General features: G+C 46.9%; 3 protein-coding genes and 1 long non-coding RNA gene across 5 annotated transcripts; 2 read left to right on the top strand and 2 right to left on the bottom strand.

The window, feature by feature from the left end:
* Window positions 1-96,395: 96,395 nt before the first annotated feature.
* On the bottom strand, window positions 96,396-203,959 carry LOC138530377 (tapasin-related protein-like). Its single transcript, XM_069640907.1, has 3 exons — window positions 203,836-203,959; window positions 98,853-99,194; window positions 96,396-96,742 (listed from the first exon to the last, which is right to left on the bottom strand). The coding sequence occupies exons 1-3, from the start codon at window positions 203,957-203,959 to the stop codon at window positions 96,396-96,398; spliced, it is 813 nt and encodes a 270-aa protein (XP_069497008.1).
* A 94,812-nt stretch (window positions 203,960-298,771) lies between these two features.
* C1PH8orf90 (chromosome 1p C8orf90 homolog) lies at window positions 298,772-369,593 on the top strand. Its single transcript, XM_069648449.1, has 2 exons — window positions 298,772-298,862; window positions 368,466-369,593. The coding sequence occupies exons 1-2, from the start codon at window positions 298,805-298,807 to the stop codon at window positions 369,371-369,373; spliced, it is 966 nt and encodes a 321-aa protein (XP_069504550.1). The 5' UTR covers window positions 298,772-298,804; the 3' UTR covers window positions 369,374-369,593.
* A 115,881-nt stretch (window positions 369,594-485,474) lies between these two features.
* On the bottom strand, window positions 485,475-568,550 carry LOC138450226 (uncharacterized). The gene is made up of 2 exons (XR_011260182.1): window positions 568,421-568,550; window positions 485,475-486,219 (listed from the first exon to the last, which is right to left on the bottom strand). It is a non-coding gene; the product is annotated as an uncharacterized lncRNA (long non-coding RNA).
* Window positions 568,551-568,566: 16 nt separating this feature from the next.
* USF2 (upstream transcription factor 2, c-fos interacting) lies at window positions 568,567-979,857 on the top strand. Of its 2 annotated transcripts, none has more exons than XM_069604824.1 (10): window positions 568,567-568,864; window positions 609,193-609,239; window positions 624,092-624,207; window positions 673,471-673,590; window positions 723,039-723,192; window positions 769,736-769,823; window positions 854,887-854,945; window positions 901,937-902,031; window positions 946,670-946,798; window positions 969,571-979,857. In XM_069604824.1, the coding sequence occupies exons 1-10, from the start codon at window positions 568,827-568,829 to the stop codon at window positions 969,658-969,660; spliced, it is 936 nt and encodes a 311-aa protein (XP_069460925.1). In that variant the 5' UTR covers window positions 568,567-568,826; the 3' UTR covers window positions 969,661-979,857. The 2 variants fall into 2 exon arrangements, with proteins under 2 accessions (XP_069460925.1, XP_069460924.1); XM_069604823.1 differs by having other exon boundaries at window positions 673,471-673,593.
* Window positions 979,858-1,153,433: the final 173,576 nt, after the last annotated feature.

Raw genomic sequence — 1,153,433 nt, 5'->3', positions numbered from 1 at the left:
GCAAACATTGAGTGATCAGTTATACGGTTGAAAAGGGACATAGTACAGGGATTACAGGTAGGGAGGGATCTGGCACAGGCGTTGGTGTCCCATCAAGAAGTGCAGGAATCTCTTCATCAAAAAAACAAGTCCAGACTAGCATTTTGTGTTTTTGGTTCGGGCATTGCCCAATTGCCCTATAGGCCAGTCCGAGCCTGTCCCTGACTGGGGAGTGCATTGGGAATTGGAGTTATTCCAATACTTTGACATTGAAATCTTTCATGATATTTTCAGAGACCTATGTATATAATACAGGACGGGCATTGTCGGGGATAGGGGAAGCAGTCCAATTTTGGCAAACACTACCCTTATCAGTTATGGGAAGAGTGGCATTGTGTAAAATGGTGGTACTTCCCCGATTGTTATCAGTTTTCACCAAAATCCCATACGTGATAAAAAAGATTTTCTTTAAAATGTTAGATGAAAAAATTGGTAAAATATCATGGAACACAGGTAGATGGTGTGTAGAGGTGGCAACACTGAGACGATCATCTCATAAAGGGGATTGAATTAGCCAGATTATGAATTATATTTTATGGCTGCACAATTACAGGAAATCATTGATTGGAATGATGTGATAACTGGACTATAGGGAGTCATTGCTAGATACAGGCAGGGGGTTGACTTACTGTGGAATCTTATAGGAGGGAAAGGTACCACGAATGTGTTTCAGGTTGTAAGAGTAGTATGGAAAAAACATTTGGCCAAATTGCATGTGAAGGGTTTGTATAGTCAGGATGTGCCATGGGTGGTAGATGCAACTATCCAAAGAATTGGTCTAGCCACACTTAGTGAAATGAATTGTAAAGGTGTTGGGGGACCTGTTTGAAGATGGGAAATTAATGACCTTTGAACATTTGAAAACAGTATATGGCCACTTGTATATGCGAAAGTGATTAACAAATATCTGGGATGCTATTCCAGAGGAACCAGCGGGGAGTCCGGTGATGCAGGTGTTAGAGGGAGAGAAGGGGAGCATTTTGAGGATTTATAGGGCGTTCCAGGGTACGACAACTCACTGAACCCTGGCAATAAAGGAAAAATGGGAAGGAGATATTGATTCTCAGATCTCGGAGGGTAAGTGGGTTAAAGTGTGGGAATAGGGAAAGAAAATAGTATCCCAAAATTCGAGATTTCAGCTCATCCAGTTTTACATTTTGCACACAGTGTACATAAGTCCTGCAGAATTAAGGCTTCGATAACCCATTATTGTGCACACTGTGGGAATGGCCCTGCAGGATTTTGGCATATGGTGTGGGGTTGCCCAACTATAGTGATTTACTGGAAGAAGGTGTTTCCCGGATTAATGGGTTGCTACAATCCACTACATGTGTACCCCAAGAGTATGTTTCTGGGGGGGTAGTCTTGGGGAAGAAAAGAAACAGAACTAGAAAGAGAATAGCACAATTTATGTTAATCATAACAAAAAGGCAGATGGCGATTTCCTGAAAATGCCCCAAGGAACCATTGCTGAGGCAGTGAATTGAAGATATGGAAAAATGAGGATTAGCGGAGGTAGAGCTATTGAGGAAAAATGGTGACCCTGATTCGGAGGATGGGGTGGAATTGGATTGGGATCAAGTACTGAATGAGTGTACTTCTTCCCCAGATATGAAACCTCCTTGAACGAGAAAAATGGATGAACAGAGATGGGATGAATTGGAGTGCTGGGAAACTGAGTGGGACGGGCTCTGGAGGGCTGGGAAAGAAGTAGGATGTATCTATGTGAGGGATCACTGGTGTATGTTAATTGGGTCTGGATGTGTTTTTCATTGGACACATTGATAGTTTGATGAGTAATGCTGTAAAGACCTGGCTTGTTTTTGATTGAAAAAACAGAATTAAAATAAGTTAAAAAAAAGGGTTTCTAGCCTGTTCCTACTTCCATTTGTTTTATGTTTGGTATAATATGAATCACCTGCAGGCGCCAGAATTTCTGTAACCAATGTTGCATTAGTAAAAGCTTCAACTACACTGTGTAACCCAGCTGTACACAAATCTCTGATACCGACTGCAAATAAGCAGACTACTTGGACGTTTAACCTCATTGCATTCGTCCTATTACTTGTATGTATGCCACACCTTTATATTGTACTCAGGGTTCTGTTTTGTTTGTCCCAGGTGCTTTGAAGCAGCACACCCACAAGTTAGAGCATCCTAAAGCTCAAAAATACGTGAATAAATAAATGTAATGAAAGAGAGGAAAAGAGGATATCCTTAGGGAGAGGATGGTAATAAGGGGGACATGAGGTTGCCCACTGTGCAGGGTTGAGCTATCAGTGGTAGGGGGATCAAATCGGTGCCTGGCAGTCAGTACTGGCATCACACGCTGGACTCAATGCAATGAAGGTAAATGCTGGGCACTCATCAATCATTGCACATTCACTGCCTACAGTGGGCCACGCTAACTGTAGCAGAAATTGACTCGTTTATGGAAAAATCACATTCTTCCATTGGGCAGGTGCCCATACCAGCTTGGTCAACTGACCCTGAACTAATCAAACAACTGTTTTTTGTTGCGTTGCTTTGAAGTTGCAGTTAATGAATCGACTCAGTCTTTTTGATTGTAACTCTAACTAAGATGCTTTTGCAATACACATGCTGTAAACAAATTTGATTGCGAAAGTAAAATACATGAATATAAATAAATGCAAGATTACTTCTCTGTCTCTCTTTGGGGAAAATTCAAATAAACTGAAAAACACAACCAAAGGAAAAATGGCGTCCAAAAATAATGTGAGTAAAAAAGCAATAGGCACAATAGACAAGACAGTGAACCCGATAATACCAACAAAGGGTGGGTCATAGCAAACTCAGAAGATGAGAATTTATATTTTTATTTAGCATGTATAGCAATTGTGCCATTACATAGAAAAAAAGCAGAACTTAATGAAAATGTAAAACTTAATGAACAATTATATGAGATTACTGTTTAGGTGCTGGCTAATTATTATATACTTCCTGTATGACCGTAATAGCTGTATAAAAACCAACACATGCGCCCGAATTGTGAAATCACTGATCACCTGTAATTGCATCCGTATTAAAATATAAAGACTTATTAGATTTAAGTTTGGACTAACAATGTCTACTATCAAAGTCAGCCCAGTGTCGGCTGCCAGCACCTGTCAGAGTGTTGTTTGTTCTTAATTATCTTTACTTAAGGAAGGGGTAGGAGCCTTGGAAAAACAAGCACTGGCTAAGCCAGTAGCTATAGGTTTGTAAATGTAGATGGTAAGATATGTTTATAGCCGCCACAGAAGGAAAACATCTTACCCTCTACATTTGCAAAGCTAGAGCTATTGGATTCAATATTGTGAATCATTATTAATGTACCATTAAGTAGATATCTCAATGCTCCCACTTCATAATACCTACCGGATTGTCAACCTTTATGCTTGTTTAGCAGAATTGTTGTGTATTCATTTCTCTGTTCAGAAATGATCACACACATGGTTCAGAAATTAGCCAGCTCCCATATCCATACCCATGAAGCCCTCCTGTTTGTATTACACAGTACTGATGTCTTCCTGTGCATGTTGTTACATCTTCAAAGAAGATGGATTACAAAGGATTATGCGGATAAGGTAGGAGGATGGTCAATGGTGTACGAATAAGCAAGGTCACCCTAACTCTCAAATATTTCAGAAATAACGATATCTTTGTGTATATAAAGAACAACATCGGTTAGTTTGTTACTTATACAATTCCACACCCTTTCAACAATCTGCACCAGTTTTGGCATAGTTACGTGTTATGACCCTCTGGACATTACTGGCTACATGACATCTGGACACCCCAGCCCTTTCCCACTATTTCAGCCCCTTCACTCATGAGATGGTTGCCTGAAATCAGCAAAACATCAATGTAGTTCTAGAAGGACCAGACAAAGCTCGTTGCAAAGCCCTAGAGTGGACCATTTCTGATATATTTGCACTGCACCACAGAAGACGAATTTTTATTTTCTGTAATTTCTATGCTTTTCTCTTTCCAGGTGCCTCCCAAAAAGTGAAAATCTGTTGGACAAAATAATCCAAAATAAAAGAAAGTAAGATCATGAAGGGCCTGTCTATAGAACCCTTGCGGAGTACTGGTATTTTTTGTTAGCTATATGTATATATTTATATGTCTATTTTCGAAACAATGAAACAGATAATCAATACAATACACTGACAAGACATATCACAAGCTGCTTCAACAAAAACAATGTATCCCAACCCCCACATCACTCAATGGCAGCATTTTAAAATGTCAAGGAAACAACTACACTAAATGGCAAACACACAAATCTGTAAATAAAATGTAGACATTAGTTCACAAAAAAGACAAAAGGAAAATGCACACACTTGTAATCTTCCACGAAAATATTAAACAGGGTTCATTTTCTATAGCGTCTCTTTATATGCCGCAGCTCAAAGGTTCCCCATCTCTATTTATTCCTGGGACACAAGGCAGGTACCTACAAGTATCTAGTAGAACAACTGAAAAAGAATTTAGACACCATACTATTGCTAGTATCTGCACTTGCTCAACCTCAATGGTGTATGAGCACAAAAGTCATTGAGTATGTGTTGGGATCTTGCGGGACGCATAGTCTTGCGAGACTTCGTGCCGAACCCGGAAGTGCCGGGAGAGAAGAGTGTGATTGAGACTGCGCAGAGGACACGGAGCAGGTCATTCTCCCGGCGCTCCTCATAAGGAGAGTTTAAAGAGACTTTTGGGACTTTAACCATAATACCTCCCAACACTGTTATGGCCTGCAGCCTAGGGACTCAAGCTGCACCATTCTACATGGTTTGTACTGCTGATGTTGTTGCAGTAATAAAGATATAAAGTTACAAACGTAGAAGCCAACTCACTGTTTATTTACAACATATTTGGCAATGAGGATCAGGACTTGAACCCGCACACCATCATGCAATGAGCGCCGCCGCCGCCGCCATTTCTACAAACGCCAGGTAGGCACACAATTCCATGACCACAATGGCATCCCCTGTTTAATACTTACCTGGAGACACTGGGAGGTGCAGGGTACACAGCGGCAAGGCGCAGAGCCATGTTATTGAATGTGCTGGGAGTGGATGGCCAGAGGATTTTTGCAGGCCTTACGCCCGAGGTGGTGGCTGATGATAATGATGATGTGTATAAGGAGGCAGTCAGGAGAATAATAAAGCAATTTGCCAGCAACAAAAATACAGTATTGCACAGGATTCGGTTCTACAGTCACAAACAATAGGCATCTGAACCTGTAGACGACTACGTGACTAAGCTGCATGAACTAGCCGCATTGTGCAACTTTGGAAACAACGCAGAGGATTGATCTGCGACATGCTGACAGTCCACACCAACAGCAGAAAAATGGCGTACACATTTTTTTTGGAGAAGGAACTCTAGCTGGAAAAGGCTATTGAGATTGCAAGAGCAGTTGAGGAAACTGCAGGATGACGGAAAGAATATGCTAGTGGCCCCGGCCCAGCAGAGGTCCAAGCTATCGCCTTTAGGAATAAGAAGGAGAAATAAGGGACTGACACAAGAGAAGGGAAGTGGAGAAAGAAAGAACCATTGAAATGCCACAGATGCACCAGTACTAAACACTAAGCCAACAACATGGAATGTCCCGCAATAGACAAGGAGTGCTCGGTGAGCAAAATAATTGGACACTTCTCGTTGGTATGCAGGTGGTGAAATAAAAAGGTTATGAACATCAATGCGGAGTTCAACGTGGAGGGAGAGTCCTCATCCGAAGAAGAAGAAGAAGAAGAAGGGAGACCCACAGTGTTAATGGTAGACAGCCCACGACCCAGAAGGGAAAAGCCCCACTGTGCAATTAGATTGAACGGCATGGAGACAAGAGTCATGGCAGATTCGGGTTACGATTTGACCATACTGCCGCTCCTCACATACAAAGAAATGATGGCCACTGAAACGGTTGAAGTCCTCAGCAGACACCACAAGCCCACAATATTTAAATGGGCGTCAGTTGACCTATTAGGATACATCAAAGGGAAGGTGGAGTTCAAGGGGAGAGAAACCACCACAAGAATATATTTCAGCCAGGAAGGCCTTGCAGTCCTAGGATGGGATGACCAAGCCACACTCAAAAGCAAATTGGATCCCAGCTCGGAAGATCAAGCGTTAACAGCCAGTACAAGAGGACCACTGGTCGTTAAAGAAGATTTTCCCAAGCTATTTTCGGAAGGGCCAGGAAAAATCAAGAACTTTGTACATAAAATATTACTCAGGGCCAATGCAGTCCCTGTAAAGCATAAAGTAAGGCCTGTGCCAGCAACAGCCAGAGACATACTTAGGACCCAGCTCAACAAAATGGTGAAGGAGGGCACCATTGAAGAAGTAGAAGCCTCAGAGTGGTTGAGTCCCATCGTTCTTACCAAGAAACAAAACTCACAAGACTTGAGAGTGTGCATTGACCTCGCAGCCTCAACCTGGAAGTCATTTCAGATAGCTACCCCCTCCCAAGCATAAATGAACGTATCGTCATGATGAAAGAAGCCAGAGTGTTCTCCAAGTTGGATATGAAGGATGCGTATCATCAAATTCACCTGCACAAAGAATCCAAGCCACTCACTGCGTTCATCACCCCGTTTGGCGGTATTACCCAAATTTACCTTTTACCGTTGACCTTTTGCACAATTGACCTAATTATAGTGGTCCTAATTGACCTTCTGGGCAATTGACCTTTATATTATTTTAGTTATTTTATATATATATTCGGTTGGTTTTGGATTATAAATAATATAAGGGGATTGGGTGGGGGTTTGTAGGGGTTTTTGGATTGGGTGGGAGCTTGCAGGGGGGTTTCCCTATAGTTGAGTATTTGGGGCGCAAGATTTCCACCAGGGGCATAAGCCCCAAACAAGACCTGGTGCACGCCATCGTCAAGGCTCTGGAAACCAACTAAAAAGGAAGAAGTGAGGTTGTTTCTGGAACTCGTAGAATATTATGCCAAATTCATCCCCAAATTTTCAGAAAATATGACGCCGCTGACAAACCTACTAAAAAAGACACAGATTTCACATGGCTGGAAGCCCAGAAAAGGGGCCGTAGAAAATTTAAAAGGCCGAACAGTGGAATCACTGTGCCTACAACCGTTCATTCCGGAGTGGAGCACAGTCATCACCACGGATGCGAGTGCAGGCGAGCTAGGCGTCGTACTCACCCAGAAGAAAGGGGACACTGAACACGTTGTGGCATTTGCCTCTAAAGCCCTGTCCACGGCCGAGAAGAATTACTCCACAGTGGAGAAAGAGATACTGGCCTGCGCATGGGCCGTGGAACATTTCAGAACTTACGCGTCGGGCACCAAATTCAAACTGGTCACCAACCATAAGCCCTGCATTCATATGCACAGTCTGGGAGGGACAAAATCGTCCACACCCCGGTTGGCACGCATTGTGGCCATACTGCAGGAATACACTATTGAAATTAACCACATAGCTGGGTGGAGAACTGCCCAGGCGCACTGCATGTCAAGGTTACCGGAGGACAAAGACAAGGCCACCACCTTCCTGCAGGATGAATGTATTGTAGCATCGATCCAAGATCTCAGGGGCCCAGATTTCCTAGAATTAAGCAAAGGACATTGGTACGAAGAGGACAGCAAATACCCCCCACTATGGTGAGACTCAAGGAGCGAGTTAGAAATGGATGGCCTGAAGAAAGGGCTATGCCAGAAGGCATGAGGCCGTATTGGAAAGTGGCAGAAGAAATCTCCGATGTGGACGGATTGATCATGAAGGGCGATCAAGTGACACCACTGATGGGGATGAGAAAAGTCGTCCAGTGCAGAGCCCACTCAGGGCATTTAGGAAACACCATGACGCGGCGAAGGGTGAGGGATGTGTACTGGTGGCTGCCATGGACCAAGAAATTTGCTCAATGATTGAGAGATGCCACGAGTGTCTCAACAGGGACAAACACTTGAAGACCAGACACGCGCTGATGATTCCCATGGAGATCCCTGAAGCAGTGTGGTTAGATTTTTATTGGACCATTCGGGGCAATGGCTCCCGCGCATTGGTATGGCATAATTCTGGTAGATTACCTGTCAAAATGGGTAGAAGCAGAATTTGTCCCCAACATTACAACGGCTACTGTCATAGAGGTCCTCAAATCCATATTTCAGAGGGAAGGTCTCCCCAAAGAGCTAGTCACGGACAATGGAGTACAGCTAGTGTCAAGGGATATGGAGTCATTTCTGCACAAACATAACATAAATCAGAGAAAAGCCGCACTGTACCATCCCCAAGCGAATGGACTAAAGAGAGAGGGCTAATAGGTTCATTAAAGATGCCATCCAGCTAGCAACCACTTCAGAGATGGATCCCCTCAAAACTGTCAAGGAGGCGATTGCAGCCCACAGGTTAACTCCCAACAGCATCATCCAAATTTCGCCATTTCGATTGCTGAGGGGGAGGAGAGCAGCGTCCACACTGGTGCCACCATGGTTGACCAGAGTAAGAGAAGATGACGAAGTAGATATGGCTGAAGTGGTGTGGAGGCTGGAAAACAGTAAAGCGTGCATGAAGAAATGGAGCGACCGAAGAAGAATGACCCAAGGCTGCAAAGTCAAGGAAGGCGATTGGAAAATACGACTACCAAGCAAGGACCAAATGACAGGGTAAAAGTTTGGGGATGCTTGTGGTCTCGTGCAGAAGGGATGTGACCTAGCAGTTCGGGCTGGACTGCCCCTTTTGGGGTGGGGCCATGCCTCATTTGCATATGGTCTTTCCCCTTCTGTAATGACTTGGCAGGCGAAGAACGATGGTCTGGAGGGTTGCCCCGAGCAATGCCAGTGGTTAAAATTCAGTCTAAACCTTCCAGCCATCACCCCTTTGTTTTTACAACGGTACAAACCACGTCCATACAGAGTATGGCTGCACATGGAACATGGAGCGAGTAGCAATGTTTGAGAAGCATTGCGAAGCAGAAAGGACACAAGATGAACCCACCCCCTGTAAAAGCCCTGTCAGAAAGGCTATCCGAGAGCAAGAACTAGAAGCCACTGTGAGAGAAACTACAGGGGGAGCAACAGAAGGAGATGCATCAGAAATATCCGATGAAGCGAGTCAAACACACAACACAAGTGGCTGGAAGGAAGATTGGCCGAGAAGTCAGCACAGAAGACTGGTGAAGTATGATGACTTTGTAATGCAATAAGCTTTGCTGTGGTATCAAACGGAGGTGTGTTGGGATTTCGCGGGATGCATAGTCTCGCGAGACTTTGTACCAAACCCGGAAAAGCTGGGACAAAGAGCGCGAGAGCTCGATTGAGACCGCACAGAGGACACGGAGCAGGTCATGCTCCCGGTGCTCCACATAAGGAGAGTTTTAAGAGGCTTTTGGAAATTTAACCATAATACCTCCCAGCACGGTTTATGGCCTTCAGCCTAGGGACTCAAGCTGCACCATTCTACATGGTTTGTACTGCTGATGTTCTTGCAGTAATAAAGATATAAAGTTACAAACCTAGAAGCCATCTCACTGTTTATTTGCAACAGTATGATCTTGATTATTCATGTGTTTTAAGAGTCGCTTCAGATAGGAGGCTCACATGCTCTTCAGCCCAGGCTAGATGTACCCAGAAATAGGATGAATTAGTTGTACCTAAGGTTACCAAATAGGAGTAGTTGAGGGTTTATAAGGGACCAACCGGATGGCAACCTCAAGCTCCCTGCAATATTGGACTGACAAGTGGGGCAACTTGAAAAGTTTCTTGATGACTTTGCTTTGTAAATAAAGCCACCCATTGACAGTGGGGCATGTTTCATTAGTGATTCAACAGAAGATAGACCACCACAACAGTACAAGCTGGTCTTCTTGAAGTAAAACAAGAGATATTTGAAAATTACTGAGAGTGACCCAACAGGAAAGCCTAACTCAATTCTATTATCAGTCAGAAGGGCCCCGTGATTTACGAGCGGCAAAGTCAAGTGTGAGGCAATTTGTGGAGTGCACTTTATACATTGTAAGTTTTATTACTGCAAATGAAACAACACACTAATCTACTGAATCACATATAATTGTTGCCACTTCTTCGTAGTGCTCACCATGAATTGTAGGTCCTCCTAATTTTGTCACACAAGCAAAATAAGTCAGAGTGCGGCAAAATGAAGTACATGTTCAGAAAATCAGAGAATTCAGGAAAAAGAGGCCGTTCTGGATTGGGGTCCAGGTCTACTTGCCTGAGAGTCAGCAATTTAGCCAACCACCCACATCACTGTGTGCAGACTAGAGCAGCAATTACATGATAAATCCACCTAAATAGGAAATCTGTACACCAATATATGAGGCAAACGAATATGATTCATTTCCAAAAAGGGCAACAGCACAAAAGCGAATGCAAAATATTTATAAGGCAATCAAGACAACAACACCATATATTAACAGTGCTTCTGTATTGTTCTCACCAGAATAAAGATATTTGTATGACGGGCACAATATTCAGAAAACCTGTGGTCTCCTCTGACTTAACATACATCATTATTTCAGAAAAGTGGAGAAACACGGTCAAGAGGCCTACACGTTCACTTCTCAATACAGTCAATAGAATAGATCAGTAAAGCATTTGAGTCACAGAGTTATCACTGATCCAAAGAGATATCCTCCAGGTTATACACTTTCACAGCAGCAAAGCTGCATAGTTCAGTGCGGCCTCAATAGCGACACCTGATTTCACTTGTTCTTATAGATACCTGTTGTCTGAGTTGCAGCTCTAAACCAGGGACTCTAAACAGGAATGGTGGGCCAAGATCACTAAGGAGTGGGTCTGAGTAGCAACAAACAACTCATGCCATTCTATAATAGCTACCCTCAGAGATGTCTATGAATTGCTCCACAAGCCCATCCAAGATTTATATTAAGTGTCTCCATGAGCACGCAACATACAATGAGTACTACGTACATTAGGTCTACGATCTCTAGGAGTCAGATCCTAGACTAGGACTGAGGCCTTCATGGGATTGCAATCCTAAGTAGCTTAGAGTTTCATAGAGCCAGCTCCCTACCTTGGTTTCAATGTGTCAAGGAGACATGCCAATGCTACATCTAAAATCCCCAAATCCACACCAATATAATGATGAATGTAGCCTGAAGGTAGTCCACTGCATTATTCATAATGTTTCTGGGGTGACATAGATTGGATGAGTCTCTAGGGGCATGCCCCTGCATTAACTATTATATTTGACCAACATCATATAGCCTCTTTTACATAATTCCTGCTTTGAGTATTCATGTAAGGAGTGCAATGTGCGGGACCATGGTGTTGAGAATCTCTGACACTTCAAAATATAGAGCTTTCAGAGGAGATCAGCCACAACTATCACTTTTGAGATGACATTCCCTTTTGATGATGGTAACACATGAAATGATACATTAGAAGTTACCTCTAAAATCACCAGGACGCACACCCTGCATTATGTTAAATATCCCCAGGAACCCACTCTATGTGTTAGGTTACTATACCCTGAAGCGGATCATACGTTAAGTTTAATATCTCTGGAGACTCCCCCATCAATGATATTTAATGTCTCCTGCAGCCTGCTCAATATGTTATATCTCAGATGTCCCAGAGCATCACCACAATAGGCCTAACAACTTCAGGAGTTGCTCGCATTAATAGGTGTAATGTCCCTAGGAGAACATCTAGTGCCTTCATCCTAATTTTTTAAGCACCCTGACCCGTTCATCAGGTCCAATATCCGCAGAAAACACCTGGTACACTAGGACGCATTTTAAAGGTGACGTTGCCAGGCAGCAGCTGGATGATATCCAGGATCCCACTCCCAGGAGTTAGATGTAATATGTGCTCATGAAACCTCTTGCAAAGGTTTCCAGCTCTGGGACCCGTAGAGGAAGTCACACCCAAGGCGCATGGAACTCGAAGTTCTGGTGGACTTCTCAGGGTCTAAAAGAAATTACATTGTTGGGGAGGTCTGTAATTCCAACTAAAGCCAGCACTTTGGGATGAATGGACCTTTTAATGAGAGATTTGCTGCACTTCAGCTGACATTCCAAGGGAATGGAGTAATTATTGTCATATCTGTTTGTGTTTTGCCAGGAAGTCAAACAGGTGTTGCGATTTCCATTCCACAGTCAAAGGCTTGTCAAAGCGGTGGATGGTGCATTCTACAGCCATAGACTTCTCTTCGGGGGCCCAAGAGTCTGCTGCTTGAACGTGGAATCCTCCAATGCGATACCTGGATACTTCCCCCCTGGTGTGCTCCACACGGTGCTAGCTTTCGAATGCACATTCTTCGTTGTCTTCCTGGTCCTTTTTCCTTTACATATCCCTAGTATGGGAAAGCATATGGACAGCATTAAAAGTCAAATTGCAAGTAATCCATCAATTGAACACACAATGAAATATATGGATCACACCCTAAGGACTCCCTTATCAGTGCAATTACAATGATCTTCGTGCTTGGGTGTGCAAGACTATCCTCTGCATTATCATTAGACTGGCCACTTGGGAGAAACTCAGCCCTTAGTTGGAATCCATAAGCAAGGTGTGACTGTTTCCATAGACGGATTCATGTATAGAAAAGTCAGGCGACTTGACGATAGCTTCTTGCTTCTATATGTCTGATAGGACTGCAGCAGAGACATTTGGGTGTCAGAACATCTTCTGCAGGTCTTCTAATTTCAGACTGAAAAGAAACATTGAGGGGAAACCCTGGATCCACTGATATTTCATTGTTCGTCGCTGCTTCCCGTGTGAAGTTGAGGGACACATCTTGCTTCCTGAGTCACTATTGCACCTGTGATCAAAGGAGTGTGTATAGAGAGAGAGCCTGCGTGTGTATGAGACAGACTTTTGGGGTGAAAGTGGTAAAGGTTTTAATATGCCTAAGCTCGAGTTTTAGTATCGGGGGATGCAGTGCATAAGATCACCCTATTCATTTATGTATTTGTGTATTTATTAGTTATTTCTTTGCGGCCATATGCTACATGACAGCTGTTATCGAAAACAAAAGGCAGGAAGGCAACAGGAGCAAGTTAGGAAATATTAGCAGAAGTGGTAATTAGTAGAGCCAGGGACGTGAACAGTTCCTCTAGTCATATGCAAGTTCTTTTATATTAGGCGCGGTCCTGCAGGTAGAGTGGTCTTGTTCCACTCTTCAGTGCAGTATGGTCAGGCCCCTGTCTGTAGCTCTTGATGGATTTGCTGTATTTATCAGTTAAGTCAAATATTTTCATTAGGATTAAGAAATCCATACAAGAATGTTAAGAGACATTCCTAAATATAAATAACACATAAGATTAAACAGTGAACGTTAGACCCATGCACATTTCAGGTTTGTGGTAAATGATGGCGACAATCTTTTGTATATGTAAGGTCATCAGTGTTTGTGAAGTTTGCAGACATAATTAATAGCCCTCTCTCTAGCTATCTAAATACCCATAGAGGCAACTACCAGGGGGGTTAAATGTGCCCTGACACACTTAAAATAAAGAACATGACATTTGCCACCCTACCCTCACATATCCCACCACATCATTTCACTCATTGCAAGGAAAAGCTCCTCAAACAGGATAGAGGAAGGGCTGCAAATGGGCATATTTGTCTCATGATTTGCAGACATTTCACTCTTAGGGTGAGTGTTGTGACAAATGAAATGAGCACCAAGCCCAGTGTGCATTATTTGCTCAGAGGGTTTCAAATTAAAGCACGGATATATTTGTTATATATAAAAACCTCTTGTCATTCTTATGATCACAAAGTGCTCTTGGATTTATGCAAAGCAGCCAGACAATTCTTATTCCCCTCTCCTTTTCCATTGCTTTTTATTTACACAGAATGTGGGCAATTTCCTCACTGAAACGCGTATTTAAAGCTGCAAAGCAGTAAAATAAGTGTAAAAACAGCATAAAAGTCGTACACCAGTTATTACATGTTTGTACTGCCCCAAGGCATCTTTAAATTGATTTGCAGGCGGAATGGGAGATAGGACGGGAATACATTTCCTTCCCCTCATTCCTGCTCAGCCTGCCAAACCATCTATTTTCATGGCTACATGAGATAGTCATGCACGGATAAACTAAAGGCTTCATGAGGAACCTGCCTGCATTTAACACGTGCTGAAAGCAGATGGACTACATTGGAATCCATTGTAAATGCTGTCTCTGCCTCGCAGCTGTTAAATTGTTTACAAAATGGACAGTAAAATGAAAGAGGAAAAGTGATTTCTTCTGTATGTTCTCTTTCCTTTTGCACTCCATTTTGTAAATATGGAATATTGTGTGAAGGGGACTCACCAGCAGATAAGTGTTAATGTTGGTGGTTGTCTGCATGCAATTACAAAATGAGCCCGTCTGAATAAATTGTTTATATACTGAGTGAGAGAATATTTTATTAAAGACAGTGGCCCTCATTACGACCCTGGCGGAGAGGGGTTTACGCCAGCGTAATGCATGGCGTACCTCTCCGCCAGATTAGGACTTTCCGTAGCGCCATGGCGATTTTTACGCCCGGATTTTCCGGGCGGAAAAATCCATGGCGCTACGGGACCCCTCGTTAATTACGCCACCGTATTCTACGGTGGCGTAATTAACGCCTTCCCCACTCCCATTATACCCTATGGGGCAAAAATGGGGATGGGGAAGGGTAAATGGGGATTGGGGACTTACCGCCCCGCCAAGGTCGGAATGGGGCGGTAAGTCCGCCAACCCCCATGGCGGAGTTGGCAGTTTAGCGCCATGGACCATGGTGCAAATTGCACCATGGTTCTCCGCCAGGGTCGTAATGAGGGCCAGTGATTTATTTACCAACTGAGGTGCAGACATTTAGTTACAATATGCAAACCGGATATCAACAAGGCCAACGGAGGTCATGCTGCATGACCCTAAATACATGTTTGTAGGGTCTCTTTATTTGTTAGGGGCAAGCACCTTCCTTCCTTTTATCAGTGCCCATCACTCTTTCGCCATCCCTCGTTCTAAGCAACCCCCATCAATTTTGCATTTAGCATTTTTTTCTGTGTTACCCTAGATAACCACTTGGAAATTGTACTGCCTTTTACCCAATTCTTCTAAGAAATAATAGTGTAAAATGCACCCTTTAAACATATTATTTCAAACATTTTTCCAGGGGGAGAACCCTGAAGAACCTCCATGAATTACTTAAGGCTAACTTGCTACGCTCAGTCGCTTGCGCTAATTTGCAGAAAAAGTTGACACCCCTACACTAAAAGATATTCACCTCCTGCCTGTGATATTGAATCATTGACAATGCCAGTACCCCTCATGATCCCCCACCCACAGAACCAAAAGCCAAAAGCTGTCCCCGCCACTGACAGGCACGTAATAATGTTACTAGTCACTCACACTGGTGGATGGTACGTCTGGGCACCTGGGGTAAGGAACCTCCTTGTTTCTACGCTCAGTGAAACATGTATGGTTTGATAAAAAAATATACTTTCATCTAGTTAAGTGTGTGGGGTGCCCTAAGGCAGCATAAACGCCAGGTGTATTGCACATGCGTGATGGCCTTGGTTGGCCTGGCAGTCTGTAGCATGGTGTGGACTTCTTTGGGGAGCAAAGGGAGCATCTCAGGAGTCCCCTCATTTTGTGCCTCTGATATGCATTAATCTGGCCTGGTGATAACACAGTCATATGATGAGATTGTCCAAAACTGCTTATCCAGCTTTTAACGTACTGCTGCCTATATTTGACATAGGGTGACTGTTTTATTGCTTGGTTCTCATCTGCTGCAGATGATTATTATGTGCTCTAGCACCTTAAACCATCTCATGTGCTAGATGGAATTACCAATAATGAGCTCTGACCTAAATAACTGGACACACTCAAGGAATATGGTAAAGTACTACTTTATTATCAACATAAAATAAAGTAGGGTAATCTGGCAAATAACAGGCAGCAATTCAGACACCCTCACCCAAATGTGATTACACACAGGTTTTACAGCTCGATGTGCGTAATTTATGATGTCATTTTACGTGGAAAACTAAAACATTTTGAAGGCAAAGATTGGTTAGGGGAACATATGTACCTATAGTATACAAAAGTGTCAATAACTTAATTGGCGGATCCTTATCTGATGGGCATGCCTCGAACTACCTCTAAATAAGTATAATATTGATTATAGTGGAAAAAATGGCGCTAGGTTGGTCTCTGCAACATTGTATAGCATGTTGCTAAAAAGACCCTCTGATTGGTTGGCATGCTTTCCCAACCTTGTACTTGTGGCTATTTAGGAACAAACGAAACTCAGGCAGTGCAAGCAACGTCAGACTACTCCCCACTTTCCCAATTTGTCCGTTGTCTCTCATCAGTCAGATCCCAAGCAAAGACTTCTCTTTTGTAGTTGACCTCGAAGCCTGCTCTCTATTCTGGAACATTCAAAGGAGTGTAGGCACACTATTATTTTCATTTGGACTTAATGAATAGCCCTTGTTTTCAACTTCTGAATCACATTTGAGGAGACCACAAATGTGTCCATCTGGACCTAGTATTTACTGCTATTTGATTCAATTGTGCTGTGTGTCATTATAATCCTTGGCCTCTGCAGACTTGCTCACTTCATCTTACATAGGTTTTCTGCATCTTTAATTGCCTAATACTTGGCTCTTGCAGATGTGTCCTTCTTCGCTTAATCTAATCGAAATATGTCTTAGGTACATGGCTTATCATTTTGACTCCCCTTGTGTTTTGCAATTATTCCCTGAAATAGCATCCTTGATCCCAAGCCATAGATTCCTCTTTTTCCTCACACAAAGCTGTTTTTCCAGCGTCTCCCTACTTTGCAGCCCTAGTCTGTCTCTGAGGTAGCTTGAATGGTTTTAATAAGAGTCTGACATACATCTTTTCCATCATGGCTGCTGAAGCCATGTTATGCTTTCCTTTGCATGAGAAAACTAGGAGGAGATCCCAAAGGTCCACTCGCGTGGACTCCTAACTTAAGTATGGGAAAAACTGAAAATTTGCAATATAGGGAAGGTAGGAAAAAGGAATGTCAACAGTTACTACCTCTCTTAGTGATAAATTCGCATTTTGAAGAAATATATAAACTTTAATATGAAGTAATTTTTAAGATAGACATGGTACATATATTAATACATATAAAATTCATTTTCAGGCACTCTAAAATGTATACACAATTGAGACATTGACAAAAACTGTTTCAGACATAGTAGTTCTAAAAAATTAGAAGCATATATTAATATAGCCGTTTGCATTTAACCTTTGCTGTGAGTCCTTAATTTATGTAAGGTTTTCGATCTTTCTAGATCTCTAGATATTTTAATGCAATCTATTTAAACTTTTAGATTGCCAACTCGACATGTTTCAGTCCTCTATAACAAGTGCTGGGACTTTCTTCAGGAGTGGTCATAGACATCAAAATAGAGTGGTCAAGCAAATGGTCTGCGATCTTCCTTAGGTGAAGAATCTTTGGTTAAAAAAGATGTTTTTTGTAGTAACTGTTGACAAAACCGAAAACCAGAATCAGTATCATATTTAATATTCTGGCAACACAATTTAAGGTGTTGAGGAACAGGACAAGATAGATAAATTACCTGTCCGTTCTAGTGTAGGAACTCCCTTGGCGGGTAGAGACAAATCCACATTAGTTGGGCATGTTCTCTTGCGGGAAGTATGTATTCTTCCTTTAATACCTACAATTGGTAAAGTGAGGGAGTATTTAGATCTGCCTTTCCTCTGTTAGTCGGGGCTAAACAAAGCCATATAGATTAGTCTTCATTATGGTTTAAGAGTTTGTTAGAACTTGGATATTCTGCCTTATTTTAAAATGTAACGCCTACCTTTGAAAAAGGTTGGTAGGAGGCTAAACTCTGATCCTTGCCAGTCGGGTGATTCCTCATGGCTGGGATGTAGAATATGCGAACCTTCTATTTTTCAAAATGCGTGCCGGTACGTGTTCTGTGCAGCGTCTAGAGGGTGAGAAATCCAAATTAGTTATGCAATTATATTGGGTATCGAGATAAGGGAATTTCCTATTAATGTGGGACTATTTACCTTTTTGGCGAAACAGGTAGATGCGCGTGTGTCCTTTCTTAGCAGATTCTTTGTTCTTAACGCGAGGTAAGAGTCCTTCTGTATGCCCTGGCTGCAATTGTCAGTACGTAGGGCCGTTTTAGTGGAGCCGAATGACGCCTGGTAATGCCGGAAGAACGCCGGTGTTGGCCGCCATATTGGGTGTATAAATTCGGAAATAACCGAAAGAGCTTGATTTTCTCTGTTGTCCCTCTTTTGTGTTGTTAAGACTTATCAGGAAATAAAGTTGTTTACAACTTAAATGAGAGGCTTTTATCCTATAGTATTCTGCTGACATAGAGAGTAGTTTCACTGTCATGAAAAACAGTTACTGGCCTGAAACAATTCAATTTTTCGTTGCATTTTTCGTAATTCAGATTATCACCGTTTCATCGTATTTTTCGTAGTTCAGATTTTTAGCCATTCAATGGACTCATTGAGCCCTTTCTTGTCACTCTGTGTTAGAAAAAATAACCTTTGTTCTTTTTTGAGGAGAATTCTACTTTTAGTGAAGTGGTCGTTCCCTTGTACCATTAGGAGTATACTCCATTTGAAATCTTCATGTCCGTGTTTGACTTCAGAAAAGTGTTTTACTAAAGGAGCATTTGGTGTTTTATTCTTAAGGCAGCTTTTATGTTCCTGCATTCTAACTTTTACTCTTCTGTTTTTTTTTCTTATGTAATGTTTGTTACAGGGACAGGTAATCATGTAGAGGACATATTCCGAATTACAGTTTGTGAACTGTTTTTGTTGCCACATTTTGGGTAGTCCAATATCAACTTCTTTGGTTTTTTGAGTTTGTTTACACATCATGCAATTGCCACATGGATAATGGCCCACAATTGGGTTAAGGGCCCAGGTTTGTGTAAGGCTTAACGTTTTGGTTCGGTTGACCTTCAGTTTGCTGCTACTAACTCTATTGCCTATCGTTGCTGATTTTTTCTATGCAAACATAGGTGTTGATATTAGTGGATTTCCCTTTTCGAAAATTTTCCATTGCTTCTTGATTATTTGATTGATCTTTAGACTAAGATTTGTGAATGTATTCACACATACAAGGCGATCATTAGCAGGTTGTTTAAACCTGTCTTCCAACAGGGCATCACGATTATTATTAAATGCCCTCTTTGCAGATTTTCTCACTAGTTTACTAGGGTATCCTCTTTGTCTCAGTTTGGCAGTTAAGTTTTCAGCTTCTTCTTCGAAAGCTGGTTTTTGGCCGCTATTCCTTTTAAGGCGTAAAAATTGGCCGTTTCACAGAGAAGAAATATCCCTGCATATCAGTCTTTGTCTTGCCCCCGACTAGGCCGAAACACGTGTCTGTGGTTGCTATTGGTACTCTTGTTCAGAGTAGAATTGCCTAGCATTTCGGTGCTGGACCTCCCCGGGCAAGACAAAGACTGTCCATACAAATATACTTCTGAATAAAAAGGGACTCCTTATATTTGCTTTCTGACGGTTTATGGTCATTGCATCAAATTATTACCATCGAGGGACCATTCCATCGAAAACTTTGCATCGAATAAATGTGCATCGAATACATTCCCCCAATCCCCTTTTTTTTACCCTTTAAAACCCATTAAATTAAACCCTTTACCTTTACAGAACATGCATGTGATGCATATTTTTTCAATGCAAATGCCTTGATGGAAAGGCATTCGATGGTAATGCATTAGATGTAAAGAACAGATACCCTTTCTGACCTCTGAAGGCTAATATAAATGTGTTCACATTCATATAATGTATCCCTGGAGTTGAACACACTATCACATCATCAGTAAAAGATGTTGTCATGTTAAATTGTGTCATCCAGTCTTGTCCTACTATGTTAACTGGTGTCTGCAGAGAATATAATGAGGGCATAGACACATCATGTTCTCCTATAGATATTGGTAATTCATCTGTAAAAAGAACTAAACTCATCACCACAGATAATCCCTGTGCATTCATGGCAATGCCTGACATTGGGTATTTCCCTCCCAGCTCCAGGAACGAGTTGCTCCAGTGTCTAGAAAGAAAGAAAATGTCTTGCCTCCTGTCGTTACCTTGACCCTTGGTTCCTCTTGGGGGTCTGGTGTCACTGATATTATTGAAAACATCAGGTCACTCTGTGGGCTGTACTATTGTGGATATAAATTCATCCCTTTACCTCTGAAAGTATTTCCCCCTATCATGGTCACCCTCCCTAGTTTTGGTGCGGGTGTTTGCTGTATTCCTACATTTGTGTTCCATTGTCGTACCATGGCCTGTGTGTCTGTGCTTGCAGGGTGTGTATCTTTTGGGCTTGCATAGGCACTTGCTGTGGTTTCCCTTGTGGCAAATGTATTTTTAGTAGCGCTTGCTGTGTTTGCTGTGATTGTGGTGCACGTGCCTGATTCTGCGTGGATCTTGGGCATATTATTCCTCTGGTTCTGTATTGTATTATGGAACATAGACTGCCCCCCCATCTTGGAGTGCTTGCCAATTCTGCTGCATCCCCCCTCTACTTCTACATGTTCTGGCAATATGTCCCATCTTCCTTCAATTCCCGCATTGTTGCTGCTGTCCGCCATTAAATCCTTCTCCTCCCTGAAGGTTCTGAAATCCACCTCGTCCTCCTTCCCTGGGTCTATTCCCTCTTCCTCTTGGCCAAACACTGTACCCACTCTGATCAATAGGGTATACTACATTACTTTGCTACATTGGTCGCATCGCTTGTGTCGCTATACACTTATTACTTGTCAATACCATTCCTTATATGGCTAATTTTGAAAAAGAATTTTGAACTAACATCGCTTCCTCCTGCTTTCTACTTTTCTTCTAACAATCGGCAATGGTGCCCAATTGTCAATTGTATTTCTGGACATGCCTTTGCTTCCATCCCTACCTGTTTCTTCATCTGCCTTGCACTGGCTCGGGCAGTACCTGACATAAAATGTGATAAAATAATGCCACTGTTTTGTCCCAAAGTTCCCTCGTCTTGTGACACCATCTCTTTTGAATATCTTGAATAAAAGCAACAGGATCTTCATTCTCACCCATCTTCTTTGTCATGATCACACCCATATCTGAAGTATCGGGATATTGTACTCTGAGTGCTTGCTATACTTCTGCTCTGCAATTATTAAATGGTGATCCATCATGTGTCATGTTTTGTGCAGTCTCATCCGCATATCCTGCTCCCTTCCAAATGTTTTCAGCCCTCTCCCCTAAGATGGCTGCTAGCAGGCCTTTTAAGTCACCTATAGCAAACATCATTCCTGGAGTCATCCATTTTCACGCACCTGAACTCAAACAAGCTAATTTATATTTCAAATTATCCTTGTCCATTTGTGGCCACGGAATATATTGTGGTCATCCTCTCCCTTTCTCTAATAATGGGAATTGTGAAAACCCTGATCCATAATCATACCCACTTACGCTTCGTGTCTTAAAGGTGCAGCCAGTCTCGCCCATTTGTCTGCATCCTGGTGGTAATCTGCTTACATAAGGCAGGGATACATCCCGTGCACTGTGCAACTGTGCTTGCGGTCTCTCAGTGTATGTTTTGAACCTTGAAAATAGTGGGATGTTGAGTTAGATTGCAATTCTTATTGCAATTCCAATAAGAGCATCCATTTTTAATTAAGGGAGCTGTTAAAATGGAGGTAAATCCATGTTCTAATTTCCAAAGGCCCATGTTCCTGGTAACCGCTCTGAATCCATCAAGTCTGAGAGATAGGTTATGTTTCTATGTCAAATCTTTTGCTCTTTTCCATTCTTATTATAACTATGCACCATATAAGGATTACAACATTGTATGCCTGCTCTGATCCAATGACATCATCCTGTACTGCAGATGAAAGGCTCTGCATTCCTGGGATAACCATGTCAGCCCATTATGTCTTGGAGGGGGATCCCTGTGACAGTCCTATTGGCCATCCAGCTTGAGAGGTGTGAAGCTCTGTATCGATGTGCTATAGTAATTCCTTTTGTCGAGCCTCTAACCCCTCTAATGATAGGTATTGTTATTAACCATTGTAATGGTACTTAGTTTTTATACCTCTGACTGTAGAAGGACTGTGGTAGCCTTCCCAGGCTTTCAACCTGTGCCCTCTAGAGTAAAAATAAAAATGTCTGAGGCGAGTGCTTAACTCATCAAGCTACCGTATATGCTTAATCACCAGAAAATATCCTTTCTGCATGTGACTGGTTCTATTTGCCCTGAGTCAATCCTCAGACACCCATCTTTTCTACAGGTAAAGATTCCAGTCCCTGGAGAAAATGCCCAGACCCATTTGTTCTGCAGATAGCATATTATCCTTCCCTGCATGGACCCATCCTTTCTATGGTTAACAGTTTCCCCATCTATATGAATCCATAGAACCCACCTTTGCTACATTTCAGCAGTGTTATATGATTGGGTGACTGCTCCGAACCTGTGCTTACTAAAGGTGACAAGTTGTATGTCCTAAATCGAAAACACAGACTGATTGTTCATATGACTGATAGGTTTAATATCCCTGGGTAAGTGAATCCCATACTTTAACCTTCCTACGGGTAACAGAATCAATTCCCTGTGTTAATTTAATTTCTTAATTTCATTGTATTTGAGTGTCAGTAATCATCTGGCAGGGATAACACTGAGGTTGGCCTATGCTGCCAATGTGGGTACATTGCAGAGGAACCTGGCCTGTCTCTGACTGGTTGACGGCGGTGTTGTGGGAGCTCGCCGTGAGTATTTATGCCACTCTGTTTGTTCCTCACTCGTTCCTGATCACTGTCTAATTTTCTTATTTTCCAAAACCATCCTTCCTTCAGGTGACCAATGTCTCTGTTGAATTACCCAAAACCAATCCCACCTACAAGTAACTAGATTATTATCCTGGGGTCACTCCCCAGAAACAATCCTTCCTATAGGAAACTGGCTCACCACCTCTTTGCTAATTATCATAACCCATTTTTACAACATAATAATAACTTATGTTCATTTAGCATTTACTGGCGCAATTTCAACATGTAATGGTAGGTTCTCTCCTCATGCTAATCCCCAAAGCCCATTCTTTCTAGCTGGAGCAAGTTCTTTGTCCATGGGTGAATCCCCCAACTGCATCCTTCCTATAGTTGGCAGGTTCTTTCTCCATGTGTAAAGTCCCAGAAACCCTGATTCATAAAAGGGAAATATTATTTTGGTCCTCAAGCAAATTCCCTGAATCCACCATCCCTACAGTTGACATTATTTCAATGGGTAAATGTGTGTTACCCATCTTTCCTATCAGTGAGACAATGCCCAGCATCTAACAGGTGAAATTAAATATGATGTCCCTGGAACAATCGGCAGAACCTATACTTCTTAGAAGGGAAATGTGGTGTTTATTTTCCTGGTGGCAACACCCAGAATCCATCTGCCACTATGGGTGAAAGGTAGTTTGTCAATTAACAAAACTCTACACTCCATCCACTGCACGTGATGATTTGCTATCCATAGGCAAACTCTTAAAGACCATCAAACTTTGGGGTGACAGCACATGGGAATTTGCGTATCCTCTTAGCTCATGCTTTTCACAGGTAAAACCTTATCTCAAAAACTCATACTTCCTAAGCGAAAGGCAGACCTCCCTCAGTGAATGAATTCTTCCCACAGGTCCTAGGTCCTTCGTTCCTTCCTGCAGGCTTCAACCATATTGTCACAGTATTTAGCAATGTTACTTTGTGACCGAGATTACCAAGTGATTTTGTGCAAAAAGTGCTACTAAATCGCTCCCAAGGTCACAATCATAAATGTATATTTGGTAATATCTGACCCCCAACCTCAAATGTAAACTGTACCTCTCTCTCTCTCTCTCTCTCTCTCTCTCTCTCTCTCTCTCTCTCTATATATATATATATATATACATACATATATATATATATATATTCAGTGAAAAACTTTGTTAAAGGGACGTTATGGTTAAGTTGCGCTACTAAAAACCTATGAAATTCAGTGAAAAAACGTTGTCAAAGGGACATTATGGTTCCAAGTAAAACCGAAAAACCCTTGAAATTCACCAAGCTAAGCAACCATAACTCGCGCCAACACCGTGCACTGCTAAGACTAACACCCAGGACATCAAAGATGACAACACAAATGTCATTGATGACATCACTGATGACATCACATGTGTATGTATTTTTCATGAAATATGTGTACAAGGGATTCTTATAATGTTGCGAAAAAAGTGTCAAGGATCATTGCAATAAATATCATACCCTAATTAGTGCATTGAACGATGCATTGATATAAATAGCATTCTATTATCGGTTTCTATCTAGTATACTAAGCTACTCATGCAGAAACATAGCATTGTGTGCAGTGTACAAGATGAAGGTATAATATTTGTAATGTTAATATGTTGAATAATGAAATGATTATTGTTTTCTTAATAGATTTTTGTGTACTGTGAAATATGTAATAAGTAGCTAATAAAACACATGTATTACATAATTGCATTACTATAGACAAAACACAAAGACACAAGAACACATACCAATATGGGTATATACAGGGAAAGTGAAGTTAGTAAAAAAGCACAAGTAGTAGCAGAAACAATTAATAATTTAACTGATTATTTTCATGCAAATAAATGATTGTTCTGTTTCAAAGCTGATATTTACCCTAGGTATATGTATCACTTGATGTGATTGGACCCTAAGGAAAGTAGTGTGAGTACAATGTATACAAATATGACCATATACAGGGAAAGTACAGCCATAAAAAAAACAACAGAACTATCAGAAAGTGCTCATAAGTCTATTGATTATCTTTATGCACAAAAAGGATTGCTGTCTTTCAAGCTTGTGTCTTCCCGTATGTATATGTTTCATATGATGTGACTGGACTCTAAGGGAATTACTGTAGGAACCTACTTGAAGGATATGTCTACAAATAAAATAAAATATTTAGTTTCTGACTATTACTGAAGAAAACCATGTGGCCTAGATATGTCAGCAAAAGAAAAAAGAGTGAGCCAGACGTGTGATGTCATCAGTGATGTCATCAATGACATTTGTGATGTCATCTTTGATGTCCTGGGTGTTAGTCTTAGCAGTGCACGGTGGTGGCGCGAGTTATGGTTGCTTAGCTTACCATAACTGGCGAATTTCAAGGGTTTTTCGGTTTTACTTGGAACCATAACGTCCCTTTGACAAAGTTTTTCCACTGAATTTCATAGGTTTTTAGTAGCGCAACTTAACCATAACGTCCTTTTAACAAAGTTTTTTCACAGAATTTCATAGGTTTTTAGTAGCGCAACTTAACCATAACGTCCTTTTAACAAAGTTTTTTCACAGAATTTCATAGGTTTTTAGTAGCGCAACTTAACCATAACGTCCCTTTAACAAAGTTTTTTCATTGAATTTCATAGGTTTTTATTAGTGCAACTTAACCATAACGTCCCTGTAACATTTTTTTTTTACTAAATTTTAAAGGTTTTTATTAGTGCAACGTCACCATAACATCCTTTTCAATAGATGAAGACCACTAAAATCTTATGTCCTCAAAGTGGGAACGCCGGGTGGTAAAAAAACCAAAAAGATTTTCCTTCCTACTGTTAAGATAGGCGTCTCGTGGGCGCTGAATACCTGAACTTCCAGTTGATGGTCGTGGTGAAGTAGCCAGGCTGTCCGACTGATGGTTGCTGAATGTGTAACGCGAGGAACCAGCTCAACTCCCACCCTGAATTCAAACAAGGTCAGTGGTGAACCAGCTCCCAACGCCACGGATGCGCACTTCCCTGATTTGCGTGACGTTGGGACAGTGCAAGCACTGACAGGGAAGGCGGATCTTGACTGGATGGAAAATCCACAGCAGGATACAACAGCTAGGCTCCAGAAGTAACGGTAGACTGATGAAGAGAGCTGAAGATGGCAGATCCAGTGGATGGACAAGTAGGCAAAGAACTCCAGAGAAGGCAGGAGGCCAGGCACAGAACCAACAGGCAAGGAGGCAGGGGGGACTAGGAACCCTGGGGCAGAACAAGGAAAAGAGCTGGAAGGCAGAAAGGGAGCGGGAAGAAGGAGGCCCAGGGAATCTACTGTCAAGAAAGGAAGGAGGCAAGAACTACCAGAGGCAGACAAGGTAAGGAACACCAGCAGGGAAGGACAAGGAACACCAGCAGGGAAGGACAAGGAACAAGAGGCTGGCAAGGCTGAACAGGTGCTACTCTAGAGTAACACAGGCGAGGACGCGATCAGGAAACAAACCGCGTTGAGACGCGGTTTGTTCAAACAAACTGGCCCTTAATATAGGGCAGGCAGCACCCGGGAGGCTTGGAACGCAATCCGTGCTGTCCCCGGGTGCTGACGCGCCCAAAACGAGGTTTGGGAAGCAAGCTCCCAACTTTTAGAGCGCTCTGTGGACGGCGCATGCGCGGAGGGCAAAACACGGCCTTCCGCGCCTGCGCGAACCACGCGAACGGGAAAACCCGGAAGCGGCATGAGCCGCAGATGACCGAGGTCTCCCCAACCTGTATCGCGGGTAGATGCGCCAAGACGGGAAGCGCCGGGACCTGCAGATGCGCTCCGCACCCCAGGTAAGTGGCATGACACCTACACCGGGACGCCTGCGGCGTCACGGTGTAGGAAGGAAAATCTTTTACCAAGATGGCCACCATGGAAAGGGAAGGCTGGGTGTATAAAGAACACAACAGGGCATGAGCGGGGGTGGGGGGGAAAGGAGAGAGACAAGGGGCATGAGCGGGGGGTGAGCGGGAACAGGGTACAAACGGGGCATGAGCAGGGGGTGGGGGGAAAAGGAAGGAAACACGGGACATGAGCAGTGGTGGGGGGAACACGGGAGAGGCACGGGGCATGAGCAGCGGGTGGGGAGGAACATGAGGGAGACACGTGGTATGAGCGGGGGGTGGGGAGGAACACGAGGGAGACACGGGGCATGAACGGGGGGACAGGGCACACACGGGACATGAGCGGGGGTGGGGGGGAAAGGAGAGAGACAAGGGGCATGAGCGGGGGGTGGGGGGAACACGAGGGAGACAAGGGGCATGAGCGGGGGTGTGGGGGGTAACACGAGGGAAACACGGGGCATGAGCGGGGTGTGGGGGGAACACGAGGGAGACACGGGGCATGAGCGGGGTGTGGGGGGCAACAGGAGACAGACACGGGGCATGAGCGGGGGGTGGGTCCAACAGGAGAGAGACACGGGGCATAGCGGGGGGTGGGGAGAACAAGAGACAGACACAGGCATGAGCGGGGCGTGGGGAGAACAGGAGACAGACACGGGGCATGAGCGGGGGATGGGAGAACAGGAGACAGATACGGGGCATAAGCAGGGGTGGGGAGAACAGGAGACAGACACGGGGCATGAGCGGAGGAGTGGGGGGTACAGGAGACAGACACGGGCATAGGCAGGATCAACAGGAGACAGACACGGGGCATGAGCGGAGGGTGGGGGGAACAGGAGACAGACACGGGGCATGAGCGGGGGGTGGGAGGAACAGAAGAAAGACACGGGGCATGAGGGGAGGTGGGGGGCAACAGGAGAGAGACACGGGGTATGAGCAGGTGGGGGAACAGAAGACAGACACAGGGCATGAGCGGGGGGTGAGGGGGTACAGGAGACAGACACGGGGCATGAGCGGGGGGATGGGGGGCAACAGGAGAGAGACACGGGGAAGGGGGTGGGGGAACAGGAGACAGACACGGGGCTTGAGCGGGGGTGGAGGGAACAACAGAGACAGACACGGGGCATGAGCGGGGGGTGGGGGGATACAGGAGACAGACACAGGGCATGAGCAGGGGGTGGGGGGCAACAGAAGACAGCCACGGGGCATGAACGGGGGTGGGGGAACAGGAGACAGACACGGAGCATGAGCGGGGGGTGGGGAGAACAGGAGACAGACATGGGGCATGAGCAGGGGGTGGGGGGCAACAGGAGACAGACACGGGGCATGAGCAGGGGGTGGGGGGCAACAGGAGACAGACACGGGGCATGAGCGGGGGGTGGGAGGAACAAGAGACAGACACGGGGCATGAGCAGGGGGTGGGGAGAACAGGAGACAGACACGGGGCATGAGCCTGGGGGGTGGGGAGCAACAAGAGAGAGACACGGGGCATGAGCAGGTGGGGGGAAAAGGAGACAGACATGAGGCATGAGCGGGTGGGGGGAACAGGAGACAGACAAGGGGCATGAGCGGGAGGTGGGGGGCAACAGGAGATAGACATGGGGCATGAGCCAGGGGTGGGGGGAACAGGACACAGACACGGGGCATGAGCGGGGGTGGGGAGAACAGGAGACAGACACGGGGCATGAGCAGGGGTGTGGGGGGCAACAGGAGACAAACACGGCATATGAGGGGAACAGGAGACAGATACGGCGCATGAGCGGGGGGTGGGGAGAACAGGAGACAGACACGGGGCATGAGCGGGGGGAACAGAAGACAGACACGGGGCATGAGCGGGGGTGGGGGGAAGGGGAGAGAGACACATGGGGCATGAGCGGGGGTGAGGGGAGGGAGAGAGACACACGGGGCATGAGCGGGGGGTGGGGGGAGGGAGAGAGACACACGGGGCATGAGCGGGGAGTAGGCGGGAGGGGGAGAGACACACGGGGCATGAGCGGGGGTGGGCGGGAGGGGGAGAGCCACACGGGGTGTGAGCGGGGGTGGGGGGGCGGTTGAGAGAAACACGGAGCATGAGTGGGGGGTGGGGGGAAGGGGAGAGAGACACACGGGGCATGAGCGGGGGGTGAGGGAGAGAGACACACGGGGCATGAGCGGGGGGTGGGGGGCAGGGAGAGAGACACACGGGGCATGGGCGGGGGGTGGATGGGAGGGGGAGAGACACACGGGGCGTGCGCGGGGGTGGGTGGGAGGGGGAGAGACACACGGGGCATGAGCGGGGGTGGGCGGGAGGGGGAGAGACACACTGGGCATGAGCGGGGGGTGGGGGGGAGGGGGAGAGACACACAGAGTATGAGCGGGGGGTGGGCGGGAGGGGGAGAGACACACGGGCATGAGCGGGAGTGGGGGGAGGGAGAGAGACACACGGGGCATGAGCGGGATTGGGGGGAGGGAGAGAGACACATGGGGCATGAGCGGGGGTGGGGGGAAGGGGAGAGACACACGGGGCATGAGCGGGGGGCGGGCGGGAGGGGGAGAGACACACGGGGCATGAGCGGTGGTGGGGGGGAAGACACACAGGGCAAGAGCGGGGGTGGGCGGGAGGGGGAGAGACACACGGAGCATTAGTGGGGTTCGGGGGAGGGAGAGAGACACACGAGGCATGAGCGGGGGTGGGGGAAGTGGAGAGAGACATGGGTATGAGTGGGGGTGGAGGGGAGGGAGAGAGACACGGGGCATGAGCGGGGGTGGGGGGAGGGAGTGAGACACACAGGGCATGAGTGGGGGGAGGGAGAGAGACACACGGGGCATGAGCGGGGGTGGGGGGGACGGAGAGAGACACACGGGGCATGAGCGGGGGGTGGGGGGAAGGGGAGAGAGACACGGGGCATGAGCGGGGGGTTGGCGGGAGGAGAAGAGACACGCGGGGGTGGGGGGGAGAGAGACACGGAGCATGAGCGGGCGGTGGTCGGGAGGGGGAGAGACACATGGGGCATGAGCGGGGGGAGGGCGGGAGGGGGAGAGACACATGGGGCATGAGCGGGGGGTGGACGGGAGGGGGAGAGACACATGGGGCATGAGCGGGGGTGGGCGGGAGGGGGAGAGACACACGGGGCATGAGCAGGGGTGGGGGGGAGAGAGACACACAGGGCATGAGCGGGGGTGGACGGGAACTGGAGAGACACACGGGGCATGAGCGGGGGGTGGGCGGGAGGGGGAGAGACACACGGGGCATGAGCGGGGGTGGGGAGAGGGAGAGAGACACACGGGGCATGAGCGGGGATGGGGGGAAGGGGAAGAGACACGGGACATGAGCGGGGGGTGGGGAGAAGGGGAGAGAGACACACGGGGCATGAGCGGGGGTGGGGGGAGGGAGAGAGACACACGGGGCATGAGCGGGGATGGGGGGAGAGAGACACACGGGGCATGAGCAGGGGGTGGGTGGGAGGGGGAGAGACACACAGGGCATGAGCGGGGGGTGGGCGGAAGGGGGAGAGACACACGGGGCATGAGCAGGGGTGGGTGGGAGGGAGAGAGACACACAGGGCATGAGCAGGGGGTGGGGGGAAGGGGAGAGAGACAGGGGACATGAGTGGGGGTTGGGGAGAAGGGGAGAGAGACACACGGGGCATGAGCGGGGGTGGGGGGGAGGGAGAGAGACACACGGGGCATGAGCGGGGGCGGGGGGGAGGGAGAGAGACACACGGGGCATGAGCAGGGGGTGGGGGAAGGGGAGAGAGACACGGGGCATGAGCGGGGGTGGGCGGGAGGGGGAGAGACACACGGGGCATGAGCGGCGGTGGGGGGAGGGAGACAGACACACAGGGCATGAGCGGGGGGTGGGCAGGAGGGGGAGAGACACACGGGGCATGAGCGGGGGGTGGGCGGGAGGAGGAGAGACACACGGGGCGTGAGCGGGGGTTGGGCGGGAGGGGGAGAGACACACAGGGCATGAGCGGGGGTGGGCGGGAGGGGGAGAGACACACGGGGCATGAGCAGGGGGTGGGCGGGAGGTGGAGAGACACACGGGGCATGAGTGGGGGTGGGGAGGAGGGAGAGAGACACACGGGGCATGAGCGGGGGGTGGGGGGAAGGGGAGAGAGACAGGGGACATGAGCGGGGGGTAGGAAGAAGGGGAGAGAGACACACGGGGCATGAGCGGGGGTGGGGGGGGAAGGAGAGAGACACACGGGGCATGAGCATGGGTGGGGGGGAGGCCGAGAGACACACGGGGCATGAGCAGGGGTGGGGGAAGGGGAGAGAGACACGGGGCATGAGCGGGGGTGGGCGGGAGGAGGAGAGACACATGGGGCATCAGCGGGGGTGGGGGGAGGGAGACAGACACACGGGGCATGAGCGGGGGGTGGGCCCGAGTATGAGAGACACACAGGGCATGAGCGGGGGGTGGGCGGGAGGGGGAGAGACACACGGGGCGTGAGCGGGGGTTCGGCGGGAGGGGGAGAGACACACGGCATGAGCGGGGGTGGGCGGGAGGGGGAGAGACACACGGGGCATGAGCGGGGGTGGGGGGAGGGAGAGAGACACACAGGACATGAGAGGGGGTGGAGGGGAGGGAGAGAGACACACGGGGCATGAGCGGGGAGTGGAGGGGAGGGAGAGAGACACACGGGGCATGAGCGGGGAGTGGGCGGGAGGGGGAGAGACACACGGTGCATAAGCGGGAGGTGGGCAGGAGGGGGAGAGACAAACGGGGCATGAGCGGGGGTGTGGGGAGGGGGAGAGACTCATGGGGCATGAGCGGGGGTGGGGGGGAGGGAGAGAGATACACGGGGCATGAGCGGGGGTGGGGGGGAGGCAGAGAGACACACGGGGCATGAGCGGGGGGTGGGCGGGAGGGGGAGAGACACACGGGGCATGAGCGGGGGGTGGGCGGGAGGGAGAGAGACACACGGGGCATGAGCGGGGGTGGGGGGAGGCAGAGAGACACACGGGGCATGAGCGCGGGGTGGGCGGGAGGGGGAGAGACACACGGGGCATGAGCGGGGGGTGGGCGGGAGGGGGAGAGACACACGGGGCATGAGCGGCGGGTGGACGGGAGGGGGAGAGACACACGGGGCATGAGCGGGTGTGGGCGGGAGGGAGAGAGACACACGGGGCATGAGCAGGGGGTGGGCGGGAAGGGGAGAGAGACAGGGGACATGAGCGGGGGTGGGGAGAAGGGGAGAGAGACACACGGGGCATGAGCGGGGGTGGGGGGGAGGGAGAGAGACACACAGGGCATGAGCGGGGTGGTGGGAGGGAGAGAGACACACGGGGCATGAGCGGGGGGTGGGGGAAGGGGAGAGAGACACGGGCCATGAGCAGGGGTGGGCGGGAGGGGGAGAGACACACAGGGCATGAGCGGGGGTGGGGGGAGGGAGAGAGACACATGGGGCATGAGCGGGGGGTGGGCGGGAGGGGAAGAGACACACGGGGCATGAGCGGGGGGTGGGCGGGAGGGGGAGAGGCACACAGGGCATGAGCGGGAGGGGGGAGATACACGGGGCATGAGTGGGGGTGGGCGGGAGGGGGAGAGACACACGGGGCATGAGCGGGGGTGGGGGGGAGGGAGAGAGACACACAGGACATGAGAGGGGGTGGGAGGAGGGAGAGAGACACACGGGGCATGAGCGGGGAGTGGCGGGAGGGGGAGAGACACAAGGGGATAAGCGGGAGGTGGGCAGGAGGGGGAGAGACAAACAGGGCATGAGCGGGGGGGGAGAGAGACACACGGGGCATGAGCGGGGGGTGGGGGGAAGGGGAGAGAGACAGGGGACATGAGCGGGGGGTGGGGAGAAGGGGAGAGAGACACACGGGGCATGAGCGGGGGTGGGGGAAGGGGAGAGAGACACAGGGCATGAGCGGGGGTGGGCTGGAGGGGGAGAGACACACGGGGAATGCACGGGGGTGGGGGGAGGGAGGGAGACACACAGGGCATGAGCGGGGGGTGGGCGGGAGGGGGAGAGACACACGGGGCATGAGCGTGGGTGGGCGGGAGGGGGAGAGACATACGGGGCATGAGCGGGGGTGGGGGGGAGATAGACACACAGGACATGGGAGGGGGTGGAGGGGAGGGAGAGAGACACACGGGGCATGAGCGGGGAGTGGGCGGGAGGGGGTGAGACACACGGGGCATAAGCTGGAGGTGGCAGGAGGGGGAGAGACAAACGGGGCATGAGCGGGGGTGGTGGGAGGGGGAGAAACACACAGGGCATGAGCGGGGGTGGGGGGAGGGAGAGAGACACACGGGGCATGAGCGGGGGTGGGGGGAGGGGGAGAGACAAACGGGGCATGAGCGGGAGGAGGGCGGGAGGGGGAGAGACACACGGGGCATGAGCGGGGGTGGGCAGGAGGGGGAGAGACACACCGGCATGAGCGGGGGGTGGGCCGGAGGGTGAGAGACACACGGGGCATGAGCGGGGGTGGGTGGGGAGGTAGAGAGACACACAGGGCATGAGCGGGGGGTGGGCGGGAGGGGGAGAGACACACGGGGCATGAGCGGGGGGTGGGCGGGAGGGGGAGAGACACACGGGGCATGAGCGAGGGGTGGGCGGGAGGGGGAGAGACACACGGGGAATGAGCGGGGGTGGGTGCGAGGGGGAGAGACACACGGGGCATGAGCGGGGGTGGAGGGGAGGGAGAGAGACACACGGGGCATGAGCGGGGGGTGGGCGGAAGGGGAGAGAGACACGGGACATGAGCGGGGTGGGGAAAAGGGGAGAGAGACACACAGGGCATGAGCGGGGGTGGGGGGAGGGAGAGAGACACACGGGGCATGAGCGGGGGTGAGGGGGGAGAGAGACACGCGGGGGGTGGGTGGGAGGGGGAGAGACACACGGGGCATGAGCGGGGGGTGGGCGGGAGGGGGAGAGACACACGAGGCATGAGCGGGAGTGGGGGGAGGGAGAGAGACACACGGGGCATGAGCGGGGGTGGGGGGAAGGGGAGAGAGACAGGGGACATGAGCGGGGGGTGGGGAGAAGGGGAGAGACACACGGGGCATGAGCGGGGTTGGGGGGAGGGAGAGAGACACACAGGGCATGAGCGGGGTAGACACACGGGGCATGAGCGGGGGGTGGGGGGAAGGGGAGAGAGACAGCGGACATGAGCGGGGGGTGGGGAGAAGGGGAGAGAGACACACGGGGCATGAGCGGGGGTGGGGGGGAGGGAGAGAGACACACGGGGCATGAGCGGGGGTGGGGGAGAGGGAGAGAGACACACGGGGCATGAGCGGGGGGTGGGGGAAGGGGAGAGAGACACGGGGCATGAGCAGGGGTGGGTGGGAGGGGGAGAGACACATGGGGCATGAGCAGGGTTGGGGGGAGGGAGAGAGACACACGGGGCATGAGCGGGGGGTGGGCGGGAGGGGGAGAGACACACGGGGCATGAGCGGGGGTGACGGGAGGGGGAGAGACACACAGGGCATGAGCGGCGGTGGGCGGGAGGGAGAGAGACACACAGGGCATGAGCGGGGGGTGGGCGGGAAGGGGAGAGAGACAGGGGACATGAGCGGGGGGTGGGGAGAAGGGGAGAGAGACATACGGGGCATGAGCGGGGAGTGGGCGGGAGGGGGAGAGACACACGGGGCATGAGCGGGGGTTGGGCGGGAGGGGGAGAGACACACGGGGCATGAATGGGGGTGGGCGGGAGGGGGAGAGACACACGGGGCACGAGCGGGGGTGGGGGGAGGGTGAGAGACACACAGGACATGAGAGGGGGTGGAGGGGAGGGAGAGAGACACACGGGGCATGAGCGGGGAGTTGCGGGAGGGGGAGAGACACACGGGGCATAAGCGGGAGGTGGGCAGGAGGGGGAGAGACAAACGGGGCATGAGCGGGGGAGGGGGGAGGGAGAGAGACACACGGGGCATGAGCGGGGGGTGGGGTGAAGGGGAGAGAGACAGGGGACATGAGCGGGGGGTGGGGAGAAGGGGAGAGAGACACACAGGGCATTAGCGGGGGTGGGGGGGAGTATGAGAGACACACGGGGCATGAGCGGGGGTGGGGGGGAGGGAGAGAGACACACGGGTCATGAGCGGGGGTGGGCTGGAGGGGGAGAGACACACGGGGCATGCACGGGGGTGGGGGGAGGGAGAGAGACACACGGGGAATGAGCGGGGGGGGCGGGAGGGGGAGAGACACACGGGGCATGAGCGGGGGGTGGGCGGGAGGGTGAGAGACACACGGGGCATGAGCGGGGTTTGGGCGGGAGGGGGAGAGACACACAGGGCATGAGCGGGAGTGGGCAGGAGGGAGAGAGACACACGGGGCATGAGCGGGGGTGAGGGGGGAGAGAGACACGCGGGGGGTGGGTGGGAGGGGGAGAGACACACGGGGCATGAGCGGGGGGTGGGCGGGAGGGGGAGAGACACACGAGGCATGAGCGGGAGTGGGGGGAGGGAGAGAGACACACGGGGCATGAGCGGGGGTGGGGGGAAGGGGAGAGAGACAGGGGACATGAGCGGGGGGTGGGGAGAAGGGGAGAGACACACGGGGCATGAGCGGGGGTGGGGGGAGGGAGAGAGACACACGGGGCATGAGCGGGGTAGACACACAGGGCATGAGCGGGGGGTGGGGGGAAGGGGAGAGAGACAGCGGACATGAGCGGGGGGTGGGGAGAAGGGGAGAGAGACACACGGGGCATGAGCGGGGGTGGGGGGGAGGGAGAGAGACACACGGGGCATGAGCGGGGGTGGGGGAGAGGGAGAGAGACACACGGGGCATGAGCGGGGGGTGGGGGAAGGGGAGAGAGACACGGGGCATGAGCGGGGGTGGGTGGGAGGGGGAGAGACACACGGGGCATGAGCAGGGGTGGGGGGAGGGAGAGAGACACACGGGGCATGAGCGGGAGGGGGAGAGACACACGGGGCATGAGCGGGGGTGACGGGAGGGGGAGAGACACACAGGGCATGAGCGGGGGTGGGCGGGAGGGAGAGAGACACACAGGGCATGAGCGGGGGGTGGGCGGGAAGGGGAGAGAGACAGGGGACATGAGCGGGGGGTGGGGAGAAGGGGAGAGAGACATACGGGGCATGAGCGGGGGGTGGGCGGGAGGGGGAGAGACACACGGGGCATGAGCGGGGGTTGGGCGGGAGGGGGAGAGACACACGGAGCATGAATGGGGGTGGGCGGGAGGGGGAGAGACACACGGGGCACGCGCGGGGGTGGGGGGAGGGAGAGAGACACACAGGACATGAGAGGGGGTGGAGGGGAGGGAGAGAGACACACGGGGCATGAGCGGGGAGTTGCGGGAGGGGGAGAGACACACGGGGCATAAGCGGGAGGTGGGCAGGAGGGGGAGAGACAAACGGGGCATGAGCGGGGGAGGGGGGAGGGAGAGAGACACACGGGGCATGAGCGGGGGGTGGGGTGAAGGGGAGAGAGACAGGGGACATGAGCGGGGGGTGGGGAGAAGGGGAGAGAGACACACAGGGCATTAGCGGGGGTGGGGGGGAGTATGAGAGACACACGGGGCATGAGCGGGGGTGGGGGGGAGGGAGAGAGACACACGGGTCATGAGCGGGGGTGGGCTGGAGGGGGAGAGACACACGGGGCATGCACGGGGGTGGGGGGAGGGAGAGAGACACACGGGGAATGAGCGGGGGGGGCGGGAGGGGGAGAGACACACGGGGCATGAGCGGGGGGTGGGCGGGAGGGTGAGAGACACACGGGGCATGAGCGGGGTTTGGGCGGGAGGGGGAGAGACACACAGGGCATGAGCGGGAGTGGGCGGGAGGGGGAGAGACACACGGGGCATGAGCGGGGGTGGGGGGGAGGGAGACACACAGGACATGAGAGGGGGTGGAGGGGAGGGAGAGAGACACACAGGGCATGAGCGGGGAGTGGGCGGGAGGGGGAGAGACACACGGGGCATAAGCTGGAGGTGGGCAGGAGGGGGAGAGACAAACGGGGCATGAGCGGGGGTGTTGGGAGGGGGAGAAACACACGGGGCATGAGCGGGGGTGGGGGGGAAGGAGAGAGACACACGGGGCATGAGCGGGGGTGGGGGGAGGGGGAGAGACAAACGGGGCATGAGCGGGAGGAGGGCGGGAGGGGGAGAGACACACGGGGCATGAGCCGGGGTGGGATGGAGGGGGAGAGACACACGGGCATGAGCGGGGGGTGGGCGGGAGGGGGAGAGACACACAAGGCATGAGCGGGGGAGGGGGGGTGGTAGAGTGACACACAGGGCATGAGCAGGGGGTGGGCGGGCCCGTTGAGAGACACACGGGGCATGAGCGGGTGGTGGGCGGGAGGGGGAGAGACACACGGGGCATGAGCGAGGGGTGGGCGGGAGGGGGAGAGACACACGGGGCATGAGCGGGGGTGGGCGCGAGGGGGAGAGACACACGGGGCATGAGCAGGGGTGGGTGGGAGGGAGACACACGGGGCATGAGCGGGGGGTGGGCGGAAGGGGAGAGAGACATGGGACATGAGCGGGGGGTGGGGAGAAGGGGAGAGAGACACACGGGGCATAAGCGGGGGTGGGGGGAGGGAGAGAGACACACGGGGCATGAGCGGGGGTGAGGGGGGAGAGAGACACGCGGGGGGCGGGTGGGAGGGTGAAAGACACACGGGGCATGAGCGGGGGGTGGGCGGGAGGGGGAGAGACACACGGGGCATGAGCGGGGGTGGGGGGAGGGAGATAGACACACGGGGCATGAGCGGGGGGTGGGGGAAGGGGAGAGAGACAGGGGACATGAGCGGGGGGTGGGGAGAAGGGGAGAGAGACACACGGGGCATGAGCGGGTGTGGGGGCGAGGGAGAGAGACACACTGGGCATGAACGCGGTGGGGGAGAGGGAGAGAGACACACAGGGCATGAGCGGGGGGTGGGGGAAGGGGAGAGAGACAGGGGGCATGAGCGGGGGTGGGTGGGAGAGGGAGAGACACACGGGGCATGAGCGGGGGTGGGGGGAGGGAGAGAGACACACGGGGCATGAGCGGGGGGTGGGCGGGAGGGGGAGAGACACACGGGGCATGAGCGGGGGTGACGGGAGGGGGAGAGACACACAGGGCATGAGCGGGGGTGGAGGGGAGGGAGAGAGACACACAGGACATGAGAGGGTGTGGAGGGGAGGGAGAGAGACACATGGGGCATGAGCGGGGAGTGGGCGGGAGGGGGAGAGACACACGGGGCATAAGCGGGAGGTGGGCAGGAGGGGAAGAGACAAACGGGGCATGAGCGGGGTGGGGGGAGGGGGAGAGACACACGGGGCATGAGCGGGGGTGGGGGGGAGGGTTTTAGAGACACACAGGCATGAGCGGGGGTGGGGGAGAGACAAACGGGGCATGAGCGAGAGGAGGGCGGGAGGGGGAGAGACAAACGGGGCATGAGCGAGAGGAGGGCGGGAGGGGGAGAGACACACGGGGGGTGGGCAGGAGGGGAGAGACACACGGGGCATGAGCGGGGGGTGGGCGGGAGGGGAAGAGACACACGGGGCATGAGCGGGGGTGGGGAAGAGGGAGAGAGACACACGGGGCATGAGCGGGGGGTGGGCGGGAGGGGGAGAGACACACGGGGCATGAGCGGGGGGTGGGCGGGAGGGGGAGAGACACACGGGGCATGAGCGGGGGGTGGGAGGGAGGGGGAGAGACACACGGGGCATGAGCGGGGGTGGGGGGAAGGGAGCGAGACACCGGGCATGAGCGGGGGTGGGGGGTAGGGAGAGAGACACACAGGGCATGAGCGGGGGTGGCGGGGAGGGAGAGAGACACACGGGGCATGAGCAGGGGTGGGGGGAGGGAGAGAGACACACGGGGCATGAGCGGGGGGTGGGGGGAAGGGGAGAGAGACACGGGGCATGAGCGGGGGTGGGCGGGATGGGGAGTGACACACGGGGCATGAGCGGGGTGGGGGGAGGTAGAGAGACACACGGGACATGAGCGGGGGGTGGGCGGGAGGGGGAGAGACACATGGAGCATGAGCGGGGGGTGGGCGGGAGGGAGAGAGGCACACGGGGCATGAGCGGGGGGTGTGTGGGAGGGGGAGAGACACACGGGGCATGAGCGGTGGTGGGGGGAGGGGGAGAGACACGCGGGGGGTGGGGAGAAGGGGAGAGAGACACAACGGGCATGAGCGGGGGGTGGGCGGGAGGGGGAGAGACACACGGGGCATGAGCGGAGGGGGAGAGACACACGGGGCATGAGCGGGGGCAGGGGGGAGGGAGAGAGACACACGGGGCATGAGCGGGGTGGAGGGGAGGGAGAGAGACACACGAGTCATGAGCGGGGAGTGGGCGGGAGGGGGAGAGACACGCGGGGGGTGGGCAGGAGGGGGAGAGACACATGGGGCATGAGCAGGGGTGGGGCGGCGGTATGAGAGACACACGGGGCATGAGCGGGGGTAGGAGGAGAGAGAGAGACACACGGGGCATGAGCGGGGTGGGGGAGAGGGAGAGAGACACACGGGGCATGAGCGGGGGTGGGGGGGAGGGAGAGAGACACACGGGGCATGAGCGGGGGTGGGGGAGGGAGAGAGACACACGGGGCATGAGCGGGGGGTGGGGAGGAGGGAGAGAGACACACAGAGTTTGTGTGCAGGCGGCAGATCCCGCTCCTCGGCCCTCCGCTGGCCACCGTGTGCCGATGGCGTGAGCGGGGGGCTTGAGGAACAGGGGAGACACGGAGCATGAGTGGGGGTGGGGGGGACAAGGAGGACACACGGGGCATGAGCGGGGATGGGAGGAACAGGAGACAGACACAAGACTCACTGTGCAGGCGGCAAGGAACAAAGATGGCGGACGTCTCTGAAGCCAGACGCACTGCACGCTTTCACCACATCCAATGAGAGAGCACGTCAGATGTCCGCGGACATCACGCAAGCTGCTTGCCCAATCACCGTCCTGTCCGCGGAGCTAACAGGGAAGTGTGTCCGCGAAGCGAACACAGATATCACTAATTTTTTTCACCTGGGGGCACCAGGATCCCAGGCAGCAGAAACGGTGTTACGGGTTGGTGGACTGCCACCGGTGGCATCGACAGGTTACCGCCAACCTCATAATGATGCCCATACTTCTGAACAGGAAGGTACCTAAGGGATAGGCACATTGTTGCAGCAGCGTGAACAAAAACACAATGCAAAACTTCACATATGCCTGAACCGTCCTAACACCCACCCACTCTAAGAAGGGAGTATGTCGGTCCACATGCCTTTACCTCTCCTCCTCCACCACATAGAGGATTTTAGTGCATCTCACTTCTTCACTTTACACCCCCGCAACACCAGCAATACAGGGCTCACTATCTTTCTCTCCAGACTGAAGAGTGATCTCATCTCTCGCACCGTTCCTATCGATGGAAACTAGCCTACAGTGTAATGGAGAGATTTCCCAACAATCAAATTCTTCTAAGATGACAATAGGGGTGAGAAAATGTCTGCCACATCTTGCACTACTTGACATGCAACTGGGGGCCCGATTCTCATCCAGGTGTTAAGTACCGAAAAGGATGTTAAATGGCTTAACAACCTTTTCGGTACTTAAGACCTATTCTGAAGGTGGCACATTCCTCCGAAGTCAGAAGGAATGCGCCACTTTCGGAATACATGTGGCTGGAAACCAACCTAGCAATGGCCACATTCGTAAAATGGCTTTTTGGAAGCCTATTCTTGTGGCACTCCGCCAGTTTAATATGTGCGCTAAACTAGCGCACATATACGGTACCCTTTTGGTGACCTTAAACTGGAGGAGTGCCACAAGAAGCCTTGTTTGGTGTAAATGAAAGTGTTCATATACACCCGTGTGTTGAATATGGACACTTTCATGTACACCAAAGCAAGCAGCTTCAACGTTGTAGGATGCAACGTTGAAGCTGCTTGCTTTTGTGTACATGAAAGTGTTCATATACAACCCACGGGTGTATATGAACACTTTCATTTACACAAAACCTAGCAGCTTCTGCTTGCTTTGGTGTAAATTAAAGTGTTCATATACACTGTACGGGTGTATATGAACACTTTCATTTACACCAAAGCAAGCAGCTTCAAAGTTGCATCCTACAACGTTGAAGCTGCTCACTTTAAATGAAAGTGTTCATATACAGTGCATGGGTGTATATCAACACTTTCTTTTACAGGTGTATATGAACACTTTCCGATACACCAAAGTAAGCAGCTTCAACATCCCGCAATGTTGAAGCTGGTCGCTTTGGTGTATAGGAACGTGTTCATCTGTGTTCTCGGCAGCATTTTTGTAAAATAACGAATATGTCATTATTTTACAAAAATGCTGCCGGGATTGGATTGCGCCCGTTAGAACTAAAAACAGCCACAATCATCACAGATCACTGTCATGCTCTACGAGGACGCCCAGGCCCACTTCAGAATAGTAGTGGAGCCTGGGCGTCATCTTTTGGCGCAGTGAATCGTGCTGTTTAGCACCTCCACTGCGCCAAGTTGAGAATAGGGCCCTGACCTTTCCAGAGCGCTGCAAAGCTAGAAGAGGCACCTCTCTGTTGGGAAGTCTTCCAATTTCATCTCCTACCAATTTCACCAGCACAGCATGGCTCCCTCATTATGTCCCATGCCCAGTCCACAAACCAATTACTCCCTCAGGCAGACAGGTCCAAAGGGAAATACAAGAGATTTCACAACTCCCCCTGAGAGAGGGGACATGCCACTCTGCCTGACATAACTCACTTTACGCTGTGCACTACTTTTTTGCTCTGTTGTCAATTCTTCAGTGTTACTCATGGATCATTCCCAAAGCTACTCTTCTCCAACACATATTTTAGGATGATATTTAATCAAGGAAGCCGTTAGACAATATTTCACTTGTCGCTTTGGCAATATGCAATCTATCTTTGCCTCACTGAGTTAGTTTATTGAATTCAAATAAGATAAATTATTAGGCCGAATTCCAAAATCAAGAAAGTATTTGGCTGGAGCATGGAGACAAGGACAGAACATTTTAAAAATGAGGCATGCACTTCCTAGACATATTGAGCTGTGGGACTGGCTGGAAAATTATGCTCATCTGAACACCTTAAAAAAGTACCAGTCGGGATGCCACTTGTTATATACGTTTAAGAAACCTCAGCAGTACATGAATCTTTCGCCTTCCCCAAGACTCAGACGTTTTATACTGTTATTAAGACTGAACCATCTGCCAATACTGTCAGTAACTGGGTAATTTACCAACATACCATGGTGCGACTGATGGTGCAGGATGTGTAAGGATAAGGACGCTATAGAAATGGTCAAGCATGTATTGTCAGAATGCTCTAGTCTCACTGAGACATATACCAGACTTTATGGGAGATACGTATACAATCTTGATACCATAAAAGATATGGCCTTTTGGGCACAATGTATTAATACAAGGAACATGAAGGTCTACATCTCGATGTATAATGTCTGACAAAAGGCAGAAAAACTCATGGAAATAATTATATAATAGTGACTTGACATACCCTTTATCTACATACATACACCCTATTGAAAGTTCAAGCTAGATTGGAAATAGATGTTACTTTGGAATTCATATATTTTAAATTGGTTAATTGAAATTGTTATGGATTTATGCATTTTATTTTGTCAGAAATTATATTTTCGTTTTTTATGTAGTATATCTACAAATATATTCGAAATCGTAGCTATATAATATGCATTATAGATGCACTGCATTGCTGTGATAATAGTGAATAATGTAGAAATGATTGAGTTGAAATGTATGTACTTATTGAATGTGAAATGTTTACTTGTAAACTATAACACATTAAATACATTATTTAATATAATTTTTGGTCAGAATTTAGCTGAATACCTACTCATAGCCGAAGTTCAGAATATCCCTACCGACTGGCAAAAAAGCACATTTTAACTTCTTTTGAATATTGTCTTTTCATTTCGCAATAGAATTGACCAACAACACAAAGAATGCTAATTTTGCAAGCCTAATTTCTTACTTTCTTTTACTGACAGCTTGGAGTAGTATTTGCTACTGCTGCACAGTGTGAAACTTGAAAGATATGCATAGTATAATTCTCTGTAGTTGGCCTGCCTCAGGTCTGTGTCACCTTCCTCAGGATTGGATTTTCTTTTGTGGCTGACCCGCCACCCATTATTGAGAAGCCATAGGTGGCCCATAAATACTTAAATGCTTTCTCAGTTGCATGCAGCTGCATAAACACTCCTAGGTCAGCTGTGTTGTTAGGGAAACTAGGTTTCCATTTGTGTGGAGTACCCCCAATGAGCCACGCAAGGTTTGGAGCATTTTGCTTCCTCTGCCGTGCATGGTCATTGGCCATACAAGCTGGGGTACTCCCGACTTAAAAATGCTTAGGGCACACTCATATGCCTCAACACAGTTTAGTTGTGCCTGGGATGATGAATGCCTGCTACTCTGTGCTTACTTCAGGAGCCAGGACTAATGAGAGGTGTATGATTGATTCCTTCCACAGCTTCAGGAAATCCGTCTTCAAGCTGCATGAGGTGGGCCATCTGAAGCAGCTCCAGGTGGCGCCATTAAGTCCGAAGCAGCAGATACATGAGGTCAGCCAAACAACTGTGTATCTATGATGGAGGAGGTGCAGGGGAATGGTATTTATGCATACCTGCCCATGTGAATGTGTGTCTTGTTTGCAAGTGCTGTATGTATGTGCTTGTGGGTTTATTTAGTATGGAGATGAGGGAGAGCCCTTGTAAGTATGAGTGAACGAGTTAGAATGAATGTGTGTGTGAACGTGACGGGGAAAGGGACAGGTGAATGCAAGTGAGAATGAATGCATGTGAATTGAATGCATTGCATGTATAGGAATGTTTGTGAATACAGCAAGGGGGCAGGGTTGATGTTGGAGGAGGCATTGCACAGCCACAGGGGGAGGTCCTACACTGGTGCAGCTACTACGGACATGCTTTCTCACAGGGGCATAGTATTTCTACTGGCATTATAAGCAAAGACAACATGATGAGTGTTCTCATGGGATGAGGCCTACATTGGGGCAGCCAGTATTGTCATACTTTCTTACAGTGGACATTATATTTTCACTGTCAATGTAGACAGAAAAACCATGAGTGTGCTTTTGTCAGGGGCTTCATTGGGCAAGCAAGTATGTACTTGTTTTCTAACATTGGGCATGGCATTTGTACTTGCATTGTAAGCAAAGACATCATGGTGAGTGTTCTTACATTGATGTAAATACGATCAGCCAGTATGGAATGGTTTTTGTACACGTGGTGTTTTTACTGATGTTATATGCAAAGACAACATGAGTGTTCTTACATGGGAAGGGCTATGACATTGGGGCAGCCAGTATGGACATGTTTTCTTACAGTGGGCACATCATTTTTACTGCCATTAAAGGCAAATGCAACATGAGGAGTGTTCTTACATGGGGAGCTTCTTTGGGAAGTCGGTATGGGCATGGTTTATCAAAGTGGTCATGGCATTTTTACTGGCCTTTTAGGCAAAGACAACATACAACATGATGTGTGTTCTTACTTGGCGGAGGCTACATTGGGGTGGCCAGCATGGATATGTGTTCTTACAGTGTGAGTGGCACTTTTACTGCTGTAATATGCAAAAACAACATGAGTGTTCTTACGTGGGGGGAAATTGAGTCCGCCAGTATGGACATGCATTCTTACAGTGAGCATGCCATTTTCTACTGGCATAATAGGCAAATACAGCATTATGAGTGTTCTTACCTCAGGGGAGCACATTGGGGCAGCCACACTTGGCATGTTTATTTTACAGTGAGCATGGCATTTTTACTGACATTATAGACAAAGGTAACATAATGAGTGTTCTTACAAGGAGGGCTGCATTGGAACATCCTGTATAGCTATATTTACCTATAGTGGCCGTGGCATTTTTGCTGGCATGATAGGCAAAGACAATGGGCCTCATTACACGGTAGGCAGTGGACCAATACCGGCACCGCCTTGGAGGAAAGGGGAATTACCGCCCTATTCCAAGGTTGGCGGGGCGGTAATTCCCCCTTTCCCCCATTGCCCTTCCCCATTCCCATTTTTGCCCCATAGGGCATAATGGGAATGGGGAAGGTGCTAATTACGGTACCGCAAATTGTGGTACCGTAATTAGCACCCTGGTCCCTTTGCGGGTTGGTTTTTAACGCCTGCCAAAAAAGCAGGCGTTAAAGTACCAACCCGCAAAGGGACCTCGTAGTAAGGCGGTAAGGGTTTACCGGTACCGGTAAACCCTTACCGCACTACGTGTAATGAGGCCCAATATGAGTGTTCTTATGTGCGGGGGCTACATTTGGTGACCCAATATGAACATGATTTCTTACAATGGGCATGGCATTTTCACTGGCATCACAGCCAGAGACAACATGAATTTTCTTATATGGGGGCAACAATAAGGTAATTAGTATCGACATGTCTTCATACAGTGAACATCACTTTTATTACTGGCATCATACGCCAGGACAACATGATGGCTGTTCTTATCTGAGGATACTGGCCTGTATTGCTGCAGTAATTATGGACATGCTTCCTTACCATAACATGGCATTTTATTGTCAGAATTGGCAAAGCCAACCTAGGTGTTCTTATATGAAGATACCGACCTGTGTTGGTGCAGCCAACATGGTAATGTTTTATTATAGTAGAATTACTGGCCAAACAAACATGTATATGTTCTTATGCTAGGATGCTGATATATATTGTTTCAGCCAGTATGGACATGTTGGGGACAGCCAGCATTAACACCGTTTTTGCACTGTTAAAATACCAGCATACATTGAGGGCTAAGGAATCCTGAAAAGATGTTTGAATATGCTCGTGTGCACTGTTGGTGACCTGGCATCTTTTCGAATTTGATATGTGTTACCAAACAAAACCTTTTGAAAATTGTGTGGTTATACGGTGGTTTTAACCCATTATTTAAATGTACAATGCATTGACATTATTCTTATGCTTTCCCACTGCCCGAAACCCCTTTTTGTTGGCTGTGCCTTCCTTTGTTATGCTCGGTTACTCATGCACTTTCATGGAAAGTTTTTACAACATGCATCAGCCGCCACTAGCACCTGCTCTTTCTTAAGGCAATTTCAACTGGTCTGTGACTAAGCACACAAAGGTATCCTGCAGGAGACTCGCAGCTATATCATGAGCTGCATAATACAAGATGCATTTAAAAGGAAATCAGTCCTAGGATAGTACTATAACCAAAATAAATACTTTTATATTGGCATAATGGCTGTATGCCTAAATTCAGGACAGTCTTTGGCTGTCTTCAGGAACTTACAGCAGTAGTTCGTTTTTGGGTGATAGTAGCTTTTCTGTAGGTGGCATAGTTTCTTTGAAATACTTCAACCTTTAACCTCTCTGGAGACTTCTTTCCGTTTTTTCCTGGATGTCACCGGTTACACACAGCACATTGCTCTCTCCAACAAATGATTAGGAGATATTTACGTATGCAGCACAAGAACAAAAAAAGCTAATTAAATCATGATTTAAATGTGCTACTACTTTAAAATAGCAAGTAGATGGCAGCCTATGGGGGTTGATCAAGACTTATTCATTACAGACATTGGGCCTCTTTACGACCCTGGCGCTAAGTGAAAAACGATGGCGGTAAATGCTTACCGCCATCGTTTTCCGCCAGGTCCGATCATGACTCCTGACCGTAAACTACGATGCCAATAGCGGCATCGTAGTTAACGCTGCCGCTAACTGCGCTAAGGGTGCGCGCACGCGACCGCCCACACCGTACTTAGCGCCATGACGGAAAGGCACGCAAATGCCGACCCAAGCGGACATGCACCTAACGCCATCACCGAGGCCGCTAAGTACCTTACCGCCATGGTGCAAATAACGCCATCGCGAACCAACCGTAAAGGGCCAATTCAAGTGAATGCAGCTGCCACAGGTGCACAGAAACAGCACAGGTGAAGGCAATACAGACTCAGGGGAGTACAAAAAGAGCACACCACACCCCTACCCACACCCAGTCACACTCCACAATGATGCCAATACGACTAGCAATGTTGGGGCTGGAGGACCTGATAGCAATGCATGTGCTACTACAACAGCAACAACAACAACAACAACAGGCAGCACAGAGGAGACGCAGGAGGAGAAGGAGGGCAAGGCAGGCCCAGCAAGCCCCACCAGCACAGCCAGTGCCACCACGCAGGCAGCCCCCAATCCCACGCATCAGAGCCAATCCAAACAACCTCACTGCTGAGCAGATCCACACCCTGTACCGTTTGGACCGGGACACCATCACCGCCATCGTAGACATGACACACGACGACATCGTCAGCATGATAGAAAGTCCAACCGCCATCCCCCCCCTACTGAAGATAGTGGCTGTACTCCACTTCCTGGCCACAGGCACCTACCAGCACACAGTGGGGCACCTGCATGGCCTTTCACAACCATTATTCTCACGAACACTCATCCAAGTGCTCGATGCCCTCCTCAAGCACACAGACGACCACATCTCATTACCACGGACTGCCCAGGAGATTGCAAACACCAAAGTGGGTTTCCATGCACTAGCCAGCATACCCGGTTGCATTGGTGCCATCGACTGCACCCATGTGGAATTGGTGGTTCCACGTGCCATGGAGGTACCGTACCGCAACCGGAAACAGTTCCACTCTATCAACGTGCAAATGGTCTGTGATTCCAACAAGATCATCACACATTGTTGTGCCCGATTCCCCGGATCAACCCATGATTCCATGGTCCTGAGGAACTCCACAATACCACGCTACATGGAGCGACATGCAGGCCCAAGATCCTGGCTACTCGGTGAGTGCAATGTCATGGAAGTGGGCATGGGAATGACGTACCAGTGCATACTCCACCTGGCAGAAAGGGGGGGGGGGATGATGCATACTCCACCTGGCAGAAAGGGGGGGGGGGGATGATGCATACTCCACCTGGCAGAAAGGGGGGGGGATGATGCATACTCCACCTGGCAGAAAGGGGGGGGGGATGATGCATACTCCACCTGGCAGAAAGGGGGGGGGATGATGCATACTCCACCTGGCAGAAAGGGGGGGGGGATGATGCATACTCCACCTGGCAGAAAGGGGGGGGGATGATGCATACTCCACCTGGCAGAAAGGGGGGGAGGATGATGCATACTCCACCTGGCAGAAAGGGGGGGGATGATGCATACTCCACCTGGCAGAAAGGGGGGGGATGATGCATACTCCACCTGGCAGAAAGGGGGGGGTGATGCATACTCCACCTGGCAGAAAGGGGGGGGGGGTGATGCATACTCCACCTGGCAGAAAGGGGGGGGGATGATGCATACTCCACCTGGCAGAAAGGGGGGGGGTGATGCATACTCCACCTGGCTGTGAGTAACACAGAGAACGGATACAGAGGAAGGGCACTCACAATGCACAAAACCCCTCTGCATACATAGGGTGATGGCATGCAAAACAGGCCATGGCAGCAATGAGCATATACTGGTTGCATAGTGTGAATCAATTAGTGCATGTAGAAGTGAGCCAAGGTAACAGTTCCATGCCAGCCATGGTGGAACATCATGTTCCTGATCAGACAACATGACTGACACATACATTCTCGCCTACATACAGGTGATGCAGCCTATCCCCTGAAGAGGTGGCTCCTCACGCCAGTCCGGAACCCGCAGAACCAGCACGAGGAGGACTTCAACCGTGCACATACACGTACTCGTGTGGTCATAGAGCAGACATTCGGCCTCCTGAAGGCACGGTTCCGAAGCCTCAGCAGGTCTGGTGGGGCACTCCTGTATGGCCATGAGAAGGTGGCAAAGATCGTCATGGCATGTGTCATGCTGCACAATATGTGCGTCAGACGGAATGTGCCCCTGCCCCCTGACGCAGAACTGCAACCACCTGACGATGAGGATGAGGAGGGTGCAGATGGGGCGCCACCACATGGAGGAGGCGATGCACAGGAGGGGCGTGCCATGCGCCAAAGCATCATCGACCACTGCTTCTAGCACACACGGCTGGTGTTCATCGCATGGAGACTGCACTTGGGGCACTGTGTGTCTCTGGGACATGCACACTGTGGACTGTACACCAATAAAGCACACATACGCAATGAAAATGTCCACACATTACCTTTTTTTGAAAGAAAAAAGTGTATTGGAACTATGAACTGTCGTGTCACACCCCCTCCCACCTCCCCCCTGCACACCCCAACACACCCCCTCCCACCTCCCACCTCCCCCTGCACACCCCAACACACCCCCTCCCACCTCCCCCCTGCACACCCCAACACACCCCCTCCCACCTCCCACCTCCCCCCTGCACACCCCAACACACCCCATGTAGCTGTCAACAGATGCCTGTGACAGTGTCCACAGGCCGTCACAAGCCCCCTCTCCCGGCACCCGGGGCACCCCTGGCTGTGGAGCGCAGGTTGCGTCCGGAACGGCGCACGGGGCTGCTCTGCGCAGAACTGGCAGTGGAGGATGTCCCTGGCTGCTCCTGTGCATGCACGTCCTGTCGTGTGTGGGTGAGGCCAGTGACCGCACGACGCAAGGCCGCAAGTTCTGCACAGATGTCCCTGGACATGGCCTGCATGGCATCCCTCAGGGTGGCAGTGCTCTGCGCCACTTCCGCCCTTAGTGTCTCCGTGGCCTGTTCAATGCTAAACCTAGCCCCCACACATTCCGCGGCATGCTCATCCAGCATTGCGGACAGTTGATGCTGCCGTTGAGTGATGTCCTCGAGGGACGGCTGGCCGTGCTGGCCCATGGCCAGTGCAGGTGGAGTGATGGAGGGGCTGGTCCCCTCCTGTGGAGTGTGGACAGGGCATGGGATGGAAGGCCACTCCTCTGCCTCAGTGTGCCCCTGTGTGTCGCCCTCATGGGGGCTGGCGTCTGAGAAACAGGGGGAATGTAGTTGGTCAGTGGGGCTTCTGACCTCCTGCTCCATGTCCGAGTCAGAACATGCAGCTGTTGCAGCTGTCTCCCCGATGTTGCTGCTGGCCGCTGACCCCCTGCCTTCTGTGGCAGGCAATGTCGGTGGAGGTGGAGCAGCTGCTGCTGGGCTGCTGCCAACAGGGGTGCTTGCCGGAGGGACCTCCGGTATGCCTGCAGTGGGACCTGCTTGTCGTGGGGTCTGCCTCACTGCAGCTGAGGTTGAGGGTGCAGGGAGGTTGTTGTTGGACTTCGCTCTCTTCGGCGCAGGGGTGTCCTGGTCCTCTGGGTGTGATTCTGTGCCTGTGGTGGAGGAAAGGTGGGAGGGCGTTATTGATAGGTATACAGACTTTTGAATGACAATGGTTGACATTATTTTGGCCAGTGGATGAGGCAGATTTCAGGCAGTGCCATGCAGGTTGTCTCCTTTTGGTGTGGTATGTGGATGCAGGTATGCGGGTGCCAGCAGTGTATGCAGGGTGGTGCTCGCATGTGGCTATGGGCAGTATTGATTTGTGTTGCATTTACACTCTAGGGCACCCTTGTGCTACACATGATTGGACTGCTGTGACTATGGCATGTCTTGTATGAGGCACCTACCTTCATCGCCTGATGTCGGGGCTCCCCTTTCCATCCCTCCAACGCCTTCGATGGATTCCATGCCGATGGTGGTAGCACAGATCTCCTCCCACGGTTGGAGTTTCAGGGGGGATTCCGACCCTCCACCGGTTCCCTGGGCAAGGTTGCGGTTTGCCGAGATGACGGCTCTGACCCGTATGCGCAGGTCATCCCAGCGCTTCCGGCACTGCTGTGGGGTGCGGGGTACGGTCCCCACCGCGCTGACGCGCTCAGCCACCAGGGCCCAGATGGCCTTCTTCTTCCCGATTGCTGTCCTGGTCATTTCAGGGGAGAAAACAACACCTGCGTTGTCCTGCAGGGTCTCCGCTAGCATGCAGAGTTCCTCCCGGCTGAATCGCTCCTGGCGCTGGCGGTCACATGCCTTTTTCACGGATTTTAGCATTTTCGGGAACTTGGATGGGTGGGTGTTTGGTTGGGACAGGTGTCAGGGTTGGGTCTGGTGTTGTTTGGTAGGATGGCGATGGATTGTGTTTTTAAAGATGGCCGACGGGCTGCTTCCCGTTCCGGCGCGATGACGCTATTTCCGGTTTGGCCTTTTACGGCCGCCGCTAATTACGGTGGCCGTAAATTACGGTGGCCGCTACTTACGCTGGCGGAAGGGCACCTTGCTCGCTTAGCGATGCCGGTAGGGGCCTTTTCCGCCATGGCGTTATTTGCATTACCGCCATGGCGTAATGCTCGTGCGCGATGGGTCGTGATGTGGCGCTCTTTACGCCATCGTCCCACGGCGTAAACGCTCATTACGCCATGGCGGTAATGACGGGCGATTACCGCCAGGGTCGTAATGAGGCCCATTGGTAGAAAGACTTCCTTTGGCTACAATCACTGGCCCAAAGCCCTTCAAATGTAAATCTCTGATGCCATCTGTAGATAAATCAAGCACAAATCAGCTCTTCCTGCATTCATTCCCGATAACGATACAGCAAAATCACAGAACATGCAAGAAAAGACAAACTGCCTCATTATGAGTTAAGCAGTAAGTGGCATTATTGGAGGTAATTGACGTACCGCCAATTTAAGCAGTATGGCAAATTATGAGTTTTGGTTTTGTGTGGAGGATTTACGCTCAACGCCCAAAAATCAGCAGAATTGGTGGAATTACTGCAGCAGTAATTCTGCCACGGTAAATCCACAAAAAAAGCCCCATTGGGTCCAATGGACCCAAAATAAATGGGGAATTACACCACCCCCACCACCACTTGTGATAAGGGAGAAATTCCGTCTATCCAAGTGGCTGTAACGGTAATTCCTCAGGGCTAATTTTGGGAGGATTTACCTCTGAATTTCCGCCTAGCTCGTAATGAGACCCAAACATTTTAGGTTAGACAATATTCAACTAATTCTGCCTCAGCACCTGCCTTTCAGTCACCACACTGCCTGAAAGACTCCTGATTCTCTATAGACCAGCAGGCCTATGAGAATAAAAAAGGTTTTTTGGGGTCGTCCTCGTTAGCATAGCTCACGGGTTAAGTACATACCTCCAACAGCAAACTCAAATCACGGTAGCAAATTCAGCCCTTTATCCTGCCATGGTTGATAAATTGAGTACCATTAAATTGGGAACTAAGAACACCCATTTTTACAGCGCCTACGCATTAGGGGCTCGGCATAAAGCGCTATGCAAAAGCCTTATTTTATGAGCCTGTTTATAATGGGCGATCCTATGGGGCCCGCGTAAATTCAGGGAAAACATAAGAGGGGGCTAGAAACCGCCCCACAAAGGTCTGACCCATTGAGACTAAGGCTGAGGGGGAAGTTCATGGGAGCTAGATGCTAGCCTGGAGCTCCATTGCTCTTTCCCTGGCTCCTCTTCAGAGGAACCATCCATCGAGCAGTATTCTCCCCTGCCATGGGGCTCAAGCCAGTCCACGAAGCCAGCCAAAAAAAGCAGGATGTTTGCGTGTCCTCTACTGTTCAAAGACAACACTCATTAAAAACTTAACTGGGGACACTTAGTGACAGGTTTCAAATTCATTCAGGGAACGCGTCCCATTTCTGCTGGTTGTTTTCCAGACGCAGATGTGGGATTTCTCCTCAGCCGAGCAAAATGTTTTAAAGAAATAATCAATGTCGCACTTCATTTTCCCCCCAGCTATGTTAATGTCAGGGTTAAGTATTTTTGTCTAACGGTTCTCCGTGTACTGTGTTTATACTGATTTTCTCTAAACCTGGTAATATAGCTTTGGGTTCCTCTGCACTGCCTACCAGTCACAGGTTTGAATTTACGGATGGTATCTGTCCAGGTTTTTTGCTGAGCAGTTCGGCACTGGGGCGATTTGTTTGGGATATCTTGGATCGCGTTTCACCACAGGAGCCTATGGCGTGTTGTCACAGTAGCGTATAGTATTTATATGCGTCATAGAGAGCTTTTGACCCAGACAAGAGAGAGTTTGGGAAACAAACTATAGCATCACTCGAGTGGGACTCGAACAAAAGGTAGGGCCCTGCCTTGCAACGTCACCAAGTTAAGTACATGATTAAAACGGAGCTGTCCGATAACAATAGCTGCCATTAGCCAAAAGGCCTGCTGTCTTCTTTGTGTTTTATGTTATGTAAATTCTATTGGGAGGCCATTGCTACTATGCTACTGTCGTTACATGATGGGAAAGCCGATTCATTAATGCGCAATGATCAGGAACTGAGATGGGTTTTCTTTTTTCCGACTCGCAGTCTGTCAGATGTGGCTCTGATCATGTAAAGCAGAAGAGAATTCCACCGAGAAGCAACTGGGCAGCCTCCCATATGCCCGGGCTCTATAAAACAGGAGACTGGGGGAGGGGAGAATTCTCAGGAGTCTTGCAGAGGTAAAAACAAAAAAACAAGCATTGATGCGTGGAATGCAAAGTGTGGCAAATTCTCTTCTGGGATGAGTAGAGGCTAAAGCGCCTACTCAGCGCTCACACTTCTACAAACCCAATCATACAGGTGAAACAGGCTCAGCTAAGAGATTTACCGCCTTTGCCTTTTGTGGTAACGTGGGCAGAGGGATGGCTATATTCCCAAGAGGGGTGCGAATGTCATTCAGTAGCAACTCAAAGAGCAAAGTATAACAGTCCAAAATAAAGTGGATGTCCAATAAAAGTCCTACACACAAAAAATAATGTAATTAAATACACCATCTGCAACAATAATATAGTAGAAAACACTACAGAAACGTACTGCTGTAGAAAGTAAACACAATATCCAAAGGTAGCAGGATCCAAAGGGAATTATTGTAAACTTGCAGGTCCCTTCTGGAGTGGAAATGCTGATCTCACCTTTGCTTTTGTCAGTTTGACCTCACGCCTATACTGACAGGTTGGCCTAAGGTACTTCTAAATGTGGCAGTGCCAAATCTGACAATACATTAATCTGCACTGGGTATGTTTTGTGTGTCTGTCTTGATGACAGAATCGAGCCCTCTGTAGGCCACACAAAAGCAGACTTCATTCTTCCCACTACTGGACGTTTTAGTACCAGAGGACTACCCCATAGGCTGTAGGCAGGCTGAATCACCCCTAATTCCATCATCGTGGAGATCTCCTCCTTGATGGTGTCCTTTACCTTATCAGACATATGGTGAATTCTGTTTTTCACTGGCTTGCTGTCTCCAGTGTCAATATCATGGTTGAACCAAACATTTGCCTATGGAGTCAGTGAGAACAGACTTGTGAACTGACCCAGCAGTTGCTAGCAGTCCTGCCACTGCTGTATGCCTAGGTCTGGGGAAATGTGGACCACCTCCAGAGACCCATCAGTGAGCTCTGCTTGTAACAAATATGGGAGGGAATCAATCTCCTCCTCAGTCTCATCTGTCACGAGAGGAATCACCAGGCCATCCCGGCTGTAGTGAGGCTTCAGTGGGTTGACATGAAGGACCTGGTGCAAATGCCTCAATTGTATTAGTTAACCTCACTGATCTTTTCTAGTACCACCTTGGGCCCAGCACACTTGTCATGAAGGGGGCTGGCTTTGACAGACTTCCTAATCCAGACCATCTGTCCTGGAGTATACTCTGTCACTGTGGACTTCTGGTCATGCCAGTGCTTCATGAGCTCCTGACTGACCTTCACATCCATTGTGCTTTGTTCTCTATAGGCGGCCATCTTGGTTCTGAGGCCAAGTACATAATCCACTATAGACTGCCCTCCCACCCTCATTTAGTGGACTCCTAACAGGATGTCCAAAGAGAAGCTCAAAGGGACAGAACCCTACACCGCTCTGTGGCACCTCCCACCAAGCAAACCGATTGCATGACAGGAGATTGTCCCATTGTCTCCACAGATGCTTATCCAAGCCACCTAGCATTCCTTTCAGAGTCTTCTTGAAGTTCTCAACAAGCCCAATGGTATGTGGGTGAAATGGTGTGGAGAATTCATAAATAATTCCACACTCATCCCACATAGCCTTCATATACACAGATATAAAGTGGGATACCTTATCAGAAATAATTTCTTTAGGGATCCCTACGCAAGATAATATTCCTATCAAAGCCTTTGCTACCATGGGGGCTTTGATGCTTTTTAAGGGTACATCCTCTGGGTACCGGATGGCATGTTCTACCGCAACGAAGATATACCGGTTTCCTGAGGTGGTATGAGGAACCAAAGGGCCCAAAATGTCCATGCCTATTCTGTCAAAAGGCCGTCCAACCACAGGTGGCGGAATTAAGGGAGCTTCTGTCTCTTTGCCAGACTTAACTATGAGAGACTTTATGAGAGTGAATGGGGTTTCCTCAAAAACATTCCATCTATGGAGGGGGACTTGGTAGGAATGCACCTTATCCCCCTTATTTGTGTTCAACAAAGAAGCATTGTCAGCTCAAATTAGACTGTACCCATGTATACAAGAGATCAAGGTGCATACAGAGGAATATAAAATAGAACTATTCCCAGATGATATCTTACTCCAACTTCCAAACCAATCATCCACTATTCCTGTTCTATTGGAAGATCACTGTATGTAGGAGTTTATGTCAGACAATAACTTTAATATATCTCAAGATTTTGCAAAAGAATTTAAAAATGTTCACTGAATAAAATGAAATATATTATTTTTATCCACTTTGTATCAATTGAATTATGCTCCACTTTGGGAGCAGATTCAACAAGGAATAATTAGACAGGAAACCCTGGATGTATCTTGGCTGGATTGATTGACCTCCCTGAATAAGAATCTGCTTCAGAGGATTTTATTTCTGCTTAAAATGCTCCAAATAGCTCTCTTGAGACACTTTTTTTGGGAAATGAAGTTTATTTTTTACTGATTTCTGCAGATTTAATAACACTCTAGAATCTCATTTGATTCCCTCTCATTGCCTTCTCCTGACAAGGGGCTGGGTATTCCGAATTTGGATGTATTTTCTAGAGCTGCAGAGTTGAGAGTCATTCTAGATTTTATTCAGAATAATGTAACAAAACAATGACTGAATGGTTTTGGGTCCCGAGAACAGCAATTACTTGGACACTAAGTGACCACCTGATACTTAATATCCCTGTGGAGAATTTGGAAGGATAAAAGATAAACAGGGTCACTTACAACTCGGACCTCTCTATTTAGTTGTTTTATGTCTCCAACTATTTATTTCCAATATGGAGCATGCAAAGTGATGATAGGTCTGGTGTCAATTGGGAATGGAAAGGGCGGGGCAACTTTGGGTTCAAGGGAGGGCAATTAAAATTAATTCCTAAGAAAAGCAATTGGGAATATCTCAGCTTTCATTATTCCCAGAAAGGAAGTTAATTAATAAATAGATGAATACATGGAAGGAAAAATGTCCTGAAAACGCACCAATTTTAAACTACTCATTGATAAGCAAGCGATACCGGCTATCTGACCGCACCAAGAAGAGAGCCCACATCCAAGCCTGCATCTCTGCTGCCGAACTCTTTAAAATCTGCAAGGAACTGGCCAATCCTGCTGCAGCCTCTACTTCTCCTCTCCCCTCCCATGCCCTCTGCACGGCCCTGGCTTCTCATTTAATCTCTAAAACTCAGGACATCTTGTCATCTCTCTCTTCCTCTCCCCCTCCTCTCTCTCTACTCTCTGCTCTTTCTCTGACCCTTTTTCGGCCACCTTTTGACTCCACACTCTCTTTCTCTCCTTCCCCTAGAAGCTCACTGTATCCAGAGCTCTGCTTCTCTCTCTTTCTATATCTGTATGCCTCTACTGTCCGCCCTCTGCAACTCATCCAAAATAGGACTGCAAGACTTGTCCTTGGCCTCAAGCCCAGGGATCGTATCTCTCCAGGACTGACATCTCTGCACTGGCTGCCAGTGGCAGCGAGGATTACGTTCAAAACCCTCTGCATTGTCCACATGGCCTTCTGGGGTCTGGGACCTCAAAAGCTTCATCTCTCTATTCCTAAATATCTTCCTTCTCTAGCTCTTCGCTCCTCCACCTCCACCTCAGGGTCAGTCGCTTCTCCAAGCAATAAATTGGTGGCAGACCTCTTTCGACTGCTGGGGCCTCCCTCTGGAACAGCCTCGCTGCCTCTCTGAAACTTGGGGAGAATCATCTCTGGTTCCGGAAGCACCTCAAGACCTTCCTCTTTGCTTCTGCTTTCTCTCCTCCTCTCCCCTGCTGATCTCTTGTCTGAAACGGAGAGTGCACTGGTTACCTGGCTACCCTTTGATTTTGGGCCCATGTCAGTTGCCACCTAAATGGACAATGGAAAAACCATCAGTAGTGGCCCCTACCCAGGTAGTAATACCCCGAGAGGACAAGGTACAAGCCATTTAACAATTTTGCAGTTTGGTTCCCTATTCTCATCAAAAATGTCCTATTGTTAACCATATGTTGCTGTGTATCTCAAGTGCATAATTCATTTCACTATTTCTGAAGCTGCATGTGGCCAATGGTAATGGATCTTCAAAGCCACAATTTCTCTTGGCAGTATACTGAGCAGCTTTTATATATCATCATGTATTAGCAGAGTGATCATAAAAAGGGCAACATATGCGTCCACACCCTGCATAATGTTAGCAGTACCCGAACATTCAATGGAGCTCATTTGTCAAGACCAGGTGAGCAGAGTGCTCTATAATACATGGGCCATCATTAACAAACCATATTTTGTTTAATGGACAGATCCAGAAGTATTTAACAACGTCCTCCTCCTTAACCATTTAGTGCGTATTATTAGACTCCATGGGGGCCAACATCTCCTTCATGTGAATGCCACAATATATAATCATAAATGTGGCTTTCATGAGCTATCAATTTGCATATGCGCGCTCCATTTAAGGATACGTTATTTAATGGGCAGATATATTTTGAGATGTCTGACCACCATAGAACAATGACAGGCACTGATTGAAAATATAGCTGTACTGCAGGTACAATATCAGTAGACTATCTGTGTTTCTGTGCAGGGCTCATCTCACAGGATAGCCAGGTCCATGTGTCTGTGACAACTGAAGCCAATATTTCTGTGGGCCACAGGTTCAGTGAGCTGGTTGAGGCCATCGCTGCATTTGCAGAACACATGTAGAGCACCAGGCTCCTGACCCTCTAGCCCATCCCGGGCTAGGAGTTGGAAACCAGGAGTCGGAAGTTTCCACCTCTGTCACGCTGACATGCACAAGAGGGCACAGAAATTACACTTATTCAGATTGTACATGTATAACGGGCACAAGAGAGGTGGGAGGCTATGGGTGTCGGGGATTGAGAGAGGTGGGAGGACATGGGTTTTGGGTATTGATATTGATTTTATTTTTATCGCGCTCATCCACATGTATTTCAGAGTGCGAAATATTGAGGGAGGTGGGAGGTAATGGGTGTTGGAGATTGAGGTAGGAGGGAGGTAATGGGTGCTGGGGATTGAGGGCGGTGGGCGGTAATGGGGGCTGGGGATTGAGGGAGGTGGTAGGGCATGGGGTTGGGGATTGAGGCAGGTGGGAGGGTATGGGTGTTTTCTGCAGTACAAATTAAATCTAATGTAAACTCAAACACAAGCAAGGGCAATGCTTTCTGAGTGAGAATGAACTATTTAATACGTGGCTATATACAAAACAGTGACGTTGATGCAATAAAATGTATGTAAATGAAATTGTCTATGAGTTCTTGCCACACCAGACTGCCGTCCCTCCTTCAACATGCTCACTGCTTGGCAGCAAGTGTGTTGTTGTCCTTGGGGGAGGCATGTCGACAACAGGGGGCAGGGGAAAATGTTGCCTGATGCACATGTTGTGCAGTATGGTACAGACTACAAAGATTTTCACAACCTTCGCTGGCCTATACATCTGGGACCCTCCGGTCAGGTGATGACACTAGAAACGTCCCTTAAGTAGGCTGAAGCTCCTCTCAATGCACAGCCTGGTCCTGATGTGTGCCTCATTCTAGGCCTCCTCCTGTGGTGTATGTGGATGGTATAGAGGTGTCATCAGCCAAGGAAGCTGTGGGTATCCAGATTTATCAGCAAGGGCAAATGTCATAGGTTTCAGTAACAGCAACATGAGGATGTATGGCATTTTTCATGGCATGATGATGATCACCATCTTGATGAAGTTAGGATGCATTGGTGAAGGACATGGTTGTACATTCATGCATATATTTATGTGTCATGTACTAAGGGGGATACATATGCATTCTCACTTTGGGATACCCCATGCACAACTCTCTCAACCACCAGTTGTAACATTCTTGCCACGTGACAAGATTAGCAATGTACATGTTTTCTGTGGTGGTCCTGTGCTGTGCCGTTATACGTGTGCCCAGATGGGCGTTCGGTTGTCATTGTGCCTTTGTATGGGCTCTACATTCCTGCTCTTATGGAATGGCATTCATGGTTTGCAGCGTACATCCCATCACTGCCTGGCAGTGTTGTGTTATCATGCAGTGGTAAACTGTGTTATTGCATGTTTAGGTTTGGTTTCATTATGCAATTTGGTACCTGTAGCCTTCTCTTAGTGGATTACTAACTTGCTAGCGCAATATACCTTGATGTCATGCTTCATGCATATGTGCTCTCTGCTTTATGTACTACGATGGCATATGTAAGTACACTATTATTTATATGTGTATCTTACTGATTAGTTTCATGATCATAAATTGTTGCTTTGGTCAGGAGAATCTAAGTTGTATTACTTGGTGTGATACTTTTGAATTGTCCTGCAGGGGCTAGTCCTGTGGGTTGGTGGATGTAATGTGTGGGGTGAGAGGGCAAGTCCTGCATGCACAGGACTTAGACAGGGCATGCATTGATTAGTTATCGTAATGTCCCCCTTTCAGGAACCATTTTGCTTGTGATGCAAGTTTGTAATGTGTGATGGCATTCGTACTTGCCCAGTATCCATGTCCGTTGCCCTCTGTGGCTCTCTACATAGGCAGGCAGTGTGCTGATACGCAGGGCCATGGCATTGTGGGTGGAACCTGGGAAGCAGGTGCAGCAGTTTGTGATGGTGAGGGCAGCATCATAGGTCAACTGTACATTAAGTGAATGGTACTTCTCTCTGTTGCAGTATACCTCTTCTGCTGCCTGGGCCCCCTTTATCACCAGACAAATTAACTACCACCGGATATCTTTTCTCCCCAGGGAATAGTTTTCATTTGATAAACAAGATGGGTGTGTCTTCCTTTTTGCGCATCTGCAACAGGACTGCTCTCAACCCCACTAAGGAGGCATCAATCTGTAGCAAACATTATTTGGAGAATCCCAACACAGCCAGCACTGAGCACTTTCATTAGTAGTAGCCTACGAGTCCCAGGAGATTGTATATCATACTTTGTTAGGGGCTGTGGGGCACTTTGAACATCCTCCACTTTACTGTGCTGGGGCAACACCAATCCATTCCCCATTGAAATCCGAGGTATCTGACAGATAACTGTGAGAGTTGAGACTTCACTGGATTGTCCATGAGCTGCGCCTTTCTGAGTTGATCAGAAACTGCTGTCAGGTGCCTCAACTGATTTTCCCATATCCTACTGCCTACGACAATGTCATCTACGTAGACCACATCTAAGACCCGACAGGAGGTCAGGATGTGATCCATCAATTGCGGGCATGTATGGGGTGAGCCATGGAGACCAACCAGTTTGTCTATCCAGGGCATAGGTATACATCAAACTTAGATATCTTTTTCAATCTTTGAAAGACAATGGAAAACCTCCAACTGTTATCCAGCTTGGGTACGAGCATGATTAGAGAGGACCGCTCACTGTAGGATCTGTTGATTACACCTAGATCCAGCATTTTCATTAGCTCTTCCTTGATGCTTTTCATCCTGGCCTCCAGCAGCCGGTAAGGTTTCAGTTTGGTAATTCTTCCGGGTGGCATTTGGATCTTGTGTAACACCCCTAGTATCAGTGGTGTTCAGTACCCAGGTACTCCTGAGCCTGGGCACCCCCCGTGAAAAGCCATCTGCATGCAAAGTCCCCAAACTTTCAATGGGACATCCTTAAAGTCTGTCCGCTAGCACCCCCTGGGAAATGCCAGGTCTCCTGCCTCCTACTCATCACTGAATTTGGGAACAACCCATTCAGGTATTTTCCTAGCAATTCTGCAATTCTTTGGAGTTCAGTGTGGGGAGACATGTTGCAGGGTGACACTATGGACCCGAGTTGGTAAGCTAGTCTCCCAGGTTATATTTTCGTAGAGCGCTAGGAGATGTTGGTTGTTAATCTGTCAACAATCTTTCAGTTTATTGAGAAGATAGAGCTGATATGGTTTTCTTCTATCAGCCTGCTGGACTTCACAGGTGAGGTGAGACATCACCTCAGTTGTGTACCATCTCGCGACAGGCTTGTTTTGAGTAGTGGATACAAGGACCATGACTTTATCTCCAACTTCATATGTGCATAGCTTGGCATCTTTGTTCCATGCTTTCTCTTTGCAGGATCGGGCTGCTAAAAGGTGAGCCTTGGCCAGGCTTTATACTTTGTCAATGTATTCCCTGGTGTTCTGTACCCTGGGTTGATCAATGATCTGTCGACTTCCCACTCTTCTTTCATAATATCCAACGCATCTCTTGGGTGTCAGCCATACAGCAGATCAATAGGAGAGAAGCCTGAGGATGCTAGTGGTGTCTTTCTCAAAGCAAAGAGAGCCCACAGAATTAAATTGTCCTAGTTCTTCTCATCTTCGGTGACCAACTTTCTTAAGATGTGCTTGAGTTCTGATTAACATCCCCACCAGCCCATCGATATGGAGGTGTATACCATCGTACTCAAGGTGTTAAGTTTTGTGCGGTCTTTCATTTACACCATCAATTTAGACATGAAACTGCTGCCTGGGTCCATGAGTATTTCTGCCGGGAAGTCAACCCGAGTGAAGAATGTCATGAGCACTTTGCAAATCGTCTTGATGTTTTTGCAGCTCAAGGGAAAAACCTTTCAGATACCTGGTGGCCTAGTCTAATATGAGGATCATGAAGATGTAGGTTTTTCCTGCTCTGGATAGCTCCAGTGGCCTCACAATGTCCATCACAATCCTGTAGAAAGTGATTTGGATGACAGGCAAGGGATGGTGGGGAGCCCTGTGTACATCATTTCACAAGCTTTGTTTGGCAGAGGGGGCAAGCTCCACAAAAATGTTTGACCTGGGCATACACGCCGGCTGGTAGAATTTGCTGAGGATGGTATTCTGTGTCTTTTCTGGGGCCAGGTGCCTCGTCTACAAGTAGGTGTTGGCTAATTATACCATCACCTTCCAGAATTGCTTCTGGACCTGGAGCTGGTAATGGTTCATACCTCCCCTCTTGGATTTAAGTCCACTCAATACAGGTGCCTCTACTGATCAATGTAAAGGCTGGTCTTCAGGGTTCGACTCCAATATTCAGAGATTACATTCTTACAAGCTTGTTCCACAAGAGGATTCATTCTCTGGGATTCAGCAAACTCTACTGAAGCAAGGCCTGGACCTCTGTGGGGACAGTAGTCTTCTCTCTGTGCCTCAGTCATTTCCCCAAATCTGGCTTTGGCTTTCTCAGTGGCATCAAGATCTTCCACTTCTTCAATCTCTGGGATGAAGACCTTCTACCCACCAAATGAGCTATAGCATGGCCTGGTTTTAAGACATAGACAATGTTTGAAGAGTTGAAGAGGAATACCTTCACCTCCCCTCAATGTACTCTGACTTGGGTACAATCAACCCATAGGTGTTTTTGGGAACCTCCATCTTTAGGCAACTCTTGTCCTGGGGTGGCAATATCACCTCCTTGTCTCTGTGCAGGTCACATCCAGTAGCCCTAGGTTGGGACTTGGGCAGTCTTGATCAGTCGCACTAACCTGAACATTTCTCTTGACTGTGGGCATCCTCTGTATTGGGGTCTGGTTAATCTCACGATGACAGGATGTGTCACATGTGGCCAAAAGAATGCAAAAACACTTGAAGACAGGTTTTTATTTAAAGTATTTTGAAGAGACTCCTATGGGCCATCCCTCTGTCTCTCGTGTGTCCCCTGAGTGGTCTAATAACTGGCTGGCTTATCATAATGGCCTAAAAGCAACTGCCTTTTCTCTCTCCCCCTCAGACTTCCTAGATGGCTCCTAACCTGGTACGCCACAATTCCAAAGGTTTTAATAACTAGAGCTTTCCAGTCACCCAGGTCTTACTCTGTCTACCTTGTACACTTGTGTACTCACCTACCACTTTGTATTATAATCTTCTCCTGTCTCTTCCTCCCACTCCTCTTGCATTCCCTCTCTCACTCCTTCTTTCTGTTCCTCTAATGGTACTACTCTTCTGCTTTCTTCTACTCTCTACAACTACACTACACCAACAACTTCTTCTGTAATCACCCTCCTTTCACTCGGCTAATCATCTTGTCATTTAGTCTCATTCACCCATTACCTGGCCTCTGTTATTCTCACCCAAATACCACTTTCTCCCCCTCCAATACCTCACCTGGCACACACTTTCAGCAGTCCTCCTCTACACTCCTCTGCACCATTCTTGCTCCTCTTGGTCTTTTGGCCCTCCTTGTCCTACCTTGACCTCACCAGAACAAACCACACTTCTATGGTTTGCATGTCCCTTTTTATCCTCCCACTTACCCTTTAATTAGTTCTCTTCCTCTGCTGTTCCCCCCTGCGAACCGCTAGCTTCCTTCTCCACAGGGGCTAAGTTACAGTTATAAAAGCACATGTAAGGTGCTTTAAGCCACACCCGCTTTTGAATGAAAATGGCAGCCCACTCAAAGTATAGTCAATTGCATGTCTGCTGCAATTTTATCCAGCAATTAAGAAATTATGTCACACAGAGAGACCGAGATCTCACTACACTGAAGGTTAGTGTTTATTAGCCCTGCCCCTTCCAATTCACCTTGGTTTCAGTAGTAGTCACTACTTTTTAAACATCATGTAGGTACTTAACCAGCACAGCAAAGTACATCCTCACTAACGGGAGCCTCCTTATATGTTCCTACTTTAGGGAGACCTTCCTCAGTCCACAGAAGAAGGCCCATCAAGTAAAATCTGCCGGAACGTCGGGGACCTATTACTGTTTTGATATAGGCTGCCCTTTGTATATGTGACTGACGGATTAAAATCCTGACATTGACCTACCAATAGGTCACCCTTATGTGTCCGGCATTGCAACCATGTACCCCGATAGATTGCTAGAATGTGATTAAAAATTGAATTTGTATAATTTGACGTACTTTTCACAAGTCACTGGAGGTGAAGGCACACCATCACTTTGCACAACTAAGTCCATGTTATTTAGGGTAAAAGGATCCAAATTGAATATGGACTTTACCACCAAGATCGTTGTTTTTTAAAGATATGAAAATAAGGAAAACAAGATTAGAAGGAAGCAAACTGATAAATGATATCCCTCTTTTGAATGAACATACAGTCTTTGTATTTTTGTTTGTTGTTCTTTGATTAAATATTGATGGAAATTATATACTTGGTAAACTGAAATTTGGAAAGTGGTTGCCACACATTACAAAGCCATAAGCCTGTTTGCCTAAATAAAAAACAAACAGCAAAATTCCAAGGGAAGGACGCCCCCACACCCCCGTGTTGATATTTAGATAAGCCCATAGTCCTTTCTCCCTTTGTAGGGCTTTCCCTTTTGTTTCTAAATGTCTGCTGCAATTTGACAATGACTGCTTACAAAAGATGAAGTCAATCTCAGAGTTCATATCAAGACTACACGGAATGTCTGAATTGCGGTTTAATATGGAGACCCTTCCGTTTTCCTGCTGAAGGTACATTCAATGTCCATGTCACTTAGAGCATCTGAATTGCTGGTTTTATGTATGTATTTCTCAGTGGTCCCTCTCCATCTCTCCTCTGGTTGGGTTGCTTGCTCTTTTCTCCAACACTGTGCCTTCTGGGTAATGTAGTTCTATGGGACAAGAAGAAAGAGACTGACGAACATTGTGCATAACAGGTATGGGGCAAGTAAAGGTGGCACTTAGTTCACTTAGTGTGAGGAACCTGAGAGTGTCTGCACTTCTTTTCCCCCGTATTCCCCTTTTGCGTGGCTAGGAAAGGCCATCGCTTTTGGATCCTGACCCTGGGGGTGGATGTGCGAGGGAGGATCACCTGGGTGGAGGAGACATGTGGAGTGGGGAGAGGATGTCCTTAGGTGAGACATTAGGTGAGACATGGTTTCCGCCATTTCCTTTTCATCATGAACCCTCTGTCCCTAACGCCTTTGTAGGCTATTGTCAGTGCTTTCCCTGTTCTTCTCAAAACATTCCCCAAAAAGCACCATCTCAACACAGGGACGAGGAAGAGACCAACTAGGAAGACACATCCTCATTTTGTTGAGCCAAAAACATATCAGCCTCATTTTGTTACTACAGACACATATCAGCTTCAGCTTTGTACTAGGACGAGGAACAGGACAGCACAAGTAAGTCATAATTGCTGTTCTAACGGTGAACTGTCTAGTCTTTCCTCGACTCATTATGATAGCGGGAACTTTAAAAGCTGACATCCTTTTAGAAATGGAGTCAGCTGTGATGGCAGAGGCCGCAGCTGGAAAAGCAACTCCAGATCAGCAGTGTGGCAAGCGGAGCATTTGAGACCCATTTACATATGCAGAGTTTATGCAGCAGAAAGCAAAGCAAAGGAATCCTGGAGGCTGGTAGCAGACCACGAGAAGAAGACCGGCATGACCGAGCGAAGCGGTTGCAAGAATCCTGACTGCTGATGGAGCATTGCTAGGGAAGCACCACCATGAAGAACCACTGGGAGAGGAAGCAAGCACTGCATGGGAAGGCGAGAACTTGTGGCGCCAGAGACCTTGCAGCGCCGTAAACTCTGCCTGCTGAGTGTGGGAAACACCAGGCTTGCAAGCAAATATGCAAGGAGCATTGTTTTGAATACAGGATGAAATGAAAGTTATTATAAGTACTTTGAATACTGAACAGAGCAATTGCAAGTACTTTTGAATACTGAATGAACTGAAAGTCAGTGTAAGCACTTTTTGTTACGCTCACCTGGACCCCACAGGGGTGTCGATCGGACCCGGACAGCTGCGGTCTCTTCAACGTGATGCGTAGTGCAGAGATGACTGTCTGGACTGGCCCGCCTAGTCTTGTCTGCTGGACATGAAGAAGTATTTTTCTGCAAGTGGAGACAGGGATTAACCACCTGTGGGTTTTAGTGATGGCCTCCCAACTGTTCTCGCTCTCCCCCACTAATCACCTCCGATATCCCCTTAGTAACCTCACCTTATATTCGTAAAAGATGAGCTCTCCATCCTGTGTGTCTTGCAGGGGCGCGTAGATACCAGTTACTTCAATGGTTTGAAGGCGTTGGGAGAGTTCCGGTAAGTATTGACTCTGAAGTCCCTGGCGGGATTGGTAAGTATCAAGTTCAAAGAGTTCAATGTGCCCAATGTTCACTCTTGTCCCCTTCCTTCCTTAAGTCGCAACTGAGTTTGTGAGAAGAAGGTCTCGTAGCTGCTGCTGGCGTTCAGGTAAGAGTCTGTGTTACCCAACGCTGTCCGGTAACTATTGCATGCGTTAACGTGTTGTTTTTCTCCCTCTTTACAGATGCGGCATATGAAAATGTGGAGAGCTATGGAATAATACCGCCGGTGGTAAATCAGGTAAGTCCATGGTGGTAAGAGGTTGTATTTGTTGATTCCCTTGGCTCACCTTGTTTTTTCTTGTGTCCCCTAGGTGCCGGATTACGGCGAAGAAATTATGGAGACAGTGCTGGATCGAAAGATGCTGTGAGAACTGGTGAGTATGGCGCCGTGCTGGAGCCGGCGACGCGTGCAGGACTGATGTACTTTCCAGGTCCGGAAATGAAATGGTTCCGGAATTAGGTAAGGAATTTGCAATAAGGTTGTTTTCTAACCTTGTCCTTTTCCTCTTCTTTATTCTAGGAGCTCCGGATTCGAGGCAGGAGTGGCAGAAGACTGGATGCTGGCTGCAGGCACGCGGGCGTGGCAGAAGACTGGATGCTGGCTGCAGGCACGGTGAGCATCACGCTGCTGGATGCAGAATAATGCGAAGCATGTGCTGCTGTTCGGGTGTGGTTTAGATAGCCTCCAAAGTAGTTCCAGGTAAGAAGTTCCCTAGAGCCACGCGCGAGTAAAAAATAGTCCCTGTAACAAAATAGTCCCATCCAGGCCTCATGTAGGCTTGGACTCTTTTGCAGCATGGTCTGCATCAGGTAAATAAAGTCTATGAGCCTGGCACCTACGGCGCCAGGACTGATTTCTATGATGAGCCTGGCGCCTAAGACGCCAGGACTGAACCCAGACAGCCCCTAGCCGGGGCTGCTGAGGTTTAAACAAAGGTCTGGATGCCTGCTCCTAGAGCTGAGGGCCTTGGTCCTGATGCCCGGGGGTAGGCATCATGAGAGCACTGCCCCACAAGGCCCCTCCTAAAGTTGTTCTTCCCCCTGGCCCCGGTTTGTCTTGGAAGTTCCGATGGAATCTTTTCACCAACCGAGGTGCATGAACGTGGTCGCTAGGCCCCCATGATCTTTCTTGTGGTCCGTAGCCCTTCCAATCGATCAAATAAAAAAGTTTTGATTTAATCATCTTGGAGTCCAGGATATTTTTTTACCTCGAATTCAGGTTCTCCATCTATCAAGATGGGGTCAGGTGGTTTGTTTAATCGTGTCCCTGGTTGAACTGGTTTTAGAAGTGAAACATGAAAGACAGGATGAATTTGCATATTAGAGGGTAATTCCAATTTGACGGCCACCGGGTTGATAATGGCCTTAATGGTGTAAGGTCCCAAATATCTAGGATTAAAAGTCTGAGTTCCCTTCAGAGGTATATGTTTTGTAGCCAGCCAAACTTGATCCCCAATCTGGTATTGTGGAGTTTCACTTCTATGTGGATCAGCATTTTTCTTGTATTTCTCTTTTGCTTGTTTCAAATGTTCTGTGGCTTCCTTAAAAGCTTGTGTAATAGTAGAGTGCAAATGACTAACTGCGGGCATTTCTAAGTGCTGAGGCGAATCGAATTCTGAGGTTCGAGGGTGATGTCCATATATGGTATGAAAAGGGCTTTGTCTGGTTCCTGAATGTACAGAGTTATTGTATGCGTACTCGGAAATCCATAAAATATCTTTCCAATTGCTTTCGGTCTGGTGTAGCATGCAGCGTAGGTACTGTTCAAGGGTCTGGTTGGTCCTTTCCGTCTGACCATCGGTCTGGGGATGGTGACTTGTTGATAGCTTGAACATCAAAGACCATAGAACTTGTGAGTCTCTGTTGGAGAGTTCAAGTGTGCAGTTGGTTAACAAAGCTTCATTTCTTACCTATATCTAAATGAAAAGACCAAGTGTCCATATTTCACAACAATGTGTGAGGAGAAAAAATTCAATTCTACTCACTAGGACACAATACAATCATAAATATTTTTTATTCACATATCAACAATGTATAAAAAACTATATAAAAATGAATTATATAGTTCTAAAATTCAAAAATTCATCAGAAGTACCTCAAACTGTGCAAATCTAGAATCGGTTAGTGATCGAATAACCTATCTGATTAGGTACCACACAAATATCATATCTCAAAGCAAGGATACCTCAGACATACTTCATTCATACACACTCAAACATTCTAACCTTCTCATTTTTAATACATTCAAATTTAAACAATTATATCAAAAATATAAAACAAGTGTCTAAAATACAATCACAATTCAATATCATTCAGAATAGTGAAATATTGACATATCAGCAACCTTCTGAGGTTTAAATCATTACTACTGTTGTGATATGATCTGATTAACAATGATGTACAAAACAGGATTGTTTTCCCCAACCCGACATGTTTCTTTCTGTACTCAGATTATATGTGTCCTAGTGAGTAGAATTGAATTTTTTCTCCTCACACATTGTTGTGAAATATGGACACTTGGTCTTTTCATTTAGATATAGGTAAGAAATGAAGTTTTGTTAACCAACTGCACACTTGAACTCTCCAACACAGACTCACGAGTTCTATGGTCTTTGATGTTCAAGTTAGTATAAGGTCATATACAGGCTAGACCATAGTACTGAGATATGCCTGTTATCCCCTGTTTCTCCTGTTAGTTGTTGTTTTATGCACGGCCTTCATCCGTGGGATCAAGTATCGTCTTTTTTTGATTTTCAGAAATCACGATTGGGTTGATATCGCTTGACTTTTTCATACTTATTCCAGAACTATTGAAACACACGTATGTGAATACCAAAATATCAGGGTTGTGAGACTTACTTTGGTTTAAATATGGCTGCCAACAAAACGTGCAGTTATGATGACAAATACGTGGCGGATTTACTGGCCCAATCCTCACTTTTTTCTCAGGACGGGGATAGTTCCCCCCTTACGAACATTAGCAATTGGGATGAATTATTCCAACTAAGAAAGAGGTCAATACGTACCGAACTCCACGGGACAATAATGTTGCAATATTTACGTAATGGTGTCCTACCACAGGGTCTAGTTGTTTGGAATGAACCAAGACTATTCCTAGATAATAAAGATTTCATTATAAGGTGGAGTTACATTGCTAATAAATGTGGACGTGACTGGCTCATCCTGATAATAGACACTGCGAAAGAAATGTCAGTTAAACAATTGGAGGAACTAAAGAAATTGGAAGAAGCTATTAAAAAACTAGTCCCCCTTGAAGTATATACCAAAAGATTGGACGAAATCATAAAAGAGATGAACGATTTCAAGGAATCTACAGTTTCTGACCGTATTAGGCGCTTGAAGACAGACATTAATGATTTCTCCCATGAAAAAGCTTTTCATTACACCCAGGAAGGGTACGTGCCCGATCAACATTATGATGGGGCACAGAAACAACAGCAACAAAAAAAGAACGTAAGGTTTACAAATACATCGTTTAGTTCACATAGTTCAGACGATGACATCCAGACCAACCACTTGGGAGGTAGATATCAGAGACGTGGCAACGCCCGTGGCCATGGTAATTCTAATAGACGCAGGCCACAGAATTCCCACCCCTTCCAAAGAGGGAGAGGAAAACAGTAGGTTTTTTAGACCAGGACCTACAGAACTGGGACTATGAACCTCCAGTGACAAGAAGCAGCAGAGCTTACTAATCAACTTGTCGAATTTTACACCTTCAGACATTGAGATGACAGTCATTGAAAAGGGGTTTGGATTTGTCCCTACGGTCCCATATGATCGGTTTAACTCAAGAGTTGAGATCGAGGGTTTGTTTAGAAAGATTCATTTAAGACAGTTTTTTCATGAGAATCCGTTCGAGGTAGAAGAAACTAACAGCGGTCTACATAACCCTTCATCTTTCTCGCCTCCCATTACGAGCCATAGTCCAGAATCTGTGGTTTTCGCAAGAAGGGTGCTGGCTGATTTAGCAGATCTAGAAAAGACCCAGTCCCTGCATACATTTCAAAATTGTTCTGCAGCTCAGAAGAAAGCCTTCGAATCACTTAAAAATAATAAATCTATAGTCATTCGAAGAGCTGATAAAGGCGGTGCCATTGTTCTCCTGAATCGCATAGATTATGTGAATGAATGTCTACGACAATTGGCAGATACTACATTCTATAAGCCTATTACATTGGATCCTACCACCCGACTGAAGAGTCTAATATCCCTTAAAGTAGAGAAAGCTCGAGACAGAGGGTGGATCACACGCAAAGAAGCAGATTTTCTTGTTAAACATGATCCCAGTATTCCCTGTTTTATATTCTGCCGAAAGTCCACAAAACACTGACAAATCCCCGGGTGAGACCGATTGTTTCTGGAACTAATTCTATTCTGGAACCTCTAGCTAAATTTGCAGATTTTTTTCTTAAGGGATTTGTAGAGGAGATGCCATCTTATATTCAATACTCGATGTCAGTAATTAATTTAATCGAGAATTTTCCTTTCAACTTAAATGAAGATTTCATGGTGACTTTAGATATCGTCTCACTGTACACGAAGATTCCCCAAACTGCAACACTTGATGTAATAGAGGAATTGATTTATACCAAGTAAGCTACAGGTATGACGCCTAACTCGTTTACTCTATGGTGCACTATGCTCTCACTGACAGAGAACTATTTTCAGTTCGATGGACTCTTTTTCCAACAGGTCCATGGGACTGCTATGGGGTCGGCTGTAGCTCCTTCCCTGGCCAACCTATATGTAGATTTTGTAGAGCAAATGAGTATTTACAGTGACAACAATATCTATAAACATCATATCACGGTATGGAAGAGATACATCGATGATGTGCTATTAATTTGGCATGGAGATGAAGTGACCATTCTAGCTTTTTTTCAGTGGCTAAATGGAGTTAATCCCTTTCTTAAATTTACTATCAATTATCAAAGGAATTCGATAGACTTTCTGGATCTGACAATCATCTCTGATCAGTCCACTTGACGATTAACTCTCAAACCATATCATAAGGCTACAGACCGGAACTCATTATTGAGATATGATAGCTTCCACCCCAAAGCATTGAGAGACAACTTACCGTTTGGCCAATTTCTCAGACTCAAACGGAATAGTAGTAGTAAGGAAATATTCCAGTCTGAAGCACTTAGTCTGAGCCAGAATCTGATCCACCGAGGCCATCCAGCCAAAATTGTAAGGAGGTCCTTTAGAAGTGCATCGAACAACCATCGCGATGCTCTTTTGGAATATCGGTCCAAGGCTGTTTCCAATAAAACTGACCCTCTAGTTTTTGTTAGTACATTCAATCATTTATCTAACCATGTGGTTAAGATAATAAAAAAACATTGGCATTTACTAGCACAGGCCAAAATACCTATTCCAGTCCCCCGTTGTGCCTTTAAACAGGGTCGTAATATCAAAGAACTGGTCAGTAGGAATGATATTAGCATTAGAGACAATGACCAAATGACCATCACTCAACAATGGGGTATGTCTAAACCTAAAGGGCATGCACCTTGCGGGGCTTGTGTATGCTGTCAGTTCACCAGTCGAACCACATAAGTTGACATTGGGTTACCTAGACCATGGGAACAGAAGATGCTTTCCAATTGCAATTCCCAAAATGTAATATATGCTATATGGTGCCCATGCCCTAAATTATACATCGGCAAAACAGAGCGAAAAATTAAGATTCGTATCAATGAGCATAGGAGCTGTATCAGGACTAAGAACCTTACGGCTCCTATGGTTGGCCATTTCATGATGCGTGATCACAACTGTAATGACCTAAAGTGGACTGTGCTAAAGAAATTTCCTATTACCAATAACAGATCGGCTGATAAACAAACCTTGTCCAGAGAGGAACATGTGGTTGGCCTCAATGAATTAATCAATTGGAATATTTAATATACACTATTTGAATATATCTCTTTATTTCCCTCTGAACGTGAATGATTAGATTACTGTTCTCAATATGAATATCAGTTCGATATATACTGGGTTATGACACTCACCAGTTATGATATAAGGGGCTGTATATTTATGGAACGTTATGGTCCCGCTGCATTGCTCGTCCGTGCCTTTGTTACACATACAATGATCAGAGTACGGTTCGGGCCGTTTAATGATAACATTATATAAGGGCTCATCAATGCTCTGTTGATAATGCTAAATAACAAAATTAGTCTGACACCGATGTCGGAAACGCACGAATTACTATGCATTTGTTGCCGATCCCTTATAATAAACTACGTTTAATACGCGATGGTCACATGACTATACGCAAGACCATAGAGCGTATTTATAGTCCTAGAACTGACTTGCAGATGGAGCCGGCGATCCATAGAGCCACCGACTAGAGACACAATGGACGCTCATTATCGGTAAGTTAACTTACAGATTGTGGAATTATTGATACCTCTGGACCGAGAATGTATGTTTATCCAGACCGATCCACAATACTTATAGTTTTAACGTTACCTGGTAATAAGTATGTCTTATAATGGAATCTAAATGTAAAATAGTTGGAGTTTGAACTTTCCAAACTAAAATACAATTCCCGCTTTTTTTTATATACAGATTGGGCGCATACTGTTGAACGTGACATGAGGAGAATACGTCCCTTTGTTTGGTCACGACACCTATTTGTTGCGTCGACGCTCTACACAATGATGACTGCTAGTACGGATTACTGTCAGTGATAAGGTGGGTACCTTTACGGCCACCTTGTTAAGATTGAGAGAGAGATTGTATTAAGAGTACACCTTTGTTGTACACCCTTTGAAAATGAAACTCGACACCATAAAAGGGTTCCAATGGCTTTCATGTCATTTCATTGTTATTTCTTCTTTGTTATAGAGTTTGTCCATAGTAAACTGGACTCTCGAGACCTCCCATCACGAGGGGCCTGATAGCAGCTACATGTATTTATAAAATAGTAGACTGCGACTGACTGGTGCTCAGAGACGAAATGAAAACTTGATAGAATCGGAATTGCTTTTAAGCTGTGAGTTCCCTATGCTTTCGAAGTGTGTTACACATTTTGCTTCACAATCCACCTTTTGGTTTTTTCCTATTATATAGCCACATCCGGTGACTGGGCTATAAGATAGTCGTCTTTCCTCTCTTTCCCTAGTCTAGGTTACAACAGTGGTTATGAATAATTATTGACATTTTTGCAGTGTGTTTAATCGAACCATATAGTCTTGGTTGTATGGTTAAGTCTTGCGGTGATCACAATTGTGGTGGTATGTTAGGATTAGACCAATTGAGTTGGTCTCCTAGTCACTTTACTGTCTGGTAATAGTGACCTCTTTTGTTCAGAAGACGATATTAGAGAGGTTTGAATTACCTCTTTAGTTGTGCACTTCGCCCATTAATAGTACGAAGTTAGCATATATCAATCAGTATACTATTGCATTTTGAGCCTGATTGAGCGAGTTTTTGTGTTTGTTTTCCACAGGAGAGTTCTTGGTGTTGTCCGTTGGTCTACATTGAAAAATATCTCTGTTTTGAATACACTGGATATACTTAACCCCTGATGAATTTCTGCTTAATAATCCGAGTACAGAAAGAAACATGTCGGGTTGGGGAAAACAATCCTGTTTTGTATATCATTGTTAATCAGATCATATCACAACGGTAGTAATGATTTGAACCTCAGAAGGTTGCTGATATGTCAATATTTCACTATTCTGAATGATATTGAATTGTGATTGTATTTTAGACACTTGTTTCATATTTTTGATATAATTGTTTAAATTTGAATGTATTAAAAATGAGAAGGTTAGAATGTTTGAGTGTGTATGAATGAAGTATGTCTGAGGTATTCTTTGAGATATGATATTTATGTGGTACCTAATCAGATAGGTTATTCGATCACTAACCGATTCTAGATTTGCACAGTTTGAGGTACTTCTGATGAATTTTTGAATTTTAGAACTATATAATTGATTTTTATATAGTTTTTTTATATATTGTTGAAATGTGAATAAAAAATATTTATGATTGTATTGTGTCCTAGTGAGTAGAATTGAATTTTTTCTCCTCACACATTGTTGTGAAATATGGACACTTGGTCTTTTCATTTAGATATAGGTAAGAAATGAAGTTTTGTTAACCAATTGCACACTTGAACTCTCCAACACAGACTCACGAGATCTATGGTCTTTGATGTTCAAGTTAGTATAAGGTCATATACAGGCTAGACCATAGTACTGAGATAAGTCCCCTGTTACTCCTTATAGTTCTTGATTTGTTGATAGCCTCACGTCGATTTGTGCCAGTTGACAACATTTCTTCCAAAAATGCGAGATAAATTGACTACCTCGGTCAGAAACCAATACGGAAGGGAATCCGTGTAATCGAACAATGTTTTCGAGGAACTCCTTGGCAAGAATCGAAGCAGAAGGTAACCCCTTTAAAGGAATAAAGTGGGCCATCTTGGAAAAAAGATCCACAATAACTAGGATGGTGTTAAATCCATTACATGGAGGTAGATCTGTAATAAAGTCTAAAGACAAGGTGTGCCATGGTGTAGGTGGAATATCCAAAGGTTGTAAAAGGCCAGCAGGTTTTTTCTTCTGGCTTTTGTTTTGGGCGCAAATGCCACAAGACATCACAAATGACTTTACATCTTTTCGCCAAGTGGGCCACCAGAACTGTCTCTTAATTTTCGCTTCAGTTTTTGCAATACCTGGGTGCCCTTCCATCAGGGTGTCATGGTAATTGTAGATGACTAGTTCTTGTATTTCCTTGTGTGGTAGAAATAGTTGTCCTTGATAGTAAGGTAGGTCATTGACGACTGAGTAGTCCGGGACTTTCTTTACCCAGTCCTGCAGAGTTTCTGGATCGAAGAGTTGTTGGATTTTTGAATTAATATCTTCTAGTGTCTATAGAGTAGTTATGCCAAGAATTCTTTGCTGCGGAATTATTGGCACCGGTTCCGGGTTTGCATATGCTTCTCCCATCCCTATTCGGGATAAGGCATCTGCTTTGCCATTTTTGCAGCCTGGTCGATAAGTGATCACGAAATCGAATTCGGCAAAGAACAATGCCCATTGAAGTTGTCGCGATGATTGGGCTTTGGCTGTTTTTAAATACTGCAGGTTCCGGTGATCGGTGATTACGGTAATAGTATGCCTGGCACCAAGAAGATAGTTCCGCCAAGCCTTAAAGGCGGATTTGATGGCTAATAGCTCTTTATCGGTAACCGCATAGTTTAACTCAGGTGCTGAGAACTTTCTGGACCAAAACGCTACTGGGTGAAGTTGACCGGTTTCAGGATCCTTCTGGGACAGGACAGCTCCCATGGCTAAACTGGATGCATCAGTTTCTACTATGTATGGAAGCTCAGGGCATGGATGCTTTAAGACAGGTGCTGATGTGAATTTCGCTTTCAGCTCTTGGAAGGCCTTTTCAGCCTCTTCGGTCCACATGAAGCGTTTGTTTTTTCGCAAAAGTGCTGTGATGGGGTGTACAACATGGGAGAAATCAGGAATGAATCTGCGGTAGAAATTAGCAAATCCGAGCATGCTTTGTACCCCGTTGACTGAACTGGGTGATGGCCACTTGAGAATTGCATCCACCTTTCGAGAGTCCATTCGGACTCCTTTTGGAGTCAGGATAAATCCAAGAAATTCAACTTCCGTAGCATGAAAAACACATTTTTCCAATTTTGCATATAATTTGTGCTGACTTAGTTTCTCAAGGACTGGTCTGATTCTGAGAAGGAGTACACTAGAATATCATCTATGTATACGACGACACAGATGTCAATGAGTTCACGAAGGACATCGTACATAAAATACTGGAAGGCTGCCGGTGCATTGTACAACCTGAAGGGCATCACCTGATATTCGAATAATCCGTACTTGGTGCAAAAGGCAGTCTTCCATTTGTCGCCTTTCTTGACACATACCAGATGATATGCCCCTCGGAGATCTAACTTAGTGTAGATACAAGCATCCTTTACTTGGTCTAGTAATTCAGGGATCAGAGGCAATGGGTATCAGTTTTGTACCGTAATCTGGTTTAATGCGCGGTAATCTATGCACGTTCTAAGGTCACCTTCCTTTTTTGGCACGAAGAATAAAGCTGAGGATGCAGGAGACTTTGAAGGACAAATAAAGCCATTAGCAAGGTATTGGTCCAAGTATTGCCGTAGGTGACGATTTTCAGGTTCCGTGAGGGCGTAGATTCTACTGCATGGGGGTTGTGCACTGGGTAGGAGGTCGATTTGACCTCCTACCTGTATGATCTGTGAGGAGGTAATGTATTGGCCTGTTCTTTTTGAAAAACATCCTGAAATTCTTGGTATTCCTGAGGTAACTGCACGATTGGGTTAACGACTGTAGCCAGGCCTTTGTTCAAAGTTTTCTCCGGGTAACAGGTGTGTGCACAATCCGGGAGGGTTATTCTCTTCTCTCGCCAATCTATACAAGGATTATGTGTTTCCAACCATGGCCTCCCCAGTATTATCTGGAACTGTGGGGCTTTGATTAGATCAAACACAATAGTCTCTCGATGGCCATCTTGACTCAACAGTGTCATCTCTGTAGTGGAATGAGTTACAGGCCCTGAGGCAATCTCAGTTCCATCAACTGTGGTGATGACATCCGAAGTGGTCTTTTTGCAAAGAGGTAGATTCATCCTTGACACCAATTCGTGGTCCATATATTTTCCTGCGGCCCCCCTATCTATGTATGCCCTTACTGCGTGCATACGTGATGGCTGCCTGGGATCAAGTAGGACCATTGGGATGATCAGATGCGTGGTCTGAGTGTCCTTCTTTAAGATCGGCAAGCGGACCTCTATGCTTGTCGGGCGTGGTCGTTTTCTGAATCAGGCTCTATGTGGCTTTTATCAGCAACTCCTACCACCTTCTTGGGTGGTTTTGTAGGGCAATCCCGTAGAAAATGTCCTGAGGTTCCACAGTACAGACACAACTGCATCTGTCGTCTTCTTTCTCTTTTCTTTTGAGTTAAGGGTCCTTTAACCCCCCCGATTTGCATAGGTTCAGATGCATCTGTTCCTTTGGGGGCAAGGTTGGGTTTAACCAATACCCGTTTCTCAAATTTAGCTCGATCAGTCTTTCGGTTCTGAAGTCAGTGCTCTAGCTGGACCACTAAGTCTATACTTTCTGTGCAATCCTGGGGTGGGTTCACAACTTGAGCCAAGACATCATTGAGTTCTCCCAGAAGTCCACGATGAAACAATGTAATTCATTTTTCCTCCGGCCACCCGGTTTCCACCACCAACCTATTGAAGGTTGCAATATAGGTTAGCAGATCCTGGTTACCTTGTCATAAGGATAAAAGTTTGTTGTCCATGGCTTGACCCTGTGAGTGTCTGGCGAATAGTTTTTCCATGCTCCTTTGAAAACCCTGAAAATCCCAGAGAAGAGGATCATCCTGGTTGACTAATGGAATGGACCAATCCGCTGCGATGCCACTAAGATATGACAATACAAAGGCTACTTTGGCTTGAACATTTGGAAAGGCTCCCGGTCTGCATAAAAAGTGCAAGCGGCATTGGTTCATAAACACGGCGAACCTTTTGGGGTCCCCAGCAAAGCGTTCGGGTGGAGCTAACGGAATATTTCCTGGTAAAACCACTTGCGCAGGATTGCTTGATGAAACGGGGGTTGGGTTTCCCCCATATCCAGGTAGGGGCGTTTGCCCAGCTTGGTTTTGCAGTAGTTGCCTAGTCAGATCATCCGTGCGCTCCTTTGAGACAATCAATTCTCTCCTGAGGGCATTAGTCTCATGGCGAGCGGCATGTACTTCCGCCCTAAGTATCCCCAATAATTGGGCCAGTTGGTCGGTTTCCGAGGTTTCCATAACACCCGGGTGGGTATTTGTAGAGAGGCGTCGCGTTCTGTTATGCTCACCTGGACCCCACAGGTTGTCGATCGGACCCGGACAGCTGCGGTCTCCTTCAACGTGATGCGTAGTGCAGAGATGACTGTCTGGTCTGGCCCGCCTAGTCTTGTCTGCTGGACCCAAAGAAGTATTTTCCTGCAAGTGGAGACAGGGATTAACCACCTGTGGGTTTTAGTGATGGCCTCCCAACTGTTCGCGCTCTCCCCCACTAATCACCTCCGATATCCCCTTAGTAACCTCACCTTATGTTTGTAAAGGATGAGCTCTCCATCCTGCGTGTCTTGCAGGGGCGCGTAGATACCAGTTACTTCACTGGTTTGAAGGCGTTGGGAGAGTTCCGGTAAGTATTGACTCTGAAGTCCCTGGCGGGATTGGTAAGTATCAAGTTCAAAGAGTTCAATGTGCCTGATGTTCACTCTTGTCCCCTTCTTTCCTTAAGTTGCAACTGAGTTTGTGAGAAGAAGGTCTCATAGCTGCTGCTGGCGTTCAGGTAAGAGTCTGTGTTACCCAACGCTGTCCGGTAACTATTGCATGTGTTAACGTGTTGTTTTTCTCCCTCTTTACAGATGCGGCATATGAAAATGTGGAGAGTTATGGAATAATACCGCCGGTGGTAAATCAGGTAAGACTATGGTGGTAAGAGGTTGTATTTGTTGATTCCCTTGGCTCACCTTGTTTTTTCTTGTGTCCCCTAGGTGCCGGATTACGGTGAAGAAATGATGAAGACAGTGCCGGATCGAAAGATGCTGTGAGAACTGGTGAGTATGGAGCCGTGCTGGAGCTGGCGAAGCGACGCGTGCAGGACTGATGTACTTTCCAGGTCCGGAGATGAAATGGTTCCGGAATTAGTTGAGGAATTTGAAATAAGTTAGTTTTCTAACCTTGTCCTTTTCCTCTTCTTTATTCTAGGAGCTCTGGATTCGACCCACGCCCGAGTAAAAAATAGTCCCTGTAACAAAATAGTCCCATCCAGACCTCATTTAGCCTTGGACTCTTTTGCAGCATGGTCTGCATCAGGTAAGTAAAGTCTATGAGCCTGTCCCCTATGGCGCCAGGACTGATTTCTATGATGAGCCTGGCGCCTAAGGCGCCAGGACTGAACCCAGACAGCCCCTAGCCGGGGCTGCTGAGGTTTAAACAAATGTCTGGATGCCTGCTCCCGGAGCTGAGGGCCTTGGTCCTGATGCCCGGGGGTAGGCATCATGACACTTTTGAACACTGAACAGAGTAAAAAGCAAGTATAAAGCACTTGTGAGTGGAGTGAAAGAAAGGTGGTGAAATTTGCCAATACCACAATTGCATTATCGGAAAAAAGGTATTGGCAAAGTCAAAAGAATACCAAGAAGGGTATGATATGAGAAAACAAATAAAGGCAACAGCCAACGGAGTTCAAGAAACTGATGAAGAAACCTACATTTGCAAGAGCAAGAATAATATAAGAAAGTGTAGAAAGTAATTAACGGAATTGCAGAATATGAGAAAACAAACACTGGCAAAAGCTAAAAGAGTTCAAGGAACTGCATGTTATGAGGAAACCTGCATTGGCAAGAGCCAGAATAATACAGCAAAGTGTAACTAGTGAATAGTGGCCACCCCAGCCACGGTACAGTGTCAGGAGAGTGTGACACTGGCGAATGAATCAAGCATCAATGTCAAATTGAAACAGTGGTATATTGTTGATGGGAAGTAGCCAAGAAGGGTTATCAGTTGACAGAACAGAACTGCCTATGTGTTTTTGAAAAGCTGAAAAATGTGAACTCTTGGAGAAGGGAAAACTGAATCCCTGTGAAGTGTTTTGAACTTGGGGAAGGGGACCTGATTAAAAGGCAGGATATGGAAGAAGCTCAGAACTGTATTTTGAACACTTATTTATTTTGATGCTGACATCCCTAGACATTGTATACAATTAGTTGTGAGGGCAAGTATAGGTTTTGGACACAGACAGACATTTGATTTGGACTTCCTGACACAGACTAGCGCCAGTTTGCTTTAGGTAGGGAAATCCTACCTTAGCATAGGGCAAGTTAGGCCTTACTCCATCCCATCTTTTTAAGTCAATATAACTAGTGTGAACCAAACGTGAACATGTTGTCTGTGTCTGCTTCATGATGCCTTCACATTAGACAGACACTGATCGTAGGTCCAGGTTAAGAGGGGTCCCCTGCCCCCCTGACATGGTCAGCTCCCTGACCCTGTCACAGCAACCAGAAGTGGAATGTGTGCCTTCTAAGAAACAATGAGAGATTTTTAACAGAGGTTGTCTAAAAACAGCATAGGGAGTTGGTTCAAGCATCTGGTCAAGTGAAAACTGGCGGGGGAATGCCAGCGCTATTTACACTGATCTCACCTGCATATCTTTAGCCAACATCTCAGTGCTGATGCGCCTCCACTTCACACCCTACCCATAACTTCAACTGTACCTCAGCATCCACTACATATAATGTCTTTAACCCCATCACACCCAAATATCAAGGATGATTTTCATGTTGTGGCAATTTACTTATGTTCAAATATGTTCATAAAACATAAAACAAAATAAACTGTGCATGTGTGTGTATCTCGCCATCTGTGTCTTTTCCAAAGAATCAGACCTCTGTAATGTTGTTGTTATTTATCATACACTGGTTAGTATTATTACTACCATTACCCCTATTTTACCTCCCTACCTGACCCCACCACTCCCTAGAGCTATGCCTAATAATACAACTTTTATATATATATTTTTTTTCACTGAAAAAACATTGTTAAAGGGATGTTATGGTTAAGTTGCACTAATAAAAACCTATAAAATTCAATGAAAAAACTTTGTTTAATGGACGTTATGGTTACAAGTAAAACAGATAGCCATTAGAAATTCACCAGTTATGGCAAGCTAAGCAATCATTTTATTTATTTATTTATTTGAATTTGTAAAGCGCACAAACAGCCCGCAGACATCGAGGCGCTGGAGCAGAGGTTAAGAATGCTTACTTGAGGGTTAGAGTGAAGCCGCCCTAGAAAAATACTTGAAAACATTACGGTAGTTACATGTTACAGTGCGTTGCAGGTAGGTTTTGAGAACTCAAACAAAGAGGTTAGTCTTGATGGCTTTGCGGAATACAGTGTGGGATTCAATGGCTCTGAGGTGCGGAGGGAGCGCATTCCAAAGGGTAGGGGCAACTGAAGGGAAGCTGGAGCCGCCCGCACGTGCTTTGTGAGTCCTAGGGACAGACAGGAGGTTAGAGTATTGTAATCTAGATGGTTTTTGAGAGACGGGTTTGGTGATCCTGCGGCTTAGGTAAGGAGGAGCAAGGTCATGGAGACATTTGTGAGTCAAGGCCAAGGCTTTGAAGATAATTCTTTGCTTGACAGGAAGCCAATGGACTTGTCTTCTGAGTTCAGAGATATGGTCTTTGGGCGAGAGGCCTGTGGCGGCTCTAAGCGCGTTATTCTGAACAGTTTGGAGTTTGGCTATATTCATGGCAGTGGTACCAATGAATAGGGCATTACAGTAGTCGAGTCTCGAACCAATGATGGCTCTAGCGATGGTGAGACAGTTTTGTTGGGACAGGAATGGTCGGGTCGCATTGATGAGTTTGGAGTAGTAGGCGGATGTGGAGGTTATGGCATTGACCTGTTTGTTCATGGACATGTCAGGTTCAAGGTACACTCCAAGGGTATTGATGGACTAGGAAACAGTGATGGGGATACTGTCAATGACGAAGGAGGACCCTAAATAAATTGAACTGTTTGTTCAATTTATTTAGGGTGGATGGTGAGCCAACCAGCAGGAGCTCAGTTTTGTCACTATTAAGACAGAGCCAGTTTTCTGCCATCCAAATTTGAATTGTTGAGTAGATTGAGTTTAAGGTATTTTGGTCAGATGCGTAATCACCTGAGAGGGGGATAAGTACCTGGGTGTCATCCGCATAATTTGTATACGAGATGCCCATGGAGTCAAGGATTTTGAACAGGGGCCTTGTAAAGAGGTTGTAAAGGGTGGGGGCCGTGCAGGAGCCTAGCGGGACGCCACACTTGATGGTGCTGGGGTCGGCAGAAGAGGTGTCTGAGAAGACCTTCATAGATCTGTCTTTTAAGAATTATTCTATCCATTTGCAGGCATTGTCTGAGAAGTTAGCTATTGAGGATAGATGCTGGCAGAGAGTTTTGTGGTTGACTAAGTCAAATGCTGCCGACAGGTCGAGGAGCAAGAGGAGTGCAGGCTTGCCTGAGTCTCTGAGGTCATCAATTTGATTCTTCAAGTCAAGGAGAGCTGTTTCGGTTCCATGCCGTGGCCTGAACCCTGATTGCCTAAGGCCAAGGAGATGGTTGTCCTCTAGAAATTTCTGTATTTGCAGGTAGGCTGCTTTATCCAGAATTTTCAGTAGGAAGGGGACAGTGGTGATTGGCCTGTAGTTTGTCGGGATGGCTGGATCAAGTGAGGGTTTTTTGAGGAGCGGGCAGACCCAGGCTTCCTTTAGATTTGGTGGGACTTCGCCAGAGTGAAAGGAGGTATTGATGAATGCGGTTATGATAGGGGCTAGTGAGGGGGCACAGTCTTTAATTACTTGCGCTGGGCATACATCCCCCATAGCAATTGGACGGTTTGATGGTATGGAGGAGAGAGATTACCTCTGAGACACTTACGTCTCTGAAATCAAACTGGGGGGAGGGGTTAGGAAGCTTGGTCGGTGGAATGTATTGACTGCTGGTTATTAGCTTGGAGATCTCCTTTTGGTGATTGAGTATTTTGGTTTGTAAGGTTTCAAGTTTATTAAGCATTGCAGATTGGATCGCATTGCACCAGGATCCATCCTTCACTTTTGGAGAGGGTGGGGAAGGGGGTGTCTCCAGTTTTCTGAATATGGAGAAGATTCTGCGGCTTCCTGATTTAGCAGAGGAGATTCTGGCATTAAATGACGTTGCCTTAGCTTCAGTAATGGCAGCTTTGTAGAGTTTAGAAGAGGTTTTGAATGCTAGATGGGTGGCTTCTGTTGGGTTATTGCGCCAGGTGGTCAGTGCCGCTCGTTTTTTCCCTCGCATCTGTAGAGGTCCTGGGTGAACCAGGCATTGCAGTGTTTAGTTTTCTTTTCTTTCTTAAGAGTGAGGGGAGCTACCACATTAACGGCCTGGGAGAGGACCCTTCTGAAGTCATTGGCGAGGATAACTGGGTCATTCGCGAAAGAGGGGAGCAGTGCAGGTACATTGAGGTGCTGAGAGAGGTTGTCGTGGGTGAGAAGTTTGGCGCTGCGCGTGAGGGCAGCTGGAAGAGGTGTAGTGGGAGGTTGAGAGTCCCTAGAAGTGTTGATGTTGAAGGAAATGAGATGGTGATCGGTCCATGGCAGAGGCGTGATTAGGGTGGGGCTGATCGGGCAGTTGTGTTGAGCGACCCAATCAAGGGTACGGCCTTTTGAGTGGTTGGGGCTCGAGATGGTCTGTGTGAACCCAAGGGTGGATAGCGTTTTTTTAAGGCTTTGGCGTGGGTGTCTTTGGGGTCGTTAAGGCCCAAGTTGAAGTCACCGAGGAGCAGGATTTTAGATGATTTCTTGAGGTTGTTTGTGATTGAATGGGTGAGGGCTTCTTGGAATTCATAGGAGATGCCTGGAGGGCAATAAATGAGGTGGATTGCTATGGTGCAGTTATGGGAGAGCTTAAGTTTTAAGAGGAGGTAGTCGGAGCTATCGTCAAGGTTTCTTTGGATTGTCCCAATAGAGAGGGAATCTTTGGCAATGACGGCAACCCCTCCACCTCTGTGGGAGGAGCGGTCTCGTCTGTAGATGAGGTATCCTGGCGGGATAGCTAGGGCGAGGGCAGGTCCTGAGACATCGGAAAGCCAGGTTTCACTGAGGAATAGTAGGTCCAGGTTGTTGTGAATTATGAGATCATTGATATCAAGGGAATGGGCAGTCAATCAGGGTGCATTTGAGGGGGGCTGCAGGAAGGGGGTTGGCAGTGGGCGCAGGCACAGTGCAGGGCATGTTAACAGTAGGTACAGGTGCAGCACAGGGCATATGAACAGTGGGCACAGGCACATCAGCAGTGCAGGGCATGTCAACAGTGGGTACAGGCGAAGCACAGGGCATATCAACAGTGGGTGCAGACACAACAGCAGTGCAGGGCATATCAACAATAGGCGCAGACACATCAGTAGTGCAGGGCATAAGAGCAGTGGGCGCAGGCACATCAGCAGTGCAGGGTATATCAACAGTAGGCACAGGCACATCAGCAGTGCAGGGCATGTCAACAGTAGGCGCAGGCACAACAGCAGTGCAGGGCATGTCAACAGTAGGCGCAGGCACAACAGCAGTGCAGGGCATATCAACAATAGGCGCAGACACATCAGCAGTGCAGGGCATATCAAAAGTAGGTACAGGTGCAGCACAGGGCATATCAACAATAGGTACAGGCACAACAGCAGTGCAGTGCATATCAACAGTAGTAGGTGCAGACCTAGCTGTGGCTACAGACCTGAAAGTGGGCTTAGATGCGCTGGTGGTGGATTTTATCATCATTGAGTGATCCATGGAGGCTTGCGGCGGTGATGCGCAGCTCTGTTTTTTCTCTGAACATAAAGGAAGTGGACTTGTCCATGACCGGAAGTGAAGGGATGTTACATTGCTGGTGGGCACGGCGGGAGCACAAGTATGCGTCCATGAGGTGGCCAGGGATGGGTGAGTACAGGCTTTTTGTGGACAAGGTGGGGGGGTAGCGGGGGGGGCTAGGGACAAGGTCCGGTGTTGCGGGCGGTAGTCTTGCCCGAGGCGGCGTAGCCTTGAGGTGAGGCTGCGTTGGACGGAGTGATGAGTGTCCTTTAGCGTACGTGCACAGAGGCGGGAATTTCTGTCAGAAGGGCTGCAGATTTCGGTGAGTACGAATTGGTATACTGGAACAGGGGTCTTACCTCCCTGCGGCATCGTCGAGCAGCGAAGAGCTGCAAAGAGAGGAGCGGGCCTTTTCGCACAGCCTTCGCTCTGCGGCTTCGCCTCGCGGCGCGCCTCCCCTCCATTTAAAGCAGGAGGGGAGGGCCTGCAGAGGTGTGGGAGCCTATGAGGGCGCTGTGGGGCTCTTTGTTGTTCGGTTTCCTTGGTGATGGTGGCGACGGCCATCTTGTCGTCATACAGGGCCTCATGGGCAGGGGGGTCGCTCCGACTGCTGATTCCTGCACAGGGAGGCAGATCAGCTGGATCCTGGTGCGGCGGAGGTCTCCTGATGCCAGCTTGCAGCAGAGCTGCAAAGAGAGGAGCGGGCCTTTTCTCACGGCCTTCGCTCTCATAACTCGTGCCACCACCGTGCACTGCTAATAAAAACACCCAGTACATGAAAGATGGCATCGTCCCTTTAACAATGTTGTTTTCATTGAATTTCAAGGGTTTTTATTAGCGCAACTTAACGATAACTTCCCTTTAACAAAGTGTTTTCAGTGAATTTCATGAGTTTTTACCAGTGCACCCTAAATTCCTACAACTTACTAATGTCATACTTACCCCAATTTAGCAAAATGTCCAATTTAGAAAGTCTCAACTTAAAACTCTGCCTTTGCCCACCTTCTAGCATCATTTTTAACACTTCTATACACTTTTTGCAACTTTTTCCACTCATTTTGTGTGCACCGATGTTGGCACGTGATGTCTGACGTCACTACAGACTTTCCGACCATGTCACGTGAGCACATGCGCACACGCGGCATGAAGAGGTGTTTGTGAACCAACCATCGCAATGCTCTCAGAAAGGCTGTTCCTTTCCTAGGAAGTAGTAGGCTGTCTTCCTCTACCTCATCTTCCTCAACCAATGCTGTAACTACACATCTTACTTCTGTGGGACACAAAATCCCACTAGCTACCTTACAAGCGATAAAGGAGGCTGTTCATCCATATCATTCGAAAACGACAGTACTCTGTATATTCTGCAGCACACCACTCTGCAGGGGGAGCAATTTCAAAGTGCTTTTGAAGCTGTAATCAAGGAGAATGAGAAACACTGCCCTCTACCTTAGATTTAACACATGCAACATCTTCCCCTGTCCACCTGCCCCACCATTTCTGTGGTTGGTGCTCCTTCCTCCATATCTCTCCCCACCGTACTTTCTGGCCTCTCCTTGAAAAAAAATGTTGCTTTTTTTTTAAAAAAAAGTTCCTTTAGGAACCACCATTCACAGTTAAAAAATAGAACAAAACAAAAAAAATAAGCTTATAGACCATCTATTTTACATTTTTCAGTAAAGTAGTTAGATTCAAAAGATTCTCCAACATTCCCATTAGCATTTTCTATGCTAATAGGAATAATGGACAATTGTATACTAGAGAAAAAGAAAAAAGCACAGAAACAAATTTCTGTCTGAAATTCCTCTCTCTAGTGTACAATAAATGCCATAATCTACTCCCTTTATGACTATCCACAGTTTCTGCATTCCCCTGTCTAGCCCATGACTTATTAGAAAACCCGGATTGTGCATGCACACCATCAAACAAGACAGCCCTTTTATTCTTTTTACTGTTAAGTTTGTAACCCTCCCTCATTGCCTGCTTTAAATCATTCTCACATATATCCACCAATCACTTAAAAAACTCTACATGTAGCCTATCAACATATGGTACTTCCACCCACCACTGCTACTTAACAATGTTTAAACACATCTTTTGCATCTACATGTCCCTTACTTATACCAACCAAAAATGTACATACTGCTCCTATAAAGGCACATATGCATTGTGCAGTGACATAAGTGCATAAATAAAAAAGGGCACTACAGATGGACAAGTGTTTATGGGAGCCCAAGAGGGAAGTGCCAAGGGATGCCAAGGTGGAATATACATTATTAATAATTTATCTTTTAACAAATCGAAAATAACTATAAACCTCCTTTAACAAATATATTTTTGCAACACATTCTTATGTGAGTCGTTATCAGCAGCACCTAACCTAATAGGCAAATCAGAGTAGACATGTATCCTTGCCAAAGGCCAAGCCCTCTTCCCACAGCAGAAAAGTTATATCACATTTTGTCGTACTTCCGTTTTGACAATTTTCAAAAAGTAATACACAGAACAAATTTCCAAAAGCATCCATTCAAGTCCTTGTTCATGCTCCTCGCTCAACTTTGCTGCAATCCCGTCCAGCAAAGCGGGCTGGAGCCACAAGCATAATTTATTTTCCCATTTCAATCTAGAGCTTCGACCATGCCGCATGCCCCAACATGTAAATCAGAGTAAGCGTTCGTCCTTGCTGAGGGACAGGCCCATTGTCCATGCACCAAACTTATATCACAATTTTTTGTGCTTACATTTGGACACTTTGGAAAAATAATACACAAAACAGATTTGCAAAAGCATGCTTTCATGTCCTTGCTGATGCTTCTTAGGCAGGTTTGTTGTAATTCAGTACAGCACTTCAGGCTGTAGTCAGAAGCAGAATATGTCTTCCCATTCACACCTAAAGTTCGGCCATGCTGCATACCCCAATTATAAAATCAGAGTACACGATTATCAAATAATTGCAGGGTGGCAGAATCGGTAGATCACTGCACTTCATCTAGTACTTTAAACAGATTACCCTGCTGCTGTTGATGGGGTTCTTTTGTGAAGGTGCCCTTCCTTCTTCAAGTGTTAGGTATACGAATAGGACACTGAGTCCTGTTCACCTCAGCGCTGGGTTATTCAATAAGTAACTGTTGTCATAATGAAGCAGTCTTCAAAACCATTCTTGATGCTATATTTATTGGTAGAAGTCAGCCAACATGTTATTCGACTCTCTAAGGTATTTCTCAAGGCATGTGGCTTGTCGGCCAGTCATTGCTGCAAAGTTGTGGAAATGAGTCCGGCATCAAATTCCAATATCTTGTCTAACTATGGTCACAAATAAGGGTAGTTTATGATTTTAATTGGTGGTCTGGTGACCACATGGGCACCTGGTTCAGTGTGCCTGGTAATTATCTGTTCATTAGCATTATCTCGGAGTGTATGCAGCAATAGTCACAGTGATCTGTTGCTGCAATCCTATGCAGCACTTCGGGTTGTAGCCACGGACAGAATTTTAGCCATGGACAGATTTTTTTTCCCATTCAAACCTATTCAGATTTTCAAATACTTCCCCACATAGGCAGTCCCTGGTGGCCATGCCCATTTTAACCCCATTGCCAGTCCCTCATGGTCTTGGCTAGTAGCCAGATTATCCGAGTCATGGGCCTCATTACGACCCCGGTCCATGCCAGGGTCCGCCATGGTGAATGGTGGAATTACCGCCCCATTCCAAGATTGGCGGGGCAGTAATTCCCCATTCACCATGGGCCCTTCCCCATTCCCATTTTTGCCCCATAGGGCTCAATGGAAATGGGGAAGGCGCTTAGTACGGTGCCGCAAATTGCGACACCGTACTTAGCATAAAAGGTTCCTTTGCGGCACCCTACTTTAACGGCTGGAAAAACCAGCCGTTAAAGTCGGGTCCCGCAAAGGGACCTCGTAATCAGGCGTTAAGGGTTTAACGGCACCAACACCTTTTACGGCGCCGTTAAACCCTTAACGCCAGGGTCGTAATGAGGCCCATGGTCTTTGGCCATGACACAGACATTCTTGCCACTGCCCATGACTCGGACAATCTGGCCACTGCCCATGGCCTTCGGCTATACCTCAGTCACCAAAGGTTTATCACTATTTTATGTACGTACATTATGACACTTTAAAAAAAAGAACTTTCCTGCCAATCCATCCATGTTTTCTTTTTAAAAAAGTGTCAAAATGTGCATAGATACAATAATCATATAACTTAGCTGCCAGTTGACAAAATCCAAAGTATGGAGCTTTTTTGCCGAGAGGGAGCTAAATTAGAGGGGGGGGTCCTAAAATACTTGAAAGGCTTATACATTTGGTGCTGTTTCACGAATCTGAAACACAAGTTTTGAAAAAGATTTAAGACCGAGATTTGAATGTTTTTGCATTGGTTGGTGGGATTTTACGAAGAGGGGGCAAAATAAGGGGGCGGGTTTCACTATTTTTAGATGTGTTATAACTTTGCTGCCATTTGACAAATGTGCACAAAAGATTTTAGAAAGATTATAGACCAAACCTTGAATTTTTCTGCAAAGTCTGAATGGATTTTGTCAACTGGCAGCTAAGTTATATGATTATTTTATCTATGTACATTTTCAACCCTCACCCCCCACAGATTGTTTCATTAGTTTGACAAGTGCAATGTTGTGTTTTTAATATGTTTTTACTGCGACGTTCACGGACAACGGGTGCTGTTTGCAAATCAAACATGGTGGGCGTTTCCAAAAAATATGACACACCTCATGCTTTTCACCATCCAATCAGCAGGCGTGTTCGATGTCTGCGGACATCACGCCGCCCCCTGGACCAAACGGAGTGCTGTCCACAGACCGAACATGGAATTGAGTCCATGGACCAAACCCAGATATCAGTAACTCTTTCTGACCTACTTCTTGGCCATTTCGAAACAAACAACTGGACGGATTTACACCAAATTTAAGAAAGCACACTCTCGGGATGACGCCGCTGCTCCTGCTGCAAAATTAGTGAAAATCCGTCCAGCGGTTTCGGCTGTAGGCATAAGCAAAAATGTTTTGCTTTTGCGTCAATGGGAAAAAATACACATTTTGGGACGCTAGTATAACTTTTCCTCCCTGGACAAAACCTCACCAAATTTCGCAGAATCAATCAGATGGGGCCATATACTTTATCTGCAAAGTTTTATGAGTATTGGTCTGGCGGGGGTGAAGTTATAAGCCGCCCAAAAAGTGTTCTTCCTATGGGTTGAGCAACTTAACATTAACTACAGGGCTACTACCGAAGGCCTTGTAATATATGTTGAAAGAGTACCCTGAGACCCACTTTGAGGTGTCCAAGAGCCAAGTTGGGCCTGCAGTTCCAGAGAGGCCCAGTCCACCTGTCAATTGGGAGTCAGGTTCCGTATTCGGGAACAGTTGGAGAGTGAGAAGCCTTGTGTTCCCATCAGAGCGAAGTCTAAGTCAGGGGTGCACATGAATGAGAGAGACTGAGGGAGTTTGTGACGTGAGCAGCTGTGCTGTGCTCACCTGCACCTGGGCTCATCCACAAGAAGGAAAACCAAAATGGCCATGCAAGCATTTTTTTTTCGGTAAGAAGATCGTGTAAGAAGTGTGGGGATCCCTCAATCCTGAGACTGTGAGTGACCCAGAAGAACTTTTGTGTGAACAATTCTGAGAGATATTTCTTTTTACTTTGATGCAACTCTTGTGGTGCTCAGAACATTCGCCCCTGATAAAAAGGTAATAACAGTGGTTGCTGAAAGGAATCGGGCATTGGCGAATATGTGATTTGTGTATCTACCACATGTTTAAATAATGTGTTAAAATGTTACAGGCATCCTACATTGAAGAAATAAAGCACATGTGTGTTTCTAATCTTAACTGTGTGTTGTTCTTGCTTTGGATCCATTTTGGGGCTTAGGGGTGTTGCAGGGACATAGTGCAGCAGGGTGTTGAGTGGTTACCCTAGTGGTGGCAAGGGGTAGGTGTAGATGGGACAGGGGAGAGATTGCTGTGAAACATTTTGGACAATATTTGTATTTATCTGAAGAACAGTGATGTCAAATTTGATCAGACATTATTTACAATAAGACATTTACAAATGGTGCAAGCATTCCACCAAAGGGTTCCTGTATAATGGCACGAATATGTGAACAAGTGGTAAGACTATTTATGAGGGTGTAAAGAAAGTGGGACATATGCAGTGGCAAGATAAAATAGAAAAACATATATTCAAGAAACAGCTGCCTTACTCTAAGGTGCAGGTGCATTAACCAAAAGACGAATCCTGTAAGGGAACATTATTTTGTAACAGTATGTGGCCTGCCCCTGCCTCCCGATCCAGGCATGGTAAGGTTGGTCAGTGGAATCTTTGCTCGCCATTCCTAGGACTGATTTCCCACTGCATGTGGTGGCCACCGGCCTCCTTGGCCACCCCAACCATCACCCGAAGGGACATGCAGGAGACCATGTCACACTCTCCAGATATCGGCTTTCCCTGGGTGCTTCTACTTCGTGTGGCCTCTCCTCCAAAACACCTATGTTCAGCACCCAGGCATCCTGTATTGGTTCTGCTAATAAGAGACAAATGACCAGGCAGCAAAGCCCATTCAGTTCAAGCCACACAGCTATGGAATGTCCTGACTGACCGCACCTGTGCAAATGAGAACCATCTGCACCCCTGCAAAATCAACAAGCCTGGCTTTTCCGCAATCATTGTCATTCACCTCGCAGCCAATAGGCATACAGGTAGCAGTCTCATCACTGCGATACTTATTTGCAGAAAACTGTGTTAAAAACAATGACAATACCAAGATGCTGGGGGATTCTTACCATACACAACAACTTGCAAAGTCAAGCCAATCAGCAAACCTATCTTCAGGATGTTTAGATACTGCAGAATTGGCGCTGCTGTCTTGTTCTTCTGCAGGTGAACTGGAAGAAAGGGAAAGTGTTTGCTTTTAATATTCAGGACAAACTCTATCAGGGCGACCAGTTTTACCTGCCTCTTTTTTTACACTCATCGCTGATTTAAACAGAAAAATTAGAATCAAACATAGCACCTGCACATGGGAACAACATACTTACACATGAACATCAGGTATGCATTCCCCTCCATATTTCACCCTGTTTTATAGAACTGTTTATTTAATCTGCACACCATTTATTTAATGTTGTTTGGTATAATGGTCCTCATTACAAGTGTGGTGGTCTGGAAACAAGGGTGCCGGTGCTTCCGAGTTCTGAGGACTCCATGGGAATAGGGACTTACAAAATCCAGCACCTGACTTCCTGCGCTGCCCGGACTTGTAATGTCCCAGTGGCACCGGGAAGTTAGGCGCTGAATTCGGTGTTACGTGGTTACCATCAGCCTCGTAAAGAGGCCCAATGTCCTTTGTTTCTTCATCCTGTCTTTACTTAGACATTAACAGGCATCATTTTTCATTATTGAATTTATGTCATGATGTTGACGGTTTTGTTCGATTAACTTAGGCTAGTGGGTTCTGTATTCCTAGTCAATCTCCCACTTTCCTTTATATTCACGACCGAGTGTCCTCCACCAATTGCAACAGGACTGAAAGCACCTGCCAAAGCTATGACCGAAATCAGAAACCAGAGGACACGTGCAATCTCGCCTCATGCCCAGGCATCACCCCAGATATGGCCTCCCCTTGTTGCGTCCTTTACTTGGTGTCTATTAGAATGGAACAAGAGTGGATGAGCGCTTGCAGCAGGGGCACAGATAAACCGGTACTCGAGTGCTCACTTTGTAGCATTTTAGTCTGAACCTGCACCCTCAGCCCCTCTTCCTTGGTGCACATAAGGCAATACTCAAACCTTAGATTAAAGAGGAGATGGCAGAAGTAGGGATCCGGTGGGTTACATTGAAAGATGATTATCTGCCTAACCTGAGCACCAACTTTAGAGCTTCCAATCAGAAATTAAGGTCTGAAGCCCAAGCACAAAAAATGGCAAAAAGTATTTATACCCCAAGCCCCACAGTACTTTAAAGATGAAGCAGAATGTGTAGCTGTCTTCCTGGCTGATGCAGTGATTCAGACCCTGATTCCTGCTCCTTGGTCCTGGTGACTAAAGGGGGGACCATTGGCAGGCTCCTATGGCAGCACCCTGCAGAGGGACTCTACAGCAATGGATTCCACTTGCTTCAGCGGCTCTAAGTGGTTTTTGCACCTTTTTCTCAGCGCAAAGAAGGAATGAATATCCCCGGTTGGATTGTCCTGTCAATCGGTCCTGAACTCTGGTGAGGGAACATTTGATGAAGAATTCCTGCTTTTGTAGGACCCCAGAGATGTCTGGGAAGTTTCAGCCAGATTAGTTTTTTGGAAGACAAGGCACTCGATGATGGTACAGGTACCCCGGGTTTTGGGATAATGCAGCCCAGGAAGGTCGCAGCAAGTCAGGGGTTGGTCCAGAATTAAGCAGGTCTTGAGGCTAGTTGGCCCCACCAGTCTATCCTTAGCAGGTCTTCCCATTCAATGTGAAAACGGGTAATGTGAATACCTTTTGCCAGCTTTTGTGCTTCCTGGCTTGGGAAGTGCTACATTCTCCAATTTAGAGTTGACCTTAACTCCTTTGTGCAGGCCTTGCAGCTTGTGCACTATCAGGCAGGCTCCTCGTGAGGTCCTGTGTTTCCTAAAGAACTACTGACTGGTGAACATTTTCTTTGAAGAACTGCATCAGAACTACAATTATCCACTTGGCTTTGGTTATCCTGGTTTATTTGTGTATTTGTGTATTTTATTTATTTGTCTAGCGCTCCAGGTCCGAAGGCATCCGGGCGCGTATCTTAGAACAACAATGTATAGATAAGGGAATGGTTACAGTTACATTAGAATTCAGGCAGTATACATGACTGTAGTGCCAAGTTCAAGGTACATAGTGAGCAGGACAAACAAAGTACATGGAAGTGCAATAAACAGGTAGTTGTTGTCAAGGAGTAGGAAGAAGAATGTAAAGTAGCTAGGTAAATGGCAGTTAGTCAATTACAGTTAGTCAAGTGTGGAGGATAGCCATAGCTTGGCTTTTTGTTTCAATCGTTTACTAAAGGTTTCTCTTCTCAACCCTCGTTGCTTTGGCAGGGCTGGTTCCTCCATAGGTTTTAAATTGTATGACACTTTTTATTGCTAGGAAACAGACTACCTACATCCCTCTGGGAGAAACGACTGCTATAACAGTTGCTAAAGTGTGTTCTATCTAACTCTGAAACTTTCCCTCCCAAACACAATTTTGTAAAGACGATATAGATAAGTGCTGACACTGACCTTTATTTATGTCACTCTGTGTGCTGGACATGTAAAGCATAGAAACGTTACTCACGTGCATTATTATTGCTGATATAATTGTATTCCATGTTCTTTTGAATGTTATTATTAGTGACTGTGTTTTTAGATTACCTAAAGTGCCTTGTTTATATACAAATAAATACATTTGATATAACTTTAAGTGTGTAAGAGTTTACATGGATCTTTGTGTTTACTGATTTCAAGGTACTGCTCTACAGCTCACATTACCCCTCCTAAAATAAGCCAGGTTGCTCACTTGACTTGTGTAGCACAGGCCTATACTAAGTGTTGGGTCCCTAAAACCAAGGGATAAGTCTTTTGAAGTCCCACACCAGTTGGACTTTAGAAAATGCACCTAACCAAGGGCAGGATAACTGGAAAGCAGCCATCGTCTGGAGGAAGAGGAGGGAGTACCGAGCTGCTGTTCTGAGATGCTGATGAAGACAGCTCGCAGCTCCCAGGTTGCCACCCAGTGAGGCTGGTGTTTGAGTATGATCTCAGGGGTAGTGTGAGAAGCTCCTAAAGCTTTAGGGTGGTGAAAAACCTCAGAGGTTTTTTTAAAGCGACCCGATACTGGGAGGACCGTTGAGAAGTGTGAAAGACACTTCGTTATAGAGGGGGTTCTTGAGAAGTTCAGAAAGTGTCTTGTGCATGAGAGGGGTACTGAGGGGCCTGGCAAAGTGTCCAGTGCTGTAGAAGGGTGCTGAGAAGTCTATCTACGTGGGACATTGAGAAGTATAAACAGATTCCAGAGTCTCAGAGAAGCGGGGAGAAATCTGAAAGTACATGCAGCTGAGAAGGCCAAAGAATTGTTAAAGAAACTGGGAAAGCACCTAGAGACTGGCAACACCAAGAAAGGTGAAAAGAGGTGAAATGTCAGACTCTGAGAGACTAAGTAATCCTGACAGGGCAAGAAGACGCCTAAATATGCACGAATAACACAGATCTATAAACAAATTAAATAGAACCCTTTCAAACAAAGTAACAATGTCCTTGTTTTGTCTGATTCACTTTGCCATACATGTTTCAATGAACACAAAAAAACCTTTGAAATAAATCACTCAATCCATCTTTTCAAGACCTCTATTTACTTTCCTTACTCTTCTGACTTTCCTGGAGTCCCATACCAGGGGGCAAAAGATACTTCTTTCTTTTATGGGAACTTCAGCGACTTGTCCATTATGGCCCAGATTTTGAGCGGGGTGTAACACCGAAATCAGTACCTTTTGTAACCTTGGTGGGTTTTCATCATCACGGATTATAACTAATTACGTGAATGACGCTCTATGTAACAAAATTCTATTGACGCATTCACGTGACAGTGCTGGAAATCCCAATGCGCTTGGTAACCAGCTAAAGGTGCCCTAGGCAAAATCAGCTTTGCACTAGAGTTTGAGGAGGAACTTGTGTTGAATGTGAGTCATTTTGTGTCAGATGTGAATGGACCTATGCTCTTTCCGCGCACGAGATTTCAACGAATCCCGATTGCCCTGCCCGATATTGACGCAGCAGAGAAACAGCTGTCCCTTTCCGCGCCCCCTTCCTGCTCCGTTCCCAATGCAATCACTTGTCCCTCCCACGTCCTCCTCTCCCAAGGCCCAGTCATCTGCTCTGAAACTCCAGCCACCACCGTCCCCGTCCTTGCCGACAAAGTTGCATACATACCCCACACCTACAGGCACATCCCTACCCCTCCCCAAAGGCCCTCCTTACCTCACAGTCCGTGCCACCAACAACGGGTGGTTTCCCTTAATCGCAAAGAAATTACCTGCGAGCAGGTGGAATGCCCTCAACTACGCAGCTGTTGTGATATGGTGAGTTTGCTGAAAGCAAAGAGGCTAGTTGGCTGTGAATTCAACCAGATGGGTAGTGCATATATTAAGAAATCATTGGTGACATTCACAGTATTCCCTTTGCTCCCCACACTTCCGCCACGATGGAGAAGATCTAGAACATTGCCTATGCAGCACGAAATGGGCCAGGCCATGTCCTGTGCTGCAAGGAGACGGGTCCCCTCCTTCTGCTAAAATGGGGTCAGAATGAACACTTATCCCCGTACCACAGCAATTTCCCCAGGTGAGTGTGTTCAGCGTGATTGTGGCTGTCGTATGTTTGTCTGCAACCGTTTGTATATGCCATGGTAGAAATGCCTCTAGTTTCGTGCCTACCTATTCGATTTCCGCTGTGTCTTTCTACCTCTGCCCGTAAAGCAAGAGGGCCCTATGCAGACTCGCTGCACTTGCGGCAATGTGGGCCTGACTGTGCCACACTCAAAATTAGCCTCTACAGGTTCTGTGAGTTCCACCTGTGCAATTTCAGCACAGAAGATCTGATGTCATGTGAATCGAGTTCAAGGAGAGAAAAACACTAGCCTGGCTGAGAATCACACACAAATGCAAGCTGGGAAACCTTTTGGACTGACAATGTTATGCTGCGATAGATGGTACAATGGGTTTGTGTTCAACGTCCCATAGACCTCTTACTCTGGGGTCTAACTCTGCCACGGTAAATCTGATCTGATGATTGTTGGGGGTAAAGTGGAGGGTTTGCTTCCAGCTGTATCATGGAGGTAAATCCTACACTTCACCTCCAACTTCAGAATTCAGCAGCGTGGTAAAACTGGAGGTAATTCTGGTCCCACCCAAAAAAAGGGATGGTAAATGAATTACCCCCAGAAAATGACTGCAGCGCCGAACTTGTGTTGGGGATTGGTGGGTTACTGGTCCAATAATATAGAACGTGTATCTATTCCCTAATGTGAGATGTATACACCGATATAGAAAACCGGTAAAGGCATAATGTAGACTCTGTTTAGTCTTTAGCTCTGTCTCTGCTCCTGAATAGCAGTGGCGATATACTCACAGTAGGTGTAGTTAGTCAGCAGTGGATGCTGGAGCGATGGGTGAGTCACAATGCAGGTGAACGTGGTGATCCCGCCGTTGGTCAGCACTTCCGGCAGAGTCAAGGAGCTGGTCAGCTTGCCAAGTCCGTCTTCCGCCACACAGTACTGGGGAGCAGGCACTGGGTCGGCAAGTGGAACGCCCCGAATGCTCCAGGTGAGTTGCGCTTCTGAAGGGTAGAAGCCCTCGGTCTTGCAGAGCAGGGCTGTCTTCTCCCCTGGCCTCGTCGCTTGTAGGAGTGAGAGAGCCGGCTGGGAAGGTGGGGCTAAGAGCGGGGAAATAAAAAAAGGACAGGCATCGGATACTGACCGTAACTCTGAGCTTTTTAAAACTGAATAAATGATATGCAAGTTAGCCGCTGCATGAATCTGACTGTGGGCAGACTGGCCCATAGGACAATTCTGAAAATGTCCCAAAGGGCCAGTGTCTCTGAACGCCCAATACAGTCCAGTGAGAATGAGTCTCAGGCCAGGTGATATTTCACTACAGGCCAGCCTCTCTGTGGCATTCAATAACCTCATACCATACCATTGCTTTAAACCCCGGTGTCTATGTTTCAATGTTGAATATACATTTGGGCCCAGAAGTGAAACTCGTTGTCCAATGGGAAATAGTAAAAGGGGCCCAGATACCTAATTTCACTGGGAGAGTGTTGAGAGTGTTTTGCATTGTGAACACGGGACTTGGTCAGAGACTCAGAGGTGGGTGGGTTCCCCAAATTGATCAGGGACAGGATTACTCTGCCAAGTTACCCGGACAGTGGGCTTGATGAGGGCTAGGGGAGCCCTAGAGCCCCAAATGGGAAAGCGGATTTAGGCAGAAACACAGCGGCATGTAGACATAGATTTAGGCAGAAACGCTACGCGGTTGTTTTCGGCAATGCTAAATGCTGCAGTGTTTCTGCCTAAATCTGCTTTCCCATTTGGGGCTCTAGGGCTCTCCGTGGGGAGATAGGTCATACACAATTCTCTTGTTTTTATCCAGTCTAACTGATAGATCTTTAATTTGGCTTTATCAGGATTGCCTAGCAGTAGCTCGATCGATATCTCTGCTTCGGCTAATATATGATATATCTTTTCTAGCCAATTAGTTATAAATGGATGTTTTGCCATGAACATATACTGAGAAACCACCTTCAGCAAAACATTTAGCTCAGTCGACACTAAACATTTATTAAAGAGAGAGCACACTCGCCAATTATAGTGAGCCTGGAGTGAAACTAGCCTGAGCTCATACCTAATCCAAGCCGCCGGAATACATTGAGGGAGATGTAATACCGCTCTCTAGAATTTAGCTTCCCATTTTGTAAATTGGAAAGGTGAGTCGCAAGGGACGGTTTCCAATCCATACAATAAAGTTGAAATGGTTTTCATCCTCCAATAGTGCCAGGCCGGCCTGATTGAAAATTTCCCGTATCTATACAGAATAATGTGAGCTTGGGAGCAGGGGTGGACTGGCCTATAGGGAACTCTGAAGATTTCCCGGTGGGCCTCTGCACCCTGGGCCTCTTTTGTGTAGTATTTCCAAATTTTCTCATAGGAAAAGCATTGGGCTTGCTGAAAATGTGTCATATGGGACTACTTTGAACATTATTTCCAGGGCCTCTTTTGGTCCCCAGTATTTATTTCCAGGGCCTCTTTCAGTTCCCAGTCCACCCCTGCTTGGGAGATGGCTGTAGCTAGTTTGTCGCCCACACGCTCCAAATGACCTTGCGCCTTCCCTTTCTCTTCAAAAAGCATTCCTAAATAATTATAGTGTTGTACCACCAGACATGCGCAAGTGGGCCGTTCCGCCTAGGTGAATATTGCACAATTTCCGTCTTTGTGATATTGATTTTTAGTTCATTTAACTGAATATAAGACAGAAAGGCATCAAGTAACCGCTGAAGCCCCATCTGGGTTTTCGATATTAACACGAGTTCTCTGCATACATTAGTGTGTGTATTTGATGGGTATTAAATTTAGGTGAATCGGGTGTTACTTTGGACAATGGAATTCTGACATCATGTATGTAGTAATTAAAAATGGCAGATGCCAAGGAACATCCTTGCTTCAGGCCTCGAAACGTATCAATCTTCTTAGAAAGTAAGCCATCAATGGTGATACGTACCCGAATAGTTGTATTCGAGTGTAGCGAATGTATGATGTCATATAGGGAGCTTGTACAATGGTCTCTCTTTAACTTAGACATCAGGATTAGGCGACTAACAGAATCAAATGTGGCATTAAAATCTATAAATGCAAAAAATACTTGTTGTTTCTGTGCATGGCATTGGGCTTTAATGGCGTTTAAGGCTAGTAAATGAATGTTGGTGCCCATTCCTGCCAGATGGAGCTTATTGGAAGCCTAGCTGCTTCGTAACTGCCTTTACCTACCATACACAAGGAGGGGAGTCCCGTTCCCCTGGCCCCATGTCGTGCTCTCCCACAGCATGACATGGCAGAAATAGATCCCTTCATCCTCCAGGCTGGCATTGGTGATAAGCAGGGAGGCATCCCCTTGCTGCAAGAAGGAGTCCGGGAAGACCAACGAGAGCCGCTGCTTAAGTTCTACCGGTTGACGGAAGGAGCTGTTTCCGTTGGTCGGGATACGGTGCCAGGACACTGCCCCTTTAGCTGTTGAGCCTGGTGAAAATGTGCACTCCAGCCTCCCTGTGTGGCCTCGCATCACCACAATGGAAGCTGGTGGCTGCATCACAGAGAAGCCTGCACCACTGTCTGTTGTGAAAAAAGAACAAAGTTGATGCCATTAGCCAGGGAAAAGGGCGCGGAACAAGGCCTACATTTTGGGGGGCTATAGGAGGTTGGAGGGGTATCCCATCAAATGCAGGAAGAGGCGCCAACTTCCAAGAGAGTGGGGGAAGGGCAAACCTATTTGTGTGGGGGCATATAAGCTCTTTACACATTCTAATGAGACTATTCTAGTGCAGCTTCAATGTTACAAGCAGTTAACTATCTCCTTTTAGTCTGAAAGCAACCACTTAAGGACTGCTGTGAGAATGGGCAGTCTCCTGCCCCCTCACTAGCTCTCTGCCCTTCCAATCACTCCCCTGGAATGCAAGTACTAACGCCACAGCACAATTTCAGTTACCTAAAAATGTATGAAGATGAATGCAGGTGTTAACTGTGATATGATTTACATTAGTAATTGCCGGGCATTTGTTAACAGCGAAACCCAGGCGCCGACAATGTCTGTGTCCTGTTCTGTCCAGGCATGGCTCTGTCGGTCAGCTGGTCGAGTCAACATAGCACAACATTTCGTGGGGTGTGTGGGGGGGCTGAAGCCTCATGACCTCACTGGTGTTGTGCCACTCTGCAGAGTACACATTTTAGGAAGGAAAAATACATTGTAATACCAATGAATGTGGCAAAACATCCCACAATCTTATTTGTTAGCAGTCATTGGTTTCACAGGCTCCACCTGCTGGACAACTTGCTTCTTGCAACAAATCAGATTTGGGACCAATACTTGCCTTCAGTAACTTGTTTACGTCCTCAAGGCATGGATTTCAAAACCAAGAAGTTAGGGCCTACATACAGAGATGGACTGGACAGACCACCTAAGTCCACTGTCTGGCAAAGGCTTCCTGTGCCCCAGCACTGTCACCTTCCAGAGGATAACCTTCCAATTTCCCTGTATAATTGTTTTCTAGTGGCAGCATTGCATTAGCAAACTGGGTTTCTATCACTGTTAAGATTACCGTGTACTAAAATGCATGGGGCACAGCTGTTCTCGTAGTTACTCAAACTAACGCCATATTGTCAGCACTGTGCACTGACGGCGTTATTTACACATCTTTTTATTAGCACTAGGGAACCTGGAGAGCGATAACAGTTTGCAATTACCACTCTTGATGTTTGCTATAGGCGATAGCCTCTTGGGGATTTCCGGTTGCATTTTGAGTTATCTGTGGTAATATTGCTTTATAATTTCAACACTAGCTGCATTTACACGTTGACTAGTGGGATATTTTGCCGTTGGTGAATGAGTGGCTGATGTTGGCTACAAGTAATCCACACACATACTATATTTAATTATTTATTTTTGTGAATTGGTTTTAAATTAAACCCTTACACAAACCATATCAAATACAAAATTAAACAAAATGATGCCCCCCCCCCATGAAAGGGTACAGATCACTGCTATGCATACCATTTTACCAATACATTAACATTTTAAATCATGTACCATGCAGCAGACAATGGGCCTTATTACACGGATGGCGGTAAGGATTTACCGGTACCGGTAAAATACCGTACCGGTAAATCCTTACCGCCTTACTACGAGGTCCCTTTGCGGGTTGGGGGATTTAACGCCTGCTTTTTGCAGGCGTTAAAAACCAACCTGCAAAGGGACCCAGGGAGCTAATTACGCTACCGCAATTTGCGGTACCGCAATTAGCGCCTTCCCCATTCCCATTATGCCCTATGGGGCAAAAATGGGAATGGGGAAGGGCAATGGTGGAAGGGGGAATTACCGCCCCGCCAACCTTGGAATGGGGCGGTAATTCCCCTTTCCGCCAAGGCGGTGCCGGTATTTTACCGGCATGAACCATGGCGCTAATAGCTCCATGGTTCTCCACCATCCGTGTAATGAGGCCCAATGACTTTACAACTCCAGCAATTCATACAGTGTTTAAAAAGAACCTAATTAATGCAAGTATCAGAGAAATATTCTCACCCTCCATGAATCTTATCCATAGGCATTCACCAGCATGAATAAAGTTAAAATCCAAGAATCTTTTGAGCCACAGTGTTGTATTCGGACTGTCTAAATGTATGGGTGCATGGAGGTGATGCATGCGTGGCATGTTGGTGCGTGAGCCTGAGTGAGGGTTCCATGTAGTGGCAGTCAGAAGATAGCTGGCTCGGATGCTGGATGCCAGTGGTTGTCTCTCTCTATGTTACACTGGAATAAAGGCACTTACCTAAATCACCTGGCGTGGTACTTGCAGAAGGGAAGGACCCTACAAAATAAATACTATAATATTTGTTTACCCTGCTTTCAAGCCTTCACCAAAGTCCTCTATGATATCATTGTTTTAAGTCTAGAAATAGTTGAAATACCTACAATAACGGAGGTAAGCATCCTCCGAAGGGAGCGGGGACCAGGTTGGGCAGGTGGGGTAGCAGGAGAGGAGAGTCAAGGACGTCCCTGGCCCCCCGGGCCCAGCTGCCTTCCCTGCCTTCCACTCATGGTGCACAATTGTATTCATTTGGATTTGTATAGCGCACTGCAGCTCAAAGGCATTGAGGCGATGTTATATAGAAATGCGACTAGGCTAAGTTCAGGGTTGGATTGAAGGCAGCCCAATAAAGAAAATGCTTAGTTACAAGTTGCAGGAGGTTCATGGGTTAGACAAAACGTACATATAGTTGCTTGCATTTTTAAATATAATGCATTACATAGACGTTTCATACTGGCTAATGCTAATATCAAGCCATATGGGCCAGACGTAAGGAGAGATACCAGAGGAGCTGTGTCATACAAATAACATTGTTTTGATAGCTTTGAGGAAGGCTAAATGAGAATCAATCTTCCTAATGTGGCTGAGTAGAGTTCCAGTGCGATGGTGGGGAAACTAGTACCACCTGCACGGGCTCTCTGAGTTTTGGGAACAGAGATCCTATTGGTGTAGGCCAATCTATTAGGTCTGGCTGCATTAGATTTTGCTATTCTTTGGACAAGGTAGGGAAGACCACGTTTTGGACACATTTGTGCGCGATGGAGAGGGTTTGGAAAATAATTCACTCTTTAACGGGAAGCCAGTGAACTTTCCTCCTGGTCTCCGAGATATGATCCCTTGTTGAGATACCAGTGGCGGCCCAAAGGGCATTATTTTGTACCATTTGGAGTTTAGAGATATGTTTTCGAGATGTCCCTACAAAGAGGGCATTGCAGTAATCCAATCACAAACCAATTATTGCTCTGGCAATGGTAAGGCAGATATGTAGAGTTAGAAAGGGTCTGGCTGCATTAAGTAATTTGAAGTGGTATGCTGAGGAAGAGGCAATGGCATTGACCTGTCTGTCCTTGGTGAGGTTAGACTACAGATAGACACCCAAAGTCTTGACTGTTTTAGAAACAGTGATGGTTTATTGTCAATAGTGAAGGTGCTATATTGCTTGTCCAGTTTACCTAAAGTGGCTGGGGACCCAATTAACAGATGTTCGGTTTTCTCACCGTTGAGGCACAACCAGTTTTCGGGCATCCAGGTTTGGATGGTTGAGTAAATGGAGTTGAGGGTGTTCAGGTCGAACTTGTAATCACCAGTTAGTGGGATAAGCACCTGAGTGTCATTAGCATAATTAGTATATGAGTTGTCCAGAGCGTCAAGTATATTAAACAATGGCCTGGTGAATAGGTTGTATAAGGTAGGCGTAATGCACGAACCCTGTGGGACTCCATATTTAATGTGACTTGGATGGGCACAGGCTGAGTCAGAAAAGACTTTCATAACCCTTTCCTGAAGAAACGAGGTGATCCAAGCAAAGGCCTTCGGGCAGAAGTTCAGCATCATGATGCCAGGTCCTATGTGGTTGGGAGTGCTGTCGGTGGAGGCAGGCCGGGCGTGGTTGGAGGGGGCAGGTACCGAGTTTTGCAGGCTTTGCAGGGGCCGGTTAGGGGACCGACAAGCATGTATCCACCATTTAGGGAGCCCGAGGATGGTGAGAGCATGGATTGCTTCCTCCTCCTCCTCGGGATCCTGCCACTGGTCCCGCTTCCCGCCACACATGCCCTGGCCTGGAGGATCACTTTTTTCATCCCACCGTCCCTTCTTTTGTAGGATTCTAGGTTGGGGCTGCGGATGGTGGAGGTTCAGGAGGACAGTGATTTACCCCTTTGGGGAGGCCCCAGTGCCCAGGATCAGCCAGTGGTGAAGGCAGGTGCCTATCACTGGGGGGATTTCAGGCTGGTAGGGGTCATGGGGAAAGGGGGCGGGGATCTGAAAGCAGAAGGGTACAGGTACAGTTTATGGTATGGGCCTCCTGGCACGGCCCCCAAAATAGGGCATGGCAGAGAGACCAGCAGAGTGCCTCACTGCCAAGCACCGCCCAGGTGGGACGGAAGTGCCACTCGCTGCAGGGAGACAAAATTCACGCCAATGTTGCAATGTTATTTTGCTGGGGTTTTGTTGTTTTAAGCGAAATGATGATGTCATTGTATAAACTGTTTTTCTGGATATCATTTGGGGGTTTGCGTTTACTGTGAATAAATGTGGCCTTTTCCTTTCAGAAACGAGTGCACCCTGCTCAGCCCAGAGGAGCCAGGAGGTTACTGACCTAAATAGATGTGACTGTGTTTATAGTATGACTTCAGGTTGTTCTCGCTCCCTCAGTCTCCTTCCTGCTCTTCCCATCGGAGCAGCAGTGGTACTAACATGGAGCATCAGGAGCACCCACAACCTCCATAGCCGCACAGGGCAGAAGCACCCCGGACACCTCAGCATCACACAGCAAAAGGCTTCTTTGGGTCCCAGCCAACCCACATGACACTTACCCCTCATCAAAGAATTTCCATCAAGGAGTCCAGACCGTGGGGCAGCCTGAGTAAAGGGGACTTGGCTAAGGGCAACTGCTGCTTTCCATTTCAACTGGATCGCCCTCCTCCAGTTACTTTGCTACTTCTGCCCTCAACTTCTCTGCTCACCCACCCCCATCCAGAGTCATTTTACAATATTGTGGTTGCTACCAGTCTACTACTGCCGTGTTGGTTGCTATTGGCCTATTGTATTGCCCTGGTGGTCACTACCGCCCACTGTTAGTAAACTATTAGTTGCTACTTGTTTAGTTACAGTTCGTTTGTTAATGGCCTAGTGTACTGTTTTGTTGGTCGCTACCAGCCTGTTTACTTAATTTAATTTGGTTGCTTGGTCAAGGCCAACCTATTGTACTGCCTTGTAGTTTTCTACTGCCCTACACTCCTGCACTACTGGAATATCCACTTTATTCTTTTTTGGTTACTGCTATTGTACAGCTTTGTTGGTCAACACCGGCCTGTTGTACTGCCCTGCTCGTCGCTGCTAACCCTACACCTGCGCTGCCAACTGAGCTGCCTGGAAAATATGGCTTTACGTGCCCACTCTTTTCCTCAGTGCAAACTTTCCACCTCCAGAATCCCATTCCAATCTTTCTAAGAACTCACAAAAGCATGTCTGCCCACTTTACCCGCGTAAGCCCATTCTACCCCACTCTTATCCACTTAGGAGGTTCTATTCCACTACCACTCTGCCAGAAGTACCCAATTTGATCGTTTAGAAATGATCGTATGGTACATCTGTCCGAATTCAGTCAGTACCATTCAATCAATTCTAAACGATCAAATGCGATAATCACTACCAAACAAAACATGGGGAGTGAGGGTTGCAGAGGTGTTCAGTACCATTCAATCGATTCTAAACGATCAAATGCGATAATCACTACCAAACAAAACATGGGGAGCGAGGGTTGCAGAGGTGTCCCCCGCTGCCCATGTTTGGTAGTGATGGCCTTTGGAGGTAGTGGGGTGTCCCCCGCTTCCGGAGGTTTGCAGGTGGGAAAAACTAAAAGAAAAATGGGGCCCCTGCGGCGTCGGATCCGACGTGCGCAGGAGGGACGGAACTGACGCTGCAGGGTGAGAAGAAAACCAGACGTGAAAAGTAAAGTAAGGGGTGCATTTGGCCGGATTTGGCTGCAGTAAAATTGTCTTTGCGGCCGAATCGACCAAGTGCAATTCGGCCATGAACAATTCTGCCACAGCCAAATTGTATACATCCATCCTGCCTGCAGTACCCTCTGTACTAATCTAATGCTTTGACTAGAGAATTCCCAATCGCTCTATAATAAAGACTCTTTCCTCATTGACTACTTTGTCTCATACCATCCATGTCACGCCATAATGACTAACACACAAACATAGAACACCATCCATGACACTGCCACCCTCCAAATTGTCTCAAATGCTCTCTCCTACACTCCACAACTAGCAAAGAAAGGCCTAACGGCCAACAGGGTTTTCCCACCCACCCAAATTCACCTATCCTGCTTGTTCTCCCTGGCCTTCAATCAACCACACCTCCAGCCCTGGTTCTCCTCGCTGTTCTGGCAGCTGAGGACAACCATGCAACTCCACCTGCAGGCTAGAATAAGTTAATCTACCCTACTCTCATGGACTCCTAAAGGAAGGCATTTCTGGTCTCTCTGCCTTAGACTGAATGAAGCCCAGTTACTATACCAACCTATGCCCTTGCCCCGAAAAACAGTCATCTACGCTGCAAGCCAAGCTAACCCCTCCTTGCTCCTGATTCATCCTCTACCCCCCCCATCCACCAGCTTTGCCTCTACATCACTTCTCAAATTCCCAGAAAAGGCGATGATCTGAACCTCCACCTTGCTTGCCCTCTACGCCCACTTCCCCTCTAACTCTTACATCCATGCTTTCCTGCCTGCTATTATTCCCTTCTAGTAGCCCTAGTGAACCACCAATCCTGCAGGCTGCTAACCCATCCTGTGCTACTGTGGGAGAATGGGACAATTTGCATCAGAGAATAAAGGACTTGTCGCCCTCTGGCAGCAGTCACTCCACTGATGCAGCCATCACATCTTCAACTTCCATACCACTGTTCACCGCTCTAAACTCTGCATGATTCGCACCCTCCTTGATCTGTCTACTATCAGCCACCCCTCTCCCCACATGATCCGCTCTAACAGTGGCATCCAGGACTCTGGCCATGACTTAATCATCTCCTACCTGATGGGCCTGCTCTTACCCTCTCACACTGGCACATCCGTTCCAATCCCACTCCCATTGTTGGCGACCATGCCTTAAAATGGAGAGCCACAATCATGGCTTTCCCCCTTGCCCTCTCCGGATTAAAATTTCTGCTCTGAAGGGAGTTGTTTCCAGTCACCTGCAAGAGAAATTAAATGCGAAAAATACAAGTACCAGAATCCTTAGAGACACTAAAGTCAATTAACTTGCTACACCTGAAAAGGAAATGAAGACACGCCTGAAAAGCAAAAGAAACACAGCCTCCCTGAAGATTGATGGAGTCATGAAAACGTGCGTTTGGAGGAGAAGTCAATGCAGGAAAACTTGACTGGCAACAGAGTGTGTGGCCTGTCACTATTTCTTAACAGTAGTGTTATAGGGGTCTGTTCTTGGACCACTCCCCTTATCACTGCACGTCCCATGTATATGTTGGAATAACTGACATTGGATGGCATTTGTGGGGCATTTGCGGCTATATTTGCCATGTGATAGAAATAACCGGACAGGTGGGGCTGTATCCTACACGTAGAGACTACATAACACAAATGAAGCATGAAATATTTTGGATGGCAATCCTGGAGCATTGCATTTGAGGCCGCGCTTGGCATTTGATCGCAGAAACTGAACATGTGAGACTGCACGTTATATGCATAAGCGTTGCACATACATATGTCTCTATGCATATGCCTTGCATGTGAGGCGCTACCCTGGCATTAGATGGCATTTATGAGGTATGTGAGACTGCACTTTGCATATAACGCCTGCACATGCCTGTATGTGGCTGCACATTAAATATGTTAACTACACTAGGGTTATGAGTCATTGGCTGACGTTTCTTAGTAAATGGAGGCTTCCTTTGGCATGTAATGGCAGCACCGGCCTGTGTCATGCTGCACCTTATATATTACAATTATAACCCGAATCTGATGCTATGGCAAGTGTAAGATAACACTATTAGCCTATAGAAGGCTACACTTGGCATATTATGACAGCATGTTCAGCATAGAATGGCTGTCAGTGTGTGTGACACTATGACTGCGACAATATAGCACTAACTGCCTTTATGCAGATCTCTTGGGAGGATAGGTCAGGGGCAACGTGCTCGTCTAGAAAACAAGACGACACGAAACACTGAAGGTTCGATCCCAAGGTCCGCAATTAGAAACCTCTGGGTATTAAGCACGTTCTAAACAACCTCTCATATCAGTTCCCCTTACCTGTGTTGGTTCTGGGTGTACCGCTATCATATTATGTTGTCACTCATGGCTTATCAAGGGAGCGTTGTAGGTAAAATAGGGTTGATAATTAAAGTGGTGGCCTTGTGTCTGCTTTTCATCTAATTGTTATTTGTTCTAATCTCAATCTTATTTTATTTTTGTTTTTCCCGGAACACTTTCTGTGGTGATATTGCGGTGAAAGGTCATGAAGCATCACTTCCTGCAATGTGAGCAATGTGATTGGGTGTGTGATGTTCCATCCACTATCCGCATTGCTGATACCCACCATCTTCTCGAAGGATGGCTCTCGATGCAGCACAGGCCTCTTTGCAAATTCCACCAGCTTCAATTAAAATCCATTCCTGGGCTCCTCCTGTGGTTAACTCGGTCTCCATTTACTCCTCAATTTCCGGGTACCGACCACAAGCCCTGATGAATTTGCCAGTTCCCCCTTTGCTGTCTCCCACATCCGCTTCTTTGCCCCTTAGTTCACTGTTCCCGTCACGGTCCAGGAGTTCAACATGGCTCGCAAGAGTCACCATCTCCCCGCGTGGGAGCACATAGGCTGTGCATCAGCATCATCCATCATCCGATGCCCAGCCCTATCTTCACCACTAAAAACTGTGATTATCGTATTGTAAGTTCCAATTCATTTCTCCTGCACCCAGAGGCGTTGCTAGGGGTGGGCTAAGGGGGCTATAGCCCCTGGTCTTTTGATTGTAGCCCCGGACAGAATCTCAGGAGCTACAAGCAAAAGGCTAGCTAGCCCCCAATCCCTACAGTTCCGACATCAGCCTAGCCCCGGGTCTTTTTTAGACCTAGCAACACCCCTGCCCCAGCTTATCCTCACCTGCTCAAAGCTCTAAGTAATGCTTATTGATATATTATGATATGGCATTTATAACGCGCCTTTACACAAGTGTTTCAAAGCAAGGGAGGGGAAACAGAGGGAGGACAAAAAACAACGATTTTACTAGGTCTGGTGACATTGAGATCGTGCAAGTGCAGGGGTGCTGGGAGGGGAGAAGTGCCGGAGGGGGAGGGGGGTAGGTGGGAGGATGGACAAGTGCAGGACAATAAATTGACACAAGTAGTGCAGCCAGCAGGTGGCAAGTGTGAGTGTTAAAAGTGCAGACAACATGTATCTAATAAGTGCCGGAAAGCGGACTGTAGCATAGAACATATGACCCCATTCTTAAAGCACAGTACAAAATACGTTTGGCAACCTATTCGGCCAAAATTAAAGCTGCTAAAATGCTATATTTCACCACTAACATTGAGTCCTCTTTATCTCAGCCAAGGGCTCTGTTTTCTGCAGTTAAGGCCCTTACCTCGGTGAGAGACTTACCCCTACTGTCATGCCCACTCAAGAACTCTGCGATGCACTATCTCAATTCTTTATTACAAAGATCGACATTATTAGGCAAAATATTGCTTCTACTGCGACAGGGGCTGTACCATTAGATCGCTCCTTCTCTTCTCCCGTCAATGATGATCTTAATACAGTTAACATCTGGTCTATCTTCCCGGTTTTTTCAGAGGAAACTGTTCTGACGGCTATTGAGAAAATTAAGCCGTGCTCCCCTTCGGATGCCACCCCTTTACGGGTAATGAAAGAGATTGCTCCTAATCTGTTATCGGAGATCACAAATGCTATTAATGATTCTTTCCTCATGGGGTCTATCCCACTGGAACTGAAGTCAGCTAGGGTGATTCCTCTCTTGAAGAAACCCACCCTGGACCCTGCCACCCCATCTAACTTTCGCCCCATTTCTCTTCTCCCTTTCTTGGCTAAGCTCTTAGAGTCACTGTTGTCTCCTTTGCTCTCTACTTTTCTCAAATCTACTAATCTTCTGGACCCGGTTCAGTCTGGGTTCCATCCTGGTCTAGGCATGGAGAGTGTTGTTTTTGCCATTTTGAATGACATGACCAGGCTGGTGGATGCTGGTGGAGTGGGGGCCCTGATCTTGCTGGATCTATCAGCTGCTTTTGACACGGTCGACCACTCCATCCTGTTATTCGGTCTTGTCCAGTTTGGTATCTCAGGACAGGTGCTAGCATGGTTTAAGTCGTTCCTTGCGGATCGTACACAGACCCTCGCAATGCCCCGTTTTCTTTCCACTCCTTGTCACCTCAGCTGTGGGGTGCCACAGGGCTCCTCCTTGTGGCCTATATTGTTCAACATTTACATTTGTGCCCTTGTGTGTCTCATCCGCTCCTTCGGCGTCAGATGCAACTCGTACGCCGACGACACTCAGATACTGATCCGATTAGACCTTGATCAGTCTGAAGTGTTGTTGTGCCTACGGGGGTGTCTGACTGCTGTTGAAGACTGGATGAACCACAATTGGCTCAAGTTGAATGGTGATAAGACTGAGGTGATGGTGGTGGGCTATCATCCTAATCCTACACATTGGGTGTCCTCCTTCTGGCCCCCCTCTCTGGGACCCTTGCCGTCCCCGGTTAGGAAAGTTAAAAACCTGGGTGTCCTGTTATCAGCCTCACTGTCTATGGACCAACAAGTCACTGGAGTATGTCAGGCTGGTCACTGCCAACTGAAAACGCTGAGGAAGGTACTGCACCTGATTCCAGCCCCACTGTGTCGCCTGGTGGTAGCAGCTTTGGTACTATCACGGATAGACTATAGTAATTCGCTGTATCTGGCACAACCCAAGAGCTTGATTAAATGGCTGCAGCGGCTACAAAACTTGGCCGCTCGGGTAACCACTGATACTCCTTATGGAGCTCACATGTGTCCGGTGCTTTGGACTCCCCACTGGCTCCCAGTGGCCCAGAGGTTAGAGTTTAAGACTCTGTGTATTGTCCATCATGCCCTTTATAATCAGGGAGCGGAATACCTCCAAGCCAAGTTCACCCGCTACCATTCCACCCGCAACCTCCGCTCTGCCACGGCCAAACAGCTTTTTGTGCCAAGACACAATTGTGGCCGGGTTGGAGGCCAGGCCTTCTCCATCGCTGCAGCAGCTCTGTGGAATAATCTCCCACTTGCCATAAAAAAACCCTCTAACTATCTGGAGTTTAGAAATAGGGTTAAAACCCACTTATTCAGATTCACCTAGGCGTCTGCTCCCTCTCTCCTCAGCGCCATGATGCCTTCGGGCGACCGTGCGCTTTATAAGACAAGATAACAACATAACATAACTGTAGGGTTACAGATACAGGCCACAAGTGCAGTGGGTGCCAGGAGGCAATGCGGGTGTGCAGCCAACTGGCAGAGACCTAGGCCCGAATTCAGAGGGGAGCCAGGTGACTAGTGCAAGTATCAGAAAGGAGATCAGCAGGGGAGAGGAAGAGAGAAGGCAGAAGCAAAGAGGAAGGTCTTGAGGTGCTTCCGGAACCAGGAGATGGTTCTGCTCAAGTTTCAGAGAGGCATGCAGGCTGTTCCACAGGGACACGAAAGCCGAAATAAAGAGATCTGCCCCAACTCGTTGCTTGGAGAAGCGACTGACCCTCAGGAAGTTGGAGGGGGAGGAGCAAAATAGGTTGGGTAGGAAGATATTTCCGTAGAGAGAGTTGGAGGTAATGCAGTCCCAGGGCCCAGAAGGCCTTGTGGACAATGCACAGGGTCTTACATTTTAACCAGCCAATGGGGAGATTTCAGAGCTGGAGAGATATGATCCCTGGGCTTGAGGCCAAGGACAAGGCTCGCAGTCCTGTTCTGGATGAGTTGTAGACGACAGAGAGATAGATTTAGGAAGAGGCTGTTGCAGTAGTCCAGCCTAGAGAGAACCAGAGCTCTGGAGACAGTGAGCTTCTGGGGCAAAGTGAGGAATGGAAGAATACCTCTGAGGAGGTGCAGCTGGTAGTTTGAGATGTCAGATATGTGAGGAGAGAAGGAGAGTGTAGAGTCGAAGATGACCCTGAGGTTCTTAGCCTCAAAGGTGGGAGCAGGAAGAGGGCCCAGAGTGGGCGACCAGAGAGTGACAGGAAAGGAAGGAGCTGGTGAGCCGATGAGGAGGATCTCTGTTTTACTGGCATTAAGGCAGAGATCATTGGCGGCACACCTCTCCTGGATTGCGGAAAGACAATCCGGGATTAGAGAGGGAAAAGAGGCGGCTGAGGGGAGCCTGAGAGCGAGGGTAGTGTCATTCGCATAGCACTGAAAGTTCAAGCAGAGAGCAGCTATGTGGTGGGTGGGAGGTGCCAGGTATTGGTTGAACAGCCAGGGAGAAAGATTAGACCCTTGGGGAACACCACGTGTAGAGAGAGATATAGAGGAGAGGATGGACCCAAGTTGAACCTGGGAGGGACAGTCAGAGAGAAAGAATGTTAACCAGGCCAAGGCCTGATCAGTGATACCCAGCAGGATGGCATGGTTGACAGTATCAAAAGTAGAACAGAGATTGAGTAGGATAAGGACAGAGGGGTGGTTAGTGCGCAGGTTGGAGAACAGGTCTTCATGGATGTTCAGGAGAGCAGTTTCCGTGCTTCTGGCCACTTTGAAGCCAGACTGTTGGTCATGAAGACAACCAGCAGATTTGGTGTGAAGGTTAAGCTAGAGGATGGCCAGCTTTTCCAAGAGTATGCCTAGAAAAGAAGTAATGGAGATCAGGCGATAGTTAGCTGGACCGGAAGGGTCAGCTGAGGGTTTCTTAAGAAGAGGGTGTACAAGAGAGTGCTTCAGGGGGAAAGGGAAGGTTCCAGTGCCGAAAGAGTGGCTACAAAAGTCGGCCAAGGCTGGAGCGAGGATGTCAATGTGGTCCTTGTTGGTTTTGGATGAACGGGGAAGAACCTGTTTTGATGAGACTATCATTGATCGGACTTGTCTAGAAACTTTGTCAGGGGTGAACAAAGGAAAGAAAGAGAAGGGAGGAGGAGAGGTGGCTGGAAATAATGGAAAAAGAAGGAGGAGAGGAAGAGAGGGTGGACAGGATGTCCCGGGTTTTCGAGATAAAATGTGAAGCCAAGGCTGTGCAGAGGGCCTGGGAGGGAACAGGAGAGGTAAAGACTGCTGCAGGATTGGCCAGCTCCTTGCAGATTTTAAATAGTTCGGCCAAATTGTTAGATGCCGCAGAGACGCAGGCTTGGACGTGAGCTCTCTTCTCAGTGTGGGCAGAGAGTCAGTACTGCTTTTGGAGCAGGCAGCAGGCCAGTTTCTCAGAGGGTGCACTAGATGCCCTCCGTTTCCTCTCAGCCACCCTACACTTGCATTTACCGATTCATACCAAGAGTTGCACTTGGCTTTGGGCTTAAGGCGGATCCTCATGACAGGGGCAATTATTATTTACAATTGCTGTCTCTATGGTCCCCATTTCCTGTTTGCAGTGTCTGTCTCCAACAACCAGCGCATACGGCTCATCCATTGTAAAGCACCCAGGAGATGGAATGATACGTTACCCTTGTACACCCTGTGGTAGTGTTTCTGTTAGAGGCACTATGTGTAGACCATGTTATTTTTTACCTGGCCAGCTGAAGGACCTTCGACCACCAGGTCAGGGAGGCGGATATTGTCTCCCCCCCACCCCTCCAGTCCAGCTGCAAGGGAGAAAGCACACATTAGACAACCTGTAAAAAACGTTGTGACAGGAGTAAGCTCAGTTCCAAGGGATGATGTTGAATTGAATGGCCAACACTTGATTGAACGAATGTTGACCCCACACGGATTTCTAATAACTTATTCACGATATCTGAAACATGGATTGGTAACCATGAGCCTGGTGCAGTAGTGCTCTGTCCTCCACCCTTCTCCAAACATCACTCAGTTCATGGCCCATTATCTTGAGCTAGGAGGCAGCTCCTAGAGTGGTCTGGCACTGCAGATGGTGCACTGGGACCACCACTGCAATCCTAGCCAAGCAGGCTTCCTTGCTGCTCCCAATCCTTTACCAGTGGCTCTGCTGTTTGCTCCGGTTCATGCACTGTTCCTTGTCCACCCTCACTATGGCACAAGACACTGCCTCGATCTCAACCCACAGAGCACCCAGCTCTGTGCACATAGCTTTAAGTGGGCCGGGGCTGGCCGGGCAGGGCACAGGCAGTCTCCCAAAACGTTGGTCTAGGGGTGGCTCCCTCCCCAACAGCAACAAACTATACTATTTTAAAAGCAACATTTTTAAATTGCTGCAGCCTCAGGATTCATCACTCCTGCCGCTATCGAGCCATTGTCACAGCCGCTGTGCTATTCCGGATTTGCTGGAATTCCTTTTAATTTATTTAATATACTGTTTGAGGCGACAGGCTTCATGTTTCAAACAGTCTATTGAATGAAACAAAAAAGAGTCCAGCACCTACGAAAGAGTACAGTGCCATTTCGTAGGTGCTCGATAGCTTTTGTTTCATTTAAGACTGCTTGACATATGAAGCCAGTAGGTCTCAAACAGTCCATTGAATGAAACAAATGAAGCTCGGTATATATAAAATAGCACAGTGCAATGCAATACTGATTTGTGAGCAGTAGGCCTCGGGGTTCGAATCCTCAACAGGAGACAGTAAAAAGTATTTTTTAAAAATGGCCCGTGCTGGGGATTCAAACCCAAGCCCCAGTGATGACAAGGCTGTGTCACGTGGCACTTTGCTATTTGGGAGAAGCTGCGTTTTTTTCATTCATTGGACTGCGTGACACATAAAGCTTGTCTCAAGCAGGTTCTTTAACGAAACAGGGCTCTGGTTTGAATCCTCAGCACTAGACAATACAAAAATGGCAGTGAGGAAAGCAGGCCACTTTTTTTAATTGCCCCGTGTTCAGGACAGTTCAGGCCACACCGATCATGTAGGCCACGTTCATCATTTAGGCTACACCCCCTCGTTGCCGCTCCCCTTCGATTTCTCACCTCACTTAAAGCACTGGCTGTGCTCCGCACACAGCCCGGTCCTGCTTGACTTCACCCGTGCCGCCCCTATAGACTGAGGCAGCAGCCCCCGGAAAAGCACACAGTACCATTTTCTGTTAGCTCCCTTCTTTTTTCTCAACCATCCTAACGGTTCTCTTTGGGCTGACTGCTTTAATGTGACAGATTGTGGCTTACAAAAAAACGCTAATCTGGCTCCCAGGCCTTACAGCCTAACAGATCAATTAACAATCGCCAAAACAACTAAATAAATAAACAATTCAATACATCACTTCCTGTCCCTTGCTCCCTCCCCTCAATTCCTCTCAACCTTCATTCCCGCTTTCTCCCATCTTCTCCCTGAGGCCTCGCCCCTCCTTCTTCAATACCTCTTCCCCCTCTTTGTACCCCCGGGATAGCCTGTTTGTTCAAACAGCACTACCCACCCTCCTTACCGCGATAATAATCCTTCAGGTTCAACCAACCATCATTTAACCATGGCCAACTCACTTCTCTACATCACGCTAATAACGCTCATGCCCTTAATCCCCACCATCAAAACATTATCTTGGGAGAAAGCACTGTACCCAACGGCCGTAAACTTTATACTGCTACATTAACAGACACCCTGCATACATTGACCAGTCCTTTATAATCGTCTTCAAAACATCTCTCCAGCCGCATCTATGAAAGAAAAGACAAGATAAACACCATGCATAATTGAACTCAATCCACCTTACTGCACCCTGCTGCTAATCCTCCCTCATATCCAAGACCTGACACTGTAAACCTCAATATTCCTTTCGCCCCCAATAATTCCTTGCCCTACAGAAACCTTTCTCCTCTTCACTCACCACCTATCCTTTCTGGCCAATCCCTCACCCCGTACCTTTCCCTGTACTGCTCATACTCTCCAACCCGAAACCCCTTACCACTTATCCTGGCATCCAAGTTCTCCCCCTGACCAGATACCGAAAAACCTGTTCTCATTCTCTACATGTCTGCCCCATGTTCTGTTTCCTAAACCGAGCACCAATGCACCTCCATTCCCCTAGCAGCCACATACCTTCCTTTCCCCCTATCTATTGAGTTCATTACTAATTATTATAGTCATGACCACTTCTATGCCCCAAACCTCCTTAATTAAACCTTTGTCAATCTGCACCAGTACCCTTATTATGCACCCAGTCTTTTTGGACCCCACGCCACCCAACTTTGTTCATCCCACCACATCCAAACTCTCCCCCCAACCTGCTACACCCACCGCCATTTTTCCCCAACGCCTTTTCATCTACTTTGAAACCCTCTAGCACATTCTCTTCCCTGCCAACACTTCCGCAGAGCCCTAACAGGTACTTGTCAACTTCTAGGCCCCTTTGACCCTTCTTTCCTATTTCCCCCATTTATGTAATTATTTCCTTATTCATTATTCTTTTTCTTTTGAAACACCCTCTTGTCCTTATACCCCATGCCCGCCTGCCCACTGCACTCCGAAACCACCTGCCCACTGCTGCCCCCGCCATTTTGTTCTGAAAACCTGAAACTCCTCTGATGCTCCCCTTGTCATTATTTCTCTTATTTATTTAATTTCCTTACCCACTAAAGCCCTAACCTGTGTGGTATACCAGCCTTAAGTATTCTTGCGGACAGCGCCCTGGCCTCCTCTCTCCATCATATGCTCTCCCATCAAGTACCCACAACCAATGTTGCAACTAACCCTTTTCTTCCCAATATTCCTCACTCCAACCTCAAACTTTCTCCTCTCCTCTGCCAGGCCATGTGATACCCTGTAACCATAACCCAAACCCAACCTCCCCCTTATGGGGCTGGCATATAGAACAGCATCTCATGGCTATCCACCCTTGTATGGGTAGTCCCCTGCCCCCGCCACAACCATACCAACTGATCCCCGCTCCTACCCTGCAACCTTCCTTCTCACTCCCCACTGCACCGGGGGCTGTGCCTGCTCCCTCCGTCCAAGCAGTTCCCTGTTCACCCCTGCAAATGTTCCATTATCATTGATGTTTCCCCCACTGCACCGGGGGCCGTACCTGCTCCCTCCGTCCATGCAGCTCCATGTTTACCCTTGCAAATGTTCCATTATCATTGATGTTTCCCCCACTGCACCAGGGGCCGTCCGTGTACCCCCGTCCATGCAGTTCCATCTCCACGCCGTTCCCCCCCACTGCACCGGTACCCATCTGTGTACCCCCATCCATGCAGTTCCATCTCAACTCGCTCCCCCCACTGCACCAGGGGCCGTCTGTGTACCCCCGTCCATGCAGTTCCATCTCAACTCTCTCCCCCCACTGCACCAGGGGCCGTCTGTGTACCCCCGTCCATGCAGGGCCATCTCAACGCCATTCCCCCCGCTGCACCAGGGGCCATCCGTGTACCCCCATCCATGCAGTTCCATTTCAGACTCGTTCCCCCCACTGCACCAGGGGCCATCTGCGCACCCCCGTCCATTCAGTTCCATCTCAATGGCATTCCCCCACTGTACCAGGGGCCATCCATGTACCCCTGTCCATGCAGGGGACGTCCGTGTATCCCCGTCCATGCGGTTCTATCTCACTACCGTTCCCCTCCACAGCACCAGGGGCCAACCCTGCACCGCCGTCCATGCCGTTCAAACCACCCCTCTGCTACTTCACTTAGCATCACTGCCCACTTGTGTGTCGCCCTAACTCCACTCCTCAACACGAGCACAAAACCTGTTATAGCCCTTTTGCACCAACCTGTCTAGTTCTTTTAATTTTGTAGATCTTCACTTCCTTTCCCTTCTTTCTTTTACCTTTTCCCCTTTTAATATTTCTTTGTTTCCCCCAAACCATCCTCTGTCCCTGTGTTGAAAAAGTATAACTCCCCACTGCACAATGTTCATCTCCTTCCATTCCACTCTCCTTAACCTCCTCCAAACTTCCCCCCTAAACTGACATTTTCTCCCAGACTTGGACCCTGCCAGTTCCCCCATTAGTCTAAAACTTTTTATTGACCTGTATTCACCCATCTTAACTGTCACCAAACTCCGCTGACGCCCCCACCCACTTCCCCTTAAGCCCACAAACTAACGATGTACGATAACTTATTACTGTGATGCTGTTCACGCAAACCCACCCACTTCTTGCCCCAATAATGTTCTCTTCCCCCTATTCCTTCATATAGGAACCCTTTCCACCTGGTCATCTCTACCCCTCCCGCGGGATCCCTTCTCCCAGAAAAATTGCTGGGTCCATCCTTCCTCTTGTCCCTCCCCCCAGCCCTGTGCCGGGTGGGACAGTCGATAACTGAGGCAGTAAAAAAAAGGGGCACCTGCCATCCTACCCTTTCGTCGAGCTCCTAAACACAAGGCCCAGAAGGGCCATACAACCACTCCATCCCTGCCTTGCTCTGTGCCGGGTCTTACACCTCATGCCCCGGATAGGCTGACCCCCATTTCCCTTTAGGCCCTACACTCTTCTCTCACTTAACCAATCACCTCTTACCCTACTCACAAAAACCCTATATTCACTTTAAAATAGAAACCCCACTTATCCTTGTCTTCCCTCCATCTTGGGCCCTCCGCTCGGTCACGGCCAATTTTTGATGGTCATGCTCTTTGCCAGGCAGATATTGGGAGTAGCGCTCCACCCTTCTGCAGTTAGCTCTCTCTGGGATGACCTCCCTGCCCCCTCAAACTTGCTGTGCCACCCACCCCCGTCCCGGAGTTCGAAGCAGCCCCAAAACCACCCTCTTCCCTTCAACTATCTCTCTCGCTCTCCCCTGCTAACCATCAATATACTGCACTGACTGGCTACCCTCAGAGTGTCACGGGTACCAGGCCCGCCCCCCTTTTCCCTGCATGCTCCTGTTGTAAAGGGGGGGAGGGGTCCTAGCCCCTCCCCCTGCATCCAGGGATGATGGCGTTCGCCAACCCCCTACACACGAATGGATCAGCTGTGGCTGTACTGACCCCATAAACACCCCCCCTAAGGTGACCCTGTGGCCCTCCTCATGTGGTGCCTCCCCACCCTGGCATATCCCCCCTGGCCTATGCCCCCTGCCTCCCTTACACCCCCTCCCTATCCTAACTAGCCCACAAGCCCTTTTTACTTAACGTTATCCACCCCCCTCCTCCGACCACACTGCCAGAGGCACTGGCCTTTACCCCTGATGCTCCTCTCAGGCTGCGGCCCCCCTAGCCCTGCCCGCTAGCTGCTCCCTCCCCACTCCCAACCCACTGTAGCCCTCCCTTCTTAACTGATCATCCAAAACTGGGGGAAGGGCCAATCTGACCCCCCACCCTATGGATGACCCCCCCAAACTGCCCCTCCAGGACCCCCAACTCCATACACGCTCCCAGGATCACCCCCACCAACTGTCCCTGAAAAACCTGGGGGGAAAGGTGCCCATACCGGGACGAGGTAGGGCCCTGTGATGCAGATCCCCTGACACACCTAAATGCCACCTGCCCATTTTACACCATGTCCGTGACCTTATAGGTGTTTCTCTTGTTTTTTTTTTTGTTTTTTTTAAACCCCTCTCACCCCCCTACCGAAAACACCCACATCCATATGGACTGTTCCCCTGCCTGCTGGGAAACGGGAGGGCAGCACACCACACTGCCACCTGGTGGTGAGCAATGGGTAGCGCAGTGTGTTCTCTAGAGAGACAGCAGCCGGCTCCCAACTCCCACCTAATCTCTGCAAGTGCATCTCAGGACAACATGCAGCAGCCAGGAGACCAGACAGGAAGGTAAGTAACAGTATGCCCAGTGGTGGAAATGGAAAAAATGTGGTGGGGGATCCCACAACACTAGGGCCAGGGTTGGGGAGGGGGCGGTGCCCGAGGGCATGGTCTTGAGGGGACGGGTCTCGTAGTGGACATCCAGCAATGCTGGAATACTTTTTTTAAAAAAATAAGAAAAAAAGCGCAAGCGACGGCAGCATTGCCTTTTACCTCCGGCTTTGCCACTGATGCGTAATGCACAATGCTTGCTACATGAACAACTGCAAGGAATCAGTTGTACATGTAGCGAGCATTGTGCATTACACACCAGTGCCAAAGCCGCGCTAAACGGCAATGCTGCCGTCGCGGGCGTTTTTGTCTTTTTCTTTTTTGTTTTAGTAGGTTTGGGCGGCTGGCGCTGGTCGGATCCCGAGATTCAGCTCCATATCTGGTGCCGGATCTCGGATCCGCCGAGAGCCGGCCCAAAGACCAGCACTGAGGATGCCCCTCAATCCCCACAAGTGATAACCTCCACCCCTCCGTCTACCGTATTATATAATAATAACATTTTTTTTGTTTGTTTGTTTTTTTGTTTTTAATACTGCCACCCCTCCTTTCGCCCAACTCGCCGTACCTCCAAGTGCTCCTTAGGCCGCCCACGTGACCCACAGCAGCGGGTGCCGGCGAAGGCCCATGCAACACAAATGGTGCTAACCGCCAAAAGTTCCTGCACCTTTGCCGGCACCAGTGCTTAAAGTGAGCCGGGGCCTGCCAGGGCTGTGCCCCGGCAGTCTCCAAAAAGTGGGACTGAGCCGGGGCCCTGCCGGGGCCCCCCATCCCACACAACATTGGCGGGATGCATTATCCCGCCGCGGCCGCAGCCGCGACGGGAGATGCGCCCGCCAGTTTAATTTCAGGCGAGCTGACAGAAGTGCCAGCCAGGCACATCATCGCTGAGGCTGGCTGGCACTTCTGTCAGTCACTGTAACTTCCCTGATGACCCCTCATCTGAGGGGTCATCAGGGAAGTTACAGTTCTTTTGTTTGCCCTCGCCAGGTCACTGACCCTCAGTGAACCTGTGGGCTCCATGATCTAATATGTAGATTAGATCACGGAGCCCGAGGGTTCGCAGAGGGTGAAAGGCGTCTCGGGCTCAGTGATCTCTGCTCAGAGCAGATAGATCACAGAGCCAGAGGCGTCTATCTCCGTTGGCAAAGCTTTATAAAAGATGCCTTGAATTGTATACGTTTCAAGCCATCTTTTATAAACGTAGAAATATTTCTATGTTTATAAAAGACCGCTTGAAACGTGCACAATTCAAGGCATCTTTTATAAAGCTTTGTCGATGGACAAAGCCACCTCGGGTTTTGTCCGTCCTCAACGCTTTATAAAAGATGCCTTGAATTGTTTACGTTTCAAGCCGTCTTTTATAAACATAGAAATATGTTCTAAATGTCTATGCTTATAAAAGGTGGCTTGAAAAGTGCACAAACCATAGTAAGGTAAGCACACAAGTGTGCGTAAATTACTATGGTTTGTGCACTTTTCAAGCCACCTTTTTATAAACCTAGAAATACGTAACATTGGTATGTTTATAAGGCTTGAAAAGTACACAAACCATAGTAGTGCGCATACAAATATATAAATGCTCACATACATTTATATATTTGTTTGCGCACCTTACAATGATTTGGGCACGTTTTAGACCACGCCCACAATGGAAGCCACGCCCCCAAACGAGGCCCCCCCCCCTCAATTTCTTACCCCACTTAAAGCACTGGCCGGCACCCGAATATATCAGTGAAGGGGGACAATCTTTGCCCCGCCCGACTCGCCGGTCGGGTGCAGCGCCCGAAACGTCCCCAGCGTGCTCCCGGGGCCCCCCTTCTCCCCAGTGCAAGCAGAGTCCATTCGGTCTCCTGAGGGGTGACCATTCTTTTCTTTCAGCTTGAGAGTTCTGAATGCCCCCTATAGGATGGCGCACTGGTTCAGCTGGTCTCTAGACTGCAGTGACAAGCAACCTCCAGTCATGACGGCGCGTAAACCTATAGACAGACACAGACACCCTACCTCAAAAAAATAGCATTCATACAATCCAGGCTGAATGTGTGTGCTTTATTTTGGTATCCTCGCCATACGCGTGGAATAAGGGTCGCGTATGCCTACCTCAAAGAAATACAAGCATTCGTGCACATGCTAATGGCCTGTTCCCTACCCTTAAACGCCTCCCTCCGGCCACCTGCTGCGACTGAGACCATTGCACATCCAGTTAACTGGCCCAACTCACCCGCTTTCACAAAGAGTTAGTTCCCTCACCCTCCAATCCCCTTGCTCGTCCCATAGGCGTCAATGGAGCTCACAACCACAGAAACAAAATCCTTTTTTTTCACCCGCCTCCCCATCTCATAAGGTTGTTGTCTGGTGTGTCTGACTCAGACTTGAACAGAAGACGTCATTAGGTGTCTACATGACCCCTTAACCAACTACTGACTTCCATTCTTGCCATGGAAGTCATTGACTCCTCAAAAATTTAAGCATATAAAACGATGAAATGAAATGAACCTAGTTTCAAAGGATTATCCTTGTGTCACTTGAAAGGGATGTTGCCAAAACGTCGTTAAAAGGAGCTGCACCGCCATCTAGTGGTTAACAGAGGGATTTTAGATTTCGCTCGGAGCACGTTACTCAAGTGCGCCTGTTTTTTGGCAAGAGAAATACAGAAGATTCGTTGGGTTGTTTTACGGTGATTAACTTGGGCCTAATTCTAATATGTCGAAAAGGTGCCTATTTGACACCACACATTAAATTGTCTCTTACTGCCAGGAATGATAGTTGTTATAACTCATTTTCCTGGACGTAAAAAAGCTCTAAGAAGACAGACCCTGCTGCAATGCAATAAAGCCCAATAATAGAGCATTACACATAATACCAGAACATTCGACAACTTATCATACTATTTGTACAATATATCCCCCACTGATTTATTTTGTATCCAGCATTACGTTTTTTCGTGTTCTGGCCAATTGTGTTTCCCACATCTGCAGTTAGTGCGTCACTGTGGCACGTTGTTTGGCGTAGCAGGGCCTCCCTGGCCACCGTAGGGTCTGATAGAGCACAGCCTGCGTGCCTGGTTGTAAGGGTGCTGGGGCGATCCGAGTGTGCTGCGTGCTGGTGTGCAATGATTCGTGGACTCAGCAGCTATGCACCGACTCGCTGCCTTAAATGTGCCCACATGTACTTGAAGCGAATGTTTGCCACAGCAATGCAGCTCATGGAGGCCATCGTCGTCTAGAGGCCCATTAAGGAGGCTGGGATGGAAAGTATAGATTTCCTTAGCAATGATCTGCAATGTGCCAGGGTTGTGCTACTGCGTAGCGTGTCACTGAGTTAAGTTAGGGACTGTGCAGTAGGAGTTTCATTTTCAGCAATGATTGTTCTAACAGCTAAGCAGAGCACAGAGGATGCAAGATGCAATGTGTGTCGAAGAACATCCTCATTTTTTGTTTGCTTCGTTGTACGCTCTGGTGGGAGCAAAACCTGAAAACTAATGTAGGGTATGACAGGGTGCAAAAGGAAACGATAAGAGCAGGAACTGTTCGCATGGCCGCTCTCTGAGAGGGGCATTGCCGTCTCTGGGCACTGAACATCCACGTTTCATAGAAAAGTTCCAGGAACAAAGTGACTCTGAGTTTTGCCGAGTATACTTTCTTGTGATCTCAGTCTTTTGTGTTTTCCCTGTTCATTGGGCTTGTACTCCCCTAAAACCCGCTATACCAGTGCGAAGCCTGGGAAGGTGGGGTGGCTGCCCGTGCCTTGATCTCCCCCTGGTGCCCAGTGTGCCCCCCAGCCTCCTGCTGGCGCCCTATTACCCCCCTCCACCCAACGCACCAAAAGCTGCCTTCGCTCCTGCGCTATACATAAGAAAAACAAAAGCATCTCCTCCGTTTTCCGAATACTCTGGTGAAAAGTCCTCCTTACCAACTCTCTAAGGGCCCCTCAAGTTGTTTGGTGGGGCTAATCCTCCTGGACTGCACTTGATCCTCTGCGTTGGCACTCGGTTTCTTCCCGGCTGGTGTGGGTTAATTTTCAGGCTGGCGTCATTATAGACCAATGCCGAGGGCACTCGCTCGTTACTCCTCCCGATTCTTGCGGAAGCCTGTCGCCGGCTCAGTTCCTCTTCCTACCCTTCACACTGAGCTCAACTGCTGAGCCCCTCTTGAGTCCAGCAGTTAGGGAGCCCCCAGATCACCAATCCTCAGATCTGCACTTGCCTCTTTGGTGGCACCAGATCTAGTTCAATTGGCCACCATCTGGCTTGCTTCTATATCTTGGATTCAATCTCCCTTCATCTTTTTGGTTTGGCAAGAGTTCTTTTAGTGTCCTTGGTGGTCCTTCCTGTTCCACCAGATCTGGTCTTTCCCTGGCTACCCTCAATTTGTTTTCTTAATTGGTGGTGAGCAAGGTGGGGGTCCAGCTTCTGCCCCGGGTGAGACAAGTAACTAAAAGGGCCCAACCAACTACCTTGACTCAGGTCCACTTTAGACTCCGTTGGCTCTGCCTACCACCTCCAGGCTGCTTCCTTCCCTTGGCACTCTTGACTTTGGTCAACTGTGGAGGGTCTTTTGTTCCTTCAGTTCCCTTCTTGTTTCCTCCACTAGAAGCTTTTCCTCTGTCCTTCTCTCTTTCCCCCGCTTCTCTCCTGCAGCCTCCTTTGTCCCTCTGAATCAGGTCCATTCCCCTTGCCTCTGGTGTCTTTTTCTCCACTCTCTTCCCACAAGTGCCTCTCTACATCCAACATCCACAACCACTCCCCAGTCTCTGAGGCTCCCCTACCTCGTCTCTCCACTTCCTTCCCCAGCCTCCTCTCTCCCTCCTCATGTTTCCCACTCTGTCTGCACGATCTAGTCGCTTCCAAACTCCAACAGGACTGCCAGATGTGCGTCCCGTTTATAGCCAGGCTTGCAGGCAATAGCACTCATCGTGTGTTTCACCTGTAGGTTTTCATTGTATGTGTTTAGTGATTGGTATTCCTAAGAGGTCCTGCCCCCATTCCCAGTGCATCCATTTTGCATGTAGGTAATGGCTTGTATAGTCTGTGGGCAGAATGCATACAGACTGATGAGCCTGACTGACATGGCAAACCTCTGCTTCCATTTCTGTCACACTTCTAGAATCCAGGAAGATGGAACCGACCCTGGCGGATCCAACATATACCCCCAAACAGTGGGTGGTCTTGCTGGCCACCATGGTCTCGAAGGCTTTTTCTTCCCACCCTACCCATGTGACTCCATCATACAGTGCTCCCATAACTGGTAGTGTTTTACATTTCTTATGTGGATCTTGGTAGTCTCACAATGACCACCTCAAAGCCAGTAAGGCTCTAGCAATGTAACATCAATACATTGTCATGCCAGTTATCAAAGCTAGGCTTCCAATGCCATGGGAGTATCATATCATATCATTTAATTAAGAGCCCCTCTTGCTCAAATGTTTGGCCCGGTTATGACTGTTAGCTGAAGTTCCCACCCAACCACCAGGCACACCTGCATTAAAGATTGTGCTTCCATGTCTCATGGTATTGTGTAACAGAGGTTGCGTTAATTATGGCCTACTAAAAGTACCAGCATGCAAAGTGATCTAGGTTAAAAACAGCAACTTCAGAAATAACTTTATAGTCGAGAACTATCTGTGTTTCGATGTCTCTAAATCAGAAATCCTCTCCATAGGAGCACCCACTCCATTAAGCCTCCACTGTATATGGCTCAGTAGAAAGGGTGCTGCCTCTCAAACCTATGAACTTGTATTGTGTTACAGTGGTGAAGAAAACACACTAGCAACTTCACCTTTTCAGAAGCACCCTGCTTCCCTGCCTGGGAATGCCACTCAAAGTGGAGTTAAGAAGGCACTGGTACTATCAGGAATGGGTAACTACAAGTGCACTTATCTGGGCCCGCCCAAAATATGTAACCAACCAACACCTGCCCTGGATCCTGGAATGAAAACATTACATTGGCACCCCTGTGAGCAAAGGCCCAGTTGCGAAAACTCTGTGATTATTGCATAGGCATAGTGGGCCAAAGACCTGAACTACTTATCAGATAGGATTAAGAATTCCCGCTTGAGCCCTGCCAAGTACAAAATAAATAATGATTCAACAAGCCCCTTTAGCCGCACTCGTATCCCCACAGGAACTCATTACGCGCCCTAAACTCAACAACGCCCTTCGAATAGGAAGGGGGAACCAATACCATCAGAAATTCTAGAGAGCACTGAAAACGGAACTATTCATGCAAGCTTTTGATAACTATAGTGTACGCTTGCCTACGACCAGGCCTCTGAAAAGCAATCTTATGATGGCTCTTATTACAGCAATGTGATTACATTTTTACCTGATAATATGTTCCTGTTATATCCCTTCCCTTTTTAACTACTTCTCTGTCCTCCGACTTATCTCCTACACACCACCCAGCCTACATGAAAGGGCCACGAAGCAGCTGGACGGCAAGCAATCAGGCACTTACAATAAATCTCTAGTAAAATAAAAAAAAGAGAGACTTTGAGATGGAATGGTGGCTAGTTAGCATCTACCAATTGATACAAACATATCGCCTTAGACCGTGATACTTGATCGTTCTCTCGTCTTGACATCCCAGCTGGCCAATTATATTACGTTTAGGAAGCAAAGTCCAGGTGAGAAGGCTACCTCGCAGGCCCATCCTTTAGACTGAGGAAAACCATGTACTTATGGACAGCTGCATTTTAAAACTAATATTGACTAAGCCATTATTTTTGGCGTTGCAATTTTACATTCATATGTGAGAATACAATACATTATTGGGACCTACGTAACCAGTAATTTCAAATGTGTCTGCAGCTTAGTGTTTGCAGACACCTAGCATTGGTAACAGACATAGAAAAAAAGCAACTATTGACTGCAGTGTATGGAAGTCTTTTTACTATGTCTATTATAGAGGGAAACTGACAGGGTTGAACAAGGAGGTGGGGTTTCAAGCAGGGATTTATGTGCCCGGACCCTTGTGTTTTAAGTGGGGACCACCCACCGCTGAGACCCCTCATGGAGCCAATTAAAAGGCCACTTAATTAAGGCACGGACAGCCGGGCTCATAGGAACATCTTTATTCCTCCAAACTCCATTCCACCCTAGCTCCTCCAATTCCGCCCACCCCGCTGCTGTGCCTTCCTGCTCACTCCCTGCACACGTGATGATCTCCCCAACTTCACAACGTCACCACTTCCCCCCTTTTTATATGTAATGTTAACAATTAGTCCATCACCTCAATTAGTCTCTAGGGTCTATTGCGGGCTCTGTGATGCCGTCCAGGTCCGCTCCCCTGCCCACGGCATGGGCTTGGTCCGTCAAGAGCTGCAGCAAGATCTATGCCTTTACATAATGGGAAACCCTTTGTTGGGTATAATGGGTTACAAAAAGTATTTTTACAAAAGCATCCTCAACATTCTTCTTATTTTATTCCTTTTTACTCACATTTTTTTACTAGTTTCAATGAATGAAAATCAAAGTTCATGGAACTTAGTGTTCAAAACCAATTTCAATATTTATCAGTATATAATTTAGATTTTTCTCAATATTCTTTTATTTTATTTCATATCTATTTGTCATACACATACCTTTGCTGGTAGTTCAATTATTTTGAGAAATGTTCAGCATTACAATATATATTCTTGAAAACAAGAAAAACATAGGTCAACACTAATCATCCTACAAGACATATACTTAAACATTACAGAACAATTATTCCTCATCTGTGTCTCAAGTGTGTGTGTGTCTTCTAAATACCCAGGTGCTTCTATACAAAAAATCCACTTTACAGACATTCTATAAAACGGGGTCCCTGTTTAATAGAATGTCTGTACAGTGGACACTTGGGACACAGATGAGGAATTAATTTTCTGTAATGTTTAAGTAAAATAAAATAGAATAAGATGAAAATCAGCAAGATCTTCCCCCAACTCCACACCATCTCTTTCGTACAGGCGTCCCACGGATCAGGATCGGTTTCCTCATCTCCAACTTCTTTTGTAACGGCCCCTGACATCTTCTTGAAATGTGATGAGTTGTGGGTACCCTTCCTTGTTGCACTCTTGGCAGTGATGCGAGATCCCTTCAGCTTGATGACTGTTAAAGGACCACTGCTGAATGCCAACGTGTGCTTGTGAGTCGGGGATTGCCGGATGATCACAGTGTCTCCTGGCAACAGGTTACTCTTCAAGCTTTTCTGGCTACGTGGGCCTGTTGCTTCATGTTCTCCTTCACCAGGCCATCTTGCTCTCTCATGATCTTGTCACCTGCATAGCTGTCTTCCTTGAGAGTGATGTGAGGTAGTCATGTCCTCATGTTGCAGCCAAGCATGACCACCGATTGAGCTTTTCCCGTAGTGCTTTGAGGGGTGTTCCGGTAGTCATGAAGCAGTTGATATAACATCTTTTCAATGGCTCCCCAATTAGATGGGCAATCTGGACATTTTGCTTTATGTTGCTCATAAAGCGTTCCACGGTCCTATTTGCTTGCGGCCATGGGGGCTTGACCCTCTGGTATTTGAACCCCATGTACTCTGCAAATGTTTTAAAGACCTGTCCTGTGAACAGGGGTCCGTTGTCCGATTTGACCGCTCTTTGTACCGCATATGTGGTGAACATTCTGTCCAGCGCTGATATGGTTTGATAGGCAGCTGTCGAGCCCAACAACCGGACCTCTGGAAAATGTGAGTATTCGTCCATTGCTACTAATATGTATTCCCCCCACTGATGGGGCCAAAGAAGTCAATGGCAATCTCGTCCCATGCTTTTTCTGTTTCTGTTCACTGATGCACAATGGTTCCAGCCTGGTGTGAGGGTTTATTACAGCACATGTGGGGAAGTTCTTGAGGAGGGCTTCCACTTGTGCATCCAATTGGGGAAACCACACCTTTTGCCTCAATAGTCTCTTGGTGGATACAATCCCACTGTGACCTTCATGGGCTACAGCTAGTATCCTTCCTTGCAGTGTTCGTGAAATGACAATCCTGTTTCCTTTTAGCAACAGGCCTTCCTCCGACCGGGTTAGTTCTTCTTTAACTAGAGTCAAACCTCTGATATCCCTTTGTACCTCGGGATTAGCACCCTCTCCCACCTGTTTAGCTTGTTTAGCCTGTTTTCAGTGGCCCGATGCAAAGCACCTGAGGATGATCTGAATCGCCTGGTTATTTTCCGTCTTCTGCACAACGTTCGGGAGGTCAATCCCCATCGGGGTCGCTGCTTGCACGATGTAGTGTATGTACTGATCAGCTATTGATGAGCAAGGCTCAACTGAGGCAATCGGATGACGGGACAGGAAGTCTGCCGGGGTTTTCCTCCTTCCTAGGTCGATTAACAATCCAGAAGTTATAGTCTTGAAGCCGCAGGCCCCATCTTGTGATTTAGGAAGGCATTTTCACCTGCAGATTTCCATATTTGAACAACAATGCTTAATGGTCAGTGACCACTGTGAAAGGCTTGCCATACACAAAACAAGGAAAATGTTTGCAGGTCCATGCTATGGGCAAACCCTCCTTCTCGGCCTGTGAGTATGCCTGCTCTGTTTTTGAGAGACTCCTGCTGGCATATGATACTGTGTGTTGTTTTCGTGCACAGGACTGGCATCCACAATGAGCTCTATCTCCCTCGCGGGGTTGAAGTATGCCATGTTATCTGTGGAAGAAATGCATTGTCGTATGGTCTCAACTGCTTGCTGGCATGCCCCGACCACACAAAACAGGGCTTTTTTTTTCGTGAGAGCCCTCAGTGGTTCACTCACTGATGCGTACAGTAGCTGAAAAGCCGCAGAAAGGAGTGCAGGTCCAACACATTGGATGGTGGTTTTGAATTTTGTAGTGCATCCACCTTTTTTGGGTCTGGTGTCATGCCCTGGGCTGAGAACATGTGTCCAAAGAAGCCGAGTGTCCCTTGCCTGAATTCACACTACTCTCAGTTGAGTATGAGATGGGCCGCTTCCAGTGCCACACACAATCTTGTCAGCGTATTGTTGTGCTGATCCTGGTTTTTCCCAAATACCAGGATGTTGTCACTGTAGTTGAGACAGTGGGGAATGTGCTTTATGAGATTGTGTTTTTCCGCCTGAAAGATTTCAACCACAGAGGACACCCTGAAGCTGAGTCGCTTGCATCTGTACAAGCCCAGGTTTGTGACAAAGGTGGTTATGTAACTGGACTGTTCACTGCGTTCGAGCTGGTGATACCCTTTGTTCAGGTCCAGCTTGGAGAAAACAGTGGCTCCATTGACCAGATGGATCATGTCAGTGATCCTCAGGGCTTGGTGTCTCTCTCTCAATATGGCTTCATTGGGGCCACACATGTCTTAGCATAGTATGATGGTGTTCGAATCCTTCTTGGGAACCATTACTATTAGTGAGACCCACAGGGTAGGCCCTGTTGCAGGCTCTATGATGTCCTGCTCCAGGTGTTTGTGCAGTTAATCTTCCACCTGTCTTTGGATGTTCACAGGGATTCCTCGATAGTGCTGTGCCATGGGGCGCACCTCTGAGTTGATGTGGAGGGTGATCTGTCTGTCCTTTAGTTTTCCTAGCCCTTTCAATAGGGTGGGGAACAGTTGTTCTATTTTTACAGACGTGTCAATGTACTTGTGAGCCATGAGTCGGTATAGTAAATTTATCAATCCCATGTCTAACACTGCTTTAAAGCTTAGGATACATCCACTGTCTGTGGCAGCCTCTAGTATGTGCATGGGAATCTTCCTTGAAAGGGTCTTATATTTACATTCGGCCATGAAATACCCTTTACATGGTAGCAGGGTCTTTGATCCATAGGGATATTTGTTCAATTCCGCTGGTCTGAGTTTTGGAGCCTTTGGAATCTTGGCATAGACCTCCTTGCTAACGATGTCAATGATTGCTCCTGTGTCAAATAGGAATTCAGCCGATGGGACATTGACCTGTATTTGTAGCATCGGGCTCTGCTTTTTTGCGGAAGGGGGGGTCTGTACTTCTGCTCTCTATATGGTAGAGGAGAGGCACAGAGGACCCCAGCCAAGATTCTCTATTATGGTAGCAATGGACAAGCAATCAAGGCCTAGCTTCTCAGGAGGTGCTGTGGGCTGGTTCTTAAGTACAGTGTAGTCCCCAAGCACCCACAAAGGAATGTCCACATACTGTATTAGTTAAAACACAATCTTTATATAATTAATATTCAAGGTTATGTACAATATCACGATAACTCACTTTGTACTCAGTTATCTATAATGGCAAATATATAGTTCTACGTAGTACCACAATTACTATTAGATCTCTTTAAAGTCCATCAACTGCATGATTAAATGGCACACAAATAAGTTTGTAACGGAAACCAACAATAGATATAAGAGGAAAGCAGTTGATTAGAACAATTGGCAGAATACTGGCCCCGATACCTAGACACAGTTCTGTGTGGAGATACCCCCACCTGGGCAACCTGTAGAATAAAGATATATCACAATCCCAGTCCATATATTGTTCACAAGAGACTTTCCAATAGTTCTACAACCCCAAAGTACCTGGTGTTGTAGCGTTCCTCGTCGGGGAATTGACGGCCCTTCTTGAGTGCCCTCCCTTTAAGGCAGGAGTCACGGGGCGTCGAACGTCCGACGGAGAACAGGGTGAGCCACGACGGTGAAGTGGCAGCTTCTTTCCTAGCGGTGCTCGTCGATTGGGAAGCGTAAACGTCCTGCGAGGCACCTCGGTGTCAATAGTTCAGGACCACAAAGATTTTGAAGAACTGTGGCCCATGAAGGGCGTTGAGTCGTCGGTGTCTCTGTGGTCTTTGGGAGGCGGGAAACCCACCGGCGGATGATCATCGGTGCGTCGACAGCCTGGCCTTCTCTGGCGGGATAAGGCGGGTGGCGGTGCGATGAGCGCATCTGTGAATTGAAAGTTTTTAGGCAACGGCAGTCGTCGACAGTGGCAGACAACAGTCCTGGCGCTTCTGTTCAGGATTCCGCAGCAGTCCCCGTCTCCGGTCGGCAGCCTGTCGTAGGTCTGTCCACCAGGGAGCTTTGGCAAAGATCAGCTGGTGCACGATGGTCCCTCGTAGCTCAGGAAGAGGGCGCCTTACCAGGTCCTCTCTGGGTCAGTCCTTGGAGACACAACGTCAGATTGATGAAGAAGAGCAACGGCAGTTCTTCTCTTCCAGCAGGGCTTCAAGGTCAAGCTTCAGGTTTACTCCAGTTACTCGTTCTAGTGGACTTCAGCTTCTGAACACGAATTCTAGCAGTGAGAGGCCCCCAGATATAATAATTGATCTCCCATTCATTCTGCTGGGTCACACTCAGGCAACCAATCGGTCAGAAGGGCATTCATGCAGGCAGGCAGCCAATCAGGTGCATAGTGCATTCAGGCCATTCACTTTTCTCCAGACACTCACAACAAGTTTTGTGTATTGGGACAAGTACCCAGCCATTCAACACTCCACACTGCATTCATACCAGATTCGGGCAGGGCTGTCTCAGTCATTGTGTCAAACACCAGAAACTAGACATCCACAACAAGAAGTGCATATTCGTCACACACTCCATTCACCCAGGTCCCACCCACAGGGCGTACCCACAACATACAGTCGTTGGGAAGGCTGCAGCCAGTCTGGTCGGCACTTCCCCACACTACCATATATGGAACTTCCACCCAACAGCCAGTTAGGGAGAAGGGACAGAGTCAGGGCTTCTCAGGACTTCAGGAAGATCAAGGTAACAGGCGATAGAAGGCAAGAGGCCACAGGGGCCATCTTGTCTCCATCAGGAATCTACCAATTCCAATGACAGGGCCTGGGCATCCCAAAATGGAGGACACTCAGGGCACCAGTCAATTCAGCACAGAGCTGCCACCAACCCGGACCCTGCTCTGTGGGACACACACAGGTGCCCAAAAACATACACTGAGGCCACAGGGTTGTACCCACCACCCATGGGTGCCATACAGGTATCCCATGGGTCTGTTCACCAAAACCAAAAGAGAGAGCTGCACCGGCAGGAGTCCCACATGAACTCCTGCACAGAAAACACAACAGAATACACAATAAAAAGCAGTAAAGGACAAGGATACGGAGGCCCTGTCCCTCCAATGCATTTCCAGCATCACAGGGAGACCCCTAGCTTCTCTTTGGTGTGCACTGCCACTGCACCATTTCCTTCTGATTGTGCCTGGCTGTGAGCCATTCGACAGACAGCTTTGAAGTGGTTGTCTCCCCCAGATGCCGAGCACTGTTGTCCTATGGAAGGACATGTACCCTTGTGCGGGAATTCATAACCACAGCGATATCAAAGCGGTTCTCCATTGCCCTTGTTTGACAGGAAAGATTCCATCCTGTTCACCATCTCTGACTGCCCTCCACTTACTTTGCCTTTGCTCATGGCTTCAACCTGTCAGGCCAATGCCACATCCGACCTTGCCAGGCACAAAATATACTGTCAGAAATTCATCTACAATGTCTCTCACATTGGGACCAATGGCCAACATCAGTAGGGCTTGCTTCTTTTAGTCATCTAGAGGCCCTATGATCCTGATATACACCTCAAAGTCTCGATCCCACTGTGTCCATCTGGCACCAGGTTGCTGGCTTCCACGAGGTCAAAGTGGGTTGGCAGTTGCATGGTCAGCGAGTCCTGCAGTCTTGAGGGTGAAATCCCTTGTGGCGTGACAGGTACAGTGAGGTTTTCCTGGACCGACATGACTTGCTAATGACTTGTGTTGCTTTGTTCTTTATCTGAGGAAAGTTCCTTCTATGGAATTGCGCACCAAATGCTGGGTCTGTGTTTCCTTATTGCCTCTGATCAGTGATGGTAGTCGTGAGGTTGATGTTATGGTGTGCCATTGCCTGCTTGTGCAGCGCTTGCTCTCCTGTCCTCTTATTTTCTTTTTTTCTTCAATTGCGGTACTTGTAAGGGCGATGCAACCCAAATGTTATTCCTGAAACTGCCAGTACATATTTTTATTTGCCACCCTCTCTGGTGAAGGTTCAATTGTTTCTGGTGTGTCCCTCTTAGTTGGACCGGAGCTTGTCAAGCGCCGCTTCTGCATGTGAGCAGACACTGGATGTCCCCCCTCTGGTTCGCTCACCTGCCCCGTTGATTTCCTGGCAAGCGCAGCCTCCACGCTCTGCAGGGCATCTTGCAGGCTTCCACCGCCTCCTCGATTCTTCCGGTGCAGGCTTCGCATGCTTGAGTATCTACTTTGCTCTCCTTCAGCTGGCATTGCTGAAGTCACTGCACCATCCTTCTCTGCAATGCACCACGCGCACAGTAACTCTCTCAGCCTTCCTCTCGAACAAGCGATGGCATGAGCGGGAACAAACTCCTATTCATCGCCAATGTTGTATTTTAGGTGGGGACCACCCACCGCTGATACTGGGACCCCTCACAACGCCAATTAAGAGGCCACTCAATTAAGGCACAGACAGCCGGGCTCATGGGAACATCTTTATTCCTCCAAGCTCCATTCCACACTAATTCCTCCGATTTTGCCCACCCTTCTCCCAGTGCCTTCTGGCTCCCTCCCTGCAGTGGCGTCGCTAGGAGGGAAGCTGGGGGGACCAGTGCCCCCCTCTGAAATCCTGTGCTCCCCTTGTTCCCCTCTACCTAAGGCGAGCAGTGACCATGTTCTCTGTGCGTGGTGTTATTTGTGACACTCACTGGGGCAAATGTCTGCAGAGCACACGGCAATACTCCTTTTGTCTCAAAGCAAGCAGTGATTGAGCAGCTAGCAGCTCCTCCCATCAGAATGTAGCCACGAAACTGCTAATGGTGGGACATTAGTCACTGAATAGTTTCCTGCCTGCATTCTGATGGGAGGGGAGGTGCAGTGGGGTGTGGGTAGTTGGTGTGTACAAAAGCCTCTCTGCAGGAGTGCCTGTGACATCACACAATACCCTTCATAGGCGGCCCCCCCTTACTTTTGTCTGTGCCCCCCTACTTTTGTCTTTGGCCTCCTCTGTGCCCCTCCTAAATTTAATTCCTGGCGACGCCACTGCCTCCCTGCACACGTGATGATCTCCCCAACTTCATGATGTCACAACCCTGCTCCTGTATTTCGGTATTCAAGGGAATTCCAATGAAAAAACAGCACTGGCGCTACAAAGTTCTGCATGCGCATTATTTGGCGTGCTCAGAGATGATGGAGTGTGGGGGCATGGGGAATCGGGTGCACAGCGGGGGCTCGTGCTCGGCAACATGAAGATCATTATAATAATTGTTATTTTTTTATACCAGTGGCTGCAGTGATGAATAGAGAGGTGAAGCAGCAGGGATGAATCTGGAACCAGTCGAGGACTGTTGGGTACTGTGAGAATTTTAGAAGGTGCAGGGATTGATTGATTGATATTTTATTTCTATCACACTCGTACACAAGTGTTTCTGAGCATGACAAGGCAAGGGAGGGCAACAGGGGAGAACAAAAACAACGATCTTACTAGGCCCAATGACATTGAGAGCACGCAAATGCATGGAAGAGGGAAAGGGGAAAAGTGCATGCAAGGGGAGGAGAAGTGGAAAGTGCAGAGCAAAGGAAAAACAGATAAATAATAAAAAATAAATAAATAATAAAGGCAACAGACAGCGGTGGAGCAGCCAGCAAGTGGCAAGTGATGGGTTTAAGGCAGCAGACAGGGTAGTGTCTGATAAGTGCTGAAGAGAGAAGGGGGGGGGGGCTGTATGGGTAAAGATACAGACCCCAGTGCAGGGGTGGCCCAAAGGCAGTGCGGGTGGGTGGCAGGCTGAGCAGGTACCTGGGTCAGGAAGACAGAGGGTAGGCCAGGTGCATGATGCTGAGAGAGAACAGATCAGCAGGGGAGAGGAGGGGCAAAGGCAGAAGCAAAGAGGAAGGTATTGAGGTGCATCCGGAACAGAAGATGGTTCTCCTCGATTATCAGAGAGGCAGGGAGACAGTTCCAGTGGGAGGCCCCAGCCGAAGAAAGGGATCTTCCCCCAGCTCGTTTCTTTGAAAAACGACTAACCATGAGGGAGTTAGGGGTAGAGGATCAAAGAGCTCGAGGGGGAAGATATTTGCAGAGGGATAGCTGAAGCTTGTGGACAATGCAGAGGGTTTTGAATGTAATCCTTGCATCCACAGGGAGCCAACTGAGAGATTTCAGGGCTGCAGAGATGCGATGCCAGGGCTTGAGGCCAAGGACAAGTCTTGCAGTCCTGTTCTGGATTAGTTGCAAAGAGCAGAGAGTAAAGGCAGATAGATTTAGAAAGAGGCTGTTACAATAATCCAACCTAGAGAGAACTAGAGCTTGGGAGACATTGAGCTTCTGGGGGAAGGAGAGGAAAGGCAGAGTACCTCTGAGGAGGAGGTGCAGTAGGAAGTTTGACTTTTTAGAGACATCAGAGATATGGGCAGAGAAGGAAAGTGTGGAAGTTCTTGGCCTCACAGGCCAGAGAATGAGGGGAAAGGAAGGTGAAGGTGTGCAATGAGCATCTAGGTCTTGGTGGCATTCAGGCAGAGATCATTGGTGGCACACAAGTCTTGAATGGCAGTTAGGCAATCAGAGATGAGAGAAGGAGAGGAGGGGGCTGAGGAAAGTCTGAAAATGAGTTGAGTGTCGTCAGCATAGCACTGGAAATTGGAGCAGAATGTGTCAATGCAGTGGGCAAGAGTTGCCAGGTATTGGTTGAAAAGCCGGGCCGAGAGGTTAGACCCTTGGGGAACACCACAGGTAGAAAGGGAGATAGAAGATGGGAAGGACCCAATTTGGACCTGGGAGGGTCGTTAAGAGAGGAAAGAGGTCAGCCAGGCCAGATCCTGATTGGTGATACCTAGGTTGTCACGGAGACGGTTGAGCACAATGGTATGGTATGATTGACCATGTTGGAGGCAGAAGAGAGATCAAGTAAGATGAGGACAGAGGGAATGTTTGAATCAAGGTTGGAGAGCAGATCTTCATGGATGTTCAGTAGTGCAATTTCTGTGTTTCTGGAAGCTCTAAAGACAGATTGATGGTTATGGAGACAGCCAACAGAGTCGGAGTGAAGGTTAAGCTGAGAGATGGCCAGCTTCTCCAGGAGTTTGCCAAGAAAAGGAGTAATGGAAATTGGGCAATAGTTAGCCGGGCAAGAAGGATCAGCTGTAGGTTTCTTGAGAAGAGGATGAACAAGGGAGTGCTTCAGAGGGCAGGCGAAGGCTCCTGAGGCAAAGGAGCGGTTGCAGAAATCGGCAAGGGCCGGAGCAAGGGTATCAATGTGGTCCTTGATGGTTTTAGAGGAACAGGGATGAACCTGTTTTGACGAGGCTTTCATAGATCGGAATTGTCTAGCAACCTTTTCAGGGGAGGAAAGAGGAAAGGATGAGAAAGAGGGTGGGCAGGGTGGCTGAAGGGGGGTCAAAATGCACAGAAGGAGAGGGGAGAGGAGGGGCAGGAGAGCATGCACAAGTCTTACCCCTTTATTAACACCCCACCCCTCTTTAGCTGCATGAGACATTTCCTTTGCATAGGTTATCCCAGGCACAGCATCCCTACCAACCTTTAATAAACGTTTAACAATAATATCAATAATACACCAAAGGCCTCTCATGTCTCCTGTCTCCAGTACATAGTCCCTCAACTTGGTTGGCATTCCCCCGGGTTTCTATGCAGAAAGGTCAAGGACCTCTTTTGGGGATCGCAGACATTGGCCTCAGACCTCACACAGTACCTCCTGTGTCTTCCCCATTAGCCTTGCACTTGTGTGTCTACAACATTTAGCAATTCAGGGGTCATTCAGGTGCCATTCTGATATGTCTTCTTCTTGCTCAAATTCTGGTTGGTTCTATGATAGCAGGCCATGAAACATGCAGAACTAGCTGCAGTTCTCGTTTATCGATAAGTCACAATGGACCACGTGCAGGCCGTGACCATCCAAGTAGATTCTTCACATGGGAAGGAGAGCTTATGCCATGGCTGTTGCGTACAAATGAGCACGGTGTGTCTTGCGCTTATGGGGGATTATTGAAGGGACCTCGTCTCATTCTCCCTTTCATTAGCTTGCACTTGCATCAGGAGCCTAGGTCCTGGTCAATCCCTCTTAGCTCTTGGGAGTAGCACAGATGAGTACAACATCACTAACATTGAGAACTTCAGGGCATCACAGCAAAATTCCTCTGATGGTATGCTGGAATACCTCAGCATCTGACAAGGCATCGAAGCCCAATCTCTTATATTTAAAGAGACCAACATGGGGATGAAAAATGTCATTTTGGCTCTTGAGGCCACGTGAAGGGACTGTGGGTGGTAACTTGCATTCATGTCAATGGTTGAAAATAATACATTTTATTTCTTATATAGAAGAAGGTGAAGCCCTGAAGGTCGGACACCATATCATCAAGTGTAAGGGTTGGTTGTCTCTCCTGGCATATCGCTCTGTTTTTTAGCCTCATGTCCACGCACATTCTAACTTCTTCAATTTGTTTTTGGCTTCTATGCCACCATGATTGCTGATACACATGGTTTGGGGCCTGCAACCTTCTCAATTATGTTCACGTTCTCCAGTTTGTCCAGCTCGGCTACCACCTTTTTCTGCATGTGAAAAGGGATCTGACAGTGTCTCAGGGCCAGGTGTTGGACTGTGGGGTCAATTTGCAATCTTGCTTCCTGGCCATGAATACACCCAATGGTGTTGAAGACGTCTTGGTATGCCATAGGATGGCATTGGTATCTTCTTGGTACACCTGAATTGCCAAATGCACCAACACCAAATCTTCTAATGTGTTGCAGATTAGCAGGGTGTAGTAGAGGAGGAGCCAAATGCCTCTACCGGAAGTCCTGCCCCTATTTTGCCTATATGTTGGAAGCCGGAAGTTGCAACATGCTCAATGCCCATAATGGTACTGTTAGGGAAAATTCTCTTATAAGGCTAATTTCCCAAACCTAGTGAGTCGCCCAGCAGCTTTGCTGGATTTTTGGGGTTTGTTTTTTTCTCCTGCTAAGTGTGAGACTCTTTTCCTCCCACTCTTAGGCATGATTTGAGGTATGTCCTTGACTTATTGTGTGCTTATGTCACGATGCCCGCTCCCGGGGAGCCGGCTCAGGCCCTGCGTCCTCGAAAGCGGACATCAAGTCCCCGGGGAAGGTCCCAGCAACCCCTTATAGGGGCCCTTTGGACAGCGTCCTGGCACCTATGGCGCCAGGCTCATAGAAAACGTCAATCGTGGCGCCATAGGCGCCAGGCTCATTATGAAAGTGTTTGGGTGCACTTACCTGATGCAGACCATGCTGCAGAACCCCGGCCTCCTTGAGGCCTGAAAGGAACTACTTTACCTGTGGGACTCATTTACCACCCGGGCGTGGTCGGGGAAGGATACATACCTGATTGGAGGAAGGACACATTCTAGGAACTTCTTCCAAGGCTATTTAAACCACACCCGATCAGCCACACGTGCTTCGCGTTGTTCTGCATCTAGCAGCTGGACGCTCACCGTGTCTGCTCCTGCATCCTGACGTCTGCCACACCTGCCAGCATCCTGAATCGCCTGCAAAGGAAGGGAACAAGAGAACAGAAGAAGGAAAAGGCCTCACCTGCTTAATCTGCATCCCAGAGACATTTCGCCGACAATCCTGAAAAGGAAGACATTTATTTTTAAAAGCACATCGCATCGATCGCTGCAGCGCCGCATTCTACTCACCTTTACAGGGCGCCTCCATGTTCAGCAGCAACCATCCGGATTCGCAGTCGCGCCCCCGCGCCTAGGGAGAAAAAGACAAGAACAAAGGTGAGAGAAAGAAGGGAAAAGGGAAGCTAAAACTCCATGTCAAGACTTACCTGTTGGGTCATTCCCTTTTCATTTCGGGTCCGCGCCGCATCCAGGCATTTTCGGACCCCGGCCCCTAAGGGGAAAAAGACATCAGCGTTAATGAGTGAATGAAAAGACATTACCAAAACACTCATTAAAGACTTACCTGATTTCCAAAAGGATTTCACCGCTCACCTCGGGTCGGTGCCTGTTCCCCGGCATTCCGTACCCCGGCCCCTATGGGGAAAAAGACACTAGCATTAGAACATTAATGCATGGACACAAGGGGAACCACTTATAGAAAAAATTACCTGGAAGCCAAGCAAGTTTGGTTCTCACCCATCCGAAAATCCAGTAACGTAACTGGATACCAACGCGCCCCTGCATCAGAAGCAGGATGGAGAGCTCGTCTTTCCAGACCCTAAGGTGAGACGCTACGGGGAAGCACAGCAGGGTTTTGAGGAGGGTGAGAGGGGTAAATGGGAGGCCGATTGCATTACCCTGCAGACAGTTAACCCCCTATTCTCACCTACAGAAGGATACTTCTGCGAGTCAGACAAGCCAGATCTGGGGCCCGTCCAGTCCGTCTTCCGAACCCTGCGCATCACCTTAGACGAGGTCACAGCAGCGCGAACCAGGTCAGCGCCCCCGTGGGAGTCAGGTGAGCGTTACAGAACGCGAAGCCTTCCTACAAATTCCCACCCAGGCGCTATGGAAACTTCTGAGACTGATCAGTTGGCCCAATTACTGGGGGCATTACAGGCCGAAGTACATGCTGCTCGTCAAGAGACTAATGCCCTCAAGAAGGAATTAATAATATCAAAGGAAAGAACTGATGACCTGGCCAGACAGCTTTTGCAAGGTCAAGCTGGACAAACTCCTCTACCCTGTTCCGGAGGGAACCCCGCTCCTGTGGTTCCCAGTAACCCTGTGCAGATTAATCTACCTGGAAACATGCCGCTGGCCCCACCTGAACGCTTTGCTGGGGACCCCAAACGATTCGCCGTATTCAGGAATCAGTGTCGTTTGCACTTCCTATGCAGACCTGGGGCCTTCCCTAATGATCAGACCAAAGTAGCCTTTGTATTGTCAGATCTCAGCGGCTGCGCTGCCGATTGGTCAGTTCCACTGGTTACTCAAGATGACCCGATTCTCTGTGATTTTCAAGGATTTCAAGCAAGCATGGAAAGGTTATTTGCTCGACACTCTCAGGGGCAGTCTCTGGATGACGAACTTCTATCCCTGTGACAGGGCAATCAGGACCTCCTATCCTATATTGCAACCTTTAATAGACTAATTGTGGAAACGGGATGGCCAGAGGATAAAAGAGTCACGTTATTTTATCGAGGTCTACGCGGAGAACTTAAAGATGTCTTGGCCCAAGTTGTAAATCCGCCCCAAGAATGCACAGAATATATAGACTTAGTGGTCCAATTGGATCACAGACTTCAAAACAGAAAAACAGATCGGTCCAGGTTTGAGACCCGGGTGTTGGTCAAGACCCACGCTAACCCCAAGGGAGTTGATGTCTCTGAGCCTATGCAAATTGGAGGGGTTAAAGAACCCTTAACTCAAAAGGAACATGAAAGGAGGCGGCAGTTAAAATTATGTCTTTATTGTGGGAACTCTGGACACTTTCTACGAGATTGCCCGGCAAAACCGCCCCGAAAAGCGGTAGGAGCCGCTGATAAAAACTATGAAGACTCTGTTTCGGGAAACGACTCAGCCCGACAAGCGTAGGGGTCCGCTTGCCGAGCTTGAAAACTAACTCTCAGACCTCGCATTTCATTGTGCCAATGGTTCTCGTAGATCCAGAAAAGCCTAAGCGGTTGCATGCAATAAAGGCATACATAGATAGTGGGGCTATTGGAAACTATGTGGATCGTGAATTTGCCTCTAGGATTAACCTCCCTCTCCGTCCTAAAACCAGCAAAGATGTCATCACCACAGTCGATGGAACTGAAATTGCCTCTGGACCGGTAACACATTCCACTACTGGGGTGACTCTTATTGGTCCTGACGGCAATCGGGAGGCAGTTGTTTTTGATGTAATCAAGGCTCCACAGTTTCAGGTTATTCTTGGAATTCCTTGGTTAGAGACACATAATCCTCGAATTGATTGGCGAGCTAAGAGAATAACCTTCCCGGATTGTGCACAAACATGCTACCTAGAAAACCTGAAGATTAATCTAGCGTCTGTAACCTCTGCCTCCATGCAAGTACCTCCGGAATACCAGGACTTTCAGGACGTCTTCCAAAAGGAACAGGCCAACATGTTACCTCCTCACCGATCGTACGATTGCCAAATCGATCTGGTGCCCGGTGCACAACCCCCTTGTAGCAGGATTTATGCCCTTACCGAACCTGAGAACCTGCATTTGAGACAATATTTGGATCAATACCTCGCCAATGGTTTTATTCGCCCGTCAAAGTCCCCGGCATCCTCGGCTTTGTTCTTCGTGCCTAAAAAAGAAGGCGACCGTAGAACTTGTATCGATTACCGCGCATTGAACCAGATAACGGTTAAAAACCGTTATCCTCTGCCTCTGATTCCTGAACTCCTTGACCAGGTGAAGGACGCTTGCATATACACAAAGTTAGATCTCCGGGAGGCATATCATCTGGTGCGAGTAAAAGAAGGCGACGAATGGAAAACAGCCTTCCGTACAAAATATGGATTATTCCAATACCAGGTAATGCCTTTCGGGTTGTGCAATGCGCCTGCTGCCTTCCAATTCTTCATGAATGATGTCCTTCGGGAACTCATCGATGTTTGTGTTGTCGTCTATATCGATGACATTCTAGTGTACTCCTCTTCGGAATCTGATCACAGAAAACACGTTAGGGCAGTTCTGGAAAAACTGCGCCAACACAAACTATTTGCTAAACTGGAGAAATGTGTTTTCCATACCACAGAAGTTGAGTTTCTCGGTTTCATCCTGACACCCAAAGGAGTCCGAATGGACCAAAGAAAAGTGGATGCCATCCTCAAATGGCCATCACCTAGCTCTGTAAAAGGGGTTCAAAGCATGCTCGGCTTTGCCAATTTCTATCGCAGGTTTATCCCGGAATTTTCACGCATAGTACAACACATTACTGCACTCTTGAGGAAAAATAAATGTTTTGAATGGTCTGAAGAAGCCGAGCAGGCCTTCCAGGATTTAAAAGCTAAGTTTACCTCTGCACCTATATTGAAACACCCACGTCCAGATCTCCCGTATGTCGTCGAAACTGACGCATCCAGCCTAGCCATGGGAGCAGTTCTGTCTCAAAGAGATCCTGAAACCAACCAACTGCAATCCGTAGCATTTTGGTCCAGAAAATTCTCGGCACCAGAGATTAATTACGCAATCACTGACAAAGAACTGTTAGCCATAAAGTCCGCTTTTAAAGCCTGGCGGCATTACCTGCTTGGCGCTCGACATACCATCACGGTGATCACATCACCGGAATTTACAGTATTTGAAAACCGCCAAGGCTCAGTCATCACGGCAGCTCTGATGGGCTTTGTTTTTTACTGAATTTGATTTCGTGATTACCTATCGACCTGGCTGCAAGAACGGCAAAGCAGACGCCTTATCCCGAATTGGAATGGGAGAATCTGATACAAACTCAGAACCAGTACCAATAATTCCCGAACAGAGAATTCTAGGCATGACTTCGTTACAGACGCTTGAAGACATTCAAGTCAGAGTGAAACAACTCCTGGACCCTACAGTCCTACAGGATTGGATACAAAAGGGATCAGACTTTACCATAGATAATGGTTTACCTTATTACCAAGGACGCTTATTCCTGCTGCACAAGGATTTACACGAACTAGTTATTTCAGGTTATCATGATACATTAATAGAGGGACACCCCGGTATTGCCAAGACAATGGAAAAGGTGAAACGACAATTCTGGTGGCCCTCTTGGCGAAAAGATGTTAAATCTTTTGTGATGTCCTGTGGTGTTTGCACCCAAAATAAAGGTCAAAAGAAAAGACTAGCCGGTCTCCTTCAACCTCTAGACATACCGCCAGCACCCTGGCACACCCTATCAATGGATTTTATTACGGACTTGCCTCCTTGTTCGGGATACAATACCATTCTGGTAATTGTGGATTTGTTTTCCAAATTGGCCCACTTCATTCCTTTGAAAGGTTTACCTTCAGCTTCTGTCCTAGCCAAAGAATTCCTCGAAAATATTGTTCGGCTACATGGATTCCCATCTATACTAATCTCTGACCGGGAAGCCAATTCATTTCCCACTTCTGGCTCAAATGTTGTCAAATGGCACAAATCGACGTAAGATTATCGACCAGTCACCACCCTCAGACCGATGGTCAGACCGAGAGGACAAATCAGACCCTTGAGCAGTACTTACGGTGTATGTTACAGCAATCTGAAAGCAACTGGAAAGACATTCTTTGGGTAGCCGAATACGCATATAATAATTCGGTACACTCTGGAACTGGCCATAGTCCTTTTTATACCTTGTTTGGACATCACCCTCGAACCTCAAACCTCGACTCACCTCAGAACCTCGGAGTGCCCGCAGTAGAACATCTACATTCTACCATTACCCGAGCCTTCAAAGAGGCAACCATGCATTTACAACAAGCCAAGAGAAAATACAAGGAAAATGCTGACCTACATCGGAGTGAAGCACCTCCGTATCAGATTGGGGATCAATTGTGGTTAGCTACCAGACATTTACCGCTCAAAGGGCCTCGAACTTTTAACCCAAAATATCTGGGACCTTATTCTATTACGGCAATAATTAACCCAGTAGCGGTTAAACTTGATTTACCAGCTAATATGCGAATTCACCCTGTTTTTCATGTGTCACTTCTGAAACCAGTGGTCCCCGGAACCCGACTACTCAAACCTCCAGAACCTATTCAAATAGATGGGGAACCCGAATTCGAAGTGAAGAACATTTTAGATTAAAAAATGTTTAGGTCAAAGCTTTTCTACCTAATTGATTGGAAGGGGTACGGACCTCAGAAGAGGTCGTGGGAACCCAGTGACCATGTGCATGCACCTCGATTAGTCAGGAAATTCCACCGACTCTTCCCAAACAAACCAAAACCCCCGGAGGGAACAACCTTGGGAGGGGCCTTGGGGGGGAGTGCTGTCACGATGCCTGCTCCCGGGGAGCCGGCTCAGGCCCTGCGTCCTCGAAAGCGGACATCAAGTCCCCGGGGAAGGCCCCAGCAACCCCTTATAGGGGCCCTTTGGACAGCGTCCTGGCGCCAGGCTCATAGAAAACGTCAATCCTGGCGCCATAGGCGCCAGGCTCATTATGAAAGTGTTTGGGTGCACTTACCTGATGCAGACCATGCTGCAGAACCTCAGCCTCCTTGAGGCCTGAAAGGAACTACTTTACCTGTGGGACTCATTTACCACCCGGGCGTGGTCGGGGAAGGATACATACCTGATTGGAGGAAGGACACATTCTAGGAACTTCTTCCAAGGCTATTTAAACCACACCCGATCAGCCACACGTGCTTCGCGTTGTTCTGCATCTAGCAGCTGGACGCTCACCGTGTCTGCTCCTGCATCCTGACTTCTGCCACACCTGCCAGCATCCTGAATCGCCTGCAAAGGAAGGGAACAAGAGAACAGAAGAAGGAAAAGGCCTCACCTGCTAAATCTGCATCCCAGAGACATTTCGCCGACAATCCTGAAAAGGAAGACATTTATTTTTAAAAGCACATCGCATCGATCGCTGCAGCGCCGCATTCTACTCACCTTTACAGGGCGTCTCCATGTTCAGCAGCGACCATCCGGATTCGCAGTCGCGCCCCCGCGCCTAGGGAGAAAAAGACAAGAACAAAGGTGAGAGAAAGAAGGGAAAAGGGAAGCTAAAACTCCATGTCAAGACTTACCTGTTGGGTCATTCCCTTTTCATTTCGGGTCCGCGCCGCATCCAGGCATTTTCGGACCCCGGCCCCTAAGGGGAAAAAGACATCAGCGTTAATGAGTGAATGAAAAGACATTACCAAAACACTCATTAAAGACTTACCTGATTTCCACAAGGATTTCACCGCTCACCTCGGGTCGGTGCCTGTACCCCGGCATTCCGTACCCCGGCCCCTATGGGGAAAAAGACACTAGCATTAGAACATTAATGCATGGACACAAGAGGAACCACTTATAGAAAAAATTACCTGGAAGCCAAGCAAGTTTGGTTCTCACCCATCCGAAAATCCAGTGACGTAACTGGATACCAACGCGCCCCTGCATCAGAAGCAGGATGGAGAGCTCGTCCTTCCAGACCCTAAGGTGAGACGCTACGGGGAAGCACAGCAGGGTTTTGAGGAGGGTGAGAGGGGTAAATGGGAGGCCGATTGCATTACCCCGCAGACAGTTAACCCCCTATTCTCACCTACAGAAGGATACTTCTGCGAGTCAGACAAGCCAGATCTGGGGCCCGGTCCAGTCCGTCTTCCGAACCCTGCGCATCACCTTAGACGAGGTCACAGCAGCGCGAACCAGGTCAGCGCCCCCGTGGGAGTCAGGTGAGCGTTACAGCTTATGGGCTATGGGGTCTTTTTACTCCATAGGGTGTCATCTGTTTTAGTGTATGTGTTACACAGCACCCTCAGTGCTGTAACACAGGGGTGGCATAGTGACCCCCAAACATAGACTCCATACCCTGGGACTGACTACTGTCTCCCAGGGCATGTAAAGTCAACATTGACTTTACTAGTCCAAAATTGTGAACAGAACCAGTACAAACCATCATATTGTGGAAGTACTGGAAGGGGTTAACTAGATTGCCCCAGGGTCTGTTTCCAAGGGGGCACTATCCAGTCCCCCCTTGTCGAGTTTCTGGCTGGTGCATATATTCCACCAGAATATTTCCTATGGGATTTTCCCATTGATTTTAAACGCACCACTTTTTGGTGCAATGTTAAAGATACCGCTGGTTTATTTATTTAATATAAAATCACCGGTTGGGTCTTTTCGGCAGAACTCTTTTCTAAAATGGCGTTTGTGTCCGTCTCTGTAACTCCAACCAAGGTCGGGCCCTTTGTTCCACTTTTTGGCGGGCTTCTCCACAGAAGCCCTCCAACTGGTGGCACTCTGTCTGGGTTCCACAGGATGTGTGGGTGCGGGAATTGGTACCCTGGACTGCGTTGCCTTAGCAACCCAAGTCGCACTCTGTTCTGATTGGCCCAGTGGAGAGCCGCCCGGCTCACTACTTAGCATGTATGAGTGACAGCTAGGCTGTTGAATGGGGGGTTTTCTGCATAAAAGCAGGGCTTTGGGGACTGGAACTTCAGAAGTCACCACAGGACCTAAGAAATCCTAAGAGGGGAGAAGCTGAGCCATCTGCAACGACGACACTACTGGTGGAGCCCTGCTGCAATGACCTCACCACTTTCCCGGCGACAAGAGAAGATCTTCTGCTGAAAGAGTCTTCTTCCTCTGAGCTGGTGGGATCAACCATTTCGCCATTTGCCTTCCAGGACGTCTCTTGGTCGAATCGTCAGTGCCAAGCACCCCGACGGCCGGATAGCCAAGCTTCACCACTGTGACCTCCCTTTCTACGGTTTGCTAAAGGTGACCCTTAAATCCTTGGCTTTCCAACTGGGTTGGCCCCCAGACCTTCTAACTTTACCTTCTGAATCAACCCAACCTCTTTTGAACATTTTTACAAAGACTTGAATGCATTTCTAAACTGTGTGATCTTGGGCACATTTCACCTTGCTCCATTTAAAGTGGGCCTGGCCTATGAACTTTGGCTTTACAGTAGACTCTGCCTTCACTAACTTGTTTTGGTCTTAGAAAAATGTTGGGAACTGTTTTATTTTTATGACCTCCCTTTTTTTTCTTCTCCCTTTTACTTAATTATTGGAGTGCCATCTAAGTTACGCGCTCAAATCTGTTTTCACAAATAGTAGTGTTTTGACTTAGACTTGTCTAATAATTCTTAAGGGAGGTGTGTATACTTTTCTGATTGTGTTGGAACTTGCTTTGATTTATAGTGCTAGTGTATTTCCTTAAGTGTGTGTTAAATAAATAATTATATGCTTTTGATACCAAGCTTTGGTCATCGTTTGCTTGCTCTACTGTCTTTTTAGCCCTATTGTGTATCCTCTGTATACTGTCCTACTCTTCTTGAGAGAAGTCTGACTGCTTAGCCACAGCTACAAGGTAAACCTGGGTGGTGCAGACTGCTACCAATTGGGTTTACTGCTTACTCCTGTAGTCTTAATCTTCTTGCAGTGGTCCCCAAGGGAACTGCACAGGATTCTGCCTAACAGGTACCTATACCGTGAAGAATCCCCGAAGCAAGGTATCCATTGAGAAAGCCCTACATGATGTACCAACAGAGAAATGACAGTCTCTTAAAGGTGGTTCTTGAAGAAGTGTGAAGCGGTGAAGGCAAGAGACTGGTGACATCACATGAAGTAGAGATGACGCACCAAGAAGAGATGCCAAGGAAAAAGGTAAATAGACCTTATGGAAGTTGATGGCGAAGTAAAGAATCAAGTAACATTTCATGTGCGGAATGAAGATTGCACGTGCGGAGAGCACTGAAAAAAATGCAAGCCATTTTATAAATGTACAAATGCTAAAACTGTCATGATTCACCATTTACGCCCCTTTTGGACCTCCTGGTCCATGGTGCACCGCAACATTGGAGCCGCTATCCTCCCAACATGGCCGCCGGCTCAGACACGTAGCGGTTCAGTGTTTACCCAGGAACTCTGGCTTCCTAGAAAACGGGCATGCCCCCGCGGCGCTGCGTGTCTCAACGCTCCCTTTCAAGTTCGCGGCTAGTGTGCTCGGTGTTTCCTTCCCTCTCTGAGAACCAACCATTCAATATTCTTTCCCTTCCTCTGCCTTCCTGAAGTGCTAGTACGGCCTAAGCCTCCGCCTGAGGCCGCTCATTCCATCCTTCCTGGAAACCAACCAGTTTCTTCCACGTTTGCTGCAATCCCCCTGTCCTCTGCGAGCTGTGCTGCTCCTTTCCTGGTTCCGCGCATCATCCTGGACATAGTCTACCTGATTCTTACCTTCCTGGAATCCTGATCTCCTGTATCCTTCCGAGACTGCCTACAGTCCCCACACTGGATATGGAAGATCATCGCCCTTACCTGTATAAATCCCAGACGTCCTGGAACACTGAAAGACCTCCAAAGAAGAAGGCGACCAAGGGCAAACAGGTGAGAACAGGGGCTGAGTGTGACAGAAACGCAAGTAGACTAAGTAACCATGAAGGCTGGCTATGCGTAAAGAATATACTGCAGGTGGTGCCACAATTACATATATAAGTGTATAGAATGTGGATGTTCCATGTCGCATTTTAGCAAACTAGGACCTCAGTTGGAAAAAGGCTGAAAGTGTGGCGCAGTAGAAAAAGCCAGCTGACAATGAAGGAAGATTCGTGAAGGATTGTCTGGCCCAGTGTCAAGGGTTGGGGCAGCCAAGAAACTGGTTATCTATTCGAGAAGATACAATGAACGTGAGAAGCAAGGCAAGCTCGTGTTGAGGTGCAATGGAAAAACACTATGAGTGGCAAGTTTTATTGATTTAATAGGCAATTAAAGGCAAAGAAGAGGCTAAAAACACAGTCTCGTGTCACATGGAGTAGATGAAAATACACTTTGGGCAAGCTACATCGAGACTCAAGATAAGGCTGTGCTCACACTCCCTTCTATTCTCAGGTGCAGTGATACTTTGCAAGGCCGAGTTCAAAGACAATTCGAATGGCAGACAGCAGGAGTGATGATGGATGATGGGCTAATTGAGTGGGAAGGCATGATCAAGTCCACCCAAAAGCACCTGGGTACCATCTTGCATGCTGCAAGCGAGTGGAATATTCCAGAAGGATACAAGCGTGCCAACCAATCATGGAGGGCCACATAGCAAAGAGCCCTATAGTTTGAAAGCCAATGAAACATTGTGTATTTTATGACAATGAAAATGACTTGTACTAGAAGTGGGCATAGTTGTCCACCTGACATTAGAGATCCAATTACAATCCTATCCCTCATAGAAAGTATACCTAGATGTTCCCCATAGACCAACCACAATCCAACGTGGGTTTTCTTATTTTGCATGTAACACGTTGAGAGAAATACTGTGAGACGTCCGTTGATGTCTGTTGTACTCCCTGTTTTAGATAATTGTTAATAAAACAGCTAAAGTTTGCCAACTTCCTGAGTTTGTCTTACTATTGGTGTAAGAGTAAGTTCTGCATCCCCATCCATCCCATATAACGCTACCTCGCTTAAATGTGGTAGCAGAGGGAGGATGATTAAAAGACCCATCGGCCAGTAGGTCTCCAGTATTTCAGACAATAGGACACCCTCCCCATCTAGCCAGAAGATCGCAAGGTTTCCTGTGGAGAGCGGCAGATATAGAAAACTTAGCAAGAAGATTGATATAGGTGTGACGTGTCCCTCTTTGGTGAAATCCCTCCTGGTTTCCACAGGCACTGAGCGGACGGAAGTCGACAGTGGTCGATTGGAGGCGGGGAGACGATACCGAAGGTCTTGAGCTGAAGAGCAAATGGTGAGTAGGCTAAGTGACGGGCAAAATAAGGGAATGGGATTGTGGTAACATAGAAAATGAACGGGGGGTTGGTTAAAATATGTTTGTTTGTCTGTCGGCAGAGCAGGTGAGTATTTGAAATTGTAGACCCCCTGGGCCTTTGAATTTTCAACTTGCGTCCTTTTTAGAGCCCACTGCCCCATTGTGCCACTGTTTCATTCCCGATCCTTCCCAATTCCCACTTCTTCATTCCGCCATCATCTCGCTTCCCATCCTGCGCCCAGCTCTAATTGGCTTCCCTGGCCATGTTCATCCGTACTACTGCACGGCTCCACTCCCTGCTCACCTCTTTGCTTGTCAGTAAAGCAGGTGAGTGTTTGAAATTGTAGACCCTCCTGGGTCCAATTTTCAACTAGCCCTCTTTTTGAGCCCCCTGCCCTGCTGTGCCACCATTAGGTCCCCGATCCCTCCCGACTCTCACTTCCTCATTCCTCCCACCTCCCATCCCACCCCACTCCCCTGATTGGTCAGATTACTGGTCATAACTGACCTTCCCAGGGCGGCCCCTGTGGCTAAGGGCCCCAAGGCAAAGGGTGGCTCCCACTGAGGCGGCTCCATATCGTATCTGCAGGTGTCTGCAGGGGAAGCCAGTGGCCAGCCGTCAACCAACAGTGACTAAGTAAGGTAGGAGTGGCCCGGGTGAGGAATAGAGCCTTCACTCTACCTTGAAAACCCTGCCACCACTCAGACTTAGGTGTGTTTTTCTCCGGTATTTAAAGTGCATTGTGAAAGTATTTAAAAATATCATTGTGAAAGTATTTAAATTGCATAGTGAAACCTAGGCCTTTTTTCCCAGTATACAGGACTCTCTGACTTAGGTGTGTTTTTCTATGGTTTTACCTTCTTAGCAAAGCTCTCATCTAGCAAACCTTTCTACCATTGTCTGAGCTCCTGTCGTCTTGTCCAACTGTCTACTATTGTCTCGTCTCTCTTTGTCTCCCCTCCCTGTGTCCTTCCCTAGTGTTCTCCCCGCCTCTCCACCTCCCCCCTCACCTCATTCCTCTTCTATCCTCTCCCTACCTACTCTATGGTGCCCTCTGTCTCTCCTATCTTTTCTAACTGCTTCTCTAGCGACTATCCTGCTCTCCTCACTAAATCTGGTAGGAAGAAGTTTAAAAAGGACATCCTGGTCTCCAACCCAGGCCTGCCTATCGCTGACACCTGTACCAGTGCTTCCTCCAGGCAAACCCTCACCAACATCCTCTTTGTCGTCCCCTTGCAAGACCTATGGACTCTCCATATGGTTTTTGTGCTTTCTCCTTTCTCTTCTTCACCCGTTAATAGTGGCACCAGGTAGGAGGCACTCCTGGCCTCCTTCCACTCCTCTAAGGTCATCATTAATGTTTACCTGAATGGTACCGTCTTGGTCCAAGGCACTCAGGCCAACCTTCTCCTCTTTGATAGATGCTTACCGTGCCTCATCAATTTCCTTTCTTCTCCTGCTGTCCCCTCTCCTCCCGCCAAGGCTTCCTTGCCTCCCCCTGCTGTTTCCTCCTTGGCTACCTTGCCCTCTCCTCCTTCCTCTTCTGACCCCCCTCGGGCTGCTTCTACACCTACACAGGGTGTACCTCTGATTTGTACCCCTCCCCAGAAGTCTTTCAAGGATGGCAACCTTCTCCATAATGCCACTCTAAACTCTCGCTCAGCTGTCAAACACTCATCTGACATCTGCTGCCTCCTTGAGGAACTTGACCTCGATGTCCTCGGTCTCACTGAGACATGGTTCACGGCAAGGTCTGTCACAAGCTTTTACACTCTCCTCCCAGACGGCTACAAGATTCTCTCTGTACCCAGGTGTTAGGAAAGATTTCATAATTGTAGGTAATTTTCCTTCCATGTGGCAAACCCCAAACTTTTTGCTGTTGTTTTACACCCTGATCTAGACTTTGCCAGAGAAGCGCAGCCTTACGCCGCACTCCTCTGGGCTTTCGCTCAATTCTTACGGGGAAACTGACATGCCCTTAAGACAGTCAGTACCGGGAGATGCCGTTTTCCGTAGTTCTTTCCTCATGTTGCAGCTTTCGTGCAACATGTCACAAGAGGGCACTGTAACCTAATTTACTGCACTCTTGGGTCTCTAGTCATTCAAAAGGCCCTAGAAATCTCGATGGATCTATAACGAACTGTGCAAGTGTGTCACGGACGGGACTGGTGGCAGCTATCGTTTCTTTGTGTTTTGAACCTCTTTTTGCCTTGTTAACCGCGCTTCCCGCGTTTGGCCCAAATAGGTGGCCTGGCCTCCAAAATGGCCATGCCACGAGGTTCTTTGTCCTGTCCGCTGACCGTCTTGCCCCTTCACCTTCCCCCAGGTCGAGCCGACCCGGGGCAGTCCTTATTTGGTCATGCACTTTCCCACGAAACACAACGCTTTCGCGGGCTTCTGCATGCCTTGTGTGAGCCTCCAGGATGTGGACTGGGATGTCTGTTCCCAATACACATCCTGGGTTCCAGAGAGTCTAGTATGTCTTGAATGCCTGGGACCACCGTGGTCCGGGATTGGTCCACGTATGGTGTGAGTGTTTTACGAGCAGATCTCCCATTGGGCCCTCTCCGTTTTGGCGCGAAGCGAACTCTGGATAAGAGGAGGCTGAAAACCCCACTACCAGGTCGATCTCCTGAGTTCTCACGAACGAAGGATAAGGAGCCAAGTATCCTGCAACTAAGAAGCTGAGTCGAGGAATCGCTGGTGACCCGCTGAAGGTTTTGGCACCCTGCACTGCTGTCGTCCTGCGAGACCACTCAGCCTCTGATCGTACGAGAAGGTCTGCAAAGGCGCTTCGACCCTTTAGAATAGTGGGAACAACTATTCTTGGCATCTTCACCAAATCCTGTACGTAAGCCTTCGGAAACGTCACTGGGCCATCCAGTGGACTGACCAGTCTACACAGGAATCTTGCACTGTCACCGCCGTCTGGCTGCTGCTAAATTCCGAGTCCTCGACACTCTCACACGATTCGTACACTTGGCGTTCCCAGGTCTGAAGTGAGACGTGTGCTTTGGGACTGGAATACAAGCGGCTGCCGAGTTGCCCTGCTGTGGTAACAATCTGTGTGTGTTTGCTGCATTTGGGACACCGTCGACCCTGACTCCTGCTATCGTGGAATCTACACGGCGTCAAGACATCCTCCTGATAGCATCTGAATCTGCCAATACCGAAACTGAACCGGAGAATCCTGGGTCTGCCTGCATCGGGGACCGGTGAGTAGTCAATACCCTAAACCGGTCACCCTGCCGCAGGAGCCTGTGGCTTTCCATCGCTGGTGTAAACCGCAACCCTTTCCCGTGCTCACGCCCTGCTTCTGCCCACAAGTGGAGGCCTCGCTTGAGTAGCAGGGATTTGTTCATCATCGTTTCGTTCACCTCTCTGAACTGTCTGATTTCCCTGAAGAGACTCTCCTTTGCCCGTTGGCACCAGCGTGTGCAGGAACTTTTGAGCACAAGGCTCCACTCTTCGTAGGGCTCGGACTTCCTTCTAGTTAGGTGGCCTCTGATGTCCCACTGGGTATAACGATTACTTGCACTGCCTGTTTCCCCCCCATCTAGGTGGTCTGCATATTTCGTGCTTCTAATTCCTTAGACCCCTTGGTCTTGTAAATATATTGTATTGATTGTGATGTGTTGGTTTACTGGAGTTTTATCGTGATTCTTTACTTTGGTCGATGTTACAAAGGCCTTGTAATAAATGTGTCTATATTTTTAATATAACACCTGCCTGGAGTAATTTGTAAGCGTCCTTGCTTTGTGTGCTCATTGCGGGCTTTCAGTCACCCTCACCCCTCTTGAGACCTAGTCTTGACCGCCGCCATCGCTACCCTGATTGGTCTGGCTTGTCCAGAGGTTACCCTGTTCCAAGAAATTAGGCTGGCCTTCTGAACCTCTGCCCCTCCAGGACAGAGTTCAGAAATCCATTTTAACACCAAGTCCAATCTTTCTGGAGGGGAAGTAGCCCTGATCTTCCCTGAGTGGATTCCTGCCTCTGTCATTCCTACGTAGGCCTACTTCTCTTTCGAATGCCTCGTCTGCAGGCTGTCTCTCTCCTAGCCATTCCCTTACTGTGGCTACCATCTATCGGCCACCTGGTCAGATCTCCTCCTTCCTCTCTGAGTGGGCAGACCTCTCCTCTTGCCTCCTGGTCTCGACCACTGAACTCCTACTTCTAGCAGACTTTAACATCCACCTGGATGCTTCACGTCCTTCCTCTGGACTCTTTTGCAACCTCTGCAACTCTCTTTAACTCTCTATCCTCCTCTCAGGCCCGACACACTCTGCAAGGCACACTCTGGATGTTCTAATCCCTACAGACCTTCTCCTTTCTATCCCTCTCACCACTCCTCTCTCTTGGAGTAATCACCTTCTCCTTTCCTACCAGCTCACTCTCTCCACCCCTCAGGCCAAGCCAACTCCAGCACTGCCACCTACCTTCTCGGTTATTCGACCCATGAAACATGTGTCAGTTGGGGCTTTCACTGCCACTTTCTCACCCACCATCCCCCTTCGGCTGACCCATACCCTCACACAGCCCTTTCTATGCTCCGCTCTTCTATATCTGATACTCTTGATGTTCTTGCCCCTGTCATGAGTATCAGCTTGAAGCCCAAAGCCAAGTACAATTCCTGGTACGACTCAGACCTCATCACCCTTAAACGCAAGTGCAGGGTGGATGAGAGAAAATGGCATGTTTCCTGTACATCCTCTGACAAACTGACCTGTTGCCTCCTCCAAAGGCAATGCCGGCTCTCTGTCCACATCAAGAAGAGAGCCCTCATCCAAGCTCGTGTCTCTGCGTCATCCAACAATTCAGCCGAACTCTTTAAAATCTGCAACGAGCTGGCCAATCATGCTGTAGTCTCTACCTTGCCTGTTCCCTCCCAGGCCCTCTGTATGGCCCTGGCTTCCCATTTCACCTCTAAAACTCAGGACATCCTGTCCTCTCTCTATTCCTCTCCTCCTCCTACCTCTACTCCCCTCTCTACCTCAGGCCCTTCTGTGGCCACCTCTCCTCCCTCCTTCTCCGACTTTCCCCTGTTCTCCCCAGATGAGGTTTCTAGACAAGTCTGATCTATGAATGTCTCATCGAAATAGGCAAAAACTAAAACCATCAAGGACCACATTGACAGCCTTGCTTCTGCTTTGGCTGACTTCTGCAACCACTCCTTCGCCACTGGAATCTTGCCTTCCCCCTGAAGCACTCCCTTATGCACCCACTTCTTAAGAAACCCTCAGCCGACCCCTTCTGCCCTGCTAACTACCGCCCAATCTCCATCACTCCCTTCCTGGGCAATCTCCTGGAAAAGCTGGCCATCTCCCAGCTTAATTTTCAAACTGAATTGTTTGGTTGTCTCAATGACCATCAGTCTGGCTTCAGAGCTGCCAGAAGCACGGAAACTACTCTCCTGAACATCCGTGAAGACCTGCTCTCCAACCTTGATTCCAATACCCCCTGTGTCCTTATCTTACTTGATCTCTCTTCTGCCTTTGACACGGTCAACCATGCCATTCTGCTCAACCGTCTCCGTGATAACCTGGGTATCACCGATCAGGCCCTGGTATGGCAGACCTCTTTCCTCTCTGATCGACCCTCCCAGGTCCATCGTTGGTCCTTGCTCTTGCTCTCCTCTATCCATATCTCTACCAGTGGTGGTCTAACCTCTCTTCCTGGCTGTTCAACCAATAGCTGACACTTCTTGGCCACCGCATTGCCGCTCTTTGCTCCAACTTTCAGTGTTATGCGGATGACACTCAGCTCATTTTCAGGCTCCTTTGCCTCACCTCCTCTCCTTCATTCATCTCTGACTGTCTGTCTGCAATGCAGTGGTGTGCCGCCAATGACCTCTGCCTTAATGCCAGTAAGACTGAAATTCTCCTCATCGGCACACCCACTCCTCCTTTCCTGTCGCTCTCTGGCTAGCCTCTCTTGGCCCTCTTCCTGCTCCCACCTACAAGGCAAAAAACCTCTGGGTCATCTTCAACTCCACACTCTCCTTCTTTCCTCACATCTCTGATGTCTCTAATAAGTCATACTACCAGCTGCACCTGAGGTATTCTCTGTTTCCTCTCCTTCCCCCAGAAGCTCACTGTCTCCAGAGCTCTGGTTCTTTCTAGGCTGGACTTATGCAACAGCCTGTTTCTAAATCTGCCTGCTTCTACTCGCCACCCTCTGCAACTCATCCAGAACAGGACTGCAAGAATTATCCTTGGCCTCAAGCCCAGGGATCGTATCTCTCCAAGACTGAAATCTCTGCACTGGCTCCTAGTGGCTGCAAGGATTAAGTTTGAAACCCTCTGCATTGTCCACAAGGCCTTCTGGGGCCTGGGGCCTAAATACCTCCAACTCTCTCTTCCTAAATAACTTCCTTCCCAGGGTCCTCGCTCATCCTCCTCCAATTTCCTCAGGGTCAGTCGCTTCTCCAAGCAACTAGTTGGTTGTAGATCTCTTTCTTTGGCAGGGGCCTCCCTCTGGAACAGCCTCCCTGCCTCCCTGAAACTTGAGGAGAACCATCTGTGGTTCCAATGCACCTCAAGACTTTCCTTCTAGATTCTGCTTTCTCTCCTCCTCTCCCCTGCTGAACTCCTGACTGAAACTGCACTGTTCACCTGGCTACCCTCTAATCTCAGGCCAAGACCCCTCCCCCACCAGCTGCACACCTGCACTGCCTGACGGACAACCCCTGCACTTGGGGGCTGTTTTCTGTATGCTTACAGTCCCCACTAGCTCATGCCATTTGATGTCTGCACTTACCTACTGTTTTTATTTATTTTATTTATTTTTTGCTGTTGATCCTATGTATTGCACTGCCCCCTCTGCCTTTCCCTGAAATTTCCCTTTCCCCCCTCTCCTGCACTTGCACAATCTCAATGTCACTTGGCCTACTAAGATCGTTTTCTCTGTCTTCCCTCTGTTCCCCCTCCCTTGCCCCGTCGCGCTTTGGAACACTATGTATAGGCGCGGTATAAATGCCATATCATATCATATAGAAAAACGAGGAGCGGTTATAGAGCCTGGTTTCCTACCTCAAGGCAGGTCTAGAATGAGTCATTTCAAACCCCAATCAGGGATAAGTAGGCTGCACATAAACAGGTTTATGATATGGAATGACTCAAACTCCAATCAGAGTATTTTAGGGGCTAGGTGAAAAGGAGTACCATGGTATATATGTGAAAAGTTGTCTAGTCTGTTTGTCTGTATGTAGTGTATTATGTAAATGAAAAGAGGCTTTGAAGAGCGACAGGAATAAGCCGTGTAAAGTTGAAGTAGTGATAAAAAGTTACTGCCTATTTTAGGTCATTGTCGGCGCCAACTGAAAAGGTAGATTGAGATCATTGAGAATTAGAGGCTTTGAGCGGCAAAGGTTGGAGCGTACTCATATTTGTTGTTTTTCTGAAACGTATTTGTTTAACCAACGGAAAGTATTGACAGTCGATTGAGACTTGTCACAATGGGGGATATTACTCCACTGATGCATTTGTGTAAAACTCTGCCAAAACATATGCCTAAGCTCAAACAGTACAGTACAGAGTGGGTAAAGGGCACAGAAGACAAGATGTTCATGCCATGGCCACAATGGGGATCGCTGTTAAAAGCGGTATTGCAACAGTTGACCACTTACTTGCATGCTGCGTAAACAGGGAAGAAATTGGAGAAGAGGTTTGCTATTTTAGAGCTCTGGAAAATGTACCAGGAGGAGCGGGAGGACCCACTGCCTGAGGACTGGACGCTTACGCAGTGTAGGGAGGAAGGTGTTGAGCCTTCTGCTCCCCTTACCTCGCCTGAAGTGAATGATGGCAGTATAGAATATGTAGGACTGTACCCTTTAAAGGACCTAAAAGCGGCGATAGGGAATAGTAATCCAATATATGAACCGCCTGCTTATAGCAGTGACGATAGTGCAGAAGAGACTAGAAGAAAGGAGGAGATCTTTACGATCTCACAGAACAAGGAGGAGAAAAGCAAACGATCGAATGTAACCACAGACATAGAATGAGAGATTAAGAGTTTGAAAAGAGAAAAGGATAATGCTGACGAAGTAACGCTGTACAGAAAGAATGGATGGGTGGACAGATATTACTCAAGCTCGATGGGAAAAATATTGAGGAAGTCAGGCAAAGGAAGATCAAGACGAGCAGGACAGAGAAGACAGGGAATGAGAAAAGCGAAAGAAAGAGGATGAGCATTAGAGAAAGAGTAGGCAGAGACGAGAACAGATGTATCAGGAAGAACAGCAGAGGACAGAAGAAAGGGCAGAGGAGCAAAGGAAGTATGACAACACCCAGAGAGCAATCGAGGAATGAGATAGGCAAGAAAAGAAGACAGAAGAGGAGGTAGCACAAAAAATGAGAGGTAAAAGAATGCAGAGAAAAAGGGAAGAAGAGGAGCGTTGAGCAAATGAAAGAAGGGAGGAAAAAAGACAAGAAGAGGAAACGGTTAGATGGTAAGTGAGAAAACAAAGAGAATTAGACAAAGAAGTGGAGCAAGAAAGGAGACAGAGGGAGCGCAATATTGATCACATTCAGAAGGAGTTAATGGAACCGAGTCCAGTAATATCATGGGAGAAAATAGGGGAGTTCCTCCTGTCACATGGAGCATCATCAGGGCCATCTAGGGTAGCCCTAGAGGAGCATTTTGACATAGGGAGCATCAGTGATAGGATTGATAATGTTACTCACCGGACGGGAAGTAAACCAATCGGTGGCCGGAAGACACAGGACTGCACTATTGATTGAAGAGCTAGGTCGGGGCCTCCAACCTAGCCTCCTCTCTGTGAGGGCACAAGACCTTTTTAACGATATGACCCTCTGCTGGGTAGGACCAGGCAGATGGACTGATCGCTCAAAAGGGCGGGGAGGACACGCCGCCAAGAACCCAGCTGTAAAGGAAAAAACAAGAGGTGAGCAATTGGAACTTTAAGAAGAATCCTTTCCCTTGATACTTCTTTCTAGTAGTACCTGAGCTATGCCCTCCCCTTGTTTAAGGCAACCGGAACCACCTATAAGTAAGAAAGGAGAATGTAACCTATACTAATGATAGTTGTCGCTAGGCTACGAGGTATAGAATCATAAATTAGAGAACCCTTACCACGGATGTTGTTGTTGAGTCTGAGTTATCCCAAAGGAGTCCAAAACGGAAGTGCAAAATAATAAACGGGGAAGGTTAGTTAGGGAACTAAACCCGGGCGGAACGAGGGCCGCGCTAGAGTCGAGTGGGTGCACTCTCTGCAAGGCGTCCCTGTGCACTACTGGAGGATGTCCAATGGAAGTCTGATTGTGGAGCTGATGGGAACAACAACCATAAGAATTGTAGGTGATGGTTTCGGTGACAGGCAAAGGCAGTCCGTGAGGGAGAAAAAGAGGCCTGGTACACAGGTGAGTAGTTTACCAAATCGGCATGCAGAGGCAGTCCGTGAGGGAGAAAATAGGTCTGGTCCACGGTTCAGTAGTTTTTCCAAATCGGCAGGCAGAGGCAGTCCGTGAAGGAGGAATTAGGTCTGGTACATGGGTGATTATAGCAGGATCGAAGACGGAACTTCTAAACACCGGGATGCAACTTTAATCAGAAGCAGCGATTTTCCCGGTTGTGCGGTTTAAATCGGGAAGGGGAAAGGCGGAACCGGACGAAACCGAGGTTCACGCATCATCGCCCATCTGCTGAGAGCGGGAGGCGGAATGCTGGGAATCGTAGTTCAACTCGCCGCAGGGCGCCGCGGAGTGAGCCGAGGCCACTATTTTCCAGGGCAGTTGCCAGTGGGCGTAGAATGGATTTGCAATGTGACGCATGCCCTTCCGAAGGGCTATAATCCTCCTCCGTGCCTGCCGAGGCGTAACAGCATCCACCCCCAAAGGCGGCACCACCCCCCTACGGGCATGAAAGCGGCGAAGCAGGGCCGGAGCATGTATGTTAGATAAAGGCTCCCAAGATCTATCCTCAGGGCCAAATCCTTTCCAGTCAACCAGGTAAAAAGGACGACCCCTCCGAAGTCGGAAATCCAGGATATCTGCCACTTCGTACTCATCATTACCATCCACCCGCACCGGGGCCGGGCGTATTGGCAATCGCATGTTGGCCGGACAAGGCTTCAGCAAGCTGACATGAAACACAGGATGCTGTTTCCAGGACGAGGGCAATGAAAGACGTACAGCAACTGGATTCAAAACCTTAGTGACAGTGAAAGGTCCCACGAATTTGGGTAAGAGCATCCGTTTTCCAGGCATTCTCAGGTTGCGTGATGACAGCCAAACCTTCATACCTACACGGTAGTCGGGTGCCGGTGCCCGGTGTTTGTCAGCGAATTTCTTAGGTTTGGCCTGAGCATGCAGCAGGTGTTGACGAACGACCTCATGAATGGACTTGAGGTCCCGAACACACGCATGAGCCGCTGGATTGTCAATTGGAAGATCAGGATCCAGGGGTAAGGACCGTGGATGGTGTCCGTATAGTGCAAAAAAGGGTGATACACCAGAAGCGGCATGCAGAGAATTGTTATAAGCAAATTCAGCAGGTGGTAACAACGCCAACCAAGATGACTGGAAACGAAGTGTGAGGCAGCGCAGATATTGCTCGAGAGTGGCGTTGAGCCGTTCAGTCTGCCCATCAGTTTGTGGATGGAAGGCCGAGCTGAACCTGTCATCAATGCCCAAGGATGCCGTCAGAGCCCTCCAGAAACGTGATGTAAACTGCGGTCCGCGATCTGAAACCACAATAGAGGGCAGACCAAAGAAACGAAATACGTTCCTAAGGAACAACGAGGCCAGAGTTGGAGCAGAGGGCAAACCCATACAAGGAACGAAGAGTGCCATTTTTGTAAAATAATCAATTACCACCCATATGGTATCAAAACCGTCCACAGGCGGCAGGTCCACGATGAAATCCATAGAGACCATGTACCATGGTTTGTGAGGAACCGGGAGTGACTGTAACAAACCCATAGGTTTAGACCGGGAGACCTTACATTGAGCACACACAGAACAGGAGGCCAGATAACGAACCACGTCCTGTGACATAGACGGCCACCAGGCCCAACGCCGAAGCAAGTCCAGAGTCTTCTTTTGACCTGGATGAGCCGCCATCAAAGAGTCATGGGATAAAGCAAGGGCTTGGAGACGTGCTTTCCCCGGAGGCACAAACAGGCGGCCCTGAATATAAGGAAGTCCTTGTACCACATCAAGGTTTAGGACTACGCATTCTTCTTTATGTGTATTCACCCAATCCGAGATTAAAGAACGGAGCAAAGGGCGTGGAGTACATGCACATACGACCCTAGAAGGCAGCAGAAGAGGGCATTCGGGTTTGCTTTGCTCCGAGTGAGAGGGTAGACGAGACAAGGCGTCGGCACAAACATTGAGACGGGCTGGCCTATATGTGATGGTGAAATTAAACTGGGAAAAGAAGAGGTGCCAACGGGCCTGTCGGGCAGTGAGACACTTCATTGATTTGAATGCCAATAGACTCCGGTGGTCAGAGAAGACAGTAACCGGATGACGGGCCCCCAATAGATGATGTCGCCATTCGGCGAAAGCGTCCTTGACTGCCAGCAATTCTCTTTCCGTGATAGGATAGTTGCGCTCGTAAGGTGTCAGTTTCCTCGAAAAGAACGCCACCGGATGGATCTCACCCGAATCCTGACAGGTTTGCGACAGAATAGCCCCGATGGCCGTCCCAGAAGCATCAGCTTCCACAAAAAATGGCAGGAGCAGATCGGGATGTTGTAGCACTGGCGCTGAAGAAAAGGCCGCTTTTAAGGTCTCGAAGGCAGATTGCGCTTCTGGTGTCCATCGGTATGGCTTTGTTGAGCTAGTTAAAGCCGTCAAAGGAGCTGAGATGGTAGAAAATGAAAAGATAAAGCGCCTGTAAAAGTTCGCGAACCCCAGGAATGACTGTAGGGCTTTGGTTGTAGTAGGGACAGGCCATTCCAAAACGGCCTTAACCTTAGACTGGCTCATCCGGATACCCCGGTTGGTAAGGTCATAACCTAGAAACTCAACCTCCGATGAATTGAAGATACACTTCTCGGCTTTGACAAAGAGATGGTTCTCTCTCAGCCTTTGTAAGACGGAACTCACATGTCGGGTGTGTTCACTCTTGGATGAGGAGTAAATCAGTATATCGTCTAGATAGACCACAACAAACCGGTCCAGACAATCGTGAAATACATCATTCATGAAGGCTTGAAAGGTGGCCCGGGCGTTGCACAACCCGAAGGGCATCACTAGGTATTCGAATAACCCATACCGGGTCTTGAAGGCGGTTTTCCACTCGTCCCCTTCTCTTATGCGGACTAGGTTGTAAGCACCCCGCAGATCAAGTTTGGTAAAGATCACGGAGGAACCCAGCTGATCCAAGAGTACTGAGATCAGGGGAAGAGGGTACTGGTTCTTGACTGTGATGGCGTTTAATGCCCTATAATCAATACAAGCGCGAAGGTCACCCTCTTTTTTAGGAACAAAAAACAGTGGAGACGCTGCCGGTGATCTCGATGGTCTGATGAACCCCGTAGCCAATGCCTTGTCAATATACTCTTTTAGCACTTTGTCTTCTGGCAGTGTGAGCGAATAAACCCTGCCGGCAGGTATTTTAGCCCCCGGTACCAGGTCGATAGGACAATCATACGGCCTATGTGGGGGCAACTGTTCTGCTCCACCTTTATCGAAGACGTCCCGAAAAGAAGCGTATTCCACAGGGATGCTAGGTTCAAGGGCATTGGTAATTGCACCAATCAAGGCCATTGAGGCCACCAGGGCTTGACAGGAAGTGCCGGAAATGCTACTAGTCTGAAAACAGCTCTCGTTACAGACAGAGGAAGGAAACTGTACCACCTTCCTGGCCCAGTCAATGTCAGGATTGTGATGTTGTAACCACGGAATGCCCAAAATTACTCGAAGCTGGGGGGCCTTAATTAGGTCAAATGTGAGTGTTTCGGTATGTCCATCGTTCGTTTGCATACGGACGAGGGACGTACTTTGAGTAACCAGACCCGAGACCAGAGAAGAGCCGTCTACCGCATGTACGGCTTCAGGTTGTGGTTTGGAAACCACAGGAACGTTATTGCTCAGGGCATAATCATAATCCATATAATTCCCAGTAGCACCGGAATCAATTATAGCCCGAGAAGAGAAAGAACAGTCAGGTGAAGTGGTAAATACCACTGGCAGACTGACAGGCACAGTAACTGCCATATTTGAGTCCAAAGATAATACCCCCGGCATAGGGACTCCTGCTATCGCCGGGTTCTGGCGTTTCCCGCCTTCTTAACGGGTCTCTTTGGACAATCCTTGAGGTGGTGCTCCGACGAACCACAGTACATGCATAAATTGTTGGATCGACGGTGTTCACGTTGTGCAGGAGACAACGGACCACGTACCGCCCCAATCTGCATAGGCTCAGAAGAAGCAGAGGAAGGAGGGTTAACAGAATCAAGGGGAAGGGGAACTGGAGTCATATTTTTCCGTTCTCCCTTCCGTTCGGATCTTCTAGCATCTATTTGTAGTACTAACTCAAGTAACTCCCCGAATGTAGTAGGAATCACCGGCACCGTAGCAAGGATGTCTTTTAGCTCCTCAGACAATCCTTTGTAAAATACCGCAGATTTCTTTTCTTCCGGCCAATCCATCTCGGCTGCCAGCTGATTGAACCTAGTGAGGTATGTAAACAGGGAAGACGTACCCTGGCGTAAATTCAAGAATTCTAGATCCGTGGCTTGTGACTTGTACCGGGTATCAAATACCCTATTCATGGCTGTAATAAGAGCATTGCAGTCATACAAAACATAGCTATTGGATTCAAGCAAGGGATTAGCCCAAGCTGCCGCCGTCCCTCCAAGGTGCGAAAGGATAAAGGCCGCCTTTGTGGTGGGGTTGGGAAAGGCCGAGGGGCGGCAAAGAAAATGCAATTTGCATTGGTTGATAAATGTCCGGTACTGCTTTGGGTCACCCGTAAAGCGTTCCGGAGGAGCCAACGGGAATTGGGTGGCCATCAGAACAGGGCCTGAGGAAAACCCCGAGGCGGAGGCCGAATGGGTTCCGGAACCTGAGGCAGTAGCACCAGACGGATCAATTCCCAGTGTCTGGGGTGCAGGAAAGGGCCTTATGTTGTCAATCCGTTGGTGTAAGGCATCATGTGCGGCAGACATGTCTGCCCGTAGTTCGGATACCAAATGAACTAAAGTGGCCAACGGATCCGCTTCTTCCATGGCTTCTGATTTTGTTACTCACCGGACGGGAAGTAAACCAATCGGTGGCCGGAAGACACAGGACTGCACTATTGATTGAAGAGCTAGGTCGGGGCCTCCAACCTAGCCTCCTCTCTGTGAGGGCACAAGACCTTTTTAACGATATGACCCTCTGCTGGGTGCGGGAGGCGGAATGCTGGGAATCGTAGTTCAACTCGCCGCAGGGCGCCGCGGAGTGAGCCGAGGCCACTATTTTCCAGGGCAGTTGCCAGTGGGCGTAGAATGGATTTGCAATGTGACGCATGCCCTTCCGAAGGGCTATAATCCTCCTCCGTGCCTGCCGAGGCGTAACAGATAAGGACTATCAAGACTTAAGGGAAAGCAGCAAACCAGGAAGCCAAGGGAAGGGAGAACAGTCCCTGGTCTTCCAATCACAAAGCTAAGAAAGAGACCCATTCAGTCTCGAGCATAGAGCCTTGTCCTTAGATAGGCTGACTTTAAATAAGGGTCAAGGGGACGAAAGCCACACTAGCAGGGGGCTAGATATGTCAGACGAAGAGAGAGAAATCTTCTGTGGGGAAGATGGAGGAAGTGCATGCAGCCCAGAGGGATGTCTGCAGACAGACAAGTAAGTAAGGTGGTCTGATCTAGAACAGCCTAAAGATAGGACGCCAGATCCTATAGCGTATCCAGAGCATCCTAAAGGACGATTGCATAGCGAGAATGGAGAGTCATCACCATATGTGTGCAGGCTGAGGTCATTGCCAGGTAGAAGGAGATCAAGAACCATTATTCCCACTATGAATAGGCATAGAATGGGAGCCGATTGTGGATTTGGATTCACGCAGTTCCCTTTATTGGAGAAAGGAGGTGCCAGACTGCAGCATATTCCGTTGACACAAATGTATAAGGATAATTTAAGGTGAAACTTCCCATTTTAATGGCGGGTGTGGGAAAATGGATCTATGAGCTAGAGAAGATGACAGGGGGAAATACATTAGCAATAGGGGACATTGCGGGTCTCCTAGCAGCTATTCTTAGGGATAGGGCTGGTGACATTTGGACGAGAGCAGGATATTCACATGTCAGGGCACAGAACAGAGCGCATGATGGGTCGCCATTTAACTATTGTAGAGCTGATATCTGGAGAGCACTTAGGGTTCAGTATCCTGATACATCAGATATGGATGAATTATGGCACGTACGATGAGAGAAGATGAAGATCTGCTTGCTTACATTCAAAGTATTCAGGAACGGTGGACTCTCGTTGGGGAAGACGGTGGAAGTATTTTACCACATTTTAAGGCGAAACTTCACATTTTAATGGCAGGTGTGGGAAAATGGATCTATGAGCTAGAGAAGATGACAGGGGGAAATACATTAGCAATAGGGGACATTGCGGGTCTCCTAGCAGCCATTCTTAGGGATAGGGCTGGTGACATTTGGACGAGAGCAGGATATTCATATGTCACGGCACAGAACACAGCGCATGATGGGGCGCCATTTAACAATTGTAGAGCTGATATCTGGAGAGCACTTAGGGTTCAGTATCCTGATACATCAGATATGGATGAATTATGGCACGTACGATGAGAAAAGATGAAGATCCGCTTGCTTACATTCAAAGTATTCAGGAACGGTGGACTCTCGTTGGGGAAGACAGTGGAAGTATTTTACCACATTTTATGTCAAGGATTGCCAGAAGAGGTACAGAGACAGCGCAAGAAACTAGTGGGAATGTAAGCGAAGCCATGGGCAGAAATACAGTTGACCATAGTGCCACCCTGTCGGTTGTTGCAAGAGAAAAATAAGAAGAAGGAAGATGCTAGAAAACTTGAGGAAGCCAAGTTAGTTCAAAATAAATTGTCAAATACGCCATAAAAGGGGTGGTGTTGACAAGCGCAGAAGGATTGGGAATGCAGCAAGCAGTGGGTGCATCACAGGTGGATAGTCAGCGCCAAATGGATCAAAGAGGGAATGGGTTTTTGCACGAAACAGAGGAATGAGCTATAGATGAAGGGGTGGTTTTCAGAATAATCAAGTTTTTCAGAATATGCAGAATGATAATCTAAATGTACAAGGAGGATTTAATCAAGGGGGACAAATCAGAAGAGCTCCTCCTGTATGTTGGACATGTGGGATGACAGGGCACATTGCGCACATGTGTGGAAGCCAAGGGTATTTACAGAATGAGCAATTTTCAAGAGGGGGACAGCTTATCCTCCAGCATATAGCTCAAAGGCTAGGGACGGGTTTGCCCAATATCAGACAGTGTATCAAGCACAAGCGGCGCAAACACAACAGGCATTGCAACAACAGCAAACACCATTGAATCTGCTGCAAGGGCAGTCACAGCATGCACCCATGCAGATACAGCAGAATGCAAACACGGGACAGCTACTGACATCTAGAGTAGGGGGTGTCACAGTGGTGGGAGGAAGTCCTTTTACAGGTACAGGGATATGCACGAACCCAAAATGGACAGCTCACAGGGCGACTCGATGTGTTCAGTACAATCAGTGACACCAGACCCCCAAGAGGAACCAAGGTTTGATGTGACAATAGGAGGAACATCTTTTTCTTTTCTAGTAGACACTGGGGCTACTCATTCATGTATACGAGAGGGAAAATACCCAATGTTGGGAAATGCCATGAATGCTCATGGTTTCTCTGGAGCTACGAGTCGAGTTCCTTTTACTGATGAATTACCAGTCTCCATAGGAGAGTGTGAAATGTCTGTTCCATTATTGTATTCAAACAGACACCAGTTAACATCCTAGGATGAGATTTAATTAATGACCAAGCTTAATATGACGATTTCTTTTACTGATAATGGCATAGTGGCCCTCATTACAACACCAGCACTAAACCATGGCGCTATTAGCACCATGGTTGGTGCCAGTATTGTAACGAGTCCACCATGGTGAAATGGGGAAGTACCACCCCATTCCAAGGTTGGCGGGGCGGTACTTCCCCATTTCACCATGGCCCTTCGCCATTCCCATTTTCACCCCATAGGGCATAATGGGAATGGGGAAGGCGGTAAGTACGGTACCGCAAATTGCGGTACCGTACTTACCTCGGAAGTCCCTTTGCGGGGCCCTACTTTACTGCTGGTCTAGACCAGCCTTTAAGGTCGGGTCCCGCAAAGGGACCTCGTAATTAGGCGCTAAGGGGTTAACGGCGCCGCAGCCTTTTACGGCGCCGTTAACCCCTTAGCGCCAGGGTCGTAATGACCCCCAGTGTGTTCTACTCCAGGGATACATTATATGAATATGGGTGAATTTACATATGCGTTTACAGAGCAAATGGTTATGCGAGGAATACCTCTAGAGCCAGAACATTTTCTTTATGGGTACGCATTCTGCTGACATGGCTAACCGGCATAGTAGGAAAGATTATGAGAATACCTGATGAATTTTTGTTCATGCCACCGATACCTATGGATGAAGAGGGGAGATAGACTATTCCCCTAGAGTTAAATGCAGACATAGTGCGAGGGGAGATGGCCATGCTCAAAGGAACAGATGATGAGGGCAGACCATGGAGGACAGAGATTGCCATTGCGGGAGGGTATAGATTGACTGACATCACTGACGAGGATATGTTTAGAGATGATCCATCAGATGATGAGGTAATATTCGAGATGAGTATTACATATTGGATCAGAATAGAAAAAAGGGAGATCCCACAGTGAACAGTGATAATGCAGCAGCATCCAGCATTTTTTGATGAAGATTTGGAAAAGGTCCCAAACTCTTTATGGACCACAGGCTCTTATGACAGAGGCCTATTGAATGGGAGTAGGGGAGGTTAAGATTAAGCTGAAGCCAGGAGCAATTTTACCTCGAGCAAGACAGTACCCCGTGTCTCGAGAGGCGGATGAGGGTATTTTGAAGACTATTTCAGCCCTGATGGAAGAAGGTATTTTAGTGACGTCTGAGTCACTGTGTAATACCGCGGTGTATCTGATTAAAAAATCAAAGGGAGGGTCTTGGAGAGTCATAAAAGATATGAGACCGATAAACCCGATTGTAGAGGCAGAGTTTCCTTTAGTTCCGAATCCAGCGACAATACTACATAGTATCCGAGAAGAAGCACGATATATCACAGTGATTGACTTGAAAAATGTGTTTTTTATGAATCCCGCTGCATAAGGACTGCCAAAACTTTGCGTCATTTATGTTTTGCCAAACTAAACTGAAGAGTACTTGTTTGCCCCAAGGGCACTGTGAGACTCCATCAATCTTTAATAGGGTCCTCCAGATGGATTTAGGCTATATTGATTTGAAAAGCGTTGTGCTACAATACGTAGATGATATTTTGGTTTGTAGTACGACAGAAGACGAGTGCAGACAAGACTCAATTCAGCTAACGACTATCCTGGCAGACAAGGGATATAAAGTAGACAAAGAGAAGTTGCAATATTGTCAAGACGAAGAGTAATATATAGGCCAGTTGATTTCACGTGAGGGAAAGAGAGTCACACCTGAAAGAGCTGAGGCGATTATGTAAACAGCAAAACCACACACAATAAAGCAAATGCAGCAGTTTATGGGATTATGCAACTATGTTACAGCGTGGGTGTTTAATTATAGTTCATACACCAGACCCCTTTTGCAGGCTCTGAAGAAAGCAAAAGTGAATAAGGAACAAATAGAATGGACTGAGGAAATGGAGGGAGGGTTTCAAGAACTGAAGAAATCAATTTGTACAGCTCCAGTTTTAGGAATTCCCAAGTATGACGAGGAGTTATTTTTATTTTCACACACGAATGGGACAGTCATGACAGGGGTACTTACAGAGAAAACTACATTGGGGTACAAACTCCTGGCATGCCACAGTGGGATTTCAGATCCAGTTATGAGAGGACACTTTCCTTGTGAACAATCGCTGGCAGCAGCCGCATTCGCAATAGAGAAGTCTACCAGTAACGTGATGAGGTGTTCCATTACATTGTTTGTTGAGCATGCTTTGTTTGCCGTTTTGGAAAAACCTATGGTATATTGACAACTAAGAGAACTTCTGCATATGAGGTGTTTATATCAAATGCAGCAATCAAAATATGTGTAAAATAGTGACCCCTGCCACGTTTGTAGCTGAGCCTGTGATAGAGGGTGAGCATGTGCATGATTGTGCTAACTATGAGGAATTCTATGATGAAATCCCACATGTAAAGGAAAATACGTTAGCAGTGGGTTGATTCTCTTTATTGATGGTTCTTCGAAAATCAATCAAACTAGTGGGGAAAGGCATCTGGTGCAGCCGTGGTGAGGCATAGAGCAAACGGGGAATTTGAGGTTGTAGCAAGTGCAAGACTGCCAACTCACTTTTCAGCGCAAGCAGCAGAATTGGTGGGGCTTTTTATTACACTCGAAAATCATGCAGGGCAGGAAGTAACGGTGTACAGTGACTTCGCCTGTGTGAAGTCAACCGTGCACGCAGGGCTGGTGCGTTGGAAAAGGAGGGGCTACCTTTGAGTGGATGGCACTCCAGTGCAACATGTAGCATTATTGGATAGGCTTACTAAGGCACTACAACTCCCAGAAGCCATAGCGATAGTTAAATGTGCAGCACATATTAAACAAACTGGGCCTCATTACGACCCTGGCGGAAATCGAAAAACGATGGCGGAAATGCAATACCGCCATCGAATAGCGCTCGGTGCGATTATGACCCGTCACCGCAAAGTACGATGCCATTAGCGACACCGTAGTGAACGCCAACGCTAACTGCACCAAGTACGCGCACGCGCGCCATGCCAAACCGTAATTACCACCATGGCGCAACGGTACGCGAATTCTGACCCTAGCGGACATGCACCTAACGCCATCAAGCACGGCGGAAAGTACCATTCCGCCATGGTGAGAAGTACGGCATCGCGAACCAACCGTAAACGGCCCCACTGAGTGCCTGTACACCGCTCCCTGGCCACATTGTACAACTCCCCGTAGGTGCAATGAAGTCACACAATGCAACCAGTGAAATGTACTAGTCATCCATGCCTGCCAACGAACAAATGAATCTCAAGAGGGGCCAATGGGAGCTGCAGGGCACAGATGGCACGAATACAGAAGCCATCCCAATGGACATGACCTCAGTCTCCCACCAAGAAACGCACGCAAACACAGGCACCTGTGACCAGCAATATTCCGAAAATCACATCATTCCACCAATCCACCTGGCTGACCGGCATCTGTTACACAAAAGCTAATCCCCTGCCCCTGAGCATGACATCATTAAAACAGTCATATTGGCAGCCCTCATCCCTGACCTCACTGGGCTTCGTAGGCAAACGCGCCCAGCACAGTACCACGCAACTATACTCCGAAGCTGGAACCCAATGCAGATCTCCTCACAATACATCGCTCCCCAAATAGGAATATGCCACATCACTTGCAAAGAAGAACGCTACACGGTCCATATCAGAATAGAAATTTAATGCACAACAAATTCACCAAGCCCATACAGCCATTAGGCCATGAACTCCAAAACACATTTCACCATTGTGGGCTGCATCCGCAATAAATGACCAGCTACTTCTTGTGTGACGCCCTGTTCCTTCATGGTACACAGGGGCTACATTCTCGTACGAAAAGACAACATGGAAGCGCCTAGAACCGCAGGGCCGTCCCAATAGGGAGGCACTAGTCCAGCTGAAAGGCCGAAATGTTGCTCCTAGCCACTAGTACTGCGTAAGGGCATGTGGCCCATTGGCGATCGTCCCATAAGATCGAAATGCTGCTCCACTTATTAACACGAAGCAGCAGGTGTCGGGAGTAAAATCCATCTGCAGGAGTGGCATACAGATGGCAGTGGCAAAAGGGGAGGAGATACCTGTCAACCAAATGAAATGAAAAAGAATAGTATGGCCATCAGAACTACATTTGAATTACTCACTTCAATGATCACACCAAATCCACAGCCATATGCATGCTAGCCCACTCCAAAGGATCATCACCACCCAAAAACCACTTGCGAATCATAACTATCTATATCGAGGTGAAAACACCATCACAAACGAGTGTACCTGTGCATGCGTCTGTTAAAACAGAATCCATCAGATGGGATTGGTAACGTGCATAGACACAAGTGTCTGAAGGCGCGTCGAGACAGGGAGGGCTCAACAAGGCCAGATAGACGATGGTCCCACTATGGCAGCCCTGCATCACATAGCGCAGGGGAGGCGGACAGATTCCAAGAAGCCCTGTACATGGCAAACTCTGTATCAATTCATCTGTCCATGCATCCATTCATCATTCCCTCATCCCGTAATGAAAACGCCTGTTTCCATACTCACATAACATGTGAAATTTCCATTGAGTCTGTGCGTTATGCAGCCTGCAAAATCCACTGTGCCCCAGCCCGTAATTCCAGTGTTGTGAAGTAACATGTATTTGGGAACGTCCGGCCTCATCGTCCACTTCGCCATTGCGCATCCCAAACTATTCATATCAATCATTGCATCCTCGCCATGGCCCCTGTCCCAAGGACATTGAACAATAGAACGTTATATTTGCAGTCAGACCTGTGGGCATCTCCTCGCCACTAGCTGAAAACCGAAAGCGCCGCCCTTCGAATTCCTCATTTGCAACATCACGTCGAAAAGGCATCTGTGGCCGCTTGAAATCACAAATTAATCCATCTAGTGCGGCTGTGTGTGAAAATGGCAACTGCCTTCACTCACAAATGGGACGCCCCGCCCGTCGTTGAACCTCGGTACAGTGATGCATGAGGGTCCACCGTTACTCGAGTACTACGTTCCACTGACCCTTCACAAGTCTGTTCGCGACTGCAAAGATAGTATGTGAAACAATGGGACCATAGCCGAATGAACATATCAACCAATGTTACACTGCCATCGGGTACAAATACATGATTGTAATAGCAAGATGCCATTCGTCGAATTGCAGCGTTGTGTGCGGGACGTGCTCGCCCAAAGGGGAGAGCAGCTTGCACAGGTGGAATGAATAACCACAGGTGGAGGCCATACAGCCTGAAAACACATAAATTGCACACCCAGTCTCCTCCCACAACCACTCCGAAATGCTACCGGCAGGACTAGCTATGTTGGCCCTGGGGGACCTGATAGCACTGCAAGTACTCCAACTTCAAGAAGAAGACGAACACCAACTACAACCGGCCGCACGGAGGAGACGCAGGAGGAGGAGGAGGGCAAGGCAGGGCCAGCAAGGGCCGCCAGCACAGCCACTACCACCACGCAGGCAGCCCGCAATCCCACGCCTCCGAGCACATCCGTTCAACCTCACTGATGAGCAGATCCACACCCTCTACCGTTTGGACCGGGACACCATAACCGCCATTGTGGACATGACACAGGCTGACCTTGTCAGCATGATAGATAGCCCAACCGCCATCCCACCCCTACTGAAGGTGGTGTCTGTACTCCACTTCCTGGCCACAGGCACCTACCAGCACACAGTCGGACAGTTGCATGGCATTTCACAGCCACTGTTCTCACGGACACTATTGCAAGTGCTCGATGCCCTCCTGAAGCACGCAGACGACTACATCTCTCTACCACGCTCGGAGCAGGAAATTACGAACACAAAAGTGGGATTCCATGCACTTGCCGGCATACCGGGTTGCATTGGTGCCATCGACTGCACCCATGTGGAATTGGTCGTCCCACATGCCATGGAGGCCCAGTACCGCAACCGGAAACAATTTCATTCTCTGAATGTACAAATGGTGTGTGACTCCAACAGGATCATTACACATTGTTGTGCCCGATTCCCTGGATCAACCCATGATTCTATGATCTTGAGGAACTCTACAATACCACGCTACATGGAGCGACACGCAGGGAACAGATCCTGGCTACTCGGTGAGTCTCATTTCATGCATGATGATGTGGGGTATGTGATGCGGCAATGACCTGGCAGGAAGGGGGGGGGGTGCGTACGTAGCAATGGCATTCCACATAATTCGTTTATCGTCCACATACAGGTGATGCCGGATATCCACTGAAGAGATGGCTCCTCACACCAGTCCGGAACCCACGGGACCAGCATGAGGAGGACTACAACCATGCCCACTCACGTACCCGTGTAGTCATAGAACAGGCATTCGGCCTACTGAAGACTCGTTTCCGGTGCCTCAGCAGGTCTGGCGGGGCACTCCTGTACCGCCATGTGAAGGTTGCGAAGATGGTGATGGCATGTGTCATGCTACACAACATGTGCGTACGTAGAAATGTGCCCATGCCCCCTGACGCAGAACTGCAAGCACCTGAAGATGGTCATGATGAGGGTGGGGATGTGGCAGCACCTCAAGGAGTCTGCGAGGCACAGGAGGGCCGTGACATTCGTCAGCATCTCATAGATGCATGCTTCTAGCACTCACGCCTGGTGGCTGATACATGGACACGGGACTCGTGGCACTGTGTGTGTCTGGTACATGCACAATATGGACTGTACGCCTATAATGGCCTCGTACACAAAGATCAATGTCCACACATCTCATTGGTTGATCGTGCATTGTTTATGGCATATGTGATATCATGTTAAACACCCTATCGACCCGCCACCCAAGTGAGCCCAACACCCCCCCTCCACCCTCCTACCTCCCCCCCGAACACCAGTGTCCAGAGATGCTCATTGTCAGTGGGCAGTCGCTATTGCAAGCCCCCTCTGCGGGTATCAGGGGCATCCCTGCCTGTGGAGCGCAGGTTCCTCCCAGATCTACGTTGGGGGCTGCCCTGGACGGAACTTGCAACGGATGATGTCTCTGCCTGCTCACGTCCATGCATGTCCCTAAGGGTTTGTGAGAGCTCAGTGAGCACACGGCGCACTGCGGCAAGTTCGGCACATACGTCTTTGGACGTCGCATGCAGTTCCCCCCTCAGGCTCTCGGTGCTTCTCTCCATTTGGACTCTCAGGCTCTCGGTGCTACTCTCCATTTGGACTCTCAGGCACTCGGTGCTACTCTCCATTTGTGCCCTTAGTGTCTCTGTACTTCTCTCCATTTCTGCCCTAAGTGTCTCAGTTGATGTTTCTATGTCTGCCTTAGTGCCCCCACATTCATCGGCATGGTCCTTGAGGAGCGTGGCCAGTTGCTGCTGTTGCACGATTAACTGGTCGAGGGACTGTTGCCTCTGCTGGGCCATGGCCATTTGCGGTGGTGTCACAGAGTGGCTGTTCGCCTCATGTTGCCCTGCCACAGGGCTTGTGGGGGATGGCCAGTCGTCGTCTTGTGGGTGCCCCTGCGTGGTATCCTCATGGTGTACGGGATGGAACAGACAGGGGGATTGGGACAGGTCATGGATGGATCTGACTTCGACATCCCCGTTTTCTGTGTCGGAGCATGCTGCCATTAATGCAGTGTCACCTATGGTGCTGCTGCCACCAGAAGCAGTGCCTACTGTGGCATCCATTGGGGGGACCTGTGGTGGTGGTGGTGTGGGCATGCTGGCTGCTGGGGTGCCTGTTGGAGTTCCCTCCTCTGTGCTGCCACTTGATTTGTGCTGCTGCCGTGTCTTGATGCGTGCAGCTGAGGTGGAGGGTCTTTGGCCGTTGGTCTTGGCCCTCTTTGCAGGTGTGCTGGTAGGGGTGTCCTGGAGCACGTCGTTTGGATCGGACCCTGTGGTGGAGTAAGGGAGGGCGTGCGTTATTAATGGGTCTGTGGGAATTGGAATGGCAATGTATCACATGCATTGGGGTGGTACCTGAGGGTGATTTGGGTCGGGGCCTTGGAGGTGGTTTCATTTGTGTGTGGAGTGAGGGTGCAGTTGTTTGGCAGCCTGCAGTTAGGGTGTGCCTGCTGCACGTGTAGAGGGTGTTTTTAGGATTTTTAATTATTTATGTATTTGATGTGAGTTTTGAAGTGTGCTATCAGGCCTATGTATGTGGACGTTCTCCTGGACATGTGTTACTGTTGCACTATGTGGGCACGTGGTACTTCACATGATTGGACATTGTGGTTTTGGCATTGTTTTATTTGGGCCACCTACCTGATTCTTCGGATGTCTGCACTCCTTTCTCCATCCCTCCGACTCCCTCTATGCTCTCCATTCCTATGGTGGAGGCACAGATTTCTTCCCAGGGGGTCAACTTGATGGGTGATTCCGATCCTCCCCCGGTGGCTGTGGCAATGTTGTGGTTGGCAGAAAGTATGCTACGGACGCGTATCCGCAGGTCGTCCCATCGCTTTCTGCATTGCTGTGGGTTGCGGGGTGCGGTCCCCACCGCACTTACCCGCTGTGCCACCAGGGCCCATATGGCCTTCTTGTTCGCAAGTGCCGTCCTGGTCATTTGCGTGGAGAAGACGGCGGCTGCATTCTCCTGGAGGGTCTCTGTGAGTACGGTGAGTTCCTCACGGGAGAAGTGGACCTGCCGCTTGCGGTCGCACGCTTTCTTCGCTACTTTTCCCATTTTTCTTGGTTTCACTAGGGTGGATGACGGGTTGGGATGTGTCTCAGGGTAGTATTTTTAATGGTTGTGTGGATTTAGTGGTTTTATAGGTGTACGGCGTGATGTTTCCCGTTCCGGGACCATGCTTTTACTTCCGTTTCCGTATATTTACGGTCACCGTACTTTCCGGTTGGCGCTCACTGCGGTGTCCGCTGAGATGGGTGGCGGTATTGCACCTAGGGTGCCGTACGGTGGCGGTGTGGGCCGTTTTGGGGTCATTTCCGCCATCGCGGACTTTGCACTTCCGCCATGGCGTGGTGCTCGTGCCCGATGGGTCGGAATGAGCCGCACTTTGCTCCATCGTGCAATGGCGGAAACGCTATTTACGCTGCGGCGGTCCGGTCAGTCACTTTCCGCCAGGGTCGTAATGAGGGCCACTGACTTTATCTCTCGCGGGAACAAAGTCGCAGACAAACAGTCCAAGAGGGTTTCATATTCACCAGGTATTTCAAGTTTTAATACTCCAGATGTAAAAGAAAAAGTAGTCACGATTATGACAGAAAATTAAGGGTTTAATCATTTATCAAGAGCACAGTTGATAGAGAGGCAGTGCGCCACGTGAAGAGCAGGAATTGTGGAAACAAAGGGGGTGTTCTTTATCACCCTCTGAAGCATTATGGTGACAGGACAGCACTGGAAAGCCAGTGATGCCTTTAGCATTGTTAAGGGAAGCGCCTGAACAGCTGCACTACCCTGTGCATGTAACTAAGGAACGCCTTGCAGCAGCTATTGCGAAGGACTGATTTGTATCGAACCTGTTAGAACATGTTGCATTTAATGTGGTAAATTGCATCATATGTCAAAAGTTTACTGATGGGCATACATGTGAACGATCAGGAAGTGATTCCTCGACTGAACGGTCCTTTTCAGCATTTACATATCGATTTTGTTGATATGTTGCAAGTACGTATTGGATACAGATATATGATAGTGGTGGTGTGTCCCTTTTTGAGGTGGATCGAAGCAGGTCCTTGCATTAACCCTGATGCCACTTGCGCAGCAAAGTTTTTAGTCTGAGAAATCTTTCCCAGATGGGGAGTGTGTGAGGTGTTCAGTTCCGACAATGGGACCCATTTTGTTAATGAAGTATTTGAACAGATTAGCCTATTATTAAGTATAATTTACAAGCTTTCTTCTGCTTTTCACCTGCAAGAGAACGGAATATGTGAGAGACTCAATGGCCTCCTTAAAGAGAGAATTGTGAAATTTAAATAGACACTGAAGAAGGGATGGCTGTACTGCCTGCCCCTTGCATTATATGCACTAAGGAATCAGCCTGGGTCGGACCACCATCTCACACCCCATGAGCTAGAAACAGGGAGGTGAATTAGAACACCTTTGTCTCCTCCATCGAGGAGCAGAAGTGATGCCCAGAAGACTGCAGAAATGTTAGGAAATGAGTTACATGCTTATTTGACATCTATGAATGCTAGTATCTCTGTCATTTCAGATCAATTCAAACACAAGGGGGGGGGGTCTCAGCACACAGATGAAGACCATTCAGCAACCAGAATTCAAGAACTACTTCCTGTACCTAGACTTTTTATTGGAGACCCAGTCCTAGTGCGTAACTTCACCCAGAAGTGACATGAGCCACGCTTTAGTGGTCCCTACATTGCAGAAAACATTACTCCCTCAGCAGTAAAAGTCCAAGAGAGATGTGCCTGGATCCACTTGAGTGATGTAAAGCCATATGCTGGTGAGACCGACGCACCCCCAACCATCGATTCAGAAGCAAGACAAGGAGAAGAAGTTCAGCATGTGCAGACCCGATTGATGACGAGGAAGAAGGATGCTAAAGTTGCTGAAAAAATAAATGCAAGTGTGCATTTGGACTGTGGCTCATCCCAGACACTCTTTATAGATATTATAGCAGGAGTGCAAACTCAGTACTTGAGTCACAGGAATCTTTTGAATTGGAATTTAGAAAGTATTGACGTACTAAACATGCCAAACCTGGAGTTTGAATCTGACGACTGGAAACGTGAGCATTTTCCAGACTCGTTCCTCACTGAGTTTCTGTTCAGTTAAATCAATGGTCCTATCCAATGTCGATGTCCATAGGCTCCTTCTCGCTGTTTTAGTTTTTGTTCTTAGAGCTTATCCTGCTCTTGTTGGGTGCAGTAATAATAAACAATTTTTTCTGCACAATGCTAAAAATGGCCCTGTAATCAGGAGGCTGCTTGTGGCAATAGTTAAACAGATTCTGCAGTTAGCTGATCATTTAACAGAGTTTCCTGATTAAAAAGGTTTTTTCCTTCCTTAAAGCAGTATGCAGGCATAATGAGGACTGTCGGGAATGGTACAGTTTTGGAAAGTGAGCCAACTCAACAACGTGTGGAAAATCATTGATGGTGGGGATTGATGTATTGGTGCATAATATATGCATGCTCAGCGTTTATCATTGTTTTCCTGATTTTACTAATCCATACTGTTTACTTTGTTGGTCCAAGTAAATTGGAAGCCCCTTCGATTATTCCCACTCCAGTGACCCATGCAGAATTATCTGATACAGAAAAGCCAATGCCATTTGTGATTATCCCTAGACCAGTGGCGCGTGTGAGGCCACCCATTTCTATGACAAGTGTTCCTATGATTCCCCCTGTAGGAAGGACCCTAATAGATATACTTCACAAGCATTATGCATGAACCCTCCTTATGAGAGGGATATACAAGAGAAGAACAAGGGAAGACGATTCTGAATTAAACAATTATTTAGACAGCACAGCGCACTTGGGTAATAACATGTGGTATCAGCACATGAAAAAGGTAGGAGAGAGAACCTCTAAGGAGAGTTGCTATGTTTGTGCTTTCACACTTATGCCATGGGGAATTCCAAGATATTCATAGCTATAGAAGTAGCAGTCCAGAAAGCTCACTGCCTGACGCACCTTGTACTCTGCCATACGAGAGGTCAGTTCCAGGGTCAAACAGCATCCTTGGTATGGGTGACCGAGAAGACAGCTCCAGAAGAAGATGATTATGTGCAAGATTTAAAGACAAAAGAGAGACCCCACACCAGACATCACGTTATAACATATGAAAAGTCTGGAATGAATGGAGCAAGAATCAGATGGAAAGTAAATAAAAATCTCAATTGGCATAGAAAGCACCCTAAAGAAATATAAAGATGCAGGGAGAGTGGTCAGCTGCAAATCAAGGGAACAGTGCTTACTCCGTATGGATGGACTGAAGGCCTGATTGTGTGTAAAGCTCCAGCTCTAACCCAATGACATGAAGCAATTGTGTGGCATGCAGAAAATGAATGCAAGCATCATTGGCCGAACATTGCAAAGTTGCTGACATGGGTCGATGATAAAGGAAGATCTTCAGGGTCGGACTGGGACATGAAATAGGCCCGAACACCCAAAAAAAAGTGTCCACCCCTCTGCTCAAAAAAGTGGCCCACCCTGCACCTCAAAAAAAGTGGCCCTCAAACCATCATCCATGAATCGCGTCAATTCACGACTTTACAGAAAATGCTACTTAGGGTTAATGTGCCTGTTACATTACAACACAACTCATAAAATAACATACCTTTGCATACAGTTCTGTCACAATCAATCAAACAATCAATAAGGATATTGTCACAAGCCACGGGAAGTTCACGGTGTGACACTGGGTAAGCTTGCAGTGTGACACTGGGGAAGCTTGCAAGGTGATAAAGGTCAGTGTTGTAATATTGGCGTCACTGAGCAGAGAAGATGCTTGCAAGGGGTGCGTGTTAATATTGTAAGGATGTGGTCGCAGGGAACTGGGAAAGCTGGGGAGTTGTTGCAATACTGCATTGAGTCAAGGGTCCTGTGAATGCATTAGTCACTGCCCTTATATTGGGGTCGCTGGGGCCTATCGTTGCAGGATGGTTATCGTGACACTCGTTCTCACCCCCACCTGGTTCTGCGCTCAGTGCATGTTCGATGTGCCCTGGAAAGGGTCTGTCGTGTGTTTGTGAGGGGTCGGGGTCCTGGTGCAAGTGGTCCCTTGTATTTTATGCGAGTGTGAGGGGTGGAGGGGGTAGCTGAAAACCAAGTAACGACGGACAGACTTGGCTTTCTCTAATTCACGGGGGTGGCCGGGCCCCATAACAGAACGTTTTGTAGTGGTGAGATTGAGAAGTGAGACACGTTGGCGCTAGGTTGCGTTTTCTCTGTGCTGAATACGGAAATGCTCGAAGTGAAGGCGCTACTTTGGATAAACGGTGTTAGCAGACGTGCTGCGACCAGTGTAGGTGCCGGAGGACTGGACCAGGGAGGTCACGAGCGACCTGGAGGTGCCAGGGCACTGGCAGGACTAGTGAGCCCACTACTGGCCATGGCTGAGCACAGAAGCCCGGCAAACAAGCCTGGTCCTGGCCACTGGCAATGGTTATGCTCGATTCCATGAACACCGCATCTAGGCACTATAAAGCCACATAGGAGTCACTGCACGTATATTAGTGTAGATTGGGGCTGATAGCATCACACATGTATTCCTAATCTTGCGAAAATTCCTGGTGTGCCGACCTGGTGTTGAGCTCAGTGCGCCCGCGAGGCGCCTTGGAAAGGATCTGTCGCAGGGGTCGCATGGGGGGGTCTGTGGCAGTCACATGTTACCTGCAGGTGCGATCGGCGGAGGGGGCTGAAATCCGTGTAGTGATGGATAGAGCGGGTATACTCCATTTCTCAATAACGAATGGAGGACACTTCAAAGAACGTTTTGTAGCGGGTAGAAATGGGGCATGTTGGTGCTAGGTGGTGGATTCCTCTGTAGTGAATACAGCGGATTGAAAGTGGTGGGTGCGCAGGAGAAATCATTGGCGCTAGGTTGCGATTTCCATGCGGTGAATACGGACATTTTGGAAGTGAAGGCGCCACTTTGGATAAATTGTGTTGGTCACTATGGATGGTGCAGGTGCAAGCACCGGGGGATGGGGCTAGGGAGGCCAACAGCGGCCTGGTGGCGCCCGGGCTCTGCTGTGACTAGTGAGCCCACTACTAGCCACGTCAGAGCCTAGGGACCAAACCTGGTCGGGCCACTGGCAACGTGTGTTCTCGGTTCCACGAACACTGCATTTAGGTACTATGAAGCCACACAGGTGTCGCTGCTCTTACATTAGCGTCGAGGTGCCACTCAGGACACATGGTGGCGTTAACGGGCATGGGACGGCGCAGCTGTGAGCACCGGAGGATGGAGGCTAATGTGCACAGAAACCAGGAGTCCGGGGGGCCATGCATGGTGGTCACTGGCCACGGTTGTCAGCGGTTCCATGAGCACCGCTTCTAGGTGCTATAAAACGATCAAAATCACGCACGAGGATGAGTAACAGTGCACTTATCAGTGAAACTTAACCAAACCAACTTTAAGGAAAGCTTCTCACTTTTGGCGGGGTGGGGGGCGTGAAGATTGCATATTATCATGCATTTAGGATCTGCCATTACGCTATAATTAGCAGGCGGCTTCTCCTTAACTCAAGGCCGGGGCTGCGACCTTGGGTTTCGGGTTCAGACACTCCTGGGTCCTGGGGTGGTTGGTGGGCCTCGGATGTCTGGGGGTGCTCAGCGCCTGGGTGTCCTCTCTAAGCGGGGTTTCTCTCCTATATAAAACACCAACCTGTGAGCCTTCACATCCATTCTGCTTACGGTTTCCATTCTGTGCCAGTTTCAGCCAGGGTAATTGGGTCCATCCTTTTCAACCAGTAGAGGGTTTCTAAGTCAAAGACCTGGAGTGGTCTTTGTGCAGTTAACTGAAGCTGTGCCGTAGAGTACTCTAGTGGGGCCACAAATCCCATCTGAAGGGCGCTGAATTGCACCACAAAAGACGAGCTCCTGTTGTGGTGCTATGGAAAAACACTATGAGTCCAAGTTTTATTCATTTAATATTATTAAAGGCAAAGAAGGAGCTAAAAACACGTTCTCCTGTCACATGAGGTAGATGAAAACAGACTTTGGACAAGCTACATCGAGACTGAGGATAAGGCCGTGCTCACACTCCCTTCTATTCTCAGGCGCAGCGATACTTTGCAAGGCCGAGTTCAAAGACAATTCGAATGGCAGACACCAGGAGTGATGATGGATGATAGGCTAATTGGGTGGGAAGGCATGGTCAAGTCCACCCACAAGCACCTGGGGTAGCAGGCTGTGTGCTGCTAGCAAGTGAAATAGTCCAGAAGGGTACAAGCATACCAACCAATCATAGAGGGCCACATAGCAAAGAGCCCTATAGTTTGAAAGTTAATGAAACGTTGTGTATTTTATGACACTGAAGGTGGCTTGCACTAGGGATGGGCATAGTTGTCCACCTGACTTGAGAGATCCAATCACAATCTTATCCCCCATCGAAAGTATTTCTAGATGTTCCCTGTAGACCAACCACAATCCAATGTAGGTTTTCTAATTTTACCGGCTAGTATGACGTCAGTGATGACAAGATTTTACTATATAACTGTGTTTTTTCATGTAACATGTTGAGAGAAATACTGTGAGATGTCCGTTGTTGTCCGTTGTACTCCCTGTTTTAGATAATTGTTAATGAAACAGCAAAAGTTTGCCAACTTCCTGAGTCGGTCTTAGTGTTGGTGTAAGAGTAAGTTCTGCATCCCATCCATCCCATATAGCGCTACTTTGCTTAAAAGGCCGACGGGTTCAGTGTCATTAATGGCTGTGGTCACATAAAATGAGGCTGGGTTAACCAGCGATCATGCTCTGCACTGGTTTGGAATGCTCCTTTGAGGGAATGGTGAGTCAATCTACGATAAGTGAAGAATCTGATTTTTGGTTTTGTACAGTTGAGTGTCAGCTGTAGCAGCTGAAATCGGGCCGCCTGCATTACATTGACAAAAGCCTATCTGACGATCAGCATGGGTACCTGTTCTGATAGGATTTGCACAAAGCAATGCCCTTTTCCCTTTGAATGACTGCAGATAAACAGAAAATATCCTCTATCCCATTCTTGCCCTTCTGTCTTGGGTCTGAGTGCATATTGTTGTTTATCACAGCTGCCACTTTTGTATGATTCATGTGAACGGGTCTGGTTGTTGGCTGACTGGACTATTGCACCCAGCATACTTAGGCACATTTTTGCATGCCATGCCTCCCCCACATGTATGGCCAGCTGCTGGGCTCTTTACGTATGTCCAAAGGACCCACCAGAGGAGTCACAAGTTGTACATATCTCCTTCGCTTTGTAACATTACTGGTGTTTGGGAGCAGGCACTCCCCTTTGTGTGAGGCCATGATTGAGGTTTGGCATTCACTGCACGGTCTTCTTCTACTTGAGGGTTTTGAAGATTTCTTTCATGTGGGTTGCCCGTATTGGCGTGAGTTCCAGCTGCACATAGCCTGGCATTACAGGTGTCCAACAATTTGATTGTGCCTTGGAAAGCCTGACAGAGGCAAAACCTCTAATAATCTTTATTCACTAATTGGCGGATGTAGATTTCTAAAGCCTCCTTTGTTACCCTGTACAAGCCTTCACCCCCTGGCAATGTCTTAAAAATCTGGTGCACCTCACCACCAGCATAAAACAGAAGACTAGATCTGTTGGATGCATCCTAATCTTTGCAGGCTGCCATTAAAAAGTTCTACAGGCACTCCACCCAGAGGTCCCAGCGTGGCCCCCAATGTTACTGGGGCACAAATGATGTCAAATTTTGGTACAGGGTAGCCTGCAAATGCGCAGTGACCACTGGCACCCGATATGGAGGCCGTACTATCCAAAGCTTGAGGACACCCATCTAGTGAGGCAGCTGATCAAGAGGACACTGTGTCACCATCATAAAATATGTCCATTTTGAGGGTCACAGCAAGCCAACACGCTGCTCTTCACCATGTTGCTGCAGTCGCACCTCCCCATTCCCCTTTTTTAGCCCAAGGTGCAGCACATTTTTGAGGACTCCACACCCCTTCATCCATCATTTCTGCTCCGCGTTTCATCATGACGTATCCCATGCAGGGTTTGGCATCACTCTGATACCGAAGGCCTGATGCCATGTCACAACCTGGTGAGTTTGTATCTGTTGGGGCGGCGGAAGGGAGATTTTCATGTTGAATTTTGTGAGAAGAGCTTAGGGCTTGAGGGAGACAGCAAAGTAGACCTCTCAACGAAATGAGCAGGGAATCTAGCCCTTTTATCCCCTTGCCCATCAAATGACTGACGAACGACTGACAAACACATTCTTGCCCTGCCCAAGATGGGCCTTATTCCCAGAAGGCCACTGAGCACAGCACCTGAACATGAAAGACTGAGCTTTGAGGCATATCTCAGAGTGCCTACCAAAATGGGGGATTGCAGCCCCAAACTTCAAGTAGTCTTTTCTAAGGTTCTAGCCTCCCATAACCCTTAGGTGCATTTTATGGTAATTGGCTGGAGTTTACAGACTGCCCCTAGCCCCTGAACTGTCAACTCACAGGTGCTTGTTTTTGCTTGTTTTGTTACAGATGAGATACAATGTATTGATGTGTGGGAGAGAAAAATTGACATGGGCAGAGTAAGCTAGTGAATTGGGATGTATCTGCAAGATGCCAGTGGTTGGAGTGAAGGGATGCAGTTTGATTTGCCTTGGAAGGCCTACTCCCCCACTCTCCCAACTGTCCCCTTCTAAGATGTCCTACCACCTTATATTACACACACACTCCCAGTACAGACAGCCACCATAGGCCTAGTTGTGAGTACAGCAACACTAATCAAGCCACAACTAAACTCTCCACTTTAGCGCTGTTGCACTTTCCTACATCAGCGGCTAGCCAACCCAAAGTGCTGTAGTCTATAAGTCTATAGTCTATCAGACCTTGGGCTCTTCCTGATGGACAACATACTCCCATAGTCCACCAAAACCACGGAAATAGATTGGCACTCAGGAACTGGGTCCAGCCCTGCACCCATCTACACCACACATTTCGCATCCTCCGCCTTTGCCACTGTCCCATTAATGAAGCCCACCCCCTTTTGTCTTATGGAACCAAGCACAGCAAGGCCACCAATGGTGGCAGAGGGGTGCTATACAGGACCAATTACATTACATAATACTTATACAAAATGACTTTGTTAATATTTATTTTTAACAAGACTTAAGTGCAAGGAACTGGTGCAAGAAACACACAGGTGCCTTATTCTAATTACAACAGAAACTCATTTAGATGCAAATTGAGGCATTACATGAATATCAGAAGACTGCTCAAAAGCAACACTAGCAGGCCCTATACAACACACACTTTGAAGTTTCTTTATGACAGAAGCAGGTAGAAACCAAGGAATAGAAATTTCCCAAGCACTATCATAATGGACCTGGCCATGATATGGCATCAGTGGTAAAATGTGCACTTTTCCAATCATATGATGTCAGTGCCTCAAAGATGTCTATTACCTATACAAAATACTAAATTATAGCCTTTGCTAGTGCTTATTTATTAACTGAACCTAAGTGCAAGGAACAAATGCAAGGGCACACTACTGTTTTATTTTAAATACAACAGGAGCTCATGCACAAACGAGGCATTCAATCTCAGAAAACGTCTTAAAAATTAAACTGGCAAGCCCTGTACAACACAAACTTTGATGTTACTACATGATATGCTATGATTTGCACTGATGAGCTCATCGCCCATATATCCAAATTCATGTGTTAGACTTTGATTTGTAAGTAAGAGATGGTCTTCATACAATATGTTTTAAGATATGTATTTCAGGATTCTGTTACTTTGTCATTCCCACTGATCTATTGCCATTCATACAAATCCTCATATGAAAATGATTTGTCTACTGGATATACCCAAAGGTCCACCCAATGGGTGGATGTGAGTTGAAATGTGTTGCAGATGTGGGTGCCAAATGTGCATGTTGATTTCATGTTGTCATTGTACTTGTGGTTTGGTGTTGGGCTTGAGAGGCTTCAAGGGGGTTTGCATCGTCCCAACGGGGTTTGCAGCATCCCAACAGGAGCATGATACTTCCCTACACTTCTGTCAGGGCTTAGCTGTGCATGCTGGTTGCGTATGGAGAGAGGAGGATCGGGCTACGTATGAGTTGGGTATGAATTGTGCTTAAAATGAAGACATCTATACAGTGGAGTTTGGTTGGGGTTTGCCTTAACTACCTTACTTACAGAAGGAGTGTTTCCCAAACCAACACTGTGGTGAATGTTCTAGCAGTTTATTGGAGAAGGTAGATTCAGGCAGCTGATTGGTGGAATTAGAGAGCTTTGTCACTGAGCTAACATTCCCAACTGCCTTTCATCATTCATCTTTTGGCAGGAAGGTCCTGTTTGTGTAGAGTCCAGGTTTCAGGGCTAAGTTCAGGAAAAGTTGGGTAATTAGTCAGTTAAGAGATCTACAGAGAATCTTCAGCTTCGTGGGAGAAGGAAAACGATTTCTTTGGTGGGTGCACAGCGAGTCATTTTATTTTGATAAAGACAAAAATAGTTTCGAGGTATTTGATGATAAATGGAACAGCAACTTGATGACTTTAACCATATCGGTAGGCATTTAGTGAGGAATTTAGTAAAGCTGTAGTTACTTTAAATTTACTAAAGACACTATTGTTCTTTGTACTGAATTTATGTGGAACAAGCAGCGCTTTCTAAAATAAGGAAGTCATTGCGAACGCTGAGAAAGCTTTCATTTGTGCCTTGAATATAATGAAAAGGTATCTTAAATGAGCTACCTTATAACACGACTGCCGAAGCCAGCCATGTCTCTTTGACAGTTGCGCACTAACACGCCTGACGGTGAACAGTGTCTCTGTTCTTGTTGCGCCTCTCCGCATCTGTGGGGAGCAGCATCTCATTTTAATACTCCTTTATGCCTTGCAGGGAGTCATATATATTTTTAGCTGAGTTCCATCAGGCCTTGCGTGGAATATCTTGTTTTCCTTTTTTTCTAATTAATTTTGCTAGTTCCTTCAGTAGTGTGATACAGCGCCGGGGTGAGAGTTGAGTCTCAGCAATCAATCTCGATCCCAGTAGGCCAAGTTTGTGCATGCGCGCAGAGTGCAGTGCCGGCTGGAAACAGTTCATTAAAGCTTAAAGAAGCAAGACTCAGAGAACACCTGAAAAGAAAGCCCATCTGATTCTTTCTCCATCCTAGAAACTGAAAGAAGGACTGAATAGAAAGTTTTTGATTTATGCATAAGAAATAGGAGAACAGTTGTAGAAACATTTTATAAACGTCTTCAGAAGTAGCTGAATGAAAATTGTTCCTAAATTAATTTTACAAGTCAAAGCAAGTAAGGAGACACATTTCTAGAAGTGATATTAACTGATGTTTCCACTGTATTCAAGGAACCTTTCAACTTAATAGAGTTTTATTCCTCCCAGCAATTTTAGGAGGAAAAACAGGTATGGATTGAGATTTAGGAGAGTGAAAGGGGGGATTTGAGTGTTGCGTTATTGTAAATAATAATTATGCTTTTTCGCCCTGTGCAGATATCCATCTAACCAGAAGAAAGGAATCTGTTGTTTGTTATTTTCTCCACTTCCCCTTTCCCCTGTGGTTGTTTGGATTTCAGCTGTTTCAATGTAATTGTTGACCAAACATCCTAAGGGATCTTTGGGATTCAGCAGCTTCCATGGACAGGAGCATTCGGGACCTGACAGACTTTCCACAAGCCCAAGGTCAGGTACACAGGACTCCTCTGGGTGGTGAAATTAATATTCAGGGACTCAGGTGTAGGGGAGTGAGAGGGCAGAGTGTTTTTTTTTATAGAGAGCACTGGGAGTCTCGTAGATCGGTCATGTCATGAGGATGAGGCTGTATTTTTCTCTACTGATGACTATGTATTTCCATAATCACATTTGTATCTAATATAAAACACTAACGGTACAACCCAGCTTTTAATGGGTCTGTAGCTGACATGCACGTGGGAGTCTGATATAGCCTTGTGTATGTTTTATAGTGTCATAACTTCCTATTTTTGAAAGATCGCAAAATCGTCAATACCCCGAAATCGCCTACTGTGATAGCACAGGGCCAGACCCCGCTCCACCCCTGTGCAATGCGAGTGGGGGGGGGGGGGTTGGTCAAATTTCACTATTGCCAGTACATCCCAGACTGGTATGCCAACCTTGTGTCCCAACTTCCTGTTTTTGTTCAGTCGCAAAGTCGTCAATCTCTCAAAATTGCCTATACTGATAGAACAGGGCCAGACCCCACCTGTGTAGGGCCAGTACACCCCAGACTGTTATGCTGACCTTGGGCCAAAATTTCAGCCCACCAACTGTTGTGGGGCTGGAGCCAACAAACGCAAAATCGGCAAGCTCTCGAAATTACCTATACCTTTAGCACAGGGCCAGACCCGGACCTGTGCACGGCAAATGGGTGGGGTTGGTCCAATTTCACTATAGCCAGTACACCCCAGACTGGTATGCCGACCTTGGCCCAAAATGTCAGCCCACCAACTGTTATGGAGCTGGAGCCAACCCCGAACATACAAACACACTTTCACAAATAAATATATAGATTTGTTTGGCAATAACTCAATGATACAGACAAGAGGACATGCTTTGAATGTATTTATAATAGGCCCTGGGCTCAGCAAGTTTTGTCCAACATAGAAGATCTCCAAACTTGAAATTGTAACCAGGTTTGACCCTTTCCCTGTAAAAGGGAAATATATTATTGTTGCAGGGGATTTTAATCTTCAGTTGGAACCGCTAAGAGAGCTGAACAGACAATGGGACGACCACATATTGCCTGGGACATTCCATCTCTGGTGGCAGCCCCGCCCACTAGAACCCACCATTTGGCTGTAGAGTCCATGTGTATCCTGTCAGATGTGTGCCTGAGGGTGTGTAATTCGAGATTTGTTAGTAACTCCCCCGCATTGGTACGATGAAGAGGGCTGTTTGGCAAAAAGGGAAGTTGAAAATTGTATTACCGCGGAACATGGTGTGGACAGGGTCAAGCTCAAAACAATGAGAACTAGTTATGAAAGCTTGACCAAGTCAAAAAAGAAGGAATTAATCGAAGATAAATGGAATGCCCTACAATATGAGTTTAAATCTGAGGATAATTTCCTTTTCTGAAAGCTAGTGCATGATAGGGACCCGAGTGATGATCGGCCTGTCCAAAGCTGCATTAGCAGTGAAGTCTGGGAGTTGCATTTTTCTAGGCTCTACTTTGATTCCTCATCTCCCCCTGCCTTCTGCACATTACCAAGTGCTCTGGCTTCACACCCTATGAAAAATCTCGGTAACAGATGTAGAAACAGCCATGGATTCATTTAAGAGGGCTAAGGCTGCTGGCCCTGACCTAGTGCCATTCAACCTTTTCAAAGACGTGATTTTAGCCCAGGGACTCATTCCAAGCTCCTGGCTTAATGCTATGATCGTGCCAATCTATAAAAAAGGGTGCAGGGATAATCCCACAAATGATCACCCGATCCCTCTTTTAGATGGGGCAGGAAAGCTTTTTGGCAAGATTATATTGCACCACCAACAGGAATGGGTGCATGACAATAATATAATTAGCGATCTACAGAGGTACAATTGATCAGTGCCTAATATTTTATATGTTGATTTTAAAGTATAGAGTATTGTGGAAAATTAATTTATATGTGGTGTTTTTAGATTTAAAAACTGATTTTGATTCAGTTTCAAGGATGATTGTATGGAAGATTTTACTGTCCCGCAAGGTTCCCACTAGCGTAATTTCTATAATTATCCAATTACATTCTGGGACTAATGACTGTGTTTGATTTGATCTGGGTGGTGCGTCTACCCCACAGTTTGCAGCAAATAGCAAATACGGGAGTAAAACAGGGGTGTGTCTTGGCCTCACCTCTTCTTAATATATATATATATATATAACATATATATATATAACATATATATATATATATATATATATATATATATATATATATATATATATATATATATATATATCCAAGAAATCATTGATGTACTTTTAACAAGACCCCCCAAAAATGTCAGCTGATAAATATCCTGCACTCTTTTATACGGACAGTGCAGTTTTAGTATCAACAACTCCTAAGGGTCTAGAGAATTCTCTATCCATTTTTTCAGGCGAAATGCAAGGAGCTTCAATTAAATCTTAATATTACCAAGACTAAATCAATTTTATTCAACCCCCACTATCAAAAACCGGAAAACTTAGAAATAAAACCGCAGCTTTAAAAACCTTGTATTTATGTTTGCGGTAGCTTTTCAAGCGACCGCAAACATAAATACAACGTTATTGTGTTTGAAAACGCTGCGGTTTTTCTTTCTAAGTTTCTCAGGCTCCTCCGGCTCGGAGGAGCCTGAGAAACTCAGAAAGAAAAACCGCAGTGTTTTCAAACACAACCGCGTTGTGTTTCTGCCTGCCGTGGCTATCACTTTGGGTCTCCGGTGCACCGGAGACCCAAAGTGAAAGCCAAGGCAGGCAGAAACACAACACGGTTGTGTTTACATGCCGCGGTGTTTCTGCCTAAATCTGCTTTCCCATTTGGGGCTCTAGGGCTCCCTAGAGCCCCAAATGGGAAAGCAGATTTAGGCAGAAACACTACGCGGTTGTTTTCCGCAATGCTAAATGCTGCAGTGTTTCTGCCTAAATCTGCTTTCCCATTTGGGGCTCTAAAGCCCCAAATGGGAAAGCAGATTTAGGCAGAAACAGAATGTGGTTGTGTTTGAAAATGCTGCAGTTTTTCTTTCTAAGTTTCTCAGGCTCAGAGGAGCCTGAGAAACTTAGAAAGAAAAACCGCAGCGTTTTCAAACACAATAACGTTGTATTTATGTTTGCGGTCGCTTCAAAAGCTACCGCAAACATAAATACAACGTTTTTAAAGCTGCGGTTTTATTTCTAAGTTTTCCGGGCTCCTCCAGCCTGGAAAACTTAGAAAAAAAAACGCAGCTAGTGCTTATTTTTTATAAAAAATAAATAGCACTTACCGAGATGCAGCTGCAGCTTTTCTGCCTGTAGTCTCCGGTCCGCGTCCTCCGAGTCCCGGCACCAATGAAGGAAAAGCCACCCAGTGGTAGCTTTTGTTTACTACAGCTGGCTGGCTTTTCCTTCATTAGTGCCGCAAAAGCAAAAGCCAGCACAGGCGGGCATCCATTTCACAAAATGGATGCGCCCGTGTGCTTGCTTTTTCAATTTTTGAGCTTGAATTGCTCAAAATTTTACAAAGGGACTTCGAGAAAAAAAAAATGCCAATCGTTTTTTTTTATATTGCCTATCTATTTTTTAAATAACATTTTTTGGGGGAACCATTCCTTTAAGGACCCTTGCCTTATCTTGCCATCCCACTTCCCTGCCTTCCTGCATCTACCCTCTATGGAACCCTGGGCACAAACCCTGGTTGGTCTGTGAACATCAAGACCATCGGGAACCAGTATTGACAGTTAATGAACAGGCTAAGTGTCATATAGTGATAAAGGTAATGAAGTGTTTACCGTAAACATTATCAGCCTTTGCATGTCTCTACTTCATACCATTCTCTTCTATATTTATTGGAGGAACTGTTGAGATCACCATGTGGCTTTATCTACCATCTGACACCCCTCCCATATGCCACTTGCCTTTTAACCTTGCGGGTTGTGCAGTCTTTATTAGTGAGCGGTAATTCCAGTTTTAGATTCACACTTTTTGTGCAATTTCTATTTACAACATGATAGCGCGATTGCCACAATTTTATTACTACACTTGTAATAATTAGCTGTTACTCTTAAAAGATTGATTTTATTCAGATATGCATGTTGTGCTTTAATAGCCGACACGTGTTTCAACCGATTACAGGTCTACTTCAGGGCTGTATTGTATCCCATATTTATATCAAAGTAAGATATGTCAACATTACAATACGCATATAATCACATTAATTGTTTCATTTCACATCATAGTGTACAATTGGCAAATGTCGGTCATAATCAAGAAAGACAAAATGGGAGGGGAGAACTAGGGAAGCATGGGGAGAAGGAGAAGATAAAAGCAGCATCCCCGTTTTTCCATTATTATCTTTTCACAAAGCTCTATTCTTCAGATATATACTAAGTATTATCACCACTTAACCATCATACAATTAAGTATTCGACATTTAATTATTCAAACACCACCTCAATTAAGTGAAAGCACCAAATGCCATTCTTGCACAGGATACTTTCGTTTTTTGCTACCCTATCTTTACCAAATTATTTCCATGCTTATTAGATTAAAATATATTCTATTTTTCGTACTCAATTCTATTTTTCGTACTCATTTGTTAAATTTCACCTCTATACATAGTTATTAATGTACATTACTCGCCGTAGTGCAAACCTATTTCACCAAACACCATCAAGCGGATAGAAAAATAATGTATATTCACCGATTGATTAATATTTCTCACACCATATTGGCCTATCGGCAAATCAGGCATTTATCGTGAGGTTTACTCAAACCTGAATCTGAAATATGATGAGTAAATTGATAAGCACAATCCTAAATGAGCAAACATTTCTTTAAACCACATACATTATTTCAATAGTTGTTTTGCTTAGTTTCTCTGTTGTCATAAGTTAATACAGGTTTATCCATATTCTTCAACCAATGTAGTCTCTCGAATACGTTCTGCTGCAGACTAATATCTATGGCAAAAATGAAAATATCACCATTATTCTTAGGACTACTAGTCTTAGACCTTCTTTTCTACTTTATTAGGAATGTCTATTGTAATAACATATATGTCTATTTTCTCTTACAAACCTTCAACATTCCCTATTGCTTAATGTGTACTCTTTTTAAGCCAATTTCTTGATTGTTGTGGCATTCCTTGATCTCAAAGCCATTCAGATATGGCCATAAATTCCCGTAATAGAGGGGGTAAAAGGACTAATACAAAACGTGTGATCAGATATCTTATAATATCCTTGATATTCCACTAGAAATGTTAACCTTCATAAAATTAGGTACTCACAAGTTATTAAGTTGAAGAATCCTCAACCTGTTTCAATTCCTAAACCGCAGTATTCCACGTGGCTAATTGCAGTCACCATTTTGAAAAAAATGCTTTTTAATCTGCCTCGTGACATCATACGTTGCGCCAGGTGACGTCACATGTCCGTTTTCATAAAACAACGAACTAGTTTTACAATACTTGCGCTCATCATTACACACATCCTCGTGCGTGTTCTAAGACAGGGGGAAAACACTATTTTGCTCACAACCTCCTGGGACCATTGTGCGCACTGCTCTTGTATATACTCTGAAACCTCAAAGATGACCATTTTAATGTAACAATGATTATTATTTGTCCATGTTCGTGTTCACCAAAATTGAATTGGATTGATGCCATTTATCAATCTCACCTTTTCTTTCAAATCTAAGCCTCCACTTACTATTTTGGATTACCCAGCATATCTTCACAGCTTACCCGTCTCATTAATCACCATATGCCCTCACATTCATAGTTTAACCATTGTGGGGCAGAGACTGTGATCTATCCGTTCATCCTCATGTTTTGTCATATCCTGTATCCAATGTGTGTTTATTAGGCTTTGTATTTTAACAAATTAATTGCACAAAGTTAGCACTTTAGCATCTGAAACTAGGGGGTTGTCCTACCCTCTATGGATCTTAGGGGTGCGCAGGGTAGGTTCAGTGCACACTGGTTTTAGACCCTTACGGGTGCCCATGCAGTTTGGACAACCGTTGAAAGAAACAGCATGCTTGCTGATGTCAAACAGATATCTCTAATACAATATTCATGTACAAAATTCCAATTATTTTATGCAAAATTGCAGCTTTTTATTAATTAGCTGATGCTTATTTTCTTTGTGCAAAGCATTTTAGTAGACATTTATATATGACAATCTATAATGTCCATTGTGGAACACAAAAGCATAGTTAAACATTCACTATGGCATAAATGTAAAGGTCAAGGGCATGGTAAATAAAGCATTCATTTGTACATGTTAACTGGCAGTTTGTTTATAAGAAAAAATGTTCCATGCCAATGAATGTGGAAAACACAGGATGAAAGTGCAGATGAAGGAGACGTTGGAAATCGGTCTCCTATGCCCAGCTAAAGTCTGACCTCATATTTGGTCTACGTCTGCGTGTGATGTTAGGAAATGAAAACGCAGGAAAAGAGCATGATAGTATTTTGGGGAAGTGTGCTGCTGACGTTTGGTAGCCTTCTTCTGGGGCCAAAGAAAGTCAGGAGACTCTGTGTTAAGAAAAACAGAAAAGGTAGAGAAAGTATATAAGAGAGTACAGTTAAAACAGCTACAGGTTGCTGATGAGGGTCAATGTGGAGCATTAAATGCTAAAAACAAATCCTAAAATTGGTTCCAGAGACAAACTCCACTCACCACTGGTCGTGCGTCCAGTTGGAGCGGATGAACGCGAGGGGTTTCATCATAGGGCAGTTGGAGAGGGGGAAGTAGCCTGTGTGGGCGTAGGTGGAGTGGATGGCCGGGATGCGGGCAGGCGGCCTGTGGACAAACAATGCCGGACCCTCGGGGTGGATAGCGGGGTAGGTAGTAGGTCCGCGAGAGTAGAACCTGTGAGGTATGGGAGAGAAGAAGGGGGGGAAGGGAGGAGGAGGGATGGGAAAAAGGAGGAGGGAATGATGCATAGGTCATTGGAAGCGAGTGGGGGCGCAGAACAAACAAGCAAAAATATGCAGAAAAGTGCGTTATGATGTGGAAAAAGGACGAGGCAAATAGTACCTGAAACTGATAGGTGGGATCCCACCAGGATGGAGCGGGGGACCGTCTCACGAGCAGTCCGGGAGCGAAGTCATCGGGGCTGGATGGCTCTGAGGAGAAAGAGCGTCTGGTGCGCCCTGTGGGGTGAATGTGAAGAGAAAATGAGGGTCGAGTAAGGATCTGTGTGTGGGCGTGTAGGGCCGAGAAGGAGCGACGCTCTCAAGAGGAGGGTGAAGCGACTGACAGCCTAGCCGTATTCAAGTGTAGATGGGCATACCTGCAGTCAGTCGAAGTGAGCAGAACTTGGACTGGCATCTCGAAATGGCGCCTGTGCTGGCTCTGGAAAGGAGAGCTGTGAATATGTGCGATCGGGCAGGATGGTGCTGCGCGTGCGCACAAGATAAGTGTCTCGTGTGCACGTAGCCGTAGCTGCGCAGTGTCCCACGGGTAGTGTCTCCGGCTAGACTCACTGCTGCGGGAGCAATGCGGGATGGTGCAAGGGTCTCACCCGTAGCGTCGGAGAAGAGCTGCCCCGGGATCAGCTGATCCGTGTGAAAGACACAAGGGGGTGATGTGCGCCAGGTATGTGTTCTGGGCACAGGGGAGGTTGTGGGAGGGTAGGTGTGGAACGGGAAAAGAATACGGCATGGGTAGAAGGGCTGGAATTAGATGAGCCACGCACTCGAGGGAGAGAGGAGATGGAAAACGGCATGTCATTGGCCATGCGGCTGGAAGTTAAAAGTGGAAAGTACGGCTGGTGTGTGAGAGAAATAAACACACCACGGGAGATAAAATGTGAAAGAATGACAAACCAGTGGCCGGGCTGAGTGCGAGATCAGTGCTTTTAAAAGGGTATTCACGTCCTGTATGGCGGGAGGAGGGAAATCCTTGGCCCCAGGGGTGGTGCCGGAGTGGGGACTGCCAGTCATCAAAAGACACATATGAAGACACAAGATCTGAAAATGCCAGAAAGTATAAACATGTCTGTGAAAAGCCAATCAGTTGAAAAAAGGTTCTTGGATATGCATGCACAGTGATCTGCGTCAGATGGTAAGAGCAGAGGGTACATCATATACAGTACAGAGTTATAACAAAAGGTCATACATGTAACACAAGAATACATCATATAAAATGCAGAGTTATACTTCAAGTCACGCCTCATAGAAGGAAACTGGTGGTGGATGACACCATAAATATGTGCATATGTACAGGCACACAAGGGCGTGTAACAATGTCTAGAAGCATGGTAGAAAATGGTCTCTGTTTCATGTAAGTGCAACGGATATGACAGAGAGGAGAGCAGAGAAGGGGCTCAGTTATGTAGTCACTGGAAAGGGAATATCAGATGCTGAACGGTCCTGGTTGGGCATTGTTGAGGCCGGTGGTAATGGATTTTAGTTTATGCATCCACCATGCCTCTTTGAAATTGAGGGTATTGGCGATGTTGGTTTTGTTCTGGACTTTATCCACCACCCACCAGGAGAAGGAGTCAAAATCATGATGAAATTCAACAAAATGGTGGACGAAAGGAGCAGTAAGGGATTTGCAGCGTATCCTTGATCTGTGTTCACAGATGAGTTTGTGAACGGGTCTTGAAGTTTGGCCCACGTACCGTAGTGCACAAGGACATTGAATTACATATATAACGTTGGTGGATTTACAATTAGAGAAGTGTCTAATTTCCACTCTTTTCCCTCAATCATAAATGAGTTGAGTTTCTTGGTTTGTTTGCAAACCGTGCATTGGCCGCACGGCTGGTGTCCAGTGATCTCTCTCATGTTCCATAAGGTGGAACGGGCTGGAGTTTTGTTAGATTTGGAACTTGTTAGGAATTCTTTCAGATTTCTGGACCTCTTGAGAGCCATACGTGGTTTAGGTTCATCTGGAAGATTGAGTTGAACAAGAGGCCAGAATTTTCTGATGAGGGATTTGAGTTTGGAAGTGGTTGGGCTGAAGGTGGTGACACAAGTAAGGATGTTCTCAGGAGTAGCAGTTCAGTCTTTGGGTGTCAGAAGGGCCTCTCTCGGTGTGTATCTTGCTCTCTTCTGGGTGTTTTTTATAAATTTCTTGGGGTAACCTCTTGACAACAGTTTTGTCTGAAGGTCGCTTAAATGTTTCTGAAAATCGTCCATTTGCGTGCAATTGCGACGAATCCTCAAGAACTCTCCGTACGGGAGGTTATCTCGTAGGCTCTTGGGGTTGTGGCTGTTGTAATGTAGGACCGTGTTGCGGTCTGTAGTTTTTATTAATGTAACAATGAGTATTATTTGTCCAGGTTCGTGTGCACCAAAATTGAATTGGATTGATGCCATTTATCAATCTCACCTTTTATTTCAAATCTAAGCCTCCACTTACTATTTTGGATTCCCCAGCATATCTTCACAGCTTACCCGTCTCATTAATCACCATATGGCCTCACATTCATAGTTTAACCATTGTGGGGCAGAGACTGTGATCTATCCGTTCATCCTCATGTTTTGTCATATCCTGTATCCAATGTGTGTTTATTAGGCTTTGTATTTTAACAAATTAATTGCACAAAGTTAGCACTTTAGCATCTAACATACTGGGCCTCATTACATAGTAGGCGGCCGCAAAATGAACGGTGCCGGTGAGGGACCAGCACCATTCATTCCGGGCTGCCACATTACGAGGTCTGCAGCGGGTCCTGCTCTGGACGCCTGGCCAGAGCAGACGTGCAGAGTGGGACCCGCTAGCAGACCAGGTTGCTAACAACGGGCCCGTCATTAACGGGCCCGTTGTTAGCATCCTCCCCATTCCCATTGAGCCCTATGGGGGCTCAAGTGGGAATGGGGATGTACCGGGTCCAGGTCCAGAGAATGGGAATTACCAGGCCTGCTAAAGTTGGCATGGCCCGGTAATTCCCTATTTCTGGAACCCAGACCCGGTACCCGGTTTGGGGGTAGCCATGCCACTAAAAACTCCTAATGAGGACCACTGTTTCTACTTGTGAGATATGACCCTGTTCAAAGGCTTTTCACGTGATGCATGTTCAAGTCCTCTATGTTACTTAATCTATTGCAAGGTTGAACAAACCCAAACTATTCTGGTTCTCATTGCTCCATATTGTTTGCCATTCCACGTGTGTTGCATAGTGACATTCATGATATTAACATTCTTCATACCTCTAATGTCATCCTATGCTGTGATCATGTGAATTCCTCTTGACTGCTGAAACCTCTACTAGAGTAAAGTTTGCAACGCCCATGGTCTGTTACCTTTTCAGAGGTCATTCTATTTTTCTAGGCACACAAATCATAGAAATATACCCATTTCGTGGTCTGAATTCAGACCCTTTGCAATTGTCCGATGTTGACAGATCATCCTTGCTTCAGTTTGTCTTAAACGTCTCTCCCTGTCCCCTCCTCGAGGGATGGGATGGGCTAGTTTCAGACCAACAAATTGTATTCCAGCTTGGTCGTCAGGCTGATTTTTTTCTTGCCAATGTGTTGAAAGTGGCAGTCTTGGGTCATTATTCTGCAATGCATATGGATGCTCTCTGATCTTATTCGCATTTCCCGAATGGTGCTGCCAATATATATAAGTTCACAAACACAAATGATGGCATATGCTGCAAACTTAGACTTACAATTTATAAAGTCCCTGATTAAAAAAGGCTCTTTCACGTTCATACATATATTTGTCATCTCTTTTCCAAGCTGGCACATACTGCACGTGCCACATTTGAAACAAAACCTGTGACGTTTTTATTTAACCATTTTTTTTTCTGGGATTCAACTCAGGTATTTGGTAATGCTTTCAAAACAGCTGGTAATTCCGTTATCGCCTCAGCCAAAAACTCCAAAAAATCAAAGCAATGCCGGCATTTTCTCCTAGCAAATGGAAATCCATCACACTGACCCTTCACTCTAATTCTTATTTAACCGCAAAGTCCCCATGACGCCCTGTGCAGGATATCGCTTATGCCTATTCTCTATTCTTGCCCCCTACCTCTGGAACACCCTCCCTCCAAGCATCCTAATTAAAATCTGCCGTCAGATTACATCTCCTCTGCCTCCAACTACAAGTAAAGGTTACCTATCAGCTCCACTTTATGAACACCCCTTTACCTTCCTAGTAAGGACGCATTGCCACTAACCACTTAACAAACAGCCTGACTACATATGTACTATTTATAATGGTGCTCAGTTTCATTATATCAACCCCATTGCACTCTGGGTGGAAACTCTATTATAAAGCACCCTTTTGTGGGACTGCTCCACACTCTGCTGTGAAGTGCTGTATCTGTATCAAATGTCATGTCTTTGCTCAATACATAAATGCAAATACAAATCAATACAAATACCTGTTGTTTGTGAGTTAATGGAGGTGCACTGCTGCTGGCTGTGCTTTGCTGTAAACCACCTTTGCAGTTCTGCACCTGTGTATCGTCTGTGAAGCTTGAAGCAATGTGTGGAGAGCTTGCACTGGCCATGCCATAGGTGCTGTCATTCAATGGCACTCTCAGAGGTCAAACTCTTTTATTTCCATCTTTTAGGGTTATTGTGCGGGGATTGTCAGGTTTAGCTTAAGTGTACATTTCTTGAGGACTAGTATTCAGAAGGGTACCTGGTTACTGCCTTGCTCTGCCCAGGTCAGTACAATAATATCAACAAACGAATGAGCAAGGTCAGGTCGATCTCTGCTGAAGAGTAACCACTGCTACACCCTGAGTGGGTAACCCCTTGTGTGGGTGGTCACAGAATTCTCATGAAACTGTTCTTCTGCACAAAAGGGTTTTATTTTGAAGTGCAGTGGTGTAGTAATCCTCGACATCCGAGACGACACACTGCTGCTTCAACGATCTTGGCAGCTGTATTCACTGGCAATTGGCGTGACCACGCCTGTTGACAAGATGACGACTGCATCCTAAAGAAGTGGATCCTTCCACCTCTTAATCTGAGCCACTAAGCTCCTCGGATTCAACCACATAGGACCCTCCACTCGTAAGGACACTCCTGTCCTGATGAAGGCCTACACCATTAGAGCTCACCTAGCTCCACGCAAAATGGCCGAAACACTGTCGTGTTGACATGTATTATATGTTATTGTTCAACTCTTGATTGTGCCCACACTCTATGGGCCCCCTACCTGTCTATGATTCCACTGAATTCTCTAAGCTTCCTTCCCAAGGAACCTATAGAGAATGAACAAACTGTACAAGTAGATGTCTCAAATATTGACTACTTGATCATTTGTACTTAGGTACTAGACTTTGTATGTCCTCAAATGTGAATGTCCTATCTTTTTGAAAAATACCAGTGTATTACTACACCACTGCACTTCAAAGTAAAACCCTTTTGTGCAGAAGAACAGTTTCATGAGAATTCTGTGACCACCCACACAAGGGGTCACCCACTCAGGGTGTAGCAGTGCTTACTCTTCAGCAGAGATTGACCTGACCTTGCTCATTCGTTTGTTGACATTTCTTGAGGACGACTGGTCTGCATGTTTCATTGTGGGTAAGATTAAGGGCCTGATTTACAAAAAAATGTTTAAATGGCAAAGTTCCATTGAAAACATTTTTGTAAATCAGGCCCAAGTGTTTATGTGGTAGCTAGCATAATGTCCAGCTACTTGGTACCTCCAGGACCATGTCACTTCACATTACATCCTGATTCATGGAAGTGTTTTATAATGGCACAATCCCATAGGAAAACGTTCTGTGAATCAGGCCCTAGATATTTTTGGGAGGCCGATATAGCTGAGAGACAGGCACGTTTGCTATGGGTGAAGATAGATATGAAATGTGTCATGTGTACACACAGAGAATCCAACCCATTGAGGGAAGTCCATTTGGAGTTCAGACTCTGCTCATTCAGAGGTTGGTCTCGCTACTGAGACGTTCAACGAGTGATATAACTATACGTCTGTAATACTGTATGCCGTCCAGACGAGGTCTCGTGGTACTGTTCCAGGAAATGTCTACAAGATCTGCTGAGCGTAGGCTGCACCGTCCCACCAAAGGTACAGCAGCCTTGCGCAGATGTTCTGGTGCTGTCCCATTAAAAATTGCCTAATTGTGATGAAAGGTTTTGTATATCCCCCTCTAGCGCCCCATCCGCGAAGGCGTGATAAAACATTCGGAGATATTTCCATGTTTTGGGAAGTGAGCATATTCCCATGCTTCTAAGTTTGGGAGTAAATTGCTTCCATGGAAAATCAATGGAAGTCAATTGTTCAGTAGAAACAACAGGCAACATGCTGCTGACTTCTTTTATGGAAGTCTGATATTTACACAGTAACCACTGGATCTACGAAAGACTTATACTGGCCCACTTTGGGAGCTGTTCATGGGAAAAAACATACCTTCAGAGGCTGCACAACGGGAAGTCTCATTTTGAACATTGTGCAATCTATGCAAGTCTTTGACTTCCTGGCACCTATTTTTTTGTAGTGTTTTGTGCTTTTTCTGGACTTGAATTCAAACATCCATAAAAGCATTAACTTAAGCACAGCCCATAATTATAGCTGTTCACAAAAGGGTCCGTGAGCCCTTCCATCGAGAACAAACATGGTCAAATAACCTGTTCTCTAGGAAGGTGCCCACCCGGCAGAGTCTACAACCACTTTTTAGTTCACTGCACCCTTCACAGAGGAGAAATATCCATCTGCATATCAGTCTTTGTCCCGCCCACATGGGCAGTTCAGCACCCAAATGCTAGGCAAACCCCTTCTAATCAAGAGTACCAACAGCGACCCCAGACACGGGTTTCGGCCTAGTTGGGCCTCATCAGTGAGGTGACGCTGTAACTCTCTAAGCACAGTGAGCAAGGTGTCCACATCTGGATTACCCTGGGTAATTGAGGATGAGACCAGACTGATATGCAGATGGATATTTTTCCTCTGTGAAGGGTACAGTGAGCTAAAACGTGGTTGTAGACCCTCCCGAGTGGGCACCTTCCCATAGAAGAGGTTATTTGGCCGTGTCCGTTCTCGGTAGAGGGGCTGGCAGAAATGTTTTTGCACAATTATAGCCGCCCTGCTGACAAGTGTTTGTTTGTACCTACTCACACATCCTTTAGTCCAGGTGCACATTATAACAGCTGTTGCGGGGGGAGGGCAAAAGGAAGTGGCACCTTCGTAAGCAGACACTGCGTGTCTAGGCGTGTGAAAGTCAGAACGCTGACACCAGCAAAAACAACCAGCAAAAAACGAGCACAGAAATAATTAACAATCCACAGGATTGAGTGTTCAAAAAAAGCCTCAACACACATTGTATGTGTTCAATAAAAATCTTCTTGTATACTTCCCTTTTATACAAATTCACAGACGAAACAAGAGACTTTTTCTCTGCCGTGAGTTGCACAAATAAAACATGACACATATTCATGTGGACAAAAATATCATGTGGGGTTCCCAGCAGCCCGAGCTCTGGCTGTGCGCAATCTGTGTGTCCTAGACATTTGCTTGGTGAAGGAAGAGAGCGTGCTTTTATTGCATCTCCCTTATATTCAATGTTACAACAATAGCAGTGCAAAATTCTAAAAAAAAATAAAAATGTTTCTAAATTATGTTCACTTGGCTCTCGGTGCACTGGCTGGGGTGCTGACTATAGACATACTGCGTAGATGATTGGAACCCATTAGCACCTAGCATGGGGCAGTCAGCCAATCAGCTCCCTCCAACCCCAGGCCTGATCCGTGACTGTAAGTCGAGTTTGGAGGGAACAAGGTACTGCTTCCCTACACACCAGGTTGAGTCAGGCTGTGCCACCTCCTGCTGCATTCCCTCTGCTACCGCGCACCCAGCATCCTCTGCCAGCACATTTTACCTGATCGAGCAGCACCTACACATCCCAGCTATAACGCCTTCTCCACCGGGCAGTGCCATAGAATGCAAGTAGGGGCTGACTCCAAGTGGCACTCTGGTACATTTATGGCAGCCATCTTTGTATGGAGTCAGCTTCCCTTTGAAAATGAGGCACACCGAAGCATGTCTGCTTTCTTCAGAGGTAACGGTTTTGAGGGCAGACAGCACTCTTTTTGCACCCTGAGCATTATGCTTGTTTTCTAATAGTTTCAATGCCTGCATTCAGGGACAGGAGCAGTGGGAAACAGCCCTGAGCTCTCATGGAGCCATTACTGGCCCAGTCTCTCCCAAAGGCAGCTGTCAACACTACACTAACAAAGCACTAATGGCCAATTTGGCTTGTAATGGATGATCTATGCATTCTCAACCTCATTATGTTACTAGGCAAATGGGTGACAGCATTTGAGAAAGAAATGGACCGCACAAGCGACCAACCACGGAATCGGAAAAGCCTGAAGCTGGATGGCTTCCTTATTACACTATGGTCTTCATTTCAGAAAAGGAGATTTATACGCAGTCCAATGTCACTGGTGATTCATACATTTTTATGAATAATGCCATCAACCTCGGAAGGGCGAGAAACTAGATGAGATTCGAACCTGTGACCTGAAAGATGAAGTTGGGTTGTACCAAACTTCAGTTTCGATTGAGTATTCTGCCAAAGATCGGCTGAAATCCAAATATCGGATTTTATCTACTGGGTATTTATAATGCCCCTATACACAATGTGTTTCAAGGTACAAAGTTCAGTCGAATACTTTCTGGAACACTCACTCGAAGCCCAAGTCCACTTTCTATGATTAGCTATCTTGTCTCTGTTTGAGAACTGATATCCGATTACATAGAGTGGAACTGCCAAGTTAAGGCTGCAGCAGCCAATAAGCTATTTGTTTGCTGACTGCTGCAAATGCTACCTTCACTGATGTGCAGAATGTAATTTGCTCCGTGAGTAAATTACATCCCAAACGCCAGCGAGGGTGGCATTTGCAGCAGCCAATAAGCAAGTAGCTTATTGACTGCTGAAGCCTTCCCCAATAGTATCTTTCAGGCAGTGTTTTGCACACAGAGCGTCTCCAAAGGAAATCCTTGGAGGCTCTCTGAGAGCAAAATACATTCTGCACATCAGTGAAGTTGGTCCCTCCTTCACTGATATGCAGAATGTATTTTGCTTATCGAGGGTCTCCAAGGATTTCCTTTGGAGACGCTCTGTGAACAAAACACCTCCAGGAGAAGGCGGTAGCAGCCAATAAGCTCCTTGGAGGCAATGTGCCTCTAGCAGTGACTAATAAACTGCTGGAAGCACATTATGGAAATGGTGCAGCATTTTCCGATGGGTCCATGCACATTCTCTGATCATTTTCATAATTATACCGATCACAAAACGTGCATGCAAGCATAGGAAAATGTTGCGCCAGCAGTATCTAATATAGTGCTTGAGGCATGTTATGGAAATGGCACTGTGTTTCCCTATGGAAACATGTACATTTTCTGATCAGTTTAATTAACGTGCCTCCAGCAACAGATTAAACATTAAAATACTGCATACTTACATGCCAAGGTCTGGAATACCTTCCTGAATATGTACTAGTTCTTCAATATGGATACAATATGTATTTTTTTTCTCTCTGTCTCTCTCTTTCTCTACTTTTCTTGACTGTTTCTACTATATATGCCAAGCTATGTATTTTCATTTGTTCATGTGTTGTTTGGTAAAATGTAAATAAAAAAAAAATAAAAAAAATACGGCTGGAGGCAGCGTGCTTTCAGCAGACTACACTAATCTGCTTGAGGCACGCTATACAATAGCGTAGCATTGTCCCATGGACACGGGCACATTTTCGGCTCGTTTTCATTATTCAACCGATCAGAAAATGTGTGCCCGTTCCATAACTTGCCTCAAGCATTATACTAAACTGTCTTTTGTAGCCATGGGGGCAGGAACCATACTATAGTGAACTTTTCGGCTCTCTATTCGGCTTTGGTCAAAGAACGTTGGCCAACTATGGGGTATTGGGCAGGATGGTAATGTCGCCATTCGGTACACCCCTACATTCAAGACATTATTTGCAGCATTACTCTAGCAATGGATTCACTGCCTGCTCAGCTCACAAGCAGGAAACACGTTTTAAAAAATGAAGTTCTATTCCCCCAAAAGAGACGCAATTGCTCAGAGAGACTCCGGACGGAGAGTTCTAGATTCGGGGCTATTGCCAAAATGAGGGCATTGCTAGCCGATACTTAGAAACACCTGCGCGGATCCATTGAGGACATGCCATCTAGAGGTGTCTTGTTTTAATGTAAAGAACCAAGAGACTCCAATGCTTATCCCGTCTTTCCCATGTGATCATTTGAAAATAACTTAATCACCCAGTCCCCTCTTTTTGTTATCACCCCAAATTGTAAGCATTTAGAAACAGGATATTGCGCGTTGTAGAGAAACAGGTCATTTAGATGTGTTTTTTCTGAGGTAAAGAAAAAGCTGGACTTGCATTCCAGCCCACAACCTCACAGACACGTAAGTCAAAGGCAGCAGAGCTCAGGACGCAGGACACCCACCTGCAATTAGAGACACCAGCATGAAGAGGAGGAGGCACGGGGCCCGGCGGGGGGCCTCTCTTGGGGTGTTCATCCTGGAGGTCTGCGCGTCCACGACTGGCTCTGCTGTGGAGGCCGGGGGCATAATGTCTAAAACCTCTTTGCTGATGGGAAAGAGGACGGAGGGGAGGCGGGGGAGGAGACTTCCTGAATCTGCAGTCTCTTTTCTCAAACTCTAATCTGAGTAAAGAGCGACAGGGACCTTTCATTGAAATGACCCTGCCCTCTTTTGGAGCAAGACTCTTATAATGCTGCAGCAGGAGCACATTTTAATGTTTGGTACCTGTAACGTAGGATCCCAGTGTTAAAGACAACTGGCAGAGAGCTGAAGAGCGAGGAAGCGATGCTTCTGCACAGGCCAAGCAGGAGATCTTTGGGTCACTCTGGGTGCAGCCAGAGTAATGGCGGCTGTCAGTGTTACTGTCACCCTAAGTACGATGATTGTAGGTAAAGCCCTTCCATTATGTTGCTATTAATGCGCATCTTTCAGGCACTGCGGACCCAATAACTCCAAATGTCCCGATATTTGCTGGGCATTGGCAATTAGGTACTCCTGCAACAAGCTCCTTTTCTTCCAGGCGGGGATGGGACGAGACCATTTTGACATACATTCAGCCTTTTTAAAAACAAACGACGGGAGCAAAGTTACATGTAATTATTCCACACACCAATCCCTTTCCAGCCTTGGCCTGTCTACTGGATTTGCCCAACATGTCCTTTTCTCTTCCCCACACGGACTGGATTTTTTATTTTTTACACAATCCACCCCATTGCTCGCCTTCATTTGGTTTAACCTTGGCATTTGTTCGTGACAGTAATGGATCCCTCTGCTAATGTCACGTAATGGAGGTTTCTCTACTTGCAGGTTGTGCATCAGATCTGCATTGCATTCTCTCTGGAGTAGTTGGGGACGAACCACACCTGGCACATGTGTGTGGCCTGTGACACGCTTATGGTGCAGCCGCATTTGGAAGCTAGCGAGGTGCTGGGAAGATATCTTCAAGAGACATTGGGCCTCATTACGGGGTTGGCGGCAGAACCCGCCGGTAGGCAGCGGACTACCGCCGACCCCGTAACACTGTTTCCGCCACTGGGATATCATGGCAGGCGGCGGAACGGTTAATCCTGATTCCCGTGGAGTGCCATTGGAGTCCATGGGAATGGGGTCACTGAAGCAATGCGCTGTTGCTAACGGTGCCGGTGCTTCAGTGAAAACACTGCCGGTAGGGGCCTGAACTCCCAGAAGGTCAGGCCTGCTGGAAGTTCTGTGCCCCTAGCGGCAAACTCGCAGTTTGGCGGTTCAGAAAGGGCTCCGGTACGTTGCTACCGGCACCCTTGTTTCCACCCGATCAAACATGTAATGGGGCACATCTGAAATAAGCAAGAGCCCTTTTCAGGGCTAAGAAAGGTACGTTACCACTTTTTTCAAAACTACACTCTCCCAGTGATGTATTCCATCGTCAAACCAAACCAGGAGGTAGCATACAGGTTCTAGCCATACTGGGGAGACAGGTGCACCCAGCAATGGCCTTGCAAGGTCTAGCACAAGATTGAGTCTGAGGTGATGACGCATCACCCCAAATTACAAGTTCATTCAGAGACTGAAACCAGAGAGACTCTTTTTGATGACTTTTCAAGTGGAGTCCAGCATAGAAAAGACATGAAAGCCTCCCGAGGCCCCTCAGAGATCTATGGGCAGTGCTATAAGTGCAGAAACCCCTCACCCTGCGTGCAGCCGTTGTCCAGTCACTGTACAGCAAATCAGACTGGTTCATCATGGCAGTTCTCAAAATGGCCTCCATCTCTGGTGTGTTGGAGGATTCCTTACAGTGTTGCTAGTTCCCAAGCATCCAAAGAGTTGGCCTCTTAGGCCCCTCTAACATGCCCACACAGGAGGATCCGCTAGAAGGACCTTCACTCCAGAAACTCACTGAAATCAGGGGAGCGGCAGGTTTAAGTCTCCAGATGGTTCACAGTTCCCCCCAGAAGGCTTCAGATGGGAAGGGTCTGCTCAGTTACAAATGACTCCTTATGTAGATGGTAGATCACTGGGTTTTCCTTTTCAATTTCCCTCTCATCCCTCTCTGGTGAAACCTACACAGTAGTGGATATATTTTAGGAGTAAGGGTCAGCCTTGTCAACCTATACCTCGCCCGTTTAACCAAGGTGCTCTAAGCCAATGCCAACATCCTTTTGGGAAGGCCATTTTCCAACATCATTCCAGAACCTGCTGCCGTCTCCAGCCATGAAGGAATACCTTATTGGACTTATGGCAGAGGTACAGGTAATTCTTTATGGGATCGTCTCACGGTCTTTACTACACTCCAAGTGATCTCTCGTGTGCCTACATTGACTTTGAAAGAAACATTACCTGAGACTTCTTCAAAGGTGAAGATCGCCCTGACTCCTCCCACCCCACACCCCCCCCACCCGGTGGCATCAGAAAGATCATCAACTGCATCCTTTACAGTCAGCTCATCTGTGTATCCTGCCTGGACACGTCATGTGCTGGACCCTGTAATATGTCACCAAGTGACCCAATGCAGATCTGGATGAGGGCGAAAAGGATTGCCTCTTCTGTTAAGGTATCCAGTGACTGCTGTCTGACTCTAATGGAGTGCCTGGACATCTCAACAGTCTCCCAGCAGATGTGAGAGTGGCGTTAGGCATCCTTGTCACCAATGAGTATGGCAAATAGAGCAGATGACAGCAGAAGAAGCTGAGGTAGCTGGAGTATGGCAAAGGCCTCACTCTGCCCTCGAGCCCAGCAAGCAACCATGCGGGAGCTAGATATTGCCCACTTCCATTGGAGAGCTTCCTAGCTTTGCACACGCATCAGTCACACACATGCGATGCACTAGCCACTGATATGAAGCTCGCCAGCTACTCTAGCTCTCCTAAACACATCAACTAGTGCTTCCAGTCATGCCAACCCACTTTGCATGTGTTTACTGTTTACACCAAATCCTCCTCCTTTGTCCATGTGAAACATTACCTGAATTGTCCCCCCGATCATATCTTATAAAACGCCTGATGTCAGCTAAGGGTATGTTACTTGTATCTACGTGTATATCTTTCACTGTCACTAAACTCCGATCGCCTACTTTAGGAACGAACATCAGCCGATTCTATAGGTTTTGTGCATGCGTTTATATGCTGGGCTTGTAACCCTAATCCCAGCATCGTTATCCCTGTTATTTGTGTATGTTGCTTTACTTCTTAGCACTTTAAAGCAACAAACCTGTGAGGTGACACTCTACAAAACTAACCATCAAATCAAATTAAATTGTATAATATTATCTCATTTTCCCATTTTCAATAGACGTTTCTAGGACTGCACGTTAACGCTGCTATCCTAGATGCCATGTGCACATTTCACTTCTAATGTAGCTGTATTTCTGAAAGGCGGCCATCTTGCTTAACATCCAGTGATCTGTCAACAGATTGGGCAGAGCAGAACGCATGATCCAGTCACCTCTCCTATTGGCTGTCCCACCTAGATAGAAGCACTAAATCCACTTTTTAGGCATAGAGCATTTTAACGAAATGAATGTGTATGTCAAAATTATTTTCAAGTACAATCTATTCAGCCACACGCTCCTAATACATGAACACAAAATCTGTGCACTTGTACCTAGCAAATGGAAATCCATCACAATTATCCTTCCTTCTAATTTCCTACTTTTGCTGAAAGTCTCACCCAGACCGTTTGCAACATTTTGCTCGCGCTTCTTGGCTGTTTGAGTACACTACCACTGCAATACTATCCCTCCGACATCTAGAACATCCCCTCCTTGCCAGCATTTAAATGCACTCCCAGAAGAAGTCTCCCTCCAATGTATACCTGAACTGGCCCATCTCATTGTCACTCCCCAACAACCTCCCTTATCTGTTGCAATGTAAACAGGATTAAAGATTGACTAAACCAAGTCAATTGTACCTATCAGCTCCACTACACGAACACTCCCTCTTCCCTCCCTAGCATGTACATATTGTCAATAACGTCTCAGCAACCTAACGATGAACATATCATCCCCATGTCACACAGGTCCTATCACCGACTGGACCTCAATCTACTAGGAGAACTGTAGTACAAAGCCCACATTCGTGGTTGCACTCCAACCTCTGTTGTGATGTACTGTTGCCAGGGGCGTTGCCAAGGTTGGAAAAGATGCAAGGCTATGCTAATGTCGGCACTGCCGGATTCGGGGCCAAGCTAGTTTTTTGGTGGTAGCCCCTGATATTCTATCTGGGCCAAAAGATCCAGGGCTGTAGGCCACCCAGCCCTCCCCTAGCAACGCATCTTTACTGTTCCGTGTTTCTCTTTCAATTGGCATGTCTTCAATTAATAAATACATGGAAATACAAGTGTGCGTGGGCCCTCTACTGTTGATGTACTTGTTCGGGATGTGTGTGAGGGAAGCTTGTACTGCACCCTGCACTGCTGCTGTCTGCACTATACTTGTCCTTTTAGTGAGGAAAGCGTCCATTGCCCGTGCCCATGACCGTGCCCGTGCCGAGTTTGTTCTGTGGGCCTCTCAAGGAAGAAACTCATTCATTTATAAATGTGTCCTCACATTTTATGGTTCTTGTTTGAGGACTTTCAGTTTTATTTCAGATCCACGTCTATTTGGTTCAGGGCATGTTCCTTGGAGATGACTGTTGGGTACGTTCCATTGTGGGTAAGATTAAGGGCCTGATTTACAAAGGCGTTTTTGAATGGGAAATCCCCATTAGAAAATAACTTTGTAAATCAAGCCCTAAGTGTTTTGCCGCAGGGTGCAGGATATGCCACTACTCAGTACCTCCAAGGCCACTCCACTCGATGCAAGATACTTTGGGAAGGTTGGTATGGCTTTGAGTGTCAGTCAAGTTAAGCATTGAAGAAGATATGAAATGTCATTGTTCACACACACACAAATCCCCCCACCCCACCTAACCCAGCCAAAACCTTGAAAGTCCTGTGGAGTGACAAATGAGCTAAAATAGTATGCATAAATGTGGTACACATGGTGTTTACTCTTCATTTGCTCCTTTGGGAGATTGGAAAACGCCCCCCTAAATCTGGCTCAATGTTAGGGAGGATTTTATTTTCAGAGCTCCCATTTTTTGCAGATAAAGCACAGTGACAATAAGGATTTGCCCTGGAGCACACACTTTGCTTACGTTTGTGAAAACAGGATTTGAGCCCAGTTGGTGATGTAAGCAGTTGGCCACATATACTTCCCATCTATATTTAATTTAAGTATTTGTTAAGGTTTGGGTTTTGAAAGGTTTTAATAGTTGTATAGCAATGCCTTGACAAGTACACAACGTCCATAAAACACTCACCTGCCATTAAATACATCATTTTATAACATGTCGAGCAAAAAGTAGGATCATAGCTTTATTTTACCCATCCTGACTAGAAGATCACAATAAAAGCCTACAAAAGTGTGTACTTTTTAAAAACTGTATTCACAGTGAAAGAAAATGCAATGCACTGTAATGTCATCTGCTAGTCTTTATTTCACACAGCGTGTGTTGGTATGCTTCCCTCCCATTTATTATCACCCCACCACCCCATTCATATCTCTTCATGGACAATAGTCCTTCCCCAGGCACCCCTTTGCCTGGGCTATCAGCCTGAAATTGGCCCTGCTGTCATGCTTGGGTGACACAAAGCAGGGGAGCCACTGTGCTTTCCTGCACTTTGACGTTTCACAGGGCAATGTGTGAATGTCGAACCGGGAAGGCTTCAGACAGTTTATGTGTGTCAGACGTTTGCTTTGTGATGTTACGTTATTGGTATTTATATCGTGCACCGCTGCTATTTTCATGGTCTCCAGGTGCTCTGGTGGATCTGAAAAGGTAGGAGGGCCGGGAGGGTTTAGTTATTGGAATAGAGAGGGAAAACACTAGAGAGCTTTGATTTTCTGTTGGCAGCTTACGTTTGGAAAAACCAGTCACTGTGTGCTGGGTTTGTTTTAAGTTGCTTAGAGTGAGCTGGTGGCTGTTGTATTGGGGTGTGTGATGATGTATGTGTAATTGGTTCATTTTGTCTCTAGTATGTTGTTTTTGGTTGGAGGTTGCTGAGTGTGTGCATTTTGTGGTGGTTTTAGGTTTTTGCTGTGGTAGAGGTTTGTGTCTGTTTTGTTTGGTGTTTGAGGGTGAGCATGTAGGATATCGGAAAGCTTTTAGTAGGGTTAGTTAGTGATGTTAGTAGTCTGTGCCCTTCTATGCGATGGTTATGTTGGTCTGTCAGAGTTCATATTCTTCTATGGTAGTTTGTGCTAAAATGCTTTATTTCATTGTGGTATGCATGTTTCGGTTCATTGGGTTTAGTTTCTTAGGGGTGTTTCTCTTGACTTGTGTTGGTTGTTTTCCTTTAACAGTGTTTACTGTTTAGCTCAGTGAGTAAAAGAGCCATGATTTTAGCAATTTTCAGAATGTTTTGGTGGCCTCCTGTTGTTTGTATTTCCTTCAGGAGTGAGTTCCAATGCTTTGCTGGGATGCAGGAGAATGCTGGTCCAGCAAATTTTCATTTTGTATACTGTTTTGGTTCGAGGCGAATGTCGTTGCTTGGCGTTAGTGTCCGGTTTGCTTTGTAGAGGAAGATTGTTCCCTGTTTGCATTCTGCTCCTTGGCCATGGATTGCTCTGTGGGTTATGCAGAGTGTAATGAAGAAAATAATGTTTTCGAAAGTTAGGCAATGTAGGGCTCTCGGTGCTTGTGCAACGTATTCTTTGTTAGTGAGTCTGAGAAGTGGTCTTGCTGCTGCATTCGGTATTCAAGGTAGTTCTTTAGCAAAGTAGTCTGGCATTCCGAGATAGATGCTGTTTGCGTAGTCTATTCTTGACATGACAAGGGAGATGATGGAGAGTGTTCTATGTAGGAAGATGAAGAAAGGTAGTATCCACTTGATTCTGGTTAGGTGGAAGAAGCACTTCATTACTGCTGTGTTGAATTGCTGTTCGAGTGTTAAGTCATTGGGCCTCATTACACGGTAGGCGGTAACCATGGCGCTATTAGCGCCATGGTTGCCGCCGGTACCGTACCGAGTCCGCCTTGGTGGATGGCGGAATTACCGCCCTACTCCAAGGTGAGCGGGGGCGGTAATTCCCCATTCACCAAGGCCCTTCCCCATTCCCATTTTTGCCCCCATAGGGCATAATGGGAATGGGGAAGGTACTAATTACGGTACCGCAAATTGCGGTACCGTAATTAGCTACGAGGTCCCTTTGCGGGTCCCGTCCTTAACGCCTGGAAAAACCAGGCGTTAAGAGAGGACCCGCAAAGGGACCTCGTAGTAAGGCGGTAAGGGTTTACCGGTACCGGTGCCCTTACCGGTACCGGTAAACCCTTACCGCCTACCGTGTAATGAGGCCCATTGTCCATTAATAAGCTGAGGTTTTAAACCAATTTGGAAGGTTCCGGTCAATTTCGCATTTAATTAGGCCATGGAATGTGGTGTTGGTCCAATGGGTCATTGGGCGTTTTTGTGATTTCTGTTTTGCCCAGGTTGAGTTTAAGGCTGTTGGTACTCATCCAATGATTTATTTCTGTGAGGCAATTGATAAGGATTGGGTCTTGTTCTCCACTAGTGTTGATTTGGTAGATGATTTGTGTGCCATCTGTCTAGTTGTAGCAAGTGAGACCATGGGCCTCATTGCAAGTTTGGAGGTCAGGAAACTACGGGTTTGACGGTAGGGGCACGGAACTCCTAGCAGGCCTGACCTGCATGGGGGAGAGGAGGCCCCAGGGTTGAGCACTGGCCACGCACTGCCCCAGGGTTGAGGCAGGGCAAGTGCCAGAGGAGACCATGGAGGGCAGTGCGCAGGGAGGCAAGGGTACGAGTAAAAGTGCGAGGAGCATGGGTGGACCAGACTCATTAGGCTAGTCCGGGAGAGCTGCCCGAAGGCAAGTGCTAGCAGTGTGGTACTGTGGAAGACTGGTAGGGGAATGGCCTGGGACCAATAAGACACAGAAGGGACCATGCAGCCAGTCAATGGAATAGGGGAATAATTAGCAGGGGAGAGGGAAGGAGGAGGAGAAGAGGAAACTCTTGAGGAGTTTCTGTAACTTTAGGAGACCCGGCTCAATCTAAGAAGGGCAGGGAAGCCACTCCAGAGAGAGGCTCCAGCTGAGGAAAGAGATCTACCCCACACTCTCTGCTTGGAGAATCGTTTGACCTGCAGAGAGTTAGAGCTAGAGGACCGAAGGACTCTAGCAGGGAGGTATTTAGGGAGGGCAAGTTGGATGTGCATGGTCCCAGGCCCCAGAAAGCCTTGTGGATGATGCAGAGGGTCTTGAATTTGACCCTTGTAGTCAAAGGGAGCCAGTGGAGAGTTTTTAGGCCTGGATAGATGCAGTCCCTGGGCTCATAAATGGAGGTGTAAAAGAAAATCATAATGATTTCACAGCTCCATTTAATGATCTGTCCCATTTTTGTGTCGTTATAACGCATAGGATGGCAGCAAGGTGAAGTTTGTATCTCAGCGTTGCTTTCCTCTTCCACCTGGGAGGAAGACCTGGTTTTATGGCTGCATGAAATGTTCATGCAGGTGGAAAACCAGAGGATTCCAATGGAATACGCCTTGCAGTTACACCTGGTAAATAGCAGGCAGATTTAGTTGGAATCCATTACAAAACAATGCCTGCAACGCATAATCTGCAGGCAGGGCATTCCTTTATCAAAGCAGAGAAGAGTAAAGGCAATTTCGCCTTGCTTTCTCTTGACTTTACATTCCGCTTTGAGAGTGATGAAAATTGCAAATAGGGGCAAACAGCATGTAAGTGCAAACATTGGTGGGACCCTGCGTCCAACTACTACTTGAAACGGCTGCCAATGTTTATAACCATATTGCTGATAGGGGACAGGAAGGTGGGGAGGAGCCTTTCTGAATCCGCAGTCACTAGTCTCTAAATTCTAAATTGAGGAAGGAGCAATACCAACCATTCACTGAAATGAGCATCGCCCTAGTTGGAGACTGGTTGTTATGATGCTACAGCAGGTAAACATTTTATTGTTTGGTACCTGTCCCAAAGGATCCCAACATTGTGGCAACTGTTATAGAGCTGAAGAGTGAGGAAGAGATGCTTCTGTAGAGGCCAAGCAAGATTTCTTTGGGTCAATATGGGTACTGAATATGCTTTTACTGAGGCCACCATGTTGGGTCTTTAGTCTGTAAAGGACAGAATAATAGTGGCTGTCAATGTTAGGGACACCTTAATGTGCATGTGCCCATTGTGCAAAACCGTGGCCATTATGTGGCATGGGATTTCCCCATTTAAAACAAACATTGACCACTAAGTAACTCTTGATGCGCTCACATAAGATGAGCATTTGCCATTAGGTATTCCTGTGTCTATTATTATTTATTTATCTATTACATTTGCTGATAGCACCCAGACCCGGAAGTATCTCAGCGTTAGTAAAGTTTGGGAAGGATCATCAGTAGGAAGCAAAACAGTTCCAAGGAAAAACAAGCAGGGTGAGATGGAGTCATCCACTTGAAGTCTCAGTCATATTTATTGAAAAGCCAGGATTTTAGACTTTTTCTGAAGGTTAGGTAAGATTGTTCTTCTTGGATGTAGTGGGGCAGAGAGTTCCACATGGTGGGAGCAGTGACAGTGAAGCGGGCTCCCCCCACCCTCTTTCTGGGGTATCTTGGTGTATCTTTGTGTGACTAAGGCCAGGTTGGAGGATGATTGCAAGCAGCAAGGTTTGTGTCTTTTGGAGATTAGCTGGTGGAAGATGGCAGGAGCAGCATTGTGAACGCATCTGTGGGGTATCAATAAGATCTTAAACTCAATGAAAGCTTTGTTTGGTAGCCAAAGGGCCTCTCCTCTGGCTTGAGAGATGTGGTCTGTTCACTTTAGGCCCCAGGCAGCTGGGAGGGCATTGTTTTGGATCAGTTGGAGCTTAGTTACGTTTTCTGTGGATGTGCCTGAGAGGATGGCGTTATAAAATGCCAACTTGCTGCCAATGATCAATGATGGCCCTGGTGAGGGTGAGGCAGTAATCGGAGGATAGACATTTTCTGCTTAGGTTAATAAGCTTGGTGGTATAGACAGCTGAACAGGCGAGGGCCATCACATGAGACTGCAGTTATGTTGCCATTGATCGAGAAGGATGCAAATACGGGTCCAGGCATTCAAGCCGATGTGGGGAATCCCACAACGAGGAGCTAAATCTTGTCATCGTTCAGGCAAAGATGGTGTTCAGCTATCCATGTCTGAATGATGTGATAAACATGGTTGATGTTGATGGAGTCCAGGGAGTAGTTTCCAGTGAGTTTCAGCAAGATCTGAGTGTCGTCTGTAAAGTGTGTATATGGAATCCGAAAATTGTGAAGGTGGTCAAACAGGGCCTGAGATGCTGAGTTTCTCTGTGAGGTAGTTGGGTGAGCTCTCACCTGCAAGCAGCTCTCGCTTGCTTCAGAAGACTCGGTACAAGAGACGGAAAACAGAAACAGCAAAGGCCTTTTGTTGTTTATTAGCTGTCCAAATAGATATATATGCCTTGCAAAATAGATATATATGTCTTGCAAATTACAGAAATTCTTTTGTTAGGGTAAGTATTGCGACCAATGAAAAGAGCAGAGTCCAACTTAAATTACTGGCTCAAAAGGGTTTCTTGCTGAATTGCTATCACACACATGGTTTAACATTTACAATTGTTGGCATTCTTATGTTCCCACAATACTCTTTGTTTGTATGCACATCAACAGGCGTGGATTCCCAGAGTAAATTGTTTTCCATTTCCATCACTGCAGGGGCATACCCCTCTCCAGGGGTGGACTGGCCTATAGGGAACTCTAGAGATTTACCAGTAGGCCTCTGCACCCTGGGCCTCTTAGGTGTGGAAGCCTATTTTAGGTCCTCATTTTTTCATGGGAAAAGGGTTTGGCTAGCTGAAAATGTGTAATATGGGGCTACCTTGAAAATCATTTCCATGGCCTCTTTGGGTTCCCAGTCCACCCTGTCTGGATCAAGGGATGCATGCAGTCCAGGATGCAACGTCTACTCCGCGGCTTGTGTCCCCCACACCACAGAGATGCACAGTTTTTGGTTCAAGATCTTTTGAGAATGAGCTCTTTCTTTCTCAATTTGGTGCGCGCTTGACACAAATGCATGAGAACCTGGCTTAATGGACGGGGGCTTACAACTACAGGGGCACCGGGAATCTTTAAATGTGCGAAAGAAAGAAAAGGTTGAGGGAGATCTCTTGATATAAACATAAAAAGACTCTACAGCACAGTCAATATTCCTGATGAAGCCCCTTGACTTATGAACCTCATTACGAGTTTGGCGGTGTAGTAAAAAGCAGCAGCAAAGTAGTGTTACTCCACTGCCAAACCCCAGCAAAAGGATGTGAAGAGGAGGATTCGCTTCCAACATATAGCTTGAGGTGAATCATCCACTTTACCTGCAAAAATAATTGATTTATTGCAGCGCATTTACCACCTGCAGTAAAAAATCAAAACTCCCATGGAGTCATGCGGCCTTCACAAGTAGGGACTAACTCTGTTTTAGCCACACTAATACACTCCAAGAAAATACACTGGACTGAATGATGGTAACAGTGAATGAGTTTGGCAATAATTCCAAATAATCTACTGCCAAACTCGTAATGAGGTCCTGATTATCAGTTTCAAACCCAACAAGAGGCAGAACTTCCAGCATATGCAAAGAGCTACTAGCTCCAAAACTATTTATACTTTTCCCCCAGTAGAATTGCCCCCAGAGGTAATTCCTCCATTTCCAAATTAAGTCACATGGAAGTTCAGAATGGGATCTAATGCATGGTTCCATGTCATTTCATCGCGGGATGTTTTTTTGATGGGGTTTTTCGCGTACATCGTACCCACAGCACAGGGGGGGGCTCATTATGAGTATGGCGAAATACCAGAGGTAATTCCACCCTATTCGATTATTCGTACCGCCATAATGCCATCTGAGAACGAAGTAAATCCTCCATGTTTTTAGATGGTCCCATAGAACTCCATTGAGGGTTTGGAGAAATTAGATGGTCTCATAGAACGCCATTGAGGGTTTGGAGAAATTACCGCTGGTGATAGTTTTTCCATTTTTTGAGGTAATTTGGATGAAACTGCCCCTGCCAAATGCTCAAGATTTTTCCTTCAAAGGCGAAGTATGGCAGTGCAGAAGCAGTGGTGGTAATTTTCCTTTTTATGATATCCTCTCAAGTAAATAGGATACATACACTGCAAAAACGAACACTGAGCATTATAGATCATGCTCCTACCGCAAGATATTTTTAAACACCCACTGGAACCCAACACACATGCTCCAAAAACATATTGCTTTGTTGGTGAAAAAGCAAGGGCAACACTAGCCTTATAAGAAATTCCTCTCAGTAATGTTTGGTGCATGAGAAAGCTGAGACAATGATGCTCTCTTTCCTGCATGGTTTACCATCAATGTGGGTTTTTAGGTCAATGATATATATGCCAGATTTACAGCATATTGTAGAGTAAGGACAGATTTCTTGATAGGACAGCTCAGGGGCAACGTGCTCACCTTGGAAGCAAGACAACGCGGAGCACCACAAGTTCGATCCCCGGGGCCACGCTTAGAAACCTCTGGGTATTAAAATAACCAATTACAATTCCCCCCTCTTTTCTTTTGGCTAGGCGTGCATCACTGTAATCCTAGGGACAGCACCCCATGACAGGGACAGGGTGTGCTTCTACATAGGGATCGTTTTTAGTACTTTTCATGATTCATATTTGTTCAATTTGCTGTACACAATTTAGTGCTCCAAAACCCGTTCGTTGTGTGTTAAAAACGTATGAAATATAACGGTGGAAAGAAGTAGTTGTAAATAATAAACCCAGTCCCTGCCTGTTATTGTGGCAATTCCGTTACTGAAAGTTATTTACTGAATCACCACACTCGTAAAAAAGTGCCCCTAATCAGGTGGAAATCCCACAGTTACCAGTGCAGTCTGTCTTAGAACACCAGTATATTGGCCTCACAGTCAGCAACTTAAGCAAGAGACCACATCCCCTGCCTCCTCCACTAGCTACGTGCCTAAAGTCAACACCAGAGGTATGTCTTTCCTTCTTCAGTGACCTAAAACCTAAAAAGTTTACTGGTATCAGCTCTATTGTGCTTGTAAATTCTTGATGTTATCAGGTCCTCTGATGTTGCTAAATCAACTTTGTTGGTGATGTATAGAGGTGAACAGCGCATGGCTGGTTAGACCACAGGAGTAAGGCAAGCGGCCTAGATTTCCAGACGAGGAACTGGAACTGTGTCAGACCGCCTGTAACGGCGGCCCGGAGGGGTTCACAGAGGACAACGCGTGCTTAATAGCTGTAAGGCCTAGCCGTGGCACCCGACTGAAAATAAAATGCACGGCTTGCTCTGATGAGGAAACACGTGTTGCGGTGAACGTGGGTTATGCTGTTTATGGACCCAAAGATTGAAGTTCTACATAGTGGACAAGGAATTGGTAACACAGGTGGCAGATATTTTTTATTTAATATGTGTGATCATTTTATACCTGTTTCAAGAGCATAATACATGAGGAGGGATGTTGAGTGCAGAATCCACTGGGAACACAAAGTGGTAGCAAGCTCTGAGTTACATAGGTGTGGTTATAGCTTGCGCCTAGGCTATGCGTCATTGTACTTCCGTGTTTAGAGGTGGTGTCAAAGTTTCACATTCATGGGACTTACGAGATTGTGGTTGTCATCCTACGTTTGCAGATATAAAAACAATAAAAAGGCAGTATTTGGAAGACCACTTGTGTTTAATAACCACATGATTATAAATGGCCACCACCTGCAATATTTTCTGCATGCCACATTACGGACATTCTGCACATGTCATTCCAAAATACTGCATGCGACAATCATAACCTTCAATACTTACCTCGGCTCAAGAGGTGGAGGTTATGGGGACAAGGTCATGCTAAATCAGGCACATGTGCATGACCATCACCTGTTAAATGTATAAAACTGGCAGAAAAAAGTGGAGCCACAACCCGGATCTCCATGCTGGACATTGGTTCTCTGAACCTGCTTGTGCAAGCTGATGACTGCAACGGATGCAGCCACGCTGCTGGGGGTACAGGAAGAGAGCGGCCACTGGGGCGGGATGAGGAGAAAGAGGAGACCCCCTGTGCGGAGAGTTTGACTATCACCCTGGATCCTCAGCCTTTACTGGCTGGGCTTTCGCACCATCACCCCCATCCTCCAGCAGATAGGAGGAGCCCTACCATGAGAAGGGTGGGGGCATCACCCCGGATCCGTCATCAGCCCGAAAACACTGACCATTTACTAGCTGGACAGAAGCAGCACCACCAGCAGATAGAGGGTGATATTGAAGGCAGTACAGATGAAAGGTCTGCCATACCACCTCTCATCAAGGTGGCCGCTGTTCTGCATTTATGTTCCCGGGCACCTTCCAACACATGGCAGAACCATTTTTCTGGAGCCCACCCTCTTGGCTGTCGAGAACCAGGTATTGGATGTCCGCTAACCATAAGCACATCATCCCCACCTCCCAGAGTGGGGGCAATCTGAATGCCACGAAAGCCAGCGTTTACACCACAGCTGTGTTTCATTTCCCTTCTGCCACCCCCCTCCGCCTTGGGTAAGTAATCAGATCTTCCTGAAGCACCAGCACTCTGCAATGCCGGGTTTCTAGGATCTACCCAGGCCCCCATAGCTGTCTGGAATTGCACTCTTTCTAGATGCATGGAGTTGCACAGGGCAACACAGGCATAGCTGCTACGCTATGTATGTCACATCATTTCCTCACTTTGGCGAACATCTCCCGTACCCTTGTCCCCCACAAGCCAACACTCGTTCCTTCCAACCCTCCATTCGACCCCCCTCACGCACACTCCCATTCTTCCACCATCCTCGTGTCCACAGGTGGAAGAAGTGAAATTCACGTGCAGAAGGATGAAGATGTGACGTGATGAGGAAATAACAGTCTTACATGGCTCATGTGGCTCTAATACTGTAGCACATGGAGGTGACCCTCCTGAAATCCATTCCCCACTGGCATTTTGCATGTGAAACGTGGAAACCCCTGCCAGCCAATCGCCAATGTCACACCCGAATAATGCAACCAAGATGCATTTCAATAATGTGCAAATCAGGACTCGTGACACTACAGAGTAAGCATTTGGCCTCCTACTGGCCAGGTGCTGGTGCCTGCATTGAACAGATGATGGAAGGCGTGCAGCCCAGAGAAGGCATGGCAGATTGTAGCTTTTTGCCACATGTTGTATGACCACTAAGCATCGAGTGCCCATGTCAAATCACAACAATCTTCATTAGGGCTGTGACAATGGGGAGTGGTGACCACTTTGACAGCCTGATGAACACAATGGAGGATTTATCCAACAGTATGTAGTAGTCATTTGTTCTTGAAGCCGTTTGTGTTATCATACTATGTCGCTTTTTGCATTTTTCACCTCCCATAATTGAATTGTACCAAAACAATACAACATCCAATTTCATTCCCGTCATACAAAACAACATCCGTTATGATTATGTCAGCCCTAATATTTATTTACACAACTGTGAGTAAGCAAAGGTGGGAGTTAGGTCTCAGAGAAGATGCTTTCGGGGTCGACCGGGATATAGCTGTTGCTCCCCTTTCCTTTCGGCAAGGTGGTCTCCCAACATCAGAGAAAGTGAGTTGGTGTTAGGGTTTTAGTGGGGTTTTACTGAACGTTATCTGTGCTTTTGGAGCTGTTCTGATACTTCTTACAGGCTGCGTAGATGTTGCAAAGGAGGCTCCTCAATCCACGGCTTTCACCGCCGCGATCCGTGACTGCCAAAACCTCACTGGGAATAGTTGTGGAGAGACAGTTGTTTCACAAGTACATTGACCGAGCAGCACACTCCAAAATGCTGGGATCCAGATTAAATTTTTGCCAGGTGGACTAAGCAATTGTATGCAGCATTATCGCCATCATCCCAGGACCAAAACCAATGATGGCCAATCACCAGTTCTTCTTTGCAAAGGTTCAGTGAGGACTCAGCATCCATCTCTGCGGCAGTTCCCTGTGACAGCACTGCTATTGAGCGCTTCACAAGGTCTGGAACACTGAGAAAGAAAAGGATGTGCACACCCTTGAGAGGACAGGTCAATACAAAGGGCTGCGTAAATTCAATGCATATGATCTAGAAAATAATGCCATGGCTACTCGTGAGACACAAAGTGAATCACATTGCAAACCATGAGAGCCAATCACGTTTCTGACAAAGCAGAAGCACCTTAACAAGTCTACATGAGAGGCAAACAGCTAGAGTCTCTGAACAGGAATATACCAATTGCATTGATCCTATTAACCTTCTAAGCTGTGATTAGCACTGTCAACTCTGCACAGCTCACGCAAAGGCTCCAAGAAACCATGGGCCTCAGCGATGCTGCTCTCAGATGTTTCTCTGATTACCAACAGAAGGATACATCCTAAGTTCAAATTGGCCATTTCACATTTACTATTTACCAGTTGAGCAGTTCAGTGCCCCAAGACTCTATTCTCTTTACTTGACTCTTCAGCAACTCTGTCAGACTGATGGCAGACCTGATTGTGTCCATCACCCCCACTTTTGAAATGTACACTGATGTTGCGCTGATTCTACTCAAATTATCTACAATGGAAGATGAGAACCATTCCATCACCATATGTATCCAAAGTTTTTAGGACTGTTCAATTGACAACAAATCTACACCTGGATACAGCAAAAACGAAAATCCTCTTCCGCCGGCATTCCCGGGAAACAAAAGTTTTTCCCTTTTTGTGGTCCATCACCTTTGGCTTGCCTACTAGGCCATATAAAAAGCAAACAAATTAGAATTGATGGTTGACAAAACTCTATCCCGCATCCCTCAAATGTATCAGGTTGCATGCAAATAAAAAACATTCTGTATCTTGAGGTGTCCCCAAACATTTAAGTGGCCCAAGCCATGATCCTAACAAGACAGGAATACTGCAATTTCTCCAATATGGGCTTGAAAAATGACCTGATCCACCACATGCTACTACTTCTAACAAAGGGATCAGGTTAATAATTGCACTGAAACCATAGGAACTATCATTCCTGCCTTTCCAACCATGCATTGTCCCCTTATGGAACAAAGAACTATCCTTTATTGACCATAAAAGCCTTAGACTTTCTGGTCCCAACTTCTTCTCACCAAGCATCAGGAAATGTGCATTTAATGGGCACCTCAGATCCGCTTCAATACAACCGCTACCCATGTCCACATTCAAGAGTATTCTACATGGTGGGGGAAGAGTTGTGGCTTTTGAATCTACATATTGGAATAATTGATCATTGATCAAAAGATGTGACTCGTCCTTGAGGAGATTCTACAGAAAACGTAGAGGCTGACCACCGGCGCTTGGGAAAAATGGACACAGAAATATTGCTCCTTAATCTGTCTCTTTGTTCAGATTTAGTTATATACGGTATCATCTCGCATGGGCAGGCTTGCTTTAAGACTATGGTGTGTGTCCCCAGACCGTCTTTAAAATTGAACCCAGCTACTACCGACACCTCCCAGGGTTGCCGGCCTTCTGATCTGGGTACAAGGGATGTTGTCAGTAGCCCTACTAATGAGGATAATCACTGGGAGTGGCTTGCGGGGTTGGTCCGACAGTGAAACTTGAGGCATCCCTAACCACTCCTTCTCCCTCATAAACTGGAACACTAGGGTGTAAAAACACTTGTATGAAGATGATGTCTCTTTGGCCATGTTGATTGTTTCGGTATTATCGCACTGCAGGAGACTTGGCTGGTGAATCGAGTGGTGCTTGATGGGTGGGAGATAGTTCACAAATCTGCAGTCAAAGGGAATATTGGCAGGCTGAGGGTTGGACTGGTTTTGGGTGCAAAAAAAAACACTGCGGTTGACCAAGGTTGTCCGAGATCCCATGCCACCCACCCAACATCTTGATCGGATGACTGTCCCCAAATGATTGGACGACTGTCCCTAAATGATCTGCCCGTAACACAGGACATTATACTTGTTAACATTAATGATCCCCCCTATGCTGCCCCTGATAGCGCAGTCATGAAAGAGCTGGTGGGATGTCTTGACCTCAAGACCAATGCCATGACAACTATATTAGTTGGGGACTTTAATTCCAGGATTCCCAGTAACCAAGCCTCTGAGGCCAGAAGCATGGATGCACATCATTCTGGTTCTAGGCACGAGTCTTGACTTGACCATCACTGTCCTAGGGGCCTGAGTTGGGCGACCATCTGTTATACACAAGGCTTTGTCATGATGAACGGGGCACACCCTTCAGACTGCCCAACACAGTTTTCACGGTCCTCTTCCTCCAGTTCTAGTATTATTGACTATGTATTTGTGGCTAACAGACCATCTGTTGTGATTGACATGGGTATTCTCCAGCGTTCGGTGAGTGATCACTTTACTGTCACCCTTGCACTTGATGTGCAGTGCCCCAGTTATGGCGACCGCAACACCGGGTCATTAGCTCTGAATAGAGCACTGACTAGAGTAGGATGGAACTCCACCAGAGGTGAGGCTGCCCTGGTAACAGCTCTCAGAGTCTTCTCTGATTTCCCTTCAAAAGAGCAGGTTCCAACTCCTGTGGGTAATGTTTGTTGGGGTCTAGAGAAATTATTACAAAATGAGGGGCGTATCGCCCAGGTCTCTGAGAGTGTTACAAAGGTAAACAAGGGGAACAGCCGGAGCTCTATAGACATAGCTTCGACAAAGTAATCCGTGATAAAAAGAGATCTACTCATGCAGAACTGCGAAAGTTATCACGTGTGGCTGAAGATCCAGCCATGCATTAAGAAGACAAGAGGCTGATTAAGGCTAACTACACTAAGTGGCTTAGAGACCACAGGCTTAGTAGTGGCTTAGTGACTGGACACTAAGGGAATTACTGTAAGAACCTACTTGAAGGATAGTCTACAAATAAAATAAAATTTTTAGTTTCTGACTGTTACTGAAGAAAACCATGTGGCCTAGATATGTCAGCAAAAGAAAAAATAGTGAGCCAGACATGTTATGTCATCAGTGATGTCATCAATGACATTAGTGATGTCATCTTTGATGTCCTGGGTGTTAGTCTTAGCAGTGCACGGTGATGGCACGAGTTATGGTTGCTTAGCTTACCATAACTGGCGAATTTCAAGGGTTTTTCGGTTTTACTTGGAACCATAACGTCCCTTTAACAAAGTTTTTTCACTGAATTTCATAGGTTTTTAGTAGTGCAACTTAACCATAACGTCCCTTTAACAAAGTTTTTTTCACTGAATTTCATAGGTTTTTAGTAGCGCAACTTAACCATAACGTCCCTTTAACAAAGTTTTTTCACTGAATTTCATAGTTTTTTAGTAGCGCAACTTAACAATAATGACTTTGACTTTATATACATGTCATATGGAACTGACTAGATCTCTTCTTATGAACTTGATGTCCGCGCACTTATTTAATGTTCGCGGACATGTTCGGAGAACAGTACCACTACCTAAAAACTGTGGGGTTATGTTTGTTTGTTATATCATAATATAGGAACATTTAACAAATTCAAAAAGCAGCACACAAACACATCATATATAGTAATACATAAGAAATGTAACCCATATATGTAACACACTAACCATTCATTTAAATACAATATGTTCTGAAATGGAATATACCACAAGAAGATAAATTGGCTTCCAACATAATTACCTCACAGACACAACAGAACTGAGAACAAGACCAGACCCACTGAATACATAGGACTTATCTTACCAGAAATAGTAAGTGTACTTCATTTTACTCATATATTTATAAACTTTCTGTATTAGATTAAAAAATATATTATCTTTTTTTTTTCTCACAGAAATGTCTAGTACTCTGGAATGGCTAGAGGACAATTTCCCACATGAAGAAATGTCACAAGATAGTGAAACTAATGGTAAACACTTTATAATATAAACCATTTATTTATTATTTTTTTTATATACATTTAACATATATATTATTTTTTTGTACAGAGCATACCAAAATAGAAAAAACTTCAGAAAACCCTGTTATGGATAAAAGTCTTCACAATATAGAAGAAAAAATGGATGTATTGTTGGCTAATTTTAATAATTTAAAAACTTTTGTAGAAAATCATTTCAAACCAAAAACCTCGTACCATTGCCCCACATGTACTTGTCCCTCCTCACCATATCCCAGTCAATTATCCCCAAACCCTCTCAATAATCCAAAACGTTTTGATGAGACTTCCATCCCTTCTTCACCTAATACCAATCATGTTGAAACCCCAAATTCTCCTGTTTTTGTTTCTGTTTCTGCCTCACCTTCTCTGTCATAAATTATTAAAAAATATATGTTAAATAAAGTTTACTTTTTATATTGTATTGGGAATAGTTTCCGTTTTTTTTATTAAAAACAATAAAAGTGTCCGCGGACAATGCGAGTGTTCTGAAATGTTCGTACATAAACGAAAATGGATGTGTCCTGAAGAACACCACACCTGTTCGTACTGTTCGCTAGCAAGTTCAAACTGTTCTAAGAACACACGTGGTGTCCTGAAATGTTCGTAAAGAAACAAAAATTAAAGTGTTCTAAAGAACACTATCTGTCTGTAATGTTCGCTATCAACTTAAAACTGTCCTGAGAACACAATTGGTGTCCTGAAATGTTCGTAAATAAACGAAAATGATGTGTCCTGAACAACAGTACAACTGTTCGTAGTGTTCGCTAGCAACATGAAACTGTACTAAGAACACACGCGGTGTCCTGAATTGTTCGTAAACAAACAAAAATTAAAAGTGTCCTAAAGAACACTATACCTGTCCGGTACTGTTCGCTAGCAAGTTCAAACTGTTCTAAGAACGCTATTGGTGTCCTGAAATGTTCGTACGTAAACGAAAATGGAGGTGTCCTGAAGAACACTATACCTGTTCGTAGTGTTCGCTACCCAATTGAAACTGTTCTAAGAACACAATTGGTGTCCTGAAATGTCCGTACATAAACGAAATTACACGTGTCCTGAAGAACACTATATCTGTCCTTACAGTTTGCTACCAAGTTTAAACTGTTCTAAGAACACACGCGGTGTCCTGAAATGTTCGTTTCACGTGTGACGCACTTTTAATTACTTCAGAACCCGAACAGTGTCCGTAGGACATCAATGCGCATGCGCTAACCAATCTCCGTGCACTTGGTGTCCTGCGGACAGGCACTTCCTTCGCGGACTAGTTCGCGAACGGATCATATGACCGCGCCCACGCTCATCGTGTGTCCTGAAATGCGGACACTGTTCGTGTCCCCGAACAATTTAAAAGTACATTTTCAGTTAATCCATAATATTTTTCAATAAAATCTCACCATGGCACAAGTCCCACATAGAAATCTTGAGTTTCTATATACCTTTTGAAACTTTCTGATCCTTTTTTTGTGTTCGATCTGTCCACGGACAGTGCGCATGTCCGCGAACCGCGCACAAGCACCCCTATAAAAGACCACGCCCAAGAGCTTATTCCCATTGTGTTTCTGGCTATTCTTCAGAACACAGTGATTTTTGCTGCCACCTGCAGACTACACCATCATCGAGATGGCATCCTTGGCTGCTGAACTGCCACTTGGTGCTGCACCTGCTTCAGCACCACCCCCACCCCCTCCACCACCACCACCTCCCCAATGGCCTGAAGAGGGGAACAGGAGTGAGGATGCGGAGGAGGAAGAAGAGGATGATGAGAATGAGGTAGAGGAAAACCCTACTACCCGCACTAGGCGTGAGTCTTGGGTGTGGCAGTTATTTACCATTCATGGTAATGTTCCCAAGGCTCGTGCGAACCGTGTTACCTGCAATGAGTGCAAAATGATACTCAGTCATGGGAAGCACGGTAAGTACAGCTTTGGGACCACTACTATGAAGCGACACCTGAGGTCATTTCACTCTGGGGCTATTCGCAGGGTTGTACCTTGCGAAGAACGTAGCAGGTTGATTTCCTCTACTTCATCCTCTGTTTCTGATCCTGTCACCACAAGGACCACCTCTGTGGGACAGCGTCTTCCTCAAGCTGCCTCACAGGCCATACAGAATGCTGATGACCCTTACCTTTCGAGGATCACAGTTGTATGTATGTACTGTGACACAGTACTCTGCAGGGGGGAGCGACTTCGGAGTGCTTTTGAGACTATCGTCTCAGAGCACGAGAAGACCTGCTCACTACCCAAATAAAACCCACTCTACATCTTCCTCTCTCAGCTCGCCCTTTCTTATCCCTGTGGTTGGTGTCCCCCCTTTACCCTCCTTTACCCTCCTCTCCTAGTGTGTCGTGTCTGAAAAACCAAAAAAAATACAAAATTACAAAAATCAAAAACAAAATAAGGCTCTTTTCAGAGCCGCCTTTCCCAGTTAAAAAATAGAAGTGAAAATAAATGAAGCAGGGCTCTTTGTATTTTTTAGAAGTCCGTGGACAGTTTGCGAACATTAAAAAAATTGGGTTGCTACTCCATCACAAACATTGTAATTTTCTCTGGAAAGAAGTGGTGGCTCTGAAAAGAGCCTTTGGGTGGTGTTTGTAAGTCAAAAATTGTAAATGCTTAACATCTACTTCAAAATCGTTGTTGTAATTCCAAAAAAGGTCGCAATGCATTTTGTACATTTCTCAGAAAAATCTGATTGCCAGCATAAGTAAGATGGACTCCATCTCTGCGAAAAATGTATGTACTACAAAACATAATATTTTCATTGTGAAAAGAAGACATGCCAAAATCTCTTAGAAAGGCACAAACACCCTTATTAACATTGCGCCTTGCTTTTTCCATTTGTGGACCAAATGAAGAAGAACGAAGCCACATTTGTCTCTGCGCAATCCGTGAAAATATCACTTGAGAATTAGGAAACATGTCCATAACCTTCCGAAGTCCTTCTTTCATAGCAAATTGCAAAAAAATTCCAGTCACATGTCCTAAACTGTTCCCTCCACAATGAATTACAATTATGTCTGGATGTTGCTCTGTCTCCAAAGTAGCACAGAGAGGTAGCAAGTCCAACCACTTCATTCCACGTACTCCATGCCAGTGTACTTCCACATGTGGGAATCCAAGATCTACAGCTACTCCACAGCTTTCTGCATGCACCTTCAACCAATGTATCCACGAAACTCCCAAAATCCAAACAATCTGTTTTCTGAAACACACAGCCATAGCTATCTTTTGTTCTCTCAGCAAAAAGAGTATCTGAGAAAATCTCTCCTGGCACAACACATCCACCAAACTTTCCTGACCAATCCCTTTCAGTGCTTATTCTCATTTGCATGACTTCTGAACCCAAAAATCCCCGGATGTAACTCCCGATGTCCGCGAACTACGGCCATGTCCGCGGATATATCGTAACATGAACAGCCCTTCTACCATTTCCACTACACTCTCTCTGCCATTCCCTCATTGGATGTACCTTAAAAATCACATGACCATGCACCAATCACATTCAAGACCTCTACATCTAACTGCATCATCATAGATCAGCACTACAAATGTACTCTGAATCTCTCTGAGTACAAGTGTCATATCATTGGCAAGCAGCATCTACCAGAAATACTGTACAAGTCTTCAAGATTTCTACTTGCAGCTCCATGCATATCCATATGCATGAACACAAACTTCAGGTATGCATATTTTCTGTATAGTAGATGAACACATTTTCAAACAGACTTTTGCCTTGTAAAATCTGTAAAATGAATTTACTGTACTTTTTTCAATTTCCTAAAATCAACTATCACTTATAAACCTTTATACTATTTACTTTCTTTATACACACACACTCAAATCATGTTAAACTAACATTTTTTAAATGAAATATATAGACTACATATATTCAAACACAATTGCATGCAAACACAATCTATGTTTAAACCTTTATAAAAATACTCATACAATTTCATATTTTTTGTTTTTATTTATTTATTTACTTAATTACTTTAAATTAGACATGACATTGAGGCGCTATTACCTAGAACAGTTTACTTACAGAAATAGTGGTATTCACTAATATATTATAAATTTCACAAGACATAGTAAAGATATTTTTTTTGCTACAGTTAGTCATTCAATACAATTTGTTCATTAAGAACATATCATATGTACTGAACTGATGCAATGTATCTTATGTAAATAAATTAGTTTAATGGTTTTAAAGAAGGCACTGAGGATTTCAATTAAAAAAATCAATATCTAAATTAAAAACAGTGCTATATACAAACAAAGTTACTAATTTGAAGCTTTTACAATTGCAGTGAAGACCAGTTTCCTGAAAAGAAGCAGCCGAATTCGAAGAAGAAAGAAAAACTAAGAAGTTACCTGTTAATTTAAAAAAAAAGTAAGTAAAATATCACCATAATATTTGTATTATTAATCAAATATACTATAACGTTAATACGAGCTATTTCAGTTTCTAAAAATAGAGATTTTGTCCCATTTTGTCCAAAAATGTCCATGTCTTAAACAGCGATTTACAGCCAGAATGTCCCACACATTTCTATTTTTGGACACACAAATTACCCAACTGAACCACTACAATTTTCATATTATAGAACAAACAACTGTTTTAATTGTATACATTAGATTTACTATTTGTACTTTTCCACACCACTAGCTTACTTTGTCATCTGAACCCCAGTTTAGTAACACATAAATTCAAGAATACCTATCCCTACTAGTTTTAGTTCCCAATGCACAATCACACACCCTTACATACATCTTTATCATCTTACTCAAACACTCATGCACACAGCACACGTACATTCCAGAACACCCCAACCCATATCTTCTTTATTTTTTTCAACAGACCCTAAAGAATGCCTACCAAAAGTCAAGTCCGTAGAAAGCAACGCAAAAGTAGAGCAAATGAAAATAAAGGTGTCCAACATAAGCATCCATCTCTAGCAGAATTTGTAAAAAAAAGTTGAAACAAAACAGCTAATACAATCATTTAGTGAAACACAAGAAGTTTCAAGTACAACAACTTTGCTTCCTCTATCAAAATGTAAAACAAACCAAAAAACAATTAACAGAAAATCAGCTATCAGTACAGATAAAACTACTTATTCAAATTTTAATATAGTGCAGAGTAAGCATACCAAGAAAAGTATTTTAGCCAAAATATACCATCACAAAGTCCTTCAAAATCTTATAAAAACAGGAGAGAAATCAGGTTCAAAGCTTAAAACCTATCGTATGAAATTAATCTTAGAAGCATTGATGGACAGTGCAATTCTTCTCAAAAGAAATGTATTTATTTTACTGTTAAACAAAATGAAACCACTAACAAAACTAATAACTAAATTACAAAAAAGACTTCTCAATAAGCGAAATATCAACAGAAAGAACTTCTTAAGTATCAGCGGAGGTGAATGGAATCACACTACAAGAACAGAACCATATTTTAATGAAGAAGCGTACAAACAAAAGCAAATGAATACAATTGCCATACATAGCAGTGGTCGAGGTTATGAAAAAGTGAATAATACCATAATGGAACAAGAAGTACTTCTTACAAAAATATGCTCTGAAAACTTAGAATTACCCCTCCATTCAACTGAATCAGAACGTCTAGTGTACAAATGGCCATGCACGTCAATGTGTAACATTCCCAAACAATGTTTCAAATCTTTACGCCAATTCCTCAATAAATATGTAAAAAGCAAAGACAAAATCAAAATTAAATTACTGCAAAATATAGATACCTGTCCAGTGCGCAAGTACACAGGACTACAAGGACATTCATTGGCCTGCAAGGACCTACTTGTAAAACCACTTTCCATGATATCAAAAGGATATCAACACATCATTCAACTATAAGAAATCTAGTCTATAAACTGTACTATGCTAAAAGTCCTGCTTTAGCACTAGCAAAGTTAAATATCATCCTTTTACATGGTACAGCAAAAGACCTACTTGAAGAAATTCACTATATCCAGAAAAAATATTTTGGAAGTGAAAGCCATTTACAGAATGAAATATCTTTAAACCAATTAAGCAACAATTCTACACATGGCAAACTTTTGCTAAACACATACAAAAAAGAAATACTAAAATTTAAAAGTACATCAGCTGAAGTACCAAACCATGTATGTGTATGTTGCCTTAGAATTTTTTATAAAAGTAACACAAAAACTGTGGACCTATCATACAAAATAGAAGACAATGAAGATTCTAAATGGTTTGAATTAGCTCTCTACCTTGTAGCAGAAAACAAATATGAAATAACTGAGCCCTTAATACTTTGCAGTTATTGCACTACAAAACTTGAGAACAACCAAACTCCTTCACGTTCTATCACAAATAATTTGGAATTATACCCAGTACCAAAACCTCTACAACAACTTAATTTATATGAGAGCATCATAATTCAAACAGTACACCCATTTCAAGCAATAATACTCCTTCAACCAAAAACAGCAAAACTACTTCCCTCTGAATTGGTAAAAGGCATTTGTGGAAAAGTAGTTTATTTACCATTAAATCTAAAAGAAAATGTGCATACTCTAGGAGTGCAACGTCCAATGCAGCAATCTTTAATTATATTAGTAAATGGAGTACCTACAAAAGACAAAAAAATATGGCAACAGCTGGTAGATTTATATAAAGTTAGACAAGCCTTCCAATATCTTAAAGAGAATAATGAATATTACAAAGAAATTAATATTGAAGAAAACTTGAAAGATACAACTGAAATAATTCAAGAAACACAAGAAGCTGGTCAATTTGAGCTACTAGATCCTGCTACAATATCAAATACTTTAGACCATTATACAATTCATCCTTTGCACTGTAATGACACCGTACAAGATGTACTGGAAACATACCAAATGCGTCAAACAAAAGGATCGCCAATCAGTATATGGGAAAAAAGTATAGAAGCACGTGCTTTTCCTCTACTCTTTCCTACTGGCAAAGGAGGAAGGTATGATGATAGACCTATTCAAATATCAGCTTCAGAATACCGCTCATTACGGATGTATTCTGAAGATCCCAGATTTAGACAAAATGTGGAATACATATTCCACCTACTCTTTGAAAGTGAACTAGCAACTTTATTTTACGGAGTTGCACACATATTAAAATCAGGATCACACTTTCAAAATATGACAGCTACACAATTATTAGAGAAAGTGCAACAAAAGGATGAGGTTTTACAATCAAATATTACAAATCTATTAGCAAATATGCGTGGTACTAAAGAGTACTGGTTTCGACGTCATGGAGATGTACGTTGTATAATCAGAAACCTTGGACCACCCACTTGGTTTGTTACATTAAGTTGTGCAGAATATGCATGGGAAGATTTACATGATTTCCTACGCATATCAAATAAAAACAAAATAAACATAGATATTCTAACACCTGGAGAACTTTGTTCTTTGGATCCTGTTAATGTTTCAAGATATGTTCACCATCGCTTCATTGCTATGCTACATTTTATTTGTAATAAAACTGTTCCTCCCCTTGGAGAAGTGCAACACTTCTTTTGGAGAAAAGAATACCAAGCCAGAGGAGCACCACATATCCACATGCTTTTATGGATTAAAGATGCTCCTATATTTGGTCAAGACAGTGATGCCACTGTTTTACAGTTTATTGAAAAATATGTCACTTGTGAAATTCCATCAGAAGCCACAAATAGTGATCTTCACGCACAAATTTTACAATTTCAAAGACACAAATGTGGAAAATATTGTCGTCGCAAATACAAAAACAAAGGCAAATACTACACCAAATGCCGATTTGGTTTCCCTAGACCAGTTACAAATACAGGTCAAGTAAACAACCTCATGTCTTCAGTTAGACATAGTGTTAAAGGTAAGTCACCTAAAAATACATATTACATAAAAAGAAAAGAAGAAGAAAAATATATCAATGATTATAATGCAATCATGGCCCACTTATGGAATGCAAACATAGATGTGCAGTACATTGCAGACAATTCTACTGCAGTTGCACGATATGTCACAGCATACTTAACCAAAGCAGAAAAGACAGAGCTCCAAGACCTCTGGAATGACCTGTCATCAGATAAAACAGTATCTCAGAAATTATACAGCTTGGGCATAAAAATGCTCACCCATAGAGAATGTGGATCTTATGAAGCAGCTGATCGTTTAACTAGTACTTCATTGTATGGTAAATCTGAAAATATAGTATGGCTAAGTCTTGGTCCAGCTAAATCTAGAAAAAGAGTTCTAAAATCATATGAAGATGTAGAAACAATAGCCAAACATGATCCCAACAGCCAAGACATTTTAAAAAACAATTTATTGGACACATACTACCCAAACAGAAGTAATACTTTGGAAAACATGTGTCTATACCAAATAGCCCAAAACTACACATACAAAAATAATATGAAACCTGATGAAAAAAAAGGTAAATATAGAGTGACAGATTGTGAAGGCAGCTTAGTTAAACTCACTAAACCAAATTTAATTAATCACATCAAATTGTCATTGAAGACTCCTCCACATAAAGAAGTATATTACATGTCCCTGCTACAACTCTTCAAACCATGGAGAAAAGAAGAACAATTACTAGATAACTATGACTCATATGAGGATGCTTTCAAAGCAAATGAAAGCACTATAACTGATGTAAACTTTATACAGTACAAAACAATGTTGCACAATGAACAGCAACATGAAGAAGAACTCCAAGCCCAACTAGATAAGGATACTCCTGACAGTAGTCAACCTTCTGTAACAGGAAGCCAAGAACAACTGGGAGAACCACTAATAACAAATGAGGCAGAATTAGCTATGATAGAAGTAGAAAACACCATGTGTCAGTATGAAGATAAGGAAGACTTAACTATACTACAATCAAAACTAAACAATGAGCAAAGTAGCATTTTTCAAGAAGTAACAAAACAAATTGCACATGGTGTAAAACATGAAAATAAAGAATGTGCCTGCCATAATTATAAACCTATACTACTGTACGTCAGTGGTGAAGCTGGTTCTGGCAAAACATTCCTAATCAAAATCATTAGTAAGTTCCTTCAACAATTGACAAACAACAAACTGTCAGCTGTTGTCACTGCCCCCACAGGTTTAGCTGCCTACAACATAGGTGGTGTTACATTACACCGATTACTACTATTACCAGTAGAACACCAGAACAAATTAGACTATTACAAACTTTCTGCAGAAGCTGCAATGGAATTACGCAGAGTATTGAAACAAATAAAAATGCCACTAATAGATGAAGTGAACATGGTCTCCAACCTGATGTTAGCTTTGATTCACCTCAGATTACAAGAAGTACTCAAAACAGACTATGAAGAGCTCTTTGCAGGAAAACACATTATTGTTTTTGGAGATCTGCTTCAATTAACATCAGTAAAAGGTGAACCTATTTTTAAAACATTAGGGCACAAACTCTGCCGTAAAACTGTTGGCAGCATTGGAAATGTCAACCTTTGGCAACATTTCCAATACAGAGAATTAACAGAAAACATGCGCCAATCTGCAGATCTAACTTATGCCAACATTTTAAAAAGTTTGAGAGTTGGTATACTTTCTAAAGAAGCAGAAGCAACATTGAAAACCCGGCACATTAATGCACTTTATGGCGATAATGCATGTGCTACAGATGTTATGGAACAATTAGCCCACAAAAATGTCAATTGTATGGCCTTAATGCCAACTCTTGCATGCTGTCTCAAATTCAATGAAATAATGTTAAGTAAAGAAATGCAACCAATAATGGAAATTAGCGCCACAGACAAACTAGATGTACATGGAATGACACTACCCATGTGTGACCAAGCCACAACAAGACTAAATAATTTAGAAAAATCAATCTCAAACACAGCAGGCTTAGAAAAGATGTTAAAATTATCCTTAAATTGCAGAGTAATGCTTAAACGTTACCTTGACGTGGACCAAGGACTAGTTAATGGAGCACTGGGTACCGTTGTTGGCTTTCAAACATACCCACGTGACAACAAAATTCAGTTTGTCAATATACTCTTTGACAAACTTTCAGAAGTAAAACGGATAGGACGCTCAACAGCTAGATTCCTTCTCTTCAAAGATATGTATGTACGCAGAGAACAATTTTCTCTAACTCTTGCATATGCAGTCACGATTCATAAATCACAAGGTCTTACCCTAGACAAAGCAATGATCGATATTGGTAACACAGTCTTTAAAGAAGGCATGAGCTACGTAGCACTATCACGCTTACGTACACTTGACGGTCTATTTCTAATCAACTTTGATGCAAGTAAAGTAAACGCTGATATTCCTTGCATTTTAGAATATAATAGACTTCGCTCACTATACACTCCCCATCTAAACACATATTCTGTTCCACAAAAACTAAAACGTTGTAAAAGAAAACTAAATCAAACAGAAATGCAACAGGACGTCACTGCAAATCTTCCAAAGAGAGTAAAAGAAACTAATACTTCATCAAGTACCACAAACAAAAAAGAATCAATTAGAGAAAGTAAACCAGGTACTTCTTTAAAGAAGGAAGACAAACTCCAAAAAAAGCAGTTAGATACAGAACTACCTGGACCATTTAAATTCTCAAATATAGTTGGTGTAAGTTGCTATACAAATGTAGCAATGAATATTCTATTTCAATTACCACCAATTGTTGACAACATTTACTTACACTTTAGAGACCCATTGTGTATGCAAATGTTAGTACTTCATAGAAACGCAAAAAACAATCCTGACAACATATATAGTGTTTATGGAATAAGACAAGAATTGGACTACTGTGCTGGAATGGTGAAATTCACTATAAACGCACAGGAAGATCCACAAGAATTTTTAATGTACTTACTACAAGTACTGGAAAACAAAAACATACCTATAAAGGAAATCTTCCAGATTTCATACATGTGGAAACATACATGCACACTGTGCAAAAATGTGACACAAGAAGAAATTCCCAATGAACGCTTCATATATATATATATCAATACCAAATTGTGAATCCATTCCATTTCAGCAACTTGTACAAAATGCAAACCATGGTAGATTATGCTCTACCTGCAATTCAGATAATCGCTCCACGTTAGTAATACAAACACATAGTAAATACGTAATACTAAGGCTTCTACGTTACACTGCAGATGGTACCAAAAACAACTGCAAGCTGATTGGATTCACACATAGTCAAATATCACTTGGTAAGAAAACCTTCACAACAATAGGTATAATCTACCACGCAGGAGCCACAACCAATTCAGGGCACTACACGGCATATATAAAAAAGAAATGTGGATGGTTTGAATGTAATGATAGTACCATTACTCTAAAGCAGAGATTACCAGCAAATCTTACAAACGCGTATTTGATGTTCTTGAAACCAAAATTTGATAAATAAACTGTATTTAAACCTTTAAGTAAATTTGTGTTAAAAAAATATAAACTGTTAGAATACTCCAAAAGCTATCTAACTGCTCAAAGATTCTACAACAACTAATCAGATAAATGAATACCACTAAATTAGACCAAAAAATACACAGTTAGAATACGCCAATTGGTATCTAACTGTCCCAAAATTAAAAATGTGTGTTAAAATAATATAAACTGTTAGAATACTCCAAAAGCTATCTAACAGCTCAAAGATTCTACAACAACTAATCAGATAAATGAATACCACTAAATTAGGCCAAAAAATACACAGTTAGAAGACGCCAATTGGTATCTAACTGTCCCAAACTTTAACAATATCCAAATAGATAAATCAAAACCACTAAAATATATTAAAAAAATAGACAGTTAGAATACGCCAATTGGTATCTAACTGCTCCAAAATTTTATAATATCAAAACAAATGAAGAATCTGTTACTGCTCCAAAAAAATACAACAAAGCAAAGTATAAAGCATTAGCCAGAAACAACAAGTGAACACTGAAAACAAACAAACAAATAAACTGTAGCATAACAGAAAAAGGTTTTTTTTTTAATCCAACATGGATTTTTTTTTCTCCCACAGACCCAATGATTTTAGCAACAAATACAGAAACTGAGCAAATTGCACATTACTCTGATTTGTACTCTACTAAATATGAGGATCGAAAAAAAATAAAAGTATATTGCTTATACAATGTAATAAGTCATTACAAAATACTAATACTAACATGCTATTTTCTTTTATCACAGAAATGAAGAAGAAAAACATGGACTCCCATTACTAGACCAAACAGTAAGTATACAATAATAAGGACAACCATAGCAGCATATCACATCCATAGTATCTAATACCTTTGTTCCTTATACATTTGCTTTTCACCCAAAGTTATAAGCAAATATGAATGTGATATGCTACGGTGGTTGTTGCCAGGGCATACAGTCTTGGCCAATTCCTCAATAAATATGTAAAAAGCAAAGACAAAATCAAAATTAAATTACTGCAAAATATAGATACCTGTCCAGTGCGCAAGTACACAGGACTACAAGGACATTCATTGGCCTGCAAGGACCTACTTGTAAAACCACTTTCCATGATATCAAAAGGATATCAACACATCATTCAACTATAAGAAATCTAGTCTATAAACTGTACTATGCTAAAAGTCCTGCTTTAGCACTAGCAAAGTTAAATATCATCCTTTTACATGGTACAGCAAAAGACCTACTTGAAGAAATTCACTATATCCAGAAAAAATATTTTGGAAGTGAAAGCCATTTACAGAATGAAATATCTTTAAACCAATTAAGCAACAATTCTACACATGGAAAACTTTTGCTAAACACATACAAAAAAGAAATACTAAAATTTAAAAGTACATCAGCTGAAGTACCAAACCATGTATGTGTATGTTGCCTTAGAATTTTTTATAAAAGTAACACAAAAACTGTGGACCTATCATACAAAATAGAAGACAATGAAGATTCTAAATGGTTTGAATTAGCTCTCTACCTTGTAGCAGAAAACAAATATGAAATAACTGAGCCCTTAATACTTTGCAGTTATTGCACTACAAAACTTGACAACAACCAAACTCCTTCACGTTCTATCACAAATGGCCATGCACCCAAGACTGTATGCCCTGGCAACAACCACCGTAGCATATCACATCCATAGAGTCAAAATTTCAACTATGATCTATGGGAAACTTTTAATGTCTGCGAACATTGTGAGTGTTCTTAGAACACTTTGAACTTGCCAGCAAACAATACGGACACCGTTTTCAGGACACCCCCTACGAACATTTCAGAACAACGCGATAGTTCTTAGAACACTTTCAACTTAACAACGAACAATACGGACAGCGTCCTAAGGACACCCCCTACGAACATTCCAGGACACCGGGAGTGTTCTCAAAAACGTCTTCAGAACACCCCCATTTTGTTTATTTGCGAACATTTCATGACACCGCGGGTGTTCTTAGAACACATTCAACTTGACAGAGAACAATACGGACAGCGTCCTCAGGACACCCCCTACGAACACTCCCCGGACACCGCAAGTGTTCTTAGAAGCTTCTTCAGAACACCACCATCTTGTTTATTTGCGAACATTTCAGGACACCGCGAGTGTTCTTAGGACACATTCAACTTGACAGAGAACAATACGGACAGCGTCCTCAGGAAACCCCCTACGAACACTCCCCGGACACCGCGAGTGTTCTTAGAAGCGTCTTCAGAACACCCCCATTTTGTTTATTTGCGAACATTTCAGGACACCGTGGGTGTTCTTAGAACACATTCAACTTGACAGAGAACAATACGGACAGCGTCCTCAGGACACCCCCCACGAACATTCCAGGACACCGGGAGTGTTCTTAGAAGCGTCTTCAGAACACCACCATCTTGTTTATTTGCGAACATTTCAGGACACCGCGAGTGTTCTTAGGACACATTCAACTTGATAGAGAACAATACAGACAGCGTCCTCAGGACACCCCCTACGAACACTCCCCGGACACCGCGAGTGTTCTTAGAAGCGTCTTCAGAACACCCCCATTTTGTTTATTTGCGAACATTTCAGGACACCGCGAGTGTTCTTAGGACACATTCAACTTGACAGAGAACAATACGGACAGCGTCCTCAGGACACCCCCTCCGAACACTCCCCGGACACCGCAAGTGTTTTTAGAAGCGTCTTCAGAACACCCCCATTTTGTTTATTTGCGAACATTTCAGGACACCGCGGGTGTTCTTAGAACACATTCAACTTGACAGAGAACGATACGGACAGCGTCCTCAGGACACCCCCTACGAACATTTCAGGACACCGGGAGTGTTCTCAAAAATGTCTTCAGAACACCCCCATTTTGTTTATTTGCGAACATTTCAGGACACCGCGAGTGTTCTTAGAACACATTCAACTTAACAGAGAACAATACGGACAGCGTCCTCAGGACACCCCCTACGAACACTCCCCGGACACCGCGAGTGTTCTTAGAACAGTTTCACTTTGCTTGCGAACAAAACGGACACATATTGAGTCCTTAGAACACCCCCCAGTCAGTTTATTTAGAACATTTCAGAACACCCGTGATGTCTGCAAACAAATCGAACCCAAAAAGAACGTCTAACACATAAAAAACACAACTTTCATCCTATCTCATACACTTCCACCCTCCCCAAACACTCCTACACACCAACACACTCTACTAAATACACATTTTGAACAAAGTTTCACTGCGCTGTCCGCGGACGTCCGCGAATCCAAGATGGCGGGCGCTACCGAAAAATCTGACGCGCTTCACGCTCCACGCCATCCAATCAGCGAACACGTTGCATGTCCGCGAACATCACGCAAGATGATTGGCCAATCAGGACACTGTCCGCGGAGCGAACAGGGAAGTGTGTCCGCGAACCGAACACAGATATCACTAATTTTGTTTTACCTACTTTTTGGTCATTTTAAAAAAAACTACTGGACGGATTTTCACCAAATTTGCAAAAGCAAGCTTTCGGGACCAAGCCGCTGCTCCTGGTCCAAATTTGGTGGAAATCCGTCCAGCGGTTTGGGCTGTAGGCACGAGCAACATTTTTTTCCCATTCAGTCTATGGGAAAAAAAAAAGTTTTGGGACCCCCCCTATAACTAACTTTGCCCCCCCTGGACGAATCCTCACCAAACGTTGCAAAACAATTCAGAGTGACCCAAATACTTTTTTTGCAAAGTTTGGTGAGGATCCGTCCAGGGAGAGCAAAGTTATAAGCCACCCAAAAAGTGCTCTTCCTATGGAAACAGCAACTTAACCATAACTACATGGCCACTACTGTGGCCATGTTATATATATATATATATATGAGGTTTGACTTCCTCTCTAAAGATTGGCACAGAGGGAGCATTGACTGACCTCATCTACCATGTATTCAACTTGCAAGCCATGCTACTGACAGTGAAGCAGGTAGCTGCCCTATATTTTTTCATGCAGGTTTGTTTCATTGGCAGTGCAGCAAGAATATTAGAGGCCCCAGTTACAGGCCTTACACCAGGCCCTAAATATTATCCTATCATCTGTTTCCCAACACATTACCATGTCCTACGATTCCTGTGAAGGAGGAAGAGCAGTCATTTTAAGAATTATACTTCACAGGATTCCTTGGTGTCTGCCACTTAGTCAACCACTAGCCACATAACACCTACTTTAGAACAGTAGACATTGGACTTTGGTCAATGTCAAATGATCTGCTATGCCCACAACAATAAATGGCAACCATCACAATTCCATAATTAACACTGACACTACTATATTGTGCGGGACTCCCCACATAATAAAGGAATGTAACGATTATACCATGCACAGTTTCAGCTAGCTTCCAAATGAGGAGCAATTCAATCATATATTATTTGGTTTGCAGTGGATGTGTGTCATCCAAAACCACAATAATGTGTGTTTCATCCTAAAGTACGCAATGCGCTTCTTCAGGTGTGATGACCCTCTCCAAACATTCTCTCTCACTAAATGCTTTAAAAATCAAAATGGCATTTTCCTACCAGTAGAAATCCTTGTAACACCACCTCTCTCGTTACCTCCTGTAGGATGTTTCAATTGGTAGACAACTAGTTTGGGGGACTTTTTCCACCCAGCCCAAATCAGGTGCGCACAATTGGTTTTATTTATTGAATAAAGTTATTAATACAAACCTTTGACCCCAATTTAACAACATTGTTTCCCTACACCTCCCTCAGCTTTTGATACAAGAAACACACTCTGTTGCACAGAAGGTCTATTTATTAATTAATAGAAATAATGTAATCAATTTTAATATAAAACATTATTCATCTATGAAATTACAACTTCAATGAAGGATTATCAATGCAGTAGTTGCATCATTTTCCAATGTTACAGGCTTTCATAAAAACAGAGACCTTTATCTGGATAAAGTACCAATTCTGCCCTAGATATGTGTATGTATGCCTAAATGATACACTCTGCATCACTAAACCTAACCAGGTCTTAGTCTTTCTTAACCAGATCCTCATGCACTGCATCCCAGGATTACAGCTGTGTCCCTCCAGGTGTTTGCGCTGCACAGCCACATACTTCTGTGATACACAATGCCTGACTATGCCCACCTTAAACATACACCTCCAATAGAATACAGCTGAGTCCCATGCAAAATTCGGTCCAGCTGTTCACATAGCTTGACTCCTATGACTCTTCTGACTCCTTCGATAATTTTCTTAGCATCCGTCCCCTCTTCAGATAATTACAGGTTGCTCTTAGGGACCTGACCACTCCCTTCCAACCTACCTTTGTAATTGGCTATAAATGCACACATGCATTTTACAACTATATTTATCACTTTGCAATCCTCTGACTACAGGCTTCCAAAGGGTGTACAATATCACAGCACTTCGAGGCCATACTAATGGCTGTAGGACCTATTTGAATAATAAATCACAAAAATGGACCAGTAGGATAGGGAATGGTACATATTCTACATTTACCTTTTTACAAATAACAATAAATGTCACTCTTTAGATTCAAATTAAATTGTATTTATCATACAGAAATATAAAATGTCAATTCATAAAATGTATATCAAAAACATTTCTCAAAATTCAACTCACATACATTCAATCCTACCATTCATTCACTTACTTAAAAAGTATATAAATCACACCTATCTCGTTGACCACTTGGTCAACACTCAATCTATTTCACTGTGAACATGCCCTCCACCTGACTCTCAGATGGTACTATCTGTATTTAAACTATTACACAGATTCAAATGTCTACACATGTTTCGGTTGACTAGTTGGACTTCCACAAATTCGTCCACTTGATAATGCAACCTTCGTCAGGACCACAATGGGGAATTGCATCATTCCCATTTAACCGCGTAGGGTAAGTTACACCACTCAAAAACGCGAAATACAACGTTTCTGATATCACTATCCAATAGTTAGGACATATCTTTAATTCGTTGAGAGGGATTCTTCATAGCCCAGTTGAATCTCTGCACTCTATATGGATACAGCATCTCTCATGATGTCCCAGTTGGTATCATCTGCAATCACCTTCGTAGGTTCAGTTAATTGAAAGTGTCCCCAGTTGGTTCTACTTTCAAAACAACCTCTGTATCACTATGCCGCTCCAATCTCCCTTAGATAGCGCAAGGACTGTCGACATCCAACTGGGGACACTTTCAACTAACTGAACCTATGAAGATGATTGCAGATGATACCAACTGGGACTGTCACGCCGCCTGTCCAGGGGTCTCCTTACCCGCTACGGCGCTCCCCGTCTTGGAGATTGTATCCCCGCTTTCGGCTTCGGGGTCCGGGGTTGTCCTGGGTCTCGGGCGCTTCCGGGTCTCCTGTGCGCATTGCTTTGCGCATGCACGGGCGTCCGCTCTCTGCTCTCCACGCATGCGCGGCGCGCAGGATGCTCGATTCAGGGAGATATGCGGCTCAAGCCTCGTTGTGGGGTATTCAATGCCTGGGAGACGGCACGGCTTGCGTTGCAAGCCTCCCAGGTGCTGGTGGGACTATTTAAGGAGCCCTGATCCTCAACACGGTTTGTTCGGATCGTGTCTTCGCTGCCTTGTGTTGCCTTCCCGTTATCCTGTTACCTTCACCTGCCCTTGTTCTGCCTGGGGCACCCTGCCCTCCTACCTGTTCTGCCTCGCTCCCTTCCTCCTGCTTCCTCCCTGATTCTGAGTTCCCGCTGGCCTACCTTGGTTCTGGTCCTTGTCCTACTTTCCCGCCTGTCCGGCTCAGTCCTCCCTGATTCCATCCGGCTCTGAGTTCCCACTGCTCCTTCTGGTTCCCGTTCTCATCTCGTTGTCCGGCCTGCTCCTCTTGCTGCCTAGTCTTCGCTCCTGGAGGTACTGTTCAGCTTCTGGTCTCCTGATCTTCATCAGCTTCCGCCGAGATCACACTGCCTCCTGTGGACCTTGAACCTTCTATTCAGAGGCTCCCCCTGCCAGTGCTTGCACTGTCCTGACGCCACGCAAATCAGGGGTGAGCCAACCCGTGGCGTTGGGAACCGGTTCACCTCCAATCCGGTTCCATTCGGGCTGGTGTTGGGCTGGTTCCCCGCGCCATCGTTCACGTCCCCTCGGATCATCTGACAGCCTGGCCTCATCACCAAGGAACCCAACCGGACGAACAGGTACGCAGCGTTCTCGTGACGCTATTTACAACAGGACATCATCAGATGCTGTATCCATATAGAGTGCAGAGATTCAACTGGGCTATGAAGAATCCCTCTCAACAAATTAACGATACGTCCTAACTATCGGATAGTGATATCAGAAACGTTGTGTTTCACGTTTTTGAGTGGTGTAACTCACCCTACTCGGTTAAATGGGAATGATCCAATTCCCCATTGTGGTCTTGACGAAGGTTGCATTATCAAGTGGACGAATTTGTGGAAGTCCAACTAGTCAACCAAAACATGTGCAGACATTTGAATCTATGTAATTGTTTAAACACAGATAGTACTATATGAGAGTCAGGTGGAGGGCATTTTCACAGTGAAAGAGATTGAGTGTTGATCAAGTGGTTAACGAGATAGGTGTGATTTATATACTTTTTAAGTAAGTGAATGGATGGTAGGATTGAATGTATGTGAGTTGAATTTTGAGAAATGTTTTTGATATATGTTTTATGAATTGACATTTTATATTTGTGTATGATAAATAAATTATTATTTGAATCCAAAGAGTGACATTTATTGTTATTTGTATAAAGGTAAATATTGAATATGTACCCTTCCCTATCCTACTGGTCCATTTTTGTGATTTATTATAGTTATTAGCCTGGAGGACCAGGGATTTTGACCAGACACCCCTTTGTTTATAAATATATTGGACCTATTCGAATACCATATAATATAACATAAATACATTTTGTTTACCCTGGATGCACATTCACCATGGTTTGAAAACAAAATGGATGAGGGTCTAAGATAAAGCTTTCATCTGTAAAAAAAAAAAAAGAAAAATTTAAATCAGAATTTACCTCCCTAGCTACATCTCTCTACTTCTTTGTAATAAACACAAACACCTACCCTCTACTCAGTAGACATGTGAGCATCGCAAAACGCATTCCAGAAACTCTATTTAAAACACAGGCTTCTTAACAATCCTGCATGTAAATTGCTTGCAAAAAGAAAAATGCATTTTCAACATATATGTTTGATAAATTCCCTTCAGTGGTGTTTCTATTGCATTACTTTGTAAAAGCTTACATTTATCATTTCTAAAAGGAAAATATTAAAGCCAGGAAAATGCGTAGCAGTAAATAACCCTTTCCCCTTTGTCCTGAGGGTATTAGTACTAATAGCAGGATTCTGCTTCATATTATCACCAATGAATGACTTTTTGTTTAAAAACTTTTTTTAATTTACTTGACTCAACTGTTAAAATAATTTTCGCAAGTCTGTGAAGGTAATTCTGCTTTCATCCTTCTTCAATATTAAAATTGAAAATGACCATAAAAAATGTAGAGTGTCTTCACTTTCTTTCATTTCCTTGCACACAATTTCTTGATAAAAAAAATAAATCCTCGTTGCTAGTTGCTGTTGGTTTCCTTCAAATATGTGTATTTTCGGGCACTCTAACCACCTCCAGGTCGATGTTCTGCAGGAATTGTGCTACTGCTATTACAAATTTTGTACTTTTGCTGCTCATTAAACGGCTCCACCACAGATCCTCGTCGTAAGACATGAGATCTTTTAAAAGATGTCACATATGTATAGATCTCTGCCTAGCGGTGCCCAAACATGACAGGAGCTGAGGTCTTATTGATTCCAGGTTATCCTTGGTTTCGCAATATCGACAGATGTTGTTGTTTAAAATTCTTCTTATTGCATCAGTTGCATTATGCACCCAGTTAGATATCCTTTTGAGTCCCTAAATACTTCTTCAGTTCTTGATCAGCACACAGAGAACGAAGCAGGGGATCTGCCAGTATACACATCATGAACCCTATTATATTAAATTTATGATTCCAGAAGAACATACTCTTCTAAAATATTTATTAATTTCTCATGATGTCTTGTCAATTTATATACCCCATCCTCTCAGTATTTTTCATTAATAAAAAGGGTTTAATATATTTCCCTTCAGAATATAGTACCCCTCAGAATTATATTTTCCCTTGGCATTATACTAACTTGAACATCTTTCAGCTGTGTCACAGACAGGTGGGCATACCCTCTTAAGGGCTAGTCCCACCCCCTCAAGGAACAGGTGGGTATCAGCCAGCAAGATTTGAGTCTCTTTTTTGTCTTTTCCACTGAGGAAGGCCTGGGAGTTTAGAAGGCCTCTTTTGCAGTGCTTTGCTAATAATCCAAAATGGGTCCAAAGGAAATCAATCTTTTCCATTCTCCTTCTGTGGTTGGCAATTCTCCTTTCTCTCCTTCTTTGCTTCCATCAGCCACTCAGTCAGTGGGTGACCAAGTGAGTGGCCACATAATCCAAGGGTTTGGACTTTTATTGATCAGAAACCACTCTCTTAAGTGGTGTGTATAACTTCTCTAATCTAACTGGTCAGTGTGGGTGATTGGGCAGTTTTCCACAAGTGGCATCAGAATAAACCATCCACTCCATGCTCATCGGGCATATTAATGGAGAAGCCAGTCTAGTGGGAGTGACTTCTACATGCAGTTTCCCTCCCACTTGATGTGATGCCATCTTGAAGATTTCTACATTAAACTATTGTGACCTAATAACACATCATATTCCTCACATGTGAGCATGTTACTAATCAGTTCATCAGATTACTCTGACTCAGGTGAATCAAATGATGCTAGTCTGATCTTGGCACAGTCTGTGATTAATTGTGGCTTTTTACACACTGATACTTTTATACAAATTGTTTTTTCCATCTTAGAGCACCAGGCTCACCGGCTCGGACGCTAGCATATATGAATAATTGGCAAACACTGTGTCAGTGCACAAATATACACATCTGCCTAGTTCACATAATTAACATAATGTTAAAAAATATTGTTTTACATTCAGCTGATAGGGCTTTTCACCGTGAACAATTAAAACAGAAATTAGGTCTACAGGACATGTCTTTCAAATGTTGCAAGCAATATTGTGATTCTAAATGGAAAATTCACATATGCATATTTTATTGAGTTTTCAAAATATTAAGTGGTGTAACCAGTACCTCAGCCTTTCACAGAACATCTGTATGATATAATGAGTGTTCCTTTGCACCTGCAAGCTGGGCCTTTTATTACTCCCAAGAAAGCTGGTCGTCATGGTGCAAGCTCTTTGAAGTTAGACTGCTAGCATGGGCCATTTATGACCCAGTCACGCCCCCTTGAGTTACACCAGCATCTGCCTGTCCCTTTGTCAGACATATATTTTCTAAAGGTGTGGGTGCTTCCTTTTGGGAAGCCATGGCTGATTAAAAGATCATATTAATTGGGAAGAGACCGGTACAGACCACTTTCCAAAGCAAATTCATTGAAATGTTATAGTCCTTAGCTCCGAAATGCCCTAACATCTAACTCTGAACAATCTCTATGTGAATGGGAAGGGGCATGTATTCTAGATCTTGAAGAAATTGGTGAAACTGTTACTAACCTACTATGCAACCCGGATAGAGTAAAATTGAAATTATGCAGAAGGGATTGGATCCAGACACACAGTGAGAGGGGGACTTACAAACTGTACGGTAAATCCTGAGGAGAGGAGAAGTTGAACTATCTGCCAAAGTATCTACAGCTTTTCCTGAATTGGTATCTCAGATTGCAAATTCTGATAATACGACTGAACTTGTTCCCGGCAAGGGTGATTCTGAGACCAAGGGATGAGGAAGATGGTTGGGATGTCGTCTGTGCAAAGAATCTAACTCAGTGGAAACCCTGTATCACATGGTTACGATATGTCCGCCTGTAATTGATCTAAGGGTACGGTTGATGTCAGAATCAATCCAGAAATATGGAAATCATACAAAAAAGGAAAGGTGGAAAATGTTATTATTAGGAGGGCGGGTTTCTATCACATTGGCTTTTGTAAAATTGGTACTTGCAATTTTTTAAAAAAATGAGGAGGATGTATGTAACTAACACATGTTAAGACTGGATGGTAAAGTCATATTGATGTGAAGGGATAAAGTTTTTCTTTTTCTCTTTTTATGGATAAAAGATGTGGTATAAAAGTTTAATTTGTTTAACCATGAAATGCCAATTAAAAAGATTAAAAAAATAAGAGAAAATAGTCCTTAGCACATGCTCTGAGACAGATGGTAGTTGCAAATCGGGAGCATTTGTTTTGTTTGCAAGGCCTGAATCGTGAGAACCAACACCAGGAAAGTCATGCATTTTTATGGTGAGCGTCAAAGCCTGAGTTTTTGCACGGCAAAGCAGGCCAGTCCACTTTTTCTTACTGTGGGCCTGTGGCTGGAAGGGGGAGTGCCATTTGGCTGTCTAGGCCATGTTGCTGACTTTATTCACAAATGCTGCTTTGACAGTCATGTTTTCCCATTTTTTACATTTCTTCAAAATGTCAACATCATAAATTTCTTTGCAATCAACCCCCTGTCAAAATTAAAAATTTCAGTATCTGTAGGTCTTATAATACTAATTCTTAATCATGTAAGGAAATTAAAACAAACACCATCAGGACCTTTGGTTTTGGCTCTGCTATGAAATGTTATGCTTGTCGTCCCAGAGTGGATTATTTTTCCATTTTAATAACAGTTTTCTAGATACCTTCTGGTAACTGAAACATTTATTTTTTGGGCCTAGTCAGTGCATTGGACAAATACTCTTGTTGTAGATGGGCTGCTAACTTCACACATTTCCTTGCACATTTCTTTTTCAAATGCTATGTGCAGGCTACAGCTCACATGTTTTATTTCTTTGCATACTTTTCTGTGGTATAGATTTCCATACACACAGCGAAGACGCTTGCCTCGCCTATCTTTGAAGTAATATGCATGTGAGGAAATCAATGTTTTTCTTTTTCTGAACCCAAACCCTATTTTTTCTATAGATCCACATCCATTTTCTATGACCAGGGAACCAGCCACCTTACTCTGACTCTCACAGTTACTCTGACCATCCGCACTGAGCCCTTGCTAACTTCCCTCCTGGATGGAGTGCAAATGGCAATGTTGTTGATGGGGGTGGCCCCTTTAGTTATATTAAATCCTTCTGTGACGTTTGACAATGCTAACCAGCCCACATCAATGCCTCGCTTCTGAACGGTCGGTATAGCACACAATTTAGATTGGGTGTTGGCCTGCTGCAATAAAAGAAACAAATGGTCTTTCTCTTACTTAGCTCTCGCAACCCGACCCCTTAGTGGAGGTGTTCTGCAAGGTGCCTCTCTCCACTCCATCCTTTACAATTTGTATTCGTATATCTCCTTGTATTCATCTTTCTTTCAGATTCCAGTTTTACAAATATGCAGACAACACAAATTGTACAAGGCTAGAGTGCACCCCATTTTCAAGTGTACCTACCTGGTGTCTTTGAGTGGGCCCAACAGAGATCCAAGAAAGACTGACTTCATTCTTATCGGGTATCGCCCGGTGCTTTGGACGACTGAGTGTTTTGTTAGAAGGCTGGTATGCCTACCCTCTCCTGAAATTCTCAGTCAAATGTTTGTGGTTGAATTTAGAATATTTGCTGTGTCTACTCATCCAGAACAACAGAATACTTGTCTTTCTTTTACGCACTACTTTCCGGTGCTCATACCCATTGTGTCTTGGTGGTAAATACTGTAGGCCTCCCTGCCTGCCTGTTAAAGAGAATGGCATGTGTATACAATGTGATTGTATGGGCCATCACCTAAGCCAGCAAGTGGACGAATAACCAGAAGAGCCCTTAAGTATTACCAATAATTGTCGGTGCACCAGAGGAAGGTGATGAAATCCATCAGTATGTATAATGAACAAGCCTCTGCATTTTAGGTCTGGTTGTAGTGAGCTTTGCTGGCTGCCAGAGAGCACCAATGATGATACATAATAAAGATAGGCTCTGATCTGAGTCAGCTGCTCGGTCATGCTTTACCAGGGCATCTTGCGCAGAGCTTTGTTACAATAGCTGCCATTCTGTAAGGGCCAGTTGAGGCGTTTAAGCTTTTGATCGATTTTCGGAATCTTGCTTGAAGGGCTTAAGTTCTGTTTTCATGCTCCCTGGTACATTGATGTTTTTCACCTTTGTGCTTCTAGTAAAACTGTCTACATTGGAGAGAGATTTGTTGAATGATGCTTTTAAGTGCATGTTTTGTTTCTGTGCTGCGTGTACAGTGTAGGTGCAGTGCAATCTGGCATAAGTAACACATTGCTAAACAGTGACAAATGTGTTTTTGTCCAGAAAACGATGCAAACTTGCCAACCCTTTTTCCCAGGCTAAAACACCAGATAAAGTTAAATAGAGAGCAAGGAGTGGGGAATCACTGCGCAATCACCACAAGTACACTGGGTACAATCCAGAGGCAGAAGAGACAAAGGGCAATGCGAGGCCAGAGATGACGCAGCAGGAAAACGCGAACCGTTGAAGTGCCAGAGATGCTCCAGTACCAGCCACCTAGTCAACACCAGAGAATGCCCGGAAAGGAATAAAGAATGTTCAAAATGCAGAAGGTATGGACAGTTTGCGTCGGTGTGCACGTGGAAAGGGAGGAAGACTGTGGCAGCAATCCAGAGTGAAGAGGGCAGAGATGAGGCCTACTCAGATGAAGAAGCATGCGCCACAGTTTTCATGATGAACAGCTGCACGATTCAGAGAGAATAGCCCCATTGTACCATTAACCTTTTAAATGCTAAGGACGAGGTATCTCGTCCTTGATATTACGTTTGTAGTGGCAAGGACGAGATAGCTCATTCTTTTTGGCATTCTGTTTTGTGCGATCCCTGCAAAGCAGGGATCGCACAAAACTTAAATCCAACCCCCAGGCTATATGAGTGGGAGGTTCCAGCTCACAGCCCAGGGGTTGGATTAATTTCAGCTTCACATCGGCGTGTAACGCATGGCGATATGACACTAAAAGTAATTTCACTGCAGCAGCCATTTTCGGCTGCCACAGTGAACAGAGAAGTTGAGTGCCCTTCCCCCTCTCCCTCGATCTCCAGCTTTATGGAGCCGTTGAGATCGAGGGAGGTGTCGTTGGAAAGGGGAGACTCTCCCCTTTCCAACAAGACCTTTTTTGAGGCATTGCTTGGTGCGGATCGGGCACTGAGCGCTCAATCCGCGGCCAGCAATGCCTCTGCATCGCAATGGATGTGTTTGTGATGTGTGGGTGTGAGGGGGCTGCTCCGCAGCCCTCTCCCGCCGAGGCCTCCAATACATGGGGCTGCAGGTTTGGTGCCCAACTGCCCCTAGGGAAGGGCCCAAACCAAAAAATAAAAATAGAATGGGTGGTTTTGGAGGTATCGGGGGGGGCCACTAGACCACCAGGTGAATTCTCTATTGAAAGGGTGGTGGCCCTCTCCCCCCACCCCAAGTGGATGGGGAGGCACCTCATGTGGCCCTCCCTGGGGGCAGATTTCTGCCCCTAGGGAGGGGCATCTGCCCCAGGTATGACTACATGAGATGCCCCCCATCCATTTGGGGTGGGGGGGAGGGCCTCCAGAAAAGTGTGGGCAGGCCCCCCAAAGGATGGGGCCTGCAGGTTAGGGCACCCTGGTGCAGATGGCTGCCCATCTGCCCCTAGGGAAGGCAAAACAAATAAAACAAATAAAAATAAAACATGGCTGGTTTGGGGGGTGGGGGAGGGCCCACTAGACGACCAGGTGAATTTGCAATGAAAGGGGGTGGCCCTCTCCCCCCACCCCAAGTGGATGGGGGGGCACCTCGTGTAACCCTCCATTGGGGCAGATTTCTGCCCCTAGGAAGGGGCATCTGCACCGAGAGAGGATTACATGAAATGCCCCCATCCATTTGGGGTGGGGGGGCAGCAGAAAAGTGTGGGCAGGCCCCACAAAGGATGAGGCCTGCAGGTTAGCCCCCCTGAGGCAGATGGGTGCCCATCTGCCCCCAGGGAAGGGAAAAAAATAACAAACAAAAAAACATGGGTGGTTTTGGGGGGCTGGGGACCCACTAGACCACCAGGTGAATTTTTAATGAAAGGGGGTGGCCTTCTCCCCCCACCCCAAGTGGATGGTGTGCACCTCATGTAGCTCTCCATGAGGGCAGATGTCTGCTCCTAGGAAGGGCAAGAGATGCCCCCCATCCATTTGGGGTGGGAGGAGAGGGCCACTAGAACACTACAAAAGTGTGGACAGGCCCCACCAAAGGATGTGGCCTGCGGGTTTGGGCCCCCCTGAGGCAGATGGGTGCCCATCTGCCCCTAGAGGAGGGCAAAAAAAAATAATAAACATAAAACATGGGTGGTTTTGGAGGTTTGGGGGGACCACTAGGCCACCAGGTGAATTTTCAATGGAAGGGTGGTGGCCCCTCTCCATAGGAAGGGGCATCTGCCCCCAGGGAGTATTACATGAGATGCCCCTCATCCATTTGAGGTGGGGGGCACCAGATAATGTGGGACAGGCCCCCCAATGGATTGGGCAGTAGGCTTTGGGCACCCTGGGTGCAGATAGGCACACTAATGTGCCCATCTGCCCCATGGTGAAGGGGCAAAACAAACAAAGAACATGGGAAAGTAGAAGCAGGTTTTGGGGGGTTTAGGGGGCACCCTAAACCACCAGTCTTTCATGTAATGAAAAGGAGGGCCCTTCTCCACCTACCTAAAATGGAGGGGAGCATCTCATATAGCCCTCCAAGGGGGCAGATTTATTCCCCTACATGGCCCCAAGGAGGGCTACATGTGATGCCCCCCATCCATTTGTGGTGGGGAGGAGAGGGCCAGCAAAAAACGTGGGACACAGACCCCCAATGGATGGGGCAGTAGGCGGAAAAGAATAAAGGTGTCAGTGTAAACAAGCAATGAGATTTAGAAAGGATTAACTAGTCCCAAACGCACATCCAGAGAGGCGCAGCCGTGTACACTGTATCATAATGAGGGGAGTTGCTAGGTCTGGAAAAGACCCGGGGCTAAGCTGATGTCAGAACTGTTGGGACTGGGGGCTAGCTAGTCTTTTGGCTGTAGCTCCTGAGATTCTATCCGGGGCTACAACCAAAAGATCAGGGGCTATAGCCCCCTTAGCCTCCCCCTAGCAACGCCCCTGATCATAATAACCAGTCCTTAGATAGCGTTCATATCAATCGGATCATTACCTAGAAATCATTCTTTTAGTGGCAGACTCACAACTTAATTCTACTGTAAAAGTGGCTGCCTCACAGAGCAGCCAGCATCTAAAACAACGATGAGAGATTGGCTGGCCGACTGTGATGTGCGGGCCAAGACAGAAGTTGTCCACAAGAAGCTGGTCGGAGCAGTGACAATGGAAGAGGGCCCCAGTTCCCAGTTGGGTGAGTATTTCTTTAAAGCACTGGGTCAAGGCCTCACCTTGGCCCGTTGTTTCAAATAAATACTTTCTTATTAGCACCCCGGCACGTTAAACCGGGGTGCTAATATGCATAATCACGTTACTACCCCTGTATGGCCTTCCTGTGGGGTTTCCAGTCGTTATTTATATGGAGTTCTCTGTGAGAAGGTAAAAAGAAGGTGCTCTTAATTGGAAGAAGTATCACATGATCCCTTGATAACCACTGACGGACATGGCTGCCCTACATCTGCTTCTGTGTGGTGACAAGGCGTGCCGGTGTGAACTGTTGTCAGACTATTTTCCGGCTTCCTTTTGCGCAAACGTGCCCCAAATTTTATGAATCTTTCTTAACAGCAAAGTAACTTTTTTTTAAAGTGAAAGAAACGTTTTATTCAGGATTTCTAAAACAGGACCATGTTTATGTCACATATGTATCTAGAGTTTATTTCACTAGAAAAATCGTTAAACACATCTAATAAAAAGCAGTAGAAATGATTTTTTTTTATTATACATGAACCGGAATTAGAAGTTGATGGACGCCCCTTTTACCTACCCCAGATATACAGGACTTTTCACCATAGTCCAGCAATTCAACGTTTACACGAGAAGGGCATTGGTGCCACAAGGCTGTCTAAATGGTACTTGACTGCTGTGAGCACGTGTGAGTGTCATGCTGCATAGCGCCACCTATTAATGGCCTATAGTACTGCCACTTTGTACATCCATTATTGCTGCCCATTTGCAGAATGCTGCATATTAAAGCATGCTATAACGCGCTTCTGTACAACAATTGTGGGTGACCGGCTCCACAGTACTGTCAGATGCCATGGTACATGGATTAAAATGGTGGCATACCCATGCCTTTCAGATTTTCCCCCTCGTTAGATAAAGGAATGCAATTTCACCAAAATGCTTGGGGTGGTGGAAGTGACATCACACAACCCTTGACCTCTTACGACATCACATGCAGGGAAGACATTTGACACCACCTGAAGTGACATCACAGGAAGCGATGGAACATGACCTTTCACCCTTGACAAAACAGGAAGTGGCATGACATAGCATTGTTCCTAAATACACTACAAAAAATATGGTTACGATATCACTGTAATGTGATATACATTTCATACAAGAATGGATCAGAATATGTATCGCTAATATCAGTGTGTATAGACCCATACAACCAAATAACTCTGAATGCAAGCAGACATCAAAGGCCAAATGATAATGACAAATTATCTAGCACTTAGGTTTATATAGAACAAATATACATACAATATCACCCAACCTGTGTTGGTACTCTTTTATCAACCTCAGAAAGATGAAAGGCTAAGTTGGCTCTGCCGGGATTCGAACCTGCAACCTGCAGATCACACACACACTTCGCAGTAGCAAGTGCTCAACCCACTGAGCTATCTTACCAGCTGTAGCTAGCTTACCGGCTATAGTAAAATGAGCAACTGCATGTCTGAATGTTCTCAAAGTCAGAAAGCAAATAACACTCTGTAGTGGATACCATTAAACTGGTAACTGAGATTTATCATCAGGCCAGTTCATCTGCAGGTCTGGTGCAGAGCTGACCACATGTCAAGCCTGCATGTATCTACTTTTCAGCCTTCAGAGGGTGACAAAATACCGTTTGGAGGGTTCATAACTGGGTATTAAAGAATTTAGAGTAGCGCAGGGAAAGGCACACACTCACACGGCATCCTGTACTCTGGGCACTCCTTACCTCGTACATGCAAACAAACATCCTGAACAGCATACCATGGAGATAGGAAAAATAGACACATTACAACAAAGCATGAATTCATTTTGGTGTCTTATTTGCGCGCTCTGAGGCCAACGGGCGTGTAGTGCTCTACAAAAATCTAAATAACTAAATAAATGGTCAAACATTTCTACACTGTACACAAGCTTTTAGACACAAGGATTTTGTCAAGTGACCGAGAACACCGAGATGGAACGTCTCGTGATGATCATAACAGAGACACTGGCAAAAAAAACATGCTATAACTGCAACTTGTGAAAAGCAAAATACATAGTCCGAAATTCATACTTAGTCTACTCTAAATACTTTTTGCAAGTTTTTGGGCCTCATTACAAGGTTGGAGGTAGCCATGGCGCTAATACCGCATACCGGGTCCGGGTTCCCTGAATGGGGAATTACCGGGCCATTCCAACCTTGGAGGACCCGGTATTTTCCCATTCAGGGAACCCATCCCCATTCTCATTCGAGCCCCCATAAGGCTCAATGGGAATGGGGACCATGCTAACAACTGGCCCGTTATTTGGGTAAAAGGTTTAGAGTAAAGGACTTCCAGAAAGTCATGTGTCAAGTCTCGTGGGAGTACCCACGAAATTATGAGCAGAGCTTCCCGCAAATTACATTACGAGCGTGGCAAGCCAGGGGAAGGAAGGCTGCCCACCGCTCTCCCCTGCATCCTCCATACCATAGGCTCACTCCCTCACCTTAAATGCAGCAGAAGCCAGCAGGACATTTATCATTATAAATAGTTACTGCACTGTACAATGAGAGTGCACTTTAGAGGAGAAGTCAGAGTTGCATGTTCTGCATAAATAAAAGAGCAGTACTTCAGCCTCCGGCCTGTGTGTAGTCATTGACCAGAGCACAACATAATTGGCAACAAGCATCCAAGCAACCCAATTGCCCCAAGATGCAAGGAGCAACGCCACCACCACCGTTTCTGAAAATCCCAGGCAAGCCAGCCATTCCATGGCACCAATGGGAGCCTTTGTTTCAAACTTACCTAGAACTTACGGGGAACAGGCTATCCGGCTGCATGCAAGAAGGCCATGTTACTGAATGCACTCAGCGTGGAAGGACAAAGAACATTTGCAAGCCTGAACCCAGAAGCCCCGGCAGGAGAAGGCGATGATGCTTACCAAGAAGCAAAAAGGGGAATAGCCAAGACATTTTCCTGTAAAGAAAACGTTGTACACAGAATCAGATTCTATAGCAGAAAGCAAGAACCAGTGGAACCCACGGACGATTATGTGGTCAAGCTGAGAGATCTGCAACATGCTCATAGTGCACACGAACAGAAAGGTACAAGATAAATGTATTCTTGAGAAGGAAATAGTGTAAGACAAAGAAATTCAAATTGTGTAGGCGGTGGAACAGACGTCCTGTAGGCGCAAGGAGTGGGGAATCACTGCGCAATCACCACAAGTACACTGGGTACAATCCAGAGGCAGTAGAGACAGAGGACAATGCGAGGCCAGAGATGACGCAGCAGGAAAACGCGAACCGTTGAAGTGCCAGAGATGCCCCAGTACCAGCCACCTAGCCAACAGCAGAGAATGCCCGGCAAGGAATAAAGAATGTTCACAATGCAGAAGGTATGGACATTTTGCATCGGTGTGCACGTGGAAAGGGAGGAAGACTGTGGCAGCAATCCAGAGTGAAGAGGGCAGAGATGAGGCCTACTCAGATGAAGAAGCATGGACAACAGTTTTCATGATGGACAACTGCACGATTCAGAAAGAATAGCCCCATTGTACCATTAAGCGTTTAAATGCCAAGGTATCTCGTCCTTGATATTACGTTTGTAGTGGCAAGGACGAGATAGCTCATCCTTTTTGGCATTCTGTTTTGTGCGATCCCTGCAGAGCAGGGATCGCACAAAACTTAAATCCAACCCCCGGGCTATGTGAGTGGGAGGTTCCTCCTCACAGCCCAGGGGTTGGATTACTTTCAGCTTCACATAGTCGTGTAACGCACGCCGATATGACACTAAAAGTAATTTCACTGCAGCAGCCATTTTCGGCTGCCGCGGTGAACAGAGAAGGTGAGTACCCTTCCCCTCTCCCTCGATCTCCAGTTTTATGGAGCTGTTGAGATTGAGGGAGGTGTCCTTGGAAAGGGGAGATGCTCCCCTTTCCAACAAGACCTTTTTTGAGGCATTGCTGGGTGCGGATCGGGCGCAGAGTGCTCAATCCGCGGCCAGCAATTCCTCTGCATCGCAATGGATGTATTTGTGATGCGGGGGTGTGAGGGGCTACTGCGCAGCCCTCTCCCACCGAGGCCCCCAAATACATGGGGCTGTGGGTTTGCGGCCCCCTGGGGCAGATGGGTGCCCAACTGCCCCTAGGGAAGGGCCCAAACCAAAAAATAAAAATAAAATGGGTGGTTTTGGGGGCATCGGGGGGCCCACTAGACCACCAGGTGAATTTTCTATTGAAAGGGTGGTGGCCCGCTCCCTCCACCCCAAGTGGATGGGGGTGCACCTCATGTAGCCCTCCCTGGGGGCAGATTTCTGCCCCTAGGAAGGGGCATCTGCACTGAGAGAGGATTACATGAGAAGTCCCCATCCATTTGGGGTGGGGGGCACCAGAAAAGTGTGGGCAGGCCCCCCAAAGGATGAGGCCTGCAGCTTAGCCCCCTTGAGGCAGATGGGTGCCCATCTGCCCCTAGAGAAAGGGGAAAAAAATAACAAACAAAAAAAAAAAACATGGGTGGTTTTAGGGGGCTGGAAACCCACTAGACCACCAGGTGAATTTTCAATGAAAGAGGGGTGGCCCACTACCACCACCCTAAGTGGGTGGGGGGCACCTCATGTAGCTCTCCATGGGGGTAGATTTCTGCTCCTAGGAAGGGCAAGAGATGCCCCCCATCCATTTGGGGTCGGGGGAGAGGGCCACTAGAAAAGTGTGGACAGGCCCCACCAAAGGATGTGACCTGCAGGGTTGGGCCCATCTGCCCCCAGAGAAGGGCAAAACAAAAAAAATAATAAACATAAAACATGGGTGGTTTTGGAGGTTTGGGGGGCCACTAGACCACCAGGTGAATTTTCAATGAAAGGGTGGTGGCCCCTCTCCATAGGAAGGGGCATCTGCCCTCATGGAGGATTACATGAGATGCCTGCCATCCATTTGGGGTGGGGGCCCCAGAAAACGTGGGACAGGCCCCCCAATGGATGGGGCAGTAGGTTTTGGGCACCCTGGGTGCAGATAGTCACACTAATGTGCCCATCTGCCCCATGGCGAAGGGGCAAAACAAACAAAGAACCTGGGAAAGTAGAAGCAGGTTTTGGGGAGTTTGGGGGGCACCCTAAACCACCAGTCTTTCATGTAATGAAAAGGGGGCCCCCTCTCCCCCTACCCAAAATGGAGGGGGCATCTCATACAGCCCTCCCAGGGGGCAGATTTATGCCCCTATGTGGCCCAAGGAGGGCTACATGAGATGCCCCTCATCCATTTGGGGTGGGGGGGAGAGGGCCACCAGAAAACGTGGGACAGACCCCCCAATGGATGGGGCAGTAGGTTTTGGGCACCCTGGGTGCAGAAAGGCACACTAATGTGCCCATCTGCCCCATGGCGATTGGGCAAAACAGAAAGAAGAAAACTCTAGTTTTTTTCTGTTGGTGTTTTGGGGGTTTGGGGTGTGCACTAGACACCAGGGATTATGATGAATGGAAGGGGCTGGCAGCTTTGCAAGGAAAACAAGCACTGGGTGTGTATTGCTGGATCTGCGCCTTGCAGTGGCACAGCACATTGGTGTGGTGCTTACTTCGTGTGCACAGTATTCAGACAGGGGAAGTGAGCATCATAGTAAGTGGGCATTGGGCGTTTCGAATGAATGAATGTTGTGAGTACCCCCCGGTGCTCAGTAGCAGAAGTTGATGATGGGAGCATGGCAGTGTGGGTTGGTTTTTGCTGGGCTCACACAGATAATATATGTTTTTTTCTTTCTTCCGTTTACATGTCTTGTACAGTTCAAGCTTCTCCTTTGTTATGTAATTATGGAATTTGTGTTTTTTCCACATTATATATTACGTGGGGTGTGAATTTTTCATCTGGTGGCTGGCAACTGGGGCTGGAGTGTTGGTGGTGTGAGCAGGAGTGGGTGCTTTGGGGAGATATTGTGGTGGCCTGGGACACACTTGCAGGGGCAGGCTACGAATTGCCCCCCAGACCAGCTAACAGTGCTGTTCCCGTGGGAGGGCAGTTTGCCAATATGCCATCTGCACAATGTTTATGTAGTGGTTGGGGTTTCCATACGCCCATTGGTCTAAGTCCCATTTCCTATCAGTGTGCAGTTCACCCTTCCGTGGTGGTAGATGACTGGGATTCGCCATGTATCTGGTTGAAGGAATTGAAAAGTTTGCAGATAGCAGCCTAACGGTTTGCATGTATTATTGGTGGGCTGAGTACAGATTGTAATTCTTTTTGTTTCCTTTGAAGTTGTGGCTAATCAAAAGCTTCTGCTGACTTATGTAAGTAGTACAAAATGTCCTTTTGTTAGTATGCATTGTAATGTGGGGGAGGATGGTTACTGTGGTGGGAGGGACTGTGGCTGCAGTGTCAGTGGTATGGGTGGGAACGGGTAGTGGGGAGGTCATTTGTGTGCCTAAATAGAGGAAGTTGGCTGCTTTGTAGGAAAAAAATGTAGTAAACATAATTACCGGCACTTTCTGAAATATGTTTGCGCTAGTAATGCAGATGGTCAATTCTTCTGAGCATGCAATGCACACTTGGTATGGAGCTCTTTCCTTTTATTGGAACGGTCATCATTTGTGTCGTCCAAGTCCAGCAGTAGTCCCAGTGAGCCCTGCCAGGGTCCTCATCCTTTCGCATTGGGGCAAAGCTGCAACGCAGGCCAGCCAGAGGGTCAGGACAATTAGGTCTTTCGTCTCCCAAGTTCAGCAGTGGTTGCAGGGAGCCCCGGCAGGGTCCCCATCCCTTCCTGGAGTGGAAAGCAGTAGTGCTGGCCAGCCAGAGATCTAGGATGTTCAGGGTTGATGTGTGTGACCTTGGCCGCCTCTCTGCCTTGTTGGTTGACTGCCCCCTAGTTCACCAGTGGACCTGGAGCTTTGGCCGAAGCTCTCACAATGAAACTGTCCAAAATTGTATCCATTTGTGATGATTGGCGCACATTCTTTCAGCGTGCCTATATTCAAAGAGCATACAATGCACACTTGCTGTGGAGTTCATTTCCTCTGTCAGAATAGTCACCCTGCCAAAGTATCACAGTGCAGTACATGCAACTCACCTTACCACCGTGCAGTAGAATTAGTGGGCCACAGGAACAGAAACCCTTACTGATTACAATTGCGCCAGCACAACTGTGCCTTTGGCACAAGGTGAGATAGTGTGTCCTTCACCTCTTTCCCAGAAACGTATGGTGCAATTACGTATTGATCTACTTTTCACTCACATGTGAAGTGCATGTGAGATTGGGGGAAGTGTGCGTCTGGGATTGTTTCAAGACACATGTGTTGAATCAATAGTTGTGCTAATTTATAAACTGTATGTCTGGCCATATTCATGGGGGTTTTCCTGTTTCCATTTCCTAGTGAGGATGAGAGTTGTGTGGATTGTCGGCCACTCTTTCATCCAAAGGGCTGTAGGATATTTCAGAGGGGCAACCGCATTTGGGTCTCGAGGGATGCTCTCTCTGCCCACTGGTTTGTTGTCATGGGAATGCGTCTTCAGCAGCTCAGAGGAGCCATCAGTGATGCCCAGACAAAAGATGTCCACCCTTCCTCCGACCTTATAGTGGTGCACCTGGGAGGAAATGATTTGGCTTCTATGGGACGGAAAGGGGTACGGGAGCTATTGATGACGGAACTGCAATGGATATCACAGAGGTTTCCAAACACTGTGGTGGCCTGGTCCCATATGATTCCCAGGAGGGATTGGAGAACTTCAGGGAAGGAAAGGGCCATCAACGCCTCGGTGAGGAAACTGAATGGGGAGCTGGCAAGATTGGCAAAGGGCAATGATAGAATTCGGACAATTCACCATGGCTTCATCAAAGGTGAACTGATGTTTCACTGAGATGGGGTGCACCTTTCAAAAAGAGGCATGGACATTTTCATTGCAGACATTTTGACATTTGCCCATACGCTAGGTTGTGGGTGGGGGAGCCCAGTAACTGATGGACTTACTGCATTGTGTTGGCATGATAATAAAATTGTGAGTAAATATGTTGACAGTGAAACTGCAACTTCCTAGCAATTGATTAGTGTTTATGGCATGTCAATGTATTCAATATGTAGGTGCTGCTGATTTCTTTGCAAACCATCACCACTTTCAGCAGCCTAATTCCACTTGCTGGCCCTTGCAGTAGTTCTTTCCTTGTGGCTTTCCCCCTTCAAACACAGAACCCTATGTAAATGAGCAGGGGGTTTTGTCGAAAGTGTGCCAGCAATTGTCTGGAAGGACCTGCCATGTCCTTTCCTTATCTTCACTCTGTGCGTCTTGATTGCCTCTGCCTTTTCAACTCACCCAATCACTAATACGTTAGGTGGTTGCTTCTCACCTCCATTTCCCATCCACTAGCACCCCATGGGGGAGGGTGAAACGCATGTTGGCTGTCCCTGAATTGGTACTGTGGGTTCAATCCTCGTTCCCACACTTGTATTTGTGTAATGTATAGCGGAAGAGGACATCTTTCTTAGATTTCTTGTTGTCTTTGTTGTAGGTGCAGGTGTGTTGTAGCTGTCTACATGGTTGTATACTAATTGACCTTTTCACAATTGACACAGGGGAAATTGACCTCAGGAGAATTGACCTAATTTAGAAGGTCAATTAGGAAATATATACGGGGGAAACCCCCTGGAACCCCTCACCCAATCCAAAACCCTCTGCAACCCCCCACCCCATACCCTTATATTATTTATAATCCAAAACAAACCCAATACATTCAAAATAACTAAAATAATATAAAGCTCAATTGTGCAGAAGGTCAATTAGGACCACTATAATTAGGTCAATTGTGCAAAAGGTCAATTGTAAAAGGCCAATTTGGGTAATACCATCTACCCACTTGTAAGAAAGCAGTGAGCTGGTCCTTAGCATTTCACGTGAGTGTTTGCAAAATAGTACTCCGTTTTTTGGAGCATGCTGAGAGTACATCATATTGCAGAGGGCTGCTACAGTTTGTGAGCAGCGTCTGGACATTTTGGCGTACCTGTGTGGTGTGGGTCTGTGGCATTGCATACCACTTACTCTACTAGGTTCCATACTTTGAGAAGCACACATACTTATCGTTTCAGTCTTTATCTGTTCTTTGGGCAGTGAAGGGTTCCATAGAGACAGTAGTCATGGCTTCTCGTCGAACAATGTCTGGAGCAGAGGCTTACACTGCAGTGATGGTGTCCGGCGCGGAGCAAGGCACAGAGCCGGATATGCAATCTGAAACAGATATTGCTTCTGAGGGTGAGCAGGAAGGTGATTGGGGAAGCGATTTTTCAATGGATGCTAGTTCCTCATCCTCCTTCTCCTCCTCCTCGTCCTCCACCGCATCATCTGATGATGAAGAGGATGAAAGAGTACATGCATCTTTTCCCACACTTCCCACAAGCAGGGGACCTGTAAGGGTGAGAGGACATGCAGGACGTGCAAGGAATGTGACAGATCCTGACATGGCTGATGAGTCGCAGTGAGTGCCTCCAGCAATAGCTCAATCTATTGTGCCCCCTTTCACTGGTATATCAGGGTGCACAGTGAATACAGATGGGTTTCAGCATATTGACTTTTTCAACATTTTTGTTGATGATGGGTTCATTGCAGATGTGGTTGAGCAAATCAGTTTGTACGCTGCACAGTTCTTGAGGTCACAGGGTCCCACTCTCAAACCCCATTCCAGAGCACAATCATGGGTTCCAACGACCAATGTTGAGATGAGAAAATGTTGGGTTCTCATTCTGCTGATGGGAATATCGCTGAAGCCATCTCTCTCAATGTACTGGTCTACTGAAGCGGTATTTTCAACCCCTTTTTTTCCAGCAACAATTAATAGAAATCACTTTCAAGCACTGCAACGTAGGTTGCATTTCAATGACAACTTAGCAGCATTACCCAGAGCTGACCCAAATTGTGATAGGCTATTCAAACTTCAGCCATTTCTGAAACACTTTACTCAGCGATTTTCAGAGCTGTATGTTCCTAGCCAGAACATATTCATTGATGAATCATTGATGTTGTACAAAGGTCGGCTAGTGTTCAAGCAGTACCTTCCGAGCAAGAGAGCACAATACGGGATCAAGTTGTACATGTGCGAAAGTACCACTGGGTATGCCTACAGCTTGAGAATCTACACTGGAAAAGACTCCACCCTAAACCCTCCGGGCTGCCCAGCCAAGGGGGGACAAGTGAGAAGTTTGTTTGGGATCTTGTTCCACAAGGGTCACCATTTGTATGTGGACAATTTCTACACAGGAATTCCATTCTACAAGGAACTGTACAATGTGGGCACACTGGCATGCGGTACAATCCGCAGTAACCGCAAAGGCTTCCCCAGACAGCCTGTGTGTAAGAAGTTGGTCAAGGGAGCATGTATGGCATTGCAGCGAGATGAACTGTTGGCTGTAGAATTCTGCAACAAAAGGTTTGTGTACATCCTAAGTACTATTCATGATGAAAGTACTTCAACGGTCACTATGCGCGGGCAGGCTCAGCAAGTGCGGAAGCCCAACTACATTCTGGACTACAATAAGAAGATTGGTGGAGTAGATAAAGCAGACCAAGTGCTTCAACCATAACATGCTGAATGCAAGTCGTGCATGTGGTACAAAAGGTTGTCCATACACATTATGCATGTAGCTACACACAATGCTTATGTGGTGTACCGTTCAGCTGCTCCACAAAACAACCACTCGTTTCTGAACTTTGAAAAAGAAGTTGTACAATCTCTGACTATGATCCATGTACAAACTCCCTCCTTTCCGGAGGTAGAAGATGTGGCCAGATTGAAAGATCAACAATTTGCTGATTATGTTTCTACCACACCCATGAAGACACAACCTTACAGAAAATGTGCTGTCCCCAATGTCCTTCCAAGCCAGCCCTCTGCCTACAGTCTTGTTTCCTTTTGTATCATACAAAGGAAAAGTATTGGGAGATCGACTGATTTCCGGGAATGCGCATCATTCCTTGAAAGGGACCACAAGGCTCTGAATTCGGGCATGCCTTACAAAGGAATGGCACTCCTGCTCTCTGCACTGGAGGTGTACCTTCAATAAAAATGCAACAGCATTTCAACTCACTTCACTTTACTTAGTGTGCCTTCATGAGCATTGCTAATCCTGCTCCCTCCACTTGAGGACTGCCTTCCAAATAAACATCAGTCTAGCTCCCTCAGCTCGAGGCGTGACTTGCAAAGGAACACGATTCAGGCACCTTCCACTTGAGGCGTGCCTGTGAAAGAAAATTCACTCCAGCTCCCTCTCTCGAGGCGTGCCTTGCACAAGAAAGGAACTCCATTGTGGTTAACTCCCCTTTGGCGTGCTTTGGCAAGCAATGCTAGTCCTGCTCCCTCTGCTTGAGGCCTGCCTTGGAAAGGTACACCACACCGGTACCTTTCACTTGAGGCCTGCCTTTGAAGGAAAGGTCAGTCTAGCTCCCTATGCGCGAGGTGTGACTTGCAAAGGAACGCAATTTAGGCTCTTTACACTTCAGTCGTATCTTGGAAAGGAATGCCACTCCAGCTCCCTCCACTTGAGGCGTGCCTTGGAGAAGAAGGGAACACCAGTCTGGTTCACTCCCCTTTGGAGTGTCTTGACAAGGCATGCTAGAGCAGCTTGCTCCACTTGAGGCCTGCCTTAGAAAGTAAAGTCAGTGAGGCTCCCTCTGCTTCAGGCGTACATTGGAAAGGAATGCGATTCTGGCTCCTTCTTTCTGAGGCTTGCCTTATCTAATCCATTCCACATTCTCCTCCACCACTCGTCTGCACATGCAGACTGATTTTCGTGATACCACCAGCCCAGATGAATTGATCTTGCATCTTTCAACACTGAGCAAAAGAGGACTAAGTGTTTAAGGGACTCCAACTCCTTATTACAAAAGCGACAGATAGAATTTAGTCCCACGTTACACGCCCAGTGGCCGGTTCGCTCTTTCGTTTTCATTGCATTCAGCCGAAATAGCATGTATAGTCTTCTGGCTTTCGAATTCGGGAATCGAGTCAGATATTTTTGAAGGATGTTGTAACCCCTTGATTCAGCAGGAGAATTTTTCATCGCACTGGCGGCTAAACGCTCGTTACAAGTATTTATCCAGTCAGCGCGCCATAGGGTCACTTTAGCAGCCGTAGGATTTGTGTGAAGAGATTTCAAGCTAATGTTGTTAAATGCTAAAAGATCTTCACATCTTTTTATCCATTGAGAGAGAATATCTGAGCCTCCCGATGGAGCATTGTGGAATATCTGGAATTGGAATATTCCTGCCTCTGCTCTTCTTTTTCGAAGCAGTGCTAGTTGGTTCCAGCATATCCTAGCGTGCAGTGAAATTATGAAATTAAAGCTAATTCGTATCGTATGCAGGCTGATGCAATTCCAGGTGGTAAATTTAAGGTTTTGGTCCAGAACATATGTTCTAATGAGTTCCAGTGTGTCGCCGGGCAACCAAAGGCATTTTCCGCGCCGTAAACCAGAATCGGCACAACTTTTTGTTCATAGAAATTACGCAGCGGTTGCAATGAAAATCGCCCATATTTTCTATGTATCACCGAGCCCTGGCAGGCCAGCTGACCACATTTTCGCTTTGAATCGACCACCCAAGGGTCATCACATATGCTGGAATTTAGATTCATGCCGAGGTATTTTACGCTTTTTGAGAGCTGCAATTTCATTTGATTTAGAGATCATACATATTTTAAGTCTCTTGAGTTACGACGTGTTTTTAAATTTTCAAACACCAGTATTTCTGTCTTGGTTATATTGATCTTCAATTTATTCTGGCAAACATATTTCTGAACAGCTTCGAGTTTGCGTTGAAGACCAATCGGTGTTAAATCTAGAATTACCAAGTCGTCAGCATACAACAACCAGCTTACCTTTGATGAATTGAGTTTTGGTGGAAAAGATCGCACCGATTGAATTGCGTCCCCAATATCAGAGATAAACAGGCTGAAGATTGCAGCTGCTAACGGGCAACCTTGCTTGACTCCTTTGCATGTCTTGATTTGAGCTGACAACGTCCCCGATGTGTCCAGCCGAACGGCAATTGAAGTATTAGAGTGAAGCTCTTGAATTGCTGCAAGTATGCCAACCGGACAGCCCCACAGTTCCAACTTTTGCCAGAATAGTTCACGATCAATCATGTCAAAGGCCATGGAGAAGTCAACGAAAGCAAGATACACTCTCGTGTTAGTTCTCAAAGCTTCCATTTTCAGCAGATTTAGAACCAGCAGGTTTAGTGAATACCCCACAAATTTCACAAAACCCGCCTGTCTTTCATCTACTCTTTTCGCTGATTTAGCCCAAGTGATCAGTTTTACTTGCAACAGGGATGAGAAAATCTTGCCCAGAACGTCGAGCAGGGCCACCGGACGATAATTTTCTGGTGATGCTCTGTTTCCTTTCTTAAATATTGGCAAGATTATCCCAGTCTTCCATGAGGCTGGCACTTGCTTTTGCAAGTTGATTTTCGTAAATAGATCAAAACACAAGTCTGTCCATAGATCAGGAAACTGTTTGATCATATAGTTAGACAACCCATCGGGGCAGGGGGCCCGCGAGTTTTTTGCTCTCATGATTATATCTCGGATATCGTCCTTTGTGAAATGTAAATTCCATGATGTTAGATTGGTAGTTGACATATTTGGAGCAAGATCTTTGAAGTATAGGGCTGTGAAGTGGTTAACCCACTCTATTTCAGGAATAGGGCAAGCTTGTAGGGCCACTTGCGAGGTTTCCATGGAGTTGATAGTTCGATGGCTTTTGATCCAATTTTTATAGGCTTGTTTGACTACTTTGTTTTTTACTGCTATTTCACTCTTTGGGCCTTTATTATTTTTTCGAATTTCAGCTCGCATTGTTCTTTTTTGTTGTTTTACCATAAGATCAAAACTATGTTTGTTCACGAAAGACCTGTTTTTCAGACCAATATTTTTGATTTTAAATTGAGATAAAATTGGCATATATTCAATCTCGTCTGGCTTCGACTTGAGTTGTTTACATATCTTAGCCATGTCGTGTTCTTCCAATTTTAGACGAAGACGATTTGTTTCCACTGTGAATTTAGTTTTCCACTTTTTGATTTGCGGACTTTTTGTGAGTCTTGAAATCGTAATTCTAGCATTTCATGATCGCTGTTCTTCGTGGAACGAACTTTCATGGTCTTAATTTTTCCATGCAGCGTGCCAGAAACAAAAATATAATCAATGATGGAACTTTGACCTTCCCGCTGCCACGTGGGCTTAGCCGGTATGTCACCTTGCATTCGACCATTTAGCATTGAGAGTCCTCTTACTTCCATTTCTTCTAACCATAATTTTGACAAATGACCTTTGGCGGGACACTGGGGATTAAAGAAATCAATGTTTAAGTCGCCACAAACTATCAAATCATTTCCACTGTTTGATTCCAACAAATTATCGAGAATTGCGGTAACCTGATCAATAAATGGAAGTGACCCAGTCCGTTGGTGATTCCAATATAAGTTGATAATATAGATCATGTCGGAAAGTTTGAAGGGAGCGGCAGTTTTGCGTAACTCACAGACTTGGATGTAGGGCGTATAGTTTGTCGAGTTCTGCAACCGGTATCCCGATGACCTTTTAATCAATGTCAGGAGACCTGCTACTGGGCGGCCCTTTTCTGCCTTTATGGCTGGATTGATTGCACATTCATAGTCTATGATTGTTGGTAATTCACAGATCCAGGTTTCTTGTAAACAGATTAGTTGTAACTCGTGTGCCCAGTTATTATTTAAGAGATGTGAAAAACCACGCGTATTCCATGAGGCAAAAGAGCATTCTTGATCCACATTAAGCTTCGGGCATTAGCTGTTCAAATTTGCAATTAGTGACGAGGCCATCCAGTTCCAGTCGTCTACGGGGACATGTTCTCTTTGAGTGCTTGTTTTTATCAAGGAGGATTTTTCAGTTTGTCTCTCATTATCTATAGTAATCTTAATTCTTTCCATTGAACTTCTTCTGAAGCTCATGACCTCTTCAACCGCCACAAAACTTTGGGGAGGCGAAGCGGCTGAATGCTCACTGCTAGTTAGACCATTCAGGTCGGACGAGGATCACCAGGTTTTCTCACTTTGATCCAACTTTCTCGCAACTTCAAAAGGTTTAGAGGTACACTTATAAGAGGGCCAAGCTTCTCGTGGCTGATTTAACATCTCTTCTTTTTCGCGTCGTTCCGGGTCCCTCACTTCATAAGTGTCGAAGCCCATTGATGACAGCTCTTCATTTGCATCCAAAATTACATTTGCGATTAGATTAGAGTTTAGATGTAAAATCACCTTATCGGTGCACCTTTGCTCTGGGAATTCAATAATTTTCAGATCTTTCGACTCCAAAGTGCGAAGACGGGGTACATGATGAAGCAGTCGTAGCACATTAGTTCTGTTCAGAATAAGTTTATCCGAGCCCTCCAGTCGCTTTAACATTAATTTAATCAGCAACGATGTCTCTGCCGTTTGTCCGGCAGGCATCCTGTTCTTGTTTTTCAAATTTTGCTCTAACATTTTGGGCTTAAATAAGTCTGATTTCTGAAACATTTCTACTTTGGCATCAAGAGGTGTTTTCGCATCTGATCCCAATTCTTTCTCAAGGTACCCCTCATATAAGTTGCACTGACTTGATTTGACAGTATTTTGTGCTTTCAACTGGCCTTGCATCCTTTGTCTTTCTCTTTTAGCTTGTAGTGTCATGAATTCCGGACTCCTTGGCACTCTACCCTCTTCCTTCTCCTCTATAACTAGCGGAATGATCTTGCACAGTCTATCTCTCACTACACGTCTTGGACAGGTTAATGGAGCTTCGCCCTTCTGAGACTCATTCGGGGTGCAATTTTGTTTCTCGAATGATGTGATCTTATTATCGCTGCTCGATTTTGTTTCCAATGCAGATACTACAGCTTCTTGAATGACGCGTACTTCCGCAACAGTTTTAACCGGTTCAACATCGAGTTCAATCTTGTCTACATAAACTGATAGATCCATTAATTCCGCTTGTATTGCCAAGTCCTCTTCGTTGGGCAAACTCTCCATCGCATTAGATTTTGAGTCTCCTTTATTGTGTCCGCTAATTTCAAACTGGTCGAAAAAGCCTTGTCAACTATTTGAAACATATTTAAATTCCGTAAGAATTTTCAGGCTCCTTTTTGTTGCGATTTGTTTCGAGCAGGCATGTTCTTTTGCTTTTTCATTAGAGGATGATTTTTCTTTGAACCCACAGTTGAAGTCGGTTGCACTTCTAGATCTAAACTTTGAAAAATAGGAAACAGACCTGCAGACTTCGCTGTTGTCACCGACACATTCTGCGGGTCAGAAACCCCTTCTATAATTTTCTGAAGTGGAGATGAACCGGATGCCATTTGAGGGTCCACTAAGGCTGGATTAGATGCATTTTTTGCTTGCATGAAAGGTGTATTAAACGAAATATCCAGAGCTTTTCCTAAGCAATCGTTTTTGGAATGTGATTCATCAACAAGCTTTTGCTTGCGCACCTCAATTTCCAACAGAGCAGCGCTTTCTTTAGGTCCCTCATTCGCGATGTCAATCACTTCTATTATTGAACTTCCTGGTGACTTACTATGCAGGAGAAATTGCGTGTCTGGTTGGACGGGCTGTAAATGTGGATCAGGCATCTTGGCCAGTTTTGAAGAGTTTACACAAACATTCGAATTGGCAGCTAAAGCTTTACTTCCCAAGTCTTTCAGGTTACCGTCGTCCCGTAGTTCATCTTTTCTTTTTACTATGGCTGTGTGTGATTTATGAAATAAGGACAAGGCTTCTTTTGCAACCTCTGCAAACAGCTTTTTGTCAATCATATCATTCTTTTTAGCCTCATTTGTTGCTAGGATGCCCGCCATAATTTGATGAGTCATCTCTTCTTGTTTGTGTCTATCTCTACCCTGCATTGATTCTAGGTGAACCAATTTTGAATTCATCAGAGCTAGTAGAGTTGTGACATCCTTCACGTTATCATTTAAGGTTTCATATAACTTCGTGAAGGGTGTGAGAGAAATTGACATTGCCGATGTAAGAGCTATTAAAAGATCATTAGAGGGCACATGAACACAAGGAGCTGGCCGATCACATTCCACTCTCCCCTCTAACTTACGTGGAATGCGTCTAGAGCATGTCCCTTCCCTCCTAATCTTAGGAAACGGACGGTCACCAATTGAAGAGTCCGACGTATCAGAATCGTCAGATGTCTCTTCACAAATTGAGCTTTCACTTCCAATGATGTAACGTCTCTTGTTGCTGGACTGGCCAGTCTTGGGTGGAATAGGCAATCTTTTCTGCGAATCGGCCACATTTCCCTCTTGTGACGGTTCAAAACTATCAGAAGACTCTGTCACGCATGGTTTACTTCTTTTATAATGACCAATTCCCCATATATCTGGATTTGAGTTAGTGACACTCATTCAAGTCCTTTTCTGTGGGGCTTTGGATAATAACTCATGAGGTAGATTAGATACATCCGACCGGTTACAAGATCTGGATTTGTTTAAACTTATTAGGTTCTGTAGGACTGCAGAGACTACCTCTAACGAGTTTCTTTTGTCATTGATTAGTAAACCATTTCCTGTAGCATTTTGAATAATCTGTGTATTTTCACTATGCGATGTTGTCTTCAGGCTAGAATCCTTAAGGGGGGTCTCTGTGGGCTGTGAAGCATAAATGGGGCTCCTAGCGTTTTGAGGGGCGGCAAAAGAATCACACAGCGAGGCATTTACAGGATTGCTCAGTGACATGAGAGAATCGGTAGTTGTACTTACAGTGGTTCCGTGTCCATCGCCCGCGCCACCTGTCCCGCTGGGCGAAGCGGTTAGCCTCATATTACACTCAGGGGGAGGAAGCGAAGCAGAGCCCACTGCAGCATCTGCCAAATCCACCAGGCGCCGCACGTTCCCCACCTCACTCACGATCCCCACAGCGGCGCCGGGCTCGCCCGCGACCTCCGGCCACGCCCCCTGGCTCAGCCCGCCAACGTCATCAACGGCCGCCACGACAGGGGATTTTGTGGCATCCTCCATTCTCGACTCCTCGGTAGCGTCCTCGCATACCGGCACGACACCCGTCGAGGCGGCAGTCTCCGCTCCACTCGGCGACAGCGGCACATCGGCCCGGCCAATCCGAGAATCAAGGTCGATATTACTGTTCTCTTCTATCTCGATACCACTTGACTTTATGTTCTTCATATTATTCATATTGGTTTTTTTGTTGGTCCTCTTCACTTGGTTTGAGAACGTTGAGACCAAGCCCCGTCCCCCTCTACTTGTTTTACTTGCAACGGAAAGGGAGAGGGCAGTGGGGACGGAGGGCTTGAAATAGCATGCACATGTAAGCTAAGGGGCATGAACGTGCCACAAATAGGTGATAGGCCAACATCCAGTGTTTTCAGGGGTTCAAACACATCTTCCAGCGGCGTTACAGATGCATCTTCAGCTAAGTCAATATTGTCAGTTGCTGACCCACAGGAAAAGTATTGACTTACTTTTTTGGTTTTCGATTTTTTCACCTGCAGAACTTCTAAGTTTGCTGTTTGTCTTACTTGAGCTCTAGTTCTTAGCAGCACATTAGATGTACTGAGATTAGATAGATCCATTTCTTACAGACTAATATCGTCCAATTATTTGCCTTGCGCTTTGCGCCACTCGCCAAACAGCAAACAGCGATATCCTCAGCCCTTTGGTCCTCAGGGCTTAGCGCAACAAGGGCGGAAGAGGCGGCCTTAAGTACCTGTTTGACCAAGGTAAGGTGACCAGGTCAGTTGGTGAATTAAAGGTACAGGCACACGCACCTCAGTTTTCCTCTCCTCTCCACCTGGTTGAAAATAACACTCGCCACAGCAAACAGCGATATCCTCAGCCCTTTGGTCCTCAGGGTACCTTTCACTTGAGGCCTGCCTTAGAAGGAAAGGTCAGTCTAGTTCCCTCTGCGCGAGGTGTGACTTGCAAAGGAACGCAATTTAGGCTCCTTTCACTTGAGACGTATCTTGGAAAGGAATGCAACTCCAGCTCCCTCCAGTTGAGGCATGCTTTGGAGAAGAAGGGAACACCATCTGGTTCACTCCCCTTTGGGGTGTCTTGACAAGGCATGCTAGTGCAGCTCGCTCCATTTCAGGCCTGCCTTAGAAAAAATCTTCAGTGAAGCTCCCTCCTCTTCAGGCATAGATTGGAAAGGAATGCGATTCTGGCTCCTTCCCCTTGAGGCTTGCCATGCAAAGAAACGCCAGTCCCGCTCCCTCTACTCGAGGGGTGCATTGGAGAAGACAGGAACACCATTCTGGTTCCCTCCACTCAAGGGGTGTCTTTCGAAAATAGTACACACCACTTTGGCTCCCTGCCTTGAGGTCTAAGTGTCATGAAAGTGGTACTTGGACACCATCTATATGGCGGCGGTGTCTTGCGTACCTTGTACCACCCTGCCTTCTTTATTGTTTTACCTAAACTAATGTTATGTGTGGTGTGACTGACATGTCTTCTGTAGGAATGGCTTGGACACGATTGGTGTGTGAGTGAGGTAAAGCTACGTAGTACATGCAGATATCATTTCTGTGAATGCACTTTCCCAGCACTGCAGAAATGATAAGCATGTTAGAGGGTGTGTGTTTAGTGTGGGTAAGGTTGCACATATGAATGTTTTAACATGAACAGTGAATGCAGGCATACTTGCTATGGGCGTACCCGAAGTTGGTGTGAAAGACAGCGCCTGTAGGCAAGGTAGCCAAGTGAGCCAATGTTCACTTGCTATCAGTGTGCATAGACGGTTGGAGCCACATGACATTTGAATGCAGACACAGTTGCTATACAAGAGCTGGAAAATGCTGTGAAAAATATTGCCTGGAGACACGGTTGCAATGTGTGCAGATGTCGACTTGCTGTGCATGTGCAGATACGGTTGGTGCCACATGACATTTGAATGCAGACACAGTTGATATGCAAATACTAGAAAATGGTGTGAAAGATATCGCTAGAGGCACAGTTGCATTGTGAGCAGATGTCCACATGCTATAAGTGTGCATATATGGTTGCTGTGGCTCAAGTGATTTGGTAGAGGTGCGAAATGGATGCCTACTGACTGCAGACACGAAAGGAGTATGAATGGCCAGTGAAATGGTGGGTGCCTTGACATGGCTTCACTGCTCACAAGGACTTTCCTCCTTGTGCTAAACCCCACCCAACCTGTCTGATTGCATTGTGAACTGTATGTATGAGAAGTTTGAGCAAAGCTGCATGTGAATGGGCTTCAAGGGGAGAAACAGGTTGGCAGTTGGTGCTACTCAGTGGTTCTTGTATTACCTGAGCACTTACTGTACGAGTTACTTACCCATTCCTACCCAGGTGACGACACCCACACATACGAGGTCTGCCTCTCATTGGGACATCTGTGGGAACGTGGGAAGGTAGGCAATGTGTTGTTGCTGGCGTGTTTTGGTCGGTTGGCAGTGGGATATGTCAGAAATGTGAGTTTTCCCCCCCAAATGTCCGACTTTGCCGGGGCTTGTGGCTAATACACCATTGTGGCGCAAGTCACATCTCTGTGGATTTCCACATGTGTCCTCTTTTCGGAAATGCATGGGGTTCCCTGTTTTCCTTGGTGGCTTTGACACCCCAGGCCCAAATGTGTAGGTTGTCCACAAGAACAGAATTCCTCAAAATCTGCTCTGCCGAAAGACTTGGGATTACCAGTGGTTTAGCCTTTTCGCTTTGCGCTCAGGTAGGTGCCCCCACACATGTGAGGTACCGTTTTAGTCGGGACACCTGGGTGACAGTGTCAGTGGAATTCAAAGGCAGAGTCACCAAATCCAAAGTGTATTTTGCAGAAAACGAACAACCAGTATTAGGTTGGGATGACCAGGGCCAAATTACAAATTAGGCTCGACCCCAGTGTGGAAGGACAAGTGCTGGCAATAAACAAAAATGGTGCATCAATCACTAAAGAAGAATGCCCAGAATTATTTTCAGACACGCCTGGCCGCCTCAAGAACTATGTGCACAAGATAAAATTAAAACAGGGAGTAGTACCAGTCAAGCACAGGGTGAGGCCGGTGCCAGCGAGAGCCGCACTACAACAAAAGCTCAACAAGATGCTATCCGAAGGAACCATCAGAATGGCTCAGCCCTGTGGTTCTCATAAAGAAAGAGAACACTGGTGACTTATCCATCTGCATTGACTTACGCAGCCTAAATCTGGAGGTAGTGGTGGACAGTTACCCCTTACCGAGCATAAATGCAATGATTGTGCTGATGAAGGAGGCAAAAGTCTTTTTCGAAACGAGACATGTGAGACGCCTACTACCAGAGCACAATGCATCGGGAGTCCAGACCCCTCACTGCGTTCATAATGCCATTTGGAACATATCAATTCACCAGAATGCCTTTTGGGTTGTCCTCAGTGGCCTCTGCATTCCAGCGCATGATGGACTCCCTTTTGAAAAACTTTGGAAATGTCTCATACTTTCAAGATGACATATTAATCTACGTGTAGGATAAGGAGACACATGATACAGCTCTCCGCAAAGTGTTGGCAAAACTACAAGAAGCAGGAGTGCGGCTAGGCTATAACAAATGTGTACTACAGGCGGACGAAGTAGAATATCTGGGATACACCATATCCAAGGCAAGTATTGGCCCCAAGAAGGATTTACTGCAAGCCATTGTAAAAGTGCCTCCCCCAACTAGCAAAGAAGAGCTGAGATCATTTTTAGGGACTTTCCGAATACTACGGAAAGTTTGTGCCACATTTTTCAGAGACTACCGCTCCAATGAGAGAATTACTCAAGAAAGGTGCAGAGTACCAGTGGAAGGCAGAGCAAGCAAAGTCATTTGAAGAAGTCAATGAGGGCATAATGCATGGTCCCTGTCTACAGCCCTTCAATCCTCAATGGAAAACCATGATCACCATGGATGCCAGCGCGTGTGGTAGAGGGGCAACCCTCACCCAAAAGAAAGGCAATGATGAACATATTGTTGCTTTCACATCCAAGGCGCTGTCACAAGCAGAAATAAATTACTCCATAGAAAAGGAGATGTTAGCACGTGCGTGGGCTGCGGATTACTTTCGAACATACGTCTGGGGTACAACATCGTTGCTGGTTACCGACCACAAACCCCTAGTGCACCTACTGAGCCCGGGAGGGACTTGCACAGCGACACCTCGCCTTGCTCGCATCGCAGTTAAGCTGCAAGAATATACGTATGAAATATGGCACATTGCGGGGTGGAAAAATGCCCAGGCGGACTGTATGTCCAGACTCCCACTGCGCAAAGACACAGAAACCAGTTTTCTACAAGACACTGACTTGAGGAGTGGGGAATTCCTCAAAATTAGCAAAGGGCATTGGAAAGAAGAAGCAGCCAAGGATGCCACCACAACACAAATCACAGAATGGGTCAGGAAAGGGTGGCCCGATGAGAGGTCCATTCCAGAGGGGTTGGGTCCCTATTGGAAAGTGGCCGATGAAATCTTCGAAAACGAGGTGATGCTCATGAGAGGCAACCAAGTAATCCCTTGAGTCTCTGGCGGTTCATCGTGTCTCAGTGGTGATCCTGCGGCCTGCTCTGGGTCTTGGGAGACGGTCTCTTCCGAGCTCGCAGCTCCGATGCGCTTGACGAATGAGACGTTCCTAGTGCCTGTTCCTCGTGCATTGGCGGCGGTGACCATATATCCTTTGACATGTGTCACTCCCAGTGGCTGCGTTTCGTATGGTAGCGACAACTTTCCTTCCGGTCTCCTGTTTCGCACCAGCACGGTGTCTCCCACGGCAATCTCCTTCTCTGGGAGTCCCCTCCGGGTGGTCTCTCTCTCATTCTGGGTGGCTCTCTCCGCTTGTACCTGTTCGTCATCGATTTCTCCTGGATGTCGACCTTCAATTTCCGGTAGCAACCCCCTTGGCACCCGTTTGAAAAGCGCCTCCACCAGAGCGACCCCGATGGACCGATGCGGGGTCGAGTGGTACTCTCGAAGAAAGTCAGTAGGTTGCGTCGGAGATCTTCAGCCCCATTGATTGATATGCGGAACACTTTGTTGAGCGTTTGCACAAAGCGCTCTACTTCACCATTTGCTCTTGGCCAGAGGGGGGTGACTTTTTGATGTTTTATCCCTCTTTCCTCACAATAGCGCGCAAATTGTTGCCCTTGGAACGGGGCACCATTGTCTGAGCATATCTCCAGGGGAAACCCATGTGTGGCGAACATTTTCTCCAAAGCCATGATGGTGTGGTCACTGGCATTGGACTCAACTAGCTCCACTTCTGGATAGCGTGACCACTGGTCTGTCACCACCAGAAAGTATATTCCACGGCCTGTGGACCCGAAGTCGGCATGTACCGTCCCCCATGGCTGATCACTTCTTACCATGGTCTGGATCGGCGGTCCTCTCTCCACCGGACTTGCAGCTTGGCAGGGAACACAGTTTGTTACAAACTCCTCCACTCTTCTTTCCAACTCCGGGAACCAGACTTTCAATCTCAGACGTGCTTTCATCTTGGCCATCCCCTGGTGCCCATTATGGGCGAGATGTAAGACCTTGTCAACCAATGTTCTTGGAATCACGATCTGGTGACCCCTCAGCAGGAGGCCGTCTTCAGCTACAGTCAACTCATGACGCGCTTTCCAGAGAGCTTGCAGGTCTTTTTGAGCCCCCATGTTCCTCCGGGAGTTGTCTTGAAGGACCTCACGCCACTCACCACTAGCTATCGCCTGTCTGATCTTGATGAATGTCTCATCCATGTTGGATTCCTCCGCGATCACCTGGCGGGCCAGGGCGACGGGCAGTGCTGATTCGACTGCCAGGTGTACGGCCTCCATGCAGTCTGCCACCTCTGAAGAGTCTTTGGGCCTCCCAGCACCCGGGTGGCGGGACAGATAGTCCACAGGGTTAAGTGTTCCTGGCCGATACAGTAGTTTGACACCGTACTCCATTAGTGAAAGCATCCATCTTTCTATGCGAGGTGTTGGTTTGGACGAGGTCCCCGATAAAATCGGGATGAGTGGTTTGTGGTCCGTCACTACGACGACTGGTTTCCCCAGAATGTAAATCCGGAAGTGCTTGCACCCCCATAGTATGGCCAAGGCTTCTCGCTCAATCTGGGAGTATCGCCTCTCTGTCTCGGTGAGGGCTTTACTTGCATAGGCAATGGGTCTCATGGTCCCTTGATTGTCCGCCTGCATGAGGACCGCTCCCAGGCCTACTGGGCTGGCGTCGACCACAATTTCTGACTCACGGTCAGGGTTAAAATATGCCATGGTCTCCTGTCCTGATAGGGCGTTCTTGATGTCGTCGAACGCCCTCTGTTCTTTTCCGCTCCAGTTCCATGCAACATCGTTCCTGGTGAGCGCTCTTAAGGGTTCCGATACCGAAGCTAGGTCGCGGATGAAGCGACCACAATAATTTACCATCCCCAGGAAACTTCTAATTTCCGCTTGAGATGTCGGTGGGGTGGCTTCTCGGATGTCTTTCACTTTTTCTGGATCGGGGGAGATACCCCCAGCATGGAAAACAAATCCAAAAAATTCCAATCTGTCCTTCAGGAACTCACACTTTTCTTTGTGTAGTGTTAGACCGAGATTGCGCAGCCTTTCTAGGGTGTTCTCTAGGCGCTTTAAATGTTCCACCTCTGATCTGGCAAAGACCAGGATGTCGTCCGACATGTTGATCACCCCCTTGAGTCCTGACAGGGCCCCTCTGATGGCATTTTAGAAGACCTCTGCCGCGGATGAGACCCCAAAACTGAGCCTTTTGTATTGATATAACCCCTCATGAGTCGTAAAAGTCGTAATGTATCTTGACTCGGGGTGGAGCTCTAACTGGTGATATCCAGATCTCAAGTCCAGTTTTGAGAACACTTTTGCTCCCTGGAGTTCCCCAACAATATCATCCAAGGTGGGCGTGATGTGGTGTTCCCTCTTGATTGCCACATTGGGTAGCCTCATGTCCACGCAGATACGTACAGCACCTGGCTGTTTAGGCTTTGGGGCCACTACAATAGGGGAGACCCACGGGGTGGGGCCTTCCACCCTTTCAATGATGTCTCGGTCAATCAAGGACTGCAACTCTTTCTCCACCTGTGCTCTCAGATGGAACGGGATGCAGCGGTGTTTGAGCGCTGTCGGTCTCACCGACCCGTCTATGTGAAGACGTATCGGATCAGCTTTCAGTTTTCCTATGCCTCTAAAGATGGTCTCGAACCGTTGTAGTAGACTCTCCAGGTCAGCGCAGTAGATCACAAATGAGCAAATGAGAAGTGCACGAGGCTTAGCGCTTCAGCTGCAGCGCAACTTAGAAGGGAGTGCGGGCTCACGCTTGTTACAAAGAATCTTGCTTTGATTTTGTTCTGTCCATGAGTCACTGGGGCTACGAACACATCTTGGATGGGGAGAGGTGTGTGTCCTCCAAAAGCGTATATACGTGCCGTGGATTCTGCCAATCCTGGTGGACCAGGCAGTGCATTGTAGTGTTCAGTTGCTAGCACGCAGACGGATGCTCCAGTGTCTATTAGAACTGGCGTGGGTGTTTCCCCAATGTTTACTGTGCACGTGGGCTGTCGTCTTTTCCCTGGGCCCTTTGCGATGCTGGAAATGAAGAAGATTTCGTCTTGCTCTTCCTCTTCTTCCGCGATGTTTAAATCTTGCATGCCTTGTTCGATGGACGACACTCCCCTTATTCTCCGAGTGTTACCTCTGCCAACCCTCTCAGGTCCTCTCGATGCCGCAACTGGTGTCGTTGCTCTGCACACCCTAGCATAATGTCCCAGTGTGCCACACCGGCCACAGACTCTTGATTTGGCGGGACACTCGCCCACGTGAGGCAGGTCATACCTGCAGTACTGGCATGATGGAGCATCACTGCGCACTGTGGGGTTGTCTCCACTTCTTGGCACCCATCTTGCCTTCCCTGTTGCAGAGCGTCCAACTGCGAAAGCCTCTTCCTCCTTTTTCACATGCGTGGCCGTGTCCATTTTCACCCCCCTGGCATCAGCCAGTTCGTATGCTCTTCCCGTGTCCAAGATTTCTTGCAGGGTCAGTCCAGGTTCTCTCAGGACCTGTCTCCGCAGTTTCCCGGAGCTACACCCTTGCAACAACTGGTTTCGAACCATCTCCTCTTCGTTTCCCCATCTACAGGAGCTTGCTAGATGTCGGAGTCGCGCACAAAACTTGTCCAGTGACTCGTCTTCACGTTGCTTCTCCGTGCATATGACAAACATGTCAAAGTCTACATTTGCCATGGGAAGAAAATAGTCCCTGAGCGCTTGTTTCACTGCGTCATATGTGGCAACTGGGATGTTCAGAGAGTCATAGATCTTGTGGACCTCCACTCCTGCCGAGTATACCATGATGGCGATCTTCTGTGCATCATCCGTGACTCCCGAGGCCATGAAGAACATTTCTAGCCTTTTCACCCACAGGAGCCATTTGGGTCCCAACTTAGATGGAGGGCCCGTGGTATCAAATTCGGGCATGGGAGCTAGTGTACTGTTCATCCTGCGTGGGATAGGGGCAATGGTGCCTTCTAGTTCATCCTCCTCCCCCATCCTGGCGTATGGTACTCACAGGAGACCGCTGGACACCTTATGCAGCGGGTGATCTGGTCTGCCGGGTCTACTTGTGATGTGGTGCTTTCTCCCTGCACCTCTTCTCTTCTTGCTTCATGTGCCACAGTCCTGCGGCTGCAAGGGCTGTGGGGGGTCCAAAAATTGATGTCAGGCTATGCAAGTGGCGCACGAGCACCCTCACGGGCCGCTACCACTGCACTTCACGTGCAACCTAAAATGGCCGCCGGCCACACGCGTATGTCTGTGTCGACACGGAGCAAAGTTCGCCTCCTCGCACGCTGTCGGAGCAGAGGAGTGCTCTCGCGCCGTCCTCGTCGACAGTATTGGGAGGCGTGGGGGCGTTGGTGGGCCCCACGCTGTCACACGTATTTATTTTCTAAAGCGCATGCGCGAGCCTCGTTCCCGCTCGCACATGCGCACACTGGGGTATTACTACGCAACAAATTGGTTCACTCAATGTAAACGGTCTGAACTCCCCAGCAAAGCGCTCCCTCTTGGGGAGGGAAATGAAAAATGCTAAAATAGATGTCCTCTTCGTCCAGGAAACTAGAACGGTCATGGGAGAGGAGAGGGCCATCCCGGGAGCACACGTGGGTCAGACCTTCTGGGCATCCGCTCCCACAAAACGGAGTGGAGTCGGGATCATCCTGCAGAGAAACCAGAGACTCATAGAGGTAACCAGGTGGGGGAGGTAGGACGGTAGAGCCATGATTATCTCGGGTGACTTGCACAACTCCAGGGTCTCCCTAGCAGCTATCTATTGTCCTAATGTGGGCAAGGTTGAATTTCTCAAAGAGGCAATGGGAGAGATAATGGCCAGGGCAGAGGGGCTCCTTATACTGGGTGGAGACTTTAACATGTGGGCAAATCGGGAATTAGATCATAGTGGAGGGGCCATCTCGCTAGGCAGCCGAGGGGGTAGACCCCAGGGGAAATTCCAGGAGCTGATGTGGGGCTATGGGCTTGTGGACACATGGAGGGAATTGCATCCGGAGGGAAAGGGATATACCTTTTACTCAGCGGTCCATGGCACCAGAACGAGAATAGATTACCTTTTCATGGGGCACCAGAACACGAGCCGAGTGGAGTCCTGCATCATCCGCCCGGTCAGCTGGTTGGACCACGATATGGTCTGGGCAGATATTAGTGTATCGGGTCTGAAGGCCAGAGAATCCATGTGGAAATGCAATGACCTCCTACTAAGGGATGTGGTTTTTAAGGAGGAGATGGAGAAGGCGATCAATGAATATTTCGTACTGAACAACACGGGCGAAGTCAACATAGAGACAGTTTGGGAGGCAGCAAAAGTGACCTGGAGGGGTGTTCTGATTAGAGAGGGGCTTCCAAAAAAAGGACCAGGACCCTCCTGGCTCTTAGGCTACGGGCAGAGATAATAGCATTGGAGGGATCTGAAGGGAAGAGTGATAAGGAGAGGGCCAGGGACTTGGGGGATGCAAGAGAGAAAAGGCAAGAGCTGAGAGCATTGGAGATGGGGAAAATTGTAGCGGGCCTCCAACACTTGCGTCAAAGGTATTACAAAAAAGGAGATAAGGCCAACGCCATGCTGACGGCCAAACTCCGGGGCCAACGGAGAGATAGATGGGTGTCAAGGATCTCAAGCAGGGATGAGGGGGCAAAAACGGATCTCGAGGGAATAGTGGAGGAATTCACAGGGTTTTATAAGACTCTCTACGGGCGGGAAGGAGACGTGTAGGTGGAGGCACTGGGAGCATACCTCGGAGGAGTAACAATACCTGTGATGGACCCCCCAGAGGCATTAGCTTTAGACGCCCCAATAACGAGCGAGGAGGTACTCAAGGCAATATCGGGTCTGAAGCTGGGCAGGGCCCCAGGGGAGGACGGATTCACTGCAGGCTTCTATAAGGCCTTTGGAGGCCTACTAGCGGGGTTCTTGGCGGGCCTATTCACAAATATCATAAGGACTGGGAGTGCACCCCCGTCCTTTGGCAAAGCACTGATAACAGTGATCCCGAAGGAGGGCAAAGATCCAGCAGACTGCCGGTCATATAGATCAATTTCCCCCCTGAATGTGGACGCTAAACTGTTCACCAGGATCATAGCCACGAGACTAGACAGCCATATGCCGGTACTCATCCATTCCGACCAGGTGAGCTTCATACAGGGGAGACAGGGGGCGGACACCCTCTGAAAAACCCTGCACCTCATGAGGGAAGCGGCCCCGAAGGGAGACAACCCTGTCCTGGTGGCCATCGACGCCGAAAAGGCATTCAACAGGGTGGATTGGGAGTTTCTACACAGAGTTCTTGTCAAACTGGGCTTCGGCGAGGGAATCAGGCGAGCTATTAAGGCCCTATACACAGACCCCTCTGCTAGAGTCACGGTAAATGGTCGCCTGTCACAAACATTCAGCCTTCAAAGGGGGACGAGGCAGGGCTGCCCCCTCTCCCCAATCCTGTTCGCCATGACCATGGAAATACTCACGGAGTACATCAGATGTGCCCCGATGGTTCGCGGTATTGACGTTGGAGGTCGGACCTTCAAGCTCGGCCTCTATGCAGACGACATACTGCTCCACCTGAGGGAACCTACTAGTTCTGTCCCGGCTGCCGTCCGGGTTATTGAACGGTTTGGCCAATTCTCGGGCTTCAGGATAAACATAGGGAAGTCTATGATCTTCCCCTTTGCCCCAGATGCAGACAGGGACCTGACGGAATTGTCCCCCCTGGGTTTTCAAATTTGTACCGAAGGGATCAAATACCTGGGGATCAACATCGTCCGGCCCCACGAAGATCTAAGCCAGGCAAATTACCCCCCGCTGTTCGACAACTTATTCAAAGATATGGAGACATGGGGTAGGGGGCAAATCTCGTGGATGGGAAGGATAAACGCCGTAAAGATGAACCTCCTCCCCAGGGTCCTGTACGTTTTCCAGATGCTCCCTTTAGAAGCCCCAGAAGCACTCCTTAAAGAAGCCAAAAAATGCATAAAGAAATTCGTATGGCAAGGCCAGAAACCCAGAATAGGTTATGAAACACTCACCCTCCCCAAGCATAGAGGGGGGGTCGGCCTTCCAGATTTACGAACTTACCACAGAGCAGCCCAGCTCAGAACCCTGGCCCCCCACCTCAGAGAGGACCCCAACAAACAATGGGTCTTTCTTGAAAACTCCCTCCTGAGCCCTGTCACAGTGGGTGAGTGGTTGTGGGCCCCGATGAAAAAGCTCCCAAGGAGAATTAGGGAACACCCAATATTAGTAACAATGTGGAAGGCGCTGGAGGGTAAGGGACACGGTGAGAAGGTGACCACTTGGCCCTCCCCCATGAGTCACATCTGGTCCACACCAGTTCTAGAGGAAATCCCAGGCCACGAACATTATCAGCCCTGGTTTGACGCGGGCCTATGCAGAGTTGGTCAGTTGGTCAGGGAGGAGTCCTTTATAAGTATCTAAGAGCTTTAAGAATCCTTGGGAATAGGCAGGCTCTCCCCACTCCTCTACCTGAGACTTAAGGGAATCTTAATGAAACCAAAACTAAAGCCCAAATTGCAAAGAAAACTCACCCCAGTTGAGAAAATCTTAGACACCCATGTAGTAATGCTCCTTTACTCTGCCCTTTTAACCCCCCCGGGAGGGAACCACCAAAAGCCTCAGAGGCAAATGGGAAAGAGACTTGGGTTGTAGGATCGGAGACGGTCTCTGGGGGCGACTCTGTAGTAGATCATTTAAGACCTCGATTTCCTGCCAATACAAAACCATTGCTGTTAAACTCTTGCACAGATGGCAGTATGACCCGATCACACTTTCTAGGATGTTCCCAGATGTAATCCCCCTTTGCTGGCACGGGTGTGTGGAAAGGGCAAACTATTGGCACATGTGGTGGACATGTGGGAAGGTCCAAACCTATTGGGCCGAAGTCCTCAGCTGGCTGAAAGAGGCGGGAGAAGGTGTGCTCCCACTGGACCCGATGTTGATACTGTTTGGCCTGCAGCATAGGGATGACCACTGGGAAAAATTACCGGACCTCTCACACTCCCTACTGTTGGCAGCCAGAGCGGCTCGCACTAGAACATGGAAGAGACCCGCCCTCCCCATGAAGAAAGAATGGGTGATGATAGCCAAAGACATATTCCTTATGGAAAGACTTACAGCGGCCTTACATGGTTCAAGCACCCAAATAGAGACTGGCTGCAATTTCAAGAGGTGTTTGGCAATACAGAGGCCACATCCTGAGACCCTCAAGCGTCCTTGGCCCGGCCCAAAAACATGCCCTGACATGGAACGAATGGCCCTAGAACTTGGAAAGCCGGTTGACCACTGACGGAGAAAACCCGGATCGACGCGGCCCTATGCCACATCACTTCTATAAACAGACTGCATCGCTTGAGATACTGTATGGGGTGGGTGGGAGGGGGTGGGGGGGAATAAACGCAGGGAATAATGGCTTATAGTTTGATTTGTTGAGGGCGATTGCCCAAATCTTATGATTTGAGTACCTATGCTCTTGTTTTCTAAAAATCAATAAAAATTGAATTAAAAAAAAAGAAAACAGTCCTTAGTCCAAATACTATTCTGCTAACTGGCCGTGCCACTTTAAGAAAACAACAAAAAGTGGCCCACTCAGTGGAGTTCCGGTGGCTTATGTACAAACATTCATCAGTATTTCAAAAGACAGTTCCTAACCTTCTGTAGGATCTGTTGTCAAAAGTAAAGGTCTTTCATACAGATTTGCTTCCTACAAGTTTCCCAGTCTGTACTAGGTGCTTGAAAACCTCCCAATTCTGTTTTTCTATAATTGTTAAGTTTCGTAGTTCTCAGTCTCTTCACAAACCCCTGGTCTTCTTTTGTCTTTGTTGCCACTTATCTTGAATCAGGCGTCTATCTCCTCTGATTTGTCAGGCTCCCACAGGATTGCTTTCTCTATGCTTAGGTTTATCAGGCTACCGTAACGTGGTAGGCTTCCACAGCCCTGGCAGTCTCTTAGTTTCTCCGGCTCTCCGAAGCCCTATGGCCTCTTGATAGGCTTGCTTTCATTATGCTCGGGTTTGTCAGGTTGCCATAGCCTCAGCTTCTCCAGACTTGAATGTCTCTTAAGTTCTCTGTGCTCTCTGTATCCCTATGGCCCTCTGGCAGGTTAACTCTCTATATGCTTGTGTTTATTATCAAGCTCTGTAACCTCCGCTTCCCTTCTGTGATAGTCAAAGTTCGTACCTCTTAGGTAGAATCCTGTGCAGTTCCCTTGGGGAACACTGCAAAAAGATTAAGACTACAGGAGTAAGCAGTAAACCCAATTGGTAGCAGTCTGCACCACCCAGATTTACCTGGTAGCTGTGGCTAAGCAGTCAGACCTCTCTGAAGAAGAGTAGGGCAGTATATAGAGTATACACAATAGGGCTAAAAACACAGTAGAGCAAACAAACACTGACCAGAGCTTTGTATAAAAAGTATATAATTATTTATTTAAAACACACTTTAGGTAATATACTAGCACTCTAAATCAAAAGCAAGTTAAAACACAGGCAGGCAAAGTATACACACCTCCCTTGATAACTATCAGACAAGTCAGAGTTAAAACACCACGATTTGCTAAACAGATGTGAGCGCATAACCTGATGGCACTCCAATAGTTCAGTTAAAGGGAGAGAAAAAGGCAAAGCATAGAAATAAAACAGGTCCCAACACTTTTAGGAGTTCTCAGCAAGGGAATAAAGGCAGTATATACTGTAGAGCCAAAGTTCATAGGCCAGGCCCGCTTTAACGGGAGCAAAGCGAAATGTGCCCAGGATCACACGGTTTAAAAGGCACTAAAAGTCTTTGCAGAATGTTCAAAAGAGGTTGGGGTGATTCAAGAAGGTAAAGTTAGAAGGTCTGGGGCCAACCCAGTTGGCAAGCCAAGGATTTAACGGTCACCTTGGGCAAACCGAAGAAAGGGAGGCCAGGCAGGACACAGTACCTCAAGAGAGAGGAAACTCCAGCGGTGGCAGTTGTTCCTGGCAGTGGTTGTAGTTTGTTGTTTCGACCAGGGGAAGAGAGGATCTCGTCGAGGAGGAACTGTGGAGTCGTTGCACTGCACAGGGATGAAACCAGCCGCAGAGTTCGTCGATAAAAGGTGCGTTCCTTTTATTCGCGGTCAAAGTGGTGAAGCTTGGCTATCCGGCTGCCGGGGTGCTTGGCACGGGTGATTCGACCAAGAGACGTTTTTGGAAGGCGAAAGGGGTGCACTTGTTGTTCCCACCAGATCAGAAAAAGAAGACTTGTCCAGCAGAAGATCGTCGGGAAAGTGGTGAGGTAGTTGCAGCAGGGCTTCACCGGTGATGTCGTCGTTGCAGATGGCTCAGCTTCTTCCCTCTTCGGATTCTTAGGTCCTGTGGCGACTTCTAAAGTTCCAGTCCCAAAGGCCCTGCTTTTATACAGAAAAACCCCCATTCAACAGCCTAGCTGTCACTCAAACATGCTAAGTGGTGAGCCGGGCGGTTCACCACTGGCCCAATCAGAACAGAGTGCAACTTGAGTTGCTAAGGCAACGCAGTCCAGGGTGCCAATTCCCCTCCCCACCCATCCTGTGGAACCCAGACCGAGTGGCACCATTTGGAGGGCTTCTGTGGAGAAGCCCGCCAAAAAGTGGAACAAAGGGCTCGACCTTGGTCAGAGTTACAGAAACGGACACGAACAACATTTTAGAAAAGAGTACTGGCAAAAAGACCCAACCGTTAATTTCATATTAAATAAATAAAACGGCGGTATCTTTAACATTGCACCAAAAAGTGGTGCGTTTAAAATCAATGGGAAATTCCTATAGAGAATATTCTGGTGGAATATTTCGCGTGGTAACCACTGCCACCAGTCAAAAACTCGACAAGGGGGGACTGGACAGTGCCCCCTTGAAAACAGACCCAGAGGCAATATAATTAACCCCTTCCAGTACTTCCACAATATGATGGTTTGTACTGGTTCTGTTCACAATTTAGGACTAGTAAAGTCAATGGTGACTTTACATGCCCTGGGAGACAGTAGTCAGTCCCAGGGTATGGAGTCTATGTTTGGGGGTCACTATGACACCCCTGTGTTACTGCACTGAGGGTGCTGTGTAACACATACACAAAACAGATGATACCCTATGGAGTAAAAAGAAAACCCCACAGCCCATAAGCACACAAAGAGTCAAAGACATACCTCAAATCATGCCTAAGAGTGGGAGGAAAAGAGTATTTCTCTTAGCAGGAGATAAAAAACAAACCCCAAAAATCCAGCAAAGCTGCTGGGGGACTCACTAGGTTTGGGAAATTAGCCTTATAAGAGAATTCTCCCTAACAGTACCTCTGACTTCTCATCAGGAGCTTTCGCGTCCCTGCTGCTGCGTGTCTCAGCGGCAATACACTTCTCCTGAAGGGTACCTGGATCTGGGCTCCCCTCTGCACTTTGGTCTCATCATCAGTTACCAGGCTCTAAGCCCACCATGGCTCACTTGTGGTTGCACCACCACATGATACAGTCACTCTTCCATCTGTGCTTTGTTCCCAAGCTGGACTCCCCAGTCAGTCAGCACACCAGCCTTCAAGCGCCCGGCTAGCGGTTTCCTCGCCAACCACGCCACCGCTGGTTCCCTGGACTTGCGTGGCTCCACAACTCCAGGATAGCTACACTGAAGATCACCTAAAATTCAGGAAATCACTAAAAACCTGGCTCTTCAACACCACAGACTAAATCTGGAAACCAAAACCGGAAAAAGGACGACTAAGCCGGAGAGGACACGGACATCCCCAACCCGAGAGGGTAGCTCCCTCGGCATCTGGACGGGTGACGCCAGATAGATTGGAACACAGGCGGCATGCACAGAGACTGAGTCAACTACCCCAGACAATCCCACCAACACTATCGCCCCCGCCCCTTAGTTACCGCCAGGTACCACAGTAGCGTGGAATTGTCGAGATATTGGCTATCACCATACTACCTGAGAGGTTGACATAAGCAGGTGCACTGGCCACAGGAGTAGGAAGGGAGGATAAGGGGAGCTATGAGAGAGCATGTTAAAGGTGGGTGCCAGAGGAGTAAGAAACCCTGTCTACCAGTCGGACCCAGATCAGGACAGAGCGCATCATGGGAGACTATGCAAGCCGAGCGCCTCAATTCAGGATAGAGATGCAAACTAACCAACCCTATAAACAATTTCCCTTTCTACATACACCTCTCAAACTCCAAACCAAACACAACCAAAACCTACAGCACAACAAACCGCACAAACCTCACTACATTGCAACAACAAAACAAAAACACACATAGCCTTGCACAACAGTACACGACGACTACCGGCCGCAAACACCCCAAGCCCAGCCAACGGACCCACCGGGCTGAGGCCGCCAACAGCACATCACTGCTCTCTTGCACTTTCCCTGCTCCCTCCCACTACCTCAATCTCCCCTCCTCTTTCAGAGCCACCAGAGCGCCAGGGGACCACTCTGGTGGTGATAGTGCGCGGTACAAATGTCCTTTAACATTAACATTAACATAGAGGCTCACCTCTAGGTTTGAGTCACTCTCCTCCCTGCGTAAGAGTTTCCCCCTTTTTTTAAACTTGTTTTTTTGGTTTTTACATGGTAAAATACAGTCAACAATCCCCCAGTCCAACCCCACTCCCCCTCCAAATGTCCAAGGGTGGCATCACATGGATTTACCACTTGACTCATCAAGCTTGTTAACAAATTGTTCTTCAGTTATTCAAGTTCTTATGCCGTGCGGGAAGCCATATATCACAGTTTCACCTCAGGTGGCCCAAACAAGTCCCTCTCCCATGATAGGGCGGCAAGTCTGCCAGTTTTGTCGAGACCTCTCAGGATATTTACACAGCAACCTGTACCTGGATACCCCGACATATCGGCCGTGGTTCCCTTTATTCTCTCAATCTCCCCAGTGCATTACTTTCAGCACATCCGGCATTTTCCACTAAGGGCATCAACTAGACAATCTACCATTTCCATCCCCATGTTGGTCAATTGGGCAGTGAGACCCCCCTTCACGCACACCATGTTCCAGTGGGTTACCAAACATCACCTGTATTCCAGGACATCACATCTTCACTCCCGTCTCTCAAGCCTCTGAGCACAGCCCTGTGCTATACGATTATCTCCGCCATTGCCCATCTTAGTAGGTCTCCCCACCATGCATTCATGTTAGGACCATCCTCCAGTTTCCAGGCCATGGCTATCCTGCGCTTTGCCAGTATACAAATTAAATCCTTCATTCTTGCCAAGTGCGCAGTGCCCTTTTCTCGTTCACTCCTTTTCCTCCCCCGGGAAAACAAGCCCAGCAAGCAGGTCTCAGGTGACCACTCATGCATCTCAACTCCTCTGTCCCCCAGAATGTTCTGATCACAGGGCAAGTCCAGAACATGTGTAGCTTTCCCGCCTCCTCTCCATCATATCTGGGGCAGCCCTGTCTACTCACTCCTGGGAGCAGAGATATACTATATGGGGTTGGATGTGTTAATATCCCCGCAAAAATATTGCCATATTTGTGGTGTCATGTGGGCACAGTGTTTTAGATACAGCTGCACAAACTTGAACCTAGCGTTCCTCGAGACCCTCTTTGTGTAAAGAAGAACCCTCGTCCACTCTGCATCAGTAAACATCCTGCCCAGGTCTGTTTTCCATCCCATGTGTGCTCATAAGGCTGCTGTCCCCACTGGCCTAGCAATAACTCATACAGTGGGGACACTACATAACCCTTTTCTGACATATCGACATATCGTATATAGTCTCCAGGGTCCTGTCATTGTCCATACCAGTTCGCACCTCTGGCCATTTCCTCAAGACTCTCTGAGCCAACCACATGCCAGAAATTGCCCTGTGTGAAGCATCTCAAAGTCCATTAGCTTCTCTTCATGCAGCAGGTCTCCTATCGTGGCCACCTCTCTGTCCTCCCATTGCATCCTGATGGCCTTCCTCACCTCTCGGTCTCGACCCGATATCGCTAACAACGGAATTTGTGGGGAGTAAGGTGATGCCTATTCATTTCCAAGCTCTTCTCCACAGCTTCCTAACATGGGTTAGTAAGTGCGGTTCCTGCAGTTAATTCCCTTTCTCTACCCGAAGTGCTGCTTTTAAGTAATAGGGTTCCACCAAAGGCTGCAGGAGATGCGTGTCCAGCAATGTCTTGTCTGCCAGCCAATCGATAACAAATTGCAGCTGTGCGGATACAACATATAGCTCAAAATCAGGCACCATAATCCCTCTGGAGCGTGCTCAGTGCAATCCTGTTTCCCCCCCCCCCATAAGAATTCACTAGTGACACTCTCTATTCTTCAGAAGAACTTACTAGTAATGTCGTATGGGACATTCACCAGGTTGTACAGTATGTGGGCGAGTGCCACCATCTTCATCAGGGCAGCTCTACCTGCCATTGACAGCAGCAATTTCTTCCAGAATTGCATGATCCTCTGGAGACTCTCCAATGCCCTCTGCATGTTTTGCTCATGGGCATCTACCATTTTATGCCAGATTTTTACCCCTAGGTACTAAAATGTCCGTAGTGACCACCTCAACCCCGATACCGGCAACTGCCCTTCATCAAGGTCCCTCAGGCCGCCCATCGGGAACAGGCAAGATTTTTCACAGCTGATCCGTATTCCAGAGAGCATTGCACATCTATCTAGGATGTCTAACACCAAAGGGAGATTGTCCTCCGGCCTACTCAGATAAAGCAACATGTCATCTGCATACAGCGATATGACATGTTGCACACCCTTGACTGTGATGCCCGTCTCTGCATATTCCGCCCTCAGAAACACTGCCAGCGTCTCTAGAACCAAGATGAACAGCATGGGAGACAAAGGGCACCCCTGTCTTGTACCCTCTCTCAATGCCCAGCTTTCAGAGAAATGTTTCCCTGTCCGTACCTTCGCCGTTGGCATTGTATAGACCACTCGTACCCGTCTTGGGAAACCCAGACCTACGCCAAAATGCCTCAGCGTTGCGTACAGCCAGTCCCACCTGACAGAGTCGAATGCTTTCACAGCATCCAGGGAGGCCACTGCACAATCCTTGCCCATTCGATTTGTGAAGATATTGGGTGATGCAGTCTCCTCAGGATCCAAGACGTGCTCCTGCCCGGGACATATCTCGTTTGAACTGGGTGCACCAGCGCCCCTATCACCTTCTGAAGTCTATTCGTTAAGACCGCCATAAGGATTTTGCAATCTGAATTTATCATAGAGAGCGGTCTATAAGAGCCACATTTCAGAGTGGCCGCCCCATATTTTGGGATTGTACAATTATAGGTTCCTGTAAACTTTGCAGCAATTCTCCCTTCTCGTAGGGTTCACCAAACATCTCCAGCAGTCTGGGCACCAATGCCTCTGAGTGTTCTTTATAAAATCCCCCCGGAAGCCTCTCTGCCCCTGGTGTTTTGCCGGTGGGTAGCGCCCTAATGACCTCTTGCATTTCCTCCGCTGTCAGTGGAGCATCTAGTGTTTCCGCTTGCACCACATCGAGGTGCGGCAGTGCGATTTGTGACAGTGCTTCCTCCATTTCATCACAATTACCCCCCTCCTCCTGACGATACAGAGTCTTGTTTTACTTGGCAAACACTGCATTTATGTCTAATTGCATCCTCCGCGTAATCCCGTTGTCATCCTCAATCGCGCAGCACATTATCCTTTCCTCCTGTCCTCGACGCAATTAACCTCCCTGGTTTATTGCCCCCTCATGTAGTTTCTCTGTATATCTTGTGTAATCAAACTTGCCTACCCTATCCCAGTGCGCCATGCAATGCTGTCTAAGCTGTATCAGCATCTCCCCATGTCCTCCTTCCTCCATCTGCCTCTGTTCCGCTATCGCTATCTCCTTCTCGGTGTAAGTGAGATCCCTCAGTAAGCTTTTCCTGATGCCATCCATCCTTCCTATTGCCTCTCCCCTTACCAGCATCTTGAAAGCATCCCATTGTATACCCACACTATTCACGCTTCCCATATTATTTTCAAAAAAACTGTTTATGCTGTCTGCAATGTGTTCTCTAAATGTGTCATCGAGCAGTGCTTCAGCGTGCAATCTACATATGGGATTCGGTAGCCTATGTGTAGTCCTTTGACATACAGTCACCAGTAGGACATGGTCCGAAAGTACCCTCGACAAGTATTCTGTGCCTTCAAACTCCCCTTGAGTCTCTGCCCCAGTGGATAAATAATCAACACGTGTGTGCACATCCTACGGTGCTGAGTAATGTGAGTAACGTCATGCCTGTCCGTGCTCTAGCCTCCATATATCTATTAACCTCAGGTGTCCCAATAGCCCTGTCAGGGTCCTAGTCGGAGGTGCCGGTTTTCTATATTCCCCATCAGACCTATGAACGGAGGGGTTCAGCGTGCAGTTAAAGTCCCCCTCAAATTCAAAGGGCCCCTCTATATGCATACAAACGTGGGTACAGGGAACTGAAAAGGGAACCAGCATCGTGGTTGGGTGCATATGTGTTGACAATGCATACTATGCGATTTTCCAAACAACCGTGCATCATTACCATCCATCCCTCATCGTCTTGCTTTGTCTCCAAAACTCTAAAGGGGACAATAGGCACCACCCAGAACAGGACCCCTCTAGCAAATGCTGAGTAAGATGAGCCCACCAACTTCCTGCCCCACTTTTAAAGTAACGTGTTATGTCTGTCTGCAGTGAGGTGAGTTTATTGCACAAGCACTATTCCAATTCCCTTCCTGTGCAAATATGTAGGCACTCTTAGTCTTTTATGTAGCTATTGAGGCCTGTTATATTCCAGGTGACTATTTTTACCTAGCTAGCCATCCTTCTCACTTGTCTGGCCCTCTAGTTCCCCACAGGCCACACTCTACCCCAAAGAACCATATCCACCCTCTCTCTATCGCTTCTCGGGCTTCATCCCGGTGTGGATGCTTTCCAAATTTCCAATAGTGTACCAATAGACACCCCCCTTTCAACTTTGTAAAAGAAAACAACTTAAAACTAGAAACACTGTAGAAGACCAACTTGCCTACCCCAAAACCATAAAACAATGGCCCAATATCTCCAGGCATATCCAGGTCCATTTGCTTCCCCTGCCTCCACCCTCTCCCTACTCTGGTGATGTGCAGCAGCAAGTACCTCCTAATGAACTGTCAATTCGGGCGTTGGCACTGCCAGGTGTCAGAACTGCCAATCTGCCGATCTTCACCCTGGCGCCAGGTGAGTCTGGTTTAATTCACCGCCACTTGTCCATCTCTGAAGTTCTTGCCTCTACTTGTCATAAACCTATGTCAGTCGCCTATACCGGCCTACCTCAGGAAGCAGATTCTTGTGTCCCACGTAGCAGAGACACGCAGATCGAGTCCATCCACGCCTGAGCTCTACTAATACTGTCAAAGAAGTGTGAGGTGCCATTGTGGAGCACTTTTAACTTGGCCGGGATTATCAACATGTATTTCATGTTCGCCTGTTGCAGTCATTCTTTCATGGGACCAAAGGCTACCCTTTGCTTCTGTACTTTTATGGTCTAATCAGGGTTCACTGCTATTTTGGCCGAGTCCCTCTCTTTCAAACCTTCTTGCCTTGAGAACGCCAGGATCCCACCCTGTCTCAGTAATTTAGAAGCTTTGCTATCAAGGGTCTTGGTAGCGTGCCTGGGGAGCGCTCTCCTGGCAAAGGAACAATGGGCTTGATCCACCTTTAAGCCCTGAAACAGATTCCCCACCCCAACTCCCTGTAGGAGCATGTTTTCCACATATGTCGTGGGGTTCCTCCCTTCTGCCCACTCGGGTAAGCTCAGTATTCGAATACTGTTGCGCCAGGCCCTCCCTTCTGCGTCCTCTGCCCTGCCTTCCAGTGCTGCCACCTTCATCTTCAATTTCTGGACCTCTGACTGGGTTACAACCACTTCCTGCTTGTTCTCCTCCACTTGAGTTTCCAATGACTGCACTCTCTCCGCCAGCCCCCTTATGTCTTGTCTCAGGAATCCCACATCTATTCTAACTTCATCAATCCCCCTCTCTACAGTCGTTTGGAGTGTGGCTATAGCCTTAAGGATCTGGTTTTTGTCCGTTTTCCCTTCCAGCTGCACAGACATACTGCCATGTGAAGTCTCGCCGCATATGTCCCCTTTGTGAGTGAAGTCATCTTGGTCTGGTTGGCCTTGCCCTTATGCTCCCAGTCCGGCATCTGCACAGCCCCTTCTCTCCGCGTGGCCGCTGGGTACCTATATCTGTTTCTTCAATGAGTACTGGCAGTCCGGGGTGGGTGCTGTGCCATCCTCCAATCAGCCTGCGTATAGGGATTACAAGGGGGGGTCTGCAAACAGTGCTACATGCCCACAGCTACCTTCCACTATAACAGCACTCTTTTGTTGTCCTCACCGTGGATTAGGCACCCCTCCTGTCTGTTCAGATCTGTCCAGTATGCACTAAGTGGCAAGAGATATCCCCTGGACCGGGCACCCCCTGTGTGTGCCATTCCCACCTTTTAGGTGCTCCCTGGGGCCTACAGTTTATCAGCTACCTCCTCTTCACAGGTGCTTTCATCCAGGGACACTGCTCCAGTCAGTGCCCTGTCACAACTACCTCTCTCTGGTTCTATGGTGGGCTCACCTGGGACAGGCCTTCCCAGCTCGCCTCCGCTGTGATTTGAGCCCGCTGGCAGTGTTCTGGGGCGTACCTCCTTATATGTCGGCTGTTGAGGCTTTGCAGACCTTGCAGATCAGGTGCTCAGTGCAGGGCTCATGTGGTCGCTGCAACTCCGGAGTGGGCCCAGCAGCCAGACCCCCTAGGCCAATTGACTAACCTTGCCTTATGCTGTATACTGGTCCCAGGGGCTGTTCACCGCCGTGGCCCGGGCGCCAACGCTCCTCTGCTAAATGTATTATACTTGCCTTCCCCTCCAGGCCAGGGCTAGCAGCAGTTCTTGTTGCTACCAACCACCCTGATTGCCCCCAGTGTGTTGCAGGCTACTGCGCCTTTAATTAGAGCCCAAGACACAAGGCGAGAAGAGGGTGTAACGCTCACCTTGTATCCACGTGGACGCCTTCTCGACTGGCCGGAATACTCTTCAGTCCCTTCCCCTTCCCTGGAGTTTGTGATGTCAAGGGTTGGCTCTAGGAGACAGGAGATGGAGCTTAACAGTTGCTCTTTCCCTGGCAACCCGCCTCCCAGGCTCCCGATTCCCTTGCAGTTCCTCTGGGACGTCTCTCACCTTGGTTTCTATAAAGGTGCGCTATCCATCCTGCCGCGCTGGGCAGGGGCGCGTCGTCAATGGCACCGTACCGTTGAGTTTCTTCACTGGGGAGGGCCGGAGTCCAGACCGGCTGCGACTCCGCACTTTCAGGTAAGTCTTTGTAGATGAAGTTGAGAGAATGTCTTTGGAGATGTAAGCACAAATAACCTTCTCCCCTTTTCTTGCAGGTGTTGGAGGCCGAAGCGGAGGCCACAGCTGGGAGTGAAAAGGTAAGATGAAACACCAAGCGGCGCAGAGAGCGTCCTTGCAAATGGCTAACCTGTGCTATTGTTGTCTTGCAGGTCGAGAAGAATAAACGAGGAGTGGTTCTCCAGAAACCACGGGGGCGGAAAATGTCTCAGAGAAGATGGCCCTCCTGGCGGACTGGAAAGATGCTCACACGATAACAGGAATGGAGCCGGAGGAAGATGGTGAGGGTTGGATGGTCTCAGCAGCCGGAGGATGCTCTGGAACAGGTAAGTTGGGGATGCTTCTTGCCCTTTTCTTGCCCTTGTAGGCCAGGATGCTGAGCAGGACCCAGTGAACGTCACGCTGCAAAAGCAGAATAACGCGAAGCGCGTGCCTTCAATCGGGCGTGGTTTAAATAGCCAGCAGGTATCCCAGATGCCTTCGGGCGAGCCCCGCCCTAGATGCTAGACCACCGAATGCAGTTCCCCAGTGTTCCGCATGGGGGCGTCCATGCTTGTCCATTGCCCATGGAAACCACATCCTAGCATGTGTCTCCGATGCCAACAGTGCCAGGACTGGCTCCAAGGGATTTGAGGGGGGCCGAACAGAGTATTTAGGGCCCCGTGGACACTCAGTGGGGACAAGGTCGTGACAGAGGGAGGAGGAACAACAACTGGCTACAAGGATTTCTCCCACCGCGCACCCAACATCCTGCTGGCGATTCTGCCAGCATATCCACACGCAGTGATCGTACTGTGTCCCTCACAGCAGTCTACCGTCTCCAGCAGCTTAGGACAGCGCATCCACATGCCATGATCCCACTGTGTCCCTCACGGCAGTCTAGAACAACAGAAAAAGATTGTTCTGAGAAACAAATCAATTTGAAAAAATGTGTATCAAAATTTATTGAAAAGTGATACCAACAATTTAAACAATGGTGAGTCAATCACAAATAATTAAACATTGATCACTTTAATACAGCAAAACAGCAGCAACCGGATGCCTAAAGTCGGCTCAAACATTGTCACAAATACTTGCCATTCATAGTGCACTCATTCAAACCCAACTCAACATACCGTGACATACATCCAAAAGCTTAAAGGACAAAAGATTCATGCTAAAAACCTGTGGGAAGAAGGAATTCATGACTGTCCCCATCAAACAGACATAATTTTTATATTCATAATCAATAGAATTAATTAATAAATAATATGGGACAATTACGACGCATGCAAGCGCACAATGGTCAGGTGGTCAACACCACCATTCACGTGATCCGCAGGCCCGCAAAAGGTCTCTGCCTACTGAGCTAACACACCACAAGTGGTTTGGGGCTGATCGACATCCACTACCAAAACTGCAAAGTGATCCAATCAACGAGACACCAGCAGACAACCTAAAGATAGTGTGCACAATGGACAGTGCCAACAGCAAAAGCATCCCGATCTCAAGAGAGGTCATCCAGGCAGAATTCCTGGCCCTATGCAAAGGACTTGGGAAAATGAAAGACATGCTGATCAAGCTACACGTCAATGAAACAGTACGACCTGTCCACCAGCACCCCAGAAGGGTTGGATTCCATCTCCAAGTCCAGCACCGAAATGCTAAGCAATTCTCCTCAGAACAAGAGTACCAACAGCAATATGAGGGTAGCCAATACCACCATTCAACGGGAACGTCACCCAGGTCATGCATCAAGGACATGATTGTACAGTTGAACAGGGCAACTACATTCTCAAAACTAGATCTAGTCCAAGGATACCACGAATTGGAACTGCACCCAGAGTTGAGAATCATTACCAGGTTCTCAACACACAAAGGCCTTTTCCGATACCACCGCTTGAATTTCGGCATCTCTTCGACAGTGGAAATATTTCAAGAGGCCATCAGACAAGTTATCCGCCCAATCAAGTTCGCACTGAACTACAGTGATGACATTCTGGTGTATGAGGCGACATAGAATGAGCAGCATACCCATCTGCCGCAAACATGCAACACGTTGCAAAATGCAGGCCTCCCACTAAACCTGGAGAAATGTAGATTCAACAAGAGGAAACTCACATTTTTCGGGCATATCTTTTCAGATGCAGGGATGACACCTGGCCCAGACAAAGTCAGTACCATCACAAACCTCCAGGCGCTTCACCAGATAGCTGATGTGCGATCCTTCCTTGGCATGGCGGACTACTGTGCCAGATACATTCCCCACTACGTGACCCACACAGAACCACTGTGCCGACTCCTGCAGAAGGACACAACGTTCCAACAGACTAAGGAATGCCAGAAAGCATTGGAAAACCTCAAGCAGGCACTAGCTGAAGCCAACAGTCTCGCCTACTTTGAGCCCACCTGGCACACGCAGATCCCGGTGGATGCCAGTCCAGTTGTGCTCGGCCCATCTTTTCCCAAACAAGCAGGGTGGACACACACCCCAGACACATTGTGGCATATGCGAGCAGGGCGCTCTCGCCCATGTGAAAAGTATGCTTGTAGGCCAAAAAAGAAAGCCTTGCGGCAGTGTGGGCATGTGAACATTTCCACGATTTCATTATAGGAACCCCCGAACCAAAATGCTGCCAAGTATTCAGAGGTGGAGCATGCGCCTCCAAGAATATGATTGCACTATCATCCACAGACCTGGAGGTGACCAAAACCCTGTGGACTAGATCTCACATCATCCCATGTGAAGCCAAATGATAAGGAAGGGCGAAATAGAATATCTCAATTACGTCACAGCAAATGCACTACCGCCCGCACTCTCACTGGAGACAGACGCCTCCACATCCACAGCCGATGCATCAATAGCCCTGGCCATAGCACTGACCACCAACAACAAGTTGAAGGATTACCACCGACAGCTCGCAAGCCACCCAGGGGAAAACAAACAGGAAATTGAACGATTGCCCAAAATAAACAAGGAACTCGCAGTCAGGGACCATTCAATATAACTGCAGGGATGCAAGTTGGTAATCCCCTCCGCACTCAGGGTGGACGTCATAAAGGCGACCCATGAAGGATACAGAGGGGCTGACAACACAAAAAGCAACTGAGGTGCCACATCTGGTTCCCTTTCATGGACACCCGCACAGAGGAATGGGTAAAGAACTGCCTGCCCAGCCAATGCACTGTGAGAGCAGAAGCTCCAATACCGCTACAACACACACAAATCCTGGACAGGTCCTGGGACCACGTGCCAGTTGGTTTCTACGGCCCAATGGACACAGTCAAATACCTATTAGTATTCATTGATGAATATTCGCATTTCCCCATCATCATGAAAGTGATCACGACGGCGTACCGAGAGGTCGCTGCCACCTTTGACAAAGTCTTGAGCGAAAGGAGCAAACCCTGCATAATCAAATCGGACAACAGACCACCATTCACCGGCCATGACTTTGCCACATTTGCAAAACACATGGGGTCCAACCACCAAAAGATCACACCGTGATGGCCCCAGGTAAATGGTATAGCCAAGCAAGTCATGGCAACCATGGAGTCTCCTGTAGTAGGTCGGGCTGTACAAGCAGAGGCAAATGGTAGAGCTCGGTGGGTGAGTCTTTATCGGAAGGTCCTCGGCCACCTCCTAAACTGGCTGCTCCACTGGTCCCCTCTATGCTTAAGGATATCCGACAGAGAAAGGGATCTATGGCCAGGATATTGGACCCAGACTTAAGCAGTTTTGCTATGGATTCTAGGAACTTGATCATTACCAACGTGGCCAAGTCGAGCTTTGCAGAATCCAGGGCATCTTTAAAGAATAAAGTGTTATTCTGGCTTAATTCTAAATTAGGGCCCAACTGTGCTAGAACCAAGGACCTGAAAGTCTTGCGTAGAATCACGATTGACAATTGGTGCTGCATTGATAACACTGACTGTATTATTATCAGCTGTGGGGCTAGCAATCTCCCCATGTTCTTGAACAAGGTTGCAAAAATGCAAGACTCGTCCTCATCTAACAATCTAAGAATTGTTCTGAACTGATCTCCTGATCTAGTAGCAATTTTGACTAATGCCTGGCCCCTTTGTAAGTTTTATCTGTTAATTTTATTTTTATTTTTTTATTTTTTTGACTCTTTGTAAATTGTTTTCTTATTTGTTGGTATGTCGGCGCCCTTAAGCCCTAGGTCAGTGGTGCGCGGTATAAATTAATAAATAAATAAATAAACCATCAAATTGATCATTCAAAGGGCTCACGTCGAAGCCGTAAACCCCCACCAGGCACTGTGCAGGATGCTCAGGGACTACCAGAATACCCCCCACGAAGCTACCAGAAAAACGCCAGCTGAAATCATAATGCACCACCAAGTACAGACCAGACTGGTGAGGAACCCAGATGACCAGGAGGAACAAAATGAGGACATAGTGACCAGGGATGCAGAGAAGAAAGAGAGGATAAAAAAAGACATACACAACAGGCGGAAAGCAGTGGCCAAAGACTTTGCAGTCAGCGAGGAAGTCCTAGTAAGACAGCTGATGAACAAGAAATCAGACATGATATTCTCACTGAGACCCCTCACAGTGGTGGCCCTACAAGGGACTATGGTGACAGCGCAGAACGCAAGGCAGGAAATAACAAGGAATACCTAGCAGTTTAAACCGCTCATCAAGAGGGAAGAAGTGGACACCCCATATTGGACCAAGAGCCAGAGGTGGCAGAACCACAGGTGACCCATGACTGGCCCCAGAAAGAGAGGAAGACAATGAAGGTGAACAAATAAGAGAACTGACAAGTGGAGGAAGTGAGGGTGGAGGACCCCGCCCCCAAAGGGTCAACAGGCGACCCACACGACTAGTGGAAGAATGCTGAGCCAGATTTTCAAACACATGGTGGTGCTGCAGGCTAGAGCCCAAAACTCCGGTTTCACGTCCATTTGTTATAAAGAGGTGCAACACAGTGCATCGTAGTGGCTGACTTAAGATACTTTAGGCTACTCTTATATACAGCCAAAACCCATAGTTAGTTGCATCTAAGGTATCTTCAGGGCCACAGAGAAGATAGTATGTGAGAAGGGAAAGTCAGTCTGATAAATAACTAGAGAGCCAACATTCTCTACCTGACTGCAGCACAAAGTGAAGAGCATGCTGGTGGAATAGAAGCTGTAGAATTCAGGACTAGAAGTCCCAGAATGCAAATATTAGAATGCTATGGGAAAGTATGCATCTGGAATTGTGTGGTCATAGCACACTCTAGAACTATTCTGGTTTCCAAGGAAGCAATAACAAACAAAACTGAGCAGAACGTGGGAGTGATTAGGGGCTCAGAAATGTCCTCCAGCAGAGATGTGAATACTTCGAGTCACTCTTTTCAGAAGCCACCCCAAGGTAAGGATGACAAGGAAGGGCATTACATCACGAGGGCCAATTGCCATAAAATGAAGCATTTGGCAAAACCAATAGTTTTCGCGTTTGCAGATGTTTATTGCATTTTACATTTAGTGGTGAGAATGCAGTAAATATTAGACTGTAGCAAACTCACTGATTCCAAACACCTCTGCAAGTTAGTGTTTTCTCTTCACTATAGGGAACTATAAATTCTAAAGCAAACATGGTGATTTCATGGGAAAGCTAGTTTGGTGGGGCTTTGGGGGAGGAGCTGTGGTATACTAAAGTGTGGGGCAGGGGTGAGCATGTTAGGCATGGGAAGCTAGGGTGGGTGGAGTAGCAAATGATGATCTAGAGTGTGTGGTTAGGTGTGAGGATGGGTGGGGAGGCAGGGGTGAGCTTGGGTGTTGGGTGATGATAGGTTTAGGTTGAGTGTAGGGTGTGTGGCAGGAGGAGTATGGTAGAGGTGGTGAGAGTAGACTGTCATGGGTAGATAAGTGTGAGGTGTAGTAGAGTGGGTGAGTGGGGCTAGAGAGGGGTGAGGTCGAGTGTGAGGGATAGAAAGAGGTAAGGTATGGTGGGTGCAGTTTTGGGGTAGACAGGAGTGATCTATGTTACATGGTGGTAGGGAGGGGGAGGGGTGAGGTAGTCTGTGATGTCATAGAGTGTTGATGTAGGGTGGGTAGGATAAAGATAGGTGAGGTAGAGTGGGTAAGCAGGATTGGGATAGAGAGGGGTGAGGTAGCGTGGGTGGAGAGTAGAGAGGGATGCAGTTAAATGGGTAGAGGTGGGGTTGGTAGGGTGGCTGATCAAGAGGGAGCTGAGGGAGGATGGTTGAGGGAGAGGGTTTAAGAAGAGTGGGTGGGCTCAGGTCGAGCAGGTGAGGTATGGAGAGTGGCTGGGGTAGTGTGGGATGGGGCATAGTGTAGAGTAGAAAGGGGTGCAGTAGGGCGGGTGGGTGATTGGTAGTAGAAAGTGATGCGGTAGGGTGGGTGGGGGATAAAGGAGAAGGAGGTGGGAAGGTAGTTTGGGTAGAAAGGGGTGAGGTAGGGTGGGTAGTTGGGGGTACAGAGAGATGAGAGAGGGTGGTGGGGGGTAGAGAAGTTGTGAGGAATGGAGTATAGGAAAGGGTGAAGGAAGGTGGTTGGGTGCCAGTAGAGGAGATGATATAGGGAGAATCACTGGGGGAGAGAGGGGTGAGTTAGGGTGGTGGGTGAGGGTGAGAGGGTTGAGGTAGGACAGTTGGATGGAGGTAGAAAGGGATGAGGTAGGGTTGGCTGAGGTAGGGTGGGTGGAGATAGGGTTGAAGAAGGAATCATGGGGTAGAGAGGGGTGCTGGAGGGTGTGGAAGAGAGTAGTGTGGATGGTTGTCTTGGAGGTGGTGTAAAGGAGGAGATAGTGTGATGTAAGATAGGGTGGTGATAGCTGTGAGGTTGAGGTCGTTTAGGGAGGGATGGGGTACAATGGATGAGGATAGAGTAGTGAGGATAGTAAGGGATGGGATAAATTGGGTGGGTTAGGGAAGGATGGAATAGATAAAGGTGAAGATAAAGGAGGAGTGGGCGAGGAATGTGGGATAGGTTGGGTAAAGAGCGTAAGGTAAGGTGATTTTGGTACAGTGGTTGGGAGAGAAGACCGACAAGGTAAGCCAGGTCGGTGGGGGTAGAAAAGAATGAGGTAGGGTAGGTGGATGGAGGGATGATGTAAGGTGATCTAGTGTGGATAGAGAGTGTTGAGTTTGAGTTCGTGACTGAAGCGAACACTGAGGTAGGGTGGATGGGTCGGGGTAGAAAACGATGGGCATAAAGAGTGGTGAGGGGGCTATATGGAGGGGGAGGTAGGGCGGGGGTAGAGAGGAGTGAGGTAGGGTGGATGGGCATAGAGGGGGTTATAGAGGCGGGATAGAGGGGTAGGGAGTGGGGTAAAGAAGGGTTGGGCAGTAGCGCTGGTAGTAGGGATGGGCATAGAGGGGGTTATAGAGGCGGGATACAGGGGTAGGAAGTGGGGTAAAGAAGGGTTGGCCAGTGGCGCTGGTAGTGGAGAGGGGTTTGGTGGGGTGGGTGGGAATGGAGAGTGTTTGGGTAGTGTAGGTAGCTTGTGGTAGACCGTTGCGAGGTAGAGTGTGTGGTTGGACCAGAGACAGATCAGATAGGGCGGGTGGCCTTAAGTAGAGAGGGGTAAGAGAGGGTGTGTGTGCACATAAGAGGAGAGGATGTCTAGCTGTGGAAGTGAGTGGTGAGGGAGAATAGATGAGCGTGGGTCAATAGGGATCAGGTAGAGTTATTGGGTAATGTTAGATAGGAGTGAGGTGGGGTGGGTGGGAGTGGTATATGGGGTGAGGTAGGGTGGATTGGAGGGATAGAGAGGGGTTAGGAAGTGTGGATGAGGTAGAGAGAATGAGGTAGGGTGATTGGGCAGAGTGAATGGGGAGGATAGGTACGAAGTAGGCTGGGTGGGAGCCGGTGCAGAGGGATGAAATAGGGTAGGTGCATGGGGTAAAGAGAGATATGGTAGGGTGTTCTAGTGGGGATAGAGAGGGTTCCGGTAGGGTGGATGGATGAGGGTCAAGAGGGTTGGTGTTAAAGAGGTGTGAGCTGAGGCTATGCAGGGATAGAGTTGGGAAAGGTGGGGTGGGTGACTTGGGAAGAGATGAGTGAGGTAGGGTGGGATGCTCTGGGAAGAGAGAGGAGATGGTGGGTGCCTGGGAGGGGGAGTGAGAGTGGATGGTCCTGGGTCGATAGGGGTGAGGTAGGGTCAGTGGGAGACAGAAGATTGGGGGAGGTAGGGTGGGTGTGGGGTATGGCAAGGCGGGCTAGGGGGTGGGAGGGTGTATGATAGGATGGGAGTGTATGGGTAGAGAGGGTGGAGTTAAAGTGGGTGGGTGTAGAGAGGGGTGATGAAGGATTGGCAAGGTAGAGAGGGCTGCAGGTGGGTGCAGGTGGTATAGATTGGTGAAGGAGGGTGAGCGGGTGGGGTATAAAGATTTGAGGAAGGGTAGTGTAGTTGTCAGTAAAGAGGGGTGAGGTATGGTGTGTGTGTGTGAGTGTGGTCTAGAGTAGGGTGTGTAACAGAGGGCTGAGGTAGGATGGGGATTAAGAGGGTGAAGTATGGTGTGTGGTGGTAGAGAGGGTTGAGGTATCATGTGGGTTAGGTAAAGATGGGTCAAGTATAGTGCTGTGATGCAAGGTGAGAGTGGACTGGGTGGGGTGGTACGTGTGGCAAAGAGTGGGTAGGGCTATGTGCAACGTGGGCAAGAGTAACAAGGGGTTAGCTGGCATAGGTGGGGTAGAGTGGGTGTGGTTAAGAAGGGTAGGGTGGAGAAGGGTGGTGGTAGGTAATGGTGGGGTAGAGAAGGCTGGAATGGAGAAAGGTGAGGTAGAGTTGGTGAGATATATAGGGGTGTGGGAGGGGTGAGGTAGATTGGTTTAGATGGGTATAGATGGTTAAGGTGCTGTGGGTGGGGGTAGAGTGCAGTGAGGTATAATAGTTGGAGGTAGATGGGGGAGGAATTGGGTGCAATGGAAGGTTCTCTCATATCTGCAAGTGTCATTCACCCCGCTGTCTCAGCACAACCCTTCTCCTCTTCTTTCCCGTCATTAGGGTGAGATTAACATAGGCTATCCCTGTGATGAAACCCGTTATTACCATTCAGGGGAGAGGCTCCGACCAATCACATGGGCCAGTAACATGGATGGAATGCGCAAGTACCCACCAACATTCTTTCCCAGCTGCCTGTGCTTCTCCCCCAGGTCAGCCATGTTCTTTTTGTCAGCTGAAGCCCCAGGTCCCTTTCTTTCGCCGCCACCGGACCTCTGCCAGAGTCCCAAACCCCTGGCCCAAACCCTTACACTCCAGTAAGCCCCCTCCCGCCTTTTACCTTCATACCTCTGTCTCCAGCCCTCATTTCCTCGTCCTGGCTGTCCAACTCCTTCAAGGTAGAACAGAATGCATATGCTTGTTAAGACCTTTATTCAGTGGTAGAATTTGTTACACTGCGAGATGTTTCCGAAGAGTGGCATTTTAAATCTTGATAGTGCTCTGAAAACCCCTACCTCAGGTGTCGATGCCACAATCTAGGTAATTCTCACATAATATAAGCATCAGTTATTCCCAAAATGCCAACAGTCCCTCTTAATAAAAGAATCTACCCCGAGACAACTATGCAAAGTCAAACCTTTGTATTGCCCCTGGCACATCTGGTAGCCTCCTTTGGCCTATATTTATATAGGTATGTGTTGTGTTTTAGGTCCGGCCACAAATGACTCCGACTACTTCAAGTGAACTGTTAACTCTTTACTTGGTTTAGGCTTATTAAGTACAGGTCTTAGAGTCTGGTAAGTCATGGGGAATATAGGGCACCCACCGGCATCCTCTCTCAGGACTTACATCTTTACAACTGACAACCCTGGAACACTCTCTCATGGGTAAACATTCTCTGCTCTGCCTTCCATCTCAACATTCCACTCACCTGCACCAGATGCAGGCAGAGCTCATCACAACACATCTTCCCCCTATAGGGACAACCAATCACTTTATACACCGAGATGTAACCAGTAGGAAATATCAGAAAAGGGAGAACTCAAAGAGCATGCATAATAAAATTATTAACTGAGCTTCCAAAACCCCTACTCCCAAGCTAGCGCTCCGAGCAAAAAACTCTCCCTTCACTGAACCATAAACTAGCTAACACATAGCTACACCCCCACCAAATCAAACAACTTCTTCCATAGCTGAACTACCACGGAACTCGACACCAGGAAGCCAGCCCACAATCCGACAAACATCCAAAACAAACCAAACCACACACAGAACGATCTTCCTCCAACCACCATCGACAAAATGTGTACAAAAAAAATCACCATTCAGGTTTCCTAACCCCACACACGACATAAAGCCATACTACCAGTACCCACAATCTTGCACCACTAATGCCAGGGATATCCATCCCCACCATCATTTGACACCACTAATGTCAGTAATCTCCATCCGCTCACAATATTTGACAGCACTAATGTCGGGAATATCCATCCCCCACCTTATTCGACACCACCAGTGTCGGGAATCTCCATCCCCCCTTTCATTTGCACACATCCACTCTCACACAGCAACACATCACCACACTTAGGCAATTTGTGCATAAAATATTTGGCAAACAAGAGTATGCACTTCATTTGAGTCTAACATATGTAGCTTACAAAGTCCTTTGTGATGTTACCTGTGGATATCTAAATCGTTAGCAAAACAGTGCAAATTAGTAAGTTCTCACAAAACTTCACTATATTTCCTTATCAACAGAGGCCAGAACATCCACTTGTACTGCTCACACCAAACCTCAAACAGAGGCCAGTAACTACACATACAGACCAGTGCACACCAGTACTCATCATACACTTTGATCCAATTCAATGTAAAGTCAAACAGGCATCACATAACAGCTACGTTTTGCCAAACGTTCCTTTTAATACATCAGTACAACTACAGTACATTACATTAAAATGTGCTTCATTACATGAAAAATATTTCATCACTTCTGCTGCAAAAAAAATATAATAATCCTCTTTGCTCATTGCTCCTCCTCCGTGCCTGCATCAACATTAACAAAGTACCCTGTATGGGAAACACGAGGTAACACGGCCCCTTCATCACCGGCAACGACCAAAGTCACTTCCCCTTTTTGCTGCTCTTTTCACTGCGACTCACTTTAGCGCAGCGCATGGTAAACCGGAAAAGCGCCGAAACACTTCTGTGCGTTGCCTCCCTCATTTTCTCTTATTTTATTTTTTTTGGCCTCCAACGAATATATCAACAAGGCAGCACCATGCCTCCCACGCATTACTCCCGGCCCTATTTTCTCTTCAAATAAACAGCTCCTTAGCAGTATGCTGCTCAACAAACATCATAGAAGAAAGAACCTATTCACATACGGATGCTACGCCCTTGCATATTGGCACGTATCTGGGTACTTTCTTCTTTCCTCAACCTCACTACAACGTTACACAAGAGTGAACGTTACTGATAGTGACAACTTCACAACAGCAGGGCCTTCACCATCTACCACTGCATTCCATGACACGTCATCATTCTAGCCGGGACACCCAGGAGAGCGGAGCTCTTAGCACCAACAAACTTTCTTGGAATTCGCTCCATGAATAGCTCTGGACTCACGCCCAGACTGCTCTCTGTCCCTCCTCTGTGCTCGCAGCCACCAGCAGCAGAAACGCTATCACATCCGGCAATACTACGCCTCATGGGAGGCACACAAGACCTCACAGGACGCTGCAGCCCTTCTTTCACAAGCTGCATCCTGTTATAATGAGAGTCTTCTCTCATGTTGTTTTCCCTGCTATGATGATGTCAGTGGAATGTGGTGAGGTCACTGTGCTTGGAATGTTGTTATCTGAATGTGTGTTCCATGGGGGACAGTTGGAGATAGAGAGCTGGCTGGCAAGGATGTGCCGGTGCTTTCCTGCTGTACTTATGAACTAATAAACCCATATAACTTACCTGCTGGCTCAGGTGTGTTGATGACTATGCCACATTGTTACACTGGCGACGAGGATGGGATTTTGTCATGGAGGGGACAGCAGTTAAACAGGACACCGCCCTCCAAGTGTCCACATCCTGTGTAGCAGTCAGCTGTGCAGCCTTTGGAGTCCGGACCCAGGTTGCAGCCCAGCAGGCCGGGTGGCGCTGGAGCAAGAAGCTCCTTAACAGTTGGAGCCGTGACCCTGGAGGCGTAGGGTCAGGGAGGCTTTCTGGGTGCCTCTGGTGGTCTGCAGCGGGGGGGGATGTACCCCTGGGTCCAGAGTCAGAGTGCCTAGTTCCAAGGAAGCCGTCCTGAGAGTTCTGGTGGTCTGCAAGGGGGAGAGTACCCCTGACTTCAAAGCCGGAGGTCTGCTGTGGGGGAGCGTACCCCTGACTTCCGAGCCTGAGTGTAGGACGTCGCCAAGATGCCCCGAGTGTTTCCGGAGCAGGCCGCCTGTGCTCCCCATTGCAGTAAGGAGTTGAGTGCGCCGGCAGTCCCCATTAAGAAGAGTTGTGCTCTGTTGCCTGCCAGGCGCCGGATGGTCCGGTGTTGTTGCTGCCTTTACTGGCTGCGTTCGGATGGATGGCGTGGTGTCCGGGGGAGATCCGAACGGCGCGATGGCAGGAGCGAAATGATGACGTGTGTTTGCCATCGCGGAATGCTCCATTGCAAGGTTCGGGATTTTTGCAGACATTCGCAATGCGTGTGTGGAGCGCATGGAACGCATTGTCTGTGCAGTTTCTATTTCCGGAAGGAAGTTGGAAGTTCCTGTTCCACGACAATGAAGAGTTGTCTTACGGCAGGCGGGCTTTGGCGCAGGGACTATAACAACAGGAGTTACATTCCTTCTTTTGGAAGTGTATCAAGTTTCCCAGTTTCTATGACAACCAGGGATTATGTTACGGCAGGCATGTGCCGGACTGGTGGTGAGAGCCCTGCGTTGCGAAGCGCTGCGGATCATTATGTCAACATGGATATGTTCCACAAGTGCGGCGAGTTGCGAGGATTGATTTCGCCGGGCGGAGGGAGGAAATGATCCGTCTTGGGAACAGATGATGTAGCACATGTTGATCCTGTGAACATTTATCAGATAAGGCCTGTGTGTAGCATGTCGCGTGTACATGTTGTGGCCTACTGTTGTGTTTGTGGCATGTGTTGGCCAGTATGGGTGTGAATATGGGAATGGACGTTCATGTGGTGGCCTTGTATATGTATTGTTAAATGCTGAATTATGATGCAGTTTTTGGTGTTTAACATGTTTCTTACAGGTGGGGTTGGTCGGATCTGGGTACGTCTATTCTACTTCTCTCCCTTTGGATGAAATGTATTTTGTTCCGGATTACGGGTTTCAATGCTGGGACTTGGGGGAGGGAAGTGTCCGTGACTTCCATATTCTGGAATTCCAGATTCTGCCCACCTTGCGATTTCGTTGCAAACATGCCATGAACTATCAAAAAACTGTCACACTGCAGCTTATGCCAGTGTGTGAAGAATCCTACAATTATGGTGTCATGTCCTTTTGAGCATTTGCCATACATTAAGAGTTCCATTGTTATTTCATTGTGTGTCTTTTGTTGTGGTGTGAGTGTGGGAGTGAGTGCGCATGTTGGTTGTGCGCGTGTTGTGATGCCAGTGTGTGGTAACCACTGTGGTAGCCTAGTAGGTGCTAGGGGTCCCATTTAAGGTGGTGTATGTGCCAATTTGGACGTTTTGGTGAGTGACCACTGTGGTAGCCTAGTAGGTGCTAGGGGTCCCATTTAAGGTTGTGTGTGCCACTTTAGTGTGCCATTTTGGACATTTTTGGTTAGTGTGACTCTGTGGTAGCCTGGTCAGTTCTGGGGGTCCCACGTTAGGAGGTGGTGTACTATATTTGTATTTGGCAGGGACTTGGGGTCCCATTGGTGTAGAGGTGTTTTGGCATGGACTAGGGGTCCTGTAGGTGTAGCTGTGTTGCGGCAGGGACTAGTGGTCCCAGGGTGCAGAGGTGTTTGTTGGCAGGGACTTGGGGTCCCATGGGTGTAGCAGTGTTTTGGTAGAAACTAAGATCCCTGTGTGCTAGGTGTGTGCTCACAGGGATTTGATTTGCATATTATCTTGAGGTTGGATTGTGTGTGGAGGTAAAGCTGTTCTCTATATTTTAGAGTGTTGGAGCTGATGTGGTCAGTTGTGCTTGTTGTTGCTCATTATAGTTGGGTTAGTGCCCGGTGGTTTCTCTTTTGAGTTGGGTTAGTGCCCGGGGGTGGCAGCCCTGGTACCCTGGGGTAGCGGACCAGGGTGGAAGGCTGTAGGTGCACTGAGGGGTTCCGGTTGTCAGTGGTGTATCCGTTCTAAGGGACGCTGGGGTGTGGCAGGCCCTAGGCTTCAAGGGGCAGCTTGAGGCAGGTGGAGTTCTTGTTTTTGTTTTGTTCCTCGATATGTATTCCAGTTCAGTTGAGGGGAGGTGCAGCCCTTTATCCATGTCGGTGGGTTCCTCTTTTGTGAGTTTTTGGTGGACAGTGGGTAGTTAGGCTGTTGTAGGTTGGATCTTTGTTCCTTTTAGTATGAGTAGTGTGCAGGATTATATTTCCATTGTGCAGGATTATATTTCCACCTGTTTTTCTGCTTAGGGTTTTATGAGTGGGGAGCTAGTTCGAGTTGTGTCAGTGCACTTTTACCTTTATGGAGGGGTGAATGTTTGTACTCCATTGTTGGCCTTGGTGTGTGAATGGGCTCATGTGGACCGTTTCCTGGGGTTTGAGGTATCGTATTTATATGAGTTTGACTATTGATGGGCAGATACGTGGTGGCCACGCATATTTGTATTGGTTTGTGTAGGATGGTGGTTTGTGTATGAGGATGACTAGGACTTTTCAATGTGGGTGTGTCCTTTATTAAATTAAGGGAGGGATAAGTTTTATAATGAGAGTCTTCTCTCGTATTGTTTCCCCTGCTATGATGATGTCAGTGGAATGTGGTGAGGTCACTTTGCTTGGAGTGTTGTTATCTGAATATGTGTTCCATGGGAGACAGTTGGAGATAGAGAGCTGGCTGGCAAGGATGTGCCGGTGCTTTCCTGCTGTACTTATGAACTAATAAACCCATATAACTTACCTGCTGGCTCAGGTGTGTTGATGACTATGTCACATTGTTACACATCCCCATAAGGTAAGACTCCCTCTTGACCCTATAACAAAGTCACTTGAGCAGAACTTTGGCCATATGACAAAGTCACTTGAGCAGCTCCTCAACAACAGCCTGACTGCCTGCTGTTGCCTGTGCAATAATCTTCACTTTTGCCAGGCCTCGCTGCCCTCGCAGCACCACTTCACAGCCTCATGCAACACTTCTCGTTGTGGCTCCATTACCTCTACTGATAGAGGCATCCCCCAGTTCTGCAGCACTTCCTCACTGTAATTTCCAGCGCAACTTTAACACAGCCTCTGCAGCTCTACATCCATAGCTGCTCTGTCTCCTCTGCCTCTATAGCACCTCTGTCTGCGCTACGCTTGCCCTCCTGCACCTGCAGCGCCTCACTGCCATTCAGCGCTCTTACCTGAGGGAGGATTACTTCTCTTGGGGGTGCCGGTGGGTGTTCTTCCTTGGCGCTGCTGTCCCCCCAGCACAGCCAGCTTCATCCTCGTCGCCAGTGTTGTGTTTTAAGTCCGACTACAAATGACACCGACAACTTCAAGTGAACTGTTAACTCTTTACTTGGTTTAGGCTTATTAAGTACAGGTCTTAGAGTCAGGTAAGTCATGGGGAATATAGGGCACCCACCGGCATCCTCTCTCAGGACTTACATCTTTACAACTGACAACCCTGGACCACTCTCTCATGGGTAAACATTCTCTGCTCTGCCTTCCATCTCAACATTCCACTCACTTGAACCAGATGCAGGCAGAGCTCATCACAACAGTATGCAGATGACACTCGTGTCCTCCTTCAAACGGATGGAATGTTGAGTTGGACTGCAACCAATTTCTATGATAGTCTCACTGCAATAAACTGCCGGATGGATGTGCCATGATCGTTTGTAATTGAATAGCAATACAAATGAGATATTGATGCTTATAGCTGACCCTCAAATTGTACCTCGATTTACAAGCCTTCTTGCATGGTAGCTTTACTTTTCATCATTACTGTAGTGAATTATCCTGATATAATCATTGATGTTGACATGTGTGACAAGGCCTGTCCCCAAACCTTGTCAAAGGAGAGAAGGGGGATCCCAACCCCTAGATCCTCTCCATGTGCCGCATGATTGATGGCAGGGCCCCAAACCTACATCTGATGGTGACAGCTGGCCGTTGCTCAGTCCCAGTTAGCCGAGTGACATGGGGAAGAAAGTGTGACCCAGGTGCACTAACAGTAGGCCGGCGCTGACCCCTTACACGCAGTGGGCCGACGAGTGGCGCCGGAGAAAGAGAAAACCCCTTCCTCATAAACATCACCCCAGGTATAAATTCCCCATCTCTCCCAGTGTCTCACCACCAGTAGACCCATCGTGCTTCTGCATACATCCGCAGCAACTGGAGTTTCAGGAGAATAGGGACGCCCCAGTCTTAACAATCTCGTGGTCCTATGCCAAACCTACCTCCCCAGTGTCACAAGCATGGGGGCGCTCCCCAGGCAGCCCAATGGCGCCCACAGTATTTCCTTCAAGCATGCCGGCGCCACCAGGCGCTAGCCCTGTTTCAGGGGTAGCCTCATCCGAGAGCCATTTAGCCACAAAGCTGAGCTTATGCTGCAAGATAGTATTTTTCCAGATCCAGTAGTTGTATCCCCCCTTCCCTATAGGGCAAACATAATGTTGTGAGTGTCAATTGGTGTCTGGCCGCCCCCCACAGAAAGTCTCGTAGAAGCACCTCCAGTAAACGGAAGAAGGAGGCTTTGATATAGTAGTGGACGTTGTTGAAGTAGTGTAGGAATCGCAGCAAGATTATCATTTTGGTGATGGCTGCCCTGCCCATCAGTGATAACGACAACCTGGCCCAGAACGTCATGGATTTCCTTAAGCCTTTCGCCACAGCTGCCGTGTTACTCTCGTGCATTTGCTCAGGTGTGTGTCTAATGTTCACCCCCAGGTACTTGAATGATTTGAGCTGTCATTGAAGCCCCACCTCCGGTAATGCTGCCACACCTTTACCCCTCAGACCCGCTAGCGGGAAAATACAAGATTTTACTCTACTGAAAAAGATCCCCGATACTTTTGCATAATTGTCTAGCACCTCCATTATCACAGGGACATTATGTTCGGGGTCTCCATGGTATAGCAGCACATCATCCGCATATGTCGATACCAGGTGGGTGATCCCCCCCCACCCAGACACCCCCTTCCAGGAACTGCTTCCGGAGGTAAATTGCAATCGGTTCCAGCCCAAGCACATATAGCATGGGCGAAAGGGATCACCCCTGTCTGGTGCCCCTCTGTATGTCCCAGGCCGATGATACTACCCTCCCGGATTTGACCCTTGCCACAGGTATATTGTATAGTACCTCCACCCACTTGATAAACTGTTCACCTATCCCAAACTCCCTCAGCACAGCGATCAGCCACAGGGCAATCTAATATTAAAAGGGCCCGTATAGAAACCATAACAGCAGGGGAGCACAATCGCCAAGAGCTGTTCGGTTTGCCCACCCTGAATGCAGCGAATCATGCGGGGCTTAAGGCCCTTTTAAAGTTTTCTTCTCTGCCTTTCCCACACACGCCCTCAGAATAAGGTACGTGGATTGGCCAGAAGATAGCCAATCATAGGAGGGAGAGAGAAACTTAAGGAAGTGGAAAGAGCTTAGTGGTGGGGGTTACAATGGTGAGGTGGTATACAGTGAACATAACGAGAAAAAAAAAATAACGAATGACAATTTTAAAGAAACGAAAATAACCAAAAAATAGCCATTTGAAAAAATATATATATGCGGGGGTGAGGTAAAAAGGTAAATCTTGTGGGGAGGGGGTTGGGTGGATTTTTTTAAGCACAGGCAAAAGGGGGTTTCGTTATTTTCTCTTTGTTAAATTTTGATTAGTTATCTTTTAATTCGTTTATATCACATGGAACATTGGCGGAGGTACTGCGGAGTGGATGTGAGGGTGTAAACAGAGAGAGTGGAGTAGTGTTAGTAGGAGGTAATGTAGTGAGTGGTAGTGGGGGAGAGAGGTACTAGAGCGATGGAGAGGTAGTAAGAAGAGAGGTAGTGGGATGTAGCAGGAGTAGGAGTTAGTTATGCTAGCTGCAGAGAGCTAGTGGAAGCAGTGAGAGGGAGAAGTAGCAGAGAAGTGTTAGAGGTGGAGCAGCAGTAGAAGGATAGTGGGAGAAAAAAGGTAACATCTAAGGGTGGAGGTAGGAAGGCGGAGTGAAAGATGGGAGGGACGGGACAGAAAATTGGAGGAGGGGTGAAGGGTGAGGTAAGACTGTGCGTGGGAAGGGGTGATTCCAACACAACGCGTGCAAGGCCCTATTCCCTAACTCCCAATAGATCAGCAAGAGGCATTAGGAAGTTAGATGGCCACTAGGGATTCAGCGAACATAACGAAAACAAAAATAACGAATGACAATTTTTACGAAACGAAAATAACGAAAGAATAGCCATTTTAAACAAATATATATATGTGGGGGTGGGATAAAGGGTCAAATCTTGTGGGAGGGGATTGGTTGGGTTTTAAGCACAGGGAAATTGGGGTTTCGTTATTTTATCTTTGTTTCAAATTGAAACCACTACAGTCTTAGTCCAAATGGGGGAGAAAGTAGAGGTTACAGAGCCCTAATGTTAAGAGGGGTTTCCGACACCTGGGCTAGGGTGGGTGTATCCCAAGGGATATGAGAGAGAGAGGGACAGCCCTAGCGCTAAATCAACAGGCCCCTTGAATAAATAGAGGTATTGCGATTTCAACCCACCCTGTAAAACAGACATCAACAAACCTTCTGCTGAGGTCTCAGAGGAGTTCTTTCGTGACGCCCTGTCACACATGCTCTGTCTGCAACGTGTATGGGCATCTTGGGCTGAAATTTGTTTTGTGTGCATGCAGGTTTCCATTATTGCCTGAACGTTTTAGGATCATGGGTTAGGACATACCCCTACCACAGCACAAACCGGAGTTCACACAGCAAAGGAGATATGGCAGGGGAACATGGGCACATTACAACACTACATTGAAGAGCGTGTAGTGCTGCGTGGGTCGGGCTACCCGAAGTCTGGAGGTGAGGATAGGTCTTGTATAGTGAAAGAGGGTGTGGGAAACACAGTGAAGCACTTTGATAGTACTGAGTTGTGCTCATCATGAAGATTCCGTTGCAGTAGTTTTGCATTCCACGAGCTAATGCATTACTTGGGACCTTGACAGCATCCAATGATATGTGGTGTGAATGTTTGCATGATGCATTGAGAAGAAATTACCCCAGACATTTTAATCTTTGATAGAAAGGAGAAATGAGCAATAATAATAAGAAATGGAAATGAAGGGGTTTGAGGTCTGATGGAGGTGCAGTAGTGCATTATTAGGCATGGTTGGGCATTAAGCAGTATATGGCCCTCTATTAGTGGATGGCAGGGAGGCACCTAGTAATACTCTCTCACAAGCAAGATGCGAGTCAGTGAGTGAGTTAATTTGACTCAGACGCTTTCACAATGCATGTTCTGGGTAATTCTTTGTGTGGGGTGACGAATCGCAGAATTTCATCACTTCCCCACAGGGGGGAGCCTTTCTGTGTCAGGCTAGAGAGGTGAGCCCGCTACGCAATACCCTCCCTAGCACTAGAGGCAAGCAGGACCTCACCGGGAGAGACTCACCCCATGGGGACCACGACTCCTGTTCCGATGAAGAACTCCCTGCCCAACTCAAGCAACAACCCTACTTAATAAATCATGTTGGGAGAAGACAAGAAGAAACACTATACATCTGCTACTGTGATGTGCCATATGAGAAAAAGTACCTTCCTGGTACCGTGAAAAAGAAAACCAATGGAATCATAATGATACCAGGGGGAATGACTCCCTTCCCCTGATCTTTGCGCAGTTCCAGAAGTGGCCAGGAGGAATGACTCCCTTCCTCTGGATATTAGTATCAACAAAGTTCCCAATGTGCCCAGGGGAATTACTCCATTTCCCTGGGTATTAGTTTCAACAAAGTTCCAGTTGAGGTCAGGGGGAATGGCTTCCTTCCCCTCTCTTCTTAGATAACTTTCATAATGATGCCCGGCCCTCCTTAGCCCGTCAGTGGTCTTTTCTTTACCACTGTTTGGAGGGTCCCACCCTCCGATATTCACCTTGTACTTTAGTTTCAACAAAGTTCCAGTTGAGGTCAGGGGGAATGTCTTCTGCCCCGTCTTTTTATATAACTGTCACAACAGTCCCAGGCTCTCCTTAGCCCATCAATGGTCTTTTCTTTATCACTGTTTGGATGGTTCTTCCTTCCATTTTTCACCTTGTACTTATTTGGGTCCCAGGCACTATTCTCTCCCCCTTTCTTTTCAGGCCCTCTAGGATCACACTCCTGCCAAGTATTGCCACAAGGAAGATGACTTGTATTAACGGAGGCTTCACCACAGTTTGGATCACAGACCTCTTCCCTTCTCTCTAGGCCCACTTGGTTGACTCTCTTCCCAAGTACTGCCATGAGGAAGATGCTTCATAAAGTTATTCCTGTGCAGTTTCTCTCTCTCCCGCGCCATCAAGCCCCAAACCCGTAAGGTGCCTGTTACCTGCATTGGCTCCCGGACTCTGGCCTCTGCTGCTCTGCTTACCTTCTTCCTGGTCTCTTCACTGACATGGTAGGCACTGTTACTGGACCGCTCAATCCACATCCCTGAGATCGCACCACCATCTTCTAGGCTTCAGTCATACCCTTGACCAGCTCCACAACACCGGCCAAAGGACTCTCGTCATCCGCCTCTTTCCTTTGGAAGCAGACTGCTCTCGGCTTTCCCACTGCTTACTCCACGTCTCCTTTGAACTTCCTGGGCTGGACTGTCAATTGTGTTGTTATGCAGGTCTTTTTCTCAAAGTCTTTTGTCAGATTGTATGCGTTTCTCAGGGCGACTCACCCGTGGAAGTCTATACCGTTCCTGTATGCTCTCTGTGCCATTCTTCATGGCTCCTGGTGGCCACCTCATCTCAGTTCTGGCCCTGTTAGTAATCTTCATACTTTGGGTGATCTTTTTCGCACCAGTAGTGGAGTCAGTCATACTATCTGTATTGTTAGCAATCGTCTTCATCTCAGTAGAAGTAACTGGTATATTATTGCAATAACAAATAGAAGTGCTATCCGAGGGGTTGGTGGAAAGGTTATAACAGGCTTTAGAGGGTTAGGTTTGGTGTGTTGAGGCAACCTTTACCCAGGTGGTCGTTCTTATCCCCAGGAGGAGAGTCCCTCCCCATGAGGTTCTCCTGCATTAAACCACCCCCAGGGGGGATTTTGAGTAGCAGCCTCACCTCCCTAGCCTCATGAGTACCCCCCCCCCCCCCAGGGGAGAAGTGACAATACCTAGTAAATCATTACAGTGCACTACATAATCCCAACCTACAACTCTCTAATGAGACCCAGGGATTTGTAATGTTCGTACCTGTTTTACCAAACCTTTCCCCTGATAACTCCTCATCTAAGCCCTTGACAGATGCAAAAACACAGCATGAGGCTCCAAGAGGAACGTAAGTTTGTTGGAGTCAAGGTGCACTATGTACCCTGTCTTACCTTTGCACATCTTCTGGAATGGCCGGCTGTGTATGCCCCACTGTTTGGTGGCAGCCTCTTTATTTATTTTATTTATTTTTTATTTATTGGACATTTGTATGGCGCTTATACACAAGTGTTTCCAGGCACCACAAACAAGATGGGGGGGGACATGGGAACAAAAGTAAAACAACAAAAAACAGTTATATTGGCCTTCTGACAATCCTGCCATACAGTGCATGACAAGGTGGTAAGTGCAGGGGGGGTGCTGGAGTGAGATGCACACAAGGGTGGGGGCGGACAAGTGCTGGGCGGGCCAAGTTGGCAATTTCCTGGGGACGAGGGGGGGAGGGAGAATGAGTGTAGTGGACAGGGCGGAGCAGATTGGGCTAGTCCGGGCAAGGGAGCCTGAGGACAAGGCCTGGCAGGAGATGCTGGGGGGACTGGTAGGGGGTTTGGTCTGGCCCCTGTATGACTCTGAAGGGACCAGGCCCCAGTTGTAGAAGGAGAGTTAGCACGGGAGGGGGAGTGGGAAATAAGAGGAGAAAAGGAAAGTCTTAAGAAGTTTCCAGAACTTAAGAAGATTCGGCTCAAGTTTGAGGGGGGCAGGGAGACCGTTCCAGAGGGAGGAACCAGCCAAGGAAAGGGATCTACCACCCGCTCTCTGCTTGGAGAAATGTTTCACCTGCAGAGAGTTTGAGCCAGAGGACCGAAGGACTCTGGTCGAGAGGTATTTAGGGAGGGAGTGCTGGATGTAGAGCGGTCCAGGCCCCAGACAGCCTTGTGAATGATGCAAAGGGTCTTGACTTTGATCCTTGCAGCCACTGGGATCCAGTGAAGAGATTTCAGAGCTGGAGAGATGTGGTCCCTGGAATTGAGGCCAAGGATAAGTCTTGCAGTCCTATTCTGGATTAGTTAAAGTGGGTGAAGAGAGGAAAGAGGCAGATTGAGGAAGAGGCTGTTGCAATAGTCCAGCCCAGAGAGAACAAGGGATCTGGAGACGTCAAGCTTCTGGGGAAGGTGAGGAAAGGTAGAATGCCCCTATTGAGGTGCAGCTGAAAGTTGAACTTCTTGGCAAGGTCCGTGATGTGTGGAGAGAAAGAGAGAGAAGAGTCAAAGATGATTCCAAGGTTTTTTGCCTCACAAGTGGGTGAGAGGAGAGGATCCAGGGAGTCAAGCTAGAGTGTGGGGGGGGGGCAAGGAGCAGGCGTCCCAATGAGAAGGATCTTTGTCTTACTGGCATTTAGGCAGAGATCATTGGCAGAGCACCGTGCCTGAATAGCAGTGAGGCAGTCAGGTATGAGGGAGGAGTAGGAGGAGGTAGAGGAAGGCAGCTTGAAAGAGAGCTGTGTGTCATCTGCATAACACTGGAAATGAGGGGAGAAAGTGGAGATCAGGTGGGCCAGGTAGGTGTTGAAGAGCCAAGGCGATAGGATAGAGCCCTGAGGGACGCCACAGGTAGAGATTGAGGCGGAGGAGAGAAAAGGGCCCATTTGCACTTGTGAATGTCTGTTTCAAAGGAAGGACATCAGCCACTCCAGTGCCCAGTCTGTGATGCCAAGGGTATCATTGAGACGGTTTATGAGGATTGGGTGGTTGACACTGTCAAAGGCAAAAGAGAGATCGAGGAGGATCAAAACAGAGGAAGTGTTAGCGTTCAGGTTAGAGAGTAGGTCTTCACCAGTATTCAGAAGAGCAGTTTTCATGCCTCTGGCAGCCCTCAAACGGAGCTGATGGTCATTGGGGCAGACAGACATTTCGACGTGGAGGGTCAGTTGGGGGATGACCACCTTCTCCATGAGTTTAGCCAGAATGGGGGTGATAAATATGTGGCAATAGTTAGCTGGGCAAGAAGGGTCAGTAGATGGCCTTTTAGGATAGGGTGTACAAGAGAGTGCTTGTGGGTTGAGGGAAGGAGCCAGTGGCAAATGAGTGGTTGCAGAGGTCAGTCAACGCTGGAGCGAGAGAGGCGATGTTGTCCTTGATTGTTCTAGAGGAGCAGTGGAGCACCTGTTTAGAGAAGACTTTCATAGAGCGGTCAACTCTAGAGATCTCATCTGATTAAATGGGAGAGAAAGAGGAGAGTAAAGGGGAGGGTGGGCCAAAGGCGGTGTGAGAAAGGGGTGGTGAGACCACTCATTCACCTGTAGGGCTGGGGCAATGCCAGTCACAAGTTAGGCAAGTGGTGCTAATATTGCTCCAGTTGTATAGGCCTTCCTCGGTCACCAGCCTGGTGTGAACCATACCTTACTCCTTGATTGCTCCTGCTACAGGCATCTAGACTTAACCTGTAGAAACCAGGTTCCAATCATGATGAGTTCGCTTTATGGGATAATATGTCTGGTCCAGAAATAGGTTTTTGAAAAGCAGCTCACGGGTTTGAAATCAAGATGTGTTAACATTAAGTACCATTTATCAACAGAGCTGCTATGTCTCTAATGTGCCAGAGCCACACTTCGCAGCAGGGCTGCTATAGTTTTAATGGCACATTATGGTACTTTTTAGAACGACTACAATACTTTAAAGGGGGACTCCGAGGTGTGTCTAAACAGACAGTACTCTCACTTATTAGCATGGCTAACCCAGGGCTCAAGTCGAGGGTACACGCGGGCGGACGGAGTCCACCCACTTTATTCAGAGGGTGGACTCAGTCCCCCCCCAGCTAAAATGAGAAACATTGAATGTCCTCTTTAAATTAAAGCCAACCCCAGTATCGAACCACAGTTGTCAGGTTTGCAGGCAGGACACTTCACCAATGCACTTTATAACCTGATAAAAAATTAGAACTAAAGTTGAAATGTCCCATTTCAGTACTGCAAGTTCCAGGAAAAACATTTGAATTGGTTGTTGGCGTTAAAACCTTTTAACGTTTTCAAAAACCCTATTAGAAGAAAATATCCTCTCTTGGTTTTGTGTGTGTGCTGATGTTATGAAAGCAAATGCCATTCATCCTGTGCAATGTGGGTGGTTATGCAAAGGCAATTGAATGAAATGTGCATATTTCACCTTGATATGCTAATTTCTGGCGACGTCACGTCCCATTGCGTATGTTGATGAGTCCCCCCACTTTTATTTTTAGGACTTGACCCCTGGGCTAAACCATTCTTCATAGGATATTAGGGGTGCAAAGTGTGGTGTCAGGACATACAACTCTGCATCCCCTTTCTCTACCATTCCAGAATAGAATACATCACTTGCTGTACTTGCATTCACCTGGGGACGGCCGCTTAAGCCCATCGGATGTCACCATTTGTAAAATATTTCGACCAATCAGATTGCTTCGAACACCTGAGCTGTCATGTGCAGTTTTTAGAGAGATGGCACCTGGATTTGAAATCACCAAAAGTGTCAGTATGCCTTATTTCACCATTCCGCTGCACAAAATGGCAATGTCCACCCCTTCCCAGGGAGCAGAACAGCATTTTTCAACTGGTCTGCTGCACTTTTCATAGGACGGGCCTCTACTTTTTAAATGGCTGTTACTCTCTAAAAGGGTTAGAAGGACTTCTGAGCATTTGCCTTGGGAGGATAGCTCAGGGGCAACATGTTCGCCTTGGAATCATGACGACACTGAGCACCACAGGTTCTATCCCCCCCAGCCCCCGCCCCGTCCACGCTTAGAAACCTCTGGGTATTAAGCATAACACATCATATCATGGCTGCTATCCCTTTCACCCACAATTGATGGAGTTGTGCTTTCGTGAGAGCTGCTTTACTTTCAATCGTGCGTCACTGGGCCTTTTCCATGTGCAGCATAAAGTCCAAATACAAGGAAGACCATGAACTCCTTCCCACCCTCCTGAGCTGACATAGGTTTCTCATTCTCTGCCATGTCCGATATGTGCCTGGTACTGGCTCAGCTGTACAGACCTTTAAGAAATATACCTATTGTTACAGCATAATACAGCTGTTAATGTTGTGTCTCATGTGCCTGTAGTGGGAGAGATGACTGCCCACTCGGCTGGGTCAACATTCCTGGTTGTTTCCTGTTCTTTCATCACGTGCCAAATCTCTGCAATTAATAGACAATCATATTGCATAACACAGGGACCATGACAGTGACAAACACCTCTTCATGGATGGACATAGGTTTAACGCCAATACAATTTCAGGCAGTAATCAGTAGACATATGTTACTAGCATGACTGATGGCAATTGCTGGCATAGGTGCACAGAGTATCCCTTAACTCTCAACTCTTTTACTCAGTGCCGGATTATCCATTAGGCCAATTAGGCACCAGCATATGGGGCCTACTCCTTTTAGGGGCCCCGGGAAGGGAGAGGCCCTGATGCGCTGCTGTGCTGCGCAACAGCCTGCGCCACTTAAGCATTCTTATAATTTATGAGGGGGTGACATTTCGACCGCCTAGGGGCCTCCGCAGGGTTTAATCCGGCACTGCTTTCACTCTAGCGTTTGCTTCTTCAGAGTTATAATCTTTTCAGCATGCCTGGAATATTTCATAGCTTTCATTTCATTAGAAGAGCGCCACCTAGTGACTTTAATATTACCAGGAGCAAGACACACAATGAGCATGGGATGCACGTGATATCTGCAAAACAAAATGTATTTTATTTATTTTTATTTTTTATTTGTGACAGTCAAAATTTGAATTTTTCCAAAAACGGCGAGACACAAAAAAATCATCAATTTATAAAACAAACAAGAAAAAAAGAAAAAAAAGGAGTACAACAAAATCAGTTAATATAATCTTACAAAAAATCAATCATAAAGTACAGCTCTAAAATCAACGACGTTCATTATCTAATAAAAATGTAGAATTTCATAAAGGAAAGCAAGGGATAGGACTAAGGAAATGTCAACATGTTTCTCAGTATACACCCCCGCTACATTGATTTAGTAACTCGTATCTCTGCAAATGGATAGTTCCAGTTTTTCTGTGCAAGAAAATGGTGCGTGCAATTTTTGCATTTACAAAGATGAGATCCTAGCAGAATGCTTGCCCTGTACATATGCACATGCTTGAGCTCACCCAAAATTCACTGCATTCATGCAATGACTCACTGCTTGTCTCCACCATGTCCAGAGTTGGACACATTGGGCCGAAAAAGCCTGGCCACTCAGTCACTGTACTGGTTTGGTTGTTTACCACAGCCATTTTACCACAACCCAATGAGGTGCGTACGTGCCCATGTTAGTGGTGAACCTGTACTCAAAAAGACACAACCCCAGGCAACCATATATTGATCATATATGTGCACCATATAAAAGACATACGTTATAAAGTATATTTGGTGGTAATAAAGCTGGGACTCGAGACACAGACCTGCTGTGGAGTCATTGTGGAGTCATTGGGTTTGTTCCAGGTAACTTTATTTACATAGGTACAAATGTACATATCATACATCATCCAGTTTCTCTTGCAGGTATAAACAGTAGACAGGAGACAGGACATAGTTACAGAACAGAAACACACCGGCCATCTTTCACACTCCAGCTCAGGCCCTCAACTCACACACTCAGAACATTCACTCACAGATCCACCCAACATTCTCCTAAGCTGCATTCATGTATCAACATTCTGACATCAAGCACTCCATGCCAGTGACATACAGACAAGACTACATTACATCTCCCTTTCATACCCTAACACAATCATCACAACATCTCCCTTTCATACCAGACTCAACCGCAAAATCTCCCTTTCTCACACAGAAACCTTCTAAAAGAAAAACTCCTTTTTCGCCACATACAGACACCAAGCCTGACACACTCAGTCACAAACCAAACCAATTGAAAGAACATCACTCATACGCACAGGTGGGGAAAAGGAGGGGGGATCACAGGTTGACACACAACGGACCCGGGTGCTACGCATACAACGCAGCAGAGCCAACCGGAACTCATCCGTAAGAGTCCAAACAAACTAACATGCAGGGAGAGTGGTGTTGCCCATGCCAGGAACAAGTACAGAAGGGGTACGTAATCCACACTTCTTCCCCTCTCACAACCAAAACACACTCAAATTCAACCAGTTCCCACTTGCTGCCCAACACACATCCCACAGATCATGACCAGAATCAAAAGCAAACCAACTTCCGACCAATCCAGTATCAGACACATGCACACTGCTTCATTCACTCAGTGCAGACATACGTATACGGGGATGGTGGAACGAAGCACACATATACAGGGGTAACCTCTCAACAACAGGCGAGCACATACATCTCACCCGCGCCACGTACATCCTTAAACCAGTATACTCATGCATGCGTCAACCAAACCACAACCAACTCACAACACTACCAGACTCACTCACAATGAAACAACATTAAAACATATATTGTGCTCCTGGTAGCACTGCAATTCTAACCTAAGCATAACCTTAACTAAGAAAAAAAAAGTCAACAAAAAGGTACCATAAACATTTCTGTGCACATTTCAAATTTACATTAGTCAATACGCTAGCTGATTTCACAATTCTCTCGTCTATAAATAACATTCTTTGTATGCACGTGTAAACTTTATACTTTTTTCCAACATTAACCGTTTTCTTTTCAGTAGACTCACTTTCCAAAAACCTAACCATTGTTGGTTGGTAAATCTCCACTCATGTACCCCCTTTATGAGCATACGTGGTGCACAACTATGTATCTGTTTGTGCACACTCTTAAATCATTTATATTGGAATCACTTACCTAGATTCCAATGTATAACCCTTTGCTCTGCTGACTGCACAACTAACTTCTGGCAAACAGGTGATTGAACGCATGGTCCAATCTTTAGCCTCAACAATACAGTAAATACCCTACACCCCAACCAGCCTACAACACATGCGGTATGGCTGAATGATAACAACACTAGGGGCCACAACACTAATGATACTGTCACGTAACAACGGCCCACACCACGATTCCAGGGTATGCATTACAAGCATCACAACCCATTTTTTGAATATCAGATTCACATACTGAAACAGTTCTACTCCTTAATCAATTAGAAGCTCAGTCTTCATTTACTTTCACTTTATATAAGCAGTCAGATTCTAATATGCAAAATAGTTCACATGTGATTTTTCATTTACACGTAGTCACATTGCCATAGAACTCTTTATCTTTTTGTTCAGGCATGAGACGTACCCTGCCCACGTCCTACATTGATTCAATACTTCAATTGTATGTGAGTCATAATTTCCATCACCTGCAAAAATAAAAGGTTAATCCCAAAATTCGATGCACATTCTAAAATTAAAATCTGTGAAAACCAAAATCCGTGTGCTTTCAATATACATCATGTGCGTGATGCACTGTGCTTTCAATGTACATCATGTGCGTGATGCACTGTGCTTTCAATGTACATCATGTGCGTGATGCACTGTGCTTTCAATGTACATCATGTGCGTGATGCACTGTGCTTTCAATATACATCATGTGCGTGATGCACTGTGCTTTCAATATACATCATGTGCGTGATGCACTGTGCTTTCAATATACATCATGTGCGTGATGCACTGTTCTTTCAATATACATCATGTGCGTGATGCACTGTGCTTTCAATATAAATATGTGTGCGTGATGCACTTCAATGACTTCCATCATAAACACATGTCCGCTTCATTGCATTCCAAAAGAAATATGTATATTTCCAGCTTGCCCATTTTCCTACTTATCGCTTCATTCTACTGTTATATCGCCAAACATGTTTGCACTGACACCCGGATGCATTAACAGTCATTTCAGAAAGTAAAATCATCACGGTCTCATACGCACCCTGGCTCTTCACTGTAAAGGCATTATAGGAAGCCGCCAAACCTCGCTGTGCAACGTCTCCAAGCGTTTCCAATAGTGCGCGGAGTAATCAAAACGTACATTCCTTCATTGTGTACGTGAACATCATTCACCAGAGGTGCTGCTCTTTTTTGTTTTCTCGTGCATTGCAAAACACACGCAGTGACGTTCCTTGGACTTTCCAACATTCTTTTGCATCTCCGTTGCCCAGAGGATGTTCGACAACGTCCTCATTCACTCTCTGGCTTTGAAAAGGAAAGACCCCGCTGGGCCTCCTCACAGCAACCGTCACTCCACGCACAGCAATATTCAAACAACAAGTTCCATGATGTATTGTACCAAATACCGACCTGTTTGCCAAAAACATCCCATTTATAAAACTTCACGGGAAACTGAATACATTAATTGGTCTCCCGTAAACGATTTCCAGACATCACTGATCAAAGTTGATATTACACAAACACAAGGCACTTTTCCTCCATAGACACACTGGCAATTATTTCCATTATTGTTACCCATGTTTCTTGAAAATTACATGGAGCACTGGCGTCACTTGCGGGATGTTTGCGGGATCTATGCCCAAAGTCATTGCAAGTCTATTAGCATTTCCAGCTCTTGTTCATTCATACTTCAGCTGGGCTTGAGACAATCACAGCCACCCCAAGTTTCATTTTAATACGTATTCCTGGGCATAGCCTTGCCCACTAGGTCTCTGGGGAATTTCCTGTTGTTGGGGCCTCCCGCCCAGAGCCCAAATGTCATTTTAATGTTTATAGCTGAGCAGGATGGATTCTCATAACATCACAGCGCAGGGGGAACGGTGGGTCACTATAGCTGCTTCCCCTCCCACAGCTCTCCTTACTGTCATTAGCGTTGATGAAGCTCCTCCTGCAGTCTTTCTGTCCTTTATCTCTGCTTCTTTACTTCTTTATCCCCTCTTCCTTTTGATACATGGTTCTTTTAACCTCGTTGCCATTGTTATGAAGCATATTTGGTGGTAATAAAGCTGTGACTCAAGAAAGAGACCTGCTATGGAGTCATTGGGTTTGTTCCAGGTAGCTTTATTTACATAGGTGCAAATGTACATCATCCAATTTCTCTTGTAGGTATGTACAGGAGACAGGAGACAGGACATAGTTACAGAGCAGACACACACTGGCCATCCTTCACACTCCAGCTCAGGCCCTCAACTCAGACACTCAGAACATTCACTCACAGATCCACCCAACATTCTCCTGAGCTGCATTCATGCATCAACATTCTGACATCAAGCACTCCAGGCCAGTGACATACAAGACTACATTACAACAATACATTAAAAATTACATTGAAAAGATTGCCCCAACTCACTCAAAGTTTCTCTGAAAGGAGTTAGCATGTTTGCTACACCCGCTGGCTCATTAGGATAAGGATTGTTCATGCCCTCATGATTGACATTACATAAGTGGGCAGCAACCTCACGCTCAACATTGTTCCAGCACCCCTTCATGCCTATCTTAATGCCTCTGTTGATTCTGCCAAAAACAAACTAAAAATAAACAATGTGGAGACCAGGCATTCAAATTTTGCAACTCAGAACTGTGTAACTCTCTTCTTGTGGACCTTAGATGCACTGAATAATATCTTCGCTTCAAAAAATTACTAAATGCCTTTAGTTTTCAAAACCTGTCTCAATGATAATGCGCGTCTGTGGCTTAGTTAGTAGAACGTGTGTCAGTTCAGCCCCCGGAAGCAATACGGATGGTTTCAGTGTGCTTTATAAATCCCTCCTCTAACATTAACATGTCAGAAGGGACTCAGTAAAGGTAAGACACTTTAAAAAAATAAAAGGTTTGTAACAAAATAGAGACCTCAGTTAAGTGAGGAGTGTGAAGAGGTGGATGACAGAAACATAATGAAGCGAAGCATCGAATAAAAGTGAATATTATTTCACAAAAAGAAAAATTGCAACCAGAACTCCTAGCCTCCGCTAACCAGACTGCATTGGCCTGTGCTAAAAAGCCTTAATTTCTACCCTGTCAAGTACAAGAGTAAAATAGACATTACCAATTTTGCAAAATGACCAGAAGAGGACACAATTGGCTAAATAAAAAACATGTCCTTATAATAGGAGGAGGAATATTCCAGATGACAACACAAGAATGGATACACTGAAACGAGAGGAACTCAACATTATGAATGGAAATTATTGATGTAATTCACTTGAAGAAAAAAAGTGCCTGAAAGGATTACCCAGCAGGCTTATTTTAGGGCCATTTTAAAAATTGTTGGGTTCAGGGGTATAGAAAAATGGTGGCCCCTAAACCAAAGAAATTACGCTATCCACTAACCGTTGATCCCTGCCAAACGCTCTTCTACTTATCACACTCCATGTTGCATTCCAGCAGGGCCCATTCATGCAAGAACACACAGACTCCGGTAGTACGTCTTTCCCCTTTATTCATCCATCTCTCACTGCCTTTTCCTCGGGCCTTTCCTCCCCCTCCCCCTTCCTACTGCTCCCTCCTCCCTCCCCCCAGTCTCTAGTTTCAATTTCCCTTAAAGGGAACAGCGCCCCGTTGCACATAACACCCAGCCCTTACTTATCACAGGAATTTGTGGCCTACATATGTTTGATCAGACAGGGGGGTTTACGTATGGACCAAAGTGGGTGGCCGTGCGGTTCATCCGCGCCCTCATCAGGTGCATTTGGCAGAGGGTCCTCAGGCGGCTCCACCTGGGGTTCTTCTTCCGCTGAGTCCTCTTCCGCCACAGGCATATGGCCTTTGTGATCTTCTTGGAACTGCTTGCGGAAGAACGAGGCGTTCCTTGTTATCTCCCCATCGTCTCCTGAGGCCGTGATCATTGGCCCTTTCACTTCAGTGACCACAAGGGGCTCGGCCTATATCTGGGGTCCGTTTTCCATTGCTGTGTCTGTCTGACTAGTACAACCTCGCCTACCGGGATCTGAAGATCTTTGGCTTTCCATTTCTGATCAGTCCATTCTTTGGACTTTCTCCTCTTCTCAGCTTCTCATTTCCTGATTTCATCATCTTCGGTCACAGTGTAGTCCTCCAGCTGTGGTAGCCTTGTTTGTGGCTTGTACTTTATCATGAGCTCTGCAGGGGTCCAGCCAGTTGTCTCATGAGGTGTATTTTGGTAACTCCTCAGCATCTGGGAGATGGCTTGGGGCCTGGAGGCCTGGTCGGCCGCAGCTTTCTGGAGTGTCCTCTTTATGGTTGCCATCAAGCGTTCCACCATGCCGTTGGCTTGGGGCCACAGGGACGAGTGATCCTTTGGTGGTGGAAACCTAGGTGTGCTGCAAACCTCCCGAACTCTTGTCCCTGGACGGGTAGATCATTGTCTGTCTTCACAACATTGGGGACACCCCATTCGCTGAATAGTTCATCTACCACGGCCACCACCTGGTGGATTTCAAAACCTGGCTCAATGATAGTGCTTGTCTATGGCTTAGTTAGTAGAACGTGTGTCAGTTCAGCTCCCGGAAGCAGCATGGATGGTTTCAGTGTGCTTTAGAAATCCCTCCTTTAACATTAACATGTCAGAAGGGACTCAGCAAAGGTAAGACACTTTTAAAAAATAAAAGGTATGTAACAAAATAGAGACCTCAGTTAAGTGAGAAGGGTGAAGAGGTAGATGACAGAAACATAATGAAGCATCGAATAAAAGTGAATATTATTTCAAAAAAAGAAACATTACAACCAGAACTCCTAGCCTCCGCTAACCAGACTGCATTGGCCTGTGCTAAAAAGCCTTAATTTCAGACATTTCAAAATTACCAATTTTTCAAGATGACCAGAAGAGGGCACAATTGGCTAAATAAAAACCATGTCCTTCTAATAAGAGGAGGAATATTCCAGATGACAACACAAGAATGGATATACTGAAACGAGAGAAACTCAACATTATGAATGGAAATTATTGACATAATTCACTTGAAGGAAAAACGTGCCTGAAAGAATTACACAGCAGGCTTAATTTAGGGCCATTTTAAGAATTGTTGGGTTCAGGGGTATAGAAAAATGATGGCCCCTAAAGCAAAGCAATTACGCTACCTACTAACCATTGATCCCTGCTAAACGCCCTTCTACTTATTACACTCCATGTTGCATTCCAACAGGGCCCATTCATTCAAGAACACACAGACTCCAGTAGTTTGTCTTTCCCCTTTATTCATCTATCCCTCACTGCCTTTTCCTCCCACTTCCCACTCCTCTCTCATCCCTCCCCCCAGTCTCTAGTGTCGCTTTCCCTTAAAGGAAACAGCGTCCCGTTGCTCGTAACACACCCCGCTTACTTTTCTCGGGAGTCCGTGGCCTACATATGTTCAATGAGACGAGAGGGGTTTACGTATGGTCCGCCGTGGGCGGTCGTGCGGGTCATCCGCGTCCTCATCAGGTGCCTTTGGCAGAGGGTCCTCAGGCGGCTCCGCCTGGAGTTCTTCTTCCTCTGCGTCCTCTTCCGCACAGACATCTCGCCTTCGTGGTCTTCTTAGAACTGCTTGCGGAAGAACGAGTCGTTCCTTGGATTCTCCCCTTGGTCTCCCGAGGCCGTGATCACCGGCCCTTTCACTTCAGTGGCCACAAAGGGCTGGGGTCTATATCTGGGATCCGTTTTCCGTTGCTGCATCTGTCTAACTAGTACAACCTTGCCTTCTGGGATCTGAGGCTCTTTGCTTTCTGTTTCTGATCAGTCCATTCTTTGCCCTTTCTCCTCTTCTCGGCCTTTCCCTTCTTCTCAGCCTCTCATTTCCTGATTTCAGCGTCTTCAGCCGGAGTGTAGTCCTCCAGCTGTGGTAGCCTTGTTCGTGGCTTGTACTTTATCATGAGCTCTGCTGGGGTCCGGCCGGTTGTCTCATGAGCTGTATTTTGGTAACTCCTCAGCATCTGGGAGATGGCTTGGGGCATGGAGGCCTGGTTGACCTCAGCTTTCTGGCGTGTCCTCTTTATGGGAGCCATGAAGCGTTCCACCATGCGGTTGGCTTGGGGCCACGGAGGGTGGGTGATCCTTTGTTGGTGGAACCCTAGGTGTGCTGCAAACCTCCCAAACTCTTGTCCCTGGAAGGGTGGATCATTGTCTGTCTTCACAATATTGGGGACACCCCATTCACTGAATAGTTAATCTACCACAGCCACCACCTGGTGGAATGCCATGGACGTGACGTGCTTCACAAAGGAAATCAGGAGAATTCATCGATCACCACCAGGAGATGGCCTCCCTCATCCAGTGGACCGTAGAAGTCTAATGTCACCCTTTGCCAGGGTCCATCTGATACTGGAACTGTTTGGAGCGGGCATGGGGGTGTGATTGCTGCTGTCACCTGACATGGTGTGCAATGCTTCAGTGTGTCTTCTTGGTATTCACTATGCCCCTGTGTGTTTCATGCACAATTATGACAAGGGCTTTCCTGAGGGTTTTGGGAGCCACTAGCTGGTTTCCTCTCAGGAGTGTCCCTTACTCCGTTGTGGCCAGTTCTCTCTGTACCCTTGCCATTCTCTGAAAGTCTCTCCTGTACACCTCCCTGTGTCAAAGTGTTCCATGGTCACGTGTCGCCACCTGTTGGTGTTCGTGAGTTGGACGACCGCTCGTATGGTGGGGTCGGTCCTACACTGTTCTGCGAACAGCTCCTTCATGATGGCTGGGGGAAGGACGTTCAAGGATAGGTAGGCGATGTATGCTTCCGCCTCCAGCTGCATGTTGGTGTCTGGGGCACTGTCCGGGTGTCTTGACGAGTAGTCTGCGGGTGGCTTCCCCCACAGGCCTATGGACAGTGGTGTAGTCATACTCCTGGAGGCAGATGCCACAACGTTCAATGCATGGCAGCATTTTGATTTTGGGATTCCTGAATAGGGACAGGAGTGCTTGGTGGTCCGTTATGAGTATGAACGTTCTCCCAATGATGAAGTGGTGAAAGTTGTCGCATGTCCAGACTGCAGCTAGGCTCTCACGTTCTGCCTGGGAATAGGTCTGTTCAACGGAGGTGAGCGCTCTGCTGGCATATGCCACTATGTGTGTCTCAGTATTTTGCTGTGGGTTGGTCTGGGCTAGAATGGAACCCAGCCTCAACGGGGCTTGCGTCCACCGTAATTTCTGTGTCCCACTGCGGAATTGAAATATGCCAGCTGGCGATTGTTTGCCAGTTCCTGTTTGATCGTGGTGAAGGCGCCCTGGCATTGTTCGTCCTATGCAAAGGGGAGGTCCTTCTTGAGAAGTTGTCTCAGTGGGCTGGTGAGTGTCGCGTAATGTGGGGAAGATATCGCGCACAGTATCCTGCCATGCCAAGAAATGATCGCAGCTCAGACACATCCTTTGGGGATTCCAAGTTAACAATGGCACTGATTTTGTCAGGGTCTGCCCTGATACCTTTGTCATAGAAGATATGTCCAAAGAAGCACAGGCTGTGCTTGTTGAAGGTGCACTTCAGGCCATTAAGAGTGAGGCCGGCTTCTTGAAGGACGTTACATACCTGCCGCAGTGCCTCGTCATGGTGGTCTTGAGTGGCTCCAAAGACTAAGATATCGTCACTGTAGTTGAAAGCGTTGGTGACTGACGCTATCAACCTGTGTATTGCCTCCTGGAATATCTCAGCTGCCGAAGATATTCCGAAGTTCTGCCATTTGTAACGGAACTGGCCTTCGTGCGACGTGAAAGTTGTTATGGGTCTTGATTCGGGGTCGATGACCAGCTGGTGATAGCTTTGGTTCAAATCCAGTTTTGAGAATCTGGTGGCCTGGTTAAGTCTTACCAGCATAACCTCAATGTTTGGCCCCAGATGTCTCTCTCTTTGGATAGCAGTGTTGGCAATTCTCATGTCGATGCAAAGACTGAGGCGTCCATCCGACTTGGGGACTACCACCAAGGGGGACACCCAGGGAGTGGGCCCTTCCACTCTTTCGATGAGGTCATTGTCCAGTTATAGCCGTAGCTCATGTGTCACCTTGGCCTGTAGGTGGAATCCTATCCTCCTGGGGTGCTGCTGTACGGACCGTACCAAAGGGTTGATGTGGAGCCTGATGACTGTATCCTTCAGCATGCCTACGTCCGTGAATAGGTTGGGGAACATTGTCTTCAGTTCCTCCATGTCCAGCGCCTTCTGGGACAGGGTACGTATGGAGTGGGCATGTGGTGGGAAGCCTTGGATCATCTCAAATTGATCATACTGCATATCGATGAGTTGTAAAGCGGCGGCCGTTTTGTAATTGAGAAGGCACCTTCGAGTCACTGGGCTATGAATGACAATGACATGAATTGTGACTGGGACTCATTGTCCCCTGTGCACTAGGTCACACAGGAATGGTCCTTTGGATTTCAGCAGCAGGGTTGCTCCCCACTGGAAAATGCGCACTTGAGATGGGTGAAGGAAATACGTGCCTGTCAATGCCTCATATGTTTTCTCGTTCATCACGTTGACAGTGGCACCTGTATCGATGAGGAATGGTGTTTTAAGTCCTCCGATATGCACTGTCACACTTGGTGCAGTTCTGTCATCGGATGTGTTGTATACGAGCCGGACATATTCTCTGCTGTACCGGTCATATTCTTGGTAGAGTTCTGTCCTCTGTGGTTCTTCTTCAATGGGTGGATTCTCGTATGGGTCTCCCATGGTGAATTCCCTTCTTTGTTCTTCCCCATGGTCGGGTTGTATATAGTAGGGATGCTCTGGACTATCGTATGCTCCACTCATCGTGTCGACTTGTAGGTTCTCCACAGCCCGAATGAATCCGGGATGTGTTGTGTATGCAGTACTTCTGTTGAGGCTGTTCCTGACATTGTCCCTCTACAGGTACGGCCATGGGTTAGTTGCCTCGTCGTGTCGTATCTCCTGCAGAGAGTCGACTGTGGTGGCGGTCTGTACGCCGGCAGTAGTGGGGTTCTTTCTCGACACATGCTCTGGAAATTGTTTTCCCCGCCACACCTCATGCACATTTGCCCAACAGCGGGAAACTTTCCTTTGTGAGGGAATTCGAACCCGGAGCGATAGCATTGTCACTCGGGTTGAGTTCGGTGGACAGTGTTCCAGGTGTCCTGGCGGGACGATGTGCCAAGAGAGTGTGTCTGCCCTTGTGGGCTATTGCTCATGTCGGCGACTGTGTCCAGCTTCTTTGTGTTTTCGATGTTGGCTGCTTGTGCGTCAACCCGTTTGTAGACCCTTGCCAGTTCGGCAATCTCCTGTAGTGACAGAGGTTTCTTCAACAGGTGCTTCCTGAATTGGGATGACAAACACCTTTCGAACACTTGTAGATGGATGGCTTCATCATCACAAAGTTTGCAAAGTCAAAATGTGTTATCTTCCTTTGAATACGTATTATGTACTGTCCAATTGTCTCATGGGGTGCCTGGGTGCACTGGTTGAACGTATATCATTCATAGTCTCTGTTGGGCTGCACCACTAGGCGTCCATTGATAGCAGTGATGCGGAGTGGGTAGGTCGATTTTTCTTGAGCGGGGATGGTCTTGATGATGCTTTTGATTTCTTTTCCTACCAGGATAGTAAAGATGTCCAGTTTGTTGGGTGCGTCTTGATTTCCTACCGCCCTCATAAATTCCTCAAATTCATCTTATCCATTCCTGCCATCTCTGACCCTGATTTTCTTGTGGCTCCAGCGTGAAGGGGTTGGGGTGGCATAGAAAAGAAACTGGGTTGATGGGGCTTACTCCTGCTAGAGCCGGTGCAGCACTACCCACTGCTCCGACTCCTGCTTGTGACATTCTTGCCTTGTCATAAGTGCTGGTAGCTGCATCTGCTTTATCTCCTCAGGTTTCACTCTGTGTCTGGGCACGTGCAACTGTGGTGTCCATGCCACTATATAGGCTGTGTTTTCTGGGCCACTTGATGTGGGTGTGTGGCGTCCTGGTAGGGTCTGGTGTTTGAGGAGGCATTGTTTGTGCCCCTTTTGTGGTTGTTGCAGCTTGCGCCTCGGTTGCTACGCTCCTCGCTTTCAAGTGGCTTTCTGGATGTATAGCAGGTCACACTTTGTTGTTTTGATGTGTGATCCTCACTTTCTAGTGGGTAGATGCTGATATTCTGCACGTGATCCTCGCTTTCTAGTGCTGATAATCTGCATGTGATCCCTGCTTTCTAGTGGGTAGATGCTGATATTCTGCACATGCGGCCTGTTTATAGTGAGCCAATCCTCGCTTTCTAGTGGACTTGTGTGCCATTTTTGTGTTTGCGTTATTAATTACCAGTCCTCGCTTTCTAGTGGACTTGTGTGCTGTTTTTGTGTCGCTGTTATTAATTACCAGTCCTCGCTTTCTAGTGGACTTATGTGCTTCCTGGGTCAGGCAGCGTTGCTTTATGCGGCGTGTCTTACCGCTGTCTCTGCCTCCCTGGGACTCCTTTGTACCTGGTAGCACGCGATGCTGCTCCTTCCTGCAGGTCCGACGCCGTTCACAGCGCTGCTTCACCTCACGAACGGCTCCTCTGCTGTCGGTCTCCTTCCAGCAGCCTCCGCCCACGGTCCTCCTCATTGCTGTTCTCTCTATAGCAGCACCTGGGTCTTACTTGGGCCACCTCCACCGGCCACGCAGCTATCCTCGGCCACCTCGGCAGGCCTCACATGTAACTCCTCCTCCGTATTCCACTGTCGTCTCGGGGCAACCATTCCCCGACAGGCTGCGTCCCCCTCCTCACCGGGACAATGGGTGGGCCGACTGCTCGTCGCCAGTTGTTGTATTCCAGCAGGGCCCATTCATGAAAGAACACACAGACTCCGGTAGTACATCTTTCCCCTTTTTTTCATATTTCTCTCAATGCCTTTTCCTCGTGCCTTTCCGCCCCCTTCCCACTCCTCCTTCCCCTCTCCCCCCAGTCTCCAGTTTGGCTTTCCCTTAAAGGGAACAGCGCCCCGTTGCTCGTAAAACTCCACAGCTTGTTATGCTGCCCTAGCAGGGATCAAAATAAGCATGGGAACTCCTTTGAAATTCCTTGTGCCCTTCCCCCTCCTGGAGTCGGAATAATAAACAAGGGGCATTTTAAGGGCACATTAGCAGTAGGAAATGAGTGCACTTGTGTTCTAGCATAGAAACCGACAAGGTGCAGTTTAACAAGAGAAGCAACGAGGAAGGTATGCAGGTTGCAGTATAGATAGAAGCCACACAGATCAGCAGCTGAATGGAGAAGATACCCATACCACGTAATAGATGCAGAACCCAGAAGGTCAGCCTCATGGAATGCACACATTTTCCAGGATGGATACAGGACACAGGTAGAAAGCAACATAGAATGAACACACACCATCGAATAGCTAGAGGATCCGAATTTAAACCAGGAAGGTGCAAATACCTGAACATACAGTGTTGTTAAACAGGGCCATGGTTTTCAAGTGATTTGGTCATGAAGTAACCAAAAAATAAATGACTTTGCGGTGTGCAATATATGAATGTTGAGTATTATTACATATGAAGCAACAGTATAGCCAGTAAAAGCATGAATTAAGCTTTTTTGAAGCGTGTACCACGAGGAAAATAATCACTCTTACGGGCTAACAATTTTGGGATATTTTAGGGACTGGCAATTTCGACAGTTTATGCATTATGAGATTAAAAAGTTCGCCTCGAATCACACACTTTGGTTAAGTGAGGAAATTGGGATTTGAACTCAGTCTACAACCTCAGCACTTGACTACATGGTTTCCCAGTTTTCGCCGTAGAGCACATTGCAATTATTTGTGAATGTCTGACTTTCAATAATGCAAAAACGAGCATTTTGCAGGTTTGTCTTTGAAAGTACACAAATGACAGATGTATTTTTTTAAAAAAACGTATCGAAACAGGTTATACAAAAGCAGCATGATTGTATAGCTTTAGTTTTGTCATCATAACTGGAAGTACCACAATTAGTCTCATGGATGACACCAAAACATTTTGAACAAAATAAATGAAGTGATACTTTTGGATGCTTGAAAATACATTTCCATCGATGTACATGTTCGGAACAGGATTACGAAGGAATCATCCAATTACCTGTTACTCACACCCTACCAGACACAACAGAGGGCAGGACGGCTGCCATGCCGAAAGGAATTAGTGGCAGTGCGCGGCATACTGGTACTCCTGAGCACGCAGGAGGACAGATGGCAAGAAAGAATGATGAAGCTGGAACACAGTATCTCGGATTGCAAGGGAAAGGCGTTGTGGGGTGAGAGTTATCTGTCGTCCAGGCAACAGCTAAAGGGGCTCATGCTGAGAGCTCAGAAAATCCGACCATGTTCGTTTACTCAGAAGCTGCCCTGTTTTCAAAATACATGCATTGTCAACAGCATGCATGGCTACTGTTTGTCTATTGGACACCACAGGGAGGAAGATATACTGTTCCCAGGTGGTATTGAGCCTTTGCAGGTGATCTCAAGAGGAGAGGCCCGGTCCAGGAGTGAGAAAGAATGAGACTGTACCAAGGACTGATATTAGGTAGCTGGACAGAGTATAGCTCGGTAAAGTGCTCAGTGAGTGAATAAAGTGAGATCAGTTGAGACTATAGAATAGGGGTGAGCAAAATGTCCGTCCGCAAATCAAAACGTGCAGAATCCGCACTGGAGTCCACTTCTGCCCATTCTGCAAAATCAGCATTATGGTTCTGCAGCCACTGAAATGGTGCCTGGTTGTGTGCGGTTTCGCATGGAGCATGGTGTTTCGTTCCCATGTTAGTTTCATGTAGCACAACGAGTAACTTGACACATGTCTTTTTTTTCGATCGGTGCTAGTTTTGTGCAGCGGCACGAGAAACTTTGCAGAGGCTTATTTTACATCCATCATAGTTTCATGTTGCTGCATGAGAAACTTTGCATGTTTTTTTTCAAATTGTGCTAGGTTTGCGCAGCAGCACAAGAAGCTTTGTGCTGCTCTTTTCGATCCAGGCTAGGTTCTTGCAGCGGCATGAGAAACTTTGCACAGCTTGTTTCGGGTTGCGAGATGGCACAAGAAACTTTGCACGGCTCATTTCGATAAGCTGGGGTGGTGGCATGGCGGAATACAGTGAAACGGTTGATATCTTACAGATTTTGCTTCCGTGGCTAGCCAAACAGAATTAAACAATTTCACCTAGAGTTACTCTACAATGTGATAGCTTTGTTTAAGGTTCATTATGGACTCAGAAAACAGGTTGCTAAGCGCTCTTAGTTTAGCAGACCTGACAAGGGGCCTTAGTTGTGCTTACCTGCCGGTTTGGTAGAGGGGCTATGTCTTTTTTGTTTCCAGACTGGTAGAAATAATCTAAGTGTTGGCAAGACCTCATGCAGCCCCAGGACATCTAATCTTAGATGTAGAGAAAGCGCTATAGGGACATATAGAAGAACACAGTTGACGGCCTATAGGACTAGTTGTGCACAAGCAGTTATGAATTTCACACTAAGAAAATAAACCAAATATCTTGAAACAGGTATGGTAAGGCACAACTACATGTTTTTTTAATCAACCCTCCCCATGTAGACGTTTCTAAAACACACTTTCATGTTCCCACAGCTTCTCTGGCCCCATGAACAACATGAGGAAGATTAATCTACAAAGTTCTGTCTAAACAGTCCTGAGGAAAGCTATAGGACATTACTGCATCAACATCTGTTTTTTGTTCATAGCTGGAAACACAACTTTGAGTGTCGACTCGATAGGTGAATGTCTAGGAACATTGCACTCTCAGTCATTATGTACTAATCCTCACATGGCTTATGTCAATGAAACAGCCACATTATATGATGACACAATATAATGTCAACATGGACTTGTGTACTATGTTTGTATGTTAAGAAAAGGAAATTGTTCCTTGTGTGTAAATAAATAAGTTTGTGTACGTTTAATTCTGTGTTCTACTACAATAAAAACACATATCTCAAGTAATAGGATCTGTTTACATGTATTTTTGTGCCACACCTGTAAATATCTCAGAGGAAGAGGTAGCCTGAACCCACTCCTTTTCCCTATAGTATAATTTCTCCTCCAGATTCAGGCCCCTCTATAAAAATAAAAGAGGATACCTCTTTTCCCTCCCATTACAAACCTTGTTAAGGAGCTGTACAAGAGGGAACATTTGACCCTGGGGTCACATATCTACCTGATTTAACAGCTTAGATGTGGGATGAGGTAGTGAACTCATACAGTTATACCTTATTGTATTGGGGTATTGTGGAGTGTTTTAGGTGCTTGATTGACCAAAGAGTCTGCTCCGCAGCTGTGGATGCCCCAGTTTCCTGTCAGAACTGTGTGGGTGGCTATGGGATAGTTGCGCTAGACCAACAGTGTGCCTTAACCTAGATCTGTTTTTGTATGCTGCTACCATTTACCTTTGCAGTTGTCTCTCAGCCCGACCCACAAGTAGAGGTCGAAGAGCCAATGAGGTTTTCAGCCTGGGCCAAGCCAAACATCTGGCTCAGCTGTAGGCACCCTGAAAATCAAGAGCCAAACAAGATTGAGACAGATATTAAGTGCACTGTTCTTGCTAGAGTTGAGAGCTGGTAGAAGGCAAATGGGAGACAATAGAGAAAGAAAAGGAGGTTTGGAGTCCAGTGAGGGAAAGACAAGGAGGGAGAACAGACAAGGTAGTGAAAGGGTGCAGAAGTAAGACTCTGACATGGAGAGCTCATGGTGCTTAGCAGAAACCTTTATTCAAGTAAGACAAGGAAAGGAAAACCCAACCTTGCCCTTACTCTAAGAGGGGTTTCCCAACTGGTGTCAGTGTCAGAATGTCCAAAACCAAAAGTCCCAATGTCAGACTCCTACCTCTGTCGCTCACACTCTTAAGTTTAAACTAAATGAAAAGAAGGTATTTCTAGCCCAAAGGGAGTGGTTCGCTTCCCCTGGACAAAAGACCGTTCTGGAATATTCTGTTCTTTAAGTGTTGAGGAATAACTCCCTTCCCCGGCCTTGTTCAGGCTTCTTGTAAGTTCATCAACTGCTGAGGAGGGTGGCAGGGGTTATCCCTGCCCCAGCCTCCTTTAGACTTGAAATACAGATCCACAATTGTTGGGGAAATCTCCATTCCCAGGTTGGCCTTTCTCTGGCTTACCCACCGTTTCTGGGTCCCCGACCCCGATTAGCAGTCCTCGTGCATTCTCACCAGACACGGCGCCGAAGAAGAATAGCTTGGACGTAATTCCAAGCTGTACTAGGTCCTTGACCTTGTTTGGCAAACTTGGTCTACTCCCACCAGGTACTGCGATGAAGAAGAATAGCAGGAGCACTCTCCCAACCTTTGATGTCAGATGCAGACTTTGTTTACTCCCCTACCAAGTACTGCCTTCATACATATCATTCTTACAGTGTTTGCAATCTCCTGGTTTCACATGCAGAGTTGGTTTACTCGCCTGCCAAGTACTGCTTCTCACACAAAGTTCATCAGTAGTTTCAGAATCATTAGTTTCTGAATCTGGGTCTTCAACCCTTCTCTCAGACTCACATTGTAACTTGATTGACCCCTGTTCACTCTTGGGGGACTTCTCAAAAAGTTTCTCTTCTTGTTAATGAAAGGGGTTTCTTTCTGTATCCCATCTCAAAGGGGTGTGGGTCTTCCACACACTATTTGTCCCCCAACTACTGTCTTGGCCACCCAGGTACCTGTATGGTCTTAGTACAGCAGCTACTCACAGGGTCTCTGGTACCTTTCCCCTCTCACTTGATAACTTTGAGGTATTTCGGGTCTCCCAAAGTGGTTCTGCAATGTTTCTCCCTCTGTGTTGCAAGCGACTTGCCTGGACCACACAGTCCCGTGTTGTGGCTCCATTTGTCCCCCTCCAGTTCTCTCATTGATTTCACTTGGCATCTGCACCCGGGTTTGCCAGCGCCTCCACGCCCGGTTCTGCCACAGCAACTTTCTTTCTGGATTCGACTTCCCCTGCGGCGCTTCATAACCAGGAAGCACGATCTCACCCACGGACTGCTTGCTTCTCTTTGGTTTGTCTTCTATTGCGGAATTTACGCAAATGGGAAGTGTGATTCTCTGTCCCTCTTACCTGTTTGCCGTTTGCAGACAGTCCTTGGTCCTCTCAGCCCTCTAAACATGACGGTTTGCTGGGATATCGTCCCTCTGTGGAGCATCTTTATCCTTTACTGAACGTTCTCCGTCTCACAGTTCCTCCAAGGAGAGTTTGACACTTTGTCAAGCACTTCCTTGCTTTTAAATTGGTTGTTTCCAATTGGCTGTCGAGAACCACTAGAATGGGGAAAGTGGTTCTGGTAGGTACTCTGTACTGCTCTGCGCTTCCCCCCTCATCACAGGACTGATTGGGTTATGATGTTGTGACTCACTCGAGATCTTTCACATCTCAGTGCTTTTTATTTCTGATCTACTACAAAAGTACATTGAATAGGAGGATAGTGGAAAAGAGGGAGGTGGTGAAGGAGAGGTGGGAGTGTTATGGGAATACAGCATTCTCCCAATATGGTTGCCACTGGTCCCATAGTAGGATTCTCCTCCTATGAGATCCACCCGCTGAGTACCAACCGCGGGGGGACTATCGGGTAGTGGCCTCACCTGCTGGTCTCATGGAAAAGGGCTCCCCCTATGGAAGCAGTGATGACTTTCTGGGATTCATCACAGTAGATACAAATATGGCATATCAGCAGACACTAGGAAGAAAATGCAGTCAATGTGAAGGATGCATGTAAATACTAGAGTGGGGTATCTTCAGCCCTCTATATGGTAAAGTAAAGGCGCAGAACACCTGGGCCAGTTCTCTGAATTCGGTAGCAATGGACAAGCAGCCAGGAGCCAGGCTTCAGCTTTCTGGAGGTGATGCAGGCTGGTTCTTAAGTACAGTGTTTCCCCAAAAACCCCCACAAAGTAATGCCCACACACTATGTTAGATGATAACACAGCTTCTTTGAATTAAAATAAGGTTGCTACCCAAGCATATATCCATATAAATAATAACACTTTGTACTTGGAAATACTTATTCAATGAATGGCAAATATATAACCTCTATGTGGTACCACACAATACTTAAATTCAGTAATAGATGCACTATCTGCAGACAGTTTTAAATAGGCATGTGCATTCTTAAGTGAGCTGTATCAGCAAAGAATAGGGAAGAAAGGCAGGTAAGTTGTGAACAGTAGCAGAATGCTTTCTTCAGACTAGATATTCAATTCTGTGTGAAGACCCCCCCACCCGGGCAACCTGTAATGGCAAAGTTAGGGAGTAACGTATCTTGTCTTTTACAGCCCAGTCTAATAATCTTTAATAACCTTCTGCTTTCTTTAAAATGTTATACCACAAAGTACCCGAGAGGCCACATGAGAACAGGATCCAAGATGAATCTGGGACCGCTGGATGACTCCTGAGGCTAGAAGATGCTCTTCCTCGTCACAGTACCTTAGGTTCCTCGGCAGGTGAAATGGCAGAGTTTCTCAGTTTCACTTGATGAATCCATCCGAGGATGGACCCCCTTGGAAGAAGGTGCCATTGGGATGCTCAGTCCAAGACGAAAAATGGAACAAAAATCTTTCTGAAGTGCAGCTGTTTTGCTCTTCACAGTACTCTCCTTTGGTCGGCGAGTTCTACGACTGTAGAAGTCCTGTGGTGAAGAGGAATCTTGCTGTAGGCTCGTTAAAGGCTTGGCAGAGGAGAGTAAGACCCCTGGGACCCTTCGATGACTTCTGGCAGTGATGGGTGCATAGGTCACTTTTGGAGTCGGGTTTTGGAAAATCGTGGTTTTCCACTTTTCAGTTCTTGGGTGCTGCAGCCGCAGCCCAGACCTCTAAGGGCATCTTGGCAACCTGAACTCAACCACTGGAGTGGACCACGGACCCTCACCAAGACTGGACCTGTGAGACTTCTTCATTAGCTTCTGGTGGTGGGAAACCCACCGACGGACCTTCCATTCCACTCAGCGACTCTGTACATTCTCCAGCTGGAAAAAGTGGTCAGTGATGATGGCAAGGATGTCTATTGAAATCTTCTTAGGCAGTTGGGAACTTTGGCAGCTCTAGGTGTCCAGCAGCAGTATGCCAGGGTACCCCGTCTTCTGGATGGTAGACAGCAACACTTCCAGCGGTGATGAACTGTACCTGCGGACCCTGGGTGACACCAATGGATGTCTGCAACTCGAGTTGTCCGGACCCTCCTCTTCAGGACTCATGAAGATCCCTTCTCCGGAAGGCAAGCACACAGGACTGACTTAAAGGGAATTTCGGATGAAGAGTAGCAGGTTGGACGATGGTCCTTCATAGCTCGTGGGAGGTCTCCTTCGCAGGTCCTCTCTGGATCAGTCCTTGGAAGAACACGACAGCTTTGGATTACACGAAGAAAATGCAGCAGCAGACATCTCCTCCAGCTGGGCTTCAAGGAACAGCTTCTTCTTGCTTCAGCTTCGACTTCAGCTTCTGAACAAATTGGTAAGTGAGAAGTCCCCAGATATACACATCTGTTCCCCATTCACTCTGGCTTGTCAATCACACAGAAGGGAATTCATGCAGAAAGGCAGTCAATCCGGCTCACAGGCATTCATGCATTCCCTCCACCCTGACACCCATAACAATGAATGTGGATTGGGGTAAGCACCCAGCCTTTCACCACACCACACTGCATTCATGTCAGTTTCAGTCAGGACTGTCTCATTCATTGTGTAACACACACACACACACCCATACTCCATTTATACAGGTCCAAACCCTAGGGTGTACCCACAACACACAGCCTCTGGGAAGGCTCCACCCAACAGCCAGTCAGGAGGAAGGGGCAGAGTCAGGGGTTCCCAGGATTTTGGGAAACAAAGTAAAAGGCAATAGAAACCAAGAGGCCACAGGGGCCATCTTGCCTTCCTGCGGGAATCCATGTATTCCTATGGCAGGGCCTGGGTGTCCCAAAAATGGAGGACACTCAGAGCCACTGCCAAGTCAGCATGTAGCTGCCACCAGCCCATATCTTGTACTGTGGGGTAAAAGGGTATCCCCCAACCCATGGATGCAATAAGGGTATCCCATGGGTGTTGTTCACAAAAAAGGAATCCATGAAGAGCTGCACTGCCAGAAGTCCAAGCTGGACTGTCATGATTCCTGCCCCTCATTCCCCAGCCCTCCAAGATGTCAGGCTGGAGCCAGGCCACGATCACCTACATGGCCCTCAAGGGCCTCTTCATCCCTCCAAAGACCCACTTGGAGTCAGACTTGGCGCTGTGGCACCAGACTCACTCACTCCCATAGGATAACATTGGGGATTGGACTTGTAGTGCATTGATGGGGACAAGATGGATGCCCCCACATATTTCGGTTCCCAGAACTGCATGTGCAGTCTAATCTTTTGGGTGTGGTTCAGCCCAGAGACACTTGGGATACCCAGAGACTATTTAAGCCTAGCCCTGGCTGAGAAACATGCTTTGTGTTTTCTGCACCTGCAGCGTGACACTCGCTGTGTTCGGATCGGTCTCCAGTAGGACTGCATCTTTCTTCTGCGCTCAGTTCCTGCAAGAACAAGAACACCGTTAGGAACAGCCTTACCTTGAGGCGCTTCTGCCCATCATTCATCACTCCTTCTTTTCTGCGGGCATCTTCGGCAGTGTCATTCCCATCCCGGCACACCGCTTCCTAAGGAAAAGGGAAAAGAACAGAAAAAGGCATTAGTAAGCATTCTGCAAATCTTCGCTTATTTTTAAATACTGTACGAGCTTCAAACGCTTACCTGAATCCCAGCCACTCTGGGGGAACTCTGTCTCTGGAACTTCTCATCCATCTGCAAGAGGGAAAAGACACTCCAGGTTAGCGTGGAAACATCTAGAGGCACTGCATACCGCGCTTACTCACCGCATTTGTTCTTCATAACCGGCATCCACGCTGAAAACGTCACGGCACCTAAAAGACACACGAAAAGAACTCAGTTCAATACAAATACGAAAGGGGTGCATCGCGCATCTCACTCACCTTCAGCGCTACTCATCTCATCAGCACACCGCCATCCCCGGACGCCGGCCATCATCTAAGGAAGGAAAGGAACGAAGTTAGAGAACTGTTCAAAAGACTCATTATACTTACCTGTCGGACTATTGCCAGTGAAGTAACTAGGCAGCAATGAGCCCGCATGAATCAACGTGCCCCTGCGCTGAAAGCAGGACAGAAAGCACACTATCCAAGAAAACAAGGTGAGCTGTAGATCAAAGGGAAGGGTTGGACCCGGGGAAGAAGGGTTTCAAGCACACAGAGACAATAGGGAGTTAAACTCTACCAATCCTGTGTTTCAGGCCCAGTCTCCAGTCGAATAGCCTCCAGGGAAGGGTTCGAGGTCGTAGGAGGTCAGAACAGGCTGAGTGACGTCCCCGTGGATACCAGGTGAGCGTTACATGTACCTCAGTATCAGAAAACAGAGAAAACACACACAGAGAAGTGGTAGGACAAGGACCAGGAGGCCCTGTCCCTCCATAAGGCATTTCCAGCATCTCAATACGTATAGGTTGAGATGAGAATATGTAAGGGATGTAGAAAAAACAATTTAGAACTTTGGGAAAATAGGTTGTTTAACATATGGGTTTTGTATCTAAATTGATTATTAACACATGTGTATGCATTATAATATTGTTGTATAAAGAGGAAATGTTTTGTAATATTTATGGATGTGTTATGTAATTAGGTATGTTTAATTGAAAGCACATTTCTATGTGTGTAATTTGTGGATTAGAAATGAAATTTTGAGTGACCTATTTCTATGCATATTTTTTCACGTCACCTCGAGCTGTCTGCATGCTGGTGCGTCTGCTTGATTCTCTTCAAGGGGGACCGGGCCATCCTTCACCTGTGGTTCAAAATGCTCCCAAATCATCACTGAGATGTCTTCTGTATTACAAGCTTTTTGGCCTTCTCTTGCCCCTAATGATCTTCCCAATGTAGGAGCATTCCAGGACTGTGTTATACTGGGTTCCCCCAATTATTAATCGCTGTCTCCACCAAAAACAGTTTATCTAGGATATTGGCACAGAACTCCTTTTTGCTGGCCTTTTCCACATTTGCCTTATTAATAGGTATATTTTCTCTTATTTGACCCAAGGCCTGTACAGATTCCATTCAGTGTGTACACCCGCTTTGTTACTGGAGCCCAATCCCCTACACTGTATCAACATTTATCACTTCATCCTTTTTACTACTAGTCTGCTCATCACTACGGAAATAATCAGTGATATGCTTTGTCTTTGCTGGGTGGTAATGTTCTTCCGCAAAATCATCAAGATCTGTCCGTACCAAATCGTGTTCTTTGACAATCCTTCTACGAGATGTTTTATTCTGTATGAAATGTAACTAGGGAGTCATCAGCTTCTATAGAGTCCGAGCTTGGTGTTGGTGTTGCAGCAGATTCATGAAAGATGGTAAGTGAGGCTGACGGGTGCAGATTTGGGGATTCATTCTGTTGGGCTGTGTGATGATTCGCAGGGTGTTGTCATTTGTCCCCAAAGGGGAATCCTTTCCCATGAGGCTAGGGAGGCACGGTTGCTACCTAATAGTCCCCCTAGAGGTGGTTTAATACAGGAGGACCTCATGCAGAGGGACTCCCCATCTGGGGAAAAGGCTGACCGCCTAGGGAACAGTCCATTGAGCAATGTCACTCCCCAACATTTCCTAGCCCTCCCATCCATTCTAAGCCATTTCATTGAGAGTAAACCCATGTATTTCTGTAGTACATGGGATGTACCCATGATAGAACATACTGAGATGGGGAAGAACACAGGATGAACGAAGAATAACCAACTCTTAAGTACCTGCACAAGGTGGCTCATCGAGGGGCATGAAGAATGCCTAAGAGACATTGACTACCAGTGCAGACGCTGCGCCGGGTCAAAGTCCCGGGGATAAAAAGGAAAGATAAAATGGACTAAAGTGTGTCTGATTGCAAGGAAATCAGGACGCAGCTGGAGCCGGGGAGTTTCGAACTCTGAGTGAGGTCCGGAAGAAAGGCTGTGCAGAGGACTCCGGTGGTAGGCTGCGAAAGTTCATTGTGTCTCTGACGGGAGCAGACCCAGCTGCAAGGATGAACGGAAGAAGAGTGGTGTGACTGCGACAAAGTGGACCATCGGGTCCAAGAGTGACGCCAAGACCCAGGGCTGGACTTCCCCACCAGGACACTGGGACATCCCCCGGTAGGCCTCGGGTTAAAGGGCCTCTTTTCCCAGAACTCGGAAGAATACATAAAAAGAATGAATGACATCGATCCGACTGGGTTGTTCGCAAGAAACTGGCTGCCGGTGCTGCACATGTCTTTTCTCAACCGTCCAGCGATGACAAGCCAGACTGCGTCTGCGCATGAGCCCTGGCACTGCCTGGATAACTTCACGTGCCCTGCCCTGCAGCTTGTCTCTGCACAGTGCACACATGCGCAGGAGCCAGGCAAGTGCCAGGGGCAGGCTGCGTGCAGCGAGTGACCTGGCTGGCTGGCTGGCTGCTCTGCTCCGACGAGTGAGCTAGGGAGGCCACGCTGGGGAAGGTTGCTGAACTGCGAGGGAGGTATGTGCATGTAAACATGGTGTTTGAGACAAGTTCATTTCTGTCGGTCATGCTATTGAACTCGAAATAAAAGATGATTGCCACAAGAGGCCTAGGTTTCGAATCCATCTTGCAAAGCAGTTTGTGACTAAGGCAGCAATGTTCTGTGTCCATTGTTACATCCCCATGCCGCTAATTAGAGCTAGTAATCACATAATACAGTAATGACCCGTGTACCGAGGCAGTGAATCTCCGCCAGCCCATCAGGTGGAGCCGGGCTTCTCCAGTGCTGGTGTTTGGGGGGGCGGATCCCTCTGTAAAGGGCTGCCTGTGACAGCGCAGTGCGTGGGGAGCAGAGGAAAATCCACTGTATGCAGCTGGGCCCCTGTGCTGCGTTCAGCAGTCTTACGGGCAGGATGGGCATGAGGGGTCAGGGAGGGCACATTCTACACCTAACAATTACACCACATCCTAGCATAGATTATACCACACAAAAGAACACCCACACACCCCATACTATGTCGATAAATATATAATACACTACAGCCTATTATCGCCATTCCACACACTATAACAGACATGCAACAGCCCACATTACACTCAACACATACAACGTACCATAACCTTCAATTCACTAGATATAGCCACACTATACTAACCAACATACTCATACTTTTGAAGTGGGAAAAGTGAACAAAAGGCTCCCACCAATCCCCTCTCACCTCTGGCCTAGAGGATCACGGCCCAGACACCCGCCACGAGAGGAGTTTGCCCATCTACCAGACGACCAAATACCCTGGTACAGGAACATACGGATGTGCCCACTCGCGTGCCCACCCGCCTGCCCACCAGCCTGCCCTGCACATGCCGACACCTGCGGCATGGATGGACTCGACTGAACCATCCAGCACTAAATCAACACATCGTTAGAGATGCCATGACGACCTAGCCAACGGTCAGCACACCCGTGCAAACATGCACACTGGACACTCCCACACCAATCCACACGAAGAACATACTCAGTGCTATGACGTAGGCGACGGACACACCCACGGACGTGCATCTTTATTATTTTTCACATAGGCTTTTCAAAATGCAGAAACGCAAGACGCATAATGAACTCATCTAAAAAGCTTGCTCACGCTCCATAACGAGAAATATAATGAAGACACGATACTGGGGATGAAGCAATATGATACCATAACCTAAAGAGCATGTGTATTAAATAGCTCCACTTATGCACCAGACCCAAGTAGGCCGCAAGCAAAAGCTTCCATGAACATTGAATGAGCAAGAGTTCGGTTGCTGACCCTGCAGAATGAGCCCAGCGAAAGCAGACAGTCAAGGGCACAACGTTGCAAACTCGCATACCGCAAGCCAAAGCCAAGGTCACACCTGCAAGATAAGCCAGGCACACAGTGAGAAATGCAATATTAATTGTGCAGAATTCTGCCTCAACCACGGTCCCACCTCACGTGACCAAGCCGAACCTGATAGGGTGCCAAGCCTAGGAGGAAGGAGGTGCCTGGATCCCCCGTCTCAAGGCACAGGCAGATACAATTAAGCGACTCAATGGACATCTGCGGCGGTGGGAGTAGTCGGCCTTCCAGCATATGAATAAATCCTCACATTGTCTGCACATACCCATAGTGAAACATTGTTGCAAATGACAGGTGCACCGCGAGCTGGGAAAAGCGATGGTCCCAGACTGGGGGGCTCGCGGGTGGACCAATCAGAACATTGGGCTCTTATCACTGACGCCATTTACATTGACCAATCCTCAGGGGTCTTCATGTAACAATTTTTATGTATCAAATTGAAGGGACAACCCAAGTATACCACCTGACTGACCCTTAACCACTAACAACGTTCTCTATACGTATGCTATACTAACCCTACCACTCGGGGAACCAATCCAGAGTGGCGATAGGTTTTTTGCTAACTTTCTCAGGTGACGCAAGTAGCGCGTCATACTAAGGTAAAAAGGGCCTGCGAGCCCCACGATGTTGAGAGAGTGTCAGGACGGACGCGTACGATCCTTGACCCATCCCTGCCGTTTTGTTTAATAAACAGCAGAATCACCTTGCTTCTTGCGTGTGTCTCATACTCTATCTCTTTTTGGGATATACGGGAGGAGTTGGGGCCTCCCTGCCCGGAGGTCCACGGACGGCCCAGCCGACCCCGGGAGAATTTCCCCCCGACAAGTTGGAGGCACTGCTGAGATCTGTTTAAGATCTGCTTTTATTTTATTTTTCCGAGTGCTCCCGTTGGGAGGAGGCCCGGCGGCGCAGCCCCCTCTGCCGCTGCCCCCTTTTGAGGACTACAGGACCATCGCGGAACTGCGAGACGACCGGACAGCGCAATCCGGATATTGGCCCTCGGGAGCCGGTTGAGAAGTATCCCGCCCGCGGTTGGCGAGTGTCCAGACATAGTCCAGACGAGGGGAGGTGGCGAGCCGCTTGGAGGGGTGCACACAGTCGAGCGGCCCGCATCAAGAGAACTTGGTGAGTATGCCACGCCCAACAAGCAATGTGAAATTGTGAGGGAGGGGGGAGGAATTAAATACGGGAGGTGGGAGGTGTTGCACAGGTACGCGGCCAAGGTTTGATAATTTAGTGTTGGCAATGAAATGAATGGTAGCCGGACGAGTGCGAGAGCAGTCCGCTACGTTACGGGAGAGAAGGGGGCGGAGCACGAAAACATCACGTGCGGCCGCTCGTAGACACTGATTGGCCTAGGTCGCGACCATGTGTAAGGGTGTGTGTGTGCACGGTTTCCTACGATTTGGCAATTATTGATCAATGAGTATGTGAGGATCCCTATTGATCGAGTAGGAAACTCGATAGATAGATGACGTTTCCCTGTAGGCGGTAGCTAGCTAGTTGCCCAATACGGAAGATAATTGGCTGGTTAAGCCCTCCTGTCGAGGGGCGTACCACACGCGAGGCGACGCAGTGTGCGCAGTCCGATTATATTGTTGATTACCTTGTTCCAGGAGTGACAGGAAGACAGCTGTGGGGTTAACGGGGGTAGATTGCAAGTGTATTTTGGACTTAAAGAATATATGAAGAACTTACCAGTAGTTTGGAGAGATCGGTGACGTCACCAGTAGGGCTTTCACAGGACATCTCGAGCACCAGGCATCTTTATTTTTGAGAGTGGTGGGGAGGAGAGAGGTGGCAAGGGTGTGGAAACGGAGGTAAACGGTAATGAGCTGATCGGGGGGAAGGCGAAAAGGGGGACGTGGCTGCGCACGGAGAACGCCGGCCACGGCAAGTGTAGAAGAGGGAGGAGGAGCAAATGAAAGTAGGACGGCTGTATAAGAACATCACAAGGGGCACGCAGCCACAGGGGGCTACGTGCGCCTCGGCCGCAGGGGGCCGTAAGGGTGTTGTATAAAGGAAAAAAAGAAAGAAAAGAATAAACAAATGTAAATACTATATTTTACTAATTTTCCTTAGCGGACTATCGCAAGTCCCCAAACTTACGGGGCCAGGTAAAGATATAAGGCTGTATATTGTAAACTGTTAGTAAGATAACCACTACCAAATAGGGGAAGGATAACAAGTGGAGCACTACTATGTCATACGGGGCAGGATTGGGAGGGTGGGGGAACACCCTCACTACCCCGCTGCAACACATATGTAAAACACTGTCACCCCATAGGGAGAAACTGATCAAATATAGCATAGAATGGACACAGGGGACGGACAACAAAATGACGACACCATGGCCGCCTAATGGTAGCTTCGATCCATATACCCAACATTCACTATTAAACCACCTGCATAATACATACAAGGGGAAGAAGTTGACACACCACGTGGAGGTGTTCAACTTATGGAGGATGTTCCAACGGTCCCGACCAGGACCAAACGGAATGTTCATTGTGGGGGAAACAACGGGAGATAAGGAGATTAAGGAGGAGGGAGAGAATGGGGAAAAAGAGAGTGAAGGCACACAGAACACGGGGAACGGACAAGAGGGAGGAGAAAAGAGTGACAATTCCAACGAAAATGAAATAAAAAAGGAACAGAGCGACGATATACCCCTAGCGAAGGTAGTGAAAACAGAGGGAGGGGGGTTGTATCCTTTAAGAGAACTAGGAGAAATAGCAAGAGAACAATTAAGGGCGGCTGAGGGGTACTCGAACCCGGCATACAGCCCGCCACCATATACAGCTACAGGTGGCCACACGGGAGGGGAGCGGACTAGTACGACGGGATCAGCTCATAGGAAGATGCTAGCAGGGGAGGGGAGGACTGGAGAAGAGCAGACTACGGACGTAGGACATGATGAGTGGGTAGCTGCACAGGTACTGTTAAAATTACGAGGTTCATTAACAGGAGAAGAGAAGGAGGTAGTAAGGAAAACGGACGAGGATAATAAAAGGGAGAGTGAAATGAAAGGGGAAGAGGGGAAAAGAAAGGGGGAAGAGCTGTTACGACAAAAGGAAGAGATTTTGGAGGAACGATTAGCAGAATTAAGGGATGAGCAGAATGCACTGATCAAGCAGCTCGAGAGGGGGGAAAGAGAGAGAGCACGGGAAAGGAAAGAAGGTAAGAATGAGTTGGGAAAAATGAGAGAACGAACTGAGGAGCAAAGGAGAGAAGCAGAAAGGGTAAAGGCAGTAGCAGAAAGGGTATCAAGAGCAGCACTGCGTGAAAGGAAAAGAGAGGAAGAGGAGAAAGAAAAAGAAATGGCAATATGGAAGAAGAGACTACTATCAGAAACGACAAGGAAATACGAAGAAGGGAGGATGATAGAGAGTATATTAGAACGGGAGAGGGAGTGATGGGAAAGGAAGAAAGAAGATGAAAGGATATTGGAAAAGATGAGTAGTGAAGGAATGGAAGAATTAAAAAAGAAAAGAGAGGAAATTGGTAGAGAAATAGCGGAGAGAAATGAAGGGGAAAGAGAAGATAGGAGAGGGGAGAGTGAAGTAAGGAGGCATGTATATAGAGGTACAGAAGTAGCAACAGCATCGGCACAAAGGGGAGCGATTGGTAAAGAAGAAAAGGGAGGAACGGACCTAATAGACTTAAGAACAGTAACGATTAGGGGGAAAAAGACAGATTGGGGGTTGCCATTTATGAGTGACTTTTGTAGTGAGGAAGAAGAAGGAATGGAGAAGGAAGGAAGAAATAGTGAAAGGGAAAGCCTAGATAAATTATACACCACCCGGACAAATAGAGACTCACCATGGATCTGTAGGAGAAAGGAAGAACTGGAGAGAAGTGAGGAGGAAGAGCAAGGAATAGCGGAAAGGGAGACACGTGAAGCCACACCGTCACCATCCCGTCCTACATGCTCTACCACCTCACGCACATTACGTGCAACATGCCCATCTAAACTCGCGCCCTTCACAAACGAACTGACACCCTATGCAGGAAGGCTTAGAGACCTCCCTGGACGCAGGCAGGGAGAACGAATACACACGCCCACATTAAATAAAGGAAATGATGAAAGAAGGGGAAGTGATGGAGGAGAAAGAGTTCAGAGCAGGAGAAATATGGACGAAATTGACGATGTAGAAGAGACGGAAGAAGAGGAGGGGTGTGCAGACTCGATTTTGTGGAACCCAGGGGGTCAAACGGGACACAACTTAATGCCACTTCTGGAGAGGGGAGGGGTTAGACCACAATACGTCCCTTGGAAGCATGCAGACAAGGAAAATATAAAGTGCAGACTCCCATCATTAAGTGGAGGTGCGGGTAAATGGATATATGAAATGGAAAAACACACCGCAGGACAGAAATTGGCAGTGGGAGATGTAAAGGGCCTCCTGATATCAATATTAGGGGATGCAGCGGATGACATCTGGAAGAGAGCAGGCTTCCCCGGGGTCACAATAACAAACACATCACACGATGGGGCACCATTCGCAAACTGCAGACATGCATTATGGCAGGCACTGAGGGTACAGTATCCAGACACATCAGACATAGGAGCAATTACCTCGCGCAAGATGCGTGAGAACGAAGATCCTGTTGATTATATCCAGGAAATTCAAGAGAAGTGGCGTATGGAAACTAGAGAACAATGGGACAAAACACCAGCGATATTCTATCATATACTAGTACAGGGGCTCCCAGAAGCAGTTCAGAAACAACGGAAGAAAGTAGTGGGGATGGAAGCAAAAGCATGGCCAGAAATACAACTGACAATAGTACATCATTGTAGGACATGGCAAGAAAAAATGAAAAAAAAGGAAGAGGACAGGAAAACGGGAGAGGCTAAACTAGTACAGAAAAAACTTACTAAATACACGATGGAAGGCGCACTAATAACTACACCTACAACAATGACTCAAAGCCCCACACAAGTAGTGGCTGCACAAGATCCCTCCCAAATACAATCATCGCAGACTGTAACACAACAGATGCCGCCACTCCAACCATACACGACTAACATGGGAGGAGGATACTCAACGCCAGGAGCTGGGTATTATAATTACAACAGGGGAAGGGGAGGAATAATGAGAGGGAGAGGATACGGATATAACACACAACAGCAGGTGGGGGGACTTAGAAATTCCTACCCCACCGGGCAACCAGTATACCAGGACAACACGGGAAGCTTTCCATGGCAGAACAGGGAACCACTGGTGTGTTGGATTTGTGGATTAGTAGGACACATGTCACGCACGTGTAGAGTGAGACCAGGCACACCATCATGGAGTGAACAGGGACAACAAGAGCCCACACAGGAACAGCAGGGCATCCAGCAACAGCAGACATTGCAACAGGGAAATGGACAGCAACAACTAGTAACAAAACAACAGCCACGGACATATTCACCGCCTCAACAACAGGTAGCGATAACACAACAACCCCAAGCACAGCAAGTACAGCAACACAAGTCCAAGACCATAACATTACCTCTACCAATACCCAACTACAGCAAACACAACTGGGTAGGGTGACGGTCCTGGGACACAACCCTTACACAGGAAGTGGTCAATCATTATACCCTCAATAGGACAGCCCACAGACGGCCTTGGTGTGTCCCATCCTGTCGGTAACACCTAATAGTGCGGAGGAACCACGCATAGAGGTAACGATAGGTGACAAAAAATGATCATTCCTTGTTGACACCGGGGCGACCCGGTCTTGCATAAGGGAAGGTAAATTTAAGATGTCAGGTGAAGCCATGAACACCCAAGGATTCTCTGGGGCTAGGGGGTTGGTTCCCTTTACTCATAACATTCCCTTATCAATAGAGGATTATGACATGTCAGTTCCACTTTTATATTCTAGGGCCTCACCAGTCAATATACTGGGGAGAGACATAATGAGCAGGTTGAATATGACGATCTCCTTTACGGAGGACGGCATAATTTGCTCCACTCCAGGAATTAACATGCTCACTGCACGACAGATTATGCAGGCATACTGTGGACAGACAGTGATTAGGGCTGAGCCAGTAGATGGTGAACTGTTCCAGTACGGGACAGACATGGCATTTGCATGGATGCCAGGGATAGAAGGAAAGATCTGGAGGAGGCCAGCAGCCTATTTGTTTAGACCAGAAACACCAGCCAATGAACCAGAAGGAAAGGTGATTTCAGTGGACATAGAGAGCATTATAGCAACCGCTGAATACATTGCAGTACATGCCCAAGACAGAGAAGGAAGAGCATGGAGGGCAGTGATAGCACTAGCAGAGGGATGTAGACTCACCCAGGTGTCAGATCAGGAGCTCTTCTCAGGAGGAAAGGAAGAAGGTGAAATGGTATTCATGATGAGTGTGGAAATATGGCTAAGGGTGACGTACAAACAAGTGGCACAGAAAATTGCTATGGCACTTGAGGCACCCACGTCCACCCCAGTTCCCTTCTTTGAGGAGGATATGGCAAAAGTACCCACATCATTATGGACTACTAGCCCCTATGACGTGGGGTGCATAAAAAGCATAGGGGGAGTAAGAATAAAATTGAAAAAGGGTGCAATACTCCCCAGAGTGAAACAGTACCCACTATCAAAAGAGGCAGATGAGGGCATATATGAAACAATAACGGCCCTTATAAATAATGGCATATTGGTCCCATCAGAATCACCATGCAACACAGCTGTATACCCAGTGTGCAAGGCTAAAGGGGGGTCTTGGCGCTTCATACAGGACCTCAGGCCTTTGAACAACATAGTGGAAGCAGAATACCCCATAGCAGCAATACCGGCCACAATATTGTGCGGCATTCCAGCAGAGGCATCACGGTTTACAGTGATCGACCTTAAAAATGCCTTTTTCTCAATACCACTGCACCCAGACTCACAAGATCTGACAAGCTTCACTTACAGAAACACAAAGTGGAAACACACCAGATTGCCACAAGGGTACTGCGAGTCACCCTCAATATTCAACAGAGTAATACAGATGGATTTGGGTAACATTGAAGTGGAAAGCACAGTGTTGCAGTATGTTGACGACATAATAATTTGCAGCACAAAAGAAAGAAAATGCAGGGAGGACTCATTAAAGATGCTGACAATATTGGCTGAAAAAGGTTACAAGGTAGACAAGGAAAAGTTACAGTACTGTCAGGAACAGGTACTTTACATTGGTCAGCTCATATCCCAATATGGAAGAAATATTGCACCACAAAGAGCACAGGCCATTTCAAAAACGCCATTGCCACAAACAGTGAGAGAATTACAGCAGTTTCTGGGTCTGTGCAACTACTGTAGAGCATGGGTATTTGATTACAGCTCATACATAGGACCCCTACTTGAGGCGTTAAAAGAAGCTAACAAAGGGGAGAAAAAGTTGGGGTGGACAATGGAAATGAAAGAGGCTTTTGATGAACTGAAAGATGCAATATCAACCGCTCCGGTACTGGCCACCCCAGATTATGAACGACAATTCTTTATTTTTTCACATTGCGACTCAGCAGTAATGAAAGCAGTGTTGGCTCAAAAAACAAGCATGGGCTACAAACCAGTAGCGTTTTACAGCGGCCACTTGGATCCTGTGATGTTAGGTCATTTCCCTTGCGAACAAGGTCTCGCCGCAGCTGCCTTTGCGGTAGAGAAAGCATCAGCAATCACCATGGGGTGCCCAACCACACTATTTGTGGAACATGCACTATTTGCAATATTGAACAAGCCTAAGTCCACACTAACCAGGCAGAGGGCGTCAGGTTATGAGATAATCTTATCTAGAGCTGAACTATCAATTGTTAGATGCAGCACGGTCAACCCTGCAAGGTTTATAGCAGAAGCAATTCAGGAAGGAGACTATGCACATGATTGTACAAAGACTACTGAAATGTACTCATGTACTAGAAAGGTCGAAGAGAACGCACTAGACGGCGGTGAGCTCTTGTTCATTGATGGGTCATCAACAATTGACCAAAGTGATGGAATAAGGAGAACTGGGGCAGCAGTGGTAAAAATGACGGAGGTACCGGTGTGTGTGGCGATGAAATGCGTACAGCTACCACAGCATTACTCTGCTCAAGCAGCTGCATTAGTTGCACTGATCTTGGCGTTGAAGGAAAGCTTTGACAAACGAGTGACCATATATTCCGACAGTGCATATGTCACGTCTACTGTCCACTCAGGTTTGTCCAAATGGAGGAGAAGAGGGTTTAGGAGAGCTGACGGCACTCCAGTGCAACATGCTCTCTTATTGGCTGAACTAATTGAAGTAATAAATGACCCCCAAGAATTAGCCTTGGTCAAATGCACCGCACACACTAATGGAGAAGATCATATCTCAAAAGGGAATGCAGCAGCAGACGCACACGCGAAGTATGCTGCATATTTTGGCGAGATATGGAACCCCCCAGAGTCAGAGAGAGGGAGAGGGAGGGGAATAGCTAAGGAGATGTTGATAAGAGAAGGGTACACCCATCTCCCAGCCACACAGATAATGGAGCTACAAGCGGCTGCACCAATGGCAGAAAAAGAAATATGGGTAAAAAGAGGATGTACAATGTCACCAACTGACTCACTATGGCGCCAGGGTAGCACTGGAAAGATGGTAATGCCACTGGCACTATTGAACACCGCCCTGAGCCAACTACACCACCTAGCCCACACAGGCAAGGAAGTCATTGCAGCACGAATTAGGGAAGATTGGTTCTGCCCCGAGTTAAATTCCCATGTGTCAAATTTTATCAGCAATTGTCTCACATGTCAACAGTTCACGGCCGGTCACACGCTGAAGGTGATAAAAGGTACTATACCCCGGCCAGAGGGACCCTTCCGACACATCCATATTGACTATGTTGATATGATCAACGTATGTCAAGGAAATAGGTATATGATTGTAGTTGTATGCCCATTCTCGAGGTGGATTGAGGCAGGGCCCTGCTCACACCCAGATACATTCAGAGCAGATAAATTCCTAGTGAGGGAGGTCTTCCCCAGGTGGGGAGTGTGCGAAATACTGTGATCAGATAATGGCCCGCATTTCGCCAATGAAATGTTCCAGCACATCACATCCTTACTGAACATCAAGCATAAATTTGCATGTGCATATCACCCGCAGGCCAACGGTTTATGCGAACGCCTGAATGGCCTATTAAAGGAGGCAATTGCAAAAATACGGCAAACAACAAAGAAGAGTTGGCTGTATTGCCTTCCGCTAGCCCTATTTGAGCTAAGGAATAGACCAGGCTCCGACCACCACCTCACCCCTCACGAGGTGGTGACCGGACGCCAAATGCGCCTTCCTCCGACACCAACATCAAGAGCATTTACTGACTATGAGAGCACTGCAACTGTCCTTGGTGATGAAATGTACCAATATGTGTCTTCTTTGATTACTAGTGTAGTGTTTGTGTCTCAACAGCTCGAGCGCACGCGGGGCGGGTCTAAGAGTGATCAACAAGAAGACGCGGATGAAGAATTGGAAAAGGGAAAACTGTGCAAAATTGCTAAAGGTGACCACGTACTACTCCGCAATTTCAACAGAAAGTGGAACAGCCCACGCTTCACTGGCCCCCACCTGGTAGAGGAAGTATCAACGAGAGCAGTAAAGCTACAGGACAAACGTGCCTGGAATCACCTACACGACGTAAAGATCTGCAAACTCCAGACCCGCCCTAGCGTCACCGACAGGGCCGTTGGAAGAACAGCAACAGCGTCACCAACGGAGGAAGGGACTTCTACCGCAGCTAACGGCCAAAGTGTCCCCAAACCCTGCCACCCCCCTGATTCCCCAGAGACAACTACTGAAATAGAAAGGGGTAATTACCATACCGCCCACCCCATGGTCACATGATCAAAGAGTAAAGAGACCTCTACCAGTTGAGCCCCAAACCCTCTGCCCATCGACCCCCTACCCACTGCAGTAATAACCCAACTGAAGGACATTGTTTTGCACATACACAGGTAAACACTTGAATGTTCTGTTTTTTTTCTCTCGCACATGCAGGTACGGTGTATCATTGTACTGCTAAGAAAACAGATAACTAACAAAGTTCACTGCCCAGGAGTAGATGATACCCTCAGACAATAACTACCCTGAAAAATTATCACACCAATTTGTCTATTACATAAAAAGGCCAAAGTACCTGAAAAGGAGGAGGGGCGTTGTCTACTACTCAGCACTTCTCTTGGCCATAGAACAATCAATGCCCCACCTCTACCCATACTTGCCTGTCCTAAGAGATAGATCGCTTAGTTTGGCGTGGGAACAGCTCTTCGCCTGGCCACTGAACGACTACTTGATAGGGAGAGCTTGAAAACAACAACTAACACTAATAACAAGCATATTGAGAATTTTCAGGCGGGCAACTTTAACGTCGCAAGAATTAGCTGCCGGACTGCAGCAAGGTAAGAGCAAAATGCCGGTGAGACTAGCCTCTGTAATAAAGATGATAGGGATTTTGATGATCACCGGGTTCGTGGCTGCCTCTGTATGGCAGAACAGTTATGCTATCAATATTTTTGCTGTACCCAAACCTAATATACCCCCACCCCCAGCTGCAACAGGTGTTACGTCAGGTGGTACTAGCAAAATTCCACACAAGGGAAATAGAGTAAAACGCAGCACATACTCAGACAATAAAGATATTGACAACTACATACAAAATTCAGCACACATCTCGAACAACATGTGGTACCAATACATGACCCAAAAAGGTAAACAAACAACAGAAGACAGCTGCTACGTCTGCTCATTGATCCCATACGCCATGAGCACTTCCCGAACTTTCGTTGCCATGGAAATAGATGAAAAAACAGCACGGTGTATAATATACCTGGCACTGTTCCAAACGAAAGGGAGATTTCAAGGGAACACGGTGCACCTGGTATGGAAAACACGAGACACATACCCGTACGGAAATAACTTCCTCAAGAGTTATTTGAGTTACCACAAGGTCAGTTTACATGCTGAAGCATTCAGATACATAACAAGTGGCCCTGAAAAAGGAGAAACAAAGAAAGTAACACTACAGTACCTACCATGTGATTGGTACGCCACTGAAGTTCCTGGTAAACAAGGATGTTGGGAAAGACCACTGATAATAATAACAGGGATGGTGTACCTGGGTGACAAATGGGACACAGGAGTGGTTGGCAGCAACATGGTAATGAGAGAGGATACTACAACTATTGCTGAACACAACAACAGATGTTGGATGACTTGGGTCAAGTACGTACCCATGCTAACTGGATAGAGAAGGGTGAAGACCCAATAACAATACTGCCGATGACTGCACCTAAGGTATGCTACCAACATAAAGGAGAAGTGGACGTGGGATACAACACCAACTGTGCAAGCGTGACAGAGTTACCTGAGGGGGGAGCAGGTACAGCAGTAGTAATGGACCATTACTGGGCCTGTGCAGACAAGGCATACCACACACTGCCCCCTCTGTGGAATGGTATATGCACAATGGTACACGTTAATGTACCATCACTAGTGGTGCCCCAGAAACATGCGAATGTGGCGAACTTCCCCAAAATGGATGAAGGAAACAAGAGGAAGAAGAGATCTGTACAGCTTCAGAAGGGGCCAGAGAACCAAAACAACGGCAACAACACTGTCCTGAATAGAAAGAAAAGACAAGGAGAACCTCTGACAGGAAACTACCTATGGGGAAGGTCGGAAACAGCACTCACTTCAATTCCGCCAGAACACAGACTATTCAGCAGAGCAGCAATGTTCTTCTCCTCAATAATACATCCGGGACTACAGGCTTACGCAAACGCAAAATGGCTCCAGATAACTAGATGGGAACTAATGATGACAATTAACTCTACAGTAAATGGATTCAACGCAATAAAAGTGGAACTGCGAGCAGTGAGGATGGTAGCACTACAGAACAGATATGTACTGGACCTCCTCACAGCAATGGAAGGAGGGGTTTGCGCAAAGATAGGTCAATCATGCTGCACATTCATCCCTGCTAATGACGCTGACAATGGTACACTAACAGAAGCAGTATCACAATTGGCCCAGATGCACTCCAAAATGATGGATGAAAGTAAAGGTGTGAAAAAGGATGAGAGCTGGTTTTCGATGCTATGGTCATGGATGCCATCTTGGCTGTCAGATGGACTGAAGATTATAGTTGGATGCATTATTTTGGCTGGAGCTGCACTTATCATAATAAGATTTTGGAAGGCCCAGAAGGCACGCACCACAGACGAGATGATCGAAATGGTCGGTATGCACCCCTTGATGCCAGCAGATGACGGCCAACACACAGGCACAATAATAAAAGAGAGAGAGAGGTTGCGCAACCAGATCATCACCAACCACCTGGACCCACCATCTGTGAAGCTCGAAAACCCAAGAAACCCAAGGAGCTACATAGGGAAATGGGTATACTGCACACCTGGAGGAACCTGTGTATATATGTATTGGTCATTTGAAGACCATGTTAACCACTATGGGCATTTGGGAGGAGTAACTAAAATATGGAGAGTGAGAGGAGATAAGGAAAAGGATATGTTTGTGGTCGACAAGTCGACCAGAGGGGGGACTGAAGTGGGAAAAGTGAACAAAAGGCTCCCACCAATCCCCTCTCACCCCTGGCCTAGAGGATCACGGCCCAGACACCCGCCACAAGAGGAGTTTGCCCATCTACCAGACGACCAAATACCCTGGTACAGGAACATACGGATGTGCCCACTCGCGTGCCCACCCGCCTGCCCACCAGCCTGCCCTGCACATGCCGACACCTGCGGCATTGATGGACTCGACTGAACCATCCAGCACTAAATCAACACATTGTTAGAGATGCCATGACGACCTAGCCAACGGTCAGCACACCCGTGCAAACATGCACACTGGACACTCCCACACCAATCCACACGAAGAACATACTCAGTGCTATGACGTAGGCGACGGACACACCCACGGACGTGCATCTTTATTATTTTTCACATAGGCTTTTCAAAATGCAGAAACGCAAGACGCATAATGAACTCATCTAAAAAGCTTGCTAACGAGAAATATAACGAAGACACGATACTGGGGATGAAGCAATATGATACCATAACCTAAAGAGCCTGTGTATTAAATAGCTCCACTTATGCACCAGACCCAAGTAGGCCGCAAGCAAAAGCTTCCATGAACATTGAATGAGCAAGAGTTCGGTTGCTGATCCTGCAGAATGAGCCCAGCGAAAGCAGACAGTCAAGGGCACAACGTTGCAAACTCGCATACCGCAAGCCGACGCCAAGGTCACACCTGCAAGATAAGCCAGGCACACAGTGAGAAATGCAATATTAATTGTGCAGAATTCTGCCTCAACCACGGTCCCACCTCACGTGACCAAGCCGAACCTGATAGGGTGCCAAGCCTAGGAGGAAGGAGGCGCCTGGATCCCCCGTCTCAAGACACAGGCAGATACAATTAAGCGACTCAATGGACATCTGCGGTGGTGGGAGTAGTCGGCCTTCCAGCATATGAATAAATCCTCACATTGTCTGCACATACCCATAGTGAAACATTGTTGCAAATGACAGGTGCACCGCGAGCTGGGAACAGCGATGGTCCCAGACTGGGGGGCTCGCGGGTGGACCAATCAGAACATGGGGCTCTTATCACTGACGCCATTAACATTGACCAATCCTCAGGGGTCTTCATGTAACAATTTTTATGTATCAAATGGAAGGGACAACCCAAGTATACCACCTGACTGACCCTTAACCACTAACAACGTTCTCTATACGTATGCTATACTAACCATACCACTCGGGGAACCAATCCAGAGTGGCGATAGGTTTTTTGCTAACTTTCTCAGGTGACGCAAGTAGCGCGTCATACTAAGGTAAAAAGGGCCTGCGAGCCCCACGATGTTGAGAGAGTGTCAGGACGGACGCGTACGATCCTTGACCCATCCCTGCCGTTTTGTTTAATAAACAGCAGAATCACCTTGCTTCTTGCGTGTGTCTCATACTCTATCTCTTTTTGGGATATACAGGAGGAGTTGGGGCCTCCCTGCACGGAGGTCCGCGGACGGCCCAGCCGACCCCGGGAGAATTTCCCACCGACACTTTTATCCCATATTACATGATATCCTAGACCACTTAGAAGCACCCACACATAGCATTCGAAATCCCAGCACACCTCATGCAAGTACCTCACATGCCTTAGCACTCCCCGTAGCACACACCATACAGAAGCCCTGCCCTTTTAAGAAACCCCCATAGATGTAGTGTGCCTAGTTCATCCTCATCCGACCTCGACATGCCACTACCAGGTCCTCCATATACACTGCGGAGCATTAACGCTCAAGGGGATCACTGTCTCACCACCAAGGCATGCAACTGCCAGGTCCCACATAGCCTGCACAGTATCACTGCCCCTCTCCCCCACCACAGCCCGAGGTGCTGACTGGGCTCACACCGGCGCAGCCTGAATCTGTGCCCCTTCCGATGCTTCACAGCACTGTGCCAATACCCACTTAAGGGAGCGCACATGTAAGCCTGCACTGACCTTCTCATGCCACTCTACAAGCTTGACCACAGTCTCCATGCCCAGCAGCAGGGCCATCCTGGGTTAATAGGACTTTCCCTCCTATTACAGCACCATATTCTTTTCTATAGCGCTTCGTACCAACCGGGTTGCTCCTTGTCAGACCCTCTCCTGACAGTGGCACTGTCACTGGGAGTGGGAGTCATCGTGATTTGACCAGGATCACATAGTATTTAATGAAGTGATGGAAGCTGGGATTAATTCGTACTGGCCAGTTTACTATCCGCTGCTGAAGACCGAAGTTCTACTTCCACATGACTTGTATTTTGATAGTGATGCAGGACCCGAGACAAAAGCAAGTCAACTTCTTGATAGGAAATGGCCCACTATTACCAATCAAAGCTATCAATTATTATTAATGGCAGTGCATGTAGCGTGGTTTATTTCCTTCTATGATAGTGGTGCATTTCAAGGTAAATGTCTATGGAAGAATGAGGGAAAAACACTGAATGTCGGATAATATGGATAGAAATAAGATCAAATAAACCCAGAACGAAAAGTCGCAAAGTACTGGCTCTCTTAATTAAAATAAGTAAAAACAAAAAAAAAAGGGGGGGATTGGGGGGGAACCCCCCCATTTCGAACAAAAAAGTCATAAAAAAAATTCGATATTTTTTTTTTCGGCATTTTTTATTCAAGATTTTTTTTTCAGGATTTCTAAATTCGGGATTATGACTATAAACAGTTTAAGTTACATTGAATAAAACAGACAAATAAAATGCAATTCTGGTTCTTACATCAACATTCAGTTATTAGCTCAACTCTGGGATTCATTCAGAGGATTTAGGTTTCTTACTACTTCAATGAATAATGCTACCGGGAAACACAGAGAAGGGGATTTTGAATGATGTTTGCTGGCGCGTCACAACAAGGTCCGTTGAAGCCTCTTTGTTTAGTGATGTGCTCACTGACTAATTTCTACGGCGAAATATTGAAATACAGCTTTCAGCTGCAAAGATTCAGGGAGGCCTCTTCATGCAAACGGACACCATTCAAGTGTGACCTACCGCAGGTATTAACTCTGCCAGATGGAGCCATTCTGGTTTAAGGCCATACTGTGCTCTACCGGCTGTCTGTATTCACCCATAGATGATTGTTAAAATGTGGATGTTCTTCTGATTTTTAAAATAAATAGCTGTAATAGGTGACGCTTAAACAGCAGAAACCCTGCAAGAACCCTATTTTGTACACAATGGCCCTCATTACAACACTGGCGGTAACCCATGGCGCTATTAGCACCATGGTTGCTGCCGGTGTTGTAACGAGTCTGCCAATGTTCAATGGGGAATTACCACCCCATTTCAAGGTTGGCGGGGCGGTAATTCCCCATTGAACATTGGCCCTTCCCCATTCCCATTTTTGCCCCGTAGGGCTCAATGGGACTGGGGAAGGCGGTAATTATGGTACCGCAAATTGCGGTACCGTAATTACCTCGAAGGTCCCTTTGCGGGTCCCTACTTTACGGCTGGTCCAGACCAGCCGTTCAGGTTGGGTCCCACAAAGGGACCTCGTGATTAGGCGCTAAGGGGTTAACGGCGCCGCAGCCTTTTACGGCGCCGTTAACCCCTTAGTACCAGGGTCGTAATGACCCCCAATATAACAATGCAACTGGCATTCGGCTGCTCTTAAGAGCAGGGACACATGTTTGCAATGAGCTTCGCGCCATTAGGGTGAGTTACATTAATTTCTCACACCTACATTTTCTTAACCGTTTACTAAAATACTTGACTAGGATATTAGACAATGGAAATGTAATCTTAGCACCTATAAACCATTTAAAAATGATCATCTATGTCTACTGGCCTTAATACCACCAGTGTAACACCAATGAGCGGTCTATAACAGACCGATGATTTTGAGCAGCCTGACTTATTTTGAGAAATGCAGTATCAGGAAACATCCAGGCGAAATGACTTTTGCCAAGATATTTCTCACTCCCACACAATCCAGCCATTACAGCAATGCTTTAAATGGATCGGTCCTATCAGTCTCTCAGTACCGACACTTTTATTTTTTGACCGATTTGAGTATTGGCAGTTCTCCAAGCGAAAGAATAATACCTGTGCCCAACTGTATTGTGAGGCACAACATGTAATCATTTCTTAATTGCAATGAGGGAGGAAGCCCTAGTAGCTGTCACTGCGAGAAGCCTTCATGAGTGGGAGATTTGGGAAGGGGCTGGGAGTCAGATGCTACCCCCCTTGTGGTTTCATCTCACCAAGGCCACCCAAGCTCTTTTGGGGACACCTTTCCCATTCGGCACATCAATGAGGGTGCCCAACGGGAAAGGTGTCCCGCTGGCAGGACAATGTGTGCTGAGCAATTCCTGCTCAGCACGCTCATTGTCCTGGCAGCAGGACACCGTACCCTTTCCTGACGGGAGAGGTGCCCTGCTGCCAGGACAATGTCCCAAGGAGCACAGGGCATCAGAGTGGCTCTCGCATAGCTCTGTGTCAACAGAGCCTTTCCATGTGAGCCATTAGGCACTGATGGGATGGGGGGCTATTAGCAAGGACGTTTGTCCCTTTAGAAATGTGAGGGAGTGATTAGAAGTGAAAGGGGTGCATAATGCTGCATGCTTTATGAAATAATGACTATGGTTTTAAAACCTAATGGGCATTTGTTAGGCTCACATTAATCTGCATGATGCTATTGTGGCTTTGCATGCACGATGGGAAGAATAAAACTAAAGCCATACGCTTATTGCTCAACATATTTCTATGACAATGTATAAACTGTATAGTTAGTTTACTATGAAAGGCTAGTTTATTATGTAATGTGCTTTGCTTCCAAGGCATTGCTATAAATAAAGTATTATTTAAGCACATGAAATGCAAAGCAAAACCTTAATACATATCTAGATCAACTAAACATGGGAAGATGTGCTCAGTTGCTTAAATTGTCCACATCCTGGTTTCACCATTTAACAATAGTGTGTGAAATTGGGCAAATCACTTAATCACACTGCGTGTTATCTGCAGTTCTGTTAGTGATTCACTTCACGGCTTATGTTAATATATCATGCTGTTATTTAAACAAGCCTAAAGACTATACAGTAGCTCCATGTATAATAATAGTGCAATTTAGTTATTTTGCACCCCAAAGTTATTTTCCACTTGGCTTACTTATGGCAACTTATTCTAAAGTCACTTACATGGTGCCTCCAATTATCAAAGACTGATGATGCTCCTTGCAATGTTCTTTTCTGTGAAATAATTTCTGTTGGTGCAATCCATATGCAAATTTGGAGGTTTGCATGTATTTTGCTCGAGAGCCCCTGGATAGAGCTCTAATAGATGAGTTTCCTGCATCTGTACTGATTCTGCAGTTTTATTATTTGTTGTGTTAAAATGCCATCTGCCACTAATGTTACCAAAAAGGTAGATTGGGGCGGGGGTGGGCAGTTTGGGAGAGCGAATGAGACAATATCGAAGTACGTGCACTGTATTTGGGGGGCAGAAAGTAGTAGGACATTTTTCGTGGCTCGGCCCCCTCACTCTTGCAGTGCTGGATACTCCCCTGTATATAATAAGTGCTGTCAGTAATTTATATTTAAAGATGCTGTATGTTTGCTGCTCAGCTGGGCCGAGTGTGCGAGAGGTGCCATTCGGGTTCTTTGTATTCTGAAACCGAGGCCTTGGAAAGGCATGGGTAGGTTGGGGTGTTTTCAAAGTGCCGGGGTGATCTATCTCTCTACTCACGAAAAGACATGTTTTTATTTTTTGCCTCGAGTTCGAGTGGTTATTTTGCATGTTTATATCCTCTTTCACTGTGCAGGTTTTCCCACGTAAAATGTTTCACATCTGTCAACTGAGAGCTTGATGTACAGTTAACAAATGAGAGTTCTTAGCTGATTTACTGCATGTATATCAGTTTATGCATAGGTTTGTTCCTTTACAGAGTAAGCTGTCAACACCCTCTTTCAGCACTGCTGCAGGGTCTGCAAGCACAAAGCCACTCCTGTACTGAGTGATGTTAAATTGGATAATCATGGTTATTTGATATGTTTCTTTCTGTGATATTGCACTCTATCATTGAAGATCTACTTTGATAGATCATGAATTTATTTAAAACATAACTTTGTAATCCATATATATGTTTAAAACAAGCTTTAAATGCACTAATATTGAATGATTTTAGTGAACATTTTCTTGGGGGATACTCCGAAACCCTTCATAGAAGGCTTGGGCTCACTCGCCGTGCTTGCTTGTTCGGCGAAATATGGGGCCACTTTGAATTTTTTTCCAGGGCCTGTTTTGGTTCCCTGTCTGGCCCTGCCAAGACCATAAGAAGCAGAGGACCGTGGAGGTTTGCCGGGACCATCAACTCAGACAGGAAGAGCAGAGGAAGGACTGGTGATGTGTCGCATCCCACGAGAAGGTAATGGGATGCGCGCGAGACCCGGTAGCGATATGGGGGCAGAGGGAGGGAGACACAGCATCATGTTCCTCGCCCCAGTGGCAGCTATAGGACTATTGGGGAATAGATCTGTGTAGAGTGCATCGAGGAGGATGTCCCTCATCCCAGTAGTAATGAAGTAGCTACTGGACCCTGGGAGAGTGAAAAGTGCATCAGGGAGGATCTCCCTCATACCAGTAGTAATGAAGAAACTACTGGACAACGTAAGACCACTGACCATCAGATATGGGTTTGGGTACCCTAACAATTGTGAACCAAGCATCCGAGGAAAACTTCATTGTCGCAGTGGCAACAATAAGCCCACTGACCACCAGAGAAGGGTCAGGGACCATAACAACAGTGAACCAAGTATTGAGGAGAACTTCCTCATCGCAGTGGCAGCAATAAGCCAACTGACTACCAGAGAAAGGCCTGGGACCCCCCAAAAAAGGAACCAAGCATCCAAGGAGAACTTCCTCATCGCAGTGGCAACAATAAGCCCACTGACCACCAGGGAAGGGACAGGGACCATAACAATAGTGAACCAAGTATTGAGGAGAACTTCCTCATTGCAGTGGCAGCAATAACTCCACTGACCACAAGAGAAGGGTCTGGGACCCCAACATAAGTGAATTGTGCATCAGAGTAGGGCTTCCTCGCCAGAGTAACAAAGATAAATCCCTTGATCACCAGAGAAGGGTTTGGGGCTTTGCTAATACTGAGAGAGAGTAGCAGAACATACAGCAAATGGAAAAACATGAAAAAAAAAACGTTCCGAACACCAGGAGAAGGGAGTCATTCTCCAGGCCTTACTGTGAACTGTCCAGACCAATACCAGGAGAAGGGTGTCATTCTCCTGGTCCAGAATGTGGAGTTGTGCATAGATTGTGGGGAACCAGCAAGCCAGGGTAAGGGAGTCATTCTTCGAACACTACCAGAATATCAGCAGAAGGGAGAAGAAACTTTATGTTGGAGTATTCTTTAGTTGTAGTGTAAGGGATAGAAATAGGTTGTGACACAGGACGGTGGAATTTGATTTTGATGGACATTCTGACTGATCCTTTAGTGTTACTTTGAGACAGGGAACCCCTCTTAGAACATAAGAATAGTGTTTTTTTCCATAAATAAAAGTTTATGAGCACCACTATACCACTTTTGGGTCAGCTTCCTTCTTCAACGCCCTTAAAGCTGATTGAATGATGTCCATGCTACACTTTGGGGGCTTTGTGTCAATGGTATAACAGTTAGATTATTTTCTGATGGCCCATCCAACACAATAAGAGCCCTATGGGGCAAAAATGGAAATGGGGAATGGGCAATGGTGAATGGGGAATTACCGCCCCTCCAACCTTGGAATGGGGCGGTAATTCCGCCATTCACCATGGCGGATTACGGCGTCAACCATGGCGCTAATGGCGCCATTGGTTAACACCTGGGTCGTAATGACCCCGAATGTCTGCATACGAGTTCTTATGTGGGAAGATGTGTGTAATTTTCCTTTTCAAATATAAACACGTACTGGTTGCAGGGTTCTTGATAGCACAGGAATTTTGTAGAGATTTTAAATTAATTAAAGATTTTTAATTCATTGCGGCTGCGTGTAAGGGTTTGGTTTGCAAGACTGGTAGCCATGACAAGAATTGACTGCGTCGCAGCTGGGACTTGCTACGCAGATTATACATGACGGCATAAGCAACAGGGGAGGTATGCGGATGACACCAGGAAGGGGGATGTCTTGTAGCGAGGTTGACGTACAGTTCAGGCGGACTAACTCCTACAGAATTAAGATCACAAAGTCTAGCAACCGCTTACCCACCTGTGCTTACCTTGTCAGACATGCCACTTGTAGCTGCCAGCTGCTTCCAACTGCATTCCATTTGTGGCTCTCTGCAACAGTGGACTCTGTTTAATGGCACAGCAAGGGCATGATATCCAGGCAGTTCTGCCTTCAAACTCACTCAGCAGTGCACTCCACTTTTCTAAACTTTTTCAACATTGCCTGTCGAAAAAGAGAAGCTAATTCTAGTTCAATTTGAATCACCTTTGCACACGTTTGCTTCCTCCCCCTCACCGCTCTCCCCCATTACTGTCTGTGTGTGTGTGTGTGTGTGTGTGTGTCTCTCTCTTCTCTCTCTCTCTCTCCTTCTCACACCTCCACTCACACCTTCACCCTTCACCCACTGCATCAGTCCATTCCTCATCTTTTCTCTTGCCCAATAAAATCTGTTTCTCTGTGGTCTCCCCCTCCACTCTACACCTCCTTTTTATCTTCCTTCCTCACTTGTCTGTCTCTTTCTCCATCACTCTCTCATAAACTAGCATTTTTGGGGCATATGAAACCATGCTTGGTATATTATGACAGCAAATGGGCATATGAGGCTTCATATCATCTGTTACAGTGGCCTACCACTCCTGCCTTTCCTGATGTTTTAAACTACATCTCCCATCAGCCTTCTACAGCATAGTCAATTGTGAGAAATCATGGGAGCCATAGGTAAAGACATCTGATTACCCCTATGCTGCAGACCCCTCGTGCTAAGGATGTCATGCACATAAGGAAGTAAGTGGTGTTCCATTGCTATTTGAGGCTGCATTTGGCATACGACGGCAGCAACTGGGCTTCAGGGTGCATATTGCATATAATGACATACAATTTTCATGAGCCATTCCTTGGCATTTCCTGGGACCTTTGAGGCTAGATATCACCCATTGTAAAGATACTATGCATGTTAAGACCTAAGTGGTGTTTATGGATCATTTAATGCTGAACGTGGAACACGAATCAATCACATTTGAGGAATAAAAGGGATTGAATTTCATTATTGGGGCATTTGAGGCTGCACTTCACAATTGATGGCAGCAATTAGACATATGAGGTTCTCCCTTACATATTGGGACCATACCAGTCCTATGAGGAATTAACTGATATTTGGTGGCAATGCAGGATATTTGACATAAGATGCAAGAAACTGGACATATAAGGACATATAATTCTTTAACTAAAATATGTTGACTGTGCCTAGGCTGGAAGGGTATAACAGACATAAAATAGCAGTATCCTCAAATAAATACTGCATTTGGCATACTTCAATATGGCAGCAGTTGGGAATGTGGGACTTTACTTGGCACATGATTACTAGACCTGACATGTGTAACTGTAATTGGTATAAGATGGCAGTAAATAGCCATATGAGGCTGTAGTGGCATAAGCATGGCATTGGCCCTGGCCTATGTTGCTTTTACCCATGTCATAACATGAACCCAACCATGGCCTTTAAAGGCAGCACACTAGTGAAAATGTGCTTGGTATCTAAAATTGTCGTATGCCTGCTTCAGTACCCGTCTGGTGTTTTATGAAATGTAAGCTCATGTATGTTTTGTCGACTCGTCAGTCACTTCAGGTGATGTTATCGGGGTTAAATGTCATGCGATACTATTTCATGTCATATCATCAGGGTCAAAGCTCATATGACATCACTTCCTGTGGTGTCATCTGGGATGTGATGCCACTCGCACTACCCCTGGAATTTGAGTGAATTAACATCCCTGCCTTGAAGGTCCCAATTATTGTGTTCACCTAGTATGGAAGATGCCATGAACATAATATAGTTGGTGCCCATTGCTTTTGCTGAGTAGGAGTGTGTCCACTCAGGAACAGGAACGCTTGCCCTTGACATGCTTTATTTATCAGCCACGAGATCGGGTTTATGCAATGGACACTGGGCAGGGCCCTAGGGGGTGGTTATAGCTCTTTACTGGCCACTATGCACAGCTTAATGTAATGGTATGAAGCCTTCATGTTTCACTGGTATGCACAATCTGCGCCATCACAGATTCATATGTGCAAAGGCATTTTGGATCATGTTGGCTCAGATAGAGAAGTGAGGGTACCGATGACACTGGTGTCGCAGATGAATACTGGTGTAGCCACTCACCCTTGCTGTTTTGATTCAACAGGTGAAGAAGGGAATGTGACATCATTGGGTCTGCAGGTTTCCACGCCTCATGCAGCGCCATCAAAGCAAGAACGCAGCCCAGCATTCCCCTCCACGTCCAACAGTTCCACAACATCTGGGAAGCATCCGGAGTTGCTGATCCCCTGCGGGAGGGAGAATTTCATCACACCAGTGGAGATTCCTGGGACCTTGACTTCCCCTTTCCCCATGCCAACTAGAAGCCAGCCGATGCTGTCGAATTCTGGCAGCACCCCCACATGTGTCTACAGCTTTATGGAGGGAGCCCCAGCACAGGGACTGCCGCATACACCAGTCCTATTTCAAAACTTTGGAGGTTCAGTCTCCTTCCCAGATATCTACGAAGGTGATGCCAAGAAGTGGGATGAGCATTTCCGCACCATCCAAAGGGCCTACAAGGAGTTTGGCAAGGATGCAGACTTCGCTATCCGCGTGCTGACAGAGGATTTCACTCTTCCGTTCCCGTATGCATGGCCACCTGAAGACGAGCAGGCCGAGAAAAGATCTTACTACGACACATCCGACTGTGAGAATTATGATTTCTTCTTGCATCCTGGAAAGTCAGTTCCTCGGATCCTCCAACCTCTGCATGCCACTACTCAGGCATATTTCAAGAAGAGGCGGCTGGAGCAGCTTGCCCTCACCTACGCCTCCAGGGCCACCCCACTTGCCAACAATCAGAAAGTAGGGCATGTGTCACCTCATGAGGTTGGCTCCAAGGCTCAGTCTGGCTTTGTTCTTATCACTGGCAAGACCCCATTGGCCCTCCCTTCTCCCACTGCCCCGCCAGCCTCCTATGTTCTGCAGGACAGCAAAAGCACCAGAGCTGCTCAAGCTTCTGCCAGCTCTGTATCCTCCCCTGCGCTTTCCCAGAAGGGGCACCTTCCATAGACATACATTCTGCACTGACATTAAAATAGATCTGCCCTACCATGCAGGGCACTGTGTAGGCCTTACGGTTCAGCTGATGGCCACACACGCTACACCCTGCAGAAGGATATTGTGTGACACCGTCATCCTATTGTCCCATATCACATACTTTCGAGCTACTTATGTTAATTACCCAGCGAACCATTTTTAAGAAACATAGATCTCCCATGTTTTAACAACATTGGCTTGATTCGTGTCTTCTTTGATTTTATTTGCAGCACACAGATGACAAACATATGCTTCTAAACTCGACAGAAGCCAGTTATGCCACTTACTTTCAATAATGACACATTATATGACAGAAGGTTCCATGTCATAAATGGGGATTATGGAACAAGACTAATGGAGCATTTCCCATACTACACCTGCAAAACTAACCTTGGATATCAGAGAATCCCCGAGTTAGTTAGGCACAGGATGTCAGCCTATTTGCCAGGAAAAAAAGGCATGCCACCAGTCTCTAACCTTACCATTGCAATGTAAAGGGTACCATGCTGTGGTGTTGTGCCGAGTCAGCTTGCTCCTGCAAGGAAATGGAATTACAAATGTTGGTGTATGGTGCACGCACCAGATATGTGAAGGATCTAGAGAGAAGGTTTATGGTTGGAAGAAGCAGGCCTCTGCGAAGATGGGCCAGTAGACCTGATTGCAGGTGCTTGCCTATAAAATAGGAGACAATGAGAGCAAACCCAAAACTACACCCTGGGATTTGCTACCATGTGGTAATTCCCAAGAAGATCACAACAATACACCCATTAAACACATTGATCTGAGAGGTGAGGTGCAAAGCAAAAGACGCTGCCGAAATTGCCCTTTCCTCGACAGCTGGAAGTAGGCAAAACCCAGTTCCTATGACAAACAGGTGGGGGCGTTGGCTGGTAAACTGGAAATGATTGATTTTTCTTGTTGTCAGTATCTATGATTCTGTAGCCTTTCACAAAAAAAGGGACTCCCCGTTGGGTTTCGTAGGTTGTAAAACAACATTTCAGAGGTTATATTATCACCTGACATATCCCAGTTTACTATGTACAGCTGCATATTTGCAGAGAAACAGTGTGAACAACTTTGTTCAGGAGCGGGTGCAGGCAACTTGCAGATTCAGGAAACAGTATCACCCATTACTTCGATTCATTTGTCTCTCCACACTATAATTTCAACCTTATAACCTTGCAAAACGTCACGGCTGCCTTACATATACTTGGACACGGCTACTGTACCCAAGTTGGCTAGAAGTAGAATAAAAATAACAAATCGGCCCTGTTGAGCAAGGGACAATACGAGGTCAAGCATGATAAATTGGAAGTGTGAAAGTAACAGCTTTACAAAGTAAATATGTATTCCATTAAACACATGAGCATGCCTTCGACCTTGTATGCTGCTCTGTAACACGGGACAAGTGACCAGTGGTGGCACTAAATATTCTGTACAGTGGGGCTCAACTTAATGTCTGCGTGTAGTGCCAAAATATTGTATTCTAGGGGCCTCATCATAACTAACAGTAAACACATGGTATTTTAACTGCCCCTTGTTTTTAGTATACCACCTAATTATGAATTGTGATCAAATGGGATATCTATGCCAATGGGTACTGTAAGGGTGCAGAAGTAAGACTCTGACACAGAGTGCTCCCGGTGGTTGGCATAAACTTTTATTCAAGTGAGAAAATGAAAAGAAACCCCTATCTTGTCCTAACTCTAAAAAGGGGTTTCCCTGCCTCAACCAAAATAACTAATGTCAAAGTCAGGATCTCCAAAGCAAAAAGTCCAATGTCCAGTATCAGAATCCTACCTCTGTCCCTCACACTCTAAGTTAAACTAAATAAAAGGAAGTCTTACTAGCCCAGAGGAGTGATTCCCTTCCCCTGGCTTCCCCTGGACAAAAAGAAAGTTCTGGGTTTATCATTTTCTCAACTGTTGGGAAAATGTATCCCTTCCCCAGCCTTCCTCAGGCTTCTGGTACAGTTCATCAACTGCTTGGGGATGTCTTCCTTCCTCAGCCTCGTTCAGGCTTATCAAGCAGTTCCACAATTGGTGGGCAATGTATTTGTTCCCCAACTGTCCCTTCTCAGGCTTCTTTTTTGTTCCTGGGGTCCCCGACCCTGGTTGGCAGACCTGGTTTCCTAATACCAGGCACTGTGACGAAGAAGAATTGCTTGGATGCTCCTCTAAGCTGTGGTGGGTTCCTAACCCAGTTTGTCAGACCTGGTTTCATCCTCTATCCAGTCTCCTAGTCCCAAACACAGACTTCATTTGTATTTCTCTGGCAGATCTCGTTATAGTTCACAAGCAGACTTGGTTTACTCCCCTGGCAAATACTGTCTTCATATGTATTTACCTCACAGCACATCACAGCTCTTTTGTGTTTTTTTTCCCCACTCAGTCCTACTAACTTACCTTACCTTCTTGCTTTTCAGATCCAACAGAGCGTCAAGGGACCACTTAGGTGGTGATAGTGCACAGTATGAATATTCTTTAACATAACATAACAGTTCTCTTTATGGTTCACAAACAGACTTGGTTTACTGCCCTGCCAAGTACTGTCTTCATATGTATTTCTCTCAAAGTTCTCTTTATGGTTTGTCTGGGTCACCTTCCCTCCAACTACCTCCACGGAGAAGATTAGACCTTCTTGTTACTTGATATATCTTTTTCTTGTAAGGGTCTCAAACTCTATTTCCCTTGTTACTGTATCTTGGTGAAAGTGCTCTTAGTATCGCATAGGGGATACTTCTGTGATGAATCCAATGGAGTCATCATAGGTTCCCCAGCAGTGACCTCCTCCCGTGTGTCCAGGGGACGGCAGCCACTACCCAATCCTAACCCTCTGGTGGCTTTATGAGGGAGGATCACATGGGAAGAGACAACTACTGGGGAGGTGTTATGACTTCATTGGATGGGTCAAAGTATTTTCCCCTTTCCCATGAGGAAGACCCTATGATACTCGAGTTCTTAATGGCTCATTGTCATGCTAGTCAGGCCCCCACCTGTGACCCAAACACCCACAACTCTGATGTGCCTTTATGGGAAATACATGAGAAAAACCATCTAAGAATTAAAAGTTCAAAGACAACCAATGACTCTATCTCCCATAAACACCCAGGTACTGCAAAGAGGGTGACAAGGGAGTTTGTGCAAAGTGACAGGAGCTCGAAGCACTATATGCAGGCTAGATATTTTTCCAAAAACTTCAATGCGTGAAACATTTAACGATATCAATCACATTACTGGATCGAGCAGGGTGGGAGGAGACGTTGCCACCAATGCTGAGGCTCACCAGGGACGTCATTTACCAAAATGCCAGGGGCAGCGGAAGTGACATCACACGACCCTTGACCTCCTGATGACATCACAGGAAATTATGTCATTTGACCCCGCCGTGAAGTGATATCGCGGGAAGCGATGGAACACGACCTTTCGCCCGTTGACAAAACAGGAAGTGGCATCACATAGCGTTTTACACTACGAAAAATATGGTTACGATATCACTATAATGTGATGTACATTTCATACAAGAATGGATCGCCATATGTATAGTTAAGATCAGTTTGTAGAGGCCCATGCTACCAAATTACTGTGAATGCAAGCAGACATCCATGACCAAATGATAATGATGTGTTATTATATAGCACTAACACTTAAGCGCTTTATATAGAAAAAATATACACCCAATATCACCCAACCTCTGTTGGTACTCACGTATCGACCTCAGAAGGATAAAAGGCTGAGTTGAGGCATTTAGGAACAGACTAAATCAGTGACTCACCCCCTGAAGTGTGCCTTAAATAAACCTTTAATGAGTCTAGCAGTTATTGTATAGAATTCCAGAAAGACACATTATTTGGTATTCCTATTCTTTCTTATTTAGGGTCAGTGCTGAAAGTGTTAGACTTGTGGCACTCCTGTTCTTATTTTTCTTCTTTTTTTAAGGGGCCTGAACAAGAAAGCCAGCCACTCCAGAAGTAAAGAGCCACATGGTGCTGGCCACAACTGGCCATAGCCCAGGAGCTTACATTACAAAAAGAAAAAAGTATTATTTTTTTTTTTTAAGATGTCCCAAGGTAGACCTCAGAGGTCGCAAGGGTGACCGGAGAGGTTGCAGTTGCGACCTCTGGTGAACCCTAAATGACGTCCCTGAGACTCACGAACGCGAGGCACACTGACAGAGCTAGCGAAACAGGGAAGACCTCTGGGCTAGGAGGAGAAGCGCTGCGTGCAAGCAAGAAGGTCTGTGGAGACGCAGGGAGCTGCACAGGAGCTCAAGGAGGATGGGCCGCTCAACGCAACATTGTTCTCCAGACCTGGCCAAGAAGGAAAGCTGGTGTGTGACCATGGAGCCGTGCAGGACGCTGAAAGAATGTCTGCACACTCCAAACTGGAAAGCGGGTGAAGGAACCACACAGTGTTACTCACCGGTGAGGGGAGCACGTGACAACAGACCAGGACTTCTACAGAGTATTTGCTTGAAGAGCTCAGGTTGGAGCCCCCACCCGAGCCTCCTCTCTGTGAGGGTAAATAGCTCTTTACAATGATATGACCCTCCGCTGTATGAGACAAAGGGACCGATCACTCAAAAGAGCGGGGAGAATGCACCGCCACGGACCCAGCTGCAAAGAAAGGACAAGAGGTGAATTTTCAAATAGGATAGACCCCCTCCCCCCGAAGTTCCTATTCTCTAATGGAATACCTTAGCAGTTCTCCCCTTAAGCAATGAGACTGGAAGCAACCTACAGAACAGAAGAAAAGATTAGGTACTCATCTAATGAGGAAAACCAATAAGGATGTTAGACTTGAAATAAGGTCTTACCACTGGTGGAGGAAATAATGGTTGAATGAGTCCTGAACACAATGACAGTACAACACAAAAAATGGGATTGGTTAGTAATGTAACTATGCCCGGGTGGCACGAGGGTCGTGCTATTTTCGAGGTGGTGCATAAACAGCAGGGCGTCCCAAAATGCACTTATCACTGGAGGCTCAATTCAGGAAGAGTTAACAGTCTGTGAGGCAGTAATCAGGAAATATGCAGTTTAGTCTTACCAGCGTTGCTAGATGAAATGCAAGGGTTATAGCAAATCCAGGAGGCGAAGTGCACACCAGTGCTTCAGGCTTGAGTATGGTAGTCTGCGAGCAGGTATGTGCAATTGATACACAGGTGGGCAGAAAACAAGAGCACAATCAATAGCAGGAAGTCCTTCAACAAGCCAGAAGGTCTAGTACACGGGCGGGCGGTATCCAAAGCAAAATCGAATGGTATTTTGATAGAAGTCCGTGAGCAATCAGGAGGGTCTGGTACACGAGAAAAGTAAGAGTAAGCGAAGGGACACAGAAGTAGTAACTTCAAACAGTGCCGGCTGTAACTACAAACAGAAGCGGCGTTCCAGGGATCGTTGAAGATTAAATGAAGAAGGAGGCGGAACCATAGTAAAACGAGGCTCCCATGCTAACGCCTCTGAACTACACAAAATGACAGGTTTTCTGGGTAGTGTAGCTTACGCAGCTAATTTCCAGGGCAGTTGTCATTGTGCATAGAAAGGTGCAGAAAAGCGCCACACACCCTTGTGGAGAGCTATAACTCATGTTTTTCTTGTTATGTGTGCTTGGGGGGTCCCCATTATTCGTACTAGAAAGGGAGTCCAGGGGGGCCCGAGGCAAATGCTGGAGTAGGTGACGAGGTGAACGTCAGGGTGTAACACACAGCAGAGGCATCAGCAGCATTGGAGACTCTGGAAGGAACCAGTGCGTCTCTCCAAAGTAGCTGTGGACCCCAGGGCGTTCCGACAAGTGTGCAACAAATGTTTGAATGGCACAAGATTGCTGATGCAGAAAATACATAAAGTTTGTTTGAATGCAAAGTACATATTCAGCACTCAATGAGAGGAATGTTTGAATGCAGACAAGGCAAAGAACAAAGGCAAAGTTTGCTTGAATGCAGACAAGACAAAGTATAAATTCAACACCCAATAAGGAGAATGTTTGAATGGAGACAAGGCAAAATATGAAGGCAACCCCCAATCAAGTGTAAATGCATGAGATGCCAATGTAGGGAATAGATTGAGTAAATGTTGCCATACACATATATACCAAGCACCTCACGGTATATGCTGTTGTGGTATAACCAAAGAACTGTGAAAAGCATAAAAAGTCCTGGCAGGCGAGTACACCAGGCAGCTGAAATTGTATAAAGATTGCTGGCAGGGGAGTGTACCAGGTGAACTGTAAAGTTAAAAGAGAATCTACAGAAAGACTGTTACAGAACTCTGTTCTTGAACAAGAACTTTGTGAGTCCGGTGAAGACACAAAGGAACTGTTAGCTAAAGACACATTTTGGCATCCTGTTTAAAAATTCAGGGGAAGGGGATCACCCCTGGATCCAAGGGTTTTTACCTTGGAGAACATTTTAGTTGGAGTTATTCTTATACATTTGATTTTTAACACTTTCGCCAGCATCAAGTTAAAGACATTTCCTTGCACCCTTTGTTGTTTTGTTTATAGTGTGAGGGTCAGGATATGACGTTCTGACACAATGTCAACTTTTCAGTTACTGGCATCCTGACATAGACAGAGCCTTAGTTTTAGTTTCTAGGTAGGGAAGTTCCTCTTTAGAACAGGATTAGCAAGATATTTTCCCAACCCCTTTTTGTTTACTAAAGGATCTTATCTTTGTTTACTAAAGGATCTTATCTAGAACATGACACCTTTGTGTCAGGCTTTCATATCTAACCCCACACATATGGTGTCAGTCCTGGGATCAGGCCCAGTTAACATAAACTGGGGAACCCTTAAGTTTGAGAAACTCAGTAACCGAGCTCCCGATCCATCCATTGCCACTGCACACTCTATCGGATTTGACTTGTGCAGTAGCAGAGGGGAACTGATTCAACCTGGGGACTGAGTTTTAATACCTACAGACTTAGTTCTCATTCCCCTTCCTGGAACCTACATTAGACTTGCCTCTAAGTCGGGTTAAGCCTGGTGTTATGGCCTAGACAGATTAGCAGGCATCACAGACCCTTACTCCAGGGGAAATGTAAAGATACTAATGCAAAATAATAGCAAAGAGGCCTATCAAATCAAGGCAGGGGAGAGAGTACCACAATGGATTTTGGAGAAGGCATTGTTCCCTAAACCCCAGGAGGTTAAGACCTCTAGTGAAACTGAAAGAGGAACCAAGGATTTTGGGGAGGCAGACATAGAGCCTCACATTATACCTGAGGCAGCTGCATCTCCTATGGCAGAGGAAGAACCTGAAGTCAACCCCGATTTAGCCTTTGCCCAAAGGAATGATCCTTTGCTTGTCAAGCCTTTTCTTCAAGTATCACCTGAAGAGGAGGGATGCAAGAAAGGTGGACCATTTCTTTTCTTGAAGACCGAGCTATTATATAGGGGTGATAATGGACCTGATGCTATCCCTCGGTTCCATGCTGTGGTACCCAAAAGCCATAAGAAAAATGGAGATCGCCCATTCTCACCTGACAGATGGACATCTAGGGACAGCTAAAGCCGGGTAGGGGTTCTGAACCGGTTCTATTGGCCCTGGAAACACGCAGATGTAAGTAGCTTTGTGGTCACTTGTTCCCTATACCAGAAGATCAGAAGCCCAATTCACCCTCCACCTCCCTTGCAGCCTTTACCCATCATAGACATACCTTTTTCACGTATAGATATGGATATAGTTGGGCCCCTCTAACCATCAAAGTTGGGACACCGATAAATACTGGTGATATGTTGATATGCAACTTGTTACCCTGAGGCCTTTCCTTTACGCAATAACACGACACAACAGATTCATAAGCATTTAATTCAATTTCTTTTTAGATTTGGGTTGCCAAAGGAGATATTAACAGACCAAGAATCTACCTTTATGAGTAAACTCATGTCAGAGGTAAAGGAAATTCACCAGATTAGAATTGTGCGTACTTATATATCACCCTCAAACTGATGGTTTTCTTGAACAATTCAACAAGACTTTAAAGCATACTTTAAAGAAACTGGTTGAAGTTGATCAAAAGAATTGGGATGTTATGACACCATGGGCCCCTTTTGCCATCAGAAAAAGTCACAATCCTTAACAGGATTTTCCCCATTTGAACTTTTATATGGGAGAGAACCATGAGATGTCTTAGATATGTTGCATGAAACCTGGGAGGAACTAGAGAAAGCTATTTTACCTCTATCCCAAACTGCCCAGTGACTAAAAGAGCACATGGCAGCCGTTAGAGCTATAGTACAAACTAGCATGATTAAGACCCAGGAATATCAGAATGGCTATTGTGATAGAAAAGCGGTATTAGGACCCTTTTATATTGGACAAATAGTCCTAGTTCTCCTCCCCTCTTCTGAAAACAGAATGATCTCTAGGTAGCATGGTCCATACAAGATAATAGATCAGACAGGGCCTTACAATCACTGAGTTTTGCAACCAGATAGAAAAATCAAGACGTGCATTTATCATGTGAATCTTCTTAAGGAATGGAAAGAAAACCCCATTGAAGGCACTAGAATGGTATTAACAAGTTCATTATCTGATGAAACCAGCATGAATACTCTGATTACTTCCGATTTAGCTCAGAATCAAAAGGAGGACGTAATGGACCTATTAGAACAGTTCCCTGATGTTATTAGAGCAGATCCTGGGAAAGTAAAAGGGATATATCATTGCATCCATACCAGTGCTTTAAGTGGGGTAAGAAATTGAGGGGTGCCCTCGTTTGGGGGCGAGGCATCCGCTGTGGGCGTGGCCTAAAAGTGCACAAATCATAGTAGGGTGCGCAAACAAATATATAAATGTAGTAGAGCATTTATATATTTGTATGCGTACTAGTATGGTTTGTGTATTTTTCAAGCCTTCTTTTATAAACATAGCAATGTTACATATTTCTATGTTTATAAAAGGTGGCTTGAAAGTATACAAACCATAGAAAGTTACGCACACTTGTGTGCTTACCTTACTATGGTTTGTGTACTTTTCAAGCCACCTTTTATAAACATAGACATTTGTAACATATTTCTATGTTCATAAAAGACGGCTCGAAACGTACAAGCCATCTTTTATAAAGCGTTGAGGACGGACAAAATCCAAGGTGGTTTTGTCCGTCGACAAAGCTTTATAAAAAATGCCTTAAATTGTGTACGTTTCAAGCCGTCTGTTATAAACGTAGAAATATTTCTACGTTTATAAAAGACGGCTTGAAACGTACACATTTCAAGACATCTTTTATAAAGATTTGCCAAAGGAGACAGGCACCTCGGGCTCAGTGATCGCTGCTCTGAGCAGAGATCACAGAGCCCGAGGCGTCTTTCACCCTCTGGGAACCCGCGGGCTCCGTGATATAATCTACATATTAGATCATGGAGCCTGCAGGTTCACAGAGGGTCAGTGACCTGGCGAGGGCAAACAAAGGAACTGTAACTTCCCTGATGACCCCTCAGATGGGGGGTCATCAGGGAAGTTACAGTGACTGACAGACGTGCCAGCCAGCCTCAGCGACGCTGTGGCTGGCTGGCACTTCTGTCCACTTGCCCAACGTTACACTGGCGGGCGCATCTCCCGTCGCAGCTGCGGCCGTGGTGGGATAATGCGTCCTGCCATGGCGTGGTGGGACGGGGGGCCCCGGCAGGGCCCCGGCTCAGCCCCACTTTTTGGAGACTGGTGGGGCCCGGCCCCGGCAGGCCCCGGCCCACTTAAAGCACTGTCCATACCTCACCAGGAAAAGTTGTCCATCTGAAACCCTATCGGATACCTGAGACTAGAAAAAGCATAATTGAGGAGGAATTCAAAAATATGTTAAGGGCTGATATTTTCAAGCCCTCCCAAAGCCCATGGTCATTCCCGATTGTGTTAGTAGCTAAGCCAAAACAATCATGAAGGTTCTACATTGATTTCAGAAAGGTAAACACAGTATCCCAATTTGATAGCTCCCCCATGCCCAGGATTGATGATCTTATTGATCGATTAGGGTCTGCCGTTTACACCTCCATGATTGATCTGATGCAGGAGTACTGGCAAGTCCCTGATAATCCAGAAGATAAACAAAAAAACTGCTTTTCCAATTCAAAGTATTGTCTTTCTGCTTGCACGGGGCACCAGCTACCTTTCAAATGTTAATGGATCAAATCCTATAGCCCAATGCTTATTTCTGTGGAGCATACATCAATGATAGCCTCCAAAGTAAATCCTGGAAGGAACATGTTTACCAGCTGTATTTGGTTAACAGGGTCCTACAAAAAGCAGGGCTCACAGCAAACCCAAAGAAATGCCATTTGGCTTGATCAGCAGTCAAGTAACTTGAGTTTTCATGGGAAACGGGCTGGTTCAGCTCCATTTGGAAAAGATCAGAGCGGTTAAAGAAACCCCCACGCCTAAAACGAAGAAAGATCTGATAGCCTTTTTGAGTTCAGTAGGATATTACATAAGTTTTATCCCTAACTTCTCATCTATAACGTCTCCTCTTACTAAAAGGCTAAAAAATGCTGAGCCCCAGAAAGTTAAATGGCATAACAAAGATCAATTGTGTTTTGACAAACTCAAACACACTTTGTTTAGCGAGCCTATGTTGAAGGTGCCATAGTTCAACCAGGAATTCATCCTACAAACAGTTGCTTCACATATTGGCCTGGGTGTAGTTCTTTCACAAGATCATGACCGTATAGATCATCCCATTCTCTATATAAGTGGAAAGTTATTCCCAAGAGAGAAAAAGTATGCGATTCTTGAACTGGAAGCTTTGGCAATTAAGTGGGACATAACCTACCTCAAATACTATCTCGCAGGGAGGAAATTCTAACTTGTCACAGACCATGCCCTATTAACATCGATGAGCCTCTGCAAAGACACTAATGCAAGAGTCATACGCTGGTTCTTAGATTTACAGCCCTATTTCTTTACTGTGGAGCAAGGAAAGGAACAGGGTAAGTGAACTTCCCTTCCCGTTTTCCAATAGGTGCTGAGAGAACCAGCGACATATGGGGAAGGGTAGTGATGAATCCAATGGAGTCATCACGGATTCCCTGGTGGTAACCTCCACCCATGTGACCAGGGGACGACAGCCGTAACCTGATACTGACCCCGGGGGCGGATTTATGAGGGAGAATCACATAGGAGGAGACAACTACCAGGGAGATGTTATGACTATGGGTCAAAATATTCCCCTCTTTCCCATGAGAAAAACCCTCTGATACCCACATTTTTAATGGCCTATTGTCATTCTAGTCAGGCCCCCACATTTGACCCAAACACACACAACGCACATATAACACCTTTTGTTTTGGATGTGCCTCTATGTGAAATCCATGAGAACCTTTATGTGAAATCCATGAGAAAAACCATCTAAGAGCTAAAAGTCCAAAGACAACCATGGACTCCATCTCCCAGAACCACCCAGGTACTGAGACGAGGAGGAGGACAAGGGAGTTTGTGTAAAGTGATAGGAGCTCGAAGTACAACATGCAGGCTAGTTATTTTTCCAAACCTTCAATGTGCAGGACATTTAAAGATGGCAACCGCACTATTGAATTGAGCAGTGTAGGAGGAGACGTTTCCATCCATGCTAAGGCTCAAGGTAGTGAGGCACCTCTACAAAGCTGGCAAAATGGAGAAGACCACTGGGCCAGGAGGAGAAGCGCTGCATCTGAGCAAGAAGGTCTGTGGAGCTGCTGGGAGCCACACAGGATCTCCTGGAGATTGCCCCGGCCAAAGCAACAACGTTCTCCAGTATGGGCCAAGAAGGAAGGCTGGTGTGTGACAGTGAAGCCGCGCAGGATGGTGGAAGAACATCTGCACACTCCAAACTGGAAAGCGAGTGAAGGTACCACACGGCTGAGGCGCGAGCAGCATCAGAGACGCTGGAAGGAACCAGTGAGTCTGCCCAAAGTAGCTGGGGACCATAGGCATTCCGACAAGCGCACCAACAAGTGTTTGAATAGTACAAGATTTCTGATGCAGAAAATACAAAGTTTCTTTGAATGCAGTCAAGGCAAAGTACAAATTCAGCACCCAATAAGAAGAATGTTTGAATGCAGACAAGGCAACATACAAAGGCAACCCCCAATCAAGTATAGATGCAGGAGATGCCAATATGGGGAGAAGATTGACTAAATATTACCATAGGAAGATATACCAAGCATGTCACAGTATATGCTGTTGTGGTATAACTAAAGAACTGTGAAACACATAAGACGTCCTGGCAGGCGAGTACACCAGGCAATTGAAATTGTATAAACATTCCTGCAGGAGAGTATACTAGGCGAACTGTAAAGTTAAAAGTGAATCTACAGAAAGACTGTTACAGAACGTTTTGATTGAACAAGAACTTTGTGAGTCCTGTGAGGTACCTGAGGTCGTACTCACTTCTTTTCCCCCTGGGGCCTCCTCTTGGGTGGCCAGGGATAGGCCATCGCGTTTGAATCCCGACCCTGGGGGTGTATATATTTGAGGGAGTATCACCTTGGGGGAGGAGACTTGGGGAGTGGGAAAAGGACGTCCTTAGGTGAGACATGGTATCCCCAATTTCCCTTTTACAATGAACTCTCTGTCCCCCAAGTCTGTATAGGCTTTTGTCAACCCTTTTCCTGTTATTCCACTAAAGCCTTCCCCAAAAGACACCAGTATGGTACTGGGATGAAGAAGAGGATAACCAGACCAACACATCCTCATTTGGTTAATGTAGACACATATTGACCTCAGCCAGGTACTGAGATGAGGAGAAGGACAGCAAGAGTAAAGCAGGACTACCGCTTTAATGGTGAGCAGTCTAGTGCTTTCGGAATAATCATGAAGGCAGGAACTTTAAAAGCCGGAATCAAGAGAAGAATGGGGTCAGCTGTGGAGGCAGAGGTGGCAGCTGGGAAAGCAACTCCAGGTCAGCAGTGTGGCAAGAGGAGCATTCGAGACCTGTGTGCCGATGCAGAGTTTATGCAGCAGGAAGCGAAGCCAAAGTGTGCTGGAAGCCGGTAGCAGTCCGCAACCAAGAGACCGGTGTGGCCGAGCGAAGTGGTCACAAGGATCCTGAGGTGGAGCATCGCTGGGGAGCTATGTCACAAAGAGCCACTGGGAGAGGAAGGCGAGTTAACGCACAGGAAAGCAGAGACCTGTGGAGGCAGAGACCTCGCAACACTGTAAGCTCTAACTGTTGAGCGAGGGAAACAATGAGCTGGCAGGCAAATATGCGATGAGCATGCTTTTGAATGCCAAACAAAATGAAAACCTTTAAAAGTGCATTTGAATATCCCATAGAGCAATTACAAGTTCTTTTTGATAACAAATAAACTAACAGTCATTATTGAATGCAGCACAGAACCATTAAAAGTACTTTGGAATAACGAACAAACTGAGAATCATTATAAATACGTTTGAATTTCAAGCAGAGCAAAATAAACTTTTGAGCACTCGTGAGTGGAGTGAAAGAAAGGTGGTGAAATTAACAGATACCATATACTGTATTTTCTGAAACACAAGTTTTGGTAAAGTCAAGATAAAACCCACAAGGGTATAAGGGTATGTTATGAGAAACCAAACATTGGCCATAGCCAAATTACAAGGAGCTCTATTACTTGAGAAACAAGTGCTAGAAAAGCCAAGAGAACACAAAGAGCTGTATGCATGTTATGAGGAAGCATTGGCAAGAACCAAGAGAAGCCAATAAAGGGGACTCGGTTGCGTGACCTCTAATGGGTGGACCATGTGGTCCAGCAACTTCACCTTGACAGAGAGGGCCCCTGCATGTAAATAGTGTTGATGAACAACAGCCAGGAAAGGGGTAGCAGTTGCGTGACCTGTGATGGGTGTACGGACTGTGTGGTACAACAACTGCACCTAGATCGAGGACCCTATATGAAGAAGCCATTGAAAGTATCCATCAAGAAGTATATGTTTTACAACAACCTTTTATGTGCTTTTGAAATCAAGATATGGAACTCTCTATGTGAACTAGTGAAAGAAACCAATATCAAAAGAGCTGCGAAGAGTCCCAAGGAACTGTATTGTTTTGAGAAAGCTGGAAGTTTTGAACTCTTGGGGAAGGGAACCCCAGTATCTTGTGAACTTTATTTTGAACTCTTGTGGAAGGAAACCACAGTATCATGTGAACTAGTTTGCACTTGGGGAAGGGGAAGTTGATTACAAGCTAAGAGCTGGAAGAAGCTCTGAACTTTATTTAAAACACTATTCATTTTGATGCCGACATCCCTACACATTGTATACATTAGTTGTGAGGGCAAGTATAGGTTTTGGACACAGACAGACATTTAATTTGGACTTCCTGACAAAGACTATCCTTAGTTTTCTCTAGGCAGGGAAATACCACCTTAACATAGGGCAAGTTAGGTCTTACTCCATCCTGATTTTTAAGTTAATAAAGCCTTTTGTGGACCAAACTTGAACCTGCTGTCTGTGTTTACTTCATGATGCCTTCACAGTCCGGTGAAGACACACCTCTGGATCCAATGGTCTTTACCTTGGAGAATATTTTCTTTGGAGTTATTCTCATACTTTTGGTTTTGAAAACATTTTCCAACATCAAGTTAAAAACATTTTCTTGAACCCTTTGTTGTTTTGCTTATAGTGTGAGGTTCAGGATAGGACGTTTTGCACATAAGGACGGCTTTTCAGTTACTGACAACCTGACACAGACAGAGCCTTAGTTTTAGTTTCTACGTAGGGAATTTCCTCTTTAGAATAGGGTTATCAAGGTATTTCCCAACCCCTTGTTGTATAATAAAACGTCTTATCGTGAGAACATGACAACTTTGTGTCTCGCTTTCATTTCTGACCCCTCACACTTCTTTCCCCCCTACTTTTCATCCACTATGATTCTCAGTAGCACTCAGCCACCCAAATACCTTTAGGGGCTTGGCTGCAGCTCTGCGGTGGGTCGAGGGCTTTCCTGTGTACGTCTTTGCTTTGCCCGTGCTCTGTAACTCATCTCGGCTTGCAGCAGCAGCTCTGCAGTTTCACACCCTCTTCAGCATCTCCCTTCTCTCAAGACTATGTGTTCCTGCAGTGCTGGGCTATGGGCACTTTCTGCAGTCAGCCTCTCAGTTTTCTCACAGGTTCCGGTGGAGACCACCCCTTCAGCGTCTCTGCAATTGGGTCTGCTCTTGCAGCCCCCATCTGCGATCCTCAGTCCCCCTCACAGTTCCTCTCCGAAGCATCTGACATTTGGGTAAGTCCGTTGTCATTTTTTATGTGCGTTCCCATCAAGGTCTGCAGTTGAAAGCTAGACCATTCAGGTAAATTCTTCTGAGTGATCCTGCAGACCCTCACCTCTTCCGCATCTCATTCCTATCCTGTTTTGGATCTTCGCGATAGTTACACCTATTTTAGCTCATCTCAGTCCTTTCCTGTTCCTTTATGTTACAGAAGTATATGGGATAGGAGGACTGGGGTGGAGAGAGTGGGGGTGAAGGAAAGGTGTAAGGATCGGGTGAATACCGCATTCTACCACAATAGTCATCACTGGTCCCACAGGGGGCTTCCCCTCCTATGAGATCCACCCACTAAGTACCACCCCCAGGGGGACTGTAGGAAAGGTTATGAGCTAAAGAATTTGTGCAGTATATTTTAGTATTTTTTTAATTTTTATTGGTATGGTTGAAAGAAAATCAACCTTGCAATATATACATACAAGTACAGAATTTAAGAATTAATATTAATATCAAAAGATAAAAGATGAAGAGAAAAGAAATGTCATCATTGCAAGAGAAATTTGAATTTAAAACATATCATACTTGAAAGTCCAGAGGAAAAAAACAATAGGAAGAGAGAAAAAAAAAGAAAAAGCAGAGAAAAGAAATAATGCAATATGAAACATTAGAGCATCAATTAAAAAAAAGGCATTCAATCATTAAAACAAGCTCTTGATTACCTTGGCGGACAATCGACTTTGACATTTGTTCGGTTCAATATGGTATGTCAGAAGCCGAGAGGCAAAAAAGAAAGATAAAAGAGAATTGAGATCGGTTGTTTAAGTCCAAATTTAGGGACACCAGACAATTGATAGTTGCAATTCTGACACATGTACATTGACAATTGAAAATTCTATCCCATAGAGACTTGCATGTCAAAATTAGATAGTGTTGAAAGAAATGCTGAAAGTAGAGTATACGTCTCTCTATTAGCGCGGGGCAACAGGCAAGCAGATACTTCAAAGTTTCATGTTTCTTTAAATTATGACAGAATCTGCATAGTTTATCAGATTTAGGAATGATTCTACGATTTGCTAGAATGTCCTTTGTTGACCACAAGTTCAGCCGGAATCGTGTGAACAAATTTCTATAACTGGCGCTTGGAAATTTGACTAGATACGATTCTGGAGAGTGAAATCTTTTTGAATCAAATTGTCCAGTTTGGAAGTGGCGGTGGGTCATGCACGATTGTCTCGTACAAATCCAATCATATTGCCATCATTTTTGCTTGGCTCGGGTTGGATTGGCCACTAATAACTCGGTTGATATATCAGCCGCCGCCATGATATCCATTTTTTTCCATCTCCAAATTGCCATAGAGAGGTTTTCAGTGGAGTTCACATATGTGGATACGGCATGCAGCAGAGAGCCTGGGTTTGAAATTGACAGACACTTCCTATTTAAAGAGCTCACTTTCCAAGCATATGAGATGTTTAAAGATAGCAGGCCCAATTCGTGCCTCACTATACACATTGGTTGGCTCTGAGGCAGCGATAGAACTCAATTTCAGAATAAACCTTCCATTCGCAACCAAAAAGATTCAAGTCTCCAGGCTCTGGTCTGAGCGCCATATGTAACTATGGGGACTACCTTTTGGTTGTAATATGTGAGTAGTGGGACAATAGAGAATCTTCAATATTTTGTGTGTATAATGCAAGAATGGGACGCAGCTGTCTGCATTTTATTTCTTTAGTTCTAATAGGTAGGAAAGATCAGAGGCACGATTGTTGGTATTTAAACCCAAGTAACAATATTCATCAACCACTTGTAAATGGTTGCCATGTAAGGACCTGGTGTAAGAACATCAACTGATATATTAAGACTTTTGTCTTTTCGAGATGGATTGCGAGTAGGTTTGAAACAACATATTTTTCTAATGCAGTGAGTCGATTCTGTAGCCCCTTAGGGGTTTTGGCCAAAAGGACATGATCATCTGCATAGAATAAGCAGGGCACAGTTTGTTGTCCTAGTTTTGGGAAGTCAGAAATAATTTTGGTTAAGTGGTATCTCATGTCAGATATAAAGAAATTGAACAATGCGGGTGCTAATATGCAGCCTTGCTTGAGGCCTCTGAAGGTAGAAATAGGGGCCGAAAGTTTACAATCTAAAGTCAAACGTATTTGGATTGTTGTGTCTTTGCCAGCATTGATGAACTTTGTTCTTAACAGATCTCTGGAGACAAATTCAAAGGCGGTCTTAAAATCAATGAAAGCCGTTCCTGAAGTGGCGGGGAAGACGGAGTGAGTTTGGGTGACAAAATGGCGGACGCTCCCACAGCTTGAAGGCGGGCACCCTACGCAGAGTCAACCGCTTGATAACATGTAGCTATGGACCCCTGCTATCCCATCCCTTTCTGAGGCTGTCTGACATCCCGTTCTGCCGGTGGGACGAGGTGACTGCGGAGCGGCCGACACGGAGCTCGCTTGCCGCCCGCGATTTGCCTCCTCTCTCGCAGCTACACCAAGGCGCCAACGGCAGAGCCGGCAAAGTTACGGAGCTCCCCAAGCCGCACGTCGCATCATGCAGCAATCAAGCAGCCTCGGCAGCAACATGCCAGCGTAATGTAGCGGAGGTCCCCTTCATCTCCACCCCTTCCCAAAGCGACCCTATTCTCATTCACTCTGGCGTGGGGGACCCACTGAAGGCAACCAGATCAACCCCCTGGGGCTCTGGCGAGCTCTACACTTGGAATCTCCTTTTCTCTCTGCATCTTCGCCCCTCCAGCAGCGGCAGCTGCAGTAAAAGAAAAGCCGCCCGCGGGCCGAGCCTTCCATGCCGAGCAGGGCATCAGCCTGCAGCGCGTGATCTCTGGAGGTCCAGCGGGCTGCAGGGCTTGTGGGGCCGTGCAGCAGAGCTACAGCGAGGTGAGGGCCCCCTCGCCCACACAGGAGAAACGCCTGCTGTCCTCCCTGCACCCACCCCCATAATTCAGCTGACATCCAGCAGGCCGGGGGCTCCGAGTCCGGTCTCCCTAACGTGCTGTCCTACAACGCTCCATAAGCGGGCCTGGAAAACAACTGCATGAACTGAAAGGCCCCCTCTCCCCCTCCATACTTACGGCTGGACCAAGTTTCTGTCTGGGTGGCGCCCTCTCACCAATCTCCCCACAACCCAACAGCGGGCCTTGCCGCATTATAAGCATACCTCAGCGGATGGAGAGCTAAGGCTTCTACGCTTCTCCCAGCAGTACAACAAGTGAAAACTGTGCAGGGCCTCAAACAAATCGGTGGACAGGGGCCAGCCCCTGGGGAGGGTCTGGCTCCCCCCATCAGCCCAGTGCAAGGTAAGGCCGCACCCGCTTGGGGGCTGCCACGGGTGATCGGGAGTTCTTGGGCCCCCTGCATACCCTCCTCTCCAGGGCCAGAGAGACTCTCGTGACGTTGTCCGGAGCACCCTAGCAACCTAGACCAAGGCTGCAAACTCCAGCTGCCGGCTCGCCCGGGTCCCGAGGGGCTACCAGCAACCTCCGGGGGGTCACCTAAGCTTGAAGCTCCCGGTGTTTGTCCTCTCTCCCATTAAGAACTCTCAGGTATCCCCAGGCACCACCATCACTAGCTCGGAGGAGGCCCTGCCCCTAAGGAAGCAGAATATACCTGCTACCCTATAGAGCTCTGGACTGTCGGAGCCCCACGATCAAGCTGCACCTCCTAAGAACTACCCGCTATAAACAAGGAGGGAGCCGGCACTAACTGCTACAATCAGAGGCCTGTGCTATGAAGGAGGGTCCGGATCCCCACATCGCGCTACCTGGTTCTTCCTGGACTGTGTGTGCCAACTGCCACTACAGCCCGTCTTGTGGCGGCGAGCCAATAACTTGAGGGGCCCACGAGATTCTCCTTCTATGTTCAGCGAGGGGTGCAGCACCACGTGAGCACCGGGGAGAGCCTCAACTGCGCATTCCTTTCCCTCCTATTTGACCCGGATTAGGGTAGACTGAATTAGTATGGCCAAGACCACCAAGGCGACAAAGGAAACAGACATAACAGCGCTATTAACAACACCTATGGGGGGAAAAAAGCAAGAGAAGCGAGCGCACCAAGAGTAGGACAGGAAATAACCTGCCCGAGAGCCAGGCAGCCATAGCGGCCCAAACGGTCACAAAATCGAACTTGCAAGAACTCCTATCGGCTCTCACCAAAGAATTTCAGAAAGGAACTGAAGAAGTAAAGAGTCAAATTGCAAGGCTAGACAAGCGAGTGGGAGGGTCGAATCAAGAAAGGAAGAAATCGAGACCACATTGTATGAACAGAACTTTGAGATCAGAGAAGGGGCAGATAGAATCGGAGCCCTTGAAGCCAGGTGAAAGACACTATAGGCCAAGAAGATGCAGAAAACCACTCTAGGCGTAATAATATCCTCCTACGGGGAATTCCAATGTCGATCTCGGAGAAAGACCTCCCAGCCTACGTAAATGACCTCTTCCGCTTCATTATCACCCTCCCAGATGACTCCCCATTGGAGCTCGACCGAGTGCACAGGGCAAGACCTAGACAAAGTTCCATCGCCGCAGCAGACGTACTAGTGAGAGTCCACTTCTACAGACTCAAAGAGGAGATAATGCATGAAACCAGGGCCATGGAGCGCATCCACTTTCAAGATGCATCAATCGCCCTCTTCCAGGACTTAGCAGCATCCACCCTGGCAAAACGAAAAGCTCTCAGGCCCATGACTGATTGACTACATGAGCGGAAAATCACTTACCGCTGGAATTTCCCCAATGACCTTGCCTTCACATTGGAAGGTAAACCACAACAGATCCTCTCCCCGAAAAAAGCCGAATGTTTCATGAACCCTGGCACAGAGGAGGAGCTCTCCAGGAGCTCAGACCCAATCCTTGAGGGGGCTGAGAGGGAACCCCTTTGCGCCTGGTCCCGGGTGGAGGGTTGCCGAAGAAATGCGTGGCCAGTCGGCCATAAGAAAAAAACAGAATAACCGTTGAAGCTTCCCTCCAGCGCTGAGGTATCCTCGCCGTAAGTTGTATTTGTCGAACTGGGCTGCTTGGAGCTCCCTGGGTGGGAGCCTCTGCAATTCTACATCATCCCCCAAGAATCCATGGGATCGAGGCCAGAACTGCACAACAGACTAGCCCCCTGGGGCCCACTGGAGTCAGCCACTGGCAACAACACCAGTCGTCGGAGGAACAAATGAATCTCAAACCCACATTGCAGCAACTTCACCGACACAGCGGGAGACGCACGGGTCTCTTACTGAACTGGTAGCTGTGACCCAGCCGACTGCCCCGTTGATATAAGGCTGGTCCGGAAAACCTGTTTTTGTTTCCGTTTATGTTCTTGTTCTTTTCTCCTCTTTATTACGGTTGGGGGAATGGGGGAGGGGGGAACCAAGGGGACAGCAAGAAGAGGAGGGGAGACATTCAGCAAGACACATATCTCGAGGGAGAATGTTCTTCAGAGCAATACTACTCCAACAATGGCCGATCCTCCCACTGGGGAGGGGGAGACTGCGGATCCGCAATCGAACGGGGGCAGGACAAATCCTTTAATCATCTTAAACACAAATGGTCAGGCCTGATAGCGAACTTTCAGTGTCGACCTGGAACGCCCAGGGTCTAAATGCCCCTCGTAAAAGGAAATCCGTGGAGCACAGACTCTCCCAGCAGGCGTCCAACATCGTCTGCTTACAGGAAACGCACCTCCTTGCGACAGATGAAAAGCGCATTGCCGTTCAACGCTACCCAAGACGCTATTTTGCCTCTGCGGGAAGAAAGAAGAGAGGGGTAACCATATTACTAAGGCGAGACCTGCGCTAGCACAAATCACTGTCAAAAGAGATCAAGAGGGGCGATGTTTACTATTGAAAGGCCTCCTAGTAGAGCTTCCCATCACTCTAGCTGTAATATACTGCCCGAATGTTGCGCAAAGCCTATTCCTCCGCAATCTCCTTCCCATTCTCATGGCCTTTACTGAGGGCCATTTAATAATGGGTGGCGATTTCAACTTAACACCAGACCCGAGCTTGGACAAAACTCTCCCTCCAACAAAGGAGGACTTGGGCAAGGCTCTCGCCATGGCAGAATTTCTGAGGGAAACCGATACCATAGACGTATCGAGACTTTCCAACACAGGGTGAAAGATTACACATTCTTCTCTCAGGTCCACCTGGGGCACTCAAGGATCGACCTGCTGCTCCTTTCCAGTGTCTCATCCCTTGCGTTGAATCCATTCAAATAGGACACAGAGCTCTATCGGAGCACGCCCATGTCCCGATGAAACTAAGGGTACAAGGCTTGCCCGAGCTGGCTCGGCGATCCTGGAGGCTACAAGACCACATCCTGACAGACAGAGCTATCAGAACCGAAATCGCGGAAGCCCTCAAGAACTATTTCAAGGAGAACACCACTAGGTACACGCCAGAATCGATCATCTGGGACGCAATGAAGTCAGTCATTAGGGGTGTCGCAGGCGACTGCACAGCACGGCTCTGACGACTGAAGAAGTTACAGCAGGACAAGCTTGAGTCGGATGTAGCAGAGGGGGAACGCATCCTCAAACAAGGCTAAAACAAGAAAGCGAGCCGCGTATTCCAAAAAGCGAAAAGAACGCTAGAAATAGCGGTCAAGGCAGCCAGAGCATTAACCTACACCAAGCAATTCTACTATTTGAACAGTAATAAAGCAAACCGGCTCCTGGCCCACAAAGTTAAAAAGCTGCACTCGAGAAATAAGATTCAATGTCTCATGGATTGCCAAGAGACTCTTCGCCACTCCAACGCAGAGAAATTGGAAATCATGACAGCACACCATAAGGGAATCATGACAGGGCCACCAACGACAAAATCTGCACAGTCCCAATATCTAGCGGGAGTCGAGTCGGACCCTCCGTATCCTCAACTGAAAGTTCTAGAAGACCGTATCTCCACGGAAGAGGTGAGCAAAGTTATCTCAACACTGAAAAACTCGACCCCTGGACCAGACGGGCTCACGGCCCAATGCTATAAGAAGTTCTCCTACATACACGCACCCCAGCTGGCGGCCCTGTTCAACTCATTCCTATCTTCGGGAACCAGCACTCCCTCCATGGAGGAATCATTAACTGTGCTCATACTGAAGCCAGGAAGGGCTTGTAGCCACTGCGCCTCTTACAGGCCCATCACCCTATTGAAAAATGACACAAAAGTATTTGTGAAAATTCTAGCGAACAGACTGGCGCCTCTACTCTCAGACATTATCTACCCGGACCAGACCGGATTAATTCCTGGCCATAGCACCCACGACAACATAAGGAGAACCATAATTATTATCGAATCCGCCAACAAGAAGGGTTTGGAAATGATGGTCCTATCTCTAGACGCGCATAAGGCCTTTGATATGCTAGATTGGGGCTATATCCAAGAAACGTTAAAGCACTACGGATTCAGCCCTAATTTCATAAAATGGACACTAGCCAATTACCAACACCCATCCACCAGGCTCAGAATGAATGGGACTAGATCTGACATAATTAAGATAACAAGAGGCACGAGGCAAGGATGCCCCCTTTCCGCCCTCAACTTTGCCCTCTCCACGGAGCCATTTGCGAATAGAATTTGCCACAACACGGCAATCCACGGCCTGTAAATCAAAGACCAAGTCTATAAAGCCACCCTAAACGCCAACGATGCCCTCTTAACACTGATCCAACCCAAGGAGTCCATGAAAGCTCTGTGGACGGAACTGAAGGAATTCGGGGAGGCATCAGGATTCCAGGTTAATCTCTCCAAGTTCACAGCGATGAGTGTCAACCTGCCTCGGACGCTGACAGTAGCGCTGGAAAGCGACTATCGAATTACTTGGGAGAAAAGACAATTGCCCTATCTGGGGGTCCAGCTACCAGTCATACCCAATAGAATATACAAAGCAAACTTCCCGCCACTCCTCAAAGAACTCAGAAGTGCCCTGATACGCTAGAAGAAACAGGAAATCTCCTGGTTTGGGAGAATCACGGCTCTAAAGATGAACCTAATTCCCAGACTGCTTTATCACTGCTCAGCCTTGCCAGTTACCATTCCAAAACAAGCCGTACAGAAGCTGCAAAGGAGCATCATGAGATATGTATGGGAAGGTAAGCAGCCATGAATTCCGAGGAGGATTATGCTTCGAGGACAGGCGGTGGGAGGCCTAGGAGCACCAGATGTAGCTAGATATATCCTTGCAGCACAGCTTTCCCAGGCCTTCGCCTGGACCTCCGCCACTCCGAAACCCCGTTGGCTGGAGCTGGAGGAGGCTTGGAGGCCAGTTCCGATAGACTCACTGTAGCATAGGAAAAGACCCAGCGATCAAACTGGCATGGGGCCTCTTTCAGCTACCGAAAACACAGTTATGAACTGGAGGAAAGCGGCGTGTCTGTGGAAATGCCAAAGCACAACAGGCACGCTCAAACCGATCTGGATGAACCCGGAATTCTCGCCAGGCACTAGCCCTAAGAATTTTCACAGATGGAAAGGAGGAGGACTGGAGAAGGTGCAAGACTTTTTCGAAGAGGGAAACCCCCTGGACTTCGAAGCCTGCAAGGCTAAATTCAAAATTCCGGAGACTAAGAGATTTAGATATTCACAGCTTAGACACTGGCTTTCAAGCAGTGTCATGAAAAAACATGGAAGCAGAGACCTTACAGCCCTGGGACATACCCTCACAGTGACACCCCCCAAGGGAAGAATATCAACCCTCTATAAGATTCTCGACAGAACCGATCCAGCCTGCAAGGAACCATACATGCACCGATGGGAGAGGGATATAGGGAGGCCAATTGAACCTGAGGAGTGGGACCACATCTGGATCAGAGCACACAGAAGTTCTAAATGCGTATCTAACGTGGAGGGGGCATTCAAGGTATGCTATAGGTGGTATCGAACCCCCAGAGACGCTCAATAAATGTAACCCCGCGCTCCCCCCCTCGTGCTGGAGCGGATGTCCGGACAAAGGTACGCTGTACCACCTACTAAGGACATGCCCTAAGGCTACCCAATTCTGGAAAGTGGTGCTAGATCAGGTCAACAAGATCACGGGCCTCGCAATCCCATGGGACCCTAGTATTGTCCTACTGGGAGCAATCTGCGAGGGCCAATTCCCCCCGTCGGGCCACTGAGCAGTGTTATGCGCCCACCTGCTAACGGCAGCTAAAAGCTCAGTGGCCAGGCTCTGGAGAAACCCAGAAGGATCGGCAGTCCAGATGTGGTGGGCAAAGTGTTGGGACATAATAGCGGGCAAGAAAATAACAGCCCTTCGATTTGGAAACATAGACACATTTTACCACACCTGGACCCCATTCCTGAACTACACACAGCAATACCCAGGCCTGGCCAGACAGCCTCCCATCTCCGATGGATGGACAAGCAAGATTAAAGAGGAGGTTGGAAGAACAAGACTAAATTCATAGCCAGGGGAAGCCGGCGGGAACAACACAAGGGACTGGGACTACTTCTGCCCTCCCCACCCCCCCGTCCCGCTCGCGAGAGCTTATACGAACCACTGAAGGCTCAGTGCCATACAGATCCAGTCCCCTCCCAATTTAAACTCGAACTGCAAACAGCGACCTCCGGCTCCTGCCCCTGTTGCGGGAACCTTCCTCTCCCCTCCCCCCCTTCGTCCCCACTGAGACTTTGCGGACTTGTAGTTTCTGTTTATGTTTATTGTTCCCTGTAATAGCAAGCAACGGAGCACTGTTCTCGGCGCATGTAATATAATGCCACAATGTCTTATTGCTTGTATAAAACCAATAAAAAGATGGTTGAAAAAAAAAATCAATGAAAGCCATATAAATCGGTTGCTTCATTTGATGCTCATGCATTTTTATTGCGTTGATGGTTTGCAAATTGACCACTGTGCCCAAACCCGGAACAAAACCCATTAGAAACGGGTCATGAAGTTTTTGAGAGGACATCCAATGGTTGAAATCTCTCAGAATTAGACGGGCAAACAATTTACCTGGCGCATCAAATAAAGCAATGGGACAGTAGTTCTCTGGTGATTGGCAATATCCCTGCTTAAAAATCACAAACAATAATTGATTTACGCCACAAAGGTGGAATTTGTTGACATTTCAGAACATGGGCGAAGATGGTATAGAGAATTCTGGCCCAAGCTTCAGGGTGCAATTGAAGCATAGCATTACTGAGCCTGTCAGGCCGCGGAGCTCTAGAAAAGATTAGCTTTGAGATATAGAAAATCTCTTCTAGATCGAATGCAATATTATTGTCATTGGGAGTTACTCGCTTTGGATGCTGACTACAAAGGGGAGCAGAGGCATATAAGGTCCAATATTAGTGGGCCCAGACTTCTTCTGGGACCACATTAATTTGCGTGGGAGTTTGAGTGATGTGATTAGCCCAATTTAATAGGACCCAAATGAAGGCTGAGTGTTTGGAGGCTAAGGCCTGCAGCATCAGTTCAGCATCTTTCTGCATAATTAAAGCTTTCCGCAACTTAATCCAGTTTTTGTACTGAGTTTTGAGTTGTCTCAATTTTATGGATCTGGTCATCAGAGGTAAATTTGAAAGCTTTCTTTTGGAAAGACGAAAGGCAATTTTCCCATCGTGCAGCTCAAGATCATAAGCGTGCCTGTGTTGTGGCTACATTCGGAAAAGGATGATGGTTGTAATTTGAACATCTGCAGGGCCACAATGTAGAGGCCATCGGTGGATATTAGCTCCGGATGCAGTATATCGGTTGGGTACTCAATTTGCATGTTTAAATCACATAATAGGTTTGGAGTCCACCTAAATCGATTTCTGCCACCAGGGACGGCAAGTGCAGGAGTATAAAATTCCAGCCGAAGAAGAGTCGCATAATGAGACCAGGACCACGTTAAAGATAGCAACTCATAATCAGTTTGTTTTTGGGGCTTTACTTGAAAATCATTGATGACTGCAAATAGATTGCAATCTATGTAAATATAATCAATGATCGCCTTTTGCTCATTTCTTCTACAGGTATTTCGAGAAGGAATGTCGCTAGGAGTCATTCCATTGACCATGATTAGTTGTCTGTCATTCATCAATGATAACCAGCAGTGTACAAGGGCTGCATTCGGAGCACAGTCTTCGGGCAGACAATGCACATTAAGATCATCAGCTAAAATTGTATGTTCTACCGAGGAATCATTGATAATCAGATCCAATACATGTTCTGAATCGTGCAAGAACGTATCAGCATTTATACCAGTATGGTTCCAGTATATGTTGATTAAGGCTAAGGTTTTAGTAGCAGTCTTGATTCTTACTAACTGTATGAACACGTTTGGAGAAGTCCACGGTTCAAGCAGGAGGCTTGATGCAGCTTTCACTGCTACAAGAAGGCCGGCCATCAGCCTGCCTCTGGCTAAAGATTTAGCTGCAAGTAAAGAGAGGCTATAGTTGTCCCAGATAGTACGTTCAGTTAGCCAAACCTCTTTTAAAGCAATGATGTCATAGGTGTTCAGCAGGTTTGAGGCAGTTGTCAAAAGATGCTTATAGCCTCTTGTTTTCAAGCAGGCATAATTGTAGGCATAAATGTTTTCATCCTTGGGTTGTTAATTTTGAGTATAAGGAGGATTTAAGACAGGTTTAACTTAACAGAACGTCTCAAAATCTCCTTGAGTGCAAGTTATCTTTAAGGGTAAAGGATGAGAGTTCATGTTCATCAGCAAGGCACTCTCATCCGAGATACCGGCCACTAAGGATTGATTTGACAAAGGTTAGTGGGTGAGTAAAAAGCCCAGACTAAAAAGTGCAGCTCTGGCTTGCCAGATGGTGTTGAGTACTATGCCTGATTGCATCCAGAGTCTAAAAATCTATAGATCATTCTCTTTTCAGAACTCTGCCTGTGCTATATCAGAGGAGCAAAGATCTTCCAGCAGTCGAATGCCACTGAAGATGTTCAAGGTGCTGGTTCTATTGAGACCACAAATGGAAAAGGGGCCACCTCTGTATTGGAGTGTTAAATGATGATAGCTGGACGGAGTACGTGAGACGTCCTTCGGTTCTGAGACAGGTTCATGCAAAAGTCTCTGGGTTAAGATAGGAGCACTATTGTTGTTGATGGAGACTGGGGCCACATCACAGGTTCAACTGGGGATAGCAAAGCCAGTGAGTTGTTTGCTGCGGCATGCTTCTGTATTGTTTTTTTGGAATTCCAAACATGTGTAGTTGAGTTATTTTGTCTGACCTGTGGCAGAGCAGTGAATAGAGCAATTGACTTTGCAATTTGGAACTGCCTTTCTTCTAAAGTTAGGAAGTCATTACTGCAGGGAGGCAGGAGGACATGAGAGGGATGAATGGGTGCAGAGGCGAGGGCTATTTGAGGGGTCGGGATGGAATTGGAAATCTTTTTGTCCTGAAGTTCTACCACTTGTAGGAGAGCATCTAATGGTTTATATTGTAAGTTATCAGCCGCAGCCTTAGGCGATGTAAGGTTAGGTGACTTTTTCTGCGTATCTCTCTTTGACCAGGCTAAGTTTACATATTTTCTAGTAATGGCAGTCTTTGCTATCCGAGTTTGTTTGCTCGGTACAGTTAGAGAGTGAATCAAATGCTGTGAGCCTGATCGATTTGCAGCTGTAGATGATTTCATTTAGTTTTTTTTCGAGAGCTCTTGAGGTTTGGGGAGCTTCTTTGTCATGGGAAAAATGGTGAAAGCTGGTTTGATTGGAGATATTGCCAGCAAAGGCTCATTGTAGGATTGAGTGTCAGGGACTATGATGACATTGTCAGTCAGGGCTGATGCTGGGTCACTAGATCTTTTAGAGGTTAGAGTCTCACCTTCTAAAGGAGCCCCGCTGGGATTATCATCAGCGGGTAAGACTCTATTGATCTTCTTTCGATGAGGAGTATTTTGTAACAGCGTGTGAGTCATGTTGCAGTAATTGCATTATCATGGAGGTCTGCAAATTCATTTTCGTGTCTAGATTTTCAAAGAACTTGGTCAGGAACAGAAGAGCTGTGTTCAAAGCACTGAGAGTGAATTCGATTAAAAGGAGTAGTGAAAGCTCGAAGAGACACGGATTGATTGGTTTGCAAGAAGACTGGTCTTCTGGGGGTAGGGTTTGGGAGAGTGAAATAACTGATGAATTGTGCGTAGAATTTGTAAACATGACTGGGGATTGAGATAGATTGGTAGTCCAAGGGTTGGGCAGTGAAGCAAGGGGTGACAAAGAGGGAATATCTACATGTGAAGGGGGAGGAGCACGTGAAACGTTATTAGAAAGATTGGCAGCAAAATGATTGAAGAGACATTCTGCCTCTATGTTTTGAACAGTGATAGTTAGGTTATATGCAGCAGATTCTAAATCTAAGGCTCGAGAAGATTGTGAGGGACAATTATGCACCTGGGCAACAGTAACAGTTTCAATTCAAACATCAGCGATTAAGGCACTCAAATTTATGGAGGCTTGGGGAGTTATAGTCGGCAGGGATACAGATGGAGGAAGCTAGGGTAAGGGCACTGTTGACAAGGCAAAGCCAGCCGCCAGGTAGGAGTCAGGCGGGGTGCAGAAATCAACCAACGGCAAGTTAATACTAGGAAAGTCTGCATGGGGCTGGATGGTGGATTCAAGAACAGAATCATTGTTCTGAGATTTAGGAATTGCCTTGGCAAAGGGCTCAGAACCAAATAAATCACGGATGTCTGATTTTAAGGACTGCGAACGAAATCGTGCGGAGTAGTTGCAGCTACGAGTAAGATTTAAGGTGTGTGTCACTCACTTTGGAGTTTGTTTAGACTGGTCTATTAGTTTGGAGATCTCCTTTGCTTGAGGCATCGCTGTTTTCAGCAAGTAGACATCAGACATGAAAATACACCTTGCAAAAATATAAAATCACTAACGAATAGCAGTGATTTAACACATTTTAAAAATAATGAAAAAGGTAAATGAAAATGAAGGGCTCACTAGCAAACAGCTAAAACAGCACTTGTCACAAGCACTTCAAACATATGCACGCTCTCTGTTAATATAGGGCCTCTGGGACAAGTGGGTGGAGCCAAGATTTACTTAAACAAAAATGCTTCAAAAGGAGCATTATGTTGCCTAAAGAATAAAGGAAAACAACGTCCAATTAGAGTATTGCAGCCAGTAGTAAATATGTAGAGTCCACAAACGTTCAAGAGGAAGAAGTGTTCAAAGTTTCATTGCTGTACCAAATCGTTTTCTTTAAAGGAGCACTGGAGCCTGGACAGCCAAGGACAGCAAAACAGTACTTGTCACAAGCACTTCCCGCAAACGCTCATGCTCTCCGTTAATATAGGGCTAATGGGACAAGTGGGCAGAGCCAAGATTTTATTAAACACAAATGCTTCAAAAGGAGCAGTATGTTGCCAAATCGTTTTCTTTAAAGGAGCACTGGAGCCTGGACAGCAAAACAGCACTTGTCACAAGCACTTCCCACAAATGCGCAGTATATTCTGTGTGTAGCTTAGTACATCGATACTAACACTTAGTTTTGGAGGATAGAGTGGTTTAGGTTTTGTAGGCCACAAAAGTGCTGGCACAGCAGTAGGTGCATGAACACGCAGCTTTAAAAAATAAAGCTGAATTTAAAAGCTGAATGTGGAGGAAAGATTCAGAGCACGCACTGCAACAGCAGGATGGTCCTTGAAAAGAGCATGCTTATTGTTCATACAAAGGCAAATGGAGGAAGGATAGAAGGAAGTACACATTTTGCACATTCCTCCAGGTCGCAGGATGGGGTGAGGAACAAAAATGCTACTCAGAGGTCACCAGAGTAAAGGATGGAAAATTATGAGGGGTGGTGACAGGTGATATCACGGAGAAGAAGGGAAAATGTTAAAGAATACATTCAGAGCCATATGAAGGGGGCGGTGTTGGTTGAAACAGGTTTAAAATGTGCAAGGAGAAGATAGGAAGGAAAAAGGATTTTGACTTTGGTTTGGGCTAAGTTGGCTGGGCCTTTTGCTGGAGTGAGTTGAAAACCTTTGGGTTTTATAGCAGAATTGCTCTGCTGCCTCCGATCGAATCGAGTGAGAAACCTTGGGACTGGCTCGTTAATTTTGCTACTCCTGAATATAAAGTCGTTGGTTTTCTTGCTATTCCTGGTTGAAACTGTGAGGTTGTGAAAGGCTGGGGCCTTGGGCTGGTGGGGGATGCAACTACTCACTATCTTTTGGAAGCTGGCAGAGAGAGCATACTTGCCAACCCTACTGATTTAGGCAGGACTTTTTAAGCAGTCCTACAACCTACAGATTTGGGCGACAGATCCTACTGCTTTTTACAGTGGCAGGTAATTTATGTGACTCTAAAGCAATAAATCTGTCTGTGAGGTAGGCGGGTAAGTGATACATTAGAATGATGGGCTCAGAACATTCCACTAACCTGAGGGCTACATGACTCTGCCCTGCACTCTGGCCGGGATAGACCTTAGGTGAACCACCAGTGAAGGCAAGTGGCAGAGCGTGTCACCATCACACAGCATTTGCATATCAGACCGAGGAGGGTATCAGTCTCCACGTTGTTCATTGTTCAACGTGCACTGCAGGAATAAATATGTACTCGCAAATGTTGCCTACCAGCTTTGTGTGATTACCTTCTGTGAAATTAGGTAATTGAATTTGGTGTTAATTTACCGTTCAGGATTATACAATTTAAACATTTGAACATCTTTCCATATTGTGCTATTTGATGGGTTGTGCATTTTAGAATGCTCAGTGGCGCCAGCAATATATGTTTTGTAATTTCCTGCAATGTCATTGTTATGCTAAGTATTATTTTTGAAACTTGAAAAATCCTACAATATTTTGGTCAAAGAATGTTGGCAAGTATGAGAGTGGTGCTGGAAATTCATTGAAGGCAATGTCTGAACTCGACGACGGTGACCTAACAAGAACAAGTCCTGAAGACTGCAGGAGAGACCCTGGGCAGAGTTTGGCCATCGAGGGATGTGTCGTGCATAGCTGAGAAGAAGGCAGGTCGTGCCCTGTGGGGCGATAGCAGAGGCAGGCCCATCTAAAAGGCACAGTTTGCATTGGCGAGTATGGTTTTTCAGCCAAGAGGAGTCATAATTTAATAAACCATGCAATGGGGAGTGAGAAGGGAGAAATATAACATACCCGAGGAAATAACTGAATCCATAATGCTTTTATAGGGCTTGCATAACAGCTGAATATTTGGGGTTCTTTTAAACAAAGGAGAAGATTTTCTTATTCTAAAGTGGTCATGATAATGTAAGGTGTACCTTGCGCATGCACCTTATGATAAAGGTTTTCTTTTTTTGTGATTATGCTCATGCATGCAAATGCTAGAATGACAGTGCTTCTTTCTTGCTGATGAAATTGAGTATGCCTTACTTTAGAAGTGTGCAGTTTTTTTTTTTGCCTCTAAAGCTCGTCCTTTTTCTTGCATTTAGAGGGCAAGATGAATGAAAGGCACAGTATGAAGCCTGAAGATGACTCGTTAAGATCCCGAGGTATATAAAAAAGTAAGAGGCAGGCTAATTCTTCCTACAGGCCTATCGGGTAACGGTCTCACCTCCCTGTCCTCATGGGAAGGGGCTCCACATATGCAGCCTTAACTTCAATAAAGCAAAGACACACATAAGAATGTTGTTTCATGTTTCTGTTGGTCTAACCTAATGATACATTCTAAAACTTGCAGCAAATTCTTGGGGGAAGATGGATCCAGTCCATATCATTGTACTATACAAGAATTATTGAACACTTCACTTCAGAAAATACCCTGCTACATGGCATGCTTCATATCATACAAAAGCCCAAAGCTCCTAAAGCCAAAGTACAGTTTTTAAGGAATCTGATATTACCAGAAGAGCTAAAGAAGATCTGAGCACTGGACCTGGCATGGTTTTCTCTGTAAACCTGGAGTACAGAAAATTCTACTACTTTGAGACATGTCGAGAGCACAGAATCTTCATGCAGGACGGATGATCATGCAAGGGTTTCAGTCACCCAAAATGAACCTCGGAAAACAAATGCTTAACCTTGGTATGCCATTACCTGTTTTCAATGCAACAATGCAAGAAATGCTTACGCAAATCATTAGCATATGTGTTCTGCCAATCATGACAGCTACCCCAACAGATTATTTAGTGCATTTGAATTTCTTCACCTGTCTGGACAGAATAGACTCAAAATGTTTTGGGACATTAGATTTGGGCCCTTACTGTCCTGTACAGTAACTCATTTTGTCTTGGCTGTGTCTTCGTAATAGATTTGTCTTACAGACGGGCGAGCTGCACATTTGTATATCATGATTATGCTATTGCCTCATTTATTGCTGAATTCGGAATTCCTGAAATGGGGGATTCCGTTACAGTGAGAACCCTGTACAACAAAATCAAGTGCAAACATATTTGGCGTGCCAAAGAAGCACACACACATGTGTTGCAATGTGTTCCTGCTACCTGGAAGTGCTCTTCAAGAAACATCCATGTATAGAAATTAATAGTAAGGTAGAATTACAAACCAAATGTATCAAGAGTTGTGATATTCTAAACTTGCTAGCAACCATGGAGAAATGTCATATGTCTAAAAGCGAGTTTGTATTTGCTTGTGTTACCCAACATTTACAATCATACAGGATTACATGGCAATGGTTGAATCTTTGTTGAAAGTAACAAGATCTAGATGTGATGACTGGAACGTACGCATTTCATCAATGGAAGCAATTGTTGGGTATTTCTTTGCATTAAATCTTCAGAATTACTCCTGGTTGTTGGCATACATGTTGCAGAAATGTGTGTTTTGAAAGACCTGCAATATGGGAAGAGTTTAAAAAGAAAACTGGTGTTTGGGGAAAAGTAACATTCCTTTCCATGCTCTTGGAGACGATGAAGCACTTGAACATCAAAACAGGGCTTAGAAGGTTACTGGTAGTTTAGTAGGGTTCTTGCACTCAGAGGAACCAGTGGGGGAAGATAGCACCAAAAGCTTGGAGAGGTGGCAGGGATGGCCAGCGGACCACAGCCGGCAGTGTTGGAGGATGAGTGCTGAGGACACATTTTGGAAGTTTTGTTGAGATTAACCAATCTACTAACCAACACCTCACTCCTGCTCCTGCTCCTCCAACACAATCCACAACCACTATACGCGACCATTGGCTAGCCAAACTGCACATACTCACGACAACAATGAATTAACTTTCGCAATCAACAAACTTCAGAGACACTGGACCTAACCTCAGACGGAACGTACCAGTGCACACAAGCCACAACACCCCCACTTTAACACAAACTAACACACACCAGCACAACTCCCTCATGCATACAACAAACAACCACAACGCCTGACCCCCACGACACTGGACTCCTCTTATGGATACAAAAAACTAGTGCACACGATTATACTTCCACCCTAACCGCACATGACACTCACACCCAACAAAAACACTAGTACACAACCAAGACACTCAGTCTTACTCTTACAGGTACAACAAACTGCGCCGCACAACTAGCCCGCACGCAATACAACGCACACATATGCCAGTTCCTCCTGGTTCTGAACCTATCCTATCATTCTATCCTCATTAACATACCCTGCCCTCTTTTCATTTCTTGCAGTGCCACGTGAGCACCAGGATAATGCCCCTAGGTGGTAGTGGTGCAAGGCATAAATCAACTTAACATAACAACGCCCTAGGACAAATGCCCATAATTTTTTAGCAGCACCAGTAAACAAATATTCGAGCAGGCTACCAGTGCAAGCAGCATCACATAAACATCATTATGACTCTAAAGAACAGGGAGAATATTGCAAAAGGAAATTTGCTTATTGAACTTAAACAGATTGGAAATCCATTTTTATATGATGGACCTGAATGTCTAAACATTACAAACAAGGCAGTGTTTAGTGAGAGTATTACACAAGATGTTGGTTAGTTCCATGCTCTTGGTATTATATTGTATGATGAATTTAAAACACAGTCATCTCTGAAACTAGGGCCATGACTTTCTGGGATCTGGGACAGGGTAGCCAGGTAGGAGGCACAAAGGAGCTGACACAAATGTAGGTTTCAGCAACAGGAGAAGGCTTATTTTGATTATCGTAACACCAAAGCAATGGTAAAAAAATGTTTTTACCATAAACTATAAAGAAAGCCTCTGACTGATAACTCTGATCTCTGCCTTTAGGCTGTGAGTGTCCTACATTCCTGAGCCCTCATTGGTTAAGTACAGTGTTAAGCCTTTTTCAGCCACTTTGCGGTACGCTTGTAGAAGGCCGAAGATCTTCAGCAGGCCAAGACACTGGATCAGTCTTCTGAAGACTGATCCACTATGCCAATCTCTTGGGGTGGGGTCAGAGATAGTATTCGTCGGTTGACCACCTCATTGCTCTAAAGTCCTGATCCCTGAGACATCCCCCACACTACTCCACTAGCGTAAGCTGCCTGGCCCTCACTGAGATTGCACCATTTTGTACCTCTTTCCATGTCCTCTAGTTTCTGCCCTGGGCAGCATGCTCTTCTGGAACCTGCCTGGGCACTCTTGAAAGGATACCTTTTCTCTTCTGATCTTTTCAGGTCTATTAATGGTTTCTCCTCTTATAGCTCCACTCTCTCCAACAACGAAGTTAAGGGTTTCTTCCCCGCCCTCCTGTGACATGGGTTACTAATGGTATTTCTTCTACAACCTCCTCTCACATTTCTCCCCTCTTCTAATGGTCCATGCCCTCCACTCTGCAAGAACTAACAACCCTCTGATGACACCTCACTTATTCTCTAACTTCCTCCAGACTCTCCCTCCAGCTCTAAATCTCTCCTTATATTCTCTTCTCAGTACTAGTCTATGTTCACACTCTCCACCAAACTTGTTCCTCCAACTCCTAAACAAACTGTTAGTGCTCAGGTTGATTAGAAGGGTGCAGAGGTTGCATACTGTAAGAGGATTCAATCCCGCACTACAGCTAAGTCAACGCCTAGTCTAGAATACTGAATGAAAACCCTTATTGATATATCTTTATGTCCAGTTCATGCTTTCTGGATGACTACCCCTATATGACACCCCTCTCTTGGAATCCTCCTGACCCCACTGAGCCAAGAAGTAGTTCTGTTTTGCAAGTTTAAAAGGTTTATTTGATAATTTAAACAATATATATATATATCACACTTATAATAAATTAATAATTGAATATCACACTTAATCTGATATGATAAATATTAACAACGGAGAATCTGGCACTAGCACACTTCTTTATAATCACTAAGGAGTTGACATGAAATGGATAAGATAGCAACAATACTTTTATGGTTTCCAATGGATGCAATGTGGAATGAAATGCAGTAAAGAAAATAACTTGATAGGATTTCAGCAAAGACAATGTAATCACTTTCTTGGACAATTCACCCCCCCTTTTTATGCAATGCAAGGAAATAGAAGGACGGCACACAATTCTCAGAAATGCAATTCAAATGTAATTCAGTTCACCCCAGCAAGCTTAGACTACAGAAGTTTAGAACACAGGCAAAATGCTTTTATATGTGCTGGCAATGGAGTGAAAAATATGCATGCTAAATTTGCTTTTAATTCCCTCTAGAAGTTCAGGGTGAGTGGTATCTCGTTAATATTAGTCCAGGCTCACACTAGCAATGATTCAGGGATGATTAGCAGGTTAAACGAATTTCTGGCAAATGGAAGGCAAGCAGCAGCAGATTTTTACACGTGAAGAAATTTGCAAATCGCAGCAAAAACTATAAGGGGTAGGAATGTGGTTCTTGGTGCGATTAAAAGCTAAGATTCTAAGCTTTCAGATGAAAGATACTGCAAGTCTCTAAGACAAACGGTCGCGGAGATATGAGCGATTTAGTGAAGGTCGTTTTTGGTTTTGCAAATTTTAAACGCAACACTTTTTCAGCTTTAAAAATGATGGCAGAATAACACAATTGCTAAGCTGCAGTTCTACTTAGATTAAAAATGGATTGAATTATATGATTTTAACTAAGAGATGTGTTCTGAGTTTTGCTGAGTACTCACAAGAGATTTTGAACCGGAAAGCGACTTGGTCACGGACTTCAGTCTAGTCAGGTCTTCCCGAGTTCCGCTCACAGCGCCTGGCCTCTGGACCTGCTCACAGCATCGGGGTCAGCACTCTGGATACAATGGCCTGGTCTCTGCTAGGCACCGGTTCTCTGGGTCGGGTCCTGCCTTCTCTTTGGATATTTCTGTCACCGGGTTCTTGCAAAAGTTCTTGGCAAAATTCAGACAGCGTCAGCCGGCTGTCTGAAGAGTTCAGTTGCAAAAAGATTTTCAGGCCTGTTGACAAATACTCTTGCTGGCAGTGGCCTTTTTGGTTAAGGTTCTGTAGTCTCTGTTTATCTTGGAGTCTAAGTGTTGGCTCCTTGAAGGTTGATGGAGGTAAGTATGGATTTTTCCGGCAGAGCGTCCCGCTGCAGATGGAAATGAATGTCTCTACCTAAGTTTCAGTGGTCCATTTATATGTTCTGCAAGTGGGTGTGTGTGTTGGTCATAACTAAACTTGCCCCTCTCACTTGTCATTGGTCCAGCTTTCATTTCTTCCCTGGTTGGGGGAGCTAAGTTGTGTCAGAGTGATGTCAGCCATTTATGATCTCTTGAAAAAACTCCCCTGTCATCTGTGCACCCAACTCTATATATGATCAAAATACATATTTCACAGTTACACTGTTGTTTGAAATTACATACCCATGTCACATATCACATGAGGTATACTCTGTCCCAAATCTGCTGTTTCTAAGAGCTTGCATTCAAAAATGGCAACTTTTAGCACTTTTTAATGTGCTAAACAACATTGGATCTTCATTAAATTTTATACAACTGTTCCTCACATATCTACCCACATACCAATGCATTTTCGTTTGTCTAGCTGAAACAGGGAGTCTGTAATATTAATAAACAGCAGGGTTTTTTCCCAGAATATCCCACAATTTGGAGTTTGGGCTTGAATTAAAGGTACATTTTTTAAATTAAGTCTCTCAAAGTTATACATTTCTGTCATTTGATTACAAAGAGTTATCAGTGTTTTTGTAAAATATATATTTTACTTTCAATTCAGTCCTCAGAGTGTTGGAGTCCGCCTCCAAGACTTGGGTGGGTCAGTCACATGTCTTCTGGCAGGCAGGCCTTTGTTGACAGTAAAACAGTAAAAATCAACATATTCCTTTCAGAGGAGAGGGGCCATTGTGTGGTCTCTGGGAAGCTGACATCAGGAGGCCAGGGAGCCACTTTGCATTTAATTAACAGAACCCTGTGATTTCCTGGCTTCTTGTGTTGAGTTCTGAAGTGTCAAGAGTTCTCAGGACAGGCAACCCCTTTGAACTTTTGATGAAATGAGACCCCTTTCTTTGCACTCGACAGTTTTGCAAGACAGCTCTCCTGTCAGAGTTTAGACCGCCAGCGCCACCCTCAGGATTTTGCGGTTACTGCATCCCTCCTTGGGATTTTTTTTAGATTGATTCATTTCAGCAAGTGATATTACATGGAGTATATTGTCCATGTTCAGGACATGGCATTGGTGTGTTTCTGAAGTAAAGTAATTCTGTGCCCATGATTTTGCCATATTTGACATTCAAGAAAAATGAATTCCCCACAATTCTAGGTGGCTTTTGGCAATCAGCATTGCCATTCCCAATGGTTTCAGACTACTGTGCGGGTAGTCCAATGGTGGTTTTAGGCAGTGCCCTTCTGTGCCCATAACATCGGCAAAAATGAGTGGCAGCCTATTCTTCATGCATTTCCCTGTGCATTTTCTGGGAAGCTCTGGCCATCATGAGGTTTTCCATGTCAGTACTGCACAGTTTTGAGGTAGGGCTCGGATGCATGGGTAAAAACATCCCACAAGCCCCCCTCTTGCGATGGCCATTCTGTTTCCTGATGGGACTCGCAAGACCTGGGATGTTTCCTCATCTTCTTCCAATAGATGGCACAGTTCAGCATCTTTTCCTCCATCCGGTGGATCAATCGGTTCTCCTCGCCGGTCCTGATGGGAATATTGGGCGGTACCCCGGCCCATTGCGTCTCTGCTCCCGGTCTCCGGATCGTCCTCCTTGGCCCGTCTCCAGGTTTTCTTTCTCCTAGGACGACAAAGGAAGAGCGGCAATACCTACTCAGACGTTTTTCCACCACTGTTGAGATAGTGGGGCAGCATATGCATTTCATCATAACGAAACATTACATTCTTATTTTGATAAAAAACAGTATAACTAAGAGACAGTTTCATACAAATCACAATATTTTAGAGACTAGATGTGGTATGTTTTATGGTTGGAACTGAATTAGTCTGAGACAGTACCCGCTAGGATTCCAGGGGATTCCTCCAGTTGTTGCAGAGTGTGCCTGGGATGGCAACATTTCAACTGGTTTATGTGGACCCACTTGTCTTCCCCCTCTGCCAAACCGCCTTTGGGGATGCGGATCTTGTAGGCCACAGGGGAGATCTTGTCGAAGATCTCAAAGGGTCCCTTCCATGTAGGCAAGAATTTCCGCTGTTTTGCCTGGTTCCTTTGGAAGTTGTATAGATAGACCCGGTCTCCCACCTGATATTCCTTCCTGGAAGTTTTCAGGTCATAATGGGTCTTCATGCTATCAGCTGATCTTTCTAGATTCCGCTGAGCATAAGCAAAAGCATGTTGGAGGTGTTTCCTTAAATTCTCCACATACTCATGAGTAGTGGAGGCATTTATCAGTGTCTGCTCTTGGGTCCTGTAGAGCAAATGCTGAGGAAGCACCATCTTGCGCCCAGTCATCAACTCAAATGGTGACATTTTGGTTGCAGAAGAAGGGGTAGATCTGATGGCCATTAGGACCAGAGGTAATCGGATATCCCAACTTGGCCCAGAATCTGCCACAAACTTCTTTAATATGCTCACAATGGTTCGGTTATATCTCTCTAATGCCCCAGAAGAAGCTGGCCAGTAAGCAATATGCAACTTCCTTTTGACCCCCAGTATCTCCCACATCTTTGTCATTACTTCACTGGTGAAGTGGCTACCCCTGTCTGACTCAATCCTTTGAGGTAGACCAAAACGGGAAAAGATATGGTTAATCATCAGGGCAGCTGCGGTTTCTGCCTTGCAATTTGGGGCTGGGAGACATTCCACCCACTTGGTAAACAAGCATGTCACAGTCAACATGTACTTATTCCCCCTAGCAGAGCGAATCACGGGGCCTACAAAGTCGATTTGTAAATCTGACCATGGCAGTGTCATCCCCCGCTTTTGGAGAGGCGCACGGTGCGTGAGGGATGATGGCTGAAATTGTGCACACACAAGACACCCCTTCAAATATTGGTCGAGGTCCTGCCCCATGTGTGGCCAGTATGCAACCTCTCTTAAGATTTCCAATGTTGTGTGAAACCCCCTATGACCGGCGGTGGCCGCATCATGGGTGTGACTTAACATCAGGCTTCGGAATGAGGTAGGAACCACCCACTGATCGTGGCCAGCTTTGGATTTCCTTACCAGCAACCCGTCTTGGATTCGGAACATTTTTGGACATTTCATCAACACTCTTAGGTCCTCTTTCCCAGTGTAATCGGTATCCGTCAGGGGAAAGTTCTCAGGGTCCTCAAGGTGCTGGTAAAATTTACCAATTATTGGATCCCCCTTCTGAGCGGTAATGAAATCAGCATCAGGGGTCTCCTTGCTCCATTGAGCAATTGAAAGGTCGTTGTGAGCATTTGTCTGGGACCTAGTGATAGCAGTGACCTGGATTTCCCCCAACAGGGACTCAATCTCAATTAGATCCCCTTGGATGGCCCCAGTTTTGGCCAGCTGATCAGCTAAGTCATTTCCAGTTTTGTCTGGTCCCTCTACTTTGGAATGACCCTTGATCTTTTTCCAATAGATGGTCATCTCATTCGAGGTGACCAGATCATCAATGTTTTGGATCAACTTCCCATGTTTCAAGGGTTTGTTATTAGCACATAACATGCCTCTGGTTTTCCAATTAACCAGGTGATCCACGAACCCGTTCCGTACATAATCCGAATCTGTGATTATGACCAGTTCGCGGAGTTGATGCTGGACAGCAGTGAGGATGGCCTGATGCACAGCCATCAATTCTGCCACCTGACTACTTCGGGGACCAATTTTGTATCCAGCGGAGGGTTCTGGGGACTCATTCACCCATGCATTCCCTACGCCGGCCACCAGTTCTTTCTCCCCGTTGTTGTCAACATGGTAAGAGCATCCATCCACATACACAGTGGGCATTCCCTCACACTTGTCTTCTTCAAAGACTTTGTGTGGGGAATTAAGGTATGCCTCCGTGTTGTCCTTGACTTTTAGACTTTCGTCCTCGAGACAGTTTTCTCTGGCACAATCATGCAAGTCAGCCAGACCTTGCGCGAGGTGACTCTTCTTGTTTTGGCCATATCTGACCTCCACAGGAAAGCCTTGCATTGACAGAATCCAGGAAGTAATTCGGGAATTACTCACATTTCCGGCCCGGATTCTGTCACTTTGGAGATATTGCAGAGGCTGGTGTGGAGTCTCCACTATGATGTGTTCCCCCTGGATAAACGGGCGGTAATTCTTCAATGCCCACACCGTTGCCAGGAGTGCCTTCTCACAATCGTTGAATTTTTCCTCCACAGAGGATAAAGTTTTGCTCGCATAGGAGATTACTTTATTGACCTTGTCATGCTTTTGGTATAATACTGCCGTCAAGCACGTATTAGAGAACCCCGTCTCCAGGAAGAACTCCTTGTTTCTGACAGGGTAAGCTAGGCAAGGCGCTTGTGAGAGGCTTCTTTTGAGTTGTCTTACTGCCTCGGATTGTTCTGGACCCCATTCCCACTTGACCCCCCCCTTCAGGAGATGAATCAGGGGTCTGGTAATCTCTGCGTAGCCCTCAATGAACTTTCTGCTGTAATTAGTCAGTCCAAGGAGGCTCCTTAGTTCTCGCAGAATTGTGGGGTCTTTCAGTTTCTGAAGTGCTTCCACTTTCTTTTCCTGGGGACAGAGACCCTGAGGAGTAATCTCATGCCCCAAGAAATTAACACGGGTTCTACACCACTGTGCTTTCTGAAAGGAAAGTTTTGCTCCGGCGGCCCTCAACTGCGTCAGAACATAACGGATCTCCGCTATGTGTTCCTCCACAGATGAACTTTTGATGAGGACATCATCTACATAAGCCAGGTTACCCCTCACACCCAGGTCGGGCATGGCCTTATGTAGGAAAATGTTGAATTCATTGCCGGAGTTGAGGTATCCGAAGGGAGTCCGGGTCCATGTGTACTGCTGGCCCCCAAAGGTGAAAGCCAGTTTGTATTGGTCCTCCCTACTGACAGGCACGGTCCAGTACCCATTGGTCAGGTCTATTGCAGTGAATACCTGTGACCCCTGGATCTGGGCCAGCCCTTGGTCAATGTAGGGCAGTGGCCATCGGGAAGTATGGACCCGTTTGTTGAGCTCCCTAAGGTCAGCGCAGAGTCTCCACTGGCCGTTTGGCTTCAATATTCCCAGCACCGGGTTATTGAAGGTGCTGTGGACTGGTCGGATTATTCCCCTGGACTCAAGGTTCTTAATTATTTCAGTAAGGGACTCCATTGATGCGAGAGGCAAGCGATATTGCTTCACAAACACAGGAGTCATGCCAGGGTCCGTGGGGATTGTGGTTGTGTGGATGTCGGTGCGACCACAGTCATATGAGTCTACCGCAAAGAGATCTTGGAAATCCAAGAAAACTTGTTTCAACTTTTGCTTTTGTTCCAGAGTCACACAGGCATCAGCTAGGTTGACTCTCTCTTCCTCCATCTGCCTGAAGCCTGGAAAGACTTCTGGTTTGGCTATTTCAGCGGCCTCCTCCAGCTGGGTGGAGAAGTCCCTGGTCAGAGTGCTGATTTGGACTGGAGGCTTCAGGTGGGAAAGGCAGCCCTCATGGACCTGGAAAATCACCTCATCCCTTCTGAAGTCACAAGTCACATCTTCCTTACCATAGGGGCAGGAAGTGTACACCAGGAAGTTCCCCCCATGCCGGGTAAAAATCCTGTCTGGTGTTGTTTTGTCCTCACTGTCACTGTCAAAACAGTCCTTGGGGATTGGTCCTAACAGTTCATTTACTAGGTCGATGGAAAAATGTCGGTCATCAACCGCCATTCCAATAATGGTGCCTGCGGCTAGAGTAATACTCTTTAAGTCGCTGTTATCCACCTCTATTAGAATGGTGTCATGTTCTATGTTGACTAATGGAGTTGGGTTTACCCCCAACCCTTGCTGTTGCAGAGAAGCGTTTAGATGTATGTAAGCATCAGGGTTTTGCAAATATTGTCCTCTTTTAACTTTCACTTCCAGGGAGAATTGTCAGGTCCTTTCTAGGAGGGTGACTTTCTCTTTAACCTGAATTTCAACTGCATAAGGTAGCAATTGAGCTGACCTAAATGCTTTTTCTGGATCATCAAAGCCCATGGGATTATCCGCTAATCGGGACCAAGCTTTGAAGTTTATTAGGTCCAAACTAATGGCAAAGCGATTGAGAATGTCACTGCCTAAGTAAAAGGCGGCACGGACGTCTCGCACGACCCAACAATTGTGGACTATGCTCTTGTTGCCAATGGAGATTTTGAGCATACACCTGCTTGGCAGGAGATGTTTGGAATTAGGTACTTCCAGGTCCATTTCCCATTTGTCTATCAGTTTGAAGGTGGGAATGGCTGGATCTTTTGGGAGTTGGCGAAACATGGCTTCGCTGATGAAGCTCTTACCGTTGTTCACACACACTCGAGCGAGAACAGAGTCCTTCCCATCATTTAACTGAACAGGGATGAACAACTGCTCTCCAATTTGCTGAATATCAGCCAGGCTCTGAGCTGATTTCACATCTTTCTGGACTGTAGGAGTGGGAGTTTCTGATTGCGGATTAGTAAAGAATTTCAGGGTGTTTCCTTCCAGTGTGGAATACCACCTTAAACTGGAAGGAAGGTTGATTTTCAGAAATAGAGAGGACCCCCCATCACCAGTCTGTTGTCCTACTGCTATTACTGTCACGTCTGGAATTTGGCTATTCTGGAAGTGAAATTCTACTTGGTCAGGTTTTTGTTCAACCATGTGGCAGGTGCCGTTTAAACTAACATGGTTGACACTCTGTTTTAATTTTATTGGTCGGCTAGTCTGGTTTTGGACATGGCGAGAGAAGAGATTTGGGCAGAATTCTCTGGAGAGCCTTGGGAATCTGAAAGAAAAATTTGGCAACTGGAGATCAGAGCCATTGTGGGTTCCCCTGGCTCTGGTTCTGGGCCGCCCCCCCCTTTTTGGAGGCAGTCACCAGGATGGGTTTGAACCAGGGGAGTTTCTTGCTGTTGGTTCTGGGATGAGATGGTGGGCGGCAGTAGCTCAGTCTCCACATCTCCCCAGTCTGGATTTGCATCCCTAGGGACCCATTTTTCTTTGGGAGGAGTTGCCCCATCTCTGAAGGAGAGGATCCTTTTCCCAGGATCCTCTGAGGATCCCTCTCCCTCAAATTGGAAGATCTGTACCTCCTCCTCAAACTGTGTCTGTTTGGGTCTTCTGTTTCTCCTACCACCCCTCTGCTCCTTAGGAGGCAGACTTTCAGGGGCAGGAGATTTTGTTTCCGGTTCCTGGGTTTCCAGGGGCTGTTTACAAGTGAGGAAGGAAGCTTCCTCCAAGGCTTTACACCCCCCTTCCCCTTGTGCCTCCTCCCTGGGAACCGGTGTGTTATCGGGGTGCTGCCCCCGTCATTGTTCTGGAGCACCAGGTCCAGAGTTGGGTGCGTTCTGCGCCGGCATGCCAATCTGAGGGTTCTGCTGAGCCCTCAGTATGTGACCCAGATCCCGCGCCATGTTTTGAACCTGGCGCTCTAACTGGGAAACCCGCTCAGGCTGATACGGGGCCCTGTTTTCTCCCCTGGGCTGATCCCGGGAAGGGTAGCTATCCCTTCTCTGGTAGTACCCCGGGTTGGGAAGATTTGGGTACCCCTCCACCCTTGGCCTCCCCTCTCCTGGATTAGGTTGTCTGGGCTCAGGGAATTGGGGAAAGAAGGATGGATGATTTTGGGGTTGGAAGTTGGGTGGATACCTGGGGAAAAAGTTCTGCCCAGGATTTGGAGAATTTCTGCCCTCCGGTGGGAAGTTAGGAGGGAAGTTCCCTGGGCTAGGTGCTTGGCTGGATCCCCCCCTTGGGCGGGAGGAGTCCACACATAACCCAGGATGGGTCGATTTCCCTTGTAACGGGGACTTACATAGTCAGGAGAGCGAGGGACCCCATTTGTGGGGCTGCCTCCCTGGCTCCCTGTCTGTGCCTGGCCCGAGGACCTTCTGGGCCTAGCATTATTAGGTGCAGGTAGGTTTTTAGGCCCCCCCATCTCCAAATCCAAAACGGGGGTGACCTTTACCTCTGCCACCTTGGGAGCAGCAGGGGTGCTGTTGGCTTTGGGCTTTTTCCCGGCATTACTTTTGCTATCTACCGGTTTCTGCACCTCACAGATCCGGGTAGCCTGTTCAAGGACCCAGTCTAAATATCTTTTCTCGTGAAAATCCCTCACGAGCTGGGTCATTATGTATTTGGGCAAGGCATGAAAAAATGTATTAATGAATTCTCTACTGTCTGTGCGCACCCTTCTGGTGGTCTGCGCAAAAGCACGTTTCAGTTCTTGCACAAATTCTTGTGGGGCCTGATCCTCCCCACATTGCAAATTGTAGGGTGCCTTGCGAGCCCCTTGAGGATTTCTATGAATGGAAAAATGTTTCAAGATGGCCGCCTTATAGGTGGACCATCTTAAATGATTTTGGTCCTCCAGCCCCGCAAAGAAACTGGAGTATTCCGGGGAGAATGTCCACTTTACATATTGGATACAGCTTTGGCTGTCCTTCAAATGGAAAGTCTCCATCATTTGCTCAAACAACTCTAAGTGCTCCCAAACAGAATACTTAGCGTTCTTATGGTAAGGCGTGATGACGCTCCTGATCGCCTTAATCTGCTTTAAGGGGTCCTTAAGCAAGGCCCTTTTTGCCTTATTGGCCTTTTTGGTTCGGGTAACCCTTGTCCATTCATCCTCTGACTCAGAGGCACTGCTCCCAGAGGTTCCTGTCTGTTCTTCCAGGTTTTCCCGGATTCTGCGAGCCTGGGAATGGCTGGCAGAATGTGGGGACCTGGTCTCCTGTGTCCTGCGCAGTTCAGAGGAGTCTTCAGATTCCTCCTTGCTGCCAGGATTTGATGGGTACCCCCTCCACTGACCTAACTGGGCAGAGGTTTTCAGGATGCCCTTAATGGGCCTACTCTCCTGGGGTTCCCCACTAAATTGCACTGCGCTTGGGTGCCCATACCCGGATGCCCGCCCCTCCATACCTGGGTGGTACTGGCCTATGAGCCCCATACTTTTGTCTGGATAGTAGTCTGCCATCCCGGTGGCCCGGTGCTCATGTGCGCCGGGGAACATGGGGGTGGCAGAGTCCAGGGACTGAGAGGTATGAGGGCCTCTGGTACTAGGGCTCCTGAGGTTATGCTCCGGAGTTTCCCTTTCCCAGCGAACCTCATCTCTATCCGCCCCTGCTCCCTGTTGCAATGCAAGAGCCTGCATTTGTGCCTTCAGTTCCTCAGTTAAGGCCTTACTGGACTCTATCAGTCTCTCCTGCATCGCTACCTGTTGTTGGAGCCTATCATTGTGTTGACAGAGGGCCTCATTTTCCCTCTGTGCTTCCTGGTTGGTCCTGGAGAACTGGGCCAGTCTTTGCTGCAGGAGGGTTACCTCCTGAGCTGTGTCCCTATTGGCCTGCTCCTTTCTTGCTAGAGCATCCTCCACCCTTCTGGTGTGCTCTACCAAGTTCTGGTTTACTTTTTGGAGATCACCCAGCCCCTGGAGGGCCAGGTGATTTTCTTCAATTTCCTTTTTTAAGTGGCAGACTTCCTGGCCTAAAGTGTCTCTTTCCTGACTAAGAGCCTGCATCTGTGCCGCCAGGTCGTCCCTTTGCCTTTGGAAGGCACCAGCTTTCTGGCGCTCCTGATCAAACTCTGCCTGGGTATCCAGGTCTTTCAGGATCAGTTTATTGCTCTCCTCTTTCTCTCTGTCTAGTTGGATTTGCAGGGTGGCTACCTGCTCTGTGCATGCCCTGTTGAAATTGATCTGTTGCTCCAGCTTTTTCTGGTTCTGCAGTAAGGAGCCCAAACTGTCTTGGTGCTCCTTCTGCAGGGCCAGAAATCTGGTATCCTGGTCTGTCTTTTCCTGTTGTAGGATGCCCATATCCTCTTTTATTTTAATGATATATTGCCTACTATCATTTTCTGACTCCTGGCTCCTGAGCAGCCTCTGCTCAGAAGAGTCCAGCTCAGATTGGGCCTTCTGTAATGCCAGCAGTTGCCTACTCGCCAGATCTTGGCCTTCCGCACATTTGTCCTGCATGGCTCCCATATGTAAATATAAATATGCCGCTACCCTGGCAATCTTATTGTGTTCATCTTTGGCTTTAGGAGCCATATATAGTTCACTCAGGGCCACATGTAATGGACCCTGATCTCTCCATAGGTCTGACCCTGTTTCAGTGACCTGTCGCGTGATGGCCTGCAACCAGGCATCCTGGCCCTGTTCAGTCCATTCACCTCTCACAAATAGTTTATGTAAGAGGTGCTCTCTGGCTATTTTCATGTCTACTAAGGTCGTCATTCTAGAGATTGGTCTCTGTCCTGACTTACAGAAATTAGTATTTTATTTTTGCAAAACAGACCTTTTTCTTAGAGCGTTCCTATGAGGAGTGCTTTACAGCGTAACACAGCGTGGTGATCCGACCGAATATGTGTATCTGGTCAGCTGGCACGCTGTATTAATCTGCACAAATGGTAGATCTAACCCAAACGTCCGGCACGAGCCCCCAATTTGTAAGAGGATTCAATCCCGTACTACAGCTAAGTCAACGCCTAGTCTAGAATACTGAATGAAAACCCTTATTGATATATCTTTATGTCCAGTTCATGCGTTCTGGATGACTACCCCTATATAACACCCCTCTCTTGGAATCCTCCTGACCCCACTGAGCCAAGAAGTAGTTCTGTTTTGCAAGTTTAAAAGGTTTATTTGATAATTTAAACAATATATATATATATCACACTTATAATAAATTAATAATTGAATATCACACTTAATCTGATATGATAAATATTAACAACGGAGAATCTGGCACTAGCACACTTCTTTATAATCACTAAGGAGTTGACATGAAATGGATAAGATAGCAACAATACTTTTATGGTTTCCAATGGATGCAATGTGGAATGAAATGCAGTAAAGAAAATAACTTGATAGGATTTCAGCAAAGACAATGTAATCACTTTCTTGGACAATTCACCCCCCCTTTTTATGCAATGCAAGGAAATAGAAGGACGGCACACAATTCTCAGAAATGCAATTCAAATGTAATTCAGTTCACCCCAGCAAGCTTAGACGACAGAAGTTTAAAACACAGGCAAAATGCTTTTATATGTGCTGGCAATGGAGTGAAAAATATGCTAAATTTGCTTTTAATTCCCTCTAGAAGTTCAGGGTGAGTGGTATCTAGTTAATATTAGTCCAGGCTCACACTAGCAATGATTCAGGGATGATTAGCAGGTTAAACGAATTTCTGGCAAATGGAAGGCAAGCAGCAGCAGATTTTTACACGTGAAGAAATTTGCAAATCGCGGCAAAATTCGCGAATGCGTGTTCCGCGATTGCGGTAAAACTATAAGGGGTAGGAATGTGGTTCTTGGTGCGATTAAAAGCTAAGATTTGTTTTTGGTTTTGCAAATTTTAAACGCAACACTTTTTCAGCTTTAAAAATGATGGCAGAATAACACAATTGCTAAGCTGCAGTTCTACTTAGATTAAAAATGGATTGAATTATATGATTTTAACTAAGAGATGTGTTCTGAGTTTTGCTGAGTACTCACAAGAGATTTTGAACCGGAAAGCGACTTGGTCACGGACTTCAGTCTGGTCAGGTCTTCCCGAGTTCCGCTCACAGCGCCTGGCCTCTGGAACTGCTCACAGCATCGGGGTCAGCACTCTGGATACAATGGCCTGGTCTCTGCTAGGCACCGGTTCTCTGGGTCGGGTCCTGCCTTCTCTTTGGATATTTCTGTCACCGGGTTCTTGCAAAAGTTCTTGGCAAAATTCAGACGGCGTCAGCCGGCTGTCTGAAGAGTTCAGTTGCAAAAAGATTTTCAGGCCTGTTGACAAATACTCTTGCTGGCAGTGGCCTTTTTGGTTAAGGTTCTGTAGTCTCTGTTTATCTTGGAGTCTAAGTGTTGGCTCCTTGAAGGTTGATGGAGGTAAGTATGGATTTTTCCGGCAGAGCGTCCCGCTGCAGATGGAAATGAATGTCTCTACCTAAGTTTCAGTGGTCCATTTATATGTTCTGCAAGTGGGTGTGTGTGTTGGTCATAACTAAACTTGCCCCTCTCACTTGTCATTGGTCCAGCTTTCATTTCTCCCCTGATTGGGGGAGCTAAGTTGTGTCAGAGTGATGTCAGCCATTTATGATCTCTTGAAAAAACTCCCCTGTCATCTGTGCACCCAACTCTATATATGATCAAAATACATATTTCACAGTTACAAAGTTGTTTGAAATTACATACCCATGTCACATATCACATGAGGTATACTCTGTCCCAAATCTGCTGTTTCTAAGAGCTTGCATTCAAAAATGGCAACTTTTAGCACTTTTTAATGTGCTAAACAACATTGGATCTTCATTAAATTTTATACAACTGTTCCTCACATATCTACCCACATACCAATGCATTTTCGTTTGTCTAGCTGAAACAGGGAGTCTGTAATATTAATAAACAGCAGGGTTTTTTCCCAGAATATCCCACAATTTGGAGTTTGGGCTTGAATTAAAGGTACATTTTTTAAATTAAGTCTCTCAAAGTTATACATTTCTGTCATTTGATTACAAAGAGTTATTAGTGTTTTTGTAAAATATATATTTTACTTTCAATTCAGTCCTCAGAGTGTTGGAGTCCGCCTCCAAGACTTGGGTGGGTCAGTCACATGTCCTCTGGCAAGCAGGCCTTTGTTGACAGTAAAACAGTAAAAATCAACATATTCCTTTCAGAGGAGAGGGGCCATTGTGTGGTCTCTGGGAAGCTGACATCAGGAGGCCAGGGAGCCACTTTGCATTTAATTAACAGAACCCTGTGATTTCCTGGCTTCTTGTGTTGAGTTCTGAAGTGTCAAGAGTTCTCAGGACAGGCAACCCCTTTGAACTTTTGATGAAATGAGACCCCTTTTCTTTGCACTCGACAGTTTTGCAAGACAGCTCTCCTGTCAGAGTTTAGACCGCCAGCGCCACCCTCAGGATTTTGCGGTTACTGCATCCCTCCTTGGGATTTTTTTTAGATTGATTCATTTCAGCAAGTGATATTACATGGAGTATATTGTCCATGTTCAGGACATGGCATTGGTGTGTTTCTGAAGTAAAGTAATTCTGTGCCCATGATTTTGCCATATTTGACATTCAAGAAAAATGAATTCCCCACAATTCTAGGTGGCTTTTGGCAATCAGCATTGCCATTCCCAATGGTTTCAGACTACTGTGCGCGTAGTCCAATGGTGGTTTTAGGCAGTGCCCTTCTGTGCCCATAACATCGGCAAAAATGAGTGGCAGCCTATTCTTCATGCATTTCCCTGTGCATTTTCTGGGAAGCTCTGGCCATCATGAGGTTTTCCATGTCAGTACTGCACAGTTTTGGGGTAGGGCTCGGATGCATGGGTAAAAACATCCCACAAGCCAAGCCTCCTGCTATGTTGGATTCAAGAAAGCCTATAGCAGATATGGAGTCCCTGTCCCATGGTTTTTGTGCTGTTCATTCTCACTTTAGTGTGGGTCCCTCTGCTCTTTAGGCATGTGCGTCTGGAGTTAGCAAACACATCTGGAGTTTGAAAATATTCAGATAAGCATGGGGAAGTTGTCTGTTACACTTTAACTTCCATCATTGGAGGACACTTTCAAGTTTGCAATCCCTGCTATAAAGAGAGAATGGGGATTTTGTTTCCTTGCCTGTACATTTAACACAAATGACTTCCTAATTGTTGTAGTGCAAGTTTGAAATCACAGGGATTCCACTAGCTATGCAAGTACGAGCCACAATGTAAAATGGTTCCTCCAGCATCCATACCAAAGGGAAAAAGATCTGTCCTTGATCGTTGGTGATTTCTAAATGTTAGAACTTTGTTCCCCTAAAGTGAGAGGCTTCTTTGCCTTTGCTAGATGTTTGGGTCTGGCCTAGGAGCTTCAATGGCTTTCTAAGTATGGTAAAGTAATAGGTTACCTTATTGGAAGGAGTCTCTTTAAGGGTTATTAGCAACACCCAAAACTCTTTGTCAATCACTGGTAGGGATAGGTGTGTTGGGGTGTGAGGGTCCCGGTGACTGTTGCATTGGTGGTCTTATGAAAGGGTAGAGTAGTTAGGCAGTGAGCCTTCCTGTGACGGCCCCCTGCCTTAGCGTGGGGACCCAGTGAGTGTGGTCTGTGGTCTGTTGAATCCTTTGTATAACAACTCTGGGCGGAGCATCCAATAGCTCTGAGTGGCAATCATTCCCATTTTCCACTACTGTGGGTTCCCAAGATCAGGCATGGAACTTCATCACAAATGCTGTCAAGAAGAATACATCTAACCTGTGTTCAACCTCCAAGAAGAAAATAAAAATAAAAAAGTGGCTGCTACGTTCATACAGTGAAAAGTAGACAGATCACTTTTTGTATGACAAGTTGTTGTAAGCAGATGACAGCATCAAGTATATTCACATGAGGCATTATGGGTCTATGAATTATCTGCTGTACTGCAATTAATGTTAAATGTGTTAAATGATAGAACTATGTGAGAAAATAAGAAAACTGATCAAAATATTGAAGTTGACTCCATCACTGACACCACCACCCCACCACAACCACAAAGGAGCAGCCCAAACAGCAAAGAATCAATTCCAACAATAGTTACCAAGACTCCACTTGAAATAATCTTCTCTGTTTCAGTTGTTGACGGAAAATCAATACTGCAAGCTTTGGATCAGTCAACAGGCAGTGAGATATGCAAAGACCTGGCTAGGCATTCACCCAAAACAAATCAAAAGAAGTACTCGGAGTATAATGAAGTACGCTAAGTGTTTGACACATACAAAAAAAAACTCAATCAGGAGTATAACAAGGAAAAAAAGGCTCCAAGAAATTGCGCCAACTCTCTACAAAAAGTATCAAGACTGAATAACTAGGCCTGCTGAGCCATGCCCCATGCGTGCACAGGGACTGAAAGGCTGTCGGGTGCAGGGAGCAGGTAAGTGTATTCATGTATAATATATATATTTATTTATATATGTGTGTGTGGGGTATGTTGGGGCACAATGTTTGTGGCAGAGCAGGGAGGCTGTGGAGGAGTGAAGGGCGGTTTGGGGGTGACCCCCCCAATGGAAAGAAAATACTTTCAACGCAGGAAAGGTGGGACGGAGGGCAGGTGGGGGAATAGCTCCAAGGTGGGTGAAACCCCCTGGGTCAGAACTGAGAGGTGGACGCAAAGTGGTAATATTCTCAACATTAGCCATTTTATCAACAGAAAGGGTTTTGAATAAAGGCCTAACTTTCCCTATCCCAACGTAAATGTCCCTTCCCATGAAACTAAAACTAAAGCAGGCTGACCTTGTGTCCAAACTAAATCTGACTGCAAGGAAAATGTTTCAGAATTCAACTCAACACAAATGTGCCAAAACCCATACTTATAACTTCAACCAAAACAATGCTTGTGTCCAGGGGTTGATTCCCTTCTCTTTGATTATTTCAGGAAACATTTTCACAATGTTCAGTGTTAAGACCAGTCTCTTAAAGGGAATACAAATGTCTCTTTTACCTGATACTCTCCTCAGGATGGCAAAACAAATGTTCCTTCCACAACACTGGTTGGAATATTGCAAAGAGGATGTCTCCCTAAGTCTTTCAAGATGGCAAAACAAAAAGTATTTTCCACAACACTAGTTGGAATATGGCAAAGGAAATCCTTTCAGACTTTTCAGGATGGCTAACAAATGTCATTTCTCCAATAGTGACTCAAGTATGGCAAAAGATAAGTCTTTTCAAAGTCTCTCGTTGACAAAATATTCAATTGAATTAAGAACTTAATATGACCAAGTCTCTCTTCCACACACCAGTTGAATGCGAGTTTCCCGGTACACTTTCCGGCCAAGAAACTCCTAAACTGAAAACTCTTGATATCCTAGTTTACTCTCCTGCCAGAAATATCCTCCTTTTAACTTCAGTGGTTACTTGCACCAATGTACCCCAAGTGATTGTTCAAGCTCTGTCTGTCCACCTTCCTTTCACTCTCTCTTGGCAATACGTGTCGCCGCTTTCCCCCAACTGACATCCCATGTCAGGAGAACTGCACATCTCTTGCCTTCTTATTTCTCTTAGAATGTCTCTGTGTTTATGGCAATGTGGTGTTCATGTTTCCCCCAACTGACATCCCATGCCAGGAGAATTCTACCATATTTGCCTCTTTATTTTATTCCCAAAGTCTTTTGGTTTATGGCAATGTGGTTTCCAGCTTTCCCCCAACTGACATCTCATGTCCGGAGAGTAATACCATATTTGCCTCTGCATTTCACTCCCAAATTATTTTGGTTTATGGCAATGTGGTTTCCAGATTTCCCCCAACTGACATCTCATGTCAGGAGAATTGTACCAGATTTGCCTTCACTTTATAACTTCATTCAGTTGATATTTAAAAGCATGTCTCTGCATGTCCCAGTGCCCCACTTTTCTCTCAGGCTGAATTAGTGGTAAAGCAGTTTGCCATTGCTGCGAGCATTCTTCGCACGGCTGTTTTCCCCCTTCTCGCATCAGCATTGACTGCCTTCTTTGCCAGAAGAAGCGGTGAAGCTCTGCATGGCCTCTCCTCCTCAGACCTCACTGCGCGTTGTACCAGGAAAGGAACAATTGTGCAAAGAAGAAACATGATCATTTTAAAAAGTGTTCTATGAAAGAGACATTTGGTTTACCACCCTCAGAAAAGTGTTCTATGAAAGAGACATTTGGTTTTGCCACCCTCAGAAAAGTGTTCTATGAAAGAGACATTTGGTTTTGCCATTCTACGAAAGACATTGTGGAGAAGCTCAGTGTTTTGCTATTCAGACAACAGTATTCTCTGGATGAGACATTTCGCTTTATCAAGAAAGACGTTTCGTGTGGAAAATAAATGTTTGACAAGAACATTATTATAACCACATATTTCAACAGGCTTCCTGAATTGGATCAGGGGAAGGGAGCCAACTCCTGAATACAAGGATTGCATTTATTGGAATTACCTATTTAGAACTTTCACATTACATTTTGTTGGCGTGGAATCAGACAATTACCTTGCATGTTTGTGTATATGCTATTGTGAGGGTCAGATACCATTTGAACACAAGATCAATTTACTTTAGTTTAGTTTCATAGGTAGGCATATTCTCATTAGGATAGGACAAACAGGCCATTACCCCACCCTTTTAATCTAATATCCATGGCATTTGTTGAGAACTATACAACTTTGTGTCCGTATCTCTTTTCTGATCCCTCACAGCGCACTCTGCATCCCTTCGCCACTCTCCTTCGTTCCTCTGGCTCCACACAATATATGTGGGTTTAAATGTCATGCGCAGCTAATTAGGTTTGTGATAACTAGAGTGCACATTACTCTTAGCGTCACATTTCCTCCACATGAACTCCTTGCTCCTCTTCCTCGTTGCAGTACCTGAGGCTTTCTGGGAATTGGAGTCCCAGGAAGTTTCAACAGATTGTAAGTCACATTGTTTAACAGGTAAATTTAAAACACAATCATCAGAAACACCAGATGTTTTATATGGTCTAGGCTCATCATATACACATGAAGATTAAATAGGGTTTTGTTTAAGCCAATTGGCTTTTGTAGCTTTACAATTAGATGGTTCTGAATAATGACAACAGGCCATTAAAAACTCCGGAATCAAGGGATAAGAAAGATAAGTGTACCACTCTCCCCAGACAACCATCTCCTCCCATGTGATCCACCCTCAGAATACCATCCCCAGGGTCAGGATCAGGTAGTGGCTTCCTTCCCCTGGCCACATGGGAGGATACTTTAGGCTGGGGATCAGTGATGACTCTGCAGGATTCATCACTTTACCTAGCTCAGAAAATGCTACAGCATGCACAAATGACAAAAAAAAGAGTTTTTACGAGTGTGGTGTACAGAGGTGGCTGCCACACAGGTGCACATTTTTGGGGCATAATTTAAGAAAAATGCATAAAAGCCTTGTGTAACGCGTTTACGCATCTTTCTTACATCGCTCCTCATTTTCCTTCATTTGTATGGCTGCGAGGAGGGGCGGAAACCAACTTGCGTTTCCTCCAACTCCCTTCCTCTACGCCATAAAAATACTGCAGCATTTGTGCCAGCATGCATTTTTACACGGGCGCAAATGCTGGGGATCCCAATGGGGTCCCACCTGCTTTATGTGACAGCAAAAATCAGGTGGATTCCACAGGAATCCATTGTAAATGCTGCCTGCCATGTATAGTTGGCAGGTAGCGTTTACTTCATTTTCATGTCGGGGTACAAAAGTGCAGGGAAAAATGCGGCGTACATGCTTGTATGTCACATTTTGACCTGCACTTATCCACTCCGGCATTCAAATGACGAAAATTCTGTGGCGCAGACACAACTACATGTACGTCTACACGTAACAGATCTCGGCCACCAAATTACACGGCTAAATAATTATTTTTGGCCAGTTGTAGCACAGAAAAAGTGGACATGAAGATAATTCTTTATGCCATCAATGCCGTAGAAAGAGGAGCTACAAAACTATATATTTGCAAAAAACACAGATGTTTTCATTCTTGCTATAAAAGCACATTATTTCTGTTGCAAGGATATTCCTATTTAGGCTCCTTGAAGGCTTCTGCATTTATACACCTTGTCTGGATCTGATTGCACAGGTACTTTATCAGGGAAAGGTTACATTTCATACTGGAAAGAATTTGCTGCAGCAGGTGAAAACAACAAGCACAAAGGAAAAATCCTGAACCGGTACTCGAACTGGAAGCAGACATTAATTTGCCAAGACTTTTATTCCAGAACCAGGATAACTGAACTTGCAAAGTTGTAGGCCTACGTTTTCCAAGACACATATGAGCCAGGGAAAGTTACTGCTCCAAGATGTGCGTTCCCACCTACTATGAAGAGAGTCAATTAGCGGACCAGGAGCTGGATCCTTCTTGGCACTTGCACTTGTACAATCTGAAGGCATCTATGCCTGAAGATCTTCTGTCTGTTCTCCCTTGTCTTCACCCCTTAATGTGCACTTGATAAAACTGTAAAATCACCATCAAGCCTATTTGCTATATCACAACTGTTAAATGTATCTTTTTCCCTTACTCGGCAGGTGCAGACCGTTATTGTCTCAGAATTTCAAGGGCTCTGATCGACTGTTTTTTCCCGTGTTTCCACCCTCCTTAAGCGCTTTCAAACACTGCCTGTGTATAGGCACTTTATAAATAAACATTACCATTACAATGGCCAACCATTCCATCTCCTATTGGACATAGAAGGAGCATGGTGGAGAGAGTAATAGCTTCTGTTCTCTGTAAAAATGCCATGTGCTCAAGACTCCTTTCTGCAGCTGATATTTGTGTACATGTTGAGCAAACCTCCTACCTTATCAAGACGTTTGAGGGTGGAGAATTTGTTGAACGACGAGATAGTGATCCTCACACTGTGTTGAATTTAGCAGAATGTGACAATTTAGTTGATTTTGCTAAATGAGATGTTGATTACAATTAGTGACCTACTAAAAGACACAATAATTAGGTTATTTTAATGTTACTCATTTCAACAGTACAGACCTAGTGCATAATCATATTTCATAGGTTAAAATAAAGGAGCAGTTGCTCAAATCTCATACTGGTAGGTTTTATTTCCGGTGAAACGTCCAATTTAAAGCACAATAAGGGTTTGTAATATGAATATGGAATGCTTTGTGACCCCATTGACCCCTGAGCAAATGCATTTAGCACCACTTATTAGGCCTGAAAATGTTATTAAAAGGAGACCTTAGAAATTGAAATCAGTCCATAAATAACAGAAATATTGAAGATGTATTTTGACTTTGTTAGCTGCCATCTTGCCGCCTTCATAGACTTTATTCATCTACTGGAACTTTCTGATGATACAAGACCAATCATACTTTTACCTCTCTAAGAGGTGCCCTGCAAACTAGATTTCTGTATGCATGCCCTCAGTATCCATTAGTCCATTCTCTGGCCACCAGTGGGTCAAGGCTAACCAGCAGCCATTATCGGTCTGTTTGGTTTTGGAACCAGAGGTAAATGCAGAGGTTAGTAGCGGGAGCCACCCGTAGAATTCCTCACTGTTGGAGAGGCACAGGGTGCAGAAAAAAGAACAGCAACTGAGGAAAAAGTCATCAGCAGGCTGCCTGGACTAAGCTGCCATATTGGAGGATGACTCTCTGGTGCTCCTGTGCAGTGTTTATTTAAATAGAAATAGTGACTATCCCTTTATTTTCCATTTGCAGGATACATAAGTAAATGCTTGCTCATGAATCACGATTAGCCAATAAAAGGTATCTCTAATGACCGGAAAGCATGTTTCAAACTATCTTCTTATATCCTCTATTGATATTATAAGTGTACTAATGCTAAGAGTACAGCCTTTCTATTGATTTTAATTTCAATTAATCATAATCATGTGTGATGATATGTATGTGGGCTCTTCATTATTAGTATAGAGTTAACAGAAAAAGCATTGTATTTTAAAAACTCATATTTAAAATACATTTTTATTATGAGTTGTCATCCAATGGGTTATTTACAGCTTGATGCAAAGGACACGTATTTAACTCATTCAGTACTTAAGTACTGTGACGAATCCCAGGAATCCCTGCATAGACCTCAGAGGGTGCCCTTTCTGCAGGAAGGCAGAGGCAATGGTGATTACGGGCAGTTTCAACTGGGACTGGCAAGAGGGAGACCGTTGTTGTTGACTAAGCTGGGGATCGGAAGGTTACTACTACGTTTGTTGAAGAGTGAGACAGGAAGCACAATTCGTTTCACGTATATTTATGGGATTTGTTTGCTTGGTGCTCACTTCAATGTAATGATGCTTAGTAGGGTGCAGCCCACTATAAAGTACCTCCATGATGGGCACTCGTTATAGACTGAAAAAGAAAGGACCTAGGCTTATTAGCCATCGGTGTGGGCCGCACACCTATAATTCCAACTGGGGGTTGAATCTCTTGTCTTTTGTCTTTGGAAACAGTAAAATCGAGTTACAAAATGTTTTTCATAAATGCATTTATTCATGAAGTTTTTTTTGTTGCTTGCAATAACAATTGGTTAAACATCACCAATTTGTTTAATGCTGATTTTCTGGCAAATGGAAAATCCTCTGGCTAATGCATTTCGGAAATTCCCCTGCACATCCTAAAAACAGAGGCCAATATTGGATGCATCCTAAGTTTCAAAACAGCAGTCACCACGGGCCTCGTGCACATTTTGTACCAACTAATGGCACACAAGTACTTTGCCACCCCAAAGGCAATCCATGACGCATTACCAAAGCTGTTTAAAGGGCTAGGCAAACTGAAGAATAGGAAAGTTCGCATCTACATCAACCCTGACGTGCCGCCAGTGGCACAACATTAAAGGGGAATACCGGTTAACATACAGAGACAAGTAGAGGAGGAACTGGACAAACTAATGAAACTGCAAGTAATTGAGCCTGTTCAGGGACCGACGCCATGGGTGTCACCCATCGTCCCTGTTCCAAACAAATCCCCGGACGGCTCCATACGCCTATGCGTGGACATGAGGAGGGCCAACGCCGCCATCAAAAGGGAAAGACACTAAGCGCCGAGGATCACCGACATGATCCACCTCCTACATGGAGCCAAGGTGTTCTCTAAGCTAGACCTGAGAAAAGGATACCATCAGATCGAAATAAGCCCAGAATCCAGATACATCACAAAATTCGTAACACATCTGGGTTTGCTTCAATACAAGAGACTCAGCTTCAGCATTTCATCGGCCGCTGAGATTTTTCAGGAGGAGAGCCACAAAGTCATCCGTTACATACCAAACTGTTTAAATTACTCAGACGAGGTACCGGTATTTGGCAAAACCAAAGAAGAACATGACACAGCATTGCATCGTGTGTGCGCCGCTATGTAAACCGCGAGCCTCACGCTCAACAAAGACAAGTGCGAGTTTGGCAAGGGATCCCTAAGATTCTTTGGCCACATTTCTTCCGACCAAGGCATGCGGATAGACCCAGACAAGGTTGCAACACTCAGATGCAAGCCCTCTGGGGCTTGGGGCCATGCTATCTCAAAAGGACCCTGAGGACCCGGCAAAAATATTCAGCCTCAGGTCCACGGAACAGGCCTACTCCCAGGCTGAAAAAGAGAGCTTGGCAGTGGTGTGGGCCTGTGAATATTTTCACCTATTCTTATACGGGAAAGAATTCACGGTCGTCACAGACCATCAAGCATTGCTTACCATTTATGTTGATCCCAAAGCAAGGATGCCTACGAGGATAGCAAGGTGGGGGTTGAGGCTACAAGACTACAAATTTAACATTAAGCATCGCCAGGGAAAAGAAGACAATCCGGCTGATTACCTATCTCGACACCACTCGGTCCGGCCCAGACTCAACTGTCCATAGATGACGCGTACATCAACTACGTAGTACATCACCTGCAGCCATTCCCCATAGAATGGTCGGAAGCAATAAGCAAATCTGAACAAGACCCAGCACTACAAATCGTAAAGCACTGCATACAAACAGACAAATGTGCGCACATGAAAGAACAGGCAAAACAAGAGCCAGAGACAGTGAGAGCCGACATACGCTGGATTGACCAAGTCAGGGATGAACTCTCAATCATGGAAGATCACATCATCCTGAAGGGATGCAAAGTGGTAATGCCCGAATCACTTTGTGAGAGAACAATACAACTGGCCCATGAAGGACACCGGGGAGTGGCAGCAACAAAACGACTTTTAAGACAAAAGGTATGGTTCCCGAAGCTGGACACCCTGGTGGAATCACTGGTAGGCGGATGCACAATATGTGCACAACTCGCCCCACCACCACACCCAAACCCGTTGCAAATGTCCACGTTGCTGGACCATGTCTAGGATAAACTGGCAGTAGACTTCTTTGGACCCATGCAAGATGACACATATGTCCTAATATTAGTGGATGAACACTCACGCTTCCCAGAAGCACAGATCGTGGAAAACACGACCGCCACATGCATCATCCCAACCTGGATCTCATGCTCTCGGCATATGGAATCCCTAGTGTGATACAATCAGACAATGGCCCGCCCTTCATCAGTGCCGACTTTCAGAACTTTGCCAGGTACATGGGCTTTCATCATAGAAAGATAACCCCAAGATGGCCTCAAGCAAATGGAACCGTAGAGAGGTTCATGGCCAATATCAAAAGAACACTGCAAATAGCCACCATATTAAGCCATTCAAACAGGCCCTATATCAACTACTACGGGAATACAGACACACCCCACAAAGCACCGCAGGAGTTTGCCCGGCCGACCTGATGTTCAGACGACCTGTGAAAACAAGACTACCCGAGGACCAGACGCCCAAGCTCCTGACACCACTGGAGCTTCCAGCCAAAGAGAAATACCAGGAAGAAAAAGAGAAGATGAAGCAAACGGCAGACAGGCGCAGAAAGGCACAGGAGTCAAACATTGAACCTGGCGACCAAGTGTTGATGCGACAGGTAACATGCAGGAAAGAAGACGCCACATTTGCCCCTGAGTTATTCACCGTGACACGGAAAAAGGGCACCATGGTCACAGTGGAAAGAGAAAGACGATCCTCAGTAACCCGGAATATCTGACAATTCAAGAGAGTGCTGACCCCACTCAATGAGAGATGGGAACGTAATGAGGAAGCAAGAGACTGGCACATGGCAGATGAATCCTACCTCGGAGACAGCGAAGCAGCTGTAGGTGAAGGACTAGAACAAAGCAGGCTGAGTGTGCGGGACCCTCCACCCCCGAGAGGCCTCGACGACCCCAGAGAAGTCGTATGAAGCCGCAGAGACTCATAGAGGAAATGCGGTAAGAGACACAAGCGGATTGTTGAGTTAAAAAGGCGGGAGATGTCAGGCCGTTTAATAATGGACTGAGTTATGGCCCGACCACATCGTTCTGTGGGAGGTCCGCCGTTGCGGGCTATCCCCAGGGGAAGTGACGCTGAGGGGACGGAGGGGCAGGCAGGGAGACCGGCAGTTGCGGGTATGTTAAATAAAGATAAGACGTTCCATAGACGAGCCCATCTCCTGTCATGATTAAGTGTGAGTGCGCTGGAAACGGGTGCGAGGCCAGGCCCACTCCTTCACAGTGCCTTTGATCATGACTGCCGGTGAGCATTGAAGCACACTAAACCTACGGAACTACTCACCTTTGCCCGAACTAATCCTCATTTCCTCTGCCCCTTCTCCCCAGCCTTCCACTCCCCCCCATCCCCGTCCCTCTTCTCCCCCTCCTCTCCCCCCTCCTCCTTCCATCTCGTTCTTTGCGGTCCAAGGAGAGCCTCTAAGAGTGCTGGCGGCTGCTCGCTCATCAGTGAATCAAACTTTGGTTTCAGCATACACCTATCAAGGATCGCATTGCAACAACCCACCCATCAGATATACACTATATTATGGCAAAGGGCAAACCTCAGCCGAAAAAAGTTAAACCAATGCACAAATGGAGTATTCTTAGGGGTGGCAAGCGGCTGTTGATATGGGCTACTTTTCACCACTACTGGCTAAAGGTAATATCCTTAGTAATGCCACTATGCTGGAAGTACAGATGCAGCCCAATACCTGCAACATTATTGGTATACCCGATGGGTTTGAAAAAGGCAGTCTGAGTTCCTCAGTGCCACTAAACAATAATGGTTCACTACTAAAAACGTGCCAGAACTTTAAACACAATTCTATGGGGCAAGGCACAGAGCGTAGTAGTAACCTTATTGGTGGAAATCTGTCGCCAAATCCAGGCCTTACTGCATTGGCAACTCACATGGAGAATTCAAGTGCTGAAAGCTCAGATAGTAATGAATACAATATCCCGCACAGCGAGTTAGGTCGTGAGTCCAAGAAAGCAACACTAACACCAATTGGCACAGAAATTTCAAACATTGAGTCACCATTTATGCTGTGCTAATCTTTAGCAGCAAACCAACAGGAACTAAAATCGCTGACCTCTAAAGTGGTGGAACATATAATGCAAGGATGAATCATGTTGACTGAGAAAGTTACAACAGAAGACATCGACACAAAAATGGGGAAACAACTCGAGATAAATGGGTCAAGTGGTGGGGGAAAAACACCACTGAGGTCCCGACTGCTCAATGATAAGGTTTGGGGTAAGACCAGCGCCTCTGAGACCGATACCTCATCAATATGGCTAGATGATTCAGTAACTATCGCTGCATGCAATGAAGAGGATGCGCTGGAAGCACTCTGTGCTGAAATCTCAATGATGAAACACTCAGAAGCAATAAGATTTATGAGTGAAGCACAACAAGGTAAAAATGATCGGTATACCTTCTTTATAACGAAAATGTTATGTAGACATGCACACATACCGAAACGTTTACAACGAAAATACATAAAGAAAATGTATGTGGGGGTGAGGTAAAGGGTAAAGGGTTAAATCTTGTGGGAAAATGGTTGGGGTGGGTTTTAAGGGTGTGAAACAGGGGATTGGGAGACCCCCTAAAAAAAATGATTTTCTTTTTCGTTGTAAAATTTTCAGTATAAGTGAATCCTACATAAAATGTGTCATTATAAAGACATGTAACCAAATGATCATGAGCTCGGCACATTAAAAGCAGTAACAGCAGTTTCCATGCAAACTAGACCACAGAAAGGGCAAACGATCAGCACTGCAAACGGAGTAGCCAAGGAGGAACAAACTCCTACCGCCCCTAGACTGTATGCAAAGGTACAGGTGGATGGCACCAAGAGACAAGTAACACTCAGAGGCCCCATGGACAAATGGACCACAGCGAGACGTTACCGCCTGATGTCTAAAACAAGGCCCTTGTTAAACTAGGCCGGCCAAAATACTGTTAACACCAGCTATTATGGCCAGGTAAAGCCAGTTCACAGTAAATTTCAAGATCTGCATGTACCTGTACAAAACGACAAGACAAGGCAAATGTACATACCAAAAACTTTGCACACAGAAATGCAAGCACAGCAGAACGGACAAGCTGGTAGGGGGCAGCATGTACTCCGGCCTGTGTGTTCTGTCAGCTCTGACATACCAATGAGTTCTTTAGTAAAATAAATTAAATACATACATACATACAACAAAAAAGAAATGAGGAAATTTTGCTAACCTCGAACAGCTCCTTTTTGAATCGAGCAAAACTGTTGGATATGTTGGCAAATAGCCTGGATTTGGCTAGGATCGGCACAAGAGACCTTTTGCATATTGCCCTACTAAAATATAATAATGACACGACCTGGGCACTGATAAGATTTGCTTCTCCTTTGGTGGCATCCTCATTGCACTCTAATGTAGATACCTTGTGGAGTTGGGGCTTTAGACTGACCGTCATTATGGGTGTCCCCCCAAGGGAGAAATACGAGGGAACTAGACAGGTAGTAAAGGGGAAACACGGTGCCAGGAAGAACGCTGGCTGCCAGTGAATGGAAGTATCTTTAGTGTCCCTCCATCCGCTGGCACGCACAATATGACAGCAAGGTTGAAGGACACAATACCACAGGGATACCAAGAAAGAGGCCTCGATATAGATTTGATATGAATTCCTGAACCTATAGCATTGCAAGCTGGAATACTAGGGGATATAGTCATCTTATCCACAACAAAGGCTCAATGCCACAGTGAGCCACGCACAACATATTCCTAGGAAACCTGGCTGAATGCCACCTTACATGTGGATGGCTTCCACATCTACCAGGTCATGGCAGTAAGAGGGGTTAAAGTCTGTCGCGATGGTGGTTTGATTAAAGGTGTTAGCCAGGGCATAGAATCACGTCAGGTGATACTACTCCCCAACCCCGGTCACAAGGCGTTGCTCGCCGTTGAATTAAGTTGGTGGAATAAACATGACCTGAGCAAACTCTTACTGATAAACACCTACATTCCTCCAGGCACAAAGTATCTAGAACCAATACATACTCTTTTAGTGGATGTATTTTCTGAGTGGGGGAAAGAGAATGTAAGTCAAGAAATCCTCCTGGCTGGAGACTTAAATGCGCAGCCTATAGATTTGTATCAAAGAAAAGTGAGATGCTGCAAAATGCTGGTAACACTAAGGGAGATAAATGGGTACATTTCCTCAGATCCTGGGATTTAACACTTGTTAATGGTCGAGCTAGTGGAGATTGGCTGGGGCAGTACACATGGGCGCAAAATAACCATAGGGCCACCTTGGACTACTTTTTTTGGTAACAATGAATGTCTAGAAGGGGTCTCATTGAAAGATCATAGCGATCATGCCATTTTGGCTTTGGCAATGCAAAGACCAGCTAAGGAAAACACCCCCAAGATCATGCGCAGGCATGCAGACCAACTGCTGGACTACCGGCCATGTCCAAAATGTAAATACCTTACTTGGGCAATTAATGTCCGATGACCCAGGTTTAGTATATAAAATGGCTGCACACTTTAGCGGCCAAAACAGGTGCCCAACTGGGAAACTGTTTGCAGTGGATAAACAGACTCAGGAGTAGGACCCCAAAATACGAGCTGTTAAAAGAATAATGAGACAGAGTGAGATTGGAAGATATAGGCAATGTTTTAGCAGGGGTCACAATAAGTAGAGGAGTTAAACAGTGTTGCATTGTAGCCCCGATGGTGTATAACCTGTGTATGGCGGACTTCCCTCATAAACTCCTAACAACTGTCGGATGCTGCTGCAGAATAGGAGGGGGTCCCCATACCCTGCATATTATATGCTGACGATCTTGTTATATTCAACCATACATAAAGTGGTGTGAAGCAGCTGTTTGAGAATCTGGTGAAATATGCGGCTCTAAATAAACTGGTCATTAATATGGACAAACCAAAGGCCATGGCTATAATTCCAAAAAATGTAAACCGGCCGATGTTCTCTTTAAGCCTGGGCAATATAGCCTATGTGGACAAATACCCTTATTAAGGGCTTCTGATGAGAGCAAAACAAGATTACGCACATATTATTGAAGCTAAACAAAATAAGGCATATCGCCAAATGCATCTAATAGTCACATTTGCGAACCAGTGGGAGGGTATACTCATGCTTTACAAGCAAAGTTATGGTCCAGCTATCCCATCTGAGCTGGAAGCCCTAGCTTGAAGAGATGTAAGCTGGTTAGACAAGTTGGAGGGGCAGTTTTGGAGAACCATTTTAAGATGCTCTTCATCGACCCCTGTAGAATATTTCAGACGTGAGCTGGGGCTATCATCATTGAAAGTTCAGCTGTGGAAAAGACAGGGTGTCTTGCATTTAAAAGAAAACTCTAATCCAAAATGTACATTACTGGAGATCGGTGCTGGAGATGGGTGTCGAGACATTGATAACAGCAGTATGAGATTCCACGAGGAGCTAGATAAACTATACAACATAAATTGGCAGCTGGATTTTGTGAGGGGCACACATTTTGCGATCATAAAAAACATATTTACCAGAAAACTTGAATGATGGGATTGGGGCAATAGTTGCAATCGGTTATCAGCAATGAGAACATATGAACATATTGCAAAAGTGTCACACAATTCCATGGACACATAGGTTTACTTAAAACAGTTCCCCAATCCGGCTGTGCGCTGCCTAAGATTTAGGTTACGCACAAACCAGCTACCTGTGATAGTCTTCAAGGGGGCACATACCAAAATTCCCCTGGAACAAAGGATATTCTGGGTTTGTGGGCAACCTGGGAAAATTGAGATACCATGACATGTTATAACGGAATGCAAAGCATTGGGCCCAACCTACATGACCCTACTGGGTAAATATGTACACGACTACCACACAAGCAAGAGTTAGTCATTTTGGATATATTGCCTGAACAGTTGCATATAGACTTATACAGGGTCTGATGGGAGTTTGTGAAAACCTTAAAGCGATTATGTGCCCCTTGTGATTAAAATTATTTGATATGTGAAATCAATTATACCAGTATTGCCTGTGTAGCCACTGTTAGTGCCAAATACATTTAACATTAGCATGCTTCTTTTATTTGCAATTATTGATAGTCATTGTTTACGAGTCATTTATGCCAAATTTCTACTTTTATATTACAGTGTTTTAATAGTGTATTGATAATGGTTTTAGCAGGACTGTGGTCTCCATGGTCCCAAGTACGAAATTACAATGAAAGAATTAAATTCTGTCACCATGGAATTGTGACTGATATTATAATGAAATTGTGACCGTTTTAAAATCTGTATAGGAAAGTAGTGGACTTTATGTCCCGGTATTTTAGAGTATTTATTGAATTGCCATTTTAGATTGAGTCCGATTGGTTTCAGCTGTAGCTAAAAGTTGTAAAATTCTACAATTCTAAAGTTATACATTTTTTAATTTGTAAAGATTCTCTAAGAATCAAACAATAAAATGAAGTAACAAGTGATAACCTTGAGTATCTTATTAGGCAATGACTTACAACCATACAAAAAGAGCACCCACTAAGGATCTGAAGGGTAAGCAGTAATCGTTTTGTATCCCCTGTAACAATTGAATATTATTTTTTGACTTGAAGGGGTGAATGTACATAATCAAAAGCAACCCATAATCAAATTGGATGTAATACTGGTTTTGTCAGAGGGCCTGCATGCGAGCAAATACAATGTTAAAAATGTGTGATTTACGTTGAAAATATGGGGGGTTGTGGATTAAAGATGAGTCTTTACTAAATTTACTTTTCACAGTTCAGCCTGAAAAAGTGGCAGCAACGAAGTCATGTTAATAAAACAATTCCGTACTCCACTTTAAGGTCTCTGGAATTTCTCAAGTAGATCCAACATATGACACATTGGGTAAGTGCATACAGACTTTGTTTTGGGTATTTTACTTTTGTGAATAACATCTTGTATTCATTGTAGTTTATATATTCAACTGGTAACTCACATAGTTTTCCATAATGTCAGATAATCTTTAGGTATTTATATTTGGGTTTCGTATATCCTTGATTATAATTCTATAAAGAAATGGATTTAGTACTTTATTATTGCCAATATTTACCAGAGCTAGTTCTCTATATATATCATAAAGCCACTCACCTATAGGATAGAATGATTTTGCCTGCCGCCCTTTAGTATTCAAATAAATGCTGTATTCGAAAATTTCATTAGAATGCCATCATCAAGATATGATCCCATTTGAATATACAGAATCATTAGTCAAAGAAACCCTGTTAGCGTCCTAATCTCATCTATCTTTTAATACGTTCTGTGCTACCCTTGTCAGGGTGTAGTGTGCACTCCTCAGCGTGCCACGATTGTGATTGTCAGAGGTGTCATCTTGTGTTATATATGCGCAATGATGTCACGCCTACGTGATGCGTGACGTTAGTCCCCGATTTCAAAAGTAAATAAATAATGAGGCCGCGATTGTGTGCACTCGATGTTGATGGCCGTGGGTCTCTGTAAATATAGAAAACCCAGGGTAATGATGCATTTCATTATTACCAGTCCTATGCATCAGGTTAGACTGGATACTTAAACGTAGATTTGGAATTTGAGGTGTTGAGTTTGGAGCTCATTGTCCCAATCACCTAGAATATCTTTGCAACTTATTCAAAATGCAGTGCTAGGTGTTGTGGAGATTAGTCGTGTGCCATGACATTTGTAGGAAATGAAACAGTGTAGACAATGCATGTTATTTTTAAAATGGAAACACATGGTGGGCTGAGGGAGAAGTTTGTAGCGGATAACAGCAGTTTGCAGGAAGGCTGAGCACTGCAGTTATTTTTACTGTGGTCTGCAGCCAGGAAGCCCCTTTTGCTAGCAGTGTGGTGAGTTTACAGTTTACTCTAAGCCTTTGAAATGTATGCTCTTAAAAGCCTCACGAAATCCGGCACTCCTCTGTTGGAAGAGCTAATGTTCAAGATGGCCCAAACCACTTCCCCTCCCACTTTCACCAAGGGAAGGAGGAAAGGAGCCTATTTCAAGCACTACGAATGATGAAGAAATGATCATGGCAGGAAAGAGGGAGAAGACAAAAATTACAACCTTCTTTGTAAATGTGAAAACGGGTGTTGGAGCTAGACTCTGAACAGATGACCAGGGCTCTGTAGCCGATATCCAGCCTCTTGCAGCCATCTCTGACGCAGAGATGTTAGAAATCCTGGAAAAGAATCAAGTTTTGAGCATAAAGTCAGCATTCGCAGTGTGATAACACACCACCTATCTTCACTGATGGAGATAGTAATGATAGTGATGATTCCATATCCTCGTACATTTCTACTCCTTGTCTGAGACAATGTAAGAAACGGTTGCCTATCCATGAACAATCAGATGAGAGCGCTAAGCAGGCTTTGATAGCCCTAAATGATTTACTTTCAACTTTTGCAACATTACACAAGGAAATCAAAAAGGAGGTGAAAGTGCACACTATATTGCTGCAAGCTTTAACAAGCAAGTTGGAGAATGCTAATAATGAATCACAGTTAAGGTCTCTAATGAATTTGGACGCTCGGACTGAGAAATCAGACCTTTCACAAGCCACAGCAATGCTACAAAATACGTTGGGTATTTCTAAAAAGCTAAGTGATTCAGGGAAGGAGCCTGCAGAAATTATTCATGAACTGGATTCTTTGCCACCGCAGGTGGAGGTTGTTGTCCCTTCCATAGGTGCTGAGCAGGATAAATAAAGTAATGAGCAAACATCAGAACTAGGAAGTAAAAGAAACACTTTAAAAAATGAAGACAATGAATACGTTCTCGTGGAAGAAAACTACAAATATGAAATCTTTAATTAATCAACAGACACTCTTCCTGAACACTTTTTTGCCACCAAAACAACATCTTCTTTCCTGGTCCAATCGCCTGCCAGAATTAATGACTATTGGTCCCTTGCCTGGTTCATTCGCCTGCCGGTATATAAACTCCTACAACTACGACTTCTTGACTTTTGGTAATGCAGGTTACAAATCTCCCCCTGATGGTGTCCCAATTAAGGGGAGTTGTGCCCTTCATGGCTTTCTTCTGCTTCTTTACAGCCTCTTTACTGTTGGCAATGCAGATTATAGATTTCCCCCAATTGGTGTTCCAGGTAAGGGGAATTATGCCCTTTTATTGCTTTATCTGTATGGTATTTAGAAGTATATGTTTTTGATAACTGTTCTAATCGGAGCACCCCGGGGGTACCTTTAGCCTGAGTCCAACTCACTGGTCTGCTTTGGCATCTCCAATTCCTCTGCTGGTGCTGAGACGGACCTTTTATCTGATTTCTGCCTTCCTGTCAGCTCCCGCATAGCACCCACGGTTTGTACAGCTTCTCCCCAGAGCTTTGACAGCTCCGGCGGTCCTCCTGCACACAGAAGTGCTGCTCGTCAAGCAGGGAGTACATCTCCCTCTCGGTCGGGCTTCTTTTCCTGATACTGCTTCCCGCTACACTTACTCTGCCATGCCACCAGCTTTCAGATCTTGTGGCGGCCTCAGCTGGCATTCTTTCTTCTTCTGCATTCGACCCAGCATTCTGGTCTGCCTCTGCCCCTGCCCCTGCTTCAGCTACTCCTTCAGAGTCCTCAGACACCTGCACTGCATTCCTGAAATTAAATGACCCACTCAGGTGTTGTGATCTACAACTAAACCACACTTTGTGGTTAATGGCACTGTTGATCCTTACTAACTCTGGGCCCCTCTTCTTCATCCCAGTACTAAAGGCATTATGGATCCTTAAGTCCATAATGGATTTTGTTTTTTTTTTGTTCAATTATATTGAATTGCTTTGTGAAATTAACATTAGTTTGTTCCATTTCACAATATGCCATCAGAGTTTTAGGAATGATATGGGAATTTTGGGTTAAAGAGTGTATTACTTCTCCCTGATATGACTCCCCTCCTATGTGATCCTGACACATGAGATGACCCCCAGGGTCAGGATCAGGTTGCGGCTGCCTTCGTCTGGCCACATGAGAGGAGGCCCATACCAGGGTCTCAGTGATAATCTCACTAGATTCATTCATAGGTCCTAAGATTATTATGAATAAACTAAGAAACATTCAGATATCTGCTTCCCAGGGAGAAGAAGGTAGAAGAGAGGCCCAAATAGCTGCAGGCAATCGTGCAGCTCCCTCAGATAGTTATGATTGGTCTTGGTTGCCAAATGTACTGTTGCCCTCTTCCAGGGGTAGATGCAGTAACTTAAGCCTGTAGTGCCAATTTAGAGCTCAGTATTTTCTCTTAGAACTCTAGAGGACATAATCATGTGTGTACAAATCCTGTTTTGGGAAATGTTCTGGGAACTCAAATGATAGTGCTCATGCAGGAGACCTGATTGAGCTACAGCCCAGTATTGGGCAGTTATAAAATATGTGATCAGCTGGGTGTTAAGAGGTGGTTGGTCACCCGACCAGTGGGTAAATTTGTGCAATAAAAACTTGTCAGTCATTGACTAACATTAAGAGGTTTTCTTTGCAACAAGGAGTTCTAGCTGGTGAAATTATTATGAAGTTAACTGTGAGTTACAAAAACGTACTGTTGGTCAATATTAACTGGGATGCAGGGATTGGAGCTTTATCCAGGTTTCTTGAAAAACAGGCAGACTTTGTGATTGAGTGGAGACGATTGAATGTAGATGGATTAATATTTGTAGCTCTCAATTTGAATTCCTCTCTGATTTATAAGGAACAAATTGATGAGGACGTTTTCCCTATTGTTCTTGGTGGGACGATATAAGTTAAATATGGTTTAGAATGGCTAAGCTGATTAACAAATTCTGGGCTGTATATGCTGAATGGGTCTTTATAGGGGGGCTCTCCAGGGATTTCCACCAGGCATCAGGGGCTTAAGCACTCTGTCCTGGATTACACATTTGCGGATCGTAGGCTTTTGGAGCAGTGTCAACAATTGAGAATTGAGCACAATGATATTAGTGACCACTGTTTTCTGATGATGTCCAGTCAAATGGTCGAAAACAAAGGATCGAATGACCATTTGATCGACAGTCAAATGGTCGGAAAAAAAAGGTTGCATTTATTTATTTATTTATCTTTTTTAGTTTGGGTTGGTAGAAAAATGTTTTTAATAAAGAAAACGGGGGGTTGGAGGGAACGCCCCCATAAAAAATAAAACAAAAAAAAAAACCAAAAATAATCGACCCTTTTTTTTCGTTCATTTTACTGTCGATCAAAAGGCATTCGATCCTTTTGTTTTCAACCATATGACCTACAACCTTTTCTGATAACATAAATACATCTACATATATTAAATAATCCATTAAGTCCCTAGTAATTTAATGGTGAAAACAGGCGGTAATTGTATTTCATGGAACACAGGGGCATTTGAAAGATGCAATAGCTATGTGGGTGTTAAGTTGAATAATTCATTTTATGAGTGGAAAATGAATGCTTTTAATTTTAATAGTGAGATGTTTATTGATGATAGTTCTAAAGATAATTTTCTGCCCTTAAAATTACAAGAACATCTTCAAGGAAGCCATGTACATTCCAGCATGCCTTTTATCCTACTGTAGCGGATGTTAAATGTAGTATGAGGCAAGCTATTAGAGACGTCAGAGCCAAGAAGTTGAATGCAGCCAATGAACAGGATCAGATCAAAAGAATCAGGCTAAGTTTTAAAAACTGGAGCAAGTGACAACGTGCCCAATTACTCCAGCAGGATGCAGAACTAATGTTGAAGACACTGAAGTCAAAGGACTCAGGGTGTTTCTGGAGAGTGGTGAACATTACTGATGGGGGGCAAGAGGAGAATCCAATGAACGCGCTAGGGGAATCTAACTGGGTGGAACATTTTGTTGAGCCATCTCTCCTTCGATTAAACATCTAATAGACTTGCCAAGTCAACAGAATACTGTCGGCTTTGATATAAGTATGGTCCACAATATTATTTGCAAATCCAGTAATTCGAGGGCTCCAGACCCTAATAAATTATTAAATTGTCTGTTGAAAGGTAATCCAGTTGCATGGTCCATAATATGGACCATTTTATTTAGAGAGGTGAGGTGGTGGAAAATAATGATTTTCCAAAGTCTTGGCGATCTTCCTTTGTAATACCTATTTACAAAAGGGAAGGTTTGAAAACAGATGCTCTTAGTTATCGCTCTGTCACCATACTGGATGCTGACAGCAATGTTTCTGCTAGTTCTCTGCTTTCACACCTTGAAAATGGGCTATAGTTGCTGAAAGGTTTAAAAAGCCACAAAGGGGCTTCAGAAAACTACATGGTACGAATCTCAATGGCGGCGTCCTTAGTTGTTTGGAAAAGGAGGTGGAGTTAAGGAGATATGAAAACTATATGGGGAATACCAACTAATCTTCTTAGCTTAATCGTGGGGCTGCACGAGAACTCCAACATTCGGGTTGGACTTGATCAGCCAGGTTCTTTGTCTAGAAAGATTGATACTAGAACCGGTTTGAGGAAGGGGTGCGTTTTAGCCCTTTGCCTCTTTAATTACTCAGACGTTGATGAATGTTTGGAGCTCTGTTAGTTGGCTCCTGCAAAATTAGGTGCTACTCGAATAATTTGGTTATCATATGCAGATGACTTTCTACATTTTGATCAAACACCAGTAGCTCTTCAGCTGCTGATTACATCGTTTGTAGAAAATGCCTTGGCAAATTGCCTTAAAATGAATGAAGGCAAAACAAAAATATTGAGGATAGCGAGAGGTAGAAAATAAAATCATTTGCCCCGAAAGTAAGACATTAGCAATTGGAAATGGTAGATGGTTTGATTTTTCTTGGATTCCCTTTCCTAACTAGACTTTAAGATGTGCGTCCCAGGGACGCTGCGTACCTGAGCTTCCAGGAGACGTGCACACTGGAGTAGCCAGATTGTTCGATCCGTAGGCTGAATGACGGAAGGCAGCGCAAAGAACTGGCCCCAATTCCGCCCTGATAACACAGGGTTGAAAGGGGACCAGCTCCTGATGCCACGGACACTTCCCTGTTTTAACGTGACGCCAGAACAGTGCAAGCACTGGCAGGGAAGTTCAGAAGCTGTAGATATGCTGGACAGGATCTGTAGTGGTCCAAACTGCTGCGTGGAAGTGGAGGAGTCCTCAGAGCACTGGCAGCCAAGCAAGGCAGGAGGCAAGCGAGGCAAAATGGTGAGGAGAGGAACTCTGGTAAGGAAAGCAAGAAGCCAGATCAAGGGAAGCAGGGAAGAACTGGTAAGGTGGGGAGAACCAGAGAATAGCCTATCCAAGGAGCAGGTCAGGGCAAGGATCCTAGAACCCTAGGGCACGGCCTAGAACCCATGGACCAGGGAAGGGGCATGGCTCAGGATACAAGAGAGCAAGAAACAACTGGAAACAGGCAAGCTGAAGTCCAGGAGCGAAGCAGAGGGTCAGGAACCGAACCGTGTTGAGACACGGTTGGTTCCATATCCGATCGCTTAATAAAGGACTCGGCATGAAAACGAGGCCTGACAAGCAATCCGATCCGACACATGCGCATAGGCAGGGCCGTTGCTGGAACGAGGCTTGCGTTTCCTAATGACCCATGCAGCCGGCACATGCGCACCAGCTCTTATGACACGGAATGACACCTCGTGAGACGGGGACCGCAAGAAAGCGCATCTCCCCCACACCCGGGACCAGGGATACATACCAGGTACGGACTTGCCTCAAAGGACCCCCATGCCTCCTAGCCCAGGTAGGTGTCCTAACAGACTTACTAAGAAGCAGATGAATATGTACTTCAAGCACAAAACTGTTAATAACTCAGATGAAGAGGGTAAAAAGGTAAATATTGTACGTACTCCCTTAGACCTCTTGCAAAGTTCTTTGAGGGGAAAGTGATACCTAAACGTACATATGGTGGTGAATCAATGCAACTGTGGTTATTGGATATCTTAGGGAAGATGGAGAGCTTTATTTGGAGGAAAGTCTTGTGTATTCCGATGGCCTCACCTTTGGCGGCCATCTGGTATGAGTTGGGGATCAATTAAATTCTTGGTAGAGCACAATGGAAGTTGATGCAGTCATATTATAAAATGCTACCGCCCCCAGCAGAATTTCTGTATGGCGCAGGTCTTCAAACTGAAGGGCAAGCCCCTTTTTCCCCCCAGGTGGCACTCTCTGTTCCCGGGAGTCAAGGGGCCCCAGCCTGAAATGACCCAAAACAATTGTTTTAAATAAAGAAGGGAGCATGTCCCATCCTAACATGGCCCCCACCACACATGCTCAGTGCAACGGGGGCCAGGCCTAGGATCAGTGGGAGTGGCTTACCCAGGAAATAGACACCCTGGAAGCGTGCACTCTGTACATTGCCAGAGTGCACTTGAAGGGTTTTTTAACCCAGTTGCAGTAACAAAACTGGACCAGGATTATACGAGGAAAGGAGGGGGCCCTGGGGTTGTCTTTGGAGAGGGTGCTGGGCTCTGGGACCGTGCAGGCTGTGGGGTAAGGATAGCCCAGGGACTATGCAGGGAGTGGGGTAGGAAGAGCAGGTGAGGGGGAGTCATGGGACTCTTAGGAGCGGGGTGAGGGAGCTCAGGGACTGTGCTGGGAGCAGGGTGTGGGTAGTGCAGGGACTGTGCTGGGAGCGGGGTGTGGGTAGTGAAGGGACTGTGCTGCGAGCAGGGTGGAGAGCATCCAGCGACTGTGGTGGAGTAGCATGAGCCCAGGGACCAGGCTAGGAGTGGGATGAGGGAGCCCAGAGACTGTGATGGGAGCAAGTGGGGGGGCACAGAGACTATACTGCTATAAGCAGGGTGCAGCGACGGCACACAATGGTTCATACCATTTGGAAATACTGGCCATTTGGCATTTTGGGGGGGCGGCCTGACCACATTTTGCTTGGGGGTTGGAGAAGAGGGGCAGGCCAACATTGTTTAAAGACCACTGCTGTACGGTGATCTGGCTGTGTCTAATCTACATGAACCACAGTTAGCTAACTTGATGGATTATTGTGAAAATATTCTATCACAATTAGTTGCCCATATTTAAGCTCATTTCCTTGCCGATAGGCTTGATGGGAATTTTATTGATTTAGATGGAATTTGCACCCCACAAGAGAAATATTAAGAAGAAGAAAGATTATCCTGGACGGATTTGGGTTTTGCGAGAACCAAATGCAATTGGAAACCATGAAACACTTGAACATTTTTTGGCCGAAATTGCTGCTATTCCGTGAAATGTTTTTAAGGAGTTTATGCTTTCTTTGTCTTTCATCCAGAGTGAGCAATTGTGGCTGAGGCTGTTGGGGAGAGCTTCTCAACTTCAGTTTCCTTGGCTGTGATTTGGTTCATTAGGGTTTTAAAACTTGAAGCCGATGAATGATGTACTAGATGGAACAGAATTAATGAAATGGTTTTAATTTCTATGAAATGTTTAATTCTTATTATTAAGCAGTTGTATTAATGCTGGATTTTCTTCTCCCCCCCCTTTTCTTACAGTTTATTATGACATCATAAATGTTAGATGAAATTGTTAACTGTGAACTTTGTATAGGGTTTGTGTGGCATTTTGAATTTGATGATATTTTATGGCATTTTTGATTAGGTTTATATTGCTGATGTTACTGTAGTGTGTAGCTTCCTGCATATTCCACAAGGAAGCTAACACTATGGCCTTAATAACACATTATTCTGAAGAATTCAGTGCTTGAGGCCGTGTGTCTCTCTCCTTAAACAAGCCCGTTCCCAACAAAAAGCTTCACAAACTCAGTTTCATATGTATTAGCGAACCAGACAACTCAGTGCAGAGATTATGCTCCACTTTGAGATTCAGTTCAGGTAGTTCATTCAGGACATTGTATGATTATAGATATTACAGATACAATAAATGGCACTCCTTGCTCCCCCTGGCTAGAGTAATTCATGCACACGGCTGTAGGTTTTATTCCTATACTGAAGACATGCAACTTATTTTGCGCGTTGAACAGGATCAGGAGCATGCAGCATCTCGTCTCAGGATTTGCTTGTCCAACATTGGTGGCTGGATGCAAAACTGAGGTCATGGTCCTAGGGCATAGATATTCAAACTGTGGGGCGCAACCCCGCAGGCACGGCAGCATTCCCACAGGTTGCGGGACCCCAGCCTGAAATAAATACATAATTTCTTTGTTGTTATAGGGAGGAATGAAACAACTGGGCAGGTATGAGCCATGGGAGGCAGCGTCTCGTCCATAATGGGCGAGAGGAGTTGATCCAGTAGCCCCCTCACCCATTACGGAGGTGTCGAGGAGCCAGCTCAGTGAAACATATGTACTAGTGAACCAGACAATTTCATTGTAGAGATTATGCTCCCCTTTAAGATTCAGTTCAGGTAGTTCATTCATGACATTGTATCTATTGTATGATTATAGATATTACAGTTTAAGTTAGGCAGAACCGTTCATGTTTCACCGTGACTTACACTGCCTGGCAATAGAAGACTGCATTAGATTCAAGGTAGCCTGCCTTATTTTTAAATGTGTGAATGTTCTTGTCCCAGCATGTTTGAGGGAAATGATTCATCCATATCAACCTATAAGACATCTGCGATCTAGTGATCGTCATCTTCTGTCTATACCTCACTCAGTGTACACATCAAGGAGATAGAAGATTTGCTGTCTTTGTCCCAGAATTGTGGAACTCTCTCCCACTAGAGATGAGGACCCTTAAATCACTATATCCGTTCCATAGAGCATTGAAGACATTCCTGTTTAGATCAGATTTTTTTTCTACATTTGTATCTCTTTGGTTGCCGCCCTTTTTTTGGGCCTAGCTGTGCTTTGCAAGAATGTGTTTCAATCTGCATCGCTATACGGTTTGGTCCATTATGTGCGCATTACAAATGCAAAAATACAAATACAAAAAGCACCAAGTGGTCCCTCGGTTACGTTTTCCAGCTGAGGGAGTGCTCCTGAGCTGGCTGAACTATCAAAGGGAAATACTGTTTTCCTTTGACAGTTCAGTTCCCCGGCCGCACATGCTCAATGGGCCATACAAGGCTGGGGGAGCTTTGCTTTGCCAGCCTTGCAAAGCTCATTGGAAATGCTGGCTGGGGAACTGCATGTCTGAACGTGCGCGTGGGAGCTCCTGCGCCTCCTCACACATACAAACAGAGCACAGTGTTTCAGCACCCACTCAGGCCCCTGTACGCATGTGCAGGAACCAGGAAGCTTTTGCTTCCTGATTCCTGCTCATGATGCAGGAGCTGGAGCTCTGGGGAGGGAACTTCAGGACCGGGGGAGAAGGTAAGTTTATGTTCATTAAAAAAAATTATTTAAGTGTATGGATGTGTGTGTATGCAGTGGGGGAGGGAGATTATTGCACAATCCCCCCTACCCACCTGCCAGAATCAGCTCTCCTTCTGAGGCGTTGTGGAGCCCAGGAGATGGTATTTTATTACTGGGCATCTATTATAGATGCCCAGTAAAAAAAATACCATGCTTTCCCACTGGGCCCCCCAGCGCCATGCATACACACATAATCACTTTGATTGTGTGAGTGTGTTGTAATTTGTCCTACCAGTGATGCAGTCATTATTATCTTAAGTAATAAAATAGGTGTTGCCATCAGCGTGTTCGCATTCCAAGTGGTGTCACGAGAGGCCATAAGTGATGTAATTTATGATGTCATCAGTGTGATCACGGGCTCCACACCCAGGCAGCTCTGATTTAAGATAGTGAAGCCACCAACACATTTGTTTATATTAATCCAGCACCCTAACAACACTTCAACTAGAGTTCCTTCCACTCAATATACACCCACAAACACAGACAGTGCCAGGCTGAATCTACATAGACAAACCTGACAGGGCATATGCAACACAAATGGATGAATGCAATAAGACTCAGTCGAGAACATGAGATGCGGTGATAATGAGTTGTACCATTCCAAAAGTCCATTAAAGACAAACATATTTGTAGTTTTCGATGTTTGTCATGAAATGAATATGTTATCAGTTTGTGAAGAAAAAGCTTCCATCTGTGCGAGTACAGAACAAAAAGTATTAAAGAAGTGTTTAAAAGTATTTTCCAATAAAAAAAAAATGCGTGGGAGCTTGAGGTGAATACAAGTAGGCAAAGAAATGCATGTTAATTAATGTATGAGAAATCGTGTGTACATGAAGCAAATTAAAAAAACAAGAACTAAATAGAAGCAGATTTATGCAATCACTATAAAGGAACTGTGGCAAAATCTCAGAAGTGTCGTGGAGAAAAGGGAGGGGAAAAGCCCATTTGAATATGCCTTTGGTTTGCCTTTGATCAGTCTGCATAGCTCACCACACTTAACCAGAAGAACAGAGAAGCAGTAGTCAATAGAAACGAGTATGTTTGGGGGTGGTGGTGAAGGAGGTGGGCTCAGTGAGAGAGTTGTGCAGATAACGAAAGGAGACCCTAGTCAAAGCACAAGATGGATCCACTAAGCAAAATCGTCCACTAAGCTAAATAGGGGACCAAGGCACCCAAAACACTATTGCAATGCCCATAAAGATGCTAGTGGGTCTCAAGAACCCGGGTAAAGGGCATTGCTCATTGGAGGAGCAATAGGTCAATGCAAGTCAAGTTTACCTGTGGTTCTACTCAGCTTTCCGCCCTGTAGAAGCTGCCAGTTTGTGGTCTAGAGTAAAAGGGCATTTGTTCTCTTCCCTCCTGTGTATCATTAGAAACCAGCGCAGCCAATTTATTTGCATACTCAGCTGGATTAATTCTCATGCCAATATATGGCGAAGTCCCGAAATGACTCATCTTACTTGGACTGGCAAACATGCTAGATCTGGTTTTTGAGCCAATTGTTCATAAAAGATGGCCTACTACCATCATTGACCATTCTTCACTATCTGACACCAAGACCGTAGTATTAAAAATGTGACTCACTTCCAATTCCTCCTGGACGCAGCATTGGGTTACATTCCCAGCTCCTTCTACATTGAAAATCAAACCACACAACTTGAAACCATTCTCAAGTCCCTTGCTATTGAGCATGAACAAATCGTGTTTAGGGAACTTTAATAAACTTCTTGACAATAGATCGGACCTTCTCTCGTTACCTTTATAAATCTTTGCAACTCAAATCATATTTTCTCATCCATATATGGCCTGACACACACATATAGACACTTTGGATATGGCAACATGCAGAAACATTCACCTGACATCCCATCCATCACACTCCCTTACGTGGACAGACCACAAGCATTTTCCAGCCAAAATTAAACACCACAAGAACCTTGGTTTTCTCCAACACATACCTTTCGTTCATCCAGAAATGTCACCAGAAATTCTCAAAGCAGTGTGGAAATGGGCAAGGCAACTGGCAGCCTAGTATCATCTTCCCAAAAATCCCACCACTTTCCACAAGCACGCCCCAACGGCCGAGTACACAAACCTGTTTGTTTTTGTAAAGGTTTAACACAGTGGGGTCCATAGAGAAATAGATGTGAGATACCTTAATCCGGCTATATGACCAATTGAGGGAAAGGGGTCCTTTTTCTAATAAGTTAATACTTAAATGTAAGTACTGAGGGAAACGATGAGGGTGGGGTTTTCCCTTTTCTCGTAATCAAGCCTGCCTCTTTTGCACTTCAGTTGTCTCTGAAGCCTGGTCTCACCCTTAAATCTCCCCAGGGATCATTTCTAGCGTGATCATATGCTGTTCGCATTTGTCATTAGATGAAAAGAGCTGCTCTTCCACAGTTTTGATTTCTTTAATGATCTTCTTTCAATCCATTTTTGAAAATGTAATTAATGTCTAAATAATGTTGAACGAGCAAATATGACTATGTTCTGTCCATTCCTGAATCAATAAAGGATCCATATTCTCATAAGTAAGAATGGTAAGTATTTGCAACCCTTTTGCAATTCTTCTTTTCTCATTTACATTTGGAGTGGCATTGCCTCCCACCCTTTGCTCACTTTCTTCTCCAATGTCTCCAAATTATGTGGATCATGTGGTTCAAGGGTTTTAGTTTATAAATGATCCATTTATTGTTTGGAGTGGTCCTTTGGAGATTCCAGTCGAGAACACTGATGCTTTGAATCAGAATGAATTAAATTGGCGGTCAAACTTAAACAGCTAGCAAGGAAGAACTATTTTTCCTGGCCATTTAATTCCACATCATTGACAACCAAATGACAATTGCCTTATTTAGAAAACCTACCTCTTCCAACGCGGTTCTCCATGCAGTGATCGATCATCCCAAGGTCTTAAAAAGGAGCATACCATATGGGGAATTTTTAATACAGTTGTAGTCTTGCGGAAGATTTTATTATGGAGGCCAAAAATATTGGTGATCGGTTTCTAGCCAGAGCCTATTGTGAGGAGTCAGCAATGAGAGGCAGACAGAAGGTGTTCATGTTTTCAAAGACATTTATTAAATGAACAGAGGTTGGGGAAATGCATTCTAGCACCATACTAAAAGAAGAATTTCCCTATCTAGAAAGCAAAATTAAGGATCTGTCTGTGTCAGGCAGTCTGTAACTAACAATCTGACTTTGTGTCCAAAACGTCCTATCCTGGCCTTCACAATACAAACAAAATAACAAAGGGTGCAAGGAAATGTCTTTGACTTGATGGCAAAAGTGTTCAAAAATCAAAAAGTAATCTCCAATGAAAATGTTCTCCATTGTAAAAGGCTCTTGGGCCCAGAGGATATTTCCCTTACCCTGGATTCTTCAAATAGGATTCCTTTAAGTAATAGTTCCTTTAGACCTGCATTGGACTCAGAAAGTTCTTGTTTAAGCAATAAAGTGCTGTATAAGTCTTTCTGTGAAACCTCTCGTAGCATTGCTTGGTATACTCCCCTGCTGGGAATATTGGTTCAATCTTAATTGCCTGGTATACTCGCCTGTCAGGGCTTCTTTTGTATGTTTGCAGATTATCTCTTATACTCTCCTTCCAGGTATCTTGGGTCAATCTCATTTGCCTGGTATATTCACCTGCGAGGACTTCTTATACGTTTCTCTGTTTTTTAGTTACATCAAAATAACATATACCATGAGGTGCTTGGTATATTTATATTTGGCAACGTTTTTTCAAACCTCTTCCCCACATTGGCATCTCACGCATCTGTATTGGGTTGGGGTTTGCCTTTAGAGTTCGCCTTGACAGTATTTAAACATTCTTCTTACTTTGTCTTGTCTACATTCAAACATTCTTCTTATTGGGTATTGATTTTGAAATATTTGGTATTTGCCCACATTAGGAATGTTGTACCATTCAAACAATCTTGCCCACATTAGGAATGTTGTACCATTCAAACAATTGGTTTTCTTGCACTTGTCGGAATGCCACGGGGTCCCCTGCTGCTTTGGACAGACTCACCAGGCGTTTCCTGTGTTTCCAGTGCACTTCATGCCATCCTGGGATTGCTCATTCATCCACTTTCCATTTGGAGGTGTGCAGACTCTCTACCTGTTGCTTATGTGGATCCGCAGTGACTCGCTGGCTTCCCTTTTCGATCAGGAATTAAGAGTGCTGCTTCAGCAAGCCGCCTGACCTCCAGGAGCTCCAGCACGGCTTCTCTCGTCTCCACAACCCTCTTGGCTTGTACACACCTTCTCTTGCTCCGTTCCGGCAGCCTTCTCCGTGTTCATGAGTCCCGACCTCGGGCTTAATGTCCTCTGCTGCACAGCTCAGTTCCATAGTGCATTTTCCATCTTTAAACGTCCAGCGCACTGATGGCATGGCAAAGCAACTAGTCTGAATGTGATACTTCAAGTTCCTGTTCCTTTGCACAAACCCCTTACTCCTCTTCTTCAACTCAGTACCTGAGTGATTATTGGAGCTTGAGTACATAGACGATTTTCAACTCTTATCAGGATTTCACATAAAGGTATTTCAGGAAAAAGGTGTTGTGTTGTGCATGTGTTCATTCTTAAGTGGTTTTTCTTAGCGTTCTCACATAAAAGTACATTAGAAAAAGATTGTATACATGTGTGGTCTCTTAAATTGTTTTTCTTAGGGATGTTAGATAAGGGGATACCTGAGAAAAGGGTGCCATATGTGGGTTGTGGGTGTTTGGGTCCAGGGTGGAGTTCTGACCAAAGAAGTTTAGAGAAGAGTTTTCTTCACTTACTCTACAAGGGGGTACCATTAGCTGACAATAGGCCATTAAAGCCTTTGATGTCAGCTGGTCTTCTTTGAGGGAAAGGGGGGGAATACTGCGTCTTCTCCAAGGAGTCAAACCATGTCCTCTCCCATGTGATCCTCCCTCATATATTCGCTCCCTGGGTCAGCATCAGATAGCATCTGCTGGCCACATGGGAGAGGGTCACCGCCGGGGAATTTGTGATGACTCCACTGGATTCATCACACTATTCATTCAATTCTGTTCATAGAGCCTTTGCTAGGGATATTAATGCAAATATGTAAGATTTGTTGAAATCACCTAAAAGAGCCAAGGATTTATCCTTAAGATTTACTACCACTTTCAACACTCAAGAGAAAAACAGAGGCATTCTTACCAAACATTGGCAGATTCTTAAAAGTGATCCTGATCTGACCACCATATTGAGGGGACCATCATAGAATTACATTCTCAAAAGCTCAGTCCCTAAAAGAGACCTACTAAGGCGCCCTTATACCAATGAACCCGGATACTAATTGGCTTTCAGGTTGTCAAAAATAGAATGGTTTTTACAAATGTCTTAAATGTAAGATTTGTCATTATGCCATTGCAACTGTAACTATGACAATGACAACAGAAGGAAGATAAATCAAATCTTAAAATACACAAGCAAATATGTAGGATATAGTATACTATGGGCATCATTACAAGTTTGAAGGTAGCCATGCCGTTTTTAGCAGCATGGCTACCCCCAAACTCACGTCTGGGTCCCGAAAAATGGGAATTACCAGGCCATTCCGACCTTTGCAGGCCCGGTAATTCCAGTTCGCGGGTTCCGGACCCGGTATGTCCCCATTCCCATTTGAGCCCACATAGGGCTCATTGGGAATGGGGAGGATGCTAACAAGGTCTCGTTAATGATGGGACCGTTGGTAGCATCCTGTTCTGCTAGCGGGTGCCGCTCTGCACGTCTGGTCTGCCCAGGCGCCCAGGGCGGCCCCGCGAGCAGAACTTGTAATGAAACGGTGAGGCAACAGCAGCGCCGGTAGTACTACTGGCGCCGTTGTTGCCTTACCTCCAAGGTCGTAATAAAGCCCTATGTCACTGTAATTTGTTGCACATAAGCTCTACTTTAGGCCACCTGAAACTGCGAGCCCTTCAACACTGTAGGGCTATTATTAAGAACCAAAACATACCTTACCGGTTAACTGTGCATTTTGCAGAATGACATGATGGCAATGCGGATGCCATGGGATTCCTGGCTTTAACTCATTTACCTGAACATGCTGTGATGAATCTGAGATATCATCCCTTCCCACCTAGGGGGAGACCTTTGCATGGGGTCAGAGCGGTGTGTCCACAGTACAATAGTCCCCGTGGGGATGGTGCATTGGGGGATGGGAGAGGAAGCTCCTTAAGGGAATAGGCACAAACATTCCCTGAGAGCACGGTATCCCACTGCCTTATGTGAGCGGTCAGAAATGTGAGACAGACAAGTAGACCGAGTATTCTCACAAGGAGCCATTTTATTAAATGATAAAAGGTGAGATAAATGCCCATCTTTCCCTAGCCTAACCAGGATTTCCTGACCTAACAAACTAAGACTAAAGAAGAATGACCTAATGTCACAAATTATCAGTCCCTCACACTAATATACATATAACAAAACAAACAGGAAATGTCTGGCTATGTGAGCTGTACACAATAACTCATTAATTCAGAAAAACAATAAACAAGGATCCTTGTGATCCGGGTTGGATCTCCTTCCCCTGGATTGATACAGGATGTTCAAGCCCAAAGTTCAGTTTTATAGCCAAATAAAATGCACAGTTCCCAAAATGTCCTTTGTGTTGGCTAATTTTCCAAATTCAGTTCCAACAAAGGTTTGTTATCTTGAAAACAACTCTCACAGCTTCCACAGTCTTTGCTTGGTAAACCTAAAAGGGTTCGCTCTTCAGATGTCAAACCAATTGTCAATGTAAATGTTCTCTTTGAAAGCAAATCACTTATTATCATTTCACATTTCTTCTTCATGTGCGACATAGTTTTGTCAAGATGATTTACAAAACAGTTCATCAAAAACACTTTGGTGAAATTATCACTTCTTTTCCACCACAACCTTCTACCACTTTAGGGTACTTTAAATCATCTTCTTGCAGGTCCACTCATCTGCCAAAACTAACCTCTAATTGTCCCTTTCCTGGTGTACTCACCTGCCAGGATACAACTCCCACCACTACCATTTGTACCCAGTGGCAAGGCTTGTCCCATTCTCTCCGTATTTAAATCCCCATTGGGGAAAGAATATGAACAACTGCTGCTTCTTGATTCAGTCTCTTAGCTTTCAACTCATTGGGTGTACAACTTCTGTTTCTTGATTCAATCGCTTGACTTTAAGCACAATTGGGTCACAACTTCTTTTACACCTATAGAGTACAAAAAGGACAATACTTCTCATATGTATCACTTTGCTCAGGAATTGCAGGTTATACTCAGCTCCCCCTCGATCCTTTCTCTAAGGCGGGCCTTTGTCCTACAGTTTGTGATTTTCTATTATCAAACTTATTTAAGGTTGGCAATCTAGGTTTCAATGTCCTTTTGTTGGATAGCCCTATTTAAAAAAGTGATATCCCTTTTTCTCTTTAATTGTGTCCTTTTGACTTTGGTAATACTGGTAACAATGTTCTCCCATTCACCAAGATTACTTTTACTTTTCTTAGTTTTTGCCCCCTCTTGGCTTAGGCAATACTGGTTACAATATTCTCCTTCTCGCTGTCTTCCTCGTGGGAGAGTACATTCACTCTGTTTTAATTTAATGCTTCGGTATTCAATGATTGCACTTGTACCCAGCAGTCTATTCTGGAGCACCCCAGGGGTTACCTCTAATATGCCAACTCACTGGTTTGTTGTGGCAGCTTCGGTGCACTCGCTGCTTCTGCTTCCTTACACGTCGGGTCATCAGCGATGTTTCACAGCTCTGGCTTGCCTGCCTCTGCTCACACTGGCTGTCCCTGGAGCACCTGCTGCTCCACATGCGCTGCTCCACACACACTTTGGTGATAACGGATTACCAAAGCAAGATGCAGGAAACAGAGAGGCTCTCTCCCCTCTGGGATATCCGGCCTCTACACAGATCCTCTGCATCTACCCGAGGTTCGGCCCTTAGCTGCTCACACTGCAATGTTTCCCGCTGCTGGCAACATGTCGGTCCCCACTTCTGCTTTCTCCTGCTACTGCCCACGCTGCTCACACAGCTTCCACTGCTCCTCCTTAACCTGCACGTGAAGGGCCTTGAAATGTTTAAAGGTCCCACTCAGGTGTGGTTGATTACAACAACTAGACCACTCACTACTGTTTAGTAACCCTGCATCCCTCAACCTTGTCTCAGAACTAAGAGCATTCCTAGTTGTTTTAACCTCATTAAATCTACTTTGTTTAAGAGGTTCACAGGATATATTTTTAAGGAGAGCTTTTAGGAGAGGTAATGTTTTCCCCTGGTTTTTCTAAACCTTATAAAAGATCATGACACTAAAAGTAGTTACAAGCTCTCCCTGTTTTATATATATTTGAAAAAAAGAGAATTCCTTTGTTCGTTTATTTATAGGTGGCTCGAAAACCCTTGGGTAACTGGGCGCACAGAATGACAAGAATGCTAAGAACTTGGTTACAGGTTGCATATTACAGGTTGTTGGTAACATAAATTGTATACAGTAATTACATTGTGTACATTCTTTACATGTAAGGGTGGGAAGGTATAAATTATATACAGTAAATACATTATGTACATTTTACATGTAAGAGTTGAGGGGTACGCGTGTCATCAGATCACAATGCTCAGGGTCACCAGTTTCAGAGGTTGTTGCATCAAAGCCAGGTGCGGGTATGGTGCCTGAAGCTGTTGAATGGCTGGTGCCTTCTTAGTTCAACTGGTAGGGTGTTCCAGTACTGGGCTGCTTGCACAGGGAAGCTATTAACTCCTGTTTTTATTTGTCGGAATCTAGGGGTTTGGAGGCAGAAAGAGTTGGCTGTTCTGGTTGGTCGTGCAATGGTTTTTCTTATTATTCTATCCCTGAGGTATGTGGGGGCTGCATTATTCAGACATTTGAATGTTAGTGTGACAATTTTGAAGGTGATCCTCTCGCTAATTTTTAGCCAGTTGTATTTTCTCCGCACATTCGAGATGTGCTCTCTAGCTGGGAGGTTTAGGGCCATTCTGAGTGCGTTGTTTTGTAGGGTTTGAACTTTATATTTATTGATGATGTATTTTTGTGCCTGCATAAAGTGCATTGCAGTAATCCAGTTTTGAGAGGATTAGTGCATTGGCTAGGATGATGCAGCTAGCTGGTGAGAGGAAGGGTCTGCATGCTTTAATGAGTTTACCGGTATAGGCTGTGGATGAGGCCAGGGAGTTCACTTGTTTCCTTAGGGACAAATTGGAGTCCAAATAGAAACCGAGGGTTTTCACCTTTTTGGCGACGAGGATTATATTGCCATCGATATTGAAGGAGCTGTAGTTGGAATCGTGTTTTTTTAGGTTGTTGGGTGAGCCTAGAATGAGGATCTCTGTTTTTTCGTCATTCAGGCAAAGGCCATGGGTTGCCATCCATGCCTGAATGAGGGTGTAAATTTTGTTTACTAAAGCTGTATCCGTAGTGAAATTGCCCGAAAGGGGGATGAGGATCTGGGTGTCGTCTGCATAATTTGTGTAGGTGACACCCAGTCTGTCCAATTTGTCGAATAGAGGTTTAGTAAAGATATTATACATCGTTGGCGAGACACAAGAGCCCTGTGGGACTCCACATGTTGTCTGGATAGGGTCTGCAGAGTCTAAGGTGGAGAAGACTTGCATGCTTCTGTTGTCGAGAAAGGATTGGATCCAGGCTATGGCTTCACTTGAGAAGTGGACAGCTGACGCTAGGTGTTTGCAGAGTACTGCGTGGTCCACTAGGTCAAAAACCGCCGACAGATCAAGGAGGAGTGGCATAGCTGTGTTTCCTTTATCGTTGAGCTCGTCAATTTGGGCTTTGAGATCTATAAGGGCGGACTCAGTGCCGTGTTGCGGTCTGAAGCCCGATTGACGAGTGCCGAGGATTTGGTTGGTCTCCAGGTATTTATGGATTTGGAGATAGGCCACTCTGTCAATTATCTTCTGGAGGAAAGGGACAGTAGTGATGGGCCTATAGTTGGTGGGGATGGAGGGGTCCAAGGTTTATTTTTAAGTAGGGGGAGAACCCAGGACTCTTTTAAGCTACTTGGGACGGTGCTAGATGAGAAGGAGGCATTGATGTGTTTAGTGACGAAGGGGGCAAGGTCTCTAGCAGCATGATTGATTATCTGGGCCGGGCAGTAATCGCCTTTACAATTGGATGGTTTTAGTGAGGCAATGATTTTTTCAGTTTCATGAGTGGAAACTTTAGAGAATCTGAAGGGTGTTATGCTAGGTTTGAGCATGGGCATGATGGGAATTTCACTAAGAGGGAGCGAGGCTTTTTTCATAGCAATTTTTGATTGTAGTGTTTTTACTTTATTTGCAAGGGCATTTTGGATATTGGTACACCATTGCTTATCTTTGGGTATGTTATCAGGTGGTGATATGGGGGATTCGAGTTCTCGCAAGATTGCGAATAGTTCCTTTGTATTGGAGCATGCTTTGGAAATTCAGTCGTTATAGACTTCTTTTTTAGCTTGGATGATTGCTTTCTTAGAATTCGTAGCGCACAGTTTGAGTTTAAGTTTATTTTCAGCTATAGGGGAGTGTTGCCATACAGTTTCAAGCTTCCTTTTTTCCAGTCTCAGTTCTTTTAGATGGGGGGTGAACCAAGTAGTAGAGTGGGATTGTTGTTTACTTTTACAGTTTTTCAGTGGGGCGATGGTGTCCATGGCTATGGCCATGGTGTCATTGTATATTTTAACCATTGTGTCTGGGTCAGAATCAAATGGCAAGGCATTGATGGTTGGGAGGAGCAGGGGTAGGATATTGTCTGATGTGATGTTTTTCTGGATTTAGTAGGAACAGATGGTGCCATTGTTTTTTCAATTCTGGACAACTTGTTAAGTGTTAAGTAGAAATTGATGAGCAAGTGGTCAGTCCAAGGCGGGGTGTAATTTTAGTGATAGTAGTAGGGCAGTTGGAAGTGGCTACCCAGTCTAGTATTCTCCCTTTGTTGTGGGTGGGAGTGAGGACTTTTTGGGTGAGGCCATGCCCTTCAAGCAAGGTAGCGATGGCTTGCACTTGTTTGTTATTTGGGTCGTTAAGACCTAGGTTAAGGTCGCCAAGGATCATTGTCTGGGATGACTTTTTTGTGTTGCCGGCTAAGAGGCTGGATAATTCCTCTTCGAAACAAAAGGAAAAAGTCAGGATGCACTCCCAAAAGCAGCACAGAAACGCTGTGATGGCTTCCATCAAAGAGGCAGGGACACCAGAGGATTTCCAGACAAACAAATTCCTTTATTAGTAGTTTGTTGCATAACAAGGAAAGTGGCAGAAAAATGACACGTTTCGCGGTGCACACACCACTTAATCACGTTAGGAAATTAGACATTGAAAAGGTGACTTTAAAAGAACACAGCAGTCTCTTTAGTTACACCCTCTAATAGAGTGTCTCGTTGTAAAACGTAGTACTATTCTTAGCAGAATTGGCAGACATCTTTTAGTGTCTAATGGTGAGTATACTTCTAATATTAAACTGATATAATAGGGTTCACACAGCAGTACATAATGTGCCACAGATGAGTCTCCGTATAAGCAACAACTGCTAGTACTCAAAGTAAATTATAGACATAAGCATATTTAAACACAGATAAAGTAGCATGTCATTGATGGTCGTTCTGTATCTTGATTGTTAAAAGCTATTAATAGAGCTTTCACAAAAATGTTATGCCACATGCTGTGTAACTTCATATATTAGAATATATGCCACCTTCTACCTTTTGGACACAGTGCTGGTCGGTGCAATTACTCATTGGGTGATCCGAGCATGCTAAATATATAGCGTAATACAATGTGCAAAAATGAAAAGTTGCAAGGCTCAGATACGCACAAGTAAGCAAAGACCCTATTATGCGAGAGTAAATAAAGTGCATAGTGCACGTAAACTTATTTACTGTAAACATTTCAACTTGTGCAAATGAGCAAAGCAGCAATTGGCTGGACTGTGTCGTTTCCAACATAAGCAGCCTTCAACAGAAATAAAGTTCAAAGTGCTAGGGCCTTATGCTAAAACCGCCTATATGCTAAAGTGTCTCATGAATATAAAAATACTGCATGTAAAATGTGGTGTGCAAGGACCTGCAAGGGAACATGGGTTATATAATGTACTGTGCAGCGGCCTCTAAGGCTTGTAACTAGGAACAGACCACCAGTCTTGTTATATCATCAAGAGATAAAAAAAAAAGAGAAATGCTGTGGATGTCTAAATACGTTCATACATAGAACGCTCCTATTGATATTGATATTTTATTTCTATCGTGCTCATACACACGTGTTTCAGAGCGCGACAAGGCAAGGGAAGGGGAACAGAGGAGAAACAAAAACAACGATCTTACTAGGCCCAGTGACATTGAGAACGCGCAAGTGCATGATAGAAGGGGAGAGGGAGAAGTGCATGAAAGGGGGAACAAAAGGAGAGTGCGGAGCAAGGAGGAAAAAAAACAAATAATAAATTTAATAAATAAAAAGGCAACAAACAGAGGGAGTGCAGCCAGGAAGTGGCAAGTGCTGGGTTTCAGGCGGCAGGCTGGGTAGGTCTGATAAGTGCAGGAAGAACAAAAAGGGGGTGGGGGCTTTATGGGTACAGATACAGACCCCAGTGCAAGGGGTGGCCCGGAGGCAGTGTGTGCGGGTGGCAAGAGGAGCAGGTACCTGGGCCTGGAGGAAAGAGGGTGGCCAGGTGCATCGTGCCAAGGGAGAGTAGAATCAGCAGGGGAGAGGGGGGGGCAAAGGCAGAAGCAAAGAGGAAGGTCTTGAGGTGCTTCCGGAACCGGAGATGGTTCTCCTCCAGTTTTAGAGTGGCAGGGAGGTTGTTCCAGAGGGAGGCCCCAGCCAAGGACAGAGATCTACCCCCAGCTCGTTTCTTTGAGAAACGACTGACCCGGAGGGAATTAGAGGTAGAGGAGCAGAGTGCTCGAGATGGGAGGTATTTGCGGAGGGATAGCTGTAGGTATGTTGGACCCAGGCCCCAGAAAGCCTTGTGGACAATGCAGAGGGTTTTGAATTTAATCCTTGCATCCACTGGGAGCCAATGGAGAGATTTCAGAGCTGGAGAGATACAATTCCAGGGCTTGAGGCCAAGGACAAGTCTCCCAGTCCTGTTCTTGATAAGTTGCAAATGGTGGAGAGTAGAGGTAGATAGATTAAGAAAGAGGCTGTTGCAATAGTCCATCTTAAGAGAATCAGAGCTTGGGAGACAGTGAGCTTCTGGGGGAATGAGAGGAAAGGAATATTACCTCTGAGGAGGTGCAGTAGGAAGTTTGACTTTTTTGATACATCAGCAATGTGGGCGGAGAAGGAGAGTGTGGAATCAAAGGTGACACCAAGGTTCTTGGCCTCGCAGGTGGGGATAGGAGGAGGGCCAAGGGAGGCTGGCCAGAGAGTGAGGGGAAAGGAAGGTGATGGTGTGCCGATGAGGAGGATCTCAGTCTTGCTGGCATTCAGACAAAGATTGTTGGCGGCACACCAATCTTGAATGGCAGTTAGGCAATCAGTGATGTGAGAGGTGGAGGAGGTGGCCGAGGGCAGCCTGAAAATGAGTTGAGTGTCATCCGCGTAGTACTGGAAGTTTGAGCAGAAAATGGCAATACAGCGGGCGAGAGTTGCTAGGTATTGGTTGAAAAGCCACAGCGATAGGTTAGACCCCTTGGGAACAGCACAGGTGGAGAGGAAGATCGATGATAGAAAGGACACAAGTTGGACCTGGGAGGGTCGATCAGAGAGGAAAGAGGTCAGCCAGGGCAGAGTCTGATCGGTGATGCCCAGGTTATCACAGAGCAGGATGGTATGGTTGACCGTGTTGAAGGCAGAGGAGAGATCGAGTAGGATGAGGACAGAGGGAATGCTAGAGTCAAGGTTGGAAAGCAGATCTTCACGGATGTTCAGTAGAGCAGTTTCCGTGCTTCTGCCGGATCTAAAGCCAGACTGATGGTCATGGAGATAGCCAACAGAGTCAGAATGAAGGATTAGCTGAGAGATGGTCAGCTTTTCAGGGAGTTTGCCCAAGAAGGGGGTAATGGCAATTGGGCGATAGTTGGCCAGACAAGAGGGATCAACTGTGGGTTTCTTGAGGAGAGGATGCACAAGGGAATGCTTAAGAGGGGAGGGGAAGGATCCTGAGGCAAAGGAGTGGTTGCAGAAATCGGCAAGGGCCAGAGCGAGGTTATCAGTGTGGTCCTTGATAGTTTTAGAGGAACAGGGATGAACCTGTTTTGATGAGGCTTTCATAGATCGGACTTGTCTAGCGACCTCATCAGGGGAGAAAAGAGGAAAGGAAGAAAAGGAGGGAGGGGGGGATGGCTGGAGAAGGGTCAGTGAGTAAGACAGAGAGGGGAGAGGAGAGGGAGTGGAGGAGAGGGTGGACAAGATGTCCTGGGTTTTTAAGATAAAGTGAGAGGCCAGGGCATTGCAAAGAGCCTGAGAGGCAAGTGGAGGGGTAGAGACTGCAGCAGGGTTGACCAGCTCCTTGCAGATTTTAAAGAGTTCAGCCGAGCTGTTAGATGCCACAGAGACACAGGCTTGAATGTGGACTCTCTTCTTGGTACAGACAGAGAGACGGTATTGCCTTTGGAGTAGGCAACAGGCCAGTTGGATGAACAGGAACCCCTTCATTTTCTCTCAGCCGCCCTACACTTACGTTTAAGTGTAGCTAGGTCAGAGTCATACAAGGAATTGCACTTGGCTTTGCACTTCAGGCGGATCCTCATGACAGGGGCAAGAACATCAAGAGTATCAGAAATAGAAGAATAGAGAAAAGACAGAGCTGTGTCAGGGTGTGAGTCAGCCAGAGGATGTGGGGCGGGGGGGGGGGCAGGGAAAGAGTAGGTGGCAGCAAAATCCTCGACTGACACACGCTTCATGGGCCAGATATCCAGGAAGGTAGAGGGCAGTGTTGGGATAGGCTTGGCTTGGGGGGGAAGAGAGAGAGAGAGAGAAGAGGAGGTAGTGGTCACTCCAAGATAGGGCAGTGGAGAGAGAGATAAAGAGGGGGAGGCTAGAGGAGATCAAGACATCAAGTGTATGCCCTGCAGAGTGCGTTGGGCCAGAGGGGAGGATAGAGAGTGAGAGGGAATCGCAGAGGTTGCAAAAGAGCAAAGTTGAGGGACAGGGAGAATCAAGGTGAATGTTGAGGTCACCAAGGAGGAGTTGAGTGGTTGAGGCCAGAAGAGAGGAGGAGAGATCAGCCTACTCAGAGAGAAAAGAGGTGATCTGACCAGGGGGCCGGTAGAGAGTGGCAACAGTTAGAGAGTGGCTAGGAGAGATTGAGAGCCTGCAGACGAGGCATTCGAAAGAGGAGTAGATCTGAGTGGAAATGATAGTGGTAGGAATCCACTCTGGAAAGATCAAGGCTACACCCCCTCCGGACCAAGTGGTCCCGGGCTATTGGAACAAATAGAAAAAGTAATAAAGAGAAAAAAGAGACTACTCTAAAAAGCTGTACGATCTATACAACCAAGAATGACAGGGGTGCTACAGGGATTCTAATATGTGGTTAAAGCATTTGAACCGCCCTGAAGTGTAGACCAAAGGGTACCCCTCAAACATAACAGATAAGCAAACAAACCCTACCAAAAGGCATAGGTTCTACATGTGACCAAAACATTTCAAGGCCACGAGGTATGCAAGACAAAACTATGTTTTTTCAAAACAAATAACGTGAGTATAAGCAGAATGAAAGATCACAAGGAAAAGGAAAGGAGAACAAAGCAGACACATAAAACACAGCCATAAAGACCCCCCCCCCCATCAGTTCATACGCGAGACTTCACGTGTTAAGTGCAACACTAGGCGATGCTAAGACTTGGTCTGTCAGAGTTGGACAGGTGTGAAAATGAGGAACTCGGGTTCGAACACTAGAAGCAGAAAATATTTAAAATATTAGTGATCTTTCCACAAATTCTAGGTACCCAAAAAAGTATGGAGTTCTTCATCCAAATTGTGTCCTTTGGGTTTTTTAGTTTCCAAGTCCAAAATGCATTTAGTTTCCAATGGTCTAAGCATCAGTTCTCTATTGGCTCCACTAGTGTGCTTAGGAACTGTGTGTATGGCAGAATATGCAAAACCATCTAGCTTTCCATCTAGCATCCTGCGGTAGCGGCCATGTAGTTATGGTCAAGTTGCTAAACCGTTGGAAGAGCACTTTTTGGGCGGCTTATAACTTTGCTCCCCCTGGACGAATCTTCAACAAACTTTGCAAAAGTAGTATATGGCCCACTCAGAATTTTGCTTGGTGAGGTTTGGTCCAGGGGGGTCCCAAAATTTCTTTTTTCCCATAGACTGAATGGAGAAAAACATTCTGTCGCGCCTGCAGCCCAAACCGCTGGATGGATTTTCACCAAATTTGCGGTAGGAGCAGCCGCTTGGTCCAGAAAACATGCTTTTGTAAATTTGGTAAATATCCGTCCAGTAGTTTTTTTGTTTTTTTTAAAAGACCAAAAGGTAGGTCTAAATAAAATGTGTGATATCTATGTCCGCTCCATGGACACACTTCGCTGTTCGCTCGGCGGACAGGACAACGATTGGATAATCGACTTGCGTCATGGCCACCGACACATAGCGTGTTCTCTGATTGGCTGGGATAAGGGGCAAGGTGTGTCAAATTGTTTTGATGCGCCCGCCACCTTGGATGCACGGACATGCGCTGAAAGTGAGCATAAATCCAATTTTGGGGAGTGTGTTGGTGTGTATGAGTGCTTGGAGAGTGTGGGAGAGTAAGAGATGGGTCAAATGCTGCGTTTGTTTAGGTGGGAAAAGGCCATGATGCGTTCGCCGTGTCCACGGTCACTGCGGTTATCCGCGGACATACTAAACACTGGGCACACTACTGGCTATTTTAGTTTAGTATGATGTTGGTTTTGGGTCGTTAGAATAGCATGAGGTGAATAGGATCTATTGAGTTTGTACATTGGTTTTATTAGAATGTTACTTGAAGTGCATAGTTTTGCGGTGAATGTATTATGTTTTTGGGTTGTGGTCATTTGGTAGGTGTTTGTTTCTATGGGTGTGTTATGCTGCTGTGGTTGTGGCCAGGGCCTAGAGTCGTGGGTGCATGCCTATGCACCCAAGACTCTAGGCCTTGGACATAACCACAGCAGTATAACTCTACAGTGCTGCCAAACATTTTGATTGTGGTATGTGGGCTGCTTAGGGGATATGTTTTCAAAAATATGAGTACTGATTGGTAGTAGTGTAATAGTGTTTATAGGATAGTGAGATGTTGTGCGTTTGTTGGATTGTGTTCAGATTGTTGGTATTGAAGACTCTAGGCATTTTGTGTTGTATTTTTTGGTGAGGTGTGCGTTTGCAAAGGTGTTTTATGTTGCGTTTGTGAGTTTAATTATTATATACTTACGGTTTCCTTTTTGAGGCTGTATTAAGAGTTTTGGCCAGGCCATGCAGTCAAGATTGTAGTGTTTGTCAACAAGCGCTGCAGCATAAGATACCCATGGAAGCAAACAATTTGGATTGTGGTTGATGGTCAGGTGTTTGCTTGAATGGGTGTGTTATGCTGTGGTGTTTGTGAGTCCAATCATTATATACTTACTGTTTGACTTTTTGTGGTTGTATGCAGTTTTTTCCTGACATGGGTAGTTGGAGCACACATTTCTTTCAATCACTGTGATGAAAGAAAAAAATCATGTTAGTGTAGGCAGTTTGTAATGAGTATTGCATTCATAGTAGACATTTCTGTTTTTTGTTGACACTCAGTTAGTACTTTAGAAGTACTATAGTTCAAACCAGTGTACTGTGCAATCATTGGGTCTGTGGGAAACAAATCCATGCTGGATTAAAAAATATATAACTTTCTACGTTGTGGTACAATATATTCCTTTCATTGATTTCAATAGGAGGAATTGAATAGGTGTTATATTTTTTCATTTGGAAGTGGTGGTAGTATTGTTGCAATTACATAGCAGTTGGTGTATTCTATTGGTTTATTTCTTTTTCCATTTTAGTGGTATTCATCTATCTGTTGACTTGTTGCAGATTTTTGGGACAGTTAGATACCTGTTGGTGTATTCTAACTGTGTATTTCTTGTTTAATTTTAGTGGTATTCATTTATCTGTTTCTTTGTTGCAGATTCTTGGGGCAGTTAGATACCTGTTGGCATATTCTAACTGGTCAAACTTTTGAAGTTCAAGTTTTGTTTATGTTCATACACAGATTAGTTTTAAAATTTTGGTTTTAAGAATATGAAGTAGGCATTTACAAGATTTGCTGGTAATCTCTGCTTTAGAATAATGGTACTATCATTGCATTCAAACCATCCAGAATTCTTTTTTATATATGCAGTGTAGTGACCAGCATTGGTTGTGGCTCCTGCGTGGTAGATTATACCTATTGTTGTGAACGTTTTCTTACCAAGTGATACTTGACCATGTTTGAATCCAGTCAGCTTACAGTTGTGTTTGGTACCATCTGTATTATAACGTAAAAGCATTACTATTACGTATTTACTATGTGTCTGTATTTGTAAGGTGGAACCATTATTGGAATTGCAGGTAGTAAATAATCTGCCATGGTTTGCATTTTGTACAAATTGCTGAAATGGAATAAATTCAGTTAGGTATGGATACATACATGAAGCGTCCATTAGGAACTTCTTGTACTACATGCCTGCAAAGAGTGCATGTATGTTTCCACATGTATGAAATCTGGAAGATTTCATTTATAGGTATGTTTTTGTTTTCTAGTACTTTAGCATGTACATTAGAATTTCTTGTGGATCTTCTTGTGAGTTTATAGTGAATTTGACCATTCCAGCACAGTAGTCCAATTCCTGTTTTATTCCAGAATCACTAAGTGTTTTCAGGATTGTTGGTTACATTTCTATTAAGGACTAACATTTGCAAACACAATTGGTATGTACCGTGTAAGTAAATGTCAATAATTGGTGGCAATTGGAATTTAATATTTATTGCTACATTTGCATAGCAATTTACACCAGTTGTATTTCAAAATTTTAATGGACCCAACAGTTCTGTGTTCAAGTCATTTGTTGTGAGTATGCGTTGCTTCTTTGAAGAGGTAGTTGAGTTACTTTGAGCAGTAGAATTTTCTTTGGTTGCGGTCCTTGATAAAGTATTACCTTCTTTTACTTTCTTTGGAGGAATGCTGTGAAATCCTGCATAGATTGAGTCTGAAGTAGTTTTCTTTTACAGCGTTTTGCTTTTTGCGGAACAGGAGAGGTTTTTAGATGGGGTGTAGAGTGAACAGTCTATTGTATTCTAAAATGCAAGAAATATCAGCATTTAATTTACTTGCCTCAAAGTTGATTAGAAATAGTCAACTGTACGTAAGAGTGATAGTGCTACATATCTCATGCCTTCTTTAAAGACTGTGCTACCAATATCCATCAATGCTTTATCTAGGGTAATACCTTGTGATATGTGAATGGTGACTGCGTACGCTAGAGTTAGAGAAAATTGTTCTCTGCGTACATACATGTCTTTGAAAAGAAGGAAGTGGGCAATTGAGCATCCCATCCTTTTCACTTCGGATAGTTTGTCAAAGAGAATATTGACAAATTGAATATTGTTGTCACGTGGGTATGTTTGAAAGCAAACAACTGTACCAAGTGCTCCATTAACTAGTCCTTGGTCCACGTCAAGGTTACGTTTAAGCATTACTCTACAGTTTAAAGATAATTTTAATATTTTCTCCAAAGCAGCTGTCTCCGAGTTTTCCAAGGTGTTTAGCCTTGTTGTGGCTTGTTGACACATGGGTAGTGTCATACCATGTACATCCAGTTTGTATGTGGAGGCAATTTGAACTATTGGTTGCATTTCTTTTTTTAACATCGTTTCATTAAATTTTGAACAGCTTGTAAGAGTTGGCATCAAGGACATACAATTGACATTTATGTGTGCTAATTATTCCAGGACACCAGTAGCAAATGAGCTATGGCCGTAGAGTGCATGGAAGTGCCTGGTTTTTAATATAGTTTGTGCTTCTTGAGATAGTACACCAACTCTAATACTTTAACATGTTGGCATGTGTCAGGTCTGCACACTGCCGCATATTTTTAGCTAATTCTCCATTATGAAAATTTTGCCAAAGGTTGAAATTTCCTATGGTGCCAGGAGTTTTACGGCACAGTTTGTGTCCTAAGGTTTTAAAAATAGGTTCAGCTTTCACTGGTGTTAATTGAAAAAGATCTCCGAAAACAATAATGTGTTTTCCTCTAAGGAGCTCTTCGTAGTTTGTTTTGAAGACCTCTTGTAGTCGGAGGTGAATTAAAGCCAACACCAGGTTGGAGACCATGCTCACTTCATCTATTAGCAGCATTTTCATTTGTTTGAAAACTCTGCATAGTTCCATTGCAGCTTCTGTAGAAAGTTTGTAATAGTCTAATTCGTTTTGGTGTTCTACTGGAAGGAGTAGTAATTGGTGTAAAGTGAGACTGCCTATGTTGTAGGCAGCTAAACCTGTGGGGGGCAGTTACAACAGCTGCCAGTTTGTTGTTTGTCAATTGTCGGAGGAACTAGCTGATGATTTTGATTAAGAATGTTTTGCCTGAACCAGCTTTACCACTCACGTATAACAGTATAGGTTTGTAATCTTGGCAGGGGCAGTTTTTATTTTCATGTTGCACACCATGCTCAATTTGTTTTGTAACTTCTTTGAAAATGTTACACTGCTCGGTGTTTAGTTGTGATTTCAGTACAGCAAAGTCTTCTGTAGATTGCTCATACTGACACATTGTGTTTTCTACTTCTGTCATGGCTAATTCTGCCTCATTTGCGATTAGCGGCTGTCCAAGTGGTTCTTGGCTTCCTGTTGCAGAAGGTTGACTACTGTCAGGAGTGTCCGCGTCTAGTTGGGCCTGGAGTTCTTCTTCATGTTGCTGTTCATTGTGCAACATTGTTTAGTACTGTGTAAAGTTTACGTCTGTTATAGTGCTTTCATTTGCTTTGAAAGCACTTTGTAGGAGTCATACGTATCCAGTAACTCTTCTTCTTTTCTCCATGGTTTAAAAAGTTGTAGCAGGGACATGTAATACAGTTCTTTATGTTGAGCAGTTTTTAATGAAAATTTGACATGATTAATTAAGCTGCATTTGGTAAGTTTCACTAAGCTGCCTTCACAATTTGCTACTCTGTATCTACCTTTCTTTTCATCTGGTTTAATATCATTTTTGTATGTGAAGTTTTGGGCTACATGGTAGAGAGACATGGTTTCCAAAGTGGTACTCCTGTTTGGGTAGTATGTATCTAGTAAATTGTTTTTCAAATTGTCTTGGCTGTTGGGATCATTTTTGGCTATTGTTTCTATATCCTCATATGATTTGAGAACTCTTTCTAGATTTAGCAGGACCAAGACATAGCCATATTATATTGTCAGATGTTCCATACAAGGCAGTACCAGTTAAACAGTCTGCTGCTTCATAGCAGCCACATTCTCTATGAGAGAGCATTTTTATGCCTAAGCTGTACAATTTCTGCGATAGTGTTTTGTCAGATGATATGAGGTCCAGAAGCGCTGTTTTCTCTGATTTGGTCAAGTAGGGCTGTGACATATCATGCAACTGCAGTGTAACTGTCTGCAATGTACTGCACATCTATGTTTGCATTCCATTGGCGGGCAATGATTGCATTGTAATCATTGATGTATTTTGATTCTTCTGTTCTTTTTATGCAATATGTGTTCGTAGGGGATTTACCTTTGACACTATATCTAACTGAAGGCATGAAGTGGTTTACTTGACCTTTCGTTGAAACTGGTCTAGGGACACCAAAGCGGTATTTGGTGTAGTATTTCCCTTTGTTTTTAGATTTGCAACGACAATATTTGCCACATTTGTGTCTTTGAAATTGTACAATTTGTGCATGAAGGTCACTATGTGTTGTTTGTGACGGGATTTCACAAATGACATTTTTGAATGAACTGCAAAACAGTGGCATCACTAGCCGGACCAAATTTAGGAGCATCTTTAATCCACAAAAGTATGTGGATGTGTGGTGCTCCTCTGGCTTGGTATTCTTTTCTCCAAAAGAAGTGTTACACTTCTCCGAGGGGAGGAACAGTTTTATTACAAATTAAGTGTAGCATTGCAATGAAGCGATGATGGAAATATCTTGATACATTCACAGGATCTAGAGAGCAGAGTTCTCCTGGTGTTTTTATATCTACGTTTGTTATGTTGTTGTCTGCTATGCGTAGGAAATCGTGTAAATCTTCCCATGCATATTCTGCACAGCTTAATGTCACAAACCAAGTGGGTGGGCCCAGGTTTCTTATCATACAGCGTAGATCTCTGAGATGTCGGAACCAGTATTCTTTTGTACCACGCATGTTTGCTAAAAGATTTGGAATGCTGGACTGTAAAATCTCATCTTTTCTTGCACTTTTTGTAGTAATTCCATAGCTGACATTTTTAAAATGGGTACCCGATTTCAATGTGTGTGCAACTCCGTAGCATAGAGTTGCTAGTTTACTTTCAAAGAAAAGGTGGAATATGTAATTCCACACTTTGTTGGGATCTGGGGTCTTCAGAATTCGTAAAGAGCGGTATTCTGATGCTGTTATTTGCGTGGGTCTATCATTGTACCCTCCTCCTTTTCCAGAGGGAAACAGTAGAGGGAAGGCACGTGCTTCTATACTTTTTTCCCATAAGCTGATTGGAGATCCTTTGGCTTGTCGCATTTGGTACATTTTCAGTGCATCATCTATGGGGTCTTTAGAGTCTAATGGGTGAATTATATAATGGTTTGAAATATTGGATTCTGTAGAAGGATCTAGAAGTTGAAATTGACCAGTTTCTGATGACTCTAATTATTTCAGTGGTTTCCCTCAGGTTGTCTTCAATTTTAATTTCTCTGTAGTATTCATTGTTGTCTTTTAGATTTGTAGGGCTTGTCTAACTTTATGTAAGTGCACAAGTTGTTGCCAATTGTTGTCGTCTTTTGTAGGCACGCCATTTACTAAGATAATTCAAGATTGATCTATTGGACATTGCACTCGGAGTGTGTACATTTTCTTTGAGATCTAATGCAAATAAACTACTTTGCCACTAATGCCTTTCACTAATTCAGAGTGAGGTAGTTTTGCTGTTTTTGGTTGAAGGCGTATTATTGCTTGAAATGTGTGCACCGTTTGAATTATGATGCTCTCATATAAATTGTGTTGTTGCAGGGGTTTTGGTAATGGGAATAATTCCAAGTTATTTGTGATAGCACATGAAGGTGTTTGGATGTTGTCAAGTTTTGCAGTGCAGTAACTGCAAAGTATTAAGATGTCAGTAATTTCGTATTTGTTTTCTGCTATAAGACAGAGAGCTAATTGGAACCATTTGGAATCTTCATTGTCTTCTATTTTGTACGTTATGGCTACAGTTTTTGTGCTATTTTTATAAAAAGTCCTGCGGCAACATACACACAAATGGTTGGGTACTTGACCAGATGTACTTTTAAACTTCAGTATTTCTTTTTGGTATGTGTGTAAAAGAAGGTTGCCATCTGTAACAGTTATTGGCAGTCTGTTGTAAATCTATTGCATTTTGTAAGTAGCTTTCAACTCCAAAATATTTTCTCTGGATATGCTCCATTTCTTCGAGTAGTTGTTTGCTGTACCATGTAGAAGATTGTTATTTAAGTTGGCTAGTGCTAAAGCAGGACTTTTGGAATAGTACATTTTATGGACCAGATTTCTTATAGTTGTATGGTGTGTTGATATCATTTTGATATGGTTGAATGTGCTTTTGCAATAGGTCCGGAAATGAAGGCTAATGAATGTCCTTGCAGTCCTGTGTATTTGCACACTGGACAGGGGTCCATATTTTGTAGTAGTTTAATTTTTAATTTCTCTTTGCCTTTCACATACTGATTGAGGAACTGGCATAAAGATTTGAACTTTTTTTGGCAATGTTACACATCGATGTGCACGGCCATTTGTAGACTGGACGTATTGGTTCAGTGGAATGGCCAGGTGATACTTAGTTTTCTGGGCATATTTATGTGAGCAGCGTTTCTTGTTCCATAATGGTATTATTATGTTTATTTTTCAAGCCCTCATCCACTGCTATGTATGGCAGTTGGGTTTATTTGCATTTGTTTGTATGCTTCTACATTGAAATTTGGTTCTGTGCTTGTAGTGTGACACCATTCTCCTCCACAGATGTTTGTGAAGTTATTTTTTTTTTAAACGCGTTTATTGTAACCAGGTTATGGCAATACAAAGCTTAATCACTTGCAACATGTAGCATTCAGTAATATCAATTGACGCTCCTCCCACCCCACCCTTCAGTCTCAAGTTCCGTCTTCACGTCCCCGCCGGGGAGCTCCATCCTGAATCGTTCTCCTGGCCAGTTGGGGCTTGAAAGTCAGGGCCGGGAACCTTTGGTCAAAGTCCAATACTGGACCCCAGATTTTGCGAAAGCGATGCAAAGTGCCTGCCCCAGCCGCCGTCACCTTCTCGGCGATCAGAATGTCCCAAACTTTCATCCACCAGAAAGGCATGAGAGGGCCTTCCGTCATTTTCCAGGTGCGGGCTATCATGTTCCTGCCCGCCAGTAGGCATTGCGATAATAGTTTGGCCTTGGGATCAGACCTTGGGTAGATCCCGGGGATCGGAGCTCCAAGGAGGATAGGTTCGGGGGCAAGGGGAAGTCGCACCTGAGTGATGTCCGCTATTGTCGCTAGGCATTGTTTCCAAAAGGCTTGAGGCTTGGGGCAGGACCACCACATGTGGAAGAAGGAGCCTATTTGGCCGCATTGCCTCCAGCATTGAGGGTTGAGTGTGGAGTTCATGTGGTGAAGTCTTAGGGGAGGGTAGTACCACCGGAGGAGGATCTTGTAGGCGCACTCCCTATATCTAATGCATGATGAGGAGGTGTGAGCCCGGGACCAGATGTCAACCCACTGTTGGTCTTCAATCGGATGGCCCAGGTCCGCCTCCCATAGGGCCAAAGGTTATCTTTGTTGATATTCCGTTTATCGAGAAGTCTTTTTTGTAGTTTAGTACTTAGTTTTTTTAGTGGTTTCATTCTGTTTAAAACTAAAATAAAAAAATATCCTTTTGAGAAGGATTGCACCGTCTATGAGAGATTCTACAATTCATTTTCTACTGTAGGTTTTGCATGATTTCTCTCCTGTTTTTATAAGGTTCTGAAGGGCTCTGTGGCAGAATATTTTTTGTAAAAGATTTTTTTTGGTATGCTTACTTGCCGCTAAATCTAGATTTATAGGTGCAGTGTTAGCACTAGTGGTAGCTGCAGTCTTGTTAATCACTTTCCGTTTCGTTTTACATTTTGAAAGAGGAGGCAGAGTTTCTATACTGGAAGCTTGTTTTGTTTGCTTAATGACTATTAGCTGTTTTGTTTGAACTTTTTGGACAAATTCTGCTAGAGCTGTATGCTTATTTTGGAGAGTTTTAGTTTGATTTAGTTTACTTTTGCGTTTCTTTCTACTGAGTTGCTTTTTGGTAGGCATTCTTTGAGGTCTGTTGGAGAAAAAAAAGAAAGTGTGGGTTGGGATCTTGTGCAGTGTATTTGTGCATGGGTGTCTGAATATGATGGTAAGGATGTATGTAGAGGTGTGTGATTCTGCAATGGGCTGCTACATCAGGCTGGGAATGCTATTCTTGTATTTGTGTGTTACTATACTGGTGTTCAGATTGCATTAGAAAGTATCGAGCCGGTGAGGGGAAGCACTAATACTGAAACTGATGTTGCGGGGTTAATATAATTGTTTGTTCTAGAATACTAGAATTCTACAGTGTCTGAGTAACCGTTAGAACATTATGGCAGTATTGTTTACTTACTTTTTTGGATGGAAAAAGTAGGTTTCTTCTGAGTTCTCGTTCGTACTTCAGACAATGCTGCTTTTCAGGAGGGTGGTCTTCACTGCAATTGTGAAAGAAAGAAGTTAATAAATGTGTGTTAATAGCACTGTTAATGTAGACCTGGATTTCCTTGTTTTTGCAGTAGTAGTACTTTCTGATAACTGTGCATAGCATGTACACGCACTTTTCTTTGCCTATGTGCATTCTGTATATTTTATTTAAAATCTGTTAGTTGAATGTGCTTTAGAAATTAGTACAATAGTAAGTCGACAGAGCATACTTGGCTTTGTAATGTGGTGTTATTGGATGTTAGGAGATAGAAGAAATAATCGTATGCTTTGTTTGCTATTTTTACAGGGTAAATGGCAGGAACTGTATGGAAAAGTATGCAATGTATGTATTTGTGAAGGTGTGGGAAATAAATCAGAAGGATTTGATGGGGTCAGCAGCTTATTACTCAGTAGGTGATTACTAAAGTACTGAGTGATTCTGTGGTGCTTGGAGATGGGAAAGTCTGAAATAAAGTAAGGGTTGCAAGGAAGTACCTGGTGCTTGTGTTGCAGACTGAAGGGAAGGTGGGAGATGTTGTATGTCTTGCTTTACAACAGTGTACATAGTTGTAGATAATGTGATAGATATGACTGCACCTGTGCATAGTTGAATCCTGTTGTGAAATTTAGAATGAAATGGGCAACCAGCTGGAATGAGAGATCTGTATAGATTGGAAGAACAGTTGTGGAGGCAATGGTGTTGTTTCAGCTGGGAGCTTTTCAAATGATATTGGCTATCTGTGTGCATAAATAAAGATGCATGCACTCATCCTGGCTGCATGTAATTTTATAACACAATAGAAAGCCTTTTTCCATAATTATACTGTTATTTCTCCCATCTTTTGGCATGAAATGACACTGTTAGATGGCTGTGTGTGTTGTGTCCGATTACTAATATAGTAATTTGTAAAGGAAGTTGAAATGATAGAATGTATGTGAAATATACAGAATGTAAAGAAAGGAAATTGTATATACATCTTATGCACTATAATGCATTAAATGCTATCATGGTTGAAATGTGGTTAAATACGCGGCAGTGGTCACAGAAATGATAGAATGAATGAAGAAAATAACAGTTTGCACATTGTAGTTAATATGGGTAAATAGAAATATGGAGAGCAGAGAACTTTGCAAGTGGCACTTGATCATAGTAGATGGGAGAAATTACAGTAAGCTTGTTTTACAGGTTACACAGGGTAAGTGGCAGTTACTCTGTTTATGTGCATTTAAACAAGAGATGTACATGTACCATACATGCCAATCCTCCCGATTTTGGCGGGAGACTCACGATTTTTCAGCGAAAAATATTACGTTCTCCTGCCGAAAATACATTTTTGCCCAATGCATTCTTAAGACACAAATGTTGTCCTCTGATTTTTCGGAGGAAATGTCCCTCCCAGGTAGGGCACACTATTTAAATTTTCATTCCTCACGCTCAGATTTTTCCGCAGACACAGCAGGCCGCGCATATTACATACAGGATTTTTTAGGCTTAGAGTCATGCAAATGAGACTTAGCAGGGCAAGGGATTAGTCAATAAGGTTTAGTGTGTGGGGTATGATGTGTAAGGAGAGTTTGTGCAATTTCTGTGAGGTAATTCTGTTGGATGTATATTTATTGTGTTTTGGTATATTCCACTATGTTGCATATTCTATGTAATTGGACTGTTAGTGTCTTATATACACAGTTTCACTTCTTATTTATTATTGAATGTAATTTATTTATGTGCTGCTTTTTTAACACGTTTAGTGTTTTTCTGGGATGAGCAGCCAAATCCCTTGACTCAGCCCTCAAGGCTCTAGGGTACAATAACAACATCTTTAGCCCAACCCACACCCAGGGCAGAACCCTTGACTGGATTGCGCAACATAACTGCCCACTCATCATCACTGGAAACTCTCCTACCCCATGGTCAGACCACCACATCATCACCTTCAGCATCCTCACCACCTGCTCCACCACCCCCCCCACCCCAGCCACTGCCACCCTGCCTTGCCAGAAGCTCCCGCCAACTCACTAAGGAAAAGCTACTGCCTTTCCTCCAAGGCCCAGCCTTCAGACCCCCTTTCTCCACAGACCCAGAAACACTTGCAACAGCCTACGAAGTTGCCATCAAAGCAGCCATTAATTCCATTGCCCCCCTTAAACCCCGTAAGTCCAAACCCATCACCCACTCCAACTCCTGGTTCACCCCGGACCTCCTCGCACTCCGCATTGAAAAAAAGGCCGCTCTCACTCAGTGGCAAATGTCTCACTCCGACAAAGACAAGTGACTTTTAAATCATGCTCCACTAGATATAAAAAAGCAATCACCCTAGCTAAGGCCAAATCCTTTGAATCCAGAATCTCTGAAGCACAATCCAGCACTAAAGAAATATTTGCCATTTTTAGGGAGCTTGAAACACCTACGCCCGCTCCCCAGAACTTCACCAAAGACAAGGCCTGGTGTGATGATATACAAACAGCCATGAAAAATAAATTAAGCCTGCTCCAAAACAAAATACTAGCCACAAAGCAAGCCCTACCCAACACACACACCCCTGTCCCACCACCAGCCCCGGACCCCCCCCAACCTTTCTCATTCAAACCCATTCTAGAAAAAGACATCACCATAATGAGGAACATCAAACCCTCCAATTGCAAAGGTGATGCATGCCCAGCCACCATTATCAAAGACTGCGCCGGAGCGCTAGCTCCTTTCCTTAGAGCCTTTGTAAACGCCTCTTTTGCTACTGGGAAAGTCCCTGGCTCCCTCAAGGAAGCCTGGGTCCGCCCTCTCCTAAAAAAACCTACTCTCGACCCCACATCCCACAACAACTATAGACCTATCACTACTGTCCCTTTCCTCCTCAAAATACTGGACAAAGCAGCCTACCTGCAGGTTCAACACTTCATTGAAGAGAACAAACTTCTAGGACTCCGCCAATCAGGCTTCCGCCCTAGATACGGGACTGAAACCGCCCTACTTGACCTGAAAAACCAAATGGATGATGCCAGAGACATGGGTAAACCAGCACTTCTCTTACTTCTTGACCTTTCCGCGGCTTTTGACCTTGTGGATCATGACGTCCTATGCCACCACCTCTCCTCTACTGCCAAATTCTCCTCTGAAGTCACAGCATTGATCACTTCCTTCCTACAAGACAGAACCATGCAAGTATTCTCAGACTTAGCATACGCATCACCAACCATCATTCTTTGCGGTGTGCCCCAAGGCTCCTGCCTTTCACCCGCCCTCTACAACATCTTCATACGACCAATTTTTCTCATCCTCGACGCCATGGGCATTTCATACACTAACTACGCCGACGACACACAGATCCTTCTCACTGGCAACTATGACACTGACTCCATGACCCTCAACAACCTCTACAACACCATCCAAGCCTGGATGGCAGACAATGGACTATGCCAAAACTCAGACAAGACCAAACTCCTTCTGGTAGGCTCACCCGACACGCTGAAAAATCTAGACTCCCAATTCAGTCATTTCACCATTGACTCCATCAAAATACCTGTCTCAGAATCAGTCAAAACCCTTGGAGTCTACTTGGATTCCAACCTATCCATGGATAAACAAGTCAACGCTATAGCCTCGGCAGCTGCATACCATTCCAAACTTATCAACGCAGTCAGGCCCTTTCTCTCCAGAGAGAACTGCACTAACATAGCCAGAGCCATCACTGGATCTACGCTTGACTATTGTAATGCACTATTTCTAGGCACCTCTAACAAAAACCTAGAGAGGCTACAAATCATTCAGAATAGTGCTCCCCGGGCAGCCCAAAGCATTGCCAAAAGAGAACACATCTCGGAGGCTAGAAAACTAGCACACTGGCTCCCAATAAAAGAAAGGATCATCTTCAAGACTCTGACACTGACCCACAAGTGCATTCACCTTACTGCCCCTGACTCCTCTCCCAAAGGATCCATCCCGTCTCTTCTACGAGACCAACCAGATCACCATATACTAACATGCTCTCTGTGCCATTAGTAAAAAAAGTCAGAGCGGGCGGATCCAGCTTCCCATATCTCGCACCCACTCACTGGAACGCCCTACCCCCCACAATCCGAGGTGAGGCCTCCCTCAGCACCTTCCGCAAAAACCATGAAAACCATCTTATTCACATAAGATGCCTCGCACCAGTCGAACACATCTCATTTGTTCCTAATGCATAAACTGTACTGTAATGACCAACTTTACCAACCAAAATGTCAGCTCTATGCTTTGTCGAATGCATAATGTACCACTGAATGACTCTGCCTGTAACTAAGCTCTTGCAAGTAACAGCGCCTCAATGCCCATGGGTTACTTGCGCGCTATATACATTTAAATAAATAAATAATAAATAATGTATTGTAGTTTTTGGATAGTGTTGATGTTGTCCGAGTCCGTCCGTCTGCAAACGGGCGCATGGTCCGCGGATATCAGACCCACTAGCGCAGGTAGGGGGTTTAGTATGCTCTATGTTATAAGTATATAAACTAAGGGCATCCTAGTAAACATTTATCAAATTTACATTATCTATATATCTATATTCAGTAAACAAAACTTTGTTACAGGAACATTATGGTTAAGTTGCGCTACTAAAAACCTATGAAAGTCAGTAAAAAAAAAAACTTTGTTAAAGGGAAGTTATGGATAAGTTGCAGTCTTAGCAGTGCGCAGTGGTGGCGCGAGTTATGGTTGCTTAGCTTACCATAACTACCGAATTTTAGTTATTTTTCTCGGTTTTACTTGGAACCATAACGTCCCTGTAACAACGTTTTTTTTTTACTGGAAAGAAAAAAAAATGATACATATATTTTGTTTTCCTGTTTACCAAGAGGAATCCTATATTTTGTATCTTGGGCAGGTCTGGGAGAGGAAGCCTTACTATGATAAAATGCCATTAGATATTCAGCCATCAGGGAACCCTCAGAAGAGGATGAATTCAACCATCTGCTGACAGAGTCCTAACATTCCCTTGATGGCCTTTTCCTCCCATGTAATCCACCCAGGTAATATCTCCCCCAGGGTTAGGATAAGGTAGGCGGCTGCCTTCCCCTGGCCACATGAGAGGAGACTTTAGGCTGGGATTATGTGAGGAGTCTGCAGGATTCATCACACTTGGTAGACCCTCCCGCCGTCCACAAATCAAATTCTCCCGGTCTTTCTCCAGGCAGTGTTAATATTGGTTATTGTAAGGCTAAGCCATTTACTATGACAGAGATGAATAATAACCCTAGAAAGACCAAATGCTTCCCGTGTAGCTCTACCATGAGTACTCAAGGCATAAATTAGTTTTCAGAAATTGATTAGCAGTATTGTGCTAATATTTTTAATGTTGGTAGAGTTTATATGTACTCAAGAGATAAAATGAGCATCAATAGAGCAGTGTTGCATAACACTGAAGACAGACATTAGTGAGAGGAAGTAAGACTTGCAAATGCTTTAAAATTCTGCTAGACCTGCAGATCAAGTAACTTACTTTACCTACTCGACCTAAGAGAATTGCACTTGTGGTTTCTGTAAAATGGTACATGTCACCACAAATCCACTTTGTTTGGCACACTACTACCACCCAGAGGCCAGCCGTGCACAGTGAATCTTGTATTTGACAATTACTACAAAGTAAATGTTACATAAAGCTTTCAAACATCCCCTGCAAATAGTGCACCCACTTCATAAAAGCTCCTCAACTATGCGAGTGGGCGAATAGGTTTTGCAAGCCCTGGATGAGTGTGTGTAAAATGTAAAAGGTTAGCTGCATGAATGGATACAAATAGATAAGATAAATAGGCTCTGAAAACAGTTTGCCCAGCTCTCTCCTGCAGGTTGTAAAATGTAATGCAATCATAATCATAGAGCTCTGGAGGCTAACTACAGTGTATGGTAGTACCGTAGATGTACAGACTGAATGGAACTATTGATCACTACTTTGCGTAAAAATTAATGAAAGCATCATCCCCATTACCACACACAGGCCTTTGGCACTTAACAGTGGATGAGATGATTACTGCTGCACTCTCTCTCCATTAGTCCCTTTGAACTTGCAGTGGACAGAGGAAATAGGGTGCAGAAGAGGCCTGAGGGCAGGAGGGATGCAGAGCGAGCTGTGCTTTCATTGAACAGGGTAACTTAAATAGCTAGCTTTGCTGTACAAGTGTCAATTTCATTAGTAATTTTCTGTGCAATTCTGTAGGATTGCTATGCGACACTGCTTATGTTATGGCTGAAGTACAGTGATGAAGAAGATGGTTAAGGAGTATGGTGATTACCCCAGAGAACTGGAATAAACTGTCTAGTCTTTCACCATATTTGATTAGCTCAGAGAAATACAAAAAGGTAGAGGGAAAACAAGATGGAAAGAGCAGTCCTCGAGCGGGAAAGCTGGGCCGTCACCGACCAAGCATACTGGGAATTGAAGCAGGAGACGCTGTGCACGGAGCTGAGCGGGCACGAGAAAAAAGAACGGGGAGGTGAATCTCCTTTGTACGCTGCCCAAACGAACTTCCAGGTGTCCCAATGCCCGGGAAGCAAAGCCTTGTCCTGCAAAGGTAGAAGGGACTGGCAGAGTGGCCGCCAATGAGAAACTGATTGGCGGGGACACCATCGAACGAAGCAAGCAAATGAACACTGCTGAAACCCCAGAAGGAATCACTGCTGCCCAGAAGACACACACCGGAGAGACAGGTATGCAGGCGCAGCTAAAGGTGCAGAACCTCCGGGAGGTGTCTGGAATTAACAGGAACAATAGAGTGAGAGGGTCTTGGACCCTAATAGATGGGAGAGGGCAGACGGGAGCAGGAGAGTAAACCAAACAACAGCAACAGCACGCTGCAAGTTTTTGACCAACATCCACATAAGAATAAGAGAGAAAGGGGATATGCGACCTTGAATAAAGCAGATAGGCAACAGAAAGCATATGCTTGGCAGGAGAGAAAACCAAGCGATTGCAACAGAACATTGCAAGTCTAGGACGCGCACACATATGAAAGCCAAAGAATAAGAGGATCTGGGACCCTGAGAGATACAAACAGAGTCCATGAGACAACAACTGCTTGGCAGGAGAGTGAACAAAGCTATTGTGTTAATCCCATTGTGAGTCTGGGACTCGCACCCAAAAGAGAGTTTGAGAATAAGAGGTTGAAGGACCCTGAAGAGAGACTGTTTTGATGAAAAACTCAGGCTTGGCAGGGAAATACACCAACCCGGTATTATAAAGAATCACAAGTCTGGGACTTGCACCTTTATGAAAACATAAAATACAATTACATATATCTGAGAAGATACATGGTCATTAGGACCCAAAGAAAGTAGAACCAGAAGGAATCCAGGGTACAGGATTAAACCCCTAGAAACCTGAGACTTTTACCTGGTAGAACATTTGTTATCTTTTGGACCACCCAAGACATTGGGAACTTTTCTGTTGGCCAGAGTTATCATGAACCCTTTACCTTGGAAGAAACCAACCCAACACAGGTGATTAAGGTTATTAGTGTTAAGGACAAAAGTAGGGTTTTGGGACAGAACGTTAACAGACATTTTGTTTTGACTTCCTGATGTATTGCTTTTTTCCCTTCCAGTCAGAGAACCCCCTACTAGTATTTATGGATAGAGAGGCATGTTTCCAACCCTTTTATTGGTTAATAAGGTTTATAGCCCAAAATATGCCTCGTGTCCGAGCCTTCCTTCTGCACTTTACAATGCCAGGAAAGGAAATCAGGCGCTCAAGCTACACAATTAGAGTCCAAATTGATTGTTAAATGTAATACCATGAAACCTAAAGGACTGAATATGGATGAAGAATTCCATGAATTCTTATACTGATATTTGTCTCCTGCATGACATTTATTTATGGGCGGTTTCAATTTGAATCTCCTTTAATATTTTATATATTCCATCAACAACTTATTGAACTGATTGTATAAATTTATTTTTGACGTAGAAAATAATTTTCCCCCGTTGCTATATAATGTTGATTGGTTATTTGTCATGATATAACATGTATTATGTAAGCGATATATTCCCCCCACTCACCCCCTTACCCATCTGCTTTTCTTATGGCATTTTCTGTATTTATTCATGCAAATTGAATCTTCTAACAATATTTCAATTGGATTAGTCAATGCCTAGTAATACAATCCCGTTTTAACTCTGCATTTTATGTTTGAAATTATGTGTGTTGCACAATGTTGGTTTTAACTTTTAAGATGGCGCTGTGATTGTATCTCGATAGTTAGGATTTGTTTGCTTTCTAGGGACACATGCTCGATGACATCAGATCAGAAAGTAGAATGGCTTTTTGTTAAATGTGTAGAGCTATTGGAACTTTGTAATAATGGCCGAAGGAAGTCCTGGCTTAGGAAAGAATGCATGGCTACCATTGAACCTTTCCTAGGTTATATTCCTCTGCTAACCGACATTAGTCCTTTTTTAGAATAACTTTGGTGTACCTTTTCAATAAATAAAGTTGCATTTTTTTTTTAAATCACACCACTGCACTTTAAAGAAGTGTGCCCGTGATTTTACTTTGCTGCCTCAGTTGTTGTTCGGATTCTTGCTCACAACAGGTATGTGGACATTTGTTGACTTATCTCTAACAGTGTAGCATCACCGTACCTGGAGGAACCCGTTATGCTTAGAGGCTGAGTATGCTGTTTAAGCCTTTTCTGCGTGGAAATCTTACCATCTCAAACAGAGGCTGGAGAAAAACACAGCCCACGGACAGCAATTTGAGTCTCGGGTGGGGTTTTGGAAAGGGACCCAGAGGGTGGGTGCAAAAATATGAAAACTTTTTTTAAATGAAAAAAAAGGTTAAACCAACAAAAACATAATATACAAACATCTGAAATAATAACGTTAAGTTAACATAATAGACTAATGATAAATGTATTTAAAAAATATAATAAAATCAAATAAACGTGCCCTTTACTCAAACTGTTTTTGTTTTGCAATATTTTGTTTGTGCTCTAAAATGCTTAATAGTGAAAGTAATGTAATGTGTTTTTAATACACAGTTAAACATTTTAAGTGTTTATTACAATTGTACTGCTTTTGTTTTTATAGTTTGCATTATTTATGTATCTTAATTTAGCACACATATTACGTGCTTGCTTTTTGTATGCATGCTGTAATTACTACAAATGTTGTGTGTATAGTTATTTGTAGAAGTAAATGTTACCAATCATTTTACTGTATATATTTTAATACTTTTAAAAATCTCTGAGAATTATACATGGTCTTGCCAACATTTAAAAGCCTTCGACTAGTGAGAAATATTGTGGCGGAATTAGGAGCCTTTTTAGTACCCATGGCAGTAGAGCAGTTTCACCTGTGTTGCACCTGTATAGAGCACAAGCTCTCTCTGCAACATTGACTGGAGCAAAACTATGGGGCCATTTGAAAGTTCCTTCACTCAGTGTCTGACAGAATAATTTCATTAGTGTTGCTTATGCAACCCGTAGATGCACTTTTAGCTAGTTTTAGATGGGAGTGCAGTTTATACCCAATTGGTGACGTACTCAGCACTAAACCCTGGTACTGGGTTCTGATTTGGTCCAACCCTAACCTAGTTAGATATCAAGCTGCTCTTAAAATGTGCTTAGTTTGAAAGGCTCAAGCTTGCTTCCATGGTTTAGGTATGTGCATTTCAGAGTGTACAAGGTTACATTGGACTCTGGGATTGCCCAGAAGCTATGCATTCTGGATCCAAGGTATTGGTTACAACTGCAAGCTCTGAGGCCATATTACATAAAATGAAGGAAGGTTGTATGAATTTGAGGACTGGTCATTTGTATTTAGGTACAAAGCAAGTCCCTCGTTTTGAATCATATTTGGATGTGATCAATCATGGGTTTGCGCATGACCTTTTTATTCAGCTGCAAACTAATCCCTGAAAGCGGAATCTTTTACAGACAAATGGAAGTTATCCAATGATTCCAAGTGCCTGGTTAGTGGTGTTGTGGAAGAGACACGTACCCACTTATTAATTTTGGGATTTGAGATTAAGGTATCTCTCTTGCTATTTGGATTGAAAAATATTAGGACAGCCTGATTAGCTTTGGATTTCTGCAAAGATACTAGTGATCTGAATGCAGTTTTCTTAGTTTCAAAATATCTATAATCGGGCGTGGTTGAGAAGGTCCAAGTGGGTGTAGTCTGGTTATGCTTAATCTGTTTTCCCTCAATTTACTGTTTTATTAAATTAGTTGATTACCCCTCTGATGATTATTGCCTTGCACCGATAGAAAAGGGGCTTATTAATTTACAATGTTTAAAATCCCTGAATGATAGGAATTTCTTATAACATTTGTAATATTATGTCTGTTCATTGTCCATATGTTTATGTCTACCCTGCTAATCCGCCTCTTGAACTTTGGGATTGCAGTACATTTGTAGGGTTATAATTTGTTTTGAGCACCTGCAATTAGTATTTTGTTTTCTGTTTTTTCTTCCTAGGTTTGTAGTATGTTCTGACACTGTACCAAATGTTCGAAATATTTCTGATGTCCTTAATTATCCCATTTTATGGCCTTTACATTTTTATTATCTATGGCATTTTGAACTGACGTCTCACTGTTTTATCATTTTGAACCTTTGTAATGTGTTATGCTTTTATGGCAAACTGCCGAAAAAGCTATGTAACAACACCTTTAATACTTTTAGTTTAGTGCGTTTTCTTTTTATACTATTATCTTTATTGTTTAGTAAATTAAATGCATTTACAATGACATGTACCTTGTTAATTGATATTTTTGTATATGTAAAGTATGACACTTGAATGCTTATGTACATTTTGTTATTGTAGAATTTTATTTTATTGATTTTTTGGGAGGAATCATACTTGTTTTTATTATATTAAGTTTTATTATGCAGTAATATTGTATTATAAATATATTGTATACTTTCTTTTAACATGTTATAGGTCTACAATGTACTTTTGATGGATTTTTCATTTTGTTGGTTTACTTGTTTTTATGTTTGAAATTGTACAAATTGTATGCTAATATTGTTTGTAGGGTAATAGTGTATGCCTTAAGTGTAGGTTACCAGATTTGATTTTAATTTAATGGTGTAAAAAGGTATTCATAAAGTTTGTTACCTTAACATTATTATTTCTGATGTTTGTAGATTACGTTTCTATTTATTTTACCTTAAGCATTTGTAAAATTAAAAAAAGGTTTTCAAAATATTTCAACTTTTTTATGGTTGCGTGATTGGAATAGCATGTAGTACAAATATGTGTGTTTATTTGGAGCATGTTACATAACAGCAGATGGTGTGTTATATGTTGTAAGTGTGTTTCTCTGTTGTAAGAGAGTGTTGTAAGATTGTGTCATATGTGTTGTAGAGGCACGTGATGAAGGAACATGTGTCATAACTGTGTGTGTGTGTTGCCAGATGGCGTCTTAAGGGAGCATGTACCTTAGGAGGGTGGGTGTATGTGTAGTAGGAGCACATCTAGTAACTGTATGTGTCATAGGAGCACATGCTGTAGGAGTGTGCATCACAAGAGTGTGTGGTTGGAACATATGGCATACGAGTACTTGTCATACATCAACATGTTATGTGTAGTATGTGTGTGCAGTAGGTGTGCTTATCAACAGAACATGTATTATAGGAGTGTGTTGTAGTAGGGCATATTATAGCAGTGCTTCTCAGGGTGTGTGACATACAGTTTGTGTTGTGTGTCATACGAGCGTGTGGTAGGAGCACGTGAGCGCACTTGTCATAAGTCTACATGCTTTGTGTATTAAGGGAGTGTGTATTAGGTGCCTGTGTTGTAGGAGCATGTTATTAGTATTCATATACACAATGTTAATATCAGAAATGTACATGTAGGGTTTGAATATAAAAAGTACCTCTATTCTGCTCATACATTTTCGTATGAACAGCGAACATTTATTCCATCACTCAAAACAGACAAAGTCAACTGTCACTTGCTTTTGATGCAAGTTTTTAGATGTTAATTGTGTAATGTATGAACAATAAAATTCATATGTTCTGTGTAAAGTTTTTAAGACTTGCCTTTGATGTCAGTTTTCAGGAGAGGTTAATTTTGGAATGTACCAAGTGTAAAACTCATGCGTTCTGTGTCCGTCATTGCAGTGCACGTTGTAGGTACCCATTTGGTAGGAGTTTGTGTTGTAAGAACATGTGTCGTAGGACCATGTGTTATAGAAGTGCATGATGTAGGGGTGTGTGTCATTAGCCGGTAAGATGGCTCAGCGAGCTGAGCACTCGCTGCAATCTGTGTGACACATGCAGGTTCGAATCCCATCACAGCCTACTCAGCCCTTCAGCCTTCAGAGGTCGATAAATGAGTACCAACTCTGGTTGGGATGGTTTCTGTATGTGAATATGTTCAGTGCTTAAGAGTACTCGCTATATAAATAACAAATCATTATCATAAGTGTGTGTGATAGGAACATGTGTCGTACATTCACAAGTTGTGTAGTAGGCGTGTGAGTAGTAAGTGTGCTTTTCATCGGAACATGTGCTATAGACATTTGTTGTAGGAGCACATGTTATGCCAGCGCATATCATAAGTGCGTGAGGTAGCAGCATGTGAACGTCTACATGTTGTGTATTAAGCGTGTGCGTATTAGGTGCGCGTGCCGTAAGAGCATGTTAGTGTTTATATATACAATGTTAATGTCAAAAATGGACGGGTAGGGTGTAAATATGAAATGTACATCGATTCTGCTCATGCATTGAATGCCTCCTACAGTGTAAATTTTATGAAAAAAAGTGTACATGTTCGTATTGAAAGAGTGCATTTATTCCATCACTGTAAAACTGACATTTCTGGTCATGCATTGTATAACTCCTAAAGTGTACATTTTCCCATGAAAAGTGTTCGTTTTTAATATTGAAAGTAAATTTATTCCATCACTTTAAAACGGACATCAAAGTCAGCTGTCACTTGCCTTTAATGTCAGTTTTATATGTTAATTGGTTAATGTATAATTTATATAAGAAACAAAAGAGGAGTCAGAGATAATGACCCTGATGAACGTAGTAATACTATTTACCACAGGTGGATTAATCTACCACAGGTGGATTAATCACTGCAGGTTTCTTACACCCGATTAGACTTTTACACAAAATAATCTCAAAATGTATTTATTTTACTGCATACGAAAATCCTTCAAAAACGTACATTAATCACATAGAACAACATATATACAAATACATCACTTTTTCTTTAAAAAAGAAGAAAAAAAAACATCCATTCTGTGTATAGTTCATTATGGGAAACCTTCTCTGCTTCAATCAGTGCACAAAGCATAAACAGTACAGCATTAATTGGTCCTCGAATGATACAATACTGTTGATCCTGCTGTCATTAAGAAATATGTTTGCCACTTTAAATGCAATACATTGTTTGACATATTTTGCACCGACTTCATACACCATTCTACATTTATATGTTTCTGTACACTAACATAATGAACATAGAACATCCATCAGGAGAATAAACATGTTATACATGAGGTATTCTCAAAAAATGAAGTTATCCAATGAGTAGGCGGAAAATGCCATTCTTAACGATTTTTTCTAAAAAATAAGACCATCTTCTTGAAGGAACCTGCAAGTGACACAATAATAGTGTTTTTAGTTTAATTTAATTAGGGAGTACCTTCAGAGTAATGTGAGAATATCCTAAAGTTATGAGTACCTGGTCATCAGTTAAATATTGCAGAGAAACCCCTCAACACTTACAGCAGAAAATGTACAACCCAGTAGGGAAAAAAAAACCAGCACACCTCTTGCAAGGAAAACAAAGTTTTATTTCGACAAAAATAGAAAAGCACAAGCAAAGATTGCTGCTCCCATGGAACATTCTGCAGAGATCAGTATGAACAACACTTAAGGCAGGCAGCGCCATCACTGACGTAAATAACATAATGTGCAAACCCGCGTGGCTGGTTGGTAGAGACTCTATACATAGGCTAACTGCTCAATAAGGGATGCCAGGCTATTGGTCCCAGCCCCTTCTGTCCATCTGCTTCCACGTAGGTTCCTCCTTTCACGCCACTGGTGTGAAGCTACCACTTATTGGCAATTCTGTGAAGAAAAACAATACAGGCTTTATCTCTAACCTGATGTGCAGCTGGTACTGCAGATATGGGGTAAGAGGCCATCACTTCTGACAAACTACAGCTCGGTTCCAGACAAGCTGGCGCCCAACCAAAGTTCCCCACCCTTGTTTTAGCCATGTTATTTTATCCCTCCTGGCATCTCGCAGCACAAATCACGCGACCTATAGTGAAGGTGACTGATACCCGTTTTCAGATCTTTTCTGATTGATTGGGGGGGTCTAACAGTTTTATGGTTGTAGTCTGGAACGAGCTGGTATCTTCGAATGCTGGTGTTCTTGGGGCTGGAGCTTTCGGATGCTATTACTTAGAACTGGGATAGGGATAGGTTGGAGGCTCTTTTCGTACTTGTCGTGAGATCGCTTTTCACAGTGAGCTCTCACCCCCCCTTGTGGCCTTGCAGGGTGCATTCCTTCTGGGATACGAAAAAAGATAAATACTTTATTCGGTTTTCACTCTTTACATGAAATAAAACATACTCATCAATACAAAATTCAAAGAGGTCACTGTTAACCCAGAGTAAAATACGGTACAATTCATAGTGCAAACAAAGATATGTTAAAATGTGCAATAACATTTCTTAAAAGCTTAGAATGTTCTAACCATACATTTGAAAGCCTCAGTTATATACTCTGATAAATGGTTGATAAAACAGGCATAAACACAGGACAAAACAAAATTCATAGCATTCGTAATAGGTCTAATATTATTGATACTAAAATGGCTCCTCAGCCATAGGGGTCTCAAATCCAAAATGCTTCGACAAATAAATAGAAAATGAATTAGATCCTCATCCGCCCGCTTCCACGGATACATAACTTCGTGTTAAACTGCCATGTCATCCGGGCCCTCGGTGGTAAAACATTCAGATGCAACATTGCTATGGTACATCTTTGCACTGCAGAGCGAATTACACTGAATGAGAAATTCTCAGTTAATGCGACAAGCCCTTGACAAGTGATCGAGTGAGCATGGATTTTCCATGCCATTTATCACCAAGTCAAATTCTCTCCTTCTGGCATTCATAGACAAATAGCATTTTGTAATCTGGCCACCCCTTAGATCATAAAGGACAATATACCCCATTTACTGTACAAGACGGAACACTTCTCATACCAGGGGCATTTGCTAATTCTTCCCTCACATTGACAATATTGATGTGGACCACCGGGGCAGAATGTAATTTACAATAATACTCTAAAAACCTGCATTTGGCATGGACACCCATATTTGGCACAGCAGACAACACTAAGGCAGACCCCAGCGTGCTGGACGACATGCCAAGCAGTTTTCTCAGGCAAATATGTAAGATACGATCCAAGGAGGTGCAACTCGCACTCCCCCAGATATCGATATCGTACAATATGCACCTGAATGCATATTTCAAATCTGAACCCATCTAACTTTTGATATCATCTCCTAATCCCTCCCAGGATTGTCCCAAGGCAATTTTCAACTGATGTTAGATATGAGGACCATGAACAGTTGCTTGAGAACGCAAATCCAAGGTAGCAATATGAATCAGCAAGTTAGGTTGACATTGTCTATGCGCCAGTTATAGTTATTCTCTTTTTTTTTAACCAAAACAACAATCTTTTTTTTTCAGAATTAATTTTAGACCGTTGTCCTCAAAATAATCTGATGCATAATTCAGACTGCTAGCAAGCCCCTTTGGGGTCAATCTAGTGATATAGTATCACCTGCGTAAAGAAGGGTAGGGTATCTTACCCCATTCAAAGAGGGAGAAAATGGGCCTGGTAAATATGAGGCACACAAAAAGTCTAATAGGAAAATTATAAACAATAGCAGAGCCAATGGGTAACCCTGGCGCACATCTTTATTGTTGGAGAAGCTGCTTGACTGTTCTCCTCTTGGATGGTCTCTTGAAGAGGCACTGGTGTCAGAGTGCAGCTAGACAATCAGTTGTAATAGTGAGACGGGAACTCCCACTCTCTGGAGTTTATTCTAGAGAAGAGAGCGATCAATAGAATCAAAGGCTTTGTCAAGATCCAAGAAACCTACATATAATACGCCCCTTCTAATCTTCACATATTTGCCTATAAAGGTTGAAAACACAAAAACATGATCAGATGTCGAGAGTTCCTTTCTGAATCCAGCCTAATAGCTGTGAAGTAGGTTGTTCTCTGCAGTCCAAGTCTCTAACCTGGCCCGGAGACAGTTGATATACATTTTTGACATACTGTCTAATAATGAGAGGGCGGTAGCAATGGGGATCCAGCCGCAGGCCCTTTTGGAAAATAGTTTTACTTGGACTCAGAGTAGGAATGGGGGCTAGTCATTGACAAAGCAATTGAATTAAAAAGAGTGCTACCAGGACCGGTGACTACCATTCTGGGAACCACTTACATACCTGTGGTCTAATGCCATCCGGACCTGGTGCCTTACCGATCTTGGTTCCGGATATAGCACACTTCCCCTCTTCATTTGAAAAAAATAAGACCCGTATGCACGTTTGTCGGCAGAGTAAGTTCTATACCATCTTCAAACAAGGCCCTAAAATGCTAGGTCCATTCACGGTCTGATATAGGACAACCATATACTGGAGATCATCCCGGAATCCACGAAACACCAGATTCCGGAAGCCCTTTATATCTTTATCAAGTATAGATGACTACAATCTTTCCCACTGAACTTCATAAAACAGTTTTCTCTTAAGCCTCAGGAATTATTTTATAACCACACCTGGCCATGTGCCTGGTCCCAGCGGTACCATTTCTTGATCTAGAAGCTAACCGTAGGGCAAAACCATGGAGCATAATTTTGTTGCCCCGCCTGCCTTCCTACACAGTCGGCTAGCATGGAATTGCCAGAGTGCCTACACCTTTCAGAAATAAAGGTCACCAATTTCACACCTGCTAATACATTAGCCACAGCATCCTCTGCTGATGTCTGACAAAACATTGCCTCTTGCGAACTGTGCACTATTTAGGATCTCCGCCAATTTTTCTTTCGATAGTTTTCCAGCGGTCTGAGGGTATGTTATCACATGAGGCAATGGGGTTTTAACAGGAAGTCCCAACTACATATTCCAAACTAGAATTAGAGTATCATGATCGCTTTCCGGGTGGGGACAAAACACAAAAAAAAATGTTCCGCCCTCCAAAAGGAAGAGCAATCAACCAGACACAATCAACCAGACAGTCGATTAGAGAATGGATGTACGTGATTATTTGAAATAAAAACATTTCAAAGACGAAAATGTTGAATTCCAAATGTTCATATTCGAAATAAGTACCCCATAGACAAATGGCCTTTACAGATCCTGCTACCCTAACCCCTTACTTACCTTTTTTGCGGCACACTTCGCTGTGTGCTGCCGACTCCCTGCAGCACAGTTCCCTTCTGTGGATGGCGTGATCCGGAGCTGCAGGGTCCTTTTTGTTAAAAACCTTGCTGTTTTCGATGCAGGGTTAACCCCCGCCACCCTCGATTCCATTGTATCAAACAAGGGTGCGGGCGACACCCTGCTTCCCTTGTTCGCTATAATGAAAACTGAATTGGTTGAAATGTTCGCCATTTACGGCTGCATGTAATTTTAGTACAGCCGAAATCCGATCATTTCAAACCATTCGTTTTTTTTTTTTTTAAACTATATTTTTGTGCAATACCTTAGAGAACGACTGCCGGCCTGACCGAAGGTGAATGTCACCCATAGACCTCCCGTTTAATTTTACCAAGGAAGTGGCATTTAAAAAAGAAGCAAATAAAATGCCACGTGGATCACCCTGCACCATAGGCATCCCCCATGCAGCTTCTAAAGGCAGCCTTTATCGCGATCCCCAGATCTGGCAGATTAGCATTAAAGTCACCAGCCATGACCATGCTTGACTCAAATTTGCACAGTAAAAAAAAGCTGCCAATCATCCGTTGGGTGATAGAATATTTTTTGAATGCTCCTTAGGGTGGAGGTAGATATTCCCAATACGTAGGAATAAGAGTGGGGACCCACCCCCGATAAGACAAACCAGAGTGGCAAGGCCCTTACACAACTTGCCCACACCCTCCCGGGTAGCCGGACAGATCGTTACCCAATAGTCCAGAAAGTATTTCATCAACAGAGAGTCATCGCACAGCCATGTCTCTTGAAGACATATATAGCCAGTCGGAATCTTCCAATTTATTAGCCACCCCTGCCACATTCTAGCTCAGGAGTCCAACAGCAGGTAGTTGAGAGTTAAACAGATCTTAATCCCTACGCGATCCTCTTTGATAAACTTTGCGGCGCAGGCTGTTTATACTAGTACTAAAATCAATATCATTGGCGTTTCCCAGGCTGCTCAGTCTATGAATGATGTGGCCCGCTACTAAAGAGACCCCATTGGCATGGTGTGTTGTGCAAAACTGTATACTGGCTCCTTAGCCTGGCTCGAAATATTACCCACTGAAAAAAGTGGCCAAGCCAGTCTAAGGTCCAGTTCTTCCCTGATCAGGTCCATGATAAAGCCATCCACTGAGCTGGAATGAGCAGAAGTGCCTGATCTTACCAATATAGAGCCAGCATCGGATTTTGCCAAACCATTGCTGCCATACCAGGAGTCTTGAAGATGGCACGTTGAGTTCCTTACGTCCTTCTATACCTCAATACCTTTGTCTGCCAAAACACCTTGCGCATGATCGAAGAGGGCAGTTTGCGAAAGGAAAATAAAAAAAAATAAAAAAATAAAACACATTTCAGCACTTGCAGTACATATCAGAGAATTTGTACGCTTTGAAACAATCTGAAAGATATGTCATTCACTCCAAGAGCTTCAGTCAGAGCTTTAATCAGCATTTGCTTATATGAGTTCTTTTTTCTGTGTTCAACCCTTAAAACATAGTATTACGTTATTCTCTATCCAACCCATCAGTGTATTAGTAGTAAGATGCAGAGTCAGATTTCAACACTTGCTGAGGGATCGCTAAGTATGTTCCTGGATTTGCATGCTTCTTCTCCGATTCTGTCCTGGGAACTGCCGAGGACAGAGAGTCAGCGGAGGGATGAGGGGGAACACTCCTTTGTGCAGCTTGATCCAGGACAGGGCTCCCATCTTCCTTAGAGGCAATGATTTGACCAAAACAAACAGTGTGTTGGAAAGGCAACAGAGAAATTGCATTTTTATTTAAATTAGTCATTGGAATATCCCTCCCCATACTGGAGACTGACATGGCAATCGGCTGCCTTTGGAAACCCTCCATCAAGTTAGTCAATGAATCAATTATGTCTACATATTTGTCCATGCAAGCGATATCTTTTGATATTTGCTCAGTCAGTGATAGTATAGAAAGACTCATCACATGGTAGGCGTTCGTCAAACGATTCACACAGTCAACCAAAAAGCTAGAATTACACAAGATTCTTTCTGGGCCACAGACGCTTGGAGAGTCCATCAGCTCATCATGCATCTCCTGTGCTGATGGCATGAACTGGGCTTCAAAGTTATCTGTGAACACATCCTGATGATTCGAGTGACCCCCCGCATACTGCCGCCAGTCAGGTCAGCACCCATTAGAAGCTGAACATGTACCGAAGGCATAAAGACGAGAGTAGCAGCACCATTGACAGAGACCCGTTCCAGTATTTCCAAGAAATTATCCACAAGAACACTAGAAATAGTGAGGATAGCAGGGAACGATATCTTGGCTGTGCCGGTATCTGAGGCACAAAGAACAGACTATGGGTGCTGCAATTAGATCTATGGGTGATGCACCACTGTCTGCCATATTCATGCACTGACCCTCATCTGGGGGCAGCAGATCTTCGTAATCTGATCCAGCACTGGACACATTGATATTGGCATTAACAAAGCCACTGGATTGCCTGCGCACACAGATCTCATAATGCAATAATTTCTGGCCTCCAGGACCCCAAGAGTGGCTCTGTCTGACCTCAAGGCTGGATTGCAAAGAGGGTTGCAGAGGAGGCGCTGAAGAGATTGGGACATTTAGATAATTAGGAGCAGCAGCCACACTCAAAGAGCACCCCCTACATTCTTCTGTAGCATGGAATATTCTTTCGTCACATGAGGCAGGAGAGCAGAATGTGGGTGGAAATATTTGGCAGCTGGGTAGAGTCGACCCACCCATGGATTCTGATTTGGGAGGCATTATGTAGGGACTAAGCTTCCCCTGGATCCTGAGCTGAATGCTTGGAATGTTGGAATGAGTGACACAGAACTCAGCCTGAGAGAATGTTGATGTATGAATGTATTCTGTGAGAGAGTTGGAGATGAAGACACCGGAGAGAGAGGATGCCGGTGCATGTTGCCTTAAGCTCAAAATGTATTTGACTTGACAAACTGCATGATATACAGGACCTGTAATAAAGAAGCGACTGATACTTCAGAAGATGTCAGAGTCATCTTTGGAGAACCCAAACTTTTTACACATTACTTCAGGCATACTTACAGGGCTGTTTGTGCACAGTGCAAAAATAGGCAGCTGAGGAACCCGAGGGGGTGAGGGTCCTAGCCAAGCTACAGGTTGTCTTGCTTCGTAAAGCCCATTTAATTGTGGACTGCTTTAGAGAATCATTACTATTCCTTTTCAAACCTACGGCATTACTGATGCTGGCACACTTTTTACTTCTGTCGGATAGTAGAGCCCTCCTTGGTGTGGGAACACTTACTTTGCCCATTTTAACAGCTTGTTTTGGCTTAAAAGTGTAGCCTAATGGGGATACAGAGGTGCCAAACATACACTCTGGTAAATCAAATGAAGGCAGGATAGAGCCTGTCCCCCCTGAACCTCCCTGCACTTACAAGGCTCACTCTACTGGGCAAAAGACCTAGCACAGTTAACTGAAAAGGAAGTTACAGAACAATTTCCATTTTTGCTTTCCCTACACACTGGCTGGCCAAAAATATGATAGGATCCGTTTGGAGGGGGTTTTATATTAGCGGGAAGATCAACAGCGGTATTTTACTTCCCTGCTAAACCCCAGGTAAACCACATTAGGACCACTTTGTATTCTGCTTGTGACCTAATCAGGGGGCGGACAATCCAATGAATGCGGCACAGCTGGCTCAGTGTGGGGCTCAACTAAGTGCTCACCATAATGCTCACAGAAAGGAGCAGAGAGACAGGTAGAAAGCCCTCTTGTGGGCTTGTCTCCACTTTAGGTGCAGCAGCTGCACACCATCTCGTGGCCTCCAACACCTGCACCGCTCCTGAACGCCAGTCACAAGTGGTGGTAGCAGTCTCAGTCTCAATTGGCGCTGCTGCAATCATGCCATCCTCTCCACTCACCACCAACTCGCCTTGCAGCTTACTGTGACTGCAACGACTAGAGGAAAGCACTGTGTGGAGTCAAGCCGCACCGTGCAGGGTTCTGCAATAGAATCAGAGTACGGCCGTTTCCGACGGCCAAGCCAAGGAAAAACGAAAAGTTGGCAACACCTATGAATCTCTGCTGTTCTGGCCTTTCTCACTATTGCCCAAGCTACAATCTATTACGACCTGCATACACTTTATTTCGATGTGTGAGATTCGGACCTACGGCCTTGGCTTTAATGCAAAACTAGGCCTTGATTCCAATACGGCTGCTAATATTTAAGATGTCGTTTGATTCCACATGTATACCAGGGCAAAGATGTGCACCCCCTTCCCACACTATGGCCTCGAGCAACATCTCCTTCCCCCTGCAACCTTCCCTATCCCCTACTGCATCTTCACCGGCCTCGGTTTCATCCGAAAGTGCTGAGGGGACTGGGACGGGGTCCAAGACGATTGTCTCTCCTTCCCAATATTTCCCCCTTTCGTTAATATTACATTAACAAACTGCCATGTCAACCCCTCGTCTTTTTCACCCCTTCCTTCCCTTTCCAGTCTTTCAGCTTCTAAATGGAGGGGACCCTTCCTTGGGTACCCATGATCTACATACAGACCGTAAACTTTCTCCGGTCTGTGCAAATTGCTCAGGGGTGCATGATAGATATATATATATATATATATATTTTTTTTTTCCACTAATAAAACTTTGTTAAGGGGACGTTATGGTTAAGTTGTGCTACTACAAACTTGTCAAATACACTAAAAAAACTTCACAAACGCGACATAATACAAACGTGCCATCATGGTTCACAGTAAAACCCCTGAAATTCGCCAGCTATGGTAAGCTAAGCAACCATAACTCGCGCCACCACCGTGCACTGCTAAGAGTAACACCCAGGACATCAAAGATGACATCACAAATATCATTGATGACATTACTGTATATATATGGGATACATTACTCACCGTAATCGTATTTCTGATGCTTGTATCTGCTTAGATTCACATGCTGTGCATAGGCCGACATCTAGTGGAAGCTGCGGAGTATTACAGTTTGTTTTTCGAAGTCGAAAAATGGGCGTCGACACAGGGCGTGCCAGTAATACTATCCCTAGTGTGACGTCCCCTGTACCCATGATCCCTCACGCGTCTAGGATCCATATACACACACAAATACAAACGAGTCTAACGAGTTAGACGCACGAAATGTGTAGACCACCTAGTTGGGGAGGAAAACAGGCAGTGCGAATAATAATTAGACCCAGTCTGCCTTCAGAGGCACCTAACTAAAAGGAAGTCCAAGCACTACAAAGAGTGGAGCCTTGTGCTCAAAAGTACCTGCACACGCTGGTGCCAAGGGGCAAAAATGGGAGTCTCTTCGAGGGAATCAGGCAGTTTAGTTCGGTGAACAAATGAAGATGAACAGAGCTCCGCGACTCAAGCGCAGCCTCCACTGTGGGCAGAAGCAGAGCGCGAGTACGGAAAGGCGTGCTGTTACACACAGCGGGGAAAAGCTACGGGTTCCTGCAGGAGGGCGACCAGTTCCTAGCGATGCTACTCACCAGTCCCCGATGCAAGCAGACCCAGGCTTCTCCGCGTCAGTTTCAGTGCTGGCAGGTTCAGATACGAGCAGGGGACGTCTCGACGTCGTGTAGATTCCGCAGCAGCAGAGGTTGAGTTGAGGACGTCCCAAACGCAGTGAACCCGCACAGTTTGTTACCACAGCAGGGCAACTGAGCGGCCGTGTGTATTTCAGCCAAATGTACAATGCTCACTTCAGACCTGGGAATGCCAAGTGTACGAATCGTGTGAGAGTGACAAGGACTCGTAATGCAACACAACCTGACGGCGGTTACAGAGCACGACTCCTGGGTAGGCTGGTCAGTCTGCTGGATGGCCCAGAGACACTTCCGAAGGCTTACGTGCAGGAGATGGTGAAGATGCTGAGAATAGTTGTTCCCACTATTCCAAGGGTCGAAGTACCAGTACAGGCCTTCTCGTTCGATCCGAGGTAGAAAGGGTTTCACAAAGCGACAACAGTGCAGAGGAGCAGTCCTTCAGCGGGTCACCAGTGATTCCGCGGTTCAGCCTCGTGGTTGCAGGATGCTTGGCTCCTGTATTCCTTTGTTCGTGAGAACTCAGGAGATCGACATGGTAGTGGCGTTTCCATCCCCCTCTTATCCACGGTTCCCTTCGCGCCGAAACGGAGGGGACCCAATGGAGACCCGCTCATAAAACACTCACACCATATGTGGACCTATCACAGACCACGGGGGTCCCAGGCATTCACACCACCCTAGACTCTCTGGCGCCCAGGATGTGTATTGGGACCAGACATCCCAGCCCCCATCCTGGAGGCACACACAAGGCCTGTAGAAGCCTGCAAAAGCATCTGTGTTTCGTGGGAAAGTACATGCCGAAATAAGGAAGGCCCCGGGTCGGCTCGACCTGGGGGAGGTGAAGGGGGCAAGACGGTCAGCGGACAGGACAAAGAGCCTCGTGGTCTGGCCATTTGGGAGCCAGGCCACCATTTTGGGCTAAGCGCGAGAAATGCGCTTAAAACGCCAAAAGGAGCTCAAAAACACAAGAAACGATTGCTGCCACCAATCCCGTCCGTGATTCACTTGCACCGTTCATTTACAATCCAAAGAGAGTATCTAGGGCCTGTAGAAGACTAGAGACCCAAGAGAGCAGTAACTTATCTTACAGTGCCCTCTTGTGCCATGTTGCGCAAAAGCTGCAACATGATCAAGAAACTACGGAAAACAACGTTTCCCGGTACTGACTGTCTTAAGGGCATGTCAGTTTCCCCGTAACAATGGAGCGAAAGCCCAGAGGAGTGCGGCAGAAGGCTGCACTTCTCTGGCAAAGTCTAGATCCTGGTGAAAACAACAGCAAAAAGTTTAGGGGTTGCCACATGGATGGAAAATTACCCGCAATTAAGAAATCTTTCCCAACTCTCGCCCCTCCCAGACTATGGACAGGGGGGAACTAATCCACCCCTGGATGAGTCTCGTGTTCAGGTCGGTTAAACATTCTGGGCAACCCATCAGCATTGCTATGTTGGACACCTGGCCTATGCTCAATAGTGAAGTCGAAGCCTTGTAGATTTATGGACCACCTAAGCAACTTTGGATTCTCTCCCTTCATGTTCATTAGCCACTTTAAGGGCTTATGGTCAGTTTGCACAGTGAAGTGGGTCCCATAGAGGTAGGGCCTCCGCTTCCGTAGGGCCCACACAACAGAGAAACATTCTTTTTCCACTGTGGACCATCTGAGCTCTCTGTCCTTAAGCTGGCGACTAATAAAACCAATAGGGTGTTCCTTACCCTTCTCATCTACTTGCGATAGTACAGCTCCTATCTCAGTGGCAGAGGCGTCCGTCTGCACGATAAAAGGTCTTTGATAATCAGGGGCCCTGAGGACAGGGGCCTGGCACAATGAGTCTTTTAAGCCATTGAAGGCCTTCTCACACTTGTCGGTCCAAGTTACCTTCTTGGGTTTCTTCGGAGTGGTGAGGGCAGTCAGAGGGGCAGCTATGGTGCCATAGTCTGCCACGAAGTTGCGGTAATACCCCTTGAGTCCTAAGAAGGCTCTCACTTGGGTCTGTGTGGTGGGGGTAGGCCAGTCTTGTACTGCTTGTACTTTACTGGGAAGAGGCTGTATCCTCCCTCCACCTACTTCATGTCCAAGGTAATCCACTGAGCCTTGTCCAATCTGGCATTTACTAGCCTTTATGGTCAAGTGTGCTTTCTGAAGAGCCTGGAGCACAATTCCGAGGTGTTTCACATGGTCTTCCCAGGTGGCACTGAAAACTGCTATATCGTCCAGATATGCAAGACAGAATTCGTCCAACCCATTCAACACATGATTCACAAGCCTCTGGAAAGTTGCAGGTGCATTTTTCAACCCGAACGGCATTACCCTGAATTGGTAAAGGCCGTCTGGAGTAGAAAACGCTGTCTTCTCCTTGGCATGTTCTGCTAAAGCTATTTGCCAATAGCCAGCAGTGAGGTCAAACGTGCTGAGGTACTTGGAGGCCCCCAAAGTATCCACCAGCTCATCTGTTCGAGGCAAGGGGTGTGCATCTGTCTTGGTGACAGCATTCAGAGCCCTGTAATCCACGCAGAACCTCAATTCAGAAGTGCCTGCTTTTGGAACCAAAACCACAGGGCTGGACCAAGGACTACTAGAGGGTTCAATCACCCCAAGGTCTAACATCTTGTTGACCTCGGTCTTAATGTAAGACCGTACTTTGACATCCTGTATCCCCTACTTTTGGTAGGTACACTGTCTCCTGTGTCTATGTTATGTTTGCACCAAGGTGTCAAACCAGGCGACTGTGAAAACAGGGGGGAAAACTGCCTAAGCAAACTTTTCACCTCAGCCTGCTGATTAGAAGTCAGGTGAGGGGCCGCTCGGACACCCTCAAAGAAGCTATCTGAAGGACCGCTTTGGAACAGGTCAGGGAGAGGTTCAGACTCCTCTTCCTCAACATCTGAAGCCAGTAGCAGTGCTGCAATTTCGACTCTTGGGACGAAAGCCTTCAGCCTATTTACTGGAACACTTTTGGAGCCTGTCCATGCCTTCCAAGGTCCACTAAATAGTTAACCTCACCCAGGGGCTCCACCACTCTGTAAGGGCCTGACCATTTGTCCTGTAAAGCTCGAGGCCTTATGGGATTCATGATCAGGACTTGCTGACCAGGTGTAAAGTTGATGAGGGAAGCTTTCTGGTCGTACCAATGTTTCACCAGCGCTTGTCCTGCCTTCAATTTATCACTAACCAAGCCCATCAGAAGTACCATCTGTTTTCTGAGCCCCAGCACATAATCTACTACGTTGGTAGTAACAGGGGGGAGTGGGCATCTCCCATCCCTCTTTGACTATGGCTAAGGGTCCCCGTACAGGATGACCTAACAGAAGTTCGAAGGGGCTGAAGCCAACACCCTCCTGTGGTACCTCTCGGTAGGCAAACAGTAAGCATGATAAAAGAAGATCCCATTTTCTTCTCCGAGGTTCTTCCAGAGCCCCAATCATGCTCTTTAACTTTCTGTTGAAACGTTCCACCAGACCATTGGTCTGGGGGTGGTATGCAGAAGAGAACTTGTAGGTGACCCCCACATTCTTTCCACATAGCCTGCATATACTTTGACATAAAGTTGCTGCCTCTGTCAGACACAACTTCCTTAGGGAAGCCAACCCTAGTAAAGATGCCAAGTAACGCTTTTGCAACTGACTTGGCAATTACAGTTTTCAATGGGATGGCCTCAGGATATCTGGTAGCATAGTGGACTAGCACCAAGATAAACCTATTGCCTGAGGATGTCTGCGGGTCAAGGGGACCAACGATGTCGATCCCTACCCTTTCGAATGGTATTCCCACTACTGGGAGTGGTACCAATGGAGCTTGGATTGTTGAGCCACTCTTACCAGATAACTGGCAGGAAGCACAACTCCTGCAGTGACTTTCTACTTGCACCCCCATCTTGGGCCAGTAGAAGTGTATGGATAACCTTTGCTTGGTCCTCTTGATACCAAGGTGACCAGCAAGGGGCACTTCATGGGCCAACTGCAGGAGGAAGGGTCTTACAGCAAGGGGAACCACCGACCTCCTATGGTCTTCTTCTGTAGACTCTGTGGGTTCACTATACAGGAGTCCACCTTCCCACTAAATCTGATGCGTCCCAGGAGGTTCCCCTCAAGCTGGGAGCAGGCCTGTCTCCTTAGGCCTTCCAGAGAGGGGCACTCACGTTGGCCTTTACTGAATTCTTCCCTGTCAGGACCACCTTCTACTAACAAGTCTTAGTTCCGGATGGTCGTTGGGGTCAAATACTTCAGGCATCGCCACCTCCTCGTCAGGCCCGGGCGATTGACCAACTTCCTCCACCGTAAGGTAGGCGAGTTCGGGGGAAGGTTCTCTTTCCCTCGTCTTGACTTGCTTACTCCTTTCGCCTTGGGTTTCCCCTTCGGCTGGGGCGGCGTATTGGTCTTGGCCAATGCTGCCCGTGTTTGAGACCGTGTGCAGGGTCTGTCGGCAGTGTCTCCTACGAGCCCTAAAGCTCCGAGATCATTGCCTAACAAGACCTTTCCTGGGACGTTTCTCTGAATGCTCACTGGAATCCTGACTGCTGTACCATTTAAAGTAAGATTTACAGGTATTACTGGGAACATGCGAGGTGGGCCGTCAGCCAACTTAGTGGGCATCAGAGTAGCTCTGGCAACTTCCTCTGAGTCTACCAAGGTAGAATCCACTACAGTTCGACTGCACCTACTATCCCTAAGAGCTGGAGTATCCACTCCATTGATCAGCACACTGTCTTTAAAGTAGGGCTTGGTATTATCTGGAATCCTAGCATAAGCATCTGCGACTTTAGGCTCCCAGGAACCCAGGGAAACTAAAACTACCTCAGCTTCCATCCCGCTGGGGAAGGAGTCTGAGGAGAAGGATGCCCCTGTAATCTCTTCTTCCCCGTAGGAGGAGAAGGCCAGATTAGCGGAATGGACCCCCAAAGGTTTAACCTTACACCGGGGATCCCCTTCACGTGGTCAGTTGCTCCACAAGCAAAACAAGATCCATTGGGTCTGTTTACATAGGGAGGCTTATTGTAACCAGAGTTCTGTTTCGGAGGCTGACCTCCACTACCCTGTGAGTACTCTTGTGTCTTACCCTTATTTTTCTTTTTGTGGCCCTTTTGAGAAGAAGATTTATCACATTCTCCACCCTCCTTATCTTTGGACTTTTTCCCTTCCTCCTGCTTACCAGGATGAGTTTTGTCCTTATGGGACACTTGATGTGACACCCATAAATCGGCGCCAATGGCCAGCTTCTTAGGATCTATCTCCTTCGAATCAGCCAAATGCTGCTTAAGCACCGGGGAAGAAGATGCAAAAATATGTTCCAGCATGACAAGACTTATCATGCCTTCAAAAGGTAGAAACCTTATAACCTTCGACCCAGCCAGTCGTTTAAGGATTCGGTTACATAAGATACCCAAGTACCACCTTCTTTTTTCTTATACTCTCGGAATCGTTTTAAATATTGGGCAGGAGCCTTTCCAAACTTTAAAATGAGAGTTTGCTTTAACATTGCGAAATCCGCTCGCTCAGCCTTCGACATTTCCATAATGGCACTACAGCCAGAATGGGGCAGTCTGCTGAGTAACCACGCAATCTTATCAGCATTGTCAACTGGTTGAACTTCACATGCATACTCAAACGTATTCAGCCAGTCCATAATGTCATTCTTTTCCTCATACACACTGAGCAGATCTTTTGGAAACCGTGGATGAGAGGAGGCCCCAGACCCATGTCCAGGACCCTTGGATCCATTTGCAACCTGAAGCTTGGCCAGTTCCAACTGGTGATCCCTGTCTTTCTGTTTTTCAGCCTGTTGGATTCTTAGTTTGGTTATGTTGAACTCAAGCTCCTTCTGCCTAAACCGCAGCTCTTGCTTCTTGAATTCAAGCATGGCCTCCCCATTGACACTGGCAGAGGAAACATTAGACATCTCATCCTCCCTTATCTCGTGGTCGCGGTGGATCAGTGCAGCGGCAGAACCGTACGGACGCACTTTATAAATAAACAAACTAAACTAAACTGTCGGTTCTACCAGTGAGAGCAGCCCAACCTCCTTCCGCACAGTCCTCAGAAGTTATAGCGTCAAGCTGCGCTTCTTGCCACGCCACGATTCTTTGGATCATATCCAATTTAGTGCCTTGAGAGGAGACACCTCTCTCCGCACACATTTTTCAATGTTTCGGATTTAGAAGCATTTAAAGTTAACAAGGTATTTGTTTCCATACTGTTAGATAGGACTATGGCCTTTTAAAAGTTATACTACGACAATTCACTACGTGTCCTGGTAGGAATAACTTGAAATGCCTTCGCTCGTGCGCAACACTGGATACCTTCAGTCGTATCCCACCGCTGTACACCAATTTGTTAAGACGGATTTCTGAACTCTGTCCTGGAGGGGCAGAGGTTCAGAAGGCCAGCCTAGTTTCTTGGAACAGGGTAACCTCTGGACAAGCCAGACCAATCAGGGTAGCGATCGCGGCGGTCAAGACTAGGTCTCAAGAGGGGGGAGGGTGACTGAAAGCCCACAATGAGCACACAAAGCAAGGACACTTACAAATTACTCCAAGCAGGTGTTCTATTAAAAATATATACACATTACAAGGCCTTTGTAACATTGACCGTAGCGAGAAATCACAATAAAACTCAAGTAAACCAACACATACCAAACCACTACAATATATATACAAACACAAATGAGTCTAACGAGTTAGACGCACGAAATGTGTAGACCACCTAGATGGGGAGGAAAACAGCCAGTGCGAATAATAATTAGACCCAGTCCGCCTTCAGAGGCACCTAACTAAAAGGAAGTCCAAGCCCTACGAAGAGTGGAGCCTTGTGCTCAAAAGTACCTGCACACGCTGGTGCCAATGGGCAAAAAGGGGAGTCTCTCGAGGGAATCAGGCAGTTTAGTTCGGTGAACAAATGAAGATGAACAGAGCTCCGCGACTCAAACGCAGCCTCCACTGTGGGCAGAAGCAGAGCGCGAGTACGGAAAGGCGTGCGGTTAGACACAGCGGGGAAAAGCTACGGGCTCCTGCAGGAGGGCGACCAGTTCCTAGCGATGCTACTCACCGGTCCCCGATGCAAGCAGACCCAGGCTTCTCTGCATCAGTTTCAGTGCTGGCAGGTTCAGATACGAGCAGGGGACGTCTCGGCGTCGTGTTGATTCCGCAGCAGCAGAAGTTGAGTTGAGGACGTCCCAAACGCAGTGAACCTGCACAGTTTGTTACCACAGCAGGGCAACGGAGCGGCCGTGTGTATTTCAGCCAAATGTACACTGCTCACTTCAGACCTGGGAATGCCAAGTGTACGAATCGTGTGAGACTGACAAGGACTCGTAATACAACACAACCTGACGGCGGTTACAGAGCACGACTCCTGGATAGGCTGGTCAGTCTGCTGGATGGCCCAGAGACACTTCCGAAGGCTTACGTGCAGGAGATGGTGAAGATGCCGAGAATAGTTGTTGCCACTATTCCAAGGGCCGAAGTACCAGTACAGGCCTTCTCGTTCGATCCGAGGTAGAAAGGGTTTCACAAAGCGATAGCAGTGCAAAGGAGCAGTCCTTCAGCGGGTCACTAGCGATTCCTCGGTTCAACCTCGTGGTTGCAGGATACTTGGCTCCTGTATTCCTTTGTTCGTGAGAACTCAGGAGACGAACATGGTAGTGGCATTTCCAGCCCCCTCTTATCCACGGTTCTCTTTGCGCAAAAACGGAGGGGACCCAATGGGAGATACGCTCATAAAACACTCACACCATATGTGGACCTATCGGGACCACGGGTGTCCCAGGCATTCACACCACCCTAGACTCTCTGGCGCCCAGGATGTGTATTGGGACCAGACATCCCAGCCCCCATCCTGGAGGCACACACAAGGCCTTTAGAAGCCCGCAAAAGCATCTGTGTTTCGCGGGAAATTACATGCCCAAATAAGGAAGGCCCCGGGTCGGCTCGACCTGGGGGAGGTGAAGGGGGAAAGACGGTCAGCGGACAGGACAAAGAGCCTCGTGGTCTGGCCATTTTGGGAGCCAGGCCACCATTTTGGGCTAAGCGTGAGAAACGCGCTTAAAACACCAAAAGGAGCTCAAAAACACAAGAAACGATCGCTGCCACCAATCCCGTCCGTGATTCACTTGCACCGTTCATTTACAATCCAAAGAGAGTATCTAGGGCCTGTAGAAGACTAGAGACCCAAGAGAGCAGTAACTTAGCTTACAGTGCCCTCTTGTGCCATGTTGCGTAAAAGCTGCAACATGATAAAGAAACTACGGAAAACAACGTTTCTCGGTACTGACTGTCTTAAGGGCATGTCAGTTTCCCCGTAAGAATGGTGCGAAAGCCCAGAGGAGTGCGGCAGAAGGCTGCACTTCTCTGGCAAAGTCTAGATCCTGGTGAAAACAACAGCAAAAAGTTTAGGGGTTGCCACATGGAAGGAAAATTACCCGCAAGAAATCTTTCCTAACAATCAGCACTGCAAATGTACTGTGAATCTCTGAGCGCAAGTGTCATATCATTGGCAAGCACCATCTACAAGAAAAGTCTCCAAGATTTCTACTTGCAGCTCCATGCTTATCCATATGCATGAACACAAACTATAGGTATGCATATTTTCTGTACAGTACATGAACACATTTTCTAACTGACTTTTAGCTTGTATAATCTGTAAAATGAATCTACTGTCTTTTTTTCAATCTCCTAAAATCAACTGTCACTTACAAATCTTTATACTATTTAATTTCTTTATACACACACTCAAATCATGTTAAACTAACATTTTTTAAATGAAATATATAGACTACATATAGTCAAACAAAATTGCATGCACGCTCTATATTCAAATCTCAAATAATAATACTTGTACAATTACATATTTTTTTATTTCTTTATTTAATTACTTACATTTATATAGGACAAGCAGCCCATTACATTGAGGCACTATTACTTGGAGGAGCTTAGTTACAGGAATAATGGTATTCAGTGCTACATTATAAATTTCACCAGACATAGTAAAGATATTTTGTTTGCTACAGTTAGTAATTGCAATACAATTTGTTCATTAAGAACATAACATATGTATTCAACTGGTGTGACGTATCTTATCTAAATAAGATACGTTTAATGGTTTTGAGAAAGGCACTGAGGATGCCAGTTAAAAATTAAAAACAGTGCTATATACAAACAAAATGACTAATTTGTTTCTTTTACAATTGCAGTGAAGACCATTCTCCTGAAAAGTAGCATCCGAATTTGAAGTACAAAGAAGAAGTAACCTGCTCATTTTAGAAAAAAAGTAAGTAGAATATCACCATAATATTTGTATTATTACTCGAACACACTGTAAGGTTAATTCATGCTATTTCTGTGCCTAAAAATAGAGATTCTGCACCATTCTGTCCACAAATCCCCATGTCTTAAACAGCGATTTACAGTCAGAAGGGCCCACAAATTCCAATTTTTCGACACACAAATTACCCAACTCAACCGCTAGAATTTAGAAGTTATAGAACAAACAACTGTTTTAATTGTATAACATTAGATATACTATTTAACACCACTAGCTTACTTTTTTCTGTCCTCTGAACCCCAGTTTAGTAACACATTAATTCAGTAATACCCATCCCTACTAGTTGTAGTTCCCAATGCACAGACACCATTACATACATCTTTATCATCTTACTCAAACACTCGTGCACACAGCACACATACATTGCAGAACACCCCAACCCATACCTTCTTTATTTTTTTTTCAACAGATCCTAAAGAATGCCTGCCTACCAAAAATCAAGTCTGTAGAAAGCAACGCAGAAATAGAGCAAATGAAAATAAGTGTCCAACATTAGCATCCATCTCTAGCACAATTTGTAAAAAAAAGTTGAAACAAAACAGCCAATACAGTCATTTAGTGAAACAAAAGAAGTTTCAAGTACAAAAACTTTGCCTCCTCTATCAAAATGTAAACCAAACCAAAAAACAATTAACAGAAAATCAGCTATCACTACAAATAAATATTTTTGCCAAAATGTTCCGTCACAAAGTCCTTCAAAATCTTATAAAAACAGGAGAGAAACCAGGTTCAACGCTTAAAACCTATCGTAGGAAATTAATCTTAGAAGCGTTGATAGATAGTGCAATTCTTCTCAAAAGAAAGTGTTTTAGTGTTAAACAAAATGAAACTACTAACAAAACTAATAACTAAATTACAAAAAAAACTTAAACGAAAGGTCAACAGAAAGAACTTCTTAAGTATCTGCGGAGGTAAATGGAGTCACACTACGAGCACAGAACCATATTTTAATGAAGAAGCGTACAAACAAAAGCAAACAAATACAATTGCCATACATACCAGTGGTCGAGGTTATGAAAAAGTTAATACCATAATGGAACAAGAAGTACTCCTTACAAAAATATCCCCTAAAAACTTAGAATTACCCCTCCATTCAACTGAATCAGAACGTCTAGTGTACAAATGGCCATGCACGTCAATGTGTAACATTCCCAAACAATTTTTCAAGTCTTTACGCCAATTCCTTAATCAATATGTGAAAAGCAAAGACAAAATCAAAATTAAACTACTGCAAAATATGGATACCTGTCCAGTACGCAAGTACACAGGACTACAAGGACATTCATTGACCTGCATTACAGGACCTACTTTCAAAACCACCTTCCATGATATCAAAAGGATATCAACACATCATTCAACTATAAGAAATCTAGTTTATAAACTGTACTATGCTAAAAGTCCTGCTTTAGCACTAGCCCATTTAAATAACATTCTTCTACATGGTACAGCAAAAGACCTACTAGAAGAAATCGACTATATTCAGGAAAAATATTTTGGAAGTGAAACCCACTTACAGAATGAAATAGCTGCAAACCAAATTAGTAACAATTCTACACATGGCAACCTTTTACTAAACACATACAAAAAAGAAATACTAAAATTTAAAAGTACATCGGCTGAAGTACCAAACCATGCATGTGTATGTTGCCGCAGAACTTTTTATAAAAATAAAACAAAAACTGTAGACCTATCATACAAAATAGAAGACAATGAAGATTCTAAATGGTTTGATTTAGCTCTCTACCTTATAGCAGAAAACAAATACGAAATAACTGACCCTGTAATACTTTGTAGTTACTGCACTGCAAAACTTGACAACAACCAAACTCCTTCACGTGCTATCACAAATAATTTGGAATTATATCCACTACCAAAACCCCTTCAACAACTTAATTTATATGAGAGCATCATAATTCAAACAGTGCACCCATTTCAAGCAATAATATGCCTTCAACCAAAAACTGCAAAATTACCTCCCTCTGAATTAGTGAAAGGTATTCGTGGAAAAGTAGTGTATTTACCATTAGATCTAAAAGAAAATGGGCACACTCTAGGAGTGCAAGGTCCAATGCAACAATCTTTAATTATCTTGGTAAATGGAGTACCTACAAAAGACAAAAGAATTCGGCAACAGCTGGCAGATTTACATAAAGTTAGAGAAGCCTTGCAATATCTTAAAGAGAATAATGAATATTACAAAGAAATTAATATTGAAGAAAACTTGAAGGATACAACTGAAATAATTGGAGACACAAGAAGCTGGTCAATTTGAGCTGCTAGATCCTGCTACAATATCAAACACTTTAGACCATTATACAATTCATCCATTGCACTCTAATGACACAATACAAGATGCACTGGAAACATACCAAATGCGTCAAACAAAAGGATCACCAATCAGCATATGGGAAAAAAAGTATAGAAGCACATTTGTTTCCTCTACTCTTTCCTACTGGCAAAGGAGGAATGTACGATGATAGACCTATTCAAATATCAGCATCAGAATACTGCTCATTACGGATGTATTCTGAAGATCCACATTTTTGTCTAAATCTGGGAATACATATTCCACCTACTCTTTGAAAGTGAACTAGCAACTTTATGTTACGGAGTTGCACACATTAAAATCAGGATCACACTTTCAAAATATGACAGCTACACAATTATTACAAAAGGTGCAACAAACAGATGAGGTTTTACAATCAAATATTACAAATCTATTAGCAAATATGCGTGGTAATAAAGAGTACTGGTTTCAACGTCATGGAGATGTACGTTGTATGACCAGAAACCTTGGGCCACCCACTTGGTTTGTTACATTAAGTTGTGCAGAATATGCATGGGACGATTTACATGATTTCCTACGCATATCAAACAAAAACAAAACAAACATAGATATACTAACACCTGAAGAACTTTGTTCTCTGGATCCTGTTAATGTTCCAAGATATATTCACCATCGCTTCATTGCTATGCTACATTTTATTTGTAATAAAACAGTTGCTCCCCTTGGAGAAGTGCAACACTTCTTTTGGAGAAAAGAATACCAAGCCAGAGGAGCACCACATATCCACATGCTTTTATGGATTAAAGATGCTCCTAAATTTGGTCAAGACAGTGTTGCCACTGTTTTACAGTTTATTGAAAAATATGTCACTTGTGGAATTCCATCGGAATCCAAAAAATAGTGATCTTCATGCACAATTTTTACAATTTCAAAGACACAAATGTGGCAAATATTGTCATCGCAAATACAAAAACAAAGGGAACTACTACACCAAATGCCGATTTGGTTTCCCTAGACCAGTTACAAATACAGGTCAAGTGAACAACCTCATGTCTTCAGTTAGACATAGTTTTAAAAGGTAAGTCACCTAAAAATACATATTACATAAAAAGAACAGAAGAAGAAAAATATATCAATGATTACAATGCAATCATTGCCCACTTATGGAAAGCAAACATAGATGTGCAGTACATTGCAGACAATTCTACTGCAGTTGCACGATATGTCACAGCATACTTAACCAAAGCAGAAAAGACAGAGCTGCAAGACCTCTGGAATGACCTGTCATCAGAACAGTATCTCAAAAATGATATAGCTTGGGCATAAAAATGCTGTCCCATAGAGAATGTGGATCCTATGAAGCAGCTGATCGTTTAACTGGTACTGCACTGTATGGTAAATCTGAAAATATAGTATGGCTAAGTCTTGGTCCAGCTAAATCTAGAAAAAGAGTTCTAAAATCATACGAAGATATAGAAACAATAGCCAAACATGATCCCAACAGCCAAGACATTTTAAAAAACAATTTATTGGACACATACTACCCAAACAGGAGTACCACTTTGGAAACCATGTGTCTATACCACATAGCCCAAAACTACACATACAAAAATAATATAAAACCTGATTAAAAAAAACGGTAAATACAGAGTGACAAACTGTGAAGGCAGCTTAGTAAAACTCATCAAACCAAATTTAATTAATCAAATCAAGTTGTCATTAAAGACCCCTCAACATAAAGAAGTATATTACATGTCCCTGCTACAACTCTTTAAACCATGGAGAAAAGAAGAAGAGATACTAGATATCTATGACTCTTATGAAGATGCTTTCAAAGCAAATTAAAGCACTATAACTGATGTAAACTTTACACAGTACAAAACAATGTTGCACAATGAACAGCAACACGAAGAAGAATGCCAGGCCCAACTAGATAAGGACACTCCTGACAGTACTCAACCTTCTGTAACAGGAAGCCAAGGACCACTGGGAGAGCCACTTATGGCAAATGAGGAAGAATTAGCTATGACAGAAGTAGAAAACACCATGTGTCAATATGAAGATAAAGAAGACTTAACTATACTACAATCAAAACTAAACAATGAGCAACGTAGCATTTTTCAAGAAGTAACAAAAGAAATTGCACATGGTGTACAACATGAAAACAAAGAATGCACCTGCCAAAATTACAAACCTATACTATTGTACGTCAGTGGTGAAGCTGGTTCTGGCAAAACATTCCTAATCAAAATCATCAGTAAGTTCCTTCAACAATTGACAAAACAAACTGTCAGCTGTTGTCACAGCCCCCACAGATTTAGCTGCCTACAACATAGGTGGTGTCACTTTACACCGATTACTTCTCCTGCCATTATAACACCAAATCAAATAAGACTATTACAAACCTTCTACAGAAGCTGCAATGGAACTACGCAGAGTATTGAAACAAATGAAAATGCTACTAATAGATGAAGTGAGCATGGTGTCCAACCTAATGTTGGCTTTGATTCACCTCAGATTACAAGAAGTACTCAAAACAAACTATGAAGAGCTCTTTGCAGGAAAACACATTATTGTTTTCGGAGATCTTCTTCAAATGACACCAGTAAAAGGTGAGCCTATTTTTAAAACATTAGGACACAAACTCTGCCGTAAAACTGTTGGCAGCATTGGAAATGTGAACCTTTGGCAACATTTCCAATACAGAGAATTAACAGAAAAACATGTGGCAATCTGCAGATCTCACTTATGCCAACATCTTAAAAAGTATCAGAGTTGGCGGAGGGCGTGGCCTGGAGCGCCAGCGATGAGGCAGCTCCTTTGATGGCTTCCGCATTGGCTTCGCAGCTAAGCCCTAATTCTGCCCATTTCCAGCTGGGTTCGTGTCGCGAGATGGTGAGCCCTCAGCTGCTGTGGTCCCGGGCTACAGATGACATTGTTTTGAGTGCATAACGCTCTCGCCAATGGTGAAAACGCGACGGGGAGCTCGGACTCCCACACCCGCACTACGGCCCAAAATGGCAGCCGCATCTCCGCGACTCCTCCCAAGTTGGCGACTGGGACCCATCATCAGCCCTGAGCCGCATCTGATAGCGGATGCCCACGTTTGAGGCCTGCACCACCCAACATCCCGTAGTGGGACGCCTCCCCCCCACCCCTGGGCCTGATCCTTGAGCTGCTGGAGCTCCGGCGACTTCCTGCCAGTTGCTAAACCACCAGCGGCTGCAGCCCCGCGGGCCTTGGACTGATCTCGGAGCTGGAGGCTTACCCACCGCCCGTCTCCAGCGGCGGCCCCGCTGGTGCCCCTGTTATTTCGGCGGGACCCTTGCTACATCAGCGCCCTCTTCGATTCCTGGGGCGCCCCTGCCCGCCTTCTGCCTACTGCTCCCGGGGGTGAGTGTTACACTCACCTGACCCCCACAGGGGCGTCGGTCAGACCAGGACTGCTGCGGCCTCCACCCAGGAGATGCGTAGTGCAGCGATGACTGACTGGATCTGCCCTCCTAATCTTTTCTGCTGGACCCTTAGAAATATTCTCCTTATATTCTTGAAAGATGAGCCCTCCATCCTGCAAAGCACACAGGGGTGCATTGATGACCAGTTACTTCACTGGCCTGAAGATATTGGAAGAGTTGTAGAGGAATCCTGACTCCAAAAAGGTCCTGGCGAAAAGCCGTAAGTATATAGTTCATAAGAGTTCAAAATGTCTGGAATTCACTCCTGTCCAATTCCTCTTTTATCTTGCAGCTTTGACCCAATAAGAAGATTGACAGCTGAAAGTGCTCCGGTAAAAGTCTGTGTTACCCAACACTGTCCGGTAAATAATGCCAAAGGTTAAACTTGCTGCTTTCTCCTTATTTTACAGGTGCGGCATAAGAAGATGTGGCGTGCTGATGAATTATACCTCCGGTGGTAAAATCAGGTAAGCATATGGCAGCTAAAGAGATTGTCTCTGTCGGTTCTCTCTGCTCACCTTGTTGTTTCTTGTCCCCCTTAGGTGCCGGGATTCGGCGATGTAAAGATGGAGACAGCGCCGGATCGAAGAGATGCTGCGTGGAACGGCGAGTATGGCGCGGCGCTGCTGCTGGCAATGCGACGCATTTAAAACAAAGTCTTTCCTCTGGTTTGAAGATGCGATGAATCCGGAATCAGGTAAGAAATCAGGTAATACTCTTGTTCTAACCTTTGCTTATTTCCTTCTTTCTAGGTGCTCCAGGTTCGAGGCGGGCCTGGCAGAAGGCTGGATGCTGCTGCTGGCACGGTGAACGTTACGCTGCTGGATGCAGAATAACGCGAAGCGTGTGCTGCTCTTCAGGCGTTGTTTAAATAGCCTCCAAAGTAGTCCCAGTTAGGTATTCCTCCCCGACCACACCCGAGTAACAAAATAGTCCCTAAGGTAAAGTAGTCCCTTCCAGGCCTCACATGGGCTTGGATCTTCTTGCAGCATGGTCTGCATCAGGTAAGTGTGCACCTATGAGCCTGGCGCCTATGGCACCAGGACTAATGTCCCATATGAGCCTGGCGCCATAGTCGCCAGGACTGAACCTAGACAGCCCCTAGCAGGGGTTGCTGGGTTTTCTCAAGGCGACATGCCTGCTCACGGGGCTGATGGACGTGGTCTGGATGCCCGGGGGTATGCATCATGACGGTGAGGCTACCATCGGAGGCCTTCCAGCTACAGCACGACCCTGGCTCGTGTGAGGGCCACGCACATCGCCTAGGTGAGATTTGCGGCCCCTCAACATACCTGCTCCGAACCTCTCCCGGGGTTGCTCTGGGGCCCACTGCAACAACCCCCCCCCCCTGGGAGACTACTATTCCCCCCAGACCCCACCGGGTCAGAGGACCCTCGATCCCACTAGCCCTGACCCCATACAGAGCGTGCCACCCCCTTTGACTTCCTGGGGCGCCCCTGCCCACGTCGCCTTGCCATCTTCCTGGGCGGCCGCCCATCTTACTGGAACTGTGCCACTTTGTGAGACTCTGAAAGCTCAACCTGTCCGCTCCACCGCCCGGGCCCTACCCATCCCATACATCTATTTGGCCGCTGCCTTTTGCTTTCTGTGGAACGTAGACACGAGACTCACTCTCGGGCGACGTCCCCTCGCCTCGGAGCCATGACCAAAGCACTAAAGCCCTCAAAATCAACCGACATATCTACCATGTTGCAAGCCTCGGAGAAGAGTAAGAAAGCAGACCCCCCCAAACTTACTCCCCAGAAGCCAGCCGACGGCGGGGGGACACTTGCGACCAAGGAGGACCTCCAAGCCTTCATGAGCGATATTAAATCGGTATTTAGAGCCTGCATGACAGAACTCACACCAAACTGGAACAGACGGAACAAAGAGTCCCCGGCATAGAACAGATGGTCGGGGAGGTCGAGGACTTAACTATGGACCACTCCACCTCACTAACGGAAATTCAACGCGCCGTCCAGTCGCTGGTGGCGAGAACCGAAATCCTTGTACATAAGCAGGAGGACTTGGAAAACCGCTCTCGCCTCAACAACCTGCGCCTCCGCGGGGTGCCCGCTTCAATCCCGATCGAGAGCTCCCTGAATATGTCAGCACCTTCTTTCAGTCTCTCCTGCCAGACTTGGAGGCCCAACTCCTGCTGGATTGGACCCACAGGCTGCGCCCTCGCCGGGGTATCGACACGGATCTCCCCCCCCTCCCGATGTGATCACTAGGGTCCACTTCTACACCACCAAGGAGGCCATAGCAGCTATTTGCCGCTCAAAGGACGAACTATCATTCCAGGGAACCCCAATACAGATTTTCCAGGACCTCTCCCCGCTGACTCTTCAGAAACGCAGGATGCTCCGGCCTTTATCGCTTTTTCTCCAGGATCAGCAGATGCGTCATCGATGGCTTTTCCCCACGGCTCAACAATTCTCGTACAAGGGCACCCCGCGCACCATCAGCCACCTGGACGATGCAGCATCAATTCTTCGTCCGGACTCCCCTGGGTCTTCAGACCCCTCCGCTCTGAGTCGGACAAGCCCAGCTTTAGACACGACCTCCCCAAAGCCGAAACGGAACCGCAAACCTAAATAAAGCACTATAATGCATACACCAGACACATGGTACTGGAAACGCCTGAAGCCTTTACATCTAGCCGCGGACCCGATGCGTCCATTACCCGCCCAAAGGTGGATGCCATCCCTTGACCCTTGGAGACGCCTTCAACCATGTTGGCGCTGTCAGATGACAGCCTTGGCGCTGAGGGGCCATGTCGATAGTTTTAAATCGACCCCTGACCGCAATTTGGAACCCCCGTTGGGGGTCATTCGTGAATGTGAATTCCTCCTGTTGGAGGCCAGTTAGACCAGTTAAAACTCCCTCAACCACAGGAGACCCCATAACGACTACGCTCTCACGTCCATGGCTGACCTAACTCCCCCACGACACCCCTCCCCTCAGCAAGTGATCTTCCAGACATTTCTTCGCATTTGAAACTTAAGTTCACCACCTTGAACGTTAGGGGCCTGAACCCCGCCCCTGGAAGAGGAAATCTATTCTACAGAGGCTACAGGACAACGGGACCTCAACTACCTTCTTGCAAGAGACGCATTTGATTACGGTGGAATTCCTCGCATGCAAAGCAGATTCTTTCCGCTACAATTCCTCGCCTCTAATGAAACCAAGAGGGGAGGCACTGCCATTCTATTCGCGAAAGACCTGAAGCCCCAGATCCTCGACACACATCGATGCCAAGAGGGTCGCTTAATTGCAATCAAATGCACCATACATGGCCAGCTCTATACCCTCATCTCGGTGTACGCTCCGAATGAATACCAGGAGGGCTTCTACCAGGACCTAGAGGACACCCTCCTCCCTTTCATTGAGGGGCATGTCGTCATGGGAGGAGACTAACGGGGCCCTGGACCCCCTCAAGGACAGGTCCCACCCCCCCCAACACCTAGAGACCTGAAGGTGGCCACTGGCCTGCTCCATCTATTTCGCACGTTGAACATTGTAGACTCTTGGAGGGTACTGTCCCCGGATGAAAGGGACTTCACCTTCTACTCATACGTGCACCATACTTTCTCTAGATCTTAACCTCCCCACAGATCCTGACTTTCACTGATGTGGTAATTGGCCCCCGGATCCTCTCGGATCATGCCCCAGTTACATTGACCTTGCAGTCCCATGACCCCGAGCCCCTTCCACACCACCGGTGGTGCTTATATGACCCTATTCTGGGGGACATGGCTGTGAGAGACTCAATCGCCAGCTCGATCAAGAATTTTTTCCCCGAAAACCGGGACGAGGACACTTCCCCGGCCAACACCTGGGATGCCATGAAAGCGGTCCTTAGAGGAGAGCTGATCGCCCAAGGTGCCACATTCCATAAAAGAAAGCTGGCGACTCGAGCAGTCCTGGAGGCTGAGGTCCGTGAAGCAGAGGCTACTCACAAAAGGAAGGGCTGGGCCCCCAAATCTTACAGGATCCTACAAATGGCTAGGAAAAAGTTGGAAACTCACTACGCTGAGGCTACGGCGAATCTGTTATCCAGAACCAAGCAATGGTACTACGCCCACAACAAGGCCAACAAACTCTTGGTGAACAAACTAGCAAAGGTGAAGAGTAGGAATGCCATCCTGGGCCTCCGTGATCCGCAGGATGTGATCCATTATGCGGACCACGAGAAAGTACGTTTGGTAATCGCCCACCACCTGGAAAAAATGACGGCGGCCCCGAAGGATCCGACCAAGCAACTTTCATACATTCAAGAGGCGGCCCTGCCGCAATGTCCTCGGCAGCCAGGGAAAACCTTGAAGCGCCAATTACGACCGAGGAGGTGGAGGCAGCCATTAAGAGCCTAAAATCTAGAGCCCCGGATGGATTCTCCTCCCGCTTCTACAAAATCTATCGGCCCCAATTAGTGGCCCCCCTGGATCGCATCTACAACTCATTCGTGGCCACTGGAACGGTCACCCCAACAATGCAGGAATCTATCACAGTCCTTATCCCCAAGCCTGGGAAGGACCTTTACGATATCAGCTCGTATAGACACATTGCCTTGCTGAATCTGGATGCCAATATATACTCCAAGATCCTGGCCAATCGTCTAGGGCTTCGACGAAAGACAACATCCGCAGAGCTCTGGACCTCATTGAGATCGCCACTCGGGACTCCCAACAACTAGTTTTATTGGCGCTTGACGCAACCAAAACGTTCGACAAGGTGGACTGGTCTTACCTGCGCCTCACTCTAGAGGCCTTTAGCTTTGGCCCGACCTTCCTGAAAAGGATCTTTGCGAACTACCAGGCCCCTAGGACTAGGCTGAGAATCAACGGCCGCCTATCGGACTATTTCCCTCACGTGCGTTACGCGACAGGGATGTCCTCTGTCCCCCTTGCACCTTGCTTTGGCCATGGAGCTGTTGGCTCAACGAGTCCGAAAAAAAACCTGAATCAGTGGCCTTCGTACTGGCTCTGCGCAGCATAAAGTGGCCCTCTATGCGGACGATGTGACATTGAGGGTTCCATGAGGGAGGCCTTAACTGAAATCCATAACTTTGGGGTGGTCTCAGGATTCGCGATTAACTTTCAAAAGTCAGCGGCACTGGGAGTGGGTTTGACCTCGGCTGAACGAGAGGCCTTGGAGGAGAGAGTACTTTCCAGTGGAGCATCCCCCTACCTGGGGTTTCAGATCCCTGCATATCCAACGAAAGTCTATCGGGCTAACTTCCCGTCACTCTTCGAGGAACTAGAAAAGGATCTGACCCGCTGGCAATCACAAGAGATCTCCCTCCTAGGCTGCATCACGGCATGCAAGATTAACTTACTTCCTCGCTTCCTCTATGCCTGTGCCGCCCTCCCGATCACCATTCCGCCCCCCCTACAGCGGCTCCAAAGAAAGATGGTGGACTTCATCTGGAGGGGAAAGAAAGCGTGCATCCCACAGAGTTCAATGATGGTCAGCACAAGACTGGGAGGTCTAGGGGTACCCGACCTCCGTAAATACCAAATGGCGGCGCAACTAGCCCACCTCAAAGCATGGGGGCTTGCTACAGGTCGGCCGAAATGGGTGGAAATCTAACAATCTTGCCTCACTCTCCCCCTTCGCTTCCTCCCGTTCCTACCTACAGCCCTATGCCGAAGTTGGCCGGGCACCTTAACAGCCACAAAACAAACGATAAGGGCTTGGGAGTGGGCTCGCAGACACCGTGGTGTCCCAGGCATAGCTCTCAACCATTTGAGTCGCAAAAGCGGGTGAAAACACCCAATTTTGTTTTTGGCGGGTGAGAAGCCCATTGAAATGAATGGGCCTGCAGGAGGCTTGGCGGGTGAGTCCACTCTTTACAAGGCGGGTGACACCTGCCAAAAGCGTGCGAGTTGAGAGCTATGCCCAGGAGGCCTGAGTGCGCTCTCCCCAATCTTCCTCAACCCAGCCTTTTCCCCCGGGGCCTACCCCCAAAACTTTAGAAACTGGGTCGCAGGGGGCCTCACCACTCTGGGACAACTCTTTGAGGGGGATTCCCCCCTAACCTTTGAACGCTGCAAGATGACTTTCCAGTTGGTGTAAACGGATAGATATTCCTACGCCCAACTTAGGCACTGTTGCTCCCACCCGCAGACCCCTGCGGCAGCCACGAGAGCCCTCACCTCACTAGAGCTGACAGTGAACGACCTACCGGCCCGGGGAAGGATCTCGGCCCTATATAGACTGCTGCAGGAGGACCCCTCCAGTTTAGGCCTTCCTACATGTCTCAATGGGAAACGGACCTCGGACACACCATTGAGGACCACACGTGGGTGGACATATGGACAAGAACGCGGACGACATCCCGCTGCATTACCAACCGGGAGTGTGCCTACTTCCTGCGCTGGTACTATCCCCCCCTCTACGCCTTCATCACTTCCAACCGGCACTAGACCCCCCACTGTTGGCGACTTTGCGGCCTTCCAGGATCCTACTTCCATATGTGGTGGACCTGCCCCCGAGTGAAGGAGTTCTGGACCCTTTGCTTAGCTACCATAAAGGATGTCACCCAAGTGACCATTCCGCTCACGCCCGAACAGGTCCTCCTAGGGATTCCACTGCCAGGTTCATACCCGCGGTCGGGGAGAAGAGCTGCCCTGGTGCCCCAGTTCTTGTTAGCGGCTAAAATCATGGTGGCCCGCACCTGGAAGTCTGCTGACGGACCCTTGATGGCCCTTTGCTGGGTTAAACTCTGGGATATTTTGATAGCCGAGAGGGTCACGGAGGCCAAAGAGGGACTGCTTCACCGATTTCAAGACATCTGGGCGCCAGTACTGGACTATGACCTGAACTACACGGCCCTGACCCACAAACCGCGCCTGATTGCAAGAGCCCTTCACGCCATGGATGACCCGCTACCACCACCAGACCAGTCCGATTGAGGCCTGAGAACTATGCTCGCCGGGGAACACTTGGGATGGGAGAAGGGGACTCTGGGTTTGCACGATTTGAGAAGATTCATGTAATGCATTTGTATAATTTCTTCTGTGTGTTGATTTACAAATAAACAAATTAAAAAAAAAAGTATCAGAGTTGGTATACTTTCTAAAGAAGCAGAAGCAATATTGAAAACCCGACACATTCATGCACTTTATGGTGATAATGCATGTGCTACAGATGTTATGGAACAATTAGCCCACAAAAATGCCAATTGTATGGCCTAAATGCCAACTCTTGCAAGCCGTTTAAAATTCAATGAAATAATGTTAAGTAAAGAAATGCAACCAATAATGGAAATTAGCGCCACAGACAAACTAGATGTACATGGTATGACACTACCCATGTGTGAGCAAGCCACAACAAGACTAAATAGTTTAGAAAAATCAATCTCAAACACAGCAGGCTTGGAAAAGATATAAAAATTATCCTTAAATTGCAGAGTAATGCTTAAACGTAACCTTGATTTGGACCAAGGACTAGTTAATGGAGCACTGGGTACAGTTGTTGGCTTTCAAACATACCCACGTGACAACAAAATTCAGTTTGTCAATATTCTCTTTGACAAACTTTCAGAAGTAAAAAGGAGAGGATGGTCAACAGCTTGATTCCTTCTCTTCAAAGACATGTATGTATGCAGAGAACAATTTTCTCTAACTCTTGCATACGCAATCACCATTCATAAATCACAAGGTCTTACCCTAGGCAAAGCAATGATAGACATTGGTAACAGTGTATAAAGAAGGCATGAGCTACGTAGCACTATCACACTTACGTACACTTGACGGTCTATTTCTAATCAATTTTGATGCAAGTAAAGTAAACGCTGATATTCCTTGCATTTTAGAATACAATAGACTTCGCTCACTATACACCCCCCATCTAAACACATATTCTGTACCACAAAAAGTAAAACGTTCTAAAAGAAAACTAAATCAAATAGAAATGCAACAGGATGTCACTGCAAATCCTCCAAAGAGAGTAAAAGAAACTAAAACTTCATCAAGTACCACAAACATAAAAGAACCCAATAGGGAAAGTAAACCAGGTACTTCATCAAAGAAGGAAGACAAACTAAAAAAAAAAAAAAAATAAAATATCAGATACAGAACTACCTGGTCCATTTAAACTCTCAAATATAGTTGGAGTAAGTTGCTACACAAACATAGCAATGAATATTGCATTTCAATTGCCACCAATTGTTGACAACATTTACTTACACAGTACAGATCAATTGTGTTTGCAAATGTTAGTACTTCACATAAATGCAACAAACAATCCTGATAACACGTATAGTGTTTATGGAATAAGACAATTGGACTACTGTGCTGGAATGGTTAAATTCACTATAAACTCACAGGAAGATCCACAAGAATTTCTAATGTACTTACTACAAGTACTGGAAAATAAAAACATACCTATAAATGAAATCTTCCAGATTTCATACATGTGGAAACATGCATGCACTCTCTGCAACAATGTGACGCAAGAAGTCCCCAATGAACTCTTCATATATATATCAATACCTAATTGTGAATACATTCCATTTCAGCAACTTGTACAAAATGCAAACCACGGTAGATTATGTACTACCTGCAATTTGTTAGTACCAAATCGCTCCACGTTAGTAATACAAACACATAGTAAATACGTAATACTAATGCTTCTACGTTACAATGCAGATGGTACCAAAAACAACTGCAAGCTGACTGGATTCACACATGGTCAAATATCACTTGGTAAGAAAACCTTCACAACAATAGGTATAATCTACCCCGCAGGAGCCACAACCAATTCAGGGCACTATACTGCATATATAAAAAAAGAAATGCGGATGTTTTGAATGTAATGATAGTACCATTACTCTAAAGCAGAGATTACCAGCAAATCTTACAAATGCTTATTTAATGTTCTTAAAACCAAAATGTGATAACTAAACTGTACTTAAACCTTAAGTAAACTTGTAGTAAAAAAATATAAACTGTTAAAATATTCCAAAAACTATCTAACTGCTCAAAGATTCCACAACAACTAATCAGATAAATGAATACCACTAAATTAGAGCAAAGAAATAGATAGTTAGAATACGCCAATTGGTATCTAACTGTCCCAAAATTTAACAATATCCAAACATATAAATCAATACCACTAAAATATATAAAGAAATAAACACTTAGAATACGCCTACGGTTATCTAACTGCTCCCAAATTTTACAATATTCCAACAAATAAATAATATGTTACTGCTCCAAAAAACTGCAACAAGCCAATGTATAAAGCATTAGCCAGAAACAACAAGTGAACACTGAAAACACTGTAGCATAACAGAAAAAGGTTTTTTTTTTTAATCCAACATGGATTTTTTTTTCTCCCACAGACCCAATGATTTTATCAACAAACACAGAAACTGAGCAAATTGCACACTACTCTGGTTTGTAATCTACTAAATATGAGGGTCCATAAAAATTTTTAAAAAGTTGATTATACAATGTAATAAGTCATTACAAAATACTAATACTAACATACTATTTTCTTTTATCACAGAAATGAACAAAAAATACATGTACTCCAGTTACTAAACCAAACAGTAAGTATATTATAATAAGTACAACCATCGCAGCATATCGCACCCATAATGGCTTATAACTTTGTTCCTTATAAATTTCTTTTTGATTCAAAGTTATAAGCAACTATAAGTGTGATATGCTGTGGTGGTTGTGGCCAGGGCATATAGTCTTGGGTGCATGGCCAAATATCACACCCACAAAGTCAAACATTTCAACTATGGCGTATGGAAACTTTGAATGTTCGCAGACATTATGAGTGTTCTTAGAACACTCAGCGAACAATCCGGACAACGTCCTCAGAACACCCCCATTTTTTTATTTGTGAACATTTCAGGACACTGCAAGTGTTCTTAGAACACATTTAACTTGCCAGCGAACAATACGGACAGCGTCTTCAGGACACCCCCTACGAACATTTCAGGACACCGCGAGTGTTCTTAGAACAGTTTCAGCTTTCTTGCGAACAAAACGGACACATATTGCGTCCTCAGAACACCCCCCCGAATTAGTTTATTTAGAACATTTCAGAACAGCCGTTTTGTCAGTGGACAAATCGAACACAACAAGAGCGTCTACCACATAAAAAAACACAACATTTAACCTATCTCATACTCTCCCACCCTCCCCAAACACTCTTACACACAAACACACTCTACTAAATACATATTTTAAACCAAGTTTCACCGCGCTGTCCGCGGACATCCGCGAATCCAAGATGGCGGGCGTTACCGAAAATCTGATGCCCTCCACGCTCTGCGCCGTCCAATCAGCGAACACATCACACGTCCGCGGACATCACATAAGCGGATTGGCCAATCGGGACCCTGTCCACGGAGCGAACAGGGAAGTCTGTCCACGGACCGAACACATCACACATTTTTTATGACCTACTTTTTGGCCATTTTAAAAAAAACTACTGGACGGATTTTCACCAAATCTGCAAAAGCACGCTTTCCGGACCAAGCCGCTACTCCTGGTCCAAATTTGGTGCAAATCCGTCCAGCCGTTTTGGCGTGAGTTTTTCCCCCCACTCAGTCTATGGGGGGAAAAAAAGGTTTTGGGACCCCCCTATAACTATGCCCCACCTGGATGAAATCTCACCAAACTTTGCAAAAAAATTCAGAGTGGGCCATATACTTTTTTTTGCAAAGTTTGGTGAGCAAAGTTATAAGCCACCCAAAAAGTGCTCTTTGTATGGAAACAGCAACTTAACCTGACCCCCCCCCCCCACCCACACACACACACACACACACACCTGTATAGTTCTCGGGGTCAGGTGGGGAACTTTAGAGGTGCCTGGGGGTGAAGACATTGCTTTATCTCAACCATGCGTGGCTTATTTGGATCGTCAGTCTAAACTGCGCTATTTTTTTTTTTTAAACCACAAGGTGTCCCTTATATCGCAATTAAAACCATCATCACTGTGCTGCTAGGCACAACACCGAAGTCATAGCTGGCAGGTGCAGAATGTCACCAACACTAACACCCACAGGAACATTTTAACCATTGCCCCCATCCAGGATGGTGCCCAAGAAAAAAGTTAATCAAACCAATCAGTCTTTTGTAAGCCTACTTCGGTTTGTATAGGAGTGCCGAGAACGTGCAGGGCCCCTATTATATTGGTAGGGGACCAGTTTTCCACGTCATTAGGGGGCAATTAGGTACAGCATGAATCACCAACTTTTTTTGCAGATCCCTCCCTCCATGGCAGTGAGGAGGTCCAACACGTATCTATTCTGCAGCGTCACCAGCCCGATTGCGTACATTTCCATCTTGATCGCATTGAGGCCTTGCTCTGTGGCATTGGCCAGCTGAATCACTTCCCACCGCACAATCTGGATCCACTTGGCATTCACGGCTGTCTCCACCCCGGTAGTAACAGAGATGCAATAAATGTTTATTCTTTGCTATACAGCCGATACAGATCTGGTATTTCTTTAAGTAATTGCATGTCTCCTTATCTGGCAAGATGCTAAAGATATGTCTATGCAGTGGCATTGTGGTGGTGTTTCCAGGCCTTGGTGTGGTTGATGGACGCAACAACCCCCTTCGTCCCACTATTAAATGTTCTTCAGGGACCACCAAGAGTGCTAAGTGCAATGAAGCCAGCGAGCAGGTACCGCTCCATGATGGCAGGAGGTGCATAAATGCCTGCTGGCCACACACCCAGCTGTTTATGATGGCAGCGGCCCATTTTTGAGATATGGAATGTATAATGGTTTTGTGACACCTACTATTGACACGAGGACGCTCCCATAATTGTAAAAACACAGTTCATATTAGTCTTCCTTTTGCACTTTTACTGATTTTCCATTGCCTCGATTGATGCGAGTTTTGCCACTTGCTCATTCCAGTATCTGCTGCACACATTAACTTCTTCTCCGAATGCCATTAGTCTTCCTGCCATGCAGCTCATTGTTTCTTGCCATCTGTTCGCCACAAACGTTACACCTTCCAGTTTTAGCTATGGCCTTTGCAAGCAGTGCATACTCTTGGGGTTGTGGGTACATTGCAATTGATCAGGCTCTGCCACTTCCATTGATATAATTTGTGCCTGGAAAGAGCTTTGCACCCGGCACATTGTCAGATGCTAGAAGCTTTGGGCCTCCACAATTGGAATTTCTTGTGGCATTAACACTTTGGGAGCTCCTGATGCGAGTGGAATCACGGAGCACACGTAACAGCTTCCATTAACTTTAGCTTTCCCCACTGAGCTCATGTCTGCGTACCAGCTATTACTTAACTCTGGATCATGCACATCTTCCATCTAAGCAAGTCCCTGGTACTGATCCTATTTAACCCTTCTAATTTTGATCCATAAGAAAGGAAAGGATTATTCACAGGCATGTTGGAGAACACATTAGGAAATAATGATAACATATGCATATTTGCAACACTCCTTGTATGTTGTTAAAATGTTAAAGGTATTTGTACCGTGCACCTTCACCAACGGAATTGGTCCCCAGGCACTCTGGCGGATCTGTAAGCAATAAGGTGGGATGGGTTAGTAAGGTGAAGAGGGAGTAGGATCGTGAAAGGAGTGGTGTTCTGTTGGCAGCTTCAACTCTGTATGCACCGGGTGCTGAGCTTTGGTGCGGGTATTGGATCGGTGTCAGTCCGCGTGTGCTGTTGCTCCGGCTTATGTGTTGTTGCATTGTTGTGAAGTGCATGCAGCTTGTTGTGCAAGAGATGGTTGTGTGAGTTTTTTGAGTGAGATAAGTATGCAGAGTTTGAGCTTATATTGGTTGGTGGGTTACCTGACCTTTAGCATGCTAACATTCACAGTTTTGTCTAAGCGTGGCACCGGTTGACCTTCACAATCCCATCCAGATGCAGCACAGGCAAATGTTTCGAATTCTATCTAGGTGTGGGCATGCTAATATTCACAATTCCATCTAAGTGTGGACATGCTGATATTCACAATTCCATCTAAATGTGGACATGCTGAGATTCACAATTCCATCTAAGTGTGGGCATGCTAACACTCAGGTTTCACCTAAGTGCTGCGCTTATTGACTTTGGCAAGAATGTTAGTATGTAATGCAAGGCAACGTCTGCAATCCTGTCTTGAATAGGTTCAGTCTGGTGGTCAAAAATCTTTCTGAGTATACCTGGTGTGAGTCTATGGCAGTCTATCTTATTGGGAGGTAAGATAGAGTGGCAGGGGTTTTCTGGAGTAGAGTAATTGCTCTACTCCCCACCCATGCCACACTCACAGTTTTTGTTGGTGTCTGTTGACTACTGGCTTCATTGGCTTCCCCTTCGGACACCTGCAGACACATCTTGGAGCCGCCAATGTAGGAGCCGCCCTTTGCCTCGTGGTCCTTCGCCGCGGGGGTTGCCGGTCAGAGGACTGCCCTGGCAGGGACTATTAAGTACTGCAGCCACCCAATCAGGGAGTGTGGCGGGATAGGGGTGTGCTCGAGGCCCATGAGGTAAGAGCTACTCTCTTGCCGTCGTGTTTCTGTGCACAAATGCAAAGACCAATCACAGGTGGTGGGAGGGAGGGAGGAGAGTGGGTGGGGTGGGGGAAGAGGGTCGGGTTTGGAAGGGGGAAGGTGCCGAGTGCACCCAATTTCACCACTATTGGGCCACGATGGGAAAAAAGGCAGCACGAGACGCTGCTTGCCTGGTTGGGAAGGTGCCGAGTGCACCTGATTTCACTACTGTTGTTGGGTGACAAAAGTACTATTTAGAGATAAGCTAAACTTTTGGACATGGACTGCGGCCGCAGTATTAAGTGTGTCACTTGTACTTGGAATTACATCATTATGTGCGAGGTATCCTGCAGAGCCTTTAGTATGCGATCCGTTAATACTAGTTACATTATCTACCCTGACCCTTTTTTATATCACTATAAAACTACATCCTGAATATATTCCTAATCCAAACATAGAAATAGCAAATATACTAGCTACCCAATGAATTACACATATGTACATTGGGGAAAACATAGTTAGGAGAGGATCTTGCTGAAAATGAAGAAGTTGCTTTTTATAAATTGAGTTGTTGGACCCATGCATATCCATTGCAAGGTAAAGACATGGAGACAAAACAATCGAGAAAGCGAGAGAGCACGAAAGGACGCTCTCTGTGCAAATGGTGCATAGCAGCGTTTTTATTTGGAGGTATGCTTGTTGTGGTATATATATTTTCCCTTTGTAAGGATATTCAAAATACTTCGGAGAGACACCAGCTGTCAATCTGCAGTAGATCATTATTTTATATTATTTCCACCTGGGGGCGAGGTATTTGGCAGGCACTTAATGCACACCTTTTAGTACTTTATTGAGTTTGGGTGGGAGGTGCGGCCTGAGGTGCTTTGCCAACATCAGATAAATGTTTCGAATACTGCAATTTTCCTCAAAAGGGCAGTTATATCTGGGGTTGTTCCACCAGTGGACAAAGTTTTTAATAAAAACGTGTCCCCAGGGAAAAGCTGAAGAGGAGGCGTCCTTGATGGTGAATCGGATGCAGCGCTGGTCATTTCTTTAGTCCTCAACGGCACAATCTGGGTACCCAGTCATTTTGTTAAATAAACATATATAGGTTAGTGGGGTAAGGGTTAAAATGTGTGGGGGTGGGGTTAAAGGGTAGAAAAACAGCTTGGAAGACCCCACCCCCCAAATTAAAAAATGAAAAACAATGGCTTGATGCTGGCAGCTGAGAGGTGAACGTCTGATTACCTGTCCGCCTTTGTGTATCCGGAGTGTCCAGCTGGTGAGAAGATCTATGGACTCTGTTTGAATGGCTTAGCTTACCTGCTACATTACAGTATGTCGATTGCTTGGACATATTGTGAGACTGTCAAACCACATATATAATTGAATAGTCCTGGTCTCAGTAATAGTACTGACTTCTTGTGATTAACTGTATTGTACTGTTCTACCCTGCTGGATACATTGCCTGCATGCAAGCAGGGCGCTGAGAATCAATGGTAAATCCAATTGTTGCGAACGGGAGACTGTTGGGGAAGGATCCTTTGATCCCACCCACTTAAACTTTTGACATTAAGGCTGACGGCGTAACAGTGTGCTGGAGACTCACTACAGATACAATATCTGTATTTGCACGCACCCATTGTGCGACGCACGCGAATAACTTGTAAGAACTAAATTTTGCTACACTCATTTACCACCTACTTTATTGTTCTTTGTGATTTTCTACCCAAAACAATATGCCATTTCATAACAAACGACCTAAATCTCAATCCAAAACGGCAGGCCTCGGACGGCAGATGACAATCTGAGACCTCTCTATCGGAATACTAAATCGGGTAGCTCTAAGAAGATTGGCAAAGACGTAAATGAAAATTCCCACCCTTTTTCAAAACAGTACATTGAAGATAAAGGTGCAGATCCAGTAATGGCAGCAAGTCCTGTAAATCCTAATAGCAGCTCTCCCCATGATTCTGCCAATTACGAAGATATAGATAATTCCCTTCTTAACTTATGTCTATCTATCCAACGCACAATGACTCCAGTGGTTAATATTGAACAACACACTGAGGGGGACCGTTTCTGCTACTACAGCACAAGTGCTGCACTCTGATGATAGCACTGCTGCCATATTAAGCTCTGCCAGATTAACAGCCTCCCCCCAATATGATTATTGAATCCGGGGAGGACAGCCCCCTAGAAATCTCCCGATCCAATGATGCCAATGTTTTAATTCAACTGCAATTGGGGAATTACAATCTTCAATGGCATCCCTTCAATTTGCCATGAAGATTTTGTTGAAATTGTGTGGCCATATCCATGCCAATACTTCTCCGTCCTCTTCCATATCCCCTCCTCCGGCAGCCAATAAACCGGACGATGTGTCACACTCCCCCGGATATATTCCGAAGATCACTCTGATCCTCTACCCAATAATACATCAAATGACGATAATACGGAAAGTGTGAGCATCTTTTACACTCGGAAACAGAAAAGGTTAGCCAGAAAAGCCACCCTCAGGAAAGTACCATGCAAGGTGGCCTCACCTTACCAGATATGGCTGTACCAATGAAGAGTAAGAAAGAGCGTAAAAAAGCTGTCCGCGCAAAGAAGCGTCAACTTAAAGGAACCAGTACGCTCACTAGCTGCATAATACCAGATCACGAGGAAATCGGCTCAACTGTCAATGAGGCACGACAGGACTCCGTATTGTCCCCGAGTCTGGGACACATTGAAAATAATTTCTCTACTCCTCGCAGGAAGTAAAAACTTCGACCAAAGAAGAAAGTGCCATCTACCGACGATGTAACCGAGACGAGTTTGAATAATGGCCTGGTGGAAAATAAAATCTGTATCATTATAAATCTTCATCAGAATGCCCTGGCCAAATGGTTAGCTAAGGGCGGCTTTGATGGATAAACTACATCAGATTCCCCAATTGAGGGTGCTGCGTTCGGACCACTTTTCCTTTGGGGAACCTTCACTAATCCCAATGTCACTGCTTTGCACTGCAAGGTGCTGGCTACTGCACAAATGATCCAGAAATTTAAAAACAGTCTTTTGTAGGTGGACATGGAAGTTGATGCCAACCCAGAACTTGCACAGCCTAAAATATGCAAGCTGGTTAAGGAGGAAAAGCAGATGTTGTCCACTCCATCCTTACCTTCTGCACAGGACGGTAAACTAGCAGATATCCAAAATACATCAAGGTGGCTGGCAGAGTCTTTACATATTGCGATGCAAAAAAAAAGTGAGATTGTTCACTGATATCCGGGAACACCCAGGGTTTTGAACATTTTATGATTCCGGATGGGTCGTTACCTTATTACAAAGCATATATATATATTTTGTTATACTTCTGGAGACCTGGCTTCTTTCCTCGATTAATTTGAACGGTTTCTCAATTCACCAAACACTGGGCAAGAAGGGAATGAAGCAGCGGCCATATGGAGGATTGATTATCGGGGTTCCTATAGCAATGAAATCTCGCCCTATTCCCACTCTGATGGAGGAATATATTATTGCAGTCGAGGTGGCTATATTGCTAAGACGCTTGGGAAAAGCTACTATTAGTTAGTGTCTATAATTCCCCACTGACAAATTTAAATGAAATCCTACAGGAGGCACTTCATTCACTTCTTTGCCAATGGGTTATTGACTCCGATAGTGACTTTATAATTGTGGCAGGAGACTATAATTGCCATGTTAAGGGGGGAAAAGGGGGCATCATCTAATCCTGCATTACGGCCCTCAAGTTATATGGAACACAATATCGGGGATGCGGTTGGCCGTGACTGGTTGCATTTTTCGATATATGGGATCTGGAGATCATTAATGGACACGCACATAGTAATTATCTGGGTAACTATACTTGGAAAAATGGAACAGCATGCAGTACATTGGATTATATTTTTGTAAATTGTCAAGTGGCAGAGGTGGTAAAGGATATGTTTATTATTGATAAGGGGTGGAGTGACCATCGACCGTTTTCCCCGACATTGAAAATGCAAAAAGCTTCCTCGAAGGTGGTAAAGATGACTAACATTACCATCAACCATGCTAAAACGCAAATTATTTGGTCTGAAAAAAATATTCTTAGGAGCAGAGAAATCTGCTTCTGAACTCAATAATGTGAGTCTGCTAGCATTTGAAGCACTGTCCATTGAGGAAATTGTCAATTGGATTACCCCACTGACTGGCTCACATGCTACATTAAAGATTAACCAGATATCGAGAAATGGCAAGACAGAAGCTATCTATGACCAAGCCATCAGAGATGCAAAAAGGGCTCTTAGACGTAACTTGCGTTATGCTAAAACATCCTATAAATCTGTGTTGGTTTTTGCTAAAACATCTAGGAAGCTGAAACATAATACTTGGCTGAAGCACTGGAAAATTGCTATGTGAAATGAACAGTGGCAAAACACGGTTAACACTCTCTGCTCTCGTAATACGCAAAATATCTGGGCGCTTCTTGATGAAGCTAAGGGCAGTAGGAAATCATCTATGATGAATCCTATAAAAGCTTTGGAATGGGAGCCATTCCTGAAAAAGCGTAACACCCAGGACCTTAATAGTTGTGGAGTCCACAGGTAATATTAGGCCCAGGAACCCTCCTTTTGCGGTATCAGTAACTGCTAGTCAAATTAAAATCAAGGCCCTTAAATCGTCACAAGCTCCTGGCCCTATTTGCCTTGCAAATGTGATTCTGAAAAAAAAATAAATAAATAACTTACTGCTTGGCTAGTTTGTTAAAAATTCTATTTGACAAAGTTCTAATAAGTGGCCGTATTCCAGGTTTCTGGCAATCTGCCATTCTCGTGCCTATATTTAAAAGGGAACTCAAAACCGAGCCCAGTAACTATCGACTACTCTCACTACTCGATTGCAGTGGGAAGCTATTTGCATCGTTTTTGCTGCAATAGTTGAAAATATGGGTTGATAGCGAAATCGATCTTGGATAGATTTCAGTGTGGTTTTAGGACTGGCTACTCTACTTCTCAACACCTCCTTATTATGAACTCACTCTGTCACAAAGCATTTCAGCCGAATACTCCTGCCCTTTATGTTTTGTTTATCGATTTCAAGTCGGCTTTTGATATGGTTAATAGCGATTTACAGGTTGCAGATTATGGGCTTCCCTCCAGGCTTGCTGTACTACCTGAGAATTCTCCACTGCAATACCACAGCCTGTCTCAAATTGGACAGTCAAAGCACTCTGACTCGGCCCATCATGCAGTGCAGAGGGGTAAAGCAGGGATGTGTTACTGCACCCCTACTTTATAACTTGTTTGTAGCCGATATTCCCCAATGTCTAGTGCCTATACATAACTGTCCGCCTAAAGTTGGCTCTGCTAGATGTTTAATATTAGCCCATGCAGACGACCTAGTTCCATTTGACCACACATTTAGTGGTCTGCAGAGGTCAGCGCAGGCTTTATAATAATATGCTGACAATAATGAGCTTTCAATCAGTAGTGAAAAATCCCTGATGATGGATTTTTCTAAAAATAAAAAATAAAAGATTGCTCGCCCTCGTTTGTTTGTTAAAGATCTTGAGATCAGTTATACAATGACTTACAAATACTTGGGGGTGGAATTTGACCCTAACGGTAATTATCACGGTTGCATCCAAGCACGGATGATAAAAGCAGCACAATTAACTGCAATGGTTCATCAATTTACACAAACACATACTGGCTATTCCATCTTGGGGGCCAGGCAGCTATACATACAATGCATTATCCCTACAGTTATTTATGGTTTGGAAGCCCCCATCAATATGGACTTAAATTGGTTCCAAATTGTAGAGGATACGTTTTTGAAAAAAAATCCTGGGATTGCCACAATGCATTTCCGTAGCTATTTTACGTCTAGAACTTGACCATCTATCTTTGAAGGGCTTGGTTCTGAAAAAACGTGCCGAATTATATAGAAGAACCTTGAACTCACTGGTAAATTAATTACTGACGAGCCTGGGTGAGGATATACGTAGTGATAACAAGACGACAGCACTTAAAAAAAACATGAAGCACGGTTTGTGGAAATTGCCTGGACCCCAAGATGGGGGACTTAATTTGTAAATATGAAATATTGGCGGGGTAAAAGGTTGGATCTGTGGGATTGGCAGCGTAATTATGAGTATCTTGACTTTTTGGAAAAAATACAAATTTGTGCATTATATGCTCTATACCTATAAGTGACCCCAGAAATATTTAAATCTTTATCCTTCCGTCAATCTTAGGCGGTTTATACTGCTACTTAGGACAAATCATCTTCCGGTACTTTCTAGTAGAGGAGTGGAGCGCCGGATCCCTAAGGATGACCGCTATTGTAGATTATGAAACAATGGAAAGATCAGTGAATCTCTGAAACAGGTCTTAACGGAATGTCCAACGATTTGTAATAGCTACAAAAAAACATTACGGAAAATGCATCCATAATTTGGAGCACATTAAAGAATGGGACCTTTGGCACCAATATATTATCACAACCCGCACGGGCCTGCATCTTGCATTATATCGGGTATGGGTAGCAAGTGTGAAGGAGATAAATCTCCTGAAAACTTATGCCTGAAATGAATGCAATGGGCAGAAAGTAGTACTGTGTGATTAACCATGGAAAGATGCAAAATGGTAGAATGGAAAATGACTAAATGACTATAAAATGTTTACATTTCATTTACTTCCAATCGGAAATATGAATTTAATCTTGATAAGGTTTTCTGATTTTATGTGTTAATTTACTATCAACTAAATGTACACAATAATAAATGTTTGATGTTTCTTTTCTTCTGATTTAATTATGTGAAAAGTACACATTAAATTAAATAAATAAAGCTTGGAAAGTTTATTTTGGAGAAGATCATTGATCCTCTCCACAACTCCATTGGCCTAAGGGTGATAAATTGTACACATCTGATGCCTGATGCCCAATAATGCAGAAAATTTCCTTAAAAAACGAATTGAAGAAATGCGCACCGTTTATCGGATCTTAAAACTTGACATCCATCCAAACGAGGCAAGCCCTCTCTCACTCAAAAAAAACGTGGCCGCACATTACATACAAGGTATGCACAAGGACCAGCATCCACCCACTGTGAAAAAGGACATACAACCACTATCAGGTAGCGTGATCCATTACACCTTTCGCCCATGTCTGCAAAGTCTATGTGCAACTCGCGGAATGGCCCAGCAAAGGGTCCGGGGGGGGCAGTATACCTCGGATAGTTTGTAAAGTGAGACCAGTACTATAGCTCTGACAAATAGTATACTTGATGACCATTTTAGTAATTGCCTCCTGCAGATTGGGCACAAACCAGTCCTCCTATATGTCTGCCGCAATGTTCTGCTTGGATACATGGTAAGGGTGATTAAGTTGGTCAAATGTGACCAGCAGCAACTCATGTGGCATAACCGCTTTGCCAATGTTTCTTGTCGCCACAATACATCGGTTGGGGATTGCTTGCATGCTCTTTTTAACCAGAACTCTCGCTTCCTGTGGGGTTCGTCCCCGCAATTCTATTAGTTGAGCAATCAGTAAGAACTTGCAATAGTCTGGCAAATGCTCCCTGCTCTACGCTACCAATGGATACTCGGACACTTGGCACCGGTAAATACGTGGCTTGCTTGGCATGCAGTATTGTCAAGTGAGACCTTGTCTGCATTGTTGGTATGGGTGGTGCATTTCACCACTGCCGTCAAGGATGGTTGAGACAGAGCGACAATTAGTTTGTCCAACAGTGCTGCATGTTGTACCGGGGACCCGTCAGCTCTCCTAAACCCCCTCCTATTCCACCGTATCAGGCCTGCATACACCATGGTGGTGACGCAAGCCAAATCAGAATACATGGTGACAAGGCACCCTTGAGACGCTAAAAGTGCCTTAATGAATTCTAGAAGTAATGCTGCTTGGGCCGAGTAGCGTGTAGGTAATCTCTTCTGCAGCAAGTATTTCCAACAGGTCTACTACTGCCACCCCAGTATGCCTCAAACCAGAACTTTGGTCGATAGTTGCTGACCCATCAACAAAAAGCATTTCCCTCCCTTCAAGAGGGCTATCCCGTGCATTTGGGATATCATCTTCCTCCCCCTCAAATGACACACAACCATGTGCTACCAGATCTTCCTCGGTGCACAAGTGCCTGCTTGCACATGAAATGGCCCTGAATTACCAAATCTAGCAGTCCACTGTAATGGGCCAATGACTTGTGGTCCATCAGCCTTTTTTGTGTCATTACTGCGGTCATCAATTGGCCATTTGAATGCAAAAAGAGATAGTACTCTTGCATATAATTTGGAGTAGCCAGCACTGGGGCTGTGGAGCTCACTTCTTTCAGAGCCTTAAAATTGGTGAACAGTCCTCTGTCCATGCAATCTTATGGTCCTTCTTTTGGGCCTCTTTGAGGGCCTGGTGTACGCTGCGTAGTCTAGGATGCTTGCCCTACAGCAATTATACAACCCCCAAAATGTTTACATCTCTGACAGTTTTGGGTTGTGGGGTACTGCGCACTACAGCGGTACGATCAGGTAGAATTCTCTTGCCGTGTACGGATATTAACTGGCCCAAATAGAGCACTTCTTGGAGACAGTATTACAGCTTGACTTTGTACCCTAGTAGCTGCAGGAGGGTTATAGAAGTCTCCCTGCACTGCGGTTCACTGCTGCTACTCACCAGCAAATAGACAATGTACTGAATGATGGTACTGGTCACTTGAATGCTCCCCAAGTCAGCATGTAGAGTCTTATTGAAGATGCTGGGGGAAATCACAGTACCCATGGAGGCAATCTTGTGTGCTCAAAACGCACTCCCCCAATGCGTAAACACAGTGAGGTACTGCAAATCGGGGTGCATGGGTATGGAGGAGTTTTTAAGATCCACAACACTGATGCGGGTCACCTCCTTAGGGATGCTGTATAGTATTGTGGCAGGGTTTTGAACGACTGGAAATTCTGCATGTAAAATGTTGTTTAGAAGGCGAAGGTCCTGGATCATCAAACAACTCCCCCTTTTGCTGTTTTTATTGGAAAGACCGCTGCGTTACATGGGGAGGTAGTGGGCACTATATTCCCCGGATTTAGAAGTGCCACAATGGTATCCTGTATGCTCTCCTTCGCTTCATTGGACAGCAGGTATTGTTTAACTATGGGCAGCACTGAGCCTGGTTTCAGTGTTTTTCTAACCTGCGCCACCCCCTGCAAAAGCCCTACATCGTGGCTGCTGGTTGTCTATTACATTTCTGGTACTTGCTCTGAATCACTTTCAGTAAATGGGGGCGGGGTAATAAGGGCCATCAAAGAACATTGTACCTTCCGGTATTGTACCATTATGTCTTAAGGAATACAATTTACCAACATAATTTATCCATCATCATCCCCGTCCTCAAACAACTCTGCCTCTGTCACTTCCTTGATGGGCACGGTTGAGTCAATACATAGCACTGTCTGCCACTCACCCCCATAAGTATCTGTCCCAATCACAACAATCCTTTTGGCCGATACAACCAGGACCTCCAGATCTAGGGACAATATTGTGCCTGCCACAAGCTCTTGGGTCACCACAGGACACAATAAAATCCAATGCTACCCACCAACAAGCCTTGCCGATCTGGGGCACTGCATCAAGTAACACCGTTATTCCTTAGACAAACATGTCTAGGTCTATGGGAATGCCCCAGACCACCACCTCTCCTCGAGCCTGAATGATGACCATTGCCCTTAGCGCGCACATACCTGGGGTGGCGCATACCACCCCATGGTCTGTAAAAGAAATGGTCATTTCAGCTTGTTCAACAAATCCCCGTCCTGACAGATTTATAGGGGAGGTTTCTTGAGTACAATAAGGGTGCACGCACCACTTTTTTTAGAGCTACCTCTTCTGTGTAGGGAACCGTGGTGCCCCAGAGAATCCTGGCTTGTCAAGAGTTCACCGGATAGCGGGAAGTTTCCTCCACTGATGCATGATTTAGTGTCCCCTGTGCCGTCCATAAAGATGTATTGCTTATTACCCATCTCGGCACCCACCAAGGGTTACTCATCAGGGTGGGTAGTCATGGACAAGACCGGGCACGCAAGAGCTTTCTGTGGGCTGTCCTAATCAGGATACGCATTAGTACCCGGGAACATGAAGGGTTTTCCTCCCATGACAGACACCTTGGTAGGGTGCTACTGTTCCATTCAGCACTGCATCAGGTGTGGGCATCTGGCTTCCGTATAAAGTGTTCTGCTGGGCCGCTTGCGGCTGCACACTAGGCAACGCTTGGGCCTGTATGTGTGGGGTGTTGGGGGGCAACTGAGTGTACGGCTGAAATATTTATACGGTACGGAGGTGAACCTAGGCAGGTGTGGTAGTGTTGGGAGCAGGTTGATTGTATGCATTGTACCGCGCCCCGCCTGCTTCTGCATGCTATTGCAAAATGTCTCTATTTCCCATAGCTCCAGCACTGAGACGGTCCCATACCACCTCTGGGTCCAATCTACTGAACCCCTACTCTGCCCCCCTCTACTCGCTTGGAATCCTGCTCTTTGCCGCTGCTGAATTCCTGAGTCCCAATCAGGATATTGATGCAGGGGTCCACCACCCCACTGCCCCTGTCGAACCCCTGGCCGAAACTTCTGTACTAATTTTGCTTCCTCCGTCAGCAACCTCTGAGCCGTGTCCTTTTCTTGTTCTTTAATGCTCTTGCAATGATCTATTATTATAGTCCGAATCCCGGCCCACGCCTTCGTCTCTAGGCCCACCATCTTATCAAGCGCTTTCTGAACTTCCTTGGGTAATCCCCTTTTGATAACAAAATAAAAAAAAGGAGGAACTGATCAGCCCCACTAGTCACCTGTATCCACTCGCTACATCTGCACTTTTAAAATGTAGAGCGGAATCTTCATCGTCCCCCATTGTATACTGCATTATGGACTGTAATTCAGGGATGTCAGGTTTGTCCGTTGCTCACTCGTGCCCTAATATTGTTAAAAGGGGCCCTATCGTGCACATGATCTATCAGTTTTACTCCAGGGTATCCTGCCTTGACCCACACGTCCCCAGCCTGGTGCCCCACAATTACAACAAGTAGGTTTTTCCCGTCATCTACTGCCAAAGGAATCCCTGCTGTCTGTTTCTTGAAGGCGTATGTATCCACTTCCTACCTCAGCACTGGGGGCGCCTTATCAAATTATTTGTATCCATCTGCGCCCATGACACGTTTGCCCGTGCAGGTCCTTTGCGTATTAACAGAATTTGCTTGCCTAGTCCTCGCCCTGCTCTCCACTTCCCTTTTTCCTTGCCACGACTACCCACCCCAACCTACTACTCAATCGCTCACTCCACAAACTTTCTACTCATGGCATAATGTCTGAAACCGCTTGCGCCTCACCTCCCTGATCCTCACACTCTTCTACACTGTCCCAATCTTCTTCCTGTCTCTCTTGATGCGCCTCACTGTCCCATAATCTGCACTTTCCACCCCTCAATCTTTACTCCTGTGCTTCTCAGCATGCACATCCTTAATGGCAGTGCTGTCCAATCTGAACAAAATATCCCCAGCCCTCCACTCGTCCAACACACACCCTTGTTTATTTTCCCCCTCTTTTACTGCTCTCAACCGGGTTAACTCTGCTTGCATTGCTTCCAATGACTCCTGTAACTCATTCTCTGTTTTGGTCTCCTGCTGTGTAATGTGTTTGAGTTTGGTCAATATGGGGGTGGAGCGGTGGCAGCACATATGATGGATTAGTGCATCCTGTGGCTGGGCAGGCGGTGAGTGGAAAGAACCCCTCTCTAGGCGTGGCACGCATCGCTTCTTCTGGCACTGTTGTCGTTACTACATTTGGAGAGTGGGGGGCACTACCTTCACACCAGGGTATACACCTGGTGGTAACCTCTACATTCTCCACCATTTTCCAGAGATCTAAGATCTTGTTTCTGGAGTGGTTTACCCTTGTACTTAGCAGTTAGAAACATACTCATGTGCTCTAAAATCTATTATTAGAACTGTGCTTCGGCCAGAGGCAGGACATTCACCGTTGGCTCTCTACCAACCACTGCTTGTGGTACTTCTCCATTTTATCCTTGTACAATGGCAACACGCTATACATATACTCCAGCGGAGTAATTTCCCCCATATTAACAATTATATATTCAACAGTAACTTTTAGTTGTATGTCGCGCAGTGTTATTGTAACCGTCTCTACCAGTCCTCTGTTCCCACCTCCCAGCCGCCCCCTGTTCACACCCCCCCTCTTCACTCACTTCCATCCTTCCCACACCACACATTCACACTATTGTGTATAAATAATTACCTAAAACAACCACCACTACTTTTCCTCTTTCCCTCACCCGAAATATATTGATGATAGTCATTTATAACGCAACGCTCTTGTACACAAGTGTTTCTAGGCGTGACATATCGGGCACAGGAAGCAGAGACCTCTTATTATACAGAGCTCCTACACTTATCATCATTAAAATAAAATGGCACCACCTTCTCCCCTTACTCTGAGAGGATTCCACACTCCTTTTTTTCCTCCTATAAAAATACACAACCTGCCACGTGCCCTTTTCACACTCTCCTGTCTCTCTCTCACACACACCATTTTGTTGTTGCTCGCAAGAGGTGTACTTCAGTTTGTGTTCACCAGAGCTCCTCCATCACGGTGTCCCTCCAACTGCCTGCACTGTCATAGGAGCCACGCCCTGCTTCTAAGAGCAGACAGGAATCTGTGAAAACAGCTCTTGTATACCACTGTGGGTTGAACGCCTGGTACTTGTCCCTGTAGGTGGGCGGAGCCCCTCAAGAGATGCGGCCTGGAAGCCTCCGTCTTTGCAGGGGTCGGTGGTATTACGTTGGGGTCACCAAGAATGTAGAGGAACCCCTTAACGCTCACACCAGAATGTACAACCCACTAGGGAAAAAGGCCCAGCACACTTCTTCTTGCTTCTTTCCACAAAAATAGAAATGCACCAGCAAAGAACTCTGATCAGTACGAACAAGTTTATGAAAGCAGACAGCATCATCATTGATGTAAAGTACATCATGTGCAAACCCGCGTGGCTGGTCGAGGCCCTAATACATAGGCTACCTGCTCCATAAGGGATGCCAGGCCATTGATTCCAGACTCTTCTGTACATCTTCTTCCACGTGGGTTCCTCCTTTCGCATCTTCGGGCGTGAAGCTATCAGTAATTGGCAATTATGTGAAGAAAAACAATACATGCTTTATCTCTAACCTGATTTGCACCTGGTACTGCAGACATGGGCTAAGAGGATACGTCAAGGCCATTGCTTCTGACAAACTACAGCACAATTCCAGACACGTTGGCGCCCAGCCAAAGTTTCACACCCTCGTTTTAGCGATGTTGTTTTATCCCTCTGGGCACCTCGCAGCACAAATCACGTAACCTATGGTGAAGGCGAGTGATCCCCGTTTTCACATCTTTTTGGTCAATTGGGGTCTAACAGTTTCATGGTTGGTGGTCTGGGACGAGCTGGTATCTTGGAATGCTGGGGGTTGGGGTTTTCGGGTGCTATTACTTAGAACTGGGACAGGGAAGATCAGAGGCTTGTGCTCGCCTTCTTGTGGGATTGCTTTTCAGAGCGAGTTCTCAACCCCCTTGTGGCCTTTCAGGGCGCATTCCTTCTGGGGTACGAAATGTTGGAAACATGAGACAATGAAGGGTCTATGAATCTCTGCTGTTCTGGCCTTTTTCACCGGTGCCCAACCTACTATCTATTATCGCCTGCATACACTTTATTTCTGTGTGTGACTAGGGCCTACGGCCGTGGTTTCAGTGCAAAACTAGGCCTCAATTCCAAAATGGCTGCTACTATTTAAGATGGCGTTTGATGCCCCACATATACCAAGGCAAAGACGTGGACCCCCCTTCACACAATATGGCCTCTAGTGACACCCCTCTTCTCCCCCCCCCCCATGTAACCTCACCTAGTCCCTACTGCACATTCACCAGTCTCTCCCGAAAGCACTGGAAGGGCTGGGGCGGTGTCCGGGACGATCGTCCCTCCTTCCCAACAGTATCCCATTCATATCGTCATGGTGATTCAACAATGGGATGCCACCTATTTTAAATCTAGAGGTGGAATATTTATTCAAAAAGCACTCATGAGTGTCATAACAAGGCCGACCCTTAGTATACCTATCATGTGCCCAATTACCTGCTTAGTTAATTCTTAAATAGGCAGTCTTGATACTACATTAATTTAGCATTTCTCCAACAGTTTATTCATATGCAAGACTGAATATTCATCATCAACTGAAACACATCTTAAAGTAAACATTGAGCACTGTACTGGGTCAAGCCCACTATTGTTCGGATGACTGAACTATTTATGTCTGTTGTACCGCGCTCTGCGCATTGCGTTCTCTGTAAAGCACATACTACGAACATTAAAGCTCCTACGAACATTAAAGCTCCATCACGTCGGAATGGTATTATCAATATCCGGTAAACCCTACTGGCCTCATATGGAGTTGGGCAGTAGCCCTTAAATCCTGTTATAATGAAATTAGCAACGCCAATACCACTCCACTGGATTACGAGTAGACGCAAATATCGCCAGACACAAAGGTACAGGCACGATTACAGCCAACGCTATCACAGCCGGCGCTAATAGCACCGACAACACAAAGTGCAATTACAGGCGTATCACACGTGCATATACGGTGCTATTGGCACCGAACACCGGCGCCGATACAGCCGAGAATTACTTCCAGTCTCCAGATGGAAGTAAATTAACCCAGGTGCCAGAAATTAAGCCACAGGTGCACACAATGCATACCAGAGGGCTACATAAAACACACCCATGCTCTAAACACCGTTTCCAACGCCATGCTGCTATTATTTGCTGCAAGCTGGGACATCCAGCTGCTCATGCTGTGCCTGGACCTCGAGATGCTGCATAACCAGGCCAGGGCATACGGGGAGAGGGGAGGAGTAGGAGAACCGTACAAGCAAGGCGAGCACCCATCCCCAGGGTCAGGCCATCACCCTGGGTCCTCAGTTGGTCACCCTTTATCGCCTTAACAGGGACACCATCACCAAGTGGCTGGCCACATCCAGGAAGACATATGTAGCATGATCAATATCGAGACGGCTGTGTACCCACTGGTGAAGCCATTTCTACTGTAGTTCCTGGGGACAGGCACCTTCCAGCACACTGGCCATGATGCATGGCATGGCACAGCCCGCATTCTGTGCAATCCTGGCCCAGGTGCTAACATGCCCTCCTGGGTCATGTGAACCACCATATCGCACTGCCCACCACCCTGGCCCAGGTCATCCACAAGGAGGCAAGTTTCTATGCCACTGCACAACTGCTGAATGTCATGGCAGCCATTGACTGAACCCACGTGGCGTTGGTTGTACCCTAGGCCCATGAAGCCGTAGAAAGGAACTGTAAGCACTACCACTTCCCTCACCGTGCAAGTGACTTGCAGCCCTGACCTAATCATCACCACTGCTGTGCCGCTACCCAGGTTCCACCCACGACTCCATGGTCTTCCACAACAGCACACTGCCAGGATACATGGAGAGGCACAGATGACAACAGACGTGGCAAGTGGGCGAGTACAATTTCCAACACATATGCACAGTGAAGCACCAGACCAAAATTGGGGGTTAGGAGGATGTCGACACCGACAAGAAGCATGGCATGGCATAACAAGTGGATGCACTAGCAGAACCTGTACCAACAGGGGGCATCCAAGGAAGCATGCACACGTCTGACACCAACGCTGATGTACACATCTCATTGACATCACAATACACATGACCGCATGTACCACAATGCGTCAGGAATGCGGCACAGTGCAGATCCACAAAGCAGCACCCAACAGCAGGCTCGCCAGTGCCACAGCCATGTGTCCATATGCAGCCACCCGGGACACGCCACTGAACACCTGCAACATTGCCAAAGGGTGCATGTGCAGGCAAAGGTATGCATGTCACCATACACAAAGGCTGAACAGACATCACACATATACATTGCATGAGTGGGATGTACACGGCGACCAATATCCCGATACAGTGAGAGCATACCCATGTGTGAGAAGTGACTCGTGTGTATGCCACCCCAGCACGTGACTCTGGATATCCGCAGCTGGCATGGCCGATGACCCCTGTGTGTGACTCATGTACACTGCATGAGACCACCTACAACCATGCCCTTGAGCGCACCTTTGGACTTCTCAAGGCACAATTCTGGTGCCTAGACCGCACTGGCAGAGCCCTAATGTACGTCCCCGACAAAGTTGGCAAAATTGTGCTGTTATGCGCAATGCTACATAACATTTGCCTGAGGAGGAATATAAAACTGCCCCGACGAACATGCCATAACCAGAGGAAGACGCAGATGAACAGCATGAAGCAGGAGCCAGAGTGATGAGGGAAGGGAGACTGGTCCGGCAGGCACAAAGACAATTTCTTCTAGTACAATACCCTACCTCAGACCACTTCCAGCACTGTGAACAAACTGCACATGAGCACAATCAGGAATGTCCATGCATGAATGATTTTCAACAAACTTTAATCTTACTTTGTGCATCAACTATTCTGCCTCCCCCAACTCCTCACACTATTCCCGCCCACTGCCCATCACCAACTCCCCAGCACACTATCCCTCCTGCCACAGCCAACAAGTCCACGGCATGGCCACTCAGGACAGTTGTTGTCATGTCTATTACTATGGCCGTGGCCTCTTACCCGACTCCCAGTGATCTGGCGTGCAGCTGGCATAGGGACTGGTGCCTAGGTGTGCTCTACTGGGATTCCCCGGTTGGCGATGTTGACCGAGATGGAGCTGGCCCCATGGACCTGTTGGCATTGAAGCTATTGGTTTGCCTGATGGCCTCTGCAAGAGCAGAGATGCCCTCTCATTCCCATGCACTCTTTGCCCAAATGCTGTCAGTGCGACCATACTGGAGGCTGTGACCCTCCGGGTCCTCGCATTGTCCCTCGCCATCCTGCGTGTTGCTCCCTGTATGCTATTGCATATCGCCTGCAATTGCCCGGAGTAGTTGTGGATTCCATCTCCCTCTGTCTTTGTTCCATGTCCCCCAGCCTCTGCTCCTGCAGCGATGGGGCGCGTCTTCTGCCTTTGTGTGGTGTGCCTGCCCCATTGTGGGGGGGGAGAGGTGGTGGTAGTGTTGTCTGTGTGCCGGGACGTCACACTCACAGACAGGCCAGTCGCCGCTTCGTCCTCAGGTCTCATTCCCCCACGTTTTTTGGCATGCATGGTCAGGGGCGTTTACAAGTGGATACACAATGATGGTGAGGGGGTGCAGATATGGGGAGTGTCGCATAGTGGGTTTGTATTTGGCATGTGTGTGGGGGTGGTAAGATGTTGGTTATGGGGCAGCTGTTATCTGGCATGCATGCTTTTGATCCCGACGCACCCATGTTACCTCTGCAGGTGTCATTCATATTGGGGTGGTGAGGGGGTACATGGCACTGGCAGGTCCCTATGTGCCACTGCCATGGGTGTGGGGTGAATGGATCCCTTGGCTGCCGCCACCACACCTGCTATGACTTAAAGGGGTGGCCTTGGTGCACTGACACATGGATGATGTGGTAATGGCTGATGTGGTACCCATTCACTGCACCCTGTTGTAATGCCCAGCTCATGGGTATGTTTACTGGGGCATCGTACGCTAGGCTGTCAATGTTGCATGCACATGTGTTGGGAGAGGGGGTGCTTGACGCACCTTCTGCCTCCTGGCTGTCGCCACCCGCCTCCACACCTCCAACTCCCTCAATGGCCTCCATGTCCAGCAGAGAGTTAAACTTCTCCTCCCATGCGGTTAGTACAAGTGGCGCCACAGTTCCACCACTAGTGGCCATGCTCTTCTGCCGGTGCTGAGAAAGCAGGCCCCAAACCCTGAACTGCAGGTCGTTCCAGCATTTGTGACAGTCTTTGCCGCCCTGGGGGATGTTGTACACCGCGATCTCCTTCTCGCTGATCATGTGCCAGATGGCCTTCGCTGCCTGGACCTATAGACCTCATTGTGGTGTGCTACTACCTTATCAGCGACCATCACCAGCTCCCCCTTAATGAATTTTGGTTTGCAGATTCGACCCCGAGCAGCCTTGACCCGGACCATCTCCTGCAACATTCTGTCTGGTTTGCTAGTCTGTATGGCTACAGGAAACACCGATATTTAATTGGTTGCGAGTTTCAAAATGGCCACTAGTGCTTCCCATTTCGGCAGCGACGCATTTCCGGCCGCTTAGCACGAGCAAGGAGCGATAGTGCCATTTGCGCTGGTTTATACAAAGGCAGCCTGTGTTTCGGCGCTATTTGCTCTGCCAAGCCTGATGTTCGTGCCCGCAATGTTGTGGTGCACCGCGTTAGGGTCACAGCAGTGACGCTATTTTCGCTCGTGGAAATAGCGCCTGCTTACCGCCCAACTTCTGATGAGGCCCTGTGTGATGAATCAGGAGTAAGACTCGGATGATTGCTATAGATTTTATTAAAGTAAAAGGGTGGAAGAACGACTCGTCCCATCACTATGAGGGCATTCCCTGCCTCAATGAAACTAAAGGATGGCAGCGTCAGAATGTTCAAAAATAAAGAATTCTCCATCCTATATCTAAAAACCCTATTCTGACCCTTACAAGCTAAACAAAGAAATGTGCAAAGCGGAAAAGTCTTCCACTAAACCATCTGTAGGCTTTCCAATGTTTCAACACAAAGTTCAAAAGGTGCACAAATAAATAATCAAAGTTCCACCATTCTCAGGGGGCGGGGGAAAGTCCCTTTCACCGAGTCTCTCAGCTTCCTCTCAGGTACAATTCTCTTTCCCAGAAATGTGCAGTTATTCAACCAAGGGGGTATGGCTCCCTTCATCTAGACTTCACACACTCGAGGGTGATTTCCCTCCCCTTGACTCTCTTGGCTCTCCACAGTTCAATGGCCTTACCTACCAGCCCCTGGGGTATGGTTCCTTCCCCTGGGGTTCACACACTTTCAAGAGGTCGCCATTCCTCTTCTGGCACCTCACATTTGTAATTGGGTGCAGGTCCCAGACTCGCAACCATGCTGCCTGGTATACCTCTCGTGCCAGGGTTTTCTCAGGGATCTCTTTTTTGGGTGCAAGTCTCCCGACTTGCAATCACATTGCTTGGTACACTCTTCTGCCAGGAGCCTCACAATACTAATCAACCTCTTCAAAACCCAAGGGGTATGCCTCTTCCCCTGGGTACTCCCACTTTATCACAGTCCAACCACAAAGTATGCATATTCCCATGAGTGTTCAACAACCTTTGAAAGTGCCTGGTATACTTCTCCTGCCAGGGCTTTTTCACATATTCACAATCTTTTCCAGCTCCCAAGCGTCTCAGTTACTGGGACTATGACTATTACAGATCCACATAAGGGTTATTCCATCATGTTTCCTGTAAGGGAAACACTTACCCTGGCCTTTCATTCAGTCTCCTGGTGTCCCATTACTTCTCTGTGGGTTCACCAGTATTGTGGTTTTCTTCCCGCTCCACCTGACTTTGCTTGGGTCCCTTTTTGGCTTCTGCGGTGCTCGGGCAGTTTTGCCCAGAAGCAGTATGGTGCTTTATTAGCCCCCCGCCTCTCTACGATTTCCGGAAGCCTGTGTGTTGGCTTCTCATCCCATCCAAGTCTCTTTCTCGCTGCTGGGGCTTAATGCCTTGCCTGCAGCATTCTCTCGCAGTTGTCCATTCTCCCTGTGGCACTTCGGCTGTCGCATGCAAGTCTGAAACTCTGCTCTACTACTTGGGTCCTCTTCCTCATCTCAGAACTTCCAGATACTTTGGGCCGGGGAGGTCCCAGAGTTTTGATATTAGTTTTCATGGGACATTCTAATGCACCATTACAGTATGCCATTAAGGTCTGTGGTATGGCGGCGGGGGAGAGGGGGTGAGGGGGGGTTGGGTCATCAGGTTCTAGGGGAAATACCATGTCTCATCTGACAATGCCTCTCCAATCCCACAAGGGTCATCTACCCCGCCCCCCCCCATGTTGTCCTCCCTCAGATAGCCACCCCCAGTGTGGATCGGGAAGTCTCTGCCTTTCCCTGGCCACATGGGGAGAGACTTTCCCCGGAAAAGGAGTGATGACATCGCTAGATTCATCACACTTGCAAAACAACAAACGACACACCTATGTGTTACAAGCTCATTTACTGTCCACAATTCATCTGATACTTTTATACATCTCAGGGTGTCTGCCATTTACTGGTCAGCACGTGCGGAATGACCTGCTGTCAGTCTCTCTCTTCCTCTCTCTCGTGGTGACTCGCATTTGCCGGTTTAATTACAAACTTAGTGTTACCTTTTCACTGAGCAAACTCACTCGCGTCTAGACTGTCCCTCCCAAATAGACACACTGGTAAAGTCAGTGACCATTTTAGTTAGGTTGAAGCCAACTGTGAGGTCAGTGGCCATATTGGGAAGGGTATCAAGTTGAACAATTCATTATCATTCTATTTTTATGAATTTGTATAAATTGTGCAAAATCCAATCCGTATTCACCAAATACAGGACATACAACAGGACCTTCCCCATCAGAGAGAATATGTCTCAATACTTTAGGTAGTATTGATTATCAGTTAACAAGATTCTTAGCTTCAGGTTTCTAAGTTGATAAATATGCCCAGATCATATGATGTCATTAGATAATTTACAGCAAGCTACTGATGAGGTTATTTTCCAAGTGATGTTACCATGAGTATAGGGCACCAAGCAGCTATAAACAAGCTATTAAGGCAAAGAGAGACTTCCTACATAAGGAAATAGCAGCAGCAAGCAACCAGACAAGAAAGCGGTTTGCTATTGTGTCTAAATGTTGCCATTCTAGTTGAAATGTACCCACTATTGAACCATCTTTAACACTGGCCAAACACTTCAACTGAGTCTTTATGGATATAATTGAGCTTATTACGAAAGATATTATGGGTAAAGCTCAGGCTGCGGTATCGTATCCATTAGGAAGGCTACCTCCATTGTACACTTTGCAGATTGAGACAATGGAATTGGCTGTCCAATTTGATTTTCATAGGGTATGCAAGGAGTATGTTCAATCTCTGATTACAGCCCATAAACCTACACATGCTCCCCTGTTCCGTATCCCCTTCTATGCAGCAAGGCATCACAACTTTTTAAACTACTTTCCTCAATAAATCCTTGAATCAGGGCAAAGTGCCACAAACGTTAAACACTATTCTGGCGCCATTGTAAAGCCAAAATAGGACCCTACCAAGCTTCAAAACTACTGAGACTTCCATGGCCTGGGAAGGTTTTGGAAAAGGTGGCTACCTGCCAGCTACAGGATCAGAACAGAGACAGCTTTGTTGGCTGTGCAGTATGATCTCTTAGAGGCTGCGGACCAATGAGAGCCATTACTCTCAGCGATACTGGACATGTACACAGCCTTTGATACGGTCAGTCACCACATTTTACTTATCAACTGAGAGTGGTAGGTAGAGTGTCTGAGCACGCTATTAAGTGGTTTGAATAATTTCTGACCGACAGACAATAGCAGGTTAAATTGGGAGGAGACATTTCGGACCCTATCGTGATCGGGTGTGGAGTTTGCAAGGGTCATCACTGTCGCATTTGCCTTTTAATTTATATTTAAAACCTTTGATGGATATTCTGAGGTGTCAAAGGATGAAGTACCACTCGCCCCCCCTATACACACTACGCAAAATGAACAGCTCGCTCTTGCACTAGTGGGGGGACGCCTCCATCGCTCTTCTGCTGCCATGAGGAATAAGGCTGCGGCAGAAGCAGAGGTGGGGCTATTGCAAGACACACTTGGAACCTCTTTGTGCGCACACTGGTCGGCCGCAGGAGTCAATGGGTTTGCTGGGCGCGTCCCGGATCTCGCAGCACGGCGGTTTCTCTCGGTGCACCCTCGATCAAGTCGGGGTCACCAAGTGAAAGTGCTCACTCCCCACAATACCAATAAAACTCAGAATAAAGGACACATCCCAGTAGGGATTGAGACCACGAGAGTGGATTGCGAGTTTGTCAAAGATTTATACGATATTCAGCATCCAGAGAACTCTGTTTCCTCGAGAGCACTCTGGCAAACAATACAGATAGAATATGTTTTAAAGGGTTACAGCGTCATCAGTGATGAGTTCTATACAGGCTACAAGTTACAGTTTCATTGGTTAGAAAGGAGGCGCACATATAGTTCTTTACGGGCCGGCTCCACGGGATTGGCTGATGACATGGCGGGAGGTTGGACATCATGTGATTCATCTGGGCCGATCCGTGCGAGGAGAAGGTTAGGCCCGGTCGGAGATGCGGCTGGGCCTCACTAGCTAATCTATACACTTACTCTGGACATGCAAATAAACAATGAGCATCAATATACTTTTGAATACATCTTTGAGGCCTTTAAATTGTACGTACATAATGGCATTGTCTTACATTGGGTCATTCATAAGGTGACGGGTGTGGGGGTCTTGCCTTCGGCGATCACCTGTGGACTGGGCTGGTCTGGCACATCGCCCCTTCCTTCCTTACAACACCCAGATTTTCATCAAAATTCAACATGTTGAGGACACCTTCACCAGAATCAAACAATGTTTGGAAGAAGTAAGTGAATGGATGCATATCAATCAGCTTCAGCTGCATCCGTCTAAAACTGATCTCATATTGTTTGGACCCAGACACTTACATGCAACTGCAAAAAAATGGTTAGTTCTCACACTCCTGGTACGAAGCTGGAATTTGCTTCCAAGATACAACAAAAACATAGGCTGCATTTGGCAGGGCAATCTTGGTAGTGAGTGCCAGGTAGGATAAAATGTCAGGCAGTTTTCTTTCACTGCGTTTACTACGACAGCTGCTGCCGTTCATACCAGAGGAAGATCATGCAATAGTGGTGGGAGCTCTTAACAAATGACCACCTGGACTACTGCAATAACTGGTTGATGGGCATCAACTATATAGGCTCCATAAAGCCCAGAATGGAGCCATCAGATTGGTTTGCCGTCTGAGCAAATCAGCCCATGTATCCCCTTTCCGCCAAGCATTGCAATGGTTGACAGTGGGGGACTATCAAATTTAAGACAGCGTGCCTCACTTTTAAAAGGGTACACTGACTGGTACCGCCCTATTTAAGGGATAAGCTATGTCGTCATCAGCCGTCGAGGTGTTTTCGGGCAAAAAATAATTTGCTTCCGACTCTCCCCCCATCAGCATGTGTTTCAAGGGGAGACAAAAGATTTACGGTTTATGGGCCAAAACTGTGGAATGGGAGACAGATCTACCAGTTTTTTTAATACAGGGGGGTATAGGGAGTACGATAGGAGACCCACTGGTTATGAAAAGTTCTTTTTGATATGTACACCGAGTCTGTCATGTGCGTGTTTATAAACTCTCAAAATAAAAATATAAAAATCCAATTGTGAATACAAATCTACTGTCACTCTATTCCCTACAGCACAATGCATCTTCAAGGATCACATTTGAGGGAGCCAGATTAACCGTATTTCCAGAATTGTCTGTTCCTGTATTTAATTAAATTCCCTTATGCCAATTTTAAAAAAAGTCACACCTATAAAATTCAATTATTCATGTATTTAGACAATCTTATGCCACTCGACACCCTCATTAAGGCATCTCTGCCAGACTTTCGTTAAAAAAAGTGTATTCTTATTCCCATTTTAGCCTTTTTTTGTTTGAATCCACAGTCTTCTAGTTTAGGCAACTCCTTTGCTCAATAATCTGCGTTTTCATCTTTCCCGAGGTCTTACCAATGTATTTTTGTCCACAGGGGAATATGATCATATATACAACCTGTTGGGAGACAATTCATGATGCTTTTTGTAACAAACTGGTTGATAAACTCTGTTCTCTTGGGGGAGAAAGAGACAATATCAAGGCCCAATAGCAGATTAACTCTGAGGTAAAAATCCATATATCTGATCATATCCATCGTGGTTCTGACAAAACATCTAATTTCAGAGACAAGGTGTGTGAAATCTGCAAATCTAGATAATGGTTAGAGTATAGAGTTTATACCAGAAACTACATCCAACTATGAGGGAATATTTCTGCTAACAGAAAGGTTTGCTTCAGGGATACCTCATGCAGTCAGTGCTCCAGGTAATATTTTGAAGTAGGAGTATTTTACTCCCTAGTTTTTAAAGTTGGGAGTAAAATGATGTTTTAAAATTATTTCTTTGTACCTTGTTATTCATGCATATTATGAGATGCATGTTAACTGCATATCAGGGAGTAATAATAGTAGTTTATTTATAAAATCCTGCTCCAAACATATCAACAGAGCTGTGTGGGAGACAAAAGGTTCTATGTGACAGTTTCCTATTTTTTTTGGGAGTATTTATACTCTTTCTTTTTTGGCAATATTTGCTTGTTTTTAGGGAGTTAAAGTGGCCGATACACCCTTTATCTGTAGGGTTGCATACAAGCTCAGCGACAACAGCAATATTAATGACTACAAATACAACAGAGCGGGACAATCAGGCGCAGGTATGAATAACTTAAAACAGAAGAGGTTACAGCAGTAACCCAAGAGGTAGAAACATGAAAAACAGACCAAGAAATAGATCACCTTTTTTTAGAGAGCGACCCAGACAGAAACAATTGTCTCCCCAATTGGAGAACAAGCAGGAGCAACAGATTGCTGTGATAAATGTATCACAGTATAACCTATCAAGAGGAAGAAGTCCTCAATAAGTGCTAAAGCTATGTGGCAACAAAAATCACAATCCATTTGAATTGCGTACAGAGTTCCAATAGTCTTAAAGAAAAATTAAAGATGAAAGAATTTTCGGAACATCAGAGTTACGATGCAAAACAGAGTACACATACTTTGTTTACCAGAAATCAGTGGTTTTCTAAAGGAATGAGAAGGTTGAGAAATCGGAGAGCACACAACATTTACTTCCAAAGTATATCTAGAAAGGAAAAGTCTCTTATAAATTACCTTAAAAAGAATTAAACAATTGTAATAAGGAGGGTGGAGCACGGTACTAATGGACAGAACCAATTACATTGATGAATGCCTAAGGCTGATAAATGACAATACCGGATATATGTTAGAGATAATCGAAACAAAGGTAATGAAAGCATTGGATCGGGAATGGATCTGTACACAAAGAGTTTTTACATTTTGCCTAAAATACATTATATCTTAGTAGACCCTCCAGGATCATCTATAGTTTTCAACATACACTTGGAATGTGAAGCATTATCTAAATTTGCAGATTTTGATCTGTGTCTCTTTGTCTCAGAAAGATCTTTTGTCAGACACACGATGGATATTTTCAAATAAGTGGAAATATGGAATTTGACCCCAAAGTAATTTGCGATTAGGCATTGATATTGTGTCTTTATACACTAAGGTACCGCATAGAGCTATTCTGGAAGAGATAGAAGAATGTCTATGGGGAAGAAAAGAGGACGATCCAGTACCCAATTAGTTAATCATTTGGTGTACAGAAATGGCACTCACTGAAAAGTATTTCCAATTGCTATGGGACATTTATAAACAAATGGAAGGCACTGCAATGGAGGCCACGGTTATCTGGCTAGTTTATAGGTGGAAGCTTTGAAGGGGGGGGGAAGCCCATTTACACAGACGACAATCCTTTTCTAACAAATATTGTTTGGAAAAGGTCTATTGATGATGCTCTATACATATGGTAGGGGTCCACAGAACAGACATACGCATTCATTTCATGGATTAATGAACACACGGCATAAAGCAATGTTGCATAGCTATTTTCTATGCAATTCTGTGGGTTTGCTAATCAAATTGATACTTGTGTAGCAGGGTTAGCCATTTAATTTGCACTCTTCAATGAAAGCACAGCTCGCCCTGCATTCTTCTCTTGCCTTCGGTTCTCTCTTCGCCCTCTTTTCTCTGTTCATTTCAAGTGCTAATTGAGAGAAAGTGCAGTAGTAATCATCTCCTCCGTTCTTAGTGCCAAAGGCATGTGTGGGAGTGCTAGGCAAGAATGCATTTATTTCTTTAATTGCAAATCAGAAGTAATTGGGATGATACTTTTATTATGCTTTCTGTATCCGGTCTGGCAAAGACCAGTATGTGTCAACTTCATATTTTTGAAAACGACAGTCATGCTATTCCATTCCTAAAATGTAAGTTGTTACATAATGCATAATTACATTATAGATGCTGTTAAACACTGCATCATCTCATCCTTTACAGTAAAGTTTAGGTTAGTGTACTTAAATTTCATAGTGCCAACTAGATTTAATTTTGTTGGGGAAGATGCATCATATTGACGAGGGACCACTTTTGAAGATGTACATTATCATATGAGCAAATGCTTTTGATTGTAAACTTAGTTCTGGAACCTGCAGGTTGCATACATCTTACAACTGGTGTGCAACTCATGAGCGAACCAATACTCCTTCACATTCTATGTTATAGCCCTGTTGCTTTATACCAGGTACCCTGAAAGGGAGATGACTACAAACTACAATATTCCACCCAGTTTGTCAAGTTCTCCATCTGATACGCAATTCGCTCTGCTTAGTCTTTATTTCCTCTTACATGATGAATACACAAAGCAAACTAGATGCTTATGCAAGGTAGTGATCAATAGTTCCACCCAGTCTGTACATCTACAGATCTACTGCAATACAAAACACTGTAGTTAGGCTCCAGAGCTCCCTTTGCATTATGATTGTATTATATATTACCACCTGCAGGAGACAACTGGCCAAACTGTTTTCAGAGCCTTTTTTATCATATCTATTTATTTGTGCCAATTCATGCAGCTAAACTTTTACATTTTATAGACTCTCGTCTATGGATCACAAAGTATTTTCGCCCACTCGCACAGTAGAGTGCATTTTATGAAGGGTGAGCAGCATTTACCAGACATGTTTGAAACATTTGTTTAAACACAAGTTTACTGTGCACGGCTGTATTCTGGGTTGCAGCAGTGTGCCAAACAAAGTGGGTTTATAGTGACAAGCGCCATTTAACAGAAATTGCAGTTTAAATATGTTGTCCTCCATTGCTATGGGTTGAGTGCATTTCTCTTAGGTTGAATAGGCAAACTAAGTTACCCGACCTGAAGGTCTAGCTGAAGTTTAAAGAATTTGCAAGGCCTCACTGATGTCTTATTTCAGCGTTATGCAAAACTGCTGTATTATTGTTCATTTCATGTCTTGGGTACAACTATGTTTTGGTTGCATTAACACAAGTGGGTTGGTTTGTTAAACATTTTTTAATTAGCAAACTCTGCTAAATCACTTTTTACCTTGGAACAGAATTATTCTTTACAATTCAGTCATAGCAGGAGTGTTGATGAAATGTTCTCATCAGCCAGCTAATTGAGAGTAAAATCATAGCATAAAGCAACTGTCAAAAATGCATTGTTATATTTCCAGAGTCATTCTATAAGGCATTTGTAGGGAAATGTACCAGTTGGCCAATTTCTCAGGCTTAAAAAATGCAATAATAATACGAATCTGGTCTTTCAACAAGAGGCTGCAGTGTTCAGTACCAAGCTAAAAAGTAGGGGCTACCCTAAAAACATGGTAAGAAAAGCAGCAAAACGACAGTTTAGTATGCATCACTACCTTCACTGATCTGTCCTACAAGATTAAAAACATAATGAGAAACTGGAGGTTGTTTGACAAACTAAATAAAAAGGGAGAGTACTATTTTTGCTTTCAAGAGAAGAAAACGGACATGATGATGTCCAATCACATCAGAATAAGAACAAACCCAGTATTATCGGATTTGGGGCTTATCCCCAGTTAATAAGTCTACAGAAATTGACAGGGGTTAATCAACCAGATGGATACAAAAAATGTTCTCGAATTGTAAGGTTGCATATAGGATTACATGCCTCTGTGGGAAACAATACATTGGTAAAACCACCAGTAAAGTTAAAACATGGATGTTTGAGCATTGGTGTTGCCTATAAAATAAGAAGATCGAAGAGGGGGGGGTGTGGCTTGGCAGCCATGGACTAGCCTCCTCTCTCGGAGCTCCTGGATCCGGAAAAATTGATCCTACTAGTGCATGCCTTTTAACCACCAATTATAGCATGAAAAGAGGACTACATCAACATAAAAGCAAGCGGATTCCAAGGCAGCTTGCCGCAAGCAGATCGAGCGGCTGCATCGGGAGTTGTGGACTTTTGAAGATTCCGAAAGGCGATACGGGGATGGACTCAAAATGGCGGAAAGCCGCAAAGGAGCACCCGAGTATGCGGACCGTGCCCACTGTGACGGTCGAAGTGGCCAGAGGAGCTGGCGTTTTTCCGTGACTGGGCTCACAATCACTAGACGTTAAGAAGGGCACCTAGCAGAGATGCTGGGAGGCTCTGCCAGGAGAAGCTGCCCACATCGGAGTGCCCGTGGAGCACTGGCAGCTGACGGCGGCCATGGGGGTGCCTGGTAGTGGGAGGCGAGCCCCCCTGAGGAAGCGCGAGGGCAACGGTGTTGCGACGCCTGGGGCCCCAACAATAAAAGCGTGAAACGCCCACGAACCGGGCAGAAATCGGTGGCTGCAGGTGCCGCAGAATGACTCTGCAGCTATAAAAGTAAGGCGGCTGCCCATAATGAAAAGGACATTGAGGACGCATATACAATGTATGCGTAACAATAATAAGTGAAAAGCAAGCCGTACAGAAGGCAATAAGGAGCTTTGGCAGACCGCATTACTAGGTGGAAGCTAATAGTACGAGGACACCGACACTGAAAGTTAGCGCTGCTTGAAGGCAGGAAAAGCACAAAGCAGACAAAGCCCCGCTACAGGAAAGTGGTGCCATATAACACTGATGCATCTTATCCCCTGCAGGCCAATGTGCATTGCAGAGCAATAACACCACGCCCAGAATACAGACAATGGGAAAGAATGACAAGGTGAGGAGCACGAGGCGGGTGGTACATGGAAAGTAGTCCCTTACAGGGCAATTAGAAAGGCCGAGCACTGTACTGGAGCAAGACGGAGGCCCCTTTCAGGGACAGAAGAACCAAGCTCCAGTTGGAAGCACCTAGGCAGTGAACTTTGAAACACGAGGTGACAGCTGGTGAAGGCGCAACCCCCCACAAACGAAAGTCGGGAGCACACCAAAAGGGTGTGGCGAAGGGAGGGGAAAACTTTTGGGGAGGCATGTGAACAACACTGGACTGACTACCAAATAAGTGCAGCACAACAACATTGCACAGGCAGCCCCGCAAACTGCTATCGGACCAGCAGAGCCAACATCGGGCCCGTCCCACACAGCCAAAACAGGACCCTAGTCCTGGAAGAACGACCAAATACATTGTAACAACCAGTACGCGCACTGACTGGACGTGGATGGCGCGAACGGTACACTTAGAAGTGGGGCCTGGTGGGACCTGAGCTAGGGCACAAGCATAGAACTGGAACAGCTAAGAGTATGCAGTGCTGAAAGGTCACCGGGCTAGAACTGCAAACCAAACACATGGAGGATTCTGCACACTGGACAATAGATGCACAAAGCGGACAAGGCCACAAGGAGCCCCGCACCCGAGAATTTGGGGCTGCGAGCCATCCCGAGAACCAACATATTGCAAGCGCGTTTGAAACCTGAGCAATAGATGGGCAGGACCGGAGACGTCTAGTGCAATGGCTCTCAAGTGTGGCCAAGGTAAAGGCAAGCAGCCATCAATGGACATTTTTACCAAACCACAGCAGGCCCCGACCACGCCTGCACAAGCTATGGCCATCACACCGTAAGAGACGGCCACGCCAAGGGGCGACCAACAGATCCTTGCAGCCATACCGGAATTGAAATCCTCGTGGGGGGCTGCAATGGCAGACCCGAAAGCGACATTGGAAACCAAGAGACGCAGTAGGGATAGAGGTTAACCTGCTGAGACAGGATGCAAGAACGCTGGCGGAGAGAACAAGTGGCCTGGAGAGCGCCGTGAAAATCAATGCTGAGGTTAGCACCACCAACGCCAAAGAAGTCCACATATTGAAACAACAAGTGTCCAATCTAGAAAACAGAGCTGAAGAGGCTGAAGGGCGAGCAAGATGCCATAATATACGGATGGTTGGCTTACCGGAAGGAGAAGGTGGCCTGGATCCCACGGACTACGTGGAAACCATGATCATCCAGGAAATAGGGGCGGGCAAGCTCTCTCAGGGGTTTGCGATTAAACGAGCGCACAGGGCCCTGATGAGAAGGCCCCGATGAGAAGGCCACAACCCAGGGCGCCTCCCCACGCAATAATAGCAAAGATATTTAACTGCAGAGACAGAGAAAAGATCTTGGAATTTTTTCGGAAAGGAGGGACAATAACCCGGGCGTCGGCGACCTTCACTGCATAACCGGATTATACCATGCTGGTGCAGAGACAACGATACAGCTACGTTGCGGTGAAAAGAAGACTGCGGACAGCAGGTTTCAAATACATGCTTTTGTATCCGGCAAAACTTAAGGTCTTACACAAAGGCAAAGCACACTTCTTCGAAACCCCGGAGGAAGCTGCACGCTGGCTGGATGCCCAGGGCTACCCAGTCGGGTGACAGCAAAGAACGAGAGACAGGATAAGTGAATCCACGACATGCTCGATATTGTGCGGAGCGGGAGAAGCTACAGGGGTAATATTAAAATTGGGTGCAAAAGGCGCGTTAGAAATGTGCAGATGCTAACTGATACAACCATAGATACTTGTTGGACTGGAATATAGAAATGTACAAGGCAGCTATGAGCCACAAGAGCGCAGCAAACTATGGCTAACATAGGAGACATCGGATGGAGTCGACCTATCCCCAGTAGTTAGAGTAGTCGAGGCGCCAGTAGGGCAATAGCTCCCTGCTGTGCTACGAGTACTGGCGATAGCCAAGAAAAGGGCTAGATGTGGGGGTGCCCGAGATCCAGGGATGTAGATGGGCCTCAGTTTGGATGGGGGTGGGAAAGTAGGGCGTTGGGGAGTAAACTGGGGCAGGGAGGGCAGTTGGGGCACAAGCTTAAATGCGCTAGCATTTGCACACTGGACAGGGGTTTTGGAAATACAAACAGGGAGTGAGAAGCTGATGGAACATGGGGGGACCTTAAGGTAATTTCCTTGGAACGTAGGGGGCTCAACAGCTACCTAGAAAAGAACAAAGTCATGATGTATTTGAGAAGGCAGAAAATAGATTTAGCCCTACTGCAGGAGACTCCTCTCACAAAAGGAAAATTAGAGGTGATCAAGAAGAAATGGGGAGGGACCGTCATTGGGGCAACATATTCGACATATGCCAGGGGAGTGATCACGTGGGTAGCACCGCATGTCCCATTCCAATTACTACAGTCCACAGAGGAAGCGGATGGGAGGATGGTGGTCATACGGGGGCTGGTGGAAAATAAAGAAATATGCATTATTAATAGATATGCCCCAAATCAGGATACAGTGACATACTTAAAGACCTATACAAAAAAATTGAGCTTCTATATGGGGCATGGGGGGTGATCTGGGGAGGAGATTTCAATTGTACATTAAGCCCAAAGGTAGACAAGTCAGATAATAACAAGACAGGCCTGCTCTTGCCGCCAGGGCCCTGCAAACCTTGTTGGCAGATCTGCGGCTAGTAGATGCATGGAGGGTGCACCACCCACAAGACAGACAATATTAGCATTACTCTGCCCCACAGAATTTGTTTACGAGACTAGATTACACGTTCTCCATGCAGGAAGTGATCGCAGATGTAACACAAACAGAATACAAGGCAAGGGTCCTATCGGACCACTCGCCATTGGTCCCAATATGGCAATAAAGACCGCCAAGGGCCAAGATACCAACTTGGTGACTTAGAGCCGAAGCACTAAAAGATGTCATTTTTAGGGAGGATCCAAGAAGAAATTGTAAGGTACTTTGAGATCAATACGGGAAGCGTGGAGTCGGCCGGTACTCTATGGGAAGCCTTTAAGGTGGTGGTGAGAGGGATAGCTGTTAGGGAGAATTCTCATTTATGGCTAATTTCCCTTACCTATCGAGTCCCTCAGCATCCCTGGGTAGTGCAGATCGCTCCAGACGTCGTCCTTCTTGTCCCCACGACTGAAGCTTCAGGAACCATGAGTCTGCAGGAACAACTGCCGTAGCACCAGCTTTCTTCTTCCGAATAAAGGTACTGTGTCCATTTGGTCGTTCTCTCCGGTCGACCTTGAGGAATCGTGATGAACTCTTTTCCTTCCCGAAGGCTTGTCCTTTCTTCCTTCTGTCTTATAACTTTTGCTCCCCTTTGACAATATCTAGTACTCCTGGCAATCTTTAATCGTGAGCTATTCTAACCGTGTGATCCTCGACAACAGAGCCCCTGCTCCATTTGACACTGGCGCAGGCCTATTAATTTGACCTGCCTTTTAGAAAACATCCTATGATTCTATTGCCTTGACAAAAGTATTGCCTAGGATTTTTCTACTAGTCCCTTGTTTTAATTCTATGTGCTAAGTGTGTTTGACTTCGGGTGTATTTCTTCTCGCGGGTACGCTTTATTTTCGTAAGACCGAACTGTCAAAAAGTGATCACGTATTAACCCATGGTAATGTCTTTCGTTTCAAAACACCTGTCTGTCAAATTCTAATGTACTTACCTTGAATTGACCTGAACAAGAGGAATTGATCGTGTGTAGTATATTTAGAGTGTGGTTGTATTTAATAGAAGTGAAGTGTTTTGTGAACAGATGGTTTAAAAATAAATGTACTTATATTTTTTTTAACCAAAAACCTTGAGTCCGTTTTTGTTTGAGTCACAGTAATTGTGGTCCTTTGTGTAATCTCCATTACTCCTCATTTGCTCTTGAGATAAGTCTGGCTGCTCAGCCATCACTTTACTGTGTAGTACAGGCTTGTGCCAAAGGTGAAATTGTACTATCACTTGTAGTCTTAATTATATGTAGTGTTCCCTAAAGGTACTGCATACGATTCTGCCTAACAATAGCAATAGCCAAATCTAAAGGGTTGCAGGGAGGCATACTAAGGGAATTGCAGAAGGCCGAAACTAAACTAGAGATAACCTTGAACAAGGGGGGAGGGAGGTAGCACGAAGGAGGATGCAGAAACTATTAGCCAGTTGCAACAGCAATGTGCAGAATACTGGGAGAGACTATGCAATCTGAACTATAAAAAGTATGTAGAGAGGCAGCGTGTGGGAGGAGACAAACCAGGAAGGATGTTGGCATGGTTGTATAAAAGGGAGACCACCAGACCTACGATAAGAGCAATAACAGGGGAAGATGGGAACATAGTGGACTCGCCCAGGAGGGCATCAAATCGAGAGTTCCTAGAATACTAAAGGAAACTATATGGAGACGTAGAAGGTAGTAACAGCGGGGAAATAATGGATACACTGGAGGACATAGGCTTGTCGCGAATAAGCGCGGCGGAGCGAGAGGACCTAGATGCCCAGATCACTCTAGAAGAGCTAGAAGAGGTGGTAGTGCAACTACCCACTTGTAAGACCCCAGGGGCTGACGGGCTCCCCTGTGAATTTTATAAAATGTAGAGAAATGAGGTGCTTCCCCCGTTGCTCAGTTGCTAAAAAGGCATTCAAGACAGGGCGGGTGCCAGAATCCCTAAGAGAAGCAATTATCATCCCACTACCCAAACCCGACAAACCAGGCAAGGATTGCGGATCGTTCAGACCGCCATCGATGCTGAATCAAGATAGCAAAATGCTCAATGCAGTATTGGCAAACAGAATGAAACAGATTATTAACAAGTTAATACACCCTGACCAAACAGGATATGTCCCACGCAGGAACATATCCGACAACCTTAGACGACTCCACCGGGTCATAGAACACACAAAAGAAGTCTCGGGTGAGATTGCAGTTATATCACTGGACGCAATAAAAGCCTTTGACTCTGTCAAATGGCCCTGGCTGATTGCAGCCTTGACCCACTATGGGATAGGACCGGGGTACCTAAAATGGGTCAAACTATTGTATAGTGCTCCGTTAGCCAGAGTCAAAATGGGAGCGGTCATCTCCGAAAGATGGCAACTAAGCAGGGGTACTAGACAAGGATGCCCATGGTCTCCGATGCTGTACATCTTAGCACTAGAGTCCCTGACAATATACCTGAGGCAGCAGTATGAGGTAATGGGGATCGAAATAAAAAGAGGAGCCGCATTTAATCTCGCTATATGCAGACAACATACTGTTGTACTCACGATACCCCGAAGAAAACCTCCAATATATCTTGGAAGTGATGGAGCGATTTGCGTTGCTATCGGGTATAGCAGTGAATCCCAGAAAATCATGCATATTCCCACTAGGGAGGTATTTAGGAGTCCCTTGCGATCAATTACCGGTCCTACAAAAACCATGTGAACCAAACACGCTCAGATACCTGGGGATAGACATTTATCACACAGAAGAGAAGGAACATAAGAATAATGCTGAGAAAACGGTACAGAAAATCGGAAATAGCATGAGGTTCTGGGCTAAACTCCCCCTGGCAATGATGGGGAGAGGGGCGCTGCTGAAGATGGTGGTATTGCCGAGACTATTACATTTTTTTGGGAATATACCATACCTGATACCGAAGCGATTCTTCAGGAAGCTACAGAGCATATGCAGAGAGTTTCTATGGCACGGGACTAGGAACAGAATCGCCCTTTGGAAATTGCAGAACATACATGACAAAGGGGGCATAAAACTGCCAAACTATGAGGGCTACTACTTATCAAGCCAACTACAATATGTGGCTTAGTGGTTATCAGAAAACCCCACCCCAGAATCGAGAATGTTGAGACTAGAATGTGCCCGATTCTTCTTGAAAGAAATATGCGTCACCTACACAAACTATGCAGATGACACTCAGATTCTCATCCCACTTTCGGGGGATTACAAACCGGATTTGGCCCTGAACAAGATATACCTCATCATCCAGGCATGGATGGCCCATCATGGTCTATGCCTGAGTGATGACAAAACGGAACTCATCATACTGGGGAACACACAAATTATCAAAAGACTGAACAATGACTATTCATCATTTGTTATAGATGGTAACACCATTAAAGTGGCAAAAGAGGTAACAACATTAGGCTTTTACCTCGACTCCTGCCTTTCCCTAACAAAGCAGGCGAGTGTGTTGGCCTCTAGCACCGCACACACCTGTAAGCCGATTAGAGCAGCTAAACCATACTTGTCCACTACCAGCTGCCTCATCCCATCAAGAGCTCTGGTATTATCCAAACTGGACTATTACAACACACACTGCAAAAAATCCAAACCTTACAGAACAATGGCCTTAGAGCTGCCCAAGGAATCCCAAGAAGAGAGCATATATCAGATATCGGAAGACAATCTAACTGGCTCTCTACAGCTGACAAAAATAAACTTAAAACAGTATCACTAACTTTGAAAAGTATCAATGACTTAGCCCCCAAATACCTAACAGAAAGATTCAAAAGAAGAATATACCTACCAGAGAAGCATACACCAACCAACTAGGTGTGCCCCCATTTAAATTAAGCACAGCCAGAGGCATCAGCTTCCCTGTCAAAGCGGCCCAGTTGTGGAACTCCCTCCCATCTTCTTTAAAGGTCTGACCAATCCTATCCACACTTCAGACTCAACTGTATTAAATGGGTCAAAGAAAACGACCTATAACTGACCCACACTAGGACTACTCACGTCTGACCCGTCTGCTATTCTGCAGCTCAACGCATACTTACATGCTCATCTCCACTGCTTACTCCACCTTGCTCCTTGTCTTTCAATGTATACTGTGTATACACCTCTGCGTATAAAACTATTTGGAATGTGTAACTGTAACCTTTAAGCTTAAAGTATTCTTGAACACGCGCCCGGATACCTCCGGGCCTGGCGCGTGCTATAAATAAACAAACAATATGGCTGCCCAAAGTACAGATAAAAGAGTGCTCTAAGATGCTGGTACTGGGATGGGAGGTATGGCGAAAAGCTTGTCAGGCCATGGAGAACCCAAAACCGTGTTCACCACACACGCCGCTGGTCAACTGATGAAGACAATTAGGAGGCAATGGGAACCGGTGGGAATTGTAACAATGGGGGATATTTGGCAAGAAGGGAAGATAAAGGCATTCGAAGGGCTGGTGGATGAAACAGGGTTGCATGAAGGGCAATACATCAGATATAATAGAATGGTAATGCCGATTAAGGTGACATGGTCAGAAATAACATTAGATGAACACCCTGACCCCACCATAGAAACGATATGATATAGCAGAAGGAGGGCACGAGATATCCTGATTATACAAACTTTTGATGTCAAAGGTGGGAAAGGAAGTGGCACAATTGAGACATGATTGGGAAGAACAGGTGGGGACACCAATGACTAACGGGATGTGGGAGCGGGCGGAGGGGTACCATAAGAAAGTGTCTAGAAATGCAAGGCTACAGCAAATGCAGCTATATATAACCCAGTGCGCATATATGACTCCCCAAAGAATGGCTAGATTTAAGCATTCAAAAGGACAAACATGCCCCAAATGCAGGGAAATAAAACGTGGGGATGACATGTGTTTTGGGCATGCCCCGAAATTGGGAAATTCGGGGAAGGAATAGCCCATCGGCTAGATGAAAAAGGGATAAAAATAAATGTTGAATCAGCGTGGGCATGTTTGGTAGGAGGATTCCCTAGGCCACGCCAACTGAAACATGTGAGCAAATTAAAAGGACCTGGCATACATACTGCAGTATTTTGTTTCGGCTGTAAAAACAATAAAAATTGTCTTTTTTTTTAAAAAAGAAGATCGAAGAGGCACCCATGGTTAAACACTTTCTTGTCCTGAATCACAAATATGATGACTTTACCCGGACAGTGTTCGGGCAGGTGAAGGGTCAGAATTATATGAATGCAATCAAAAAGTGGCTAAAACAGAAACAAGAATTACTTTTATTGATGAAAAGCTGGGAGAGACGCCTTAATGAGGGTGTCAAGTGGCAGAAGATTGTCTAAATACACGAATAATGAAATATTAGAGGTGTGACGATCTTTAAAATTGGCATAAAGAAATTTAAATATAGAACAGAAAATTCTTGAAATACTGTTAATTAGGCTCCTACACATGTGATCCATGAAGATGCAATGCGTTATGGGGAACAATAAGGAGTGACAGTAGCTTGTATTTATGAGTGCCCTATATACTCAAGGTAGCATCTCTTGGAAAATAATGTCAAGTTAGCTAGTGATGTGGTTTCTAATGACAGATGAGCAAGTTTATCAACTTGGAAACCTGGAGCTATTTAACCGATAATCAATACTAGCTGAAGTATTGAGATGTTGTCTATCTGATGGGCAAGGCCCGGTGTGCATGTCTGTATTTGAAAATAAGTATTGATTTTGCACAATGTATCCAAAAAATCATCAATTAAAACATAATGATAACAAATGTTCAACTCAATAACCGCTCCAATATAATTGTACTTTTATAAACGCGCTCAATACCAGCGAGGGGTTTCTAAGCGCGTGATCGAGATTTGCACGCGTGTTGCCCTGCGTAGTCTTGCTTCCAATTCAAACATTTTGCCTCCGAGCTATCCTTCCTCACACTTCAACCTACCTAAAATGGCCTTTGACCAGCTTTTCTCCTTAGGAGTGACGGTCTAGTCGCAAGTGAGTTTGCTCAGTGAAAAGGTAACACGGATGCGTGGGTTTGTTATTAACCGCCTGGCGAATGGGAGCCACCATAAGGGAGACACGGCAGGTTGTTGCCGACACACAGACGGACAAGTGACAGACACCCCGATATGTATGAAAGTATCGGGCAAATTGTAGACAGTAAATGAGGTTGTGACACGTAGGTGTGCCTTTTCTGCATGGTTGACAGGATACTGATAAATATTGTCCCAAGGTGATGGAGCTTTATTGCTTGTATGTGCCTTAGAGAACGTAATCCATGGAGAGTGATAAGTGCAGTACAATTGACATAAGTAGTTCAGTCATCCCAACAACAGTGGGCTTGACCTAATAATAAATTCAATGTTTACTTTAAAATGTTTCATTAGATGAAGATGGTCTCGCATATGAATAAAGTGTTGGAGAAATTAGAAATAAATGCACTATCCATACAACCTATATAAGAACTAACCAAGAAGGTAATTAGTGGACACATGATATGTATGCCAAGAGTCTGCCTTGTTATGACGCGAGAATGCCTTGTTATGACACTCAATTAGTGCTTTTGGAGAACTACCTCAACAAAATAAATATTCCATCTCTATTTTTAACATAGGTGGGATCCGAGTGTTGAATTACCATGAACATATGAATGGGATATGTAACGGAGGACAAGGTACTCATAACCTTAGGACATTCTCAGATTACTCGGAAGGATTGAATTAATTTTGACTAAAAACACTAGTATTGTCTCACTTGCAGGTTCCTTCAAGAGTCGGTGTCCTGTTTTTCTGCAAAATGTTTTTAAGAATAAAATGTTCACCTACTCGTGATTTCATCTTTGATCAACTGGGTGTTAGTCTTAGCAGTGCATGGTGGTGGCACGAGTTATGGTTGCATAGTAATATTCTGCATAACTGGAGAATTTCTTGTTTTTTTTTCCGATTTTACCGTGGAACCAGAATGTCCCTACAACAAGGTTTTTTTTAATGAATTTCATAGGTTTTTTATAGTGCAACATAAACATGTACTTTTAACAAAAATGTTTTAACAAAACATTCTGTATGAATAGATATATGCATGCGCGCACACACGCACACGTTCCTACCTATGAAGACCACAGTGCTGCAACCAGTGGCACTGGAAAGTAAGATGTGACATCAACAAACCTTGCATGCATCACTTTTCTACCCCTTCCACATTAATTCACACCATTAAACATTTTTGGAGACGAGGACAGGCCACGTGCGCATGCCCAATCTCCTGCTGAAAAAAGAAAAACAAGATGGCTGTTGCAAAAGAAAAGGGAGCAGGCCCCTTTTCTGTTTCTATTCCAGCAGCCTGGCGCAGAGGGGAAGGAGCACGGAATCCACAGCTAAGCCTGCAGATAAGTTAGGGGGGAGGAGTACGGGGCTGGGGGAGGTACCGGAGTACATTTGAGGCCACAGATCCTTAGTGCCAAAAAAAGACAACAAAGGGCCACTGGCGGAATGTAGAAAGACATTGACAGTTTGTTCCTGCATTTCCAGCCACCTGGCTGGCTAAGCGTCCTTCCACGGGTGCATATATAGATGAACATACATCCCTTCCCATCCCTACCAGTCAGTATGAGCAATGGTAACGTTAAACTTTACTAGTTGTTTTGCTAATACAACTGTTGTAACTTCTGGTGGTTCATAAGACATGTAGGATACTCAGGAACCACGTCAGAGCCAGGGTTATCAAAAGGTAAGTCTTCTTTATTAGTTACAGTATCAGTAGGAAAGGTGAGACAGGAGATCAGATGATATTGGGGTCAGGCTAAGTTATCATCGAAAGACTTCTTTGAACAACTTAACCTAACGCTAGATGAAACCTTAACCTTCTGCTGATTTGACCTTCAACCATATCTTAGTTATGGGAGATCTAAACTTAAACCGAATACCATCAGAAAAATCCTATACCGCAGATGAGCTTCAATGGAAGTTTTTGATGAAAAGCAGGTACTATGTGATGCTAAATGGTACCATAATGGGTGATATTCCCCCAGCTCCAACATGGCATAGAGGCTCACAAGAAGCCAATCTTGTTTACATCTACAGTGATGTTACATTCATGAATATAGCGACATCATTAGTAATCAAAACATCTGAGCATAGTGATCACAATCAACTGTGTTTATCGTGGTTATGGCCCACAGATTACTCATTAATTTGTAAGACTACAGATCTTATGAATATAACGACAAACAACTCAAGGTCTTATATAAGATGGAGTGAGTCTAAATTTGAAAAAAAATGCGGCGGTCTGGATAACCTTAGACATCTGCATGCCTTTGACCGTGGTGAAGCAAAGAAAGGCCGTCCTAAGGCAAGACCTGAGGAATTTAAAATATACGCCTAATATTAGTAGATATGAAGGCCTTAAAAGCGGATTATAAAAGTTGGTTAAGGAGTCGGAAGACCATCAGATATCAAAAAGATGGTGAATTGATGATGGCTCAGATCAAACTCAACACGGGGGATCTGGGCCTTATTGAATGAAGCAACATAAAACCCAATCTTCAGCTCAGTTAAACCCTATATCAAAGCAAATTTGGAGTGATTACTTTGGCACAATATATCAAACGCCACTTCCTGGATGTGACATCAAGTTTGATGAATCACATCTTGACCATAACTTAACTTTTGATAAAGATGATATAAAAAAAACTGTATATCTAAACTTAGTAGATACCGGGCAGCAGGTCCGGATGGCCTTCATAATTGCAGAATGAAGCAAAATCCAGAAGCCTGGTCATCAATCTTATATCAAATTTTCAAAAAAAAATATGAGTACCGGTACTATTCCTCCTTCATGGAAACAATCGTATATTCTCCCTATATTTAAGAAAGGGATAGAAGCGACCCTAAATCATACCCGCCAATTGCGTTGCTTGACTGCCCTGGGAAGATCTTTGCGCGATTGGTGTTGGGTGAATTTAATAAATGGCTTTCCGCTTCGAATTTAAGACATCCATTCCAGACAGGGTTGATCCCTGGGCTAGGGACAGCCATTAATTTGCTTACTTTGAATGCTGTTATTCATGAGGCTCGCCAGCAAAATCAACCAGTATATACAGCTTTCATAGATTTCCGAACAGCATTCGATTCAGTCCCTCGCGAATTATTATTCAAAAAACGTATACATCATAAATGCCTGTGGTTTATTTTGAAATGGCTATATGAATTTCACTCAGATACATCCGTCCAAATTCGATTAAGCCGAGAGGGCTTATTATTTGATGCTATCAAGACTGACCGTGGGCTAAAGCAAGGATGCTTATTAGCCTCAGCATTATTTAACTTTTATATTGCTGATGTAAGTACCAGTTTTGAAGGTGTGGAGACTGATGCTCCTAAACTAAAAAAGGTATACACATCCATATATTGCTATATGCAGATGATATGATTTTAATATCTAAAACTCTGCGAGGCTTACGAATGATGCTAATTGCACTAGAGCGCTACGTTAAAAAAAATCATATCACTATAAATGCATCTAAAACTGAAGTGGTACAATTTGGGAACGGGAAACAAAGAAGAAAACATCATGTATGGGCTCTTCAAAGATCTACTATACAGACTGTTATGAGTTATACTTATTTAGGAGTATCTATAAACAATCACCAACAAGATCTTCCTTACGAAGTTTCTTTGAAAAACAAAATGACTACAGCCCTTTCCCAAACTAAAATGATAGGGCCAAGTTTTGCAAATTCTCCATTGGTCCACTAATCCTGTACTATAAACAAAAAATGGCCCTGGTCGTGCTGTATGGCGCAGAAACTAAAAACTGGAACCCCTACACATATTGGGCAAAAATAGAGGGTCACTACTGGAAGAACGTACTAATGTTACCAATGTCAGAGGCACTCCCAATAATTCAACATGAGTTAGGTTTAATCTCCCTTCAAGCTGTATACAAATGGAGTATCTGTATTTTGGTTAGAAAATGTCTCTTGAGCAATAGCGATAATGGTCTGTTATTGATAATATCCAATTACATAAATACATCACAAAATGCTTTTGCAAAACAATGGCGATCGAGAGCTCTAAAGATTCTTCATGATGCTGACATTTCAATTGATTTACTCATTGAAAATCCGAACAAAGCAAAACAAAAACTGCATGAGCATGATTGCATTCAAACCCGAGCTCATTGTCAACGCTATAAAAAATGTAATTCCAATCCGTTCATGTTGAAAAGATATGGTATAACAGCTTCCTATATATTATACTCACTGAGTCAACATCATCGTGCAGATTTTTTGCGCTTCAGATTAAATTTATGGCCCACTAAAGAAATATTGTGCAGATGGAAATTAACATCATCATCCAATATAAACTGTCGATTTTGTAAAGGTGAATCTGAAACACTCCAACATTTGATGACAAACTGTGAGGAATTAATATCGATAAGATGTAATTATTTTAAGTCTTATTTTGAAGATCATGTGAATTTAACCGATATGCAATTATGGACTACTCTGTTTAACACAAAGAAAATCGGTTCGATATGCAATTGTCAATTTTCTTGGCAGACTGAATTTATAGGACAGTTCTACAATTGAAGTGAAAACTGCATCATAGAATGCTGAAACAAAGATGAGCAAATGTACCAACCAATAAGCTTGTTTTAGTTATTCGGGGGTTTTATGTTAAATATTCATATTTTATTTCTAAATGTTTTGTAAATTATTGTAATATGTTATATATTTTAAAATTTGTATAAATTGTGTTGATATTATGTATTTTATACGTTGAAAGGTTGATTTTCAGCCATACCAACGTTCAATAAAAAAATTATATGCTGCTGCTAACCTTGGCTCTCTCCCTGCAAGTCCTTAACTGTCAATCCTGGAGCCCTCTCACCCCATTCCAGGCCTCACACGAACACTCCAAGCTGCACTGTCCACTCACACAGACTCACAGCTCAAATAGCAGATGGACTACCAAACAGTGGCACCAAGTTACAACATCCCCCTCATTATAAAAACAAAAGGAAAACTATCCATGTGCACAAAGAAATCACCCTCAAGAAACTAAATCACCTTATGTCCTGGTCTGACCCCCGGGACCTAAGGGCTGCCACCACCCAAACACAACCGGCTCTCGCCGAGCAAAAGCTTCACTAATACACCAAAACCCATCAATACAAAAAAAAAACATACCTTCTGCAAGGGCCTGCCACACCCAAACCCTGGCCCTGCCACGTCCCGGCACAACCTCGCCCCAATACAGCACACTCCCGTCTCTGTAAAGCGAGCAACCTCCCTACATCCAATATCAAATAAGAACCACATGAAAAATAACTAAAAGGTCTGAATATCACTAACCGTACGTAACCCTAAAGCATATCACCACTTCTCTCCACACAAAACAGAAAGGAAATGTGATAGTGATCGGACAGCCACTTACAACACAAAGATCACAAAAAACACGCCAACCACAAAAACCCTGGTGCATTAAAAATGCAGACTATCATGCAAAACTAGAAAACTTTTGCACAAATGCTCCAAAAGATGAAAAATGTAGCACTTGCTGAAGATTCTGAATAAACACACACAAAATGAAAAAATGTAGTGCAATGCAAAAACACCAAAATGTGTTTTAAATAAAATTCTGAACGCACACAAAAGATGAAAAACATGGTGTGCACTTCTAACTCTCCAAAATTGTAGAATTACTTTAAGCATACATAAATCATCAAAACACCTGCCAGTGTGGTCCAAAACTGGTCTCAGAAAAACCACTACATAACCTAAAACACCAGTCTAAAACACTGGCTTAAAATCTGAGGGCCACCCTCAAAACAGCTGTCGAGCTTAGCTTAACCAAATAATCTTCCTCCCCACAACACATCGCCTGGCACCACAGAAAACCTACCACGAGTCTGAACTTTACTGGAAAAAATAAAATAAAAAACAACCTCAACTCTGAGGTACAATGTGCGATAACATACAAAGCACCACTACACACGGGCCCAAAACCCTAAAACTCACAGGAAACAACAACCTGAAATGGGGTGACTGAGAGGGTTGCAGGTTAAGGATTTGCAGGTTGAGAGCCAAGGGTAGCAGTGCAGATCACCTGATCTCCTGTCTCACCTTTCCATCTGATACTGTAACTTCTATAGAAGACTTAACTTTTGATAACCCTGGCTCTCTGAGTGGTTCCTGGCTATCCTGCATGTGCTATGAACCACCAGAAGTTACAACTATATCTGCTATCCAATGCATTGCTTTGTCATGTAATACAAAATTGATCCATGGCCTTCTGGAATAAAGGAACCCTTTCTCCTCAGTGCTTCAAGCCCAAACCAACAGCTATGGGGGTCATTTATGCTAGCAAGATCGTTCAGAAATGAGACCTCACTTCAAACTACATCCTTTCTTCACAAGTTTGAATCTCAGCAGTCATCCAATCCATCATCCTTCGCATTATCAATAAGCTGCGAAATGGGGTAACAACACCGATAAAAGCATGCTGATGTGGAAAGAATGCAGAATTTGAACCAGTGTCCGGCAGGCTAAACACACATTTCAGGGGTGAAATTGTTATGTATATATAAAATACGTTTGCGCTAATGTTTATTCAACGAGAGTAACGCTTTACAAACCTAAATGAAAAGCTAAACTTCCAAATACGAGAAGAATAAGCATGTGCGGTGTAATGTGCTCACTCATGCCAAACAAACGACACAGGAGTTGGGGGGGGGGGGTGGAATCAGTTAATCAAAAATGAGATTTTCAAGTTGACCGATAATGCATGGATGCATGCATATTTTCGAAAAACTCAAGTTGGGGAAAATATACGTTTACGCGAAAATTGACGTGTCTTCCGCCTAACCAGATGTACAGGAAGTGTAATTTATAGTAGTAGCATTTAACTGACTGAAAACAGATACCCTGTCTCTTAATAATTCCGCTATGTTTATTTCAACATTCCGCAGTTTTCCTTCCTACACAGTACGCATGTCAATTACCACAGCTCTCTATTTTGTGTCGGACGGGTCGAAGCTACTGAATCTTCCCTCGGTTACGAGCACGCAAAGGCCACGTACATAAAGAAATAGACGTTGTCACTTGTCCCTTTCAACGCAAGGCACCCCGTATGACCACGAATTAAGCTGCGTCACGGGTGTAGTACGACCAATCGAATCGGAGTATCTGAGCCGAGTGACTGGCTCGGCATCCAATTGAAATAATACTGACTGCTTAGGGGGAAAAATGCGCTGCTTCCCGTAATCGTGAACGCGCAGTGCGTTGTGTAGAAAACAAACTGCACATTTCCTAATTGGCCGATTAGTGATAGTACTTTTTCCACACTGTACATTAGAAGATCATTCATTCCAAGAACCCGCGAATATAATAGTTGATATGATGCGCATAAACTCCATAAAAAATAGCAGAACCGATCGATTTTGCTTCCATCTTATCTACGTTGTTTTGGCGTTGCAAAACAATCAAAAACAATACAACGGTTTGGCGAAAATAAAAAAAGCTAATAAGCAATCCCCTTGAAGGAAGCCGAAGGCGCGTGCCCGATCAGACCATACGCACCCTCTCTCCCTGTGCGCGCGCCACCGCGGCCGTTTTTTCCTTCCCTCCCACCTCTCTCGTAGGCGGCTCGCCCCCCTCCTTTCAATTCGCCTGGGCCTCACGCCGCGCCGGTATCATCCGCGGCAGCCTTATCAGCCAAACCGACAGCTTGCGCCGCCGCCGCCATCCCGCGCGCTCCTCGGTCTCGTGCTCCTTCTCACGTGTCCTCCTGTCTCCCCGGCCGGAGGTGGGGGGAAAGCAATCCTCTCCCTCACATGACCCGAGTGTTTGTCCCCGTGATCAGCAGCGCCGATACCCCGTGTCCCTGCGGCCCAAGGAGGTAGGCCCGCCTGCCGCCCGCGTGACTCCAGCAGCTTGACAGCAACCAGGAAATAAGAGGCGCCCGGCGGCGGCGGCGGGGCCCGCGCCCTCCCCGCACCCCTTCCAGAAGCTTCAGAATCCCCCTTCCCCTCCCCCCATGGACATGCTGGATCCTGGTCTGGACACTAACTCCAGGTGAGTTGGGGGGGGGGGAATTTTGTTATGATGTATACATGCCATTTCCTACACCTGTACGTGCACCATCGTTACGTGTAACCGTTTGGGGATATATACATATATGCACTGTGTATGGGCTCGTTATGTGTGATCGTTTTGCGGAACCATGTTTATGCCAGGGGGTTTGTAGTGTGAAGACTGTATGGTCCTATGGTCTGGGCTGATGTTGTGTACTAAGGAATTGTGTAGCCCGTGTATGAATGACTTCATATATTCTATGCGCTTCGTATCTGTTTTATGTTGTTTGGCACCTGGACAGCGCACGACTGCTTCTCGTGTAGTCTGGCAGTATCGTGAGATTAGGGTGGAAGCTGGGTGTGTATGTGGAAGGGTGTGTGGTTATAATGTATCTTGTAGACCCATGTTTACTGTTGTGTGTGAATAGAGATGTACTATGATTGTGGTGCTACATTTTTGTCCCGTGTCGGATTTGTGTACCCAGTGCATATAACATTTCCCCATTGTGTGTTTTTTATTGTTTTAAATAATTCGTATCCTGTTTGGAATACCTCTCGCTATCTCTTTTTGTGTGTGCTATAAATAATAGATACCGTTAAATGTTGTTTATCGACATTGGGATGCGAAACGGTGGTAAATGACAATTTACAATGGCTACATTCACCTGGTGAGTTAAAAAAAAATCGGCCTTCTTATGCATGTACTCTATACTACGTTCTTGTTGATGGAGCCCCAACTTATGGCCATGAATTGCTTATCAGATAGTGTATTTGCGTACCATTATGCATACATACGAGATATGTTTGTTAAAAACACTAGTTTGCCAGTTGTAACGAGGAACGCCAACAACAATTCCTCGCCGCCGTACACTGCTACTGTCATGTCTTAAGTGATCGAGATTGTCTATACCCTGGCAGAGTTATCGCAGAGCATGTCTGGGTGTAGTACCAGAAAGGCATGGTCTCTGTGTGCAAAGTTGGTGATCATGCCCCTAATTGATGTTGTTGAGGCTATGTCTCTTGTCGGCACTACCTGTATGGCTCGGCGAGTGAAACCGAATCTGGCCATGCACCTCTCTGCTACATCCTCTCTGTAATAGTCCAACTTTTACTTATTTATTTTAAGGTAGCGTTTGTACTTAAAATAAGGTAGCCTTATTTCACAAGGATGAAGGATAAATCTCGACGATTTACCAGGACAGCAGGGAAACCACTCTTGCTGCATCTTTTGCGCTCATCAGCAATACCCATTGCCTAGTAGCTAGTGTATGCTACAGTTTACCAGGATGAAGGGTAAATGGTGTATAATCTTTACTAGGACTCCTCCTATTTACAAGGATACCAGAGTGGCTCCGATAGGGACGCTGAAATGATCTTGTCAGAAGTAACCGTTGTCCTGGTAAATAAGTGTGTGTGTATATTTGGTGCTTTTCAGTTTAAATAAAACTTCTTTGCACATCCTTTAAACGTACAATCAACATATCCATTAAACACATTACATAGTGCATGTTTTTATACTAAACATGTTATATCAGAATGTATTTAATTGGAGCTTTAAGATTCACTAAAAGTGTTATTTATATAGAATTATGAACAAATAAGATTAATATCGATATTTTATTTGTATCACGCTCGAGGCAAAGGGAGGAGGACCAGGGAGAAGAAAAACAACGATCTTACTCGGCCCAGTGACATTGAGACCGTGCAAGTGCAGGGGAGAAGGGAAGGGGGAAAGTGCGGAGCAAAGGAATAAAAAAACAAGTGGTAGTGCAGACGGCAAGTGGCAAGTGCTATGTTTAAGGCAAAGACAGGGGGTGTCTGTGAAGTGCAGAAAAAAAGGAGACGGGCACTGTAGGGTTACAGTTACAGGCCCAAGTACAAGGGTTGCCAGGAGGCAGTGCGGGTGCGTGGCAGGGTTGCCGAGTACCTGGGCCCGAAATCGGAGGGTAACCAGGTGCACAATGCCGAAGCAGAACAGATCAGCAAGGGAGGGCGGGAGAGAAGGCAGAAGCAAATAGGAAGGTCTTGAGGTGCTTCAGGTACTGGAGATGACCGAATCCTTCTAGTCTCATGTTATATGCAATATACTCGACTCAGACTTCAGCAAATCGGGCGTGATTAGAATGTACTACTTCATACAACTATGGACCTCTATTTTTTCTACTGCATGCTTCCACACTTTGTAGGCTGCCCTACTTGGAGAATAAGATGTCCTATTAAATATAAAGTTCCATAGTGTTCTATCTTCTTGCCCCTGTCCTTCCCATTTCTCTGTAACTTTTCAAATAGTGTTCCTGCAGAGGACTGCACCCTGTCAGTTCTCATGCTCTGTATAGACCACTATCAAGTCTATTTTCTTCTGGAATGTCTCTACTGATGTGTTCCATTCATTCAATATGGTGCATATAACTGGCTGTCCTCTTAATGTGTTCGTTTACTAGGTGTACTGTGTCACCCCCCATGTCATTAGTATTATGTATTTTGTCATGCTTCTCTGATATTGAGTGACTTGAGGCCTGCCCTAATTCTAACCAAATGGCCTCTACAGGGGTGCCTTGGGTGAGACCAAGAACCCACCTCTCGATATTAATATCTTAAGCTATAGCACCTCTTCTCTTGTGCAATTCCAGGCCACAATGTATGCTTGGGACCAGGCCTGAGCGGTAGACTACTATTAGTCCCTCTCTAGAGCAACTGTCCTTAGTTGCAGTTTTCTGATGATCCTAAATTTCGTTAAGGCCCTGTTGGTAACATATTCACGATTCGACTGTATTAAACAAGTTGGAGTTACTAGTGCTTCTAAATATGTATACGCCAGCCAATTTCCATACATATTTTTTTGCCAGTCTCTTTTGTCTAACCTTCATGATCTTCGTCTTAGACTTATTATTCTGTTTCAGTCCATTGTTTTTAGAATACACATGTAATGCAGACAAGTGTTTTTATCAACTAAGATTGTCATCTACATGTTAGCCAGCCTATCTGTCTATTGCCTGTTTTTGGTGGATATGAGTCGCAGGCATCCTGTGCGTCTCCGAGGTCGACTACGTAGAGATTAAAAAGCACCAACACGCGCCAAAACACATCCTTGCTTAAGGCCTTTGCTAGTTTCTATGAAGTCTTTAAGAAGGCCACGCCAAAGTACCAGTATAGAAAGTCTTGATCATGTTTAGGAGTTAATGCTCAATACCTCAGTTTGAGTGTTTCACCCACAATCTCGTTCTGTCTACTGTATCAAACGCTTTGGAAAATTTGATGAAAGCAATATGCAGGTTTCTTTCCTTGTGCGCAATGTTTGCTGAATTAGAAAATGTAATGCCCATATGTTTTGAAGCATGCCCATCTTTTTATGGAATTCGGTTTGTTGATTTGATGGCATCTTGCGTTGCTCTTCCCAATGATTTTAGTCTATTTAATAAGAGTGCAAAATGGTTTTATCGGGGCATCAAGCATGGCTAGGTGCATGTAGTTGGCAACTAGCTCATGGTCTCCCTTTTTGTGCACTGGGATTACGGTGGATTTTTTTTTCAGGTATAGGGGATAATTCTTTCTTTGGCATTTTTTGTAAGAGTCGCTAGACTTTCTGACCAAATCTCTGGAGTCTCCCTCAGCACTATATTGGATACACCGTCCGGGGCACGTGAGGGTTTCAATTTCTTAATTGCTACCCCACTTTCCTCCTCTGAAAAGGATTGCTTATTTTCTTGATGTTTTGCATTTAGCTGATGGTGTTGGGTGTCAAGAGCTTTGACCCCATAGAGATTTTGCACACATCTCTCCCAGCCACTGTGCTGATGGGGTTTACCAAGGTGTCTGCTAATGGGTCAATAATGGTCTTTACGTCTGCCCACAATTTCTTTTAAGAGTTTCTGAGCAGTTGGAAGATCTTTCACTGTCTAGCAGATCTGCAACAGAAGGGGTGGAGCCTGACCCTATTCCTTTAGTTGTTTTTTAGACTACCTATTGCTGTGCCACAATCACTGCTAGAAATGGAGCCGCCACTCTCAAGTTTTAAAATGTCCTTATTCTATGCTTCTCCTTCTTTAATGTTGATATGTAATGTTCATACTGCTTGCTATTGCAGGTTAAGTATTTTATTTCCAATCTGCTTCTACAGGAACTATCCATTTGCATAGCACAAGATTTTCGTGACTGTGTCTTCAATTCCTGAGAATAATGCCTGCCAATCCATTTGGTCTAACACCACCCGCTTGTTCAATGCAGAGACCTTTTTTATCATACCAGCTGATGTGGTTTCCACTGTTGTTCACCAGAATTTCCTCTCATATCAATGCTGGTATAGCAGAGAGGGTAGCGGACATGCAGGAAATTTGCTCCCTGTTTGTTTTGTCCAGCAGCGCCACCCAGGGCTTGCAGAAATCTACTTGCCCATTAGCTTTGGCTATTAGTTTTTCTGAAGAGCGAGTACTGTTTGCATGATACTAGACCTTGCTGCTGAGTATGGGACTATTTAACTTATTTTTCATTGACTGCAAACACACTTTGTTTGCAGTACATGTCAAATGCAAGTTTAACTGTGCATGCTTGAACATTGCACCAAATGTGAAGTGTGCTTATGGCGACATGCACCATTTTATAAAAAGAACTGGTAAATATTTTGTCACCAGTAACCTTGGGGCAAGTGCATTTCTCTTAGGTAGAGTTAGTAAACTAAGGAACTCGCCCTCCAGGTCGAGTGGGATTTTTTAGAATTTGCAAGGTCTGCCACTGGTAGTTTCAAAGGCTGTTGGGGCTAATTGCCTCCTGTGTCCAGGCAGTCCCGCTTTCCAGATTGAAAATGAGGACTTCTCCGCTGATTCTCTACTGGTCACAAGGGATGGATCATCGGTCAGTGAATTCACATTCCTCAAGACTTGACGCTGCTGGGCAGATTCCCAGAATCTATTGCAGTGGGGTACCCTTCCGAGACACGTTGCCCCAGGTGACCTTCAGAATGGACTCCTCCCTGCTAGGATGGGGAGGGGCAATGCTGGATGATTTCCAACCCTCCAGGGGAAATGGGACAGGAGATAGAGTTGCAAGGATAACAAAGGTTTAATTGTACAGAATACAAATATCAGAGCACTCTGGTTAATCTAAGGACAAGCAGACGCTTAAAAAGCCATGTGGCATCATCATCATTTGCAGTAAAGACTGATGCTACTGATTGGGAGGTGCTTACAGATGGGCCTGCTCCATTGAGGATGCCAGGCTACAATTGGTTAGTTTTGTTGCCGTCGATCAGTCTTCACATGGGTCAGCTGGGCTCATCTCAGTCTTGAGTGAAGGTCAGGTTGCTTGTATAATACATTGTTAAATCTAAACTAACACGCTAAGATCCCCATTCCATCACTGTGGCATGCACTTGGGCGGCACAGAGAATGGTGCCAGTGGGAAGGGAGGATAAAATATAGTCAAGTTGACACACACATTCAGGGCTTTGTTGATACTGCACTTCCCGCACTCCACCCTGGGTTTGATCTTTAATTTATCCTTCCCTGTACCTCGTGTTATAAAGGCTGTGTTTTATATTGGAAGAAATAGTCCCGCATGCTTGGATCTTTTGTGGGCACTTGATTTGTTTTAAGACAGGAGGGTTCCTTGCTTATCATGGAATGCAGTGGTGTGGGGGTCGAATCGGTGGTGTGGGCCTAATATTTGTGCTCGCTGTTTAGGGGTTAGAGCCCTATTGGCAGTTTAGTGGAGATGAATGGATGCTGCGTGGAGCCTAGTGTTGTCTTGCCCTCTTGCAGGATGCATTCTTCTGAAGATACTAAATGTTTGCAACAGTGGAGGGAGAAGGGGGAATTGAACTTCTGTGAGAATGGGCTGTGGGGATTCATTATGCCTTAATGAGGTTGGGCCTAGTGAATTGGGTTTATGGAGTTTGTCGAGTGTAGCGCCATCATACAAGCCTCTGCTTCATGGCCCAATACAAAATTAGTTTCGTTCTGTTTTTTTTCTATTGCCACGCATGTACTGTTGGCGCTACATTGTTTATTGGTGTGGTTTTCTCCCCCCCCCCCTTATACGCATTACGTCCTATGGGGTACGCCTCACCTGAAAGTGCCTAGGGGATTAGGCTATACTCATTTCCATCCCAACATTCCCCCCCCTTCGTTACTTCTACAGTAACAAATTCTCCCCCGCCATATTTACGCTCATTGGCCCTCCTTTCTGGTTCCTCCCAGGCAGGTGTTCCCTTAATTGCCATCCAGGCTCTACACAGGTGTCATAAACTTTCTCCCCTTTGTGCATACTCTCCAGGTGTACAAGACCTGTAGATGCACCCTCCACCGGCCGCCAGATCCACCTATACCTCTTTAGTTTTCAGGGTCATGGGGAGGAACAATGGTTGTGTGGTAGAAGTTATCAACTATGTCTCCAATAGGAATTGGGACCATGTGGTGAACGGGGCGGTCACTTTGATCAGTCTGTTTCTACCTAATTGTATCACGAGGTACCTTGGTATTTCCTATACTAACCATCATTGCGCCATTAGGCACAACTTTGGCACAACACTGGAGACCCAATTTGGCACGTGCAGAAGATCACCAGGATAACCACGATGGTGGGGACCAACATTTTCACCAATGTTCCAAGCCTTGATGGGACCCAGCAGAAGGCCACGGTGAACCAGTCTTCTTGAATTGCAGATCTTTTTGCAAATCCCTCCTTCCATGGCTGTCAAGAGATGCAGTACGTAGCGTTTATGCATTGTCATTAATCTTAAGGCCCTTATTTCCACTTTTATGACATTGAATCCTTGTTCAGTATAGTTAGCCAGCTGGATCAGCTCCCACCTACGATCTGGAGCCATTTTGCATTGGCCCGTGTCTGGATGCTGGGTACTAGAGATGCAAAAAATGTCTCTACTGAATTATAGAACTTATATACATTAGGTTTTTGCGCAAGCAGTTCGGACGAGTCTTTTGATATGTAGTTTGCTCTCCTCCGCATCTGGTCATATGGCCCTTTCTCCTGGAGGATGCAAAGTTTGGTAATGGCATTGTGTGCGGTGCTTCAGCTATCAGGAGTCCGGTACGTGAGTAGGATCCCCCCTTTAGGTGTTCTTCTGGTACACTATTAACAGGGCAGAGTGCAGCGTTGCTAGCGAACAGTAGCCCTCCAAGAAGGCGGGAGGTGCAAGTACACTTTATGGTTGCAGATCCAATAATTGTCCATCAGTGGAGCAGTACCTTTCCTGAGGTCGGGTACTATGACAGTTCGGTTGCATTGTTCGTTGGACCCGACGGAAACTGTCCCTTCATTGTAAAAGCAAAGTTCATGTGATTATTATTATTTTTTTGTTTTTATTTATTATTTTTTTTGTTTTTTGATTTCATTTATTTATTGGTGCACTTTTACTGCTTCCTCGAGAGACGCAATCCACGTTAGTTTGGTGATGTGTTCTGCCCATGTCTGCTACACGAGTGCTGCGAAAAAAAATGTTATTAGAATTTTTTTTTCTCCAGATGGTCCTGCAAAATTCCTTCGGCTTTGTTTCTTGCCACTCGTTGACATATCTCGCCCCTTCAATTACTAGATGTGATTCTTTCAGACAGTTGGGGTTGTTGATATTGATATTTTATTTCTATCGCGCTCGTACACAAGTGTTTCAGAGCACGACAAGGCAGGGGAGGGGAACAGGGGAGACCAAAACAGCGATCTTACCAGGCCCAGTGACATTGAGAACGCGCAAGTGCATGGGAGAGGAGGAGTGGTGAAAAGTGCATGGAAGGGGGTAGAAGTGGAAAGTGCAAAGCAGAGGAGAAACAAATCAATAATAAATAAGTGATAAAGGCAACAGACCGTGGTAGTGCAGCCAGCAATTTGCAAGTGCTAGGTTTAAGGCAGCAGTCAGGGTAGGTCTGATAAGTGCAGGAAGAAAAGGGGGTGCTGTATGGGTACAGATAGACCCCAGTGCAAGGGGTGGCAGGGTGAGCAGGTACCTGGGCCTGGAGGACCGAGGGTGGCCAGTTGCACGGTGCCAAGAGAGAACAGATCAGCAGGGGAAAGGGGGAGCGAAGGCAGAAGAAAAGAGGAAGGTCTTGAGGTGCTTCCGGAACCAGAGATGGTTCTCATATATTAGAGTGGCAGGGAGGCTGTTCCAGAGGGAGGCCCCAGCCAAAGACGGAGATCTACCCCCAGCTCGTTTCTTTGAAAAACGACGAACCCTGAGGGAGTTAGAGGTAGAGGAGCGAAGAGCTCGAGAGGGGAGATATTTGAGTAGGGATTGCTGAAGGTATTTTAGACCCAGGCCCCAGAAAACCTTGTGGACACTGCTCAGGGTTTTGATTTAATCCTTGCATCCACTGGGAGCCAATGGCGAGATTTCACAGCTGGAGAGATACGATCCCAGGGCTTGAGCCCAAGGACAAATCTTGCAGTCCTGTTCTGGATTAGTTGCAGAGGGCGGAGAGTAGAGGCAGGTAGATTTAGAAAGAGGCTGTTACAATAGTCCAAACTAGAGTGAAGCAGATCTTGGGATACCATGGGCATCTGGGGGATGGAGAGGGAAGGTTTTGCATTTTTGGGGGTCAGGATCGAGAGTTCATGATAAACGGTGCGTGCCTGGAAGGTGCTTTTGATCCTACATAGTGCATGGTGAATTAGGCATTGGGTCTCTATCATGGGTACTTCTTGCAGAACTAAGACCTTAGGATCCCCAGATGCGTGCAGTATTAAGAAACGGACATAGAAACTCTCATTAGTCGTTCGTCTTCCCATTGCCCTCGTGTCGAAGTACCATCTGTTCGAGTGTTCAGGATGACTAATATCTTCCACTGAACCAAGTCCTAAACCATGATATGCATCATATTCATGTTGGCGCGCTTGCCTTTTCTTTCTTCTATTGCGTGCCTTTTTTACTATTGAAATTTTGCTGCTAGTAATATTTACATTGCTATTGGCATTGCATAAGGAATTATTTACATTCGGCATTAGTATTTGCAACATTTTGCTATTATATATGGTGGTTTGGGAGCTGCTACTATTTACACTGGTCACATTATACATGGATCCAATTTTCATTACAGTGGTTGGTCCTGAAATATTGAATGGTTCATCCTTTCATTCGGGTTTAGGCTTGACTGAAATTTAGGATTATGATGGGGAGGGCGTGGGGGTCGGGATGAAGTTAATATCAGGGATATTATATGGGCGAGCTTAGCAATAGTGGAAAATACTTCAGTTACGTTGGAAGCAACCACAGTGATGTTAAAATATACTTCGGTACCATTTGAAAGTGATCCAGTGACATTGAAAGGTGTACTCGTATTGTATAGTCCCTTTAGACACCTCCCTTCTTCTTTTAGATGGCCAGCCCAGATAAGACGTTCCCCCAATACACTTCTAATGCAAACATCATTACAGTAAACAAAATGGGCGTAAAATGAAGACCACAATCCTAGCTGTACATCCTAGTACTACTGATCTACTGCTTTCGATGAGTATCTGGGCATGGTCATCTCCATCGCTGGCATGCCTGTAGTTTGGAGAAAAAAACAGGAAAAAGGGATGGTGAGGTGAGAAGGAACAAGAAAGAGTTTTACTATGTAACTGGTGCTGTGGCAGCAATGCATGTTGTCTCACTCTTTACACATGCACTTAATGTAGTCGGCAAGAAGCTAAGCGTGTTGAGGTAGCATTGTCGTCTTCACTTTGGATGCTTGTGTTGTGTCCGGTAGGGAGCTACGAATATGAGTGGTGTTTCCAATAACTCCCTGGCAACAATGGTTGTGCGGGTGTGGTGTCAGTTTGTGGAGCAGTTGTCGTTTGTGCTTCCTGTGTTTGGCAGAGCCATCTGTTTTGCAGTACATTTCACAAGTCAATTGGGACAGGTATTGTTTGAACTCTTCCCACAGAATTGCTGCTGCTCTGAGCTTCTGATGCTCTCCTAACAGGCGATGGGGGTGTCTGCATACGCCTGCCAGTCACTATTTCATCGGGGTGGGGGGCTGGTGGTGGTTCTTACTGGGTTGTGTGCGCAGATGGAACAGGATCAGGGGCAGGCAATACACCCAATTCCTTTTTAGGGTGTTACATAGTTTGGACAGCCTGCTTTTAAGGAGGCCGTTGATCCTCTCCCCTATCCCATTTGCTTGTGGGTGGTAAATCAAACACATATGATGCTTTATTCTTAACAGGGCTGTTATTTCTTTAAACAGCTAATTGAAAAATGGGTGCCATTATCTGATCTCAAAACGTCACACACTCCCCAACGGTGGAATACCTCTCTGACGGGGAATTCCACAGCACACCTTGGTATCTGGGTGGGCACATGGACTGGCCTCAACCCACCTTGAGAATGGACAGACCACCGCAATCAAATATCGTGCCCCATTGCATCGTTCCCCCATGTCTGCATAGTGGATGTACAGGTCAAGGAATGGACCAATGGGGCGGGGGTAAAGTTCACCTCAGCATTCTCGGTGTCATGCCTGTGCTAAATACTGACATGTTGTACATTGCACCATCCTCGCTGCAAGGTGCCCTTATAAGTTTGGGACAAACTAATCGTCCTGAATGTCTGTGTAACGCTCACCTGAATCCCTCGGAGGCGCAGGTCCGGGGTTGGAGATTTCAGTGTCTTCTAGGGTCACGCGCAGGCCTCTGGTAACACCCTGGATAGACCCTCTTCTCACCGTAATTTTGACCTGGAGGGTGAGGTGTCTGCAAGTAGGAGAACAAGGGGTTAATGAATGTCTGGTTGGCCGATCTGACCTTCCCCTTTCCTGGACTCCCCACGTTACTCGTAGGCTGAATGTGCTCACCTTATATAGGTGAAAGCGGAGCTCTCCATCCTGCGTCTGTGCAGGGGTGCTGATGCCAGTTGCTTCACTGGTTAATTGCCCAGCCTCTTGATTGCAGAGGATGAAGTCAGGGAGCAAGGCCGTCGTTAGCTGCACGAACGGTGATTGCTTGAATATGGAGTTTTATTTATATGACCCCTTAAATGTCTCTCGCCATTGCAGGTCCGGTATGTAATTAAGGTAAGCGAGAAGAATGCCGGAGTTCGTGAAGGCACGTAAGTAAAAGAATGTTAAGCGAAGTTAAATGCACTTCTTAATGTCTCTTTTCCCTTTTTTCAGGTAGCCGTAGCTGACGGCGTGGAGATGGACGCCGAGGTACGTGCCGGAGAATGGGCAAGCCGATGACAGCTAGGAGGCACGTGAGTAGTGATGGCGTACCGTGCCCCTAATGATGTCCTTCTTGTTTTAGCAGGTGCGGACAAACAGCGCCTGACGAAGATCGAGGCGTACGTGGCACAGGTAAGCAGAATAAACACGGAGGTTCACTAACCAATGTCCTTTGTTTCCGCAGGATTGCCGGAGTATGAAGAGTGCAGCACGCGGCCTCGGGATGCTCCGATGGACGAGGTAAGTGCTGCGCTGGTTTTGTATTGTCCGAACCTGGTGTCCTTGTTCTCTTTCAGACGCTGCTGAAGACTGAAGACTGATCTGCCGGGAGGTAAGACTGAAGATTTCTTGTTCACAGATGCAGAAGCTGAAGATTCTCTGGAGCTGACACGGTGAGCGTCCTGCTGCTAGTGCAGAATAATGCGAAGCACGTTGCACTGATCGGGTGTGGTTTAAATAGGCCACTGGAGTGCTTAGGTGTCTCCTTCCACAGCCTCGCCCAGACAAGAAAAGTTCCAGCTTCCAGCACAGTTTCAGTATCCAGTCCCAGGGAGTGGTGCTGACCACACCCAGAAGGTAAAGTAGTTCCAGCCAGGAATGGATGAGGATATCATCCTGCAGGTAAGTGAGCAGCATGGTCTGCAGCAGGTAGGTCCACCCAAGCACCATTCCTCTCAATATGAGCCCGGCGCTTCCTGTGCCGGGACTGGGTTCCCTTATGAGCCTGGCGCCACTGGCGCCAGGACAAGGTCCAAAAGGCCCCTGTGGGGACCGGCTGGTGCCTGGAATGGAAGTTGTGTCCCTGCTTCCAAGGATGTTGGGCTGGGTCTGACTCCTTGGAGGCAGCGGTCATGACAGTCTGCTGCAATGTGTTTTTGAGCTATGGGACGGGAAAGGCAATTTACTCGAAGACTGTATGCAATAATTCCACAGGCATTACTACGTTTGAGCCATATGTCCTGTTCGTCTAGGGGTACATTACGCTGTAGCCTAATTATTTGTGCAATCGGGAGAGCTGTTTAGGCATCTGTGTCTAGCCTGGTGTTTGCTGTGTTCACAACATATTCTGCTAATGTTTGGTACTGGGAGATATGCTGCAGCTTTTGCTGCTGCTTCAGCAACTGCATTTCCCAATGAGATTGTGTCTGTATTGTGCTGCGCATTTGACAACCTCCACCACAAAGGGCTCTGCGAGGGCGTAAGTCAGCGTGTTGAGTAGGGCAGCATGCTGTACTGGTGAGCCATCTGCTCTTCTGAACCCCCCTCCTTCTCCAGCATGCACCGTGGTGGTGACATAGGCAGAATCTGAGTAGATGGTAACATAGCACCCCTTGGATGCCTGCAGGGCTACTATGAGCGCTACTAGTTCAGCAGAGTAATGCATAGGTAATCCTTTTCATGACCAGTGTTTCGTATTCTCCCTCTTCTAGCCATACCACTGCTGGCCAGCATGTCTTTCACCTGTTTTCCTGATCAATTCATGCTGACCCGTCGACGAAGAGCATTTCTCTCTCTTCTAGGGGGGGGGGTTGTCTTTGGCTTTGGGGATATCATTGTCTTCCCCTTCATAGGATGCACTATCATGCTGTTGCAAATCCTCAGCGATGCATGGCTGAGTGAGGAACGTGGCAGGGTTTACTGTCTTGCACCTTACGACATGGATGTGGGGGCTAGACAGTATGATCTCATATGCTGATTCCCTTTGTGTGGTGAGTGTGGACTTGGAGCGGTCTAGTATTGCAAAAAGTGAGTGCTCCACGTACAGTGTTACGGAGCACCCCATGACCGTTGTGGAGGTTTTTTCAATGGCAAAGGCCGCGGCAGCAAGAGCTTTTTCGCAGGCGAACTGTCCAGGCATGACAGAATAAAGTATGCCACTGTAATAGGCTAGAGGGTTATGACGCATCGTGCTCTTCTGTGGGAGTACTGCAGTCATGAATGTTCCGTTTTGAGTGGGAGAAAATGTAGAATTCCTGTGTGTAATCTGCGGTGGCAAGGACAGGTGCTGTTGAAATTACTTCATTCAGGTCATTGAAACTATTTATCTCTGTGGTCCACTCAATTTTGTTGCTCTCCTTCTGGGCCTCCTTAAGGCATTGTAAGAGTGGCCTGGTGTATGCTGCGTAGTCTAAGATCCATGCCCTGCAATAGTTAAACAACCTAGGAACCTTTGCATGTCCTTCACTGTAAGTGGTTTAGGAGTGACACATACCGTTTCTGCCCTTCAGGAATGATCCTTTTTCCATCTTTGGAAAATTGCCCTAGGAAAAGCACTTCCTGCTGGTGGTATTGGAGTTTCGCCTTATCCACCTTGTACATTTTTCTTGCTAGCAACTGCTATAATGCAATGGAGTCCCTTCGACAGCCTTGCTCACTGTTGGTGCAGACCAGTAGGTCATCTACGTATGGAATTATCGTACTGGGTACTTGGATGTTCCCGAAATCTTCATGTGGTATCCTGTTGAAGATGCTAAGGCTCTCGCAGTATCCCTGGGGCAAACGAGTGTGCTCGTAGCGCTTTCCGCCCAGAATAAGGGCTGTGAAGTGTGTATAGGCCTGGTGAATCTCATATGGTATTGAAGTCATTCCCCAAGCAGGCCTTTGGGGCTACCTGGGTGGGGATACTCATACTGTTGTTGATTGTAGTTATAATTCCCTCCCTGCCTGCTGCAACCTTCTCTGTGCTCCCAAATCCCTCATGTCCAGCACTGTCCAGGCCCACCACCCCTTGGTCCTGGACCTCCAAATGCTCCTCCTCTAGGCCCTTGGAATCCACTTTGTCCTCGTTGCTGCCCTCATTGCCAATGGGGTCCCAAGTTTGGGTTTTCTCCCCACTGTCCTTGCCCACCGTCAACTGAAACTGCTGCTATCTTCGCCTGGGTCGCAAAGGAGGGGCACCCCTCCTCTTGCCTCTGCTCTATGGGGGCGACCCTTTTGATACTGCTGCTACCTTCGCTAGTTTATTTTGAACTAGTTTTTCTTCCTCTGCCTACCTCCTCTTATAATTTCTTTCTCTCGCCCTTTGAGCCTCCTACAATGTTAAACTATCATGCTTTGAATTTCGGGCCACCCCTTTCCTTCCACCCCCGCTATCTTATCGATCACTTTCTGCACTTCTTTGTGAAGCCCTCTTTTTTTTTCAATGAAATAAAACGATGACATTGCTGGATCCCAGGCGCTGCCCATTTCTGCTAACTACATCTTTTGAACCCTGAGAATATATTGTGCAGCGTCTTCCTCATCCCACATTGTGCATTGTATTATCGATTGTAAATCTGGGGTGTCTGGAAATGTGCGTTGCAGCTCAATCCATACTTAAGCTCTAATCTTGTTGAATGATGCTCCATCATGGGCATAATGTCTTAGCGTTACTCCTGGCTGCCCAGCTTTAATCCACACCATCTCTGCCTGATCTCCCACTGCAGCTACCAACAAACTCTTAATGTCCCCTATTGCTATGGGTACTCCTGCTGTGTTTTTCTGAAATACGTACATCCATTTCCCCGCCTTACGCAGTCAGTGGCGTGAGTGCCTTGAGGAGGTGATTTTTGTCCATAGTGTGGTCGCCCTGCGCCCTTGTGTATTAGGGGCATTTGCAGTTTTCTTTCCTTTCCCACCCTTAACTGCACTTCCCTTTTTCCGTGACCATGCTATTCTGCCAAACCTTTCCCGTAATCTTCTGTCCCATAGGTTCTCTAATCTCGGTGTGGTCTGGGGTGCCTGCTCGTCGCCTCCCTCTACATCTTCTTCTGTGTAATCAGTCATTCCAATATTCCTCGTCCCCTCCCTGTGACCCTACATTCTCGTATCCCAAGCTGTCTGTTTCCCTGTCCTGCTCTATGTGCACTGTTCTTATGGGTACACTGTCTATTCTGAACAGGAAGTCGCCTGACTTCCATTCGTCCCCGGGTGGCAGTGGGGGGCACTCCAATGGGCAACATTGGAATCTCTGCCACCCACGTCGCCTCACATGCTGCCCGTAATCTTGCCAGTTCTTTGCGCGTTGAGGCTAATGCTACCTCTAGGTTTCTTGTTGTGCTCACCCCAGTGTGGGCCGATACCTCTGGGGGCTAAGACATAGGGTGGGATTGGGGCTTAACTGGGGTGGCCACCATAGTTCCTGGTGACACATTGCTTGCAGGTATATTCCCTTTTTCGTCTCCCCATTTTTCCCAGTCTCCTCTGTACTCGTCTTGTCACTCAGATGTTGCCCCCTCCACTTTTTGACTACAGTTTCTTCAAACATTCTCCATAGGTCCAATACTTCCCTTCTATTCTGCAATGGTCTCCCCTTATACCTTGCGGTCAAGTAAATGGACATATGGTCCAGTGCACATCTGTCAAATGATCGCCATGTTCAGGCCGGGAGTGGGGCATTCCCTCCCCTTTAGTCTGTCACCTATTGGTTGTGGTACTTTTTAATTTTCTCACAGTATAGGGGCAGGGCTTTGGGGTGTGTCAATTCCATGGTCTCGTCCAGAGTGTGTCCTGTGTCGGGGCTATGCTCTACTGCTTTGCCACAGTTAAAACAGAAATTCGGCCAATACAAGTAAAACCATATACACCCCAATTGTGTCTTTAGTACAAGTCAATACTGACAATAATTTTGCAAATAACCCATCAATTCACTTTTCCCCCTCCCATGTTCCCCATTCGAGCTTCTTCAGTCAATCCCTAAATGGTCCCTTGATGCGCCCATGAAACCAGAACCATGTATTGCTACACCGTGAACCCAAATACACTCCAAAGGGAATCAATGTCCCACTTAGTTTGCTATTTAGCATATGTATCTTCGCCGATATGGCTGGCATGTAGACTTAATATTTCTTTGTCTTTCATCAAGTGTAATCCCTCTAATGGTTAATAACTACCCTTCAACAATTCAATCCCAATATAAAGTGGAACATATATGTAAAATAATGTTTTATTGCAGATCAAACATAATTTCCAATGTTATTCGTGACAACAATATTTTTTATATGCATGTTATAAAGGTGCAACAAAACCTCCCAACTCAATCGGTCGGGTATAAAGCATAAACAGAAAATTCCCAAACTTCAGGCAATGTATCAACAGACTTGGGTGTTACGATTTCACATAGTCAGTCTCTTGAGATAACTCATATATCCAAACAAGCTCCTTCTGGGTGTCAAAATAACCAATGCCTTTCGGATCATCGATCCATCTTCAGGGTTAGGGCTTCAATGTTCCTAATCAAAAATGGACCCTATTGGACAATGAAAATAAACTGCTATTTAGGAATTAGAGTAAACATGACTATAACTAAAGTGTTGGGTAAATAGTCAGACCAACTAACCTCTTCAATAATGTAGTAGGGGCCACGTGACGGACCTAATAATAACAATAATACAAGGAGATGAAAAGTGTCAGAGCATCTAAAAGTCAATGTCGATACTAACACAGGCAAAACAGTATTTAAATTAAACCAATCTACGCACCCAGTCTTCTGGCGAACTTCCTGAGACTGGGCAACAGCAGAGTGTGGTCAGGTAGAGCCCTAGGAGAGGCAAGATAACTCATTCGTACTATGCTTAAGTACACGGAGCAATTCCCATATATAAACCACTACATCAAAGCATCACATTAAGATTGTGACCCTGGTTCGTTATTGGCCGGGTAGTTGGTCTTTCATATCCAGTAAAATTATAGATTTTAAATAAGTGTGACAGAGTGAACAGTCATAAGTGGATCTCATATAGAGCTCTGCAGGAAAACCATCACTATGGCTAGAGTCTCCAATATCTCATTTTACGTAGTCGGAAAAAATCATCATAACATAGTACCGGAAAGAAAATGTAACTAGTGATCAGGCCAGGCAACCTGTATGTCTCTAGTTATTTAAATGATACAAACTTGCTTAAGAAAAGCATGTAAATCTTACCTGCTTCTTAGAGCTCTCAAAACGACCCGGACACAGAGAGAAGCGCGGTCTGTGTGAGCCCTTGATGCGCCCACACACGCCCCTCCTGGGCATCCTCCGTACACGTTAAAGTACACCAACAAACTAAAATGACCACTACTTTTCCCGAGCTCTCTAATTATACGGAGCACCTAGATTCCCCTTTTATGTTTATCTCCCGCATTGGTTGAGATGTGCACGTGGCTCCACTCGGCGCCCCCCCCCCCCTGACCCACACCCCCTTACTCAGGGAGTGCTCCCGTGTTCCCTTTTCCTTATCCCTAAAAAATAAAATAAAAACGGCCATGAAAAATCACCACAATCTACAAACCAAAATACACTCTCGTTTACATTCACTGTGTTCATCTATTTCACACTGCTCTATACACCCAACCATACTTAGTTATCCCTCACAGGCTATATTCGTGTTTCCACGTTCTTCCGAAAGCCTCTCTTCACAGGGGATACACAACAGGCCTGGGCCTCGCCTTGGGGCCATGCCCCGCTCCAATGATCAGGCAGGATTCCTGCAAAGACAGCACCCGCAAGGCCACTTGGCGAACACATTTTGGGACTGGTTACTGTAGATGGGCACGGCCCTTCCGGAGAGGCCACCTGGATACCTCCGCAGGTACGGGGATGATGGAATCACGTTGCAAGGGTCACCAAATGAAGGCAAGTCCCTTTTTAGCACACTCCAAGATAATGACAACCCTATAGGGAAATGGGCCAGGAGATGGCGTTGCAATGATAACAAAGGTTTAATTGTACAGAATACAAGTATCGGCAAAGAACTCTGCTGCTCGAGAGCGCTCTGGTTAATCCAAGGACAAGCGGAAGCTTAAAAAGCCATGTGACGTCATCATTTATAGTAAAACTGATGCTACTGATTACTTATAGATGGGCCTGCTCCGTAGGGGATGCCAGGCTATAATTGGTTAGTTCTGTTGCCGTCGATCAGTCTCCACGTGGGTCAGCCGGGCTGATCTCAGTCTTGGGTGAACGTCAGGTTGCTTGTATGATACATTGCTACATCAAACTAACACGCTCAACTCCCTATTCCATCACTGTGGCATGCACCCGGGTGGCACAGCGAATGGTACTAGGGGGAAGGGAGGATAAAATATAGTCCAGGTGACCCACACATTCAGTGCTTCATTGATCCCGCACTCTAGGTCTCCACCCTGGGTTTGATCTTTAATTTATCCCTCCCTGTACCTTGTGTTACAAAAGCTGTGTTTTATGTTGGAAGACCTACAGTTGCGCATGCTTGAATCTTTTATGGACACTTGATTTGTGTTACGACTGGAGGGTTGCTTGCTTATCATGGAATGCAGAGGTGTGGGGGTCCAATCGGTGTTGTGGGCCTAATATTTGCGCCCACTGGCTGGAGGTAGAGGCCTATTGGCAGTTTAGTGGAGATGAATGGACAAGATTGTTCCCCCCCACCCCTTTCATATGTGTAGCGCTGGAATTGTGGGAGTGGGCGATTGCTCACAAGGTTTGTCTCCAAGCAGTCCACCTGTCGGGGGCATTCAGTGTGGAAGTGGACCCCTGCCAAACCCAGGATCAGGACTGGCTGATGGCTTGTGGCGGCCCATTTCAACATGTTTGGGCGCCTCCCCGTTGAGGCAAACCATCTGAAGCACCATACATTATAATGGATACAAAATATAAAGAAACAGATTATCGCGGGACTACCACCCAGCGGGTAGGTGAAACACTAAACTAAACACTAAACTTCCACTCAAAAGCTATTTATGCTTCTTTGTCAGCAAATGGCGGACAAAGAGAAACCGAAGTAAAATGTGATAAACTCACTTCTTCTGTATAACCCGAGGGAGGATTCCACCTGAAGGGCTCCAGCAAATGCAGCTTGTAACAGGCGGAACGCCGCCACCGCCTTCTTGGAGAAGTTATACGCTGTACCCGAAGCACGGATCAGAACTGACGCTTACGGATTGTACTGTACATTTCTAAGCATTAAATGCAATGAATTACTGTTCTAATGAAACTGTAACCAAACATAAGATATTGCACAAAATGTCATGTATTATTTTCGGTAATTAGCCTGATGGTGTGTAACTAGCCTAGAGGAAGCCATAGTTTGGCGAACCAAGTGGTTATTTTTGGCTGTTCATCACTGCGTCTGTATGCAGTGGCTAAGATTGCACAAGAATACACCTCACAAATGATTTTAACCTTCAGTTATTCACCAAATTAAAGCACTTAAAGTTAAAACCATCAAGGAATAGACCTTTTTTTTTTAATGAGGGATCGCAGTCATTGTGCATGTAAGTGTGGGGGTGGGTCACCCAGTTAATCTATGTACACAATTTCAGATTGGTAGGTGTTAGTGTCTACCCCCCCCCCCCCCACCAGATGCTGATGGTGCCGATTTCTTTTTTTCTGTAGGAAAATATCATTAACATGGATACATAGATTGGCGCAGTACCATTTAGTAACAAGCACCTACCATTTTTTTGCATGAATTAAAAGAATGTTGCCATGTCAGACTGCTGACTGCCAACTTTGGGGGGGGGGGAGGGCCTAAGTCTCGAGACCTGTTTAATTTGAAAAGGTTGAAAGGCCCCTCACCATCTCTGGACATAAAAGCATTTTGATATTGATATTTTATTTCGAATGGATTGTGTCCTCCAACATATTCCTCATGTTAGATGTATTCCGTCCAGCTTAAGCTGCTTCGGAAATCGGGTATACAAGTAGCACGCGCGGCGCCCGTTGGCCTGAGTTCCATTTTTCCACAGTACGTGTTGCATTGGAGACTCTGCGCGCCTCACGTAGTTCTGCGACGGAGTTACTGAAGATATTTGAATGTCGTCGACCCCAACTATGACCCCGCGATCGGGATTCGAAAAAGTGTAAATCCTGCGATTCGAAAATGTCCATCACGGACCCGCACCGGGGAATGTCTGTGGTGTCTCGGTGAAGGCCACAACATGGAGGCCTGTACGAAGTGTCGGGCGATGACGGGGGGAAGACCTTGCGAGAGAGGAAGGGAAAACTGCAGGTAGGTTGTAAACCCAACCAAAAAGCCTCTAGCGTCGAGTCGAGGTCCGGTGAGGAGAAATCTCCTTGACGCGAAAGGCATCGGTCTAGGTCCCGAAACGATTCTCACCGCTCTTCGTCTTTGCCGAAAAACTCCAAAAAAAAAGGCGCCACCGGTCCCCTTCCACCTCGTCCTCGCGACGAATCCCCAAAAAGAATGAAATACCCACAAAACATTCTTCCTCCTAAGTGTGGGAAGCATTCAGGGTAAAAATGATGCTAAGCCTCAGTCTGTGCCTTCTTCGGAAGCCGGCCGGAGCGTTACCGTTACCGAGCCCGGGTGATCGAAGGAGGAAGGATCGGGAACCCTCCAGGACGCCGAGCGAAAAAGACCGCTCGAGTTGACCGTTCGAGGTCACCGACACCGTCTGAAACCCGACACACCTCAAAGGGTAAGTCTTCGAAGAGCGCCTCGAAGCCAGCTCCGTTGACCACCACCACTACTTCGTCAATGCCATTGTCGACCCCGAAGCCATCGGCGCCAAAGATTCAAACAAAGGCTCAAACTCGGCCAGAAGCTGTCAAAATAACAGCAAAAAAAGAAGGCTGCAAAGGCTATAGTGCCTTCTGGTTCCACTAGTACACCTCCCCCAGAAAAGGTTTTTAAACCTCTTCCAAGGAAAGAATTTTTCAAATCCTTAACTTCAATTTTTGAACAACAGGAGAGGTCTGATGAGGAGAATGTTCCTTTTGGACTGGAATATGGCACCCCAAATGTCCCAGAAAGCCTGATTTCCGAGGAAAGCAGGATGAGGCACCTGGTGGAAACCTTGCATAATGCAAGTGGTATTGATACTTCGCCTGAAATAGATTTTGGCAGGCCAGAACCAGGGGAACATGCCAGTCCCTCATACTGTCAACTAATGACAAAGGTGGTCGAATACTTGGGATGGGCTAGACCACCAACTCAGTTTATTAGGATGATCTGACCGATATATTGGATCATGGTCGCACCGAAGATCCGATTTTTACACTTCCACGTAGCTTTGCAAAATAGGGCGGCCAAAAATTGGGAGACCCCGGATTCTATTCCTCCGGTGAATAAATATCTTACTTCAAAATACCGCCCTTCCAGTAGCGACCCCCGGCTATCTGTCTGAACACCCTACTCCTGAGAGTCTGATGGTCCAGGCAGCCACAGCTTCATCCCTCCGGATAGGGACGACAAGCATGTGGATGGTTGGGCATGCAAGTTATTTTCAGCTTGGAGTACTGCGTTTAAAATCGGCAAACTCCACGTGTGCCTTGGTGAAATTTTCGTACACTCTGTGGGGGTGCATTACAATGGCGGTGGAGCACATACCAGAAGGGAATGAAAGAGGAGGATTCCTAGCCATTGGTAAAGATGGAAAGGAGGAGATGCAGGAATCTCTTCAGTCTGGATTGGACACTGCAGATAGTTTGAGCAGGTCCATGGGCACTAGCACAATAATGCGCAGATTTGCGTGGTTACAGAAGTCGGGTTTCGCACGAGATGTGCAAAACCGTCTTCTGAACATGCCCTGTGACGGGTCTCACCTTTTTGGCAACAAGGCGGCCGAGAGCCTTGAGAGGTTGCAGACCTCAAAAGCAGCTGCCAAGATTTAGGAGCTGCTATTAGACATCCTCAGCCTTTTCATACGTCAGGACAATCCTGGAGGGGACGATCCTATCGTTACTACTCTGCAAATTGAAAGGCAGAGGAATGGCAGTCAAAGGGGCCAGAGAAAGGCCACTGGTGGTGGACGAGGAAAACGTGCAAAGCCGGCTCCAGCTGCAGCCTCTTGCCATCAGCGGCCGCTGCAACCGCCACAAAACCACTTTGAGGACTTGCATCTGCAAGAATGGCGAGCCATTACTTCAGATGTTTGGGCTGTAGAAATAATAGCCCAAGGTTACTGCCTTCCTTTTCTAACGCAACCTCAAAGCAATCCACCAGGGAGAGACACCCTTTTGAAGTTTCCAGACCCGCTACTACAGCAGGCAGGTCTAAACCTGCTGGAGAAAGGTGCTATAGAGCCAGTACCTGTAGCGGAGAGGAACAAGGGATGGTACTTCCCTTACTTTTTGATCCCAAAAGGGACGGAGGACTGAGACCCATCTTGGACTTAAGAAGCTTGAACAAGCTCCTTAGGAAGGACAAGTTCAAGATGGTCACTCTTTCTCAGATCTTTCAGGCCCTTCAACTTCTGGATTGTTTGGTGTCATTGGACCTCCAGGATACCCATTTTCATGTGCCAATTCATCTCAAGCACAGAAAATACCTGAGGTTCGTAGTTGGCGACTCAAACTTTGTTTCCAGTCTTGGATTCGGATTGACCTACACCCGAGGGTCTTCACCAAGTTAATGGTAGTGGTGGCAGCGTACCTCAGGAAAGGTGGGGGGATTCACATCTACCCCTACCTGGACGATTGGTTGATCAGGGCACGTTCTGCCGAACAAGCACTGGATCATCTGAAAGTCACCTGCCACTTCCTCCACAGACTGGGCTTCTCCCTCAATTTGAAGAAGTCACAAATGACACCTTCCCAACAGCTCCAGTACATAGGGGCTGTATTAGACACATCCTTGAGAAAGACCTTGCCTCCCAATTCGAGGGCTCAAGACATTCTTCAGATGGTTTCCAAATTCCAAAATACCCAAAATCTCCAGGCCTACGACTTCTTAAGGTTGCTCGGCCTCATGGTATCCTGCATCCTCCTAGTGCCATAGGCATGCCGAGGATGAGATCCCTTCAATGGGCTCTAAAGACTCAATGGTCCCAGTTCTCAGGTCAAAAGACGGATCTTTTTCAGATTCCGAACAAGGTTCGGAAGGATCTTCTGTGGTGGACTTGCACAGAGAATATCCTAAAAGGAGAACCGTTTTGGCAACCGTGGCCGGAGATTTCGGTAGTGACGGACGCCTAGCGAGCTCATATCAACGATCTGACAATCAGCGGTCGTTATCGGAGTCCAAACTACACATCAACCTTTTAGAGCTGAGAGCAATCAGGCTAGTGCTGAAGGCTTTTCTGCCATCTGTCAGAGAAAAAAATGTCCTGATAGTGACGGACAACACAGTGGCCATGCATTACCTAAACAAAAGAGCGGGTGTAGGGTCACTACCACTGTGCAGAGAGGCAATGCGGCTCTGGTAATGGGCAATTCAAGAAGAAATCTCCTTAACGGCAGTTCATCTAGCCGGGGAGGAGGATATGACGGCGGACACTCTGAGCAGGCAGGGCACGGTTTCCCTCGAGTGGGAAATGGCTCAGGAAGTATTTTGAGATCTTCACCTTTTGGGGAACCCCTCAAGAAGACCTGTTTGCGACAGGGATCAACCGGAAGTGTGAAAGGTATTGCTCAAGGGAGTTTCCCCCGAGAGGAGCCCTAGGGGACGTGTTCGTGGTGGTGTGGAATTTACCACTGTTATACGCGTTCCCTCCGATTCCCGTCATTCCTCAGGTCATCAGAAGATTGAGACGGCTCGGAAATCGCATGATCCTAATTGCCCCGCATTGGGCCAGGAGAATGTGGTACTCGGACCTTCTAGACATGTCTGTCTGTCCTCTGTTACGTCTTCCTCAGAGAGGACCTTCTCTCACAAATGAAGGGCCAGGTTCTCCATCCAGAGGTCAAGACTCAACCTTCATGCTTCGTATCTGAAAGGCTGATATACAAGGATTGAGACCTTCCAGATGACGTTATGGAGGTGATGCTTTCGGCAAGAAGGCCAGCAACAAAATCTCTATACTGTTGCCGTTGGAAAAAGTTTTGCAACTGGTGTAGAGAAAAGAATGTTGATCCTTTTCTATGTTCCATTCCGGAAGGGTTGTCCTTCCTCTTGTCCCTAGCACATAGAGGTCTAAATGTTGGGACCATTAAAGGTTATCTTGCAGCGCTTTCCATTTTCAAGCACTCTTCGGAAGAATGCTCCTATTTCAAAATTCCTTTTAATAGCACAATTCTTAAAGGGACTCACCAATGTGTTTCCTCCTTACCCCTTCCAAGTACCAATTTGGGATCTTAATCTGGTTCTAAAATTCTTAATGTGTGCCCCCTTTGAATCCCTGCACACTTGTCCCTTGATTACTAACATTGAAAACCGCTTTCCTAGTTGCTTTAACATCTGCAAGAAGAGTGAGCGAATTGCAGGCACTGTCTTCTGGGCCACCATATACTGTGTTCCATAGGGACAGAGTGGTATTCAGGGTTAAACCCTAATTTTTACCTAAAGTTGTGTCCGATTTTCATTTAAATCAGAAAATTGTTCTACCCGCATTCTACCCTCCACCTCATCCTAGTAAGGAGGAGGAAAGATTGCACAGGTTGGACCCGAGAAGAGCTCTAAGGTTTTACATTTCTAGGCTTTCCAAGCTTAGAGTGGATAATTAACTTTTCATTGGCTACACTGGAAGGAAATTGGGTCAATCTGTGTCAAAACAAACCATATCACGTTGGATTGTGCTTTGCATTTCAGAATGCTACAGATTGGCAGGAAAAGACTCACCAGAAGGCTTAAAGGCCTATTCCACCAGCGGCATTGCCTCTTCGACAGCACTTCAAAGAGGTGTTCCCATAAAATCCATTTGTGAAGCAGCAACTTGGTCATCGCTGCACACTTTTTCAAAATTCTATAGTCTAGATGCTTCCCAGTCTAAGGAACTTGCTTTTGGTAAAGCAGTGCTATATTCCACCATATATTGGTATCAAAAATCTACTCCCTCCTCAAGAGTTTTCTATACTGCTTTGGGAGTCTATCTAAGATGAGGAATATGTTGGACACAATCCATTCCAAGAACAAGTTACTTACCAACTGGTAACATTCTTTCAATTGGATGTTCCTCCAACGTATTCCTCATCGCCCTCACATCCCTACCCTTCTGTAGATTTTCCGGGTTATTGCCACTTAAACTCAAGCAAGGCTGCTGACTGACTACCGGTACAATCTACACAGTAGAGCAAGCGGGGGAAAAACAGAACTGAGGCCAACGGACGCCGCGCGGGCTACTTGTATACCTGATAATGTCACCCTCGACGGAGGCCTTCGAGGGACCATCGACTCGACGTCATCGACGCATGGCGCCCTCTACTGAGCTATTTCCAAAGCGGCTAAAGCTGGATGGAATACATATAAAATGAGGAATACGTTGGAGGAACATCCAATCGAAAGAACGTTACCAGTTGGTAAGTAACTTTTTCTTCCATCGTGCTCGTACACAAGTATTTCAGAGCGCGACAAGGCAAGGAAGGGGAGCAGGGGAGAACAAAACGGTGATCTTACTAGGCCCAGTGACATTGAGAACGTGCAAGTGCATGGTGGAGGGGAAAAGTGCATGGAAGGGGGGAGAAGTGGAAAGTGCGAAAGAGGAGAAACAGATAAATAACAATAAATAAATAATAAAGGCAACAAACAGTGGTAGTGCAGCCAGCAATTTGCAAGTGCTAGGTTTAAGGCAGCACACAGGGTAGGTCTGATAAGTGCAAGAAGAAAAAGGGGGGGCCTCTATGGGTACAGATACAGACCACAGTGCAAGGGGTGGCGGTGTGGGTGGGTGGCGGGGTGAGCAGGTACCTGCACCCGGAGGACAGAGGGTGGCCACGTGCACGGTGCCAAGAGAGAACAGATCAGCAGGGGAGAGGGGGAGCGAAGGCAGAAGAAGAGGATGGTCTTGAGGTGCTTCCGGAACCAGAGATGGTTCTCCTCATATTCTGGAGTGGCAGGGAGGCTGTTCCAGAGGGAATGCCCCAGCCGAAGACAGAGATCTACCCCCAGCTTGTTTCTTTGAAAAACGACTGACCCTGAAGGAGTTAGAGGTAGAGGAGCGAAGAGCTCGAGAGGGGAGGTATTTGCGGAAGGATAGCTGAAGGTATTTTGGACCCAGGCCCCAGAAAGCCTTGTGGCCATTCAGAGGGTTTTGAATGTAATCCTTGCATCCGCTGGGAGCCAATGGAGAGAGTTCAGAGCTGGAGAGATACGGTCCCAGGGCTTGAGGCCAAGGACAAGTCTCGCAGTCCTGTTCTGGATTAGTTGCAGAGGGCGTAGAGTAGAGGCAGGTAGATTTAGAAAGAGGCTGTTGCAATAGTCAAGCCTAGGGAGAACCAGAGCTCTGGAGACAGTGAGCTTCTGGGGGAAGGAGAGGAAAAGAAGAATAACTGAGGAGGTGCAACAGGTAGTTTGACTTCTTAGAGACGTCATAGATGTGAGGAGAGAAGGAGAGTTTTGAGTTGACGATGACCCCGAGGTTGTTAGCCTTGCAGGTGGGAGCAGGAAGAGGGCCAAGAGAGGCTGGCCAGAGAGCTACCGGAAAGGAGGGAGTGGGTGTGCCGATGAGAATTTCAGTCTTACTGGCATTAAGGGAGAGGTCATTGGCCGCACACCACACCTGGATAGCAGACAGTCAGAGATGAGGGACGAAGAAGAGGTGGCCAAAATGAGCTCCGTGTCATCCGCATAGCACTGAAAGTTGGGGCAGAGAGTGGCAGTGCCAGGTATTGGTTGAACAGCCAGTGAGAGAAGTTAGACCCCTGGGGGACACCACAAGTAGAGAAAAAGATGGCAGAGAGCAAAGACCCAAGTTGGACCTGGGAGGGTTGGTCAGAGAGGAAGGAAGTCTGCCACGCCAGGGCCTGTAGGATGGCATGGTTGACAGTGGCAAAGGCAGAAGAGAGATCCAGCAGGATGAGGACACAGGGGTGTTGGAGTTAAGGTTGGAGAGCAGGTCTTCAAGGATGTTCAGGAGTGCGGTTTCTGTGCTTCTAGCAGCTCTGAAGCCAGACTGATGATCGTGAAGACAGCCAACAGATTCAGTGTGGAGATTAAGCTGGGAGATGGCCAGTTGCTCCACGAGCTTGCCTAGGAAGGGAGTGATGGAGATGGGCGAGTAGTTAGCCGTGCAGGAGGGATCGGCAGAGGGTTTCTTAAAAAGAGGGTGCACAAGGGAGTGCTTCAGGGGTGATGGGCAAACTCCAGTGGCGAAGGAGTGGTTGCAGAAGTCGGCCAGCGCAGGAACCAGGGTGTCCATGTGGTCCTTGATGGTTTTGGAGGAACAGGGGTGAACCTGTTTTGACGAGACTTTCATAGATCGGACTTGTCTAGAAACTTTGTCTGCGGAGAACAGGGGAAAGGCAGAGAAGGAGGGAGGAGGAGTGGCTGCAGAAGGGCCATAGAAAGAGCAGGGAGTATAGGGAGGGGGGGAGGAGGAGAGTGAGGACAAGATGTCCTGAGTTTTAGAGATGAAGTGAGAAGCCAATGCTGTGCAGAGGGCCTGGGTAGGGATGGAGATGTAGAGACTGCGACAGGATTGGCCAGTTCCTTGCAGATTTTTGAGTTCAGCCAATTTGTTAGATGCCGCCGAGCCGCAGCTTGGATATGAGCTCTCTTCTTGGTGAGGACAGAGAGCCTTTGGGGCAGGTGGCATACCAGTTTGTCAGGGGATGTACAAGAAGCTCACCATTTCCTCTCGGCCACCCTGCACTTGCGTTTAAGGGTTACGAGGTCTGGGTCGTACCAGGAGTTGCACTTGGCTTTGGGCTTCAGGCGGATCCTCTAGACAGGGGAAAGGATATCAAGAGTATCAGATATATCAGAGTGGAGAGGGCTGTGTCAGGGGTGGAGAGTCAGCCAAAGGGGGAGGGGTGTGAGAAAGGGGCGGCGAAAGCCTCAACTGATACGCGCTTCATGGGTCGGATGACCGAGAAGGTGGGTAGCAGTGATGGAAGTGGCTTGGCCTGTGGGGGTAGAGAGGGTGAGATGGGAGGAAAGGAGAAAGTTATCACTCCAGGAGAGAGGAGTAGTGAGAGGGACAGAAAGGGGAAGGTCTGAGGAGATCGGAACATCCAGAGTGTGGCATACAGAGCGAGTCGGGCCAGAGGGGAGAATAGAGAGTCGCAGAGGTCGCAATAGAGACCAGAGGGAGGACAGGAGGCAACCAGGTGGATGGTGAAGAGTTGAGTGGTCGATGCCAGGAGTGAGGAGGAGAGGTCCGCCCACTCAGAGGAAGGAGGAGATCTGACTAGGTGGCCAATAGATAGTAGCCACAGTAAGGAAATGGCTAGGGGGGGGAGGGAGGGAGGGAGGGAGGGAGGGAGAGAGAGCCTGCAGACGAGGCATTCAAAAGAGGAGTAGGCCTGTGTAGGAATGACAGGCAGGAATCCACTCGGGGAAGATCAGGGCTACACCCCCTCCAGAGCGGTTGGACCTGGGCACGGAGAGGATCTTGTAGCCGTCAGGGAGGAGCATGTCAAAGCTTGTGACAGGTGGCCGTGAACGATGTTTCGGTGAGACCGAGGGCATTGAGAGTAGGAGTGAGAGGGCAAGGTAGCCGAGGAGGAGGCAGCGGGGGGAGGTGAGGAGGCCGTGGAGGGAGGAGAGGGGACATCAGGAGAAGAAAGGAAATTGATGAGGCGCAGGTAAAGTCTATCAAAGAGGTGAAGGTAGGCGTGAGGGCCTTGGACCAGGACGGTCCCATTTGAATAAACATTAATGATGACCTTGGAGGAATGGAAGGAGGACAGGAGGGCATCCCACCGGGTGCTGCCATTAATGGGAGAAGAAGAGAGGCGAGAGCACACAGACCATATGTAGGGTCCATAAGTCTGAAACAACAAAGAGGATGTCGGTGAGTTTCCTTGGACGAGGCACTGATATAGGCGTCAGCGATAGGGAGGCCAGGGTTGGAGACCAGGATGTCCTTTTTAAACTTCTTCCTACCAGATTTCGTGAGGAGGGCATGATGGTCAATGCAGAAGCAGTTAGAAAAGGTATGAGAGACAGAGAACACCATAGAGTAGAAAGGGAGAGGGGAACACTAGGGAAGGACACCGGGCAGGGTGCATGCAGACAAGACAGCGAGAGGCAATTAGGTTGAGCAATAGAACAAGACAACACTCTGGATTAAGAATTATCCAAATGCACGTTTTAAGACCGGGGGGAACAAACCACTTTTTGAGAATCCAGAATAGATGGAGAAAGGCTTGGGTTTCAAAATGCAATTTTAAATACTGATATAGTGCATTATAAACAGGGGGGAAAACCATCTGTAGGCGGAAGGGGGTAAGCAGGGAAGTCTGAGGGAAGGTGGCTGGCAGCTGGCGTCCCCTGCGACACCTGCAGACACAACCAGGAGCGGCCTAGATGGGAGCCGCCCTTTGCCTAGAGGCCCTTAGCCGTGGGGGCTGCCCCAGGAAGGTCAGTGATGAGGGAGGAAAGGCCAATTGGGGAGGGGGAGTGGCCTAGGAGGCAGGAGGGAAGGAGGGGAAAGGAGACAGAGAGGAAACCGGGGACACGGGCAGGCACAGAGGGCACAAAATACAAAACCAAGGCGGCAGCAAGATTCAAAATGCCCTGGAGGTCAATGCAAAAGCCAAGAGTACCTTGCTGCATTCACCTGCTCAGCCGAGGAGAAAATTGTGTTGCAAACTGTGATGCGATACCGCTTGTTGTATGCCTTGTTGTTCAAGATTCTTTACAGATAGTATTTATACCCCACACGCTTGCACAAGTTTAAAACTGCCATATCACCTCTTTGTTGGAGAGGGTTTGGGGGAGCAAGGAACTATGGTCCACAAGTGGTCTCGTTCGAAGGTTGAGGTCTGGTCCGCTCACACAAACGTTATGGGAAGGCAGCTCCCTCTTAACCCTCTGGCAGTGTTCCTAGGTGATGTGGCTAAGGGTGTGGTGGGTTACCCATAACATTGCTCGCACTCTTCTCCCCTGTTAAAATTTGTTAAGCGCAGCATTCGCCAAACAAATGGCATCTTTACGCTACTCTGGGGTTCAAGGGTGCAAGAGGAAAAAATGAATTTAGGCAAGAAAGATCTTCAGAGTGCAGCAAAAACTTAGATGGTTTACAGTAGCACGAAGAGTGATGAAACACCCGCTGGTGGCAGCTAGAATAACAATGACAGTGTATTAGAACCAGACTTTAACCTCTGGTGGTATTAAATATGGGCTATGGCAGCATCTGAAAAAAAAGAACTGCTACCTCAGTAGGCCGATTACTGCACTTTCTCCAGCAATGGGCTCCTTCCAAAATTACAGTACTAACTTCACTCGACAGCTGGTTTTAAACCTTCATTGCGGAAGTACCTCTGTAATTTAGATTTCAGAATAATTTGTCTCGTGTGACAAAGCTGAGGACATCCTCTCAGTTCCAAGACACTCAGAAGGATGGTCTGCTGGTTCAATGAGAGGAACTGCCCAGAGTACCCCTCTGATGTCGAATCGACCAAAAGCATGGCCACTCCTCCGGGGGAAACTAATGCGGTCCAGGGGAAAGAGCCAGGTCAGAAGAGCGGCCGTCGAAAAAGACAAAGCACAGTCGCCCCTGGCTACGAGACATTGGCGGTGGGAAGAGTAGAGGCCATCGAAGGGAACGGAGGGGCCACCATCACCTGGAAAAGGTCCGCTGTCACCAGGACGGAAGTCTGAGACAGAAGGTGGCAAATCGACGGAGAAGTGGAAACGCAGGCATAAGTCAAGGTCAGTGGGAGATGACAATCTTGCTAGTCACCCCTGGGTACAGAGTGGGCAGGGGTGTGGGGGGGGGGAGGTTCACAGGGAACACCCGAAACCCCCGAGGGTTAGTTAAAACCACCACAGCCTTAACCGAGTGCTTACAATCGTCGACCAAGCCCGTCGAGGCACTGAAGATGCATAAGCACACTTCAACCTTGTCGCCGGAGAAAGAGCAACAAAAGGCACATAAATTGTGCCCGTCGACGACTAAGCACAAACACAAGGGCAGCTCGCCGACCAAACCTAGGGCATCTAGCCCCTCGACGACGCTCCACGAAACCAGCTCGTCCACAACGCTCCACGAAACCAGCTTGTCTGCTGCTCTACTAGGCAGGTTCGTCAATGAAGAAACACATGGGGAAAAAACCGCACAGACACTTCATCTCTGCCTACAATGACCGCAGTGGGGAAAGAGAAATCCCCAGGACTTAAACCAGGAAAGGACTGTTTGTCGTCGGCGACAGAGAAACAAAAGCCCCCTCTGCCAAACAAGCTGACACCTTCACCAACTGTCAACTGGTCAACCCATGGGTCATGTCTCCCCTATTCAGTACTCCGATGTAATTCTGGAGGAGATATTACAGTACGAAATCAACAGACTTCGAGGCACAACATCAGCAAGCAGGAAGGTCCGAATTGGAACAGTTATGATACAAGAGGAGACACCATCCATGCCACCATCACCAGGGAGATGCATTCCGGAGGAAGGCCAATTAGCTAGGCAACCTCCGGAAGAGGCAGGCCCAGCACCACTCTCAGGGTCCACCCACTTGGAAGTCCAACAAAGGGAAAGGCGGGCACTATTAACCAGCCTGCCAGCCTTACGATCCGTACAGGTATTCTCTTCGCTGCAGAGTGTGATGACCCAGCTTCACGCATCACTAATGAGGCCATTGTTACTGGCCTTGCCACCTCTGCAACAAACCAGCAGTGCTGCAACACTCTCCTCCAGACCCAGATCTGCATCACAAGGAAGATCAGCAATGTCCTCCACAGGATTCTTGCAATCCAGGTTGGTCTCCTCTGGCATGACCCCCCATCCTCCGAGCTTCGACCGGTCCGCAGGGGCGAAGTAAATCGCCAGCGCTGACCTCGCCCTCATGCAAAAGGAGTCGCACCGTTTCACCACTAGTGTGATCAGTCCCTGAAGAAGGGGAATCTGTCGGATACAGATGTGGACGTACCCTGCAACACTACTATGAAGTCATGCAAAGAGTGGCGAGGAGGTATTTTGGAAGAGAGGTTGGATGTAATGTGGGCCCCGGCCCCAGAAAGCCTTGTGGACGATGCAGAGGGTCTTCAACGTGATCCTTGCCTCCGCCGGGAGCCAGTGGAGAGATTTCGGGGCTAGAGACATACGATCCCTGGGTTTGAGGCCAAGAATAAGTCTCGCAATCCTGTTCTGGATTAGTTGCAGAGGGCGGGGAGTAGAGGAAGGCAGATTGAGAAAGAGGCTGCAAGGCATAAAATAAGCAGTGTCATATAGCAATTTGCTATGCAATTCTGTAGGTTTGCTAATTGAATAGACACTTGTGTAGCAAACATTTAAGTTGCCCTGTTCAGTGACAGCTCACCCTGCATTCCTCTTTTGCCCTCTGGCCTCTCGCCACCTTTTTTTCATCTGTTCACTGCAGTAATCATCTCCAAGTGCCAAAAGCTTGCATGCAAATAATTTATTTTCTTCAAATAAGCCAGAAGTAATTGGGATGACCCTGTTTATTAAGCCAACTATATCCTGGCTGGCAAAGACCAGAACGTGTTAACTTTATATTTTTTAAAAGACATTCATGCAATTCCATTCCTTACATAATGCATAATTGCTACTGTAAAACATTGCAGTATATCCATGCTTTACAGTAAAGTTTTAGTACATCTAAATCTCAGTGTCTACTAGATTTCATTTTATTGGGGAAGATTCATCCTGTAAATATTCGAAAATATACAGGATTACACAGCCAAATACATCTGTCACATCTAGTTCTGTGACCTACTGGTTTTATACAACTGCAACTGGTTCTCAGCCCATGAGCTGAACCTATACTCCTTTATTTTCAGTTTGATCACCCTGTTGCTTTAGATCTGAAAGTGAGAATGGCCACAAACTACAATTTTCCAACTAGTGTGTCCTTTTCTCTGCCTGCTGTGCCATCCTCTCTGCTTAGTCTCTTACTTTCCTTCCTCTTACACAATGAATGCACAAAACTAACTACCTTTTTTGTATGCAAAGTCGCAATCAATAGTTCCATCCGGTCTGTACATCTACAGATCTGCTGCAATACCATCTATTGTATTTAACCTCCAGAGCTCACTTTGCTCTATTTATTTTAATTCTTAACGCGCCAAATCGCTCGTAGGCCTTAAGTTGCACTATGATTATGATGGCCTTGTATAACAGCATAAACATGGTGGGCAAAATGTTTTCAGAGCCTTTTTATTGTAGCTATTTGTGTCCATTCATGGAGCTAAACTTTTACAGACGCTCAATCCAGGGCACTCAGAGTTTACTTGCCCACTCGCATAATTTAGTAGATTTTATGATGGACGAGTAACATTTGCAGAAGAGGTTTTGAACTTTTATTTAATATTTACTTTGCAATAAATGTCAAATACAAGTTTAATTGTGCATGGCTGGCATCTGGGTGGCAGCAGCATGCTAAACATAAAGTGAGTTTTTTGGTAACTTACACCATTTTACAGAAAGCGCATTTACATTTTGTCATCTGTTGCCAACGGTGAGTCCATTTCTCTTAGGTTGAGACAGTAAACTAAGTTTCTAGCCCTGAATGTCTAGCATAATTTGCAAGGCCTGACTCTTTTCACTAAAGTGGTACACAAAAATGCTGTATTGCTGCTTGTTTTATGTCTTGGGTACAAACAAATTCTGGTAACATTAAAAATATTAGTATACCATTGCTAAGCAAATAGGTTTGTTGACTAATCTAGAGCATTTAATTAGCAAACTCTTGACTGTTGCATTAGTCCAGCATAGAGAGAACCAGGGCTCTGGCGACAGTGAGTCTCTGGGGGAAAGTGAGAAAAGGAAGAATACCTCTGATGAGGTGCATCTGGTAGTGGGCCTTCTTGGTAAGGTCTGTGATGTGAGGCGAGGAAAGAGTGGAATCGAAGATGACTCCAAGGTTTCATGCCTCACAGGAAGATGAAGGAAGAAGGCCCATGGAGGGCTGCCTGAGTGAGGGAGGGAGGGAGGGAATGCGTGAGCAGGGGGGTCCCAATGGAAACAATCGCAGTCTTGCTGGTATTAAGGCAGAGATCATTGGAGGCACACAAATCCTGAATCGCGGTTAGTCGGGAATGAGCAAGAGGATGTTGAAGGGATCATGAAAGAGAGCCGAGTGTCTTCCACATAACACTGAAAGTTAGAGGAGAAGGTAGAGATCAGGTGGGCCAAAGGGGCCAAGTAGACCTTGAAGAGCCAGAGAGAGAGGTTGGAGCCCTAGGGAACCCCACATGTGGAGAGAAGGGATCCAAGTTGGACCTGAGGAGAGGGTGTGTTCAGGAGGAAGGAGGTCAACCACTTCAGAGTCCGACCTGTGATGCCTAGTTTCTCGCAGACACGATGACATGATTGACTGTATGCAGAGTAAAGATCCAGGAGGATGAGGAGAGAAGGAAGGCTGTAATCCAGATTAGAGAGCAGATCTTCACTGGTATTCAGGAGAGCAGTTTACATGCCTCTGGCTGCTCTGAAGGCAGACTGATGGTCATGGAGACAACCAACAGATTCAGTGTGTAGAGTAAGCTGGGATATGGCCATCTATTCCAGGCGTTTGCCCGGGAAAGGAAAGAGATCGGGCGATGGTTTGTAGGGTCAGCAGACTGGTTACGGAGGGTGTGCACAAGGGACTGCTTAAGGAGAAAGGGAAGGATCCAGTGGCAAAAGAGTGATTGCAGAAATCGGTGAAGTCTGGAGCCAAGGTGTCAATGTAGTCCTTGATGGTTCTGGAGGAGCGGGGGAGCACCTTTTTGGACAACACTTTCATAGATTGGACTTGTCTAGAAACAGTCTGGTGTTTTGAGAGAGAAAGAGGAGAAAGTGGGTGGAGAGCGAGAAGCGGCTAGGAAGAGGAAGCAAGGACAAGATGTCCTGAGTTTTAATGGTGAAGTGAGAAGCCAGAGCCGTACAGAGGGCCTCGGAGGGAACATAGGGTAGAGACTGTAGAATGATTGCCAGCTCCTTGCAGATTTTAAAGTGTTGGGCTGTGTTGTTAGAGGCTGCAACGACGTGGGCTTGGATGTGGACTCTTCTTGGACAGGACAGTCTCTGTAATTGCCTTTGGCAATTGCTTCTGTCCAGTCTGCAGAGGATGCACCCAAAGCCCTCTTCCTCTAAGCCACCCTGCACCTGCATTTCTGGACTTCCGGGGTGGGTTACAGGCTTGAAGGACACCTAGCAGAGGTGATGAAGGGGCCTCGGGAGTGGGCAGAGCTGGTAGCAGGTGGTGGCATAGTAGCCGCAGAGGAGACTGAAGGTGCCAGAGAGGCAGCAGAATGAGGTTCTTGCAGAGGAGCCAGTGAGGTGCTGGTAGGAGTAGTGGGAGATGGAAGGAAGTTAAGAGGCAGAGACGCCTATCGAAAAAGTGATTGGGTTGAGGGCCCTGGACAAGGACGGTGCCATTCAGATACAGTAATGATGGTCTCGGAGGAGTGGAAGGAGGCCAAGAGGACCTCCCACCGAGTGCCACCATTAATGCTGAGGAAGAGATGGGAGAGAGAGAGGGAGCCGGGACCATATGAGGGGCTCATCGGTCTGGATAGGGAACCGACAGAGGATGTTGGTTAGGGTCTGTCTGGAGGAAACGCTGATGTGGGTATCGGTGATGGAGAGGCCAGGGTATCCCTCTTGAACATTTTCCTACCAGACTTGGTGGGAGGGATAGGAAAGGAGAAAGAGTAGCAGTTTGAGAAGATGGGAGAGATTGGCAGCACCATAGAGGGTGCGGAGTGGCAAGAAAGGAGCATGAGGGAGGAAAAAAGCAGTCCTAAAACCAAGCACCACAGGAGGCAACAGAGGGGAGCGTTCACACAGGAGACAAGTAGGTGTCCACAGGGGAGCGCAGGAGCAGTGTGGACAAAAGTGGGGGTGGGGGTGGGGGGGAGCGCATTATAAAAAGCACCCAGATTTGACTTTAAAAAAAAAAAATTAAAAAGGGGGGCCGGGGAAAAGGCCTAGTTTCAGTACAAACGGCAACGTACAAAAGGAAATGTGAACTTTCCTAGACATATGGCCAGGCAACACTGTTTAATATGTTAATAGAGTAATTAGAGGGGTGTGTCAGTTTAGTGGGGTGCAGCGATTGCTGCCCCCCTCACCCCCTTTGACCCCACTACACCTACCTGGTCAGTCGCAGCAGGTGGACGGCTGCAGGCTTCTTGATTCCCCGGCTGATACCATGTGGAGCTGCTTCTGAGGAGCTGCCCTTAGCCTTGGGGCCCCTCGCCTTGGGGCTGCAGTGGGCAGAGGTCTGCCTTACAAGTGTCTAATAAGAGGGGCAGAAAGTCCAATCAGGCAGCAGGGGTGGGTTGGGAGGGGGTCAGAGAATAAGCAAGAGGAAGGGAGGAACAAAACGGTCACAAACGCACTGCATTGTGGCTACAACAGCAATTCATACAACAGCAATTCAAAGGAAAGTAATTATGCTCTTTACAAGGAAGGCGGGCTCCCGATTAGGCAACTAAGAAGTGAGTGCTTTTTATTTGACCCTTTGGGAAAGAGGAGGAAAGCGGTCGTCTCAATTCCTATCCTTGACCACGTCTGGCAAGAGGGTCTTAAGACAATGAAACACCCATTTCAACCCCAGCAGTCAAAGGTCGCCTCGCTAAAAGGTACAACCCGCCAGAAAATGCACCAAAATGTCTCACTTCTAATGGATTGTCCTCCCACGTATTCCTCATCTTTGAAATTCCATATCCAGCTTCGGCTGCTTTGGGACATAAATTCTGGCAAAAGGGCGCTGTGCGTCGAGGCAGTCGACTCGATGTTCTTCGAGGATGACATCATCAAAGCCATATATAGCACGCGCAGTGCCCAATGGCTTCAGTTTAGTTTTTCCGCGTAAACTATCGCTTCGAGAAACTAGGTGTGCTTCCTTTGTTCTTAGGTAATGTCCTCTTCGACACGGACTACCCCGAAGACGGGGTTCAAGAAGTGTTAAGCATGTGATTCGAGAATGTCGTTAACAGACCTACACTGAGTTTGTCTGTGGTGTCTCGGAGTGGAGCATAAGCCCTCGGCCTGCTCTAAGTGCCAGTCAATGACCGGAAAGGCTTTGAAGGAGCGAAGGGAAATTGACGGGAGGTGATGGCTCAAGAAATTCTGCAGATGGTCTCCAGGTTTCAGAATGCCCAGCATCTCCCGGCCTAAGATTCTTTTGTGGTTGCTCGGCCTCATGGCATCCTGCATTTTTCTGGTATCAGAAGCCCGTCTGAGAATGAGATCCCTTCAGTGGGCCCTCAGAACCACAATGGTCCCAGTTCTCAAACATGTCCGACCTACTTCAGGTTCTAAGCAGGGTTGCACAGCATCTCGTTTGGTGGACCTGCAATGACAACATTTTGCAGGGAGAACCCTTTTTGCAACCATGGCAGGAGATGACCGTAGTGACTGACGCCTCACTCATGGGGTGGGAAGCCCACACCAACGAACTGCCAGTCAGCGGTCGTTGGTCTCCATCGGAGTCCAAACTAAATATCATTCTTTTGGAGCTGAGGACAATCAGACCAGCGCTGAAGGCCTTTCTGCCCTCTGTACGGGAAAGAAATGTCCTGATAATGACGGATAACAATGGCCATGTACGACCTCAACAAGCAAGGAGGTTTAGGGTCACTACCACTGTGCAGAGAAGCAATGGAGCTCTGCTACTGGGCAATTCAAGAATAAATCTCTCCATCTGCAGTTCACCTTGCTGGAGAAGAGAACACAGCGGTGGACGCTCTGAGCAGGCAGAGCAGTGTCCCACGAGTGGGAAGTAGCTCAGGAAGTCCTACAAGAGATCTTTACCCCTTGTGTAGCCCCTCAAGTGGATCTGTTCGCAACCAGTGTCAACTGGAAGTGCAAACTGTACTGATCCAGGGAGCTTCCTCAGAGAGGAACTCTAGGAGGCGCGTTTGTAGTGCACTGGGAGTTTCCACCCCTGTACGCGTTTCCTCCAGTCCCCGTCATTCCTCATGTGATCAGGAGGTTGAGAAAGTTTGGGAAACGCATGATCCCAATTGCCCCAGATTGGGCCAGGAGGACGTGGTACCCGGACCTTCTAGGCATGTCCATGTGCCCTCCAATATGTCTTCCACTAAGAGAGGACCTTCTCTCGCGACAGGATGGTCGCGTTCTCCATCCAGAAGTCATGGTTTCTGAGAGGTTGAGATACAAGGATTGGGATCTCTCCCGGATGATGTAATGGAGATTTTGCTTTCTTGTTCCGTTGCTGTTGGGACACATTCTGCAGCTGATGCAAAGTAAAGAATGTAGACCATTTTCTGTGCAAAACACCAGAGGTATTATCCTTTCTACTCTCCTTAGCCAATTTGGGGCTCTAAGTTGGAACTATTATGGGCTATTTGGCGGTTCTAACCATCTTTAAACGCTTGTCAGAAGAACAAAATTCCACTAGTGCAGCAATTTCTAAAGGGGCTCACCAATGTTTCGGTCCCCCCATCTCCTTTCCAGGTTCCAGTTTGGCACCTTAATCTGGTACTAACATCTAACGTGTGCATCCTTTGAACCTTTTACATTCATGTCCATTAAAGATATTTAAAACTATTCTCTTTGTAGCATTAAACTGAGCCTGTAGCGTGAGTGAATTGCAGGCACTAGAAAGAAGAGAACTGTCATCCAATCCACCCTTTATGATCTCCAATTAAGAAAAGGTTGTTCTGAGGGTTAAAACTTCATTTTTACCTAATCCTTTCTGATTTTGAAAGGCCAATGTCCGCAGAGGAAAAAAACATTCTAGAACCCAACGCCCAACAAAATGCTGGTGACGGACGGGACGCCTCCCTCCAGGGGTGGGGTGCTCATGTGGATCAATTGCATGCGAGGGGGGCTATGGATGGCCCAGGAGACATCCCTAAATATAAATGTTCTCGAACTCAGAGCGGTTTGGTGGGTGTTTAAGTAATTCCTGCCAATACTGAAAAACAAGGACATTGTCCAAGGAAGCCCAACTGACCTGTTGTTGGGCATCTTCCAGGGGTGCAGAATCAAACGGCGGACAGCTTCAGCAGGCCAGTGCCTCAAAGCCACAAATGGGCACTGAACTCCTTGATGCTGCAGTCGCTGTCCTGTCGCTTGGAGCAGCCAATAGTAGACCTGTTCGCCACAATCCACAACAGAAAGTCTGCCAGGTACGCCAGCAGGACACTCCAAAAGGGCTCATTGGGAAACGTGTTTTGATTTTCCATGGGACATCTACTTTGCATACGCGTTCCCGCTGTTCCCAATTCTGCACAGAATACAGATGATCATGCCACACGCCTGCAAAGTGATCCAGATTGTGCCAAACTGGTCCAGCCAGACCTGGTACTACGACGTGTTCCACCTCTATAACCACAAGATCCGAATTTGCGGGGAAGAGGAGGGTCTAGTCTAGGACTACTCAAGGTCCCCTTGTTTGGGACCAAAACCACCCAAAACAAAGGGGTTCGCTACAAAATGTAGGTTTTTCTTGCTTACAGAAAGGGGACTCAAAAGGTAACAGAGGATTGCCAGCCTGATGAGTGGGAATATTCACAGCATGTGAATCTATGAAAGATACCAATGCTGGAGAACATGAGTTGCAGGTAAGAAACGTTCTCCTTATTGGTAACCAAGATTGCTGAAGTGAATGGGGAGAATAGCGATCTGCAGTACCTGAATCTGAAGGGTGTTCAACGTGACCTGGAACTTGTTATGCCAGAGACTTGAAACTAATTATACATTGGCAAGCTAAACGTGTCGCAGCCTTGGGGAAGGGAACCCCAATGCCTGTTTTTGGAACTGTGTTGCAGCCTTGGGGAAGGGAACCCTAAGGCCTTTTGAATTGTGTTGCAGCCTTTTTTAACTGCTTTGAATTTGTGGAAGGGGCGATGGAAAGTAAGCTTAGAGATGGAAGAAGCTCAGTGCTTTATCTGGAACACTTCATTTGTTACTGACATCTTTACACAACGTATAGGTTAGTTGTGAGGCCAAGTATAGGTTTTTAGGTTTTGGACACACAGACTTTAAGTTTAACTTACTGACTCTGACTGACTGTCCTTGATTTCTTTAGTTAGGGAACTCCCACCTTAGTATAGTGCCAGTTACGCCATACTCCATCCTGACATTTAACTTAATAAAAACATTTAGTTTGAACTTTGAATCTGCCTGTCTTGCTTCTTGATGCATTCATACTATGCTTTTTTTTTTTTTTAAATGTAATTTATTTTGTTTCTTTTTTTAATTGCATGTTTTGAGAATTTTGAATTGTACCTTGAACCGACACGGTCCTTAAATCCTGATGTGAACTGAAATTGCATATGTGATGTTTTAATGGGAAATAATCCTACAAACCTGTTTTCTCTCCTTAAACCTTGCTATGTTCTGAAACCTCATGTTTGTACTCAAAAAAGGCCAATAAAGACAATTTTGGAAAAAAAGAAAATCTTGTACTGATATCCTTATATATTTTTTCTTTTCTATTTGACTTGCTAATTCTTGGATTGACATGTCATTTTGTATTTTCCAGCCACGAGAAAGGACAAGAGACGGAGGAGGGGATAGAACTACAAGAAGGTGAGGACATTGTTATGCATCTATTAGACTGACTTTCTAAAGCAAGCATCGATGAAGCCAACTGCTTGACAGATGTCCTTTTTATTCTCTAAAAATGTAATTTACAAAACAATGTGCCCATGATTGTGCCAATGACAATTGATCTAGTTTCATAACCTGGGTTCCATAACCTATGTGCCTTGTTAGGAAATGGAAAAGGGCAGTTGGAGGAACCTCTTTCATTCTTGATTTGGGTTGATTCCACCCAATGATTTCCAAACAATATGGCTATTTTACTCTTGACATAGGGACTTAATTCAGTTCATCTACTGTGCAAAGCTGAAAATGAACAGAATTGCATGTTTGCTTCTGGACTTGTAGTGGCTAACTTTCATTTTGTTATTGGGGTATTCATTGCTTCCCGAAGCTAGGTCTGGGGCCAGTAGTGTTTTACAATCCTATGGGGAAGAACCATGTTGGGGAGCAGTGAAACAAGGGAGTGGGGATCTAAACTGGGGAGGGAGGGCACTTGTCAACAGTTGGTGCACAAATAACCACTCGATGAAACCGTGGGGGATCAGATCACCCAGTCTATGGTATGGTATGGTGGGTTGTGGTTGGTACATGGACCTTGGTGTTGGGGAGGATCCATTTCTTGATGAGAGCCTTGAGCGCCTTTCTGAACTGTAGAAGCGAGGGGCTGAGTCAGATGTTGATGGGGTGGAGGTTCCTTAGTTTTGAGGCTTATACTGAAATGGCCTGGCTTGTTTTTTTTATTTCCCTCCCTAGTTCTTGCACCGGCGCAGTCCACACATATCCTTACTTCAAAGGGATTGTGTCCTCCGACGTATTCCTTATCTTTGATGTTACCTATTCCAGCTTGCTGGCCTTGGAATTTTTTTCAGTAGAGGGCGTTGCGTGTAGACTTCCTTCGAGTTGATGTCCCTCGACAGCCTCCGTCTTGGCGCCGACGTCACCATGCGTATAAATAGACTCGCGCCGCGTCCGTTGCTCAGTTCAGTTTTTCCGCGCTTCGTGGGCCTCGGAAACGTAACGCTCAGTTCCTTTCTTCAGGAAAAACCTTCTTATTCTTCGAAGATTATTACCTTAATACGATGGCTTCTTCATCCGAACCATCGACTCCATGGTCCGGTTTCAAATAATGTAGTGACTGTGGGAAGAAAATGTTGGCTAACGGATCCTCACAGGATCTGTTTGTGGTGCCTGGGATCAGAGCATCAATGTTCGGAATGCGAGGACTGTATGTCCATGACGGCGAAAGCCTTGAAGGAGCGTATGGGGAAGTTAGAAAGAGGTAAGGGCTTTAAAACTTCTACTCCCTCGAAAGTTTCTTCGACTGAGTCGAGACATTCGTCTCCTTGTCGTCAAAAGAAACATTCCTGTTCAAGATCTCAAAGCGGTTCTCATCAGTCTTCGAGATCAAAACAACTAAGAAGAGGCGTCGTAGATCTCCTTCTTCCTGTACCTCCCCAGAATGGCTCACCTGCCCCACGAAACACAGCTCGCCAGCTAAGTGGGAGGAATTCCGTAAAATAAAATGCTTAGCATCTTCGAGAAAGCAGCCTCAACCCCCCTCAAAGATGTCTAAAGGTGAAAGACCCAAAAAATTAAAACCCTGCGAGTCGTTGAACCCGGCAAGAGAAACTACTCGACGAGAGCGTCATGAACCCTCGAGTAAAGGCAGTAAGACCGCGTCAACGGTTTCTTTGACTCAAAAATCTGCGTCATCAACGCCTTTGTTGAAGGGTCCTTCGCATAAATCTGTTGCATTGATGCCACTGTCGACTCCGATAAGACAAACCTACAACTGTCACTACGTCACAGACAGTAGAGGTGTCGAAAGCTTCGACCATGACGTCGACGATGCCATCGACAATCTCGACGCCGAGTAGAATTCCGATCCTCTTGAGTGCATCGAGGTCCCTTCAAACTTTCTCGACCCCTTTTTCAGGATTGTCGAAGCCTATGACTTCCACATCGATAACCTCGACGTTTTCTCAGCCAGTGACAACCAATTTAAACCATATCCTAGGTCTGACTACTTTAGAGCCTTGTCCTCTATATATGAGGAAGGGGAGGATTCCGACCATGAGACCCTTTGGTTTACAAAGGACTATAATACCCATGCCAGAGGAATTAATCTCTGAGGAGAACAGGTTAAAAGACCTTCAGGACTCTCTACATGAGGCAAGTGGTTTAGATACTTCTCCAGAAGTAGAGTTTGCTAAACCAGACCATGGAGAGCATGCTGAGACCCCTTATAGGATTCTAATGGCCAGAATAAATGAATTCATGGGGTGTTACTACACCTTCTTTTCAGCAGGATGACCTTACTGATATTTTAGATAAAGGTCAGAGGAGGATCCTGTTGTTCCTTTTCATACGCAAAGAAACATTTCTGCAAATTGGGAAACTCCTGAAGTTATCCCTGCAGTAAATAAAAACACTTTCTGCTAATTACAAGGTATCAGCTTCAGATCCTGAATTCTGAGCAAGCATCCAACTCCAGAGAGTTTAGTTGTACAAGCAGCAACTTCATCTAACAGTAGGTTGCATACCCTACTATTTCACAGGACAGGGATGATAAAAGATTTGATGCCTTGTCAAAAAAAGTATTTTCGGCATGTAGCATGGCGCTTAAGTCTATCAACACGACTTGCACGCTAGCAAGATTCAGCCATACACTTTGGGAGTGTGCTTCATCTGTGGCTGACTGTCTCCCAGAAGGAGAAGAAAGGGAAGCATTCTTAAACATCATCAGGGATGGAAAGGATGCAATGTGCGAGTCCCTTCAAACAGGCATTGATTCTGCTGACAGCATCAGCAGGGCCATGGCAGCAAGTACCACAATCCGCAGATTTGCGTGGTTGCAGAAGTCTGGTTTTGCTCCAGATGTACAAGCCAGACTTCTGAACATGCCCATGATGGCACTTCTTTATTTGGTAAGAAGGCTGATGACAGTCTGGAGAGATTACAAACATCCAAGGCAGCAACGAAATCTCTTGGGGCTGCAATCCGGCAGACTCTGAATCGCCCCTCAGGAGCTTCCTGGAGGGGTAGGTCCTTTCGCTTTTACTCTGCATTCGGAAAAGGCAGAGGACAGCCAGCTCAAAGGGGCCAGAAACGATTCACCCGTGGTGGACGGGTCAAAGGTACAAAAGTCGCAGCAGCAGGTGCCACTTTACCTTCGGCATCTGCGTCAGCCGCTTCTAAACCCCTCTGAGGTCTCCCCTCACAAGACACGAGTAGGGGGCAGGTTAACTCAACATCTGGCAGAATGGCAGGCTATTACATCTGGCAGAATGGCAGGCTATTACGTCAGATGCTTCGGCATTGGAGACAGTTGCCCAAGGTTACTGCCTTTCCTTCCTACACATTCCTCAGTCGTCCCCTGGGGAACAACTCTGCTCCTTATGCAAGAGATTGTAGACCTGCTAGAGAAGGGTGCCATAGAACCGGTACCCGTAGCGGAGAGGAACAATGGTTGCTATTCCCCCTACTTCCTAGTACCAAAGAAGGACAGAGGATTAAGACCCATCTTGGACTTGCGAGAATTGACAAATTCCTCAGGAAAGACAAGTTCAAGATGGTAACCCTTTCTCAGATCCTTCAGGCCCTCCAGCTTCAGGGCTGGTTGGTATCTCTAGACCTTCAGGATGCTTATTTTTATGTGCCAATCCATCTCAAACACAGGAAATACCGGAGGTTTGCAATTGGCAACTTTCACTATCAATTTCGAGTTCTGCCATTTGGGCTGACCTCTGCCCCGAGGGTCTTTACCAAGCTAATGTCGGTAGTGGCTTCAAGTCTAAGGAGGGAAGGGATCCACGTCTACGCCTACCCGGAAGATTGGTTGATCGGAGCAATATCTTCTGAACAAGCTCAGATCCATCTGGATTATGGCTGCCACTTCCTTCACAAGCTGGGCTTCTCCCTCAACTTAAAGAAGTCACAGATGATACCATCACAGAGACTCCAGTTCATTGGAGCAGTCCTGGACACTTCCTGGGAAAAGCCTCGCCACCAAAGGTGAGGGCTCAAGATATTCTAAAGATGGCCACCAAGTTTCAAAATGCCCAACGTCTACCAGCCTTCGACTTTTTGAGGTTGCTAGGCCTCATGGCATCCTGCATCTTCCTAGTGCTAGAGGGTCGCCTGAGAATGAGATCCCTCCAGTGGGCACTAAGAACCCAATGGTCGCAATTCTCAGGAAGAATGTCAGATCTCCTTCAAGTCCCGGACAGAGTAGCTCGAGACCTTCAGTGGTGGGCCTGTCGGTAGAACATCTTGAAAGGAGAACAGTTTTGGCAACCATGGCCAGAGATAACGGTAGTCACGGATGCCTCACTCACGGGGATGGGAGCCCATGCCAACGATTGGACCATCAGCGGTCGTTGGTCTCCATTGGAGTCCAGACTACATATCAACCTGTTGGAGCTGAGAGCAATCAGACTAGCGCTGAAAGCTTTTCTGACATCAGTACAGCGAAAGAATGTCCTAATAATGACGGCCAACACAGTGGCCATGCACTACCTCAACAAAAGAGGAGGCGTAGGGTCACTGCCACTGTGCAGAGGGGCAATTCAAGACAGAATCTCTATCGGCAGTTCACCTAGCCGGAGAGAAGAACTTGACGGCGGACGCTCTGAGCAGGCATAGCACAGTTTCCCACGAGTGGGAGGTAGCTCAGGAAGTCCTTCAAGAGATCTTCACCCTTTAGGGAATCCCTGAAGTGGATCTGTTCGCCACCAGCATCAACAGGAAGTGCGATCAGTTTTGTTCAAGGGAATTTCCCCCAAGAGGAGATCTTGGAGGCGCGTTCGTAGTGGACTGGGAGTTGCCACTCGTGTACACGTTTCCTCCAGTCCCTGTCATTCCTCAAATGATCAGGAGGTTGAGAAGATTCCGGAAAGCCATGATCCTAATTGCCCCGGAATGGGCCAGGACAAAGTGGTACCCGGACCTTCTGGACATGTCCATCTGCCCTCCAATTGTCTTCCGCAAAGAGCGGACCTTCTCTCGCAGAAGGGAGGTCAGGTTCTCCATCCAGACATCAGAACCCTCAACCTTCACGCTTGGTTTCTGAAAGGTTGAGATACAAGGATTGGGATCTCCCGGATGACGTCATGGAGGTGTTGCTTTCAGCCAGAAGGCCAGCAACAAAAACTTTATACCGCTGCCGTTGGAAGAAATTTTGCAGCCGGTGTAGAGAAAAGAATATTGAACCCTTTTCATGCAATACACCAATGGTGTTATCGTTCTTGCTTTACTTAGCAAATTCAGGTCTTCAAATTGGTACAACCAAGGGCTATCTCGTGGCGCTCTCAATCTTTAAGCGAACTGCTGAGGAGCCTTCTTATTTCAAATTACCCTTGGTAATCCAATCTCTGAAAGGGTTAACTAATGTTTATCCCCCAAAGCCTTTTCAAGTTCCATTGTGGGACCTAAATCTAGTCTCAAAATTTCTGATGGGTACTCCTTTTGAACCACTCCATTCCTGTTCATTAAGATTTCTCACTCTTAAAACCGTCTTTCTAGTGGCTCTAACATCTGCCAGAAGAGTGAGCGAATTACAAGCTCTATCTTGCAAACCTCCCCATACAATCTTTCATAAAGACAAGTTTGTTTAACAAGTGAAGCCTAATTTTCTTCCAGAGGTGGTCTCTGAATTCCACATTACTCAGAAAATTACTTTACCTTTGTTCTATCCTCCTCCCCATGCAGGGAAAGAGGAAAAAAGATTACACAGGCTGGATCCAAGGCGTGCCTTGAGTTTTTATATTGGCAGACTTGCTAGGATAAGGCAAGCCGAGACCAATTGTTTGTAGGATATGCAGGGCACAAATTAGGATTGCCAATCACGAAACGGACCATTTCAAGGTGGATCATTTTAACCATTCTAGAATGCTACAAATTGGCAGGAAAAGAACCCCCTCAACATCTTGGGGCTCATTCAACCAGGGGTATCGCAGCCTCTTCGGCTCTCCAAAGAGGGGTTCCAATTAAAGACATGTGTGGCTGCCATATGGTCGTCCGCACATACCTTTACCAAATTTTACAGCGTGGATTCCTCCTCTAGCCAGGAGACAAGATTTGGGAAAGCTGTGTTGCATTCTGTACATTCTTAAAGAGAAATATTTCATTTTTACTCCCACCTCCTCTTTACACTACTGCTATGGGTGTCTATGAAGGATGAGGAATACGTCTGAGGACACAATCCCGTCAAAGAACAAGTTGCTTCTTACCTGGTAATGTTCTTTCGATGGGACGTTCCTCTGACGTATTCCTTATCGCCCCTCCCATCCATCCCCGTAGTAAAACTTCCTTTGTAGTTGCAGCTTACACTCCAAGTTTAATAACCAATTCATGCAAAGCAAATGTAAGCTTCAAAACGGAACTGAGCAACGGACTCTGCGCGAGTCTATTTATACGTACAATGACGTTGGCGCCGATACGGAGGCTGTTGAGGGATACCGACGCGCAGCGCCCTCTACTGAGAAAATTTCCGAGGCCAGCAAGCTGGAATGGGTAACATCAAAGATAAGGAATACGTCTGAGGAACATCCCATCGAAGAACGTTACCAGGTAAGAAGTAACTTGTTCTTCTGGTATATTTTGTTCTTTTGTTTGGCCTCTATCCAAATGGGCCGCACTGTTGAAGGGGCTGATGTTATTGTTTTGATGTGTGGCATTGTATACATATTTTTAATCCACAAGAGGTGATTTGCTTGTTTTACTACACTCAAGGTTTGAAACGCTTGTTTTTTAAAATCTGAAATGGGGATAGGGCAATTGGCTTCTTTTTGTAGTGTGAGAAACCTGATGGTGTACTCCCCATTTACTCCCCTGGGATCCTCTAGTCCGGTGGCCAGGGAAGGGCCATCCCTTTTGGATCCCGACCCTGTGGGTGGAAAATGGAGGTAGGGTCACCTGAGTGGAGGGTCACTGGGGATTGGGAGGAGAGCATGCAAAGGTGAGGCATGGTATTCCCCCTTTCCCATTCGACCTCAAAACCCTTTCCCTGCGCTTTCATGGGGTATTTCCAAACCCATACAATCACAACCTCCCCATTTCCAACAAATACTGGTACGGGGAAGAGGTAACTGGGGAGTAGTCAATATTTGGCATAGGAATAACATGGGGAGTGAAGGGGAAACCGGCTGTAGAAAGAACTTGAGTTGTTCTATTGATAGTCGGGCAAAGACCGGCATTCACAAATGTTGAATGAAAAATGACAAGGTCGACATAAAGTCAGAAATCGGAGCGTGTGAAGGAAAAGGACTATAGTAAAGAGGTGGTGCCAGCAACACGAAACGAGAGAAGGGTGCAAGTGACCCGGCGGAGTGGGAAAGGTGCCAGTGGGCACAGAAAGGTAAAGTACAAGTGTGCAGGAGAAAGAAAGGTGACAGGGCACAAAGAGGAGAGTGCAAGTGTGCAGGAGAAGGCACGAAAGGTTGCCAGTGGGCACAAGAAAGGCAGTCTAGAAAACGCAGGGGAACAAAAATGGGTGCAGAAAGCCCCTGAAGGTAAAAGTTAAGAGCAGGAAACAAGAGAGGGATTAAAGCGGAGTGGTCGCGCTTAGGAAGAGCAAATAACCTGGCATGTTCGAAAGCCTCTGATGCCAACCCTTTGAAAGAACTGTTTGAGGAAGAAGGTACATCCTGACAAACTGAACTCCTGCTTTCTTTTTAGCTCAAGAGGGGTCTGAGCTTGGGGAAGGGAACCGTGAGAGGCTCAAGAAGTGAACTTGTGTTTGAAGTTGGAAGAGGCCTACGTTTGGGGAAGGGAACCCTAAGAGGCCTATCGGAGGGGAATCTTGATTATTTTGTGTTACTGAAGGAATTGAAGCTTGCGGATGGGCACCCCACAGAGGCCTTAAAGACTGTTTGAACTATGGAGAGGATCCTATGAACAGTCCCTTTTGATTGAACTCTTCCTTTTGTAGCTGATCAACCTACATTTGGTGAGAAGAGCATCTGAAACCAATCCTGGTTTCCTATTTTTGTTGAACCACCAGTTTCTGCTGTTAAGACTTCCTAACAAGTTTTTGTCAAAGAGTGAGGGTAAGCCTAGGTTTAGATTCAGACAGATTTTTTTTTGGACTACTAGACTTTGACTGCCCTTAGAAACGTCAGTTAAGGGAATCCTCCCTTTAGTGTTGGCACAAGTTAGGCATTACACCAACCCAGGAACCTTTTAGAAATAAAGGTTTTGTAAACCTATCTTTTGAGTCCGTCTCTCTTGATACCCTGCCTGTCTCACAGTAGATGGGTGTTATAGCTATAGGAGAAATAGCTATAGGAGAAGCTGCTTTCCTGAAGGGTGGTGATTAAGCTGAATTGGTGAAAAGGAAGTTTGAGGAAGATCAGGACATTGGAATGCATGCTCGTTTTTATAGTGGCCCTGAGGACCGGAAAAACTCTTAGGGGAGCAGAATAGGCAGCAATATGAGTGAAGGTGAAGCGAAGCTGATATGAATTTAGAAGTTTGCTCTTCCCACTCTGGATTAATGTCCGAACCGTCACACAATTGAGAATATATTTCAAGTTAAATTTGGTACTTGCGTGAATGTGGTAACATACTATTGAGAAAATAGTTGATTGTTAATGTGATCAAACAACCTTACAAATACTAAAATCCTAACAACTCTTCACTCCCCACCTCCATCACAGCATCTCCTCCTTTTCTACATTTTAAGAATAGATTTAGTAACTCTCTGCCCCTCCTCATCCCTTTTCAAATTGGTGATCAAATGCTATTGGTTTAGGCCCTCGCGATGCAGTCATTTTGTTAGGTGGGATTTTCAGAGCCAGGTCTGTCATAGGGTTCCAAGATGTCGACCTAGGTGTTGAGCAAGGACTATTCACAGTTTTCCTTGCCGAACTCTCTCAAGATAACAAAGGCTGAGCAGTAAGAAAGACTTGGAAGATCAGGGGTTTGTTGTGGAAGTGCTGTTAACCTTTGGAGACTTTCAAGTAAGTGTTCCAAACGGAAAAATAAAGTATTCTATTTATTAGACTAATACACTGAAAATAAAACGTATGGGCACTATACGCTGTAGCACTCACTTGCGTACACATATAGCTACGCAGTAAGCAATCTCCAAGTCTGACTAACCAATACTTTACACTTACAGTTCTATGCAATTCAATAATGGCAAAACAGTGACAAGTGAAGATGGAGAGAAAAGTGGTTAAACATAAAATACAGGTTGCTTTGTAAATGATAGGGCAAGCCCCTTTAGCTTGAGCAGTCTTACCTTAGCCAGGTAAGTAAATCCAATGTCCAAAAAGGCCAACCCACTGGTTAGAATCTGAGAAAGGAGTTGGGATTCTTAAACATCTCCTGCACAGGTTTTGGCCTCTGCAAGCCTAAAGTATATTAAAAGCAGTCAAGTATGGGTACGCCCCCCAATTCCACCACCGTAGAGGTTCCCTGGGGGTAAATTCCTAGCCAGAACTCTGCTGTGCTCAGCGAAGAAAGGGTGTCATGAAGTGGGATTTACACCCATGCCATCTCTATGGGGCAAATGGTACCAAAATTGGCATGTACACTCCCTGAGCCCAGAGTCTGGGAAATAGCACACATAAGTATTAATGAATCACCAGGGCCACTTGAATATGCCAGTTGTCCTTCTGCAGGAGGTCCACTTGGGTTACAAGTGTCATGGCTGAAGTAGGTATCTGGTTTAGATCCATCTAGGTTCCGATCACCTGTGATCAAGGATGGGCTGGACTACGTAGGACATCAACCACAATGATTCCCACGAAGAGGATGTGATGCCAGCAAAGCGAAGTGGTGAAGGAACCCCGGCATGCAGGGTAAGTTCAAGGACGTGGCAGAAAACACTTAATGTCCTTCTTCAGGATGGAGAGCAGCTGATTAAGGCTACGTTATTCCCGGGCCACAATCACAAGTATGATTGGTGTTCGGGCCACAATCACAAGTATGATTGGTGTTCGTTGCAGCAGAGAGAAGCATGGTTATCACAATGGACCACACACAAGATGGTCCAGGGACACTTTCAAAGTCAATGATTGTCAAGTCTATAATGCTGAAAAACGACTGGTTGATCCACCCAGCCCCAGGGAAGGGGGGCACCAACTGAAGTCTTCCTGGGTTGCAGGGGAAGAGGCACATGAACCATGGTGATTGCTTTTGGCAATGCTGGATTCTTCCGATTCAGTGCTAGTCTTCTCATCTTCTGGTGCTTGGCTGCAGTGGGTGGCCTCCAGAATGGCTCCAGACCCTCTCCTCCCATCTAAAGGCCAAGCTGGGGGATTACTGCAGCCCTAAAAACTGCACGGATCTTCACTTTTCAAGCAGGTATGGACTGTTCCGTCATGGGCGCCCACGTAACCCACATCTGCCAGCAACAGACGTGCCCTGGGAGAAATGTGGGCTGTGGCCAGACAGTCCCGACTGCAGTTCCAACCAATTCTAGCTACACAAAGGATTGCTCGGCAGTTTAAGTTTCAGCTAGTGGATTGTGTACAGTAAATAATTATAGCGCTACTATACACTGTTTTTTAATGCACAAACATTTATCTGAGCAATTTTGTGTATTGTCTTGGACGTGGGCAAGCTGGGGGAGGGGTGATTGAGCTCCAGCTCGACCCTCGTTTAGGGCTGGTACCCCCGGCCGCCATGGGCCTGCAACAGGCCCCACCATGGCTTCCTACCACACTGCGCAATAAAGAAAATGATGCAGCCTTTGGTGCGTGCTGTGCCCACCCACACACCAGTGAGCCACGTCCCCCTGTCCCACCCCACACAGCAGGATTGCCTGCGGAGGCACCAGCTTTGTGCCGTCATCTTTTTTTTCTTTTTTCCTTCTTTGTACGTTTTTTCCATTTTGCCCGTGCCGCTGTGTCTGGTAAAAGGTGACTGCAGCAGCACAGGCAAAATGTAAATAAACGTATAAAAAGGAAAGAAAGGGTGCTGTTGCAGTCCGTGGTGCATGGGCCCCTCTGTGAACAAAGGTCCTGCAATTACTGACAAGGCATTTCATTATTGGTACCTCCACACATTTTTTTGGGAAATTGAAATCGTGATGTGGGGTTGGTACTTGCATGTCAGGGTAGTAATTAGAAGGGATTGGGGGGGTTAGTACTTGCATGTCAGGGGAGTGATTGGCAAAATGGAAATAAATGCATAAAAAGGAAAGGCAATAAATGCAGCCCTGGCAACGGACCTGGGCTAATACCCCAATTCAGGAAGCAAACAAATCGCAATTTGTTTGCCACTGGTTTGATGTGATATGCCATTTATAACGCGCCTATACACAGCGTTTGTCAAACCACCTAGACCTGAACAATGCCGTGAAGGGATCCTGCGTTCAAAGGAACGCTGAAATATAGCTTTAGGTCATCCTCGCCTTAGAAGTTAGGGTAGACCCCACTGCCCTGAAAGTAGCAGTGGTTCCAGGGCTACCAGAGGAGGTAATTGTAATGTGTAGGAACCGATTTCCCAACCTTTTCAAACCTTCAGCACACAGTTCCAGATAAATACACTCCCTATGACATCCTGGTAAGAATATCTCAAAGATAACAATGAAACACCATGGGTGTGAAAGCGAGGAATCTCGATCTGGGAAACAATCGAAGTAGGAAATCTAGGTAGTTTGTCCCTTCTCGCAGGGAAAGCTGTATCCCACTGGTGGCGACTCCCCCTCTGGGGACAAGGAATGGCCAAGTTCGATTCCATCCCACCTCCCTTCACTTCCAACTGCCCAATGTTTGTTGATTTATATGGGAATTGACCATGCCAATTCGGTACAGGGCCTCTTTCAAGTGAATGGCTTGGTTTCTGCCCCTTGATGAAAACCATAACCAATTGAGGCAGGGACCTAAATGCAACCAGATTCCAACCTCAGAGGGGAGACTTAGCCGGAGAGTGAGCATTGCAGGATTGCCTCGATTCACAGAGGAGGGAGTCGCTCCCTCACAGGAGAAGCTGAGAGCCACGCAGATGGCGTTGCTGGATGGAGACCCAAGGCAGCCTGCCGAGCGCTGCTGCTTCAACTAAGGCAGAAAACCTGACTAGCCTGGCGCAGCTGAGGAAGGAAGCAGAACTGAAGGAAACTAGACGAGAAGCAGCGCGGGACAGCAGACCGGAGCCAAGTCAAGGGCACAGATCCGCATGGACCCGAGATCGGCTCTCCTGCAAAGCAGTGCCACTGTAGAGATGGTACGTGACAGCATCCGAGGAGCAGCTGGTGAGGCCACAACTGAGACCACACTGGACAGAGAATACGAATATCCTGCAAAGGGTGGGGTGGGGGGGTGGGGGGGGGCAGGGGTTGAGCGAACTGAGAATCCAAACAGGGCCGTGACGGCCCATAGTCCTTCTAGGACTGGAAGTTTGAATATGCTGCGTGGGGGTGAGTCAATCAACAGACCAAGTAGGGATGAGAAACCAATACCCCAGGAGGGAGGTACACAAAGCCACGAACCAAGCCGGGCTGGCCAGGCCCCTTTGCCCACGAACCAAGCCGGGCTGGCCAGGCCCCTTCGCCCCCAGTTGAGTAAACAAATGTCCCAGGAGGGGGAACGAAAAGCAGCAACCACAGGAGGGTTGAGAATTCCAGTATCCTACCGCGGGCTCCAGGGAGTGAGAAAAGAGAAAAGCAAATGAGGTGAACAGGTTTGGAGTCTTAAGACTGAACAGCCCAGGAGGGACAACGAGTGAACTTTGTTTTTGTTGTAAATACGGACCTATCCAGGTCAAGAGGACACATCCCGAGGAGAAGGGATATGCCAGAGATTTTGTGGACATTACCTGGACATTGTGTGAGCCAAAGGGAACGTTGAGACTTTTTTATTTTTTTTGTTTTTTTGTTAATGCATTTTATGTAACCAAGAGCTGGAAGAGACAGTGGGAAGTCTTTAATGAGGGGGGTTGATTGCAGAAAACCAGCCACCACAATAGGGGCAGTAAACCTATGCTAAACTGAAGCCTAGATTCTTTCTTTTGATAATGGTAGGGCAGGTAGTTGGTTAGCATAGATTTGACATAGGTAATCCATCGTAGATATTGGTTCTAGAGGAGGTTTTCTTTAAATTGTTTAGTAAACCGTCTGTTGTGTCCATCATTTATGTCTGACTTTCCACATGGGTCATGAGATCAGTTAACTCTGCTGACTTGCTCCAAATCTATGGAGGTGGGCAATCAAGAGCAACTCTTTACTAGTCGCTGCCCATCTGGCTGGCACCCAAAAAGTTTTTTTTAGAGGGTTTGGTGGGGTCGATCGTAGGGAAGGTGTCTACTCGAACTTCTGTTCTGTGACTGGCAGTTGGTGGACCTTTTCGTGAGGCAGCAAGTTACTGCAATAGGTTCCTATTAAGGGTTTTGTTTGGGTATGCCTCCTGAAATGGCGAGGCATGGTCCTCTATGCGTCCTCTCCTTACACTTACCGAGGCAATCCACAAACTGTAACCGTATACTCTACATGGAACCTCTGGTTGAAAGTCAATTCTGCAAAGTGGAAACTGTTCTAGGCCAGGGAAATGCAACGCTACTCTGCCCACAAGTACGTTGCTGTGTAAAAGGGCCCCAGAAATAACTAGGTGTAAATCCCTAGAAGTATTGAATGCAATAGAGCAGACGGAACATTTGGGGCTTGTATTTCATTAGTTTACATAACCAAATTAACGTTACTACATTTTCAGTGCTAGTCGTATGGTCCACTTTCCTCCTCGCTTCCATTCCCGTGTAAAATTGACCCGCTCTTAGTGCGCATAAAAAAAGAAATCCCCCAAAAAATGGTTAACGTGCACTGAGCAGGTACGCACTCCGGCAGATCTGCGAATGATTTCCCTCATCTGAAGGGTTTAACTAAAAGAGAAAACAAAAATTCTCCTGACACTATTTTTTTTTTTCTCTCTGGGGGACGCCATTCCAAAGATATGGACAAATGCGATTATGACTGGGACTACAGTACTCGCTGTGGCGAGTAACTTGTTCGAATTTGATAAATCCACAGTTGCATGCACCTGGTAAAGACTTTTTTTGTCTCTTGTTTTTGCTATTTCTTACCAAGCCTCCACTGAAACCGAAGTTGTCCTTTTTATTATTACTGCCTATGGAAAAACACTGTTTCAACTCGCCTTTGTTTTGAGGGATTAAGTTCAATTTATTCTCAGTTTATGAGACCTCCACCCATCAGTTATATAAACGGGCATGGAATTTAAATCCTGTCGATTGAGTGGAGTGTTCAAAGGAAGCCAAATAAATGGTCCCAGTCCTTTCCAAACCATTGATTAAATAGTTGCGCCTGCATTAAACTATATTAAAACAAGGTGAGATTACTGGAAAGCTAAAAAAAAGAAAAGCTTAGAAAACGCTCTTTTGAGCTAAATGGTAGCTGCTGCTAATGTTGTTCATCCACCAGTTCAAACGTTTCTATCAATTTAAAACCTTGTCATAAGAGCTTCTGGATTGCACACATGGTGTATGGCGATTATCTTCTTCCCGTCGCATTTATTTTCCACCCTTTCAAGGGTGTGAAGTTAACTTTTTAGAAAGTAGTTATTTCTTAACGGCCTGGGGTGAATTAAAACCGCAGCATTTCTCTTTCTTCCTTTTCTGGCTCAGATCTTCTCCCCAGCTGGCGCCATCTAGTGGACAATGTTACAAATCATGACATGCAAGACAACCACGGCAAACATGCAGCCTTAAGTATTGGTATTATCGTTCTAAATGTTTAATTTGCCAGTATGTTCCCCTTGTTTAATATATTAAGTCAATCTATTTGTGATATTCTTGTTTTCTGACATCCTGTCAGTTGGCCTACTGTAATTATTTTTATTTGTCACACACGACTGTTCCATTAATTTTGCTTACTTTTCAAGGAGATGGAACGAATGCAGATGAGCAAACTGCGGTAGCAATTACAAGTGTGCAGCAAACCTCGTTCACAGACCACAATATCCAGTATCAGTTCCGCACAGAGAACAATGGAGGACAGGTGATGTCTAAAATTGACTTTCTGATGTATATGTTGGATGTTGGTCTGAAACCGCTGATATTTTGCATTCGCAGTGGCTTACTTTACTCCAAAAGATAAGTGCACATTCTGTTTATGCATGGGCACGCAAACCAAATACCAGACAATGTAATTTCAATAAATGGAATCGATTTATGTTATTGTGTAGAAGGAATCGTATCAACCCCATTGACTGCTCACCCAATATATTTCGCTACCTGTTATGCTTGTGAGACTCGGGTTTCGTATTCAATCCGCTTCAAAGTCCATCTAGCAGTGCTTCAGCATACACTACCTCACAAAGCAAGGTGTCTTGTGGAAGGTTCCTGTGGTGAAAGCGTTCATGGAATGGGTTGAGAGAATGTACCCCCCATTTTCACACCACCTCCGGGGTGGAATTTAAATGTTCTAACAAAACATCCGGATCAGGCTGGATTTATTCCTGGCAGGAATACGTCATAATTTAAGGCACCTTACCACGTTATTGCACACGTGCAGTCCTTGTCTCTCCATTGTTCAGTAATTTCCTTAGATGCTGAGAAAGCTTTGAATTCTGTGAAGTGGGAGTGAATGTGGGGTACTCTGAAGAGATTCAACCTGGGTCTGATGATTGTACGCCAGTAGATTTCCCTTTTTGTGTGTAGTTCTCTCCACCTGTGAGTACTCCAGCACTTTTTGCTGGACCACCTGGATGTTTGACTAGTTCTCCTGAGTGGGAACCATTTCCAAACCCACTCATTCGTTTACTTTAATATTTGGGAACCATTTTACCTCTTTTTGGAGTCCTTCTTTCCTGACATTTTGGGTATCTACATTTTTCTAAAGCAGCACAGAGCACTTTGTGTGCAGTGTTGCTACGAGCTCCTAGAGCTTCCATGTTTCTTTATTTCCCCTTGGTTAACTCGTTACCTAGGTAGGGGGGGCTACTTTTATTCTACCTGTTTTTTCTTTTGCAAAATCAGCGCACCCCACCTTATGTGGAGTGCTGAAGGGCTCCAATGTATCCCTTTTCTCAACTCTCCAGTAACTTTGGGTTACTGTGACGAGCTCTGTTCAGGCTGGTGGCAGTGTACCCTTTTGCACAACTTTTTGTGGACTTTTGTCGCAGGATGTCTTCGCAACTGCGGTCAGGGGCACATGGGTCGACATTTACCAAAAATGGTGGCCGTACTTTAAGCCCTGAACAAGATGACGTGTCCTTTCTGATGTCTTATCTTTTTGGGTGGGGTAGGATTCTCTGATCCCTTTGTCTTTGCCAGGCTTCCTAAGTAAAGTCTGCGATGGGTCTCTAAGTGACTAGCAGGACAGGAAGTGGGGGAGTTGACCGAAACTCCCTATCCTTTGTCCTGCAGTGTGCCTGACTGAAACCAGTTCAGACTGGGAGGCAGGCTGTCCCTGTTGGTCAACCCCCGCATCCCCAAGTTGCGTGGGCCATAATTGTTGGACCTTGCCTGTGTTCGTGGATAAAGTCTGAGGTGCTGGAGCTGAAACTCCGTCCAGACCACTGGACCCAGAGAGTTAAACAATAAATAAATAATGATGGCCTATTGGGACAGTTTTTCTGAAGTCCAACTGAGGGCTTAGTAAAACCATTCAACTGAGGCAGTAGAAGACTCCACTCTTGGTTGTAGCACCTGAGTCCAATGTAGCGTAGACAGAGCTGCCAGGCTTATTTTAGGAGGGAGAGAGGGCTGCAGAATCAGTGCAAATCAAATTGTAATACAACTTGTCCAACGAAACAATGAAACGCTATGGATTGTAAAAATAAATGGTTTATTTAAATACAAGTAGGCCCAGATAAATCTCGTGGGAAACAAGTACTATCACATTATATATAACCACAATTCTAAAAACACACTATGCTTGGAGCTACACAGACCAATGCATATAACCTAATTTGGACCACCTAATGGGAGTGCTAGGAAAGTCAAACTAATAGTTACTTTTAGATTACTTTCAGTAATCTAGGGGCAGGGCCCTAGCAGTTGTACCGTGACGCTCAGCGAGAAATCACTTAGTAAAACAACTGGACAATATACTTTTGTAACTAGTGGAACACTTATTCTAGGAACAGTAAAACGTCGATAGCTCGGATTCAGGATACATTATTCTAGGGGAGTTGGACCTTGCAGTGTAATATTCATTTACAGTTGCTTTTCAGTTCAGACTAAGGGAAGCAATACCTCTAACTTACTTTAGAATAACAGTTCTACTCAAGGTAAGTAAAATCTGTACACTTTTACAGGAGCCATCAGCAACTTAAAGGCAGGTAAAAACCAAAGGCTTTTTTTGTCTGGCTAAAACAGATTAGGGAAAGCAAACCCTTGCACTTTATGAATGACTCAAGGTTATTCTAGGTAGGTAAAACCTAAGGCTGACTTATTCTGGACAGGCTAACGGCAGGTCATGGGAAGCAAGATCCAGTTGAGGACACTTCTACATTAATCCTAACAGGAATAGTGAAATGAAACCAACAGCATTACTTTTGGGAAGAGGCACAACCAAATCACAGGTGAGTAATATAACTTTACATCTACTTTCTGTTAGAATGGTGAAACACACTTTAAAAAAAAAATAAAAACTTTAGTGCAGTCCAGAACATATTTCCATTGAGACATCAAACAACAATATTACTGTTTTCATAACATTTTGAGGTTTTTGTATCGCATCCGTGGGCATTGCCCAAACCGCATATCTTAATGCATTTACAACACTGTATGTTCGTTAATGTACAGTTCTTCCATACTTAAGTATTCTCAAAAAGGCTCCCATGTGTCCTTAGGCCTGCAGCTTGGTGAGAAAAGTGAAACATAGGCCCCCTCGCACTCATTCTTTGACCCACATTCCAATGTCTGGAGCTGTACCAAACTTCCATCTGAGCAATATGCATTTCTCTGTGACCAAACAACCAAGGTTAAAGAGGAGTCTCAATGTAACTGATCTTTCCTTTATTGCAACTGATCTTTCCTTTATTGCCAACTAAGTATTTTGGAAGTGACAGAGAAGGTGGGGACCCCTCTGCATTCTTGCAAGCCATTAGCAACCTCCTGGCTGAATCTGTGGGCAGTCCCAATATATATGATGTGTATCAGCCACTTAATGCGCTTAATGCAGCCGCCATTCGCCAGAGGGGCAATCCTAGCAATTTCTGCATCGGTGTACTGTAGTCTGTTGAGCATCTTAAATGAGTCTGTGTTTTGCATTGAGGGATACCTCCCGAGTCGGGCGACACCACCAGGTCCACTGAATATCATCAAACGGGGTATCCACATCTGTTTCCCACCTCTTTAGCTTTCGGGGGTTGGTTTAGCATTTCCTGGCATTTCTTATATAGTCTAGAAACTAGTCCTCTGGGGTTAACGACCGTGACCACCATGCCCAGTACATCACAATCCTCAGGTTCGTTCGGAAACGATGACCAGCACCCTCAAATCGCTGCTCTCATTCTATAATATTGAAGGGTTTTAATGGAGCCAGCGCCCAGTTTTGCTGAGAAGTCTACATATGTGATAAAAAAAGCCCTCTGGGAAGAGATCCCGTAATGTCATAGCATCATCAGGGTCCCAACCCCTCTGTATAGCCTTATCATAGGGCGGGGGGAGTCCTGGACAATTGCACAGCGGGATCGCCCCCACGTAGGTTTCGGTAAACTTCAGCCTTTTAAATATCCTGGCCCAGGCGTTCATGGTTGTGTGGACCGGGTCAAACATACAGGTGTCTGTGTGTCGCGTTGCCAGAACTATTGTGCGTAGGCTGGCCGGGTAGCGCTATACTCTTCCAGGCCCGTATGTAGTGGGCGATCATGTGGGGAGTACCCGGTGAACTGCACCTACGCAACTTCGTAGTATAGTTCACAGTCTGGGGTTTTGCCCCCCACCCCTTACCCCATGTTCATATGGTCTCGTCATAGCTTTCCAGCTCATCCAGTGTTCCAGCACCCCATGCAAACCCCACCGCCAGTGAACGCACTTTATCAAAGAATTTGCATCCCAGCCAGACAGGTATATGAGAGAAGTGGTATAACAGCTTAGGCACTAAAATCATTTTAATAGGGACAGCCTACCGTATAGTGAAATTGGAAGCCTAGCCCACTCATTCAATTTATCATTAATTGTTTGCATACACTTTTAGTGGTTTTCAAGTAATAGTGAATGATGTCGTATAACTATTATGCCGATACTTTATTTTATCCAGGTACCATCAGAGTCCTGTCAAATCCGGTGGGTGAGTGGTAGCTTCATTCAAGGAAACCGCTCAGTATTTGCTTCATTTATATGGTATCCCGAATAGATAGCAAATTTGCGGACCTCATCTAAGATTGGGTTGAGGTTCGTGGTTGGTTTTCTTATATATAATAGTGAATCATCAGCATAAAGTGATATAATATGAGTTGGGCCCCTCGTGCGCAAGCCTCGGTGTCTTTGAGTCACATAATGCACGCCAGTGGCTCCTATGGTACGCGCAAACAGTGATAACTGGCAACCCTGCCTCGTGCCACGACCAAGCAGGAACATAGGTGATAACATGGTCCCAGTGCGGACTGTAGCATCTGGGGAGGAATACAACAAACACATTGACGAATTCACCAACCCCCATACGACGTAGTACAGAGTACAGGAACTGCAATGAGACCGAGTCGAAAGCCTTCTCGGCATCCAGTGAGGCCGCCACCACTTGTGCTCCTGGGTTGAGTTGTGAGATAATGCCGAACATTCGGCGTAGATTAAATGCTGTTGTCCTACCGGGAATAAACCCTGATTGATCAGGGTGTACTGGCTTGGGCATGTGCGGAAGTAGTCTGGTGGCAAGTAGCTTTGCAGATATCTTCGTGTCTTGAGTTTATCAGGGACAGTGGTCTATAGGCACCCATTTCGGATGCAGAACTAATATGTTTCAGTAGGACGGTTATCGCTGCTTTAGAGAGGGATGGGTGAAGTTTGCCATTCAGCAGCGACTCTTCCCATATTCTCAATAAGTTGGGAGCAAGTGTGGAGCTCAGCTCTTTATATAGTTCTATGCACAGACCATCGGGTCCCACGGCCTTACCAGACAGAAGCGATTCAATAGCCTCAATTATCTCATCAGTGGCTGGTTGATGACCAGTCAGGACTCCGCTGAAAGCTTTGTAAGGGGTATCTCATCCAGGTATGCCTCAAGTTCTATGTTCGAGCAGTCGTCGGCTTTGGAATACACGATTTCATAGAGTCTATGGAATTTGTTGTTCACTGCTTCAGGAGTATTAAGGATAGCCCCAGTAGGGCGAAGGATTCCAGTGATGTGTTGCCGCACATATTCACTCCTGACAGTGTTCGCCAATTGGTGTCCCGGTCTGTCTGCTTCAACATATCTTCTCGCTCACAGAGGGTAGTACAGTAGCTGAAACTCCTTATCTGCGAGTTCCCTGAACTTCAAAAGATTCCCTTTAATGCTGGTTGCTCGATCCCGTGTGTTACCATATTCTACTTCCAATTCTGTTGCATCTGTATTCACTGGTGCGCAGTCCGCATCCTAAGTGGGATCTGAATGTGGTCCGTACTGCTTTTGTTATAAACCCTTTGAACCCATGTCTTTGGCAGACTTTAAATTCCTTTAATGGAAAATGGCCTTTCTGATTGTGGCAACTTCGGCAAGGTGTGTAAGCGAGCTTCAGGCCTTGTCGGTAGAACATCCATTCCTCACTTTTCACAAGGATACCAATCCCACTTTCCTTCCAAAGGTGGTATCTGATTTTCATCTGAATCAGTCTATTTCCTTACCAGTTTTCTTCCCAGAACCGGCTTCAGATACCGAGAGGGTTCTGCATAATTTGGATGTAAGGCGAGCTCTTTAGTTTTATTTGGACAGAACATCTAATCTTCGGAGCTCTTCCCAGCTCTTGGTGACTTTCAGGGACCCAAAAGGAAAGCCAGCTTCGAAGGCAGCTATATCCTGATGGATTGCTTCCTGTATCTCGGAAGCGTATTCCGTTCAGGGCCTTCAACCTCCAAAGGGAATTCATGCCCATCTTGTGCGGGGCAAGGCAGCTGCCATTGCCTTCCAAAAATATGTTCCCTGGGAAACTATTGCCAAGGCAGCCATGTGGGCTTCCCCATCGGCTTTTGTGAAGCATTACTGCTTAGACCTGAGCTCCAGGGCTGATGCTCAGTTCGGGCAAGCTGTTAACCTCTTTCAGTAAAGGAGTTCCATCCACCCGTTATCCTGGAAGGAGTGCTTGGTAATCTCCCAAAATTATGGAGTAAAGGGGACGGGACGTAGGAGTATAATAAAGTTTCACTGTAGTGATTACTTTACCCCTAGTCCCCTTTCCTCCATACGCCCACCCGCTGTGCCCTCTAATATGTATCCTCTTTTATTCCTTAAATGGTCTCAGACCTGGCGATAGAAAAGGACTGAAGGGCGATGCGTGGGGCGGAGCTAAGGAGGGCGGAGTTACGGCTGCGTGCGGTACCCCATGTAAAAAGAGAAGGACACATTTTTCAATTTGATGCTTTTTTACAAAAGTGCTCCGGTCCCATCCCACAGGACGGTATGTCCCAAAAGTATGGAGGAAAGGGGACTATGGACTAGGAGTAAGGTAGTCCCTAGGGTGAGTAACTTTATTATTCCAGCACACGGAGTAACTTTAGTAAAGGTAAGTATTGCACTTATTTTGGTTACATTTCAGTTATTGAGTTGTTAGAGGAAGGAAAGGTTAGAATAAAATTTAGAACATACCTTCAACAGTTTGTAAAACAATTACAATCTCCCAAAGTGAGGCAAGTAGACTTTCATCCCAGCAATTATAGTGTCAACAATTATAACCTATGAGGTAACAAGTGCCGCCAAAGCCGACGGGTTCTAAGAAGTGCTTTTAGGGAGCCAGGACAGCCAAAATCAATGGACAAAGTCAATAGTTCTAATGCACTTCTTAGATCAAGTCTTGACAAAGTTAGTAAGTTCAGAAGAAATTGCTGTAACTCAAGTGAGCTAACTCTAGAGAGCACAAGCTGTTAGGCAAGTGCAGGTGAGTTGAGATCAACTCCAAAAAGCACTTCCAAGGTAGGAAGCACAACTTAAGGCTTAAAGGTGAATACCCCAAACCCCACAGTACCTCTGAAGAAGAATGTTCCAGCTGGATTCCTCCTTGCTACAGCTTGGCTGGACCTTGGTCATGGTGAAGAAAGAGAAGACGTCTGGCGGGCTCCTGCGGCAGTACTCTGGAGAGGGACTCCCCAACATTGGATTTCCATTGTTTCAGCGGCACTTCAGTGTTTTGGCACCTTTTTTCTCAGCACCAATGAAGAACAGAAAGCGCAATTCGGAAGTGACTTGCTTCCTCAGTCTTGGACTCTAGTGAGGGGACTCTGGATCAAGATTTCTTGCTTCAGTAGGGTCCTCTGGATGCCCACGAAGATTTGTCCGGATTCGGACTTCGCAAGAAGAAGCACTCGTCAGTGGTCACTGGACCTCTGGCATTGGGCTTCTGCAGCTCTGGTGAGGCACAGCAAGTCGGGGGTTGCGCCAAATGAAAGCTGGTCTTGAGGCTATGTTATCCCACTAGCCTAGGGGAGGAAGTTGTCCGTGCGGGTGTTCCCAAAACGGTGTCAGCACAGCTGCAGGGCTTCACCTGGCATTTCTAGGCTCAGGCAGTCAGTCACACCTCAGGGTGACTGTCCTTTATAGAACAGTCAGCCGACCAATTGGCCTGGTTTCACTCAGGCACACCTAGAGACAAAGGACTGGGAAGTTTTGGGACCCTCCCTCACTTCCTGGCCTTTCCAGACAAGCTGGAGTCTGGACAGGCTTCAGGGCTGAAGCCCGCCAAAGGCAAAACACACAAAGGACTCAAACCTGTTTCAGTTAACAGAGTAAAAGCGGAACTAACAAACAGAAAATGGTGAAAAAAGAAGAGGAGGGCAATTTTGGGAAAATGGTCACCCATTGGTGCTGTACTGCAGCTGAGGATTCAGCCTTATGGTAAAAATGCACACTGGTAGTAAAAAGTAAACCACTGCCACCAGCCATTTAAAGTATGTTAGTTAAAATGTCACATGAGAAGTGGGATATGGAATTACTAAGTAACCCCCTCCCCCCTGCACCCCCCCCCCCCCCCCACTCCCCAGCACTCCACATAGGGTGGTATGTGCTGGTCCCACAAAGAGAAAGTTAAGTAAGACAGGGATCATCTTACTATTCTTGGGAACAGTAGTTCACCCAAGAAAATGTAATTAAAGTTCTGCAGCATGGGGTCTATCATGGATTCACATGCTTGGGAATATTCCCCGTCAGGCTGGGAATCCAAGGTAAAGAAAAAATCAGTTTCATTTCTGAACTGTCTTTTTCCTAAACCAATCTCTGAGCTCTGGGTCATAGTGCCCTCAGCCAATCACTGCCCTCTACCTAAGCCCCTCCTCGGTCAGCCATCTTCAGATTTTTACCGCACCTTCAAGTGTTGGGAGTCCTCGTGCTTAGCTCTCAAGCTTTTACTGAGTTTTTCGCTTTTTGGAAGAGTTTTATTTTTTGGTCAAGCGAGCCTTGTGCTCCATCGATCATGCTTCCGATTAACGGGGACTAGTTTTTGGGATTCTTCAGTGCCCCTCAAGGGTGGAGTTTCTTTGTGGAGGCTTCCAGAAGATTCTTCAGGCCTACACCACATGGATCATGTCGGACGAGAAGGATTTCCCCTTCCCTTTTCAAGCTTGGCTCCGACTGCGGTTTGCGGAATGTTTACATGGACGACAAACATTCAGTGCCTGTATTGCTTGTGCCCAACGCATGAGGAGGAGGATTGTGCGTTTTCCGTTAACGCTCGAAACGCCCATTGAAGGATTGGCGTAAACGGCTGGAGGAGTGGTTGCAGGCCAAGGCCTCTGCACTGTGCTGTTCCCAGGAGCATGCCTCTCCCGGATCTGGGAAAGCTGAGCAAGCTTCGAAGTCCTTTGAGGGTGCCCCTCCTACGGGGGTCCAACAAAAGGCCAAGCACTGCGAGTCCGCTACCGTTGGGAGCGCGATTGCGGCGGGCTCCTCAGCAGCCAGGTTGCGTTCGACATCCCAGCTGCATCGGTCTCCAGTCAACGCTCTGGATTTTCATCCAAGAGGAAGTCAGATCACCCGGGCAAGCTAAAGGTGGCCCCGGAGACGACCTAGAAGACCAACCAGGGTACCGTGTCCGGCCTATCCTCGGCAGAGAAGGCCCCTAAGGAGAAGGCAAAGCAGGACAAGGGGCCTGGCCTGACCGTGAAGGCCCAAATGCACCAGATGAAGGCAGCGCCTTCCATCAAGGTGATGGTAGTGTCCCTTTCAAAGGCTGTTGGGGGTGGACCCGCGGGACGCCCTTTCGAAGGTAAGTGTCCCTCCCTCCCAGGAGGGAGACCCCGGAGAAGAAGATGCTGATCATCTCCCAGAGATCGTCCCCTCTGGACGTGACGAAAGGGGGCGTTGAAGTCCTCCAGGGCCTGTGATATCCGTATATCTCCTTGGCTGAGGAGTAGGAACTATTCTACCTCCAGACCATCCAGGAAGACGGTGGCGACAAGGGAAACTTCAGTCCCGCCCTACGACGAGGGCGACGAAGATACCGTTGAGGAAGGCGAGAGAGGGCCTCAGGACGACAAGTGTCCTGGCCCTGCTCCTATGCCCCAGCTGCCTGTCCCTACATCTCAGCTGCCAACTAGAGATCTTTCAATGGACCTTCTCTCCACCCTTCATACACTGGTATCGTAGATGTAGAAGAGGATGCCGGCGACGCTGCCACCCGCTCTCCCAGCGGGGCCGGTGCTGACCGCCCCAATGGCGACGGGAGAACCGCCACCCAAGAAGAGGAAGAGGCACCCGCTGCCTCCTTCTTTGCCACCCCCAACGGGTGAGACTGAGTCGGACACAGCAACGACGACTGGCACGGTCGAAGATGGCAGGATGGGGGCCATCCCGTCGCCTACGCCCAGATACTCTCCACCGGAAGAGATGGTATCGTTCCATACCATCTCAAGTGCATCAGGGCTCTTCCAGCTCACACCGGAGCATAAGGAGGGCTTCTTATACCAGCGGCGCAAGGCGAAGATTAAGACCATCCTTTCAGTCCTGCTCTTGGATGATATATGGGATGAAGGACTGGCACTCAGGAAGAACCCTTCGACAGCCCCAGCAAAGAGGGACCACCTAGAGAAGTACAGGCTGCTTAAGTGCTTGCAGGCCCAGCCGTCACCAGACTCAGTGGTTCCTGCACCGGCAAAGAAGTCCTCGTCGGGCTCTACGTCTACGTCAGTGTCCACCCGTCCTTGACAAGGAGGGGAAGACATTGGATGCAATGGGAAGGCGAGTTATCTAATTCAAAACAATTAATATTTCGTCGTACGTTGCATAATATGTGGATTTACAAAAAACACCAGACAAAGAATACACAGAGAAAGAGCCAGCTGAGGTAAACAGTATCTTCAGCTGGATTTTCAGGTTAGGCAGTAAAGCAAATGGAGCCTTTTGGTTAAGAGAAGATTTCAAGTGATGACCAAAAATGTGCTAAAATACAAGTTATTCATTCACTGACGCACCAATACATTTCTATTCAACCCAACATATTTCATTCCTCACGCACCTCTCATACAATAAAATCAAGGGAAATTCTTCAGGGGCAATAATTTGCCTGTGAACAATTTGCAATGTATACTATAGAAAAAAAGACCACAATGGTCTACAATTCGGGCCCAGTTAATTGGATCAATGGTTTGATCATCCAATGAACAGTCAACTTGTTTCTACTCCATCAACCATGTTCACTTGGTCGAATGGAAAGAAGGAGTGTTCGACCCTGAAACGGAGATGGGACAAGAGTAAAGGTAAAACCTCATGTCCACATGACCTAAACAAATTAGCAGTTTTAAGGACTTATAATCGACCTTAAGAGAGTTTTTGATACTCTAACAAAAAAGTGCTGGATAAGAACAAAAACAGAAGTCCTGTTGAACATCATACTACACCGGGTTGGCACTTCAACAGAGCTAGACTCTATAATGCACAGTCTACAGTGCAGAGGTTTAGCTAGATGTGTTAGATACCATCCGGAACTTTGTAGGTTTCTGCTGTGAGTTCATACATCAAGTGATCAACTAGCAAAGATTTACCGGCTAACGTGTTAAAATTCCATTGACCAACACTCACCAACAACCAAATATTTTTGGATCAAATTCGGAAGCGGGTGTTGGGATTAGCCTTGTTGTAGTGAACAAGGCGAACGTCTCTTAATGGTGAAATACTGAGGCGAAGGTTCCAAGTATGACCCTAGGTTTGAGAAAAGATAAAAAGAACAAAACACACTAAGGAGTCGGTCCAGGTAAATACTGCTAGTGTGTGTTGTAGTTAAAGCGTTGGAATCCATAATTACCTTGATCTGGGCCGACAGTTTCACTCTACCAAGGGGTGTGTTAATGTTGTGTCACACGGACAGCATCTCGCCTGGCATGTAATCGTAGCTGCTGAAAAAACGCAACGAAGAGCACAAAAATTGTCAAACTCAGTTTAGAGTGAGGGTAATAGGTCCGTGACTTCAATCTTAGTGGTATGCTAATCATCTGCATATGCTTGCGGATTAGGTGTCTCAAAATGGCTAGCATCCAAATCCGCTGATTTTACGCAGGCGATGCACGATACGAGAGAGGTTTTCTTGTAAACAATGTCGTGGCACTCTAAAGTAATGCTGACCATCCGTCCCGGGCGCCGTCTGAAAAGGTAACCCTGCGGGCAACACAAAACAATAGTGTTCATGCGTGAGCGAAAAAGGAAAACCCACTATTCGTATGCTCACTGTGATAAGCAGGGAAATTTCAGTGAAACTGCATCATCGATTACTTATATGGTGCAGGTCCACATTGCGCTTACCATTACTAAGCGTTGGCGAGTTGAGGGTCCAAAACCGTTTGCAAATCACAGCTTCTGTCGAGTCCGGCAGGGGAGCCTTCCGGGTATCGCCTGTTCCTTTCTCACGGCGGACATCAATGTAGTTGGTGTTGCCGGGATTGTTTATATCCGCCCTCTGTTCACGTGACGCTGTGTTGCTAAGCAACCTGCATCACGGGAGTTACCTGCCATAGCTCGAATCTACTCGCTGAACCTTCCGGTGTTGGTAGTTAAAAATGTGGCCAGTTGTTAAGGTATTGTGGTATTGCATATCTTATTCTCAATCCTATGTTCTGTGTACTTGGTGGTGGTGTAAACCAAAAAAGTGGTCAATTTCTGGGCAGTCTAGCTGGATCACTGGTTACAAGTTTTGAGTGGAACTAGGAAAGTGATGTTAACCAGCAGCCAGTGGATCTACAATGGATGGATTTGCTCTGATAATATGATGGTTAAGTAACCTTTCAATGTCATGCTGTCCAATCAAGTTTGTCGTTTAACCCGTTGATTGAGGTTTTAGCCAGATAAATTAACCTCTGTTCTCTGAGTAACATCTTCTTGTCCCTATTGCCATCAGGCAGGGGTTGAGTTTCCATATAACCGTCCAGCGCAAATCATCTATTTTATGGACAACCTCAACCCTATGGTCTACCAAGTTATTTTGGTAGACATTGAGTTATCTACTCAGCAGCGAAATCATCAAGGCCGCCAAAGCCCTCGCTATCGTAGCACGCTACAACCGGCAGCTGTGGTTCAAGCTAGCACCTCTGCTGGACTTCCTCCCCGACGATGAGAGAGCAAAGGCGTTGGAAATTCTACAAGAGGGCAAGGTGGCATCGGACCATGCCATCAGTGGCCACGGACATTGCGGATGCGGGTTTCTGCCAGATGGGCAATGGAGTTTGCCTTCACTGCTGTGACTGGCTCAAGGCCACCAACTTTCGACAGGAGGTCCAGACAAGGGTTTTGGATACCGGGGCTGTTCCAAGGCCTTCGGAGGCGGATTCCGTCGTCACCAGGGATCCCAAGGCGGCCCGTCGACCTCCAAGAAAGAACGAACCAGCCAGGATGTCGGCGGGAGGCCGGCTTGCAAACTTAGTCAGCGTGTGGAAGACCATCTCCACCGACTGTTAGGTGCTGGACGCTCTCGCCCCACGGACACACTAGAATTCCAGCAAGTGTCCTCAAATACCGCTGGTGGTCCGGCAGGGAAACCACATCCCTCAACTGCTTCTGAAGGTTTTGGCCATGCTAAAAAAGGGGGCAACAGAGCTAATTCCAAAGCGGCTCTGGTGCGCCGGAGTTTACTCGTGCGCAAGAAGACCGGGAGCTGGAGGCCCATTCGTGTTCTGCAATGACTAAACAAATACATAAAGTCCCAGAAGTTCCGAATGGTCACTCTTCAACACTTGCTTGGACAGCTGCAAGAGGGAGACTGTCCTTGTTGGATCTGGAGGATGCATAGTTCCACATCCACAAAGGGGCACCGCAAGTTTCTGCGCTTTGTCGTTCAGGGGAAGCATTACAAATTCAAGGCCCTTCTTTTTGGGCTGAAGTCGGCGCCCAGAGTCTTCACCAAGTGCCTGGCTCTGGCGGAGGCCCATCTGCAACTTCAAGGGATCCATGTCTACCCTTACTTGGACGACTGGATCATCCGGGCCAGTTCGAGGGACATCTCCGTTGATCACACAGCGAGGACCGTCTGTCTACTGACAGATGTGGGGTTCTCAGTGAATTATGCAAAGTCCTGCTTGACTCCATCGCTGGACGCTCTGTTCCTGGGATCCTGGCTCAACAGTGTCATGCCTGGCGTCCCCTTCGGTAGAGGGCTGCAGCCATCCTGGGCATGGTGCAATGGCTGCTAGTTCTGAAGATCGCCACAGTGAGGGCTATCAAGTCTACTCGGCATGATGTCATGGATTTACCTCATCCGACTCTGCAGGTTACAGATGCGCCAACTGCAGGAGTTCCTTGGCGCCTGTTGGATTCAGGTGTCCGGAAGCTTCCAGGACAGGATCGCGCCCGACAAGGGTTTCCATCGGGTGATAAGGTGGTAGGGCGAGCACTTTCATCTGACTGGAGGTGCAGATTTCCAGGCCCCACCACACCAGGAGAGGGTCACAGCAGACTCTTCCCTGGAAGGGTGGGGAGCCCACACCGGAAGTCGTCATGCCAGAGGCCTGTGGCTGCCAGAGGAGAAGACGTTGCACATCAACATTCTGGAACTACAGGCAGTGTTCCTGCCGTCCCTCAAGGGCAAGGTGGTGCAGGTCTTTAGACAATACCATTGCAAGGTTTTACATCTGGAAACGGGTGGGCACCAGATCCCCGGCGCAGGACTTATGGCCCGGGCCATTGCCCAGGGGATGTGCCTCATTCCTTTTCATCTGGCAGGAGTAAAGAACACGGTCATCGACACTCTGAGCCAGGGAGCTTTGCTTTTGCCACGAGTGGGAACTTCTGCAGGACCTAGTGGAGAACAAGTGGAATTGTCCCTTGGTGAATTCCTTGACCAACCGGTGCTACCACAAGGAGGCTCGTCCTGGGCATCTGGTGCAGCGGGAGATAGCCGCCAGATTAAACCTTTATGGAGGCGTGAGCCAGCCCCATTTTTGCTAACGATAGCAAAAAAAAAAGTAACTGAGGAGCTGTGACCCTCCAGAGGGTTGATCTTCTGGGAAGATGGTCTTCCCCAGTGGGGCTGAAAACTGCAATGTCATCCAAGTATGCCATGCAGAAGTCCTCCAACCCATTCAGAATCTGGTTCACCATCCTTTGGAATGTGTAGCGGGTGCATTCTTTAGTCCAAAAGGCATATCCCTAAACTGATATAAGCTTCCTGGGGTGGAAAATGCAGTTTTCGCCTTGGCATGGTCCGTCAGTGCTATTTGCCAATAGCTGGAGTTTAAGTCAAAATGTCCTGGGGAACTTAGCAGATCCAAGTTCATTCACCAGTTCATCTGTCCTTGGTAAAGGATGGGCATCAGTCTTGGGGACTGTATTCAGAGCCCCATAGTCCACGCAGAATCTCAGCTCTTTGGTTCCTGTCTTTGGCACTTCCACAACTGGACTATCCCATGGACTGGTAGATGCCTCAATAACCCCGAGGTCAAGCATCTTGTGCTCTGACATGATCAGTCATTCTGTAGCCCCTTCTTTTGACAGGGAGACTGAGGATATGATGGTGGTCCAAGGGGTCAAGCCAGGTGTCAGTGAAAACAGGGAGGCAAACTGACTTAACAGACATTTTCACTCCTGTTGCTGCAGTGTCAGATCTGAAGAGAGTTAAACTCCTTCAATGGTTTCATCTGAAGGTTGTCCCCTGAGGAGATCAGGGAAAGACTCCCTCCTCCGCCTCATGAGCAGAGGCTAAAAGCAAAGCTCCTAGTTCTGGTCTGGAGACCTAAGCCTTCAAACGATTAGTGTGATATACCCTAGGGGCCTCCTTGCGGTTGTCCAAGTCCACTAAATGATTTACCTCTCCAAGTTTGCCTACAACCATGAAGGGTCCAATCTATTTGTCCTGCAAGACCCTCTGCCTTGTATGAACCGTAACTAATACTAACTGTTCTGGAGTAAACTCTGTCTTCTGGTCATGCAAATGATTGACTAGAGCCTGACCAGCGGTCACGTTTTCTGATGATAGTCCTCATAAGGGCCATCCACCTCCTGAGGCCTAGCACATAGTCGGTGACAGACTGGCTGTAGGGAAGGAGCACTCGCCAACCCTTCCTTGATCAGTGCCAATGGGCCTCTGACTGGATGACCGTAGAGGAGCTCAAAGGGGCTGAACCCCACTCCAGCTTCAGGTACTTCTGTGTAAGCAAATAAAAGGCATGTCAGTAGAAGGTCTCACTTTCTTCTAAGGGATTCTTGTAAGGCACCTATCATGTTCTGTTAAACCTCTCCACCAACCCATTTGTTTTGGGGATGGTAGGCTGTTGTGAACTTGTATGTCACTCCAGTTTTTCCACATGGTCTGCATGTAGTGGGGCAGAAAATGTGACTCCTGTCAGAGATAACCTCCTTAGGAAACCCAACCCTGGTAAAATACCAAGGAGAGCCTTAGCTACTGCTTTGGTAGTAACAGTTCTCATAGCATGGTCTACCACAATCGCTATTAATCTGTTGCCTGAGGTGGTTGGAGGGTCTAGGGGACCAACAATGTCAAACCCCACCCTCTCAAGAGGGACTACACCACTGGGATAGGCACTAAAGGTGCCACATTCGTGGACCACTTTTGCCAGAGGACTTGCAGGTATGGCAGCTCCTACAATGTTTGTCAACATCTGCACCCATCTTGGGCCAGTAAAAATACAGAGAAAGCCTCTCTTTGGTCTTCTTGGAGCTCAAGTGACCAGCCAGAGGGATCTCATGTGCTAGTTGTAGTAACTTAGGCCTAACCTCTTGAGGTACTTACAGTCGCCTGAAGTCCACTGTAGAGGAGTCCAATCTCCCAGTAGAGTGTCTGCTTCCTTGGCTCTTGCCCTTCCAGCTTGGAAGCTGTCTGTCCTCTGCTGAAGTCTGCCCTAGATGGTCCACCTTCTGCAAGTAATGTTTGCAGCTCAGGAAGGTCTCTAGAATCCAGATCTCTTATGCATGAAAGGCTCTCCTCCAGTTCTGTTTCACCAGCCACTGGGTTTTCAGGAGTTTGGTTGATTCTCCCACTCAGCCTCAGCTTGGGAGGGGTGGCGGGTGTGGGTGGGGGTGGGGAGGTTAGTCACAGATGTGACCTGGGACTGTCCTCTCGGGGAAGTCCTGGTTTTCAGTACAGGGTTGGGTTTGAGACCCTTTTTCTATCCAGAGACTCTGGATTTCTCCTTTGAGCCTTTCTTCTTAGAAGTGGAAGGTTGGCCTTTGTGCTGGTTTAAGATGCTGGATTTCTCCCTGATCTCAAAACATAGTCTCTTAAAGCTGCCAATCTTATCAGCACCCGTTTCTTTTTGCTGGGAGACCTGGGGCGGGGGTACTAGACACTTACTCAAAGAGCCTTTAAATCATTACCCAGCAGGACTCTCCCAGGTACTTCAGTTTGTACATGCACAGAGATTCTCAGTGTCATATTATTGCACTGGATGAGGGCTGGCAAAATAGGAACCATTTGGATTGGGCCTCCAGCAGGTTTAGTGGATCCTTTAGGTCCCTTGGCTACATCCTCCGGTTTGAAGAAACGTTCATCAACCACTGTAATGCTGGTCCAAGTGTCACTAATGGCAGGAGTCTACTGACCATCTACAAGTATTCTGTCCTTCTAGTATTCTTTTGTGTTGTCAGCATGGTGTTGTAGACCTCTATATGCTGCTGTTCCCAAAGGCACTAAAACACTGGCTCAATGGGTTATTCCGCCAGCAAGTGAAAGTGTGCATTGACCATTGGTGCTTCAACCACTGAGGTGAAGGCTAAGGAGGCAGTGTGGACCCCTGGAGGTTTACCCTTGCCTCTAGGATACCCCGTTCACATGGTCCGTAGACCCACAAATAAAACATTTACCAAATGTATTCTGGAATGGGGTTTCTGATGACTTCCCCTGGATGGGCTCCAGAGGGTTTACTAGCCTTGTATGGTTTCCCATGGCATTTCCCCTTATGGTGTTTGTAGCCCTCTTTTGGATGGTTGGAATTTGAAACTGCTTTACCCTTTCTTGTGCTGCATCCCCTCCTTTTCATGAGTTGCCCCAGAATCCTCCTTAGTGGCCCTGTTGTCAACCCATTCATCAATAGCTTGTGCTAGTTTCCTAGGATCAAGTTCCTTAGTCAGCCAAATGCTGTCTCAGCTCAGGAGAGCAGGCCTAAAAAATATTCTCAAGTAAAAACAGGTTTTTCATTCCTTCAGAGGTGTTCACTCTGTAACCCTTAACCCAGCCATCTAAGGTTTTCAAACACACACACACACGCAGGTAGCCCAAGGGGCACCATTAGTCATTTTAAGGTTTCTAAATCTTTTAAGATATTGAGAAGGAGTCTTCCCAAATCTGGCTATTAATGCCAGCTTGACTAGCTATAGTCTTTCCAGTTTCTGGCATTTAACTCCATAATAGCATCACAACCATTCTGGGGGAGTCTAGACCCCAACCATGCATCTGAATCATTCCCTCTTCTCTTGTAAACCATAGGTGAATTCAATTGTACCCTGCTAATCCAACACATCAAGTTTAGGATCATACAAATTTGCAGCCTATTTTCGTAAGCGCTGTCTCTTGGGACTAGCAGACCGAGATAACCCTGAAAAGTAAGCAGAATCTCGTATTCATGCTGCATTTCCTTTTCTTAGTCTCATCTTTGTCTTTGTCTTCAGAGAGTCCTGCAAGCTTTTTAAATTCTAATCTCGTTCTTTCAAGAGAGGTATTCAGGCTTAGGTTGTGACCTTGTGGGGTCACCCTAGGAAGTGATTGAGGTACATCAGGCAATTGGGGAGGAGGGTTGTTCACCCTTTGAGAATCCTCCTCAGTTTTGGCACATTGGAGCTAAGCTCTAAACTAACATCCTCCTTTTCTTCCAGATCATACTGGGGAGTAGGTGATACAGGCCTACATACCAATTGTTGGTGATTTAACAACTTGGTAATCAATTCACACTTTCTTCCTTTTAAACTCAGACCTCTGTTTCTACACACATCTTCCAATTGATGAATGTTAAGTCCACTTATGGCTGCTTCATTAAAATTATCCACACTAGGCAATGTTACAAGTTGTTTTACTTTTTGGTGGAGCTAGCCTTGTGGTTGGTATATTTGGGCACAAGTAGAACCAATAGTCAATGTAACCACTCTACACCAATCCCACTGCCTGTCACCAGTTTTTGTTAAGAATTGGTGCAGTCCAACTGGTGTGGGACTACACAAGACTTATCTGCTTAGTATTAGGTACTCCATATTTTAATATAGGCCTGTACTACACAACTTGGTAGTATGACTGAGCGACCAGGCTTATCTTAAGAGGGGTAATGTGAGCTGTTGAGCTTTACAATTGAAATCAGTAAGTACAAGTATTCAAGTAACACTTAAACACTTGAAGTTATATATAAATATTTATAATCTACATGAGATTTAAATAAGCATTCGTTCAAACGCGTCATCTACTTGTTACATTCAAAGTTAGGATTCCGTTTTTTTAAAAGACAATACAATTTGGTAAAGACTTTACTTATGCTAACACATGTTCCAGCCCATGGAGGGACTTCAGTAAAGGTCATTATTGCACTTATTTTGGTCACCAATCCAGTTATTGAGTTGTTTAGGGAAGGAAAGGTTAGAATACGATTTAGAACATCCTTTCAACACTTTGTAAAACAATTGCAATCTCCCAAAGGGAGGCAAGTAGACTTTTATCCCAGCAATAATAGTGTCAACAATTATAACCTGTGAGGGAACAAGTACTGCCAAAGCCAATATGGTCAGATGAGTTCCTTTATGGAGCCAAGACAGCCAGAGTCAATGGACAAAGTCAATGGTTCTGATGCACGTCGTCTTATATAAAGTCTCGACAAAGTTAGTAAGTTCAGAAGAAATCACTGTAACTCAATTGAGCTACGTTGTAGAGAGCCCAAGGTAGGAAGCACAACTTAGGCTAAAAGGTGAATACCTCAAGCCCCACAGTACATGTGATTGGAAGAAGTTGTTTCCAGCTGGATTCATCCTTGCTACAGCCTGGCACACCCTTGTTCCTGGACCTTGGTCGTGGTGACGAAAGAGAGGATGTCTGACGGGCCCCTGCAGCAGTACTCGGGAGAGGGACTCCCCAGCAATGGATTTCCTTTGTTTCAATGGCACTTCAGTGTTTTGTCGCCTTTTTCTCAGCACCAATGAAGAATGAAAAGCTCTGCTTGGAAGAGGCTTGCTCCCTCGGTCGTGGACTCTGGTGAGGGGACTCTGGATCAAGAATTGCTGTTTCTGTAGGGTTCTCGGATGCCCACGAATATTTGGCCGTATTCAGACTTCGCAAGACGATGCACTCGTCAATGGTCACAGGACCCCTGGCATTGGGCTTCTGAAGCTCTGGTGAGGCACAGCAAGTCAGGGGTTGCGCCAAATGGAAGCTTGTCTTGAGGCTAGTTGGTACCACCAGCCTAAGGGAGGAAGTCGTCCCGTGCGTGTCTTCGCAGTCGATTTGAAAACTCGGTCAGCACAGCTGCAGGGCTTTACCAGGCCTTTGCGGTTCAGATGGGTCCTGCTGGCATCTCTTCGTGTCTTCTGCTTCAGATGTTCCTCTCCAGTGGTCGACTGCCTCTGGTCCCAAAAACCTTCATTTTTATGCAATTTTTTTTTTTTTTTCTTTTTCTCCCCATTCATTCACAGCCTAGGCTGTCAATCGCCCTGCAGGATGGCTATCCGTGCAGGCCAATCAGCTGGCCAATTGGGACTAGTTCCACTCAGGCACACCTAGAGACTAAAAACGGGGACGTTTCGGGGCCCTCCCTCACATCCTGCCTTTCCAGACACGCTGGAGCCTGGCCGGGCTTCACGGCTGAAGCCTGCCAAAAGCAAAACACACAAAGGACTCAATCCTGTTTCAACTAACGGAGTAAAAGCCAAGAAGGAACTAACAGAAAATGGTGAAAAAAGAAGACGGAGGCAATTTTTGGAAAATGGTCACCCATGGGTGCTGTACTGCAGCTGAGGATTCAGCCTGCAGTAAAATTGCACACTGCTAGTAAAAAGTAAACCACTGCCACCAGCCATTTAAAGTATGTTAGTTAACAAAAAATGTCACATGAAAAGTGGGATAGGGAATTACTAAGTTTCTCCCCCGAACCCTCCTCTCGCCCCCGCACTCCACAAAGGGTGGTGTTTGCTGGTCCCACAAAGAGAAAGGGAAGTAAGACAGCGATCATCTTACTATTCTTGGGAATGGTAATTCACCCTGTAATTGAACTGTCCGAGAAGTCCAAGGGTGGCACTGCACATAAGTTGCTGTCACCATGCAAAAAACGGATGCCTATGGAGTTCGTCAGACTCCATAAAACAGTGAAACGCAAACATCATAGTCAGGAAAAATGCATGAGAGACTGAGAAAAAGGTCCCACTCGCTCAGGAGGACCAAATCACATGCCCTAAATCCAGCAAAGGAGCTGGGGGTCTCAGGTTGAAGGGAATTAGTACAGACATGAAAATTCTCCTTAACACGCGCCTTTATAAATAACTACTTATAATTACATAATTATTATAATTCTACTTGTTGGCTATTGGAGCTTATATTAGAACTCCAGGCTTTACAATATTGACATCCATCCCTATTCCCAAAAAGCACTTTGACATTCTCATTAGGTTTATGTTCTAGTGTCCAAGCCCCATAAGTCTGGCATCCCATTATAGTATTGTCAGCACTATCGCATAAGCGGTTTGCACCCATCTCAGCGGCTGACTTAAAACTGGTTTAATGGAAAACCGCCTTGTGATAACTTCAGCTAGGATTGCTGAAATTCAGACGCTGTCTGCATCAGAGCCTTACACAGTATTTCTTAAATAGAAGTTTTTACCCAAGGTTGTGTCTTCTTTTAACTGGAATCAAGATGCAGTTTTACCCAGGTTTTTCCCTTGCCACCAGACTGAGGTAGAGAGGGTCCTTCATTTACTTGATGTTTGACTGGCACTGAAATTATATCTAGATTGCTTGAATGCCTGCAAGAAATCAGCCCGCTTGTTGGTGTCCTTTGGAGGTCAACAGTCTGGCTTTCAATCTTCAAAAGCCACTATAGCGTGATGGATTGTCTCTTGGGTTGCGGAGGCATACAAACTACAAGAAATCAACGGTACCTAGTGGTTGCATGCTGTTAATGACTCCAATCAAGCAGTCCCACTAAGTCAGTGCCTTGTCTGGGATTGCTCAAGGGAAGCCCTTATTTATATATTTTTATATCCAGTTTGTGTACTCTGGATGACAACCCTTATATAACACCCCTCTCTTAGAATCCCCCTGACCCCACTGAGCCAAGAAGTAAGTTTGTTTTGCAAATTTAAAAGGTTTATTTGAGAATTAAACAATATATATATCGCAATTTTATAATAAATTAATAATTGATATCACACTTAGACATATGACAGTGAGTGATCAACAATGGATGATGTGATACTAGCACACTGGGTAATTACTTAGGAGTAGTATAGAGGATAAGGTAGCTGAGAATGCTTTATATGGTACAAGGAAATGCAAGGTGGAAAAGAAGCAACATAGGAATAAACTTGATATGATTTCAGCAAAAGGTAATATAATCACTTTTCCCCTTTTGGCAATTCAGCCCCCCCCACCCCCCCTATGCAATGTAAGGAGGTGGAAGTGACGCACACAGTTCTACAGGAATACAATCACAGTAAAATCCCAATTCAGTCCCCCCTAGCAAGCTTAGATCAACAGGGATGATTTTAAACACAGGCAAAGTACTTTAAAGGTGGTATGCAAAGAAGTGAAAAATATGCTAAAATGATTTTAATTCCCTCTAGAGGTTCAGGGTGGGTGACAGCTACTTTGTATTAGTCCAGGATCACTTTAGCAATGCTCTATGAATGTCAGGTGGCAAACGAATTTCAGCAAAGGAAAGCAAGGAGCTGCTATTTTGCCAAGTGAAGAAATTGAGCCAAATCGCAATTTGCGGCAATTTTAATTTCGTTCCTAGGACAAACGGTTCCGGAGATACGGACGATTTCGTGAAGGTAGATTCTCAAAAGAAAAGTCAAGCTCAGAATGACAGATGACAGTTTTCAGGTTTGAGATCACAGAAGTAACACAAGATTTCTAGGATGCAGTTCTCAATAGGTTAAAATAGTTTGAATTAGATTATTTTAAACTAAGAGATTGGGTTTTGCACAGTTCTGGCGGTACTCGCACTATATTTTGGACAGGAATGCGACTTCGCCACGGATCGGGTCAGGATTGGACTGCGGTTCCCTCGCCACGGACGGTCTCTGCCTGGTTCTGCTCGCAGCGATCTGGGTCAGCTCTGCTAGCGGCACTGCACAGCGGTCTGGATCTCTGGTTCTGGCAAAAGTTATTGGCACTGCACGGCGGTCTGGTCTCTGGTTCCGGGTACAGCTGCTTTCTGGGTGTTTCTGGCACAGGGTTTTAGGCCAGTATCAAACAGCTCAGCCCGGCTGTTTTACTCTGATGTGCCCCTTGGAAGTCTGGGGTGAATCAGTTTGCAAAAGATTTTGAGGCCTGCTGACAAATTCTGAAGTCTGAATTCAAAGTTCTGGTCTCTGTCTGGATTTGAAGTCTAAGTGCTGGATCTGGTGTCTTCTGGCAAAATCAGCTTGAAGTGGGAAGTGAAAGGCCCTACCTGTCCTGCACAGTCTCCTTTTATGTGTTTAGAAAGTGGGTGGGTCGGCTCATCTTCTATGCCCAACCCTCTCAACTTATCATTGGCCAGTTCCTCCTCTCTCCCTTGATTGGGGGAACTGGGTTGTGAGTCAGAGTGATGAGGTAGGTTTATGGTCAAAGGATCCTCCCCTTGTCAAATTGCACACATCTATTTCTGATCCAAATACATATTTATCTATACCATTTTTCTAATATTATATGTCCAGTTAACATATTTTCTGTAGCACCATACCACCCGATCCCTGTCTTTGTAAGATGTTGTGTCCACTTATGACAGAATTCTCCCCTTTTCATCCAGATAACGACCTCTAAACCTTTCCAGATTTTAAACAAATGTGCACCAGGGATATGGGTTTCAGATGATAGTGTCAGATTTTTAACATGCATACATTTGGAGTAACGACCTTTTTTCCGCTACTATCCCCAAGAACATACCCCAGAGTCCTAACGCCTCTTAAAATGTGCACACAAAAATCACAAGAATTATGATGTTATTTATATAATTTTTACAAGTCTGCACTATGAATTATCCATCTTTTTAAAATTATGCTGTGGCCCCAAAGGGGTGTGGTTTTCCAAAGCACATGGTGGAATTTCTGGTTTATCCACTTCCCCCAAGCTCAGCTTGCTCACATGCAGTGCTCCTCCCCGTTTCCTTACAAGAGGAAGCCATTTACGACCCCCCCTAATTTAACATTTGCCTGGGCCAAGAACAGTGCTTTGTTTAGTTTCCTGCAGTCCCCAGGTGCTCCTCCCCTGATTCAATCAGGGAGGTGTCATCTCCTTTTGGTGGGGGCAGCAGAATGCAGCCAGGCCTGGGAAGAGTGGCTGAGCAAGTTTCACTCCTGTCGGGGGTAGTTGCCGTGCAGAATTCACTCTCTTCAAGCCAGGCTTCAGCTAAATGTCACTTTAGTTCCCAGTTTTCTACATTCAAACCAAACTTGCAATTTTTACACATGCAGCTAGAACGCTGATTCTAAGTTCAAAACTATGGCATTTAACAGTTGCAAACTATGTGCCACTCAACAGTAGGTCACTCATTTATTTTAAACATTTAGATTTTAGTGTCTTTCAGTCCAATTTCACTTCAGCTGCTGACATCCACAGCTCAGCCAGTTTTGTTATAAACATTGTTTTGGGCACTTTCTCTTTCCAGATTTTGTATGCACACAAGTCTACCTTCTGCCAAATGTCTGCTGGTGTTCATTGAGATTTTTGAATATCTTGCAATGTTTAAAATAGGCTTTTTTAGCTTGCATTTGAGAAACAAAGGTGATTTCAAAGCGCTTTTCTTTTTTTTTTTTTTTTTTTTTTTTCAAGCCACTGGTACTGCTGTTTTTCCTTTGGCACACATTTTACTCATGGCACTGGTGGGTGGCAGGTCAGGCGACCATTTTGGTGTGCGCAAAACTGCGCGGTTCTCCTTGTTCTGGGATAGAATGATGGGCGGCGACAGCTCATCCCCACATCTACCCAGTCTATTGATTTAGTTTTGTTCTGGGATAGAATGATGGGCGGCGACAGCTCATCCCCACATCTACCCAGTCTAATAATTCAACAGGCGTCAAACCCTTGACAAATGTGCTCACAGTTCGAGTATTAGGGAGAATACTCATTCCTGTGTTAATTCCCTTCTACCTTGGAGACCCTCAGCTCTTTTGCTGGACTTAAGAAATGTTAATTTTTATCCTGGACAGAGTGAGACCTTTTTCCCCCACTCTCGTGTTTTATTTTGATTTGGACAGTTTTTCTTTTGGTTTTGGAGTCTGACAAGCACCAGAGGCATCACCTTTTTGTATTGTGACCCACAGCACCCTCAGTGCAGTGTTGCAGAGGATTTCTCTAAAGGTTTAAACACCTTCTCTTGGATAAACTACTGTTTCCAAGAGTAGTAAAGTGAAATTGACTTTACTTACCTTTTTCTCTTTGTAGACCCAGCACCCACTATCTTGCATAGAGTGCTGGAGGGGTTACTTTATCTACCTTCTCATGTAACATTGTTATGTACGCTTACTACAATTAATGGCTTGTGGCAGTGGTTTAATTGTCCTACCATTGTGCGTTTTTACCGCAGGCTGCATTCGCAGCTGCAGTATTGCACCCATGAGTGCCCCTTTTTGTCAAAATGGCCCCAGTCTTATTATTTCGCCATTTCTTCTTTGCAAGGTCCTTCTTGAGATTTACTCTGCGTGCCAAACCAGCTTTGGCCCCTTTGTTTGTTTTGTCTTTGGCAGGATTAACTAGTGAAGCCCGCCTCTGGCTCCAGCGTGTCTGGCAGGGCAGGAAGCAAGGGACGTTCCCGAAACTCTGTGCTTAGTCTCCTTGGTTACAGGAATGCACCCAAAGGTGATTGGCTGGCTGGCTGGCTGTTTGTCTGTTAGGTAAGATTTGGAGTAGTACCCTTTGGGTGCACTACAACAACCTTGACTTCATGGCAATAGGAACCCAACCTTTGGTATAAGTCTTTACTACACAGGTTGGTACCGTGATTGAGCAGCCAGGCTTATCTCAAGAGGGGTCAATGTGAGCAATAGGAGAGTTGCACAGAGATGGCACAGTGACAAGTATTCAAATAAACTTACACGCAAGGTTTCTTGATTAAACAATTATTAATTTAACAGTCAGTTGGAATAAGCCTTCTTCAGAAGGGGCAATATAATATTAACACACATACACTCCAAAATACACAACCATAGTTTCTCTAAATCAGCAAATACCCCTTTGGGATGGCACACAGACACTTCCTACACCCTCAGGTGACGAATAGTTAGGACACTGGATATTAATATATCACTGGTGCATTAAGAGCAATACTGTTAAGCATGTTAAAGACAAGGGTTGTAAAATAAAGCAATGGACCACACAAATATTCTGAAGCAGCTAAGTACTTTTGAACCCCCAATGCAAAGAAAGTCAACCCCTTCCTGGAAGGAAAGGTAAAACACAATGTCAGAGGACAGAAGAGTTATTCGGAGAGCCAGGCCAGTCAGTGTCAATTGGACAAAGGTCTAGGTGAGCTGAAGCACTTCTTCTAGGTGAATAAAAGTCTTGCACAGTGTTTTAGAGGTCTTTGTAGAAAAAGTAAAACCAATGTATGGCCACATGCTGCTTAGGCTTGTGAGGTAAAGAAGCTGTAGCAACTCTTCAGAAGCAACCAAGACAAGTCTCAACTGAGGTCAAGTAAGGTTCTCCAGCATGGGCTCTGGCATGGATTCACATGCTCATGAATATTCCCTGTCGTCAGGCTAGGAATTCTCGGTAGAGAAAAAATCAGTTTCACTTCTGAACGGCCTTTCTCCCAACAACCAATCACTGCTCTCTGGGTCACACTGCCCCCAGCCAATGACTGCCCTCTACCTTTGCCCCTCCTCTGGCAGCCATCTTCAGATTTCTACCACACGTTCAGGTGTTGGGAGTCATGCGCTATAGCTGTCGAGCTTTTACTGCGTTTTGTGATTTAAAAAAAAAAAAGTTTTACTCAATTTTTTTCGGTCAATCGAGCCTCAAGCGCCTCCGATCAACCTTAACAGGACCTGTTTTCGGATTTTTCAGCACCCGTCAATGGTGGATTTTCATCGAGTTTCTTCTTGGAGGATTCCAGAAGCTTGTTCGAGGCCCACACTGTGTGGAGATGGCAGAGGAGAAGGACTCTGCGCCTCTCCAAGGTTTGCCCTGGTTGCAACCTACGGAACGTCTTTTCGGACGATGGGCATTCCTTGTGCCTCTACTGCCTGCATTCAGACCAGGCGCATGTGGAGGACAACTGTGTGGCTTGTCGGGAGATGGTGCAGTGGGCCGACTGACGCAAGCACCTCAGCGAGTGGCTGCAGGCCAAGGCCCCTGCTCAGGGTGGGTCCCAGCAGTAGTCTTCCACGGCCGAGAAGAAGAAAGCTGAGCTGTCTTCTAAGACCTTTGAGGGCGCCCCTCCCGCGGGGTCCTATCCAAAGGCCAAGCTCCGCAAGTCCACTGCCTCTGGGAGCGCTGTTGCGACAGGCTCATCGGCAGCCAGGGCGATTTCAGCGTCTCCAGCGCCTTCAACCACGAGCCAGCGCTCAAGTTCTTCAAAGAAGAGAAAGTTGGACCATCCGGGCAAGTTGTTGAAGACCCAAGCCGGACTGACGGAGAAGGCCAAGGGCGAGCAGTGTCACAACCCTCCCCCGAAGGTGAAGGCCACGGACGCGGTCAAGACCGTGCAGGCCCAGGTGCACCAGTCACAGGCCCATGCTTCCATCGAAGTAGTGGCAGCGTCCCTCGCTAAGGCCGCTGGGGCGGATTCGCAGGGCACGGTCCCAAAGGTGAGGGTATCCCTACCTGCCAGGAATGGAGTCCTCTTTCCAGCCCATCGAGAAGACCCCAGAGGAGGTGATGCCCATCATTTCACCGAAACCGTCTCCCCTGGCCGCAGAGAGGAGCTCACCAGCCTCCCGGTCCTCCAGGAGGGGAGATGCATCAAGAGCGGACCCTACGGGAGGTATCCCAGCAAAGGCAACGACGAGGAGCAACGGGGCGGTAACGACGGAGCGGATCAGCCTACACTGCAAGCACCCAGTCTGTCGCCTCCACCCCAGCAGCCACCTGGGGATCTCGGTGGAAATTCTGGCGGCCCTGCATACCCTGTGCTTCGAAATTCCAAACAAGGGTGCGTCTTGCGCCGGCGGCCCTGCCCACGGCACTGAGGCTTTCGGAGGAATCATCACCACCCACAACCCAAGAGGAGGAGGGTTCACTCCTCTCTGCCTTGTCATCTCTTGCCTCCTTCTCCCCCACCGAGGGATGACACGGAACCAGACTCAGCGACGAGGGGCAGGGACGACGACGGCGGCCTGGATGATCTCCCGTCTCCGCCGCCCAGATCTACACTGCCCGACGCGATTGGCTCGTTCCACGCCTTGATCTCCAGAGCTTCAGAGCTGTTACAGCTAGTCCCAAAGGAGAAGAAGAAAGAGGGTTTCCTTTACCAGCGCCGGGAGGCTAAGAGGAAAACCGTACTTTCAATCCCTTTATTGGATGACATTTGGGACGAGGGTTTGTCCCTCATGAAGAACCCTTCTTTGGCACAGGCGAAGAGGGATCGCTACGAGAAGAAAGTGTTTACGGTCCCAGCCGTCTCCAGACTCTGTGGTTTCGGCGGCCAAGAAGTCGTCTTCGGACTCATCCTCGTCGGCGGCCTCAGATGGATGCCATGGGGCGAAGAGTGAAGTCGGCGCGAAGACCATCAACGCTGCTAACGTCCTCGCCATCCTGGCACGTTACGTCCGGGAGCTTTGGTTCAAGATGGCGCCCCCCTCCTGGACCTCCTGCCCGACTGCAAGCGGGCTGAGGAGTTGGAGATTTTGCAGGAAGGCGAGGTGGCCTCGGACCACGCCACAACAGTGGCCATGGGCATTGCCGACCTGGGATTCTGCCAGATGGGCAACAGCGTTTGCCTTTGTCGGCGAGGCTGGCTGAGTGCCACGAATTTCTGCCAGGATGTTCATTCGAGGGTGTTGGACATGCCCTTCGACAAGGACAATTTGTTTTGGAAAGACTGTGGACGAGTCGGCTCGTGCCCTGGGCACGCTTCAGCAACGGCAGCCGTCCTTTCAGACTTCTGGAGAAGAATCCCACAGTTCCTCTAAAGGATACGGCGGAGGTGTCTCGTCCTACCATCAGCCCCCTGCTCATCGGCCCAGGAGACCTACAGGGGCCACGGCAAGCCTGAATGCGGAAGTCGTCATCGCCAAGGTCCCCAAGGCGGTGCTTCCGCAAGATTGAACCGGCTGTGGAGTCGGGCCCCCACCCGTGCACCCTGGTGGGAGGCCGGCTGGCAAACTTAATCAGCGTGTGGAAGACCATCTCCACCAACCGTTGGGCGCTGTCGCCCACAAACACACCCTAGATTTCCAACGGAAGTGTCCAAGGATACCACCAGTGGCCCGTCAGGCAAACCACATCCCTCAGCTGCTGCTGGAGGTACGGGCCATGTTAAGAAAGGGGGCGATCGAGCTCGTCCCAAAGAAGCTCTGGGGCTCCGGAGGGTACTCTCGTTACTTCCCCGTCGGAACAAAGACTGGCAGTTGAAGTTCCATTCTGGACCTCTGCCGTCTGAACAAATACACCAAGTCCCAAAAGTTTCAGATGGTGACTCTTCAGCATGTGCCAAGACAGCTGGAAGAGGGGGATTTTCTATCGTCTCTGTACTTGGTAGATGCCTAATTTCTCCAGCATGGGGTCTGGCATGGATTCACATGCTCATGAATATTCCCCGTCGTCAGGCTGGGAATCCTCGGTAAAGAAAAAACCAGTATCAGTTTCGTTTCTGATCTGTCTTTCGTAGTAATAACCAATCACTGGTCTCTGCGTCATACTGACCACAGCCAATGACTGCCCTCTACCTAAGCACCGCCTCTGGCAGCCATCTTCAGATTTTTACCGCACGTTCATGTGTTGGGATCCTCGTGCTATTGCTCTCGAGCGTTAGTGCTATTTTTTCGCGCTTTTTCACAAAAACTTCGATTCTTTCGGTCAAAAGAGCCTCAAGCTCCACCGATCCTACATCCGATCAACGGGGACCCGTGTCGGATTCATCTGTGCCCCTCAAGGGTGAAGATTTCGTCGAGCTACACTTCGGAGGACTCCAGAAGCTTCTCAGGCCCGGTCTCGGAGATGGCCCAGGAGAAGGGAAGCTCGACGCCCGGAAAGCTGTTCAGGGCCTGCCCTGGATGCCAGCTGCAGAACGTCTTCAAGGAGGACGAACACTCTTTCTGCCTTTACTGCCTTCATGGGGACAAGACGCACGTGGAGAAGGACTGTGCGTTTTGCGGCAACATGTCGGAACGGACCATGAAGGACCGCCATCAACGTCTCGCCAGCTGGCTGGAGGGTAAGAGCCCGTCTGGCGAGAAGAAGAAATCTGAGCGGTCTTCTAAGACCTTTGAGGGCGCCCCGGCGACGGGGGCCCAACATAAGGCCAAGCACCGCGAGTCCGCTGGCACCGGGAGCGCCGAACGGTCGGGCTCTACGGGCGCCAGGCAGGGCGCACCCTCCCCGGCACCATCAACCACGAGCCAACGCTCTGGGTCGGGTAAGAGGAAGGCCGAGCACCCGGCGAAGCTCCTGGAGAGACCCCGGTCGAGCTCTAAGGCAGAGGAGGAGCGTGGCAGTGCCCCCTCCCTCAAGGATAAGGCGGTGAGCGCACCTAAGGTGGTGAAGGCCTTGATCCATTCGACCAAGCCCTCTATCGAAACGGTCGCGGCGGCCCTGGCCCAGCCTGTGGAGGCTGCACCAGTGGTGGCGGCCTCGGGGCCCAGAATCTCCCTGCCTCCTCGGAGGGGGGAGTCTTTCGTGCCCATCGATAGGACCCCCGTGAAACCCTCCGTGGGGAAGAAGGGGGGGCAGGGCGTCGTCGTAGATTCGGCCTCAACCTCAGAAGAGGAACTGATCGAGGTCTTAAGCCACGGCCTAGGCGTGGAACAAGACCAGCCCGTCGGAATGGGCCCCGACGCAGGTGACGACGACGACATCGTCGAGGATACCGACGGGGCCCCTGCTCGCCCGTCGGATTCCCCTCTGCCAGCGCCGCAAGACAACTCAGCGGCCATTTTGTTGGCTATACAGTCCTTATGCTCCGAGATAAGGACGAGACTACCGTTACCGACGGAGGAACCTCTCCCGTCGGGGGATCCAGAACCGGGACCTTCTGGTGTTCCCCCTACCAAGAAAAGAAGGATCCATCCACCGCCTCCTTTTCAACCGTCGCGCCCCGCCCAGCCCTCCTCCCCGTCCACCCGAGGGGATGATACGGGGACTGACACGGCAGCGACGGGTACGGACGACGAGGCATACGACGAGGATTTTCCGTCGTCGCCTCCCACCAGGGCTTCTCCGCCCGACGAGATTGGATCGTTCCACTCAATGATCGCCAGGGCATCCGAGCTTTTCCAACTCTGCCCTGAGGAGAAGAAAAAGGAAGGCTTCCTTTACCAACGGCGCGAGGCCAAGAGGAAGACGGTCCTCGCAGTGCCTCTGTTAGACGACATTTGGGATGAGGGCCTTTCCCTCCTCAAGAACCCTTCCACGACGCCAGCGAAAAGAGACCGGTACGAGAAAAAGTACCGGGTCCCGGACTCGGCCCCCCTATGCCTCCGGGCGCAGCCTACCCCGGACTCCGTCGTCTCCGCGGCAGCCAGGAAGAAAGCGGGGGGGGGTGCGGCCTCCACGTCGACTTCCCCGCCGGACGGCGAGGGAAAGAAATTGGATGCCATGGGACGCAGAGTCATCTCGTCGGCGGCGACGACGATTAAAGCGGCCAACGCCTTGGCTATCGTGGCCCGCTACGACAGTGAACTCTGGTACAAGATAGCTCCTCTGCTGGATTTTCTGCCGGACGACAAGAGGGCGGAGGCCCTTGAGATCCTGCAGGAAGGTGAGGTGGCCTCGGACCACGCCATCACCGTGGCGACGGACATCGCCGACACTGGGTTCCGCCAGATGGGCAACGGCGTTTGCCTTCGACGTCGCGGATGGCTCAAGGCGACGGACTTTCGGCAGGACGTCCAGACCAGGGTCCTGGACATGCCCTTCGACGGGAACAACCTGTTTGGGAAGACAGTGGACGATTCCCTTCAGGCCATCAAGGCGGATACTGAGACGGCCCGGGCCCTTGGAGTACTGCAGCAACGGCGGACGCCCTTTCGGAGCGGCGGAGGCAAGGGCGCCTCCAAAGGTTCCGGCGGCGGTTTCGCTTCCTACCGTCAAGCGGCCCGCTCGTCGTCGCAAGAGGCCTACAGAGGACGAGGCAAGTCTGGCGGACCCCGCCGTCGTCGCCAAGGAGGCCAAGGCGGCAAGGCCGCGTCCAAGCAGGATTGAACCGGCCGTGGGGTCGGGCCCCCACCGAAGCACCCCGGTGGGAGGCCGGCTGGCGGGCTTCGTCAGCGTGTGGGAGTCCATCTCCACCGACCGTTGGGTGCTGGACGCCCTGGCCCGGGGCCACGCGCTCGAGTTTCAAAGAAGGTGCCCGCGCGTCCCCCCCGTGGCCAGGAAAGAACTTCACGTCCCTCAACTTCTCCTGGAGGTAAAGGCGATGCTCAGAAAGGGCGCCATCGAACTCGTCCCAAAGAGGCTTCGGGGCTCCGGAGTCTACTCGCGTTACTTCCTCGTGAAGAAGAAGACGGGAGGATGGCGCCCCATCCTGGACCTGCGACGCCTGAACAAGTTCATCAAGGCGCAGAAGTTCCGGATGGTCACCCTCCAGCACGTCCTGGGTCAGCTGGAGGAAGGAGACTTCCTATCGTCGTTGGATTTGGAGGATGCCTCCCAGGGTTTTCACCAAGTGCCTCGCACCGGTGGCGGCGCAGCTGCGCCGCGAGGGGATTCACGTCTACCCCTACCTGGACGACTGGCTCATCCGCGCCAAGACGAGGGAGCTCGCCGTGGTCCACACGGCAAGGACCGTCCAACTCCTCACGGACCTGGGATTCTCCGTGAACTACGCCAAATCCCACCTGGTGCCCGCGCAAGTCGCACTGTTTCTGGGAGCGAGGCTCGACACAGTGTCCCTTCTGGCCTCCCCGTCGGAGGAGAGGACCAGGACCATCTTGGGCAAGGTGCAACGGATGTTGGTGGCCGACGCGGCCAAGGTGAGGTCCATCAAGTCCCTCCTCGGGATGATGTCTTCCTGCATCTACCTCATTCCCATGTGCAGGCTCCGGATGCGCCCGTTGCAAGAGTTCCTGGATGCGCGCTGGATCCAGACGACGGGCAGCTTCGAGGAAAGGATCAAGCTCGACGAGAGTTTCCGACGAGCGATACGGTGGTGGGGCACCCGCGCGCATCTGACGGCGGGCATGGACTTCCAGACCCCAGCCCACCAGGTGACTGTGACCACGGATGCCTCCCTAGAAGGGTGGGGAGCGCACACCGAAAATCTGCACGCAAGGGGACTCTGGCTCCCGACGGAGAAGTCCCTGCATATCAACGTCCTGGAGCTCCGTGCAGTGTTTTGGGCCCTCAGGTCCTTCCTTCCGTCCCTCAAGGGCAAGGTGGTGAGGATCTTCACCGACAACACCACCACCATGTTTTACATCAGGAAACAGGGCGGAACCAGGTCCCCAGCGCTGTCCAAGGAGGCGCAGGACCTGTGGCATTGGGCCGTCGCCCAAGGGATTCTTCTGGTGCCGTTTCATCTGGCAGGGATAAAAAACACCATCGCCGACTCACTCAGCAGGGAGCTGCGCTCGTGCCACGAGTGGGAACTACGGCAGGATCTGGTGGATCGCCTCTTCCGACGGTGGGGCACACCCCAGATCGACCTGTTCGCGACGGCGACGAACACCAAGTGCCGGAGGTTCGCCAGCAGGTTTCCCCAGACGAGGAGCATGGGCGATGCTTTCTCGTTCCCCTGGGAGGGCCTGTTCCTCTACGCGTTCCCTCCCTTGCCTCTGCTAATCCGGCTCGTCAGCCAGCTCAAGAGGTCACGGTGCAGGATGATCCTCGTCGCACCTGCGTGGCCGAGGCAGATATGGTTCCCGGACCTTCTGGACTTGTCGGCGTCCCCGCCAATCAAGCTGCCGGCGGACGCGGATCTACTCTCCAGGGAAGGAGGCGCCATCCTCCACCACGACCCGAAGTCGCTGAACTTGCAGGCCTGGCTCCTGCAGCGCTAGAGTTTGGAGGATACGACATACCGGCCGATTGCAGAGAGGTTCTTGCAAAGGCCAGGGCGTCCTCGACTCTTAAATGCTACGGACACAAATGGAAGAGGTTCTCTGTCTGGTGCCACGCACAGAAGATTAACCCTCTACGGATTACGGCTCCCCAAGTGCTACCGTACCTGCTGACGCTGGCCAAAGCTGGTCTGGCACACGCGTCCATCAAGATTCATCTTGCTGCGATCTCCCGATACACCAGAACCACGGGCCGGACGTCCTTGTGGTCTCATCGTCTGGTGAAAGAGTTCATGAAGGGACTGTTCAGATCGTTCCCGCCGGTGAAGGCTCCGGCCCCGGCGTGGGAGCTCAACGTGGTGCTGACCAAACTCATGGGACCTCCTTTCGAGCCTCTGCACTCGGCCCCGTTGAAGTTTCTATCGTGGAAAACAGCCTTTCTCGTGGCCATCACCTCCGCACGACGAGTGGGAGAGATCCAGGCCCTTTCCTGCAAGGCCCCGTACTTGACTTTCCACGACACGAGGGTAGTGCTCAGGACGCACCCATCCTTCATGCCCAAGGTACCGTCGGACTTTCATCTCAACGAACCCTTGGTGTTACCTGTGTTCTTCCCGTCGCCTTCGTCGCCGGCTGAGAGGACTTTGCACTCGCTGGATGTAGCTAGAGCGCTGAAGTTCTACGTGGACCGCACGAAAGGTTTTCGGAAGACGTCACAACTCTTTGTGAACTTTGGACCTGTCAATCAGGGGAAGGCTCTCTCGAAGGCTTCCATCTCCAGATGGCTCTCCGGCTGTATCATGTACTGTCACCGGTTGGCAAACCGACCGCTGCCTGGCCGTCCGAGAGCCCATTCCACCAGAGCGATCGCAGCTACCACGGCGTTACTATCTGGTGTGCCCCTGCTGGACATATGCAGGGCTGCTACGTGGAGGTCGACGCACACCTTCACGAAATTCTACTGCGTCGACCGGGATTCCAGGGAGGAGTCCAGGGTCGGCCAAGCAGTGCTGCGCAACCTGTTCGCCTGAGGTGAGCCTGGTGAGGAGGTAAGATGCTTAATGTTGAGTTGATGTGATGCTTAATGTTGAGCCTTTGCCACCTCCCGTGGTTGTGCATGTGTGTACTGCTATGTATTCTTTATTCATGAGCATGTGAATCCATGCCAGACCCCATGCTGGAGAAGGAACAAGTTACTTACCTGTAACTGTTGTTCTCCAGCATGGGTCTGGCATGGATTCACATGCGAACCCTCCCGCCTACCCTTCTGCGGCTCTTCACTTGGTCATACTGCCACTTCACGTGCTTCCAAATCTGAAGATGGCTGCCAGAGGCGGTGCTTAGGTAGAGGGCAGTCATTGGCTGTGGTCAGTATGACGCAGAGACCAGTGATTGGTTATTACTACGAAAGACAGATCAGAAACGAAACTGATACTGGTTTTTTCTTTACCGAGGATTCCCAGCCTGACGACGGGGAATATTCATGAGCATGTGAATCCATGCCAGACCCATGCTGGAGAACAACAGTTACAGGTAAGTAACTTGTTCCTTCACATACACAAGGGACACTGCAAGTACCTACGCTTCGTGGTTCAAGGTCAGCATTACCAGTTGAAGGCCCTTCCCTTCGGGTTGAAGTCGGCGCCGTGGGTGTTCGCCTAGTGCCTGGCCCCAGTGGAGGCTAAGCTACGTCTACGATGGATCCACGTGTACCCCTACCTGGACGACTGGCTCATCCAGGCGAACTCAAGGGACATTGCCGTCGACCACACGACGAAGACAGTCCAACTCCTGTCGGAACTGGGGCTCTTGATAAACTTTGCGAAGTCCTGCTTGACTCCATCGCAGGACGCACTGTTTCTGGTAGCCCGACTCAACAGTTTTGTGCCTGGCGTCTGTCGGGAGAAAAGGATCGCGGCCACCTTGGGCAAGGTACTACGGCTGTTGGCCCTCAAGGTCGCAAGTGTAAGATCCATCAAGTCCCTACTCGGCATGATGTCATGCATTTACCTTATTCGGCTGTGTAGGCTGCAGATGCACCTACTGCAGGAGTTCCTCGATGCCCGCTGGATACAAGTGGAGGGGAGCTTCGAGGACAAAATCACATTGGATGAGCGCTTCCGTCGAGCGATACGGTGGTGGGCTATGCACGCCCTCCAGGGCAAGGTGGTATGGATCTTCACGGACAACACCACCACCACCACAATGTTCTACATCCGGAAACGGGGGGGAACCAGATCCCCAGTGCTCTCCAAAGATGCGCAGGACCTTTGGCACTGGGCCGTGGCCCAGAGGATATTCCTCATCCCTTTTCATCTAGCAGGCGTGAAGAACACCATTGCCTACTCTCCCAGCAGGCAGCTGCGCTCTTGCCATGAGTGGGAACTTCGGCAGGACCAAGTAGATCACCTGTTGCTCAGATGGGGCAATCCCCAGATCCATCCAAGTGTCAGAGGTACGCCATCAAGCTTCCCCAGCCAGGGAGCATAGGGGACGCATTCTCTTTCCCCTGGGACAGCCTGTTTCTCTCTGCATTCCCTCCGTTGCTTCTTAGACTAGTCAATCACTCAGACGGTCCCGGTGCAGGATGATCCTTGTCGCACTGTTGTGGCCACGATGGATATGGTACCCATACCTTCTGGACATGTCAGCGTCCCCTCCAGTCAAGCTTCCAGCGAATGCAGATCTTCTCGCCAGGAAAAGAGGCGCGATTCTGCACCACAACCCTGGATCGCTGAACCTGAAGGCCTGGCTCCTGCAGCACTAGAGTTTGGGGGTTACGATCTCCCAGCGGAGTGTAAGGAGGTGCTCGCCAAGGCCAGAGCTTCATCTACTCAAATGCTATGGGCACAAGTGGAAGAGGTTCACCGTTTGGTGCCGTATTCAGAAGATCGATCCTCTACGAGTCACTGCTCTGCAGGTGCTTCCGTATTTATTGTCGTTGGCCAAGGCAGGACTTGCCCATGCTTCCATCAAGGTTCATCTGGCGGCTATTTCCCGCTACAACAGATCTCCTGGACAATCATCCTTCTAGTTGCATCATTTGGTCAAGGAGTTCGTCAAAGGACTATTTTGCTCGTTCCCGCCAGTGAAGGTTCCGGCTCTGGCATGTGAGCTCAATGTGGTGCTTACTAGGCTCATGGGCCCACCGTTCAAACCTATGCATTCGGCGTCGTGGAAAACTGCGTTTTTGGTGGCCATCACCTCTGCACGACGAGTGGGAGAGATCCAGGCACTCTCTTGTAAACCCCCTTACTCGACATTCCAAGAGACGAGGGTGGTGCTACAGGCGCACCCCTGCTTCATTCCCAAGGTGCTGTCGGACTTTCATTGGAACAAGCCTTTTGTGTTACCTGTATTCTTCCTGGTTGAGAGGACTTTGCACTCGCTGGATGTGGCTAGAGTGCTGAAGTTCTATGTGCACCGCACAAAGTTTTCGGAAGAGGTCACAACGTTTTGTAAACTTCTCCAGCATGGGGTCTGGCATGGATTCACATGCTCATGAATATTCCCCGTCGTCAGGCTGGGAATCCTCGGTAAAGAAAAAACCAGTATCAGTTTCGTTTCTGATCTGTCTTTCGTAGCAATAACCAATCACTGGTCTCTGCGTCATACTGACCACAGCCAATGACTGCCCTCTACCTAAGCACCGCCTCTGGCAGCCATCTTCAGATTTTTACCGCACGTTCATGTGTTGGGATCCTCGTGCTATTGCTCTCGAGCGTTAGTGCTATTTTTTCGCGCTTTTTCACAAAAACTTCGATTCTTTCGGTCAAAAGAGCCTCAAGCTCCACCGATCCTACATCCGATCAACGGGGACCCGTGTCGGATTCATCTGTGCCCCTCAAGGGTGAAGATTTCGTCGAGCTACACTTCGGAGGACTCCAGAAGCTTCTCAGGCCCGGTCTCGGAGATGGCCCAGGAGAAGGGAAGCTCGACGCCCGGAAAGCTGTTCAGGGCCTGCCCTGGATGCCAGCTGCAGAACGTCTTCAAGGAGGACGAACACTCTTTCTGCCTTTACTGCCTTCATGGGGACAAGACGCACGTGGAGAAGGACTGTGCGTTTTGCGGCAACATGTCGGAACGGACCATGAAGGACCGCCATCAACGTCTCGCCAGCTGGCTGGAGGGTAAGAGCCCGTCTGGCGAGAAGAAGAAGAAATCTGAGCGGTCTTCTAAGACCTTTGAGGGCGCCCCGGCGACGGGGGCCCAACATAAGGCCAAGCACCGCGAGTCCGCTGGCACCGGGAGCGCCGAACGGTCGGGCTCTACGGGCGCCAGGCAGGGCGCACCCTCCCCGGCACCATCAACCACGAGCCAACGCTCTGGGTCGGGTAAGAGGAAGGCCGAGCACCCGGCGAAGCTCCTGGAGAGACCCCGGTCGAGCTCTAAGGCAGAGGAGGAGCGTGGCAGTGCCCCCTCCCTCAAGGATAAGGCGGTGAGCGCACCTAAGGTGGTGAAGGCCTTGATCCATTCGACCAAGCCCTCTATCGAAACGGTCGCGGCGGCCCTGGCCCAGCCTGTGGAGGCTGCACCAGTGGTGGCGGCCTCGGGGCCCAGAATCTCCCTGCCTCCTCGGAGGGAGTCTTCTTTCGTGCCCATCGATAGGACCCCCGTGAAACCCTCCGTGGGGAAGAAGGGGGGGCAGGGCGTCGTCGTAGATTCGGCCTCAACCTCAGAAGAGGAACTGATCGAGGTCTTAAGCCACGGCCTAGGCGTGGAACAAGACCAGCCCGTCGGAATGGGCCCCGACGCAGGTGACGACGACGACATCGTCGAGGATACCGACGGGGCCCCTGCTCGCCCGTCGGATTCCCCTCTGCCAGCGCCGCAAGACAACTCAGCGGCCATTTTGTTGGCTATACAGTCCTTATGCTCCGAGATAAGGACGAGACTACCGTTACCGACGGAGGAACCTCTCCCGTCGGGGGATCCAGAACCGGGACCTTCTGGTGTTCCCCCTACCAAGAAAAGAAGGATCCATCCACCGCCTCCTTTTCAACCGTCGCGCCCCGCCCAGCCCTCCTCCCCGTCCACCCGAGGGGATGATACGGGGACTGACACGGCAGCGACGGGTACGGACGACGAGGCATACGACGAGGATTTTCCGTCGTCGCCTCCCACCAGGGCTTCTCCGCCCGACGAGATTGGATCGTTCCACTCATTGATCGCCAGGGCATCCGAGCTTTTCCAACTCTGCCCTGAGGAGAAGAAAAAGGAAGGCTTCCTTTACCAACGGCGCGAGGCCAAGAGGAAGACGGTCCTCGCAGTGCCTCTGTTAGACGACATTTGGGATGAGGGCCTTTCCCTCCTCAAGAACCCTTCCACGACGCCAGCGAAAAGAGACCGGTACGAGAAAAAGTACCGGGTCCCGGACTCGGCCCCCCTATGCCTCCGGGCGCAGCCCACACCGGACTCCGTCGTCTCCGCGGCAGCCAGGAAGAAAGCGGGGGGGGGTGCGGCCTCCACGTCGACTTCCCCGCCGGACGGCGAGGGAAAGAAATTGGATGCCATGGGACGCAGAGTCATCTCGTCGGCGGCGACGACGATTAAAGCGGCCAACGCCTTGGCTATCGTGGCCCGCTACGACAGGGAACTCTGGTACAAGATAGCTCCTCTGCTGGATTTTCTGCCGGACGACAAGAGGGCGGAGGCCCTTGAGATCCTGCAGGAAGGTGAGGTGGCCTCGGACCACGCCATCACCGTGGCGACGGACATCGCCGACACTGGGTTCCGCCAGATGGGCAACGGCGTTTGCCTTCGACGTCGCGGATGGCTCAAGGCGACGGACTTTCGGCAGGACGTCCAGACCAGGGTCCTGGACATGCCCTTCGACGGGAACAACCTGTTTGGGAAGACAGTGGACGATTCCCTTCAGGCCATCAAGGCGGATACTGAGACGGCCCGGGCCCTTGGAGTGCTGCAGCAACGGCGGACGCCCTTTCGGAGCGGCGGAGGCAAGGGCGCCTCCAAAGGTTCCGGCGGCGGTTTCGCTTCCTACCGTCAAGCGGCCCGCTCGTCGTCGCAAGAGGCCTACAGAGGACGAGGCAAGTCTGGCGGACCCCGCCGTCGTCGCCAAGGAGGCCAAGGCGGCAAGGCCGCGTCCAAGCAGGATTGAACCGGCCGTGGGGTCGGGCCCCCACCGAAGCACCCCGGTGGGAGGCCGGCTGGCGGGCTTCGTCAGCGTGTGGGAGTCCATCTCCACCGACCGTTGGGTGCTGGACGCCCTGGCCCGGGGCCACGCGCTCGAGTTTCAAAGAAGGTGCCCGCGCGTCCCCCCCGTGGCCAGGAAAGAACTTCACGTCCCTCAACTTCTCCTGGAGGTAAAGGCGATGCTCAGAAAGGGCGCCATCGAACTCGTCCCAAAGAGGCTTCGGGGCTCCGGAGTCTACTCGCGTTACTTCCTCGTGAAGAAGAAGACGGGAGGATGGCGCCCCATCCTGGACCTGCGACGCCTGAACAAGTTCATCAAGGCGCAGAAGTTCCGGATGGTCACCCTCCAGCACGTCCTGGGTCAGCTGGAGGAAGGAGACTTCCTATCGTCGTTGGATTTGGAGGATGCCTACTTCCACATTCCCATCCTGAAGGGGCACCGAAAATTCCTCAGATTCGTGGTCCAAGGGCGTCATTACCAGTTCAAAGCCCTTCCCTTCGGACTACGGTCGGCACCCAGGGTTTTCACCAAGTGCCTCGCACCGGTGGCGGCGCAGCTGCGCCGCGAGGGGATTCACGTCTACCCCTACCTGGACGACTGGCTCATCCGCGCCAAGACGAGGGAGCTCGCCGTGGTCCACACGGCAAGGACCGTCCAACTCCTCACGGACCTGGGATTCTCCGTGAACTACGCCAAATCCCACCTGGTGCCCGCGCAAGTCGCACTGTTTCTGGGAGCGAGGCTCGACACAGTGTCCCTTCTGGCCTCCCCGTCGGAGGAGAGGACCAGGACCATCTTGGGCAAGGTGCAACGGATGTTGGTGGCCGACGCGGCCAAGGTGAGGTCCATCAAGTCCCTCCTCGGGATGATGTCTTCCTGCATCTACCTCATTCCCATGTGCAGGCTCCGGATGCGCCCGTTGCAAGAGTTCCTGGATGCGCGCTGGATCCAGACGACGGGCAGCTTCGAGGAAAGGATCAAGCTCGACGAGAGTTTCCGACGAGCGATACGGTGGTGGGGCACCCGCGCGCATCTGACGGCGGGCATGGACTTCCAGACCCCAGCCCACCAGGTGACTGTGACCACGGATGCCTCCCTAGAAGGGTGGGGAGCGCACACCGAAAATCTGCACGCAAGGGGACTCTGGCTCCCGACGGAGAAGTCCCTGCATATCAACGTCCTGGAGCTCCGTGCAGTGTTTTGGGCCCTCAGGTCCTTCCTTCCGTCCCTCAAGGGCAAGGTGGTGAGGATCTTCACCGACAACACCACCACCATGTTTTACATCAGGAAACAGGGCGGAACCAGGTCCCCAGCGCTGTCCAAGGAGGCGCAGGACCTGTGGCATTGGGCCGTCGCCCAAGGGATTCTTCTGGTGCCGTTTCATCTGGCAGGGATAAAAAACACCATCGCCGACTCACTCAGCAGGGAGCTGCGCTCGTGCCACGAGTGGGAACTACGGCAGGATCTGGTGGATCGCCTCTTCCGACGGTGGGGCACACCCCAGATCGACCTGTTCGCGACGGCGACGAACACCAAGTGCCGGAGGTTCGCCAGCAGGTTTCCCCAGACGAGGAGCATGGGCGATGCTTTCTCGTTCCCCTGGGAGGGCCTGTTCCTCTACGCGTTCCCTCCCTTGCCTCTGCTAATCCGGCTCCTCAGCCAGCTCAAGAGGTCACGGTGCAGGATGATCCTCGTCGCACCCGCGTGGCCGAGGCAGATATGGTTCCCGGACCTTCTGGACTTGTCGGCGTCCCCGCCAATCAAGCTGCCGGCGGACGCGGATCTACTCTCCAGGGAAGGAGGCGCCATCCTCCACCACGACCCGAAGTCGCTGAACTTGCAGGCCTGGCTCCTGCAGCGCTAGAGTTTGGAGGATACGACATACCGGCCGATTGCAGAGAGGTTCTTGCAAAGGCCAGGGCGTCCTCGACTCTTAAATGCTACGGACACAAATGGAAGAGGTTCTCTGTCTGGTGCCACGCACAGAAGATTAACCCTCTACGGATTACGGCTCCCCAAGTGCTGCCGTACCTGCTGACGCTGGCCAAAGCTGGTCTGGCACACGCGTCCATCAAGATTCATCTTGCTGCGATCTCCCGATACACCAGAACCACGGGCCGGACGTCCTTGTGGTCTCATCGTCTGGTGAAAGAGTTCATGAAGGGACTGTTCAGATCGTTCCCGCCGGTGAAGGCTCCGGCCCCGGCGTGGGAGCTCAACGTGGTGCTGACCAAACTCATGGGACCTCCTTTCGAGCCTCTGCACTCGGCCCCGTTGAAGTTTCTATCGTGGAAAACAGCCTTTCTCGTGGCCATCACCTCCGCACGACGAGTGGGAGAGATCCAGGCCCTTTCCTGCAAGGCCCCGTACTTGACTTTCCACGACACGAGGGTAGTGCTCAGGACGCACCCATCCTTCATGCCCAAGGTACCGTCGGACTTTCATCTCAACGAACCCTTGGTGTTACCTGTGTTCTTCCCGTCGCCTTCGTCGCCGGCTGAGAGGACTTTGCACTCGCTGGATGTAGCTAGAGCGCTGAAGTTCTACGTGGACCGCACGAAAGGTTTTCGGAAGACGTCACAACTCTTTGTGAACTTTGGACCTGTCAATCAGGGGAAGGCTCTCTCGAAGGCTTCCATCTCCAGATGGCTCTCCGGCTGTATCATGTACTGTCACCGGTTGGCAAACCGACCGCTGCCTGGCCGTCCGAGAGCCCATTCCACCAGAGCGATCGCAGCTACCACGGCGTTCCTATCTGGTGTGCCCCTGCTGGACATATGCAGGGCTGCTACGTGGAGGTCGACGCACACCTTCACGAAATTCTACTGCGTCGACCGGGATTCCAGGGAGGAGTCCAGGGTCGGCCAAGCAGTGCTGCGCAACCTGTTCGCCTGAGGTGAGCCTGGTGAGGAGGTAAGATGCTTAATGTTGAGTTGATGTGATGCTTAATGTTGAGCCTTTGCCACCTCCCGTGGTTGTGCATGTGTGTACTGCTATGTATTCTTTATTCATGAGCATGTGAATCCATGCCAGACCCCATGCTGGAGAAGGAACAAGTTACTTACCTGTAACTGTTGTTCTCCAGCATGGGTCTGGCATGGATTCACATGCGAACCCTCCCGCCTACCCCTCTGCGGCTCTTCACTTGGTCATACTGCCACTTCACGTGCTTCCAAATCTGAAGATGGCTGCCAGAGGCGGTGCTTAGGTAGAGGGCAGTCATTGGCTGTGGTCAGTATGACGCAGAGACCAGTGATTGGTTATTACTACGAAAGACAGATCAGAAACGAAACTGATACTGGTTTTTTCTTTACCGAGGATTCCCAGCCTGACGACGGGGAATATTCATGAGCATGTGAATCCATGCCAGACCCATGCTGGAGAACAACAGTTACAGGTAAGTAACTTGTTCCTTTGGCCTTGTGAACCATGGGAAGGACCTCTCCAAGGCTTCCATTTCTAAGTGGCTCTCCGGCTGCATCACCCATTATGACAGGTTGGCAAACCGACCGTTGCCTGGCCGTCCGAGAGCCCATTCGACCAGAAAGATTGCTGTAACTACAGCGTTGCGGTCTGATGTGTCCCTGCTTGACATCTGCAGGGCTAGTACGTAGAGGTCGACTCTCACCTTCACAAATTTCTACTGCGTCAACAGGAATTCCTGGGAGGAATCCAGAGTCGGCCAAGCAGTGCTGCACAACCTGTTTGCTTGAAGGTGGTCCTGGTGAGGAGGCAAGAGATGATTAATGTTGAGATGCTTGATGTTGAGCCTTGCCACCTCTTCTGGTTGTGCATGTGTGTACTGCTACGTATTCTTTATTGATGAGCATGTGAATCCATGCCAGAACCCATGCTGGATAAGTATCAAGTTACTTGCCTGTATTCTCCAGCATGGGTCTGGCATGGATACACATGCAAACCCTCCCCCCTATCCCTCTGCAACTTTGCTCTTGGTCCTACTGCCACTTTAAGTGCTACCAAATCTGAAGATGTCTGCCAGAAGAGGGGCTTTGGTAGAGGGCAGTCATTGGCTGGGGGCAGTATGACCCAGAGCTCAATGATTGGTTGTTAGGAGAAAGACGGTTCAGAAGTGAAACTGAAACTGATTTTTTTTCTTGACAGAGGATTCCCAGCTTGACGATGGGGAATATTCATAAGTGTTAGGGAGAATTATGTGCTAATTCCCTTCACCTTGGAGAGCCCCAGCAACTTTGCTGGATTTTGAGGACTTGATTTCTTTACCTGGAAAGAGTGTGAGCCTTTTGTCCCACTCTTTCATGTATTTTCATTTGTGTTTTACATTTGTGTTCTTCGATTATGGGGTTTTAGATAACTCCATGGGCATCATCTTTTCCAGTGTGTCGCACAGCATCTTCAGTGCAGTGGCTCAGGGGTGTCTTTTAGACTTCCCAAAGGTTTAAATACCTTCTCTGGGATGAACTACTTTTTTCCAGAGAATATAAGGTTAAATTGACTTTACTAGTCTTTTTAAAATCCTAGACCCAACACACACTATCTTCCTATAGAGTGGTGGAGGGGTTACCTAGTATCCCCTGTGTCTAGAAACTCAAGTAGCAGTGAAATGCTACCCTTTCCTATCGAAATGGCTGGTGGCAGTCGTTTTACAACAAACTGCCCTGATTTTTCCCGACCGCGGACACGGCTAGCTAGCTAAAAATCGCAGGAGCCATGTTTTTCAAGATGGAGCCCTTAAGCCCCTTTGTTTAAACGGGTCCTGGTCTTCTTTTTCGCCCTTTGTTTTAGGAAAGGTCCTTATAGTGTTTGTCTCTGCGCGCCAAACCAGGTTTGGTCCCTTTGTTTCTATGCCTTTGGCGGGCTTCAGGACTAAAGATCGCCTTTGGCGTCTGAGTGTATGGGCTGGGCAGGAAGTGAGGGAGGTGCCCGAAACTCCCTGTGCTTCGTCTCCTAGGAGAACCAAATGCACTCTGTCATGATTGGCTGGCTGTCCGGCAAGGACAGCCACCCTGCTGGGTGACTGACCGCTATGCTGGAATGAAAGGGAGAAAACTGTTTAAAAGGAGAGCGTCTTGGCTTGGAAGGCAGAGCTGACCATTGTAACGAAAAAAAACGAAGAGGAGCTGGAAGAGGACGGCTACTGCAACTCCTGGACCGTTAGTTTGCACGGTGAAGCCCTGCTGCAGGTCCAATTTGTCAAGTTCATCTCAACGGAGAAGCCCCCACGAGGACGACTTCTTCCTTTTGAGTTGGTGAGACCAGTCAACTCCTAAGCCACCTGGATACGATTCTCAGAGCTGGTTAGGATTAACCAGGGGGAAGGACATCAGCTTGTGTGCTTGACAGCTACTCGAACTGAAGATCTTCCATTTTACCAGCTTGTTTGACCAGTCCCCGTGCAGTGCAGGAGTCCCCCGACGTCCTCCCTCTTGTCCCCATGACTGAGGCTCAGGAAAGGTGAGATCTGGAGGAACTGTAGGATCCAACGTCTTCAGATGCATCTTTTCTTCATATTAAGGTACTGTGCCAACTCGATTAAGAGAACTTACCTCTCGTGGTGAAAGTTCGTCAAACTTTCCCAACTTGCAGACCTAATCAGCTTGTGACCCAGAATATGATTCTTTTTCGTACAAACTACTTCTGAGAACTTTACCATTTACTACAAGAACTGCTCTTTCCTATCCAAGACACTAGCCCATTGACTTTGGCCTAGGCCTATTTAACTGAATCGAATACTCTAGTGAACTGAAACTGTTTGCACTGCCTAGAAAAGTATTTGTGATCTATTTTATTAACTTGTGCCTTTTTGCTCCTATTGAAAGTAACTGAAATGCCATTTTGCTCCGATTTCAGGGGAGCCTAATTTACTTGGAAACTTATTGCTTTGGTATTGAAGGGTATTTGTGTATGATATTAAGTTGCCTCCTTCTAGTGAATGTTTTCTAAATGACTGTGTAGTAAATCAATAAGTGTTTTACCAAGAAACCTTGAGTGGAAGTGTCTACTTGAACCACTGTGATTGTAAGACATCTGCGTAACATCCTTTTACTGCTCACATTCCCTCTTATGATGAGCCTGGCTGCTCAGCTGGCTACCAAAAACTGTCTCGTACAGACTTATACCAAAGGTCGGTTTAGCTTACACCTGTAGTCCTAATTGTATGTGGTGGTCCCATAGGGTGCTGCATGCAATTCTGCCTAACAATGAGCATGTGAATCCATGCCAGACCCATGCTGGAGAACAACAGTTACAGTTAAGTAACTTGTTCCTTACTCCACAATAGTTAAGTTCACTTAGACTGTACAGTACCTTTGGTTAGAAGAAATGGTTCTAGTTGGCTTCTGTTCCTGTGTGGCTCTGCAGATCCTTGTGTTCCTGTTCCTCAGTCGTGGGGACAAGAGAGAGGACTTCTGGGGACTCCTGCAACACAACGGGACGTTCGGTGACTCAAAAGCGCAAACTTCTATTCAGCGGCACTTCGCGGTTTCAGCTCCTCGCGTCTCAGCCAATAGCACCACCGCAGAGACTCAGATACCACTTTGGACTTTACTTGCATCTGGGGGTCCAGCACTCTGAGGTGGCTCAGGCTTGGTCCGTCCTGCTTACTAGGAGTCTGGAGGATCTTCAGCAGCTCAGGTTCGACTTAAAAGAGAGGCACTCCAATCTGGTGTTCCTCTCCCTGCTACTTCGGTTCCTGCAGCAGCAAGGAAGTAGAGCCAGCTCCAAGAAGATGTCCAGGTGACTTACTTTGGAGTTTATTGGTCCCACCAACTCAAGGGGAGAAGTCTTTCTTGCAAGGCTTCTCTAGTCGAGGCGAATTCAGAGTTTCAGTACTGGTTTGCCCGGTGAAGTCCTGCTACAGTGCTGAAGCTCCAAATTTCGAATCGACTAGATAAGCCCAGAAAGGGTGACGTCTTCCATGGGTTAGTGGGACCCACTGACCCCCAAGACTAACTTGACTGGAACCCCTCTCCCTGCTGGCTGTACTTCTTTGCTGCTGCTGGAACAGAGTGCCAGGGGAAGGGAACACCAGAATCGAGTTAGTTTTTAAGTCGGACCAAAGCTCCAGGAAGATCCTCTGGACTCACTCGAAGTAGGACTATCCAAGCCTGAGCCAACTGAGTGCTGGACCCCAGAAGCAAGGAGAGCTCATAAGGTGTCTGAGAACCGTGGTGGTGCTTTTTGCGAGTAGCTGAAACCGCAAAGTGCTGCTGATCTGAAGTGTGCCCATTGCTGCCGCCAACCCTTAAACCGTAGTGCATGAGTCCCCAGACGTCCTCCCTCTTGTCCCCACGACTGAGGCACATGAACAGCAGGATGTGCAGGACTACAACAGGAACAGAAGATCGATAGAACCTTTTCTTCAGACTAAAGTCACTGTGTAACTGGGGGTACTTGCCTCTTGTTGTGCGTAGTCTGCTTGCTCTCACTGGAGACTTGCATTTGCTACCCTTTGCTGAGTTGTTTGCATCTTTGCTCTTCAAAAGCCTCCCAGCTTGTGGCCCAACAGTGATTCCTTTTTTTTTTTCTCAAAACTCTCTTTAACATTGTACAAGACTTTTGTGCCATCTTCAAGAAGTGCCTCAGCTCCCCTAGACTTTGCACAATTGACATTGGCGGTCCTGGCTCTCTGACTCTTCTTACCCTCTGACTTTGTGTTGATCTGTCGCTCCAAAAAGTCATACATACATACTTACTTATTTAGCTGGGAAAGGATTAACTGATGTTTCACTGGGGGATTGAAAAGTGCTTAAGTGTTTGAGAAACTTGTTAACCTTTGTTTCCTTCCCTAACCTATGACCTGTTCCACAACCTCTGTGTTGCCTAAAGTGTAAAAAGTGATCTATCAATGTCCACATTGTCCTAGCAATTGAAGTCACCTCGGGGTGTAGGAAATGTGTGTGTCCGACATCCCAATAGGGGATCTACTTAACTGAAACTGGAGGAGTGTATTTTTTAAGTGTATTTTATTGATGCATGTTGCCCCTTTCCAAAGAAGGCTTATTTTAAAACGGACTTAAATTATATTCAATTATTTAATTAAAAAAACCTTGAATATAAGAGTTATTTGAAGACCTGTCACTGTGAATCTGTTACACCTCTACAGCTCACGTTGACCCCTCTTGAGATAAGCCTGGCTGCTCAGTCACTCTACCAACTTGTGTAGTGCAGGCCTATACCAAAGATTGGGTTACCTATTGCCAAGAGGACAAGGCTGGTGTCTCCCACAGGGTTGCTACATACAGTCGTGCCTAACATTGAGCTAAAGCAAAGGCCATGGCATTTCAAAGAAACATTCAATGTGAAGTGCAAACATTACTATATGGATGCCGCAGCCAGAACGGATACTAGATTTGGTCAGGCAGTTCTTTTTAGCCACCCAGACAGATTAATGCTTTGTAATCTCCCATAGGTATGGCGGAAAGGCCAAGGGATTGTAGGAGTAAGAAATGTACTCACCAAGTTGACTTCTGTTCTCCTAGTCCCCTTTCCTCCTACGCCTCTCACCCAAACCCCTACAAAGAGTGCCTTGTTTCCTGTCTAGCGGATTCAAGGACTGACCAGTGTTGCCGGGCCTGGCCACACCCATGCCTCAAGTTTTAAAATGGAAATTCATTTTGTGCTATGTAAAAGTGTTTTGGACCCGTCCCCAAGGATTTACACCCAAAGTATGGACGAAATGGGATTATCAACTAGGATTACAGAAGTCACTCCGATGAGTAACTTTTCTGTACTATTATGCGCCCGCTCCAGAATTGGATTATGCCTATACCCACAATATGGCCTCTGGGCACTTCTGTACCCACTTTTCCCTACACAGTACTTTCTAGTTTGTATGAACAGCCTATATTTTTAATTGTTCACTGTGTAAAACCTTATTTTTATTTTTTTTGGTATGATCTTTTTTGCATTGACATGTTCAACACTTAAGTCATGGCTGTTTTTCTGTAAGACATATTTAATTGTCCTCATCAGAAGCCACTAATATTGTTTTGCGTTTCACGTTTATAAATGTATTTAGAATTGCTACATTTGGCAAAAACCTTCTTTAAAAAGAATGTGTTGGTATTAATCCTTGCTGTTTGAATTTAGATTTTCATTTTTAATTTCACACATGCCGGGGAGAGAGTTTGATATAGGATATGGCATTTGTAACACGCCTATAGACAAGTGTTTCAAGCCGCAAGGAAGGAAGGTTTGTGGGAATGGGGTTATCAATGACTTCATGGTTAGGTGCATGCATGTTCAGTCTAACCCGTCATTGCACCAAGTTATTTTCTATGTTTTCCAATGCATAGGTGACATACAGAGTGGTCCAAGTGACCAATGATCAGCTGGATGGACATGGGGATGCATCGGGTGCAGTAAGCGTGGTCTCCACTGCAGCCTTTGGTGGAACGCAACAGGCAGTAGCACAGGTGGTAATTAAAGTGGTTTTATTTCTTCTCTTCCTCTTCTGCATTATGAAGGTTGTGTTGGGATTCTGTTGTAGCATGTTTCAATGCTTGGTACGTAATGATATTGTTGCTTTGGACAATCCTATCTGACTCAGCCTATATCCTCATCGTCCAATTGCCTCTTCAGTCTAATTCATCAGTAAATCTGAGTTGTCCTCCTTTTTGTTCCTCTCCCAACCTAATGGTGATTTCTGTCTCTTCAAAGCTTTATTATTGTGTTGTAATATTCATTTCTTTTGCTTATGAATCTGCTTAGAATCGCATGCTGTGCATATAGTCCGACACCTAGTGATATTCGCAGAGTATTGCATCTTGTCTTTCGAGGATCGAAAGGGGACGTCCACATGGGCGTGCCTGTAACACTACCCCTAACGGGACGTTTGGTGTACCCAGAATCCATCACGCGTCGAGGTCCCTCAGGTTGTTTTTCTGCCCAGCTAGTTGGTCGCCTTATGCAGAGCTCTTACAAATTGCAAATAAAATCTTGATCCACGACCTGCGGTCGTGTGTGTGTGTTTTTATATAATTTGAGGCTTGTGGAATCTGCGTAGATCGCATGCTGTGCATAGGCCGACATCTAGTGGAAGCTGCAGAGTATTAGTTTGTTTTTCGAAACTTGAAAATGGGTGTCGACACAGGGCGTGCCAGTAATACTATCCCTAGTGTGACGTCCACTGTACCCATGATCTCTCACGCGTGTAGGACCCTCAGATTGTTTTTTTCCGCCATACTTGTCGGAAGCATTGCGTGGAGTTCCCTGGCTTTGAGCCATTTTGCAAAAAATCAATATTAATTTCCCCGTTCTTTCACTCCCACATCGAAGATCGATGCCGGTCCGAAGAACAAACAACCGTCGAGAGCTGCACGACGGACTTTGGGCCTCGGAAGACCCCTGGCCTCGGTCCTGCAAGTAGGGAGAGTGGGGGGGGGGTGGAAACATACTCTACACTCTTTATTTTCCTACACACACTAGCCCGCTGCCATACGGTGACATATGGAGAGTACTCCATTAAACATTTTTTGCCCCAAGTGCAACCGCAAGTACCCTTGGGTTGACAAAAACGCCACCTGTTATCTCTGCTTGCCGAGGGACCACACCGAAGCTAACTGCAGAGCGTGTAAGCTTTTTAAAGCAAAACCACTCAAGGACCGCTTCACTAAACGTTGGGCCCACCACACCACACCAGGCAGCTCGAGGCCATGGAAGCGGTGGGTGCCTTCAGTGATGGCAGCGACGCCGCCTTTTCGGACGGCGAGGGTACAGGGGTGTCGAAAGAGACCCAAGCGCTAGTCCCCGACCTCGGAGGATTGTCCGGCAGGGCAGTTATGGGGAACACACCCAGCGACACGAGCGCTACCCAATCTTCTACACCTAGAACACTAAGGCCAACCGAGACTCCCTAAAGTAATGGAGGTACGTTCGTCAGAAGATGAATCCGACCTCCATCCCCAAGCCGCACACCAAGTCGGCTCAGGCAGTTTGTTCGGCGTCTACCTCCGAGTCCCGACGTGCGCACTCAAAAGAGAGAGTACCCCCGAATCTCGACGCCAGGCGTCGAAAGATTCCGAAAAGGCCAAACTGTCAGGGAAACACTCTTCCACTCACGGGAAAGGGGACAAACAGCAGAAAGTCTACAATATTCACAGGTTGTCAGATAAGGACAAATCTAAGACCCCTGTCCCTGTCACTACACCCAGGCTCACCCCTCCCACTCCTTATGATATGGGATTAGAAGATGAACCTCAACAGGAGGTTGTCGTCCCCAGTTCCAGAGAATGGAGCACTGAGGACATAGACAAGGTGATGGGAGAATGTCTCCCTTAGCTAATTTTTATGAAAAAATCCACAGCATTTTCTTAGCTATACCCCTGACAATGCTACTCCTTCAGGATCCAAGGACCCTCAGCCTCTTAATAGTAGATCTCGGCTTGATACTCCAGCTCAGGGACTGTCTTCAGACCCTTACTATATTCAGCCTTACCAACAGTATGATGATGACCCAGACTTACTGGTGCTGGACGACCAAACTGGGATAGAGTATTATGGAGATGACGAGGGCCAGGATGAGTAGGAGGAAGACAATGCGGAAGTCTACAATATGGGCTTCCCGGTTAGCAAGGAACCACAGGTTACTGACTCACCTATAGATAACCAGCCCCTTCTAAATCAGGTCTTGGCTAAAGCTGCAGAGCACTTCCACATAGATATTCAGGGGGTGCATGAAGAGAGTGACTTTTCAGAGGAGCTAGTGGGGGACAAAAGACCCATTGCTCAAGCCATTCCTATTCTCAAATCAATCCAGCATAGAATTGATCTTTCCCTTCTCACTCCCAATCTCACCAAAGCTGTGAACCCCAGAATTGAGAAGATGTTCAGGGCCGCCCAGTCAGACCCTCTTTACATAAGGGGTCAACTGAAGCCTGACTCCTTGGCAATCACTAAGACCAAAAAAAGAGTGGAGACACCTCTATCATCTGAGGCTCCCCCAGACAAGCAAAGCAAAAGAATCTATGGGTTAGGAAGGAAGGTAGCCTCCGCTTACCAGGCAAGGATCGCCAACACCACCGCTCTGCTGGCAACCTATAATTGCCACCAGTGGGAGAAGGTAGCTGCTCTCATCGACTCCGCACCGGAACCACTAAAGGGTCAGTTGGCCCAGATTGCGTCGGAGGGTAGAGCCGTGTACGGTTGCATTCTGAAGACAACCTTTGGCGCCGCAGATAATGCAGGCCAGCTCATAGCAGAGAGCACTGTAATTAAAAGGCACACTTGGCTAAGACAGTCGGGGTTTAAACCAGAGACCCAGGCAACCCTTATTGACATGTCGGTGGAACCGAATGTCTTGTTTGGCAAAGCGGTAGAGGACGCACTGAAAACTGCCAAAGACGAGTATGATACTCTAAAGTCCCTGGGACAATTGACGAATAAGCCCACTAATCAAAGAGGGAATAGTAATTTTCGTCGCTCACACGGCCAAAATTCCCACAGGGGCTCCAGTGGACAGGGACAGGGTACATCCTGGGGTGGCAACCAAAGTTACGGCAGAGGTAACAAGAGGGGCCGTGGTAGAGGTAGAGGCAGCCCTGGCAGAGGCGGTAAGCGTCCCGCAAAGCAGTGACGTACCGCTCAGGGTCCCTTCCCCCGCATCCCCAGCAGGGGGCGGGGGGCGAATTTCCAACTTCACCCAAGCATGGGAAGGGATCACATCGGACAGATGGGTGCTGTCCACAGTGTCCGCAGGATACTGCATCGAACTGCTAGAGTGCCCCCGCAACCACCCTCCACGACAAGACTCATTCACTGGACCACCAGAAGATCCTCCTCGAGGAAATCGTCAATCTTCTCGCAAAGGACACGATAGAACTCGTCCCGGCCAACCAGGTAAACAAGGGTATCTATTCAACTTACTTCCTTGTGCCAAAAAAAGATTTGACAATGCGCCCAGTATTAGACTTACGCCCTGTAGTATGTCAAGCCCCAAAAATTTCGCATGACTACTCTCCAAGAAGTAATCCCCCCTCCCTTTCCATGTTCCAGCGCACCGAAGGTGCTTGCACTTCAGGGTGGACAGTCCGCACTACCAGTTCAAGGTGCTGCCCTTCGGTATAGCCTCGGCTCCAAGGGTGTTCACCAAGGTACTGTCGGTGGCGGCGGCACACCTACGCAGGGAGGCAATCCCAGTGTACCCTTACCTGGACGACTGGCTCATCACGGGGGAGATCCCAGTAATTTGCAGATCAAACATCCAAAGAACGATCAACCTCCTCTTCGAATTGGGTTTCTCTATCAACGAGAAAAAATAAAGCCTGGTGCCAAGCAGTTCCTAGGAGCTGTACTAAACACTCAAGAGGGCTTGGCCTTTCCATCGGAGGAAAGAATTCGGAATCTACTACTGCAAATTCCTCTATCGGCCTGGTCGCCAGATAAGGGTGCGTAAAGCAATGCGTTTGCTAGGCATGATGGCGTCATGTATTTATCTGGTCCCCCACGCGCGCCTGCGCATGCGACCCATGCAAGAATGGTTGGCGAAACAGTGGTCTCAGGCAAGTGGTCAGTGGGACGATCTAGTGGTTGTTTCGCCAACACTTGTACAAAGTCTTCACTGGTGGACAAGAGAGAACCTGTCAAAGGGGAAACCCTTTTACGATCTGGAGGTACAAGCTGTAGTCACTACAGACGTGTCCCTGTCGGGGTAGGGAGCACACCTCCTCCACCACACAGCTCAGGGTCTCTGGTCTCACACAGTGGCCAAGAATCATATCAATCTGCTAGAACTCCTGGCAGTCTTCAGAGCGCTTCGTGCGTTCGAACCCCACCTGTTGAACCTGTCAGTACAGATCCTAACAGACAGTATAACAGCGTTGTTTTACATAAACAAACAGGGAGTCCTTTGCCCAAATCTGTCCAGGCTTGCCCAGAAAATTTGGACATGGGCACTCAGACGGAACATTTACCTGTCATCTCAACATGTTCCAGGGGATCTCAATTCACTAGCAGAGATCCCCTCCCAGAAGAACACAAATGGTTTCTACACAGAGAAGTCGTAGAAGACATCTTCGCACAGTGGGGTTTCCCCACTATAGACCTATTCGCCACAAGCGAAAAGAGCCAATGCCCAGGATTCGCATCCAGGTTCCCTCAGCTAGACTCCAAGGGGAACGCCCTGTGGATGAACTGGTCAGGGATGTTTGCCTACGCTTTTCCACCAACCCCTCTCATGAGGAAGGTGGTCAACAAGCTGCGCAGGGAATCGATGACACTCGTCCTAGTTGCTCCATGTGGGCGAGGCAACCGTGGTTCCCACACCTACGCAGACTAGCAGTGTGCGAACCCATCAGACTCCCGTGCTGGCACAACCTACTATCCAGGACCAAGGTCAAACGGTGCATCCTCAACCCAGCTCAATGAACCTGACAGCATGGCTCCTGAAGTCATAGAGTTTGGGCATCTCAACTTACCACAGAGGTGCATGGACATCCTAAAGGAATCTAGGAAACCAAACACGAGGCACTGTTATTTTGATAAATGGAAGAGATTTGTTATCTGGTGCCAGAATAAGCAGATCAACCCGGTTGATTGCACTCCTTCCAATATTGTCACCTACATGCTCCACCTGCTGGATGCAGCGTTGGTATTTAACTCACTCAAGGTACACCTGGCGGTGCTGTCAGCCTACACCACCTCCCATAACAAGGTTTCGTGGTGGAAAGTACCAGTGGTTAAAGCCTTCTTGGAAGGAGTAAAGAGACTCCACCCTCCAATTTCTAACCCACCACCAGGATGGGACCTTAATGTGGTACTTGCTAAACTCATGGGCCCATCCTTTGAACCCATGAATAAAGCCAGTCTCAAACACCTGACCTATAAAACTGCCTCTTAGTAGCCATTACATCCGTAGGAAGGGTCAGTGAAATTCGGGCTCTGTCAGTGCAGGATCCTTTCTTTACTGTTCATAAGGATAAACTGGTTCTACGAACACACCCTAGGTTCTCACCCAAGTTAATTTCAAAATTCCACGTTAACCAGTCCATTGAACTTCCGGCTTTCTTCCAAGAACCCAAAAGCTCTGCTGAGGTGAAACTACACATTCTAGATGTGCGAAGAGCGGTCCTCTACTGTGTAGACAAGACCAGGTCGCTAAGAAAAACAGACCAACTGTTTGTCTCCGTGGCTACAGGCAGAGAGGGAGATCGCGTCTCTAAAGGTGCCATCTTGAAGTGGACAGTCAATTGTATCCAGTTATGTTACTCCCTTTCTGAAAGAACTCTGCGTTTTACGCAAAGAGCCCACTCTGCAAGAGGCACTGGGGCCACTCTGGCTTTCATTGCAAATGTACCCCTTGACACCATTTGCAAAGTAGCTCTTTGGAGCTCTATTTACACTTTTACTCAGCACTACTGCATTGACACTCATTCCAAGACAGATGCTCAAGTGGGAAAAGCAGTTCTAAGACACATGTTTGCTCATGACCCTTCTCACATCCCACCTCCTTCTTCTAACACTGCTCGCTTATGTATGCACACCATGTGATCTAAGCAGATTCCACAAGCCTCAGAAGGGATACATTACTCACTGTAATCGTATTTCTGATGCTTATATCTGCTTAGATTCACATGCACCCGCCCTTCCTCCCCTCTAAGAGAAGGCGCATGGATGCTGGTAGTCTTATCTAACTATCTGCTTGGTAATCTGTACTCGCACTACTCCTCATGCTACCTCATGTCAGAAAAAATACAATCTGAGGGTCCTACACGCGTGAGGGATCATGGGTACATTGGACCTCACACTAGGGATAGTATTACTGGCATGCCCTGTGTCGACGCCCATTTTCGAGTTTCAAAAAACAAACTGTAATACTCCGCAGCTTCCACTAGATGTGGCCCAGACAGTTCGAGAGAGGGGGGGGGGGGAGGTCATTTTGGGATGTATATGCCCCTCTTCTTACACTACTTTCGCCCAGCTGCCATAGTTCGTAGTTATGGACAAGACCCCATTTAAATTCTGCCCCAGTTCAATCGTAAATTCCTGTGGGTCGATAAGGATTTAGTCTGTAACTTGTGTCTCCCAAGAGACCACGTCAAGACGTTTTGTCGAAAGGGTAGGCTCTTGAAGCCCAAGACTTTAAAGGACCGCTATACAAAATGATGGGCCCTATATGCCAGAAAACTCGAGGCCATGGAGGTAGAAGACGATTTCTGTGATGGCAGCAAAGCCGCCGTTTCGGATGGCGAGGGTGACTGGGTGGCTCCGGCTACCCAAGTGCGGGCCTCCGACCCCAGAGGACAGGCCGCTGGCCATGTTGTGGGGACTACACCTGACGGCGGAAGCGCATCAAGACCACCCACCACTAAACACTTGTTAGGCAAAGTTTGAATGTAGTATCCTCTGGGACCACTACAGACAACTATGAATACAGGTGTAAGCAAAAAACAACCTTTGGTATAAGTCTGTACCACACAGTTTTGGTAGCGGGGCTGAGTAGCCAGGCATATCTCAATAGGGAATGTGAGCTGTAATGTTACACAGAGGTCTACAGTTACAGGTGTTCAAAAAAAAAAACTCTTACACTCCAGGTTTCTTGGTGAAATACTTATTAATTTATTAACCATTCAATTATAAAACATTCAATAGAAGGAGGCAATTATATACTACACATAAATACACTTCAATACTATTTCAGAAATACTTTTCAAGAGGAGTAAAAGGAAAAGATTATTAGAACATGAAAGGTTACAATATTCTTACAGTGCAAATATTTAGTGTTCACCAGTAGGGTCAGTTCAATTCAGTAGGCTAGGCCAAAGTCAATGGGCTAAAGTCTTGGATGGGACAAAGTAGTTCTGGTAGTTAAACTGAAAAGTCTCTGCAAAAGTTCTTAGGAATAGTTTGTAGCAAGAAGAAGAATTTGCTGGGTCACAAGGTTATTAGGCCTGCGAGTAGGGAAAGTTTCAAGCACTTTCACCGCAAGAGATAAGTACTCTGTCTGGTTTTACAGTATCTTTCAAATGAAGAAAGAGGCAGCTGATGACTCCTGTTCCTGGCAATTGCTGCAGATCTCGCTGCTCCTGGGCCTCAGTCGTGGGGACAAGAGGGAGGATGTTGGGACTCCTGCACTGCACTTGAACAGTCAAAAAGCTTGGCAAACTTCAATTCCGGTAGCTGTAAGTAAAGCACACAAACTGGTGTCCCTTTCCCTGGTTATTCGGTTTCTTGCAGCACTCTAAGGAAAATACAACCAGCTCCGAAATTGGTATCCAGGTGGCGTATCGTTGAGTTGATTGGGGGGCTTCTCTGTCGAGATGAACTTGGCAATTTCGGGCCTGCAGCAGGGCTTCACCGGGCAAACCAAAGGTCCAGGAGTTGCAGCAGCCGTCCTCTTCAAGCTCGTCTTCGGTTCTTTCGTTCCAGCGGTCGACTCTGCCTTCCAAGCCAAGAGACTTGCCTTTTATCAAGTTCTCTCCCATTCATTCCAGCCTAGCTTACACTCGGGCGCCAGAGGCGATCTTCACTCCTGAAGCCCGGCAAAGGAATAAAGGGACCAAACCTGGTTTGGTGCGCAGAGACAAACTCTAGAAGGACCTTTCCAAAAAGAAATGGCGAAAAAAAGACAAGGGCCTGTTTAAACAAAGGGGGCTCAGACGCCATCTTGAAAAACATGGCTCCCGCGATTTAACACTACCGGAGCTATGAAAAGTTCGGGGTCAGGAAAAATCACCAGCCATTCTGAGAGGAAAGGGTAGCATTTGACTGCTTTGAGTATCTAGACACAGGGGATATTAAGTAACCCCTCCAGCAGTCTAATGTAAGATAGGGTGTGCTGGGTCTAAGAATTAAAAAAGACTAGTAAAGTCAATTTCAAGGGGATTGGGTCCTCCAATGTAGTCCATATCTATGACAGTAATCACCACAGGTGTTCTGCTTTGGAAAATTTTCGGCTCCTGCGTCGATGACGTCGATACGCTGTCCTCGAGGGCCTCTGTCGAGCCGACGTCACTGGACCGTAGCCTCAGTTCTGTTTTTTCCGCTAACATGTTTGCTTCGCAGATCTCGGCGCGCCTCGGTTCTACTGAATCCTGTTCTTTCGGTTCTTCGAACCTGTTCGTTTGTGTATTACAATGTCTTTGGCTTCTTCCAACCTGCGGTCGGGTTTTAAGAAGTGTCTCGTTTGCGGGTCCAAGATGTTGTTGACGGACACGCACGATGCTTGCCTCTGGTGCCTCGGGGAGGACCACGATACTGATGATTGTCGACTGCCAGTCGCTTACATCGAAGGCCTTGCGGGAGCGTAAGAAGCAGCTGTCAGTGGGTAAGGTGGCCAAGCCCCAGAAGTTGCGATCCACTGGACTTTCGACGGACGATTCGAGGGGCGACTCTCCGCATCGTCGTCGTGAGTCCGGGGAGTCTCGGTCCAGGAGTCAGTCTCGCCATTCCTCTGCCTCTTCGAGGCACTCACGGAAGCCTCGAAGCGCCGTCACAGGTCGCCTTCCCAGTCCTCATCCGAGGACTCCGCCCGTCGGCAGGTTGCTTGTCCCAACAAGCATTCCACTCCTGCAGAATGGGATTCGTTCTGGCAGGAGATGATGGCAATTTTTCAGTCGCAGGGCTCCGTTCTGTCCGCGCCGTCGGAAGACGCCGGCCGTGACCGTGCTAGAGACGTCACTCGTACGCCTTCGGGCTCGAGCGGTCGTCGCGACCACCGGGCGCCTTCGAGGTCCCACTCGGACAAGGCTGGTCGCTCTAGGCATGCCCGTTCCAGGTCCTAGACGCCCTCGATACCGTCGGAGCCTGTGATGTCTTTGAGGAAGACATCGACGCCTACGGTGCCGAGGTCGTCGAGGGACTCTCTCGAGGGTCTGCCTCCGAGGAAGCCATGGGCGCCATCGGCGCCCATGCTGTCGAAGGACATGCTCGGGGCTCCGCCCTCGAGGACTGTGTCAAAGTTGTCTGCGCCACGCTCGACAGCGATTCCGTCGACGCCTTTTGAGGCTGCCTTGTCGGAGGTACCCCGTGGCACGGTGGAACCCCCCCAGAAAGGCTCTTTTTCTGTGCCCTCCTTCCAACCTCTGGATTATATTTCTGAGGGGGATGAGGGGTCTGAGGAAGGTATGGTACCTGAGGAGGTGCCTGATGAGATTTTGTCTGGTCATAGCCAGATTGAAGACCTGCGTCAGTCGCTGCACGACGCCAGTGGTCTGGACACCTCTCTGGAGGTGAAGATCTGTAGGCCTGAGTCTGGCACCCATGCCAAGTCCTCGTACCGGCGCCTTATGTCGAGGGTCACAGAATACTTGGGGTGGTCTGTGCCACCTGTGGATTTTCTGCAGGATGACCTGACGGACATCCTCGACCAAGGTCCTCCAACTGAACCGGTACTGCCTTTCCATATGGCTTTGCAAAGAAGGGTGATGGCGGCTTGGACTGCCCCGGAGAGTCTCCCGGCATTGAGCAAATCTTTGCCGCGAAAATACCTCCCAGCCAGTAGCGACCCCTGTTACTTGACCACGCACCCCACTTCGGAGAGTTTGGTGGTGCAGGCGGCTACGGCCCCAGCAAAGCAGGCGTCGTACCCTACCATCCCTCCTGATAGGGACGACAAGCGTTCTGATGGGTGGGCGAAGAAAGGGGGGTATGGCTTTACAGGCAGCCAACTCCATGTGTGCCTTGTCACGTTTCACGCACTCTGTGGAACTGTATTTCATTGGCGGCTGAACATATTCCCGAAGGGGAAGAACGGGATGGTTTCTTGCTATTGTACAGGATGGCAAGGATGCTATGTGTGAGTCCGTTCAGGCGGGTCTGGACATTGCGGATTGTGTCAGCCGGTCCATGGCGGCAAACACTGTAACACGCATGTTTGCGGAAGTCGGGGTTTGCTCCTGATGTGCAAGCTCGGCTCCTCAACCTGCCCTTTGATGGTGAACATCTTTTTGGCAGCAAGGCTGACGAGAGCCTTGAGAGGTTGCAGACCTCAAAAGCTGCAGCAAAGTCATTGAGCGCTGCAGTTCGCCAACCCCCGCCTTTTCGTCCTAGGGGACAGCAATGGAGGGGAGGTTCCTTTCGATATTATTCATCATTTAGTAAATCAAAAGGAGCTGCAAGTCAAAGGGGCCACCGTAGGAGTGCCAGAGATGGGAAACGGGGTACTTGAGGTGCCAAGGTCGCTCGGCAGTTGCCTCTTTGCCCTCAGGCACTGCCGCAGCCACTTCAGCCTCAGTCATGAGGCCATGTCCCATGGTTCGCCGGTTGGGGGAAGGCTGGCGTAGCGTCTTGTAGAGTGGCGTGCCATTACTTCATATGTGTGGGTTCTGGAGATCATAGCCCACGGCTACTGTCTTCTTTTCCGGCAGAGGCCTCACGACAATCCACCAGGGAGTGTCTCTTTGAAGTGTCCGGATCCTTCAAAGGTATAGGTCTCCATCTCCCTCGTCCTCTGATTCCTCTGCAGATGTTATCAGGTGCCCAACCAAGACTGATTCTCCCAAAGAATGGGATGATTTCAAGAAAGCAATACTGCGAATCTTTGAGAATGTGGCCTTAACCCCTCCCCCCCCCCACAACACCCTGAGGGATTCACTTGGGGAGGTCTAAGACTACTATGGCAAGGCCAACTACCAAGTCAGCAAGTCGCCCTCGATCCAACAAAAAAATCATCCAGGGTATCGCCTCGAGAATGAAGTATCGCACTGATAACTCAAAGAGCAAATCGAAGGCAACGTCGAGTAAATCGGTGCTTCTGTCAAAACCGTTGTCGACGGCTTCGACACTCGTAGATAGTTCCATAGACGCCATTACCACAAGCGTCATCAACGCCATTGGCAACGACTGCGTCGACACCTTTGGCGGTCACTTCGACCATTCCAAGGCCTCTGCCCTTGCCAAACAAGGATTTTCTTCCTGCGCCCAGGAAAGACTCAAGTATAAGGCCTCAATTTATGAGGAAGATCAAGCCTCGGAGGAGGAATGTTCTCCTTTCGGTGTGAGGTATGGCGCAAAATTTCTTCCTGAAGAACTTGCTGATCAGGAGTCCAAAATTACCTATCTTTATGACTGCCTTCAGTCAGTTAGTAGCATAGACACTTTGCCAGAGCTCACATTTGGTAAGCCTGATCCAACTGAGCATGCAGATTCTGCATACAGAAGCCTCATGAAGGGAGTTATTGAATGCATGGGCTGGAGCAGGGGCTCTCTGACCTACGAACAGAATGACATGACGGATATACTGAGCCAAGGCCCTCTCAAAAACCTGGTGTTACCCTTTCATGCAACTCTGCAGAAAAGAGTTTTGGCAAACTGGTATACTCCAGAATCTGGACCAGCTATAAATAAAACCTTTGCCAGAAAATCTAGACCTTCCAGTATTGATCCAGATTACTTAACAAAACATCCTACAGCGAAAGCCTGGTGGTTCAGGCAGCCACATCAGCCAGGCAGTCGGCCTATCCATCTATTCCTCCGGATAGACAAGCGGGTGGACGTCTGGGCACGTAAGTACTTTTCTTTGGGGGGTATGTCCTTGAAATCTGCTAATGTTACCTGCTCCCTTTCGAGGTTTACTTTCACCCTGTGGAACTGCATTAGTATGGCAGGTGAACACATTCCGGAAGGCGAGGAGTGAGACGGTTTCCTGGCTATTGTGAAGGATGGGAAGGAGGCAATGGGGGAGTGTCTCCAGTCAGGACTGGACACTGCTGACAACATCAACAGGTCCATGGTCCTAGCACTGTGTTATGCAGGTTTTCATTGCTAAAAAAAATCTTGCTTTGCACCAGATGTGCAGGCCAGGTTACTCAATATGCCCTTTGACGGCTTGAGGTTGTTCGACAGCAAGGCGGATGAGAGCCTGGAGAAGCTGCAGACCTCTAAGGCGGTGGCTAAATCACTTAGCGCCTAACATCAGCAATACCCTTACGCAGGCTCATCTTCCTGGAGGGGTTGTCTTTTTCGTTTCTATTTCTCATTTGGAAGGGGAAGCGGACAGGCTGTACAAAGGGGAGAAAAAAAAGATTCCCTCGTGGTGGACGAGAAAAAGGTGCTAGATCAGCCCCAGCAAAGGTACCTTCAGCTGCTACTGCAGTTGCCTCTAAGCCACTCTGAGGCCTTGACCCACAAGACCCTGGTGGGAGGCAGAATCTCTCTGCATCTGAACGAATGGCGGGGCATTACTTCAGATGCATGGGCACTGGAAACAGTAGCCCAGGGTTACTGCCTTCCCTTTTCAAGGAAGGCCTCTGGATCATGCACCGAGATCCAACTCTGTCAAAATTCCAGATCCGCTCCTTGTGCAGGAAATATTAATCCTCTTAGAGAAAGGTGCAATAGAACATGTACCTGTAGCAGAGGAGAACAAGGGTTGGTACTCCTCTTATTTTCCCATTCCCACGCAGGACGGAGGATTGAGAGCCAGTTTGGATTTAAGAAACTTGAACAAGTTCCTCAGGAAGGACAAGTTCAAGATAACCCTTTCTCAGATCCTTCAGGCTCTCCAACTCCAAGACTTGTTGTTATTATTGGACCTTCAGGATGCTTACTTTCATGTGCCAATCCATCTCTAGCACAGACAGTACCTGAGGTTCGCGGTTTGTGGTTTTCATTATCAGTTTCAGGCTCTGCCATTCAGGCTGACCTGCCCGAGGGTTTTCACCAAACTGATGGCGGTAGTGGCAGCGAATCTCAGGAGAGGGGGGGGATGCACATCTAACCCTACCTGGACGATTGGTTGATCAGGGCACGTTCTCCCGAACAGGCCCTGGAACCTCTCAGCATCACCTGTCACTCCCTACACGGACTGTGCTTCGCCCTCATTTTCAAGAAGTCCCGTATGATACCATTCCAAGGACTCCAGTTCAACGGAGCGATCTTGGTCACTTCCTCAGGCTGGCCTCCCGAGGTGAGAGCTCAACACATTCTGCAGGTGGTAACAAAATTCCAAAATGCCCAGCGTCCACCGCCTAAGATTTTCTGAGGTTGCTCGGCCTCATGGCATCCTGCATTTTTCTGGTGCCAGAGGCCCGATTGCGAATGAGGTCCCTTCAATGGGCCCTCAGAACTCGGTGGTCCCAGTTTTCGGGTAATATGTCAGATCTTGTGCAAGTTCGGAGCAGAGTTGTTCAAGACCTTCTATGGTGGGCGTGCAAGGACGGTATTCTCAAGGAAGAATCTTTTTGGCAGCCATGGCCGGAGAAAACGGGGTGGGGAGCCCACACCAACAATTTTGCAATCGGTGGTCGTTAGTCTCCATCCGAGTTAAAACTACACATCAACCTTTTGGAGCTGAGGGCAATCAGTCTAGCGCTGAAGGCCTTTCTGCCCTCTGTACGGGGAAAGAATGTCCTGATGCCGGACAACACAGTGGCCATGTACTACCTCAACAAAAGAGTTGGTGTAGGGTCACTACCACTGTGCAGAGAGGCAATGCAGCTCTGGTTCTGGGCAATACAAGAAGAAATCTCTATCAGCAGTTCACCTAGCCAGAAAGAAGAACGCAGCGGCGGACACTCTGAGCAGGCAGAGCACAGTTTCCCACAAGGGGAACTATCTCAGGAAGTCCTTCTGGAGATCTTCACCCTCTGGGCAACCCACGCAAGTGGATCTGTTTGTGACCGAGGTGAATCGGAATTGTGAACAGTATTGCTCAAGGGAATTTCCTCCGAGAGGAGCTCTAGGGGACACGTTTGTAGTGGACTGGAAATGTCCACTCCTGTACGCGTTTCCTCCAGTCCCCGTCATTCCTCATGTGATCAGGAGGTTGAGAAAGTTTGTGAAATCCATTATCCTTATTGCTTGGGATTGGACCAAGAGGACGTGGTACGCGGACCTTCTGGACATGTCCATCTGCCCTCCAATACGTCTTCCACAAAAACAGGATCTTCTCTCTCAAGAGGAAGGTTGGGTTCTCCATCCAGAGGTCAAGACACTCAGCCTTCACGCATGGTTTCTGAGAGGCTGAGCTACAAGGATTGGGACCGCCCCAACGACGTAATGGAGATTTTGCTTTTGGCCAGAAGGCCAGCAACCAAATCCTTGTATCGGTGTCGTTTGAATAAATTCAGTAACTGGTGCAAGGACAAGAATGTGGATCCATTATTATGTGGCACACCTATGGTGCTTTCTTTCCAGTTACATTTAGGCAATCTGGGCCTCCAGATTGGAACGATAAAAGGATACCTGGCTGCGCTTTTTATCTTTAAGCGCTCCTCTGAAGAGGTCTTGTATTTCAAGATAACTTTTTAATTGTGCAATTTCTAAAGGGTCTCACTAACGTGCACCCACCAGTCCCTTTTCATGTCCCTGTTTGAGATTTGAATTTGGTATTGAAATTTCTCACATTTATTCCATTCGAACCATTGCATTCATTCCTCTGAGACTGCTCACATTAAAAGACATGCATTACTCACCGTAATAGCATTTCTGATGATTGTATCTGCTTAGATTCACATGCTGTGCATATGGTCCGACATTCCGTTGTAACCCCAGAGTATTGCATCTAGTCTTTCGGGGTCCGAAAGGGGACGTCGGGATAGGCGTGTCTGTAACACTGTCCCTATCGTGACGTGTAGTGTAGCCAAAAACCCTCACGCGCTGAGGTCCCTCCGATTGTATTTCTTCTGCCAGGAGGGAGCCCAGGCTATTGTGAGTGAATAAATGAAGAGAGCAAGTAGCAAGACTTCTGTTCCTTCCATCCGAGTGGGGAGGCAGGATGGGCGCATGTGAATCTAAGCAGAATCATCAGAAATGCTATTACGGTGAGTAATGCGTGTCTTCTGATGCTTGTTAATCTGCATAGAATCACATGCTGTGCATAGACTAGTGAGCAGTACCCGGAGTTGGAGGTGGGTTGTGAGAAGGAACAGTAGTGAAAAGATGTCTTAATGCTGCTTGTCCCGTCTGAAAATCAGCTCTAGAATTAGTGTCTAGGCAATAGTGTTTTGTAAAGGTGCGTACAGAACTCCAGGTTGCCGCTTTGCAATGGACTCGAGGGGATCATTTGCAATTAATGCTATGGAAGCCCCAGTGCCCCGAGTAGAGTGTGCTCTAGGCTTGAAGGGCATTTCTCTCTTAGCAAGAGTATAACATTGTGTGGTGCATGTGACAATTATCTTGAGATAGCTGATTTAGAGACAGGATCCCCTTTATCAGCTTCCACTGAAATGAAAAACTGGTTTGTCTTCCTCAGTGGTTTTGTTCTTTCCAGGTAAAACATGACTGCCCTGCACACATCTAGTGTGTAGGCTTCTTTCGGCCATGCTAGTGGGATTCTGGAAGAAAGTGGGTAGTTCAATTGATTGGTTCACTTGGAACTTTGAAATGAATTTAAACGCAAACCGGGGATGAGTGCGCAGAACCACCTTATCCCTGTGGACTGTAACAAAAGGGTTTAGAACTGAAAGGGCCTGTAGTTCACAAACCCTTCAATTAGAAGTGATAGCCACTAGTAAGGCAGTCTTCTAAGTAAGGTCTTTTAGACTTGCTTTATGCATTGGTTCAAACGGCGACCACATGAGTTTAGTCAATACCATATTTATATCCCATCCGGGAGCTGGGTTAGAAATGGGGGCGGGGGGAATAGCAATAACGGGTGTTGTTTCCTACCTTCCCTAAGTATGTCCATGCATCTCGGAGGGAGTTGAAGGTGTCCGAACTCTATGACCTCAGGAGCCAGGCCGCTAATTTCAAAGTTTGTGGGCATGGGTGTAGTGTTTTCCCTCTGTCCTGAGACATGTTGTACGGTCAGGGCAACTTCATAGGAGGGGAGAGGGACATCTCCATCAGATGAGAGAACCAGGGTTGGCGGGCCCACATGGGTGCCACCAATGTCATGGTGACTGGTTCCTGGTGCATCTTGTGCTCAACCTTGTTGAGTAGGGAGTGGGGGGGGGGGAGGGGGGTGGAGCGTAAACACATTTCCCTGACCATGTTATCCAGAGCCTGTTCCCTTGGTGCGGTTCCGGGGATACCTTGAGGCGTAGTCTTGGCATTGGGCGTTCTCCTGAGTGGCGAACAAGTCAATCTCTGGGAAGCCTCATTCTGGGAAGACGTTTGAGACGATGTCTTCGTGTAGACGCCATTCGTACTCTATGGGCAGTGGGAAATCTCTGCTGAGTATGTCCACTAGAAGTTTGAGTTCGCCGGGAATGTGTTGGGACAGCAGGAACATTTTGTGTTTGAGAGCCCACATCCAAATGTTCTGGAGAGTGTGTGCCTCCCTGTTTGTTTAGGTAATACATGGCTGTGGTGCTGTCTGTCAAGATCATAACTGTCTTCGCTTGTAGCTGTGTCTGAAAGGCCTTCAGTGCTTTGAATACTGCTAATGGCTCTAACAGGTTTATGTGGTTGGACGCTACTTGTGGGGACCACACTCCATGCGCTGTCTGCTGTAGCAGATGAGCCCCCACCCCATGAGAGATGAGTCTGTCGTGAGAGTGGCTTCTACTGCAGGGGTATGATATGATATGGCATTTGTAACGCGCCTATACACAAGTGTTTCAAGGCGCGACGAGGCAGGGAGGGGGGAACAAGGGGAAGAAAGACAACAATCCTACTAGGCCAGGTGTCATTCAGACCGCGCAAGTGCAGGGGTAGGGGGAAGGGAAAAAGTGCAAGGGGAAGGGGAGGGGGGGGGAGTGCAGTACAAAGTAAGTAGAATAAAAATAAATAAATAGGGCCAGCTGGTGGCAAGTGCAAGGTAAGTGCAGGCAAGTGCTGGGAAGGGGGGTGCTGTAGGGATACAGAGACAGTCCCGCAGTGCAGGGGTTGCCAGGGAGGCAGTGCAAGTGGAGAGTGGCTGGGCCCAGGACCGAGGTCGATGAGAGTGGTCCAGTGAAGAATTTAGCCGGGGAGAGGGAGAGAGAAAGCAGAAGCAAAGAGGAAAGATTTGAGGTGCTTCCGGAACCGGAGATGGTTCTCCTCTAGTTTCAGGGAGGCAGAAAGGTTGTTCCAGAGGGAGGCCCCTGCCGCGGAGAGAGATCTACCCCCAGCTCGTTGCTTCGAGAAGCGGCTGACCCTGAGGGAGTTGGAGACGGATGAGCGAAGGGCTCGGGAAGGAAGATATTTAGGAAGAGAGAGGGTGCTGAAGGTCTTCCCCCTTCAAGAGGTTTTCTCTTGACCACCACTGCAGAAAGAGAACGAGGGCTTGCGAGACAACTATCAGATCTTCCCATTGTCCGCTGGCCTGACACTACTGGCTGTTGAATCACTATTGCATGGGACACATGCGCAGCCGCGCGTGAGGAACTAAATAAATGCATGACACCATCATTCCTAGCAGTCGCATGGCCTTGTGTACCGTCACTTCCCAACTGGCTGCATATTGAGGGATCTGAAAAAGCATGTTCTGAACCCTCTCGTTGGAGGGGAAGACTAGGCAGTCTTTGGTCTGAATTAGAGCCCCCAGAAACTGTTTGATCTGACTGGGGTCTAAGCTGGATTTCATCTTGTTGATGGAGATTCCCAGACTGAGCAAGAGGTCTATTGTCTTCTGAGTGTTCAATAAGCATGTTTCGTAAGAGTCCCCTGTTAGGAGCCAGTTGTCAAAGTAAGGGTAAACTGGGATGGATACTCTGCGTAGGTGTGCTGCCGCTACTGCCACAACCTTTGTAAACGCCTTTGGCACCGAGGCACTACCGAAGGGGAGTACTTTGAATTGATAGTGCCTGTCCTCTATCATGAACCTTAGATATTTTCTGTGCGCTGGCAACATTGAAATATGAAAGTATGCATCTTTCATATCCAATGTCGCCATGTAATCCCCCTGTTTCAACAGTGGGATTACTTTCTGCAGAGTTACCATACAAAACTTTTGAGGTCTGACAAATTTGTTTGCTAGGCGCAAGTCTAGTACAGGGCGCATGGTGAGGTCCTTTTTCGGTACAAGGAAGTACACTGAATAAATACCCTTGTTTACCTGAAGAATAGGGATGGATTCTATGGCGTCCTTTTCCAGAAGTTCTTCCACCTCTTGTGTCAGGATTCGCAGATGGTCGGGCGTCGTGCTTTGGGCGGTCTGAATTGTGGTAGTCTGGCGAATTTCACGTAGTACCCATGGGCGACCGTCTTGAGAACCCACTGGTCTGACGTTATCCCCTCCCATGCCGAAAGGAAAGATGTTAAGCGCCCCCGCGACTGGGGTGACATGGGAGGGAACCTGGATTCGTAGGTCATTTCTGACCAGAGGCTGTGGCTCCCCTGGAATTGGGGCCTCTGCCTTTCCCGCGCCGCTGTTCCCTGGGTGGATAGTTAGCGGGGGTGCTGGATGCCTGTCCTGAGTTCCAGGTATTTCCCGTATTATACTGGTTTTTTGTGGAACGGGATTGGCCCCGAAAGGACTGGCGGGGGCTCTGGGGGGAGGGCTTTGGGGTGATTTACTGAAGGAATTTAAGAGTCTCATGCTCCTTTCTGGCAGTCTCGAGGGCATCATCGACTGCCTTCCCAAAGAGATTTGTCTCCTCGACAGGCTTATTAAGAGCTGCTTGGGTTTCCGGCTTGAAACCAGAATTCCTGAGCCAAGCATGCCGTTTGAGCAGAGTGTCTTGAGCTAGGGATCTTCCTGCAGTCTCTGCAGCATCCAGAGTGTTTTTCAGTACGTTCTGGTTGACCTGCCTGCCCTTGCTCACGATGGCGAGTAATTTGGTTCTAGCGGGTTCAGGCACCTCCCGGAGACCTTTCTTCAGTAGATTCCACTGCACATCGGCATAACTGGCAAGTGACGTAGTGTTTTCTATGCGCGTGGAAAAGGCAGCTGCCGTGATGATTCGTTTTCCCAAGGTGTACAGCCTTTTCGACCCCTTATTGGGAGGCGCCTCTCCCGTAGCAAGGGGTACCTCCACCCGTTTCCGGGTGGTGGTAACCACTAGGGAATCGGGGTGGCATGGCCCTTAATGTATGTGGGGTCAGTAGGCGATGAGTGAAATAATGTTTCCACCCTCAGATTTACTGCCCTAGTCTGGGCTGGTGTGATCAAGGAAGGAGCCAATCTCCTCTTAATGGAATTCAGAAGAGAGATGGCTTGGCTGGAGGGGGGCTTTTCTTTGAGGATATTGTCCACAAAGTCCTGTTCAGGCAAACCTCCTGGGTGGTGATTTGAAAATGTTCAGCCGCCTTTCTCAAGATGGCGTTGAACGCCATCTGGTCGTCCACTGGGGAAGCGTGGCGCGCCGCAGTGGAATCCAAACGTAGGACATCCTGGTTGTGAGCGCCCATGGATCCACCTCAATCTGGTGACTGTCCTCCCAATCTCCCGTCGGCCGGATGTGTTTTGGAGGTAGCGCACTTTGGTTTAGAAGGCCCAGACGCAAGATGCTGCTGCGGATCCAGGGAAGGCTGTTGATCCAGAGGATCCTCTACAAATTTTCGGCGGTCCTGTTGGCACTTTTTCCCGTTTCGATGATACCATCGAAACCGGGGCTGGGGTTGTGTTTAGTGTAGCGATCTTGTACGCCCCTGACGGCGGGTGTTATCCCCATAGCGTGACTCGCGTCGGGCCTAGCGGGGTCACGGACGGGCGTGGTGGATCTAGGAGTGTCCGTCATGAGGTTGATGGCATCTGACACGGATGCCTGGTTGTCGCTAGTACCCCTCCCCCCCTCACTTTCGGCAAGTGCTGTGGTCGGGGAAGATCCAGCCTGCAACATGCCGTAGGCCGGGCACCGCTTAACGCAGTGCTCCTTAAGCGTCTTAGGCCGCAGGAGTTTACAGGCCGTGCATTACACTTCGTCGTGATCAAGCGGTAGACAATTGTTGCACTTAGAGTACTCATCCTTCCTAGGGTATCTGGCCCTGCAAGAGGGGCAAAACCTAAATGGTGTCCTTTCCAAAGTGAAGGGCGATAAAGGCTATGACCAGACTTAGAGGGGAAAGAGGAGAGACCTAGCTGAAAGGATATGGCCACCCTGACCCCACTCTTCCTACTGTGTAGGCCAGCCAGAGGGCCCGGCCACGTGGATGGCTCTGCCGCCGGATTGCAGGTGTCAAAAGTCGACTGCAGTCTTCGGCGTCGTACTGGAAGCACCAGCGAAATGACTTTAAGGGGATAATCGATAGTCGATAAACAAGGTGATAACAATATAAGAGCTGTGCAATAGGGCGACCAGTAATATGTGCGGGAAAAAAACCAATCTGAGGGACCTCGGGGCGTGAGGGATTTTGGGTACACTACATGTCACGATAGGGTTAGTGTTACAGACACGCCAATGCCAACGGCCCCTTTCGGTCCCCGAAAGACCAGATGCAATACTCTGTAGTTACCACTGGATGTCTGACCATATGCACAGCATGTGATCCTAAGCAGATTAACAAGCATCAGAAACAGTCCTACTAGTAGTTTTAGCTTCAGCCCGCAGGGTGCATTACAGGCTCTCTTGTAAGCCTCCCTACACTGTATTCCATAAGGATAAGGTCATCCTAAAAGTCAAACCATCATTCCTGCCTAAAGTAGTCTCAGACTTCCATTTGTCGCAAAGGTAATACCACCAACCTTTTATCCTCCCTACGCATGCAGGCAAGGAGGAAGAAAGGCTTCACAGGCTAGATCCAAAAAGGGCCCTGAACCTTTATATCTCAAGACTTGCAAAATGTAGGCAAGATGATCAACTGTTCATTGGTTATACCGGCCACAAGTTGGACTTAGCCGTAACAAAACAAACTATATCCAGAGTGATAATTTGAGCAATTGGAGAATGTTAGACTGGCTAGCAAAGAAGCACCGGATGGGCTAAGAGCTCACTCCACTAGGGGCATGGCAACTTCTGTAGCTCTCCAGAGGGGTGTCAAGGTATATGAGATCTGTGTAGCAGCTACTTGATCCTCTATGCATACATTCATAAAACATTCCTATTTAGATTCGACATTGTCTCAAAGAAGTCTTTTTGCAAAAGCTGTGTTGTATGACTACATTAAATAATACTCCCTCCTCCAATTTGGCACTGCTTTGGGAGTCTATCCAAGATGAGGAATACGTGGGAGGACACAATCCATTCGAAGAACAAGTTACTTACTGCCTGGTAAAGTTTTTTCGACTGGATGTTCCTCACACGTATTCCTCATCGCCCCTCCCATCCTACCCTGCTGTACAATTTGTGCTTGCACTTCGCGCTTCCTGGGAGCTTACGGTCTGGGGGTATGCCTGGTCAACTCTTCAATTGATGACTTGGACGCGCGACGGCAGCCCTCGAGGGACATCGACGCCACAATATCGAGCACAGTGCCCACTAGTGGGAATTTATTTTTCCAAAGCAGCCAAGCTGAGTGATATGAATATCAAAGATGAGGAATGCGTGGGAGGAACATCCAGTCGAAAGAACTTTAAGGGCTAAGTAACTTGTTCTTCTAGGTAAGGTGGCCCTTATCCAACACATTCAATATAGGTCACACCTATTCTTGGGGATTAAAATCCATTAGTTACTTTCAGATTACTTTACAGTAATACAAGCTGTTGGGGAGAATTCTAATTTCTGTGCTAATTCCCGTCAACCTTCGAGACCCCCTAGCTCTTTTGCTGGACATTAGGACTTTTAAATTTTATCCCTGGAGTGATTGAGCCCTTTTTCTCACTCTTATGTGGTTTGACCTGATTTTGATTGTTTGCTTTGTTTTTGGAGTCTGACAAACTCCATAGGCATCTAATTTTTGTAGGTTGATGCACAGCGCCTTCAGTGCAGTGCCAGAGAAATCATTTAGATTTCTCATAAGGTTCAAATACCTTTTATTGTGTGAACTACTGTTCCCAAGAATAGGAAAGTGAAATTGACTTTACTTACCTTTTCTCTTTGTAGGTCCAGCACACACCATCTTATGTGGAGTGCGGGGGGGGGGTACCTAATACCTACTCACGTAAAAATAATTCTTATGCTTGTTAATCTGCTTAGAATCACATGCTGTGCATATAGTCCGACATCCAGTGGTAATTGCAGAGTATTGCATCTTGTCTTTCGAGAATCGAAAAGGGACGTCAAAATGGGCGTGCCTGTAACACTATCCCTAATGCAACGTGTAGTGTACCCAAAATCCCTCACGCGTCGAGGTCCCTCAGATTGTTTTGTTCCGCCCAGCTACCTAGTCGCCCCAATGCGGAGCTCTTCATAAAACATTGCGTTATTGTCATATTTCTTGACCTTCGGTCGTTTATTTTCCTTGTCACTCCCTTCGGCTGATTCCTGTGCCACAGCCAAAGACTACTGTCGACGGATTTTCGATGGCTGTTGATCCGGTCGGGTTGCTGACCACGTGGTGGAGTGGGTTCAGGTGGTCATATACTTTTCAAAAATGCCTTTCCTTTTCCCCCCTCTTTGTTCCCTTGGATTTGTCATCGCTATCACGATCCTGCGCTATAGACAGGACTCATTTACATTTTGTCCTTCCTGTAAGGCAAACTATCCGTGGAAAGACTAGCACCGTCGGTGCAAGAATGGTCTTCCCTCAACTACGAGGCGTCCTGTGCGGCCTGTAAACTCCTATGGCCTAAGACTATTAAGGAGTGCCGTTTGAAGCAGTCGGCGGCCTACGCTATGTCGCAGGCTGAAAGTAATTCCCCCGCAGCCACAGCCTCCCAGTGTGACGAAGGGATTAGCAATGACCAAGGCTCCACTTCGGAAGCCATTGACGCTACAGCAGAGAGTTCTCGATCTGCAGCATCCGTCCCCGGCCCCGATGGGCATGACGTGAGTCCTGCTATTGGGACTATACATCCCGGCGACAGGGAATGCACCTGATTCCCACACTGAGCACACAACCCACCGTTCTGCTTTGTCGGTCCAGTCGAAGAGCTCCAAAGCACCAACGGGCACGTCGGATACTTCGACGGTGCCCGCTGATCTTGATGATCGGTAGCCCTCCCTGCAACCGCGATAGCGGCATGCGTCCGGGCAATCGAGTATGGGCGCTAGCACCAAATCACACGCGGCCGTCGAGACTCCAGAAGAAAGTTCTGACACTGCTTAAGGCCCCAGTGATGCCGAAATCCACTGCACAGCCACCGGCTCAACTGTCACACCTCCCTGTAACCCTAAGCATCAGCGAATCGCAAGAATCGCTTAGGCGGTTACACAAAATGAACAGTCAAAACAGACGTCGTAACAGAAAGAATGGCCTAAAGGCGCGTCTAGAGACGCGTCACACCGCCCTGAGCCTCAAAAAGAGTACTCTGAGAGCTCTTTGTCTTTATGCAAGACTTTAGAAGGAAAAACTTGGATGTTCTGGAGAGGAAAATTGTCAAGAAGATCCCTTTCCTCCCTTGGACTTCTCTGGTTCATCATCATGGACCAGGGAGAGGTTTAATGGGTGCATGAACAGACTGGAGACATTTGTTGAATTCTCAGAGAGGTTTGCTCCCAAGAGGCCCTGTGCTATGTTTCAGAGGACCTTTGAGGATCCTCATGAAGAGAATGTTTATGACCTTACTGATGACGAGGTGCCTTTCAATACCTACATACAGGATGATCCCTTTGGGGACCCTACTGATGATCCTGCTGATCCCATGGATAATTGGGAAGGCAGCCATCTGGTTGATGATCAACCTTGGGCGTCCCCTGCTCCTACCCCGGACCCTGACACTCTGTGTATGGATTCCCCTCCTACCGCTCCAGTCCGTCAGACCTCACCTGTGGATGATCAGATGGCGTTTAACGCCATCTTAAAGAAGGCGGTTGAACATTTTCAAATCGCCACACAGGAGGCTGGGACGGATTCGGATTTTGTAGAGGACATACTGAAGGAAAAGCCTCCGGCCAGTCAGGCCATTCCCTTACTGAACTCTATCATGAGACGTCTGGCGCCTTCATTGCTAACAGCCCGGAAAAGGGCGGTTTATCCCAGGGTAGAGAAGTTGTTTTGCCCTTCTCCTACCGACCCCCTTTACATTAAAAGGCATGCCACTCCAGATTCCCCGGTAGTTACGACTATGAGAAAGAGGGCTGTGTCCCCCCTGTCTACAGGTGAGGTACCACCTGATAAAGAAGGTAAAAAGTTGTATGCACTGGGAAAAAGGGTTACAACTGCTGCTGCATTCTCCACCCAAATAGCCAACACCACCATGTTGGCTAGCTACTCAGATGTACAGTGAAACCTGCTGCAAGAGGTCCCCAAACCAATGTAGGCTAAACTGCTTGCAATTGTATCTGAAGGCAAGCAAGTCAACCACCAAGTCCTTAAGAACACTTTGGACGCTGCTGAAACAGCAGGAAGGACCTTGGCCCAAGGTACACTACTAAAACGACACGCCTGGTTGAGGAACGCTGGTTTTAAGCCTGAAACCCAAGCAGCCTTAATAAACACGCCGGTTGAGGAGACCAACTTGTTCGGCAAAGCCGTGGACCAAGCACTTGAGACAGCTAAGAAGGAACATGAGACTCTCAAGAACTTAAACCAGGTTACCCAAAGGGCTTCACAACAGAGGTTGCAGTTCTCGTTCCTTTCGTGGGCAATCTCGCTCCCCTCAAACAGTATGGTTCAGAAAACAACTGGTCTTCATGACAAGGATCTAACACCACCACTACGTATCCACCTCGAGGACAACGCTGTGGAAAGCGTAGAGGGAACAATTCCACCCCCCAGAGGCTCCCCGGCCTCAGGTCAGAAATGAACCGCCGATACGGGTCCCCTCCCATGCCCCCCTGGTCGGGGGACGTTTAACATCATTCGTTCATGGTGGGAGGGGATAACGGACCAGTGGGTGCTCAAGACCGTCGCCCATGGATACTGCATAGAATTATACTGACCACCTCAATTTAGACCTGCAAAATCAAGACGCCTGACGCTGTAACACCTACGCATCCTGCTGCAAGAGTTTGAGATCCTGCAGGAAAAGGGCACCATAGAAGTCAACCCTCTTCTACAGGTAAACAAGGGTATTTATTTATTTATCCCAAAAAGGATCTCACCATGCGCCCTGTGCTAGACTTGCGCCCAGCGAACAAATTTGTCAAACCTCAACAGTTTCGTATGGTCATGTTTCAGGAGGTAATCCCTCTGCTGAAACAGGGGGATAACATGGCAACACCGGATATGAAGGATGCATGCTTTCATATTTCAATGTTGCCGGCACACAGAAAATATCAAGGTTCATGATAAAGGACAAGCACTATCAGTTCAAAGTACTTCCGTTCGGCTTTGCCTCTGCGCCAAGGGTGTTTACGAAGGTACTGGCAGTGGCAGCAGCACACCCTGCAGAGGATCCGTTCCGGCTTACCCTTACCTCGATGACTGGCTCATAACAGGGGATTCCTACGGAACGTGCCTGTTGAACACACAAAAGACGATAAACCTCTTATTCTGCCTGGGATTCTCCATCAACGAGAAGAAATCCAGCCTAGACCCCAGTCAAGTCAAACAGTTCCTAGGGGCTCTAAATCGAACAGATGACTGCCTCGTCTTCCACTCCGAGGGGGTTCGAAACATGCGGTTTCAGATCCCTCAATATGTAGACGGTTGAGAGGTCCCAGTACACAAAGCCATGCGACTGTTGGGAATGATGGCGTCCTGCATTTACTTAGTTCCTCACGTGCGTCTGTGTCCTTCGCAAGAGTGGCTCAACAGCAAGTGGTGTCAGGCCAGCGGACGATGGGAAGATCTGGTGGTTGTCTCGCCGGCCATCGTTCTCTCTCTGCAGTGGTGGTCGGGGGGGGAAAACCTCTTGAAGGGAAAGGCCTTCACCACCTCCGCAGTAGAAGCCACTCTCGCGACAGACTCTTCGCTCATGGGGTGGGAGGGGATCACCTGCTTCAGCAGACGGCGCACGATGTGGGGTCCTCAGGAGTAGCATCCAACCACATAAATCTGTTGGACCTGTTATCCGTATTCAAAGCACTGAAAGCCTTTCAGACAGAGTTACAGGGGAAGACCGTCCTGATTCTCACACAGCACTACGGCCATGTACTACTTGAACAAGCAAGGGGGGCTCACTCTCCAGGGCTATCCAAGCTGTCTCAGAACATTCGGAAATGGGCTCTCAAACACAGGATGTTCCTGTTGTCTAGACACGTTCAGGGGAACTCAATCTTCAAGCGGACATGCTCAGCAGAATCTTCCCACTGCCCGTAGAGTACGAATGGCGTCTACACTAAGACATTGTCTCCAATGTTTCCGCACAATGGGGTTTTCCAGAGATCGACTTGTTTGCAACTCTGCAGAACGCTCAATGCCAAGATTACACCTCCAGGTACCCCCAGAACCGATCCAAGGGGAGCGTTCTCTGGATAACCTGGCCAGGGAAATTTAACGCCCCCCCCCCCCCCCCCAACTCCACCACTCAACAAGAGTGGTGGCCCACCGACCCTGGTTCTCTCATCGGATGGAGATGTCCCTATCGCCTCCAATGAAACTGCCTTGCCCGTACAACATGTTATCTCGGGACATGGGGGAGACTCTTCACCTATGCCTGCAAACCCTGAATTTAGCGGCTTGGCTCCTGAGGTCGTAGAGTTCGGGCACCTACATCTCCCTCAGACATGCATGGACATACTTAGCAAAGCGAAAAAACCTAACACCCGATACTGCTACTCCAGTAAATGGAAGCGCTTTTTGATCTGGTGCTATTCCAAGGGTGTCAATCCTATTGACTGCTCTCCTACCTACATTGTATTGTACCTGACTCACCTACTAGACTTGGGCCTGGTTTTTAATTCCCTGAAGGTTCACTTAGCTGCTCTCTCAGCCTATACTACGTCACAACAGAAGGTGTTGTGGTGGAAAATACCAGTTATTAAGGCTTTCATCAAAGGGGTTAAAAGGATTCATCCGCCCCCCCCCCCCCCCCCCATTTCTAACCCGGCTCCCGGATGGGACCTAAATGTGGTATTGACTAGACTTATGGGGGGGGGTTTCCTTTTCAGCCAATGCATAAGGCAAGTCTCAAACATCTTACCTATAAGACAGCCTTCCTAGTGGCTATCACTTCTATAAGGAGAGTTGGTGAACTACAGGCCCTTTCAGTTCTAGACCCTTTTGTTACAGTTCAGAGATCCAGTGATTCTGCGCACTCGCCCTCGATTTGCACCTAAATTTATTTCCAAGTTGCATGGGAGCCAATCAATAGAACTGCCTACGTTCTTCCAGAATCCCACTAACGTGGCCAAAAGAAGCCTACACACATTAGATGTGCGTAGGGCAGTCATGTCTTACCTGGCAAGAATTAGACCACTGAGGAAAAGAAACCAATTTTTTGTTTCAGTGGCAGCTGGAAGAGAAGGGGATCCTGTCTCTAAATCAGCCATCTCAAGGTGGATTGTCAAATGCATCACGCTCTGTTTCTCTCTTGCTAAGAGAGAACTGCCCTTCAAGCATAGAGCACGTTCTACTCTAGGCACTGGGGCTTTCATAGCTTTCATTGCAAATGTTCCCCTAGAGTTCATTGGCAAAGCAGCAACCTGGAGTTCTGTACGCACCTTTACAAAACATTATTGCCTAGACACTCCTCTAGGTCTGATTCTCAGGTGGGACAAGCAGTAGTAAGACATCTTTTCACTACTGTTCCTTCTCACAACCCACCTCCAACTTCGGGTACTGCTCGCTAGTCTATACACACTATGTGATTTTAAGTAGATTAACAAGCATCAGGAGATGTGCATTACTCTCCGTAACAGCATTTCTGATGATTGTATCTGCTTAGATTCACATGTGCCCACTCTTCCTCCCTGCTCGGGTGGAAGGAACATGTACGTCTTACTACTTTCTCTCTTTTATGTACTCACTCACGATAGTCATTGGGCTCCCTCATGGCAGAAAAAAATACAATTGGAGGGACCTCGACGTGTGAGGGATTTTGGGGACACGACACGTCACGTTAGGGATAGTATTACAGGCACGGCCATGTCGACGTCTCCTTTTGATTCTCGAAAGACTAGATGCAATACTCTGCGGTTACCACTGGATGTCAGACTATATGCACGGCATTTGAATCTAAGCAGATACAATAATCAGAAATGCTATTACGGTGAGTAATGCATGTCTGTTACTCTCACTACTTTAAATGGCTGGTGGCATGAAACCTCAGCTGCAGTATAGCACGCATGGATGACTATTTTGTCATCCATGTAAGACAGCCACTCTGCTATGCGAGTGACGGCTATGCTGTCCATGAATGGGAGAAATCTGCTTGAAAGGCGAGGCTTTTGTTACTGAAGACACCACTGCGAAGAACCCGACAAACCGTGAACTAAGCTTGCTGCATCCTCTTGAACCTTTGAATTGCCCGGTGAAGGCCCTGGTGCTGTTCTGAAACTTCTTTTTCTGATTGACAAGAGAAGCTCCGAAAGGGACGATTTCTTCTCTTGGATTAGTGGGACCAACTAACTCAGACAAACTCCAATGGAAGACCTTCCCCGACTGGCTGTAATTCTTTGCTTCTGCAGGAACTGAGTGCCAGGGGTCGAGAAATCTGTAGTAGAGTGCAACGTCTGTGATCCGTCCATAAGCTCCAGTAGTCTCTGCAGGACCCTGCAAAAGCAGGACGACCAGAGTTTGAGTCCCCTGCCCAAAGTTCAGGACTTGAGGAGTGCAGGAAGCCCAATCAGTATCCAAGATCCACAGTGATGCATTTACCGAGCGCTGAAACTGCAAAGTGCCGCTGATCCAAAAAGAGCCCCTAGCTGCCGCTGACCTCGAATTGCTGCCGCAGGAGTCCCCAAACGCCCTCCCTCTTGTCCCCGCGACTGAGGCACAGGAACACAGGATCTGCATTGCTGCAACCAGACAATAGCCGGCTGGACCACTCTTCTTCTAACCAAAGGTTCTGTTCTGAATTGGGGTACTTACCTCAGTGTCTGTAGCTTGCTCTTCTCAGTTGAGACTTGCAGTAGCTACTTTGCTATAGATAATTTCAGCTCTATGCTTCACAAGTGTAATATCTTGTGACCCTACAGTGATTTTTCTTCAACAAACACTCTAACTTGCAAGAATTTAATCTAAGAAGTGCCTCGGCTCCATAGACGTTGCTCCAATTGACTTTGGCTGTCCTGGCTCCCCGCAGACTCTTCTATTCCATTTGACTGTTACTTACTGTCCTTCATAGGTGATACATTGGTTTTAAACTAATATTGTTGGGAAAGGTTTTTATCTAGACTTAATTGGAAGAGTTGAAAGTGCTCACATGCTCTGAGAACGTGTAAAACCTTTTTCCCTCCTTTAACCTTTCCTTTCTACAAACCTCCGAATCTACCAATTGTGCTAGTGATATATAAATGCCATTACTGTCCTAGTTGGTGAAGTCGCCTCCGGGTGTAGGAAGTGTGTAAGCAGCATCCCTAAAAAGTGTCTACTAGCCTTGTGTTGATTCTGTACAAGTATTTAAAGTGTATTTGATTGCTACTTATATTGCCCTTTTTAAAGAATGCTTATTTAAAAACTACTGTTAAATAATTATTTATAACATAAACCTTGGAGTGTAAGTGTTATGGCTACTTGTATTGGTGGATTTAATTGCTACAGCTCTTCAACTCCGATTTACCCCTCTTGAGAGGACCCTGGCTGCTCAGTCACAGTAACAACTTGTGTAGTACAGGCCTATATTAATAGTTGGGTTACCTAATACCAAGACAAGGGTTGTGTAGTCTCCCGCAGGGTTACTACATCAATTCTTCCCTAACACAAGCGTAGCATACCCTGTCAGTTGTACCGTGAAACTCAGCAAGAAATCGCATAGTAAGGCAACTGAACAATATATTTTTCAGAATAGTGGAACACTTATTCCAGGAACAGTATAAACCTATAACTCTGGTTCAGGATAAGTTATTCTAGGGGGGTTGTTCCTTAGGGTGTAATATTAAATTACAGTTGCTTTTCATTTCAGACTAAGGGACGCAATAACTTTTTTTGGATGGCACACAGCTATGCAAGGTAAGTAAAACATATATACTTTTGTAAGGATCTACCAGCAACCTAAAAGGCAAGTATGACATAGGCAGACTTATTCCGGACAGGCTAAGAGCAATTCGGGGGAAGCAAGACCCAATTGGGGATACTCATACAATTATCCTTACAAGGTTAATAATGAAGTGAAACCAACATTACTTTTGGGAAGAGGGGAACCCAATTTACAGGTGAGTATGTTAACTCTTTACCTACTTTCTGTTAGAATGGCAAAACAGTGTCTAAGGAAAGTGAGGCTTTGAGAATACTCATTTAAGAAGGCACACAGCTTATTCAGGGTATATATCCTATATATACTTTTCAGAATGGTAAAACCTATCTAAGGTTAGTAGTAACTTATTGTAACTATACATTCTGAGAGTTTAAAGTTACCAACTAACTTATTCACAAGTAAGTAAACTTTTCAAAGGCTTGTTTAACTTTTCAAGACAGACCCCTTTAAAGTGTCCAGCCCTTCCCAATTCTAGTACAAGAGTTCTCCGAGGCAGAAGAGGGACCTAGTGGTCTAGGAGCCAGCTGTAGGCAGGGTGAGATGGGGCTCAGTTGCAGGCAAAGTACAGAGTTCCAGAGGAAGACTATTAAAAAAAAACCGAAGTATTCTACATTCGAGTTAGAGGATCCAGGGATTTCAGAGAAGACATACTAGGAGAATTCCAGCAGTGGGCCTGGGTGAACTGGACGAGAGACCTCCCAATCGCAGAACACACCACAAAACTACAAAGGAATCGCAAGAGACGTTAAGGTAAGTAAATGTCCATGCCTGCACAGTACCTCAGCACAGACGAAGATTTTGCAGCATGAGGACTTCAGGATCTGCAGCCAAAATCCCAGTCATTGATTTCCTTCATCAGGAAGAGTGACGGGACACAAAAAGGACTTTTGCAGCAAGGATCACGGCGAAGGCTCTAGGCAAGGTTTTCCTTGCTGCTGGATGCGGCTCTGCGGATTTGGTGCCTTTTTCAGGAGCACAGGAGACCAAAAATCACTTGGAATTCAGATGTCCGTGCACGAACAATGGCTCAAGGTCCCCGGGTATTGGGGTATTGCAGCCCCACAAGGTCGCAGCACAAAGTGGGGTGGCTCAAAATGCAGGTCTTCTTGAGTCTAATGGGTCACACCAGGCTTGGGGCTGTCATTTTCAGAGTCCCCATGTTGATTGGAAGGAAGGGCTACAGCAGGCCCCAGTTACACAGCAGGCTCTCTGGTTGCTGGAAATCGTCTCAGCTGCGTTTCCTTCATCATCCTCTTCGGGGGTGGTGCGGGGGGCGGTGGTGGTTGGCAATTCTTTCAGGACAGCCGGCCTCTCAGTTTTAACTGGATTCTCAGTCAGGCGGGAAGACAAAGGACTGCAGAGTTTTGAACTCCTCCCTTGCTTCCTGCCTTCAGACATTCTGGAGCCTGGCAGGGAGTCCACAGGACTCCTGCCCAAGATAAAAATCACAAAAAAGAATTTCCCACCCTGGAGGTCAGGCCAAGGAACTCCTGAAACGGCGAAGAAAGATGATCATGGGTGCCTTTACCAGGGCTGTGCAAAAAGCCTGCAGTTAAGGTGCACCGAATTAGTAAAAAGGTTCACTGCCACCAGCCATTAATGGTAAGTTTGTCCTTGTAACATAAATGTTACATTTAGCATCAGAAAGGGGATACTCAGTATCTCCTCAGCATTCTCCATAAGGTCGGGGGTGCTGGTCTCACCTAAAGAAAATGTAAAAGGGTTCCAAAGATCCTTTCTACCTTTGGGAACTATAGTTCTTACAAGGTTAGCCAGAGAAAGTTAAAAGGGGAGGCCCTAGAGCAACCTAGCAACAATAGGCACTTATTGTCAAAAATTGTCAAAGAGGATAACTTTTAAAAGACACTATGAAGGGTCTTAAAAATGACACTCATAGTGGCTAGCTGGAGAAAGGCAGCCCGCCTATGGAAATGCAGAAGTACAATGGGATCCCTCATGCCAATCTGGGACAACCCAGACTTCTCCCAGGGAGTCACAATCACACCAAACCAATTCGCGGAGTGGAAAGCTGGGGGCCTGAAGACCATGGCAAACATCTTTGAGGACGCTCGTCCTCTAAACTTCGAGGAGTGCAAAGAAAAATGTAAGATCCAGGAAACTGAAAGGTTTCGCTACACACAACTGAGACACTGGATGTCGAACAAACACATTAGGAAGTACGGCAGCAGAGAACTAACAGCATTAGAGCATACTCTGTCAGCAAGACCCCCGCAAGGAAAAATCTTGACGCTGTATAAAATGCTGGACAGGACTGATCCCTCTACAAAAGAGCCCTATATGCTAAAATGGGAAGACGATATTGGTAGACCGATTGAACCTGAGGAATGGCAACACATCTGGTCCCAGGCACAAAAAAGTTCAAAATGTGTGACAAACAAAGTGCATTCAAAGTTTGCTATAGGTGGTACAGCACCCCCGGAATCCTGAACAAATGCAATGCAGCCATACCCGCTCAGTTTTGGAGGGGGTGTCCGGGCCGGGGAACCCTGTTTCACCTCTTTTGGACCTGCCCGAAAGCCACTCAATTCTGGGAAAAGGTCCTGGACCAGATCAAAGGAATAACCAGGCTTACCATACCATGGGACCCAGGAATTGTATTGCTGGGGCGACTGGAGACGACCAATTCCCCTTGACAGGCGCTCTGGCGGACCTTTGCTCCCATCTTCTCACAGCTGCCAAAATCTCCATCGCCAGACTTTGGAAAAACCCGCAAGGCCCGTCTACACAAATGTGGTGGTCCAAGTGCTGGGACATTGTGGCAGCTGAGAAAGTCACGGCCATCAGACTTGGCAATAGGCCCAAATTCGAATGCACCTTGGCCCCCTTCCTAGACTTTGTGCAGCAATTCCCTGGCTTGGCAAGACAGCCCCCGACGCTACGCTGATGGCGACCCAGGACTGAAAAGAACGAGATGGAATAAAGGGTCGAAATGCGGAAAGGCCCCTGTACATATCCCAAGTCTCTAAAAGCTAAACAGACTAGAGACACTAACCTAGCAAAGCCTCAACTGAAGGAACCCATCCTAAGCCCAGCTACAAGGAAATACCGAAACTTTGATGCCACGCCAACGCTTTATTAAGCAGTCTTCCATCTCTAATCTCCACACAGCTCCTTCTTCCCCTCCCCCCTCTCCCTCATCCCCCCGCCCCCCTAGTTCTTTGGGACTCTACTCTCGATGAAATCTCATGATTCATGATGACCCATTATGTTCAGTGATGTTTTCTTTCTCGTTGCTCTTCTCTTTTTTTTCCTAAATGCTTTAACAAGTGAAAAACGTATGCAACATCAGAAGCTCTGTATAACTTGTCAAGCCAATATAACAATAAAAACAAAGTTGGAAAAAAAAGACACCCATAAAAAGAGAGATTCTTTGAGTGTGGAAAAAGGTACCCACTCCGAGGTATAAAGAAAAATAATCCACCAGTAAAAGCAAAACGTTCTGCGGTTGGCACAGGTCAGGAGGGTTTATCATAATTATGAAAATCTTACCTAACAATCAGCCTCCAGGTAGGGCCAGGCCTCTTCTAGGAACAACCGTCCGGCGAGCTGCCTCCCTCTGGGAGGTCGAGATCCTTTGAGGACGCCCCACTCGTGGGGTTCCAAGAGAAGGCCAAGCTCTGTGACTCTGGTCCCTGCTGGGCTGATGTGGGACCAGAGTCAGGCAGAAGGCGTTCACCATCACCATCAGCCACCACAATGAGCCTGCTGACGAAGAGGACCGTTTCTAAGAGACAGTCCTAACCCCATCCAAACTTCAGGTGTCAGTGGATAAACTGATGAGGGACAAGTCTGGAGGACTTGTCAAAGCTAATTAAAAACTCTGAGCCTGCCAGGTCAACTGAGTCAACTGTGGCGCCGTCAAGGCCTCGACTGGCACATCGTCAACAAAGTCAACCACGACAGCGTAGTGTCTGCCACAACCACACCACACGTTTCCTTCCCCCCCCCCAAGGCAAGATATGGCTGCGGAGGCAGAGACCTCTCAGGGGTCAGGGAAGAGATGCAGCGACCGCATTGACCCATCAGCCTCCTGGACCCTCCTCGGTATGTGGACCCATGTGCTGCTCCTGATAGACCGGAGCAGATTTACTCAAGTGCCGACAAGGGAGACGATATGCCCACCGATAACAAAGGACAGGATCTGTCAGAGGTGGACGTAAGTCCCCTGCTTGCAAGAGGAGACTAGTCAGTCTAGACCCTACGCCACTAGCTCCTTTCACCCCTAGACCGAGGTACATGTCGCTGGATAATCGAACGACTCTGCACACAATGGTTGCAGAAATCCAGCAGTGGATGCCCCCGGCACTGGGGCCTACACCTCCACAGGACCCTCATGAGCCTCTGAGGTTGAGCCCGCCCCAGTGGAAGAGAAAGTCTAGGGGGGGGGTGCGGGTCCTCGGCGTCGTCCGACATCTCCACCACCTTGCCGCAACACAACCCCACCCGGAGCCTAGCTCCGCACACAGGCACGGAACACAGCGGCCACGGCTACGGGGCACCCACAAAGACAACAACTTTTTCCCGTTGACTGAGAAACACAACAGGCGGACGACCCCCCCCCCCCCCCCCGATAGGGCCTCCACACTGGACGAAGTTGGATCCTTTCACTCCATTAATTCAAGGACCTCTGGGCTGTTTCAGTTGGTTCCTGAGGAGACTAAGAAGGGTTTCCTGTACCAACAGCTCGAGTCGAGAAGGACCATGTTGGCTCCCTTCTTGGATGATGTCTGGGAGGAAGGCCTGGCGCTGATGACCTACCCAAGTATGGCCCTGCCCAAGCGTAACACATTGGAGAAGTACAGGGATCGGATACAGCGCCCAGTTGTTTAAGGTCTCAACCATTGCACGACCCAGCGGTTTCGGGCGCAGCCAGGATGAGTTCGGCTAATCAATAGTCCGCATCCATAGTACCTCTGGACCAGGAGGGGAAGAAGCTGGATGCAATGGGCAAGAGGATCATTTGTACAGCTGCCTCTACCATCAGGTCAGCTGATGTCCCAGGCATTTTGTCCCTTGACTGGGAACTATGGTACAAGCTGGGTCCGATCCTAGACTTACTGCCCGAGGACAAGAAGGTCGAGGAACTGGAACATTTTCAAGAAGAAGTGGCCCTGGACCACGCTATCACAGTGGCAGTGGACATTGCGGATACAGGTAGTCTTACCAAATGAGGAACAGGGTGTCCCTGCGTCAGCAAGGTTGGTTGAAGGCAACAAACATCCGCCAGGGTGTTCAGGCTAAAGTGCTTGATTTGCCATTTGACGGGGAAATCCTCTTCGGCAAGGCAGTCGACAAATCTCTGCAAGCAATAAAGGCCGACAAACTGCACACTCCCTGGGAACCTTGTAGCAACAATGGCTGTCGTCCTTTCGTTCATCCAGAGGTAAAGCCGGCACATCTTCCAAGGGTATACTACCCCGTACAGGCAGCCTTCACACTCCTCGCAAGAAGTGTACAGGGGTCTTGCTCTCAAGGAAGTCGAGGAGAGTGCTGGCACGGCACGCAGGTTAGAGTTCCGACCCCCAAGCAGGCCTGAACCAGCCGTGACCTCGGGCCCCCACTTATGCACCCCAGTGGGAGGCCTGATGGCGAAGGTCGTCAGCACATGGAAGATCATTACCATGGACAGATGGGTGCTGGACGCTCTTGGGCAGGGGCACACTTTGGATTTCTAACGCAGGTGTCCTCGCATTCCTCCAATACCATGATAAGATCAACATGTACCACTACTTCTGCAAGAAGTGCGGGCCGTGTTACAGAAAGGGGCAATAGAACCTGTCCCCAGGCATCTCCGGTGTATATTCCAGATCATTTCTGATTCTAAAGAAGACTGGGTGGGGATGGAGGCCGATCGTACGATCGTAGATCTGGATTGTTTCGGCAAATACTTAGTCTCAAAATCTCTGGATGGTCACGTTGCAGCATGTGCTCGGACAACTGGAGGAAGGGGGAATTTTCTTTAATAGTCTGATCTGGAGGACGCCTACTTCCACATCCCCAAGAAACACTGCAATTTCCTACGATTCGTGGTTGAGGGTCAGCACTAACAGTTCAAGGCTCTGCCTTTTGGCAGGAAGTCAGCTCAAGGGTCTTTACGAAGTACTTGACCCCGGTGGGGGTGCATATTTGACGACAAGGCATCCACATATAACCTTATCCGGACGACTAGCTGGTGCATTCCCCACTGGTACACATTGAGAGCCGTACGTCTGCTGACGGAGTTGGGTTTCTCCAGCATGGGGTCTGGCATGGATTCACATGCTCATGAATATTCCCCGTCGTCAGGCTGGGAATCCTCGGTAAAGAAAAAACCAGTATCAGTTTCGTTTCTGATCTGTCTTTCGTAGTAATAACCAATCACTGGTCTCTGCGTCATACTGACCACAGCCAATGACTGCCCTCTACCTAAGCACCGCCTCTGGCAGCCATCTTCAGATTTTTACCGCACGTTCATGTGTTGGGATCCTCGTGCTATTGCTCTCGAGCGTTAGTGCTATTTTTTCGCGCTTTTTCACAAAAACTTCGATTCTTTCGGTCAAAAGAGCCTCAAGCTCCACCGATCCTACATCCGATCAACGGGGACCCGTGTCGGATTCATCTGTGCCCCTCAAGGGTGAAGATTTCGTCGAGCTACACTTCGGAGGACTCCAGAAGCTTCTCAGGCCCGGTCTCGGAGATGGCCCAGGAGAAGGGAAGCTCGACGCCCGGAAAGCTGTTCAGGGCCTGCCCTGGATGCCAGCTGCAGAACGTCTTCAAGGAGGACGAACACTCTTTCTGCCTTTACTGCCTTCATGGGGACAAGACGCACGTGGAGAAGGACTGTGCGTTTTGCGGCAACATGTCGGAACGGACCATGAAGGACCGCCATCAACGTCTCGCCAGCTGGCTGGAGGGTAAGAGCCCGTCTGGCGAGAAGAAGAAGAAATCTGAGCGGTCTTCTAAGACCTTTGAGGGCGCCCCGGCGACGGGGGCCCAACATAAGGCCAAGCACCGCGAGTCCGCTGGCACCGGGAGCGCCGAACGGTCGGGCTCTACGGGCGCCAGGCAGGGCGCACCCTCCCCGGCACCATCAACCACGAGCCAACGCTCTGGGTCGGGTAAGAGGAAGGCCGAGCACCCGGCGAAGCTCCTGGAGAGACCCCGGTCGAGCTCTAAGGCAGAGGAGGAGCGTGGCAGTGCCCCCTCCCTCAAGGATAAGGCGGTGAGCGCACCTAAGGTGGTGAAGGCCTTGATCCATTCGACCAAGCCCTCTATCGAAACGGTCGCGGCGGCCCTGGCCCAGCCTGTGGAGGCTGCACCAGTGGTGGCGGCCTCGGGGCCCAGAATCTCCCTGCCTCCTCGGAGGGAGTCTTCTTTCGTGCCCATCGATAGGACCCCCGTGAAACCCTCCGTGGGGAAGAAGGGGGGGCAGGGCGTCGTCGTAGATTCGGCCTCAACCTCAGAAGAGGAACTGATCGAGGTCTTAAGCCACGGCCTAGGCGTGGAACAAGACCAGCCCGTCGGAATGGGCCCCGACGCAGGTGACGACGACGACATCGTCGAGGATACCGACGGGGCCCCTGCTCGCCCGTCGGATTCCCCTCTGCCAGCGCCGCAAGACAACTCAGCGGCCATTTTGTTGGCTATACAGTCCTTATGCTCCGAGATAAGGACGAGACTACCGTTACCGACGGAGGAACCTCTCCCGTCGGGGGATCCAGAACCGGGACCTTCTGGTGTTCCCCCTACCAAGAAAAGAAGGATCCATCCACCGCCTCCTTTTCAACCGTCGCGCCCCGCCCAGCCCTCCTCCCCGTCCACCCGAGGGGATGATACGGGGACTGACACGGCAGCGACGGGTACGGACGACGAGGCATACGACGAGGATTTTCCGTCGTCGCCTCCCACCAGGGCTTCTCCGCCCGACGAGATTGGATCGTTCCACTCAATGATCGCCAGGGCATCCGAGCTTTTCCAACTCTGCCCTGAGGAGAAGAAAAAGGAAGGCTTCCTTTACCAACGGCGCGAGGCCAAGAGGAAGACGGTCCTCGCAGTGCCTCTGTTAGACGACATTTGGGATGAGGGCCTTTCCCTCCTCAAGAACCCTTCCACGACGCCAGCGAAAAGAGACCGGTACGAGAAAAAGTACCGGGTCCCGGACTCGGCCCCCCTATGCCTCCGGGCGCAGCCTACCCCGGACTCCGTCGTCTCCGCGGCAGCCAGGAAGAAAGCGGGGGGGGGTGCGGCCTCCACGTCGACTTCCCCGCCGGACGGCGAGGGAAAGAAATTGGATGCCATGGGACGCAGAGTCATCTCGTCGGCGGCGACGACGATTAAAGCGGCCAACGCCTTGGCTATCGTGGCCCGCTACGACAGGGAACTCTGGTACAAGATAGCTCCTCTGCTGGATTTTCTGCCGGACGACAAGAGGGCGGAGGCCCTTGAGATCCTGCAGGAAGGTGAGGTGGCCTCGGACCACGCCATCACCGTGGCGACGGACATCGCCGACACTGGGTTCCGCCAGATGGGCAACGGCGTTTGCCTTCGACGTCGCGGATGGCTCAAGGCGACGGACTTTCGGCAGGACGTCCAGACCAGGGTCCTGGACATGCCCTTCGACGGGAACAACCTGTTTGGGAAGACAGTGGACGATTCCCTTCAGGCCATCAAGGCGGATACTGAGACGGCCCGGGCCCTTGGAGTGCTGCAGCAACGGCGGACGCCCTTTCGGAGCGGCGGAGGCAAGGGCGCCTCCAAAGGTTCCGGCGGCGGTTTCGCTTCCTACCGTCAAGCGGCCCGCTCGTCGTCGCAAGAGGCCTACAGAGGACGAGGCAAGTCTGGCGGACCCCGCCGTCGTCGCCAAGGAGGCCAAGGCGGCAAGGCCGCGTCCAAGCAGGATTGAACCGGCCGTGGGGTCGGGCCCCCACCGAAGCACCCCGGTGGGAGGCCGGCTGGCGGGCTTCGTCAGCGTGTGGGAGTCCATCTCCACCGACCGTTGGGTGCTGGACGCCCTGGCCCGGGGCCACGCGCTCGAGTTTCAAAGAAGGTGCCCGCGCGTCCCCCCCGTGGCCAGGAAAGAACTTCACGTCCCTCAACTTCTCCTGGAGGTAAAGGCGATGCTCAGAAAGGGCGCCATCGAACTCGTCCCAAAGAGGCTTCGGGGCTCCGGAGTCTACTCGCGTTACTTCCTCGTGAAGAAGAAGACGGGAGGATGGCGCCCCATCCTGGACCTGCGACGCCTGAACAAGTTCATCAAGGCGCAGAAGTTCCGGATGGTCACCCTCCAGCACGTCCTGGGTCAGCTGGAGGAAGGAGACTTCCTATCGTCGTTGGATTTGGAGGATGCCTACTTCCACATTCCCATCCTGAAGGGGCACCGAAAATTCCTCAGATTCGTGGTCCAAGGGCGTCATTACCAGTTCAAAGCCCTTCCCTTCGGACTACGGTCGGCACCCAGGGTTTTCACCAAGTGCCTCGCACCGGTGGCGGCGCAGCTGCGCCGCGAGGGGATTCACGTCTACCCCTACCTGGACGACTGGCTCATCCGCGCCAAGACGAGGGAGCTCGCCGTGGTCCACACGGCAAGGACCGTCCAACTCCTCACGGACCTGGGATTCTCCGTGAACTACGCCAAATCCCACCTGGTGCCCGCGCAAGTCGCACTGTTTCTGGGAGCGAGGCTCGACACAGTGTCCCTTCTGGCCTCCCCGTCGGAGGAGAGGACCAGGACCATCTTGGGCAAGGTGCAACGGATGTTGGTGGCCGACGCGGCCAAGGTGAGGTCCATCAAGTCCCTCCTCGGGATGATGTCTTCCTGCATCTACCTCATTCCCATGTGCAGGCTCCGGATGCGCCCGTTGCAAGAGTTCCTGGATGCGCGCTGGATCCAGACGACGGGCAGCTTCGAGGAAAGGATCAAGCTCGACGAGAGTTTCCGACGAGCGATACGGTGGTGGGGCACCCGCGCGCATCTGACGGCGGGCATGGACTTCCAGACCCCAGCCCACCAGGTGACTGTGACCACGGATGCCTCCCTAGAAGGGTGGGGAGCGCACACCGAAAATCTGCACGCAAGGGGACTCTGGCTCCCGACGGAGAAGTCCCTGCATATCAACGTCCTGGAGCTCCGTGCAGTGTTTTGGGCCCTCAGGTCCTTCCTTCCGTCCCTCAAGGGCAAGGTGGTGAGGATCTTCACCGACAACACCACCACCATGTTTTACATCAGGAAACAGGGCGGAACCAGGTCCCCAGCGCTGTCCAAGGAGGCGCAGGACCTGTGGCATTGGGCCGTCGCCCAAGGGATTCTTCTGGTGCCGTTTCATCTGGCAGGGATAAAAAACACCATCGCCGACTCACTCAGCAGGGAGCTGCGCTCGTGCCACGAGTGGGAACTACGGCAGGATCTGGTGGATCGCCTCTTCCGACGGTGGGGCACACCCCAGATCGACCTGTTCGCGACGGCGACGAACACCAAGTGCCGGAGGTTCGCCAGCAGGTTTCCCCAGACGAGGAGCATGGGCGATGCTTTCTCGTTCCCCTGGGAGGGCCTGTTCCTCTACGCGTTCCCTCCCTTGCCTCTGCTAATCCGGCTCCTCAGCCAGCTCAAGAGGTCACGGTGCAGGATGATCCTCGTCGCACCCGCGTGGCCGAGGCAGATATGGTTCCCGGACCTTCTGGACTTGTCGGCGTCCCCGCCAATCAAGCTGCCGGCGGACGCGGATCTACTCTCCAGGGAAGGAGGCGCCATCCTCCACCACGACCCGAAGTCGCTGAACTTGCAGGCCTGGCTCCTGCAGCGCTAGAGTTTGGAGGATACGACATACCGGCCGATTGCAGAGAGGTTCTTGCAAAGGCCAGGGCGTCCTCGACTCTTAAATGCTACGGACACAAATGGAAGAGGTTCTCTGTCTGGTGCCACGCACAGAAGATTAACCCTCTACGGATTACGGCTCCCCAAGTGCTGCCGTACCTGCTGACGCTGGCCAAAGCTGGTCTGGCACACGCGTCCATCAAGATTCATCTTGCTGCGATCTCCCGATACACCAGAACCACGGGCCGGACGTCCTTGTGGTCTCATCGTCTGGTGAAAGAGTTCATGAAGGGACTGTTCAGATCGTTCCCGCCGGTGAAGGCTCCGGCCCCGGCGTGGGAGCTCAACGTGGTGCTGACCAAACTCATGGGACCTCCTTTCGAGCCTCTGCACTCGGCCCCGTTGAAGTTTCTATCGTGGAAAACAGCCTTTCTCGTGGCCATCACCTCCGCACGACGAGTGGGAGAGATCCAGGCCCTTTCCTGCAAGGCCCCGTACTTGACTTTCCACGACACGAGGGTAGTGCTCAGGACGCACCCATCCTTCATGCCCAAGGTACCGTCGGACTTTCATCTCAACGAACCCTTGGTGTTACCTGTGTTCTTCCCGTCGCCTTCGTCGCCGGCTGAGAGGACTTTGCACTCGCTGGATGTAGCTAGAGCGCTGAAGTTCTACGTGGACCGCACGAAAGGTTTTCGGAAGACGTCACAACTCTTTGTGAACTTTGGACCTGTCAATCAGGGGAAGGCTCTCTCGAAGGCTTCCATCTCCAGATGGCTCTCCGGCTGTATCATGTACTGTCACCGGTTGGCAAACCGACCGCTGCCTGGCCGTCCGAGAGCCCATTCCACCAGAGCGATCGCAGCTACCACGGCGTTCCTATCTGGTGTGCCCCTGCTGGACATATGCAGGGCTGCTACGTGGAGGTCGACGCACACCTTCACGAAATTCTACTGCGTCGACCGGGATTCCAGGGAGGAGTCCAGGGTCGGCCAAGCAGTGCTGCGCAACCTGTTCGCCTGAGGTGAGCCTGGTGAGGAGGTAAGATGCTTAATGTTGAGTTGATGTGATGCTTAATGTTGAGCCTTTGCCACCTCCCGTGGTTGTGCATGTGTGTACTGCTATGTATTCTTTATTCATGAGCATGTGAATCCATGCCAGACCCCATGCTGGAGAAGGAACAAGTTACTTACCTGTAACTGTTGTTCTCCAGCATGGGTCTGGCATGGATTCACATGCGAACCCTCCCGCCTACCCCTCTGCGGCTCTTCACTTGGTCATACTGCCACTTCACGTGCTTCCAAATCTGAAGATGGCTGCCAGAGGCGGTGCTTAGGTAGAGGGCAGTCATTGGCTGTGGTCAGTATGACGCAGAGACCAGTGATTGGTTATTACTACGAAAGACAGATCAGAAACGAAACTGATACTGGTTTTTTCTTTACCGAGGATTCCCAGCCTGACGACGGGGAATATTCATGAGCATGTGAATCCATGCCAGACCCATGCTGGAGAACAACAGTTACAGGTAAGTAACTTGTTCCTTCTCCATAAATGATCCAAAGTCCTGCTTGACGCCATCTCGGGACGCGCTGTTCCTATGTGTCGGACTCGACACAGTGACATGTTTGGCCTCTCCGGAGGAGAGGGTGAGAGCAATAGTAGGCAAATTAGTGGGCTTGTCATCGGCAAGGATTGCAACCGTGTGGTCCATCAAGTCGCTGCTGGGCATGATTTCCTCCTCCATCGGCCTTGTCCGCCTCTTCACATGAGACCTCTTCAGGAGTTCCGGGATGCCAGGTGATTGCAGGTATCTGGGACCTTAGCAGACAAGATATCTCTCAACAAGGAGTTCAGTCGAGCATTAGTCGTGGGGTGCGAAACCGCCTCTCGTCCAGGGTACTCTGTTTTCATGTTGCGCCTTATCAGAAGACAGTCACCATGGACGCCTCTCTAGAAGGATGGGGAGCCCACACCGGACAGTTGCACGCCAGAGGCCTGTGGCAGCTGGAGGAAAAAGGCCTCCCCATCAATGTCCTGGAACATTGGGCCATATTATGGGCCCTGAAGTCTTTTCTGCCGTTGGTGAAGGGCAAGGTGGTGAGGATCTTCAGACAACACCATGTTCTTCATTCGGAAGCAAGGTGGGGTGGGAGCAAGGGGGGGGGGTGGGCAATCTCCAAGGAAGCTCTGGGCCATTCGGCAGGGTATGTTCCTCGTCCCTTTTCACCTGGCGGGTGTCAAGAACACCATCTCAAACTCGCTCGGCAGGGTGTTGCACTCTGAGCACTAATGGGAGCTCGCCAGGACCAGGTGGACCTTCTGTTTGACAGTTGGGGCAAACCCCAGATCGATCTGTTCGCAACGACAACCAACACCAAGTGCCAGCAGGTTCCCTCAGCCGAGGAGCATGGCAGATGAGTTCTCGTTCCCGTGAAAGGGATGGTTCCTGTATGCTTTTCTTCGTTTCCACTCCTGCTACAACACTCCGACAATACCACTGCAAGATAAAACTAGTCGCCCCAACGTGGCCAAGGCAGATATAGTATCCAGACCTGCTGCGTCTGTCAGTGGCCCAGTCCATCAGGCTACCGAGGTTACCGGATCTTCTGACTAGAGAGGGGCGGTTTTGCACCACAATCGGGTCGCGGAACCTGAGGGCATGGATCCTGCAGCCCTATAGTTTGGAGGTTATGTTTTACCAATGGAATATAAGGCGATCCTGGCCAGAACCTCGTCAACGTTGCAATGCTACAGCCATAAATTGAAGCGTTTCTCTGTGTGGTGCCAGACTCAGAAGATCACCCCTTTAACCCCCATCCATCCCCCTTGCGGATCCTGGCCCCTCAGCTTCTACCCTATTTGCTCTCCTTGGCTAAGTCGACATTGGCTCATGCCTCTATCAAGGTGCACATCGCTGCCATATCCCCGTACACCAGGTCTCCGGGTAGACCCTCACTGTGGTTGCACATACTTGTCAAAAAGTTCCTCAAGGGGCTCTTCAGGGCTTGGCTCCAGCCCTGACTTGGGAACTCAATGTAGTTCTGACAGTATCCCTACATATTATCCCCAGCAAGAATATTGCCGTACATATGGTTGTTTGTCTCGCCATAGGTGATATTTTTGGGGGGGAATAATTTGTTGGTGCAGGGGTTGCGGGGGTGTCCCTCACACATTTAAAAATAATGGCGGGGTGTCCCCCGCATGGTCCATGGCTCAATATCGCCGCAAAAATATGGTGATATTTTTGCGGGGATATTAACGCATGGAACCGTTCTGACTAAGCTCGAAGAGCTACCTTTGAACCTATGCATCAGGTCCCGCTCATGTCCTCTCGTGGAAGACTGCTTTCCTTGTGGCTGTCACCTCAGCTCGGAGGGTCGGGGATATCCAGGCCATCGTGCAAGCAGCCTTATTTTTAACGTTCCACGCTTCAAAGGTGCTACTGTGTACACACCCCAACTTTATGGCAAAGTCACCGTCAGAATTCCACCTCAACGAACCTTTGGTGTTGCTGGTTTTCTTCCCGAATCCATAGTCTCAAGTGGAGAGGGCTTTGCATTCACTGGACGTCGCACGTACAAAGAACTTCAGTTGTTCACCAACTTTGGACCTGTAAATCATGGAAAAGCCCTATCGAAGACTTCATCTCCATGTGTCTCTAGCTGCATCATGCACTGTCATCAACCGGCGAGTAGCCGCCTACCAGGCCGACCGAAGGCCCACTCTCCCAGAGCCATTGCAGCAACGACTGTTTCTCTCTGGTGTGCCCCTGCTCGACATCTGCCGGGTTTCTACGAAGAGGTCCACAAACACCTTCACGAGGTTCTACTGCATCGACAGGGATTCCAGGGAGGAGTCCGGAGTCGGCCAATCGGTGCTACGCAACCTGTTCACGTGAGGTGAGTCTGTTCCAGAGGTGAGTGTTATTGCTTCTGTTGAGCCTTGCCACCTCCTGTGGTTGTGTATATTTACTGCTGTGTAATAGTTATTCATGAGCATGTGAATCCATGCCAGACCCCATGCTGGAAAAGGTTTAAGTTACTTACTTACCTGTAACTATTGTTGTTCAGCATGGGTGTGGCATGGATTCACATGCAAACCTTCCCTCCTTCCCCTCTCTCGCTCTTCTTGGTTCATACTGACACTTTACATGCTTACCAAATCTGAAGATGGCCACCAGGGGTGGAGCTTAGAGGACTGTCATGGATGGGGCAGTATGACGCAGAGGACAGCAATTGGTTTAGAGGAGAAATGCAGTTTTGAAGTGAAAATGGTTTTTCCTTTTATCGAGGATTCCCAGCCTGACTGGGGATATTCATGAGCATGTGAATACATACCAGACCCATGCTGGAGAACAATAGTTACAGGTAAGTAACTTAAACTGTACCTACAACTCACTTCTCCCTCCTTCTTAGGCTGGCTGCTCTAGCCTACTACCAAAACCTTGAGTAGCACAGACTTCTACTTGAAGTTGGGGCTCTGCATAGCAAGGGGATAGTTTTATAAAGTCCTACCATAAGTGTTTAAACGCGGGTGCAAGGGGTATAAACCAGGTAATTGTGGGAGCCTAGGTTTGTCTATAAATACTGATCTTCTAACGGGTGACAGGAACAGCTGCAGATTTTGGCACTAATAGGCTAACCCCTGCCCAGAATTGTCACAGAATTAATCAGAGTGTGCCGTCATTGTTAGGACAGATTTTCATTTGTGTATAATTTCCCCTCCAGTTGCGAACCTCAACTTTTTGCTTTCGTCTGACCATCCTAGCCTGACTTTTACAAGTGGAGCTCATCTTGTTAAGAGGAAACTGACATGCCCTTTAGACTGTCAGTACTGGGAGATTTTGTTTCCCTTAGTCTTACTTCTTCTTAGTCCATTTCTTGGCAACATTTGATCAGTGCACAATTTAACTTCCAGTACAGTGGGCTGGGGTCTCTTTATAATGTTTAAGGCTCTAGACTCCCTCAAAGGATTTTTGGTGAATGTACAAGTGTGTCCAGGACAGAGCTGGTGGCAGCAGTTACTTTTAAAGCATTTTTTACTCTCTTTGATGGTCCAAACTGCATTTGCTGTGCCTAAAATGTCCATGAGGTCCTTTGTTCTATCCTGTAGCCGTTTTGTCCCTTTTCCTTCCCCAGGTCGAGCAGACCTGGGAAATTCCTTATTTGGTCATACAGACCCCCGTGCAAACCGAAGCTTTTGCGGGCTTCTGCATGCCTTTTGTGTGTGCGCCCATGAAGTGGGATGGAGCTGTCTAGTTCCAATACACATCCTTGGTGCTAGGATGTCTGGTGTGCTGGGATGACTGGGACCACATGGTCCGTGATTGGTCCGCGTCTAGAATGGTTGAATGTGAGCAGATGTATTGGTTTCTTTGTTTTGGCACAAAGAAGATTTCGGATAAGAGAAGGCACTCTAGACCTATTCCAAGTTGATCTTCTGAGTTCAAACCAACCTTAGTAAAGGAGCCAAGTATCCTGAACCGAAGAAACGGATCCGTGGAACCGCTGGTAGGTTTGGCACCCTGACCCCGCTATTGTCAGAGCCCCAGTTTTTCATCGGTCACAGAAGGCCTGCAAGGGCCCTTTGACCCGTTGGAGTAGTGGAACTAACTATTCTCGGCACGTCCTGCTTAACCTGCAAACGTGCCCCTTCGGAAGTGTTCCTGGACCGCCCAGTGAACTGACCAACTCGTACAGGACCTTTGCTTTGGAGTCGCTGCCGTCTTGAGTTTGGACCTGAGACTTTGGGAACCGTAAGCTCTTGGTAGAAGGCACTCTCCTTTTGTAGATCTAGCATTCCCAGGTCTGGAATTGGGAGTCTCTGCGTGAACACGAGCCTATGCAGAACCCGTGTCGCCCCGCTGTGCTGACAAGCGTCGTAGGTGCCTTGCTGCTCTGCCCCCCTGTGCCATAAGACGAGCTGCAGGGGAACTGGCCTGATCTCTTCCCCAGAAGTGGAGAAATCGCCACCGTCCCACCACGGACTGAGGTACCGGAACGCAGCCCCTGAAAGCTGGAGAGACGCGCAACTTCCAGAATCGAACCAGCAAGCGAACTGGACTTGACAGGCGAAATTTGGTCCGGACTGCCTCGAGGGTCGGTGAGTACTTGCAACACTAAGCGGTGGCCCCTGGCGCATCCATAAACTTTTACACACGATAGTCGCCCAAGGGCCACTCACCTTTGTAAGGATAGTCTGAATTACCATCCTATTCCCGATTCCTGGAAATAGCTCTGCGCCCTTGTGGAGACCGTCCTTGAATAGTGGAACTCTATTCTTAATCACTTAACCCCCCTTTCTGAGACCCTACAGCACCTTGAAGAGACACATTTTTTGTACTTGGAGGCATGATAGAGTGCTGGCGCGCTGAACGTACTTTTGAGCACAAGCCTTCACACTGTTGTATTTGATTTTAAAAGGCCTTTAATACATGTATTTGGATGTTTGTATATATACACCCGAGTGAGAGTAATTTGTGGTGTTTACTGTGTGTGCGCTCATTGTGGACATTCAATCACCCTCACCACTACTGAGACCCAGTCTTGACTGCCGTCAATGCTACCTTGATTGGTCTGGCTTGTCCAGAAGGTTACCCTGTTCCAAGAAACTAGGTTGGCCTACTGAACCTCTGCCCACCAGGTCAGAGTTAGGAAATCAATCTTAACAGTCATCTATGCCCTTGTTTCAGAAAAAGTTACTGCCTGGTACTTAATGATACTGTCATTATCAAAATCAGACACTATTTGTTGATCTATTAGTTTGTGGAAATATTTATTATGTTTGTTTTTGAATTACAGATCTTAAATTAACACAAATAATGGTTGCTACACTTTGCCAAATTGCCAACTCTTGTTTTGACCAACATGGTTTTTTCAAGGCAGAAATCCTAACTTATCAACCTCAAATCCTAGTTGTATGATGACATTTCTGATTAAGAACTGGTAATCAGTTAGCAGTCTATCACTCTGTCCTGTGACTCTTTGTCCCTGCAATTTGTATTTCACATTAAATATAGTTCGCAGTTCATTTCACGCTATATAATTTTGTGTCCATAGTCCTGTTGTGTTCCTTGTAATGGAGGACCCGGCCTCTATCTGGCATCCGCATGCTTTCACTCATTGAGTTACCAGTCAGTAACTTTTCTGAAACAAGCGCAAAGATGACGGTACACTCGCGATTAATCCTACCATAAGTGGACTTTAGAAAAACGACCCTAACAGTTGCCACTCCTCAAGATTGCATGAGCATCTTCAGAGCAAAGACTGCTTCAGTGGCAGGTTTGATCGTCGTATGCAAGGACACTACTTGGGGTACACCACCCCCCGCTCGCATTTTGCAAGCATTATTCTCTTAATTGAAGCTCTACCTCTGATGCTCAACTGTCCTTCAGAACATTTTCACCGAAGATGCGTTTTCAGTCATTTGTATCCTCTTCTGTTGTTTGCTTCGTAGTATCCTGCAAATATGGAGTGAGGGGGGGACCCTATGCATGGCTAAGAAAGTTCTCTGCCATTGGATCTTTTGTAGATTCACGTCCTTATTGAATACTTGGTAACCAAATTAAAATGTTTTTCTACACCAGTAGATATTTCTGAATCCTTCTGTATGAGCCCCCCCCTTAACTATGTGAAAACCTTCCCATCATCGTTTCTCTGAGAACCATGTGCCTAGAGGCTGTCAAAATTGCAGTTGTACTATAAAAGATCATTTTACAGTACTAGGAACTTTCAATACAATGATTCCCCACCCCACCCCACCCCCCCATCATATACTTGTTTTAATGTACACATGTATCCTTTGAAAACACGCACTTTAATGGATGAGTCGCTGGTGGAGAAGAAAAGTTTCTGCTTTAGCTCTGGTTCTCAAAGAGGGCTTCCAGGGCATATCTTAAAAGCCTGTCCAACTTATTGACTAAAGGCCAGACCAAGATGGGAATAAGGGCTGTGTTTGCATTATCGTAATGCAGCTGTGTCATAGTACAAAGAGATTCATTATGGATATCCAGTGGTACATGACTTATTTTTGTCTTCTTCATTACTACTTTATTTGAAATTTAAGTCCAAAATATTCTTGTCCACAACAAGTGTTGATTGGGAAAGAACTGATGACACTTACCTGATTTCCCTTGGGAGCAGTTGTAATTGAATTAATTGACATGCACATCTTTGTTGGCTTTTCTCCATGGTAAAGACAAGTCATTTTTGATGGTAGTCAACCTTTTTTGTTCATTCACTAATCTTTGTTTTCAGGCTGTGATTCAGAATCCCTTCAGCAATGGTGGGAGTCCAGCAACAGACACTAGTAGTGGGGAGACACGGTTTGCTTATTTCCCAGCCTCAACAGTGGGGGATGCAACAGCAGTGTCTGTTCAGACAACAGATCAGTCGTTGGCACAAGCAGGAGGTAAGGAGTGGTACAGTTGATCATCAATGCATTTCATAAATCACGTACTTTGCTACAACAGATATTAGATTAAATGATCTGTCAGGCTGTACAAATATTTGCTTTCTCTGTGGTAATCTAAAATTAATATTAAAACTATAGCACAATTTAATTGCATACACTTTAAGCAGTCTATATGGACTCTTAAAAATGGGTTGAGTCGAGAATTTACAATAGCATCCTTGTTAGGGACAGTTATTGTCTACTAAGGGCTCCATAAAACCATATCCGAGGCAGTACAAAACTCCACTCTTAGTATAAGTCTGTACCACCGGTTGTATACGAATTGTACGAATGACAAATAACAATTGACCTTCTGCACAATTGACCGAATTTAAAGTCAATTAGGCTATATATGCGGGGGAACACCCCCCGCTTCCCCCTACCCAATCCCCTTATATTACCCCAACCGATTATTTATATGGTCAATTGTGCAGAAGGTCAATTCGAACAATTGTATCATTTCAACAATTGTAAACAAACAATTCCGGTAATACCGTACCACCTGAGAACATTTGGTAGCATAGACAGAGCATCCAGGCTTATTTTAGGAGGGGAGCGAGGCCTGTAGCTTGGTACAAGGAAATGGTAGCAAAGAAACACTGAAACACCATGTATTATACAAAATAAATGGTTTATTTAAATACAAGTAGGCCAAGATAAATCTTGGGGAAGTAAGTACTATAACAAAACCTTTATAAAAACCAACTCAATACTTTTGGTATTCAAACCAAAGTATAACCTTACTTAGATTACAATAGGCAGGTGAGTCAAACCTATAACACATCTAGAATGGCATTCAGCTATTGTTGGGGTGTGAAACCAGGTTAGGCATACTTTGACTACAATACATAATTCAAGGGTAGTAGGCCCTATTGGTCCCAATATACAGTATTATTCAGTTAGACAGACTTAATTAGACCAACACTATTACAAGTCTATCTTGCAACATGTAGAACATACTTCTGTCATGAATGGATACAGTTGCACACTAATTTTTAGAACACAGTTCAGGGGGAGTACCTTAACTTGTATGCTACCTAGAGGCGTAGAGCTTCTCAAGGATAAGTATGGATACAGTCAATTATTTTAGAAGTGGTCAGGAGCAATTCAGGGAAAGCACAACGTAACAGGTGAGTAATTTACCATGTACTGTTCGAACCACACACAGTGACTTCATTCACTCAAGTAAGAGTACTGATTTGAATTAACTCAGCAATGTTAGTGTAAGAAGAGCAGCAGCTATTCAAGGTCAGTAAGTCCCCTTTTACTTTCAGACGGGCTACAAGCAACTCAAAGACAGTATTCACTCCAAGACTGTTTTCGAAATGCACTAGAGCAGATCAAGGAAAGCAAAACCTAATAACACATTTAGAAAGACCATGTTTTTCAAGGAGGGTAAATCCTATTGGTGAGCTTAGACACTCATTCATCTTAGAAATGATAAAACTCAACCAATTATATTACTTTTTGTTAGGAAGAATTCTCAAAAATGTGCTAATTCCCTTCACTGTAGCTACCCCCAGCAACTTTGCTGGATTCTGAGGACTTGGTTTTTTTACCTGGAAAGAGTGTGAGCCTTTTTTATTCCACTATTTCATGTGTTTTGATGTGTGTTTTACTCTTGTGTTCTTTGATTATGGAGTTTTAAGATCACTCCATAGGCATATTTTATGTGTTACACAGCACCCTCAGTGCAGTGACACAGGGATGTCTTTTTATACTTCCCAAAGGTTTACATACCTTCTCTGTGATAAACTACTGTTTCCCAGAGAATGTAAGGTTAAATTGACATTACTAGTCTCTTTTTAAATTCCTAGACCCAGGACACACTATATTCCTATAGAGTGCTGGGGACGTTACCTAGTATCCCCTGTGTCTAGAAACTCATGTAGTAGTCAAATGCTACCCTTTTTTACCGAAATGGCTGGTGGCAGTGGTTTTACAACAAACTATGGATTTTCCCGACCGCGAACACTGGTAGCTAAAAATCATGGGAGCCATGTTTTACAAGATGGTGCCTTAAGCCCCTTTGCTTAAACAGTTCCTGGTCTTCTTTTTTCACCATTTCTTTTTGGAAAGGTCCTCCTAGTGTTGGTCTCTGCGTGCCAAACCAGGTTTGGTCCCTTTGTTTCTATGCCTTTGGCGGACTTCAGGACTGAAGACTGCCCCTGGCCTCCGAGTGTCTGGGGTGGGCAGGAAGTGAGGGAGGTGCTCAAAACTCCCGGTGCTTAGTCTCCTAGGAGACCCAAATGCACTCTGGCGTGATTGGTTGGCTGACTGTTTAGCAAGGACAGCCACCCTGCTGGGTGAGTGGCAGCTAGGCTGGGATGAAAGGGAGAAAACTGTTTAAAAGGCGAGTCTCTTTGACTGGAAAGCAGTCGACCATTGGAACGGAAGAACTGAAGACGAGCTGGAAGAGGATGACTGCTGCAACTCCTGGACCATTGGTTTGCCCGGTGAAGCCCTGCTGCAGGTCCGAATTGCCAAGCTCACCTCGACGGAGAAGCCCCTTCAAGGTTTGAGTTGGTGGGACCAATCAACTCGTAAGCCACCTGGATACCATTTTTGGAGCTGGTTAGGATTAACCAGGGGGAAGGACACCAGCTTGTGTGCTTGATGAACAGCTACTCAAACTGAAGTGACTCCATTTTGTCTGCCTTTTCCGACGATCCTGTGCAATGCAGGAGTCCCCGGATGTCCTCCCTCTTGTCCCCACGACTGAGGCTGGGGAACAATGAGATCTGCAGGGACTGCCAGGAACCAACGTCTTCAGCTGCATCTTTTGCTTCCTATTAAGGTACGGTGCCAACCCGATTGAGAGAACGCTTCTCTCGCAGTGAAAGTTCGTGGAACTTTCCCAACTTGCAGGCCTAATCAACTTGTGACCCAACATATGATTCTTTTTCGTACAAACTACTTCTGAGAACTTTGGCGAAGACTTTACCGTTTACTTCGAGAACTGCTCTTTCCCTATCCAAGACACCAGTCCATTGATTTTGGCCTAGGCCTATTGAACTGAATCGAGTCCTCTAGTGAACTAAAACTATTTGCACTGCCTAAGAACGTATTTGTGATCTATTCTGCTAACTTGTGCCTTTTTCCTCCCATTGAAAGTAACACATGCCATTTTGCTCGTATTTCAGGGGAGCCTAATGTGTTCAGAAACATATTGGTTTGGTATTGAAGTGTGTTTGTGTATAATATGAAGTTGCCTCCTTCTAGTGAATGCTTTCTAAAATTATTGTGTAATAAATTATTCAGTGTTTTACCAAGAAACCTTGAGTGTAAGTGTCTATTTGAACCACTGTGATTGTAAGACCTCTGTTTAACCTCTCTGCACTGTACTGCTCACATTCCCTCTTGAGATGAGCCTGGCTGCTCAGCTTGCTACCACAAACTTGTGTAGTACAGACTTATAACAAAGGTTGGTTATCGCTTACACTTGTAGTCCTAATTATATGTGGTGGTCCCAGAGGGTACTGCACGCAATTCTGCCTAACACTTTTTAGAATGTTAAACACAATTCAAAGCTAGTAAGGTAACTTCTATACTTTTTTAAAGGAGTAACAAGCAACTTAAAGGTATCAACTTTGTAGACACTTTGGAACATATTCTATTGCAGAGCTACAGTTACCACAATAACACATTTACAAGTAAGTACTTTTACACTTGTCGTCATTTCCAAAGAGAAAATCTTGAGCATGTGTTTTCTCAATGGCAGAAGAGGGACCATAGTGTTCTAGGAGCCACCTTGTAGGCAGGTCAGGATAGGGTTCAGTTGCAGGAAAGTCAGAGTTTAGAGGCTATCTTTCAGCTTTAAAGTTAGTCAAAAGTGTTCAGCGACTTCAAAAAGGCTTCCTATATGCGTTCAAGCATTAGGCCTGGGTGAATGGTATGGGCAAACTCCCAACCATACGAATCACCCACTCAGCCTCACACGATTCACACAAGACTTAAGGTAATTATTGGCCAAGCCAACACAGTACCTCAGCAGAAAAGAAGAGCTTCTGAGTGGATGCCTTCAGGATGCAGCTGTGCAGGATCTGGTCCTTGAGCTCTTGGTCTGGAGACTGATGAAATTAACAATGAAGGAAAACTGTCAGCAATAGTCAACGGGGGAGACTTCCAACAAAGGATTCTTATCAGATTTGCGCAGGTCTGTGGATTTGGTGCCTTTTTACAGGAGCCAGATGAAGGACGAATATCGCTTGTATTAGAATCCTGTCTCCGGAGGTCCAGCAGGGGTCCACCAATGTTTCAGCAGGATTCAGACTTTGGGAGACCATGCACTGCACTCAGGCTCGAGGTGCCCTGGTATTGGCGTTTTGCAGCCCAGCAAGTTCACAGCACATTGATGGATTGCTGGCTTTGCAGGTCTTCGCAAGACTAGTGGATCCCACCAGCCTCTGGGTGGGAGTCATCGCATTCGGGACCCCCAGGTCGCTTGGAAGGAAGGTTTACATCGGCCTCTCTGGTCACTGGAAGTCATTAAAGATGTTTCTTCCGGTTCTTCTTCGGAATTGGATCCAGTGTACGACTTCTCAGCAGCTTCCAGGAGGATCCAGAATATTATCATGAACTACAGCACAATGTCTGCAAACTATCCCTACAATTTACCAAAAGGGGCAGTCTGGCTGTCCAAACAGGGCAGCCAACCCCCCCTCCACCCCTCCCTCCCCCCCACCCCCCCCCCCCAAACACCCTCCGCACCCCCAGTGGGAACTGTTCATTTTCAGGCAAGGTGAAAGACAAAGGGCTGCTGAGCTTTGAACTCCTTCTTCGCTTCCAGCCTTCTTAGACACTCTGGAGCCTCTGCAGGGAATACACAGGATTCCCGCCGAAGATAAAACGTCAACCAGGGTCTTTCCTGCCATTCTAGGCAGAAGATCTCAAACACCAAGCAAACGAGAAATGGCAAAAAAACTGTGAAAATCCCTCTTTATCCCTTGGGAACAGTAGTTCACCAAGTACATTAAAAAGATATTACAATGGGAAGCCCAAAGGGCCTTATTTGAGAAATCAGCCTGCAAGTACCTTGCACAAAAGGTAGTCAAAAGTGTAACTACTGCCACCAGTCATTCAAGTTAGTTGGTGTAACAAAACGTTACATGAGAAGTGGGATAAGGAGTTTACTATGTAACGCCCCCAGCACTTCACATAGCGTGTTGTGTGCTGGACCCACAAAAGGAAAAGGCAAAGTTAAGAAAGATAAAAGCCATCTCACTATTCTTGGGAACTAAAATATATTTAGACATTAAGAAAAGTCCAAGCAACTTCTCAGTAGCACTGCACAGAGGGTGCTGTGTCACTATGCAAAAAGCAAATGCCTATGTAGTTTACCAGACTCCATTAAAAACATACAAATCCTAGTTAGAGAAAAACACATAAATGAATGGCAAAAAGTACTACTCACTTAGGTTAAAAATCAAAAAGATCCCAGATTATAGCAAAAGAGCTGAAGGTCACTACGGTTAAAGGGAATTAGCACAGAGACGGAAAAAACTCCCCAACAGAGGGTAAGGTAATTAGTAGGACAAAGCGGGAGAAAGAGAAAGATAGTTGTCATGTGCTCTTGGCAAGTCAACACTCGCACCTCTCTAGAAGCGATGCTGTCCACACTTCAGTCTTGATGTGAGGCAAGCAAACGTTCACATTCTCATCTTTATGTGACGCAACCCAATATTCCCAATTCTGTCTAGATGTGACGCAACCTAATATTCCCAATTCTGTCAAGATGTGACGCAAGCTAATATTCACATTTCGAATGGGATTGTGTCCTCCAACGTATTCCACATCTTTGACATGTAGTGAAGCCGGCCAGGATAGGTCTCGTACCGTGGCTCGCACGACTTCGGGCTCGGGTCCACGACGCGACTTGCATCGGGAGCCTTCGAGGTCCCGTACGGACAAGGATTTGAAAAGTCACTAGAGACGTGCTTCTAGTTCTCGGTCCTCATCCCCAGCAAGACCGCTAAAACCTTCACGCTTGGTATCTGAAAAGGTTGAGGTATAAGGATTGGGACCTCCCGGTTGACATGATGGAGGTGTTGCTTTCGGCAGGCGGCCTGCAACAAAATCCCTGTACCGTTGGCGTAAGTTCTGCGACTGGTGCAGAGGTCACAATGTTGATCCTTTTCAGTGCTCCATTCCTATGGTTTTGTCTTTCTTACTTTCTTTGGCCCACATGGGCATTCAATTGGGTACCATTAAGGGTTACCTGGCGGTGCTGTCCATCTTTAAGCGCTTGTCTGAAGAATGTTCTTACTTTAAGATCCTTTGATTTCTCAGTTTCTTTAAGGACTGACTAATGTATTCCCACCGTCTCCTTTCTAGGTGCCAGTTTGGGATTTGAATTTGGTTTTGAAATTTCTCATGGGTGCTCAGTTTGTCCTTTGAGATTACTGTCCTTCAAGACTGTGTTCTTGGTTGCGGTTACTTCCGCTCGCAGAATGAGTGAATTGCAGGCACTTTCATCTAAGCCACCCTTTACTGTGTTTCATAAGGACAGGGTTGTACTGCAGCTACGTCCCTCTTATCTACCTGAGGTAGTATCGGAGTATCATTTGAGTCAAAAGGTGGTTCTTCCATCGTTCTACCCTCCTCCACCTCCTGATAAGGAAGAGGAACGACTCCCTTGGTTGGATCCTAGGAGAGCTCTGAACTTTTACATTTCTAGGATGTCCAGGGTCAGAGTGGACGATCAACACTTTGTAGGATATGCTGGACACCGATTGGGCCAGGCTGTTACCAAACAGACCTTGCCCAGGTGGATTAGCCTCCCCATTATGGAGTGTTACCGATTGGCGGGTAAGGACCCTCCTGAAGGGTTGCGAGCTCATTCCACTAGGGGCGTGGCTACTTCCACAGCCCTCCAGCAGGGGGTTCCTATTACGAATATTTGTGATGCAGCCACATGGGCTTCAATCCACGCCTCTGCTAAACATTACTCCCTGGATACAATTTCTGGTCAGGATATGGCCTTTGGGAAGGTGGTTCTTTATTTCGCAATTTGATTGGGTACTCCAAATTCTTTTCCCTCCTCCATTTACTGGTACTGCTTTGGGAGTCTGTCAAAGATGTGGAATACGTTGAAGGACACAATCCATTCGAAGAACAAGTTACTTACCAATTGGTAACGTTCTTTCGACTGGATTTTCCTCCAATTTATATCCGTCCCAGACTGCCCCTCTGGAGAATTTCCAATGCAATTGCAGCTTCCGTTTCCGCAAGGCTAGTTGCAGTCAAGCAGGCATGCAACTGGTGCCACACATTCGGAGGTAAAATGCGTAAACTGAGGCTAGGGGCGCCGTGCGTCCTATTTATAACATCCGGTGATGTTGCCCTTAACAGAGACCTTCAAGGGACATCGACCCGACGTCATCGACGCAGGACGCCCTCTCCGAAGTGCACAGCTGTGGACATTACATGTCAAAGATGTGGAATACGTTGGAGGAACATCCAGTCGAAAGAACGTTACCAGTTGGTAAGTAACTTGTTCTTCTGTCTGGATGTGACGCAAGCGAATATTCACATTCCTGTCTGGACTAGCTAGCGCAGAGAGTACAGTCCACCTACATGTGAGATATCGCTAGGTAACAGTTCTCCGAGATGTTATACGTGGCTAGGCAACACAGTGCACAACTCAGTGAGCCTATATGAGGGGCAACAGTGGCTAAATAGAAGTTGGTTGATTCAGGCTACAAGCTTGCGTGTGGTGGGGATGATGACAGGTGGCCCAGTTTAGTGGGTAGCAGTGATTGCTGTACCACCTGTCGGCACCGCACTTATGTTAGGAAAGATTTCTCTTGCCAACACCTTTCCTTCCTTTTTTATGGACCCCCAAATGGTTTGCTTTTATTTTTGATCCTGACTAGTACTTTTTACAGTGCAGTGAAGCCTTAAGCTTCTCTACACTGTCTTTTTGGTAATCTGTTATGGGGAAACTGACAGGTGCTTCAGGCTGTCAGTACTGGTAAACATTGTTTCCCTTAGTCCTGCGACTTTGTTACAACTTTTAGTAACTTATTACTTGTGGTAACTTTTATGATTGTACAATTCATTTTACAATGCAGGGTACACTTCTTGTTTTTGCCCTAGACTAACACTCAAAGGAGTTTTTGGTTACTCTAGGTATGCTAAATGGACAAGGTGGTGGCAGCAGTGACTTTTTATCATTTTATTCTTTTTTGGTGCTTTTCATTTTTAACCTTACCGCGTTTGGCTACGAAGTGTGGCTAGTGTCCAAACATGGCCGTGCCACATGGTTTTCCGCTTGTCCTTTGGACATCTTGTCTTTCAGCCTTCATCCTGGCCTGTGAGGCCAAGAAAATCCTTATATGGTCTTCCAGTGCACAGGAAAGCAGAGGCTTTTGGCGGGCTACTGGAGGGCTATGTGTTTTTGCTGGCAGGATGTGGGCTGGGATTGTCTGGTCCCAATCCACAACCTGGTTTGTGTGTTGCATGAGTGTTCCCACAAGTGGTCCCGGTGCAGGATGGCGGGGGGGAAAGAGTCTGTGTCTGTCTATTGGCTAGTGGGAGTTTCGGCTCTTACCTGGTTTTTGATAAGCAGAGGATCTCTGCACCCGTTCTTGAGAGATCCTGGAGTAACCTGAAGGAGCAAAGACTCTTGTCCAGCTGTGAGACCCATGAAGAGACCTGACTGAAGGAGGCCTGGCGACCAACTTCTGCTGCTGTCCTGAAGGGGGCCTGTCTTGCTATTGATCTTCAGCAGTCCTCCAAGGGAGCTGCGACACTTGAAGTGGAGGAAACAATGATTCATGGTGTCTGCTCGGTACCATTGAAGAGCCTTTGGAAGTGTCCGGGACCGTCCTGTGGCAGACCAGCTCTGAGTTTGTGCTGCTGACGCTGCTGTTCCGAGTTGAGGCCTGGGTCCTCGGCTTGTCCTACAAGACTCACCTGAGTGAAATTTCAGAGTCCTAGCATCAAGGGGACTCGATGGGAGGGAAGGTCTGATGGCGACAAGTGAGGCCATTTGCGTCAATGTGCTATGGTGACCACCATCCGAAACAGCTTACCTGCATAGAGTTCAGTCCTGATAGAGGTCCTGCATCGTGTTTTTCTGCATTCTTTATCCAAGAGTCCTTGCACCAGCGAAAGACACCGACCGGAGATCAGCTCGAACCTGCAACCCATGTGAATCCAGGACTGAGGCTGACAGCAGGGTAAGCAAACTCATACCTGCCAAGTCCTAAGAAGAATCGGCGTACTGAGGTTAGTTACAGAGGTTCTCCGTTGCAGTGTTTCTTACCTGCCCCTAAATTCCCTTTAAAAGTTTTCATAGTTTTTATGAAACATTTGCTATACTTCATTGCTTGCTCATGCAAGCCTTCTGAAGGTTGGGGACACTTCTATTAGTTACAGTACATTGTCCTCTAATGCTTGGAACTGTTCACTGGACCCCAGAGACCCTACCTTCATTTTCTCCCTCATCACAAACTGTGTCGGATTTTTGCCTGAACCTTTTGGGCATAAGGCCCCAGACAACTTGGAGAAGGACTTTTGAAGTAAGGGTGAATTCTGTGGACCTGTACAACATAAAATAAGGTAAATCTTTCCTCTTCCCCCTGTTTACCCACTATGTCTGGTCATCTTTCAATTTTGCTATGGAAAGGACTCCTTTTAGGTTCTGCCCGAAGTGTAGGGTCAGATACCTGTGGAAGGACGAACACAGGACATGCAACTCCTGTCTCCCCTTAGATCATGACGAGAAGCGGTGTGTGGCTTGTAAACTCCTTCGGCCTAAGACCCTTAAGGAGTGCCTTGTAAAGCGGTGGGCCGCATATGGTATGTCGCGGGTGGAACCCCCTTTGCACACCGCCACACTCGCTAAAAGTGACGGGGGCACCTCCAATGACCAAACAACCGTTGCGGTTGTGATGGACCTCGAAGGTAGACACTTTTAGGTCCGCCACGCCCATTCCCGACCCTTTAAGGCCTGACTCTGGTCTCGTTTCAGTGACAACACCCAGTGACAGGGGTGTACAAGCGCATTACATTAAATACACAACCCCTACACCTATTTCGAAGGGTACGTTGAAAATGTCATGACGTTACTAACCAAGGAGGTAGAAACTATTAAAACAAACCAAGGAACGAATACCAAGGTGTCAAATGGCTTTACTGTAATCGTCCGAGGCATTAGCAACTACCTGCTTTCTTTTGGCAACTTTCCCTCCAGTTTCTATGGAACCCCAGTTGTTTTGCTTTGCTTTTTAAACCTGTCCTAATTTCTTTTAGGGGAAGTCTTCACCCTCCCATTTGCTCATGTGTTATGGGGAAACTGATCAGTCCTTCGGACTATCAGTACTGGGAAACTAGTTTTCTCCTTTTACATTAGCCCTTCGTTACAGCCGACTACCATCTTTAAACCGTATTAATGCAAGGTGAGTGCTGCATGTGAACCTGCATCCCATGTGCCACATATGAGTTCTTTAAAAATAATGACAGTGATCCAGCGCTGCTCACTCCATCGACCCGCTCCAACTTCCGTGTTCACTCTGCCTCCACCCCCAGCCTTCCCTTCCAAGTCCTGATTGGTTACTCAGACGTAACATTGTACTACGAGGGTTATAGTCCCTCGTTACAGTCAACCAGCATCTTTTGGCGATATTAATCCAAGGCGAGTGCTGCATGTGAACCGGCATCCAGTGTGCCCCCATAACAGTTCTTTAAAAATAATCTGAGCGCGGCTCACCCCCTAGACCCGCTCTCAGTTCCCTGGTCACTTCTGCTGCCACTCGCCCACCCAAGTCCTGACTGGCTACAGAGGACCTTTTTATACACCCCATCAGGGCAGCCCCCTGCGGCAAAGGACAGCACCAGCAGAAGCACCGCCAGATGGTGTCTGCCGGAGAAGCAGGCAGCAGTCAACAAGCAGCGACAGACAATTTAAGTTGTTAGGACTGATTTTCTATACTCTGGCCTGGGGGACGGATGTATAGAAGGCCAACCTATATTGTGACAGGGACAACCGCAGAGTATTGCATCTTGTCTTTCGGGGACATCGGCATAGGCGTGTCTGTAACACTATCCCTATCGTGACGTGTAGTGTACCCAAAATCCCTCACGCACCGATGTCCCTCAGATTGTTTTTTTCCGCCCAGATAACTGGCCGCCCTATAGCGGAGCTCTTACATAAGACATTGTTTATCCTAAACCGACTTGTCGGTTATTCCCCCTTCAGCCATTTCGACGGCAAGAATAATTTCGGCGAAAACTGCGAGGGACTTGTCTACGGCGGTGGATTTCGGTGCCTAAGATCCGGCGGCTGAAGCATCCATGTGGCTGGGCCTTCTGGTCGGCTTTTACAGTAGGGAGAGTTGAGTCGGAGTGGCCATGTTTCCGTAAATCTTTCCTCTTCCCCCTGTTTACCCACTAGGTCTGGTCATCTTTCAATTTTGCTATGGAAAGGACTCCTTTTAGGTTCTGCCCGAAGTGTAGGGTCAGATACCTGTGGAAGGACGAACACAGGATATGCAACTCCTGTCTCCCTTTAGATCATGACGAGAAGCGGTGTGTGGCTTGTAAACTCCTTCGGCCTAAGACCCTTAAGGAGTGCCTTGTAAAGCAGTGGGCCGTGTATGGTATGTCGCGGGTGGAACCCCCTTTGCACACCGCCACACTCGCTAAAAGTGACGGGGGCACCTCCAATGACCAAACAACCGTTGCGGATGTGATGGACCTCGAAGGCAGACACTTTTAGGTCCGCCACGCCCATTCCCGACCCTTTAAGGCCTGACTCTGGTCTCGCTTCAGTGACAACACCCAGTGACAGGGGTGTACAAGCGCATTACATTAAATACACAACCCCTACACCTATTTCGAAGGGTACGTTGAAAAAGGTGAAAGCGCCAGCAGGGCCGTCGAAAATTTTGGCGCATTCCTCTGATCATTCAGATCAACAGCCTTCTCCGCAGCAGCATTTGCGACTGGGCATTCAAAAACAAACCAGGGCGCTACCCCTAAATCAGGTTTACACGTCAAAGCATGGAAATCAGATGCTCTGACGGTCCCAAGAGGTGACGGTAGGCCCAAAAATTACAACTAGGCCTCAAGGCGAAAAACTGACCGCTCGGCCCTCTAACGCTGCAGTAAGTCTACCGATAGACCTTCGGACCCACTAACTCACGCCGATTCGGCGGTATTCCAACGCAGTATCGCAAGAATTACTTCGGCGGTTGGGCTTATGCCTGTTCCATCGAAAAACATGGGGCAGGCCGTGGACAAATCTCTAGATACGCCATGATACCCCAATTCTCGCAAGACCTATGAGGGCAGTCAAGAGCCTCTTTCCAACACCCTGAAAGACCATTTTTGGCGCCAAAGGGCAGAAAACGACACTTTTCCACACGTAGTCCCTTCTGGGTGCTCTAAATGGCCAAGGGAGAAATTTGAAGGGTGTATGGACCGTCTTGAAAAAATTATCAATTTATTTGAACATCCTTCCCCGAAAAGATCTTGTGGAGAACCTAATCTTCAATCTGCTTCACATTTCCAAGAAGATCAGCCCTCTGTCCCCGGCCATCATGAAGACATCGTCCAGATGGATACTTATCAGGACATTTACAGTGAAGAAGAACCTTCCTTCCTACAGGGTTACAATGAGGACCAGGCGGATGCCACAGACGATTGCGAGGAAAGCCAGCCAGTGGGGACATACCCATGGACGCTCCCCCAACAAGATTAGGACACTGATGTATTGTGCCTGGATTCCCCTGCGTCCACCCGGCTCGCCAGGCCTTGCCTGTAGACGACCAAATGGCCTTCAATACCGTGTCAAGGAAGGCAGGTGAGCATTTTCAAATCACTACTCAAAAGGCGGTGCCTGAGCTGGACTTTGTAGAAGATATTCTTAAGGAGAAAACCCCTCTCTAGCCAGGCTATGCCCCTCCTTAATTCTATTAAGAGAAGATTGGCGCCCTCCCTGGTGTCCCCAGCTCAAACCCGGGCAGTGAACCCAAGAGTAGAAAAGTTATTTCGGCCAGCTCCTTCGGACCCTCAATGCATTAAAGGGCACGCCACCCCCGATTCCCTGGTAGTGGCTACCACCCGGAAACGGGCAGGATTACCCCTTGCTACGGGGGAGGCACCTCCAGATGGAGAATCCAAGAGGTTATATGCCCTAGGTAAATGGGTTACCTCGGCTGCCGCATATACCACGCGCATAGCGAACAACACTACGCTGCTGGCGAGTTATGCTGATGCTCAATGGAACCTAGTACAGGAAGGTCTCCAGGAGGTCCCAGAGCCCATTAGGTGCAAACCTCTCACCTTTGTGGCCGAAGGCAGGCAAGAGAACCAGAATGTAATAAAGAACACTCTGGACACGGCTGAAACAGCAGGCAGGTCTCTGGCCCAAGGAACCTTACTCAAAAGGCACGCTTGGCTTCGTACAGCAGGTTTTAACTCTCAGACACAGGCCTTTTTCATCAATAAACCAATTGAAGAAGCCAACTTCTTCGGAAAGGCAGTCGATGTGGCCCTAGAAACAGCTAAAAAAGAGCATGAGTCTCTAAGTCCCTGCAACAAATGACTCAAAGACCTTCCCCCCCCCCCCCCAGAGAGGAAATAATTCTTGGCGGTCCTTTCGAGGGCAGTCCCGTGCAAGCCAGACTAACTATGGCATGGAAAACTTTAATGCTGGACAAACATCAGGAAGCCCCGCATACTACCCACCAAGGGGTCAGCGACGCTGCAAAGCCAGAGGTAGAGGCCTCAATCCTAGAGCATCTGCAGATTGTGGTCAGAAATGACCATCGGATCCAGGTCCCCTCCCATGTCACCTTGGTCGGGGGGCGCTTAACATCTTTCCTCACGGCATGGGAGGGGATAACTGCAGACCAATGGGTCATAAGGACAGTTACCCTCGGGTACTGCGTGGAATTCGCCCGACCTCCACAATTCGGACCACCACGCTCACGGTGCATCTCACCGGACCATCTGGAGATCCTGAATCAAGAGGTGGAAGCGCTGCTGGGAAAGGACACCATGGAAGCCGTCCCTATTCTTCAGGTAAATGAGGGTATTTATTCAGTAAACTTCTTTGTACCCAAAAAGGACCTCACCATGCGCCCTGCGAACAAGTTCATAAAACCTCAAAAGTTTTGCATGGTAACGCTACAGGAGGTGATCCTAGTGTTGAAACAGGGGGACTAAATTGCAACATTGGACATGAAAGATGCATGCTTTCATATTTCAATGTTGCCAGGGCACAGGAAATATCGAAGGTTCATGATGGAGGGCAGGCATTACCAATTCAAAGTACTCCCCTTCGGCATCGCCTCGGCGCCAAGGGTGCTTACCAAGGTATTGGCATTAGCAGCAGCACACCTGCGCAGACTGCCCATCCCGGTTTACCCATACCTCGACAACTGGCTCATAATAGGGGGTCTTGTACGACACATGTTTTTTTTAACACCTAAAGGACCGTAGACCTTCTGTTCAGTCTGGGATTCTCCATCAACGAGAAAAAATCCAGTCTAGTCCCCATTCAAGTAAAACTATTTCTGGGGGCTCTAATCCGGACGAAAGACGGCCTCATCTTCCCCTCCGAGAGGGTTTCAGAGCATGCTTTTTCAGATCCTTCAATATGTAGCCAGTCGGGAGGTGACGGTGCGCAAAACCATGCGTTTGCTAGGGATGATGGCGTCCTGCATATACTTGGTTCCCCACTCGAGACTGCTCATGCGTCCCATTCAAGAGTGGCTCAACAGCCAGTGGTGTCAGGCCAGTGGACAATGGGAAGATCTGGTAGTTGTCACCAGCCCTCGTTCTCTCTGCATTGGTGGTCAAGGGAAACCCTTCTGAAGGGGAAAACCTGCACCACCCTTGCAGTGGAAGCCACTCTCACAACAGACCCATCTCTCACAGGGTGCATTGGGGGGAGTGGGGCGTTCACCTGCTTCAGCAGACAGCGCATGGAGTGTGGTCCCCACAAGTAGGGTCCAACCATATTCACTTACTGGAGCTATTAGCAGTGTTCAAGACATTAAAGGCTTTTCAGATGCAACTACAAGGGAAGACCGTGCTGATTCTAACAGACAACACTACAGCCATGCATTACCTGAACAAACAGTGGGGGCACTAGCTCTCCAGGGCTATCCAAGGTATTCCAAAACATTTGGATATGGGTTCTCAAACACAAGATGTTTCTGTTGTCCCAACATGTTCCAGGGGAACTCTATCTTCTAGCAGACGTGCTCAGCAGAGATTTCCTTCTGCCCATAGAATACGAATGGCGGCTCCATGAAGACATAGTGTCCAACGTCTTCGCAGAATGGGGCTTCCCAGAGAACGATCTGTTCTCAACTCAGGAGAATGGCCAATGCCAAGAGACTGCCTCCAGGTACCCACAGAACCGTTCCAAGGGGGAACGGTCTCTGGATAACATGGCCAGGAAAATTTGCCTACACCCCCCTACCCACTGACTCCCCTTCTCAACAAGATAGTGCACAAGATGCACCAGGAACCAGTTACCGGGATACTGGTGGCCCCATGTGGGCCTGCCAACCCTGGTTCGCTCATTTTGATTGCTCACCCACACACATTGTACTTTACCTAACCCATTTGTTGGACACAGGGTTGGTCTTCAATTCCCTGAAGGTTCATCAGGCTGCTTTTAGCCTACACCACGTCACAACAAAAGGTGTTGTGGTGGAAGATACCGGTGATTAAGGCCTTTAATGGAAGGGGTTAAAAGAATTTATCCTCCAATTTCTCACCCAGCTCCTGAATGGGATCTAAATGTGGTTTTAACCAGGCTTATGGGGGTCCCCCTTTGAGCCAATGCATAATGCAAGTCTAAAAGACCTTACTTATAAGCCGGTCTTCCTAGTGGCTATCACTTCTATCAGAAGAGTTAGCGAACTACAAGCCCTTTCTGTTCTAGACCCCTTTGTTACAGTTCAAAGGGATAAGGTAAGGTAGTTCTGCGCACGCATCCCAGATTCGCGCCTAAATTAATCTCGAAGTTCCATGTGAACCAATCGATTGAACTCACTACCTTTTTCCAGAATCCCACTAGCACGGCCAAAAGAAGCCTACACACACTAGATGTGCGCAGGGCAGTCATGTTCTACCTGGAAAGAACAAAAGCACTGAGGAAAACGAACCAATTTTTTGTTTCAGTGGCAGCTGGTAGAGAAGGGGATCCTGTCTCTAAATCAGCGATCTCAAGGTGGATTGTCAAATGCATCACACTGTGTTACACGCTTGCTAAGAGGCAACTGCCTTTCAAGCCTAGAGCACACTACTCGGGGCACTGGGGCTTCCACAGCATTCATTGCAAATGTTCCCTTAGCGGACATTTGCAAAGCGGCAACCTGGAGTTCTGAACACACCTTTACAAAACACTATTGCCTAGGCACTCATTCTATGTCTGATTCTCAGGTGGAACAAGCAGTACTAAGACATCTTTTCTCTACTGTTCCTTCTCACAATCCACTGCCAACTCTGGGTACTGCTTGCTAGTCTATGCACAGCATGTGATTCTAAGCACATTAAAAGTATCAGAAGACATGCATTACTCGCCGTAATAGCATTTCTGATGATTGTATCTGCTTAGATTCACATGCGCCCTCCCTACCTCCCTGCTCGGGTTGGAAGGAACATAGACGTCTTATTACTTCTCTCTTCATGTACTCACTCACAATAGCCTTGGGCTCCCTCATGGCAGAAAAAATACAATCGGAAGGACCTCGGCACGTGAGGGATTTTGGGTACACTACACGTTACGATAGGGATAGTGTTACAGACAAGCTTATGCCGCTGTCCCCGAAAGACCAGATGCAATACTACGCGGTTACCACTGGATGTCAGACCATATGCATAGCATGTGAATCTAAGCAGATACAATCATCAGAAATGCTATTACGGTAAGTAATGCATGTCATATACCTGCAGCATATGGGAGAAACCTGCTATTTTGACAACTTTGACAGTATGTGCCTTTGTTCTTCCGCCAAGGGGCCCTGCTTACCCAGTCAGGGACGTCATTTCACCAAAAGGCCAGGGCTAGCAGAAGTGACATTACACGTCCCTTGATTTCCTGATGACATCACAGGAAGTGATGTAATTTGACCCAACCCCAGGTCACATTGCAGGAAGTGATGTCATATATCAATGTCCCTCAGTGCGTTAAGAAAAATATGGTTAAGATCTCACTGTATTGTGGCATAATAAAGCTGCATATGGTGATCCATTCTTGTATGAAATGTATCAGTGTGTCTATGCCTATGTTACCACTTCAAGTTTATGAACCCAAATTGATATATGTTATTTATAACGCGCTTAATACCCAGAGGTTTCTAAGCGCGGACCCGGGGATCGAACCCATGTTGCTCCATGTCATCTTGCTTCCAAGGCAATCTCGTTGCCGTTGAGCTATCCTCCCGACTTCCCTCTTTATGTGGCCCCGCCATGTTATTTCAACGACTAGAGCGAAATCACATTCTGGGGGACAGGGGCAGATAGGCGGGTATAGCGAAAAACCAGGAAAAAAGGAGAGCGACAATTATTTCATCAGAGAACATGTGTTCTTATAGTCGATGGCATCCAGTCTTGAATGATTTTGGCACTTACCTTCACTGTTTTCTTCTGATTCGACAAGTTGCCTTCAGGGTTACCTCCCTGTAGGATGAGTTGTTTAGTACTGTTTGCGCTTGTTTCATGGACTTCATTATTCCTGCAAAAAACAGCCAGACCTCTCCGATATTCTCCTTCAGAACCTACAGCTAAGTTGTCAAATTGATTTGTTTAGTGCATTGGCAATATCATGCTTCCTGATCATCTTCCTGTATCTCTTTAAAGTTTGTTTATTTATTTGGTATAGCACACCAAACTCAAGGTTACTGGGCGCAAGCAGTACACGGTATTCTTTAAGCGTAAGCTACAGTATATACAATATAGCAGAAGTTAGGTTACATAGAATGCAAATCGTTACAGCAAAACTTAGATTACAGTAATGTACAGTTTGTCAAATTTCAATTTAATATAGTTATATGAATCAGGTTACAAGATGCAGTACTTTAGTAATCATTGGTGCAGAAGAGCGCAGGTGACGTAGGATTGGCCTAGACATCAAGGTAGTAGTTAATAAGGGTTAAGATGTTGTTAGCATAGCATAATAGTCTTGAAGTTAAGTCCCAGGATGATTATAATTGGTTCTCAGCCATTTCTGAATGTTGTCTAAAGCTAGGGTAGGGTCAGTACGAAGTGAGAGGGAGTGAGTTCCAAGTTTGCGCTGCCTTGATTGGGAAGCTTCTGCCGCCAGACTTGGTTAGGTTGAATCTTGGTACGTAAATGCAGAGTTGGCAGTTCTGAAGGGATGAATAAATGTTTTCCTGACTATTCGGTTGGTTGGGTTAAGTGGGGCAGAGTTATTCAGACATTTGAAGGTCATTGAGGTTGTTTTCAGCAGGATTCTATCTTTGTCAGCCAGTGATTTATTTTGTCTTCTGAGCTCTGAAATATGGTCTTTGTTTGGGTAGTTTAATGCTGTTCTTAATGTATTGTTCTGCAGGTTTTGGATCTTGTTCAGCATGTATTTATTAGCACCTAAGTATAAGACATTACAGTAGTCCAGTCTTGAGAGTATAAGGGCATTTGCTAAGGTAATGCAGCTGGATGAGGAGACGTACGCGCTACAGGCCTTAATTAGCTTGCATGTGTATGCTGACGTCGAGACTAGAGTTAACTTGTTTAATCAGTGATAAGGTAGACTCAAGGCAAAAACCTAAAGTGTTTACTTCATTTACAACCTTGATATTGTTGCCATCAATATCAAAGGATAAGTAGTCGGGGTTACGTTTTTTTTAAGGTTAGTCGTGGTTCCAAGGATTAGGAGTTCAGTGTTATCGTCATTCAGACAGAGGCTGTGGGTGGCCATCCATGCCTGAATGAGGAGGTAAATCCTGTCCAAAGTGCTTGCATAACTCGAACAAAAGAATTCAAGTTCTTATTTCTATGCATTACTAGCATCAAATGCTCACAGTTTCAAACCAGTATAAAAAATGAAGGGCTGAGTCGGGTAGGATTTAAAGTGACAATCGCTGGTTAAAAATACTGCCTCCTCAGGGAAGATCACAACTTCCTGTCCTATTATACTGCCTTAAATATAAAAATAGGGAATATTTACTATTACTGTTGTAACAGAAAGTTACTGAACACACTGGGCTAGCGGGGAGAGACGAGACAGAAGGCTGCAGGTGCAGCACAAGGCTGGAGGGCGAGTACCCACCATACGCGACACAGAGGTCTTGTTCCCTTGATCCTGCCAGTGCAGGTTCCCAGTGGATCCTGTAACGAGGACTGGCCAAGTAACTAGCGCCCTTTAGGATGTATTGGACAAAGTAAAGCCTGTTCTGACTGTTTACCACAGGTAACCCGATTACCGGCCTGCAGAGCGATTTAATGGAGAAGGGGTGGGGGGGGGGGCATGTGACATGATACAGGCTGCAGGATGGGCCTTTGCCTGTGCACACTTAAGTGGGTCCGCTGGTGCAGGGTACCCATTTCGAGGGGATTGGGTCCTCCGACGTATTCCATATCTATGACAGTAATCACCACAGCTGTGCTGCTTTGGAAAATTTTCGGCGTCCTGGGTCGATTATGTCGATACGCTGTCCTCGAGGGCCTCCGTCGAGCCGACGTAACCGGATGTTATAAGTAGGACGCAGGACACCTGTAGCCTCAGTTCCTTTTTTTCCGCGAACGTGTTCGCTTCAGAGATCTCTGTGCGCCTCGGTTCTTCTGAATCCTGTTCTTTCGGTTCTGCGAACCTGTTTGTGTTTTAACATGTCGTCTTCAACATCTTCCACCCCGCGGTCGGGTTGTAAGAATTGTCGAGTTTGCGGGTCCAAGATGTCGTTGACGGACACGCACGACGCTTGCCTCTCGTGCCTCGGGTAGGACCACGATACGGATTAATGTGTCGACTGCCAGTCGCTTACATCGAAGGCCTTGCGGGAGCGTAAGAAGAAGCTGTCGGTGAGTAAGGTGGCCAAGCCCCGCAAGTCGCGATCCAGTGGACTTTCGACAGACGATTCGAGGGGCGACTCTCCGCATCGTTGTCGTGAGTCCGGGGGGGTCTCGGTCCAGGAGTCGGTCTCGCCATTTCTCTGCCTCTTCGAGGCACTCAGGGAAGCGCCGTCACAGGTCGCCTTCCCCCGTCCTCATCAGAGGACTCCGCCCGTCGGCGGGTTGCTTGTCCCAACAAGCATACCACTTCTGAGGAATGGGATTCTTTCCAGCAGGAGATGGTGATTTTTCAGTCGCAGGGCTCCGTTTCGTCTGCGCCGTCATAGGACGCCGGCCGTGAGCATGCTAGAGACGCCACTCGTGCGCCTTTGGGCTTGAGCGGTCGTCGCGACCACTGGGCACCTTCGAGGTCCCAGTCGGACAAGGATGGTCGCTCTAAGCATGCCAGTTCCAGGTCCCGATCCTCAACGCCCTCGAGACCGTCAGAGCCTGTGAAGTCTTCGTGGAAGACATCGACGCCTTTGGCGCTGTGGTCGTCGAGGGACTCTCTCGAGGCTCCGCCTCCGAGGAATCCGTCGACGCCATCGGCGCCCAGGCTGTCGAAGGACACTCTCTGGGCCCTGCCCTTGAGGACTGTGTCGACGCTGTCGAAGTTGTCTGCGCCACGCTCAACGTCGACGCCCTAGACTCCTTTCGAGGCTGCTTTATCGGAGGTACCCTGTGGCACGGTGGAACCCCCTAGAAAGGCTCTGGCCAAGGCTAAAAAGGTCTGTCTCTTTTTCTGTGCCCTCATTCCAGCCTCTGGATTATATTTCTGAAGTGGATGAAGGGTCTGAGGAAGGTTTGGTTCCTGGAGAGGTACCTGACGAGATTTTGTCTGGGCATAGCCAGATTGAAGACCTGCGGCAGTCATTGCACGACGCAAGTGGTCTGGACACCACTCCAGAGGTGGAGTTCTGTAGGCCTGAGCCTGGCACCCATGCCGAGTCCTCGTACCGGCGTCTTATGGCGAGGGTAACAGAATACTTGGGGTGGTCTGTGCCACCTGGGGATTTTCTGCAGGATGACCTGATGGATATCCTCGACCAAGGTCCACCAACTGACTCGGTACTGCCATTCCATATGGCCTTGCAAAGAAGGGTGGCGGCGGCTTGGACTGCCCCGGAGAGTCTCCCGGCAGTGTGCAAGTCTTTGCCGCGAAAATACCGTCCAGCCAGTAGCGACCCCTGCTACTTGACCACGTACCCCACTCCGGAGAGTTTGGTGGTGCAGGCGACTACGGCCCCAGCAAAACAGGCGTCGTACCCTACCCATCCCTCCGGATAGGGACGACAAGCGTTTTGATGGCTGGGCGAAGACTGTGTTTTCTTCAGGGGGTATGGCTTTGCAGGTAGCCAACTCCGTGTGTGCCTTGTCACGTTTCACGCACACTCTGTGGAACTGTATTTCGTTAGCGGCTGATCATATTCCCGGAGGGGAGGAACGGGATGGTTTTCTTGCCATGGAGCAGGAAGATGGTTACTCTTTCTCAAGTCCTCCAGGCCCTTCAACTTCAGGACTGGTTGGTGTCTCTCGACCTCAAGGATGCTTACTTTCATGTGCCGATCCATCCCAAGCACAAGAAATACCTGAGGTTTGCGATTGGCGACTCACACATTCAGTTTCGGGTCCTGCAGTTCTGATTGACCTCCGCCCCGAGGATTTTCACCAAGCTCATGGTGGTGGTGGTGGCGGCAGCGTATCTCGGGAAAGGGGGATTCACGTCTACCCCTACCTACGATTGGTTGATCAGGGCGCGCTCTCCCGAGCAAGTCCTGGATCATCTGTCCATCACCTGCCACTCCCTTCACAAGCTGGGCTTCAATCCCACTTGAAGCCAACTCGGCGGCTCCAGTACATCGGAGCAGTGCTCAACACATCCCTGGGGCAGTGTTTTCCTCCCCAGGTGAGGGCTCATCACATTCAGCAGATGGTACCCAGAGTCTCCCGGCGTTTGAGTTCTTGAGGTTGCTCGGCCTCATGGCGTCCTGCATTCTTCTGGTGCCAGAGACCAGGTTGCGGATGAGATCTCTACAATGGGCTCTCAAGATGCAGTGGTCACAGTCCTCCGGCAGGATGTCGGACCCCGTTCAGGTGCCACCCTCGGTCGCTCAGGACCTTCTGTGGTGGGTCGACGAATGCACTCTAATGAGGGGGGGCTCCATTTTGGCTACCCTGGCCGGAGGTGACGGACGCATCCCTCACGGGATGGGGAGCTCATGCCAACGAGTTGACAGTCAGCGGTCGTTGGTCTCCGTCGGAGTCCAGACTCCATATTAATCTGTTGGAGCTGAGGGCCGTCAGGCTTGCCCTGAAGGCTTTTCTGCCGACTGTGCGAGGAAAGAATGTCCGGATTCTGACGGACAACACAGTGGCCATGCACTACCTCAACAAAAAGGGGGGGGGGTATGGTCACTTCCTCTGTGCAGGGAGGCGATGCAGCGCTGGTTCTGGGCCATCCAGCTGGAAATTTCGATCTCGGCAGTTCATCTGGCCGAAAACGAGACGGCGGACGCTCTGAGCAGGCAGAGCGCGATCTCTCACGAGTGGGAGTTGGCTCAGGAGATTCTCCTGGAGATCTTCGCCCTTTGGGGGAACCCTCAAGTGGATCTCTTCGCCTCCAGTGCCAACCGGAAGTGCGAAAGGTTCTGCTCGCAGGAATTTCCTCCAAGAGGAGCCTTAGGAGACGCGTTTGTGGTGGAGATGTCCTTCCCACTGCTGTACGCATTTCCTCCAATCCCCGTCATCCCGCAAGTGCTCCAGAGCTTACAGAGGTTCGGTTCCTGGACGATCCTCATTGCTCCGGCATGGGCCCGGAGGACGTGGTACCCGGACCTTCTCAACTTGTCCATCTGCCCTCCACGTCGTCTTCCCTACAGAGACGATCTGCTCTCATGGGAGGGGGGGGGGGTCAGGTTCTCATCCAGAGGTCAGATCCCTCAACTTTCACGCTTGGCTTCTGAAAGGCTGAGGTATAAGGATTGGGACCTCCCTGAAGACGTGATGGAGGTGTTGCTTTCGGCCAGACGGCCGGCATCGAAGTCCCTGTACCGTTGCCGTTGGAGAAAGCTCTGCGACTGGTGCAGGGTTAAGAATGTGGATACTTTTTCATGTGACGTTCCTGTGGTTGTCTTTTTTGCTTTCGTTGGGCCACAGGGGCCTGCAAGTGGGTACTGTTAAAGGTTACCTGGCGGCACTGTCTATATTTAAGCGCTCGTCTGAGGACTGTTCCTATTTCAAAATTCCTTTAATTTCTCAGTTTCTCAAAGGACTCACTAATGTATTTCCACTGTCACCTTTCCAGGTGCCCGGTTGGGATTTGAACCTTGTTCTCAAGTTTCTAATGGGTGCTCCATTTGAGCCTTTATATTCTTGTTCTTTGAGACTGTTAACCCTTAAAACTGTATTTTTAGTTGCGGTCACTTCCACTCGCAGAGTGAGTGAGTTACAGGCACTTTCAGTTAAGCCACCCTTCGCTTTGTTTCATAAGGACAGGGTTGTCCTTGGAGTTCGTCCGTCCTTCCTTTCTTCCGAAAGTGGTATCGGACTTTCATTTAAGCCAGAAGGTCACTCTTCCGGCATTTTATCCTCCTCTGCATCCTGGTAAGGATGAGGAGAGGCTACATAGGTTAGATCCTAGGAGAGCTTTAAGTTTCTACATTTCACGCATGTCCCGGGTCAGAGTGGATGATCAGCTCTTTATAGGTTACGCTGGAAGGCGTTTGGGACAAGCTGTTACTAAGCAGACTTTGTCTAGATGGATTATCTTGGCAATTTCTGAATGTTACCGCTTGGCGGGTAAGGGCCCTCCGGTAGGCTTACGGGCCCATTCTACTAGGGGTATGGCTGCCTCTACTGCCCTGCAGAGGGGTGTTCCTATTCGTAACATCTGTAAGCAGCCACTTGGGCTTCGGTCCATACTTTTGTACGACACTACTCTCTAGATTCTATCCATGGCCAGGATCTGGCCTTTGGCAAGGCGGTCCTTTACTCTGCAATTTGATTGGGCATTATACATTTCTATATTCTAAATTCTTTTTCCCTCCTCCATACGTTGGTACTGTTCTGGGAGTCTGTCATAGATGTGGAATACGTCGGAGGACCCAATCCCCTCGAAGAACAGGTTACTCTTACCTGGTAACGTTCTTTCGATGGGATGGTCCGATGACTTATTCCATATTGCTCCCTCCCTACCTGCCCCGCTACAGAATTTCTTATGCGATTACAGCTTATTTTTCCGCAAAGCTTTCTGTGGTCATACTGGCAGTGGTTTGGTGCCACATGTTCTGGGGAAAAAACTACAACTGAGGCTACGGGCGTCGTGCGTCCTACTTATAACATCCGGTGACGTCAGCTCGACGGAAGCCCTCGGACAGCGTATCGACGCAGGAGCCGAAAATTTTCCGAAGCAGCACAGCTGTGGTGATTACTGTCATAGATGTGGAATATGTCGTCGGACCATCCCATCGAAAGAACGTTACCAGGTAAGAGTAACTTGTTCTTCTTGTGCACACGTCTCTATCTGCACCCACATGCTGTTAACTCGGGAGCCTCGTGTTAGGGAGAATTCTAATTTCTGTGCTAATTCCCTTCAACCTTCATCCTTTTGCTGGACTTTAGGACTTTTTCATTTTAACCCTGGAGGGTGTGAGCCCTTTTTCTCACTTTTTGTTTTGACCTGATTTGGATTGTTTTCGGAGTCTGACAAACTCCATAGGCATCTACTTTTTGTATGGTGACACACATCACTGTCACTGCAGTGTCACAGAGAAATCCTTTACTATATAAGGCCCAAGAATAGTAAAGTGAAATTGACTTTACTTAACTTTATCCTTTTTAGGTCCAGCACACCCCATCTTATGTGGAGTGCTGGGGGGGGTTACTTAGTAGCCCCTTTTCCTACTTGCTCATTTAACATTTTTTATGTTACCATCACTACATAAAATTGCTGGTGGCAGTGTTTTAATTTTCCTACCATTGTGCTTTTCTACCAGAGGCTGAATCCTCAGCTGCATTATAGCACACATGGGTGACCAAAATGACCCTGGTTTTCTTTTTTCACCATTTCTTGTTTGTGAGGTCTTTTTTGGGGTTTTACTCTGCACGCCAAACCAGGTTTGAGCCCTTTGTTCATTTTGCCTTTGGCGGGTTTCCATGCTGAAACCCACCTATGGCTCCAGTGTGTCTAGAAGGCCAGGAAGTGAGGGAGGTGTATGAAACGTTCCTGTCCTTTGTCTCCTTGTTACCTGAATGTGCCCAGTCCTAATTGGCCTTGCAGAATAGCCACCCTGCTGTGTAAGGGACAGCTAGGCTGTGCATGAATGGGAGAAACCTGCTGAAAAAAGCGAGGCTTCTTGGACTGAAGACAAGTCGACCACTGGGAAGAACAACCCGACAAAGAAACCGTGAACGAAGCTTGCTGTATCCTCCTGGAACGTTGAACTGCCAGGTGAAGCCCTGCTGCTGTGCTGAAACTCCTTTTCCTAATCGACAAGAGATGCTCTGGACGGAACGACTTCTTCAAATGGATTGTGTCCTCCCACATAGTGCTCATCTTAGATACTCTTATCTTCAGCTTTGCTGCTTCGGGAAAAAATGATTTCCACCAGGGGGCGCTGTGCTCGAGGTCACGGCGTCTCTGTCCCTCAAGGGCTGCAGTCGAGCGTCGACGTCATCTGTGGTATAAAGGGCTCGAGCCGCGCCCGTTGGCTTCAGTTCAGTTTTTCCGACAAAGCTTTTGCTTCGTGTGCACTAAAACGGCGCTTCAGTCTTTCGACAATATCTTCATCAAATCCTTCTACCCCCAAAACTAGCTTTAAAAAGTGCCAGAAATGAAGGAAGCCCCGACCCCAGACCCACTCGGAAAGATTGCATGAAGACCATTCCCCGGCTCATTCAAAGAGAATGACGGAGGGAGGTCAGACTAGATGCTCTAAATTCGGCAAAAAAATTGTCGAGGGCGTAGAGAGAAACCTCTGCCATCCTCATAAAAAGAGCAAACCAGGCCTACCGGTGCATAAACCGGCAACACCAGACAAAATGGCAACAGTTACCAAACCGCCATCGAAGTCGGTGTCGAAGGTCTCCTCGACACAGCTGTCAAAAACGTACCTGATGCCAGTGTCGAGGACAGGGTCGCCAGCTTTCTCGACAGCACTTACATACAAAGCTCCTTCGACCGCGTCGAAGCCTGCATCGACTACCTCAACGCCTTTGTTGAGGTCAACGCTGATTCCGGCACCAATATTGACGCCTTTGGCTAAACCAAGGTCTATGCCTCCACAATCCACGGGTAAAATGTTTCACCCTGTGCCTAGACAAGACTGTCAAGTCTATGGCTTCTTTTTTACGAAGAACACTCTTCTGAGGAGATTTCCCCTTCTGGGGTAAAATATAATATAAGGGATGTTCCTGAGGAACTAATTGATCCTCGCTCCAAAATGGCTGACCTCTATGAATGTCTGCAAAGAGTGGTATAGTTGTCTAGACTTTCTTTTGAATTTGATGAATCCGACCCTGCTGACCATGCAGATTCGAGTTATAGGAATCTTATGAATAGGGTGGTAGAATTCTTGGTGTGGAATAGAAATTCCCCTGTTTATGAGCAAGACGACAACATTCTCAGTAGAGGGATCCTGTCCTTACTTTTCACACTGCCCTTGAGAAGGTTATGGCCACGTGGGAAACCCCAGATTCTGGCCAGCGGTAAATGAAACATTTGCAGGAAAATATAGGCCCTCTTCTTCTAACCCTGAATACTTAACTAAACATCCTACGCCTGAGAGTTTAGTAGTCCAGGCAGCCACATCCACTAGACAATCGGTATACGCTTCAATTCCCCCAGATAGGTACAATAAGAAAATTGATGCCTGGTCACGCAAGAATTTCTCTTCGGGCAGCATGGCCTTAGAATCAACAAATGTGACTTGCACCCTTGCAAGATTCACATACACCCTGTGGGATTGTATTACTGCAGCGACTGAACGCATTCCTGAGGGCTAGGGGGGGTGGGGGGGTGGGAGAGGGGGAGAGGGAGAGAGGGAGAGAGGGGGAGAGGGAGAGAGGGGGAGAGGGAGATATTCCTCGCGATTGTAAAAGATGGAAAGGCGGCTATGGGGAATGCCTTCAATCTGGACTGAACACTGCTGATGGCAAAAGCAGGTCCATGGCATCCAACACAGTGCTACCAGGTTTGCGTGGCTGAGAAAGTCTGGCTTCGCACCGGACGTGAAGGCCAGTCTACTCAATATGCCTTTTGACTGCTTGAGGTTGTTCGGCAGCAAGGCGGATGAATGTTTGGAGAAGCTGCAGACCTCTGAGGCGGCGGTGAAGTCTATTAGCGCCTCCACTCGACTACCCCAACAACACTCCTACTCGGGCTCGTCTTCCTGGAGGGGTCATCCTTTTCGATTCTATGCCTCATTTGGAAGAGAAAGAAGGCAGGCTAGTCCAAGAGGACAGCAAAGAAAATGTCCTCGTGGTGGAAGAGGAAAGAGTGCTAGATCAGCCCCAGCAGCGGCAACTGTCCCCTCGGCCGATGCTTCCGCCGCAAAGCCACTCTGAGGCCTCCTTGACCCACAAGACCTGGGTGGTAGGCAGGATCTCTCAGCATCTGAACGAATGGCGGGGCATTATTTCAGATGCTTGGGCACTGGAGACAGCAGCTCAGGGTTACTGCCTTCCTTTTCAACAAAGGCCTCAGGACCATCCACCTGGAGCCAAATCTGCCAAAATTCGAGACCTGCTCCTTGTGCAGGAGATTTTAACCCTGCTAGAGAAAGGTGAAATAGAACATGTAACTGTAGCGGAGAGGAACAAGGGTTGGTACTCTCCTTACTTTCTCATCCGAAAGAAGACTAAGGATTGAGGCCCATCTTGGACTTAAGGTACTTGAACAAGTTCCCCCCGGAAAGGACAAGTTCAAGATGGTAACCCTTTCTCAGATCCTTCAGGCTCTCCAACTCCAAGACTGGTTGGTATCATTGGACCTTCAGGATGGTTACTTTCCTGTGCCGATCCATCTCAAGCACAGGAAGTACCCGAGGTCCGTGAGTGGCGGTTCTCACGATCAGTTTAGAGTTCTGCCATTCGGGCTTAACTCCGCCCTGAGGGTTTTCACCAAGCTGATCGCTGTAGTGGCAGCGAGTCTCAGGAGAGGGGGGGCAGGGATTACCGTCTACCCTTACCTGGACGACTGGTTAATCGGGGGGAGTTCCCCCGAACAGGCCCAGGAACATCTGACCATGACCTTCCACTTCTTACACAGACTGGGCTTCTCCCTCAATCACAAGAAGTCACAAATGATACCATTCCAAAAGCTCCAGTTCATCAGATCAATCCTGGACACTTCATCTGGGAAAGCCTCGCCTCCTGAGGTGAGAGCTCTACACATTATTCAGATGGTAACAAAGTTCCAAAATGCCCAGCATCTACCAATTTGCTGAGATTGCTCGGCCTCATGGCATCCTGCATTTTTCTGGTGCCAGAAGCCCGATTGAGAATGAGATCGCTTCAATGGGCCCTCAGAACTCAATGGTCTCAATCTTCAGGGGATATGCCAGACCTCCTACAAGTTCCGTCCAGAATGGATCAAGATCTTCTATGGTGGACTTGAAAGGACAATATCCTCGAGGGGGAATCTTTTGGCAACCAAGGCCGGAGATAACGGTCGTGACGGATGATCTGACAATTGGCGGTCGTTGATCTCCATCGGAGTCCACACTACACATCAACCTGTTGGAGCTGAGGGCACTCAGAATAGCGCTGAAGGCCTTTCTGCCCTCTGTAGGGGGAGAGAATGTCCTGATAATGACAGACAAGCCACAGGCCAGCCAGCTAAATTCAATCAAACGCCTTGCTCCCTCCTTAACACCTGGTCTGACGAGGTGTTATTCCAAGAATAGAAACTCTTTCGTCGTCCTCCCTCAGACCCCCTTTATATCAGAGGTCACTCCACCCCAGCCTCTCTGGTGGCGACCACTACAAGAAAGAGGGCAGGGGTCCCTCTGTCAACTGGCTGTCATGACCACTGTGAGGGGGCACAAGTTGTGCCACAAGCAGGCTCCCACCAGAATCCGAGGGCCTTAAAACCACTGCAGAAGGGCTCCTGGAGCCTCTCCTGGCGCCTTTGGCACCAGGCTAATATGTAGGAAGGAAGGGCTGTTCAAACCAGGTCCCATTCATGTACATGGTCCTTTAAATCCAACATGGAAGCACCTACACAGTCTAGTTCTAAGAACCAAGCCATGCGGTCTAATGTTTTGGGTGTGGCAGGCCTGGAACTACTTTCCCTGGTACTACTTTACATGGGCTATATAAACCACACCCTGACTGCAGAATACGCTTCGTGTTATTCTACAACCCGCAGCGTGACGCTCACCGTGTCCAGCTCCTGGTCTTCAGCATCTTCCTGTAATGCGCCAGCATCAAGCCCTTCACACCTGAAAAGGAGATAAAGACATTAATGAATTCCCACGATAAACAGAGCAAAGACTTGCAATTAACAAACCTACCTGCCTACCAGCAGATTCGGGGTCACAGCAGGCCTGGGCCCAAGGAAGGCGTACTGCACCAGTGAAGCAACTCGGGTAGCTCGCCAACAAATGTCAAGTGCCCCTGCACAAGAAACGCAGGACGGATATCTCCCCCTACAAATAACTAAGGTGAGAAAAGAACCCAGTGGGAACTGAATCGGTCAGAGGTAGGTGGGAGATTCACCATTAAAGACAGTTATCACAAATCCGCCCTTCTGTAATTGCAGATTCATTATTCAGCACTGGACAACTACGCATCCAGGGTTCCAGATCTCAGAGCCCTCCAGATGCCCCCGGGGATATCAGGTGAGCTTAACACCGGTAAGTCACCCCCTGATAATGAAGGTAAAAGACTTTACGCCCTTGGGAAGAGGGGGACGGCCGCAGCAGCTTTTTCAGCACGTATACCTTATTGACCAGCTACGCGGATGCTTAGTGGGCTTTGCTACAAGAAAGCCTACAGGATGTCCCCGAACCACAACAAGCTCTTCATCTGACCACAGTGACTGAGGGCAGACAAGTGAACCAAAGCATACTTAAAAACACTTTGGATTCTGCCAAAACAGCTGGTCGATCCCTGGCTCTGGGCACACTCCTGAAGAGACACGTGTGGCTACGGAACTCTGGGTTCAAGCCAGAGACGCAAGCGTCCCTTATAAATAAACCTGCGGAAGAATCCAACCTGTTTGGGAAGGCGGTGGACGAGGCCCTCAAGACTGCAAAAAAGGAGTATGACACCCTGAAAACACTAGACCAAATTACACAAAGACCCTCTACAAGACGAGGGTCTTGATCCAGACAGCTTTTTCGTGGCCAACGCTTCCCTCAGCAACAGTACAACTTGGGAAACAATTGGTCCGCGCCACAAGGAACCAGCAGATACACCACCACATCGTGGGAAAGGAAGGGGCCGGAACTCTCCCCCCAGAGGCTCCTCGGCCTCGGGTTCAAAATGTCCCAAAGATTTGGGTCCCCTTCCATGCCTCCCTGGTCGGGGGCCGGCTCACATTGTTCCTTCAGGCATGGGAGGGGATAACTACAGACCAGTGGGTTCTAAAGACCGTGGCCCACCGGTACTGTATAGTTCAACCGGTCCCCAACATTCAGACCTCCACGAGCAAGACGACTGACACCAGACCATCTTCGTATCCTCCTTCAGGAAGTCGAGACACTACAAGAGAAGGGAGTCATAGAAGAGACGGTTTGTTCTCTGGTGCAACTCAAAGAGCATTAACCTGATTAACTGCTCTCCCACACACACCGTTTTGTACCGATCTCATTTACTTGGCTTGGGCCTGGTTTTTTAACTCTGTAAAAGTTCACTTAGCTGTGCTTTCAGCCTACACTACATCACAACAGAAAGTGTCATGGTGGAAGATACCAGTTATTAAGGCTTTCATGGAGGGAGTGAAAAGAATTCACCCTCCCGTTTCTAACCCGGCTCCCGGACTGGACCTAAAGTTGGTGTTTACTAGGCTTATGGGGCCGCCTTTCAAGCCCATGCACAAAGCAAGTCTTAAAGATCTCACCTGTAAGACTCCTTTTTTTAATAGCAATTACCTCCATCAGGAGAGTAAGTGAACTACAAGCGCTCTCAGTCCTAGATCCCTCTGTAACAGTTCGCAAAGATCAGGTGGTTCTACGTACTCACCCTTGGTTTGCGCCAAACTTAATTTCTAAGTTCCATGTAAACCAATCTATAGAACTACCAACGTTCTTTCATGGGTAACGGGAAATCTCTGCGGAGTAAGTCTGCTAGAAGAATGAGTTCCCCAGGAACATGTGATAACAAGAAAAAGTTGCGTTTGAGAGCCCACTTCCAAATGTTCTGTGACAGTTTGGACAGCCCTGGAGAGTGAGTGCCCAACTGTTTGTTCAGATAGTACATGGCCGTGGTACTGTCTGTGAGGATCAGGACTGTCTTTCCTTGCAGTTGTGTCTGGAACTCGACCACTAAGAAAGACTAGTCAGTTTTTCGTTTCAGTGGCGGCAGGAAGAGGAAGAAATGCGGTCTCCAAATCCACCATCTCTAGGTGGATAGTCAAATGCATCACACTCTGGTACACTCTTGCTAAGAGAGAGCTGCCCTTCAAGCTTAGAGCACATTCTACTCGAGGCACTGGGTCTTCCACAGCATTCATTGCAAATGTTCCCCTTGAGTCCATTTGCAAAGCGGCAACCTGAAGTTCTGTACACACCTTTACAAAACACTATTGCCTAGACACTCATTCTAGGTCTGATTCTTAGGTGGGACAAGCAGTACTAAGACATCTTTTCACTACTGTTCCTTCTCACAACCCAACTCCGGGTACTGCTCGCTAGTCTATGCAGAGCATGTGATTCTAAGCTGATTAACAAGCATCAGAAGACATGCATTACTTACCGTAAAAGCATTTCTGATGGTTGTATCTGCTTAGATTCACATGCGCCCACCCTTCCTCCCCACTCGGATGGAAGGAACATAGACGTCCTACCACCTTCTCTTTTCTGTACTCACTCACGATAGTCATAAGACTCCCTCATGGCAGAAAAAAAACAATTGGAGGGACCTTGACGCGTGAGGGATCTTGGATACACTAGACATCACGTAGGGATAGTGTTACAGGCACACCCATGTCGACGTCCCCTTTCGATTCTCGATAGACAAGATGCAATACTTTGTGGTTACCATTGGATGTCGGACTATTTGCACAGCATGTGAACCTAAGCAGATACAACCATCAGAAATGCTTTTACAGTAAGTAATGCATGTCTTTTGCTTTCGGCAAGAACGCCAGTAACAAAATCCTTGTGCCGGTGTCAGTAACTGGTGCAAGGACAAGAATGTGGACCCATTCCTATGTAATACACCTATGGTACTTTCTTTCCTTTTACACTTGTGGCAACCTGAAGCCCCAGATTGGCCAATAAAAGGATACCTGGCAGCGCGGTCTATTTTTAAGTGCTCCTCAGAAGTGTCATACTTCAAGATGCCTTTGATTGTACAGTTCCTGAAAGGTTTCACCATGTGTACTCTCCAGTCCAATTTCAGGTATCCATGTGGTATTTGAATTTAGTTTTAAAGTTCTTTTAATGCATTCCTTTTGATCACTTGCACGCTTGTCCACTAAGGCTCCTTACTTTAAATACAATCCTTCTGGTGGCAATTACATCAGCCCGCAGGGTGAATGAGTTTCAGGCTCTCTTGTAAGCCTCCTCACACCATCTTTCATAAGGACAAAGTTATTCTTGGAGTCAAAACCTTGTTTTTGCCTAAAATAGCCTGACTTTCACCTGTCACGGAAAATCACTCTGCCTTCTTTTTATCCTCCTCCTCATGCAAGTAAGGGGGAACAAAGTCTATACAGATTGGACCCCAAAAGGACTCTCTGTTTTTAAATCGCTAGAGTGGCAAAATTTTGGCAAAGGAGCCAACTTTTCGTTAGATATCCTGGACATAAATTGGGCCTAGCAGTAACGAAACCGACATTATCCAGTTGGATAATTTTGGCAATTACCGAATGCTACAGATTAGCTGGAAAAGAGCCTCCAGATGGACTAAGGGCTCACTCAACTAGGGACATGGCAACTTCGACGGCTCTCCAGAGGGGTGTCCGGTGCAAGATATTTGTGAAGTGGCCACCTGGTCTTCTATGCACACTTTTGTAACGTTACTCTCTAGATTCCACGTGACAAGGAGGCCTGTTTGCTAAGGCCGTTCTTCATACGGTCAATGATTAGTATTAACTAGTACTCCCTCCTCCAAATGTATACTGCTTTGGGAGTTGATCTAAGATGAGGAATACGTGGGAGTACACAATCCATTTGAAGAACAAGTTACTTACCAACTGTAACGTTCTTTCGATTGGATGTTCCTTCCACGTATTCCTCATCGACCCTCCCAGCCTTCCCCGCCGTACAGTTTACGTCAAATGCACTGCAAATGCCTTGAGAGCTTGAGGTCTAAAGAATGCCTGGTCAACTACTAAGTTGGGCATATCGGAAAAAACAACTGAAGCCAACCGGGACCTCGCCGCAATCTTAAGCACTGCACCCCCTGGTGGAAATTGATTTTTTCCGAAGCAGCCAAGCTAAAGATACGAATATCTAAGATGAGAAATACGTGGGAGGAACATCCAATCGAAAGAACGTTAGAGTTGGTAAGTAACTTGCTCTTCCCTTGGGTTAGTGGGACAACTAACCCAGAGACAAACTTTGCTGGAAGACCGTCCCCAACTGGCTGTACTTCTTTGCTGATACTGGAACAGAGTGCCAGGGGTCGGGAATTCTGTAGATGAGTGCAACGTCTGTAAGCCAGTCAAAAGCTCCAGGAGTCTCCTGGGGACCCTCCAGAAAAATGACTACCCAAGCGCGAGTCACCTCACCAGAGTGCTGGACTCAATGAGTGAAGGAAGCCCAACCGGGGTCCAAGATCCGCATTGGTGCTGTTTACCGAGCGCTGAAACCGTGAAGTGCCGCTGATTGGAAGAACGCACGTAGTTGCCGCCGACATTTGAATTGCTGTGCACGAGTCCTCCAGACATCCTCCCTCTTGTCCCCACGACTGAGGCCCAGGAACCTAGGATCTGCGTCACTGCAACCAGACTGAAGCCAGCTGGATCCTCTTATTCTAACCAAAGGTATTATTCTTACTTTGGGGTACTTAACCTCATTGTCTGTAGCTTGCTCTTCTCAGTTGAGAATTGCAGTAGCTGTGTTTTTCTAGAGTTGATTGTAGCTCTTAACGTTCACAAGTGTAACAGCTTGTGACCCAACAGTAGTGATTTCTTCAACAAACTCTAACATTTTGCAATATCTTTTGCCATCTAAGAAGTGCCGCAACTCAATAGACTACTCCAATTGACTTTGGATGTTCTGGCTCGCAGCAGACTCTTCTATTCCATTGACTTTGATTCTTACTGTCCCTCATAGGTGATACATTGGTTTTTAACTAATATTGCTGGGAAAGGTTTTATCTAGACTTCATTTTTAGATTTCAATGTGCTCACATGCTCTGAGAACCTGCTTAAACTTTTTCTTCCTTTTCCTTTCTGCCAACCTCAGAATTTGCCAAGTACAAAAATAATCTATAAATGCCAATACTGTTCTAGTTATTAAAGTCACCTCAGGGTGTAGGAAGTGTGTATGAAGCATCTCTGAAAGAGTATCTACTTGCTTGACTTGATTCTAAGAACGTATTTTGAAGTGTATTTTTATTGTTGCGCATTGCCCTTTTTAAAGAATGCTTATTTAAAACTGACTGTTAAATAAATCATTATTTTAGAAAACCTTGCGTGGAAGTGTTATTTGTTTTTGTGAATTTTGATGCTACAGCTCTACTGCTCACATTTTCCCTTCATGAGATAAGTCTGGCTGCTCAGTCACACTACCGACTTCTGTAGTACAGACCCATACTAATAGGTCCATCTCAAGAGGGATAAATGTGAGATTTAGAGCTGTAGCAATGATATTCACAAATACAAGTAACCAAGTTACACTTAGAATCAAGCTTTCAGTTATAAATAGTAATTTATTTAACATCAATTTTTAAATGAGCGTTCTTTAAAAAGGGCAATTTATGTAACAATCAAATATACTTTAAAATACCTTTCCAGAATCAGCACAAGTTAGTAGATACTCTTTGGATATGCTTTTTACACACTTCCTACACCTGGAGGTGACTTCATTCATTTTAGGGAGAATTCTCAAAAATGTGCTAATTCCCTTCACCTTAGAGCCTCTCAGCAACTTTGCTGGATTTCGACTTGATTTTTTTTTTACCTGGAGAGTGACCGTTTTTCCCACTGTCTCATGTATTTTGATATGTGGTTTACCTTTGTGTTTCCTTTGGTTATGGAGTCTAACCAACTCCATAGGCATCATCTTTTTCACGTGTCACACAGCACCCTCAGTGCATTGACACAGGGGAAGCCTTTCAGGCTGTGCCAAGGTTTAAATACCTTCCCTGGGATAAAATACTGTTTCCCAGAGTAAGTAAAGTGGCATTGAGTTTACTAGTCTTTTTTTAAATTTCTAGACCCAGCACACCCTATCTTACAATAGAGTGCTGGAGGGGTTGCTTAGTATCCCCTGTGTCTAGATACTCGTGTATCATTTAAATGCTACCCTTTCCTCTCAGAATGGCTGGTGGCAGTGGTTTTACAACAAACTACCATGATTTTTCCCGACCGCTAACTATTTGTAGCTCTGCTAACGTTAAATTGTGGGAGCCATGTTTTTCAAGATGGTGCCCAGCCATCGTTGCTAAAATGGTTCCCAGTCTTCTTTTTTCGCAATGTCTTTGTGGAAAGGTCCTTCTAGAGATTTTCTCTGCATGCCAAACCAGGTTTGGTCTCTTTGTTCATTCGCCTTTGGCGGGGTTCAGGAGTGAAACCCGCCTCTGGGTCCAGAGTGTCTGGGGTAGGCAGGAAGTGTGGGAGGTGCCCGAAACTCCCTGTGCTTAGTCTCATAGGAGACCCACATGCAGTCTATGATGATTGGCTGGCTGACTGTCCGGCAAGGACAGCCACCCTGCTGGGTGAGTGGCAGTTAGGCTGGAATGAATGGGAGAGAACTGAATAAAAGGCGAGTCTCTTGGCTTGGAAGGCAGAGTCGACCACTGGAACGAAGGAACCGAAGAAGAGCTTGGAAGAGGATGGCTGCTGCAACTCCTGGACGGTTGGTTTGCCCAGAGAAGCCCTGCTGCAGGTCCGAATCACCAAGTTTGCATCGACAGAGAAGCCCTGCAAGGACGACTTCTCCCTTTCTGTTGGTAGGACCAATCAACTCCCAAGTAAGCCACCGGAACACCCATCTCGGAGCTGGTTGCAGAGAGGGACACCAGATTGTGTGCGTTACTTGTAAGCTGGCCTGAAGTGTTTGGAAGATCCTCTGGACTCCCACGATGTCCGACCAAGCCTGACAACACCCCCTGCCCCCCCCCCCCCCCCCCCCCCTCTGCTGAGTGTGGGACCTCAGAAGCAAGGACAGTCCACCTGGACAGCCAGGACCAACGTTGATACCAGTGCGGTAGCTGAAACGCGAAACAGCCACTGACATTGAAGTTTGCCAGCTGCGAGCTACTGTCCCAGTGCAGGAGTCCCCCCGATGTCCTCCCTCTTGTCCCCACGACTGAGGCCCAGAAACAGCGAGACCTGCAGGAACAGAAGTCAACGGCTGCATCTTTTTCTTCATTCAAAGATACTGTAAAACAAGACTTAGAGAACATAACTCTCACGGTGAAAGTGCTTGAAACTTTTGCAACTCACAGGCCTAATCATCTTGTGACCCAACATATGATTCTTCTTTTTACAAACGACTTCCAAGAATTTGTGCAGACTTTTCCGTTTACTTAACAGAACTGCTTTATCCTATCAAGAGTTTAGCCCATTCACTTTGGCCTAGCCTATTGAATTGAACTGATTCTTCTGGTGAACTCCAAGTAGTTGCACTGTCTAAGAATAATTGTTACCTTTTATGTTCTGATAACCTTTTGCCTTTTACTCCTCTTGAAAAGTATTCTGAATGCCAACAGTAAGATATTAATGTCCCCAGCACCCTTTCTACTAAAGTCACCTGTGGGGATAGGTTGTTTTTGTGGGCCATCCCAAAAGGGTCTTATCTGATTCAGAAACATGTGTTACTATATGATTGCCTCCTTCTAATGAATGTTTTATAATTTACTGATAAATATATTAATAAGTATTGATCCAAGAAACCTTGAGTGTAAGAGTTTATTTCAACACCTGTGATTGCAGACCTCTGTGTAACGTCATTACTGCTCACATTTCCCCTCCTGAGATAAGCCTGGCTGCTCAACACGCTACTAAAACTGCATACTACAGACTTGTACCAAAGGTTGGTTTGCTTACACCTGTAGTCATAATTGTGTTTAGTGCTCCCAGAGCTTACTGCATACAAACTTTGCCTAACAATTCATAAGGACAGTAATGGCATTTATATATCACTAGTTATATTTTGCAGATTCTGAGGTTGCATGAAGGAAAAGGTTAAACAGCTTTAGGGCATAGGTGTATACTTAAATCTTCCAATGAAGTCTAGACAAACCTTTCCCAGCAGTAACAGTCTAAAACAAGTTACCACCTATGAGGGACAGAAATATCAGTCAATTGGAGCATAGTCTATGGAGCTGAGGCACTTCTTAGCTAATACGTCTTGCGCAAAGTTAGAGTTTTGTAGAAATCACTTGTAAAGTCACAGGCTGTTAAGCTTGTGAAAAGCGGAGTTGGAATCAACTCTAAGGAAAGGCAATGCAAGTCTCCACTGAGAAAAGCCTAGCTCAAAAAGATACTGAGGTAAGTACCCCCAATTCTAAACAGTACCTCTGGTTTGAAGAAGTGGACCAGCTGGATTCTGTCCTGTTTCAGCGATGCAGAGCCTGGGTTCCTGGGCCTCAGCCCTGGGGACAAAAGGGAGAATTCCTGCGGCAGCAATTTGGAGGTCGTCAGCAGCTACGGGCTCTTTTTGAATCAGCTGCACTTTGCGGTTTCAGCGCTCTGTAAGCGGCACCGCCGCAGATCTCGCGTACTTGTTGGGCTTACTCCACTCCTGCACTCTGGTGAGGGGACTCGAGCTCTGGTTGTCCTGCTTCTGGAGGGTCGTTGGACTCCTGGAGCTTCTGGCCGGATTGCAGACGTTTCACTCGACTATGGATTTCTCGACCCCTGGCACTCTGGTTGCACTTCTTCGCTGCTGCAAGAACAATCATGAAAGATGGTCCATTGGAGTTAGTCTCGGGGTTAGTTGGTCCCACTAACTCAAGTGACGAAGTCCCGTTCCCCACTAACTCAAGTGAAGAAGTCCCGTTCGGAGCGTCTCTTGTCGATTAGAAAAAAGAGTTTCAGCACAGCAGCAGGGCTTCACGGGGCAATTCAAAGGTCCAGGAGCATGCAGCAAGCTTCGTACACGGTTTCTTCTGGTATTTCTCCCAGTGGTTGACTCTAACTAGTCCCAAAACCCTCGAGACAAAGTATAGGAGAGTTTCGGGAAACTCCCTCACCGTCTGCCTTTGCAGACGCACTGGAGCCAGAGGCGTGTTTCAGGACTGAAGCCCGCCAAAGGCAAAACTAACAAAAGGATCAAACCTGGTTTGGCGTGCAGAGTAAAACCCATGAAAGACCTCACAAATGTAAAAAGGCGAAAAAAGACTGGCGCCATTTTGACAAAATGGTCACCCTTGTATGCTATACTGCAACTGAGGGATCAGCCTGCGGTAGGAAGGCACAATAGTAGGAAAAAGTAAACCACTGCCACCAGCCATTTAAAGTAGTGAGGGCAACATAAAATGACATGAGAATGTAGGATAAGGGGCTACTAGGAAACCCCCCCAGCACTCCACATAAAATGGTGTGTGCTGGACCTACAAAGAGAAAAGGTAAGTAAAGTGAATTTCACTTTACTATTCTTGGGAACAGTAGTTCACACAAAATGTATTTAAACCTTATGAGAAATCTAAAGGATTTCTCTGACACTGCACTGAAGGTGCTGTCACCATTCAAAAAGTATATGCCTATGGATTTTAAGACTCCAAAAACAGTGGAATCACATAATCCAGATCAGGTCAAAACACATGAGACTGGGAAAAAGGTCTCTCACTCCAGGGTTAAAATTAAAAAGCCCTAAAGTCCAGTAAAAGAGCTGGGGTATCTAAGGTGGGAGGAATTGAGCACTAAAATTTGAATTTTCCCAAAAAGGGTGCAATGTTCTTTTTGTGGAGTTGGAAGTCACGAAGCTTAGAATGGCGTGTTTAGTGACGCAGGACCTTCGGGATGTGGTTATTTTGTTGCCCTTCTATGCGTGTTTGTTTGCAAAGCATGTGGGGGCTGCGTATCCTTGTGTGATCTATCATGTGTATTCCTCTTTGGGGCTGTTCGGCACTCATGCTCTGTTTTTTTTTTCAATGTAATTTTGAGAAGGGAGTACTGGAAAGCAACTTTGAAAGTGTAAACTTGCTGTATGGAGGAGGTCATGTATGTACACTGTCTGGTTTCATCGATTTCCTAAACGGGCATGATTGGAGTACATATGCTGCTGTGAAGTCTTCCCTTACGACTTTCTTTTGAGTGTTTAATTCGTTGGCGTCTGCGTGGCGGGCTAAGCCTTTTGAGAAGTGATGAGCAAGCTTTTTCTTAGCTTCTATTTGTGTCTGTGCCAGTGTTAGGCAAGATCGTATGCAGTACCCTTTGGGTGCATTACAACAACCCTGACCTCCTGGCAATAGGAACCCAACCTTTGGTATAAGTCTGTACTGCACAGGTTGGTAGCGTGTTGAGCAGCCAGGCTTATCTCAAGAGGGGTTAATGTGAGCTGTAGGGGAATTACAGAGATTCAGTGACAAGTATTCAAATAAACTACACACAATGTTTGATTAAACAATTATTAATTTAACAGTCAGTTTGAATAAGCCTTCTTCAGTAGGGGGCAATATAAAGCAACACACATACTTCAAAATACACACTCTTAAGTTTTCTAAATCAGTAAGTACCCATTTGGGATGGCCCATAGACACTACCTACACCCTCAGGTGACTTCAATAGTTAGGGTGCTGGGAACATTAATATATCACTGTTGCATTTAGAATATTATTGAGAGGAGTGTCAAAGAAAAGAGGTTTCAGAATAAGACAAGTGTTCACACAATTATTCTTCATCAGGTAAGTAACATTGCAAAGTCAGTTAACTCTTTCCTAGAGGGAAGGCCTAACACATAAGCAGAGCAGAGGAGAGAAGAGTCATTCAGGGAGCCACGACAGCCAATGTTAACTTATCAAAAGTCAAGGTGATCTGAAGCACTTCTTGTAGGTAAGTGAAAGTCTTGCACAATGTTTTAGAAGTCTTTGTAGAATAAGAAGAAATCAAAGTAGGGCCACAAGCTATTTAGGATTGTGAGGTAAAGAAGCTGTTTGCATCTCTACAGAGGCAACCAAGACACGTCTCTAACGAGGACAAGTGAGGTTATGCCACAAGAGGCAAGTTCTTAAACTGTACAGTACCTTTAGGTTGACAAAATGTGCAGCAGATGGCTTCTGTTCCTGTGCAGCTCTGCAGATCCTGGGCCTCAGTCGTGGGGACAAGAGGGAGGACTTCTGGGGACTCCTGCATTGCAATGGGACGGTCACCGGCCGCAACTGGCAATCTTCAAATAAGTGGCACTTCGGTGTTTCAGCTCCTGCCGTCTACCGCAAATACCAACACCACGGTTCCTGGCTGTCGAGATGGGCTTTCCTCGCATCTAGGCTCCAGCACTCCGTCCTGCTTTCTGGGAGTCCGGAGGATCATCCTGGAGCTCTTGGCCAGCTTAAAAGCAATGCACACAATCTGATGTTCCTCTCCCTGGCTCTTCGGTTTCCCACAGCAACTGCAGTGGAATTTCAACCAGCTCTGAGAGGATGTCCAGGAGGCTTGCTTTGGAGTTGATTGGTCCCACCAACTCAATGGGAAAAGTCATCCTTGCAGGGCTTCTCTTCTCTAGTCTAAACTAAATTGTAGTGTCAGCACAGCAGCAGGGCTTCACCTGGCAAATCAATGGTCCAGGAGTTGCAGCAGGCGTTTCTTACAAGTTATTCTTCGGATTCGTTCGTCCAGTGGTTGACTCTAACTTCCAAGCCAAAAAGCCTCGCCTTTTATGCTGGTTTCTCCCATTCATTCCAGCCTAGCTGTCAGTCACCTAGCAGGGTGGCTGTCTTTGCCCGGCAGCCAGCCGACCAATCATCTAGGAGTGCATTCCTGTCTGCTATGAGACAGGAATGCACTCCTAGATGATTGGTCAGGGAGTTTCGGACACCTCCCTCGCTACCTGCCTCCGCCAGACAACCTGGATCCAGAGGCGGGCTTCACTCGTGAATCCCGCCAAATACCAAACGAACAAAGGGACCAAACCTGGTTTGGCGCACAGAGTAAATCTCAAGAAGGATCTTTCCACAAAGAAATGGCGAAAAAAGAAGACCAGGGCCATTTTGACAAATTTCACCCTTTGGTGCTTTATCGCAGCTGCGAACGCAGCCCACGGTAAAAGCACACCACAGTAGTTAAAAGTAAACCACTGCCACCAGCCATTCATCGAGGAAAGGGTAACATAAAAATGTTACATAAGAAGCTAGACAAAGGGGATACTAAGTGACACCTCCAGCAGCCTATTGTAAGATAGTGTGTGCTGGGTCTAGAACGTTACAAATGTAAATAAAGTCAAATTCACGGCTCTTGGAAACAGTAGTTTATCCAAGAGAAGGTATTTAAACTGTTGGGAAATCTGAAAGACTTCCCTGTGCCACTGCACGGAAGGTGTTGTGTGACGCAATGTAAAAGATGATGCCCATTGAGTTTCGGACTCCACAACCAAAAATCACATCAAAATACATGAGTGTGGGGGGAAAAGGGTCTCATTCTCTCCAGGTTAAAAATTCAAGTCCTCAAAATCCAGCAAACTTGCTGGGGGTCTGTAAGGTAGAGAGGAATTAGCACATTTCTGAGAATTCTCCCTAAAAGCCATCCTCTGAAACTCTTGCGCTCATCTTCCAGAGCAGAGGTGGAGCAAACCTCAGTAGAGGCCGAACGTCTACATTCAAAGCCCACACCCACCCCATTGATTCTCCAACACACCTTTCCATTGCACAGATCAGTACCAACGTTGGAGCTGCAGGTCCTTCTCCGCATTGCCACACACGATTGGAAAGTGTTTATTTTTTGTTTTTAAAAAGCCTGTCATCCGAAGAGATGTGTACATTGCATACGTTTACCATTACTTAGTTTATGACCTGTGTTTTAGTATGGGAAATGCTATTACGGTAAGTAATGCATGTCATACAGGACCTGCTCTCGACGTTTGTAATCTAGGCTGATGCATGATGCATCATGCACGTCTTGACCCAAGGTGAGATACCCTGTGGAGGAAAAATACAAAATATTAGCAGTGCGAGTTGGGCAAGTATTACCAAAGTGACACCAATTGAAATCTGTCAACTTATATTAGTAGCCCCTCTTCCTAACATTTAAACCTCACTCGCATTAACTCATCGGTTGGCAGCCATCAAACAGAGAACTGATTGGCTGCAAAGATTGGTCAGGCGACCCCCGAGGGGTCGAGGGCGATAAAACAAAAAAGCATGCGAATAGTGATGCTATGAAGGTGAAATGAAACCAGGTCAGTCAGATCTACATCCTTTTATCATTCACGAGGGACGGGGACAATCATGGGCAGCTTCTGCGTACTTCCAAATGTCTGCAGGTGACCAGGGTGCCACACAGCCTTTCCTTTTCACTTCATTTCTGAAAAGTGATAGTACTTTGGCATGAATAAATCAAGAAAAGCCCCTTTATCATCTGTGAAGCACAGTAGGAAAAAGTGAATTGTGTATATTTGGGGGCGCAGAGGCTGGCTTCTAGTAAAAAAAAGGCTTTCTTTTAGAAGTTTGAGCAACACTTCCATTGGAGCCGGTAACAGCCAGACCCAACCATGATGCGACGCCAAGGGCTGCTGACCACGCGTGCAGGTGGCGGTGCAGCAGGCCCTGTGGCAGGATCATGGCTGGGCATGGGCTGCAGGCAGCCAGATCAGCGTTGTTGCATTGTCCACCTCACGAAACACAATCTCACTCTGAGTCTTGTGACTCTTTCAGGCATCTACACACACTACTAGTAGTAGTCGCATGCTACTACTAGTAGTACTTTACTTACCTCGTTGACCTGAGAAGGCACACACTCTGCTCGATGAGTACTGTACAATACATGTGCTGCTGGGCATGAAAACTTGGAGGAGCACAAGCTGCGTGGCCCGTGCTTGCCTCACTTAGCCACACCCCCAGCATTCTCTGATAGGAGGATTTGCCAGGGAGTTGCAGAGGATTGTAGGGGTAGCAAATGAGCAGTCGGGGGTCGCTCAAACGACCCTTGGTGACCCCGTATGACTTACCTGCACCCAGTGTCCAACTGATTTTGAGACTCCTTCCCAAATAGGGCTTGGACTTTCTAAGTATAAGTTGCCTAAGAGTACTTTTCAGTATCTGTGTTGCTTACTTTAAATGTTATTTATAAGTAATGATTTGCTAAATGTGACTGTTACTCTATTTACTTACCTGTAGATCATCTAAGATTTTACTATTGAACTGAGTAATGCTTAACAAAGGTCTTCTCCAGCAAAACTGGCATGGATTCACATGTTCATGAATATTCCCAGTCGCCAGGCCGGGAATCCTCTGTAAAAGAAAAAAGTTTGATTTTCACTTACAAAACTGTATTTCTCCTCTAAACCAGTCACTGAACTCTGGGTCATACTGCCCCTAGCCAATTACCGCCCTCTCTCTAAGCCCCTCCTCTGGCAGCCATCTTGACCACGAAGAGCTGCAGGAGGGAGTGTTCGCATGTGAAACCAAGCCAGACCCGTCGTGGAGAACAATAGTTACATGTAATTAACTTGTTATTTATCCAGCATGGGGTCTGGCATGGATTCACATGCTCCTGAATAAAGAATACATATACGGGCAGCGGGTGCGTCTGCAGATAAGGCTGTCTGCAGGATAGGGCCTGAATCTCACCCACCCTCCTGGCAGGTGTGATGGCCACCAGGAACGGCGTCTTCCATGAGAAGAACGAGAGGGGTCTGATGCTTGGGCTCGAAAGGGGCCCCCATGAGCCTCGTCGGCATCATGTTGATTTCCCATGCAGGGGCAAGAGCTTTCACCGGCGTGAAAAATCAACAGTCCTTTGAGGAAGAGTGACCGAAGAGAAGATTGTCCTGGAGACCTAGTGTGGCAGAAGATAGCCGCCAGATGCATTTTGATAGAGGCGTGTGCCAGCCCTGCCTTGTCCAAGGACAAAAAGTAAGGAAGAATCTGTGGGCTGTGTCCCTCAAAGGGTTGATCTTCTGCGACCGGCACTACGTATCAGAACGCTTCCACTTTTGCCCGTAGCTTTTAAGAGTCGATGACACTCTTGACCTTGGCAAGAACCTCCCTGCAGTCTGCCGGCAACTCGTAGCCTCCGAACTCTAGGGCTGCAGGAGCCCAGCCCTAAGGTTCAGCGATCCTTGCTCATGGTGCAGGATTGCGCCTCCTTCCCTGGTGAGCAGATCCGCGACCAACGGCAGCTTGACTGGAGGAGAAGCCGACAGGCTGAGAAGGTCAGGGTACCAAATCTGCCTCTGCCACGCCGGGTCACTGAGTATCATCCTGTATCGGCACTATTTGAGTTGATTGATGACTTGCGCCAGGGGAGGAAACGAGTACGGGAACAGTCCTTCCCACGGGAAGGAGAACGCGTCCCCCATGCGCCTCGGCTGATGGAACCTGCTAACGAAGTCCTGGCATTTGGAGTTCGCCACCGTCGCAAACAGATTGATCTGGGGTCTGCCCCACTCGAGGAAGATGCAGTCCACCTGATGCTGCCGAAGTTCCCACTTGTGACAGAGGCGCAGCTCCCTGCTGAGTGAGTTGGTGATGGTGTTCTTGACTCCTGCCAGGTGAAACGGGATGAGGAACATCTCTTGGTTGACGGCCCAGTGCCACAAGCCTGCGCATCTTTGGAGAGCACTGGGGATCGGGTGCCCTCCCCCCCTCTTCCTGGTGTAGAACACCTGATTATCCTTGCCACTTTTCCCTTCAGGGACGGAAGGAATGACTTGAGGGACCAGAACACTGCCCCCAGCTCCAGGATATTAATGGGGAGATCCTCGTTTTCTGGCAGCCCCAGGCCTCTGGCGTGTAGAGGTCAGGTGTGGGCCCTCCAGGGACATCCGCAGTGACAATCTCCTGGCAAGGGGGGGGGGTTTCTGAAACCCTGTACCCCGGGAGATGTTGGAGTGGACGCCCCACCACCTTGTCGAGAAACAGTGGCAAACAATGGGAAACTGCTTGCGCCGTTGCCCACTCTGCTAGAGGACCAAATATAAGCAGAAAACTCATAAGGGTGCGAATGGGGCAATGTAGACAGCATTACCAGTCTCAGCCAGCCCTGCTCCACCTCAAAGAAACCGAGGGAACAGACTGCACCGCTGCTTGCAAGTAAGTGTCAAACGTGTCTAACCTTTGGTTGAATGAATGGTGGTTGGGGCCAGTGGCACATGAGTGAGAGTTGGCACACAGGTTGGGGTTGTGCATGCGCTCCAATTATTTAGCTGCAGCGCAAAGTGCTCAAGTCCCACCTTTCAGTATGGAGGAAAATTATGTTCTAGGAATACATTAATACCTGATTATTAACTTTACCTTTCTTTGAATATCCAGCTTGTTAAGGAGGTTCCATTTTGTTTGTCCCTTTGGCATTGAAAAAATCCAAACAGTCGACTACCTAAAAGTTATGCCAGATCACAAGCCCATAAAGAAAAAATGTCAGTTTATTCAATGATGGGCGTATTCATTTTTAATCTATAAATGTAATGCTGAAAACGACGAAAGGGAGCAATGTCTAAATATATACATTGTTTATTGTCCTTCATATTTTATTTTGCTGTTTGAACATTCAATCACTTCACGACTGGAAGGTCTTGGTCAGGTTTTACCATAGTTCACGGGTAGATAGCTTGAGTGTATCCATTTTCGTTCAGCAGTCAATAGCTGGATGAGCCTCGAGACCAGCTCCTGACAGCAATGTTAGGTTCTATAAGCACACATGTGTCTTGAATTCACTTTGAAATGAGGATGGACAGCCATGTGTCTACAAGAAAGCTACAAACACTAAAGGATGATGCAATCTATTTTTAGAACGTTCAAAAACCTAGACAAATGGATCTTGACTAGCAAACAGGCTCTCTGGTAAATTAAGCTGAAAATATTGAACCCATGTAATTCCTGAAATATTCTAGTTTGATGTCTAAATCTGTTATATGGAATTTTAGGAAGACTTAACATGTGCCAAATGTATGCCTTGAATGAGCTTTCGAGATAACTACAAACCACTGAAAGTAAACCTATGCTTGAATTGTACATTTTTGTTCCTATCCTCCCTCAGGACAGTTCTATGTAATGATGACCCCGCAAGATGTGCTGCCTGCCGGAACACAGAGAACAATCGCTCCGAGGACACACCCGTACTCTCCGTACGTAGTGCAGTTTATTCATATATGCAAATTAATGCCTTGGACATTGCTTTCGTTGCTAAATCATTGTGGTTTTGAAGAATTGGCTGTATGTGGCAGATTTCTGTTAGGACAGTTTTTCTAAAGCCAAACTAAGGTCTGCATAAAACCATACATCTGAGACCGTGTTAGAGGAGTTTTCCTAAAGTCCTACTGGTAGTAAGACTTTAGTGAGCTATCGCAGTGGTTTGTAGATCTGCAGCTCTTAGTATCAGTCTGTACTAACTCCGGACTGATGGGCAAGAATTGATGTAGTAACCCCCTACACAACACTTGTCCTCTTGGTATTAGGTAACCCACCTATTGGTATAGGTCTGTACTACAGAAGTTGGTAGTGTGACTGAGCAGCCAGACTTATCTCAAGAGGGGTAAATGTGAGCTGTAGAGCTGTAGCAATGAAATCCACCAATACAAGTATCCAAATAACACTTGCACTGAATGTTTCTAGTTAAAATAGTTATTTATTTAGTGGTCAGTATTAAATAAGCATTCTTTAAAATGGGCAATGTGCAACAATCAAAATACACTTCAAAATACTTTCTCAGAATCAACACAAAGCAAGTATATACTCCAGAGATGCTTCATACACAGTTCCTACACCTTGAGGTGACTTCACGAACTAGGACAGTACTGGCATTTAAATATCACTTGTACACTTTGTAAATTTTGAGGTTGGTAGAAAAGAAAGGTTGGAGGAAGGAAAAAGGTTAAACAGGTTCTCGGAGCATGTGAACACTTTAACTCTTACAATGAAGTCTAGATAAAAATCTTACCCAGCAATATTAGTTTAAAACCAAATCATCACCTATGAGGGACAGAAAGAATTGGTCAATTGAATAGAAGAGTCTGCAGGGAGCCAGGACAGCCAAAGTCAATTGGTGCAAGGTCTTTGGAGCTGAGGCACTTCTTAGATAGCAGGAAGTCTTGCACAAAGTTAGAGAGTTTGTTGAGTGAAAAATCACTGTAGGAACACAAGCTGTTACACTTGCGAAAGTTAGAGCGGAGATAAACTCTAGAAAACGCAGCTACTGCAAGTCTCAACTGAGAAGAGCAAGCTCTACAGACAATGAGGTAAGTACCCCAAAGTCCGAACAGTACCTCCGGTTAGACGAAGAGGGTCCAGCTGGCTTCTGTCTGGTTGCAGCAATGCAGATCCTGTGTTCCTGGGCATCAGTCACCGGGACTAGAGGGGGGAGTTCTGGGGTCTCCTGCGGCAGCAATTTGATGGTCGGCAGCAGCTTTTTTTGGATCAGCGGCACTTTGCAGTTTCAGCGCTCAGTAAATTGTACCAACCTGGATTTCCGACACTGGTTGGGCTTCCTTCACTCCTTGAGTCCAGCACTCTGGTGAGGTGACTCGAGCTTTGGTTGTCCTGCTTCTGGGCGGTCCTCGGAGACTCCTGGAGCTTTTGACCGGCTTACAGACGTTGAGGTTGACTACAGATTTCTCAACCCCTGGCACTCAGTTCATGCAGCAGCAAAGTAGTACAGCCAAGTTTGTCTCGGGTTAGTTGGTCGCGCTAACCCAAGGGAAGAGGTTGTCCCTTCCAGAGCTTCTCTCGTCTATTAGAAAAAAGTTTCAGCACAGCAGCAGGGCTTCACCGGGAAGTTCAACAGTCCAGGAGGATGCAACAATCTTTGTTCACGGTTTCTTCGGAATGTCCTTTCCAGAGGTTGACTGTCTTCAGTCCAAGAAGCCTCGCCTTTTAAGCAGGTTTCTCCCATTCTTGCACAGCCTAGCTGTCACTCACACAGTAGGGTGGGTGTCCTGTACGGACATCCAGCCAATCAGGACTGGGTGCATTCAGGTAATTATGGAGACAAAGGACAGGAGAGTTTCGGGCACCTCCCTCACTTCCTGCCCTTGCAAACACACTGGAGCCAGAGGCAGGTTTCAATACTGAGGCCTGGCAAAGGCAAAACGAAGAAAGGGGTCAAACCTGGTTTGGTACTCAGAGTAAAACCCAGGAAAGAACTCGCAAACAGAAAATGGAGAAAAAAGACTGGTGCACTTTTGACACAATGGTCACCCATGGGTGTTCTACTGCAGCTGAGGATTCAGTCTTCGGTAGAAAAGCACAATAGTAGAACATTTAAACCACTGCCACCAGCCATTTTAAAGTAGTGAGGGTAACTTAAAAAAATCTTACATGGGTAAGTAGGAAAAGGGGCCTAATTAACCCCCCAGGACTCCAAATAGGATGGGGTGTGCTGGACCTACAAAGAGAAAAGGTAAGTAAAGCCAATTTCACTTTACTTTTCTTGGGAACTATAGTTCACCCAAGAAAAGGTATTTAAATCTTATGAGAAATCTGAAGGATTTATCTGACACTGCACTGAAGGTGCTGGGTGTCACCATACAAAAAGTAGATGCTTATGGAGTTTCAGACTCCAAAAAACAAAGGAGACATAAAATCCAAATCAGATCAAAACACATGAGTGAGAAAAAGGGCTCTCACTCCAGGATTAAAATTAAAAGGTCCTAAAGACCAGCACAAGAGCTGGTGGTCTCTAAGGCCGAAGGGAATTGGCACATAAATTAGAATTCGCCCTAACACGGAACTTGGTAGAGTGGCAGAGCAGTCCGGCTTAAAGAGGAGGATGTGAGCTGTAGGTAAGTACACTGAACCTTAGACATGCACACCGAAGGTGTGCGCAGTGTGTTTTGGTGAGCCTGAGACTGCCCAGGCTCTTTCTGCTGCTGCTGCTTCTGGGACACTTGGAAGTCTGTTTTCCATTTCCACTACTGCTTCCAGGAGGAAGTAGCATAAAACCCCTAGCACGCGCGGTGTGCGCAGTGTGTTTTGGTGTGAGGGCGAGGGCCTGCGGGCCTGCCGTAATGGATGGATCATCGCACAAACGCGGGAAAACAGGCACCTGCGGAGACCGCTTGCCTTCCCCACCCCATACAAGGCTGCAACTGCGACGTTGGAACTCCGCCTCAGCATCTAATCTGACTGACGCGAGCATTGGCCAACGAGTAAGTACAAAACTGATTAGACATAATGACACTGTAAGTGAGTTTACCAGAACTTTTGTGGGAGAACCTGAAGATGTGGGATCGTCATTGATGTGTTTGAAGAACAAAAGTGCAAGGAGAAACGCAGTATATGCCGCCACACCAATGATAGCCTCTATACCTTCTACATCCTCTATATTTCCAATAGCCTCCATTACCCTGCAGGTGGACTCGTCAAATACTGATAATACTAACAATCACCTAGCAGGGCCCGTCTCACCCCTCGATCCCCCTTACCTGTCTCCCCCGTGTTACACAAACTGGCCATCGATGCGAGCAAGTTCACACCGAGTGTGACGTCACTATGCTCGGCGAGTGATGGGAGAGCCGAGCGGGGTAAGAGGGAGTGTGCGCCTGGCGGCCGTGGGGGTGGTGGCTTCATGGATGACCGCGTGGGATTGGGGATCCCCTCCCACCTGGGAAATGGTGGGTCAGTTCTGGTGGGGGTCGGGGCCTCTTCGCCTGCGGGCGATCCTCGGAGCGGACCCTCTCACCCCGAGCCTTCGATTGCCTCTCTTGTCAGCTTGACAGCGCCCGATCCAACTGCCAGTTCCGTGAGCTCTGAGAGAGAGGTAAGACGCGGAGTGGATTTTCGTGTGCCCGTCGTCACGCTTGTTGTGCCGACCGAGGTTGACGCCTGTAACACAGAGACTGAGGTTGCGGCAAGGCCGTGCTCCTTACTGACGCCCACTCCATAAACTCTTCTTCAAACAAACTACCTAAATTGATGGTTTTTGCGTGGCGCGCACATACTATGAGAGGATGCACAAATAACGGTAGCTGTGATGACATCCCGGACCCAATCTGGAAATAGGCCTATCTGTCAGAGCTGCGCACCTCATCACTCCCGCCCACCAAGAAACCATACGGCCACTCTATACACGGAATGGATGAACCGGACCCTGTCAAGCCCAACACTGTGTTGGAAGACGAAGTATTTTGCCCCCTCGACAAGCACTTATCTGTTTTAAACAAGGGACGCGTTTCTCCAGCACACCCTAAAAACAGAAGCGACTCGACAGAAGTTGTAAACAAAACTTTGCAAGACTTTTCCCAAATAAACAAAGCCTGCAATTTTACATCTAGAGGAGACCGTAGCATAACTGACCAGCAGAACCAGCGGACGCCTATGGCGCCCAACCATGAGACTCAGCCAGGGGCAGACTGGTCTATCACAAATTCTGATGCTCTGCGTAATTGGAAAATCGCTCTGCAAAATGAAGAAAATGTTGTTTGTCCGGCTTCACCCCGTATAGCCTGTTCTCAGGCTTGTGCCCCTCAAAGACAGGCAAATGCGACAACACGCCCAATTGACTTCAGAAGTGCTAAACAAAATCTTGCATACAACACCTGTGAGTGTGACTCTCACGCCTCCACCTCATCCTCTTCTGAGATTTGTTCAACTGCCTCTTCAATCATAGAACGTGACTTTCCAAAAGTCAGGAGATCCAAAATTCAATCACATAAAAAAGATCGCAACTCAGAAGTCAGGCTTGAAGCGAACTTCACCAAAGACCTACAATCGGTCTTAATGTCAGCAACTGGAATTTCGCTTGCTCCATTTCTAAAGCTCTAGGAGCAACTAAATGATAATGTGAAGGACCTGACAACCTTAGTGGCGCTTATGAATTCAAAGATAATCAATATGGAAAAAGATTTGCGCGCTGAAAGAAAGGACAATGGAGCAATAAAAACAAACTTGACCTCTGCCTTGCAAACACTAACAGAACAGAAAGAAAACAACAAATTGGATAAAAAGCTCCTTGCAGAGGTTGCGAAAGAAGCTCTAAGCGTGCTAAGGTATCGACACACGACGACACAGGATTCAAATCGGCAACCTAGCCGGGAGCACCCAGCTGCTCAACAAACCGACAAGGTGCTAATTTCCATGGAACCTCCCGCCTACACCTCAATAAGAAATTCTGACAGACACTGGCTCGCTGGTGCCCCACTCTACCATGGGTGCATTGGATACAATCAACAATCCTAGCGAAACCACAGAAGCACTAAAAACTGCACCAATAACTCAGAATTGTCGGGAGGCCAACAACCTGAGTAGCGAAAAAAGTTCGCCGGTTCTCTCAGTGCCTGATACTCGGGGTATCCAAGGCTCAAAACCTGAGCCTGAAAAACCTACGAACGAGGGCTTGGGCCCCAGCCATGAAAGAACAAGAACCGAAGCATTTCTTCAAATGAGCTTTGCTAGTGTCCTGGAAAGCAGTAAGGGTCCTAAAAATCTGGCGACACTGGATCCTCAAAAACCCTCCTCTTTGGCAACCTTGATTGACACGGGCGCCCCTCGCATACCTGAGGTGATACTAATTCCAGAAACAACAGAGCCCAAAAATCAAATATTTGATATATTCAAGGGAACTGTACCCCAGAAAGCAGATCACAAGGGGCCCAAACCTGGACCGCTGAAAAAAACTAAAAATCAAAGAACTAAAAACCGAAGAATTGGCAACAACTCAAGAAAATTCCTTCGGAATCTAAAAACTGTCAATGTAACTGTTAATAACACTCGGACAGATGACAGAGATCCAACAAAGAAAAAAGACCTTACCATTGCAAACACTTCTGCAAAGCCTGTAGAATCTGTCCCTCTCCCTGAACCTACCGAGGATCAATCCATCGACTTAATCAACCTGTCTGTGTATGAAGACTTGGAATCAGAGGATAAGGTTTCTGAGATGGGTGCTGAGGATGCGTTACTTGCGGATGCACAGCCGGAAGTTCCAAGTGACGGAAATGACTCGGTGCTTATCCGGATACCAGCTGGCGCTGCAAGAATATGTACTCTTTTCGAAAAGAAGCCCAAACAAGACGAGCCTCACATAACTCCCTCAAGTCCCATATTTAAAACATTGGAAGAAAGGCGAAAAGTCCTTGCTCAATCTCAGACGCTGTCTAAACCATCGTCCGAAAGGAAGTATGCTCTGAAAGAGGGCCTGTGGCCTCATAATAAATCAAGATACATTTTCGGATGGCCTTGATTACAACAAAGACAACGTAAACAGAGTAGGACTGGCTAGAAACGAGACCCTCGACACACGGCTTGGCCGTGAGAGAAAGGAATGGCGCAAAACGAACAGGACGGATAAAAGCGCTGGCGACAAAAGTCAAACTTCCCACAAGGTGAGGCTAGAACGTATAGAAAATGGAGAGAAACTCATCTTAAATCGCACAAACGTTCTATGCCTCTTTCAACACGTGCCTTCTCTCAGAACGATACGATCTGAGGAGAGGACATCAAGACGGTGGAATTCAAAAATGAGGACCAAAATGATAAAATCATCCTCCACTTTAGATCCAGAATTGTTCTGAACATTGTACTGGATGCGAGCTCCGCTCTTATGTCTATGGGCTTCGACATCTCAGAAGTGTCTGAGCAAGCTGAATTCGATCACAGAGCAGACTCTCAAAAAAACTAAACGCGACTCGTTCTATCAGGAACCACTGTTTTCTAACAAAACCGTGGAAAATGAGCTTCCCCGAAACGTGGAATCGTTGTTAGAACGTGATCTGCATCCTGGTTCTGGAACCATGAAAAAGACAATGGCCAGTAGTTCCCCTGAGACTGTACCAGGGAAACTCCCCACAGAGGATACCATCAAAATCACCATTAAAGGAGCTGGCATGACGGATCCGAGTCTTGGTGACTCGCAAAGCCCACAAGACCAAAGCGGAACACAAAAGGATTGGTCCTGGCTGGCTGAAGCATTAGGCAGATCCTCAAAACGGTAACGCCAAGTGGTAGAGGAGCCACGGGAATTTAAGATCGGATCCTGGAACACCAGGGGCTTCTCCCACCTATTTGTAGAACCCTGGCCGGACGCGCTAGATGTGGTCTGCCTTCAAGAGACGTGGATGACGAGTTGCCCAACTGCGGATGCCTATGAAGTGGCCTTCAACTCAGCCTTTAAAAAAACTAGAGGAAGACCAATGGCAGGTCTGTTGACAATTGTAAAAAAGAGCTCGGGTTGTCGTATCACAAACTCTCTAAACCTATCACCCTTTATACTACTGTCAACGATAGTCTCGGATGGGTCCCGAACTGACAACTCGACTCTTTTCCATATATTTAATATATACTGGAATCACATTCAGGCCGGGTCAACTTCCTTCATAGATCTAGTCTCATCTAAAATCGACGATCTCTTACTTGAGAATGAGTCAACAAACATAATAATTTGTGGAGACTTGAATATCAACTGTCTGGCAACAAGAATGAAAAACAACAAAGTCGTGTACGTATCTAACAACGTGGCTTCAAAATGGATGGGGGAAATGGAAGCTAGAAATTTAGCAATGCTCAATGGAAATTCTGTCGGCGATATACCAGCTAAACCTACGTGGCGACGAGCAGATCAGAATTCCATCTTGGACTACTTCTTCGCCTCAGAAAAGATCCAACAATCCATCAAGTTGCTTGAGGTAATACCGATGACTCAAAGCGATCACGACATGGTAATTCTCACCTTGTCAGCCGTAAATCAACCGTCCCAAGAACGATGGGAACATCGGATATTGGCTGAGCCAAACAGAGTGAGGCTAACACTGCTCTCTGCTGAAGTCTCCACAATTTCAGAAACTTTCATCAAACTGGATTGTGGAGTCGAATACGCACATCTATTACATCTGTTTGTGGAAAAAAAACAGGGACTGAGAAACCATGGCTTTGCTAACAAACATAAATTCGATGTTGAGATCATGAGAAGAAAGAGAGAACTACGCGCCTCTATCAGACTCCTGAGATTCAGAGATTCTATAGACTCAGCGCGAGAAAAACGTGTCGCAAAACAGAAATACAAAAATTGGATAAGATCCCATAAAGCCCTTATGTTCCAAAACGATGCAGAATTAATGATGCAAAAAATGAACAACAAAAATTCGGCAGAGTTCTGGAGACTTCTAAACAACGAAGGGGCTCCTCAATCCGCATTGATGTCAAATATGGTACCAGCAGCAAGGTGGTCATCACATTTCAAAAACTTGTACAGCAAAAAAGGTACCTGTCAGGCCCCTATAACACCAATTTTAATCAAATGGGACCTGACCTTCTCTAAAGCAGACATACTACAGATAATTAAGAACGCCAGTGCCTCAAGGGCTCCTGGCCCTGATGGTCTGACTAACTTTACCCTAAAACAAAATCCAGAGCTATGGGCGGACTTTTGTGAGGAACTCTTCACTCGAATCTGTAGAAGACGGGAATCTCCAAAGTCTTGGAAGAAAGCAATAATTGTGCCCATCTTTAAAAAAGGAAATCGGCTCGAGCCAAAAAACTATCGACCAATAGCTCTTTTAGATGTATTGGGCAAAGTGTATGCAACCATGCTGCAACGAAAACTTTCACAATGGATTGTTGATAGTGGTCACCTTGATGAAAGACAAACAGGCTTTGTAAAGGGGGTCGGCTGTGGTCTTAACCTTCTGCTGATAAATTTGTTGAAAATGGAAGCCATTAGAGCTGGGAGAAAGGTCTATCTTGCTCTGATAGACTTTTCCCATGCGTTTGACTCCATCGATCGAGAACTACTTTGGACAAAAATGTCTAACTGGGGGTGTCCTGAGAGTCTGTTAGCCGCCATCAAAGAAATCCACTCTGCCACCACCATCAGAGTGCGCCTTGACCAAGGTGGACTGCTCACAGAAGAAATTAACACTTTTCGTGGTGTCAAGCAAGGTTGCCCTTTGGCGGCGATCATTTTCAACCTTTTTCTCTCGGACATTGGTTTTGCAATTAATGAGCCACGATCCTTCTCCCCCATGTTACACTGCTCTGCATTAGGCTGGATGTTGTATGCCGATGATTTGATCTTGTTGGATTCTACCCCAATCGGCCTCCAGCGCAAAATAAATGCAGTTGAACGTTACGTGGAAAACAACGGATTGCTCATTAACAACTTAAGAAGCGAAATACTAACACTACAGAATTTGCAAACTGGATGCCACCGGAAAAATAACAAATTCAGATGGCACCTGGGAAAGGAAACACTTACTACGGTGGAAAGCACCAGATATCTTGGGATGCAAATTAACACAAATATAAATGATAGCCCCTGGATGGAGATCACGAAGACTAAATGTCGACAATTAGCTTCCCAAGCATCGATACTAAACAAAAAATATGGAAAGTTTTCACTCAAGCCAGTGATAGCTTTCTATCAGCAGAAGGTTGTTCCAGCCTTGATATACGGTGCAGAGAATGCCTTTGGATGCTCGGCTGAATTCTGGTCAACCCTAGAACACATTCTTTGGGTAAAAATTCTACATCTTCCGAACAGCACCCCCACATCCTGCATACGCTACGAGTTAGGCATGATCTCGCTTGAAGCCCGGATCATGTGGAACACCTTGGCCCTATTCAGGAAAACTGTGATGCCTGCAACAGCACCTCAATTTAAAATACTAAGCAATCCTGGCAATGCCAAGCCAGACTGTCTCCTAGCCTTGTGGTACAAAAGATGCCAAGAACTGTTAACCACTCATGGAACGAATATCAAAACTCTTCAGGCCAATCCAGACCTGGTGAAGAAAAAGATCTGGGAAGCAGACTGGATTCAAACTAGTGAAGACAGAAGAAGGACTAAAGCAATGAAGGATGCCCCAGCTGAGGCACGAGCATTTAACATACTACAAAACTACGTAGTCTTGTTCCCGGACAACGCAAAAAGGGCCACATACATGAGATTTCGCCTAAACCTATTCAGAACTAAAGATCGGACAAAGAACTGGATAGAAAAAGTTGTTTCGAACACAGTATGTAGGTATTGCAAAATCTGCGATGAATCACTCAAGCACCTTGTCTTATTCTGCCCATTCTTTAAATCACAAAGATCTAAACATCTGGGACAAATAGTTTCTGAGCACGCAATAAGGAATGCAGAAGAATGTTGGCAGCTGATGTTTTCTGGTTCCAACACAAAACTGACAAGGGTGCTAACCGTGTTTTTGCAGGAAATTGAAGGGATCCTTGATTCGGTGAATACCGAAGAGGAAGGTTGGCGGTACAGGCTCGTACGGCTTGTTATCAAATAAAGCTCAACCGGTGTCATATGTCAAGGTTCCCTTGGCCCTAGCTGTGGACTCCTGCTTTCTCATGTCTGTATCTTGAAACGTGATCTCATGTATGTTTCTGAACGTGGAAATGGATGACTTGTAGTTTTTTCTTTTTTTTTTTAAGGTTTTGTATAAACCAATAAAAAAATTAAAAAAAAAAAAAGAAACTTACTTATAATTTATATAAAATGTATATATTATTTATTCACCAGAATCACTTTAACTACTTTAGACGTTTACACTGGAACACTTCGGACTACTTGACAATACACTTCAAAGGACAATTTCACTTTTGTGTTTGTGGTTATATTTGTAGCAACTTTAAAAAGGGAAAAGACAATGTTGTTGTATATGTAATTATGAGCACCTGTGATTTAACAGTTCATACAGTAATACATTTACTCTGCAAACACATACAATAAAGTCACTTTATGGGAGGAAAATGGGTATAAAAGCCTCCTTTTATAAAGTTCCAGCACACCCTCCTCTGCAATCTCTCTCAGCATTTTACAGAAAGGGACAGTTGGCTGTCCAATCACCCAGACCCCTGTGGGAGCTGGTCCTATTCAGGCCTTCTGGCAGACAAAGGACGGGGGTTGGAAGACCATTCCCCCACTTCCTGCCTGCCCAGACACTCTGGAGCCTAGGCGGGGATACCACCAAAGAAAAAAGACACTGACCTTCCCCTCCCAGAATGGTAGAAGAAGGGCTAACAAAGGACAACCACTCTAGTAATGGTGAAAAAAGAAGGGAGGCCCCAAGTTGGTACTTTGGTGCCCCTATTGTGCACAATCGAGGCTATGGACATATAGCCTGCGGTGCAAAAATTATTAGTTGGTAGAACACGTCCACTATCACCAGCCCTAACTAAGAGATTGTCAATAAAACGTCACAGGAGTAGAGAGAAGGGGGTACTAGGTATCCCTTTGGTACTCCACTGAAGGTGGTGTGTGCCAATCTCTGACTATACCGTTTTGGGAGAGATACTTAGTATCTCTCTAGCCTTAATAACTGTAGTTACTGGAGGATATGGAAAAATAATATTAAAGGAGGACTCTAAGGGTCACCAGCAACACTGCCCATAAGGAGCTGTATGCTGCAGTAGTAAAAACAGATGCCTTTAAGAGCTATGGAGCAGTAAGACTCCACAGTACAGGTAGAATACAAAGACTGGAGTTCCAAAAGACAGAGCCCACAAGAATGAATGGGTGAAAAAAGGCACCACTCATTCAGGATTGAAAGAAAAAGGTCAATAAGTCAGGCAAAAGGTGCTGGGGGTCTTTCTTGGAACGGGGGTGAAGCATAAAAATGATGAATCTCCCTAACACTCGTCCCGCCCCCCCCCCCCCCTTTCCCTGACTAGGGACAGGAGGATCTAATCCACTCCTGGATGGCTTTCTTGATCCCGTCTCATACTTTCTGGAGAGACCATAAGCATTCTTATGTTTGGTACCGGACCTGCGCTCAATGGACCACCTGAGCAGTGTTGTGTGTTCTCCTTTCATCTGATCAGCCACCTTAAGGGTCAGTGGTCAGTTTGAATCTTGAAAGTAGTTCCATAAAGATGTGGTCTGAATTTCTTCAGGGCCCACACAATAGAAAAACATTCACTTTCAATGGTTGCCCACCTTGTTTCCTTATCTTTTAATTTTCTACTAATAAAGCAGATGAAGTGTTCCCTGCCTTTGCTATCAGATTGGCACTCAAGACTGCTCCTATCCTTGTGTTGGAAGTATCAGTTTGGACTAGGAATGCCCAAGTGTAATCTGGAGGTCTCAGCACTGCAGCTTTACAGAGGGCACTTTTCAGCCCCAGAAAGACTTTTTCACAGTCCTCATTCCACTAGGGTACTTGGGAGAGGATATGGTATTCAGAGGAGAAGCTTTGGTCCCATAGTTCTCAATTATGTTCCTGTAATAACCAGTAAGTCCTAAGAAGGCTCTTACTTGGGTTTGAGTAGTTGGAGTGGCCCAGTCTGGTACAGCCTGCTCTTTGCTGGGTGAGGGCTTGATTTCCCCTCCTACTTCATGACCAAGGTATACCACTTTACTCTGACCAACACGTCACTTACTTGCTTTGATGGTGAGATTGGCCAGTTGAATGGCCTGCAACACATGTCCTAGGTGGTCAAGATGTTCTTCCCGGGGAGGGCTTAACACTGTCATCCAAGTATGCCATTCATAAGTTCTCTAACCCATTCAGAACATGGTTAACCATTCTCTGGACTGTGGCAGGTGCACTATTTAAACCAAAGGGCATGACCTTAAACTGGTACAAGCCTTCTGGGGTTGAGAATGCTGTCTTCGAAGGGATTGTGTCCTCCGACGTATTCCTTATCTTTGATGTTACCCATCCCAGCTTGCTGGCCTTGGAAATTTTTTCGCTAGAGGACGCTGCACGGGGACGTCCTTCGAGTTGATGTCCCTCGACAGCCCTCCGTCTTGGCGCCGATGTCACCGTGCGTATAAATAGACTCTTGCAGCGTCCGTTGCTCAGTTCTGTTTTTCCGCGCTTCGTGGGCCTCGGAAACGTGTTGCTCAGTTCTTTCTTCAAGAAGATTCAGACTTATTCTTCGAAGATATCATCTTAATTCGATGGCTTCTTCATCCGAACCATCGACCCCTCGATCCGATTTCAAAAAGTGTCATGACTTGGGAAGCAAATGTCGTTGACAGGGATCTGTTTGTGGTGCCTGGGATCGGAGCATCACTTTTCGGAATGCGAGGACTGTATGTCCATGACGGCGAAAGCCTTGAAGGAGCGTAAGGGGAAGCTAGAAAGAGGAAAGACTCTTAAATCTCTTACTCCCTCGAAAGTATCTTCGGCAGAGTTGAGACATTCGTCTCCTCGTCATAAGAAAGATTCCCGTTCAAGATCGCGAAGCGATTCCCATCAGTCTTCGAGATCGAGGCACTCTAAGAAGAAGCGTCGTAGATCTCCCTCCTCCTCCTCCTCTTCTTCTTCTTCTTCTTCTTCATCTTCTTCTGTCTCTCCGGAAAGAGTCACCTGTCCCATGAAACACAGCTCTCCAGCTAAGTGGGAGGAATTCCGTAAGAAACTGCTTAGTGTCTTCGAGAAAGCGGCCTCGACCCCCTCGGAGACGTCTAAAGGTGATACCCCGGGTGAAAGCCCCAAAAAATCAAAACGCTGCGAGTCGTTGCACCCGGTGAGAGAAACTACCCGAGAGCGTCATGAACCCTCGAGTAAAGGCAGTAAGACCGCGTCATCGTCGAAGGTTTCTTCGACTCGTAAATCTGCGTCATCGACGCCGTTGTCGAAGGTCTCTTCGCATAAATCGGTTGCGTCGACGCTGTCTTCTACGCCATTGTCGACTCTGATAAAGGACAGACCTACAACTGTCACTACATCTCAGACAGTAGAGGTGTCGAGAACCTCGACCATGACGTCGAGAATGCCATCGATTTATTTCGACGACACCGAGTAGGATTCGGATCCTCTCGAGTACATCGAGGTCTCTTCAAACTTTTTCGACACCCTTTTCGAGTTTGTCAAAGCCTGTGACTTCCACGTCGACAACCTCAACATTTTCCCAACCAGTGACAACAAATTTGGCTCCTTCTGCTCTAGAAATGGGTTTTAAACCACATCCTAGGTCTGACTATTTTAGTTTTGTCCTCAATATACGAGGAAGGTGAGGATTCAGACCATGAGACCTTTTGGTTTACAAAGGACCACTACACCCATACCAGAGGAATTTATCTCTGAAGAGAACAGGTTAAAGGACCTTCAAGACTCCTTACATGAGGCAAGCGGTTTATATACTTCTCCAGAAGTAGAGTTTGCTAAACCAGACCCTGGGGAACATGCAGAGACCCCTTATAGGGTTCTGATGGCCCGAATAATCGAATTCATGGGGTGGTCTACACCTACACCCTCTTTTCAGCAGGATGACCTTACTGATATTTTAGATAAAGGTCCACAGGAGGATCCTGTCGTCCCCTTTCATTCTGCTCTGCAAAGAAACATTTCTGCAAATTGGGAAACTCCTGAAGTTTGTCTTCTAAATACAGGGTATCTGCTATAGATCCTGAATATTTGAGCAAACCTCCAACTCCAGAGAGTTTGGTTGTACAAGGAGCAACTTCATCAAACAGTAGATTTGCATACCCTACTATTCCACAGGACAGGGATGATAAAAGATTTGATGCTATGTCAAAAAAAGTCTTTTCAGCATGTAGCATGGCGCTTAAATCTATTAACGCCACTTGAACGCTAGCAAGATTCAGCCTGACACTTTGGGAGTGTGCTTCATCTGTGGCTGACTGTCTCCCAGAAGGAGAAGAAAGGGAAGCATTTTTAAACATCAGCAAGGATGGAAAAGATGCAATGTGCGAGTCCCTTCAAACAGGCATTGATTCTGCTGACAGTATCAGCAGGGCCATGGCAGCAAGTACCACAATCCGCAGATTTGCGTGGTTGCGGAAGTCTGGTTTTGCTCCAGATGTACAAGCTAGACTTTTGAACATGCCCTTTGATGGCACTTCGTTGATTGGTAAGAAGCCTGGAGAGATTACAAATATCCAAGGCAGCAGCGAAATCTCTTGGGGCTTCAAGCCGACACTCCGAATTGCCCCTCGGGAACCTCCTGGAGGGGTAGGTCCTTTCGCTTTTACTCAGCATTCGGAAAAGGTAGAGGACAGCCAGCTCAAAGGGGCCAGAAACTATTCACCCGTGGTGTACGGGTTAAAGGTACAAAAACCGCAGCAGCAGGTGCCACTTTACCTTCGGCATCTGCGTCAGCCGCTTCTAAATCCCTCTGAGGTCTTCGCTCACAAGGCACCAGTAGGGAGCAGGTTAACTCAAAATCTGGCAGAATGGCAGGCTATTACGTCAGTTGCTTGGGCAATTGGAGACAGTTGCCCAAGGTTACTGCCTGCCCTTCCTACACACCCCTCAGTCATCCACCTGGGAACAACTCTTTGAAGTTTCCAGATCTGCTCCTTATGCAGGAGATTGTAGACCTGCTACAGAAAGGTGCCATAGAACCGGTACCTGTAACGGAGAGGAACAAGGGTCGGTATTCCCAATACTTCCTAGTACCAAAGAAGGACGGAGGACTGAGACCCATCTTGGACTTACGTGAATTGAACAAATTCCTCAGGAAGGACAAGTTCAAGATGGTAACTCTTTCTCAGATCCTTCAGGCCCTCCAGCTTCAGGACTGGTTGGTATCTTTAGACCTTCAGGATGCTTATTTCCATGTGCCAATCCATCTCAAACACAGGAAATCTCACTATCAACTTCGAGTTCTGTCATTTGGGCTGACCTCCGCCCGAGGGTCTTTACCAAGCTAATGTTGGTAGTGGCTGCAAGTCTAAGGAGGGAAGGGATCCACTTCTACCACCTACCTGGACGATTGGTTGTTCATAGCAGTATCTTCTGAACAAGCTCAGATCTGGATTATGTCTGCCACTTCCTTCACAAGCTGGGCTTCTCCCTCAACTTAAAGAAGTCACAGATGATACCATCACAGAGACTCCAGTTCATTGGAGCAGTCCTGGACACTTCCCTGGGAAAAGCCTTGCCACCAGAAGTGAGGGCTCAAGATATTCTGCAGGTGGTCAACAAGTTTCAAAATGCCCAATGTCTTCCAGCCTTCGACTTTTTGAGGTTGCTAGGCCTCATGGCATCCTGCATATTCCTCCTGCCAGAGGCTCGCCTGAGAATGAGATCCCTCCAGTGGGCACTAAGAACCCAATGGTCGCAATTCTCAGGAAGAATGTCAGATCTCCTTCAAGTCCTGGACAGAGTGGCTCAAGACCTTCAGTGGTGGGCCTGTCGGGGGAACATTTTGAAAGGAGATCTCTTTTGGCAACCATGGCCGGAGATAACGGTAGTCACGGATGCCTCACTCACGGGGTGGGGAGCCCATGCCAACGACTTGACCATCGGTGGTCGTTGGTCTCCATCGGAGTCCAGACTACATATCAACCTGTTGGAGCTGAGAGCAATCAGACTAGCGCTGAAGGCTTTTCTGCCGTCAGTACAGGGGAAAAATGTCCTGATAATGGCGGACACCACAGTTGCCATGCACTAACTCAACAAAAGAGGCGGCGTAGGATCACTGCCACTGTGCAAAGAGGCAATGCAGCTCTGGTTTGGGGCAATTCAGGAAGGAATCGCTCTATCGGCAGTTCACTTAGCCGGAGAGAAGAATTTGACGGCGGACGCTCTGAGCAGGCAAAGCACAGTCTCCCACGAGTGGGAGCTAGCTCAGGAAGTCCTTCAAGAGATGTTCACCCTTTGGGGAACCCCTCAAGTGGATCTGTTCGCCACCAGCACCAACAGGTAGTGCGTTCAGTTCTGTTCAAGGGAATTTTTCCCATAGAGGAGCTCTAGGGGACGCGTTCGTAGTAGACTGGGAGTTTCCACTTCTGTACGCGTTTCCTCCAGTCCCTGTCATTCCTCAAATGATCAGGAGGTTAAGAAGATTTCGGAAAACTACGATCCTAATTGCTCCGAATTGGGCCAGGAGAACGTGGTAACCGGACCTTCTGGACATGTCCATCTGCCCTCCGATTCGTCTTCCGCAAAGAGAGGATCTTCTCTCGCAGAAGAGAGGTCAGGTTCTCCATCCAGACATCAGAACCCTCAACCTTCACACTTGGTTTCTGAAAGGTTGAGATACAAGGATTGGGATCTCCCGGATGACGTCATGGAGGTGTTGATTTCGGCTAAAAGGCCGGCAACAAAGACTTTATACCGCTGAACAAATTTTGCAGCTGGTGTAGAGAAAAGAATATTGAACCCTTTTCATGCAGTACACCTATGGTGTTATCTTTCTTACTGTATTTAGCAAATTCAGGTCTTCAAGTTGGTACGATAAAGGGCTCCCGCGCAGTGCTATCGATCGTTAAGCGCACTACAGAGGAGCCTTCATATTTCAAATTACCCCTGGTAGTCCAATTTCTGAAAAGGTTAACTAATGTTTATCCCCCAAAGCCTTTCCAAGTTCCATTGTGGGACCTAAATCTAGTCCTACATTTTCTGATGGGTACCCCTTTTGAACCACTCCATTCTTGTTCATTAAGATTTCTAACTCTTAAAACAGTCTTTCTAGTGGCTCTAACATCTGCCAGAAGAGTGAGCGAATTACAAGCTATATCTTGCAAACCTCCTCATACAATCTTTCATAAAGACAAGGTTGTCATAAAAGTGAAGCCTAATTTTCTCCCAAAGGTGGTCTCTGAATTCCACATTACTCAAAAATAACTTTACCTTCATTCTATCCTCCTCCCCACCCAGGGAAAGAGGTTACATAGGTTGGATCCAAGGTGTGCCTTGAGTTTTTATATCAGTAGACTTGCTAGAATAAGACAAGCAGGCCAACTGTTTTTAGGTTATACAGGACACAAATTAGGAATGCCAATCACGAAACAGAACATTTAAAGATTGATTATTTTAACCATTCTAGAATACTACAAATTGGCAGGGAAAGAGCCCCTCAACATCTTAGGGCTCATTCAACCAGGGGTATTGCAGCCTCTTCAGCTCCCCAAAGAGGGGTCCCGAATCGGGACACATGTGCGGCTGCCACATGGTCATCCACACATACTTTTACAAAATGTTACACCCTGCCTTCTAGCCAGGGGACAAGATTTGGCAAAGCTGTGTTACATTCTGTACATTCTTAAAGGGAATATTACATTTTACTCCCACCTCCTCTTTCATACCACTGCTATGGGAGTCTATCAAAGATAAGGAATACGTTGGAGGACACAATCCCTTCGAAGAACAAGTTACTTCTTACCTTGGAACGTTCTTTCGATGGGATGTTCCTCCGACGTATTCCTTAGCGCCCCTCCCATCCATCCTCGCAGTAAAACTTCCATTGTGGTTGCAGCTTACGCTCCTTCAAGGTCAATAACCAAATCATGCACAGCTAATTTAAAGCTTCAAAACAGAACTGAGCAACGGACGTTGCGCGAGTCTATTTATACGCACAGTGACATCGGCACTGAGGCTGTTGAGGGACATCAACTCGAAGGACGTTGACACGCAGCGTCCTCTACTGAAAACATTTCCGAGGCCAGCTAGCTGGGATGTGTAACGTCAAAGATAAGGAATACGTCGGAGGAACATCCCATTGAAAGAACGTTACAAGATAAGAAGTAACTTGTTTTTCTCCAGCATGGATAAAGAAAAAATCAGTTTGTTTCGTTTCTGAACTGTCTTTCTACTAGTAACCAATCACTGGTCTCTGGGTCATACTGCCCCCAGCCAATGACTGCCCTCTACCTAAACCCCTCCTCTGGCAGCCATCTTCAGATTTTTACCGCACGTTCAAGTGTTGGGAGTCCTCGTGCTATAGCTCTCGAGCTTTTACTGCATTTTGCGATTTTTCAAAGAGTTTAATCTAATTTTTTCAGTCACTCGAGCCTCAAGCTCCACCTTTTCTACTTCCGATCAACGGGGACCCGTTTCAGAATTTTCTACGCCCCTCAAGAGCGAAGTTTGGAGGATTCCAGAAGACCTTGAGGCCTACTCTGTGGACATGGCCCAGGCTCCTTTGAGGGCACTCCGGCGACAGGGGCCCAACAGAAGGCTAAGCACCGCGAGTCCGCGGGCACCAGGAGCGCCGACCGGTCGGCTCCTCAGCTGCCAGGCCGGGCGCTTTCACCGAGGCCATCAACCACGAGCCAACGCTCTGGCTCAGGGAACAGAAAATCGGAGAACCCGGGTAAGCTTCTGGAGAAGCCCCGGTCGATCCCCACGGAAGTAGCTGAGGGGTGAGCGTGGAGGTGACCCTCTTTCCCCCCCCCCCCTCCCAGGTGAAGGCCTCAAGCGCGCCCAAAGTCGTGAAGGCCTTGATTCACCCGGCTAAGGCCTCTATTGAGGGAGTCGTGGCGGCCCTGGCTAAGCCTGTGGAGGCTCCCCCAGTGGAGGCCACCTCGGGGCCCAGAGTTTCCCTGCCACCGTGGAGGGAATCCTCTTTTCAGCCCATCGATAAGACCCCCGTGAGAACCCCGGTGGAAAAAGAGGGGGTGGCCGGTGGCCATCACGGACACGGATACAGCCTCTGAGGAGGAGATGGCTGGAGTCGTGAAGATCCTCAACAAGAAGTTTGAGGAGGTCCGGTCCCACAGGAGGGATCCCGATGAGGCGGACGAAGAGGGCGACGGCGGTGCCGACGAGGTTCCCGTGGAGGCAGAGGATTCCACTCCCCAACTCGGGAGCCATCTTAATGGCGATCCAGGCCTTATGTACGGAGATAAGGACGAGGTTGCCCTTAACCCCAATGGATGATCCAACAGAGCCTGGCCCGTCGGGGAGCCCTCCAAGCAAGGGGAGGAGAGTTCATCCCCCCCGCCCTTCCAGCCTTCACGGCCCTCACAGCCTTCATCTCCTTCCCCTGATCCTAGGGAGGACACGGGTGCAGAGACGGCCACAACGGGGACGGATGACGATGCTGGCGACGACGGGATGGGCCTTCCGTCCCCACCCCCTCGGGCCTCCCCGCCCGACGAAATTGGCTCCTTTCACGCCATGATTGCCAGGGCATCCGAGCTCTTCAAGCTCTGCCCTGAAGAACAGAAGAAGGAAGGTTTCCTCTATCAACGGTGTGAGGCCAAAAGGAAGATGGTCCTCTCGGTCCTGTTACTTGATGACATCTGGGACGATGGGCTGTTGCTCCTGAAGAACCCGTCCACGACCCCTGCCAAGAGAGACCGGTACGAGAAGTACTGTGTCCCCGGATTCCGCCCCTCTGTGCCTTAGGGCGCAGCCGACCCCGGATTTGGTTGTCTCGGTGGCGGCCAAGAAGAAGGCGGCGGGGGCTACGGCTTCGACTTCAACACCTCCCTAAGCTCCCCCTCACCCTCTCTCGGACGTTGAGGGGAAGACACTGGCCGCTATGACAGGGAGCTTTGGTTTAAGATAGCTCCTCTGCTGGTCTTCATCCCGGACGACAAGAGGGCGGAGGCCCTGGAGATCCTGCAGGAAGGCGAGGTGGCGTCGGACCACGGTGGCCACAGACATTGCTGACACCGGTTTCCGTCAGTTGGGCAACGGTGTTCGTCTTCGGCGGTATGGTTGGTTCAAGGTGACCGATTTCCGTCAGGACGTGCAAACCAGAGTTTTGGACATGTCCTTAGACCGAAATAACCGGTTTGGCAAGACAGTGGACGAATCACTGCAGGCCATCAAGGCCGACACAGAGACGGCTCAGGACTTGGGGGTTTTGCAGCAACGACAGCCGCCCTTTCGGAACTCCGGAGGCAAGCAAGTTGCCTCCAAGGATTCGGCAGAGGCTCCTCGACGTACCTCTAGGCGGCCTGCTTATCACCACCTCCACCGACCAATGGGTGATGGATGCCCTGGCCCGCGGGCACATTCGTTTTTAAAGTGCCCCCGTATTCCACCCGTGGGCAGAAACGAAAACCACATACCACAACTGCTGCTGGAAGTAAGGGCGATGCTGAATAAAGGAGCCATCGAGCTTGTCCCAAAGAGGTTCCGGGGCTCCGGAGTGTACTCTCGATACTTCCTTGCAAGAAAGAAGACCGGCGGTTGGCGACCCATCCTGGACCTTCGTCGTTTAAACAAGTACATCAATGCCCAGAAGTTCCGGATGGTCACCCTCCAGCACGTGCTGGGGCAGCTGGAGGAAGGCGACTTCCTATAGTCGCTGGACTTGGAGGATGCCTACTTTCACATCCCCATTCTAAAAGGACAGCGAGTTTCTCAGATTCGTAGTCCAAGGACAGCACTACCAATTCAAGGCCCTTCCTTTCAGATTGAAGTTGGCGCCCAGAGTATTCACCAAGTTCCTAGCACCAGTGGCGGCGCGGCTGCGCCTGCAGGGGATCCACATCTATCCCTACCTGGACGATTGGCTCATCCGAGCAAAGACAAGAGATCTCGCCATCGGGCACACACTGAAGACCGTCTAACTGCTCACGGATCTGGGATTCTCCATCAACTTCGCCAAATCCCACCTGGTTCCGTTGCAGGTCGCACTGTTTCTGGGAGCCAAGCTCGACACAGTAGCGTGACTGGCCTCGCTGTCGTAGGAAAGGATGAAGGCCATCATGGGAGAAGTGCAGCGGCTGTTGACCATGGACGTGGTCAGGGTGAGGTCCATTAAGTCCCTTTTCGGCATGATGTCCTCGTGCATCTTCCTAGTGCGCCTGTGCAGACTGCGGATGCGGCCACTGCAGGAGTTCCTCGACACCCGTTGGAGGCAAGCGGCGGGCAGCTTTGAAGACGGGAGCTCGCTCAACGAAACCTTTCGGCAAGCAATCCGGTGGCGGGGCACCTGCGCGCATCTGGCAGTGGGTATGGACTTCCAGACCCCGGCACATCAGGAGACGGTGACAACGGATGCCTCGTTGGAGGGATGGGGGGCGCACACCGGAGATCTCCACGCAAGAGGTATTTGGCTCCCAGAGGAGAGATCACTCCACATCAACGTACTGGAGCTCCGGGCCGTGTTCTGTGCCCTCAGGTCGTTCCTTCCGTCCCGCAAGGGTAAGGTGGTGAGGATCTTCACCGACAACACCACCACGATGTTCTACATCCGGAAGCAGTGAGGTGCCAGATCCCCAGCCCTAGCCAAGGAGGCACAGGATCTGTGGCACTGGGCCGTCACCCAAGGGATGTTTCTAGTACCCTTCCACCTTGCAGGAATAAAGAACACCATCGCCGACTCACTCAGCAGGGAGCTGCGCTCGTGCCACGAGTGGGAGCTACAACAGGATCAAGTGGATCTGCTATTCCAACGATGGGGCAATCCACAGATCGATTTATTCGCGATGGCGACGAACACCAAGTGTCGGAGGTTTGCCAGCAGTTTTCCCCAGCCTTCTCATTCTCCTGGGACAGCCTGTTCCTGTATGCGTTCCCACTGTTGCCGTTGCTGCTGCGACTCATCAACCAACTCAGACGGTCCCGATGCAGGATGATCCTCGTCGCATAGGTGTGGCCGAGACCAATCTGGTTCCCAAACCTTCTGCACTTGTCAGCACCCCCCAACCCCCCATTCGAACTGCTGACTGACGCGGTTCTCCTGGCCAGAGAAGGAGGCGCCATCCACCACCACGACCCAGGGTTGCTGAACTTGCAGGCCTGGCTCCTGCAGCACTAGAGTTTGGAGGGTACGATATCCCGGCGGACAGCACAGAGGTGTTTGCAAAGGCAAGGGCGTCCTTGACTCTCAAGTGCTATGGACATAAGTGGAAGAGGTTCTCTGTCTGGTGCCGTGCACAGAAGATTAACCCTCTACGGATTACGGCCCCCCAGGTGCTGCCGTACCTACTGTCGCTGGCTAAGGCGGGGCTAGCGCACGCCTCCATCAAGATGCATCTAGCGGCGATCTCCCGCTACACCAGAACTCCAGGACGATCTTCTCTGGTCCCATCATCTGGTGAAGGAGTTTATGAAAGGATTGTTTCAATCATTCCTGCCGATGAAGGCTCCAGCCCCGGCGTGGGAGCTCAACGTGGTGCTGAGCAGGCTCATGGGGCCAGCATTCGAGCCTCTGCATTCGGCACCGTTGAAGTTCCTCTCGTGGAAGACTGCGTTTCTTGTGGCCATCACCTCCACACGACGAGTGGGAGAGATCAGGCCCTCTCCTGTAAACCTCCATACCTGACTTTCCACGAGACGAGGGTGGTGCTGAGGACGCACCCCTCCTTCATGCCCAAGGTGCCGTCGGACTTCCATCTCAACGAGCCCTTGGTGTTACCTGTTTTCTTCCCGTCACCTTCGTCGCCGGCTGAGAGGACTTTGCACTCGCTAGATGTAGCTAGAGCGCTGAAGTTCTACGTGGACCGCACGAAGAACCTTCGGAAGACATCACAACTGTTTGTGAACTTTGGACCTGTGAACCAAGGGAAGGCCCTCTCGAAGGCTTCCATTTCCAGATGGCTCTCCGGCTGCATCATGCACTGTCACTGGTTGGCAAACTGACCGTTGCCTGGCCGTCTGAGAGCCCACTCGACCAGAGCGATCGCTGTTACCACGGCGTTCCTGTCTGGCATACCCCTGCTGGACATCTGAAGGGCTGCTATGTGGAGGTCGATGCACACCTTCACGAGATTCTACTGCGTCGACCGGGATTCCAGGGAGGAGTCCAGGGTTGGCCAGGCAGTGCTGCACAACCTGTTCGCCTGAAGGTGGGCCTGGTGAGGAGGTAAGAGTGCTTAATATTGAGTTGATGAAATGCTTAATGCTTAATGTTGAGCCTTGCCACCTCCTGTGGTTGTGCATGTGTGTACTGCTATTATGTATTATTATATTCATGAGCATGTGAATCCATGCCAGGCTCCATGCTGGAGAAGAAACAAGTTACTTACCTGTAACTGTTGTTCTCCAGCATGGGTCTGGCATGGATTCACATGCAAAGCCTCCCTCCTACCCCTCTGTGGCTCTTCACTTGTCCTACTGCCAGTTTACTTGCTACCAAATCTGAAGATGGCTGCCAGAGGAGGGGCTTAGGTAGAAGGCAGTCATTGGCTGGGGGCAGTATGACCCAGAGACCAGTGATTGGTTACTAGTAGAAAGACAGTTCAGAAACGAAACTGAAACTGATTTTTTTCTTTACCGAGGATTCCCAGCCTGACGATGGGGAATATTCATGCGCATGTGAATCCATGCAGACCCATGCTGGAGAACAACAGTTACAGGTAAGTAACTTGTTCCTGCTCCTTAGACTGGTCAGTCATGGCAATCTGCCAATAACCACTTGTCAGGTCAAAAGTACTGAGGAATTTTTCTGAGCCCAGCTTTTCCACCAGTTCATCTGTCCTTGGCAATGTAGGGGCATCAGTCTTGGTAACTGCACTTAATGCCCTATACTCCAAGCAGAATCAAAGTTATTTAATTGCTGCCTGTACCACAACCTTGGCCTGTTTTGTACCCTTTAAAATACACCTGAACAAAAAGGAACGCTTTACCCTCCCCAAAAACATGCATTAGATGGATATTTTTAGATGGAAACATTTTGATGGAATGGTTTTAGATGGAATGGTTTTAGATGAATTGACTAGATACCTACTGGGACTATGATGAGATCTTGTTGGTCTGGAGTAAACTCCCTCATGTTTGCTTTCTGGCCGTGCCATTGCTTAACCAGAGCTTGACCAGCTTTCAAATTCTCAGTAGCCTCTGTCATGAGTGCCATCCTCTGTCTGAGAGCTAGCACATAGTAATCGTTACTGGTTTGAGGGAAGGAGCACTCTCCAGACCCTCCTTTATGTGATCTTAAAGTAACATAAAGAGGCTAAAGCCCACTCCAGCTTGAGGCACTTCTCTGAAGGCATGGCAGAAGAAGGCCCCACTTTCTCCTACGTTGTTCTTTCAAAGCTCCAATCATGCGTTTCATTGTCCCATTAAACCTCTCTAACAAGCCGTTTGTTTGAGGGTGGTAAGTAATTGAGAACTTATTGGTGACCCCAGGGGTTTTCCACATGGCCTGCATGTATGCGGGACATAAAGCATGCCCCCCCCCCCCTGTCGGATGCAACCTCGTACTCTGGTAAAAAATATCAGGTAGGGCCCTAGCCACTGCCTGAGCAGTAACAGTTCTCATTGGAATAGCGGTCACAGAACATCAAAACACAAGATGTTCCTCCTGTCTCAACATGTACCAGAGGAACTCAATCTTCTGGCAGACATACTCTGCAGTGACTTTCCTATAGCTGTATAGCATGAGTGGTGGCTACAGGAAGACATTGTACTCAACGTCTTTGCAGACTGGGACTTCCCAGAGGTAGAATTGTTTGCTACTCTGGAGCGCCCAATACCCAGATTACACCTCCAGGTACCCTTAGAACCTCTCCAAGGGCAATAGTCTCTTTCCTCTAACATTGTGTTTTACCTTTCCTTCCAGGAAGGGGTTAATTTACTTTGCATTGGGGGGTTCAAAAGTACTTACCTGCTTCAGAATAATTGTGTGATCTCTTGTTTTATTCTATAACCCTTTTCTTTGACATGCGTCTCAGTATTGCTCTAAATGCAACAGTGATATATTAATCTCCAGTGTCCTAGCTATTTAAGTCACCTGAGGGTGTAGGAAGTGTCTGTGTGCCATCCCCAATGGGTATTTGCTGATTTAGAGAAAGTAAGAGTGTGTATTTTGGAGTGTATTTGTTTAATCAGGAAACCTTGAGTGTAAGATTTTATTTGAATACTTGCCACTGTAGACCACCGTGTAAAAACCCTACTGCTCACATTGACCCCTCTTGAGATGAGCCTGGCTGCTCAGCCACACTACCAACGTGTTTTTTTTTTAATTTATTTTTTTATTATTGTATATGGTTTACAGTCTGTGTCTCAGACATACAAAAAAAACCTTAACAATTTAAAGTAGCAAAAAAAAGGAAAAAAGTTCCTTCTATAAAACTGATAAAACAATTTTCTTACCCCTCTTAAGGAGGGGAAAGATAAGTAATTCTAAAATATTAGGTGGAGCAAAATTAAAGGAGGCGCAGGTGGCAAGAGAAAGGAAGGGTAAGAGAGGAAGCAAGATGAGCACAATATGGAAAATGTTTAGCTAGTAAAATGAAAAGCTGAGAGGAGGGAAGAGGATAAAACAGAAGAAAAAGAAGAGGAAAAAGAAGAAAAAAAAGAAATGGAAAGAAAAAGAGGACGGAAGCGAAAAGCCCATGAAAACATGGCAGACCAAAGTACAAGGAAATAGAATTGAGGCTTTGCGAAAAGCGAGCCCATCTCTTTTCTCCTCTCCAGCTATTGTCCAGATGGATTTCAGCTTGGTAATTCTACAAGTTCTACTGTTTTATTCTTTCCTTGTCTTTTGTCTTTTCTTTCAAGCCGCCCTTTCTCTTAGTTTCTTCCAGAGCCCGAGCTTTGATTGCATTTACAGTTCTGAAATTCTCTTATTCTGTCTTTTGCGTGTTATCGTTTACTTCTTCACCTCTTCCCTCCTTTTCTGATGTTCCTCTATACCAGGTGCAGGGACTAAAATAGGTTTACCACTGCTGCTGTCAGCTGGCTGTCGTGGCCTGCAATTATTCTGTGCCACGTGTTTTCTGATGCTAACCAGTAAGCCCTTTCTACGAACCTTCCTAGTTTTTTCATTCGTAGGCTCCACGTTCCCTTACATTCAGTTAGCAGATGTCTTTGGGATTGATTTCCTCGGATTGCACATCCCTTGCAGTAAATAACTGTCCTTTCTGACTGTTTCCGAATGTTCAAAATTTCCCCCGTCAATAGTATATTCATTCTCGCTCTGAGGAAATTATTTCTGATTTTTGCATCCGGAAATTTTTCTAGATATCTTGGGAGTGTACCTATTTTTTTTTATCAACCGTCAAGGAGTTCTTTGGTATTAGAGATCTTGTTTTTTTTCTATCGTGTCTGGCCAATCTAATGTTGCCAACTCCCGTTTTATTTTCAGTGGGTTATTCACCATTGTTTCCAAGCTTAGCCCTGTTCTCGATATTGCAGTTTTTATTTTTTGTTCTAGATTCTGTAGAATTTCAGATCTTAGTTTACTATGATGTTCATTAATGTCCTCATATCGGGAGACCTTTTTTAGTATTAATGATTTCTCTGTAGAGGGACGTTAGTTTCCATTCTGCCAAGCAGTTCAGTGACTTTAGTCCCAATTCAAAGCGCAACTGTCCTCCTGATGTACTCCATGGCAGATTTAGGGCTTTCTTCCAGATTCTTCCTTCTATTTTATCCCAGTTGAAGTTCCATGAGGCGGACGAAGAGGGCGACGGCGGTGCTAGTTTGTGGTTTGTGGTTTGGCTTCTAGTCCATATAGCAAGACTGGGACTATCTTGCTCAGGTAGTATTTTATAATTGGGACCACTGAGAATTTACAGCATCTACTCCTGATTTTAATCAAGAGAGGAATTAGCACGTGGGCTTTAGTGATGATATCTCGCTCTATTTTATAATTGGCTGGGCTTGCTTAGATCTTATACCCCAAATCTGTGAGGTCTTCTACTTGAGGATTTCTTTGCCCATCCAGGTCCCAGTGCTTGTATGTTATCTTTTTCCTTGGGTGTTTAAATACTAATATCCTTGATTTCTTGGTGTTTATTACCAACCCATTTTCCTTGGTGTATTTGCCCAGTCCATCCAATAGTCTTTGCGGGCCAATGGCGGTTCTATCCAGCAGGACGATGTCTGCGTAGGCCGGCCAGAATATTTTTCTTTTATTTATGACTGGATTTACCAACGCGGACGAGATCAGATGCTCTCCTGCATCTGCTAAGAACAAGTTAAAGAATGTGGGTGCCCCCAAGCAGCCCTGCCTTACCCCTCTTTCCACTAAAACTGCTTCATAGAGGTGGCCACTGTTGTCTAGACGCACTCTTACACTTGTTCCCCTGTGCAGTTCCATTAGCATTGATAGTAACGTCTCTGGAGTTCCCTTTTTTCTGAGTTTGTGCCATAACCTAGTTGGTGTCCAGTTAAAGGTTCGAATGCTAAAAGGATCGAGTCAATAGGCCCAAAAACAAAAGGGTCGATTTTTTTTTTTTTTTTTTTTTTTTTTTTTTTTTTTTTTTTACATGTATATTTTTTTGGTGACTTTTCTATAGATAAAAAAAGGTTTTTTTTTTTTTTTTACAAGAAACAGGGGTTTGGGGTGGGTTTACCCCCCCCCAAAAAAACCTATAACCAACATAGTTCTGTCAATTTGGTCGAAGGCCTTGGAGAGGTCTATCCAGGCTCCAAATAAGGGTGTCCCTCCCTTAGCCATTGTTGTTTCATTAAGGATATTTAGTAAGGCTCCATTCAGAGTCGTTGATGGACCTTTTCTGAAGCCTGTTTGGCATCTGGATAGCACCCCCTTCCTGTTCTGTCCAGGTCGAGAGCTTATTTAGAGGAGTCTCATGAATGCTATCGATGTCTAGTAGGGCGATAGGCCTATAGTTTGATGGATTTGCATTATCGCCCTCCTTGAAGAATGGTATAATCAGGGCTGTTTTCCATGATGGAGGGAAACTCTTTTGCTGTAGTATCTCCTTAAAGAGACTCCTCAGCAGCTTTGCACAGAGCGTCAGGTTTTTCCCAAGTACCTGGTATGTAAGGCCGTTTGGCCCTGCCGCTCTTGACAATGAAGCTTTAGATATTATTTCCAAAATTTCATTCTCCTCAATTTGTAGTTCCCAACCCTTATCTAAGGGTGGGCAAGTTGGTTCCTTTAATATCTTTCCAAAACTATTTGTGAGATGTTCCACCCAGGTCTTTTCTGGCACCAAATTGCATAGTGTACTGCTGGAATCCGATTCTAGCTCTCGTATCACTCACCAGAAGCTTCTCGAGGATGAGTTTGAGACTAGTTTTAACATTTCCTCACCTTCTTTTTGATAGAGGAGGAATTTGTGATTCTTTATCCAAGCTTTATAGTTTCGCCTAATTGTTTTTAATTGCAGGGTGTATAATTCCGGATCCAGTTTTTGGCTCTTCAGTTCTCTGATGGTTTTTCTCAGGGTTCTTTTCCTTTGTCTCGTTTCTTCATCAAAGCTATGGAGATGTATGCGTTTTCCACTGCTTGATGGAGATTTGGGGGGGGAACAAGTGACCATAGTATATTCACAAACCTGTCTGGTTGACTTAACTCTTGAGTCGTCTGTTCTGACATATTCTGCAATTATTTGTTGAGGTTTCTCCCACCTTGTCCATATTTTCTCAGTCTTATTTTACCTTTTATTCCCATTATTTTTTGACTGCGAGTTTGATTCGTAAGTGATTGATAGTTCCAATCTCGAGTGGTCACTTCCTCCTTCGTGCCTTATTTTTAGTTGTGATTTCCGGCTAAAAAGGCTCTCACTGGCAAAGATGTAATCCAAGACTGAGGCCGATTTGCCTCTTTGCCATGTCATGCAAGGCCCTTCATCCTCTTGATTTACATTTATTCAACATTTTCAGGTCCCATACCTTGGTGAATTCCAACCAAGACTTTCCTTTATTGGATAGTCTGTTTATCTTCACCCTCCTTGCCCCTTTTATGGTATACACATTCTGTGTTAAAATCTCCCACAAGCTGGATGTCCAACTCTTGCCATTCTGTCATGATCTTTCCAATTAATTCTGCCAGCTTTTCCTGAAAAGCCTGGATTTTAATGGATGCCGGATTCCAATAAATATTGATCACAATAAGGGCGATTTTTTTCTGGGTTGGTGGGGGAGTGGACTTTACAGGCCAGAATCCCGCTTTCATCTTTCCATATTTGGGTGGCACATTTAAATGTACTGTTTTTAATGGCGGTTATTAAGCCTCCATCCGGCCTCCCTTTTGCCTTGCTGGTAAACAAAAGGTTGTAAATCCCTCTATTTCTATTGGGTTTACCAACCATGTTTCCTGGAAAGCTAGAAAGTCCCTCTTCCCCAGGAGATAATCTTTTGTTTCTTTTGCCCTGAACGTGCTGGAACCTCTTGTATTCCAGCTAACCATATTCAGTTCTTTCTGCCTAAAGACTCAGAGTTCCTATACCCATGTTTTCCAGAACTTGCGAAAGTATATCTGGTAGGGCCGGCAGTGTTTTTTCTTGGATTGTTGTTTCCTTGACTGATGTTTTTTTCCTTCTCCATTTGGGTCCCAGCGACCCCTGCCCTCCCGCTTACCCGCCTCCTTCAGTCGATCTTGTTCACTTGGCTGTGCTCGGGGTGGGTTGGGATTGGAAGTATATTTTAACCCTTCTTGTTCCAATTCTTTGCTCGCCTTTAGGATTGCTGTTAGAGCTCTTATTGAGTTCAGTCCGATTTCTACTAAAAACGAGTTTTCCCGGTCTGCGAATTTCACATATTCAAGATCTTCCGTGGAGAATAAATAAAGGTCTCTGCTTTTTTTAATATGGATAGTATAGCCATTCTGCTAAGAGATTTGGTCTTTGCATGTTTTGGTGCCATCTTTAGCCATAATTTAGGGATTTCAAAGCCCGTAGGGAATTCTTCTTGGATGACTGCATAGCTACTTTTCCACTCCCATTCCTCTTCCACTCTTGGCTTTGTGGGTTCCTCTTTCTTCGCTCCGATTTCTCTTATTTCGGATTCTGGAATAGTTTGGAATTTTCCATGTCCCAGGTTCATTATCACCTCGGTAGGGAACTCTTGCTTGTTCGAGTTTGTCAGTTTTGGCATGATTTCCTTCACTTTCAAATATCGGGGCTATTTTTATTTTAGGTCCCCCTTCTCCTAATGGTTTTTGGGTTTTTTAATGAAGACCAGGGTGAGTTTCAGTTCTTTATTGTTATGTCGATGCTGCCTCTACAGGTTTAATTTGGGTCTCAGTTTGTGAACCTGCATTCACTCCTGTTGTTTTTGGTGCTTTCAAAGCATCCTCTCCGTTCCTTTTCTTGCCTTTCTGGTTTTGAGCTTGATTTTCCGAATTTTCTTCTGTAGTTTCATGCCGGTCTTCTGGTTTCCCTTCCAAAGATTTTTTATCCTTTAGTGTCTTTGCATTTTCCGGGATTTCTTGCGCATTTTGTATCCTCTCACTTTCCCTTTTTTGATTATTTTTGTTTCGTTTATTTTTTTCTTGTTTTTTTTGTCAAGTGAGGGAGTGTTTCCTGTTCGTTATTTTTCCTTTTTTGCTTTTTTTTTTGCATTTCTTCTTTTCCTGGAATTTTGATTATTTGTGTCAGTCCATCTTATAATTGAGCGTCTTTATGATCTTCTTTCTCCTCTTCTTGTATTTTTTTATTCTCCTCTCCAATGTGATCTTGCTCTTCCATCAGTTGGGCTGTCTTTAAGAGCTCTTCTATTGTTGATTCCGACAAGGGGATATCTTCCTGCTCTTTGGATTGCTGAGCCCCGATCTGGTTTTCTGTTTCTTTTTTTTGCTGGCTTTTCTTTCCAGGTTAGCATAGTCATGAGAATCTGATATCTCCAAGACTCCTCTGCTTTCCCAAAGTCCTTCAGAAGGGTGCAGAGAAGAGCTGTTTCTTTTCTGTGGTTTGAGGATTCTTTTTTTATCTCTTCTATTAGTGGGGTTACTGTGGTATTTATCACATTTCTGAGGCCAACCATTGAGGCTTCACATCTTGCCACTTCATTGGTTAGTTCTAAGACTATTCCTGCTTGAGATTGACCCTCCCCCTTTAGTAGTTCAAAAACCAATACCAATGAATACAAGACATAGTTGAGAGCACTCAAGGTTGCCCCACTTGTGGATGGACTTTGATGCTGCTTTCTTTCTCTTCCCTCTTCTGGAATATCATTGTTGGTGCTTTCTGATGGAATGTTTCCTTTATTTATCTCTGTGGTTTCTTTCTACTTCCCTCTCAATTTTCATCTCATTTTCAGCGCTTTCCTGTGTTGTCTGTTCTTCTCGTGTATTTTTCCTCCCTTCATCCTCTTCCGTCAGCTGTGTTGGACCCCTAATTGGATATTCAACCAGTACGTCCAAGCTTCTACTGTTAGGCAGAAACCTGTGCAGTTCCCTTGGGGACCACTGCAAAAAGTTTAAGACTACAGGTTTAGCAGTAAACCCGATTGGTAGCAGTCTGCACCACCCAGATTTACCTGGTAGCTGTGGCTGAGCTGTCAGACCTCTCTCAAGAAGAGTTAGGCAGTATATAGAGTATACAAATTAGGTACAAAAATACAGTAGCACAAGCAAACACTGACCAGAGCTTTGGTATAAAAGTATATAATTATTTATTTAAAAACACACTTGTAAAAATACACTGGCACTTATATGTCAAGCTCAAACAGTCACTAGAAATATATACACCTCCCTGATTAATTATTCGACAAGTCGTAGGAAAAGAAAAACACTTATTATCAACACAGAGGTAAGCGCTTAACCAAGATGGCACTCCAATAATTATTTAAAAAAGGAGAGAAAAGGGAGAAATAGGAAAACTCACAATACCAACACCTTAAAAGAACCACAGCAAGTCAAGAAAGGCAGGGTCTACTCTACTGTAGAGCAAAAAGTTCATAGACCAGGCCCACTCTTGGAGAGAGCAAGGCGCAATGTGCCCAAGATCACACAGTTGAAGTACACTTTAAAAGTCTTTGCAGATAGTTCAAAAAGGAGTTGGATCAGTTCAGAAAAGTTAGTTAACAGGTCCGAGGTCACCCCAGGATAGAGAGTCAAGGATTTACGGGACACCTTGAACAGTCTGTTGCAAGGGAGACCAGGCGGACACAGTACCCGAAATGGTGAGAAAGCTCTAGCGGGGGCAGTTCCTGGCAGCGGGTGCAAGTCGGTGCTTCGTCCAGGGGAAGAGAAGATCTCGACGTGGAGGAAAGCTGGATGTCGTTGCACTGCCAGGGAAGAAACCAGCCGCGGAGTTTCCCGGTTAAAAGATACTACCCTTTTATTCGCGGTAGTGGTGAAGCGTGGCTATCCGGCCGCCGGGGTGCTTGGCACGGGCGATTCGACCACGAGACGATCCAGGAAGCCGAAAAGAGGGCGAACTGGTTAACCCCACCAGTTCAAAGGAAGAAGACTCTCCTGGAAGAAGATCTTCTCTGTCGTTGGGAAGTGGCGAGTCGGTTCAGCAGGGCTCCAGTGGTGGTGTCGTCATTGCAGGTCGGTTCAGCTTCTCCCTCTTTGGATCCTTTAGGTCCTGTGGTGACTTCTGAAGTTCCAGTCCCCAAAGCCCTGCTTTTATGCAGAAAACCCCCATTCATCCGTCCTAGCTGTCACTCAAACATGCTAAGTGGTGAGCTGGGCGGCTCACCACTGGGCCAATCACACAAGAGTGCGACTTGAGTTGCCGAGGCAACTCAGTCCAGGGTGCCTATTTCCCCTTCCCACACATCCTGTAGACCCAGACAGAGTGGCACCACTTTTGGAGGCTTCTGTGTAGAAGCCCGCCAAAAGTGGAACAAAGGGCTTGACTTGGGTTGGAGTTACAGAGGCGAACACAAAGGCCATTTTAAAACCGAGTCCTGGCAAAAAGACCCAACCGGGGAATAAATATTAAATAAATACCCCGGCGGTATCTTTACCATTGCACCAAGAAAGTGGTGCGTTTAAAATGAATGGGAAAATCCCATAGGAAATATTCCGGGGGAATATTTCGCGTGGTAACCACTGCCACCAGCCAGAAACTCGACAAGGGGGGACTGGACAATGCCCCCTTGGAAAACAGACCCAGGGGTAATCTAATCACCCCTACCAGTACTTCCACAATATGATGGTTTGTACTGGTTCTGTTCACAATTTGAGACTAGTAAAGCCAATGGTGACTTTACATGCCCTGGGAGACAGAAGTCAGTCCCAGGGTATGGAGTCTATGTTTGGGGGCCACTATGACACCCCTGTGTTACTGCACTGAGGGTGCTGTGTAACACACTTAGCAAAAACACATGAAGCCCTATGGGGTAAAAGACCCTATAGCCCATAAAACATTACAAAGTCAAAGGACATTCTCACATCATGCCCAAGAGTGGCAGAAAGAGTCTCACTCTTAGCAGGAGAAAACAATAAACCCCAAAAATCCAGCAAAGCTGCTGAGGGATTCACTAGGTTTGGGAAATTAGCCTTTACAGAGAATTCTCCCTAACATCTACTTCTCCTTTTCTCAAAATATTCTTTGATTTTTTTTGGGGGATATTTCTGGTGGTGACCGCATATTCCAACCCTTTTTTCCAATGATTTCTACAGTATCTGGTTTTCATTATTTCTCTCTTCCTTGAGTCTTAAGTTTGGGCTGTGGATTTGGGCCTCAATTGAGTGTTGATTGTTCGGCGTGGACTCCTGCTCCCTCCTATCAGCAGGAGTCCACACTACTGTGGTGGCCATTGGCTCCAAATAGGAGCCGTCCCACTCTGGTGCCTTTGTCAGGTCCAGGTGCACTGTACTCCTTAGTTTCATTCTGCAGGTTAATGTGTCAGGTAGTTCCAAGTCTGTGGATAAGATTTTTTATCCTTTTTTATTATTATTATTTTATTATTTCTCCCTACTTCTTCTTTTTACTTTCCTCTTGCTTCTACTTCTGTCAGATTTGAATGGGGTTAGTGATTTTATTTCTGATTTACAGTCACTATCCAGCTTAATGACTTGCAGCTTTTGATCGCAATTGTAGCATTTGTTACCCCTGCCCCCTTTTATTATTACTCCCTTTTTCTTTTTTGTTCTACTCCCGATCTGCAATCTGTCCCGTTTGCGTTTTATCATCGGGAGAAAGTAAAAAAAATGAAAACAAAAGTGAGTGCGAGCGGTTTTGCTGCGTCAAAGACCAGTAACGGGGTGCTTACCGTGATGTTCGTGTTTCTCTCGGATGGCCTAGCTTGCGGGTGGTTTAGAAGCGTTCTCCGGCACCGCAGCTTCTTTTATATCAATCGTTAGAAATCCGCCTCTCCTCGCAACCCTGGTCAGACGAGTAGCGGCGATGGCCAGGAGTCTTACAGTCTCGAGATCTGGGGCTCAACTGTCAATTCTAGGGTGGCGCTCCACGCACCAAAGCCGCCAAACAGCAAAACAGCTACACACCAGCCCTTCTGTCCTCAGGGCTTACGCCGCAAGGGTGCAGTGGGTGTGCTAATGAGCCCAGCTGATTGCCACGTGACTTGCGCGTCAGTAGGTAGAATCTCCTGCAGCAGCAAAAGGCGTCCTTTTCACCTATTCGCCTTGGACAAAGTTAGTACAAACGGCAGGGGAAAAGTAGGTGCTCTGTAATGCGTCTCTCCTTTTACTCCTTTCACTCGGCAGCAGTAGAATAAGTCGAGCACAATTAAAACGCCGCCACAGCAAAACAGCTACACACCAGCCCTTCTGTCCTCAGGGCTTACCCTACCAACCAATGTACACACTACCAACCTCTGTAGTATAGACTTATACCAAAGTTTGGGTTCCTATTGCCAGGATGTCAAGGTAGTTTTATTGCACCCAAAGGGTACTGCTCCAAATCTTGCCTAACATATGCAGACCCTGGTTCCTGAGTCTGCGTCGTGGGGGTCAAGAGGGAGGACGTCTGGAGGGCTCCTGCGGGAGTACTCTGGAAGGACTTCAGCAGCTACGGTTTAACAGCACTGATGCAGATCGAATATTTCCGGTTGGACTTTGTTAGGCAAGATTGCATGCAGTAACCGTGTGGGAGACTACACCAGCCTTGTCCTATTGGCAATAGGAAACCCAACCTTTGGTATATGCCTGTATTACACAAGTTGGTAGAGTGACTGAGCAACCAGGCTTATCTCAAGAGGGGTCAATGTAACAGTCAGTTTTAAAATTAGCCTTCTTTAGAGAAACGCACACTAACACATCTGCAGGGAGCTAGGACAGCCAATGTCAAGTCCAGGGGAGCTGAAGCACTTCTTGAGGATAGCACAAAAGTCTTGCACAATGTTCTATAGAGTTTGTAGGAAAGAAATCTCTGTTGGGCCACAAGCTGGGAGATGCAAGCAACTTTGCAAAGAGCAGCTAATGCAGGTCTCCAGTGAGGGCAAGCAAGCAACATGAGTTAAGTACCCCTAGTTAGACAGTACCTTGGATCTGGAAAAAAAGATCCTGCTGGCTTATGTTTAGGTTGCAGTCCTGCTGTTCCTGGGCTTCAGTCATGCGGACATGAGGAGAATGTCTGTAGGACTCCAGCACTGCAGTTTGAAGGGCGGCAGCGGCAATGGATTTACTCCAGATCAGCGGCACTTCGTGGTACCAGCAAATAGTACCACTGCGGTTCTTGGACACCTTGTCAGCTTCCCTTGCTTCTGGGTTTCAGCACTCTGTTGAGGTGGCTCAGGCTTGGGTCACCCTGCTTCGGGTGGGTCCTCAGGATCTTCCTGGCACGTGGTTCTGGTGTTTCTGACCACTGGCAGCAGCAAGGGAGTACAGCCAGCAGGGAGAGTGGGTCCAGTCAAGTTTGTCTTGGGGTCAGTTGAGCCCACCAACCCAAGGGAAGAAGTGGTCTGTTCCAGGCTTCCCTAGTCGATGCAAAATTGGAGGGTGCAGCAAGCTTCTCTTGCAGTTTCTTCTTCGGTTCCTTTGTCCAGTGGTCAACTGTGCCTTCTGAGACCTCACCTTTTTATGCTGGTTTCTCCCATTCATTCGCAGCCCAGCTGTCACTCTTACAGGAGGGTAGCTATCCTCCAAGGACAACCAGCCAGCCAATCACCATTGGGTGCAATCCTGTAACCAAGGAGACTAAGCACGGAGTTTCGGGAACCTCCCTCGCTTCCTGCCCTGCCAGACGCGCTGGATCCAGAGGCGTGCTTCCGCCGTGAATCCTGCCAAACACGAAATTAACAATGGGACCAAACCTGGTTTGGCGCGCAGAGTAAAACCCAAGAAAGACCTCGCAATTAAGAAATGGCGAAAAAAGAGCAGGGCTATTTTGACAAAATAGGCACCCGTGGGTGCAATACTGTAGCTGTGGATTCAGCCTGTGGTAAAAGCGCACAATGGTACGAAAATTAAACCACTGACACCAGCCAATAACTGTAGTGAGGGTTAACATAAAAATGTTACATGAGAAAGTCGAGAAAATGGGATACTTAGTAACCCCTCAGCACTCCGCATGAAATGTTGTGTGCTGAGTCTACAAAGAGAAAAAGGTAAGTAAACTCAATTTCACTTTACTACTCTTAGTTTACCCGAGAGAAGGTATTTAAACGTTAACAGAAATCCAAGGGACTTCTCTGTAACACTGCACTCAGGGTGCTTTGTGTCACAATACAAAAAGATGATGCTTATGGAGTTTGTCAGACTCCAAAACCAAAAGAAACACAAAGTCCAAATCGGATAAAAATGCGTGAGAGAGTGAGAAAAAGGTTACACTTCTTCCAGGATTTAAAATCAAAAGTCCTAAAGTCCAACCAATGGTTGAAGGGAATTGGCAGCGAAATTAGAATTCTCCTTAACAACTTTCCTTGCTACCTCAGTCCTGGACTCTGGTGAGTGGACTCTGGTTAGGGATTTCCTGCTTCTGGAGTGTCATTAGGAGGCTTTTGGCCAGATTTGTTCTGCGGGAGACGTTGCACTCTAAGGACACTCGACCCCTGGCATTGGGCTCCTGCAGCAACGGAGAGGCACAGCGTGTATTGGAGTTTGTTTCGGGGTTAGTTGATCCCACTAACCTGAGGAAAGAAGTCATCCTGTCCGAAACTTCTCTGTTGAGGTGACAAGGCTCAGCACAGCAGCAGGGTTTCACCGGGAAATTCAAGGTCCAGTAGGTTGCAGCAGGCTTATATTCATGGTTTCTTCAGATGTTTCTTCCAGTGGTCAACTCTGCCTCTAGTCCCGAAACCCTCGTCTTTTAAGTAAGGTTTCCCATTCGTTCACAGCTTACGTCAGTCCCACAGTGGGTGGCTGTCCTCTCAGGACAGCCAGCCGGCCAATCGGGACTGGTTTCGTTCAGGCACTGCCTCGCTTCCTACCCTTACAGACACTGGAGTCAGGGGTGGGTTTTAGGGCTGAAGCCTGCCAAAGGCAAAACGCACAAAGGGCTCAAATCTGTCTCAGCGCACAGAGTAAAAGCCAAGAAAGACTTTGCAAACAGAAAATGGCGAAAAAAGACTGGGCTATTTTGACAAAATGGACACCCATGGGTGTTCTACTGGCGCAATGGTAATAAAAATTAAACCACTGCTACCAGCCATTTGAAGTAGTGAGGGTAACAGAAAATGTTACATGACAAAGTAGGAAAATGGGGCTACTAAGTAACCCCCAGCACTCCACATAGGATGGTGTGTGCTGCACCTACAAAGAGAAAGGTAAGTAAGATCAATTTCATCTTACTATTCTTGGGAACAGTAGTGCACCCAAGAAAGGGTATTTTAACATTAAGAGAAATCCAAAGGACGTCTCGGTGACACTGCAGTGAAGGTGCTGTGTCACCTTACAAAAAGCAGATGCCCATTGAGTCAGACTCCAAAAACCATGAAAACATAAAATCCTAATTGGGGGGGGGAAAACACAAGAGTCAGAAAAAGGTCCCACTCACTCAGGAGTTAAAATTAAAAAGTTTTAAGTCCAGCAAAAGAGCTGGAGGTCTCTAGGGTTGAAGGGAATTGGCACAGAAATTAACTCTACTTAACATTCCCTTTCATTCACAGCCCGAGGCTGTCAGGACAGACAACTGGCCAATAGGAACTGGTTTCACTCAGGCACACCTAGAGGAAAAGGACAGGGAAGTTACGGGACCCTCCCTCACTTCCTGCCTTTCTAGATACACTTGAGCCTGGGCGGGCTTCATGGCTGAAGCCCGCCAAAGGCAAACGACACAAAGGCCTCAAACCTGATGCAAACAAAGTAAAAGCCTACTAGAAACCAACTGACATGAAATGGCGTAACAAAGAAGACTGGGGCTATTTTGAGAACATTGTCACCCTTGTGTGCAGCACTGCAGCTGAGGTATCAGCCTGCAGATACATGTCACTAGGTAGTAAAAAAAGAAACCACTGCCACCAGCCATTCAACTCCATTTGTGTAACAATATTGTACATGAGGAATGGGTTAGAGGAATTACTAGGTAATCCCTCCAGCACTCCACATAAGGTGGTGTGTGCTGGATCCATAAAGTAAAGGTAAGTAATGCAGGGGTCATCTTACTATTCTTGGGAACAGTAGTTAATCTAAGGAAATGTAGTTAAATATTGAGAGAATTCCAATGGACTTAGTGGCACTGCACAAAATGTGCCATGTGTCACAATGCAAAATCGGATGCCTAGGGAGTTTACTAGACTCCATAAAACAATAAGGTACACAGAAAATCATAGTCGTGTGTTTTGGTGAGCCTGAGACTGCCTAGGCTCTTTCTTCTACTGCATGACTTCGCAGGAATCAGTACAAGACACCCGGCACACGGAATGGAAGGGACTTTGCCCAAATCCGGCCTCCTCTGTGATTCCCCCCCCCCCCCACAAGGCTGCAACTGCAACGTTGGCTCTCTGTAACTGCAGTTAAATCATCAGATTCGATGGAACCACTAAGTGCAAGTACAAAATTTACTATAAACAGTGGAGGTGGACATGACATTGTTAATGGTGTCGAGCACGAGGCTGCAGGTACAAATGCCTCTACATGGATGAAGCATGGAAAGCAAGGACAGGGTGAGGCGCGGAGCGCTGTAAAACATTTGCCATTTTAGTCTGTCTCGCTCCTGCCCCCGCTCACATCATCCTAAAACATTCCAACCTCCTTGACCCTCCCTTCACACCCCCAGGCCCCCTCCGATTCTCTAGCATTAGAGAATTGAGCACTCTCCTACCGTCCGATGCGCTGTCCTTTTCAGGCGAGGTGATGCGGAGGTGCCTGTGCAGATGGTCTCCTGCCCGGTGGCGGGGTGGTGGCGGACCCGGAGCCCATGTGTTGTGGGCTGCCCCCGGCTATCGACCTCGGTGGGCCCTCAATGCTGTTCTCAGACTAGGGCGGCTGCCTGGTGGGGGACGAGGAGGGGGCTGCTTGTCGTGCAACCCCAGCAACGAGTAACCAGTTAGCTGCCTCTGTGCCGGCATCTGATTCACTGGTGAGCAGAGGAAGAAAGAAAAGTTGCGGCATTGAATTCCGTGACTCCTTGGCCCCCTCTCCCACAGCTTCACCAGTTAAGCTCCTCATTGTCCCTGAAAGGGATATTAATATTTCTCCAGCATGGGGTCTGGCATGGATTCACATGCTCATGAATATTCCCCGTCGTCAGGCTGGGAATCCTCGGTAAAAAAAAACCCAGCATCAGTTTCGTTTCTGATCTGTCTTTCGTAGTAGTAACCAATCACTGATCTCTGCGTCATACTGACCACAGCCAATGGTTGCCCTCTACCTAAGCCCCGCCTCTGGCAGCCATCTTCAGATTTTTACCGCACGTTCAAGTCGATATCGTCGAGGGTGCCGACGGGGCCCCTGACCGCCCGTCGGACTCCCCTCAACCAAGCCGCAAGACAACTCGGCGGCCATTTTGTTGGCTATACAGTCCTTATGCTCGGAGATAAGGACGAGACTGCCTTTAACGCCAACGGAGGAACCTCTCCCGACGGGGGACCCGGAGCCAGGCCCTTCTGGGAGCCCTCCCCCTAAGAGAAGAAGGATTCACCCTCCACCTCCTTTTCAGCCATCGCGCCCTCTTCAGCCCTCCTCCCCGTCCACGACTCGTGGGGATGATACGGGGACTGACCCGGCCGCGATGGGTATGGACGACTAGGTTTACGACGAGGATCTGCCGTCGTCACCTCCCACCCGGGCTTCCCCGCCCGACGAGATTGGATCGTTTCACTCCATGATCGCCAGGGCATCCGAGCTCATCAACGGCGCGAGGCCAAGAGGAAGACGGTCCTCTCCGTGCCTCTACTGGACGATATTTGGGATGAGGGCCTCGCCCTCCTCAAGAACCCATCCACGACGCCAGCTAGAAGGGATCGGTACGAGAAGAAGTACCGGGTCCCGAATGCGGCCCCCTGACGCGGCCCCCTTGTGCCTCTGGGCACAGCCGACCCCGGACTCCGTCGTCTCCGCTGCAGCTAGGAAGAAAGCGGGGGGGGGTGCGGCCTCCACGTCGACTTCCCCGCCGGACGGCGAGGGAAAGAAATTGGATACGATGGCGCGCAGGGTCATCTCGTCTGCAGCGACGGCGATTAAGGCGGCCAACGCGTTGGCTATCGTAGCCCGCTACGATAGGCAGCTGTGGTACAAACTGGCCCCCCTGCTGGACTTCCTACCGGACGACAAGGGGGCGGATGCCCTAGAGATCTTGCAGGAAGGTGAGGTGGCGTCGGACCACGCCATTACGATTGCGACGGACATCGCCGACACTGGCTTTCGCCAGTTGGGCAACGGTGTGTGCCTTAGGCGGCGTGGATGGCTCAAGGCTACTGACTTCCGTCAAGACGTGCAGACCAGAGTCTTGGACATGCCGTTCGATGGAAACAACCTGTTTGGGAAAACAGTGGACGATTCCCTTCAAGCCATCAAAGCAGACACGGAGACGGCCCAAGCTCTCTGGGTTCTCCAGCAACGGCGGCCGCCCTTTCGGAGCGGCGGAGGCAAGGGCGCCTCCAAAGGTTCCGGCGGCGGATTTTCCACCTACCGTCAAGCGGCCCGTTCGTCGTCGCAGGAAGCTTACAGGGGGCGAGGCAAGTCAGGCAGACCCCGCCGTCGTCTCCAAGGAGGTCAAGGCGGCAAAGCCTCGTCGAAGCAGGACTGAACCGGCCGTGGGGTCGGGCCCCCACCGAAGCACCCTGGTGGGAGGCCGGCTGGCGAGCTTCGTCAGCGTGTGGGAGTCCATCTCCACCGACAGTTGGGTGCTGGACGCCCTAGCCCAGGGCCACGCGCTCGAGTTTCAAAGAAGGTGCCCGCATGTCCCCCCTGTGGCCAGGAAAGAACTTCACGTCCCTCAACTTCTCTTAGAGGTAAAGGCGATGCTCAGGAAGGGCGCCATCGAACTCGTCCCAAAGAGGCTTCGGGGCTCCGGAGTTTACTCAAGATACTTCCTCGTGAAGAAGACGGGTAGATGGCGTCCCATCCTGGACCTACGACGACTGAACAAATTCATCAAGGCACAGAAGTTCCGGATGGTCACCCTCCAACACGTCTTGGGTCAGCTGGAGGAGGGCGATTTCCTGTCGCCGTTGGATTTGGCGGATGCCTACTTCCATATTCCCATCCTAAAGGGACACCGAAAGTTTCTCAGGTTCGTGGTCCAAGGGCGTCACTATCAGTTCAGAGCCCTTCCCTTCGGACTAAGGCCGGCACCCAGGGTGTTCACCAAGTGCCTCGCACCGGTGGCGGCGCAGCTGCGCCGAGAGGGGATCCACGTCTACCCCTACCTGGACGACTGGCTCATCCGAGCCAAGACGAGGGAGCTCCACGTGGAGCACACGGCAAGGACCGTCCAACTTTTCACGGACCTGGGATTCTCCGTAAACTACGCCAAGTCCCACCTGGTGCCCGCGCAAGACGCACTGTTTCTGGGAGCGAAGCTCGACACAGTGTCGCTTCTGGCCTCCCCGTCGGAGGAAAGGACGAGGGCCATTCTGGGCAAGGTGCAGCGGATGCTGGTTGCGGACGCGGCCAAAGTGAGGTCCATCAAGTCCCTCCTCGGAATGATGTCTTCGTGCATTTACCTCATCCCCCTGTGCAGGCTCCGGATGCGCCCGTTGCAGGAGTTCCCGGACGCGCGCTGGATCCAGACGACGGACAGCTTCGAGGAGAGGATCACACTCGACAAGAGTTTCCGACGAGCGATCCGGTGGTGGGGCACCCGCGCGCATCTGACGGCGGGCATGGACTTCCAGACCCCCGGCCACCAGGAGACGGTGACCACGGATGCCTCCCTGGAAGGGTGGGGAGCGCACACCGAGAATCTGCACGCGAGAGGCCTTTGACTCCCGACGGAGAAGTCCCTCCATATCAACATCCTGGAGCTCCGTGCAGTGTTTTGGGCCCTCAGGTCCTTCCTTCCGTCACTCAAGGGCAAGGTGGTGAGGATCTTCACCGACAACACCACCACCATGTTCTACATCAGGAAACAGGGCGGAACCAGGTCCCCAGCCCTGTCCAGGTAGGCCCAGGACCTGTGGCATTGGGCCGTCACCCAAGGGATGTTTCTGGTGCCGTTTCATCTGGCAGGGATAAAAAACACCATTGCCGACTCACTCAGCAGGGAGCTCCGCTCGTGCCACGAGTGGGAACTACGACAGGATCTAGTGGACCGCCTCTTCCGACGGTGGGGCACACCCCAGATCGATCTGTTCGTGACGGCGATGAACTCCAAGTGCCGGAGGTTCGCCAGCAGGTTTCCCCAGCCGAGGAGCATGGGCGATGCTTTCTCGTTCCCCTGGGAGGGCCTGTTCCTATACGCGTTCCCTCCATTGCCATTGCTGATCCGGCTCATCAACCAGCTCAAGAGGTCCCGGTGCAGGATGATCCTCGTCGCACCTGCATGGCTGAGGCAGATATGGTTCCCGGACCTTCTGGATTTGTCAGCGTCCCCGTCTATCAAGCTGCCAGTGGACGCGGATCTGCTCTCCAGGGAAGGAGGCGCCATCCTCCATCACAACCCGAAGTCGCTGAACTTGCAGGCCTGGCTCCTGCAGCGTTAGAGTTTGGAGGATACGACATACCTGCCGACTGCAGAGAGGTTCTTGCAAAGGCCAGGGCGTCCTCAACTCTTAAATGCTACGGACACAAATGGAAGAGGTTCTCTGTCTGGTGCCACGCACAGAAGATTAACCCTCTGCGGATTACGGCTCCCCAAGTACTGCCGTACCTACTGACGCTGGCCAAAGCTCGACTGGCGCACGCGTCCATCAAGATTCATCTTGCTGCGATCTCCCGATACACCAGAACTACGGGGCAGGCGTCCTTGTGGTCTCATCGTCTGGTGAAAGAGTTCATGAAGGGACTGTTCAGATCGTTCCCGCCGGTGAAGGCTCCGGCCCCGGCGTGGGAGCTCAACGTGGTGCTGACCAAGCTCATGGGACCTCCGTTCGAGCCTCTGCACTCGGCCCCGTTGAAGTTCTTGTCGTGGAAAACAGCGTTTCTTGTGGCCATCACCTCCGCACGACGGGTGGGAGAGATCCAGGCCTTTTCCTGCAAGGCCCCGTTCTTGACTTTTCACGACACGAGGGTAGTGCTCAGGACGCACCCCTCCTTCATGCCCAAGGTGCCGTCGGACTTCCAACTCAACGAACCCTTGGTGTTGCCTGTTTTCTTCCCGTCGCCTTTGTCGCCGGCTGAGAGGACTCTGCACTCGCTGGATGTGGCTAGAGCGCTGAAGTTCTACGTGGACCGCACGAAGGGTTTTCGGAAGACGTCATAACTCTTTGTGAACTTTGGACCTGTCAATCAGGGGAAGGCTCTCTCGAAGGCTTCCATTTCCAGATGGCTCTCCGGCTGTATCATGTACTGTCATCGGTTGGCAAACCGACCCCTGCCTGGCCGTCCGAGAGCCCATTCCACCAGAGCGATCGCAGCTACCACGGCGTTCCTATCTGGTGTGCCCTTGCTGGACATCTGCTGGGCTGCTACGTGGAGGTCGACGCATACCTTCACGAAATTCTACTGCATCGGGATTCCAGGGAGGAGTCCAGGGTCGGCCAAGCAGTGCTGCGCAACCTGTTCGCCTAAGGTGAGCCTGGTGAGGAGGTAAGATTTGCTTAATGTTGAGTTTGATGTAATGCTTAATGTTGAGCCTTTGCCACCTCCCGTGGTTGTGCATGTGTGTACTGCTATGTATTCTTTATTCATGAGCATGTGAATCCATGCCAGATCCCATGCTGGAGAAGGAACAAGTTACTTACCTGTAACTGTTGTTCTCCAGCATGGGTCTGGCATAGATTCACATGCGAACCCTCCCGCCTACCCCCTGCGGCTCTTCACTTGGTCATACTGCCACTTCACGTGCTACCAAATCTGAAGATGGCTGCCAGAGGCGGGGCTTAGGTAGAGGGCAGTCATTGGCTGTGGTCAGCATGACGCAGAGATCAGTGATTGGTTACTACTACGAAAGACAGATCAGAAACGAAACTGATACTGTTTTTTTCTTTACCGAGGATTCCCAGCCTGACGACGGGGAATATTCATGAGCATGTGAATCCATGCCAGACCCATGCTGGAGAACAACAGTTACAGGTAAGTAACTTGTTCCTTGCCTGTGAAATGCACCAACCTTAATTAATTGCTAGCTCCGGCAGTTGAGACCACTAAAGATTCTTCAGTGGCTAATGGTCTTAGCCTGGCGCACACACATGAGAGGTTCTAACACTGACAGCAGTCACGTTTTAAAATCTACAGTGAAGCCTGAAACATCGATTCTGGGGAGGAGCTTGCCAGACTGCCTGTGTGTAATAAATAAATAATAAAAAAAAAGGAATGTGCCTGCTTACAAGCTGATTTGGCGCCTGGGATTGGCAATAGTTTCATTGCAATGGAAGACGAAGTGTTTTGTTCCTCGCACACACATCCACACATGTTAAACTGAAGGCGCGACTTATCCCTAAACAATAACAGAAGGAACTCGTTAGAAGCTGTGAATAAAATTTTGCAAGGTATTGCTCAAATAAACAAGACAACTTTACTAACAAAAGTGACATCACAGCACCTGGATCTGAAAGAAGTCAGATGTCCTCTGCATGCATTACCGAGGGCCGAGGCTCTACCCACAATACGCCATATGGAGAATCAGCTCAAATCCGGAAAAACGCACTGACTAATCAAAGCCAAGTTGATTACACTGTTTCTCCTCCCTTAGCCTGTTCTCAAGTACGGCGACCTCCCTTGTAGGATAAGGCACAATTGTGATTTAAAAAGTCAATGAAAGTAAAACAAGTGTTGTCATATAACAGAGAGGATGGCAAAACTTATGATCTGAGCCTTACTTCATCTGAGACCTGCTCAACTGATTTTTCAATTCTAGAGCGGGACTTCCCAAAAGTTAGACTAACAAAAGTGCTACAACATAAACAAGACCGTCAATCGGACTTTAGGCTGAATGAAAAACTCATAAAAGAACTTCAACCGATATTGATGTCGTCCATGGCAATCACAATCGTCCCCTTAAAGTTATATGAACAAATGAATTATGACATTAAAGACTTGGCAACGTTAGTGGCACTAATGAATTTGAAATTAGTAAACATGGAAAGAGATATTAACACATCAAAAAAGGAAAATGTGGAAACAAAAATAAACTGACTTTTCGCTTCAAACAATTCTAGATCAAACAGCAAACCGACTAGACAAAAAACTACTGGTGGAGATTGCCAGAGAAGCTTTAAGTTTGTTGAAACATCGACCAGTTGTGACACAGGACACCCTCTACCGTGCTGTGCCGGAGTTCCAGGGTGTGCAAAAGTAAGTAGCCGCGCAGCCACAAAACTGGAGCATCGATACTATGTCTCATAACGTCCAAATGATGGACAACTGCCTCATTGAAAATCAAACCACCATAGGGGTATTTGAGAAAGTCAAGGAGACTGGAGTGACATTAGAAGAGCCTAAAATCCCCCCTGTAAACTCGAGCAGCCATGAGCACAGCCCACTGAACAGACCTAAGAGCACCTTAATTGCTTTAGAATCATAAACTGTGTGATCGTGGCGTAAATCCTTTTAAATCAACGATCCCACAAGTTGGACCTTTTGGTGTGTGTCCGGTAAATGCAACCGAAGGGTTACACAAAAGCGCAAGGTTTGCTAGTGTATTGGAAACCAGTGAAGGTGCTAGTAATATTGCATCCTCAAAACCTCTTTACATCGGCCTCGGTAACAGGTGTGGGCTTCCCCTAAGCGCCTTCAGAGAGCTCTAACCCAGACTGCCGAAAAGAGTAACCAAATATTTGACATATTTAAAGGAAACACTTCACAAAAATCACAAGCAAATGGAAGAAAACCAGGCCAAATATGTAAAAAAAAAAAAAAACCAAAGGCGGTGTAATTATTCAAGAAAATTCCTCCGAAATCTCAAAACTGTCAACGTTACTGTTCATAACACCAACACAGAAGAGAGATGCTCAGTAAAGAAAAAAGACCCTTTACCTGCCAACCTGACTGAAAAAAACAGAAGGGCTTACAGTACCACCAAAAAGCGTTGAAGAATCTGCAATTGATCTTATGGATCTGTCTGTTTATGAAGATCCGGAGATTGAAGATGAGGTTGATGAGACTGAAGAGGAAGCTGTGCTGGTTGAGCTACATCACCCACAAACAGGAATTGAGGGAAGAGACTCGGTGCCCACTCAAACATCAGCTGGGGCCAATAGAATCTGCACTCTGATTGAAAAAGACGTTAAGCAAGATGGACAACCGGCTGTTCCCTCAAGTCATATCTTCAAAACGCTGGAAGACAGGCAAAAAGTTCCCTCCGAAATATGGAACTCTTCAAGGCCCCAGATGGGAAAAGACACAAATCTAAGGGACCCAACACGGACATACTTCAACTACAATGAGAAGATCATTGAAGATATCGAAAACAACGTGTTCAAAAAAAGAGCAAGACCGGATTGCAATCGGGCAACTGGACTGAGTAAAAGTTCTGATCAAAAGAGACTGCAGCCTGTGAACAAGAACGAAAGAAGCCTTCGAGACAAAACTCAAACGCCTCATAGACCTCATTTAGAACGTGTTGAAAGTTGCGATAAATTCTTAATCGCACTAACATCCTATGCTGATTTCACTATGTGCCCTCCCTCAGAAGGATTCAATCTGATGATATCAAAACAGTTGAATTTACAGAAGACCACAATTACAAAATCATTTTACACTTCAGATACAAATTTTGAAAATCATCTTAGATACAGCCTCTTTACTTATGTCCCTGGCTTTGACATTTCGGAAGTGCTGGAGAAACTCGAAACAGATAATGGGACTGATGCTACAAAAAATATACATGACATTCCTTTCAGGAAAGTGCCTTTAGTTAGAAGAGACAGGGAAGAAGAGCCGAGGAAAAGCTTAGAAACCACCAGAGTGCGTGACCCTCATCAAATTAACAAATGGAAAATGGTGGCTGCTACTTGTGACAACAGTGAATCTTTAGGAAAATTGCCCAAAGACGAAAATATTAAAACAATCAAAGGAGACAGTGATTTGAAAATGAGGTGCGTCGACTTGACACCTTTTAAAGAATCAAAGCGGAGACTCAAATGAGTGGTGCTGGTTGGCTGAAGCACTCAGCAGACCAACAAGACAGTAATGCCAGGTAGAAGAGGAGCCTTCTGTGTTTAAGATTGGATCCTGGAATACTAGGGGCTCCTCACATCTATTCCAAGAATCCTGGCCAGTCGATCTCGATGTACGTCTCCAGGAAACCCGGATGGACGCCTGTCCGACCTCTGATGTCTATGTAGTGGCAATTAATCCTGCCTTCAAAAAATCCAGCGGAAGACCAATGGCAGGCCTGATAACATTTGCTAAAAAAGGCTCGGGCTGTCGTATTATTAATTCAGTTAACCCGTCAGAGTTCATACAGGTGACAACGATTGCCATAGCCAGCAATCTAAATGCCAATGTGAGCCACTTCCACATTATTAATCTATACTGGAACCATGTGCAAGCTGTGACAATTCCTTTTATAGACCAAGTTGCAAAAGTGGCCGATGAGTTATTGCTAGCCAACGAGACAACAAACATCATAATATGTGGGGATTTGAACACCAACTCTGTGGCCACAAAGCTGAAAAATACTGAAATCATCTATACACCCGACAATATGGCCGCAAAGTGGATGTTGGAGATGGTTGTAAGAAACCTTGCAATGCTAAATGGAAATACCATGCGTGATATACCGGCCAATCTAACATGTAGGAGAAATGAACAATAATCTATTCTGGACTATGTTTTTGTGTCAGAAAAAATCCAGCAAGCGACATTGTCTCTGCTGATACTGCCCATGTCTCGTAGTGATCAAGAGATAGTGATTTTGTCCCTGGCAGGCTCAAGGCAGGTAGAACATAGAACCTGGAATTACCGGATCCTGGTGGAGTCAAACAGAGTAAGGCTGAAACTTCAGACAGAGGAAGTTTCTAAACTCAAAAGTGCCTATATCGACGAAGAACTTGGCATGGAATATGGCCACTTACTACAACATTTTGTGGAAAGAAACAGGGGCCTAGAAACCCCAGTTTTGTCAACAAACACAAATTTGATGTGGAGGTCATGAGAAGGAAGCAGGATTTACGCGCCACTATAAGACGCATAAGAACTAAGGAAACCATAAACTATTTGCAAGCAAAGCGCACTGCAAAATAAAAATACGAAAACTGGCTAAGATTCCACAAAGCCTTAATGTTCCAAAAAGATGCAGAATTTATGATGCAAAAGATGGGAAATAAAAACTCAGCTGATTTCTGGAGAATCTTGAACAATGACGGTGCGCCACAATCGGCACCGATAGCTAACATGGTACTTTAAATGGTGTGGATTGCCCACTTCACAGATCTCTATAGCAAAATAGGAAAGTGGACTTACCCTACAACGCCGACTCTAGAAAAATGGGATCTTCTCCAAGGAAGACATCCTCCAGATAATTAAAAATGCGAGTGCCCCGAGGGCCCCTGGACTTGATGGCCTGACTAATTTACCCTAAAACAAAACCCTGAAATATGTGCGGAGTTATGTAAAGAGCTCTTTAATAGAATTTGCAGTAGGTGTGCTACGCCGAAATCATGGAAGAGAGCTATTATTGTCCCGATTTTTAAAAAAAGGGAACCATCTAGAGCCAAAACTATCGTCCGATAGCGCTTCTGGACGTGTTGGGGAAATTATACGGCACAATGCTGCAACAGAAATGATCACACTGGATCACGGACAGTGGCCATAAAGATGTGAGACAGACTGGTTTTATAAAGGGAGTTGGATGCGGTTTAAATCTCCTGCTAAAAATGGAAGCCATAAGAACTGGGACAAAGGTCTATTTAGCCCTGATTGATTTTTCTCACGCCTTTGATTCTATTGATCAAGAACTACTCTGGACCAAGATGATGAATTCGGGCTGCCCTGAGAGTCTGCTAGCTTCAATTAAAGAACTCCACTCTGCCACTAAGATCAAGGTCCGATTAGAACCAGAGTGGATCTTTAAAGGACGAAATTAAAACCTACTGTGGTGTGAAAGAAGGGTGCCCATTGGCGGCGATAATTTTCAATCTGTGCTTGTCACATATTGGTAGTGCAATTGATGATCCTCGATCGTTCTCTCCAAAAATTCACAGATCTGCGCTAAATTGGATGCTGTACGCTGATGATCTTATTAGAAACCACGCCAATCGGCCTTCAGCATAAAATGAATGCAGTAAAATGCTACGTGGAATCAAGCGGACTGCTCATTAACAATGCAATGAGTGAAATATTAACGCTACAAATTCTGCAAACAGGCCGGCCTGAAAACAGCAAAAAATTCAAGTGGCACTTAGGAAGCGAGACACTAAGTACTGTTGAGACCACTAGATATCTTGGTATGCAGATTAGTGCAAATATGAATGATCGCCCCTGGTTGGAGACTGCCAAAACGAAATGTCGACAATTTGCCTGCCAGGCTTTGATACTGAACAAAAAAATATGGGAAGTTCTCACTAAAGCCGGTGATGACCTTTTATCAACAGAAAGTGGTCCCAGCCTTAATACATGGAGCTGAAAACGCTTTTGGATGTCCGGAAGAATTTTGGTCAACCCGGGAACACATATTTTGGGTAAAAATACTTCACTTACCCAATAGTATTTCAGCAGCTTGTGTACTATATGAGCTAGGCTTGATTTCCATAAAAGCCTGTAACAGTTGGAACATTCTTGCTCTGTTCAGGAAAACCATCTTGTCCGAGGTCGCTCCGCAATTCAGAATCTTAAGTAAGCCTGGCAGTGGTAATCCCGGGTGTTTACTATCTGTATGGAGCAAAAGATGTGAGGAGTTGCTGACCATGTAGGAAACTGACCCAAAAACGCTTCAGGAAAATCCGGATCTGGTGAAGAAAAAGATCTGGGAACTAGACTGGATTCTAACTGGTGAAGAAAGAAGGGCGGCTAAATTAATGAAAGATGTGCCTAGTGAAGCTAGATCTTGCAATAGTCTACAAAACTATGTAGCCCTATTTCCCCGACAACATGAGATCTACATACATGCGCTTTCGTCTACACCTGATTAAGACCAAAGACCGAACTAAGAATTGGGCTGGTTGGGATAAAATGAATGTAGACTGTAGGTTTTGTGAATCCTGCGAAGAAACGACTAAACATCTTGTCCTATTTTGCCCTTCCTGCCGAACACAAAAAGAAATGCCTTGGCCCCTTGATGGAAGGACTATCAATGACGAATGCAGAAGAATGGTGGCACTTGATGTTTATTCGAGAGAACAAGAAACTGACGTTTGCACTAACCTTGCTTTTGGACGAGATTGAAAAATGTCTTGAAACCACAGACAGTGATGCACAAGGTTGACTTTATAGTGCCCAGTCATGTATCCGGACAATGGCAGTAAACCACTGATCACTAACAATGATAGCCTGGTCATGGCAGAAAGAGACTTGTTAAGTAGATGATCAGCCTTTCGCATGTAATTGATGTGTTGAAACTTGATTTGTCTGGTTTTTGTTTTAAAGGCTTGTATAAGCCAATAAAAAAAAATCCAGCTAGTTGGTCATGTAGGCAACCAACAAGCTCGGTGTGTTGGGTCAGTTTGGGGAAGACCAGCTTCTCCAGGAGTTTCCCAAGGAAGGGGTAATGGAAATGAGCCAGCAGTTAGCAAGACACAAGTGTTCGGCGGGAGGTTTTTTCAGGAGGGGGTGCACAAGAGTGGTTGAGGGAAGAAGAGAAAACCCCAGTAGCGAAGTGGGGTGGCAAGAGAGCTGATTTTGTCCTTAAATACTTCTGGAAGAACAGGGGGGAGAGCTGTTTGGAGGAGACCTTCATAGAGCGGACAACTCTAGGAACCTCATCAGATGTAATGGGAGAGAAAGGCAGGAGGGCCTGGGGGTGGGGGGAGAGTGGGAGGACATAGTTGCCCGTGGGAGGGAAGGAGATGGTGCTCAGGATGTCCTGAGTTTTTGCAGTGAAGTGTGTGGCTAATGCATTGCAGAGGGCCTGAGAGGGAAGAGGTGAGGTGGAGACTGTGGAAGGGTTGGCTAGTTCCTTAGATTTTTAAGAGTTCAGCCATGTTGTTGGATGCACCAGAGACGTGAGTGAGAAAAGGGGATACAATGTATCTCTCCAGCACTCCACATAAAGTGTAGAGATGATACAAACATCCTTTCTACCCTTGGGAACAGTTTTTCACAAACGTGTAACCCAGAGGAAATAAAAAGGGGATCCCAAAGGGCAACCCAGAAACACTGCACATAATGTGCTCTGTGCTGCAACAATAAAATGTAGATGCCAAAAAGTTGTCAAAGGATCAAATTAAAAGTACACTATGGAGAGTCAAAAAATGACACCCGAAAGAGTAATCGAATTTGTGAGTGGGGAAAAATAATCCATAAATCCATCAAGAGTGAGGGAGATTAAGCACTAAAATGAAAATCATACTAACAGACAGGATACTTGGCTACTTCAGGTTTCTTCCAGGATCTCTGGGTTGGCTGCAGGGGTCCTAGTCTTATCCAAAAAGCCAGTTAAGAGCTGAAACACTTGTGTATAGGAGCGTTATAAATGCCATATCCTATCTGATCATATATCACTAGCCAATCAATGATCTGACTCACAGACACCCCCCAGGACCACTCATTGCACAGCTCATGCATACCATTCAGACGCACTGAAACCATTTTGTGGATTGGGACCAGACTGGCAGCAAACACACATGGCCCTGCAGTAGCCAGCGAAAAGAGCCTGGTTTCCCAGGCACTGGAACTCCTTATAAGGATTTTCCTGTCCTCACAGGTCAGGAAGAAGGGGTAGAAAAAAGTGTTTGGTAATATTTTCATATTTTCATATCTATGATAAATCTTCCTGACCTATGTCAACCCCAGAACTCTTTTGCTTTCACTAGGCAACTATTTTACCTTATCCCTAGGTCAAGGGGAATCTTTTTTCACCCTCTTACCTAGTCTTACGCTCTTTTTATGGCTAACCTTTTTGTCTTTCCATATTGTGTGGTTGAAGTTCTAGTTTCCGACAGATTTTGGGCCTGGCCTAGCCTGCCCTTTTGGGCTCCCCTGTTAATTTCATGTACTTGGGTGAATTGCTGTTCCCAAGTAGTAAAGAAGGATTTTCATCCCCTTTACATTTTATATAAGTGAGCCAGCTGGGGGGATGCAGCGTATCCCCTTTCTTACTTACCTGGTAACATTTTGTTACAATTGCAAGTTTACATGAATGACTGGTGGCAGTGTGTTAGGGAGAATTCTCAAAAATGTGCTCAATCCCTCCACCTTAGAGACTCCCAGCAACTTTGCTGGATTTTGAGGACTTGATTTTTTACCTGGAAAGAGTGCGACTTTCTTTTTTTTTTTTTTTTGTTTTTTTGTTATGGAGTCTGACATACTCCATTAACATCATCTTTTCCAATTGTCACAAAGCACCTTCAGTGCAATGCCACAGGGAAGGCTTTTAGATTTCCCAAGGTTTAAATACCTTCTCTGGGATAAACTACTGTTGTGCTGTAGTTCCTGTTCAGTACTCTGAACCTGGAAGCTGCTGTCCAGGCGAGCACTGGAGCTGAAACTGAAGAGGAAGATGAAGAATATAGAGCTCTAGCGACTTCCAACGACCGGAGAGCCTGCTGTTTAACCGGAGCCTGCTGTAACCCTTCCTTCCAATTGGCCTAAGGACCTCGAAAAGACGACCCCGTCCAAGAGCTTGGTGAGATCTACTAGACTCAAGAAGACCTGCATTTTGAGCCATCCCACGTCGTGCTGCGAGGGGCTGCAATACCCTGGGACCTCGAGCCATCGTGCGGAGCATGGTCTTCCGAATTCAGAATGGAACTGGACTTTGGTGGCCTCCTCCTGGCTCTCCGGGGACACGATTTAAGTCCTTTAAGTCCCCTCACCAAAGTGCTGGACCAGATTAGAGACAAAAACCCGACTGGCAAAATTCAGTCTTCGCCTGGCAGCTGAGCCGCAACCAGCCGTGGAGAAACTCCTGCCTGGAGCCTTCCCTGTTGATCCCTGCTGCAAAATCCCTTCCAGTGTCTTGTCTTCAAGACAAGGAATTAATCCACCAGGTTTTTTACTGCATAGCCTGAAGTCTCCCCTGCAGCAAACTCTTCTATGCTGAGGTACTGTGTTGCCTGGGGTATTTACTTACCACTGTGCCAAGGCTGAACATATACTATCGTAGCCTACCACATCTACTGTGAATGTAGCCTGACCTAGCATATGCCAACTAGGCTTTAGCCTTAGCCCATCTGATTCCGTCCACACTAGCCGGTACTGACTGCCGTACGATGTATGTCAGCAAAACCCTGCTGTTATCTGTACCACTGCTGTTCATACAAATAATCTTGATAACCATGGATCAAATTAAATATGCACCTTTTCTTACACTGAACAGAAATAGTAGGCTTCGAACTAGACTCTCTTCCCTCTACGAACCTAAAATGACTAGCAACACCCACTTAAGCCACGGTACCGACCCTAAACATACCACTCTGTATATGGCGCAAGCCCACATGCAAACTACTTCACATGCCAAAGCGAAAGAAAGCATACCAGTAACTTTGAAATCCCAGAGTTTATCCAGTACAACTATGATAGCTGTAGCACTGATTAATGCCAGATCTGTCGTTGCTCACGACGCTGATATTCTAACATCCGACAACGTCGACCTCCTAGCGGTCACAGAAACCTGGCTGCATGAGGCAGCAGGCCCAGCACTCACATTAGCGATACCAAAAGATTGTCCGCTCTTAAGAATGGACAGACCTAATTCTAGAGGAGGTGGCTTAGCTATCATTGCTAAAGTTATCCTGGACTTAAGACTATCCACGCTACCCTCACTAAAATCTTACAAACTACTCTTGGCAAAACTGCCTATATCCACATGCCGCACTCTAACCATCTACCTTATATATAGGCCACCAGGACCCATAGGCTCATTTGAAGAAGACATATCTAGCCTCTTAGCTAACAATATAAAAGACTCATCCCAGATAATTATCTTAGGTGACTTCAACTTAGGATTCAACGATCCGGACGACAAACAAGCTCAAGCGATAGCTACCATGCTTGATGAACATGGCCTCATCCAAAAAGTCCTCTCCCCTACTCATGATAAAGGCAGCACCCTAAACTGGGTAGCCATCTTAAACTGCCCAACAACCATCACTAAAATTACACCCCAACTTTGGACTGACCACTACCTAATTGACTTCAGCTTAACACTTAACAAACAAATAAAGATAACATTATGGCGCCCTCTCTTCCCACTAATTCAAAGAAAAACGTCACACCAGACAACATCCTACCTCTCCTCCGTCCTGTGATTAATGCCTTGCCAAGCAATTCCAACCCAGATACTCTGGTGGACTCCAATGACACTATGGCTAAGGTCCTAGAAACCATTGCCCCACTTAAGGTACGCAAGAGCAAACAGACTCGCCTTAATACCTGGTTCACCCCTCACCTTAAAGAACTTAGATTGGAAAAAAGGAAGCTAGAAACCACATGGCAACATTCCTCAACGTAAGAAAATAAACTTAAACTCTGTGCCAATAATTACAAGAAAGAAATTATCCAAACAAAAAAAAGTCTACAATGAAAGAATCTCCAAGTCATGCTCCAATACCAAGGAATTATTTGCGATCCTTCGGGAATTAGAATCGCCCATACCTCCACCGGATAACGTACCTAAAGACGAGCAATGGTCCACTAGCATTCAAAATGCCCTAGCATATAAAATAAAAACACTGCAAACTAAAATTGCAGTAAAAAAGCCTCTCTCCCCCTTGTTGAAATACCAACCACTACCACTCCTAATGCCGAGCCTTATTTAGCTCCATTTAAATTTTCCAAAGTCTCCATTCAGGAAACTGAAAAAATCATTGCTTCCCTAAAATCGTGAAACTGTAAAGGTGACAACTGTCCGGCCCAAATAATTAAGGATGCGGCCAGAGATTTAGCCCCCTTTTATCTCTAAACTGATGCCTCCTTTTCATCTAATACTGTCCCAAGTAGCTTAAAAGAATCCTGGGTTCTACCCCTTCTCAAATAACAAACTTTAGACCCCTCCATCCCTACAAACTACAGGCCTATCACAACGGTCCTATTCCTCCTTAAGATAATAGATCGTGACCCATCTTCTAATTCAGAAGTACCTTGAGACCAACCAAATTCTAGGCTCCCGCCAATCGGGTTTCAGACCCCAGCACGTCATGGAGACAGCATTAATAGACCTTAAAGCTCATATTGACGAGCTTAACGACAAGGGAAGCACAGCTATTCTACTCCTCTTTGATCTGCTGGCAGCATTCGACTTGGTGGACCATGCAGTATTATGCAAACGCCTAGCATCGCCTGCCCACTTTGAGTCAAGCCATAGCCTCGGTCCAGTCCTTTCTAGATAACGGAGGCATGCAAGTCTTCTCCACTTCAGCATCAGCAGACCCAATTCAAGCAACATCTGGAATCCCTCAGGGCTCTTGTGTCTCACCAACCGTGTATAATATCTTTACAAGCCTTTATTTGACAAATTGGATACACTGGGTGTCACCTACACACACTACGCCGACGACACCCAGATCCTCATTCCACTTTCGGGTAATTTCACCTCAGATGCAGCCTTAGTAAATGAAATATACATCCTCATTCCGGCATGGATGGCAACCCATGGCCTCTGCCTGAATGACAATAAAACGGAGATCCTGATCCTTGGCTCGGCCAATAAACTAAAAAAACATGACTAACTATAGCGCCTTCAATATTGATGGCAACATAATTAGTCGCCAAAGATGTGAAGACACTTGGCTTCTATCTGGACTCCACGCTAACTCTAAAAAAAAAAAAAAAAAAAAAAAAAAAAAAACAGGTAAACTCCTTGGCCTCATCCACTGTTTACACTGGAAAACTCATTAGAGCATGTAGACCCTTCCTCTCACTAGCAAGCTGCATGATTTTAGCTAATGCCCTCATCCTATCAAAACTGGACTATTGCAATGCACTGTACCTAGGAGCCAACAAATACATCATCAACAAATTACAGACATTGCAAAATAATGCGCTCAGAACGGCCCTGAACCTCCCCACTAGAGAGCACATATCCAATGCTAGGAGAAACCATCACAGGTTGAAAATTAGTGATAGGATCCTCTTTAAAACAGTGTCATTAACCTTCAAATATCCCAATAATGCAGCACCTCCATACCTGAAGGAAAGAATAATTAGAAAAACTTCTGTACGACCTTATAGGACATCCAATTCCTTCTGCCTCCAAATACCTAGATTCAGACTTAAAAAAAAAAAAACAGGAGGCAACAGCTTCACAGTAAAAGCAGCCCAGCAATGGAATGCGCTACCAATTGAGCTCAGAAGGGATCAGTCTTATTACAGTTTCAGACGCAACACCCGCACCTGTTTATGTCTTAACGACCACTAGACTAATAATTGCAGTTGTTTGTTTACGTGTATGCTTCCTACCTGTACCTTCGACATTTGTAACTAAGACTCTTTGTACCTGTCTATACCTGTAACTAAGCTTTAAGTATTCTTGTGAAGTTGTGCGCCCAGTTACCTAAGGGTTTGGCGCACCCTACAAATCAAACAAACTTTAAGTCTGTGTGATTTCTGTATAGCTTTGGGGTGTTTCTTGTGATTGGGAGTCCTTTCATCCAGTTCACCCAAACCCACTGCTGGAATCCTCCTAGGGTGTCTTCACAGAAGTCCCTGGATCCTAACTAACTCTAAAGTGAAATGCTTGTTTGAAGAGACTTCCTTAGGAACTCTCTACTTTCCCAGCAACTGAACCCTATCTCACCCTGTCTACAGCTGGCTCCTAGACAACTAGCGTCCCTCTTTTGCCTCTGAGAGAACTTGTGCAATAGACTAGGGAAGAACTGGATAAGAAAAGGATTCTGCCTGAAGGTATAACCAGTGTTTAAAAGTTACTTACTTGTGAAAGAGTTGGTTGGTAACTGAGTGAGCAGTTAAAAAGGTTCTTTCTTACCTTGAATGTGTTCTGACATTTTGAAAAGTATATGTAGGGTTATTTTACTGACCTCTGTATTGGTTATGCCTCTTCCCGAAAAGTAATGCTGTTGGCTTCACTTGGCTATTTCTTTCAGAATATTAGTGTATAAGTTTACCAACTGGGTCTTGCTTCCCCTGACCTGCTGTATAGCCTGTCTATAAGAAGTCTGCTTTGGGTTTTACTTGCCTTGAATAGCTGTGTACAATTCTTAATAAGTGTATTGTAGGTTTTACTTACTTTGGTCTGCCTTAAGCCATCCTAGACCAAGTTAGAGAGTTATTGCTTACCTTGGTGTGTGTTCCTCTGAACTGAAAATCAACTGTAATAGTATATTACACCCTTTGGTTTTACCTGCCTAGAATAGCTGTGTGCCATTCTTAAAAAGTGTCCTGTGGGTTTGGCTGACCTTGGCATGCCTGCTGCAATACTAAAGTAGTGCACAAAGTTATTGCTTACCTTAGTCTGTGTTCCAGTGATATGAAATGCAACTGTAATTGTATATTACACCATACAGTCTTACTCACCTGGTATAACTGTGTGTTATCCGGAATATAGTTATAGGTTTATACTGTTCCATGAATTTGTGTTCCACTATTCAGAAAAGTAGCCTGGTGACAGGGTTGGTTTACTAAGTGATTCCTTAACTGAGTGTCACTGCATGACTGATGGGGTCTACTAACCTTGATTTAGAGTAGGGTAATCTGAAAGTAACTCATGGTTTTACTCCCCGTGATTAGGTGTGTCCTATACAAAATGTGTTTGATAAGGTCTAACTTCCCTAGAATTACTGTTAGTTATTCTGAAGAAGGTGTATGCTTTGGTCTGTGTACTTAAGCATTTTGTTGTGTTTTTATAATTCTGTTTGTGATCGTTCTTATTCACCCAAGATTTATCTCGACCTACTTGTATTTTAATAAACCATTTATTTTTACAATACATAGTGTTAGTGTTTCTTTGGACCAAATGTATGCTACAATTTCTTTGTAACAAGCTACATCCCTCCCTCTCTCCCTCCTAAAATAAGCCTGGCTGCTCTATGCTACCAAATACTCAGGTGGTACAGCCTCCTACTAAGAGTGAAGTTTGCTAGATTGCAGCTACTACAAATGTGCGGAACAAGGAGAGCTTACCTAACACTGAGAACAAAAGCTAGATTCAAGGGAGGGGTAGACCGAGCTGTCCGAAATGTAAGGTTGTGAATGCTTGAATGCTACATATGTTTTGGGAATGTGCGGTCATAGGGAAGTTCTGGGAGGACATTGCACAAAAACTGTCCAAAGGGCAAATGGAATTAGATATCCAATCCCCGGAGGCATGCATACTGGCGCTCTTCCCGAGCAGCAAGAAAGGGAAAACGCTTGGGAAACTGAAAGATCTAGCATATGTACTGGCTAAACGGTGCATAGCAATGGAATGGAAATCGGAGACTGGCCGCTTGTGGAGAGGTGGTGGAGGGACTTGCAAATATGGACAATGGCAGAGACTGGGGTGTGGAAACTGGTAATCGGTGGGCAAAATCAAGACCATGGGGAGGATAATGCTACGATGGACAGTGCTTACACGAACCGTATTCAAAACAGGAACAGTAAAAGACGAAGAGTCACAAGAAGGGAGTTAAGATAATAATGGGATGTGTGCAAGACAAGAGACGAAGAAACGGTATACTACAATCTGGCTTGTTAGGGAGCGGGAGGTGGGAGAGGGTAATTTATGTTTAAAAATAGGTGTTGCATGGAATTGACAGTGGCATTGGACAGAGATCCCTTATACAATTGTGGAATGTAAACACATTTATGGTGGTACAAAATGGAAATAAAAATATTTAATAAAAATAAACTAAGAGTGGAGTTCTGTATAGTTTCAGTTGTAGGGTTTTACTAAGCCCTTAGTTGGACTTCGGAAAAACTGTCCTAACAACCACTGTTTAGCTTCGCTCGAGCAACTGTTCGGTCGCAATCTCCCTGGCATGCACAAATCCATTCTTCTTGTTATGCACTGCATGGTCGGCTGCTTCGCCTTTGTTCTTTCGTCTTGGGTTGGAGGATCAAGGCGGCAGTAGGTCTTGGGAAACTGCCTCCTCCACTTGTTGCCCCGGGCTCAGTGGGGTCTCTGCCATCGGCGAAAAGGCAATGCTAAATGGGCTGCTTCTGGTCCCTGCTGACACCGTCGGGTGAGTGGCTTTCCCATCTGGTTCTCAGCCTTCGACTGAGACAGATATGTCTGAGGCCAAGCCATCCAACATAAAGGGGCCCTGCACATTGCAATCCTGCTCAGTTCCCATACCCCATGAATGCTTTGCACTTTGCCATGAGAATAGGTGAAAGTGAATCCCTGCTTCTGCATTTCTTGTCCCCAGAATGGTGATGGGTGGCACCCTTAATGGGATCCCACTTGCCCTGTCCCCTTGGCAGGGTGTTGGCTCATGGGGAGAAGGGACAAATTCCCTGGATTTGTCACATAACCCTTCCGTTGCATTGGAGCTCCCTACTAGTTGACCTATGGGACATCGACTAACAGTCTAAATGTTCTTTCACATTCCTGTGTTCCACAGTAAAACAAAAGGGCTGTAGGTCTAAGAACCACCTCAATCAGGCCAGTGGAACTGGTTCCATTCAGACACATCCGAAGACAAAGGATAGCAGAGTTTCGGGCTCCTCCCATGCTTCCTGTCCTCACGGGTACACAGGAGCATTGGTGGGCTACCCAAAAGGCTCCCGCCAAAGACAAAAATCCTATCGACCCAATGCCCCCCCACCACACCCCCTAACCACCGAGGATGGCAGAAGGGCCCGGTGAAAATAGATATGAGCCACCATGTTGGAACATAGGTGGCACTCTTGTGCATAACAGCAGCTGTAAATAGAGCCTGCAGTGGAAAACTGCACAAAAGTCGGTGCAAGCCATAGGAGCAGAGCGAAGGGGGCACTAGGTATCCCCTTCAGCACTCCACATAGGTTGGGGTGTGCTGATCTCTCAAAAAGTAAAGTTTTGGAAGGATAGAAATATCCTTCTTTCCTTAAGAACAGTAGTTTTTGAGGAAAATGACAGAATATAAAAGGAGAACCCAAAGGGTCCCCAGCAACACTGGGTGATATGTGCTTCAAAAGTGAACCACGTTCCTTTAAGAGATCTGGTGGAAAGCAATACTCCATAAAATAAGGTAAAACCTAAAGAACAGTGTTTCCATGGTTGGAGCAAACCAGAATGAATATAAGGAAAAAGGCTCCCCTCATTCAGGAGAACAAGAAAAAGGTCCAGAAGTCAAGCAAAAAGTGTGGGGGGTCTCACTAGAGGGGGGATTAAGCATAAAACTGATCGCCCTAAAAGCAGAATCCAGGATTATGGTCCATCCCTTCTGGCTAGTCTGCAGTTCATTTATTAAGCCACGACCCTTCTTTTAGTATAGTAATGTGTAATTGGTTTTACTCACCTTTTCTCTTTGTAGGTCCAGTCCGCCTCACCCACCACCCCCATTTTAAGTGGAGTGCTGGGGGGGTTACATAGTAGCCCCTTTTCCTACTTACTCATGTAACTTTTTATGTTACCCTAACTACTTTAAATGGCGGGTGGCAGTGGTTTAATTTTCCTACCATTGTGCTTTTTTACTGCAGGCTGAATCCTCAGCTGCGGTATAGCAACCATCAATGGCTGTGTAACGGCTGTGTAAAAATGGGCCAGTCTTTTATTTTTTTTTTCCTTTTTTTAATTTCTTTTTTTTATTTTTTTAGCCATTTGTGAGGTCTTTCTTGGATTTTACTCTGCACCCCAAACCAGGTTTGAGCCCTTTGTTCGTTATGCTTTTCGCGGGCTTCAGTACTGAAACCCGCCTCTGGTTCCGGATTGTCTGGAAGGGCAGGAAGTGAGGGATGTGCCCGACTCCCTTGTCCTTTGTCTCCTTGGTTACCTGAATGCACTTGGTGCTGATTGGCTGTCTGTCCTTACAGGACAGCCACCCTGCTCTGTGAGTGACAGCTAGGCTGTGCATGAATGGGAGAAACCTGCTTAAAAGGCAAGGCTTCTTGGTCTGAAGACAAGTCGACCACTGGAAAGAACAACCCGACGAAGAAACCGTGAACGAAGCTTGCTGCATCCTCCTGGACCCTTGAACTGCCGGTGAAGCCCTGCTGCTGTGCTGAAACTCCTTTTTCTGATCGACAAGAAAAGCTCGGTGCGGAACGACTTCTTCCCTTGGGTTAGTGGGACCAACTAACCTCCGAGACTAACTTTGCTGGAAGACCTTCCCCAGCTGGCTGTAATTCTTTGCTGCTGCTGGAACCGAGTGCCAGGGGTCAAGAAATTCGTAGTCTAGTGCAACATCTCTAAGCCGGTCAAAAGCTCCAGGAGTCTCCTGAGGACCCCCCCTGAAGCAGGATGACCCAAGCTCGAGTGACCACACCAGAGTGCTGGACTCAAGGAATGAAGGAAGCCCAGCCGGTGTCAAAGATCTGCAGTGCTGCTATTTACTGAGCACTGAAACTGAAGAACGCCCGTAGCTGCCGCTGACCTTTGAATTGCTCTGCAGCAGTCCTCCAGACGTCCTCCCTCTTGTCCCCACGACAGAGGCCCAGGAACACGGGATCTGCATCACTGCAACAAGACAGAAGCCAGCTGGATCCTCTTCTTCTAACCAAAGGTACTGTTCTGACTTTGGTGTACTTACCTCATTGTCTGTAGCTTGCTCTTCTCAGATGAGATTTGCAGTAGCTGCTTTTCTAAAGTTGATTTAGCTCTAACGTTTCAAAAGTTTAACAGCTTGTGGCCCAACAGTGATTTTCTACAACAAACTCTTTAACTTTGTGCAATACCTTTTGCCATCTAAGAAGTGCCTCAGCTCCATAGAGTTTGCTCCAATTGCCTTTGGCTGTCCTGGCTCCCTGCAGACTTCTAATCCATTGACTTTGATTCTTACTGTCCCTCATAGGTGATACCTTGGTTTTGAACTAATATTGCTGGGAAAGGTTTTTATCTAGACTTCATTGGTTGATTTGAAAGTGCTGACATGCTCTGAGAACCTGTTTTTTAACCTTTTTCCCTAACTTTTAACCTTTCCTTTCTGCCAACCTCAATTTACCAAGTGCAGACGCGATATATCCTAGTTAGTGAAGTCACTTCAGGGTGTAGGAAGTGTGTATAAAGCATCTCTAAAGAGTACCTACTTGCTTGCCTCGATTCTGAGAAAGTATTTGGAAGTGTATTTTTATTGTTGCACATTGCGTTTTTTAAAGTATGCTTATTTAAAACTGACCATTATGTAAATTATTATTTTACTAGAAAACCTTGAAGTGTACATGTTTTTTGAATACTTGTATTTGTGAATTACAATGGTATAGCTCTCTTTTACCCCTCTTGAGAAGTCTGGTTGCTCAGTCACACTACCAACTTATGTAGTACAGACTTATACCAAGAGGTGGGTTACCTAATACCAAGAGGGCTAGGGCTATGTAGTCTCCCCAGGGTTACTACATCAATTCTTGCCTAACACTGGTGGCAGGCTGTGAGGATAGATGTAGAGTGGTTAAATTGATTACTTGCTGTACTTAAGTCCAACTAAACCAGCCACAAGGCTAAGCTCCATCAAAAAGTGAAGCAATTGTAACATGGCAAATATGAATAACTTCAATGAGGCAGCCCTGATTGTTCTGACAGTAGATCAACTGAAAGATATATGCAAAATCAGGGGTCCGACTCTGAAAGAAAGAAAATGGGAATTGATTACAAGGTTGTTAAATCACCAAAGTTTGGGTAGTAGGCCTGTAACACCTATTCTCCAGCATGGGGTCTGGCATGGATTCACATGCTCATGATTATTCCCCGTCGTCCGGCTGGGAATCCTCGGTAAAGCCATCTTCAGATTTTTACCGCACGTTCAAGTGTTGGGAGTCCTCGTGCTTCAGCTCTCGAGCTTTGCTGCATTTTCGCGCTTTTTTCAAAGAGATTCTCATTTTTCGGTTAAACAGAGCCTCAAGCTCCACCGTTTCTCCATCCGATCAACGGGGACCCGTTTCGGATTTTTCTACGCCCCTCAAGGGTGAAGTTTTCGTCGAGTTGCGCTTCTTGGAGGAGTCCAGAGGTTTCTGAGGCCTACCTGGACATGGCCCAGGAGAAAGGAAGCTAGACGCCTGGAAAGCTGTTAAGGGTTTGTCCTGGATGCCAGCTACAGAATGTGTTCAAGGAGGACGAGCATTCGAAATGTCTCTACTGCCTTCATGAGGACAAAACGCACGTGGAGAAGGACTGTGCGTTTTGCGGGAACATGTCGGAGCGGACCATGAGGGATCGACTTCTTCGCCTCTCCAACTGGCTGGAAGGAAAGAGCCTGTCAGGTGAGAGGAAGAAGTCGTCCGAGAGGTCTTCTAAGTCCTGTGAGGGCGCCCCAGCGACAGGGGCCCAACAGAAGGCGAAGCACTGCGAGTCCGCGGGCACCGGGAGCGCCGAACGGTCAGGCTCCTCGGCTGCCAGGCAGGGCGCATCCTCTCCGGCACCATCAACCATGAGCCAGCGCTCTGGCTCGGGGAAGAGGAAAGCCGAGAACCCGGCGAAGCTTCTGGAGAGGCCCCGGTCGGGCTCGAAGCATCCAGCCGAGGGGGAGCGAGGCGATGAAACCCCCCCCCCCCACCTCCCCCCAAGGGGAAGGCCACAGGCCCACAGAAGGTGGTGAAGGCCTTGACTCACCCGGCTAAGGCCTCTATCGAGGTAGTCGCAGCGGCCCTGACGCAGCCTGTGGAGGCTACATCAGTGGAGGCGACCTCTGGGCCCAGAGTTTCCCTGCCACCACAGCGGGAAGCCTCTTTCAGGCCCATCGAGAAGACCCCTCGTGAAGACCCCGGCGGAAAAAGAAGGGGGGGGGGGGCTGTGGCCATCGTGGATACGGACACAGCCTCCAAGGAGGAGCTGGTTGAAGTCTTGGAGGGCCCGGTCCCACCGGAAGGATCCTGACGAAGAGGACGAGGAGAGCGACGGCGGCGCCGGCCAGTTCCAAGTCAACCGTCGCTTCCGGAGCCGCAGGACAACTCGGCGGCCATTTTGTTGGCAATATAATCCTTATGTACGGAGATGAGGACGAGATTACCCCTACCACTGATGGAGGAGCCGGAGCCAAGCCCGACAGAGGAGCCAGAACCAGGCCCGTCGGGAAGTCCAAGCAAGAGGAGACAGACCCATCCAGTCCCGCCTTTTCAACCCTCTCGGCCTGCTCAACCTTTGCCCCCGTCCCTGGAGATGACACGGGAACGGACACGGCCACGACTGGCACGGATGACTATGGCGGGACGGATCTCCCATCGCCTCCCACTCGGGCCTCCCTGCCCGACGAGATTGGGTCCTTCCACGCTATGATTGCCAGGGCATCCGAGCTTTTCCAGCTCTGCCCCGAAGAGAAGGAGGGGTTCCTTTACCAACGGCGCTAGGCCAAGAGGAAGACGGTCCTCGCCGTGCCTCTGCTGGATGACATCTGGGACGAGGGACTCGCCCTTCTCAAGAACCCGTCTACGATGCCTGCTAAGAGGGATCAGTACGAGAAGAAGTACCGGGCACCTGACGCGGCTCGCCTGTGCCTTAGGGCGCAACTGACCCCTGACTCGGTCGTCTCAGCGGGGGGCCAAGAAGAAAGTGGGGGGGAGGGGGGGTTGGGGATCGGCCACAACGTCGCCTTCCCCGCCGGACGGCGAAGGAAAGAAGCTGGATGCGATGGGACGACGAGTTATCTCGTCGGCGGTAACAATGATTAAAGCGGCCAACGCCCTTGCGATCGTGGCCCACTACGACAGGGAATTGTGGAGTTCCTACCGGACGACAAGAGGGCTGAGGCCCTGGAGATCTTGCAGGAAGGTGAGGTGGCGTCGGACCACGCCATAACGGTGGCAACGGACATTGCCGACACCAGTTACCGCCAGCTAGGCAACGGCGTATGTCTTAGACGGCGAGGGTGGCTCAAGGCGACAGATTTCCGCCAGGACGTACAAACAAAAGTGTTGGACATGCCCTTCGACGGGAACAACCTGTTTGGGGAAAACAGTGGATGAGTCCCTCCAAGCCATCAAGGCGGAGACGGCTCGGGCCCTAGGAGTTCTCCAGCAACGGCGGCTGTCCTTTCGGAACTCCGGAGGCAAGCAAGTTGCCTCCAAGGGATTCGGCGGTGGCTCCTCTACGTACCGCCAGGTGGCCCACTCTTCGTCGCAAGAAGCCTACAGAGGACGAGGCAAGTCGGGTGGATCCCAGAGTCGTCGCCAGGGAGGCAAAGGCGGCAAGGCGTCCTCCAAGCAAGACGGAACCGACCGTGGCGGCGGGCCTCCACCGAAGCACCCCGGTGGGAGGCCGGCTGGCGAAGTTCGTCAGCGTGTGGGAGTCCATCTCCACCGACCGTTGGGTGCTGGACGCCCTGGCCCCGGGGCACGCCCTTGAGTGTCTAAAATAGTGCCCTCGCATTCCTCCCGTGGCCAGGAAGGAAAACCACGTCCCTCAACTACTACTGGAGGTAAGGGCGATGCTCAAGAAAGGTGCCATCGAGCTTGTCCCGAAGAGGCTCCGGGGCTCCGGAGTATACTCAAGGTACTTCCTCGTGAAAAAGAAGACAGGAGGATGGCGGCCCATCCTGGACCTGCGACGACTGAACAAGCACATCAAGGCGCAGAAGGTCCGGATGGTCACCCTCCAGCACGTGCTGGGACACCTGGAGGAGGGCGATTTCCTGTCGTCGTTGGATTTGGAGGATGCATATTTCCACATCCCCATTCTAAAAGGACACCGAAAGTTCCTCAGGTTCGTGGTCCAAGGACAGCACTACCAGTTCAAGGCCCTCCCGTTCAGATTGAAGTCGGCACCCAGGGTTTTCACCAAGTGCCTTGCACCAGTGGGGGCGCAGCTGCGCCTGCAGGGGATCCACGTCTACCCCTAACTGGACGATTGGCTCATCCGTGCAGGGACAAGGGAGCTCACCGTAGAACACACAGCGAAGACAGTCCAGCTGCTCATGGACCTGGGGTTCTCCATCAACTTCCCGAAATCCCACCTGGTCCCCTCGCAAGTCGCACTGTTTCTGGGAGCCAAGCTCGACACAGTGGCGCGTCTGGCCTCGCCGTCGGAGGAAAGGACAAAGGCCATCCTGGGCAAGGAGCAGCGTCTGCTGGCCACAGATGTGGCCAGGGTTGGGTCCATCAAGTCCCTCCTCAGGATGATGTCCTCTTGCATATATCTCGTGCGCCTGTGCAGGCTTCGGATGCGCCTTCTAAAGAGTTCCTCGACGCCCGCTGGATCAAAGCAACGGGCAGCTTCGAGGACAGGATTCCTCAACGAGACCTTCCGACGAGCAATCCGATGGTGGAGCACCCACGCTCATTTGGCGGCAGGGACAGACTTTCAGACCCCGTCCCACCAGGTAACAGTGACGACGGATGCCTCCCTGGAGGGGTGGGGAGCGCACACCAGAGAGCTTCACGCGAGAGACCTCTGGCTACCGGAGGAGAAGCCGCTCCACATCAACATCCTGGAGCTCTGTGCAGTGTTCTGGGCCCTCCAGGTCCTTTCTCCCATCCTTCAAGGGCAAGATGGTGAGGATCTTCACCGACCACACCACCACGATGTTCTACATTCGGAAGCAGGGCGGAACCAGATCCCCTGCCCTATCCAAGGAAGCCCAGGATTTGTGGCATTGGGCCGTTGCCCAAGGGATGTTTCTGGTGCCGTTTCATCTGGCAGGGATAAAAATCACCATAGCCGACTCACTCAGAAAGCTGCGCCAGGATCAAGTGGATCGAGTCTCAGCGATGGGGCAAACCCCAGATCGACCTGTTCACGACGGCGACTAACTCCAAATGCCAGAGGTCCACCAGCAGGTTTCCCCAGCCGAGGAGCATGGGCGATGCCTTCTCGTTCCCCTGGGACGGCCTGTTCCTATATGCGTTCCCTCCATTGCCGTTGCTGCTCCGACTCATCAACCAGCTCAAGAGGTCATGGTGCAAGATGATCCTTGTCGCACCGCCGTGGCCGAGGCAGATCTGGTTCCCGGACCTTCTGGACTTGTCAGCGTACCCACCGGTCAAGCTGCCGACGGACGCAGATCTTCTTTCCAGAGAAGAAGGCGCCATCCTTCATCACGACCCGGAGTCACTGAACTTGCAGGCCTGGCTCCTGCAGCACTAGAGTTTGGAGGGTATGATATCCCGGCAGACTGCAGAGAGGTTCTTGCAAAGGCCAGGGCGTCCTACAGACTTAAGTGGAAGAGGTTCTCTGTCTGGTGCCGTGCACAGAAGATCAACCCTCTACGGATTACGGTACCTCAAGTGCTACCATACCTACTGTCGCTGGCCAAGGCTGGACTAGCTCACGCCTCCATCAAGATACATCTGGCAGCGATCTGCCGATACACCAAAACTATATGACGGCCGTCCTTGTGGTCTCATCGGCTGGTGAAGGAATTTATGAAAGGACTGTTCCGATCGTTCCCGCCGGTGAAGGGTCCAGCCCCAGCGTGGGAGCTCAACGTGGTGCTGACCAGGCACATGGGGCCGCCATTAGAGCCTTTGCATCCGGCTCCTTTGAAGTTCCTGGCGTGGAAGACAGCATTCCTGGTGGCCATCACCTCCGCACGATGCGTGGGAGAGATTCAGGCCCATACTGGACTTTTTCACGATACAAGGGTGGTGCTGAGGACGCACCCCTCCTTCATGCCCAAGGTGCCGTCGGACTTCCATCTTAACGAGCCCTTGGTGTTACCAGTTTTCTTCCCATCGCCTTCGACACCGGCCGAGAGGACTTTGCACTCGCTGGATGTAGCTAGAGCGCTTAAGTTCTATGTGGACCAAACGAGTTTTCGGAAGACATCACAGCTGTTTGTGAACTTTGGACCTGTGAACCAGGGGAAGGCTCTCTCGAAGGCTTCCATTTCCAGATGGCTCTCCGGCTGCATCATGCACTGTCACCGGTTGGCAAACCGACCACTGCCCGGCCGTCCGAGAGCCCATTCGACCAGAGCAATCGCTGCTACTACGGCATTCTTGTCTGGTGTGCCCCTGCTGGACATCTGAAGGACTGCTACGTGCAGGTCGACGCACACCTTCACGAGATTCTACCGCGTCGACCGGGATTCCAGGGAGGAGTCGAGAGTCGGCCAAGCAGTGCTGCGCAACCTGTTCGCCTGAAGGTGGGCCTGGTGGGGAGGTAAGAGTTGCTTAATGTTGAGTTTATGTAATGCTTAATGTTGAGCCTTTTGCCACCTCCTGTGGTTGTGCATGTGTGTACTGCAATGTAGTCTTGTATTCATGAGCATGTGAATCCATGCCAGGCCCCATGCTGGAGAAGGAACAAGTTACTTACCTGTAACTGTTGTTCTCCAGCATGGGTCTGGCATGGATTCACATGCGAACCCTCCCTCCTACCCCTCTGCGGCTCTTCACTTGGTCATACTGCCACTTTACGTGCTACCAAATCTGAAGATGGCTGCCAGAGGCGGGGGGTTTAGGTAGAGGGCAATCATTGGCTGGGGCAGTATGACCCAGAGACCAGTGATTGGTTACTACTAAGAAAGACAGATCAGAAACGAAACTGATACTGATTTTTTCTTTACCGAGGATTCCCAGCCTGACGGCGGGGAATATTCATGAGCATGTGAATCCATGCCAGACCCATGCTGGAGAACAACAGTTACAGGTAAGTAAGTTGTTCCCTCTCCCAAATAATATGGAAAGTAATGATGAGGATGACGGTTTAGAGTAACTCCAATCTGCAAGAGAGTCAGAGGAGGTGGAGTTGTCCCAGGAAGACGGGCCCTCTCTGCCACAGCCTGCCCTTCTGCCTCAGCCTGTTTTCATTGGGACCCCAAACTGTCCACAATTAAGCCAAGAATGTGTCTCTTGAAAAGATGAGACTAGAGTCGGAGGTCAAAAAGTTGAATGCTCAAGCTGAAGCCAAGCATCCAGATATCAAACTCCGAGAGAGGGAGATGCAACATGAAATGGATTTGAAAAGATTGTCCCTTGATTCTGCTAGTCCTAACAAGCCTCGCCTTCCCAAAGAAGCAGGATGTATGTATGCATCTAAACCTGTCTGGATTTACTGGGTACGTTTCAATACACCTATGGTCTTCAAGGAATCAGTGGGAATAATTTAATTCAATATCTCATGTCTAGACTTCCCCGAATGGCTGTGATGCTGTAATGGAGTTGGGCGCCATTGAGAGAGGGTTTTGAATACGTGAAACTGGCATTAATAGCCGGATTTGGGAAAACTCCTTCCCAGTACCTTAGGAGGTTTAGGACCCTCAAAAATACTGATGGGTACCCCTTGGGCTACGTGGTATGTGAGTGTTTAAAGAACTTAGATGGTTGGGTTAAGGGTTACAGAGTGAACACTTTTTGAAGGAATGAGGAATCTTTTATTTTTTTTTTGGAATCTATTTTTGATGCCTGCTTTTCCGAATTGCGATTAGCACTTGGCTAACTCCAAAAGAGATTGATCCCAAGAAGTTAGCACAGGCTGCTGACTTGTGGGTAGCCAACAGGGCCACGCGCAAGGACTATTGGGCAACTCACAAGAAGGAAGAAGGGAAGCAGCCCAAGAAAGAGGGAAAACAATCCAAAAGAGGGCCACAAACACAAGTCCCAGGGGAAACCTTGAAAGTCCAGTGAAACCTCTGATGCCAAACCAGGGGGAGGTCAGTAGAAACCCCCCATTCCAGAGAACATTTGGGAAATGTTTTGTGTGTGGGTCTACTGATTATGTGAAAGGGGAACTCAGATGTAAGGGTACATCTTCAGGGGTCCACACTGCCTCCTTAGCCTTCACCCCTGAAGGAAAAGTTCAAATGGCAACTTTCAACTACTGGCTGAAGACCCCATTGGAGTTCAAGCCAGTGTTTCTTTAGTGTCCCTGGGTCTGTGGAAGCAGAATGTGGATGCGTACAACTCCATACCAGATAACAGAAAAGAGACAGGGGAAACCAAGATCTCAGGGAAAAAGAAAGGTCTTAAACCTTAACCTTTACATAGGACAAGGACATCCCTGAGAGGACAGTCGCAGGTCACCCCAGTGACCCCTTCCCCAGTTGAGAGTGAGTGGGAGGACCAACCAAACTCAGAAGAGTCAGCTACTGGTGACACAGAGCTGGAAGAAAACCTTCCCTTTGTTGGAGATCTGGATCCTAAAGACCGACCATCCTGAAATGCAGACTTTACTTGCAGAAGGGGGACCTTCTAGGGCAGACTTCAGTAGAGGTCAAAGAGTGTCCCTATCTAGAAGGTCTTCGCCAACAGGCAGCTGCCCAGCTGGAAGGACAAGAGCCAGGGAAGCATAGGCTTTACTGGGAGAATGGCCTCATCTACAGTGAACCTACTGAGTGTACCCCAGGAGGTGAGACAGAAGTTTTTACAGTTAGCCCATGAGATTCCTCTGGCTGACCACTTGAGTTTCAAGCGAGACCAAAGAGAGGCTCTTGCTGTATTTCTACTGGCCCAAGATGGAGGCTGATGTAGAAAAGTTATGTAAGAGCTGCCACACATGCCACTCTTGCGGCAAGAGTGGAGCCAAACATGTGGCACATTTAGTGTCCCTCCCTGTGGTGGGAGTCTCTTTTGCGAGGGTGGGGATTGACCTTGTTGGTCCCCTGGACTCTCCAACTTCTCCAGGCAACCAATTTTATATTGGTTGTGGTAGACCATGCTACCGGGTATCCTGAAGCCATGTCTGAGAACTATTAATTCTCAGGCAGTGGCTAAGGCCCTTCTTGGTATTTTTACCAGGGTAGGTTTTCCTTAGGAGGTAATCTCTGACAGTGGGTCGAATTGTATGTCCTACTACCATGTGGAAAAACTGTAGCATGACCTACAAGTTCTCAACCTCCTACCATCCCCTAACCAATGGGTTTGTGGAGCGGTTTAACAGAACTATGAAGATCATGATGGGTGCTTTAGAGGAACCCCTTAGAAGAAAGTGGGACCTTCTACTGCCATGACTTTTCTCTGCTTATAGATAAGTCCTTCAAGCAGGGTTGGGTACAGCCCCTTTGAACTTCTCTATGGTCATCTGGTCAGACTTTGGCCCTGATCAAGGAAGGGTTGGAGAGCGCTCCTTCCCTACCCTACAGCCAGTGAGAGTCACTGACTACGTGCTATGCCTCAGGAAGAGGATGGCACTAATGATAGAAGCTTCAGATAACCTGAAAGCAGGTCAGACTCTGGTCAAGCATTGGCATGACCAGAAGGCTAACATGGTGTTTAGTTCAGACCAGTTTGTATTGGTTATGGTACCTACAAGGGATAGGCCCTTAAAGGACAAATGGATTGGACCCTTCAAGGTTGTGGGTAAACCTGGAATGCTCCATTATTTTGTGGACTTGGGCAATCCCAAGAGGACCACCAGGGTCTATCACACTACCCGTCTGAAGGCTTATGTTTCCAGACCAGAACTAGGGGCTTTGCTTCTAGCCTCTGATCAAGATGAGGAGAGTGAGCCCCTCCCTGATCTCCTCAGGGGACAACCCTCAGATGAGACAATTGAAGGAGTAAATCTCTCTTCAGAGCTGAATCTGCAACAGGAGGAGTGCAAAGCTCAGTTTAATCGGTTTGCCTCCCTGTTTTCACTGACACCATGCTTGACCCCTTGGGGTCAGCATATTTGCACTGGTGAGTCTCTTTGTCAAAAGCAGGGGGTACAGGATGTCGGATAACATCACATCCCGCATAAACAGGAAGAGGTCAAGCAGATGCTTGATCTTGGGGTTATAGAGCCATTAACAGGTCCATGGGCTAGTCCAGTTGTACTACTGCCAAATGCCGGAAGCAAGGAATTGAGATTGTGTGGACTATAGAGCTCTTAATGCAGTCACCACAACTGATGCCCACCCGTTCTTTGTTTTTTTTAATTAAAATTGTTATTACAACTTTTTAAATTTGTTCAGTATATTTACAGATTTCTCAACAATAATAGCAAAAAGTGTGCATTACATCAGCTACAATTCATCCCGACAATCCAGTTTGAGCAGGCACGTATACAATAGCACAGATTCAAGAAATAAAACGAAAACAAACATATACACTATCACCAATTAAACAAAACTAAGACTGGCAAGTACATGGTATCGTAAATAAGAACTGCATTGACTTGATCGGTTGTTATACTCAACGGAATTTATATATATATCTATCAGATAAGTCGATTGAACTAGATTGTTTAGTCATTTGGTATGCTCAATGACATTAATCCTTTAACTGCCATGGTTGCCCACCCCCCCCCCCCATCACCCCGCCAAAGCTTTTTTTGGTGGTTTTGCTATGTCGCCATTCAATGCCTTGTAACTTCTTTGTTACATGAGATCTCGGCCACATTTGGCCCCTTTTTTCCCACATGTAGGCGGTTATAGCGCCACCCAATCCTAGTTTGCTGTAGGGGTTGAGAGAAAATAATCAAAAAGAACATTTTGGGTTTTTAAAGAAATCCCAATAAAATGTTGTACAAAGAAGCCTGTGTTTTTTTTGTCCTTGTATGAGCTAGGAACAAATTGTTTGCTGTGCTGAATTCCCCAATTTCCTGGCTTTCAAGAACATATTTTGTTACGCACGCTGATGTGAAACTGGAGGTAATCCAACCCCCTGACAGTGAGGGGGGACCTCCCCCTCACATAGCCCAGGGGTTGGATTAGTGTTTTGTGTGATCCTGCTTTGCAGGAATCACACAAAACAACGTTCCAAAAAGGACGAGGTATCTCGTCCTTGGCAACCGGGAGGTAATCGCAAGGACGAGATACCCAATCCTTGGCACCTAAGGGGGTTAATATAGATTTATAGTTCAGATAGATCCTACTTCGCAAAAAGTTTCTATCAGTTTACCATTTACGTTCTTCTTATCATAATACATTTGTGTTTTAGCATTCTGGTATATTACAATGGGAGTCGCATTAGAATTCAATCTTAGGCAAACTTGATGGCTCTGTACTTTCGGTGTTCATATCATTAGAATATACTACAGTATGGAACACATTAGATTTCAATCACATCATATCAACAGTAAACATTTAAAGATTTCATAAAAATATTTCTCAAGTTCTGTTCATGAAAAATGGACATGCATAGATAACTCATCCGGTTTAAATTGATTAAACATCACATATTTACAGCTTCTAACTTTCCTTCTTTTAGAGATGGAGATTAATATAGTAGATTACCGATCTCTGGAGAGGATCTTGGCCTTTAGGTTATTTAAAGGTTCATGACCTAGTTGTAATTCATTACTAAAATAGCAGATTTGGGTTCAACAATTATGCGAATATATTTCATAAACTGAATCGACACTATGTTTATTGAAATTTTGGTAGCATTAAAGATCTCCCTCCATAGTCTTTCACTAGTCATAAGTATAATCAAAAAATATTTTTTTAAAAACAATTTTCGTGCATCCAGTAAGCTCAGACATTCTGTAAGCAGATGTTGGAGTGTTTCTTGTTCCTTACAGTTTTTGCAGAAATGACAGATTGAGTCCAAATAATATATTTTTGAGTATTTTGCTAAATTGGACTGTGTGGCATAAATCAAATCTCATTCTAAGAATAATGTATGCGTACGTTTGATCTGTACATTTTTCTAAGTATGATGGGAGTTGTTTTACTGGTTTCTGTACACAAGCTCCTGACTTGAAGATTGCATATGTGTTGCGTTTCTCCCAGGTGTTGATCCAATTTCATTCAAACTATTTTAATTTGCCCTTTTCTGGGTTTTGTTTTAAAAGTTCTACCGATATATCTGTTTTATCAAGAGCGGTCACACAGGTACATTTCCAGAATTTTAATGGTCCAGGGTCTGAAGCCTCTAATAAATGTTTTTGCACCGGAAGCAAATTATTAGCATCGTCCGGAGATAGAACACATTTTATATACGCAGACAGCATTTGCCAGGTCGAAGATGTGCAAAGCGAGATCAGACCTAGCTCAAATTTTACACTTTGAGGGATGGTGAGAATGGTTTTCAAAAACACTCCCTCCAAACTGTCCCAATTTGGAAGTTCATTGAGTGATTTTGATGGGATCCCATAGGTAATGAGTGGAACTGCTTTTTGGATGTAAAAAGAAATCTGTGACGGTTTGATAGAACATTTTCCATACTTTTCCTGTAGTGCTATTGCCTGCAATGCTAAAACTTTCATTTTGTTCTTTGCCTCTGTTTTTTATATGGATGTTCAGCTCTGCCTGTGTTGATATTTACTCCAAGATATTTGTAATGGCTAATTTGAGCTAAGGATGTCTTTTGCAGGGTCCAATTGAATTGACATCCAGCCCTAGGGAGCTGGTGGTGGAAGATGAGAATGTTAGACTTGGCATCGCTTAGGACTAAGTGGTTGGCATCAGCATATAGTCCTAAAGCTGTTGGCTTTCTCTGTAATCCAATTGGAGTCATATCTAAAAGGACAATATCACCAGCATATACTAGATATGGGATTTTCCTTTTCCCTAGTGATGGAGGAAAGGAACGCACCAGAATTAATTCTTGATATATATCACTTATGTAAACATTTTATGAAAATGAAGCAAAAGAACACCCTTGTTTCAGACCTGTTTTCGCTTGGATGGGTTTAGTGAGAAGGCAGCCTGTCAGTTTAATCCGGATTGTAGTCTTTGAATAAAATTGATGAATCCAATAAATAATGAGGCACATGCTGCCATTAAAAGCATAGAGCATAACATTCAACAATGCCATGAGTCAAAAGCCTGCTTAAAATCTATCAGCTAAAAACATGGGTCGGTTTTATAAAACATGTTTTTTTTTTTTTTTTAGAGCTGGTTAAAATCCTTAGATTTAAAACAGGGGGTATGCCAGGCAAGAATCCCGACTGATGTTTGCCGGATATTTTGTTAGCAATCATCCATTTTGTAAAATCACGTAAAATTAATGTAGCCATTATTTTACTGGGAGCATCTAGCAAGGCAATAGGACTATAGTTATTTGGATCATTTCTGTTGCCTTTTTTGAATATTGGTATCACAATTGCATCTTGCCAGGATGCCGGTATACTTTGTTCGGAAATGGTTTGTCTAAAAATTATTTCCAGAGTATCTGCCCACTCCTCGGGATGTAATCTAAGGGTAAGATTGGTTAGCCCATCAGGCCCCGGGGCTTTGGGTCTACTCAATTTTTTAATTATTTATAAATTGTCAATATTGTCGAATACAAATTGGGACTGATCCAATGCTTGGAGTACCACTGTTGATGGATTGATTTCATTACCAAGCAGGAAATTGAAATGTTCTGCCCAAGCTTCTTCCATTAATGGAATTCAATTCCAGTGTTGTATGAACATTAGCCAACTGACCAGTTATTAGATGCCATATTTCAGCAGTTGATTGAGATATAAGTGTATTCAGCATTTTTTCTGCATGCAGCTGCTCTTGGTAGTTAATAATGGCCTTTATTGCATTTCTATAATGAGATTTAACTTTGGCTCTTTGTGAGTATTTAGCTACAGGGCACCAGTCTTACATTTCTTTCCTAAATATTTGTTTCAAATTAAAAATTGTAGGATTGAAAATATAATTATGGCGATGTTTAAGGGGAGCATTAGGTCTTGCTGATTGTGTAATCAGTTTTATTTGGTGTATATAAGACCTCCCTCCATTCAAATCGTTGGCTACTTGGGATCTCAACATACTGTTTCTGAGCGATTTTATTAATGGGATTTTCCATCTTAAGCGATTCCTACCGTTATTAAGCTCTGTATCATTTGCATAATATGAAGATTCTTGTGTCTTGTGGGGAAGCCATTTTGTTAGATCATTATGGTTACTAGCATTTATTGGTGTTACATTGTTTCATTCAATGTATTTGTTTGCAGTAGATGTAATAAATACATCCAATATGGACAATGAGGCCCCTCTGGACCAAATTGCTGCTGCAGGTTGATCTTGGGCGGAGGACCTGTTCGTCATACAGACATTTCTTGTTTCCATTAGAGCCAGCCATTCGATAGCTTGTGGTTTGGATAGTTTAAGGGAGGGCTGTATGCAATTCATATTTAGACCCCCGCAAGAATGGTAGTTTGAGCTTTGGTTTCCAGAGCTCTATCCGGTCTAAAACTAGTTCTATTTTGAAAAGAAAGAGGGCTTTTGAAGACAGAGGATTCCAATATACATTAATTATTATTGTAAGTGGAAAGATCGGATGATGAATGTTAGAGGTCACAATCTTTACAACTTGTATTCCTGGATCAGGAGAAAGGCAGGGAATCGGTTGTATTTGTGAATCTGAACAAACATCTACAAGTAGCCCAGCAGTTGGACGCCCTGATATCGGTTTGAGTTCTGGAATTACCCAAAACAGATGAGCTGGTGGACAAACTTGGTTTAGCCTAGTTACTCAGTACATTTTACCTGACCATGGGCTATTGGCAAATAGCTCTGACAGACCATGCCAAGGAGAAAACTGAATTTTCTACCCCCAGGAGGCCTCTACCAGTTTAAGGTTATGCCCTTTGGACTCTCAAATGCACCTGCTATATTCCTTAGGATGGTGAATCAAGTTCTGAATGGGATGGATGGCATTGCAGTGTTCAGCCCCACTTGGGAAGAGCATCTTCACCACCTGAGATGTTTTGTAGGGTCTTGAACAGGCCCATCCGACCATAAAGGCTAGTAAATGTCAAATTGGTCAGTTATGTGGTCTACCTTGGACATGAGGTAGGAGGAGGTGAAATAAGGCCATTGCCTAGCAAAGTACACTCTGTAAACAACTGGGCCACCCCCTACTACTAAGACCCAAGTGAGAGCCTTTCTAGGTCTCACTGGGTACTACAGGAACTTCATAGAGAACTATTGGGCCATAGCTTCTCCCTTGAATGTGATCTCTTCACCCAAATTCCCCAAGAAGGTTGGGTGGAATGAGGAGTGCACCAAGGCTTTAGAAGCACTGAAGAAAGCCTTTTGTCAAGCTCCAGTCTTGAGCTCCTGACTACAACCAATCCTTCAATACACAGACCGATGCGTATAACACAGGGATAGGTGCGGTGTTTAGTCTGGATGAGAAAGGCGGGGAGCACCCCATCTGCTTCATCGGTAGGAAAGTGAAGGACCGTGAAACAAGGTGGGCAACTATTGAAAATGAGTTTTTCCATTGTGTGATCTCTGAAGAAGTTTAGGCCATACTTGTATCGTTCTACTTTTGTTATTCAGGCAGACCACCAACCCTTAAGATGATTAATGAAGATGAAGGGGGAGAATAAAAAATTAAGGTGGTCAATCAGCCTCCAAGGGTTTGGTTTAACCATAGAACACAGGTCGGGATGTAATCACCAAAATGCTGATGGTCTCTCCAGAAAGTATGACCGACTGGATTAGGAAATTCATCCAGGAGTGGATTAAATTCTCCTGTCCCTTAGTCTGGGGGGGACGAGTGTTAGGGAGAGTTCATTTCTGTGCTAATTCCCTTCAGCCTTAGACACCCCCAGCTCTTTTGCTGGACTTTAGGACTTTTTAACCCTGGAGTGAGCAAGCCCTTTTTCTCACTCTTTTATGCGTTTGGATCTGATTTGGAGTATCTATGTCCTTTGTTTTTGGAGTCTGACAAACTCCATAGGCATCTACTTTTTGTATGGTGACACAGCGCACCTTCAGTGCAGTGTCAGAGAAATCCTTTAGATTTCTCTTAAGGTTTAAATACCTTTTCTTGGGTGAACTACAGTTCCCAAGAATAGTAAAGTGAAATTGGCTTTACTTACCTTTTCTCTTTGTAGGTCCAGCACACCCCATCTTATGTGGAGTGCTGAGGGGTTACTTTGTAGCCCCCTTTCCTACTTACTCATGTAAGATTTTTTTTGTTACCCTCACTACTTTAATTGACTGGTGGCAGTGGTTTAATGTTTCTACCATTGTGCTTTTCTACCGCAGGCTGAATCCTCAGCTGAAGTATAGCACCCAAGGGTGCATTGTATTGTGTCAAAATGGCCCTGTTCTTCTTTTTTCGCCATTGCCTGTTTGAGGTCTTTCTAGGATTTTACTCTGCGTGCCAAACCAGGTTTGAGCACTTAATTTTGCCTTTGGCAGGCTTCAGTACTGAAACCCGCCTCTGGCTCCAGTGTCTGGAAGAGCAGGAAGTGAGGGAGATGCCCAAAACTCCCCTGTCCTTTGTCTCCTTGGTTACCTGAATGCACCCAGTCCTGATTGGCTTGCTGTCTGTCCTTGCAGGACAGCCACCTTGCTGTGTGAGTGACAGCTAGGGTGTGCATGAATGGGAGAAACCTGCTTAAAAGGCGGGGCTTCTTGGACTGAAGACAGTCGACCACTGGGAAGAACAATCTGACAAACCGTGAACTAAGCTTTCTGCATCCTCCTGGACCTTTGAATTGCCCGGTGAAGCCCTGCTGCTGTGCTGGAACTCCTTTTTCTGATCGACAAGAAAAGCTCAGTGCGGAACGACTTCTTCCCTTGGGGTAGTGGGACCAACTAACCCGGAGATTAACTTTGCTGGAAGACCTTTCTCAACTGGCTGTACTTCTTTGCTGCTGCTGTAACCTGGTGCCTCCCAAAGCAGGGACAACACAAGCTCGAGTCACCTCACCAGAATGCTGGACTCAAGCAGTGAAGGAAGCCCAACTGGTGTCCAAGATCTGCAGTGGTGCTATTCACCGACCGCTGAAACCGCAAAGTGCTGCTGATCCAAAGAACGCCTGTAGCTGCCGCTGACCTTTGAATTGCTGTTCGGGAGTCCTCCAGGCGTCTTCCCTCTTGTCCCCATGACTGAGGCCCAGGAACACAGGATCTGCATCACTGCAACCAGACAGAAGCCAGCTTGATCCTCTTCTTCCAACCAAAGGTACTGTTCTGACTATGGGGTACTTACCTCATTGTCTGGAGCTTGCTCTTCTCAGTTGGGATTTGCATTAGTTGCTTTTCTAGAGTTGATGTAATTGTAACGTTTCAAAGGTTTAACAGCTTGTGACCCAACAGTGATTTTCTACAACAAACTAGCTTTGTGCAAGATGTTTTGCTATCTAAGAATTGCCTCAGCTCCATAGTCTTTATTCCAATTGACTTTGGCTGCAGACTCTTCTAATCCATTGACTTTGATTCTTACTGTCCCTCATAGGTGATACCTTGGTTTTGAACTAACATTGCTGGGAAAAATTTGCATCTATTTCATTGGGAGATTTAAAAGTGCTCACGTCCTCCGAGAACCTTTTTAAACCTTTTTTCCTTCCTTTAACCTTTCCTTTCTGCCAACCTCAGAATTTACCAAGTGCAAAAGTGATATATATAAATGCCAGTACTGTCCTAGTTAGTGAATTCACCTCAGGGTGTAGGAAGTGTGTATGAAGCATCTATAACGAGTATCTACTTGCTTGACTTGAATCTGATAAAGTATTTGGAAGTGTATTTGTATTGTTCCACATTGCCCCTTTTAAAGAATGTTTATTTAAAACTGACATTCAAATAATTATTTTACTAGAAAACCTCGAGTGTAAATGTTATTTGAATACTTGTATTTGTGAAATTCGATGCTACAGCTCTACAACTCACATTGACCACTCTTGAGAGAAGTCTGACTGTTCAGTCATACTACCAACTTGTGTATTACAGACCTATGCCAATATGTGGGGTACCTAATACCAGGAGGACAAGGGTTGTGCAGCCTCTCCCAGCAGGGTTACTACATCAATTATGAGGCAGGAAAGGGGGAACAGAGGGAGGACAGACTACGATCTTACTAGGCCAAGTGACATTGAGATTGTGCAAGTGGAGGGGAGTGGGAAAGTGCCAGGGGAAAAGGGGAGGGGGCAGTGCTGTACATGGGATCAGAACAATAACGAGAGGTGCGGCCAGCAGGTACAAGGGTGAGTGCAGACAGCAGGTATCCAAAAGTGCAGGTAGGTGGACTGTAGGGTTACATATACAGACCCAAGTGCAAGGGTTGCCGGGAGGCAGTGCGGGTGTGCAACTGGAGGGGCAGGGCTCTGGGCCCGAAATCAGAGGGTAGCCAGGTGACCAGTATCCGACAGGAAATCAGCAGGTGAGAGGAAGAGAGACGGCAGAAGCAAAGAGGAAGGTCTTGAGGTGCTGCCAGAACCAGAGATGGTTCTCCTCAAGTTTCAGAGAGACAGGGAGGCTGTTCCAGAGGGAGGCCCCTGCCGAAGAATCTACCACCAACATGTTGCTTGGAGAAGCAACTGACCCTGAGGCAGTTGGAGGTGGAGGAGCGAAGAGGTAGAGTAGGAAGGTATTTACAAAGAGAGAGTTGGAGGTATTGAGGACCCACTCCCCAGACGGCCTTGTGGACAATGCAGAGGGTCTTGAACTTAATCCTTGTAGCCACTCTGAGCCAATGCAGGGATTTCAGTGCTGGAGAAATACGATCCCTTGCGGTCCTGTTCTGGATGAGTTGTAGAGGGTGGAGAGTAGAAGCAGGCAGATTTAGAAAGAGGCTGTTGCAGTAGTCTAGCCTAGAGAGAACGAGAGCTCTAGAGACGGTGAGCTTCTGGGAGAAGGAGAGGAAAGGAAAAATGCCTCTGAGGAGGTGCAGTTGGTAGTTTGACTTCTTTGAGACGTCAAAGATGTGAGGAGAAAGAGTGTGTGTGGAGTCGAAGATGACCCTGAGGTTCTTAGCCTCACATGTGGGAGCAGGAAGAAGGCCAAGAGAGGTTGGCCAGAGAGTGACAGGAAAGGAGGGTACAGATGTGCCGATGAGGAGAATCTGTCTTACTGGCATTAAGGCAGAGATCGTTGCCGGCACGCCACTCCTGGATGACAGTCAGAGATGAGAGAAGAGTGGCAGATGGGAGCCTGAAAACGAGCTGTCATCTGCATAGCAATGAAAGTTGGAGCAGGGAGCGGCAATCCGGTGGGCGAGAGGTGCCAGGTACTGGTTAAACAGCCACAGAGAGAGTTTGGACCCCCGGGGAACACCACAAGTAGAGAGTGAGATAGAGGAAAGGAAGGACCCAAGTTGAACCTGGGAGGGTCGATCAGAGAGGAACGAGGTCAGCCAGGGCCTGATCACCGATACCCAGGTTATCACAGAGATGATTAAGCAGGATGGCATGGTTTATCGTGTCAAAGGCAGAAGAGAGATTAAGTAAGATGAGGACAAAGGGGAGATTAGAATCAAGGTTAGAGAGCAGGTCTTCACAGATGTTCAGGAGAGCAGTTTCCGTGCTTCTGGCTGCTCTGAAGCCAGACTGATGGTTATGGAGACAACCAACATATTCAGTGTGAAGATTAAGCTGGGAGATGGCCAGCTTTTCCTGAAGTTTGCCCAGGAAAGAAGTGATGGAGATAGGGTGATAGTCAGCCGGGCATGAGGGGTCGGCTGAGGGTTTCTTGAGAGAAGGGTGCACAAGAGTGCTTCGGAGGGGGAAGGGAAGGCTCTAGTGGCGAAGGAGTGGTTGCAGAAGTCAGCCAGGGCAGGAGCGAGGGTGTCAATGTGGTCCTTGATGGTTTTAGAAGAACCTGTTTTGGCGAGACTTTCATAGATCGGACTTGTCTAGAAACCTTGTCTGGGGAGAACAGAGGAAAGGAAGAGAAAGAGGTAGAGGTGGCCACAGGGGGGCCGGAGGTAGAGGAGAGAATAGAGGGAGAAGGAGGAGAGGACGAGAGGGTGGCCCGGATGTCCTGGGTTTTGGAGATGAAATGAGAAGCCAGGGGACAGGAGAGGTGGAGACTGCAGCAGGATTGGCCAGCTCCTTACAGATTTTAAAGAGTTCAGCCGAGTTGTTAGATGGCGTAGAGATGTGGGCTTGGATGTGGGCTTTCTTCTTAGTGCAGACAGAGAGCCGGTATTGCCTTTGGAGCAGGCGGCAGGCCAGTTTGTTAGAGGATGCACAAGAGCCTAGCCATTTCCTCTTCGCCACCCTGCACTTTCCTTTAAGGGTGACGCGGTCAGAGTCCTACCAGGAGTTGCACTTGACTTTGTGCTTCAAGCTGATCCTCAGAACAGGGGCAAGAACATCAAGAGTATCGGAGCTAGAAGAGTGGAGCATGGAAAGGATTGTGTCAGGATATGAGTCAGCCCAAGGAGGGGAGGGGGAGAGAAAGTGACGGTGAAAGCCTCAACTTGCACACGCTTCATGGGTAGGATGACTGAGAAGTACTGGCAGTACTGGAGTTGGCCAGAGGGAAGAATAGAAAGAGAGTCGCAGAGGTTGCGAAAGAGTCCAAAGGAGGGACATGAAGCATCCAGGTGGATGTCAGTCTCCAAGAAGGAGGAGTTGAGTGGTCGAGGCCAGGAGGGAGGAGGAGCGGTCTACCCACTCAGAGGAAGGAGGTGATCTGAGAGAGTGAGTGAGTGAGTAAAAAAAGACACCAACGCATTTGAAAGAAGAGTAGGCCTGCCTTGGAATGACAGAGGCAGGGATCCACTCCGGGAAGATAAAGACTACACCCCCTCCAGAATAGTTGGATCTGGGTGCGGAGAGGATCTTGTAGCCATCAGGGAGGAGAGTGTCAAAACTTGTGACAGAGCTGGCATGAACCATGTCTGGGTGAGACCGAGGACATTGAGATCAAGGTCTTCCAGGAGGCGGTTTGTTTGACAGCTGAGCGAGAGTTGAGTGGCAATATAGAGAAGGTTGCCAACCTTGAAAGACTTCCGGGGAGGGGTAGAAATTAGAGGTACGCCCTACAGAGGTGTAGAAGGAGCCAGGGTGGGGTGGGGGGGGCAGAAGAGGAAGGAGGAGAGGGCAAGGTAGCCGAGGAGGAGGAGGAGGCAGAGGCAAGGAAGCTGAAGAAGGGACCGCAGGAGAAGAAAGGAAATGGATGAGGCGTGTGAAGCGTCTATCAGAGGAGAAGGTTGACCTACGGGCCTTGGACCAAGACGGTGCCATTCAGATTAACATTAATGAGGACCTTACAGGAGTGCATGGGGACCAGGAGAGCCTTCCACAGGGTGCCATCATTAATGGCCGAAGAGAAATGAGAGAGCACAGAGACCATATGAAGAGTCCATAGGTCTGGCGAGGGAACGACAAAGAGGATTTTGGTGAGGGTCTGTCTAGAGGAAGCACTGGTATACGTGTCAGCAATAGGGAGGCCTGAGTTGAAGACCAGGATATCCTTTTTGAACTTTTTTCCTACCAGACTTAGTGAGGAGAGCAGGCTAGTCGATGGTGAAGCAGTTTGAAAAGATAGGAGAAACAGAGAGCACCATTGAGTAGGTGGGGGTAGAGGAGAGAAGAGGGGTGGGGACACTAGGGGGTGTACACAAGGAGGGGTGCAAGCAGACTAGACAGAAGGCGACAAGACAATAGTGGACGATTGACTAAGTAGACAAGACCTCAGATGGAAGAGCAGGCAGAAAACAAGGCAGTCCAGTAAGCAAATTAGGTTACCAGGGCATCAGGAACATAGCAGTCATTAAAAAGAGAACCTAAAGGAGAGTGGAGCACAGCAGAAAACAGAGCAATATACAAAAGAACAAGGCAATCTGCAAATGTAAACCTAGAAGGAAGAATGCAGCAGAACACCAAGAAATACAATGCAGGGAGGGGGTGCGGGCGCTACGGCGCGAGAATAACACTTTTACAAATGCTCAACCTACTGTGCCATGGAGCACCTGTCCTCAACCCAGCACTGATGGGGTTTATTAATAATACTGCATATGATGGACATGGTTAACTTTGTAAATCTCTTGCCTGCTCTCGTTATTAGTAATTCCTAAGAGCATTTGCATGCAGTGCTTTCCAAAATCCCACTAAATTAATAGAATTCACTGCCAATTGATCATTATTGCAAATCACAATCACCTGCACATCACTATTGCTGAACCTGCGCTATGGTCATTCTTGCTAACGCGTCCCAGGGTTAAAATTGTTATTCCCTTACCTGCTGTAATTGCAAATAGTCGGTCTTCTGTTAAGTATTGCAAATTGTTCTTGATAACCCTCATTCCTAATCCATTTCAGTAATTGTTCTTGTTATTCTAGTCTGATGTCCTTATCACTGTGTAATGTGCAATGATTTTGGTCATATTATCCAATGTACTTGAGAAACATTTGCTTGAAATGTATAGTTTGTGTCATAATTAAAATGAATCTTAGTGGACTGCCATATAATGGTTCTTCCTGCTTGCTATCTGACTCCATGCTTTGTCTCAAAGTTGGAAATATTTTATAATGATCCCACGTTTCTGGAGAATGTTGCCTAGTGGAGAATTTGCAGGGCTCCCACTTGCAGATCGGAACAAGGAAACTGAGCAGAGCTTTGCACTGGGCAGAGCTACCCTGTTTCAGGTTTCTGACAGTCTTTTATAGTACTAATACACCTGCCTCCACCTGTATTCGTTGTTCAGTCAGTTGGATTTCAGGTAGGGACTGGAAGAGTAAGGGTACAAGAGTTCTTGAAGTGAGTAACGTTTTCTTTTAGCAAACACAGAACAGGAAACTACTATTGGTTGTGCTCAATGGGCAAAACCAACACAGCTTCCTGTGCTGCATCTATTTATGCTGTCAAAATGAAATACCAGTGGTAGTCTGCACACTGGCCAGTTTTTCATCTTGCTACCACAGTAATGTGAAGTGTTCGACTAAAGACACTTGTTTTATTTTGTTGCTAAAATTAGGAAAAGTGATGGATCAAGAACACCCCGCGATGAGAGGAGGCGAGCACAGCATAATGAAGGTATGTAGGTGTATGATTGTGCCCTGAAGCTGTTAACACTTTAACACTTTGTAAAGGATTTCTACAGTGTGGAGTATGCACATTCTCAATCTTGTGTTGGATTGAGGTTATCATGCTTAAATCTTGGGTCTTGAGGAATGTTTGCCTTGGAATTAGTCTAACACTTTCAATCAATACAGTGTTTCTTGTGGCTTTTAGAATAGTGTAAAGAAATTGAACCTCTTCATAAATGCATATGAACTTGTGTTGCTCTGTTTTAAAAGCACTGCTGACTATTGTCTACTTTCATATTTTTTCACTTTGCAAATATGTCTTTCTGATGCCGAGTTGGAAGCCTTTGCTTCCAAGCTGAATAAGTCAACATCCACTGTAACACAAATGACATTTCTGTAAGAACAGAGCCCAATTTTGCTGTATGAACCAAGTAATCTATGAACATTAGCTTCTGAATTCATAAGCATGCTATGAAGTTTGGATTTCCTTTGTCCTAACACTTGGGACAACAGCTCAGAAAGATTGTGCCTGATGGAAGCGGAACACCTTAAGTCCCTGGTGCAATAATAGTGCAAAGATTGGAAAACTAGGTGTGCACAGTGCTAGGGAGCATTCCCAGAATTTTGCTGATTCCCTTCTGCCTTAGAGACCCCCAGCACTTTTTAATTTCTTACCTGGAGAGAGTGAGACCTTTTTCCCACTCATGTATTTTAATGTAATTTAGACTGTTTCTTTGGAGTCTGATAAACTCCGTAGGCATCATTTTTACATTCTGTCAGACAGAACCTTCAGTGCAGTGGCACACATGTCTCTCAGATTTCCCAAAGGTTTAAATACCTTCTCTTGGTGAAACTACTGTTTCCAAGAGCAGTGAAGTGAAATTGACCTTACATACATTTTGTAACGTTCTAGACCCAGTGCACACTATTTTACCATAGGGTGCTGGAGGGGTTGCTTAGTATCCCCTTCATCTAGTTTCTAATGTAACCTTTTAATGTTATCCTTTCTACAATTAATGGCTGGTGGCAGTGGTTTACTTTTTACTACCATTGTGTTTCAACCACAGGCTGCATTCGCAGCTGCAGTAAGGCACCCATGGGTGCCCATTTTGTCAAAATGGCCCTGGTTGTCTTTTTTCGCCATTTCTTGCTGGAAAGGTCCTTCTTGAGATTTACTCTGTGCGCCAAACCAGGCTTGGTCCCTTTGTTCATTTTTGGCGGGTTTCACAAGTGAAGCCCGCCTCTGGCTCCAGAGTGTCTGGCAGGGGCGGGAAGTGAGGGAGTTGCCTGGAACTCCCTGTGCTTAATCCCCATGGTTACAGGAATGCACCCTTGGGTGATTGGCTGGCTGGCTGGCTGGCTGGCTGTCCGTCCGGCAAGGAAAGCCACCTTGCTTTGTGATTGACAGCTAGGCTGGAATGAATGGGAGAAACCTGCATAAAAGGTGAGTTTTTTTTGGGCTTGGAAGAAAGAGTCGACCACTGGATGAAGGAATCTGAAGCACTTGGAAGAGACGCATGCTGCAACTCCTGGGCGGTTGGTTTGACCAGTGAAGCCCTGCTGCTGTGCTGAAGCTCCGAATTCTTTTCTACTAGAGGAGCCCTGCAAGGACGACTTTTCCCCTTGAGTTGGTGGGACCAATCAACTCCAAAGTGAACTCGTTTGGACATCCTCTCGGAGCTGACTGTACTGCTGGAACCAAAGGGACAGGAAGAGAAACACTGTTAGGTAAAGTTTGTATGCAGTACCCTGTGGGACCACTACACACAACTAGGTGGTCCGGCAACGGTACCACCTCTTCTTCCCGGCCCGCCTCCACTTTTTCCGCCTCTGCCTCCTTTGTCTCCGGTTGACAAGACTCCAGCAGAGCGAGACATCAATTTAACGCCGGTTGCATTGATCAGGGTAGTGAGGACCAGCCCCGCTCTGTCAGAGCATTCCATGACCGGGTCCTGGACATGGCACTCCTTGACATACCAGTACCTGAGGCACCCACTCCACAGGAAGGGGTGCTTTCAGGGGCACTCACCTTGTCTTTGCAGGAGCGCACCGGCCTGTTCCTTCAGAAGGACGTTCTGGCCGAGGCCTGCAAAGTCTGGGATAAACCACACACTGGACTACATATCAATAAAAGAATTGACACCCGTTACAGGCTTCACACCTCGGAGGAAGTAGCCTTGCTGTCATGTCCGCTCCCTTCCTCAACAGTGGTAGCGGCCGCCACTCTGCAATCCGAGCCGGCCTCTGTGACCTCTGCCGCCGCAGAAGACAAGCTGCTAGTTTCCTTGGCCAATAAGGTTTTTGCCAACCCGGCGCTGCAATTGCGTCAGACTAACGCAGAGTTCATTTTGGCAGCAGTGAATATGAAACTGTGGATGGATTTGGCGGACTTCCAGGAGTTCATTTCTGGGGACAGGCTGGAAGACTTTAAAGGCAGTTTGTCAGACGCCAGGGTATTGGGGCGGGGTATGCTGGAGGCTGCTGCGCACCATGTCGGGGGTGGACACCTCTCATTAAGCTTGACTTCATGCAACAAAGTTTTCGAAGGAGGTCCAAGATAAAGTTCTGAACCTGCCTTTTGACGGTAAACAGCTGTTTAATTCTTCAACAGATGACTAGCTTACAAAGACTAAGGCGAGCACGCAAACTGCAAAGTCTCTGTCGGTGCTCATGAAGCCCCCATTCAAAGCTCAGAGATCTGGATCCCAGTCTCGGTCCTCCTCAGGCTTCAGAAGGTTTCCGGACTGCAGGTTACGCAGAGCTGATCCTCGGACAGGTAGTTTCCGTCGGAGACAGCAACAGGGTCGATTGTTCTCTCCGCCTTCAGCCTCCTCTTTAGGGACAGGTAGTCTCTCTGCCGAAAAGTCTGCAAAATTATATTTTTTGGCGCTTGCATGAGACTCCAGTGGGAGGACGAATCTTGTCTAATATGGAGGCGTGGCAAACCATCACCCAAGACCGGTGGGTTTTGTCCATCACTCGGGCGGGCTTCTGCTTGCCCCTACCTCACCCTTCAATCCTCCCTTTCAGCAGTCGGGGACGCCCTTCCTCCGAGCCGAAGTACAGAAGCTTCTAGATCTCAAGGCGGTGGAACCTGTTCCCCTAGTGGAATGAGGGGAGAGTTTTTACTCTCGTCTGTTCACGGTGCCCAAACCCAGCCAGGCTGGCCTGCGCACCATCCTAGACCTTTCCCAGTTCAACCTTTCTCTTCCCCCAAGAGAAAATCAAGATGATCACACCCTGCTAAATAAAGTCCTCTCTTTAGAATGGCGAGTGGCTCAGCGTTGTGGACCTTCAGGACGCGTATATGCATATCCTGATCTGGAGCCCGCATCGATGGTTCTCACTGGGAGAGGAGCACTTCAAATTCCGAGTGCTCCCTTTTGCCCTCAGCTCAGCGCTGCGTGTCTTCACGAAGATTGTCGGTCATCGTGGCTTTTCTGCAGCTACAGGGTATTCATGTTTCTCCAGCATGGTGTCTGGCATGGATTCACATGCTCATGAATATTCCCCGTCGTCAGGTTGGGAATCCTCGGTAAAGAAAAAATCAGTATCAGTTTCGTTTCTGATCTGTCTTTCTTAGTAGTAACCAATCACTGATGCTTGGGTCATACTGCCCCCAGCCAATGACTGGCCTCTCCCTAAGCCCGGCCTCTGGCAGCCTTCCTCAGATTTGGTAGCATTCCAAGTGGCAGTATGACCAAGTGAAGAGCCGCAGAGGGGTAGGTGGGAGGGTTCGCATGTGAATCCATGCCAGACCCATGCTAGAGAACAACAGTTACAGGTAAGTAACTTGTTCCTTCTCCAGCATGGAGTCTGGCATGGATTCACATGCTCATGAATAAAGAATACATAGCAGTGTACACATGGACAACCACGGGAGGTGGCAAAGGCTCAACATTAAGCAATTCTTACCTCCTCACCAGACTCACCTTAGGCGAACAGGTTGCGCAGCACTGCTTGGCCGACCCTGGACTCCTCCCTGGAGTCACGATCGACGCAGTAGAATCTCGCGAAGGTGTGTGTCGACCTCCACGTAGCAGCCCTGCAGACGTCCAGCATGGGCACACCAGACAGGAAGGCCTTGGTAGCAGCGATCGCTCTGGTCGAATGGGCTCTCGGACGGCCGGGCAGCGGTCGGTTTGCCAACCGGTGACTGTGCATGGTGCAGACGGAGAGCCATGTGGAAATTGAAGTCTTCGAGAGAGCCTTCCCTTGATTCACAGACCCAAAGTTCACAAACGGTTGTGACGTCTTCCGAAAACTCTTCTTGCGGTCCACGTAGAACTTCAGCACTCTAGCTACATCCAGCGAGTGCAAAGTCCTCTCGGCTGGCGTCGAAGGCGATGGGAAGAAAACTGGTAACACCAAGGGCTCGTTGAGGTGGAAGTCTGACGGCACCTTGGGCATAAAGGAGGGGTGCGTCCTCAGCACCACCCTCGCGTCATGAAAAGTCAAGTATGGAGGCTTGCAAGATAGGGCCTGGATCTCTCCCACTCGTCGTGCGGAGGTGATGAGCCAGTCCAGCTTTGGCCAGCGACAGTAGGTACGGCAGTACTTGAGGGGCCGTAATCCGCAGAGGATTAGTCTTCTGTGCACGGCACCAGACAGAGAACCTCTTCCATTTATGACCGTAACACTTGAAAGTTGAGGACACCCTGGCTTTTGCAAGAACCTCTCTGCAATCAGCCGGTATATCGTACCCTCCAAACTCTAGTGCCGCAGGAGCCAGGCCTGCAAGTTCAGCGACTGTGGGAGAATGGCGCCTCCTTCCCTGGAGAGAAGATCTGCGTCCGCCGACAGCTTGACTGGTGGGGACGTTGACAATTCCAGAAGGTCCGGGAACCAGATCTGCCTCGGCCACGCCAGTGCGACGAGGATCATCCTGCACCTGGACCTCTTGAGCTGGTTGATGAGGCGGAGCAGCAATGGCAACGGAGGGAACGCGTATAGAAACAGGCCGTCCCAGGGGAATGAGAAAGCATCGCCCATGCTCCTCGGGTGTGGCAACCTGCTGGCGAACCTCTGGCACTTTGAGTTCGTCACCGTCGCGAACAGTTCGATCTGTGGTTTACCCCATCTTTGGAAGAGCCGATCCACTTGATCCTGTCGCAGTTCCCACTCGTGGCACGAGCGCAGCTCCCTGCTGAGTGAGTCGGCAATGGTGTTTTTTATTCCTGCCAAGTGGAAGGGAACCAGAAACATCCCGTGGGCGAAGGCCCAGTGCCACAGATCCTGGGCCTCCTTGGATAGGGCCGGGGATCTGGTGCCCCCCTGCTTCCATATGTAGAACATCGTGGTGGTGTTGTCGGTGAAGATCCTCACCACTTTGTCCTTGAGGGACAGAAGGAACGACCTGAGCGCCCAGAACACTGCTTGGAGCTCCAGGATGTTGATGTGGAGAGACCTCTCCTCCGGGAGCCAAAGGCCTCTTGCGTGGAGATCTCTGGTGTGGGCCCCCCAACCCTCCAGAGAGGCATCCGTCGTCACCGTCTCCTGAAACGCCGGGGTTTGAAAGTCCGTGCCTGCAGTGAGGTGAGCCCGGGTGCTTCACCACAGGATCGCCCGATGGAACTCCTCGTCGAGAGGGATCCTGTCCTTGAAGCAGCCCGTCGCCTGAAAACAGCGGGCATCGAGGAACTCCTGTAGCGGACGCATCCGAAGTGTGCAAAGGGGTACAAGGTAGATGCATGAGGACATCATCCCGAGAAGGGACTTGATGGACCTCACTCCGGCCACGTCCGTGGCTAACGGGTGCTGCACCTTGCCAAGGATGGTCTTGGTCCTCGCCCCTGAAGGGGAGGCCAATTGCCCCACTGTATCGAGCTTCGCTCCCAGAAACAGTGCTACTTGCGATGGAACCAGGTGGGATTTTGGGTAGTTGATGGCAAACCCCAGCTCCGTGAGTAACAGGACGGTCCTCGCCGTATGTTCGACGGCGAGTTCCCTTGTCCTTGCCCGGATTAGCCAGTCGTCCAGCTAGGGGTAGACGTGGATCCCCTGCAGGCGCAGCCGCGCCGCCACTGGTGCCAGGCACTTGGTGAAAACCCTGGGTGCCCACTAATCCGAACAGTAGGGCTCTGAATTGGTAGTGGCGTCCCTGAACCACGAACCTGAGGAACTTCCTGTGCCTTTTTAGAATGGGATGTGGAAGTAAGCATCCTCCAGGTCCAACGACGATAGGAAGTCGCCTTCCTCCAGCTGTCCCAGCACGTGCTGGAGGGTGACCATCCTGAATTTCTGCTCCTTGATGTATTTGTTTACCCGACGCAGGTCCAGGATGGGGCGCCAACTGCCTGTCTGCTTTCTGACGAGGAAGTACCTAGAGTACACTCCAGAGCCTCCTGGGGACAAGCTCGATGGCACCTTTCTTGAGCATCGCCTTTACCTTCAACAGCAGTTGAGGGACGTGATTCTACTTCCTGGCCACGGGAGGAATGCGAGGGTACTTCTTTTGGAATACCTGCGAGTGCCCGTTGGCCAGGGTGTCCAACACCCAACGATCGGTGGAGATGGACTCCCAAACTCTGACAAACTTTTTCAGCTGGCCTCCCACCGGGGTGCTTCGGTGGGGGCCCGACAACCCGGCCGGGTCAGTCTTGCTTGGAGGTGGCCTTGCCACCTTGGCCTCCTTGGCGACGACTACGGGATCCCCCTTGCTTGCCGTGACCTCTGTAGGCCTCCTGGGAAGAGGAGCGGGCCGCCTGGCGGTAAGTGGAGGAGCCACCGCTGGATCCTTTGGAAGCACCCTGTCTGCCTCCGGAGCTACGAAAGGGCCATCGCTGTTGAAGCACCCCAAGGGCCCGGGCCGTCTCCGAGTTGGTCTTGATGGCCTGTAGAGACTCGTCCACCGCCTTACCAAAAAGGTTGTTGCCATCGAACGGCATGTCCAACACTCTTGTCTGGACGTCCTGGCGAAAGTCTGTCGCCTTGAGCCATCCTCGTCGTCGGAGGCAAACTCTGTTGCCCAGTTGCCGAAATCCGGTATCGGCAATGTCAGTTGACACCGTTATGGCGTGATCCGACGCCACCTCGCCTTCCTGCAGAATTTCTAGGGCCTCCGCCCTTTTGTCATCAGGCAGGAAATCTAGCAGGGGAGCCATCTTGAACCAGAGCTTCCTGTCGTAGCGGGCCACGATCGCTAAGGCATTGGCCACCTTAATCGTCGTCGTCACCGCCGACGAGATGACTCGTTGTCCCATAGAGTCCAACTTCTTGCCCTCGCTGTCTGGCGGGGAAGTGGAAGTTGAAGCTGCCGCGCCCGCTGCCTTCTTCTTAGCTGCTGCCGAGACGACCGAGTCCGGCGTGGGCTGGGCCCTGAGGCACAAGGGGGCGGCATCAGGGACTCAGTACTTCTTCTCGTACCTGTCCCTCTTGGCGGGAGTCGTGGAAGGGTTCTTGAGGACAGCAAGCCCCTCGTCCCAGATGTCGTCAAGTAAAGGCACCGCGAGGACAGTCTTCCTCTTGGCCTCCCGTCATTTTTACAGAAACCCCTCCTTTTTCTGTTCTTCAGGGCAGAGCTGGAAGAGCTCGGATGCACTGGTTATCATGGCGTGGAAAGAGCCAACCTCGTCGGCTGGAGACGCCCGTGGGGCGGGGGGGCAGGGGGTGTGACAACGTGATGTTCGCTGTGCCATCGCCATCTTCATCGTCCGTCCCCGTCGCTGTATCCGTCACCGTATCCTCTCTAGGGTCCGGCGAGGGGGATGAGGGGTCCACCGGTATCACGGGCACGAAGGGCGGAGCGGGGTGGACTCTCCTCCGCTTGTTCGGAGGGCTTCCCGACGGGCCTGGTTCTGGCTCCTCCGTCGGGTTGCGTGGTAATATCGTCCTTATCTTGGTACATAAGGATTGGATTGCCAACAAAAAGGCCGCCGAGCTATCCTGGGGCTCGGGCAATGGCTGATTTTTTTCTTTACCGAGGATTCCCAGCCTGACGACGGAGAATATTCATGAGCATGTGAATCCATGCCAGACCCATGCTGGAGAACAACAGTTACAGGTTACTTGTTCCATATTTATATTTGGACGACTGGTTTCTCCTTGTCCAGTGACATCCTCAAACAACCTTCAGTCTCTCCTCCAGCTCCTGTTCTGCCTTGGGCTGTCTGTGAACTGGCGGAAATCCTCCATGACGATCTCTCAGGACCTGATATTCCTGGGTTTCTTTTGGAACAAGATCAACTGCAGAGTGTACCTGACTGTGGATTGGATGGCAGATCTGTTGATCACGTGTCAGGTTTTCATTCAGTCAGAGAGCATGTCGGCCTGGTGGTTCCAGAGGCTTCTAGGCCTCATGACCTCGTGCGTGCTTGCTCTTCCCCTTGCTCGTCTCAAGATGCGACTCACGCAGGTGGCTCTTCGGAGCTCCTGGCTTCAGGCAGTCGACCTGGACACCAAAATGATTCCGGTTCCACCCTGCATGACAGATCTCCTATGGTGGTCATCTTCCAGCAATCTGTCGGTGGGTGCTCCTTTTCAGGAGCCCTCCCCTCAAACGACCATTACGACGGACTCCTCCCTTATTGGGTGGGGCACAACGTTGGATCATCTTCAGGTTTTTGAACTATGGTCGCCACAGGACAGACAATTTCACAAAAATGGTCTGGAACTTGGTGATTTTCCTGGTGCTCAAAGCTTTCAAGCCAGTGATTGTGAACAAAGTGGTCTGCATCCGCACAGAAAATGCAGTATGTTTTACATCAACAAGCAGAGGGGGGTACCAGGTCACCTCCCCTTATAGATCTAGCCATTCAGATATGGGAATGGGCCTTCCAGCACAGTGTTTGGCTGCTGGCGGTGCACATTCCGGGCCAACTGAATGTGACTGCAGACTCAGCAGACGAGCGGTGGTCAGCTATTAGTGGGAACTGAACACGGCACTCCAGAAGTGGACTTCATCAAAACTCCAGAAGTGGACTTCATCAAACAGGAAACTTCCTCTTTATGCTTCCAGGAACGGACTCGGAGCCTCTTCCCTGGAAGATGCTCTCGAGATTCTGTGGCACAGCATGAGTGCCTACTCCTTCCCGCCTCTTCCTCTGATTCACTGGTCGCTATGCAAGCTCAGGAACACGACGAATTCATAGCCCCTTGGTGGCCTGCCAGATTCTGGATTTCAGAGCTTCAGCATCTGTCGGTATGCTCACCAATCAGGCTTCTGCTGATTCCCGACCTGCTTCACCAGAGCGATCAGCAGATGTGGCACCCCTCCCCACAATCATTCACCGTGGCGGCCTGGTGCCTGAGTTCAAATCCTTCGAAAGTTTCAACTTGTTCGCTGATAATATGCATATTATCCTGTCGGCTAGAAAACCTTCGAGGTCTCAGTATAGGAGCAAGTGGCTCTGGTTATGTCACTGGTGTTTAGCTAAGCAGCTGGACCCCAGAGATGCTACCATTGACACGGCCCTGTCTTTCGTTTCTCATCTGGCATCTTCAGGCATACATGATTTGTCCTGTAGGACTTATTTGTCGGCTATCGCTGCTTACCTCTCAACGGACACTTGCTCTTTTTCACTGACAAACCCTGTCTTTAAAAGACACTTTGCAGGTCTGTTGCATCTTTACCCACCTGTGCGCAATCCGCATCCTAAATGGGAATTGAATTTGGTCCTCACTGCTTTGTCATAAACCCTTTGAGCCTATGGCTACGGTGGACTTGAAGTTCCTTTTGTGGAAAATGGCTTTTCTGATTGCAGTGACTTCGGCAAGGCGTGTAAGCAAGCTTCAGGACTTGTCTGGAGAACATCCATTCCTCACCTTTCATAAGGATAAGGTTGTCCTCCGGACTAATCCTTCTTTCCTTCCAAAGGTGGTATCCGATTTTCTTTTGAACCAGTCTATTTCTTTACCCATCTTCTTTCCAGACCCGGCCTCCGATGCCGGGAAGGTGTTGCACAATTTGGATGTCAGACGAGCTTTTAAGTTTTATTTGGACAGAACATCTAAATTTAGGAACTCTTCACAGCTTTTTGTGACCTTCGGAGATCCAATAGGAAAGCCGGCCTTGAAAGCAAATATCTCCCAATGGATTGCTTCCTGTATATCAGAGGCGTATACCGTTCAGGGCTTTCAGCCTACAAAAAGAATTCATGCCCATCTTGTGTTGGGCAAGGTGGCTGCTTTTGCCTTCCAGAAATGTTTCCTGGGAAACCATTGCTAGAGCAGCTACTTGGGCTTCCCCATCAGCTTTTTTGTAAGCATTACTGCTTAGACCTGAGATCCAGAGCCGATGCTCAATTCAGTTAAGCTGTTCTTAAGAACCTCTTTCAGTAGGGGAATTCCATCCACCCGTTTTCCTGCGAGGAGTGCTTGATAATCTCCCAAAAGTATGGAGGAAAGGGGACGCAACGTAGGTGTATAACAAAGTTACTCACCATAGTGACTACCTTACTCCTAGTCCATAGTCCCCTCTCCTCCTCCATATGCCCGCCCGCTTTCCCCTCTAATAAGTATCCTCTATTATTGCTTAAAAGGTCCCAGACCTGGTGATAGAAAAGGACTGAAGGGTGATGCATGGGGCAGAGCTAAGGAGGGCGGGGTTACGGCAGCTTGCGGTACCCCGCGCAAAAAGAGACGGTCACATTTTTTGTTTGATGCTTTTTTCAAAAGTGCTCCGGTCCCGTCCCACTGGACGGAATGTCCCAAAAGTAAGGATGAAAGGGGACTTTGGACTAGGAGTAAGGTAGTCACTATGGTGAGTAACTTTATTTGTCAAAATGGCCCTGGTCTTCCTTTTTCGCCATTTCTTTGTGGAAAGGTCCTTCTTGAGATTTACTCTGCGCGCCAAACCAGGTTTGGTCCCTTTGTTCGTTTTGTCTTTGGCGGGATTCACGAGTGAAGCCCGCCTCTGGCTCCAGGGTGTCTGGCGGGGGCAGCAAGTGAGGGAAGTGCCCGAAACTCCCTGTGCTTAGTCTCCTAGGAGACAGGAATGCACTCTTAGGTGATTGACCGGCTTGCTGTCCGGTAGAACAGCCACCCTGCTGGGGACTGACAACTAAGCTGGATTGAATGGGAGAAACCTGCATGAAAGGCTTGGAAGGCAGAGTTGACCACTGGACGAAGGAATCCGAAGAAGAACTTGAGGAGGACGTCTGCTGCAACTGCTGGACTGTTGGTTTGACCATTGAAGCCCTGTGCTGTGCTGAAACTCCAAATTCGTATCAACGCGGAGATGCTCCTGCAAGGACAACTTCTCCCTTGGAGTTGGTGGGTCCAATCAACTCCAAAGTAAGCCACCTGGACATCCTCTCAACGCTGGTAGAGTATCCACTGCAGTCGCTGCTGGAACCGGATAGCCAGGGAGAGGAACACTGTTGCTTTTAAGCTGGCCAAGAGCACCAGGGAAGATCCTCCGGACTCCCAGGAAGCAGGACTGCCCAAGCCTGAGCCCTCTCAAGAGTGCGCGACCCCAGAAGCAAGGGAAACCCATCTCGACAGCCAGGAACTGCGGTGTTGCTATTTGAGGAAGACGCGAGGAGCTGAATCACTGATGTGCCACTTGTTTGAAGATTGCTGGTTGCGGTCGGTAACCGTCCCATTGCAGTGCAGGAGTCCCCAGAAGTCCTCACTCTTGTCCCCACGACTGAGGCCCAGGAACACCAGGATCTGCAAAGTTGCACAGGAACAGAAGCCATCTGCTGCACTTTTCTTCAAGAGAACTTTCCTCTTGTTGTTTAACCTCACTTGTCCTCATTGGAGACTTAGTTGCTCTGTAGAGTTGCTGTCGGCGTCTTTACCTCACAAGTCTAATCAGTTTATTGCCCTACTTTGATTTCTTCTTAATCTACAAAGACTTCTGAAACGTTGTGCAAGACTTTTACTTAACTGCAAGAAGTGCTTCAGTTCTCCTTGACGTTTGCTAACTTAACATTGGCTGGCCTGGCTCCCTGATTGACTCCTCTCCGCTGCTTATGTGGTGTGTCTTCCTTACAGGAAGGGGTTAACTAACTTTGCATTTGGGCTTATCAAAAGTACTTATCTGCTTCAGAATAATTGTTTGATCTCTTGTTTTGTTTTAATAACCTTTTCCTTTTGACCTACTCCCAAGTCTGGTTCTAAATGCAACATTGATATATTAATGTCCCCAGCACCCTAACTATTTTAGTCACCTGAGGGTGTATGTATTGTCTGTTGGCCATCCCAAATGGGTACTTGCTGATTTGGAAATATTAAGAGTGTGTATTTGTGTTACCGTTATATTGCCCCTTCTGAAGAAGGCTTATTCAAACTGACTGTTAAATACATTAATAATTGTTTAATCAAGAAACCTTGTGTGTAAGAGTTTATTTGGATACTTGTCACTGTGAATCTCTGTGTAACTCCTCTACAGCTCACATTGACCCCTCTTGAGATAAGCCTGGCTGCTCAACACGCTACCAACATGTGTAGGACAGTCATTTACCAAAGGTTGGGTTCCTATTGTCAGGAGGTCAGGGTTGTTGTAGTGCACCCAAAGGGTACCGCATACAATCTTGCCTAACAAGCTCCTTGCCCCTCTTCACTGGAATCTGCTCCATCTGTCTCTTCGCTCTATTACTTCCTAGCCTCTGGTCCATTCTTCTCTAAAACTCACCTGCTTCAGTCCTCTGATACTGGTTGTATATGAACGCTGATTTGCATTTCTGGTGTTATGTACTGTTTGTCGTCCTATGTAAAGCGCTTTGGACAAAGGTGCTATATAAAGCACAATAAAATATACAAAATGCCTGGCGGCCCCCTCAGAAGAGAATTGCGGCCATTTTGGGCAAGGTGCAGCGGCTTTTGGCACTGAAGATCGCCACGGTGCGGGACAACAAGTTGCTGCTCGGCATGATGTCATTGTGTATCTAACTGATCGGACTCAGGTTGCTGATGTGACCCCTACTGGAATTCCTGGATGCTCGGTGGGTCCAAGTGTCCGGAAGCTTCACGGACAGGATTGTCCTTGAGGAATTCCGTTGTGCGACAAGGTGGTGGGGTGTGGGCTCCAACATCGCCGGGGGCATGGATTTCCAGAGTCTTTCACACCAGGAGACTGTCACTGCGGATTCTTCTCTGGAAGGCTGGGGAGCCCACATTGGACGCCTCCACACCAGAGGCCTGTGGCGGCCGGAGGAGGGGGGATCTCCATATTGATGTCCTGGAACTGCGAGCAGTGTTCTGTGCCCTCAAGTCATTCCTTGCATCTCAAGGGCAAGGTGGTGAGGGTTTTCACAGACAATACCACCACGATGCTCTACATCAGGAAGTAAGGTGGGGCACCAGATACCCAGCGCTCTCCAGAGAGGTGCAGGACTTCTGACACTGGGCCATTGCCCAGGGGATGTAACTCATTCCTTTTCACGCAGCGACTCTCTCAGCAGGGAGCTGCGCTCTTGCCACGAGTCGGAGCTTCGGCGGGATCAAGTGGACAACCTTTTTCTCAGGTGGTGCAGTCCCCAGGTCGATCTGTTTGCGACGGCGGCGAACTCCAAATGCAAGATTTGCCAGCAGTTTCCACCGGCTGGGGAGCATGGGGGGGATGCATTCGCCTTCACTTGGGAGGGCCTGTTCCCACCGCTGCCTCTACTGCTACGAGTCATCAGTCAACTCAAACGGTGCCGGTGCAGGATGATCCTCATCGCCGAGGCAGATTTGGTACCCAGGCCTTCTCAACCTGTCAAGGTCACCTCCAGTCAAGCTGCCAGTGGTCGCGGATCTGCTCGCCAGGGAAGGAGGCGCAATCCTGCACCACAACCCAGGATTGCTGAACCTGGAGGCCTGGCTCCTGCAGCCTTTGAGTTCGGTGGATAATAGCTACCGGCGGACTGCAGTGAGGTCCTTGCAAGAGCATAGTTGACAAGTGCTACGGGCACAAGTGAAAGCGTTTCGCAAGTTAGTGCCGGATGCAGAAGATTGTTACGCTCACCTGACTCCCACGGAGGCGCTGGCCTGGTTCGCGCTGCTGTGACCTCTTCTAAGGTGATGCGCAGGGTTCGGAAGACGGACTGGACCGGGCCCCCAAATCTGGCTTGTCTGGCTCGCAGAAGTATCCTTCTGTAGGCGAAAATAGGGGATTAACTGTCTGCGGGGTAATGCAATCGACCTCCCACTTTCCCCTCTCACCCTCCTTGAAACCCTTCTGTGATTTCTCGTAGCGTCTCACCTTAGGGTCTGGAAGGACGAGCTCTCCATCCTGCTTCTGATGCAGGGGCGCGTTGGTATCCAGTTACTTCACTGGATTTTCGGATTGGTGAGAACCAAACTTGCTTGGCTTCCAGGTAAGTTTTTTTGATAAGAGGTTCCCCTTGTGTCCATGCATTAATGTACTAATGCTAGTGTCTTTTTCCCCATAGGGGCCGGGGTACGGAATGCCGGGGAACAGGCACCGACCCGAGATGGTAGGTGAAATCCTTGTAGAAATCAGGTAAGTCTTTAATGAGCGTTTTTTGGTAATGTCTTTTCATTCGCTCATTAACGCTGATGTCTCTTTTTCCCCTTGGGGACCGGGGTCCGGAAATGCCAGGATGCGGCGCGGACCCGAAATGAAGAGGGAATGAATCAACAGGTAAGTCTTAACATGGAGATTTAGCTTTCCTTATTCCCTTCTCTCTCTCACCTTTTGTTCTGGTCTTTTTCTCCCTAGGCGCTGGGGCGTGACTGCGAATCCGGATGATCGCTGCTGAACATGGAGGCACCCTGTAAAGGTGAGTGGAATGCGGCGCTGCAGTGATCGACGCAATGAGCTTTTAAATTAAAGTCTTCCTTTTCAGGATTGTCAGCGAGATGTCTCCGGGATGTGGATTTAGCAGGTAAGGACTTTTCCTTCTTCTGTTCTTTTCTTCTCTTCCTTTGCAGGTGATCCAGGATGCTGGCAAGCGTGGCAGAAGTCAGGATGCAGGAGCAGACACAGTGAGCGTCCAGCTGCTAGATGCAGAACAACGCGAAGCACGTGTGGCTGTTCGGGCAGGGTTTAAATAGCCTTGGAAGAAGTTCCAGGTATGTATCCTTCCCCGACCACGCCCGGATGGTAAATTAGTCCCACAGGTAAAGTAGTTCCTTTCAGGCCTCAAGGAGGCCGGGATCCTGCAGCATGGTCTGCATCAGGTAAGTGCACCCAAGCATTCCCATAATGAGCCTGGCGCCATAGGCGCCAGGACACTGTCCAAAGGGCCCCTATATGGGGTTGCTGGGTCCTTCCTTGGGGACTGGATGTCCGCTTTCGGGGACGCCGGGCTTGAACCGGCTCCCCGGGAGCGGGCATCATGACAAAGATCAACCCTCTTAGGGTCACGGCCCCTCAGGGCCTTCCGTATTTGTTGTGCTTGGCTAGGGAGGGGCTGGCGCACGCCTCCATCAAAGTGCATCTGGCGGCTATCACCCGCTACACCAGGTCTCCAGGACGGTTTTCTCTTTGGTCACACCATCTTGTCAAGGTGTTCCTCAAAGGACTGTTTTGATCGTTCCTGCCGGTGAAGACGCCTGCCCCGGCGTGGGAACTCAACGTCATACTGACGAGGCTACTGGGGGCCCCCTATGCATCAAGCTCCTCTCTAGTTCCTTTCGTGGAAAACAGCTGCCAGGACGGTAAGTGAGTTCCAGGCCCTGTCCTTCAAGCGGCCTTATCTGACTTTACACATAACGAGGGTGGTGCTGCAGACGCTCCCCTCCATCATGCCAAAGGCCCCGTCGGAATTACACCTCAACAAACCTTTGGTGTTGCCTGTGTTTTTTTCCAACGCCTTCATCGCCGGCTGAAAGGACTTTGCACTCGCTGGATGTGGCGCGTGCTCTGAAGTTCTATGTGGCATGCACAAAGAGTTTCAGGAAGATGTCTCAACTTTCCGTGAGCTTTGGTCCTGTGAACAATGGGAAAGCTTTGTCCAAGGCTTCCATTTTGAGGTGGCTCTCCAGCTGTATCACACACTGTCACTGGTTGGCAAACCGACTGCTGCCCGGCTGTACCAGAGCCTATTCCACCTGAGCGATTGCTGCGACGACGGCGTTCCTGTCTGGTGTGCTCTGCAGGACTGCTACATGAAGGTCTACGCACACCTTCACAAGATTCTACTGCAGTGACTGGGATTCTAGAGAGGAGTCCAGGCTCGGCCAAGCAGCACTACACAACCTGTTTGCTTGACGGTGAACCGGGTGAGGAGGTAAGAGTAATTGCTTCTTTTGAGCTTTGCCACCTCCCTTTGGTTGTGTATGTATGAACTGCTATGTATTCTTTATTCATAAGCATGTGACTCCATGCCAGACCCATGCTGGAGAACAGTTACAGGTAAGTAACTTGTTCCATACAAAACGGGTATGCAGATGCAAGAGTCTCAAAATTGGGGTAAATGCACAAACTGGCAAAGCCACGCCACATGGTGCGGGTGGCTACATTAGGTATACAGATACATGAGTTATAGATGGGTTACATGCGAACAGAGCACAAGGCTGAGAAATGTCAATCCAGTGGTTACAGGTAGGTTAAATGCGAAACACAGGGCTTGTTAGGCTATAAATGTAGTAACCCTGTGAGAGACTACACAACCCATGTCCTCTTGGTATTAGATAACCCACCTATGGTTATAGGTCTGTACTACACAAGTTGGTAGTGTGACTGAGCAGCCAGACTTATCTCAAGACAGGTAAATGTGAGCTGTAGAGCTGTAGCAATGAAATCCACCAATACAAGTATCCAAATAACACTTACACTCAAGGTTTTTAGTTAAAATAATTATTTAACGGTGGTTATTAAATAAGCATTCTTTAAAAGAGGCAATATATGTAGCAATCAAATCCACTTTAAAATACTTTCTCAAACAACACAAAGAAAGCAGATTCTCTTACAGATGCTTCATACACACTTCCTACACCCTGAGTTGACTTCACTAACTAGGATAGTAGTGGCAATTATTTTTCACTTGTGCACTTTATAAATTCTGAGGTTGGTAGAAATGAAAGCTTAAAGGATGGAAAAAGGTTAAACGGGTTCTCAAAGCATGTGAGCAGTTTACATTTTATAATGAAGTCTAGATAAAAAGTTTTCCCAGCAATATTAATTTAAAACCAATGCATCACCTATGAGGGGCAGTAAGAATCAGTCAATGGAATAGAAGAGTCTGCAGAGAGCCAGGACAGCCAAAGTCAATTGGAGCAAAGTCTTTGGAGCTGAGGCATTTATTAGATAGTAAGTCTTGCACAAAGTTAGAGTTTGTTGAAGAAGAATCACTGTAGGGTCACATGCTTTTATACTTGTGAAAGTTAGAGCTGAGATCAACTCTAGAAAAGCAGCTACTGCAAGTCTCAACTGAAAAGAGCAAGCTACAGACAGAGGTAACTACCCCAAGTCAGAACAGTACCTTTGGTTAGAAGAAGAGGGTTCAGCTGGCTTCTGTCTGGTTGCAGCAATGCAGATCCTGTGCTCCTCGGCCTCAGTCATGGGGACAAGAGGGAGGACGTCTGGGGACTCAGGCAGCAATTCGGAGGTCGGCGGCAGCTACAGGCCCTCTTCGGATCAGCGGCACCTTGCCGTTTCAGCGCTCGGTAAACAGCACCACTGCGGATCTTGGACACCGGTTGGGCTTCCTTCACTCCTTGAGTCCTGCACCCTGAGGTACTCTAGCTTTGTTCATCCTGCTTCTGGAGGGTCCTGGGGAGACTCTTGGAGCTTTTGGCCAGTTTTCAGGCTTTGCACTCTACAGCGGATTTCTCGAACCTTGGTACTCGATTCCTGCAGCAGCGAAGAAGTACAGCCAGTTGGGGAAGGTCTTCCAGCAAAGATAGTCTCTAGGTTAGTTGGTCCCACTAACCCAAGGGAAGAAGTCGTCCCTTTCGGAGCTTCTCTTGTCGATCAGAAAAAGAAGTTTGAGCACAGCAGCAGGGCTTCACCAGGCAGTTCAACGGTCCAGGAGGATGCAGCAAGCTTCGTTCACGGTTTCTTCATCGGGTTGTTCTTCCCAGTGGTCAACTTGTCTTCAGTCCAAGAAGCCTTGCCTTTTAAGCAGGTTTCTCCCATTCATGCACAGCCTAGCTGTCACTCGCATAGCAGGGTGGCTGTAACACAAGGAGAGCCAATCAGGACTGGGTGAATTCAAGTTTCCCTGGAGACAAAGGGCAGGGGAGTTTCGGGCACCTCCCTCACTTCGTGCCCTTGCAGACACACTGGAGCCATAGGCAGGTTTAGTACTGAAGCCGGCCAAAGACGAAATTAACAAAGGGGTAAACCTGGTTTGGTGCGCTTAGTAAAACCCAAGAAAGACCTCACAAACAGAAAACGACGAAAAAAGACTGGCCATTTTGACACAGTGGTCACCCATGGGTGATATACTGCAGCTGAGGATTCAGCCTGCAGGATAGAAGTACAATGGTAGGAAACTTTAACCACTGCCACCAGCTAAGTAGTGACGGTAACATAAACAGTAGGTAGGAAAAGGGTTACTAAGTTTCTGATGTTTGTTAATCTGCTTAGAATCACATGCTGTGCTTAGGTCCGACATCCAGTGGTCACTGCGGAGTATTGCATTTTGTTTTTCGTAGTCGAAAAGGGGACGTCGACAAGGCGTCTCTGTAACAGTATCCCTATAGTGTCGTGCGTTGTACCCACAATCCCTCACGCGTCGAGGTCCCTCAGATTGTTTTTTTCCGCCCAGCTACTGATCACCTTTAAGCGGAGCTCCTCGAGAGACATTGCCAAATAGTTTCTTCGACCTTTGGTCGTTTGTTATTAATATCAATAACGTAGATCCCTCCCTCGACGCAGAGCTGTTTCTCCGCCGAGCAAGATCTTCGACGGAAGGACGAGCGGAGGGGATCCTTCGGCGCAGCCGAACACGTGGCCTGGCCTCGCCGGACATACACAGTAGGAAGAGTGGGGTTGTGTGGTCTTTCTTTCTCTTTAAGAATGCCTTTCTCTTTCCCCTCCCTCTCTTTCGAGGTCGTAGTCACACTTCCTGCCCTCAGCTATGGAGAGGACGCCAATTAGGTTTTGCCTGCTTTGCAAGGGTAAATATACCTGGAAGGATAAGCACAAACGGTCCAACCGTTGCTTACCCCTCGATCACCAGGAGGACGCTGTGCGGCCTGTAAATTACTAAAGCCCAAAACTCAAAGACCGCAGGGTCAAAAGGTGGGCGGCCTACGCCATGTCTAGGCCTGACTCCTTGCCCGCCGCCGCCGAATGTGACGAGGACAGTGACTACACTGCCCCCGTAACTGAGGTTGTAGACCTCTCAAAGGAGCGTTCACACTCCTCATCGTCCGTCCCCGACAAGCCCGGCTCACGCCCAGCTTATGGAGATGAACACCCCGGCGACAAGGACGCACACGGAAAAACACCAAAGCACATACCCCCCGGCACGCATTCGTCGAAGACTAAGGCAGCCATAGCGCCAACGGGGGTGCCGGGCCCACCGGCGTCTTCCGCCGACCGTAAGGGTCGTCAGCCCTCCCCGCCTCCGCGACAGGCGACTGGGCATTCTAAAGATAAGGGCGCTAACACCAAAACCTCCGGCGACGCGCATCGTAAGAGCGCTCACGTTGCCAGCAAGGACTCGAGCAAGGACTCGACGTTACATAGCGCGACGGCGACCGATCCCTCTGAAGAGAGGATGATCGCCGAAAGCCTCGCGCGCAGATCTAAGGACGGCCAGAAACGTACGGCGAGTCATACGCCGAAAACCACGCACAAGGCCAAAGATACGCCGAAAGCGCCGGAAAACAGATCAGGCCAGTTCCCGCCGCCGACGGAAGGCCCTAGCCAGCGAGAAGGCTTCTCAGAAGGCAAAGGCTCACTTTCTTCGCCGTTATGGGACAGAACCAGACAACTACAGGAGGAAGAAACTCCTTTTTCATTTCCAGACCGTCCTGGCCGACCTCAGTGGACCTTTGAAAGGTTCCAGACCTGTATGGATAAACTAGACAGGTTCATGTCCATCCCAGAAGACAGGGCACCCAAGAGACCAAGGGAGGCACCCCTGGAGAGTCCAAGGGCTAAATACCAGAAGTTTTATAACCCCATACAGGAGGACATATACTCTTACGACCTCACTGAGGAAGACACCCTCTTCCAGGAGGAAGATGAGTTCACCTATGTTGAAGACCAACAAGAAGAGGATGGTTTTCACGAGGACACTAACTTAGGTGAGGAGGGATTCCAGGAGGACACAGGCGAGGGCGACCCAAATCCCTAGCAGTCACCAGCTAGGTCTACAGACACAGGCAGTAGCAGTATAGTCATCAGGTCTACTGAAACTACACCTGTCAGGAACCCTTCGCCTGTTGATGATCAACCCACCTTCAATGCACTGCTGAAGAAGGCAGCAGCACATTTTGAACTTGAAACTGGGGAGGTCACCCCAGACACCGATTTTGTGGAGAGGATTATCAAAGAAAAACCCCCCACTAGCCAAACTATCCCCATCCTCGCCTCAATTAAGAGACGTATTACCCCTTCTCTGTCCACTACTGCACTGGTGAGAGGGGTCAATCCGAGGATTGAGAAACTGTTCTCTCCCTCTCAATCAGACCCATTATATATTAAGGGTCACTCAATCCCGGACTCCCTGGTCGTGTCCAACACCAGGAAAAGGGCCGGAGTCCCACTATCTACCAGCGAGGCACCCCCAGATAAAGAGGGGAAGAAGCTTTATGCCCTAGCCAAGAGAATCACAACCTCTGCAGCATTCTCTACCAGAATTGCCAATAATAACACACTATTGGCAAGCTACGCTGATGCTCAATGGGAAAAGCTTAAACAGGACATTGAAGAAGCTCCCGAACCCCTAAGAACTAGTTTGCTGGCTACAGTTAACGAGGGCTCTCTGGTCAACCAAAGCATCGTCAAGAATACCCTCGATGCAGCAGAAACGTCTGGCTGCACTTTGGTACAAGGAATTTTGCTGAAACGTCACGTCTGGCTTCGCAATTCCGGGTTTAAGGCAGAAACACAAGCGTCCCTTATTAATAAGCCTATAGAGGAGTCCAACCTCTTTGGGAAAGCAGTTGATGACGCGCTGGAGAACGCGAAGAATGAATTTGACACAATGACCTTAGACTAAATTTCAAAACCCCCTAACAGGCGGGGATTTGGTAATAAGCGCTTTTTTCATGGCCAACGCCAGCAACAAACCCAACAGTATTCTGCCAGCAACTACCAAGGAAATAGTGGCCAGTACAATCAGAGGGGTCAACGCCGTGGCAAAGGGAGAGGCCGGGGTTCCACCCCCAGAGGCTCCCAAGCCACCAACACCACCAAGTGACGCGAAGATTCGCGTCCCCTCCCATGCAACGCCGGTCAGGGACCGGTTAACATCCTTTCTTCCAGCATGGGAGGGAATAACAGACCGTTGGCTGCTTTCCACCGTAGCCCGCGGCTACTGTATAGAGTTCAACAGTTCCCCAACATACAGACCCCCGAGGGGACGCCGCATGACACCAGAACACCTCGCCATCCATCTCCAAGAAGTGGACCAACTGCTGGAAAAAGGAGCCATAGAGGTCATGCCTCTATCTCGGGTAACGGAAGGAAGGTATTTATTCAGTGTACTTCCTTGTACCCAAAAAGGATCTAACCATGCGCCCTGTATTAGATCTGCGCCCAGCGAACAAGTTTGTCAAACCCCAAAAGTTTCGTATGGTGAACTTACAGGAGGTGATCCCACTGCTATCACAGGGAGATTACATGGCGACACTGGACATGAAAGATGCATACTTTCATATTTTAATGTTGCCAGCGCACAGAAAATACCTCAGGGTCATGATAGAGGGCAAACACTACCAGTTCAGAGTGCTACCCTTCGGCATAGCATCTGCTCCAAGGGTATTCACGAAGGTACTGGCAGTGGCAGCGGCCCACCTGCGCAGGTTATCCATGCCAGTATACCCTTACCTCGACGACTGGCTCATAACAGGGGACTCTTACGAGACATGCTTCTCAAACACCCAAAAGACTGTAGACCTTTTGTTCCAGCTGGGCTTCTCAATCAATGAGAAGAAGTCCAGCTTAGACCCCACCCAAGTCAAACAATTCCTAGGGGCTCTAATTCAAACAAAGGACGGCCTCGTCTTCCCCTCCAACGAGAGGGTCCAAAACATGCTGTTTCAGATCCCCCAATATGTGGCACGTCGAGAGGTGACGGTGCGCAAAGCAATGCGCTTGCTAGGAATTATGGCATTGTGTATTTATTTGGTACCTCACGCGCGCCTGCGCATGCGCCCAATGCAAGAGTGGCTCAACAGCCAGTGGTGTCAGGCCAGCGGACAATGGGACGATCTAGTCTTGGTCTCGCAGGCCTTGGTTCTCTCGCTACGTTGGTGGACAAAGGAAAACCTGATAATGGGGAAACCTTTTGCCACACCCGCGGTGGAGGCCACTCTAACCACGGACGCATCCCTCACAGGATGTGGGGCTCACCTATCCCATCGGACTGCTCACAGAGTGTGGACTCCGAGCGTAGCATCCAAGCACATAAACCTACTGGAGCTACTGGCGGTGTTCAAAGCACTAAAAGCCTTCCAAGAACATCTACACAGACAGCGCCACAGCCATGTACTACATCAATAAGCAGGGGGGCACCCACTCTCCAGGACTGTCCAAGCTGTCCCAGAATATATGGAAGTGGGCTCTCAGACACATGTTCCTACTGTCACAACACGTACCAGGGGAACTCAATCTGCTAGCAGACGAACTCAGCAGAGACTTCACCCTGCCCGAAGAGTACGAATGGCGATTGCCCGAAGACATCGTCTTGGACGTCTTCACGCAATGGGGATTCCCCGAAATAGACCTGTTCGCAACTCTGGAGAACTCACAATGCCAAAGTTAGGCCTCCAGGTACCCCCAGAACCAGTCCAAGGGGAACAGTCTGTCGATTCAATGGTCAGGGAAATTTGTTTACGCTTTTCCCCCCGACTCCCCTTCTCAAAAAAGTTGTGCACAAGATGCACCAGGAACAAGTTGCCATGATACTGGTGGCCCCTATGTGGGCCCGACAGCCATGGTTCGCTCACTTGATGGAGATGTCTCTATCTCCCCTAGTGAAACTTCCCTGCCCACACAACATGCTGTCACAGGACAAGGGCAGGACACTGCATCCATGCCCCCAGACCATGAACTTAGCAGCCTGGCTCCTGAGATTAGAATTTGGACATCTACAACTCCCGCAGAGATGTATGGACATCCTCAGAGAAGCCAGAAAACCTAATACTCGCCACTGCTATTCTAGCAAGTGGAGAAGATTTGTCATCTGGTGTAGAGGAAAGAGCATCAACCCGGTTGACTGCTCTCCCACACACATTGTTCTGTACTTGACCCATTTATTGGATTCAGGTCTAGTGTTCAATTCCATTAAAGTCCACCTGGCGGCACTTTATGCATACACCACTTCCCAACTTAAAGTGTTGTGGTGGAAGATCCCAGTTATCAAGGCCTTCATGGAGGGGGTAAAGAGAATACACCCTCCGATAGCTAACCCAGCTCCCGGATGGGACTTAAATGTGGTACTTACCAGACTCATGGGCTCGCCATTTCAACCCATGCACAAGGCAACTCTTAAGGACCTCACTCTTAAGACTGCTTTTCTAATAGCTATCACCTCCATTAGGAGAGTAAGTGAACTACAGGCTCTTTCTGTTCTAGACCCCTTCGTAACAGTTCACAAAGATAAGGTGGTTCTACGCGCACACCCAAGGTTTGCAACGAACTTAATCTCGAAATTCCATGTAAACCAGTCAAAACCCTTCCAACTTGGGAGAAAAAAGTCTGCATACACTGGATGTACGCAGAACTGTCATGTTCTACATGGAAAGAACCAGGCCACTGAGAAAGACTAATCAGTTCTTTGTCTCGGTGGCAGCAGGAAGAGAAGGAGATGAAGTCTCAAAGTCTACTATATCTAGATGGATTGTTCAATGCATCACTCTCTGTTTCACTCTTGCTAAGAGAGAACTACTCTTCAAGCCAAGAGCACATTCTACTCGAGGCACTGGGGCATCCATAGCATTCTTTGCAAATGTTCCCCTTGAGTCCATCTGCAAAGCGGCTACCTGGAGTTCTGTGCACACCTTTACAAAACATTACTGTCTAGATGCACACTCTAGATCTGACTCCCAGGTGGGACAGGCAGTATTAAGACATCTTTTCTCTACTGTTCCTTCTCATAACCCACCGCCAACTCCGGGTACTGCTCGCTAGTCTATGCGATTCTAAGCAGATTAACAAACATCAGAAGACCATGCATTACTTACCGTAAAAGCATTTCTGATGGTTGTATCTGCTTAGATTCACATGCGCCCACCCTTCCTCCCCTCTCGAATGGAAGGAACATAGACATCTTTCTACATCTCTCTCTTTTCTGTACTCACCCACGTATAGAAGGCTCCCAGAGGGCAGAAAAAATACAAACAGAGGGACCTCGACGCGTGAGGGATTGTGGGTACAACGCACGTCACTATAGGGATAGTGTTACAGACACGCCTTGTCGACGTCCCCTTTTCGACTACGAAAAACAAAATGCAATACTCTGCAGTGACCACTGGATGTCGGACCTATGCACAGCATGTGAATCTAAGCAGATACAACCATCAGAAATGCTTTTACGGTAAGTAATGCATTGTCATCCCACCATCACTCCCCATAGGGATGTGCTGGACCTACAAAGAGAAAAGGTAAGTAAAGGCAATTTCACTTTACAATTCTTGGGAACAGTAGTTTTCACAAGAAAGGGTATTTAAACCTTAAGAGAAATCTAAAGGATTTATCTGTGACACTGCACTGACGGTTCTGTGTCACCATACAAAAAGTAGATGACTATGGAGTTTGTCAGACTCAAAACACATAATCCAAATCAGATCAAAAACACATGAGTGAGAAAAAAGGCTCACTCACTCCAGGGTTAAAGTCCAACAAAAGAGCTGGTCATCTCCAAGGCTGAGGGGGAATTGGCACACAAATGAATTCTCCCTAACGGCTATATGCAAGCTACTGGGTACAAGGCAGTTACAATGGAATTTACTGTTCTGAGATGTTAATAGAGGTATGTAATAGCAGAGCATTATAAAACACTTGCTTTAGATTATGTCTACAGGTAAAATAGGGTGAAGTACCCCCTTGTGGGGTCCAAAACCAGCCCGAGTGGGAACAGTATAGCATATTCCCCAGTGTAAACCGGGAGGGCCTCACGCCATGAGGCAGGGCGCTACATCAGTTGCACAAGTTACCAGCATCAATCCGTGGAGTATAATCCTACAGGAGCAAAAGTGGTTGCATTTGCGATGACCTAGTAACGTGTGAACCGAAGGACAGCCTCATGGTAAACACAGGGTTATTGATAGACATCATAGTGGGATAGTTTAAGCAGTAGTTCCGTGTCAGTCTGTAAAATGTTTTAGGAGACGCAATGAGGCGTACATGTAGTAGATTGTGCGCTGGGTAACTGGTGGCGGCGGATGTGTAGTGATAGAAAGTTAAGCAGCTATCAGTGGGAGTGACAGGAGTGCCAGATTCATTTTGCAGCTAGCTGGGCCATACAGCAAAGCAACTTTTCCGGTATACGGCATTAATTGTGGGAGTAGATCACAAGGCAAAGACTAATTTCGTGGAACGGCTGGGACTCGAACAGAAAGCCTGCGAAGTAGCAAAGAGGGTGTTGGAGGCAAGGATGAATATGGACTGTAACATGTAATGTGGTCAGGTCGGATGTATGTATTAGCCATATTACCGTCCATTATCAGGAGTAGCCCAGAGATGAGCGCCACATCAGCTGGAGAATGACTGAATGGCGATGTCGTGTTGTAGATAACTACAGTCGGAGTTAAAATGTTAGGGCAGATTGGGATAATGCTCAGAGGCGCCCTACGCAACCGTAGAGGCCCAGACAGGGAATGACCAGGCCCTTAAAGGTGGCCCTTTGAGGGGGCCGCCTTCGCCTGCTCGCTCCCCCTACAGGATGTAGTCATAGGTGTCCCTGGCCAATCCACCGACTGCAGGGGCGGAATATCATAAGTAAAGGGCCCCCAAGCACGAAGGAGGCAGCAGCATCCATTTTTAAATTAATTTCAAATTTGGGAATCTTGTGCAAGCCAGCAAAGGCTTACCTGATGTGGGGCTGCAAGCAGGTCATGGTTGATATAGTCTTCAGAGTGCACTGGATATGCACATACACAGGCTTATCTGGTTGGGTTTTCTAAATCAGGTGGTTGATGGGTTTGGCTTTGTGAAAGATAACCTCTTAAAAGTGGTGGTGGACCCACTAAGAGTTCAGTATGTAACAGTCTTCAAATCCGGTCATCTATGGTTATTGGTCATATTTTGTTTCTTTAAACAAGATTATCTAGGATTCTCTGCTTAGATTAAGATGCTACTAAATAGTCAACTATTTAGTATATGGCTCAGAGTAGTGCATCTTTTATTTTTAATTTAAAAAACAGGTTGCCGAAACGGGCGTTCCTGTAACACTATCCCTACCCTACGTGCATGAGCCCCACAAGCCTTCACGTCGACATCCTCCAATCGGTTTTTTCTTTTCTGCCAATTAGTTGGCAGCAACTTTGAGACCGAGACATTTTCAATGCCATTTTTGGATAAAGTTCGGAAGATTCAAGATTGAGCGAGCGCAGCGGCGACTGCGTCATGGTATACATTAGGGAGAGCGGGGTGGATTTTATATGTGCCGTTAACACAAATATTCCCCATTAGAGAATGCATATCACCCTTGTGTTTTCAATCACTAAGCCTTGTGTGTTCTGCATAAGGCAATCTAGGTTTCAACAATTTTTTTTTTGTTGTTGCCCGAGTTGCAATTGTAAATTTCCCTTGCAAGATGCACACAAGGTGTGCAACAATTGTTTACTCAGAGACCATGGCGAAGACCCACTGCTGGGCATACCAGCAATTTAAATTGAAAATATTCGGGGAGTTTAGGCAGAAATGTTGGGTGACATGCAATGCAATACAGTCGGCACAGAGTGGGACCGCAACAAAAACGTTCAGTTCTCGAGGTCAAGGTATTGAACGCAGGGGTTGAGACTGCCCCCACAACAGTCAGAGTCGCAAGCAGGGAAAGTCTTGCAGTAGATCCCCAGCTCATGAAAATTAATTTAGAGCAGTATCCTGCCTATCGAGAGGCTGCTAGACACAAGCCCACACACAAGCGTGACGGAAGTCTGGTTGCTAGGGAGGAGAGCCCAGAGGTGACTTGTCAACACTGAAAGGCAGCAACCTTTGCCAGACGTAGAACACAATAGCACAGGATACCAAAATGAAAAAGCATGTACACAAGTCCTAGGATAAGGATATCCCCAAAACATGAATCCCCATTACACAAAAACAGACTTGCAATTAAATTTTGACTGGGATTTAGTGTCTGTTATTTAAATATAGTGCTGAAGGTTTTGTAGTAAACCTTAATGCACTTAAATAAAAAAATTCAAAAGACAGACTTAAACTGAGGGCTCTATTTCACTTTTGGAGACAGGAGTCGAAATATCAGACTCCAAGGAGGACTGGGACGATGAAGAGAAATTTCCGACACCGAAAGTCAGTCTCATGCTACTGAAATGTCAAAGGACATCCTTTGACGTAAAACAGTGGTCTATGAGAAAATTTAAGGAGTCTCTCATAAATGGTTTCCTCTATGGTGAGCAATGAACGCCCCAGAAGAGGACCTCTGTTTTTCAACAGGCTGAGCCTTCTGCAAAAAAGGCAAGGTTCCTGGAACAGGTTAGTTCACAGGATGACAATGTTGGGGAGAATTCTCATTTCAAAGGGATTGTGTCCTCCGGCGTATTCCTTATCTTTGATAGATCATCTCCCAGCTTGCTGGCCTCAACTTTTTTTTCAGTAGAAGGCGCTGCGTGTCGACGTCCCTCGACCTGATGTCCCTCGACGGCCTCTGTATCAACACCGACGTCATCACGCGTAGAAATGGACCCGCGCAGCATCCATTGCTCAGTTCCGTTTTTCTGCGCTTCGTGGGGACTCGGAATATCGTTGCTCAGTTCTTCAGTCAAATATATCATTATTCCTCATGAATACCGACTCATACTCAATGGCTTCCTCACCTGAACCGACTCCTCCACGGTCCGGCTTCAAAAAATGTCGAGACTGTGGAAAGAAAATGTCGTTGACGGATCCTCACAGGATCTGTTTATGGTGCCTGGGAATCGAGCACCATTGTTCGGAGTGCGAGGACTGCATGTCCATGACGGCAACAGCCTTGAAGGAGCGTAAGGGAAAGCTCGAGAGCGGTAAGGCAGTTAAAACTTCTTCGAAAGTTTCCTCGGCGGAGTCGAGACATTCGTCTCCTCGCCATTGCAAAAGACATTCTCGTTCTAGGTCTCGAAGCAGTTCCCATCACTCTTCGAGATCTAAAAATTCAAAAAAGAGACGTCGAAGATCCCATTGCTCGTCTTCGTCTTCCGTTTCCCAAAAAGGGTCTCCTGCCCCACAAAACATGGCTCTCAGGCTGAGTGGGAGGAATTCAGGAAAAAGATGCTAAGCGTCTTCGAGAAAGCGACCTCGACCCCCTCGAAGACTGCTGAGGGTGATACCCTGGGTGAAAGACCAGAAAAATCAAAAAGCCGCGAGTCGCAGCACCCGGCGAAAGAAGCCACTCGAGAGCGTCACGAACCCTCGAGTAAAGGCAAAGTTGCGTCTTCGCCGTCGTCGAAGATCCCTTCGACACATAGATCGGCGTCATCGATGCCGCTATCGAAGGGTTCTTCGACGCACAGGTCAGTCGAGTCGACGCCTTCTTCGACGCCGAGAAAGGATAAGCCCACGGCCACCTCACAGCCAGTGGCCATACCCAGAGCCTCGAGCACAAGAATGTCGTCGACAACCACCAGTAGAATCCCGATGCTCTCGAGTTCGAGACCTCTACCACTTTTCTCGACGCCTTTTTCGATGGCTTTGATGGCTTTGAAGCCTTTGACGTCCGCGTCAACGTTTTCTCAGCCAATCATGACGAATTTGGCTCCTTCTGCTCTGGAAATGGAATTTATACCATTTTCAAGACCTGATCACTCCAGAGTCTTATCTTCTATTTATGAAGAAGGGGAGGATTCGGATCAGGAAAGACCTTTTGAGTTGCAGGGATCTGCAACTCCTGCACCAGAGGAATTTACCTCTGAGGAAGGTAGGTTGAAAGACCTCCATGAATCCCTACAGGAAGCAAGTGGGTTGGACACTTCCTGTAACGCTCACCTGATTCCCACAGAGGCGCAGGACTGGCTTGAGTGCTGATGCTTCTTCAATGGTGAAGTGCAGGACTCTGTAGATGGACAGGAAGGGCCCCTCTACTCTGGCTTCTCTGGCTCGCAGGAATATTCCCCTGTGCGTGAAAAGGGAGTATTACCTACTGACCGAGTTATGCTCAAGCCTCCCACTCTCTTCCAACCCTCCACGATACCCTTCCACGATTCCCTGTGAAGTCTCACCTTAGGGTCAGGAAGGATGAGCTCTCCATCCTGCTTCTGATGCAGGGGCGCGTTGAAACCCAGTTACTTCACTGGATTGAGGATTGATGGGAGTTCAGATAAGCTTGACTATTCAGGTAAGGCTCTGTAAAGGTTCTGTTGCAAGTTCAAAAGTCCAAGCTTAATAATAATGTTCATTGTTTTTTTTCCCCTTAGGGGCCGGGGTTCGGAATGCCGGAGATATGGCGCCGACCCGAAGTGAAACGTGCAGTTCCAGTAAATGACAGGTAAGTTCTGGATGAGCGCTCGTGTAATGTCTTTGCATTCGCTCATTCAATGTCTTTGTCTTTTTTCCCCATAGGGGCCGGGGTCCGGAAAATGCCTGGAAGCGGCAAGACCCGAAATGAAATGGGAATGACCCAACAGGTAAGTCTTAGAAGGAAACTGAGCTTTTCCTATTCCCTTCCTTCTCTCACCTTGTCTTGTCTTTTTCTCTCTAGGCTCTGGGAAGTGGCTGTGGATCCGGATGATCGCTGCTGAAGATGGTGGCGTCCAGGATAGGTGAGTGAAATGCAGCGCTGCAGCGATCGTAGCGAAATGCTTTTAAAAATGTCTTCCTTTTCAGGATCGTCGGTGTGTTGTCTCCGTGGTGCTGATTTAGCAGGTAAGGTCTTTTGTCTCCCTTTGCAGGTGACCCAGGATACTGACAGGCGTGGCTGAGGTCCAGATGCAGGAGCTGACACAGTCAGCGTCCAGCTGCGAGGAGCAGAACAACGCGAAGTGTGAGTTGCTGATCGGGTGTGGTTTAAATAGCTTTGGAGAAAACTTCCAAGTGTGTATCCTTCCACCGATCGGGTATGTATCCTTCCCCGACCACACCCGGGTGGAAAGTAGTCCCACAGGTAAAGTAGTTCCATTCAGGCCTCAAGAGGGCCTGGATGTGGCAGCATGGTCTGCATCAGGTAAGTGCACATTAAAACACTTGAACACATGTCTAGCTTTATGAGCCTGGCGCCTAAGGCGCCAGGACAGAGGTCCAACATGAGCCTGGCGCCTAAGGCGCCAGGACTGCGTCCAAAGGGCCCCAGCTTGGGCCCGCTGGCACTCCCCTGGGGGAAATGATGCCTGCCTCTGGGGTTGCTGGGTCGGACCTGGCTCCTTGGAGGTAGGCATCATGACACTTCCCCAGAAGTGGAATTTGCCACACCAGACCCAGGGGAACATGCTGAAAACCCCTTATAGAACCTTAATGGCAGGGATAATAGTTTATGGGGTGGTCCACACCCTCACCTGCTTTTCAGCAAGAAGATTTCACAGACATCTTGGTCAAAGGTCCACAGGAGGATCCTGTGGTACCATTTCATGCGGCATTACAAAGGAGAATTTTGGCAAACTGGGAAACACCTGAGGTAATCCCGGCGGTTAACAAAGAATTATCAGCTAAATTTAGGGTGTCTTCTGCTGACCCTGAATATTTATCCAAACACCCAACTCTGGAGAGTCTGGTTGTTCAGGCAGCTACTTCAGCAGGTAGTAAATCGGCTTACCCTACTGTTCCACAGAACAGGGATGATAAGAGATATGACTCTATGGCCAAAAAAGTATTTTCCGCATGTAGCATGGCGTTGAAATCCATCAATGCTACTTGTACTCTCGCAAGGTTCAGCCACACACTTTGGGAGTATGCTTCATCAGCGGCTGACTACCTCCCGGAGGGAGAAGAAAGGTAAGCGTTCCTAAACATTATCAAGGATGGTAAAGACGCTATGTGCGAATCCCTTCAAACAGGCATCGATTCTGCTGACAGCATCCGCAGGGCCATGGCGGCAAGTACAACAACCCGGAGATTTGCTTGGTTGCGAAAGTCTGGTTTTGCTCCAGATGTGCAAAGCTGACTCTTGAATATGCCCTTTGACGGCTCTTTGTTTGTTTGGTAAGAAGGCGGATGACAGTTTAGAAAAACTACAAACATCAAAGGCAGCAGCAAAATCCCTAGGAGCTGCAATCCGTTAGACACCATATCGCCCCTCAGGACCCTTGTGGAGAGGTAAGTCCTTTCGCTTCTATTCCGCATTCGGAAAGGACAGAGGACTGCCGGTTCAAAGGGGTCCGAAGAAATTTACCCGAAGTGGACGGGGTAAAAACACAAAAGCCGCAGCAACAGCAGGTGCCCTCTTTACCCTCTGCATCTGCATCAGCCGCCTCCAAACCGCTCTGAGGACTCTCTTCACAAAACACCAGTAGAGGGCAGGTTAACTCAACATCTGACGGAATGGCAGGCTATTACGTCAGATGCTTGGGCATTGGAGACAGTTGCCCAAGGTTACTGCCTGCCTTTTCTACGCATCCCTCAGAGTCATCCACCGGGGAACAGCTCTCTGAAAGTTTCAGATCCGCTCCTCTTGCAGGAAATTGTAGACCTGCTAGAGAAAGGTGCCATAGAACCGGTACCTGTAGCGGAGAGGAACAAGGGCTGGTACTCCCTCACCCCCTCCCCTACTTTCTCATACTTAAGAAAGACGGAGGACTGAGACCTATCTTGGACTTACGAGAATTGAACAAGTTCCTCAGGAAGGACAAGTTCAAGATGGTAACTCTCTCTCAGATCCTTCAGGCCCTCCAGCTCCAGGACTGGCTGGTATCTCTGGACCTCTAGGATGCTTATTTCCATGTGCCAGTCAATTTCAAACACAAACACAGGAAATACCTGAGGTTCGCAATTGGCGGCTCTCATTATCAATTTCAAGTTCTGCCATTTGGGCTGACCTCCGCCCCAAGGGTCTTCACCAAGCTAATGTTGGTAGTGGCTGCAAGTCTAAGGATGGAAGGGATCCATGTCTACCCCTACCTGTCGATTGGCTGATCAGAGCTGTATCTTCGGAACAAGCTCAGATCCAACTAGATTATGTCTGCCACTTCCTTCACAAACTGGGCTTCTCCCTCAATTTAAAGAAGTCACAGATGATACCATCACAGAGACTCCAGTTCATTGGAGCGGTCCTGGACACTTCCCTGGGAAAAGCCTCGCCACCAGAGGTGAGGGCTCAAGATATTCTGTAGATGGTCACCAAGTTTCAAAATGCCCAACGTCTCCCAGCCTTCGACTTTGAAGTTGCTAGGCCTCATGGCATCCTGCATCTTCCTTGTGCCAGACGCTCGCCTGAGAATGAGATCTCTTCAGTGGGCACTGAGAACTCAGTGTCGCAATTCTCAGGGAGAATGACAGACCTTCTTCAGATTCCGGACAAGGTGGCTCGAGACCTTCAGTGGTGGGCCTGCCAGAAAAACATCTTGAAGGGGGAACTGTTTTGGCAACCATGGCCGGAGATAACAGTAGTCACAGATGCCTCACTCACGGGGTGGGGAGCCCATACCAACGACTTGATCATCAGCAGTCGTTGGTCTCCATCGGAGTCCAGACTACATATCAACCTGTTGGAGCTGAGCGCAATCAGACTAGCGCTGAAAGCTTTTCTGCCATCTGTACAGGCGGAAAAATGTCCTGATAATGACGGACAACACAGTGGCCATGCACTACCTCAACAAAAGAGGAGGCGTAGGATCACTGCCACTGTGCAGCGATGCAATGCAGCTCTGGTTTTCGGCAATTCAAGAAGGAATCTCTCTATCGGTAGTTCACCTAGCCGGAGAGAAGAACTTGACGGCGGATGCTCTGAGCAGGCAGGGCACAGTCTCCCACGAGTGGGAACTAGCTCAGGAAGTCCTTCAGGAGATCTTCGCCCTTTGAGGAACCCCTCAAGTGGATCTGTTTGCCACCAGTACCAACAGAAAGTGCGATCTGTTTTGTTCAAGGGAATTTCCCCCGAGAGGAGCTCTAGGGGACGCGTTCGTAGTGGACTGTGAGTTTCCACTCCTGTACGCGTTTTTACCAGTCCCTGTCATTCCTCAAATGATCAGGAGGTTGAGAAGATTCCGGACAACCATGATCCTAATTGCCCCAGCCTGGGCCAGGAGAACGTGGTACCCGGACCTTCTGGACATGTCCATCTGCCCTCCAATTCGTCTTCCACTCGAGGAGAATCTTCTCTCACAGAAGGGAGGTCAGGTTCTCTATCCAGACATCGGAACCCTCAACCTTCACACCTGGCTTCTGAAAGGTTGAGATACAAGGATTGGGACCTCCCTGATGATGTCATGGAAGTGTTGGCTTTCGGCCGGAAGGCCAGCAACAAAGTCTTTATACCGCTGCCGTTGGAACAAATTTTGCAGCTGGTGTAGAGAATAGAATATCGACCCCTTTTCATGTGGTACACCAACTGTGTCATCCTTTGTACTCTACTTGGCAAATTCAGGCCTTCAAGTTGGCACTATCAAGGGCTTTCTCGCAGCAATATCTATCTTCAAGCGCACTGCAGAGGAGCCTTCGTATTTCAAATTACCCATAGTAATACAATTTCGAGGGGATTGGGTCCTCCGACGTATTCCATATCTGACATGTAATCACCACAGCTGGGCTGCTTCAGAAACTTTTTCCTGCGTCGATGTGCCGTCGTCGAGGACCTCCTCCGACGTCATCCGATGTGATATGTAGGACGCACGACGCCCGTAGCCTCAATTCCGTTTTTTCCGCGAACGTGTTGCTTCGTGAATCTCGGTTAACGCCTCGACTCTTTGGAGTTCTGTTCTTCTCGGTTCTTCGAACCTGTTCGTTTTGTGAAAATCCTTTGTGTGAAGATGTCTTCTACTTCGTCTTCGACCCCGCATCCGGGTTTCAAGAAGTGCGGGGAGTGTGGGTCCAAGATGTCGGTGACGGACTCGCACGACGCCTGCCTCTGGTGCCTTGGGGAGGTCCACGACACGGATGACTATCGACTGCCAGTCGCTCACGTCCATAGCCTTATGCGAACGTAAGAAGAAGTTGTCGGTAGGTCGGGTGTCCAAGCCCCGGAAGTCGAAGTCTGCGGGGCTTTCAACGGATGATTCGAGGGGTGACTCTCCGCGTCATCGTCGGAAGTCTCGTGGGTCTCCTTCTAGGAGTCGGTCTCGCCACTCCTCAGCCTCTTCGAGGCATTCTCGGAAGCGCCGACACCGGTCGTCTTCCAGGTCCTCTTCGGAGGACTCTGCCCGGCACGTCGCTTACCCCACCAGCCGTGCGACGCCGGAGGAATGGGCTCCCTTCAGGAAGAAAATGCTGGCGATTCTTGAGTCGCAGGGTACTAAGCCATCCGCGCCCCCGAGTGGGGTCGGTCGTGAGAGGTCGAGAGACACCGCTCGCAAGAGTGGTCGGCACGAGTCACGGGAGAGGTCCCGTTCGGACAAGGAGACTCGTTCTCGACGTACCCGTTCCAGGTCCCGGTCCTCGACGCGTTCGAGACCGTGTGCACCTGTGAGGTCTTCGAGGAAGACCTCGACGTCTGAGGCGTCGAGGGCGTCGACAGGCTTTCTCGAGGCTACGGCTCCGAGGAAGTCGTTGAAGCCATCGATGCTCAGGTCGTCGAGGGACACGCTCGGGGCTCCGGCTTCGAGGGCTGTGTCGACGCCGCCGATGCTGGCGGCGCTGCATCTGACGTCGGCGCCGATTTCGCTCGACGCCTTTCGTGTCAGAGGTACCCCGTGGCACGGGGGATCCCCCTAGGAAGGCTCTGGTTAAGAGCAAGCACTCTCGGGTGCCTTCTTTTCGCCACCTGGAATATATTTCAGAGGCGGATGAGGATTCTGATGGCCTGGTTCCTAGTCAGGTTCCAGATGAAATTGTCTCGGGCCATAGTCAGTTTGACGATTTGAGGCAGTCACTGCATGATGCCAGTGGACTGGACACCTCTCCGGAGGGGAGTTTTGTAGGCCTGAGCCTGGCTCTCATGCCGATTCCTCGTACCGGCGCCTTATGGCTAGGGTTTCTGAGTACTTGGGATGGTCTGCTCCCCCAGGGGAGTTTGTGCAGGATGATCTGACGGACATCCTTGATGTTGGTCCCCCAACTGACCCGGTACTGCCGTTCCATATGGCTTTACAGAGAAGGGTGGCGGCGGCTTGGACTGCTCCGGAGAGTCTCCCGGCGGTGGGCAGATCCTTGTCGCGAAAATACCATCCAGCCAGTAGCGACCCCTGCTACTTGACCAGGCACCCCACTCCGGAGAGTTTGGTGGTGCAGGCGGCCACGGCCCCGGCAAAGCAGGCATCGTACCCTACCATCCCTCCTGATGGGGACGACAAGCGTTTTGATGGCTGGGCGAAGAAAGTGTTTTCTTCTGGTGGTATGGCGCTTCAGGCGGCCAACTCCATTTGTGCCTTGTCTCGTTTCACACACACTCTGTGGAACTGTGTTGCGTTAACGGCTGAACATATTCCCGAGGGGAACGAACGGGATGGTTTCCTTGCTATGGTCCAGGATGGTAAGGATGCCATGTGTGAGTCCGGTCAGTCGGGTTTGGACTTAGCTGAATGCGTCAGTAGGTCCATGGCGGCGAGCACCGTGATACGCAGGTTTGCGTGGTTGCGGAAGTCGGGGTTTGCTCCTGATGTGCAGTCCCGGCTCCTCAACATGCCCTTTGACGGTGAACACCTTTTTGGCAGCAAGGCTGACGAGAGCCTTGAGAGGTTGCAGACCTCAAAAGCTGCAGCAAAGTCGTTGGGCGCTGCAGTTCGCCAACCTCCACCTTTTCGTCCTAGGGGACAGCAGTGGAGGGGTGGTTCCTTTCCCTATTACTCGTCCCTCAGTAAAGCGAGAGGTGCTGGCAGTCAAAGAGGCCAACGCAGGGGTACCAGAGGTGGACGACAGGGTACCCGTGGTGCCAAGGCTGCTCGGGCAGTTGCCTCTTTGCCCTCAGGTAACGCCGCAGCCGCTCCCACTCAGTCATGAGTCCATGTCCCATGGTTCGCCGGTTGGGGGAAGGCTGGCGCAGCATCTTGTAGAGTGGCAAGCCATTACTTCAGGTGTGTGGGTTCTGGAGATCATAACCCACGGCTACTGTCTTCCCTTTCGGCACAGGCTTCGCGACAATCCACCGGGGAACCTCTCTTTGAAGAGCCCGGATCCGCTCCTTGCGCAGGAAATTCAAACCCTGCTGGAGAAAGGCGCCATAGAACTGGTGCCTGTAGCGGAGAGGAACAAGGGATGGTATTCCCCTTATTTTTTGATTTCGAAGAAAGACGGGGGATTGAGACCCATCTTGGACTTGCGCGGTTTGAACAAACTCCTCAGGAAGGACAAGTTCAAGATGGTGACTCTTTCTCAAGTCCTCCAGGCCCTTCAGCTTCAGGACTGGTTGGTGTCACTCGACCTCAAGGATGCTTACTTCCATGTGCCGATCCATCCCAAGCACAAGAAGTACCTGAGGTTCGCGGTTGGCGACTCGCACTTTCAGTTTCGGGTCCTGCCGTTCGGATTGACCTCGGCCCCGAGGGTTTTCACCAAGCTCATGGTGGTGGTGGCAGCGCATCTCAGGCAAGGGGGGGATTCACGTCTACCCCTACCTGGACGATTGGTTGATCAGGGGGAGCTCTCCCGAGCAAGTCCTGGATCATCTGTCCGTCACCTGCCACTCCCTTCACAGGCTGGGCTTCTCCCTCAATTTAAAGAAGTCCCATTTGACGCCAACACAGCGGCTCCAGTACATCGGAGCAGTGCTCGACACTTCCCTGGGGCAGTGTTTTCCTCCCCAGGTGAGGGCTCTTCACATTCAGCAGATGGTGCACAAGTTTCAGCATGCCCAGACGCTCCCAGCGTTCGAGTTCTTGAGGTTGCTCGGCCTCATGGCATCCTGCATTCTTCTGGTGCCAGAGGCTCGCCTGCGGATGAGATCTTTGCAGTGGGCACTCAAGACGCAATGGTCGCAGTCCTCCGGCAGGATGTCGGACCCGGTTCAGGTGCCTCCCTCGGTCGCCCGGGACCTTCTGTGGTGGGACGTCGAAGGCAACTTGATGAAGGGGGCTCCATTTTGGCTTCCCTGGCCAGAGGTGACGATCGTGACGGATGCATCCCTCACGGGATGGGGAGCTCATGCCAAAGGGCTGACAGTCAGCGGTCGTTGGTCTCTGTCGGAGTTCAGACTCCATATCAATCTGTTGGAGCTGAGGGCCGTCAGGCTAGCCCTGAAGGCTTTTCTGCCGACTGTGCGAGGAAAGAGTGTCCTGATCCTGACGGACAACACAGTGGCCATGCACTACCTCAACAAAAACGGGGGGGGGGGGCAGGGTCACTTCCTCTGTGCAGGGAGGCGATGCAGCTCGAGTTCTGGGCCATCCAGCAGGAAGTTTCGATCTCGGCAGTTCATCTGGCCGGAGATGAAAACATGACGGCGGACACTCTGAGCAGGCAGAGCGCGATCTCTCACGAGTGGGAGTTGGCTCAGGAGATTCTCCTGGAGATCTTCTCCCTTTGGGGGACCCCTCAAGTGGATCTCTTCGCCTCCAGTGTCAACCGGAAGTGCGAAAGGTTTTGCTCGCGGGAATTTCCTCCAAAAGGAGCCTTAGGAGACGCGTTTGTGGTGGAGTGGTCATTCCCGCTGCTGTACGCGTTTCCTCCAGTCCCCGTCATCCCGCAAGTGCTGCAGAGGTTACGGAGGTTCAGTTCCCGGATGATCCTCATTGCTCCGGCGTGGGCTCGGAGGACGTGGTACCCGGACCTTCTCGACTTGTCCATCTGCCCTCCACGTCGTCTTCCCTAACGAGACGATCTGCTCTCACGGGAGCGGGGTCAGGTTCTCCATCCAGAGGTCAGATCCCTCAACCTTCACGCTTGGCTTCTGAAAGGTTGAGGTATAAGGATTGGGACCTCCCTGAAGACGTGATGGAGGTGTTGCTTTCGGCCCGAAGGCCAGCAACAAAGTCTCTGTGCCGTTGGCGTAAGTTCTGCGACTGGTGCAGACTTCAGAATGGGGATCCTTTTGCATGCGACATCCCCATGGTTCTGTCCTTTTTACTTTGGCCCACAGGGGCTTGCAAGTGGGTACCATTAAAGGTTACCTGGCGGCGCTGTCCATCTTTAAGCGCTCGTCTGAAGAGTGTTCTTACTTTAAAATCTCTTTAATTTCACAGTTTCTGAAAGAGCTCACTAATGTGTTCCCTCCGTCACCTTTCCTGGTGCCCGTTTGGGATTTAAACCTTGTTCTTAAGTTTCTTATGGGTGCTCCGTTTGAGCCTTTACATTCTTGCCCTTTGAGGCTGTTAACTCTGAAAACTGTGTTCTTAGTTGCGGCTACTTCCGCTCGCAGAGTGAGTGAGTTACAGGCACTTTCAGTTAAGCCACCCTTCACTGTATTTCACAAGGACAGGGTTGTCCTTTGAGTTCGTCTTTCTTTTCTTCCGTAGGTAGTGACGGAATTTCATTTGGCTCAGAAGGTTGTTCTTCCGGCATTCTATCCTCCTCCGCATCCTGGTAAGGAAGAGGAGAGGCTCCATAGGCTTGATCGTAGGAGAGCTTTAAGCTTTTATGTTTCACGCATGTCCCGGGTCAGAGTGAACGATCAACTCTTTATTGGTTACGCTGGAAAGCGTTTGGGGCAAGCTGTGACGAAACAGACTTTGTCTCGCTGGATTATTTTAGCCATCTCAGAGTGTTACCGCTTGGTGGGTAAGGACCCACCGGCTGGCTTGCGGGCCCATTCTACCAGGGGTGTGGCTGCATCTACTGCCCTGCAGAGGGGTGTTCCTATTCGCAACATCTGTGATGCAGCCACCTGGGCTTCAGTACATACATTTGTACATCACTATTCCCTCGATTCCATCCGAGGACAGGATCTGGCCTTTGGCAAGGCGGTCCTTTGCTCTGCTATTTGATTGGCTATTCTAAAATTTGATTCTAAATTCTTTCCCTCCTCCTTGCTCTGGTACTGCTTTGGGAGTCTGTCATAGATATGGAATACGTCGGAGGACCCAATCCCTTCGAAGAACAAGTTACTTTCTTACCTGGTAACGTTCTTTCGATGGGATGGTCCGACGACGTATTCCATATCGCTCCCGCCCTGCCTTCCCCGCTGCAGAATTTCTTTTGCGATTGCAGCTTACGTTCCGCAAGGCTTTGTGTCTGACTGGCAGTTGACTAATGTCACACGTTCTGGGGGAAAAAACTACAACTGAGGCTACGGGCGTCGTGCGTCCTACTTATCACATCGGATGACGTCGCAGGAGGTCCTCGACGACGGCGCATCGACGCAGGACGCAGACGCCAAAAAAAGTTTCCGAAGGAGCACAGCTGTGGTGATTACATGTCATAGATATGGAATACGTCGTCGGACCATCCCATCGAAAGAACGTTACCAGGTAAGAAAGTAACTTGTTCTTCTAAAGGGATTAACTAATGTCTACCCTCCAAGACCTTTCCAGGTTCCTTTATGGGACTTAAATTTAGTCTTAAATTTCCTGATGGGTACTCCTTTCGAACCATTCCTCTCCACTCTTGTTCGCTAAGATTTCTCACCCTTAAAACTGTCTTATTAGTGGCTTTAACATCTGCTAGAAGGGTGAGCGAATTACAAGCTCTATCTTGTAAACCCCCTCATACAATTTTTCATAAAGACAAAGTTGTCCTACAGGTGAGCCTAATTTCCTCCCAAAGGTGGTTTCCTAATTCCACATCACTCAGAAAATTACCTTACCTTCATTCTATCTGCCTCCCCATTCGGGGAAAGAGGAAGAAAGGCTACATAGGCTGGACCCAAAGCGGGCTTTAAGCTTTTACATCAGCAGACTTGCTAGGATTAGGCAAGCAGACCAACTGTTCGTAGGTTACTCGGGGCACAAATTAGGACTACTGATAACAAAACAAACCATTTCCAGATGGATTATTTTGGCCATCCTGGAATGTTACAAACTAGCAGGGAAAGAGCCTCCTCAAAATCTTAGGGCTCATTCAACCAGGGGTATCGCAGCCTCCTCGGCCCTCCGAAGAGGGGTTCCGGTTCGAGACATATGTGCAGCTGCCACATGGTCGTCCGCACATACTTTCACAAGATTTTACATCCTGGATTCCTCCTCTAGTCAAGGGACTAGGTTTGGCAAAGCCTATTACATTCGGTTCATTCCTAAAAGGAAACCTGGCGTTTTACTCCCACCTCCAATTACACACTACTGCTATGGGAGTCTATCAAAGATAAGGAATACGTCGGAGGACACAATCCCTTCGAAGAACAAGTTACTTCTTACCTTGTAACGTTCTTTCGATGGGATGTTCCTCCGACGTATTCCTTATCACCCCTTCCATCCATCCCCGCAGTAAATACTTCCCTTGTGGTTGCAGCTTACGCTCCTTCAAGGTCAATAACCAATTCATGTAAAACAACTGTTAACGTCAAAACGGAACTGAGCAACGGATGCTGTGCGAGTCTATTTATACGCGTGATGACGTCGGCGCCGATACAGAGGCCGTCGAGGGACGTCGACGCGCAGCGCCCTCTACTGAAAAAATGTTTCCGAGGCCAGCAAGCTGGGAGATGATTTATCAAAGATAAGGAATACGTCGGAGGAACATCCCATCGAAATAACTTTATAAGGTAAGAAGTAACTTGTTCTTCTATCCTAGAGACCCCCAGCTCTTTTGCTGGACTTTAGGACTTTTCATTTTTATTCTGGAGTGAGTGAGACCTTTTTCGCACTCGCTAATGTATTTTTGATCGGATTTGGACTCTGCGTTTCTTTTTGTTTTGGAGTCCTACAAACTCCATAGGCATCCACCATTTTTGTTTTGTGACACACTGCACCTTCGGTGCAGTGTCACAGAGAAGTCCTTTGGATTTCTCATAAGGTTTAAATACCTTCTCTTGGGTGAACAACTGTTCCCAAGAGTAGTAAAGTGAAATTGACTTTACTTACCTGTTTTTACTATGTAGGTCCAGTACACCCCCATTTTATGTGGAAGTACTGGTGGGTTACTTAGTAGCCCCTTACTCATGTAACATTTTTTGTTACCCTCGCTACATTTAATGGCTGGTGGCAGTGGTTTAACTTTTCTACCATTGTGTGTTTTTACCTCAGGCTGAATCCTCAGCTGCAGTTTTGCACCCATGGTGGCCAATTTTTGTCAAAATGGCCTTGGTCTTGTTTATTTGCCATTTCTTGCTTGGGAGATCATTCTTGGGTTTTACTCTGCGCGCCAAACTAGGTTTGGATCCTTTGTTCGTTTTGTCTTTGGCGGGCTTCAGTGCTGAAACCCGCCTCTGGCTCCAGCGTGTCTGGCAGGACAGGAAGCGAGGGAGGTGCCCAAAACTCCCGGTGCTTTTAGTCTCTTTGGTTACCTGAATGCACCCTGTTAGGGAAAATTGTATGCAGTACCTGTTAGGCAAAGTTTGAATGCAGTACCTTCTGGAAACACTACAAGCAACTATGATTGCAGGTGTAAGCAAAACCAACCTTTGTTATAAGTCTGTACTACACAGTTTTGGTAGCGGTGCTGAGCAGCCAGGCCTATCTCAAGATGGAATGTGAGCTGTAATGGTATTACACAGAGGTCTACAACCACGGGTGTTCAAATAGACTCTTACACTCAAGGTTTCTTGTTAAAATACATTACTTTATTCAACAGTCAATTATAAAACATTCACTAGAAGGAGGCAGTTAAATATCATACACAAATATACTCAGTACTATACACTTTAGGTTTCTGAGGCATTCAGACTGCTTTGAAGTAGGAGCAAAAAGGCATAGGTTATTTAGAACATTAAAGGTTACAAGTTATTCTTAGACAGTGCAAATATTTAGAGTTCACCAGAAGATTCAATTCAATAGGCTGGGCCAAAGTCAATGGGCTAAAGTCTTGGATAGGATAAAGCAGTCTCTGCCCAAGTTCTTAGAAGTAGTTTGTAGCAAGAAAAATTATATGCGGGTCACAAGATGAGTAGGCCTGTGAGTTGGGAAAGTTTCAAACACTTTCACTGTGAGAGGTAAGTACTCTGTCTGCTTTTACAGTACCTTTACAAATGAAGAAAAAGATGCAGCTGATGACTTCTGTTCCTTTAAGTTCCTGCAGATTTCACTGTTCCTGGGCCTCAGTCGTGGGGACAAGAGGGCAGTCCTATTAAAGCTCGTCTTCGGTTCTTTCGTTCCAGTGGTCGATTCTGCCTTCCAAGCAAAAAGACTTGCCTTTTATCTAGTTTCCTCACATTCATTCCAGCCTAGCTGCCACTCACCCAGCAGGATACTCGACCAGCGTTGAGAGGATGTCCAGGTGGCTTACTTTGGAGTTGATTGGTCACACCAACTCAAAGGGAGAAGTCGTTCTTGCAGGGCTTCTCTAGTCGATGTGAATTCAGAGCTTCAGCACAGCAGCAGGGCTTCACCGGGCAAACAAACGGTCCAGGAGTTGCAGCAGTAGTCTCTTCCAAGTTCTTCTTCGGATTCCTTCGTTCAGTGGTTGACTATGCCTTCCAAGCCAAAAAGCCTCACCTTTTATGCAGGTTTCTCCCATTCATTCCAGCCTAGCTGCACCACAGCAGGGTGGCTGTCCTTGCGGGACAGCCAGCCCGCCAATCACCTTTGGGTGCATTCCTGTAACCAAGGGGATGAAGCACAGAGTTTTCGGTCACCTCCCTCATTTCCTGCCCCTGCCAGACATGCTGGTGCCAGAGGCGGGCTTCACTTGTGAATCCCGCCAAAGACAAAACGAACGAAGAGACCAAACCTGGTTTGGTGCACAGAGTAAATCTCAAGCAGGACATATCCAACAGAAAATGGCGAAAAAAGAAGACCAGGGCCATTTTGACGAAATGGGCACCCATGGGTGCCTTGCCGTGGCTGCGAACAGAGCCCGCGGTAAAAATACACAATGGTAGTAAAAAGTAAACCACTGCCACCAGCCATTGACTCTAGAAAGGGTAACATACAAAATGTTACATGAGAAACTAGATAAAGGGATACGAAGTAACCCCTCCAGCACCCTATGGTAGGATAGTGTGTGCTGAGTCTAGAAAGTTACAAATTGTAAGTAGTCAATTTCACTTCACTGCTCTTGGAAAAAGTAGTTTAATCAAGAGAAGGTATTTAAACCTTTGGGAAATCCAAGAGACTTCCCTGTGCCGCTGCACTGAAGGTGCTGTGTGACAAAATGTAAAGATGATGCCTATGGAGTTTCAGACTCCAAAGTTAAAAAGAATACAGAAATTAAATCATTAAAATTCTATGAGAGATCAAAAGCCCTAAAGTCCAGCAAAAAGAGCTGCCGGGCTCTAATATAGAAGGGAATTAGCACATTTCTGAGAATGCTCCCTAACATTTAACTAGACAACCTTGAGTATAAGTGTTATTTGACTACTTGCATTTGTGAGTCTCTATTAAACCTGAGGGGAGTACGTCCAGAAGTGCAGGAATACAGTTTCAGGATCCCGTTGGATTGTTGGGAATGCAAGAATGACGTTTCAGTTCAGTTAATTGCGAGTTACCAGTTGAGTAAAAGGTTATACGGACATTAGCTGCCAAAGAAAGAGAAAGAGTCCTAGAGGAAAGGACTACATATAGGAGGGAACTGGACCTGATTGGGCATTGAAGGCTAGGAGAACTACATGCAAGCAGAGACTTATGGGGTGTTGTAGTCCCTAGAAGAAACATTTTAAAATTGACTTAAACTGACAACCCTTTTTTTTAGTTCAGGGGGCAGAATGAACAAAATGTTTTGATCAGTTGAAGTGTTAACATTTTTTAGATTTAAAATTGCTGAGATTACAGTAATGAAGAAATCTTGCATAACGGACACCGATTCAACACGTGAGTTACAGTATTTCGGACGTGCTCCTTGATCCCCAAGAGTACATAGACGCAGAAGATTACATAATGCCCTCGCCAGTTGAAGAGCCACCACTGTTGTCATCCGCTACAGAAGACACTTTCCTATATTCAGACCTGGTCACATGAGCAGCTCAGCGATTGTGGGATTGCAGCAGAAAAACCTCCTGGAGAGGTAGATTTTATAGAGGATGTATTGGAGGGAAAAATCAGATTTCACACTGTATACCTCTACTTGGCGCTGTTAAGCAGAGGATTAGCCCCTCTATATTGAAAACTGCCTCAACTAGGTTAGAATCCAAGGGTGAAGTACATACCCTGCCCCGCAGACCCCTTATACATAGCTTCTTAAGTAGCAAGAGAGTTCCTAAGGAAGACTCTTCAAATAGGTGAGTATTTTACTTTCGAGATAGTTGGGGGTCCATGGGCTTCACAGAAGAGACACTAGGAAGATTACAGCAGGGGCTTGGGTACACTGGATGAGAGGACTCCCAATCACAGAAAACAGCCCAAAACTACACAGGAATCCCAAGAGACTTAAGGTAAGTACATACCCAAGCCAGCACAGTACCTCAGCACTGAAGAAGATTTTGCCGCAGGAGGACTTCAGGATCTGCAGCAAAAAACGGGTCGGTGGATTCCTTGTCGTGGGGACTGAAGACAGGACCTTGTAAGGGACTTTGCAGCTGGGATCAACGTTGACGGCTCTAGGCAAGGCTTTCCTCACAGCTGGATGCAGGTCTGTGGATTTGGTGCCTTTTTCTCAAGCACAGAAGAAGACGGAATATCGCTGGTCAGATTCTCGTAGTTGGCAAGGTCCAGCACTCTGGTGAGGGGACTTTTCTGACTGGAATAGTGTCTTTGGAGATCCAGCAGGATGCCCACAAAGTTTCAGCGAGATTCGGAAGACTGTGCCCTGCACAAGGATTCGAGGTCCCAATTTATTGGGGTACTGCAGCCTGCAAGGTCGCAGCATGGCATGGGATGGCTCAAAAGGCACTTTCTCTTGAGTCTAGTGTGAGAAGTCAGACAAGTGAAACTGGCGCGAACGGAATCTCCGAGATCCGTTGCACTTGGTGACCTGGGAGGAAGTCCAGCGTCCGTGGGATCCTAGAGACCTCTGCAATTTTAAAATTGACTTAAACTGACAATCCTTTTTTAGTTCACGGTGCAGAATGAACAAAATGTTTTGATCAGTTGCAGTGTTAAAATGTTTGAGAATTGAAATTGCTGAGATTGCAGTAGTAAAGAAAGAAAAGCATAATGCTTGCCTCCTTGTATTTAATAGAATCAAGACTGTCCAGCGCTCTCAGCATGGGCAATCTTCATTCTGGATTGTGTCGCGTATATTCAACTACAAGAGTTTATAGAGAACAATAATTTACTGAACCAGCGACAATCAGGTTTCAAACGCAGGCACGGGACGGAGACTGGACTGCGGGATCTTAAATCTAATATCGACAGCATTGTGGATAAGGGCAAACCCCGCTCTCCTGCTGCTTCTCGATCCAACCGCAGCGTTTGACCTGGTGGACCATTCTCGGTTAGTTACCAGGTTGAGCTAACCGACTCATTGTTCCAGCATCGCATCTCAGTGGATCACATCTTTTCTTGGACCCATGAGCATCAGAGTTGCTGTACAAAATGCTAGCTCAACGCCAACATTTGTCACCTGCCGTGTTCACTCTGATCCTGTATCTCTCTGTTGTTCAACATTTACATCATGCCGCTTCTCTCCCTTCTCGGCGACCTGGGTGTGCAGTATACTAATTACACAGATGACACCCAGGACGTCTTAGAATTATCCGGTTGCGACAGCACACTCTCTGATGCTATTAATCTTATCTACAAAGGTGTCCAAGATTGGATGATCATCAATTCTTTGGCTCTTAACCCCGAAAAAACAGAACTTTTGATTGTAGCCTCTGGGCAAAAGCTTAAAAATCTGCCTCGAGACTATCAAATTTTGTTTCCTGCTATGAGAAAACTAAGTGTCCAATAAGCTGAAAATACTGGGCATAGTGCTGGATGCAGAGCTTTCTATGAAACCCCGGGTTGCTGCCGTTCGAACCTCTTGTGGCTGTTACTAAATCACTGAATCGTATCCGTCCATACATATCACTGAAAAGTAGATCTTTACTAGCCGCAGCCCTGATCAACTCACGCCTAGATTATTGCAACCTCCTTCTGTCGGGGACATCCAAGGCCAATCTTCAGGCTTTGCAAGTTGCTCAAACGGTGCGGTTACACCGTCCACGGTCTTGCCAGGCAGGGATCGTGTCACGAATTCCAGACGTGATCTCCATTGGCTTCCAATTACACATCGAGTTATGCAGATTTTGCTCTCCCTCACCTTCAAGTGTTGCAAAAGCGAGGCTCCACAATATCTTTCCAGTCGCCTTTCTGCCCTTCCACCTTGTCATTGCCTATGGTCCTATTATTCCTCAAAACTTTCACAATCAAGATATGAACTAAAACCTTTGGAGGTTCTACATTCGACGTTCAAGCTCCATTTTACTGGAATAAGCTGGCAGGTGAGCTTAGGCAGGCCAATTCCATTAGTGAGTTTAAGAAAAGTGGTGAAACTCACTTTTTCAACCTGGACCCAGACTAGGTCCGTATAGGTTATACAATAGATCAGACCAGTCGTTTTCTGTGTCCTGACAATTGCCTTTATTTGTTCTGTCTTGTCTTGTTTCATCAGTGCACTTTGAGGCCTAATGGCGAGTAGCATGTTACAAAAAGTAAAAAAAATAGCAGCATGCGATTCTAAACTAATACAAGCTACAGAAGGATTATTACTGCGTAAGTAATGGCCCTATTTTTCTTGTTGGGAATCTGTTCTCAAGTAAAACACCCCTGTGGAAAGCACACTAATGTAGGTGTTAGAAGCTTGCTTCAGTCTACCTTTTTTGCTTTAATGACCTGTCTGAAATAATAGTTTCTTTATTTTGTTCTCAGTGGAGAGGCGGAGGAGAGACAAGATTAACAATTGGATTGTCCAGCTCTCTAAAATCATTCCAGATTGTAACATTGACAACACCAAGACAGGGGCGGTAAGATGATCCCACGATCTGTGATCATAATCCAGTAAATTTTCAAGTATATTCAACTTGTAATGTGTAGTATATTGTCATTGTTATTGTAGATTTGTTTCTCACCTAGTGTTGAGTAGATTTTATTTTTGCAAATTGTTACCTCTTTCTTGTTCCTTCCAGAACTACTCATTTTGTTTGCATTGAAGGTGAATGAGAATTGTATCTGTCATCTCCTCCATTCACTTTGTTTTGGGAACTGAGCCACGTTTGTGCATTACCAGTGAGCGGAGACCTTTTCCCTTTATGTTCTAGCATCTGTTTACTTAACACAGCATCCCCATCCTGTGCGGTATGCTGCCAGGGTTCCATCGGGCCACTTTTTCTGTGTGAAGTCATGTGTCTACCAGTCTAGGAGTTGTCCTCTCCTTTTTATGTGCGTCTTTCCCATTACAGCACAAACCATTGTACATGGAGTGTTGTGGAACTCTGTCTCCTTTTCTTTGTCCTAAGTGAAATGTTTTACTTTTCCAGGTATCCTCTGAACAGGGTGGGCAGTAGATTCATTTTTACATTTTATTTGGCTGCAACATTGGATGCTGCCTTGTTAGCTGTGATAATGCATTTAGGAGGGCCGTATACTCAGCATGGCCTCTTCCCATGTTTGAGTCCTAGTCAAGATAGCATGGCCTCCGTTCATTGGTCCCATGTTGCGATACTCGCCTGCCAATCTACACGGGAGGCCTTTGCAATTTGCCTCCCTCCCCTGCTGGGACCAGTCATCTGTCTTCCTTGAGGTTTGTGAGCTGTCATGTGTTTCAGGAGCGTGCATCGCTGTGTTTCGTTTGCAGCACCCAGATTCAGCTCTACTCTGTTGCAAGGGCTTCTATCCAGCAGCCTATCAGCTGGAACACTTCAGGGCCCTACTGCGATACTGGAAACCAGAAGAGCCTGTCTGGAGCCTGAAGACCAACTGCCAAGCTGATGAGTTCCTCCTGACCCTGCCTGGGATCTATGCAAGATGTGCTTCGGACAAGTCACCCATTTGGTTCTCTGCTTCATGGGACCATTCCAGGGTGCTCTCCAGTAGAACTGAAAGTCAACCACAGTAATAATCAACTTGTTACGAGGACTCTGCACAGCTACTAGAGTGATGCAAGTCTTCCCCCAATGATTTGTAATTTATGGCGGTTTCTACCTTTCTGGGGATTTGGAGCCCTGAGATACCTTCTCTAGTTGCACCCTCTTTCCCATTGAATTTGCATTGGGTGCAACATCCCGCTTACCTTAGTGCTATCTCGTGGTGTCCCAGGGAGGTGGTGTCTCGGTCAGTACTTCTGGGGTCATCCTCCTGAACCCCAAGGGTTATAGCTGCTTTCCAGAACTCACAACTATACATTTACTGCGACTCTAAAATGTCGCCCCAGGACTAAAACTGCGCCTTTGCACAGTTTAAAAAAATTCCGATCCTCCCCAACCCCTCCTCCCCCCCCCCCCCCCATTACTGCGACTAATCCAAGCAGGGTTGTCCCCCGCTCCTCTTAGTCGTGGTAATTGGGGTCTGTGGGAGTTGCGGGGGTGTCCCCTGCTTCCGTTAAATGGAGAGCGGGTGACACTGATTTGGGTAAAGGAAAAAAAAATGAAAAAGGGACCCGCCGGCGCTGACCCATGTAAGTGGGTGGGAACTGAAGCTATAGGATCCAGGAAAGTCAGCGGCACACTTCTGTGTGTCCTGTGGTTAAGTTAAGTGGATAGGGGGAGTGTGGAGGGTGATGCGGGCCACAGGGAGCTAATCACTGCACCGCAATGGTCGTCGACATTTTCAACTGCGGAATTACGGGCGGCGCAGTGATCACATAATTCCAGAACTTGACGACAAAGTGGCCACTGTTCCCTGATGAACCCCCGACACACCCATGTGTAAAGGTAGTTACCACTGCGGGAGCCCTGGGAATATCTAGGCTTTATGCGGAGGTACAGGACCAGACCCCCACTGTAAACCCTGTGAAAGAAAAATGGGAAACATACTTGCAGATGCCCATTGACGACGAGAAATGGCGTAGATACTGTTTATTGACTAAGGGGGTCTCCCTAAATGCTGGCCTGCGGTTGATCCAATTCAAGATACTGAACAGGTTGCACTACACCCCAAGTAAAATAGCGAAATTTACTCTGAATGTCTCAGACGCATGCCCCAAGCGTAACATGCCACAGGTAGGGGACTTTCATATGTACTGGGAATGTCGTCTGGTGTTGAATTTTTGGGGAAAAGTTGCTGTATTGCTCGATGAAATCACTCAGATCCCCCCAGACCTAAAGCCCCAGAAATACTTATTTGGAGATATAGGCAAATGCTCCCAAAAAACTAGACGATTGTTTAATGTTACATGTGGAATTGCTAAAAAGTGTATTCTATTGAAGTGGAAAAATACGAGTCCACCCGACATGAAACAATTTCTTCGTGAGCTGGCGTATGTAAATGAAACGGAAGAACAATATGTAATGTCCCGCCCCACAACCTGCAGACCTAAAGATATATGGGGCCCTTTCAGAACCTATTTATGTAACCAGTCCTCTGACGATGACGAATCTACATAATTCTATGTAAATGTCATGACCATGTTGTTTATAACTTGTTTTGTAACTATTTGGTGCGGGAGGTGAAGTGCTATGTATCCCTATGTTGCTGCTAATAAAGAGTTAAAAAAAATAAACTTGACAACATGACTTGAGTCACTGTTCTAAAATATATATATATTTCTGAGGCTTGTGGAATCACATGCTGTGCATAGGCCGACATCTAGTGGAAGCTGCGGAGTATTAGTTTGTTTTTCGAAACTTGAAAATGGGCGTCGACACAGGGTGTGCCAGTAATACTATCCCTAGTGTGACATCCACTGTACCCAAGTTCCCTCACGCGTCTAGGATCCTAAGATTGTTTTTTTCCGCCATACTGGTCGGAAGCATTTTGCGGAGTCCCCTGGCCTTAGCCATACTTTTGCTAAAATATCGATTAATTTACATCCTTTCCCCATCCCAACGTCAAACATCGACACTCGACGCCGGCTTGGAGAAGAATTCGACTGTCGGCTGCTGCACGACGGATTTGGGCCTCGGAAGGCCTCTGGCCTCGGCCCAGCAAGTAGGAGAGTGGGGGGTTGGACATACTCTACACTCTTGGTATATAGGTACACCTTATACATTTCCTACACTTACCAGTCCGCTGCCTCAAGGTGCGTATGGAGGGTACCCCTTTTCAATTCTGCCCCAAGTGCAATCGCAAATACCCTTGGGTCGACAGGCATGCCACGTGCAATCTCTGCTTGCCGAGGGACCACCCCGAGGCGAACTGCAGAGCGTGTAGTAGGTTTAAACCTAAGACACTTAAGGACCGTTCGAAGCGTTGGGCCCACCACGCCAGGCAGGCGGCCATGGCAGCGGAGGGCGCCTTCAGCGATGGCCGCGACGCCGTGCTTTCGGACGGCGAGGGCATTACGGTGTCGAAAGACAGCCGAGAGCAGGTCCCCGACCTCGGAAGGTCGTCCGACAGGGCGGCTATGGGGAAGACCCCCAGCGACACAAGCGCTTCACACACCACTCACACAAAACACACGAAGTCCAACCGAGACTCGACAACGTCGAGTTCTCGGAAAGAGGCACATACAGAACGGTCCGAATCTGTGTCCTCTGGGCGTTCTCGATCGAGATCGCCGCATGACTCCAGGCAATCATCCACTCTTGCCAAGAGTGCCTCGCTCCCTAAGCTAACAGAAGTTCGATCGTCGGAGGACGAAGACGACTTCCACCCCCAGGCCGCTCTCCAGGAGTCAGAGCCCGCAGACCAGATCAGCGCGGCTCCACGTACGAAGGACAGGGACTCTACACCCGATCCTCGACGCCAGGCGTCGAAAACCTCCGGAGCCACAAAGGGACAGGGAAAACACTTTTCCACTCACGGGGAGGGGGGGAAAACAGCATAAGAAGCAACCACTGCACTCTTCCACATCTGTGAAACACTCCACTCCTCCTAAACAGACAAGCCCAAGTCTGCTGGTATTTCTAAAACCAGCAAATCTACTCGGGATAAGTCTCCTAGACTTTCTGAGAGAGTCATTCCCAGTTCCAAAGAATGGTCGAGTGATGACATAGATAGGGTCATGTCAAGGATGTCTTCTTTGGCAGACTTTTATGATAAAAATCCAGACCATTTCCTTTCATATAATCCACAAGGGGCTACACCCTCAGGCTCTAATGATCCCCGAGTAAGAAGCCCCGGTTTGAGACACCTATGAGGTCTGCGGACCCCTTCGATGTACAACCATACTCACGGCCATACTCGCAGTATCAAGGAGAGACTTCCTTTTGTGAGGACCAAGAATTTGGCATGGTAGAAGAGCAAACCGGGACGGGCTACTATGGGGATGATGAGGACCAAGAAGAGGAAGAGGAAGACCCTGAAACATACAGAGTAGATTCCCCGGTAGAGAAGGAAGCCCCGGTTACCGACTCCCCTGTCGATAACCAACCCCTCCTGAACGAGGTTCTTGCACGAGCAGCAGAACATTTCCATATTGACACCCACGGTGTCCAGGAAGAGAGGGACTTCGCCGAGGAGTTAGTGGGAGAAAGGAGGCCTGTTGCCCAGACCATCCCTATCCTAAGTCTATTCAGCGAAGAATAGACCCGTCCCTGGTAAACCCGAACCTCACCAGAGCAGTCGATCCCAGAGTTGAAAAACTTTTCAGGGCAGCCCAGTCTGACCCTCTCTATATAAGAGGACATCTGAAGCCAGACTCTCTGGTTGTCACTAACACTCGTAAGAGGGCTGGAACACCCTTGTCATCGTCCGAAGCTCCTCCAGACAAGGAGAGCAAACAACTATATGGTTTCGGCAGGAAAGTAGCCTCAACGTCCGCCTATCAGGCAAGGATTGCAAACTCCACCACCCTGTTGGCCAGCTACAACTGCCATCAGTGGGAAGAAGTCGCGGAACTCATAGCCTCTGCACCAGAACCCTTAAAGGGCCAGTTAGCACGAATTTCCGCAGAGGGTAGAGCCGTGTCTGGTTGCATTTTAAAAGCAACTTTTGACGCCGCGGACAACGCAGGCAGATTGATAGCAGAAGGTACTGTTATCAAGAGACATGCGTGGTTACGGCAGTCTGCTTTTAAGGCAGAAACCCAGGCATCATTGTTGGACAAACCGGTGGAAGCCGATCTGTTGTTTGGTAAGGCGGTCGAGGACGCACTGAAGAATGCCAAGGGCAAATATGAGACACTCAAATCCCTTGGCCAGTTAACCAATAAACCCCCTAACCATAGAGGGAATGGTAATTTTCGTCGCCCACGTGGCCAAAATTCCCAGAGAGGATCAAACTATTCCCAGGGGCAGGGTACACAGTGGAACAACAACAGCCAACAGTCTACCCAGGGTTACGGCAGGGGTAATAGGAGAGGACGTGGTAAAGGCAGAGGCAGCCCCAGTAGAGGAGGCGGCACGCCTCCACCAAAGCAGTGACGCTCAGTTCAGGGTCCCTTCTCACGCAACCCCAGTAGGGGGACGCATTTCTAACTTCACCCAGGCTTGGGAAGGGATCACATCACATCAGACAGATGGGTGCTGTCAACAGTATCCGCAGGGTACTGTATAGAACTACTGCAGCGTTCCCGGAACCATCCTCCACGACAGAGTACACTCTTTAGAACATCAAAAGATTCTCCTCGAGGAAATCGCCAATCTGCTAGCAAAGGACGCGATAGAACTTGTCCCGGGACACCAGGTAAACAAGGGTATTTATTCAACTCACTTCCTTGTGCCAAAAAAAGATTTGACAATGCGCCCAGTATTGGACTTGCGGCCTGCCAACAAGTATGTCAAGCCCCAAAAGTTTCGAATGACTACGCTACAAGAGGTAATCCCCCTCCTAAAAAAGGGGGATTACATGGCAACCTTGGATATGAAAGATGCCTATTTTCATATTTCCATGTTCCCAGCACACAGAAGGTACTTGTGCTTCAAGGTGGACAGTCGGCACTACCAGTTCAAGGTACTGCCCTTCGGGATAGCTTCGGCACCAAGGGTATTCACCAAGGTACTGGCAGTGGCGGCTGCACACCTACGCAGGGAGGCAATCCCGGTGTACCCTTATCTGGACGACTGGCTCATAACGGGGGAAACCCCAGTAATTTGCAGAACAAACATTCAAAGGACTATCGACCTCCTCCACGAATTAGGCTTCTCAATCAACGAGAAAGTCAAGCCTGGTGCCAAGCACCTCCAAACAGTTCCTAGGAGCAATCCTAGATACTCAAGAGGGGTTGACATTTCCTTCAGAGGAAAGAATTCGGAATATACTACTGCAAATTCCGCATAATCAGTCCGGTCACCAAATAACGGTACGCAAAGCAATGCGTTTGCTGGGCATGATGGCGTCATGTATTTACATGGTCCCCCACGCGCGCCTGCGCATGCGTCCCATGCAGGAATGGTTGGCGAAACAGTGGTCTAAGGCAAGTGGTCAGTGGGACGATCTAGTGGTCGTTTCGCCAACACTAGTACAAAGCCTTCACTGGTGGACAAGAGAATCTTGCACAGGGGAAACCCTTTTACGATCCCGAAGTACAGGCAGTAGTCACTACTGATGCATGTCTGACGGGGTGGGGAGCTCACCATCTCCACCACAAAGCTCAGGGTCTCTGGTCTCCCTCAGTGGCCAAGAACCACATCAACCTGCTAGAGCTTCTGGCAGTATTCAGAGCGCTTCAAACGTTCAAGCCCTATCTACTAAACCTGTCAGTGCAAATCCGGACAGACAGCACGACAGCCATGTTCTACCTGAACAAGCAAGGAGGGACTCGTTTGCCAAATCTGTCCAAGCTTGCCCAGAAAATCTGGATATGGGCACTCAGACGGAACATCTTCCTGTCATCACAACATGTTCCAGAGGAGCTCAATTCCCTAGCGGATGCTTTGAGCAGAGACTCCCTCCCAGAGGAACACGAATGGGTTCTACACAGTGAGGTCGTAGAAGATATCTTCTCTCAGTGGGGTTTCCCCACTATAGACTTATTCGCCACAAGCGAAAACAGACAATGCCCAGGATTTGCATCCAGGTTCCCCCAACCAGACTCCCAGGGGAACGCCCTGTGGATGAACTGGTCAGGGATGTTTGCGTACGCTTTTCCACCAACTACTCTCATCAGGAAGGTCGTCGACAAGATGAACAGAGTCGATGACGCTCGTCCCAGTTGCTCCCAGGTGGGCAAGACAACCGTGGTTCCCACACCTATGCAGGATGGTGGTGTGCGAGCCCATCAAACTTCCGGCCTGGTGCAACCTACTGTCCCAGCACCAAGGTCAAACAGTGCATCAGCAACCCAACTCCATGAACCTGGCAGCATGGCTCCTGAGGTCATAGAGTTTGGACATCTCAATTTACCACAGAGGTGTATGGACATCCTAAAGGAATCTAGGAAACCAAACACAAGGCACTGCTACTTTGACAAGTGGAAGAGATTCGTTATCTGGTGCCAGAGTAGACAAATCAACCCAGTTGATTGCACTCCTTCCACTATTGTTACATACATGCTCCACCTGCTAGATGCAGGATTGGTTTTTAACTCGCTGAAAATACACCTGGCAGCCCTGTCAGGATACACCACTTCCCATAACAAGGTCTCGTGGTGGAAAGTACCAGTAGTTAAAGCCTTCATGGAATGAGTAAAGAGACTTCACCGTCCTATTTCAAACCCACCACCAGGGTGGGACCTTAATGTGGTGCTATGTAAGCTCATGGGCCCCCCTTTCGAGCCCATGCATAAAAGCAGTCTCAAACACCTGACTTATAAAACGGTCTTCTTAGTAGCTATTACTTCTATAAGAAGGGTCAGTGAAATTCAGGCTCTGTCAGTGCAGGATCCCTTCTTTACTGTCCATAAAGACAAACTGGTTTTACGCCCACACCCTAGGTTCTCACCTAAGTTTATATCTAAATTCCACGTAAACCAGTCCATCGAGCTTCCGGCTTTCTTCCAGGACCCTCAAAGCTCGGCTGAGGTGAAACTTCACACCCTAGATGTGCGTAGGGCGGTCCTCTACTATGTAAATAAAACCAGACCGCTAAGGAAAACAGATCAACTGTTGTCTCCATAGCTACAGGCAGAGAGGGGGATTGCATCTCTAAAGGTGCCATCTCGAAATGGATTATTAACTGTATCCAGCTGCGTTACTCACTCTCTGAAAGAACTCTGCCTTTCACGCCAAGAGCCCACTCTACTAGAGGCATTGGGGCCACTCTGGCTTTAATTGCAAATGTACCCCTTGACACCATTTGCAAAGCAGCTACTTGGAGCTCTATTCAGACTTTTACTCAGCATTACTGCATTGACACCCATTCCAAGGCAGATACACAAGTGGGACAAGCGGTTCTAAGACACTTATTTGCTCATGACCCTTCTCACATCCCATCTCCTTCTTCAGGTACTGCTCGCTAATCTATGCACAGCATGTGATCTAAGCAGATTCCACAAGCCTCAGAAGGGATACATTACTCACCGTAATCGTATTTCTGATGCTTGTATCTGCTTAGATTCACATGCGACCCACCCTTCCTCCCCACTGAGAGAAGGCGCATGGTTGCTTGTAGTCTTACCTTTCTATCTGCTTGGATTATCTGTACTCGCGCTACTCCTCATGCTACCTCATGTCAGAAAAAATACAATCTGAGGATCCTAGACGCGTGAGGGATCTTGGGTACAGTGGGCGGCACACTAAGGATAGTATTACTGACACGCCCTGTGTCGACACCCATTTTCGAGTTTCGAAAAACAAACTGTAATACTCCGCAGCTTCCACTAGATGTCGGCCTATGCACAGCATGTGAATCTAAGCAGATACAAGCATCAGAAATACGATTACGGTGAGTAATGTATCCCATATATTTTTTTCCAGCATTGGATATTTCAAAGATTCACATGCTGTGAATATTCCCTGCTGTCAATCTGGGAATCCTCGGTTACCTTTTGGATATTACTTTTTTTTTTTTAAAGGAAAGTTAGGTGTATTTTGCATGCGGTCACCCTCGTTATGGGTGCTTTAGGCACATCCAATGAGACATAGAGTAGTAGGCTCCTTCTCCATAGCCCTTCCTCAGATTCTCGCTGCGTGTCACGCATGGTAGGAGTCCTCAAGTTCGTCTTCCTCAAGAGAAATCAGTTTTAATTCAAGAAAAAACTTCCTTTAATGAAAGGAAGGAATCATCTCGAAGTCCTCTCAGGACAAGAAGTCATCTCATGAAATGGACAAGGACAAGGCAAACAAGTCATCGTTAAAGGCCTGTAGCTTCTGCGGCCTCAGAAATGTCTTCGAGGGTGACGGACACAGTGAGTGCATTTATTGCTTTTATCCCAACCACTCAGCTGAGGATTTTGACATTTTGTAAAGGATTTAGCACCACAACCCTCAATGGGCACTGGCGGCTAGTGTGTTTGCTCCTGGAGGGTCATTGCCCACCTTCAAAATCAGAGTACACTAAAAGTTGGCTGTCCATAGGGGGAATAGATCCCCATCAAATGAAAGGGTCAAATACATGTAAAGGCTTCCGAAAAAGCATAAGCGTTGTTGCAGCCATGAATGCTTCGCCACCAACAAGTGGGGACAAGAGCCTGTCAAGACCTTGGACATCATCGAAAAAAAATAACCCCCCCCATCGACCAGGCACTCGACCCAATTCTCATCCACAAACCCGTCACCCAAAACACCTACATCAGATGGACCGTTGACCGCACATTCGACCAGGGACATCTCGTCCATGCGCTCAAAAAACAAAATCCCTTCGCCAGAGGGACCGTCGACCGTCCACTCATCGACCAGGAACCCCTTATCCACAAGCTTGTTACCTGCACAGTTATCAGCCACAAGCTCGACCAAGCCAAGGGAAAACATCAAACCAACCACTGCATCCAAGTCAACTTGCATCCAAGTCTGTAAATGGCACCACCGCAGATCTTGGACACTGGTAGGGCTACCTTCAATCCTTGAGTACAGCACTCTGGTGAGGTGATTTGAGCTTGGGTCGCTCTGCTTTGGGAGGGTCCGCAGGAGACTCCTGGAGCTTTTGTCTGGCTTAGACGTTGAACTCTACTACGGATTTCACGACCCATGGCACACAGTTCCAGCAGCAGCATAGAAGTACAGCCAGTATGGGAAGGTCTTCCAGCAAAGTTAGTCTCTGGGTTAGTTGGCCCCACTAACCCAAGGGAAGAAGCCGTCCTTTCCATTGCTTCTCTTGTCGATTCGGAAAAGTTTCAGCACAGCAGCAGGGCTTCACCGGGCAGTCCCAACTTCCAGGAGGTTGTAGCAGGCTTCTCTTCACGATTCCTTCGTCTGATGGCTTCGTCCAGTGTTACTGTGTCTTCAGTCCAAGAAGCAAGGACAGCCTGCCAATCAGGACTGGGTGCATTCAGGTAACCAAGGAGACTAAGGACAAATTTCGAGCCATGGGCCTAGTTGTACACTGTACACGAACAGCCCAAACAACCCAGCCACTCATAAACCTGCAAGCCTTACTGTTACTTGGGATACAGACACCCCGGCGGACGATCCACTGGAAGAAACACAAAACCCGTCACAGCGGGACTGCACAGGAGCGTTTAACGCCACCATCTCTAAAGCCTGCTAGGAATTTAGCCTAATCCCAACCGAGGAGAAAAAAAAAGAATGCTTCCTAATTTACCACTGGGGTAAGAAAACGAAGTCTGTGTCCATCCAAATATTGGACCACATGTGGGAAATACGGTTACGCACCCTAAAGCACCAGGTCATGGCTTGTAGAGGCAGATAACCTGCCAAGAGGCTGTATTTCATATAGTTAATGACTCTATACTTCAATAAAGCCCTTCTAGAGAGGGATCCTCTCTTTGCCCCTTACTGAAATCTGTCCTTGAGGGTCCACCTTCTGCAAGCAGTGTCTGCAGTTCAGGATAGTCCCTTGGATCTGGATCTTCCAGACAGGGTTGAATCTCCTCCTCTTTTGATTCATAAGAAAAAGGTTGTTCTGGGGATTCTTTTGGCACCAACTCTGCCTCAGCCGGTGGTGGGGTCACAGGGATGACCTAGGTTTTCTTCAGGAACCTTTTTCCTCTTGGAAGATTTGGGCTTGGGACCCTTTGTTCCATTGCACACTGGGTTTCCTCTTGGTCTCCATTGGAAGGTCTCTTAAGGTTGCCTCCTTTGCGTTCCTCGCTAGCTCTCTTCTCTTCTTAGAAGCAGCCTTTGGAGTGCTGGAAACTACACCCAGCGCCTTCAAGTAATTGCCCAAAAGTACCCTACTTGGCACTTCTGACTCAACACTCAGTGCCATTACATTCAATGATAGCTGGCAGTATGGGACACGTTTTGACTGGACCTCCTGCTAACTTGGTAAGCCTTTAGCAACTTCCTCAAGTTGAAAAATATTCATCTACTACAGTTATGCTGGTCCCAGTGTGTCTAATGGCAGGGGTGTCTTGACTATTTACAAGTACGCTGTATTTATAAAACTCTTTAGCATGAACAGGAATGGAATTATAGACTTCGATGTTCTGTTCCCACAGTCCCAGAGATTCTAAAGCAACTCTAGCCTGAATACCAATGGGGTCTTCAGCTTCATGGTGAAAGCTAGCCCCTGTCATTGGTATATCCACAGCAAGGGTGAAAGCTAAGCGGACAGAGAGAATCCCTGAAGGTTTACCCTTACATCTGGGATCTCCTTTCATATGGGCACCAGACCCACAAACCACACATTTCCCAAATGTTTTTTGGAATGGGGGTTTCTGATAACTTCCCTCTGGTTTTGGTCCAGAGATTTCACTCTCCCTAAAAGGTTGCTTAGAGGGGAATTTACCCTTGTTATGTTTGTGGCCCCCTTTTTGTGGCGGATTCTTTTGAATGATCCTTCCCATCCTTCTTATGTTGTGAGGAGCCCCAGAATCCTTGTGAGTAGCGCTGTCTGCCACTTACAAGTCAGCAGCCAATGCTAGCTTCTTGTGGTCCAGTTCCTTAGTCAGCAAGGTGCTGTCTCGGCGCTGGAGAACGGGCATCGAAAATATCCAGCATGAAGAGACACCTCATGCCTTCACAAGAGCTCACCTTGTAGCCCTTAATTTTATTTTTATTTATTGTTTCAGTACAAATTTGAAATTTTCACAAATTCTCATAAATACAAATTCGACAAATCCATAAAAGCTTACACACATTTTCTGCAAATTTCCCTACATAACTAAAATTCATCATACCGACAGGGAAACCTTAAAATCCATGGTTACAACTCCAAATAACATTTAAAAACATACATATCCTAGAATAACCGTTCAAACTCCTGATAAAACTGCCTTTAAAAACCTTATGGACAATGAAATTTCATTACTGTTTAAAATTCTAATCTATAAATCCACATCTATTGTTCAACTGAATAATGTGGCACCTTAGAACGCACAAAGCCGGACATTGCACACAGATGTTTTAAAGTCACTACCTCTTGGGCACAATGCCGACAGAGTCTCCGTCTCCTGGCTACCTTTGTCTGCCTGCCCAGAACTTCCTTAGTTGGCAATAGATTAAGCTTTAGTCTCAGCCTTTGCGTACTAAAAACCTTGACAGGTGCTTTCCTCAAATATGGAGTAGTGATGTGGTAGTTCTTAATCTTCCACACAAAATGATCACCAAACCACTGATAGTTCATCAACACCCCTCTCAACAAATCCACACATCTCTTAAAAAAATGTCTGCTTCACTCTGTGGAGTCACAATAAGGTCTTGTGTTGAGGCCTCTATTTTCGACAGCAGTTGCACACAATCAGCCCCCCGTTCCATCAAAACTTTACTCAAACCTTTATGCTAAGCCTCATTAAGACTCCTATAAATAGAAGCAGCTGGAGGGGACACAATTAGCAATTTACCCCAGTCAATTAAAGTCTGAATTAGGGAGCTGCCCTGGTTCATACAGTATCCCCACCAGTAGAACTGATGTCGGGAGTCGCAGGGCCCTTCTCCATAGTTTTGCTTCCAATTTTGACCGGCGATTGAGTCATCCCTGGTTTGCGCCGCAAAAAACATCAGTTTTGGGACAGTTTGCTGCTTAAACAATTTTAAAACCGGTCGGAATTAAAATCTGCCAAATTTGAAGTCAAAATTGTAGCAGCTGACTTGTCGCTGCCATAAACTTTGCCTTAGGGTTGATTGCCAGGTCTATGCCTCCCTTTTTATTATATATAAAAGACCACACATACTTTTATTTATTAACCACCTTCAAGCAAACACCCCCTCAAGTTCCAGGTTTCTCCATTTGCACCTCCTCCGATTCAACACCAATACTTTCGATTTTTCTGTGTTTCAGAGGTCCAAAGTTCCCAATAAATCCTCTGCCGCATGGAGAGCTCTGTAGACCAATTGGAGTCATGTCACAGGCGTCAATGTAATCTGCATACATTAGGTGTTATATTTTGACCTCCCCTACCTTGGGGTGGGGAGGGGGGGTTGGTCCTTGCTGAGGTCCAACAAGCTATTATCTCCTTAATATAGAAACAAAAGAGGAACAGCGCCAGGACACAGCCCTGGCGCAAATCCCGATTTGTTTCTATCCTAGGATCCGTGGGCATCTAGTCTCACTTTAATCTTTGTGCCCAAATGGAGAGCCTCCAAAATCCTGATCAGTGGGAGCGGACATCCGTTATCGTATACACTCTTCCATGAAACCGCCCTATTATCATGGTTGAAAGCCTTGCTAATATCCAGAAATGCCAGATATACTGGCTTCCCTTGAGCCTTTCCCTGGCCAGAAAGCAGTGCCAAAACAAAACTGTCCAGGGAGGTTCCCATACCCTTCGTGAAACCTGTGGGATGGGTCCAGGCAATCAGCGTTACTTGCCCAAGTTTGCAATTACTTTAAAATCATATAGGGCTATAGAACAATTCTGATGACCTGTCGCAACCTTTAAATATCAGGACCATGTGTGCCACAGACCAAGTTTCAGAGAACTCCCTTTTAAGCACAATACTCTCAAACAATCTGGACAATAATTGACCCCATAAAACCACATTTGATTTGAAGATCAAATTGGAAAGTCCATCAGGCACCGGGAGCATTTGATTTCTTGCTCCCTTTTATCAAGTGAGCAATGTGGTTGATTCCAACACAGAGCCACCTTCCAGCAGGAGTGTGGCAAGAGTCTTGTTTTAACCCAGGCTTTACATAGAGATCAGTGAAATGTTTACCTAAACCGCCTCTGATATCGCCTGGGTATGCAAAAACTGATCCTTCCCTTGTGGCTATGATTGCCAAAACCCATCAGTATTATTGCCCAGCATACAAGATAACATTTTTCAGCATCATTGATACTCGATAGAAATGTTCGATCCTTCACCCAGTTCCTGTATCTTCCATTACTATATGGACCTCGTCAAAACCACCCCAGGGATTGTCCTTCTGCATCCCCTTTTATCTCCAGACACCTTTTGCTTTCTCCGTTCCTGCACCTGGGCGTCAAATTCGTGGGTGCCCCACACCATCACCGCCCCCTTAGCAAAGGATCTTCCCGTTGTAAGACCACCGAATACCAATGAAATACAAGAGGAGAACCCTTCCGGGGAGCAGAGAAAACCTATCCCCTTAGCGCATAACCCCCTGATCTCAATGTCAAAAGCCCTTGCAATCTTTGGGGACCATTTAACTACATGGTTTCGTGGGTTTATCTCCACCATAAGGGGTATATTGTTCACGTGATTATTCAAAGGTAGACATCAGTGAATGGTCACTTGGTGCCAATTTTTTAACTGAAAGACTGCCACCCATCTGAAAGACGTCGGTCAACACAAAAACATGGTCGAAGTGAGACTTCCAAAGACCTTTATGCCATGCAAAGCTGGGGGGTATGTCCCCTGGGAATGGACCGTTGAGGGATCCAATTCCTCTGTCTTGCCGAAACCTTGTTACCCCTATCTTGTGTTTCCCTAGAAGTTCTTAAACTATTTGGTGCCAGATACCAAGGGTCATCCAGGCATTCTGCATTAAAATCACCCATAAGGATTAATGAAGCCCCTTCAGGTAATTCCCCCAAGAAAGTGAGAGAGGGCAGCAAATGCTTCCACCAACTGATTTTTTAAAAAAAAAAAAAATTCAGGATTCAAGTAAACATTTACTAATGCTCCCTTCACCAGGCACCTGCCATTCCAACAAGGATACCAGCATGTCCCTCCTGCATGAGTCGATTTTATGGAGAGACAAACCCTGGTTCCGCTTATTGCTGTCAGAATGCCACCATAGGGCTTCCCTCTTGTAACTCGCAATGCTTCAATATGCACTGCATCAAAGCCTTCGATAATCGGTGTATCTAGGAGCAAGGTTTCCTGCAGGCAAACCATGTCAAAGGATACAAACAAATCCTGATTATTAATTGTTATTGACGCCTCTAGAATTCCAGGACGCCACTACCCATGTTGACAATCTGGATTTGTAACCTGTCCTTGCTCCCCATCAACCCTCTGCTCTTGGACTTGTCTCCAACCATCATTTACGTAATTTTGTGAGGCCTTTTTATCACCACAGATTGCTCGCTTCAACCTTTTGGACAAAATACAACCCACCATCTTTACCTTCTGTTCCCAGATGACTCTGGGATAACCTAGAAACTGAGGTCTCTGCATCAGCCACTTCAAATCCGAATGATAAAAAGCGATCATTTTCGGCCAAAATTGAGTTTTTAATAATGTGTGACCTTAAATGAAGTTTTGCCACACATCTAAGCAATCTTCGGGCAGGAATTCGACAATACTAATGTGACCTGTAGTTACCAACCTCAAATTAGGGATTTCATACATCAGAGACGGAATATAAAACCTGTTCAGAGGGTACCTATTATAGCTCTTGTTAGGCAAGATTGTATGCAGTACCCTTAGGTTGCACTACAATAACCCTGACGTCCTGGAAGTAGTAACCCAACCTTTGGTATAAATCTGTACTACACAGGTTAGGAGTGTGAGCGAGTAGCCAGGCTTATCTCAAGAGGGGTCAATGTGAGCTGTAGGGGAGTTGCACAGAGATTCACTGACAAGTTGTGATGCTGAAAATGCATCGGAGGGACAGGGCCTCTGTATCATTGTCCTTTACTGCTTTTTATCGTGTGTTCTGTCGTGTTTTCCGCGCAGGAGTTCAGGTGGGACTCCTGGCGGTGCAGCTCTTTTGGTTTGGTGAACAGACCCATGGGATACCCTTATGGCACCCATGGGTAGGGGTACAACCCTGTGCCCTTAGTGTATGTTTTTGGGCACCTGTGTGTGACCCACAGAGCAGGGTACGGGCTGGTGGTAGCCCCGTGCTGAAATGACTGGTGCCCCGAGTGTCCTCCATTTTGGGATGCACAGGCCCTATCGTTGGAATCGGTAGATTCCGGATGGAGACAAAATGGCACCCATGGCCCCTTGCCTTCCATCACCTGTTACCTTGATCTTCCCGAAGTCCCGGGAAGCCCTGACTCTGTCCCTTCCCCCTGACTGGCTGTTGGGTGGAAGTTCCATACATGGTAGTGTGGGGAAGTGCCGACCAGACTGGCTGGAGCCTTCTCAACGACCGTATTTTGTGGGTACGCCTGTGGGTGGGACCCGGGTGAATGGAGTGTGTGACGAATATGCATTCTATGTTGTGGCTGTCTAGTATCTGGTGGTTGACACAATGGTTGAGACAGCCCAGCCCAAAAACTGTATGAATGCAGCTTGGAGTGTTGAATGGCTCGGTACTTGTCCCAATACACATAACTTGTTGTGAGTGTCTGGAGAGAAGGGAATGGCCTGAACGCCCCGTGTGCCTGATTGGCTGCCTGCATGAATGACCGTAGTCGTGATTGGATGCTTGACTGTGACCCAGCGGAATGAATGGGAGATCAACAGTATATCTGGGGACCTCTCACTGCTAGGAATCGTGTTCAGAAGCTGAAGTCCACTACGACGAGTAACTGGAGTAACTGAAGCTTGATCCTGAAGCTCCGCTGGACGAGAAGAATTGCTGTTGCTCTCCTTCACAATCTGAAAGCTGCTGTGCTTCAAGAACTGACCCAGAGAGGACCTGGTAAGGCGCCCTCTTCCCGAGCTACAAGGGACCATCGTGCACAGCTGATCTTTGTCTAAGCTCCCTGGTAGACAGGCTGCCGACCCGATACGGGGACTGCTGCGGAACTCCAAGGAGAAGCGCCCGGACTGTTGTCTGCCACTGTCGACGACCGCCGTCGCTGACTGGCACCGCCGTGGTCCCGTTGCCTAAGAACTTAATTGATCCAAGGACGCTCTCGTCCGGATCGTCGCCGCTGTATCCTGCTGGAGAAGGCCTGACCGTCGACGCGCCGAGGAGCATCCACCGGTGGGTTTCCCGCCACCCAAAGACCACAGAGACGCAGACGACTCGACGCCCTTGCTGGGCCACAGTTCAACTCTTTGCAGTCCGGAACTATCGACAAGGAGGTGCCCCGCACACCTCTTCCTTGCAGGACGTTTACGCTTCCCCCGTCAACGAGCACCGCTAGGAACGACGCAGCCACTTCACCGTCGTAGCTCGGCCTGTTCTCCGTCGGACGTTCGACCCATGACTCATGCCTGAAAGGGAGGACACTCCAGAAGGGTTGTCGATTTCGCCGATGAGGAACGCTACATCGCCAAGGTACTTTGGGGTTGCAGAACTATTGGAAATTCTAGTGTGAACAATATATGGACTTGGCTTGTATCTTTCTTCTACAGGTTGCCCAGGTCGGGGGGGGGGGGGAAATCTCCACACAGAACTGTATCCAGGTAGACGGGGCCAGTATTCTGCCAATTGCTCAACTAGCTTGCTTTCCTTCCTCTCTCTACTGCTGGTTTCCTCTTTATTTTGATCTGAGTGTCATTCTGACCGTATGCACTTTAATGAGATCTAATAACGTTAGGGGTACCACTTTAGAACTGTACATATTTACCATTTTTGATTTTCGGAGTACAAAGTGAGTTATCGTGTGTATGACCTTGAATATTAATTATATAAAGACTGTTTTAACCGATAGTGTGTGGACATTCCTTTGTGGGTGCTTGGGGACTACACTGTACTTAAGAACCAGCTCGCATCACCTCCTGAGAAGCTAGGCCCTGATTGCTCGACCACGTACCAATAATAGAGAATCTTGGCAGGGGTCTCTGTGCCTCCCCTCTACCATTTAGAGAGCGGAAGTGCAGACCGACCCCACCCCCCGGTCTTTACACAAGTAGTGAAGCAAACACTTACACACAGGGTTTCTTGATAAAACAATTATTAATTTATTTGCCAGACAGTTAATATAAGCCTTCTTCAGGGAGCACTGTGAAACGCCACACAAATATACTTCAAAATCATACACTCTTAAATTAAGAATCAGTAAATGCCCATTTGGGATGGCATAGAGCAGAGACCCACAGAGACCCACAGGTGACTTCAATTGCTAGGGTGCTGATGGCATTCAAAATTAGTTAAGAGCAAGTAAAAAGGGAAAGATTATTAGAGCAAATAAAATACCACAAATATTTCTCAAGCAGGCAATTACTTTCAGATCCCCCCAATAAGAGTCCTTCAGATAAAACCGGCTAAGCCAAAGTCAATAGGTCAGGATATATATGGGCTGAAGCACGTCTTTGGAGGTAAGTAGAAAAGTCTTTGCACAATGAGTCCTCTTTTTCTTTAAAGACTTCTGAAACAATGTAGGGCCACAAGCTGTAAGACTTGCGAGTAGTAGAAGTTGCAAGCAACTCTACAGCAAGAGGTAAGTTCTCTTAGACTTTTTACAGTATGTTTAAAATAAAGAAAAGATGCAGCAGATTACACCTGTTCCTGTGCAGCTCTGCAGTTATCACTGTTCCTGGGCCTCAGTCGTGGGGACAAGATGGAGGGCGTTGGGACTCTTGCACTGGGACGGTCAAAACTTGCAACCGACAAACTTCACTTTCAGTGGCTGTTCAGTGTCTCAGCTCCTTGCGTCTACCGCAAATAGCAACTGCGGTTCTTGGCTGTCGAGATGGTCTTTCCTTGCTTCTGGGGTCCCGCACTCCGTTGAGGGGGCTCAGGCTCGGTCAGTCCTGCTTCCTGGAAGTTGAGCTCTTGCCAAACTTAAAAGCAGCGCACACAAACTGGTGTTCCTCTCCTTGGCTCTTCGGTTCCAGCAGCAACTGCAGTGAAATCACAACCAGCTAAGAGAGGATGTCCAGGTTGCTTACGTTCAAGTCGATTGGTTCCACCAATTTAAGGGTAGAAGTCGTCCTTGCACGGTTTCTCTAGTCAAGGCGAATTCTGAGCTTCAGCACAGCAACGGGGCTTCCCCGGGAAACCAACGATCCAGGAGTTGCAGCAGGCATCCTCTTCAAGTTCTTCTTCGGTTCCTTCGTCCAGTGGTCGACTCTGCCTTCCAAGACAAAAAGCCTTGCCTTTTATGCAGGTTTCTCCCATTTATTCCAGCCTAGCTGTCAGTCACCCAGCAGGGTGGCTGTCCTTGCTGGACAGCCAGCCAATCACCTAGGAGTGCATTCTGGTCTCCTAGGAGACTAAGCACAGGGAGTTTCGGGCACCTCCCTTGCTTCCTGCCCCTGCCATACACTGTGGAGCCAGAGGCGGGCTTCACTTGTGAATCCCGCCAAAGACAAAACGAACAAAGGGACCAAACCCGGTTTGGCGCGCAGAGTAAATCTCAAGAAGGACCTTTCCACAAAAAAACAGCGAAAAAAGAAGACTGGCCCATTTTGACAAAAATGGCACCCTTGCCGCAGTAAAAGCACATCACGGTAGTTAAAAGTAAACCACTGCCACCAGCCATTCATCGAGGATAACATGAACAGTTTTACCTGAGAAGCTAGACAAAGGGGATACTAGGTAACCCCTCCAGCACCCTGTTGTAAGATAGTGTGTGCTGGGTCTAGAAAGTTACAAATGTAAGCAAAGTCAATTTCACTTTACTGTTCTTGGAAACAGTAGTTTATCCAAGCGAAGGTATTTAAACCTTTGGGAAATCTGAAAGACTTCCCTGTGCCACTGCACTGAAGGTGCTGTGTGACATAATGCAAAATATGATGCCTATGGGGTTTGACAAACTCCACAACCAAAAGAAACAGAGGTTAAATCCCATTAAAAATACGAGAGAAAGTCCTCAAAATCCAGCAAAGTTGCTTGGGGTCTCTAAGGTAGAGAGGAATTGGCACATTTCTGAGAATTCTCCCTAACAGCACGTATGAATTTGTCTAATGTGGAGATGCTCACAAAAATGCAGCAATTATTCACTATATTGCAGCTTCCAGCTACTTCATGACACCAGCAACCACTTTTGGTCCACTTTTGTCCGCGCTGCGCTGGACTGGGCACTTTATAGATAGACTGCTGTGTCCAGTCAAGTAGTTCCTCCTTTGTTCAACAGGAATGGAACAAATATTGCACAAACACAGCACAGCCTCCAGCACCACAGTAACCACTTTTGGTCCACTTGTAGACCTTAATCCACCCACCTAAGTTGTTTAGGCTGTCACACACCCAAGTGGCTCACAAGTTACCATTTCTCCTCTTGTGGTCCCTAAACCTTTTTAGATATTGGGAAGGGGTCTTCCCCCAGCCTGGCTACGAGAGCAGTTTTTAGCATCCTGGTAATCTTGTCTATCAACATCGTTCCACTCCATCAGCCATTTTGGGTGTGCCTACAGATTAACCATGCACAAACTCACTTTCACAAATGCCTTGTTGTTAGGCAAAGTTTGAGTGCAGTACCCTCTGGGAACACTACAAGCCACTATGACTACAGGTGTAAGCAAAACCAACCTTTGGTATAAGTCTGTACCACAGTTTTGGTAGCGTTGCTGAGCAGCCATGCTTATCTCAAGAGGGAATGTGAGCTGTAATGATGTTACACAGAGGTCTACAATCACAGGTATTCAAATAAACTCTTATACTCAAGGTGTCTTCGGTAAACACTTATTAATTTATTAACCAGTCAGTTACAAAACATTCAATAGAAGGAGGCAATTAAATATCACACACAAATCTACTTCAATACTGTACACTTTAAGTTTCTGAATTAAGACCCTTTTGGGATGGCCCACAGATAGAACATACAACCACAGATAACTTTAGTAGCAAGAGTACTAGGGACATGAATATCTTTGCGTTCGGAATACTTTTCAAGAGGAGTAAAAGGCAAGGTTATTGGAACATAAAAGGTTACAAGTATTCTTTAGACAGTGCAAATATTTTGAGTTCACCGGAAGAGTGAATTCAATTCAATAGGTTAGGCCAAAGTCAATGGGCTAAAGTCTTGGATAGGATAAAGCAGTTCTGGTAGTTAAAGGAATGGTTCGCCCAACATTCTTTATTTAAAAAGTAGATGCCCAATATTTAAAAAAAACGATTGGCATTAATTTTTTTCGAAGTCCCTATGTAAAATTTTGAGCAATTCAAGCTCAAAAATGTGCAAAAGCAATCACATGGGCGCATCCATTTTGTGAAATGGATGCCCGCCTGTGCTGGCTTTTGCGGCACTAATGAAGGAAAAGCCAGCCAGCTGTAGTAAACAAAAGCTATCACTGGGTGGCTTTTCCTTCATTGGTGCCGGGACTCGGAGGACGCAGACCGGAGAACAGGCAGAAAAGCTGCAGCTGCATCTCGGTAAGTGATATTTATTTATTTTTTTAAAATAAGCGCTAGCTGCGTTTTCTTTAAGTTTTTCGGGCTGGAGGAACCCCGAAAACCTAGAAATAAAACGCAGCTTTAAAAACGTTGTATTTATGTTTGCAGTAGCTTTTGAAGCGACCGCAAACATAAATACAATGTTATTGTGTTTGAAAACGCTGCAGTTTTTCTTTCTATGTTTCTCAGGCTCCTCTGAGCCTGAGAAACTTATAAAGAAAAACCGCAGCGTTTTCAAACACAACCGCGTTGTTTCTGCCTAAATCTGCTTTCCCATTTGGGGCTTTAGGGTTCCCCACGGGCTGTGTTTGATGGATATATTTAACGGGGAATGATCTGATATGCCCCTGGCTAGTTGTGTGGCTCTCTGGAGCCTATGCGCCATATTACTTGGGATAGAGAGATAGTCGATGCGCGATTGAGGTTTGTGTGCGCCCGAGAAGGAGAAAACGAGGTTAGTGTGGTGCAGTGTCTACCCACCCCAGTGCTCTTGTGAATGAGCTTAACTTGGTTGGGTGGTCGGGGTTCCTGGATCCCACGTGTGTTCTATCTTGGATCACATCCATCACTTCGTTGAAATTCCCGCCCAGTACCCAATTATCTGCTTGCCTGCCAAGCATTAGTGTCTGGAGGTCTGTCAGCAGTTCTTGTGTGAGGGGAGGTGCGTATGTAGCTATTATACCCCAGACATTGCCTCTGATATATCCGGTCACGATCACAAAACAGACCCTCTGATCAGTATGGACCTCTCCCACCTGTAATGTGGTTTTTTATGTATGACTATCATCGTTCCCAGTGATCCACTTGGGAAGCCTGCATGGAAGGTAGTCATATAGATGGTTCTAAAAAAGAACGTACAGTCCGTGCCCATGACGGTTAGCAGGACAATGTCCGTTGAGTGTCTATTCAGGTATTGAAGGACTTGCCTTCATTTAATACTGGAGCCCAGCCCGTTGACATTCCACCTTATGAAGGTTAGGTGTCCCTCAAGTGCCATCGGTGTTGAGAACAATATTTAAACGCTACTTGAATCCCCCACCCAACCCCGCAGACTCCCACCCCCCGGTCTGTGCCTGCCAGTGAATACCACTATCCTGACCACTTGTTTGTGCATCTGCTGCGTGTCCACGTTAAATAATCATCCTGACAAATTAATATTGCTGAAGCAAGTGTTTATGAACTGCTACAGGATTGTCAAATATTTCTAAAATAAGTGTTGTGAACTGTTGCAGAATTAACCTGACCAAGATATTTTTGTTGATCCTAATCACATAAAAAAATGTTCTTTGTTGATGAGGTTGCTTTGAAATGGAAAAAGGAAACATTGTGTTGAAATATTGTGAACTATTGGAACTTTCATTGTCGAGTTGGAATCAAAAGAACTACATTGGAAGTTTGTTACAAGACAGGATTGCCTTCCTTATCTTTTTGGAACTGTTGAACAGATTCCTGCTTGAATCTGGGAAAGGGGAGTTCACCCAGATTGTAAGGAGTGAGAGTTACCATGCTGCTGTTTGTTAATTTTGTACTGCCACGTATTACCTTGTTGAGTTATTGTATGTACAAGTATGAGGGATGGAAACCTTTTGTTATAGTGTTTCCTTTAGTTTGTTTTAGACAGGGAAATCCTTGTCCAGGTTCGGCTAGTGCAGCTTTTATCCAACTTTTGAGTTAATAAAATGGCATCTTTTGAAAATCTTCACAAAGTTGTCCGCCTCATTGCTCACCCCTCATAAATAATATAGTAATGCCAACTGTTACTTTCTAGAATAGTGGAACACAATTTTGATAATGTGTATACTTTGCAGAATGGCAGCAAGCAATTCACAGGTAAAACTTCTGTAACGCTTTGGAACTTATTCTCTAACAGAGATAATCAGTTACAACACTAACACATAGCACGAAAATACTTGTGTGTGTTCTAGTCAGAGACCTTATACTTAAAGTTTCTTCCCTATTGTAAAGCATCAGTTGGCTTAGAGGCAGTAGGGGGGGGTGGACACTGGTGGTCCAGTGGCCAACAGGCAGGTCTAGATAAAGCACAGATGCAGGAAAGAGTTGAGAGGATTTCTCGTCTCGCGGGTCATCCTTTGGAACCCCAGGGGAGGTAGCTTCTCCTCCTTTCATCGGAAACCGACCCTATTTCCCCATGTTGTATTTGCTGTGCACTAACTAACGTTAGTACTTTTCCTGCACTAGCTGAGTGGGCCCTCCTGGTCTACACACTTCATCCCTTGAACCTTTTTGGGCACCCAAGAGACCAGGGGAGACTAGGTACAGACTATGGTTAGACATGTGAAGTTTTACTATATTGTGTTGGTGCCTTACAAGGCCTGTGTCTTGATATGCGCTTAAATCTGTTATCCATACTTTGGTGAATGCATTTGATTGAAACCAGCTTGTGTTTCTAAAGCAGTGTATAATCCATACAGGGTTGGCTAACTCTGTGTGTGTGTGTATGTATGTATATATATATATATATATAATTTTTTTTTTTTTTTTATAAATTATATGAGGCTTGTGGAATCTGCTTAGATCACATGCTATGCCTAGGCCGACATCTAGTGGAAGCTGCAGAGTATTACAGTTGTTCCCGAAATTCCAACAAGGGACGTCCACGCGCGTGGAGGTCCCTCAAATTGTTTTTTCCGCCATTGTGAGCGGTCGCTTATAGCGGAGTGCAATTTCGGCGTACGCCATTGACTTTATAAAAGTGTTAATAATAGTTACTCTTCCTGTCCTTTTTTCGACCGCCGTCTCTCGACGCGGTGAAGAACCCATCAAAGACAAGACGAACCGTCGGACGAAGATCTTCGACCGATTTCTATCGGCCTTGGAAGGCCCACCGAGCCTAGGCCCTTACAGTAGAGTGGGGGGGCAGTCATTACAAAATGTATATTTCCACCCTTTTCCCTGGCCACCCTGCTGCCTAACCCAAAAATGGAGAGGACACCGTTTAAATGTTGCCCGTCTTGTAACAAAAAATATGCCTGGATCGATAAGCACAGGGTGTGCAACCTCTATCTTCGAGACCACAACGAGGTCCACTGTCGAGCCTGTAAAATGCTTTGACCAAAGGCCCTTAAAGACCGTAGGACAAAATGTTGGGCACGCCCTGTAGGCCGAGGCCGCCATGGACGTAGAGGGAGACTCCAACGCTGTCAGCAACACCATCCCTTCAGGCGGTGAGTGTGATGGGGAACCTCCTCGTTCCCCAATGCTAGTCCCCGACCCTAGTAGACAGACCGGCGGCTCTGTTGTGGGGACGACACCCGGCAGAAAAGGCACTAGACTTTCCCACACCAAAGACATACCCCACAGCGATGTCTCTCACACACTGAGAGTCGGCGTCTAGGGACAAATCTACAGATTCGTTGTCCTCTGGGCACTCCAAGTCTCGACTGCCTCATGACAGACCGCATAAGACCCTTTCTACTGACCGCAAGATGTTGAAGGACGCCGGTAAAGCCCTCCCCAGTGCCGAAACTCGACCCACACCTGGGGTGAGAGTCAGGACTGTCACATTTAATAAAGAAACATGTCCCCAACAGTTCTAGTTCTAAAGTCATCCTGAAAGAGCCTGAATCACAAGGATAAGTATAAGGACAGTGATTATCCCCAGAAAAAGAATAAGAGCCTTCAGGTCAAAAGTAAGGACAAACCTCTGAGTAAAGAGCCTGCCCCACAAAAGCATGTTGAAATCCCAGCAGAGGACATTTCTCAAGAACCTGATGAAATCCTAATAGAGGTAGAAGAGGGAGACAGTACCTTGCCTACACCCTCCACTCCTGCCACTACTTCCCCTGGGATCATTCCAACCTCTGCCAACTGGTCAGCCCAGGACACAGACAGAGTTATGAGTAAAATGTCTTTCTTTGAAAACTTCTGAAGAGCACCCCCAGGCTCACGAAAGTTTAATGTGCCTGTAGCTACTCCCCCCTGCCGAGATTTATGATGCACGATCGTCTAAAAAGACACGCATGATGAGGATGACGTCGGGGATGAGGACGATGATGATGATAACGAATCAGTGGTCTTTGCCATGGATTCTCTAGTCCCACAAGACATTCCCTTACCTGACTCCCCAGTGGATAACCAGCCCTGGTTCAATGATATCCTACTCAAGGCTGCTGAACGTTTTGGCATTGACACTCAAGAAACCCAACAGGACAATGATTTTTTTTTTTTTAGAACATCCTGGGGGACAATAAGGTTGCCACACAGTTTATACCCTTGCTAAAATCTGTGCAATGAAGGATTCAACCTTCCCTAGAGATGCCCAACCAGACTAGGGCAGTGAATCCAAGAATTGAGAAACTATTCTGCCCGGCACCCTCTGACCCCTTATACATAAGGGGGCAGCTCAAACCAGATTTACTGGTAGTCACTATCAACCGTCTCTTTCAATTGGGGCTTTGCTCCATCAACGAGAATAAATCAAGCCTAGTGCAAAGCACAACCAAACAGTTCCTAGGAGCTGTTATAAACCAAGAAAGGGGGGTTGGTCTTTCCGTCAGAGGAAAGAGTCCAAAACATGTTACTGCAAATACTGCATTATCAAGCCGGCCGCCAGATAAGCGTACGCAGAGCAATGCGTTTGATGGCATCTTGCATTTACCTGGTCTTATGCGTGCCTGCGCATGCGACCCATGCAGGAGTGGTTAGCGAAACAATGGTCTCAGGCAAGTGGTCAGTGGGACAAATCTAGTGGTCGTTTCGCTAACACTTGTACAAAATCTTCACTGGTGGACAAGAGAAAATCTGTTGAAGGGAATCCTTCCACGATCCGGAAGTACAAGCTATTGTCAAGACAGACTCCTCACTCGCCGGGTGGGGGGTGGGCAGTTCATTACCTTCATTGCACAGCTCAGGGTCTGTGGTCTCATACGGCGGCACAGAACCACATCAATCTGCTGGAACTACTTGTGGTATTCAAGGCCCTTCATTTGAGTTTCACCTAGCGAACCAATCTGTGCAAGTCCCGACAGCACTACTGCAATGTTTTACATCAACAAACAACAAGGGGGCATACGCTATCCAAATCTGTCCAATATTCCTATCGTCACAGCACGTTCCAGGGGAACTCAAATCTCTGGCAAACTCACTAAGCAGAGATCCCGAACCAGAGGAACACGAATGGCGACTACACAGAGGGGTCGTAGAGCACCTATTCTCTCAATGGGGTTTCCCTACAATAGACTTGTTCGCTACAAAAGAAAACAGTCAATGCCCAGACTTTGCGTCCAGGTTCCCCTAGCCAGGCTCCAAGGGGAACGCCCTATGGATCAACTAGTCAGGGAAATTTGCTTACGCCTCGTCCCCTCCCTCACCCCTCTCATGAACAAGGTGGTAAACAAGATCCACAAGGAACAAGTGATGCTCATCCTAGTTGCTACTATGTGGACAAGACAGCCCTGGTATCCTCATCTGCTCAAACTGACAATGTGCAATCCCATCAAACTCCCGTGCCTGACAGATCTACTCACTCAGCACAGGGGATTAACAGTGCACCCTCAACCTCACTGAATGAACTTGGCAGCATGGCTCCTGAAGTCATAGAGTTTGGTCACTTTATCTTACCACAGAGGTGTATGGATATCCTGAAGGAAGCACAAAAGCCTAACACTAGACAGTTACTTCGTCAAGTGGAGAAGATTTGTAATTTGGTGCCAGTCTAAAACGAGCACCATAGAATGTTCTCCATCCCTCATTCTAAATGATTTGCTCCACTTGCTAGGCTTGGGGTTGGTATTCAACTCTTTAAAGGTCCACCTGGTGGCCTTGTCAGCATACATCACCTCCCACAATAAGGTCTTATGGTGGAAGGTGCCTGTTATCCAGGCTTTTATGGAGGGAGTAAAAAGACTCCACCCTCCCATTTCAAAACCGCCGCCAGGTTGGGATCTCAGTGTTGTACTCTCTAAGCTCATGGGACCCCCTTTCGAGCCTATGCACAAGTCAAGTCTTAAACATCTGACCTACAAGACTGCCTTCTTAGTGGCTATTACTTCCATAAGAGTTAGTGAAATACAAGCTCTGTCAGTGCAGGAACCTTTCTTTATCATACATAAAGACCAGCTGGTTTTACGTACTCACACTAGGTTCTCACGTAAATTCATCTCTAAATTTCACGTAAACCAGTCTATTGAGCTACCGGCTTTCTTTCAGATCCCCACCAGCTCAGCTGAGGTAAAACTCCACACACTAGATGTGAGGTGAGCGGTCCTTTACAATGTAAACAAGACTAGACCGCTAAGAAAAATAGACCAACTGTTTGTCTCCATAGCAGCAGGCAGAGAAGGAGACCGCATTTCCCAGAATGCCATCTCCAGATGAATAGTTTGATGTATACAATTGTGCTATTCATTATCAAACAAAACACTGCCTTTCACGCCTAGAGCTCACTCCACAAGGAGCACGGGAGCCACTCTGGCTTTGATTGCAATGTCCCTCTTGACAGCATTTGCAAAGCAGCTACATGGAGCTCAATACACACTTCCACTCAGCATTACTGCATTGACACTCATCCAAGACAGATACACAGGTGGGACAAGCGTTTCTAAGACATCTATTCGCCCATGAACCTTCTCACAACCCAACACCTTCTAACACTGTTTGCTAATCTATGCACAGCATGGGATCTAAGCAGGTTCCACAAGCCTCAGAATGGATACATTACTCACTGTAACCGTATTTAGAGGGGATTGGGTCCTCCGACGTATTCCATATCTGACAGTAATCACCACAGCTGTGCTGCTGCGGAAAATTTTCAGCTCCTGCGTCGATGACGTCGATACGCTGGCCCTCATTACGACCCTTGCGGAAATCAACTGACATGACCACCATAGCGTAAATAGCGTTTCCGCCACTGCACGATGGAGGAAAGTGCGGCTAATTCTGACCCATCGGGCACGAGCATTACGCCATGGCGGAAGTGCAAAGTCTGCGATGGCGGAAATGACCCCAAAACGCCCCTTACCGCCGTCGTACGTCGCCCTAGGTGCAATTCCGCCACCCATATTAGCGGTCACCGTAACGAGCGGTCAGCGCAAAATACGGTGACCGTAAATATACGGAAACGGAAGTAAAAACATGGGGCCGGAACGGGAAACAGCACGCTGTACACCTATAAAAGCAGAATCCCAACACAACCATTAAAAATCCGACCCTGAGACACATCCCAACCCGTTATCCACCCCAGTTAAAAAAATAAATATGGGAAAAGTTGCTAAAAAAGCGTGCGACCGCAAGCGGCAGGTCCACTTCTCCCACGAGGAACTCACCGTGCTCACAGAGAGCCTCCAGGAGAACGCTGCCGTCGTCTTCTCGACGCAAATGACCAGGACGGCACTTGCGAACAAGAAGGCCATATGGGCGCTGGTGGCACAGCGGGTAAGTGCGGTGGGGACCGCAACCCACAGCAATGCAGAAAGCGATGGGACGACCTACGGATACACGTCCGGAGCATACTCTCTGCCAACCGGAACATTGCCACAGCTACCGGCGGAGGATCGGAATCACCCATCAAGTTGACCCCCTGGGAAGAAATCTGTGCCTCCACCATTGGAATGGAGAGCATAGAGGGAGTCGGAGGGATGGAGAATGGAGTGCAGACATCAGAAGAATCAGGTAGGTGGCCCAAATGAAACTATGCCAAATCCACAATTACCAACCATGTGCAGTACCATGTGTCCCCATAGTGCACTAGAAACACATGTCCAGGAGAACGTCCACATACATTGCCATGACAGCGCCCCTTAAAAGTCAGATTAAATAAATAAATATTTACAAATCCAAAAAACACACTCTACATGTGCAGCATGCACACCCTAACTGCAGACTGCCAAATAACTGCATCCCCAATGCACAAAAAAATGAGACCACCTCCAAGGCCCTGACCCAATTCACCCCCAGGTACCACCCCAATGCATGTGATACAGTTGCCATTACAATTACCACAGACCCATGAATAACGCTCGCCTTCCTTTACTCCACCACAGGGTCAGATTCCAACGACGAGCTTCAGGACACCCCTACCAGCACACCTGCAAAGAGGGCCAAGACCAACGGCCAAAGACCCTCCACCTCAGCTGCACGGATCAAGACACGTCAGCAGCACGAATCGAGTGGCAGCACACTGGAGGGGACATCAACAGGCACCCCAGCAGCCAGCATGTCCACAACAGCAGCACCACAGGTCCCCCCAATGGATGCCACAGAAGGCACTGCTTCTGGTGGCAGCAGCACCATAGGTGAAACTGCTTTCATGCCAGCATACTCCGACACAGAAAACGGTGCTGTAGATGTAGGATCCATCCATGACCTGTCCCAATCCCCCTGTATGTTTCATCCCCTACACCATGAGGACACCACGCAGGGGCACCCACAAGACGACGACTGGCCAACCCCAACAAGGCCTGTTGCAAGGCAACATGAGGCGTCCAGCCCCTCTGTGACACCACCGCAAATGGGCATGGCCCAGCAGAGGCAACAGTCCCTCGAGCAGATGATAGTGCAACAGCAGCAAATGGCCACGCTCCTCAAGGAGCATGCTGATGAATGTGGGGGTTCTAAGGCAGCCATTGAAACATCTACTGAGACACTTAGGGCAGAAATGGAGCGTAGTACAGAGACACTAAGGGCACAAATGGAGAGAAGTACCGAGAGCCTGAGGGGGGAACTGCATGCGACGTCCAAAGACATATGTGGTGAACTTGCCGCTGTGCGCCGTGTGCTCACTGAGCTCTCACAAACCCTTAGGGACATGCATGGACGTGAGCAGGCAGAGACATCATCCGTTGCAAGTTCCGTCCAGGGCAGCCCCCAACGCAGATCTGGGAGGAACCTGCGCTCCACAGGCAGGGGTGCCCCTGATACCCGGAGAGGGGGCTTGCAATAGCGTCTGACCAATGACAATGAGCATCACTGGACACTGGTATTCGTGGGGGGGGTAGGAGGGTGGAGGGGGTGTGTTGTGCTACTTTGGGTGGCGGGTCGATTGGGTGTGTAATGTCATTTCACATCTGCAATACAATTCTTCATATTCATCCAATGAGATGTGTGGACATTGATCTCTGTGTACGAGGCCTATCCTGGTGTACAAGCCACATTGTGCATGTTCCAGACACACACAGTGCCACAAGTCCCGTGTCCATGTAACAGCCACCAGGCGTGAGTGCTAGAAGCATGCATCTATGAGATTCTGACGTAATTCACGGGCCTCCTGTGCCTCGCGGACCCCTTGAGGTGCTGCCACATCCCCACCCTCATCATGACCATCTTCAGGTGCTAGCAGTTCTGCGTCGGGGGGCATGGCCACATTCCTACGTACGCACATGTTGTGTAGCATGACACATGCCATGACCATCTTTGCCACCTTCTCATGGCGGTACAGGAGTGCCCCGCCAGACCTGCTGAGGCAGCGGAAACGAGCCTTCAGTAGGCCGAATGCCTGTTCTATGACCACACGGGTACGTGAGTGGGCATGGTTGTAGTCCTTCTCATGCTGGTCCTGTGGGTTCCGGATTGGTGTGAGGAGCCATCTCTTCAGTGGATACCCGCAATCACCTGTATGTGGACAAGAAAGGATGTTTGTGGAATGTCATTGCTACGTACGCACCCCCCCCTTCCTGCCAGGTCATTCACGCATCACCTACCCCACATACTCATGCATTAAATGAGACTCACCGAGTAGCCAGGATCGGCGCCCTGCGTGTCGCTCCATGTAGCGTGGTATTCTAGAGTTCCGCAAGACCATAGAATCATGTGTTGATCCTGGAAATCGGGCAGAACAATGTGTAAAGATCCTGTTGGAGTCACACACCATTTGTACATTGATAGAATGATATTGTTTCCGGTTGCGGTACTGGGCCTCCATGGCATGTGGGACAACCAATTCCACATGGGTGCAGTCGATGGCACCAATGCAACCCGGTATGCCGCCAAGTGCATGGAATCCCACTTTTGTGTTTGTAAGCTCCTGCTCTGAGCGTGGTAAAGAGATGTAGTCGTCTGAGTGCTTCAGGAGGGCATCAAGCACTTGGAATAGTGTCCGTGAGAATAGTGGCTGTGAAATGCCATGCAACTGTCCGACTGTGTGCTGGTAGGTGCCTGTGGCCAGGAAGTGGAGTACAGACACCACCTTCAGTAGGGGTGGGATGGCGGTTGGGCTATCTATCATGCTGACAAGGTCAGCGTGTGTCATGTCGACAATGGCGGTTATGGTGTCCCGGTCCAAACGGTAGAGGGTGTGAATTTGCTCAGCTGTGAGGTTGAACGGATTAGCTCGGAGGCGTGGGATTGCGGGCTGCCTGCGTGGTGGTAGTGGCTGTGCTGGTGGGGCTTGCTGGCCATGCCTTGCCCTCCTCCTCCTCCTCCTGCGTCTCCTCTGTGCAGCCGGTTGTTGCAGTCGTTGTTGGCGTTCGTCTTCTTCTTGAAGTTGGAGTACTTGCAGTGCAATCAGGTCCCCCAGGCCCAACATCGCTAGTCCTGCCGGTAGCATTCTGGAGTGGGTGTGGTTGTGGGAGGGGTTTGGGTATGCAATTTGTGTTTTCAGGCTGTATAGCCTTCACCTGTGGTGATTCATTCCACCTGTGTCAGCTGCAATGCCTTTCGTGCGAGCACGTTCCGCACACGACGCTGCAATTCGACGCATGGCATCTTGCATTTGCATTCATGTTCTTAATCCCGTAGGCTGTGGAATATTGGTTTATATGTTAATTCTGCTATGGTCCCATTGTTGCACATACGATATTTGCATTCGCGAGCAGACTTGTGAAGGGTCAGTGGAATGTAGTGCTCGATCAACGGTGGACCCTCATGCAGCACTGTACCGAGGTTCACCGACGGCGGGGAGTCCCATCAGTGATTGAGGGCAGTTACCATTTTCACACACAGCCGCACTGCATAGATGTATTTGTGAATACAAGCGTTCACAGATGCCTTTTCAACGTGATGTTGCAAATTAGGAATTCGAAGGACAGCGCTTTCGGTTTTCGACTAGCGGCGTGGAGACGCCCACAGGTCTGACTGGAAATGTAACGTTCTATTGTTGAATGTCCTTGGGACAGGGCCCATGACGGGAATGCAATGATTGATATGATTTGAATGGGATGCGCTATAGCGTAGTGGACGATAAGGCAGGACGTTCCCAAATACATGTGACTTCACTACACAAGGAATCCGGGCAGGAGCACAGTGGATTTTGAAGGCTGCATTACGCACAGACTCAATGGACATTTCGAATGTTATGTGAGTGAATATTCAGGCGTTTTCATAACGGGATGAGGGAATGATGAATGGATGCATGGGAAGATGATTTAATTGGGAGTCGGCCATGTACATGGCTATTTGGAATGTATCCCATTCCCCTGCGCTATGTGATGCAAGGCTGCCATAGTGGGACCATCGTCTGTCTGCCCTTGTTGAACCCTCCCTGTCTCGACGCGCCTTCAATCACTTGTGTCTATGCACGTTGATGATCCCATCTGATGGATCCTGTTCTGACAGGCGCATGCACACAGACACTCGTTTGAAATAGTGTATTCACCTCGATTTGTGTCGTCATGATTCGCAAGTGATTTTTGGGTGCAATTGATCCTTATGAGTGGGCTAGCATGCATATGGTTGTAGGTTTGGTGTATTGAATGTAGTGAGTAATACATATGAAGTTCGGATGCCCATACTATCATTTTTTTCATTTGGGTGACGGGTATCTCCTCCCCTTCTGCCGCTGCCATCTGTACGCCACTCCTGCAGATGGCTTCTACAGTCGACACCTGCAGCTTCGAGTTAATCAGTGGAGCACCATTACGATCTTATGGGACGATCGCCAATGGCCCACATGTCCTTACGCAGTACTAGTGGCTAGGTGCAGCATACCTAGCTTCCAGCTGGACTAGTGCCTACTTCATGGGACGGGCCTGCGGTCCTAGGCGCTTCCATGTTGCCTTTTTGGACGTGGATGTAGCCCCTGTGTGCCATGGAGGTACAGGGCGTCACACATGGGGTAGCTGGTCATTTATTGCGGATGCAGCCCACAGTAATGCTGATCATTTGTGAGTTTATGCTCAAATGGCTGTATGGGCTTGGTGATTTTGATGTGCATTAAATTTATATTCAGATATTAACCGTGTAGCGTTATTCTTTGCTAGTAATGTGGCATATTCCGATTTGTGGCGCGATGTATTGTGAGGTGTTCTGCATTGGGTTCCGGCTTCTGGGTACAGTTGTGTGGTACGTGCTTATGCTGATGGTTGGTTTGACTACTGCCATGTGTACAGGGCTGGTGCAGTCTCCCTCAGGTTACTGCTTTGACTGTTGGTTTACACTGGTGGCAAGCGATGGGGGACTGTTGTTGTTTTGTGTCATGGAATTTTCAGTTCATTTTGATGTACTTGCACCTTCAGATGCCTGTGCTGCATCAGTACGGCAATGGTGTGTTGCCAATTGGGGATGGCCACTCACAGGGCACTTGGGGCCCCTGCATGCATTTGTTCGTTGGCATGCATGGGTGACTTGTACATTTCACTGGTTGCATGGTGTGACTGCATTGCGCCTACGAGAAGTTGTGCAATGTGGCCAGGGAGTGGAGTACAGGCACTCAGTAGGGCCATTACGGTTGGTTCGCGATGCCGTAGTTCTCGCCATGGCGGAATGGTACTTTCCGCCATGCTTGATGGCGTTAGATGAATGTCCGCTGGGGTCAGCATTCGCGTACCGTTGCGCCATGGCGGATATTGCGGTTTTGCACGGCGCGCGTGCGTGTACTTGGTGCAGTTAGCGTTGGCGTTCATTACGGTGTCGCTAATCGCATCGTACTTTACGGTGACGGGTCATAATCGCAAGGGGCGGTATTCGATGGCGGTATTACATTTCCGCCATCGTTTTTCGTATTCCGCAAGGGTCGTAATGAGGGCCGCTGTCCTAGAGGGCCTCCGTGGAACCGACGTCACCGGATGTTATAAGTAGGACGCACGACGCCCGTAGCCTCAGTTCTGTTTTTTCCGCGAACGTGTTCGCTTCGGAGATCTCGGCGTGCCTCGGTTCTACTGAATCCTGTTCTTTGGTTCTTCGAACCTGTTCGTTTGTGTATACAATGATGTCTTCGGCTTCTTCCACCCCACGGTCGAGTTTTAAGATGTGTCGGGTTTTCGGGTCCAAGATGTTGTTGACGGACACGCACAACGCTTGCCTCTGGTGCCTCAGGGAGGACCACGAGACGGATGACTGTGTTGACTGCCAGTCGCTTACATCGAAGGCCTTGCGGGAGCGTAAGAAGAAGCTGTCGGTGGGTAAGGTGGCCAAGCCCTGGAAGTCGCGATCCACTGGACTTCCGAGGGGCGACTCTCTGCATCGTCATTCTGAGTCCGGGGGGGTTTCAGAACAAGAGTCGGTCGCACCATTCCTCTGCCTCTTCGAGGCACTCACGGAAGTGCCGTCACAGGTCGTCTTCCCCGTCCTCATCCGAGGACTCCGCCCGTCGACGGGTTGCTTGTCCTAACAAGCATTCCACTCCTGCGGAATAGGATTCGTTCCGGCAGGAGATGATGGTGATTTTTCAGTCGCAGGGCTCCGTTCCGTCTGCGCCGTCGAATGATGCTGGCCGTGAGTGTGCTAGAGACGGCACTCGTACGCCTCCGGGCTCGAGCGGTCGTCGCGACCACCAGGCGCCTTCGAGGTCCCAGTCGGACAAGGCTGGTCGCTCTAGGCATGCCCGTTCCAGGTCCCGGTCCTCGACGCCTTTGAGACAGTCAGAGCCTGTGAAGTCTTAGAGGAAGACATCGACGCCGAGGTCGTCGAGGGACTGTCTCGAGGCTCTGCCTCCGAGGAAGCCGTCAATGCCATCGGCGCCCAGGCTGTCGACGGACATGCTCGGGGCTCTGCCCTCGAACTGTGTTGATGCCGTTGAAGTTGTCGGTGCCACGCTAGACGTCGATGCCTTTCGAGGCTGCTTTGTCGGAGGTACCCTGTGGCACGGTGGAACCCCCCAGAAAGGCTCTGGCCAAGGCAAAAAATGTCTGTCCCTTTTTCTGTGCCCTCCTTCCAACCTCTGGATTATATTTCTGAAGGGTCTGAGGAAGGTATGGTGCATGAGGAGGTGCCTGAGATTTTGTCTGGTCATAGCCAGATTGAAGACCTGTGTCAGTCACTGCACAACGCCAGTGGTCTGGACACCTCCGTAGGTGGAGTTCTGTAGGCCTGAGCCTGGCACCCATGCCGAGTCCTTGTACCGGCGTCTTATGTTGAGGGCCACGGAATACTTGGGTTGGTCTGCGCCACCTGTGGATTTTCTGCAGGATGACCTGACGGACATCCTTGACCAAGGTCCTCCAACTGACCCGGTACTGCCTTTCCATATGGCTTTGCAAAGAAGGGTGGCAGCGGCTTGGACTGCCCCGGAGAGTCTCCCGGCAGTGAGCAAATCTTTGCCGCGAAAATACCGCCCAGTCAGTAGCGACCCCTGTTACTTGACCACGCACCCCACTCCAGAGAATTTGGTGGTGCAGGTGGCTACGGCCCCAGTAAAGCAGGCGTCGTACCCTACCATCCTTCCTGATGGGGACAACAAGCGTTTTGATGGCTGGGCGAAGAAAGTGTTTTCTTCAGGGTGTATGGCTTTACAGGCAGCCAACTCAGTGTGTGCCTTGTCACGTTTCATGCACACTCTGTGGAACTGTATTTCATTGGCGGCTGAACATATTCCCGAAGGGGAGGAACGGGATGGTTTTCTTGCTATTGTACAGGATGGCAAGGATGCTATGTCTGAGTCTGTTCAGTCGGGTCTGGACATGGCGGATTGTCAGCCGGTCCATGGCGGCGAGCACCGTAATACACAGGTTTGCGTGGTTGCGGAAGTCAGGGTTTGCTCCTGATGTGCAAGCCGGCTCCTCAACATGCCCTTTGATGGTGAACATCTTTTTGGCAGCAAGGCTGACGAGAGCCTTGAGAGGCTGCAGACCTCAAAAGCTGCAGCAGTGTCATTGAGCGCTGCAGTTCGCCAACCTCCGCCTTTTCGTCCTAGGGGACAGCAATGGAGGGGAGGTTCCTTTTGGTATTACTCATGCTTAAGTAAATCGAGAGGAGCTGCAAGTCAAAGGGGCCACCGTAGGAGTGCCAGAGGTGGAAAACAGGGTACTCGAGGTGCCAAGGCCGCTCGGGCAGTTGCCTCTTTGCCTTCAGGCACTGCTGCTTCAGCTCAGTCATGAGGCCATGTCCCATGGTTCGCCAGTTGGGGGAAGGCTGGCGCAGCATCTTGTAGAGTGGTGTGCCATTACTTCAGATGTGTGGGTTCTGGAGATCATCGTCCACGGTTACTGTCTTCCTTTCCGGCAGAGGCCTCACGACAATCCACCAGGGAATCTCTCTTTGAATTGTCTGGATCTGCTCCTTCCGCAGAAAATTCAGTCCCTGCTGGAGAAAGGCGCCATAGAACTGGTGCCTGTAGCGGAGAGGAACAAGGGATGGTATTCCCCTTATTTTTTGATTTCAAAGAAAGACGGGGGATTGAGACCCATCATGGACTTGCGTGGTTTGAACAAACTCCTCAGGAAGGACAAGTTCAAGAGGGTGACTCTTTCTCAAGTCCTCCAGGCCCTTCAACTTCAGGACTGGTTTGTGTCTCTCGACCTCAAGGACGCTTACTTTCATGTGCCGATCCATCCCAAGTACAAGAAGTACCTGAGGTTTGCGGTTGGTGACTCGCACTTTCAGTTTCGGGTCCTGCCGTTCGGATTGACCTCCGCCCTGAGGGTTTTCACCAAGCTCATGGTGGTGGTGGTAGCGCATCTCAGGAAAGGGGGGATTCACGTCTACCCCTACTTGGACGATTGGTTGATCAGGGCGAGCTCTCCCGAGCAAGTCCTGGATCATCTGTCCGTCACCTGCCACTCCCTTCACAGGCTGGGCTTCTCCCTCAATTTAAAGAAGTCCCATTTGACACAAACGCAACAGCTCCAGTACATCGGAGCAGTGCTCGACACGTCCCTGGGGCAGTGTTTTCCTCCTCAGGTGAGGGCTCTTCACATTCAGCAGATGGTGCACAAGTTTCAGCATGCCCAGACGCTCCCAGCGTTCGAGTTCTTGAGGTTGCTCGGCCTCATGGCATCCTGCATTCTTCTGGTGCCATAGGCTCGCCTGCGGATGAGATCTTTGCAGTAGGCACTTAAGCTCCAGTGGTCTCAGCCCTCCGGCAGGCTGTCGGACCCTGTTCAGGTGCCGCCCTCGGTTGCCCGGGACCTTCTGTGGTGGGCCGTCGAGGGCAATCTGATGAAAGGCGCCCCATTTTGGCTGCCCTGGCCGGAGGTGACGATCGTGACGGACGCATCCCTCACGGGATGGGGAGCTCATGCCATCGAGTTGACAGTCAGCGGTCGTTGGTCTCCGTCGGAGTCCAGACTCCATATTAATCTGTTGGAGCTGAGGGCCGTCAGGCTAGCCCTGAAGGCTTTTCTGCCGACTGTGCGCGGAAAGAGTGTCCTGATCCTAACGGACAACACGGTGGCCATGCACTACCTCAACAAAAAGGGGGGGGGGGGTAGAGTCGCTTCCGCTGTGCAGGGAGGCGATGCAGCTCGAATTCTGGGCCATCCAGCAGGAAGTTTCGATCTCAGGTGTTCATCTGGCCGGAGACGACAACGAGACGGCGGACGCTCTGAGCAGGCAGAGTTCGATCTCTCACGAGTGGGAGCTGGCTCGGGAGATTCTCCTGGAGATCTTCACCCTTTGGGGGACCCCTCAAGTGGATCTCTTCGCCTCCAGTGTTAACCGGAAGTGCAAAAGGTTTTGCTCGCAGGAATTTACTCCAAAAGAAGCCTTAGGAGACGCGTCCGTGGTGGAGTGGTCATTCCCACTGCTGTACGCGTTTCCTCCAGTCCCCGCCATCCCGCAAGTGTTGCGGAGGTTCGGTTCCCGGATGATCCTCATTGCTCTGGCGTGGGCCTGGAGGACGTGGTACCCGGACCGTCTAGACTTGTCCATCTGCCCTCCACGTCGTCTTCCCTACCGAGACGATCTGCTCTCACGGGAGGGGGGGTCAGGTTCTCCATCCAGAGGTCAGATCCCTCAATCTTCACGCTTGGCTTCTGAAAGGTTGAGGTATAAGGATTGGGACCTCCCTGAAGACGTGATGGAGGTGTTGCTCTCGGCCAGGCGGCCGGCAACAAAGTCTCTGTACCGTTGCCGTTGGAGAAAGTTCTGCGACTGGTGCAAAGTTCAGAATGTGGATCCTTTTGAATGCAACATTCCCAATGGTTTTGTCTTTTTTGCTTTCTTTGGCCCACAGGAGCCTGCAAGTGGGGACCATTAAAGGTTACCTGGCGGCGCTGTCCATATTTAAGCGCTCGTCTGAAGAGTGTTCCTATTTTAAGATTCCTTTAATTTCGCAGTTTTTGAAAGGGCTCACTAATGTGTTCCCTCCGTCACCTTTTTTGGTGCCAGGTTGGGATTTGAACCTTGTTAAGTTTCTTACGGGTGCTCCGTTTGAGCTTTTACATTCTTGCCCTTTGAGGCTGTTGACTCTGAAAACTGTTTTTGGTTGCGGTTACTTCCGCTCGCAGAGTGAGTGAGTTACAGGCACTTTCAGTTAAGCCACCCTTCACTGTATTTCACAAGGACAGGGTTGTCCTTAGAGTTCGTCCTTCTTTTCTTCTGAAGGTGGTTTCAGAATTTCATTTGAGCCAGAAGGTTGTTCTTCCGGCGTTCTATCCTCCTCCACATCCTGGTAAGGAAGAGGAGAGGCTCCATAGGCTTGATACTAGGAGAGCGTTGAGCTTTTATATCTCACGCATGTCCCGGGTCAGAGTGGACGATCAACTTTTCATTGGTTACGCTGGAAAGCGTTTGGGACAAGCTGTGACGAAACAGACTTTGTCTCTTTGGATTATTTTAGCTATCTCCGAGTGTTACCGCTTGGCGAGGTAAGGACCCTCCGGCTGGCTTGCGGGCCCATTCTACCAGAGGAGTGGCTGCGTCTACTGCCCTGCAGAGGGGAGTTCCTATTCGTCACATCTGTGATGCAGCCACCTGGGCTTCAGTGCATACTTTTGTACGTCACTATTCCCTGGATTCCATCAGAGGGCAAGATCTGGCCTTTGGCAAGGCAGTATTCTATTCAGCAATATGATTGGGCATGCTAAATTTGTATTCTAAATTCTTTCCCACCTCCTTGCTTGGTACTGCTTTGGGAGTCTGTCATAGATATGGAATACGTCGGAGATCCCAATCCCCTCGAAGAACAAGTTACTTTCTTACCTGGTAACGTTCTTTCGATGGGATGGTCCGACGACGTATTCCATATCGCTCCCTCCCTGCCTTCCCCGCTGCAGAATTTCTTTTGCGATTGCAGCTTGCGTTCCGCAAGGCCTTGTGTGTCTGACTGGCAGAAATCTGGTGGCACACGTTCTGGGAAAAAACTATAACTGAGGCTATGGGCGTCGTGCGTCCTACTTATCACATCGGGTGACGTCGGCTGTCGGAGGAGGTCCTCGGGGACGGCTCATCGACGCAGGACTCAGACGCCAAAGATTTTCCGAAGCAGCAAAGCTGTGGACATTACCTGTCATAGATATGGAATACGTCGTCAGACCATCCCATCGAAAGAACGTTACCAGGTAAGAAAGTAACTTGTTCTTCTAAAGCAACTCAAAAATTCAAGGTCCATAGGCAAATTAAATGTGAGATATTTCACCACCCTTATCTTCATGTAAGATGTCGGCCGACACGTGTTTCAACTTTTGTCATTTTCAAGGCAGTCATCTATGTTAAGTCCAATTCTAGAAGTTAATCTTCCTTGTGGTGCTCTTACCATAAACGGGTTTATCCAAAATATATAATATTGCGCGTTGTCAGATTAGGTGCTGTAAAGCCATTAAACAATTGTATTCTTCTTAGCCAAGTATAAGGGCTAGATCCCTACATGAATAAAGAGATTGGCGAAATATGTCACACTTAAATTGCATATGGACCTTGAAGTTTTGAGTTGCGTTAGAACTTTACTTTGGGGCATGAGCGTGACGCGCCTGCTGCATTAGAATCAAATTTGTTTTAACTACCGTGGTGTGCATTTACTGCGGGCTGCGTTCGCAGCTGCAGTAAAGCACCCAAGGGTGCCATTTTTGTCAAAATGGTCACGGTCTTCTTTTTTCACCATTTCTTTGTGGAAAGGTCCTTCTTGAGATTTACTCTCCGCGCTAAACCAGGTTTGGTCCCATTGTTCGCTTTGCCTTTGGCGGGATTCACAAGTGAAGGCCGCCTCTGGCTCCAGGGTGTCTGGGGTAGCAGGAAGTGAGAGAGCTGCCCGAAACTCCTTGTGCTTAGTCTCCTAGGAGACCCAAATGCACTCTGTAGTGATTGGCTGGCTGACTCTCCGGCAAGGACAGCCACCCTGCTGGGTGACTGACAGCTAGGCTGGAATGAATGGAAGAGAACTGAATAAAAGGCGAGGCTTGGAAGGCAGTCGACCACTCGACAAAGGAACCGAAGAAGAACTTGAAGAGGACGCCTGCTGCAACTCCTGGACCGTCGGTTTGCCCGGCGAAGCCCTGCTGCTGTGCCTGCAAGGACGACTTCTCCCCTTGAGTTGGTGGGACCAATCCACTCCAAAGTAAGCCACCTGGACATCCTTCTCGGAGCTGGTTGAATTTTTACAGAGTTGCTGCTGGAAACCGTATAACCAGGGAGAGGAACACCAGATTGTGCGTGTTTCTTTTAAGATGGCCTAGAGCTCCAGGAAGATCCTTCGGACTGCCAGGAAGCAGGCCTGACCAAGCCTGAGTCCCCTCAACAGAGTGCGGGACCCCAGAAGCAAGGAAAGCCCATATCGACAGCCTGGAACTGCAGTGTTGCGATTTGTGGTAGACGCGAGGAGCTGAAACACTAAACTGCCACTGTTTGAAGATTGCCGGTTGCGATCGTTGACCATCTCATTGCAGTGCAGGAGTCCCCAGAAGTCCTCCCTCTTGTCCCCACGACTGAGGCCCAGGAACAGTGAGATCTGCAGAGCTGCACAGGAACAGAAGTCATCTGCTGCACTTTTTATTCAATTCAAAGGTACTGTACAAAGTCTGAGAGAACTTACCTCTTGCTGTAGAGTTGCTTGCATCTTCTACCACTCACAAGTCTAACGGCTTGTGGCCCTACATTTGATTCTTCTTTTCTTCAAAGACTTCTAAAACATTGTGCAAAGACTGTTCTACTTACCTACCAGAAGTGCTTCATCATATGTAAGACTTTTGCCCATTGACTTTGGCTTAGCCTATTATACTGAATGACTTTCCTTAGGGGATCCAAAGGTTTTTGCCTGCTTAAGAATGTGTGGTCTCTTCTTGTTCTAATAATCGTTTCCTTTTACCAACTTATAACAGTACTCTAAATGCAAACAGTAAGAAATTAATGTCCCCAGCACCCTAGCTATTGAAGTCACCTGAGGGTGTAGTTTGTGTCTGTGGGCCATCCCAAAAGGGTCTTTACTGATTTAGAAACTGTGTACAGTATTGGAGTGTATTTGCATGTTACTATTATATTGCTCCCTTCTGAAGAAGGCTTATTTTAACTGATAAATAGTTTATTCAAGAAACCTTGATTGTAAGAGTTTATTTGGATACTTGTCCCTGTGAATCTGTAACTCCCCTACAGCTCACATTGACCCCTCTTGAGATAAGCCTGGCTGCTCAATACGCTAAAAAAAAGGTGTAGTACAATCTTATAAGGTTGGGTTTCTTATACCTGTAGTCAGTTGTTTGTAGTGTTCCTAGAGGGTACTGCATACAAACTTTGCCTAACGGACATCGACGCGTGAACGACCAGGGGTACAGTGGACGTCACACTAGGGATAGTATTACTGGCACGCCCTGTCAATGTCACTTTTCGAAAACAACTGTAATACTCTGCAGCTTCCACTAGATGTCGCCATTTGTGCACAGCATGTGAATCTAAGAAGATACAAGCATCAGAAATCCGATTACGGTGAGTAATGTATCCCATATATATCGCACAGAAAGGAAGAACTGCCGAAGTGGTGAAACCTGCACTCCAGTCGTGAAAATGTCAAAAAGGACACACATCAATAAAGAAAAAAAACCTGAAGTCAGTTGACAATCAAGTTTATTAGTATTAAAAAAACAAAACGACATTCAGCAGAGGCAGGGCCACCAGCAGGATAGGCCGGTTTTGACGTGTTTCTCGCTTTACATAGCGCTTGTTCAGACAGGGCAAAACAGACAAGGAGCTTAAATGACTAATAGTCCTTTCATTATGTCAATTCCTTGTACCACTCACTATGAGAATAGATGACACCAGCGGCAGACATCTTGTAACATAATCACATGGTAAAACAAAACCAGCAAAATGCCTGCCGTATTCACAATCAGTATACATGTCGCCCAAAGTGGGTGCATTTGTCAAAACGTGTTCAACGTGCATATTGAATATATTTGTGTTTATTATGGGATATGATTCAATGTTCAATGACCATGTTGAAACGCGAAATTGAAAAACTAAGAAATAATGGTCCATGCATGTGTTCAACAGAAGACCAGTAAAGTGCAGTTTGCTAATTACGGGCCACACATGTATCCAAAGTCGACCAATAAAGTGCACAGTGCATTCAGGAATGTCAACAAATTATATAGATACAGCATTGTACAAATTATACTCAAACACCAATGCTGGCAGTAATAGAAAACAAAATGTCATAGTCTAATATAATTCGAGACAGAATATCAAGGAGACCTAACAAAATGCCGATACATGTGGATAAAAATAATCGATGTTGAATTCATACAAATACTCTTGCCAACAAATATGGGGCAAGACTCTGTGCAAACTTTGCATTATAAAGTGGTAGTGCATAAATGCAGATGAGCATGAAGCTCCAATGCAAAGTGCATCTACAAACTGTCAAATTGATTAAATATCCCAACCTCAAACCATATAATAGAGGGTCACTTGAGATGTCACATAATGATCATGATGCATAAAGTGCAAGTGCCTAGAAGCAGCATAATAAAGTGCTAATGCCGTAAGCCGCTAAACCATTCAAAATTGATTCAATATCAAAATTACAAGCCACATGATGAGTAAATGCATAAACGAAAAATGTTATAAATGAAAGGCCACTAAAGTGACGCATAGCCCTCATCGAGAGAAAAGTGCAAGTGTTTCGACTAAGTCAGAATCATGACATAGACAAATATATAAAAGCTCAAAAAGTCCCCTGCAACAGACAAATCAACCGACCGACATCCCAAAAAAAGCATAAAATATCAGTCGGCAGACAACCAAGAATAAGCAACCAATAATCAACGGCAACAAAAATGAGCATACAATAAAAATTCAATAACAGTTTCACCTAAATATTGTATATCGACAGTTTGTAACAAATGACACACAATATGAAAACTCCTCTAAGAACATCTTAATAATTTGATTGAAAAACACATTTACACTCCTACTTTAACTGTTGTGTGTATATATATATATATATATGTGTATTTAAGTATTTTTACTTACCTTGAACTATTAAGTGTGCCATAATGTAATATTTTAATACATGATTGTTATTTGTGTAACTTACCTGTGTGGGTCTTTTCCTTATCAGTTCTGCGAAATGCTAACTGTACTACACTACAGTGCCTCCTTAGTTCACTTTTTCTGCTTGGTTAGCCCTACATAGGAGAGTGGTTTTACTCAATTGGGGTTGTGAATAACCTTGCTAACTGGGTTGGCTTTTCCAAGTCTTATCCCAGGTAGTGCAGTGTTCCACTTCCTGCTTTGTAGACTTCCTGTGGAAGTTCAGTCCTGACAGTCGAAGGCCATATATTCAAAGGCCATAGATTTCTATATAGAACACATTTTGAAAATTGTTATTCTTGCATTAATGACAGGTTGTATGTATTGCACAGAGAAGAAAGTGTCCACTGAAACGTATTGGTGTTGTAGGTTTAACTTGCTGAACTGTGACACTGGTGTATTCTGTCTTAGAGTAAAGGTGGCATCCTCTCTAAGGCTTGTGATTACATCCGAGATCTGCGACAGACAAACCAACGCATGCAAGAGACGTTCAAAGAAGCAGATCGTCTGCAGATGGACAATGATTTGTTACGTCAGCAGGTAATCCGCATCAGGTCATTTGATATTATACATGGGTACAGAACTGTTTATTGCTGTTAAACTGCAAACCATGTGACTCTGGCAGCCATCTCTTCACTGTTGACACCTACCCCACTATCCCTATCCTGGAAAAAACCTTTGAAGCAGAAAATGTGTAAGCCTGCCAATATTTTTCATTTTTAAGTGTAGTAGTCTTGGAGACAACCAATTCTGGGGTCTTTTTGTGTATGCTAATAGTTCAAGGCTTAATGAACTAAACTGTCTTCAAGAGACAATTTTCAGAAATGGATCGTCATTTCATTTTGAATGGATCCTCTGAGCGGCCTTATTTATTACATCTTCAATCTTCTAAACTCCATTTCAGCTTCTTTGCGCAAGGTTGTTTAGGTGTCTGTGTTAGGAAAGATTTTCTTTGCTGCTTGCCCGTCAAAAACATTTATGGAACCCCCAACATTTTACTGTTTTAAACCTGTCCTGACTTTTGTAGGCAAAGCCTTTTTACCTAGCCTTTCTTTCTAAGCGCATCTGTTTTGGAGCCACTGCCCTTATGGCCATCAGTGCAGCTAGCCTTCTGCCTCCCATTGTTGAATTCTGTTTATTTTAAACTACACACATCGCCTTGCAATAGGAAAACCTTGTGTCCTGGTAAATTTGTGGTTACTTGTGTGATGTGTCCAAGGCGGACTGGGTACAGCAGATCTTTTTCTTCCATATTTCTTTATAGTCTGGAGTTCACTTTTGCACTATACCTCCTTTTTCTTTTTTCAAAATGTCTTTTTATTTGCATTTTAACAGAAAAACACAAACAGCCACGCGCAGCAAGAAATAATGTTAGGGAGAATTCTCAGAAATGTGCTAATTCCTCTCTACCTTAGAGACCCCCAGCAATTTTGCTGGATTTTGAGGACCTGCATTTTTAACCTGGAGAGAGTGAGACCCTTTTTCCCACTCTCATGTATTTTTAATGTGATTTGAACTCGGTTTCTTTTGGTTGTGGAGTCTGACAAACTCCATAGATATCATCTTTTACATTGTGTCACAAAGCACCTTCAATGCAGTGGCACAGGGAAGTCTTTCAGATTTCCCAAAGGTTTAAATACCTTCTCTTGGATAAACTACTGTTTCCAAGAGCAGTAAAGTGAAATTGACGTTACTTACATTTGTAACTTTCTAGAGCCAACACACAATATCTTACAATAAGGTGCTGGAGGGTTTACCTAGTACCCCTTTGTCTAGTTTCTCATTTAACATTTTTATGTTGGCGTTTCCTTGATGAATGGCTGGTGTCAGTGGTTTACTGTTAACTGCTGTGGTGTGCTTTTAGCGCGGGCTGCGTTCGCAGCTGCAGTAAAGTACCCAAGTGTGCCATTTTTGTCAAAATAGCCTGGTCTTTTTTTACCATTGTTGTGGAAAGGTCCTTCTTGAGATTTACTCTGTGCGCCAAACCAGATTTGGTCCCTTTGTTCGTTTTGTCTTTGGTGGGATTCACGAGTGAAGCCCGCCTCTGGCTCCAGGGTGTCTGGCGGGGGCAGGAAGCAAGGGAGGTGCCAAAAACTCCCTGTGCTTCGTCTCCTAGGAGATTCAAATGCCCTCTCTAGTGATTGGCCGGCAGACCTGTCCGGCAAGGACAGCCACCCACCCTGCTGGGTGACTGACAGCTAGCCTGGAATGAATGGGAGAGAACTGAACAAAAGGCAAGGTTTTTGGCTTTGAAGGCAGTTGACCACTGGACAAAGGAACCAAAGAAGAACTTGAAGAGGATGCCTGCTGCAACTCCTGGACCGTTTGTTTGCCTGGTGAAGCCCTGCTGCTGTGCTGAAACGCCCAATTTGCATCGACAGAGAAGCCCCGGCAAGGACAACTTCTCCCCTTGAGTTGGTGGGACCAATGAATGCCAAAGTAAGCCACCTCAACATCCTTCTTGGAGCTGGTTGAATTGCCACAGAGTTGCTGCTGGAAACAGGATAGCCAGGGAGAGGAACACCAGATTGTGTGCGTTGCTTTGAAGCTGGCCTAGAGCTCCAGGAAGATCCTCTGGACTCCCAGAAAGCAGGACTGGCCGAGCCTGAGCCCCCTCAACAGAGTGCGGGACCCCAGAAGCAAGGAAAGTCCATCTCGACAGCCAGGAACCGCAGTGTTGCTATTTGCAGTAGACTGAAGGAGCTGAAGCATTGAACAGCCACTGATTTGAAGATTGCGGATGCGAGCGGTGACCGTCCTATTGCAGTGCAGAAGTCCTCTCTTGTCCCCACGACTGAGGCCCAGGAACAGTGAGATCTGCAGAGCTGCTCAGGAACAGAAGTCATCTGCTGCACTTTTTCTTCAATACAAAGGTTTTGTAAAAGTCTGAGAGAACTTACCTCTTGCGGTAGAGTTGCTTGCATCGTCTACCGCTCGCAAGTCTAATGGTGTGTGGTCCTACATTTTATTTTTATTTTCGTCAAAGACTTCGAAAACGTTGTGCAAAGACTTTTCTACTTATCTACCAGAAGTGCTTCATCCTATACACGACTTTTGCCCATTGACTTTGGCTTAGCCCTTTATAATGAATGACTCTGCTTAGGGAATCCAAAAGTATTTGCCTGCTTAAGAATATTTGTGGTCTCTTGTTGTTCTAATCATCTTTTCCTTTTACCAACTTCTAAAAGTATTCTAAATGCCAACAGTAAGATATTAATGTCCCCAGCACCCTAGCTATTGAAGTCACCTGAGGGTGTAAGGTGTAGGTTGTCTGTGGGCCATCCCAAAAGGGTCTTTACTGATTTAGAAACTAAGAGTGAATAGTATTGAAGTGTTTGTGTGTTACTTTTTATATTGCTCCCTTCTGAAGAAGGCTTACTGTAACTGACTGACTAATAAATACATTAATAATTGTTTATTAAAGAAACCTTGTGTGCAAGTGTTTATTTGAATACTTGTCACTGTGAATCTCTGTGTAACTCCCCTACAGCTCACATTGACCCCTCTTGAGATAATCCTGGCTGCTCAACATGCTACCAAAACTGTGTAGTACAAATTTGCATCAAAGGTTGGGTTTCCTATACCTGTAGTCAGAGTTGTTGTAGTGCACCCAAAGGGCACTACATACAAACTTTGCCTAACAGAGGCTATGTGTGAGCCTCTTCAGTTCGGACTGGACACTGCAGGCAGCCTCAGCAGAGCCATGGTCGCGAGCACAGTGATGCACAGGTTTGCATGTTTGAGGAAGTCTAGATTTGCATCTGACATGCGGTCTAGACTCCAACATGCCTTTTGACGGCAGTTCACTATTGCAGCAAGGCTGACGAGAACCTGGGAAGCTGCACACCTCCAAGCCAGATGCTAAATCGCTTGGCGGCGCCGCTATCAGGCAACCACAACCGTCGGACCCCAGTGGATCAACTTAGAGGGGGGTAGGTCGTTTCGTTACTACTCCTCCTTCGGAGTGAGAGGACTGGCCGGTCAGATGGGCCAAGAAAATGCCCTTGTGATGGATGAGGGAGAGGTGCCAAGTCAATCCAAACAACGGCTACTTTAATCTCAGCTGCTGCTTCAGCTTCTTCAAAACCTCTTTGAGGCCTTAGCCCAGAGGACCCCGGTGGGAGGCAGAATCTCACAGCATCTGCAAGAATGGCCGGGTATTACTTCAGATGCATTGGCATTGGAAACAGTAGCCCAGGGTTACTGCCTCCTCTTTTTAAGAAGGCCTCAGTATCATCCACCTTGGAGCCACTCGTTGAAAGTTACAGATCTGTTCATTTTGGAGGACATTTCTAGGCTGCTAGAGAAAGGTGCTATAGAACCCAGTACCTGTAACGGAGAGGAACAAAGGGTGGTACTCTCCATATTTCCTAATCCCCAAGAAGGACAGAGGATTGAGACCCATCTTCGATTTAAGATGATAGAACAAGTTCCTCAGGAAGGACAAGTTCAAGATGGTCGCCCTTTCTCAGATCCTTCAGGCCCTCCAGCTCCAGGAATGGATGCTGTCATTGGCCCTTCAGGGTGCCTACTTTCATTTGTCGATCCATCACAAGCACAAACCTGAGGTTTGCCATTGGTGGTTGTCATTATCAGTTTGGAGTTTTGCCATTTAGGTGGAACTCCGCCCGATGGTTTTAACCAAGTTGATGGCGGTGGTGGCAGCGAGTCTCATAAGAGGGGAGGGGATTCACGTCTACCCCTACCTGGTCCATTGGCTGATCAGGGCTTTGGAACATCTCAGCATAACCTGCCACTCTCTCCACAGACTGGACTTCTTCCTCCATTACTGGAAGTCCCACATGATACCATCTCAAAGACTTAAGTTCATCGGAGCAGTCCTGAATGCATCCTTGGGAAAAGCCTCTCCACCTGGGGTGAGGGCTTGGTACATTTTGCAGGTGGTCACCAAATTCTAGAGTGCCCAATGTCTTGCGGCCCTCAACTTTTTGAGGTTGCTCAGCCTCATGGCATCCTGCACTTGCCTGGTGTCAGAGGCTCGCCTGAGAATGAGATCCCTCCAGCGGGCTCTCGGGATGCAGTGTTCTCAATTCTCGGCTAAAGTAGTAGGCATCAGGAAGGCTAAAGGGGCTGACCCTGTGAGGTAACCCCCACAGCGCAGAAGATTTCCCTGCTTCCAAGGAGGGAAATCGCCCCAGTGACTGTGGCAAAGTCTGCTGGCATGCTGGTGCAGAGAATGCCGTCTGAGCCCTGCTCTGACCCCTCAGGGTGGAAAAAAGGGGGGAGTAGGGCAAGGAGGCCCCGGATCAGCCCAAGGCTTTGTCCCAGGCCATGGAAGTTTCATCCACGGACGACGAGGACCTGGAGTCCTTGCACATGGTCCTAGAGGACATGGCGGATGACGATGCAGGGCCTAGTCTTCCAATCACGCCAGCTCAGCCGAGGTATGTATCTCTGGACATCCTGTCCACCCGCCACACTGTGGTATCAGAGATCCAGAAGAGGATGCCAGGGCCTGTTCTAGCAGTTCCCCAGGACCACTACCAACCACTGACGAAGAAGAGTAAGCTTCATCCGATGCCTCCATTTCAACCTTCACATCTGTGTCAGGCCTCCACTCCCCCAGCAAGCCCAAACACGGGGACGGTCAAGACAAGACGCCAATCTCATCAGAACGAGCTGCGGCTCCCCGCAGCCTAGGGCATCCCCACCGGCGAGGTTGGGTCGTTCCATTCCACGATTACCAGAGCCTCCAAGCTGTTCCAGCTTGTGCACGAAGAAACCAGGAAGGAGGGATTCCTGTACCAGAGGTGAGAAGTCAAGAGGAAGACTATCGTCGTGCCCTTCCTGGACGATGTGTTGGAGAGGGACCTGGCCCTCTTGAACCCTTGCACTGCTCCAGCCAAGCGGGATAGGCTGGAGAAGAAGTACTGGGTACCGGAATCCGCACCGAGGGGCCTGAGGTTGCAACCATCACCGGATTCTGTGGTTACAGTGGCTGCAAGGAAACTGTCATCTAACCTGTCCTCATAGTCTTCAGTCCCTCCGGACAGCGAGGGTAAGAAGATGGATGCCATGGGGAGGAAAGTGATTTACACTGTGGTGTCCACCATCAAGGCGGCCAACGCACTGTAGATCCTAGCCAAGTACGATGAGGAGCTGTGGTACAAACTGGGTCCGATTTTGGAGTTCCTCGCGGATGACAAGAGGATGGAGGTGATCGCCCTCTTCCAGGAGGCAGGAGTAGCATTGGATCATGCCATCACAGTGACGATGGACGTTGCCGACACTGGGTTCCGGGTGATGGGGAACAGTGTCTGCCTTCATCGCCAAGGCTGGTTGAAGGCCACAATTTTCCGCAAGGAGGTCCAAATGAAGGTACTCGACATGCCATTTGACAGATAACCTTTTTGTGAAGGTCATCAACAGGTCCCTTCAGGCCATCAAGGTGGATACAGAGACGGCCTGTTCCCGGGACACCCTGCAGCAACACCGCTCTTCGTTTCACTCCTCGACAGGAAAGTCGGGCAGGTTTTCGTAATGTTTCTTCTCCTAGTACCGTCAGCCTTCTAGATCCTATGGTGGAGGAGCACAAGCCTGAACTGGCCAAGACTTTGGGCCCCCCATCCATGCACCCCTGTGGGACGCCAGCTGACTAGGTTCGTCAGCGAGTGGGGAAAAGATCACCACCAACAGATGGGTGCTGGACACTCTTGCCCAAGGATATACCCTGGAATTTCAGCATTGGTGTCCACTGATCCCTCCGGTGGACTGTCAGGAGCAGCACATCCCTCAGCTCTTGGAGGGTACGGGCCATGCTACGAAAAGGGATGATAGAGTTGGTTCCCCAGTGACTCCGGGGCTCTGGTGTTGATTCCAGATACTGCTTGGTAAGAAAAAAGACTGGGTGTGGGGGGGGCTTTCGGCCCATTCTGGACATGCAACATCTGAACAAGCACCTCAAGTCTCAGAAATTCGGGACGGTCATGTTGCAGCGCGTGCTCTGCCAACTGGAAAGAGGGCATTTCTTGACATTGCTGGACCTGGAGGGATGCCTACTTAGGGAAGGGACAGCAGTACCAGTGTAAAGCCATACCTTTCAGCTTGAAGTCGGCTCCCAGAGTGTTCACGAAGTGCCTGGCATCGGTGGTGGCCCATCTGCATCTACGAGGAATTTGCGCATACCTGTACCTCAACGACTGGCTCATCCAGGACAGCTTGCCAGAGTTGGCCATCAGACACAGAGGCGGCTGTCAAGCTGCTGATGGATCTGGGATTCTCCATCAATTATCCAAAGTCCTGCTTGACCCCATCGCAGAATGCGCTGTTCCTGGGGGCCAGACTGGATACAGTATCCTGCCTAGCATCACCCTTGGAGGAGAGGGTAGCACCCATTCAGGGCAAGGTGCAGCAGCTGTTGTTGATGAAGACTGTCACGTGCGGACCATCAAGTCGTTGCCCGGCATGATGACGTCCTGCATCTACCTCATTCAACTCTGCAGGTTACAGATGTGACCACTTCAGGAGTTCCTGGATGCTTGCTGGATACAAGTATCCGGAAACTTCACAGACAAGATCACTCTGGACGGCGAGTTCCGTTGGGCGAAAAGGTGGTGTGTCGTTTGCTCAAACATCGCACAGGGTTTTAGGACCTGCCATTTCAGGAAACAGTCACCACGGATGCTTCCCTGGAAGATTGGGTAGCCCACACCGGATGTCTGCACGCCAGAGGCCTCTGGCTGCCGGAGGAGAAGGATCTCCATATCAACATCCTGGAGCTACAGGCAGTGTTCTGGTCCCTCAAGTCATTCCTTCAGTCTCTGAAGGGCAAGGTGGTGAGGATCTTTACAGACAGCACCACCAGACAACCCCACCACGATGTTCTACATCGGGGAAACAAGGGGGCACTCTATTCCCAGCTCTGTCCAAGGATGCGCAGGACTGGTAGCGCTGGGCCATCGGACAAGAAATGCTCCTAGTCCTTCTTCACCTTCAGTCAAGAACACCATTGCGGATTCCCTCAGTAGGGAACTGCACTCCTGCCACGAGTGGGAGCTTCGGCAGGACCATGTGGACCACATCTTCACCAAGTGGGGCAGGCCCCAGATCAATCTGTTTGCGGCAAACTCCAAATGGCAGAAGTTTGCCAGCAGATTACAACAGCCGAGGAGACTGGGGGACGCATTCTCCTTCCCGAGGAATGGATGTTTCTGTAAATGTTTCTCCCATTGCCTCTCCTGATACGAGTCATCAATACACTCTGTGTCAGTGCAGGATGATTTTGATCGCCCCGGCGTGGCCGAGGAAGATTTGGTACACAGACCTTATCAGCCTGTCAGTCTCCTCTGATCAATTTACAAGTGGTCCCGGATCTTCTCGCCAGAGGAGGCGGCGCAATCCTGCATCGCGAACCGCATCACTCAGCCTGCGTGCTTGGGTCCTGCAGCCCTAGAGTTTGGAAGATGAGTTGCCTGCGGACTGCAGGGAGGTCCTCGCCAAGGCCAGGGCGGCATCGACTTTGAAGTGCTTCGGTCACAAGTGGAAGATTTTTTGCTATGTGGTGCCATTGCAGAAGATCACCCCTCTGATGGTCACGCCCCCGCGGATTCTTCCATATTTGCTATCCTTGGCGATAGCCGGACTGGCACACGCCTTGATCAAGGTACATCTGGCGGCTGTGTCCTGCTCCACCAGATCTCCAGGAAGGTCTTCTTTATTTTGGTTGCATCGACTCGTCAAGGAATTCCTCAAAGGACTTTTTCGTTCTTTCCCGCTGGTGAAGGCTCCTGGCCCAGCGTGGGAAATCAACGTGGTGCTGACGAGGGGCCTTCGAGCCTATACATCAGGCCCCTCTCATTATTCTTGTGGAAAATGGCTTTCTTGGTGGCCATCACCTCCGCCAGGAGGGTGGGTGAGATACAGGCCCTACCTGACTTTCCACGAATCGAGGGTGGTGCTGCAAACGCACCCCTCTTTCATGCTGAGGGTTCCGTCGGAATTCCACCTCAACAAACCTTTGTTACCTTTTTTCCCCCCCCCCCAAAACCGTTGTCACTTGTTGAAAGGGCCTTGCACTCGCTGGACGTTGCTCATGCCCTGAAGTTCCACATGGCACCCACAAAGAGGTTTCGAAAGACTTCACAGCTGTTTGTGAATTTAGGTCCTGTGAGCCATGAGAAGGCCTTGTCCAAGGCTTCCATCTAAAGGTGTCTCTCAGGATGCATCATAAACTGTCATCGGTTGGCGAACTGACTGCTGGACGGCTGTCAGAGCCCACTCCACCAGAGCAATCGCTGCGACGACGGCGTTCCTAGCTGCTGTGCCCCTGCTGGACATCTGCAGGGCTGCAACGTGGAGGTGCATGCACACAGTCACACGGTTCTACTGTGTGTCAGGGATTCCAGGGAAGAGTTCTGAATCGGCCAAGCAGTGCTACGCAACCAGTTTGCTTGAGTGGAGTCTTTTCCAGAGTGAAGAGTTAATTGCTTCTGTTGAGCCTTGCCACCTCACGCGGTTGTGTAATGTTGTACTGCTGTGTATTTGTTAATCATGAGCTTGTGAATCCATGCCAGACCCCATGCTGAAGAAGGAAATGTTACTTGTCTGTAACGTTTGTTCTCCAGCATGGGTCTGGCATGGATTCACATGCAAACCCTCCCTGCATCCCCTCTTCTTGGTCATACTGCCACTTTACGTGCGTACCAAATCTGAAGATGGCTGCAAGAGGAGGGGCTTGGGGAGAGGACTGTCATTGGATGGGGGCAGTATGACCCAGAGGACAGTGATTGGTTTAGAGGAGAAATGCAGTTTGTAAGTGAAAGTAACTGTCTTTTTACTGAGGATTCACAGCCTAATGGGGAATATTTGTCAGCATATGAATCCATGCCAGACCCATGCTGGAGAACAATAATTGCAGGTAAGTAACTTGTTCCTTACTAATGGGGGTATATTGTTATGTGATAAATGCAGATATTAAATTTAACTATTTTAAGTCCTACTGCTATGCACCTAGTAATTCATGCAAACGAAATGTGCATTTTTACCTTAAAGTTCTTCAGGTTGGGCAGTCCTTTCTGTGCAATGTTGACGCTGGCTGATCTGAACCTACTAGTGGTGCTCTTTGGGTCAAACTTCCTTAACTATTTTTTTCTAAGTATTTTTACTGCCTATTTCTAAGTTCGGAGTATTGCAGGTGACAGTTCCCCGCTGTTTATATATTACCAGAGCACTGAAAAGCACAAGAAACAGCCTTTCGAAAACCAGACAATTTGTAATGTACAGTGGTCAGAATGTATGGCTTTGAGCAACAAGTGGCATTGTATTGCTGTTTTTTACTGATGGTGCACCGAAAATGTGTGTGCATGGGCATGTTCCACATTCTGGTCCCTGCAAATGTTCAGTGTAATGCTGCACACTGCCTTCTGTGGGACATCCTTTCCCCTGGAACGACATCCCGAGCGAATGGAGGAAAAGGGACCGACTGGGATTACCGGATCCACTACAATGAGTAACATTTACTTTTCTAGCCATGATCTGTCAGTTGTGTGCAGATTGCTTGGCCCATAAATTTCACTTGAAGGCACTTATGTACTTCTTGACATCTTGCTCAGAATGCATCCACACTGGATATGTTAATCTCTCTGAAAAGCATTAGCCATCTGTTGTTGATAGTAGCATTTAACTGCTTCTAGAATTGGTGTATTCTGATGCTTGTTAATCTGCGTAGAATCACATGCTGTGCATATGATCCGACATCCGTCGGTAACCGCGGAGTATTGCATCTTCTCTTTCGGGGTCCGAAAGGGGACTTCGGCATAGGCGTGTCTGTAACACTATCCCTATCGTGACGTGTGTAGTACCCAAAATCCCTCACGCGCCAAGGTCCCTCAGATTGTTTTTTTCTGCCCAGATAACTGGTCGCCTTATAGCGGAGCTCTTACTAGAGACATTGTTTATCTTGACCAAATTGTCGGTTTATTCCCTGTTAAGTCACTTCACCAATAACTACATCTTCAACAAATACTACGGGGGAATCGCCTACGGTTGTGGATTTCGGCGCCTAAGATCCGGCAGTCGGATTGTCCACGTGGTCGGGCCCTCTGGCCGACCTGTACAGTAAGTAGGGAGAGTGGGGTCCGGGTGGCCATATTGTTTAGTATGTCTTTCCTCCTTTCCCTATTCGGTCTGGTCATCCTTCCCTTTTGCTATGGAAAGGACTCCTTTTAGATTCTGCCCCAAGTGTAGGGTCAGATATCCTTGGATGGACGAACACAGGACATGTAACGCCTGTCTTCCCCCTAGAGCATGACGAGAAGCAGTGTGCGGCGTGCAAACTCCTTTGTCCTAAGACCCTTAAGGAGTGCCGTGTAAAGCGGTGGGCCCCTATGGTATGTCACGCGTGGAGCTCCCCTCCCCCACCGCCACACCAGCTGAAAGTGACAGGGGTACTTCGGGTGACCAAACATCCAACACAGATGTTATAGACCTTGAGGCGGACACTTCTAGAGCCGTCACGCCCGCTTCGACCCTTCCAGGCTCGACTCTTGTCTTGCTACAGGGACCATACCCGGCGACAGGGGCGTACAAGCGCATCACACTAAGCACACAACCCCTACGCCAATTTCGCCGCCTTCTTTGAAAAAGGCGAAAGCGCCAACAGGGCCGCTGAAGTCTTTACCGGTTCCCCGGATCGATCTGATCCAAAGCCTTCCCCGCATATGCAGCAGCGTATTGTGACTGGGCAATCAAAATTAACCAAGGGTGCTACTCCAAAACCTACACGCGTCGAAAGTCGGGAACCCAATGTTCCGACTATTGCCAAGGCCTCGGTAGGCCCGAAAACTATGGCTAGGCCTCTCCCCGGAAACCCGACCGCTAAGCCTCCTGGTGGCGCGGACGGTAGTTCTACTGCCGACAAATCATCGGAGCTTTGGTCTCACGACGATTTGGTTACTATGCAACGAATCATCGGAAGAATCGCAGCGGCGGTGGGCCTTATTCCGGTTCCGCCTAAGGTTATGGGTCAATCCGCGGAAAAGTTTTTGACAAACGGGATTCCCGATTCCGATGAGGCATATGTAGATAGTCAAGAGCCTCTCTCCAACACCCTTAGAGGTTCCCGTCAACGCCACAGAGCAGAGAACGTCCCTTCTCGCGTAGGCCCGTTTGGGTCCTCTAAATGGACTACAGAAAATTTCGAGGGTTGTATGGATCGGCTGGAGCAGATTATCAGTTCTTCTCCAGCATGGGGTCTGGCATGGATTCACATGCTCATGAATATTCCCCGTCGTCAGGCTGGGAATCCTCGGTAAAGAAAAAACCAGTATCAGTTTCGTTTCTGATCTGTCTTTCGTAGTAATAACCAATCACTGGTCTCTGCGTCATACTGACCACAGCCAATGACTGCCCTCTACCTAAGCACCGCCTCTGGCAGCCATCTTCAGATTTTTACCGCACGTTCATGTGTTGGGATCCTCGTGCTATTGCTCTCGAGCGTTAGTGCTATTTTTCGCGCTTTTTCACAAAAAACTTCGATTCTTTCGGTCAAAAGAGCCTCAAGCTCCACCGATCCTACATCCGATCAACGGGGACCCGTGTCGGATTCGTCTGTGCCCCTCAAGGGTGAAGATTTCGTCGAGCTACACTTCGGAGGACTCCAGAAGCTTCTCAGGCCCGGTCTCGGAGATGGCCCAGGAGAAGGGAAGCTTGACGCCCGGAAAGCTGTTCAGGGTCTGCCCTGGATGCCAGCTGCAGAACGTCTTTAAGGAGGACGAACACTCTTTCTGCCTTTACTGCCTTCATGAGGACAAGACGCACGTGGAGAAGGACTGTGCGTTTTGCGGCAACATGTCGGAACGGACCATGAAGGACCGCCATCAACGTCTCGCCAACTGGCTGGAGGGTAAGAGCCCGTCTGGCGAGAAGAAGAAGAAATCCGAGCGGTCTTCTAAGACCTTTGAGGGCGCCCCGGCGACGGGGGCCCAACATAAGGCCAAGCACCGCGAGTCCGCTGGCACCGGGAGCGCCGAACGGTCGGGCTCTACGGGCGCCAGGCAGGGCGCACCCTCCCCGGCACCATCAACCACGAGCCAACGCTCTGGGTCGGGTAAGAGGAAGGCCGAGCACCCGGCGAAGCTCCTGGAGAGGCCCCGGTCGAGCTCTAAGGCAGAGGAGGAGCGTGGCAGTGCCCCCTCCCTCAAGGATAAGGCGGTGAGCGCACCTAAGGTGGTGAAGGCCTTGATCCATCCGACCAAGCCCTCTATCGAAACGGTCGCGGCGGCCCTGGCTCAGCCTGTGGAGGCTGCACCAGTGGTGGCGACCTCAGGGCCCAGAATCTCCCTGCCTCCTCGGAGGGAGTCTTCTTTTGTGCCCATCGATAGGACCCCCGTGAAACCCTCCGTGGGGAAGAAGGGGGGGCAGGGCGTCGTCGTAGATTCGGCCTCAACCTCAGAAGAGGAGCTGATCGAGGTCTTAAGCCACGGCCTAGGCGTGGAAGAAGGCCAGCCCGTCGGAATGGACCCCGACGCAGGTGACGACGACATCGTCGAGGATACCGACGGGGCCCCTGCTCGCCCGTCGGATTCCCCTCTGCCAGCGCCGCAAGACAACTCGGCGGCCATTTTGTTGGCCATACAGTCCTTATGCTCCGAGATAAGGACGAGGCTACCGTTACCGACGGAGGAACCTCTCCCGTCGGGGGATCCAGAACCGGGACCTTCTGGTGTTCCCCCTACCAAGAAAAGAAGGATCCATCCACCACCTCCTTTTCAACCGTCGCGCCCCGTCCAGCCCTCCTCCCCGTCCACCCGAGGGGATGATACGGGGACTGACACGGCAGCGACGGGTACGGATGACGAGGCATACGACGAGGATATTCCATCGTCGCCTCCCACCAGGGCTTCTCCGCCCGACGAGATCGGATCTTTCCACTCCATGATCTCCAGGGCTTCCGAGCTTTTCCAACTCTGCCCTGAGGAGAAGAAAAAGGAAGGCTTCCTTTATCAGCGGCGCGAGGCCAAGAGGAAGACGGTCCTCGCAGTGCCTCTGTTGGACGACATTTGGGATGAGGGCCTTTCCCTCCTCAAGAACCCTTCCACGACGCCAGCTAGAAGAGACCGGTATGAGAAAAAGTACCGGGTCCCGGACACGGCCCCCCTATGCCTCCGGGCGCAGCCTACCCCGGATTCCGTCGTCTCCGCGGCAGCCAGGAAGAAAGCGGGGGGGGGGGTGCGGCCTCCACATCAACTTCCCCGCCGGACGGCGAGGGAAAGAAATTGGATGCTATGGGACGTAGAGTCATCTCGTCGGCAGCGACGACGATTAAAGCGGCCAACGCCTTGGCTATCGTGGCCCGCTACGACAGGGAGCTCTGGTACAAGATAGCTCCCCTGCTGGATTTTCTGCCGGACGACAAGAGGGCGGAGGCCCTGGAGATCCTGCAGGAAGGTGAGGTGGCCTCGGACCACGCCATCACCGTGGCGACGGACATCGCCGACACTGGGTTCCGCCAGCTGGGCAACGGCGTTTGCCTTCGACGTCGTGGATGGCTCAAAGCTACGGACTTCCGGCAGGACGTCCAGACCAGAGTCCTGGACATGCCCTTCGACGGGAACAACCTGTTTGGGAAGACAGTGGACGATTCCCTTCAGGCCATCAAGGCGGATACTGAGACGGCCCGGGCCCTTGGAGTCCTGCAGCAACGACGGACGCCCTTTCGGAGCGGCGGAGGCAAGGGCGCCTCCAAAGGTTCCGGCGGCGGTTTCGCTTCCTACCGTCAAGCGGCCCGCTCGTCGTCGCAAGAGGCCTACAGAGGACGAGGCAAGTCTAGCGGACCCCGCCGTCGTCGCCAAGGAGGCCAAGGCGGCAAGGCCGCGTCCAAGCAGGATTGAACCGGCCGTGGGGTCGGGCCCCCACCGAAGCACCCCGGTGGGAGGCCGGCTGGCGGGCTTCGTCAGCGTGTGGGAGTCCATCTCCACCGACCGTTGGGTGCTGGACGCCCTGGCCCGGGGCCACGCGCTCGAGTTTCAAAGAAGGTGCCCGCGCGTCCCCCCCGTGGCCAGGAAAGAACTTCACGTCCCTCAACTTCTCCTGGAGGTAAAGGCGATGCTCAGAAAGGGCGCCATCGAACTCGTCCCAAAGAGGCTTCGGGGCTCCGGAGTCTACTCGAGATACTTCCTCGTGAAGAAGAAGACGGGAGGATGGCGCCCCATCCTAGACCTGCGACGTCTGAACAAGTTCATCAAGGCGCAGAAGTTCCGGATGGTCACCCTCCAGCACGTCCTGGGTCAGCTGGAGGAAGGAGACTTCCTATCGTCGTTGGATTTGGAGGATGCCTACTTCCACATTCCCATCCTAAAGGGGCACCGAAAATTCCTCAGATTCGTGGTCCAAGGGCGTCATTACCAGTTCAAAGCCCTTCCCTTCGGACTACGGTCGGCACCCAGGGTATTCACCAAGTGCCTCGCACCGGTGGCGGCGCAGCTGCGCCGCGAGGGGATTCACGTCTACCCCTACCTGGACGACTGGCTCATCCGCGCCAAGACGAGGGAGCTCGCCGTGGTCCACACGGCAAGGACCGTCCAACTCCTCACGGACCTGGGATTCTCCGTGAACTACGCCAAATCCCACCTGGTGCCCGCGCAAGTCGCACTGTTTCTGGGAGCGAGGCTCGACACAGTGTCCCTTCTGGCCTCCCCGTCGGAGGAGAGGACCAGGACCATCTTGGGCAAGGTGCAACGGATGTTGGTGGCCGACGCGGCCAAAGTGAGGTCCATCAAGTCCCTCCTCGGGATGATGTCTTCCTGCATCTACCTCATTCCCATGTGCAGGCTCCGGATGCGCCCGTTGCAAGAATTCCTGGATGCGCGCTGGATCCAGACGACGGGCAGCTTCGAGGAAAGGATCAAGCTCGACGAGAGTTTCCGACGAGCGATACGGTGGTGGGGCACCCGCGCGCATCTGACGGCGGGCATGGACTTCCAGACCCCAGCCCACCAGGAGACTGTGACCACGGATGCCTCCCTGGAAGGGTGGGGAGCGCACACCGAAAATCTGCACACAAGGGGACTCTGGCTCCCGACGGAGAAGTCCCTGCATATCAACGTCCTGGAGCTCCGTGCAGTGTTTTGGGCCCTCAGGTCCTTCCTTCCGTCCCTCAAGGGCAAGGTGGTGAGGATCTTCACCGACAACACCACCACCATGTTTTACATCAGGAAACAGGGCGGAACCAGGTCCCCAGCGCTGTCCAAGGAGGCGCATGACCTGTGGCATTGGGCCGTCGCCCAAGGGATTTTTCTGGTGCCGTTTCATCTGGCAGGGATAAAAAACACCATCGCCGACTCACTCAGCAGGGAGCTGCGCTCGTGCCACGAGTGGGAACTACGGCAGGATCTGGTGGATCGCCTCTTCCGACGGTGGGGCACACCCCAGATCGACCTGTTCGCGACGGCGACGAACACCAAGTGCCGGAGGTTCGCCAGCAGGTTTCCCCAGACGAGGAGCATGGGCGATGCTTTCTCGTTCCCCTGGGAGGGCCTGTTCCTCTACGCGTTCCCTCCCTTGCCTCTGCTAATCCGGCTCGTCAACCAGCTCAAGAGGTCACGGTGCAGGATGATCCTCGTCGCACCTGCGTGGCCGAGGCAGATATGGTTCCCGGACCTTCTGGACTTGTCAGCGTCCCCGCCGATCAAGCTGCCGGCGGACGCGGATCTACTCTCCAGGGAAGGAGGCGCCATCCTCCACCACGACCCGAAGTCGCTGAACTTGCAGGCCTGGCTCCTGCAGCGCTAGAGTTTGGAGGATACGACATACCGGCCGATTGCAGAGAGGTTCTTGCAAAGGCCAGGGCGTCCTCGACTCTTAAATGCTACGGACACAAATGGAAGAGGTTCTCTGTCTGGTGCCACGCACAGAAGATTAACCCTCTACGGATTACGGCTCCCCAAGTACTGCCGTACCTGCTGACGCTGGCCAAAGCTGGTCTGGCACACGCGTCCATCAAGATTCATCTTGCTGCGATCTCCCGATACACCAGAACCACGGGGCGGGCGTCCTTGTGGTCTCATCGTCTGGTGAAAGAGTTCATGAAGGGACTGTTCAGATCGTTCCCGCCGGTGAAGGCTCCGGCCCCGGCGTGGGAGCTCAACGTGGTGCTGACCAAGCTCATGGGGCCTCCGTTCGAGCCTCTGCACTCGGCCCGTTGAAGTTTCTATCGTGGAAAACAGCTTTTCTTGTGGCCATCACCTCCGCACGACGAGTGGGAGAGATCCAGGCCCTTTCCTGCAAGGCCCCGTACTTGACATTCCACGACACGAGGGTAGTGCTCAGGACGCACCCCTCCTTCATGCCCAAGGTACCGTCGGACTTCCATCTCAACGAACCCTTGGTGTTACCTGTGTTCTTCCCGTCGCCTTCGTCGCCGGCTGAGAGGACTTTGCACTCGCTGGATGTGGCTAGAGCGCTGAAGTTCTACGTGGACCGCACGAAGGGTTTTCGGAAGACGTCACAACTCTTTGTGAACTTTGGACCTGTCAATCAGGGGAAGGCTCTCTCGAAGGCTTCCATCTCCAGATGGCTCTCCGGCTGTATCATGTGCTGTCACCGGTTGGCAAACCGACCGCTGCCTGGCCGTCCGAGAGCCCATTCCACCAGAGCGATCGCAGCTACCACGGCGTTCCTATCTGGTGTGTCCCTGCTGGACATATGCAGGGCTGCTACGTGGAGGTCGACGCACACCTTCACGAAATTCTACTGCGTCGACCGGGATTCCAGGGAGGAGTCCAGGGTCGGCCAAGCAGTGCTGCGCAACCTGTTCGCCTGAGGTGAGCCTGGTGAGGAGGTAAGATGCTTAATGTTGAGTTGATGTGATGCTTAATGTTGAGCCTTTGCCACCTCCCGTGGTTGTGCATGTGTGTACTGCTATGTATTCTTTATTCATGAGCATGTGAATCCATGCCAGACCCCATGCTGGAGAAGGAACAAGTTACTTACCTGTAACTGTTGTTCTCCAGCATGGGTCTGGCATGGATTCACATGCGAACCCTCCCGCCTACCCCTCTGCGGCTCTTCACTTGGTCATACTGCCACTTCACGTGCTTCCAAATCTGAAGATGGCTGCCAGAGGCGGTGCTTAGGTAGAGGGCAGTCATTGGCTGTGGTCAGTATGACGCAGAGACCAGTGATTGGTTATTACTACGAAAGACAGATCAGAAACGAAACTGATACTGGTTTTTTCTTTACCGAGGATTCCCAGCCTGACGACGGGGAATATTCATGAGCATGTGAATCCATGCCAGACCCATGCTGGAGAACAACAGTTACAGGTAAGTAACTTGTTCCTTCTGATCATCCCCCCCCCCCCCCCCCCCCGAAAAGGGATCGGATAGACCCTAACCCACATATCCAAGTAGATCAGCCTCAGGTTTTCCAACAAGAGGACATGATCCATATGGATACTTATAGAGACATCTATAATGAAGCTTCCTTTCTCAAACTATGAAGAGGATCAACGGATACGACGGACAACTGGGAGGAAACCCAGCAGGAAGGTGAAAACCCTTGGACACAACAAGATCAGGACTCTGATATTTTGTACCTAGATTCTCCTCTCTCCACCCCTGCTCGCCAGGCCTCTCCTGTGGATGACCAAGTGGCTTTCAACTCAATGTTGAAAAAAGCAGCAGAATTCTTCAAAATAGCCACTCAAGAGGCAGGATTTCGTGAGGATATTAAAGAAAAACCTCTGGCGAGTCAATCCATCCCCCTTTTTAACTCTGTTAAAAGACGGGTTGCTCCTTCTTTGGTCACACCTGCTCAGACACGGGCAGTGAACCAGAGAGTCAAAATTATTTTGCCCTTCCCCTACCAACCCTCTGTATATTAAAGAGCACGCCATCCCGGACTCACCGGTAGTGACTACCACGCGAATGAAGGCAGGGGTACCCCTTGCCACGGGAGAATCACCACCGAACAAGGAGTCTAAAAGGTTGTATGCCCTGAGCAAAGGTGTCACATCAGCAGCTGCATACACCATTCGGGTTGTTAATAATACTACGTTATTAGCGAGCTATGCTGATGCCCAATGGAACTTACTTCAAGAAGGCCTCCAGGCGGTTCCTGAACCCGCCAGAACAAAGCTTCTCGCCATTGTTTCGGAGGGAAAACTGATTAACCAGAATGTGGTGAACACCACCCTGGACACTGCAGAAACAGCAGGTAGGTCTCTTGCACAAGGTACTCTTCTGAAAAGACACGCATGGCTGCGTACATTGGGCTTCAGACCTGAGACTCAGGCCTCTCTCATTAATAAACCCATTGAGGAGACTAACCTCTTCGGGAAAGCAGTTGATGAAGCGTTGGAGACGGCCAAGAAGGAGCATGAGACTATTAAGTCTTTGCACCAAATTACACAAAAACCCTCCTCCCAGAGGGGTAACCATTCTCTGCGGTCCTTTCGAGGAAAAGCCCGTGCCGGTCAGAACAACTACGGCACGGGTAACTTCAAAACGAATCAAGCATCTGGAAGCCCGACTTGCTACCCCTCAAGGGGTCAGAAACACGGCAAAGGTAGAGGCAGAGGCCCCAATTCCAGAGGAGCCACAGCCTCTGGTCAGAAATTACCACCAAGTCCAGGTCCCCTCCCATGTCTCCCCGGTCGGGGGGCGATTAACATCTTTCCTTAAGGCATGGGAGGGGATAACTTCCGACCAGTGGGTCTTAAAGATGGTCGCCCACGGTTATTGCGTGGAATTCGACGACCTCCACAGTTCAGACTGCCACGCTCATGGCGCCTTTCAACAGACCATCTGGAGATCCTGATCAAAGAGGTGAAAGCACTGCTGGAAAAGGACGCCATAGAACCCGTCCCTATTCTTCAGGTAAACGAGGGCATTTTTTCAGTGTACTTCCTTGTACACAAAAAGGATCTCACCATGCATCCTATTCTGGATCTGCGCCCAGCGAACACATTTATAAAACCCCACAAGTTTTGCATGGTATCAATGCAGGAGGGGATCCCATTGCTGAAACAGGGGGACTTCATGGCAACATTGGATATGAAAGATGCATACTTTCATATTTCAATGTTGCCAACGCACAGAATATACCGAAGGTTCATGATCCAGGACAAACACTACCAGTTCAAAGTACTCCCCTTCGGCATCGCCTCGATGCCAAGGGTGTTTACCAAAGTCCTGGCAGTGGCAGCAGCACACCTGCGCAGACTATCGGTCCCAGTTTACCCTTACCTCGACGACTGGCTCATTATGGGGGACTCGTTCAACGCTTGTTTTTCGAACACCCAAAAAACAGTAGATCTCCTCTTCAGCCTGGGTTTTTCAATCAACTAGAAGAAATCCAGCTTAGTCCCCAGCCAAGTGAAACCATTTCTGGGAGCGCTAATTTGGACGGAAGACGGCCTTGTCTTCCCCTCCAGTGAGAGGGTTCAGAACATGCTCTCTCAGATTCCTCAATATTTAGCCAGCCTGGAGGTGACGGTACGCAAAGCGATGCGTCATGGCGTCATGTATATACTTAGTTCACCACGCGCGGCTGCGCCTGCGTCCCATGCAGGAGTGGCTCAACAGCCAGTGGTGTCAGGCCAGCTGACAATGGGAAGATCTGTTAGTTGTCTCGCCAGCCCTCGTTCTCTCTCTGCAGTGGTGGTCAAGAGAAAACCTCTTGAAGGGCAAAACCTTCACCACCCCTGCAGTGGAAGCCACTCTCGCGACAGACTCATCTCTCACGGGGGGGACCCTCCCGCCCACCCCCCCCCCCCCCCCCCCCTCTCACCTGCTTCAGCAGACAGCGCACGGAGTGTGGTCCCCTCAAGTAGCGTCCAACCAAATAAACTTTCTGGAACTACTAGCGGTGTTCAAAGCATTGAAAGCCTTTCAGGTGCACCTGCAGGGGAAGACAGTACTGATCCTAACAGACAGCACTACAGCAATGCATTACCTGAACAAACCGGGGGAACCTCACTCTCCAGGGCTATCCAAGCTGTCCCAAAACATTTGGATATGGGCTCTCAAACACAAGATGTTTTTGTTGTCCCAACATGTTCCAGGGGAACGAACTCAATCTTCTGGCAGACGTACTCAGCAGAGATTTTCCTCTGCCAGAAGAATATGAATGGCGACTGCACGAAGACATTGCATCCAACATCTTCGCAGGATGGGGTTTCCCAGAGATCGACCTGTTCGCTACTCAGGAGAACGCCCAATGCCAAGACTACGCCTCCAGGTACCCCCAGAACCGATCCAAGGGGGAACGGTCTCTGGATAACTTGGTTGGGGAAATGTGTCTACGCTTTTCCCCCTGACTCCCCTTTCTCAACAAGATAGTGCATAAGATGCACCAGGAACCAGTCACCATGATACTGGTGGCCTCCATGTGGGCCCGCCAACCCTGGTTCGCTGACCTGATGGAAATGTCCCTGTCCTCTCCAGTCAAGCTGCCCTGCCCGTACAACATGTTGTCTCAGGACAGGGGGGGGAGACCCTACACCCATGCCCACAAACTCTGAACTTAGCAGCCTGGCTCCTGAGATCATAGAATTTGGACACCTGAAACTCCCTCAGAGATGCATGGACATACTCAGGGAAGCGAGAAAGCCTAACACATGTTATTGCTATGCCAGCAAATGGAAACGTTTTGTCTTCTGGTGCAATTCCAAGGGTGTCAAGCCCATCGATAGCTCACCCTCACACGTTGTGTTGTATCTAACCCACCTGCTGGACTCGGGGTTAGTCTTCAATTCCCTAAAGGTTCATCTGGCTGCTCTGTCAGCCTACACCACATCACAACAAAAAGTATTGTGGTGGAAAATACCAGTAATTAAAGCCTTTATGGAAGGGGTCGAGATGATTTATCCTCCCATCTCTCACCCAGCCCCTGGCTGGGACCTGAATGTGGTTTTGACCAGGTTCATGGGAGCTCCCTTCGAGCCTATGCATAAAGCAAGTCTGAAAGATCTGACTTATAAAACGGCCTTCCTAGTGGCTATCACTTCTATCAGAAGAGTTAGCGAACTACAGGCCCTGTCTGTATTAGACCCCTTTGTTACAGTCCACAAAGATAAGGTAGTTCTGCGCACACATCCCAGGTTTGCACCTAAATTCATTTCAAAGTTCCATGTGAACCAGTCAATCGAACTACCCACTTTCTTCCAGAACCCCACTAACATGGCCGAAAGAAGCCTTCACACACCAGACGTACGCAGGACAGTCATGTCTTATCTGGAAAAAACTAAACCACTAAGGAAGACTGAACAGTTCTTTGTTTCAGTGGCAGCTGGTAGAGAAGGGGATCCTGTCTCTAAATCAGCGATTTCAATGTGGATTGTCAAATGCATCACACTCCTATGTTACACTCTTGCGAAGAGAGAACTGCCCTTCAAGCCTAGAACACACTCTACTCGAGGCCCTGGGGCATCCATAGCATTCATTGCAAATGTTCCTCTTGAGTCCATTTGCAAAGCGGCAACCTGGAGTTCTGTACACACCTTTACAAAACACTATTGCCTGGACACTCATTCTAGGTCTGATTCTCAGGTGGGACAGGCAGTACTAAGACATCTTTTCTCTACTGTTCCTTCTCACAACCCACCTCCAACTCCGGGTACTGCTCGCTAGTCTATGCACAGTTTGTGATTCTAAGCAGATTAACAAGCATCAGAAGACACGCATTACTTACCGTAATAGCATTTCTGATGATTGTATCTGCTTAGATTCACATGCGCCCTCCCTACCTCCCCGCTCGGGCTGGAAGGAACATAGATATCTTACTACTTTCTCTCTTAATGTACTCCCTCCCTGTAGCCTTGGGCTCCCTCATGGCAGAAAAAATATAATCGGAGGGACCTAGGCGCGTGAGGGATTTTGGGTACTACACACGTCACGATAGGGATAGTGTTACAGATACGCCTATGCCGACGTCCCCTTTCGGTCCCCGAAAGACAAGATGCAATACTCCGCGGTTACCCCTGGATGTCGGACCATAAGCACAGCAAGTGAATCTAAGCAGATTAACAAGCATCAGAAATGCTATTAGGGTAAGTAATACATGTCATTTGATACCTTATCCAATCTCTTGTGGTTTAAATACATACATATGCTGAAAACAAATTCTTTAAGGGGAAAGGTCGGAAATTCTTTAAGGGGAAAGGTCTGATAGAATAGAGGAGCAAGAAAAATTCCCATTGGCTTAAAATCCAAGATTTCCCCCTCCCCCTTCCCCCAGCTTCACCTAGTACGTATACACAAAGCCACCCTCCACCTACAATTTGAAATAAAGAAGAAAAAAAGGCGGTGGTGTGAAGACGCTCACAAGATTTTAAATGTTTTCCTTTATTTTAGGTTGAAGAGTTGAAGAACGAAAATGCACTTCTGCGTGCACAGCTACAGCAGCATGGCATAGAGATTGTTGGCGACACACCTGGACAGTGATTTCTGAATTATGCCTTCCACACCTGCAACGGAAGGATTGCCTTTGCCACTGGTCCTTGCCTGCGCATTCATCAACTCCCGTTGTAGTACAGAGATTTTCCACAACTTGTGTACATTCTTTCCTGGAAACTGATGGTGGTTTGGGGAACAGTTGTGCATCTTGACAAAAGCAACATGCAGTGGATATGCCTCCTGTCACTAGCCACTGGCTAGTTTCTTTCTATTTAGACTATATTAAGAAACTGCGTTTTTTATGATAGATTTTTAGCAACAAACAAAAGACGAAACAAAAAAGGAACGGATTACAGCAGACTGCTAGCAATTACATTGAACCAGTTTCGTTCATGTTGACTAATCTCTGTTACCAGGCAGGAAACATCAACCAACGGCTGTGCTTTTATTGTCAAAAGTATCGATTATGTAACCAGTGGTTTGGTATCTTGATTCAGACTGTATGAACAGAGTTGCCTGCTGTGTAGTTTGTTTGCTTGATTCACAAGCTTTCCCTTTTTTTGTTTCCCCACTTAATTTAATTTTTACAAGCATAGCAAAGCCCTATGCCCTTTATTTTGTAGAAATCATTTGTTGCGCCCACGTTGCATAAGTATTAAGGTTCATCTTTATAGAATATGAACAATCACAGGATCGTTTTTCTTTCATAGCCATAATAAGCTTCGTATTTTTATATTTTTATATTCTATGAAACATAAGCAATATTTGCCTTGGCAAACATTGATGCAGCCCGATTTACATTCAAAACTTCTAAATCAGTAATTTGCCTCCAGTCATCTTTTATAAAGAATGGCACCAGGCAGATGCCTTCCTCCCTGTTCTATTGCAGCAGAAACAACAATAACATAATTTCCAAATGTGTATCCGCCTCCTAAGCTTACAGCAAGCCAGGACTTTGTGTTTGAGTACTTAACATTCGTGCAGTGTTTCCGCCATTAATTTCAATACCAAATAATTAATTCTTTAGGTACAATATAAAATGGAAAATTGGTACTTTGCCATCTAGTCCACAGTTAACTTAGTTTCATAGTTTGGAATATAGCAGAAATCTAACAGAATATATAAAATGTTTGATGTTGCCAGCTTAGATGGTTCATACGCATTACATTGCATTGCATATGCATTACAAAATATTTGAAGCAAGTCAAGTTTTCGCAAGAGTTGTAAAGTGTACTTCTGTGCATTGTGAGTTAAAATGGAACTTGGAGGAAGACACATTTTCCGATTCTATTTTCTGGTGCATTGAAGACAAAGCTGTCAGTTTTCCAATCCCACCTTGCTTATAGTTGTATAGCAATTTAGCTGAACAGATAGTTCCCCCTTTAGTATACCATACATGATAATGTTTAGTATACCATACATGATAATGTAACAGATTCACAGGTGTGACTGTCGCGTGTTCTGCAGTAACATATTTGCTGCTATATATAAGCTACCGAGGGATGTTACTTGGATGGTTCAACCCATTCTATCATTGAGGGGAGTGTTCGTAGCTTACTACTCATTGCTACTAGATGCTTTTTTGTGCAACACCTTCTGCCTGACTTCTATATTTAGTCAACCATAATTCGTGGCAGCACCTGTAGGGCGAGTGTCACAAGGCAAAATGCTGCTGTCCGAAGAGCAGGAGTGGCCAAATGGGTCACGTCTTACACTGGTCACAAGGCATATTTGGCCACCACCCTGATTATTTGAGCATATGTTAATGGCATATTGGGTGACTCAATAATCCAACAATGTACCATTTGTAAATAAGTGTACGTCATGACTGGTCACTTGTCCTACATGGCATAGAGACAAGATTGATGTCCGTCTGTTGAACAATGAGAGATGGCTATCCCACATATAACTTAAAGGAAAGAGAAGTCGGAGTTATCTGTAGTTTGTATTTCACATTAGTTTCAAGATCTGAGTGAATGTGACGGATCAATGGTTGCCCGTTCTATATTTCGTAAACTGATACAATGTAGTTGATGGCTGTTATACATCTATTGTGGTACAGGAGATGCTGTTAATGTTGTATCCTATCCCGTTGGGTATTGTGTACCCAGGAAAGTAGATGAAGCATAAATTGACTGATTTCTCTGAGCTTGTTTTTTGGGGTATGTTCCATTCATTAAACAAGTCTAACGTGGAATTCCTATTATTCTGTGTTAACATAGTTTCTGACATGCCTGATGGCGTTTATATTTGAATGTCTTTCTTTTGACAACGCCACAGTGTGTGAAACTTACAGGCAAATCTTTTAGCATGGAATCTTCAAGTTGCATGGTAATTCAATTGTAGAAGTTGTAACTCATTTCAGGAAGTACAACTTTGTCTTCACCTGCATTTGTAAGTATGTCTTTGCTGCAACTTCACATTTCAATCATGCTGATTTCTTTTATTCTAGGAGCTCAAGGCGTAATATATTGGCTTAAAATCCTTGTTTCCGTGAGGTTAATTCACTAGTTACGCCTTTCTATTAATCTATTCTTGAAATACAGCTACTCATCTTATTAATTTTGGATCTGTGCTTGCTGTTTTTCCTTTTTTAATTGTATTCTTCTGCCTTAAAAAACGATTTTCTACAACAAATCTGCTCTTCCATGTGGTTAATGTTGTGGTTTTTGGCAAGATTGTTGGAATATAGTTTTTTTTTTTTTTTTTTTTTTTGTGAAACCTGATTATTTCCACACAATTATAAAAACTATGCAAAAGCAGTCTGGGATCGTATTAGCACTGACCCTAAATAAATCTGAGCTTGGTAACTGTTCAACACTACCTGGGAAATGAACAGTAACATTTTTCATTCTTGTTCCTTGTTTAATTGAACTAGTGGGGCATGTAAAGATGTTCTGCTAAGATTAGGTCCATGAATATTATGTTTTAAAGTCCAGGCATGCATAATCTAATGCGAGTGAAACGTCTGCAGGAATGTTTAAAACAGAAATCGGAATAACATTTTTTAAGGCTTCTCTTTATTTTCCTTTCTTACAATTGTCAAATTGAATTGACACTAACCGGCAATTAAAAGCCGCAGACCTTCTCACCTTTTCAGGTTGCATCACGAGTTTTACTTGGGGTTTATAATACATTATATAAATGTATCTCATAGATGCCTAGGTTTTAATCATTTCTGCTTGCAGTGTTACAAAGTAAAGAGCTGGTCATTTATGTGGGGAAATCGGAATGAAGCACAGTGACAGTGAGTTGGTATAGGCAAGCTGCATCTGATAGAGGTTTTTAGGGATTGGCATGACTCGCCTCAGCTCTCCTTTTCTGATATATAATGTGAGACCTGCCACTGAATTACTGTAGTTGAGTACACTACACCAAGAGCTCGATTATTTTTTTCCAGCAGAGTAATAGAAAGGAATCACCCTGACGGGGTGTTTTTTCTCTATTTGCTTGGGCTTTATTGAAACCGATTTGCTCATTTCATATTTTAATGTGGTCTTCCATTCACAATTATGTGTAAGCATTCCATGTATTCGCTGCATAAATGTGATTCAACAAAATACTTTTCATGGCATCTATGCCGCAATAACGTTTTACGTGAAAGTTATTATATATCGTATAATCCTTCTTTCAGTAGGCTTTGTGTGACCACACATTAATTCGAGCCATTCCAACATTTTCCATGCTGAGGCACTTCATCAAGACTATAATTAACATTGTTTACCGCATCAACTGCTCCTCGACACAACAAAAGTACTGTTTCACCAGAAAAGCACTAAAATATTGCCATTCTTGTTTTAAGGTTCATCCTTTAAAAATAGCCCCTCTCCCAACTGTATTACGATGAAGCTGTATGCACGTGTATACACGCGTTGTTCCTACCCCTCAAGATTAATGTTCCAACTCAATGGAAACAATGAATTAAATGATAGTTTCATCCTTAACGGAAACATGCTACAGGATTAAAATGGTATATATTTCGAGATATTGCACACCATCAGATTGCAAAGCACATTTTGCCATTCAAAGATGACTGGCTCTTTTCCTTCACTGCTCAGTCATTTTACTAATTTGCCACCACACAGCCACTTGGAAGGCCTCAGACTTGGTCTAAAGTGATTGTTAAACATGCCTCTTCAAATCGTAATCATTAAACCTATTTAGCATTCTCAATCCCCCTGTAAGTTACCTAATCCATTACTAACACTGGGAGCATTATGAACATTTTACATGTGCCACTTCTAGAAGGTGGTGACTGCATAACTTTCCATAACACTAGTACTTCTATATTTTAAACAGTGACGCTGGCCTATATGTGATTGTCTGATTCTCAGTGAAGAATTAATTCCTTTGTTCTTTCTTCAGCATCTATAACATTTCACCAGTGCTAATACTATACATATGAAATAGAACTTTATAATGTCCTCTACAAAAGAATATTAATTTTCTTAATCATTGTTGGACTTGGAAGCTACCACTGCATGTGTTTGGTATTGTGCGCTCATTTGTTTTAACACTATAAATTGCCTCTCATAATAAATTAATCTTGAGATAATTCACAAAAGCAAAAAAATGCATATGTATATTTTTATTTAGTTTTACTCGAATACTTTATACTGAAGTTTGAATGATACCCATAATTATAACTTAAGCATTGCTATAGCATTGATAAAGCACATAAGCGTGCTTGTATCGCATAAACAATTTTTACGTACACAATGGCTTCTGAAATACGGATTGGGCTCCAGCATTGATCCCACTATTTCTTCTGTTGAATCGCAGCAATACAGGTTTAACCTAAAATGCTTTCATGTAATTGCAAATGGACCACCATGTTAGTCACTAATGAAAGGAGAAAATCTGTTAGTAACATAACAGCAGCCAATTGAACAAATCACACAAATGCAGTTAAACATGGATTTCTGATTTCACAAAAGCACAACGGTACAACTCCATGTAAAACAGTGATTTATTGCAGCACTTATCGCTGGTAGAATGCAGTGTAGAAAGCTGCATTTATTTTGAGGTATAGTATTCTCAACTTTCGTCTGAAATCTTTCTACTTTAAATTCTCAGCAGAGAATATTTTCGTGTTCTCAAGGACATAGCCCTTCCCCCTCATTGGTGTATGAAATATTGCTACGTACTTTGCAGCATCTGCAACTTTGTAGACACCTTCTCATGTTTCACATTGTAAACCCCTAAAAGAATCATGAAATTAAATTTGAATATTATTCAGTTGTATGGTTTGGTTCCATCCCAATCAAGGAATCCTCCCTATTTGTTGAGACACCCACTACATAGCCATCAATTCAGCAATCATCTTCAGCATTCGACCTAATCGTGCATTTAACAATTTTGTTCACCTGGCAACTTCATGGCCGAAAATGAGTTTACAAAAAAACATATTACTGTATTCCACAAACACTGAGAACTAATTAAGAACATCAGATTATTTCTAATCCATGGCTAAAATAGCTTTGCAGCTTCCGATAGGTAAATGGGTAACTTCAAAACACGCTTGGATTTGGATATTCCATAATACATTGGAATCTTCTAGTTGGAAGAAAGTAGCAAATTGGAACTGACTGAGCTTGAAGTGAAATAATTGTCTGCAGTGTAAAGCATTGGGGTTGTCCCCTCCCTGCCAACTCTGTGCCTCTACTACTGCTTGTTTCCAATGTTGGACCCACATTTTACTTTACCATCCTCCTTCTGCTGCTATTGTCAAAGCCGCTTTACTAGTCATGAATAGGACAACTATGAATTTTTCATTTTAACAGTTATTTTCTCTTCACCAAAATTTGAGTTCCATTTCTTGCATGCTGGTATATTGTATTATCTTTGCTTTGGTTAAATTACTGGAATATCATGTCTTATGCCTCCTGGAATGTTCCAACTGCCACAAAGTGTGTTAAAACATTCTTTGCACAGCTGATGAAGGAAAAGGGCTGCTTGGAGGATAACTATTGGTCCTTACTTTACAGCCACTGTTAATGTTCTTAAAACACTTGAAACAATATGGTCACAACAGCCTGGGCACAACCTGCTTGCTTTTCATTCTCTTAACTGATTCCCTCTTGGCGCATCGGTTTTTTGGTTTGATCCGTTGCAAGGTGTGCAGGATTTTAAATCTCAATTACAAAAGAATGATATGCGATTAGATTTTCTTTTGCAGCCGCACCACCTACACCCCTAACCCCGCCTCAGTCAATTTATTTGTTCACTATAATATATCTTGTTATCTTGTCACACTGAACCCAGATTCTGACAGCGCTTCCAGTCATTACCAGAACCTCTGCTTTCATCCGGGTTAATTATGAGGTGCAAGTTGATCCCAAACTTAGGCTTTATTGTACAGTGTCATTAAAGCCTGTATCCATTAGTATATAGTCCTTTCCTACCCTACTTAAGTCAGTATGTGTAAGACACATGCTGGGTGCGCTACACCTCAGTGAAAACTATCAGTGCTCAAATTGATTTGCTCATAATTGCGCTTAGTACCTAAAAAGCTTTCCATGGTGATTCTAAAAGATGCAAACTTAAGATCACTGCAACAAACCCAATACCTCCTGAGATTCATAACATGAATCCTTGTTCCTATGTGAGGAACCAACAATGCAACTCCATCCTTTAATATGGATGCCTTTTTGTTTGTAGAAGATGTTGAGGCCCATGATGAAAACTATAGCTTGAAGAAGCCAAATAAGGGGATCCTTGAACCCAGCTAAGTAATCTGCATGTTTTGCCAGTCATCTGTGAACCTAACTTTGGTTAGTCCAGATCACTGCTTCCTCCACTTGGAGGAGATACGGATGGTAGTTGGGGAATTATTTTGTCGTTTTTCACCTCAAACCTATATCTGAGGCAAGGCTTCTCGGCCAACGGTCGCATGACAGCCTTTATCAAGAAGGGGAAAACTGATTACCTTGGTTGTTGCACAGCTGGCTACCAATTCCTGTTGATGTTGGTGCACCTAGTGCTTGACTTGGCTCTGGTCCCATTCTGCTAATGGGAATGGGCCAATGAACCCTTTTGTAGATGTTAGTCATTAGGTTCCAATGCCCCAACATTCCTTGTGGTCTCAGTGCTGTTGCGATCCAATGAGACCAGAGGAACCTGCCACTTGTATCGGAGATCTACTAAACATAACACGGTTACATTCTTGTAGCCCACCTACACAGTCCTTTGTGACCGCTACTCTGATCATCCATTGCAACCCATTTCTCTGCCTCTTTGATTAGGTAATGCAACATGCATACATGCTTTGAAGGCGGGGGGTGGGTGTATTACAACTCTCCCATCTATCTAGATTGAGCAAATGCAATTTTGATAGATCTAGCTCGATTATCCAATTTTCACGGACCTCTCTGCCTCTTCTAGGCATCCCAGAGTATCAAGAGTACATCCGTCATGCCACACACAATCATGTTCTTATTTGGATTGGCTGTAGGGTATGTGGACAGAGTGGCCAGAGAAATAAATCAAGGGTTGGACTTTTAAAAGCAGGACCGGCTACATTTCTCCCGTCTTATTACAGTGGTCCAAGTGATGCTCCAAAACGTGCCCTGTAATCGCCTCATTTCCATCTGAAGTTGTATGGATAGCAAGTGCATAAAATGGAAGTGTGTTGGCTGCCTAAAGTCTTGAAGTTGCAGTCCAAGCATTTTCTAAACAAAGGGGCAGTAAAGAAGGGCTTCTCTACTGTAAGATCTCCAAATGAAGGGGAGAGCATGATCTAGCTCCCTTGTAAAGTTACATGCAACTCTGGATTTGGGAGAAGGAACCACTTGTTGACACGGATGATCCCAGAAAATCTGTGGGATCTCTGCTGGATCAGAGTGTGCAGGCTTCCACTCCATACTTCTCCTTATTAACTCATCTAGGGTGAATGAAGATTCATTTGGTTATGAATCTGATAAGGGCACTTTTTCTACACAGGTGGCACCCTGCCCTCTGTGGACATGACAAAATTGCTTAAAATTCAGAAAATCTTAAGCCTTTTATTTCTTTTCTTCTGCTTCAAGTCTTTCTAGATGGTCCCTCTGGGACATAATCTTCTCCCAGGAATCTTGTTGTCTCTTCACCTTTTTGGAAGTATAGTGCATGATTTCTATACTGTTTTTGAAACGTTTCTGGTCATATATGTGTAATGCTAGGTCTTTTTCATTTTAACTCAGTTTCAGAAGAGGTGAGTAGGGATCCATCTATCTTTTCATATAACACTTGCATACAAGGAAGGAAATGGAAGTGATGGGACGGAAGTGGGTGGATGGTGAGCAAAGCAATATGGAATGGTGAAGGTCTGAGAAATGTGCAATGTGGAAGGCTAATTTTAGCCCGTCTATTGAGAAAGATGGAACATATCTTTGATTTGCAAAATTTTGTTTAGCACCGATTGGTTTGAGCTCACATTCTCCAACCTAAAGACTCCATTCGCAGTATTTTAATTTTGTTAGAAGCTTGCCAGTAAGGTTTACATCTGTTACAATAATTCATAGATGTTGATGCATTTTTTTTCATAGTAGTCTACGAACACTCAACTAAAATGTATGCATGAAGCAAAATTGAGACTTGCCTTTTCAATTTTCTTTTTCTTAAAACCTTCTGCAGGTTTATTTTATATCAAGTGGTTGATGCATATGTGACATTCAAAACCACCGTCACCAACGGCTAAGTAACGCTTTGTTAGATTACTAAAGTTATGGTGCTTTTTGGAAGTTTAGCACACTGTAGGCAGCCAACTCAAAGGTGAAGGACTTTGTCCCTTTTAGGGCATGGCAGGATGAGAACTATAATGATCTCCACAAAATCATAAATAGCCTTAAACTGAACTACTCAAGTTCAAATTACATATATACAAGTAGTACTAAAAGGGATCTTGCCTTTTAATGTCTGCCTGTACCAAATTGTTTCATTTTCTTTATATTTTTAAGAAAATTCGATTATACACTTGATAGTTTAAAAGGGCCAAGATCGTTTTATTAGACTCCATTGTCTTAATTCATTAAGTCGGTGGTATGGAAACTTTGCATTTACTAGATATGTGCAACCACAGGAAAAATAACTACAGACCCAGTGTGTTGTGTATTTTCTTAAGCCTGCGTACATACTTCCTATAGATGCAGTGTAAGACAGGGTTTTGGTCTCAGTCCAAACATGATTTGAAAATGGGTTTTGGGAACGTCTGCTGCTTTAACTCTTGTATGAAACCACTTACATTATTTGTTTTAATTTTTTACATGGTTGGGCATAGGTTTGTCTTGTACTCTTCTGTATGTTTTGTAGCTACTGAACACAAGCTCCTAAAGTGTAGAAACCTAGCTGCTACAGCTTTTGTAAATGCTGAATATGCTTCCATTCAAACTCCAGCAGAGAGGTGGTCACTAAAGAAATGTCATCCAGTGTCAACCAACTGCTACTCATTTTATTTGTAATGGAAGAGGATGGCATTTGCCAAAACCCGGCTGACTGGAGGATCCCTTTCACTGCTTTTATGTCACTTGCACCATGTTAGTACAAGCTGTATGTGACGTGCACCCACTATAAGCTTATATTGAAATCCTGTCTTCTGCGTGTCCGTACATATAAATATGTGTGTATTCAACTAGTGATGTAAATGGGCAATATGGGAATGCATACATCTACATAATTTTTTTAAATTAAGATATGAATTGGTTATTCCTATTGAGGGTTTTGGGGAAAAATAACAATGTTCCCTGGTCTTGCAAAGGACTTTCATTCTTTACCACACATTGTATCAGATGATTCAGTCAGTAGCATTTAAGCTCCACTTTATGGTCTGCTTGCACAAGCAGCCCACAAGCCACCGTTTCTCATGCCCAACAGAACCCCTCGATGATCAATTTGATTTTTCCACGTCTAAGATATTGATATGTTAGTATTGGTTAAAATGCACTTTTTTGAAAAAAAAAATGGATTGTGTAATGTTCAAGACTTGAGTTTATATTAATAACGTCTGTGGAGTGTTGAGAAATGTTACTAAAACTAACAAGCACTGCTCACACCACCAGTAAAGAACTATATGATGTATAAAGATTACATGCTGGTAAGGGAAGCTTCAAGTTATAGGAAGTTATTTTCTAACCATGTCACAAAGAAACTGCTGAAATCCGTCTCCGTTTGTATATATTAGTAATTAATGAAAAGGAAATAAAGTTAACAGCATGTAATATTGCTGATGTTTTTTTTTTTTAAGGAAATAAATGAAATGTTACGAGTGCATTTTTATTTGATTTTGTCTGGTTGGTCTTTTTCCATATCGGTTGTTATATTCACGTGAGATTGGTAGCAGTTGTGCAAAAGACAGCTCAGTAACATAACCCATTCAATTCCCTTTCCTTGGTTTCACCTTTGGAGAATGTTGCTTCTCCAGTATTGCTTTGACTAGTTGCCTGTTCGGCTGTGAATTCCATTGCAGTGAAAAACGTACATTTATAGCATGTCCACCTTGCTTGTACCCTTTATGCCTAAACTCTGCCCACAATATATTACTTTACTCCTGCTTTCCCAAAGCCTGGTATAGATAAATTGTCTTGTTGCATCATTTCGGCCCATTGCCTTTATTAATATGGATACTCACTTACTAAGTAAGATACAGGCTGAAAGATTTTCAAGAATGATCACCTCACTAGAACACAAGGACCAAGCCATTCTTTTCTAGTCAGGTACCTAATGCCTAACCTCTGCAGGTTCTTTTTGATGAGTCATCTTAAACCTGAGGACCAAGATTATGGCACAGTGTGTCTAGATTCTGTGACCAATCGCAAGTATTTATCCCTTCTTCCCAAGGGAGAGCCTTCCCCTGTGAGGCTAGAGAGGTGAGCATTCTCTATACAATCATCCTAGGGGTCAAGGCAAGTGGGACCTCTCCTTGAGAGACTCCCCCTTTAGGGACAAGGACTCCTGTTCCTGTGAGGAACCCCCTAAACCACTTCATAGCCGCCTATATGGGACTGTCTGCTATAAAGAGGAGGTTGGCATCTTTACATTTGGCTGATGGCAATGTAAAAAGAAACTGATATGGGAAAGGAAGAGGTCTCTTTAACGCAAGACTTATATTTAACTGGGACAAGTCAAAGCAAAATGAGAGGAAACAAGTGCTATGCGCAGCCTAATTTCCCCCACCCCCTCTGACATCATGCCTTATGGAGCTGAGGCAGGTCATGGAGACCGTGACTTTCAACGAGACGCAGGAGGCCAGTGCGGAGGGTCAGTGTGTACAGCCTTGAGGAAAGTGTTATGAGGAGGTAGAAAGGAATGATGTACATGGTGATGGTGTGACCATGCTTGCAGAGTGGTGGGCAGGACTCCCGAACAACGACTTGGAGACTAACATTTTGAGAAGCATGATAGTTTGCGATCACCAGTGATTGGGTACGGCATGAACCTGATGAGGAGCCGAGCGGTGGAGACTGTCCAGTAAGTAGAGACAAAGCTTTGCTGAGCGAGAGCAGAGTCCTGCAACCTCCCCCCAACGAGAGGTACCGGGGGAACCATTATGTGTGAATAAACTCGTCCTTAGGACAAGAGAGTAAATATAGGATTGTGTAATTGGAACTGTAAAAACCCAAGACACAAATAACCCTGTTGGGGAAGACAGGCATCATGTGAAGAGAAAACCTCGTCTAAACCCTGAGGACGAGTTATTGAAGAAACTGGTTAACAAGGAATGTGAAAAAGATTTAAAGGAAAGATGTAATCAACCCAGGTGGGGAGCCAATAGAGAATGGAAACAAAAACCCTGTGAGGAAAGGACAATAACCTGTGTCTTCAGAGTTCAGAACTGGAGAGTCCAACCTAGAAACCGATAATGAGATGAAATAAAACAGGCAAATGAACTCGATAAGAGGCAATCGCCTAAGAGAGGATCCTTGACAAGGAAAGCCTAAGAAGGGATCAAGATAAACCCAAATTAAGAGTCTGATTTAACAGACTGAAGTGGGATGAATCCAATGAAGTCATCACTGATTCTCTGGCGTTCACCTCTTACCACGTGGCTGGGGGATGGCAGCCGCTACCTGATCCTGGCGGCAGCCATATGAGGGAGGATCACATGGGAGGAGACGGCCTCCGGGGAGATGTCATGACTTCATTGGATGAGACCTCGTATCCCCCATTTGCCCGTGAAGTTGACTACTTTATACCCAATACCCTCATGGCCTATTGCCATAGATACACCCTCTGTTAGGGAAAACCAACCCTTTCCCAAAGTTCTGTAGATCAGACTTCCATCCCTGGTCTAAAATGTGGATAATCCAAGAAAGCCTTTTCCAGTCCAATCAGTCCCCATATAGAAAGGGTATATCATTTAGAACTGTTGAAAGTGATATTTTAAGTAATCTGTGTCACTTTTTCCCACAATCACCCATACTGGGGCTCAGAGGAGGGAAAGAGGACTGCAGAAAGAAAAGCACCACAAGCTCAAGGAGTGTTCAAGTTGTTTTCAAAGTGCACCTGTACACAGGAGATTTAAAGTCATGATGGCTGCTGCTGTTGGGAAGACATGTTCTTCATCTGCAAAGCTTGTGTGAGGCCTGGAAGCACGAAACGGTGTGGCGAAGCCGAGCGGCTCACCAGAAGGGGAGAAGAGAGACACTGCAGGTCGTGCCGCAGACACGCCAGGAGGCAATGGAGAACTCCTGGGCGTACAGCAACCACGGAAAGCAACAATTTACATACTGGGACTTGAATCGAGACTGTCGTGCTGAGGCTGTGGGAGACACCAGAGCGAAACGAGAGCAGTCCATGGTCAAAAGCAGTGTTACACATTCGCCGCTTTAGCGTAAACGCAGCCGGAAATGCGAACAAGTGCTGGTGAGTCAGCCCAAACACTCTGGTGACCCTGGGGCGTTTTTTGGCGACCGCACCAAATATGAACTGTAATAAGAGCCACAGAAGAAGAGAATGTAAAGAGACTCCATAAGAAGCATGAAAGCCTATTACATTTAGTACCCCTAACAAGATATGGTATGGCATCTATATAATGTGCCTGTACATACGTGTTGCTTGGTGCCAGAAGACGGGAGGGAGGTGGGGGCTATAGGGTGGACAAGACAAACATCCTACTAGGCCTTGTCATTTGGATCGTGCAAGTGTGACAATAGAACTGCAAGGGGAAAGAGAGTGGGCGTGCAAGGTAGAAGAAAGGGGGGAGTGCATACAGGGCAGTGTGGCTCTGAATAGTGCAGGAGGCAGGGTGGCTGTAGGGGTTACAGTTATAGCCTCCAAGTTTTTTGGTAGGCCAGGACGTAGTGCGAGGGAGACTGGTCACGGAGGAGCCTGGTACCCAGTGGGACTCTGAGGGAGTCAAGCAACCAGTTGGCGCAGTAGACAGATAAGTTAACAAGGGAGGGAGAGGGGGCAGAGGTTAAAAGGTGAGTCTTGAACTGCTTCTGGAACTTTAGGCAGTCTGGCTCAAGTCTGAGAGGGAGCAGGGAGGCAGTTCCAGGGGGAGATTTGATTGTATGGAATCCAAATATGTGGTGAATCCAAATGGAATGATCTATCAAGAAGATATATACCAAGGAGGGTATGCCTAATTGTGGAAGTATAAGAGGAACAACGTGAAGTCATAAGACCTGGCAGAGAGTAAACCAGTCAATTACACTTGTGTATGAATGCAAGAAGTCCTGGCAGGAGAGTATGCCAGGCAGTTACAAGTCTATGAGAAGAAATAACTGTGCTTACTAAACAGACAGAACTTTTTGAAAAAAAAGTGGAACCACAAGGCAAAGCAGCTTTTGTAAATAACAGTACTGTTGTGTGCCAAGAAAGACGCAAAGAACTGTTAGACCAAGAGTCATTTGTATTGAGGAGAAGGGAACCACCCTTCGAGAAGTTGTGTTGGAGCTGTTTAGTCTTCCTTTACAAACCCTTTTTAAATCCCCTAAAGTTATCAACGCTTACCTTTTTCACCTTTATCGTTTAGTTTATAGCGTGAGGGTCAGAATAGCACTTTTGGACACGAGCACGGTTTTGATTTTAACATTGATACAGATGGACCCTTAGTTTCTGGTTTTAGGTAGGGAAATTCCTCTTAGAGCAAGGCCGGAGAGGCCTTTTCTCACCCCTTTTTTGTTTTCAATAAGTCTTAAACCATAAATATAACTTCTGTTTTAATGGGTCATTCCTGAGCCCTCACAGAAGTCTGTAAGTGATGCCAAGATTGTGACAAACTATTTGAAGGAAAGATAATATAAGTATAGGATCACAGAAAGCATGAATGCCGCAAGTATTTTTTAAAGGAACTACAAGAGTTGATAACCAAGACTATCAAAGGAGATTATGTCAAATACCTGTATACAAGAGACACCTGTGTATGTAAAAAGTCCATCAGAAAAGAAGACCAGGGGAAGAAATGACCTTCTCCAGCATTGGATCTTTCATGCATTCACATGCTTTGAATATTCCCTGCCAACAGGCTGGGAATCCTTGTAACATTTTATTATAGCTCATAATAGAGCTTTTGAGCTCACCTTAGTAGCCCACCCATGTCCTTTTGGGTGTATTCTGCCTCAGCCAATGGGACGTCGAGTGACCAGCCCAACCCAGGAGGCCATCTTCAGACTCTAACCGCACATCGTGCTGAGGAATCATCAAGGCTTTCTGTCCTGGAGGAAAAAAGGCCAGAAACCAGCATATGTCTTCAAAACTCCGAGATACTTCTTCACAACTTTATAAAAAGAACATCCCATACAGATAAGTGCTTTTACTCTACAAATATGGAAGAAAAACAGAAAGCTCGTTTCAAAGCAAGCCAGTCATGTGGAATTAGGAATGTGTACGACACACAAGCATCAAAGACGACCATAAAAGCATTGTCAGCCTCGTCGACAACCGTGCCCGCAAAGGCCCTGTCGCAGGCACTGGCGGCTGCTTCCCTGTCCGTGCCGTCCATGGGAAGCCAAACATCGATGGCAGCATTGACGGCACCCAGCAAGTCACCAACATCTTTTCTGTCTGCGCTGTCACTGGGAAATGAGAGCATCCTTGTCGATGGGCACCCAGAAAATATCAAAAATCTGAATAACAGAAGGAAAATTATACCAGATAGAAAGGAACAAGAGCCAATGGATGACTCTGCACCTCTACAAAAAGGCCCAATAGTCTTTAAACATCCTGTTGGACCCCTGCACTCGCTGAATGTCATGGAAGACCAGGCCATAGTAGCAAGAAGTGGGGAACCATCTTTGCCTCAGTCACCCAAGGGAGACACTGATCACCCTATAGTATCCAAGGGTCCAGCCCCATCTCGGGTTCGTCAATTCTTCCAGACCATATACTGGAGCACCATATTGATTCAAAATTTGAGCAGGGGTACTCGCCCCAGTCATCGGAGGGAGACAAATATTCACTATGGGAAGCACCTATGGGACCAAGCTAACAGGAGTTACTGGAGCTGGCATGGACAACCCCGACCGCCCGTCCACAGCCAAAAGAAGCTTTACTCAACCCACAGTCCTTGTTATCATTACAGGTATTATCTACTCTTCAGTCCCTACTTCAACAACTAAATACTAGGCTACCAGTGAAAGAGCCCCACCCACAGGAACCTGATGAGCCAGGCCCTACGGGTCTGACAGAATGGCTACGAGAAGCCAGGTGAATGAACCAAGTGGCAATACACCCACGAGGCATTTAACTGCACTGCAAACAGAACTGCCTATCAAGCCTATGAGGCACACACAACTGAACAGGACCAGCAGCCCCATTAGAACACCAGTGCTTCCCCAAGGCCACAACATTCCCCATACAGTCAAGAAGAGGGAGAACTCCAATCCTCTACCACGGACGATGAGGGAGGTAATGGAGACAGTGACACCTATCTCAAAATCACTGCAGCCAGGTAACTGGGAGGACACAGACTTTGGTCTAAACCAAGACTCTGAAGCCGTCTCCACCTGACAACATAATAGCATTTCACAATTTGGTCCAGAAGGTTTGTGAGGAATTTGGCCTAATACCATCTGAGCACGAGCGCAAGGAGGTAATGTCAACTCCCATTCTAGACCATGTTTGGGACGAAGGGCTCTTACTCATGAAAAAAAACCTTCTCGGAACTGGCATTAAAACGCTGTTTGGAGAAGAAATGTAAAGGCACCGCAGTTATCCCCAGAATGCTTTATAGCCCAGCCAACAACCGACTCTGTGGCATCACAGCAAAGAAAATAAAATGTGCAAGGTCATAAATGTGCAGTACCACCTGACCATGGTAGCAGGAAACGGGACACATTTGAAACGAAAGTCCTGGCGACACTACAGTAAGTGTCTAATTCACTAGCAATAATCTCGAGATATGACTGCGAGATGTGGAACCAGATGGTGCTGCTATTAGAGTACTTGCCAGAAGAGGGGCCTCTGGTCGTTCCCAAGCGACAAATAGAGGCAGAAAGGTATACCAGAGGGGATCCTCATATACACAAACTTACTACCACCTTTATCGCTGGGGCTACCCATATAAAAATAGAAAAGGACTACAAGCATGCTCCAAGAAGACTACAAACGGCATCTGCATCAAGGGCCAGGGGCAGACGGCAAAAGCAAGCCTGTATTTCATCGACCATATACAACCACAGACCAACTGCAGCAAGTGAGGGAAAGTTGCAGTATCATCGACAGCAATGGTAACAGTTCACCACAGACAAGTGGGTGTTAGACTTCATACAAAGAGGACATGTAGAATTCCATGGAACCCCCCTCCAAAGCCCCCAACACCAGCCACACTTAAACATCTTAAAAAGTGAACTGGAGAAACTTCTCATAAAAAGCGCAATTGAAAAAGTCCCAAAACATCAGAGGGGCAAGGGCACCTACTCCAGATTCTTAGTGGTAAAAAAAAACTGTCGACTCATGGCAAGCAATTCTGGACCTAAAAAGTCTAAACCAACATGTAAAGAAACGAGTTCAAAATGGTCATCTTGGCAGATGTCATAAAGTCAATAAGGGAGGATGACTTCCTAGCATAACTTGATCTCAAAGACGCATACTTTCACATTCCCATTTGCAAAAGCCACAGAAGCACCATGTTTTGCTGCATTCCCCTAATACAGCATTGCAGGTTACAAATGAGACTGCTACAAGATTTCCTAGCGGATTGGTGGTCGATAAGTTGACAGTAACAAAGTTGCCCATGGGCAGCTTGCGGTGGTGGCTAATGCCATCTCACATCACCAAAGTCCCATTCAGGGACCCGCCTTTTCAAGAAACCATGATCACGGATGCCTCCATAACAGGTTGGGGTGAGCACACAAACCAGCGAACAGTAAAGGCCCATTGGTCCCTGATTGAGATACAACTTCACATCAAAATTCTGGAGCTGAAGGGAGTTGCCCACGCCCTTCACTCATTCCAACCAGTGTTCAAAGTGGTAAGTGTTCACAGATAACACAACCACAATGTATTATGTGTGAAAACGGAGGCACAAGGTCAAGGGTGTTCTCCAGAGAATCCGAAAGGCTGTGGCAATGGGCTATCGAAAACTACAAGCCTTTCACCTTCCAGGGAAGGAAAACGAAACTGCAGATGAACTGAGCAGAGTCAACGACCAGTCGCACAAATGGCAACTAGCGCACAGGAAGCTCCTACAGATCTACAACAAGTAGGGAACACCGACTATCTATTTGCCACATGGGAGAAAAGAAATGTCCTCTGTTCGCAAGCAGATATCCTCACCATCGATCGCTAGACGATGCATTCTCAATGTCATGGGAAGGAATATTCGCTTATGCGCCCTCCAACGCCATTTGTACGCAAGGTCCTGCAAATCAATGCAACATAAAAGGGCACCGTCATTCTCATAGCGCCAATATGGGCGAGACAACTGTGGTTCTCAAGCTTGTTCACCTGTCACATGACCGTCCAATCTCTCTGGGTCAAGACCCCGATCTGATGACCATGTGCGACCAGTGGCGCAAGGCTTAAAGGCCTGGCTCCTGTTCTGTCCAAGTCCCACTCGCGCAGGAATGCAGGAACATCCTAAAGGCTGCCAGGACGGAGTCCATGAGCAGATCATATGTATACAAATGGAATTGGTTTTGCACTTTGTTCTCATCCTCAATCCTACACAATTCTCAATCCTACAGTACTTATTAGAATTAGCAAAAGATGGTTTATTGCATTCGTCCATCAAAGTACATTTTGCTGCAGTTTCTGGATGTAACAGAAAGCAAGAGAAAGCTCTCATTTTTGGACCCTGCATCGTAAAACACTTCATGAGATGCCTATACTGCACCTATTCCCACTCCCCCTCCCCTCCCCCCCTCAAATGAAAGTGCCAACTCAGTGGAGCTTAAACACTGTGCTGTCAGCCCCAATGAAACCGCGGTTCGAACACATGGCAACCACAGACATAAAGTTTGTGTCCTGGAAAAATGCTTTTCTAGTAGCAATCCCGTCTTTTAGATGGGTGTCAGAAATACATGCACGATCTGTTAAACCTCCATATCTACGGTTTGAAAAGAACAAGGTCATCTTAAAAAATGAGCCCTACGTTTGTTCCCAAGGTGTTGTCCAACTTTCACCTGCAAGCTGAAGAAACCCTACAGGTTTTCTTTGAACATCCGGCCACATCAACTGAACAAGCTCTACACTAGCTGGACCTTCGAAGAGTCCTGAAGTTCTACATAGACAGAACCAAGCATTTTTGACAAACTTTTCAATTATTTATGACGTTGGGCCACCCCTACCAAAGGGCAGCCTATTTCAAAGCAGGGTATTGCCAGATGGGTTTCCACTGCAATTTCGATGGTGCACACCCAGGCCAATCGACCGCTACAAGGACCTGTTCATGCTCATTCCACTAGGGCAGAGGGGTCCCCCTATCAGACATATGCCGTGCGGCAACCTGGGTAGTCCTGCACACTTTCGTCAAGCATTACTGCATGGAGAGATATGGAGAGGCTGAAGCAAGGGTCCGAAGTGCCACCCTATAATGCTTGTTTCAATAAGGTATGCCTTCTGCCATTACACCTCGTGTTACAAAATGTTAAATGCTGTGGCAATCTATTCAAAGCATGTGAATCCATGAAAGATCCAATGCTGGAGAAGGAGTATGTTGCTTTCCTGTAACTCCTTTTCGAGTGGATTGTGTCCTCCAACATATTCCTCATTTTAGATGTATTCCATCCAGCTTCAGCTGCTTGGGAAAAATTTTCGGCAGACGGCGCCGTGCGTCGATATATTCGAGTAGATGGTCCCTCGAAGGCCTCCGTTGAGGGTGACGTCATCGGGTTTATGTGTAGCACGTGCGGCGCCCGTTCGACTCAGTTCTGTTTTTCCACAGTATTTGTTGCTTCGGAGATTCAGCGTGCCTCGAGTTCTGTGAGAATAGCATAAAATGTATCGAATATGTCCTTGTCATCGACGCCAACCACGACACCCGAGATCGGTTTCAAAAAGTGCAAGTCATGCGGTTCAAAAATGTCGATCACAGACCCGCACCAAGAGTGTTTGTGGTGCCTCAGAGAAGCCCACGACATGGACCTCAATTTTTGAGGAACAGGAGAAATCCGATGAGGAGAATGTACCTTTTGGGCTGGAATATGGCACTCCAAATGTCCCACAGTGTCTGATTTCAGAAGAAAGCAGGATGAGGGATTTGGTTGAATCTCTACACAATGCAAGTGGTATTGATACATCTCCTGAAAATTACTTTGGTAGGCCAGAACCAGGAGAATATGCCAGTCCGTCAGCTAATGACAAAGGTGATAGATTATTTAGGATGGGCCAGACCTCCAGCCCAATTCATCCAAGATGATCTAACAGACATATTGGATCATGGTCCTACTGAAGACCCAATACTACCTTTTCACGTAGCCTTGCAAAATAGGGTGGGCAAAAATTGGGAGACTCTGGATACTATTCCGCCAGTGAATAAATCCCTCACTTCAAAATACCGCCCTGCCAGTAGCGACCCCGGCTATCTGTCTAAACATCCCACTTCCGAGAGTTTGGTCATACAGGCAGCCACAGCTTCTAACAAAAAGGCATACCCTTCTATCCCTCTGGACAGGGACGATAAGCGTGTGGATGGCTGGGCACGGAAGGTATTTTCAGCTGGGAGCATGTCATTAAAATCCTTCATCTCCACATGTGCTTGGCAAAGTTTTCGTACACTGTGTGGGAGTGGAGCATATACCAGAAGGGGACGAAAGGGGAGGGTTGCTAGCCATCGTTCGAGATGGGAAGGAGGCTATGCAGGAATCCATTGAATCTGGATTGGACACTGTAGATAGTGTGAGCAGGTCCATGGGCACTAGCACGTTAATGAGTGGGTTTGAGTGTTTACGGAAGTCAGGCTTCGCACCAGACGTGCAGAACCGTCTTCTGAACATGTCGTTTGACGGGTCTCACCTTTTTGGCAGCAAGGGTGATGAGAGCCTTGAGAGGTTGCAGACCTCAAAAGCAGCTGCCAAGTCTTTGGGAGCTGCTATTGGGCAACCTCAGCCTTTTCGTGCACCAGGTCAATCTTGGAGGGGACGATCCTATCGTTACTACTCCTCATTTGGAAAGGCGAGAGGAATGGCCAGTCAAAGGGGCCAGAGAAAGGCCACTCGCGGTGGATGAGGAAAACGTGCAAAGCCAGCTCCAGCTACAGCCTCTCTACCATCAGCGGCTGCAGAAACCGACACAAAACCACTTTGAGGACTTGCATCACAAGACACCTCTAGGAGGCAGGCTGTCACAGCATCTGCAAGAATGGCGAGCCATTACTTCAGATGATTGTGCTCTAGAAATAGCTCAAGGTTACTGCCTTCCTTTTCTAACGCAACCTCAAAACAATCCACCAAGGAGACACCCTTTGAAGTTTCCAGACCTGCTCCTACAGCAGGAAGTTCTAACCCTGCTGGAGAAAGGTGCTATAGAACCAGTACCTGTAGCAGAGAGGAACAAGGGATGGTACTCCCTGTATTTTTTGATCCCCAAAAAGGACGGAGGACTGAGACCCATCTTGGACTTAAACTTGAAAAAAAAGGACAAGTTCAAGATGGTCACTCTTTCTCAGATCCTTCAGGCCCTTCAACTCCAGGACTGGTTGGTGTCATTGGACCTCCAGGATGCTTATTTTCATGTGCCGATTCATCTCAAGCTCAGAAAATACCTGAGGTTCGTGGTTGGCGACTCACACTATCAGTTTCGAGTTCTACCATTTGGATTGACTCCGCCCGAGGGTCTTCACCAAACTGATGGTAGTGGTGGCAACACCCCTCCGGAGAGGGGGGATTCACTTCTACCCCTACCTGGATGATTGGTTGATCAGAGCACGTTCTGCCGAACAGGCACTGGATCACCTGAAAGTCAACTACCACTTTCTCCACAGACTGGGCTTCTCCTTCAATTTCAAGAAGTCACAAATTAAACCTTCTCAACAATGTGAGCTGTATTAGACGCATCTCTGGGAAAGACCTCGCCTCCCAGGTCGAGGGCTCAAGACATTCTTCAGATGGTTTCCAAATTCCAAAATGCCCAAAATCTTCAGGCCTATGACTTCTTAAGGTTACTCGGCCTCATGGCATCCTGCATCTTCCTGGTGCCGGAGGCATGTCTGAGAATGGGATCCCTTCAATGGGCTCTAAAGACTCAATGGTCCCAGTTCTCAGCTCAAATGACGTATCTTCTCCAGATTCCGAAGAAAGTTCAACAAGATCTTCTATGGTGGACTTGTTCAGAGAATATCCTGAAAGGAGAACCTTTTTGGCAACCATGGCCGGAGATCACAGTAGTGATGGACGCCTCACTTATGGGGTGGGGAGCTCATGCCAACGATCTGACAATAGGCGGTCGTTGGTCGCCGTCGGAGTCCAACATACACATCAACCTTTTAGAGCTGAGAGCAATTGGACTAGCGCTGAAAGCTTTCCTGCCATCTGTCAGGGGAAAAAATGTCCTGATAATGACGGACAATACAGTGGCCATGCATTATATAAACAAAAGAGGTGGTGTAGGGTCACTACCCTGTGCAGAGAGGCAATGCAGCTCTGGCATTGGGCAATTCAAGAAGGAATCTCTTTAACGGCAGTTCATTTAGCTGGGGAGGAGAATAACGGCAGATGCCCTGAGCAGGCAGAGCATGGTGTCCCTCGAATGGGAACTGGCTCAGGAAGTCATTCAAGAGATCTTCGCCCTTTGGGGAACCCCTCAAGTGGACTGATTTGTGACTGGAATCAACTGGAAGTGCAAAAGGTATTGCTCAACGGAATTTCCCCCCGAGAGGAGCCCCGGGGGAGCGCTTTCGTGGTGGAGTGGAATTTCCCACTGTTGTACGTGTTTCCTCCGTTTCCTGTCATTCCTCAGGTCATCGGAAGACAGACGCTTTGGGAGCCGCATGATCCTAATTGGGCCAGGAGAACGTGGTACCCGGACCTTATAGACATGTCCATCTGTCCCCCAGTACGTCTTCATTTGTGAGAGAAGCTTCTCTCTCTGAGGGAGGGTCAGGTTCTCCATCCAGAGCTCAAAACGCTCAACCTTCATGCTTGGTATCTGAAAGGCTGAGATACAGGGATTGGGACCTTCCAGATGTCATGGAGGTGTTGCTTTCAGCAAGAAGGCCAGCAACAAAGTCTCTATACCGTTGCCGTTGGAAAAAGTTTTGCAACTGGTGCAGAGAAAAGAATGTCGATCCTTTTCTATATTGTGTTCCAGAAGTACTGTCCTTCCTTCTGTCCCTAGCACATAGAGGTCTAAATGTTGGAACCAATAAAGGTTATCTTGCGGCGATTTCCATCTTCAAGCGCTCGTCGGAAGAATGCTCCTATTTCAAAATTCCTTTGGTAGTGCAATTTTTAAAAGGACTCACTAATGTGTTTCCTCCTTACCCTTTTCAAGTGCCAATCTGGGATCTCAATCTGGTCCTAAAAATGTGTGCTCCTTTTGAGCCTTTGCACACTTGTCCATTAAGATTACTGACATGGAAAACTGCTTTCCTAGTTGCTTTAACATCTGCAAGAAGAGTGAGCGAATTGCAGGCACTGTCTTCTGCGCCACCCTATACTGTGTTGCATAAGGAGAGAGTTGTGTTGAAGGTTAAACCCTCATTTTTTTACCTAAAGTGGTATCTGATTTTCATTTAAGTCAGAAAATTGTTTACCTGCATTCTATCCTCCACCTCATCCTAGTGAGGAGGAGGAAAGATTACATAGATTGGATCCAAATAGAGCTTTAAGCTTTTACATCTCTAGGCTTTCCAAGCTTAGAGTGGACAATCAACTGTTTATCGGCTACACAGGAAGGAAATTGGGTCAAACGGTGACAAAACAAACAATATCACGCTGGAATGTGCTTTGCATTTCAGAATGCTACAGATTAGCACAAAAAGACCCACCAGAAGGTCTAAGGGCTCATTCCACCAGAGGCATCGCCTCTTCGACAGCCCTACAAAGAGGTGTTCCTATAAGGTCCATTTGTGAAACAGCAACTTGGTCTTCGCTGCATACCTTTTCAAAATTTTATAGTCTGGATGCTTCCCAGTGTAAGGAGCTGAATTTTGGTAAAGCAGTATTATATTCAGCTATCTAAGGGTATCGAAAAATCTAACTCCTCCTCAAGAGAAATTGTCCATACTGCTTTGGGAGTCAATCTAAGATGAGGAATACGTTGGTGGACACAATCCACTTGAAGAACAAGTTACTTACCAACTGGTAATGTTCTTTCGATTGGATGTTCCTCCAACGTATTCTTCATCGCCCTCCCAGCCTACCCCTCTGTAGATTTTTCTGGGTTATTGCCACTTCAACTCTCACAAGGCGAATACCTGTCTGCCGGCACAATCTGCACAGTGCAAAATCAATAGTAAAAGGGGAAAAACAGAACTGAGGCCAATGGGCGCCGCGTGTGCTACTTATACACCCGATGACGGTGTCTAGTCAAATTTTTTTAAATTTATATATATATATTTTTTAGGTTTTCGTTTAGGGGAAAAAAGGGGTTTTTAGCAAAAAAATGGGGTTAGGTGGACCCCTCCACCCCCCTAAAAATATAAAATGTGAAAAAACAAAAAAAAAAAATTCGACCATTTGTCCTGTCGACCATTTAGATTTGACCAAATGACCTAGAACCCCCGATGACGTCACCCTCGACGGAGGCCTTCGAGGGACTATCGACTCGAAGACGTCGACGCACGGCGCCCTCTTCCGAAACATTTTCCAAAGCAGCTGAAGCTGGATGGAATACATCCAAGATGAGGAATACGTTGGAGGAACATCCAACCGAAAGAACGTTACCAGTTGGTAAAAAACTTGTTCTTCTCCAGCATTGGTAACTTTCACGGCTACATTTCGCCAACTCTCATCTCTCTGGGGTTAGAATCTGAAGATGGCCTCGTGGGTGGCGCTTGTCACTCGACGTGCCATTGGCTGAGGCAGAATACAACCAAAAGGACATTACTGGGCTATTAAAGTGAGTTTATAAACTCTATTTTAAGCTTTAATAAAAAATTACTGAGGATTCCCAGCCTGTCGGGGAATATCCAAAGCAAGTTACAGGTTAGCAACATACTCCTTCTCTTGGACTACTTAATTTAGTTATATATAGTGCTAGGGTCAGGTAGTTTGTTTGGACTTCCTGACATCTGACTATCCCCTTTAGTTCATTTAGATAGGTAGGGTATTCCCTCTAGCGATAGACAGTCCTTATTATTACAATTTGATTAAAGATAATCTAGAATGTCCTCAAAGTGTTTGACTCCTTCCGACCCACCAGCATGCCCACAAGGAATGTATTTCTTAAACTGGCACCACGTGGAGGAGGTTTCGGACAGACTTTGGGTAGGAGCACTGTTTATCAATGTGTATAACTCCTGTATTAGTGAGTCCACAACAATAAGCATTAGAACATCGTTAGAAACACTGCCCATAGGCTGAGGTAGCAGGCAGGGTTGTTGCCTATCACCACTAGTCTTTGCCCTGACTATGGTGGCTCTAGTTTGTCACACTAGGTTTGCAGTGATGGAATCAGTTTGGTAGTTCAGAGATTTGATCTTGTTATACAAAGATATTTTTTATGGATCTACAAACCTAACTATGTGGGGTAACAGACTTGGGCTTTTTAAGCCTAGCTTACTCAGAGGTTGCCTTCCAGCAAACTTGGCATAGAATGTATTTTCATTGGAAAGTCAATGATGCAGAGCCTTCAAGAACCATAGAGTAGTTTCCCGGAGTGCTACATTTTGTCGTCTACAAGAAGTGCCTGCCGAGGTCCTCCCAGTTTTCATCAAGGCTAAAACATATCAAACCAGATAAGAGGTACTGTCATTGCTGTAGATCATCTGAGGATAGCTTTGTACGTATGTAGTGGAGATGCCCACTGGTAGCAAGATTTTGGGAAAAGGTGTCAGAAGAACTATCCAGAATACCTGAAACCTTGCCCCAGAGGACCTTAAATGTGTGCTTGTTTGGCTCAATCCCTCTGTGGGAGGAAGAAAACATTAACCACATTTATAATGTTTGATCTTGTGTGAGCCAAGTAATGTTTAGTCGTGTGGTTGAAACAAGGTAATTGCACAAATGGGGAACGGTGGAGCAGAACTTTAGCATAAGAAAGTATACAGATGATGATACTGTTATTGCATCTGGTACCGCTTGGATACGGCGGGCAACCCTTTACATTCGTACCCACAGTGAGGGCAATATAAATTGAATTGAGAGATGCAATATGTGGTATGATTTTCGATTTTTGGGGTTAACTGACACTACCTTCTGGGTGCAGTTGGGCATCTATAGAAGACAGGAATTGATAGTTTATAACATGCAGTTATTATCACCCTTTTTTTTATTGACGATTACCCAGGATGTTGGTGGTCAGTAGAATGTTGCAGGATCTTACCTTTACGTGGATTGCAGGCTCTGTTGAGAGGTTTGTTTGGTTTACATGTTATGAATTTACATGCTACAGCAAATGCACATGTGCAAATGTAAAACGATAGGTTTAAAAAGGTTTCACTGCTGCATGAGTGGGAGTCTCGTAAGCAGAATTGCATGCAGTACCCTCTGGGACCACCACACACAATTAGGACTACAGGTGTAAGCAAGACCAGCCTTTGGTATAAGTCTGTACCACACAGTTTGTTGGTGGCGAGCTGAGCAGCCAGGCTTATCTCAAGAGCGAATGTGAGGAGTACAAGTAGTTACACAAAAGACTTTCAATCACGGTGGTTCAAGTAGACACTTTTATTCAAGGTTTCTTGGTAAAACACTTATTAATTTACACAATCATTTATAAAACATTTCACTAGAGGAAGGCAACTTAATATTATAGACCAATACACTTCAATACAAAACTCTTACGTTTTTGAGACAGTTTGAGCTCCCTTGAAAAAGGAGCCAAATGGCAATTCAGTTACTTAGCAGTGAGCAAAAAGGACAAAAGTAAGTAGAATAGATTATATATACTGTCTAGGCAATGCAAATAGTTTCAGTTCACCAGAATAGTTCAATTCAAGTCAATAGACCAGGCCAAAGTCAATGGGCTAGAGTTCTGGATAGGACAGAGCAGTTCTGGTATCAAACAGTAAAGTATTTGCAAAAGTTCTCCGAAGTTGTTTAAGCGAAAAAGAATCATTTGTGGGGTCACAATCTGATTAGGCCTGCAAGTTGGGAAAGGTTCACAAACTTTCTCTGCGAGAATGACGTTCCCTCAATTGGGTTGGCACAGTGCCTTTTTGTGAAGAAAACAACAAGAACACGAACTGGTGTCCCTCTCCCTGGTTAAACATAACGAGCCTTGAGAATGGTGTCCAGGTGTCTTATGAGTTGATTGGTCCCACCAACTCAAAGGAAGAAGCCGTCCTTGAAGGAGCTTCTCTGTTGAATGGAGTTTGGCAATTCGGACCTACAGCAGGGCTTCACCGGGCAAACCAACAGTCCAGTGGTTGCAGCAGCCGTCCTCTTCCAGCTCGTGCTCAGTTCTTTCGAGCCAGTGGTCGACTCTGCCTTCCAGTCCTGGAGACTCGCCTTTTAAACAGTTTTCTCCCTTTCATTCCAGCCTAGCTGTCACTCACTCAACAGTGTGGCTCTCCTTGCTGGAGAGTCAGCCAGCCAATCATGCCAGAGTGCATTTGGGTCTCCTAGGAGACTAAGCACAGGGAGTTTGGGCACATCCCTCACTTCCTGCCCACTCTAGACACTGACGCCAAGGGCAGCCTTCAGTCCTGAAGCCCGCCAAAGGCACACAAACAGAGACCAAACCTGGTTTGGCGTGCAGAGACAAACACTAAGGACCTTTCCCAAAAAAAAAGGTGAGAAAAGAAGACCGAGACCTGTTTAAACAAATGGGTTTAAGGCACCATCTTGAAAAACATGGCTCCCGTGATTTTTAGCTACCAGTGTTCGCATTCGGGGAAAAATCATGGTAGTTCATTGTAAAACCACTGCCACCAGCCTTTTCAATAGGAAAGGGTAGCATTTGACTGCTACATGAGTGTTTATATACAGGGGGATACTATGTAACCCCTCCAGCACTCCATTGTAAGATGGTGTGCACTGGGTCTATGAATTTGGAAAAGACTAGTAAAATCAATTTCATTTTACATTCTCTAGGAAACAGTAGTTTATCCCAGAGAAGGTATTTAAACCTTTGGGAAGTCTAAACGACATCCCTGTGTCACTGCACTGAGGGTGCTGTGTAACACACATGAAAAGATGATGCCTTATGGAGTTATCTAAAACTATGTAATTAGAGAACACAAATGTAAAACACACATCAAAACACATAAAAGAGTGGGGAAAAAAGGCTCTCACTATTTCCAGGTTAAAAAAATCAAGTCCTCAAAATCCAGCAAATTTGCTGGAGGTCTCTAAGGTGAAGGGAATTGGCACATTTCTGAGAATTCACCCCAACACTCATCCCCCCCAGACTAAGGGACAGGATGAATCGCCTTACTCCTGTCTATTAAACATTCTGGAGAGACATCAGCATTTTGGTGATTACACTCTGACCTGTATTCAATAGTAAAATCAAACCCCTGTAGGCTGATTGACTATCGGAACAATTTAGGATTTTCCCCCTTCATCTGCATTAACCATCTCAAGGGTTGGTGGTCAGTCTGAAACACAAATAGATCCATACGAGTATGGCCTAAGCTTCTTCAGTGACCGGACAATAGCAAAACATTCTCTTTCAATGGTTGCCCACCGTGTTTCTGGTTCCTACGGCTGCATAATCATCGACTAAGTGAGTAAGAGGCAATCATCTCGAACTTGAATGCCATTGGGAAAGACAGAGCAAAGAATGCGACAACGCAGAGCAAAATGGAACACTATAAACCTCTGCCCAAGCTCCCCCGCCGGAGCAGGTCAAACCTAGCGACGCGCTGGGAACGGAGGAAGAGGTATTTCCCTTAGGGATGTTAAGAACGCTATTGCCAACTCAAGGACCTCAATGAAAAAAAAAGGATGGCATAAGTACAGTGGTATCCCTATTGTGCCATGACCTGCAGAAACAAACAGCCTGCACGGGTGAGGCTGAGGGCTGCATATCAGAAACAGAGGATGGCCTGAGAACTGTAAACCACCGAATGACTGGAGCACTGGCACGCCTCAAGGCGCTGGAAGAACGAGTGGAAGAGGGAGAAGGAAGAGCGAGACGGAACAATATCCGGATTCTTGGACTGCCCAAAAAATCCAAAGGTCCAAGCATGGAGCTATTTCTAGAACAATGGCTTGCAGATCTATTTGCTCCCAAGTCCCTATCAAAATTCTTCTCAGTTGAACGTGCTCACCGCATCCCAACAGGCAGACAAATCCCCGGAGCTCCCGAACGCACAGTGATAAAAAAGCTCCTGAACTATAGAGATCGAGACACCGTACTACCGATGTCCAGAACCAAGGGCACCATAACTTAAAACGGCTCAAAAATCGCCTTTTTCCCGGACTTCACGAGGGAGGTACAGAAAGCGAGGCAATCCTTCGATCCACTCAAAAAACGCCTCCAAGCCCTCAACTTAAAATACAGACTCTTGTTCCCTGCACAAGTAAAAATACTCCATAATGGCACGACTGTGCACTTCAAAGACACCAGAGCAGCATGGAACTGGGCGGAAAGAAACATAGAAGGCGACTGGAGACCGAACCGGAATCGAGACACCAGCAGAAACAGGCCACGACCAAAGAGAGCACATCCCGAGCGCCCGCAGCAAGAAATATAACCACAGCTAAACGAAGGCAACAACTGATGCGAAAGAGAGAACACTCATACAAGTTGATATGTACAGAGACGTGGAACAAAGCAACGACACTTAACTGCTCCACTAGCGCTGCTGCAGAACCTGTTTTCAGAACAGCTGGCGGCCCCAGTCTGCACAAACCCCCAATACAGGCACTCAGTGAATAAAATAGGTAACACCCCTAGCTACCGAGAGCTACCTAGAGCGATATTTACAGACTTGGCTGTTTGGAATGTAGAGTACTAACTTGTTCGTTTTTTTGACTTTAGTTAATTGGGTGACAGATGCTTCAGTTTGGGTTGGAGTATGGGGAGGAGGGAATTGGGGGTGTTTTCATTAAAGTATGCATAAGTCAATTGTCAGCACAAGACACTAGTGATAATGGGTACACAAGATCAAAGGAAAAGGGAATATTTCCCACTGAAGATGTGACATGCTATACACAGCATGACATATGATGGCTCAGGCTGGGCATAATACCAAACAATTACGGCTCCTAATGTGGAACGTAAATGGTCTGGGTAATAGTATCAAGAGGAGGTTGGTCACACAATTCCTAAATAGACACACTCCAGACATAGCGTTCCTCACAGAAACACACCTGGTGGGTACAACATGCCACCTTTTTAAGAGAATGAATTACCGTATAGCGGTACACGCAGGATTCCCTATGGGATCGAGAGGCGTCCTAATACACAAAAATATTCCCTTTCAGATCTCCAATGTAATCCAAGACGCGGGGGAGATTTGTATATATATCCAGCACACTATGGAATCAGACCTTTGCCCTTCTAGCAATCTATTCACCCCCAACACTTATGTCCACCTTTATTAGAGGATATTACACCCATCCTAGCTAATAATGTAGTGGACAACTGGATAATCGAAGGGGACTTCAACGAGGTAATGAATATAGAAAATGACAACACATATGAGAGCTAGGAACCCCGCGATACCCACTAAGCTGGCTGTTTTTATGTCCGCACTAGGGCTGAGAGATGTGTGGCGCGACCTCCATCCTACAAAGCGTGAATATTCGTTCCATTCGGGAGCACATGCATCACTGACTAGGCTGGACTATTTCTTCCACCCTGCAGCAAATATACATAAGGCAACAGAGGCCACCCTGCTCCCCCAAGGCATTTCGGACCACTTCCCATTACTGATACTTCTAGAAACAGAAAGACCCCGTCCCCCCACCAACCTGGCGATTAAACAATTATTATTTGGGCTTTCCTGACCTGGTGGAGAAAATCCAATCGGCCACTTCCCTATATTTTGAGTTGAATCAAGGCTCAATAGATAATCCTGTGATGCTATGGGGGGGCCTACAATGCATTTCTAAGGGGTCAGATCCTTGGGTGGACAGCAGCACATCGGAAAGATGTGGAGGATGCTGAAATTGAAGTGCGGCGAGCTGAAACATTGTACACAAACACAACCTCACTTGAGAACAATAGAACCCTAATACTGGCACAAAAGAAATTACAGAACATAACATTGAATTGTGCAAAACAAGCTCACAGAGCAATACGTGCTAGGCTATATGAGACAGGCGACAAGGCTGGCAAATTGCTAGCATGGTTAGCGAAGAGGGACGAAGGGCATCAGCAGGTCAGGTACATAACCACCGAAGCTGCAGACCAGGCTTCAACTGACCAAGAAATCGCAGAGAGTTTCGCGGCCTACTATGAAAAGCTGAACTGCGCCCCTATGGGCCCTATCAATACCACCATCTTAGAAGGAATCACTCTGCCGTGCTTAAATGAGGTGCAAAAAATGCGCCTGGAAGCAGAGATTACAGAAGAGGAACTGTTGGCAGCTCGATCACAACGCCAAACTGTGAAAACCCCAGGCCCGAATGGGTACATAATAGAGACGTAGAAAAATATAGGAAGTAGTGAGGTGGTGCCATACATGCTCAATATGTTCCTCCACTCCAAAGAGCTGGGAATTCCGCCCCCGGACTTGAGAAAGGCCAGCATTGTAGTGATCCCCAAAGCGGGTAAACCCTCAGATATGTGTAGCCAATCTCCCTTCTAAATGGCGAGGCCATAATCCTAGCAAAAATTCTTGCCAACAGACTGCAAGATGTGATAACATCTCTGATCCACCCAGACCAATGTGGCTTTATGCCCAAAAGGTCCACCGGTATGAATATAAATAGGCTCCACTTAGCCATTGAGAGAGCACTGGTGCTACAAGAGTCTCTTGCACGTCTCGCAATTGGTTTTGAGAAGGAATTTGACTTGGTCTATTGGGAAGCACTATGGGCAATAATGAGTCGAATGGGCTTCGGAGACCAGTTTATAAGCTGGATAAAACTCCTATATAACTCCCTGACGGCTGAGGTCAGGGTGAATTGTTGGTCTTTGCGCAGCATCACTTTGAAAAAAAGGGACAAGACAAGGTTGCCTCTTCTTGGCAATGCTGTTTGCACTGGTGATTGATCCTCTAGCGGTGTTACTGAGGAATACACAGCCATGGGTGGGTTTTCACTTGGCTCAAGACTGGGAAGACAGTGTTTCCCTGTATGCCGCCGACTTATTGATATACTTAAGTAATCCAGCGGAATCCTGCCCTGTTGTCACACAACTACTAGCAAGGTCTGGGTTGTTTAGTGGGCTGAAAGTAAACTGGGCTAAATCAATACTATTTCCGATAAAAGGGATATGCAGAAAACTGCCCATATCGAGTGGAAGTGAAGCAATTTCAGTACCTTGGAATACAAGTTACAGTTAACCTTAAGGAATATGTGCTAAAGAATCTCTACCCAATAGTTGATAGATTTGAGAACGATGTAAAACACTGGATGGCACTACCCCTTACCTTACTAGGGAGAGTGGCACTGTTCAAGATGCTAGCACTCCCACGCTTTTTTATACATACTACAGAACGCACCACTACACATCTCTATGTTAGAGTTTCATAAAATAGACAGGATACTCAGGAAACTACTATGGGGAGGTGGACACCCACGGATAGCCCTACGCACCCTACAACGTTCCATTTGGGAGGGTGGCATTGGACTCCCACACTTACAGACATACTATTGGGCCTCCCAGATGGCAATCGTAAATGACATCCTACATGGTTACATTGAATTCCCACACATCCGTGCAGACGTGCGCACAAGACAAGGGATCTCCCCGCTGGAGAGTCTTTACCAGATCATGACACGCCCACCTCCTTGCACAATGGCAGCTCACAGAATGCAGATGTGGATGGAAGCACACAGACACATGGGTTAGGAAGGGAAAATTGCCCCGGTTTAGCATATGTGAAGAAATAGATACCTACCTGAACTCAATATGCTTCCCAAATGGATGAACTGGGAGAGAGCTGGTATAACCAGGGGTCAGTGATATAATACAGGAAGGTAAAATAATACCCTTTGAGAACCTAGCAAATAAGTTTGGTCTACCCTTGACAGAACACTTCTGCTGCAGGCAAATGTCCAATGCATTGAGAAAACACTTAAACACTTACCAGATCTAGCTGACCTGCCTAAATGCACGTCAATTGAAATAAATATTGTCCTAGACCGAGTGGCTGTGAAACAACTTCTGTAATGTGTAATGTAATCTCCTCACTCGCAACACCAACTCTCTAGCTTGAAAGCCAAGTGGGAAAGAGACGTGGGCCTATTACAACCTGATGACTGGACCACAGCCCTTATGTACCCCAGGGAAATTGCCATTTCTGCCAGAATCAGACTTGTACAACTTAAAATATTACACAGGATATATTATCCAAGAGTGGTGCTATATATCAGTGGGGCAAAACAACGGAACCAAACTGCCTGAGATGCCGACAAGAGGGGGGAACCTTCTTCCATATCCTATGGGAATGCTGACAAATCCAGTTTTTCTGGCAAAAATGCTGTGACAGACTTACGATGGTTATGGGCCGAGTGGTACCCATGGATCCAAAATTGCTAATACTGGGGGTGGAAGAGGAAGGTGAGATGTCCCGATATGAAAAATGTATGTTTTCAATGGCTATGGGTCTTGCTAAGAGAAATGTGGCACAACTATGGGGCTCAAATATTGCTCCACAATATAATCAGTGGGTGGCAGATGTGGATGCATGCATTACAATGGAGAACGGTGTCCAGTCAAAATGTCGAAAAAAGAATGTCAAAAAAATGTTTTTCGTTTTTCGAATGCTGTATTTTTTTATTTACGTTTTTTTTTGTTTTGGTCCTGCAAGTAAAGAAAAGGGTTAAAACAGATTTTCTTTTTAAAAAGGGGGGTTGGTGTGGGAACCCCCCCCCCATTTCAAACAAAAAACAAACAAAAAAAGACATTTGAAATTTTTGACATTATTTTTTCGACATTTTAACTTTCGACCAAATGTTATTCGAAAATGTCACTATAAACCATGGAGAACATAGTATATACAGTCAGAGGATGCCCTAGAAAGGTGCAAAAGATTTGGCGAAGTTGGGAGGGAAATTAGAGAATCGCAAGGAACTAGCATAGATGTCAGGCGAATATGTGGATTTACCCAGCACTAAACACACAGCAGACTATGACCTATGACTTATGCTTTTATGTTTGTATGTTTGCAATGTGTTGACTGATGTTGTGTTCACAAAAATCAATAAATTGTGTTAACAAAAAGTATGCCATGCAGAAGATGTACATCCCATTCAGAACTTGATTAACCATCCTTTGGAATGTTGCAGGTGAATTATTTAATTCAAAAGGCATTACCTTAAACTGGTAGAGGCCTGCTGGGGTTGAAAATGCAGTTTTCTCCTTGGCATGGTCTGTCAGGGCTATTTGCCCATAGCCTGCCATTAGGTCAAATGTACTGAGGTACTTGGCTGAACCATGTTTGTCCATCAGATCATCTGTCCTAGGTAAAGGATGGGCATCACTCTTTGTGACTGCATTTAGAGCTCTATAGTCCACACAGAATTTCAACTCCTTGGATCCTGCCTTTGGCACTAGTACATCTGGACTAGGCCATGGGCTAGTAGAGGGTTCTATTACCCCGAGATCAAGCATCTTGTTGACCTCCTCCTTTATATGTGTTCTGACATTCTGTAACCTCTGCTTTTAACAGGTAAACAGTCACAAGTGAAAATATCATGCTGACCCCAAGGTGTCAAGCCTGGTGATATTGAAAACAAGGAGGCAAACTGATTTAACTGAAACTTGCACTCTTCCTGTTGTTCCAGTGTCAGCTTAGAAGAGAGATTAACTCCTATTTTCTCATCTAAAGGCTATGCCCTGAGGAGATCAGGTAGAGGTTCACTCTCTTCCTCTTCTTGAGCTGAAGCTAGAAGCAAAGCTCCCATTTCTGGTCTGGTGACGTAAGCTTTTAGACGGTTGGTGTGAAAGAGCCTGGGGGCCTCTTTAGGATTGCCTAAATCCACCAGATAGATGATTTCTCCAGGTTTTCCCACAACCCTGAAGGGTCCTATCCATTTGTCCTGTAAGGCCCTCTACCCTGTAGGTACCATAACTAAAACTTGCTGGTCTCAAGTAAACTCAACCATGTTGGCCTTCTGGTCATGCCAATGCTTTACCAGAGCCTGACCTGCTTTTAAGTTGTCAGATGCTTCTGTCATCATGTGTGTCATTCTCCTCCGGGGACCTAACGCATAGTCAGTAACTCTCACTGGCTTGGGAGAAGGAGCACTCTCCAACCCCTCCTTAATTAGGGCCAATGGACCTCTAACCGGATCACCATAGAGAAGCTCAAAGGGACTAAATCCAACTCCCTCCTGAGGCACTTCCCTATAAGAAAATAGAAGGCATGGCAGTAGAAGGTCCCACTTTCCTCTAAGGGGTTCCTCTAAAGCACCTATCATGCTCTTCATAGTACGGCTATACCTCTCTACCAAACCATTTGTCTGTGGATGGTAGGAGGTTGAGAACTTGTAAGTCACTTCACAGTTCTTCCACATGGCCTGCATATAGTGGGACATAAAGTTTGATCCCCTGTCAGAGATGACTTCCTTAGGAAAACCTACCCTGGTAAAAATACCAAGTAGGGCCTTAGCAACAGCCTGAGCTGTAAGAGTCCTCATAGGTATGGCTTCAGGATACCTAGTAGCATGGTCTACTACAACCAATATAAATCGATTTCCTGAAGAGGTTGGAGTGTATAAGGGACCAACAATGTCGATTCCTACCTTCTCAAAAGGGACTCCCATCAGTGGGAGAGGCACCAAAGGAGCCACATTCTTGGCTCCACCATTGCCAGATGTCTGACAAGTGTAACAGTTCCTACAGAATTTATCTACATCACACCCCAACTTAGGCCAGTAGAAATACAGAGAAAGCCTTTCCTTGGTCTTCTTGAAGCTCAAGTGACCAGCCAAAGGAATCTCATGGGCTAACTGTAGGAACTGGTGTCTTATCTCTATAGGCATTACAAGTCTTCTGTAGTCCCCTGGGATAGACTCAGTTGGTTCACTGTAGAAGAGGCCATCTTCCCAGTATAACCCATGCTTCCCTGGCTCTTGCCCATCCAGCTGGGAAGCTGCCTGTTGGCGAAGACCCTCAAGAATAGGACACTCTTTGGCCTCTGCTGAAGTCTGCCCTACAGGGTCAACCTTCTGCCAGTAAAGACTGCAGCACAGGATGGTCTTTAGGATCCAGATCTCCAACAGGGGTCAGGTCGTCTTCCAGCTCTGACTCCTCAGCAGCTGATTCAACCTTTCCTGCTTGTTCCTCACACTCAGCCACAGCTGGTGGAGTAGTCACAGGTGTGACTTTGGACAGTCCTCTCGGGGATGTCCTTCATGGTAGCACAGGAGTGCTTTCTGGCATTTTCTTGGAGATCTTGGGTTTCCCCTTTGTCCCATTTTCCTTGAAATAGCAGTCAGTAGATCCTGTGGGCTAGGTGTTATAGAGTCCTATGTAACAGACTATGGAGAGCCATCTAAGGTACTCTCCCTGGCCCTCCTTGTCTGCTCCTGTTTCCTTTTGCTGGGAGGCCTGGGGGTGCTTCATACAACTCCAAGAGTTTTTAAGTCATTCCCCAACAGGACTCCCATGCACCTCACTTTGCACACTAACGGGTATCTTGATAGTCATGTTGTTGCACTGGGTGAGAGCTAGTAGTCTAGGAAGCATTTGGATAGGGCCCCCAGCAAGCTTAGTGAGGCTTTTGGGTGCCTTAGCAACATCCTCAGCCTTGAAAAAAGATGCATCCACTACAGTAATGCTGACCCCAGTGTCTCTAATGGCAGGGGTCTCCACTTCATTCACAAGTACACTGTCCTTGTAATATTCTTTTGTGTTATCTGGAATTGAATTATAGACATCTAAATTCTGCTGTTCCCACAGACCCAGGGACATTAAAGCCACACTGGCAGAGACTCCAATGGGACCTTCAGCCAGTACTTGAAAGTTACCACTTGTCACATGTACTTCTTCCTCTGAGGAGAAGGATAAGGAGACAGTGTGGATCCCTGAAGGTTTACCTTTACATCTGGGATACCCTTTCACATGGCCAGTAGACCCATCCAAATGTTTTGAGAAATGGGGGCCTCTGCTGACCTCCCTCTGGTTTGGCCCCAGAGGTTTCACTAGCCCGATTCGGTTTACCATGTGGCTTACCCTTTTTATGTTTGGGGCCCTCTTTTCGATTGGAGGTATTGGAATTCTCTTTGCCATCTTTCATCTGCTGCTTCCCATCATACTTCTTCTAAGTTGCTACAGAATCCTTGTGAGTAGCCCTGTTGGCAACCACAAGTCAGGAGCCTTTGCTAACTTCTTTGGATCAATTCCCTTAGAGTCAGCAAGTGCTGTCTGAGCTCAGGAGAGCAGGCATCAAAAATAGATTCCTCATTCCTTCAAAAGTGTTAACTCTGTAACCCTTTATCCAACCATCTAGGTTTTTCAAACATTCACACACCCAGGTAGCCCAAGCGGTACCATCATGCTTTTTGAGGGTCCTTAACCTCTTAATGTACTGGGAAGGAGTTTTCCCAAGTCTAGCTATCAAAACTAGCTTCACATTTTCATACTCCAATCTTTCAAGTTCCCCCACCTCCGTTACAGCATCAGTTGCAACCTGGGGAGCCTAGACAAAAGCCAAGGAATCAACTGATTCCATGTGAAACACTGAATCTCATAGTTATATTCAAAGGCAGCCAACCAATCTAAAATATCAAGTCTCACCTCCTACATACTCACAGCTTCTTTAGGCATGCAAGGCCTCTTAGGACTGGAAGACCTAGAAGACTCTGGAAGGGAACCATTTTCAAGAGACAATTTCTTATTTTCAAGTGCATGATCCAATTCCATTTCTCTGAGTCTGAGTTCTTGATGTTTGCTTTCAGTTTGCATTTGGAGCCTTTTAAATTCTAACTCAAGTCTCACCTTTTCAAGAGAGACACATTCTGGACTCAGTACTGGACATGGTAGGGTCCCTGTGGCTATAGGTTGAGGGCCTAGAGCTGGTTGAGGTAAAGAGGGCCTCTCTTCCTGAGACTCCTCTGACTCTTCTAACTCATCAATAACATCTGCGCCTGACTCAGAAACATTATCATCCCCATCAACATTATCCACATTTGCTTTGGGGATTAGGGGTTATATCTCTACCTCCTAGTCTTTGATGATTCAACAATTTCTCAATCAATTTGTTTTTCTTGCCTTTAAAGAGAGAGACCTGACTTTACACATATCTTTCAGTTGATCTACTGTTGGAATGATCAGGGCTTCCTGTTTGAGGTTATCCATATTTGGCATAAGACCATTGCTTTTCTAGTGATGCTTAGCCTTGTGAAGGTTATTGGAACAAAAGTGATAGCACTACTCTCAATGTAATAACTATCATTTATCCTCACCACTGTACACCAGTGTTAGGCAGAATTGCATGCAGTACCCTCTGGGACCAACACACACAATTAGGACTATAGGTGTAAGCAAGACCAACCTTTGGTATAAGTCTATACCACACAGTTTGTTGGTAGCGACCTGAGCAGCCAGGCTTATTTCAAGAGTGAATGTGAGCAGTACAAGTAGTTACACAAAGGACTTTCAAATCCAAGTCGTTCAAGTAGACACTTATACTACACTTTACACAATCATTTATAAAACATTTCACTAGAGGAAGGCAACTTAATATAATAGACCAATACACTTCAATACAAACATTTTTTAGACAGTTTGAGCTCGCTTGAAAAATGAGCCAAATGGCAGTTCAGTTACTTAGCAGTGAGCAAAAAGGATAAAAGTAAGAATAGATTATGTATACTTTCTAGGCAGTGCAAATAGTTTCAGTTCACCAGAATAGTTCAATTCAAGTCAATAGGCCAGGCCAAAGTCAATGAGCTAGTGTTCTGGATAGGAAAGAGCAGTTGTGGTATAAACGGTAAAGTCTTTGCAAAGGTTCACAGAAGTAGTTTGGGTGAATAAGAATAATTTGTGGGGTCACAAGCTAATTAGGCCTGCAAGTTGGTAAAGTTTCACAAACTTTCTCTGTGAGAGTGGCTTTCTCTCAATCGGGTTGGCACAGTACCTTTTTGTGAAGAAAACAAATGTTGCTGAAGTCTTGGTTCCTGCAGATCTCGCTGTTCCTGAGCCTCAGTCGTGGGGACAAGAGGGAGGACGTCGGGGGACTCCTGCTCTGCACGTGATCGTTGAAGAAAGCAAACAAAATGGAGTCACTTCAGTTCCAGTAGCTGTAGATTCAAGAACTCGAACTGGTGTCCCTCTGCCTGTTCAAACCTAACCAGCCTTGAGAATGGTATCCAGGTGTCTTATGAGTTGATTGGTCGCACCAACTCAAAGGTAGAAGCCGTCCTTGAAGGAGCTTCTCTGTCGAATGGAGTTTGGCAATTCGGACCTACAGCAGAGCTTCACCGGGCAAACCAACGGTCCAGTGGTTGAGGTAGCCATCCTCTTTCAGCTCGTCTTCGATTCTTTCGTTCCAGTGGTTGACTCTGCCTTCCAGTCCTGGAGACTCGCCTTTTAAACAGTTTTCTCCCTTTCATTCCAGCCTAGCTGTCACTCACCCAGCAGGGTGGCTGTCCTTGCCGGACAGTCAGCCAGCCAATCACGCCAGAGTGCATTTGGGTCTCCAAGGAGAGTAAGCACGGGGAGTTTCGGGCACCTCCCTCACTTCCTGCCCTCCCCAGACATTCTGACTCAAAGGGCAGTCTTCAGTCCTGAATCCCGCCAAAGGCACACAAACAAAGGGACCAAACCTGGTTAGGCGCACAGAGACAAACACTAGAAGGAACTTTTTTTTTTATTGGTTTATTCAATCCTTTAAAAAACGAGTTACATACAAAACACAAAACATCTATTCACAACGTCATAAGAAATACATTTTTTCTACCATAATCAGACCTTATTTAGTCCACTATCCAAATTCTATGTAATTCATCACGATAGGAAAGCCCAGAGTTTCCTCATTCTACTCTTTCAGCATTTGTGGTAGCTAATGGCTTTTCTATTTCATCCAAGAAAAAATGTATGCAAAAATTTACTTTTTTTATCCTCACCATCAAACATCATCTGCCAGCAGTTGTCTGAACTCAAAGTCAACTGCTTTGTCATTATAGGACCCAGATGTTTTGTCCTTTGTGTTCGTAATGTAGTGCAGAAAAGCGTAAAATGTTTTAGAGTTTCTTCATTCTGCGCACAAAACCTACAATTTGCATTCATGTCGCCCATATGGACCCAGGTACTAATCCTGTCTTTAGTTTTGAAAACATTAAAGCGAAAGCGCATATATAGTGTTCTTCTTTTGGTGTCGGGAAATAGTGCCACATATCTTTGTAGTATGTTATATGCTCTGGCTTCACTGGGCACATCTTTCATGAATTTGGTGTTCCTTCTTTTATCGCCAGTTCCAATCCTGTCCAATTTCCATATTTTCATCTTAACCAAATGTGGATTCTCGTGCAGAGTTTTCACATCTATTTCATGGAATTCCAGAATGGCCTCACATCGCTTATTCCATAGTGACAGTAAACACTCATGGTTGCCACTACCAGGATTGTGCAGGATTTTAAACTGTGGGACTGCATCTTTCATTATGGTTTTCCGAAACAGTGTTAAGATGTTCCAGCTGATGCGAGCATTGATAGAGATTAGATTTGGCTCATAGCGTACGCAAGCCGTTGAGGTGCCTTTAGGTAGCTGGAGTACTTTTACCCAAAATATATTTTCTAGGGTGGACCATAGTTCATCCGAACAACCAAACACATTTTCGGCTCCAAATATTAGTGCTGGGATTACTTTTTGCTGGGAAAAATGTATCACAGGTTTCAAGGAAATTTCATGTACTTTTTATTCAGGATCATTGCTTGGCATGCAAATTGCTGACATTTTGATTGTGCAATCTCTGCCCAGGGGCCATCATTTATGTTTGCACTAATTTGCATGATCAAGTATCTAGTGTTAGTAACGGTACTTAATGACTCCTTTCCCAGGTGCCATTTAAACTTTTTATTTTTACCTTTTTTTTTTACAAGCTTTCAGATTTTGTTAGTATCTCACTCTTTGCATTGTTTATGTGGAGGCCATTGTTTTCCACGTCATTTTTTTTACTGCGTCCATTTTGTGCTGCAACCCAATCGGGGTAACGTCCAACAGGATCAGGTCATCGGCATACAACAGCCAATTTACAAGAGACCCATGTATTTCTGGAGAAAAGGATCGAGTACCTTCAGTTGCTACACCAATGTCTGACAGAAAGAGATTAAATATGATAGAGGCCAAGGGGGATCCTTGCTTCACGCTGCAAAAGGTCTTGATTTCGGCCATCAGAGTGGCCCCCTGGTCTAACCAAATGTTGATGTTGGTGTCAGTACACAGTTCCTCAATTGCAGCTAGCAAGCTTGGAGGACAACCCCGGTTCTTAATTTTAGTCCAGAGCAGTTTCCGATCGATGCTATGAAAGGCATGCTAAATATACCCTTCTCCCCGTTCTTATTGCCTCCATTTTTAAAACGTTTATTAGTAGGAGGTTCAAGCCACAACCGACTCCCTTTCCAAAAAGAAATGGCGAAAAAAGAAGACCGAGACCTGTTTAAACTAAAGGGGCTTAAGGCGCCATCTTGAAAAACATGGCTCCCGTGATTTTTAGCTACCGGTGTTCGCGGTCGGGAAAAATCATGGTAGTTCATTGTAAAATCACTGCCACCAGCCTTTTCAATAGGAAAGGGTAGCATGTGACTGTTACATGAGTGTTTAGACACAGGGGATACTATGTAACCCCTCCAGCACTCCATTGTAAGATGGTGTGTGCTGGGTCTATGAATTTGGAAAAGACTAGTAAAGTTAATTTCACTTTACATTCTCTGGGAAACAGTAGTTTATCCCAGCGAAGGTATTTAAACCTGTGGGAAGTCTAAACGACATCCCTGTGTCACTGCACTGAGGGTGCTGTGTAACACACATGAAAAGATGATGCCTTATGGAGTTATCTAAAACTCCATAATCCGAGAACACAAATGTAAAACACACATCAAAACACATGAAAGAGTGGGGAAAAAAGGCTCTCGCTATTTCCAGGTTAAAAAAATCAAGTCCTCAAAATCCAGCAAAGTGGCTGGGGGTCTCTAAGGTGAAGGGAATTAGCACATTTCTGAGAATTCTCCCTAACAGAGTCTTCTCCACTATATAACATTTCTTTGCTTATCGGTGCATTACTCAGTGACTGCTGTATCTGAGACCTTTTGGGTTAGAGTTTTTTCGTGTTTTTCATCTCATTTCGACTGGTAGAACCCTGCTTGACTCAGCCTTCACACTTATGGCCCAGGAGGAAGGTAGAGCTAGGGCACTAGAAAACAAATGCCTGTTCAAAAATTGACCTCACATGCTGGTGGCACCAACTGCATTCTAAACAATGCTGACTACCAATGAATGCTCACCACCTATCTGGTGAAGTTCCAAGTACAACACAGTTTTCTATTTAGCAGTGAAAGCTAAGATGGTTTTGCCGTGATGACAGATTCTATCCAAAAAGCATAGGCACGAAGTTGACCTTTGTTAATGCTTCATTGCCTCATCCCTGTAGATAAATTAAAATAACACTGTGTTGAAATTGCTTTTGCAACATTTTTGATTTTCAAACCTCATGGCAAATTAGTGCAGAATGTTAACTCGCACAAGCTAATAATTGAAATGGTACTTTTTCAGCCCGCCCAATTGCGGGGCATCACGAGAGCCTGTGGCTCTCGCAGGATATCTCCTGTGGGATTGATATTGTTCAATGTTTGTGCCACTTGTAGAAGAGGAGCGTTTTCCTAAAAGACCCCTGAAAGAGTGTGTTAGCTTGCAATCCTCTCACAAGCCTGAAGTGTTTAAGATCTCCAAGGATTATCTCCAAAACTCTAACATAGTATTTTGCTGTTCCCCAGTGAATGGATTGCCCTCTTTTGGTCATGAATCCTCACAACCTGCTCTAGCATATCCAACCATAGGAAGGACTTGGAATAGAAGCTCTCCTCCAAAAGAGAGCACACTGATTATTGAGCTCCTTTGGAAGAAAAGGCTAAAGAGCCACATGTGGCCCTGCCTCACTCATCTAAAGAGTTTGGCTTACCTCGTCCTTCCTTTGAGGCCTTTCTGATTCCAACTTAAACCTTGAAAGAAAACCAAACGTGAAAATCCAACATGCTACTGTCCAAGGTGACTACTCAGCATCGACAGTGACGGCTTTAAAATGCAATCGGGCTTGTTTCTCTCTCATTGCCTAGAGAGCCTCCTATGCTGCTTGGAGAGACCCTCTTGTACTTCTACCGTTACTTCACCAAGCAAAAGCAACATGAAGCTAAGTACTGTAACTGGGATGACCCAGAGAATGTGAGGACCTATCCATATCCTTAGGATAAGTGAGCAGAAGAGCCATACACTCCAATGTCCAAGAGAAAGCGGATGAATGGGACAGACTTTGTGTTGCTCTAGAATTTCACTGCCATTGGCATCCCTGCCTGACAAATCATTATCCTTTCATCAAGTGATGCTGCAAGCATCCACAGTATTTAACCTTGAAGTAATAATTGAAGAGAAATTTGCGCTTGCTAAGCTTGCTTGTCTCTTGCAGAACGGCAGAGGCGGCCTTAGTGTTGAGCGGAGAAAGGTGCAGCTTTACTAGTGCGACTGGTGACTTGCTGAGATTCTTTCCTCAGTAGTGGAGCAGCTCGGATGGTGTGGAAGTTATACATGAGGGGCTGATCTGGGCTGAGAGTTCAGCATGGAGCGGGTAGTCGAGAGCAACATTATTCCATATCCTGCACTCGGACTGCTTGGTTTCCTGGAGTAAGAGATACCACTTCTCTATCGTTCAACACGTGTGGGGCAGACACAGGGTTCATGTCTAACGCTCTGGCTGTTGCGGCCGTGGGTTTTGGGACCTTGGTAGTGACCCTAGCTCTCCTCTGCAGCAGCACACGGTTCACAGTTTTTTTGGCATTCGTGCACTTGTGTTCACTATAGTGAATTAGCTGAGCACTGCTAGTGCGAATATAGTAGGCATCTTATTTCTCTTGTTCATGTCCTAGATACGGGCTTTACAGCATACTGCGGGCCTACAAAAAGATGAGAAAAGGCAGTGCGAGGGGAGAGTTATATCTGGTATACCCACTATGGACAATATTTAGGAACCCTGGAGGGTGTAAATCTGGGCAGAGATGCTGTACACTTTATTACCTTTTTTTACTTCGAACAAGCACTGCTGGATTTTTGACCAGGGGTAAGCCTTTTAACAGGTTAAATCATATTTACTGGTCATTGTGCCAGTGATTGGTCATTAACTAACATTTGGGGGTAACTAGTCTGCTTGGATCCTTGGCTGGCAGTCCCAGCGGCTTATGGTGTGGCCGCCACCTTTGACTGGGTGGTGGGGGCTGGTACTTGTATCTGTGAGACTGTTGCTCCCTGACCTTTTGAAGGGTTTTTGGTGCTTTATTCTGGTACACATAATGTTCCTTACCTACACTTAATATATTGACCTCGCACCAGAAATTGTTAGATAAATGTCAAAAAGGGAAAGACTGCGATGTAAGACGACAACTGTGAATTTGCCCCCTCCTTGTGCATATTCCCTGCATAGCCAAAGGGTTTGTCATGGGTCTATTGACAAACGAAACCAGGAAATGCCTAAATCATGCCCCCAGCTGAAATTACCAGAGGATCAATATTAACATCAATTAACAAACAATGTGTGAAGAGAGAGGAGATCATCCCCCTGCAGTATTGATTGTGACTCCTGAGCCTACTAAGAAGCCCAAAAGCACGCTGTGTGCACCAGACAGACAGTAGATGGTCTGCTATGGGAACATAAGAAGATAACACATTTCTTCCAATTCTTCCCACAACAAGACCTGGATGTTCTCCAGTAGTAGCGAGTTCACCTAATGCAATGGTAAACATCGATAACAATAACACGCTACTAAATATGCGTTTCAATTTAAGGTGCACATCCTTATCAGGTAATGTTCCCAAAACTGAAACTTCTGCAACTCTTCCCCTCACCAACTTGTCGACAACACCTGATCTGGAAATAATTGTGAACACACAATCACCCACGGTGGTAGATTTGAGCTTGGACAGCTCGAAAAGCTTGACACAAGAAGATGTTGACTTCAATGACTCTACCTTTAGTCCAAGCCTGAACACAATCGCTGTCACGTTGGATACCATCTTTGGCTTATGCTGCACATTGGCAAACTATCAGAGAGCAATAAAGAGGATTTTGGCCATGGATGTGATCTTGACAAATAGCGTTGTGGATAGTGTTACAGATGCAAGAAATACTAGAGGTGGACTTTGCAGAAGACCTCGATGAAGAATCATCAATGGAGCCAAGCATGATAAATACTCCTCTTTCTATTCCTGACCTGTCACTGACATCAGTAGATATAAATCGAAGGAGGCCCATGCAGGAACAGCCAGCTATCAAATCTTCTTTGGTCCGTAAGCCATCACCAAGCAATCAATTGAAAACGGCAGGAAAACTTAGAAAGAGAAATAAATTTAAACAACCAGTTAAACATAAAAAAACAAGTAACTGTGGAAGTACATAAAAATGCATCCACACCGGCGGCTATTCCAAATACAAATAAGAATGACATCAATGAAAATTAAGATAGCTAGTTTTCCGAAATATCGTTGTTGAAAACAAATAGCCTAAGCGACGAACCGGTACTCTAGAAAAACAGTTGGAATTTCCTGAAGCGACTGGGACTCTGGGGCCTGTAATGAAATGCACAAACACAGCCTCACAAAGAGATAAAAGCCTAAGTCACCAGGGGGCAACAGACAAAATATGGTATGGCTACTCAATGTAAATTGACTACATCTAGTAACCTCTGTCTGAAAACTGAGACTGTTCCATTAAGGTCAACGTTCAAGCTAATTGCTGATGATGGGCCAATCCATGCACCTTTTTACAAGCCAATGATAGCCGAGGACCAACCAGGTCCCACACGTTTTCCAGGTTGTGCGGTCTCAATGCTATAACCAGCAACATGATGAATTAGCATATTATCCACAATGCAAATGTATTGAGTACATTTAGCCTACTTATCAGAGCCCATTTTTAAATAGAGGAAATCTGATGGCAATGTTCCAACAAATTGAGCAGATGTTCGTCTTGGTTTTGCAAGACATCGAAAGGGTTGAACTACCTGGTTACCACTGCCAATTTAATTGGGTGGTGGTAATGTTGTCAGTTGTATGGGGGTGTAAAGGATCATGCAATTTGTTGATGAGATGGATACCATTGGCTATCATTATATGCAATTATATTATGGTAAACTGAAGGTGGAATGTTTCAAGACCCCTGTGTATACCGTGAAGGGAAAAGCAGTAAAGAAACCTGCTTGGTCAAAAAATAGGTTTGAATACCTTGGACAACAAACTAAAGCTACACAGCAAACCTTGTTTAACATGCGTGGGGGTGTCCTCTGCGAATAACTATGGCATTGACCATCGGCCAGCCCTAAACTGGGCCTACTCCTATCCTGAAACACAAGAGGATTTAGATTGTTCACCACTCAACCGATATGCCGCAACTGACATATTTATATTGCAAGAAACTTGCTTGATGTCACTGGATGGCTAGCAAATACTTTTTTGAACCAACAATCAAAGCTCGGAAGGGGAGACCTAAGGGTGGCCTATACATAGGCTTTGGACAAGGTTACGAGTAAGCTCGGTACAACACTGGAACACCGTGTAATAATGATTTGGCAGTCGAAACTAAGAACTTCCTTGATGGGAATAGTAGTACTCTATTATTAAATGTATATGATCCCCTCTACAGGTGCTACAGGTGCACATACCGCAATATTGCTGAAATGGGTGATAAACTTACTGTTCACATGGAAGTTAAAGCACCCTAAGGGGAGTATACTCCCAGCCAGTGATTGTAATGTGCAATGCATTTTTCTAAGTGACACTATAACAGATGATTAGCGGACTTTCAGAGCATTCCTGTGTATTGATAGTAAAGGGTCTGTGGTGGTCAGAAGTACTATTGGAATTCAACTTACTCCCATTGCTGCGTAGAAAGAATGAAACCTTATTGGAGGTGGTTACGTGGACTAATGGTTGCAGTACTTCATGCTTGGACAGTATAATCATAAGGGATACTGCACACCATAAAGCACTAAAATATGAAATTGCACCTACTGTTAATGACCACACAATGATGAAAGCTACTTGTTATGTGAATGTGCAGAAGAATGGGAAGGTTGAACTTAGCAAGGTGTCAGTAAATGCCTGGGGAAAGAGTTGTGTGGTCGGAGGCCAATTTAAAAAGGACCAGTGAGTATATTGTGCAGATAGCTGGCTCTCCGGAGTAAATACTAAACCATTGCAAAGGTGGTTTGTGGCAAATATGTGCAGTAATTAAGCCCTGCCTCTATCTGGGAGGGAAGTTGACTGTGCAAGGTAAGGACAACCCTAGCATTTTTGACTCCTGGATCGATAGCGAAAAGTGCTTCATACATAAGAGGGTAAGGGCCATTTAGAGAGATAGAAGCCTGAATTACCAAGAACTAAACATTAAGATTGGGGTTATATCCTCTAAACATAAGAATTGGTTGCGTGGCCATAAAGAAAGCCTTGCATCTGTAAATTGGAAAATGGCCTACGGACTGATATGTACAAATGATTCTCGGAACTTCTGACACCTATAAAGAACTTATTTGGCTGCTATGACTCCTAACGAAATTGGTATCATAGCAGAAGAAGCTTGGAAGGCACATGTAAAAGGATTCTATTGAGACCAAAGTATTGCAAAAGGAAAATTCTCTTGTGATTATTTGGGTAGCCCAGCCCTGAATATCGAAATAAGTGACATACTTGACATCTTGGCAAGATTAAAACCATCTAAGGCCCCAGGGCGAGATGGGTAGCCAATGTTGTTTTGGTGTCATATCCTCAGTTTTGGGATAGCATACTCCATGAAATGTATAACAAGATATGCACAACAGGTGTGCTTCCCAAGAGTTGGCTCAACTCAATATTGATTCTGATACACAAACGTGGCTCCCACACAAACCCTAACACTTCTAGATTACTAGCTATGCGAGATTCGAGCAGTAAAGTTTTTGCAACCAGTTACAACTACTGAACAAATGGGCTAGTGATAAACATCTGATGGCTAGGATTTAGGAAAAACTAGAAGGAAAAATACTTAAGTCACTATTGAGCTCATCTATGACCGTTCCTGTGGCCGCATTGAGAATGGAACTAGGTACCACCTCGCTATATATTACTAGGAAATTATCTTGCAGTAAGTTACTACTGAAAATAAATCAAGCCAATGCCACGATGGACATCCCTGATATACTTGCTATGTCCAAAGGACATGTTTATTATCATAGGTGTAATAAAGCTCACCTTGAACTGGCTGATTCAGTACACAACTATGTGGAGAATATCGGTCTGCCCCTGATAGCGGCAGCAGATATAAGTTATTATTACATAAGCTAAAGCAAAAATCACTGGAAGGGGATTGTGTGAGATCTATTGGTATATTAGCGAATAAGAGGTGTTATGAGGAGTATGTTAAAGTTTCAGATACCATAAGCCATGTAGTTATCTGATCAAGGCATGCTCTTACACACTAAGACGATTCATTATGTATGTGTGATTAAATATCCTGCAGGTATTAGAGCATACTGGTGCTTGGCAGAACATAGCACGAGAACAAATATTGTGTTGTTTGTGTGCCAAACATAGAAACTTGTAGGCACATCTTGACGGCATGCAAGAGTTTATCTGATCTTTATATCAAGGGCTATGAGCGCTTTTGTACACGGCCAGGCAGCAATGGAACAGACCAGTATTGGTCTACGATTGTGGCGGCAGAGTCGCTTTTGATTACTGCAATCGCAATGCATGTCTTGGAGCATATACAAGGTATGCTACTACTGCACACTCCCAAAACGTAATAATGTAATCTGCACAAGTACCTGCTAGTGAATGATAATTTGAATTTGTATATGAATTGCTGGAGGAGGATTTTAACAATTATGTTTTTATGTGAATATATTTGAATTGCTGTTTTTAATTATGTAATTGGTGTGATGATTTGCATGCAAAAGGCTTTGCTTTTAGCCATATGCACTAAATACAAAAAGCTGAGAGAGGACTTTGCAAGTTTTCCACCACAATTTGGGGGAAGAGCACACAAAACTTGAAGGCCCTTTTGACTGCACCACCTAATAAAGTATGGCCTGACAAGTGTGTCCAGATGAAGCATCCCTCTTCCTCCACTTCCAGCCTCGACCTGATTTAGTCATTACATTTGCCACTTAACCCCATACAGTAAAATCTCTCGTATAGCAGATGCCTTCACCAAAAAGAGTGCAGGAAGTTGGAGACCGTAGGAATGTTTCAGCCATAGCCACCCTTATTGAAGCCGTTAATGTACTGGTGATAATTACATGATACTTGTATGTAAGATGGTACGTTGCAATTGGTGGAACACCTGGCTGATGATTACCAGGACACGCATTGTGCAATCATCCATGAGGGAGCAGCCCTCACAATAATATTATCCGGTCTGCTGTGGATATAGCTGATGCAGGATTCTGACCAGTGGACCATGAATCCTGTCCCTGGCAGAAAGGTTAAGACATGGGCCACAAATGTCCACATGGAAGTACAGTCTGTGTTCCTGGAATTGCCACGTCACTGCAAAGACCATTTCGGAAATGAAGTTGCGACATCCTAAAGAGCATAATACTTTATATGGACTGTAAGGAAGCATGGTATCAAACAGTAAGACAGAAACAAGTTATCAACAAGGGTTTTTATTGAACTTCAATTGGGTTTGAAAAACGCCTATCTAATTCTAAATCTAAAGATGGGAGCAAGCTACGACCATCAAAAAATGATAATGTAGTCCTAGTCGAGTCTGTCAAAATAAAAGGGCCTGTACTAATAAACATATTGCCAATCCTTACTTCTAAATACAAATAGTGTGGGAAACAATGTTATGCGAAAGAAAAGTGTTCAAGAAATTATATTTCAGGATATTCAAGCCGTTGGCTTTGCTTCCCTGCGTTTTCAGCACAGGACAAGGCGGCACACTCAAGCTTAGCACACTTTCTGGCCTCTCTTGCACAAGGATGCAGTTTAAATCTTCAACATCATGGCCTTCTGTACCAAAGGCTCTCTGCCATTCAAAGTCTCTTATTTCAGAGGACCTGATGCAACATATCAAACATTAAAGTTCCTTATGATTTCACATATACCACTTCTCGGGTGATTACTGTTCATGCTGCATCTCCCTCTGCCGGGCTCGGACCAACTCTTCTTCATCAAACTTTCTATACTTCATCAAAATTGAAGACTTTTGACTGTGCAGAGGATTTTGCTTAACCTGTTGCAGGACCACTTCGATTCACAATCACTCGTTCTCTTCTTGATATATTTCTCCCTTTAATTTTTGCCACTCCTCAGCTGGATAATTTACAGAGAACTTTGATTGAGCACATACGCGGTGCTGGACCACTCTGTCAGAGGTATTATATCTGGCTTTAAAGTTCAGTCACTTATCAGCAGTTCAACTTTACTCGTGTCTCTTATCACACACGCTTTAATAATGTTCACTCCAGAGCTTGCCATACAATGTTGCTGCTTGCAACCTTGGCTTAAACATAGACCAGTCTTGTATCGGTCTCCCCCAACTCACTGACTGTGATGATTTCACTGACAATGCTTTATACTTGGAGCCAAGGATGGTTCCACTAGGCTGGTGATTTTCCCCGCCTTGATTATTGACGCGGGAGGGCCCTGGGTTTCTCTGACACACAAACAGGATTCTTCAGCCTGGATTCCTAGTCTTACGCTTTTTATCCTTAAGGTTTTGGGAAAGTAACGGTTCCTTGTCGAAAAGGTCAAGGAAACTGCCCTCCTTGCAATCCCCTCTGGTTTTGCCGTCTTCTCTCTCTCATTAAGATCCCATCCCGAAACTGCTGTTTCATCGTGTGCTTTGCCTCGCTCAGAGTGTGCTCTCGTGCTCTGCTTTTTATCCGTGTGGGGAACCTTAATGGAAATCGGGTGTGTGTGATGGTCAGTAATTGCCTGACCTCGCCTGACCATTGTATTGGGACATGTCGGGTATACTGCTCGGGTGTTAGTCTGTTTTCTCTCATAGCAGGCTCTCCGTGAGAAAGTGTTCATGTTGTTGGAGGGGGCGTGGGGTAGAGTTCCTAAATATTCTACCTGGTAGGATGGGGTAAAGGTGTTACAGAGAAGGGGATACTGCGAGTCACCATCCGGTGTCCCACTCCCTGAAGACCCCTCACCCAGGTGATCCTGGAAGGTGATGACTGACATAGGACAAATAAGTGCTGCAGGTTCTCCAGCAAGGTTGCATGTTGCATCAAAAAACAATCTACCCCTTTCCTCAAAAGCCAATGCAGGTCAGACTTTTGTTGTACAGATGCAGTCCCCTTGATGAAATGGCTGTATAGGTGGGATGTATCAATGGGTCTGAGATTCTGCTCCAGGAAGTGTCATTTAAAAAAAAAAGAAAACCTGTCTGATGTCCTTTGTGAGACCCACTACAAATAAATAAGGTTTTTTATTAAACGAACAAAGCAGAAACTAGGAGCTGTTCTTGCACAGAATTACAGTGAGCAACTTAAAGCATAAGCATAAGCATCTAGAGACTGTTGAAATGGGGGAGATCCAACGTATGTTCCCATAAAGATGGATACAGAAAGTCCCTTTCAATTCCCAGATGTTCTAAAGCTCATGCAATACATCTGACCTTATCTCGATTCTGGTCTTGTTTACTAGATGGGTCATCAACAATGTACCTTTCTCAGTCTACAGAGGTTCCGGGGCTTCTGGTTAATTAACTAATGCATACAACGTATGCTTGCTTTGACAGATTCAGATACTACTTCGTCCCTAGGATCATCCTCTGTGGTTTGTATACCACAAATGGGTGTCAGTGGTGGTGTGTGTTCAAAGGCAATGACTCATCTGTTGTGATCTGACATATTGGAGACTCTTCCGGAAGGTTTGGATGGAGGAGGAACACTAGGCGCTGTGGTGGAGTAGATACCCTAGGCAGAGCAGCAGGAGGTGGCAGTTGAGAGGCATCACTTTGTGAATGATCTTTTTTGAATTAGGGAATATTGCTGGGAATTAGGGTATTGACCTTGAAGGCAGTGCCCAAGTCTAGTGTTGCACCTTCATCCTAAAATAGGATATTATGGTCTCAGGTACCTGTTACATGATAGAAATGGTCTTCTCATCCACTTCATGTTCTGTCAGGCGGTGTGGGGGCAATCTATTGAAGCTCATAAGGCAGTTGGTTGGTGTTCCTAGCATGCGTGATCACAAAAGGATTCTTGTGACTGGAGTGTTGGGGGAAGAGGGCATCCTTTTGTCTGGTTCAGCCCAAACAACCTCTCGTAAGAGACTTTAGTGCAGATGTAGAGGCGATATCTCAGTTATGTGGGCATTTCTAGCCTGTGCCACTCAAGATGGAGGCATGTCATAATTTCTCTTCAGGCAGTGTTTGGTGTTTGATATCACATGTACTAAGAGGTTCAGAAGATCTGGGAGTCTTCTCAAACTTCTCCCACTAAAGGGAGGTTTGATGCAAGTTTCACACTCCACCAGTGGAGGAGCTGTGTTTGGGCTTCTTTTTATAGGTCTGATGGTGGTTGTAGTCTCTAATGTTTTGCGGGAAGGTGGGGGGAAGGGACACTTGGCCTTACCGTCCGATGCAACTCCCTTTGGAAGTGAGGAGAAAGTCCTTGATGTAGAGGATAACAAAAAGTGTATAACAGTGGTTTGCACTTAAGCAAATTCAGATGCCATACTAGCAGCATGCAACCTACATCTGTAGAGGCTTTGCAGTTCTTGGTGGACCTTCAACCAAAAAGAGAATATCATTTACGGGTATTTCAATAAGGCCTCAAAATCTTTACAATCCTACCAGACCTGCAGTTCCAATAACTTACTCGACCTAAGAGAAATGAATTTGTTGCCATATTTTTTGTAATGAAAAACCATGGCATCACATGAAGAAACATTACCAGCAATGTTAATGTGCATTTTCAATATTCTTCTCTTGGACATAATTTCCTACTTGTGGCAGATCCCCCTACATGTGAAGTACCATAATGTGCAGGGACTATGAGGTTTATAAGGAATCCTTTTAGCATAGATTATACTACTGGAACAAGCCACATTTACAAAATCGAATTAATCCCATGTGGGCCTAGTGCAAACAGCCAAAGATTTCAGCAAGTTGCAATGTGTTCATTGGGGGTGGAGGGGTCCTGGTATGGAGTAATGTCACATACTGACTATTGTAATGCAAGCTCTTTGTATATTGCGATTTCTGGGCCACATGGAGACTTTGTTTACTTGCAGGTCTCAGTGACCACTCCTCTTTGATCTCTTTTTTTTAGAGAAAGCAGAAGCAGCTGGTCCCCAGCAGGCAGACCTATTGGCTTCTAGAACCCATCCACCTCACATTTGGTCCAGAATCCCCCCTCCACCCCACCAAACACCCTAACCAACAGACTTGAATGATAGACTGCTACAGATTGACTTCTATGTAATTGGGCTGAACCAGGTGCACTGCTGCCCTCTACAAACTGCTCAACAGTGCTATTGTTGGAGTTGATTTTGTGTGGCCTGCTTACAATGTCAAGCTAATGGCCCTGGGCATGTTATTCTGCTGCGGGATATATAAACACAGCATGTATTCATGTACTTTGGCCTCGGCAACTTTCTGAATGCATGAAGGTCTGTTCCCACCACTATGTTCGGCTGCAGTTATTTCATTCCTCAACAGATACTAAACACTATGCAAATTCTGAAGTGTCCGGTTTTTATTTTGTAATTTTGTTTACAAGGCTGGTATTTCTTTTAACCTAATGGGTGACTGCAGTAGAGTAATTTCAGGGTTTTAGAGAATTTCAAGCTAGAGTCCGGAGACAGACTGTTCAACAACAACTCCACCACCAATGCCTCATCTGGCAAACTCAAACAGTCTAATTTGAATGGATTGTATCCTCCCACGTATTCCTCATTTTATATCTTCGTTTCCAGCTACAGCTGCTCCGGAAAAAATGTTCTGCTCGGTAGAGTGTGCTGTGCGTTGAGACGGTTCACCCAGTGTCCCTCGAGGTCTTCCATCTCGATTGATGTCATTGTCGAGTACATATGCCACGCGCAGCGCCATTTTTCTGCGAATGTGATTGCTTTGAGAATTATGGCACGCTTCCGTTTTCCACGAAAACGTTTCAAGATGGCCTTGTCTTCGACTCTTACTACTCCGAAGACTGGCTTCAAAATGTACCTAGATTGCGGTGCAAAATGTCCATCACGGACCCGCATAAAATATGCATCTGGTGCCTGGGTGTCAAGCTCAAAACCACTGACTGTCGATTCTGTTAGTCGATGACAGGTAAGGGCTTAACAGAGTGAAAATCTAAAGTGTCAGTAGTTAGGATTGTCCCCAAATCCCTGTTCACTCCTTCGAAATTTGGGTCATCCCATGAGTCCAGAGATTCATCTCCTCGTAAAAAAAGGTTGAAAAAACAAGCCCACTCAAGAAGCACACACTCCTCTTCGTCATGAAAAAAATCGAAGAGAAGGCATAGATCACCCTCTCCTTCTTTTTCTTCCTCAGATGAAAGGAGCATAGTCTGCCTGACTAAATCCTCCTCCACAGATGACTGGGAACTCTTTAGAAAGAAAATGTGTAAAATCTTCGAGAAACAGGCCTCGTCCTCCTCGAAACATAAGAAAAGTGGCCATGCTATGGTCGATAACGAGCATGAGGCCAAGGCAAATCCCAGCGTGCCCTCGAGCCTGGGTCATTAGCCTAGGACTTTTCGAGAGTCTTCGAGTACTCCAGACGAAAAATCGTCAAAGAAACCTTTGAGGGACTGGCCACCAGGGGACGCACTGATGGCAAGCTCCTCCGTGTGAGATCCATGCTGTGGTCCGACAAAGTGTATTGAGCCCCCACTATTGGACCCCCCGAACCGGTCATCGACTGATTTGGATGTCTGAAGGTGTCTAGACCGTTGCAGGAGAAAACCCGACTCACCGACTTATCAGCTTTGGAAACTCAGAGGGGAATCTGCACAACGGGCCCAGAGTGAAACGATGCCTAGTTGCCCCACGTTTTGACTACAACGTGTGCTAACTTACAACTTCCTGATAGAATGACACAAACTTAGCCCGTGGCTGCACACCCACGGCTTCAGTTCGGTGGGATTCCTCAGCGGGAGACATGACTTTTCGTTGGCCTGCGCTTACACTGACATCCCCTCCGCCTCTGGGAGGAAGGATAATACCTGCTGGGGACCCACGAACACAAGGTACTGAATATTTCGTCCCCCCCCTACCTCACCACTAATTGGAGGCAAAACCTGATTGGGGCACACTGCCTATGCTGCAAAACTGACCTCTTCCTGCGGCCTTTCCGCCCTGGAGATTTCCCATGAACCGAGCCCTGAGCCCGCCCGCACACTGGGACACTGTCGGAGTTCGACACCCGATGGGCAACCTGTTCCGTGCTGCCCCTCCAGGAAGCTGTCCCCCGGCATTGAGACGCCCCGCACCAGCCCTCCCTGAAAGACTTCTACACGCCGGCCGAGAACACAGTAGGACCGGGCTACCCTCCACTCATCGAATCCATAGCACTGCCTACCTGACACCCACGGCACCCCCACTGCCCATACAGAGCAGCGCAGCCGAAAGCGAGGACAAATTACCCACAGGGCCGCCTGGCACGGATCAACGCACGTGCAACATATCCGATTGAACGCTCAGCTGCAACTTGTCATTCATTGTCACAAACAGCGCCTATCACCTCATTCAGTCCCATAACAGACCGCTGGAAGAACGAAGTGCTTTGGGCAGACACAGCAGCTCACCCCTCCATCATATAAGGCGGATCAACCCAGCAGCATCGGCACATCCCCCATAATATAGAGGTGCACAGTGCGCCCCAGTTAGGTGCTATAGCTGGTTCTCTTTCCTGGAAGCAATCGGATGCTTCCGATCACTTGGTGACACACCGTCACGGGGACCGGACAACCAAGGCACAAACCTATTGTCAGAGACTGAAATAAAGAACCTGAGGGGAGTCAATGAGGGTGAACTGGCATACCCTGAGAACTGGGACCTGGTGCCCAACACAGCAAGCACCCAGTAAACTGAAGCCTGAGGCTATATGAACAGTGCACCCTTGAGAATCCTGGCCAAAAGGTGCGCAAGAAGTCCTCAACGCACATCACTTTGGACTACGAGGCCGAGGGTTGGGCCCCAGCACTACAGGGCGTGTGGCCTTCTTGGTACCAGCGCACAATACTGATCACGCTTCTTTCTGGCCCACGATAGTCTATTAGAGGAGTTACGAGCACCTAAGACACCCAGCAGCCCCCTCCCAAGTGTGCATAGACGTAAGGAAACCAGAAGCAACGGGGGGGGCCCTCATATTCTAGATACACCATATCACACACTAGCTGTGTAGCCCACTCTGACGCCGGAATCCTGGAATCATACTGGGAACATATGATCTTGAAGTGACACTCTACAAAGGGATTAAGCACAAGGCAGTAATTCCAAAGTGGAACACCACTAGAAGGGACATGGCATGAGGTTATAGAGGTGGAATGGTAACCCCCCATGAACCGTGACCAGTAGTCCAAAACAGCAGACAATACCAAACTAAACTCTGCTGGTGGGCTACTAGCCCACTCCTGAGGAACCAGACTGATCAGCCCCGCGGAAGACCTCACTCAGCCCCCCTCGGGGATACATAGCCGAGGGTTGGACCCCTGCACTGCAGGGCGTGTGCCCTCCTTGGAAATGGCATGCAGTTCATGCCACGTCCCTCCTGCATTACAGGCGCTCTCTGCAATCCACTGAGATTCACAATCCACCATCACTGAGATATACCTATGCTGAACACGCCCAGGCAATATAGGTAGGTGCTTCCCGCACCCCATGAACAACTTGGATAAAGTAACCTCCCCCCACTGTCCCGGAGGTATACCCCTCACCAAGAAAACTCGGCTCCCCTTTTTCCCCGACTGTGGCGCGTGCCCTCGTCTTGCTGATTAGTGGTCCGGGAACGGCTGCTATCATTCGCCCTTCTACCACACGTCTCAGGGTGTCATTTATTGTAGCACTTTGGACTCGTTGCTCATGGACATTAAGGAGAAACTAGCGATATCCAAGTTTTCCCCACTACATAACTGCCATTGCCTGCCTAGAGTCACAACAATGGCGTCATCAGGAGCCAAAGCAGTCGCAACCAAGGCGGACGTTGCCGATCTCCTCACCGAAATGAGAAGCACGAGAGCCGATATCGGTAGTAAAATAGACAAAATCACTCATAGAATCGACAAAATGGAGGAGAGATTGGAGGAGGCTGAGCACAACCAGACCTCCCTAAGTACCCTGGAAGCTCAGATAGATACAAAGCTTGCTGAAATCGAGAACAGAGAGGAAGAATTTCACTTAAAGGTTGATGACCTGGAAAATAGGGAGCGCCGCAATAACATACGCATATTTGGTATCCCAGGAAAGGAGGGCGAAACCGAACTCGATCTAAAAAGAACCTTACATACATTAATGAAGTTGCTGTTCAACGACGACTCAGTGGACAAACCAAAAAATCGACCGCATCCACAGAGCCGGCGGCAAACCAGGAGGCCCAAGAACAGTGCTAGCCCGATTTCACAATTATGCAGACAAAGCCCGAGTCCTGTAGAAAGCCAGACGCACACCACAAATCACAATGGATATTACGAACATCTCCTTCTATCAAAACCTATCCTCCCTCACGCTGGCAATGAGAAGAAAATGTCTACCGACCACCAAAATGCTTAAAGAGAAAGACATACAATACCATTGAAGATACCCATTCTCGCTAACCTTCGAGTGGGAAGGGACGGCAATGAAACTGAATTCCGAGAAGCACATCCACAGCTGTATGGCAGACTTAATGTGTGACCATGATGAAGGTGCATCCCCGAACGAAAGAAGGAAGGAGGACAGGGAGTGGCGCATCAAGGGACCATGGCGAAAGAAAATATCGGGATCCAGGAAGTTTAAGAGGATGAATGCCTCACCGGACATGGACCACTGACTTCCCCTCATGACGCACCTATTGCACTGTGCGATGTACCCGATGACTGGATTTGGGTAAGGTTGCGATTGAATGCTGGAAGCCAATGTACACCAATCGGCAACCAGTGGGGATTGAAATGTTAGAGGTAATGCAAGGAGAGGAGGAGAAACATGAAGAGTGTAAGGTCGACTCAGATATAATGATTGTTCTAACAATACTGTGATGGGAGCCCGAGGCGGGGCTTGCACCAACGAGACACCTGGGGCTAGAACAAAGTTCAGATCGATACAACTCTGATGTTATGCAGGGAGGAATATGGGGGCTCATTGTTATTTAAGTAATATTATGGTTAGGACCGTTCGTTGTACGATTCCCGGTGGTGGTTTGAGACCGACTGGGTGAGAATAACCCAGGTGGATCGGATGCCGTTTGAGGGGGGGCAGGGAGGGAAGGTGACGGGTTACATTGTTATGCAATCACGGAAGAATTGGGGCCTCATTATGAGGTTGGAGGTAGCCATGGAGCTATTAGCTCCATGGCTGCATCCAAAACCCTACCGACTCCGCTCTGGTGAATGGAGCAATTACCAGTCCCTTCCAAGGTTGGCGGGACCGGTAATTCCCAATTCACCAGGGCCCTTCCCCATTCCAATTTGAGCCCCCATAGGGCTCAATGGGAATTGGGAAGGCGCTAATAACGGTACTGCAAATTGCGGTACCGTTATTAGCTCCAGAGTCCCTTTGCGAGTCCCGTCCTTAACGCCTGGAAAAACCAGGCATTAAGGGAGGACCCGCAAAGGGAACTCGTAGTAGGGTGGTAAGGGATTACCGGCACCGGTGCCCTTACCGGTGCCGGTAATCCCTTACCGCCCGCCTCGTAATGAGGCCCTTGATCTTTACAATCACAAAGTACACACAGATCTGCTAAAGTCCCGAATAGACGCAAGACAACTTGTTGATAGGTGATGGCAGGGACTACCAATGTTTCAGAAGGGGTTCTCGCGAAGATCTGCTCACTTAATGTCAAGGGGCTTAACTCGCCCACGAAAAGGTCCATGGTTTTGAGGGAATTCAGGAGGTCTAGGATGGATGTCCTTTTTCTGCAGGAGACGAAATATGCCAGGGGTGAGGAGCAAAAGGTGATGCCGCACAGATTGGGAGCGGAATATTGGGGCTTCTGGACTCTGAAAAAGGCAGGTGTTGGGATACTAGTGAAAAAAGGTATAGAATTCAAGGTCTCTAAGATCTGGATGGATGTAGAGGGGAGAGCCCTATTGCTAGTAGGCACCATAAGAGGTCTAAAGATTACATTAGCAACACTGTATGCCCCAAATGTAAAACAGGCTGGATTCATACAACGCACGGTATCGAAAATAATGCTCGAGGCCGAGGGCCATGTAATCGCTGGAGGTGGCTTTAATTTATGGGCATATACCAAAAGAGACAGGCAGTCGACAGCTCCTGACCCCCCGGAACCGGCCGGTGCTGGTAGAACAGCTGTAATGGGAATGATGCAGACATATAGACTACGGTACATGTGGCGGCCCCTGCACCCAGACACAATGGGTTATACTTTCTATTCTCACCTCACAGCACATACATGAGAATTGACTACATTTACATCTCAGAAGAACTCATGACAGTGATGGCACGCTCGACAATTGAGCCAATCACTTGGTCAGATCACAATATGGTCTTGGTGGAATTGGAGCTAGGTGCATGTACCGTGAAAAAATGGCGTTGCAATGAATCGCTATGGAAAGACCCCGTCTTTCATGCAGAAAAGGCGACCGAAATAGAAGAATACTTTAAGATGAACGATACTGGGGATGTACCTACAAAAACCGTGTGGGATGCAGGGAAAGCGACCTGGCGAGAGCTATTAATTAGAGAAGATGCAAACAAGAAGATGGAGAGGACCCTGATAGAAAAGAAACTGAGGGCAGAGATAACACGTTTAGACTGGGTGGCCCGAACAGCTGTGGAGGGAAGGGAGGAGCAGATTATTCTATCCAGGCAGAAAAGAGAGGAACTCCGCCTCCTTGAGAAAGCCCAAGTCATTAGGAGGCTCCAACTCCTCAAGCAAAAATTCTACGAGAAGGGAGATAAAGCTGACGCCTTATTGGCAGCCAGACTGCGTGGACAGAGGGAGGAAAGGTAGGTTGCGTCTATACAAGATGGTTTGGGAGTCTCCCAGGATACACACAAAACCGATATCCCAGAGGCATTTGCACAGTTTTATCAACATCTGTATGAGGCCGAGGTGGATCAGACTAACTCAGACATAGACAGCTATCTCACCGGAATTACGATGCCCGTGGTAACGAGCGATGAGGTGGTCATAATGGACGCCCCAATCACTGTAGAGGAGATCGAGGCCGCAGTGAAGAGACTGCCTTTGGGGAAATCCCCTGGCAACGACGGCTACACAGCGTTTTCTACAAGACATTCCTGTCTCCCCTTCTTCCCCTCCTAGTGAAACTTTTCAATTAAATTCTCGACTCATGTGTAGCCCCAGACTCTTTCTCTGAAGCTCTGATATTGGTGATACCAAAAGCAGGAAGGGATCCCAAACACTTCGGATCGTATCGCCCAATCTCACTGCTTAACAAGATCTAAGCGAGAATATTGGTGGCACGACTAGAAATATACATGCCCCGTCTCATACATCCGGACCAGGTGGGATTCATCTTGATCGGCAGGGATCCGACACCATGCGGAAGACCCTGCACCTGATAAACGAATCTAGGAAGAGAGCGGAGGAATCAGTCATCCTATCTATTGATGCAGAGAAAGCATTCGATAGGGTCGAGTGGAGGTTCTTAGAAGCAGTCTTAAGCAAAGTGCATGTTATAGTGAGATTTAGGAGAGGGGTGAAGGCAATCTATACATCTCCCAAAGCCTCGGTGTCGGTCAACTCCGATTACTCGAGATGGTTCCCCTTGGGAAGAGGAACAAGGCAGGGCTGCCCCCTATCGGCCATACTGTTCGCCTTGTCGCTCGAACCACTAGCACAAAAGATTAGGACTGATCAATTGGTCAAAGGGATCTCTGTCAACGGACGCGAATATAAGATAGAATTGTATGCCGATGACTTACTATTACACATCACTAACCCGCTAACATCTATCCCCAGAGCAATACAACTGATAGAAGACTATGGTTGTCTTTCTGGCCTCAAAATTAACAAGAGCAAGTCCATCCTGTTCCCCCTTCACAAACCCACACTGAGCGACAAAGAGAATTATGTGACCCTGGGACTAACCATTGGGGGGCCCACTCTGAGATACTTAGGGATCAACCTGGTCAATCACCTAGATGCCCTTTACAACGCTAATTTTCTCCAACTACTTTACACATTTTTAGCTGAATTGGAGAAGTAGCAGATCCTTGAGGTCTTATAGATGGGGAGGGTGAATTCAATTAAAATGGTATGTCTTCCGCGATTCTTATACCCCTTCCAAATGCTCCCCATCAAAACACCCAAATCATTCTTTAGCAAGGTCAAGAAGGTAATTTTACAATTCCTCTGGCAGGGGAAGAAATCTAGAATTGCATATGATTTACTAACGCTATCCAAAGAAAAGGGAGGGGTTGGGTTGCCTGATCTCGAAAAATACTACATGGCGACACAATTAAGAATACTAATACCACATTTGAGAAATCATACACACTTACAATGGCTAGATCTCGACAACTTCTACTTCACCCCTGTCGCCCTTTCTGAGTGGCTCTGGGTACCGAAGGATAAGTTGATGTGTAGGATACGGGAACATCCGATTATAGGCACTATTTGGGAAATTTGGAAGGACAGCCCGGACATGCGAAATATCATGACCTGGCCATCCCCATTGAGTCACATCTGGGCACCAGGAATTAGAGAAGAAATTCCAGAACATGCACGGTTCCAAGCATGGTTCGAAGTGGGGTTAGAGAGGGTGGGCCAACTCTGGAAAGAAGGAACATTTATCACGATCACAGATCTCGAAAGTGCCCTCAATATAGGGAAACTTCGGGTTTTCCACTTCTTCCAAAAGAAGGGTATAATGTTGAAAGAACCATGGAAAAAAATGATACAAAGGGACCTTTCCCACTTTGAAAAGCTTCTCGATACTCTATCGAACACTAAGGGTCTAATTTCAGCCATCTACAGGACTTTGATAGAGGCAGGGAAGGGCTCCACAACCAACCTCAAGAAGAGATGGAACACGGACATGAATATGGAAATTACCCCTGAGTTATGGTCCAGGATATGTATGGGAACTCCGAAGGTATCAATCTACTCCCGGTATAAGCTACACAGAGTGGCAATACGATCCCCATAGGCTGTCCAAAATGTACCAAACGGTGAGCCCCCAATGTTGGCGGAGGTGTGGCCAAAGTACTAACTACTGGCATATGTGGTGGGGATGTCCCAAAGTGAAGGTGTTCTGGGAAGAAGTTCTAGGGTGGATCAAGGACATCGAAGGGATCCAACACGAACAAAAACCCCTTCTGATATTGTTTGGGTTGGAAGCGAGCAAAGATGTGTGTGTAAGAGCAAAGGCTCTAATTATCCCCCTATTGTTGGCAGCCCGAGCATGCATTGTTATTAAATGGAAAGCCGAGATAACGCTAAGCAAGAAAGAATGGATAAATGTTGCGACTAACATCTATGTCATGGAGAAGATCATTGCCGGTCTTTACAGGAGATCCACACAATGTGAAACCCTGTGGCAAGACTTTGTTCACAAATGTATACCCAATCACTAGACCACAAAGCAACATCGATCCACATAGTGTAACACCACACTAAACGTAAAAGGAAAGTCAAGTATATTACAGAATGAGGCCCCAACCTTAGGACTCAAATGAGAGCGAGTCACCTGGCAGATCTCTCGAGCCCCCTTGGTTCTCTGCCTTCCAGAGCACGCGATGGACACAATTCCGGTTATATGATGTTCCCTTTTTTTTTTGTGGACAAAGATCTATAGAGGAACATATCGTAGCAGACACTGTATTTCGGGGCTGCGGGGAGGGAGAGGGAAGCAATGTTGTTGTGATATGATGCTAAAATCCAGATGTAGACAAATGTCTTACTTATTATTTTTCAGATAACAATGCTCAGGTTATACGCATTGAAATGGTGGGTTTATATGTTTTGTCAAATCTAATAAATCAAATTTGAAGAAAAAAAAAAAGAAACCGTTGAGTCAAGGGTCAAGTCCCTTGGAATACAAGTCCAAGGACAAAGCGTTCATACCATCGAAGCCACGGATGTCGACACCGATGCAAAAAGCATTGACGCCCACTGTGCATTCATCGACGCCTTTGCCTCAAAGAAGTCAGGAAAAAGAAAAGGGTTTGTAAATCTCCACCTAAAAAGAATTTTTTCAGATACTTAACCTCAATACATGAGGGCTATGAAACTTAAGATGAAACCCCTCCATGTTGTCTTCAATTGGCTACATCTGGCATTCCTAAAGATAATAATGTCCCTGAATGCTTCATTTAAGAAGAGACCACGGTTGAGAGCTACATGACACCCTAAAGACAGCTGGTGGGGTAGACACCTCTCCAGAGCTAGATTTTGGGAAACCGGAACCGGTTGCTCATGTGGATGCATCATACAGAAGCCTAATGTCCAGAGTTGTAGAGTACGTAGGATGAAGTAGGCCAGCTCCTTCATTTGAGCAAGACGACATTACAGACATATTAGACAAAGGTCCTCAATATGACCCTATACTACCATTTCATGTGGCACTCCAAAATAGTGTTACAGTAGACTGGGACGCTCCAGAGTCCAGCCCTGAAGTAAATAAAAATCTCACAAAAAAATACAGGCCATCCAGTAGCGACCCTGGCTACCTGTCAATACATTCGACTCTGGAAAGTCTAGTAGTTCAAGCAGCTACATCTGCCTCTAAGCAATTTATTTATTTGCATTTATAAAGCGCTGACACAGCCCACGGCATCGAGGCGCTGCTTCATGAATATGTCTTAGTTGCAACACGAAGGTGGGCGATCGGTTGCATTAGCCTGCATACAAGTATTATCCACAAAATCTAGGTGAGTGGCTTGGTTACAATCGCCCTTCATTGGTTAGATACGGATAGGCTTGAGTGGTTCTCTGATTACAGTGTGCGGGCTTGGCTACATTGTTCATACCCGAATCCACTTTTAGACAAACAGTGTGGTTTTTATGGCCTTGTGGAAGGTGAGATGAGAGGGTTCACTTCTGATGGAATGAGGCAGTGAGTTCCAGTGTCTAGAGGCATTGAATGGGAAGCTAGCACCGCTGCCTCTTGCACGTTTAATTCTTGGGAGTGGCAGTAGGTTGGCATGAGGGGTTCTAATGGGTCTTGCAGGAGGACTCTCTGGGATAGGTATGGAGGTGCGGTGTGGTGGATGCATCTGTGCGTGATGGCAAGTGTCTTGAACAGGATGCGCTGGCGGACAGGCAGACAGTGTGCTTGGTGTCTGGCTGCAGAGATATGTTCCCTTTTGGAGATGCCAAACGTTGCACGGAGGGTGTTATTCTGAATGGTTTGTAATTTGTCCAAGTATTTTGCTGAGGTTCCTGTATAGAGTACATTACAGTAGTCTAGCCTTGAGCCTATGATGGCTCGTGCAATTGATAATCACACACAATCATGGTCTGTAGAAGAATAGTTCTGCATAACATATTTTATATGTATGTTCATTACATTGATCACATATAGAAGTAAAACATTCTGTGTCGTAGTGGGCTTTTCACAACATCAAGAAATAAGCCACTTGTCAACATCCTAGAGCCAGAGGGGAAAGGGTGAAAGTCACACTTTTCCAACAGGTTCACTCACAATATCACCAGTTACAAAACACAGTCTCAAGTGTATAAATGATAGCTACAAAAAAGAGGCATTTTACATTAGATAATGCCAGGCACTTAGATTTTTCTAGGGCTATATCTGAACGACAATGTATGTAATTTTAATGGCCAATGTAGTGCCAGCCACTAGACAAATCTAACAACTTGTACTGTTAACACACAAGACATATATATAGGAGGCACCTAAGCTTTAGGGTCCAAAAACATCATCTAAAATTGTACAGACAGAGGTCTATGTAGGACCTGGTATATAGCACAGGTCAAATTTTGATTTTGTTTCAGTCTATGCAAAGAATTCTGTACACAGATCATAAAAGTGCATGAGACCAGCTCATGCCATGTCAAGGTCGACCGGTTTCATAACCACATCTTGTTCTGGTCATCTTCATCAGGACTTTATACATAAAGGGGTGTTGACTCCCTGTGTGGGTCAGCTAAAATGCACCCATGCGTCTGTTTTCTTGTTCCTATAGAGAAGTGACACAGAAAACAGAATAGAGGGGTGGGTCACTAATGAGCCCCTTCCTATCTCTTACTTGTATTAACTGCTATATATCAGTCACTTATGAGGTGTGTATCAACTGATATCACAAGGCTATATAACTGATTGAAAAAAGGGCTATTTATTTTCAAAAGTGAGCCTTTTATTACACAAAATATAGGGAATGGGCGGGGTGGGGGGTGAGGAGGGGGTGTTGTGCACAGGACTGCTCCGTTTTTGACCTCCCTAGAGGAGAGGGTGAGCTGCGTGATGAACCTTATACCCCAGGGGTGAATATCTCCCCTATGATGTGTGTAGAATCACTTACCACGCTATGTCGGTACAAGCACTCTTCACTATGTCTATAGGAGTAGAGGGGCTGCCAGCTCCTATTGCAGTGTAAAAAAGGACACAAGAGGAACATAAACAAGTGCCTAACCTATCATGAAGCACATTGTAAAAAAACAGTGTGTCACCATTTATACAGTACAGGGGCTGGATTGACTTACCAGCTCTACGATGTATATATGGGCGCTCCTTGGCACTGGAAATCGAAGGTGCTGTGCTAACAAATATGGCGCTGACTCTGAGATGGAACCTAAAAGAACGTATAGATGAACAGAGCCGGAGTCAGTTGAGGACCTCCTTAACAGGCGAAAAACACGTGCGTGTGCGAGTGTATCCCCTATTAAAATGGTGACAACTCAAAATGCCCCATTAGAAAGGAATCTTACCCAAAGTTCTGACTTGGTGCTGATAAGTAAATGGACGCATCTGGAAAAAACTTCTAAGAGCCGTGGAGTGCTTCTGCTCCTGAACTCTGCAAAGCCGCTCATTATATGAAAGCGACGCTAGACCGGGCAACTGAACTCTATGGTGCTACTGCCATTTTAGCATTGATACCCTGATCGGCCATCTTGGGTCAGGCAATATATACTTAACTCATGTGTCGGCAAATGCGGGTAGGAGAGAAAGAGGAAGAAACAGGCTTCTTTTTTGCTAAGCGGAGTGTATGGACAATCATGTCCTCATGCTGACAGAACTGATTGGAAATTGTGATGCACCAAACGTAAAATTACGTATGAATTAGCAGATCCCCTGGTGGTATAACTATGTCCCACAGCTATAATGTGATGTGACGCTATTTTTGTGTGTCTACTGCTATTACATATACAAACACAGCTTTTCATATATAATTTTCAGGAGGCTAATATATTGCAACATGTACATTCCAAACCCTTAACATGACTTATTTGCAAATGAAGCCTATACTAGCAGGCTGTTAGTTACACATGGGACTTGCCCAAAACCAACTATTCCTAGTTGCTGTAATGGTGGAACATAACTATTATAAATTCATTCTTGCATCATCAGTTTATAAATCATATTTAAAAGAGACCCTCACAAGTAGAATGTCATTTTCTGCCAGATACTCTCCAGTAGGTGCTTAAACTGGCTGTAGTTATTGATTTTGTTATCTATTAGCGGTTCAGTACCATATATAAATAACAATTCGTACAAGTGGGTGCTCCCAATATACAGAATTCCCCTTGTTCTTATATTCATACTTGCTGATATCTCGGGGTATAGGGAGTATAAGCATACCTTGTAGTGTCAAAGAACTAGCTTGGAAGAACAGCTAGTTCATTCCATTGGATAAGTTCATTCAGCCCTCCCCTGTGTGTACTGAGCCTGAAAATCCAGTTTTGTTCTCTCCTAAAGAGAATATTATGATAATTGCCACCACGTTTAGGAATGTTAATTTTCTCAATGATTGTCCATTTAAATTCTTCCGGACTATGTCCTTTAGTTATGAAGTGATTGACCATGGGTGCTGTCAACTTCTTTGTCCTCAAACAAGACCGATGTTCAATCATCCGTTTCTTGATAGGTCTCATAGTCATGCCTACATATTCTAAATCACATGGGCATTTTATCAAGTAAATTACTCCTGCTGTGTTACAATTAGTGAGCTGGCGTTGTTTCCAAGGTGTTCGAAGCCCGAGATCAATTTCTTTTGTGCGCTCTGTTTGTGAGCACATGGAACAGGATACACATGGGGAGTGTCCTGTAGGGGCAGTGCTTTGCCAGATGGTTGTAGAACATTTTTCTCTTTCTTCTCTAAGGGTATTAACTATTTTATCCCGGATGTTGGTCCTTCTTTTTATAGCAAATTTTGGCTCATCCAGGTGATGTTGTCCGGTATTGAGAATCGGCCATAGATTCTTTATTTCCTTTTTGAGTTTGTTCAACATGGGTGAATAGCTCATAACTGCCATTATATTATCTTGTATAGGCGGTTTGGGATGTTGTTGGAGGGTAGTGCCTCTTGGGATATTTTGAGCTCTCCTATATGTAGAGTCAATTATCCTCTTTCGGTAGCCTCTGTTGGCCAGTTGTTTTTTCAATTCTTTTCCTTGTTCTTCATAATCTGTTGTCTGTGTTCAAATTCTTCTATGTCGAAGAAATTGACCGAAAGGAAGATTATCTTTCAATGCCTGCGGATGGTAACTGGAATATGTCAAAAGTGAGTTCCTATCAGTAACTTTCTTATAAACTCTTGAACACAATTTGTCTTCAGCTACCATGATGTTAATATCCAGAAAATGAATAGTTTTCTTGTTGAATTCTAACGTGAATTTCAAAAAGGGATTTTGTACATTATGCCAACTTTGAAATTCATGTAGTTCCACTTCTGTACCTCTAAAGATCATAAAAATATCATCCTTGTACCTCTTCCAAAGTTTGATTTGATCCAGGAAGGGATTAGAGGCTGGATAGATGGCATCACATTCAAAAGCATTGACAAACAGATTCGCCAGGCTGGGGGCAAAAGTTGCCCCATAGCCGTCCCAGATATCTGTTGATAGAAGGTGTTTTTACAGATGAAGTAATTTCTTGTTAAGGCTATTTCAGCCAGTTGAATTATCAAACCAGGCGGTGTGTTATGTAATTTGATGCCTGATTCCAATAGATGTTGGACCATGGAGAGTGTGGCTTGCTGTGGTATTTTCGTGTACAACGACTCTATATCCATGGTTACTAGCCACTCTGTATCTTGATTGAAGACAATAGTATCCAAGAGATTTAACATGGCTGTGGAGTCTTTTACATAGGCATGCATTTTCAATACTTCGTCTTTGATGAAGAAATCAACAAATTGTGATAGCGGTTCAAGTACGGACTGTATCCCAGATACTATGGGTCTCCCAGGAGGCGGGGTTATGCCTTTAAGTATCTTAGGGGTGGCGTAAAATACTGGTATCCGTGGATGTGATGGTGTCAGAAAAGCTGCTTCTTTAGCACTTATGTACCCCTCTGCCTCTGCTTCTTCAATGAGGGTAAGATTTTGACTTTTCAATTGATTGGTAGGATTACCTGGGAGAATGCGATAGCTGGTAGGGTCTTGTAGTAACACTTGAATCATGTTGTCATAGTTTGATTTGTTCATCACAACTGTTGCTCCCCCCTTATCTGCTGATTTTATGACAATGGTTTCATTGTCAGCAAGGGTTAATGCTGCCAATTGTTGTTTAGTACAATTTGAATGTGTTTGGAATATTTTCTTCCATTTTACTAATAATCTTAAGTAAAGCTTGTTCAAAGGTGGTAGACTCCACTGTGTTGGTACCATGTGGAGGATAGAATTGAGACGGTGGCTTAAGACCAGTAGCGTCTTGTATGCCTGGTGTAATTTCAGTGAAAAATTGTTTCAATCTGATCTTCCTCATAAGTTGGCTGACCTCTATTCTCGTCTGGAATGGATCATAGTAAGCTGTAGGTACAAACGCAGACCTTTTTGTAAAATTTCATCTTCTGGTTTGGTTAATGTGTATGTTGATAAGTTCACCACTAATGAAACATTGGTTGTTGTAGGCCTCTTCCTCTGCTGCGGGTGACTCGCGGAGATTGACCTTGCCAGCGTTGGTTGCCCTTGTTGCCCCCTCGTTGTCCTAAAAAAGGGGCATTTGTAGCTGCTGCCGAGGGCTTATTGGTATTTAACTGTACTCTTGGGTTTCCTGAGCTGTTTGATGACCCAGATGAGGAACCTGATCTGTTTCTATTGTTGCCTCTCTGCGTATTTTGAAATCTCAGCTGGGAGGCATCATGTCTCGCCTGTTTTGCTTCATCTGTGAAATAATCAGTTCCCACATACGGATACATTTTTTCATGAGAGAATGCTGCCAAATCTTTTTTTAATTTGGTCAGCTTTATATTTAGATTAAAGTCTTTAAACTCTTTTAAAGATGTTTTTAAAGCCAGAAGTTTTGCATTATAAATGTCCAGAGAGATCTTAAGTTTCATAGCGTCACTTTTGTCATTAAGTTCTTTCATGAGTTGTTCGGTGACTTTCTTGGCCGTGTTAATTATAAGAATAAGCCAGTCCCTGGTGCATTTGTTGGCTATATATGACCAATCTTTCCTGAATTCCAAGTTATCCAGAAAAATCCAAGGTTCTATGTGTATAATTAGGCCATTCGGAGCAGCATGAGCTCGTAGATATTCAATCATTAATGCCCCATGTAGTTCCGTACAGATTATTTTCTTTCTGATAACTTCCATCTCGTTCCATTCGTCTGAATTTGGTGTTACATGAATGGCCAAGTCAGCACTCAGCATTGATGGGTTTGATAGAATTCCCTCAACCAATTCTTCAGCAAATGCGAGATAATTATTTTCTGCCATGCTTCTATGCTTGAACTCTTGAATAACACAGACAATAACAAGGTGATGACTTTGTGGGAAAAGACGCAGCTAGGGAGCAGTTCCTGAGTGCACGACAAACAAACAAAAACAATGAAGATTTTCTTTCCTCTGCTTCTAAAAAATAAGGACTCCCAGATAGAAACACCTGGGTTCTATATTTGAATAAATCTAACCCAACAACCCTTGGGTTGTGCGAAAAATACTGACACACTAAGGGTATTACTGGATTGACCTACAAGAAGGTATCATTTGCATTCCTACCGAGAATTAAGATTCATAATCACACACAATCACGGTCTGTAGCAGAATAGTTCTGCATAACATATGTTATATGTATGTTCATTACATTGATCACATATAGAAGTAAAACATTCTGTGTCGTAGTGGGCTTTTCACAACATCAAGAAATAAGCCACTTGTCAACATCCTAGAGCCAGAGGGGAAAGGGTGAAAGTCACACTTTTCCAACAGGTTCACTCACAATATCACCAGTTACAAAACACAGTCTCAAGTGTATAAATGAGAGCTACAAAAAAGAGGCATTTTACATTAGATAATGCCAGGCACTTAGATTTTTCTAGGGCTATAACTGCACGACAATGTATGTAATTTTAATGGCCAATGTAGTGCCAGACACCAGAAAAATCTAACAACTTGTACTGTTAACACACAAAACATATATATAGGAGGCACCTAAGCTTTAGGGTCCAAAAACATCATCTAGAAATGTACAGACAGAGGTCTATGTAGGACCTGGTATATAGCACAGGTCAAATTTTGATTTTGTTTCAGTCTACGCAAAAAATTCTGTACACAGATCATAAAAGTGCATGAGACCAGCTCATGCCATGTCAAGGTCGACCGGTTACACAACCACATCTTGTTCTGGTCATCTTCATCAGGACTTTATTCATAAAGGGGTGTTGACTCCCTGTGTGGGTCAGCTCAATTTCTCCCATGCGTGTGTTTTCTTGTTCCTATAGAGAAGTGACACAGAAGACAGAATAGAGGGGTGGGTCACTAATGAGCCCCTTCCTATCTCTTACTTGTATTAACTGCTACATATCAGTCACTTATGAGGTGTGTATCAACTGATATCACAAGGCTATATAACTGATTGAAAAAAAGGGCTATTTATTTTCAGAAGTGAGCCTTTTATTACACAAAGCATAGGGAATGGGTGGGGTGGGTGGTGAGCAGGGGGTGTTGTGCCCAGGACTGCTCCGTTTCTGACTTCCCTAGAGGAGAGGGTGAGCTGCGTGATGAACTTTATACCCCAGGGGTGAAATTCTCCCCTATGATGTGTGTAGAATCACTTGCTGCGCTATGTCGGTACAAGCACTCTTCACTATGTCTATAGGAGTAGAGGGGCTGCCAGCTCCTATTGCGGTGTAAAAAAGGACACAAGAGGAAGATAAACAAGTGCCTAACGTATCATGAAGCACATTGTAAAAAACCAGTGTGTCACCATTTATACTGTAGGCTAATATATTGCAACATGTACATTCCAAAACCTTAACATGACTTATTTGCAAATGAAGCCTATACTAGCAGGCTGTTAGTTACACATGGGACTTGCCCAAAACCAACTATTCCCAGTTGCTGTAATGGTGGAACATAACTATTATAAATTCATTCTTGCATCATCAGTTTATAAATCATATTTAAAAGAGACGCTCACAAGTAGAATGTCATTTTCTGCCAGATACTCTCCAGTAGGTGCTTAAACTGGCTGTAGCTATTGATTTTGTTATCTATTTTGTTATCTATTAGCGGTTCAGGACCATATATAAATAACAATTCGTACAAGTGGGTGCTCCCAATATACAGAATTCCCCTTGATAGACAGTTGGTGGTGGATAAGAACGGTCTGGTGGCATTAAGGAGTCTGGAGTAGTAGACTGCAGAGGTAGCTATTGCGCTTTCTTGTCTGGACATAGTTAGGTTAGTGTCTAAGTAGTCTCAGAGGGCCTCATTACACAGACGGTGGTAAGGAAATAACGTTACTGGTAATTGAATACCGGTAATGCTAAATTTCCTATCCAATTACGACCCGGACTTGCCGCTATTAGCACCATCGTTAAGTACGGTGACAGTAATAGCGGCAAGTCCGTGGGCGCGCGACCCCCAGGCCGGAAATAGCGGCATGGCGATAATAGCATCTCATCACAAGGTAGGGGGACATGGCAATAGCGGCATGGAAAAGACCCCAAAACCCCCTACCGGCATGGCGCTTATACCGGCATCGCGAACCACCCATTAAGAGACCTGAGCAGTGTGTCCACCTGCCACAGGTGGACACATCCAGCACAGGTGTAGGCGATGGAGACTGTGGCAGCACAAAAGGGCACACCACACCCCTTCCCACACCCCTTCCCACACAAAAATGCTTCCAATACTGCCCGCATTACATGGGCTGGAGGATATGATTGCAGTGCGGCAGCATCAACAACAGGCAGCACAGAGGAGACGCAGGAGGAGTACGAGTAGGAGTAGGGCAAGACAGGCGCAGCAAGCACCAGCAGGGCACCCAGAAATACCACAGAACCAGCAGGATGAGGACAAGAAAATTGCACATAGCCGTACCAGCGCTGTGATGGACCAGGCTTCTGTCCTCTATAACACACAGCACCGGTCCCTAATCGTGCCGGGCGAAGCCCTTCTGTACGGCCATGACAAAGTGCCGAAGACAACCATGGCATGTGTGATGCGGGACTAAATTTACATCAGACGGAATGTGCCTATGCCACCTGACATGCAAGCGCAAGATGAGGATGATGTGGATGGTGATGAGGATGGCCGAAAAGGCCCGCAGGGACATGCAAGTGGCAATGTCCAGGAGGGACACGATGCGCGTCAGCATCTATTGTATCAGATTCCATGACATCCAAGGTATGACCATTATGCATAAAGATGGGTATTACTGCCCTGATACATGTGGTCAGTCCCACAAAGAATCATCTCCCCAATACAGTACACACACACAATGATGAATACTAAGCCAGTGTAAAGTTATCAACAGTGTATTGTGAACAAAAGACAACAATAAGTGCATGGCCCCAACTGTGAAAACACCCCTACCCCCCTTCCCCCACAACACTCCCAAAAACACCCCTACCCCTCTCCCCCCACAACACTCCCAAAAACACCCCTACCCACCTCCCCCCACATCACTCCCAAAAACACCCCTACCCGCCTCCCCCCACAGGACTCCCATGTGACCCTCATGGTGTGAACGTGTCCTTCTCAACATGCTGCACCTAGTCCTTGCCCTAATTGTCAGTTCCTGCCCCGCCATTTGGTGGTTGTGATGTGGTGCGCCTCAGGTTGCGCAGAGACCGCCGTAGGGGGCTAGTTTGCCGGGAACTCCCAGAGGAGGTGGTGGCCGGTTCATCCTGGGTTGTGAGTGGGCATCGGCGCTCAATTGCGTCTGCTATACGGTGCATGGCCTGCCTGAGTTGGCCCATTTCGTTGCAGATCCTGTCGGTGCATGCCTCCATGCCCTCCCTTGTCTGCTGTGCAAAAATACCGAGGTCCTCCCTCAGACGGCCTACCTCAGCCACATGCTGCCCTACTAGGCCAGTGAGCTCTGTCTGCCTCTGAATGATGGCTGTGAGGTCATGTTGCATGGTGGGTGCTGGTGGGATGGCTGATGCGCCATGTTCCATGGCACTGGCCTCAGGTGAGAATACCTGGGGGCTCCATGACCCTTCAAGGGTGGGGGTGGGTGACCCTCCTTGGCTACCCGGACCTGTAGACAACCTCGGGCTTGCCAGTATGGAGCGTGTTGGTCTGGGGCTCTGGTTTAGATCCACAATGCCAGGTGCCTCCTCCTCATCCGAAAGTGGGGCAGTGGCTGCTGCCTCACCCGTTGAACTTGTGGCAGCAGAGTGCATTCCCTCAATGCTGGCTTCACTTGCTGGGAGACACACTCCCGTGGGTGCCGCGACGGCAGCAGGCATGGCCTCTGGCTGTGTTGAACTGGTGGCGCTGCTGCCTTTGTCCCTGTCATGGTCACTCCTCCTGGTTCCCCTTGAGGATGTGGCGGTGTCCCCTGTGGCATCCCTCCTGACTTTTTTGCTGGATGTGGGAGCAGGTGTCGCAGTGCGTGGCTCATCAGTTTCTGTGTGTGATCCTGTAGGGGTGAGAAATGGGGATATTCATCATTCATGGGTCGACCTTCCTTATGCTGAATGATTACGTCATGACGTTCTATGCATTTGGGGCTCTTTAGTGTGGATGCAGGTAATGGGGATGTTGGGTGGGTCATGCATAAATGGATCTGGGTTGAACGGATATGTGGTGATGCATGCATGCATGTCTGTTGGTGGCTGGATCCACGACATTCATATGGACACATGATTGGGGGGCCCATCACACTTCACTGTGCATTGTTGGATGCATACACTCACCTCCATCGGACGAAGTGGGAACGCCATGCTCCATTTCTCCTACTCTCTCTACTCTATGCATTCCACTCCGATTGTGGATGCACAGGTCTCCTCCCACTCACGGAGCTTAATAGGCGATTCGCTGCCTCCTCCTGTGCCTGTAGCCAGGTTGCGGTTTACGGCCAGGATGTTCCTCACACGTAGCCGGAGGTCGTCCCACCTCTTGCGGCAGTCTTTAACTGTGCGGGTGGTGGTGCCTACCGCGCTGACCTTGGTGGCTACCTCTGCCCAGATGGCCTTCTTCTTCAGGACAGCCTTCCGCCGCATGTCGTTGCGGAAGACCACCTGTGCATTTGCCGCCAGTGTCTCAGTCAGCATTACAAGCTCCTCCTTGCAGAATTTCTCCTTGCGTTGCCGCTCTGTAGATTTTTTCACGGCCTTGGGCATCTTTAGGCTGTCCTGGAAGGAGTTTTGTTCGGGTTTCCTGGTAAGGTGTCCTGGATAAGGAGGATGGCAATGGATTGTGTTTTTAAAGATGGCCGCGGTGCTCTTTCCCGTTCCTGTGCGATGACGCTATTTCCGGTTCCGCTAAATAACGGTCACCGCTATTAGCGGTGACCGCTAATGGCGATGACCGCTAATGGCGGTGACCGCTATTTGCATGTGGCGGCAGGTCGGAAGTGCTATCAGCGCTTTCGGCAATGCCATTAAGGGACTTTTTTGGGGACTTTTGCGGCATGGCGGTAAGGTCATTACAGGCATGGCGCTATGCTTGTGCCCGCGAACTTGTAATGACACGCAATTGGCGGCCTCTTGCGAGGGCGGACACGCTAATTGCGCCATGCCGGTAATTGCCAATTTTTACCGCACAACGTGTAATGAGGCCCAGAGAGTTTTGACTGACTGGGAGACTGGGATGGTGATATTGTCAATGGTGAAAGCTTGGTATTTAGCGTCAAGGATAATGTGTGAGTCAATGGGGGCTAGCAGTAGTAGTTCTGTCTTGTCTCCGTTCAGGCATAGTCATTTTTCAGTCATCCATGTGTGGATGGTGCCGTTAATGGAGTTAAGGGGTGTGGAGTCACTCTCATAGTTGCCAGAGAGGGAAATGAGGACTTGAGTATCGTCAGCATAATTAGTGTACATGATGCCGAGCGAGTCAAGTAGATCGAACAGGGAGATTGTAAAAATGTTGTACAATGTGGGCGAAAGGCAGGAGCCTTGCGGTACTCCGATGAGGATGGTGTCTGGTTTTGCAGATGCTAGGCCTGAGAAGACACGCATGACTCTTCCTTTAAGGAAGGAGGCATACCCGGTGATTGTGTTCAGAGAGAAGAAGGCTGAGGAAGAGAGATGTTGACACAGTAGATTGTGATCTACGAGGCCAAATGCTGCTGATAAATCTAATAGGAGGAGAAGGGCAGGTTTGCTAGAGTCTCTGATAACTTCAATTTGATTTTTAAGGTCCAGTAAGGCCATCTCAGTGCTGTCACCAGGACGGAAGCCGGATTGGCAGGTGCCTACGACGTTCTTTGATTCTAAGAATTCCTGGACTTGCAGGTACGCTGCTTTGTCCAGTATCTTGAGCAGGAAGGGTACAGTGGTTATGGGTCTGTAGATATTGGGATTGGATGGGTCAAGTGAGTTTTAAAAAATGTTTTTAGAAGGGGACTAACCATGGCTTCTTTTAGGCTGAGAGGAACCGATCCTGATGCAAAAGAGGCATAGATGAATGCCGTGATGAACGGTGTGAGCAGGTCTACGCATTCCTTGTGAGCATGTCCCCTTTGCACGTGGATGGTTTGATGTTCTTCAAGATGGCAGTGACTTACGTCTCATTGACATCTCTGAACAAGACGAGAGTGGTGTCGGTAGTCTGCTGTTTGGATGTGGGTGATTGAGTCGTATTGGTGAGGAGTGGGTTAAGTTGATTTGCTCTGATTTTGTTCTGCAGAGTGTCAAGCTTTCGGAGCATGGCTGCTTGTATGTCAGCGCACCATGCTTCATTCTTTAGCATGGCCGGAGGAGGGGAGGCAGGAGTTTCTAACTCTCTAACAATGGAGAAAATGTCTTTACAGTTGGACTTGGCATTGTCTATTCTATTGCTGAATGAGTTAGCTTTGGCAAGGACAATAGCTTTTTTATATTTATTAGACAGTTTGTTGAACTCAAGTTTGTCTAGTGCAAGTTGCCTGGCTTGCCATTCAGATAGGGCTGTGTGCTTTTTGGTGCGTAGAGCTGTGAGTTCAGCAGTAAACCAGTTGTTAGCGTGTTTAGTATGTTTGGCTTTGCAGACTTTTAAGGGTGCAATGGCATCAAAGCTTCAGCTATAATGGTGTTGTGGTGTTGAGGGAGAGAGGCAAAGCCTCGGGATCTTTGCAGAATGGAGCCTCAAGGGCTGGGACCTTGAGATACGGCACTAACCTTTCCCTAGTGAGGAGGCGTGCACTTCTCGTGGATGCCGAAGGGAGAGGTAAGGTGGTGGCTTTTTGGACCTTCGGTGTGGAGAGTGTGAAGACGATGAGGTGGTGGTCTGTCCATGGAAGAGGGAGGTTGGCTGTGACATCCGGGCACATTTGTGGTGGGCTAACCAGTTGATGGTGCGGCCCTTGTTGTGGGTGGGGTTGATGATGGAGTGTGAGAAGCCTAGAGTTTCTAGCGCTTTAGCCAGGTTTTTTGCCGCATTGTCTTTGGGGTTGTGAAGCACTAGGTTTATATCACCTGATAGAATGACCTTGGAGGATGTTTTGAGATTATCGGAGACAAGGTGCATGATGGAGGAGTGCAAGTCGGCTAAAGGGCCTGGTGGGCGATATACAATGTGAAATGTGATGGTGCAGTTGTGTGAGGTGGTGATTTTAAGGGATAGGAGATCATAGTTGTGGGAGTTAGTGTGGTCAATTTTTCAGATAGCAATGAGTCTTTGGCTATGAGTGCCACTTGGCCTCCTTTAGTGAGAGGGCAGTCCTGATGGAATATGGTATAGCCCAAAGGGAGTGCTATTGTCAGCGCTGGGCCAGATGCTTCCTGAAGCCAGGTCTCAGTTACATCACAAAGGTCTAGGTTGTGGATAGTGATTACATCGTGTAAGTCGGCTGCATGAGCAGGGATGGAACGGTTGTTGATGAGGGCGCAATTTAGATGTGTCTCAGTGGCAGCATGGCAGGTGGTTGTTGTAGCAGTTTCCTGCCTGTGCTAGTTCAAAGTAGATGGCTCATGGTGGACGAGGGAGAGGAGCAAAACCCGCCTAAGCAGTTGCATCTTTACTATCAGCCGCTGTTTGAAAACCTCTCTGAGGTCTTGACTCACAACACCTCGGTAGGAGGCAGACTGTCACAGCATCTGAAAGAATGGCTAGGTATTACTTTGGATGCATGGGCACTGGAAACCGTAGCCCAAGGGTACTGCCTCCCCTTCATACAGAGACCTCAGGATCATCCACCGGGAAAAAAGGCGGATCAGTGGAATGGGATGACACTGGTTAAATTAAGTACATATCAAAATATTTATTTGAAAACTCATCACATGATCAATCATTTTATTGTCATAAAAATATCATTAAAATCTTAAGTCAAATCATGCCTTCATACGTATCCACATTCAAAAATACATTCAAGGCTCCATAAATAAAACACCCTCGTGTAATAATGACATCAATTTGTATTATTCCCCAAAAAAGTTTGTTAACATTTCCTATAGTGACCCAGTCCATAGTATCAGGTGTCATTATGTCACTGGTTTCAAGTATCACCAGGTGTCCCTCATAGAGACCACGTCGACACGTGTTTCGGTCAGAGACCTTCTTCAGGACGTCGGGCTAGGAGCCGTTGCTCCGCCCTGTTCTCAACGTATATGAGCCGGTAATATTCTCCGTGACAGGAGGCTGCACCTAAGGGCCTGTCTGTGTCTGTCTGTGGCCATTCCACTGATCCGCCTTTTTTGCTCGTTATATACTCTACCTGAAGGATCAGGGATTGTGAGTGCAAGTCTACCCCTTTATTTACTTCATCCACCGGGAAGCCATCTGCTAAATGTTCCAGATCCATTCCTGTTGTAGGAAATGTTGACCATGCTAGAGAAAGGTGCTATAGAACCAGTCCCTGTGATGGAGAAATGAAATGAAATTATATTTTATTTATATCGCGCTCGTACACAAGTGTTTCAGAGCGCGGCCAGGCAAAAAGGGAGGGGAACAAGGGATAGAAAAAACAGAAAAAACAGCGATCTTACTAGGCCCAGTGACATTTAAGAAAGCGCAAGTGCATGGGAAAGGAAAATGGGGGAAAAGTGCAAGGAGGGGGGTGGGGGGAGTGAAAAGTGCGAAGCAGAGGAGAAAAAACATAAATAAATATTAAATAGAATAAATAATAAATAAGGGCTTTAAACCATGGTAGTGCAGCCAGCAAGTGGCAGGTGAAGGTTAGTCAGAAAGGTATATCTGATAAGTGCAGATGAAACGTGGGAGGGGGACTGTATGGGTACAGATACAGAACCCTAGTGCAGATGGTGGCCTGGAGGCAGTGCAGGAGGGTGGCAGGGTGAGCAGATACCTGGGCCCGAAAGAACAGAGGGTGGCCAGGTGCACAATGCCATGAGAAGAAACAGATCAACAGGGGAGAAGGGGGCAAAGGCAGAGGCAAAGAGGAAGGTCTTGAGAAGTTTCCAGAACCGAAGATGTTTTTCCTCAAGTTTCAAGGTGGCCGGGAGGCTGTTCCAAAGGGAAGCACCAGCCGAAGACAGGGATCTACCCCCAGCTTGTTTTTTTGCAAAACGACTAACCTGAGTGAGTTAGAAGTAGAGGAGTGAAGGGCTCGAGAGGGGAGGTATTTACAGAGGGATAGTTGAAGGTATGTTGGACCCAAAGGAGGAACAAAGGATGGTATTCTCCCCATTTCCTAATCCTCAAGGATGGAGGACTCAGACCTATCTTGGACTTGAGAAACCTGAACAAGTTCCTAAGGAGGTACAGGTGGTCACACTTTCTCAGATTCTTCAGGCCCTCCATCTCTAGGATTGGATGGTATCCAGGATGCTCACTTTAATGTGCCAATCCATAACAAGCACAGGAAGTCCCTGAGGTTCGCTGTTGGCAGTTCTCAGTATCAGTTTCGAGTTCTGCCATTGTGGCTGACCTCTGGCTGACCTCCGCCCAAGGGTTTTCACCAAGCTGGTGGCGGTTGTGGAAGCGAGTCTCAGGAGAGTGGGGATTCACATCTACACCTACCTGGATGATTGGTTTATCTGGGCACGTTCACCCAGCGTAACCTACCACTCCCTTCACCAACTGGGCTTCTCCCTCGATTACAAGAAGTTGCACATGATACCATCTGAAAGACTCCAGTACATTGGAGCAGTCCTGGATGCATCCCTGGGAAAAGCCTCGCCACCAGAGGTGAGGACTCAACACATTCTGCAGATGGTAACGAAATTCAAGAATGCCCAACGTCTTTCGGCCTTTGACTTTTTGTGGTTGCTCGGCCTCATTTCATCCGGCATTTTCTTGGTTCCAGAGGCTTGCCTGCGAATGAGAACCCTTCAATGGGCTCTCAGAACACAGTGGTCTCACTTCTCAGGCAGGATGTCCGATCTACTTCATGTTCCGAGCAGGGTTGCACAGGATCTTCTGTGGTGGGACTGCGAGGACAACATTCTGAAGGGAGAACCTTTTTGGCAACCATGCCCGGAGATAACAGTAGTAACGGACGCCTCACTCATGGGGTGGGGAGCACACGCCAACAGTCTTACAGTCTGCGGTCGTTGATCTCCATCCAAGTCCAAACTACACATCAACCTTTTGGAGCTGAGGGCAATGAGACTGGCGCTGAATGCTTTTCTGCCCTCTGTACGGGGAACGAATGTCCTGATAATGACAGACAACACAGTGGCCATGTACTACCTCAACAAGAGAGCAGGTGTAGGGTCACTAGGAATCTCCCTATTGGCAGTTCTCAATGCTGGGGAGGAGAACATGACAGCGGAAACGCTGAGCAGGCAGAGTGCAGTTTCCCATGAGTGAGAACTAGCCCAGGAAGTCCTTCAACAGATCTTCACCTTTTGGGGAACCCCTCAAGTGCAACCACTGTCAACTAGAAGTTCTGCTCTAGGGAACTTCCCCCAAAAGGAGCTCTAGGAGACACGTTCATAGTGGGCAGGGAGTTTCCACTCCTGTACAAGTTTCCTCCAGTCCCTGTCATTCCTCAAGTCACTAGGAGGAAACCCATAATCCATATTGCCCCGGATTGATTCAGGGGGACATGTTACCCAGACCATCTGGACATGTCCATGTGCCCTCCAAAGCATTTCCACAAAGTTTGGACCTTCTCTCGCAAGAGGATGGCTGCGTTCTCCACAGTGGTGTAACACAAAATGTGGGAGCCCCCCTGCGAGCCACGCTGAGGGCCCCCCCCCAACTCGGCAACAAATCACATGTCACGCCACACTCTGGACCGGCCTAGATTGTCATGGTTGCACAATACACATGAATGTGCTGCTGAAGGTCTATGCCACACACTGCACTAGGAGAAAGATATAAATATGTGTTTTGATGCAATATACAGCACACTTTCTGAGAAAAATTGGCTATAAAGCCACAATGTTTGCAATTGTTTTGTAGGGTAACACCAATCCAATACATGCAAGTCACTAACAGTGCACAGGAACATTAATGCTTTGCTATTAAAAATTCCATGCCACAATGAAAACATGTCCAACTGGCTGCACAATGTAGACCAGTGTAGACACATAATAACATTACAGTAAAGCATGGCAGACCACATTTAGACATGCCTAGACTTGTTGCACCAAAATGCCAGCCAAAGCAATAACACTCATCAAGAACAGAGCACACATTAAAGCCTGCGTCCCTGCGGCCTCTAACAATACAGTCGAAATCTTTAAAATCTGCAAGGAACTGGTCGATTCTGTTGCTGTCTCTACCTCTCGTGTACCTTCCAAGGCCCTCTGTACGGCTCTGGCCTCTCACTTCTCTGCTAAATCTCAGGACATCCTGTCCTCTAGCTCCTCTTCCTCTCCCTCTTCCTTTCTCAGTCCCCTTTGGCCATCTCTACCTCTCCTCCTTTTTTTCCCTCTTTCCCTCTGACAACACCTGACAGGATTTCTAGACAACTCCGATCTACGAAAGTGTCATCCAAACAGGCGCTCCCCTGCTCCTCCAGAACCATCAAGGACCATATTGACACCCTTGCTCCAGCCTTGGCCAATTTCTGTAATCACTCGTAAGACACAGGAATGTTCCCCTCTCCCCTTAAGCACTCCCTTGTACACCCACTTCTCAAGAAGCCGTCTGCTGATCCTACCTGCCCGGCAAACTGTTGCCCAATCTCAATCACCCCTTTCTTTGGCAAAATCTTGGAAAAGCTTGCCATCTCACAGCTTACTCTCCACGCTGAATCTGTTTGTTGTCTCCATGACCATCAGTCTGGCTTCAGAGCTGCCAGAGGCATGGAAACTGCTCTACTGAACACTTGTGAAGATCTGCTCTCTAACCTTGATTCCAGCATTCCTTCTGTCCTCACCCTCCTTCTTTTCTCTGCTTTCGATACGGTAAACCACGCCATCCTGATCAATAGACTCTGTGAGAACCTGGGCATCACGGATCAGGCCCTGTAGTGACTGACCTCCTTCATCTTGGATACCCCCCCCCACGCCAGCTCCAAGCTGGTCCCATTCTCTCTGCCACCTCTCTCTACCTGTGGTGTTCCCCAGGGCTCTATATTCTCATCCTGGTTTTTCAACCTCTACTTGGCCCCTTTGGCCCACCTGATCTTTACATTCTCTTCTAACTTTCAGTGTTATACGGATGACTCAGCTTTCCTTCAGGCTCCCCTCAGCCTCCTCTCTTCTCTCGCTCATTCCTGACTGTCTATCCGCGATTCAGGATTGGTGCGCCTCCAACGATCTCTGCCTTAATGCCAGTAAGACAGAGATCTTTTTAATTGGGACCTCGGCACCTGCTTTCCGTCTATCACTCTGGCCGTCTGCCTTGAGCCCTCTTCCTTACCCTTCCTGCGAGGCAAAAAACCTTGATGTCATCTTCAATGCCACTCTCTCTTTCTCTCCTCACATCTCAGATGTCGCCAAGAAGTTCCACTACCAGCTTCTCCTCCTCAAAGGGACTCTTCCCTCTCTCATTTTCCACCAGAAGCTCACTGTCTCCAGAGCCCTTTTCCTCTCTAGGCTGGACTACTGCAACAGCCTCTTTCTCCATCTGCCTTCTTCTACTCTCCGTCATCTGCAACCAATCCAGAACAGGACTGCAAGACTTATCCTTGGCCTCAAGCCCAGGGATCGTATCTCTCCAGCCCTGAAATCTCTCCACTGGCTCCCGTTGGCTGCAAGCATCAAGTTCAAGACCCTTTGCATTGTCCACAAGGCTTTCTGGGGCCATGATCTGCACTACATCCAGCGCTCTCTTCCACAATATCTTCCTTCTTGAGCCCTTCGCTCAGCTACCTCCAACTTTCTAAGGATTAGGCACTTCTCCAGGCAGAGAGTGAGGGGTAGATCTCTCTCCTCTGCTGGTGCCTTCTTCTGGAATGGCCTCCCTGCCCCTTCAAACTTGAGCCAGACCATCTGAAGTTTTGAAAGCAGCTCAAAACTTGTTTTCCTCTGCTTTCTCTCTCTCCCTCCCCTGCTGACCTACCTGCCTCCTGTACCGACCGGTTGCTTGAATGCCCTCAGAGTTTCTCTGAGTCCAGGCTCTTTCTTGATCAATCACCCTTGCACTGTTTCCGTGCCTATCATGCACTTAGGTGCTGTAACTGTAACCCTGCAGCCCCTTGTTCTCCTTGCACTTCCCATAGCCGCGCTGCCCTGGCTGCACTTACTCAGAGCATTGCAGCCCATTGCAGCCCTATTTTCCCCTCCCGTCTCCCTTGCACTTCCCCCCTCCCTTTCCCCTTGCACTAATCGTTCTCGCAATGACACAAGGCCTAGTGAGATTGTTTGTCTTGACTCCCTCTATCTACCCTCCATTGTCTTGTCGCACAGAGAAACACTTGTGTACAGTCATGTTATAAATGACTTATATCACATCATTTTATCACAGATGCCCAGAAAAATATACAATGCCGCAGTAGGAAATGGCTAGACTGGCCGCACCCAAATGCCAATCTAGGCAGGTTATTACACTTAGCAGGACTGCTTTATTAGAAATTCCCAGTTAAAAGAATGACTAGACTGGGGAATGACTAGACCGGCTGCACCATAATGCCTCTCTAGCCACTAATACCACATATCATGCCTGCATAGCCTGGACTAGGACAACCATTAGGATTTGTCACACAATTCTGGCACTCCCCCACACATCCCCTCTCCCACCCACCCCCTACCCCTCCTCCAAAATCAGCTCCTTGGCCAAGAATTACCTCCACGTCGCTCTTGCTTGTCCCAGAGGTTACGTATGAGGCTCCTTGCCTCATAGGTAAGTACCGGGATGAGGAAGAGTGGGACTAGGAGTAATGCAGATTACAGGTAGCTAATTCAGGCATTATCTCCATGGACCTCTACCTCATCCCAGCACTTGTGTATGAGGCAAAGTGCCTCATACACAAGTACTGCCTCCTACATAAGTACTGGGACGAGGAAGAATAGGGCTAGGAGTAATCGAAGCATTAAACACAAGTAGTGTGCAACACCATTGAGTTGCCTGGTCTTCAGCACTCCCCTGCAACAGGACAGAATCCATCTGGACCATTCTTCTTCAAACCAGACGTATTGCTTAGAATTGGAGTACTTACCCCAGTGTCTTTGAGCTGTGCTTTTCTCAGTTGAGACTTGCAGGGACTTACCCTTAGAGTTGATTCCGACTCTGCTTTTCACAGGCTTAACAGCTTGTGACACTATAAGTGATTCTTATCTACAAACTGTCTTACTTTGTGCAAGACTTTTAATCTAAGAAGTGCCTCAGCTTCATAGACTGTGTTCCAATTGACTTTGGCTGTCCTGGCTCCCTGCAGACTCTTCTAGCCCATTGACTTTGATATTGTGTGTCCCTCATAGATGGTAACTTGTTTTAAACTGTTACTACTGTGTTTTGTGATGTACTTGGAAGTGTATCCAGAAGCATGTGATGTAAAGCGGAATGTTATGGTGTGAGTGAGGGAATGGCTGTGGTGAGAGTTCTAAGCCCAGGCAGTTGGAGATACGCTGCCTGGGTGATGGACGCCAGTGTCTGTTCCTAGTATCTGTTCCATGCTGAGCTAACATGATGTAACTTAAGAAGATGTAATAAAGCTACTGCAATTTACATGCAGCCTTAGGAAGAGACATTTCATTGGCGACAAGGATGGTCTTCAAGAAGACTAGAAACTGACCTGCAAGGCAAAAGAGACATTTTAAGAGCCCAGGAAGCTGCGGCGGGTGCAGCAAGAAGATAGAGGAACCACTGCCCCCAAAAGTAAGTCCCATCACCCAGGGCAGAGTATAAGGGGAGTTTTGCAAGCCCCAGAGCACAGCAGAAGGGCCAGAGCAGAAGAAAACCCAGGTGCAGTGTGAAAGTCCCAAGGGCAGATCAAGAGTGGGAGCTGCATGTGGATATTTAATCAAGGGGATATATGCCCCAGCGTTGGAGGAGGAGCAACCAAGTAGGTCTGGGCTGTGCCTAGATGTGTGAGAAATAGGAGCCCCAGCCCCATCAAGCAGAGGACTGAAATGAGAAAGTGTGGGAGTTACCTTCTGGGGAGTGAACTGCTGAATGGTGACAGCCTGAAGAGGGTGCATAGAAAAAAAGCTGTGTTTCTTCTGCAGAAGTGCGTGTTGTGTTGTAAGCACCATTGGGACAGTGCGAGATCCGGAGCCGATGTGGCCGTAAGTGCGCTGCGGGTTGCGCTCTCCTCTGTAGTCCCAAGGGGACTGATGACGTCACTTGCTTGGCGAGGGAATTGGCGAGTGAAGCTGTGATGGTATAATTATGTGGCAACGTTCAGTGCCTTGGTTTGGAGCGTTGTTCCGCTATCTGTAAATCAATAGGAGAGGTGTTCCAGTGTTCTGAGGAAGGGACCTCACGGCGTGGAGGTGCCGTTTAGTAGCGTCTGAGACCCAGAATGAGTTGTGGAAGAAAAGGACTGCTGTCCAATCTTGTGGTTACACTGTGTACTGTGCGCAAAATGGATCCCAAAGGAGATGTGGGACAGATCGTGGGGAGCAGGGTGGCGGATTTCGTTGGGCGTGACAACAAAATGGATCAAGGTGATCAATGGATGGTTGGAAGCACAGCTGATCAGGCTGTCGCTGGTCAGAAGTTTTGTTTTGTTTCGCCGAGAAGTAGCAATGGTAAGGTCCATATTGCGCTTAGCTGCACAGCTGATCAGGCCGCCAATGGACAAGTAGCAGTGGTAAAATGTGTGGAGCCGAGATACGTTGGATTTGGCTGCACTGCTTTTTTTCTTTTTCTTTTGTTCCCGTTTTACGCTAGGCAGTCAAAGGCTTTCAGGGCATAGCAAATGACAAGGACACACTCGTTGAAGAAAAACGTGTGAGTGACTTAAAGTAGGTGACGAGAATAAAACATTTTGAAAAAGGAGGAAGCTGATGAAGTGGGCCAATGCACCGCCGCTATTTCCTTTGTGGGTCATATCATATGTATGAGCGACATATAATAGTCATTTAGAAAGAGCGCTGGCATTATGAAGTAAAGTTGTGCACCATTCATTTAGTGTGTAGTGAGAGAAATGTGTGCAGCAAATGCAGACTGTTAAGGCACGTGTATGTTGATTTTGCAGTGAGGTGGAAATATGCATGTACTAATAGTATTTTAGTACATGGAGATAGTTAAGAGTAGACATTTGTTAGAAATAACAATTTTGAGGCCTTGCAAGTGTAGACGTTGTTTTACAACTATGGACTTTTAAGCTTTAATAAGTCACCATTGTTAAAGCTATATAAAGTGATGTGTGTAGCTTGTGTTATGCATTGTATTAGACATAACAAAATTTGAGGAATTGCAGCATTAGGTTGTGTGGAAGCAACAAGGACTTTTAGGATCGCAGCTGTAGTGTTGCTCGATTCTTAGAGGTGCGTTGAAAAATGTTATGTCATACTGGGTAGAGCTGACCATTATACATGATTGAAGGAATATTTTAATGTGCCTAGGACTGACATGGTGAACTAAATGTGAAGTTGCAGATAGGGCATATACTTCCGCTGCGTGAGTGGTTGTGAATGGTGTTCATAACCAGGGTAGATAGGGGGAGTGATACTTCCGCTGCGTGAGTGGTTGTGAACTGAGTGTGTCATAACCAGGGTAGATAGGGGGAGTGATACTTCCACTGTATATGTGGTTGTGAACTGAGTGCGTCATAACCAAGGTAGATAGGGGGTGTAAGACTTCCGCTGTATGACTTGGTGTCATGAAGAGTTGCTGTATGAATTGTCAGCAAGTGTAGGGGGGGGGCGCCTTCTGCGTTATGGATTTAGAGTTCAAGAAGCGGGGGACGCCTCTCGCATTAATTTATAGAGTTGTGCCTCTACTTAAACAAGGCGCGCCGTGTGATTGTGTGTGTGTTGATAGCATGTGGTGCCCCGTGAACATGTGAGTGTGTGACGCGTGTATGTGGTGAGCTTGTGAGTGTGTGATGCGTGTATGTGCTGATCCTGGAAGAAAGGGAGATGTGTTGTGATGTGCTTTGTGTGTATATGTGATCATTCTGGAAGAAAGGGAGATGTGTTGTGATGTGCTTTGTGTGTATATGTGATCATTCTGGAAGAAAGGGAGATGTGTTGTGATGTGTTTTGTGTGTATATGTGATCATTCTGGAAGAAAGGGAGATGTGTTGTGATGTACTTGGAAGTGTAAGCAGAAGCATGTGATGCAAAGAAGAATGTTATGGTGCGAGTGAGGTGGAATGCTTGTGGTGAGGGTTCTAAGCTCAGACAGTTGGAGAGCCCCTGCCTGGGTGATGGGAGCCAGTGTTTGTTCCTAGTAACTGTTCAATACTGGGCTAACATGATGTAATTTAAGATGTAATAAAGTGTCAGGCCTGCCTTGGCGGGCGAACCCTCCCGAGACCACTCCTTACCTCTTTCTTCTAATGAGTGCTCCTTGGCTTTCTTTTCTTTCCCCTTCTTGTCCTTGTTGTGCAGGTAAGGACGGGCTCCCCCGGAGGCCACCTTGACAGGATAGATTATCCAAGCCAAAGGGAACCCCAGGGAGCCAGCCTCTTATGCAGGGGAAAAAGCTTCTTGGCACCAAAAAAGCCCTGCAGCGGTATTAAACACTGAAGGAGTCCTGTTGAGTGTTATCTTCAGCTCTTTACCGAGGCTAGAGCCTTCTTATAGGACTGTGTGGATCCCAGGAGACTGGTTATTGTGGAAGGGAGGGTCGTAATGCACACAATCCGTAACTAAGCAAAGAAATGTCCAGCCGTAGCTAGTACGGAATCAAATAGCAGGTAGGAAGTAGACAATCGGTCTGAAGGCTTGTTCCAAGAACGGAGTAGTAAAGGACCGATCGAGGTACAGTGGAAGTAAAGGTGAGTAGGAAAGGGTAACGCCAGAGCGGCTTTAGGTTGTGCAGCGGCAGACAAAAGAACAATAAAGTATCGGTTGATTCAAACAAGCAGTCCGATACGAAAAGAAAGGGAATGACAAATGCGGCACATGCTGGGAAAACATAGAGAAGGACGTACCTGACGGGGAAGACCGGGGAACCAGCCGATGTGAGAACATCGGGTGAAAAAACTAAGTAGAAGAAATGGAGAAGGGTATCGGTGAGTATCCTGAAGAGACCGAGGAACAAGGAAAACAGGAAACTGGAATACGGAAAGCAAGGGAATCACTGAAGCGAAGAGGAACTGCGAAAAACACAGCAGCAGGTACCAGGAAAGAATAGATACAACACACCGTGCGTAGAGCACGGCACGTTGTTATAGAAACGCCGGAGTGCGCAGCGGCCATGATTGTTGAGGACTAGACTGCGTCCTTGGTCAGCACTGTGAAAACATACAGAACGGAATTGATGTATGGCATTGCAGTGCAACCTCCATTTGTGCCATACCCGCCGAGGCTGCCGCATGAGATAAAGCTACTGGAACGTACATGAAGCCTAAGGAAGTTGCAACATTTTACTGGGAAAGGCTTGTCTAGATTTCATTGGAAGATTTAGTTGTCCTCACATATACTGAGAACCTGTTTAACCTTTTCCTTTCTTAAACCTTTCCTTTCTGCAAACCTCAGAATCTGCAAAGTAACTAGTGATATATAAATGCCATTACTGTCCTTGTGAATGAAGTCACCTCAGGGTGTAGGAAGTGTGTAAGAAGCATATCCAAAGAGTATCCACTAAGTTTTTTGATTCTGAAAAGAATTTTAAAGTATATTTACAGTGTTACATATCTTGTCCTTTTTAAAGAACGCTTATTTAAAAATTGATATGAAATAAATAACTATTTATAACTGAAACCTTGAGTGTAAGTGTTACTTGGTTACTGGTATTTGCTAATTTCATTGCTACAGCTCACAAATACCGCCCTTGATATAGGCCTGGCTACTTAGTCAAACTACCAACCTGTGTAGTACAGACCTATACCAAAAGGTGGGTTAGCTTATACCAAGCAGATAAGTGTTGTGTAGTCTCACACAGTGTTACTACATCAATGTGTACCTAACATTGTTGCACGCCCTAAATCACTGAGTGGAGTTTATTTGCTTTGACAATGTTGTACTGTCACCTCAGGTGGCAGTGCCCAGCTGACACAGCATCAGAAATGCTGGCCCTTCCTCATTGAACTCCTGGCACCAAACAAGGAGGTAAGAGACCTTTTAAAATCTCTAGTTGGATATCGAAGAGGGGCTGCCTCTAAGGTTGGTGTCTTTTTAGGCTTATGCCATACCCATATTTTTATTAAGCAGCAGGGTTCGGGCACAGATCGGGGCAGGGATTTGCTGAATTATGTTGAATGGTCAGATCTAAATAGTGTGTCTGCATGTTTGGATATGTTCTGTGGCTTGCGACTTCGCTTAGATGTGCATGCTTTGCACATGCTGCCATCTAGTGGTTGGCGTAGAGTTATTTTTTTCATTTTAAAAACAAGCCATCCACAGGGGGTGTTCCGGTCACACTATCCCTACCGTATGTGTATAGGGAACCATGATGTATTGGTGTCCTGTTTTTATTTTATTTTATTTTTTTAAATAACAACAGCGATTTCATGACGGACAAAAAAGGATTTGATGTGACATTGGCCTTTTCAGTGTCGAGTGCCATATGATCGAAGAAGCCAATAAGTCCGCAATATAGCAGGAGAGCGTGCGGGACACACTTTATAAAGTTGCCCGATTTAGAGAATGCCTATTCTCCCTTACCCTCTCTACATTAAAACGGTGTCTAATCCTCAAGTCCCAAATGGGAAACCCCTTTAAATCTTGTCTGCGGTGTAATTCCAAATGCCCCCAAGGCAGTACATGCACAAAGTTTGCAACAGCTGTCTTTCCCGAGACCATGCCGAGAATCACTGCTGGGCATGGCGAAAATGTAATCCCAAAACTGAGGGCGTGCCAACATTAGAGTTGGGCCGCATACGCCATGCAGACAGAATCAGCACAGGCCGAGTCCAATGCGTGCACATCAGAACTCGAGGTTCGGTTTTTAGACTCTCAGGTCAGAGTCAACCCCAAATAATCTAGCAATGAAGTGCCAGCAAGCCAGGTTTCATCGCCGAACCCCCTGCTCTGATAGCTTATCAACACAATGAGTTATGGAGCAGTCCCCTGGTTATAGTGAGTGCTGCAAATACACAAACATACTGTACATAAAATCTTTATTTCGGCTGTCAAGCCATAAAAGTACATGCATACAAGGGAGAAAGGTTATTTGAGATTTACAAGAAGGAATCACACTTAGAAATTACATACAATTAAATCACAAGGTGCCATTACATTCTAGAGGACATCTTAAATATAATACTAGTTTGATTAGATAAAATAGGATATAAAAGAGGCCGTTGGGGATCAAAGAGAGAACTCTCGCAGCTTCGCCCACTTGGGGCCATCCCTAAGCTAATTCATGATAGGTTTCTTGCTCTTACTTGCATTTCAATAACCAAGCTCTATGTATAGAAGTTGCTGTACCAAGACTATGTGCAAATCAGTGCATTCTATTAAGTACTTAACAGCCAGTCCTATCCGGCGGATCCCTGCGTCCATCAAGATCTGTCTTAGATGCGTTCGTCTCAAAATCATTGCTCTCAGACAAATCAACAAAAAGTGACTAATTGTTTCATTTGAGGCCCAACATAGCGGACATTCACTTGTGTTGGCAGGTCGCCATGTTTTGGTGAAAGAGGCGACTGGTGGTTTGCCCAATCAAAACCTTAAATATAGAGACCTTTCAAATGCGGGGGTGACAATGTCAAGATATTCCTTGAAACCGGGGGATGTCCGAACCTCTGGATATTCCAAACCAGATTTCAGTTTTGCAGCATCTAATAGCAAGGCCTCGCTACTCCTCCGCTTAAGATTAGCTTTCATGGGCGATATCAAGGATGTTACTGATACCGCTGGATTCTCCCATTGCCGTGGGACATTCAAATCTTGACAAATGGCTTTAACATGTTGGGCCCATTTGGTGCTTTTGCCAGAACAGATGACGATGCAGCCGGGTCTGGGCCGGGATCAGGTCAAGCTCAATGTAGACCAAAGCTGACAAGCAACATCAGTAGTGTAAAAAAAACTTCTGCTCATAGATTTTGATCCTTGAAATGTCCCGATGTGCCCAAAGTTCGGCACCATATAGGGCTGCATGATGTACCCGTTTGCAAAAAAGGTCTAGAGCAGGAGACCTGGCTCCACCTCCATGCTTTACGTGAAAAGACAGAATGGTCCCACCCACTTTCTCCAAGATGATAGACGCTTTTGAGATTTGGGATAACCAGCCACAAGTTTCTTGAAATCTGAGACCTAGGTAATCCTAGTGTTTCACTTGTTCAAATGTCCCCCCACTGGTTACAATCTCAGTCATTCACATGTAGCATATGGTGGTCTGAACACCATGACCTTTGATTTATCTGCATTTAATGAAAGGCCCAGCTCTTCACATGTGTCCAGAACAATTGAGAGATTTATTTAAACCTTTGGAGGTGGGAGGAACGTTGTAGAGATGATGACAGCATTATCTGCATAGAACAGGGCTGCATAATTCTTGAGGGCCAATTTAGGGCAGTCTTGGCATTCATTGATTAACCTTCTTGCATATAAATGTTGAACAGGAGTGGGGCCAGGGCACACCCTTGTCTCTCCCCGTTTGCTACGTTAAATGGATGAGATAAATGACCCCCCAAACCATACCTTTCCCTTGCTCTGATGCAAGAAAACAGTTGGGAGATGATATATATCAAATTCTGAGCGGCTTTGCGGGCCATGACGATTTGCCATAATGTTTTGCTACAAACTGAAGAAAAAAACAATAGGGTAAATTAAGGCTCAAAGAGCCAGAGTGGCAATTGCCTTCCCAAACCGTAGGGAGATACTGGTACACAGGGAATGGTTTACTGGGGAAAAGGTTCATCAACTTGCCGATAAGGGCAAGACAAAACAACTAATGAGATTAGTATTGACCGTTGTCCTATTCTCTTGGACACAGGGTAAGGAGCTGGTCTGGTGCAGGATGGGAGTGGGGGCAACGAGCACTATTATGTGAAAGGGTGCGAGTAGGGGATTAAATCTCGTATTCTTAAATCTAGACAGCTAGAGATGACAAGTGCAAAATGGAGGCATCGGGATGGTCATGTAATTTTATTTTAACCTTGATGACTGGAAAGTTCCTTGCAAAAGGGTGGTTGCCCGGAGGGTGGATTAGGTGATACCAAATTATGACTAAAAATGCACTATCCCACTAGTTATGGGATGGAAAAGCCCATGCTTTCTGGGTTTTTCTCAATTTCATGCAGTAACCCCTGTTGGTCTTGGGGGTATCATAAAATGTTGTGGTGAAGCCACAACAGGTGAGGTCGACCGGTTTCGATGGTTCCTGAGTGATTACCGACCATCTTCTTCAGGACAAGATCGATCTTCATGTGCTACTGAATAGTGTCTGTCCTCTTAGTAGGGCAGCGGTAACAGGCTGCAAGGGGATCCTAGAATGGGAGACACAAAAAACATAATTGCAGAGAGGGCATGAGTTGGCCTCTAGCTGCAATGTTGCAACAATGGTACATCCAGAATACAGCTAAAGAACCTGTTGCAAGGCAAGTGAATGCTAACACAAACAAGGTGCTCGCCAATTCAGAGCAAAGTGCCACTACAATGGTGGCTAAAAACATAGACAAGTCAACCCTGTGGGGGAGGGAAGGAAAAAGTGGCAAGACCTGTGCACGTGAGGGAAAAAAGGGGGGGGAAGGAGGGAGCCGTGGAGTGTGCAGGGGGAGAAAGGGACCTACCTGGAAAGGATGGCTGGGCTGTCCAGGAGGTCCGCTGGGAGCAATAAATGAGCTCTCTCCAGTGGCGTACCTGCAGGGAAAGCGAGGCTGTGAGGGACTGGATGGGCCTGGAGTGACGTTAAGAAAAGCGAGGGAAATTGCATACCTGAGGAAATGCGAGGCGGGCACAGAAAAAGCTGCAGCCTGCTCAGTCCCAAGGCTGTAGGTATACTGAGCGGCTGCAGCGGTGGATATCTGCCGCGTCTAACGCTGCATGGGGGCGTGGCACCGCCCGTGGTAGGCACGTGGGCCAATCGGCGGTGAACACGTCACGGCCGTGTCAGTCGATGGATGGCCTATCAGGGCGCAGCCCGGGCGGAAGTATGCACCGCAGGCAGCCAATCAAAGCACACACTTCGGAAGGTGTGTGTGCTGCCGGGCTAAGGCTAAAACGGGAGTAGTCACATAGCGAGTGAGACGGCTGAGGAAGAGCCGGACAAGGCATGGCCCGTGGAGTGATGTGGGCGCGCGCGGGGCCAAACAATGCTCGCGCACCGGTGGGTGTGTGTATGTTGAGGGAACTAGGCTTGTGATGGAGCGGTTGAGGGAAGGGAGAGTAGGAAACCGAATCCTCGTGTGGGGTAGCAGGGGAGGCAGTGAGGCAAGGTGCCTGAGTGATGAGTGGTGGGAAAAGGGGGAGCAAATGAAAGGGTGCGTAGTCAGGACGGACATGCGGCAAGGGAGGGGTGAAGAGATGAAGCTGATGCCAGGAAAAAAACAGTCAAAAGCTAGTGTATAGAATCCACAGGTGCGCCAGATGGATAGATCGAAGCAAGAGGCAAGAAAAGTTGATAATGCAACACGAGTGGGTAAACAAAGAAGATACCAATGAGTGGAGAAGATGAATGGAAGAGGGAGACATTTGTAAATGAAACAGAAAAACATATAGCAGATGAAAAATGCATCAAACATATCATATGTTATCCCGTTGATCACACAGATACATCTGTCAGTGGACAGTGGTTCGTGGGATGTCAGGGTTCAATGCTGTAGCACTGCCAGTTCTTGCCACTGCATTGCTTCATTCAACCCATGTTTGCAGGTATTCAAGCGAAAAATCCACTTCTGTTCTTGAGTGAAGAGTATAGCGTGATAGTTGCCTCCTCGTTTCGGGCGCTTGATTTTTTCCAAAATGGTCCATTGAAAAGACTCTGCTGTGTGTCCTTCCGCCAAAAAATGCGGAACCATAGGTGCTGTAAGTTTCTTAGTGCGGATGCAAGATCTATGTTCAATCATCCGTTTCTTTACTTCTCTGGCAGTCATCCCAATATATTGCAAGTGGCACGGACAGGTGATCATATAAATGACTCCTTTGGTATTGCAGTTGGTGAAAAATTTCTGAATCCAGGGAGTAGTCCAGCCAATATCCAGACTGGTGCTCCGAACTGTCTGGGTACACATTGAACAGAGGCCACACGGTCTATGGCCCACAGGATTGGTCTGGTTCCATAGGGTGACCTGTGTGTTCTTGGCAGTGTCCGTATCTGGCCGCACCGTGTTGACGATGGCGTCTCTCAGGTTGCGTCTTCTTTTGACTGCAAAACGCGGCATGGGCATGTTGGACGCACCAGTGTTGAGAATAGGCCATAGAGACTTAATTTTCTTTTTGATTTTATTAAGTAGAGTAGAGTAACTCAGTACAGCCGTGATGGTTGTGACTCCTGGGTCCTTCTGATGTTGTTCAAGGGTACATGCGCCTGGGATGCTTCTGGACCTTCTGTATGTATTCCAGACAATCCTCTGCGGATAGCCTCGTTCAATGAGTTAGTTTTTGAGAATCTTAGACTGAGCAGTGTAGTCTTCCGTCCTGCTGCAGAGACGACGGTACCGCAAGAATTGGCCAAACGGTAAGTTATCTCTGAGAGATTGGGGATGGTAGCTCGAGTATGTAAGGAGGGAATTCCTATCTGTGTTCTTGCGGTAAACTTTGGAGATGAGCCCGCCTTGTGAGACAAATTGCTTGAAAGTTTCCTAGGATGAATTTGTGTAAGCTGGCCTGGAGATTGTTTTCATTAGTTTGGACCACTTCCGTGTCCTTCTAGAGTTACCGCTGATTTCCACAGGATGTGAGTGGCTAGGTTTTACACAGTAAAACTGACTGCTGGTATTCCCTGAGAGGTTTGTGGTCAGAGGGAGGTGATCATGGTCACTCCTGTCACCAACCTCAAAATTGGCCACTCTAGCCCAATCGTGCACAGAAACAAAAATATAATCAATTAGGAAACTCCCTATATGCCCCTCACAAGTCATCTTTGCAGGTTGGTTGCTAGTGAATCTACGATTGCATGCCCTTAGATTGGAAATTATACATGCCGATTCCAGTGCCTTATGTTGTCTCCTTGGATAAGTGGCTATCAAAGCCTGGACATCCCAGGCCTGATCTTGGTCTTCCCATAACCCTGCTAGTTACTTAAGGGATTCAGTCTGTAGATTGAAGTCCCCCGCTACAAAAGTGAAGTCGGTTGGGGCTATTGGGAAAGGGTATGATGACATATGTTCTGCCGAAGCATCCAGTGGGCTAAGCCCTGCGTGGCTGCGGGTCTTTCATAGATATTGTATAGTCTCATCTTTTATTTACCCCCAAACCTGATTTGTAAAGCTTGGAGGTCCAAAGACCCAGATGAAGCTGTTCAATCCTCCAGTCGACCGACGTGTCAAACCAGACCAATAAGGCACCACTAGGGTGTCCCTTGGGGTCCTTAATTGCTGGGAAGGCAAAGGTTTGGTAACCTTGGAAGAAGGGGGTGGTCAATTTCCAATGTCTCATGCAACGTAATAATTTGAAATTTGCGGATGAGATCACACCTATCAGGGATACCAATTAATCTATTGAGACCTGCAATGTTCCAGGACAAAAGCTTAATAGGGCTTTTTCACTCATGTTGTGCTTACCCATCCCCGCCAGTCAATTGACTCCTTCTATATCAATCTGATTTGCCACCCGTCTGCTATGAATAGGTCCCCCTGCTCTTAATATTTGGTGGGGGCAAGGAGCCTGTTCCCATTGGAATACTGACCCCCAGGTTGGCCCATGTGCCCAAAAAAGGTTTCGGCCGATCTCAGTTGATTTCCCACTACATTGGGGGGAAAAAACATCTGTGATCAATACTAAAGAAACCCTTCACCAACAGCCAAGAGTAATGAAAAACCTGTACATAGTCCATATTGGCAAGGGATTTAGCTCCTAATGCATTGGAAGATGTAATCACTGATTACTGATAAACATCCCTTTTTAGGACTGGTCCAATGAATACATTTGTTCTTCAGAGATTCGTGGTCCTCGAACGTGGGAGGATAATTTAGGTACATGAATCATGACCACGGAAGTTCTGGGATTGAGGCAGTCTCCACATCTCTTAAATTGTTCTACAGGTAGATAATCAAGCTTCAGGCACTTTCAGTGGATTAACCTTTTGTCACAATCCTCAAACGCAAAGTGGTTTTAGAACACATCTACAAATCTCACCTAAACAGATTTCGACGTTTCATGTCAACCAATTAATCAATTTACCTGTCTACTTTTCAAATCCACTGAACAGTGGGGAAAGAGCACTGCACAACCTTGACGTATGCAGAGCAGTAATATTCTATGCCAGCAAAACCAAAGCACACCAAAAAAAGGTTGACTCTTTGTGTCTTTAGCAGCAGGAGGAGTGGGATACCCAGTTACAAAATCCACCACAGTGAGGTGGAGTGTTTTTTGTATACTACTCTGCATTGTCTTACAAACATCTTACTTTTACTCCCTCCACAAGAAGTATGCGATCTAGCCTTTATTACACATATTCTGTGAGATGCAATTTGCGAAGCTGCAAAATGGAGCTAAGTTCACACAACATTATTGTGTAGACGTGTGTAAATGAGCCATAAAATGTATACTCGCAGGTGGGCCAAGCAATACTGAAACATCCCTTTGCAACTGTTCCCTCAGCTCAGCTTCAGGTACTACTATCCTGTCTATGCAAAGCATTTGAATGTTACGTTCTATTGCTTTTCCTTTCCAGCAGACTTGATTACATTAGAATGTAGTTAATAGGTTGGCTGCGGGTAATGGGTGTACCCTGTTAGACTCTTGAGAATGCCCATATAGTCGGACCTAAAAGTGTTGTCTGGCAGGAAATGATGTCAAGGTATTTTAGACTCATGTGACTGCATAAACTGGTTGCATCCAGTAAAGACAAAGGATTGCTCTGAGAGATTGAATGATGGGAGGGGTGCATACGTCCCTCAGTGGTAAGTGTGTGAGGAGGACGCGTCATGTGAACCAGTAAATGGAAGTTGATATCAACGAAGGACTAGACGAAAATGAAAGAATGAATTGTGTTTGTGGGAGGCCGGCTATTTCCGCCTGAAGGCCTAATGTTCTTCAATTTCAAATCTGTCAGCTGACTAGTGACGCATAAAGGTAAGGAGGGTGGGTCAGATTAGAGCGGTCTGTTCCTGATACACATAGAATAATATTCTTCTTGTCTTGCAAGACAATAATTAAGCTGTCATCACCTGAAATTAATGCAGGAGCCTGATTTCTCTGACAATGGAGGAGGTAAGCATTACTTATACAGTAATTGTCTTTCTGGGGCATGTATCTGTTTAGTTACCTGTGCCCACCCAGCCCTTCCACTTGGAAGCAGAAATGGGGCCTCATTACGGGTCCGGTGGTAACCCTGCCGGTGTCACCAGGCTATTACAAGTCTGGCATCCGGGAAGTCGGGCACCGGTAATTTAGTTAATCCCCATTCCCATAGAGTCCCCATTGTTAACGGGGCCGGTGCTTCCGTGATGGCTTTGCTTACCGTGACCGATGTACCCTGCAGACCTTTTGTGAGGCTAAAGAAGGCTATACTCTCAAGAGGGGTGTGAACGTGGTTCAGTAGCCACCCCAATAGTGAAGTAGAACAATCCAAAATGAAGAACTGTCCAATCAAGTTTCTATAGGGAGCATACTTTAATCAAACACACCATGTACAATAATAACTAACTAGAAAGCACTGCAAAACACCACCCCTGTAGAAGGAACTCAGAATATGCGAAGATAGTATATATGCAGCACCCAGGCTAATGAAACGTGTAGAAGGGTAATTAAAAGACCACAAAGTTCAAAAGGATTTTTCTTGAAGTTGCAACATGGGATTAAAATAACCTAGTCTCTAGGGCCCAGAAATGGACCACGGGGGCAGTTAGGATTCAATGGTGCCTTTTTGCAGCTCTAGGGGAGACTGGAAGCATCAAACCAAACTTCTTGGCGCTTGTGTGAAGATCAGGAGAGTGCAACAGAGGCTACTGGTGGTTCAAATGTGTTGAATGGTTCTGAAAACATGGCTCCAAGCAGGTCAACAGCAAACAACGATAGGATTCTGTCTGTCTTGGCTCTTAGGGTGCTGTGAGTCCCAATCAGCGGCTCAAGGACAAGATTAGATATTTTCTCATGTTCCAAAACATGGGGTGGGCTGAAATACAACTGCAGGGGGTCCTTCAACACGGTGAGGTCCTGGGTACCACTGTGGCTGGCACAGAGGCAGGTCTTGTTCCAGCATCAGGTTCATCCCACCCGAACCCCAATGGTGCCTGGAGATGGCAAGGGGGCACAGCCCCCCTTCTGCCCTGGAACACCTACCTTCACCTCACAACTGGAGGATTGTGGAAGGGACTGCTCTCCCAGCAGGGTCCAAACAAAATATTCTTGAAGGTTTGGAGTCTAAAAGATTATTCAAAGAAGTAGTCTGAGACCCCTTGATTTAAAGGTACAAGTCTGCAGGTGATTGGACTAAAGTTAGCCCACCTTAGTGGTCCAATCCCTTTGCTTGAAAGAAGTGGACTTTGCTCTTCTGACATCACACTCAACGTGCTTTGCTCTCGAGGAAGTGGAGGGGACAGGAAGGAGAGAGAGGGGCAGAGAGAAACAAAAGGTGGAAGTCTTCACTGTAGAGAGCCCTCCTTTCCACACTATCCCCGCCCCCTCTCTTCTTATTAGGATCAAAACCGTTTCGAAATGCAGCATCCCGGTGTGAGTCTACTCCCTTTGAATCGGTGTGCTCCTTTGATGCCTGGACCCAAGACAGCTGTCTGTAGTGTGGTTGTCTCTGGCGCAGGGTGTTACCTACCTTCACAAAGAGATTAAAGAAGAAGCATGACCATTCAGGTTATCACCTTCCACAGCTGAGCTGGCTCACAGGGGATGACATTTATTTGATATCAAATTTGATGTCACTACACTGATTAACTCAGGCATAATGTATATTTAGAGTTTACCCTGCCACCATCATAGGCTACATAGTTTTGGTTCAGGGCTGCATATCTTAAATATATCTTAAATATTTGCATATCATAAATGCAGCCCCTGTGTGGTAGAGACCTGGGTGTCACTGCAGCTGATGAATAGGCAACTGTGGCATCTGAGCCTGCTAGTGCCACTGGTACAGCAGGGTACAGCTGGTACAGCAGGTGCTGCAAATCAGGATGCTGATGCAGCAGGGCACAGAGAGACAGTATTCTATTTGCATTGAGGTTATGAAAGGGGAATCTGATCCGCAAATTACCTTTCCCGAGATGTAATTACCTGCATCATTGTATTAATTGATGCAAATAAAAAAAGCCATGGCTTTCACTCCTCTGCCAGATGACAATTCATCATAGACAGGAGCGCCCCTATAGAGAGGCCGTGGCTGCGAAATGGCTGTATAACTGGAGAGCTCCCTCATAAAGCCGCACAATGTTTACATTAAATGAACCCCCAGCTCAGTTTGCACTGTAAAAAGAGATGGTAGTAGTGACAAGAAACTGAGCTGTTCAAATGAAAAACAACAATATGGTGAAAAGAAGCACAACTAGTGGACAACTGACAACACATCAAAGTTGGGGGAGGTGATATCGGCAGGTAACATGGTCACCGAGGCAGTGCGGCGAGTGAAAGGCTGATGTAGGAGCCAAGTCAGTCAGCTTTGCTTAGATCTGCGCTCGAACATGCCTGTGCCGAATGGAGTGGAACCTTTCAAAATTACAGCTGCAGGTGGATCGAGGTGGGGGACGGGGGAGAGGGGCAACATAGACGAGCCAGCTCAGAGAGCACTGCAACTGTCTGGAAGCTGGCTAACAGCGTGCCCCAGAGCCTTAATTCGTTGGGAAGGGGCACCCTGCTTTGATGTACTAGCATGAGAACAAGATGAAGGAGAACACAGCTTGCATGTGTAATTAAAGGTACAGTTGAATGCTAGTGTGGCAAAACATACAGAAGCAGCTGGTCTACAGCAGCGGCCAGCTTAGATGTACCCTGGAATCAACATTCTGCTGATCACTCCATAGGCGGCCGTCCTCAAGCACAACACAAAGAGAACATCAGTGGACTAACTAATATAAAGCTGCTCTGGCTTGAGCAGTGTACCCTACAAATGCCTACTGCCAAGCACAACCTGAAGAAATAACCTTTCCTGAAATCCTGAAAAAAATCAACACAGATGCTGAAGACAGCAGGGAGAGGAGCCACACCACAAGATCAACTGGATTTTAGCCCCTGGCTGAGGTCCTAAGAACTGATATTTCCAAGATGCTAAGGGACCAAGCAGATATAAAATCACACAGAGAGGCAATAGACCAGAGAATACTGGGCATTGAATATGAAATGAGGGGAATCAGTACTGAATTGAAATCCAAAAAAGGGAGAATCTCAGACACTGACGACCGAACAACTGCACTAGAAGAAAGAGTAGAGGACCTAGAGCATGTCCAGCTCAGTGTGTGGGAATTAGAAATTTTCTACACAGACTTAGAAGACAGGAACTGTTGCGCTAATGTTTGCTTCTTAGGAAAACCAGAAAGACAGAGGGCAGTGATGCAATCAAGTTCACCTGGATCTGACAGCTACTGAATATCAAATTCCACTCTCTGCTGGAACTCCAAAGGGCCCATCACATCAGTCTGAGAGACCCAAATAAGAATACAGGTGGTAGACCGCTCATAGTTTGTGCACTGTGACATCGAAGCATACACATCAGATTCTGCTAGCAGCCAAAAATGACCCACTGCTTGATTATAAGGTTCAGAAGATTTACATTTCAGTGGACTTCTCAACAGAAACCATGACCCTCAAGAAATTATTGTTGGAACTGAAGCCCCAGTTATGACAGAGACAACTGAGATATGGTCTAATAGGCCTGGCCGAAATGATCATCACAGACCAACTCCTCAGAACATTTGAAGATACAGATCCGGAAGGGGTACCAAGATTTCTACAGTGGCAAGACATGGTGGTTATGGATACCTCAGATAAAACAGAAGACCCAAAACAGCAAAGGCCAGCTATAAGCTTGAACAGGATGATGCCCAATTTTAACGATCCATTTAAGGAAGATCGCTGGAGCAGGTTCCTGTACCATAAAAACTCCTCATTAAAACTCATTCTGACTATGGATTGCCCTTAGCAGAAGAGAATCTGTTTTATTCACTCAATAGGGACAAATCCAGGTACCCAATCCAAAAAACGGAAACATGAGAAATTCCTACCCTACAAGTATGCTTTAAAAATCAAACACACGAGCTGGCATCGGAGGAATCCAGTGTGGTACAAAGAAAAGCTAGGCCCGCCTGTTCACGTCCTCAGTCTATCAGTCTATTTAATGGGCTATTGACCCAGCCAAACAGAGTAGATTGAGTGAGCCATTATTAACCCCATTTGGGCATTCATGGTATACTTGTAACATGTTTATTATGACAGTTAGAGCAAACCATGTGTTAACTACCTTGGCCCCTAAATCCACAAGCTATGTTACCAATACTGGCACTTACCCATACTTGTTACATATTTGCACTGTGCTTTATTTAATGAACGGTGTAATGCACTAGATGCAATCAGCTAATCTACTGTTGTCATCAACAGGAGGTAACATAGCTCATATTATTCAGATGGATAGCTTAAAGGTTGTGTAAACGTGCTTAATAATATAATCAAGCAAAATAAATTATTAGGCTCCTTTCGCTCACAAAACCCAGACATAGCACTGATTCAAGAAACACACCTGACCCCAGAAGAGGCTCAGAAGCTAAAGAGAGATTGTGTGGCAGACGTCTATCACAGCTCCCTGGAGAGGGGGAACATTGCAGGGTTGTGATATTAGTCAGGAGCCATCTCCACTGTAGGGTATGGAAAGTGTGGAGAGATGGAGAGGGCAGGATCATTTTAATCAAATTAAAATTAAAGGGTGGTGAGGTGCTGGTAGATTTAGTGTATGCCCCAAATGGTGACAATCTATGTTTTTCTCCTATGTCTGCAGGATTCTAGCCACACTAAGTAATACCCCCATGGTTATGGGTGGAAACTGGAATGGAATCATAGACCCTTTCTTAGACACAATGGGAAAACCAGACATGACACACAATAGGGAAAGAGAGAGACTGAAAGATATCTTGGACTACAATGGTCTAGTCGACCCCTGGAGACTCCTCGACCTCACAGATCGGGACTTCACCTATAGCTCTTGCACAAAGGGCTGACTGTCAAGGCGGGATTATTTTATCATATCTAACTGCCTGATATCTGAAATCATCAAGAGTGATATCCTAGTGATGAGAGTGCCAGATCATGCTCCGGTAGACATCCACTTCGAGATAGACCTTCCTACGCCTAGTAAAAGCAAATGGAGAATGAATGGTACCCTCTTCTGCAACACCAGTAAGAAAACGCTTCTCAGCGACTCCATTAAAGAGTTCCTAGAGTTGAATCTGGGATCAGTGCGCTCCACCAGCCCAGAATGAGCGGCAGGGAAAAGATTTATTTTCAGGAGCAGACTTATATAGGACACTTCCAGGTAGAAACAGAAATTGCAAAGACATTTAGACTCCTTAGAAAGGAGTGTTAAAGCACTAACACAGGAATATGCCAGAGACCCATCTAGCTGCACAGGTAATGAAAACACCCAGGCCAAATACGCCTTCAATGAAATTCATACCAGGTGAGCCGCGCATACATTGCTTTGGCTGAAACAGAATCAATAGGAAAGAGGGGGAAAAGGTGGGTAGACTTCTGGCATCACAACTAAAGCAAAGGGAGAACTACATGAAAATAACTATGCTTAGGGATGAGAGAGGCCAACTGGTGAAATCTGAGACTGCTAAATAAGAAATTCTGGCAATTGTATCAGGGTGTATACCCATCGGAGAAGCATGAGAATACTATCAACCATTAAAAGGAATTCCTAGACCACTTTACCTTACCTAAATTAATGTGGGAAGCCAAAACGTGGTTGGGACGGGACATCACAGTAGAAGAGATTCAAGAGGCTATCAGATTATTGCCTGCTGGCACGTCCCCCAGAATAGATGGGATACCGTCAGGATTCTATAAACTGTGTTGCCCTACTATCTCCCTTACTCTAGTTGAGGTATTTGAAAAGGTGTCGAGAAAAACCAGTTGCTTTTGCCAGAATTTAACAGGGCCCTCATACATAACAGTAATCCCCATGCCTGGCACAGATCCTAATAACTGCTCAAATTATAGACTGATCTCCCTTCTCAACACAGACATGAAGATATTAGCTGAGGTACTGGCATGCAGACTAGGAGAGGGGTTCACACTACTGATCCTAGAAGCACTGCCAGGATTAGTTCCAGGCAGATGGACACAGAAACCTGAGAATCTATTACACTTTATATGCCAGGAGCAGGATCGGTGTGATCCAGAATTCCTGTTATCCCTAGATGTCAAAAAGGCTTTTGACGGGGTGGAATGGTGATACCTATGGGTGGCTATGGACAGGATCCGGGTTAGGACAACACTTTGTCTCCAAAGTGAAATTATTATATTATTATTATTATTATTATTATAATAAGATAAGATGGTGGAGGAAAAAGGAAAAGAAGCACTCAGAAATACTGAGATGGAGCTGGAGATAATAAGCTGAGGAATGGAAAAAATGTAACTGTACAATGAGAAAGCTGGACAAAAAGAGAAAGAAGCGCAGCCTCAGAAAAAGAAAGACATCAGATGCTGTAGCCTCCTATAATGATGAGACTGTAGCTTTTATGAAAGCGTTAGGAGCTGCATATTAGGTGAGAAGAGTGTTGCTTGTAGAGCCATTGTCTATTCTGGTGATGGAATTAGAAGGAGTAATTTACCCTTGGAATGATTGTGAGAAGGAAGAATATTATGATGATCTAATTGAAAGGCATCCCTCCATGATGGTGGAAATGGGAAAGCCTGAATATATTTTAAATGAGGAGGATCTAATCCCAGTGCATCAAGTTGATAGTTAGGAACACTGTATTAGACCTAAATTTGTCCCATTTCCTGAGTCGCAACTGGGATCTCCTTTTGAGGATTATCTATGAATTCATTGCATTGATGTAAAGAGTAACTCAGGCTTTTGAAATACAATTGCAACATCAAACAAAGATACCTGTTTGCATTAGAAAATTATCAAAATGAGAGTGCTTTTGCAATGCTGTTTTTTCCAAATATGTGAGAGAGGGCTAGGAAAATAATAAAAATGCTACTTCGGCCTTGCCTGTCCAGCTAGGCTGAAAAAAATATATGACGCAATTGAGGATGCTCTCATGTGTCTACATGGACAGAATTCACCAGGTTTCTTAGTGGCATTGGAAGCTTATTGATTTGATCCGCAATTCAATTAAAAATACATCAATGAAAATGTGCATACTTTGATTAAATCTAGGTTTCCTTGTTCCATCACTTTATCAATTTCTAAAAAGATTTCTATTAGCATTTTAACCAGTGAAATCAGTAGAGAGCTCGTCATAAGTCTATGCCATAAGTCATCTGTCAGAACTGCTGCCGTTGAATGAATGAACCGCTCAAAGCTGCGTCCCCTTAGATTGAGAAATGTGGGGGCAATAACATCACCAGATGAAACAGTGACTCAATAGAGTCTGTTCCACACATTCTGCAAGTAGACAGTTCCCTTGTAACTCCTACCTTAGGGCCCAAGACTTCTAACGTGGGAAGGCAGTTTAACCTACATTTCAAATACCAGTCACAATATCTTGGAAACTGAAACTTTGTAAGGTACATTTTTAACTGATTTACTGGTAAGTAGAAGAGATCCTTCCCTGCATACAGATTTAAGCATCCAAGATCCAACAGGTCCATAGATCTGCCCCATCTTTTAATTTTATTCTTAAAGACTGCTTCAGATTCTGATCCACGTAGGTCGACCATGGTGTGAAAAGTATCACATCTTTTCCCTAGTTTTTTCAGAAATGGGTTTGTGTCCTGTATCAGTAGGGCATTTAAATAGAACCCGATTGAGTTCTTGCCCGCTCTTTCTAGGGTATCAACCAAGGATGTGATGTACTGAGACCACCATGATGTGAGATGTCATTCCAATCTGATGATGCTTATTGGCACTGAAGTCAGAAGACCCAAAACATGTTAAAAAAACTTCCTATCTGTAATATTCATCAATTCACACCCATACAGGACAATTGGGGACACTTTTACTCCATAAAGCATAATCAGTGGAAACTGAGAATAAAGACACAATTTACGTTTTGTCATCTTCAGCATTGACATACATGACGAGATAATTTCTTCTATTCTAGCTACTTGTTTTTCGCGTTGGTTTCTGACTGCGATCTCAAAACCTAAGTAGCGAATTGAGTCAACTTGTGGCATTGTTCAACTTACAGGAGTACTCCTTACACTTTCTTTTGGTGGTACTAACCATAACATAGGATTTTCCAGTGTTCATTTGCAAAGAGTTTGAGCTTTAAAATAGCTTTCCAACCGAGAAGTTGCCGTTGGAGGCCTGCAAGGGTGCAGTCCATAAGCAAGATGTTGTTGTTAGGAAAGATTCTCTTTACTGCACCTTTCCTTCCATCTTTATGGAACCCCCAAACTTTTTGCTATTATTTTTCAATCTGATCTGGACTTTTTGCAGTACAGTGAAGCCTTAAACTTGACTACACAAGCCTTTGCTCACATGTTATGGGGAAACTGAATGTCCTTAAGGCTATCAGTACTGGGAAACAGTGTTTCCCTTAGTCGTGTTACTATGTTGCAACTTGTGGTTACTTTTGTATCACTTGTGGTAACTTTGTATCATTGCACAAAGCAGCTTACACTGCAGTGCATTGGGGTACATTTTTGTTTTGCGCTAGACTATTAACTGTGGCTAGTGGTCAAACATGGGCGTGCCACGAGATTGTTCTCCTGTTCTTTTTGCATCTTGTTGTTTAGCCTTCTTTCTGGCCTCAGATGCCTAGAAGATCCTTATAAAGACCTCCAGTGCCAAGGAAAGCAGCAGCATGTTGCTGGCTGCTGGAGTGCTATGTGTTTGCAGGTAGGATGTGGGCTGGGTCAGTCTAACTCCAATCCACATACTGATTTCTGTGTGTCTGAGTGGTATGCATGAGTGCTCCCGCCAGTGGTCCTGATTGGACCACTGCTGGGGTGTGTGTGTGGGCTAGTCCTGCTATTGGCTAGTGGGAATTTCGGTTCCTACCTTGCGTTTAGGATAAGAAGGGGACCCCTGCACCCATTCTTCAGAGATCCTGGAGAAACCTGAAGGAGCCAAGTATCCTGTCCAGCTGCGAGACCTGCGAATAAACCTGAAACCTGACTGAAGGAGGCCTGGCAACCAACTTCTACTGCATCCTTGGTGGAGCCCTGTCTTGCTCGTGATCTTCAGTAAGCCTGCGAAGGTGCTACGACCATTGGAGTGGAGGGACCTTCCATTCCCGACGTCTGCTTGATGCCCAGAACAAAAACCGCCTTCGGAAGTGCCCTGGAACCGTCCTCTGGCTGACCAGCTTTGTTTTGGGTCTACTGTTCTAACTCCGTCACAGCACTGAGTTTCAGCCTGAAACTTGGTGGACCCTCAACTGCCACTGCAAGGCTTCCCCTGCGTAATGTTGGCGTCCTAGCACAAAGGGGACCCGAGATAGACCGGAAAGTCTGGCTGCGGCTACTGAGTCCTGTTGCATCGCTGTGTGCGCGGTGTGCATCATCCCCAACCTGCTTACCTGACATGAGTTCTTTTGTTCTACAAAGACTGGGGAAGTTTCGGAGTAAGGGGGTAAGTTATTGAGCTTTTAACCTACCCCTATACTCCCATTATAAGTCAATGGGCTTATAATAAACCTATTTCTAATACTTTTGGCTTTGCCAATACTTGCCTAGGCAAGCCTTCTGACTGTTGGGGATACATATGGGAATTAGTCTACATTGAACCCTAACTCTAAGAACCCTTCACTGGACCCCAGAGACCCTACCTCTATTTTTTCCTGTATCCTAAGTTCTGTGGAACTGTATCCTGAACAATAGGGCACAAGGCCCTGGCAACTTAAGGCTGGAAAATTTTACCTATGGGACATCTCTGTGGACCTTTTTGTGTATATTACTTGTCTGTCCATTCCTTTGCAGGGGTATTTGATTTTTAGTGTGCATTTGAACCAAGTGAATGTATGTTTAGTTTAGTTTATGTTTAGTTTGATAGTATTGTGTGATAAGTCTACCTGCTTGTATTCATTGTCTTATAGTGTGTTTTGGCCATAATTAAATAACTTTATTTGTATACATCCTGTTTAAGTGAAATTCGTGACTCCCATTGTGTGACCTCATTGTGGACCCTTTACAAGCTCACCACCTCTGAAGAACTTAGCCAAGACCGCCTGCCACTGCTACCTAAACAGGTTTGGCTACACTACAGTTTCCCAGAGTTGTCCGTGTCACAATATAGGTTGGCCTTCTATACATCTGTCCACCAGGCCACAGTATAGAAAATCAGTCCTAAAAGTCGTCCACAAATGCAATGCACCTCAGTTTCAGCATTGACCATGTTGGAACATATCCTCCCCACTCCTCGCTGTTATCCCACAAATCCACCAAATACAGATTAAATAGAGTGGGGGCCAACACACACCCCTGTCTCCCTCCTTTTTTGTTTAACCTGGCCCTGGTAGCATTGTTGGAGTACTGCAGCTGTATCATACTTAGGAGGGATGGATCTATCCCCCACTTTGACAACTTCACCCATAACCTTGAGTTGTCCAAGTTGTCAAACGCAGAGGACAGATCGATCACCGCAATATATGAGATACACCCGGTATATGATCGTACATCTGACAAACATGCTTTCAAGGCGAGACCACTCTGTACTATTCCCACAACCTTTCTGTAGCCTGCCTGTAATGGGTTTAACCAATGCCTTTTTTCTGTCCATGCTGTTAGTTCCTTTAACACTGTGTTTGCAAACACTTTAGAGAATGTGTCCATTAATGAGATTGGTCTAAAACTAGACGGTTTGGTTCTGCTCCCTTTTTTGAAAATTGGGAGTATTGAATCAGACCAGGACATTGGGCAGATATTCTCTTGGGTTACATGAGTAAATAAATAAAACAGGATGTTGGCCCTAAGTGCCGGGTTGTCCTTAAAGATGACATTCATTACCTCATCCGGGCCACTCGCTCTCGAATTCTTTAGCTTGCCAATAATGATCTCGATATCAATTCAATGGAAGGAGAGAGAATGAGAAGGGGTAATGAACCTATGTGGTATCAATGGGCCTGTACCATCACTGTTAACATCATATTTGGTTGGAAAATACTCTACCCACGCCCCCTCTCTGACTCCAGTGGCCTGGGCAGCTACCCATGACTTGCTTTTATTGTTGATCTTGCACCAAATGGCTCGTGTGTTCTGTTTCAAGATTTTGTGTAACAACTACTGATTATTCCCAATATATTTTTGTATGTTGAGTAATTTTCACCAGTTTCTGTAACATTGTTTTAAGGTCTTTTTCAGTTTTTTTCTGCCCAGGTCAGATCTCCTTATCTTTTTATTTGAGCAACTTCCTGATTTCTTTCCACATTGTGCATTTATGACTTTGAATCTCGCTATCGTATTTTACTCTGTTGGGATGACAAGGCGAATGTAGTCAATTAAGCAGCCTTTTCTCTCTCGGTTTCTTGGGTCTGTCTATTCATTTGGCGACGTTTTCAGGGATGGATTGTACGCATTTTTCTAGAATACTCAAAGTATTCCACCACTCTAATACCTCTGAATTCGCTTCTTTTGGGTTGTGACAGTTCTGGGCTACCCTGTTTCCCAGGTTGGAGACCATAAGTGATTTTTTGGACGTTGGCTCAGTTCCAACCTGGAATCCTCCAATAGCCAGAAATATTGGCAGCATTGAGTGATCGCTGGTCTTCGTTTTCACGATTTTCAGAGATCCCACTTGCTCAACCTCAACATTTTTAACAAAGATGTAATTTATGATAGAGGCAGCAAAAGCGTTGGATCATGTTGGTGTGTCTTTGAGACACCCTCCATTGAGTAAATCTGTTTGGGTGAAGGCCCATCTTGAGAGAAATCTTGACCAGATCCCTCCCAGGTTTGCTTTCCCCACTGTGTGTGTTGTTGGTACAATTCTCCTGTACCCTTCCAGATCATCCCAGTCAAAATCTGGAACTAAGCACTGACAATTGAAATCCCCTGCTATAACAATACAGCCTTGTGGTTTGTGAATAAGCCAAGAGACTAAAATGTCTTTGATTTCATTCAAGACAACCTCATGAGCAGTAATCAGTGGGTTGAAATAGATGTTAATCATCTGGATGAAAGGAACACAAGGGAGTACCCTTGTGTCTGTGATCATCGTGGCTAGTATCACATCAGAGTTTGTAGTAATTTCGGTTACCGTAAGGGCCTTAGTTGCTGTTACGGCTGTTAGAAGCCCTCCCATTGGCTTGCCTCTAAGACCTTTTTTTGTGGATTTAGATATGATCACAAAGCACTGCCACACAGGAATTGTTCTCAACCAGGTTTCCTGCAAAAGAATGATGTTACATTTTTCCCACTTCACGTTAGTTTTGTCATTCAAGAAGGAATTGTGTCCACTAGAATTCCAACTGAGGATATGCCAGATATTAGATTAAACCTGGTCTGTTTCGGATTGTGGTTGGCAGAACAGAGGAAAGCCAACCCCAACTCGACGCTTCTTGATTGTGAATGAGTTCGCGCTGGCAGTCTTTGCCGAAGTGACAAGTTACTTTGATCGTACATTTCACTTGATCAGATCCTCTTTTTTTGGGTTCGTGTGTATAGTAACATTTTTAACCCTGGAGTAGGATTTCCTCCTGTTGCTCGATTACCAACTTCTCCACCATTTTAGAGTGGAAATGGGTGGCACGCTTTCCCAAGTAATCATAGTCAAATAAGTGGACATACTTTATGTCCTCCGATGATATAGTACTCAGTTGTGGAATTGAGGTCAGCAGAGTAAGCAATCTGCTTTTGTTGAATGGAATGTTGCGGTCTGATTCGTGTATCGATTGAAAGATCAGGAAGTACTTGGTTGCCTGTTGAGACAGATTACTGTTCTTCACTGTTCGCTCATATTTGGCCGTTGGACAGCCTTCGTGACTGTTTTGGCTAACTTCATGAGCTTCAGAGACCTGTTTAGGGTGAGCACCCACCTGTAACCCGTTGTTTCTCCTTCTGGCTGGTTGGGGGGTGTAGCTTCTATCTGTGTTCACTCTTGGAGTATTTTTATTACTTCTCATTATTTTGTTTTTCCTTCTAGTCAAGTCCCACAGTGTGTAACTGTCGGAGTAACAGCATGTTTGAAGTTATCATGGAAGTTCTCTTTCTCCTTTGGATCTTTTATCAAAGAAGGTTCTCTTGTTTTCTGTACGGCCAGTCGAGACTTAATAAAAGGCAGTTTCCTGCTGGCTTTTGTGACCTCTGCTGTGACATCTTTGCCTTGACTCTCATTAGTTTTGCAGATCATTTTGTCTGAGATCTTCTTTTGGTTAATGATTTTTTCTGCAAGAGCGATGTTGCGCAGAAACTTGCGGGATGCTTTATTGAAAGTTTGTAGTCCTCATTTCATGTTTTTTTCTCCTTACGGGAAATTGCTTTTTGTTTTTGTTTTGTTAAAGTTCTGTCTAAGGTCCTAATTTCTGGTGAGGTTGCTTCTGTAGCATTTGTCGCTTTTAATTCCATCTCTTTTTGAGATGGTTCGATGGAACACAGAGTCACGGGGCTCTTGCTGCTGTTCAGTGTATCCGGCAATACCACATTCACCAGAAGTGACCTTATCTCATCTAGGGCTGGGTGGTCCTCCTTACTTCGTGGGCCAGGGTGTCATACAAACGTATGAATGATTGCAAAACCACATTTAAGGCAGCAAGAGATGCTGAGGCACCGTCCATTGAGCCATTGCAACTTGACACATTGCCCAGAAAAGAGTAAAGTGCTGCGATCTCTCATCACCATGGAGTCATCCATTGTGTTGCCATCTGCCAAAAATGTGTCCGGTATCCCATTGCTAAATTCATCCTGAGTTCTGAATAGACCTGTGGACACACTCAGTCGGTCACATAGATTTTCAGCTGCCTGTATTTCATTATCCAGGCTCTTGCAAGCATCAAAGATGGTGGTGTTCACTTGTTGTTCTATGTGTGTCAGAACTTGTCCCAATAATTCAGATTCTGACATTTCTGTGTTATCGTTGCAGTTGTCGTGTCGTTTATTGTAACTAAGATGTTGTCCGAAACAACACACCCTTCTTTAATGGCTTGACTGAATAACTTTTGGGGGTGCTGGGGAAAGAATGAAGGTATTTTTCCCTGTTTCATAGTTGCCACAAAGGCTGACTGATTTGCCCCCGTTTGTGCACATGATTTCTCAGAAGAGGGTACATGGTCGCTCCTCAGCGTATATCTCTTTGCTTTCCCTCTCATTTCTGAACTAGGACGGAGCCGAGGATAGAAGGGACTGGCCCAATGTCTCTTCGCTCACTTTAATTCTTAGATTTTGCCTGTTCGTGTGGAGACAAGCTTTGTGTAGCTAGGCTTGTGAGACTTCAAAGGACTGTGAGTCAGTATGTCGCTGTGTTACTCCAACAGAGTCGTGAGAGTATGTGGATGATTTTTCCAATAGTTGTAAACACTGCTGTGTGGTCGTGAATGTCACAAGAAACAAGTTGAATTACTGACTCACCAGTTTACAGCATTTTTTCATGCAAGGTGGCTTAGGGTAGGTTGACTACTTTGCCGTACCGCCATTCGCCTGCTCAGACTGCAGGAACGGCTTCACTCAACACACTCCGCCACGCTCAGCGGACTTCTGCCGCTTTTGAGGGTAAGCTCCTCCTCAAAAAATAATAGTCAGCAGCAACAGACTGACATTCACTGTGCCTACAGGGCCTGCTTCACTCAACCCACTCCGCTCTGTGGACTTCTGGTGCTTTTGAGGGTAAGCGCCTCCTCGAAAAAGACTAGTCAGCAAAACCAGACTGACATTCACTGTGCCTGTAGGGACTGCTCCACTGACCCCGCTGTGTGGACTTCTGGCGCTTTTGAGCGTAAGCTCCTCCTTAAAAAAGAATAGTCAGCAACAACAGACTGACATTCACTGTGCGTGCAGGGACTGCTCCACTCAACCCACTCCTCTCCACTATTTGATTTTAACGAATTCTATTACAGAGAATGTTTTTTTTAACAAACCCAAGATAATGAAAACAAAAAAGTTTTATTTTTGTTTGGTTGAGGGGGGGTGCCCCAAGACCTCTGTTTTTGTATAAACTGAAGCCCATCCCAGCCCCTCCCGTTTTACCTTTTACCCTAACCCCACATACATTTGTACAAAATTTCGGTATTATTTTCGTTGTTTGCGTTTTCGGTAAAAAAAAGCATTCTCCGTAATGTATTTGGTAAAATCACTGGACACCGAACCAGTGGTGGTTTCATTGACACTGTACATAAATTAGCAAAGAAACCTAGAGAGTCTGAGACACAAAGATTTCGCCACGTCTCATCTGACAATCGCAGGGGCAAATAAAGCAGTTGTGTTAGCCGGATGTGACCCAGAACAGTGGGGAAAAATGGCAAGTTTGTTGACTTTCTTGCCGGTAGATAAGCATAGAGTGGCTGAAGACATTTTACAGAAAGTCACATTAACCTTCAAGCTGCCAATGAACGTGACCTGGATGTTTGGATACTGCGTTCTGCCCCTTGGGCAGGCATGGTTACAGTGATCAGATTGTCATCCTCACATCCAGCCAAAGATGGACTTACAGGTCTTGTTTACATGTGTCAAAACAAAGACTGGCTGCTAAATGCTTCGGCGTGATTATGCACTGTTGATAACATTCATTTCAGGACGGAAGGGAGAAGAAGTATATAGCCCTCTACACTGGTTGGTGCAGGGCGGCAGGGCTCGTACCAGCCCCTCAGTCAATTTAGACATCTCCAGCAAATTTTCCAGCAGAGCTGACCGTCTTTCAGTCTTCCCCATAGCTCCAAACAGACCTGGCTCTCCCCCAGCAATTCCCCTTCAGTTTACACTAATGGGGGCCAGGATTTCCCATTTTGCCTTGAGATGGGAAAAAATTACTTCAGACAAATGAGTGCTTAAATTCAAACATTGCGGTCATACTTACATGAAGTGACCGGGCTACAACCTCCACCAATTAGTCAAACAGCAACATTCTTTCAACGTTATAAAGGCTGAATATTGTTGCCGCGCAGATGAAAACCTGGGTTTGAGAAGGTACCACTACAGCAACTGAAAAAGGAATCCTATACCGTCTACTTTCTAGTTAAAATACCCACCAAGGGTATTAGACTGATCACGTACTTGAGACCTCAACTAGTTTACAAAGCACCAAATGCGTTTCAAGCTGATCTTGGAAGACCTGCTCCATCAGTTGGAGCATGCTTGTGTTCCCTTGGTTTACAAGGTGCATCCTTCCACATTGATAGCCACAGAAAGCATTGCAAGTTTCTGCGATTTATGGTCTGAAACAATCATTATCTGATCTCCAGCACTGGATATTTTCTATATTCACGTGGCTAAATAATTCACTGTTGCCAGGCTGAGAATCCTTTGTACATGCAAATGCCATACTTGCACATTACTTAGACCCAAACCAATCTAAAACAATTTTAACTTACAGCCTCTTAACCTCTCTTGTGTTCTTTTTGCTCTTAACCAATGTGGTGGAAGACTTTGACTCTAGCCAAAGAAAGCCTCCTTGAAGCCACACATCACAAGGAGGAGTCATATCACCACACCCTTGAAACCAGCTTCACTAATGGCCAAATTGAACACACTGCCGCCACCTTCCTTCATCATCGCACTCCCTGTGGGAGGAAGATCAGATCTACATTTATCCGTGGGGAGACCATCCGGCTGACCCGTATCACCAATTTTCAAAAGAGCTACCAAGGGATTCTCCATCACAAGTCAAATGGGATGATTAAATCATCTCCAACACAAACAATAAAGACTCACCTGGAAGGGCATCTCAATCTGCCAATGTTTTTTTTTTTTTTAAATTTTTTATTTTGAAAAGTAAACAATACAAACCAAACTTGCAGCATTATTTACAATAAACTCGTGAATATCAATTAACACTCATTACTGCTCCCCAAATCCCCCCCCCTCTCAAGAGCTTATTTGCATTTCCGGTTCTGTATCCGCTGCGTGTGGCTGGGTATCGCTTCCTTCCGAAGCTGCAGGATCCACTACTGTGCCAAGCAGTCCTGTTATTAACATTCTCCAAGCCATCAGGTTGCCTACATCTTCCTCCCCGCAATTGCTACATGCCTCCTGCCACACCACCGTTTCAGCCTCCGCCCATTTTTGCAAGTCCCGCCACCATACCTCTACCCATGGCTTGTGGCATTGCTTCCAGCCCATGGCTATCCTTCTTTTAGCAAGCACATATGCCAGGTCCCTCAGTTTCGCAAGGTGTTTAGTGTTCCGTGGTCTGGGAAACCCTCCCAACAGGCAGGCCCAGGCCGTATCTATGTTGAGCGGGACCCCTTTATCCGCTAGTTTCCGTGCCACTTCCCCCCAAAAAGCTTCAATCACTGGGCAAGACCAGAACATGTGTGTCATGTCAGCGTCTTCCTCATCGCATTTCGGGCATGCTTGTCTTCCTGCGTTTGCAAACTTAGATATTCTCTTCAGGGTCATATAGGCTCTATGCGTTATGTATAACTGTATCTGCTGCAATCTAGCATTTCTGGACACTTTCTTGTGGTATCCTATGGCCCGTTCCCACATTCCATCGGTCAACTGAGCCCCCACCTCCGCTTCCCAGTCCAGCCTCAGATCAGTCAAATCCTTCCCCACCCGGGTCATCACTATCTCATATAGTCTAGAGATCTCATGCCCTCCCTCCAATATGTCATATATTGTTCCCATTAGAGCGTCTGGTTCTTCCGCCAGTACAGTCTCCGGCCAGGTTTTGTGAATAGTCTGCACTAGCCTAAGATACGTGACATATTGGCCTCTATGCAAGCCTGTCTCTTCTCCCAGTTTCAAATTCTTTAATAGCCCCTTCTTGCCATATGTCTCCCAATGTGGCCAGGCCAACCGATTCCCAATAGGTCCTGATTATCATCCTGAGCTGGTTGTCTCCCCTAGCCAAGGCAACCAGCGGCACCTGTGGGGAACACGGGCACGGGTTCTTCATCAGTTGGCATACTCTGTGCCACATCTTCCACCCAAGCATCAACATACCCAGGCGTTCGTTCTTTTCAAGTCTAGGAACCCAGATGATCTCTTTTAGGTAAAACGGGGTGCAGTCCTGCCCAAGCAGCCTAGATTCAGGAGTTTCTTCATCAGAGAGCCATTTGGCTACATATTGCAACTGACTGGCTACATAATAGGCCTCAAAGTTCGGCAGCTTAATGCCCCCTCTATCATGAAAGTTCTGTAGCTTCCACAGCGCCACTCTATTGCGGGTACCGTGCCACAGGAAGTCCCTACACATGCTGTTCAGTTTGACAAAAAACTTCCTGGGTGTCAGGTATGGTATATTACTGAAGACATGTAACAGCCTAGGCAGGACCACCATTTTGAGCATCGGCCCTTGCCCCATCATCGCCAGCGGCAGCTTCTCCCAAAACTTCATATTTGTGCGGATTTTCTTCACCGCCACCTCGGTGTTATGCAAGTGTTCCCCCTCCACAGTATGATACACATCTATTCCGAGGTAGCGGAAAGAATCAGCCGCCCAAGGTACGGACAACACTGGCAATCGTTCCAGAGGGGCTCCTATGTAGCTCCCCAATGGGAACATGCTCGATTTTTGGGGGTTCACCGCTATGCCGGACAGTTCTGCATACTTTTCCATAACCTCTAGAATATACTGAAGATTTTCCTCTGGGTATTTCAAATACAGTAACAAATCGTCAGCATATAGGGATATTAGGTGTTTCTCTCCCCCTGCTTCAATACCGACCATGTCATATTGTTGTCTGAGGTACACTGCCAGGGGCTCTAGGGCCAGAATCTATAACATCGGGGACCAAGGGCACCCTTGTCTGGTGCCTCTACTGAGTTGCCACCTCTCAGATATCACCGATCCTGTGCGTACTCTGGCCAGTGGTTCACTGTACAACAATTTCGCCCACCTAACATAACCCGGCCCCATCCCGTATTCTTCCAGGGCCGCCAGCAACCATGGCTACCTCACTGAATCAAAAGCCTTGACTGCATCTAGGGACACCACCGCCATTTCCCCATCGCTTCTGTTCCCCTCTTCAATCACCCGGTGGAGTCGCCTGTGGTTGTGGGTTATGTTTCTATTGGGGACATATCCTGTCTGATCCGGGTTTATCAGTTTACTGATGACCCTCCGTAGCCTATTAGCCAGGACCGCCGTCAAGATCTTACTGTCCTGGTTCAACATTGACAACGGCCTATAGGAGCCGCAGCAATGCCCTGGCTTGTTGGGCTTGGGGAGCGGCATGATTAGTGCTTCTCTAAGCGTATCCGGTAGCCGACCCTTCTCAAAAGACTCATTAAACATAGGGGGGAGTACTTCTGCTTTATATGTTTTGTAAAACTCGCCCGGGAATCCGTCCGTACCCGGGGTCTTGCAGGTGGGCAGCTGTTTTATCACCTTCTCTAATTCCTCCAGGGTAATTGGTGCGTCTAGTTCCTCCCTTTCTTCATCACTAATCTTAGGTAATTCCATGTCTTTTAGTGTTTCTCTAATCTCCTCCTGATTATCCCCTCCTCTGTCCTCATATAATGTTCTATAATAGTCCAAGAATGCCTCGTTGACTCCTTCCTGGGTGTCAACCACCTCCCCGTCCTCTCTAGTTATTGTCCTAATCGGGGGCCTGGGGGTTTCGCTCTTATATAACCACGCCAACAGGCAGCCAGTTTTATCCCCATCTGCATGTTGCCTCTCGACATACTTTTTGGAGTTAAGGTTGCAGAGCCTTTCCCAAAGCTCCGCGCACCTCTGCTGCAACTCGAGTACAAGTTCTGCGTCCCCTCCTGCCCTGTCGCTTTCGCGCTCCAGTTTCTTTTCCACTTCCTCTAGTTCTGTTAGGACCCCACCCTGCAGGCCTTTTGACTTAGCAATAGCAGCACCCCGCAACACAACCTTAAAGGCCTCCCAGAGTGTACACGCGGAATCTACGCTGCCTGTGTTCACCTCAAAGTACTGTGAGAGCTCATCTCTGATGTCTTCCCTGAAGACTGGGTCTCTGAGCGCCTCTGCCCGGAGGCGCCACGTCGGTATCCGCGCCCTGGGGTGACAGTACTGCCAGGTCAGCACCAGGGGCGAGTGGTCCGACAGGACCCTCGCTCTATATTCTATTTGGGTGGTCTCTATCATCACACCTGGCGTAGCAAAAAAATAATCCAGCCTCGTGTGCAGGTGCTGCGGAGCTGAGTAGTGAGAGTACTGCGTTTCATTAGGGTGTTTCAGTCTCCAAACATCCGCCAGCCCAAAGTCCTCTAGTAATGTCTGTAATACCCTGGCCGCCGGGGTGGGCCGATCAATCTTCCCATCAGATCTGTCTGCTTTTGGGTCGAGCACACAGTTAAAGTCCCCTCCCCAAATAACCGCTCCCCCCACAAACGCGCCCAGATGAGTACATAGGGTTCTAAAATACGTAGCAGTTTTTTGGTTGGGGCATATGTATTTATAATGCACATCTCTCTATCCTCTACCAAGGCCTTCAATATGACCAACCTGCCCTCCGCGTCCACCACCTCTTGTGTGAGTTGGAGCGGAACGTGCGGTGTCACGCAGACCAGCACTCCCCTAGCGTAGGCAGAGTACGGAGAGCCCACTACAGTGCCCCTCCACTTCTTCCCCACCAGATCCAATTTTTGCTGGGTCAGATGTGTTTCCTGCAACAGCGCAATATCAATCCTCTGTCTTTTTAGGTACATCATGACTTTGTTCCTTTTTAAGTAGCTGTTAAATCCCCTGACATTCCATGTTACGATCTTAAGGTCCCCCATGGCTCATAAGTGTCTTCCTGCCTCCCATGTAGCGACTCCCCTTTGCCCACGCAATACAGATACAGCCCTCCTTGTTTACTTGTAGCTTCTCGTACCAGCTCAAACTCTCCATAACTATGTACACAACAAAACCCCAACTTCCCTCCCCTCCCCCCACCCGTCCCTTCCCCAACATCACACACCCCAACTGCTGCCCAGCTCCATCCTCGGAGCTCAGGCACCCCCACATCTAGCCCTGCAGGCACCGAACGATGCACGGAGCTCAGTAGGGTGAAGTCGTCCTAATGGCCACTTAACTAAAACTGTTGTGGGGTAGGGAGAATCGCTCCGTAAGGCTCCCGTTAAGTCAACATTAACCACAGTGCTTATGACAAATAGTGCAATAGTCTGACCTTCTCTACTGAAGGCTGCGCAAGCGACTATATTCAAGTCCCACGTGCCGCGCCATCTTGCGGCACCTTCTTCATGCATCACTTATCTCTTCCGAGCTCTTTCTCCGTACGAACTTCTGACACCTGGGGACATCCTTGCGCATCGAGCCATCCCATGGCATCCTCCGGGGTCTCAAAAAACAAAGTTTTATGTTTATGAATGACTTTCAATTTTGCCGGATACAGTAACATATATTTGTGGCCCGCCTCTCTCAATCTCCGCTTTACCGTCCCAAAGTTCATGCGGCTACGCTGCACAGACAGGGTGTAGTCCGGGTAAGCCGTGATGTTTGCCGCTCCTGTGTGATCGTTCCTCCCTTACGAAAGTGTTCCAGTATCCTCTCCCGGTCACGATAATTAAGAATTTTGGCGATCACAGGCCTAGGCGGGTTCCCCGGTGGCGGCCTCCTTGTTAGGGCTCTGTGTGCCCTTTCCACTGCAAATCCTTGGGATAGGGCTCCTCCGGGTATCTCTTGCAATAGCATGGATTCAATGAATTCCGTGGGATCGTGGCCCTCCAGTCCCTCCGGCAGGCCCACGATGCGGATGTTGTTTCGTCGGGCTCGTCCTTCCGCCTCCTCCGCTCTGCTCTCCAGGTTCCCCACTCTTTGTATCAGGGCGTGCAGTTCGGCTTTATGGGAGGCGCAATCCGCAGTATTCGGGCCGACTTCCTTCTCAAGGGACTCTGTGCGCTCTGCCAAGGCCCTGACATCCTGTCGGAGTAGGTTAACGTCCTCCTGCACCTCTCCAACCTTGAGGTCCAGTGCCGTTTTTAGTTCAGTGACGGCTAGTTCGAGCTTAGATTCCCAGGCCGCCCTTAGGTCCGCAATCGCAGCCAGGATTTCTTGGTTAGTGCCCAAAGTCGTCATGCCGCTCGCAGCCAGCTTGTCCCTGCTCTTGGTAATGTCTTGACCCGGGGACCTCTTAGTGAAGTCGTCTAGGGTGGGCTGTTTCGTCTTCGGCCTCACCGTTCTATTCGACATGACCCAAGGGACCTATAGTTTGCTCAAGTGACAAATGTGCACTCAGTGCGCCGCTTTCGCTGGGTCACCGTGCGGCCTGCTTCTTCCTTTGTTCCGGACCCTGGTCGGCCATTTTGTGTCGTCTTTCGTCTCCGGTGTTCCTTATCTTCTTCCGCACCAATCTCTGCCGCCGTCACTCCTGCACCATCTAGAAGTTCACCACACGTAGCCCAATCATTCACACACCGGCATGTGTATTTTCAGCGGTCGACGGCCCGTCTTCACGCACTTTTTTGCCCGGATCATTGCAGGATCTCGGGAGCTCCTCCAGAACGCGTCCTCCTACATGGCCCTCGTAGCCACGCCCCCCTCCTCAATCTGACAATGTTATTACCTTCCACAAAACGATCTCTAAAGTGGCAATGCGCTTTTAGCTTCAAGTCATGACTAAGTACCAAAATCTGTCCTGATTATGATATGATAGTTTATTTATATAGCGCCAATCCACAATGGGCCTCATTAGGAGTCGACCGGAAAATCCGGCACAATTACCGGCATGGAGGGAAGTGCGTGTCCGTGCCCTCGAGAACCCGCTACCAGCGGCCGATCACGAGTGCGCGAGCACGCGCGTCCCCCCATGCCGGTAGTGGAAAAACCGCCATCCCGGTAACGTCCCACCAACCCCCCTATACCGGCATTGTGGCTTGCATCCACTCCTTAACCGCCTTCAATGAACCCCTAAACACCGGCACGGTAACTCCGGCACGGAATAACCGTGTTCGCAAAACCAGACCCGGAAATTACGTCATCACGCTGGAACGGGAAATGGGCCGGCAGCCATCTTTAAAAACACAATCCATTGCAAACCTCCACAACCAACACTCCTCCCGTGTCGTAGTGTGTCAGAGGAGCATCATCATGTCCAAGGCCAGCAGGAAATCCACACAGAGGAAGAGGAAGCAGCGTTTCTCGGACGCTGAGCTCACCATGCTCGCCAACACCCTGGAAGAGCATGCGGATGTAATACGCAGCACAGACCTAAAGCATGCGGCCCAAACCTGCAAAAAAGAGGTCTGGCTTGAGGTAGCTCAGAGGGTGACAGCAGTGGGGTGTGCCCCAAGGAGTGTGCGCGACTGCCGGAAGCGGTGGGACGACCTCCGCCTCCATGTCCGGAGGATCATGTCTGAGAACCGGAGAGCCGCAATGGCGACAGGCGGTGGCCCACACTCCCCAGTCCAATTGATGCCATGGGAGGAGACGGCAAGTCTCCTCACATACCCCCTTAGTACACCTAAAGCAACAAACCAGAAATGAAATGATGGCTGAATGCATGAACATATCCCACCGCAATTCAACATAGCTGCCATTTGACAACATCACTGATGACCTGCATCTCTTCTATCCCCCAGGCACCGATGATGAAGGTGGACCACTGGACAGGGGTGCAAGCACGTCCAGTGCATGCAAGGGGACCAGGGACACCCCAACACAACCGGCCAAGGAAAAGACACCTGCCAAAGCCAGTGTGCCACGCAAGGCACCAACCCTGCAGGGGACACCTGCACCCACTGCCCAACAACAAAGAACCACAACAGTGGTAGCCCTGCCGCCAGCCAACAGGGACGTTGTGTCCACAGAGGTGGAAGAAGAATCAGACATGATGCCTGGCACACCCACCCCAAGCCACATTGCCAGCCCCCAACCTCTAGCGGAGTCTGAGTGCCTCGATGATCCGTGTCTACATGATTCCGACCTCGGGGAATCAGACATTGCGCTGTTTGAGGACAGTGCCCCGGAGGATGGCTCCGCATCAGGGCCCTTCCTCCACTCTGCCTTCCTCCACTCTGCCTTCCTCCACCCTGCCAGCAACCTGCAGACCTGCGGACGACACCTCATTTGATGCCCGCCTGACAAGGGTCGAGGCCCGGCAGGAGTACATGCTCCAGATCATGCACCAGCTGGTGGAAGCAGGCAATGAGACCATGAGTGCCATCGAAAGGACAATAGCAGCCAATACTGCAGCAGTGGAGGCATCCACGCGTGCCTTCCGGGAGTGCATGGGAACACTCACGGAGGCCATCCTTGCAGGTAACGCTCCGATGCAGCGTCCACACCTTCACACAGACAGTCGATTGACAATAGACTCCTCCACAACTACTAGCCCTACCACCTTGGCGCAATCCAGTCCGGTGCATCACATAAGGAGGAGCGCATGACAGTCGGCCATGGCACCACCCGACACTAAAGTCCGAAAGAAGTGAATGCACGGACAATGACATTGTGGCAAAACACATTGTGGAAGGGAGCACTGTCCGTTGCACACATGGGGACACTTTGCATCTGTGGGGTGGGAGAGGGAGTTAACAGGGGTGTTTTGAGGGTTTGTGGGGTGGGAGAGGGAGTTAACAGGGGTTTTTTGAGGTTTTGTGGGGTGGGAGAGGGAGTTTATTGGGGGATTGTGGGAGGGGGGGAGTGGGCACAGTTTTGCACTTTCATATAATACACAAGTTTTCTGGAGAACAATCCATGGCTGGACATTGTTATTTTTGGTGTGCATCCATTTAATGTGTTACGGTGTTCAATGTCCAAATTACAACATTCCCTTTGTGCATGTTCACATTGGCCCAGTGTCTGACTGACAAAAGTCATTCATGGTCCCTGTATCTTAAAAGTATTCGTCAATTAGTGCTTGGCGTACAGCATGGCCGTCCCGTGCATCACGTACTGGCAGGGGGGCTCCTTCACCTCCGTCTCCATCCCCTTTATCCTCACCCGGGCCATGCATGTCAATGTCAGGTGGCAGTGGTACATTCCTTCGGACGCACATGACACAGGCCATGGTGATCTTTGCCACCTTCTCTGGCCTATATAGGAGTGCCCCACCAGACCTGCTTAGGCAGCGGAACCACGCCTTCAAAAGGCTAAATGTCTGCTCAATCACAACACGGGTACTAGTGTGCACACGATTGTACTCCGCTTCATGGCTGTTCTGCGGGATCCGCACAGGGGTAAGTAGCCATGGCCTCAAGGGATATCCTCCATCACCTGCAAGCTGATACAAATAGGTGTGTGTCACTCTGAACTGACACCTTCAGGGAGCACGGTCATGGCAGCAGCTATTAGGTGTGAGCATGCACATGTCCCTGTACGTGTACCAAATAGTCACCAATATGGAATGTATACTGTAAAGAGGTGTGGAACACTGGATGGGGTTGAATAGATGATGCAGGGTGTAATCATGCATGCTGAGGCAGATGTGCTGTGGCAGTGCGACAATGTTTAGCCTCCAATTCATGCTGTATACTCTTGACTATGCATGGTCACACAGGCCGCATTGGCACAGTTGACATCCTATTCAGTCATGCATTGCTTGCCATCACCATGGTGCCCCGGTTGTGCCTCTTACTTGTTGTCTTCCATTTGCATTATTTGTTTTATGTGGCCCAGTGATGTGTCATTTTCCGTTTGGCTGTGTCAGGTAAGGAGTGTTTAGCTCTGCATTCATTCTCCACTCACTGGCTATTGCCACCCAGGTAAACTATCCCCCCCTTTCCCACCCAGGTGTACTATCCCCCCCCTTCTGCATCCACAGTACCCCACAGCATGGCCATGGGCCTGTTGTGCAACTCACCGAGCAGCCAGGCACGTGGTCCAGCATGTCGCTCCATGTGAAGGGGTAGCGTGGAGTTGTGCAGTACCATGGCATCATGTGTGGATCCAGGAAATCGGGCGCAGCAATGGGTGATGATCTTGCTGGAGTCACATACCATTTGCACATTGATGGAGTGGTATTGCTTGCGATTGCGGTACACCGCCTCTATGGCATGGGGGACTACCAATTCCACATGGGTGCAGTCGATGGCACCGACACAACTGGGCATGCCTGCCAGTGCATGGAAGCCTACTTTGGTTTCGGCTATCTCCTGGGCAGTCCGTGGTAGGGATATGTGGGTGCTTGCGTGCTTCAGGAGGGCATCCAGCACTTGGTTCAGCATGCGTGAGAATAGTGGTTGTGAAATGCCATGCAGCTGGCCCACTGTGTGTTGGTAGGTGCCTGTGGCCAGGAAGTGTAGCACAGACACCACCTTCAGTAGTGGGGGGATGGCAGTGCGTATTTGTATGTGGCTGGCAATGTCATTGTGTATCATGTCCACTATGGTGGTGATGGTGTCACGGTCCAACCGGTACAGGGTGTGCATCTGCTCAGGGGTTAGGTTGAATGGGCTGGGTCTGGTGCGAGGGATTGGTGGCTGCCTACGCTGGTGGCTGGGCTGGTGGTAATTGCTGGGCCTGTCTCACCCTCCTTCTCCTCCTGCGTCTCCTATGTGCTGCCTGTTCTTGCAGCTGTAGTTGTTGTTGTTGTTACTATTGTTGCTGTAGTTGTAGCAGTATAGGCATGTCCTCCAGCGCCATGATTGCAAATGCTAGTGGTAGCATTTTGGTGTAGGAAGGGGTGTGGTGTGTGGGTGTGCTCCTTTTGTACTGGGTCACTCTGCATTGCCTACACCTGTGGGGGGTGGTGGTGGTGTGTGGGTGTGCTCCTTTTGTACTGGGCCACTCTGCATTGCCTACACCTGTGGAGGGGGGTGGTGTGCGGTGTGTGGGTGTGCTCCTTTTGTACTGGCACAGCCTCCTTTGACTCCACCCGTGGGGATTTTGTGCACCTGTGGCAGCTGCCTTGTATCTTGGCTGCTGTTTGCGGGTGGTCCGCGATGCCTGTTTTTCTGGCATCATGCAGCCCGTTATTTCCGTGTTCGCGATGCCGGTATTTGCATGTTTGCGTGGGTTGTGATGCCCCCTATTACCGGCATGCCGGTATTTACTACCCGAAGAGGCACGTGTACGCACCTATGCCGCTATTAACGGCACCGTAGATAACGGTGCCGTTAATGCCGGGTTTGCGGGTCAGAATGCTACAGGACGTTAAATGATGCCGGTATTTGCATACCGGCATCATTTTTCCCTTACCGGCATGACTCGTAATGAGGCCCAATGTGTTTCAAAGTGCTTCAAGGCAAGGGAGGGACCAAGGGAAAATCCAATGACATTCTTACAGGCCATGAACAGTAAGGATGTGAAATTAACTGTTGTACTCGGCCTGACGACGTTTCAGATAGTGCAAGAGCTAAGACATAGATAAGGACGGGAGGGGGAGAGTGGGAAGGAAATGGAAACAGACAGGCAACTACCATACTGGGCATGACAACATTTCTGGTACAGCCGGAGAAAACCAAAGGTTAAGGGAGAGGGGTGCAGAAAGTGAGGGGAGGAACAAAACAAGCGACTATCGTACTAGGCCTGATGACATTTCAGATAGTGCTGGGGGGTAGGAGGGAATAAGTAAGGGGAGAGGGGAGGAGATAGACGAGGTTACTATCATACTATGTCCATGGACAATTCTGATAGAGTAAATGCATAGAGGAAAGTAAGTCGAGGAGGGGAGGAGATAGGAAAAGGGAGAGGAGGCGAGAACAGAAAGTAAGCAGTCAAAAAGAGGGGAGAGCGAATATAATTGCAGAAGTCAGTAGTTACACATAATGTTGCAAGCCTGGATACAAGATGAAGATGGGAACAGCATGCTTCAGGGCCACCATGAGAAAGGGTAAAGCACTATGAATCAATGAAGTCCATAAAAGGAAAATCCAGCATTGGCCATAAGACGGTGATGGTGAAACCAGAATGTATCAGGACAGACTCCTGCAGAAGTAGGCTGGAAGGGGAGGAGGAGCAGGGTAGAAGAATCAAGCAAAACAGGCAATACCTGTGTGCAAGAAGGGGGAGGGCACAAGGCAACATCACGGGGGGGACCAGAGTGGCGGGGATGGCCTGTGGGGACAGAGGGAGTAAACACATGTTGGTGCATGCTTACCTGCTGTCTACGCAGGGATTCGGGCTCTGGATCCTCCTGGTCCAAACAGGTCCAAACAGAAATTGCCCGTTTCTTCGACTGCCCTTCGCTTCGGACGCCTGGGTGAAAGAAGCCTGTGATCTAAGAGTTAAGAGCAAGAAGGAAGAGGCAGGGCTAAGAAGGTGGGCGGTGCTTAGGCCAGGTGACCAAGATCCACTTGCACCTGCTCCTGAATAGATGTGTTGGCCATCTCCTGGTGTATCAGCAGGAAGAGTTGAGGATAATAATCACAAAAAGTGAAGGAGCCTCAGATCATGCAGTAGATTAATCCGTAGACACAACACATTTTGTGTTTAGGCAGGTGGCACACAGAGCTGCATTCGGGCACCACACCTGGATAAACATTTTTGTACCAGAGGTTCAAGACCAAATTCTTGGCATTCCCTTTCATGGCAAGATCCTTTTGGTAAAAAGATAAGTGGTCCATCTCAAGGGCATCAAGACTGATATCGCTAAAGCCATCAGCTTATTGACTGAGAGAGACTAACTTTTTTATCCTTTCGAGAGTCATCCAGGGCATCTTTGGGAAGATTCTATGGATCCCATCACCAAATTGCCAGTCAACCCTCTGCCTAACATTGGCACCAGGTCACGCACATATACTTAACTTGCAGAGAGAGTTCACCCTTTACAGAGCACCTCAGTGAGGGATCAGACCCAATGCCACATAGAGCGTTGATGTGCCATAATATCAAATCAGTGGGTACTAGATATACTCCCGAAATGACACCACTGGAGTATGTAAAAAAAAAAAACTCATGCCATCAACAGCAAAACCTATCAAACATCAGGTGGACTAGTTAAATAAGAGGACTAGTTATATCAGAAGGTCCTGACTCTCATCCAAAAAAGAGAAAGTTTGAAAAACACAAAAACACCAGTGGGGAAGAGTGTTCTACCCTCACTACTTCCTGATTCCTCAGGCCTGCAGCTAGGATATTTACAAAGTGTCTAGCCCCAGTGGCTGCATACCTCCAAATCTATGTTTGATTATATCCAGACCTTGACGACTGGCTCATCACAGGGCCCAGTTGGAAGAGTGTTTCCTCCATGGCCTGAAGCTTACAGGGGTCCTACTCAAAAACCTTGGATTCTCAGTGACACTCAGAAAATTGTCCAAGACCCTGGGGTAACCAGTACAGTTTCTGGGATTGGATTCAATTACAGAATTCCAGCGGAAAGGCTCTGAACCAAGAAATCACAAAGTTGAGCTGGCTAGCAGACCAGTTCTCTTCCAGGGGAATCTGCTCAGCAGTGAATTAAAGTACCTCCTAGGCATTATGTTCTCTTTTATATTGCTGCTACCCCACTGCAGGCTCAGAATGTGACAATCGCAGGATAAAATAGACAGGGGGCACAATTATCATGGTTGTGTGATGATAGCTTACATCCGAGTCAATGGGCCTCATTACGAGTCACCCGTTATGGAAATAACGGTGGCGGTAAACCCGCCCCCACCGTTGTTTCCATACCGGGTGATCTCGAGACCTGCAGGTGGAGGTGTCATGCCCGCCAGGTCTGACCTGGCGGGTTTAACACCACCAACCTGCAGGCGGACAAGGATACACCGGCACCATCATAAGATGGTGCCGGTGTTTCCACTTCCCCATTCCCATTGAGTCCTATGGTACTCAATGGGAATGGGGATTTAACGAATTCTGCCTCCAGAATTCCCTGGTCATCGGGGTCATAATGGTTCTGGTAATTCCGGGAATCCGGGGAGTCTGGCGGTAACCTGCCGGAATTTCAGGCACGGTTACTGCCGGACTCGTAATGAGGCCCACTGTTTCTGCCAATCCCTCAATAATGATATGATATGATAGTTTATTTATATAGCGCTTATACACAATGTGTTTCAAAGCGCTTCAATGCAAGGGAGGGAACAAGGGAAAATACAATGACATTCTTACAAGCCATGAACAGTAAGGATGTGAAATTTACTATCCTACTCGGCCTGACGACATTTCAGATAGTGCAAGAGTTAAGACATAGATAAGGAAGTGAGGGGGAAAGTGGGATGGAAATGGAAACAGACAGCTGACTACCGTACTAGGCCTGACGACATTTCTGGTAGAGGCGGTGAAAAGCAAAAAGTGAGGGGGAGCGGTGCAGAAAGGGAGGGGGGTAACAAAACAAGCAACTATCGCACTAGGCCTGACGACATTTCAGATAGTGCTCTGGGGGGGGACAACTAAGGGGTAGTGGAGGAGATAGGTGAGGCTGCTGTCATACCAGGTCCAGGGACAATTCTGATAGAGTAAGTGCATAGTATAATGTAAGGGGACAAGGGGAGGAGATAGGAAAAGGGAGAAAGGGAGAGGAGTAGAGAACAGAGAATAAGCTGTCAAAAACAGTGGAGAAGCAAGAGGGGAGAGCGCATACATTTGCAGAAGTCAAAGGTAACACATGATGTTACAAGCCAGGATGGAAGATGAAGATGGGAACAGCATGATTCAGGGCCACTGTGAGTACAAGATGCAAAGGAAGTCCAGCATGAGCGTTGAGAAAGGTTGACGCACTGTGAATCAATGAAGTCCATAAAAGTCTAACCCAGCATTGGCCACTAGACGGTGATGGTGAAACCAGAATGTATCAGGATAGACTCCTGCAGAAGTAGGCTGGAGGGGGTGGGGGTGGAGCAGGTTAGAAGAATCAAGAATGAAAGAGAAAATGCATTTTGCTCAAGGGATGTCCTTTGGAAGTACCAATGTCCACCTTTGTCCAGTGAACATATGCTTGTCTGAATGAATGAGGAGCTCAGTTGAACCATCTTACAGTGAAAGGTATATGGACACTGAAAGAATCACATCTACACATCAATGGCCTGGAGCTGCGGGTCATTGGGTGGACCCTAATGTCCTTGCAGTCAGCCATGAGGGACGCCATTGGAATGGTTCAGACAGACAATACAACATGGATGCACTACACTAGCAAGCAGGGTGGCACAAGGTTGGCACCTCTCTCCTGTGAAGGTCAGCTTTTGTGCCATTGGGCATAGCAGGAAAAGATATTCATCAAAGTGGAGCAATGGTCAGAGATGTTAAAACACCCTTGTGGACTGGCTCAGCAGAGAGGAGTTCATTTCACATGAGAGTACATTGGAAGAACGGCAACTACGGGCTATATTCAAGCAGTGGGGAACACCCACTATGCATCTCCTCACAAGTAAGACCAACACCAAATGCTGTGAGTCTTCAAGCAGATTCTGGGGGCCAGACTTGTTTGGGATACCATGGACATTTCCCTTAATCCAAGAATGGGGTGCGCAAACATCCCTGCAGCATAATTGTGATGGCCCTGGCGTGAGCGAGACAGATTTTGTACCAGATGTTCATGCTATAAACTCCAGACCAGATCCACTTGAAAGAGTATCTGTCGCTACTCACGAGGCAGAGAAAGAAGATATTGCATCACGGCCTGAAATCAGTAGCTCACAGGCTGGTTCATGAACACCACTATTTTGGGATAGATCTGGGGGAGAGGCACAGCTATATCCTAGTGTTCACTAAATGGCAGTTAACTTAAGTTTTTTGAAAGGTTCTGTGTGGTTAATTCGAGCTCAATTTCAGGTGCAGCAGGGAGAACCTCGAGGCCACGCGGGGTTCGAAAAACAAAAGCAAAAGACATACACCAGTTGTTGCCAGCTGGAATCCCTAAGCTGCTCTCTTAGGAGGGCATAGAACCCAAGATAATTTATACCTTGTGAGTCCAGTTCAACTTCGATTGCGAAGTCTATTGACTCATTATGGCTGTTTCCATAAATATCATTCCAATTAAATATAATCCACATAGGTTAAACAATGTTCACTTAATAGATAGTCTATAATAGTCTATCAGTCTGCTTGTCTACAGACAGAAACCACAAGGCTGAGACAACACAGGCATTAAGTAGAACATAAAGTTTTTTATATTGGCAACATAAAATGATACCACACTCTTAACATATAGTGTGGAGTACCGCTTCATCAAGTATTTAAAGTCAGTTCCAGAGGCAATGTTAATCATACAATCAAGCTGAAAACAACGCTCCCAGAAAACATGACATGTAGGCAATAATGCAGCTTGTACACAAAATAATTCAGTAATGTAAGTAATCACAAAAAAGAGAATTCATTTGTGACTAAAAAGTCACTTTAACATGTTAATCCTTCCGAGCAGTATAATTCATTCTGCTCAGAACTTCCTAAAGACACTCCTATGTCAAACATGTATGCTGACGCGTTTCGGATTAATTAAAATCCATCTTCAGGGCAAGATGTCTGTTTAGTTTCAACAGAGTTCAGTATGGATTCCTAAAACAGATAGAGATTAACTAATTAGACCTCTAGGGCAACAGAGAGATTTGTCAAGTAGCTTTAAGAGAGTTAGAGTCCACTAACCTTAATTAATGTGAAAGTAAGGAATACTGGTAGTTATCTGTGAAAAAATGTAAACCAACATCAGTTGTAAGTGTCCAACATCAGTTGAAAGTCTCGTCCTCAAGAGATATAATAGTGGTCTGCTCTACTCACCCGGTCGGAAGATCCAATCCTCTTCCCGGGTAATATGAAGGTGACAGGCTGTGGTTTCCAATGTGAGGCACTAAAGGCACGTGGAGATATGAAGGGTCATGTACACTCTGATTATGTCATCATTCGTGGAAAAATCTATAAGTAAAGATTCATGACTCCATTAAAATCCAGTGGAATTAGGTAAATTTCTACTGAGGTCACTATATAGTTAAGAAGCTAAACTGTATAGTTGTTTACATACTCAATACTACAACGCTAAATAATCTCGTAGCGCGTTGCTATGCACGGCAAGTACACCCTCGTCTACCGAAGAGTATGCGCGTTCATGAACAATAGTGCCGTCCGTGTATGAGCGGCAGATTAAAAGTTCTGTGTTAATCGTTACGGGCGCTTATCTCTGCACAACAAGCATACATTTGTCTGCCGAGAAGCATACACGTTCATGAAAGATAGTGGTGTCCGCGTATGTGCGGCAGATTAGAGGCTCAGTGTTAATCGTTACGGGCGCTTACCTCCATAGTCCTTCATCCAGCAGCAGAAAACGCACAGACCGTCGTTAGGACGCTCTACTCGCTTCTGCTCTGTTCATATGGTTGCCATAGTGGCCGCACGCATGTGCGTCCCGGGTCACGGCACCATCTTGGTATGGGATTTTACAGTATGGTGGACGTAAATGTAGCGAATTACGCTACATACACAAAGCTTTTGGGTATGATAATGTGAGTCAGAAAAAAAGTAAGTGTATAGAATCAACGTCCCTCGGGGCGTTTGTCATGCGTCGCATGAGCTTCTAGCGAGGCGAAGGAGACTGTGCGTGTCGCCTAATGTGCCGACGTAAAGATCTATGAAGCATGAGTCAAAAGACTTACTGTATCAATAAAGACAGTGATACAAGCACTTGCTGGAGTGTCAGAGGCGGAAGCAGGGGCATCTAAACAGTAGGAAACTGCGAGGTGCCCCTACCTTCCGCTAATTATTCTAGAGGTCGTCCAGCCTAGGTTAGTTACTGAAACTAATCCTAGACATGGCCATTAAGCAAAGCTCATATTGTATTTTAAGAGGGTTAGGTGTGGAAGGAGGGGCACCGCCGCAGTAGTCATACTGCGCGGTGCCCCTATCTCCCGATGTACTTAAGATGACCCAAAAGGCGAGAAAAGGGGCATGAAATGGAAAACAACCAACTGCTCCTTCTCCCCGAGGGTCATCACTGAATAGTAAGATAAAACATATTCCTGGTATAGAGTGACCAATGTCTAAAGGCTAGTGGGTCTCACTAGAATTCTTGTATACACATCAGTTTTTTTGTGCTTTTTTGTATGCAGTATCGTACTCTTCCGGTGTTCACACCGTTCGCATTCTGCATATTTTATTTTAGTGAGTTTGGCAGATAATTTACTCCCAAGCTCTGGAGTTGTATCAAAAAGTCATAATGTGACCTCCCGGTGCCAAGGCCGTTCACAATCTGAAGTGTCCCAGTGGTGCCTGATCACTGGGTCATTTTTATGTAGGTTGCAATAAGCTCATGTGATAGCAGACATCTATTATACTACATTTTGACAAAAGGTTCTTACTCAGGATCTGACCTCGAGCACACCGTAATCAGTGCTGTAGGATACATTGTTAGAAACCACTACAGGAAAAGAACCAATCCCTGTACTATAAGAAACACATTAGATCAAATTCACAGTTCATTCCTCTTGGGTTCAGACAGTCCAATAGATCAATCCAAGCAATCTCCCTCTGGAGTAGTTTCCTGTGGACATCACCACCCCTCGAGCCCACCTTAACTTGTTCCAAAATCATACATTTTAGTTGGGCAATGGAATGTCTTGATTCCAAAAAATGCGTTGACACTGGTGATCTGAGGCTTTTTGTCCTAATGTTCGATTTGTGCTCATTCCAGCGTAATTTAGCCTTTCTAATAGTAATCCCCACGTAGTAGAAGCCACAAGGGTATTTAAGGGCATATACTACATTTGTGCAATCACAGGTGCAGGAATGTTTCAGCATGATCGGCTTCCCTATGTGTGGATGTGAAAATGTGTTAACTGTGAGGATATTACCACAATGTTGGCAGTTATGGCAAGCCTGTGTCCCCTTGTATCTTGTAGCTGATCCTTTGGGCAGAGCTAAATCTGCTCTAACTAGACTGTTTCTTAGGGCATTACTATTTCTGTAGGCAAAAATTGGTGGTTGCTGAATGAGTAATTGTGTCTGAAGGTCCATTTGTAACATTGGCCAGTTTCTTTGGATTATGCTCTTGATTTTTTTACTCTGAGCGGAGTAAGTGGGAACATACACCAACAAGTCATCATTATTTCGATTTTTGGGTGTCAATAAGGTTTCTTTCTCGATAGATTTCACTTTCTCCTCAATTTGCGCTATGGTGGTTGGATTATAACCTCTTTCCTTCAATTTCTGATGTAAGGCTGTTGATTGTCCCACAAATTCGGTGTCTTCTGAGATATTCCTTCGATAGCGTAGGAATTGGCTAAGGGGGACGCTGTCGATTGTCCTTCGAGGATGGAAACGTGTTGCCAGTAGGAGGCTATTTCTGTCCGTGGCTTTGGTAAAAATCTGTGTCTCTAGATTTTCTCCTTTGACATAAACGTCAACATCCAGGAAATTGATCATGACTTTGCTCGTCTGTGTAGTAAACTTAATCCTCGGGTGCATTTCATTCATCATACAGAAGAATTCATTTAGCTCATCCTCTGGACCTGACCAGATGCCAAATACATCATCTATGTATCTCACAAAGATACTAAAATGGTGTAACCACCTTGCTGATGTCAGGACATGTTCTGTCTCCAGATGATACATATAGGTGTTGGCGTAAGATGGAGCCATAGCAGCCCCCATACTGGTGCCCGAGACTTGGAAGTAAAGCTTGCCACAAAGTCTACCTGCACATAGGTGGTAAACAGACACTTGGGTTAGCTATCCCATAGGGTTATAGCATGCTGCAGCAAGACAGATTGGAAGGTGGGGGGGGGGTAGACCTTATTATTAAATCAAACTTGAAAATGTGGGAGGTTACTATTCAAGATTTGCCTGGTACTGAATCAAAACTAGTGAAAATTGGTATTAAAGCAGAAGCTACGATCAACATGTTACTAGGGGCAGATTTCCCTGATTTGTTGAGCAATCTCGTATTACCATTCCTTAAACCTAACACTAAATTTGTAGTTTTGGGAGATTTTATTTTTTGGTTTGGATGTGACACGGATTCCATAGCCAAGGCACTTGAGATGCATTAGGCCATCTTGGGTTTAGGCAAATGGTTAGAAAACCCACACATATCATGGGACATACATTGGACTGGGTTGCTTCCCATACTATGAATATTAGTGACCTTGAAGTTCTGTCATGTCCTTGGTCGGATCATTCATTTATTCACTTTTTGATTAATAATGAACTGCCTATAAGAAATAATGGGAAAGGTAAAGTTTTCAAATTAGCAAGACATTTCCAGAAACGTATACACGAGGCGTTGAAACCTTTGATTTTCACTCTGGTTTCAGAGGTTTTAAAAGCTGAATCAGTGCAAGAGATGACTAATTTTTTTCTTCACACTTTTATGGATGTTACGGAGACTTTAACTCCTTTTAAAAAGAAACAGCTTTCGGATACTCGAAAATCCAGTTTGTGATTTAATTCGGATTTGCAGAAGCTTAAATCAATCAAGATAAAATATATTCATGCCTGGAGATCAAGTCAGGATAATACAAGCTTGGAAGCGTATAAAAAAGCAGCCACGCTCTACAGAATGACAACTGTGTCTGCTAAAAGAGAGATGTTTAATGATAGAATAGCTAATTCGAGTTCAGAGAGCAAGGAATTGTTCAAAATTTTAAAAGAACAGGATTCCCCTAATGGACCGGTTAAGGATTCATTGCTGAAAAATGATGCTTGGTGCGCTTCAATCCAGGATGCCATGAAGGGCAAACTAGCTAAAATTAAAAAAAGATATGGGGCCTCATTACACGGACGGCGGTAAGGGTTAACGGTCACCGTTAATGGCAACGGTGACCGTTAACCCTTACCGCCGTACTACGAGGTCCCTTAGCGGGTTGGTGCTTTAACGCCTGCTTTTTGCAGGCGTTAAAAACCAACCTGCTAAGGGACCTCGGAGCTAATTACGGCACCGCAAAATTGCGGTGCCGTAATTAGCGCCTTCCCCATTCCCATAGAGCCCTATGGGGCAGAAATGGGAATGGGGAAGGGCAATGCCGGAAGGGGGATTTACCGCCCCACCAACCTTGGAATGGGGCGGTAAATCCCCTTTCCGCCAAGGCGGTGCCGGTATTTTACCGGCATGTGCCATGCCGCTAATAGCGCCATGGCTCACCGCCTTCCGTGCAATGAGGCCCATGGAGTCCAAAAAGCTTATCTGGAATAAGCCGTTAGATGCAGGCAACTTAGAGACAATGGGCGAGGCTGTCTCACAAAAGAATTTCAACTTATCTCCAATTTCAGAGACAGAGCTGGCTAAGGTCATTATGCAGCTCAAGACTACCAAATGTAAGCCACACCCTTGTTCATCTATGATAATAAAACCCTGCTTGCCGATGTTGATTATGCCCTGTGCAAATTCGTGAACGCCTCATTTCTGCAAAATCACGTCTCAGAGGGGATAAAAAAAAAGCCTGGATTGCCCCCCCCCCCCTTTTAAAGAAACCAGGTCTACGCCCAAACACAGTGTCAAATTACAGACCCATTACGAATACTCCATTTCTTTTAAAGATATGGGATTGTGTGGCTTATGGTCAAATCTCCTCCTATCTTAATAAGCATCAGATTCTGAATACATTTCAATCAGGTTTTAGACAAAGTCACAGGACTGAAACAGTGCTCCTGGACTTGAAATCTAACTTACTCTAGTCCATGGACAAAGGCCAAGCCTCTCTCCTTATGTTATTAGATCTATCCGCAGCATTCGATCTGGTGGATCAATCCATTCTGATCAACAGGTTGAAGGACGTGGCTACATTTTCTGATAATGCTGCTCAGTGGATCGCCTCTTTTCTGAGCGTGAGACAGTGTAGAGTCTTCAGTGGGGTGGCGAAGCAATGCCAGTGACTTTAGCATATGGAGTTCCTCAGGAAGCATGTGCCCCCCGTCCTGTTATAATATTTTTAAGGTGCCTTTTTTTTTACCTACTCGAGCTGAAGGGTATAATGTTTGCTAACTATGCGGATGACAGGCAATGTGCCATCCCGCTAACAGGCTCACACACACACAGGATGAATGTACGGGTGAATGTAATATCAATAAGGTCTGTGACCTTATTGAAACCTGGATGTTACAGAATTGCTTGGCTTTAAACAAGGAAAAGACTGAACTTATGGTGGTGGGCACACAGAAGAAGATTATGAAGCTAGGTCCAATCTATGAATGCTTCTCCATTGCATACTAATATTGAGGTTAAAAAGAAAGTTAAAACCCTAGGTATAATACTGGACCAGTACCTTAATATGAAGGCGCAGGGCAGTAGCTTGGTCTCTTCCTTGACTTATTATATAAAACTACTGGCACAACTTCGGCCTCTCATCTCTCCAAAAAATACTGAGACGATTGCAAAGGCCATAGTAGGTTCAAAGATTGATTATTGCTGCAGTCTTTTGATCGGTATCTCACAATCCAAGTGTAGCTGTCTTCAGGTGATCCAGAATAGTGCCGTTAGGGTGGTCAAATGCCTTAAGTGGAGAGATCATGTTTCGAAGACTAGGCAGAGCTTACATTGGCTCCCGATGGTAGCAAGAGTTCAGTTTCGGTTGCTATTAGTTACACACAAATGTTGTGTGGGACTCATGCCAGACTATCTGAAGGATCTCTTCTTTCAGAGAAACACAATAGCAGATCTCTTAGATCTAACAACACCCATCAACTGAAGACACCTGTATGCAACACCAGTAAAGCGTTAAAGGGTGCCTTTATTAAAGCGCCCCCAGAGCAGGGAACTCTCTCCCGCCTGACATAAGGGAAATTAAGTCCACTGAAATATTCAGAAAAAAATTAAAAACCCTGTTATTATGCTAGTATAGTCAATTCTGGATTTCTATTTGGGTGTATATTGTACTTAGTTTTATATCCCGTTTTTTAGGTGGGGGTGTGTTTGTTCTTTGTGCACCCTTAAGCCTTTGGGTCCCTGGTTACGCGTTCTAAATGTAAAGTAAAGTAAATTAAAGACAGTGCAGCAAATATGGATGTGGGCTGCCAAATATCTGGTCTCCATTTTAGCAGAGGATCGCCCAGGCGTTCATTCAAAACACCCTGGTGGATTTGCTATCCCGAACATGCTCACAGGTTCACAAGCGGGAATTTAATCAGTCAACTACTGACTTTCTGTTTCAGTTGAGGGGAATGTCTGAGGGGGCTCATTACGGGTCTGGGGGTAACCGTGCCGATGCTACCAGCCGGTTGCTGCCGGACCTGTAAATATTTACCAGCGCCTGACTTCCCGGTGCCACCGGGGGATTACGACCACGGCGGCCTGGAAAGTCAGGCGCCGGCAAATTATAAGTCCCCATTCCCATAGAGTCCCATAGAAATCTCTGGGACTGGCGACCATGGAAGCACCGGCACTTTTGCTAATGGTGCCGGTGCTTCTGTGAATGAGCTGCCTATCATGGCTGCTGTGCCCGGCAGGGTCAGACCTGTCAGGCACGGCGGCTCCGGTAGGCAGACCTGTAATATGCCGGTCTGGAAACAACAGTGCCAGTAAGCTTACTAACACTGTTGTTTCTGGACCAGCAGGGTTTGAATGAGGTAGTTTGCCTCTAACCTCCTGCGAAAGGATACGATGGATCAGTCTCCTGAATCAACTGGCCTAGAATCTCTTGAGGGGGAGAGAGATCAACCTAGTTTAGGCTTGCCAGCATTGGTATTCAGATCTGTTAACAATGTGTGGTGAGTCACATACCTCTTGGGGCGCATCCAACTCTTTTCCATCCACCATTAGAAGGTCCTGAACCACATCCCTGCATCCTTTATTCTAGTAGCCTCGCCCCTGAAGTCTTATACTATGCCTTGATCAACCTTCCACAAACATGCATGGGAATTCTGGCACACTTTTGAGCACTGATGACTGATACAACCTATTTCAAGAAATGTAATAGATTCTGCTTTTGGTGTGCCGACAACAGAGCTAACACGGCCACATGTTACCTTAAGAAAATGTTACCATGTTTGCTTCACCTTCCAGAGCTGGTTTACAACATTATTCAATAAAGGTGCTTTGAAGGCACACAGAGGAGAATCTTTCCTCTCATCCCTTGTTCAAGGATGTCCTGCAAAGCCAGCGCTGCGGGTTCCCACCAGTCAAACCTTTCTCCGGCTTGCGAGTTGTACAGAGTTCTCACCAGATTGATATCTCCTGTTCAAGCATATGCACTTTGCAGATCTGAAGTTTGTGATTTGGAAAACAGATTTAGTGGTCGCCATAACATCCATGTGCATAGTTAGTGAAATCTAGACTTTCTTAGTATCTGACTCATACGTGAAGTTTCAAAAACCCAACTTCTAAAGCAGAATGTGCTTGCGTGCATTGGATGAAAAAGCACTGCCTTGGTTATTACACCAAAAGGACCAAGGACTTCTCAATTATTTTTCTACTTCTGGGTCTGTTATCAGGTGTCAGGCAGTAGGGACCACAGCCATTGCTGCTACTACTTGTTGGCCCTCATGAAGGTGATCTATGAAAAGAACTATCTTCTCCACAGCTCTCTTGCATAACTGGAGAACTGTGTGGCTGCATGGACCATGTCGATTGTAGAAGAAGAATTAATAGCATCCCCTTTGCCTAGGGCATCCAACGATCTATTATCCTCACTTGTTGGAATAGGCAAAGCAGTAATTTTATTAACTGCTCTCCTTTTTGCAACAGTTAACACTCTTGTGACCGATGTCACCTAGTGGTACGTTGGAGCGTCTAATGGTTCCTTGTATTCATCCTCCTTCCTCACACTTAAAGTAGGGGATGTAAAAGGAACCTTGAAGACATCATTGCCTTGCTTCCCTAACCCATCGATTGTAGGCAAGGTCCAGGGTCGGACTGGGACCAGAAATAGGCCCGGTCACCCCAAAAAAAGTGGCCCACCCCTCACCTCACGATCCTTGACCTCTGATGACATCACCGGAAGTGATGTCATTTGACCCCACCCCAAAGTGACATCCCGGGAAGCGAGGAAAAATGACCTTTCACACCTTGACAAAACAGGAAGTGGCATCAAATAGCATTGTTCCTAAGTACACTATTCAATGTGAATCCAAGCAGACGTCCAAGGCCAAATGATATGTTATTGTATAGCACTTACACTTAAGCTCTTTTTTTATAGAACAAATATGCATACAATATCACCCAACCTGTGTTGGTACTCATGTATCGACCTAAGAAGGATGAAAGGCTTTATGAAAAAAAAGAAAATTAAAAAAATAATAATTTTGTTTTCAATTTTTTTTTCTTCCAAACCAGCCCAGACATGGCCAGAAACCGGCCCCCACTCTCCAGGGACGATTGTGGCCCGGCCAAGGGCCGAAAGGCCGAGGGGCCTATCCGACCCTGGCAAGGTCCCAGCTAATCTAGATCCTTATCAGGATCTATTAGCTCCTGTTCATTATTCTGTTGATCCAGTTCACAATCATCACCCAGCTCCTCCTCCAGGTCTCTCTCTTGATCATGTGGTGTTAAGATTCCTAACATATCCTCTTCCTCAAATCCATAATGTGGTTATGATATGATAAGCCATTTATAACGTGCCTGTACACAAGTGTTTCTAGGTTGCTAGGTTTCCAGCAAGACCTTCAGTTCGAATCTAAGGTGTGAGAGGATAGAGGTAGAGTTAACAGGTCAGCAGGGCCGGTGTCTGTGGCTTCAACCACACCGATTGCTGTAAGAAATAAGATCTTAATGTAGCACTGATACCTTGTGAAGAAAGCATATGTATCGCTGAGGGAATATGTGTATTTATAATCCAGGGATTCTCTCCTTCATGTCTGGGAATATTTTATAGACATGTACCTATTAAAGATACCAGTGATGGAGTACTATAACTACAGTATAAATGTAAAAAAATGGTCCTTTGAGATGGTTCAAGGGTTTTTATTAAGATTTCTATCGGTCCTATGGCCATCCCTCTCTCTGTTCTCTTGTAAAGCACCTCCTCCCTATCCCACATGTCTCTAGCCCCAGGTTAGGAGATATTGATTTGTAACCCCTACTGTTTGAGATCATATTTGAGCTAGAAGTGAGGACCTAAAGGCAAAATGCCTACTCTCTCTGAACTCCCACAGGCATTTCCTAAAACTATCCATACTCTATCCGGGGAGCATGAGATTGTGCCTTGCAGACAATCTGCCCCACTTGGTCTCCTTCATATCATGACAATGTTATTTTTTTCCTTTCTCTGCCTGTCACTACTCCCTCCTCTTACTCCACCCACCTCTACTCTCTTCCCTCTCCTCCTCTGACCCTCTGATACAATGTATGTCACTCCTTCTAGGCCCTGCCTCCACCCTTTGATGTTACTACCTTCTCGATGAAACTACTAATCCATTCTCTACTCTAATACTCCCTTCTCCACTCTTCTACTCCCTCCTGAACACTACTATGCTCTCCTCCACACTACTACTCCCTCTCCTTCGCAACTACTACCCAGACACCCTTCTTGCATTCACACAAACACTCCACATACACGGCCTACACTTTCTTTCTTAACATCAGTTGTTACTGTCTCAAGCACACTCACAACGCAGCACCCTTGCACTCCTAACCAAAACCTCCCCTTCTCCAGACATCACCTCTACACTATGCTTATCCTTCCTCCTGCTGGTCCTTTCATCTGCCACCTTCCCCTCCTATGACCTCACCCGAAAAACCCACACCTTCCTGCTTCCTGTCACCCTCGTTATTCTTCCCCTCCGCCCGCCATTGGCCCCAGTCCTGTCTTCCCCCCGGGAGGTAGTACAATCAGTCAAAATTTTAAATAGAAGGATAAGCCCTGCCCCTTTTTCCCCCATGCAGGCCTGCCACGGAATAATGATGGTGGCCCGGATAGTCCAGCATTCACGTTTGTGTTTGGTGGGCTCGGTCTTAATTCCCCTGATGTAAGAACAGTCTGTTTCTGGGACTGAACCCATTTGTTTAGTCTCTGGTGGTCCAGTGATTTGGATGCTGCCCCACAGCTCAATGAGAGTTGCTAATCATCAGTCAGATGTTCAGTGGCCTCTCACATTCAACTCTGTTGGTCACTCTGACAGGCCCACCGGGCAATGCTCCAATGTCAGAAATCTCTGGCGACCAACCAGATATTATTACTAACCCAAATGGTAATGGCGAGACTGACAACAATATTTCAAACTCATCCAAAGCTTTTCACAAGTGCATGCCTGACATAATGGACCTCATGACACTCCCTTTCCAGTAAGATCACTCTTCTGGAGGAGTTTGTACGTTAGGTTTGTCCCATATGGAGGACAGTAGGTCTGGCATCAATTTACACAAGGATGTCTTCAGGAAGCCAATGAAAGTCTGTGCCAAACTATACACTGCACCAGCTGTAAATAAATCTATTGATGCCAGAGGTCCAAAGCCTCTGCCCTATTCCAAATTCCAATTCGTTGATTGCAGATGATTGTCAGAAGTGTCCAGACCATGTGATCTTGGTGTGGCTTGGCGGACCTGTGCAATGTTCCTATGTAATTTCCTCTAGGCTAATCAAGGCCGGCAACCGAGTAGACTGCGGCAGACTGCATCGTTGCCAAGCGGACTGCAGGTTGTGAAAGCGGTGAAGACTGTTGCACGCTGCTGACTGCTTATAGCTCCCTTTGCTTGAGGCTGGTTTTTGGCAGTCCCGGCGGTCCCCTGTGGGGGCGTGGACTGGCAGTGCTAGACAGTGTACAGCAATAGGTGGGGAACGGACTGGGTGCCTTGTATTGCGGAGTCAGGAGTAGATGTCAGTCCACATGGTTGCCTGCATTTTCTCTTTAGAACATAAGAGCGTATGAACCTATAGTTTGCTCTATAGTTTATATTGCACTGTGTGTGTCAGGCCTTTACACACTGAGTACACGCTCTTCTTCCTTCCTGCTACACATTGACTGCGGGGCTCTTTTAATCTCTTTCTGCGCATAAGCTATATAAAGAAGCAGCCTCGCGACCTGAGTTGAAGGGCTCTCAAGTACAGTTCAGCAGGTGACAAGGTGTCAAAATGTTGCATCTATGCCACTTTTGATCTTATTTTGGACATTGGTTTTGTTGCTTTAAGAGCCGAGTGAAACGCAGACTATTGGGAGTCTCTTCTCTAGTGTATCGATCCACGGTTGACCTTTCAGTCTTGGAATAGAAGGGAACAGAAGTGAGGCACTTAAACTTGCAAAAGTGTAGTTTAGTAGCTCACCGGTTGTGTAATAGGTTGCTGGTCTTCTCGACACTCCTGGTGTTTTGGAAATAAGTGACTGATATACACTGAAGATGTATGCCACACGTAGCAAGGCTGGCACGCATGCTCCGGCAGAGTTTATGGATTACAGAGTAGCTCCTGTGGAGGGAGTTAGAAGGTCGGACATTATTCCACCTTTAAATAGTAGCAAGTCCCTTTCAACAATTGTGTATCAAGGTGCTGGCAGTAAAATAACAAGTTACTTTGGCAAAATACCTGATAGTATGACTGATCAACTTGAAGGTCCATGACCCGATGGTGCGTCTATGAGATCGGCCATCACTAAACGGGCCCTAGGTTCTGACATGGACACTAACACTGGAACTGGGACTGATCAGCCGAGAATTGCCTCGTTTCGGACATCTCTATGTTAGCACCATTTCTTTCTCAAGAACTGACATGCAGAGCGAGTCTTCCTATAGAACTAATTCCAACACCTAGAATGAGAAAGGAGCTCGACTGGGAAACTTTTCATTTGTCTCTTCAAAACCAGGAAAGCGCTAAGGAAAAATCTCCAGATGTATTTGGATTAATTGATGCTTCGAGCAGTCCACTAGCAGGCTTATCACCATTAGGTGAAGCCCCGGCCTAGAATTGAGGAGGAAGCACTGGTAGCGAGGACATTTGCTGTAGCTCCCCCATGAACAATAATGTAGGATCCATTTATTGCACTCCTCATAAAGGCAGGGGAATGGGCTTGAGGGGTCGACCTTAATGGCTGTTGATTTTGTGCTTAAATCACTTGTCAGATTTTCTGAAAATATAAACCAAGATGTTAGAGATGTGAAATGTGTGCTAAGGTCCTTATCCTTAAAAATTCCCTTTATAAAAGAATGTATCACTGCACAGAATAGGGCTGCCAGTAACTCTTTGTGGCCTCCACGCACTAAGTTGTCCAATGCAAATGAGAATGATAGTAATGTTGAATAATGCAAATCCTAGCCAGGACAATTATTGTTTGGAGATCCAAGAAGAGTCTGTATATGATCTAGATCCTGATGATCAAGAAAGGGAGATAACTTAGCCTCCTGATCTGGAAATTGTAACAAGTCAAATGCCGAGGAGTCAGGGGTCGTGTGTGGATAGAGCAAGTGATGGGTGGTCTAAGTTGCTGCCTCTACAACTGGAAAAGAAATCTAAAATCTAAAAATAAGAAATCGCTTAAAGGTCGAAAAAAACTGTGGATCTCGGAAGTTCCTACGAAAACTTAATCCGCGACTTCTTGAAAGTCAAGATGGTGCTATTGAGCAAGAGCAAATAGAATATCTGGGGGAAAATAGGAAAAGGAATTAGGAAAAAGCAGCGACTTGGGGCGCAGGTGTGAGGGCCGATAATGGAAAGAGGTATCATTCTCCCCTTTCTACAAAATATGGGAGCTTCCGATCCTGTAGGTGACCTTGAAATCCTGAATTAATATTCCAGTGATGAACAAGATATAGGTGAAGCAGAGGTTTTGTCTCCGAAAGAAAGGGATGTGTCAGTGTTGCTGACTGAGGGTCTTGATCTAGTGGCCATATTGGGAAAGGCATCAGTGATTAATAAAATGGTGTTGCACTAAATACTCCTCTTTGCGCAAAATTATATCATAGGAAAAAGATATGTGCGCCTGAAATTAAGGGGATTGTTGAGTTTTGTCCAATGGAACAGGAAGATGGATCTGTTGTTCTCTTTCTGGAACATGTCCTGGACTCAAATGAAGAGTCGATATTGAATCAAACTAATGTTCTGGAACTCTTCTCCAGTATCCCCTCACTGAGGAATGTTTATTCCCAAGATATAGTGTTAGTGCAATTTCCAGATGAGTATAAAACAGACTATGTCTCGGGAGGATAGCTCAGCAGCAACTTTCCCATCTTGAAAGCAAGATGCCACGAAGCAACACTGGGTCCACGCTTAGAAACCTCTGGATATTAAAGGAATGGTTCGGTCAAAAATTTTTATTGGCCCTAAGGCCATGTGTTTTTAAGCCTAAGTCGCTCGATTTTAGAAAAATTTCCTATGGACCTTACCTGAGTTTTCGTCCATTAAACACACGCAAAAACAGGCAGTAGGGCGCCGCCATTTTGTGATAATCCTATCACTTGCTGCATCGCCCTGGCTGACCCGCTTTTACGGCACTAAATCATATCCCCCGCCCCTGACCCTGACATTATCAATACATTCATATTCCCCGCCTCTCTCCTTGACGTTAATGTGCTGCGTAGGCTAACGTGCCCAGTCGTCTTCTACGCAACTTCACACAGAACCCGGAAACCAACACAGATCAACTCACAACACAGCGCGCCACAATTCGGAATATGAAACTGTACTTTCAAATCAAACAGCAACACGGTAAATTTGGTAAAGTACATTTATTTAACATTAAATGTTTATAGAATATTCAGCAATTGGCATATTAAATCGGAATGTGATTTTTTTCTTTTCTCTCTATCCGCAAAACCTGTTCCGTTTTATTGTGAGTCACGCGCTGTTCCTTTATGGTACACAGGGTGTTGGTTTTCGTTAAAAGAAGCACTTTGGTCGCACGGTGAACCACAAGGCTGTTCCATCAACTAGGCACTAGGCCAGCGTAAAGGTTGATATGTTGCTTCTAGCCGCTAGTACCGCGTAAGGGCATATGGGCCCTTGGCGATCGTCCCATAAGATCGTCAAAGTGGTGCAGTTGTTTACGATAAGCTGCAGCTGGCGGTTGAAAAAAACATCTGCCGGGGTCTGAAACTCGTAGCGGTAGGGTAGGATATACCTGTTTTGAAAACATAAAAATTATAATTAGTCTCGCCAGCCGATCTTTATTAATATTATTCATTTTCTTTATTATTTATTACGGCCGATCTGAAACTATTTGCTTTCAAGGATAGTGCAATGGAGTATGTTCGGCTATAAAATCAATGCGAAAACTAACGAAATAAATCGAGGTTGACACACAATGAGAAACGACCGTTTGTCTACATGCGTGTGGAATGTGGACCTGCATGCCCATGTGCCCGGTACAAAGACGGTCCCACAAAAGTTTTACTTGCTATTCATTCATTCATTCATTCATTCATTCATTCATTCATTCATTCATTCATTCATTCATTCTTCTTTCCGGTATAAAAGCGTCTAAAGAGTTACTTACATTATATCTGCAATCTCCATTGTGTCTCTGCGTAATGCAGTCCGTAAATCCCACTGTGCTCTTGACAACGATTTTTCGTATACTGAACTAACATGAAACTCGGTCTAGTTTCAGAATTTTCTGCCTTATCGTCTCTTACGTTATTGCCCACCTCCTTCAAATGAAGTCCTTTCGGCATGGTCCCTGTCTCTCAAGGCCAGAAAACAATAGAACCTTATACTGCCAGTGCGAGTCGTGGGCCTCTTCAGGCCGCTAGCTGAAAATCAAAGCCGCTGACCTTCACTCTAAATGAGCATACATTCTTACTTTGAAACATCCCGTGTAAAGCCATCTTTGAGAACTTGAATTTTCGAATCCATCTATGTACTAGGCCTCAATGTGCAAATGCGAACTGGCTTCTCTCCCATCTGCAACGGCTCGCTTGGTGCGTTCTGAGGCCCCCAATTTTGTCCTTGTTGTCCGCGAGCTTTGCAGCCCTAGAGAACCATAACTATGGAGACATTGACTTTTTGGGGGAAGGTCAGGGAAAGTATTACGTACCCGAGGAGTTGAGTTGAAAGTGAGATTTATTGTTTGTTTGTTTTATTATTTGCAATACGCAAGCCTCCCCTCGGTTAACAGTGCGCAGCATTTACATGAGATTGCGAAACTTAGTTACAGCATCAAAAATATACACATACACATGTTGACAAGGTCAGCGATATGAGGTGAATAGAGCGAGAAGTCAAAGATGACACCCAGGTTGTTCGCCACCCAGGATGGTGAAGGGAGGGGTTAGGGTTAGCATACTTTGTATGTACACTGTACAATAACATTTATTTACAAAAAGACAATCATATTACAATTATTTAAACCGGGATTTGTACTTCACAACCAGCTCTGCTTTGGGTGGACATGGCACAGTGGCAATGTTTGGTGGCAATGCATCAGTGCTCTGCACAGAAACGTTAAAAATTCCATATCTGTGCTTCTCGAGTACAGCAACAATAAGGCTTTTTACAAAGTCAAATTCCATTTCCTCATAGACTGGTTTGATCACCCATTGCTTACTTCTTTTAGAAAACACCTTAGTGTAGCGAGGCATCCTTACATTACCCGTAGTCCTAGATTGTTCACGGCAGAGATTCTCGTTATGGGCCAAGACCGCAGGTAGAGACCTATGTTTCATGCCCTGTATGCTGAAATGCAAGCGCTTTGGCCTGTACTTTAGGCACATATTGTGGAACACCTCCAAACCTCCTGTGTGACAGAATTCTGTCAGTCCCCTCAAATCTCTTGATAGAGTTTTATCGAAAACAATCTTCTCAATGGCTTTGTGTGTGGGTGAAGATGGAATCAACCACTTCTTCTTCCGTGCCTCCTCTGGGGACAAAGGGCCATGTTCACATTGGTGGAAATGTAGGTTTTCTGACCAGCGGTGAACGTTGGTACAGTGGTGCATCAGTGACCGCCATTTTTCAACTAGTATTTCCACTGACCCTTCACAAGTTTTGGAGCTCCACCAAAGATGGTTGCTGATAGACTGGAACCACTGTGAAATACTTTCCAAACCTTTTTTTTCCCTGCAGCCGAGATGTTCTTATTGATTGATTTAGCAAGATGCCATACATCAAATTGATGTTTAATATGTAGGAACTGCTCTCTCATTGTCTTGGCAATTGAAACGTGTCTGTCTGTGGCTATGAGGTCGATGTGCATTCCCCTCAATTGTAGATATTCCACTGATTTTATAAATCCTAGTTTCTCCATGGCCACTGAGGATGTACATTGCGTTACCTGCACGACCACCGAACTCACAATTTTCTTACTATCCATGTCCTGAAAGTGGTAGGTGCAGTACTTGGCAGAAAATCCAGGGCTGTCGCACTGTCCATCGCCGGCTAGCCTGAATCGTTTCCCTTCGAATGTACTTGCTAGAGACAATTGTTCAATTTTCCAAGCGTCACTAATGGCCGGTAACAGAAAATCATGTTGGTATTTGTAGTACTGCGTTTTAGAAATAAAATGAAGTCCCACAAACTGAAAGAAAGATTCTAACTTTCTAAAACTGGAGTCACTAAAAAGGGATGCAGCTGCACACAGTAGATTGCCTGCTGGCAGTTTCCCCAGCATCGGTTGTGCAGACCATGAGAACGTATGATTTAATCTACAGGCGGCATATATTTTGACGTTACTGCCTTGTTTTTGACGAGTCACATGAATCAATGGCTTCCCACATACTTTCCCTCTGACGGAATGCCCACATTTCAGCATACTTATAATATCCATCAAACAACTGTCGAATACTATGTATTTGCCCTCTTTCATTAGACTGTCATCCGACATCACACTTGTTTCGGACTGCATCGTTGAGGACATATCAGCAGCATTGAAAGAAATATCACCGATATCAGGTTCTGATGCCTTGGTGAATGCTGCTGCTGGTTCATTCTCTGTCATTTCAACATCTGTTACTTCAACATTGATGGGAGAACACAACAATGTCGACAGCTTTTTTGGTGGCAATTTTTTGGCGGGTGTAGATTGTGTGAATTGATCTGCGACTACTTCCGAGCTATCTTCAATACATTCAGTATCATCTTCTTGTGTTGCAGTCGCACTGTAGCAATGGTCCATTACAACTTTACTGGATTCTCCGGACACATTCATTTCATGTTCTGGCCATTGGAAATGAGCATCTCTAGTCTCAACACGCGGCGTCTGAATTAATAGTTCCTCCATAGTGTATATGGTCTGGCAAGCAACATCTCTCATTCGCTTCACTGTCTGTGCATGTACAGTTCGTACACCCACGGGTAACTAGAGGACAGATTGGAAAAGGGATGTTCAGTTTAAACACAAGATAAAGTATAGTACAATTGACTGGAAAAAACATAAAATAGTCCCCAGCACAAAGAAAGTTTAAAGTTATGAACTGTTTGTAACTAACCTTATTTTTGTTTCGTTTCTTTGCAACTTTCTTGACTCGACCTTCAACATCTGCACGCTGTAGCTCCGATTCGTTCCCGCATCTCTTCCCTTCCTCTTGCGCTGCAACGGCTATATTTTCTGTATCCGCATAGACAGCACGGAATGAGGCTTATCGACTCCCTGAAACATAGTACTTTCATTACTATGTATCACAATATTGATAACATAAAACACACGTGAGGACGAAAACACAGGTACATCTCAATAGCTCAACATGAATTAAACATTGTTTAGAACAATCAAACAACAAGTATTCAAGCTCTGATGACCTAGTTCCATGGAACTGTCAGTATCCATACCTCTGGCTCTGCATGGACTGCCATGAATGATTGTATTGGAGAGGAGGCATCAGCAACTCCCTGAAACACAGCACTTGCATTAGTATGGTTTTCAATATTGTAAACATAACACACACTTGGGGTCGACGGCACAGGTACATATAAAGAGATAACCACAAATGATGCATTGTCTAAAAGAATCAAGGAATATTTAAATATGATCATATTTAATCGACTTATTTCTCCGATTTCTTTACATCTGCATCATCTAAATGGGATCTTGTGATTGTAGTGGAAGCTCCATCGTCTCCCTGAAACACAGTACTTGCGTTAATAGGGAAGAAAGTATAGCAAATGGAATCACGTTATATGATCATGCTCAATGGAGCTGTCAGTATCCATACCTCGTGCTGCTGAAGAATATCTATGGATGTTGTAAATGTGGTGCGCACTTCCGAAAGCTGTTGCGATGATTCGTATCCGCATGGTCCCGCTTCAACTTCCCCTGGAATTACTTGAATGTCAGGCTCTGCATCAAGTTCAGGGGTTGACGCTTCAACAACTGCCTGAAACATAATATTTGCATTAGTAAGGATTACAATATTGAAAACACAACACACACTTGGGGTCGACCACACAGGTACATATCAATGGCTAACCACGAATGAAACATGGTGTATAACAATCAAACGACTAGTGTTCCAGTCCTGATGATCACGGTCAATGGAGCTGTCAGTATCCATACCTCGTGCTGCTGAAGAACATCTAGGGCTGTTGTCAATGTGGTGGACGCTTCAGCATCTCCCTGAAAGACAGTACTTGCATTAGTATGGATTACACTAATTATAACTGAAAACAAACGCCAGGGGATGACAACTAAGGTGTATATCAATTGGAAAGCACTAACCAAACAATTGGTACAATAAGCACACGATACATAAAAACTATTACTTGACATGCATAAAACAAGTCTGTAGCAGAATAGCCAAGTATGATTACCTGATACGCGCTAGAAGTGGTTGATAACTGCGGGCACGTCACGGATGTAGAATGTTCTTGCTTCAGATTCAGTGGATAGTCAAGCAGTTGTAAAGGTAAATTATTGTTTGATAATGAAATGCAAATATTAAAAAATTGCCATGTAAACCGACAGAACACTTGAGAATAATGCTACTGAAAATGTGCAATATAGCACAGTTGCCTGAGCCCATAAATAGATTTCCTTTGGGGGTTATAATATAGAAAAATAATGTATTGATAAATGTCATTATTCAAAAAGCGATACACTCATATCAATATCGAAAGTATTAAAAGGGACACAACACCTAAAATATCAATTAATCCATTCGGCTACCTACACACTACCGTAAGGCCTAAAGCTAAATCTGGACACTTTACTCACCAGTGGCGGAATGTGGACGAATAGAGTTGGAATAGCGTTTGCGAGCAATTTTCGTGTTGTTCGCCGTTTATTCTTCTTTGTTACCCAAGATGTGGCGTACATGTTCGAGGAAAAGTGCCGGCTGCAGATGCGGTATCGATCACCCCTCTTGTCCTCAAAGACATGCTGGACTCTACTTTCAAGCTCTTCCGGTGGATATCCGCAATGTCTGACTCATTCTCTTATTCAATCAACAGTTTTAGGCAATACATGCATTGTAGTGCCTTCAGATTTAGCATGGGTCTTCGAAGGGCAACCGCTAATCGAACAGGCAGGCATTGTTGAAAATTCTGAAAAGTAAATATCTAGATTATTATAAAACCTTGATGAATAAAAATGTCATAAAAAAGTAAATGAACCATACCATGTTCAATGCAAGGTTTGTTTTGGTCGCCGGAACTTTACCAGTTCATCATGTGCGGCTTAGTATTTGCATGAATTACAGAATTTTTTTTAATGATGTTACTAAACTCTGAACATGTGACTCGTCCCTTGGATGTTCTGTCTTGCACGAGAAGGAAACATGCTTACATTATAGACTGGACCCCCGAAGGATGCAATTCGATGACAATTGACACAGATGAAAATAAATAGATCTATTGATAGCATAACAATTGAAACTCAAGTCAATGGCAATGAGACCAATGAGCATAGCACTATTGGGTACTGTAATCGCAAATAGATAGAAATGTAAAAATGACCGAAATATGACTGGGATACATGGCCTTACCTTGACCACCAAACAGTTGGATTCAGCAGGCCGAGCAGTATGTTGCAGGAGAACAGGTAGATGGCCACACTGACGAGTTTGCTCGAAGCGGTCACAGATAGCATGACGACGAGTAGATTAGCATAGATTTCAGTGATTCTCAGGTAGAAGGTTCAGGAGTTGACTTGCAAAGCACAAAGATGTTCTCATGAGACATATCAAGTGGTTTATAAAGTATTAGAAACAGGGGGTGTGTTTGTGAATGAATGACGTGTGTATGTCGTGGTATTATGTGGTTTGCAGGGGGGCGGCCTGCCTCAGGGGAGGCCTGCCTGGAGACACGGGGTCTGAGGAGGCCATGTGAGCGATGGCCCCTGGGCGTGGGATACCTTTTGAAGTGTACATGTTGGTTGCGCCTGTGACAGCCCCCCATGCCAGCGCTCATCCCCGGGTGTGAACCGCCTTTGATAGAGGGGGGTGGGATGGATGGGCCGGTGGGCGTGCAGGCAAGTGTGTGGGAGCGAGGGGCCATCAGGCCCCTCTCATCCTTTACTTTTCAGTAGAAACTCGGACAAAGTGCCTCCAGTAGTGGGTTCGCCCCTTGCCCTTATGTGATGTTAACTTTGGTTGACATTCGCGTAGATTGAACCGCTGAGCAGGACACGGGGCATCCATTTTTGTACCCCCTTTCCACTCCATCTTGGTGACCAGGCCTCACTGCACAGAGCACATGGCCCCCACCCTTGTTCCCACTCTGACTGGAAAACTCCAGAGGTATTTGCAACAGCTAATAAACGTAACACATCACTCTTCCTCTGAGATCACTGTCCTGCATGTGAACCAGCCTGAATTAAGCACATAGCTCGTTCATCTCCACAAACGTGTCCTTGCCCACGCACCCTTGCCAGTGGAAACTTACTGCCATTCTGACCCTGTGTCCCTGCAAGGTATTCTCTTCATGTGCCAGACCACTGACCACGCCATGATGCCCACGTAGCAGATCCCCAACTAACATTAGACCCCTGCTGCAGTATATCGTTGCCTATCAATAACAAATGCCACATACCGGAGATTCTTGTGAGCACAACCCACACTTCAAACAGTGTATTATAGTGGTCAAGACCCTTAACCTAAGGCCTGTATAATCCAATGTTAATTGATAGTATAGATATATGTGTGACTTTTATAGAGACATAACCGACTGAAAGACTTTGAACAAGTGTTATTTAGTGCATGAATTATTGAGAATATATTATGTTAGCTTAGATAGTGACCACCCTGCTTCACAGCGACCTGACCTTCACCCATTCGGAGCACAGATGTCTGACGTCCATCCTTGAATGGAGACACACTTGATTCATTTAAAAAATCAAAACAACCGTTGTTAAAATATTTGTGGTGTTTTATTTTGTATCTTATTTTGATGATACAAAAATACAAGACTTCACACATTGTACAGGTCAGGTTGCAGCACAGCGAGAGAAAATCCCCTGTACTGACCGCTGTCACTTGGGAAGGTTTCTCTTATGGCATGAACGGCACAGGCGGGTATTACTCTTCGAACGCGGTGTCCAAGCCTCCCGTGAAGCCACCATGTAAAGTAACGATAGGCCACCAGCCTGTACCACCTGTGAAAAGGAATGAAACAAACTGTTTTTAAATGACCAAGATAAGTTTAATAAACGTTTGTTGTCAATGACAATTCTTGTAACTAATGGCATTCTGCTCGGACAAATGCTATTTAGACACTGCACACTATTGAACGACTTTTATGCGTTACAATGATATGTATATGTAATTTTGGATATAGTAGAAGACCATGAAATAGGAGTGGCATGACAAGCATAGTATACTTACTCATTACTCGGATTACGAGAACGAACAGTTGCGCAAGGTTTGTGCATAAGCACCATCATTATCCTCAACACGGACCGTGTGAGGCAGGCTGCCCTGAAGTCTGGCAGCTCGGTGATGCATTGCGGTCGTGGCTCGCCTTCCGAAATGTTGGCCACGCATCCCGAGTTTTCACATCAGCAGCAGTTCTCATCCTCGGTTGGCATTAGCTTGCACCGATTGCATGTGCACCAGGTGGAAACACCGTCCATGCGACTAGGTCCAGGCTCTTCAGCTGTTGAATCGTCCTCCCAACTGCCATCCGAAGACCCATCGTTTTCGTGTGTTCCCCTTTCCAGTAGTTCCTCCTCGGTATACTCGGGCTCGTACATGTAGGGCATTATTGTAGCCATTGTGTGTTAAACAAACTAAAATAATTTATAGCGGTGGTACTGATATCTGGTCACACGGGCAACAAGCAATGAAGGTAGCTGACCAGAGCACAGAAACGAGTCACAGAATACTCAAAGTAACACAGAGAGAGGAATGGAATCGAAAATCTGCTGCTGTGTGTTGTGAAACGGTCTGTTTATACTTATTGAGGAAAGAGGCGTCCTGCCATTTCCATGGTGACACGTCATTAGCTGAAGCGCAGCAAATGTTGACACGAGACGTGCTTTGGCGTTGTGAAATGGGCGGTACGCATCTGCGTCTGCTGATGACAGGCTCAGGGGCGGGGGATATGAGCAGGTCAGCCAGGGCGATGCGGCAAGTGATAGGATTATCACAAAATGGCAGCGCCCTACTGCCTGTTTTCGCGTGTGTTTAATGAACGAAAACTCGGGTAAGGTCCATAGGAAACTTTTCTAAAATCGAGCGACTTAGGCTTAAAAACACATGGCCGGCCCGTAGGACCAATAACATTTTTTGACCAAACCATTCCTTTAAGCGCATTATAAATAACCTATCATTTCATATCATACTGGGGTCCTTCCTATCATCTATCTCCCTCTCTACTTGTGGTATTCCCCAGGGGTCTAACCTCTCTCCCTGGCTTTTCAACCAATACCTGGCAACTCTTGCCCACTGCATTGCCATTTTCTGCTCAAATTTCCAGTGCTAAGCTGATGACACTCAACTCATTTTCAGGCTTCCCTCGGCCACCTCCTCTCCCTCTCTCATCTCTGATTGCCTTACTGTCATTCAAGAATGGTGTTCCGCCAATGATCTTTGTTTGAATGCGAGCAAGACTGAAATACTCCTCATCGGCACACTTTCTCCATCCTTTCCCCTCACTCTCTGGCTAGCCTCCCTTTGCCCTCCTCCTACCCCCATCTGCGAGGCTAAGAACCTCGGGGTAATCTTTGATTGCACACTTTCCTTCTCCGCCCACATCTCTGATGTCTCTAAAAAGTCAAACTTCCTACTGCACCTCCTCAGAGGTACTCTGCCTTTCCTCTCCTTCCCCCAGAAGTTCACGATCTTCCAGGCTCTGGTTCTCTCTAGGTTGGACTACTGTAACCACCTCTTTATAAATATACCTGCCTCTACTCTCCCTCCTCTGCAACTAATCCAGAACAGGACTGCGAGACTTGTCCTTGGCCTCAAGCCTGGGATAGTATCTCTCCAGCTCTGAAATCTCTCCATTGGCTCCCAGTGGATGCAAGGATTAAATTCAAAACCCTCTGAATTGTCCACAAGGCTTTCTGGGGCCTGGGTCCAAAATACTTTCAGCTATCCCTCTGCAAATACCTCCCGTCTCGAGCTCTCTGCACCTCTACATCTAACTCCCTCAGGGTCAGTCGTTTTTCAAAGAAACAAGCTGGGGTAGATCTCTGTCTTTGGCTGGGGCCTCCCTCTGGAATAGCCTCCCTGCCACTCTAAAAATTGAGAACCATCTCTGGTTCCGGAAGCACCTCAAGACCTTCCTCTTTGCTTCTGCCTTCACCCCCCCCTCTCCCCTGCTGATCTGGTCTCTCTTGGCACTATGATCCTGGTCACCCTCTGTCCTCTGGGCCCAGGTTCCTGCTCACCTTGCCACCCTCCCGCACTGTCCCTGGGTCACCCCCTTGCACTGGGGTCTGTATCTGTACCCATACAGTCCCCCCTCTTTCTTCCTCTACTTATCTGACCTACCCTGTCTGCTGCTTTCTGCTACCTTAAACTCAGCACTTGCCACTTGCTAGCTGCACTACCACTTTTGCTGCTTTTATTATTTAATTTATTTATTATCATTTATTCTGTTCTCCTTTTGCTCCGCACTTTCCACTTCTCCCCCTTCCTTGCACGTTTCCCCTCCCCCTCTCCCATGTACTTGCACTTTCTCAATGTCACTGAGCCTAGTAAGATCATTGTTTTGTTCTCTCTTGTTCCCTTCCCTTGCCTTGTTACGCTCTGAAACACTTGTGTATGAGCGCAATAGAAATAAAATATCAATATCAATATCAAAGAATCTGAAGTTGGCCTTTAAGAACTGGGATTGTGAGGGGAAAGCATTGATTTAACAAGGAGAAAAATGTTGAACAATCTCTCGAGAAGGGACGTCAACCAGTTTTGGAAGCTGCTGAATGAAGACCCGGGGTATTGGGAGCAAAGCTATATAAATCCTATCTCAGAAAGTGTATGGGTGGAACATTTTCAATCTATGTTCATGGAAGATGGGGGGTACAAAGGATATTGGGCTCTTCCTGAAGGGAAGGCATGGGATTTAGACCTTGATATGGAGATAATTCACTCTATAATCATGGCCACGAAACCTTCCAGAGCTGCTTGCCCAGACAGGATCCCAAACCATGTTATAAAAGCTGATCCAAAGATCTGGGTGGTTATCCTAATCTTGCTGTTTAAGGATACTCTGAAGTATAAAGTGGTTCCTGAATATTGGCAAATGACATTGATCGTTCCAATTTTTAAAAGAGGTGACAGATTGTTGCTCATTAATTACTGCCCCATTGCTCCACTAGACTCATGCAACAACAATTATGCCACATTGGTGCTTGAACAGCTTAATTCTTGGGCCAGGGGGTGTGGCAGATTAGACGTAAATTAGGTGGGTTTTAGGAAGGGATTGGGAATTTTAGTAAATGGATTTCTCCTGGCTCTTTTACCAAAGGCAACAAAGCAAGAATAGAAGACTTTATATATAGGTTTTGTGGACTTTCGAACAGAGAGACCCTATGGAAAAAAAACTACAAGGCATGGATATCCCGGCTCCCTGTGTGAAATGCTCAGAACACTACATGCAGGGTCAAAGGTGAGGATTCCTGGTCTAGAGCCATTAATATTGGGAGGGGAGTGCACCAGGGATGTGTCGTGGTGCCCTCCCTCTTTTATACTTGGCTGATCTAGGAGATTATATGCAGGAAGCCAAGGCTTTTCTGCCGCACTTGGGCTGCATACATGTCCATTACCCTGCACACGCGGACAATATGGTCATTTGTGAGCAAACCCCAATAGGCCTGCATCGTTCACTCGATACCTTAGTGCATTTCATGGACCTCCAAGAGTCATCTGTAAATATGTTAAAAACTAAGACAATCGTGTGTCAAAATGGTGGTTGGAACATTCCCTTTACTTGGATAATTTATTGATGCAAGATGCAGGCTGGTGCCTTCCATAAACGTTTGCTGCTATTCTCACTCGCAGCATCAATCCTCAATGGTTGCAGTTGCTATGCTATGGAGTGAGGGTTCCACTGTTGCTCTCTCCTCTCCCGCCACCCTTCACAAAGGAAAAATATTGCTGAACTCATTTGAGATAAAGGTTTACAAAAACTCTTCCCACCATTGGCACCAAGGCAATATGGACACATTGTTAGCTACCTGCAAGCAGATGCTCTGGAAATAGTTGTCTGAATTTGAGAATGATCTACTTTAAGGTAGCTATATAGCTTTGCATGTGGGTCTTATTGAGGAGAGGAATGTGGATCTGCTAGAGACCTCTGAGCCCTATAAAGACACTGCCAGTGTATTTTGTCTAGTAGATGCCACATGCCGTGAGGCATGGATGAGACCCCCCAACATTCTGATATTCAAGATAACATCATTGACCTTCTTTTTGATGGAGTATGTATTTTTCACTACAGATGTGGCATTTATTAGACAGAAGACACCTATTCAAATGTTAAAATCCATTCATGCATCTATTCAGAGGCTAGACATGTGCAGTCCCATGCAAAACAATAGGAGACAGTGTAGGCTAGAGTGGTTGGGCTGGAGCAAAGTGGACTGGAGTAATTGGGAGTAGAGTGGTTGGGGTGGAGTGATTGGGAATGGATGTAGTGGTTGGGAGTAAAGTAGCTGGGAGTGGAGTAGTTGCGAGTAGAATAGAGTAGTTGGGATTGGAGTTGTTGGGAGCATAGTGGTTTAGGTCTGTATGGAGTGGCGGTGTTGGGGGCTGAGTGGAGTGATTGAGATTTGATGGGCTAGAGTGGGTGGGCTGATTTTGAGTGGAGTGTTTGGTGGTGTGACAAATTCTAAGATGATGACATCACTTCTCCCCAAGGGGAGCTGTTTCCAATGATGCCAGGGAGGTGAGGCTGCTACCTGACAGTCCCCGTGGGGGTGGTACTCTACGCGAGGATCTCATGGGGAGAGACTCCCCCTCTGGGTTTCAGGGAGGACATCTCAGGAGAACACGGTATTCCAGACCTCCACCCAACTCCTTCACACCCCCGTGTCCCATGCCACACATTTCTGTGTTACACTCTCCCATGTATGTCTCCGAGGTTGATGAGGCAGCTGTCACTAAGAGGGGGAAGAGTAGAGATGACTTGACTGTGATTTCAGTAAGAGGTACTGAGAGGAGGAGGAGGAGGTGCGAAGCCACAACAAATCCCCATTGGAACCTGAATGACTGGTCTAGACGCCATCGCCCATTCCAAACATAGACCTAACAAGAACTTACCTTGTTGTCACACCCTCCCAGGAGGAAGCGTGGACTGGGAGGACGTCCAGCACATAAAGAAGGAGAGGTTACTGTCCAGGATGTGAGAAAGGGAATCTAGGCATCCGTACCTGGTCTGCCGACTGGAGAGCTTGGTTAACGGGAGTCCTGGTGCAGGAAGCCGCTGGATGGCGTGGTCATGGGGAGACCCACAGCCCATCCAGAATGAAACGCTGCACAGCTGCCACAGAAGCACTGGGAGAATAAGACAACCTAAAGAGGACGTCTGAAGTGCCTGAGACTGCCGAATGAGGAACGACAGAGACCCAGAAGATAAATAGGCTGTCGGAGTCGGAAAAGGGGACAAGAGAAACCTCAATCCAAGGGTCTGGGACCCATATATAACACAGAGGAATACTCTAAACAACAGTACCTGGCAGGAGAGTAAACCCGGTCTGTTGGGAGTAAATATAGAAGACAAAGCAGGGTCTGGGAGCCACAACTTTAGAAGGAGAGCATCACTGGTCATCTTCTTCGTGGCAGTACCTGGCAGGGTAGTGAGCCAGGTCTGCCAAAACGAATCACTAAAGGAACTGTAATTTGAACAGCGTATCTAAGAAAGGCCAGTGGAAGGGAGTCATTACCCCTGGTGTTGTGAACTGTGAAACTAAAGCCAAGAAAGGGCAGGGGAATGGAGTCATTTCCCCCTTTGTTTGTGAATTGTGAAACTAAAGCTAAGAAATGGCAGGGGAAGGAAGTCATTCCCCCAGTGCTGTGAACTGTAAAAGTAAAGCCAAGAGAGGGTGAGAATAAAGCCAATGAAGGTGAGGGGAAGGGAGTCGTTCCCCTGGCATTTTGAAATTATGAAACCAAGTGAAAATAGACTCCATTTGTAAGGGAGCCATTCCCCCTGGCTTTCTGTGGGGAAAACACTGAGAACCAGACTTCAGGAGAAGGAGTCATTCTCCTGGTAATTGAGTTTACAAGGAGGATCAAACCAGTGATCCAGGGGAAGGGATTCATTTGCCCCGGAGAGAATAAATAATGAACTTTTGATGCAAAGCCAGCAATCCTTTGTCTTGAAATATTAAAGCTAGGGTAAAGGAGTCATTCCCTCTGGTGAGAGACTTGCAAACAGAACTGTGGTGGGAAACCAAGGAACATGATACCCTAGGAACCCAATAGTGCAGAAGCAACCATGGTCAATAAGTAATGTTAATGTTTGAACTGGAACTTTGCCTTTTGAGTTGAATTGCGAAGATTACTGCTTGTTGGCATTACAACCTGGAACTTTGTTTTGTGCCTTGAAAAGGGACTCAGACCTAGGGAAGGGAGTCATTCCCTCAGGTAAATATCCCACCTAACAACTGGTACTGTGGTCCACTGTCCAGAAGAAGGGAACCATTACTCTGGACCAAGAACATCCACTACCTCTTTAGTTTAGTTATAAGTGTGAGAGACAGAAGTAGGCTTTTTGACACAGGACAGTGGACTATTGATTTATACAGACATCTTGACCAAAACCTTAGTTTTTTAGTTAAGGTATCGAAACTCCTCTCAGAGTTAGGGAAAGTTAGGCTTTTCTCTTTATTCTCATTGCTAATAAATGTTTATATCAACAGATTTGACACCTGTGTATCAGTATCCTCCTTCTGCACCCTTGCAGTGGTGAAGCAGAGTGCTGAAGAGTGGAATTGATAGGTTGCGAGTGGAGCAAATTAGAGTGGAGTGGCTCGTGCAGGGTGGATGTTCTTTCACAGTGGAGTGGGTGTAGTAGAGTGGTTTGAGTGGAGCAAAGTGAAGTCGGGGAGAAGCAGTGGTGAGTTCAGTGGGGTGGTTGGGAGGAATGGAGTGATTAAGGTGATTAAGGTGGAGTGATTGGGAGTTGTGTAGAGTAGTTGGAGTGGTGGGCTGGAGCAGAGCTGTTGGATTTGAGTAGCATGTTTGGGGAAGGAGCAGAGTGGCCTGTTTGTGAGTGGGATGTATGGGTGTGGAGTTGACTGTTTGGGAGTGGAGTGATTGCAAATGGAGTGGATGCTTGGTGGATGCAGCATAGTGGAGTAGTTGGGAGTAGAGTGTTGTTGTTGGAGGTGCTGCAGTAGGCAGATTGGAGGCATTGAGTGAAGTGGGTTGGGTCACAGTGGAGTTTTTGAGAATGGAGTGTTTGAGGCTGGTTTGCAGTGTTTTGGGTGGAAGAGTTGCAGAGGAGTGGTTGGGAGCAAAGTTTCAAAGGTGGAATGGTTGGGAGTGGAGTGTTGGCGGTGGAGCAGAATGGATTGGTTGGGAGTGGAGTGACGTGGTTTGGGCATGGAGCAAGGTGGTTGGCTGTGAGTGTTTGGGGTGTAGAGTGGTTGGGGTGTAGAGTGGTTGGGGTGTAGAGTGGTTGGGCATAGAGTGTTTGGTGCTGGAGTGAAATGTCTGGGGTGGAGCAAGGTGAAGAGTGGTTCGGAGTGGACTAAAGAGGTTTCAAGAGGTGTGGAGAAGGGTGTTTGGGGGTGAAATGATTAGAGGTGAAGTTCTTGAGGTGGCAGCATCGGGGTGTAGTGGAGGAGATGGGGTACAGTTTAGTGTAAAGATGGAGGTGGAGCAGAGTGGAGGGTTTAGGGGTGGGTTGGAAGTGGCGGAGAGCAGTGTTTGTGGGTGGAATGGCATATTGGCGGTGGAGTGGATGTTTGGAGTTCAGTCATTTGGGGTGGAGAAGAGTGGAGTGGTTGCTTAAGTGGTAAGCATTGGGGTGTTTGGGGGTGGTTGGAGTTGAGTGAAGAGGTTGGCAGTGGAGCACAGTGGAGTGGTTAGTGGTGGAGTGGAAAGGTTGGGAGTCGAGTGGAGCAGAGTGATTGGGGTTGGAGCAAAGTGAAGTGGTTGGGAGTGGGGTGGTTGGCAGTGGATGGGGTTGTTTGGGGAAGAGTAGACGGGTTAAAATGGGGCAAAGTGGAGTTGTTAGGTGTGGACAGGGGTGATTAGTAGTGGAGTGGTTGGAGTGACTGCAGCCATTGGGGATGGAGTATAGTGGTTGGAGGTGGAACAGATCAGAGTGGAATGCTTCTGGGTATAGTGAAGTGGTTGAGTGGAGTGGTTGGTACTAGAGTTGTTGGGGTGGGGTGGTTAGCAGTGGAGTGCATCAGGTATGAGTGGACAGAGTGGAGCTGGAGTGGTTTCGTGTTGGGTGGAGTGGTTGCAGGGGTACTGTGGAGTAGTTGGGTTTAGGGTGGAGTGATTGGGTGGATTGAAGTGATTGGGAGTGGGCGGGGTATAGTAGGTGGAATGGATGGTATGGGGTGAGTGGTTGGGGTGGAACAGAGTAGTTAGAAGTGGAGCAAAGCATTGTGAAGTGGGTGGGGTGAATGAGTGTGTGTGGCATGGTCAGGTGAAGTGTATTGGATCGGGTGGAGCGAAGTAGAGTGGTTGGTGAAGTGGCGTGGAGTGGTTTGGGTTGAACTGAGTGGTTGAGGTGGAGCAGAGCATAGTGTAGAGGGTGGGGATGGAGTGCAGAGGTTGGGAATGGAGTAGATCAGAGTGGAGTGGTTCGGAGTAGAGTTGTTAGTGGATAGGGTGGATTGGGGTGGAGTAGAGTGGTTTGAATGGAACAATGTAGAGTGGTTGGGGCGAAGCAGAGAGGTTGGTAGTTGAGCAGATCAGGGTGAAGTGGATATAGGTGGAGTGGAGTGGTTGGGAGTAGGGAGGTTGGGGATGGAGTGAAGTGGTTAAGAGCAGAACATTTGTGGTGGAGTAGAGTGGTTGGAAGGGAGTGGAGTGGTTGGGGTGAAATGGAGTGGTTAGGGTGAAATTGAAATTGAGAGGTTAGGGTAAAGGGGAGTGAGTGGGAGTGGTTGGAGTATAAAGAGTGGAGGTGTTGGTGTGTGGTAGATCAAACAACAGAATGGAATGATTGAGCATACATTGGAGATGTTAGGGTGGAGCAGGGTGGCTTGGAGTGGTTGGGATGGGTATGTAGTGGTGTGGTTGGGAGTGGAGTGGTTGACTGTAGCAAAGTGGAGTGGTTGTGGGTGAATGGAGTGTTTGAGAGTGCTTGAGGTATAGTTGGTGGAAGGATTGGGAGTTGTGGAGTGGCTGGGGTTGTAGCAGATTGGTTGGAGGTGAAGCAGGGCACAGTTAAGTAGTTCGGGTTTAGTGGTTGGATGTGAAACCGTGGTGTGGTGTGGAGTGGTTGTGATGGGGTGGAGTGAATGCAAGTGGAGTAATTGGGGTTGAAATGGAATGGGAAGGAGTTGAATGGTTGGGGAGCAGTGCTTGGTGGAGCAGAATGGAGGGGTTAGGTTTGTGGAGAAGTGGTGACATGGATTGGAGTGGTTGGGATGAAATAAAGTGGAATGGTTGGGATTGGAGTAGAATGGAATGAGCGGAGCAGAGTGGAGTGGAGTGGAGTGGTTGCTGTTGGAGTGGGATGGTCGGAGGTGGAGCATAGTGGAGTGGCTGGAGTTGGAACAGAGCATAATTGAGTGGTTGGGGTTGGTGGTTCTGTGTAGAGTGGTTCAGTTATGGGTAGAGTGGAGTGGGTGGGGTGAAGTGGAGTGGTTAGGCATGGAGTAGAGCGGTTGAAGTGAAGTAAATTGGAGTGGCTTGGGGTAGAGTGTAATGATTGTGATTGGTTGAGGTAGTGGGGTGGAGCAGATTGGTTGGATGCTGAACAAAGCAGAATGGAGTGCTGAGGGTGCATCTGAGAGGTTGTTGATCGAGTGGAGTGGAGTGGTGTGAAGTGGTTGGTAATGGAGTGGTTGGAGTGGAGCAAAGTGGAGGATTGGTTGTGAAGAGGAGGATTGGCAGTGTGGGTGTAGGGTTTGGGAGTTGTGGAGTGGTTGGAGTTGGAGAGGAGCGGAAAACAGCAGAGTAGTTGGGAGATTGAGTGGTTGGGGGTAAAACTGGTTAGGGTGGAGTGAATTGGAGTGTATGCTAGTGGAGTGCTTGGTTTTGGAAGGGAGTTGGTGGAGTGGAATCGGATGGAGTTGAATGGTTGGGGTGAAGCAGTTGATGGGGCAGAATGGAGGGGTTGGAGTTGGAGAGGAGTGGTGACATGGATTGGAGTGGGTGAAATAAAGTGGAATCATTGGTGGGTTGGAGCAGAGCGAAATGGAGTGGAGTGGAGTGGCTGGAGGTGGAGCATAGTGGATTGGCTCAAGGTAGAGCAGAGCAGAATAGAGTGGTTCAAGTCTTGGTTGAGTGGAGTGCTTAGGTGTGGAGTAGAGTGGTTCGAGTGGGGGAAAGTAGAGTGGCTGGGGGTCGAGTGGAGTGATTGTCGGGGTGCAGGGGTGAGGTGGTGTGGGTGGAGTAGAGTGGAGTGATTGATTGCTTCAGCAGAATGATTACAAGTGGAGCAGAGAGGCTGGGAGGTGAGACGGAGTGGGGTTGAGTGGAGCAAAGAGTAGTCTTTTGGGATGGGTTTTAGTGATTGGGATGGGGTGGTTGGGGTGGAGTAGAGTGACTGGCAGTGGAGCATAGAAGAGTGGAGTTCTTGAGGGTGCAGTGGAAATGTTGGAGTGATATGATATGTTATTTATAATGCACTTAACACCCAGAGGTTTCTAAGCGCGACCCGGTGTTCGAACCTGTGTTGCTCCGTGGCGTCTTATTTCCGAGCACGTTGCCCCTAAGATATCCTTCCGAGACAAGTGGTGACATGGATTGGAGTGGAGTGGTTGGAATCAAGCAAAATAGAGTGGTTGGTATATAGTGGGAGGAGTCATTGGAGTTGAATGGATGGTGATGGAGAAGAGTGGTTGGAGGTGGACCATAGTGGAGTGGTTGGAAGTTCAGTGTAATGATTACCTTATGTCTTACGGGGTTGTCAGGTGAGTGCACTGGATGAACTGCTCTTCTGCGTGGCTTTGCCCCGCACCGCCCCTCACCCAACACACTGTAGTGTTTAGGCTGAGAGGGAGTGGGATTGGTGGTGGAGGCGGGTTGTGTGGGGTGATCTTGATTCACGGGATCCCCTAATGGACATGGGTGTAGGACATGGGGTGGGGAACACGGGGGACAAATCCCACCCACAATTTTAAGTGGGGGGGATACAATGGCATTTATCCCCCCCAGAATTTTTGAAAGAAAAAAGACAAAGAAAACACTTGAGTTCAAATCGTTCATAAACCAATGTAAATATTTAGAACTGAACTCGTACATTCACTCACAGGGCGCGAGTGCATACATGCGCCAGAGAGGAAGTAAGTTAATTATATTTTTCCACACAGCATTGTGGAGATTGTGAATTTACACTGCCTGATAGTATATTATGGTATTTTATAATTGTGCAGGACAGTATTTTGAATTTATGAAGGTTCATATGAAATCGCCTTTTGTGGGCCGCCTATATAAGGTATGAACACATGTTTATCATTTAGTTCTAAATATTTACATTGGTTTATGAACGATTTGAACTCAAAAAGTGTTTTCTTTGTCTTTTTTCTTTCATCTCTATATATCCACTGATACCTGCTTCAAACAATTGTATGGTATGTACGAATATAACATTGTCCATTGTGGGTATACCTTGGATGAATATGTATGGGTTTGTTAAATCTTTCCTGGCTTTTCACACAAAATATGTGGTCACGAAAATGTAATTACTCAAGGCACATTAGAGAGTACAGACCTGTCGAAGGAGATGTGGATCTCTGAAATGCATTAGCAATAAAACTCTCTGTAATGAAAATTCAACCATGTTGGCTTGGGTTCTTCCATCTTTTGAATTGCCAACAGGAATTAGATATTTGATACTCTAACAATATTGATAGATTTTTTGATTGATCTATGCTTTTGGGAACCAAGGAGCTACACAATTAGGATCAAAGTTATTAGTACATTAGTAGTATCAGTCCATTAACCTCGGAGGAGGTATAATTGAGAGCGACTGTTTAGATGGGTGTGTGACACCCACCTTCTTTCCCGACTTCGTATATTTGGCTCAGGTGTCTCTAGGCTTCATGCAGTCAACGTTTTCCATATTTTTTCACCTTAATGGTTAGAAACGTGGCCAGCTGTGTCGCAAATGGGCCCCCGGCTAGAGGAGCCGCCCGAGAAGGGTGGGGCTGCGGGGCAGTATGGTAGCACCCTCTTCCCCCATTGGAGAGCAGTACAGGTGTGCGCCACAGACTCCTGCCCGCCACATGTAAACGCAGCGATTAATGGTGCCACCTGTGGGTGCTCCGAGAGGAGCGCTCTAGCCACAGTGTTTCCCGGAGAGAAATTTGATGGTTAAGGTCGCAGCTGTTCAGTGCGTAACTTGTTACGGAAGGAGTGCATGGGTACCCACACACTACATGCACAAACAACACCATCCACACCCTGCCAGCAGAGAGGTGTATGGTGAATGGTCAGAACCGGAGTGTGAGGTGTGTGTAGAATTGGCTGGTGAGAGAGGTGTTCCTACAATAGAGTTTGGAGACGTGTGGTGGGTTTTGTGCATAGAATTTCTATGGAGAGAGGGGTGCTGTTAAGTAAAATCCTAAAGGGGCTTTAGCTTGCACAGGAAACAAAAGGGAAAATACAGGTTTAAACTCGATTCAAGGCGGTGCTTCTAACCGGTAAATACTTTCTGGCAAAACATTTTAGGTGGTAATTACATGATTTCTTTCAACAAAAAGTGTTTTATTCAATCCAGTCAATTTCGTTTCAATTGTGTAATATCCAGAAAATGTAGTTTCTCGCAACGTAACAACTGTTGAACAGCTTCAAAATTAAACAGCTTCACCAAACCAAATGATAGATTTATGGAAACTTAACGTGTTTCGGTTCTAAGACTTCCATCAGAAGCATACATGGCTAAGAAACATACAAATTGCACATTTTAATGACTCAGAAGGTAGGGCGTAATTGGTCATAATCAAAAGCACACCCCTCCACCACCCAGCTACATGGGCATTCTGGGAGTTGGAGTCATCGAGATACGAGGTAATTGTGAGCACAGAACCAAATGTCAGTCATGTTTGAAAACCATTGATATGGAAACATCTGGTTTTTCACAGATCTGGCCCAATTACCTTTGGATTTCCTTCACATGACCTCATTTTTATGGGCCCATAAAATTGCATGGAGGTTGCAAAAACGTGCAGAGACAAACACTGTGGGTTTTCTGTTTCCTATGGACTCACTATGTGGAGCATGACACAGGGCAGGAAATGTGCTCAGGGAGTTCCCTGCTCTGTGCAAGGGATCTCCGACTGCTTCCCAATGTTGGTGTGGTTGGAGAGGTAGGTATCCCTTCACTTATGCCTATTCTTTAGTGTTTGATAGGGGCAGGCAGTGGCCATGGTCCTCCTTTGTCGTGATGGACATATTTTATCATGTTGGGCACTATTATGATATCTGCTGTTTGGGCCTGCATGCACGGCAAAGACCAGCAATAGATGACACCATGGTGGAACACAGTGGCTTTTATCACAGTGGGCGCCTATGGATTTGGCCACCTATTTGTACATGGTAGAAACACTGACAGAGCCCAAAGGGATTCCTGTGCCCCATTGGCATCCAAGCCTGACCCACCTGACATGCGAATTCAGGTTCACAACCTGTGGAGTAAGCATTGCTACTAAGCGGCCTCATGGCAGCGCCCACAGCCTGTCCTGGTATTTTAGATGGCATGTATGTTAGAATTTGTAGCTTCACATTTACTACTAAAAACGTGGACCTCCAAGTCCCAGCACACAGTGTTCACAAGTCACAACCAGTGCTGGCAAGCTGTTGTAAGTGGCATGGGGTCACTTCCAGCTATCCAACCGGCACGCTGTGCTTCCTGCCTCGCTGCCTAGCAGCTACATGAGCTACCGGCCACCCGGCGACTAAAACACAATAAATAAATTAAAAAAGCAAAGTCCCAGGGTGTCCCCTGTCCCCCCCAGATTTTATGGGTCTCCTACACCCCTGCTAATGGAGAATCACATCTGTTTTAGTATTCTGCGTAATCTAAGCCCACTGTTCCCCAGATCTACCCTCTGGGAGCTGAACTCACCATGTAGAACTAGGATGATTGGGCTTCTTTCCAGTTACATCACTGGTGTAGGTCCAGTCCACCGGTGGCCAGCTAACCTCTTCGCCTGTGTTGTATTCTGCCTTTAATTGCACTTCTTCTTTGTGCTTAAATCTTTTTATGCTTTCGTGGGTACATGTTTCTTGTCAAATGTCTCTTGTTATAACCGTGTTATAGTCTCTTGTTAATCCTTGTCTCTTCTTCTTTGTAGGTATTCGTCCTACATGCTGGTGAAAAGTTTGGGCCAGGATTGGGGCTGATCTGATGGAAGGTAAGTGCTTCTGTACTTGTGTGCAGTAATCACCCTACGTCTTTTAGTGCTTTTAAAGGCGTCAGCGTTTTATATATTGGTGCAGGTTTGTACCGCGTTGTCTTTCATGTACTTGCTCTCAAGCACTGTCCTTTTGTGTCTATGTGGTTGTGCGTGGTAACCGTGCAGTGCTTTTGTGTTCTTTCGCAATTAAATGTTTGTTTCCGGCTTTATTCCATGCACACACCTTACTGCGTGATAATCTGAAGTCCTTGTGATGTTGTGTAGGCGCGCGCATTGAGTGCCCACTCGTTTAACCCCTTTTTTAAAAAAATTCTGTCTTCTACAGGATAACACGGACCTCGCGACAGGGTGGCACTGGAGCGGAAAGATATCCGTGTATTCATGGCCTAGTATCGGGTAAGCGTTCGAGCAGAAGCACCTGCTTTGTCTTGATAACTGGAAAAAACGAACGCTAAGTATCGCGTCTCCTCTTCTTTCTTCTTCTTGCTGACAGATTTTATCCATCAGCAGTGATTTTTGGATACGAGAATTATGCCTCATTAGTCCATCTTCTACGATTGAGTGTGTAGGTGTGGGTTGGATTTCTTCATGGTCTGTGTAGACTCGTCACAGTAAGGCTGGTTTCACCAAGTTTTTGCAATTGATGGGCCGCATGTAGCTGTCAAAAGGGTTTACAGTGGTGACAGTGAGTCCTCTGGTCAGAGGGTTCGGGTTCGGATCCAGTCCTTGGCAGAAGTCCTTGCTTGGCTTCACTAGATGTTTGTCTAACATCTCGATGTTCAGTTCTCTGTGAAGGTACCAAGTATCCTTGTGAAGAATGGAGCTCCAGACACTGTATGCAGTGCCTGGTTCTGGACTATCTGAAGACTCTTCCGTTGTCACTCATGGCAGGTCATCCATTCTGGGGAGGCATACCTCATTGTTCTCTTGATGATCACCTTCTAGACATTGATCGTGGTCCGGAGAGGCATGGACTTTGTCTTCAGGATTGGTTACAGTGCTTCCAGCTTTCCTGATGCCTTCTGCTGAGTATACTTGATATGGCTTCCCCAGCTGAGTATGCTATCCAGGGTCACACCGAGGTAGCGGCTGCTGCTCTCCCACTTGATGGTCTCCCTCTTGAGGCTGATGTGAGGGTGCCCCTTGATCTTGATTCTGGTGAACAGCCTGGCTGTTGTCTTGCTGGTGTTCTGTTGTATCCACCCATCGATGTACCACATCAAGATGGCATCCAATGAAGCTTGCAAGTTCTTCGTCACCTCCTTTTTGCTGAATGACTGGGGGATGACTGCAACATCGTCCGCATTCAGTGCTAGGTCGGTCTTGTGCTGGCAGGATGTCGTTGGTGAAGATGTTGAACAGGAAGGGTCTGAGGTTTGATCCCAGTGGCATGCTTGCTCTTATGGGATGTGATGAGGACATCTCAGACCGCATGGCGACATGGAAGGTGCGGTCTCCCAGGTAGCTTGCAATCATCTTCACCAGGTAGTTTGTAAATCCTAGGACGATCATCTTGTGCAGCAGTCCCTTGTGCCATACTCAGTTGAATGCTTTGGCGACATCCAAGAAGACGATTCCCGTGGAATTTTTGATGTTGAATCCGTGCTCATGGTGTCCACCACTCTCAGCAGCTGACGGGTCGTTGCACTCTCCTTTCGAATTCCAAACTGTTCCTTTGCTAGAAGATTTCTTTCGGATGCAAAGATGCTGAGGTGGGCGGGATGACCTTCTCCAGGAGCTTTGATAATCCAGAGAGCAGGCTGATGGGGTGGTAGTTCGCAGGATCCCTCAGTGGTTTGCTGTTCTTTGGCAAATCGATAGCCTTTGCTTCCTTCCAGGATCTGGGGAAGTGCTGGAGTCTCATGCATATATTGAAGATCTCTGTGAGGTGTTCAATGGATGCTGGAGGGAGGTTCTTGATTACCAGGTTGATTATTTCAACGCACCCTGGTTCCATGCCGTTCAGCAGCTTCTCTGCAAGTCCTGCTACCTCAGAGCTTGTGCACTCCATAATCTCTTCTGCTCTCATCCCGGTTTGGTCTTCTGTGAGATGTTTGTCAACTTCTTCCTCCAATCCGTTTGAAAGCCTGCTTGCCTTGTTTAGGGTGAACGAATTCTCCAGTGTCTCATCGGGGACCTCTACCTTGTCCTTGTTGCTGCATGCAAGGTGGGTATGTCCCTGGATTGGTGGGCTTGGCTTCTTCTTCCCAGTCAGGCGATCACTCATTCTCCACACTGAGTTGTCTGGCCCCCTTCTGCTTGGCTGTTGCGGCCTCCCACTTCTCTCCACGGTGCTGTCTGATTTGCTCCCGCAGGAGCCTTGTGCCCATGTTGTACTTCTGCAGGAAATCAGGCATGCAGAACTTCTGCCACTGGCATCGGGACCTGGTTCTTGTCATCGATTGACTGCTGGCTGCCTCTTGGTTGGTCGTAGATGAAACATCGGTCTGTCTTCTGCTTTGGAATGCTGCTCACTAATGCCTGCTGGACTGATATCGTGAAGTCTTCCACAGCCTTGTCGATATCTTCCTTGGTGGGATAGGTGTGATCTTGTTGTTCAGCTCTTCCTTGTAAAGGCCCCAGTCAGATCTTCTGAAGATGTACCGCTCGACCTGCTGGTAGGGTTCCATCTCATCTCCCACAGTGATTGCTACTGAGTTGTGGTCCGAAGTCAGCTCCCCCAGTGTTTCCAGCTCCACAGAGTGTTTCAGGGTCTTCAGTAGCACGATGTACAGCACATCTGGGTTGTGACTTGCTGCACCTGTATAGTGCATGGGCTCAGTCAGACCTGCTACCACACAGTCGTTCTTTCTTGAGTACGCCAACAGTGTTCGTCCCCTCTGGTTGGTGTTCCTGTAGTTCCAGCATTGACGTTTGGCATTGAGGTTTCGTTCGATGATTGTCAGAACAGTGGAATCCAGCAAAGCATCCAGGTCTCCAAGTTCCAGCAGTTGTCATGGCCACAGGCACCAGAACACAAAAACCACACCATCTAGTGGTGGGGGCAATGGGTCACTTGACTCACTTATGTCCCTTTGGAAACCATAAACACAGGGGCCCCTGGATTCAGTCCTGGCACCTTTGGTGACAGGCTCATATAGAGATGTGAGCAGGAACACTTTATTTCAGTGCAGGAGTGCTTTTATTTTACAAGAACTTTCCAGCAGCTGAAAGCCTTTATTCCAGAGAACATCCTTATGTGCTGACTCATCTGGTTGGCAGGGTGTGGGAGGGTGTAGCAGGGTGTAGCAGGCAGGCTGAACCTGGTGGGCGTGGTTTCAGAAGCTCAGCTATATAAGCTGCTCCTTCCTTAAGGCCGGTGCTTTGCGTTACTGTGCACACGCGTGCAACTTGACGCTCACCGCCGCTTGGACCAGTTTACTTACCTTTGAAACCAGGTGTTCTGCATACTCACATCCATGAAACCGGTGCTTCATCGCTTCATCTGCAGACTCCTCTCCTGGCATCCGGTGATCTTGATCCTGACGCTGCAGCACCGTGCTGCGCATCCACGAACTCTGACCCTGAGGACTGGACTACCACGTGCAAGGGACCAGTGAAGGAACTCGGTCCAGATCATACAAGCGCCCCTGCCAGAAGCAGCAGGATGGAGTGCTCACCAAAATGAATCAACAGGTGAGCTTTCCAGGGAAAGCGCATCGCACGGGTACCACAGTTTGGGAGAAGGTGTCTGGAAGGGGATCAGGTGCACAAGCTGGCATACTCACGCCCCCTATTTTCCACGCAAGAGCAGTTCCGAGCAGCATCACCTATTACCACCAGTCACCACATAAGCACAGAGGGTGAAGTCAGACCCGGGGCAACCTCACCCCTGGGAGGGCTGCAACCGTGCCCCAACGCCTCCGCAGAGACCAGGTGAGCATAACAGTAAGTTGCAATCAACTGGAGTGGTCCTGTCGCAGTCTTGACTTGCACTGCAGTGGCTTTGATGCTTCTGAGGGGTGGGAGTGCAATCTCATGGTGGTCGATCGCTGTCTTCACTGTCACTGCTGTCCCCCCTCCTTTGGCTCCTGCTGGTCGGTCGGTCCAGTACACTCTGTGGTTCACCAGGCTCAGCTTCTGGTTTCCTTGCAGGTGGGTCTCTGACAGCAAGGCAACACTCATGTTTCTTCTTTCCATCAGGTGAAGGAGCTCATTCAATCCTTTTTTTCGGTCGAATTGACTCGACCCTTTTGTCATTCGACCCTTTTGAGTCGAAACTTTAACCTATAACCGCTGGGTTTAGATGCCATGTTGGTTTGTTTCTTCACCTGGGAATAGGCTCAGGACGAGCATTGCCACCATAGTCGTGATGGGTCGATGTTCAACTCTGAAACAAAAGCTGTGATCTTCCTGTTGATGGAGCTCATTGTTCCCTACTCCTGCGCTGGAGCGGCAGCTCACAGCAGTTTGTGTGGCTTCTTTAGGATTCCAGCGTAGCTCAGCCCGGATGTGGTGGATGTGCTCTGGGTTTCTGCTGGGCCTTGGCCTGGTGGCAGGGGATTTGGGATGTTCCTCTGCGTAGCAGTTGTTTGATCTGAATACTGGCTATGTGCATCCCTTGGTGTGGTCGGTGGGTTTCGCTGCTCCTCTGCGTGACAGTCTCCTTTTGTGAATTATGAGCAGTGGCTGCTGTGTTGCGTGGTGTATGCAGTGGTTGTGGTGCCCTCTAACCTTGTTTGGCTCTGGTCAGGGCCAGACATCTGCGGTAGCTGGCAGGGTGAGGTCCCTTGTAATTGGCCTAGGTTGCAGACTCGGTTTGGTCTCTGGGGTAGTGTTGATGTGTGGTTCTCCCCACATCGCACGCAGCATGGCTCCTGGTGGCAGAAGGCAGATGTCAGGCTGATGTGCTGGCAGTGAAGCACATGATCGGTCCTCGTCTGCCAGTCGGTGCTTCTATGGTGACGGCGCAGTTGCATAGCTGTGTGATCTTTGTAAGGTCAGCAGGTCTTCCATCGCTGGTTAACGCCAGGGTGGCAACAGACAGTGTGAATTTCCTTTTCTTGTCCACCAGTGAGGTCAGCTGTACAGCGCTCTTTACTGGGAGGCAGTGTTCCGCGAGCTCCTCTAAGTTGTCTCCAATGCTGGTGTTTGCCGGGAGGCCACAGATCACAAGCCTCTGGGACCTCACTCGCTCCGATGGGAAAGTGTGAGACTTCAGGCAGTGCTTGGTGAAGGCATCTGTCACACTCCTGTAGTCCTCCACTTTGGTGAGTGATATCGTCACGTGCTCACCATGAGGCTTGGTTGTGAAGGAAGTTGTGGCGCACAGATCTCAGAGAAAGTCGACCATGTCCTTGTGAGTCTTCAGGCTCTTCACAAAGTCTGGTGGGATCCAGATCTTCTTGGGTGGGAGAGGCGTATGCTTGTCCACCGTGTCGCCCAATTCTGTGCTCGGTTCTTCCTGCTCCAGAGCAGCAAACCGATTGCTGGTGGTCAGGCCCAGAGCCAATGGTCCAGCCAATTTCTTGTGATTTTTGGTTGATGCGGTTGGTGATGTGATTGCAGAAGTCTTCCTCTTGTTTCAGACTGTTTCCATATCTTGCATATCTTCCTCAGTGTGCTAGAGGTGGAGAGTCTCAGACGTCCAGGCTGCCATGCTTGCTCTAGGGAAAGTGAGAGAAAAGTGGAGAGAATGGATAGAAAAGTGCAAGAGGAGTGGAAAGCAGGAGAGAGGAGAGGGCTAGAAGATAGGAGAAAGAGGGAGAAGGTAGAGTGCCCTTTTGCCACCCTTTTTAGGGGATAGTGCTTGCTCTTATCGGAGCAGTTTGTCAGAGGTTTGGGTAGCTCTGGATTACCCTGCAAAGGGTAATTGCAAAGTTAAGAACAGCTCAGGTTTACCCTGAAAAGGACAGTTGGGAGGTGTACACACGTGTGCAAAAGCTCTTTGCGGGGTGTGAAGCAGGCTTCCTGAGCTTTGCTGTGCCCACAATCAGCAGTCCTTAAAGGACTTTCTGTGCCGTGAAAGTAGCTGCTTAATGCAGGAAGCAGGCTTCAAGAGCACCACTAGACCGAGGCAGAGACCGCTGAAAGGTCCATGCTTCTGCAGCTAGAAAAGGCCCGGCTCAGGGTCGGTGCTGTCATCCAGCCATCTCTCTGGCAAAGAATCCTTGATATTCAAAAGATCAACCCCAATGGCAGGCTAAGTCAGTCTGCCCTAGACGGTCAATCCAGTGTCTGTCTCATACAACCAAGTCAGGTCATTGAATCCTCAAGTCAATCACTCAGTCAAGTCGGGCAACCGCAACGACGCAGGCCCAGGGTGTGGTCTATGTAGCCGTAGGCCCATGCTGAGTCCCTAGCTCTCTGCTAAGAGCTGACTGGTTGTATCCTTAATGTCAACCATCTTGGTGGAATAGCTTCTCTCGTCCTGGTGGCCATCTTACAGTGGTGCTTTTAAGCATTCAGGAGTGCATTAATGCAGTCCAATCCTTATGTGCCTTCATTATAGTTGTTTATTTTGGGCCATAGGCGTGGTGATCATGACATTCAGTAGTTTATTTATTGATTTTATTTATTACATTTGTTAATGCGACCAAACCCAGAAGTATCACGGCGTAAGTTACAGGAGAGAAGGGGTACTTGCTGGTTACAAAGGAGGAAATACAATCTTAATACAAAAGTAGACACAATATGAAAGAGACAAACTCTTCTTGGCAAAACATATGGGGTCACAAAGTGGAATTGCCTATATAAACAACAAAGTAAGGTAACAAAATTCCTAAGGTTACAGTTACAGAGTTATATGTATATACAACAGAGAATACAGCAGCCCAGAGGTTATGTACTGGACTAAAGCAGTGGGCTTAAAATGTATTGAACAGCCGGTTTTCTTAAATTGGGTGTGGGATGTTTCATTACTAATGTTTGTTGGGAGAGAATTCCAGAGTCTGGGGGCTGCAACAGTGAAACTGGAATCTCTGGTTCTTGTGTTCTTGAAACGGGGGACAAGTGAGTACTAGTGTTAGACCTAAGGAGCCTGATAGGGGTTTTTCGCATGAGGCACTCATTAAGATAGGTAGGGGCGTTTTGGGTAATGCCTTTATGTGTGGTAGTAAGTGTTTTATGCAGGATTCTGGCTTGGATAGGTAGCCAGTGTACTTCTCTCATAGCTTGTGAGATGTTGTCCCTTTTTTATTTTCCTAGGTCTGCTCTAACTGCTTTGTTTTGCTTGGTAGTACCTAACAAAAGTATATTACAATAGTCTAACTTGGACGTGATGAGTGCTCTGGCGAGTGTGATGCAATTCTGTGTAGAGAGAAATTGGCGGCTGAGGGAAATAAGTTTGACTGTGTAGGCTGTGGAGGATGGAAGAGAGTTGATGTGTTTGCTCATGGTGAGGCTAGAGTCAAGATAAACCCCTAAGGGTTTTACTTGGTTGGAAATGGGGATGGTAGTGCCATCTATGTCAATATAGGTGTTATCTTGGGGCAATTTTTTTAGTTGAGCTGGTGATCCAACAATAAGGATCTCTGTCTTTTCGCCATTAAGGCAAATACTATTAGTTGCCATCTAGTTCTGGACGAGGGAGTAGATTTTGTTTATGATAGTGGTATCTTGTTCTTTATTGCCGTAATTGGGATGAGTATCTGCGTATCATCCGCAAAGTTGGTGTATATTACTCCCATGGCATCCAATGCTGCAAAAAGAAGTTTAGTATAAGCATTGTATAATGTGGGAGACAGGCAAGATCCCTGTGGTACACCTAGGGGGACAGGTATAGAATCCGCTGCCTCCTCGCCTGTAGCTACTCTGGATGTTCGTTCTGATCAAAACGATTTGATCCAGGTGGTTGCATTTTGTGAGAAATGAAAGGTTTTTGATAAAGCTAGGCATAATTTATCGTGGTCCACTAAGTCAAATGCAGCGGACAGGTCGATTAGTAATAGGATACATAGTTTACCTGAATCTCTGAGAGCATCCATCATATTTTTTAGATCAAGTAGTGCTGTCTCAGTGCTGGGTTTAGGCTGAAAGCCGGATTGTCTGTCGCCTCATACATGGTTATTTCCGAGGTGGGCTTGTACTTGGGTGTATGCTATTTTATCAATTATTTTAAGGAGAAAGGGGACTGTTGTGATGGGTCTGTAGTTAGTAGGGATGATGGGGTCTAGGGTGTTTTCTTTTAAGAGAGGCATTGTGAAGAAGACCGGTGGGGGGTGTCTGTACTTCTGCTCTCTATATGGTAGAAGAGAGGCACAGGAGACCCCAGCCAAGATTCTCTATTAAGGTAGCAATGGACGAGCAATCAAGGCCTAGCTTCTCAGGAGGTGATGCAGGCTGGTTCTTAAGTACAGTGTAGTCCCCAAGCCCCCACAAAGGAATGTCCACACACTGTATTGGTTAGAACACAGTCTTTATATAATCAAGATTCAAGGTTAGGTACACTTATCATAATAACTCACTTTGTACTCAGGAAAATCAACAATGGCAAATATATACAATTCTAAAGTGGTACCACCCTTTGTATTAGATCTCATAAAAGTGCATCAACAATACTGTAACAATGTCACACAGATCAATAGAGGGAAACCAGCAATAGAGAGAGGAGAGAAAATAAGATGGTTGAGCAATAGGCAGAATATTGGCCCCTACCGCTAGACACAGTTCTGTGTGGAGATCCCCCCACCTGGGCAACCTGTAAAATAAAGATATAGCACAAGCCCAGTCCATATATTGTTCTGCAAGTCTTATTCCCTCCTATAATGTTTTTACCCCCCCAATGTACCTGGTGGAGTCGAGTTCTTCGAAGAGGCGTCAACAGATCCTTCTTGAGCGACCCCCTTTCAAGCGGGAGTCATGGATCGTCGAGAGGCGTCTAGAAGCGTCGAGGAACTTGGTGTTCGGCGACGGGGAATTGACGGCCCTTCTTGAATGCCTTCCCTTTCAAGCGGGAGACACGGGGCGTCGAACGTCCGTCGACAAACAGGGTAGAACGGCGTCGATGAGGCGGCAGCTTCGTCCGAGCGGTGCTCTTCGGCGTCGGAGCGTCGGTGTCCTGCAAGGCAGAGGCGTGCGGGGCACCTCGGTGACAATAGTTCTGGACCGCAAAGATTGTGTAGACGGAGGCCCAGCAAGGGCGTCGAGTCGTTCGAGTCTTTGTGGTCTTTGGGTGGCGGGAAACCCACCGGCAGGTTTCTCCTCGGCGCGTTGGTCGTCCTCGACTTTCTCCGGCAGGATAAAGCGGTCGACGGTGCGGGCGAGGGAGTCCTTCGATTCGAATGTTCTTAGGCAAAGGAGCGGGCGGCTCCGGTCGTCGGCGGCACGGCGTCAAGTGGTTCCCACGGCTGGGCAACACAACTTCGACGGGCCTCCAGCGGTTACACAGACCTGCGAACCCTGGTCGACGGCAATGGACTTCGACGGCGGCGATGTCCGGGTGCTTCACTTCGATCTCCTCGGCGGTCCCGTCTCGGCAGCCTTTCGAGGGTCTGTCTTCCAGGGCGCTTCGGCGAAGATGGAGCGGTGCTCGATGTTCCCTCGGAGCACGGGAAGAGGGCGCCTTACCAGGTCCTCTCTCGGGTCAGTCTTCGACGATTTCGGCAGCCTTCGGATCGGTCGAAGCAAATGCAACAGCAAGTCTTCTTCTTCCAGCTGGACGTCGAGGATCAGCAGTTCCAGTTACTCTTAGAGTGAAGACTCAGCTTCTGAACGCTTCTGAACAACTACCAGTGGTGAGAGGTCCCCAGATATACTATTCTGTCTCTCAGCCACACTGCTGGCACACACTCAGCAGCCAATCATACAGAAGGGCATTCATGCAGTCAGTCAGCCAATCAGGCACACAGTGCATTCAGGCCACACTCCTCCCTTTCAGACACTCACAACAAGGAATGTGGATTGGGACAAGTACCCAGCCATTCAACACTACACACTGCATTCAGGCCAGTTTCGGGCAGGGCTGTCTCAGTCTTTGTCTCTCATGCCAGAAACCAGACAACCAGAACAAGGAGTGTATATTGGTCACACACTCCATTCACCCAGGTCCCACCCACAGGAGGTACCCACAACATGCAGTCACTGGGAAGGCTCCAGTCAGTCTAACTGGGCCTTCACAACAACACCATATATGGAACTTCCACCCAACAGCCAGTCAGGGGGAAGGGACAGAGTCAGGGCTTCCCAGGACTTTGGGAAACAAGGTAACAGGCAATAGAAAGCAAGAGGCCACAGGGGCCATCTTGTTTCCTATCAGGAATCAACTGATCCCAATGGCAGGGCCTGGGTATCCCAAAATGGAGGACACCCAGAGCACCTGTCAAATTCAGCATGGAGCTGCCACCAGCCCATACCCTGCTCTGTGGGCCACCCACAGGTGCCCAAAAACATACACTAGGGGCACAGGGTTGTACCCCTACCCATGGGTGCCATAAGGGTATCCCATGGGTCTGTTCACCAAACCAAAAGAGAGAGCTGCGCTGCCAGGAGTCCCACATGGACTCCTGGGCAGAAAACATGACAGAACACACGATAAAAAGCAGTAAAGGACAAGGATTCAGAGGCCCTGTCCCTCTGATGCATTTCCAGCATCACAGTCGCCCCCCCCAGACTGAGGTGGAGGGTGTCTAATCTCCCACGGGATAGACACCCTCATCCAGACGGTCAACATACCTTCTGGAAAGGCCATCTGCATTATCGTGACTCCTCCCTGGTCTGTGCTCTATGGTGAAGTCTAGCCCTTGCATGCTAATGGACCACCTGAGCAATTTCGGATTCTCACCCTTCATCTGCATAAGCCACTTCAGGGGCTTATGATCGGTTTGGACCTTGAAGGTAGACCCCGTAAGGTAGGGCCTAAAACGCCTAAGGCTCCAAACTATGCTAAAACACTCCTTTTCAACAGTAGCCCACCTAAGTTCCCTACCCTTGAGTTGTCTACTGATGAATATGATAGGATGTTCTCTCCCTTTGTCATCTAACTGGGACAAGACAGCTCCAATTCCGGTGTCGCAGGCATCCGTCTGGACGATAAAGGGTCGGCTGTAGTCAGGCGCACACAACACAGGTGCCCTACACAGACTTTCTTTCAAGCTATCAAAGGCCCTCTGACAGTCTTTGGTCCAATTAACCTTCCTAGGCTGTTTGGGTGAAGTTAGAGCTGTCAGGGGTGCAGCTATGGTTCCATAGTCTGCCATGAAATTGCGATAGTACCCAGTGAGGCCCAAAAAGGCTCTCACCTGGGTTTGAGTAGTGGGAGTCTCCCAGTTCTGTACATCCTGTACTTTACTGGAGAGAGGTTGGATTTGACCCCCTCCTACCTCATGACCAAGATAGGTAACTTTCCCCTGAGCTATCTGGCACTTGGTGGCCTTGATAGTGAGGTTAGCCCTTTTCAAGGCCTGCAGCACCTTATCCAGATGTGTCAAATGCTCTTCCCAGGTGGAACTGTAGACGGCAATGTCGTCTAAGGAAGCCACACAAAAGGCTTCCAGCCCACTGAGCGCATGGTTGACCAATCTCTGGAAGGTGGCAGGGGCATTCTTCAACCCAAAAGGCATGACCCTAAACTGGTAGAGTCCCTCAGGTGTTGAGAAGGCCGTCTTTTCCTTGGCATGGTCCGTCAGAGCTATTTGCCAATAGCCTGAGGTAAGGTCAAAGGTGCTCACAAATTTGGCAGCACCTATGGTGTCCACGAGCTCATCAGCCCTGGGCAATGGGTGCGCGTCAGTTTTGGTGACGGCATTGACTCCTCGGTAGGCCACACAGAACCTCCAATCCTTGGTACCCGCCTGGGAACTTGCCTTGGGGACAAGGACCACTGGACTGGACCAGGGACTGGTTGAGGGTTCAATAACACCCAGATCCAACATCTTGGCGACCTCAGCCTGGATGTGGTTCTTGACGGTATCTGACATACGGTAGCACCTGCTTTTGACAGGCACACTGTCACCAGTGTCAATTTCATGGCTACACCACGGTGTAAGGCCTGGCGTCAGTGAAAACAGAGAGGCATACTGTTGGAGCAAAGCCCTGCAGGCCCTCTGTTGCTCTGTTGTCAAATCCGGAGAGAGATGTACTCCCTCCACTGAGCCATCCTGAGGGTTGCTATGCAGCAAATCAGGAAGGAGCTCACTCTCATCCTCTTCTTGCCCTGAAGCTAGCAAGAGACATGAGACTTCTGCTCGCCGGTGGAATGGCTTGAGCCTGTTGACATGGAATATCTGAGGGGCTACCCCAGAGGCTCCCATGTCAACCAGATTATTGACTTCGCCCATCTTGGAGATGATCCTGAAGGGTCCAGTCCACTTGTCTGCCAAAGCCCTAGGCTTGGTAGGCTCCATCACAAGGATTTCCTGTCCCGGAGTCCAATCCACTTGCGAGGCTTTAAGGTCGTGCCAGTACTTATTCAATTCCTGGCTGGCCTTGAGATTTGCTGTTGCCTGACCCATCATCTGTGTCATCCTCCGTCTGAGGCCTAACACATAGTCCCCCACTTGCTTGGCGGGACCTGGAGGGGTGGCTTCCAAGCCTTCTCTGATCAAGGCGAGGGGCCCCCTCACGGGATGTCCAAAGAGTAACTCAAAGGGGATGAAACCAACACCCTCTTGAGGTACCTCTCTGTAAGCAAACAGCAGGCATGGCAGGAGGAGATCCCATTTCCTCCTTAGGGGTTCTTCCAAAGCCCCTAGCATGCCCTTGAGAGTTTTATTAAATCTCTCAACCAGACCATTGGTCTGGGGGTGGTAAGAGGTGGAGAACTTGTAGGTTACCCCGCACTCTTTCCACATGGTTTTCATGTAACTAGACATGAAGTTGGATCCTCTGTCAGAGACAACCTCCTTGGGGAATCCAACACGGGTGAAGATGCCCAGGAGAGCCCTGGCAACCACCTTGGCAGTAACAGTCCGAAGGGGTATTGCCTAGGGGTCCTGGTGGCATGATCTACCAAGACCAGGATGAACCGATGTCCACCTGAAGTGGGAGGGTCTAGGGGACCGACGATGTCGATGCCCACCCTCTCAAATGGTGTGCCAACCACTGGCAATGGCTGCAGTGGGGCAATGACACTGCCTCCAGTCTTGCCAGACAACTGACAAGTTGGGCAGGTCCTGCAGTGGGACTCCACCTCTACTCCCATCCGTGGCCAGTAGAAATGGGCAGAGAGCCTCTGCTTAGTCTTCTTGGTCCCAAGATGACCAGCCAAGGGCACCTCATGCGCCAACTGCAGTAGGAAGGGCCTGTAAACCTGGGGTACCACCAACCTCTTGAGGGCACCAGGTTCAGGCTTAGTGGGCTCACTAACAAGGAGCTCACCCTCCCAATAAATCCGGAATGTCCTAGGCACTTCTCCTTGTGCCTGGGACAGGGCCTGTTTCCTCAGTCCCTCGAGAGAGTGGCACTCTCTCTGTCCCTTACAGAAGTCTGCCCGGGAGGGTCCCCCTTCAGCTAACAAGCATTGAAGGTCGGGATGATCCTCCGGGTTGAGAACCTCTCCCACAGGAGAGTCTTCTGTCTCTTCTCCCACAGGAGTTGAGTTTGGGTTTCCCACTGGACCCAGCCCGTCCAGAGCATGGATCCCAATGGGTGCTGTCGGAACAGCAGGAAGAGAAGGTGTTCCCTCCACAGAGGTGGCCTTCTTGGTCTTCCTTCTTCTGGCCTTAGGCCTCGCCTTTGGCTCGGGTACCTGACTCACAGCCAGACCCGGTGTCACCTGTGACCTAGTGACTGCAGCAGCAGTCATGGGAAGACCATCCGAGATCAACCCCAACTCTACTAGATCATTTCCTAACAGAATGTTAGCAGGGACATTGTCCTGAACCAGGACAGGAAGCTTTGCTGTCTTGTCTCCAATCACGAGTGTGACTAAGGCTACAGGTGATAATTTGGGAGGCCCACCAGCTAACCTGGTGGTTCACAGAGGAGCACCTACATAGTCCTCTGGCTTGAGCAGGGTCCTGTCCACCACTGTCATGCTTGCCCCAGTGTCTCTCAAACCAGTAGAAGGCTGGCCATTCAAGAGGACACTTCTCAAAAACCTACGGGTGTTCTGTGGGATAGTCGCCAGTACTTCTGCATACTGGTCCCAGGCCCCAAGGGACACTAAGGAAATCTCTACCGGTGCACCCAGTGTGAAGAAGACCGGTGGGGGGTGTCTGTACTTCTGCTCTCTATATGGTAAAAGAGAGGCACAGGAGACCCCAGCCAAGATTCTCTATTAAGGTAGCAATGGACGAGCAATCAAAGCCTAGCTTCTCAGGAGGTGATGCAGGCTGGTTCTTAAGTACAGTGTAGTCCCCAAGCCCCCACAAAGGAATGTCCACACACTGTATTGGTTAGAACACAGTCTTTATATAATCAAGATTCAAGGTTAGGTACACTTATCATAATAACTCACTTTATACTCAGGAAAATCAACAATGGCAAATATATACAATTCTAAAGTGGTACCACCCTTTGTATTAGATCTCATAAAAGTGCATCAACAATACTGTAACAATGTCACACAGATCAATAGAGGGAAACCAGCAATAGAGAGAGGAGAGAAAATAAGATGGTTGAGCAATAGGCAGAATACTGGCCCCTACCGCTAGACACAGTTCTGTGTGGAGATCCCCCCACCTGGGCAACCTGTAAAATAAAAATATAGCACAAGCCCAGTCCATATATTGTTCTGCAAGTCTTATTCCCTCCTATAATGTTTTTACCCCCCCAATGTACCTGGTGGAGTCGAGTTCTTCGAAGAGGCGTCGACAGATCCTTCTTGAGCGACCCCCTTTCAAGCGGGAGTCACGGATCGTCGAGAGGCGTCTAGAAGCGTCGAGGAACTCGGTGTTCGGCGACGGGGAATCGACGGCCCTTCTTGAATGCCTTCCCTTTCAAGCGGGAGACACGGGGCGTCGAAAGTCCGTCGACAAACAGGGTAGAACGGCGTCAATGAGGCGGCTGCTTCGTCCGAGCGGTGCTCGTCGGCGTCGGAGCGTCGGCGTCCTGCAAGGCAGAGGCGTGCGAGGCACATCGGTGACAATAGTTCTGGACCGCAAAGATTGTGGAGACGGAGGCCCAGCAAGGGTGTCGAGTCGTTCGAGTCTTTGTGGTCTTCGGGTGGCGGGAAACCCACCGGCAGGTTTCTCCTCGGCGCGTTGGTCATCCTCGACTTTCTCCGGCAGGATAAAGCGGTCGACGGTGCGGGCGAGGGAGTCCTTCGATTCGAATGTTCTTAGGCAAAGGAGCGGGCGGCTCCGGTCGTCGGCGGCACGGCGTCAAGTGGTTCCCACGGCTGGGCAACACAACTTCGACGGGCCTCCAGCGGTTACACAGACCTGCGAACCCTGGTCGACGGCAATGGACTTCGACGGCGGCGATGTCCGGGTGCTTCACTTCGATCTCCTCGGCGGTCCCGTCTCGGGTCGGCAGCCTTTCGAGGGTCTGTCTTCCAGGGCGCTTCGGTGAAGATGGAGCGGTGCTCGATGGTCCCTCGGAGCACGGGAAGAGGGCGCCTTACCAGGTCCTCTCTCGGGTCAGTCTTCGACGATTTCGGCAGCCTTCGGATCGGTCGAAGCAAATGCAACAGCAAGTCTTCTTCTTCCAGCTGGACGTCGAGGATCAGCAGTTCCAGTTACTCTTAGAGTGAAGACTCAGCTTCTGAACGCTTCTGAACAACTACCAGTGGTGAGAGGTCCCCAGATATACTATTCTGTCTCTCAGCCACACTGCTGGCACACACTCAGCAGCCAATCATACAGAAGGGCATTCATGCAGTCAGTCAGCCAATCAGGCACACAGTGCATTCAGGCCACACTCCTCCCTTTCAGACACTCACAACAAGGAATGTGGATTGGGACAAGTACCCAGCCATTCAACACTACACACTGCATTCAGGCCAGTTTCGGGCAGGGCTGTCTCAGTCTTTGTCTCTCATGCCAGAAACCAGACAACCACAACAAGGAGTGTATATTGGTCACACACTCCATTCACCCAGGTCCCACCCACAGGAGGTACCCACAACATACAGTCACTGGGAAGGCTCCAGTCAGTCTAGCTGGGCCTTCACAACAACACCATATATGGAACTTCCACCCAACAGCCAGTCAGGGGGAAGGGACAGAGTCAGGGCTTCCCAGGACTTTGGGAAACAAGGTAACAGGCAATAGAAAGCAAGAGGCCACAGGGGCCATCTTGTTTCCTATCAGGAATCAACTGATCCCAATGGCAGGGCCTGGGTATCCCAAAATGGAGGACACCCAGAGCACCTGTCAAATTCAGCATGGAGCTGCCACCAGCCCATACCCTGCTCTGTGGGCCACCCACAGGTGCCCAAAAACATACACTAGGGGCACAGGGTTGTACCCCTACCCATGGGTGCCATAAGGGTATCCCATGGGTCTGTTCACCAAACCAAAAGAGAGAGCTGCACTGCCAGGAGTCCCACATGGACTCCTGGGCAGAAAACATGACAGAACACACGATAAAAAGCAGTAAAGGACAAGGATTCAGAGGCCCTGTCCCTCTGATGCATTTCCAGCATCACAGGCATTACCCAGGCTTCTTTAATGTCTGATGGGACCGAATTGGTGCTGAAAGAAGCATTAATGAAGCTGGTGATAATGGGAGCTAACGTCAGGGAGCACGCTTTAACTAATTTAGCAGGAAAGCGGTCACCTTTATAATATGAAGTTTTGAGCGAAACAATTGTATTGATTACTTGGTCCTGGGTGACTAGGGAGAAGTTAAACTGGGTTGTTAAGGCTGGAGTTTCCCATGGGGAAATAGGGTCAATGTTGGTAGTTTTGTCCAATAGTTTTCTTTTTAGGATAATTTTATCTTGGAGGGAGTTGATTTTAGTGGCTTAGGCGTTCTGTATGGTGGTGCCCCAGGCTTTAATACTGATGATTGGACTTGGAGAGGAGGTGGGTGTTTCCAATTCTCTGAGGATTGCAAATAGTTCTTTGCTATTGGATGCAGCATTGGAGATGCATAGATTGAGAATGCTAGATTTGTGTGTGATAACTGCAAGTTTGTATTTCTGTGATAAGAGTTGGAGTTCTTTTTTTGCTTCCTTGGTGGGGGGTTTTCTAGTGAGGTGCTCTAATGCTCTTTTGTTTCTCCTGCGATCTATGAGTTTGTCGTTGAACCAGGAGTTCCTACGTTTAGGTTTGGGTATTTTAGATTTCAGTGGGGCTGCTTCATCAATGGCTGTTTTCAATCTTGAGTGGTAAATGTGGGATATACTACCTGGGTTGGGGATAGTTTTGGGTTGAGCCTTTAGTAATTTCTTAATGATGGGGGATAGTTTGTCTTGAGTGAGCTCACGTGAGTTTCTCACTAATACTGGAATGGATGGTGAGGAAGGTGCTTCTTGGGGCTTGATAGTTGAGGCATTAAAACAAATAAAAAAATGGTCTGAACAGAAGACATTACTGATATCTACAAGGGATACTTTAGTATTCAAAGTTAGGATCCAATGAAGGATTCTACCTTTTGTGTGAGTGGGCGCAATAACGATTCGGGAGAATTGCATTTCTTGTAATGCAGTGTGGAACGCTGTGGCTTTATGGTCATAAGGGTCACTGAAGCCAAGGTTTATGTTGCCTAAGAATACAAATTTAGTTTCAGGTTTAAGTAAGGGGGTAATGTATAATGGGATGTCAATCTCCGGTTGATTGGCGGAGCTTGGTGATCTGTAAAATAGGAGGAAGTTAATGGGTGTTTTAGGGTCAGTGGTTAGTTTGAGGGCAAGGAGCCCAAAACCCTCTATTCTGTCAGTGCTACAAGCTCTGAACTGTAGGGAGAATTTGATGATAATGGCTACTCTTCCTCCCACAGTGTCTTGGTGGTCTGATCTAAGTATGGTGTAATCTGGTGGGATAGCTAGCGTCAGTAGAGGACCTGATGCTGTGTGTAACCAGGTTTCGGTCAGTGCTATGAAGTCTAGTTGGTGTTCAAAAATGAGGTCATGTACTTCAGTGGCATGTGCACCTAGGGATCGCACGTTCAGTAGAGCACCTTTCAAGTGTGTGTTGATAGCGGCCTTATGTGGGCAGGGTGTGAGGGGTGGGTTTGTGCGTGGTATGTTGATAGTGGACTGTACTTTTGGCAGGGGGCACTGCGAGTTGGATAGACCTAGTGCTGTGGTAAGCTTCTGTTTAATAGTGGTACGTGGTAGAGTAATTGGAGATTCATTCTGGTTTCCGAGGGCAGGGATGCACTGGTGGAAACGTGAGGATAGTCTAAGTCTCCTATTGGCTCCTACTATAGGAGTGGTGGAGTGCGGGATGTGGGCTCGGATTCTTACTCTTAGTCGTTTGTGGTGCA

This window comes from Ambystoma mexicanum, chromosome 1p (genome assembly GCF_040938575.1).
Source record: "Ambystoma mexicanum isolate Mex_15411 chromosome 1p, UKY_AmexF1_1, whole genome shotgun sequence".
Lineage (NCBI taxonomy): Eukaryota > Metazoa > Chordata > Amphibia > Caudata > Ambystomatidae > Ambystoma > Ambystoma mexicanum.
Note: the sequence above shows the minus strand (reverse complement) of the source record. Positions and strands in the feature narration are given on the sequence as shown.

Bases quoted from the DNA above. Each gene is read 5' to 3' on its own strand.
- C1PH8orf90 (XM_069648449.1), top strand. From the start codon at position 298,805: ATGTCCTCCAGCAGAGATGTGAATACTTCGAGTCACTCTTTTCAGAAG. The intron at 298,863-368,465 runs GTAAGGATGACA...TTGATTCAACAG, and splicing joins TTTTCAGAAGCCACCCCAAG to GTGAAGAAGGGAATGTGACA.
- USF2 (XM_069604823.1), top strand. From the start codon at position 568,827: ATGGACATGCTGGATCCTGGTCTGGACACTAACTCCAG. The intron at 769,824-854,886 runs GTACGTAGTGCA...TGCTAAAATTAG, and splicing joins AGGACACACCCGTACTCTCC to GAAAAGTGATGGATCAAGAA. The intron at 854,946-901,936 runs GTATGTAGGTGT...TTTTGTTCTCAG, and splicing joins GCGAGCACAGCATAATGAAG to TGGAGAGGCGGAGGAGAGAC.
- LOC138530377 (XM_069640907.1), bottom strand. From the start codon at position 203,959: ATGCCCCCGGCCTCCACAGCAGAGCCAGTCGTGGACGCGCAGACCTCC. The intron at 99,195-203,835 runs GTGGGTGTCCTG...TTTTCACAACAG, and splicing joins GCTGGTGTCTCTAATTGCAG to ACAGTGGTGCAGGCTTCTCT. The intron at 96,743-98,852 runs GTAGGTAAAGGC...CCCCGCTCTTAG, and splicing joins GACTCCCCTCCTTGTGTATG to CCCCACCTTCCCAGCCGGCT.